A 1,118,185-nucleotide genomic window follows, 5' to 3' on the forward strand; every position below is an offset into this window, starting at 1 on the left:
CAGTGCGAGCACATACGTCGAGAGGGGCGGTTCGTTTGCAAAAGTACACAGCCACGGGTTCGTTGTATCGTATATTTTTTTCTATTTTGGGGGGAAGAAAGGAGGCTGGTGTTGGTACACGCGGTTCTTTGGGATATATTCGTCACGGCGCCGTGGTTGTGGTGCTCGCGCGTGTGGGTATACCACGACGTCCCGTTCAGACCGCCAAAAGTGAATCGTACGACCGGCGTAGCGGGAGAGGAGACTTCGACGGCCGACCGTTTCCGATCGACCGAGAAACTTGCTCGTTAGAGCGAGAATAAACGCGCAGCTTACCAGAGGCTCCTTCTCACGAGCGATTTCACGCGCGACACGAATCGAGCTTTTAGCGAGGATGTCGCACAAGACGCAGAGCCAAGGAGCACCGGTTCACGGGGGCAAATTTCAGGTGAGTTTTTTTCTATTATTTTTCACCGCGGTTTCTTTTTTCACATTTTTTTCTCCCGTGTTCGTTCGTTTGTCCATCGATCGACCACGAATCGGGGTTTTCCCGCGATCGAGCTTGGGAAACCGACGCGATCGCGAACCGCGTTGCGTAACCTGACGCTCGATTAATAATTTCCAACCGAACGTTGACGAAACGGACTTATCGCGGATTAACGATTATATCGTTGACACGAGCGAATCGAACGATCGCGTGAGAATTAATTAAATCTGAACGGAAGTAGACCGTGTATAAATAGAAGCGCGACACTCGTGAAAATTGAAATCGGTAACACAGAGGTGGAAAAGTATTTTGCGAAATCGCGTCGTCGACGATCGATTGCGTTCGAGCCGGCGACATTTTTCGAATCGATATTTTACCATCGAGTCCAGACGCACGCTCGAATCGTTCTCTCAACGTTCACGGGTTTATTCGCGATTGATATCGTCGGTTCGAGAAATCGAGTGAATATTTAATGGCATCACGGTGGAAGACGTAACACGAACACGTGGAGACTAAGCAAACTAACACCAATGTCGGAGCAATTAAACAAATGTTTACGAAGTTAGTAGAACGCGTATCGATACGTGTACGTATATAGCGTTGAACGTGTCGCGCGAAAATTAACGAAAATAATCGATCTTGAATAACAATCGTGGAAAATCTTCGTGTTCGATATTCGTTCTGCATACGTCGCGTTTTGGAGTATACATTTGACGATTGCGCGACAAATTTGCATACACAATGCCACGAAATAGTACACTATCTTTTTCTTTTTCTTTTTTTTTTCTTTTAGGATATGTGGCATGTAGATACGATGTAAACTTAGTCAATACGGGAATATTACATTTAGACTATTTTTTGTTCGAATGTTCATAGTAATACAAAATATTAACCAAGCATTAATATATGTAATAACATCGAGGAAATGTTTCTCGTACCAAAAATTGAACCGTGTGTAAAATTTCGTGATTTTACGGGCCTAAATAAGTATAGTCGACTGTTTCTGTCAGTCGACTGATTTAATAAAATAGAAAAACAATAATTTTTCTTTTAACAATCGTACCGTATTATTTAACACTTGTAATTAACTTAAAGCGATAGAAATAGTAAACATTCTTGAAAATATTGATCCATTCAAGATCAACAAAGAATAGAGATCTTTGCAAATTCTAAAAAATATTAATCCGTTTGGGACAAGGACGGTATTCAAATTTTACAAAATATTAATCCGTTTGGGTCGGGATGCGCAAAAGGGAAAATTCACCGGAAAGGTTCTATGGCGAAAATTTCACGGTTCGAAACTTGCGTTGAAATTTATAAATCTCCGAAGAAGAAAACATCCAACAAAGATGTTGTGCGCATCTCCTACGAATTCAAGGATAGATTCAACATCCGAAAAATCGATACTCCACCGAAGATGGAATTTACAATTAGAACCGTCGAGAAACGTCGCGACGACCCTCGGTCTTCTTGGCGCCTCTCAAAGAAAGGATTCAGTTTTTACGTCTTTTGCAAATGGCGTTTCAGCGAACTTACCCGCCTTATGAAATATTCACAGCAAAAATACTACGTATTTACCTTTTATATACGTACGCGTTTACAACCGTGGTAGTATATTACTATTTAAAAAAAAAAAAAAAAACAATTTGTACAATTCTCAGTTTAATAATTCATGAAATATTCTTGTCGGGCTCGGTGAACCGGTAAAATAGTTTCGAAAAATTTTACGCGTTCCATTATCATCGTTAAATATTAAAGAAGGAATATTTTTACATTCGGTTCGATCGTACGTTTATATACGGTTTAATCGACTTTGGACAAACCCGCGTTTAATCGTTTATTAAATATTCTCGTTACGATCGGACAGTGGAGAAAATTATTCCGTATAATTCTAAAAAATTCGTTGCACTCTATTGTACAGTATCAAAAAAATTCGTTGCAGATTCTAAAAAATTCGTTGCAGATTCTAAAAAATTCGTTGCATTCCATTGTGCAGTGTCAAACAAATTCGTTGCACTCCATTGTGCAGTATTAAAAAAATTCGTTGCAGATTCTAAAATATTCGTTGCACTCCATTGTGCAGATTCTAAAAAATTCGTTGCACTCCATTGTGCAGATTCTAAAAAATTCGTTGCACTCCATTGTGCAGATTCTAAAAAATTCGTTGTACTCCGTTGTGCAGTATCAAACAAATTCGTTGCAGATTCTAAAAAATTGGTTGCACTCCATTGTGCAGATTCTAAAAAATTCGTTACACTCCATTGTGCAGATTCTAAAAAATTGGTTGCACTCCATTGTGCAGATTCAAAAAAATTCGTTGCACTCCGTTGTGCAGTATCAAACAAATTCGTTGCAGATTCTAAAAAACTTCGTTGCACTCCATTGTGCAATATCAAAGATGAGGTGTTACCGCATCCGACACGATTGCATCTCTTTCGTACATTTAGTGGGATTTATGTTGATAAACACGGAAGTGGGCCGTGTGATCGAGGACTTAATTTCCAGTTGAGAGTTGCCGGGTACCCACGAATTCGCGCATCAGATATCCTTATCTCGAAACATTGACTAAGCAACGAGTAATTTCCACCTGAATTAAGTGTCACGTGGAATTGATAAAAGGAGGTCGCGACGCGAAAGTAGCCGCGAAAAGTGCGTTTCGGCGTCCACGGTACCTCTATCTTCTCGACGATGTTGTTGTTGTTGTTGTTGTTGTTGTTGTTATTTAATTTTTATTTTTTTTACCCGTACGCGTTTCTCGGTTACTTTCCATTATTACTCAATCGTAAAACCACCGTGGCGCGGATACGCGCGCAATTATAAGAACGCGAACGACCGCGTCGCTTCGAGCTTCTGTTTCGCGGCCGACATCGGATACGTTCTGCTTTCAGAGCTACACGGCTCGAGAAGCGATCCGTAAAATCCTCCGCGACGACCATTTTTCGTGGTTTTTCCGTGCGACCGACTTTTACGATCACGGTCGCGTTCGAATACGTACGTTCTTGGCAAATACTGATAAAAAAAGGGGAGTAAGCTGGAGCCTATCCGAATCGATTTTCCAAATTTTTTCCTTCGGAATATTATCAAAATATTCGGAAATGATACAAATTTTCTAAGCGTGGAACGATTAGTCGTAATTTGTGCACGATATCAATGTTACAAATTTTTCATCCAGAATATTATGAAAATATTTTCCAAGTGTGGAACGATTTCTCGTAATTTGTTTACGATACCGATTTTTCAGAGTTACGAGGCAAGTTCGTCAATTCCTAGCACGCAATATAAAATTCGAGTCTCTCGTCTACTAATTTCGCAATACATGTACTCGTGTATTCGCAAGGCGTTCGCACACTGTGTATTCGTCGTAATCTTACGCCTAACCGAGTACCAAATAATTAAAAATCTCCTTCTAGATATTTTCAACTTCCAAAAGATTAAACAGTGTACGTGTAATTTACAACGAAAAATTATTTTTTTAATACTATATACATCTTCATTTATCCGTATCTTCAATTTTAATCGCGAATACAAACGAACACTTTATCATCGTGAGATTTCGAAAGAGGCGCCATCTGCAGCTCACCTTTTACGTATTTACAGGTATTGTTTTCTAAACGATATTCATTACGTAACAAAGACATTACTCTTATTATTATCGTTTGCGGTCATCGAAGGTGAGAACCGACTGCAATATTTTCCAAGACGTCCTCACAATTTTTTATTAAAGTTGTCATCAAGTTATCCCCCGCCGCTTCCTGGAACTCTTCACACCGTGTCGACTATATCTCGTTCGCGCTCTTGTTTCTGATCTCGACCGAGGCTAGCAAATCGGATGAAGTAGCCAACAGCGATAAAGTTTCATCAACCTGTCCGAGAAGTTGTCACAACTCGAGCCCGTAACAATTTCTCGGAAAATTGTATCTATACTCGGAACAGATAAAGAACACACGCAACGAAAATGCCTGGATCCACCGCGATAAAGTTTCATCAACCTGTCCTAGAAGTTGTCACAACTCGAGCACGTAACAATTTCTCGGAAATATGTATCTATACTCGGAAGAGATAAAGAACACACGCAACGATCGATATTTTTTATAATTTCGCACAACGAAAATGCCTGAATCTACCCGTGATAAAGTTCTCGTTTATCCGCTATCGTATTTTATCGCGATATCGATAGTCTGTCCCCTGGTGGTACGATACGCGACGAGTGTTCCGGGAACAATCGCTTCGAAGATTGTTCACCACACGCGAATAACTATTTTCTTCGAGGATGGTGTCGATCGATGTGTTGACTTTCGAGGAGTGGGACCGATTGTCGCGAGATACTTCGTCGCCTCGATTTAATCGGAAAATCTCGAAAGAAACAACAAGAGTCCCGTAACGTTCGCTGATTACGCGATTGTACACTTTTTTTCTTCAAATCTGAACGCAATACACGTTATCGGGAAATTCGTCTCTCCTGTGAGTCACCGTCGCGATAAATCGATTGCTCCGATCTTCGCGTTTTTCTAGATCTTTTTATTGCTTTCGAAACGTTACGACGTAACGTTTCTTACCGCGTTACTTAAGAATTTATTTTTATTTTTATTCCTTCGTGTTGTTATATCTTTGTTCCGCAAATTGGAAGAAAATGTACGTAGTATAACAGAGTGTAATTGTATAACAAGAACTCTACAGTAAAAATTTAATTTTGAACCTGTAATGTATAATAGGTTTTTCAATAAGTTTTATCGAACGATAAAACTCACGAAAAATAGTCGGTTTCCCTCTGGTGGCAAGTGTGGGAAGTGCAGTCACAAACCGAACCTCAAAATTATTTCACGAAACTTCTTCGAGGTCGATATTTTGCCAAAAAAATTAATTTTCTCGCTTCGATATCTCCCGAATGTCTATTAGTTCTTCAAATGTCGATTGATTTCCAAAAAAAGAGATTAATAAAAAATTATAATTGCGTACGAATATTTGAAGTTGAACTTTTTAAAGATAGCATTCTCTTTTCTTCAAAATATCTTAACGACCGTGTCTAATATTTTGTTTTCGTTCTTTTTTATATCACGACAAGCATTCTTTCGCGTTAAATGTACACATCCTCGATGAAATATGAAAAATACATGAATTTTTATTTTACGTAAGAGGTTAGCGCTCCGAAACGCGAGCAGCGTCGCTTTTAAGTTACTGTCAGAGAGCGCACATATAGTAATACGAGACTCGCTTATTGATACTCTGTCTCGTTCACTATTGGTCCCATTCACTTTCTTTGTCGAACGGTATCGGCGATTTTATCACTCAAAAGTGGAAATTACACAGACGATAATTGTTAAGTACAAACGGTACGTAGTAAGAAATTGAAAGTAACGAATTATCGAAATTGTAATTAAACTTGAGAGATTGTAAAGTTTGTAAACAGTTGAAAGATTAAAAGTACAAATGAGCACTGGTTGATGTTAAAAATACTACACTGTATCGATCGTTGATTAAGCGATAAACGTGATTCGATTTCAGAGTCGAATGCTCGTGTTTACTTTCTAATCTTGGAATTTTACCGTACCTGTGTCGCGTCGCGTTGAATTTTCGTTTCACGCACGTGTCTGAATTTCGATGCGAGGTATAACAGTTATCTCGATCTCGGATCGAGTTCCCAATATAATTTCCAAATTTTCATTCCAATCCCTAATCAACCACGCGACTTGCATTCTAGTCGTACACGGAAAATTCGATGAAAAATTCAACGTATTCCGTTCAACGGATAAAAATGAACTTTGAATGTTGTTTCTGGTATAAAATTATATATTTTAAATAAAATTGATCGTCGCGTTTAGAATTCTTCAATCACGAAACGCGCAATTTCATTTAATTATTCTTAAAATTTATAATCGTTCCAAAATACAACGAAATGTTATTATTTGCAGTTCAGTACGATAGGACATAATTTAGATTCTTTTTAGAACGAACAGGAACGTTGTTTCGTACAGTTTTGCATCGAATTTTGTTTAGAATTTTAACAACGAATACCGATTAAAATATACAAAAAATACAGTTATCTTTGAATTTATGAATTAGCTCGCGAACTGAATGAATACTACGAAAAGGTGGATTATTTAAAGATTACTTTCTTCAGCCATTTTCGGCCAAAGAATATTTTACGAACGAATTCCACGATGCTCCAAACACATAAATCCGATACCGTTGCGCGTTACTTTATGTGCAAAAATAGATTGTTTATAAAGATACAAATCTTCAATCCAGATTCGTAGTAGTATCTTTCTGTTTGAGTATCCACTTGGAACTGTTCCAAAAACTCCGAAGCAGATGTAGATAAAAAGATTTCTTTTTATTTTTGAAGTCTGCTTCGATTACGGAATATATATAAATATGTAAGTTCAAGTGCATTGTATATATATTTTTTTTCGTTGAAATAGAGAGAGTAAAAAAGCTTTAAGTAAAAAAGTATTAATCCTTTGTGTTTCTTAATAGAATGTTCTAAATTAAAATAAAATTTGTATATTGAATACATCGATATTTAAATACGCGATCGTTTCCCGCCATTTGTTCCAAAAGAGTTCCATCTTGTCTAACATTGTGTTTCAAAATGTCCGCCTGCGATGGTTCGAACCTAACCTATTTATAGAGTTTCCCATAAAACGTAGAACGATGGGATATACCCGAGGGATAGACTTAAAACTTAACAATATTGTCATAATTTCGTATAAACACATTCGACCTTGTTTCCAGTTTCGAGTAGTATTAATTATTTACAAACAACGAGATATTTTACGTGCGACCTTGTTAATTATATTATAAACACAATATCACAGCGTGCTGAGAGACCTTTAAGTTCGATTGTTGGATGAACATTGCGTGCGAAAGTTTAGTACGTATTTATTATGTTTAACGGCACGTTATTCTAATCGAGAAACAACCGATGTACATGTATGAGTTTCTCGAATGTAAATAAAAAATTATTTACGTAGAAAAGTCCATTGTCCGTGAAACGTCTGTTGTGTCGATATAAAAAGAAACACAGGCTTACGTTAAAATGTGAATTAATTATTTCGTACACCCCTTATGACTATAAATAGATACAAGTTGCCAGGACATACATACGTTTGTGCAAACTTCTTCATCAACGTTAATGTTACCATTTTTCAAATTTTGTTTCATATAAATAATATTAAACATTCTTTTTAATTTTTTCACACACGAGAGTGCAATTACCCTCTAGATGCACCACTGCATGCAAATGTTTCGTTGCATCACCGAGTGTCTTATATGCTCGCGTTAAAAGTCAACGAGACTGTGTCTCGAAAGAAAAGGTTTTACAAAACATTTAACGAAACCTTTTTCTCAATTTTAAAACGTTGAATATCGTCCTTAATTTTCAAATAATATTCTGGAACACCCTGTATACAGCTCTGATTCGAGTTCGCGATGATCACGTGTGACTCCTTCGCTTCCAGTGACTCCCTAGTTAAGGTTTAAAGTTTAACGACACCTTTTTCTCAATTTTAAAACGTTGAATACGTCCTTAATTTTCAGCTAATATACTGGAGCACTTTATGCACAGCTCTGATTCGAGTTCGTTATGATCACGTGTGACTCCTTCGCTTCCAGTGACTCCCTAGTTAAGGTTTAAAGTTTAACGACACCTTCTTCTCAATTTTAAAACGTTGAATACGTTCTTAATTTTCAGCTAATATCCTGGAGCACTTTATGCACAGCTCTGATTCGAGTTCGTTATGATCACGTGTGACTCCTTCACTTCCAATGACTCCCTAGTTTCTACCGCTGACCTCGATCGATTATCGACGAACGCATAGTTCCCCTTGCAACTCGGTTTACCGAACGTTGACTCTTCTATGGAACGGATGAACTATTCGATCGATAGATTGCGTTGAGTTCAAGTGCGAGCACATTCTTCTTCGAGGAGTATGTTTCGTTAATGTCACGTTTCTTGGAAGTGGTCGGTGTTTAGGGGATTTTAGGCCTAAATTAGAGCCACTTGCGTATGCGACGTCCGGTTATTTGTGAGATGCTCGGGGAGTATTGTGAGATAAAAAAAAAAACGAAAATTACCGGAACGTGCTGCCAGACGTACAATATCTTTCGGGACATCCTTCGAATCATTAGGTCGAATCAATTGAAGAACGATTCGACGGATGATTGCTCGATAAATAGTGTGAATCTGCTTTTAGAGTCGTATACGAGTTACCGATATAACTTTTAAACATAGAATGTCTATGTTTGTCAAATGTAATAGGGTTTGTCTAGCAAATATTTGTGAAATATTTGTATAGTTAAATGTAGTTTGCTGTGTAAGGTGGAACAGGTAACAGAAACCTTCGTTATCACCGTGGTGTATTGATTTAACAAAAAGTTCTATTCTTCGAATCGAAGGGGACAGTATAACGTTCGTAGAACCTGAGGAATATTTGTATTATTTTTTTATTCTATAAAAATGATTTTTTTACGTGCAACGAATGTCGAGGGTCCTCGTATAGAATAATACGATCTTCGAACGAGCTTTGAACAATTTTGTAGCGACGACGTGTAAAATAATAGACTCGGAAGATTATGCAATCGACTGAAAGAAGTGGTTCGCGTAGAGCAAATAGTTGATGATACTAATCGACGAATTATCCATTTCTGCGCAATAGTGGAGCTATATATCATTGACAGACGAAGTTTTAAAGAAAGAATACGTAACCCAACTGTATCGAGGTTAAAGGATAATACTTGAAACATGTGTTCGGTTAATTGGACAATTACTGCTGAATGCCTTTTTACGAGCCTGATTAAGCACGGATACATTAATCCACGTCTTTTTTTATCTGAAAACGTCTGATTAAAAATGTATCATTCTATCAGGTTCTTATCTTTCACGCGATACACGTTCGATATACATAAACGATAACAGTGCCATTATCGATGACTGATAACGTACGAGAGGCGTACGTATCTTTATGGAAATTCAAAATCAATCTGCACCGATAAACAAGACATTAATAATATTTCGCGTGAAAGTTCCAATTGTCGATCAATTTCCATAAATGGAATTTCAGGAATAAAAATTTATTAAAAAATTTTTTAAAACATTTAACCCTACATCAATTATTAGATATCAAAGATTTTCCTCCGTTTCTGGCTACAAGATGCCTCGTTAACAGTACGTCGTACAACCGTGGAAAGAATTTCCACGATCGAGAGACTCGGGTTAAACTCGTTTACAAGAAATCCTCGCGTACCGTTTACAACGGAAACCCCGCGTACGGTTTACGAGCGAAGTTTCGCGCAAGGTTTACAAAACGAACACGGTTCGTTCCGCGCGCGATTCGAAGATCGAGCGTGACGCGAGCTGAACTCGAAAATGTATTTCGATCTACCCAGGATCGTCCCGTGGGCCCGAAGAAAAGAAAAAAGTCTTTCTTTGCTCGGTTCGCGTCACCGTAGGGAAGCTCCGAGAAATCCTCGAGAAGAACGAAGGGGAACGAATTCGCCACTAGGCAAACAAGATTCCACCGGTTACATTTCCCGTGTAATAGCGAATGCGTGGCGCTGTGGATCACGGGACAAAGGGGCTGCCGTGAAGGAAGATTTCTCTGGCAACAGGATTTCGGAGAAACCTCGCGAAAGAGTCTTCTTACCAGCGAGCCCCTCTCTCCCCTCTCCCTCTCTCTCTTTCAGCGAAGTTCCCTCGTTATTCACGCGTTGTACCCCCTCCCCCCGTGTTTCCCCCACTCCGTTTCCCGCAGAAGCTTAAAAAGAACCCACGGTATCCCCGAACGGGCGTGTATCGGGCCTTCGACCCTTTTGTTTCGTAACCGAAACTAGTTTCTCGGAGACAGCGCGGGAACTCGATCGTCGAAACTGTTGTACGAGTTTCGGTCGATTGCTGGCCCGAGAATGACGCGTGCCCGGTAAGTCATGGCGACTACGGGTGTACGGCTACGTCATGGAAATTTCCTCGTCCGACACCTTTCCTCTCCTCTCCCCACTCGCTGGTTTCGCGTTCTTTCTTGCCTTTTCCCCTCCCCTTCGTTCCTTCCTACGTTCCACTCTTCCACCTTGGCGCGTTCTCCCACTCCACGCTATTCTGTCATCCTAACCTCTCGGTTTATAAGGCCCCCTCTCTACCCCTAACCATCGCGGGGAGCTCTTTTCGTCCTGGTTCGAGCACTCGACGCCGCGTTTCGAACGCTCGCGCGTGACGCTCGCGACGGTTCGTTCGGTCAACGTTTTCCGCGTCTACCTTCCGCGAACTTAATTAACGGAGAAACACGCGAGGCGGCTCGTTTCCGTTCGAGTTGGCTAGGAAACGGTCACGAGCGTAACGTCCTTGCGAGCGAGGACCTTCGTCGATCGAGTTCAACGGCGATCGGTTGCATTGGAGAAGAAACGCGAGAAAGTTTGCGAAGTATGATCGAAACGCAATTCAATTCGTTGATTCGGGACCGATTACGATCTAGCAATTGCGAACTACCCGTTTTTACTTACAGCGAGGGTTAACCCTTTGCACTCGAAGCTTCTTTGTTACCGGAAACCGATGCCTCTTTTAAGTGGTAAAATTAATCTGGAATGGAACATTTTTATATAATTTGCATATATGCGTTTACACTCTACGAGAACGTGATATTTAAATTCCAATTTGAATTCCAAACCACCAAGTTTTCTCGGATCGAAAATAGTACACTGAATTAGGTGGGGACCGAGGATCTCCTCTCGAGTCCAAAGGGTTAACCTAGCTCTGGTAATCTGTATCTATTGGGTTGTTCGGAGAGTCGTTTCGTTTTCCAAAATGGAGAATATATAATTTAATAAAATGTTACTCTAAAAAATAGAGAAAAAAGAATATATAATTTAAGAAAATACACTCTAAAAAAATCGTGTTTCATTTTTACTAAAAGACGAAATGACTCCGAACAACCCAATAGTATTGACCGATGATTGGTGATACACCTTTTCCTTTGGTTTTTCTTTTCTTCTTTCTTTTTTTTACTGTGCCAAAGGTTAAGCTCGGTCTAATCTCTATTTTCCAATGTTGCATAATCGCAGAAAACAATGGTTGTATAATTTGCCCTTTCAAATTTACACAATTCATCGTTTAGACGTTAGCTACACGTTTTTACTTCTCTCCAATCGAACTTGTACGTTAATTGTCTTTTTTTTTAAACATATTGCACTTTTTAACCGTCTTACTGACCTGGTATTTTTTGTTTTATCTATTTTATATTCACTTGCTCCTAAAAAGAAAAAAGTCGTTGATCGATCGCTATAACGACTCATTGACTAATGTAAAGCTGATCGTCACCCAAATCGGATTATCCAAACCTGTTAATCCAAATTGGATCATACGAATCGAGTGATGTTTCTACGCTGAGACTATTCACGAGTAGATTAATCCACAAAGTACCATACTACTCGATCAACCGACAGATTCGTGACACAAATCGTAACCAAGAAATCAATTATTGTTCGATTCAATCGATCGTACATATTTTACGTTTCCATAAATCATCCAACGTGGTCTCGTGTTCACGTGATTTGATATTTGTAGAGTCCCCGGCATTCGTTGCAAAGGTCAAACTGGTCAAGTAATATTACACGCATATTCAATGCGTTGTAAATCGATTGCTTCCTCGATGGGTATAAACAAAACATAAACGCAAAGTCGTGCAACGAATTGCATCGAGACGTGCATCCCATTCTTCGAGCGTAACCTTTAAAATATAATAACTTCAACGTTTCGAAATAACGAACGTCCGATTATGTAAACTTTTTTTATAATTACAGTGTATGAAACGTCCTTGAGAAGTTCCAAGAATCATTCGTACGTTGTACCGTGGAATTAACGAGTTCAAATTATTGGGTGGAAACTATTAAAATTGATTTCGACCAGCTACTTTCGTTAAGTTGAAAAATTATTTGAAAAAAAAAAGGTTATTTTTCCAAATAAGTAATTCCGAAAACGCAGATCGAAAACCGGGTCATAAAAGTCTTAACGAGTCTCGTTCGAGTTTCTATCCTTTATTCGTTTGCTATAAATCATTCCGATCGTGTACGCGAAAAATTTAGAATTCCAACATCTCCAAGTCCAATAACGATTTCTAATTGTTCGAAAGAATATGTTGTTACTCCGTTAAACTGTTTCGTGAAGAATAAAATGAAAATTGATGAAGAGAACTCGTGAATAATATATCGCGGTAATAGTGAGCCAGCGCTGCCAGCGATCGGGTGATTTCAATGCCGTGATATAGACCGTGAGTGGAAAATGTCGAAACAACCAACCGTTCCAATTTTTCTACAGTTATCGATCGTTAATTCCGATTGTACTTCAGCTCGGTGCAACCTCGTATCGTTCGATAAATTTTGCTTCGATGAATTAGAAAAGAAATGGTTCGTCGATTATTTTGATCCGTATTAGGAATTAAGACGAGGTTGTATCGTTGGACTTCGTCCAGAACTATAAAAATACACCACGAGGGATACCCTGACCCGCATCTAACAAGGAATTGAAATATGGGGTTGGTACCCTGCCATTATTGTCCCGTCCATTCTTCAGGGAGTCTATTGATTTCGCTAATAAAAATAAGAGTCCGTCCTTGAAAACAAACCCAGAAACACAATTGTACGCGAAGAAACGAACAGCTTCTTTATTTCGACGTACTATTATTTAGTCTTTGCGCGTATTATTTACCACATACGAGCACATTACACTCTGATATATTAACCGAGCGAAAACCGTGCCTCTGTTCCATACATTACCATAGACTTTGAACGATTTTAATTTAATTTAGAAATTCTAAAATAATTCGAAATTTAGATCGTTTGAATAGCGAAACGATTTTCCTTCTCGTTTGGAAAGCAAATTTAACATTAACGACTAAGAGAATATTCGTGCAATTAACACTACGAAAGTATGCAAGATTTACAATGCAGTAATATCGATAATCGTGGAAATATTACGAAAACAAATGCAAGTTTTATAAGCGGAAACCTGTTTCACAATTTCTACTTATTTTCTTCAAGACGAATTATCTTTAATCCGAGTTCAACCGCAATGTTTACCGTTTCCGGAACTATAACGATAACGAATTTTACCATTTACGGTTTTTATCCATTTCCATGTTCCATGCCGGCTACAACAATAAAGCATCTGACAGTGCTCGTTTGTTCATTCTGTGTGTCATTAACATACGTCACGCATACCTCACTGTGACTAAAAGTTCCACGTATCATCTTCGTTTTTTTTCAAACATTTACCTAGAACAGACTGTTTATAGTAAACAGTCAGATTTTTACATCCGGTTATCCAATACTTTAGTTTTTCTATAAAAAGTTAATCATTTTCATCGATACGAGTAAATCGATTCAAAAATCTTGTTTGGAACAATTGTTTCTCATAAATAATACAATAATAAATACGATTATCGACTGGTGAAAATATTACTTACATCAGTTCCATCAATTTATTGCATCTATCAACGCATTTGATTCGTGAAATAGCATTGCATAACGTGCTCTATGAGAAACAAATTATGTTAAATGTCAGATCTTAATAATCGTGGAGATGTTACAAAAAGAAGGAAACAAACACGACGAGAGAAAAATTTAAAAATCGGGTCAACAGATCGCGTTCTAATAGTTAATTCCACGCGCGTAGTCCCACTTTTGTTTTCTTCTTTGAATCTCATTTTAATACCAAACGGAAGAAGATGTAGACTACGTTAAAATGAATTTCCCTTCTGGTGTATACACTGTGAGTTGGCTGACCCACGTATCGTTTCACTATACTCGTGTGTCGTATACATCAACATAATCGTTATTCCAGTTCCACGAAAAAGAATCTTTCGATATTACGAACGTTTGTAAGTGATCGGTAGATCGTTGCAGCGCGTGCCGTGAACGCCCATGGGCGTTCAGCGAATGCACTTAACGGATGCATTTCTCGTGCACTCGCACATGTAGGTGTTCGACCCTTACCACTGAACAGGCTGTGCAAATGCAAGTTTACACACCTCTACTCGACTATTTTAATATTCTACTTAGTTGTTCGGAAAGTGATTTCGTTTTCCAAAATGGAGAATATATAATTTAATAAAATGTTTGTACATTCTGAAAAAATCGTGTTTCGTTTTCACCAAAAAAAATGAAACGACTTTTTGAATAATCTAATATTTGATCTTTCAATTGGATCGTGGTGAATTGTACGGTAGAGAACAGCTATTACGAGGGAAAAATCTTGTCTTGCGATTCGTGGGTCACCGGTGATCCATGTGGAAGGATATAATGTTTACCACATTCGATACAAGTGTGCGTATGGTAAAGTTAGATAACCGAGTGTACGCCTGTGTAAATCTTCTACGGCGCCAGATGATTCATCCAGCCATGTGCGTGTCTAACCGACATCTAGGTATCTACATGTTTTCGCATGTATATAATTTCATTAAACTACGGGAAAATCAATGGACGTTGAAACAGGTATTACATTACTCGATAAAAATCCAGGTGGAAATATTTCTGTTAGTTAATTTCAAAGTGAAAAAATATCTACACTACAGTGATTCAATAGAGATTCTTTTATATTCTAATATTAATAAAAAATTAATCAATTGTATAAATATACTCTACAACAATACAATAAACATTCTTTTATATTTTCTTGTTAATTCAATATCGGTTAATTACACAAACATACTCTACAACAACAGAATAGAGGTTCTTTTATATTTTCTTGTTAATTCAATATCGGTTAACTATACAAACATACTCTACAGCAATACAATAGACGTTCCTTTATATTTTATTGTCAATTCGATATCAGTTAATCACGTATCTATACAATGGTAGAATCGATGTTCTTTTATATTGAAATATTAAGTAACTTCCTGAAGGAAACCACATCGGTTCTTCGCGTCTCGCAAAGAATAGTGCATTAAGATTGCGATTCAAGCCAGGAAACGAATTGTACAAATTATAACCGATCGGAAAAGAACCGAGCCAAATAACGGTGCGGGAGAATAATACACCCGGATAGAAAAAAACGAAGAGTGGAATTTGTGGGATTGTGAGGCTGGACACGTGACAAGTAGGATCGAGAGATCGATAAATAAACGATACGGATACGGTGGAAGTTACGTGGGCGACGAGTTAAATACCGATCGGAGCAACCGTGACGTTTATATTTTAGAATGATACGACGTATGTCGCACGTGTCGGTATCGTGGATAACGTCACCCACCGGAAGTGGACCCGTTCGTATGCATATAATAGCCAATTCAGAACTAACTTGGCGAATAAAATCTTTCTCGGTTGCTCAGAAGAAATTCGTACAGCACGAAAACGTAGAAACGTTGAAATTTTCGTTTGAACAATTGCCTATTATTGACAATTGGTCGCGAAAGAAATTGTCCAATTCTTCAACGTAAACATTCGAGAAGAATTTGTAGAAAATGTAACCTTTGAGCCGAAATTCTACGCGAAAGAAATTGTCCAATTCTTCGACGTAAACATTCGAGAAGAATTTGTAGAAAATGTAACCTTTGAGCAGAAATTCTACGCGAAAGAAATTGTCCAATTCTTCGACGTAAACATTCGAGAAGAATTTGTAGAAAATGTAACCTTTGAGCCGAAATTCTACGCGAAAGAAATTGTCCAATTCTTCGACGTAAACATTCGAGAAGAATTTGTAGAAAATGTAACCTTTGAGCAGAAATTCTACGCGAAAGAAATTGTCCAATTCTTCGACGTAAACATTCGAGAAGAATTTGTAGAAAATGTAACCTTTGAGCAGAAATTCTACGCGAAAGAAATTGTCCAATTCTTCGACGTAAACATTCGAGAAGAATTTGTAGAAAATGTAACCGTTAACGCAGAAATTGTACGCGATGTGCACAGAAATGAATCTGGTGAATCGTTTCGAGTTAACGTGCACGTAAACGTTACGATTCTCGAATGTAATTCCACTGGTTCGAAAGTTTCCACTCGGTTCGGGTTTCGTGTACCGGCTCGAATCAGTTACTTTTATCGATTTAACGATTACGTCGGAACGAAGAAACATTTTTGGTGAACGTCCGGTATCTTACTCCCGAATCTAGATACAATCCGCGATAAACTTGAAAATGACGACTGACCACGACCCACGTTGAAACGCGTCCGCGTCCAAGCCGGAAGTCGACGTATCGCGCGAAATCTACGATGGTAAATCAAAAACTGAACGTACATTGGATAGACGGCCAAATGGTAAATTTGGATGACCTCAGTAACAACGAACGCGTTCACGTGTGCGCGTTGTTTCGTGCAAAGAATGGTGTGCGATGTCGGTGAAACACGGCAATATCCTGTACACCAGAGGTTCTCAAGCAAATGTTTTCAATGGCCTCTCTTTGCTCGTTTTACACGCATTTTAGCGCGAAAAGGAAAGTCAACGTTTCAAATTTTGAAATTGAAAAGAGAGAACGGAGCATACTAATTATGCGATCGAGAGGTTTGGTAAAATATTAAAATTAATGGTAGATTTTGAAGAATTTAATTTGTAAGAGGGATTCGTTATTGGGCAAATCTATATGCGTTCCAGGGACAGAAATTTAATTATGTAAAATAAGCTGTAGGTACAAATTATGAAAAAGTTGTTGTACAGTTTTATAAGTTAGTAATTCTATTGGAAGATACTCGAGTACTAAGATTACTAATTTTATTTTAAAATACTCGGGTACTTAAGTCACTAATTTTATTATAAGATGTTTAGGTACCCAAGTTACTAATTTCATTGTAATGTACTCGGGTACTCAGGTTACTTTATAAGTAAATTTATCATTTCGTTAATACAGCGAGAATTTTAATTCTTCGGAGTTCGTCGAAGAATTCTTTACATTCCTTGCAAAATGTTACGCATAGACAGCAATTTACTAATCAGCGAGTAAATTGTCGAGCATACCGATCTCGGAGAATAAAAAGAGATCGGTAAGAACGACTGAATAATGGAAACTTAAATCTCTCAATTATAGATTAACATTGGATCATTGAAAATACTCATACTCTACATACATTCTACTATGTTTCTTCTTTCGAGTTACCACTTCGCTGGAGTGTATATTTATATTCATCTACAATCTATATACTCTACATATATTCTACTATATTTCTTCTTTCGACTTACCACTTCCCTGAAATGCATATTAATATTTACGTACAATCTCTATACTCTATATATATCCCTATATATTTCTTCTTTCGACCTACCACTCCGCTGGAGTGTCTTTCGTTCTAAGAACGTTCGCCGTGGTAAACGCGCGTCCCTTTGGAAACCACTGAGGTACATCAACATAACAGTACCGGTACACCCACGCGTCTTCATATTCATAGGGGGTGGAATATCGCACGAGGGGATAAAGGGGAAGGTACTCGGTACGTTCGATTGCCGACCGGGTAGAGTTCAGCGGTCTGAAAGTAGCCGGAGTCACGCGAGCACGTCTGGAGTTCGTAAGTCTGGCGCTCCAGTGACGCGACATGCACAACACGCGTCCTCGGTCAGACGCACGCGGCGAGTTGAGCGGGTAACTTTAACATTCGAACGGTGTCGTGTACCCGAACGAGTATTTTGATACGTTAACCCTTCGCTCGTCGAGCCATTTAAATCCCCTACCCGTAACGAGTATATCGGCTCGACGTTGCTTATTTAAATATACCCCTGAATTATCCAACACATCGACACTCTCGTTAATAATATCGCTTTTATATCGCTTTTTACAAGTTATAGTATAGGTATACACGTCCCCTGTTGATAAGTATCAGAAGGTATCCTGTATTTTCCGTAAAAAGGAAACGAGAACTGCTTCGGGAAGAATATGATTCTTATTGTGAGCGTCGTACACTTTTATATAGTACGACTATATCGATGTAATTCTTTTTACACTATTTTCGAGGATTCGATCTATCTGGAAAAAATATTTCAATTATTTTTCTCAGTTGTATAAGTAATCATGATCTCTTAAAAGAGGACATTACTCTGACGAGTCAAAAATATCCAATTTTTTTTCATTTTCTTACAGTTTAAAGTGTGTAGAATGTTACACGAAGAAAGTTACATGGCTCAGAAACCGCGAGCAGAGTAATCGTGCAAAAAGGAAATTTTCTTAAAATTCAAAGATCTGGTTACTTGTTCTCCTAGCCAATAATTCCTACAAATATTTAACGAACATGTTCACGGCCTACACAGAACGTTGTTCCAGACCCTCTGTCACCCTGTGGATCTCTTTCAGAACACACTGGTCAACACCTTCGTGGAATGTGTCGCTCGATCAAACACATTAACTTGGTTTCGCTTGCACGGGGTGTACAAAGCAACGGAATTTGTTAGCAAACAACGGTAGACCGCTCGGACAACATTTACCACCCTCTGAGTGAAAATTACGGTTACTTTTTGAGGAACATTCTTTATTGGAGAATCTATAGTATGCGCCATTTGCGATACTAGTACACGTTCGTCGATACACGTCGGTTCGTTAACCCCTTCGAGGTTTCACACGTGTTTGCACTTCCAACGGATTACATAATACTGCAAACACTGTGAACGTGTATACACACGAGTCTCCAATTGGACATTGTCCACGTTATAGGTGTCTTTAATTTTTCGTTGTTTAAATTTTCAACCATGTGCTTTTAAACTGCAAGGAGGACGATCGACAATGCATCTAACGGTAAATAAAATACGGACTAGCTTTACATATTAAAAAATATTCGTACAGGTAACGATATACTCGATAATACATTTCAAGACGTGAAGTTACCAAAGAATTTTAAGTAAGCATAAATTGCCCCTGAGATCAAAGAATTTATTTATTAGATTTCGCGAAAGTGTGATATTTATGATCCAAGCTTCGTATTTTCTGTCAAACTCGGTCGAGTATTTACAAACGGGTGAAAATTAATAAATAGATATTAATCGTGTTTAAATTTCGATTACTTCGTGGAATTTCCCTCGAGGGATCCGTGTTTGCGCGAAATTTTTTATATTATTTTAACGTATCGATTTCACCCTACGTAGTTACGTCTACTATTATGGAAACACGACGTCGAGGAATCGGTTGATTGACAATCTCGTAAGAGCTTCGACCGCGAAGGGTTAAAACGTAATTCAATTAGAGGTGTAAATTAGATGGGAGTTCCGGAGACTACGAAACCTTAAGATGGCGGATCGAAGCTCGAGAGTTCGCATCGCGAGCGATTGAGTAACGGGACGGAACACAGGGAAAGGGTAATTGTTCTTTGAGAAGCGAATCGAAATTGCAAAATGATTTTTCCCTAATCTAGGGCTTCGATTTCGAGGAAAATCAGCGGAGAAATCGATCGAGTACGCGTACGACTGAATCAGTTGGTGTACAATCGTCTTATAGATATTTTTGTACCACATACAACATTCAAAATATTTCTTTCAACAAATACTTAAAGAATAATCGACAAATCGAGCGTGTAAAAAGTTTCTTACCAAAGAATCTGTTATAATCACACTGTGTTGGATTTCTAGAAATTTACAACTCGATATAATTCGTAAAATAAATTATTCATCTATTTCAATGAACAGGGAAATCCCAAATTTGAACATTATTTTCTAAAAAGAAAACAATGGTAGAGAATCTTGAAAACCTGTAACCCTGACAATATAGTAGTTGCTTAATTTCAGTTCTCGATCTCCTCGAGTGTCCTTTGCAGAAATTAGTAAATTAGGTCCTTTAGGTGACGGACACTAACACTGAAGTTTCCACGCGTTCTAATCGTTACACGGTTTATTAACTATTCACGTGACGCGTAACAGAAAGTTGTTCGCGAATGGTGATCCATTCGATAATGAAAATAAATTCTCCGGCTATAGGCGATCATCGATGCATTCACGCGATAAGGATCGAAATAGTCTGCTACGTATTTAAGAACGATCGGTGATCCCATTCGTTAGGAAACACGAGCTCCGTAGTGGATCACTGGTGATCTACCGAGTTACATAAACCGCACCGTGAATCATCGTCGATCTATCCAGCAATGAACAAAAGATAGTCTGTGGGTGACCAGTGAACCTACGCGACAGGAAGTGAAAAGTCTATCGTGGATGATCGGTAGTGTCATGGGCCACCTAACATAAACATCACGGTGGATCATTGGTAACCCACGCGATAAGTAACGGAAACTTCCTTGTGAGTCATCGAGGATCCACGCGACACGGAGCACACACTCCATTTGTGTATATATGTATATATATGTATTTCAAGATTGTGTCTCGACTGTGTCGATAGCTGTTGAAAAGTTAGATTGGTTCACCGAGTGCTAGACATCGAAAAAGAAAGGTCATCTTCGTATGTGGAGTCTTCAACTCGTATAGAATAAACTTATCTAAAATTAGTATCGCAATTTATCATTGTACGCAAGATGTATCTACCAGTGGCAATATTTATCAATTATTTCCAGTTTCATTACTTCCTTCGATACGTGCTTCATTAGAACGCGAACGAGCGGCTCTCGTCGATAAATCATTCCAAAGTCGTTTAGTATGGAACTACTTTTTATCGTAAACCATCGTCTGCGTCCGTAGTAACTGTTTAGATTAATAATTATCCTCGGTGTTTCGTCATTCAAGATTCTCTAGGTCGTTATGGATGCAGACCAGTCTGTACAGTCTCGTCGTTTTAAATGAAACAGAGATGATTATCATTCTTCGTTAATCAACAGTTTATCGTGTATTTTTCCTCTTCGAGCGTGAAAATCTCTAGAATTTTCCTATTTGTGTTTCATAATTCGATACGATGTTTCTTATCGAACTGTCGCTGGTGCAACCAGTAGCATCGAATGGTGTCTGGGGAGACAGATAAACGAATCGAAGGAAATGAAAATAAATAACGATAGCTAGATGTGCTCAACATTGCGAGAAGAAAGCACTGTACACCAAAAAAAGAAAAAATCTATTGTGGGTTCATCGTTCGTCCACATTGGTGAAAAATGTTTCATAGTATAATCGAGTCGAGGAAATTACTACGTATCGTTATTAATAGATAAATGAATGGATTGGCCTAGTCGGTACTGTTCCCCAAAGAACAGAAAACCAATCGTGGATTCATCGTTCGTCCACGCGATAGCAAAATGGCACCGAACTGATAACATTCAGACCTATCTCGTAGCATACTATATTCGAGTCTAGGGAATCGATACGCGTTATTAATAGACAAGTGAATGGATCAGTCTTGCGACTGCCTTTACCAAAGAACAAAAAGTTATCGTCCGTCCACGCGACAGTAAAATGGCACCGAAATGGTAAAAAAAGTTATCGTCGGTCCACGCGACAGTAAAATGACAACGAACTAGTGATAACACTCGTATCTATCTCGCAGCATATTCGACTTTGGGGAATCGACACGTGTCGTTATTAATATACAAGTGAATGGATCAATCTTGGGACTACCTTTACCAAAGAACAAAAAGTTATCGCGACGGTCCACGGTGGAGGAAAATGGTATCGAACGGGGCGATAACTTCGAAACCAGTTTCGCTAGCATACTCGAGTGTAGGAAATTGATATCCATCGATATTAATAGAGAACCGTAGGGTTCCGTCGTCGCTACCGTATACCGACCGAACAAAAGGTCCATCGTGTACGTGGGTCAGCCTGGAGCCACAACTCTACGAAACAGAAAGTCCCCGCGTGGGTCATTGGTAACCCGGTCGCCGCGGAACCCGATAGCTTTGTCGTACACGCGTATCGTTGCTCGCGAAACGCACGCGCCCGGTGCACTCGCCCGCGAATGCACGCCAGCGCGATACATCGCTGCATCCCGAGGGCATGATGCAATCGTAGAAACGGCTCGCCTCTGCCGGATTTATCTCGCGGTGAAATCAAATTAAAAAGGTCAATGCTAACCAGTTTACGTACGCGTATCGCGCCTCGTGTGTGCGCGTACACGAGCTGTGTGCACGCGTACGCGTGATTCAGGGGCAAAAGCACGGTGACAGCTAGCGAGCGAGTTAGCTAGCTAGCTAGCTAGCCAGCGAGCGATCGACTCGCGGAGCGTGTCTCCTCGGTTGCATGCGACATGTGTACGCCAGGGGCTGAACGTCGTTCGCCTAATGAACGATAGAGCGTTCGATCCTCGCCACCGGCGAGTTCACTGGTCTCCTAGAAGTAGAAGTCACGCGAACACGTCTCGAGACCGTTCGGATATCCTTGTAGACTGGCCGCACGGCCACTTTGCGTATATAGGGTGACTCTGTAAATATCCTTCGTTGAAATAACCGATTTCCCGTTGCCAACCGAACATAGACGATTGATACGCTGCCGCAACCGACTTCGTCGTTCGCTTCTTGTTCACCTTCCTATCGAGATGCTGCGTACCGTGTTGGGTACTTTTTTCTTTTTCTTTCTTTCTTTCTAACCGTGACTCTCGGTTACACGGAATTCTCCTTTCTAGATAGGTTTCAGATGTTTCCTTCTTTCTTTTTCGTTTTCTTTTTCTTTTCTCTTTCGTCTCGTTTCACGGCGAAAGTTTCCTCGTCGTTGGCGGTACACGGGACAAATTAAAATTCCCCGATGGAATTTCGAGCCGACCGGGAGAAATTGGATAATCGTGTTCGCCACGCATTGGAAACTTAAAACGCATCGATGGATAACTGGTATGGTTACCTTCGATGCGGATCGCGAAAGTAATCGAATAGTAGTAATAATAATAGGTTTCCGTTGCACCGGAATTGTGTACGAAATGGAATCGAGTATTGCACTAAAGAAAGAAAGAAAGAAAGAAAATAATGTATAGAATGAAAGATAAGTATACGTTACGGTACAAAGGCGAGGTACAGCTACAGGCTGTTATTAACTTAACCGCGAGATATACAGGGTGTCTTGAGTCATTGCCGCGACGAGGAAATATTTTGATTATTTTCAAGGTTTTGCCAAATAGTTTCTGGAGGAGAAACTTTGTTCGTTTCGAACAGGGAAATTTTACGACGAGTAAAAGCTTTTTCCTCAAGGTCACTGTTTTCGTGATTTCAAGGTCATCGTTATTGTTCGCAAAGGAACGACGAGTTTCTATTGCGGTTCAACTAATAAAAAACACGATACGTTGACCCCTAAATGTCCTTCGACGTGAACAATTTAGCAGGAAAGCTCGAAGCGATAACGAAACGATAACCTACTCCAACACTATCGACTAGTTATCTATTTCTATTGTCTTTTGTTTGTAAATACAACCAACAGAAAAGTTTACCTTTAAGTTTACTTTTCACCAATTTTTTTCATATACTTATTTCTTTCATATCCAATACCAACGAGTAACTTTTCACCGACTCTCGTAATACAATTATTTCTTCTTATCGAATACCAACGAGTAAATTTTCACCGACTCTTGCAATGCAATTATTTCTTCCTGTTCGTAGAAAAAGATTCTATCAATTGTAACGAAATTCGTTCCCGCGAAAGTAAAGGAACCGAATCTAAAAATATGAGAAAACATCGTTTCGTTTCTTATTTATATACGTTCCCCGCGTTTAATACAGATTCGATAGGTGTTCCAGTTTCACCGCGCGTATTAACCGCATTAATTAAGGTGCATTACCCCTATTCCAGTCAAATATTTCACGCATACCTGATCTTTGTGGAAAAAGTGGTACGTGTAACGCCGATACTGGTTTAGATCATTTTCAGGGCAAAACCTGTGTCGTATCGGATAGCGTTTATTACGACATTCTCCGCACGATTGATCTTTGTATTCACCAATGGAAATTTACGCGATATCATTGCTGGTGGACACCTATATGCGCATACAATTTGCTTAATAAGTTCAATATATTTTGTATAGATCGAGCACGACCGTATACTGGGTGTGTCGCCCAATTTAGACGAGTTACAGCTCGAACCTCGATACATGTAACCTTGATACTTGCTTACGAATCTCGTTCGTGACATTGCATCGAGCAAGTGGAAGGTATTATCGTATAACGACAAGTGTCGTTCGAGGCAATGGTTCATCGTTGATAAAAGATCGACGATTATGCGAAAGGTCGTGCTTGGATAGGTAGCGAGAATATAATTGTTTCAATGTTTTGCTAAAGATAGGAAAACACGACAAAGGAAACAGTTAAACGGTACGACAAGGTCTCTCCGTCTATGATTTTTCATAAATTATAAATGCAAAGATACAAACTACCTCCCGACGATTGCAAAAAAATAAAGCAGAGAAAACGGTCGAACGATGCACAAGTTTGCACTCTGATGCATCTTTCTACGACTTCTCATTTCTCGTGTGTGCAACGATGCATCTTTCTATCACTTCTCATTTTTCGTATGTTTTATTCTCGAGACGCAGGAAACTTTCAAAATTTGCGTACAAATACAAATTACAATGTATATTAAACGAAAATATTTCGTTACGTTCGATGCAGAATCACGAGCAATTTTATACAATTTTTCATTTCCATTGAATACGACTTGTCACCAACTTTTTCCATACACTTATTTCTTTGATATCCAATACCAACGAGTAAGTTTTCACGAGTAAGTTTTTCGTTAAAAAAAAAGTGAATCACAGTAGATGTTCCAACAGACTGCACGATGTACTCCCCAGAGGAATAAGTAGCCCAAATTGCTGTGAATTTTCACGTTGATTACGCGAAGCGAATTATTTAACGGAAAATTGCATCCGATTATCCGAAAGTGGGCATGGAGATGCTTGGACAGTGCAAGAAGTGATAAAAAGAGATAAATAACGGGACTTGCACGATGAGTGTACAATGTTGCGTGTTTCGAATCATCGCCCCGATGGCATAGACATGGTAAAAACAAAATGTAAAGCGCAAATCTAGTCACAACTTTGCTTTCGTGCACGTTTCACCGATTTGTGAGAAGCATCTTACGAGATCGTTATAAGAGCGGAATGAACGTTTATGTAAATCTCTAAGATTACACGAGATCGTATACTTGGCTTTGATAAGTTACAACAGTGGCCGTTGGTAAAGCAATATTTTGCTATCAAATAATCCTTTGTTTATCCGGATTACACTGTTGCATCGTAGGTTGCCCCAGACTGGCAGTAAAAAAGGATTTCTACGAAAGTCGAACAATCATTTTTATCGCGTTCATTTTTCACGTTTCTTTAAAATACGAGACACACGGTTAATAATTTTGATTTCCAATTTACAGTCGATACCAATATTACATACCGACGATTGACGTAACAAACTTTTAACAATATTCTGTACACGAGTATAAATAGTCTTATATTTATACAAAAGGCTTTCTTGACCTTCCTTTTAATTGCCTCGACTAATCTAAACTTTGTTAAAAAAAACTGCACTTATTTCTTAATCTCGATCTATATGCACTCGAATGGTATATGTGTTTTTTCGTTAAAATTGACGTCAGGACACGTCCCAGAGATTCCAGGAAATGTTGGAACTACGCAACAATTTGAAGGATGGTTATCACGAGGTATTTAAACAGTACAGTGTCGTACTCTTTGCATTATACCACATTGTATACGACTGTTACACTGGTTATGCAACGAGCAGTTAAAAAAAGACACAAAGCGCGCACGGTTCGAATGGAAGTAACAAAGATTATGATCGAGTAGTTGTACGACGCTTAGGCGCTTAAAATTGTTTGTATTTCACCTTGAAGCAACAAAACGATATTCCCCTATCGTTCAAGGGAAACTTTTTATCGCTGCCATTACGAGTCTACCGTTTTAGCAATCGCGACGATACGTACTTAGATACAAGGAAAAGATTTATTGAAGCGATGTGGACGTATACGCGATGTACTTACGATTAGATAAGTACGTTTCATTGTGAAAGATAAAACTGATATGAATATCTTCATTCATTTAAACATCGTGATATGTCGCAGCAACGATGAACACTTTTTCTTCGAACGACCGTTGACAATTCTACGATAACCGTTCATTATTCGACAATCGTGGCAATATATTTGGGAATATATGAACATCTTCACTTCATCGAGACATTGCAAAAATAATCGATTCTCGTCCTAGAAATTTTTTTCCAGAGGAAATGATGGATGAATTTTTATTTGCTCAAAGGATAAGGTCTGGGTTATATAAACACCTTTACTTCACCGAGATATTGCAAAAGTAGTCGATTCTCGTTCTGGAAAATATTTTTTCTGGATTATATAAACACCTTCACTTTACCTAGATATTGAAAAAGTAATCGATTCTCGTTCTGGAAATATTTTTCTCAAAAAAAATGACAAATGAATTTTTATTTGCTCAAAGGGTAAGGTCTATGGAGTTATATAAACACCTTCACTTCATTGAGATATTGCAAAAATAGTCGATTCTAGTCCCAGAAAATAATTTTCAAGAGAAAAATGACGAATGAATTTAATTTGCTTGCAAACAACTTGCAAAGAAGTTTTACCGTTAACCGTAGAAAGATACAAGTTTCGCCGGGAATATTTTACTAGAAAACATTGTAGAAACGTGTCATTTTTTCCGTGAATCTTTTACAAGGAAGTGCCGTCGGAACACGACGGTTTTAACTGGAAGTATTTTATCTCTCGATTTGTGTGAATGCATACATTAACGCGTCACACAGCGAGAAACGTCGTATAAACGTTTCTACGTATTTTATACACGCGTGCACTTGTATAACAGATGTACACGAATTGCATAATCACGCTAGTGAGTGCACACATACGTACAATATATATATATATATACATACATATATATATTACATTATTCGAGGTCGTATCGCTGATGCAACGAAAGACACATATGTCGATTAACGAAAAAATTAGTTCCCTCTGGTCTATAGAAAACGTACGTTTTTAAATTGTAAAAACGTAATGCACGTTAAATGCCATTTTCCATCTGTCTTGCACGCATTGTTCGAGCAGAAATGGCAATATTTACCTCGCCTTCGGAAACGAAATTAATTCCATTCTATCGATTACGTGAACATAATTATCGCTTGCAATGTTCTATCAACTTTCTATTACCATTTCGATTTGAAGAAGTCTAACGTTCGTTCAACAGTTACTCAACTTCACCTTGAGAACAAAGTTCAGCGATACGAAGAAACGCGACGGTTATGGATCACCGTTTATACAAGAAAATTTATAATTTCTCGTTTTATCAAATATTTGAACTGCAATTGAATATTTACCGACGTTACGTTTCGAGATTAGTTTATTAAAACTCGAAGGAGAAGGAAAATGACTTCATTTTCCTAATCAGTAAAGTTTCTACTAAAAAGCACTTATCTGTGCTCGGTATAGTAACGGGTGCATCGAAAACGTAAGAACAACGAAGAAATAAATCGATAACGACTTGGAGTTTGAACGTTCGTTGGTTCGTTCGTTCGTTTGGTTGGAGTTGGTTGGACCTTTAGGGGTTCTTGAGTAAGAGTGGAAGGACTGGACAAGGTTTAGAGCTGTGTAATTCATGTTGACCACAGTAGCTAAGTAACGTCCCACCGGGCCTACCATGAGCTGCGAAAGAAGGAAGTGAAATAAACGCTATGGCGAAGCGCGGCTACCAGGCAACTAATCGTGCAGCCTTGGTTCAGAACGTACAGCTCATTTTTTGAACTTTCTAAATTTATGCAAAAATCATCGGGATAATCTCTTTTCGTATGCATATTTGATCGATCATGTGTTTTCATTCAACTGGAAACTGCTCAAAAGACATTTTTTCTGGATACTTCTCACCGTTCTGTGGCTATTCAATGGGATAAATGTACTCCTTCGAACTGTATTACGTAACCGATACAGCGCTAATATTCTTTCATTCCGTGAAAAAAATGATATCGAAATGTTACAAAGTATTTTAACTCGTTCAATATTCAGTTATTCCGAGGACAAGCCACGGTTCACCGATTCAGTGACTTTTTTTACACATTACTTCGACGTTCTCAAAAACGAGAGTAATCCGTTCGCTATGTGCAAATGGAAACTACTCGATAAATCCAAAACGAAATTAGATTCCACCTAAAAGAATTACCGAAGCCTCCGCACGGTGAACCATCGAAGAAATGAAAAATCTCGATGCAGAATCTCCGTATCCGAATCAGAATTTGTTCTCCTCGAAACGTGTCGCGACGTTCCCCGTTTAATTGCATAATATCGTCCATTGGACGTTTAATAGCTCCAGTCGAAACCACGCGGCGAAATTAAGAAGGTCAATGCTGTTACGAGTTCGTGGCGCGTATCCGCGTGTAGCCGTTGGATGTGTAATTCGTGTACAAAAGTAGCCTAGCGAGAGAGCGTGCGCGTTGACAGAGTGACTCGTCCCACGCGTGACCGGCGTGCGCTGACGCGCGTGCGCAGAGAGAGCGTGCGTGCGTGCATGCGTGCGTGCGTGCGTGCATGCGTGCTTGCGTGTCGTAGCTGCGCGGGAGTGTGCGTCGTGTCATTGCTGCGCGGCTCCCGAGATGAGGATGTGACGTTACGCTCTCAGATTTGTTAATTCGTTGTTAAAGAGCCCGCACGTGTGGACGTGTAGCGGTTAGGTATCGCGGATTCTATTCAAAGCGGCGTAATTCAGGGTCCGCGAATCATCGCGGGAGCTCTCGCGACAAAAGGATGGCGAAAAGCGGCAACCTTCTTTGCCCGCGCGTGCAATTCCCGCCAATAAAGCCGACGATAGGACGAGAGCACGTCGAACGTGTCCATTGTGTTCGTTTGATCGTCCGAGATTCGTCGTTCTGGTTATACTTGGACGCGTTTCATGGAACGACGCTCTCGTTCCAACGATCTCGATACGAAATCGGTTCCCTCGATTACCGATCGCACGGCAAAACTTCAATCGCGTTTCTTTCCATCGTGCGACGCCTTTCTAATTGTAACGAATGATCGATCGATCGGCGGTCACCGACGTAGACAATCGTCGTTTCGCACGACAATCGAGACGTATTCCAACGTCCGTGACGGACAATTAAACGGGGAGTCGATTCTAGAGGAACGCTTTGAGGAACCTTGTTAATTTTATTTCAACGATATTCGTCCGAGCGACGTTAAATTACCAGTGTTACAGCCTTGGGGACACGCGGTTCGCTCTGATCGCGATCCGATTGCAGTTTAGTCACATTCTTACTAAATACTGCTCGGTAACTTTGCAAAGTGTATCGATCTCGCGCTTATTACCGGTACTTGGGCACCGTGGCGGTGAATAAATTTCAAAGATTATTACGATTGGATCGTGACCGTGCTGTTACCGCTGGATCGTTAGCGTAAATCAAACCGTAGGATTGCATCCCTTTCACCGCGAATCGTTACGATCGTTACGTGAAAAATTACGTTAAGCGTTCAATCGTAGATTCGTTTAACGCTCATCGACCGTAGACCTAATGGAAAAGGAAGGAATAAACGTCGCGAGATGCGCTAATAAGCATCGATAGAGCGGTCTCGCGTATCGTGTTCGCTTATCTATTCGATTTCTGACCAGATAATCGCTTCTTGGTAAACGCAGTCACGTATGTTCCCAGAGTTTCAACGGTTGAATGCGTGCATAGTTTATGTTACGGACGAGCTTTCGGTGAAACAATCGGACGTTATTGTTGCATTTAACGGGAATTAGTCGTGACCTGTTCCGTTTAACCACGACGGTTCGCTATTTGTTGCACTACGTTGGAGAAAATGGTCTGGTACAACGCGAAGATAACGAATTCGATATATCGAGAAGGTCTGGAATTATTTTCAATTTATAAAGATTAGATTTGTTTTATACTCGATATATCTTTTTTTTTTTTTTAAATATAACTTCAGTTCGTCATGTCAGTTAATGTTGATAATATTTATTTAGGTAAAATTATGGTATATTTAGTCGCTCCGGAGAAATGGAAAAGTTCGTCGAGTAAGAATTTACGACGCTAAACCGAAATTTGTATAATTTTAAGGACAACCTCGTCGTCGATGACGCAATTGTTCTATGTTACGTATATTGACCCTCTTTGGAAACAAACAAGGATTACCGTACCGATAATGTAAAGATAAAATGATACATTTTGTTTGCGCTGAAGAAACTTGCCGTGTGAATTAATTTTTGTGCAAATAAATACCTGACGCGATCACTTAACATTTTTAAAGGAGCAACGATCTCCGAGCTTACATCATTCTTATCGAAATAATAAATCATCGTTTTTGGTTACTTATTGCGTCCTGGTTGGGAGACGAGGCGAAACTTTCCATTTCGTATATTCGCTAACCAGATGGTTTCTGATAAGATCGTTAGCTCGCTGTTAAAGATTTTACTCGTTTTTGTTAGTCTTACTTTCGTTTTTCGCAAGGTTTTCTCGATCAGCTCACCAACGAGTCCACTAGTAAAACCTGGACGAAACATCGATCCATTTTTATCGAACTCTTTTGCATTAAAATTTCAAACACTGGAGAAATATTATATAATTTATCGGTAGCGCAATCGTGCTCCTAAAGTCTGTAACAGAATTCTGGAAACAGAGTCACGTGACTCTTAAACGATAGTTTTCTTCAATTATTTATTTCTTTGCGCAAAGAACAACGATTACCGAGGTTTGATACGAATTATTTAAAACTGTGACGAAAATCGTTAACAGTTCAAGATCATTTCAAAAGAATTATTTAAAAATATTCACTAAAACTCGTTTTTAACGTAACACTATCGTAGACTGTTGCTCTTTCCACGAATAAATAAAAAAAGTAATTCTCGTGATTAAAAAGGCACAGTTACCGTGCAGATAACATTTTCTTTACAATTCTACTACAAAACTCAAAAATGAATCGAATCGAAGCTAAATACAAAGTTACGAACATACACAAAGCTACAAGAATATTCAAAATATACATTCGGTTTGCACAGGTTTGAAGAAACTCGAGCGGCAGGGATAATCTGAATAACCGTGTGCCTGTAACACGTTGAATCGTTTAATCAGTGGCCGGTGGTTGGTTTATCGTAGGAACCGCAAACACAGCCGAGGTTGACCGAAGTCGCGTATACAGGGAGAACCGTAATCGTTTGCCGACCGCAATTTGTACAATTGCGTGATACCGGTGCATAGTTAACGCGATGATCGCGCGGTCCACGCATTATCTCGACTTGTATGGCCGTGTTTGTCCGCGCGTATTCTAATATTAACGACGAAACGACCGTGGCTGATTAGCCTTCAAGGCCTTGGTCGCGCCGGACCCCTCGTTTGCATATCTGTCGCTCGGTCGGTGAGCAGCCCCCGGGCCGCTCTCTTCTTCACCGTAGATGCTCATTAAGCCAACAACACCCTTTCGGATCGACGTTTCGATGCTTCCCGTCGGAGCGCGGCTCGTTCGAACGATCTCTCGCTTCCTGTGCTTTAACGCGCTCAACGATTCAGCGTGCGTCTTTATCAAGTCATTTAAATACATGATCTTGGTTCGCCGGCTGTACTTCCGTCAACTTAACGCGCTCACGTACGATGGATTTAATAGGTACTCGGTTCGCTGCGTTTTAATTAATCCGCGATTCGATCCGTACGGATGGCGGTGTTCGAACGGTGGGTTACGTTCGGGTAATTGGACGAGTTGTGCACACGGTGGCCGATTTGTTCTTTCAATTTGGCAAAAAACAATGACTGAAAATTATCGTATACTTACTTTCATCGGTACCAATTCCCTAATTGTATTGTTACATCTTCGCGAAACAATGATCGATAAATTGGGGTGGTTTAACCAATAAAAATAAGTACAGTCTTACTCGTGCCATTTTCACATATGTACACATAAGAAAAGAATCTTCGAAAAGGGGCTAAAAATTTTCATAAATGAATCATTTCTTCGGATATTTACCTAGAGAAGAACCGATAGATCGATATTACCGTCGCGAGTCTAGAAAAGGTAATGTTAAAAAGGTTAATTCGCATTAGCTCGGACACACCGATACGCATTCGACACCGCTCAGTCGACGCGAGATCGAATTTCCAGCTACCGAGTCACGTATTTACATGCCTAGCTCGCACGCTATTGCCCTATCTTGCTAGTTCTCGGTATTCGATTCGCTGTACCCTTCGAACAAACCGTTCGAACCCAACCAGTTCCGCGAACAAATCCCCGACCGACCCTCGGTTCAAGATAACCGACGTGAAGTTCCTCCTTTCGTCTCTTTTTTTTTATCATTAACCGAGGGAACCAGTGTTCCGTAAGTACGTGTACACGTGGGCGAGCAAATGTGTCACGACAGCCGCGAGTCAACACGAACCGTCTCGCGCGAGAATGCAGCCAGAATATAATTTCTGGCTCGGAGAGGTAACGCACGCCAAAATGACAAATGTATTCGCCAGTAGCGTCGCTTTCGCCGAGGCGCCGCGACGGAAATAGTCCCGAACTCCTTGCCAATGATCCACGGTGGCTGCTCGACGTAATCATCGTCGAAACGCGAATCCCGGATCAACGAGAACCACTGTCACCGATTACACGTCGCATCGGTAAATATTTACAAGAAACGATCCGATGGTAAAACCGAGTCGAATATTATGGAACAATAAGTGGTTTCGATACGGAACCCGACCGCATAAATGTACGGTTGTACGTGAACCGAGTGACGCGCCATTATCGCGGTGTTAACTCGCTGAACAATTTTCCGTATGCTATTTTCGAGCAAAAATTTTGACACGTTTATAATTGGCGCGTGACTGTGCTAATAGGTTTGTAAAAAGAACGAGCGTCGCGATTTCCAGGAGCGATAATTAGTTCGTTGTCTGGGGATATCGAAGAACGAAAAGTTCTTTGGAAAAATGGAGTACGAATAGTTACATTTGTTTGGGAAATTATTTTCTGGAATAATGAAAGTGTGATCAAATTTATTCAAAAATTTACTCTTGAGAATGAGAGAAGAGTGATGAAAATAATTCGAAAATTTACTCTTGAGAATGAGAAAAGAGTGATAAAATTAATTCGAAGATGTACTCTTAAGAATAACAAAGGAGTGATAAAATTAATTGGAAAATTTACCTTTGTATCATAAAATTCAGAATCCACGAATTTGTTAACGATCAGATGGATCAACTAACGGACCTTTGGTGATGATTCGGTTGTTTCTACATTAATTTTATAACTCGTCTACCAAAGATCAATTATGCAGACGCAAGAACAAAACTGAGTAGATCTGGTGTAACAGAAATGCAGATTTTTTTTTTACCGAAGTAGTGAAGTTTTAAAAATATCTGAAAAATCTATTACAGAGCATGACCAATACTTATTTAGTTGGTATAAATATTCCTATACGGAAATACGAATGTTCTCTATAAATAACTAATTACCGATATTTGCTGGAAATCTGTTAACACGTTCCTCGCGAAGTGAGGATTTCTACCTGTTTTTAACACCGTGCTACTAAAATAATCCGCTCTAAGTAGGTTTGAAAACGCGCTAAACAGGTTGATCGTAACGTTCAATTAGGTGAAATGCACATTCGCAGTGTGTAACTCGCGGTCTCACCTTCGGATTTATTTATTTCGTTTTAATATCAAACAGCAGAGCGTAAGAGTTATTTTAGAGCGATCTACTTCTGAAAATAGTGTGTTGTTATAGCTAGAGATGCCGAAGGTGTTAATAATCCTTTATTAGATACATGTTCGAAGATACTACGTTGATCGAAAGAACCGAATTCGATATATTTATCACCGAAAAGAAATAGCTCGCTCGTTATAGAACTCTAATAGTTCACGTGTTAGAAATAGCAAATAAATCGGTACCGAGTAAATATCCGTGTACAATTTAAAAAAAAAAAAAAAGAAGAAAGAATTGAACGTTCGTGTACACGTTCGTCCCTCTTCGAAATCATCGAAATCGCGCACGAATTCGATGGAAATGGAGAACCGATCGTGGTCAGCACGCTACAGTAAAACTCGATCGACTGCTCGATATAAATCGTTTCGTTCTGAATCACGCCAGATCACGACTTCTATTTTACGCTATGACAACTTGTTCCTTTATTTATAAAACGTAGAGCGCGTTACCGAAGATTTGCGCTAAGAGCCGATAGATAAAGAGGTCGAATATATTCTTGGGTGGGGACAACCTTCGGGTAACCTTGGGGGTCGATCTCAGGCTCCAGTGACCCGTGAATGTTGCAACTATGAACGCAACGGTTATGTTCAACGTTCGATCACAAGTGTGGAACCGTCTTAACAGTGGCCACGGTGAAAATTCTATTTCTGTATCACCTCGGCGTGAAGCTTCTCGGAATACCTCAAACCCGTGGCGTTCTCCGCGCTCGATGAAAATAATTCCATAGGCTCTCGATCGCTTTCCACCGCAACGAAACGAAACAGTGCCCACTTTTAACCGTTTCCCACTTCTTCCACGACCGTTTCTCACTCGTAAACCAATCCTCTGCGTTCCAATTTTACCCCCTTTCGGTAAAATTCGCCACGCATTTCGTTCTCGTTTCGTTCTCCATAAGTAGTTTGCCGAATTTAAGCTAGTTTCCCCAATTTAAGATAGATTCGTGGCACGTTTACCTTCCTAGGGCAAATTAGTAACGATTGGTAATGATTTTGGTTAATGATTTTCCTTTGGAAATTTTCTCGAAAGTTACTTTTGAATTTAAGGTAGTTTCCCGAATTTAAGGTTGATTCGTGGCACATTTACCTTCTTAGGACCTCGGTGGACGAATTAGTAACGATTGGTAACGATTTTGGTTAATGATTTTCCTTTGGAAATTTTCTCGAAAGTTACTTTTGAATTTAAGGTAGTTTCCCGAATTTAAGGTAGATTCGTGACACGTTTACCTTCCTAGGATAAATTAGTAACGATTGGTAACGATTTTGGTAAACGAATTTCCTTTGGAAATTTTCTCGAAAGTTATTTCGCCGTTCTCTATTAATAGAAACGGGAATCGTAAGTAGAGTTTTGTGTAAAATAAACAAAATGGACACTTCGCAGACCCTAGACACTATACATAGAACAGTGGTTTTCAAACTTTTTGGAAGACGCTTTACAACGAGAATTTACACGCCGGAGATACATTGTTTCATAGGTACGATGTATTTATTATGTTCGACCGATTGAAAATTAAGTTTTCATCGACCCCGATCGATTATCGTGAATATGAAACATCGTTCACAGAACATTCTCTGATTAAAATTGAAACCTTACAAAACCTTACAGTACCATAAATAAATGATACTTACTGTATCATTAAACGTTAATAAATATTGAGCGTAGCGAATGGTATAGGTAGATGAATTATATAAATCGCAATATAGAATTAAAATTTAAGGAAGTATCGATTTGTAGAACAAGAGGAGAAAACAAAATCGTTACGAAGTTAAGGGGAACGTGGTACCACGAGTAAGTAGAATGTGAAGTAATTTTTGTTCAATGGCGGACCATACGAAGTCTGACCAAAACGTCTGATCCAATATGGTTGGTGATTCCTTACAGGACTGATCTTTCTCGCTGCAAACAGCCTTGAAAGCACAATGCTATTTTTAAATTGTAACGCAAGAAAAATACTCCAACGATCGATTTTTTAATTAAAACAAGATGTTCGAGTCGTTCATATTTTTCTGCGTTAAAAATGTCCCCTTTGCTTTTCTTGGATCGTAAACTACCCCGTTTAGAAGTCTCGTCCTGTAAGTGGTTTATTTTCACCGTAAACAAATACGTACTTGCAACGTCCTTATTTCCGTTGCAACTTCAAGACCAATATTTATATTTTGTCGAGGGTAAAATCTCGAAATGCTTTCTTTTTTTTTAAAATAATTTCTACCGTTCCGGTTATCACATCGAGCGAGTATACTTTTCGGGATGCCGTTAGTTATGGTCATTTATTGGCACCACTTGCATTTAAACGAACGTGAGGACAGACCTTATAAAGCGGTCGTATTTGCGGTCATGGGTAATATCGAGACCGTTTACAAAGTGCTATTTGCAATTGTTCCATTTGCACTGGTAGGAAGCTTGGTGCCATTTACAGTTAAGCAAACTAAGTGGCGGACACTCCGCGCGGAGATGATATTTGCTACGTTCCATTTACGGTGCTGGGGAAGATCAATGGGACCACGGAACCGTGTACCTTTGTTTCATACTATTTATTTAATTTGAACCCAACGGAGATGGCGGAAACTATTTTCCCGATACACTTGAAAATTTGTACGTAACAACCTCTTTCTATAAAAAGTACAATAGAGATTTCCCCAAAATAACGTCACAGATATTTTTAAAACGCTACGTAAATCATCCGTCGAGATTGTTTGGAATTTTTAGTCGCAAGAAAAACATCGTGAAACGTTCGAAAAATCGTTAACCGATTACACAATAACATACTCTGCACGATTATCCTATTGTGGGTCACCAAGGTGTCTTTCTATTCACGGTTGCGTAAAATGGTACACAATGCCAAAATAATTTCCACAAGGATCGTAATTTATCTCCGACCATTACTCTCTCTCCCTGTTTTGCGTCAACTTCGAGCCGTGCTACACGCTTGTCTATTTAATTAAAGTTCTGTCGTGGTTCACCAACGACACGTACGACACGGAACACGTTGAACGGGTAGCGGATTACAACGATCCAGTCGTTTGTTCGTCCTCGTTCAAAAAATTACAACATCACTGTATAAGGATAAAAGCGAGGGAATTTCGAATCGATACGTTTGAAAAATCTCTAATACACCTATAGGCACGCGTTTCCCGCCCCGAGTGTCCCTCGTTCGCGTTCAAGCATCGTTACGTAATTCTTACCAGTGGATATATCTTTTTCCTATCTTATCGAACTACTAAAACTTGGAAAAGCACTAAGATAGAAGCCACGCGCGCTTTCGCGCTTTGCAAGAGATATTTAACAGACTTTTACCGGTTATATTTAAAAGTTTGCGTATATGTCTCTGTTCGAAGACAGGACACCAACCCTCCTCGAGGAAATCTTCTTCGATAGATCCAAGTCCTGTACAATGTCCGTGTTCGCGCGTCTTTATCGGTTTTTACCTGTTGAGCCGTGTGTTGATTACCATTGGCACCAATTCCGCCCACAACTGCAAACAGAACCTCTCTCTCTCTCTCTCTCTCTCTCGTGGCTGTCACCGCTTGGAATGACGCACGAACTCGTGCTCGCGAACAATTCGTGCTCAGCGTTACCGTTAAATAGTCTTCGAACTGAAGAAGGTATTCAGGAATAATTCGTACCTGTTGAATAGTCTTCGAACAGAAGAAGGTGTTCGCGAACAATTTGTACTGAGTCTTTTAAATAGTCCTCGAACAGAAGATGATCACGAACAATTCGTTCCAAGTCCTTTAAATAGTCTTACAATAGAAAAAAATGTTCATGAATAATTTCTGCCGAGTTCGTTAGATAGTCTTCGAACAAAAGGTGTTCACAAACAATTCTCGCTGAGACCGTTAGTCTTCGTACGGAAGCTGTTCACGAACAATTCGTACCAAGTCTTTTACATAGTCTTCGAACAGAAGGTGTTCGCGAACAATTCGTACCGAGCCCGTTAAATAGTCATCGAATTTAGTAAGAAGGAGAAGAAAGAAGAAGTGGACCGAACGTGAAACGAAAGTTCTCCCGACCCCCGTGAACGCGGGGGTTGGCCATTGGTATACCACTAATTCCGTGATCAAACTGGATGCAGCTGACGCAAAAGCGTCCATCTGTCGCAGAGTTCGAACAGATTCTATTAAGCTTGGTTAGCGGTCGCCAGATAGTCAGCAGAGACAGGACGCGCTCACGTGAGCCGGCCACGTCTATTTGCTCTTCCTATTTTCGTAGCCGTTTGGTATATAAAGAGCCCGTCCTCGGGACATTGCCGAAAGATTTGGCAGCGATCCGCGGTTTTCTGCGCCGCGGCACTCGGCGCCGTAGATAGAGCCGCTAGAGAAGACGACTCGGGAGCATAGTTTACCCGGAGGAACCGCGCCGGCGGTGTACCAACGAGAAAGCGTCGTTCTCGTCGGGTTGTTGGACCGTTCTCGCTCTCCGTTGGACCTGGCCACGAGTGGGGAGTACGAAGATAGACCAGTTATCGCGATCTTCCTTTTCGTATACCCCAGTTCGCTTCCTCCGGGTGGAAAACCGTGAATCGATCACTGGTTACCGGACCTCGTGATGTCCGTGGAACGCGATCGGTCTCGTCATCGACGAAGGAACCACGTCGATCGTTCTCGGTGAACATCCCGAGGGAACGAGACGGCCAGCCAGCTAGGTATCGGTGGTATCGTCGTGTGCGCGTCGTCGGTGTGTTTCTGTCGGTGTTCCTCCCGGTGATCCACGACCCAGACACTCGCGTCGTCGTGTTTTGAATCGGGTCCACGTGCTCGAAGGTGCACCAAGAGCGGTTTACCCGCCCAGTGATCTTATTTAGACGAGTTAACGGCCGTTGCCAGCGAACTGGGACGAATCCGATAGTCCCCGGTGACGCTTGTTCGGTGAATACCAAGTTGGCGCCAATGGAAGATAAATAAAGCACGTGACGTGAGACCGAGATTCGAGCTCGATCGGGCGATCCCTTCGATAGGGAAACGAACAGAGACGCTCGTGTTCACGATCACCGGCTGATGACAGTGGACGTACCGTGAACATGGGGAACACGGACAGCATCCACGAGGTGGAGATGAGCTCTCTCTCGACGATGGAGAACGATCGTCCTCACATCATGGTGAATACGGTGACAGATACAAATGTTAGATCCTTTAAACTGGTTCGATGCTTTTATACGCAAACCCTTTCCCTACGAATTGACGCTACTCGCGCACCGATGTTACAGGTTACGTTCACCGCAACGATACGACCAGCCGAGTAGCAACCAGTTTCTCTTATTTTTGTTTACGTTATCGTTATGCCCGTTATCGGAGCGTTAGCAGCGATAAATTACCTTTGACGTTGGTAATTGTTACTCGATCGTCCAGTGGAAGTGTAATCGATGTACGCGCAATGGATACCTTCTTCTTTTTTTTTTTTTTTTTTTTTTTTTTTACTTTACTTTTATTTGACATTTGAAACCTCGAACAAGGTTTACTTTAGCTCACGAACGAGACGTACACAGTGTTACATGGTAGATACCAATGTAAAGTGTGTTAGTTCTGGACATTAACAGAGATTAACAGACGACTCTCGAGGTTCTAATCTCGCGTCTCTGGAATCAAATTTCTAGAACGGAGGAGATAATACTACTTTGTCGCGACGATTTACTACAATTCGATACGTTGGTATACAGGATTCGACCATCTAACCGAAAACAAGAAAGAAAAGTGTCGTTGGATCGTGAGACAGTTTAGATTACACTTTTGGAGATTACCAGATCTCGATGTCTCTTCTAATCTCGCGTGTATGGGATCAAATTTCTAAAATGGTGAAGAGAATACTACTTTGTTACGATAATTAACTACAATTCGATGCGTTGGTGTAGAGTATTTGACCAAGTGACGGAAAACGAGAGAGAAAAGTGTCGTTTGATCGCGAGACAGTTACGAAAGAGCACCATTGACAGGTCGAACAGGTTGTAAAAGCAGACCGCGACGTATAGGTGTCCGAGTCGGGCACAAGCGCCAGTAAACATATATACGCGTCGATGCGAAACATATATGCATTTATATTGCGAGCACTCGACACACATGACGCTAGATTGCAAGGTTTATGTAGAACGAGACCTGTCTTAAATCGTGCATACGATACTTGCGGTCGTTGGCTCGTCGTAATATCCGAAAATGTCAATGAATCTCTCTCTGTTGCTCGCACGCTACTAACGAATCGAATCGCATCCAAACATCGTGTTTGTTTTCGTCCGTGTCGAGCTGCTCTATATCACCTGTAACAAAATCTCGTATTGGAACCTCCTCGCGTAACATGTATTCGTTTTGACGTTAAATTGTAAACGATACGGTATTTCCTCGTTAATCGATCAAACTTTTACCCCGTTAATCGTACAGGTTCCCAACACTGTTGTTGTTTACTTCTTCGCTCGTCCGTGCTTGTTGTAAACAAACCGTGACGCGATAAAAATAGTTGATTCTTGGAAGAAACACTACCTACCCTCGCTAATCGATCGGTTAGTGTTTTCTTTGAATTCTTCTTACGCGAAGTGTAAGTTAATTGTCGGTACAAACAGTAGGGATTGGTGATACTTGTCAAGAGGGGATAAATATGTTTTGGTAAAGAGTCCAAGAATCTATATATTATACAATGGAAATGATGTCAACGTGTTTGGTAAAAATGTTTCCTCGATGTAACTTATATCGGTAGTTGAATCATTATTGACATTTGGTGGATCTGTAATTACGTCGACGAAAGAACGATTTGTCCATCATATTTATTACTATTTACATTTTTCTTTACCTTCTGCACAAATTACGGGACTTAATTTTACAACATCGACTATAACGTTCCGAGTATGGGTTTTATATGCATCGACCTAAATACGTATCTCTCGAGATAACATTTTGTAAATTGTCCTTTTACAATATTTTTATCCAAGATCTAATCTTTGCTGGCATATTCGATAAAACATTTCCGACTGCAATGTTGCGATTCTCTTCGATGTAGAAAACAATGTCAATGAATATAAAACGTACGAATAGAAGTAATGTATAAATTCTTTATTTCCTACAATTCCATAATGTTAATTAGTCTTTTACGTCGTACGTATTCCTTGACGTGCACATTTAATCGTAACGTTGCGATCGGAAACGTTCTATCGACTCTTACTGACCATTAACAAAGTTTAACAATAGAAACGTTTACGATATAACTTTTTCCGAAACGACTTTGCTTTTTATTTTCCAGAGAACACCAATGCGCCCAATGATAGCAGAATACGACCCAAAGAAGCACGGTGTGAAAACAGAACTCACAGACATGGTTCTCGTCAAGTAAGTGTCAAACTTGGTTTACGAAACCAACGCGAACGAACGGTTCAACGATAGTCGAGCAATTCACTATCTGCTACCACGACCAATCATCACCATTGCTTTCTTGCCAAACTCAAATGCTCCGTGCTCAAGTAAACGTGAGTGACAACCCGAGGATCATATATTGTGCATTGTAATCGTATATCTGTGTATTCTCTCATTCTCTATGCTCAGTTACTATTTATTACATACATACATCCACATACATACACACACGCACGTACACGTATATATACATAATTATATATAATTTTTAGAACTATTCTTCTGTAATCGTTAATATCACAACTAATACATCATGCATACCGCCTGATCGCTGACGTAGAATTCGTAGCGTAGCTGGCACCAGGGATGCTTGACGATTGATCGCTGAATCGTGACGATACTATTGCTGGTTTGTGCAGAAACGTGCTTCCATTTTATTTATTTGTGTGTCATGCACTCACACCGTATTGTTTGAGAACTTTTTCTCACCGATTTCTTTTTCTTTTTTTTTTTCCTTTTTTTTTCTCCTTTTTAACTCATTCACATCAAGGAAGAAGAATTTCATTTCGAGCATTTGTAAACGTAAAACTACTCCTGCGGTACCACTTCACCGTCGATGATAGTTTACAAACATCACTGCCTCTACAATAGTATAGTTTTCGTTTTCGTGCCGTATCATCTCGAAACATTTACCGACGTTCGTGGTGTTTGAAGAAAAAATATTCAAAATTGTACAAACTCGTAACGTTCAATGAGAAAATTAAAGAACACCGAATTGAATTGTCAAAACTTGTGTTTTTACAAGAGTTCTACGTGTTTCCACGTTTTCTAACTTTCCACCATTTTAATTTCGATGAAATACAATTGAAATTCAATTGAAATTTATAATTTCGATGAAATTCTTCAAATTGAATATTTTGATATTTTTTACTCTGTTTAACGAGTCCGATGCACACCTAGAATTTTGAAGCATTTTTTCTAACACCTTTTCTTACTTTAAAAGTAATATTCCGTAGATATTAATAATATTTAAAATAGTATCGTACCTTTCCAAGTATTGTAATTTTATTTTAATGTCACATTGTTTCAAAGACTTATCGGTGAACGATTTCAAACGATTTTGAACGTAGATTAATCGGAAACAAAACGAAACATTATGAAAAAAACTATTGTCAGTGTAGTTTCGTTTGCGTTTGAACGGGTGAAACGAATTTCTTGCTGCAATAATTAAAAAGAAGGAAAAAAATAGTGGTATACGGAGTGTTTTCGTAACGTTGGGAAAAGAAGAAAAAAAAAAAAAAATGGATCATGTTCTTAGAGCGCTGAAACTAATAACACGCAGTAGCCTCGATAAAGAGACGCGCGTTTCTTTTTCGAGGTTACGGTTTTCACGTATTTTCGATAATTGAAAAATTGGAATGCGCAAAGTGTAGTACAAATACGTAGCCGTTTTGCCGTCAGAACTTCTTGTTCCATTATTTCGTGACTCGAACGTATATTAAAGAAGACACTTACCTTACGTTAAATATTAACGTACACGAAAAATTGAATTAAGTTTCCTTCTTAATAACTCGGATTGTTGAGTAATTTTCGGTGAAACTTTATCGAGTTTTGACGGCACAACGAAGATATCGTCTCGTACACGGTCTTGCACATATTATTCTTTTCAAATCGATCCACAACGAGGACCAGAAAATCGATGAATTCTGCATCAGATCGATTACAAAGATTTTACCTGTTCCGTGCAAAGGGGTCGAGTAAGCTAACGTTGAAGAAAGAAATCACTTTCCGTGACGACACCAAGAGCCACATTTAATGTCACGAATAGATTCCTTTTCTAATTGACAGAAGATGGGATAACGATCCAGAGATACGGAATATCGAGCCAGCTATCAATTCTCCGCATGAATAGCCATTAGCGCGGAAAATTCTTTAAATAACTGGGAAATATTAGCCGCATTAATAATCCAGAGGCGTCGTAACAGTATACAGTATGAACTCGTTAGCAGCTTGACGAACGGGCTCGTTAATCGCGCGCGAGTTGTCCCCTCTTTTTCTTGGAATTTGCTCGTACGAACAACTTTCCAGGCCATCTGTGCTCGATGCTCGGAATAAGTGGATCTACGGAGTCGTTGTATCAATATGTGACAATTTTTATTTTTCCAATTTCCATTTTACTTCATCGAGAATGTTTTTAAGCAGCTGGAGAATTTTTACCGATAAAAATGAGTCGAAACTCGACTTTGATCGGACTGTTTTAAAGTAGGTAGACTTACGAAATCGTTTTGTCAATATATGAAAATTGTTATTTTTCAAATCTCGATTTTACTTCATCGAGAATATTATCGATCAGTTGGTAGCCCTCAACCGGCTATTTCGAGCTAGATGGTAATAAAATACGTTTGAATAGGTATATATTTGCATTTTTATCCAAAAGTGAGGTTAGATCTTGGAAAAAGATAGTAGGAAACGGAATATAGGAAAAGATACGTTTACTTCGGAAAGCAACGTTCACGAATCTTCACAGAAAAACGTAGAACTCTGCAACAATTTACCAGTATCGAGAAATTCAGAGTACTGTATAATCGAGACGGAATGAATTGGTCGTTCAAGGTCATCGAGAACCCCTACCACGTCTCTCATTTTCGCGCGCAAACTCATCGACGCGTGTTCTCCGTCTCTCTATAGGACAAACGCGATGGAGGGAAACTGATCTCGACTACAATTCAACGAAACGATCAATTTCAATTTATCTCGAAGTGTTTGTTGTTGTTCGACGAAATTTTTCAACGTCGATCCCAAAATACCCGACGTGTGTACCGATCGTGGATATTCGGTTCGCGAAAGTTGGAAAAAAAGATTCGATTTCGAGGAGCTTCGTAATTCGTACAGATTCGAACGTTCTCTATCGACGCTAGTGTTGCTCGACCCCCTTGATACAAGCGACGAGTTGCATTTGCGCAAACGTTGCACTTGTCTCTGCACCAGTTGAACCTAGAGAGTAGTGGAGCGCTGGAGAAGAGAAACGAAAAATGAGAGGATACAATATACGTAAACCATGCACGCAGGAGCCGATTTTCCGCACAAACGAGTGATTTCCTCGATCGTCGATTTAGTGGCAACACGACGAAATCTTTGGATCCTTTGCGCACATGTTTGGAGTTCCTCCTTGCTGCACCTTCCGAACGCGTAGATCCACCGTACGTTCGATCGATCGATCCCAGCTCGTTCGCGCGCTCTTCGATCGTTCCACGTTTCGTCGCGTTATTTATATATATATATATTTTTTTTTCTTTCTTTTTATCATTCGTTTCGTTGCGCAATTTCCCGTTTTCTTCTTTCAGCAACGATACCGGCGGGTAATTTCGAATTCTTTTTACGCGTCATTAGAGAATAATTCCAAAGTTAATTGGAAACGCGACACTCGATCTCTCGCGACGTCGTGCGTCGCGTTCCACGACGCGAAACGTCCATTGGGTAACGGTGTTCGTTTAATCGTCGCGCGCGTAATTGCTCGATCATTTTCATGCCGGAGATAATTAACCGGCAAGGTCGATCGTTGCTCGCGAAGAAAGCTCTACGAAAGCCCACGTACGATTCGCGATCGTAGTCACTGTTTCTCGTGCGACTCGCGAAAGTTAACCCTTTGAGTGCGGTCGTTCGCGTGCGTGAAACGCCTACGGGGCGTTCACCGTGTACGCGTTCTCGATACGCGAGAAGGGTTTCCCGCACACGGCGTACCGTGCGCGATCAAGGGGTTAAACGAAAATAGAGAAAGAAACAGAAAAGAAGCTCGCGTTCGTAAAATAATTGTTAGGGGAGGAGAAGGAAGGTACAAGGCGCAGGAAGGAGGGAATCCTCGCGGCGGTTTCTTCGTCATTGGCTGAAGATGCTTCGTGATTGAGGCCATGCGGTGTGCAAGCAAACTATGTTCCTCTGAAGGATATAAAGATGACATCTGTCTTTACTATATAATATGTGCATTTATATGATTCCAGACTTGCGTATAAACTGCGGGCATAGATTCGGGCTCTATGAAAGTGCTCTGCGAATAACGTGAAAGTGACAAAAAAACAAAAACAAAAATAATAAAATAAAATAAATAAATCAAATAAAAATAAAAAGTAACCAAAAAAAAAAAATAATTCACGGGTATCATTTAGAAAGAGAACGGCACGGTCTCTGATGGACGATCGCGGGTTCGAAAACAGTTTGGGACGGTTCTTTACTCGACCGACGTATACCGAGACACCGTTCGACGAGCAACGGGCAAAAATATTTAAAAAAAAAACAAAAAAGACCTAGATATCTCGTGTACAAAGTCTCGAGCGACCAAACGAACCGCGACGTAACACCGACCGACGTTTCAGACGATCAGCAAAAAATAGAAAATTGCTACAGGAAAGAGAAAAAACTTTATATATATATATGTATATATATGTATATATATATATCTATTTATATATATATATATATATATTTATTAATATATAAATAGAGAGAAAGAGAGAAACGAATTTCGAACTTTTTTTTGGACTTCGTACGACCTCGTTGCCCGAGTAAACGAAAATACCCAAACGAACAGAAAAATAAAAAAAAAAAAAAAGAAGTATGTCTATCTGTATTGCGAAAACGAAAACCAATTGGCATCGAATCGATAGATCGTTCGACGTGCGTATTAAAAAACGAAAAAAAAAAAACGAAAAGACATTAGAAAAAACCAAAAAAAGCAAACAAAATCAAAAATCAAAAATTTAAAAAAAAAAAAAACAAAACGCTCGGCGAGAAGTGCAAAATGTCAGAAAGCAAAGAAGGCTTGTTAGTCGTCGTACTGCGTCGTGGCGCTGGGCGTCGCGGTGATGCAGTGCGGTGGTTGCAGCTGCCTCTAAGCCCGATCGCGGCGCGTGAACTCTTGTCACGTGTCACGTGACACACACAGACTCTATTCCGGAGCTTTCTCGACAGAAAGCTTCGCACGACTAAGGAGAGAAACTACCGCACCTCAATGGGTACCTATATGCCTACACACCTAACTTTATAACGAATTTTATTACACTCTTTGTCGCGTCTCGTCGCCCGACACCCATACCTCACGTACACACGCTCACGTGCCACCCCGTTACACAGACGCAAATACACGCAAACGCACACGCTCCTCTCGAACGCCGATCGGGACACGAAACGAAACCCTTCGAACGTGTTCGACTGTCCACCCACCACCGATTATACGGTTTGTTCGGTTTCCAAGGTTATCATAGCCAGTACGGCACGCCGTGCGTTACAATCCGTTTTCCTGATGTCGATTTTTTTTGCTTTTGTTAAATCGTCCGGACCAGGAACCGGGGAAAAGGTGCATGGTTCGGTTTCCGTTCTACCGAAATGCGTTCACGTCGACTCGCGTTCTCGAACAGAAGGATTACGAGTTCATCGTAGCGATAAATAATTTGTATTAACCGTAGTTTATTGCTACGAAGATACTATTGCTAGGAAGTTGTAGAAGAGAAGGATTACGAGTTCATCGTAGCGATAAATAATTATATTAACCGTAGTTTATTGCTACGAAGATACTATTGCTAGGAAGATGTAGAACAGAAGGATTACGAGTTCATCGTAGCGGTAAATAATTGTATTAACCGTAGTTTATTGCTACCAAGATACTATTGCTAGGAAGATGTAGAACAGAAGGATTACGAGTTCATCGTAGCGGTAAATAATTGTATTAACCGTAGTTTATTGCTACGAAGATACTATTGCTAGGAAGATGTAGAACAGAAGGATCACTAGTTCATCGCAGCGATAATTATTATTATATAAATATTATCCGTGTAAGTTTCGAAATGTAGAATTTTCTTCAGTTTTTCTTCGTTAAGTCATCACCGACTACGTTCCTCATACCTCCATTATTAATCTTAAGACAGGAGATCTTTCCATCTTGTGGTTCGACACTGCTATAGTTAATTCAAGCATAAGAATTTGTCTTCTTCTCGTATTTAACATTCGAAAACGATTGTCTCCAATGTTTTCCAAAAACATTCAATTGCCTCAGGATCGATTTTTGAAACACACAGCTACGTTAGTATTTCTATAGATGTAGATGGCTGACAACGTTGTGCATGAGTTCGAATAAAAAATAATGCTTACCGTGCTACGTTCGACTCGAAGAAGAATTTCGCGTGAAAACCGCGAGACAGATGCAATGAAATTTATACTAGTGTTTTTTTTTTTTTTTTTCTTTTCTCGAACGAGTCGTCACTCGAGACTTTCGTTCGAAGGTTCCAATATTTATAAAAAAATATCTCTTCGAACGAAACCATCGAGTTTCTCGACAAAGTTCCAGTCTCGTGACCGAGAGACGCAGCGAACCGATCAGATTGTTTAGCAGTTACACGGTTCTGTTTACACAAAGTCCAAGTTGAATGTAGTACGGTTGTGTTCTTGCTGTATCTAACTGTAAATAGCATCAACGGAAATGCTCGGCGCAAATTGCACCGTTTTAGTTTCGTACATCCTCTTATTGTACCTTTCACCATTAAACGTATTAATTCCCTGCTTGCGATTGTTGTTAAAAATAAGAGAAATCGAATCTCGCGCGTTAAGTAAGATCAGAGTCGGTTTAGAACAATGTACACGTAACGTGGTATACAGAGGTACGAAGCGAGTAAAATTAATCGACCTTCGAATACCTTTCGATACGTTTTTGAAGATTTTTGCAAGAATGAAATTCTTGTCGAGAATCTTCTCGTGTATTCGAATAATATTTGTCAACGGTATGGTACTGTTACTCCAATAATAATACTTCGCTTAGAGGCAATAAAAATGTCAAAAGGTGACGCTGGAAACTCTACCGATGATGCAACTGAAATTTTTTGGCACGGTTTTGCCAACACTTCCTGAAATTCGAAATATTACAGCTTCGAATCTATTGTTGCTAGATATCACGTTTTCGCGTATTGCAGTGTCTTGTAGATTAAATTAATTACACAGCATACTAAATATTGTTCGATTGAAAAAGAAAATATACAGAAAGTATTATTTAATAGTCCCATTATCTGTTTTGAGAACGAATTGTTTCGTTCGAAATAAACGATTTAATTTTTCCATGTTGCAACAGTTAAAATAACGCAAAAACTCAAACGTATAGTTTTTCGTCGGTTCTTTTTTCTACTCTAGTCTTTTGTCAAATTTGTTTCGATCTCTGGACATCGATCTTGTAATTTCTTCTACTTTTCCACTCTGGAAAACATATATATTTTTACAGTCGTTTCGTGCACACCTAACCAACTCTCAATATTTGTATTACGTAATGTTCAACATCCTTCGTTACTTGTCCAATATTAATTAGAATATGGTATTAATTATCGATAGATAATCTTCGTCGATCAGCTATCGTTTATAAAACCAGACTTTGAACGATCGTAAAAATTTAGATTACACTGCCTAAATGCTCCATTTCTTGGAAACCAATCTTTTCCAATCTCGCCGAGTTTTATCCAAGGGATTAGAATTTTATTTTAATTTACGATTATTAAGTATTACGCGATATAAACAATAATTTCAAATAGTAGATGGAAAATTTGGTTATTTCGAAGGGGAAGACTTTTTCTCGTTTATTTCTGTAAACGTTTTCCAAAACATTCATTCGCTCTCGATAAAATATTTCAAAAAATTTCAAAGAAAACACGTATTCTCCCTTGTCTCTCTGTATCAGTGACACAATCATTAATCTCCAATGGAGGCTCCAAAATCTACTTACTTCGAAGGCAAAGATTGTTTTCTTTCTTCGTTTCTCAGAACATTCTTTAAATTTTTACTCGATGAAATATTCTTCAAAAATTTCAAAGAGAACGTATTCTTTCGCGTCTCCCGTTTCTTGCGCCAATAATAAACTTGAGAAACTTTGGCGTGTACACGAACGGGCGTTAATTTTATCGCGATCGATCGAAACAGCAGCTCGCACTTTTCTCGCGTAGGTTTCGAAATCGTCGAGACAATCGGCCCGCAAAGAGTTAAAATTATTACGACTCGTGGAGAATTTTGCCAGAATTTGTTGCCGGAAATTCTAATTCTGCTCGTGTCTAAACAGACCCTTGCCAAAGCCGAATGCGTGTCGTCGCGCGAAACACGTTGCGCCATGCACTTTTTCCACGAACGAGAGTGTATAGGGGGAAACCGACAAACAGGAAACGAAAATCGTCGCGCGACTACGATCGTCGAATCAGAAACAACGCACAAGAAACGCTGGGAAAGCGAAAGACTGATCGATCCTTTGCGATTCTTTGATCGATTTCCTCGATGTTCCCAAAGACACGTGCCTACGGACGGGGAAGGTTGGGCGGCAGGGAGGAAATCGAAGGAACGTTTGCCTGTGAATTTAAACAATAATAAATTAACAATCGATCCAGTGACGAAGTTTTGCACCGGCCGATCCAAGTATCTCGGTATGAACAGTTTTCCAACGATGTCGTTGAATCGGGAGACTCGATTAGAAATATTGCACTCGGCGGTCCATGGAACGCGCGAATCGAGCGATGTTGTACCGACGAAACCAGAAAGTGATCTTGACAAATTAATTTTCGATGGAATTCGTTATTTCACGAGCAACGATTCGTGTACTTTTGTGAAAAAAAAAAATACATTTACATTCTCTCCAATCGATCCTCGCTTTACCACCGGGTCTTCCCAGACCCATGTAGAACTCGTTCAATTTGTACCTTAAAAATTAAGAAAGGTACTAGTACATTAAAATAGACAAGTGACAAAGTAAAAGAATTTTTCTTCGAGATGTTTCTCTGTCAAATCGAGTTACGATTTTTTGGGTACACGAACCATTGGTATTGCGAGGATTGGGATGAAAAATAGTACTTGTAAATTCGGGAGATAGATCACGAGGAAAAGTAGTTTGAAAATTTCTCGAACAGTGTGACTTTAACGAGTAACGATCTCGAGAGTATTTAGTTTGGAAACGGTGATAAAAGGGTCGGTGGATTTTGATCGGAAATTGGAGAATGGAGTAAAAAATAATTCGAATTTGAACGAATAATGGTCTTTTTGGTTTCGAGTACGATACATCGCTCGCCGGTGTCCTCGAAGCGAGCGAATCACGCTCGCGGCAGCGTTCGTACGCATGGCGTGAAGAAAGATGCTCGAGGTCGCGTTGCTAAATCCATTTCATTCGCGAGATCTCGCATCGGAGTCAAGTGTCATCGAGCGGTTCACTCACTGCCAGCTCCATTTCCTCTACTCTAGAATTAATGCTTGTTACCGAGTGTCCAGCTTTCGCCTGATCGAAACGCGTGGTTCGTGCTGCGAGTCATGTCCTTATCGTGCATCGAGCTCGTTCAGTGCAGCGTTTGATTCATAAGCACGCGTTCAGCGGTGTAGTCGGACTATTTCTCCGGGTTCTTTTTTTCTTTTCTCCTTTTTTTCAATCTTTATCGACTACGTGCAACTCTTATCGCCGTATTAAACAACAATTCCGACGCGTATCAACGACCGATCGCGTTACCGCGAATTCCGAGTGAATTCGAACTTATTATCGATCGTTTCACGCGCAATTTTACGCGTAAATTTATACGCGATTCGAGCAAAATACGTTGATAAATTGTGGTCGAGTTCCAACGATTGCTACGCGTTTATATCTTATATCTCTTTTTATTAATTTTATAACGCGTACCCGGATATACCGTTGTGATTTTGCGCAATGACGAAGTTCGATAATACCGATAATAAATATCTTTGGTTTTGCGAATGAATTTGCACAGAGTGGTTCGGAAATTATTAAGAAAATTCGATTCGAGCTTTTCAACGAAGCTTATCGAACGAGGAATTTTTCAAAGCGTTCCTCAATGCCTTTTAGTCACCCTGTATCTCAACTCGAACGATGTTACATAATTTTGGCTCAAATGTTGATATATTATGTAGATATTGATGCGAAATTTCAACACATCGTGTTACACGTTTTCTGTTATTTCCGGATTAGTTATGTATCAAAGATATAAATTACTCTCGTTGAAAGAGCAACCTCTCCGACATTGCTACGAATAAATTACTACAAAATAACTACCGTAGATATTTCAAATTCTCGAGCTCGAATCGAATCGATCCACGCTACTTGGCGTACGATCGAAAGAAAAATCTTTTCAGGTCCAACTCTAAAACCAATCGCAAATTAATTTCTAAAAGCAAGATAAAAGCTACGCATTGCTTCATTTTTATCGAAAAAGTCCATTTATCGGACCGATAACGATTTACAACCGATTTATTTATTATCGTTGATTATCCGTCCAAGAATAAATCTCCCGATAATTTCGCGAAATGGAAAATAAATCAAAAAACGTGTCGTCGGCGTAAGAGAACCATTTTGCAACGTATTTAATTCTCGTCGTTCCACGCGTGGGTCCTTTCAGACCCCACGAGACTTGCACATCGCTCAACTGTACCGTTGGTACAATATTTTTCAGAAACTAAGAAAGATGCGACAAAATAATAGAATTTTCGTTGTAAGTATTTGCACGAGGTCGGATTACGGGTCGGTTTGGACCCACGCGCGGTCTCTCCCGTGTTGCCTCGAACCGATATCGCGAGTGTTTGCGAATAAAATGTACACAGGGTGCGTATAAACGCTACACGTGCTTCGTACGGTGATTCTCCGTGTTCGTATCGACGAAGTATAGGCGAAAGTATCGATGAAACGTCCGACTAGGCCGCTTCGCAAGCTTTTAACGTCCCCTCGCTCCAGACCGACGACAGAGCTACGACACTTCGATCCTCTCTGTTCCCCGCTTCCTCGCGTGGCGTGCATGCGTTGCGAGAAAGAAAGCTACAGCTCCTTCGAATCCCCCACCGTCACTCACTTCTTTCCCTCGTGAACGCCACGCAGTCCGAGGTGTACTTACGAATACATTATCGGCGTCGTGCGTCGGCCACACGAAACACGACGCGTCGTGTACCGTGCCGTACGGAGTCAGAGATCCCCACGCAAAACACTATATACTCACGTGATCACTATACCGCGCGTTCTCAGAATTACGATATATATAATACATGTATATGTATACACACACATATATATGTATATGTATATACAAAAATATATGTATATATATATTATTTTATATAGAGTATTATTCCCTTCTAACGGAACAACGCCCCAACGGGACATCGTGTTAACGGCATCGGTTTTGCAGATACAAGTGCGAGAAAAATGACGTACCGATTACCGTCACGAACGGCTCGACGTTGCCGCTCGTGGAACGACCAAACGACGAGGAAGCGGCACTCTACAATCCGTTCGAGCACAGGAAGCTCGCTCATCCAACCTCGGACCTCGACACCCTCATACATCTGTTGAAGGGAAGCTTGGGGACTGGGATTCTGGCGATGCCGATGGCCTTCCGTAACGCTGGTTTGCTCTTCGGTCTCTTCGCCACCTTCTTCATCGGGGCTGTATGCACCTATTGCGTGCACATACTGGTCAAGTGCGCCCATGACCTCTGCAGGCGGATGCAAACGCCGAGCTTAGGCTTCGCGGACGTAGCCGAGGCGGCCTTTCTAGTTGGTCCCGAGCCGGTGCAGAAGTACGCTCGGCTCGCAAAGTAAGTTCTTTTCGACGAATTTTTAATTACGAGTGTCGAGGTTGGTATTGTTAGCCAGAAGATGAAAAAGGCGAGTCGCTGAGGCTGGGATTCAGTTGGTCCCGAGTCGATGCGGAAGCTCGACTCGCAAAGTAAGTTCCTTTCGGCAAGTTTTGTCTCAGAAGTGTCGAGGTTAGTATTGTTAGCCAAAAGATGAAAAAGGCGAGTCGCTGAGGCTGTGTTTCAGTTGGTCCCGAGTCGATGGAGAAACAAAGTAAGTTCTTTTCATGTTAAAAGGATCGAGTTTAGTAGTACGAGTCGAAAGATGAGAAATACAATTTCTGTAGTTGGTTCTGAACCGATGCAGAAGTACACTCAGCTCGTAAAGTAAGTCCTCTTCGACCCTCTTTGCTTTAACGTGATCAAGTCCAGAACCCATAGTCCGCATTACGTGGCAAAACACGAGAATCATTATGTCTAGCCATTGCAAATTAAACAAGTAGTATCGAAATAGTATCAAAAATTTTGAAGAAATCGACTGGGAGTAAACTAAAATTTCTTACCGAAAATAAGAGGGAATTAATTGCATAACAATTACCACACATCTTTTATATAATTCTCTTCGTCTTTCTCACATTCGAAAATGGTTTGCTTCGTACGTGTACCGAGTATATATTGCACCGGTAACAGATATTGCGTATAACAGATATTAATACAACTGGATGGTCGCTTACGAGAGAAAGTACAAATACATCGACGGTTAATTTTACGGTTAATTTTTAATGGAAAATTTGTCAGAATGAATTTACTTTTATCACTGTAATTTCGTAAAATCCACTTTCCAGATATTAAACTACATTTATATTCGTTACGCGATACTACCTCCTTAAACGATCGAATTTATCCTCGATACGTGTCGAACATAACAACAAGGCTCCAAAATAATAAAAGATTCCTTTACCAAATTAATCGGTCAAATTTTTATCAATGTTAACAAATTTTTATCAATGTTAGACATATTTACCTCGCAACAACGATACATATACCTTTCATCCGAATTCACCAAGCGGCCAAATACTTATGAACGGTAGTGTACACTGCTCCAAACACCTGCCAACTTGTTAGTACCGGTTGTTATTGTATCACACTTTACCCGTTTAATCACCCAATTGGATCAGTGTCACGTTGTCAGACCGATGCAAGACACGCCGATTCGACCCGGGGCAGGGTATAAACGAGATTTACGTCCATGTTCTTCCGAATTCGCGACTCACGCAGGTCCGAAAGATACTGATCGACCTTTTCTTGTTACCTTTTCAGGGCGACTATCAACTCGTTCCTCGTGATCGACTTGATAGGTTGTTGCTGCGTGTACATAGTCTTCATCTCCAGCAACGTGAAAGAGGTGGTCGACTATTACTCGGAGTCCGACAGGGATGTCCGACTTTACATGGCGGTGTTGTTGCCGCTGTTGATTATTTTCTCCCTGGTGAGAAACCTGAAGTACCTGGCGCCGTTCTCCATGATCGCGAACGTTCTGATCGCCACTGGGATGGGGATCACTTTCTACTACATCTTCAGCGATTTGCCCAGTATCAGCAACCTGCCGAACTTTTCGAGCTGGTCTCAGTTACCTCTGTTCTTCGGTACCGCCATCTTCGCCCTGGAGGGCATCGGTGTTGTAAGTACACGTCGTAATCCTGATTACCTCGACGTTGACACGTTACGATTAATTACCAGTTGGCCGGCACCATCTTTGTACTGTGCACGACTCGCAAGAAGTCACTTGGAACAGCACTCTCGCGAGAACGTGTTGGCGATATCTTTGTAAATGTAAATTTGTGCGTAAGAAAACTTTATCGGATGTACAATGAGTATTTCAAATTATTACGAACACTTTGAAATTTTTACTTACTTGATGTTCAATTCAAATTACTACTTGTTTAAAGTAGAATTCAAAATGCAATTAATTGGTAGCAACGTCTTGCCATTACTTTAAAGCTTTTGCAATAAAAAAGATATATATACATATTGTGTATTTAGAAAAATATATAAAATATATTTTTTTTATTGTGAAAGCTTCAATAGAACGATACATTTTTTTAAAAACTTGAGAAGATTGTACACGTTTAGATTATCGCAATCTTCTCTTCATTGGATATTCTGTGAGACAGACTATACGTAACTGCGTATCTCGTTATGCCCCTTTTTTCCCCTTCTTATGGTTTTGGAAGTCTTTTCGCTCCCATGGTTACCTTTACAATCGTACCATCTATCTTTGCAATGGTACGACCCATTTTTGCAATAATACGAGAGAAGATGAACCTGCAACCGATTCTTCTTAAGCTACTTCTTGCGAGCTGTGCATAATACACTGCATTGCCGGAAAGTTTACGAGCAGAAGGAACGCGGATACAATTGGTCGCAGTGGATTAACCACACCCGTAGACACACATTGACCGAAATAGTTTCATCCACCACTAATCGCGTTACACGTCAAAGAGAGACTTTACGCTCGAAAGGCGGTTCTCGGTCGCCATAGTAGTCAGCGCGACATCATGGAAAATTACAACACCTAAAACTATACGAAAAACAGAAATGAAAGATTTACCTTCAAAGTTCTACGTAATTGTATTCTAAAAAATAACGTCGACCGATTAGTTCCTCGCCGAAGAATCTTCGAGAGTAAAAAATTAAAGTTTCTCAACGGTTGCTCGAACTGTTAACATCTCATGATAATAAAATGGATCGAATCGATCGATTTTATTCAGTTTCGGCTCGTTCTTTTTTCTTTTTCTTTTTTTTTATCATTTTACACGTTTGACGACCGCACCTCGAAGAGTTAATCCGTTTTCGCGTTCCGCAAATCGGTCGCTTCGTTCGTATTCCGCTCGGCGACGACGATCGGTCGCAGACGTAGCGGTTAGGATCGCGTTTAGTATTTCGATCGCGCGATATAGCGTTACGAGAGAACGGCAGCTAGACGCCGGATCGAAAATTCCAACGCGCGAGTCCGGTGAAATCTTCGTCGTTTGGCGCTCCGGTGGCCTTGAGATGCGATTTCTTTTCTTTTTTTTTTCGTTTTTTTTTTTCTTTTCAATCTTCCACGATTCCGCGTTCGGTTTTTACGAGACGTCGGGCAATTTTGTTCCATTAACGCGGCGTTTGCAAAAATAAGAATCACGAGTCCTCGAGAGGGGACCGTTTTACGATCAAAGGAGACCGGGAATGGAAACTTATTACGTAGAGAAACGTTGATAACTTAGACATTTGTTTCTATCGATACATCGATTATCAGAGTTTAACGATCCTAGAAGTACATTTCTCTCGTAATGTTTTAAACTTTTCAAATTCGAACCTTCTCCCGTGACGATATTACCGTGTTATAATCAAGCGAATAGAATTATATCAAAAAATACAATTTCGATCGTTCGTTCTACGACATTTAAAATAAGTTAAAAAGCCAAACGTACACGTACGTATGCCCTAGAGTCTTTTGAGTGGTTAAATGTACCACTTATGCAAATAAGTCTTTTCGCATTTTTTCTTTTATATCGCATAGATTAATTAATGCAACGCACACTTAGTTGATTCAATTTATTCACTGGTGAATGTATCGGTAATAATCGTTTACACTCGACGAGTAAGAAATTCAGTTAATCGATACGGGTAAAAGCAACTTAATTGCAAAGTTCGAACGAACCTAAGAAAAATTATCTATAATGTATTCAAAGGCTAGATTAATTTAGAAACGCGTTTCTGTTCGCTAAACCGATCGATCTGTTCGTTACCAAGACTCTATTCAATTCGGGATAGTTCTTTCTCTCGAAGATGGTATCGATTGCGCATTCGACGTTGCACGTTATCATAATTAATCGGTACACGGAGACAAATGATGTAATTACTCTTTTTATGAATTAGCTATCGAGTTCCCGCTATCTCTAAATCGATAAAACGACCAACGGCGACAACGACACTAGATATCGCCTGATCGTGATAACAGTCTTGAAAAATTAAACGACAACCCTGGCATTTATTACGTAAGAGTCTGCGGTGAAATAAAACGAACTCAGTCCTCTCCTCAGATTTACGGGATTCGCTGGATTTTTTAGATTTACGATCAATGCCATCGACGGTAACAATGACGATGCGTAAAAGTCGAAGCTTCCGATTTAAATATCACGTGGTATATTTTTATCAAGCGATACGACTCGTGTAAATTATTACTTGCACTTGTCAAACTCAAGGTACTCGATGTACAGGGTACTCCTTCGCGAGCGCTCAATATTGACGCGTAGTCTCAACTATTTTACAAATAGTTTTAAAATTATTCAAAAATATTCAATTCTGCGTCGTTCCTCGACTCGTCGATTCAGTCGTGATTACGGTTGAAATTCGAGCTACCGTACGCATCCGTTTCAAACGATTGCAACGTATTTGCCATTCGTTAACCAACACATCCTTACCATCGATACTCGTCGATCGCTTCTCAATTACCACGTTCGATACCCGTTTTATTGGAACACGCGCGAATAATCTTCTCCGATAAATCATCTCGAAAGAGAAAATAGCAATGGAAAGCTCAACGAGTCGATCGGAATCTCTTATCGCGGAATTACTTTCTTTTTATTCTACATTTAGAATTCAAAAAATTATTCGGCTCGTAATTCAAGTGTTTCTAAAAAAAATTGGAAACATACCTTATCAACGCCACAGCGTTATTTACTCAACCGTGATTCAACTCGTAATTCAATACTGTTTCGAAAAAAACTAAAAAGTTACCTCGTCAATACCACAGCTATTTACTCAACCGTGATTCAACTCTCAATTAGACACTATTTCTAGAAAAGCTAAAAAGTTACCTCGTCGATACCACAGCTATTTACTCAACCGTGATTCAACTCTCAATTAGACACTATTTCTAGAAAAGCTAAAAAGTTACCTCGCCGATACCACAGCTATTTACTCAACCGTGATTCAATTCTCAATTAGACACTATTTCTAGTAAAGCTAAAAGTTACCTCGTCGATACCACAGCTATTTACTCGTTTACTCAACCGTGATTCGATTCTCAATTGGCCACTCCATTTCGAAAAAAGTTAAAAAGTTACCTGGTCAACACCGGAGCTATTTACTAAACCGTGATTGAACTCTCGATTCGACACTCTGCTTGCAGGTGATGCCCCTGGAGAACAACATGAAGACACCGACCCATTTCATCGGTTGCCCGGGTGTCCTGAACACCGGTATGTTCTTCGTGGTACTGTTGTACAGCACGGTCGGTTTCTTCGGTTATTGGCGATACGGGGAGCACACGAAGGCCTCGATCACGCTGAACCCGGAGCAAAACGAGATACTGGCCCAAGCGGCGAAGCTGATGATCGCGGTGGCGATTTTCCTCACGTACGGTTTGCAGTTCTACGTGCCGATGGAGATCATCTGGAAGAACGCGAAACAGTACTTCGGTTCGCGGAAGCTGCTCGCCGAGTACGCGATCCGTATCACGCTGGTGGTGTTCACGGTCGCTGTTGCGATCGCTATACCGAATCTGGGCCCGTTCATCTCGCTGGTAGGGGCCGTTTGTCTGTCCACATTGGGACTGATGTTCCCGTCCGTGATCGAGCTGGTGACCGTCTGGGACCAGGAGAACGGGCTGGGTGCCTGTTACTGGAAACTCTGGAAGAACATCGCGATCATCTCGTTCGGTGTGCTCGGTTTCCTTACCGGCACCTACGTGAGCATCCAGGAGATCCTCGAGGAGAAGAAATGAAGCGCCGGGTTCGAAGGAGCTGCGGTGCGACGGAATAATCGCTCAGCGCGTACCACAGATGCCGGCGTGTTCGACACCTTCCGCGCTCCCCGCGAGCGGGCTCGTCGCTCGACAAACGATGACGACGACGACGACGACGACGACGACCGGGACGGTGATGTGTATACCGCCGCCGCCGCTGGAGCATCCAGGACGAGTTACGCGGCCACGCGAGCTCCGAACTTCTAGCTTCGTCTCGCTGCTTCTCTTTCCACATCGGTAGTACGACGACCGTACCGACGACCAACACGTCACGTAGATGGGCCCTTACTTCCTCTCCCCCTTACGATCGCCTTGAGTTTTTTTTTTTCTTCTTTTTCTTTTTTTTTTCTCTTCTTTTTCTTTTTTTTTTCTCTTCTCCTTCGTTCGTTAGTTTTTCTTTTCCCCTTCTTCTTTAAATCGTAGACAGAGTAGTCGCGCGCGAAAAGGAGTTCGCGTACACGAACAACTTTAGGGTAAAGCTCCGATTCGATTAGCGTCGTCGATCCACGCGACTAAGAAAAAGAAACAAGGTGTGGAACGAATACCTTGAATTTCCACCAGCGTGGATCACTCCGCTTCTTGACTCTTGTTTCTTTTTCTACGCGTTGCTCGAATTTCTCCACCGATCGAGACCCATGTACGCGTACGTAGATGCGTATACGAAGATTGTTAATCGACAAAGTTATTCGTCCGAAGACCACCTCTCTCTACGCGTACGCGAACTCCTTTCGCAGAGAGTATCGCGACGACGCGCACCACGAGTCGTCGCTTACGCTTTCCCCCTTATCAGCAACCTCGTATAACCGAAATAAATATGTATCGCGTAGTTAGAACACGGGCTTAACGTACGCGTTAGAGATGCACGATCGATCTTCGCCGATCTACGTTAGAGTCGTCGCGCCGTACAACGCCGTACGCCTAAACGCGCGCTGAGAATCATTAATGTCGCGCGATCCGCACCGCTTCGGTTCAGCTCCGATCGGTCGAGGTAAACAAACGATGAGAACGAGTCAAAAACGTACCCTGCGGATCGATAACCCTTTCGCTGCGACGATCCTCTCCGATGGAAGTCTCCTCCCCGCTCGAAAAAGTTAAGATTAGTAGGAAAAAGAACTCTTGTAAGAGATATTTGTGAGTGAATTTATTTCACTCGAATATCCAGAAGTAAAATTGTCAAGTTTGGAATTGATGTACGGGGGATTCTAGAGACCGACTACAATTGTTGTGTACGAGCGACTGTAGTTGCCAGTTGTGCACGAGTGACGTCTTGTGGAGAGCGACTGTAGTTGTCAGTTGTATATGACGTCTTGTGGAGGGCGACTGTAGTCGTTGGTCGTGTACGAATAGTGTCTTGCGAAAAGCGACTACAGTCGTCCACCATATGTATACGAATAACATTTTACAAAGACTGACTATAATCGTGTATCCTTTAACGAATGACATCTCGTGGAGAACGATTGTAGACGTTGGTCGTGCGTAACTAGTCTCTTACCGAGATCAATTATAGTCGCTCGTCGTGTATAAATAGTGTTCCACGGAGAGAGATTCTACTTACGAATAACATCTTGTGGAGAACAATCGTAGTAGTGTGTCGTAGCCAAAGGGTCAAACTCGACGATAGAAGAACTCTGAACGCGCGTAAAGCAAAACACCATAGATCGAACACCGATACGCGACACCTCGCGTTTAAATACCAGCCACGCGATCGCGGCATTAATGAGTTTCAATGCGCGTTGTCATACGTTCGAGCGATTAACCGAGCAAAGTAAATGGCACAACGTGGCTCGGAGTACCCGGATCCACGGGATCAGTGCGAAAACGTTTCAGAGACGAGTATTAAGGACGTGGATAGAGGCGCGCTCTTTTCCTTCCCAACGCCCCCACCCGACCCTTTTTATTATTATTTATTCGCGTTGCGTCGACCAGTGCGCACGAACGACGAAGCTTTTTCTTTTCCATCGACTTCTAACACACTCTCGTACACAACTGCGGGACGGTTTTTCTTTTTTTAGTAGCTTACGTACGCGCCGTACGGGTATATATATGTAAAAATTATACACTTAAGCGTCGTTTTTAATCTACGAGCAGAGGGGACCGTTCGCGTTCTTTTATTATTATTATTATTATTATTATTATTATTAATATTATTATTATTATTACTCCTTTTTTTTTTCTTCTGTTTTTCTTCGTTCGTTATTTATTTGGCTTTAACGCGCGTTCGTTCGTTCGTTGAAAGTTTGCCGCGACGAGAGAACGATTCGTAAGATAAGAGGTTTCGTCGGCCGATCGTCGGATCGATCAGGCGTGTACGTTGATCGTCGAAGAGAGGAGATTCGATCCGAGTGGACGGTAGCGATCTATAATCGAAGGATCGATCTCGATACGAGTCACGGTCTTTCGAATATCTTTCAAACGAGAGCAAAAACGAACCGTCGACGACACTCGAGGGATATGTTTTCCCAATCTCGGTGTAAAAATCGACCTAACGACCGCCACGTTCATTGTTTTATACCACTATTTTGGTTACCCATGACGCCATTTTTAACCCATTCGGCCTCTTGGTTATTCGTGGACGAACTGCGTCACCGACTCGGTGATTTTTTTACATTTTACCTCGATGTTCCGCAAGATGAGAGTAACGTTACGCTTACGTAATATTTTTCGTACTCTTGGTACGTATAAATAGAAACTATCGTCAAAAATTATTCGACATCGACAACCACGAGTCCGATCGTAACGCGTTTTTGGTCCAGCTCGTGCGCTACGGGTCAGACTCGTTTTTTGGGCCGAGTGGGTCGAAGGTGTGTGAAAATTCGCGCGAACATTGCGTGGAAGTAATCCCCAATGAAGTATTCCCCGGAAAAGTTCTCCGATCGAAACGAAAGTACAAATTGCGAAAAAAATGTTAAGGCTCTATTTTGCGACAGTGTGGCGGTCGACGCGTCGAAAGACGGTTCGGTTTTGTCACGGGATATCGAGGAAGTTCGATTCTGTCGCGAGATTTTGAAAAAAATTCGATTATTTCGCGAGATGTGGAAGGAGTTCGATTATTTCGCGAGATATGGAAAAAATTCTACCGAGAAGTATTGGGAAATTCGATTCTGTCGCGAGATACTGGAAAATTTCGATTCTACCGCGAAGTATTGGGAAATTCGATTGTATCGCGAGATACTGGAAAAATTCGATTCGATCGCGAAGTATTGGAAAATTCAATTCTGTCGCGAGATACTGGAAAAATTCGATTCTATCGCGAAGTATTGGAAAATTCGATTGTATCGCGAGATACTGGAAAAATTCGATTCGATCGCGAAGTATTGGAAAATTCGATTCTGTCGTGAGATACTGGAAAAATTCGATTCTATCGCGAGATACTGGAAAAATATTCGATTATTTCGCGAGATATGGAAAAATTCTACCGAGAAGTATTGGGAAATTCGATTCTGTCGCGAGATACTGGAAAAATTCGATCCTGTCGCGAGATACTGAAAAAATTCGGTTCTATTTATTTATTTATTTGGAAAACGATAAATATTCGGTCTCCATCGACGCGATCGATCGACGTAACTCCGATGGAAACTGCCGATCTGTTCCTAGTGCCTTGTTGCACAAAACGAAAAGCGTACAAAAAACGATTACTAATTAAGAGTGAGAGGCAGAATGGCACGTAGGTGCGACAATATCGTGATCCACGCTTGCTAGTCTGTAAGGAGTTTACCGAGGGACACACCGACGCTTCGTTAAGCGTCAACGCGCGAGATTAGGACGCTAATTGAATCTTTAACCCGACACCGAGAAGGTCGAGTCCGGCGAGCCGAAACAAGGATTTTACGTACAGAGAGAGAGAGAGAGAGAGAGAGAGAGAGAGAGAGAGAGAGAGAGAGAGAGAGAACCAGCGCGGCGGGTTGCGGAGGCGACAATGTAGGAGGGTGTCAAGGCCAACGTGCTCGGCGAAACAAAAATTTCTTATTTTTCTATCACCGAATCAATCCTTTGAACGGACATTTTTCGCGAGGAAATTACAGAAACAACTTGCTCATCGACGATAAAGACACAGGGGACGAATGGAATTGACTCATTATCGCTAATACTTAGAGAGGTGTTCACCATCGCGGGCGAAAAGTTCGAAAAGTCACGGAACAATGTAAAAAATAAATAAACAAGACTAGTAATACGGTTCGTTTATTTCTGAGCGGATAATTGCTGCTTCTTAGCGCGTGAAATTTTTTAGTACAGTGTCTTCGACTACGAAATCTACATTTTCGGAGCGATCGATCCTGTTCGGGATTCGATCTTCGAGCTTCGTTGTTCTTTGAATTTGTTTTCAGCGTTTCGAAGACGCTGGAATTGTTTTTGTTCGCGTTTTAAAGTTAATTCGTCATAGACCAATCGACACTGTCGTTATTTCCGATTGTACAGATCGATCGTCTCTTCGATAAACTCAAAGACAACGCGTGACGTTACAAATACACTAGAACCTCGTTTACACGAACGATCTTCAGCCTCGATAATAGAAATCTTTATTATCGGTACTGTGGTCGAGCATAACCTCAATTATACGAACGCGTATTCTGTTTTTTTGTTTTTTTTTTTGAGTAATTTATTTGAAAGTATTTAAATAATCGAATTATATATTTAATTCGAAAACACGAAATATTTAATTCCCAATAATGATCGTTACATTTCTCTTTGAGTCTCCGAACATTGTTATCCGAGCATCGAAGTCTCTTTTATTCGAATTAATAAGAAAGGTGCTAAATGCTGATGGACTTCCGTTATCGAAACTACTCGATCCTCCATTGTGTTTTGATAAACGATATTGTACAGTACATCGGTTTTATTACTATTGCTTACGACTATTTTTGATTTTCGAACTGTAATTACTATTCGTTACGACTATTTCCAATTTTCAAACCGTTATTACTATTCGTTACGAATATTTTTTATTTTCAAACCGTCATTACTATTCGTTACGACTATTTACGATTTTCGAACCGTCATTATTATTCGTTACGACTATTTACGATTTTCGAACCGTCATTATTATTCGCCACGACTATTTTTTATTTTCGAACCGTTATTACTATTCGTCACGACTATTATCGATTTTCGAACCACCGTTACTATTCGAACAATTTGTTCTCAGCCCGAAAGACGGAACTCTCAGTGCCTTGGTTCTTTCGTCTCACGGGGAATCGTAAGATTCGTACGTGGTCGTTGCACAGCGAGGAATAGGCTGCGCGCGCATCGTTCACCGATTTCGAAACGAGACTCGGTACACTGTACGTGAAAAGCGCGGGACGACGTACGATCGCGTTTCGAAGGACAATAATCGATGCACGGTAGTTATTGCCATTATTCGTAAATTTACCAACAACACGGGATATGCGCTTCGCTGAGAAACAGGTTTAGAACAACGAACGACCGCTCCTCGTCGAACCGCGGGAAAACTGCTGTATTTCTGCCAAGCTTCGTCCATGTTTCACCATTCTTCTATACTCGTCCATTCTTTTATCCGTCGAAGGTTTTTTCACGCAATGTATACACACGGACACACGGACAGCCCAGACGATAGTCTCTACCATATTGTACAATGACTTATATATTTCTTTTTTGAACAAGATCTTCAAAAATGACGAAAGACTCGATTCCTTTGGAAATCGCGAACTTATGAAAACGCGTCGTCGACAAACGTAATCCACATGCCGTTTCGCCGCTTTTTTACTTCGGACTTCCATGATTGATCGCACACACACACACGCGCGCATCTGTACGAAAACGATAGTTGCCGCGCGAGACACGTCGTTTCACGTGCACGCGTCTACCGTGCACGCTGTCAATTTGTCAGTCATTGTACCAAACAATGTTGCGATATTTAATACACGATGAATCGATTTGCAAAAGACCAACGTTGTTATTTCTTTACCCCGATTTCATTCCACGAACCACATCCAAAACGTTTGACAGTGTTCGAAGCAGGCCTTGTATGTTGGTCCCATCTTGTACGAACTTTTGTAAAACCGGTCTCTACCGTTTGGCAATGTTTAAAGGGAATCAAAACGTTCGAGAATCGTGCTGTATTTATATTATTGGGTTGCCATCACCTTTGGATTGTTAAGAAAGTCATTTCGTTTTCCAAAATGGAGGATATATAATTTAGTAAAATGTTTGTACGCTCTAAAAAAATCATATTTCGAAAAAAAAGGAATGACTTTCCGAACGAGCCAATATTACGATAACCACGCAACGTTACAATTTCTGTACAAAAGGAACGAAAGAAAGACGGTGAAATAATTTTGGAGCGTTTTAAAAAGTTTTTATCAATAAACGTTTATTTGTAGCACGAGAGAAATTGATCGTATCGGATTATAACTTTCGTCGTCTAGCTCCCGTTTCGTCAGGAGCGCCTGACTTTTTCGCGTTGTTTTATGAGACAAGAAAAGTATTATCAAAGAAAGTACAAGGGTAGACAGAGACCGACATCAAGTCCAACGAGAGAACGCTCGGACGGTGAACTATTTCCCTCATTATATGATGTAATACTTAAAAAAGGTAAGGAACTAGAATTTTTCGAGATTTTGGATAACTTTGGAATGTCTTTGTATACCACCAATGAGCGAACACAGCAGTAGATATCTAGAAATAAGTTTGAGTTATTATTAGAATATGTGATACGTATATTAAAGATATGCTATGTAATATTAGTACCTGGTTTGATACAACCCAAATTGTAATATAATGAAACGTACTGCTTTCCCACAAAATTATGGAAGCTGTTACATATATAATTATCTCTGTAAGTTGCAACGGGCATGATATGTATTCAAAAAGATCACCATGCGGTATCTTGTAGATTGTGGAATTGATCTTGCCATCTTTATTTTTTCTTAAATTGCTGAGGATGTAGTTTGCCCTGAGTTGAACATACGACGATAATATAATAATAACTGCACATATTAATTGAATATATGTAATTCTCTGCCAGGAAAAATATCCTTCTGAACCTACACAAAGTATCCATAAATTTAAAAAGTAACAGAGTATAATCGATTACTTGAAAATTAGATTCAATGAGATATTTGAATATGCAATTACCTTCAACAAATCCTTTAGATTCACCTAGAATGGACATTAGACTTCCAATATAATGAGAAAATCCTATTGTGTAATGCATGATATGCATTTTTGCATTGCTAAAAATAGTTACATACTGCGTTTCATACAATCGTTTCCAATAATGTGGGCACAAAACTACAATAGTTACAAATGTACTTTCCGGCGACACTAAAAATATAATTGTTAAATATAAAATAAATTTAAATGTAATATTTTTAATTATGTTTTTATTTACCTAATGGTTGTCGAAAAGATCCCAAACCAATATCTAATAGCCACATAATATATTTAGGTATACTACCATTCCATAGATATTTATATATAAGAAGGCATAATACATAAGTCGAAGTTGGTGCAACAAACAAGTAAAAATGTTTAAACCAACTAAAATATTTATATATTATTATGTTGTATAATATATCACAAATATAATAATACATTGGTTCGTTGCTTACCTTTTAGGTACTTCTAGTTTCTCTACAATTGGGTGCAATTCTTTGACAGAATGTTTACCATAACAGTATGTACGAGTAATGAAAACAGGTAAATAAGGTTCTGTACATCTAATTAATAATCCAACTGTCCCAACAAATATAGCAAAGAAAATAAAAAGAATACGTATAAAATTGGTCTGCATGTTGTAAACCTGTAATGTACACAATGTTGGAATACTGACAGATAGAATGCACTTGGTATTTGGATCATGTAACGAAATGGGGAGTAAAGAAGTGATAAAGGGGATCGTAACAATAATGTTTTAATGTCCCGTTTGACACGATTATGAAAAACATTATTGTACATAAACCAATGTCACATATATTTCAATTAATGTTTAACTTCCTTCTATCTCCTTACTACATTTCTAAAAGGTCAGAAAGTATGATTATGTTCTGTGTATAATACATTTGCGTTGGTTGTTAAGGAATTCCTACTAACCTGAAGTAACCCGAACGCTAAGACATCATTATCTATCCAACACTGATCCCAATGATGCTACTATTCTATTTTCATTTAAACAGGGTTATTGGAACAATCGAGAGTATATGTATTTTAAATAATCATTACATCTAAGTGTATTAAAATAAATTCTGGATATTTTAGAAGAAAACTAAACTAACTCCTAAATGCAATATGTACACCTATAACTTAAATCTTTATTTTTATTACAAATATATTTACAATGCAAACACAATACTGGGGTACAAACGAAGAAAAATTTGTTTATCGTACGATGGCACGTTTTCCGATTAGTTACATATTAATACATACCTTGTACACAAGATGAGATCGCAAAGTGTGACAATTGAATGTTTTCAAAAATATTGGTGACATCAAAAATTGTTATCAGGCAAAGTTTAAATTTTTTAGAAAATCCATTTTCTCGTTTAATTTATATTGTTCTGCACGAAGATGTATATGTACGTTCGATTTGTTCGAACATGACTGTACTTTTTGATGCACAAAAGTAACGGGCCTGTAACTGTAATAACCGATAACATCTGCCGTCTACTTATGCAGCGCGCAAGTTGCATTTTATCGCAGGTTTGTTACATATTAAATCAGCGCGATACACGCTTCAATTTCAAATTTAACTTCTCGTAACTTTCGCGTAAGTATGCACTTATTGTTAGTGAAACTATTCAGCGCTTTTAATAAATTAATTAATCCACTTTAACTTCATAAGTGGGCGATAAAATTGAAAAAAAGTGATTCAAGAATTGTTTCGTTCTTTTTTATTAATTATCGGGAAGATTATTCCAAAGTAAAGAAAGTAAGAATGCAACATGAATATTTTTGCGTTAAAAAAGATGAAATAAACAAGTATATTCAAACAAACAGCATTTTGCACTGTTCTTGATCTCAACATGTAATTTTATGCATTTTATATATAGTTTTGAGATTATTTTATAGTGATTAATTTTTAATTTCTACCCTTTTTTAATTCATCGATTCAAATTTAATTATAGTTGATCGATTGATCGATAATAAATGTTATACATATATAAAGTAAATATTTACCTATTACCCCACCTAATATCATGTTGACATCTGAAATAATTCTCTTTCACGTTTTCCAGAGATAAAAATATATCGAATTAAACCTGCCAGAAATTGAATATAGTCTTTGTGTCGACATCTAGCGACGAAAACAAAAACTATTCTTCTACAAACTTGGCCGATTAGCCATAGATGGCGCCACCTACACTATTTATACTTCAAATTAGTTTAATTAGTTTATTAAATGATTTTGCAAGCAATTGTTAGAAATCCTTTGAATCTCATTTGAGCTGTATCATTGGTCTTTGCTGTTAAATATATTTTCTATATTAAACTATTACCCCACCTAATATCATGTTGATATCTGAAATAATTCTCTTTCACGTCTTCCAGAGATAAAAATATATCGAATTAAACCTGCCAGAAATTGAATATAGTCTTTGTGTCGACATCTAGCGACGAAAACAAAAACTATTCTTCTACAAACTTGGCCGATTAGCCACAGATGGCGCCACCTACACTATTTATACTTCAAATTAGTTTAATTAGTTTATTAAATGATTTTGCAAGTAATTGTTAGAAACGCTTGAATCTCATTTGAGCTGAATCATTGGTCTTTGCTGTTAAATATATTTTCTATATTAAACTATTACCCCACCTAATATCATGTTGATATCTGAAATAATTCTCTTTCACGTCTTTCAGAGATAAAAATATATCGAATTAAACCTGCCAGAAATTGAATATAGTCTTTGTCTCGACATCTAGCGACGAAAACAAAAACTATTCTTCTACAAACTTGGCCGATTAGCCACAGATGGCGCCACCTACACTATTTATACTTCAAATTAGTTTAATTAGTTTATTAAATGATTTTGCAAGCAATTGTTAGAAATTTTTTGTATCTCATTGGTTTTTGCTGTTAAATGTATTTTCTATATTAAGTTTAACAATGTAGGATAATTTATAATTGTAGATTATAATTTAATTGATTAAGCTTTTTGAAGATGGTTTAAATTGTTCGACATATGTGACTGGAAATAAAAAAAACTTTTAATTACCGCCTAAGAATGTTTATATAAATTAATGTTTATATAAATTTATGTAAATTACACAATTCAGCTTTCCAAACAATAAGAGATGAAGATAATGTTCTTCATGAGGAAATAATTACTTGATTTTATTAATTCTTCTTTCGCGTGAAATAACGTGAACCACAACATAAGACATCAACGCACAATTTATTACGCAGTTTTTTAATGTCACAGTACAAATTCAAAAGTAATACACATCTTTGAAATTTTTTACGCAACATTTTGCGTAAAATTATTTGCACACATGAGTCACAGTCCAGTAGTTAACACAAAGAAATGTATCGAGATGCGGTAAAATTATTACGATAGCTTGTATTAATAGAAATGAAGAATCATAAATGGATATTTTCTTAGATATTATCCAAGATAATCTATAAATAAATTCTTAAAATTTGTATAATCATATATTGTAACAGAAAGCAGATATAGAAGCACAGTGATTGATGATTAATATTTTACGAAATTAATGCAGAAGCAGAAGGCTTGTACACTTGTAATTACAATATTTGTTTATAGCTATAATATCAAAATGCATGTAATTTGAAAGAAAAAGCGTAAACTTGTACTATTAAATTATTTCACTGCATTTGATGAATGTTTATGACAAAACTTAAGGTAAAAATTAATTACATTAATACACCAACAGGAGACTAGATCAGGCATATTATTTGATATTTTGTAATATCATTGCTTTTATGAAAAACTATTATAATAAAACTGTTCATCTTGTAATGTAGATATGTCAAAAAATATAAACTTTGTATGTAAAGAACAAAAATATTATGATAAGGTACTTATGAAATCAAATCAATATCTAATAATCACCTGTTGGTAATATATTAACACGGTCCTTTGTTTTTGTTATAGTAATTTTATACCTGTTTACCTAATAAAACAGTGTTAAAATATTCACAATACATATATATAAAATGATTATGAAATTATCAGTAAGTTTAAAAGCATATTTACATAATTTCATTCTCCTTTTCTTGCATACAAATAAAAATTTCATAATACACACTGACTCAATTTCTCTCTATATTGATCATATTATTATATGTAGAAAGCTATTTTGATTCTTACATATAATTTCAAATTTCCATATGAAAGTAAAAAATGTCTTCTTGTCGTCTAATGTACTTATTATTATAGGCAAATAACTTATATTTCGATAAAATTTATAATATAAATGTGTATGAGTTTACATTGTCAAACTCATACCTACTTAGGAAACACTGTATTCAATCTACTACAATTAAATAGTGTAGCATAGTTTGAATCTATTTACAATTGATAGAGATTAGATCTCAATAAAAATAATATAAATAAGCATTTTTATCAAATTTGACTACTAGAGTTAGTATTACAAATCCAAATTATTTTATATTTATTGGCATTTCTTGCCAAATATTTGTAAAACAAGATCTCTATAAACTCCACACGTGCTTTTATAATGTAAGTTAGATAAGAAATTTGTTTTTAATATTTTGACAGTTCTTATAAAGGCAGAATAATTTTATGAAATATGCCTCTTTTCCTATTGTTACAACAGTGAAATATAATTTTATAATAAACTTTACATCGTTAACTAACTTGTTTTAAACACAACTTGTTTTAGTGCACTGTTATGTGCGTGATATAGAAATGTTATCATATTGTGCAGTAAAGTTGAAGTTTCCATTTTTATAGATCTAATTGATGAACATTAGTGAACATCTTCAATTTAAGAATATCTCTTCATCGTACACTTCCAAGTGAAAACCATTCAATTGTTTCAGTTGTCAAATCAAGACGTCTGAGTGGTAAACGTATTCCACCAAGAAATTCATTTTCTTGTAGAGTGTCATGGTTCCATATTGTAGCTTCTAGAGTTCTTTCTTTGATAACATCTAAAGACATTCTATATTCCAGCTATAATGAAGAAGTATATTATATTACACATTGAACACATCTTATTTGAGTAAGGATAAAAAATTAATTTATTTATTTCTTCAAGTTCATTACCATTTCCATAAACGAAGGGTGACAATTCTTCTTCACAACTTTTGTTTTGCGTTTCGTTTTCTTTGTTGGATCAGGTTTAAGATAAACTTTTACATATGTATTTGGTTCTTGTCCATTAGCTACTTTGGGCAAGCCCCTTGCATGATGAATCATTACATAGAATGCTCCACGAGTATAGTGTAGAGACATTTTAATTTGTCCACTTTGTACATTATCTCTAACTATTTTCTCAGCCCACCAGTTACCAACTAATTTAAAAAAAGAAGGTAAAAATTTCACGATATTCTTAAGTAGTATACAATCATATTTTGAAAATTTCACGATACCTTTTACTTTACGTAAGTGAATATCAGCATTCTGTTGATCGCGCAGGAGAGGATGAAAGAAAGTATATACTAAGTCGCTTTGTGAAATTTCTGGTGCCATTTTAAATAAGCTTACAAGAAATTTTTCGATGTCTGCACGACGTTTATCGGCAACCTGTTTTATATTAGACCTTCCAACACTCAAACCGCTTGGTAAACTGCATAAAATATATTATAATTTAATTATATTATATGTGCTTGTTCATTTAAAAGTTTAAGAAATCTTTTAATTAAAATCTTCAATCAAATTGAAATAGGGAAGTAATATATTTTTTTGGGCTTTATTCCAAAATGAATTTTTTGCATATCAAGATTTTAGCCTGATTAGATAGTATGACAAAAGATAACACAGCTAAGTCCTGACACAAAGATATGAAATACTTTTGAACTACAAGCAATGATATCACATACTTTCATTTTATGTTTATAATTATTACAACTGTTTGCAACATATTCAACTGATTACGTATTCAAACTGTGTTACGAATTCCTTGTTAAAAAAGAAGTTGTTTCTACAGGTTTGTACGATTATTATACTTTGTAATATGTTCAATAAATATATAACATTAAATTTTGTATTACTTTCAGAGAAATACATTAAAGTAATAGAAATGGGTCTTAAATGGTTCCGTGGTCAAATATCAATGCAAAAAAAATCACCAACATTATCTTTTACACCAGAATTTTACAGAAAAATATCACAAACAGACATTTCTGTAACTAAATTACACAAGAATACAAATGATAATTTAAAAATGACTGTTAACACTGATTTTAAACAATTAAATACCTCATCTTAATAATGAGGAAGTGGAAGACAGTAAAACTGGTAAATTGTGCATAAATTCAGTTCATAAAGGTTTAAGTGATTATCAATCAAGTCTGGTAAAATAAAATTTAGTGTATAATTTATACAAAAATACAAAAAATAAAAAAAACGTCATGAATAAAGATATAGTTAAACAATGGGAAAGTTGAATCACCACATGTAATTTTTATAAATGAATTAGGTGATACAATATAAAATGTCTTTTAATTGAAACTTATTGTGTAATAATAAGAATATCATTAATACAGTTAATGTAAAAATTAGTAAAACTAGTATCATAAAGTAAAATTGAAATAAAGATATATTTTATTTGTCTAACAACTTTAGTAAGAGAAAAATGAATGCATAATTTTTTATGGTATGCACAAATTTCATATCAAACAGTGCTATGAATGAAATTGGAATGAAGTTATAGTTTACTTACCTAGTAACTTTCGCAAGTGGAAAATGAATGCATAGTTTTTGATAAAATTCACAAAATTCTTTATATGAACGGAATAAATAAGTGGGATCTGCATGACCTTTCCGTTGTATACGCAAAATATACATGTAATATTTTTCAGGGTCATATCGTTTTTGATAACCATGGACTTGAACACTCGTCAATTGACCTTCTTGTTGCATTCTACAACAATCAAACAAATATATGTACTTTCAAATTTATAGATAATTTAATCAAATATTATAATAAACTTACGTGTATGTACGCGGAATGAAAGACAATAATGCTCCATCGTTATGATCGCCCGAGAAACGTAGCTGCGCTAAATTATGTAAAAAAAAATTGAATTGTGTAAACCAACTTTTAAGCGAGCTTTCTATCATTCGAGCAAATGTGGCAGCTGCTTCAGGATTGGTTTGTTCAGGAAGAAGAGCTTTCTGTACATAGCTAACTGCATCCACCGTAACACCAGGAATACCAGACGAAGTCATCTGTGAATTTGTGTAGTTATTCATATTAGACTTGTTCACTAATTCCTTTATTTCAATATCACTAAGCTTTTGTTGTATAATATTCAGCTCATATAAGTTAAACATATTATTCTGTTGGGATAATAAACTATCCATCTTTATCTTTTGTTTTGTATTTTTTGTCTAACTCAATTGTATTAAAATAACTTTTAGATCACACAGTAACACGTTGTGTCGACTATTATAGTCGTTGTTGGTTTATTAATTCTCAGACGCATTTAACACTTCTCTTAATTGATTCAGACTGCTGCACTTTATGATATTACGAGAGCTCGGACGATAAACACTAATTAACAATACATCGCATACAGTTTAGTGTGATAGCAGACCACTTTTTGATAAAGCGCGCGGATAAGTCCTTCCGTTGCGGTTTTGTTATTTTCACAGAGAGTAATTATTTAAATAATATTATCAAACTAAAAATAGACTTCTTTGTTTTTAATCAAATAGTTGAACAACAAAATAAAATTTTTCACATTGAATAAATAAACAATTGCAACATAATAATGTAATAAAAAATTCAATATTATCCTATAACAATATGATATTTCCAACCTCAGCAATATGCTTTAAAGGAAACATACCAATCCAAAAAGATGAAGAATAAGGTTCCCATGTTTTCGCACTACATTAAATGCTTGACAACATAAATCTACAAAGTGGTGAAATTTGGCCGATGGTTTATCACCACCATTTATAACATATGCCATATCAGATGTTAATACAAATGGTGTTCTATCCCTAGTTAAAAAAAGAATAATGCGTGTAATTATTTTTTATCATACATATACAGTGTGCAAATTTCAATATTTTTACCGTTTAAAATTTCCAAACATTTGTGCATCACCTAGGAATTTTCCAAAGTCAATATGAAATAGATGACCGGATGTTTTTAACATAATATTGTCATTATGTCTATCACAAATTCCTAAAATATAAGTAGCAACGCTATAGCCTGCACAAGACGCGGTAAAATTTTCTACAGCTCTTTCATATTCTAGTTCCGAAGGATTATGCTTTGCCAACCACTCAGCAATTGGTCGATCTTTGAATGAACCAGTTAAACCAAATTCAACTTGTATTTTTCTTAACGTTTCTGCATTTGTAACCATTTCTATCATTCCTCGTTTATGACCAGTAGGTACACATGCAAATGTTACCATTTTAAGATCAAGGCCTTCTTTTAACCAAAGTTTATCCATAATACGAACCATTTGAAGAGTTAACATATCTTGTTGCAAATCATCTCCAACCTTTAACATTATTTTAATATAAACTAAAAGATTGTAATAAACTATGTAGCAGATATTTGTCTAGTAAACATACCTTAAAAATCGCAGGGCAAATTACATCATCACTACTAATGAAGTTGATCTTTAGTGGAAGAGTAAATGATGGAAAATATGAACAGATTTGCACATTTATACCAAATACTTGTTTACTAGGAGATAACGGTAAACATGTACCATCATCTTCCATTAACTGACAGTGTATATTTTGTAATCCAACTTTAAGTGCATCCATTCGCAACGAATCTTTTGTCAGTTTTATATTTTCTGCTACTTCGTGTAAATTCTGTAAGAACATAAATTACATTATTATTCTTAGTAGATATACAAAACGATACAATGGAATAAAAATTTATTGTACTTTAACTAGCAATTGCTGTGTAAGAAAACTGTTTCTTAATGCATCTCCAATAACAGCAAGTAATGCTCGTAACATCAATTGTAACCTTCTATGGTAACGCGCATAACTGATATTTTTATCATCTTCTGGTGTACACTCAGCAGAATTCTGAAAGATAAACGTATTTAAAAGTAATTAATAAATACAAATACTAAACAATTATTAAACGCGGAAATTTTTTCTATAGATTCAAAACATAGGTAAAGTTTTCATCATGTTGACAGACAATTGTATATCTTTAAAGTTATGAAGAAATATAAATTCGGTAACATTATTTATATCTATCATTTAACTTGTACCTGAGGACTTTGTCCTGGTAATGCTTGTGTTAATAACCAGTAAATGTGATGAGCCACACGTGGTGAAAGTAATGCTCGTTCTAATAAAAATCTTGTAAGGGGAGATGATTCATATGTTTCATGTTTCAATGCTTGCAATAATTGCGGTAAATAATCTACAAGTTCATCATTACTTAGTTCTCGAATCCACCCAACAGCCATTTCTCTAACTTTCATATCTGGAAAACTATAAAATATCTATGATTATTGAAGTTATTAACACATATGTAAAAGTTTTAAACATTAAATTACCAAGGTAATAATAATTGTAAAGCTTGAACCGGAGGCAAGGGACTCCAAACTCTAAGAGATGCATGAAGATCAGGCAAACATGCCCAATCCCAACTATGTGCAGCCAAAAGCACTTTGGGCAATGCTTCAGGCCTGTCATGTAGGTAATGACGTTTTTCCCATAAAATTTCTCTTTCTTCAATAAGTGGTCTATCAATAAGAGAGATAAATATAAATGTCGTAACACAAATGACTGGATTGTTAATTTAAAGATATGTACCTTGAGAATGTATGTTGTTGTGTGATGTCTATTAATAATTCCTGTGTATTTTGATCCAATGAATTGAAGTCCAGAGATTCAACATCATAATCTCTTAGTTCTGTAGGGAATAATACTTTCCCTCCATAATCAGGTAATTCTAAACCAATAATAGGATGTGTATCTCCATGGGGATGAATTCCAAATGCCGGAGCAGGACCTAATCTTTTATCAGCAATTACTGGCCAAAGAGATAAGAAGAAACTTCCTTGGCTCATAACACTGTAATAAAGAAAAAGGAATATACGAAGAGAGATATAACAAGATGTTTTCTTGTTTCTATTATATAAGTAATTAATTACCCTTCACAATCAAAAAATTGTATAGCTCCCCAACCTAATTCTTCTTTATGCATAGTATTTTCTTCTGACAAATTAGATTCATGTTCGGTAGGTTGTAACGTGCGACCATACAAAACTAACACTAATCTGGCTTCTCTTGGTACTTGACATACACTTATTCCATGAAATTCCAACCTTTTACATTAAAATTATAATTTTAATTTAAAGAATAAAATATAATTTTTAAACAGTGAATTTTAAAATTATTACCATGAATTAAATAAAATTCTAGGATAAAAATTAGAACTGACTGCCATAGGTTCAGATAAAACTGGATTCCCAACAGGTCTAGTTCCATGGAATATTTGAGCTGCAACAATATAATCATCATGTTTCCATGATCCTGGTAATCTGTGTAATGCTCCAACACGAACTAATACAGTGTCCAATACTTCAGACGATATTAATGTATCTGTTATGTAAAAGAACAATACATATGTTAAACTTTCTTAAAATTTACCATTCAAAATAATATTTTGGAATATTTAATACTTGTCTTACTTGTTGGAAATTCTCCCCTGTTATTTAATTCAAAATCAACTCTAAAGGCATGACAATAAGTTTCTATGAGATCCTGAATCGCATCACGCACTTTGCGACAATGAGAAGCAATTACATCCGGAAATTTCGTTCGTAATGTTACAACAGAATAATCACCATCTTCGTGCAAAATTTCAGGTTTCTTGCACTCTATATTCGTAGTATGAACTTGGGGTAAAAACTGACAACATGCATTCACGAAATTATCAACAGCTTCTGTAATTTCAAATGTTTCTACATTTCCCATTAAAGCACAAACTGCTTTTACTGCTTGAACAACACCACGGGGTTGTAGTTGCGGTAAGAGACTAGGACTATGATTAGTAGTTGCCAATTGTATAGCAGCAGTTTCCACACGTTCCATTTCTTTTTCTATGGTTTCTGTAATTTTTATAAAAATACGAACGATTATTTTATTAATATTTTATAATTTTCTGTACGATACTGTAAAATCAAAAATTTTCTATCATACCTAGCAAAATAAGCAGTGTATCGTAAGAAATAGGTTGTACAGGTTCATTTGGAAGAATATCTTCTAATTTAAGACATTCGTCACGATTATCGTCTTGCAGCTATTAAAAAAGTTACATATATAACATAACAAACAACTGCTAATTAAAATATTTTAGTTACAAATAAATACTTACTGTTCGAGCTATACATCTTTTTATTTGTGCTTTAGTTTGAATAGCTAATTCAATGTCTTTTTCTAATTTAATACATTGATGTATATATTCATATTGAGCTAAAGTTGTGTTAGGTGCAAAATATTCTGCCAAACCCCACACTCTTAAACAATATTTTTCTATATTTACTGTATCCTCTTCGTCTAAGGAACAAGCAACATTAAGAATGACATGTTCAATGCTACAATTTACTGAAAATAAATATTGATTATGCATTAAATTATTGAAAATTATTTAACATATTTTATAAGTATACAAAACCTTACCATCACAAGTAAATGAAATGGACGGAGTATTTTCATCAGAATCCATTAACTGCGGGTGTACAACCAATTTTATACTTGTGCCTTCAGGATATAAGTTCTCCATCATTGGACTGATTACATGCCCAATATTTGTACTAGGATCGTTAAATGGAAAATCACCTGTACATATTATACACATTAACACACAGTTTAAATGTCATAAAAATAGCAAATTAAATTTGTTATATTATACTAACTTCGCACAGACTTCATCATTTCATGAAAAGCTCTTAAATCGCAATCGTGAAGCGATGGTCTAGTTTTTCTCACTGTTACATTTTCATACAAACGTGTCTGCCGCTTTTGCTGCGAAAATTAAAGTTGTTAAATTTTAAATTACTACTCATTCATTTTTATATTTAAAATTTAAAAATACTTACTCTCCTATCTAACGAAGTTCTTCTTCTTTCAATGGTGTTCCAAGCAGATGAATTTCTAGGAGGTAGTGGTGGCGGTGCAGCTGGAGATACAGCTGGAGATTTAGCAGATTTTTCCACAGCAACATACACTGGATCTGAATTAACGCTTTCATTTGTGCTGTACATGTAATCAAATGGATCAAATGGATCATACACTGATCCACTAATTTGTGATTGTATCTCTGTTTAAACATAACACATTACTGTAAGGTGGATGATATTACTCCAATAAGATAATTATTGTTATTATTTTATTATATTTTTATATCAACATATATTTATAATGTATTATTACCATCTTTTTGTCCTTGTGCAATATCAATATGATCTTCAGTCTTAACAAGTAATGGATCAAATGCTTCCAATACACTAACTCGAACATTTGTTTTATCTTCTATATGATCAAAAGAACTCAAATCTATAAGATTATTATTTGGTTTTTTTTCTATTAGTTTTAATACACTTAGTTGCTCATCATCTGTACCGAACGTAGGCTTTTGAACACCACATACAGAAGGAGTAATACTTGGTCTGTAATTCATAGGTAATGGAGGTATCTGTGAACGAAATTATCAAGATTTATTTCTAAAGAAACTATTACATCTTGTTCAAGGTGTGAAGTTTAATTAACAAAAAAAACAGATATTATTGGATTTGAAATTAATATATTTAAACTGATTTATATTTAACTATTTATACACAATACTTTCATAAAAAAATAATTTTTTAAATTACAAAAATTCCATGCAGGCTGTAATAAAAATTGTCAATACAATTATTATTCTAAGAAAAATATATATAGGCAATTTCACACTAAATTGATTACTTTTTATAGCCAAGATTAGGGATATTAATAAAATTGAAATATATTGTAGTCCATGTAAAATTAAGAGAGTTTTGACCTTTTTCCTGTTTTATGAGTCAAGTTTCGATGCATCAACTCATTAAGATGTTAATTAAGAAATGTTTTAGAAATTATTTATTTCATAAAGGAAACTTCAAAAAATCAGGAAATTGTTTTCCGAAATTTTGAACCAATATCAATCCATTTTGATATAAAATTTTCAAAATAAGAGTTTGTTTATGATTTTCACTTTATAAACGCGTCTGTTTTGCTTAATAGAAAATTTATTTCAAAGGGCTGATCTTTCTCAAAGGAAAAAAAAATTCAATATGGTTTGTAGTTTTGTAGGTAAAAATTCTTTTATGTAGCCTGGCTTTGTAAAAAAATTTGCAAATTTCAATGTCTTATAATTTTTTAACAAATTCAAAAGCAGCAAAATGGTGACTTGAAACCTCTCCTAATTTCATATGAATTATAATATTTTTTAATTTCCCCAAAATCCCTCACATCAACTAGAAAAAATGCTTGATTTGACACAAAATGAGTAAAAATATTAGTAAAAATACATTAATATGTATTACTCACTTGTGGTGCTGAGTCAGGTACATTACTGTTAATACTACTGGATCTTGACATGATAGGACTAATTTTTGGAGTTCCAGGTGTACCGGGTGCAGTGGAAGATCCAGGACCAGGGGAGAGTGAATGATATTGGAAATCCCGAGAATGATAACCTGCAGAACTAGTACTGCGTGATATTCTTGTCTGTTTTTTTAGCAATGAGGGATGAGTTTCCCATTTTGGTTCTACAAATGCTTTTCTATTACACAAAAAAATTATTTTTCATTGATAAGTTAAATAAATAATATTCTTCTAAAAATATTGTAATTAAACTCTTACGGTGGTGGAGGTGGAGGTGAACAATAATCACTTAGATTATCGTGTTTCACAGGACTTGTAAAATTGATCAAATCAATAGATTGTTCTTGGCTTGTTGTAGCTGATGTAGAATTTCTCCTAGATGGAACTGGTGGTGGTGCTAATATCACAGCATTTTTAGATTGATTGGTATTAAAGGTTCCAGGCCTTGGTCGACTTCTACACTGAAATCTATACTATCATTTTTCAGAATTTTTACTAAACATTACAGTAAAACTTCATTTGTCTAAACCTATTAGGAGACAAGATGGTTCAGAAAATTGATATGTGACAATAATAGGAGTTCATTGATACCCTCTCTATTAATAATTTTTTGTTGGATAAGATGCTCAGATATCTGATCTATTGTGTGGATTTAAGCTAAACAAGTATTCATATAACTGAAGCATTGATTAGCAATGGTTTCAATGATAAGAGCTCAGTATCACATTTATTAGATTAGACATTGAATAGAATTTTGTTTAGATAGATGAAATTCTACTACAGTTATTTTGTATAATAATTACATAAATTAAATACAAAATGAATAGAACAATAATAATTCAAATATTTAAATAATATTATTTACTTTTCAACTTGCTGTATATTATCTGCTTCTGACGCACTGCAATGTACAATATTGTTTCCTCTGTGTAGGTCATTTTGTGGAACACATGTTTGCTGGATGTTATTAAATTCTGAACGTTGCTTCTGTAATTTAAATTTTTCTAAAGCAAGACTTTCCAAACTCAATGCTTGTGCACGTTCCAGATCTTCTTGAAATTGACGTTCATAATCAATCACCGCAGATCTTTGAGCACCTGTATTTCTATTGAAGTGTGACATCTACAATTAAATTAGAAACTGATTAGCACATTGAAAGATGATAGAAGCATTCGGGTATAAATATAAATGCTTATTTAATATATATGTACAACTGGAATTTATAAATGTACTGGTATGTTACTAATGGTTGTAGTATATGTAAATGTCATGACTGAAAAATACAATAGAAGAGAAATGAATAAAATAAGACTTACTTATATACACACACCATTCTAACCTATACCTTACGTGTACATATAAAAATACTTAATTTGTGTAGCTAACAAAATTAAAGAGCAATAATTATAATAAACCTATAATTAATTTTCCTATATATAAGTACTAATTAACAGATGTTAATCGTGCATTGTTAAGAACCTCGAAAAGTTGTAATTGTGGTAAGTGAATTAAAAAATATTGGTCAAAAGATATTGTTTAGATTGGTTACAATTTGTAACATCTATTCTTATTAAAGTAAAGAAAATGTATTATTAGTCTAAATTTATCGTTTAAAGGCCCGCGTTATCAATTTAAAGAGGCGGAAGTGTTACACGTCTACGTAAACAGACTTACGCCTCACCGTAGCATTATTTTCAGCGGAATGTTTCACTGTCAAATGTTGCAGAAAATTTCCAAGTGAGAGGACGATACAATTTACAAAAAAGCACTGTCACCTAATTAAGGAAATGACATTTTCGATCTTATTATTGGCCGTGGTGTATTACTGTGCGTGCGTATATTGTACGTAGCAGTACGTAGTGGATATCTACATACAAATCGTTCTATGAACATGGAGTGCACTGACTTGAAGCTGCTGCCACCAATAGACAATGCACAAGCAGAAGTAGAGTCGTCTTATATCTTGTGTGTGAACTTACAGTCAATACATTAACGAAAGATTGACTATGGTGCAGATGCGATTGAAAGTACTGACAATACACTGTTAAGAACATTAACTGTTTTTGATGTGTCGTCTAATCAGCTGATTAATCTGTTCAACTTGAACACCAAGCCTTATTTGAGTAGAGCTGATTTAATACGTGCAATGCGTAGGCACGCTTACAGTTAGGAACACCATTTTTGTTATAGCGTGAGCTAATAGGCGTATACAGGATGTTTATTGTAACGGTATTTACAATTTTTTAACACTTTGCGATAGTTTATTCAAAGAAAGGTATAAATAAAATTAATCAGTTTTTAAATTCTAATGTGTTGCAATATGAAATTTAAAACCTTTTATTTTTCTTAAAAAAATCGAGGTCAACTTGACTTTTTTTATTGGAATAATATTATTCTTACCAATTAGGTCATGAAGGGTATCAAAATAAATCAAATACTAATGCGTAATGTACTTTTAACACTTTAAAGGGAAAATACACAATAAGTACATAACATCTATTTAGCTATGGTAGTATCGCACTATTAACATCAGTTAATTAGAAAATATTCAAAACATAATTTATTTTTTTGCAATAGAAAGCTCTGTTCTTTCTAATAGATTGTTAATAAAGGTTGTATAAACAATTGACTATGGGTATCTTTACAAAAATAGATTCATTAGGGATAAGTTTGATGAACTGGCAGACTAAGAACATTGAGCTTGTGTATTTACTGAATGACTTTCAAAATCTGAAATTAAGATATCTTCCAATTATTTGAGTACTATGTGCTGATCGATTATCTTTTTGAACATATATAACTCTTGGCACATATTGAACGTGTTTTAATAATTCTGAGAATTTTAAATATAAAAATTAAGATATCAATAATTTTCATTGTATTTTCAATATAACTAAATTAATGTAAGGGAAATTGGTTTTTCATAATTTAGATATGCAATATACAATACTTAAACTGCTACACAAATTATATCGCAAAAGTAAGTTCTTTATGAGTTCATAAGTATCAATTGGTAAATGTTAAAAGAGTGTATTTTATTAGGCTGTAAAAGTAAACTGTGCAGAGTGCCCATATATGTATATACCCTTATAGTCTAATAAAATACAGCCTTTGAGATGTTATAAATTATATTTCAATTTCTAATTGCACAATGTTTAAAGTATAAAAACTCATTTAAAAACTAAATGCTTAAAAAGAAGTATTTCTTTATACAAGATCCGTAAGTTCTGTATAAATATGTTTAATCACGCTAGGTAAAGGTACAGTACATAACGTGTTTGTAAGATACTGCTCATCGATTTATACAAATGAGATATAAATAGTGTAAACAAGTAAAATTAAAATTATATATTAAGTTTATTCATTGTATTGAAGATTGTAAATTATACAATTACCTATAACTTTATTAAAATATGTAGATAATATCACATATCTTTTATTTGTAAAATGTTTATTTCATCAAGTACATTATAATACAGTCGTGCCCGCTTTAAGAGTTCGGACATTTACACAAGGAGGTGAATTCTATGAATTTAACCGAGACAAGGAAAGAGGACGAGTGCGAGTGGAATACAATCGCTGGCGCGTATTGGTATATTCAAACGTCAACTTATATTCTCTTATATTTCACGATCGGCTCACTCGAAATTGACAATCCAACGATTCAACATACATATGTATGTAAGTATATACAATGTATCGATAACGATCGGCGTTAACTTACGTTCGTCGCTTGAAGCCGTTTGACTTCAAAGAATGAAGGGGGGAGAATAATAACAGACGTTAAAGTGGGCACTACTGTAACTCTTGATGTAGAACATATAAAATGTTTACAAAAATATAAATGTTTCATTTGTGTAACAACAAATGCGAATTATTTTCACAAAACACGGTGCAAAAGCACTAAATAGAAGTACATTTATTTAAGAACATCTAGAATACGAGTACCTTGTACAGAGGTATCCACATTACTTGTTATTGTTAACTTGCATGAAAATTTTTATTAGCAGAATATCATAATCAATTGTTCTCTTGCTATAAAATAACGTATCGTGTAATAAATAGTAAACAAAATTTGCTACTTGTGATAATCTGAAAGATATCCGAAATGTATGGTTGCATCTTTTCGTGTTACAAAATTTAGAGATATTTGTAAGAATGTTCTGCAACAAGTTTACTATCCTTAATCCAAAATCGAAGATAAATGACTAAAATCAGAGAAGCGATGAACTTAATAAAATTTGTAAAATAATGTTGAGTTTAAATCTCGCAAAAACATTTAAGTATGATATCGCTGTTAATAATTATGAATAAATAGTTTTCAATGTATTGAACTTTTGCATTTTAGTGTACAAATACAAAATAGAACGAAAAGTCAATATTAAGAATTAATCACTGATCGTACCGATGATAAGTACACAATAAACTTCATTGCTGATATTTCTATACTAAAAGTTGTCCATTCTTCTCGTATCGAATACAATTCACAAATTTAAGTAGTTTGCACGATTTTCAGCCAGAATCCATTTTCGCTCGTAGTCACAAGACTTCGTCTGCTAAATTTAAGCGGGATGCTCGTCTTTTCACAAATCTCCACTCGATGTCGTCTTAGAAACGATATTATTCCTACCTTGGTTTGCAAGAGCGCGAATCGCATTCCTAAGGAAAAGATACAAACGTTTAATTATATCAGTGTGATCGATGTGACGGCGTGTCATAAGTTGATCTTCGAGAATGGATCGTTGGTAACAGTTTTCGATCGAATCGTAACAAACAATGTTATGTCAAAGTGGATCAATTTTTCCAATTATTCGTCCAACTCGTAACTGAATCGCAGCAATATTATAAAATACAGTATTCTAAAAAAGAAAAAAAAAAAATACAAAAATGATATATATTTTCAAAACTTTGAAACTTTGGAATAAGTAATGTGTACATACGTACGTGTAAATAGGGAAATAATATTGACTGACTCTATTGGTCATAGAACCACTTATCTAGTTACTTCTTTAACACCATATTTGAATTACCTTCATTTACACTTGTTTCTTTGTGACAACGTTACACGAGATACAGTACAGGATTGCATCGGGAGATCTCAAGTTTCTAATTTGTATTTCAGTGTTTATTATGTACACGATACCGTAGCACTTTTCTAGTACATATATATAAATCCAATATATGTAATATTAACTCATATTTCTGGCAACCACTTTAAATCTTATTAATTTTAATTTCAACGATAACAGTAACACTAACTGCGTTACTAACGAAGTTCTAATTAAGTAGAATGAAACTACTACGTTGTGCCTTTGGGATAGTAAAATTAAAGTTATTCTTTTTGCGATTTAATTGTAATAAAAAAATTACCAATGCAATTTCGTGGTCCCTCTCCAAACGGAAGATACGTGTACGGATGCCTCGTTCGTTTATTCTCTTCTGTAAATCTCTCAGGATCGAATGTTGAGGGATTCGGATAATAATCCGGATCATGGTGAAGACCATAGATTGGTATGATTACCCGCATACCTGCTGGTAATTCGACTTTTGTATTCGGTATTTGATACTGATATTCGCATCTTCGTGAAAGGAGCGAAGCCGGTGGATACTTTCTGAGCGTTTCTGAAAGGTTTTTGAAAAAAAAAAATAATTTTCTTTCAATAACGACCCTGTAGTCTGTGTCTTGGCACAGAGCAAATCAATTTGGAATTCGAAATATCCTCGTCCTTATAAAGCGATGCAAAAGAACAGACATAATTATAACATATAGTACGATGTGCATCATATTCTTTTTCACAATCACAATTTTCAAGATTTCAAGATGACTTAGTATCTGTATATTTGTTTTAATTTAAATAAAAGGGACAATTATATTTTTTCATCTAATAATTTTTCTCTAAGAGTAATTTTAACATCCTGCGTTATACTATTTAGTAATTCGCTACACAGATACGTGTAACAAATAAATTTATTAAATACTTCGGTTAGATTCTCTTACGTTTACATCAAAGGACGTTCATCTGTTAATAAATAACAATATTTCGCTTAAAAACGCGTAATAATAATTTTAATGGGTATAGTTCACGAATAAGAATGTTGATTTTACCTGCGATCACCATATCGAGGTACTTCATGTCCTGGACAGCATCGTATGTTAATTTGCCACTCCTGTTGTCAATGGCATTGTAAATATCGCGTCTCGTTTTTTCTTGAATTTCAGCATTCAACGCTAGCTCGTGAAGGCAAAATGCAATGGTGTTCGAAGAAGTTTCGTAACCAGCAGCGAAAAACACAAATGCTTGGGCAGCAATAGTGTTCTCGTCCAGTTCTATAAATAATAGTGCATATGCGATAAAATCATTAAATATCAATCCGACAAAAGAAACGATTCTAATTTTGAGATCTTTAATCGGTCATTGAAAACCGAAATATTTATAAAATGGAATCAATTGAACGTATCTAACTATATTATAATCATGGAAACGTGTTTGTTAATAATTTTAATGGCTACAGTTTATTTACGCGTTTGTTAAACGTGTGTCATTCTCAATTTAAGCACAAACGACGTAAGGTATCGGTTTTACTTTTTTTCGTTTGGTTATGCGCGATACATTAATTTTTATCTCTGTAAACAGAGATTTATAATTACGCGTTTATTATATTGTTAGCATGCTGTCTGATAAGTTTGATGATATTAGTAACCGTTGTATATGCAAACTATTGACATTTGACCAGTGAGTTGAGTCGAGTAAGAAATACGCTACCCGAAATAATTGACGAGTCATGTACTCAAATAAGATAATTAATAGCTCGAAGGTTACTCATAAATTCATAATATACGAATTAACTACACATTTAGTAAAAATTCGGTGATATTAAATGCAAAGTGGAACACGTAATTAAAATCCTAATAAATTTTGATTTCAATGCATGTTGTTCCAAACAAATATTGTATAGTTTAAAGGCTTAAAATATTTATACCGTTTAAGTCGTCTTTCTTAGATGTAATTTTCTAAATAAAAAAACTTTAAGCAAATATTCAAACTCATTGGTCGAGATTCTTTCAATACGTAACTTTTATTTTAGAATAAAAATTAATTTCCATTTAAAGAACAGATCGAGAAAATTATCTTGAAAATTATACAGTTCTCTTTAACTTATATAATATTTACTTGTTTGCACATAAGTTACGAATAAATTCTACGCGGATAAATAAATTTGAAGTATAAATCAAGAATGAGTTCTTTGAGTGAAATTAATGAAACGATTTCATTATTGTTATGCATGGTTTCACTGCAGTCACAGAGGTCTTGGGGTAGCTACGAATGAAGTACTTACTGTCAATTTTATCTTGATTAATTTGTAACAGAACTGTACCATTTACTGCTGCGTATCGTATTTACGCCGAACATGCAATGAATAACTCGTAGGTACATATATTGACTGAAGACAGTTATCAATTATGTAACATTCTCCGATTGATATAATTGAGTTGTTCGAAAATTATATAAGCTATTACCGACGCAGTATTTTATGTTTATTTCTTCTGTCTATTCGTTGACTGTGATATTTTACGTATAATACAGGGTATTTCAAAACTATCGATAGCAAGTTTGTAAGTGAATTCAACGATTCAATATTTTTCTAAATATTTTGACATTCCCTTACGAATTTGCTTTCAAGCTTATCCAGTAAAAGATACTGCTGCTTTTAGCATTGATACATTTTATGCTCGATAATTAATTGCAGTGTCACGGTTAGTCGCATAACAAGCGACGGCCGCAGGAAGTGATGGGGATAACTTCGTTGCAACCTACGAAGGCAAATCTGTTGTAACCTGCGCAGGGGTTATTGTACTGTACCGTGATGTATGAATAATAATGGTTGTAGGTGTAGACCAAGCCCCCATATTACGTACAACGATAACGTTTCTCCTGTGACGCGTACGATTTATCTTTGTACCATGTAATCTATTTAACCTATAGGGGCTAACACACTTGTAAAGCGAGTTTGTCCCGTTTCTACGCTTTCACAAAACTGATGCAACGTCGTGCTTTTCTTGCTCGACCTGAACCATAACTCATTGTCGCGAGTTAGTCTCGAGAGTGTTCCTTAACAGTGGAAACTGCATTCGAGGGTTTGACAAACACCCTCAAACGCATTCTCTACTGGTGAGAAACATTCTTGAGAGCACAATAGATTTATTCTCAAATAGACACGTAGCCTGAAACTACGACAAACTGCATTCGAGAGTTTGACAAACACCCTCAAACGCATTCTCTACTGGTGAGAAACATTCTCGAGAGCAATTTGCTATAGATTTATTCTCAAATAGACACGTAGCCTGAAACTACGTCAAATTGCATTTGAGAGTTTGACAATCACCCTCAAACGCATTTTCCAATTACCCTCAAACGCATTTTCCACTGATGACAAACATTCTCAAGAGCAATTCGCGCTAGATTTATTCTAAGTTGACTTTATTTACCTATCTCCTCGGTTGTTTCCGCGTCCTCGTCGTTAGAGATAAGCCCGTTTCCCGAATCGTTCTCCAGGGTGCCCTTATTCTTCAATTCGATCAATAAATCCATGAAGTCGTGCCTCTTGATACCGTGCTCCTCTCGTTGGCTGATCATCTGCGACACGACATCTTTGAAGAACTTTGTCACACCGGGATCGATCACCTGGACACCTAAAAGTTTGTACAATCTCGGCATGGCGGTTCTGAGCATCCTCCATAACGTGGCCTTGTAACTCGGCCTTGAGAATTTCTTCGCTGCCCTATGGAAATTGGATTCCTCGTCGGTGAGCGCATTTATTTGTATGCCAAACGCGCAGCTACCAATGACGTCTATTGTAAATTTCGCCGCCAACTCGCGGACCTCGAACGGCTTATCAGCTTCGGAAGAGGCGTCGATTAATTTTTGAAACTCCTCGCTGCACTCCGCCAAGAGATAGAACATCCTCTTCAGTTTGCCAGAGGAGAAGGCTGGGGTCAGCTTCGACCTGAGACTCTTCCATTTCTTTCCCTCCAAGTTGAACAAATGACCGGACAGTGGGTCCTAATAGAAGACAAAGATACGATTCGATAATTTCGATATTGAACGCGTTTTTTTATAATAGTAATGGGCTAGAGTCGAATGGAAAGATTTGAAACTTTTGGAACGAAATAACTTGCATTCCGTTTGAATAGAATTCGAGTTGAATATTAAGGTGTGGTTTTGGTAGATTTTTGAAGATTCCAACTGTTCGATAGAAATACCTTTTGGCGAGACAGGGTGAGTATCAACAAAATGATAAAACAGATGGCTGGTCATCGAATATTACACAATTTCTCTTTATGACTCATACTTGATTTCTCGTGTCTTTTACCAATAATCTGTATTTATTTCAGACGAAAGATACGGTACTACACTTGTTGCTAAGTGACCGTCCCTTAAATTTATCGATGCAATGGAACGGTCAAGGTTCGCGTGCAAGTATCGAGGTTTTACGGTTTACATAAAACATACTCGGTCCAGAATAACATAGACGTTAAAATGTCAGAGAACTTTATGAATGTAAAACTGGAGCGAATATGATGAAATTTGGAGCATATTTATCGAATAACTTGATTTCAAGAATGCTAGACAACATTTTTGCCTCGTGGCGAAATTATGCCAACTCTAAAATATACAATATCTTGCTCACCGTGACTCTTTTTAGCAAAAATGTGTACAACAAAAGTTGCGTGGAAAATTTTATTTGGAAACTCTTGTTTTACACAAATTTTCAATAGAATTATTCGTTACTAATTATTTATTATTTGTTATTTACAAATAATGTACTTTTTATTTTGAATGTAATATAAAAAATAACTGACCGTCAAATCGAACGAACGCATTTTCTTATTAGTCATTTGTTATTCAAATTTTACGATCTGTGTTGCACCGTTTCGCTAACATCTCAACGCGTTTATTTCTCATTTACACCACTCCATCTTTGTATTTGAAAGAACTGCAAACTGTATAAAAGTGCGTGTCATAAACTTATACATTGCTGTGATTCATAGTCTGGCAAGTGTCCTTGGCGGTCATTTTTGTTTGTACCGATATAGTGAAAGTTTTCGCAGAGCCAATTCTTTTGTCGACTCCGCTGTAATCACTTTGACGAGCCGTAAATATTAGAAACTATTTTTACTACGTCTACAGACGAATTTATATTTATATCAGAAATATTTGATACAACGAATGGCTCTAACAATTAATCAGTACTTCAAATGTGACACGAATTCCTGTGTTACTTGAAACCGCGTGGTGCGTATCGCGATATGTGAATGCGATAGGTCGCGTTGTACAAATATTATCGCAATTTTTGATTGTGCTATAGGAAATCGCGTTATACGAGTCAATATTTTATAAAATAGTTGTGTAAAATAATGCTCTACTAAATTAATACTAATTAATATTGTATAAAATAATATTATATAAAATAATCCTCTATTAAATTAATACTAATTAATCCGTGTTGTACGAGTTCGTGGTAAGAACTGCACTGTACGAGTCCGTGTTACACAAACCAACGCTGCACAATATCGCGCTATACGAAACTGCATTAAACAAGTCTATAAAATACGGGTTTGTAATTTTACTCGTCGATTCCCCCCCAATTTGAGACCGGTCCCATTCGAAAAGAACTTGTTCGGATTACGACTTCTCGTTCGGTGTTGGAACTTATTTTTAACTAAATTTATACTCGCAATAAAATTACCTGGACATTCACCGGTATACCACGATTCGAAAAGCAAGCGAAATTTTTCACACAAATATTCTTGATTAGGTCCGGTTCTCGTAGAATTAGCACTGGTAATCTCACACGGAACGCCCCGAAAAATCTTTCATCTTTGAACCATTCGTACATCTCCTGGATACCTTCCGGTAGAGACTTTCGAAACAGTAACATGGGTGCGAAATTGCCGAATAATGGCGTTGGTTTTCGAAACGGCACTCCTCGAGTCTCCCAAAAATTGAAAGTCGAAGTGAAGAAGCAATAAAGAATCACCAAGAGCAGCCCCAGTAAGAGGAACTGTTCCAAAAATTCTCTCAACACACCCCACATTTTTAATAATGCGAACGCGAACGTTTCTACGTCAATTTATTTATATTGGTTCACGATCTTTTTTATTTTTCAATGTCAACGATTATACATGATACGATGCGTCCTGGCAGAATACCGCGCACTAAGTGTGCACCGGATATCGGTTCAATGTTATCGCCGCGCGATCGACGGTAGTTGTAAAACAAAAGGATCCTTTGTGGGAGTGACACTCAAATTACGTAGCACGATATTTCGATTGAATCCTTGAAACTGTTTATACGCGTATATGCACCTGCCCGACACGAGCGTCTGACTCATGAGCGTTATGTTTGCATTCACTCGTTTCACCGAGTGAAATGTCCCAACCGCGTGCACTCTTCCCGTGTTTACGCGTCTACTGACGTTTCGATCGCACGTGATTATCGGGTCACTGATTTCAGCGTTGGAATGCTAACTGACCTGTTAAGTTGCTTGTAAATCGTGTGTTTTAACGAGTCGCGTTTCATTTCCAAATATTTAACGTTTTATTCATCGTTTTGCACTTTTGTGCATAGTTGCATCGGTTAGATATCTGGAAAACACTGAACACGTGCTTTCGTGTGTGAAATATTACAAAGAACGCGAAAATACTGCACCAACACTGTTTGACAATTAAACGAATTAGTACAGCGAGCAAAATTTTAACGAGAAAGCTTCAAAATGCCTTTACGTCTACTTTAATATTCACTTTCTGTTACTTTACGATCCGTAAAGTATAGAAGTGCACTTTCTAACATCTCGTTGCAGTGAGATATTTTCAATCTTAATTGAATGAATATCCGTGAAAAGTATTCCAAAGATTCCTTTACGCGTCGATCACGTTGCCAAAACTCTTTTCCAGACACTCGATGTTTCGTTATTTCTTGAAACTTTTAATTCTCGGCGAGTCGCGTTACATTATTTAATCCCACACTTTCGTTCGTTTTGCGTGACATCGTTCTATTTGATCATCGAACGAATTTTATTATTCGCGGACACTAGTTCCAGTCACATGGAGCAATTATCACTCGAATGTCGTAAATAGACGAGTGCAAAGTACCAGCAGAGGCTTAGCATACCAAGAACATACTGCACGAGTTTGGGGACAACAAGAAGAGAGGAAGAGGAAGAGGTGGGAAAGAAAGGAAGGAGGAGGGGAAAAAACGTCCCGTATACGCAACGCGTATCGTTCTGAACGAAAGGCTAACCTCCCACCGACTGGAAATCATGTACATATGTATACACATGCACGCATTTATAGAGACCTTGTGCTTCTGCTCTCCGATTCGAGTTTGTGTTCGAATTTGTGTTCCGATCGAGAACCACTCGTTTATCTTCCAGAGATTCTCCTTCCCTCACTCGATAATTACCGGGAGATTTATCAAGGCACTAGGCCCAATCAACTGCTCCGATCCTCATTATTTACACGTAAATACCCGTTTCCAATTTTCGATACCGTTGCATCTTTAGATTCGCGTGCGACTTTTTGCTCGTCACTCTTATCGATTCAACGGGTCGGTAATAATTTATATAAGAGAATTATTATTATTCTTCAATAATTATTTCTTTAGTATTTTTATATATTATTATTTTCGTTATTCTGTTATCTTACTATTTTTGTGTATTGGTAATTCGTCTTTTAACGTTCTAGTAACGTACTGTATTAGCATCTTAATGTAGGAATGTATTTCAATGTGTGGTAATTTATCGTACGATAGTTTCACTCCTTTTTTAGTATTTTATTAGTTGTGTAGGTTGTCATAACCAGTGAAAGGGTAGTTGATGCAAATAACTGCGAGTTTCGTAATTGATGTGAAATTGTGAAACATATCCTTCATGTGGTAAAATCTTGTAAGTCTTGTAAGAAATTCCAGAACGTTGTACTATATCGTATACGTGGATAACGCATAATTTACATTGGCGAAATCGTTGCAAATGAAAATAGATCTTACTTTTACTGCTAGTCTGATCTCTCTTTCCTAGGTTTTTAGATGAAAACAGATAGCAGAGCAGAGGGACCTAGTTCAACTTTATCCTGCGTGCCTTTCTCCTACCTGTCCCTCTTTATGATGCACAAGCTAGGTTACCAGAAAAATACAAGCTCAGCTAACCAAAACAATGCAGGTATCGTTTTCTTTTTTCGCAGCGTGTTCCTTTAGATTTTGTATTATATCAAATTTATCTTTTAATACAAAAATGACAAGTACAACTTTTTGTTGCCCGTTGCAATCTATGAATGTTTACAAAAAAAATAAGATTTTTCTGATTTTTAAGTACGGTTCAATATTTGAAAATATATATTATCATAATTTAGCATTTTTTAGAATAAATTGAATAGGATAACAATATAAAGATGAATATTTCGATTTTATCAAGTTCGAGGTTTCTTAAAATTGCTTAAAATTGAAAAAGTTTACGCCATTTTCATTTGCGTGGTTAAAATTACAAAAAAAATTCGTATTAATTATGACACATTGTGTGGGGTATGCGAGATATGTATACGCGAAGTTATCGGTCACGTATGAGGATAAAATCAAGAGCATGACGAGTTAGTGTTCGATTGTAACAGAGGTTATCAAAGTACGCACTTTCGATAAGCTTGATAATGGATTGATTAAAAGTAATGCACGGCTGCACTCGTGTACAGCGTGAATATGTGAAATATTTGTTTATATAGATTTCAATTGATTATCTTATATTTGTATTAAGTTCTCATCTTTGAATGTCGCTTTCCGAGTAACTATATACCGATAACAGATAATTAAGTGACTCTAATTTTGAATAAAAATACTGTTTTAAGTATTCCATCTTGCGAGTTTGATGCAATTTGAATATTGAGTATAATTAACAACACTTTATTAAAATAATTATTTTAGTAACAATTATTATTTTAGCTACAACAGGTACAATGAATCGATATGACATTATAAAGCAAATATAAACACTGATGAGATATAAAGTATATTAAATAGTTTATAAAAGTTGGCATAAACACACACGAGGTATAGAATAGATTTATAACGGTAGGTAATGACATAACATTTAATCGATAAATGTGTCAAACATGTCAAACAGCGATCTGAAATACCGATCTCGTAATATATCAATAGTTCTAGAGCGACCTCTTCGTTTAGAAATAGTGATTCTATGTACTACATATATTCAACTGTTCTATCGAAGTCGATAATGTAGTAAACGTAGAAAATTTATCTCTATACAATGTTGTTCAATCAAATCTATCGGTCTTAGAAAATATTGTAACAATTAGTTCCATTCATTGTTGCGAATAAAACGATGAACATTTTAACAACACAAAATTAAAAATATTTTCAAAGTTAAAACTATTCTATGCTTCGACAAAAAGACTTAGTACTATAGTACTTAAACTAAAAGCTATTAGGGAAAGGGCATATCAAGAGACATTCGATAATGTTGTAGCCTGCTTTATCTGTTCAATTCGATACTTTCTAATATTCGTATAAATATAAACTAACATTATACGTGTCTCCAAGACAATTGTTTAATAATTATTAGAAGTATTTTAAATAATCAAAGGATTATATACTTTGCATTATTCCTCACTAATAAAAGCATTACTTTGAAAACTCTAGTACGCCAAATAAATTAGACTCGAAGTAAAAATACTATTACACTAAATACAAAATATTCCTTTCAATATTAACACTTGATTTATTTCTCTCAATCTCAAAATATTTCTTACGGTATAATACCACTTTATTATTACTATCTGAAAGTTCACCGAATAAAGTTTCGTTCATACCGATAGATGGCAGCATAGATATTCAAAAGTAATGGGAATGTTCTGTTCAAACGGTACTATTATCAGTAACACACGAAAACACCTAACTTCTATTTGTACGCGCATGAATAAAAATCTCTATCATTCGCACGATACCAGATCTGTTTTCCTTACAGAACGGTATATCGCTATGGGAATTTGTAGGCGCAGGGGTAATTAATAAAATTAGAAAGTATCACACAAGAAGATCAGCCCGTGTTCTGCACATCAAAGCGTAATTTCCATAATGCACCGGGCGCGAAAGCAACTGCGGACGCGCTTAACGCATCTATCTGATACTTATGTTAATGGACGCATCGGTTAAAGGAACTAGCTAATGGCAAGCAGTCATGATTATCTTGATGAGTCGGTCGACTCCGGCTTTCGCGAGGTATTTCTTTGTACACAACGGACCGGCTTTGCTCTTTATTATTACACAAAAACATTTTCGCATCGTCCTACACGGCACATTTCCACGAACATCCTGCACATCGAAATCTGCAATTAGAGTGGTATTAAGATGTGGATTAAAAATAGCTTTAAAAGCTTCGAATGCGCGTTTCTTGCGCTCCACCGTCAAAATTTATCGTAACTTTATGTAGTTTTCTTTTTTATTTGTACGGAATATTAATATTGTTAGGTAATTCTATCGATCGTTCGTGAAATTTGTTCGAATTTTTTTCAGTGATTCTGACTACGTTTTGGAAGTGTGTAGAAAATTATACATAAAAATCTCGTCTGTTTGCCACTTCATAATTTCATGCTATTTCATAATTTAAAAACAATTCAATTAATCCTTCGACCGCAAATAGTTAACTTTCCACTTAAGAGTTTATTTTCTTTACACGTTCTCTAATAATTAAACCTTCCGATTTATTAAGTAGCATAATTAAATTTCTAAGAGGAATGCTTTCTTGAAAATTATTTTTTAAAGTGAAACGTTTTCTCACAGTTCAAATATATTCTTGATCACTACGATATAAACCATAAATAGTGGTTATTCCTCTTTCAACAGTGGATGCTATTGAGACTAATAAAGAATCATTTTTCCACTATCGAAAGTAATTAATTGACTTGACTTTTTAATTCGTTCATTAATATAGACGTTTTATCACCCTTGTACACCATCTTTGCGTATAAGGAGACACTCGTCTGACTCTTTTATACTTTTCAAACGCATGTTTGCCTTACTATCGACTCGACGAACGATTTTCTCGATAAAGGTGGTGGTTTCTCTTTATTTTTTCTCTTGTTGCGGTGCCGTAGAAATATTTTTATTTTCGGCAAAGATCGCTAATATTGATGACTCCCTCGAAGTTGCCATTGCTTCTCATTTTTCTCCTCCTTCGTCGAACGAGTGAGCTGATCGGGATCACGTCGGTTAAAGTTAGACTTCGGTAGTAAAAATTCCAATGCCGTACTTGAAATTTAAGTAAATGTTGCACTTTGGTCATAATCATCTGGGTCACCGAGCAAGCTTCCTTCCTCCAAATCGTTACATTGTCCTTTGTTTCTCGTTTCTTCGTGCAAACCTGGGAATAACCATGTCTTGGGTCCTAACTTAACCTAAGCTTGTTAGAAGTTGTGTCTCACGTAATTCTAGGGGATCAACTGGATTTGATTGATAGCATTTAAGAGTAAATACCGTCCATCGCTCGTAAGAAGAATCCTGGCAGGTATGCAGGTCCAATTGGTAGAGTGATCACGCCTAATGTCACATATACTTTGGGTTCTAGCACGTTGTTCGCCATATTGGTCGTGCACAGGTAGATTGTGCACTGGAGTGGGGATGTAAACACTCGTTTGCCTTCTTGTCGCGAACAGACAATATTATTTACTCACGAGAAGGTGACTGTTGTCCTACGAGCTAAAAAGATCACAGATGAAAGGGAATAGTTTACTCGCATTGGTCGTGACGCGACGGTGACGCCTCGAAACAATACATTGTTAGGCTACGTGTCCAGATGAGAGTAAAATTGTCACGGGTTGCTTCTCGAGAGTGTTCCTCGCCAGTGAAAACTGCGTTTAAGAGTCTGACAACTGAGTCTCAGAGTCCGATTATTCTCAAACGCAGTCTCCACCGACGAGAAACACTCTCGAGAGCAACTCGCGACAATTTTACCCTCAACCGGACACGTAGCCTTGCTATTGGCTAAATTGGGCAAGCGTGGAAGTCCATCGCTCGACGTGGATACGTAGCTGTTAGGCTACGTGTCCACTTGAGGATAAAACTGTCGCGAGTTGCTTCTCGAGAATGTTCCTCACCGGTGGAAACTGCGTTCGAGAGTCTGACAATCGTTCTCAAACCGACGAGGAACACTCTCGCGAGTTCTTTGGTTCTGGTTGCTTCGTGGAACACTGTTGTTCCATAGCGAAACGTATCGCTCGGTTCGTCGAACCGTGACCCAAAAAACGTGTAGTTTGAAACGGTGGAACGACGTTTGTGAAAAAAAGAAAAGAAGAGGGATCGACAGAACGAACCTCGCGTTCAAGGCCAGCAGCGTTATCTCCACGGTCTCGTTAGCCCTTTGGCTCTAGTTGCTTCGTCGAAAACTGCTGACGCACGCTCTCTTCGAACAAGGAGACGGAGCTTTCCTGGCGTAAAATCAAAAGTCGCGTACCACGCGATTCACGGTACTGGAAACTACCTTCTCGGCTCGGTTGATTACGATTACAGGGTGCGACAACGAAGCGCCCCCTGTGGACGCGGAAGAGAAAAAGTATGACCGTAATCGCGCTTCGTACGAGGTAAATCATCGTACACGATCTCGAAACCGCTCGAGAACTAAACCGAAGTATCCGTCGCGAGAGGAGAACGAGGCGTATATCTTGTCCGGCGCGGTTGCCGGCAAGTCCCATGGCAAAGAGGAAAGTCTACCTAACGAGGGAGCCAAGAACAGCTTACTTGGCGGAGGCAGACCATTTTCGAAAGTTCGCCGAGTTGTGTAACAAACTTTACTCAGGATTGGTTGCCCGAAGGGACGGGTGGGGCTGCCGGAAACGTGCGAACGAGACAGACGGTGAGTGGACCGGTGGAACAACTGAGAGGGGAGAACGACCGTGTACGTGGAACCGACCGAGACAACGCGAAAGGGTCGAGGAGGAGACGGTGCTGCGTGGTGTGGCGCGGTGGCAAGTAGAAGAGGAAGGGAGCCAACGAGAAGAGATCCTCAGAGAGAACAGATTCAGTTAGGATTCTATATAACCGATCCACCGTTATACGTCCGACGAAATACGTGCAACTTCGTAATGATAAGCGATACGAGAATGCCTCTGGGAGCGAGCTACGAAGAGAGAGAGAGAGAGAGAGAGAGAGAGAGGAGGGAGGGAGAGAAGAAAAAATGGAAGGAAGAAAATTTCGTCGGGGCTTAGGTGTATGTATCGATCACGGACAGGATTCCGAATCTTTTGGTTCGCCTCGACCACGGTTTCGAAGCTGTAGATACCGATCAGAAAAAGTTGCAGCAACGATAAGTGTATTAACCTTTTAACGAAGGCACCGTGAATCGTGTTTTTTTCTTTCTCTTCTTCTAGTTTTTTTTACGAAACGATCGTTTATTTTGCACCGGGCGAAACATGTTTGTCGGAAGAAGAAAAAAGGCGAGGTTCGATCCCGAGCCGAAGACGATCGTCGATGAGTACGGAATTTAAACATGAACTTAACTATTTAAACGGTCTCGATGCGAACAAGTCGTTTCTACGATACTGTTTCCGGCTTTGTTTTTCGAAGATTCTTAATCGAGTTTCATTTCGTAAATGTTTTCAACGTCCTTTTGCATTTTTCGATTTCGAAAAATAAACGAAGATATCTTTTTGTATCTTTTTCAAAGATCGACTCGAAGTTTTAGAGTTCGAAAGAGGTGGCAAGGGAATCATCAGAGTTTTTTTATTTCACCGAACGTTTACGTTAAAATACCTAATATTATACTCTTCTGTATTAAACATTGTTAATCACGACCTCTTCGAACATTTGAATTGCTTCTCAACGAAGCAAATATTCCAGAATAACGCATCGATCAGAAACGTCAACGAGGAATTCACCGTTTACGAGAAACCAGATTTTTACAACAACGGAATAAATGTCACTTGTATCTCGTTGATAAAAATACGTGGAATATATTAATATTGATTTTGATCGAAAGAGTCGCTCTACAACCACGTTACAGAAATACAAAATTTCATCTACCAACGACCCAATACACACTATATCCGGAAAATTCAATGAAACCTGAAAATTCAGGTTTTCAATGAAAAATCAATCGTGCTCTCGAGGTGGGACTAAACGAAACACTTAACGTCACGTCTTGAAAACTTCCTAGAACTTTTTCGTTGTATTTTAGCAAAGTTAAGAAGATTTCGATCAATTTCCAATATTCAAATAACGATGACAAGCGGTTTGAAGGATATTCCACAAAATGACCCTCTGAAGTCTACCAAAGGATACTCGGATCGCTGTAAACGCTCTATTAAAAACAGAAAATCGAATAAATTAATATCTATGCAAAATTGAAATTTTCGTTCAATTACACCAGTTACTTTTCCAAGAACGAATTACTATCTTATCTCTTGTTAACCCAAGTTTCGAGAAATTGAAAAAGAACGAGAAAGACGATTCGCGAAATGTTTTCGCGAGACGAAACCGACCGGAAGTTTCGCGGTAGGGAAGAACCGAAGCAAAAGAACCGCGAACGTTCCTTGGACAGCGGAGTCCGATGCAGATCACAGAGCGCAGGATGCGCCTGCAGTTGGTGCCCCAACGCTCCTAATTCCGTCGGTCGCGCGGACGTCAAACAAACAACCGGCAATTAAATGCAAATACGGCTAATGCGTTCTGGGTCGAATGTGCAAGTCACCAGGCTCGTTATGGAGATCCACCCGCGGCCATGTTGTTTCGGCCGGTGTGTTACACGACCGGCTATACTGGTTCATATATCGACGCGCATCGACGTAACTGGCCAACCTTCGCTCGAAAGAGAGATGCCGCCCTACGGATAACGCGCCACGGAACAAATATACGAAAATATCGATCCTCGATCATACGAATTTCGTGCCCGTGCCACTCCCTTTCTGTCTTCCGAGTGCAACTTCGGGGGAAGCCGCGTTTACTCGCTCGTAAAAGGGGCCCCGCCGGTGGCTGTTACCGCGTCGAAAGCGAACCCGACGTTAGACACGTTTTGTTCGATACCAACATTTCAAGCGTTCGGACACCGAATGACGAAGGATCAAGTTTTTCGGAGAAAGGATTCGGGACTCGGTGCAACGGTGCTCGTTAAACCGAGCGAGAAACGCTTAGTCAGCGTTCGTTGGGAAGTTCACTTCGTCGGTGTTGGAAACGACTCTCGGTGCAGATGACTTCGGTGGTACTCGTTTGCTTCGTCAGTTGCAACGATAACTTGAAATATTACGAAGTGGGTAAGTCGTGTGTGTCTACTTGCTCGACGAATTTTCAAAATTAAGGATAGTTATATAATTGGGAGAGAAGTTGCAACGAGGGATCGAGTATGTTTGACGCCTAGCGTTGTAGAGTTTGAAAGTGTTGGCGAACGAATCGTCAGAGTTGGTTCATTGTAGTAATATTCTACACTTTTATCTTCTACTATTTCCAACTCTGCGTTCTATTTACCAAGAGTAAATAGTTCGACGTAATTTTCAATCCAAGATTTCAATTAATAAACACACTTGGAAAAGAAGATTAGACGCAGCCGATCTCTATCTTTAATATTCAAAGTTTCATTCTACCTTAAGCGATCTACCCTTTGCGCAATTTCCAAATACACGTAGAACGAGGTGTCACGGTACGGTCGTTCGACACGGTGACACCCTGTGACGTCCCTAAAGAGACAAGCCTTGAAAACCACCGTAGAATTACACGATGATCATTCCCAGCGATCGGTCCCCGATCGCGTATTCGCGGCGAATAACACGGAAAGTCCCGGGAGGCGGTATCGCGTATCGGGTCTGGGCTTTTGAAGCGCGGATATTACAATTTCTTCTTACAAGATCAACGGGATAAAGGCAGAGCCTCGGAGGACATTGAATCGCGAGCCTATTGGATCCGCGCGATCGGCAGGGTAAACCTGTGCAACGACAGACGCACGGATCAGGCCAGGGTCTTCCTTTTTACGAGTTCAACGTGTACCATCGGCACAGTCGAATATCCGTGTATAGCCGGTTAGAGGGTGAAGGGTGTTCCGGGTTGTATAGACCGGTCCTGGGTGTGCGGAGGGAGGTTGGGGGTGAAACGTGCAGGTTCGAGTACGTCGATCCACATTATGGACCACGCACGTATATTACCGGGTCAGGATACACGAAGCCGCGGCGTATCGTGCAGAATAGACCAGCGGATTACGGGTTATACACAGTCTGCGGGATTTGAGGGATGTATAGAATCATGTATCTGCCCGGACCAAGTGTGTGCGTGGCGCGCACGCGTATCGTCTCGTGTACGAGCAAGGACTCGATTACGGAAGCTAGGAAGAAGCCATCTCGGAAATCCCGGGGGAGACTGATTCTCATTGCTCAAGCTTGCCCCCAGACGTATCATTGAAAAATCGAAACGGCCCCCGAAGGATCCACGGGATCCCTCCTTTTACGTTTTACGTCGGAATTCGATGCGGTTTTCGAATCGGTTCGCTCCTTTATTTTACATCGAAACGACCACCTCTTTGCTCAATTATGTATTTTAACCTGCTACGGATTTTTCTATTTTTTTGAACCGATTTTGGAGTACATTTCTCTGGAATTTTATGGGTTTTCTATCTTTAGAGTACAGGAAGGTTTGAAGCGGTGCGTGTACGTTTGACGGTATAACTGTACGATGGCACAAGAGTCGACGAGTGTATTGTGATTTGTTGGATCACCTCAATAAGTATAGTTTAAGTTCTAAAGTTGGTTCTCCATGTTTAGAGAGTTAGAAGGTTTGAAGCGGTATGTCGTGTGCGTTTGATGGTATGACTGTACAATTGCACGAGAGTCAATGAGTACAAATATTGCGACTTGTTGAACTATCTTATCGATTATAGGAACATAACGATACGATCTAGAGTGCAATTTTCAATTTTCTTTTTCCATATTTCCAGCGCGGGTGTCATTTAGTCCACGTATTAAAAATACAGATGTCCGTATCGGTGTTACAATTGTTGCTGTTGAAACATATGTCGTGAAACACAGCCAACGATCCATACCCAGCCACGTGACGCATGCTTAATAGAGCGAGATCTCTGTCATGATTTCATAGGGTGCTTGTATACCTTGACGAATGACGTGCGATCGTCCGAGGATCAAGATTTCTACATTGTCCACGCCACGTGCCGTTACGCTCAAATTGTATAGCGTGCTTTTATTTAAGCAAATTACACGAGTATCCGTGAATGAATTTTCACAGATCACTGGCGCAAATTACGTTGGTCTCGGTTCGCTGGAAACGATCACCGAAGCTTGAACGTAACGCAACCAGTCCCAGCCTAACCGTTAATTGCTGCGAAACGTGTATCAAATCTTTCATCCCGTTGCTCAATGTTTAAAGCGTTGCGATGCTCGCGTCGAAGCATCATCTTCGAATTTACGCGAACGATCTTGGTAAGATTCTCAATTCCAGTTTGATTCTCAGCCTTGTATAAATGATTTTTACCTGGAGATATAATATCCATGTATCTTATTAATTGAAAAATCTACATACACAATAGAGACATTTTACCAATATTTCGTTCCATAATTTGGGATAAATCGGGACCGATCGGTTCGAAGTAGTCGAATTCGGGGCAGATAGAGATTCACGCGTTAAAAAATTTGGGAGAAACAAACGTCTCTTTGTACACGTTAAAAAATTCGGGAGAAACGTACACCTCGATGTACGCGTTAAAAGATTCGTAACGAATGATGACAAATCAGGTCCGGAAAGATACTTTGGAAAGAATCAGGTCCGTTCGGAAGAAATCGTGACGCAGGACCACCTCGGTGTAAGTTTCCCTCGCTAAAGATCTTTTCTTATCCCCGTTATAGGTAAACTAGTTTGTCGAACGTATCCCGCGTATCACGAACGTGGTCGCACGATTCCAATAAACGCGCGGGTGAATGGTTGGTCACGGTCTCGGATGGATGTCGTGCGAGCGTTTCTCCTCGCGAGTCGACTCAATGTGCCCTGTGGAGATCCAGCGAATCGCGAGCACCCGCGAGCACCCGGCAGACGGAACAATGCGACCACTCGAGCGCGAGCATTTAATTGTTTCCGTTTCTGTCCGCCGTCGTTTTCATTCCTGCGGAGCGTCTCTAAGCGTCCCCCCTGGCTCGTTAGGGAGTTCCTCTCGGAACCGGAAGATGTCGATGCTAAGCCACCCTCTCGCTTCGTGCACCCCGGCATCGTGATCGTCAGGACGCCCACTCGAAAGACACCCGGGACAACTTAATTTCCTTGTTTCGTCGGATGCGCTTTTGCGGCGACTCGCGATAACGACGTGGGAGAGTTCCACCACGATTGGACACAAAGGACCGAAACGTTAACCATTTTTCAATTTAACGGTACGCACTGGACGCGCCTCGCGAGCAGTTAGCGATTTATAAAGATCGGTTAGGAGACCTTCGTCGAGCTGCGAACTTTGTCGGAGAACTAGGGGATTCTACGGTTTTAGATCGAGGGGTGTTGGATTCATTGGAAGGTTTTATCACGCAATATACGTATACTAATTGGCGTTAAATTTTTCGGTTTAATGGCAGTACATATTTCTGAAGAAAAAAATGATCAAACGTTGTCTAATTTTCGATCGAGCAGTGTTAGTATCGAGGCATTTTTGAAAAATAAACAAAATTTCGGACATTTTCTTCCGTTCTGTTAATAGTCTTTTGTTGGAAATATCTTTATAATTTAAAAATCATATGGGAATAAATAAAATGGATGGCTCCGATATTCAGTTGCCTCTTAAAGTCGAGAAATAGCAACGAGATACGGAATGGTTCTTAGGGTGGACCAATGAACGTTTGTGCAAAGTTTCATCAAAATCAGCGTCCGACAGTTCGCGAGTCTTCCCTTGTTGGTCGCAGACGTTACAAAGGCGGCGTCAAATGTCCCGACGAATAGAGACCGGTGGAAGAGGTCCGCCTACCTGGGACAGATCTTTCGTGTTCAAAGTTTTCGGAGAGATAGAACGATTCGTGTAGGAAAAATAAGTCGAAACGAAATCAATTTTTCCGATAGATTGTTCGGTCGATGAAAAATAACGTATTGCAAACACGGTTCGACAAAATTTTGTAACTTGTCATTACAAATATAGTTCGACAATGTTTTGCAACTTGTTATAAATATAGTTCTACGTTGTAGATATTATCGCATTACAAACCTTCGAACTACCAGACACTGTTGATTCTCAAACCCAATAGAACCCCTCGTCCAAACACGTTGCTACGTACCTACACGCGAATCTATTGTATCGAAATTAGATTCTAATAACGTCGTTTTAGCGGCACTTCGTCTTTCACGCGTTCGTGTACAATTCTCGTTTCGCAAGATTCACATTCGCGTCTGGAAAACTGTATCGAACGCGTTTTCTGATTCGACAACGAAACTGAACGTCATCGACGAAACCAGAAGAAGGTAATCGTCGTCCGTGTTAAACGATTTAACCACGGCAACGCCATGATGCGAGCTCGTTCGACAATCCAGCCGTTTTGCCGGTAGCGTTACACGTATGTATTTGGCAAGTGCAAAACCGTCAATGGAGAGGAGAGCAAGGGCCAAATTACGTATGCCGCGCGTAAACGGGGCCGCGGTATGCAAATGTGTACAAAGTGTCTGGAACATTTTGCCATCCGTTATTCCCTGGCTTATGAAAACCCACCAGCCTGGATACTAGTCGGAGGTGAGCTTTATCGCGTACATTTTGCGAAACAAGCCCGAAAACGTTCGATTCTGATGAACGGGGTGCGGCGATACCTGAGAGATTAGAAGTTGAGAGTCTGGGAAGGAAGGAAGGAAACTGGTTGGATTTCACGCGTTGCTATGCACACGCCAAATGTGGTATGCAAATATGTACAAAGTGCCTAGAACATTTTGCCATTGGTTATTCCTTGGCTTATGAAGACCTACCAGTCTGGATACAAGTTGTAGGTGATCTTTATCGAGTACCGTTCGACTCCAATAAACGGGGTAGCCATGAGATTAGAAGTTGAAAGTCCAAGAAGGAAGGAAGGAAGCCAATAAGACTTCACACGTCGCCATACACACGTCAAACGCGGTACGCAAATGTGTACAAAGTGTCTGTAACGTTTTACCATGCGTTATTGGCCGATGAAAAGCCACCAGCCCGGATACAAGCAGTACGTTTCGCGAAACAAGCCCAAAACCGTTCGATTCTAGTAAACGGGGTAGCCGCGAGCTTAGAAGTTGAAAGTCTAGAGGCGGTACGAAGGAAGGAAGGAAGCTGGTTGGATTTCACACGTCGCCACGCACACGTGAAACGCGGTATGCAAATGTGTACAAAGCGGCGGGAACATTTCGCTCCGGTCCCCTTCTAACCCCCCCTCGCTGTCCCCCTCTCGGCGTTTCTCCTCTGCCTACCGTGTTTTCGTCTCTTTCCCTCGCGCTTTGCATCGCGCGCATGCACATACGCAAACACAAACACGTCCCTCTGTTCTCCGAGGAAGATACAGGGGCCACGTCCTAACCATCGCCCGACCCATCGACCGCCCTCTGTACCCCGTGCAACGCGACTGGTCTCTACCAGGCATTATGTTGCCCGCGGCACCGAGGCAACGAAAGTCGCCGTCTACGGCGTATGAATAAAATATTATTTTTCGCGCCGCGAAACACGTCCACGGCCGTTTGCACGGTCGACGCGACGCACCACCTCGGGACGTGGGGGGCGTCGAGTCGCCTCGTCTCGCCTCGTCTCGCCTAGCGTCGTTTACCGTGGACACGAGCGTCTGCACCTCCGGTTACGATTAAAGAGGACTTTATGCGGTGAAACAGCTACTAATTGGGTCACTTAGGCGGGAGTGATATACGAAAACTACGCCGTTGCGATGCACCTCGGCCCGCCGCGACCAAGACAATTAAACGGGGAATGTTTTCTAAACTTTTACGCCAACGGTGCGATACTCGTTAACGCCCATCGAACCAACGTCTTTCGCGTTGGGACCATCTTTTTTTGTTTCATGGCTCGAAGGACCAAATACCGTGTATATTTTTAAGCTTTAAACGAAGTAGTTTTTAGTTCTATTCGATCGATGTTAGCTATGTACCTACTGTAGAGACAGTTGGATTGTTACTCGAGGAAGATATTTTCCTTTTGAACAGTTCTTTCTGAAATAATCGTTACCAGGAAGTTTTTCTACGAAGTAATAGAAGGCGAACGAAGATTGAGCATTTTACGTGCACCTTCGATTACGAGAATAGGGGTCGTGACTCCTGGGGAGAGAGGGAAGAATAGTTTTATTACAGAAAAGTGTTCGTAACCGAAAAAATTCTTTCGTATTACGACGACACGATCCACTCGGACTTTCAACGAGTTTACAAACAACGAAATTCCACAGCAGTCAGGTAACGAAACAACCGACCGTAACATCGAAACCCCAGTTCGATGTGTACGGTAACAATTGACCGACCGACTCGTTAAATATCCCGTTACAATAAAAGACTTCCGTTGTACCTTGAAACAATTATCGTGGAATCATAATATACCTAACGCGATTAACCGGTGAATTTTTCTACCAAAGCGTCGCTGGTAATTTCATCCCGTAGTAGCGTTCCTCGTTTTTCGTGAAGCAATCGTGATCGTAGACGCGACGAGGCAAGGAGGAGCCTCGCAGAAAGGGCAAATAACCTCGTTAGCTACGACTAATGGAAGACCCGCGAAAATTATTGCTCAAACGTAGCGTATTTATCGCGTCTGCTATATCTCTCTGCGCACCCTACGCCTGTGCACCGTGTAATGTATTTTAAAAGCGTGCCTTGCGAGGGTGGCGTCAAAAGCCGATATAAAATATGATCAAATAAAGCGAGCGGGAATTAAATTTGCCGGGCTCTTTCTCCGCATCACGGCAGCCTCGCTCCGTGTAGGAAATTGCGTGAAAACCTTCGTTCCGCATACTCACGAACACCCCTAATTCACCGCCGCAAATCAACCCCGTTCGCTTTCGGATACACCTGTTTTTCGATGCTGCAAAAATTTGTATCGATCAATCGACGTCGCCCTTCGTGACCGTTTACATTTCGACAACACCATTGTACTGTAACTCTTCCGCGGTTAACGCATCCGTTTTCGTCACGTAACAATGGAACCAATTCAACGACACGGGGGAACACCTCGCCATCATCGAAACGTTTTTCACATCCTCTGTTCATTAATTGGAACTTTTCTAACGCGAGTGCACAGCCGCGAAGTCGATGACTTGGTGGTAGACACTTTGGAAGCTCGTTGCGTGAGGAGTCGTCGGTCGTGAAGTTTGCGAGATACTCTTTGGAATGTCCACAAAGAGACTACAAAGTGTAAATAGTAGGTTGTTCGATAAGTTTTCTCGTTTTTGCCTATTGTAAAAGAATAGTGTGACGGTTTAACTTTGAACGAATTAATGTACGTACGAGTCGAGAGTGTTATTTCTAGAAAAATAAAACGACGAATCTAATAGAGCCATTTCTTATCGAACGATGAAACTTATCGAGCAACCTATTAGATGGTTTTAGAGTCGAGTCGAGGGATCCATTGTTACTCGAACAGGAGCGTTGATTTACAGTCGAAACCTTTTCGATTTAAGATCGTTTTCGACGATGAAAAGATTCTACGAAATTCGTACCTCGATGTAGAGGGTGTAGCTTCGATACGAGTAATTTAAATTTAGAATAATTTACCGCTATTATGGGAACCATGGACCTGTGATGTCGAAGCCGGTGTAAATCGAGGTCGAAAATGTTCCGACGATGAATAATTCTTCTCGAAATAAGGGTTTGCTCGATTCGATTCAGAAACCGTAAGTTTTCGGTTTAAATTGAAAATATTTTTACCGATTATTCTACGTTTATTCAACGACGTGAGAAACTCGTCACTCGATGGACTAATTCGAATCGTAATGTTATACACGTGGTATGAAATTTTATATTTAAATAAACGTATACAATTATTAATTTTTGGTATCGTTACACGTTTCACGATTATCGTGGGTCCATACTTTGTAAGAAATATAACCGGTTGTAAGTTTTCAACTGTTGAGGAATGTCTCCTTAAAAAATACTAATCTGTAACATTTACTTACTCTTCAAATTACCACCCTCATATTCGTACCACCGATCTCACAACACACCGTGCGACTGAAAGCACTAAAATTATTATCCAAATTTCGTTTACTTCTCGACTTACAACCCCCTTATTCGCGTCACGAATCGCACGACACACCGTACGATCAATTTACCCCCGAACAGGAGAAACGATCGTCGACGAAATCGGCAGAACCGAGCAAGACACTTTTGGTGTCCGTTCGGTCGTTTCGTACGTAGGCATTGGACAAAGCGTTTGGAATTCGGCGTTCGATCGATTCCTTGGTCGGTGGTCGTGGTTCCGTTTCTTCAATTAACACGACCGTTCGACGACGAAGACCGGTCGCGTTGAACGTGTCGTTGAAAAATTACAGAGATTTCGGGCAGTACGTATCCACCGGCGGGTTTTTTTCGAACCGTTAGCCGTTCCGGAGTCGTCGAAAGGATTTTCCTTTGGCCTTCGACGCTGGCTGAGTAGCAGCTCGTGAAAAGGGAGCAAAAACGATCGTCTCTACCGGTGTGCTAAACGCGAGCTCGTGCTAGTTCCACAGAGAGTCGGCGTCGGTACGCGAGAGTGCGCAACGAAGACGAGACGCGACGGAGGAAAAGAGAGACCACCAACAGACCGAGCCTGTGTGTACCGTAGAGCGTGTGTGCATGTATGTGGGTCCACGGGTGTGTGCTCGGCGAGGATGCCTGCATGGCAGGTTAATACAGTACCGCGTAGAGTGGAGGGTGGCTGCTGATGTAATTTTTGCCCGTTTGATGTCTTTAATGGAATCAGGCGCGTATCTAGCAGGCGCCACTCAATTTACAGGGTGCGACTAATGGCTGCCGAGAGGTAGACACGGACGGACCGACGAATGCTCCGTGCTTCGTTTGGTCACTCGGCTTGGCCCATACCTGTCATCCCGGACTACCTATTTCGATTCTCTTGCGCTTTAAATACATCCCGCTCGTTCGCGCGACGCGTTACTCTCGTCTTCTCGCTACGTCCGACGTTTTTTCCACGAAAACGAATGCATTCGTTATCAAATTCCCTCCTCGACGTATTTTCATCGGTCTGGTGTACCGGAATGTACGTGTGCACTTCTTTTGAGTAATTTGTAAGGAACTTAAGGATGCGTAACTTGAAAACGAACACGAAGAAATATCGTACGGATGATTTTGTGAACGCAGAGACAATAAAACGGGGTATCTATGGACGAGCGCTACGTTTTTCTTGTCTTCTCGCTATGTCCGACATTTTTTGTACGAAAACGAATGCATTCCTTATTAAATTCCTTCCTCGACGTATTTTTATCGATGAAGTGTACCGAAATGTACGTCTGTACTTCTTTTGGGTAATTTGTAAGGAACTTAAGGATGCGTAACTTGAAAACGAGCACGAAGAAATATCGTACGAACGATTTTACGAACGCGAAGAAACGATAAAACGGGGTATCGATAAACGTGAGTTATCGATTCGAATACACGTTTAATGGTAATCGAGGTAGACGATGGAAACGAAATCTTTCGGTCTCGATAAAATTTCGGAAGGTTTACGATAAATTTAAGATTCGACGTTGCTTCGAGTGTTATTCAAATTTAAAAGTTGTTCGAAGTTTTGAGCAGTCTTGGAACTTTTGAGTGTCTCGAGTCCATCATGGAAATAACGATTATGGTATGACTCGAAGTTTTAAGTGTTTCGGTTCAAAGTTTGAACTTTGAATGGTATCATTGATATTAAATATTTTCAACTGTTTTAAATGCGTCAAGATTACTTATCTTTGCACTTCGCGTTATCTACGGGTATTGCACTAGGCGTGTTACGTACATTGGGTATAATTTTATCCGAGTGAAGAATAATGAATAAGAACAACGAACGAGGAATGTTAACATTTCAATTTTTTATCAGTATCTAAGCTTATTCTTCAATTTATCCTAAAAAGTTTCACAATACTTATACCCTAACAGTTCAATAATAATAATAATAATAATAATAATAATAATCAGTATCGACGATGAAAAGTAATCGTAATAACAGTTCATTTTTCAAACTTAAAATCAACTTGAAAAATTACATTACTTATCTCTGTTCGTCCACGTAGGTGAAAGCATTGCAAAGATTGCAACTCGTTTACAATAATCCACACACGTTGTCACTTGTATATCCGTGATCGTGTACTTCGTGCGTTTTAATCCGTTGCGTGTATCTGTGAAACCACGTGTAGAGTCTTAACAGCGTAAAGAAAGTCCTGCAGACAGTTCGTAAAATATATTATGTTCGGCTCATCATCGCGCTATTCTTCGCGTGCGATCGCGCGGAATGATAGGACAGCAACGAGTGAGTGTATTTAGTCGAACGCTTCGACCTAAATGTTTGACATTAGCGAACGGCATGGGTGCGAGCGGGGGTAGGTGCCCTTTCGCCCCCAGCGAAACGTCCCTGCCCTCGAAATGCGTTTTCACGCCAATTTGTCTCTCCGGAAGCTTTCACGAGTCTTTACGCTTCCCTCTCGATGGTCGCGTTTCTGGATGTAACCACGCACAAGCGCAACATTTTGTCGTCTGCCGTGTAAACGCGTGGACGATGGCGCCGAATGGATCCCCGCGAGAACGAAATCGACAATTTAAAGATCGTCACTGTGTCCCTCTGTCCTTTCGTGACTTTTTTCTTTTTTTTTTCCCCCCCTTTTTTTATTCGGTTTGCACTCGATTTTTCTCGTTTCGTTGCTCGCATCGTTGGAAAATTTAACGCACAACGGGAAATCGAAGTTTTGTGCAACTTTCTCAACGTTTTCCTTTCGAGAGACTGCCGATGTACAGTAATTCCCCGCTTTCAAGTAACAATTTTACATCGTATTCGAGTGACAGACTCGGTACTGCTACTGTTAGTAGGTTTCGTTTGTGCAATTTTTTGTAAGTGCACTATTTTTTCAATTGGCTACCAATATACAGTGATTCCCCGTTTTCGAGTAATAATTTTCACCCCGGATTCAAGTGACAGAATTGGTGATTATCACTGTTGGTAGGTAACGTTAGTAGATTTCGTTCGTGCAATTTTTTGTAAATGAACTGTTCTCTCAATAAGCTACCAATACATGGCGATTCCCGCTTTCAAGTAACAATTTTACATCGGATTCGAGTAACAGAATCGGTACCGCTACTGTCAGTAGGTTTTGTCTGTACCACTTTCCGTAGGTACACTATTTCTCCAATAGGCTGCCAATGTACAGTGATTCCCCGCTTTCGAGTAACAATTATCACCCCGGATTCAAATGATTTTAAAACGTATTTACACTACATTAAAATCACCAATTTCAACTACAAAGCTAACGACGGTATCGTAGGTAATCTCAGCGTTCTCGTTCGCGATAATAAAGCGTATATGTGATCCGAACGGAAAGGTTTCGCTTCTCAAAAGACGAATCTCGGGCAGAGCGGATAGAAGATCGGTTTGCGTAGGCTAATCGCATTAATCGCGCGAAACCACAACGGTTGCTTAATATTACAGATACACCGTATTGAATAAGGATGATAGGTCCGTCGAGTGAAACCCGCGATTCGACGGGTGGCGCGTGTGTATAATAACGAGTGGAAACCCGGAGGAGCTTTATTTCCCTCGGGAGCTTAAAAGGCCGCTCGAAGCCTATTCGGCGAGGCGAGTAAGAGCAAAGACGCGGAAGATCATATCGAAGCAGATAATTGGTCGGTGATCCTCTCTCGAAACCCCGAGTGTCTCGCTCCGTTCCTCGCGACTATCGACTTTCGACTCGTTCCATCGGTCGAGGGGGAGGTAAAGGGGGAACACCAGAAATCCATGGATTGCTTTAATTAAAAGCAATCTAAGGAACGGTAGGTTTTTTTTCTTCTTTTCTTTTCTTTTTTACGCGCCGTGGAACAAAATTGCTTCAAATCTGATTACCCACTGTCGGACCACGTTTCAAGCGCGCGCTGTTTGATATTAAAAAGGTTCCCCGTAAGAACAGGAGGATTGTTTTAATCATTGCCCATTTTTCCATCAAGTGGAGCCTGTTCTTTAAACAATTTTCAAGATCGATTATTTTTTCACGGAGCACCGATGGCGTTTCCAAGACGGTTCGATTTCTTCTTTCGTATATCGTGACTTTGTCAGAACACGATGTTTCGTATTTAAGATATTTCTTACTCGATATTAAATGGTAACAAATACGATCGATAAATATCGTAGAATCTATTTCGTAAATTCGAGAACAACGAGAGATCTTCGCAAGGAAGTAATTCCATTCGAATTAAGTAAACAATTCGAATTTAAATATTTAAACAGAGTTTAATATAAAATATAATAATAAAAAGTATATTTAATGCCCGTTATAATTAGTATCGTACGCGATACAAATATTTCTTGCACTTTGATTTCCTTCGGTGGACCTTTTCCACGCATTTCGTTCCATCGAACAAGAACGTAATCGTCTTTATCGATTCATCGACGAACGACCTTCCAGCTTCTTTTTGTCCACGGCAAACTCTCTTCTCTATTTCCTCGACGACCTTTCCAACCTTTCCCCGCGTTACGAGCGAAATTTTTCTCTACTCGGCGCGGTCAAAGTGCCAGTTTTGATCACTATCTGCTTGCGTTATCCACCGACACCACGGCATTGCTTACGAGCTTCTTTCTTTCTCCTCCTTTCGATTTGACGAGCTTTCGACGTTACAACTCGACCGCCGAGACGAGGCCTGTAATCACCAACCAATGCCGCCTTCATCGTAGAACGTCATCGTACACCGTACCTCGCGCCGTGCAATACCCACGCCGCGACAACACTCCATTCAGAGACGAATTTTAATAATTACATCAATAATTGCCTTGTTTTTAACCCTCGTGTGCCAACTTTCTCATAGAATCTGCATTGAAATCTCTCTTAACGCATCGCCCCGTCATTTGTGAATGGCGGCTGAATTTTAATTTACGCGCAGAGTTACTTACAATATCGAAATTTTAATACTTAGACATTTTTAAGCGGGGGATATGGAAACATTGATCTGAAATATTACGTTTTACGAAATAATTATCAATGGCGCACAATAATTTCGCGAGTCGTCGACGAGAATAACAAACTATAATTCTTTGTTCTCGGTACAGACATTGCGTATTTATTATTAATTTCAATGTTCAAAATAACTTGAATCTACTACAGGCATGTATCCTATTTCTGAAGAGGTTAACCACTCTTTTACCCACTTCTACGGATTGTTTGTTTCCTGTGTTCATCTCTTCCCTAACTTCCAAACCCATTAACATATCAAAAATGTTGCCATGTTAATCGCAAATTCTTGTTTGCAACTACGGTGGAAACTTCTTCGATATACCTCGATAACATAACCTCTTCTACGTACTTCTACGAAAATCCCCGTACGTTTCCCGTGTTGTACATTGCGTTCGTTTACATTCGTAAATAGAAAACGAAACGGAACGATACACGATAACGCTCGGTTCTACGGTACTCCAGCGAGTCGAAAAAGTCAGGAAGACAGGAACGAGCGAAAGAAGGGATCGTATCGTCGGTGAGAAAGAGAAGTGGCCCTGGCGAAGAAGAAGTAAACGAGAACCGACCGAACCGGAGTAGTAGGAGGACCCCGCGGAGGATAAACCCCGCGTTAGAGGGGATGAAGAGAAAAGACGAACCGAAGACCGAAAGAAAGCAAGAAGAACGATGAAGGGAGGCGCGGGATTCGAGACTCGGAGCAGGCAGGATAAATAAACGCAGCGCGCCGCCCTCTCATCTCGAACACCTCTATTTCGCCGCTATTTGAGACGCAAGTCATCCTACGTTTCTGACCATCGATGCGACGAAGAAAAAGAGACGCACGGCCACGGAGGGACAGGGGGAAGAGAAAATTAAGAGGGGCAGGAGAACCACCTTCTTCACCTTTCGTTACCAGCTATGGCTGCTCGTCATTAACCTTTTCCAACGATGATATCGACGGTCTGTTACGCGTGCATGCACCGCACACCGCCGGCCATAAGTCACCGAACGCTCGCTACTCCGGTTTAGGAAATGCAAATGGACGGTTATCGAGCCGCGATTTTACACGGGACATTTAACGAATTTTGTTAATTACACCTTCTTCGATCCGTACGTGGAAAATTCGATTTAATTTTTTCTTAACAGTCTGTAAAAAGATTTTTTGACAGTAGAACTTTCATTTATTTTTCTTTTTAGTATTCTGATGTATGAACATATTTCAGTTTTCCAATCGTAGGAGGAAACTCCAATGTATTTTCTTACTTATTAAGAAGTATGCAGATATTTTATACAGATATCTAAGTTTTTTAATTGCGGTTCATTTTCGAACACTAAAATAAATTTCCTGGATAAAATTATCTAATATTGAACCATTATTACGAGGCGAACAGATCGACGAAAAGATAATTTAAAATTGTTCGCTAATTCTTCGATGAAATTCCTAAGATGCAGTACTTCCTCTATGATGTAACGAATTAATAGGTGTTTCGTTTTGTATTTCCAATTCGTTCTTGTTCTATATTTACCATGTGTTCGATGATATACGAACGAGAGTATACTTTTACCAGAGCACGATTTCGATGAATTAGGATTCGATGGAGCCTCGCTCGGACGTTTGTCCAAGTAAACGTAACGAGTGCCCTCTCGTTAACCAACTCTGCGCTGTATAATGATGTGTGAAATGAAGGTGGACGATCGCGATCGTGCAACAGCGATTTCACTCGGTGTTAGAGTTGACCTCGAGACCTGCTTTCAATTTCTACGCGGTGTTGTGAAAGGACTTAAGGAAATTCATCGGTGAAAGGGAACAAAGAATGGATTCCGGTAACACAGTAGAACCCTTATTATCTCGACAGTTTTTTTTTTCTATTTTTTTTTTCTCTTTTTTTTTTAACAGAACGACCTGTATCCTGTCATCTATAAAGAGCGTACAATGGATCCATTATTCGAGACTCTGTTATGCAAACATCGCGCTGTTCGAATGTTTTATTATCTAAACGGAGCATGTCGAGTATCTCGTCCCTCGTTAAAATTTAGATTCCAGTAATTTCGAACGCGATTCACCGTGAATAATAATGACACCGAACCGGTATTGTGCAGAGCGGTAGTGTCAAACACACGGTCGGAAATACGAAAGTTGATTTCGTTCAGATAATTATTAACCAGAATCGCGAAGAATTGCGCAATAGTGGCACGATTTGAAGAATTGCGATTCAAACGTGGAATAGTTATTATTTGAATTTGAAAATCGATTCGAAGGATTCGAGGAGTGTGAAAATTATTTTCCCTTTTAAACACACTTAAAAGAGATCAACCAGTGAACATTCGACACTCGTACAACACCAATTCCACAAAGATAAAATAATTTCAAATAAAAACTGCCAAGTTTCTAGTAAAAAAAGAAACACTAACTCTCTTATATCCAATGTATCAATATTAAAATTTGTAATTGTAATCAATCGTCAAATGTAAGCTTCTCGAATCGCTGATATTGTTCCAAGATACTCGTCTTTTGCCACACGGTCTCATCTTCTCAAATGAGACATTCTCATGAACAAAATCGTATTCGATGGTTCCATGTACGAGTTTCGCATCACTGGCGTATAGTTAATCGTAAAAACTATATTAGATACAAAATAGTTGGATAGAATAGATAGAATTGGAAATCGAGGAGTGGGAAAAGAAGAAAAGCGAGACGAGTGAATAATTCGAAAGGTCCCGGAGAAGAGGAACGCGGTTGCATCGCGCGTTAGAAGATTATTCGAGGAAGAGGGCAACGGTGATCTTTGCTCGTTCCGCGCTGTACCATACGTTAAACGTGTGGCGCATTAAAATCATAGATGGTCGAAATTCGGCTTTTATCGTTCACCGCGGCGCGGTCCGTGGGTCTCGTATCGGTGTTCAGCATTTGGAATACGATTCGGTTGCCGGCAAGTCGAAAAAGAACGAGTCACCCTGCGGTGGAGCCGGTATCGCTCGTCGCCGCAGTCGGTAAGGCCGTATTCCGGCTCTCTCACCGGCAACAATAGGCCAATAGCGAGCCGATAATGAGCGACCATTGTCACGGAGCTGTACCCACACACGGGGATCAGTCACGACCCCCGTGAGAGACCGAGCGTCATTACAGGTAATCGCGCAAATCACGCGCGAAACGCCCTATGTGGCACGATCCAGAAAATCGCCCGATCCTCGACGAGTTACGCGTCCTTCGCCGAAACGATACGATTTACACCAACGCCTTTCGCGGTATCGTTTCTATCCTTTCCGATCTATCCGTTTCTCGTTTTTACATGCACGATCGACCGAGAATTATACGTCAAGTTTCAACTCGTCGAAGCGTTGATATCGTTCCGAGACGATTGTTTTTCGAGCCGTAGGAACGCGGGTTCTCCAAAACTGGATTCGATGGTCCGTGTTCTATTATATCTGAGAACGATGCGCGAGCAGTAGTAATTTGACCGAAAATCGAAGAACGTTTACTTCCTCGGTAGAGATCGATAAGTATTTGACAAGAGTAAATTATTTGAGATAGAAATCATTCAACGAAAAAATAGCTCGTCAACGACTATTAACAGGTACCTATGTTAATTTCAGGCTTGAGTTACAGAAGACGTCTGGAAATTAAGTAACAGAATTTTGAGTTTGAGAAAATATTTTTATAAAAAGAAACTTACACCAATTAAGAGAGAAAAGTAACTATTTTTATACATAATTTAAAATTGGAATTGCACTTTAAGTGAAAAGTATAGACGCACACTTACAATTGTCTTTTAGCGTTGGAACCTTGGATCACGATCGTAACTTTTACAGTCATCGATTCACGCGCGATTCTTTGTAAATCTGCAGGACCTGTCGCACAATTTCGTCAGCGGTAATTGTTACAGCTGTATCTATTTATAATACACTTTTTTTTCTTGTACGTCCCGTTCTGTCCCTTCGTTACGAATACAACTTCAATCGTGGAAGCAATTTCGACTATTGTACAACTTATCTCGAATCTCGAGCATTTAGGGGTTGCCCGAGGAAAGTACAGTGGAGCCGGGAAAGTTAGGAAATTAGCAAAGCCGAATGGAACGTTTCTTTTCCGTTAGTGAAATGAGGTTTGTTTGGTGGGTCGCGTCTTTTAGATTTTAGGGACGATTTATTGTTCTCTAAAGCCGATTATGCGCGGCTTTAATCCGAAAGGTTCCGAGTGCGGGTCATACTTTATCACGAAGCTGGAACCTGCCGCTTCGAGGCTGTGAAATTTGCGACAGGTACCGTCACGTGACCTTTCGATACTTGTTCGCATTACAAACATCTTAGCCACTGTCTATGCCGATTCGACAGGTGCTTCCCGGTCGTTACTCCAGATTTACGTCGAAAATTTCAACCCTTCGAAATTCTTCAATGGATTTCCTTGGAACGCGTACTTATAACTGTTCACTTTCGGAAATATTCATTCCTTCGACGAGAAATCGTGCCGTACTTTTGCAACGGCTTTGTTATTTATCAAGATTTTCCTTTATCGTAAAATAACATACGCTTCGGTGGAAATTATAATATTAATTCATTTTTTCGCAATATTATTTTTATTAATGATTTTTCTTCTCGAATGAACAATTCTTTCACTTTAAATTCGCATACTTAACGTGACAAATATGTACTAATATTGCACTATTTGGTATTTCTATTTAAACACCGATAAAAATGTTATTGTTAGTTTGCAAAGGAACTAAACCGAAATTGAGAAATTATACTTGATTTTGTGAAAGTATTAGAATCGTCTACCATTGAACTTCATTATCATTTAGGTTTCCGTTTAATACTCTTATTGTCGATCATTTGTTCAATTATGCATACAAAAAGAAGTTGAAAGCTACAAATCTGAATATTATTGCGCAACTTCTTACAGTTTCACCGATGTTAAATATTAAAAGCACTCGTAGAAAATCGTATTCTGTTTCGTTTAATCTTTCAACGAAGAAACTTACAACCAATCAACTATAATCGTTCCACCTCTAACCTCTAGAAACTTTAAACCGAATATTTTTCAAACTCAACATCCTTTTCGATCTCCCTTAGTTTTCGAGACGTTTAACTATAGATATCCCCAGCCACGAGAGTAGATTCCGTTCCTCGAACGTAAATATCGAAAAAAAGGACACACATGGAATATTTATTAACCTTACGTACCACGAGTTTCTCAAGAAAACGAAAGATGATCAATGTTCCTTACCAGTTTCCCCAACTGTTCACCACGATGTTCCATCTACCCAAACGACAAGTTTTTCGCGATAATACGCCTCGGGATCCATCTTTAAACACGGTAGCCCCCCCGGTCTTTCCAACCGATTAACATTCGTTCGTTTCGGGGAGCAGCTTCGCGTCGAAAAACCAAGAAAAATAATTTCCCCGTCCGATCGGGGCCGACGTGGCCTGTCCCTGTAACCTCCCTCTTCGCTAACCCCTTGACGCCTCCGCCCTGGCTGGTGCAGCCAGAAAAGCAAGCAGAAAACGTAGGCAGAAAGCTGAAACCCGATGGGCGCAGCCAGGACGCGCTAAAACATGCAAAATCATGCAAATTGCGTTCGTTCGAACACCCTCCTCCAGCTCCAGCTACATCGGGTTCCTCCGCGTTTTACCGATCCCGTTCGTCTCTCTCGGTCACCTTTTTTCTTTCCCACTTGGTTCCACGCGGTCTCTTTTTCTCCGTTTTTCCTCGGCCCTGTCTGTCTTTCTTCTGCTTCTTCGTCCCCGCAGCGGCACCGGCGGAGCCCTCTCTTCTTCGCAGCCCCTCGTGCGAGTGCCAGCGTCAAAAATGTTTCGACGATTGCGTGCCACGGCGTTTGTTCCTTTATTTTTGCCGAGGGGTGGAATACCAGCCTGGGCGGGGCCGCTGCCCCCGGGACACAAAGGGGGGTGAAACTTCGCCCGCCATATTTACGTCTCTGCCGAGTGGGAAACGAAAAAAGTCCGGAAAATCGTTGTTGAGGTATTCAAACCTTTTTCCATTCTTGGCTCTCGTCGCGAACGGGGAACGACCATGCTCCTGGCGAACGCTTGCGAATCACTTTTACCGAACTTTATTCGGGGATCGAGATCTCCAACATCGATTATTGTCCAAACCTTTTATTCCGGACACCTTGTTATCTGCTTAAGAGTCAAGTCACCAAAGTATTCTTTAAAGTGTTTCGAACATCTTTGGAAAATTACTCGATTTTTAACTTAAATAATACAATTCTTGGCTGTCATAGTGAACGGAGGACGATTACTGTCGATGGAACGGTTGCGAATCACTTTTAGCGAACTTTATTCGGGGATCGAGATCTCCAACATTGATTATTGTCCAAACCTTTTATTCCGGACACCTTGTTATCTGCTTAAGAGTAAAATCACTAAAGAATTCTTTAAAGTGTTTCGAATATCTTTGAAAAATTACTCGATTTTCAACAGTGTCGATCGTTGAAACAGAGAATTAATATTTGGAGATTAATTCCCCTTTTTCTCTTCGAATTTTGCAGATTACGTAGCTAAGGGATGAAAATAATATTTAATATGATGAATAAAAAATTCACATTGGTAACTTCGCTGATAATACTCTCGTACAGGTCAATATTTAAAAATTCGTGAATAACAATCTTCCAGTTTCTATTTTTTCTTAAATTACTATTATTTCGAAGACCTACTTAAAATATTTTACTATTCGTTATCCATACCATTGATTTCCTTGCTAGACTTTCGTTAGAATATTTCCACCAAGTGTCGAGCAGTAAGGGTGACGATTGTCAATAAGAGCAACGTGTAATTTCTTGTTGCGCATAACTTCGATGTAAACGGCATTGCGTTAAGTGTATCCATTTGTCTGTCATGAAATGAATTACTCCGACGTAATTCGAGAACTTTTTTTTTTCTCGAATCATCAAAGTCACTCGAACTTCCTTCGCTTTCAGTCTGTCCACCGTTCGTCCACTTTTTCTAGCATTTCCCGCAGTTTTTCCGAGCTTTGGTAATCCTAAAGAGAGATTCTACGAGTCCGCGTAATCCGACTGCTGTTCGCTAATGAAATTGAAAAAAGATAAAAACAGAAAGGAAAAAAGAGGAGGTCCTGATGGACTACAAAAAGAAGGAAAAAAAAAATGGAGGGGGGAAAAAAAAGGAAAAAAATAAAACAGAACAAAAATGAAAGAGTCGACGCCGAGGGGATTTGCAGCGGCGTTGATTAAAACCGCGACGACGTATGGCTGCATTTGACGAACAGTGAATTCACAGCCGGTGCACTGCAAGTATAGTCGATACGCGTGGGTGTATACGCTCGCGTTCATTTGCTGCGCAACTTTTTTTCCCCTGCCCGCGAAAGAAACGGAATGCTAAATTCCTGAGAGTGCTGTCATTTTTTATGCATAAAGAATATATTTAATATAGAGGCACACGTCGCAGAGCTGCGTATCTTCATTATCGGATTAATTAAAATTATTAATTAAAATCTCTTTCGCTTCGTGCTCTCAACACGATTGCACGTATCTTTCAGCGACGGTTCGTTCGTCTTTGTTGGCAATACGATTGAATTTATTCGAAGGGATCGAACGAAATGATTTTCATCGAAAATAATTCTACTTCTAACTTTAGGTCGATTGTCGATCATCTTGTAAACTTGTAAACGAAAGGTACACGCATTTATACTGAACACGATTGATAAAAAGTCACGCGGAAGGAATGCGAGTCCAATTGGTCAAAATTCAAAGGTATTATTGGCCAATGTGTATATACCGATTGGGTCGTCAATCGAAGAAAGTGATTTTATCAAATTTTCTTTATTAAGTAAATGTTTACCGTAAATATTTTATTAAGTTATATATTCTCCATTTTGGAAAACGTAACTTTCCGAACAACCCAATAGAGAAAACGTACCGTTGAGCGAGACAGTGCGAAGCGAGTCTCTGTGTCTTCTCGTAGGTAATTTTCCGAGCTGCGCACAGTACATTGCGTTCGTAACGGTGCTGGCTAAATTGATTTGTTTCTCAACGAAGAATCGTCTCGCATACTAGCGACTGGGAATAACGAACGTGTCGGTGTAATACCATCGTTCGAATGATAGTTCGTTCGCGTAATGGCGGTTCTGTTGTACCTGGTACGCAGCGAGTCTGTTATTCAGCGATTCGCCACAATGCGAGCGTGGTTAAAAGCCTTGAAAGGAGTCAGTTTCGAGAGTATTGATGAAACAAGGAAAATTCGTTTCGAGTGGTGTTTACGACGCTCGGCGATGCTGCGCGATCCACACCGTGGTGAACGTCGAAGACGTAGAAGAAGCGGACGAGCGAGGATGAAATACCGTTTCAAAACCGAGTTGAACCCTCCGACTCATCGCGCAAAATTACCCAGTCGAGTGGGTTCCATCTTGTCGAATTAGTTGAAATTTTCTTTTCGCTCCATTGTACCCGGGGCCCCGATCTGACACTGATATAAGCCTGCTTCGAGGCCCGCACAAAAGGTATACGCGGCTAGAAATATCTTCGGCCGTAGAGGTGCCGTAGAATCCTCTGCTTGTGTTTCTCCGAATAAAAATAACAGCGGAACAATATTGTCGGTGATTCGACACGTTATTGCCCCGCTGTTCGTATCGGTTTCCGCTGTGCGCTTTTATTCAAGCGTTGCTATCATTCACGACGTATAATTATGATATTACCGACACTTTTAATCCCGATCGAGACCGAACTTCGTCGTGTATTTTTCTGTTATTAGCTTCGAAATCGTGAGCGAGAAATTCGATTGTATCGGAAGGAAAGCTGGACGAAATATTTTAACGAATTGGAGAGCACAGTTTGAGATAGTAATTTTTATATACTTTGTTCTTTCTTTCTTTCAAAATTCGAAATCAACATCTGTTCACAGTGACAATGTGGAACATTTGTAGTAATTCGAACGAGCTAAGAATTTATTTTTGAACAACTTTGTAAACGTTTCTTTGCTCGATTCTTTGATCTCTTCTGGTCACGCTTTGCGTTTACTTTCGTCTTGTTCCCGCTTTGTTCTTGCCCGATTGTGTTCGATGTCTTCTACACTGTAAACGCTTTGATAGCTGACATTCATCGAGCAGAGGGCTGCATTGATCGCGATCTGAAAGTTCGTGCGCGGAGAAAAACGATCTCAATGGATGCTGAGATGTTTCGCGACGCTTGATCGTTGAAAAGGAACTGTGATCGTAACAATAGGACCAGTGTTGTCAGTGGTAAGTCGGCTTTCGATATTTATTTAACTAACAAACCACGATGTGCGTATCAACCTCACGAGCTACCGACGTCCCTCTCTCTCTCTCTCTCTCGATCACTGAACGTATTTACACGGACCGATCGAAATACCGAGAATACGATGTATTATTTGCGAGAAGAAGGTATCGAGTTTATCTCGAGGAATGGGAAATTAATTTCACGTGGATAACAATGGAATGAAATAACTATTGAAATATTTTCTGGTAGAGAGATTTTCCAAAACTGGTGAACAGACATCGTACGTGTTACAGAACTAAATAATTATTCTGTAAATAATTACAGAACAAGCAAACATACATTATTTTACGTTTTCAATATTTTTTTTTTATTTCTCAGAATTTATTGTGTAATTTTTTACATCGAAGGTGACCGTAACACACTGTAAATAGTAACAAATATGTACGAACTCACGAATCTATACCAATATTATACATTCTATTAGTTCCCTGTAGGATAAACTCCGAAAAGACAAGGGAATGACAATTTCTAAATTTTTACGACATGGTGTACTTATACAGAATAACTTTTATTTTACGTTTCGAATCTTTATCTTGTGTCCTCGTAAAAACGATATTAATTGACACAGATGGCTACGAAGGCAATAAACGATAGAAAAACTAAATAAATTAACTTTAAATAAATGCAGGTATAGAACGAGACGTGTTTGGATAAGGTGATTTCAATACGTGTCTCTCTAGAAATCGAGAAATCTTGATATTATCTTGCCTTTGTAGATTGCATTCGAACCGTCACAGCGACTGGAGTAATATAAAATTGTTAAATATTGAAGTGTTGCAATACGAAGTACGCGCAAGAGTAGAAGCGCAAACTTCTCGAAAATGTGTCGCATTGAGATTTTTCACGTTGGTCATTGAAATTCATTCTCGCTCCGAGTTTTCTAATTCGTTCGACATTCTCGTCAGTCCTTTCACCTTTTCGGTAGAAGTAAATCTGTTCAACGAGCAAAGCGGCAGGATTATGTAGTTTTAAGGGCCGCGTGAGATCTTCTTAGAGGTCCTTACGGTTGGTTAGTTCCGTCAACGTTGAGCCTTCTTAACGACATGACAGAAGCCGAATTTAATCTCCTCGCTTCCGCTTTTCACGATTTTCCACCAGCACGAACGTAAAACTGTAGCACAATCTCAACAGAGGAATATACGTGTAAAATATTATATTATGTTACTTGGGATCCTTTAACCACAGTTTACAACACCGAAGTATACTGTTCCGGAACAGATGTTGGAAATTTAATGTTCGTTATTACAAAATATTATTACAAAATTTGTGATAATACAATCATTACAAAATTTGTAATAATACAATTATTACAAAATAAAATTGTTGTACAAGTCTTTGTACTTTTGTTTGCATTAAACAATGTGTTCATATTTGGTCCAAATATGAATATTTAAAATCTGAAAAGACAAGGGAATGACAATTTCTAAATTTTTACATGGTGTACTTATAAAGAATAACTTTTATTTTACGTTTCGAATCTTTATCCAAATAGGTTTCTATCGATATTTATTCTTAACTGTCCAACCTGTTTCATTTTTTATTTACTCTGGAGAAACGAAGATGAACGAAACACAGACGAGACACGTACACCCAAAGTTCTTCCGAGTTAAATTTTCTTACTTTTGTCAGAGATTCAAATTTCCTTCGAGAAGTAGCTGAAAAAAAATTTAAATCGGAACCACCGAGAATTAACGGTTTCTTTTTATTCGAAGCGTGTAAACTTTACGCGACGAGTTTGCGAACACTCGGTATCGATTAGGTAACACCTACGACGAAACTTGGCACTCTGTTCGTAGAATTTGACAATTTCCGAAATATTCGTTCGAATTTCACACGTTTCGTCACGGTGGCCTTGAATATACATAAATCGTCGGGTAGGATGGTATGTTAATTAGTTGGCACAAATTCGGCAGCGAGGACCCCTTCGAGAATGCTTTTCGATCCCTGAATCTCTTCGAGTGGAGGAACCTCGAAGTTTTTGTAAACGATCTACCAGCTCGTTGTGTACCGAGCACACACGTACGTCCAATAATGCGCACGTACACAGAGTTCACCGGTTGCCCGGATCTTGTTGAACTTTCTGGGAACGGGTTAAAGAGCGGAGTGTGACGAAATGGTTCCAGATTGCGCGTGTACGGTGGTGAAGTCCGAAAAATATGGTCGGGCATACGTGGTGGATACGTGGGCACACAAGCGTGTCGAAATGGTTCGTTTGTCGTTTTCATGGGTGCTACCGCCGCGTAATGGAGTGTCCACACTTCAGATTCATGAGTTGGCCCGCGGGACGGTAATACAGAGACATCGTCAGCAATTTCTACGAGTTCACCGATCGTTAACAGCTGTTACCGCGTACCAAACTCGATTAAAACGAACCGTTAACACTCGTTACGATTTTAACATTTTTAGCGCGTTTCTCTAATAACGAGTCTTGAAATTTCACATTCCTAACGAACGCGATACATAGATTCGCGTCGAAAATTTTATAAACGTGGAAATCGTTGCGAGGAGGACGCGTCGCGTTCAGAAATTTTAACGTAATATAAAATGAAATAATAATTTTGTGTTATCTCGTTCGATTTTCTCGTTGCACGTTTAAGAACCACGAGTAATCGCGGTTTCTTATGCATTTTGTAGGTATGTAGGTAGAAAATATTTAATAGGAAGGGTAGAACGTATGATACAAGAAATTATTGATAAAAAAGTTAAACAAAATTCTGTGTTCTATCTGCGCTATTGCAGGATACACAATTTTCTTTCTGTTAACATTTTCTTCTTGCTGAGCAGAAGAAGAAGCAATTTTAAATATTAAAATAATATTATAATTTATCGTACATCTTGAGGATGGAAAGATTAAAATAATCGATTGGACGAAGAGTTAGTTCTCAAACCAAATCCCCTACATACAAATACAAACACAAAGAATCACAAAATTTCTCAATCTCTCTCTCTCCACACTTCCATCGTACAAACATTCTACCGAGTCGATGCAACCATCCACAATTCTCCAACAATATCAAAAACCTCCTCCTTTCATATTTCTCGAACCAAATCCCCTACATACAAATACAAACACAAAGAATCACAAAATTCCTCAATCTCTCTCTCCACACTTCCATCGTACAAACATACTACCGAATGGATGCAACCATCCACCATCCACCATTCCCCAACAATATCAAAAACCTTCTTTAATAACCTCGAACCAAATCCTCAACGACACGAGTTGTCTCCAGTATACAAGCTACGGTCGTCCAAATATTTACGAACCCTTTGACAAAAGCATCCTATTCGTCGGTAAGCGGGCCCATTAACGTACCTCGAGTCTGCAAATATTACCGCGCTTGGTTAAATCACGCCCTAAACACTCCGCGAATTTGTCCATAATTTTCACCGTAACAACCCCCACCCCTGTAACGTTGCTCCTCATTGTTTCAGTTTCCGTCGGCTCGTAGACGGACGAGCATCGAGGTTAGAACCGAAGCCAGGTCGGTGGCGAGCAATCGTGACCGATTCTAAAGGGGTTGTTCGGAGACGGTGTACGGGTAGAGGGAGGATGGTAGCGTGAAATTAGTATTCAGGGGCGTATCCGCGAGCGTTTATTTTACAAAGACCGGGCAAATAGGTTTCGCTCGTAGGGGTCTTCCATCGGCAGGCCAGCACTCCCACGTGCCGCGCGTACTTTCCGGAGACGGTCGGTTGCTCGTATTCGGGGAAAAGCACGGGGCTACGGTGTAATGGGCATGTCGTCGCAAACTGTTGGGACGCTCGACCGGCACGAGCGGGCGCAACGTTCGAGCGGCGTCGGCGTCGACGTCGGCCTCGGCGTCGGCGTCGAGGTTCGACCGTTCTAGCGTTCAAAGGGCAAGGCCGGCCGACGGGACGCAGAGGGATGTTGCCGATCGAGGGAGGAACAGAGAGTGGAACGGGATGAAACGGGAGACAGAGTCAGGGGCGGTGCATGTCGGGAGCAAACTACAGCCGCCATCTTGCACGTGAACGGAATTTCTAAGGGGATACAAGCGACGTAGGACGACTGCCGCCGATCAAGACGTCGTCTCGCAGGGTACGCGTCTACTCGCGCGGTCGTCTACTCTCGATACTGCGCGTCTCTGTGATTCCGATTTTCTACTCGAGATACCACGCCGAATCGTGCAAATTTTCGGACACCGTTTATACGGAACAGATCTTGGTAGTTTTTTCTTACGACGTCGTTGCTTGTGTTTTTGTCCGTTTAGTAACGAGGAAGAACAAGTTATTTGAGTTACCCCGCTTACTTGTATATTTTTTCTTACGACGTCGTTGCTTGTGTTATTGTCCGTATAGTAACGAGGAAGAACAAGTTATGCGACTTACCCCGTTTACTTGTACAAATATTCCGACCCCGTTACTACGGAAGAGATGTTGGTAGTTTTTTCTTACGACGTCGTTGCTTGTGTTTTTGTCCGTTTAGTAACGAGGGAGAACAAGTTATGTGACTTACCCCGTTTACTTGTGTAAATATTCGGACCCCGTTTTTATGCACGAGATTTTGGTATTCTTTATTTCGATATTGTTGCTTGTGTTATTGTCCCTATTGTAATTAGAAAGAAAAAGTTATTCGTCGACTCGCGCAACTAGTCAGACCCCGTTTTCATGTAAGAGATCGTTGCGTTATTTTCAGAAAACAGGGTTTAGAAGCAAGAACTTCATGAATAAAAGAGTATCAATCTTGTTTACAAATTTTACTTCATCAATTGTTTGTAATTACGTGAAAGAAATTCTATAAAACGATATTGTATCAAATTGTAACAACTTTGTTGCAATTATTTATTTTAATCTAATTAGTACTCGATCTATTCGATGGCAAGTGTTGACTGTACTATTACACTATGCCAATGCTTGCACCTTGCAGTGAGTGTAAAATTGCTTTATTAGAATCTGATCGCTACTATATAATTAGAAAATTTTTAGGATCGAATCGCACTTCCATTCCAGGATTATAAGATAAAGTACGCGTATATTATTAACGCGTGTTTATTGTAAGCTATAAATATAAAAATAACGAGTAAACGATTGCTCACCGTGTACGTATAAACACGAGTGACAGTAATGAGAAAACGATACAAACGATGACAAGTATTACGAGTCAGTAGAATCGGACTCGGTACGAATAAATAAACAATGAAACAAAAGAAAAAGACAAAAGTTATCGAACGACGTAAGAGACACAATCGCTAGAAGATTATTACCCGGGAAATTTAAATTAAAATTGCAATAAAAACGCCACTTAAAGACCAACCCAATACATATACACGTATCTATCCAAACTCTTTGTTATTTCACTCTGGATCTACTAGCTATTTTTTCTTTAAGAAGAAGCGATAGATTGTTTATCAATCGATCCAAACACTGTTGTACCATTTATTTCGTTTCTCTTTACGTCTACTTTCAACGTGTTTCTCCGAAACAATAGTTACAACAATGACATGCCTCCCCTTTGAGAAGCTCCACGCGTATGTCCTTACACACTGGCGGCGATTAGCATTGGGTCCACGTAGACTCTCCCTAAACACTATACCCTATTTAGGCTAACTTGGTAATCACCGAGGGATTGCTAATCGTTAGAGGGGGGCCAACGTTTCCTCCTGCACGCCAGCCTGCGGGTAATTACAGGACTGGTGACGTTGAATAAAGTCATTAGATTTTTTTTTTTCTCTTTTTTTTTTATTACCACGGATCGTATGCGCCAAAGAACAGGCATCGATGAACCTTTCGTTTGACTGGCGTAAAGACGGTAATATTAATTATCAGTGGCGTGCAACTTGGGTCGCAAATGTCACCGCGCAGAGAGAGGGAGGGAAAGAAAGAGAGAGAGAGAGAGAGAGAGGGATCCAAAAAGATGATCATTGCATCTGCAGCAGCGGCAGGTGCGAAAGACGCGCGACTTGTCATTTCGTTACGACATAATGACACGACATTTAAGAGCCAGAGAGGTGTAAGACAAGAGAAACGATCAGTCTATCGATCGAATGAAAAATGTTGGGGAGAGACACGTTACAACTTGGACGGTTCGCGAGATTATGTTAATATAAATTATACTGTAGAAAGTCGTGTTCGTTCATTTCTCGTTCGATACAATGTGCGAAAAGTATTGGAAAATATATTTTGGATAACTTTGCGTTTTTCGAGTAGTATGGTGTAGCATAAATTTTGTTCATATTCTTTGCTATTTCTTTTGTGGAAAGATCTTCTTATTGTATCCATTGGTTAAAATTATCGATGATATTGTTTAGACTTATTACTTTCGTGAATTTTTAAATTCTATTCGAATCTTTATTAATGACTTTTGTTCGAATTTATATTTCTTTCACAATATTTCTTTTAGTATACGTTATATGTGAACGTGTTTCATTTTTATCCCTTTCTTTGGAAATTTTATTCTTTTTTCGAAACGCGATCATTGTATATGATCTGAACACAGAATACGAATTAGAATGAAAGATTCAAGGCGTTTTTAGTAATACTGTTACATCGCGTCAGGAATCATTTAGAAGATTACGAGTATCGTGGAACACTATTCTCCTGTGACAGTACAATGACATCACGTTAATTAATTATGCTTTGTGGAACAGTGGGAACAATCAGTATCGATCGAGAAATACCAGACGGGAAATCTGATCTAATTGCAAGCGAATTGCATTATATTGAATAACATTTAAATATCCTTCTCTTGCACAACTTGTACTAAATGTTTCACCTTTCAAACACCTTTCAATTATATTTAATACTTTGTATTTCTAACAATCGTATAGAAGTTTTAATCACAATCTACATAAAAAGTTGCAGTACGTACAATCGTTTAGATTTCAAATATTATTTATTTGAAGCATTAATCGAAAATTAGAAAATATAAAAAAATTTAATTTCTCTTGTATATTTTACTAACGAATTACGGTATCTCGATTATCAACCATAGATTTTTAATAGATCGTGTAGTCGTTTAAAAACTGTTCGTGTTCTCGTGACGTTTCAGTTTACACTCATTACGTGGTTATTGTACATTTTACACTCATTACGTAGTTATTGTACATTTTATGTTTACTTCGTCTATGACATGTTTTTCTCATTTCGATTCGTAGAATGTTAGCAAAGTTTGTCCGTCAAATCCGTGGACACCCCATATAGTACAAATACCGGTTTATAGTTAACAATGAATAATGTATTTACAGACGAATGACGTGGACTCACTGTTTTTAAGTGTGGTCGTGTGTTTTCAGAGACACGAGAAGAAAATAAATATACCCTCCGACGGTGTCAGTGCCTTCTTTGGTACTGCATACAGATGATACGAATGCATTCTCGGCACAAAACATCTGCAGGTCAAGGAAAAATTAATTTTGATATTTTCCACTTCTCATTTCACAATACGATCTCTCTCAAGATTAATGCACTTGGTCCAGTGATGCTGCAAATTCTCCGTACGCTAAAAATTTAATCAAAGAATATTTTTAAATTTTTAGAACGTACAGAAATCCGAATGGAAAAAGTAGAGCGTACGGTACGAATTAATAACCGATTTCATGAATTTTGATTATCGAATCTACCGATAGCAACAATAAAAATAACTTCTTCGTTGCATCGTCCAAGAAGAAAACATAATACGTATACAGAGCGTTGTAAAAAGCGAGCCTCGAATGTGCTGCTATTAAGCCTAACCTATAATAGTACAGAGAGACGAGAAATGAAAATAATGAGTATAATCACAATGATAAAGGAGATGGAAAGAATCCGTAAAGAAGAAAAAAAAAAAATAAATAAGAAGAGTATGAAATTTGCGGTTGTTGAAGATTCACGAACGGATGTGTGTAAAGAAGTTTAATCGAAGTAAAAAGGAACGATGGATTCGAGACGAAGGTTTTAACCGTGCGTTTAAAGAAACAAATAACGGGGAGTGAGCGGATGTGAACATGCAAGAGATTGAAATAATGAAGTGCAGCGTGTAACGATAAATTCAAAAAGTTGATGGACTCGAAGACAGAAACGAACAGAGTGAATTTGGTTCGTTTATTGGAGGAACTGATGCTAGGAACATCTGAGATGAAGACATGTATAACGAAATGGAGAAAAACAAGATTCGATTATACAAATAACGAACACGTAGACAGGACGAATAAATTGTAATCAGGTAGGGATAGTAGACAGTTTCTGCAAAGTCAAATATGGAGAAGAGAGTATCCACATAGTGAATCATGGAGAATATACTTATATACTAGGTGTACGAATTAATTCTCGAAAATTAATTTAAGTGTTATTTTAAAGTAAACTTATCTCCTACACGTTAAGGTATTAAAGTATGGATGTAAGTCAATGGACTTAGCATATCTGATTTTAAAACAGTAGACTCTATAATCGATATAAGCTTAAAAGGCAGTTGCAAGCACGATGATCAGACATTGTGTGCTTCTCGCATTCTCTGGACGTAACTTCCGTAGACTATCGACAGTTTCGATCGTTTTAACATTATTTAACGAATACTCGCTTCAAAACTTAGAAATCCGAAAAGACGAGGGAATAAGAATTTCTAAATTTTTACAGCGATGTGTACTCATAAAGAATAATTTTCATTTTACGTTTCAAATATTTATCCTCGTCGGAAAACGTTCTCAATTAACACAAATTGCCACGAAGACGATAAACGACGGAAAAATGGAATAAATTAACATTAAATAAATGTAGATACACAACGAGACGAATCCCACAATTAAATCTTGCAGTGATATAAATACAAAGTACACAACTATGAGTGATCGAGAGTCAAAGGAGGAAACGAACGTCTGAACGAGTTAATCCTGTAGAAAAGTGGCCAGTTGAAGAATGGTTCAGGGTATGAAGTAACCAAATCGTAAGTACGCGTATTAGTGGGCTAAATGCTCGTTGCTGGGACTGTCCCGAGGGAGCAGAGGGTAAAATTTTGCCCCGAGGCTCAGTAACCATCTTCCCAAGGGATACGATCGGCACCTCGATTCGAAATCGAACGATCGAGTTGTCCGATAAAACTAACGGACATAACGTTACCAACCCCGGTTAAAGATCGGTCAAAGTCCACGAAGACTATTAGACGATCGAGATATTGTACAATTTAGAAGATTCCATTTCATTTTGTGATCCTCGAATACGTTTCTACAGCTTGAAGATTATTTGGTAACATTCGAAACTATTTGCACGCCATTGCAATGTATTTTTTAGTAATGAAATCTGGTCGTTCGAGAGATAACGAAAAGTAGGCAACCATTCTAGAAGCACAATGTAGAATTGTTTGTAATACTTTAACGGTAAGTAGATTCTACCGTAAGATGCACTAACGATCTACTGCAACGATCTACTCCGAGATATTGAAGAAGTTCAATGTCCGTTTGGTAAGCATTCGTTCTGAGAAAACATCCGATTGAGTAATGTGAAGATTATCGAGTACGAGCGAAACAAAGAAATTTAATTAGACTTTACGAATCTCGAGAAATTTCTATTAAATAATCAGAACCGGCTGTTGCGACACCTGTAGAAAAATTAAATCGAAACGTAAATTGAAGTAACACACGTGAATAGTAAAATGTAAGATGATAAATGAAATAGTTAGCTTAGGTAATTTGACTTTTTCATTTTGTTACTTCGAAAAGTGCTCTCTTGGAAGTTCACCAAAGTCACGATCAACAATATTACCGATTTTTAACTTCAAAACGACCATAATGCTCTCTTGGAAGCTCACCAGAGATATATTAAAAATATTAGCGATTTCTAACTTCAAAACGACTATAATGCTCTATTAAAAGCTCACCAGAGTCACGATCAACAATATTACCGATTTCTAACTTCAAAACGACTATAATGCTCTCTTGGAAGCTCACCAGAGTCATTACCAACAGTATTACCGATTTCTAACTTCAAAGCGACCATAACGCTCTCTTGGAAGCTCATCAAAGACAAGATCAACCATATTAGCGATTTCTAACTTCAAAACGACTATAATGCTCTCTTGGAAGCTCACCAGAATCACAATCAACAATATTATCGATTTTTAACTTCAAAGCGACCATAACGCTCTCTTGGAAGCTCACCATAGTCACGATCAACAATATTACCGATCTGTAACTTCTAAACGACCATAATACGACCGTCGATTCCAGTTCCGTATCTCCACCGTAAGGTATCCGTAATCTCGATCTGAACCGTGACAAACATCTAGCTCCCAGACAGAATTCCTCGAGGTTGGTCTCCGTGTGACTGGCGAGATGTGACTCGAGGGTGGCTGGTCGCGTCTCAGCGAGGTTAAAGCTGTCGTCGCCGAGTTCGAGAATCAACTTTTTTACGCTCGATCGAAACAGCGGGGTTACGACGTTACCGTAAAGCGTTTTTCGGTGCAACAGGCAGGAAGCAAAGGAGCAACGAGGCAAAAGGTAAGAGGCAAGAGTCGCGGATGGGTTTTCAAGAAACGTCGTCGATGTTTGCCGCGGCCAAAGTGGTCTCGAGTGGCGTCCATTAGCTCGGCACGCGGTTGCGTTCGACCTCTCCTGCCGCTCTGCGTGTGGAAAAGTACACGCTCGAGGGGCAAAGAAAGCCGTGCGTGTGTAAAGAAATACCGTGGAAGACACCTCGATTGCATGGCTACCGGGAGCCGCATGGCAAACACCGGCAGAAGCACGGTCGTACGAGGACCGTGTGCATATATATCGTACAAGTGGCGTTCTTGTCTTTTGCTCGCTTTTTGAAACGTCTCGAGTATCGCGCGGCCATACTAGAGCCGGCTAGATGTCCCACAGAAATCGAACTCTTTCACCGATTGCGAGATCGAGTTCCCTGGCTACGTGTTTACACACGCTGTTGTCCCATAGTGCTCCGTTCGCTACGATTCGATCGATCGTTTTATACGGATTCGGATCGTTTTCCAAAACAATAGGAAAATAACGACGAAAACCTTTGCCTGTATCCACGGTGATCCAATGTTGCTTCCTTCAATCGTAGCTGCGCGAACATTGAAAGGAAAGTGTATCTAATTTGGAGAATTTTTTATTTGGACTGTTTGACGATTAGTTAATATAAAATGTCATCAAGTAAAATAATTGAATCTTTAATTTACTATCCAAATTTCGAGAAAAGGTGGTACAAGAGGAGAAGAAATCTAGTCGACGTTAATTATTGTACGATTTATGCAGACGGATAAAGTTATCATACCTTCTGGTACTATAGTTTTAGTTCTTAGTGAATTGTGTACTTTAAATTTATTGATATTGAACATTCGTGAATTAATATTACGGTGAACACGTACAGTTCAATACTCGAATATGTGATTCATTCTCTACGAAATGTAAACCAAAGTAGCTATTACTTCATGGTAAAGTATTCATCTGTACGATTCATTGCACACTGCGTGTAATCTATCGAGTTGCTGACCGTAGATGTCAGCGGTAACGATCTAGTTTTCCTTCGAAAGTTCAATATGCATCGTATCTATCGTATTCCAGCGAAAGTGTAGTAAATCTTTCCGATGTGATCTTTCACATGGCAGTTTATCGAAATGGATTTGCTCCGTTGAAGGAACAAGTGGCTCGGTTCACGTCACCCCTTCTTTTTCTCGATGCGCTTTTCGTTCTCGCGCCAAGAGGCGGTTTATGTTGCGTGCAACGTTGTGACTGTGCAACGTGGATGCAAGGAATGTGTGTACACCTATTTAAACCTTCCTGGTGCTAAGATTTGCAATTTGAGATCCGTGCGCAATAATGGGGTCCAGTTATAAAGTAGCAATTCGATGAACTTTGTTCTTTCACCGTTGCACAATGTACACCCATTATATTATAGATTCTTGTCCCATTGTTTGAATATTTGCAAATCGTGTAGCTCGTTCCATTAACATTTACAAAATTCTCAATATCACCGTCAAACGTTTCTCCACCATGTAGAGTATTAGTTTTTCAATTTTAGTACACTGCAGAAAGAAGGTAGCTCGTCAGTGGTCCGAACCAATGCTTCCTACGCGGTGGATGTACTCGATTGGTCGCACTACTCGTCCCTGTACTCTCTCAAGTACTTTTAATTTGCACAAAGTTGTCCAGTGTTTGAATATTCGCAAATCGTGTTGCTCGTTCCACTGTCATTTACAAAATTCTCAATATCGTCGTCGAATAGAATACTGGGTTTTCAATTTTGGCACACCGCAGAAAGAAGGTAGCTCGTCACTGGTCCGAACCAATGCTTCCTACGCGATGGATGTACTCGTTTCTGTACTCTCTCGAGTACTTTTAATTTGCACAGCCGCGAAACAAAATTGTCGAGCACTCTCAAGTATTTTCAATTTGCACATTTTTTATTTTTAATTTTGTCTCTAAACAAAATTGTCGAGCACTCTCGAGTGCATTCAATTTGCACAGTCTCGAAACAAAATTATTGACCGATTCGAATATTTGCAAATGGTGTAGCTCGTACCACCGACATCTACAAAATTCTCGATACTCGCGAGGACGTATCGCCGTGAAGCGTTTCCCCACCTCGTCTCGGATGTCCAATAGTGCAACGTCTCCGCGCAAACGGCAGAACACGTAGGCATCTTAATACACTGGGGTGTTTACGGGTATTCGAAATTCAGGCTGCATAGACGCGTCCGGGACAATCGAGCTGCGGCGTGTGGCCCTCTCGAGACGCTTTCTACGGGCCACTTTGAATCCAGCCCGCTAGGCTTCACGCACGGTCGAATGTCATTATGTCGTACGAGACAATCCGTGGCGGTGGTCCCCTTTCCCCTACCAACCTCTGCGGCCCAGAGCCCTTCGACGTCGAATTTGTTTCCGATTTATTCTCCTGACCGAGAGGAGAGTCCTCGAGGCGGCGGCACATGGACGAGAGGAGTCACCACGACCGTCACGGTTCGATCATGCGCTCGGTTACACCCTTAAGTACGGTGCCCAATCGAGTGTCCTCGAATACCTCAGGAGTGCCCACTTCCCGTGGCTCGCTGGAGGGAAATTCGAATCGGTGCCTTCATCGTTTCTCTCTGTTTCCCGATCCAAGTTTTATCAATGGCTTCGGCTAATTTCCCATCGATTTTTTCATTTTTCTAACGATTCCGTGCATCTTCTTGCAGATTCTCTTGCTGTGGAACAGTGTAGCGGTTAGAATTTTGGTCACGACATTAGTTTACGGTGACGTTCGATCGTTTCCAAGTATTAGTTTGTAACGTTATGGTTTCTTAGTTATTTTTGAAATTTAACTATTTTATTGCACGATTCTGTTATCTTGAACTATGATCGGTGTTATGACAAAAGTTGACGGTGAAGTTTAGTTATTTTTAAGTATTAGTTTTCAACATTGTGATTTTTTACTTATTGTTGAAGTATGAGTCCAGTTTTGAGCAATTGTCTACTAAATTTCTCGATTTAATACAAAGTAAAAATAAATGAAAACGATGGGACGATGTATAATGTATATCTGAAAATGTACTGACGAAACTTAACGTCGATTGGTTTACTTTATTTTTAAATATTAACTTTTCAAAAATTTTGGGAAACAGATTTTACGATTCTTTTATCGTTATACTGTAATTATCCCACCTAAAGAGCAAAATATATTACGATTCACAGGACCACGTCAAACTTTCGTAGTTTCTAGGATCTAGGTCTAGATACGTTCATCTTTATAGATCATCAATGGGTTAGGTAATAGTAACGTATTATTTTTTTTGAAAATAAAACTATCTACTTTCTCATTTAGTATTGATAAGCGTGTAGGTAAATCGTGAATAGTGGTTTCGGTGAAATAAGCAAAATATGTTTGAAGTGAACTTTTCAAAAGTTTCATAAGACCTAGGTATTTATTTATTGTGTTAATGGATGGTAACGGCCTGACGATTCGTCGAGACAAATAGCGGCACTACTCTCCTTTTTTATTATATGCAATTATACTAATGGTGGTCTGCCAGAAACAGTGGTCCATTACATACATTTTTTAACATGTTCCACTCCACAAGTACTTATTGCGCTCTTTTCATGCCTCAAACTATCTAAGCCCTTTTTCCAGAGCCATGATTGCTTTAAAATGAGGAAACACGTCATCGTCGCTGCTATCCCTATTTCGTTCACTTCTTGAAAATTATTTAAAATGTTTTAAACAATGTCAGCGTTCGCTGAGTGTGCTCTGCCATTACCAACTTTATCGAATTTAGATAACCACATACATTGAACATCCACCCTACAGTGATTTAATAACTCTTATAAAAAAAATTCCAATGGGTATATTTACATTGAATTTTTCTCTTTGACTGCAACACAGACCTGCAAAAAGTGTACTGTGCAATTTAAGAAATGCAAAATGATTTCACTGTTATCCAAAGATAAGCTCTACTTACAAAATGAAATCGTTCTGTACAATAAACACCACCAACGTATTTTTTTTTATAAAATCAATAAACAAAGAGCTCTTTCAGACAACAATTTCTCATCCCATAGATCGTGAAACCAAAAGTAATCGAAACTACAAATTGAATTTAAATGAAATTCAAACACTTTGAAAATTCAATCGATAAAAATCAGTCGATTCTTCCGACAAAAGATTCAATTTCTATAAAAGAACAAATCAATTTTTTTCGAATAATACCAATAGTATTATTTCTCAATCTCTCTGCGCTTTGATTAAAAATTTCACGTCGGTCAGCACCGTTGTATACGGTTGTGCAAGAACTGTTTACGCGACCGATATAAAAACAAACCGTCGACTCGTTGAAAAAGCGGTGCATACTCGTTAACGAGTACAGTGCACCGAAGATAACGATCGTTTATTCATTCGCGAAAATATTCGGGCGATAAATTTTGAAAAATGTATCATTTATATTTAAACCGTTATTCGTAGCGATTGAAAAATCATTCCGTTTCTACGGCGCATTAGCGCGACAACGATAATGCTCGGAATAAAGCTTCACCGAATTTTCAAAACCGCCCTGCAGCCCGGTGCATCGCGTGCATCCTGTTAAAGCGTACACACGGGATACACGACAGCGCATTGTCGCAACGGCAGCAAATGCGCGTTTCGAATTGAACACGGCTATTGATTGATTCGAGCAATCCAATGCGCCGGATACAAATAAATAATGGCGTCAATACCGGCTCGCTTGGAATTCGCCGACAGAAAATAGCCAAATCCTCGCAAAACGTGGCCGCGCTTCATAATGCGGATGTCACTGGAAAATATTTGGTAACAGCGGTCGCTGCGTTTCGCGTGTCTGCACGGGTGGTCGTCGATTTATCGACATTCTACGATTCCACTGAAACGTATGTTCGCGTTAATCTCATTAACATACTGTCGATGAAAGTCACACACTGTAGCGGAACGATCGCTCACGGAGTCTCGACGAGGCTGAGAGTACCTTTTGGAAATTATTCGTAAAATTATATCAAAGATGTGTCGTTTTATCGAATATTTATCCGTGGAGTAAGTACACAGATCGGAGTATAAACGTACTAAATTTTATTAGAAAATTTCGATTCGTTTGAGAGTTATAAGTAATTATGTGGATCCACTCTGTATGACTTGGTGGGAAAGATAAGGAAGTTTTGTTACCTATATTAGTGTCGCTATCGTTAGGAGGGTTGATTATTTTTTTGAAAAATTTCACGCTTTATGTGTGTATCGAAAGAATACGAAAGTACGAATTAAATGTTCAATGTTCAGCTTGCAACTGGTACAAAACATTTAAAAATAAAAATAAAAATTCTGTGGTTCTATTGGTTGTAACTGTTACAGAATTCAAATGATTTTAATAAAGTGTAGGAAATTTGTGTATCGATCTATGTGCTTCTAGTTGGTGGGTAAATATTTGATTAAATTACGTAGCTTGTTCTGAAAACAAATTTGCAAAAACTGCCTTAATTTCCAACCCATCGCGTTAAGTATCCCTTTCAACGAGGAGTCAGTTGGCCGTTTTTGGACGATGACTATAGTCGTCAACTTAACCCTCGTGGAAAGGGTTAAGATTCATTAAGTAGACATTTTCGAAACCCTTCAGATGGAAGTGTTTACACGTGCCTGGGATAGAAGGGACGGAGCTTAAAATTTTTTCGTAGTTTCAGTGATAATGAGTTCCAGAAGTAGTATTATAATAATGTTGTAACGTATTCTCAAAGGAAGTATTGCGAACGAAGTGAGCATTTGTTGTCTAACTTAAAAAATATACAACTTTATACGGCATTGTTCTTAGAATGCTCTTCTTGTAAATAACACGACTATTGTTTGTAAATGATAGTTTTATTCAGTAATTAAATATCAGTATAGCGATTCGTCACATTTTCTACCTTTTCAAAAATTTTTCATTCAAAGAGTACAGAGTTTGATCTCGAGTAAAGAAGTTGAATGTTAGCGTACGTATTTCCAGTAGAATCCCATTTATAATAAGAGTTTTTATTTTTACATGTACATAGAATAACGCTTCCCACGATCTGCATACATATGTGGGCGATGAAATTGGTGACTGTAAGATAATTCACGCAGTTTCGCTTCACGCCATTGCTGAACCCGATTTTCCCCGTGTAGAGGAAATTTAGCATGAAACTATTGTTATGAAATTATGGCTAGCCTCGGTATAGCAACGGCTTACGAAAATAGAGTTTATTACGCGTGTATGTTCCCTTGACCGTGTAACAAAACAGCTAAAACTTATATTCAGCTTTTTGTAACACTTAAAATACAACATTGATACGGAAACTCGTGTTCCTGGTTTATTTTATTCCACACGATTCGAATCACATGGTTTACTCCTATTACAATAATAAAATCGTACAATGAGTATGTTAAAGTATGGTGTATTTCGTGTGGTTGATTTTTAAATATAGTTTAACATTACACAAATTTCTTCACGTAACATATAAGATGGTCAAGTTGTGAATACTTGACATTTTTTTACCAATGAGTTTTCTCGATTATACAAAATTTTAACTTTCTCTTCATACGTCGAGCGTGTTCTATACTTTTATTGTTATCGAAATTATAATAGACACACATTTTAACCGAAATGTTTCTAGGCTAGCTGTTATATTTTTAAAGTAGAATAAAACAATATTGGTTCAAAGAGTCTCCTTACGTTCTTACGTATTATACTCAATCTTATTTTGGAAAGCAAAGATCGTAGCGATCTGAAATTCGTTTAGTCCAATGCGTTTGTTTCTTCAAACTGTTTCGAATTACAGTCCAATTTTCAATGATCGTTTCTTACCTCTCCTGTGTCACATTGAAAAATCGTATTCGTAGAAAATCTCGTTCGGTGCTTGATCAAAGAAATTCGTCCACCCTGTGGAGAGGGTGAAAATTACTTCGAGACGAGCGAACGATAATAAAGTGGTTTGCAACAGTCGTAATCGGGTCACGGCTACGTGAAATGTTTTTCGTTCCATTGTTGGTGGCGTTTGGCGTATTTGTATTTCGCGAAGAAATATTCCTATAAGTGCAGCTGGCGTCGCCGCGGGGTCTGCCGGGACACCCCGTGCGATTCTCGGGGAAGTCCGAAATGGACCGATTGTTCGGAGGTATCGAGGCAACGGAATCATTCTGGAGGAAAAATAATTGCGCGAGATTCGAACGTTAATGCGCATGCGCGACAAAAGGGACCGTGGCACGCGTGAACGCGACGCTCGCGTTCGCGCTTCGACGCGTCCAATTAACAATATTGTGATTCCATGGCAGACACGTTGAACGTAAACGTTAGATTGCCGTGGTCGTTGAGCAGAACGCTACGTTGGAACTGTTGGAACAGTTCTTCGGCCACCGAAAGTAAAAGATATCGCAACACGCGGTACCATTCATTTCACCAAGTTGTAATTAAGATAGTTGCAAGTGACGTTTGAAGATTATGTTGTATGCAATACGAAAATAGTTTAGTTCACGCGAAGAAATATTAACAAGTACTTACATAGGCGCAAAATGATGGTAGACTTGAATTTCGTTGACGTTTTCTTTGGTAATTCTCGAGGTTTCGAAGTTGCAATTGCAAGTGACGTGTACAAATTACGTTAACGTGTAATATGCAAACGTAGCTTAGTGTGATCTGACTTCAGATCACACTATTAACGAGTACTTACATAGGTAGACGCAATATGATGGTACACTCGAATTTCGTTGACCTTTTCTTTGATGTTTCTCGAGGTTTCGAAGTTGCAATTGCAAGTGACGTGTACAGATTACGTCAACGTGTAATATGCAAACGTAGCTTAGTTCGATCTGACTTCAGCAAGTTCTGCCTGAAGAAATATTAACAAGTACTTACATAGGTAGATAATTTTCCCTTCGTGACCCACGTTTGCATTTCCCTGTTCAGTTTTCGTTTTATGGAAGATCGTTAGAAGACGAAGGGCGATGGTTCACGTGCACCGGAAACGCGTAAGTAGGCAGATGAGAATTTCTAGTATTGCTCTCGATTCGGGGCACGGGGGAATCACGATTTATTTGTCGATCCTTCGACGGGATCGATCCTAAAAATACATCGCGGGACATCCAGGTCCGACAATGGCCACTATAAATGGATTATTAGGCGTTAGAATTGCGCGCAACACCTGACACGAGTGCCGGTAGGGCCAGGTCGGATACTATGCACTTATGCCAGCATTCCAAAGGGCCTTCGTCCGTAACGAACAACGAGGGAGATCCCATTTTACGCGTTCGGTTCACCACTCCAAAGATCGGCTAATATTTTACCTGCGCCGCGGGACAAAAGTGTTGACCGAAGCCTCCGCCACCGAATCCCACGGAAAACCTTGTGTCCGGGATATCTGACCGAGAATCGCGTTCAAACGGATCCACCAATCCCTCTCAACGGTCAACAAGATCTCTTGGTTCGAACTGTATCAATTTTCTAATACGTGGTGCCTTGTTCAACGAATTTATCGCATACAACGGAGTACATTTAAATGAAATATGAAAAGTAAAAAAAAAAGACACAAATAAATTGATTACGTTATAATGGAGCTAAATTATAGCATATTATTGTAAATAATATTTCTTCGACCATGGAATAGACGTTTAATGGTACACGGTTAGTAAAAATGAAAATACAGGTGCAAGGATGCACCTGAAAAATAGAAATGCATTCTTTTGTATAGTTGCCCTTTTATTAGCGGCCGAATATTTTTGCAAACGACTGTACATACCACTCTGTTTACGTATCAAACTGTGAGCGTAATTTATCGCAATATGTATCTGTAGTTTCAACCAGATTCTATCGCAGAATGGACCAACTGATCCAAGTGCGTGTCTCGCGTGTACAGTGGTCTTAAATTTATACAAAAAAGATAATTAAGAAATTTATATGCTGTCATGATCAGTTCGTTTGCTACGGTTTGGGTTTATCGTTACCGTTTATCTAAGAGATCCTGTCTCGAACGTTATTAATCGTTTGAACGTTCTATTAACCCACTTGTGTAAACTATTAACAGTTCGAGACAAGGTCTGCTCGATACGCCTTGTCGACGAGTTCGATCAGCAGATCCGGGACGAAACACGTTCACATTGCTCTTCGTGTCGAAAATACTATCGTACAAAACAGATTTTTTAAATATGTATCTCTAGGGTCTAATTGGTTCTCTGTTGATCACTGAGAGACTTGGAATCAACACCCTTTCCATGGAATCTCATTTTAATCCTCCGTATTCTGTACCGGAGTCACTCATCTTGATCTAATTCTTCGTCTCGAGTACGATAATGCTCACACTGACAGAATTGTGCAATAATTAATTGCAAATGATCAAACAACGATCCACTTCGCACCACACTATCATAAATTCGAAACGAAAAATATAGAAGCAAAGCCTTGCGCTACCGTGAACATGATTAGTGAAATACAGATGCAAGTCAGAAATGATTTCGATGCGGAACTCTGAGTTGTAGGTGCAACTCTGAGGTTACAATAGCTTGTAGATGAAATATCATAAAAATGCATGTAACTCTGTATCACGTGGTGCTTAAGTGGTTAAAATGTGTTTCGACTCCACCAAACACGAAACAACGCAACATTACCTATTTGCGATCAGCGCAGAAACGTTGAGCATCCTTAGGGCTGACACCAATTAGAAACTGAACAAGCTCTATCGTGTTGCACGGTACTCAAACGGTTAAAAATTGTAAGAATCTATATCACGTGTTGGTTAAGTGGTTAAAATGTGTTTCGACTCCACTTGGCACGGGACAACGCAACGTTCTACATTTGCAAGCAGCGCAGAAACATTGAGCATCCTTGGGACCGCTTCTGTAGCCGATCCTAATCTGCGCAGCCGCAAATCCATTTGCAGAGTAACAACTATCGAGGTAACAAGATCAGCGAGCCGATTCCGCTCCCCTGTCCCTGCAGCATCTGCGATCGACCGCTACGCTATCCAGCCCCGAGCACCTATACAACCGAGCATCCGGTGTGCACCACGACCAAGCGAACCTGCATCCATCGTAGCCAGTTTCGCGCACGCACACGCATCCTGACCCGACTGCATCATCGGTTATGTGCATGTATATGCATGACGCGTTGCGAACGTGTAGCAAACAACGCGGACGCGCCCGATCCGGCAATCTGATCTAAATACGTCCGGCGACGATATCCATCGCGACGGAACAACGCTGATTCCAAAGGGGACTTTCCTTCGAGAGTATCAACCCCGTGATCTTACACCGAATTTGACCCGTTCCTTCGCTCTCGACGATTTTGAGGGACGTGAAAATAGAGCAGAACCGACACTTTCCTTCCTGTTTTTCGCGTTCTTCGACTATTTCCTCCAATCCCCCAGGTCTATCAACCACGCGTAAGAAACGATCCGAATCTTTGGGACGAGTATTTTGTAGTTGGCTATGCATCTATGGTGTACAAATTTTCGAAGTTCTTTGTCCGTTTTCAAGTGGAACGGTTGTAGTAGGTTTTCGTTTGACACTTCGACCAGAGTTTTCCAAACTCTTTCAATCACTGAACGGTTTCAATCTTCTGAATTGAAAACGGAAATTTTACATTCTTTCTCGGATACATTTTTCGTTCGTAAAATAAAAGTACGAGTGGCTACGAATGACAAGATTGGAACGACGCGAGAAGTGGTGTTCAAATGTACGAAAGAAACGTTTCGTCTACTTTGAAATCGATCAATTGCATTTCGTCTGCTTTGAAATCGATCAATTGCAGTTCGTCTACTTCGAAATCGATCAATTGCAGCGAGTGCATCGCTCTGAAATATACGAACGGTGTGTTGCTCGCGATAATTCAAGATGGAGTGATAGACGCCGAGACGATTTCGATTTATCATCGTGGGACAAAGGGGTACCGAAGCTACGTGTTGTTCGAAGCCCGTTTCCTGGCGCTCGATCCATCTTCGAGTTCGTGATCTCGTTCGATGGTCGAACGAACAGGACCGCTCGGTCAGTATTTGTTAAATATTCGAAAACTTGGAACGATAGTTCGCTTAGTGGGTTTGGAACAACAAACCAGAACGGAGTTTGCATAGCACGAACGGGCCATCGAGCAAGCAAACGCCGCCCCGGTTGTTTTTCTAACACCCTGCTCGGAAAGTGGCGTTCTGGCCGAGCTTTCTGAGAACCACCATCCAACGAAACTATCTGTGCAGCTTGGGAAGCTTGCACGAGACAATTTTCACGTCCACGCAAAAATTCCTTCGTCCCTGCCAGGAAAAAAAGGGCCTACAGCGATTGGATACAGGGTTCGATGTGAACTCTCGTTCAGAACTCACCCGACACTTGGTAAACAGAGGATAAGAAGTGGTTGCGTTGCGAAAGGTAATTGATACACTTTAATTCTTTGTTTTTTAATCTCTGCAGCTTGGGAAGCTTGCACGAGGCAATTCTCGCGTCCACGCAAAAATTCCTTCGTCCCTGCCAGTAGAAAAAGGGCCTCCAGCGATTGGATACAGGGTTCGATGTGAACTCTCGTTGAGAACTCATCCGACACTTGGTAAACAGAGGATAAGAAGTGGTTGCGTTGTGAAAGGTAATTGATACACTTTAATTCTTTGTTTTTTCATCGCGTTGTTTAATTCGATTTAACGTAAGAAAATAAGATACTAGGTCATCGAGACACGACGTATCGGGGAAGTACAATTTCTCACTTTCTCTGGAATACCAATTGACTATGTATATTATAATTATTGTAGTCAGTGGAATTTGAATAAATAATCCGCGTTGCTGCAATATATGCAACCGTTTACTTCTGTAAGATGTGTATGTGGTAAACCCAATGGAGAAGTTCGTATTAGATATTTGATCATTTTGTATAGTTATATTTGAAACGTTTGAAAATTCAAAGTAAAAGTTTTTCTTCGTGTATCTCCGACTTAATGATACTATATATACATATAATTATAGTGCAAGGTTGAAATACTTTCTTTTGGATTCTCACAGCTCTGCATTATTTTTTCCATTGGTTATTATTTCTTCCTGCTCAGGAAGTAATAAAAGGAAAACTATCGTAGCGAAATCAATCAACGCGACGTGAAACGAACAAAATTTCTTGATAAATGAAATAAGCGACGTTATAATAATTAATCGATCAATTTCTACCGTTTGGAATATCGATAACGTAACAACGTTTCGAAATTCTTAAACGAATAGTATTCATCGGTTTTGGATCGCGAAGACGAGTAACTGTTTCTTCTTGGATAATAATTCTACCGAGAAAGTTAACGTTTATTTCACGTACGATTTCACGTTCACGTTGGAAACCGTGTCTCCGAAGCAAGAACTATTTAGTACGAGTCCTGTCTTCGTGTCGTTTACATCGTCAATATTTAACAAATTGCTTTCGTTCCCGTGGTCGGGCTTCCCTCCTCTGGTTCTGTGCCGGCGTACCAGCATCCCATCGGGGATTAAGTTGACGCTCGCGATGCGATCGTTTAAGGCTTCATTTGATGAAGTGGGAGACAATGGGACACTTTGTGACAGAATCTGGCGAATCTTACATTGTCGCCACCAAAGAACACGCTCGTAACAAAATCAAACAGAATAACGAGCTTTAATTTTCGATCGCGACAACACCAACGAAATTCAACTTTCGGCCAATTTCTCATTCCCATCTAAAACTATAATCGTTGCAAAGAATTTTATTACACGTGTCCAATTATTTACTTATTCTTACATACATCCATTTACCAAATGGCTCCCGTACGTATTTATTCCCAGTACGTTCAAAAAAATTGAAAAATAAGAACATGGAATAATATTGTTATCTTTAGTGTACTTATTTATATAAAGGTAACCGTGCACGTTTCGGTTAGATTGGAAGAAACTTGTTAGCAACGCAAGTGTGGACACTAAGAATGAAAATGATTACTTAGTGTTATCATAAAATATTCTCCATTATAAAAATTATTGAAACTTCAATTGGTATTAATCGTTTTGAAAGACGAAGAACTTTCGACTCAAACATGAAAACATGAAAAGCTGGAAAGTTATCTCGAGAGTAAACGGACGTCATTATCCTGTAATTTATTTACCAAAATCGATCATTATCAAATCACGTTCGCGGTCGATCTATTCGTGGTACACTAATGTTAGTGTCTGATTAAATATCGTCGTTTCTATTGTAAACGAAACACGGAATAAACGTTCGAGGAAAACAGATTATCCGATTAGCGTGCCGACGGATTTGTCTTATGGATTTCCAAGCAACAGCTCGGGACAAGTGTGTTTCCCATTAGCGAAGAATTTCCGGCAGAATTATTTGCAATAAACAGATCGAGCGACGTTAAGTAGGAACCAGGTGGAAAAGTCTCGAATAAGCGACGGAGACACGATTTCCTCGTGAAAAGAAAGTGTCCAACGAAACAATTTGGAAAACAAATCCAAGTGACTAATTTTATTCCAACTATGGCACGAATCGTTGAAAATATAAAATAAGATCCAACGTTTCGAATAACGAAGAATTTGGATCACTCGGATTAAGTTTTAACTCGTTGGATATTGGAACACTTCGATAAAATGTAAAGTTGACAATTTAAAAATTTTTAATTTCGTACAGATCGTTTTTTAGAGTAAGTGTATTTAAATTTTTTAGATCTGTCTTTTTCGTGTGCTTTTCGAGAAATTATTGATACGGTGTCGCGAATTTCTAGTATAAAAAGTATCTAACAATTTACCGGCAGGTTACACGGTAGCCAACGTGTTAATAACAGTGGTTTAGTACCTTGTATCTTACCCACTTATTTATTTTTATTGTACGTCGTCATTGCATATATATGAATATGGAATTGTGTATTTATAAGAAGGCAAGTAAAATATGCAAATTAAGAGAAACGAGGTACAACTCGAGTACTGTTACTAACTTAACCTCGGAATGAATCCATTGAACCTGAAAGAAATCAACTCCTAAGACTATTTGCTAATTGGTAGACTCTATTAAACGAGTCGTTGTGTGATAACGAGTTTTTGTACATAGTTTGTCCGAAAGAATTATGTATGCTTTCAGTGTTCCAGAAAAGTATTTTTCGTATTTGAGTAACTATGGAAGATTTCCAGTTCTCCGCGAGTATCGTTAATGTAAATACATCGGGAACTTTGAGCAGAAATGTTTGTATATATTTTCATAATTGCCTCAATGTATTCAGAAAATGAAGTAAAGGAATGGTACACTTTTAAATCGTCGAGAGAAAAAATATTGAAAAAAATGATGTCTGGCAAATTCTAACGTTAATAGTACAGAGCACGAAACATCCTCTAATTAAGTGAAACCAATTACGTTGTTGAACAAATAACTACAATTTTATAAAACAGCATAAGCGAAAGAATCACCAATTCCAAATAGTGCAAATTTTAAAGATCTCAATCTGACGATCGCCATTATATAATTTTCTGGTGATTAAAATTTTATAGTAGAACACGGATAAAAAATAAGAATTATAAGTAGTATTTGTAAACGTTAAATATTTTTGAAACGTTGCAGATGAAAGAAGAATAAAAATGCAAGGATATTTTATTTTTCAAGGCTAATTGAATATCCATTAAAGTGTTCTTATTACGAAAAATTGTTGGTAACAGAACGAGTGAAACGTGTCACTACTTACAAAAGTGATTTTAAAAGTCGTTTCTTGCTATCTGCCCTATTTGTATGTTAAAATATTTTGGCATACGATTTCTCGTCCTCTTATCGAACTTAAAGACTGACAGGATTATCTAAAGAGACACGTTACGATGTACAGCGATTGAAAGTACAATAAGCAAATGAATTATCGATTAGCGGTGACTTCGCAAAAGCAAAGTCGTGACGCTAAAAGAAGACATATTTTTTAAGTAAATGCACAATTTCGATTACGATACAATAATATTTATTATATTCGGTATATATATATATATTGCGTTCATCGTTTGAATAACAAATTGACGGTGACCCTGGAAATTGTAAAATTTCATAAATTATTATTAATATTAACGTTAAAATATACGTGTGTAGCTGAAAATTTAAGAAATTAAAAAGAACTGACAAATTAATCGATCAACGACAAATAGGAAATACCATCGAATCAAGTAACATTTGTTGTTTATCAAAATTCTATTCACAATCGTTCCAAACACCATTTACGAAATAATTTTAGTAATTTATTTACTCGAACCCACTATCGTTTCATACGATATCCTTCTTACTGGTTTTTACGAAAAATGTTTGATTGTAAGAAACGAATTCGACCGTGTTGATTTTTATTTCATTTAATCACTTTAAATGTGTACGTATCTCATCCCGTATACAATGTATTTTTTAACTTTGTACCATATGGGATCTGTTACTCTGAAGCATAGTTCAAAACAGTCTAACTTTCTACATACATACATATTTTACGCGTTATGCGCAGCGAATCTTTAGCATTTCCCGCGTGGAACAACTAATGGGCACGGCAGAATGTTTGTTATCGGGACAAATAATATTCTCAGGCTCTTCACGTTTTCCTCCGTGCGCAAATCTACACGGAATGTTTGTGTCAACTTCTGCATTTTTCTACGGTTCGTGGAAGTCGTTGAAACAGTCAGAAAAATAGCTAAGGTATTCGTGTCAAGAGTACCACCGTGCAGTCGTATATCAAAGCATCCATCAACACGCGAACATCATTATCACGGTAATCGAACACATTTCAAAGCTAATTTAATGTGTTTAATTACTTGGATCGTTTCGTTTAGACGTTTTAGCACCGGTACAGCTACTCGCGTTTCGAGTTTTCACTTTGACGTGGAAGCAATTAAGCGACAGGGTGCACGGGCAAACAAAAAAATAAGTAAATTTATTACGGATCTGTCCATTATTCGACCTGTCGGAATCGTAGTCAGGGCGAGCGTGATTTAATTTCATAAATAAGTAAAAATAAAAATCCCTCCAATTGCCCTATGATTACTTTACCCTGTAAAGAGCTTCTTCGTTTTGTAAATGTTTAGACCGTGGAATTTCCCCTTTTCTTGGGTATGACATTCTTTTTTAACCCAAGAATTATTATGAAATTAATACAAGATCGACTCTTTGTTTTTAATTCTTAGATTTATAGAAGCTTTCCACTAAAAAGGACTCGATTTCTAAGATGGGAACTTTTACGAAATTAAACGATGCAGGTGCAAATTATTATTCCGAATTTATTGGTATTTAACGAAACGAGAAGTTTATTCTTTTAAAAAGTATTTTAACGATTACTGAAAAATTGAATATTTGAATCGATTGGATGTTATTTGCAGGTACTTGTATAATACTTTATTCGAGCTAAATTGCTTCAGAAGTAACTGGGCGTAACTGATTACTCCATAGAAGATATTCGAGAGTAAAAATATTTAACTTTGTATTACATTTTACTTTTTTCTATGATAATTAATGCTAGATATTATCAATATTAGTTACACAGACAGTGATGCTAGACAAAATGTAGTATAGTTAAGTATTGCATTAAGATGTATTAACGATTTGCGCGCAAAATCAGTTACCGTTCATGATTATTTAAACATAAATAATATTTTTCTTACGCTTAATGCGTATAATTTTTCAGATCGCCGACTTGCATAGCATAGCTTACTCGTAGTGTCTCAATTAATAGTATCTACAATTTAGTAGACAATCTTGATTTTAGAGTTTATTGTTTCTTGGGTTGAATGGTTTTATTTAGACACAGTGTCAATATCAACTATTATAGTTGAAAGCATTAATCGTAGCAAAGTGTACGCGTAAATTATTTTTACCCCGAGTTGGTTTCGTTTGTAACTAAAATAAATAAAAAAAGAAAATAAATAAAGTCTCCTGTAAAGAGACTCTTCCTTTCTTTTCAGTGACATTAATTTCGCTATAAAAATTTTACTATATTTAATAAAAAAAATAAAACAAAAAGAGGGTCGAGGCAACTATAAATTTCCACAAATATTTATGTGATCTTCGCGTCATATTTAAATAAAAAATAAAACGAAAAGTTATTTAGGATCGAAGAACAGAATAAATTCCACGAAAAATGATTCAGTTGTACAAACAAACTACCGTACTAATATTTTTGAAAATAGTATCCATTCGAACAGATAATTCGTTACAAGTGTCTATGATCTTTTAAGTATTTGTTTAAGTCATAATAAGTGTGTTCAAAATTTGATTCAATTAAGATTCGTTGGAGAACGATCGACGCGCGAAACGGAGCAGGTAAATAGTCAGAAAGAACGTGTTCATGGGAACAGAAACTTTATTCAACTTCAATTGCATCCAGCGCGGCAGTCCCGCGCTGAGAATCAAGAGAGACAGGTCGACGACATTTTTTTATTACGTGATGTGATCTTTAAAAAATGGTGTTTTACTTGCTTACGAATGACCGTACCACGATCCGTCTTTGTTTGTACACGCGTGCGCGCGCGCAGGGAGCCGTGTATTATCGTGATACATCTCAATTATACGTAAGCACGTATATATAGGTACATATACATCCATCCATCCTTCCATCCATACATCCATACATACATACGTACATACGTACATACAGAAGGGCGAAGTCTCGCACAGAATATATCTTCGTACACGTTTTACACCGTTCGGGACGATATACGAATGATAATAAAGAACGAGCTATATTAAACTCTAAACGATTTATATTACACTTTGAACAGCCGAGTTCGTTTCAGTCTGATGCAATGCCCCACAAATTGGAATTCCGTACGTAGAACGTACGGAAATTTCGTATCGAGCTAGAACATCGTCTCGTGGATACTCTTCTATGTACACCACACTCTAAACTCACGGGTAGAATCCCACGATTGGCACGAACGATATCGATTCCACATCGGTATCGTTTCTAAATACGCTAAGTCCGCGCACCGGCCTCGAACCAACCTGTCCGTAGTACAACACGTAGCCGCGCTACGGCTTCCGATTGGCTGAACGCGTTTCGACGCGCAACCCGATTGGCTCTCCGAGTCCCAGCGCGTTCGAGCTCCTACAGGACCCAAGTTCTCTCGAGGCCAGCGATACGAGTGTTAACCTTTCACGATGGAATTTATTTCTTACGGAACGAATCCGGCATACTTTCTTCGCGAACCGTCACCCGTCCATCGGATAAACCACTTTTCCCTACCTTCGATAGAATCGTTTCAACGCACCGTGAAAGGTCAACGATCAGAACATACCCGAGCCTAGAGACATCGAGCGAACAATTTTCCACCGATCACACATTGTGGAATTCTACTCACGAATTTCGGAACATACATACATACATTCCTTATACATTTATTTATATAGTACACATATATTCTTGCCCTAACGCGTGTCTCCGCGATACATGGTATTCAAGTACCGGCCTCGAACAGATCGTCGAATCGTTCCGGGAACGACGAGGGGGAGTGGATCGAATCGTTCGACGAGACACACGGACCGTTTGTTGCTCGTTGCGAGAAAAATACCCGAGATGGGTAGTCCTCGCTGAAAACGCGCCGGTTCGTTACAATTCGACAACGATCGACGATAATTACACTAATGTTCGGAGCCGTGGTTAACGTTACATTGGCATATCGGAGGAACTCGACTCGTAATTTGGCACGACTAGTTTACCACCGGCTGGTAGCAACGCTCGAGAAAATTCTCGAGAAGAGATTTCCCAACTACCAACGAATCCATTTTCCGTTTCTCCTCGCGGTTAGGTAACGGAACGTTCTCGAGGGGACGCGAAACCGAAAAGAAATTCCCTTCGAGATCGAAGCTTCATCCTCCGTCGCCACGGTCGCTCCTCTCGGAGGCGTCGCTGCTCGTCCCGAGAATTCCCAGTAACAGCGTGTCGTCGGTGATACCGATCGAATGACCTGGACCGTACGCGAACGTTGACCAACGACCGATCGCGAAACTGTGACACTCGGTACGAGCAGTTGCCTCCATCGGGCATTAGACGCTGGACCCGGTACTGGAGGTAGCCGGCACGTAGTAACTCCTCACTTGCAAATGATTGTGAAGATGTAATCCGGATAACTGGGGACTGGTGTTCTGTATAGCCTGATTGGTCCAATGCCCGTCGGTTGAGATCACCTTGGTGTCAGGACTGACCGACGGTGTGTTGGGCGATGGTAGAGCGTTCGTCTCGGCGACAACGTCCACGTCCACGTCCTCCTCGTCCTGATCCGGTTCCTGAAGATCGTGGAGCTCGTCCTCGCTGCAACTGAACCTCCTCGACTTCACCGGCCTGAGATCTGACTCGATCTGATGTTGATCGTCCGGCGCTAGAAGCGACGCGACGTCGAACTGTCTCTTCCTCGTCGGCTGAAACGATGACGATTGTCGTAGAGATTGACTCTGAAAGCTCTGCTGACTCGGTTGTTGTTGCTGTTGCTGTTGCTGGTGATGCGGATGATGATGATGGGGCGTCCATATACCGGGTATCGGTTGAGACGCCACCGGTCCCAGGGTGGTCGGTGGCGGCGGAGTAGCCGGAAGCGGCGGAGGACTCGGGCTGTCCGGTTCCTCGTCGACCGCCAGACCCATGTGTCTACGGACCTTCCTCTGAGCTTTGCGTCTTCGAAAATCACCGCGACGAAAGTCCTCCAAATTTGCCGGATGGATCGCCCAGTAATGACCCTTCCCGTTGGCGCTACGACCCGATTTCACGAAACAGTCGTTCAACGAGAGATTGTGCCTGATGGAGTTCCTCCAACCGGGTCCACGAGTACGGAAGTAGGGGTAGTGTTCGAGGATGTGCTGGTAGATGTCCGAGAGCACCAGTTTCTTCTCCGGGGAGGATAGAATGGCCATAGCGATCAGACCGATGTAGCTGTGCTGAGGTTTCGGTTCCTCCGGTATCCGTTGATGATGAGGATGAAGCAGAGCCATCGATAGAGCCAATCTGCTGGGATATCCGGCCGCGGCGGCAGCCGCTGGATAGAGAGGTAACGGTGCCGGAAATCCGGGACTCATTCCTAGGTGAGTCGGAGCGCTGGAAGGCGGATGACCGACACCTGGATGTTGAGGATGTAGCTGTTGGGCCAATCTGAGTCGTTCTGCCATCGCGTAATGATACAATTGGAGACGATAGTGTTCGAGACCGGGTAGGAAGCCTGCCATCGGATTTGCCAATCCGACGGCTAACGGTTCCTTGGCCGGTGGTGGACTCTCGTTGCTGCACATGATAGATTTTAGTGAACCGAGGTCTCTCGAATCTTCCGACACGTCGGAGGAATCGATCACTTGGTAAAGGATTTCGACACGTTTCACAACATTAAACACCACGTTCGTTGATCCCTCGATAACGTTCGTCTCGCCGCGATTGAACGATTGTCGTAATCACTGTTCGTGTGTCGCACGCGCGCGTCAATGTCTCCTCGCGGGCTAACGAATCGGGCCGGTGAAACGAAATAACAGATTCCCTCTTAGACGCGATCGATCGCGGGCTCGATGTTTTCCAACGGTTTTCAAGCTGTTTGTCACGATGCGCTTCGAGCGACCGACTGGTCATGATTTACGATTCGGCCGTCTGTCAGGAGCACCGATGGCTTCTCCCCACTAGGTCCTCGGGGAGACACGGCAAGCTCCGCCCGTTTACCCAGAACGGTGTACGGGTTTCAGCCGGGAAACCAGAACCCGTGTACCGATTCTCCGACCAATAAGCACCGAGAGGGCGGCCGAAGATGGAACCCTCTGCCATCCGCCACACCTACCACGATGGATATTGATCCTGCATTCCGTAATCTACCACCCGGGGGCGGTGGTGGTGACGGCGTCGACTTGTGATGGTGCTGGCTGACGCTTGTCGTTGTCTCTTATCTGGCCAGCTACAAAGCTCGATATCATAGCCGATCCGTAGACCGGCGCGAGGACCAACGATGCGTTTCCTCTTTCGTCAGGAATCGTCCAGGAGAGACACGCTACCGGTTTTCGAGTACCAGTGCTAAATAGTATCGTTTCGAGGCCGATAATAGCGGTCCAGTGTCGAGAATCGTTCCCTACGAGCTACGTTGTCACGGCTGGTTCGTTTCGTCCACGAATGGTAAATGATGTTTTCAACGTTTATCAATTTTCCTCCGTCTCGTTCTTTCCGAGTTCTAGCGATGCTTCGTCCGACGAACTTTGCTTTCTCGGTTAGGTGTTTACAGTTAGAACGCTCCGAACGTGTTATCGGAGACTCGTAACCGTTGTCACGGGTACACGGTTCTCGGTGAGGTTTCTTTCTCCAAATTTTTCTTCAACGTGATTTATTTCTTTGTACGATTTTGAGGAATTTGTTTCTCGAAGAATGATCGACGGTAAAGGTATGGTTTAGCGACGGTTGAAAATTTGTTTGGGAAAGAGTAATGGAGCAATGTTTACGTTGTGCGAGAGAAAATAATAGAGCAATGTTACGCACGAGAAAGAGATTTGGAATAATATTGACGTTAGAGACTGTAATTTATTTTTTGGGATAATTTGGAGTAGCTTTTATAGAGAAACTGATGTTGAGACATTATTTAACAGAGGTTAAAAATTATAGCATTAATTGAACATTTCCTCTTGATTTTTCTATACTTAAAGAATAAGAATGCTTTGCAATTAATTTTTCGCAATTAGTATTTACACGTTTGATGCACTACACCTTTAAATATGTGTAAAACAAAATTACACGTTTCGTGTCGAAATAAAATCTTTTGTAATTTTAACCAAGAAAATGATTAACGTTAATTTTCGCTTATAGTTTAATTTCAGATGTTTTTTCTAAAAAAGTACGTTCACAAGAACTAAGAAAATTTCAACGTTAATATTCTGAAATTCAACAGCTCGACACTGCATTAATTTTTAATATTAAAATTCTGAGTAAGTAGTATAAAGATTGAACGCTTTTGACCGTTTAATTTAGGTCAACTTTAGAACAATATGAAATACAAGTGTATAAAATACTTTATTTACTTTAATTGACCTCAAAGTAGGATAAAAACACCTTAAATTAACTTTCTTACAATTTGGAGCAATGATGTATATATTACCATTCTTCTACATCTACCAATGTACCCTTCTACTAATTAATTTTATATATTTTTTATTATTTTGTACCTTTTTAGGTATATACAGATACACTACATCGACTAAGTACCTATGTATAATGCTACGATTTGTTCACATTTGTTATAAAGAAATATTTCGATCGATTTATAAACTTAGAAACAGAAATAGAATAATTGGAGCAAAAAATACAATAGGTATACGTATTTAAACGATACATTACACATTCTTAAATGTTTAGAAATTCATACGATATTATTTTCTGTTCAAATATCCACTTCCCTATACATTTTACCATTATCATTTCCATATTTTTGTTACTTAACCATTTTAATTCCACTTGAAAATTTTAATTCAAAGTCAGTAGATTCAATAAAATTTTACCTTTTCCTCTCACTTAAAATGGCAGTTTTAGAGAGCATGATACTAAGTTTTTTTAACAGTACAACGGTTAAATAATTATAAAAATTCGAGTCTCTGGATATTTAAAATAGACGCGATAATATTACACTGGGCAAGAATTTTTCAATTTTTATATTCATCGATAAAGCATTCTACTCGATCGTGTTTAACAACGACTTCCGTGTTTTGCAATAAGGATAAAAAATCTGGTTTCCGAATATTCGAAGCGGAACTGTAAATGTAACTGTAACTGTAATTCAAAGGATTCCGTTAACCGATCATCTTCAACAGCAATCTTCGTTCGTGTTATGCCATATGACACACGGCATATTTAGAATTATACAATAAAATATTACTCTGATCTATAGTTTCATATTTTTGATTAAATATTAGTTCTTTTTTGTTGTGCATAAATTGTGCCAAGTATATATATATATTACTTTATATGCGTACAAAACCGCGACTCAATGAGCCATTAGTTTTGCAGATAAGTGTGCTGTCAATTTGAACAAAAAACGCACAAGGTAGATAACAATAGATATAAATATACCACTTACCCTTGATCCACTGCATTCTATCTACAGGCCGATGCCTGAGAAAAGTCTGTATTTCGAACAGATATTATAACTATAATTAGTGTTTCTATAATTATCGTTCGATTGAAAAGCAGTGATTTTTCGTGGAGAAACAAATCGTAAATGTAGAATAAATTATTTTTATACGATCTTCTGTAATCCGAAAGAATAACCTTGACCATTTGTAGAGTTTAAATGCATTTATACGTAAGTTGAGCAGCACATGCAGTAATTTCTTTAATAAAATTAATTTTTCCAGATAACTGTTTTATGAATATTTACGAATACCATGCTAATGAAATAAATACACTCTGTACTAAAATCCATTGAGATCGAGGGCCGTGGTTAACAATGTGCGTTAATATTTGACAAATTTTCAATATTCTTGTTTCGGATAAGGAGAAATTGTAAAAATAAATTTGATTTTACATTTATGATTTGTTTTTGTACAAAATAGTACACACTTCTCGTTTGTACTTGAATTACTGAGACACCTTGTGTGTATATACAGAGGTATTATTCTAAATAAAGAGAGAATCTAGAATGGACAAAATATATTTAAAAAAAAATACTCGAACGACAAATACCTTACTAATTTGTGTTTTATTTGGTGAATAAATATAATTGTTTCGTCGGTGAGTGTCGAATGCATTAATAATTGAAATACATCTAAAATATTGTATACCGTATCTAATATTAAATGCTTGGAACAAGTGATAAATAATCTGATATTTCGTATTCTGTGACGTTCTCAAATATTGACAATAATTTCTATTGTCTATTCAATCACACTATCGAGTACTAAATACCCTGTAATTGAAACCCGACCCTATTTTGTACGATTCGGTATATATTTATAAATATATAAATAATAAAAAATACTCGTATATATTCGGTTTCATTAAAAAATAAAATACACATCATTGTTTCAGATACACCAAACTGATCAAATATTAGCGTATTTAATATTTTTTACTGCGCTTTACTGGTTTTCAAATTATACTCATAAAACATGAATATCGTAATACGTTGCCTATCGTATTCGAAACAGACATTTATTATTTTCATTCAACGTACATTTCAAACTTTTCAAAATTTACACATTTTATTCTCTCATTTTGTACTTTCGACGGTTCATTCGTCATAAATTACCCTTAATTATATCTTGTTCTTCTAATACGACTCAATCATCAACATTACACTACTTATACCAAGTACGAACACTAAACTTTTGTATACCTACCAAAGAAGAGCCAAATCGTAAGTCCAAATATTAATATTGAACAAACAGTACTTCACCAGACTGTACAATATTATCATTGCACAGAATACAATATTTCTTTCGTTAATTGCATACATTTTCATTTAAAAACCAACCGGTAAAAGTAACGCGAGTGCTCCGTTCGGGACTAATAAAGACCAATAGAGTTGAAGAAACGTCACCCTAGGCCGTAATGTCCCCCGGTTCGATGACTATAAAAAAGAAATCGAGTCTGGGTCGGCAGTCAGAAGAGGGGAGGGTAGTTGTCAAGGGGAGGTACGAGGAATTTGTACGGTTCTTCCCTCGGAGTTGCGCGCAACAGCGAGCCTCTTTCACAGAATCCTTTTCGTCCTAGCTCGATTCGCGAACAAAAGAAAAGAGACCGGCCGCGCATTTATATGGAGGCGCCGCCCTGCAACTATTTGTAAGCATCCGCCATGCTGGTTTCATATCTGCCGTTTCGGCTTGCACAAAAACACTATTTTTCAGACCGGCCCAGCTGCAATATGGCGTTTACGAACGCTGCCGGCGTGCATCGACTCCAATTGCAATTGTTGCGTTTCATTGCAAATAACAGCCTCTGCGCCCCACCTCGTCCCCCGTTCCTCGTTCCTGGTCGCCCCTCTACCCCGTACAGATCGTCTACCGCCCTACTCCTCTCTGTTCCCGCGTTCTTCCGTTTCTGTGTACCCGTCCACGGAAATACAACGTTGCCTGGTATCAATCGGTACGAACGTGTGCGTCGAATGTAATCGCGATATTCCCCAACGGCTGGACCTCGTTTTACAAAGGATACGTACAACTCGAGGCATTCCTCGTCTTCGAGTAGGTTTCGCAACTGTGGATCGTGTCGCGTTGTATTCAACGCGTTGAGTTTTGTACGGGTTTCGAAAAAGAGTGGAAAACAATCTTATGGGTAGGCTGACAATGTTCAACGTGTTCTGTTTTGTCTATTTTCTCGTAGTAGAACTATTATCTCTTCAAATATTTCTTACCTTTGGGTAGGTTTCGCAAGTATGGATCGTGTCGTGTTGTATTGAACGAGTTGAGTTTCGTAGGTTTTGAAAAGGAGTGGAAAACAATCTTATGAGTAGGCTGACAACGTTAAATGTGTTCTGTTTTGTCTATTTTCTCGTAGTAGAACTATTATCTCTTCAAATATTTCTTGCCTTTGGGTAGGTTTCGCAAGTATGGATCGTGTCGTGTTGTATTCAACGCGTTGAGATTCATAGGTTTTGAAATAGAGTAGAAAACAATTTTACTAATTATTTCTCTTATTTCTACATTTCGTACATGTACACTAGTGACGTTCGTTGCGTTCTGTTTTGTCTATCTTCTCGTAGGAAAATTGAATCGAAACCACACTTCTACATTACTTTGGTAGAATCGATCGATATACCCATTCGTTCCAGAAGAGACTACAATTCGAAATATCGTTACAGTATACTTATCCACAATTAAAAATCAGTGAAACGTTTAAATCGAACGCTTAAAAATCGCAAGATCGAAATGGTAATCCGTTGGATCTCCACTTGACTAGATCCACGTGGTTCCCACGGAACCGCGAACCGATATGTCCCCGCTGGTCCGCAATTATCTTCTCGAAGCTCGCACGGAAGCTGTACACAAACGAGTCATCGTTGCAAACAAGGAACTAATTGCTCGATATCTGCGGGAAACAGGAGCAAAACGGGCCGTTCGAGGATGGAAAAAGGTGAACGGTGGTTGAACGAAGGAACGAGGCAAGGGAAGAGCATCGACGCGGACCTCGAAGAAAGAAATCGGAGAAGCTGTCAATCGAGAGCCATGCATCTGCCACTTACTACGGCGCGCCGCCACCCTCGATCGTTACGGTACCTTTTTTCCCCACAATGACGCTCCATTTCGTCACAATTATCGCCATTATTCGCCGCGAGAAGAGCATTTTAGCGACGCCGCACAATGGACCGGTATATCTATATACACAGCCATCGTGTACGTGTGTCCACGCGCACACTTAGATCTTGACGAGCCACACGTGCACAACCTGGTGGAGGTTACGTCGACCTCGACCGACCGAATCGACCATCATCGATTCTTCCTTTGATCGCGTTTTATTGTGTTTTGACAGCACCGAGTCCGGTTTCGCGCGGACCACCGTTCGCTCATCTTTCTTGGTACGCGCGATAACCTTCTCTGGACTATTAGCCTCGACCGGGATCGGTCTTATCCCCGTGGACGAGTTTCACGGGACACCTCGCGCCTCTCGTTGTACTCGCGTAGGTGTTCGCGATCCTATCTGATCGCGACCGAATATAGAATTACCATCGGGAACTGGTAAATGGAGCGTTTCCCGAACACTCGAGAGAAGTTTTCATTCCAGCTCCAGATTCACGCGTACGGTCTTCGAACGACGTTTCTCATTGTGGGTCTGTACACCGGGTGGTTCCATTGTGGTGTAAGCGGAGAACGATTAAACGGAGAATAAACACGGAGGGAAGATCGAAAAGAATTCTGTTTCGTATTTAGAACACTCTCGGTGTTTCTAACCGTTTGAAAATATATTTCCAAATCTGTTGAGAAAAATTTCCACGACCGATTCGGAAATATTATTAAGGGACCTACGAAAGATACAGGAGCTTCGTACGATAGATTTTATCGCTCGTAACTTCGTCAAATCGAGCAGCGTTAATCTCTGCTTTCCCGATACTCTCGGTAATCCGGAGGCAGAACAGATACTCCGATGGCTAACTTCGATGGCAAGGTTAATAAATGTCGTGGCGAAGCGACCAGCAACTTTGAAACCAGAACGGTTGAGTTTCGTGCAGGCGGACTGCACAAGGTATCTGTTAGTTTTGATGCTTCCAAATACACTCCTAATCGGTTTTCAAACTCTCCTCTAAACGCTCGCGAACCTAGGATCCGATAAACCAAACTTCAAGATTTCGCGTTGACGCAACGGGAACGGGGTTCCGAAATCCTAGGGAATCCAGATAACGGTACAAATCGGATTTCGTTGTGTTAAATTTCGACCAGTTTGTGATTTTTCAACGGTTCTCCATTTTCCTTCACGATAAGAGTTTGTATCGATGGCAACGCCGACTCGTTTGTCGAGTTCGATGAAAAATTACGATTGGAAACGATACGTTGCGATTGAATTTCAAATTAGCAAAATTGTAGTTACAACGCAATTGTGGATACACGTGAAATAGTAAATAATTGTATTAATAAATAGACGAGGTCTGAATACGTGAGTGAAAAGATACTTTCCAACGACATAGAAAAACCATAATACTTCGATACTCACCCCCTCTTCGAGACAACGAAACCTTGATAATTGTCCCCTCGTCAAGACTATAAAACTTCGATACTTGCTCCGTCTCCAAAGCTACAAAACTTTGATACTTACCCCCTCTTTGAGACAACGAAACCTTGATATTCGTTCCCTCGTCAAGACTATAAAACTTCGATAGTTGCTCCCTCTTGAAAATCACGAAACTTCGATACTTGCTCCCTCTTCAAACCCACGAAACTTCGATAGTTGCTCCCTCTTCAAACCCACGAAACTTCGATAGTTGTTCCCTCTTGGAAACCACGAAACTTCGCTACTCGCCCTCCCATTGAAACCACAAAACTTCGCAACTCGCCCCGTTTTCAAGCTCGTTTCGTTTTTCAAAGCAACGCGCTACTTCCCGCGCGCGTTCTTAGCGTCGCGAACAATTGCCTTCGCCTCGATATTCGTGTTCCGTTGAAACGTTTCCGCGAACGGTAGCCAAACGACGACACCAGCAGCATTTCTGCGGCTGCACGCGTGGATACACGCGGTGCATACAGACGTACCGTGTCCATGTATCTATTAAATTCTCCCCCGGCTTCACCGTGCAAAGAGAAAGAGCATTTAACAACGATGCTTTATGCATATTCTAACGAGCTTGCAATCAACTGGTACTAAACATTAGCAGGGCTTCTGGGCCTCGGCCCTTCTGACCCCCTTTGTAACGAGGCATCGTTGCAGACGCAGAGGGGAAAACGAGACCGGGAACAAGACGGAACGACTATACGATAGCAAAGGAAGAAGATAGTAACCCGGTAGAAGGCGCGGAGAAACACGATAGAACGTAGACACGACCGAAGAGAGAAGGTCCATTAGCTTTGACGCTTCTCTCAAAGGGATGCTCACGTTTTAGCGACGTGTACCATCCTGTTTCCTAAGCATCCCTTTTACGTTGCGCGACGTTATTGCACCGAGGTAGGAAAATATCGTTTCCGCGGAAGCTCCGCGCCAGCTTCCGCTTAAATATTCATAATTTATAAACTCTACCGTGCCGGTCCCGTCGGGCTTCCCTGTTTCCATAGCTCGAGATTTCAGGAAACCCTTGGCTTTCTTCCTATGCCGGGGGAAACCATAACCGAACGGTTATAGTCACCGATACCAGTGTCGGAGAGTATTTTCGAATACTCGAACACTACTATCTCAATCCTAATTAGTCGGTTGTAAGATTTGATAACAGTGACAGAGAGTACTTTTGAATACTCAAACACTACTATTTGAATCGTGATTAATCGGTTAATAGTCTTCGATAGTAATAGCAAAAAGTATTTTTGAATACTCAAAACTATTATTCGAATCCTAATCATTCGGTTGTAGGCTTTGATAGCAGTGGCAGAGAGTACTTTTGAATACTCAAACACTACTATTCGAATCGTAATCAATCGGTTATAGTCTCTTATAGCAGTGACAGATTATTTTTTCCAACTTTTAGGGACAATCGAGGATTGTAACTAGAAGTAGATCTGCTCGACGACTTTTTTATATTCCAATACTATTCGAATTGCAAATCAGTGACTCGAACATCAGTAGAATTTCTATCAACCGTGTTAACCAGGAAACAACAAATCCTCAAGGAAGGGGATTTTCATTTATTTTTCCAACAATGAGATCGATCCATCCAAGTTTCGATTGAAATAACGTCCGTATCGATAACCGGAATAGAAACAAAATTATACAGGTAATGATATCGGAAGGTTACTCGTATCATTCGAATTCCTACGAAATATTCGATAACGAACTTTCCTCATTATTTTCGCGCCCCGAATTCGTATCCAAACTTACGATACAGACTGTAGGAACAGGTGAAATTTCTATAAACTAGTGTAAAAAAGATCTTCCATATTTATTACTCTTCTTTATACTAGATTTCCAGGTATCGGGTAGTGTTCCATCATGTTGTCACGACAATGTGACCCAGAATCCGTCAGGAAAGATACGATTAGAATATTTCATAATAAAATTGAAGGGCCTCGATAAGCATCGAATTATTTAGCGGTTCGTTTCGAAGGCGGCGAGGTGGCGGTGCACTCAAAGCGAGTGCTCTCGAAAAGGCGATGACGCGCGTAACGACAAAATAACGAATTGCCACTCGAAAGCGGAAGCAAGGGCTCTCGGCGGGACGCCATTTGTGTTTACACCGGCGGTCCTTCGAGTTTAACGAGGCATGATAGACTCCTCGGGGGTAAACGCGGCGTAGAAAAGCGCTCCGCGGACCGTCGAGCGTATTATCGAGCGTGTACCCATTGTGGCCGCGACTAATGCCGAAAGAAACGGACCAATGGCAGTGGGAAAGCTCGAAACGAGATTTAGCATTGTCGAGAGGCTCGTGTTGCCGCGTGGGCGCGCCAGAAACGGAACGGAACGGAAGTCCTCGAGATCTCCAAGTGCACCTTCTTGATTCCGGTCGCGGTCGCCGCTGCGGCTGAAACGTGACCGTTTGGCCGTGTAACAGGATTAGAGGGGGATAGATTAAATTCGAGATATTTAGCTCGAGCATTTCTACCCCCTCCCCCACCACCTCCTCCAACCCCTCTTTACCCCGCTCTATGCCCTCGTTTCTCGCATCCTTCGCGAACCACGAGCGAACAGTAGGATTTTCGCCAATATTTTGGGTGTTTAGCCTTTGTTACCGGACAGTGGCCATTGTCGCGTGAAACGATGGGCGTGGACCCTCAACGTGAAAGAGAACCGGCCACCTTCCACGGTCCCGATCTTTCCTTTCCGCGACTCTTCTCGTTCACAAAAGAACCCTGGACCCGATACTTAATTTCCTCCACGCAGTACGGTGACTCTCCAATTTACCACACTTTTGTCTCTTACCTTTTCCTCGAGGGCGCAACTGTTCACCGATTCGTCGATCGACAGTTTTCCTATTTAGCGGATTATACTATTTCCAATCGACGAAAGTACATCGCAATGATGTCACGTCGTTGGCAGGAATGGTACGTGACATTTCGAACGATTTTTAATTATTATACTGCGAACGTTTTAGACTTTAACGAAATTGAATGGTTTAGATTGTAAGAGAATTAAAGGTTTTGGACTGTAACAAAATTGAAGGTTTTGGACTGTAAGAAAATTGAAGGTTTTAGACTGTAACAAAATTGAATGTCTTAGACTGTAACAAAATTGAACGTTAAGTAAAATAAAAAAACAAGATTGCCAGAAAAGTACTCAAAACACTATTACAAAAGTAAAAGTAAACTATAAACGTGTCAAGTAAAAATTGTACACTTTGTAAAAATAAAAATAGAAGAATCAATCGAAGTATATTGAAACTCTTTACAAAATTTTTCCAAAAGATTGTCCTCTATTTAGTTGATTTGTAAAATATTGAATATTTTAAGAAGCGCCGATATTTCACAGAAAACTGAAAGCCTGAATACGAATTCACGCTCGAGATTATTAATTTCCTTAGCGATCGAGGAGACCGTGAAGAGGGGATGGAAAAATAAACGATCGTTCTTTTGAAACGTGCACGATCGTCGATTAGGAATGCAAGATCAAAGCCGCGGTACCGTGATGGTTAATGTCCAAATGTCGCCGACGACGGCACAGTTTCGGATGAATATTTCAGGATAACCGTCGTCGATGGGATCCTGTTGATGCCGCAATCCCCCCATGTTGTTCCCGCAAAGAGCATTTGTGTAATCTATCAGTACGTCCGGGACTTTCGGGGATGAAACCCTTTTATCGCTCGCGCGAGGTGCTTAAGCGGTTGGTTAAGTTGAAAATGGGGTGCTGTCGCCGCGCGCACAAATCACGCGGTGGCTTTCAATCTTGTAGAGAAAAAAAAAAATAATAATAAACGCGACAAATTATTTGGAAGCGTTACGTACCGACGATCGTTGCACCGATGTCTTCTAATTTAAAAAAAGAAGTGTCTCTTTATTTTGAAATAGTTTCTCTTTCGTAAAAGAATATTAATTCATCGAAGAAATTTCTCTTCGTAGAAGAATATTAATTTATCGATGAAATTTCCTTTCGTGAAAGAATATTAATTTACAGAAGAAATTTTTGTACGTAAAACAATACTAATTTACCGAAGAAGTATTCCATCGTAAAAGAATATTAATTTATCGAAAAAATATAAGAAAGAAATGAGAAAGAAATTTTGTTTACATATTTTTAAACGTCTACAGTGGAAGACCAACGTAATATCGTTTTCGTATGCATCCTGACGATGCGATTCGTCCATCGAACGATCAAACGAGAACCATCGGGGCTCACGAAATTGTTATTCTCGTAGAGTTAGGAGGATACCGACATCGGTACCGTTCAGCAACGAAAGCTCCACTGTAGTTCGTATTTAGAGAACCTACGAAAACACTCGAACTGTTGCGACAGCCGTCCACAACCGTGTCTATGTTTCAAATTGTTCCGGGAGCCATTGTATTCTCGCGGCTGTCCGTTAATAATAACGTGTATTTATCTCGAGAGTGTCATGATTCTTTCGAACGGTGCTTCTCCATTCTCCGGCTACGGCAATCTCGCTCCGTTCGAGAACAGCACGTGTCATGCTGGGAAATGAAACCGTGTACATTGCCACGAGTAATAAATTAAATATAATTATTGCACACCGGACACGCCGTGACAAGAATAATTATGAATGGTTAGAAAAAAAATTCCAAATTCTATTAAAATGTAATATCAACGCCTTGGAATTCTTCAAAATTACTAATATGTCGCAAAAAGTCAAACGTTGACTATATAAAATAACAGCACCCTATCAAAAAAAAAGAAGACCTAAGAGAAGAAGAAGAAGTTAAATATATAAATATAAATTAAATATAATTGTTTCCCAGTTATCGAACACGTTGTGACAAGAATAATTATGAATAGTTAGAAAAAATGCCAAATTCTACTAAAGTGTAACACCTATCAAAAAAAAAAGAAGATCCAAAAGAAGAAGAAGAAGTTAAATATATAAATATAAATTAAATATAATTGTTTCCCAGTTATCGAACACGTTGTGACAAGAATAATTATGAATAGTTAGAAAAAATTCCAAATTCTACTAAAGTGCAACAACACCTATCCAAAAAACAAAACCCATAAGAAGAAGAAGAAGTTCAATATATAAATATAAATTAAATATAATTGTTTCACTGTCATCGAACACGTTGTGACAAGAATAATTATAAATAGAAAAAATTCCAAATTCTACTAAAATGTAATATCAACACCTATCAAAAAAAAAAAGACCCAAAAGAAGAAGAAGAAAGTTTGATGATCTTTTCCCTGAACACCTTGTACACGATAGTGTGGGCAATTCGCAATGATCCGAGTAAAAAAAAGTCACTGCGTCACTGACAGGACCCGTACGAGAAACAACAATAAAAAAAAGAAAGAAATGGCCGCTCGGAGGAGACCAATGAGGGTCGATAAGACGCATCGGTGTTGTAGAGTGGATATCTTGATATCGCGATCGAAGGACATCGATATTATCGGGCAGCTGTCGCGTGCCGTTTAGGTCCTGAATAGTGGCGGTCGTCTCCTGGTTGAAGTCGACAACAAAGGGGATCCCCTGTTTTGTTAATCGTTCTCCATAATGGAAACTGAAAGGGGTCCTGGCTCGAGTCGCGATGTAACGTTAAATATGTACATGCAAGCGGACATATCGCGGGGTGGAGGCAAACCGTGAATAGTATTCTTTGTAATAGAACACCGACCGCGGATTACGAGATTAAACGTGTATAAAGTATCGCTGATGAAACCAGTGATGAATTTTCGTGAATGGAAGCTTACCAACGGAAAACAGTTCGATGCTATACGTCGTGCTCCTAATCGCGGTGTTCGCGATCGAGTTTCTTCCGCAGAGTAAAAACGAAACACGTTACACGTATCACTGTCTTGGCAATTTGAATCGTTATCGCGAATCATTTTTACCAATACGTAACCGCGAGATTATTGAACGATACAACGGCAAACGAATCTTAACGAGCTCGATAAATGTACATTTTTTAAAATCATCGGATCGAAGTATCGGAAGTTTGTTTAACGGTGAAAAGTAACTCGAGAGTTGCAAAGAAAATAATGTTCAATGGAAAAACGAGTCACTGATAACTGGAGGATGTAACCGGTTCTTGAAACCTATTTCTTTCTAAACGATTAAATATAAATATTCCTACCGGTGTTCGATTACTTACTTTATTTTTGGAAAATAGAATTCCAGGTTCATTTATCGATTCAGGTCGACTCGTTTAAGTCAACTAAAAGAATCTAACGCAGAAACTTCGGAAATGGTAAAGTTTATTCGGATTGATGATAAAATTTCTACGTTACTTTCCAACGAAAATATACAAGACTTTTTGCAAATGGTTGTTCGAAGAAATATTGCGTTTCCTCGTTTCTAGAACGTATCGTTGGCGTATCTGTGTGCATCTGCGCGTCGATTATGGTTTCTCAAGCAGCTGTAAAAATTAACTTACGGAACAAAGAATCTACGGGAACAGTTGTCATGTGAACATTTGTCGCGAGGTGCTTACGCTCTTCAGGTTGGTGTTTCGTACAAAAGTAAGGGGCAGGTAGACTTTACGTGAAAGCGGATTGGATTAGGATTTGGTAGAAAGGGCGGTAGAGTAGGTCGAACCCAATTTGCATGCCATAAACCACGTCGGCTCGTGAGATTCAATTTTAAAAGAGTAACGAAAAGCCTGCTGTTCTAGCGCGTACAACTTTTTCTTCTTCGAACGACTCTCGTGGTATACATGGTGTGTCAAGATTAGTGGACCAATCTATACAATATTCCTTGTATTTTTAACAGTAAATTTATTCAATTGTTATTTTCCAACGTTGAAAAGCATCATAGTGTATAGAGAGGATTTTTGTACGAAGATCTTAATTGTTTCTTCTTTTTCCTCCTCGTGAGTAAATACGAGCTACCCCACTTAACTGTGCTTAGTCGAGATAGATTAAATGGTTACTCAAGACCACTAATCGGTTATGTTCGTCGTGTATCGTTTAACTATACTTCTTTCGTAACAAGCAAATAAATCACACAAAGTATCACGAAGCACCGATGCTCGAAGACACCATCCAAGTTGCACGGTGTTCCATTTCTATTTTCGTATCTCTGTTACGCGCGGTGGGTGCAACGAATACACAAATGTGTTTCGAGTACAGAGAAATTTATGAAAGCGGGTTACCAATTTACTCCTCGTGGAAGTTCAATAGTTTCTTAAAAATTACTTTCTAAAATGATCGCGATTGATGAAACGGATTCTCAGGTAAGTAACTGCGCTACCCCAACGAGCTGATCGATCTCACGAAACGAAACGAAATAATTGAAGTCATCGTTTCCATTTTCAAGGCTAAAAACGTTCACTCCAAGTTCTATTTCCAGGTTCGTGGTTCGTACTTCTATCTGTAAGACCTTTGCTAGTATAGGTAAATTTTCTTCTTCAAATATTTAACACAACGAGTGAATGAAACTCACAAAAAACGAGACAAAAAAATTAAGATCCATACGAATCAATGTCGATCTATTTAAATAAATTCGCTTCAAGTTCTATTTCCAGGTTCGTGGTTCAAACTTTTCGTTTCTCATCTCATCTCATTCTCGTTTAACATCTTCGCTACCGTAAATAAATATTGTTTTTCGAATACATCGTTGCTCGACTTTCGAAAGCATCGCAAACCGAGGACAAACCTGTGATTACCCGGCAAACGTAAACCATCTCGAGGGAGCGGTGATAAGGAGACGAATACGAGGACAGATGTACGAACATGTGTTTCGACGTGGCGTTAAATACGTGGTAACACTCGATGGGTTTATTCGTTCTGTCACCGGATCCGTCGTGCCATGAAACTGCACACTTATTTCTCGTATTACACCCACGTACACCCATTGGGTAATCATCGTATAATAGCCGAATAATAATTTGTGCAAGGAGGGTTGTCGCGAGCAGTAGTCGGATAAATAAGAAAGGAGCCCGTAGGCTAGGGGGGGGCCAATATGGGCACCTTAAACGCGGTACAGCGCCCCCTGTGCTACACCAGCGGCCATCTAACCCCGCTACGATGTTTATTATTCACTTAGGATGCTCACGTTCTATTTGTTCCCTGCTGAGCCCGTTTCCAAGATCGATTTACCCCTTCGGTAGGGCGACACACCATTGAACAAGTGTCGCTCGAAAGTAGCGTCCAAGTGCACTCGTTTTTCCTTAAATCGAAAATTGAAAGAAAAAAAAACAATTTTAGTTTTTAATAATTCTGTTTGGACGTGCATTTCTCCTTTAAAAGGATATTTTTTTATGGTACTTCTACGGGAAAAAACTTTAAATTTATTCATTTTCTTTATTTTTGTATTGCTTTATTTTTTAATAATTCTGTTTAGACGACCTGTCCTTTGAAAAAATATCTTCTTGTGGAACTTCTACGAGAAAAAACTTTGAATTTATTCATGTTTTTTATTTTTGTATTGTTTTATCTTTTAACAACACTATTCGAATGAAAAGAACATATACTTAATATGTAATTCGTCTATTCTGTACTTTAAAAAAGTAAAATGTCATTTTAAGCTCTGTGGTCTTTGAAATATTAATGTTCGTCGACCCATCTCGGTAATTTTAATTGCTAAATATTTAAAACTTCTATTTTTAATTCAATCTTAAAAAAGAAACATTGAAAAACTATTTCTAATCGTCGAAGAACGATTTCAGCTTTCATTTCATGGACAAATTCACATCCCTAATTATTTATACACCAAGTGGATATCGAATCGAGAAAATGCAATAAAAATGAATTGTCGAATACTTCGCGCGATCACTGTCAAAACAGATGTTCGTGTAATTTGTATTAATATACACAACGTTACTATTTCCCTTTTAATAATTCAGAGGAGCAAAAATCCTTATGTCGTCGCTCGTGCGCGAATAATTAACGTAAAATCATGAGTCGAGTATTCGTCTGGTGACACGATTACGTTTAATGTCGTGTAATAGTTCGATTATGTCAGTCACTATGCCGAAGAAAATCTGCAATTGACAAGCTCGCAGGATTCCACGAAATGGAATATAATCGCGAGCCTTGTCCCTGGAGAATAGTGGACGATTGCGGAGGTGCATTTTCTATGGGTACCATTTGTGGATCGCTTTTTCAAGTAAGTCGTTTCTACTTGTACAAAAAAATTAAGTTAAATTTTGCGCCACATTGGACCAAACCAGTGAGCAGCCATGGCTAACACATTTTTTGGAAAACTTTCGACGAGAGAAATCGAATGCAACTATAGCTCACGTCGAGTGAAAACAATCTGAAAAATTGACTCAAAGTTTGGAACTAAAAATGATTAAATAATTGTGTTTATTGGATGAGAACGTAGCAATATAACGTACATATGCTGTCGTTCGCAGCAGGTAGCTTTCGATGCGGTAGAAATACGATAAAACTTGGAGAAATTAAAAAAATGGTGTGCTCATCTTTTGAAAGAAGATTTGAAATCTTTGCACATTCGTTTGGTTCAATTTATCGCTCAAGTGGTTTATGTATCTTGTGAATGTACTGCGCTCGAAATAATTTTCTCTTGAAACCCATTTCCCCGGTACCAGAAACTTGACTTGTACAGCCACCGATCCGTAACTTTTTAATAACTTATCGAATTACGTGGCTCAATTCGTACTATACGAATAAGAGAGGTAATAAGAACCTTTGAAACCATCAAGGAGATAATCAAAAGGAATTTCAAAGTTCCAGTGTGTAATACTATTCGAAATAGTATTTCGTTACAATAATATTACATGTAGTGCTACATAGTATTGTCATCATCGTTAGTGTTAGATACTGTTATCATCTGCGGAGTATTACATACTATAGTATTACATAGTATTATCGTCATCTTTAGTGTTACATACTATTATCATCTACAGTAGTATTACATACTATAGTATTACATAGTATTATCATCACTAGAAATAGTATTGCATAGTATTACTATCATCAATAGTATTACACAGTATCGCCACTATCAATACTATTACATATACTATCTATTACCCAAACTCGGCAACAAACACGAACCAAAGCATATAAAATCTCTCTATTCGAGCTTCCAGACCAGATGAATCCCATTTGTCTATTTCAGAGCTTCATCGGGTTTCGAAATGCTCCGGCAGGGTTCCGAAGAAGACTGATCGGTGGTCTGATGACGATGAAGAATCGAGTGCCCCAAGTGGCTGGGAACTTCGCCATTTGGGGTGGTCTCTTCTCAGCGATCGAGTGCACCTTGATACGGTGTCGCGCTAAGGACGATCCTTGGAACTCGATACTGAGCGGTGCTCTAACCGGTGGTGTTCTCGCCGCTAGGACCGGAATCCCATCGATGATAGGAAGCGCGACCGTTGGTGGTGTTTTCTTAGCTCTGGTCGAGGGATTCGGCATCATGGCCACGCGGCTCAACGCCGATTCCTTCGCTCAGCACATGCAGATGTACGACTTGGAGAACCTGCCAGAGTTCCACGGTCTCTCCCCTAAATCGCGAATAGGTTTCAGCGGTGCGCCGATCAACGAGGAGATCTCCTCGAGACAAATAAACGGTAACAACAGTGTGGACCTTGACAGAATCGGCAAAGGTAGATGAGATAGGTTCGTTGCAGTGAATTTTCGTAACGTCGATCAAGTATCAAGGAGCAATGTATTTTTTCGGAATTTATTTTACGAAAGAATTTCTAGTTACAATTTCCTGTCGTTTTTAACATTCTGCTGTCTTTGGTGCTTAAACGAGTTTCACTGGAAATTGAATCGAATTTAAGTCGTTTAATTGGAGGGACAGTTTTCGAGACAGCTGATCTATAAAAATTGTAGGGATAAACAAGGTTTTGAGTCGATAATTTTGAATATTTACGTCGCGAAAGAATTTATTACACGGAATTTTGATATTAATATTCCTTTCTTTTATTTGTGAAGTACACTTTCAATTTTTGATAAAGTATTGTTTGAAAGTCGTAAGTTTATTTTAAGGTTTGTCACACGTTCGGAAAGTGTCCGATAAATGTACAATAAAATATTCTACTTGTAATAAAATTTCTTACCATTTTATCGTTCAAAAGGTGGAAATTTTTATTCAAGTAAATAGGGAGTTGGTTTGTCTCCTAATTAAAAGAGAAATTTAAAGAGAAACATTTTTTAATTGGTAGAGAAAAATTCTTTAAAGAAACATTTTTCAATCGGTAGAGAAGAATTCTTTAAAGTAACATTTTTCAATTGGTAGAGAAAAATTCTTTAAAAAAACATTTTTCAATCGTTAGAGAAAAATTCCCACTGAGAACTCGATCCGGCCGATATTGCGCGTTCAATGTTGAGATACACGATCGGAGAAGGTTGGTCAACCTGCACCCGATTGTCCAGCGTTCCATTCTCCTCGCTATCTCTATCTCCTCGAAGGACACAGATTCCAAAGATAACGCGTGGTAGACGCGTTGGCTGGAAATCGTTTATTTCGCAAGGTGGTAATGACTGTTTTGACAGCGGCTCGTACTCGTACCATCGTGAACAACCCTGTGGGCACTACCTACGTTCCGAGGCACCATTGTTGCCGACACCAGATTGGAATCAATATTTACACTCGAGTCCTTGTAAGCTGCGGATTACCGAAGGCTCAGCCGATCCTTCCAACCCTTTCTCGATTGAGTCGGCACAGTCAGTGGCCGTTTGAAAAATTTTCGTTGAAAGGGTTCGCTAGCGACGATCGGTTCTAGGCTCTGCGTGGACCTAACCCTTTGATGGCTACTCGAAACGTTGAAAGTCCTCCGTGTAGTCGTTTCGCGAACTCCTTCGACGATTCCTCGCACAGCTACCAGCCACGCGAAAGAGGTAGAGGGCAAGTCTCAAAAGTACCTGACCCTAGAAAGAAAACGCAAACAATTTTGGATAAAACATCTTTGTTTCTCTACATAGTCTCCTTCTGGATCGATAGACTTTTCTCAACTATGTTCAATAGCTTCTACACCCTATTTATAACGATATAACCCTAATAACCAACAACCAACTACTTGAATAGGAGTCCACCTATTCATTGTTTGCAAATCTTTCACCAAGGAGGCATTTTTTCAAATTTGGAAACAGAAAATCATCCCAGGGGATGGATAACACAATTGGATAACCAATTTTTTCCAAATTCACTGAAAACGTTCGCTATTGACGACTGCCAAACAATACCAAACAACCTGGCATCGTCAAACTTGAAACTTAAGCTCTACAAAGTCGGTACTTTCTCCTTTGGTCGTTCTTTTCAAACTAGTATGGCCATCTGTAGGTTGGATCGGGTACTTGTGGAACTACCCTCGTAGAAGGGAGTCACGAGCAATTCAGGGGTGCACTATTGCTCTCGATAGGTATTCAGTTGGGGTGAGCATTGAACGGTGACAATGAGAACTCAATCGTTATTGTATCTCGTTGGTGTGGACCGGGTGACTATTAAGGTCGTATGGTACACGTGAAAAGCTTCCATGGGAGACCCGTTCACGGCGTGGATAATTCGGAATTGGATCATCTGGGAACACGGGGGTCTTTCTTTTTAGCACAATGAAACGTTGAACCGAGTTTTAGTCACTTCTTTTTAAAATAATAAGTCGAATGGAATGTCGGGTTGGGAAGAACGTGAAAGTGTAATACTAAATACGTAATAAATAGGTAAACACGTTTGGATGGATAAAAAAAATACTGCGTACAGTAAAATATAAAAATTACAAGGTGTTTTCATGGACGTTTCATTGAGTTTCGATTACCCTTTCGTGATTATTATTTTTTCAAGCGTTAGCATACATACAAACGTGTTTCCTTAGAATTTTATCTTCTGTACAATAATTGAAATCTCTTTTCAAAAAATCAAACTTGAAACGTTCCTAATAGTGACAGAATAGTATTTTTTTTTTTTATCTATTCAAATTTGTTTACATAATTATTATATTTTTAGATCAGACTTTAAATATAGCACTTGAATGTCCATTGTTTGTCCTATTCCCACTAGTTTCAATAAAAGGGGGACAAAATTGTAGAAAAACTACACGAGTGTTCAAGTTGTGTATATTACGCCCTCTGGTGTTTTTATTCAATCATATTTAGATCTAAACACATTTTAGATCATTGCTACCTTTTATAGCAATTATCGATCATGTAGACAGTGAATGGTAATAAACCGATTGGTGTGGATCAATGAATTAAAGGGCAGATTTTACGAGTTAAGTTACTTTCCGTCGATCATACGCGATTACTTTTGCCCTTCTGTTGATAAATTTGTAATTGGCACAATGAGTAGACTATTACATTTTCTAGTACCTATAGAGCACACAAACAAGATATAAAATAGAGGTTCCATTTTATTAGATTTTAAGAGGCCAAAGGGTGCAATACGAGCTCAAAACTAATTTTATTCTCAATTCTCGTTGGTGTATATGATACATAGGTATCATAACATTTGTAATAAATTATTAGGGTAACTGTAACTTGAAAAATATTCTCTATTCCATGTTGCAACAATGTTCCAAGTTCCATTTTTAAAAACGAATAGAAATAACTAATTTGTTGCGTTTACTTTTAATACCTATACATAATGGCGCTGGTACGTTTTTCTAGTCTCGATCAATAATGTTGAAAGTGACAAAAAACTGTCGAAGAATCTTGCAAGCATGGCACGAAAAATGATTTTCTGCATTACCTGCAACGCCTGTTTTATCGACGTGCAATGTTACACGATCTGAAATACCGACCTCGTAAAATATTCGAGGTTAGAAACTACTTCCTCGTTTATGGACGGTTACTCTGGAAACTACAATACATTCTATCGTACAAACTGAACCACCGACAGTAGTTCAGTGAAAAAAAGTTGAAAGTAATTCAAAGCGAATAACATCAGAAACAATGAAATATAAATTGTCGTACATTTCGTACGTATCTCTGATCGTTGCAAATATTGTAAATTTGAAATCGTGAGCTTTATCAAGTACTCCTCGATATAAGAACAGAAAACGATCTTCTTGCAACCTTACCGACTTCGGTTGAACACGATTCGCAAAGTAATCATTCTGAAAACTAGAATGCACTGCACACCCATTAAATCTTCTAGGATCGATGCTTCGGTGAAAAAGAAAAGAATAATTAATTCCATACGTTGCATTTGTTAAATTGTATATCCCAAACGTGTATTCGTCTCATTTACCGAAACGTTCAAATATTTCTCACAGCAGACGGTTAGTGGAATAATTAAAAATTCTATGAACACAGATACAAATGTGTCCTGATTTACTGTCTATTCGATAGAGACGTTAATATATTTCGTTAAACGTACAGAAATGGAATAAAGGGCGTGCAAAATGTAACTCGTTGGACGAGAAGGAACGATATGAAAAATGATCGTGGCGTACAGTGACAGATTTCCCTGCAGCCGCATTTCCCTAAAAACGAGTGCATAATAAAGCCATTATTGAGACGTTTACGTCTCCCGCCTCTGGTTTGAGCGCGTTTCGAGACGTTTGAGAACCGGGCGAACAAAAGCATCGCCCGATCTCTTTATAGTTATGTCAGGACACGTGCCCCACATAATTTGCCACCGATGGTTATTATTCCATTGTAGCTGTGCCTATTATGGTCTTTACGACCAACCACGAACAAAACCTTGAAATGGTAAATACCTAGCCCCAGTTGCGGCCAACTATTTTCCCAAAGTCCTTCTGTTATTCTCGTCTCGAAACGTTCCAGCTCTGAACGAAGTTACGCTAAAGGAATTATCACGAGTATCGTTGTTTCGTGTTATCGAGAACCTGAATCGTTATCGCGAACAGCAATGGAGAATAGTACCGAATTAATGGTATCGAGCACCACCTACACCCATTTCACACCTATAAATAGGTATCAGCTGACCGAGTTACCTGTTCTTGCGCAACGTGGGAAATATTGTTCGAATGCGAGAATCGTTTCGAAATTTCGTTAACGATTGTCGGTCGTTTACTTTTTTACTGTTTCGATAATTGTACCAGCTTGTAGAATTTAACTGTCCTTTATGAATACTAGATACTTAAATTCGTTAATAGTTTCAGTTTAGTTTGCACGATGTACGAACGTTTATTTTCGTGCAAGAGATAAGAGAAATAAATATTTTCATTTCAGGGTTAATTAAAGCGACTTATTTCGGTCTCGTTGATTTTTTCTTTAGTACAATTTAGTTATCCTCTATAAGAGCGACGTACAATTTTTACGATCGGTCTCTTTTACAATTAATCACGTGCAAGCAGTTTTAATTGCATAATTTGCGAATATTCGTCCCGTGCCTTCTCAAAGGTGCGTAATGGGAGAACGGGGAAAGCAACCCTCGGTTAAGTGTTAACTGTGCCAACAAACCCTGTTCCTTTCGCAACCCCTTACAGCGTGGCAAAATACACGATGACCCTTTCCACCCTATGAACACTCGAACCTCAAGAGAGACCAGCACTCAAACGATCGTAAACAAACTCCTGATCTCGTTTTAAACGTTTCCTACGCGTGCAAATAAAGCGTCGATTATCGATTCACGCTAATATTATGTCTTCCACGTGTAACTAATGAAAACATTCCAATCACGTTGCATTGTCCATCGATATTGCATTATCCTAATCGATCGATCTACCACTGGATCTATCTGTTACTTTTGATCTATGTGTTCTGCTTTCGCTGAATACTGGAAAAAAAGTTGAAAAAATTGGAAAATTTTTGGAACAATCGAGATATTTGTACAATTTAAAATCACGATATTTGTACAATTTGAAATCACGATATTTGTACAATTTGAAATCTCGATATTTGTACAATTTACAATCACGATATTTGTACAATTTAAAATCACAATATTTGTGCAATTTAAAATCACAATATTTGATCGTTCCTCGTCACCACCTGATCAACTTTATCGACCTATTTCTCTAGAATGACACAAGGGCCCGAAGTGTTCAATTTCAAAATCGAGAAATTTCAAATGTACAATTCAAAATCACAATACCTGATCGTTGCTCGTCACCGTCTAATCAGCTTTATCGAACTATTTCGCTAAAGTCTCGTTCCCGGTGGTGAATTCGCGCGGACGTATACCGCGACGACGACGACGACGACGACGATCGTCGAAACCGTGAAATAATCGAAAATCGATTTGACGAAGAGTGCTGACCACAACGTTACCTTCTACGATTGCTACGGAATTGTTTCAGATTGCTATTCGAGTGGCAAACACGTTCAATTCAGAGAAGCGGGCCTGGCTTTCGGCTCGAAGGGTGGTTCCATTGGCAAGGAACCGAACAGAGGGGGTTATAATCTGTATTATCCCTCGACTATTAGTGTCGAGAGGATCGGGAGGGGGGCACGGATTACACTTATTACGGTGGATACGTCGAATAACATTATGCGTAACGCTTTGCGCGCACTGCCACCGAGCATCGCCATCTTCCCTTTAATTAAAACCTTGCTCCAGGTAAGACGACTGCACGGATTTAAATCTCTCTGAGAGACGATCGGGAAAAATCGTTGGAAAAAAGCATAATACGTGTCGTCGATATCGTCACGATTATTTATTTATACCGGAGAGAAGAAAGAAGAGGGAACACGCTGAAAATAACGAATAGATACTTTCGTTGGAAGTAACGGGCAGTGTGCGTTGCTACTTTAAAAGGAAACAAGTTTTAATACTTGTACAGGATGTCGAGAACTTTTTGAGTAATTAAGCTCATATATTGACAACGAGGATTGTTTCTGATACTGTGGAAGGTTTTATATTTAATTTAAATCAGAGATTGAAATGCGAATCGTGGTTGGAAACTTAAATGTCGATTACATTAAAAGAATTAAATGGAATTTAGAAAAATTCTATATATGTATATATATTTTATGATGTTGCAAATAATTATCGTGAAATGTATATTACTGAGTAAAATTGAAACGATTTTTCGAGTCGATAATGTTATTTGGTGACACCTTTCTTTATCCGACTCTCTAATATTGCACTTGGTGGTCCATTAGTGGTAGTTTAAATTAATAATAATGACAAACTATCATTTGAATTTTTGTCATCATTTCAATGGGTGTGACACCTCGTTTGGTCGACCACTGCCTTGTTTAAACTCTGCCACCCAATATTTTACTGTTGTAAACAAAAGAACAGACTCTTCTCTTTGATATCAGTTGAAGCAAAACCTTTCAAACAAAGGTATTGTATCACGTAACGATAATAAATTTTTTCCAAATTCTCTGAGAACGTTCACTATCGACATCTGCCAAACAAATACCAAACAACCTGGCATCGTCAAGCTTCAAACTTAAGCTTTACAAGTTAGGTACTTCCACCCTTAATCGTTCTTTTCAACCAACTACCGCCATCTATACGTCAGGTAGGGTACTTCTGTAACTATCCTCACACATCAGTAATAACAGGTCGAATAATCAAAGACACGGATAATTTTCCCTTAAATCAAACCAAAGATAACTACGAGTGATCCTCGAGAAATTAACATTCTTCATATTTTTGCGTTTCTTGTTTCTCTATGTATAAAATCTTCCGTGAACAAATCAACAAAGATTAATTGGATCAGAAGTATCGCGATCGGGACTTAAATTTGCGTAAACGGAGAAATCGAAACGGAGACCGCGGATTTCGTTCTAAAATCGATAAATCGGGGGTAAAAGGACACCCTTGGTAGGCGCGAAGGGCCACGACAGGGACACCCTTCCTTCCTTCCTGTTGCCGGCGGACAACAACTGTTGGCCTATTAAACTAATTGACTGCGCAGTATGCCAGCACCCGCAGCAATGTCTGCACGGTTACACGGGTAAAATCGTGTCCAGGACGTTTCCCATATGTAACCCTGTGTCGTTAGGTTAGCGAAACTTTCGGCGACTCGATCGCAGAGAGGCCACCCCTCCTCTCTGCCCCCGAAATTACCAACGCATCGTCGCCTCCGAACAAACGAACGTCACACGACGAAATCGAAACTCGTTATGCTAATGTCTCGCTACTCGACCGTTAACCCCTTTGCTTACGATATCGTGCGAGACTCGTGGTAAGAAAATCAGGTCGAACGTAAGAACTATGGGTGTGTTTTGGTTATATTTGAAGGTGGAAATGTATATTTTTTTTTTTTATATTGGAGAAGAACACTTTGGTGAAAAGAATATTTAGCGTTCACGAGGACAGAGAGTTGAATCCAAACTTGCTGTTGATTGTGAAATATGATTGTAAATTATAGAGCAGGCTTCTCGAAGACCATTTACGATTTTTGTGAGGAAGATTTTTTTTAGTTATAGATACATATGACAATATAAAAAGAGACAAGTGCGAGTGAGAGAATGATACCAAAGTAACAACCTGAGGATAATCTACGGTTGAAATATTATATGGATTTATAGTTTAATGTAAATATACGATAGATTTGTAGCCTTTTTAGAGGACGTGTTAACAATAGGAAAAATCGAGTTGTCGTTTCCGTTACGATCGAGTTGATCGAAAATATACATGGTGGGTACTCTAAAAAACAACAGATACTTATTACACTGAATGTTCGATTAATGGAGGAAGAATTGTGCAAATGTGTAACCATGGATCAACGATGCGTTTTAAAATTGGTAGCTTAACGTTGTAAGGAACGTAGTCAGGTAACTGCAATGATTCGTAACGAGTATTGCTTATCCCCAGTATCGTGATTACGTTTTGCTACCCTAGTGGATTTGATCGGTATCATAAACCCGCTAACCTCGTGTTTCGTACAATCAGCCACATGTCTGGCTGGTAGAGGAAGCTAGCTTTAATACCCAACACGCGCCCTCATCAAAGCGATCCTTTCAGTATTGATAGTCCATTGAGAGCCACACTTAACCGCTCCATCTTCTTTTGTCCGAGACCTAGTTTGCGGTGAGCTGCGACTCGTTACTATTCGTTTATCGATACTTTTTACACAGTCGTGGATAAAGTCAGTTTAATTTTATCGTTTCGGATTCAACGTGTTAATATTTTATAATTGGCTGCTTGAAACGTATGTAAATCGCCGATGGTGGGAATTGCTGCTCAAATGTGACATTCTTTTCAGATATTTCGACATTCTGTTTCGATGGAAAAAGAATATTTGGCGGTAATTTTTCCTTTAAAAAAATTTCCAATCCAATGTCGAACAGCACACCAAAATTCTAATGTCGAACAATCTATAGAAAGTCAAATATCGAATGGTATGCAAAAATTCTAATGTCGAACAGTATGCAAAAATTCCAACGTCGAAACATTCTAATATCGAACAATCTACAGAAAATCAAATATCGAATAGTATGCAAAAATTCAAATGTCAAACAATCTACAGAAAATGAAATATCGAATGGTATGCAAAAATTTTAATATCGAACAGTATGTAAAAATTCTAATGTGAAACAATCTACAGAAAATCAAATATGGAACAGTATGCAAAAATTCTAATGTCGAACAGTATGCAAAAATTCTTACATCGAACACTATGCAAAAATTCTAACGTCGAACAATACACAACAATTCCAATGTCGAATGGTATACAACGCTATGCAAATCAATGAAAAGACTAACTGTTGTTTCTTTCGTGATATATAGTATACGGTTTCTGCGAGAACATGAGGTGGTCTTTCACGCCTCATAGGAGCAACCGTAACGTAATATCATTTTTTAAGCATCGACAACTGCGAGTGTGTTCACAGGAACGTCACCGACGATCGCTGACATTAATAAAATAATGCAGTCACGGATTTCAGGACACTTCGCTGCACGAGGGGCGACAGAAACGGGGGTGAAACGGAGACACGACCTTATGTTCGTACATCGTCACTCTGTTCTCTCTGTCCGACGTCCTAGGTGAGAAGCGGAGAACGATACGCGACAGAGTGGGAGAGAGATATTGCCGGTATAATTGGCGAGGGTCCGCAACAATATTTATTACATGCAGGGGCGGCAGAAATCATAATGGCCAACTGGGGTATAAACTGCACCAGCCTCTTTGCGGTTCGTTAAACGATGTTTCGTTAGGGTGAATCGGTCCTACCGCTAAAAAAGATGCACGTCGATCTTCTTTGCACCCTTTAGGTTTCCTTCTCTTCAGTTTCTCGAAGAACGTGAAATATTTGCTCAGCGATGGAACTTGGCAGAGTGACAGCACGATTCTTTCAATTTCGAGCAATTCAAGAGTGGGCAATACTAGGTTCTTCGATAAGTTTTGTCGTTTTTTCCATTGTAAAAAGATACTTGAACAACTTTGGACAATTTTAAATATAAGAACGAGTCGATAGATCTACACGAAACTTTGAACGTGTTCATCGAACGGCAGTGACATTTTTAGAAAAATAAAACTCCATTTCTTATCGAACGACAAAACTTATTGAGCAACCTATTGAGTTACTTTGGGTAAGTCACACCTTTAAAAGTTATACTTTGTTATCGTTACAAAAATACAATCGAATTCAGATGCAACGAGTTTACAGCTGTAACGAGTGAAAAATTATAACAATTTTAAGTCACATCTGCCCGTAGAATTATTCACTCGTTATAGCGAGTATACTATACAGGTATGCGATTGTAATTTTGGGAAATTTTGAAAAATAGGTACTATTGCAATACTTTGTCATGCCCAAATAAGCTTAAAACCTACTAGATCGAAACATTTGCAAGCAGGAAATTAACTACATCGAATAGATACAGTGTTGTGATTTTTATTGTACACCGAACAACAATGTTAATTATTATTTTTGTTCACAGTCCCGTGCATAAATAAAAAATCTAAAGACACGTACAGCTCCGATTACACAAAATTCAATTTCCGAACGAACACGCTAATTTCCCGTTCCCTAGCCTCGCGAGTAAGTAATCGAAAACCGATCGAAATACACGCAGATGGTTGCAAATGACGTCGTCGACTCGTGTTCTCCAGTCAGGAGCACCGGCAGCTCCCCGAGCCTTCTACGTCGCTGCTTTCAAAAATTAATCTTAGACAAGGTTCCGCTGGAACGACGCGGCCGAGCGTTTCCTCGGCGTGCATGTTTAGCGCGGCTCACCAACGAGCCACTGTGTGGAGGCTGTGTGGGTGGGTTGAGTACGAGTACGATCGTAATGTTCGGTAAGTACGTGTTTGTAGTTACCCCTGAGGCGAGCCATCCCCGAGAGCCAAGAGAACCGTGGCTCCGCCTTCATCCCCGTTATCGTCGCCATGGGGTTGGTTGTTACGCGGGTGGCATACTCGGGGGCGGTTCTTCGCTACCCTGGTCCTCTCTCTCCCTTTCGCCTCGCGCCATTTCTCTCTCCCTCCGTCTCTCTGCTTTCCTCTACCCGTATTATCGCGTTACGTGTGCGGAGGGAGCGAGAGAAACCGTGAGGCTCGCACAAAGCGTAACGAAACGTTGCCCGAATACGGACAGTCGCTCGCAGTCATCCCTAACGTGCTCCTTGATCTTCCGTGTAGCTCGTTCCATTCTTTCGCGAGGATTCGATTTAACCACGGTTACACGAGACCCGTTCGATCGACGCGGGGATACCGCGTTTCCGGTACGGACCGCCGCCACCGATCGGGAAAGAAAGGATCACCTGTCGAGCGGAGAGCAACGTTTCTCGCGCATCTTACGTGCTGGGATTTGTGACTGATCAGTGATCGATGGACGGAGCTTCCTGCGCTTTGGAGACTTGGTCACCCAGGTATTTGTCCGGCTCGTATCGCTAACTCTTTTTATACAAGATGAGGCACGCGCGTGTACGGAGATCGAATCGGTGAAACCGTCAGTGAGGAAATGCACGTGTCTTGTATGGGACTCGAACTGGGTAGGGTCTGTAGACGAGGAATCGAGTGAGTTTGTATATTTTTTTTTTCTTCTTTTTTTTAAAAGTGTACGAAAATAATATTTCGGAGAATTAACACGGAACGATCTCGTGATTGAGCAAATATGTCTCACTGGACGAGTATCGAGGTTCGATAACTGAAAATAGGTATTGCGAATTTCAAGTACGCGATAGTACCGTGAAAAGGTTCAAGATTTAGACACTAACCTTTTATATAAGGATTTTTTGTGCAATACCCGTGTGATGTAAACAGTCATGGAAAAATATTACATAACATTCGAAAATAGTTTCTCGCTATCTCCTTCTCTCTACGTTATCGGAATCTTCACGATATCGACGAAGCAGATTACGTTTTATTAAATTCGTGTATCCACTAATGTCATTTCTTAAGGCTTCTGAATTCTTAATTAACGCGATAATACGGTTTTTTATCCAAACACAGTGTACACACTTTTCGCAGGATTGAAAATTAGTTCTCGTTGTTCTTATTCGTAAAATATTTATTGTGCGTGCGTGTTATGGTTTGTTAACGGTAATTAGCAAGTAACGAAAGACACGATTTATTGCACTGAGTAATTTGTACGATTCAAAAGTAAATAAGATATCAGATGTACGTTCAATGTACAGATATCCGAAATATTGTCTATTATCGTTATCTGTGCTTTCATTTATCATTTCTTGGGGGTAAAGAATATTTTAATGTTCCATGGTTACTGCATCGTTCGAAGTTTACAGTATTTTAAAATATGAATCAATATTACTAATTGTATTAATGTTACCGAATTATATTAATAGCAACGTCATTGCATTAATATCGACCGTTTTTAGTGTTGAAGACGTAGACAAGAGTATTTACAAAAGAAGTTAGATAACCCAAAATTTATAAAAATTTCGAAACATTGTGCATAAGTAGATTAATTTACTCGTGGCAAAAACAATCATTTTTCGTTGGTGCTATAATATAGTTTGAAGGGTGAAATCAACCCTTGGAAAATATACAGATTGAAATGAAAAATACACCTCTTTTTTTTATATATGAAAAACTGTGTAGAAATAATTGTCGAAAGTTTGTTCTCCATGGTCTCTTTTAATGGATATAAACCATTTATGTGTTCCACTTGTTTTTTTTCGATAAAAAATACCTTAGCAGTTTTAATTAGTAAAATCATTTCGTAAAGCGATATTTAAATTATTGTTTAAGTATAAAAAATTTGGATAACTTTTAATTATTTAAGCAAGCCACCACGTATTTACAATTACATCAAAGATAAGACTCATTAAAACTAATCAATGACGCGTTTTAATTACAATAACATCAACATACACAACGTACGTTACTTAAAGTGTTATCTTATTAGACTATTTTTTAAACCACGCGATAAATGAGATATTATACGAAGTTCTATCTTAACAGTAAATGACGCAGAATCACACTGATGCCGATAACCTCGAACTCTCCGATTTATATAATGCGAACGTGTTTGACTCCTGATCATTAGTGTTATATACTGATTTATTATTATCTATTATACACTATTGATTGGTTACATACCATTTCTTTGTATTAAAGTTACCGATATTAAACTTACTTGTAAAATATTTAATATACATTAACGAAAACGTATATAAAATATCACAATTGTTTAATAATTTGATTTATATGCAAGCGCAATGCATACATATTTTATTATATACAATATAATAACATTTGTATTATTTAACTTGTTTATATTGCAAAAGATTGAAACAACTCAATTATCAATAGATAAATTTATGTAATCGCATCTTTCGATTGTTATAAATCTACCCCAGAAATTACTTTATTCGGTTACATTTATTATGTAATATTGCGGCAGTTTGCCGTGCAATTGAAAATATTATTAATCATTGCACGAAAGACTTTTCTTTAAAATGACATTGATAAATGTTGATAACGCAATTAACATGTTGCTCGATTTTGTTGATTCGTGAGAATCAAATAGGGAAGAACTACATTAGACTTTTTTATACACAAGACGCATTGTCCACGATAAAGATGAAAAAGTCAATCTAAATTACAACAGAAAAACTGGAGTTTTACATAAACGAAAAGAAAGCCACTTACTACTGTTCGCAAAGTTAAATTCTTGTAGAAGCTATACAGGTGCAAAGCGAGAGCAAAGAAAGGTAGAACGAATGCAAATGAATATAATGTTGTACGTTCATTGAAAAGCATATACTGTAAATGCTTAAAGAAGCTTGTGACAAAAAATCTATTATTATATTCTATGCAAATCTAAATCTATACAAACTAATAATTTCCAGTATAAAAGCAAGAAAGACTCTGATACGAAAGACGTACTTTTTTTTATACAAAGTAAGAAAATTTGATGAGCGTAACTACTCGTTTTACATTTGTGATACATCACTTGTTATAAATGGTAAACAGATTTATTGAAATATTATAATATTTTTCCGATGCAGGTCAATTTTACCGGAACAGTTCCACCGTAGCAATTATCTGGACAGTGCACGAGAGTTAAATATTTCTATCAAGTACATATATCGATACTGCACCAATTATAATCGGTAATTCTCAGCGTATCTACACCGTTTACTACTTGCATAACTCTTCAAATATGTGATTAAATAACATATATTTGAATTAATCAGGTTTGTTACATTATGATATCGGTACAGATCATCTTGTCAATATATAATGCTAATGGACAACAGATAAACGCATACGTAAATTGAACAGTTCGACAATCGACATCACTGATACTTCTCGTCGAGTAACGTTAAGATATAGAACTCGACAAAATATGTATTCCGTTGTAAAAAAAATAATCTAATAAGATAACACTTCGCGTAACGCGTGTACGTTGCTCTTACAATATTATTATCCACACACGTCGTCGATTAATTTTAACTAGATCGTTGATGTAATTACAAGTACGTACTTTGTTTCTTAAATAACCGAAGACTCTGAAATTTACACGCCTACGTAAACAATAGTTTAAACATCTCTTTGTAAAATCATTTTACTAATTGCAACTGTTAAAACGGACTTCGAATTCGATTACAGAAGTTAGTTTCTTTATTTAAAAAAAAAAAGAAATGGAACACGCGAATTGATTATACTCACGAAAAGAAGTTACGGGGAAGTCTTTTGTATTCGGATTTTAAAGGGAGCAGATACTCCAATCGAATCGTGAGGTTGGTAAAATTTCTTGCGATCGATATTAATTTCAACCGGTGTGAAATATTGAAAATTTTGTCGGTTAAGATTTCACTGTACCTGCTCCGGTGGAAAATGTGTCGTAAAAATTGGGGTCGGGCACTTCACGAACGTTCCTAAGCAAGTTGATAGCCGATTCACGAGTCCGGGGCAAACTGGTCCTCGGGGACACGAGGGTGCAACGTCGAACAGAGGGTGATCATTCGACACACAAACAAGCAAACACCATGAACTGTTTGTCCAGAGATTAGCCGTGCATCGCTTTGGATTTAACTCGCGAAAGACCTTGAAAGTAACAACCTGTTCTCTTCGGAGGAATTAATAAATCCGGAGCCTTGGGGCTCAGGTGACCCTGGGAAAAGTTTCAACGTTCTGAGAGCATCTGGGAGCAATTTCACGTGTTACTAAAGTTTGACAGTTCGAGTAATTTTTCGCTCGGCTACTCACCAATGCTCTCTCTTTCTCAAAGAAAACTTGACCGGCTCGAGTACGCGTCGACTTTCCTCTTACATGTAAAATGTATTTCGTTTTACGTTCACGCGACGGTGGAAATTGTTTATCTCCATTCTCGTCGGGTGGGTGGTCGTACGGAATAACAGAAATTTTTCGAATGGAATTAAAGTATGGAATTTAATACTATTTGTTTGTGTTACGTAATGGATGATATTCAGAGCAAAGTGCATCGTTTGATCTATCCAAAGAGGGGTTGAGACTCAGCTTACTTAGGATAATGTGAATTTTTGCAGATACAAAATAGACAATTCATTGGCTATAAACCCTTCAAATCCCCCGACCTTCTCCACATTTTAATTCTCGTTTCCTATGAAATTCATATTGCAACTGTCATAAATAAATTCTTTTAAATTTATGAACGCAGTTTTAAATACTTGTATAGTTTTATAATGACTGCAACCGAGAAGGTGATTCTGCATGGAAAATAAAATGTTTGTGTACGAGATTTTTCTCCTTTAATTAATTTTTAATTAAAAATTTGTAAGACTGCCAATCAAACGCAGCTCTCGCACTGTAAGGATAGATTTATATGCAACATAGGTTTAAAAGTTCATACCTGACGTTTTAATGTCTGCAGAACAAAAAATGCCTGTTTTGTAACTTAAAAAGAATTAAGTTCGATAACGTCGAACGTAGACCAACGGATCTTTTTCCATAATATTTTAAATAAATAAAATCACTTTCAAGACAAAACCATAGACGGTCATTTCGTGCTCGAAATTATTTTTCGTCGTAATTACAACTCGATAAAATTGAAATTTTCAAATGTGCTCCGTATTTCATGGTACACCCTGATAATTACGGGTACACGTTTCAACCGGACGTGTTGCACAGTCGATAGAAAGAAAGAAAATACAATTCGAAGGACGTACCGATGTCGGAGAACGTTAGAAAGAGAAAAATGGAAAGAGAATCGAGAGAGAAATAAGGGAAAGAGAATCGAGAGAGAAATAAGGGAAAGAGGGAGCGAAAGGGCAAGAATGGCACAAGTTGGGGGTGTATAGTCACTGGAGGCGGGAGTTGCAGCAGTGATGAAAGAGAGGGGGCGAGAGAGAAAGAGAACGAGAGCACGATGTAGTCATAATGGAAGCGCAGAGATTTAACAACGTTACAATGAACGAACAAGCGTTCCCCGACCCCGTCCCTGAACCCCCCCAACCCTGGCTGGCGCCTCCAGGAACTGAGGATCGCAGATTGAATTGTAAAATAACCGAGAGGGGAATAATACGCCTCGGTACAACATTGTGTTTGCATTTAAATAATCCGCGAGCCCCAGGGTACGCTTATCCTCGCGACTTCGCCCCCGTCTACCCGCTACTGCATACTACAACTTCCCTTGTATCGCGTCCGTTTCTCTCCAATGCACTATACCTAGGCGTTGCGTGGTTCTAGCTGCACGGGAAACGGGGAAACATTATTCCACATCCCGGAAGAAAGTAAACAGACGACGATGAAACTTTCCTCGCGTTATTACGTCTCCAATTTACGGTCTTCCTCGTAACGAACAATCGTCTCGATCGTTTCACCAGCGATTCCAAACGTTACGATTCCAGATATTTAACCAAATTTTGATCAGTTTCTATTCTGTACACCTGCTCGGAACAGGGTAAATTGCAATGGAAAATCGTTTCGATCGTTTCACATACTATTCCAAACGTTCGTAATGCTTACAGATTCTAATGAAATTTTGATATCTTCTATTTTCTATTTTGTACACCTGCTTGAAATCAAGTGAATTACTATGGAAAACCGTTTCACAAAGGATTCTAAACGTTACGCTTGCAGATTTTAACGAAATTTTTATCTCTTCTATTTTCTATTTTGTCTGAAATAAAGTAAATTACAATGGAAAATTGTTTCGTTCGTTTCACAAACGATTCTAAACGTTATGCTTGCAGATTTTAACGAAATTTTTATCTCTTCTATTTTCTATTTTGTCTGAAATAAAGTAAATTACAATGGAAAATTGTTTCGATCGTTTCACAAACGATTCTAAACATTCTGCTTGCAGATTTTAACGAAATTTTTATCTCTTCTATTTTCTATTTTGTCTGAAATAAAGTAAATTACAATGGAAAATTGTTTTGATCGTTTCACAAACGATTCTAAACATTCTGCTTGCAGATTTTAACGAAATTTTTATCTCTTCTATTTCTTCTACTTACACGTACCTAGTCTAAAAGATTTGAGATGATCCAACACAATATTGGATTAACTATTGGAGCAAATTTTGTCTACAATGTGACGACAAGCAATACTACTGTATATCAAGTTTCAATCGACTTAACGTTTAAAATTTAATTGAAGAAAAATCGCAATTTCTTTCCCCTTATTGCGATAAAATACGTACCTAGGATTAATTGCGTGTTAGATAAGCATTTCTAGGTCAATCTCATCGAATCCATCAGTAATACCTAAACGAAACGCCAATTTATTTTTATAACCTGTGTACTCTCGATAGACCAAACAATATTCTCTTATACTAAATTATCCAATAAGTTTACTCATTTTTTCCATTGTAAAAAAAATACTACGACAGTCCAACGTTCGAACAACTGTAAACATACGAACGAGTCGACAGATCCGCACAAAACTACACACATGTTTATCAAACGGTAGTGTATAGTCTTTAGAAAAATAAAACGACGAACCTAACATCTCCAAAACTAATTGAACCTACAAGACTCGCAGGAAAAATCACTCGACAGATTCTCGATTTTAAACGCGAGGAGTCATTTATCGTCTATATACTTCTATAGTATATTTATTATAGCGTTATTATTTATTATAGTATATTGTATTTATAAAATACATCTCTCGTGTGATCTCCACGAAATTCTCTGAATTTGATTAAAGCTGACGATCGGCGAAGTTAACGAAAGAGTGCGTGAAACAACTCGCGAGACGATGGTGTCCGTCCTGTCGTATCGGAATCCTTCTCGCTGGTATTCCCATCCACGCGTCGAAGAACCGTATCTCATTATCGGCGCTCAATTAGCTAATGTATCCCGCGTAAGTAGACGAACAAACACCGCGACCATTAGTGGAACGTACGCGGCCGGCCGTTCCTAGTTTGCACTAATTGTAAGTAGCGAGTAATTAATGCGGTCGATTCGAGTCCGATCTGTCGTACCGCTGACCAGGGGAATCCAGGAACAGTCGGATACAGAGAGAGGGAGAAGACGAACGAACGAGAGAGACGGAGATACAGAGAGCAAGAGAGAGAAACAGAGAGAGAGATATAGATAGAGAGAGAAAGAGATAGAGAGGAGTGTGCTGGGAGGAAATGGTCGACGGAGGCTGCAGGTGGGATGGTGGATGGAGTGGTTCGAAGGAGGGGGTTGTTCCGGCTCGGGTACCGGCATTGTTTCACGGTGGATGAGAATTTAATTTGCGCGACGAAGAGAGCACGAGGACGAGAACGAGCCGAACCGTGAGAGCGGGGAGGAAACGGGGTAAAGAGAGAGAAGCTACCGCGGTAGGGGGTAGAGAAGGGTGAAGGTGGAGGGTCGGATGGGTGCTGCCTTGTTTAAGCGTGGGTGGGGGGTGTCAAATTGAATTACCCCCTGGTTCCACGGTCCCCGGGGACGTTTGCTGGAGCGCTGGCGCTCTCTGTACTTCTATGTCAGGGCTATACCCGCTTGTAGATGAGTTTTATCCGCGTACACTGTTGTACGTGTACACGGGTGAACGGTGTATAGTCGTGTACCTTCATGGAGGCGTTTTCAATTAAAATCAACACCGAGGGTTGCCTCGGCCTCTACTTCCCAGCCCACGCTCCATCTCTCTCGTCCACGGTGTCTCCCGTGCTACCTATCGACCTAACTCTCTCTTTCCGGCGTAGCTGCGCAAAGTCGTATCCGTCCGTCCCGTTTCATCGTTTTTCCACTGTCTCCTCGTTCCTCCTACACCCCCTCGCGTACCAGTTCCGTCCATCTTCGTTTTTTGTTCCGTCGTTCTCCGTCTTTCACGTTCGTCCGACGTTCTCTCATGAAAAATTCACAATCCGAACGAAATCTTCGCCGCGCGTTAAACTAATGGAAGGAGTCTGTAGTCAGTTGGCCCGGCCCACTTATTGGTACTCCGTCTCTCCCGTCTTCCAGCGAGATGCCTCACCGCTTCGACTAAGAGGATAAAGAACCCTATGCTCGGTTCTGCTTCTCCACGTTTCTTTCTTCTCCCGATCTGAGCTTCTTGTTTCTTTTCCCTTTTTCTTTTCGTCCACCGAGCCTTTCACCGATCGGGAGGAAACGTCTGAAAGAGTTTCCTCGTACGGAACGCTTACCGGGGAAAAGATGTCGCAATTTTCGATATCGAGGGAGGGAAACTCGGTGATCGAGAATCTTACACGGGCTCGACAAAACGCGATTCGAATAGTTCGTTGTTAAGTTTCCGTATAATCAACGTTACACGATTGCAGATCGTTCGACGAACTCCTAGATTTCAGAGAGTATCGTCCCTGAGCGATCACTGGCTACGAAAACACACGCTTTCTGTGCGACGAGCTTACAATATTGTAATACGAAGAAGGAGGGGCGAAAATTATGTACCACTGTTTGGTTACACGAGCAAACCGATCACAAAAATAATAATTTTCTGCCATAGAAAGCCATAGAAAGCTAACCTGGCCTTCTTAGGAACGATACACGTACATATGTTTATAAACTGAAAAGCGTGAAGTTGGTAAACAACATTTTGTGCAATTTGCGCAACAATTAAGCAATGTAGTATACAATGATAGTGACAAGGAAAATATTACGGGTACAATTGTTTGATTTTACTTAAAAAGGTAGTACCTTCAGTTTTATGCGTCAATGTTCGACAATTTCTCCTTCTAGACATCTGTTCCAACAAAACTACAAAATTTCACTTTCCCTTTACCAAACGTCTACAAATATTTCCCCGTTCTAATAATTAATTTCAACAAGCCACTACTTTTTATCCTTTTCGAATATTTCAGAATGTTAATTCTTCCGAGGAGAGCCAGCAATTAAAGTCGAAACGTAGAAAGAGAGAGAGATTCAACAACCACGAAATTCTTTTTATTCATTCTGACGAATATTAATAAGCTTTTCGTACGTAAACCCCTGTCTGTTAGTATTATCGTCTGATCGGACTCTGTTCGTTCTTAGATTCGTTAAAATGGACGAAACGCAACGACGTTGTCCCGCGAAAGCTTAATCCTGTCGTTTGATTACTCTTTGAACCGAATCGATGATCAGCAAGGATGAAAAATTGTCCCTGAAAGTGTGATAGAGCGAAACTGGACTTAATCACGACTGAAATCCACACGCTGGCACGGTACCCGTATTGCTAAAAGTTGATCACTATGACGCACACGAATGTGGCCAGGCTACCAGTGATCGCGAGTAATTGACCGCGAACAGGCAAATGTCTAATCGAGAAAAATAAAAAAAAAAAAAAAAAAGCAGAGGACACGATTCAATCGAACCGAATGCGCAAGCAGCCATTTAATGACACCGGGCCGGTTTGTTTCGCTCGCGATGACGAGTGATCGATAAAATGTAATAAATATAATTACAACGGGAACGGAAGTAACGCGGAGCGTGAAGGACGGAACAACGTGTCGTTCCGTGTTGCTTCTATTTTTATCGCGTTACGTTGTTGTTACAGGAAACGTAAAATTTCAACCGGTCGAGACTCGTAATTCGAAAACTGTTCGTCTCGCGACGGTAGCGATAATTTATTACGCGTTTTGTAAATCAATGGGACGTTTAAAAATTGATATCTCTGTTTTATTGTTTTTGTAGGATGGACGTGCCAGCGGTATTATCGATGCCGCCGATAACCGCGCCCCAAAAATCAGCACAATCGCCACAGCCACAGTCGCATTCGAAATCCAGTCAGGTATCATACATACATGCATACGTATATATCTCGTTACATCGTGAAATTCTATTTTATAATTGTACATTCCGAATCGATAAGCGTGGATGTACGACGGTTATTTTTGTCACGTATCCTTCCGTAACGTGAAATTCTGTTTCATAACTGTTCCTAATCGATGAAGTATGTACGATAGTTATTTTCGTCACAGTGATGTCCTCGTTACCAAAGCGTTGTACCCTCTTTCTGCTTTACTCCTTCGATGAAGAAATGTAAGCTACAGGCTAACCTAACAACAAGCAGCGTAAATGTTTAACATTCTTGTTTTAAGTTGATCCAAATGAATATATAATGGAGAAATATTTAAATTAAAATTGACACGCATGCTTCGTACCTGGTTCCTTATTTTTCAAATAAATGGTTGATCAAAATATTGAGATCATTATGATATGGACAACGATGATATGGATTAAAATATTTTAACAAAAGGAGCAAAGTGACAGTCCAAAAAATTTGCGTTTTCATATTTAAATACTCGTTCCAAAGAAAAAGGATCAAAATATTTTTGTTCGTTTCGTCAAGATCTAAAGATCCATATTATTTTGCATATACATAGATAAAAATTAAAACCTGTTCACACTGAACTCTCAACGTAACGTATTAAATAATCTCTTGGTATAATCGAAACGAGTAACGTCACGAATAAAGATCGATAGCACTCGATATCTTACTATATCTCTGGTAACGATACCATAGGTTCGCGTTCGAAGTTCGTCGGGTAAATATTTGAAAGTTCCCGCGCGACATCGACGATGAAAGATCATCGCTGGTAGTGTACCGTGACGCGCGCAATCATTAATGAAAAACTTCTAAGCCCACAGTTGAGGAACCGCGTCGCGAATCTAAACCTATAGGAGTTACAGGTGGGCACGGTCTCTATCTACGGGATTCGCATCGTGTCCCTCGTGATCGAGGGCCAGGAGCGGCTATGTTTGGCGCAGATCAGCAACACGTTGCTGAAACAGTTCAGTTACAACGAGATTCACAATCGGCGAGTGGCGTTGGGCATCAACTGCGTGCAATGCACACCGGTCCAGTTAGAGATACTCCGTCGCGCCGGTGCCATGCCCGCTTCCTCAAGAAGATGCGGCATGATTACGCGAAGGGAAGCCGAGCGTCTCTGCAAATCGTTCCTCTGCGACAATGCGCCACCCAGGTTGGTTAGCTTCCCTCGAACACTCTAACCGGGAAAACCTCCTGTACATTTTCAAAGAGATATCACCGTAAAAGGTATAAAATAGAGCAAACTTAACACGGATCAAACATTCAGCTACCACGATCTCTATCAGACGTCGATTTCAGCAACGATCGTTTACTAGTGCGTTTGTTTCTCTAGTTTTTTGAAACATTTCTTTTTCACGAGTATAATTTTACCACTCTCTCTCTCTTAATTTCTGCTGGTTCTCGATAGAAAGCAAACTTATAGTAAAACAGATGAAAAATTTAATTACCGCGATTTCGATATCGGTTCGAACAACGATCACTTACCGGAGCGTTTGTTCTTTTAATTTTTCAAAAGATTTATTTTTCATGAGAATAGATTCTCTTAATACTCTTGCTACACTCTCTTGATACTCTTACTACTGTCTCTTGATTTCTACCGGTTCCCAATAGAAAGCAAACTTAAAACAGATGAAAAATTTAATTACCACGATCTCGATCGAACATCGGTTTCAGCAACGATCGCTCACTGGTGCGTTTGTTCTTTTAATTTTTTAAAAGAAGTATTTTTCATGAGAATAGATTCTCTTAACACTCTCTCTTAATTTCAATCGGTTCCCAATAGAAAGCGTTTCGTGCTAAGCTAGTAGATTAACCAGCAATGCTTGAAAGTACGGTTGCACTGTTTCTCATCGAACGAAAGCTAATGATCTTTAACGTCGAACGATGTATCGACCAGGTTGTCGTTTGTTCAAAGATTGCCGGAGGATTTCGCGTTCCCGGTCCACCACGAGTGCTCATGGGGTTGCCGCGGAGCGTTTCTCCCGTCTCGTTACAACAGCTCGCGGGCCAAGTGCATAAAGTGCAAATACTGCGGGTTGTTCTTCTCTCCGAACAAGTTCATCTTTCACTCGCACCAGATCGGGCCACAGGACAAGCACGTGGAGCCGAACGCGGCGAACTTCAATTCCTGGCGTCGTCACATGAAACTGTCCGGGAATCCGCCGGACGACGTGGTCCACGCCTGGGAGGACGTTAAAGCGATGTTCAACGGCGGGACTAGAAAACGATTACTTAATAATCCATCTTCAAGAGAATCGCCGAGCCCGGCCAAACGGCCGAGATCGTCCCCCACCGCACAGATATCCGCCCTTGTCCCGTCGCCCACGCATTCACGTGTGCCGCCATTTCCGGAATTGCCTCTGCCCCTCTCGAGGAGTCTCGTCATGGACTACGTGTGGCATCAGCATCAGCAGGCAGCCGCCGTCGCTGCAGCCAAAACTCCTGGTTTCCCGTTTCCGCCCTACGCTCTACCGTGGTTGGCCAAGAACAGTCCTGTATTGTTTCCTGGTGAGTCGAATAAAATCTTTTCCACAGTATTTAATCTCACCGTGAGGAAAATTCTTAGATTTGTAAAAAAGGAGAATTTATCGAGGGAATGTATTACAATGAAAATGAACACTTTTTTGATGATACTGTTTAGGCAATGGAAGTAATTTATCGGTATGTTTCCATATGTACCAAAGGGAGTAGAAGTAATGTGTTGATATGTTTTCATTGCATATTTTTGGGTTTGGTAATTTTATTATAAGACAGCTCCGTGTATGGTATTTTTAATAGTTAACGAAGGTAATTTACATGTAACGTAGCATACCGTCGTACAGGTACACGCGTTACGAGTACAAACAACATCGAATAGGAGAGTTCATTAGTATAATTACACGAGAAACGAGCAATCGAAAATTACAATGAAAATTATTAATCGGTACGTTATAAACTATTACGGTGGTGGGTGTAAAGTAATGATCCTTGATAATAATTATTAATATTTAGCGAAATATCTGCGTATTACCGATTGATATTACTATTTCGAATTACTTCTGAGGTTAGTATTAATCAATTGAAATTATTTTAACTAATAGTGAAGAAAATCTCGCTGCCCGAGTAGGTAGTCATTAATTGGCGTGGCGTTCAAAAGTTACCAGCAATGCTGGTAATGCATTTCAACCATAGATTGGGCAAGTTATTTAGAGGATCAGCTTAACCGAGGTTCGCAACAAATACGTTAGTTAATGTTTGACATTCACTACACACGGGATTATAATAATACGTGTAGATATACCTAGCCCGCGTTTCTGTATACTTTGCAAAGCAGCGTAAATTTTAAACGAAACACTATTCGTAGAGACGTCGTGCACGCTTTACAAAAATAATACATCACTGAAATTGTCAAAGAAATATTAAACGGTGGGAATATTTTGAATTGTACGGGAATATTTTCAAAATTATCGCACAATTATTTGTGTAATGTTTCCTTTACACATTATTTAAGCGATGAATAAAATAATCGTAGAATAAATAGAAATAGTTAAAAAAACAAAGACATTTTATTTAATTATTTAACGATTATAGTATCTAATAGAAAAGACGACATTCTTGACTATATTGATTTTAAACGAACAATAATTCTAAGCAAAATTAATCGGTACTTCGGAATTGGCTAATTTGATTCATCAACTGTAATTTTGCAAACGAGAAACTAATTAACCCCAAAGTATGTGTTTGACATGCAATCGAAGGTGTGACAAATTAGAAAAACGTATTATTATTTTCGATACTCTCCTTGTCAGTTTAGAGGCTAGTAAACACTACCCCTGTAATAAATCCTTTTTCGTGGTACCTTGTGCAAGCCATTCGTTATCTAGTCTACGATAAATGTGAAAATTATTGTCCAGGACCTTTACCACCACCCATAAGCGGTTCAAGCCCTACGGAACCACTGATACCAACGGTGAATCCATCGGTTCATCAGTCTGCCTTTCGTCCTGTCATCCGTGGACCACCGATTGTCGAACCAGTGGCACGGGAACAACCACCGGACACCTCGGTGACAAACAACGAGGACAACTCTGACGACGAGGTGGACATCGAGACGACGGAAGACGATCCGGTAACACCTCTCAACATCACTGTTCAGAATCTTCATTCGGTTTCGAAATCGGTCAGCAACGGTCACAATGGTCGCAATTCCCCACAGTGCTGGAGCCCTCCTCGAGAAACGGTAAGTTCACGATCATCATCGTGCATCTTTTACGCTTTAACCCCTAAGAAATTCGACCCTATTTGGAAGAACAGATGAAATACAAATTCGATCCAATCGAACGTGTAACTGTGTTCGTATTCGGGTTAAATTAATTTCCAACGAAGCTGTAGACCGAGTGTAAGTACTCAATTGTAAACCAACATGTTAGACGTAATTGATAACTCAACGTTTTCTTGTGTGGTGAAACGTTCAACGTGGAAACTGTTGAAATTAAATGTACAAAGTCTCGAGTAGACCTGTATTGTGAATTGAACTGGGCAAGTTATTCGAAAAGAATAACGTGGATTACTTTGACCTCGGTTTGTTATACACAGAGGAAGGAACAGTACAGTGTACAGAGCCTGTGAGTACCCAGGCTACTAAGCCTTTAACTCCATTGATCGAAGATCATGAACTAAATGGTACCCACCGCTACTAGAAGGGTTTCACTTGGACTAACTAGACCTCTCGTCATATTCGAATCATCTAGGATGAGTACGAAAGGCCCTAGTCTCCGGTCTCCAGTAGTTACAAGGATGATTACTCTTGGATCATTTTTCCTGCTAGAGTTTAACACCACTTTACCAGGTCTATGACCCAGAAACTTGTACATAGCTCTTTTTGGATTATTTTCTGCTTGGATTATTCTTAGCACTGTTATTGATTATTCATCTTCACTGAGCAAGAATTGTAGGTTAAGGAATATGCTACATACTAACGACAATTAAAATTCGTTTAACGTTAACTATTATTCCATCTTTATCGCTGAATAAGGATATAAGAATTGAAGAATAATCGTAAATCTTTTCCAAGCTAACTTGTCCAAACACACGCCGAAAAACTTACTAGTTCGCGATAGACTGAGAAACAGTTAACGACAGTACTTTCGAGCGTGTTATTAATTAATTTACGTCCCATTAGTCTGATGGTTCTGATCGACGATGCAAGGTTTAGGAGCGTGACGGTGTAATGTTTCTCGACGATGGCCACGCGACCATTGTTCCACCCCTTGTCGCGATGAAGTTACGAAAGGCCTCGTCGTTACCTATTATCAACGCCAATGGGTACGCAAACACTTGACACTGTGCGAGAAAACTATTCGAAAAATGTCCTCGTCGTCTCGACAAACACGCGATCGGTAATTCGCAGCAATCACGTTCCAATTCGAATAGGTACTTGTGCACGTGGACTGTTCGCGGGCAACGTGGATTTAAAAAGCGAGACAGGCTCGTCCCAGAAGTACCTGACCTAACAAAGAAAAGAAAAAAGATTTGGAAAAAAATATTTTTCACGTACCTGTAATGCACGAATCGATTTCAAAATGTTAAAGTAACGTAGATTACTGGATAGTCTCATTTAGATCGATACACTTTTCCCAACAATGTCCAACAGCTTCCATACCCTGTTTATAGTGAGAACTGAATTTTTTTTTCAAATTTGAAAATGGAAAATCATCCGAGGGGGTTAAATCTAGCCAACAGGGTATACGAGGAAGTGATTCGAACTTTGACTCATTGATTTTGGCCATCACGATAACGGATGTGTGATGAAACAATGGTGGTGCATTGGATGGTGGATGGTGCATTGTCTTGATGAAACGAAAGCTTCTTTTTCGTCAAATGTGGTCGTTTTTTCTCCATTTCGTCACTCGAACTGTGCAATAAGTTCGTGTAATATTCTCCGTTGATTGTTTTCCCTTTGTGAAAATAATCAATGAAAATTATCACACACTCCCCTTTCCTTTTGGTCCATTGTTTCGATTGTTCCTTCGTCTCAGGTGTGAAACGAAGAACGCACGTTTCATCCATGGTTACGAGTCCACGAGTTGTAGTTTCATAAAATGTCTATATTTTTCCGGTAAACATTCCACCATCGTCCAAAATGTAATACATTAAAACGTAAGGTCAGCACCGATCCTTAATCATTGAGTAGTGAATAAAGCTATATGTTCTGATCGTTTAATAACGGAGTATATTTATGTTGAAAGAAAAGAAGCTCCACCCGTGAACGCTCCCCCCGTTTGTAAACGGTCAACGAGATAACTTTGGGTTACTTGATACCGTGCAAACAATTTCACTCCGGGTTAATCGAATTAACCGAGTTGTACCCACCAATCCACTGTAATCGAACGTTCCTTTTTCTAGATATTATTTATACATCATATATTTATCCGTACACCGTCGCATTCTTCCCTCGGGCAATTATATAATATCTATCTTACACGTGAAACAATTACAGTGACGATTGTCAAGCTACGTTACGTAATTACAACACAGCTCGTTACTTGATTTTTAACAGTAGTTTTCATTCCTTGTTAAGTCGATCTGAATAGACAGACCATTAAAGAAATGATATTCTTCGACAGAAAGATAGTTTTGTATTCTTGTGACGAAACAAATCGCAAAGTTAACTTGAATATTGAAACTTTTAACTAAAGAAACAATATAACAACCAATTCTTATCCGTACCATTATCCCTCTCATTTTACGACGATTTAAGAATAGTTCCAACGTCTACAAATGATAAGAATAATAATTTCTTGAATATTATATCTCTTCGTATTTTTCTTCGTTGCACATGAATCCAAGCGAACTATAACTCGATACTTTTCACCAGTGTTCTCCATATTTCGTTATTGTACGTCACCCAATGAAACGATACGTATTTTTCGCGAATGTGAAAGAGCACAGTTCGATCCCTTGGACGTATCCCAAATCCAAACGAATGTTAATGATCGTTGGACGAAGGTTGTCGGTGTCGATACCACGGAGCAGGTGAATCGTCATAGAAACCTAGAGGCAAGAAATAGCAGCCAGGGGGTAGCAGAGGGCGTGTAGGGTGAGAGAGTGGCTGCCACGTAACACTACTCGACGTCCCTAGAATTTGCTCTGCGGTCTGACTGCTCGTGCGGCTGCCCTCGTCAATTGCGATAATTATTGTGTCAGTAAATACTCCGTAACCATACGAACTAACAGGCTCGCGCGATCGACCGAATGTAATATACTCACAGTGTGGGTACACTTATGGCAACGATATAATTAAACGAACGACCACGGTGTTGTTTTGACGTACGCAGTACGTTACGCGCGATCGACCTCCCATCGACTTGCAACCGGGACTGAAAACCGTATCGAGTGCATCAGAAATTAATTATTATTAACCTCGATCGGGTCCTGCGCTAATATTGCAATTCAGTTTAACCGGCCGTCACCTTTTAGCGCCGGATACCCTCGATTGATAGTTATTTTACACTTAAGTGTTCATCCACTTAATTGCTCGGACATCGAACGACTTTGTCAATACTTATTGCACGTTGTAAAGATAACGTTGTAAGTATAGTGTAATTCGTCGATTAGAAATATTTTAACGCTCCCTTCCTTAGGGAAGGGAACTCTTTTCATTCCCTAAGGTACAAATGAACTGGTACCACTTTACAACGCAATTCGAAGATATTGTTTTTTTTTTTAAATAACTCCAAGAGACTTTATAATTTGTCTTTATAATCTATCGTTGAGTTATTATATTATATATAATATAGATATATCCAACTCAGGGTTGGAATATCTCATATATACAAGTGTACAAGAAAGGGTCCAAAACACTACCCTGTAGAACGTCCGCTTCTAATAGGTTGCTCGATAAGTTTTGTCGTTCGATAAAACTTATTGAACAGTACTACGTAGTACAGTTATACTTATTGAACAATACCATGTAATACAGTACTCTTGGATAAGTTAATTTTATCAAAACTTATCGAACAATCTAACATGTCGTGAACGTCGTAAACACTCGTCTTGATACTTGACGAGAAAAGTTCGTTGCTTTAGATAGAATTCGACGAGTTCACGTCGAGCCTTGACCGCAAATACAGATTCGAAGTTTCGTTCAGTTCGAGAGAAAAATTCACGGCAGTAATTTCTTCTTCTCTTTCGACTCATTGAAGAAGTACAATTAACGATAATTATCTATAAGAGGTAAACGAGGGATTGAGAAAGAGAAAGAAGAAAAGAAACGGCGTGCAGTAAACAGAGAAAGATACAGAAAAGAAGGGTGGTAGGCCAGGATAAGCCATCCGGATTGCCAGACAGCTTTTCAATTCCCCCTTGTTGGTGAACGTGTCGAGTGGGGCAGATCCGTGCTTTGTGAAGAGACTCACCAAAATCTCTTTTCTCTCTCTCTTTCTCTTTTTCTCTCCCACCCTCTCCCTCCGTCTCTCATCTCGACGACATCGAGTGTGTACGTACTCATCGTCGAGATATCCGTCACAAAAGTACACAGACAAGAGGAAGTGGAAACCCGGTTACTGCATCGCACGATACAGAGTTGCACGGGGCACAAGTGTATTGCGGTAACTAAGTAATCCCCGAACGTTATTTGCAGTTATTTCTCGCTTCGACGGATCGGTACGCCGTGGAAAGGAAACCGGGGACCGATATTTTCGTTTCCACGACATCTGTACGTTCTCTCTCTCTCTCTCTGCCTGTCTGTGTACGTCCGTGTGCGTCAGTTTCTTTTCGATTTCAAGCGAAATCCGCTCACCATCGATGCGTCGCGTAAAGTGATATTTATCAAAGCGTAAAGTGCTTGCGAGAGATACCGCAAAAATCTACAGAAATGAATCGAGTGCAATGCTGAATGGCTGCAAGAGAATTTCTAAAAGAAACTGTCCCCCTCGTCGTCGGAAAAGGGAATCTCCCAGCGAATAAATCGATGCTCCAAGATTTATCCTAGATTTATCCGGTGTTTCTTCCTTCCTCGATGAAAGCATCGCGCAATAGCTTTCGATAAATTACCGACAAATCGTACGAGTCGAACGACAACATTGTCAGAATATTTATCTTGTACTGGCAAACTTCTTCGGAAGCTGACTCTCTAAAGGCGGTGTGGCACAGAGCTTTCGTGCTCAAGTGACTATTTGACCCAATTTTACTAACTTATTCCATTAATCGTGACTGTGTATAGACGTATAAACAAACATCTACGAACAACAAGGTGCAAACTATAGCGAAGTAGGTCAAGTTTTCGCTAAATATTGAACGTGCATCGATGCAATATAAAAGAATCGAAGAGTATAATACTTGGATTGCTCATACTTCGATCTGTTTCAATTTCTTACGATTAAATCTAGTACCAACATGCGATACGTTACAGTCACGAAAATATGGTTGTGGAATTTATCACGATAAGAGCAATCAAATCTTTCCTTCGTCCCCTCGAAGCTATTCTTCTGCAAAATTTAACGCTTCCACGGTTGAATAAATTATCGAGTACGTTACACAGAGCGTACAGTAATATACACTTCAAGAATAGGGTTTGGTACTTAAAAACAATGAACAAAGTTGATATAAACGTACGTACGTGCTATTTGACCTTGTTTCCGGGCTACGGTAAACACACAAGTGACCTTCGTATTACAAAAGTAGCAAAGTTCACGCTTTTGTTCGGAACTTACCGAACCACGTCGCATGTTTACCTGCAATCAGTTACAGTTAGATATCGTTGATAGTGACCGCGGGTAAGCAACCGTATGACGTGTATGTACTCATTATTGTGCTTATCTTGGCTTTATACGAGGGTTGTTCAAATATAAATGAGACTTTTGTTTTAGAAACTTAATGGAAAAACACTCTGGCGAACGAATAGAGTTATTTTTTCACGTAGCGGTCGTTAACTATTTATACGCTTCTTGCCAGCCAGTCGAGAAGTTTTTAATTTAGCAACGAGTCTTGTCACGAGTAGACAAGTGGCCAATTACGTACGAATTTTTCCATCTATATCGTACTAATTATTTTTACAAAATTAAAAAATAATAATCGCTGGGCGATCAATCTGGAACTCTCAACGAAATTAGAGACACGAAGAACTATTTGGAACAAATTCTTTACGCTTTGATTTTATTCACTTTACACTATATCCTTCCCCGTCCAAACTATAAACAATTGTTCTTCGAAGAGAAATGGAAAAAATTTGAAAACAATTTTTTTTTTATTCGATTCGATGCATAGACACTTTGCTCGTCTTCCTATACCCTTCGTAACACGAATAAAGTGATTTCAATATTAATATTCTTCTCGCTTGTGACTCTCAACAACCATCGCGTTCGTACGTATAATCTAATTTAAAAATGCACCGATCCGCCAAACGATTAACCTCCCCAAGGAAACTGATACACGCGCGTACATTTAGTTTTCAATTTACTTTAAACATACTTAATACGGAAATGACCATTAAAATTGTGAATAAATATCCGTAATGAAATCCTTCAAAGATAGAAGAACAGAGCGACATCGTCGCGAGATTTCCACTTGGTAGATTAGTATCAAATTTCAATTTTTATTCCGTTCGAATGATATAATTTGTCTCGAAAAACACGTCGAGAAGGGAACGTTCGTGAAAGAGGTGAAGATTTCTCGCCGAAGTATGACTTCTCCGAGGGAACTCGAATTCCGTGTTACTTCGCAGTGTCTCCTGAAAAGTTCGCTCCCCCATTCAGGAAGTAATGAGGATAAAGGTAAAGAGGGAACGTTTGATGTATCTGAACGCTACGAAATAAGGACGAGGCGATTATCGTTTCGCAATGCTCCTCTGGTCAATTAAGATCTTTTGGTCGATCGTGATTAACGAACATCCAGCTCACGTCAGTTCTATTCGCGTCGGGTTTCCGTTAGAGGAGCACGAAGACACTCGCAGACCTCTTCCGCCATCCATTTAAATGCAATTAAACGCCGTCACGTAGAGAAGTAAGAGGGGTCGGGAACGTTTAAATCAAACTCTGGCTGGTTTAGTTAGTTTCGACCGCAACTTTTAATTGCGCCCCGACCGTCTGGAGAGCCATTAGATTTTCGAAGGGTCACGTTACTTCTTTTATCGGTTCCTTTGCTACGTGATCCAATGCTCTTATCCGCGTCTCGCGGGGAAATTTTTTAACGGGACTACGACGAATCGTCCATCGATCCAACGAATTTCGGATTTACTCGAGGACTCGTCGTTCACGTATTATCTCGCTTTCTTCTTTTCTTTTTCTCGTGCAAATGATACTTAATCAAAATCGCAACGACTGCTTACGATAATGAACTACTTGGTCTGTTTGTTAAGGATTGTTCGATATACTTTTTACATTGAACAGTATTATATTGAACAGTACTAGATTAAACAGTACTAGATTAAACAGTACTAGATTAAACAATACTAGATTGAACAGTACTACATTGAACAGTACTACATTAAACAGTACTACATTAAACAGTACTAGATTGAACAGTACTACATTGAACAGTACTACATTAAACAGTACTAGATTGAACAGTACTACATTGAACAGTACTGCATTGAACAGTACTACATTGAACAGTACTACATTGGACAGTACTACATTGAACAGTACTACATTAAACAGTACTACATTGAACAGTACTACATTGAACAGTACTACATTAAACAATACTACATTGAACAGTACTATTGAACAACCTATTAGCATTTCGTTATATCATGCTTGTACGATATACTTTCTCGTCAATACTCTTAGTAGCATACGGTGGTAAAGTTCGATCCAACGATACCGAGTCACAGTGAATGAATTTTCAATCGACGAAGACAAATCTAGTCACGCTTCAGAAACGATTTGGGACAATCACGAGTTCAGAAGGGAATCGAGTTAAGTCGCAATCGGTCGCTCCTCGTTTCGAAAAAGGCGAGGAAAGCGTGACATTTGCATTTAATAATTCCTCCCTCACGGACGTTAATTAAGGGAATCCGGTTGGCATTTTTAAGAACCGTTGAGCACCGTTAAAGTTTCTCCCTGCAGCGAACGAAATGCCAACATCTGACCTTATATCCGTGGAACCCTTCGGGACTGTGTGATTAAATTGACTGCTATATAGCGCGAGTATACGTTACAACCAACATCTACTATCGTTTACAAAAGCTAACCCGGTAACATTTCCGTCAAAACGAACCTTTCCTACTCAAACAGTACATCAATTCGCGCCGTCTGAAATGTCATTAATCTCAGACTTTCGAGTTTACACGTTTCTAGGGTCAAAAATTGAAAATTGGGACACTCTTTTCGTCGCAAGTAAAGGTTTCCTTTATACCGAAACTTTTTGTACAGATTAATATAATATATAGATAAGAAACGGAGCTGTTGGTTTCGTCGTTTTATTTTTGTAAAGATGGTACCACTGTTCGATGAACACGTGTGAAGTTTCGTGTAGATCCGTCGACTCGTTCGTATATTTACAATTGTTCAAAGTTGTTCAAGTGTCGTAGTATTTTTTCACAATGGAAAAAACGACAAAACTTATATCGAAGAACCTAGTATTCACGAAGACGTTACACGATTCATTTTGTGCATTTTACTCCAATAATAAACGCATTGGTAATAAAACCTCGTACTGTACCAAAAGTGACAAAATGGCTGCACTTTATTAGCTACTGCATCTCGGTTTTCCTTTATAAAAAAGTCTTTTTACTTTTTTCTTCACACAAAATTGTACTTACCATATTACTTTTGTCTTATTTTTCCTCCTATATTCAATTATTCATCGTAAATAATTGCTCACTATGTGTAACGTAGAACAAGAAATAATTTTCCAATTACTTCTTTCCGCAATACCTGTATGAAGAATTTTTCTATGAAAAACTCCATTAATCAAAACACTACTTTCGGTCATCCGGTACTCACTTGATGCAATCGTTCTTCGAAATTGAGAAATTGCTCGAAAAGAGGTCCTTTTAAACCTGCGGTTTAAATTCCGAGTCCGCAAGTGTTAAAAACAGTACACGGCGCTAAAAAATTATCCAACGGAAGTATACACACACGGTACAATCGTACGCGTGGTCTCGTTAAAACGAGTAATATTTGTCCTTCGTTTAATTCGATTTGCGCGAGCAGCCCGAGGAGAAATATCATCGCTGAACGAAATGAAGGTCCGCTATGGAAGTCGTGGGCGGTGACTGTTGATTTAATTATAATCGTCAGCCCGGACCAGCTCCGCCCAGCACACTCGAATTCGACCCAACTTCCGTCCGTTATTTTCTCCCAATCGTTTCCTCTCTCGACCCCTCTTTTTCTATTTCTCTTTTCCGCCCCCTTTGAAAATATTTCCACCGAATACCTGTCTTTTCACCGTCGTCAAACGTGATTCATCGCGGCCCCGTGTGAGCCACAATTAACGTCTAATTACTACGTTTAATTTACGTTAAAAACGACCGCTGAATGAAACGGGAGGTTTAAGACGTCGCGTCAATTATACGGGAACGAGTAAGAAAAACTGTACGCCGGACAAATTTATTTAAGTCGAACCTTCCCGCAAAGGATATCTTAATCGTTCGCGTACGTTTACTTCTTGAAAATGGTACGTTTGATAATGGCTCTCCACGCGTTTAAGATTCTACTTAACGTCACTCTGTTTTCTAACCGATGACCGGTATTTAATTCCGATATTAAAATCGGTGTGTGGAACTGACAGAGTACTTTCTGAAACTGATATCGAATTACCGTGTACGATAATTGGAAATTAATTCGGTGACAATGTTTTAACTGGTTTCACTTTCTTGGATTACACGTATACTTTTTCGTACGTGTAGGTTTAAGAAAAATTTCAGAAATAATGTTCAATGTGAGGAAAAAAATAAATATAGAAAAGTAGTGTACGAAGGAAAGAAAACTAACACGTGTATGAATAGTAAGATAAAGGAATACGTTTAATCGTGAAATGTATCGTACTAAGTAAAATGTGTATTTATTCGTAATACTTATACGTAGGTATAGTTTTTATCCTATTTCGATTCTCAGGAAAATCTACTCAGTCTGGTGTATTTATAGTATTACATTTTTTCTAATTCTTCTTCGTGTAATTGATCGTTATCAAATGAATCGCGTTGACGTTATTCGTACGTATGCACCGATAGTTACGGATTAAAACTAGCACCGAGCGTTAAAAAAATTCTTCCTTGCACAATTCGAACGATTCTTCCTAATTTTACATTCCACTAGGCTCCGATCAATTTGAAATTGGCGACTGGTATGTGAAAACGGCAATCGCTACATTGATCACCCCTGATAAATAAATGGAGGTGTGCACGGACCGACGATGAAAAGGCGTCGAAATTTTGGTGCATCGAGGATGAAACTCGTTAACCCCGCTACTGTGTTCACAGTCCAGCTATCTGAATAAGAGGGTTTAGGGAAAAATTATTTCACAACTCGCACGGGAAATTGAGAATCTACGAATAATGTTCTGCCACGATTAACGATACGTTGTACTCGCATAATATATATATATATAGCTAGATTTGTGCGAGCGCGTTCGCAATGGACGCTCGGAGTTATTAAAATTAACGAAACACGTTTCGTCATTTTTCCATGTTAAATTCGTGCATACGATTATTTATTTTAGTTTCCATTCGTGAACAAAAATACGACGTTTCGACGATAATTTTGTGTCAACACCTTGAAGAATTTCTTTAACGTCGAAATTGGTATTTAATAATACTCTATTGCAAATTATTATTGATTTAGAAAAATGTGTATTAGATATTGCTGTGCGTAGAGGAAGCTTCAAAGAATCGGATCGTATTCTTTGAAATTTGCAAACACGAAAATTTCTTTGCAATTCCTACATTGCAAACACGACTACTGGACCTAAAAGAAAATTTATTTCGGACGACTGAACCTTCTTGAAGGGAAAGGGAAGGAAACTCGATTCGGTTGAAAATTTTAGAGATGAAATTTCACTTGTGCAACTTTTCCACGAAATCTAGGTAAACGTCGCTAATTTCGAAGTTCTCTATTCTTTAAACAAATTCGAAACCAGCGAACTACTTAAAGAGCCCATAATTTTACACGGACACGTTTCAATTCGATTAAAATCCTTAATTAGAAAAATGGATCGATTCGACGTGGAAACGAAAGTACCCCGTGAAAAAACAAAATATCGATTATATTTTTTTTCATTCAACCGAACGATCCAACGATTAGTACGTTTTTAATCACAGTGGTTATTTTGTTCTACGAATAATATTCGAATCTTCAACGTGAAAAAATGTTTCGAGCACGCGAAGCGAATTAATCGGGGTGGATCGAATTAAAAAATTGCTCAGTTCCGGTGGAACAGAAGTAACGTGGATCCGTTAAATCCAGCTCGCGAAATCGAACGAACAACGCTCTCGAGCAAAGCTGACATTATAGATAGCATAATCAATTTCCCCGGCATAATTCCGCAACACGCTATGAATTTGGTCAAGATCGGTCGACTGGAAGCGATTCGACTAACACGATTGCGTACTAACTTTGCACTCGACGAGTGGCTCGCATCCCTGATCCGAACTTGTACAAATCGCGCTTACATCCCATTATTTCAACCCTCCTGTGCAGATGAATACGCTCCGTTTCGGCAATGTATTTTCTTGAAATAATTTTAAAAATATAGGCTTAACGAACCAGTCGTTAAAACACTGCGATGGAATTTATTAAACGTTGAACTCTTCTTTCTGTTGAATATTGGAGTAAATTGTACAGAGTTTAGCATTTTGTGGACAACTTGTGCTATTTATATATGTATACAAGGATCAACATTCTTCTTACAAATTTTACCAATTTATTTGTAATAGTATTAACGAAGATTATTTTCAGTAGTGTCTTCTATAAAATAAACATAAGCAAAATATTTTTTTGTCACACATCCCTCTCGGATAGTAATGCATAAATCTTTTGTAATATTCTCTAATCCATGACTATTTACACTTTAGTTTGTTAGAATTAACCTCGATAACTGAATTTCTCTGTATTCTATAGAAAATAGGAATCGCGTGTGAAATGCAAAATTTGCATGTACCTGGACTGTAATTTTAACGATGTAAGTATATAGTTTACTATCGAGGATCATAGATATTATTCGATAGCTTCCGTGCGTTTGTATCTTTTGGACATAATTTTTATTATTCATAACTTTTACCGTTAATTTTTACCACGCTTATTATTCGCAGAGTGAATTCGTACTCGTGCATGCATACGGTTACCAGAGATGATTGTATCATCTTTAGATGGTATTGGAAACTCAACATACTGAACAATCAATTCGTGTGATTAAGAAAAAAGGTGTCCCTTAAGCGATGACTCTTCTTTGGTACCAGTTAAAAGCCATAGTTGATAAAAATTGAGTCATCCGCTGCAAATGATTTGTAAATCCTGCCTAGTCTATCTGCTGAACAATAAATCCGTGTGATTAAAGAAACAAGTGTCCCTTAATCGATGACTGTTCTTTGGTACCGGTTAGAAGTCATAGTTGGTAAAAATTGAATGGTCGATAGTCATCCGCCGCAAATGAGACACCGTCGAACGTTGGTCTGTGTTCTTCTAACCTGTAGGTTGGTGCATATGGGAGCGTTCAATTCCACGGGAACGACAATTCGAGCATTCGCGAAAGAGAATACGGAGAAAAAGAACGCGTCACGTCGCGTCGTGTCGCGTCGCGTCGCGACGTGTCCATCGCGTCGAATCGTGTACATATCTATATTGGTCGAAACTTTTGCCGTGTACAGGAACGAGGATGCGGAGAGGCGGGAGGCAGAGCGATAGTGGCGGAAAAGCGAGGGGATGTTGGCGCACGCTACGATTGTTTCTCCGTAATCCTTTATTGGATCAACGGGGCTGAAACAATTGAGCGAGCCATAACGCGAGGATGGGCTGGCTGGTACAGGGGCAGACGAGCGTGTCGGGTTTTCGGTCTGGCGATGCCGATGCTACCGGCTGGCCCGTGTGGAGGTCCTCACCAACCTGGAAGCGTGCACAGAGGCTCGAGAGGAGGGTGGACGACGAAATAGGTAGCGCGGCAGGGATAGATAAGCGAGGGTGGGCTCCGATGATGGGGGCGGGAAAGGATTTCTACCTACTTTGCCGGGTGAACGGAGTTACAAATGGGAGAACGCGCAACTCATCCGCAAGTCGAGATCCTACCTCCCCATTTTTTACAAACTTATCTGCTTGTTTATCTATCTGTTTACGAAGAAATTTATCGATTCGTCTTCCTATTTAGTGTCCCTCCACGTTCCTCGTGCCTAACACTGGTCCTTAGTGTCACTCTGCGTTCGTAGAACCTGGACTAGCCTTCCTCCTCAGAAGAGTAACATTGGTAGAGTATACGTATGTTGAACAGTCTAATCGTTAACCATTTGAATTTAAATTTTCACAGCTAAAGATTCTCCCAACGTTGGAAATCCTCCTTCCCCATTTTTTCCAAAATTATCTGCTCGTTTATTTGTTTACGAAGAAATTTATCGATTCGTCTTCCTCTTTAGTGTCACTCCACGTTCGTCGTGCCTAACACTGGTCTTTAGTGTCACTCTGCGTTCATAGAACCTGGACTAGCCTTCGTCTTCAGAGAGATAACATTAGTGGAGTAAAAGTATGTCGAACAGGATAACATTAGTGGAATAAAAGTATGCTGAATAGTTTAACTATTAACCATTCGAATTTAAATTTTCCCAGCTAAAGATTCTCCCAGCGTGCAATCGTCCTCCTCTCTCTCTCCGTTAGATCTTCGTTTCGTTTCTATTTTCACTCGAATGGCACCAACAACATCTGCGCGCATCACGTACAGGCGATATAATAACTGGACGATCAGCTAAGATTCGTGGCGTGGATCGCGCACGCCTTGAATCATCGCAATCGTCTCCTCTTTCCTCGTCCTCACCCTCGGTTTCTAGCCCGACGTATCTATCTTTCGAGCGATTTACCCGCGGGAGTACGTGAGAACGTTCAGGGAGAAGGAGAAACAACGAAACCGGCGCGACTAGGATTTGTTACGTCTTCGATGCCCACGTTTGAGCGCTACTTCTTCCGGCGATGAAACGAACTTATTTATCTCTCGTTTGTACGTGAACGGTGTTCCGAGAGAATGGACCCTTACTTAATGCCACGGGCTTAATTTCAGATTGTAGCAACATTGTTTCAGAATTAAAAAGTAAATGCTTCCGTTACTCGAATCGATAAACTTACCAACGGTTATTGAAAACCTAAAAATTATATTTTACCGATCGGTTTTTAAACCATTCCACAGCGAGCTAATTTTTGAATGTATATTTGAAACGTAAAATTTAGAAAATGTTGAATCGAAATCGCAAACGTTGCTTCAAACGTCTGAAAAGTTACTTTATCTTGCAAGTGAAGAGGATGATGCAACAATATTTTTTAATAAATTTACCAATATTAATAACGTCGGTTTTGAAACATACGGGGCTAACATCCGTAATACAACATGGAGAATCGATCTGTCACGACAAACGATTCGCTACTTGAATTCGGCTCAGCGTATACCGTGGTTGCACGTATGTTACTAGTAACATATGTGCCAATTGTAAGAATGTGTATCGACTCATGGGGTATCTTTCACCATCGAACACCTGCTCGCTGGCAAACACGTTCCCAAACCAGGCTACCCCATCAGTCGCGATATTATCTTAGTTAATGTTCATAGATTGCGTTGAATTTCGATATTAATTATTGGGCTACCGTAACATCGAATTGGCTATGTACAATTGGTTGTTCGATAAGTTTTGTCGTTCGATAAAAAATTGAACGATGAAACTATGCAAATATCTTCTACGAACAGAAATAAAAGAGAAATGTTGTACAGACAGAGAGATATTTTATTCAAAAGTTACAATAAAAATACTAAACACGAAAAATAAAGTAACGGAATAAGTCGAGGATATTTAACTAATTTGGATTGTTAACAATGATCGATAAAAATTCTATTAAAATTTGATATTTCGCGCAATCGTTATACTATAGGCGAACGTTAAAATTGTGGATCGTTGAGCGTTACGGAAACGCGAGTAAGTTATAAAATAAATATAAAGAAAAGAAGAGTCGCAAAGAGTATTTTGTAGATAAGTCCATCGATTAAAATCTACCCTTTCTGACGTTTCGACTCGTTCAATTATTTCACAATAGATAAATCGACCCTCTTATACCCCCAGTGCTCCTCTGTACATAAAACGTAATTACTTGAAATCCCAAACAGCATGAAAATTTCATTCGGCACTTTGATCGTTGCAGGCCATTATTATTAAAAAGTTTAATCAAAGAATGTCTTTCAAGGTAAATAAATACCAAGTTGATCTATAAATTTTTTTAAAAACTTTGCCTTTTGCTTACAATTACTTTCAATTTCAATATCTAAAAAATTTTCATTTTTATTATAATATCCTAAGGACGAAGTACCACAAAATTGCATATTGGACTTCATTTTCTATTCAAAATTTCTTCCCGCGAAGGTCTTACAGTGTTGAAAAATATGATCAATGTTGAAAATTTTGTTTCGAAGACCATTAAGTAATTTCAACAAATATTTATCCGCCAAGACCACGCGTCTCACGTCTACAGATTATTTGTCGCTTGAAAATGAGAATTACCGTAGACAGTTAACACAAGAGACGAGATAAAAGAAGAAAAATAATTGCTCTTAATTTCTCACCGTTAATGGAGTCAAACTTCCCGGGCACGTATCAACGGCAATATTAAAATCGTCAATATAAACAACAGTTACCAATCTCTCGGGGGTAACAAAGTAAATGTAATCGGTGGACTTCCACGCGGCATTACGTGACAACGTAATCGTGGCAGCAACTAAAATGAATATTTTATTTCAGCCCGGTGGAAGGCGTCACGCTTGCAATCAGCTTTACCTGCCTACTTTGAGAACTCGTATCTCGAATCGTGCATCTCTACGATTACAACGATGTGTACGCGCTACGATTCTCGCGATATTACGCAAACTGCAAAATTCTCATGCTCCATCGTGAACCGAGGCTAACTTCGGCGGTCAATTTGTAGCAGTTAATACTTGCTAATTACGCCAGGGAAACATGTACGAAGTAGCCGAGAAACAAATTAAAGAAACACGGAATCCGATTATGGTTTGTGCTTTCTCGGAAATCTTAATATAAACTTAATACAAACTCGAACTCGCGTTTAAAACCACTTAAACGTTGTTCGGGACTGTTACTTTTAACTACTTTAAATCAGCAGCGGTGGAGAATTATCCAATGATGGTAATTTATTCACAAATATGAAAATCTTTTATTGTTTGTACATTACGTATACAAAAAGTGTTTCGAGAAATATACAATGTTTACTAAATGTGTGTATTTGTTTCTTCGAATCACTTCTATCGTGTAGTTTGCATCTCAAATTTATTTATTTTAGAAAAAGCTCGCAAATAATTTAATTAATATTTTCCTGGTTTGTGCATTACATATGTCCAATCTTCACATTGAATGCTTTGCACTTAATCATTGTTGAATGATTCCTTGGATATAATATACTCAACTTTTGTCTCTCATATTTTTTATTTGTCATGGAGTTGAGGATTAATTTTTTTTTCCCCTACACTCTGTATAGGATTAAATGGTACTATAAATATTAAATGTTAAGAGTTTTTGGAACATTTTAAAGACGTTAAAAAAGAAACCAAAATGGCTCAAGACAAAAATCGTATCTAATTCGAAAAGAAATTCCATTTTTGGAATTGTTATAATTATAATTCTTCAGTATTGGTACTGTGTTAAAATAAGAAGTCAATATTCACTCACGTGAATTAATTCGGATCTTCAAATAATTTAAACCGGTAATCGTTTACATTTGACTTCTCCAACACGAAACTTCCATTTAACCTGATTCGAAACTCTCGGGTTGCATTCGACCAGTCGGAAATGAATCAAACTGCCATTTCACTTACATCTTTTAATCGTGATCGTCACGATATTAAATCTATTTTTCGCAAAAGGTTGACGGTGTCGACTTTTACGCAACGTTTGTTAAAAGAATTATAACGATTGCGGAGAAAGTACGTGGCTGAAACTTGTTAAAAATGCATCCTCGCGTGTCGGTTCCCCGGCATTCTTACATTTCGTGTGCTCTTTGTCACGAAACAAACGAAAGCACCGACATACGCTGATTTTTAAATAACATCCGTCACGCGGCTCTTTCAGGGAATTGATTTAATCGTTGAATCTTATCGCAGAGATTGATAAAACGTGAAACACTCGCAAAAAGGAACACAGTTTACGAATATTGATCTTTCAAAGGAATATCCAATATTTAATACTTTTGTTCTTGAAATAATCGATCGGTCGGTATTCTACACTGTTTAATCGAGCAATAAAATTAATCGTTACACGCTGATTAAGAAACTCACTCGTCACGAATTAATTTACCATTGTCTGTGAAAGATTAATTTTAATTTACCAATTTGCAACGTGTGACCTGTACTGCGACCTTATAAATTAACTATCAAATATAACCGATGATGTACATATATAAATGTATCGTTTAAACTAATTCCCAAGAGCTAGGTGTACCATATTTATAAAAACTTATTCATCAAAGATGGATATATTTGTTAAATATATATACACACAGTAACAAAAAGTTGACGATTATTTTTGCTCCTTTTTTCATTCTATGACAGAATTCAAATAATACTTCATGACAATTACACGAATTTTCTAACAAAAGTGTCCCAAATCGTTTAACACATCTTCCAGTATCTGGATGCACAATTGCATCTGCGATGCAATTCTTACCAGAGACACAACTATCGAACTTGACTCGTATTTCGTGATTTTGTTTTCATGGAAATCTTCGAATTGGACGTATCTAGTTAGTGTACGTCCAAAATCTTAACAATCTCACGATAATAGGTTAATCGTGCGTACAGTTCTTTGCAAATAAGGAAACAAATGCATATTTCTATGCAGATTATCAAAATTGATGGGCAAAAGTAGAAGAAACAGTGACTTCCGCAACGGTGAATAATTTACGCGAATCGATCGCCGTTGGCACGGTGGATTAAATTAATTTAAGTAATTTGACGATTGCTATCGGCGGAAACATTAAATAAGGCACCGCACCCCGCTTCTATAGGTACCTGCGTTTAGATTATAGATTGCTGTGTCGAGTAAACCGACGTTGGTCACAACACATCGACAGGATTGTGGCCATCGTTGCATAACTAAGTGGTTGTTCACGATGATTGGATGGTCGTCCACTTTTCTGCCCTTATTCGTTGAGTTACTTGTCATTACGTGAAAAAAAAAAAGGAACACGCGCCATGGTGTAACAACATGTATACACGTTGACTTTTCGACTCAATTACACGCCTTCGTCGATCAAGAAACAATAATATAGAATAATAGAAACACGTTCAATATATACAGTATCTCTACACTATTACTTTTTGAAGATAGATATAAAAAGAAGCTCGCTTAAAAGTTGTTGGATTTGAAGGAGAAAATTTAATATAATAATACTAGAATTTAATTCGACAATGTCATTTTTATTTTGTTTTTTTTTTAATGAAATTGTATATTTTTATTACTCCTACTCGATTATATGTTTCGAGAGGTATTTAATAAGATAAATCAAGTGTACTTGTGATAAATCGTCTGCCAAATATTCATGTAGATATTAAACAATAGATAATAAAAATACGTAAAGTACGTAAACCGCTTGAAAAGCAAAATAATTTCCATTTTCTGAGAAAATTGATTTTGAAATTTTTTTTGTAGTAATGTATTATCTTTATCGAATGCATAACTAGTCGTGTATCGATTTTGTTTTAGAAGTAATCGAAATTATCTCATAAATCGCTACGATTAGCATACTGTGGAACAATGTAATTCAACAGTCAAAGTCAAAGTTTCGAAACGACTTCGTTCTAGGAAAGAGAAGCTGAAAAAATAGCAGAGGAAGCGACAGCTGTTCGCGACGTCAAACCGAAACTTCAACCTCCGAGAAGTCCTGACAATTGGCAAGGAAACACTTTCTATCGGCATCTGGATGTGATAAACGGTACGTAATAAACAATTACGCAACACAGTTACCGATCGCAAGCAGTGCATCGAAAATAAAAATTATTTTAACGAATCGTGCGCCAAATTGTATCTCTGCGAACTGTTTAAGAAACGTTTTACTTTTTAACATCACCATTTTCGAGACGAATGGGTACCATTTTCTAATATCGATCATAATTGTCACGCGTTGCGAACGTTTCGATAAAAGTTAAGGATAACTTCGTTATTGGTTCGACGTGAGTGAAAAATGACGAACGTAATAACCACTCCTTTTAAACAATGCAAAATGAAAGTAATCTAAAGTGTTCAGTAACCGCTAAAGTTGCGATGGAATATTTATAATTAACTTACCCATCGATGGAGTACGGTATCTACGTAAAATTGACAAACGCGACAGGATCAGTTTGAATTCCTTTTTCCATTACGAAAACAACGATTTGGAGAAGCCACTCGAACGTTAAACACTTAAACTCTGAGTGCAAGGGGCCATTTAAACGATCGCAATTGATCACGAGTTAAAATTGTTTCCGATTCGATGGCATAACTCGCGCAAAGGAAGAATTAAGCGAAACACAGTCCGGTAGGAAATGTCTGATCGTGAATTTGCAAAATTCTGTAAAATAATTACCATTTGTACCAGAATGGAAATGGTAAACGGTCGTCGTTTAGTTAGTACTTAATCTCTCGGTATTTCAAACTATGGCGCCCTAATATTAGTAGGATAGGAAATGTCTGATCGTGAATTTGCAAAATTCTACAAAATAATTACCATTTGTACCAGAATGGAAATGGTAAACGGTCGTCGTTTAGTTAGTACTTAATCTCTCAGTATTTAAAACTGTGGCGTCTTAATATTAGTAGGATAGGAAATGTCTGATCGTGAATTTACAAAATTCTGTAAAATAATTACCATTTGTACCAGAATGGAAATGGTAAACGGTCGTCGTTTAGTTAGTACTTAATCTCCCGGTATTTCAAACCGTGGCGCCCTAATATTAGTAATTAGTAATTAGTACGATACGAGTGGTTCACGGGAAGATCGGAGTTTCAATTAATTAGAGTAATTAGTCGCGACCGGAGTGTTAACTGAAAACGGAGGGTTGCCTTGATATCAAACGCGGGGGTGGGTCTTCGAGCCCGTAATAACGCGAAAAGGGGTTGTGAACTCCTATCTACAAGGAGGCGTGATTTCCACGACGCTTGCGCGTTTCTACTTTCCACAATTCCAGAATGGTCTGAGCTGTGTAGGTATGCACACGCACCACTGCAACCTTCCACTGCATTTGGTTTTCCGTTAATTTTTCGATTAAGTCGCTCGTATCGCTCAATTGCCGATACAGCGAAACCTGCATCGTTCGAATACACTGCTACTTCGATAGTCTGGAAACGAAAGAAAGTATACATGTATTCTTTCTACTTTGAAAGTAGAAATTTCAAAGTAGAATTATACACGAAAATATAATGTTCCATTTAAGAAACTCAAAATGATCTTCGTAAAACCTTAAAAAGTAAAAAAGATTATTTTTTCGACTACCCTATCAAATTCCACATAAAAAAGAACGACGAAAAAATAAAATGTATCTTGTACACAGCAAAAAAGAATTTTACCACTATTTTTAATCATTCCCAAGAAACTGACCTCTAAAACTTTTTGCAGTCCATCTTGTATTAAATTATTGTCTGTTCAATTTTGTATCTCATATTTACAAGGTAGCCAATATCGGTAGCATTGTAAATGTAGTCGTACTAAATATTGGCTAGTTATATTAAATTCTTCTGTGAATATAGTTTTTAATTTCGTACATGTTCGTTACATTCTGTTCTTTTTCCACGTTTTTCTTTTCAAGTGTCGCTAATAGTGGAAAAATACAGCGAAATCGTCAGTCAGTGGTTTTGGAGTAACCGATGAAAAATTCGTTTCGAACGTTACACGTACGTGCGTCCACATTCGTGAATGTATACGGTACACTTGTTGAAACGTCAGTCAAACCATTAAAACTGCCGTGAGCCGAAAATAATGAGAAATCTGCGGTAGCTCGACAGTGAATGCGAATATAGGATCACCAACTACGAACGAAAACACTTTGACTAACGTGAATACTATAGAAAGAAATTCGGTTCCGTCGCATCGATCTTTTGTTCGATACTCTTGCTTTCTTCGTTGTATTGTTCCCATGAAAATTTTTCGATTAATAAATCAACGAAAATCGGCTTCTGACCCGATACCTCTGTATCCAATGAAAAGAGCAAAGCGTTTTTAATACGCGATAAAAATATTTTCCAACACGAATTTCGGTTAATTCAAAGTGAAAAATATTGCGAAGGCTACGAGAGTATTTAGTGCTCGCTAAACCGAATAAAACATACTAAATATACGTAGACGGAAAAATCAATTCGAAAAAATGAATTCCACAAGATTATACATCTTTATCAAATACGTTGTCCGCGAACCTATAACTTTCAAATAATTTCTTTCCGTTCTCGATTAATTCTTCCAGTGCTTCAAATTTCTAGGAAAAGTTCATTTTTAATAATCGTGTCCACTGTGACAAGAATTATCAAACCACGAAAATGTTCGAGCTTCTCAATTTCCTTTTGCAAAATTCCTGTCATATTATAAGTATCTAAGTAACACAGAATACCTAGAATACAATCTTTATAGTTTCATAGGTATAATATTTCGTAAAACTTCGTCCAACTTCGTCCAACTTCGTCCAACTTCGTCCAACTTCGTTCAACTTCGTTCAACTTCATACCAGATGCACAGCATTTTTTCCATTACTGATACTTGCCATAAACGTGATTCCCGTAATTGTTTCGAAACAGTAGATAAATTTATCGGGAACAGACCAGTGTCATCGGTTGGATATTCGAGAATCGATCCCTCCTTTAATCGTGATCGCGCGGGTACACCGTTCTCGACTAACTTTTCAATTTTGTACGGTTTCTCTGAAGCCGGGGTTCATTACTCATCCAATTTAAATGAATAAATGAAACGGTTTTTCGATTTTGTTTGTTTCCTTTGATTTGCCGGAGGGACGCAGAATTTTGTTAATTTTCAACAATGCTGATTGCAGGAAACGAGCCGACGGAGAGAACGGGCTCGGATTGTTCGGCTTGTCGTCCACGAGGAATATTTTACGGGCAGATTCATAGTCCGTCTGCGTCCGCTAATTAATCGGTACGGTGAGAAGAGACGGGAACACTGTGAAAAAGGAAAGGAGATTGAGAAAACAAATGAACAGAGCTGGGGATAGAAAGAGGTAGAGAAAGAGAAATTCAAAAAGACACTGTAAATTAGGGGTCTCCGTCCGTGTTCGTGGTCGATTCGATAAATCCTTCGATTTGAAAAATCAAAAAAAAAAACAAAAAGAAAGAAAAAAAATGATCTCATTAGTACGGTTTTACGTTAGTTTGTATTTTAACGAACAGTTTCTGTCAATTTTATTTTATTATCGAGCCGAAGTGTCCGTTTGGAAAAAAAATAAATCCTCTTTTAATTTTTGGTATAGGGGAGTTCTTGGTAACAGTCGCGATTTTCGAGCCACGAGCTCGTTTAACGAAAATAAATTTAATAATGTATTCTCGTGTTCAGTCGCCAACGACTATAAATATTTCCCGGGCATTTTTTTACCAATAAAAAATTAACATCACCTTGACTCGTTTAAATGGAACCATATATTTTTTCACAATAACATAGAGGGCAATATCGTATTTAATCCTACACGAAATGTTACTTGGAATTTCATTAGACTTCGATAAACTATTCTCAATGGCCCACGGCATAATTTCTCGCGGACGAAAAGAGGTGAATTTGGAATTTTCACAGTACGTTGTTGTACAATAATAAAATTAACCGTTTGTTTTATTTTATACTGTTGATATTATGTGGTAAACGATATACCGTGAAGCTTACGAAGCTTTTAAGCTTTGGATTTGGGATAAATTATTAGGAACAAATCCGTGGTCAAAGTTGTTAAACATACAGAAATAAATGCTAATTTTGTGATACACTCGTACCATCTTTTTATATTTCAATTTTATTATTATTATATTACTATATTAATATATAGTGTGTGGCTCAAGTGACTAAATACTGTTTGAGAAAATGTTGAAAACGGTTTCTCGATTTCTAATGTAAATCGAAATAACCTTGTGCGTATGAATTAAATTTATTCTAATGCTTTCTATACTATTATAAAACATAAATACGAGTATGTATATACATATGTTTATAGGTCCATTTAAAAAAATTAAGGTGACTAGGTGTTGATTGTCTATTAGAAAAAAAGTGTACAAGCATTTTTATTATTGCAATTTATTAACGAATGTATTTATATATATACTGATGTTTATTTTCTTAGAAATATTTCTTGTCAAAAGTTCATGATTCTAAATATGTGACCATGTTAAGAAATGAAAGGGTTAACGATTCAATTTTACATTTGTCTATAAATTCTTCGTTTCAACTGTCCCAACTTATTTCAGAGTACTTGTAATAAGTTGTACTCAACCATGGACTCTTAATTTAAATCGTAACAACTTTTGAAAAAAGTAATTCGCGATCAGACTGTAGAAAGGTTAATTTTTCACGTGAGAATTTTTTTCTGTACAAAAATATCGGAGACCCCTATTGTAAATGATCATTCTATAATCTTCCAATTTCTCAAATTTCGATTTCTGTGTTTCCACGTTCGCGCATTTTTACATTCAAAGATAATATTTAATTTCCATTATACATACGAGACAAAGATTCGTACAAATTAGAGAGCGTTAACGAAGATTAATTAAACGCTCTCGATGTTTGACCGTAACACGTAGACACGAGGAACACCTAGGGGAATATTTCAGGTGTTACGATTCTTGTTTTCATTCATCGTAATTGTACAATGCACAAAGAAACAAAGAAATCGATCGATGTTCTTATTATATCATCGTAGTTACATGTACGTAAATTTAATTTTAAGTCGAGGCGGTACTATAAAGAAATTAAACGAAAATCACTATGATTCTCCGCCGCATGTTTTCGTGCCGTAGATTGTACAAACAGTTACTCACGCGCGGGAAATGCCGCCATAAATATAAATGTGCGTGTAATTAAAATTTCACGCGATCAGGCGTATCGAAATTAACGAATTTCGCGTAACGCTCAGAATTTGTATTTAAAGAATGTTAATAATACTCCGAAAATTAGTTTCAGTTCTCTTTACGGTGCAATTTGACCATGCAGGTGCACATAATCGCATTAAATTTCATGTGTACACGCGAACCGATTATACACAATACTGTAACGAAGCTTAGGAAGAATTTAACGTACATACTTGAGTGTGTAAATGGTAAAAAGTACACGTAGAAACAAATTTCCAATACTTAAGCGATACTTACATTTATCCCTAGAATTAATACAAATTTTATTTCACGTGAAATTGATACGAATGTTATTAAACGAATCTCTTAACTTGGCAAGAACAGAGAAATCTGACAAATTGAAAAACTTTATATTCACGTCCGTTTCAGATTTATTGTAAATAGAAATTAATCGATTCGGTGAACCGGAAGTTGATTTACCACGATAATGTTTCAACACAAATAAAATCGAAGAGATCTGTTCGCTTGTTGTCCCTGTTTATTTCCGTGTATGTTTATCGCGCGTAAATAAATCGTGTATCGTTTACGGTGACGAGCAAAATTGCAAAGATGTAATTATTATTATTGCTTACGAGAGAACCCTTCGGTACAAAATACAAAATATAAATTCAAAAAAAAAAAAAGTGCATACGTAATGTTAATGTCAAACTAAATCGATACAGTTGCAAATATGGAACTCGTTGTAAACGAGTCGATCAAGCTTGTAAAACGATTGGGTCCTACGAAACAACATACTATAGTTACAATTTTTTATACAAAATTTAACCATTGATTCGAATAAAAAAATTCTTTCGAATTAATTCGCTAATTAAATCACATTTCCTGAATAATCTACAGAACGAAGGCAACGAAATAATCCAAATACGATTCGTTGCTATAAAAATTAACTTACCAAGTCTTAAAAATAAGTCCTTTTCAAGTCTAGCATCAATACTGGGACTTTAAACGAAAACTAAAGACAAGAACATGATAATCGAACGTCTCTACTTTTGCTCGTCACTGAATCTACACGAACGCGTTACCACGGTATTTAATTCCGTCTTTGCACGAAATTATGTAATATAATTTCAAACGAATCGTTTCGAATTCCGTGTATCGATTCCGGGTTTAAGTACAACATAGTCTAGTGCACGCGACTAAGAACGATGCGGTTGCGTTAAATGTCCATACACAGTGGATCCCATTGCATTGTATTACTCGCTATATTTAATGCACCGAGGATGCAACGCTGCTTGAAATTGGCTCCTCAGTGCGAGTCGGATGTACCGTGCAATATACTCTTTATGATTATTAACCTCTTCACCGTACGCTACACAAGTAGCGAACACTGCTGCGTTGAAGAGGATCTCGAAACGATCCAAAGAAGCAATATTTCGTTTACGAAATAAATTTATGCGGATTACGAGCGCGATACGAAGGGGCTGCATCGTTGCTTACGAAACTCTACTAACGATATGTATAACAATTTTAATCGATCGCGTTAATCCGTGTCGCGTACAGCGTAGAGGCGACCTCGAAAACCCGACGTGGACGTTAACATACTCGACGAATGTAAACATTCATTCAGCTTTTTAACGTAGACCGGTGTATAAGTACAGCCGTAAGAAACGCCGTGTAGATTGTACGAGTTGCATCACCGAAACTAACGTAGTTGAACAGCATGTGGAAACACTATGTGTAATCCGATTAACAATAAAACTCCTGATCACTGGTGTACCTTCATATTGTCCTATTTATTCGCAAATCGTCGCTCGTTCGACTTTCGTCAATTTTTCCATTCGTTTTCGTTGTAAGTTAAAGCGAACGATTCAAATTTCGATGTTTTTCGTTACATCGTCGGGACTAGTATTACTGATTAATCGTTCTTTGAAAATTAGTTCACAAAAATGTGAAACGTAGCTCCATTCCTTAAACTTGAACTAAAAATATACAATGCGTATTATTTTTAATAATAGTGTCTTAAATCAAAACATTCCGTGGATGTTCCTTGTGAGAAAGATCGTAATTTATTGTTTCTTTCACATTTTCTATGTTTGTGATGAAGTTTCAATAAAGCATTTCGTAGACCCACGTTTAAATAACATTTCCATTTTATTCTTAACCGCAGCAGACCCTAACGAAGCGAAACACCCTGTACAGAACACTGTTAACACAATTTGAATACATTTTGTAATTATTCTTCTTCCTCTCGACCCGTTGACGTCTTATTTTATTTATCGGGTACAAAACATCGTTAAATTTCAAACACTTTTTCCAATAGCCTTTACAAGGAGAAACCCCGATAGAAGAGGAGAGCAGGAAGCTCTTGTGGAATTATAACGAATGCAAATTTGCGGTAGATTGCGTAGAAGAAACAAATCCTTTTCAATTATTGGAGAAACTGGTATACAGTAAAATGCACGGTGTAATCTTGGTCGTTGGATATATCCCGCCTGTGAAATCCTTGGGGAGCTCTCCCGCCTTGTACGCAAGGATGCTCCAATGAACAGAAACCCTTAACGGATACAGCTCTCTGGTCCCTGGACGATCGTCAGCAAAATTTCAGATTTCGACCACATATGGTACTTACGTCCTACTCTCGTAAGCGTACAACGAAAGAAATAGGAAACGACTCGCTCGATCGTCTTTTCGTTCTGTTCGTTACACACAACGTGCGGGACCTTGTGCAATTAAAAGTACAAAAGTGTTGCAGTGCACTCGATGGAACAGTATTCTTCTCTCGATCGCCTGAACAATTGAACATTGAAATTTGTCGATAACATTCTTAACAGTGATACATATTTAATTGTACATATTTGTTAACGAACAAATTTAAACAAACGGCTGCAAACGCGGCTCGAATTCCATTGAAATCTTCTGGAGTATAACCGAAAAATTTTACAAACTAAATTTTAAACAAAAATTTTACAAACTATTTCATCGAAGGATATCGAGATTGTAAATTGTTAATTTACTTTCACAAGTTTCATTTCTATAGCGTCTGAGTTTGAACGACGCATTTGTAAAATCTTCGTCAAACCGATTCCAGAAATTTTAAGTTCTTTGCCAAAATTATAATCAAAATTTTTCAAATTATTCAACAAGATATCGTCCTAATCGATTGTATCAAAAATTACTCGAAGACCCATATCTGTATGACGTGGTTTGCAAAGCAGGTGAAGTCGGACACCGTCAAACGCTACGCGACACGACTACTATTGATTATAGTCAATTGTGAACAGGCTATGTCAATAATAGACACCGTGGAAGAAACGCCAAAATTATAATCAAGATTTTTCAAATTATTAGACAAGATATCGTCCTTATCGATTGTATCAAAAATTACTCGAAGACCCCTATCTGTATGACGTGGTTTGCAAAGCAGGTGAAGTCGGACACCGTCAAACGCTACGAAACACGACTACTATTGATTATAGTCAATTGTGAACAGGCTATGTCAATAATAGGCACCGTGGAAGAAACATCGTCTGCGGCTAATGTTCCGGCAAATTGGCTTCGCGAGCGTAGACACCATCGCCTCTCGGGAGGAATCTACAAGTACGAGTGGGTTTTCTCGCACCGATTTTTCCCGTAACTACCTCACGTCCCGACGATACACGTTCCACGTGCCACCATAAAGGGCGAGCCACCACCCCCCGAAGTATTTGCGAGAGGCCAAGACTTATTTCGTTCGTGAATGCACAGAATGCCCGGTAAATCGTGTTGCAACCCTCGAAGAGACAATTTTACTTTGAGGTTAGCTTCCAAAACAACCTTCGAGTCTACCCCGTCTTTACGTGGCTCGAACGATCGTTTTGTTTCGGCAAACGTTCCCCCTGTGTCTTTAATAGAGGCATTATATTAATATCGACGGTAACGGTGTTGTTAATAATTATTGTAATTAATAATAACGATCCGTAAAGGACGCAGAATATATATTTTCTGCTCAGTTTGCGAAGAAACAACTTCAAACGTAAACATACCACAACTGTACAAATCTTTAGATTTTAGTGTATCGTCGCAGAAGACGATGGAAGACCCAAATTAAGGGTTGAATCGTTTACGTCTGGATTATATTTGTTGTGATGTTTTTTTTAAATATTACGAAAAAATATATACTTGACTATATAGAAAAGACACTGATATAATAGAATTTACACAAGTTACTATTTATTATCTATTAAACTATCATTAGCCTATACAATTAATTAGTTATTAATTAATATACATACATCAACAGTGACTTTAATGGGAAAACAAACGGAGAATATTTTGCATAATTTTTGCAATATTTTTTCCAACGTATTCATTTTCAGAAAAATGAAATTGTACACTGATACTTGCGGAGAAATAGACCGTTGGGAAAATAAAAAAGTCCGAATTTGACAAAATTTGAGAACCTCTGGTATACAGTATCATTCGAATATAATTATAAACGGTAGGCGGTATAGTGAAAAAGTTCGTGTAAAGTCGCGTTTTTTACTGGAGGTTCGCGCAACAGCAAAGAACGTATCGACAACTGGTATAACGAGCAGGGATTTAAACACAACTTTCAGTCGTCTACAATAAAGTCGGCAAGCTGTGTATTTAAAGAAACATTTTAATTGCAGGGGGTAAGCCGCTTACGTGCCCCTCCCTCGTGCATTAATAAAAACGACCCTCCTGTTACGGGACGCGAACGAGCATCGGGTATTGTATCTACGAGAAAGTAATTCGACTTTTCGTTCGGAGGCAAAGCCTCCCAATGAATTTTTTTTACATTCAAAAAGAGTACAACAATGGCGAAAGTTCAGTACTTACGTCGTCGTCGCGAGGAATTCCGACGAAATTGAAAAACAAATTGCGAGCACCGGATTTTCACTTTTACAGAAACTACCGGATCGTCTTTAATTTACAATTGTTTTTTTTTTTTAACGTCAAACTTTCTTTGATCAATCGTTGCGAACTGTTCCACGTTAATGCACTATTGGTACGTATGTACTGTGAGCGGATGAAAAGAATGCACACGAGGTGATCCATAGTCAAATATAATATATTGCTCAGTTGGTAGCACTTCTCCCCGTGTAAGACGTAAACGTGTATATGCGAAGTATCGAAATAAAAATGTACCATTCCAGATAAACTTTACCATTCCAAGTATTTTATCGAGGAGCTAGTTTCTGGTAGCAAAAAAGCTTCGAGTGCAAAGGGTTAATTTATCACCAAATTGTGTAGTTATGTGTACATACGTATCTAAATGGAATCGAAGTGTTTCTCGTTTGTCAGAAAACACCAGTGTCTGGAACGATCAGGGATTTTCGTACTTTTCAAGCCGATCAACGACCCAGGGAATGTTTCAAGCGCGAGGAGATCGTATAAAGAAAAGTTGAGCCTGTAATTGGGCATCAAAAGGCTATATTTTCCATGGTTAACTTCGGGAAAAGCTTACTTTGCCGAGCGCGTAATAACTCGACGCGAACGAACTCGGCCAGAGGCTCGATCTCGTGGCGCAAGTAGATATCATGTAGAACCGACACCACGCGGTGGATGCTTTATGAGCACTCTCCTCAGAGTTGATGGTATGCCTTGTTACCGGGAAGAACCGTGTTCCCTCGGGTAATATCGTATACAATTATGTCCACAGAAGGGAAAATATGCATTATGGATGCCGGTGCTATGCCCGGTAAATCATGTCGCAGGGTTGGTTAACTCTGCAAATGATCTGCTGAATCGCGCCTCGCTACCTTGCGCGGGATAAGCAAGCTTTCCTTTTTACGATCGACATCGTTTCTTCTAAACAAGGGAACTTTAAAACATCGAACCGTACCACCGTTGGCCAAAATGTAACCAAACAAATGATTAGAACGTCCATGATTACCAATCCAAACCGGATACGTTGCATTGAAAAGGTGACAATCGAACCAAGTAATAAAGAAATTTATCAAATTTTTATTACAACGAACTGCAAAATATCAAACTGTTCCATTGTTTGAGAAAATGTAACTGAACAAATGAACAAAATTTGAAGAAATTTACCAAATGTTTATCGTAAGTTACGATTCATAACAAATTGATGTAAATAAACTTTTATTCAGAGTTAGTCTTTTACATAGACTATTATAGTGGCCAGTTAGATAGATATAAGAGATCAGATTCTTAAATACATAAGATGGCTATTACTATCAAGTACGAACATTCTCGTTTAAGTAGCAATAATTGATATTTAAGTATTAATATTTATTTTTATTTAATTCCTGCATAACATGATACTTCATATTGAATTGATCAATGTCATGGTTAGTTTCTTTCAAGCAGATTCCTCTAAAAACTTCTTTCTTTGTTGGTTCGTCGAACAACGATCCAAACATGATCATTTTTCAATCGTATTTGAGGAAACAATATGTAAACGAGAAGTATAGAAGGAGGATGGTTGAGATGTAATTATGGCGAATGTTGTACGTAAGTATGTTACCTGATTTTAGACCTGGTAGCGACATCTAACAGTTTTTGTCGTGATTTTATACCAATTTGTACTAATTTTCTGTTACTAATCGAACATCGAAGCGACATCTGACAGACGTCTTGTGTATCTTTTGTACGCTAAGTAAATAAACCTTCTTCTATATAAAAGTATAATAAAATCATATCGCCAGTTATTCGAGTTAATGTGTAATCATACTGAAGATTGCACGTAAAAGCACAGAATGATTATTTCCCGGTAACATCGCACAGATTGTCAATTGGTAGTGAAGAAAGCCATTTTACCATAATGGAATCTACAGCAACTCCGCGTATTTTTCTATTTAAAAAACTCCTATTAAAATTCAGTTTAAAAAAGTCTCTCGATAAGTGCAAATTAGTTTACGCTGATATATTTTCAAGAATACCGAAGCGTTACCAGTCTGTAATAATAAAATGTTTGTTATAAAAGTTGTATTGGAATACGGTACCATCTGTAAGTAAAATCTGGACATATTTTGGTATCGTTTAAGTAATATTTCAGGGGGCACTTTTTGAACATTCCTTTATTTGCGTAATCTTTAATTCATACATACATTTCTCTTGAACTTCATACAAAAACTAGCCAGTAACGTAAAAATTGACGCGCGACATAATGCACGAAAATGTATACATCTTTTATATTGCAGTGAGTCTCGTTTCTAAAAATGCAATCTAATAGGTTGTACGAGACGGAATTTGAAATTAGATATCGCTGGAGTAGTCACTTTCCGAACTGCTGCACAAAGTGTATTCCGAAAATTCGTCGGATCCGTACGAGCTGTTGGAGCTGCTAGAATTATGACATGAACAGGAACAGGAGGAGGAACAAGGAAATGACGAGCTGCTCGTGTATGAAGACCCTTCCGAGAAATCGGAAGAATCATCATCTTCGGTGCCAGAATTCAAGCTACTCTCTAAAACAAAAGAAACGGGAATATATATATAATTTACCGCTAAAAAGTTGGCAGTCGCAACGAATGTGGATCCGATTGGTTGTAATAAAGCAAGTTGATCTATTTAAACACAAACATGGTACCTTGTATATGCCTCATTGTTTTTGCAATATTTGTCAAGCGACGACTAAATTCTTCTATAGCCTGTTGAACTTTTATTTCCTCGTCACGTATTTCTCGTATTATTTTGTTTAATTGGATATTTTCGTGCAGATTTTTCTTAAATCTGTCAGTTTTAGTTTCACCTATGATGTAAATTACGCGTCAACGTAACAACGTAATCGCACAATTTAAACGTCATTACGAAACCATAGAAATAGATAATGCGTTAATGTACGATTTTCGGCAAGATACATACCTTGTACGTAAACCATTGTTTTTACAATATTTGACAAGTTATAACTAAGTTCTTCTATAGCTTGTTCAGCTCTCACTTCCTCGTCGTCTATTTCTCGTATTATTCTGATTAATTGCTTATTTCCTTTTTCGAGCAGACGTTTCTTATATTTTTTAATCTTAATTTTACCTGCGATGTAAATACATGAAAGCATTATACGCCAACGTAACAACGTAATCGCACAATTTAAATGTTATTACGAAACCATAGAAATAGATAATACACTACTTACCTACAGACTTCATCAAGTTTTTGTTTCGTTCGTCGTGTTTCGATACCTTTCCCTTTGATCGCACATTTTTATTCTTTTCAAAGTTGTCCTCTTTCTTTATACATTTCTGGGCGCAGTCCTTTTTTATTGTTCGAGCTAAAGAAACATAAACAATGATTGGACAGAGTTTCTATTTTGAGTCCCTAACGCGTTCTTAATTTAAAAGCGAAATTATAGAAAGTAGATGTGGCTAGAAGAGTTGGAAAGGAAGAGGAGAAAGGAGAGTAGCAACTAAAGCCTAAAACAGAAAAGAAAAATTTTATAATGGTTGTTATGTGTATCTAAATTATGATATAAAATTTAGGAAGAAGGATATTATTAGTAATTAAGGGATAGTTACGTGCACTTATATAGTTATAAGAGAATGTTATGGGAATTAATAAACCACTATTACATATCCGATGATAATGACGCGCTGCTTACCTGTAACCATCACCATATTTTCGTTTCTTTTGTTACGTTTCAATACCTTCTTGCATATCTTTGATCGCGCATTTTCATTAATTTCTCCTTTTTCTTCTTTCTTCACTGATTTCTGGGGAGACTCATATCTCATTGTTTGAGCTGAAGGAACATAAATTGGTGTGATTCTTAATCTTCAATTCCTGACGCGTTCTTGATTCTCAAGCAAGATATCAGAAGAACAATATTCTCAACAATATTCATATTCGACGATAATAAGATTACTGACGTTACAAAAATAAGATTTTCAACAGAATACATACTGTTCGTCTGTGACAAAAAGATAAACGAGTGTTTAAATCCCCACTCTCCCAGTTCCCCCACCATCGTACATATTATCGATCGCTGTCGATCGTCTTCATCCTTGATCAGTAGCGACAATGCGTACGATAGTAGGGGAACTGGTAGACTGTAGAGTGTGGATGTAAATACTCGTTTGCCTTCTCGTCACGGATAAACGTACCCAATGATATTAATCACCAATCAGCCGGTGTTTACCTGTATCCGTTGCCACGTTTTCGGTTTGTTCGTCGTGTTTCGATACCTTTTCCTTTGATCGCACATTTTCATTCTTTTCAACGTTGTCCTGTTTCTTCGCACGCTTCTGGCCGCAATCGTTCACTATCGTTCGAGCTGGAGAAACATAAGCACCATTTAACACAATTCTTGATTTTTAATTAGATACTACTGACGGTAATAAAATTTTCAACAGAATACTTACCCGATGATAACAACCTACCGCTTACCTGTAACATCAACGTTTTCTTTGCCTTCATCTTTCTTCGCGGATTTCTGGCTGCTCTCATTTATCGTGTTTCCACAGATGCATTTTTTAGGCGTTTCTTGTTTTTCGTGTCTCTCGGGTGTACTCGTCTTGAAAGGAAGCACGGAATCCCTACTCTGCACCATTTCTGTCGCCGTCTGGTGTTCTGGTTCCGTAGTTTTGCGTTTGTTCCTCGCAGTGTTCTTTGTCTTCGTTTCTGTCGAATTTTTCATTGCGCTGCCAGAAGCTGCCGCGACATTCACGTTCTTCTTCTTCGTCGATCGTTTCACGGTAGACTTCGTCGCGGCGATCAATTTTAAATTCTTTTTCGGCTTCTGACCGTTTTTCAATGCTCCTTTACGTTCGGCTCCTTTACTTACGGGCTTGGATTTATTTTCCTTCGTTTTCGTATCGTCGACTGGTTTCTGTTCGGGTTCAAAGCTCTGCGACAACGTTTCTTCTCCATTTCCTCTCAGACTTTGGCTATCGGGCACTAACGAATCGTATTATTTTTTCGCTATCGTATTTTCTTTTCGGTTCGTTTAACTCGTTTGTTTTCGTGGGAGTCGGAGATGCGTGAGATCCCGAAAACATGAGTCGAGACGAAACGGTTATTTTCCTCGGAATCGGAAAGGGATTCCCCGAAAAGTGTTCGAAATTCCCAAAAATGTTGATTATTACCAAGACAGTATTTATTTTGTTGAATATCGGTACGGTGTTCAGAAGTAGGCGAAACTAGAAAAGTATTAGAAAAGTAACAGAGACGAAATGAGAATCATTTTAAAAATTCCGAACAATTTTGACATCCCGAAATTTCGAATCTGAATAGTACCGGTAATTTGTTCAGTGTCTTTATTTCGTTATAATATTTAAGATTTTTTTTTAAATAGACTAAAACCAACACTACTTTCCTATCTTAATTATATTATTAATCTCTTTTGTCAAAATCGATGTAGTGCCGAAATCGTTGAAACGTCAAAACCAAAATAAATATCATCAGTTGGTATCATATTTATGATTTGACGATAGTAACATTATACACTTTCTTACATTCTTATTACTCAACTATAGCATATTGCATGTACTGGTGTAAGAAAAAGAAAACTCCACTTTATCTTACGGTATTTTTACACTAAAATACTTTGCTCGTATAATACCAGTATAATTTTTATGTCCTATACTCTAGTTTTACCATCTCGTGTTCTCCTGTTCCAAGTTCTCCCGTTCCGTTCCGTTTCCTTCTGTTTCGACTTCTCTCTTCCCGAACAACAAAATTCCGACATTTTCAAGATCTCACACATCTTTGGAACCAAATGCACCAAAAAAATACACCAACTCGAACGTTATCGTCAATGTTCTTTCTCCACTTTCTTTCGAATTTTGACTATCAGCCACGAATCGCATTTCTTTTTGGCTATCGTATTTTCTCGGTCTGATTGGTCTCGTTTTAAAATTCTTTTTCGGCTCCTTATCGTCCGTCAATCTTGATAAGAAGCTGAGAAAGAGTCCCAGAAAAAGCAAATTCGATAAATAGAGAAATTCAGATACAAATAAGTATCATTCTCCTTACCTGCCAAGGTGAGTTTTGGCTCGAGCTTTATTTGATCGTTCAATTGATCCAAAGTGTCTGGTATAAAATTCTGTCGCACAAAATTATCGATAAATTTCCACGAATCCGTTTGCGACATCGAACTGCTATCGACAAATTCATTATTTTGAGCATCTAATGACGAGAGCATTGCTCTCCCTAGAACAGCTTTTCGACTCATTCAAACGCAGAATTAAATCACTCGTTTAAACTCGATGGAATCGAAATTTAACCGTTTTATCGCGATACTTTAATCGCAGAACAAATTCTCGAGATCAGAAGCAAAATCGAGAAGGGTACCAAACTAATTCCTGAGTAACCGCCCGAGTGTAGAGAAAAAATAGAAAAAAAATGTTGATTTTGCTTGCCTTAGATTAAAATTCCTACTTTACGTCAAATTATGTATTTTCCGGTTTTTTCTGCTTTCGAGATAATAATGAACACGCCAAAGCTAATAGATACGCGTACAATGACTAATCGAAGAATCGAAGATACCGATCGCGATCATTTGGAAATTCGATTCTTACTGACTCGAAGATCGTTAACGTCGTAACAGTTTAGGTGTGCATTTAAACGATCGTCGCGAAAGGTCATCTCGCCTCAATGTGTTTTCCTCGTGCTAACGACTATCAACAAACTGACAGTTACAATTCAAGTGAAATGGACGTGCCTGCTATCGATCGGAGCTTTGCATTCCCAATAAATCGTCAACGAAACTTGTTAAACTATAAGTGTCATTTCAGTCGAGATAGACGTAAAGGTACACTAATATGCTATAAATTACAGAATATATTTGTATTTTTTAAACTTTACTGCCATAATTTTTTTATGCTGCTTGGAATATACTTTAGATCTGATGTAGCAAGGTAAAGATATGTTTACATACTGTCGACGGGCCATATGTATAAGTGTAGTAACAAGTGTGTATGTGTGAATGCTGGTTCGTTAGGGTTATACTTTTCTAATTATCTAACAGATGGCGGCATAGGTATCATATTAGTCTGAATACGTGTTGTACAACTGCCGGTCGATCGAGATCTAAGAGTGATAAACTAGCCTGTGTCTCCATCTATCCATGGAGGCGCCAAACTTGATGACTGTTTTTTAAATATTTCACCGCTAGATGGCGCAACGAGTACTAAAAATAGACTATGAGACGGATTTGAAATTTAACACGTGGTCTGTTTATAGAGATTGGTTTTTAAGATGACAATTCGTGTTCAAGCGGTATTAAATCCGAGATATAAAGAAATAGCTTCCAAATTTTTTAAAAGATCGTGTACAACCACTGAATAGCGAAGTTTATAATTTCTTTGATATGCGTTACTATAACCTACAAAAAATATTAACAAGTGTCTCAACACTCCTAACACTTAAGAGATTAAAAAGGATCATACGAATTTTAACAAGAAAGCCTTCTTAAAAGAAGGTTTCATCCACGAAGTATAAGCAATAATTTTAAAAAGAAAAACAAAAACTAGTAATAATCATCATTCAACTATGAAAAAGACATTAAAGTCAAATACAAAACCTTCTTGGGTAACATAAATATATTTTCTAGGTAGTTAAAATTCTTCTGGAAGCCTATATCCCTGGTCACAAGAAGGAAAAAAAAGAGCTAATAAGAAGTTTTGATGTTGAACTTAATCTTGTTGATCTTAATAAACACAAATTCATTTTGTCAAACAAGATCAACTTGTGATGCTCGATTCAAGTTTTTCCTATATTATTTTAACTTATTCATCAAATGGAATTACTATTTTTCTATAAGATTGATATTTTGAAAAAGTTGTACAGAGATTGATTTCTTAAGAAGAATTTCTCTTTTGGAATGCCATTTCTGGATAATAATTAGAAGTTGAATTATGTCGGATCTAATGAAGAAGGACAATTGAATATATTATAGAAACCAAACACTGTATGCTTATGTGTTAAAATAAACCAGAGGCATGCATTAGTTCATAGTTTTTCAGTCAAATGTTTACAGGAATCTCTTCCAAATATTAGTTCTTGATACAGTAATATTGGTATTATCATTATTACAATTATTTAATATATAGTAAATTTAATTACGTCTTAATTTCTATTAATTGTAAGTATTAAGATTAGATAACAACTGAATTAATTATAAACAATACCTATTGGGTAATTAGTGGTTGTTAACATCATTTTGCTGAAATATTAATTTTCCGATTAAGTAGCAAAAAAAAAACAATTGAATTACAAATCAATGACATCACATAGTCTGGAAAATATAAATAAATCCTCTGTAACCCAAAATTTGCAGTCTTCCTAGAACTTCCAAGATGGCTGGATTGCCTCAGTTCGGACTTTTCATTCTTAGATCTCTAGCTTTTCCTCCTGACCTCCAATAACTTCCACTGACGTTCCTTAACCCCTTAGGAAAACTATTGACCCTTGTTAATGATTATTAACTATTAGTGAACTCGGTTGAACACCTCTCAATTTTAAAACGTAATCGTTTCCCCGTTTACTTAATTTGACCGTTTAGTTTAGGTAACTGTATTTAACCGGTTCTCGACTTTATTTCTTTATTCTTATCTATGTTTTCTTACTCCTCAGCTAGGTACAGCTAAGAATTTATAACAAGATATTTTCTTAATTGTTCGCTACTTTTATTTTCGCATTATTTCGTACAGTAACACAGACGGAAGATTAATCAGACGTCGAACTATGATACCTCATCCGCTGCAAAAATCTATCATTTGAATTTACAATTAGTCCAAACTGATTTTAAGGTCGCATTCGTACGAATGACTGTAAAGTCTAAGAATAAATGAGACTCGATAAATTTTAGTAAGGTGCTAGAGTAGTGACTTTGAAAATATTCTTAGCTACATGCATTCTAGCACAATAATAATAATACTAATGTATTACAAATTCTATCTCTTTTCACATCTCTGTGATGTTCTTACATTAACCGTGAGAATGAATTGAAGTAATGCTTACAACATTTTCTAAAATTGATACGACAAATTGTTTACGAAAGATCTTCCGAATATCTGTTGTGTTTTAATCCTCGTTGCCAAAAGCGTTACAATCTTGTTTGATTGTGTAATGATAACGTTGGATTTCATACCAAAATGATAAAGGAGTTTTTCGAGTGACCCAGTTGTACAACATTCCTTCGTTGGTTGGTTGCTAGGTCTGTTTTATTCCTCGTCCGTGCTTGCACCTCGCTGTATCAACTCGTCATCAATAAATTGTACGTTTGTATTTACATTACATCTGTGAACCCTTTTATGGCAACGTGCTACAATTTAGTACGACGACAAATTCATAACATTTGATGCATGTTGGTCTTTTCTCGATTAGAAAAATTTTACCATTATCTGCAAAACTTTGCCTTTACCATTATCTGCAAATATAAAGTACTCGAAATTTTTGATACGCAGTGCTCGTATCAAAAGAACGAACTTAATAATTCATGGAACACTATGATGTACTGTTTGTAGAATAATCAACAAAAACATAGATAAGGCATTTTCTAATTATTCTAATTTAGATTCACAGATTACTTCTGTACAAAACACTTTAATTTGGAAACAAGGCCAAATAGATCACATACCGATGTTTATTTTAATGTTTTTAAGGGCTAAATTCATCGTTGAAGTGAACTTCACATATTACGGGTCAATTTGTTCTATTTACTAGATATCGAGGAACATTTACATAAAAAACAGTATTTAATTCGATTTATAGCAAATTGTTTAGTCACTGATTAGCGTATCATATCTATACTGGTACATTAATCGCGATACGTTAATTTCTATAAATTCTTGTTAATTGTAGATCATTTTGTAATAAAAAAAATGTTATAGTACGTACGTGTGACGTTTCTTTTCATAATACATAGTTGTAAATTTTACATTATATAAATTTCATCGTGAAAACTATTCAATTTTACTCCTTTGATAATCACTATAGACTTTGGTTTTAATTTTTTGTACTTATTGGTCAATAATGTTTCAATAAAAACGAAGCGACAATTTTTAGCTTTTGTATCGCTAAAAAACTTAAGATTCTTTTTTAGTACTTTTTTAAAGTGCATATGAATTCGATTTATTATTAAATAAATTTTTGCCAAAAGTAAATTTGAGCCCGTAATTTGAATCGAAAGTTAAATATATTTGTTCCGAGAAAGAATGTTAATTTTAATTAGTTTTAATTTTATTTTACAGCGGCGCAGTCAGTATAAAGATCCTGCTATCGTTCTGCGCCTCTTATCGCAATGTATATTCTAATTTATCTTTATTTGACTGCTTTTCCATTTATTCACTCCATTCGGGTAATATACATTTTAAATATTTTAATAAGTATCCTTAAAAAGATCAAAATTTTTATATTTGTCCTTAATTCTAAAGTTACGTGTAACACTTCTATAAATGTTCTACCTAGTATTTATCAAGCATTTAGAAAAAGATGACATCGAAAATAAACTTTCACGCAACAATTTTAATTATTAATTGTATTTGTAGCTCCACGAATTGATGACTGCGGACGAAGTGATGGGAATATTTCAAACAACTTATGACGCTGGTAGATTAAAAATGTTTACCGAATGCATATAAAAAAAAATATAATGTAACATTCACCTACTCTATACTCAATAAGTTATTAACAGTAGCTAATAATTAACCATGTGCTGTAGCATGTTGGCATGTGTTTATTTTGTAAAATTATACATAGAGGCCTGTATAGTTATATCAATTAGATACAATATAAAAGTGTATATATTTTAAATATCGAGACTAAGTGTTCAAATTTCTTGTTCATTTTCAAGTTCTTCGTTACAGTGCCCAAATACGAAGTTGTACGCGTCTTATGTTCTTTCAACGTCGCAAACGAGAATGATAGCAGAAAAATGCATATAAAAGCATTCGCTCAAGAAATCGAACTCTTTCTGAAGCTTAGTAACGGATACCTTGCTAGCGAAGATACACCTTTGTGGATGGTGAACTCCAATCAACATGCCTTAGAAGGACTCCAATACACTTTGATACCGAATGTAAGCTTCTTCGTCGAAGTTTATTTATTTCTAACACATACAATGTGTTTATTTATTTGTAACGTATACAAACGATAATTTTTTTTAGGCCCTGAAGGATATTGGAACTCCAATGCAAGACGAAAAAGCAGGTGCAGCGATTTTGGTCACGTTACAAAACAATATGTGGCCTGTTTTTGTGAGTTGCACCTGGTATTGAAGAATTGACCATTTTTATAAATCATGCAAATATTTAACTTATATATTACTTTCTTTAACGAACCAACAAATCGACATTGTCTTTTTAAATTCTTTTTACATGTTTTTCAAAAACTCAGTTACAATCATTGCGAATATTATTGCACTCTACAAAAGTAGATACGAATTGTTTATTAATCGTATGATTGAATTTTAGGATGGGTTCCTTCCTTCAAATTTAGTCATACGATCCTTGCCGGAACGCGTTATAAGAGACATTTTACATGAAGAAGATGGACTGTTCGAGCCATTTTTTAATGAAAGTAACACAACGAACGATTTGTTTTACACATACCATCACATTGTTTATGAAATGATTCCATCAAAAAAATACGAAGATTTTAGTAAGCAAGTTCATTTTATTTTATTTTTATGAAACGATCGAGCAAATTAAACAATTCTATTTAAATTTTATTATTTTCCAGACATAGCAAATCCAATACCTAACAGGTATCAAATTCCGGAAGTGATATATCCAGAAATCTTGGTAGTTGTTGATTACAGTTTGTATTTGTAAGTAACAATTTTTTATAATTTCATTAATTTTAATTTACTGTAATGAACGAAACTGTTCGTTTATTTATTTCTTCATAAAATACTTATAAAATAAGCTTACATATTTTTACAAGCACTTTATAATTAATTTTAAGCATAAAGACATGCTTATAGAAAATCTTCCAAAAGGTTCAGTTGTATTAAAATGAAATGATGTTTAAAAATGAATTTTTTATTCTAGAATGTTAGGTAAAGACCTAAATTTAGCTAAGCGATATATCGTTGCATTTTGGAATGGAGTGGATTTAAGATATCGTTCAATGACGAATCCAAAAATACGATTAAATATTGCAGGTATTATTATAGGAATGGTAAGTTTTTGTATTCTCTTTTTATATGTTTTGTTGCATCTTATGAATAACGTATAGACATTTCTTAATCTTCATTATCTACCATATATATTAATTACAAAATGAAATTCTAGTTTTGTTAAATTTTTTTTCTTAGAATTTGTTAAATGATCTTATATATAAAATTTTATTCCAGGACATGTGTGCAATTCCATACATAGAAAAGAGCCGTGTGGATTCGAAATTAGTAGATGCCGATAAAGCTTTATCTGGTATGGCGAAATATTTTTATCAGGAAAAAAGAATCCCATGGAACATTTACGATATAGCAATGTCGACAACCCAGTAAGTAATGAAGAATTATCTTAATTAGATAAAAATATACGAAGTATCTTTTTCCAAATTTGTTGAATATAATAAATCAATGGTATAATATTATTTATACGTAATTGGAATCAATTGTCCAAAAATGATCTTTATTACTAAATATAATAATTACTGCCATTTGTTTCTTTCAGTTTTGATTTATGCACTAAACTGGACGAACATTTATGCGACCCAGCAACATTAGGTAAGCATATTTCCAATACAAAAATAAATTACACGATTTTAAATTTGATGTAATATAAGTATGTTTCCAAGGCGAAAACTTATTATCCAATTATAAATTATAAATACAATTGTAACTGTAAATATAGATGTAGAAACTAATAATATGAATCAATATTGGCAGGTTATTCTTACGTGGGTGGTGCATGCAACAGAAATTTTATAAAAAAAACATCATCAGCTGTTGCAGTAGCTGAAGATAATGGTGGCTTTAGTGGCATCATACCAGTAGCTCATGAGTTAGGGCATTTGTAAGTTGCTCTAGCTGTAAATTTTGTACTATCGTATTTAATTTAATAAAAATTGGAGAAAATACAGAATATCCTCCATATCTTTTAATCAATCATCTAAACATCTCAACAAAAATCTCATTTCGAGCCAAAAATATTTTTATTATTTCAGATTAGGATCCCACCACGATGGCGATCCAAGAGATCCCGGAAATTGTTCTTCAAACGACGGTTATCTTATGTCGAGCACTCTAACATTGGACGAAAACCAATTCAAGTTGTCCAACTGTAGCTTAAATGCGTTACGCAAATTTATCAGGTGATTTTTTATTTTATATATTAATTATGATCGAATAACGAATAATCAATTACCATAAATAGAATATAAATCTTCATCATTAATACAGTTTCTTAATTGGAAAAACTTTTTAGTATTTTTGACTGCAGCTTTTAATCACTATCCAACGTCATTCTTTGCAAAAATAAACGTTTCTAAGACTTCCTCTTCATATGACCTAGTCTTTCTATTATCTCTAAACAACCCCATTCTACTATCTCTTAACAATCTCGGATTGAGCTATTATCTCTTAACAACCCCATTCTACTATCTCTTAACAATCTCGGATTGAGCTATTACCTCTAAATAACTCGCTCTACTATCTCTTGACTACATTTATACATAAATCAATTTTACAATATTCCCCGTGTATGGATAAATAATATTATACATTCATATTACTTAAAATAAACATATATTCGTTTGTCAGTATATAATACCTCCTTCCTTAAAATAAAATTTAAATTGAATACTTAGAATTGGTACTTTTGTTTAAAGAATAAAGATGATCAAATTTTAACGAGCCAAATATTTCAGTGAAGATAGAGCAAAATGCCTTTACGACGAACCACCGAAAGCTACGGCGATAAGAACTATTTTACCTGGAAAATTAATGTCTTTGGACGAGCAATGTAGAAAAGTTTACGGTGGTGGAGCATGTAACGTAAGTATTTGAAAAATATACAAATAATTTTATATTAACTTTGCAATATTTGTATAGAAAAACTCATCGTCGGTCTGCTATCGACTAGACTGCGAGGTTCTTGATTCTAATGGCGAATGTGCAGCAATTGCAGCAGCAGCAGAAGGTTCTTCTTGTGAAACCAATGGTGTAAGTTCATAATTTATTAAAGGATCGTCCATGTAAATAATTTTTAAGAATTTTATATTACGATAACTAACCATTTTTAATATTTTAAACAGTTCTATATTAATATAATGACTATATTAATATAATTATTTTATTTTTCCCTTAATAGATATGTCTTGATGGACAGTGTGTGTTGGAAGGAACAGAAACTAAACAGGAAAGAAGTTATATATCAGAAATGAAATAAGTTTAAGGTGTACTTCAATCTTTAAGAAGTTTTTAAAATGTGATATTAATCAAGAGATACTTTTATACTGAATCAATGATTTTTAATTAAACCTTGAGTTTTAATGCATCACCAAACACATTATATACTTAAGTATATGTTGAAGTATATTTCATTGATATTACTGTGAATCTATCATATTAAAATATTTTGTTTCTCTTATGCATTAAACTATTAATATATACAAATATATTAACGACATTATATAAAACATACAAAATGAAAAGTTGAGGCAATAATTCTCTTCTACATTGTACCTATGTAATTTCTTGTAATTACTTAAATATTATAACAAAAATTTATAAATTATGTTGACAAACTTACAGTATTAATCATACATTAGAAAAAAAATTGTTAATCAATTAAAAATATTTTAAAGTAATATTTTAAAACAATAAGTAATTGGTTAATTTAAATAGTTGCTTATTTTAAATACAAAAGTGTAAACTCAAATTTAAATATTACAAAATAAAATACATAATAATACTGGTGTCACTTAACAATTTTTGGTTCTATACCTATTTCCTCGTGTAATTCAGTTTTGCTACCAGGATAGTTTTCTAAAATACAATCTATAATGTCTGTACATAAACGTTTTCGTTTTGTGTATTCACGAGAGTAATCATTCATTGCTTTCTCTGTCTTCCTTTTAAGTTCACCTATGTCTTCTGTACCACTTGACTCCATCAACGTATCCAATTTATTTGAAAATACCTTAATATTCTCCTCTAGAAAAGCTTTTTGTTTCTTTGCTTCTTCAATTGTAATACTAGATTTTACAGAAATCAATAAAGCTTCGTGTATTTTAATTTCTTTTTCCAATTCCTGATATTTGCTTTCAACTTCATTAGCATGTGCTTGCATTTCTTTATCTATCCTCATTAATTCTTCTACATCTTGATTCAAATCTTGCATTACACAGTAAACCTTTTGCTTTCCATAAACCTAATGTAAAAATCTGTCAGTTATATTGCTTAATTTTTATACTTAATACTATTTATCTTACTTTTTCAAATATTTTTTTTTCAGTCACCAACTTATCTATAGCTTTTTGTACAGCCACTTTACCATACTCATTATGCAGACTACATACTATATCGTTAACACTATATGGCCTATTCTGTACTTTCATATATTTATATACAGTTTCTGCCATTATTACTTATAATTTGTTTCGCCTTTTTATTCACCCCAAGTATTCTGAGGAATATTAATGTATTAATAATTATTTAAGAGCGAATTATTAAAAGTACTGATTACAACAGATTGCTTGAAGTAGTATGAAGTATTATAAATTTCATGTGCATATATACATTTTATAATTGATATTTTTATTACTTACATTATTAAGCATGAGATTATTAATTCAAAACTTGTTACTTCGTTATTCTCCACTACTTATCTACCTTTATCAGAAACATTAATATTGACGGAATTAATGTAACGTAATACGTCTTGATTTGTCACCACGAAAATTTTCCACTGTCTAGGTTAAAAATTCATAACTCTGTCACATAAGAAACATGACAATAATTATTATAACAAAATGTAGAATTTATTATGTTTGTACATGCATTTGTTCCATTAATTTATTTTAGAACATTATAAACTGTAATGTAATGCAAATAAGCAACAAGTGTTTGTCCTACATTCATAGATCACGTGGTTAATTCAGTAATTCCTTAATCTCTCACGAATATCAAAAGCGCGCGAAATTTGTCAAACATGATAAACTGATGTTATTTAACATTTTTAGACACGAAGAACAAATATTTTGTAAAGTGCACATCAAAATTGCAAAACAATATGACACTGCTTATTCTCTAGATAGCTATTATGATAATAATGTGCGTAATACGCACACACGTAAAACGTAGAAATAACCGTTTCATAATTTTGAGCAGTCATAATCTTTTAGCTAAATTGTTAATAATCTGGTTCTTCATCGATTTTGATTACCTTGAAATATGTTGTAAAGGACAATATTTTGAGCAATTTTCTCTTATATATATATATATATATATATAACAGGCGATCGGTCTAAGTTTCCGAAATATGGTGTGATGAAATTGTATTTGACAGGTCATAATATTTGGTTGTTATTTAATACAAAATTTATTTAAATTTGTTCCCTCCGCATGCATTTTTACTTTGAAAAGATCTAACCTAACCTAACCATTGTGTTAAACTAAGTTATCCTATCCTATATTTAACCCAAGGATAGGTATGGTTCGTGTAATCCGATACACTAAGCGGTGAATGTGCCAGCTATGCCTGCAATTGTCTCACAAATGCACACTTACGGGCAGAATCCAATTTATACATCAAAATATTTTATCCCATGTAAAATTGACCTGTTTATTCTCCGATAAGTGAAATGTTGCGTAGCAATTCGTGCATCTATGTATAAGATACAGTGTAATACTGTTTCAATAGCGCCACTTGCTTAGAAATTGATTTATCATATTCGACACTTATTCCTTTCATTGACGATGGCGAATACCATTCAATGTCCAGTTTCCGAATAAACAATTCAAAGCGATCGAATTATTTCTGCGAATAATGCTGGTATAACATTAATTTAAATTCTAAACAGAATTTTTTTATATTCCAGTTCCCTTCAAAGGGGGCAAGAAGACATTGCAACAGGTATTATACGATCGAATAAATAAGCACGACGATAGTCCATTCTGTTTATTTTTCACGCAAATATTTTTCCCAACGAATAAATCGTAAATCGATCGTACTATTCATATCACTCTTCATAAATGTATACATACAGATGCTTACGCGCATAATGAGAGTTGTTCATAGAATTCAATCGATCCGAATAGTTTATGGAGTCGAAAACTAAATGGTATTCCCTACGGTCGATAAAGCGGTAAGTTGTTAATTATGGTGGATAAATTTGTAAGTACGTGGTGGAATGTTGCGATCGACCGCGCAAGAAAAAATTCAAAATCATTGATATCGGTTAAGTTTAATTTTTCAATTCACCCATTATAAGTATTGGTTACCGACTATCGTGTTATGTTTATATAAACAACATATTAGCAACGATCGTACATTGATGTATACACTGTCACGGACGTGCACGTGTAAGCAGAATCCTATATACAGTATCGTAGGTTTTTTTATTAATATCTCATAAACTGATAAATATCCAAAACTGAAATTTTACATTTAAGGTCTATATCTTCTTCCCATGACACGGACCAAATTTTATAGAACCAGAGCCTCATATTTTTCCCAAGTCTTTTTTAAGATAACATTCGATCAAATGTATGCGAAATGTGTATACATACATATTTATTTTCCTACCCAATACGACATCTACTGTTCTTAATGCTTTTATTGGGCTATGAATTGAAACACTTTCTCGCTCCAATCCACGATGTATTCGTAAACGAAACGAATATGATATATGATATCTTTGATATCCCATAGAGTAAACAGAACATTCAACACGTCTAACCACATTGAGGAGAGCAAAAACAGCTATTGCAAATAAATCTCTCGATGTGAGGTAGTGGATGAAGACTAAATTCTGATGATCTGTTATGCATACATACATATATAGAGAGTACCGGTGTGCATAGAAGATTCACGTGTAAGACATAACTGAGCGAGTTATCGCCAAAGAACGAGCGTGAATAGTGTCATTGAAAAAACGTTGTGTTCTACATTCGTAATGGGTGGATCAATTATTGCACAGTTGAAATGGAACGGTTTGACGTCTGTTATATTATGCCATTTAAATTAATTATAACAATCGCGACAATTTTACCTAAAGTTACTTTAGAAATACCAATACGTGTAAAGAATTTGTTTACGTTTAATGTGAACGAGTGAATCGAGTAAATATAATGGTCGTAACGTTACATAAACGATGAAATATATTATTCGAATAACGTTGCATTATTAGAGTAAATTATGAAAATTTTGTTTTGTAAATAGTAAACGGAGCACGAATATTGGAGCATAATCGCTGTACACTGTCTCGACACGTGTGAAGAGCTGTATCGTGTATTTAATGACCGCAAACAGTCATGAAAAATATGTGCATCGATTGGAAATTGTTTTATATTATCCGCTTGGAAAATTATGCGATACGTATTTGAAAGTTTTTCAAATTTAAAGTTTTCAAAATGAGGGTATCAATGTCAACAGCAAAGTATACCTTTCACGTTCATCTGAACCAGCGTGTTAATTTTGAGATTGATTTCAAACTTTAAAATTAGATTCAGCTTTGATACCTGTTCGATGGATTAATTTATAGATTTCAGATTCGAGTAACCATATATAAATATTGTATGTGGTTTTATTTTTGTACGGGTCTGTATGCGTGAGAGGAGTGTTAGTGGGTGTTATTGTCCAAAAGAGTTGCTGGAGAGTCAGTTGGTTGTGAGAGTTCATTGAGAGTATAACGAACGAGTTTTACAAGTTAAGTGAGAGAAACAAGCTGTGCGTAATGTAATAGAAAGTTGCCACTTTTATTAAATTCGTTAAATCTGCACAACCTTTTCTCCTGCGAAATTCACTAAGAACCACTCAGTTGTAAAAAATGCGACTTACAGTGTTCTTCTCGTATACGTATCATGTTATTTTTAATATTTACGAATTAGAAAGTAATATCATTGGTCTTTTCCCGTTTGCTGTAGCGAAAAGAATACGTAACACGCGTATATTCGCTTACAAGCATTAACAATATTCCTTGTTAATTTATCATTTATTGTTAATTATCATTAGCATTTCAACTTACAATTTTACAATGCAACATTACAATCGTGAAACATATATTATCATCGTCTCTCAATACTGTTAGTAAATTGATTAAATGTGTATTATATTTCATATCGACTGATAATAGATATTGAGATACTATTCATGTAGTGTCATATCCAACAAGAAAAATGTCGAAGTACAATGACTTGTACAATTTATTCAATACCTCCAATTACATTCTCTATTACGTATACGGAACTAATCAAGCGAAGAACCAAATGAATAGCTTATTAGCTATGTTTAAAAACGATAACACACTGTACAACTTTACTACATCTTGAAATTAATTACAAAATTATTTTTACCCAATTAATTGACCCGTAACGATACGATTAGCGAGATTTTTTTATTAATAAGGAAGGCTTTAAGATAATCTATTATAAACCACTCGTAACAAACACAACGACCTTGAATATCATATAATTCGTGCATTGAGACCCGAATGTATATATACAAAACAATCTCATCTCGCGTATATACAAACCGATAAATTTCTACGCTGAAGTAGTAAAACAAACAACACGTGATTGATTGTAATCGATGAGATGTCTGAAGATAAGAAATTGATTTTGGGTCTGCTTTTTCTTACCTGCCCTATAAAATCACTGTCCAGTGGGAGTCCACCTCAGATCAATCGATGTAACTGTTACTGAATCTCTTTCAGATTGCATAATAAAGTGTTGTACTGGAAAGATGTTATACTTGAACATTGTGGTGTGCCTGTCGGTGTTGCTTCTCGTAATTGGCCTGTCCATAGGGCTTAGCGTTAATACCTTCAAAGGAAGCGATGTCCTCGACTCGGTACCACTAATCGACGGGTAAGTATACTTTGCGAACGCGGTAAATTGATAAAAGGATAAACACCAACCTGATGTAAACATGCGCGATAGAAAAAATCAAATCTCAATTATATAATTGTTGTTTAATATTTCTTGTTAAATTGGGACTTTTAACTGCCTTAATATTTGATCGCCGTACAGCGTAAAAAATAGTACAATGCTATAGTAAAAGAGGAAAGTAATAAAAAGTAACGAAAAGAAAGCACTAGTACAATACCATTAGAAATCTCTATTCAAGATTCCACTACCTTTTGTAAGCCAATAACAGTTATAGTTTTTACTATCTACTATGGTTGTCGATTAGTTTTTACCATCTGTTATACTCAACGACTATAGTAGACACGTACTTTCGATATTTTAATTCATTTGCATCGAGAAACGCAGCACGTTGAGTTACCTGCAACATTAAATACGGATTATTTTGAATAAGCGTAGTTAACGTTCGTAACTATTACGTTTGATTGTTTTGAAGCTAACGATATAGGTCAGATACTACACGTGGAATATTCGTATTCGCTTTTTAAGACATATGAGAATAATTAGAATGTTTATTGAAAAGTAAGGTCAGTTTTGCAATTCATTTGCAAGCTTGGTAAATATTTTGTTTAACATGACACTATCATCCACTGCATAAAATATTACATACGATATGTATGCGACACGTTTAAATCAAGTGAATAGTCGCTACATTTTCCATTGTCGATCTAAAAACATCTGGTGCATAAATTCGATATGAGATACATGATAATGCATTGTTCCTGGATCAAGTTTCACGTGGTGCATTGATAAAACGATTGTTTTCCTTCCAGACACAACGATTTGCCTTACAATTTGTACGCAAAGCTGAACAACAAGTTAGCAGATTTCCATTTGGAAAAGAATCTTACCAACGATGTTTCATGGGGAAAAAGTGCATGTGACAGTTGCTACACAGATCTTCCCAGATTGAGGAAGGGGAAAGTTGGAGGACAAGTGAGTCAGGAAATTTATTTTTTGCCATACGAGACAATTGATTAATTTTCCTGATTCTTTGGTTTGTCTCGTGTATTTTCTTCAAATACTTTTCGCAATCCACTTTACATGCGTTACATTAATAAAGTAATAACTAGAACACCTGTGAATTTTAGTTCTGGGCTGCATACGTTACGTGCGACTCTCAATATAAAGATGCGGTACAGCTGACGATGCGACAAATCGACGTCATCCACAGATTGATCGCCAGATACCCAAATGATTTACAATTTGTCACCGATGCGGATAACATCGAAGTGGCGTTCAAAAATGGGAAAATCGCCTCAATGATAGGTGTCGAGGGAGGTCACTCCATTGATTCCAGTTTGGCGATTCTCAGACTTTATTATCAGCTCGGAGTACGCTACCTAACTTTAACGCATACTTGTAACACGCCATGGTACGTTACACAATCATGGAGTAAAGGAAACGTTTCAATTATTAACGATTTCGTCGAAACTTTAGCGTAGTATATTTTCCATCCATAGAAACGAAGGAAATGAGACGAAGTGACTTTAATTGTATGAATTTAGACGAACAAATGAAAGAAGTAAATTTCGAAAATAAATAAATATAATCTTCTCGTTTTTTCAGGGCTGACGCATCGACGGTAAATGCCGGTTATGTTAACAATCTCACAGACTTTGGAACTGTAAGTTGAGATTCTTTATTTACCCGATTATGCGTATTAAATTCGTTACACAAAAATTCGTACGTTTTCGTGCAGGTGATTATTTATGAAATGAATCGATTAGGAATGCTGGTCGATTTATCACACGTCTCGCATAACGTTATGAGAGAAGTACTCGCGATAGCGAAGGCTCCTGTTATGTTCTCTCATTCATCGGCGTTCAGTGTTTGCCAACATTATCGTAATGTTCCCGACGATGTGCTTCAATTAGTTGTGAGATATTTTTTCACTTGCCACAGACACTTTGCAATGATACGTAAGACATAATTCGATGGAAATTTTCAGAAAAAGAACAACGGTGTCGTGTTGGTGAACTTTTACTCCGGTTTCGTAAATTGCAACACTTCCAGAAAGGCGACAATGCAAGATGTCATTGGTACGATGAAGATAATTCGTGTTCTACTCTTTAACGTAATTTTTATAATAAAAAGGACGAACCACCGGATAATTTGGCTACCGCTGTTACTTTTATTGCTACCAACATTTTGACATCGCATGTAACATGGTTGAAGAAAGGTCATCTTAAATTGTATGCTTAATTCTTTAATCTTTATTGCCTGTCGTTTGGCGAACATTCAGTCGAAGTAAATGAATTGTATCAACATGACTTTCAAATGACGTTCAGTACGGAAATTCGTGTCGACGAATCGTCCAGTTTTGAATGTTCAAAAAGGGCTGTTATATGCTCAGAATGTTAAATTCCGCCAATCTAAATTTTCATACTAAAGATTATTCGAGGGTCATATTTTTATAGCTCATTGGTAAAAAAAAATTATTGTACGGTACGTAACAAAGTTTAACGTGATCAAATCCAATATTTATCTTTGAAAAAGTTTTCCGAACAATGTTTTCCACCGTGAAAAAAATATTGTCTCTCACTACGAATAAACAAGTTATGTGGTTCACTCGGTAGATAACTCGATATTTCGCGTCACTCTATAAATACACGGACATGAATTTTATTCAATTAATTGTCCTATAAAATGCAGTCTCATTCAGATTTCAATCTGTTTAAAAGTGATAGAGTACTCCTCATATGTTTCATTAAAATTGTCATTAATTACGATATTATCGTGAATGATACTTAATTTACGGTTTTATAGATCACATAAATTACATTCGTAATCTAATCGGAGCTGATCATGTTGGTATCGGTGCCGATTACGACGGTGTAGAAGTGTAAGTATTGCAACGATCGTGCAGTAGCCGAAAATTTTTGGAAAAATTAAGAAAATTTCTAAACGAAATTTACGTTAGGATGCCCGACGGTTTGGAAGACGTTTCCAAATACACAGATTTGTTCGATCGCTTGTACGAAAGCGACGTGACACCACGATGGACCAGAAAGGAACTCGAAGGACTGGCTGGCAAGAATTTAATTCGTGTATTTAAAGCCGTAGAAATGGTAAGTAAAATAGAATTGAGTAAGATCGTTTTCCATTATCGTTCAAAAAATCGTTAGAATTGTAGAATTGTAAGTTAGAGTGTAAATACAAATTCTGTTCTTTTCTGACGACATTGTATTAAAGGTTCGAGATTTATTAGCAACAGAAACCCCGCGAGAAGATATCATAACCGGACTAGAATTGTATAATGCCGAATTAAGTAGCGGTGTGAAACCAGGCTCGTGCAATACTGCAAAAGAGTAAGTACAAACTTGATAAATCTACGAATATTTTTTACGCATGAACTTTTAATATTGTGTCTTCGTTTCTTTGTTCGCACAGATGGGCCGAAGTTAATGTTACGACCAATAATACGGATTAACATTGAGATTTGTTTAAAACAAATTTCACTACACGATATATGACGAGAGATTTGTTCCCTTATTACGTTTCATATAAATTGGTTCCTATTATAATCCATGAAAATATAGAATATTTTTACCCACTTTTATTACGTATGTGTACTCTCCATAATCGTAATAATTCGACTATTCTCTGTATGTGTGTGTATAGATATATATATATCTATTGTAAATTTCAAAATTTACAAACGAAAAATCGGTATTTACAATATATGACTAAAATACATATATAGGCACATAGTTTAATGCTTTTTTATTTATGTATTACAAAAGTAGAACGAAACACTCAATAATTGTTAATACGACGAATGAAAATTATCGTTACGCACGGAACTGACCAGTGAGTGAAAATCGTTCGCTATGTTGGTAACACTGTAAAATTAATGAATTCTCGATCTTCTTTTGAATAACAATATATGAAAACTACGAGAATACAACTTTGTTCCTTGTCTTCAGTCTGTTTTAAGCCTTGCTTAACCTACTTCACGATAATTGAAAACGATGCGGCAAACAACACTGGCCGAACGTAAATCGGTAATTAATTATTACAATAATGGAAGAAGTTACAACGAAATTAGTGAAATAATTAATAGGAGTAGAAGTACGGTTCAATCCATTATAAAACGTTATAAAAAAGAAGACCGTATTGTGAACAAAGTCAGACATAGATCCGATAAAAAGCTTAATGCCACGAACGAACGATGGATTACCAGTAAAATTAAAGAAGATCCGACGATCAGAGCACCTAAATTGGCATCAGATGTTAAGAAATATTTAAATATTACGGTAAGCGAATCAACAATTCGAAGAATTCTAAAACAAAACAATTACCACGGTAGAGTTGTCCGGGAAAAAACACTGTCAACGTTGACAAATAAAAAGAAGAGACACGTGTTTGCAAGGAAATACTTGAAAGAGGATTTTCATTTCTGGAAAACCGTAATTTTTACGAATGAATCGAAATTTCATATTTTTGGTTCCAATGGGAGGAAAATTGTGTGGCGAGAACAAAGTACAAAGATGAATATTGAACATTCTCAGTCAACTGTTAAATGTGGAGGCGAATCACAAATGGTATGGAGTTGTATGTCGGCGTTGGAAATTTAGTGTTTATAGACAAACTAATGGACAAATGGATCTATTTGAACGTATTAAAAAATAATATAAAGCAAAACGCTAAAAATATGGGAATTTTAAATAATTTTAAATTTTACGCCGACAATGGTCCAAAGCACAACTCTTACGTAGTTAGGAGTTGGTTATTGTACAATTGTCCAAAAGTTCTAGAAACTCCTCCTCGATCACCCGATATTAATATTATCGAACATTTATGGGATGAATTGGAGAGAAAAATAAGGTTGCATAATATTACAAGTAAAGAAACACTCAGGAGAGCATTGCAAGAAGAGTGGTCGAAAATAATGCCCGAATTTTGCGAAAATTTGGTTAAATCTATACCTCGACGATTACAATGTATTAAAAATGCACGAGGATGATCCACAAAATATTAACGTAAGCTATGATATATTAATTATAACAGAAATATGATTTTTACTGACAAGGTAGTTTCACACGTAACGACAAATTTCGTTTGTTACATTAATAATTATTACTGAAGGTTTTGTTTAATTTTTGTTATATACTAAATAAAGAAACATCGAATTATGTGGCTAGATGTGTGATTTAGCCATTTACTGTAAATTTTATGATTTACAAATAAAAATTGCCTGATACATAAAAATAAAGATTTGTGTAGTATCTAATTATGATATACGTATATATGTACATATGTATATAAAGGACTGAAAATTGACTCTAGTTTTATCTATGATACATAGTTAGGCCGTTAGACAAGTTTCGAAATGATGAATGTCTTAATATCTTTATTTTTTTCTTTCTAGCTAATAAGAAAGAAAAAGACATACGAACGACCGTCGTTTTCACGCTCGTTTGATAACGGCTTGTTAAACAAATATAACTCGTGATATATCTATACTAGAACTTACGATGAAATCCAAAACGTTTAAATAAAATCAAAAATACAAAGTACAACTACATGTGTTAAAATTCATTATATTGTTAGACACTTATTCAAATGGAAACTTACAATTAAATTAACAAAGACGAACACATCATAATACCTCTCGACGAGAAAAAATTTAATTTAAACATGCAATGAATAACTTGTTTATTTTAAATGCAAATTTTTTTTTAATTTACTTGAAATATTTTTAAAAATATCTACAAATCAAGCAAATCTTCAATATGCAATCCATGGAGTCCCATGTCGGACCAAAAACACTTATAAGAAGGTGGTATTTTCAAAAGTTCAGTCTCGAACACGAAAAGCAAATTTGAATAATCGAACACGATTAAGTAAATACAAAAAGATAAGATTTTTTGCTAATTTGGCAAGAATCGAAACGATAACAGGCGAATGTAATTTTTAAATATTCTTCACGAACAAGAGGACAGATGTTGGTCTTCGAAAACAATGATTTATAGAAAAATCAATTCGAAACTCTTACACGAATACACGGTGAGTCATCATCGATGAAAGTTAAACAAATTTTCTACACTGTTGGTAGAGGTTCCCACAAACTTAAGTATTATATAGGTTCACTTTTGTTATATCGTTTTATCAGTGGACATAACAAACAAAATATCTTTACAACTGACTTACGTTTCATATCTTTTCGTACACGTTGGTGTGTTTCTTTCTGTCGGTCTTTTACGTTTATTTTCTTTCAGTCCTCCTCCATTCAATTATAAATGCATCGTAAAAACTGAACAAACATCGAAGTTTATAGCTTATTGTGCTCGCTTTAACAAATACACTTTCTCGTTAAATTTTATCTACAAACGTTTTCTTATTTCGACCACTAAAATTGCATTTTAAACGAATGCTTGAAAAACTATTTTTCCTCGAAATGATAAACTATCTACATAATTCCAATTCCATATATTTTAATAATATAAATATAAGTTCAAAAACAGTGTCGAAATGTATCGATAAAACTAAAAAAATATTGTACATAGAGAGCGGAGTTAGTTGTAACACCGGAGTGGTAGTAACAACGTAAATATTTCGAAATGTGTAATAAATATTAATACAAATTGAAGAGAAAGAAAAGAGAAAAAAGACTATTGTCTATTGTACTATTGTCCTGTGTGCAATGATTCCTATAATAAAAGTAAACCTAATGAGAAATGGGTGCAATATTGTAACTGCAACAATGGCATGAAGAATGCACCGACCAAAACGATTTACATACATACTTGCTATAATTGCAATAAATTACATAGAATAAATTCTTCATTAAGCAAAAAAAAAAGTATTTACCAGTACCGGTAATGCGATGTAGCGGTAACGCCCTGAATTATCTTCAACAGTGCAGAAATAGTTCTCGTCTTGGCCGCTTGATTGAGAAACCAACCTCCATGTACCGACATTGCAGAACACAATCGCACAATACATCCCACTTTTTATGTATCCATAATTTTATGTTGTTTCAAGTTTAACATTCACCGAGCCAACTTATTGTTACAATATTTATCGAGACTTATGGATTTGATCGAACCACCAATGGTTATACAAAGACGAGTTTATTAAAGAAAATATACAAAGACGAGTTTCTTACGTTTACCACTTTTACCGACTTCAATGGTTCAGTTGATTATAGTACCAAGAATTACCATTCTTAAACGAAGAAGTCGCTCTAAAACCAGTGATATACTACGAGATCGGTATTTCAGATTGTACGACATCAACTTCCGTAAGGTGAAACGCTTATTCTGCATCTCGTCTGTGACATCGATTCCTACAAGGTGAAACGTCTATTTTATATCTCGCCTGTGTCGCATACGTATGAGAATCAAAATATTAGTTGACAGCACGTTTAAAACAAAGTCTGCTACAAAGGCCTTATTAATGAGTCCACTAGCGGTCAAAAAATGAAACGCTTCTTCTCTAAATTTCTTTTTCACTTTTTGGCAAAAAGTAGTAAAAATAATGTCTCTACAAAAGGCCTGCACAGAGAGTGTCATCTATTGGCCATTGTCGAAGTTAAACTCCTTCCTACGGACAACTAAGCCCCAGCTTGAGGCCCCCAGGCATAAAGAAACGCAGTCCACAGACGGGCTCGAGAAGCATTCTTCCACTTGCCTCATGGTACCCAACGGAACAGATCTTTTCAGCTCCGAACAGTACAAGGAAGTAAATTTTACATATGCCACTAGTTCACTGTAATAGTTAGTAACCATCAGATGGCGCAGTAATTTGAACACTACTTGAATGCACAGGAGTTTCCAAGCTCTGGTGTGGTCGGCAGCAAAATGGCAGCAAGCGACTCTATCACAGACGACAGCCTTTATCCGATCGCGGTTTTGATCGACGAACTAAAAAACGAAGATGTGCAGGTAATTCAAAAAATGTTTATAACCACATTTTCATTAGTGAAGGACAATCGGCTTGTTTTACCGCCTATAGTTACTGGAGAAAACGGAAAGTGTCAAGGCAACTAAAGCGATAGCGTACTACTGAATAAAATATTCTTTTAGTCGGCTGTCACTTTATTATCAACGTTCTGCTTTTGATAATAATACATCCGACACTGTATATCTAATCGTGCAATAATGCTTTCGTTGAAAGCTCTAAACGCAAAAATTTGAATTCAAACAAACATGGATTCAAAGAGATCTTCTATTAAGAAGAAAGACAGCATTTGAGAATTTATTTGAATTAATTGCAGAGGATTGGCTTGCAGTTTCACGAAATTTCTTTTGTTACAGTTACGGCTGAATTCTATAAAGAAATTATCCACGATTGCTCTTGCTTTAGGCGTTGAACGAACACGTAGTGAATTGATACCATTTCTAACGGATTCTATGTACGATGAAGATGAAGTTCTACTAGCTTTAGCAGAACAACTTGGACAGTTTACTCCTCTTGTAGGAGGGCCGGAATATGTACATTACTTATTGGTACATATCATTTATAATCTTACCCATTTAGATTCAAAAATACCATTAAATATAAGGTTTTCAAATTGTAAAAATCTTTTGGTAGGACATTACAAAATATAATTATACATTTTATTAATGATAATGCAATAGTAGTATCAATGTTTCAATAATTTTGAAATAGATGCTACACTTCATATAACTGTGTTTGTTCAATATGGTGAAATAAGTTTTCTTTGGAAAACTATGACTCATACAAGAAATATATCAAGTATTTTGTCAATGTCAATGAACATCATTTAATATAATTATTATTGTCTATATATGGTTTTAATCTAAAAAAATAATTATTAGTAGGTATTATTTGTGGAATTAATTATTAGTGTAATTATTATTGTAAGACAAAACAAATTCTGTGTTTACACAGCTGATGTATTCTTCTTTAAAATAATATCCATCGTATTTCTTATTTCTTAATATACAACAATATCATTTTTATACATATTTTAAATAAAAAAGTAAAAAATTGTTATTATTTAATTTAGCAGTAATAAGTAGGTTTAAATAGAGAATTGATTTTTATCTAGAAACCTCTAGAGATGTTGGCAACGGTCGAGGAAACTATAGTTCGAGACAAAGCAATGGAATCATTAAAAACAATAGCTGCTCAACATAGTGCAACTGATATGGAAGAGCAATTCGTTCCGTTGGTACATCGTTTAGCTACAGGAGATTGGTTTACATCAAGAACATCTGCATGCGGCCTACTTAGTGTTTGTTACCCTCGAGTTAGTCCATCAGTTAAAAGTAAGAAAAGAATAATTTGAATCTCAAAAAATATTGAAAAATAAAACTTAATTCTACAAATATAAATTTATCATTTTTGTCTTTTAGCATGTTTACGAACTCATTTTCGTAATTTGTGCCAAGATGATACACCAATGGCACGTCGATCTGCTGCTTCAAATTTAGGAGAATTTGCAAAGGTTATGGAAATTGAATATGTAAAGGCAGATTTAATTCCCATGTTTGTCATTCTGGCTCAAGATGAACAAGTAAAAAAATATAAAAATTACAGACTTGTAAAAATTACATTTGTCAATTTTTAAACACTTAATATGTACAACATATTAAATTCCATAGGATTCGGTGCGTCTTTTAGCTGTTGAAGCTTGTGTTACCATTGCAGCTCTATTACCACAGGAAGATGTAGAACAATTAGTTATGCCAACACTTAGACTGTGTGCAAACGATCAGTCATGGCGTGTACGTTACATGGTTGCTGATAAATTTACTGATGTAAGTTTCTTGGAATACTTTTTCTACATGTATATATTAATTGTTTATCAACTTCAATTCTTATTCATTGTAGCTTCAAAAAGCTGTCGGCCCAGAAATCACAAAGACAGATCTCGTACCAGCATTTCAAGTATTATTAAAAGATATAGAAGCGGAAGTACGAGCTGCAGCAGCTGATAAAGTTCGTGATTTCTGTCAAAATCTTGACAAATTTAATCAAGAATCTATTATTATGACGAATATATTACCAATAGTTAAGGAACTTGTATCAGATCCAAATCAGCATGTAAAATCAGCTCTAGCAAGCGTTATAATGGGCCTTAGTCCAATACTTGGAAAACACAAGTGAGTAAATGTTATACATCAGCATATACAAACACAATTGAAACCCGTAAATAATGGCGATAAAAAATTCTTTAAATTCATAGTACGATCGAACATCTACTACCGTTATTTTTGTCACAACTCAGAGATGAATGTTCAGAAGTGCGTTTGAATATTATCAGTAATTTAGAATGTGTCAATGAAGTTATTGGTATACAACAACTTTCACAATCTCTTTTGCCAGCTATTGTAGAATTAGCTGAAGATTTAAAATGGCGAGTAAGATTAGCCATTATAGAGTAAGTATTTTTCATAATACATTATTTTAAAATTGCATATCGTAAATATAAAATATGAGATTAATTAATGTAAGATGTTAATAGATTTATAATACAAGTATACATTTTACATTTTAAGATACATGCCATTACTAGCTGGACAACTTGGAGTTGAATTCTTTGATGAGAAGCTAAATTCTTTATGTATGACTTGGTTGGTAGATCACGTATATGCTATCCGGGAAGCAGCCACATTAAATTTGAAAAAATTGGTAGAAAAATTTGGCCCAGAATGGGCACAAAATACAGTAATACCGAAAGTTTTAGCAATGTCGAGGGATCAAAATTACCTTCACAGAATGACCTGTCTATTTTGTATTAATGTAAGTAATATTATAATATGATATTGTATCAATATTTCAATTTTTGTTTGACTTTTGATGTGGTGCATTACAGGTATTGGCTGAAGTGTGTGGTCCAGAAATAACGACAAAGGTGATGCTTCCAACTGTCCTTGGAATGGCCACTGACAATGTTGCCAATGTACGATTTAATGTTGCGAAAACTCTACAAAAGATAGGACCTTATCTTGAGCCTTGTGCAGTGCAAGCTCAAGTGAAACCTGTACTTGATAAGCTCAATACTGATAGTGATGTCGATGTGAAATACTTTGCTTCAGAAGCAATTGCCGGCATTGCAGGTAAAATTTTTACATTATTTTACTTCTAGAAACGAATTGTAAGTTTAGTTTTATTCAAATTTTAAATCCGGCACTCGGTCAAAAAAACTTGACCGCACTAGTACAAATGTAGTACAGACGTAGTACAGACGTACACTTAGGAAGAAATCCCTTCTTTAGTAGCAACAACCGCGCATCTGTAGTAGTGCGACAAGATTTTTTTTAATTCAATTGTCCTTAATAATTTCTATGTTTTCAAAATTAACAAAATTAATTATGTTGTTTTTTTTTCTTGTAATTTTATATTCTAATAAAACTATACTAAAATAAAAGACAATTATTTCAATTTATATGTTCCAGGGTAGGTTGAACAAAAAGAGACTGCATTTAAGATTTACCCTTCAATATCCAACTTCAATCTCAAGAAGTAACCTGCCGCAATATTTACACTTACACATGGCAAGAGGTAACATTATTGCACAGTCAGAGCAGATCTAATGTCGAGAAATATAAACTTCAAATTAGTAGTTCATATTAAACGATATTTTAAGTTCTGTTGTATCTGTATATCTATAATTATATTACTTATTAAATATTCAATTTAATTTGTAAAATGTATTTCTTACGCGTACCTAAATACTTATCTAAAAAATACTATAATAATAAAAGGTACCTCAGAATCATTCCTCAAATCAGACACCTTATTATAATCTGCTCTTCCGCATTCACCAATCAAAAATTTACTTTTGTCTTTTAATAATCAGTATTTTAATTTGATATATTCGTAATATTGTTAAGTACTGTCTTTGTAAACATAACAATAAAATTAATAATCAATAATATGCTTTTGTTGGACTTCTTTTATTTAATAGTCTACTTGGATATCGTACAATTTGTATTATCACAGCTTATTACTATTTTCTTCCTAAATGTACATACATGCATACGGCTGATGTTAATATATATTTATATTTTTTCATACTTCTACGAGACTAAATTGAAACTAGTTTTATTAGTTCGAGTGCTAGTAATGTTTTTAACACGTTCGCTACCACCATTCAGTTAGAAAACCATACTATATTTGTAGTAATTTTATTTTTCAAATTTATTAAATGGGTTAACTGAGTATTTCTAATAAGTTACATGTAATGTTACACTGATCTATAGTTTTTACTTTATTTATTTATACGGAAATAAAATATCACTTGTTACATATGCATGATGCATAGTAGCAAACCTATTAAGTTTCTTCTACAGAATAATGAAAGTATATGTACTATTAATTTGTCTCGTTAGAAATTTCAGATTTTAAAACATGAATTATCTATACCAAATTTAATCGTACTTCTAATATCGCAAAAGTTTATTACAGTTTAAATACTTTATAATTTGTATGTAAGTTTACAGAAGAATAATTATATATTTTGTATACAAATTAATTATATGACCTTATTGCATCGTATAGGTTTATCTTAATATGTTATTATACTATATTATATTAAGCAGATATTATTTTACCTTTGTTAGTGTTTTCTAATACAGAATGGCTAATTGTTTACATTGTAATCTACAAAATATATTATTTAGTAGTCGTTAATGGAACCACTGTATAAATGACAACTTAAAATTTATAGTTGTAATACTGGGTTATTACAACTTAGATGCTTTTGTACTTCTACAAAAAAAGCCAGAGACAATATTTGTTAGTTAAACAATATTACATAATACAGTGTCTTTTAAAAAAAAAATACATATCGCTTTATACTTATAGTACTATATGCACACTCTACAAAACTAGATATCATATGAAATACGAGTATTTTCAAATATAAAATTCATGTAACGCAGAAACAACTTAAGTTTTACTATCTATCAAACAGCGTTAAGTGTCAATGAATCGTTTATAAAACACGTATCACTATTTATATTTCTGCTCTCGTGAAACTATAAATGCGGTATAAATTTTACATAACCGTACGTGGTTGCAACGAAGATAAGTTCATTTTATCTTATTCGAAATAACTTTTCATTAAAGTTTAAATTTAAAATTCGAAATGATCATAAATATTCTTTTATACATGTGTTTTGTATAATGCTGTTATTATATGTATAAACTTATATATGTTTAACATTATAATTGCTACATTTACATATTATAATGAAAGGAAAGAATTTTATTTTTATATCTATAAAAATGATAGTTTTAGAAACGTTAGAAAACTAAGCACTTGTTATTTTTATACTGATAACAATCCCTTCTTTAACATTATATTTATTCTCATTTTTGCATCTTCATTGTTTCCAAATATTTCTAGTTTATTTTATAAATATTTATTCTAATGTTGCAATTTTGCCACTGCAGAAACAAATGTTCTTACTTATGTGATGTATACAGAATAAACTTTATTTTTGAAAAATTACTTTTATATATTTCTAATAATTTTGTATAATTTAAAAAGTAACATTAATATTAAGTGTCCAATAAATTCGTATGACCCTGAAATTACATTTTCAATTATCACATAATAGATATTGATAAAACAAAATTTTAAATTCGTCAAATCTTAGTAGCCTAAGTTTTTATACTGGCAAATATATTTCTAGTGCCGTCTTTAATGATATAAATATAAGATTTGCTACTAAGAACATCAAAATAATTAAAATTTATTAAATTTACGGTAACTTGTTGACAGACTAGTCGAAAAACGTACGAAAACTTGAAAATTTGGCAACCGCTTTTTTTTTCAGAATAGCAGTAAATAGCACGAGACATTTTTTACAATTCGTAAAATAACTATCAATATCATTTACTTTAAAAGTTATCTAAAGAATCGTAGAAAAATGTTCTGTGTATAATATACGCAATTTCACACATTACTTACATTTACTTCAAGTATTAAGAACTTTATTCTACTTTTTTCCCTAGATTATTCTCATTAGTAAAAACAAAACGGGCAAGTACTAATTATATCGTGGCTGTTTCAGACTTTGCCAAATCCACACAAACTGTGTGACTAATAGTTGAAACATGTGCAGTTCCATTATTGTCCGAACTAATAATATTTAAAGATGAAATTTTGGCACGCTGATATGCAACTACCGTGTTTAAACTTAAAAACCTAAAAATAAGTTTTTTAATTAATACAACCTAGAATATAGAAACTACATATTAAAATAAAAAAAAAAGACAATCCCAACTTACCTTATGCAAACGTACATCACCAATAATGCAGTACCAGCTGCAAACATTCTAATAATAGGACCCTCTACTAATTGAATGAGAGTCCAGGCAGCAGCTGAAGACCCACACATTGTAGTGACAATAGCAATAGTTTGCAAACAATGACGCGAAGTTATACTATTTTGCCAATCTAATCTATGTGCATGTTCAACGTTATACTGTGCACCACACACTTTACATGTGAGACTGTCAGTATTTACAGAACTCTAAAATATATAAAACACATACAATAACAAAGTAAAGAAATTAAAAAAGAACATATGTAAAGTATTAATATCTTACCTCAACTAACCATCGACGCAAGCAATTATGATGAGCTGCACTTACATCACCTCTACATTGACATGGCTGTATTAATGGACCAGCATCTTGCCTATCATTATCATAACAAATCCAACAAACTTTACTACTAATAGATGTTCCATCTAAGAAGAGTGCAGCATCTTGTTCTCCACTTTTGTCTTGTAATTCAATTTCTTTCACATATTTTGACTGGTCCAGTCTTTTCAAAATGCGCTTTGGATTTAAAATCCATAGTTGTTCTGGACTAAAATGAAAAAAATTATATTTCTTCATTACTTAAAATAACTGTAACTGAAATTAAAGAAATTATATTGTAAATTTTAATAATATACAAAAAACACACCTAAAACAATTCCATAACACACATGGAAACCATAATACCACTCCAACTTCAATAACACGAAAAACAACATCGTGCCAATTTCTGCTATGCAAAGGAACTCTGGAATAAAAATAGAAGAATGAAAATTAAGTATATGATACATAATCAATTTATATATTATCATCAGATATACTTAGTTTTCCAAAATTCACTAAGTGTTTCGCTGCACAAAAATCCAACAATAATGAAAAGCATAAAAGCCTGTGATAGTAATCCAACACGAGACTGGTGCAATTGAGATATATTTATCTGTTGTTGGACTTGTAATGATTGTGATGTACTTGGAACAGGATCAAACAATTTTGTAGTAACTTGTTCTTCAGCATTAACTTTTAAATCAGAGACCATACGTTTGTTCACAACTGTAGAACCTTGATAATCATACAAAAATCCACCTCGAACCTAAAAAAAATGATTTTAATATAATATATGAAAAAGTTTGTACATCATGTGTAACAATAAGACACTTGTAAATTTGTTTATATACCAATATACCTTAAAAAAGACTTCTACACCATAAATCAAGAAAAAGACCACGACAATAAACAGAAGCACTGCATAACATCCATTAAAGATATGAGTGTAAAAGCTCTGAAAAAGAATAAATTTTGATACACATAAAATTATTAGTCCCACTGCAACGTATTATTTATTTTTACTTGAGGTAAAATTTTATTCAAAAAAAAAAATAATTGAAATTAAATGCATAACTTATTAGCCTTTTGTTTAATTTACCTGATCCTCCTGTGAATATATTTGTGCCGTAATGAATTCTGCCAAGAGCAGAGAATATGTTAACACGTTGAATACAACAAAACCCATGAATGATTTTGACAGAAACTGTGGCTTATCCCATGACATATCTCGCAAATGAAATACTTCTGCCCAGAAACAAACAATCAATGAGGATCCACTTAGAACAAGTGGATAATATGCAGATAATAAACTTCTCGACCATCCTTCTTTAAATGCAGTCTATTAAAAAGCAAAATTATTATAACTTAAATATTTTAATACTATTATAGTTTAAACATATCAAAAAGTAATAATTGTTCTTCAATCGTTGAGAATTTCAACTTGTAGTACAATTATAATCAATGTTGTGAATAAAGTAATTTTTTATATGTACATATATTATCACCATGTTATATAAACAATAAGCAATTACAGCTTGTATTTTTGACAATAACTTTTTACTTACCGGAGATGTAAAATATGCTCCTCGAATTAATGATGCCAAAAACACAATGAAATATAAAACTTTCTGTGTAGTGACTCTACAGGCTCTGAGAAAAGATGGTGCTTTCATTTTTTGCCATTCAGCAACAATACACATGATAAGTTGTATAAGACATACAAATGCCAACATAAAAAATATTGTTGCAAATGCAATGTAATAACTTAAATTTGGAACATGACATTCCAATCCATCAAATTGTATCTACAAAAATATGAGATAAAAACTATTTTTAAAAGTATGAGAATCAGAATTAAAATTTTATTGTAACTTTTACAAATATTACCTCGCATAAACATGTACCATTATGGCATTCTCCATGTCCAGAACAATTTTCATTGCCACAAGTATTATTCCAAGCCATTAATCCAAATTTTACCAGTAAAGACAATGGATTTTGTGTACTTAAAACAATCATTTGTTCCATGATTGCTATATGTCAACCTGACTATTTTTACACAGTCGTAAATACAATCTATTAAATATAATAAATAAACATTGAAATACCTTAAATATATTAAAATAATATAAATTATAATTAAGATAATGTACACGTGTGGAAAAATCTACAGCTAATAAACTTTGTAAAAATACAAATTATGAATGTATTTAATAAAATCTAAAACAAGAAATAACTGTTTATTTATAGTTTGAAAGTAATAATATTAATCTAAGCTTAAAGAAATATTGCAATAATAATGACAATATAATTGTAACCACAGATTACAAATTATATTGTATACAAATCATTAGTACATATCACAGAATTAATGTATATATTGTATTTACAAACAATATCATAAAGTTAGATGCAGTATAATAAAAGATAAACAAGACAAAATTAATTAAATAAAAGAATAATTGCGATGTTATTTAAACTCACTATCGAAACGCGCAGTCCGCCATTAATACTTTTATTTTTTGTTAATGTAAGTGCAAGGAGACAGCTAAGTGCCACCTACGCAACAATTCAGCACTCCACCAGTCGTCAGTGTCACTGCATTTTTAACAAGTTCTGACATTCGAACAAATAGATGTCATTGCTGCTAAATTTTTGAGCGCTTTGTAGTGAAACTAACGAAGAACTATAAATAAACTGTCATCGCATTACGCGATTAATTACCACAAAGCTTCTACACTGATCTACACCATACACTGTGAATTGACGTTTTCGTTTTTTTTTTGCCCATCCACCATTGACAATAATAGCATAAGATAGACTCACTCAAAAATGGTAAATAAAGGGAGAAATGTCGATAAAGTAGATTATTTCTTTTTAATTAACTCAATCAATTACCAAATCAACCTACTTCAAACCAGTTTAAATTATATAGTTCTTTTCATAAAAATATATAACATATTCTTACAAGTTTATTTAAAATTTAATGTGTACACTATACAATATCATTTACTATTTTTCATACTTCGACAATTTCTCTTAAAATTTATTTTTGCAACTTTATCATAATTAAATTTGTACATCAAAAATTAATGTACAAAATTTAAAAAAACTTGAACAAATTTTCCATTTATTGAAAATAGTCTTGTCAAATACCGTTTTTTTTTATAATTACAGTGTTTTCAAGTTAATTTTAAACTAATTATAATAGATTCTTACACATTCGATTAAAAATATTCTTATATAATGAAAACAAATAAACTACTCTAACTACTAGAAAAAATTTGGTACTTTAAGAACACATCTATAGATCTATAAAGGATTCGTTTCTGAATACACCAACTTAGTATCTCTCACTTTGTAAGCTTGTGAACAACTTCCAGCAGTTTCTGGTTTCCAGGCGATACGCTATTGACATCGGTTCGCAACGAAGTATATAATTTAAAGTTCATTAAAGTACTTTGCTATTTTATTTGCAAAAATTTATACTCCTTTACAATTCCTGACTCTTTTTATTGTTAAATCAATTATCATTTTCATTAAAAAAAAAATGAAGTATTATGTAATCCCCATTTTACATTTACAAACTGTTTAACCTGTCATAATACACTATTGCTTATTTAAAACTAATACGGATTAGATAGTTCCTTCAAATTGTTTCAATATATATTTATTCTCTATATTTGACGTATTAAAATTTTGTGTGTAAATTTTATTGATCTTTTTAATATGTTGCATCATTAAAGTAATTAATTAGATTTTATCAAAAATTGAATGTTAATATAAGTTCTTACATATATCATATAACAGCAATTTTAATTGAGAACAAAGATATGGATATAAGTGTTTATTGAAAAATCAATGTGTAAAAGTTATTAAGTGTCATTGAAATGAAATAGATCAATTTATATTTATGTTTAGTACACGTATAATTGTATAGTTTCAAATTAATTTGTACACGTATAATTGTATAGTTTCATGTATAATTACATTTATTTTAGATGTCAGAGGTACGTCTAGCAAAACCTCAACTTCGTAATCTTCATATGGCACGTGCTAAAAGAACTTTGCCAATGGTTATGGCAGGTACCTTGGCAGTGGGTTTGGTCTGTAAGATACTAATGTGTGATAGGTTTGAGAACAGACTCGAAGAATTTTACAAGTAATTGAAATCCCATAGTGATTATGTTTATATTTTCTTTGTCTTTCAATTTGTAACACAAGTATTTTGTTTTATTTTAGAACTTATGATGCAGAGGCCACATTCAAAAAAATACAAGCTTCTGGATTTATGGATTCTTGTAAATAATCAGTATCACAGATACTTTAACTGAAAGATTAGTGCTAATAAATATTCCATCTATCAAGTCATGTACATATTTAATAAATAAATGAAAAAGAAAATCATTAGATGTACATTTGGAAGATTAATATATTTTATATTACCCTGAAACTTGTTAAGTAACAAATCTTCATTTTATTTAAATTATGTCAATACATTTTTAATTATTATTTAAATTACTTTTGATATGCATTATACTTGATTACAGTAGTAACATATTTAAAAAATAAAAAGTGAAGAATACATTAATTATGTTACAATTTAAACTTCATTTATTATTATTTCAATGTTTGACTAAATATACTAAAGGCATATGATTACAGAAACAAATTAAATTCTTAAATTATTTTACATTTTGTATTATTTCATATAATAAATATATGTATAATCATTAGTTTTTTAATTTATTTTGAAACTGAAAATATTGTATTATTCGTTTATGAAAGTAATATATTTTGTAGTATACTGAAAGTTGTAATAAATTGCTCATATCATGTATTTGTACCATGAAAAATATAGAAAACTGTGATCAAGTACATTATTGTAAATGCTCTAATAGATATTAAACTCAATGAATTTAAGCAGCGAGAGGTTAGGAAATTTCAATGTTAAAATGATTGGCAAGATGGCGCCTCTCAAATACCCAGCGTGCCCCGCGCGATTGATTTGCGCATGTCAGTTGTTCGCATTGCAAATGGCGGCTCCTTGTTATTGTTCATGGCGTTTTATGACTTGTCCCTTTATATTACCGATTATGTCGAGTTTTTTCGTGATCCCTACCGCGCGCTGTGTGCAGAAAGTGAAGTAAGACTTGCGCGGCATATTTTAGATTAAAATTAGTGTTCCTGTGGTGTGGCTGCGTGCATTTTGGACGCGAGAAATCCCGCACGAAGTTGGAAAGAAATGGGGTAACGTTAAAATTTTCTTGTGTTCATACGGTATCGAATCGTTCAGTGCAAAGACTGAAGTGAGGCTCGTTGGCCACTGTGCCGTTCGTTATCGAATTTTAACTTTGTTTTGGTAAGCACATGCAATTGGAAAACATGTAGAAGAGCTGCGAAATAAAAATGTTCAGACTTTTGACGGTCTATCTTGAGCATGCTTGAGACCACTTCACGTACACCTCCCCCGACGGACAAAATGGTGGCCCCCCGATATCCAGTGTTCTGGATGCCTATTTTGCCGAAAATCATTAAGGAAATTGTTAAAATGAGTTATTTCTTTATTAAAATACTAAATTCTGATTAACGCAACAATCAACATTTCACGTCTGGTTAAAGAAAGTATTCTATAACCTATTTTCTTCCATATAGAAGTTGTGCCCCCGTCTTATGGCCCAAAAGATTTTAATTGCAGTTCGTGAGTGGTAAGACTTAATCCAAAATCGTTTTCTTTATATATGTCCGCCGATTCTGTAAATATTGACCAAGTAATTGATGTTAATTGTATATTTTTTTCATTAATCTCTTTAATTTGATGAAAATCACGATCAAATTATAACCTAAATAGTAATGCTCGTTGGCCTCACTTTTTGTTTATGCACTATGTTTTCGTGTGTGTTTTGTTTCGATAACACTTGTCAATTTTATGTTCACATTTGATGTTTTTGATATTACATTTAAATTTACATGATTATTTTCATCCTTTTGACCACTAATGATTTAATTTATTATTTCTAACATATTTTTTTGTAAAAATATTTATACAGTTTATATTTGTACAATATCTCTACACACGTTTCCATGCAAATATGTAACCTTTTTTAAAACTATAATTTATAAATTACTGACATAACAAAATAAAATCGTATTAAAACTTTTATAGTACTAATTTATAAATTATATTTATGGAAACTTTAGACAATTTTTTTTCTATTTAATTTTGTCATGTATATTATGCATGATAATATTTTAGTTTTACTTAATGTCTACTTAACAAGTTTAATTATAGTTTTATTTCTAAGTTCTTTAATATTATTTTGCTGTTAATATATATTTAGATTTTAATGTGAATCTATGTATGCCAGTAATTATATTAAGTTTTCAGATGCATTAATTATTAATTAATTACTAATTCACATCATATCAAAATAAGTTTAGAATATAATTACATATTATTCATTTTTATTTTTATATTTGTAAGATGTTATACTTTCATATGCTGTTTTCTATTATATTTTTACAATTAATAACTATTAATTAACATGTTATTTTCATATTACTTAATGTGTAGCTAATAAACAATGACTATACTATTTCTACATTGATAAATATTCTTATGAAACATACTATAGGTAACACATATAATGTGTGATTATATTTCAAAAGCTTATGGAACTTTTAATAAATATTTTACAGTTTGTAAATTAAATGAATTTTATAGATTTTTTTTTATATCATGATGTGTATAAATTATTATCTTTATTCTGTTATGTCAAAGTAAACTGGTATTAATTTTACCTTAAATCAGATGTTTAATTTCTTAACAGTGCTAAACATATTTAAATATGAAATAAATTTTCTGCCTCTTAATATAACATTATTTAATAAAAATTTATTATTTTCCCCATAGAAACATTAAGCATATTTATTAGTGCTGGAGTGGTTTGGAGCTGTCGGTTTAGAACCGACGGACAAACATCTTATCACCATATACCATAGTGATACCCTGAGGCGTTTGTAAGCTCTCTGGGTAGTTATGTGATTTGTAGTTGGTAAGTATACAAATTTGTTTATCATTTAATCCAATATAGTGAATTTAATATTTAATAACATTGTATTAAAACAATATTTAGCAATCATTTACTTTATGTAATATGATACCTACTTTAGATTGAGATTTAATATAATACATATTAATATTTGTTTTGTAAAATAGAGCTGAATATTTTAAATTGACTTTTAATTAGTTATTACAGTAAATTGGTTATAAAATTTTATAAAATTACAATAAGGAACTTATTGAAGTCAATATAGTATCAACTTATTGTATATTTTAGTCATGGCGGCTGATAGTGATGGTGATCTGATTGAGACGGTGGTAACGTGTGTGGGTGACCTAGAAGATCCTGAGTTTCCACACAAGTTTAAAATTATTGTTGATCGTCTTAAATCTTTGCTTTGCAAAGGTAATTTTTGCATATGAAAGTTATTTTAAATTTTTTATTTAAAAATATCATTACTATTGAACACAGCATATAAAAATGATATGGGTATATTATTTTTTAATTTATAGACAAGGGGGATGGTTTAAGAGTAAATAAAGTGGAGCCATGGAATTCTGTCAGAGTCACATTTTCAATACCCAGAGAAGCTGCATTACGTCTTAGAGAATTAGCAGCTCAGGGTTCTCCGACACTTACTCAGCTTGGAATTCTTTCGGTGCAGGTTGAAGGAGATCAGGTAATACATACTCATTAATATAAATCAATCATATATTTTAAATTTTAATACTTCTTATCCAATACATATTTAATTAAGTTAATTTCTTTTTATCTTATCCATACATTAAATCTAAATAAAAGTAAAAAGAGTCCTATTAAATGTTTAATACACGGATTTGGTATATTAGGTGATATCATTGAGGATAGCCAATCGCTTTAGTGGAGAAGCACAAGAAATTGTGTTACATTCAGGACCCTCACAAGACAGTGGTGCCAAATCTCAAAATGAACCCACTAGCAATACAACTAATGTTGATAGTGATCCTCAGACAGCTTTACCTGGTCCAAGTAATACATCTAGCATTTCTTCAGCATTGCGTAATGTAGCTCAAATAATAGCAGCGGGTATGTTATTACATATTTTATAAAATTAAAATTGTTTTCATTAAATAATATGTAAAATTTTCTGAGTAATTATTGTTATTGCAGGTACATCATCAGAAAAAGCTCCACAGTTTCGTTCTCCAAATGTAGTTGCACCTACAGACTGTGATCCCATCCCATCGTTTCTTGCAAAATCTGTACAGTCAACATCAGGCAATAGCAATGTTGGTGCCTCTGGAAATCAACCAGTAACTAATTCCAGCGCTTCGCCCAGGAATAATTATAATGGTCCATTCCCATTTGCGAGTATGACACATGCTGCCCAAGCGATACATAGTCGCGAATCACAAGCAACTACAATTAAAAATGCTATGCAATTTAAACATCATGTACAGCCACCTCCGCCTTATCCTGCTCAAGAGAATTTGGCGACAGTAACAACATTAACGACTGGTCATACTACTACTCAGTCAGTTGTATCAGTTGGTCAGTTGACGAATCAGTACAAGTCTTCAATTACCGCCACATCTAGTCTGTCACCAAACAATAACAATCTGACAGGGAATTCAAATGGTAATGGAAATCAAGTTGCTTTGTCTAGCCCACTTCTCGTAAATCTTTTGCAAAATGATGCTGGTACACATCCAAATAATGTGATATCTGGCCAAAAAATGTTGCCACCAGCTGTTATCGATAGTTCTGGAATTACTAATCGTATGCGACCTACTAAAAAGCCAACAGTTAGAAGGAAAGATTTAACCTCGCCTAGTGAATCACCACCAAATTTAGATTCACTTAGAACAGAAGACCTCATTGGAGGAACGACAGTCATTCCTGACCTATCTCAATCTTCTACATCTGCATTTGCAACTGTTAATGTTAATCAACCTTCAACTATTCCTCAACAACTTCCAGTCAATGTGATTGGTGGAACTGGGCAAACTATAACACAACAAATAGTGCATCAAACCTCTACTAGTGGACAAATGCAACAATCTGCATCTTCACTGCATGCTCAAGTACAAATACAACAAAAGTTTCCCATTAGACAAGAATTGGCTTACAGACCTTCACAGGTGCAATTGACAGGTCAACTTCCCATCAGGCACTCAGTTAATGGGCAACAAATTCGAACACCTTTGCAGCAACGACAATTATTACTGCAACAACAGCAACAGCATCAAGTTCTAACTCAGCAGCAACAGAACATAAATACTTCACAATTGCTTACACAACAGACTTCAACGCAGCAGCAAACTTTGGTACAGCAACAATCTGTAAACACATCATTACAATCTACATCAGTTTCCAATCAGCCACTTCTACAACCACAACAACAACAACAATTAATGCAGCACTCTACGGTAAACATAAATGTTCCACAACAACGGCTGAGTTACTTAAATAATCAACGGCAACAAACTCCTCCTCCTTATTCACGACAACCGGTTCCACCACAGTCCCATTTAGGACAGCAGAATCAAGCGCTAAACGTGCAACAACAATTACATCATAATCAACTTAAGAATATGAACGTTAATACCAGTACTACAACTGATTTCCGGTATGGACAAAGTCAAAATATTCTCAGTAGAAATTATCAGGCTGCATCCAGTAATGCTAATGGGACCACGTGGAACGCACAAAATACTCCTATTCCACAAGGTGCTCAGGTTAATACTACACGTCTGCCAACTACAAATCAGGTTTCAGGTGCCTTTTCTCAATGTGGATCTCACCCTAATCACGTTTCTACTAATAATGTTGCTTCGCCTATTACCAAGGTTGAACCATCTGAATCTCCTAAACCTGAAGAAGAGACACCTGAACCAGAATATACGTCGACTGGTAAAATACGACAGTTTCTCATTAACCCTTTAACAGGGCATCTGGAACCAATGCCTAGCGAGAGTTCAGATTCGGAGCCAGAAAGTGCAGTAGATAACCAAGATGATTTCTTTTCCTTTCCATCTCCATCAAATGATCGATCAAATTCCATATTTTCTGATGACGACGCAGACAGTAATTTCTCAAGAAGAAATGATACAACAACAAATACAGATCAATCAGATTCAGAAACAACAGTAAAATCTACTGCCAGTGAGGGTAGTTTAAAACATAGCAGAATAAAATCCAGTAGAGATACTATGCAGAGTCCAATGCCTGGAGAAAAAATCAAACTAAGATTAAAGTTGGAAAAATCTGAGCCTGTTACACCAGCTTATAAAGTTGATGTTTCTTTCGTAAACACACCACCAATTAGAAAAGCCGATAAATCAGTAAATAAAATGTTTACCACTGGTATTCCTAACTCTGGAACTGGTGATGAACCAAGAGTGCCTCCATTACACATTTCCTTAAGAGGGCGTAATGCTTCGGTAGTACAAATCAGAAAAAAAGAAAAGAAATCATTAAAAGATGGTGAATCTGATCCAACTAGTATAAAAAGGCGGGGTAAGCTAAAGAAAATGAAGGAGTGTATAGATGGGAACAAGTTATTGCAAAAAAAGTCATCATTAAGCATGATTATAGGTACTTCATCTACATCAAAATTACCTTTATCCAATTCTACAATGATCAATAGCACTAATGCTATTAGTAAAGTCAACAATTTACTTCAAACTGTTGTATCAAAACCTAATGCCTTAAAACAAGAATTACCAGTTGATGTACGCGTTCAAACTGGCATTACAAAACCGAGTTCAAGTAAAAGCAGCGACGTCGATGATATACCATTGAACAGTAGAATACCATCTCCTTCAAAACATAAGTCTACTGTCTTGAATCAACCTTTAAATACACAACAATCCTTAACAAAAAATCAAGTTAAACTAGATGTCCAAAATCATATACAAGAACATAAAATAGGAGGAGGTAAGATATATATAATGCCATATTTTATAATACTTATAAAATAATACATTTATTATAAAGTAGTGTATATATGTTCATACATTTAAACAATATTATTATTTTGTATGTTTTATATTTATTCATAATTTTGCAGGCAAAACCAAAAGAAGAGACTCTAAAAAGAAATCAGAGTCAGGAGATGGTTTACATCGTGAACAAAATCTGTTATCCGGTGGTAGAATATTGGATAACCAAGCAAAGTGGAGAAAATTTAATTATAAAGGCGATTCAAGCCAGTCATTGAGAAAAACTGATGTTCTTTTGGCTGGAAATGATTTTAACACGGTCAAAAAAGTGGGGGAAATTAGGAGAACGAGTGATAGTGACATTAATAGATCAGCAATCGAAAAGAATAATACGTTGAATGCCATTGCTTCTAGATTAACAGAAGTAAATGGTGTAAAAAAGGATTTAATTAGCCAAGAGAAGAGAAGAAGATTAAGTTTAATGGATGAAAAAGATCTGCATTTAGGAGGTAAATATCATCTTTACATTTGTAATTTATATATTTTTTATTTTAATTGAATGTAATATATTCACAATTTCATAAAATTGTTTTATACTCTAAAATTTGATGCAATGTTTTAAATATAGATAAATACATATATAATATTAAATTTCCTTTCTTAATGATTTGATTAATACAATTTGTTAATTCATTTTTCTAAATATGTTACAGAATCTCAAGATGCAGAGGCTACACATTTCAATAGTCAGAAGACCATCCCTGAATGTTCTACTAATGTTGTTTCAAATACAAACACAAAATCTGCCAACAAACTACCATTTGAGAATGAAAACCCTGGATTAATACCTTCGAGTATGCCTACACAGAATGATTCCAATTCATCTACCAATCTTGAAAACAAGGTATCTGCACATGTAGAAACTGTAGTAAAAACTGTACAGTCATCTGTAAACAGAATTATTTCTGGAAAAAATAAGATGGATACAGATAATTGTAAGACAAATTCTAGCATGGCAACAAAAAGTCAAAGTATCAGTCAAAAATTAAAAAACCATATGGTTTCAAAAACTGATACAAATGCTGCAATTAACAGGCATAGTAAAATAGAACATTTTGGACACAAAAGAGTGATTCAAAATCATATGAAACAAGTTGATAGATCTGTAGTAGAAAACAAGGTGGATAATACACAAAGAATTAGTTTATTGAAAACTACACAAACTTCAGTAATAGGAAACTCAGTGGACCAAGTTCCCAGATCCCAAAACATTGATCTACCTTCCAATAAACCAACTTTACCAATCGGAGAAATCAATGTGACAGAAGCAAAAGTTAAGCAAAAATTGCTTGAGACTACTATTCCGATTGCAATTGGAGTGGATCCAAGCACAGAAAGAGTCAGCAGTGGAGGAGGTGGTGAAGATTCAGGCATTGAGTCAATGGATGCTCTTTCAGAGAAATCACCAAATCAAGGAGAATCACCTCTGCATAGGCCAGCGACCGAATCAGTAACGCAAAGCAGCACAAAGGCTGCTGTCCAAGGGGAATCTCCTCTATCAACCACCAATAAGAACGTGCCTTCCTCAACTAGTAGTAGTGATATGTGTTCAAATTCCCATTCGGAACTTCTGAAGTCCAGTGGTCCGCAAAGGTTAAGTCCTGTATCTGTAGCAAGTTATCTTGAAAATCATATAAATCGCAATATATCAAACTCCAGTGAACATGATACGAAAGACATACCTAGTGAAAAATCAACTTCATCAACATCGAGAACTGGTGGTCATAGTGACTTGGTTGCTAGTTTAGAAGTGACTGATAATGATAAAAGTGTATCCACTCCTCTGGTGACAGGATCAGTGACTATTGTGACAACTTCTGTACCCAATAATGTGGATAGTGATAACTTATTGCAATGCGCGCAGCAGCAAACAAATGACTTTTCTGAGAAAGACAGTTGTAGCGTTAAATTAGAAGGTTCTATTAACCAGCATGATCAGGGTAAGACAAATATTAAACATGAAGTGTCGCGAGCCCCTGAGAGTGCAGCTGAAGACAATGTAAAAACAGTCATAGATGGTAACAGTGCAATTAGATTAAGTGATGAACCTCATGGACAAAATAATAATGGTGTGCCTGTAATACAAAATCATGTTGCTTTTAGTAATGTAAAGACAGAAAAACTTGATAATACAGTTACAAGTGAGGCTAGCACAGTGACAGACAATTCATGTTCCAATAGTCAGAATTTCGGTTCTGAAATCAAAGTAGAATCTAAAGTTAATACAAAAGTTGATGATACAAGGCAAAATGATCGGTCAGATACTTCAAAAAGCTCTAGCATTTCTTTAAGCACAACAACCATTAAGTTAGAACAATGTTCCGATCAAAACCAAAAATCTAATGTACAAAGTCATCAACAAATATCAGTTAGAGAGCCTTCTATGAATCTTCAAAAAGTTACAGATGATTTGGTTAAGAAAATTGTAAACGATGCAAGTGATATAAGTATAGGTATTCAATCACCTCTGGGTGAAGATCCTCAGCCGATTAGAATTACTCCACCATTGTATACGTACTCTAATTCAGTAGTTTTACAACGGGATGAGACTCCAAGTCCAGCAGCACAAAATCCAGAAGTGGATTCTAGTGATGTGGAACATGTTAAACGAAAGCGTAGAAGAAAACAAGAATTAGAGGGACGGCAAGATGTCATATGTATAGAAGATAATGATGAGGCACAATTTGTGGAAAGGTTGAACTCTAACAATTCAGATGACTATGTCAAGCGACCACCAAAATCATTGCTGGAACAACTTCTTATAGAAATTCCAAATGACACCAATGAAAAAAGATCTTTAAGAACTAGATCCCAGAAATTAAACAGTCCTGATATTGTAAAGACTCCAAAAAGTAGTCCTCATGGTCCTAATAAATTAGAAGAAAGACGCAGCATATCACCATATGCTAAAGCAAGTCCTAAGTTAGGAGTATCAAAATTATCTCCTAATACGACAATAAAAGTAGGAAAAAGAAAACGCCAAGAAAGCGAAAGTTCTGTAGCGTCTAGTACTGCTGATGATCCTCAACCAAGACCAGGAAAACGGAAATGTTCTGAGAATGCCGCAGAACTTATTAAAGCTTGTATGGGTGTAGATGAAACTGGTTCTTTAAAGAAACAAGTACCTGTCAAAGAAGAACAGTCAAAAAAAGGATTCAACATATTGGCCAAAGCTAAGAAAGGTGTTTATTCTATTTTATAATTCAGTGATTTAGTAATATGATTTAGTGTATTACATAAGGGGTCTCTTAACCATTTAAGCGTCAATCGCGATTGCGTTCCTATGGTTCCTAAATTGAGAGTGGCAATAAGCATGATCACACTCTTGCGATGTCTGGATTAGGTCTGGATTAGACAAGCAATTTTTATGCTACATGTTGCATAGTGTGTAAATAAGTGTACAATGTTTAGAAGCATAAAAAATGCTCATCTAATTTAGATGACGAATTAAGGAACAACCTAACTATATACTAGCTTAACACTCTTTGCATAAACTTTCTCGACCATCTCTGGCACTAAAACGGTTAAGTAATTTTATCACTTAAAAAATTTATACTATTCTTAGAATTACAAAAAAAGTTTTCTATGAAAGGTGTGGGATTATTATATAAAAAAAGGATCTTCAATTTAGATTGAGGCATCAAGTGTGTAATATACTTAGAACATATTTTCATTGTTTCGTTTTTTTTCCCCTTTAAATGTACAAATACTTGATAGGAGCTTTTACAAAATTATGTACTATATAAAGTATTTCAAGGTCTTCATTTTACATTTTCAAAAGTCAAATCATTAAACAAACAATACTAGTCTTATGTGAATCCTATTTATGGTATGCAGGAGAAACAAATTTTCAGAAATTGTCATAATTGAAAATGAGAGTGCAGAAGTTTAGTTAATTAAATGAATAATTTCAATGTTAAGTGACCTTGAAATTGTTTGTAGATATTAAATTTGTAACAGTCATATTATATATTAATAAAGAGAACATAATACCCCATTTACAAGAACAAAGATGCTCTTAATATTTCTTAAATGCTTTCATTAACCAAAAAACTTTATAAAACCATGTAACTTCTACAGAAAACACATTTTTGTAATTCTAAAAATATAGAAATTTTTGCAGGTAATAAAGTTATATGGGATGCCTTGAATATATGACAATGTTTTAGATATTAGATATGCGTTTTTTTATATTTTCTTATAAAATAACAAGGACTGCCAAAAACAGGGTAATCAAAGTGCCAGTTACAATTGATCAATGAAAATTTTTGTCCACATTGAAAGTAATTGTCATTGATACATATAAATGAAACTGAGATTATTATGACTATAAAAATATCATAAATATTTTTTTTTATCATAAATTGACTTGAACACTTAATCAAGTTTTAAACAGCTATCTCTCAATCTCAGTAATGTCTCTTAATTTATGACAAATTGCTTTTACATTACTTGTCAATATTGTGTTAAAATTGGACCTAAACATTCTGATACAAGCGTTTTTGTATTTTTAGGTCCCATTGTGGTAGAAGTAGATTCATCTGATGATGAACCATTGATTGAATCTGTAGGAAAAGCAAGAATGCGATTATCAGACGAAACATCCGCTGCATCTCCAAAGTCTAAAGATCAAAAGTAAGCAACATCGGTGCATTCTTTTAGCAGCAGTGCATATCTGAATATGTCAGAGATTTGAGAGCCCCGCTACGTAAATAAATTTTTGTTATTCTAGAACAAATACAAGCACAACTGTTTCTGGCAGTCAAATTAATTCCAGTAATATATCAAATTTCAATGCCAGTAATAGAGTGCAAAGAGAGAGCCGTTTATTAACAACCAAGCAACCAAGTACAACCGCGGTAGTTACTGCTGGAAAGGAAAGGCTACGAGGTACTTCCGCATCCAGTAACGAATCCTTAGGAGAGGTAACAACAAGAAGATCTGTGCGACAGAATACGGCATCGCCACTAGCAACACCAGCGAGCAATACAAGGGGTGCAACTAGATCTACAGAAGATATTACTAGACGGAAAACTCGAAGTGGTGCTGGTATGTAAACTGTTTAAACACATTAAAAGTGCAAGTTATTATTGATAAAATAAATAGTCACGCTCATAAAAAAATGTTTGTTAGTACAAACAAGCTGAAATTTATATTTAAATGTATATAAAGTTTGAAAGACGATTAATTCTTGCATAAATACTTATGATAGTATAATTTATACATTATGTACTTCACATACCATTTTAATTGAAAACACCTCGTACAGCGGGAACATTGTTTTAGTAACAGCTGAGGCAGCAGAGCAGGCAAAACGGAGGCGAATATCCCGAGAAAACAAATGACCTTCGGGAAGTGACCTTGACAGTGATTAGCTATCGTCGCTTGTCAAGGCCTGTCCGACTGATTGTGTATCTGTTATAAATGGTTATGTGATCGCCGTGTGGCTGGACCCCACCTGGTGAAACTAAGCGTCAATAGCGCACAATGCTGCTGTACATGTAGCAGGAGTATCGTGTTTGGAGTGCTGGATGGTATTCAAATTTTTTGTTACAATAGAACATACGTTGAGTTTCATTGAATTAAGTGTGTAAACGTTATTTTCCATAATATTAATGCGAAAATTGGAAACAAATTTTTAAACATTTAGTATACCATGATTGTTATGTTTTTAAATGTTTAAATCGCTTGTCGTAGAAGCAAAAAATAAAAATAACTTTACTATTTTCTTGGCCATCTAGCGTTCTCAATTACACTATACTCCTAAACAGCAAAGTTTAGTTACTCAGAATAATCTGCTCAATGCATCAAACTTTAAACTAAGTAACTGAACTGATCTAAAACTGCCGAGTCGATGTGCAACTTTCTTTTGCCAAGCTTTTGTGACCCTGTATTTAATTTTTGAACAAAATCTAAATGAACGTCATTTAATGCTAAATTTATCAAATATTCCGTTATATTGCCAGTACAACTTAAAATTTTTAGATTGACTATGTAATATTACTCTATTAGGCTCTAATTGCAGTAAGCATTAATACATTAATTATTTAATCAAGATCAAAAAAGATTCATGTGAATAAAAAATCAATTTATATTTAGAGGGAATTTATTATTTATTCGGTATCGTTATTAGTAATTTCTGGTACAGGTTAATAATGGTAAAAGAAAGTCGAAATTTATAATGCATTAAACATAAAATCTGACTGTACTGCCGTAAATAATATACGTTTCTCAAGGACAAATTTCATTAACTGGTGGGGCTTAAGTCGCTACTCTGACAACTTCACTGATAGACTTTGTTTGAAAATATTTAGTTTACATTTGAAATTCATTTTAATCCAATTATTACATAAATATTTTTACATATAAATAGTTATATACAAATGGAAAGACTCTATCATAATTACATGCACTATTCATCATTACTCGACTATACATTCTCTTTAAGGATGCAAATCGAAATATTTCTTCGAATCTATATATATTCATAAAAAAGACTTCTCAAAAATATTTGTAGGACAATCGTACTTTTCTATATATTTACACAATGAAAATCGCATCTATTCCGAAAATTTTGCTTATGATATCCCGTAATTCATGGTTTTATTGAGTTTGACAAAAAATGATGTTTGTAGTACTACAAGATCCTTATTTATCCTGTCTCAGTGAACATGGTCTTTCAGTAGGAAGTTCGTCTTGAGTTACAATATTGCAGAGGGCAAAGGGTATAAGGTTATTAAAAATGATTTATTTTATTTATGAAACATAAACAGAACGTTGGGATAAATCGTGCATAAATATATAAAAATAATAGGAATAATTATTATAGAAAACGATTAATACAATGTTAATTTGATAGGTAATATATGAATGAATATATTTTGTAAATAATTTCTTGTAAAGATACATAAAGCACCCCTCGTTGTACATATAAGAACTGTTTAAATTTTTATTAAATTAGTGATAATTCAAATTGTGCAACGTCGTCATACTATTAATTATTCTTCGTGATTGTGCACTGAAAACACTAGTAGCACCCCTTTGGCAACACTTAAAAGATACGAGGATGTGTATACATACGTACATATAATATTATATATGTATGTATGTATGTGATGTATATGAACTATTGTTTTTGTGAACAGATAATCTAGTTTTATATTGTATAAATGTAAATTATACAGTTGAGAGTTGGAAGTTCTAAGTGAACCTGTGATAGCCATCATAGCACTTCTTTATATTGAGAACTTGCATTTAAAAAATCTTACTGGTAATCATTTATACAACATCGTACATACATTCATCTTTTTGTAATTCTGTATATGTTTTCATTACTTTTGTTAAATAAAATATGTATTTGCAAATTAGATTATTTTAAAAGTAAAAATATTATTACAATTGTTTTATCTTTAGTTCTTTTATATGACATAAAATTTTGGCGAAATTGTCATGACCAATTTGTAAGTATTGTTAAACTTACATCAATGCGTGAAAAATAAATAAATCTGAATTTATTTCAGAATTGTTTAAATCTTTTAAAAATCAATATGCTTTCATTTTTCTAAAAATATTTATTGGTTTCTTACTTCAAAATCATTAAAATTTATAAAATATGTTAAATAAACATTTTCTTTATATAATTTATTAAAGCTTTGGTGGCTATCGGGCAGCACATCATGTTTCAAAGGAATATTTCTGTCATATGAATGTTGAGTACTGAATTTAATAATATTTTAAATAGAAAAAATTTTAACAAATTTATCCATTGCATGAAATTGAAACTACTACTCTGGATTATAATTTCGTTAAATTTTTTGTCTATTTTTAATATTACATAAAATTATTTAGTTAGAACATTACTTGTTTAACAGAATCTATTTCAACGAACCTTGAATTATATATTGTAAATAGTAGCATGCTTATTTTACATGGTGGGAATTTATGCTGTATATAAAACATATAAAGAAATGAATATCCAAATCGCGTTTAATTTGATTCAGCCCTATATTGTAATGGAATGATGTATAATGTAAAGTATAGTAATTTAATAACAGAAGTTAAGCATGAGCGGGAAAGAAAAGAATTGTAATTTCGATGTAAAATATTCTCTTCGATACTAGATAAGTAAGCTAGGGATTATTATGTTACAATTTTATCATTGAATATTACATTTATATGATTGTATAGATTATAAACAAACCAAGTTTTGTGTGTAAATATAAATATTTTAAAGATAAGTAAATTTTTTGCATGTTCACATAATTAAGGAGCTTCTAAAGTTTGTCTGCCATATAATTGCATATAGTATGTATCTATTGTAATAAAAATAATACTTATACACCAAAGATCATGCGTTGATTGTAATATGTGACAATTGTTGATATTCAACACAATTTATAAAAATGGTGTATTCGTGACGCTCAATAAACAATTGGTGTTTATAGTGTGGTTTGTAAACACATTTAACATACCACCATTTTCGTGCAGACTATAATAATTATACCAAGTAAAATGTTCACTTTAGTGCCCATTTATACATATATATAATGAACGCATTACAAGCTCCTTAATTTTGTTTGCAATGCCACAAATATTTTATCATGTACATGAATGTACGTTTTAAGATCACCAACTCCAAATGAAGTTTGTTGACTTTAAAACCTGCTGTATGTAAACATTTGTATTTTTAGTATTCGGTTAATTGATATAAATAGCAGTAAAAGTAAATAATTGATAATAATCCAACTGGATATATAAATATATAAATATATAAATATAAAGAATTAGATACAATACTATATTTGTAGAAAACGATTGAGCACGTGAAAAGAAAATCGCGCTATGATTATAAAAAAAATATTATAATTATATTATTACCTATTATTACACAAAGTGGATACACAATATAGTAATTTGCTAATTGTACCTTTTAATAATTACTGTAGACACATTGATGACGGTTTTTTTTCTTGTTATTAATTATTACCATAGACTTAAAAGATAATGAAAAATGTGTTATAAAAAATGCAATTGCTTATTTTGTATCATACCCAGTTTCATAAATTACTCTGATATTCTGTGTGCATATTTGTCAAATCAAAACAGTTTTACCACCATTTATAATACAGAGATACATTCTGTAGTTGTATGAATTTTTCCAGTTTTAATTTTATGATAATCATTTTGTGATAGGAAAGTAAACAGCATTTTAAAAATACTTGCCACTAAATTCCTTCAAGATAAAAGATACCATACAAGATTCAAGTAATATTTCTGTATATTTTTAATATTATCATTACATCATTGTGTTCACTTAATAAGAAAATATAACAAAGTAATCTATATAGTAACATGTCTACTAATATAAATTTTCTTCTAAAATATTTTATGAAAGATATCAACATGTAAAAAGAATGATGAATTTCCTTTTCTATGAACTTAATATGGACATTTTTAAATATTTATGTATAGCTACATCCAGTAAGTAAAAGTACTAATAATATTACAAGAATTCATAAGTTTCATACATCTTTGCTTGTCAAAGATATAAAATATTACATAAACTTTTATAGATGCATTAATTTTAAAGCACACTATACATTCAAATTTGCTAATGATGTATGAAAAAGTAATTTGTCAATACATCCAATTATTTTATTAAAAATTTCTGGTTTAAAGAAAATTTGATTTTTAGCTCAAACTCTTACAAGTGCAAAATATTACAAAAAGAAAAAAAGTAATCATTTTTTTGAAAGAATCTATTTTACTTTTTGATAGGCTTATTTAAGTAAATGTGAATGATATGAATAAATATCTATATAATTCTCAAAATGAATATGATATAAGTATGTTTATTCGTTTTCGGTTTATTGAAATTAAATAATTCTCTTCGATACTACTCCTAAAAAATCACAACGCTTAAACAAGATTCGTCATCACCACTACCGAAGTCATTGAAAAATTTTCCTCCTACCTTTCTGATGTCAATTAGAAAGGAAATTGATAAACAAAACAAAACGTTGACAGATTGTTATAGTACGAAGATTGAATAGCTTTTTCTGACTGGAAACGTGTCTAAAAAAGATGTGACTTTTCGATATAAGAATTCTCAACGTATCATATTTTGAGATTATTACAAATTTGATCTTTACGTGTTTAATTACAAATAAAATAATCGTAACTCGAACATTGTTAATATGGTCATAATGCAACGAGCCGACGTAAGTGTAATCTGGCTGAACTTCCGGATAAATATAATATGGCGATCAACGTGTTAATTCATTGATTTCATCACCACTGTTAATTGTATAACTACACTTTCAATTGATATTTTTGCTATGAAAATGTACAAATATTTATCATTAATTTTTAATAACGTACATAAATATCAAGTCAACGCAAGTCTCCAAAAATATACATACATACATACATACATACTTTATGCACACGAATAAATCAGCGAAACAAAAATGATATGTATGTGCTAATAATTATGAAAGTGGTCTAAGTTATATATTTTATATACCATATACTGTTATAATGCAGATCCAAATAACAAAAAGTAAGTGATAAATTCAATTTTTTCAGATTTGTTACTTAGGCCACTTTTATCGTTTTTGGTAATATATATATATATGTATGTTACTGTATCGTGTAAACTGTAGTAAATGTATACACTTACTAGTAAATTTATATGCATATGAAATTTAGTAAAAATATATGTTAATCATATCTCTTCATTATTATTAGAAAATATGTGTACATTTACAGTTTCTGCTGCACATCGGTAAAAATATATTAATTGATTTGCATTTTCATATAAATTTATAAATTTTGTAAGTGTTCTTAACACATATATAGTATAATCCAGATAAAAAATCTTGTGTTATCTTCGAGGTTATGTTAAATGATTAGCGGCATATTGTCAAGCGTCCAATCAGATCGTATTTACTGTCAGTAAAATTTGGAGTGTTCAATATACACTTTTATTAAATACAAATATGCATTTACTTGTTAAATTACTATTAATTTAATGTGCGTATACTTTTCTAACAAAATTTTGCAGTTTTACTTTAGTACATGTATACGTTCGATAATCTGCATCCGTGTCACATGAGGAAAAAGTCACCAAGTTTCGCTATCCTTTTCCCTTCACACTACGCTTCTATATACATTGGTAACCGATGAGAAAATTTAATTCAAACAGACCCGACCAGTATGCATCAATGTTCACGGGTGTACCTCTCGAGTCCATCTTCTCATTGATTACGAGTCGTTGAAATGGATCCAAATAAAATCACGTCACTGTGGTAGAGCCGTATTGACAAGAAACTATTTCTCAAACATATAGATAAATACAATAGAATTTATTTTACAATACTATACACGTTATGTTAATAAGAGAAAATATATAAAGATATCAAATAAAATAATAAAAACAAAAATATATTTAAAAACACAAAAACACATAAAATAAAAATACAAAATATTCTAAAAAAAAAGCAATAATTAATTGAATGAACTGTCTTTGTTTAGTAATATTTGGTTCAAGGTTATTATTAATACCATTCAGTTTCAAAATCTTCGTCTCAATCATTTTTTATATCGCACGGTCTTTAAGAATAAAGTTTTCATATTTCGAAACTCGTATTACGTGAATCTACGTAATTCTTAATTCACACTCGGAATTAAATTAGGTTTAGTTTATAATGATACTGCAGTAGTCAAAATATACTTTTATTATGCCTTTTGCTATATCAATGACGATTTTCAATCATTTGTTGCGTCTTTCCAAGTTTCGATCTACTATATTATGCGTAATACGTGACACAATGGAACGATCTCCACCATGCTATCTTCTTCCATTCCTTTCAGTCAGAAATCTGGGGAGTAAATTTTGGTTTGCCTGATCATCGTATCCAACTTACTTTTCATGAAATGTACTATAGTTTGTAACACGTTAACGTTATTTAAGCTTAAATAATAAATAGGTTACCAATGAACCGAGTAGATTATTATTTATTAAATACATTTGCATGGTGCGACAACTAGAAGTATACTGCGATGATGGAAGGGAATATGATTTGGTAATTTTTCTCTCAAGTGGTATAAATCGTAACACCTGGTGTCATCAATAAACTAAAAATACCCGACAAGCAAGTGATATATGTGGGGCATGTGCTTCCTCCACTGTTCTAGCAAAGTATATATCTGGAATTTTAGTAACTGAATAATTTTTTGTAAAAATGGGAGTAGACAAGGAAAAAACTAACGATAATGTGGTAACAACCGAAATTATGGAGCCCAAGGAAAGAAAACGACGTGCAAGTGAGAATCGTATGGAGGTATGAAATAAGGTTATTAGGCTATTGTGGAGATATAAATTTAGTGTACAAGATAATATTTTATTATTTTTGCTTAATGCAAATATTCATTTATATTTTTGTTCATGTATTTTCTTAGATTGAAATAATCAATGGTGTACAGGGGAAAGTGAAACCACATACAACTTTAAAGAGAGCTAAAAACGTACAGGGCGGAGAACAGAGAAAAGTAAATATATTTTATTTTTCAAATATATAATTTAAATTGTTTATACTATTAGTAAAACAAAATAAAATTTTTTTAGATATCTGTGCCTGCACATAGGTATACCCCTTTGAAAGAAAACTGGATGAAAATATTTACACCCATCGTTGAACATTTACAATTACAAATAAGATTTAATTTGAAAACACGAAATGTAGAATTACGCACAGCATCAGAAACTACAGACATTGCTAATTTACAAAAAGGGGCTGATTTTGTAAAGGCTTTCATTTATGGGTTTGCGGTAGAAGATGCCTTGGCTTTATTACGGTTAGATGACTTATTTGTGGAAACATTTGAAATTCAAGACGTAAAACCTTTAAAAGGTGATCATCTCTCTAGAGCAATTGGAAGGTTAGCAGGAAAAGGTGGAAGGACTAAGTTTACAATAGAAAATGTAACAAAGACGAGAATTGTTTTAGCAGATAGTAAAATCCATATACTTGGTTCTTTCCAAAACATACAATTAGCCCGAAGGGCTGTATGTAATTTAATTTTGGGTAGTCCACCTTCAAAAGTTTATGGGCAATTAAGAAATGTAGCAAGTAGGATATCAGAACGATTATAAAATGTGTAATGTAAATTATTATTAAGTACAAATTGTTTTTAAATTTGTTATATATGTTGGATACAAAATATTAGTATTTCATTACAAGCAAATAAAATTACTTTTCAGATACATATAAGATTTATTTAGTTCAATTTTATATACAAGTTTAAGTTAGAGAAGTATTTGATATTTATATTTCCTGGGCACTTTGTTAAGGACTAATCTACCATCGTAACTTAACGATGCAAATGTCCAAGGATCTGCAGATGACCATTCAACTGCATAAACACTATCTTCATGTTCTTCGTATCTGCCTACAACTCCATCTTGTAGCCTAGAAATATTATGATTACAATTTACACGTTACACTTAGAAACATTATTTTTATTGTATCTCTATTGCTATTACTATTATAATTACTTGTCTTTCTTGCAAGCATAATCATTTTGTGTGCAATCATCTTCAGAGGGTACTATATGTCCAAATGGTTCTGAAGAAATTGATGCAATACTGCATAATATTACTCTTGAGTCACTGCTAGAAGTTAGAACCAATTGATCATGAAAACGATTAATTCTGATACTCCACACCCAATGTGAATGTTCCATGCGAGATAATACTGGTTCTGTAGGTGATCGAATATCCCAGAATTTCATATATCCATCATCTCCACATGTAGATAAAAAGTATTGACGATTTGCGTTAAAATCTAGATCTCTAAGTATAAAATTAATGTCATATGAAATTGTTTAATAGTAGTAAATTACAATATTAACGAAGAGAACACGATAAATGACTTTTCTTTAGTACCTAATAATTTGGGAATGAGCAGATAAAATTGTCCAAGATGTTTCAGAAGGATTTCTAAAGTCCCATCCACGAACATTATTTTCATTTAGTGTGACAAATTGATTGCAACCATTGTGAGGATTCCATTTTCCATTTGTGAAACGTGGTTGACCTTTACTAGCCAAAGTACCAATGATTGTAGCCTAAATAATGTAATAGATAGAAGATACATTTGTTTAATAGTAAATCAAAAACTGTTATTACCTGTGGTTCACTGTCAGCTAAATCCCATAATATAAATTTATTGTCTACAACTGAAACAGCTTTTGTTGAATCCATAGGATGATAAGCAATAGTTTTAAGATCTGTACCATATGGTGTTGTATTGATATCTGCTACTTTTTTAAGGTCTTCAACATCATTTGTATATTCTTTTAATTCTGGTAATTTCCAAATAGCTCCTTTCATTTGACAACTACCGTCATCTACACGAGTGCAATATTTAAACATTTTTTTAAAATACAGTTATCTTTTGTATTACTTTTATAATAAAAATTAATTTCAATTAAAATTACCGCTTAAACTATTATAACAAGAGATAAACACATTAGAATCTGTGGGTGATGCTTGCAAAGACCAAATTTCCCCAATAGGATGATGAAACACTTGAGTTTTTAAACCACCTGTTTCTTCATTAAGTTCCACCAAATGAACTTGATTATTATTAAATTTCAATGACTGTGTTCCTACCAAAAATCTTACAATATCTGTTTCTGCAGTTTGTGCTGACAATGCTCTTGTCTACAATATTAACAAATAATGTTGTTACCGTTCATAGATTTAAGAATTGTTTTTATAAATTTCAATGTTCATAAGAAATGTTATATTTTATTATATTAATAGAAATTATGTTGACTGATAGTACGCTTCAATTTCTTATAACTTTAGAAATTTATAATTGTTTAATATTCGTTACATTTGTCTGCATACTTGAAATTCAAGTCCGTATATTACGGGGCTATCATTTTCCATCTTTTAATACAATTTACGATCTTCATTTATAATAAAATCTTAACTTAACCTCAAGGTCTGTCAAAACAACTTGTGGTAGCGCAGTTGCATCAAGTAGGATGCTATCTGTACATATACATGTATGGCATTATCAGAGACTGAAGAACAACTAGAGGGCACTAAAGTGATTAAAACGACAGTTGCCATGTTGTTTAAATACAGATGCATTAATTTATTATTATTCAATTCTGCAATTGAGTACAAAATATTTCATGTTATAAAAAATTGAAACTTTCACGAATATAAAAAACAGTGTTAAAAAAAATTTATAAAAAATTATTTGTTAAGTAAATTGCTACTTGATTTCTATGATACGCGATATCTCGATGTTTAAAAGTATTATGTATGTACAGAATAATGTATGTAATTCTGGATACATAATTGTATTTAATTCAATAAATAATATAAGATGAATTAAACGAGATGAGAATTGCATTTTTTTAATAAAATTTAATTATATTCAAAACGTGAAAAACATTTAATTGTATTTTAACACGTGTATCGTAGGAAATTTCATTGAATCTATGAACCGCGTAAACAGAGAGGAGAGATATTGGGCCAATCAACGGCTCTGTTTTACCTTCGAGTTAACAAACTGTAAGAACATCTACATATTTTTGTTATCCCTGCCGTATCCCCACCACTTTGTTAGCAGCTCCCTGCGTTGCTTTGCGTCGGCCGACGGGTAACCAGCCGTGGGGTCACCAGACAAATTATGTCAAACGGAGTGGTGTTACGAACGTGAGCGACTATCGGGATCCGTTGTGCTCGTACACAAAAGTATCGCAAAGTGCGCGTTCGTACAATTTTAGTGTGGTGCCGATGAAATTTACAAACTGGCTGTAGTCTCATAGACTTTCGTTAAATTTGTGCTAACGTTGAAAGATTGGGCACGAATCTGTGCTTTCGTATTGTCTTCGCACAAATGCCTGTATCTGTATTTATTTGTTTGAAAAAATCATGCTGACCCTGCAACGTCAATTGTAAGTAATCGATTGTCACATTATTTAAGTGTTTCTTTGATTGACAGTTGCAAACTTCATCGTCTATTTCTAATTTACTGTCATAAAATTGTGTTTCTTTCTCTTTTTTTTTTACTTTAATACAAGGTGAAAACACGTCTGTCACGTATCAAGATTTGGTGAAAGTAAAACAGAAAAGTGAGGATATGATTTTGAGAATGTTTGTATTTTGATCGTGTCAGATCGAAGTTCGATAGTTTTAGCGATTTGGTCGTGACTTCTTTTACCGATATCGTAACTCGAGGTCTTATAGTTTTGAGATTATCGATGATTGTCGTTAGTTTATTCGTGTGACTATTTTATTGTGACTGAAACCTAGAACAATTAGACGAGGATCGTTGATGTAACTATCGATGATGTTACTGTCCTTATCATTCATGAAAATTGTATCGAACAATTCTAACAGGTACATGTGTGATACGAGACGGACGAAATTGACAAATGTACGCAGCGTTATTTTTTTATTTTTGAACCAATTAAGATATATTTATGCAACGAAATGATCTGAAAAACTTGTTTGTTGGTTTTCAATTCGGAAAGATTTACTGTAACTAAATATGATTTAGAAATTATAGAAAATTATGAATTATAGAAAAATAATTATCGAAGATCGTACATATAGGAACTAAAAAAACAATTTAATTATTTCATAATAATGGAGTTATGATACATTTCCAATATTTACTAAGAACAATTTATAATTTATTTAAAAACCGTTGCACGTTAAGATTCAAGAGTTACTTTTAACGCACTATTATTCTTTGTAATTAATTTTTTCATTACGTATAACAAATAATATAAAATATTCAAAGTCAGTCATGCGTTAACATTTATTATATTATACAGAGTTCTTTATGTTGCCAACGGTGGCAATGAAATTTTCTTTATAATTTTATTCTAAGGTTACATCAAGTCGATAATGACAATCTTCCTCAACCTTTAGCAATTCCACTTTTTTCTTCAACTATTCATAGCATAATGTAACAGTGTTTTCGTTTTCTTTGTTGTCTAATACATAATCCATTATTTTTTATAATACATATGTTCATAACTGGTTCGTGCTATGTTATAATCCATGCTGGAGTAATTTCGAAAGAATTCGACGTGTTTTTTTTTTATTAAAACTGAACCGGATCGAAGTTTCATGTACAGTTACAATTGACAAAAAACGGAGTAAATTTCTTTCGTCTAGGTACATTTTGTTCATTGTCTGTAAGCATGCACAAACAATTCACATTCTCAGAAGACTTTACGATTGTTATTTTCTTATATGAAAATAAATAAAAATTCAAGTATTTTCCACGCGTGTTCACGTTTCAAAGAATTCCAATTCGCGAACAATATTCGACAAGTAATTAGTAATTTTGGAAACCGTATTTATTACCATGGTAATTCATCATTCAATCAACTCGTATTTCTGCAGTCTCGTGCACTTGACATTTGAATTATTACACAATAACTTGTCTTTTTCACGAGAAGTCTACGAAGTCTTTTTTTTTTACTATTTTATTAAACGATCGTTTTATCGCAACTTGTTCACTTCTCTCTTCCAATTTTCCATGTGCTCGTTTTCGGTTTCGTAGATACATAAACTTTGCGCGCTTCTAACTTACACTCTCGCCTCGATTTTTACCAATTTGTTAACAGGTATCGTAGTGCACTTCCCGTAGAAAAATGCGAACACAAATACGAAAACGTTTCGCTTATTTGTATATTGAAACTTCTTCGATGATCCAAAGAAATTAGAAAACCAGAGATTTTGCTTTGAACAGTTTCAATCTTTGTTTAATATTTTCAATCGCGTTACAATATTTAATTGTATAACAGTACACGTTTAATCGTTACAGTTATGTACAAAGTTGCTATATAATTGAAGATTAGTAGACTAGAAGACTGGTAGTAAAGTATGGCAGATTATATTCGACTAAATAGATATTGTATATAATACCATAGTCGTTCATTGTAGTAACGGAATTGTATTATAGCACTATACAGTTAACATAGCATCGTGTAATTAATATACGTGTCCCTCGATGCATCTACTATAGTCGATTGTATATCTTCTATAGTGAACTATGTATCTAAACTTGTGTATTTTACTAGAAGAGTAACTATAAAACCGTTATAATAAAGTTCTGTTTTGTATATAGTAGAGTATATACTAAAAAGTCTGAAACAACCATTGGTATACTACACTAGAATAGTTCACACTATATTGTATAGCAGAGTTTTGCAATCAGTGGTACATGTACTATTACAATTTTTTGGGTAATATGTGATAACGTTAAAAAAATAATTTTTCAATGAAAGTGGACCATCAATACTCAAAAGAGTAACTATAAAACCATTATAACAAAGTTCTGTTTTGTATATAGTAGAGTATATACTAAAAAGTCTGAAACAACCATTGGTATACTACACTAGAATAGTTCACACTATACTGTATAGCAGAGTTTTGCAATCTGTGGTACATATACTGTTACAATTTTTTGGGTAGTATGTGATAACGTTAAAAAAATAATTTTTCAATGAAAGTAGTCCATCAATTTATCGTCAACATTTATTGTATACTTTATCGTAATTTAAGTGGTATATTTTTGAGGTGAAACCATTCACTCTTTGTATTGTTTTGTTCTTTAACTACGAACGCATAATGTTGGCCGCGCAAGCTTTGAATTCTAAAATACTTTTACGAGGATACGCGAACTTTTTAGATTTATTTGTATCGTTCGACGTTTCAAAAGTTTGCGAACCCCTGCTGTATAGTATACAGTGTCAGGGCCGGTGGAAGCAAACGATGCACCGTATCGGGGCGCTTCGTTGAGAAAGAGAAAAATAGAATTTGAAACATTTATCAAACAAAACACGATTATCGCACGTAAATGTAGCTTTGGTAAAAAATGACAAAGCAAACACCGATCAAATTATATTAACCAGTTGTCCAGTTTCAAAAAAAAATATTCTCAAAAAAGACTATGCCCAGACTCGGCTGTAATTACACGCAATCGCTAGGTAGTGACAAATTGTCTACGTATCGCTTTAAACTTCCAAACTCGAGTTTCGTTTGTCATTAATTTGCAAACGTGACTTAAAAAAAGGCGTTTAAATCAGAAGCTGCAACAGGGTGCAACCCTGGCGCCGACCTTGTCCAATACAGTAACTAAACGTTTACTATGGTACAACTATTACCCTAACGGAAAGAAAAATCTATAGTACGTACGTATATGTAAATTATTTGGATAATTATTGATTTTCAATGTTCTAAAATCGTTGTTCCCCGTCTTTGTCACGTGGAGGTTTGAATTTCGTTATTTCGTATTCGGCGAAACACGTCGCGGAAGATTTTCGCTGGAAACGGTCCGGTGGTTGTGTTTCGTCGGTTAGAAACGGTCGCCGCTAACGCGTTCGTTGAAGTCCTCGCGTTTCAAGTCGAGCGTTCGATTCCGAGGTCCCCCGAACAGCTAAAAAAGAAGAAAAGAAGAGAGACAGAGGCGCGTTACGTTCGCTCGGCTCGTACGTTGAAACGAACCGCTCGGCAAGCGGTGACCCACGACGACGCTACACAGTGGCAGAACGAACCATCGGTTCTCTTCGTTTGAATATCCACGGTGCTTGAGCTTGGGCTCGGGTTAATTGATCGGCCGGGATGTTCTCGTACTGTTGGTTCGACCTCGTTGCCGACGCGTCGCTCGGCTCCCTGGCAGTGCCGACATGGCAGCCCAGCGTCCACGTGAGATCGATCACTCGACCGGCACAGGCCACTCTCAGCCGTTGCGGTTGTTCAACAGATGACGGCCAGCCTGTTGAGGAAAAACGCTCCGGTTTTTTTTTCCCTTACGATCAAAAACGATTCGCGAACGGATCCTACGGCCCCTAGCGAGGAACGCGTTCACGGAGCCTGCGGTTGCGCCGCCGATGCCTCCTCAAGAGCGTCCACGGAAACGTTCGGACCCTCCGAAACCGTAACTCGAGGAACAACCTTTCGCGACGCTCGAAATTATTTCACTCGCGAAATAACTTCACCCGTTGTCTCGTTCAAACGACCACGAATCGGTTGGTGTGTTTACCGACGAGTAATTTATCGAGAAGAAAGGTGGACATTTCGTTATCACGGCGGGATAGGTAATTGGGAATCGTAGGGAGAGTTTAATTTTCCAATTAATCGTTCCGGAGTAACGATAGACTTCCTTCGATTCATTTTCGAGGAAAAGAAAAATTCTGTGGAATGTACACCTGAACTTTGTTGATATTTTTAATTGGAACACGCTCGAGAAAAATTAACGAATCTTTCTGGACGGTGATTCCCACTGCTCGAAATAATTAAAGTCCAGGGCGTTGCCTTGTTTAAACGACCACGAATCGGTAAGTGTATTTACCGACGGGTAATTTTGCGAGAAGAAAAATGAGCATTTCGTTTCTCACGACGGAACGGGTAATTGGAAATCGTAGGTAGAGTTTCATTTTCTAATTAATCGTTCCGGAGTAACGAATCGAATTTTTATATTAATTTCAAAGTGTGTACGAGCAGCAAGTACGCCAGCTTCGTACAGAATCAGGAATAGTATTCTTCTCGAGGCTGTTGAAACGTAGACGCGTTTCGATTCAATGTCTTCGAGGAAGAGAAAAATTCTGTGGAACGTACACTTAAACTTTGTTGATATTTTTAATTGGAACGGACTCGAGGAAAATTAATGGATCCTTCTGGACGGTGATTCGCACACGGTCGAACAACGCGTCGTGCCTCCTTCCTTTTTTTTCTTTCTTTCTTTCCTTTTTTTTCACAGCACAGAGACGACGGTGCAACAACACGCTGCAAACCTCAAGTTTCGTTTTAATCAATACTGTCGCGTGGTCGCGTGCAGAAATTTCTTTCCCTTATCGTAGTAGGCCGTGCGAACGGCAGATTCTGGTGTGCAGTTAACGCGGCAGAAAGTGCATTTACTTTGGAGCTAAGTATACAAGCTCTCGCATCATTTTTCCTCCTAGATGATAGTCTCGGACGTGTTAGATAAAAAATTATTTCTTTCTCCTGGTTCGAGCTCCTTATCGCGTCTCTCTCGTGTCGTTTATCTTCTGTGAGAACCGATAAGGGGATGATATAATGGTACACCGTGGTAGCCTTTGACTGCTGTTTCCTAGCCTTTTTTTCTCTTCCCGAGGGCCAATTTGATAAATTACTTATTTATTCGTTGGGAAATGTAGCGTAAACCGAAGGAATTTATTCGGTGCCATTGCGACGACACTATGAACTTACGACAGATGTTTGCGCACCTATGCTAATGGTACTTACCGATCGGTGATTTTTTGCCACCGTGGTTACGAAAATAGGTCGATACATTTATGTATACCCATGGAATGCGATTCTTCTCGCGTGGTAATACGTTTAACGTTACTCGATGCAAATGTAGTATACAAATGTGTCAAGAATACTCCCGTTTGAAATAAACGAAGAGATGCAACAAAAGGGTACCTCGGTGTGAAGTGCATCGTACGTCATTGATTTGTAATCACTGTACAAGTTTTAGAAAATCAAAATTTGAAGAGTAAAGGAAAAAGGTGTACAATAATAACCACGATACAATGCATATCACAGTATGGGTAATATTTATTATAGTACAGTAGTAGTTTTCTAGAGTAGACTAAGTGTACCACAGTGTAAGAACAGTTTACCGTACCATAGTAACAGTTTATCCTAGTAGAGTAGTATTTTACTACATAGAATAGTAGTTTACTATATATGATATATTTATCCACCACACTGTATTTATTTATTATACGTACGTGGTATACGATAAACTTTGGTGGGAAATTACCGTGGACATAGCAGAGTGTATTAAATAAACGACTATTAACGGTACTATAACACGAAACTACTATACGTATAATATCAAAGTACAGTAGCGTTAGTATTTTAACGTCTGGCTTCCTGTGCGAATGTAACAGACACGCGTACCCAGTACATAGAAATTATTATAACAGTCTATCGTCACGATCGTTTTCTCCGACACGAGTGAACGTTTTTCGTGTCTATTGTCTACATACGTGTTTATCAATTTTACAGCCTCGAGAGTATCCAACAACGGCGGTAAAACGTAACTCCGCGTTTGAACTTCGGAACATGTACCATGGGAAGTGATTTAACCCTAGATATTTATACAGGCGTTGACGGTGCGCGAGGCTGGGAGACAAGGCCGTGACATTTTCCGTGCTTGTTTTCCTGTCCAGCCTTTTATAACCTATGCGAGCGTTTCGAAAAGACAGGAGACACGGTTAGACAACTCAGCGTAGTTCACCGTGAGTATTTTAAAACCAGAACCACCGATAGATTCCAGTCTATCGAGGTGTACGTGTCCGAAGAGAATTAAGGAAAAAGAGTGGAATGTGTAGAATATTAGCAAGCGATAGAATATGCGCAGAATTACTAACTAATATTGGTAATTCATTGGTAAGAAATGTGTAGAATAGAAAAAGTTACATCTTCTGGAAATATGCTACGGAATTTAAAGGAAATCTCTTTTTAATAGCATTTCCAACCAGTTATTTTCACCGGTTGGTGAATCTAACGTTCGCGAAGCGTTCGAAAATTCGTATTTAAGTTTCACTCTATAAAGTGAGAACAGAGTACGAAAAAATGGTAACGAAATGATCGTCTCGATCGGGACGAGGATCGAGTTACGATAATTGACAACGATACAGCAAATATTAAATGCACGGTAGCTTTGCGCGTCGTTGGAAGTTTGCTCGTAGAAATTTAATTAAACCGGGGTAAAATTCGATACGAGGAAGAAGCTCCACGGAAACTCGATTGGAAAATGAAGTAGTCTTATGCGAGATGAGGAACGTCGAGAAGGATCCTTCGACTCGAAGTTTACGATTCGTGTATTGCCGCACGGTGTGTGTCCACCATATGGTGAGAATTAAATTCTCGCGATATATACAGTTACCTTTCTTTCGAGTGTAAAATACATCAAATCCTTGATGTATCTTCACCGAGAAGAAACGCTAAAGTACTGTCTGTTAGTTATACCTCGTCGTTTTTACGAGTGTATTTCTCGACGATCTGTTCTGTGAGTTTTCGTCGTACTTTTTTTCCACTGTAATACCAAATATCTCGCGAACCGGGAAAGGCAACAATTTCTTGTCAAAAATTCTATCCGAACCCACGGTCTCTCCGACCTTTGATCATCGAACGGGTATAATGACATTCAATTCGGAGAATTTGTATCTTTATTCGCGTTTCGGTAAGCAGATACACGAATACTTTTCTCGAGAAGTGTGCAATTACTTCGATTTCGGTTAGTTTCCCGTTGCTTTCGCTCTCGAAGGAACTTTTTCAAACTCGATCAAATTTTCTTCCACGGAGGACTTTAAATAGCGATCGAAACGTCGAACTCGATGCAAATGGAAAAGCTTTCTCTATATTGCTCGTACGTCAACGACACGATGTTTCCCGACGCAACATTTCGCGCCAGTTTTCCCGAAAAATCGCTCGAGAGATTCAGTTGCCGCGTGAAATTTCTTTTTCTCTTGTTCCTTATCGATCTTCAGGGTTCGGACGTTGAAATAGACGCTGTGTACGCGTTCCATTTTTGTTTCGCGCATCGTCTCCCTTACTCCCGAAAATTGCACGAACGTCTCGTCGCGTCTTGGAAAATATTTGTTAATTTTTCTATTTCTTAGCGATCTACGAGCTCGATGTATTCAAGTAGGCTGGTTGCTCGTGTTTTCTGCAGTGGCACGGCAATACCGGTCTTATCTTCTTTTGTTCCTCGCGGCACATGACGCGAATTCAATGTCAAAAGCGAGATGGAAATAGCAAGCCCCCGAGTAGGCTGAGAAAGTGGCGAGTATCGATCCTCGGTTTAGCATGGGTTTGTGTACAAACAGAAACAAAATGTAGACTCTTCACTTTGAAGTTCACAGATCTTTCTACGTCCTTTGGATACGAGTTGCTCACGGTTAAATGCGAATAGAAATTTTTAACGATCATTCTTCGAACGACAAACTCTTCAAAATTTTCGGCGAGTAATCAAAATTTTCAATTGTTCGGAGAATAATCGAAATTTTCAATCGTTCGGGGAATAATCAAAATGTTCAATTGTTCGGGGAATAATCTAAATCTTCGATTGTTCGGGGAATAATCTAAATTTTCAATTGTTCGGGGAATGGTCCAAATCTTCAATTGTTCGGAGAAAGAAATCTGAATGTTCGATTCGAAATAAAAATTTGAATCTACCGGAGCTTTAAACTCGTAGATTAATAACGAAGAATGTTAAATGGAAAAAGAACTGTTTCTCGCGATTATTATTACAATTTTCTATATGTAGTACCATTTTTCGAGAAATAAAAATAGTAGCATTTTTCGAGAAATAAAACGACGAAGCTAATAGCTCCGTTTCCTTATCGAACGAGAAAACTTCTTTATCGAGCTATTGTTTTATTTACCAAATCGACGGATATCCGTGTACATTTCTCATCGTTCCAGGATAATTCGGCCATAATTCTAGTTCGACTTCGCTCGAGTGGAAGTTTTATTTCCGAGTCTCTGCCGCTTCTTTCCATGTCAAGGTTTCAATTACTTTTTAATCCGGCTAGAAAGAACAAATACCGGTGAACGTTTCAGTAAATTTCAATAGAGTCCAAGAAAAGGAAACTATTATTCGTCCCTCGTAGAAGTTTCTCGGTGTCTTGTGTATTCCCCTAAGGAATTCTAGGACGTATCTTTTGTTTGAATAGGAACAATTCACGTAGAAACGTTAAAGTGTTGTTTCGAAGCGTGAATCTCGAATCGTCTTAGAAATTTCCGTTCGTACCGCTTTCCAGTGTGTTGCAATAAGCTCCTATTATACTTGGTTATGAACTAGATTCGGAACGTCGATCCGTTCTTTCGTTCCCTGTTCGCTTTTTAAACTTCGCCTCGTGAATCGATCGAACAACCCAAAGAGGGGGACCGTTCGTGGTCATCGTTTTTTAACGGACACATGTCCCATTACGTAAGAGATATTCGCGTTAGCACCTAAACACGACCGTTAAGCTACTTTAAATAAATAACCTAAACGTTGAATCGACGCGAGAACAGATACGCTCGTACGCGCGATCCTCCAATAAATGATCAATTGTTACGTAAACCGATTAACATTTTCAACGTCGTTTCTCAATTTTTATCGAGAACGTCATTCGACACGGTTAACAATATTAACGGTATTGCGTGGACCGATTAAAATGGGATAATCCCGGTGTCAGTTTTAATACGCGAGTGCATTCATCGGTGCATACAACGGAAATCTTTCGAATGCACCGCAGTCAATTTGACGAATGATTTATTTACTCGTTGGTGATTAACTTAATCGAAATGGGAAATGTAGCGTAAACGGAAGGGATTTATTTTGTTCGATTACCGTACTATAAATTTACCACAGATGTTTGCACACCTATGCTAACGATACTTGCGGATCGGTGATCGTGAATCGACAATTCTTTCGCTACCGTGGTTACGAAAATAGATCGATACGTTTATGTATACCGTGGAATGCAATTCTTGTTGCGCAAGAATACGTTTAACGTTATTCGGTGCAAAAGTAGTATACAAATGTGTCAAAAATACTCCCGTTTGAATTAAATAAAGAGAAAATGTAAGAAAATGGTAACTTGCTTTAAAATGCATCGTGATTTGTAATCATTGTAAAGTTTTTCAAATTAAAATTCGAAGAGATCGTTATCGATTTGAAATTAGACACCAAGAGTAAAGAAAAAAGACGCGTGGAAAGATGTATTACAAGTACTTAGGTATCGAATAAACGAAGACAAAGTGCAACAAAGTGTAAGAAAGTGTAACCGAGTGACAACTTGGTAGAAAATTGATCGTACGTTAGCGAAGAACGGTCTTGCAACACGGATCGAGAAAAACTGGTCGATAGATAAATCTGACCGCGTAGGAAGTGAGAAATAGGGGAGAACGAGCGCGTTGTCAATGAATAAACTATTTCGCGTATCAGCTGCGGTCGCGTCAACAGAACTTCTATTTTCTTTGATCGGCTTGTCCGATATCTCATCGGGCCGAACCGGAAATTGGTGACAGCAAAACCGATATGTCGAACGTCATCCGTGTCCTCCCACTCTCACCGGTTCTCTTTCGCTTCCTCTTCACCGTCAAGGTCATTACTAGCATCAATGGACAAGGTATTGGAAAACTTTCATTTATGAATTTATCGCGACCGATATAAGAAGAGGTTCCCGTGCGTGTCCAGTTCGCCTCGTTCTCGGACGCGCCGCGTTACCGACCCCTTCGAGATCTAAATATTCTAATAGACGTTTTGTTTTGCATTAGAAAGTTTTCTCAGAAGCGGTTTCAAGTTTCTCTCGCTTAAGGTACGAGTGTACATTTTTAAAGATTCGTAGTTCACTCTTATTAGAGCGAGACAGTAACGCTCGGTTACAAGTCCGCCTCTTCGATCTAGACTTCCCCGGAAAATCGCTACAACTATTTTTTCTTTGCGCGGAACGAGCGACACGTCGACAGGACGAAAGCAGGTACTTGTCGAGGGTTCGAGAAATTCATTTTTCAACGAAAAGCAATATTTTTTTATTTCGTGGCGTATCTACACTATCGTAACGGTTTGACGAGGTGTTCCCGATGAAAATTGATCCAAACACGACTTCAGTCGAGATTACAGATATTTTTGGTTAATTTTTGAAGGAAAATCACACTTGGTAGTAATTTGTGAATTTTTGGAATAATTTTTGTCTTACACGTGCGAACTTACGTATGCTAAGTACCAAGTTGATTAGTTTATCGAACGTCAAACACAGTACTTATTAGATTCCTCAAAATATTGAACAGTACTCTAGTATAATAGTACTGTTCGATAAGTTTTATCGAACGACAAAACTTATCGAACAATTTTAACATTTTTTTGTTTTGAATACTCGAAGCATTTAGTACAAATCTTGATTATTCTTAGTCGTTTCGCGAACACGAATATCTTCAACTTTCGCTTTCGATTCCCGAAGCAAGATTACAATAGAAAAGTACCTTCTCCAATAATGCGAAGGAAAATGGGTCACCTCGAATGAACACAATGTATCTCAGAATTCATAGACGGAAGTACACGTAGCTATAAAGACTCGGCACGTTGCTCGTTAAAACTATCGTTTGCTTCTGCTGTCTCTTGGTATGTTTCCAATGTTCGAAATTGAATTCGACAAATAACTTTCCAGGAGTAATGTAATTGCTCGCTTTGCGTCCCTTTTGTACCCTTGTTCATTTCTATTTTATCGAGAACCTGATATTAACATACTCGAATCGTATATTCTGTACGAAGTGCATGTTTCGTATCGTCTAAACTCTTACAAACATTTGAACAATATATTAATGTGCGATACAATTTGTTGAAAATAGATTGTTTAAGAAGCGTCGAACAAACCCAGAATTAGCTTACAATAATGTGAAATACTTCTCCCGATAGAAGTATCGAAACCGTTTCGTAATTGAAGGAAAGAATCTTTCTAGTATTTTTCTAGTATCTATGCAAGAATGTTCGATCGAATCGTTTTATTTAATTTATGATTCGTCGTGGACCACCCTGTATACAAAACGAAAAAAAAAAAGAAAATTACACCGTTCCAACGTCTCGAGAGTAACTTTTGAATCGATCTCCAATCGAGGTGTACCAATGTTCGAGGCAAAGTATCACACGAGCAAAGTCTCTTCCTTCGATACGAGCACCGTATCTCGTCTCTGGAGCTTTCATCGCGCGAAAACAACCCTCAAAAGCCGAGATCGCGGGACGTGCATCGATTATTAGTGTCCGTGCGAACGATTTTCCAGCGATATCGAGGAACGTCGTGTTCGCGTTAATTGTACCCAGGAAACCGCGCTAACGAAACGATCAAACAAACGGAAGTCTCGTAAAGCGAACGCTAACTACGTGTACCGATAACGTAAACAGTAAACGCGAACGTGAATGAACTTATGAACTAACCTTGCCCGGGACTAGTGTTACTTAATAGCTGTACCGCGTCATGTTTATTTATAAAATCATACTGAAAAGAAATCGAGAGTAATGAGGGGTCTGGCGATCCTCTTTCATAGTACCGTGCGCAAAAGTGTGCAAGGTTGGAAAAACGTAGTAATTCCCCTAGTGGAACGCAACGTTCAGGTTATAATTTGCCACCGGTGATGAACCGAATGACAGTCATCAAGATTTCGCGGTAGGCAGTCGCGTTCGCAACGTTTGCGCGTGCATTAGTCCCTCACTCCGTCGAGAAATTGTTGTTCGCACAACCACCGCGTGTGCCAATCGTACCTAACGAGGTTCTCGAAGGACGTCTGGTTTCCTCAAACTTTCTTACCTATCGACATTCCGTCCTAACATCTGTTTCGGATTTGTTCAGCGACACGTTCGTTCGAATATCGCGCAAAGTACGGTGACAGTTCCAAGGATGATGAAAATCGAGGCTCCGTACTGCTCCTGGGTAAAATCCAGCTGGACGAAGAGAAACGATGTCGTATCCATCGAGGATAGACCCGACGTTTACGTTGCTTTGTCCTAAATTTACTCGAACCGACCGTAACGACGGGTAGTCGTTAGAGGTAACGCTACGTAGGAGAGGCTGACGGTGGTGCTTCTGTCCTCTCCTCCTCCTCCTCCTCCTCCTTCTCCTCCTCCTTCTTCTCTTCTTGCTCCTCCTCCGCGTGTACCATTCGCGATGACAATAATTGGCTAATTAAGTCACCCTCACGCTCGTCCATTGCCCCCGCTGGTGTTCCGGTAATTCAGTTCCCGGCATCTCTTCCTGTGACACAACAATGTAGGTCAATCGACGCGTGTGCCATAAACTGTTGGCTAGGCGAATTCATTTCACGCTTCCGACCCTCGCTCGTTTGCCTCCGAGGACGGTTACTCTCCGCGTGGGGGCTGTTTGAGGACAGACCCTCTCCGTTAACCGAACCAATTGAGGGACACGATAGTTTCGACAATGGAACAAGGTTTAGTTCTTATTTGGGAATTTTTCTTTAAGGTAATTCTTGCTAAGGAGATATTAAACAGCTGTGGAAATTTATCTACGAGTTAGTCACATATTATTATAGGTACCCATAGTAGACAATAGTGGAAATTTATCTACGAGTTACTCACATATTACTATAGGTACTGATAGTAAACAATAGTGGAAATTTTTCTGCTAACCGAACCAATTGGGGGATGCGACGATTTGGGTTATATAATGGAACAAAGTTTACTTCCTGCTTGGGAATTTTTCTATAAGGTAATTCTTGCTAAGGAGATATTAAATAGCTGTGGACATTTATCTATGAGTTAGTTATATATTACTGTAGGTACCCATAGTAGACAATAGTGGAAATTTATTTGAGTTAGTTATATATTACTAGAGGTACCCATAGTAGACAATAATGGAAATTTTTCTGCTAACAGAACCAATTGGGGGATGCAACGGTTTGGACAATGGAACAAGGTTTAGTTCTTATTTGGGAATTTTTCTGTAAGGTAATTCTTCCTACAGAGATATTAAACAGCAGTAGAAATTTATTTACGAGTTAGTTACATATTACTATAGTAGATAATATCGATAGTAGACAATATGGACAGTTTTCTGGTAAAACCAATTGGAGGATGCGACGGTTTGTGTTATATAATGGAACAAGGTTTGCTTCTTCGAGGTTGATCGTTCTATATTTTGAGAAACGTAACGCGATTGTCGATAATATCGATAGAAATGGATCTAAAGTAGAGAATTATTACGAAGGAGTGTGCTTCCCCGGTAATTTTTCTCCGTGGAAATTTTTGCTACGGAGATATTAGACAGCAATTAAAATTTGTATAGTAAACGAACCAATTAGGAGAGACAACGATTCGGATAATGGAACAACACTTCCTTCAAGGTCGATCTTTCTTTATTTTAAGAAACGTAAAGTGATCGTCGATAACAGAGATCTAACGACAATAAAAATTTCGATCGAATAACGATTAATCGTCGGTGTCGAACAAGTTCATTTTATTAAAAAGTTTTGACTCGTACGTTTAGAGTTGTCTCGAGAATGAACGTAAATTATATAACCCATGAACGGGAGAGCGAAAGCCATAGCGGTGCAAGTCAAGTTTGTAAGTATTGACTCTTGTGCATAAATGTAATCTAAAAGGGCCGAAGGGTGTAAGTCTTCTTTCGATTTCAACCACACATGTACCTACAGCAACACTTTGCACCGACATTCGATACGTAATGGTGATTCGTTACGTTCGTTGTTAATGCATCAAACATCTTTGATTTTTTCTTTCACGGATAGAATTTATATAAATCAACGGACACACGGTTGTCCTTTTTCGCGATTCTGAAAAATTGGAGAAAATTCAGGCGAGTTTCAGGATTAAAACGAACGAAGTTAATTAAGAGGGAGGTACAATGCGACACGGTGACGTTCTCTCTTTAAATGAAATTCTTTACGAGGCGGTTTGGGATAAAAGTTCCGTTAATAGAAAAGAGATTTTGCTAGGCCTCGAAGAAGTATTTAATACGTCTTCGGACATTGAAATTTCACTGGAGATATTAACGAATTGCACGGAAGAAAATCGAGGATATAACTCAAATTACTTTTTCATTATCGGGGATAATCTTTTTTTACATTTCTCTCGTTGGAAAATTGACATTTTTTCATACATTTCCACATTGCGTTACAAAATCGTGAAATTTGCTCGTTGAGTTTCCTCGAAGTACTTTAACCGTTACAATTTACGTTAAATTAGCTTCAAAACGAAACGTACTCGTCCCTGAAGAATTTCCAGGGAAAAAATGCTTCTTTCTTCTCGTGAATTAAAAAATGTAATTTCGCGCAGCCAATGGTACACCGTAATCTCGATCAGCGTTTCGTTTCTAAGCTACTCTGACAATTCCGCGGGTATCGATAAGAGATCGAAGGCTGGTGGAATCGGGAGGATCCCCTGCACACGGATGTCATAGGTCTGGGATCGACTCTTAATATTATCTCAAGGACGAGGCGATCGAGCACCCCATAGTCAGCGAAATGAATTAGCTGCACTTGACACACGCCGCTGCCCTAGGAGGAATTCGTAGTCAGCTTCCGTCCGCCAGACAGCCGAGCAGACTATGCAAATAACCCGTGAAACCGTGTGCACGCCGCATACGTGAAAGCAACGTTACTATGCAACGGTCTTGGTGCACCACATTCTCACGTACACGTGAAGCCTCGTACGTGTACAAGGTGTTCCGAAAGTTTGCCAGGCGACTCGATCGCGTCTTCGGGGACCCTGGGGACTGTATGGCGTGTGCAACGCGAATTGCCACAACTTCGGATGCGACTGATCGAACTAATAGATCGATTCGCGTACCATCGTTCGTCCCGTGAGATAAGATATCTTCTACAGCTCGCGTATGCACGTAAAGCGAAACTTGCATGCAGAACCGTTGCAGCCAAGCACGCTGGGAAAATAACGAACGAACGAGCGTTTGGTCATCGTCGATTCAACTTTAATTTATTATTGTGTATTCGTCTAATGGTATTAAGTTCTCGAGGAATCGTTGAATAATTGTTCACAGGATGAATCGTTCGATAGAGAGATGTTGTGTATAATGAACGATCGATGGAAATTGAAACAAGGATTTATACGGAGTTGTTTTCATTTGTTGTATTTAGCACATTCTCTCGTATTGTATGTATATAAACACGATAGCTATTCCGTTCCCGATATTTACAAGTGTATGAATATTAGAAAACCGAATTGTTTTCAATTAGTCGTATGCTTTATTCAAGAAGATATGTAACGGTGCAGTGTGCAGTTGCACGCTCCAAATGCATCGCAGCAACGTAGAAAAATGTCAAGACCTACAAAATGAAATACCTTCAAGTTAATGAATTTTTTCATCCATCTTCATACTTCGCTTTCGTGATTTATTTCCAAACTAACGTGTTACAAATGAAAACTGATATTCGCGGAATATTTTTAATTTTTCAATTAAGCACTTACTGCGCTCGCTTTGTTCATAAATATATTCCAAGAGACATTAACACGTATTAAATTTCATGCTCCGAATGAATTGTAGCGCTTCAGGAAACAGGCAAGACCTATAAAACCGAAGCTTCTTGAATCATTGAATCCCATTAATTCTGTTATCTTCTTTTGCCTTCGAAATATCACACGAATATTAAAATGATCATTGGAGTACAATTTTTCGTTGATTTTCTCACGTTATTTGGTATTCGAGGAAATAATCTTCGCAATAATTTCCGATACTTTAACATTTACTATTCAAAATGATCTTTTATGATATTTAAAATGGTTAATTCGATGACAACGTCGAAACGTTTCCTAAATTATTTTCGATATAAAAATCAGTAATTTCGAACGATCTATTATTGATACGTTACTTTTCGTTTTATATTCGACAGAATTTCTGTCCACGTTCAACGCGTACAAGAAAAACGAAATTGTAAAACTCGTCGAACATCATTTTATAATACGCTCTGCAACGAAGTAGGGAGTAGCACTTTTTACGACACCCTGTATATCTTGGTAGTACGGTCGCCGATGCATATCCTGCATGTAGACGTGTACTTAGGACATCTCGAGCCTGTGTACAGGAGTTACCTGTACATAAGCCGGGATCCCGTTCGTCGGGTACATCGGGGAAATATACGGACGCGTATTCACCGATATTATCGCCACCTTAAGCCCATCTCACACTACGTCTCTTTTCCCAAGAGGCTTCTAAATATTGATTCGATAGAAATTATGTATGAGAACGGTGTAACGCTTTCGACGAATCTTGCACCGTCTAGTCTTCAACCGACAGCAATGGGAACGTTTCTCCGGTCTTATTCTTACGGTAGACACTAGTAACCGATATTACAGCGCACTGGGAATTTTTCTACGATTTAATTCTCGTTACGGATACTAACCGGTAACCGATATTAGACAGCGCTGGGAATTCTTCTGTGAGGTAATTCTTGTTACAGGCCTTAGTGACCGATATTAGATAACTATTGAAATTTATCTACGAGTTGGTTACGTATCACTATAAGTACCCATAGTAGACAACGGATTAATCGTTGGTATAGGTCCCGATAACCGATATTGGACAACAATGTATATTTTTCTGTTAACGGATGATCAGGGACAATCATTCGACGAGTTAATTTTTCTACAGGCGCAATAAAACAATTTTAAACAGCGACGAGAATTTTTATATCGTGTAATTATTACAACGGACTCTATTGAATAATTTTGCAGAAAGTTTCTGTTTCTAATCGATTCTCGCGACAGTCGCTGGTAATCGATATTCACGGCAACCAGAGTTTTTCCGCGATCTAATTTTTATTGCACACGGTAACCGATATTTGACACTTTCAGTTCATCTCCGAGCGTAACTTTAAGGGAACGTCACGTGTATTCATCTGCTGGATTACAATTCATTTGGGTCACCCGAGAATGGTCGTTTCTCTTCGCATCGTTGATGTTACACCGCTAGTCGGAGTAATACTATAAATGAGACCTTATCCTGTTTTTTGTGCAAACATACACGTTCGCGTGAACATGCACAGTGGCTTGTAAACGCTTCCGGACGGTTATCCATTTCGAACTGCTTTGCAGCAGCAAGTTAAAATTTACCCAATACGGGGTTAAAGCATTCTAAAATGGAAAACTGCAACGCAATCGATAAATATTCGTTTATCTTTGAGAATATTTACAATTTTCCATTTACGCTACGAAATGTAAACTATAGAAGCTTTTTATATGCAAATATAGTCATATATGTTCAAACAGCAAGATATAAGTTAATTCTTTACGTTTAGTCTTCCACCAGTCCATATTTTTCAATTAAAATAGAACCCAAGGGAAAATTAGCATTAAATATCACTTATTAAATTTACTAGAGGAGAGCTCCAAACTGTGAATAACAGACTTTATGGTGGTAATTTTTAACTCAAAACCAAGATATTTTGAAAAAAGGAGAGATGCACCAGTGTTTGGTAGCATTGGTGATATTCACGATTAATGTTTGCGTAAAATCATCGTTTTTTTATCTTTCTATCGAATCGATACGGTGTCATCCTCGTTGCAGAGAGACGTACCAATGTTTGGTAGCATTTTTGCGATTAATGTTTGCGTAAAATCATCGTTTTCTATCTCTCGATCGAATCGATACGGTTTCGTCCTCGTTGAGGATGAGACGCACCAATGTTTGACCACGAAATGGTTCTTGTCGATAATTGTTCCTTCAATAATGGGCCTTTCCTGTTGGAAGATAACTAGCTGGCTTGTTGTTCCATTTTACACAAGGGACACGTGATTTTTGGAAACGAACAGCAACGGTTGACTCACCACTGACCACTCTTATCTTCGTGCTTCTCCTATCGGTCGAAATTGTTGGAAATCTGATGGGACGACGTCCACGTAAAATGTCACGGGATCTGATAGGTTGTTCGAATTTCTGGCGTTCGTGGACGTCGCGTTTACCATGACAGAACAAACCTTCGAGACTTGACGGGACAAACAACTTCAAACGCGTGCAAACGAGACGTTATTGCTGTTTCTTGTACGTACCTGAACGCTTGTGGCGGTTCGTTGCACTGGAAATAAGTTTCTTAACGTAATTAGGGGATCTCGTGTCCGAGGTACGTGCCAAGTTCGGGCTAATTTACCGTTAATTGGTACCTGGAATAACTCTTTCGCTTTGTTTTACTCTTATTCGCTTCTGTTTGGTACAATAGACTGCACAGAGACTGCATTTGTTTCACTTACTAGCTCGGGTAGAAAATATTATTACGCTATTTTTTCTTGCAAAATAAAGCATTAAATTGTCCCAACGAGACAAAGATAAAGTATTAAAATTATTAACAGCGAGTAGGAGGAAACTAACGTAGTAAAAGAATAAATAATTTTTACGATTTATGGAACTTTGAACGACCTGTTTTTCTTCGGTGTTACTAGATTAGGTTTGTTTGTAAATGGATTTGTCACTAACTGCGTGAATTAGTTGAAATAAATCTTTGAAAAGTTTTGTATTTTTTGTCACCTGTAACAAGTTATATGAGGAATAGTTCAAAATAATTTTTTAAAACTTCTGTGAATTTTTGACAGGTTGTGAATTTAAATAATTTGATTTTCATCGATTGTGAATTTAAACAATTCGATTTCACGTATTGGTACGATTCTTATATGAAAATATTTGATATTAATAATTGTGTTATTATTACACTGTGTTCTATCATTTGAAAATTACGTTCATTTAATGATATTTGCATTCTATACAATTCCACATTTTCACTACATTGGTTAAATCGAGATCTTTGTTTTCGGTCGAAAATATATATATATATATTATCTCTCGAATTGTTTGCTAACGTTCATTGCTAGACCATGTTAACACAATTCTACATTCAGAAATTTTCATTAAATTTCAATTCGCGTTTCGTTCGTACATTGTTCGAATTAGTGAATAGCATTTGGAGATACGTATGTATATTGTAAGGGCAGAAATTCCTTGTTAATATTTAATCAAAATTAACTGGTTGCCCAAGGTCAAGAGGGCTCATTCCCATTATACCGTTAGGCTACATACACTGGACTCTGCTTGTTGTTTTTTACGGACGACCTGTAGATATAACTACTCTGTTATTCAAATAGAAATTATTAATACATATTGATCATATGGAATATTAAAATGATAATACTAACGCACACATAATTTAAAGCATGATATATCTAAACATTTTATAACAGACTTCAGTTAAGATCTTTTCGATTAAAAATATTAACTCAAAAAATACAAAAGAAATAAGTAATGCAAGAAAATCTAGTTCTTTAAATTTAATTCTTTAATTTGAACGGATACTTTGTGATAATCAATAAAATTACGCATAGAGAAGGTTACGATTAATAAGTAAATTACCCTAGTAGATTTTGTAACAATACATAAAAATATAAACGATAAAAGTACTCTGTATTCGAAGACATTTGTCCAATACTCTACCTACTGTTAGAAAATTATTTTACTGATAATCCAAACTTGGACGAAACTGTTTAAATATTTACATAATTTATTAAAGTATGCTCGAGTCGACCATTGTCACTATGTTATTGATTCTCAAACAGAATCCGTAAAGAGCAAGAACCGTTTCTAACACGACCTTGAGCGGCCAATTATGTTTGATCGGACTGTAGTCTCTGTTGTCCGGTGTTTGCGGTAGCGTAAGATACTTTGCAGTGTTTTCCTCGGTAGAATCGAACGAGCTGATTTTTCAATGAGAGATTTACCGTTAAAGAACGAAACGGTAGTCTGCTACGCGGTTTGCCATAAATTATTCCGTCAACGTGGTAATGCACGTTCTTTGCACGCATTTATTCTTTTCCGCGTCGCTAAATATACAGGATGCTTCTAGATGCGAAAGAAATTCTTCCAAGATAGATACCGCTCGTTAAAGTATTGAGAGAAGTTTATAAAGTATCGTATTTAAAAGATTTATCTTTTAATTATAGCCAAAGTTGTAACGTATAACATAGAAATGTGCCTTGTAATTTTTAAGGTCAATTTTACCGATTATATCAAACAGAGAGATTTGTACGAATTTATTTCGCGGATCGTAATTACCCTTCGTTTCGTTTATAAGATAAATTAATACGTAACGAAGTGAGGTTTCTCGACGCAAATTCGTACGAATTACCATTGTTGTTCCCGTGTTCCACATTCTTGCGTATATTTTAGACACGATAAATAGGTTGTAACGAGAGAAAGAATCTCAGGTGCAAAGTTCTGCAAGGTGTTCTCATTTCTTGGACGTGTGCATACGTTCGTGGTGGTGCACGTGGTTACGTTCGATTCGCCGATAATTAAACACTCTCGTGAAGTTTGTTTAAACGATGCTTAAAATAGATAGAGAGGACGAGTCCCGACGATTCCAGACTCGCGAGACTCGATGGAAACTAGGCTGACTCCGTGGACACCGATAGAGAACCAACTGGGCGGCCATTTTGAAAACCGGTGGTTGTTAGGGAGCAGCGTCTCTGCGTGCTCGAAGCTATCCACTTGAAAACACACGAGTGTTTAAACCGAGCTGATTGCGAGTACTCGAATATTTCTAGTTGTTCTGAAAAATTTGATCTCCTCGAGCACATTCGTACGTTCGAACGAAAGAATTGGCACAGCACCGATCGTTACGATGCAAATGCTTGTAACTAACAAACAAATTGATTCGAACAAAATACTTTCTCACGTGTTCGTTTATTATCTATTCTAGTTTATTACGTAAAAGCAGCAACGATATAAATAAATTAATACGCAAAATAGTAAGAAAAATATGATTTTTATGGGTGGACAAAAGTATCGATTCTTATAATTAATTATACAACGAAGTTATAATATTTTGTTGGCATTGTCTATAAAGACTTACTTGATTCTTTAGCTAAGAAACATCCCCAAACTTGAATCGAGCCACCACCGTGCATTATTATGTGTTCTAAATATTGTGGCAACATTTTTTCTGAACGTAAAGACGCCTTAAACCAAATATTTCAAACTCTCGTCGAGTCAGAAGTGATTTATACTACTCAGGTACTAATTACCCGTAATTACTTCCCCTAGAAGTTACCGAAATATAAATATCAGCATTCAATAAACCTTTCTACTTTATCCTCACTCGTACAGCTAAAATATATTTATTCTACAAAATAATCCTAATTAAAGTTTGTGGGATTCCTGTACGATACAAAGTGGTACCAAACCAAGTGGAAACTTCGCAAGTCGAATAATTGTAACCTTCGGCTACGTTAAATAACTTTCAGATGCGTTGATCGAGAAAGAAATGAAACACTCTCGGATAGTTTCCACGGGCAGTGTATCTCGACGAACCAGACACTTTCCCGAAATCGGGAAACGGCGAGTTATTTCGGTTGGCGGTCGTTATTGACTCGGTCTGCATAATTCATAAAGTCCATTGTCCGTTATCGAGGATCTAGAAAGTGGCAGATTTGGTAGCCCCGATAACACACCGAGGACGAACGAATCTTCGAATTGACATTGCTGGAAACCTTTTCCCATTCGGTTCCCAATCGGTTCGTAAGTACAGTATCGAACGGTTCCTCCACCGTGTTGTACATCCTACGAGCGTTCTCTCGTTCCATCGTGGACTGGTTGTTAGATAAGGGAACGCTAATGTTTCAGAAATGGTTTTCAGAGGGCACACGCGGACAGATGTAGGTTCGCGCGGTACGTTTGCCAACGACAATCCCATTTGTATCCCCCGTGGGTCGTTTCTCGACGAGGGCACACGATAATATTCCCCGTTTAACGGTGTACCTCGTTCTTTGCTCGTCGATACGCAATTTTCTAGAGCGGCTCTGTCCAGGAGTGATTCATCGACCTCTGTTTATCTTGCAGCCTTTACCCTAGACTGCGTGTCTCTTTCCCGCGGCCCCTGTCGCTGCGTATACGCCACGGAGATAGACGCGCGCGGTTTGATCCGGTGGTCTCGCGCGCCGACTCGTTCAGCTCGCCATCGACATAATACACTTTACGGTGGAACGATTATATTTCTCGTTCACGGGCCATTGTAATCGACTCGGTTGTCTATTCCTTCTACTTCCAGCGATAGGATCGTGGGTATCGCGGCTGTACCGGGGACTGAAAATACTCCAACGATGATGCTCAAGGTCGTTTCGTTTACCACGAATTTCTGCTGGGTAGAAAAATACGCGAGAAACGATCGCGAAACGTGTTGGCACGATTGTATACGAATAGAAGAATGGAGAAGTAAACGCGCGAAGTTTGCGCAAGGTTGCGCAGATAATTGGTATCTTGTGAAAAAAATACAAAGTAAACTTACACGGGATTGTATACGTTGTACGCGTGTTCCTTTTATTTATTTACTACAAATCGAAATTACGTTTAAATGCACTTTATGTCATTTTTGAATGTGTACACTTTCTATGGTAGAAGCTTGATAGTACTATTTAGTGATCTTCGGGTACGCGTGCTCCAAAACGATAAATTCCAAAAAATGTATATTTATTCGTTCATTTTGTACATATTTAACGTCAGTAAAGATACTCGGTTCTCTGTATCGTTTCAGATTGTAGCAGATGTCTTATAGAAATCGTTTAATTACGTCTGGTGACCATTGCAGCATCGCGTGCGTTGCATAAAAGGTCACACGGAAATACGTTGGAAGTGTGCTGTTGCAATCTTTGGCAATTTTCAAAAACAGTTTGCAACACTTTCCGTGGCTCGTGCTCGGTGTTGTACCGAGTTGCGTATCGAATCGACTTGTACTCATTCAGTGAGAAATCTTCGATCTTCTGGTGTGCTTAGTACGATCGTGAACCATTGGGTCTTTGTTGTTCGATATTTCGTTAAATATAGAGCGTAACGTATTATCTTCCGGTCTCCTACTTACCTGTGGAATTCTCTTGAATTCAGTTGCCGCTCAACGATCCGCGTAGCTCCGTTGTTAACGATGCTCGAGTCATTCGACTTTGATTCCGCGTGCATCGCATGATTTTATTCTTCCGTGTCATTTACAAGATTGCGCGGGTACCAAGAATTGCAGTTTCAGTAATCTTTCCGAGTAACCAGCGGCAGAAATGCACCAAGCCTTGTCGTAAACGCACACGGGGGCTTATACGCGATTCTCGCGGTCTTGGCATTAGCGTTTTGCAATCTACGATGAAAAGAAACCATTTGAAGGAAAAAATGATTGGAAGAACATTCATTTCGGAGGTCACGCTGTATAAAATTGCACAGGATGCAGTGGATCTTGCATTATTTAAGGGGACAGTACTCCGAGAGTCGGAAATAGGTAAATTTTGGGAATTTTTTTTCTCGATAGTTACCAAATGAAAAGTATAGTCTTTTATGGAGTATATAAGTATAACATTAAGCTTCATTTTACAATTTTGCGAAAGTAACGATCGTACAAATGACGAAGTTATTCGCTGTTCCTAGAACCCCTTGTGGTGAAACATTGTTTATTGGTCGTCACGATTGACAAGAACCGAGAGGTTTGAAATAAAAAAATATTGTCGATTCGTAAATTGGAGACTATTACCTACAATCTAGCGTAGGATTTTCCAAAAATTTTAATAATTGTAGAAAAGGTCGAGGTTTGAAGAAACAGCAATCATTTTGATCCAAAAAACGACTTTAAACGTTTGTAAAAGATCAAATAATTCTTATTTTATTTACTCTACGTTCACATATGTGTATCCCTGCACTGACGTAACGAAGACGTTAAATGAATAAAATAAATAAAAGTGTGAGAACATTCTCACCGATATACTTATTTTTACTTTGGACAATGTCTGAACAGGATTTCTGCATAATATAAATTCTAATATATTGTATACAAAGGATCACTGAAATAAAACATCCGTGTCGTGTTTAAAGATTGTTCGTTAATTGACAGATCGAGTATAATCATTATATTCAACAGTTTAGATTTTTGTCCGAGAGGAAGAGCTGAGAGAAATAGAAACAGGTTACAGGAACGATTTGGTGGGGATTGCCATTCAGTATACTTGAATGGCCAATTCATTTTGTTCTAATAGGCTCGATAGAAAGCTACGTGTAACATGTAAGTTTTAATCGCAAACAAAAGGGAAGTAGATCGAAAGTTAATCATAACTGCGACACCTGTAAGTATAAACGAGATCAATTATTGACGATTTTTTTTTATATTATTTCGTGGTCACGATATCGATTCGTAAAATGTAATTTGTTCCAGCAAACGAATAAAATTTCACAAATCGATAAGATCGATGGATAAGTTAATATTATTTCTACACGGAAAATTTATATTCAAAAGTACACCGACTCGCACGATTAAAATTTTACTTTCCTTATCGATGAATATTATATTAAATATAATCTCAGTGGACCGATTCGGACGATCACGGTCTCTTTAAATAATAACGAAGTATCATTATCCGTTACTTATTCAGCTACATCCAATCGTCGAGGAAAGTGGAAAAATTCGTACAATAGTATCTCTCTGTACAGCTGGTGCTAGTTGAATAACTACTGAATAATAACACTCGGTTATAACATCGCCCTCTATTGTATACACTTTACCTGTCGAATGTGAAATTATTCCTTGAAAATCTATGCGTTCGTAAATTCATTAATATTAACCGATATTAGACGAACAAAAATAATAAAAAGTTCACCAGTTAAATAAAAAGTAAAATACGTAAATGTCGATTATGGTTATCTAACTATAAATCTTTGAAGTGTGTCGCTATCTTCGAGTATTGTTTTCGACGTTCTATCTCTTTAAGAATGCATTTCGCAGAAGATTTATAGCGTAGAGTGATACTTTCTATTACAAGATGACGTTGTATTTTTATATAATCGACGATCGACGAAAAATCCACCCGACCAGCGCCAATATCGTTAAAAATTAATGAAAAACGATAAGACGAAATTACACTTAAATTAAAAATACTTGTAAACGTGGAGAATGGTTTCCGTGGGTTGAGAACACGTTTGGTCGCGTCTCGTGAAAATCGTCGTCGAGTTTTCTAAAGAAAGTCGAGCTTCACGTTGCTTTATTTCACGCCGATATCTAATATTAGTTTTACTTTACTTTTGGCGCGGTTGATCACTTTCACCACGTGTGTCTCGTGTTTTCCTAGAACAGTTACGGCCTGGTAATCTGTTACGAAGATGCTCCGAAGTGCTTTCACTATTCTTGGTATATCGGACTTGATTTATGACGGTTGTTTAATTACGGTACAATCACGGTCCGTTCCCGGTTCGTTCGATCGCAGCCACTTTGAATATCGTACGTCTCGAATGTTATCCGTATCTGCGAACACCGAGGCGAATCGTATACCGTGGCCATCAATGTTTCGTTCGCGTCGATGATCCAATCACGGTTCAGTCACCGTAAGTTCACGTACCAAAACGTGATTCTAATAATATTTGATCCGCGCGCGAACCAATCGAGATTGGACGATCGGCACGGTGTAAACGAGACTCGAATAACGCATTAGCGGGCCATAATTACATCGCGAGGGAATATTATGATCGCGGTGTATACGGTATTACGCTCGTACGCTCGTACACGCGCGCGCGCCGTGTCACCGTGATCGAGGAATGGAAATGACATTCTAATGGATGGTAATTGTAACGTGACCGATCCGTGACTGGATCTTTGAACCAGTCGAGGTACAGTGCGGTTTGACAAATTGTTAATACGTAACGCGGGGCTCTCGTGAAAATATCGCGCGTTTCGAAAGCTTAATTCATCGACCGCGACAAAACGTATATTTCGAATCCCCGATGATCTATGGTTCACCGGAGCCGTTCTGAAAGCAATTGCATTCCGTTGTAGCAACGTGTTGGTTCCTCGGTTGCAAAAAATCACGCGCGTTCACGTTCGACGTCGTCATCGTTGTCGAATCAACTCCTGTTGAAAAAGTGCACCGGAAATAGTGATTCTCGGACGCCGCGAGGACCGAGCTTTGCGCTCTGAATTATACAGTTTCGATTACAGAGTTACGGTATTGTTCTCGACGATTGCGTAACAGCATCGAAACATCGAGTTTCCCGTAACTTGTACTAACATTGAACGAAACGATGAGAGTACGAATAGAGTTCCTTCGCGATGTATTACGGTCTTGTTTTCATAGTATATGTATCGTGGTCTAGGTGTAAAAATATTAAAACGTTGAGCTTTCTCGCAATTTGTTCCAATATTAAATGAAACGAAGAACGAGAACGCAAATAGAGCTTTGCAACGATATAATACGATATGTTGTAGTTTTATTTCCGGTAATAGCGTAGAAACGCTAAAATGTTGAGCTTTCTCGCAACTTGTTCCAATATTAAATCAAACGAAGAACGAGAACACAAATGGAGCAACCTATTATATTAGGTTGTTCGGAAAGTCGTTTCGTTTCTTTTTTTTTCGGTAAAAATGAAACACGATTTTTTTAGAGTGTATAAACATTTTATTAAATTATATATTCTCCATTTTGGGAGTGACTCGAATGACCGAGAATGACAAAACGAAACGACTTTCCGTACAACCCAATATATACTGTACTTCGATGGATGGTTTCCGAATAACAGGAAGCAGAGACGATCAGAACGCGCAATACTTTATGGGACGTTCTAATAGATGCGTGCATGTCGAGCATATCCGATATGCTGCCTCGAGAATATCTGATTACACGTACGGGTAACCGAGAGTTAGGGAATCAACATCCGATCCTGGCAACTGCCCTCCAAGAAACCGAACTAGCAGACCCAAGACTGCAGCCCAGACCCAAGACCGTAACCCAGTTCCAAACGCGAGCCTCTAGGTCCACGGTCGCAATGGACACTCGAGTCAATGGCAACAGGAAGACAGAGATGAGGAATCACTGCACAGGAATCGTAAGAAGCAGTTAAAAAGGATAAACACTGGATGAACACTCGAAAAACACTCAACGAGACTATATTGATCCAAAGTTGACTCGACGAAACGCGAAATATATTTCTCTTGAAATACATCTCTTTCGAGAGAAAGAAAAAAAAATTAAAAAGAAAAGAAAAAGAATAGATGTATATCTAATCAAGAGGAAAGTTTGTCCAACTTTTCCTTATACGAAATTGAATTCTTTTTAAGATTTGTTGGAAACGTTAAGTTAAGGATGAATTAAATAAGTAATCGAACCGAGGTTACAGTGTAGTAATTATTATTTTAATTATTTCGTGGAATTATTTATTTAGGGAAAAGTTTTTGGGGGAAAAGTTGCACGATGGAAAATGGTTCACCACACGATTGTAACTATTTCTTAATAGATGTAGTTTGCGAGATACAAAGATCCTCTTTTATTTTTTTTAACGAAGTATCCCTGCACTTATCTACTGATAACCCGTTAAGGCAAATACAACGATTTATAATGTTGTACACAAACGATGGTGCACACTAAATGTAAACGAATCTGGTCTCCAGCGACTCGTCAAACATCTGAGGTAAAATTCCTCGAAGTAGTATTTTTCCAAGTCCGTGAAGCTTTTCTGGTGGTACACACCCTGGTAACCACTTTTTCACAAAAGAGGGGGTTTAAATAATATCTTAAAGGTTTCACGGAACGCTAGATATTCCAGTTTCTATTTTCAGTTAAGCTTTAGCGAAGTGTGTTTGGCATTAGGTGTCACGTATCGCTTTGCCACGTCATTCGTGCATGATTGACATTAATGTTTCAGTTACTTCGGTGTCGTGTTTTAACGCATGACATTGAAGCACGAATAATGCTACGTAGAAATCCAATGGACGTTCGCTCGAGAGCTTGGTCTCGACAAAAGCTGTTGGTGAAATTGATCGAAGTAACGGTGGTATCGGGACAAGAGTATTATTTATGAAAAAGCCTAGAGCACCACCTGGGGGAAGTTTCACGAATTTCGACGTCTGTCGAACGTATCGAAGCTTCGGTGAACCGACCGGATACTTGAATAGGGATTATGTATTTAAATATCGTTCCGTTCAACGGGTCGCTGTTCGTACTTATTTAGAACGACGGTGACAATACGTTGGAAAACGCGGGAAAATACAGTTATCCCCTATCCAAAGCAGGTAGCTCGAATACCAGATCATTGTGTTCGAAGAACAGAGCGATGCAAAGAATCGAGAGGCGTATGGTGGTTGGTCAAATATTTAACAAGGTGCAGCAGGTACCTTTGTGCACCAACCGGTCTATTTCGGTTACAATTCGAACGACACTTTTATATCGAGAACACAATGACCGTTTCACGAGAGAAACGCGCAAATGTTGACCAATTAAGACACGAACAATTATTGTAAACACGATACCGTCCGATAACGCGCTGAACGTAATACGTTAAAAATTCGATTCAACGCGCACAGCTTTCGGATAATTAACACGTTTACTGGAATAGTTGTCTGTATTCAAGGTTGTCCCCGATGTTGTTGAAACTATAGCCGTGAAAAGTGGAAATATTCAATAGTTTGTCGGTGAAGTTGTTATTTTGTAACGTCGCTGGTTTTCTATATCCAAAGATACCCTTGAAGAGTAGAAATATTCAATAGTTTGTCGGTGAAGTTATTATTTTATAACGCTGCTGGTTTTCTGTATCGGAAGGTATTCTCGAAAAATGGAAATATTTAACTGAATTATTTAAATGTTTAGAAATACGGTAATCGTATTATTGCGAACACTTTGAAACTATTCTTAGTCGAAGTTTAGGCAAGAATGAAAAAGAAACGTGTGTATCAAAAACATGCTCGGAAACCTGTTCAGGTAATTATAGATGAGAAGAGTGTCGCGATTAATTATTGGTGACTAAATATTTATATTTCTTTCATTCTAAAAGTTTTAAACTAGTTCTAAGAAGTTGCTACGATGCAGTTTCGATTTCATTCCTCACCAAACTTCACTGTATTAGGGTTCATTGTAAATAATAATAAATTTTCAATAATTCGTCAGTGTACTCGTCGCATTACGTCACCGTTAATTACGGTGGTGTTACTCAAAAGTTTACAAGTATCAGGATACACTGTAACCGCTTGAAAGAAACATAAGTTTGGCTCGTCGTTCGTCTGTGACCACACGTTAATCTTGTTATTTTTCTGGTCACAGACGAATGCAGGAGAACGGGGTTGGAAACCACCATTGGATGGGGTTCAAGGTATTAATCTTGTTATTTTTCAGGGAACAGACGATCGCACGAAAATGGGGTTGAAACGACGGCGCAACAAAACGGTGCATCGATGAAGTGATCAATTTTTTTGGCACGTGAGGAGGCGCAGAAGAAAATGATGACTGCTATGGCCAGGTTGCCTTGCAAGCAGACTACTTCCCCCTCGCAGCAGCCACGAGTGAATAATTTTGGAAACAGTCGAAACGCGTACTGGGACATGCAGCCGAGACACCCGGCGCCTCCGTATGTCAGGAATCATCATCGACACATCGATCACACCGGTAAGAGTTAATTTTGATCGAGCGAATAAACGAAAAAATAACCGTGGCCATAGATTTTCACGACGTGGACCCCGTATCGGTAATTTTGAAGCAAGTCGCCCCGGTATCGTCGCTTTAAAGAGAATATTTCTATTTTGTTTCGTGTGCAATTATGGAACGTGAATAGATGGTAAATACAGGTTCTCTCGTCCCGATCGAACGAATACGGTGATCTTCACGAGCTCCGTTATGTTTCTTTGTAAGAAATAGTGTCAAAAAAGTTTTGCAAAAGTGTTCTCGATCACAGTGTTCGGTTCTTCTTTAGTACGATTACGTCCAGAGAATTTACCGAGGCGAATACGTCACTGTACTTGTAGACAGAATCTGTGGTTTAAGTGTGCAAAGATTACATTTAATTTGTACACTGTCAGAGAAGATAGAAGGTCAGTTTGTTTAACTTCTCTTTGCGTGAGAATTCTTTTTAATATTTTTTGGAGACATTAATAATTGTACATGTGAGAAATATCAGAGAACTATAAGAAGTAACTATTATTGTCCATGGACCAATTTTGCTCGATATTGAAACAATTCTTGAGATTAGAACGTAAAATTTCACAAAATGAACTTTAGGTATCCCTCCAAGTAAATAGTGTCCAAATAACTACCTAAACTTATTACTTATTTCAAAAATACTTTATTCGTTTTCCAATCTTCGATGAAAAATAACTTTACCTCTATTTTATTACATTTTATTACATTTTTCGTTCTCTGTACAATATATACTTTTATCTGTCCCGATACTTACACGTACACTTACCTATAATCATTTTATTATAAAAGAAAAACTTTAATCATTAAGTTATTTTCTTCATTCTGACGATACTCGGTACCCGGCTCGCTACAAAATTACCAGTACAGTATTCATATACCTGTTCACCCTAACCGCCACGTGTTTGCATTAACATTGAAGTGTACCAAAGCGTTTGCTTTTCAAGATCAACTCTTTTTTTAAACGTTTACATTTTGATCGAACCCTGGGGAAACCCGAGGTATATATATATATAAAAAAAAAAAAATCGCCTTGAACGCGGTACACGATGTATTTATAAGTGTTCCAACTTTTCTTGTTAAGTATCTGCACCGATGAATGTTACACGACGGACAATTTATTACGCGAACGAGATCGTCGGTTTAATGGATTTTCTTCCGGCAAAATTCGTAAATTTGTTCCAATAACGACACCGACTACGAAAACTCCAAAACGATTGAAATTTCAATGCCCCGGACGAAGTTAACGGAGAGAATGTTTTAATTGAAATTTACTCGGGACTAATTCCCGACGCGAGAGTACGGAATTTAGCGATTCATAAAACTGTTCATAACTCACGTCACGAACCGTTCAACCTTCCTGCGGCAAACTTTGTATCCTTGAACGAAGCTCCTATCGATCGGAGCCACCGTTTTATCTTCACCCACCGTCGTTATTGTCATTAATTATCCCATTTACAACGGGAGGTGAAACATGTTCAAACGTGCTATTTGTTACAACGATCTTTGATCTGTTCGAGTGTCCACAGTCACGCTACCCGTGTCGCTTAATACTCGACGACAGAGTACAAGGTGTATTTTAGTTCCTTTTGGCGGTAGAATCTCGATTACTATCGATTACCTAAAGTGATCGAAGGGCACGATCGTACAAAATCGTCGATTGTATTATATTATATTTTCACTCGAAAGAATATTATTTAACAAGGAACATTACATTATGTTATTCAAGTAGAACGAAAAACTTCAACTACTAATCGATACACCTAGATTTCGAGGATCTGTGAGAAATGAATTTTTATAGTAATTTTAATAGTACTACGCCATCTGGTATTCCCCTGGCTCTTGGTTGTCTTTGAGTTTGCGATGTTATTGTTTTTATAGCTCATTTAATTTTTGCGCGATGAGTATCCTGAGAACCCAAGAGAAATTAATTTTCTCTATTACGGGGAAGTGGGTTATAGCACTGAGCTGGCGTGTCTGGTATTCCCCTAACCCTTAGTTGCTTTGAGCCCGTCATGTGTATTATTGTTTGCATAACTCATTTAATTTCCGTGTAATGTGAGCACTCTGCGAACCCGGGAGAAATTAATTTTCTTTATTGCAAAGAAATAAGTCGCGGTAATGTCGTTATCTAATATTTTTCTAACTCTTGGTTGTCTTCGTGACGTTATTTAATTTCCGTTTGATAAGAATTCGAATTAAGTGAATCGCTAGATTATTTTTATATTATTTTGAGCTGTTTCATATTTTTTTTCTTTTCTTTTTGCAACCGTGACACTACTACCGTATCTTTCCGGGTTACTTTTCTAGCCCATTGTTTTCTTTCGTTTCATCTTTCAACTTTCACTATTCCAAACTTTCTTGCAATTTCCTGTCTATTCTTTCTGCAATGAAAGAACTTCGCCAGACATTTATCTTCAATTTTCAGTTATAAACGTTATTCGATTTTATTTTTGCGCGGTACTAGTATCAGTTATTTAAAGAAATAATCTTTTCGATTTGTATCACAAGTTTCGGTAATTTTTACAATAATTCACCCTCACGGATACGATCGATTTTATTATTTTTAAAAGTACACAGTTGTACGGTTTTCATGAGAATTTCTACAGCGTGGTATACCGTGCGCGTAAAGTTCTGTGCTTTTCTATCTCGTTCGTTTCATTCTTGTCGCTTTGTTCCTCCGTTTCTGATGCTGACAGTAACATATTTCGTACCTTTTTTTGAGATAGGAATTTTATCAACGCAGCGTCCGTTGGCTAGCAAATAACTGTACCCCTTTTGTATTCGAGTGTTTAAATAATGTCGGTACATTTACGACGATGATTCCTACGGACAATAGTTCCAGAACGCAATTAAAATATAATTCGTACATGAAATTAAATTTCGAAATTTACCGACAAATTGAAACGTGTTATTTCGCGAGTTTCTTTTCATAATTGATCGAGAAACATTTTAACGAAAATCCGCAACGAATATCTAAACGTCGAGATTTGAAAAATAATAATAACTCGTCGCTGGAAAACCTACTCCGAAAGATTGTTTCGTTTAATAACGTAGCTTTTTCACAAAGGATAAACGTCGTCGAGTGGCAACGATTTGAATCGAAATATTTCCCGAATCGATTTTCGCGCAAAGGAAACAGAAACAGCAATAGTAAAGCAGAAGAGGTGTAGGAAAGTAAGAATAATTTGAAACGAAATACTTCTGAAGCGTCAAGTTGGTAAGTCGAAAACTTTTCTCATTTTCGTCGCGCGTCTTTGTTCTTGGAAGTTCTTTGATCATTTTAGGAAATTGTAAAAAGAGAAACTTACAATTACTCACCGTTTCCAGAGATTCTTTGCAGATCGGGTGCACCTTGCAGCTGCTGTGTTAGACACATTCGTGTCATCGCGGTATCTGTGGTTCTTTGAGCTTCTGCTGGTTCATCCTTTTTCTTATCTCTGTTCCGTCGTTATTATCGCAGTCTGCGGTCGTTTGAAAAGAAAGTCTTCTGCAGCGTGTCAAACACATGTCATCAGCAACCATGACTGTCATGTGTGATTTGTCGAGGAGAACGCGGAGCTAACAAGCGTCCCTATGAAATTTCAAGTCACTTATCGTCTAGGAAACGTAGAATTACTTCACGTTACACGAACACTTCGATCTCGCGTTTAAAATCTCTATCGAATTCATTCGTTATTCTAAACTTCGTTACGAAGTTTTCTTTCTAAACGTATAATGGGTTGTTCGATAAGTTATATCGAGCGACAAAACTTATCGGACAACCTATTATATATTATATTTTTGAGATGTTAATGAAAAACAGAAATAGATGTAATAATGTCAGTTCGTTTTCGTTTTCAATCAGTCTCGATGAAATGTTCATCGTAGTCGAGAGAAGTAAAGTTTTCACGATGTATTGTTCTGTTTTGTGAAGAAACACACGAAGAAAAAGTAAAAGCGATGACTCGGGAGCCGCGAGCAAACAGTTTTCCATGCCAAGCTTTTAAGTGTCAAAACCAAATAAACCGCGACACGCTCGGCAACTTCTTTTTTTAGAAGTGTCTGACATTAAGAACCTTCTAACCGTAACGAAAAATACTAGGCACCTTTTAACCTTCGACCGATAGGGTAAGGTCGAAATGGCTCGCGTTGTTCCGTCAAAGGATCGTATCCAATTATTTATAGCTTTTCGATACTTCGAAACTTTGTACACTTTGTTCACAATTTCCTCTTGTACCTCGAACCAAAAGAGTTGCATTGCCAAAAATAATAAATCGAACATGACACTTTATTGGTAATTTCGATTTTGTGATCGTTTCGAGTGTTTATTTTACGAATAACAACGATCGTTTAGAATTTACAAAAGGAAAAGCTTTGCGAATTGTCTGCTTCGAACGAAACCATTGAACGTTTATCATCAAGGGTATTTTACTCGGTTATGTTAACCGTGCAATGCTTCGTTTTCTTTATTCAAAATACTAGGTTGTTCAATAAATACTAGATTTGTCGTTCGATAAAACTTATTAAACAGTACTGTTCAATCTAGTACCGATAGAGTACTGTTCAATGTAGTACTGATACAGTACTGTTCAATATAGTACTGATACAGTACTGTTCAATATAGTACCGATACAGTACTGTTCAATGTAGTACTGATACAGTACTGTTCAATGTAGTATTGATACAGTACTGTTCAATCTAGTACTGATACAGTACTGTTCAACTGTGGTACCGTTGAATAAATTTTATCGAACGACAAAACTTATCGAACAACCTATTAGAACTTAATTCAATTATATTGGGAGAAAAAGAATCAGCCTATTGGATCGGAGAGTCGGTATGTAAAGCCAGATATTTCGCTTGCTGCTCCAACGAAATAGCCCATTTCGACCATCGACGAATTCTTTCTCTCTAAATCTCTCGTATTGGGAATGGCTGTCGACCGCATCTCGGCCAGCTTGACAAATGTGACGGTCCATGGCCACGCACGAAACTCTAAGCCCGTGGTAGCACCAAAATGGAACGTATACGAAACCTATAGCGCAAGTGTGCCCCGTTCCTGAAAATTTCAGGGAGAAAGAGAATCGAATTGCCGAGCCGAGATTCGAACCAGATCTATCCGCTTGCCAGGCGACTACTTTAACCAATTAAGGCCACTCTTGTCGGCGACGAATTGTTTCTCCCCCCCCCCCCCCCAAGTGTCCTATCAAAAATCATTGTGGCCTACAATGACAATATTAACCCTTTGCACTGGAAGTTGTTTACCAGAAACTGACGCCTCGACGAAATCCTTTGAATCGTAAAGAAAAGGAAATTCGAATTTATCAGTTACTATGTGTATAAAGTGTAATTGGACCATTTTTAAAGTAGGTGATATATTTGTTTTAAAGAGATCGATTCTTGTCATTTTGTGTAAAAGAACAATTATTAAATGAAAAGTATAACGTACTCGGGAAATACAAATTTCGTAAGAAAGATTATACTTTATTGAAGATAATCCCTGTTTCGTTGGGTCGTGCATTTTCTGGTCCGTTTCTTTGCGCATTTTAATTTAGAATATCTTGTGAAGTATTTTAGGCTCTAGACTCAACCCTGAAGTATTGACATATAATTAACCCGTTGCGGTCCGACTGTCTCACGCAACGAACAGCCAGCAGGTTCGACTTTATTTTGTAGCGAACTAAAGTATTCCAGGCCGTGGAATATTTAAAAGTAACGATTAAATATTCTGAAACTATCTCTTGTACCGATAAAGCATTATTCTACGCGCTATTGACGGTTAAAAATTTGTGGTGTAATTTTCTTTTTGATAAGAATGTATAAAAATGGCAGATTACAATGTATCGTAAAACCAGTGAAAAAAAATCGAAAAGGTTCGAGTTTCGGAAACCCTTTCGGAATTTCAAATGGAAACCGAACGTTTAATCGGCTTTTATCATATTTTTTTAAAAGGTTCTGAATAAATACTCGGTGTAAAATGTACCAATTCGAGTATCCACGCATAGTTTCATAGGTATGCGGGCATGCACGTAACGAACAAGTGGGAATATATACTAGTACTATACGTCGCAAAATTATTTATTTTAAATCTCGTGTACGTACACGTTACCGTCAAGGGTCAAGAAATAATATTCAACGTGCAAACTATGAAATAGAAACAGTGGAAACACGAAATCGTGTACTATTCTATTCGCCAATGAATGTTTCAGTTACAAAAGATAACACAACATAGAGATAGCATTAATTAAAATTTCTACGTGGCTTTTAGAGACGGTTGGTCCACAACGTTTAGACGTTGACTGGAGAATCACCCAGTATAGTAGGAGTTCATACATTACACCGGGTTCGAGTCCCGGTCCAGCAATCCGATCAGCCAATGCCTTTCCTTCCGACGTTATCGCGACCGTATCAGTGATTGCTACAAGGCGAGGGTATCAACTCCACGGGGGCGTGTCAGTCGCATGTCATCAATCATCAACATGCGTGGCACGCGAAAACGGGAGGAAGCCGCAGATGTCGGTGCACTCGTCATTAACGCTCGAGCTTGCCTTCTCGGCGTCTCCGACGAGACACTTTAACCCGAGCGTGTGTGCAAAGTGCGTGCACGTGCACCACTGTGGCTCGACCATGGGCGTAGGAGGTTGAAAATTTCGAGCTATAGTGGAAAGCAGCGTTCCAGGCAATATTCTTCTACGTCCCAGTAACGTTTCTTGGCACGTGGCAAATGGTTTGCAGCACTCGACAGAGAGAGGAAAGTAAGTTTGAGAAACATGAGTAAAGTTCTTGGTACAAAGAGAAACGTAAGGGAAACTCTCGATAGAGGGGGACATACAAGTTTGAGAAACTTGAGGAAAATTTTCGAGAGGGAGAAAAACATAAAAGAAACTCTCGATAGAGAGAGGCAATAAAATTCTCTGTAGAGAGAGAAACACAAGTGAAACTCTCGACAGGGAGAGAAATAGAAGGAAAATTCTATACAAGGAGAAAAACATTAGGAAAATTCTATACAAGGAGAAAAACATAAGGAAAATTCTATACAAGGGGAATGACATAAGGAAAATTCTATACAAGGGGAATGACATAAGGAAAATTCTATACAAGAAGAAAAACATAAGGAAAACTCTCGATAGAGAAAGAAACACAAGTAAAATTCTCGATAGAGAGAGAAACACAAGGAAAACTCTCGACAAGGAGAAAAACTTGAAATTGAATTTATACTTTACGAACATTTATTATCGAATTTTGAAATTACATTGAGAACCATTTTACGTAGTTTTGAGAGTAGATACACGTGCCTGACTTCATAGATGCCTACAATGCTGGTTCACAGTTTAACAACTGTACCACGAAGAGCACACCCGTTCTCGCACGAGGTGATAACGATAATTCTAAACACGGTTCGTACACATTGTTGAGCATTACCTAATGATAATTTGAAACATTAAACAGGCGTATATATCTACACAGTGTACTTACATGTAGCGGTCAAACTGTACGGCCAAACTTTACCAGTATGCTTCGCTAATCATAACGATGATAAAATCTTGAATAAATATTAAAAGCTATACGTATATCTATAAAGTTAAATAAGGTTACATATACACACGTATGTTACGTACTGTACATATATATCATATTTCTCTGTTACACAGAGTACGAAAGAAATGTAAATATTATTTAACGTTAGGAGAGGTAAAATTATTTCTAATAGTTTTCAAGAAAACTATCAAGCATGTAAACATTATTCAACATCGCTTTAAACGCAATAACATAATGCAATATTGTAATAAAAAAATTTATAAGATAAAAAAGGTCGGAAACCAACGAAAGATCAATGAATTATTATATGCGGTGATAACGAAAGAGACAATAAAATAGGTGGAGAAGCCATAAAATTATCTACTACCGTTGATAATACTAACGACATATTGTTATCTTTGAATAATTCAAACGGATATTGATAAAAAGGATCGAGTTTTCAAATCGAAATAAACTATCATAGTTAGGTACTGAATAAAGATAAGAATGATAGCATTGGTTGCCCATAGTGTCGATAGTATAGTGTTCCAGTTACAATACTCTGCTTCGATCACTTTCTCTTGTATGCAACTTGAAACGGCTATAACTCATAAAGAAAGCACACTTAAACGTACGTCTATGTAATCATTTTCCTTCGATACGATTAATAAAGTGAATCGATACAGTTGTTTTAAGAGCATCCTGTGTATCGTATGAAAATGGGAAGTAGTAAGTATACAAATACTTAGATAATGCGAAGAGTGATAGGAACTTAAAAAATTCGTGTGTGTAGAATATGAAATAAATACATTTTTGATAATACATAAAACGGTTTTCGTTTAGAAGAAAAGTTCTTGGATTTCTTGTTCGATGAACCGAGATTAAACTGCTCTAGATACGATCAGTGATCCATTTTAGGGGAATGAATATTTTTAAAGTATCTCTAGGAATTTCGTGTCTAGAGCTTGTTCGAATACTCGACGTATTCGACTAATAGTTGGAATCGTTCGAAAAATTCGAATAGTTCGAAAATATTCAAGTGTACATTCCTGTTTAAGTGTCAAGTACCTGAAACTTTTCTAAAACAGGAGAACAATGGTTAAAGTAGTAGTTAGTTTATTCGTTAATGTCAAGAACAACGTAAAAACTAAAAACAATGTCGATTAATGTCACGAACAACACAAAAACTGAAACTTCGGATAACAGGTTATTTCATCCGACTTTTGATCAATATTTATCAGACCCAGGGCAAAGATATCAATGTTTAGGGAGCTGACGGTAGTGAAAAGATTAAGGGAGCCCGATAAAGAGTTAACAAGTGTAAATACATTTCAGAAAATATGAAATTATAAAACTTGTACGGTTTTACACGTTCAATATAAAAGAATTCTTTGCAATAAAACCGACATGTAACAAAATTATACACTAAGACTTAATAGTACGTTATCAGCCTGAAAATATCTAGAATTGAATTCAATATGGAAAAATTACACAATCGTTGTTTAAATTTTAGTAAAGAAGAAATAGCAACATGTTTCTCCTAAAAACTTCATACTTTTCAAATGATATCCTTCTCGTGAGTTGTTTTCTATTTGTAAACTTTTTTTACTTTGGTCCAAATTGAAAAGTTAGAAAAGTTGACGTAATTCTTGCTGCGTATCGGTAAACGATACAATGCATACATAAACTTCGCATCGAGAAAGAAATTAAGTGTCGATAATATAAAAAGTATCATCCACGCGTGGAAATTAATTAAAAATTTTCGTCGAGAAGAGGAACAAAGAACCGGAAGTAGAGTACATATACAAAATAAAGTTCGTGAACTGATTTGCATACATCTACTCTGTAAAGGGGAATTTTCGAAAGTTTGTAATTCAGAATTATCGAAGTACAACTACCGATTGTTTGCTCGGAGTTAGAAATATTCGAGTATAGCAAAGTTGTAAATATTGAATCGGTTATTTCGTTAGAATTTGAATGTGTTTCAAAGGCCAAGAAAATAGGGAAGGAGTAATCAGTCCACGTTAATTTATTTCTCCGATAATATTCAGTCGTGGTTGAACTATGAAGATGTATTTATTACGATGCGTTCTATATTAATCGATATGCAGCTCATAAATCTGACATGTTAATAACGTAGTACGTCAAGTTGTATATATATGTATATCCATTTCATTAAGCGGAATCGGTTTAATTAGTTTTAGGAAATTACTAAGACTCGCTTAGACTCCGATGCAGTTCCAGCATCGACTCTTGAGTATGATATAATTAATTAAAATGTTTTGAGTATTGTTTTTCTCGACTGGATGCATGCGTTCGTGAATTTATTACCAGAAGCAGGTTTAGGGATTTATTGAAGAATATTATTATTATCTGGTAGAACTTAGCATCGTATACTTGTAAGTAGGTTCGTTATTTGTTTTAATGGCTTACGAGAGACGTATGTTTACTTGTTATCAAATTTTTGCACAAGCTTTTTAATTATCGTAATTGAGTTAATGAATGTTGCATTGCACTTCAGGTCGTATAGAATTTTCATTTTTGTTTTCTAACAAATATACTTCGTTTTGACATTTACATCGAAATCTTGTTTTTAGGACGAAAAAAGTTCGATTCAAATTTTTCAGTACTTCAAAGCTTTGAAAACTTAAGAAGTAAATTTTGTGGAATGAAATAAATTTTTATATCGTACGGTAACACTTCGTTTTATGATTCCTTATATTGAAAATTTCCTCCTACAATTAGTTGTACATGGAGCAATTCAAACGAAAATAATACTTGACCTTTATGGTTGGCACACAAGAATCTATTTATAGTATATGTTTTTTTTTCGTTTTGGTCGTACAATCAAGCACGATCTGAACCATAATTTATAATGTCAATCTAAATTTATATTTACCAGGTATTATACTTGTTTATGAGTCGAACAAACAATCTAGTAAACATTTTGTAATACATATATACATAAAAATATACTACCGTTAAAAAGAATAACTCTTTCCACACAATATATTATTAATCGTTTAAAAATAATAATCAAACTCTGACTTCTCAACCATAAATACATCAAGCAATCAAATGCATTCGAACAATAGCGAATATTATACAATTTTATCGCTAAAGGACATCTTCAGTATAGAAACAAATTATTCTTATAGACCTTGTGTTCTTACATCATTAAGCTACACAGTAAACTCGTGCTACAAAAAATACTATCGTTTACAATATTTATTTTTACAAATATTTTTACTTCTATACTTTAATACTTATATTTTTCATTTAAAACCAATACATTAAGCTTCAGGTGCATTTCCAGAGTGCATTATCCGTTCTCGTTTGAACACAAGTTAGCTTCGTCGTTTCAGACTCGAGGAATTAATACCATAAAACAGGAATTTAAATTACATTGAACTCGTTGCTAGTAACAGTTACTTAGAATGTAATAGGTTGTTCGATAAGTTTCATCGAACGACGAAACTTATCGTTGGTGCTATACCGTTCGACAAAACGTATTGAAAAAACCTAACACCTTCGAAGGATCAAGGATCAGCGGTCCAGGAGGATATGAAAAATAGATTCTCGTGCGTAAAAGTTTCTAACGCAATTAGAATGTTCGAATGAATTATTCATAAGGTCCTGGCAGACCAGGCGAGAATCATCCTTAACGCTAAGAAGATTCTTACGAAGGCTTGTCCTTCGTTTATTCCTGGCGACTAACTAATCTCGTTACTTTCGTCCATTGGCGCGGAAATATTTCTCTCCGTGAGTCGGCTCTCGCGAGAGAAAAATATTGTTAATACGGCACGAAAGGCTCCACGCTTGCTGCCGGACTTCCGTTTTGTTGCGCATTTCGTGTCGTTTATCAGCGCGAACCTATCGCAGTAAATCATTCCCGATTGTCGGCTGAAAATGCGTTCTCGATCCGATTCAGTGTTTTCTATTACGTTGTCGCTAGCTAGCCCGTTTCGTTCGTTTGATTCGCGCCTTTATTCCACACCGTGATCGATCACACCACGGAAACGATGAACTCGATGAAACGTTAAAGTCTGTATCGAAAAAGGGGATTTCACCGGGTATTATACACGATGATGTATTAGAAGAAAGGATCGATACATTTTTCAGAGTGTAGTGACCGCTAAAATTGACGAGGGAATGTTCAGACGAAGGCGATTCGAGTACTATGAAATTTTTTGTTATAGATGTACGGTAAACGTGACGTACAGGGTACTGAATGAAATTGAAAATGTAGAAAATAAATTTTCAATGCGAAGCTCTGTTCTTGGGAAAATTTTTCATTTGAAAAATTCATTTGAAAAATTCATTGGTTAATATCACCGATATTGTCTAACATTGAATAGAAATAACGAGTGATGTACATATGTGTTGATTTTTGTAAAAATTATACGTCGTATGAAAAAATTGTATTTTTTTTATTTAGTTTTGTATTAGAAATTAATCTACCCCCGGTTGCACTCTGCATTTGTTGTTATTAGCTGAACAATAAAACAAGGTAATCATTACGATCGGAGTCGAAGAAAGAATTGATTTATTACATAAAAATGTGTGCGGTTTATTTCAAATTATCGTGCGTCAATTAATGGTTAAACAATTGTTGTTTGTTTAGGTTTCGATGATATTTTTAATACGGTTGATATACTTATTATTAATTATTCAACAGAGCGGAGGGACAAGTTCTCCCGGCTGTAGTTACGTTAAACTTTTTTTATTATCATCAACAATATTATTAATACGCAACCACCGATGACCTTTACTTACGTGTAACATTCAATAAATAAACGGCAGTAAATCATCTGCATAATTAAAACTGAAAGTTACAAAGTATTTTAACATGCTTGATTTCATACTCACGTGAGTAAGATATTTTGTTATTTATTTTTACGGTCACTATAAATTCTTCAACGCTGATTTAGATTTCTCTACGTGTTGTTTCAGAAATGGAAATTACTATTTATTTATTTACTATTCCTTCGTACAGACAGGAGACAAATACAAGTGTAAAAATAAATGAAGATGCGATAATGTTTAAACCAGTATAAACTATATAGCATAAAGAAAATCGAATAAAAATCAATAAAACGAATTGAATAAACTTGAAATATTATTGAGAAATTGTAGTAGCTAATGATACAACACATACAATATATATGTATATATTAAATGTTATATTATTTCAAATACTACTTCCGAAAATAGTATTACTATTATTATTTTTATGAATGTTTCCCTCTGTACGTGTACACCATTTTTCTTAATTTCCACAAAATTTCACGATATCAACTCACGCTATTGTTTAAATGACCAATTCAAGTGTAAATATTTTCTGCTCGTCATTTCCGGTAATTTGCCGCACAACAGGATGCGTTCAATGGCTACCCGGAAATTAAGTGAAACTATTGTCGAAGCTAACTTCAGTCGTAATATTTCACGTGATTTTTCAAATAGGCATTGCACCTCGATTCACAGGTGAAATTCTTTCCCTCCTTTCAATTTCAGTTCGAGTTCGAGCCAATTTTATACGTTCATTGTTTCGCGCATAATGTACGTTAACTTTTGTTATAAATATTGTAATTTCTTCCTTTGCCGTCGGAGATGCGAATTTGAATTAAAATTTGTTGGAAATAATTAAAACGTACGAAAAGCTCGCGTGGATTTCAATGCCTTTAGAACTTGACTGTTCAATTCGATTAATTTCCTTCTTCGACTTTTCCACAATTAAACGAAACACGAGCAATCGTCGCTTAAAAACAACAGGTTCGAACACGCGTTTTCGTTTCGTTAAATTTTTTACGAAGAAACTATTTTACCTTACGTTGAAGAAGTTCGTGGAAGTCGTGGCAAAACGTAGAGATCGTAGAACTGTTTTTCGCACGAGAGTGTAATAGGTAACGCGTTTCCCGACGAGTTTATTTTACAAAACTGAACACAAAAGCGGTAATTTTCACCAAGCTTCTCTTTTTCGCGTTCGGAATAATTTCTTCGAAAGTATCAACTTCTGTAACCGAAGGTAACGCGAGACTGTTCACGTTGAATTCCATTTCGTGTGTAAAGTCAGGTCGAACGCTTCGTTAGAGGCGTTTCACCTGTCTCGGTTACGGAGCATTGAAAATGGAGGTAAAACATCGAAAGGGAACGGGTTAAACGACAGAGTGACCGTATTCAATTGTTGTCCGTGGTCGTAGCGTAGAGGGAAGTTTGAAACGGGTAACGAGGAGGCTCGTGTCGGGGCACGTGGCTAACCCTGTCGGCCGGTTATCTGGCATGGTATCCGTTTACAGGAAGCGGGCTATTTACCGTTTTTACTCGAGTGTCACTTACAGCCGTCTGGTTTCCTCGTCACGTGCCACAGGGAAGCGGAAGAGCGCCGTAGAGCTGCTCCAGGAGACGAAGGCCTTCTACGTGAAGAGCGAGACCGTGCTGGACCGGAAACAGGAGCTGAAGAACAGCGGACATCTTCAGGTGTCGCAGCTGAGCGCGCCCGGCGCGCCACCCAGGCTGCTCAGAAAATGCGGGAGTGCCTCGATGTGTTCCATGCAACCGACGTCCCCGTCGCAGCTGCCACCTGCCACGCTGACGCCGCCCTGTTGCTGGGCGTCGTGCCACGAACAGGACAGGCGTAAGTCTCTCTCTCTTGAGAAAGTTCGGATACACCTTTCGAGCGCGTGATCGATTTAACTACGGACATTTAAGAGTTGCTTTTCCGTTCCATTGACACGGGCAACTTGCCACCAGCGAGATTGCTCCAAGCGACGCGTCCAAGTACGCTATCGAAAGCTCCACGGAGACTACCTTCTGGATAGGTATCCGCGGAGACGAGTAGCCGTTTAGATCGTTCACGAGATACGAGAACGAAACACGAGTTTTCGATTTTCTTCTTTCGTCGACGATGTAGGATCACGAGGGTAGATTCGCGATTTGGAGCAAAGCTTTTCGAATAAATCGGTAACTCCCGCTTAATTGTCAACCGCATGGAAGTAACTATTCCCGCTTAATTGTCAACCGCAGGGAAGTAACTATTCCCGCTTAATTGTCAACCGCATGGAAGTAACTATTCCCGCTTAATTGTCAACCGCGCGAAAGTAACTACTCCCGCTTAATCGTCAGCCGCTTGTAGATAGGTATCCCTGGAGACAAGTAGCTACTTATCGTGTTTAGGAGATACGAGAATGGAAGTAGCGTTTTGATTTTGTTCTTCTATCGATGATATAGGTAATAAGGGTAGATTCGTGACCTGGACCAACGCTTTTTGAATAAATAGGTAACTCCTATTTAATTGTCAACCGCATGGAAGTAACTACCCCCGGTTAATTGTCAACCGCATGGAAGTAACTACCCCCGTTTAATTGTGAACCGCATGGAAGTAACTATTCCCGCTTAATTGTCAACCGCACGAAAGTAACTACTCCCGCTTAATTGTCAATCGTGCAAAAGTAACTATCCCCGCTTAATTGTCAACCGCATGGAAGTAACTATCCCCGCTTAATTGTCAACCGTGCGAAAGTAACTATCTTGTGGATAGATAATTTTGTTCTTTTATTATCTCCGATAAGGATAGATCGTGACCTGGACCAGTATTTTGAATAAACTGGAAACTCCCGCTTAATTGTCAGCCACTCGAAGATAACTTGAGTAGTACAATGTTCAAGTGTTCTCAGTCACACGCACACATACACATGCACGAAAGACATTCGTCCAGGTCGTGACCTTCCCTTCTGATAATGAAAAGGAGTTGAACGCCTCGAATGTCGATGATCTGAGGTTTTTGCGATACTAGATGTTTTCCACGGATTAAATGATCGCACGTTTTCACTCAATCCATTGCGGTTGACGTTTGTGGCACTCTTGGCGGCATACTTTTACCGTTTCGGTCGCGCGTCAGGCTCGTTTACCGTCGGCGGTTTTCATTAGCGCAGGTGTAGAATCCGTTGTGCGAAATCTTTGAATCGGAAAGGACAATGTACCACTCTACGATAAGAGAACGATTAAAAATTCAAAGTGGACGCACCGAGATCCGAAGATCACAAACGATACCGATCCACGCGAGCAAATTCTATCGAATAGAAATTTGTTCACTTAGCGAAGCAACCGGTCAAGAATTTTTATTTAGTACATTCTCACGAAAAAGCATCCAGTTCACCCAACAAAATATTTATCTTAATATATTTTCCATTGAGTAGTCACGATAGGCATTTCTATAATATTTTGAATAGGTAATCTCGATAGGATTAATTAAAAAAATTTCGTTCCCTTTGGTTCTCGGTAATAAATCTTGGTGTATTCGTTCGGTTTCGTGATTGTTTTGTCATCGATTGATCGTTAAAAGTCCAAAGTGAGTTTGGGAACGAATTTTTATAGCTAATAAAATTCTCCACCACTCGTAACTAACCAGATTCAGGTTTATATCCGCTGGCATTCGGGACCCTTGTATATTTTCTTTCTGCTATAAAGTAATTTCAAGCAATCTGATACACGATATCCTCGCGTCGATACGCGTTACTTCCAAAAGATCGATTCGATCGACCAGCGTATTTCGACACGGCGATCTGGAGTACGGGTTAACTTGATCATAATTAACACTTCCGCGATCGTCGATACAGTTAATACGTGTTTATATTGTTCAAAGTTACGAGCCGTTCACGTAACGCCACATACTCCTACGGTACACAATCTTTGTTCTTTATCGTATCTTAATACCGGTAATATCAGACGTCACGCAGCGTAAATTACGTTTACATAACAAGATTATCCACCTTTACGTTAATCTTCCACGCGCCTGAACAACATTTTCGGAAAATGTAACCTTCCAATGGTAAATATCTTTGTCAATTACACATTTAAAAAATATTCAACACCGCTCGAAACTCTCGCTGAATCATCCGCAGAAATGACTGTCTTGCTCCAAAAGAAAACTATGAAACGATTGAATACCTTGAAAATATTACTATTTCAAATACACGTTATTCGTTTCAATCTGATGTTTCATTTGCCCACTTATCGAGAAACGGGGTCTTTGGAATGATCAACGAGCAACGAGCAACGCTTGAAAATCCGTCGCCTCAACAATTGCCTTACAAACATTACAACGCTCTCGATTACGTCGTGGTATTTCATTTCGTTCGTAACGATTCGTCGGAGATCGTCGATACCCGAACGAGCGAGAATAGCCACGGCTGTTCATTGTTTCGTTATGCTAGACGGTCACGGAAGTGTGAACAACCCGAGAAAAGGTTCTGGCGTTGAAAACACGGATAAAGAAGGGTTCGTTTCGGCCGCGAATTATTTCTGTACATTGGTCGATCGCGTGCTCGTCAATGGCTGGACCGAATAACGAATCGGTTGGTAAATTTCTAACGCACGTACCGGTCTCGTTCGACAGCGGACGGTATTCTGAATCCTCAACAAACACTGCCACCCGCGCTGCCACCGAAGAGTCCACGCCTGGTTCCCGTTCCGCAGCGGCGCACGATTTCAGGGCCACCGAGCAGTACCGGTGGAGATCAGCTGCAGACGAAATTACGTCGACTGTTGAACACCGATAGCAAGGAGAATGTCTTCTTCCCTGACAACCCGAAGCAAGTCGTTATGCAAGCGAACGGGGTTCCCCAGGAGGAGAAATACCGATACTCACCGGGGAGCTTGTCGCCCAATTTCCGCGACGAGGAGCGTGGAAAGGTAAAATCTGAATACTCCAATTTTTTACTCTCTTTTCGATATTTTTCTTCTTTATCTCTCTCTCTTTTTTTTTTGAAACTTTGTCGAAAGTTCTAACGAGAAATACTTATAGACCATTTTATAGAGATACTTATGGAATTTGATTATCGATATTAGGAATATTGGTAATTTTGAAAGTATAATTGTGTTATGTATTGTGTATTGAATTCAGTATCGAGCATTTTTTAACTTGGGTAGTTTCTCACTGTCTGAGTAGTTCTCAGGTAGTTCAAGTAGAGACTGTTACAGAACTGGATCTGAAGTGGAGACACGTGTTGCACTTATCTAGGAAATAGATCGCTGTGATTCATGGAATGCTATGAAAGTGTTTATAAACAATCAGTAAGGTCACACGCGAGATATAAAGTGTCGAGAGTAAATAACTTAATGGAATCAATTACGTAAACTTAGATCGTAATGGGTTACAAGTACGATAATAATTGAGAAACAAGGTCGAATAGGACGAATGCTTGAAAGAAATGTTTTTATTAATTTGGTACGTCAAATTTACCATTCAAGTTTATACACAGGTGTTTTGATACACCCTGTATATAAGGTGTTACGGTAAGATAATATTGCCTCTCGTTTAATACGTGTACCGTACGTCACATATGCTGCATTAGCCCTTGAGAGTGACCTTTGTCTTATACGAACAGTTTATTTTATAAATAAGTTTTTCGTTCGCAAAGAATATTTCCAACAATTTCCCACCGAAACGAGAAATCGAACGAAAAGCAAAATTAACCTACCGAAACACTAAAGTGTTATATGTACGTATATACATATAATTCTCTTTTCTATTTTACACATCTGACTTAAAATATTTCTCAATTTTATTAATGTAACTTTGTGCGTTTACACGCAACTAACTACGTTTTATACGTTAATCTATCAATTTTTCGTATTACGGCCGAAAATTTTTTGTTACAAGACATTCGACAAAGTTCTTTTTCTTTTTACATCGATCAGCAAATATTTATACCATTAATTTTCATTGTATTATTGAGCTCAACGTTCTTTACATTCTTCACGTACATGTCTTTATCTCGGTATTACACAAATCTATTTATAGAATAAATCATGTTACCAAGTTTTAGATTTTAGCGCTTACAATGTATTTTAATTAAGCTTTCTAGTTAGAACGAACCATAACTTTACACGGATTATTGCTTTATTTAGACGGTCCATAATTTTACTTGGGTATTGCTCCATTTTTGTTTGAAATACTCTCTCGTAATTAATTTCTTGGAGGTCTCTTCAGGATGCAGAATTTTATTATGTTCTCGGGCATGTAGTGTCTTTATATACTGTGCAAACCAATTGAGGATTATCTATTAAAATAATTTTATAGCCGAACTAATATCATACGGATATTGATCTACTATTAAACGTACAATCCTGTGTTTTGGAAAATAATAATTGTTAATAGAATAGTCTCGCGAATTACAAGTTTGCTATCGGAGATAAAAATTTAACTACAGCATTAAATTACCATGATATTTAAAAATAATAAATGGCTGTTTCTAATCTAATCAACTAAACAAAAGACAAGATGTTTAATTTGAACGAAACTCACGAACCATCTTTAAATTCAGGATCGATCTTACGTAAAGAAACAATTATAAAAATATTAATATTCATCTATGATTTCAATTTATCTTATCTAACTCTAGATTCTTCTAATTTATCCGGACACACGATCTCTTAATCATTTTTCAGTGTAATCTTTGAGACAATATTTACGTAGTATTTATGTAGATAGATTTTAAAGAATGAGAAACGGCTATATTATACGTATAATTTATTTCATTAGACACGATGCTTACATAAATTGTACGTAGTTTTTTAATGCACAGCGGAAAGGATTATGAAATTGAGTTTCACTTTTTTTCTAATTTATTACCGTCGTGCTGTATTAAGCACGTTTGTACCAATCTGTATTGGTGATCGTGCGTATAAATACCTACTGGCGAGTGAATTGTAACCATCCAAGTATTATAGGGAGGAAACACAGTTAGGAACCGGAAATTGTACATATGTACACGTGTTCGCGGGTTTAACACGGAGTACGTAACGTATTTCTCCACTGTATTAAATCCGTGCATAGAATAATCGATGGAATTGTCACCGAACTTGTAATAATCGTAACGACAAATTTCCTCGACGAATGTAAAGTCACAGAAGCGATAATACTTCTTTCCCCCATCTACTTTAACATATAATCTGTACTTCTAAACACTTGTCTGTGTATTTTAGTGTTCAATGTGCCTTAATCTCTTCAGGCCTGCTGTGCATTATAATGTACGTAGACTTTAAGATTATTTATAACACAAAATAATTCCCCAAATACAATAAATCTCACATACCTCTACACTTAACTTCGCATAAGAAATTCCAAATAGTTTGGCACCAACACGATCTAACGACACACGAGCGAGACATTGCAGCTACGAGTATCAGAATTAATATTTTTTTTATCAAACACTATACATTTTATATTAAAAGTCATATTTATTCTTTATAGAAAAGTTCACGTATCGTGTATATATTTATAGCAATTCGTACTCGTACTTTTACATCAGAAATAAGTAAATCTAAATTTAATTGCAATTATTCAAATTCTCGTGTACAAGTGTTGCAATTGTTTCAACTCGGTTAAATTCATTCAACTTCGATCGAGACACCCGAAGAATACCTTTTTTTTTTTAGTAAGAGAACAAAATTGAGCACCGAGGAGGATTGAATGAAATTCCTCGTGATTCGTGTTCACAGCGTTGCTTGCAACAAGATGCTCGCTTCAAATTCGGCCGCAGCAATTCGCACTCGCACACGTCCGGAAGGGGCGCGAGAAAATCGACCAGCTCGCAATCGGTGGAGAACACAATTTGCCACAAATCTTTGCCCGACCTCCACACAAGTACTCGACGCCGAGCGTCGTTGTCGCCACGTGCGTCTACGAAGTCCTCGAAGCCATCGGGGCACCATCAATCGGCGAACAATTGCCCGGATTGTGAAACTAGTTCAGACTATTCGGAGCACAGTTTCAAACGGGACGCTGTATGTTACCGCAGGTATTCGGAACAATTCTCGCGCCACGGAAACAATAATCGCGGGATGTAAAAATATCTCGAGGTCCTTGAAACTTTTACGGTCCAGAATGTCGCAGTTAACGTTGTCCGAGGCTTCCGAATGCAAACGACGACCGTTTCGGGAATGGTTCCTGACACTTTGCCAACACCGCTCGGAACAAAATCAATTGACCGCTCAAGGACACCGGGAGAGTCCTACCCCCACCATATGCCCCATCTAACCCCCACCACGCGAACCGAAGAAGCTTTAATTCTTCGACGCGGAGACATACGAATGTACCGTCTTGAAAATTATTTTCCAACGCGGTGTAATAACGTCGAGAATCGATTCTTTCCGTCCCTTGTACCGTCTCGGAGTCGATTTCTTTATCTTCGAGGCAAAAGTAACCGAATCACGTTCGTTGTGCTCTCGTCTTCGAGAAACGAAAGGAAGAATCGTACGTCTTCGTAACGCGGATATTGAGCTACTTTGTGCCGCAACGTCGAGTAAAAGTAGAAAAATTGAGTCTCGCGTGGTCCCGAGTCGCCGCTATGAACGGTTAATTGAATTCGATACGATCGTAGTTTCGTCGGAGGTCTGGAGACGATACCGAAATCGATATTGGAAAGGAAACGTATCGCGACTTGCAATCGGAAGCCAGGAACAGTACTCGGTGTTAATTTTATATATTTCACTTTAAATATCGAATTATTAATTCCGTGTAATGTTTGCATTGTTCCAGTTCCAGACACATTAGACGCTCTTTGGGATCCGGCGGCGGTGACGCCAGCAGTGTGTTATCGTCCGGTGGTCGAACGCACAAGTCATCGGGTTCGAGCAAACTGAGCCACGGGGCAACTGCAAGAGATTCTGGCGGGTCATCCGGGCACTGCACGCATCGCAGCGAACCACCGCCAATAATACAAGTACGGTTTCGTGTATAAATTTATCGCGTAACGTGCGACAGGGAACCGCTATATTTACCGACTGTAACGTTCTCTTTAGGATTGTTGGAGTCATATACGCCGTGACAGTGGTGCATCTACTCAACACTCGACGGAGAAAGAACGTTCGAGAGGTGGTAGTTACGTTAACGGTACCCCACCTTCCGTTGTCAGACATTACAGTCCCGATTCCGAAAGTAGCAACAGTCAAACGGATTATAGTCCGACGTGCAATTCAAGGTGTGTATACAAACAACTAGTACCGGGTGTTTTCTTGATACGATACAGGGAATGTACTCCAGGAAGGAATTTGAAATTTAAAATAACACAAAAGTGTCTATACACTGCACCCAATGTGCCCCTCTTTTCCAGTTACAGTTTTTTTTTTATAAATTTTCTAAACCGTCACCCGTTTCTTGCGAAGTGAAACGAAGCCCTGATACAAAGTCAGGGTATATTTGAATACCCAGGGAAACTATAATCGAATTAAAATCAACTGCTCGTTCGAGGTAATAAAGGTATTATTCTAACTACACTGTTTGTCTAGCCCGACAAGTATACGTTCTTGTTATTTCTTAAACAGAGAGAGTAAATATAAGAGTAATGGCTCGTATGATTCACAGTAGGGGTAAACGGCCTCGAGCGGCTAATTGAATTTATTACGACCGCTGTAACTCTTGTATACGATTTTGGAAAACTGCAAGTTTAATTGCAACAATGTTCACCAGTGTAAAGAGTACAAACAAAGAAATGTGTAACTCGAAAATCAGGTCGTTTTAGGTGCAAAGTGGTACGGCGTGGAAGTAAGGATTAGAAGTATTGAGAGAATAGCATTGGACAGTCGGTTGATTTTATTTCGATTCTAGTCGCGAAAGAAATTGAACGCAATTTTGATTGTCTTATTAGGTTTTCCGATGGCTGGAAAGAAGGCCGCGGTCGGCCAATTTTGAGATCAAAGTCAGATATCAGTGATCGCTACTGGCGCCAAGACAATGGCCGAACCAACAAAGTGCCTGCTCGACCTCCTCGGTCAATAACTCAACTCGAGAACTTTTTTGATCGCTTGGGTCTCGATTCAGACAATTATCAACGTATCACGGAACCAGATTCAAAGACATCGTCTCCTGTATTTTTTGACAGCGTTAGCTCCGTCGATTCGGCGTTAGGTCTTTACTCTTGGGTTGGGAACAACCAAACGAACCAGAGCAGCCAATGGCAGAACAATAATTGTAGCGTTGGGATGAGCAACGACGATTGCAATCAGAGGGTCAGTGATCCACCAAGTATCGTCGAGCGAAACGCTCGGATCATTAAATGGCTCTGTCAGTGTCGAAAAGTGCAGTTTGGATATAGTTAAACAACGAGTTTGTGAAAAGGACAATCGATTTTCCAGTTTCATTAACACGCATTCAAGTCAACGAATGTAGTTTATCATCTTGCCAACGATATTTTTTATGCATTGCAGAACCCTATGCCTTAAGTTTTAAGTTTGTTAGTAATAGTAGTAGCGTTGAAACATCTTTCTCCTGCTTTTTTGAGTTACTAATGCTGCGACGAGTAGCATCTTAATTTATGATTTTTTTTTTTTTTTTAATCTTCAGAAGACCATGTGCCATCTACTTTTATAACATTTTATGCATTTCTGTCTATATCCTTTACTATTGAATTGTTATTGAAAATTTCGATGTGACGTTTATTAATTTTGTGAATACGTTTATGTCAAAATTTGTACATATAATTAGTAGACAGAAAAATTGTCTCATATTTTCGTACGTACGGTCACGAAACTTTTTGGGAGTTGGAATAGTTTTCTGTTCTAGTGACAAAATTTACTATTATACGGCAATTTTATTCAATTTACAACGAGTTTATGATACACGGATCGAATATTCTCCGCGTTCGTGGTTTATTGGTCATGGAGAAAGTTACGTATACAAAATTTGAAGTTTATTACGATGTTTTGCTTGAAATTGTAAATTAAGTCGTACGTTAGTTGTTACAGATTTGGATCGTTACAGCCTTCTTCGCGGAGATGTCCTCCAACGTGTGGTATTTGTTTTTTGCATTAGAGCATAGATATATCTTTTAGTTTATTTTTTGGGCTACACGTTTCAAACTTTTATTGATACTGTCATTTAATGAGTAATTTGATGTTGAATGCTAACCGAAGATGCGTTTCGATTATTCTGATTCAATAGGAATTGACATGATAGTGTTGCAGTTATATCAAAAGTCAGTTTTATCTAATAGTACGGAATATCTTGCTGTGTTTCCAATAGAGTTCTTATTCTAGGAGTGTTAGTTCAATTTCATTAATGTTTTTCCTGATTCTAGATAATTCTATTAATCCATATTGAGCTGTACTTTAGAAATACAAACATTACCGGTACAAAGCAGAACAGATGTGATTTACTGAATTTTTAAGAATTTTTCTCTGTAAAAAATGTTCGCTAATGGAATTTCTATAAGAAATGTAAAGAAATTTTCACGTTATTGTTCTTATATCTTATAAATCTTGTTAAGTCAAGTTACGTTTTAATTGTTTCAAAATTACGTTCTATGTAATATACTTAAAAATCTTTGTAATTTTGAAAATTGCGGTACGAATTAAATAATTTTACTTACTGCCTTTATTAACGTTTAAGAATAATTTTACGAATTCGATGAACAGATTTAATTCGAGATTAAATATCGAAAGGAGGTTTTTATATATTTGGTATGTTATTCGTTATAAATATCTACTTTGTGCCTAAAAGATTCGAAAATTTTATTTTAACGATAAATTTATTCCGATTGTTTAATATATCTTTACATATGTTCAATAGTTTATTAACAAGGTTGATTAAGACCCTGTGTATTTTATAAAATTAAAAATTATTATTTAAGTATTAAGAGGATACTTACAATTAGTATCTCATATTTTAGGACATTCAAATTGAATACAATTGCTAAAACAATAGGTCATAGATATGAAAGCTTATAATTTATAAGAAAACGTATTATTCATTTATTGCTTCAAATATTTCCTGATATATTTCACCGTGCAATAATACGGATAATTCACTTAAATGTTTCTTACTTTAGGTGATATTTACTAGATCATACTACTTGAAATAATTTACCTATTGTGTGGCAATCTATTAAAGATATATTATGACTTCGAATGTTTGTAATGAACAAATTGTTACTTATGTGATTTAAGTATTTTAACAAAACGAAAAAAGAATTTGTGTAATATAAAATACAACAAGAAGAAATTACTCAACTACTCTCATTTCAAGTGATATAGATGTCTTAGATAAATAGTGAGTTTGCATAGATTATACGTGAGGCATGGTAGTGCATTACAATTAAAAAGAAGAGTTGAAATTACTACTTCTATAGTATAGCTTGACAAATCAGAAAAAGTCTCAAAGATAATGGTCTCGATGTAATAGTGTGGGAGATGAAAATGAAACACACGATAGGATGTAATCGCATGGTGTTGTCCGATACTGTTTAAAAGCATTAAAATTATGAAAGGATGGTACAAATCGACGTCGTATTACTAAAAAATAGAGATTAAAATTTAGTATCTAGGAAATTATTCGAACTATGAGGTCGACATTTTGCAATAGTTAATTTTTGATGTCATTAAGAGATACCATAAATTAAAAAGAAAAAGATTCTGAGATTGTGAGATTTACACTGGAATAGTATGAAAATGCAACAAGGAATGAAAAGAGAAACCAAGTCGACAGGACATCTGGTGAAAGAAGAGATTGAATAGTGTTTTCCTACTACAGGGGTGTTTTCTAAGTTGTCGAGCTATAAAATCATGCATTTTTCAAGTAAATGTATAGTGATGCTTGTATTGAATACTAGATGTTTCTGTAGTTACATAACCAGTATTTATGGTAACACTTACAGTTTTTGAGAAAAATATATGAAGAGTGTAACAGAAATTATGAAGGCTGTTTTGGTGGCAGTCAATCGTAAAGTGTTATTGCACAAAACTGAGTATAGAATACATATGTTTATAAAAAGCATTTTGCTTATAACTTTTTGAGCTATGCACAGTTTAATATATGTATATTTAATAATGTTCAATGGCATTTAATTACATCAAAGTCTATTTCCAAAATTGAAATTTTCGCCATGTAACAAAAATTCATAATATATTTTTACTAGTATTAGCAATTTAAATTTTGGTTGATAATTTTAACACGAAGCATTCGAAAATTAAATTCTAAAGTCTAGTTACAAGTTATAAATGTTATAGAATTTCGGAAACATAATATTAAATATTCTCTATATTATTTTCAAAAAGTTTTAAGCAAAGCAACTGAACTAATATTATATATTACTTCTTGAGAGTACAAGCACACGGTGTGTTCTATTTCTACTCTACTAAGATTTAAGACCAACAAATTTGTTGGAAATAGCACTTGTTTCAATGTGTTTCAAATTGACCTGCATTTGAAATCTCCTTTAGGTGTTTAAAAACTTATTATTACTCATTATAGTAGAAATATACATTCCATTTCTTTAACATGTGTAGATGAATCTCAAGAAGTAAACGGTTAGTGTAAGTTTTCATTATTATTTTTGTTAATAGAATTATGTTTTGCATTGATGACACTTGTTACTGTAATTGAAGGAATTTGTATAACATGATGCTGCAATTTGTTTTAGGTCATAGTTTATGTGATTCGTGTACTTGTACATTAGAATTCATTGTGTTGTCTTTATTATCTTATCGACTTGAGGCTTAGACAATTTTAATATTAAGTAGATTTGTTGAAATCTATTTTGTAATTTTAAATCCAAATGTATACTTAAAATGTGGAACTTACGTATGTGTATAATTTGTGATCCATAATATTTAACATTGTTAAAGTCATACATTTTTAATTGCTTTTTTTATAATCTAGTCACGTAGATCAAAATATGTTAAATTTCGAGATAACATTATTAAATTCCTTCTGTGTATCGCTGGTAATTTTATTTTTAACCCAATATTTATATAAAATATTTACATAGCTCTTAAGATTACCACATACTAATACTTTATATACATCTTTTTAAGCTTTGTAATCAGGAACTTAATAACGTACATTCTAATTATAAAACACTAAAATTCGGTTGTTTAAAATTGCATACAATTTTGTTTTTTACTGAAATATTTAAAATATTTATTGTTTCTTTTTTTATATCCCATATGTAAGATTCAAATATCAAACAAGCACAATTTATTGTGAAATAATTTTGAAGTAGCTGAAATATATGTGTAGGAACATATTTAAACCAAGAACTGTTATATCTAAACATTTCAATATACCTTCGGAATTTCAAGAATTTATATTTTAGAATAGAAAATACATATATAAAATTCTGACTATATATATTTTGATAGTTCTTAATTTATGAATTATTTGTTTTAAAGTAACTTTAAGCAGAGAAAATTGAAATTTAGCCAATAATGCTTATTGCAATATTGTTTTATTGAGAAATAATCAATTATGAGATTCACCAACTTAACTTTATCTTGAAATAATGTTAAGTAAGATTTAGTTTAGAATAGAGTACAAATTTAGGAGTTTAATACCATGACACTTTTATTACCTATTTAATATGAAATGTTTCATTACGAATGTCCATAATGAAACTATTGTTGATTTTCTCTGTTTTTAAACCTACGAAAATTATAGTTCTGTCCAATTTAAGCGGGAAAATTAAAACTTTCCACTTTCATAAATTTGCTGCCCGATATAATTATACAACATTTATAAAGTTCATATTTAAAAGCATTTAAAGTAGTATTACAAAATTACAATACCGTTATATCACGTTCGTTCGTCGCTTTCCTTTATTCCAAACTAAAATAGTTGCAACTTGAATTCAAACGCGATGTAGATGGCAGTCTCGTTCAGAATCCGTACGTCATGACGACCATGATGCCGCGTGGACGCATGCGCAACAGTGAGCTGCGCCTTTGCAGTCTGTACTCGTCAGTCAGTCGTACAGACGCGCGATTCACGTTTCACGCGCAGTTTCGGATGCGTGGACCGAAGAAAGTCGTCGATGATCGTACGTTTAACGGTGATACTACTTGACGAAAGAACTCCGTTTCGTATGCGGTCGACTGGTGGTGTCTCGTGGTGTGACGGTTTCTGCTAAGGTCGCGGTGGCACGTTTCGCTATGTCGCAAGTGCTTTGGCCGCAAGAGGCGCAGTGACGACTCGCCCGTGAGCTTGCCGACATCCTCGACGGCCCTGCGATGGAGTCTATCAGAAAATGGTTCTACAGGCCCAAGGTAAGTACCACCCCGTTCTCTCGTATTGCCGTCCCGATTTCTATCTTTCTTTTCGCATCTGGTCTTTATCGCGCCTCCTCGTCTCTCTTTCACCGTCTCCGTGCGTTTCTCATCGTGTAGCTTAGCTGATCGAACGCGTGCGCTCGTTCTTTTTTCCTCGTCCCTCGGCCCGTCTCTTGGACCTGCGCGCTGTTGCCACCTGTTTCGTGAAAATTCGCACGATACCCTGAGGTGCTTCGAGCGACGTGTTACACCTGCGTGATATACGTGCCCGTACTTCATTGATACGCGCACGGCTGCTAGTCGTCCTTGTTTACGGTTTCACGTTTCCCTACTTTTCATGATTTATCGCGATCGCAGTGTACAAAGAAATCTTTACCAATCGAAATTACAAGTAACGATCGCTGCGTGTGTACAGACCTAATCAGCTGATATGTAATAGGATCTGATGGTTTTAATTCTGTAGCAGCACGGTATAACCAAGAATATTATGAACGATCAGTTTCGATTCTGCAGTACTTTTGTTTTCTCTTACGAAAGCGTTGTGGGGGAACATTGATAAACGATCACCTTATTTGAACGTCAGGATGATTTTTCATTAGAAAAGCAAATATAACAAGTTCTATATTTCTTTTCCTGGAAGCTTATTCAATCTGTTACGATTTCAAAGGAAAAATGTCTTTATTCCGTGATTTTCAATTACAACGATACAATAGCTATGTGCTTCAAGAATATTTTTAATTTTCACATTATCTTCACCTTCACGATTGAATAACAACATTTTCTGAACTTGTTTTCTATTTGCTAAGATACTTTCTCTTTCATTACCGATGACCTACATCTAAAGTTACACGATTCTGGAATCCGACGCTTAACCTCAATGTCGAATAGCTAGATTTTAAATAATAAATTTTCGAAAATTCAGATGATATTCTTTTTTGAAAAATTTAACGTTGCGTTCAGCAACACGTTTCGTTCGTTAATTAATGCATCGTGCGTTTCTATTGTGTGGAATATTCGTCGGTGTTGGACATTCTTCGCACGTATCAGGAAAAGATTTTCTATCTCTCTTCAACAAACATTTGTCGTTGGTGTTCGATGGTATGCTGCGCTTGTGAAAACGCGAAAGCAAAATAGACATTCCGATTATTTCGACGATGCTTCCTCATTGCTTCGACCACTGTCACGCTTGCTTTATGAGTCGGGAAATGATGTAGCATGATGAAACGTGTCGCCCATTCTTCCCACCGAACCGATTCCCAGTGATTAGTATCTAATGACACATCTTGTGTGCGTACATAGTTCCTAGATCGTTCGGTCTGACATGGCGTCACATGACCACGTTGAACGAGCTGTCATGAGGCGAGCAAAATATGTTTGCATTAATTTATGACTCTAGTTGTTTAGAAATTTGTCGGTGTGAAAGTTGATATTAAAATTAGTACGAAGTTAATTTTCACTAAGTTTGTATAGGTTATAATCTTCAATTTTTTCATATTAGGTGACGTAATACCATATATTTGATTTCTTTTATTTAGATCACGTGACAGGTCGACAAATGATGTTACGTCACCTAATTTGGACAAATTTTAATACAAACAGTGTGAAATTAAGAATAATTGTATATTTATACGCGGTAATCGTTCCAAAAGAACGTTTAGAATAAATTCTAAGAAATATTTATTCTTTTTAATCTTTAAAATATCAAAAGCATATTTATTTGTTTTCATTTGGAGCGTTTTGTATCTAGCTGACAAATTTTTGAGAAATGTATACGTATATAAGTTCGTAGATTGTACAAACTAGTTAAGAAGATATATTTCTGAATATACAAACCGAGTCTGGTACTCGTACTACAACACGGATACATAATTTATGTAGATTTGTTCCCGGCCAGAGCTGTTTCATTTTAAACGTCAGCGTACAGGAACTGGCACTTTCAAATGACCAAATACCCGGTTTGAGAAATCCAATTCTCTTCGTTTTGAATTTCAGGTTACTCGAAATGTTTTTCAGAGTATTTGGATAGCTCCGCTTTCGGTTGCGGTCTCGTCGACCGTGGACGAAAGAGTAGCACACTTTTCAAGTTTACTGCGTCGAGAAAGTAAAGATTTCAGTTACTTTACGGTGCCTTGACCATGGTTGGATCAGGTTCAACGTGTTCTCAAAACATCGGTAGACCAAGAGTTCGCGCTACCGACCGCCAAACGCATTTCGCCCGAGTCCGTCGTGCAACCACCGGTCGTCTTAAAATAAACATAAACACGCCTGGTCAGTTTTTTTCTTTTCTCTTCGTTGTGTAGAGGTAAACGTTTTCTCGATCGTCCGTCGTCGCCTGTAAAACTCGATTAACGTTCAACTTATTGCTACCGAGCGAAAGAGAGTTCGTAGATCGATGCCGCTCACTCGAGAGTTGTAACTGTATCAGCCAGCAATAGTATACAGATACATGTATGTATTAACTTTCTTCCGACTTTGTCATCAAAGCGACTCGATCCTGTCTTCATGGCCATTGCATCGAGAAAATATCTACAAGATCTTGTTTTAATATCACAGTAAGAAGTAATATTCGCGAGTTATTAATCGTTCTTTTCTCGTCATTATTTCTCGCAGATCATTGGAAGCACATTATTAGTAACGTATTTGATTTTGGTCCTTCTGTAACATCCAAATTAATCTATAATGACAGGAGTGCAACATAATTATCTAAGAATATTGATGTCTTATCTTTGGTAGAGATAAATTATAATACTATACCATGTCAAAACACTTAACTTTTTCAATAAGCTATTAACTTTTTGTAAATGGATGCCAGGATACACTGATTAACGTACTTATATCATTTTGAACGCGTATCGAGAAATTTTCACAAACCAACAAAAATTAATTTTCTTAATATCTAACAGTCCGTGAAATTAAAATAGAATTTCTTATTTGTTAAATTAGACATGGAAATTTTTATGTTTGGAACTATTTTTTACAAATTATAACAGATATTAATCTCAAAGTTGTTTGCACTTATGATTTAGTAAATTTTGTATCGAATCTTATATGAAAAGTGCTCGTTTCAATCGTAGATCATTCGTAAGTCTAAAAAAAAAAGACAAAATTTTAAACGTACATAAGCTTGATTTGGTTAGTGGTTTGAACCGGTTCGTGTCAAACATGCTAAACTGAGACTGAATGGCTTCGTTCAAGATTACCTTTAATTTATATTGCAGGCTATAAAACCCGTGAAATTAAGTTCAGGATTAGAGATCAGAACACAATTCACGTTTATTCTAAACATTACAGAGTATCGTGTTTGTTTAATTTATAATTGCCATATCAAGGTGTTCTATGTTTATTTTTTATCAATCAAGTCTCATTGAAAATAACACCATGCGTCATTATTTGATTTTTGACGTACTCGAAAATTTATTGCTCGTTGAAAAATGACTCATTTTGTCTATAACTTTTTGCTGATAAAGAGAGGTTATCGTACAGTTTCTGGATTCCTTTTTAAAAGGTAGAAATATATATATGATACACGTGTACTCAGTTGTGTGAAAATTGGTGGTTACAAATCAAATATTTAGTAACGTTTTAACCGTGCTGAGTGAAATAAGTCGGCTGATTCAGACAGTTTTCTGAAAAATATTTACCAAGTAATATTTCCATTTTCAAGAGAATAATACTTTGAACGAAAGTAAGTAGGTACATATTTATGTCACGCTGTGACTTGTATGTTAACACTTGGAACGAGAAATATATTTATTTATATATTATCATTTACAAAGCAATATTAAGACTTTTTAAGGCTTGTATAAAATTACGGTAACGAAAAAATTTTTAATAGATTTATTTCAAATTAATAATTTAGTAAATGGTATATTCAAAATGATCCAACGATAATAGTGAGTTTTTTCTTTTATTTTTAAAAGTGACTCAATTAACTATTCAATATCTTCAGGTAAACTCTACTGGCACGTAAGTAATACTATAAAAATATAATACACGATATAGATAATCTTGTTTCAACATCAACGAACTTTAGTTGCATTCTAATATGTCTTAAATTTACAACTATGATTATAAATAGTAAAATTTAAGTGCAAATTTATTTGCTTCTAGTGGAGCAAATATTAAATAATCAAGTAATAAAAATAAATTTATTTCTTATCGATTCTTAATGGTTAAAATAATAATTTTGAAAGCATAGGAAATTCTATTAAATACGTACTGGGTAGAGGTTTAGTATCTAGAAAGAGTATTGAATTCTTCTGAAAATAATTAGTCAAGGATTGAAAGTTTCACAGAGACCAAAGTATGGTTTACTTTCGTTTGATCGTAACTTGCACACACTGGAACAATACAGTTAAGGTTCGTACGTGTTGAAACCAGTGGTTAGTTAGTATAGGTCGTGGAGATTGCTCGGATCGGAGACACTTTCATTTAATTCCACGCTACGTACAACGAAATGAGATATCGTGGCTGTCCCAATTAGAATGTCAGGCTGCATTTTGATAGAAGGACAGGGTGATAATCGTTGCTGGGCGAATCGGTACACTTTTGTATAAATAGTAATGGCCATGAATAATATAAAACCGAGTCTGACGGTTTTAATAAAAATACTGTTTTTATTCGAGGCTTTAATACCTCGACTATACTCGACCAGTCATGGTGCGATAATTCTTACTCATCATGCTATGTACATACTTTAGTGCAAGGAGGGTCTTTCGTGGCTTTCACTGAAACGATGAATTTTTAATATCACGTATTTTTATTTAATGTCCCGACCATAGGTCAGGGTCGTAATCAGAAAACTGTTATAAAACTAATATTGTCGAGAGATTAAAAATATTGTTATGAGAGTAACGTTGTCGAGGGATAATAAATATACGAATTGGAACGACAGTGTGTATCGAGACAAAAAATAATTGAAAAATGTAAGAAAGGGCATTATGATTGAAAGTACGGTGTAATAAAAGTATTGTACGTAGAAGTTGAGAACGTAGGTGTTGTAATAGTGCTCCTTAAAATGGCGTAGGAGAAGGTACATGAACTTGACAAAAGAAAGTGGGATAATGAGAGTAATTAATTAATCATTAGTTAAGAGAAGGAGTCGAAAGGTATAGTAGAGGTATACGTGCATAGATTATATTGCTGTGGGAAATAAAGATTTAAAGAATTATAAAGTGAAAATAACGAGACGAGAATTAAGAGGACAATTAGAATGGATGTGAAAAGGAAAATGAAACTAACGTTTGCGGAGGTGCATTGCGAAGAAAGAAATATCAAGGGAAATCAGAATGGAGAAATTTATCGTACACCATCAAAATTTTGTCTCCGTGATTCTCGGCCTGTATTTCAAGTATTCAAAATTTAAATATTTAATACTACGTTTATATTGCCGTAAGATTTCAAGGAAAAATTAATATTGATTCTTTTAAAAATATTTTAAAGAATATCTTCATCGAGCCCGATCAAAACTATTGTACATTCAATTCTAAAATTGAATTCCTTCGGTTCGATTATCATCGTAAACGTAAATCCAAGTAAAGAATTAAAATTACCACGCGGACACCGAATATTTGTGGTACGTCGGAACGAAATAATACAACGAATTACGAAAAATATAAACATTTATCGTCATCTCGATTATTGAGATCCGAACGTTCGAATATCGACAGAATTCCGGTTGAAATAATACTCGAAGGTAAGTAAAATTCGAAAGTAAATGAAATCCGTCGAGAATTAATCCGAAATCGATTATTGGACTGGAAACAAAGGACGAATCTCTGCATTGTTCACGGATACATTCGATACGCGGTTTTACTCTTAAAAGAGAGCGTCGCTCTGGAACAGGAAGTCCCTACGTGACGATCGGTGTGTGATCACGTGTATATATACATACATATACATATATATATATACGTGGATGCGTACGCAAGAACGAGCCTCGGAACAGGAGGGTATCCGAAAAGCGAGGCGGCATCGTGTTCAGGGGTTGGTGATGGTGAAAGAGGGTCAACGATGCGTTCGAATGACTCATTTCAGGGAGTCGTTTCTTATGGGTGATACTGACCGTGCGGAACGCCGAGAAAAACACACGTTCGTTCGTTTTAATCCATTGCACCGATTTGCATACACAGTCCTTTCTCCTTGAGGTGTCGACATAATTACAATGGCTTTCTTATGTTTTATTCCAACCGAGACGCGAGAGATGCGACGCGAACATGTTCGCGTCTATCACACGTGCATGTACTTAGCCACCAAACACGCGATCTACCTCTCACGAGTTTGAATAAATTAGTTACACGAAATTTTCTATTACCATTTGCCACTTTTCTTTTTCTTTTTTTCTTTTTTTACTCTACTTTTTACCCAGCTGGTCATTTTTTTCGGCGTTCGAGGTCAATCTGTGCACGTTTCGTCATACCTTGTGCAATAGAGATCTTTGATTCTATTTGGTAGGGTGATTAAAGTGTTTATTTGCTTTTCACAGATCAATAATTAGTGTGAGAATTAATCTTGAGGCACCAATAAAGTTACACTGTAAAGAAATAATAGATTTATTGTTTTCGAGTGTTTTCTTTATGTAGAGAGTGATCGTGGTTAGTGTCCATGATTTTTTTTTTTAACAATGTGATAATTAGAGAAAGATTAGAGAAAGTTATAGGTGATATTGGTCAATTTTCAAGGATTTTTGGGGAGGAATTGAATACGTTTTCTAAAAAATTGTTAACGGTTTTAGAAACTACATTTCTTGAACTATTTTCTCATAAAATTTGACGTGAAAATATTAATTATCGTTAGTAGTAACCAGTGTAAGAGAATTCGAAAAATATACAGGTAACGTGTGGACGTGTAATTTTTCATTGTGACATTTGAAATGAAAAATTATACCAGTTTTTCAAACCGTGAAACAGTAGCTTCAAAATGTAAATTATTCGGAGAAAAAAACCAGTATTTCTTGTCACATTACGAAGGAAATAATTATCCGATAGAAAATTCCGTAAATGCGATCGAAAAGAATGTTAAATTAAGAATTACCATCGAAAATTTCAAGGAAATCAGCTGCAAATTACCCGAGTTATCGATCCACCTAGTTTGAAGGTCGAGTTTGAAGTTTTGTAACAAATTATGTGTGAAATAACGTTGGAATTTTTAAACTTACCAAAGAGCATTCACTTAAAGGCCGTAAAATGAATCTTCTTGATAAGATTAAATAATAAAATCATCGTGATTCACATCGTTTGTAATTTTCTTTTTTTTTTAAACGAGCGTCACGCGTCGCTGTTTTCGCTTTTCACTCGGTACCGGAAACATGGTCCAATTTTCATTTCGAGAACTTCCATTATTTGTGACAATCCTGGACAACCGTCGTTAAATAGTATCACGGTTAAATAACACTGCAGTTTCACTCGATGTAGAAACAATGATTTCCAAACGCGAGTGTCGGAGCTCACTTTATCATTTTGAGCGAAAGCTGTTCGAGTAGATTCGTTCGATAGTTCTTTTTTATTCAAATCATCGCAAATGGATACGATGTCATTGATTACTTATCGACATTCTTACGAGTGTAATTATCTAAAGTACCCTTTGCTTTCGATTTCTGCCACGAGTACCAAGAATTCAAACCCTCGGGCTATACTAATGCCTCGGTGATTCGTCGATGAAAGTTTTACGAAGTGGAGTTGCCCAAACTACTCTATACGTATCCACGGAATTGACATTTCTACGAATTGCTATCCCGTAGTAAGCACTTAGTTCGTCCATAAATTTCCCTAATAATTTGCCTTTGCTTCCGAGGCTTTTATCACATTTTTCCCCATAAACAGAGCCTTGCACCCATTCGTTTCTGTGCACTCGTGCATTCTTGTTTTTTTTGTATATTTTGGTTGCATCATTTTATTATTTCTTTATATGTTTTGCTATCTTCGTCTCCATTTCGGTAAGAACCGTGAGGATATGAATTTACCTCAGAATTTTAGAATCGAGTGCATCTTATTGTTAGAGCGACATTGTATAGTACCTGACACTTGATCCACACATTCTTCGTTATCTTCATCATCTCGCTTCTCATCGTTTATGGACTAAGTACCCTTGATTCACACGGTTATTATCTTGACCCAAACACTTTTTATTTATACAAAACTTGTACCACCACAATAACCAAGGAGTTTCGAACGGAACGTCTCGCTGTAAAGAGCACACTTTTGTGTTCGACGCTACGTTTACTTGAACGTTTGTAAGTTCGATATTTTTGTGAATTTTTCTTTAACATTTTAAGGGTACGTTATCGAAATTCGAAACATTAGGAAAAGATCACAAAAAAGTTTGACTGAAGTTTCCCTCCCTTTGATAAAAATGCTTTAGATATTCATTTTGAGAAATTGGATGAAACAAAACCGATAGTAATGAATAATATCACTTGCACACAAGTCTGTAGCAACATTGGCAAGTCCATTTGATACTGTTCTTGAAAACGAACAATCGGACGAAACAAATTTTCCTCAAAATGTTTTATTTATTCCTATCGCGTGAATCTCCGAACTTTTTGTTTCAACACGATTGGTATAGTAATTTGTGTAAAATACTTTACACAAATTCGTATTACCTTTGTTCCATTGCAACATATATTGTGCTCCGTTACAAGCGGTGAGTAATCACGTTAAGTCATTTCTAATAATATTGCTATTATCGTGAGAGCGATTAAAAGTGAAATATTTAAAATAAGAACGGACGAAAAGTTTTTCCTCGTTTACCGTGAACTGGATTGACTTGTTCGTTGATTCACAACTTTCTTCGAACTATGTCCCCAAACAAAACTTTGCCATGCCTTGACAGAATAGCGCATGGCACACTTTACACGTGTCATCTTGCGTCATTGTGTATTGTTACAAGTGAATCTTTCACGATCAAATTGCAGACTTTATTAACACCTTCCAATCATTCGTTCAACCGAGTGGACAGCTTTAACGATCGGGAATATTAAGTAATTTTTTATAAATTGTATTTATAGAAGGAAAAATGTAAAATGCTATATTTATCTGTACTTTTTTTCTAAATGCTTCACATAAGCTCTTAATACAAAGTCCACGTGCTCATCCACGTTTTACGAAAGACTGCAGACTGTCTCAAATTCTAGTAAATATATTTTATCGCAAATATTATACATTGAAAATTCGTCAGCGATGTCGACAACGGTTTTGTACGTTTACATCAAAATCACGAATAATATTTCACCAGTACCGTTTTCACAAAAATAGTAAAAGAGTAACGGAAGTCTGTATTTAAAGAATTAATAATTAAAACTCGAGATGACCTTCTCATTTACCCAACCCTCGTCGTGATCTTTATTCAATAATAAATAAAATCCATATATAAAATCATCCCTTGTTCCGATAAAAATATACGAGTATTCTGTTTCCATAAATTTCTTCGACGAGACTTCAATACCAAATATTGTTTGCGTAGAAATTTATAAAAAGAAGCAATTATTCTTGAAGTAAGGATCTAAAAAGTATCGGTCAAATTTATCACGATAATAATAATTTAGAACAAAGAAAATGAAATACCGAATTTCTGCAATTCACATCATAATCCTGGCGTTAAAAATACGTGTTAATTATTAAATAAAACCACTTATTTCGCTCGTTCTCAATTTTGAAATGTTTTTTACGAAATTGAATTGGATCTCGTCACTTACTTTTTTAATAGAAAAATTGGTGAATTTTCTACGGTTAAAATATTCTTTTAAATTTCTATAAAAAGCTGATTCAAGCATTCCCTCTTTGTTCCATGCAATTCAACCTTCGCGTGGAACGCGTTTCAGAACTTTCAACGATGATGACTGTAATACGCTTCATGGTGGACTAACCACAAATTGACTTCCTGACATGTTTCAAGGAGGACTCAATCATAACATTGTTCCACTAATTTCGATTACAGCTATGTTCCTAATGCTGAAATGATGCTCTTCTTTTGATGGAAAAAAAAAGACGTGTAGTAAATTTAATCGGTATCAGGAAATTCACGATACGTGTACGTACTGTTTTTCTATAGGAACAAATGAATTTTATAAGGAAAGAAATAGCGATAGAATTCATGGTATTGTTTGTCATACGTGCAAATAGAAACAGAATAGATTATGTAAATGTTCGAGACAAGCTAGAAAAGAATTTTTTACTTTTTAAAGAACAAAAGATTAGATTTTCAACGAGAAAGTGCTAAACGCAAACGGAGCGAGGAAAGTAGTATGTGTATTATAATATAACAATCTCTCTAATGAAATATTTTGTTTTCAATTGAATTTTCGCTTAGGTATCCTAAATTGTGCCTTGTTCTACTTCACTATTGCCATAAAATCCGTAAAAACACAAAAGCTTGTATAGAAGGGACGTACAGCTGCTCTACTATATATTTACTAGTTCATTTCCAAGTCATCGTTCAATCACGATACCGTTACCAACTCGTTTCTATATCGACCACTGAATCTTTGCTAGCTCGTTTCGATATCAACATTGTGTAATCATTCAGTCACCGAATCGCTTTCTGTACGTTTCGACACATGTTCTATGTATATTTCAAAGTATCGTTCGTTACAAAATGAAGCCCATCTTCTTTGAAATGATTCACAGTGCATTCGTTCTTGCAATATGTTTAAAGAAAGGGCAATAGGTTGTAGTTAATAAAAAGTGGTGATGAATTGGTATTACTGAGATATTACAACTTTCACACCTGTGTGAAATTAACGCGATAAATATCGGTTGAAAAATTTCAAAACGCTATGTATTCTCAAAATATAGTATCCATGGTAATTGTCTATGGATAATTGTTTTATTTGTAGCGAAATAAATATTCGATTTACGAAATACGACCGTATTTCTGATATTCGTAATTAAAGTGTAATTTATCTTGATATGTAAATTGTCTGAATATTTTGAAACTGTTTAATACGAATCGTCTGTAGGTCAGGTGACAGCGACCTTCTAGTCAATTATAGTTGCAAAATAGGACACAATTACCTTCTTAGAGGACTCGCATCTGGTTTGATAATTTGCATCATTCTATTATGGTTGATCTGGAAATTCAGAATGACATATTCAAATGATCTCTTCGCTCGTTCCATTGCAATATGCTCAATTAACGATACCACTGCACACAGCGTGTAATTAAATTACAATCAATCGTTCTATATATAGTAATAACCGACTACGGTTTGCGCGTATCGAACTTAGTTTGTTCAATTTTAATGCCACGATATTTTTCAGGGGTAGTAACGTTTATGTACGTATTGACAAAGGTTTTGACGCACACTGTCCATTACGTAACATTCAGATTGAATCAATTTTACACGATCCAAGTATAGAACCTAATAAGTTTTCGAAATTATTATCGATATTCGACAATGTATCGAGTGAAAAGGTATTTAGAGGAAAATTCGTCGATTGTTCAATAAAAATCAAATTACAAATATTTATTTATACGTATTACATAATGGGTGTAAATTTAAGGATGTAAACAGTTTAGATATACGAAGGTCGCCATTATTTTGTTAACGTAGTCACGTATATTTTTGTATGTGTAATTGCAACCTCCGTGAAAAACAAAGCAACGATATGTCGGTCTGAATAATACGTAATGAATTTTGATCATTGATTTATCTTTGTTCCGAAGTTACGATATCATCGATAAGCACAAGTGAACGGTTTCGTTTAAAATAATAGCAATCTTCGATGAAATTGAACACCGTGTAGTTGTATTCAATGAATTATCTACGTTCTCACAAAATTACAATGATTTCTACCACGAAATTTCATCGATGAATAATTAAAATATCAATTGACACTATACAGAAATAATTTTTCGTTTTGTACAATACATTTTGCCGCGATTGTTCAATTTTGCGATCGAAACTAGTATCGATTCGATACATTTAGCGGTATGGATGGTGGTATCGTCGACGAGACATTGTTTACACGTTATTCGTTACAATCAGGTAAACGTTTCGCGGTAGAACCGAATTCATGCTAGATTCAATCGCAAGAAGCGTCTCATTGTGTAAGATTCTGTGAATCAGCGAACCATCGGTGTACGGTTCTTTGAACACGAGGCACGATGGCACGATTCGCACGTACGCTGTAAAATCATTGTCTTCCAGCCGTATGGATTATTTTTGCATACGCGTGATCGTGTCCGTTACCGTGTTGTTTCCCCACGGTAGTTTCTTTTGCGTTTTGTATAATCGCCGACACTGACATTACACGTCGGGTGGGTGACATTTGCGATTGAATCTAGTCGACCCGTGAAATATTAAATACACGTTCCGTGCCGCGCTGCTTTTATGCGACTTTTTTTTTCTTTTTTTTTTTATTCACGTCACGTGGATAACCGATGACGACCATACGAAGTAAAAAATAAACACGTCCTCTTGACGCGCGCGGTTCGTAATACCGTTTAAAACGTTGAACTGTAGAAAAAATTAAGATTGTAAACTTTGAAGGATTTCGAGAGAAACGCGAGAATATTCGGTAGGTGAAAAGGTCAGGGTCGTTTTATTAGATCTTTGAACGTTGTTTGTATCTTTTTCAACGCAAACGGACAGAGCATAATGAGGTCAATTAATATTACCGTGAAGTTTGCAACGTAACCGTTATATTCAATGAATATTAATATCACGATTCATACTACCAGATCAATTTCATCGTTTATGATATTTCTTGGCGACGAAAACAATCGTTTCGCTACTTTTACGCTTACTATCGATCGGTGTATTATTTCTGGTTCGGGACACGGTATTTTCCAACGATGCAAGATAAGAAAATTGAAAATTGAAAATTGAAAATTGAACATTGAACATTTCGTTTTCATACGGGTACACGTGTTCGAATATCTCGCAAGCGTGATTATATTTTAATCATTTAACGACTCTTTTAGGCTCTAACGAGAACGTGAATTTTTGAAAATATAATTCACGAGAACAAAAATAGCGTACATAAACGAATTGATTCAATTTCAAGAAAACAACGCCGGAACAATATTCAAAATATTAATGTTCCATACATTTTATTTTACAAAGGTGCTGGATTTTGTTTCCGAGAACGTGAATTTTTGAAAATACAATTCACGAGGAAAGAAGTAACGTACATAAACGAATTGATTCAATTTCAAGAAGACAACGTCTGAACGGTATTCGGAATATTAATATTCCCTACCTTTTATTTTACCAAGGTGATCGATTTTGTTTCCAAGAGGGTCAAATGTTTACATGCACTGTGAATGGTGAGGTTCAGCAATCGGCAACCGCTTTTTGCAACCTAACCCTAACCTTAAGAGATCACTTTACCAACCGTGAATCACGCTAGGTACAATCTCCACTTTTATGCTGCGCCAGTCCTCTACTCTTTTCGAGAGACAGACAGCGTCTGTCTGCAGGTTTGCGCTTCTGCTTTTTAAATGCAGTAGGCGGGGCTAAGAGATGCAGCAGCGCCGTAGTTGAAAGTGGTGGGGGTTGGCCATTCAGTGATCTCGAGTGACCAATATTTTACGTTCGGAGTATAGGATCCTGCAGGGCCAGAAATCAATGAAAAATTCTTTCGCGATAGAACAACCGTAGCCCTCGATTGAATTAGAGAATAAACTTTTCGAAGAATTACAGTGAACGTGTAAAACATAAGGAATAAAAGAAATTCGATAGAGTATTCAGCATTGAAGTCTTTGGAGTGGAATGTTTTCTAATCGTTTTGAACGATATATTTGAAAATATTCCACGTATACAAAGTTTTTTTTTACACGAGAATTTAATCGCGTAGATAATAGCGTTGAAAGTCTGTCTCGTTGTTTCGGACTAGAAAAGCGAACGATTTATGTGTACATTTTCAGTTTGTGATAACGATCGCGTTGCAGAAGTATCTCAGAATACGATTACGATCATAAAAGCGATCGCGATACACATGACGGAACGTAAAGGGGTGTTTGAATTTCATTCGGCGCAATTACCATTGTTTAACGCAAGCTACACTGTGTAAAATTTCTAATAATGCATATTAAGATGAGCGTTACACGTTCTCGTTAATTACTGTGTATATGTATATATATATGTTTAGAAAAATGCAATCTACGATGCGTATTCCAGGTACGAATTAATTAAGAAAGAGTTTAATGGGGAAAAGTTAGCTCAGTCAAACTTATACATTATTTACGCAACAGTATTTATTTGCAGGAATAAACACGGGTTCCTTTTTGCCACGGTGGTTGATAGCTGCAAAATATAGTAACGAAAGAATCGCTTAAATAAAATTTATGGGATAGTGTCTGCGAGGAGCGTAATGCAATGCCGTGGTTAACATAAAAAACAAGTAAATCGTATAGGAATTATTCTGATAAGATCACTAGGATAAGTTCCCATGTAATGGGAACATGAAATCGAGACAACCTGACAACTCGTCGTCTGTATCGCTGTCACTGGTGGAAATTATTATTAAAATCATACGTCGCGATACTTTTACAATTTACCAAACTCTTTTAGGTAAAATTTAATTCGTTTTAAAATGATCAATGGTCGAAACACGATCACAGGAGACCTTAACATTTTTCAACGAAACGAACACGACATTCGTTTGACTCTTTCGCGTAAAATTATTAATTCTCTTCAAGATTTCATTAATCGAAACGTGATCTTAAAACGTACATTTTTATAAGAAAAATTGTTTTCAAACTTGTCTCAATTACAATGCTTCCCTCGGTCATCGAGCCACGGGTAACAAAAAAGAAAATCTCGAACGGATTTCCATCGCGAATCGATATCGATTAGCAACTAGAAAATGGCTAATCAAAGTAAATATGGCAGATGTATTTTTACGCATTGTCCGCTGGAGAGTTGATACGTTAACGAGGGTCAACTAGAATTCAACGAATTAGAACGGTAGGGATGCTGCAACAAGAATGCGTCTCTCGGGTAGAAATTACTCTCGAGATTGAAACTAAACAATATTTCAGGATCGATGATTCTCTACAAGCGAAGAATCGTCGCAAGCTGTTTCACAAGCTGCAACGATCAGCGAGAATTCGTCGCTGGACGGTTCGTTGGCGACGAAAATGGACATTTCTCCGTTTCGCGATAAACCGTGCACGGTTCAAGCTGGATTCGAAAATGCGACGACGTTGTATCGTCGAACATCCACCACCCGCGCACCACCGTCCGTTCTTCCTGTCTCCACGGTGAAACGGTATCTTGAATAATTCCATGGCCGTCCGCGCGATGGAATCGAAGTTTCGATTTATAAAATGGTCGCGTGCCAGCCGGCCGTGCGCTACCGCCACCGGCTCTCGCGGAAATAATAACATCGCACGGTGTCGGATTAATTGGGAAAGCTACCGGCGTTGATGTTCCCTACGCGTACGGTCGTTGTTTTCAGTTTCCCTCACGGGCAACACGGCCGGCGATTTTAGTCGTGTTTCGTCGCGATAAGAACGAAGAACGTGCGGTCACTCTGTATCGATTGCGATAAGAACGCATCTGGGGACGTTCGCGTGGGTTTCGGTTGCTACTTTATCGACGCGCGGAAAGGATTATGGAAAAAGAGGCGATACGAGTTTAAAGACTCGTCGCTTGCTTTTGTGAGTGTACGAAGGAAAACCGGGAACAGTCCGAATGTTTTTGATTAACTGTTTTCTTTTTTATTTTTATTTTTCATATATAAGGAAGGTTGTTCGGAAAAACATCGCATAGTGGCAAAGAGTGCTACTTTACGTTTTTGAGAAATAAATTCGTAAAAATTGCGGAATGTTAACACTGGTACTCTACCAAAAGGGTCGATTTGACCTATTTCGGAACTCGTTTTAGAATTACTCGATTATTAACGGTTCCCCGCAATATTCGGTGCGATAATTATCGAAATACAGAACTAATTATATTCGTGAATTAATTTGAAACCACGGATGTCGTGTGGTACAAGTTGGGATACTTTTACGTTTAATTTTAGCGTTAATCTTTCCGCGTCGATTGTACAGTATTTTGTTAACAGGTTGGTGGACAGAAGGGAATGTTGGAATAAAAAAATATAAACGAAAGAACGAACCGAAAGATTTGGTAATTGCGTATAAAAGGATCACCGGTTTTGAGCGAATTTAAAATGAATATTTAAAGGTATTTATTTCCTTTCGAGTTTTCGTCCATCTTAATGAAATATTCAATACATTTCAGCAATTCGTTTTTTTAATATCCATTTTTGCATCGACTGTTTTAATTTATCATTTTTTGTAATTTTACTCTTTCGGAGATGATCGTTGCTTCCATCGCTCGTCTTGCTTCAAAATTATAATAATTTCGATTCGTTAATTCTAGTAAATGTAGACTTCCCATTACTATAAATATTCCATGGTAAAATAGGGACTCGTTCATCGCTTTAAACGTTCAATAATATTTAATCACTATTCCAATTAGAGCACCGCTCCGTTTCTTTCCTTAAATGAAACGTGTAATTTTTAACTATGTGTTTACATTTAATATTTACGTGGCTCTACACCGAGACACTTGAGTGACAAACATGATTTATCGTAAACCTTAGTAAAATTGTTTGCGTACAACGATTGCAGATTTCGTAGTGTAAACAGTGTCGGTGTAGAGCTTCGAAAGTGACGCTACGGACATGTGTCTCGTTTTGTGTTCCGATAATTGATCGTTTGGATAATCGACATTCGGATAATTGGTGTTCGGATAATCGATCTTCTAGTGCACTGTAAAATTATAGACGAGGCTTTCGGTTCGTAAGTTTATTTTCATTTATTAAGTTTGACAAATTGTTGGAACGAGGCTAATTACGAACATATATGGAAAATGTTCTCGTTGCGGGAAAAATAGAAAATAATTTGATAATAACTATAAACGAAAAGGGTAATAATTTGAATTATAAAATAATTTCATAATAACTATCAATAGTTTGAATTATAAAATAATTTGACAGTAACTATCAGTAGTTTGAATTATAAAATAATTTGATTATCAATAATTTGAATTATAAAATAATTTGATCATCAATAATTTGAATTAGAAAATAATTTGATAATAACTCTAAACGGAAAGAGTAATAACAAAATTAAAAATTACACAGAGTAGTGTAAAAACGTAACAGCGGTGAAAAATGAAAATAAATTTTAAACGTGGGTATAAAACATTTTTTTTCGTTTCGTGCACTTAACGGTTGTTGTGTACAGTCGCGTCTAATTTTATATCTTTCAAAGCTCGCACAAATCCCTCCATAATCCGTCTTAAGACTCGAACGCGGAGAATTTCTTCGTTTACTTTCAAATAGGGAATGCTGGTTCGTGTTGTTTCAACGTAAAAGGAGATAAAACCAAGTTAGATGATTAAATTCTACCGATAGTGTACAGGCGGTTGAGTAAATCGAAAAATGGCGGTTCGTCTCGTTTAGCACTTGAACGTAGATGGCAGCATAACATTCTTCCCACGAAATTCGTACGTCGAGATTCGTTCACTATTTTCAAATTCGTTAAACGATCTGTCGTCAGTATTTGATCGTAACGAGATCCATGTTCTGTACCGGTGAGTGCCTCCGTGGGTGAACCTCGTAAGATAATTATATAATTTTCTTGGAAAGCACTGTTAACAATTCCGTCCCCAGATTAGATAAGGTTGGCCGCATCGAAAATAAGTTTCCGTAGGCAGTCGGAAGCCCGATTCTATCGTTTCGTTCGTTCTCGTCTGTCGGTTCTTATCGAGGTTACGATCGTTTCTCATCCAGAACCTTTAATCGCGTTATAAATCTCCGAATGCTCGACTGGTTATTGAAACACGTTCGTTGCTTCGGTAGAAATTCGACGTGGGACGTTTCAACGTATCTCTCGAGGACATTTCGAGACCCATCGGGCAACAAATAATGTGTTAATGGACAGATGTTCGTGAAAACTTCAGTACGATCTATTTACACGGTATAAACAATTCACGAAGCAACGTATCGCGTGCAAAATTTTACTGTACATTTGTAGTAAAAAGATCGTTCCCCTACGATTATTAATGTAGATCGGTGTCGAGAAAAATGTGTTACAATATTTATTCTAGTGGAGAAATATTTCAGTATTTTTCTAGATATAAGGTGTTTAGTGTTGTACGATTATTATCGACGAGTGTCTCTTTTCGAACGAAGTCTATCCATCGAGAACGACTTCGATCTTAAGGTGGATTCACACTTATGAGAGTGTATAAGGTGGGTCCTCTCTTGCGACGAAACAGCGAGCTTAAGGTTGCGTTTTCACGGGAGCAATGTACGACCAAAGTCCTCGAAAAAGATCGTCTTTCAAAGGCAGCGGCCAACGAAGAGGTCAGAGTATAAAGTTTCGTCACTGCTGCTAAATAGTGCATCGACTCTGTTCACACTTGCACCGTTACTGTATTATTGGTTATCGAAGCTTAACGACAAGCGTACAGAAATTGAACATCTTGTGCCATCTAATAGCGGTCCTCGGATCGTTTTAGGAATCTGCGAAGGAAAGATGAAATGCAAAAAAAGATAGAACCGGACGTTATGATAGGTCAGTGCTGCCCACGGTACGCCGTGGAGGCAGTGTCGAGTGAAATTCTCTTATCTGGGTTACAAATTTCAAACAACGAATAAAACGGTGACAATGTTTCGTTCGTTGCTCGAACGAGGACTAAAATTCGAATTGTACGGTGAATTTATATTTCGTGTCGAACGAATGAAAACTTATCTAAACGAAAGTTAAATCGAATGAACTACGTTAAAAAATTGTAGGAGTTTATTTTTATTAGTCGTCGGTTTCTCGAATAAAAGTTTACCATACTTAGTTATGGAAAAAAGTAACGTCGTAGGAAGTTGGATGTTATTAAGTAGTTGAACTTGTTTCTTGTCAACCGTAAGAGAGATATGACCCGATCACATTGCGTGACTCACCCGCATACACCGAGTGCAGAAATATCGTTCCATCGGCAGATGGATGTTACGTGTCCATAAGGAAGGTCCTTTTCAGGCTCGTGATGCGCAAGGTAGATCTGCGCACACACGCTTTGCGTGTTTTAATGGTAGGACGATATTTTTCTCTCCGATATACTGTCTCACGTGCTCGAGTTATTCGGTAGAATATTTTTTATTCAACGTCCCTATTATGCAAATTGGAAGAAAGTGAACATATCATACGAGAGTAATTACATAACTGCGTTAAAGGCGAGATACAGCCGAAGGCTGTTTTTAAACCTAACCCCGTATTTGTTCGACGCGATGGCCACAACGGATGCAGAAAGTCGGGTACTCCGACGTGCTTAATTTTTGCTATGTTAAGTGTGTCAAGGTCTCGTTCACAGTATTATATTACAGCTGAGTGTAATGTTTGGCTCGAATTAGGTTGAAAATCTCGTGTACGCAATTTTTGTTCCATCGCACACGTTACAAAGCTTCGTCCGCGTTGCTATTATTCGATGTCGATATTCCCTTTGTTCCGTTACAAGTGTGGACTCATCTTTACGCGTTCCGAAGGCTCGTTTACATTGCTCAAAATCAATGTTCTGTTCGCTGTTCCGTTACAAGTGCGAAGTCGTGTCGTACAAAGCAACTTCGGCCGCCTTTATACCGTACAAAGCCTCGTTTACATTGCTCGAGATGCAACGTTCACTGTTCCGTATCAAGTGTGGATCCACCTTTACGAGAACGATCGAGTTGTCAGCGATAACGATCGCTAAGGTACCGACGGATCTCTCGCAACAATAACTGTTACCGACCTACATAGTTGTAAGCCGTGGAAGAGGGCGTAAACTCGCATAGTTAGAAATTAATCCCTTACAGCGTAATCCTGCGACAATTACTGTTTCACCGGACGTTGTTTATAAACACGAACGCGCGAGGCGAAACTTTTTACGGCAAAAGTGTGTCATTATCCTTAATGTGTCGGTTTCGTCGAAAGGAGGAAAAAGAATCACGGACACGTGGTTTTTATTCGAGTTCCAGGAGAGCTGTACTAACTGAGCAACGTAGAAACGACTGCGAGTCTAGAGGTTAGGAATGCACATTATCCGAGCGTCGAGAGGGAAGGGTATCTAGCCGCTCGAGTACTCGGAACATTCGAGTAACGTGAAACTCGTTTTATCGAATCCAGTGGAACTCGGTCGACCGTATATATTGTAGTTTATCGTTTAAAAATCGTTGATTTTTGATAATGTATACAATTCAATTAAGTACAGTGCGTGGCAATTCCGTTTCCCAACGGAACGCAATTTATCGATATAAATGGTCGCCAGCGTTCTGCCACTGCAGCACGTGGACGTTTTTCTTGCACTTGTTTATCAACGATCGAGGTTTGAGATTAAATTAAAGCACCGAGGGAGACACGTGAAGCGTCCACCGAATCACGTTGGAAGTGACTCACCTACGTGAGTGCACGCTCACGTGAATCGAGCTCGAAAGTTGGCACGCTCTCAATTTGCAAAGTTGCATACAGATGAACATCGACGATACCGACATGTCGCGGACTTCCTGTTGCGCTACGGTTCGGCCAGAGTTCGGGGATGGAATCGGTTGGACTGTTTCGATAAATGTCGATCGTGACAAAATACAGAAACCGACATTATGCACCCTGGAAATCGAATAGATGGGGACACCTATTCGAAGCAACGATCGATGCAAATGCACCGGTAAGAGACATTCGTAAAGTCTGTCGTGACATTTAAGTGACGTTTTATATTACTCAGGAATGCTTACTTTCTTTTTTATCGGGGACAATTTTGTTCGTACTCTTGATACAAACAGTGATTTTTTTAAAATTGCAATCGTCAGGGACTTTCCACGGTTGACTTTGTAATGTAATCCTTCGTACTTTAAAAAAAAATCTAATTTAACTTTCTTTCGATCCGCAAACCAGCTATATAATAGAACTTGGAATTCGTTCGAAAAATTTCCTACATTTTAACAAAGTTTCTAAATGTTTCATCGAATGATTGTCTAATATTAGAGTATGTCTATAATCAAAACGCTGCTTGTCATGTATTTTTAACAGAAACACTGCTCGTCTACATTTTATATAATTTCAAATAGAACTCGTTAAGTTTTAATCAATTCCAGATTCGATAAACATTTCATCAATATCGAGTGATGGAATTAAACAACACCGAATTTTTGTTTCACGATATCAATGTCTGACTCACGATTGATTTTACTGCTGCAATATACGTTACTAATAGCTTTTTCTTACTCATTCCTGTTCTTTCTACAATTAGTAAAAGCTTTTATTTTAAAAAGCAAGCAATTATAGAAGGAACAGTGCACCGAGAGAAAGCCATGGTATTGCGTTTAAAAAGTTGTCTGCCTCTGGATCGTAAAACATCCATTACCACGAACGTACTATGTTATTCGGTTCCTCATTCGTTTGCGTCATTGTTGATCACGTAACGACATATTTTTTAATGCACTGTGTTAAACAAAAGCATATTAAACATTTCACAAAAGTAGAATTCATGATCCGAATTAGAATTTTCAATATATTTATCGATTATCCATTGTTACGTAAACTAGGCTTGTTAAAGAGGCCAGATCGGTATAGTAATTGTGAAAAATAACGAAAAATGTTTTAAGTAAATGTTGTTGGATTGAAAGAGAAACATTCGAAAACGCAAACATTTCTTTTAACGTTTGAAAAAAAATATTTTTACAAGTAAATTTAATACTTTCTTTTCCCATACTCCACTTTCTATTTTATTTTTGTTTTTGTATCTTTCAGTTTACATGTATACATTTTGTTTAATTCAGAAATCGGAGATATCTCGTTAATTGTAAACATTTACGTTGCGAAATTTTCGACGGAATTACGTTTTATTTGTTCATTTATTTTACGTTTTTATTGCACAATTTGAGCATACAGAATGTGAAAGACGAAAGGGAGAAAAACACAAGAGAAATGCAACGAAGCGAAATGCAGCTGAAGGGCTGTTATAAAATCTAATCTCATTTAACGCAGTAAGTCAGTTTTGTACACGTATTTGTGTATAAAACTGCTCGAGTAAAATAAATTTAATTTATGAGCAAAACTTGGAAAAAGTTTATTGAATTTTCATCGGTACTTTCTTCACTTAAGTGGTATCGATATTCTGTTAAGTACTGCCAGATTGCAAGAATGCACCGTCAACTTCGTACAAGTGTACAAGAGTACAACTTCGTGAGTTTTTCGATAATGAGATTCCAAATATTGATTAACGCTCTTCGTACGAACGATATTATAATAAAAAGATGAAAATGACCTATCGTACGATCACTTTTTCCAAAGAAGAGAAATCTCACGATTTACGTCACGCTACACGTTGCGTTGCAAGATTGTTGCATGCGAAAAATTGCATGCCTGCAAGCCCGGAGAAAGAAACAAAGCGTGAAAACAACTTTTACGAGAAAAAGGAGAAGAAAAAAAACCTGTCCTTAATAAATACAACAAGAAGCATGAAATTAAATATACCAACGAGCGGTAAATCCAACGAAATGTTTTCCTACTGGTATGAATCACTTAACTTTCGATCCATCGTTTAAATTTAATTAAAAGTCGAGTCGCACGAACCTGGTTCAAAGCTCTTCTTATCTTAAACATACTTTATGCAATTATCAGGCGAAGAAAAATGCAAAATTGCCGTGTGTGGTTTGTTAAATCCCGTTCTTTCGTTTACGTCTGACAAGAGTAAATATTCATATCGGTATCTCCTTAACGAAGAACGAGGTTTTTCTCTTGCAAACGCGATACCTGTTTTTCCAACGTTTTCTTTGAACATTATAATTGAATACTTGGGGGGGGGGGGGAAAAAGAAATTCCTCCAGTTGTACGTTTCAAATTGGCGACACTTTTCCAACGATGTTTTTCCTCGATTTCCAACTTACGAGTAACAACAACGTAAATGTAATAAAAAGCTTATCTAATGACACCATTATTTCGCGGGGTAACACTCGTTTAGATTTATCGTGCGTAGTGTCGCTTCGAAGCGCAGTAAAAACGACTCGCCGTGTCAGAAACTATTAACAACGCTAATTCGAAGAGTGATGCACACGTTCGACACGAATCGCGTATTTTGAATTTATGTTAATCGAACGATGCTCGAGAGTTTTCGACACACAAAATGAACAATCACTCGACGTCGTGAAACAAATTGTTCACTTTCGAAGATTCTAGAATTAAAGAATCTTAAACTACCGAGTAATCAAATAATATTCGATCAACTATTGAAACCGGCTACCCGTTAAAAATTTACATTTCCTAGAAAATTTGATTTTTGAATGTCCAAATTGAAAATTGCAAAAGAAAAAATTTGATTCTCAAATAAATATTTAAAACATTACTCATCGAGAGTTTACCATTTATAGAAAATCTGAACGTTTGTACAAATTCGTTACATTTTATTGAAAGATGAAAAATTGCATCGGCGATTAATTTTTCAAACGTGGTGTTTCTATTCTCGTTTTCCAATTTTGTATTTACCGGTGGACAGAACTTTCGTAGCGACTCGATACGTAATTTCAAAGTAGAGGCTCGTGGCAGACAATATTGGTCGCACAAGGTCATTGAACGACTATCTCCGCCATATATTTGTTTGGCAACTCCAACACTCCATCTCTCGTGTCCGTCGTTGCATTTGAGACAGAAAACGCGTACGCCTAGGTACACGTGTTCGTCATTTTTCAAGTAGAGTGGCACGCAGACACGTCGTAAAAATGTATATCTTGTTTGACGTGATTCACGGTCGGAAAAGTGATCTCGAACGAGCAATATTTTTCACGAGAACAATGCTTTCGTATCTTCCGTGTTTTCTGTATTAGATTTACGTCACTTTCGAAGAAAAGACATTCGCTCGTTACCGATTCTTCGTTTTCGATCGATCGAACGATCTTTCTCCCCTCGTGTCGGAAATTAAGAACGATTTCTGCAATTTTTTTTAATACTCGTACTCTTGAAAGCACAACTCGGAGTTTATCGCGGCAGGTGTTCGCGTTCTCGTGTCAATAGATTAATCTTTATTTAGGAATTTCAATCGCCAGCTGTTGATTATACGAACGATTGTATTTAAAATTCACTTTCTTTCGGTCTGCGTTGGAACCACGTTGTCGAGCAATTTTTCGAACGCGAATAATCTTAACTCCGAACGTAGTTCGAAGTATTTTTAAATTATCAAAACGTACGCTCGTGACTAAAGTAAATTGAAACGTGACTCGTGGTACGTCGTTGGAACATACTCCATCGAGATTTCGTTTGTAAAATTGTGCCTTCGAATTGTCCCCTAAAATTCCAAATCTTAATTGTCCCGTATCGTTGATCGAAGGTTAACGAATTTACGAGTCTTCCACGGTTTTACTGCTGGACTGACCTAGATGTTGTTTTTTTATGCTAATCGTTAGCCTTTCTCGTTACATATGCACGATGAAGTTTTGCGTTCCACGATGAACAAACACAGGGAAAGACGACGACACTGTGCCACGTCTAATAAAGGAAATTTGAATGAAAACGTGTGTACACTGTGCCATTGTGCTCCGAAGCGTGGCCTAGTTGATGATCTAACTTCACTTCCGTAATAGGAAGTAATAAATGCGTAATTTACACCGAAGACCGTAACAATACGTCACGGTGATGGTAAATCAATGGTACGTGTCCTAATTTTTATACTGATCGGGGTGTACGTAAAATGCGAACGAGTTTCTGAAAACGTACACCAAATGCCGTTTAAATCGATTGAATAAACATTTCGGATGAAATTTTGCATTGAAAGAATCTGTTACACGTTACAAGCGCATACGTTGATTGTTGTATTCAAGAGAAATGTAAAAAACATGTTCAAAACAGGCACGTTTCATTTTCGATAAATATTGTGACCCTTCATTTGGGTTCTTTTCAGTGCAACAAAATTATATTGATACCTAAAATGTAACATTTCTTACAGAATATTTAATATATTGGCGTGGAGTCTAAATTCATTATATTTGCAACTTTTATGCACTGCTCTGAAATTTATCGTTGATACGACATCAAAATATATTTGCAATTCTTTTATAGATGCACAGTAGTCGTGAATATTACGATACGATTACGTGTTACAATATTACAATTTCCTTTTCTTTTTTATGAAAAATTTGCCACGTTAAGAAATTCTTTTTTGGTTCGGAGCTTTCAGTTCCAAAAGCAAACGATTTTACTGCATAAAATATACGTAGAAAAGTGTTTTTAAATAAAAAGAAAAAGAAGATTAGCCAAGCGCACGAAATAAAAGCATATCAAACAGGAAATAAAAAAGAAGCAACGAAAACAATTTTTTATGCGAGTATCATGAGAAGCAAACAGCAAAACGTGCTGTACACAATACTGTTCAATCGTAGTCTGATAGTGACTCGAAACACACGATTTTGTTGTTTGCACTTGCAACTTATTTCTACCCGAAGTTGCAACCAGAATCGTTTAGTTTCGACTAAATTAGACTTAGATTAGCCGGTGAACCTCGAATGTTTATGCGACTTCGTATTTTTGTTAAGTATAGGTAAATATAAGTCGTTTTACATATTTTACATAACACGCGCGCTTTGCATATTTCGTTCAAATGACGTAGGTACGAGTGCGCCGCATATTTAGTACGTAGGTAACATTTATTTCGCAAAAACGGTTCAGTTTGTCGTTAAATTCCGCCACGGGTAACGTTTCGGCGCGCCATTGGTGTGAATTTACGCGAAACGATTCTATTCGGTCTAATAAATTAATCGCAACGGACATACGATGCCAGTTTACAGTCGGCAACCTCAAAAGAGCTATTATTAAATATTATAACGAAAATAATAACAGATAAAATAATAGAGTCGACGTAATCGTATAGCACGTTTCCTGTATGCGTATACTGCAGTTTTAGATGCATCGGACCCACGGATGCATACGTCCCGCAGTTTGTTGTATTAATAATTTTCCGCTAAATCGCAAATTGCCCCGGATATGATCGTTTACACGCGAAACGTTTCGCGTTTGCAGTTTCCACGCGGCCATTCAATAGTGCACACTTATGCATTAGTGGAACTCAGGGTTACGGTGTTACAGTTTGTTTTTCTTTGTCTCCTATAGAAGACATTGTTTAAACGAGCGATAAACACAAGCCGGTCTCTCGCGTGAGCCGATGGAGTATCGATTCAAAGTGCATCGACATAGCGTTATGCAAGCGCAATTGCACGAGCACGTATCGCTGTGCATCCTAATTTACGTACCGTTGCGCCGCTTAAAATAGATAAGAGAGCATGGAGGCATAACACGTGCTCGGTGGATTTTCGAAAGTGATGCACCGAACGTAAAAATCACCGAACCCACCCGTGAACATTTCATTTATTTAAGAAGATCAATTTTCCTACCGAGCGATCGGACATTAAAATTGTCGATGCACGGGATCATTCGTAGGCAAAAAATAAATTATGACCGTAGATCGTTTCTAGTAGAAAAATAATAATACAGAGATCGCATAGACGTTACGATCAAGTTTTTATTATAATTTCTTATCGTTAGTGGCCTCCAGTTTGAGGCCACCGTTAGAGAGAAAATAAATAAATTAATCTAAGTGTACGATGCGGTAGAAAAAATAATACAATATACTGGACGAGGAGTTCGTATTTTAATATCGATGTTTAACGAAACAGACGCGCGTAGAGATCTTAATAAACGGGGAATAATAATGTTGAAAGTGAACAATGATAGGAAATAAAAGACAATCGAGTGAAAGTATTATTAATCGATCGAAATAAAGACAAACACCGGCGAAGAATCTAGTAAAGTGCAGTTGCTAATAAACTTGCACGGGTTACTTTTTTTTCTAAGATACACGATCTCGATGCAAGTTGAAATCGTTGAAAAATAATCGTAAAACATACTTGCAATAACCGTGGTACCACTGTACTGAAATAAATCGTTCACGGTTTGTACAAATATGGTAGGTAATCACGCGATTTCATTTCCACTTGATGTATGTTCCTGTGAAATTCAAAATTCTATTGAATTTTTGAAATTCGCTTTCTTTTTTTTTTCAATGCCTGGATTTTCACCTACCCGCGATCACTTTTTAATTTCCATAGCTTTTCAAACCCCGATCCGATAATTTAGAGGCGTATTTTTAGTATCTGAAACTTTGCAAAAATATGCAACGAAAGAATAATTGATTTTTTGAATGTCCAAAGTAGGACTTTCTTTTAACAAGTTGCCGAGCCATGTAAATTATTACCGACGTACCGAATTGAAAATAAAACTTTCATTGAGTAAAGAAAAATATATTCTCCTGCCCAATACGAAACGAAGAAGAAGAACGAAACGAACTACGAAAAATTTATTACAACTGTTTCACGCGTCTGAAATTAAATATCGCGATGAAACTTTTCGATCAATTTCGAAGGTTTCATCCGGACAAAACGGTATTTAACTTCGTGGTATTTTTTTAATTTTTATTTTGGAAATAAAAGAACTTTCTTTTTGAACGCTTCGAATGGAAATTTTATTTTAATTCGCCGCGATTTTGGAACGTTAACTTTTTCCACGCGAATATTACTCCTTTCTTTCTCGTATTGCAAATAATGTTTCGTATCTCAAAAGCAAACAAATAAGCGAAAAGGCAAATACAAATACTGCAACAGTCAAGTACAAATAAATTTGTACTATTTATTTACTCTTTGACGTGTGAGTTAATACGTTGAATTCCGATTCAGTTTTTAATTACCATTTCCAAGGTTGCACTTTTTTGCTTTAAATGTTTACGTGTCACTACTACCACCAAATTCTGTCGACCGTTTCGCAGTTATTGGTCGGCACTAACCGGAGAAAACCTCGTTACGCTTTCTAAATTCGTTTTCGATGTTGATTTTTACTATTCGTCTTCTTTGCCGTGTCTCCCGTGGTTAATGAGCGATTCGCGTTTAATATCGTTTATTATTGATTTAAAACACAGAAAATCTGACACCAACTCAACGTGTTACATTCTACGTGTTGCAAACGTTAAAAAAAATAAATAGATATTTTTTTTTAAATAGAATTCGTTTATCGATTCGAATTCAATATGAAAAATCATATAAATCGCCCATATACTTTTGTTATAGAAACTTCACAATTGGAAGATAATTTTCCAGGGTTATTTTCTACAACATAATATTTCAACGCATTTGTTCGACTGATGGGTACCATTAATCAAAATTTGTAATCGGTGTAAATACGTAAGAATGTTTAATTTAAAATATCCACGCGATCGTTATTTATACGTTTAAGTTGCATTCAGCACAAACGAATGACACCCAAACTTAGCCTCAAATGTAGAATATTTCTCAACAAGTAGCAACGGTTAAATGTCGTGAAAATGGAGACTGAAAAGATGCAGATTTTATAACCAACACTATCGTGTTCAATTATTTAAACACGTTATCGGTCAAACTTTTATCAAGCGTTTTGCGTTTCGTTTCTACGTAAGTTTAATTTATGGGATAGTAAACGGGACGAGAATCTCAATTACAGTTGAACTTTACGTACACGAGTTACTCTCTTGCGTAGACGATTTTTCTGTCGAATGAAAAAACATCGATGAAATTCACCACGAGGCGGTAAGAGAGGATCGCGCGAGGAGAAGCAACGAACGCGAAAATATCGTGTTTTTGCCGAATGAAACGTTCGTAAAATTATCGTCAATTAACAAAGAGATAAGATGATAAAGTGATACGGCAGAAATGTTTCACCGTGTCGTGTTCAGTTATTTTCACAATAACGTTTATCATTGAAGTAATCGTTGCGTCAATACACCCGAGGGACTCGTTAATAACGAAATTAATTAATTCCTCGTCTGATTAAAAAAAAGAGCGACGCGCGTTCTCTTTGTTTTCGTGGTGAATCGCGCACCGAGCAAGCGATAAAGGCGAAACGACGCTCATCGAGGGAAGAAAGTTTCGTTATTAAATAAATCAACGCTGCTTGATGCAATTAGTACCGAGTCGTTGTACTCTGCCATTGAAGACCACCGTTTACAGAACATGAAATATCGTACCCGGGGACCGACCGATCGACCGACCGACCCCCCTTTTAATTACGTCGTAGGTATAATTAGAGTTATTGTTTCCCGATAGACGAATTCGTATCGATGTGTACATGAAATATATCTCTCCTTCGAGTGGTGGTTTCTATTCATTGGTACGGAAAGTTACCAATCGTGACACTCGGAAGGGAAACGTTTCTTCGATTGATACCGCGACAAAAGAAGTTTCCGAACACGTCATTCCGCCATTATGGTTTTCGAGAGCGTAGAATTCTGCATGCAAGTACGTTGCATCGCGGAGCGTTACTTTGTCGGTGCAATTACGCACACCGTTCTACCGCAAAGAGCAGCGCGCGATAAAAACGTATTTCGAGTGGACGAAATATTAATAAACGATACGTACGCGTAGAATTCTGCATGTACGTTTGTTGCATCGCGGAGCGTTACTTTGTCGGTGCAATTACGCACACCGTTCTACCGCAAAGAGCATCGCGCGATAAAAACCTATTCCGAGTAGACGAAATATTAATAAACGATACTACCCAGCGACCGTTACGCGCGCGTAATGGATCGAGTTTAGAAACTCGAACGATAGTACACTTTGGTCTGTACAGTTGCGAACGTAACGACTAATATCGGATACAGTAATTATTCCGTTACTCGTTACGAATAGCTCCACTTTGGAGTCAGAGCTTCTAGGAATTTCTGTTAACTGTGGACACGCGTTTGTGTCGATGGTAGATACGTTGGTACGAATTGAAATTGATAAGGAACCGATTATTTTTCACTATCGTACATACGACGCGGTCTCGGAGTTCGTCGATTGTAAATTACCGAACCGTGGAATAAATGTGTCGCGATTTCAGTATTTGTTACAAAGACTCGTATGAGAATGCATTTTAATACAATGTATAAATACACGCGAAGGAGAATATAGGGGGGAAAATATTGTTTAAGTGGAGCAGTGTTGTGTATTTACAATGTTCTATAAACGTAGTATAATTATCTTTAATTTGAAACGAATTCTGATTTTCAGAGGTTTCATCTGGGAGAAACTTCGAAACGAGTGCAATCGAATTAACATTTCGAGTGCAAGCGACTCGATGAAATTTACGCTTTGAATTTCGTATGTTGCTATTTAAATTAATGATCGTTGCGCGGGTATCGCTGGAATAAAAACAACTACAATATTGTCAAAACAATTACGTTATTGCGAGTACCACCCTGTGTGTCGGGCTTATCGCTGTGATAAAGCATTTATCGAATATCATATGCGATAAAAATAGGCCAGGCATATAACGGGTGTGACCCCACGTATACATGTAAAAGTTAATCAAACAAAATGTCTGATAACGGGACACGTACATAAGCGTACGCAGTTAACCGACGTTTTATTGTTAATCCGTCCAACTTGAGGTATGTTCAGATGTAGTAACGAAACGTACCAAAGACCAAGTTTGATTAATGAGAAAATATTTACACTGCCTTGTACAGGGTGGTCCAAAAGTTTCCAAGGGGTCTCGATCTTGAATAACTTTTAAATTGTTTAACGAAAACTCATTCGGTGAACTGGAATTGTTCATTTAACCGATGGAAAGTTTCTCGACGTTCAAGTATAGCGAATGATGTCGTACAAATGGCTACCGTTAGATTCTTCGCGACTTTTACCAACACGTCGACTTCAATTACTAAAATTTCGTTCTAAATGTTAGTTTTATAGCAATGTTGCAAGCTTGTTTACATACACTTGATTCTTCGAATAATTAAAAAAAAAAAGGAAAACAACTTTAACGTTGTTAAATCTGCGAGTAGATTGATTTAGCGCAATTACCATTGTACAATGTTGAAAATTTGTTCATTCTATCGGTGAAAGATACTCATGGAATATAATTCCAGCAAGATCGAACGATATCGTATACTGTTAGAGAAATTACAAATTTTCTCTCGAATTCTCGAGAGTCCCTAGATTCTCCGGAGTTACCAACTTTTTAGGAGTTCGCAATACCTTCAGAATTCTTAAGTTTTTGAGAATTCGTGGATTCTTTAAAGCTTCCGAGTTCTCAAGACTCTCCTGGATACCCAAAAATAGCTAAGTTGCCAAAAGTTTTCAGATTCTCCAGAATCTCTGAGTCTCGAGTTTCTCCAAGTTCTCAGGAGTTCCTAGATTCCTCATAGTTTCCAAGTTGACGAGAATCTCCAAGTCCATGGATTCTCGAAAGTTTCTAGATTCATAAATGACCCCAAGTTCTCGATCGTTTTCCAAGTTCCCAAGAGTCCCTGGATTCCTCATAGTTTCTAAGTCGTCGAGAATTTCCAAGTCCATAGATTCCCTGAAGTTTCTTGGTTCTCGAAAGGCCTAAAATTCTCGAGAATCTTCGAGTTCTCGAGTGTCCCTGAGTTCTCAAAAGTCCCTGGACACTCCAGGGATCACCGAGTCGTCAAAATTTCCAAGTTCCCGAAAGTCCCTAGATTCTCGAGATTCCATGGATTCCCCGGAGTCACCGAGTTCTCAAGAGTTCCTTAGTTCTCGGGAGTCCGTGGATTCTCGCAAGAGTTCCTGGGCTCTCGGAAGTTCCCAAGTTCTCGAAGACCTCGACGATACCGAGGGTCGAGAGGAATTAGCGACTTTTGTAGTCCCGGAGCGTTTGTTGATCGCAGTTTGGAATCGTCTCGATTGATTCCCTCGAGTCGATTTGACGAAATTGAATGCATTCCGATCGATGCTCGGGGTCTGGTATCGTACCCAATGGTGTTCCACGAGTGCAGAATTATTGTTCCAATATTGACCCACCGTTCCGATATCGTCCGGATCCACTTCCGGCTGTTACAGTCCCTTGATTTCCGGAACGTTGCTTACCGGTCCCACGAGTCTAACGTCATTTCTACTGGACGATTTTAATCCAGTTTCGTTCCTGTACATCGACGTTTTTAAACCATTGTAAATATTATTGACCGACACTGTAACTTCTACGCGCGATCCTATATATACACGTGTATATATATTTTTTTTATCAACTCAACAGATTACTATCCAGTTACGATATCGGTATCCTCTTGCAGTAGTAAGGTGTCAACCGTGAAACGTAATAGTTGCTCGTACGGTGTCAATCGTGAAACGTAATAGTTTTTAGAGGCTTCACTTTCGAAAAACATTCAATGTCCTGAAACAATGTTCTATCGCTATTATTCCACCTCTGTACCTAATTTAGTTTATTCTCGTAAAGGGATCGTCTTTCACGCGTGTACAATTATAACGAACACGATCGAAGCACGTGTCGGTGACTGATCTTCTTTGCAACAGTACTTTACCTGTACCGAGTCGTTGAATTTTCTGTTCTTCGCTCCTTGTCATCTGCAAACCGTTCGAATCCTCCATTCCTGCGAAACGCGCGAAGTGTAACTAAATCTGATATTATAAAATCGTTCACCCTGAACAACAAATCTGCCAATAATGGTATTCGTCGCTCGTAATAACAGTTACCATTGATTTTCACTCGCGTAGTTCTGTAAGTAAACGCAAAAGGAAATTAATTCTTTTTTTGTTGAACCCAGAGAGACGATACGAGTCTGCTCGCTTAGTTCTATAGGTAAACGCAAAAGAAAATACATTTTGGTTGCGTAAAGAGCCAACGCATCTCGATAACGATACTCGACGAATCTGGATAAAAGTTAACGAATTTCTTGTTGAACAGAGAGACGATACGAGTCTGCTCGCTCAGTTCTTCTACGCTGACGAGTCCCTGAACGCCGTTGCCTGCGAGCTAGACTCCTTCGACGGCCGACAGGAGCCGGAGAGATGCACCACGTTGGTGAATCAGCTGCGCCATTGCCAGGACAAGGTGCTGACGATATGCAGCCAGATAATGGACGACCTGATTCCGGAGAGCAGGGCAAATCGGGATTTCAGGGTGAAGTTCCCCGACGACGTGATGCAGGAGAATCTTGCAGGGCAGCTGTGGTTCGGCGCGGAATGCCTGGCAGCGGGATCCTCCATCATGAACAGGGAAGCTGAAAGTTCAGCCATGAGACCGTTGGCGAAGGCTCTGACAAAGTCGCTGGATATCGTCAGGAATTTGCTCAGAGAGCACGCGCTGAAAGGTCACATGAACCTGAAGGTATTTATCCTCGCCACTTGCTCGCCGAAGTGTTTGCAAACGAAACCTGTTCACCCTTCGAAACCACGTTTCGATTCAACCGTACGGAATCTCTACCAACGGAATTTCCACCCATTTCCATCCGAAACTTACGTCGAACGGACAAACGGAGAAATAATTCCACGATACCGAGAAACGTTTCGCTTCCTTTTCGAAAAAATCGATGTAAATACTTACGCAAGCTTTGTTACACGCGGGCAAGGTTCATCCTATACGACCGTCGTTTAGATTCTTGCAACTGTTCGTTTCCTTGTCCTACTTACCGAAAGAAATTAGTCATAGAGTCGGTAATTTCGTGATACGTCCACGATAAGATCGGCGCACAAATTCCTAATGGTGTCGAACCAAATCTTGGGAAACAGTTTCGTTGAAAAATCTCCGGGTATTGTGTCTGGAATTTCTCTCTTCCGGTTATTTGTATTTAAAATACGAATTTGTTCCATTTAGAGACGGAAGAAAGTTTTCTTTGCCTTATCTGGGCGCGCGTGTGGCACCGCGGGAAACTAATCGACTGACGAAATAAGTGTGAATATTTTGCGTTGCACGAAACCGGTTATGATGAAATTACATCACCGTAAACCGATACTTTGTCTATGTTGATCGATGGCTGCAAGATTGTTCTTGAAAATACACCGGTTCTATTCAAATTATCGTCGTGGCACAAAATTCTCCAAGTTTCCTCCGAGTGTGCAGCGTTTGCGAATCGATCGAGTCCTTGAATTTAACAGGCCACTGGAACAAATAAAAGAGAAACATCGCGTCGGTTAATTTCTAATTACCTTCTTCGACGATTCACTTTCTTTTCGTAAGTAGAAATTACTGTAGCAGTTCGAGAATTCGAAGAAGTCCTGTAATCTTAACGAGATTATTTCGTAAGAAAATTTTGTTTCGTCCAATTGATTTTGTTGCTTGTTTCTCTTTAAAAATTGAACACGTGAGTAATTTGTTCCAATATTGCACGAGACTTAAAAGAAAGGAAAGGATTAATTTTGTATCGTTGTACGTTAAGTACGCGGGTCCCAGAATCGTTGGTTACGCTACTGCGCTTATAAATCGCATGAATGCGATCGGGGTCGGTTTTACGTTCGCCGGCATACGGTATAACATTTTTTTTTTTGGCAACGAGCAATTCTTTCGGACGTAAATGTAACGTTACAGGGTCGTTGAGTAAAAAAGTACCGAATATCATCGAAACTTGCGCACACTTTCCACGAGTCGAGAACGTAGAACACTTCCAATGGAACAAATGTAAATAATCGAGGATGTCGGTTGGCAGTAATACAGTTTTCGTAATGTTACAGCTTAATAACATTTTGCGTTTGTCATTTATCATTGAGTCAACATTCTTGTCGAGGCACGTTAAACTTCAAATTTCGTTCCAAACGATTTGAAAATACATTTATACCCGTATTGTATAATTATCGACGTTGTAGACCAGGGAAGGTTAAAAAATGCTAAAAGTAGTCGAGAATGTCAATTTCGAGACCGAACGAGAAGGGAAAAATTTTAATTCCAGATAAAGCTTGTTCGAGTAATTAATTTTTCAAGGAGCGAGCGTCAGTTAGTTTTCTAATTACGGACAACGCGTTACAGTTTGAAATGTGTAATTATCTTAATCTCCTTTTCCGATACATGCGCGTCGTGCTTCAATTTTTTACGTTCGCGATTTTATGGTTCGTGGTGTATAAATTTACAGCACGATCGGATGGTAAACTTTGACTGGACGATTAAAAAGAAAGACTTCGAAGGGGACACTACGAGCCCGATATCGCCTATTGTATCGTGCAAACCGATACATTATTGATACAGTGTAAACAGAATAGATCACAAATGTTCAAAGACCATCCGATTCGAAACGAGAAGATTTCCTAACGGTAAAAAAATCATTCCAAGCCAAAACGAAACGAAACATAGTACTCGATCGTTCGATCCGTCTCTCTCGGCTAAAGTTGCAACGCTATTAAAATGGGACACAATTTGCGTCCATTATGATTCATTGCTATACGTTGTTTATCAAAATAGAAGAAACGTAAGGTTGCCAATTGGCAATATCGTAGCGGGGATAATTCACCGTTCATTGAAGTTTCATAAAGAAAACATCGATAGAACACCTTCGAAGGAAAGGAACAAAAATTTTCAACGAAATAACAATTATCGAGTTGGATTTGCACACCGGCGCGATAACGGTATGGTTCGATTGGAACGGTGGTCAATTGACTATTCTATTGATAGTTTCTTTTTCAGACGCAAAACCCATTAGACCCGTCGTTGGAAAAGCTGATCGAGTCGTTGAGGATCTTCGACCTTTTGTTCGCCGAGTTTGAATTGTGCTACGTCGGCGCCATGGTTCCGGTGAAATCGACGAAGGAGTACGAGCAGCAGGAACTCGTGTGCGTTTTATTTTCGGAGACGCTGCAAAGAGCTCTCGAACGCGGATTGCTTAGCCAAGCCGACGTGGATAATTACGAGCCAGCCCTGATGTTTACTATTCCTCGTTTGGCGATTGTTTCCGGCCTCTTGGCTCCGCCTGGAGGCCCGTTGTGCCTCAATTCCCCCGACAACATTAGTGAAATGTTTAGACCATTTAAGGTAAGCGAACCTACCATTATAATTAACAACGATCACCGGTTCTCTCATTGTTTACCGGTCCAACAGCTCTTGCTTCGACACTAGTAGTTTTCTAGAGTTTGGCAAAATTATTATAATTTCCAACGATCGGTATCGATCGATAATATTGTCAAACTGTACAGGGTAATGTAGTTTTGTCAAATTACTGGATATGAGTGTTTTCAAACTCTAATAGAGTTTAACAAAACTATTATAATTAGTAACGGTGGTTATCCACATTGTTTGCTAGTCTAGCAACTGTTGCTTTAACCGTAGTAATCCGGCAAGGTTTAACGGAATGATTATAATTATCAATGATTAATAGTTATGTACATTGTTTACTGCTCCAGCAGTTATTGCTTGAAATCTTGTAGTTCGATAGGGTTTGAGAGAACGATTATAATTAGCAACGATCAATAGTTATCTCCATTGTTTACCGATCCCTCGGCTATTGATTTAACCTCAGTAGTCTGGTGGGGTCTGTCAGACCCTAGCCAAATATTATTTTGTAACTATCGTTTGTATATCTTGCAAGTATCTCGCTATACATCTGTAAACGCACTGTCAGTGTGATCAAAGTCAGCGTATCGTGTGTAATAAGAAAGTTAAGAAACAATGAGCTCTTTGTACCAACAACTATAATAGAACAGCGGTATAGTGTCATACGCGATATTGGTCCGCAATTAGAGCTCAATTTCTGAAAAAAAAAAAAAGAAAAAAACTTAAAGAAAACTCAGTGCAAATCGAACCTACACTCGTTGAACTCTACCACCGCGTTCTTGTCTATAATCGACAAATATTTATTATCATTTATACCAATAAAGATAATAATATTTAACGTTTTCGTTCCAGACGCTTCTTCTAAAAATAAGAGAGCTACTTTGGACGTTAAACAATCGCGAGCTGTACATGCTGGAGAAATTGTTGTGCTCGAACGAGGAACCGTCAGGTCCTATCACGCATTCGTCAAAGTCCGCGTGCCAGGACATACCAGACCTCGAGGAGTTCGTTCACAATTTTTATACCGGTTACCCGAATTGCAAAGACTTCATCGTAGATTTTTACACAGTGACAAGGAACACGGGAAACAACATGGACGAGGTGGCGAACGACGCCGTGCAAACGTTGACCGAGGAAAATGAGAACGTCGATCGTTTGATAAAGATGAGGGCCGATCGGGTGAAGAACAGACACGCCGAGACGAGAACGAGCGTCGTGGAAACCGGGCCTAATCGGTTGACCGTGTCCACGGACGGTTGCGCGGAGAGTGTAAGGTGTAACGGTGGCGCGAGGAAATCGAGTGAACGGGATAGTGTCAGTGACGAAGTGCAGTACAACGTGAAGAAATCTTGTGGTTCGAACACCAGCAGACAACAGTCCAGCGACAACAGCCCTTGCTCGAGGAGAGACGACGACGACGACGCGAGTCCTATTTTCTTAGCGGTACAGAGTAGCACGGTGCAGAACACCGCCGAGGGCAGTGTACCCGGTAACGGTGAGAACCAATGCAACAATCATCTCCACAAACAACAGGAGGACTTCATGAGCACCGATATATCCGAGATATTGGGCGGCTCGGACAACATCGAAATCCCGCAGACCCAGTACCTGCTCAATCAGGTTTCGCACGAGAACAACGTAACCGGTGAGACCGTACACATTCAGAACTCTCTACCGGACCTGGACTCGAAGAAGCTCATCTCCGAAGCGAACAAGACTCTATCGAACCTTTTGTTGGATGGCGATTGTCAGAACGAAATGTCCGAACAAACGGACTCGGGTATCTGCACGGTGATATCCTCGGAGAACACGAGCCTGTACGATAAGAGTCCGGAGGAGAAGAAAACCTTCGCGAACGAGATTCGCCAGGACGAACAAGTCCTGGACGACGAGGACACGCAGGAGAATACCAGTTACTCTTGCTCGAATCTCAACTCGCCGAAGAGGAAGAGCTCCACGATCTCGGACACATCCTGCGTCTGTAGTCTGCGTAGCGTGAAAACGGTCGCGTCGTTGGACCATTCGATCGAGGTACACAATCTGCACTCGGCCAACACCGAGGCCGCGAAAAACATTCCAAGGATATCTTCTAACTTCGATGGAACCAACGAGGAGTTCGTCGGGGTCGCCTACGGGAACGGTCACATATCCGTATGCGATTCCAATCAGTCCAGCTTTCAGATCAATTACACCGAGAACTGGGAGAACCTGAACCTGAACATCGACGCGTCCACGTCCAGGAACGAGTTCTGGAGCGACCTCAAGTGCGAGAATTGTCCGTCTACGTCGCAGAGCATCGGCAAGATCGGGACGAAGATCGAGCAGTACGCTCAGGACAAGATGGCATCGAGGAAAGTGAGATACGAGAAGCAGAAGCGACGTCATCAACGCAAACACGAGAGGAACAGCCAGATCGTTCATCACGCGATGCAGGAGAACAGAAACTCGAATTTTCAGAACGTACGGTCCACCACGAGCACCGAAAGCTCCAGGTCGAATTCGACGGATCGTTGCTTGAACCCCAGGCTGATCAGCTACGGCGCCAGTTTGCATCCCAGCCAGAACACTAGGCAGATGCCGAACTTTGGTAGCCACAGTCCTCACGCCAGTCCGAGATTACAGCACTTCGAGACGCGTAGCACACCCACATCCGGACAACGGACCTGCAGCGTCGCGACGAAAACACAGAGGAACTTGTCACCGCAGAATAGAAAGCTTTTGGACCACAGGAGATCCAGATCGGAACAGATCAGCCGTATGAAGAAGAGGGATCTCGAGAAGAGGGACAAGCTCGAACGAGTCAATCCACGTTCGGAGCAAACCAAGAGGAAATTGGGAAGCAGAAGCCCCAATGAACTGATGAACGACGGTTTGGGACCAAGGACGGACAAAAGTGGCTTGGTGACCGAGCCAGTTTCACCCGTGATGCCGCAGAACGTTTCTTACGGGACGCAGAATGTAATAAAAGACAATAATACACAGAGAACCACACGAGCGATAAGACTGGTCAACGCGTCCGCGGTTTCCGGCACGCAGTCTTTCAATTCGGATCATTCATTGATTCATAAACCAGACGTAGGATCCAGTTCCAGTTGTTCTAGCTGTTGCGACTCGAGCTCCGAGACCAGCGAGTTCCAGAGCGACTGCCAGGACGACGAGGAAATTGCCTTGGCAATGCAAGCCGCCGAGATCGCGAATAGGAATCAAATTCGGGCGAAATTCCGGTAAAATCATTCTCCCAGAACTTTTAATTGTTGTGCAAGGTATTCCTCGTTACTTTGACGCGAAGGTTCTGGATGAAGCTAGCGAGAATGCTCAGGGGACGTTAGTGTAGTGTAGAAACTAGGGGTCTCTTTACGATACAGTAAGGCATGAAAGAAAATATTTCACGTAGATAACTTGAACATATGTTTTCTAATAAGAGGTTGATCGTAAGAGTGTAATATCTGTAGGAGTACATTTTTCTTGTATAGTTTTATCCTCTTTAGGAAAGACTTGCTTTCTGTAATGAAAAATCATATTCCGACTGATCGATATTCATCCACAACATCTACCAATTTTTTAACTATGTGTTGTGTTATATCAATGGAGAACTTACTCGTGAATATTTACTCGTAATTGTAGTGGATATATCCATATTTATAGTACTTAAAGTAATATCCTTCGAGAGATTAAATATACCACTAATTTTTTTTAATAGATACTCTCATTCTTAAATGTTAGTTTATGAAATTTGTACAAAGATGTCGTTTGAATTTTTGTCACTTTTTGTTTCGAATCACATAGTTTATCGTTTATAGCATAGTAAATATAATCTCTTTATTTGTGCGAGCGTTTTATAAGTCGGATTAGAATCAAGTGGTCGCTCAAGGCTACTGAAAGATTATTCCTACTATACCGTTGGGTTATCCTGACGCTCTATAAACACATGTATGAACCATCGCTTATCAATTCTAATGGACTTACCCGGGTCCGAATTGTTTATTTTCAAACATCGTTGTTACACTTCTTAGAAAAGTATTTCACTCCTACACTGCCTAATACATATAAAGATAATGAATATGCATGTAAGAGTGTAACACAACTTACAATCTAAAATATCACAGGCAAGTGCAACATGAAAATGAACGTCTAAACAGATGCATGTATACACGATGAACGTAATTAACTGATAATGGGTTTTACACTTTCATTACTAATACAATATTTGTTAAGATAAAATCTTTGTTAATTCTGCTATAGACGTATGTTCGCTGCTTCATAAATTTACAATATTGACCCTGCTTGGTTAAACACGAGTTATCTGGAATAATTCATTCTTCATATGGCAACGTCATTGCAGCGAATCTGCCACAAAAACCACCGTGTTTTATCACTTTTATACAAATATATTATAAATAATACATTGCTAAAACACATAAACATTAAAAGAGTATTATACAATCGAAATCAATATTTCTTAACTTTGCAATCGTTCGTAACTAAATGTAAAATTTCAGTATAACTACTCCTTACTAGTTCTTAATGTAGATTGTGTGTAATTTTGTTTCCAAGTTTTCTAATTACCTACAATTAAATATAACAAAGGACTTTGGTATAGTTGATAATTTAGCAGTTGAAAGACAGTATCATTTGCAACTTTTCCAAAACTAAACGTAATAAAGGATTACAATACGTGTAATTCTTTAGAAATTCTCGAAAGGTACAATGTAAAATTTGATTTCAACTTGCAAGATGCAATTTTATATTAGCAATGTATTTCCTAGTTGTCGGTCGAATAGTTATTATATAGATTGATGATGTTGTTTCAGATCTTCAGAGGATCTTGTCCATCGTCTGTTCGTATGCATAGCAGGGGTAGCTGATCAATTGCAGACGAATTTCGCATCGGATCTGCGCAATATTTTGAAATGCGTGTTCCTTATGAACAGTAGTCAAACCGTAGAGGACGGTGAGACGAAAGATGAAAGTTTAACGACGGATAATCAGTTGGCGAGTTCTTTAAACGATACGGGTACTGATCACGATCAGCAAGATTCGTTACAGGAATATGAAAATGATATGGAAGAGATCCCTGCAGCGAATGACCAAAACACGAGTATGTACTACCAATACATTTTACTAAGTTGACAGAAAATAAGCAAATCCTTTGACATATATTTAGCAAGCTGAATTTGTAAAACTACTTCATACATGCAGAGTCTGAAGCAGTCTTAACGAAGAAATTAAGAAGCATATAATCACACTCATCAATTTTATAACACCAACCACCCAATTTTTATTTCTTGTAAACGATTCTATGAAGTCGAAATCTAATCTATAAACATCACCTATTTTCAAATCGACGTTAATCTCGTATTCCAAAATGAACTCAATGGTTTGACAAAAGCTGTAAAATATATAGAATTTGTTTAGAAGTCTATATTCAATGTACAGTCTGAAGTTCGTTTGAAGATAACATTGGGCGACTTCAAGAAACATTGAAGAGTAGTTTTATCTCTTAAACCTTGAGTTATGGTTAAACAAAAATACGTGCTCCTCGTTTTTGTTCTCTTTACAAACCTTCAAAGGTCTTTACATACAATCAGGAGTGTAGCATATACTCGGCAAATATTTCTTGCGAATCTTGTTTTGGAGCGGAAACTGATAATCTTAGAAAACAACGTAACACAATCTTATCAACCGAGTAATCGATTATACATACTTGAACAATGCGAGAGTATACTTCAGATGTTTGTAACGGAGTGAGCCTTCAGTCGTGGCGAATATTGTCAGCAGACGTGACTACGCACAATGCGTATTTAATTTAAAAGCAAATTATTCGACAAGAATGCAAACAATATTCTGTGAGCATCGATCCAATTATTGTGTCGCTGTTTCATTGATTCTTCTGACACTTGATTTTTGTTTTCAGCTTCTCCTGTAACCGAACGCGGGGAAGAATGTGTGGAGAGAGCACCGGCTTGGATACCCGACAATGATGCACCAAGATGCATGGCTTGTCAAGCAGGGTTTACCGTGGTGAGACGAAGACACCATTGCAGAAACTGTGGCAAGGTGTTCTGCGGTCGGTGCAGCAGCAACAACGTTCCCCTGCCCCGTTACGGGCACACAAAACCCGTGAGGGTGTGCAACAGGTGTTTTCTCTATCAGGTGACTCCGTTCACCGTTTCCCAAGTAACGCCCGCGAGCTGAACATTACCAGAACGAGGTATAACTTAGGGAATCGTTTTTCTTAATTCAGTAACGTTCTTATTAATATTCTCCGGACATTGAGCCGTGTACTCGCGCGCAGATCAACCGTTTCTTTCTTCTAATAGACGTACAATGTTTCGGAGCTCATTGCTTAGGTAAACGTTACGAAAAAAAATAGATATATACGTATAAAATATACACACTCGCGTACGAAGTATATGAAAATTCAATGGTGTTGTGTTCTTCCGATTTTTATTCGATTCTGACTCGTTGAACAATTACAGTCTGCTAGGAAACTGCATATCTGTGGAACAGGCCTAAGGGCATCTATACTTTCCTTTTTTCATTGCTAAGTCTCAAGTTTGGGGAGAGGGATGGAAAGGATGACACTACTCTTCTGACATTGTCTTGATAATTATTGGTAGTATAGAAACATTTATTTGACGAACATTTGATTGGATTATTATTATTATTTCTCGAATGTTTTGTTTGTTTTCTACTTGCTTTAATCTTTTGGCAATAGAATAAAATGATGAGAAACATTTCAAAAGACGTTAATTTATTTTATGTTCTGAGTTACTTTTGTTTGTAATAAGAAAGTTAAAAAAGACATGTTTTATACGTACCTTTTCTCATTTTTCGTATAAATAAGTTAAGTGGCAAATATTGAAAGATGCTATACATAGTCCTACATTAGAGACTTGATAATAAAATCTTGTTTCTTTTAGATAATAAAATCATTATCCATTTTCAGAGAAAATATTACTTTGCATAGAAGAGATGAACTTGTGAAAGTAATAGAAATGCATTTTATGTGAACAGTTTAAGAATTCGTGCCATACTGATTTCAAAAATAGACTAGTCGTCTACTTTAAACATTAAACAAACTGTAACAGGGGAAGAGAGAGAAAATGGTACATGCATGCAAAACAAACCATCCTTCTTTTATTTCTCAAATATTTAGTTCCTCCATCCGATTTACTTTCTCAAATAAATTTATTTATAGATTAAGATAAGTTATTCTATACAGTTGAATTCGAAGCGATGGTGGCTTATTTTTTTGTTGTAAAATTCATTGAGTGCAGAGTAAATATTAGGAACGTGTGATTAAAAAACAGAAGAGACATAAACAATAGTTGAAACAAAATTTTTGAAAATGCAACATTTACATCTTGAAACATTGGACAATTTTTGAACTCGAGAGGTCGACAATTGGAAAAAAATACATATTCCTTAATTTTCTTTACGTAATAAATATACAAAGTGCTGTTACGAATATGTAGTTCAGGAAGGATCGGTGAAAATCGAAACAATATCAACATTATCCTCGATCGTTCTTTGCGTTAATTTGTATACTTACGTGCACTTAAATCGTACACTTAAATATATCGGCGCCGATCGCTAATATTTTTACACGTCGTGATCGAACGTTTTTAAAAGAGCTGATTTCCAAACCAGTTGTACCGTAATTCAATCTTACTCGTGCGTGCACGATACGATCTGCACTAAGGATCCGAGATGTGTACTGGTAAAAAGAAAAAAAAAATTAAAAAAAGAAACGCAGTTGTTGCTTTTACCTTAGGATAACGCGATATTGTACAGAATATTGCTTATATTGTATATCGAATTCGTCTCTGTCTCTTTTGTCAATTCCTTCATCGATGTTCCGTTTATATTCTGCCTTCTTCCGTTAGGTGTGTTCATTTACTATAAGCAATCGAACTTCTCGTTTCATCGTGTCATGCTTTACTCGCACGAAAATCGCTCGGTTTCTTTGTACATGCTGTACTATAAATTGTAGGAATAACTTCAGAGGTGAATTCAGAATGTAATGATTAATTTAAAAAAAATCTTTTTTTTTTCCCTTTATATTTTTTCATGCAACCTTGTTTTTTTTTCTTTTATTGCAGCTATTTTTGTGCCTGTGTAATTTTCATTGCAAACTGAGCTGGGTGTAACTGATTTCACTCGCGCGTTTGTAATGAAAACTTTGAATCCTCAGATATTATTTTCGTGACTATGTGATGTGCATAGTTCTTCTAGAAAAGGTTTACAAAATGTGGAACAACTTTGAGAACATCCAAGGAAAGAAATAAATAAATTTTGTGATCTGCACTTTGCACCCTAAGTATAGTGTATGCTGAAAATTTCTAACAGTACCGACTGTGAAGACTGAAGAACGACTGGTACAACACAGAAACAGTTATAATTCAGAAATAATACCAAATAGAACAAACATTTGCATAAGCTTTCTTTATTGTTATTGCAAGTTGAATTCATCTCTGCAGTGATGTCTATAGTTTACGGTCTGTTCTGTATAAAAGCAGCGCAGTTCGTGTTCTTGACTGGATCAGATTTAATCGCTTTGTAAGAGAGGAAAACAAGGACCGTCAGAGTCGTATATAAACTATATGTATAGTTGCGAGAGCTGAAGAATATTTCGGTATATTGCGTTGTAAAATAGAGATATTTGTATTTATATATATACATACATACATATACATACGTACATATGTATTTAATTTTGGAATATACTCTTTTTAGGTAACCGCAGGAATCTTAAATAAGATAGCAACAAAAAAAAAATGGTTTTAAGGAACACTATTCGAAATCAGCGAAAAAGGGGATGTATCCGTAGACTGAGAAAAAAGAATTCTTGTGTCGCGTCTGACTAACAATATCAAATGTTCGCTCGGCGATAGTGATTCAAGCGATTTCTAAATTTTTAATATCAAATTAGCGAGAAGAGACATGTAGACAAGAGCGTGATCATAATTGTAACCATCGTCTCGACACCACGCTTTCATTTCAAACGTCGTCGTCGTCACCATCTTTCGACCGTTGCACAGTGTCGAGGAAAACGCATTAGCGTCTATGTGTATTCTGAACTACATTGTTGCTCGGCTCCCCCTCCGGCCCTGTCCCCGCTCAGAAAGACAAAGTAGCACAGTTTAGAGTTTATTCGCGTTCAAACTGCTGCACATAACGCAGAGACTTTCAGCGAATTCGCAAGAATGCGAACGAAAGGAGAAAGTGATCTTTACGTTCGATCGTATTCAAGCAAACACCTTGGCGAATTATGGCACCGGTTGAAAGCTCGCCGGAGAACGATTTTGAAGCGTCTCGTTGGGTGTCCTGCGATCCAATGAAACTTTGAGGCATACATGTGCAGCGACACGTACTAACTTCTGTGCCAAATTTACGTGACAATAAGTTTTCCCGCTCGTTAACGCGATTTCGCACGAATCCGATTCCAGGGAACCGACGCAAACTCCTTCGCTGATAGAGACAGCATCGCTGTCTAGATCAGTCTCTCTCGATGCTTCGATCCGTACACCGTGTGCGGGAAACGCGTATGGGCGTTGAGCACGCACGGTGATCGTATGGTATCGTGAGCGCCCCGCACCCAGTGCACGGTCTGTGCGAATGATTTTAAAGTGAACGTCAAATAAGTTGGTCGCTCGAGGCCTTCGATAGATCTGGTTGCTCTTGCACTCTTTTTCTGGCCACTTTGCTCGACATACTACTGTTCGCACAATATGATTTACACTAAAGTTATAACATCGATGTTACAACTAATCAGTTATGTTCGGTGTCACGAAAACGTTATTTTACAATGAAATTATTACATCAACGTAGTAACTAAAAAATTGTACATGTATAATAATTTTGAAAAATCGAGTAAATAATTTGAATTCGACAAATATTGTAATATCATTTTCACTAAACGTTTTCGTCGTTTAATATAAATACTTGTAATTTAATGATACTGTAAGAGAGGGGGTAATTTGTGGTATCACTCGGTCGAAAATTGAGCAGTCAACTTATTTGGCGGCTACTTTACTACCGAAGGATTTACACCAACGATGCGTTATTGCGATGGAAGTGTGAGAACTGTTAGTTCCAGAGACTTTTTCGATAAGACAGTCGCCGCAGTTCGTGTGCGTTTCGATTTAAAAGACTGCTTTTGATTGTAGATCGGGTCCGATGATTCGCCGTAGCTGTTGTAAACTTGAGCGATTAGCTTTCCTGCAGCTTTATCCGTTGACTATGACTATTTTGCTATTTTAAAGCGTCTCTTCTAACAGATTATTCGTTCCATGATTAAGTTCATCGTGCATATAAAACTATGTTTCGCCAATCATTAACTCATACAATGTTCTAACGTTTACGTTAATACTCTAAATTTGGACCGTGTAAAACTCATTTCATCTAGCTTAGACGAGTACTCGCTTATTCGAGTAGCTTAAAGAAACACGATCTCTTTGTGTACAATCGATTCAAGATCAATTGACCGATCAAAAGATAAGGGAACGGATACGGGGATAACCTAACAGTATGGTGTTAGTAGTATCCCTCGGTGACCTCGAGCGGTCATTTGATTTTAATGCGACTGTAATTCGTGTAACTTGAGAAAATCGAATTGTTCGAGTATACGAATTGCTCAATTTAATTAAGTAGATCGGTCTGTTTTCGAGTAAATTGATTTAAACAAAGAAACATTAGGAAAATCTTTGTTTACATAGCGCAATTTATTATTTTATTCTTATTACAATGATTATTAGAAAGATAACACAACCTTATATACAAATTCATTTTACACTATAATGTAGTATTGATACTGGACGACGTATCGATGAACATAAAACATGTACAAGACATTATTATAGTTTATAAAAATTGACGATACCAAGAACTTTGAGAAAATTAGATGCAAAAAGAATGTAATTTGAATGAACAAAGAATGCAAATAGTAAATTACATTACTTATTTTGTAAGAAGCACAACCATTTTGTAGTTATTTAGACTTACAGACAATTTGAAATATTTGTCACAAGTTGAATTTAATATAGTAATAATATGACATTCCCGTTGGGTTTAATTTTCTCACGGAAATTTATGTTTCAAAATATTCTATTGTAAAGTCAATTCAGCTGACTGTATTTCGTGCATAGTATTGTTTTTTCCTTCGTATTAAAATGCAGGTATGTCAATGAAAAATCTTTTGCGTGAAAACAAGAGTAGATCAGCTTGTTCGATCTTATAGAACTATTTAAGTACTAGGGAGTAACGCGATGCAACGAAAATAACGATTTTATAGGGTAATCATTGAATTTGTTAGAATAACTACTCGCATATTGTAAAGCGACTACTGCCAACGTTTACTAACGAGTTACTCCGATGTCATGTAAAATATGTAATTAAATTTAATTTTTATTTCTCTAGTATATTATGTATAAAAGTAATAGACTTTGTTCAGTTGCGGGTAACACTTGGAAGTAGGCTTATTCTAAAAATATTATTAACTTCTTCAGAATCCGAGTTGTCGACTTGGACAAATAAAAATTTCCTGTCGTATGTAAGCTCTTAAATTTGCATCCAAGTATGATACTGACAGTGCTTTACTGTAAATTCTAGACAAACCAGAAATCCAGATCAGTCCTCCGATTTTCAGATCTACCAATGTCAATATTAGTACTACTATACTGCTCAAAACAATTAGAGGATGGAGAAGATCTGGGTAACGCACCAAACATCAGATTCTGAAGAATGAATTAAACATCAGAAGTGAATAAAACAATATATATTTAATACCATAGGCTTTTCATTCAATATGTAATTTCTGTGGTACGATTAGCTATCGAAATTAATTTCATTGTTTGAGTGAACAATCTTTCTATACTATTTTCAGTAAAGCATATAAAATCCGCAAGCTGTAGGTGTCCGAAGCGAATCTCTTTGCTTTGTCGACAATGACTAATACGAGTAATTAACACGCTAAATAATTCACTATCTTTTTCCAAGTACCAGAAGGAAAAGCTAAGGTAGCATTTCGTTCGAGTACTAACTAAGAACAAACTTAGTTTAAATTAACAAATGATCAAAGCTCAAAGCACAAGAACAAGAAGAAACTGTACCAAGTATAAAGTTAATTTTGAGACAACGACGACTGTACCGATGAATTCAGTGATTACCCTGGATGCGTTAAATAACAAGCGTGCAACTCATTTCTGATAATCAGTTTCTATATTAGCTGATTACACAAATCACGTTGAATACCTATTTTTATCCGAGCTTTCGCCATAGTATTCATCGACTGAACGACGTTAAACAGAAACCGACCAGATTCCGCGGCATTAACCACGTGTGAAATTACAAACCGTGCAGCTCGTTGCGCGCGTAGCTTCTAAGAATTCCACGCCGCGGTTCTTTTGTGAAATGCGTTATCGAATGTGGAACGCGAATGAAGCGTGAATGAAACCATCATCGCGGGCGCTAACCTATTAATTCTTTGTCTGCGCAGAAGTAGGACGCAATACGGGCAAAATGAACGGCAGATTTACAGGAACGTAGTTGGATCAAAATCAATCGGCAGTTCAAGGTTACTTTATCGTGAATCACTCTGAATGTAATCTCTATTCTCGTTCACCGTTCTACGAAACGCGTATAGACTTGCGCGCGATGAAACGAAAGCTAGAACGTGAGGAGGGGGTAGTCTACGGTGACCTTCAGCGGCCAATCAATTTTGCTCCGACTCGGTCGGCGCTATTTACGGATTAATTGTTCATGCCTCACGTATATCGACTCCACGCTATATAAAATCCGTTGAATCGCTTGATTGTCTTATAATTCCAATGAAAACAGCCTCTTTGTCAATAGAGATTAATATTACAAAAATAAAAAAGAAAAAAACAAGGTAGAAGCGCTTATACGTGCCGATAGTATTGAAAGTGTTAAAAAGCTAAAAGTTTACTGTTTTCCAATTCGAATGATTGGCGTTCAGAAATTATTGTCAACTTGTAAAGACACGAGTGCTGAAGTGTTGTAGCGACGAAAGGCGATCGAAAACAAAAAAAAAAAGAAATAATTGTCGGTAAAGTTGACGAAGTCTGTACCTCAGAGCAACGTCATTGTTTGCTTTACGAAACGAGAGTATCGTTGTCGGGGTACTTTACGTGTAACGAACATGTTATCGAGGGAAATCATCGCCACGATGCTTTCGTATTGTCAATCGAAGCTTGCAGTCACTGTAACGATCTCTACCGTGATAATTGCGCTTCGATCACTCTGAGGTGCAGGATCTGTCGCGTCTCTTTGAACGTTGCGAGCAACGTGAGCATTGCGAGAACGCTTCTGTGGCCTGTAGGACTGTCAATACATAAAGACTTGTGTAACGAACGTGTGTGTATCCCTTTAAGGTGGACATCAATGTTAGGGAGTATCGTCGAGATACGAACTAAGCTTAGAACGAGAGTTATTTTTTACATGTAATTGATGCCTTGCTCTAGAGTATCGTTCTTTCGATCTTCTGCGTAAATAAGGTTTCGACTGTTCGCACTCGGGGGTCGAAATGTGGAAAGATTTCGAGCGAAAATAATGCGACTGAGATCCAGTCGGTGATGCTTTTAGCGTAAGATTGCACGAATGTTCAAAACGTGATGGTTGACGACCAAATTGATGGCGGTTGCGTCCACTCGTGGACCGAAACGACTGGGCTAGCGTATGGGAATTGGAGAGAACGAGAACCGTACAATACTTGGATAAACTGAACGATAGGCAGAGTCTAAGTTACCTCTTTCATCCTGAACACCTACTCGGGTGTTATTTGGAAATTTCGAAGTTTGTCTATCTACGGAAACCTTACGGAGACTTTTCACTTTAGAGGTTTCGAAAAGTTGGAAAATTTATTATTTGTAAACAATACATACTGTGATATAAATAGGTACGCACCTGTAAATGAAAACTTATCGTATCGAGGTATTGTACCAGTGTTTCCTGTTGTTATTCCTACGGCAAAGGAACAATTTGTAATCCCCTTTTCTCAATTCCGTGTCTCAAGAACGATTTGATTGATCGAATTCAAATTTGTACATTATAAACGAAATACTTTTCGAGGGACATTGAACGGAATTAAACCTAAAAGAAAAAGAGATATTTTTTACCTCTAGAAACATTAAAGAATGGTTGTAAAATTCAAACTCTCTCTTTCGAATGGTCTTTCTTCGTAAAAGTAGATTCGTCCCACGAATTTCATACAGACTGTAATTCAATCGGTGGTTATAGACGCCACTGTACATAGATTGTCCAGTTAGAAAAATTGTAAAACCTTGTTAAGCGATCGAGAGAACTGCTTGTAAGATTGAAGAAAGGTCGGATTTATCTTTAAATGGAATTCTCAAAGATGATCCATTTTTTTTTGAAACGCTAAAGTGAGAAGACCCCCTAAGTATAACCACTACCGTTCTGAAAACTCGTAGCTTTTAGAGTACGAGGCTGGTTCGATGGTACTGCGTGTTTTCTGGAACACCAAATTCACGCGAAACCAAGTACCAGGGGAGGCAAGTAGCGTATCTGTATACTTGGAGGAGGTCTTCTATTCGTGTCCACTGAACAATCCATGGTAGGTCTGTCGGATGAACATTTAATATCTCGAAATCGATCAGGACCTAAACGAAGCCACTTGACATTGTGTTAGATGCTTTCGAAGCAAGTCGATTCGTAAAATGGTGTAACGGTTGCAGCTACCGAAGAGCCAATTCAAGAACCGTCGAGGCAATTGGCACACCTGGTAGCTTTACCGTGCCCTTTTCTCCCTTTTTGTGCGCGTATCGTTCTGGTAACCAGGAGTTCCCCTGTGCCTAAACGTCGCAGGCTAGCCTGCGTCTAGAGAAACGAATGGGACAAACGTGAAACGAGACAGGAAGTTAAACGACGAGAAATACGAATAAGACGGAACAAAAAGCGACACCCCCCTCGGTGGCAGAGGATGCACTTTTACAAGAGAAGTCGCGACGAACGTGATTTGCCAATTAGTTAGGAAATTCCGACTACGAGGAGAGAGGAGTACCTCAGAATTATTTTTATATTATTTGCCCAAGTGTATGTGGTGTACGGTACCGTTGACGGGGCATGCGTTCAAGATGGCGCCGCGTTCAAGACACCTCGAGTCCACAGTAACTCGAGAAACGATCGACACACCAGGCAGATGGGAAATTTCCATTCCCAGAGCCACGCGTGACACGTTCCACTTTACGTGGTGATCCAACTCGAACGCCTGTCGCGCCATGATCGCGGTTAGTATGTATAACGAACAAAATAAAACGCGAAAACGAGGAACATTTGGAATATTGGGTCACGAGCACGCGTCGACCAATATTCCGATATCGTGGATTTCGGTTATGGACACACTAAGACGTGGATGTAAATAAAGTTTGTTATTCAAGGTGTTTAAGAGGTTGTTGTTGTTCAATGCTAATGCATAGGCCTCTTTTCCGTACTACGAACGACTCCAGATATTGTAAGATAGAGCTTAAGAGGAACTTAGTGGGAGAATTAATATATATACGAATAAGTGTTACGATGTAAAATGTTAATATATATATGAACGATGGCAATTTTATTAATACAATAATATTTTCGTTCAACACGTTTTTCTGTTCAGCGAGTCGATGTTTGTTCAACTTTTTTGCATAATCCTTTGAGTGTCGTAATTGAGATCGGGGGTTCATAGAGTTAAGATAAAATGTTACGTGGAGGCTTTTTCAACAGCCCTTGTTAAGCAATATTGAATTTATCGCGTATCGAAGTTGCTTCAAAGATGATGCTTAAAAAGATGAAGTATAACGTTCAATGTATATAGGTACTTGAGTACTTAAATACATCGCGATGCAAATGCTCGAATACAACAGTATTCGGTACTCGAATATAAAAATACACCGTCACTCGAGTACTCAAATACAACTATCCGATACACAAGTACATCGCCATATAAGTATTCGTTTTACTCGCTTGAGTACTGAATGTAGAGGTACTCGATTTATAATTTCTCAAAAATACCAATACTACACTGTACCCAAATACCGGAATGCACTAGTACGCTAAATCATCAATTCTTCTGCATAATAATTAAAAGTAACACTAATACCAATACACATAACATCAAAATACGAGTAAATTATGTGAATACTCCAACTCTGAGCGAATACACGAACAATACTCGTGTGCCTGAATGTTTCATTGGAATTCGAAGCTTTTGAGGGAAAAAATGTTAACGTGTCAATTTCATTACCTTTTCAATGCGCTGTACATATTGTTCCCTTGCACATTTATACTATAAACTATATTTTTATCTATTTATTTTTTCATAACTTTATTGCACGTAATTGTAATAAAGCAATACAGAGAACATAAAGATAATACAAGATTAAAAATGATATGGTCGTAATATAAAATATGCTGACCATCATTCGAGCAACAGTTTCATAAAAATTACTATCACACTTCCAGTGCCTAAATGCAACAGCGAATCAACTACTCAGGCACTCAAAGGATTATCGATGAACTTATTCCTTTTTCGTGCACACGTATTTCCAAACCTTCCACGATTTTACAAACAGGCTCAACTCGTGATACGTAACAACAAAATGTGAATATTGATTTCCCACATTTTGTTAAGGAATTGGGATCCCTACACTGCACGCTCCCATGGATACTAATCAACAAGGGGAAATCGCGATAGTTAAGCTCGAAACATACATTCTTCCGCATAGTGTTATTTTCTGCTACTTACTGGAATTCCTTAGTTTAAATGCTTGCGAAAGTAATTTTGTTCATAGGTTTCTTGAGAAAAATACCAAAATTCCGATTATTAAATACTTTTTCATGTATTTACTAATATCTGAAAAATTGTAACTTTTTTAAATGTAACTATAAGTGTTCTTGCAACCGCGTAAGAGGATATCTGTTAATTAGTTTGCCATTGTAAACAACAATTTTTAATTAATTAAATCTACGTGATTCGCGAAATCAACAATCTCGATTTTAGCAAGTTTCTGTAAACATTTTTAGTCGGCATCATGATGGACATGGAAATGAACGCTGGCTTAGATGGTGTAAGTAAATATATATTTTTTAATATTTTATAATGCATTTATCTTGAGGAATTAAAATATTAAAGCACATTATTTTTTATTTAGAATAATTTTATTTTCAAAGTATTTACTTATAAATCAGAAATATTTTTCAGTATTTTAAACGATTGAATTCTTTACAAATTACTTTTCTTTTTCTTTTGTTCCGTTGCTCGATATATTAAAAAATTTATCTGCAATGATCGATTCTTCAAATCGACTCCAAGTTGAAAGTTACTCGTTTTTTGTTTCCGGTAATCGTGCGTGATTATAGTGCCGTGAAATAATATTTAATTAGTTTGCGTTCAATTCTGGTGAAATACAAGTGTAATTTATTAAATCGTATATTATATCGAAAATCAAGTTTTTTAACGAGTCGGTAAAGATAATGGAGGACGAGACGAACGAAAAACAAGATGAAACAGCAAAGCAAGCCGATGATGTTATTAAAATTGAATTATTTCAAGTATCTATAACCTAACCGCGCGACTATTAGCGGTAAGAAATTTTCCAAGATAGTCTTAAAAAATATTTCGCAATTGTATTGAATAGTACACCTTAATTTTCATTATAAATTGTATTTCATTATTGTAACGACAATTTTTGGTCCAAGACTTACGCGTGAATATTTAAATACACTTTTTTTTATTAACTCAATTAAAAAAAGAACTAAACTTTTCTAAGACTTCTTTAAGACTAACAAATTTAACAAACGCCTCAAGAAGAAAGGTGTGTAATTTTTACAATTTTTATCTTCTACACGTACGTGCAGTCCCTAATGAAATAAATTACAAAATCTATCAATAAATACAGTATTAAAATCCCATAACGAGTCCATCGACGCATGATCTCGAGTGTGAACAAGAAAATAATGATATTACTCTTTGTCATTGTTTGGAAGAAATTGATCATAAATTTAATCGCGATTAATATTCACGCGTCAGTTGCGCGGCTAGGTGATAATGATCGTAAAAGTGTAACGAAGGATACGAGAAGAATATCCTGTGAACGTGGCGGAATAACACGTTTCAGGATGATGGGAGTGAAATGAGCGAAGCCACATCGGATGGGAGTTCGGCCAGCAGCACGTTTTGCGCCCTCGAGAGGGATTACTCGAAGGTGAGGATCATTTCGTCAACATTCTTTTCATTGAAACTTCAATTCTTCACTTTTCCAAGCTCACGGTACAGTCAGGCCTGGATTAACCCCACCCATTGCAACTGACTTGACTAACTCGTGACTCGCAGGTCACATGCAACCCTTTCTACAAAATGTTCATTCGGTCCTGAATTCATAGCACAAATAGGGAACCTGTTATTTTTTTGTCAATTATTTTGGCCAAATTTTTGAAGAATAACGTAGAATCTGTTGTAATCTTCCAATTGAGAACCGATTATTTACAGGGTGTTTATTACTTATTACACAGACTGTTCCAAAATATGTAAGCATAACTTCAAAGACGATTCAGCACACTAAAATAAGAAAAATAGTTCATATAAACGTACGATATGACTTTGTTCTTATGACGAACTAAATACTTTTTTTATTATTGTTTCGTAACTTTCTTGCCTCGTGTACGATTTTGCTGTCCGTTGTATAAACACCAGTTTATTATTTTCTTCCTTAGGTCCTGAAGGAAATGAAGAGCAACGAGGCGTTGGCTCCATACATGTCTGAATACACCAGGCTCTTTGAGTCTCTCTACAAAGCACATCGAACAGAAAATAAACTATTGGAAACATGTTCCTCGCTAGAGGTATAAAATTATGTATTTTAATTACCATTTACATCGTTTATTTAGATACTATAATTAGTATCAATTGTCAGAAATGCAACACGTTACTCCATTCCTTATTTTTACAAGCACAGTATTATTTACTTTTTCCAACTCAATTTTAACATGTTTGAACACGATGTTACATCTTCAGCATTGCATTTAAGATCTATTTTGGTTTTTGGAACACCGATCGCTTGATCGATTCGATCTTTTTCCAAATTTTTTCGTACGAAAAATAATTTAAAAATAATCGAATCAACGGTAACTCGAGAGTTTGCTGCGATTTCAGACAGCGGTGGCAGACAGTAACGAGAAAATACACGAGCTGTCGCAAACGATCTTGAACAACGTCGGAGAAATCGAGAAGCTGAAGGAGGATCTTCTAAACGCGATAAAGCGGGTCGACGCGGCTCACACGCGTGAACAGAATGCACAGGAGTTGATCGAGAATATGCGATTGAACGTTGCACAATTGAATCAGGAGCTCGAGCAAAAGAACAGACAACTCGCAGCTGGAGAAGACTAGTCTGTATATAATTTTCCTATTTAAATTTGCAACCAAAGAGCTTGCTTGGGGAAATGTGGCCAATAATATATTATCGATCGAAGAAAGTGTTTAAAGTTTCCGAAAAAAATTTCGGGAAATTTATTTCGAGATCGTTCAAGATCTACAGTACATTCAACGGAAACTAACAGTATACTGTGCGGTGCTGAGAAATTGACCTTTGGAAGGGATTGAGTCGAAGGTTTGTTGCTAACAAATAGTAAAAATTGCTCGACATAGTACCACATTCCCCTTAAAGGTGTATTTTGGTGATCCGGTTTTCGAAAATCGATTTCTTTTCAACACTTTCAACATTTCCTTCGATCGTTCGTAACTCGGAAACTAAAGCATACAGAATATTTTTCACTCGTTCCAATATGTAGACTCACTATCTGAAACATGAACACGTATTTCTGAATCACTCTGTAGATTCGTTTGAATTCGTAGCGCCAATGCCGCCCAGCAGAAAGAGAATCTGATGAAGGAGAAGGAGAGGCTCACGAGCGAGATGGACACGTTGAGACAACGGTTGAAGAACATGTCCTACTACACCGAGGAACTTGAGAAAAGGACCTCTGATGCCGATCAACAATTGAACGAGATGCAAGAAAATCTGGATCTACAACTGAGCGAAGTTTCGAAGGAACGAAGGCTCAGACTGAGAACAGAGGACGAGTTGCATCAGGTGCAAGAGGAGCTCAGCGAAAAAGTTACCACTCTGGAGGTAAACTGCATTGTATAATCGGAATGTTTAGTACTGGAGTGAATTTTTCCTCAGAATTTTTAACACCGTCTTAACGTTTATTGTTCGGTTCATTACCTGGTTTGATACCGTTGAGTCTCATATGGGATTACACATGGAATTCAATTTATTTTTCTGTTCTGTAACTTACGTTGATCGTAAGTATTGCTTTAATTCGATCGTTAAAGTCACAATTGTACACTCTTTAAGTTTCGTCGTGAATTAGAATCGTGTAGCTAGAATTTTATCTGCAAAAAGTCAAAAAATATTTAATGTTAAAATGATTCGAATCGAATTTGATTGAGCATGAATTGAAATCTACAATTGGTAATCGTGTGCTCGACGACTGTTGATGTTTGTAATAATATATTTTTACAGTCCGCGAACGCGACCATACAAGCAGCGGCTGCCAACGTAATGAAACTCGAGAGCTTGCTGAAAGACCAGAGATTGTCCGGCGAGAACATGCAAAAGGAGATCAGCAAGCTGATGGTGAAACAATTGAATCTGCAAACGGACTTGGATTACGCGAATGTACGAATTGAAAATCTGGATAAGGATATCGCGGAGAAGAACAAGAAACTGAAAGTATCGAAACAAAACATGAGCAGGTGATTACTGTTAAATTTTTACAAAACTTGCTCGGTACAATTGCACACCTTGAGAAATTTAAGAAAGTGAAATGTGTGAAGGGAGCCTTATCGTGTCAACGAACAAAATAATCACACATCGGAGATAATGTTCATTAGATATAATATGTATTCCTGCGTTTAATACACAATGCAAACTATAAACTAAATGTATGAATGAAATTTATAGAATAATGTATTAAATCTGGATTCCTTTAATTGAAAGATTGCAAGTTAGCTTTCTATAGATAGAGACGAAAAATTGTGCCACGCGTGGGTCTTCTCGGACCCACGCGTGGTACAATTTTCCACCGTAACGTTACAGAATGACCGAGTCCTTGGAGAAGAAACAAAAGGAAAGAGATTCTACAATGAAACGACTGTTGAAGATCGAAACGGAACGATCGAATATGGAGCAGCAGCTGAAGCAAACGATCGCTCACACGCAAGAGACCGAGCGTGAAATGAACTTGCATCAAAAGGAGAACATTGAGAATCAGAAACAGATCGATATTCTGTTGCGTAAAAAGAACCTTTTGGAATGCATTAGGGAGAACATGAACGAAAACATTAAGAACCAAGCTCAAGAAATAATGATGTACGAGTACACCAAGCAAAGGACCGAGGAAAAACTCAGTAATTTGGAGCACGACATAATACAGTTAAGGAGGCGATTGTCCACGGTGGAGAAAGACAGGGACAAATATAATTTCGAGACTCAACATTTAGCGCAACAGGTAAGTTCTGATCGTCGAAAAACTATTATAGGGTGCGAAGAAAGAAGAAAGACGAGATGAGAGGAATTTTAACATTTTTTTGAATGGGAAAAGAAATTTTCATTCGAGTAGAAAACTTTTGAAAACGTTTCAGATATTTAGACAAAAATTTCTTACATTGAGGTATTTGTAAAAATATGAGAGTAATTTTAGATATTCTTAAAAACATGAGGCTTTTCAAATGAAAGTATTGTATCAATTATTGATGGCTATTCAACAAATACTAAAGAACGTAATGTCGTCAATTTTGAAACTTCAGCTTTATAAGGTCGGTACCTTTCTCCCTTGATCATTCTTTTTGAACAACTGCCGCCATCTATACGTCAAGTCAGATACTTCGTGAGTAGGCAAGTAGGATAAGACAGCGTGTGATCCGGCGAGTGGAATGAGATCGTACGTGATCAGACAAGTGAAACAACACCATATTAGTGCGCCAAGTAGAATAGGATTGCAGCGAGTGAATTAAAACCGCACACGAATAATACACGTACTCCTAGAATGTGGTCATAGATGTTATCAGGCATATATAATGCAATCAGTGTATTGTTTGGTAAAACCAATTTAAATTTCGCACTTGGTCGGCTCAAAAATTAATTCGTACCGTTTAAAAATTCAGTTTTACATTATTCGTAAATAATTTCTCGTACCTCGGAAAAATAAATCGAGAACGGAACATCGTGCAATCTCCGTGCACGATGATAACGAGGCATCGACAGTGATTTGTTAATTTGTTCATTATAATAGGTCGAAGACTACTTAAGCGAGATCAAGCTGAAGCAAGTCGATATCTTCAATCATAAGAAACGGCTGGTAGAGTCCGAGGCGAGGTACAGGCAACAACAGAACCTGTTCGAGACCCTCCGTGCGGAAAGGAACTCGTGCACCAAAAGCCTAACGGAAGCGCAGGACGAGATACAGGAGCTGAAGAACAAGCTGAAGGTACTTAACCATCAGATCGAGCAGATGAAAGAGGATATCGTAACGAAGGAAACCAGTCTGATCAAAGAGGAGTTCCGTAAGCTGGATCTTCATTTCTGATAAACACTCGATCCGTGATAACTAGAACAGAAAAAAAATTGTACAAGACGAGTTCAAAAGGGGTTCAAAATTTTTTTAAGTTTATGTAAATAGCCATATCTCGAAACTAAGAAAAATTTCCCAATTTGAATCCGGATGAAAGTTTCGAATAACGAACAAAAGATAAACTTTGTACTTCTTCCAAGAAAATTAAAATTTCAATTACAGAATGAAACACTTCACGATATAAAAAATTACAATTTTACGTCGCGAATAAATCGCTGTATATGTGTCTTTTACTCGAATAAAATGTTGGTCGATCTTTGGATGATAGAAATGTCTCTCAAGCCGCCATTTGTGTTGCAGTTCGTGGACGAGTGGAGAAAGAGAAGGAGAGTTTGAGATTCGAGTTGCAATCCACCCGCAAGGGGGTAACCGAGTTGAAACGCGAGATCGAGCAGATGAAGCAAGAAGAGAAAAGTCTGAGACAGGTGATCCAACGAGCCGAGTTGGATATCGGGCGTCACAAGAAGGACATCGACAACGTCATGAACGAACGGGACATTCTTGGCACGCAATTGGTCAGAAGGAACGACGAATTGAGCTTGCAGTACAGCCGAGTAAAGGTGTTGCACGGAACCCTGCAACACGGACAAACGCAATATAATCAAAGATTGGAAGAGATCAGACTGTTGAAGCTCGAGGTGCAGAACCTGAGGACAGAAAAGGTTCTGTTGCTGAAGAATATAACGAACATGACCGACCTGCGACAGGAAGTCTTCCATTTGAATCGTGACTTGACCAGAGAGAGATTGAAAGTTATGGCGCTGGAGGAAGAAGTGCAAACACCGTTGAACATTCACAGATGGCGAAAACTCGAGGTACCTTTATTAATATTATCGTTATTGTTATTTCATTTATCGTTTAATACGATTCTCACGAATTTATTCGTCTCTTAGAGCAATTCTAAAATACGTAAAATCATTTTGAAATACGTAGGACTAGTACCTAAAAGATTTTTTATTTAACGAAACTTTAACTTTATTTAACTACACTCGAACGATTCGTATGGAGTGTAAAAATCACGCTTCATTTTTGTATGATTATCCAACTTTTACTGTGTATGCGTATTCACTTTAACAATGTGATATATACATACAGAGCAAAATATATGTGTGACATATATAATCGCGCATAAAAATGTATTTATTGTTATTATCGGTATGGTCGTTAATGCCATCGTTACGATCTCAGCAATTATCATCGGTATTGGTGTAATTAATATTACGTGTCCGTTAAAAATATTTTTAAACGCTCGTTAAATTTTTCCAGGGTACCGATCCTCCTACTTACGAACTACTCACGAAAATCCAAATTCTTCAAAAACGCGTGTTGAAGATGTCCGGCGACATGATCGACAAGGAGAAGAAAATAAAAGAGACCGAGAAGTTGTACATGAATCTTCGTGAAATTCTATCGAAGCTTCCAGGACCTCAGATGATGGTTTCGTTGAACAAAACTCAGAAAGCGTTGCGCGAAAGAGGACGGAAAATGAAGGTAGGAGAACAGATTTCTAGCTTTCACAGCAATAAATCTCTGTCACCTGTAATTTTTTTAAAATACGATTAAACACGAATTACAGACATTTTTTTATTAATTATGAAAAGTATATTTACCCTTGGATATACAGAGCGTAACATTTTGGCTTTAATAATGAACGAAAAAACATTTTCATAATTTTTTCTAAAGAATACGAGCCTATGTTAATGCTTAGAGCTACGTTCGTAGTCTTTCTTCTCTTTTATAATGGGTAATTCTCTTGCCAGTAAACTGAAAAACAATGTTAGCGACTGAACACCGTATAATTTCGTGCGAGTCTTGTTTTTAGTTCACAGTGTTACAAATCAGCAATTCTCGCTGTAGTATTACTCGTTTACGAAAAGAAGGCACGTAAAGCGACAATTTTCAGTGTATGATCGCGGAGTTGAGCACGTACGAGATCCAAGTCGGCGAGTACAGAGTCAACATGGACAAGATGAGCGGGCAGATGAACGAACTGAAGATGAAGTATTTCGTACAGAAGAAGAAGCTACAGAAGTCCAAAGAGTCGAAGCGAAAATCGACCAGCGAGCCCTTACTTCCGCCGGTGAACAGGAATCAAAAGAAATTCTACGGTGGTGGATTCAATATGGCGACACCTACGCCACGAAATTCTTTCGTCGTGAACTCTGTCTGCACATAAGCCGATCTAACGAAAATACAATAGTACATTTTGCAGAATTTCTTCACATACCTTTTCATCCTCCGACTTTCTCGAAGATCGAGTAACAATGGTAATTTGTTCGTTCTGTTTTCCATTTTACTTTTCGAAAGCAACAAAGTTTCTGGAGGCATTATCAGTGGATTTTGAAACCGGCGATTGCGAATTGCGCGAATATCGTATTGGTAGCTTAAAACACTTTGGTGAAATTTGAGTTTTTTATATGCAACAAACAGTTTTTGATTGCTTCTTTATGTTGTATAAATATCACATATCTATATACTTACTTCATAAAACCCTGTGTTAAAAATAACATTCTTATTTATTGTGTATTCATGACAAAAGACATACAATGTTCGAACACGAAACTTTTAATCGAGCAATGTATACATTGCCTCCATATATAGTAGTTTTGTCGCGCCACAGCGGCACAACGTCCAAACTACTCGTTGCACCTGTTGGTACAACAGGAATGTTTTAAATTCTTCACTGTTAGATGGCGCAACAAGTACTAAAAAGTAAGTACGGCGCAGTCTTCTAATCAAAATGTAAATGTCTTCTCGTAATGAAAAAATAAATTTAATTTTATATTTGTAATAATCATTAATATTTTGAAAATTATTTATAGCCTAAAGAACTAATAAAAAATAAATTTGAGTATGTTTAAGTCATGACCTTCAAGTAACCCTGGGACCATTATGTCCAATACAACGATTTGGGAATTTTTTATTTAATACTTGAGCCACTGCTCGTGAATAATAAACTTTGTTATCTGGAAACTTCGGACAATATCAATTGCAAATCTTATTAGTAAAATAAAATGGAAGTAAACAAATTTATATTATTTATTTTAGCTATGAACTTAATTATAAATAAATAAACAAATAACAATTAACGTGCTATCAATAACAATAAGGTATATTTACTGAAACATAAAAATATCAATATACAACAAAAATTGATTTATACTTGATGTGTTAATGTACAGTATTTTCGAGTATATTTTAAAGTTGTTCAACACAAAATTAATAAATTTCAGTTATTGAATTCAAATGTTTCGAATTAGTTTACTTAAATGTTAAATAATAATTCTTGCATATGCTGTACTTTGGTTGCAAGTTGCTGTTTACGTGAAATTCTATCATTGTACTTTTTAATGAAGCTATACATCATTTCTGGAAAACTATAATTATAAGTATTCAAAATATTTAACGCAGAAGAACAGTAGTAATGTCTGTAGATATATGCAAGTAGGTGTGTATGAAGCGGTAGATTGCGGAGAGTGTTTTTGTTTACCAAGCTGCGAAACACATAAATCTTCACAATCCTCATTTTCGCATATATCGCAAAGTGTAGCTTTCTGTGGTTCATAAAATACTCTTGCTCTTCTTGCTAAAGGTACCAAAAAATTAATTAAGTATTAATGAAGTCAATTTTAAAAAGATTCAATAATTATAGATATCTACCAAGACTAGAGAGCTACTTTTATTGTAAGTACTATAAATTAAAGATATTTATTTAGCATTTGAATAACTTACACGAATCATAATAGTCATATATGGAAACTGGTACTGGTTTCTGTTTTGCCACTTTGTGCGTTCTAAATGCAGATATTGTAGGGCAATATTCCTGTCTATCCATCTGCAATATATTGTTCACTTTAAATTCAGTTTCAAATTGTTCAAAATAATGTATAATATATAATAAATTTTTCTACATACCTTGTCAAAATATAATACTACTACTGTATCTCCATTTTTAGTTTCTACACGTTTCACGTTTTGTGATACTTCAAGGCTGGGTAATGAATCTCTATCCACGGTAAAACCAGATGGTAAACTAACTTCCATCACAACCATATTACTTTCATTTGCTTCTTTTGTTGGAACAAATCTGTTTTGTTTTTTAAATGCGTTTAAATCATTGTAGGTGATATTTATGAAACTTTAAATAAACTGTAACATACCCTGAGCAAATAGAAACTTGTAAGTGATTAGCATTGGAGTTTTTATCAACTTGAGGATCCAAAGTAAAGAGTGGCCATGCTCCAGTTACATTCAAATTGTATTGAAATGAAATTTGAACTAAAGCAAATCCATTTCCAATGGCTGTTATATTAACCAACCGTGTTTTTCTAGGCAGCTACGAGTAGTAACAAATATCAGGAATATTAAACACAAGTTGCGCGTAATTTGAACTCACCACTTGTTTCTGAAGTATCATAGAATTATCAGGATTTATATTCATGTGACTCTGTCCACCTCCTTCATACATAAATGTTATTGATATAGAATTATTTTTTGATGCTAGTTTTTCACCTAATTTTGCCAAAGCTTGTATTCCAATTACTGTATCCTGAAAATATTATTAATAAATTATTCAAACACTATAGTAGTATCATTTCATATTTATTGTTATAATATTCACCTGTGTGGATGCAAAACCACCTTCAGCATTTCTCTGTTTTACAAGCCACTTCATTATAGCGATAGAATCAGTAACAACGTTACGTCTGAGATAAGTTAACAAAGTATAGGATGTCATTTCAACGTCAACAGGTCGTGGTAGAGAATACCATGGATTCTTATCATCTTTCGGAACAGGTTTACTCCACCATTTAAGATCTTCTTTAATCATGGCTTTCGATTCTAACAAATTAAATGCAGTATTCTCGTACGGATGTTTTGCTAAATTTAAAGCATATGTGCAAATACTCAAAGCATATACATCATCCAGATCATTCATATTACGGATAATGTAATCAATTCCTTTATTTATTGTATTTCTGTATTTTCCATTAGAATTCTGTAGAAAAATATAACAACTTTAATTAAATATAAAAATCTTCTCACTTAAGTTAATATTTATTAAACTTACTGAGTTTTCAAGAAAAGCAATGAGAGTGAATGCTGTCAATGCAAGACCTTTTGCGGCTCCACCTTGCATATCGCGATGACTGATTTTTCCTACTTCGGGGAAACTTCCATTTGGATCCTGATTATTCGATAACCATTGAAAAGCTTCATCTATTATCCTATCTTCAATTGGAATGTATTCCATAGCCTGTTTGAAAGCCTTTGCTACAAACGCAGTAAGCCTAAAGGAAGACAAAATTATAATGTAACAAAAGATATTATAGTATTTATAATCTTAACAAAATACGTTAATGATTTATATAAAGCATACCATGTACTTCCACTACTATCTGACATGCCAAATGCACTAAACGATCCATCATCATGCCTGTAAGTTAATTCTCTTTGATAACCAATTTCCATGTACCTTAAAGCCTTCCCTTGTACTGCTTGCGTTAACTGATTTGTATTCTAAAAATAAATTTTCATATGTATAATTGGCTTTCGGTCTGTAACGAATTAAATATTTTTTGTTGTATTATACATTCATTTACTTTAAGATAATTTAATATCATTATGTTCGGAACAAAATTCAACATATTCTGCTCTCCACAACCAGATGGCATTTTAATTAAATTTGCCAGGTTCAGAATACTTGGGCCCAAAATATCGCCTAATAAAAACATAATGTAAAGCTATTAATTGCCTTAAATTTACTAAAATACAAAATAATCAATTTATTTCAATAGTACATTTTAATAATCGGGAGGCTTACCTACTGCAGAGATTTCAACATGCTCAGAACCCAATACCGCATTTTTAGGTATATCGATTGTAAAATTAGTTGATACACTGGATGTACTTCTAAGATCCAAAAAAGTAGCTTTGTTTACATACTGCGTTTCTCCTTCAGCCTGTGAATATATTAATAAATAAAAATTAATCCTTATTCTTGATCAGGAATAGATAAAACAATACCAAATACATTACTTTAACAAGCAATTTGCGCTCCACACTGTCACCAGCCAATATAGTATTTGCGGATGCTTTAATTGTAATGTATCCCAAATCTCTAGGAATGATCATGAAAGACACACTAGCACCAGAATTAGCTTTCACTTCTACTTTCTTCTTACGGTATAATTCCAATTCTGAAATATGTAAACATGATTAATGTTTATTCTATGATAAATCCTATAGTTTGAATAATAAAATTTATCTACTCAAATCTTACTTGGTACATCATGAACCTCATTGGAAATTTCTGCAAAATCGAATTGACCCTCATGTGTTAACAAAACTTCAGCCTCTACAGCTTTGTTCATGTAATTAAATACTACAATTTGTATTGCAACAATTTCTCCTCGAATTACAGAGTAAGGGAGATCCATGACAATGAAAAATGGCCTAAAAACCTTTAACTGTAAAGAGATAAATTTTTTTTATTATATTTTGCATTATATAAATTTCTATATTATTTCCATTTTGCAATTACCTTTCGCGGCTCTTGTATAAGACCTAGTCCATGCGCATCATTTACAGAAAATGCAGTTAGCACCCATGATGTGATTGAATCAGGTACATTTCTTTTCAGTTCGTTCTTTCCATCATACCTAGTTTCAATGTGCACACTTATTTCTTTGTTTTAATTTTACTTTCTTTATATATAAAAGCAATATAATTTATGGCAAACGTACAATTTGATTGATTAAAAAAGGAAATTTATATACCATGATTAATCTAAAACAGCTGGCTAATATTATAAGAAATTAATGAAGAAATTTGCTTATACTGCAATAAATTTGTCCACAAATAAGTCATACATATAAAATGATATTTGATAATAGTCGTATTTTACAAAAACTCAATCACCTTATTAAAATTAAGCAATTTATTTTATATAGAATGCAAGAATGAATGATTGAAAATACGATATAAAATATGATGCAATGTAAAATGCATAGAAAAATAGCAATGATATGTTACACATCATCACTGCCGATGTATACCAGTCATACACGAACACCCGGAACATCCCAGAGCTTTAATTTACACAGAAATCTTTTGTACAAAACGAAGCAATAATTACATAAACGTTATTCATCAAAGTACGTATATAAAGCGTGTACATAAAGCTTTGTAAACTGAAAGTATATGAGATAAATACCCTGAAGAGAAGTTTGTAAAAAGCCAGGTGTTTAAGATGTCATGCATTAGGAATACACGGGGCTTATTCCAGACAGGAGGTGGGATGCGAGAGAAGGCATAAGGACCTGCCAGTGGTGGTCTTGTTGCTAGTTTGTGCGTAACAGGTGGACCAAGGTCTGGTCGAAGTGTGGATGCCCCATGAGGCGAGCCTGTTATTCTACCTTCCAGTATTCCCGGTTGTCCTGCAATCCAATTCTATATATTGTATTATATCAGCTCGACCAAGAAAAAAAATGAAAGAATAATATAATACTACTACAAAATAAATTTCTTATTAAACTCCGTTTAGAATACATTAACAAGAGGAACTTGTTCTGTGATCTTTGTAATTTTTAGGAATCAACAGTAATGATTCCTACTTTTTAGTGTTATTAGGAGAGTAAATTGCAGACAGAAAAAATGAGATGTAATAAAGCCATTACCTCGTAGCGTGAGTTACATAAAGCTACTACTAAACACATATTCCCCACTGAATAAGTATTAATAACATAATTTTGAAAACAGTAAAATATATATTAAGAGATTTCAAATGGTTAATGTGTAGTATTAGAGTAATATTTGTATTTACTTAATGAGTTATAGATTAACAAGTATTATTAGCAGGTAAAAATTTCAATGGCATTACCCAGCATCAAGCGTTTGCCAAAGCCAAGTTTCAGGAAAATTCTTGCGTACTTTCATCTTCTCTGATGGTAATACAATTGAACTTGAACCTCCAGCAGCAGTTGGAAAGGCGACCTCTAAACCAGATCTGTAGTATACTATACAGACATAAGCTTTGTTAAATGATAAATACCTTGTCTGATCAGTTAAAGAACTGATAGTAACTATTATATGGAATGCTGGGCTTGAGGATATTACTTTCATGCTACGTTACAAATAAGTAAAACATTGTAGACTAGGTTACTACATCAGAAAAATATTCAGGATCACGAATAATGGGGTGAGTAAATTAATATTAGTAACCAACTTAATAAGCCATATAAAAACTTGTTTCAGTTTACTTACGGATTGCAACATTTTCGTGAACATATCCATTTGTAATAATGATAGCACCACTTTCCTAATAAAGAAATATATAGATCAAAACTTTTAATGAAAAATAGACAAAATTTTGAAATAAAAGTAATGATTTATTTACACCAAAAACTTCCTTTGCTGTAGCTGATCCAGGACTCCATAGATATTTATCAAAAACTGAATCTGCATATGGTGACTCTTGTACTGTATCATATGATTTTAACTCTTTGTATACTTGTTCCTGTAAATAAACAAATTATGTTACAATGATTTACAGTTTTAATAAGATCTAAATTAATTAAAGTATTTAAAAATTACTTACATACGAAATGTCATTGCCAGACTTCAGTAAAATGGATCTCTGATCTACACCTAATAATCCAACATATGAATTCGGTTTTGAAGTAATGACTAAGTTGACATTTTCTCCTGGTGCAACTTCTTCAGGTGCTACTTTAATATCAACCTTAAACAAAAAATATAAAATTAATATTCAAATTTATTAATTATAATTTTTATTGTGATTTAATTCCTAATATTAACTTACAAAATTCTGAAGTACTCCTTCAAGTTCTACATCCAAAGCATCTGCAATAATTTCTCCATCATTTCCTATGTAATATACAATTACATGTACAGTAGGAGCCATAACATATGTTGCCAAAAATCTAAAATAAAACATTGTATTCCAAACTTTATAAGTAGACAAACAAACTAAATGACTTATGCTTAAAAATTGATAAATATTTACTTAAATGTTGCAGTGTATTTGTTTTGTACATATATAGAACCAGCATCCAATATATCACCACGTCCAAATATTTCATAACTAATATATTTCAATGGAACTGTGGAATTTACTTCCATTTCAACATCTCGATTGACCTTAGATAGAAATACTATTTTTAATATCGATTTTAATATATCTAAAATAATTCACAAATGTTCATACCGTGGGTTTTTCAGTTTTTAAAATAACTTGTATGTATTCATTATTCAGAGACATAGCTTGATTTGTGGATGGAAACCACTCGTGAAGATTTAGATATTGCGCCTATTTATAAGAATTTTCATTCATTAGTTAACAAATTTATGACGTTGTAAGAATGTTTTAATTGCATGTTAAATATTTGATAGATTTATTAGTCATTGTTGAGAGTATTTATAGTATTTATAATGATATTTTTACCTCAATAGTTAAAGGAAGTGAAATGTTATCCTTGCTTCTTGGTGGATAGAAATCTAATTGTACCATTCCATTATCATCTAGCATACCAGTAATACTGGTGTATGCAGACTGGTTATAAGTGTATCCATACATTATCATAACAGGATTTTTCTTATCTCGAACTGGTGATCCATCGTGGTATGTTAATTTTATCTGAACAAATTCTCATTTATAAAACAATTTTATATATTCTTATAATCTAATAAAAATAATTCTATACACATACAAACACTGTATACTTTAGGCTAGGTTTATAATACTCTGATGTTTTTATTAAGTCCATTGTATATTTATACTTATGCAATGTTATTTGCATAGAAGTATTTTGTCTTCTACCAGTTAAAGATTCTTCCACTGCAACATCAATCATAACTGGTCTCTCATAGTCATCAGTTAGTCTATGGAAAATGTGTACTGTGTTAAAATATTATTTTCTTTAAAAAACGATTAATGTTGTACTTCTCAATTATACACACTTAAGTTCAGATAGAATGTCAAAATCAACTGTCACTTTTCCATCAATAGGAAGCACTTTTCGTACAGGCTGTTGATAAATTGGTTGAATAACACCAGAAAAAATGTCAGGATAAGCCGTAACTGTTACTTCACCTTTGACTGGTTTGCCATAAGTATACCTAAATGATTTGCACTTTAAAATGAATAATTTTGGTCATCTTTTTAACGAAAATATTAAAATTTGAACATTAAATAACATCAAAGTCTCTGCTACTGTTGTGGAGAAGAAGAATTCTAGAAATAATCTTTGACGCGTTTATAAAAAGTTCAAATAGAAAAATATAGGTTTGTCTAATGATTAGAATTCACTTACTTGGCATGAATTGTTGCAGTGATCTTTGAGTCTTTAAATGTAAAATGTTTTGGAGCATCAATAGTTACTTCAAAATTAGGAAGAACATATTCAGCAACTTCAAAATTTTTTTCAAAAGTTTGATCACCAATATTAGCAGTGATTTTCCAAGTGCCTAAAACTGGTGATTCAGACAATTCAATTTCTCCATTAAAAATTCCACGTGTTACGGGTGGACGGATCCATTGTTTAATTCTGTTTCCTTTTCCATCCTATACAAATTTTATACATAATATGTAATGTAATCTTATAACTGAAGCAAATTAAACAAACTTGTTTAATATAATGACATTTATCCAACAATATTTACCGCAATGTAAATATCTATTAATCTTGCAAGTGTAGGTCGAAGTCTAGAATTCAATAAAATGCATCTAAACATGACTTTATTCCCAGGTTTATAAATTGCTCTGTCAGTTTGAATGAAGACAGAGTAACTCTTATGAATGTATACAAGTGGTTTGGAACTTGAGAACTCTATTTCTGATAGACCACGTGTAACTAATTGGTACTTGCCAGGTATAATGTCCCCAATCTAGAATTTTTTAAATAATTAGTGAATGGAAACTGTTTTTATTATGGAGAGAAGTTTGAAACTTTAAATAAATTCACCTCCAGCCGTATGATTCTTGTAGAATATGGCTGTACACGTACAACTTGGGACACATTAAATTTTTCTCCATTGTCAAGCAATCCATTTAATTCAATGGACATTGTTGATATTGTTGATATACCAGTAGTACTCACTGCTACATGATATTCTGAATCAGGTCTGACCACTTTTGGCGCAATTATGCTATAATACCTTTTAAAAACATTAAAAGAATGAAGTTGAATATAGTAGCATAATATTTAATGTTTAACATTTTAAATATTAATCTACTAAAATAAATTAAGTATATATATGTATATGGATATACGTACGGTTCTGCAATTACGCTTGTAACAACGCAGAATAGAAAAGGAATGTGGAACCAATTCATTTTTGTGCCTTCTGTAAAATTCATATTAATGTAACAGAATAAACTTATATAAAATATGTATATATATAATAATTACTGTTAGTTTCTTAATGAAAATTATAAAACTATAATTTAACTTTGATTTCTCCCAAAATAATCCATCATTTTAATAAATAAAAGTATTTATATTAATATATAAATTACTAGAATTATTTCAATTCATAAAAAATATATTAATATTGTGATTAAATACATGATATTATACAAAAATTGTGTAACACAGTTATTGTCTAGTATACAATTAAAGATATTGAAGTAAGATAATCCAAGATCTGTGACATAAGTGCGGCTGGTAATTATTTTGTAGCTGGTAATGTCGTTTTACGTCTTTAACGTCGAAAATGATCGGCTTGCATTCCCGTCATATTATATACATACATACATACATACTGTACATCATCGTATTGTATCTTTTTATATATATATTACGCACAAATGTATAGGACAAAAATATAAGAAACTTTACATATTTATACATTTCGTATATTTAAAAAAAAATATTACATTTTTTATATCCTACATGCTGCATATCATTTCGAGAATGAGCATTGAAACAAAAAAGTTGAAGAGAAAAATATAAACTTGAGCTGACTGTGGTTGGACAAAATTATAAGTTAATCAAACAATGTTGTCTTATAATTTAATCAGACAATTATCAAATATCGCATTAATATTTAGTGAGATCTTCTTTTAGTTGTAAAACATCAAAAAACTATTTTCGAATTGTTTTTTCTTAATGCGTTCCAATTTTGAATATTTTCTTTTAATTCGTTACACTTTTCGATAAGTCACCCCAAACATTTCAATGATAATTAGGTCGAGTGAACGAACGGGCCATTCTATAACTTTCACACTTTTTTAAATGAAATATTGTTGTACAGCTTTCGTGGTACGAACAGAAGAAGCATTATCTTGCTTGAAAATAGTCACCACGTGTAATATAACCTGCACACTTATTTAATCGTATCTATCAATTTCATATACTTCAGGTTATTCCTATGGCGTAATACAAAATTTATTCCTGTCTTTTCATGATAATCAATATCGACCCGTATCATTACACTATCGTCATCCATTTGACGGTGACATAAACGTAGTTCTTTTTATCTTAAATTAAGGAAATAATAACGTCATCCATCAGAGCCATATAAGTTGAATCATCTTTCGTCACTAAAAATTATTCATTTCCACTTTTGCAGCTACTCGTAAGCAAACATCAATTATGCTGCTTTATGTTATTCCATTAAAGAAGGTTGTTGTTTTAATTGTGTTTGCTTTTTCATAAAATACGATGTACGTTTTTTAAATTTATTTTCACTTCTCTTAGTTTTCCCATAGACTTTTGGATTTTTCAGTACGTTATACACAACGCAACGACTTCTATTTAATAATTTCGAAATTTTACTAATTTTATACTTTTCTGACCGCAACAGTATTATTTGGTCAATTTCACTCTTATTTAACTCTTTTCCATAACCCATTATTTCTTTTTTTTAAATAAATGTACTTGTATTACAAGCAAATAACTGTTACTTCTACTCGCAGTTGAACAACTATTGGCAGAAATCGTAAGATTGGAAAATAAGTTAGGTGTCTTATGACTTTGTCCCACCAAAATTAGCTCATGTTTATATTTTTTTCTTTAACTTCTTTGTTGTATACTCTACGAACCTATGCTTTTGTGTTGTCATTCTGGACATGATGTGTAACATACAGGGTGTATAAAATGTACATTTTCTTGTTTCAGATATACGAAACATATTTTTCTAATATCATAAACAGAAAAAATGGGAAAATCAAGTGGATTTCTCTGAAACCATTATACAATCTTGTAGTTTTTAATTATCGAAAAGGAAACACCTGAATAGTAATCATTTTTAAGGACTTGTTTCTGAGAAATTTAATTTTGAAAATACGTTTCGACTCGTCCCCACGGAGTTTATATGCAAGGCATACAAAATCAATTATGAGAACGCATTGTATATACATAAATGTGACACACGTCTATAACGAGATTCATTAGCTGAATTTTAATTAATTTTTGCGAATTATTAATCTTCATTATTAAATATCCAGACACAAATTTTCCTCCTTTCGTTAAGTATCGTATTCTTTAAAGTTGCATTTTACCGACTCTAGCCCAAGTTGTGAGAAAAGAACTTAAAGTGGTCGGTACTGGTGGAATTTCCGCTATGTATATTTACATTAAGAAGCTCCTTGTATTTCGAACTCGAAATTTTGCCGATTTTATCCATAGGAATGGTTCCGGTGCATAAAAAAATAATTTCTGTAAAGTATAAATTCGATCGAATAACGGGTAAACGTGCCTCGTGGGCCTTGAAATTTTACATATAAATGTATACGCGCGTTTCGCGTAATTTTTACTAAAATTGTTCGTCAATTTTTTTTCTTTTCCTATCCGCAACTATTTATGTAGATAGACGATCTTCGAACACACCTTCGCACGAATGTCGCATTCGATTACAACACCTTTTGCAACTGTTTTATCCGAGTCTAGCTGACCAGATCCAGCCATGCGTGTCAGGCTACTCACCAGTTACAGATGGCAGAAATATTTTTTATGAATTTCGTCCGTCTCGCCCGCGGAACGATTCTAATTTGTTAAAAAAATAATCCTTGTAGCATTTAAAGCTCGAGTGGACAACAGAAACACGTGACTCACGGCTCTCGAAGTTTCACACGTAATACAAAGTGCGCACGACTGTTCCTCGAATTCCATGCTATATAAAATTACAATTATTATCTGTCCATCTGTTTATTTTATTGTTCCTCGCGTATACCAGAATCTACTGGATTTTCATGACCTTGCGAAAGTCACTCTGGGCTGCCTTTTTCGAGAAATATAATTTAAATCAATTGAACTTTTTACCACGAACTGGTCAACCCTGGTAAATGAACTGAAAGGGATTAACGATAATACGGTAGAGGGAAGAGGAGATAGTACACGGATGAAATTTATAACAAAGTAGCCTCTGATTATCGTAAACAATATCTGTTATAAATTGTAAAAGTATCGAGGTTCCTGATCGTTGAAGAGAAATGGTAACACAATTGAGGCAAGATACCCGAAAAATAATTCCCGATTCGAAGACATTAAAATTCAATTCTACATTCGTTAGATACTTTTCTTCTTTTTCTAAAAATAATAATTTAATCTGTAAATCTTTGGTAGAATTTGATTTTATTCTATTAGCTTTTCAAGACCGAAGCGGAGACTGTTCGCACGGTTGGATCTGGTCTGGTAGCCTCAGGTAAAACGGTTAAAAAAGCTATTGGAATCGAACGCGCCCTTCGTCCGAAGGGATATTAAAAGATTGTCTACATGCCAGTAGATAAAGAAAAAAAAAGAAACTGATATAATGAGCAGGTAGATGGACAATTTCGGTGTATCATCTGGAGCAGCGGTTTTATATGTAAAACTTCAAGGCCCGTGAGGCACGTTTTCCCGTTATCCGATCGTGCTCATCTTTTATAGGAATTATTTTTTTATATATTGGAACCATTCTACGGAGTGAGACCAAAAATATTCGCAAACAAATTTCGACCACCTGTAGAAGAACACAACCGAAGACTAGTCTAATGTACGTGCATATATTCTTCGAGTAGCTTAAAAATTTACTTGGAAAAACGAATACAAAGGCTTGTGAAACAACCAGACAGTAACAACATCTTTTACGCTACGAATTTACCGTGTACGCATATCTTGTTCGATTGTATAGAAATTGAGTTGAAGCTTAAATTTATCGTATTTTTGCCCGATCGCCGTGCATCGATTAATTATTTCTTTCATTTACGATTCTTGGAATTATTTACTATGCGTACCGCAATATTGTCATTTGCTATTGTGTAATTATAGACTCCGTGTAAAACATCGTGAGACATCGTACCTTCGTCATATTTGGTCATCAATGATCACAACTCGTGATCGTCGCATGCATTTGAAAAATTGGGTATAGCGTTTTCCGTTTAGGGAAAATCGACAATTTGCACTGTATGCGCCAAAAATGGATCGTCGAGCAGTATTTTCGATGTTTTTTTAAAATCGTTACTTTTTGTATACTATTAACGAAGATCTTCTTCTTTGTGATGTAATTATCGAAGGATCGAACAGCTATTATGAACAAGGCAAACCTTTTGATCGAAGAGATTCAGAATGCATCGAAAATGATTGCGATGTTCACGATTGATTCGTTAAACAATAACGAATTTTCATTGAACACGTTTGAACTAATTACCCGATTGATTATTTCAAAATATATTTCACCGCCAACTCGATCGTGTTATTAATTTTTAAATTCTCGAATTATCTTCTTCGCGCAGGTGGCAAGAAAATAGAAATCGATCTATTATTTTTTTTCTTTTTTTTTTTACGAACAAATAATCCACCTCGCGAGAAATAAATCCGCTGAACGTTATTTTTTGAAAATCGTCTGACCAGCGGAATGTGCTTGTTAATTAGAAAGTAGTACGACAGAAGTTTACATCCTGCCAGTCCTCAAAACCCGATTTGCCATCAAGATTCGTGCCGACTTTCGTAATTCGTTCGTAAGTTCGGGAAATATCGACTATTCGTGGCCAGTCGAAGAAGAAGAAAAAAAAAAAAGAAAAAGAAAAAGAAATCACCGACAATCTGTAATCTCTGTATTAGGTGAATTTCCATTTAAGGTAATAATTCGGACCGAGTTCTCCGCTTTATATATAATATGAAGAGCGACGACGAGTCGCGTCATCTGGCAAAATAATTGTGGACGATGACTCACCTAGCCAAACAACCTGTTCACGTGATGTGTTTTAGGATGTTGTGTGTCAGTTTCGCTGGTCGCGTGCGACCGCGAGTTGTACTTTTCTTTCGAAAAACTGCAGATGGAAATATAGAACGTGAAGTCACAACGCTTTCGGTGCAACAGTTAGACGAATACTAACGAGTACCACCAATCATGGCTCCAAGAAACCGAGCAGCGCAGGTTTCCCTTCCTCCTGCCTGTTTTGCTTCTACTATATCTGTCACGTTTTTACCGTTACAGAAGTAACAAGCCAGTGGAGTACCACTGCTGTAAACTCCGGTTGTTAGTCTGCACGAATTTCTACAAATTAATTCCGATGCACAAGTTGCGTTTATAGGAACAACCGAACGTAAACGGTTTCGCATAATGTCGGGATCTTTAATTTAAATTTCTCGAGATTGCACGGTATCGGTTTACATTTCCATACCGGAGTGAAGAAATGATTTCGATACACGTATATGAATATTTCACTACAACAACGCTACGTCAATGGATTGTTTAATAAAATTAGTATCCACGTATTCGCTAAAAGTTTCAACAAAACGATTACTCGGGACGAAAGAGAAAGAGTACTGTTCGAGCCTTTTTTATTTTCTATTTCTTAAAAATTGATTCCTTTTACCGATCAACAAATAGGAATCCATCGATTTTCATAGAAATACCGGAAGACTTGTGAACCACTGCTCTGTATCCTTAATGACAAAAATGATATTCGCCGGATTTCGTAGTCAACCTTGGTGTAAACACCTGACATAGTTTAATGTGTGTCATGTTTAACGATGCACCGACGTGAGAAGCTGTCGCAAAATTTGTAATATACGTTTCTGTACTCAAATTGTCATATGAAATATCGATATTTCCCTGATACGTCAATTGTGTTGTGTACCGCTAACTAGTCGGTTATTATGAATATTTGATTTTTCACGTACATCGTAGAATAGTAATAATAACGATGAGTTGGTAATAAATAAAGTTTAATCATATTTTTTGTAAATATGAAAAAAGGTCCTACTATTGTTATTTCTCGTCAAGATTGTATTTCAGTTTGCACAACGTTTAATAAAACGTAAAATATGCTATCTAATGAAACGCATTGGCAGTGATTTCAATGCTCGCATGTATTGTGTAGTGACGAACTTCCTTGGTAAATAATATTTAAAGACGAAAGGAAAATTTAATAGAAAATTAAATTAAGAAACAAATGAATTTTTACTATTCGTATTTTAGATTTAGAAATAATATTAATATTAAGTTAATATTATTGATTAAAATATTTTTTGCGAATAATTGAAATAATACTTTTTTTAATTAGACATATGTTATTGACTTTCATTATTTTTAAATGATCAAAGTTCATTTAGTTATTGATAAAGAAACAAGTGGACTACTTTTATTTTTCTTAATTTATAACTGTTAATTGCACATTTATTTATTATACTACTTAATTAATTTGAAAATTGTGAAATTACTATAGTAAATTACTAATAAAAGAATTAACTTCTTGAAAAAACAGAGGATCAAAGTAATTTTTATTATAATTTTTTACGAGCGTACTTTAATATCTGATATAATTTAACTACAAAACATAATTGTGCATAATTTCAAATATTATGCTTAAAATGAAAGGCACAAAGAGCTTACCGTATTCTCAAAATTTATTTGCACGATAGGTATTACCTATCTTGTGATAAATTGGATAGAATCATTTTTCCTGAAAAGAAATATTTCTAACATCATTTAATATGTGACAATAAAAATTTGATTTAATACTATGACTCACAGAAATTTGAGTCGCATTGAAAATGCTATTAAACTCAATAGTTCATGGTTTAATCAACAATTAAATATTTTTACTAAAATAAATTTCAATCAATTTAAAAGAAGACCATTTCAATTGACTACTTAGTTGAACTGATTCTTGTATAATCTTGAAGTTGTTTCCAACTCATTTTCACATAATGAACCAAGACCTCTACAGTTTTTTATGTGAAAAATGGTCTTACAAATCTTCCCTACTATTGTTTTGAAGTTTCTAATCCCCCTTTATACAGCTTGCCGAAAACAGAATATCTTTTTACAGATTTCTAGTGTCCTTGCTCCCATTGACCATAATTTGATTCGAGTACATATATTACTTTCTTCTTGTATGTTTTTATTTTTAAATTTCTTTCCATGATTTTTTCAGGTTTATGAATAGTATGAAATTTTTAAGCTTTTATGACTCTGGTTTTATAATGAAACTTTAAATAAATGATAATGATAGATTGTATACCAGTATCACCGGTACGAGTTAGAACTCTTTTCCAAAAGGACATGATTTATACCCAGAAGTCTGAAACAGTATTAAATGTATATTGTACTATTACAAGTTACTCAAATCTAATTTTGTATCGGATAAGAAAATTTAATTGGTATACACATAAGTAGGACATTATTAGACAAATCTAATTGTAAGAACTATTTAATACGCTATGACTTTTTCTCAAGAGTTTTACTGACAATGAATCTTAACAAAATTGAACTAAACGATAACTGACTGCTAGCAATTTTTTCGAGTTACTTGTAGGTGATTACTAAATCAATGTATTGACAATTAGGTGCGAAGAGAACAATTTATGCAATTGGCAAAGTGCTGAAAGTTTGCTAATAAGGGCTACAGGTATAATGATTTATCATACAATAAATTATCTAACCATGGTTGATGCAACTGTTTTAACGATAATTATAAAGTGTATAGATTGTTATATAGTACAGTGTTGTTTACCCATTTTTCAAGCATAAAGTCAACTTTATTCGTAATCTTGAAAAAATTTATTCAAATACAAATTAACTTGAATAAATTTTGATTCAAATGTTATTCGTAGAATACCCAACCCTGCCATCTAGGTGAGAAGTGTTGAAGTTTGTTAATAAATGTTTCACAGCTTTTGAAACTAGATGGCGCTAATAGTTAGTTGAATACGGCTAGAAGTACCTCTTATGTACTCATGTATGCCTGTTGCAGACAGGCATTTCTTACCGCATTTGCAGTGGAATAAATCAGCGGACAGCGAATGAGTTTTTCGACCTCTATTTCCATCATGATTTTCTGATTCTCGCACTTTGTTCTTAGCCCGGTTGCATTAATATATCGCGATTGGCTGGGCATCATCGATTACCACCTGTTATTGCATGCTTTTCTATCATTCGATCGTCGATTCTCTTGAATTTCCGTCGTTTCGACCCAATCAACGTCGACTGTCTTCACCCACGTGCACTCCTAATCACAAAACACGAATTTCGACCCTTTCCGTTGCGGATTCAAAGAAGAAATTTCGTTTGAAACGTTTCTTGTTTATCAGAACTACCGTTTTCGCTCAAGTCAATACCAACGAAACAGTTGGATATGCAACGCTTCTTCCTCGATATAATTGCCTAGTCGTAAATCACGAGTTTCGACCCTACCGATCGACTTCTCGTGAACACACGATTCTTCCAATCACGTAACAGTTGTTTCGCAATACACTCTCCTAAGAAAACAGGATAATGAGTTAATAAAATTAGAAGCAATCATATAAAAATAAAACGTAACGTCGTTTATTGATTACAAATGTGTCACGTATTACAGATGCACAATATTGGCAGTAGCACTTAAAGTTACAGCGCGATTTCGATGTAATACAGTATTAAATTCCCGGAACTCACGTTGTATATGTGTATACGATCGACGGTATTGAAAAATATTTATCAATATGTACAGCAGATACGGTTTTATAACTTTCAGTGAAAAATAATGTATCTGAAATTCGCGCGATTCGCATAAACTACGTACAAAATTGGAGATTGCTTTGTTCTATTCAATATTACTATTGTTCCACCCACTATTAGGTGTTCCCCTGCTTAAGCGATTATTGCATTATTAATATATACAATAAAAATACATATTCCGTGCGCACGATATGATTCGAAATTCCTTTCGACCGCTCGATATAAGAAAAAAATAATTTATTGAGCATTCTATGTGCTGTATATACGTCAATAACGATAATAAGTATAGAATGACGTATGATTATTATTAGAGACATATACATATTTATTGAACATTCAGTTTAAGGAACCAGTATTCTTTGTATAATCTGTGAAGAGACAGAAAAATAGTCATGTAATGTAGAAAACGGCATTTAAAAATCTTTATACGAGACAGACGAACTAAATTACACGAATAGCAGAAAAAAATACAATTATTGCACTCTGTTTAGGTAGTGGTATTATTTTGTTTGCTATAAAAAAAAAAAGGTTGCAAGACCTGGTTTTAGTCACCTCTAAACATTTTTGACTATCCCCGCTTGATTTTGACAAGAATTTCTTATATCACAACAATAGTGCCTCGCATTACATGTATATTGTGCATTAGAGATATAGAAAACTTGTAAAAATAGTAAGGCCTCAAAACGGCCGGTGCGTGTAATTTTTTATTTATACTTCTTAAACTTATTTTTCTTTTTCTTTGTATTAGTATTATTTAGTACATATTATATTCGTGTTAGTATTATTTTCTTTGCTGGTTCAGTTACCAGAACCGAGTGATACTGTTTCTAATGCGTAAGGAAATATAAAAATAATATTAACAATAATATAATATATACAATATACAATATTAATACGAAAGAAAAGGATAATAGCTTTATAAAGTAGAAATAAACAATATTTATTCTACAAACTATACGAAGAATACTGGTTTCGTGTATAGAATGATGTTTGCGTACGTGTTTCTGACAGTGTAATGTGTTAAGTAGTAAAACCAGGCTCTCATAAGCCTTGGTTCGAAAAGATCCAGGCACCGTTTCGCAACATCAATATTTTTATGAGGTGCGTCGACGTTTGGAGTTTGAGACCTGAAATGGTCTGACTGTGATGACTATTGTCAGTAAAATTCGGAATCCGAACTGTGTTGAGAATCACCACTTCTACCATTTAAATACACTTCCGATGTTTGTTGAATTGACGGCGAGTGTTGCGCTGCTTCCCAATGTTGACCTGCGACAAATACAGAATCAATTTGTCAAAAATACCTTTGATTAATACTACAAACAAAATCCACAAAACGTACCGTGTGCGGCAAGGATAGTGGCTAAACAACGCGCCACAGTACGATTTGGAGCACAAGCCAATGCAGGAGTAAGACCTTCCGCATCGACAGCCACAACACTTGCTCCTAATTGCAACAAGCGGCGCGTTACCTGTAAAAGTAGAGTATCTTTTTCAAACCAATACATACATGTAGTATTATTGCAGGAATATGTACTCCCTTCTCTTTAATAATTGACATTCAAACACCACCTCTCTAACAGTACCACGTCAAAATATTTACACTTCAGAAAACAAAAGTGGACAAATGCATCAATTTAATAATTTATTGAACAATAGAACTTGCTTGCTTACTTTGACAAGTCCATTTCTTGCTGCTAAATGTAATGGCGTTCTTTGTTGCTTATTGGTCATATTGATAACAGCTATGCGTTGTTGTCGCGTTTGTGGTGTATTTTCCCCGTTTGAATTGGCCGAGTCGATCCAATTTAATAGCAGTGAAGCAGCAGCGGAATGTCGTCTTTGACAAGCTAAATGCAGCGCTGTACTTTTGTTGCAATCGATGGCACTTACGTCAGCTTCTCGTTCAAGCAATAACTCTATTATTAGAAGATTATGGTCAATATAAAGAAATATCAACACAAAAAGATTTGAAATTTTATATTAAGCAAGAATTACCAATGATACCACATTGGCCCGACACAGCGGCACAAAGAAGAGGCGTTCGGCCTGAATAATCTGGTGTTTCTAGTCCAGCTAATTCGGGGCCAACAGACTTCAAAATTAATCTTGCGCATTCAGGGGTACCTGCACTAGCTGCAACATGTAAAGGCAGTCGATCATCCGAATTATCTCTTAGAGCAGCAACTGTTTTTCCTCCAAATTTCTTTATTAGCAACTTCAAGCAATCTACCGATCCCTGATACACCGCACAATGTACAGCCGAGAACGTGTTACCTGAATATAACAAAAATAATTTAGATTCAAGTTCAGAAACGTAGATTTGTTTAAGAGACATACAATATTCACCCTCTAACGAATCGATCACATTTTGTTTCAAGAGATATTCTACGCAATTGGAGTTCCCATTATAACAAGCCCAATGAAGAACAGTACAATCTTGATCGTCTTTTAGAGTAGCAGCAACAGGATCGGCTTTAACGAGCGCGGCTAATGCTTTCGCTCTACGAGAGAGTAAAGTTCAATAAAGAAGAAATATTAGTCTGTTTTTGAATCAAATAAAAGAAACTAACCTTCCACATGCAGCAGCTAAATGCAATGGTGTTTTACCATTTGTATCCTGTACTGCTACTTGTGCATTGTGTGATAATAATAATTTCACTAACTGCTGATCATGTCCACTAACCACTGCGCGAAATAATGGCGTGCGTTTATTTATATCTGGCAAATTACAATCAGCCTTGTATTCCAAAAGTGAAATAACACACTCTACATTACTGTTTGCCACTGCTAATGTTAAAGCAGTACGTTGTTTTGTGTCATAACAATCGACAACGTTTGGATCTTCTGCATGTTCCAGAAGAAGTAGTAAGCAAATAATATTACCTGTCGCAGCTGCACAATGTATTGGAGTACGTCTCGCAATAGAATCCTGAAAATAAATTAACAAATGTCATTGATAGCATAATAATTATCTACGAACTGAAAAGTATCTTTTAAGTCGTACTTGGACAGATACAAAAGCTCCATGTCTTAACAACAGCTCAACACATTGTCGATGGCCTTTACAAGAAGCTAGATGCAAAGGCGTTTTGCCGGTATCTTCTTTAATGTTAGTGTTAGGAAATAATGGTAACAATAAGCTCAATATTTCACTATGCCCATAATATGCCTGAAAATACATGTTCATAGCATGCAAAATTATATCCACAATGATAAAACACATTAAAGTATTGATTTTTTAAATCATACGGCAAGATGTAAAGGTGTTAGCGTTGGTGCTAGTGATTCTTGTTTCTCTGCAGAATTGGTGGACGCCTCCAAGTTGTCTTGTGGACAAGCTTCTAACAAGGCTTCTAAAGCAGGCTGATTTCCTCCAGCTACTGCATAATGAATTGCAGTGAAGCCACGTTTATCGCACAAACGTGGATCTGCTCTATGTTTCAGTAAATACTGTACACATCTACAGACATAATGGAATGTAAGGCATGAAATCGTATTTTTTTTTGTTTAATCAACTATACATAAACAATTTAACACTTACTGAGCAACAGAATCTGTAGGAGTTGATGCTGCTGCTAAATGCAAAGGAGTTGCACCGTCTACGTCTTGTGCGTTAGAATCACTTCCAAATCCGACCAAAGTGAAAACACAAAGATAATGACCCTGACTAGCAGCATAATGAAGTGCCAACCTATTGTCGCTATCAGTTAATCGAAAATTAGCACCGCTAGACAGTAATAAATCTAAACAATCCACGGATCCTTTAAATGCCGCTAAATGTAATGGTGTTCTACCAGCAACATCTCTTATATCTATACGTCGGCTATCGACTTGTAACAATTTCCTACAAACCTACGGATGTTATTATTTAGGAAGTTAATGTTCAAATTTAAAATCAACATTAACGTACTTGAATACATTACCTCGATATGCCCTGCTAAACAACTCAAGTGCAACGGAGTACGTAATTCACCGTTGAGTGTTGCTAGAGATGCACCATATTCTAGTAAAGTTGTTGTTAAACACTCGTGACCAAACCTAAGTAAAATTTTGAATCGGAATGAACACTAAAAACAAATAATGGACAAAACAAAATAAATATGTTCTACTGTATTTTACCAAGCAGCTATGTGTAGAGCAGTATTTTTAATTTTATCCTTAGCGTCCGGAAATGCTCCGGCATCTAATAAACTTTTTGATCGAGTAAATCTTCCATGAATTGCAGTCATATGTAAAGGTGTATGCCCGTCTTTTGATCGAACATTTATTTTCGAACCAGCTTGTAAAAGTACTTCTAAACAGTTAACCCCATGAGGACTAGCAGCAGCAACGTGTAGCGAACTTTGTCGTCGGTAGTTTACAGTCTCTGTTCAAACAATGATTAATTATAAACATAATCAGAAAACATTGATTTTAACAAATGTTTAAATTATCTTACCAATGTTAACAGCATTAGCAATTAATTCTTTAACTGCATCTGCATGACCATTTAAGCACGCAATATGTAAAGGTGTATTGCCATACTCGTTTCTTGCTTCAATGTCTGCTCCAGCATTGATTAATATATGCATACATTCTACATTACCAGAAGCTGTAGCTGCATGTAATGGTGTATAGAAATCTCGATCCTTAACATACGAACAAGGATGTAAGTAATACTTGTAATTATACATCAAAAGGTTTTAGAAAATATTATACTACTTTAACGTTCACATCTGCCCCTTGGGCTATAAGTGTCTTCACAATACTATCATGGCCCATGTATGCTGCAAAATGTAAAGCACTACGACTCTTCCTATCATAAGCATTTACTACACAGCCAATTCGAATCAAATACTCTGTCATTTCAAGATGTCCATTGTAGGCTGCATGATGCAAACTTGTTCTACCACTTCTGCAAAAATGTATGCACTTGTCAATATACACTCAAATAAATTAATCAAAGTCTATTAAAGGCACAAACCTATCTGGTACATTAACATTCCTTAAGTGTGGAACTATCAGTTCTGCACACTGCACAGCATTATTTGCTGCTGCTACATGTAAAGGAGTTTGCCAACTACGGTCCCCAATATTGACATTTGCTTTATAGTGTAATAAAACATCCACTACATTATGATTCCCTAAGCAACAGGCTCGATGCAATGGAGTTAACCATTTCTTATCTTTAGCACTTACTACAGCTCCATGCAACAAAAGTATTTCTACAATTGTTGCATTTCCCATAAATGCAGCTGCATGGAGAAGGGAACGTTGTTCTATGTCTTGCCAATTTGCATCTTCTCGTTTCGATAATAATGCTAGAACATCTTCTGCATTTCCATGAAATATAGCTCGTAATAAGGGAGACTATAAATAAAATAAACATTGTTTTACAACTGTAAATATCATGGTTTTTTTTTCATAACTATATACAAATTAACACAATATCACTATATATATTTTTCAAGGAATAATACCAATGAGAAGTATTAAAAAATATTAAAAAAATAGTGCAAAACATCATAAAATGACTAATTTTCACTATTATCATAATATATGATGCTGCAATTTTTTTACATTAACATATATTTTCTAAATTTTAAGTTATGTAACAATTAATATAGAAAAATGATGTACGAACGAAACAATTATACTACAGAAATCGGACGATTGACACATGAGTCTAACCTCCGGCTTTATAGTTTCTTTAATATATTTGAAGATTGTTTAGAGAAATGCATTCACTTAATGAAATAAAACAACATACCCCATCTTGCAGTATCTGCACGTTCATGATTAACCAATTCCTCAATTTATACAAATACGAAAGTATTTATAAAAAACACAGTTATGGGACAGTAAAAACCTGACATAGTAGTGTGTGAGTCATGCTCCACACGTATAGTTAGATATGTTACTTTCGTTTTGCAGTCGACAGTTTCTTACAAACGTATTATTAAAGTTAACCGTTACTTTAGGCGAATAGCGGCATCGTTTAAGTGAAAATAACAATTAAAATATGTATAATAATCCTATCTTTAAGTATAAACAGTAATAGCTATCTTCCTATGGTATACTCCATCTTTGTTTCTGTCAAGTTATCAGAAGCTTGTAAACAGATAAATATAACATGTACCAAGTGGCGCGAAAGTTAAAAAAGTTTATGTAATTTGGTTCATTTCTGACATTAAATTGTTTTTTCTTCAAATTTTGCTGAACGAAAAGTCGACTATGTTCAAAATTAAATTAGTGTAAAAGTGTAAAAATGGCCTTCGGACGAAATATTTAATCCATCATATTTTTTTAAACATATAAGAGTATCTACTCTTTTTTTGGATGTATAAATTTATGTATGTATAGATGTATTCATAAACTTATATCGAAATCGATGCCTGCTACGCTGTCTTTCTATTCAGCAATATTTGAAAAAATTCTACTCGGAGACGAAACATCACATAAAATGATACGTGTTTATCTTTCATCCGTTTCCTGTCATGTTGCAAACAAATGAAAGAATATCTTCTATCAATTCCATATCCATAATATTACTACTCGTTAATTTTAAGCTTAAAATGGATATCGATGTAATTAATCGATCTCAATGTTTCGTGAACAAAAAGAAGGTTTTGAATAATATTCAAGAGGATTCAAGAAATGCATTTCTAAGTGTAACGCCATCAAACTTAAAATTTACTTTCACTTCTAAAAATCTTAAAGTTCAGCAGAAGACAATAGAGATCACGAATTATTTCTCTAAATCATGTCCGATTCAACCGTTAACATTGGAAACTCATTACTTTCGGATTGAAAGTATCTCTCAGGTTAAGAACGAGTTTTGTGTATGAAAGAAAATACATTTCTTTGTTTTCATAATTCATATTACACGTAGAATTGAAAAATATAAATTTATTGCAGACAAGATGGCTCAGTCCTGGCTCGGTTTTCAAGATAAATATTCTTTTCATTCCCGACGAAGCAAGAAATTACAATGATGTCTTAAGGATTCGTTACTTCAATAAACAACTGTTACAGATAAGAATTACCGCAGTGATTACGACTCATTTTTCTTTTCCTAGAAACGTAAATTTTGGAATAGTACCACTTGGTCGAGCGTAAGTTTATTGTTCAATTTACATATGATTTACGCAGTGTTTATAATTGTTTATTGCCTAAGGGCTTGCTATGAAATACCGATATGTTCTTACGCTGAAAAAGAAATTTCTTTCACTGTTTTACCATCGAAAGAAAATCCATGTGTCGACATCTATCCTCGGTGGGGTAAATTTGCATTCTCAATTTTTTAAGACAGGGGCTTTCAACTAATCATACCCTAAAATTACTAGATGTGTGTGTGCATATATATACACAGAGTAATTCATAACTTATGTTAAAAAAGTTGGGAACCTCTGTTCTAAGATATTTATTATATTATTATATACGTTTTTACATTAGCCGTTTTTATCACTTTGCAGGTCATGTTAAACCAAATCAAGAACCCTTAATAATCATGGTAATTTACAGGCCGCTTCAATATATAAGTCTGAATTTCCAAATTCAAATATTTATAACGAATTTGTGTAAAACTCCTTACATTATAAATTTCTATGCATATACTCGACCAGGCATTTTACGGTGAGAACGTTTGTAGATATCAATTTTTAATAGGAAAATTAAATGCAATTATTTCGTACACAATATGATAAAAAAGATTTGTTGAATTACTCAGAAAAACACTGGAGAATGTTAATCTAGAAATGAAAAATAAGACGCAACCAGAAAAATTTGGCACAATGTCTCGTAAAAAGATAAAACCAATTTTTCAAGTGCAAACTACACCGAAATCAAAATTTAGTGCAAAAATATCTGGTACGGAATTTTCAAGTTATGAAGAAATTCTATTAAAAGAATGCGGTTATTTTTCTTTATATGCACTACATGCTGTCAATTGTATCTTGAATTCAAAAATTCGAAAGTCGTACAATGAACATGATTTAAAAGGTTAGATATTTAACACCAAATTATATGCCCATGCAAAACAGGAACATGCTTATCATAAGAATGTTTCGTTTAATTAGGTCCTTTAAGTGAATACATGTTTCAAATTATGGAAAAAAAAGCTCGAAAATTAAAAAAATTCTTAATGAAAGCAGAGAATTATCGTCGAGAAAATGAATTTGTGAAAATTCATCATAAATCGAAAGTAAATTTTGGAACGTGTAATGTCAACGAGAATCAAACAGTGGAGATAAAAATACAACGAGAACAAGAGTGGAATAATTACAAAGATTCAATTAAGACGTGCTCGGAAGAAGACTTATTTGAACGACAACAAGCTAAAAAGATAAAGCAAAGAATTTTGAGAATTTCTCTAAAAGTACATATTTTTGAAAATAATGAATTTAATTATATGTACTTTTTCGAAAATCGATATTATATTTCTTTGTGGAATTATTTTTAGTATCCGAATACAATGTCAACACCATCTGAAAAGGGGCAATCATTTCTCTATTATTACAACAATGTGCTCTTTCTTCAGGCAGCTCGTAAAATCGTATTAAAGAATCGATTATTGAAAGTACTTAAAAAATTGAATCAATTGACACCCAAATTAGTCGTTGAATTAGAGGAACTACTTATTAAACAGTAGTAATTAATATAAAGAGAATGAAAATACTTTTAAATGTCTTGAAATTTAAGGTACTAAACTATATTTTCAAATTATACGGATAAGATCATGTATTATAAAAATACACGACAATCTTAATTTAAAAATATTATATTGGTGTCTAAGATAATTGAATAATATAGATATTATAATGTGAATTATAATTTCCTATTTTAAAATTCGTATGCATCATAGTGACCTCTATAGATGGCACTTTCGAGAGACCGCCAAAACTTGGGGAAAAGCATCTGCTCTTCTTTGCTAACATGTATTTAATATTATAATAAAGAAAGTTCGTAATTCTATAAGAAGATTCAATGCAATTCAGTGCAACTTTCATTAGTAATTAATTTCTACTTTTAAATACAAAAAAAGAATAACAAATTTTTTATTAAAAGAATCTTTTCTATTTAATGATTTGTATCTTGTCACCAATAGTATTATACAGATGGATTTGTGTTTAACTTTTAATTGCAATGGAAAGGTGAACTCCAACGATTGGGAATTAAGCAAGGAGAGTTTATTTCTACGTAGAGAAGTGGATAATGTTCTCTACCCACAAGATAATTATCCATTGTCTGATGTGGATGTACAACTTTTTAATTGTACAATGCCTGCTACAACAGCTATTTTAGATTTAAAACATTTTATTAAATGCATGACGTAAGAAGTTTTTTATGTATGGATATTTTAATTATTTTGGTTTATATTAATGTTTATTTTTCACATTTTTATAGCATGCAATTGAAAATACTCAGTAGGTATGAGACTTATAATCAAGTCTTAAATTCTAAGACAGATGACGTTGATTTTTATTATATAAGACGTATTGTATGCGAATTTATTTTATATATTCGAATATATTTAAATAGGTAAGATAATTTGTTATTTAAATCCATCTTCTTTAATGAATATCTTTTTCATAGTACAAATATTGCAGTATTAAGTGGGATCTTCAATCTTTGCAACTTATAAATGAAAATATTGAAGAAGAGTTTAATTTATTATTTATTACCATAAAACATTTTCTTAGTAGATTAAGAAATGTTCCTGATGCCACATTTCATTATGCACCTTCTAAATTGGGCAATCAGGTTTGTATGAAGAAATATGTACTTTAATATAATGTTACTTATAGTTTTAATATAATTTTTGTGTGTTATAGTGTAAACAACCAGAATATCATATGTATCATATGCACATAGAATTACGATGGCTTTTTATATCATTAGTCTATACACGCAGTATATATCATCAGTATTCAATGGATGGTCAGTTACAAGAATTTGAAAACATTCAGGGAATAATTATTAACGATCTCATTCATATTTCATTAAAGATATTTGAAACGGTAAAAGAGTGAAAATTTTTTTTATTAAAAATATGTGAATAAACATTCATATTTGTTTATTATATGTATCTTGTTATAAGTTCTAGATACCTTTGGTAAATATACAACAAAAAGCTCCATATAATTGTACCTGCATTCGTGAATTGTGGCTTATACTTCAAGTATTTATTGATAGTTTGTCTGAAAGAATAAAATCAAAGGTATTACATTAAAAGTTTATTATTGATATATTCTTTACTATAACTTTAAAACATTTATATGTTCACAGACATTTTGGGATTATGTAAATGACAATATTAATGGACTATTAAATAGGAATGTATCCAACAGTAACCAACAATCTTGGAACTATACCTTGGCACCTTGTAAACATTCTGAATTGTTCTGTCTCTGGATAATTTACAATCTTTCACTTTTATATGGGTACAATACTGATGGTTTATATTTAGGATCTAAATGTTCAAGGGTAATTGCACTTTTTTTCTTCATACTGTTCAAGTAGACATTTGTTAAATAATATTAACTATTTGTTTATATTCTTAAAGATTAAATCTAATTATGAGCAACTTGAAAAAATTTTGAAAACATATGTCACTAAAGGTGGGAAAGATGGCGAACGAGATGAAATTGATGAAGAATTATGCATAATGATACCTTTATTAAATACTATTGTTACTAATTGGTGGCAACCGCGAGTTGCAATAATTTCTCTCCTTTGGGATTGCTTTCATAAAAGATTAGATGAGCCATTCTTATTACAGACATCTGGTCCTTGGACTTTATCAGTTGAAAAGTAAGTGAAACACATAATACCATAAAATTAAAATATAACTTATATGTAAAATGATTTGTAATAGGAAAACTGCTATGGATATTCTTAAACAAGTAAGGGATAGAATTAATAACATAGAATGTACTAAAGAGTCTAGTTATGGAATGTTTTTACGTTTACTTGGTAAGTATTATATGGAACAATTGTATTTGTAAATATATTAATTCTAAATATATATTACAGGATCATTCTTGCAAATAAATTATAATAACAATGATACAAAATATTGGAATCAAATTAAAGGTCGTATTTATTCAAAGTTTTCTAAGAGCAAAGTACAAGAATTTTCCTTAACTGGCTTGTATAATTTCATTTCATTGTTTTTAACATTAGCTGTTACTGGAGATACCACAAATGTAGTAAGTTTTACATGAATTTATCAAAATCTCTTTTCTTCAAAATGTTTTTCTTTTGTATAATAAACATGATTTTTATCCCTTTATAGTGTTCAGTAATGCTAGATCTTTTGCCACTAACAAAGGAATACAATAGTGAAAATAGTAAAAGATATAGTTTAATTTGGAAAGGAAAACTGGCTGTTCTTCTTTTGTATAGCAATCTTAGACTGAATTTTGCAAATATAGCATCTTGCTACATAGATACAGTATGGTATAAAATTTTAATTTTATAAATCTAATATTTTAAATATTTATTTCAATCATACTCATAGGTGAATGCAATAAGTTGTCGTAAAGATGATACTTCCCGTTTAATGATGGTCAACTTTGTTGATGTGTTCAGTATAATTTTGTCATCTAGTAGAGTGGAATTAGGAGAACATTTATTGTTAGATGGTTGGATAGATCGGTATTTACTAGAATGTCCAAATAAAATGGTCAGAGCAATAATAAAGGTGTTAATTGAAATTTTTGAAAAATGTGTCTCTTTCACTGTTAATTCCTCCAACTCAGGTTTGTTGCTTTCTAATTGTGTAATAATTGCGACTCTTTCTTCTCCATTTTTTTTAATTGATTTATCTGTCATGTATAGATAATGTGGAAAAAATGTTCAATGCATTATGGTGTTATGTTGCATGTAGAGTGCGTCAACTTGTTTTTGATCCTGTACTGACTGGAGATCAGTATCAGAATGTTTCAAAACTTGCTGTTTTATTTACTTTAGAAGCATTAAGGAATCCAGTTACAGCAAAAAAGTATAAGCATTCAGCTATGTCTTTATTTCAACATTTTGCTTCATCTGTAATTGTAAAAGATATCAGGTAATACCACAAATTGTGTCCAATATTATAATCATGAAATATCTTATGTAAAAATTGCATTTTAGAATCACAAGATGTTATTTGGTTTTAATACTTGAACAGGAACAAGCAGTTCAAGCACTAAAGAAAGAAATAAGAAATTTTGATATAATACTTATACAAGTCAGTACAGTTTCAAAATGCGTGAGTAGAGAATTTGAAACAATGATATTTTAATATCATACATGAATTTTAGGCATGGATAAAATGTTCTATTATTGGTCATGATACAAATGAAGATAAAATAACAATTATACAAAATTATATATTACAACTGAATGAAATACAACAAATTTTTGTGACACCTCACGATATTCAAGAATTTCAAGATAGCAATGAATCCATTTTAGTGTTCATAATGTATTCAATGAAGAAACGAAATACTTTGAAAGTACACATCTACAATATTATAAAAGCAGTATAAAAATTAACGTCAGTTATAAAATGTTAATTATTTTTTTCAGTCTGAACAAGAACGAATTCAATATGATGCAAAATGGAAATTGTATTTTAATCATTTAGAAAAATGGATTCTTGCACCAATTACCGAAGAAACTAAAGATTCAGAATTGGCTCTTTGGATATATAGATGTATTGGAACATTATTTCTTTGTACTTCTACAATACTATATTCTAAAGCGAGTATCAAAATGAGCTTTATGTGCATATACAGTATAATTAAAAGTACGTTCTATTAAATGTTGATTTATTTTTAGAATCAACCAAATAATATGTTCAGAACATTATTAAATAAAACTATTCTTCCATTGGACAATTTGTTCTTGAAAAATTTGGGGAAGAAGACATTTTCCATGATACTTTTAGGAATAGAAGCTCTCAATATTAAAAGTGATATATCACTTCAAATACTAATAAGAGATCTCTTTAATCAATACATGCCACTTTTAATAACACCAATTAATAATACGAATAATTTTAAAGTATCTGATTCATTACTAAAGTGTTTCAGAGATGCCAAAGCAGATTTTTTACGTTTGGTATTCGAAATATTGATGACAAATTTTTTCACCATTTCAAGTGACAACATGATGCATAAACACTTTTATTTTGTATGTACCATTCTCTTTCTTTGTACAGTTTTTATAACACTTGTTATAATTATACATGTTCTTAATGCAGGTAATGATATTCTTACAAAGTCTACTCAAAAGTGAAAAGAATTACGCATATCATGTAACAGAATATATAATTTTAATTTGTACACCTTATATTATTGGCGGCTACATGAAAATTCATGATCATCACCCACATAAACAATACACTATAGACTTCATAACTAATGTTGTCAGGAATTCATATTATAAAGAAGACCATACTTTACAGTTAGTAATTCTATTTGTAATGTTTCACAAATATTTTCAGAATATATTTTATGGATTCAACAATTTCAGGGAAAAGTTTAACAATGTCATATCCGATACTGTCCAAAAATCATTAATAACAAATCAGTATAATACTTTTGAATTTTTACGATCAATTTTACCAATTAAGATCGAAATAGTACAATTTTTATCGCCACAAATGGAACATACCTTAATTAACTTGGAGAGAAATCGACGTCCAAACGCGGCATCTCTAAGGTGAGAGTATAGTGAAAATTTGTCTTCGTGAAGGTGTAACTATTATACAAATTTTATTTAAATTTTAGATATTCCTGGAATCAACTTCAAATTGCTATGAAAAACATAAAAGAAAATCGGTAGTAAGTTTAAAAAAATTTATTAATAAATAGTGAATAGTATCATAATGATACTTCGTTATTATGCTACAGATCCATTACGTATACTTAAACTGTATAAACGGATAACTGCGTTTATGGAAACAATTGCATGAAATTATATTGTATAAATTATACTCACCTAAAAAATAATAGATAAACATAAAACTATGAATCAGAAAAGAAGATAATATTACATATAGTACAGATACGTTGTAATTTTCAAGCTTTGAAGTATATGCAATTTTGTTTGACCGATTCATAAGGAATAATTTCTGGTTTAGAGAAAAAATTGTATTTTACAAAATATGTAAAAAACAACACAGTCACTTTTTTCCTCTATTTTCGAATTGAGTGTCTTGAACGATGATGTTTTAATGACGTAGTAGTTGCACTACCGGGGGGCGATCGTCATCCAATTAATTCAAGGCGAGATACGGCACTACGCACAGCGTTTCGTAAAGATTGCTCAGCATTACCATTTAGTAATGATTCTAGTCTTTCGACGTAATTATCGATATTTTGTAACGTTGCACCTTCATGTGTGCCTAAAAATAAACATACAATAATTTGTATTGTCTAAAATGCAAAAAACGCATTTTGCGTGCACAATATTTTATATTTTATATGTAAATTCAACCTGAAAGAGGCACTGTGGCAAAACAACCAGCTAATTGGGAACGAAGGGAATCCAAATGACGTTGTAAAGCTTGATTTGTCGTGCGTTGCTGATTTGTTTCAGACTCCAGACGATTTACAGCTGCATACAAACTGTCCACATGTCGTTGAAGAACAGCATTTTGAGCCTCATAATCTGATGTAGCTTTTCTTAATTGCCTTAATTCTGCTTCACATGCTGGATACATATAAGCATATTGTAAATACACAGCAAACATAAAATGAATTTATAAATAACTTTTTAATAAAAATATAAAAACTAGTCATTTACCTTTGTTATGATCCAAGAACTCTTCTGTAAAAATGGGGATATCAAAGCCTGTAAAATCATTATCTTTGTCTTGTTGAATATCCTAACAAGAAAAGAAATATTAAAACAGTGATAACAACAATGTACTTGCTTGCAAATTTGTAAATGGCAAATATCATACATTTTGTTCAGAATTTACATCAGTTCCATTTCTTTCCTTTTTTGTTTCCTGCTGTTTTTCTAGGGATTGTTTTTCATTAAATAAACGATATGCTTCTGTCAATTTATAATCACTAAATTCACGATTATAACGTTCTTTATCTTGTTCCGCTGCATCTAAATATTGCTGTTTCTGATCTGCAGGCAATGTACTCCATTCCGATGCAAGGAGTTTTGTGATTTCAGCAAATGATAGTGTTGGATTTTCACTTCTTACTTTTTCTCGCCGGTCATTCAGAAACCTATGTTATATCTTGTTAAAAAGTATTCTTTTTATTGTACTTATATTTTTCTTAGTTATTTAAAAGCATACCTAAAGTAACCTGTGAGGGGTTGTTTTGGAGCAGTGGCATCTCTTGGAGCTTTTTTACGTTTTTTTGATCTATTTGTTGTACTAGTGGTATTACTTCCAACGCCAGAAGCATTATTCTTTTTAACTCCATTATCACATACAGAATCTGGTGCTTTATCCTCTGCGCTCCCTGGGGATTTGTCTAATAAATAAATTATTATTCTTTTACACATATAAATAACTAAATATAATTATACATTTATAAAATAATGGAATTCAAATTACTAGTATGATCTTCAGTTTCTCCATTAAAAGTTGGTTGTTCTGGCCCACCGTTGCTTTCAGGCATATCATTAACTGGTGCACTTTCACTCATTTTTTATGATGTCCGTTTTTATTTTACTGCAAGATTTTACTGATTAAAACTAAAATTTATAACTGATTCTTTTAGATTCAAAGCAATAGCTGCATTGTGCATTATTACTTGTAAGGTTATATAGAATACAATATCATTTCACGCGTGTAAAAAAAGTTAATTGTTGCAATATTTAATACTTACTGTAATCAATATATTTTAAATGAACCTAACACATAGGTTCATGCAATGATAGTCTATTAGGTTAAGCAATGAATATGTTAACAACAACACTACTGCAACCGAATGCAAACGAAATGCTACAGTAAATCATGACCGGTGTTAGATTGTAACGTGTATTGTATTCGTAAAAATTAATTGTTTATAACAGAAATAATATATCGACCAAAATACATAATCATTACATTTGGTTGGCATAAACACTAAAGCCGACTTTTCATGTGAAGGATTCAAATGATGCTAATTCAAAGTTGATGATTTTACCGCTGAACCGAAACCCTAGATTTCTAGCTAAAGGAAGTACACTGTCAACGAATGAAAAGTGGCGATTTATGGTCACATTTATTTAACGGAATGCGACAGAACACTATCTAAATCAACCTAAATCATCTTTAAACAGACCTTACCATTTCGCGCAATGTTTAACAGTTAGTTTACATTGTTGCGATTAAATATTTTATTTTACGTAGTTCATATAATACCCGAAAACTAATAATGTAACATGGAAGTAAATGACAATTCCATTATTCTGCAAAATAGTAACAGGTAAATCATTTTACGTAACTTGTTAAAATCAATTTGTTTTTTAGTTGAATTGACACGCACTTAAGAAGTAAAAATCTGTTTTAAACGTAAACAAGTACTTAAATAAGCATGTTACAAGAATTTATCAATGAAAATTTTTATTTACCAAATCTAATTCATTATTTTATATATTTTTTATGTAATTTTTGCTACATTTAAGAATGTTTACACTATAATAATTAAGTAATAACATAATTCTTTTTCAGTATAACAGTGGCAGATTCTGTATGGAAATTCATTAACAGTCCTATAATTGCAATATTCTCTGATTTAAAAAATGCAACTGCAGAACAAATGCTTTGTTCCCTTTTAGAATCAATACTTAAAGGTTCTGCTACTTTAACTACAGTTTTAGTTCCACCATTTAGTAATGGAATTCAACATGAAGTGTTGCAACGTCAATATGCTGGTAGACATTTAGCAACAAATACAAATATTAATTGAATTTAATTAATTGTATTTTATACATGTATATTGTGTTGTATTTACAGCATTTACTACTTGGTTGTTTGGTACAATGTTTTACATTGTTGGAGATCCTTTAAACAATGAAATTTTGGTTAACAGTATAGAGATACAAGCTTGCATGCTTAGAATATTGTCTAGACATCATGTCACAATGTTTGAAACTATTAGTATTGAATATATGAATATTCTTCAAGGTATGTATTCAGAATAATACTTAATTTTCAAAGTTTAATGACATTATAACTTTCAGAAATATCAGAATTTTATAAGAACAATGGAGATGAAGATGAAATTATATTAGCTAAATTTGGTACAGAAAGAAATGTTATAGAGAATTTGGATCTGCAAGCATTTCCTGTTACAATAAAGTATTCTGATATACCATTAGTACAAATGTCTATATTAAAAGTAATTTGTCTGTTTCTATATTTTATCTTCATGCTTAATATTAATCTAATAAAAACTATATTTTCTTAGATTATTGCAAAGACAGGAGTTTCAGTTTGGGATAAAAAAGCACTCTCACACACAGTATTGAAAGTAATTATCATATCAGTTCCAAATGTAAAGTTTATGGCACTAAATCTCTGTGTAAAATTAATGGAATTTTCTTTAATTAATGAACAGGTAAGGATATTCCAAGTAAATGTTAAATTACACATAGTAACAAATATATTTCTAATTTAAGGAACTTGAATGTTTGATTCTCTATGTTATTGAGATTGTTAAAATAATTCCTACATGGTTAGGCTTGAATGAACTATCAAGAAATGAGTTATGCCTGTTTATAGAAGAACTCACTGAATTCATTCAGTCATTACCAATATTTTCAAATACTATCGAATTGTGCTTTCAAGTCATTGATCTTACAATTCATGAATTAATGCGTAAGTAAACTAAAATATGAATATTTTTTATTACTTTTGTATAATAAATTAAAAATTAATGTCTAGAGTATGATGCTAACCTTAAGCCTACAAGAATACTGAAAGAAGTAATATGTAAAAAAATTAGACACTATTTTATCACAGAACCAAGAATCTGTAATCTTTCTGAGGCAAAAAAGTTTGTCTCATATTTTGAATATTGTCCGGTTTGTACCAATTAAAATTACATGATTATGAACTTAGTATATATATTTTTACATAATATACAAAGTAATAATATAAAGTTATTACAGGATTTTATTATAATTTTTATTCATTGTGTTCTTACTGATATTAAACACACTGTTAGTACAAGTAATTTAATCAGTGATGACTGTGAATTATGGAATTTATTGAGAAATGAATTAATAACTGGAACACAAACAGGAAAGTTGGAAAAAACTATGTATATTTTGAAAGCCTCACGTATTTTACAATCTTGGCTGGAGGAATTAAAATTACAAATAAATTTTTACAAAACTGATTTAGATCATGTTTTAAAGATACTTTTACAAAACTTAAACTCTGGTCAATGTCAGCAAGGAAAAAGGGTTTTTGAATGTCTCATTCATATGATGGCACACAATGAGTCAAATAAAGATTTAATTCAGAAACTATTAACATTACCATTTACTCAACAAACAGAAATTCCTGTGGATATAATAAATAATTGTGTGAAAGACGTTGCTGGTTCTTTTGATACTGAAACAATGTTAAAATGTCTTGAAGTTCTATGTGAATTTGGTAATGGAATGGAGCGATTAAAAATATTAAATCATTGTATAATAAATTGTAAAACTGAATTAGCAGTGGGAGCATTACTGTAAGTATGTTATTTTTTTAAATTTATATATATTTGTAGGAATATAAAAATTTATAGGAATAGTGTCCTACTTCTAAAGAACAAACAAATAAAATTGGATGATATTTCAAAATATGTTCTTCAAACTGCATTAAATTCAAAAGATGAACAAGTTCAAGAAACGCTTGTAATTGTATTGGGCAAAATAAGCTGTTATTTGTCAGGACATGCAGAGTTTGTAAGGTAATTTTAACCAATTATTTAATTCACTTTGTTAGTGAATAGATTATTGAATAAAATGTTTTTCCTAACAGAGAATTAGATACTATAAAGTGGACAATACAATGCAAGTGTTGTGCTGACACTTTTGAAAGCAATGTTGAAAGCAATTCTAATATTTACTATATCTCAGACAAATATGACTACCTCCTTAGTCAGTGTTATAGTTTATTATCTTCAGATTTTGTGTCAGTACGTTTGCGTATTTCTGAAAATATTCTTTCTTTTTCAAATCACATAAAGTCGTTTAATGACAATGAAATAGCAAAAACTTGGTGTTTATACATGGAAGATGAAAATCCTATAATTCGTTCTAATATTGCTGCAGCAGTAAAAGGAATATTAAATAATAAAATAAATTTAGTATCAAAATCTGTAATTTCTGTAGAAAATGAAGTGCCTGTTTCTTTAGACGAATTTGTTGATTTACTAATTAATACTCTAGCAAATGCACTTATGAAAGCTTTAAAAAATTCAAATCATGCTCTGCATGATACTTTACTTATTACAGCAAGAAATTTGATAAGGTAAGTTAAATATAACTAAAGTATTCAGCTTGAATAAGATATATAAACTACTAATTTTTTACTTTTAGTATTCCATTGTATATAGTTGAGAGGCGAATTTTGAATATATTTCTCATTTCTATATTATATTCAACATCATCTCCAGCAGCAGTAGCATTTGCTACATCTGCGTATACTGATTTTGCCAAATTCTTAAATATTTCTCCCAAAGTATTATATGTCCGGTACAAAAAAGACTTTATTAAGGTATTCAAATAACTCTACTAACATTAAAATGAATTATAAAATTGTATTTTCAAGTAATATATTGTATTAATTTTAGCTTATTGTACAATGTGCAGTCCATAATTTTATAAATCATTCCTACAACATAGCGACATCGATACATCGTGTTGCAAAGTGCATTGGATACGAGGGATCGCGTCAATTATTGCGTAAAGATGGTCATTATGCAGTTTGCTTTTTACTTTCTTTCATTGTTATTGTGCCAAATGCAAAAGCTCTTTTGTTTGATATATCTGAGTTAATCAGTATGGATGAGAAACAAATGTTAAAAGAATATTTTCCAGTATGTATTTAATTTTTATAGAAATTTTATTAATATTTTACTGTAACTGTGTAGTAATGATTCATGTTTTTATTCAGTATATTTGCAGTTATGCATTTTTAAATATGCCTGTAGGAACTGCTACAGAATGTTTAAGAGTAGTGTCCAGACTCACACAGATGAATTTATCATTCCTAACAAAGCAATCATTTATGGTAATACAAATAAGTTTAGAAATATAATTACTGCATTATTAAAATTCAATTTTAATATTTTCTACAAATTGATTATTAGGGTATATTTGAAGAATTGATGCTATATTTTCATGAATCTCCTGAAAAGATAGTTGGATTGTTAAAAATTATATCTGATTATGACAGTAATTCAGAAAAAAATTTTATTACACAAAAAGGAATTGTAAGTTTCCATTTTTACTAGTATTTATTTGCAAAAGAAACATAAAATTTAAGATTAGTATGTTTGTATTATTTATAGGAATCGTATTTGAATTTGCGTTTACATGGTATATTAGTAAATTTTGACATAAAACTTGGATCTAAGTCAGATGAACATACACAACAGTCTGCCCTTGCTTCATTAGCTGCGTTAATGCGTTATATGGGTGCAGAATATTTAACACCATTAAGATATAAAATCCTAGCAACATTACGAACTTCACTTGAATTTAAGCGACCAGGATTTGGACCTCTTGTATGTGATGCATGGAATGCATTTATTCATAAGTATGTAAAACAAAGGTGAATATACATAATTCACTCTACAAGCATATAGTTGTTTTTTTTTTCTTCATGTTTCAGCATAGCTATTAAAGAACTTGGGCCATTATTACCAACTATATGTGTGTCTTTAATATCATTATTAAAAATATATCCAGAAAAAATAATTGCAATGCTAAAGTTCCTTATTATTGAGTGTAATGAAGAAAACTCCAATCACATTGCAGAATTATTTTTCGTAGATGATATAAATGTTCCTGATGATATTTCAAATATAATTAAAGCACGCATTTTGCAAGTCAAGTATACAGAAAATATCTCTTTTTGTATCTGTTAAATATATTTACTATATTATATATTATATGATTTATTACTATATTATATATTTTAGACCCAAAGGTTTTGAAGCAAATTTGAAATTATGGCTTAAACGAATTACTCATGAAACAGATGAAGTAAGAATTAGAGCTTTGGTATATTTACAAAAATTCTTGGCAGAACACCGTAGTCAACTAAATGAAATGATTTTAAGCGAAACAGTGGATATTCATCCCCTGATAGTTGCTGTACGTTTTTTTTTTTTTTTTAAATAAAAAATATACTGATTATGTATTAATCATTATCAATGTTTTAGTTACTGGATACATTATTAATTGGGTGTCAGCATACAGATGAATGTATTCGCTTATTATATGGAGAATGTTTAGGAGAATTGGGTGCTATTGAACCAAGTCTTCTACCCCGTAGAATTATTTCCAGAGGTATGTCATTACAAAACGAGAGAATATCCCTATATAAATAGAGTTATTCATTGTTCATACTAACACAATTTCAATATTGTAGATGACAGTAAATTTATTTCTGATATGAATGAAGAATTTGCCTGTGCTATACTCTTTGAACATGTACGAGCATTTCAAATGCAAAAGAGCAGTCAGAGTATGGATTGTTTTTCACTTGCTATCCAAGTATGGAATATAATAATTTATGAGCCATCTATTGTAAATGTATGTGTAATTTTAAAGATGCATATGATTCTAGGAAATTTTAAAAGCATATGATATTTCACCTCAAGGTAAAAACAGTACATTGTGGAATGGTCTACCTTTAACTATGAGGCAGATTATTTCTCCCTTTTTAACTTCACATTACAAGATAGCAGCAGTCAGTGATGATAAAAAATTTCCTCATCCTATTTATGGGTAAATAGAAAACTTGAGTATGGTGTTTTATATATAGTATTTTACTAAATGTATATTTTTTATTTCTTCAGTTCTGAAGCCGGTTCTTCCGTTGAAAATTGGGCTTATAATTGGCTTTGTAGTATGTTTAACAATATTTACGATGAAACACTCAACAGTGTATTACGTGCGTGTAAATTAGCTCTTAAGCGAGATATAAAAATACTCACATTTTGTTTGCTGCATGTTGTATGTAAGTAATTTCAATAATATTATTTTAGTAATACTTTTATTTACGTACACACGTAGAAACACACGCGTGCGTATACGTATGTACATTTTGTTTTCACCAGCATACATAGTAACGAATGGCACGGAAGAAGAACATAGAAAAATACGAGAGGAAATGTTGACAATAATTGATGTTAGGAAAAAACCTACACTTGATCCTGAATTATCGCGTCATCGACCACTTAGGCATGGACATAGTGTAAAGGCAGATGATACAAGAATTTCTGAAGAGACCAGACGCACACGTTGTGCACAGGTACATACATAAATTAGAAAGCAATATTTATATTGCGCAATAAATTATTTATTTTATAATTTTTGGACAGATCGTATTTTCAGTATTAGATCATTTGCAAAGATGGCTTTGGGAACAACGATTAAATCGTAATCATAAGTATGAAGCAGTAAAAAGTATGTCATGTAATGTAAATTATTAACTACAAGATATTTACCAATTACTTCTAATATATCTTCTTTTTATGTTCAATTAGACTTCTGCAAAAAATTAGATACGTTAGTCGTAGCTGAAGGTTGTTATCAATCTCGAGAATATCATAGGGCCCTAATGTATTTAGAGCAACATATGGCTTCTTCCAATAAAGGATTATCAGAAGCATTGGAGGGTGGATTACTTGCTGTAAGTAAACTCTACATTAATGTAACTTTAAAATTAACTTAGTGGTTACTTTTTCTGTAAGAAAATATATGCACAATTGGATGAACCAGATGGTATATCTGGTATACTAGCTACTCAAGATCATAGTCCTACAGTTCAACAATTAGTTTTAGCTCATGAAGTTAATGGACAGCTTCAGGTATGATACAATTTGTTTCTAAGAGTATTGAATCAACTGGTATTCATATATTTAAAATTTTTATAAAATACATAGGATGCAGCTACATGTTATGAAAGACTAGCACAAAAGCAAACTTTAAAACATACATATTTGCAAGGCATGATTCAATGTTATCTTGGTCTTGATCAACCTTTTACAGCAAAACATATTACTAAAGGAGTTTTGAGCAGCAGGTAATTATACATAGATATTAAACAATTATACTCTATTAATTTCTGAAAAATTATACTCCAGGCCAGAGTTAGAGCCATTAATGATTGAACATGAACCTTTTTGGAGATTGGCACATTTTACTAGACTTGATGATACTTCACAAAAAAATATAAAGCACACATTGCTTGAAGACTTCAAGAAGGGTGTGAAACCAGATTTACTATCATTAAAAAAAAATCTAGTATCAATGCTAGAGGATGCCTCACGCCCTGGAGCTTATCAGCAATGTTATTCCTACATTATGAAGTAAGATTAATATTTAAAATTAAACTTGGAATTCAAAGAATGATACTTTATTATAATTTCTTTGACTAATAGGCTACATATATTAAATGAGTTTGATAAAGCAGTTTCTACTATGCTGACTAATATAGAGCAACTTCCATTGATATTTGAAGAGTGGGAAAAACGTGGTCAACTTGTCAGAGCTTCACGTGGAGTAGAATTTGTATTCAGTATGCGTAGAGCTACGTTAGATTTAGCAGTTCAGTTACAGAAGGAGACTAATAATGGAGAAAATTTTGTACTTAAACAAGAAATCGGCAAAATTTGGCTTAAAAGTGCCAAGATTGCAAGGAAGTATGGTCTTATAATATTTAGAAATACTAATTATTGTTTATTTGTTTATTGTGTATTTCAATTACGTTTTTTTTTTTTCAGGAGGGGATTACATCAACAAGCATATATGTATATTTTGTCAGCTAGTGATTCATGTCCACTACAACAACTTTACATAGAACAGGCTCAATTATATTGGCAAAAAGGATGCCAGGAAGATGCTTTTACAACATTAAAGCGATGTTTTTCCAGTTGTTTCCAACCCTCTTCATACTATAAAACTTTGTCATCAATAGAGTGTGTAGAAGAAAGGAAGCAATGCGCAAAGGTTTGTTTGAAAAAACAGAGCACACTATCAGAAAACAACATTAATTTTTATTCATTTTTAGGCAAAACTTTTATATGCAAAATATAATGATGAAACGGTTAACGTGGATACCGATGCTAACATTATAAATTACAAGGAGGCTATTGAAGTTTGGAGAGAATGGGAAAAAAGTTTACTCTTCTGTGCACAATATTATGAGTCTGTTATAGATAGAATGATTGATGATGAAAAAGATAAAAGAGGACGGTAAATATCATCTACATGATATTTGGATAAAAATAATGTTATTAACATATAATACTTTTAGAGATTTACAAGTACATGCTATGAATTTCTACGGGAAGTCACTTCAGTATGGTTGTAAGTATATTCATCAGTCTATGCCAAGAATGTTGACTATATGGTTGGATTTTGCTTCTCGTATAACATCTCGATCTGGTCCATATGGTAATCAAGAATTTGATAAACTTCGACGTGACGCATTATTAAAAATGACAAAAATTATGGGTAAGTATTTGTTAGTCAAAATGAAATTTTAAAATTGAAAAATTGAGCGATGTATAATTTTTCCATTGTATAGAAGTATATCAAGAGAGGTTGCCAATATTTATGTGGCTGACAGCATTCAGTCAAATCGTATCTAGAATATGTCATCCTTCTATAGAAGTGCAAAATACTCTTTGTACAATAGTGGTAAAGCTAATTTATGCATATCCTCAATATTGTTTATGGATGATGGCATCTGTTATTAATGTAAGTTTTTGAACTATAAAGACTTTAAATAAATTTTGATTTAAAATATTTTTTTCAGTCTTCCTATCCTGCGCGCCAAAGACGTTGTCAGGAAATTCTCAATAATTCCAAACTTAAATCTGGTGAAATGACAAAACTTATTAAAGATTTTCATAAACTATGGGAGAGATTAATTGAATTATCCAACAAAGCAATTCCAGATGTAAGTTATAAAATATATTACAATAAAATAAATAAAATATTATGTACCTATAATTTTACAACAGGGCGTTATGAATACTACAGTAAGTCAATTATCGCGAAATCTTCCTCGTTTACTTTCAAGTAAAGAATTTAGTTCAATTATGATGCCGACATCCAAGTTTAGGCAACTTCATCTACCCTCTAAGGGTGTATCATTGGAAAATCACAATCCATTTTCATCGTATGTATAATTTTGTACAATAGTACTCGTAATACCCATCATATATTATTTATTACGAATAGAATAACGTTATTCATGAATTTCCAGGAATTGGGTTAATATATCTGGAATAGAAGAGAGTGTAGCCGTTATGCCGTCTCTTCAAAGACCGCGACGTATTGCTTTAAAAGGATCAGATGGTAGACAATATCTTTTTATGTGTAAGCCAAAAGACGATTTACGAAGAGACTTTAGATTAATGGAATTCAATGATATTGTAAATAAGTATCTTCAAAATGATCCAGAATCACGTCAAAGAAGATTATATATTCGAACATACGTAAGTTTTTAGAAATATTAAATATAATATTATTCTCTAATGCAATAAACTATTTACATTGTAGAGCGTTGTACCCTTAAATGAAGAATGTGGTTTAATAGAATGGGTACCGAATCTAGTTGGTTTTAGACCTGTTATAATAAATTTATATAAAGAAAGAGGTATTGCAATTACAAAGAGGGAACTTAGAAATATGTTATGTAGTAAGTACAGATAACATTATGCAAAAGTAAATATTAACTAAATACGTAGTTCTTATCCGTTTGTTATATTTCAGCGTTAAAAGATTCATTAGAGAAAAAAAGGAAGATGTTCTTAGAACAACTCTTACCACGACATCCCTCGGTTCTTGGAGACTGGTTTCGCCTTACATTCCCTGATCCTTATGGATGGTAAGTTTCGTGACTAATACTCCAAATACAAATAAAATTTGTCATTTAAATACAACACATATGAAACAAAAAAACCTTGCAATATAGGTATGAAGCACGTACCGCGTATATTAGAACCACAGCAGTAATGTCCATGGTGGGATATATTCTTGGCCTTGGAGATCGTCATGGAGAAAATATACTATATGATTCTAAATGCGGAGATTCTGTACACGTGGATTTCAATTGTTTATTTAATAGGGTATTTATGAAGCTACGATTAAACAATTAGTAGCAGGCAGTTTTAAATACATTGATAATTTTTATTAATTATTGAAAATAACAAAACACAATATAAGCAAAACAGTCTATACAGTTGAGTTATTGGCAACAGCTGTCTAAAGCTTTAAGGGGTGATTCTACGTGCCAAAATCAGGAATGACGAAATTACGTTAAGGCTTTGTAATTGAGTTATTAATTGCTGAAAATATGTGTAAAAGGAATCGAATCCTATTGTCAAAAACCCTGTATACACTGATTATAACAAATAAGTTTTTGTAAAATTAAATCTTAATTATCAGGGAGAACAGTTTGACTGGCCAGAACGTGTTCCATTTCGTTTAACACATAATATGGTGGATGCTATGGGACCATTAAAAATTGAAGGACCATTTAGACGTGCTTGTGAAATAACTATGAGGGTCCTTCGACAACAAAGTAGCACGTTGTTAAGTGTGCTTACTCCATTTGTATATGATCCACTTGTAAGCTGGAATAAGAATCAAACTGGCGAAGGTAGTGAAAAAACAAATGAAAAGGTAAAATACAATATACGTTATAATATATTCAGTTATTAAGATTAGGACAGTTTAAAATACAACATTAAATATTTTAGGCTGTAGAACATATAAAAAATATAGAACAACGACTCAAAGGTTTGATTCGATCTCATGGGAAAAGATTAGAACATATTGCTTTAAATCTTAGCATTGAAGGACAAACTAACCATCTGATTTTAGAAGCAACAAATATAGATAATCTTTGTCAAATGTATATTGGTTGGGGTGCATACATGTAATGAGTATTATCATTTATAAAATATCTAATATATTACTACCTGTATGCAAAGCCATAACTACAATTTTGGTATCTTTGACAAATTCCTCGTAATTTACATAACTTATAATAAGTTTCTATTACTTGTTGCAGAACACTCTATAGAATATGTTTACATATACTAAAGCTTCTTGCATTAACATTAGCAAAGTTAAAAATTATGTCTTCAAAATTTATTTGACTATCCAAGTCATGCTCAATTAATAGCAAACATAAGATAATATATATTTTGTTCTGAAATTGAATTTTAGTCATTTTTAAGAAGTTTCAACTGCATACAATTAAGTATATCTGTATTATAACATCTATTTTATATTTCTATGTATTTTGTACCCTAATATATTTTTTGCCCTTAATTCAACGTTAGCTAGGTATGTATTGCTTACCTGATTATTAGGCCCTGCAGAAAAACTTGTTATATATTTATCATCAATCACTCTATATCAGGGATATGTGATCTCCACTTACTATTTCTAAATTGCAGTTAGCTATAAATCCAAGAAGGGTTTATTAGCCTCTGCTTGTCTAATTTAAAATTTAATTGTATTTGGTATCCTTTTAATTGTAAGAATTTCAACATTCCAATTAAAACAATCTTATAATCACAAAATAGAAAATTGCTTGTAGTTCACTCGGTATGAAAAGTTCTAAAAAGTGACGGAAATGACTAACAAGGAAAGTGTGAGTCTTTTGGGTCATTGATTTAGTTAAAACTTTGCACGTTTGTAGATTTAGTCATTGGGTTCAAGAAAATGTAGCATTATAAGGGAAATTACTCAATAGTTTGTGAAATATTTATGATTATGACCACAACAATACTCGGTAATTATTTGAAATAAATTCGTAATTACGGCAATAATAAAACTTTAATCATAAATATTTAAAAAACTATTGAATAATTTCCTTTATAATGCTACATTTTAAACTTGATGACTATATCTACAAACGTGTCAAGTTTCGACTAAAAAAGAACTTTATTATATTTAAAAAGTAAACACAGCTGATCATAGCATTAAATACTGTTTATGATAAGTTATAATAGTTTATTGTTCATGTATTTAATTCAATGTATTTAAAAAAAAATGCAGGTTGTCATATAGTGATTCAGTATCCTAGGCATTTGCCCCATTGTCAATTCATAACTACTACTTGTACATAGTATGGTTCTCAATTAAGTATTTAAAATTACACAAATCAACTCTTAAGTCTTAAGTTCCTGAATTGAAGCTTCGAAGCATCATGAAGTATGAAAGTGCATTACTAAGTGTCTGCAAATATATATAAATAAAGTCTACATATGATTATAATAAAGATTTTATACATTTTTTACATAAATATATAATAAAACATTTACCGAACTAAAGTTTTCTAAATGCATCACATATATCTTTCCTGCTGTAATGTAATTAGATTTTTGGGAACGTAACATGATCATACACACTTCACTCTTAAGAAAAGCTGGCAATTTGTACCACTGTATAGAATATACAGCTCTATGTATACTAGAACTCTACCATAATAAAAAATAATTGAAAATTAAATATATATGTTATAAATAATAGAATTTCATATGAAATTGATTACTTGAGAGATTAAAATGTCTCCAGGAAAACAGAATAGTAGTAATTGAAAAAGTGCCATCATTAAATGAGAGAAGTATTTTATTAATTTAGATTCTTCCATTAATGTCTATAATCAAAAAATGTGTATCAGATGTGATACTGTAATTTATTTTATACCTCATTATAATTTCTAGAAATCTTAAAATTATGCTTACTGTAGAAACCTGAAATCCGACAAAACAAATTATAAGGCTGCTGGTCATAGTTTGCAAAAGGAGCATTAAATGAAAGTTCTTTTCCATATTTTCACAAAACCTGATTATAATTAAAATAGATGAGAAATAATGACACACATTTATATACATTAAATTGACTTACCAAAGAAGTATTTGATGATGCTTAATTGTATGTACCACTTGAATCTTTATTTTGTACAAATTTTCATTTATTGTTTTTGGATTATTTTTTAAACTATTTCCCTACAAAATATGAAATTGTGTTAAATGTTTCTATTATATTAAGTTAGAACTGCATATAAATAATATGTACCATATATACACAATAAATATCTGAATTTAGTTGCTTTAAATTTTCTTTAAGAATTTTAAAATGTCCACATGTATGAAGTAAAGCAGTTGCAATTAGGGTATCAGTTGCAAGTATCATAAGACCACAGATACTTGTTGCCAATATTTGAGATACATATACAATCTATGTACATATATCTGTACATTAGATTAAAATTTAAAACTATATCACATTTGGAACAGAAATAAAAAATAATACAAATAATACCTCGTAGAGAGGAAAACTATAAAAAGCCAAAGGATATGATGCAACAAATGGAAAATTCCTCTCTGTTAAATTATTAGTTGAATGTTGAATTATAGTAATAAATGTTTCAATAATAGGTAAACTGAAGAAAAATAGTAATGAATTAAATATCACAAACAAATAACCATTTGTAAGGTTTTTAGCATATCTGAAAATACATATATTTTACATATATCTATTTAAAATTAAAAACTATTAAATAGTACTCTTTTCAATAGTAATCATTATTTACATTGCATATTCTTGCAGGTGTTTGAAAACATCAGTTCTAACTATTTTCCAATAATCTGTTAACATGAAATTAATAAAAAATTCCAAATTTTTTCGTTTAAAAATCCAAATTAATGATTTTAGTACAGAAAGTGAAATTGTAAGTAAGACTGAACTGAAAATGATGAAAAAGTTTATACTTGTAGTTTTTATTTATATTAAATATTAAGTGCCTTATTTTAAATACATTCAAACCTTGTTTCCAAAAAAATATTTAAATTTCCCCAATTTCTATAAATTTGTGCTATTAGAGGTATAACAATAAGTATAATACAACTAATGCATATAACATATCTCGCAATACTTATTGGATAAAGTCCCATCAACCTGAGAACTAACTGATTGATAAATATATAATTTTCAATATTTGTCATATTTATACTTAACGTTTATAAAAGGAATGATTTGTTGAAGTAATTGTGCTTTAAAGACTTTATACTTGGTCTACCACAGTCTATCTGAAGCAAACAACGTTAAATGACTTGTGGAATCAATAGTCCAAATAACTAATAACATTGAAATACAACTGCTACCTTAAACAATTTGAGTTCATCAATATTTTACACTAATTCTATCTGTACTGAACACTTACTTTTAAATGGTTACTTTGTGAATTTAATGTAGTTGATCATTAGTATCAATTATTAAACACATAATGATACATTAGCTTTATACAATATTCTATACTTTGATCTTGTACTAAACCAATTAAATAAAAATAGATACTTGTACGTAAACCACCCATTTCACCAGTACAACAGTTCATTAAATGTGTTTAATACAATGACAGGTTGCTTTTGAAACTACCTATTGGTCATATATTATTTACATATCATGATTCTGCTATGGAGTACTAGATATATCCTCAAAGGTGTGCTTTTAAAAGGGAACTATAGTTTGCTATAATATATTTTATGAGAAGAGACTGCTCTTACAGTTAAATTTTATTTCAAGTAAAGCTATGCACGATAAAGGAACGCCGGTAATCGTGTGGATAAATTTTAAAAACATTTTTTTCTGTAAGTTTTTATACAAATTTTAATACAACTTTGTATACACCATTTCTTATAAAATTTTATTGCGTCTGTGTGGTGCACTGATAATAAATAAAACTCCCACTTTTGACTGCATATTTTACAAGTCATTATTTAATATCACGTATAAGTAAAATATACTTATTCATGTCTTAGGTCAATATTTAGAACACTTGCTTTAAACACATGTTAAAAAAAAGTTAAATTTCTCACTGTATATATAGTTTTTAATTTGTTTAAACGTGATTTTTCATATCTATTTACTTATAAAATAATCATCAAGGAAATGTTTGTACAAATATTGATGATATTATTAGATGAAGATGAATGAAAATAAGTTACTTTTTTAATTCAAGGACATTTTCGTTCTACTTGGCTTTTCCCGCTTTCTTCATATTCTTGACTTGAAATCCACATTTGTTGGAAAGTACCTATCGATGCCAAAATGGACCCACCAATCCATGCTCCAAATCGTCGTTCAGCACATCCGTTTACGCTAATTAATTTCAATCTCATGCTAGATGGTATTCTCATAGAGAGATCTCTATTTAAACGCTCTGGGAAACCCTAAGTAATATAATAAACAGACAACGATATAAATGGATTGTTTTAGTAAATATGCACATCTCTATAATGTTCTGGCTATACCTGAATAAACGAATTACCACCAGTAACAACAACACTTCCATAAAGAGCTGGTCTTACATCAACATCACACATGCCTACACTAGTTGTTACAATGTGACCTACTCCCAACATAGTATTACCAACCATTCCACCACGCATTTGTACCATACTAGGATCAAAAAGTGCTTCTGGTATTCGAAATCTTTCACTTCCAAAGTCCTTGAAATATTATTAATATTTGTCAAACATTGATATTCTAAAAATAATACATATTAGATATCCTACTGTTAAATACCTGATGATATCCAGTGGGAAACTCATATTGTACTGCAGGAATTGTGGAAACTATTTTTTCATCGTACGGAGTTTCAGATACTTGTAACACTGTAGCTTGAAAATCCTGAATAAGTTTCTTTACCATATAATTATGCCAGGATTTAGTAACTTCAGGTAAACCTTTCTTTTTCACCCATCGTGGTTTATCATGATCTTTAACAACTTCTTTACTACCCACCATATAAGAAGGAGATAGATCAATGTCATTGTCCTATTATTATTTAAAGAATATAATTATTTATTTTCTTTATACTACAAAACAATGTTACTAATTATATTTATACCTGAAGAAATTGTCTACATTGCATGCTTATATAATCTCCTCCAAGTGGAGATTTAACTATTGCTTGTGTTAATACAAAACCATCTTGAACAGGCACAGCAGATGTATGTGTTGCTCCACTATCTACAACAATACCAGTTGCTCTACCATTTGCAAATGCAGCAAGAACTGCATTTTTAACAAGAAAATAAGCTGGTACATTATATTTCTCAAACATTAATTCAGTTAGTTTTTCTCTTTTACTGCGTACGTTCCATGGTGATTCAGAAAACAAAACTGGATGATATTCTGCATCTGACTGAATTACTTTAGAATAAGTGTAATCTAAAACCTATTAAAAGACACCTAAATGTATTTTATATATATGAAATTAAAAACTCCTAAAGCCTATTTATAGACTTCAGGATATTATTATATTTTTATGTTACCTTTTCAAAATGATCCCAATCTTCAATCATACCATCTTTCATGTAACTTACAACTTCCATATTCTTTCGTGGAACATGAAGTATAGTAGTATCAATGTAATATTTGGTCCCAGACTGTGTAATGTTATTATCTGGTTTTTTATCATCAATGTCCATGGGTTCTGTTTTTGTTGCTGTACAATTGCCATCTTCTCCTATACCAACAACTGCTGGAATTTCAGCTTTTGGAGTATCTTCCTGAGCATAACCAACTCTTAAAGAATGATGACCTAAGTCAAATACCAAAGCTCCAATTTCATCTCCTCCATAAAGCATGCCACCTGACATTTTGTTGGTTTGAAAAATACCTATGACAACAACAAAAATTCTTGTATAAACATTCCTTCTTTCATAATAATGAATACAATCTCCTAATTATTGTTTGCATTAACAACAAAAAGTAACAAAGAAACCAATTTCTGTCATAAAAACAATGCAAATATTAGATTTACTACAACAAGCCGGAACGGTTAATAATATCGAATTAATACGTTATAAGTATGTCTCTATTTTGATTATACAACTCACCGTAACTGCTCTACAAAAATAACTCAATGAAATGGCAAAAATATATGTACTTGACGACTACATGAACGTTTATTTATGTATTTTTTTTAATGCAACAGAAACATAACCTCAACTTAGAAAGACGCTTAGTGCCGCCACCATGAACGTAGCTATTTTGAGATTAGTAGTCTACTCCATCGAATTACGAAATTTCTACTTCCATTATTGCGTATAATTTCTTATCAACATAAGTGTCATATGTTGAAAACTGTGAATTGATTACAAGTTGTTCCATTAACCTGTTTATACTCACCGTTATGTTTAAGGAATGTAACATTTGTTGCATTTCACATACCTAATAATAAGCTTAAATAATGAAAAATTTATGTTTGTAATTTGAGAAATAGATGCAGAAAATGAATTTTAATATCACATATGATCTGTATGTATAAAAACACACTTTCAAATTTTTTTAAATGTGTTCCTTATATATGAGTATAAATATATTAATATAAAAATCAATTATATACGTACGTTAACATTGTTTCATCGATAGCTATATTTTTATATGTATATATCTATGCGGAAATATCTACACTAATTCCTTGTTTAAAGGTTGAAAATCGGAACCGATAAGTTTCTTTAATTGAGGATTGGTAGAGATTTTTTTCGTAAATGGTCCAAGTTGAACGAGCTGTTTGAAGAGGAGATTAGGATACAACATAAAAAATGAGCGAGGTAAAAATCTTTATGAGAGAGTAATATTAATCTTTAATTAGTATAAATAGGACCTTATTTGGATTATTTTTAATTATGATTTATCTGAATCATTTTTGACAAATTTTGAACTAGGTGTAATTATAAGTAGTTCGAATATATACTGTCACCAGTATACGTGATATCGTTTTGAGATTCGGCCAGGGGATTTTTATTCCATAGTTACCGATTGCTTGAGTCTACAGGTCGCACTTACCTAAGAAAGATAAACAGTGATAAGAATAATTCACTGTCTTGAATTTCATATTAAAATTCTATCCTTAAGGAAGGAATTACTGCACCGGTGTAAACGTTCAGCTGTTAAACTCAAATATCAAATAACAATAAGAATTGCTTCAACAATTTGAAAAAATGATATTTTCAAATAATTTGTTATCAGATAAAGGCTGTTATGTGAATTCGCTTCTCTTAGAAGTAATGCAATATGTAGCCGACACGAACGTTTAAAGTAAGGTCTCTGACTTTAGTTTAAACCACCTGTTAATTCTGTGAGTTCTCGCTGACAGCGTTGCGATCGTGATATTCTACAAAATGGCGGCGTAAGTCAGATCGTTGAACGACTCTAGACAATGCGGAGGTGTATAGCCATCCTTTAGCAATGTTCTATCGTCGGGTTCGCGACAGTGTTGTGCGAGAATGAGGTTTACGAATGCAAAACTCAATTTGTCGTTTAACGGGCGACGGTGAGCCAAAGGAATTGGCATGTGTTCGTTCGATAGGACATTGTATGCTCGTGCAGCAATTGCGTGAAGAAATTACGGTGGGTTCTTGTACGCGTCGGAGTCTGTGACACCCGCTGGCCCAATGGAGCCGCGTACTCTCGCTGTCCCGTTGGCTTTGTTGACATTCGTCGTACTGGGTAAGTCCGATATATTTTTACCGTAAAAACACATTATCTGACGTTATTTTCGCTGAACGGAACGTACTTCGATGGAAATTCTATGAAAATGTTTTGTATTAGTAGGAAATGACTTGAATTACAGGGGATATATGTATGTGTATTGTGAAAACGTCTTCTCGTGAACTATACAGACGTTAATGTAATACTATTTTGTTACGTGCTGTCTAATGTTTTATCGATGAACATGAAAAACAAGAAAACATCGTTACGTATCGCTTCACAGTTACCACTGTTTGTATCTCGTCTCATCGTAGTAGTAGGCAAATATTTACGGGACTGTTCTGCGATTTTCTGTTTGCTAATCTCTTAACGCTGGAGATTACGCCATGAAAAACGTTCTCGAATCTGTCTTCAAAGATTCTAACCGGCGACCGCAAAATACCAATTGATTTTTCTATGAAAAGCCACGCGCGCAAGTTGTCAAAATTCGTTTAGGATTCTCGTAACGATTAAAAGTTGCAAGCCACATAATACGAATGTCGAATAATCGTAGAACAAAAACCATTTCTGTATTCATTATGTACAGTATGCTTTTATAAGGTTCTATTATTATACAAGTAGTTGTTTTATTACATCGTTTACCACCGTATGACTTTGAATTAAATAACGACCCATTTAACGATCAGGACTTTGTATACCGAACGAGACAAACGAAAACAACTTACGAACAAAGAATTGCATATAAACTTGAATAAATCGTGAAATCAAAAGTTATAGAAAAATAATGTGCAAAGCAATAGAATATTGTACAATAAAATTGGGACATTATTAAACACAATTTTAAGCATACAAATAATGTGTAGTACATTTATCACAAAGAAATTAGCGATTTAAATAATTCTCGAGGATTAAGTTGAGAAACACTGCACTTCGGGTAGCTATTATTGATGCAGAGAAGGTTATCTCGTATAAGGGGGTGATACGGGGTGTATTTCCGATTGCAACGATCTGGATGTGTAAATGCATCCCTTGGTAATACTGTCGCAATAACGAGGGCAGTACAATTCCCTTGATAAGACTAACAACGAATTGAGAGAGGTTCAAGGCAGGGCTAAGGACCATTGTTCTAGTCCGTAATGCAGTGTACATACATAGATATAAAAGTTTCTGCCGTCTATATTACAAATTCAGGGGTTATGCCGCTAGAAACATTTGCGTTAAACACTATAGTAAAGTATTTCAACAATGCGGCAAGCCTCTCCTTGTGATTTTATCGTGATAGAAAACGCATCTACTAAACATTCAGCGTCGTTACGTCAATCTACTAGCACGACAACCTATGTTACGAATTAAAGAAAATTCTCTTCGTTTTTTGAACTTGATCATTTTAATAGAATCTTAATAATAAAACAGTGGTTGTAGAAATTGATGATATTTATGATATACTTTCCACATGCATCGTCCCCCTCATTATCCTTTTTATTTGCTTTCCGTTAGTACATGTACGTTCGTCTAGTTAGATATAAAGATCCATTTCCGGCTCATCATGGTGGTGAAGCGTTGAAACAATAAAAGGGGTCTCAAAAGGGTGCGTTCCTCAAATAAACCAGTTAGCTTTGTCTGGGATATGGTTCTACCGACATACAGCAAACTGCAGAACAATTATGGACCCAAACAAACAGAACATGATAAGTTCAACACCAACGTTAGCTCCCGACTTCAGTTCATCGATCCTTCGGTGAACATACAGAGAAGATCGTTTTAATCGAGACAAACTTCATATTAATTTATGAATTTGGAAAAATGGAAACAGATTTATCGTGTACTGTGTTACCGTTACGTGAAGTGTGTACGTATAAGGGCTCGTAAGTGAAGTAGATTCGGCACATGAAGATCGAACGCGAGCACTGGTAGCCTAAATACGGAACGGTCGTGCATACTGCCATGTCCAAATGTGTTCCATGTAAAGTGGTATTTACAAACGTGTGTACTCTGCGACCGATGTCGTAACAACACCTTAATGGTCAGCGCCCACGCGGTGTATGCGCGTGCATATTGATGTATAAGGTGATTTACTTAAGACAGTCTCTGTATCTCAACAAACATTTATCGATTAATTTTGTTTCAACACTAGTACTTTTTAATGCGATCAGGTGTTTCTCATTATGCAGGTTAGTTCTTAATTTACTAAAAATATTCTTAGAAAATGTGCCCGATTCTAGATATTAAGCAGGTAGATACATAAATTTCGTTCAAGAAAAAAGAGAAAATTTTAAGGAACACCAGTAAACAATTTTATACTTAACTTTTTGGCGAAAGAGAGGAATACGTCTCAGATGTGTACTTATTAAAGTTTTCCTAGTTTAATCGCATTGCCCTTTCTTCATAGAAAAGAATTACGTTCATTTGAAGTTGCATCACGGGCGTAATTCTATTACTGTGATACCCTATCGCATGTGTTATCTTTTCAAGGTACTGCATCGTTTTTCCGATTCTCGTCCTTCTCTGATGTTTCGCGAAACAACGTACCTTCTAGAACGGAAGTAGTATCAGTCACGTTATAAAGAAGATAAGGGAGAGAAAGATGGATGAAACCCGGTTCGAGGAATTCATTTATCGATCGCAAAAGTCAGGCCTAGATTTCCGTGGCTTTCTGTATATCAGTCCTGGCGCTCCCTGCGACCCCAACTGTCGCAAACGATTAATTGATTTTCTTGGAGAAGGGATCGTAATATCTTTCACCCTCGTCGCCGGTTTATTAGCATTTATTTGACACCCCGTAGATTTGTCATACCACGGTGTATACGTACCTTGCCTTCCTTCACGGTCTGTTCGTCACATGTCGAGTACTTTTACCGCGTTTTTCAACATTCTCCCTCCTTCCCTTTCCGACTTCCACGGGCATGCAAACTCGCCCCGCGAATTAATCCATATCGCAAAAAAATTCAAAAGATTCATTGTTGCAAGAAAATATTGCTACGAAGAGTAATGAATATGCTCTAGTTTTACGTTCGAGACAGGAAGAGAAAAACAAAATAACGTTGACTGCTCTGTCGGTAACGTGGTTTTATATTCTTTTGCCGAGCATTTTGTAAAAAAGGTACAGATACCGATAAAAGGAGAAAGTATCATTACTTTCTAAGCATTTTTACTTAAGCATAAATCGTTCTACGAGCCACGAGGAAATGCTTCGCATCGTGAAATGATTCTCGCATCGATCGTGTGAACCTTATCTACAGGAAATTATCCGATACATTTAGCTCGTCCGAGATAGCAACTTCAAGACTTGCTGTAAGTTTGTACATGATACTTTCGTTCCCCCCTCCTTCTCTCTCTTCCGCTCCCGTTATGCTACTAAACAAGACGTATAAACCGATGTCTGATAAACACCCCGTGTACAGGGTGTCAAATAATTCGTAGTATAATTCAAAAGGGGTTGATGCTTTATCTAAAAATAAGTAAACAATGCGAAACAAACTTTTTCTTTGCGAAATTTCGTTCTTAAAATTATATAATAAAATTTTATTCTTCACTTTCAACTTATTATGGATCGAGAAATCATTCTTTTTTTAATTGTACCATGAATTACTGGACGCCCTGTATATAATAAGGTACAGTGGTTGTTCCTGCGACAGATTTACCTCGCGCGTATGTACACTGCAATGGTTCTCTTCTTGATCTATTTCGGTATGCCGTGCGGTAGGTTGTCGCCCGCACTCATAAATCAAATAGTCAGACGGCGAACGGTTTATTTTCCTTGAGAATGCAGCGTCGTGGCGCTATCGGGCGCCAAATTTCGCACGTTCCTTTTCCCTTTTCTTTTTTTTTTTTATTTATCGACGTCTAGTTTCGCTCTACTGGAAACAGCCGGGAGAACGAGCTAGAACTAATCCATAACGATTTCTAGGGGTTAAAATTCGAGAATCGAAAGGACGAAACGAATTTATCGATACATTTTTGTTCGATTGCGTGAAACTGGCTGCATTTCAAGTGGCGCTAAAAATTCGAACGGTCGTTCGAAACGCGATACCTAAAAACGAGAAACTCGGTTTGAAGAGCGAAAGAAATAATGTTCTTCGACGAGAATTACTTCTCTATGTCGATCGTTGAAGACGTGTTCGCGCTCCTTTGCGAAGGTTGCACGGAAAGGTGACAGACCACCGTGAGCGTGAAACTGTAACCCAATAACCGTAGGCAGTGTTTCTCAATTTTCTGGAAGTGTCGATTGAATTAGTCGATTCGCTGCCGATTGACACCAATTATCGATCGCTCGCTTTTTTTATTGCCCGCCAAAATAAGATACGTTGTTTTATTCTTGATCGACGTTTTTCAACGTTCCTACCATTAAAATTTATGTTAGTTATTACTACATTTGATATACCTTTATCAGTATGTGTTTTTCATATCTTTTTTTTTCAGATTACGTTTTTATTTATTGAGTTCTTTAGTACTTTTGTAACGGATTTTTATAGAAAGTCGGATTCAGAAAGCAAGGTATTTCTATCGGAAAATTGTTAGTTCGAGAAGAAATTCATAATTATCTGTGCGTAATGCCGTATCTCTTTCATAGAGAGCCTTAAGAATTTCATGAGTAAGAATTTAATGAGCTGAATGGAATTTCTTCAGTTAAGTCAATCTTACGAGTCTGATATACGAATATAATAGTTGTACTAGGAAAATAATAATCCTTATTTTTAAATAATTAAATATAGTACCCATATGTGTATGCATTTGATGGTAAGAACATACTTCGAATATAAAATAAATGTTCCAGAATGAATTGAAAATAAATATTTATGTTTCTTTTTTATTATTAAAGATATCGATAATAAGAAATATCTGAAGTATGGAATTTCTACGATTTATGGTATTGTTCATGAAAATAAAATTCCTTGTTCGTTTCTGTTCGTTCGGCAAAAGGAATATTTTATGGCGTATGAATTGTGTGGAATTTAAACGAAAGAGCTTACGTTCTCTAGAAATCATTCAGATCGTGTCTCATAAAATTGTTCTGTCGAGATTCTCTTATTCCTTTGTTCCCGCAAAGGGCTATTCAGAAACGATGTTGAATCGTCCTGCATCACGGTTGTGTATGTATGTACGTGGTATCGGACGATCGCAAAGCCCCAAGAAAGAACGAAAAGAAAGGACGGAAAAGAGAATTTAGGCACTCGGCTCGGGTGTCTCGCCAAAGGGCCAAAGGGTGTTTCTGTAGGGTTGCCGACCCTTTATCCTCTCTCCTTTTCCTAACTACTATGCGCTTCATCTTCTTCCCTTTCCTAGGTAAACCTTCACCAATTTTCAACATCTACCATTGTATACTTACGCCTACGCATATGTTAAGCAACTTGTGAAGTGCATTTGAAATTTGATAGTACTGTAAATCTTATCAAGTTTATCTTTATAAAAGGTAGCAAGCTAGACCACTACTAAAATATGTTATTTCATACAGTTCTTTTTATTGGGCGCTTTAGTATACAAATATAATTACAAGCTTGTGTTAGCTGCTTAAAAAAATTAATTTATTTCTTTTACTTATGAAAAAATTTTAATTCACTTTGTTCTTGGCAGCTGGCGCAGGTGGTTTGTATTTTAACATTGAGCCACAAGATGCAGTGGTCGAGCAAGGAGGTCCAGCTAGATTAGATTGTGAAGCAAAAAGTATTTTTGGAGAGCCAACTATACAGTGGCGAACTGATGATGGTCAACCAATTAATTTTATTGGGGACAGTTATCGGTAAGAGTATTAAGTTTTAAAATGATACGAAGCCAGTGGAAAATTCTTCTTCCATATTCTTCTTTGTTTGTAGATCTCAGCTAGCAAATGGGTCTTTGTATGTAAATAGCGTTTACGGCAGTAGTCCAGAATTGACTGGAAGCTATCAGTGTTTAGCTTCAGTAGATAAAGTTGGAGCTATTGTCTCTCGAACAGCTACAATTAAACTTGCAAGTTGGTATTTAGTACTAGTGCTTAGTCTTTTCTAAAAATTATAATATAACATATAAAAAAAATGTTTAGAAACTAGAATTATACAAATAGTTCCATTTTAAAGGTTTGCCAGGATTTGAAAAGGAACCTCAAGATACAATGGTTTATCCAGGTCAAATTGCATATTTAAGTTGTACACTACCTTCATCCTCCAGTTCATTGAGTATACAGTGGTTAAAAGATGAACACCCATTAGTGTTTGATGGTAGCCGAATGACAGTTTTGCCATCAGGTACATATTGTCTATGTTAATGCCACAAAAGCAAAAATTCAATTATACATATCAACCGGAAAGACACACTGATTCTCTTCTATGTTGAATAGGTGCATTGGAGATTGATGAAGTTAACATACAAGATATTGGATCATACAGATGTAATGCTAGTAGTTATGGACAATATAGACTCAGTAATAAAGCACAATTAGGATTATTGACAAGCGATATTGGTTAATATAATTCTTAAAAAATATTAATGTACATGTAGTGTACAAAGTTTGTAAAAAAGAAAATCTTAATCTCTTAATTTTATACCATAGATCAAGAAAGTACGCCGCCAGTCTTCATTGCTAAACCATTGCAACAAGTGGTTATTCAAGGATCAACAGTAACTCTTGAATGTGCTGCAAATGGCTATCCAAAGCCAAGTATACTTTGGCTGAAAGATGGTGTTGCTATTGATTTAGCATCTTTTGATTCTAGGTGTGCAATTAGAATTTATATATGTAACAAGAAAATTAGTACAATTAAAATGCACAAAGTTGAAGGAAAAGTTAAATCTGTAACATCTTATGTTTTAATGTCTAGGTACCATAAAGTTGCTGCATCCAGTCTTGCAATTAGTAATATACGAGAAATTGATGATGGTTCTTACCAGTGTCGTGCAGAAAACGAAGTTGAAACATTAGATGCAGCTGCTGATTTAATTGTACAAGGTATTTGTTTTTAACATTGATTATATATCATACATAATGATTATTTTATTCTCTTATATTTTTTATCTTCAAATGTTAACTTTTGTTATTTTTTGTTTCATCTTCAGTTCCACCAAGATTTATAAAAATGCCAGAAGATAAGGTAGCTAGTGAGCATCAAGATTTAGAATTTGAATGTGAAATATATGGAAAGCCAGAGCCAAAAATTACATGGCTTAAAAATGGAGAACGTATTACTTTTAGTGAATACTGGCAAATCATTAATGGGTAAGTTTTTAATACATAATTTGTTATAATAAATAAAAAAATTGAACAATTTCATGAGGTGAATTTGTCTTACGCAATTACTTCCAGTAGTTACCTTAGAATTAACGGCCTACTAGCTATAGATGCTGGAATTTTTCAATGTATCGGAACAAATTCTGCTGGGAGTGTACAAGCTGCAGCACGTCTAACAATTAATCAACCTAGTGAGTATTCATTTCATAGTTAAAGTTGTGTACATAAAACTCCTAATGTACATAAAACTCCTAGAGATTTGAATTTTATATAGTAACAATTTTTTCTATACATATTTATTAGTTTGCTAATTTACCATTATTTTATTTAGTTTAATATTAATTATATACTATTTTTTATTTTTGTTTCTGTTAGAAATTTTAATTTTACTTTTATTTTTTTCCATTTGTGTTTCCTCCTTGTTAACTGTGTTGCATGCTAACAAATATATCCAGGAAAAGCAAATTCCCATAGGATAACTACTCCAAAGACAACCCCTAAAAAAAAGTTATTGTTGCATCGTCAATTGTACAATAAAACATGGCAACATCCAAGCACCCTCTTAGGTCACACGTTATCTGCGTTCACGCCCAATCCACCACTTTCCATTAGTCCTTCTGATGATCCTGCAGATCTTCCTGGATCTGTTAGATTTCCCAATTCCCTTTACGATCCGAAATCCCATTTTGTAGATGATACAGACAGTCTGGAGCCAATAGAAGGAAGCGTCCCATCAGCTCCATGGGGTCTTAGTCTCGTCATTGTCACCGCCAGATTCGTAACATTACGGTGGCAAGAACCAGAAAATACAAATGGAGATATTCTAAATTATTATATTTATTACAAACAAGAAGGTGCTCAAAGGTGATGATACGTCCTTTGATTAATATGCTCGTAAATTATTCTTAATTGTATTTCGTGTACAATAATAAAATCTTACAGAGAAAGAGTACACATACAACAAAAATTAGAAGCAATGATACCGGGTTTACAACCAAGTATGACGTATCAGTTTCGAGTGGTTGCTTTAAATGCGAGAGGTCCTGGAATGTCTAGCGAAATATTACAAGTTACTACACTTACAGAGGTCTGTTCAAAATTTAAAAATGTTTAATAAATGGTCAATTAAGTTCCTTCATAATTGAGATATTATTATAATTTAATTTATCATAACAGGCAAATGTTCCTGGACCTCCACTGAATTTAGAAGGACATGCTACAAGCAGTGTGAGCATTACTTTATCTTGGGAGAAACCACAAGTTGTTAATGGCAAAATTTCTAAATTCATAATTACATTTGTAGAGGTACACAAATTTTGATATTTAACTATTAGTAATTACGTTATGAAAGAAATAGAGGGTTTTCAAAAATAAGTATGTGGTATTTTATTTAAAGGGTGACAATGAGGAAATAACGCGTGAAACCACTAGTACCATGCACGAATTGGTAGATCTCGTGCCTTATACAGAATACAGTATTAGAGTCCAAGCTGTAAACGAGAACGGTCCTGGTGCGTTTAGTAGAGATATCATAGTGCGGACTTATAGTGCACAACCTACTCAACCACCACACAACGTTACAGTAGAACCAGCTAGTCCTACAGTGCGTATTGTATTTAGAATTTCGTAACGTTAAGGTAAAAATGTTCAATATTGCCAAATATTGATTTATTTTTAATAGAGTATTATCATAAGATGGGAACCACCACTTGAAGGTCAAAATGGAATTATCACCGGTTATAAAATCCGTTATCGCCGACACGATCGAGGTTCACAGCCGGTCACTATAACGACTGAAGGAAATCAACGCTCAAGAGTGCTTACAGGACTTGAGAAGCATGTTATCTATCAAGTTCGTATATGTGCCTTAAATGTGAACGGAACGGGACCTTGGACAGAATGGATACAGATAGAAACATATGAAACTGAGTCAGATGAAAAAAGAGTGCCAAATACACCCAGCAATTTAAGAAGTTAGTCTGCTTTTTAATTTGACAAGTAATCTACAAAAATCGTTGTTAATGCATCAATAACATTAAACACATTTTGCACACGTACATTGTAGCAAAAGTGATGTCAGATTATATCCAAGTGTTTTGGAATCCACCAAAGGATCAAAGTATCAAAGTAAAGCGATATAAACTTGGGTGGGGAAAGGGTGTCCCTGATGTTGAAATACGACTTATAGATGGAAAAGAACGTTCTTTCACTATAGATCAATTAGGTAAACATCTAAATTATGTAGTTTATTATTTCATACAGTAAATATGGAATTAATTGTGTAAAGAATTTAATGTTTCTCTCTTTTGTGTATTAACTTCAGAACCAATTTCGGAGTATGTAATATCCTTAAGAGCAACAAATGATGCCGGTGACGGTCAACCGGCGTATGCAAATGTTAGAACAACTGAACGTTCTGTGTCTGAATCTTCTGTGCCCTTGATACCACCGGTTGGTCTTAAAGCAGCTGTTCTCTCGGATACTACAGTAGTACTGTATTGGACTGATACGACATTACCAAAAACTCAAGTACGTTGGTAGAATGCATGTTAGTTTTACGGGTAATGTGTTAAAAATTAATAAATTTGATCGTTGAACAATAATTTCACAGTTTGTAACGGATAATCGATATTATGTCGTGCGTTACACGCATCATCATAGCAGCAGTCCTCGTTATAAATATCATAATGCCACCGATCTTAATTGCATGATACATGATTTAAAACCGAACACGCTGTATGAATTTGCAGTCAAACTTGTTAAGGTATTTATAATTTACCGTATATGGTGGTTCTCGTTAATATGTGAGGTCAGTTAATGTATATTTTCAGGGGAAGCGAGAATCACCATGGAGTATGGTTGTTTCGAATCAAACTCAGGAAGCTGCACCGAGTTCTGCGCCAAGGGATTTGATTATACAAAGTATTGAAGACCATCCAATATCCGTTTTATTACGATGGCAACCCCCTAAGCAGCCTAATGGACCAATTACAGGTATTCATTAACACTTAAAAAAAAAGGGGGTTAAGTTTATAATTAAAATTATATGAACTTCTTTCAGGATATATTATTTTTTATTCTACTGATAATACAAAATGGGATCGTGACTGGTTAATCGAAGCTGTTCTTGGCAATAAAACTGAATTTGTTGTCTCAAGCCTTAAACCAAGTACAACTTATTATTTCAAGATTCAAGCACGGAATTCAAAAGGATATGGTCCCTTTTCTACAACTGTTCCATTCAAAACATCTCAAAGTAAATATCTCACTTTTATGTGTAACAATAGATGCACGTATTCAATGATTTATTGGTTTCAACAGAGTTTGTTTAGTATTGTGTAAAGTGTTATCATCTATAGTAACTACAATTTCTGTTTATCGCTCCATATCGTATGTACAATATCGGTGTGTTAATTATTGTGTTCAATTTTTTATTTCTATGCTAGGCAATGGCATGGATGTCTATGATGAATTGCATGGTCGAGGTAAGATATTATTCTCTTTTAGATTATTGTTCATCATGCTAGTATTGCACGTATTTTAGAGTAGTGAATGTTAAAGTAATGTGAATATTCAACTTAAATATGTGTAATTTGATATATAAAATATATTACAATTAATCTATTATGATATAAATTTTTATAATTTTATAAGGACACAGAAATAGCCATTAAACAATTAATTTAATTTATAGATGGGCGAGGACTCTCAAATATACTGATATACATTATTGTGGGCTGTTCTATTGTTCTCATCACTGGTGTAGCAGTTGTAGTGGTAGTGATGTGCTGTAAACGCAATCCGGATACGCCTGATCGGAAAAAGGGGTATGTTTTGTAATATATATGTGTATAATTTTCATCGTTTTATAGAACATTGGTTTTATATATTATTACAATTGAAACGGTTTAGTTACATGAAAGATGTGAATCAAAAGACAAACATCAAACCACCAGACTTGTGGATTCATCATGATCAGATGGAGCTTAAAGCTCTTGAAAAATCTTCAATAAATGGAGAGGCGTCTACAAGTGGTGTAGCCAGTAATACACTTCCAAGACCAAGTAATCAGGATTATAATCAAGAGAATGTGCACGGAAATTCTAGTTCACTGGACAAGCGTACTTACGTGCCAAGTTACATGGGTAAGTTTAATGTCTCTTTTATAAGAAAATATCTTCACATATCAAACACAGCTGCACAATATTTTGTTTGCCTAATTAAATTTCTCACAATGTAGTTTTTCATGATTGCTTCTAACATAATTAAATACACACTTTTAATGATTTTCTATTTATTATTAATACCTAAGTTAATGTTTGCCTTCTTGAAAGAAAAATTTTATTTTGTTTCTTGTTTTCCTGATTTTCGTGTTCGGTTTTTGTTCGTTCATTCAATATTAGGTAACACTGATGAGAAGTGCTCAACCCTGAGCAGGCAGCATAGTCGAGGAAGCCACAAACCTAAACTCATTACACTTCCTGTTGACAGTGCGTCTTTACATCAACGTAAGTAATAGTAAACACGTCAATTAAATGACACGAGAAGCCTAATCCCTTGTATTTGTAGCGATTTCAATTGTGCTATGATAAGTTAATAAATCATTTTATACCATACATTATGAATTATTGAACAAAAATGTTTAAGCTGTGTGACAAAATTCTTGACCTGTTACAGCTATAGCGACTGCCACACCCATTGTGAATACAAGTATGTCGCAGCCAACGATTCATACTTCCTGTAGTGACACGCCATCCGTGAGACAGAACTATCCTCGAACAGTGGCACAGTATAGCTTAAGTCGAGCGCATATTACGTTAGAGCCGACACCTGAATCGAGTCCAGATTCCTGCAACATTTCAAGCTCTTACGAGCCGTTGCAAAACCAAGTAAGATTTATACAGGAACACTGATATTTCCTTTCCATACAGAACCAGTTTTTATAACAGTAATTTTCGTTTAAAGCAATTATCATACGGCGGAAGCGGCCAGTCGTATACCGGAAGCACTCAATACGCACCGGGTCATTATGGTAACAGCAATCAACCATCAAGTAGCAGCGGAGGTACTGACAGTAGTGGCAGTAGTAAAAGAATGCAGGGTCATCCTTTGAAAAGTTTTAGCGTGCCAGCACCACCGCCCCAATCCGCGCCCTCGACACCGGCTCAGCAAAAACACGGTGGTTAGTTTTATTTTAATTATTTGTATCTCAGTATTATTGTTATCATACATATATTGCGATGTCTTTTCTATACACAGTTTCTCAAGTTACTGTAAGACCTACAATGTCTGGTAGCCCGTATAAGAAGCCACAAAGTTCTACGCAATTAGCAAAGAATCGATTAGCTTCGGTTTCAAATCCGGTGCACACTTCGGAAGAAGTTGAACGGTTAAAGGTAATGGACACTTTATTAAAACTTTGTACTTGAAAATGTAAAACGGGGAAGAATATCTGTTTGTCCCGTATTACAAAAGCAGCTGTTCAAACGAATTCAATATTATTATACAAATTGATGTTAGTTTTTTACTGGTTGTTCGTGCGAGGTAAAGCACTTCATTAATTTCGTCGTTTTTTATAGCCTTCTTACAGTACAGAAGAACTAAATCAAGAAATGGCTAATTTAGAGGGTCTTATGAAAGATCTGAATGCCATAACAGCGTCTGAGTTTGAGTGCTAGAAGAGGTTCCTAAACCTTGTGCCATCTCAGTTCAATAGACTGCAATGATACATTCTCAATGTTAGTACCTGAGAGATAGGTGTGACGATCACGTTACAAGATGAAACTCTTTGCGGAGATCATATTTCGGCGCACGGAAATACAACGCAATTGGCAGCGGATATTCGATGGGCCGATGAACGGCATCAGTATCGAACTTCTTAAATAGTTCGCCTGAAAATTATCATCCCAGTGTTATTGGACTAGAATGAGTGTTTCCTAGTCAATTTGCTTTTTCCTCCGGTACTAACGTTGTTTTTTACGACGTAACGCAAAGTATACTTGCCAATATAATTTGACACTGCCACATTCTTATAGTGAACTTGCATTTTGCAAGATCGTGAGCGGTACGATTTGAAAGTGTTGATGCAAGAATTGGACGTTTTATTACGAGCGTTTGATGGTGTATTTTTCTGCGTAATTGCACACGATGTGTGCAAGTTAATTAAGATGGAAGGAGATTGATAAGTTTGAATCTTATCTGGGATCCTTTCCGGCAAATTAGAATACGTTACATTAATAACTCAATGGATTCGTAGCAAAGAGAAACGGTTTTAACGTATCTCAAATCTTATACATATTAAAATTATTGGTAACCGTAAGAAGGATTGCCTTTTATGTGCTTCGATAAAAATGACGATCTTGCCTAACTAAAAACAATTCGTACTATATCCAAAGACTCACGTGTTCTGTGCCATGATTCTGTAATCTATACTCGTAAGAGTACATTTTCTATATCGATACTGTCGACTGCCATACTTACGCTTAGGATGGCAGGATCACGTGAGTCTCTTAATCGAACAATTTATGGTTCAATGTGTATGGAGGAAGGTAGAAATATTCTTTCTACTTATTTTATCCGTCAGAAGTTTTTTTTTTAAGAATTTTGGTAATAGGTTTTGTATGGTACAGTACTTTCAGGCTAGTTAATTTAGTATTAATCAATTAAGGGCAACAGATCATTAAGGGGTTTTATCGAGAACAACTGGTCATTTGTAAATTCCACTGAAAGAGTTGCCTGTGATTCTATGAATTTTATTTAACAGGCTGAGATTTCCACACTGCCAAGACATTAATATTTTTGGAACACTGTGTAACGGCTTTAAAACGTTTGTATTAAGTTGCCCTATACTCAGTGGCTTCGGCAGCTTGCTAAAGAATTCCGTTTATTTACTGGAGAATATACGCGTATACTCTTAAACCAACAATGTAGTATTACGATCTCATCGAGAAATATTATTTTAGAATTAAATGTGAACATCGAGTATGGGTATTACGATAAGCTGTACAGCATTACGAAAAAAAAGTCGTGATTCGATCTTTGCAGAGAACACGATAGTAATTTTCGCGTCGATGTATTTACCGTTTCAGTAGTTGATTTATCTTAACAATTACGTTCTAAACGTCTAGTTAAGGGTACGTGCGTAACGGTCTAATTAATAGAATAAATTAAATTCAAGAGTCGTCTTTACGAAATATTTTTTAACATATATTTACAAATTGTTGTTTGTAAGGTATATACGTTGTTTCGTTTGAAGACTCTCGAAAACAACTATCAGCGGCGACAGCTTGCAATTTACGTGCACGTATTTTGCAAGAAGCAACGGATCGAATTTTTCTATCACTCATGGGATTGATATGCATATTTACAGTGAATATTAAGTAACAGTTTTTTACCATATCGGTCGAGATATAGATATACTTCCTTCCATTACTGGGAATTTGCTACGTATAAATTTTGTACACGTTTTACTGCGATAACGGTCTCTTTAGTATTAATGAAAAGGAGACTTCAAAATGCAGGATAATGTAACAGTTAATGCGCAATATAATGAGAAATGCGACCAAGAGCTACGGCGCTTGTAGTATTCCCTACTATACCATCTCTTTAAGTACTTTCGTATTTTCCTAATGTTGAATGTACTGTACAAAAGTCCTCTAAGCGAAGGGCAACGAACCAACGAGAGTTCCCGTTGTGGCAAAAGTCTAATATGGATATAGTACAAAGCAATATGTGATACTCCTTCTGTAGGAATCGTTGACTGGATGCCCAGAGTATTGCATATTACTCGAGTATTGCTGCTACACGGGAAGTACCACCTATTTCGAGCAACATGAAGCGTACAAGTTCTTATTTCGTCGGCTTAGCTCGGTTAGGGTAACGCGAGTACTATTAAGAAGAACAATTCATATATTCGACCATACACGTGAATAACATTCATTCTCTGATTACGTTTTCTTTAAATACATGAATTTACAAACAAAGCGGCTATATGCTTAACGACTATACAAAAATATTCTAAGTACTCTTGAACACTTTTGTTCGCTTCAAAATTTGAAATATTTTATAAACTTTTATGATCGGCACTAATGGAAATGCGGGAGTACAAGTGAGCTATACCGATAAAAAAAGAACAGTTTGTACATCAGAATTGGGCAAATATTATTTGAGACGAATATAAGAAATAACTATTTAAAATAATATTTCATTCTTCGAAGTAATAGATATTTAAAATTATGGTATTGTTTACGTAATAAATAAATATTTATTCGCCGTATTTAGAAATTGACTTATTATTTGCAAATAGAAAGCTAATAACCTTTCAATGAAGTATTTTTTATTTACTTTTAGTCAAAAATGTGTTATAAAGTTTGTACGCAAATTAGTTTGATATCTTGTTTATCTGTGGTTTATATAAATCATTACTATATTGTATATTTGAAGTTATAGATACGTACGTATAATGGACGATGGGTATGCAAAATATTAATGAAATATATTTGTTGTGCTAATTTCTTTTTTTCCATTATAAGAAAGAGATTTGTTATTTCATATGTTAAAGGAGTTATTTTTCTGAATATTTTATTATTTCAAATATAAAATAATTATTTTCAAAATTATTTCATGAAATAAGATAACGTAAATATATTTAAAAAATCATATTATTAAAAATAGTATTTTAAATAAAGTTATTTCAAATGTGTCCAAGTCTGTTGTACATTAAATATGAATATATGTAATATATACATAAAATTTGTAACTATTGCGCTGTTCAAAGGGCGAGTAGCTCTTTGTAAGTAAAAGAAACGGACCTACGAGAGGGCCTGCGGAAATATTTTACCACAAAAGTATAGTAGGATAGTTATATATATATATATACATATATATATATATATATATATAGTATATACAATATTTATCTATATAATTATTATTTATTGATTTTTATGTACGCTGGGAATATTGAGGATAAATGAATGTTGCGAGTTGCTAGAGGCTGGTTGCTTTTTATCATTTCCATCAATATCATTGTAGTCACCTCCATAATCATTTACTATCATTGTCATCGTTATCGTTATAGCCATACTTATACCATTTTTCTCATTACCATTCTTGTACCATTTTCATAATCGCTATTCATTGTTCTTCTCTTTAATCAACGATTCGTGGATTTGCTAGGATTAATATCAAAGTTCGACGATAATCAAGACTAAAAAAGCTACAGGCCACTGATGTATGTAAATAGAACACCGCCACTCTATAAGATAATTCAGTATGTGTATTAATATATATATATATATATATATATATATATATATATATATATATATATATATATATGTACGTATATATATAATTACACATACATACAGCCATTATAAAATATAATTATTATATTTGTACGATACGTATAAGGCAGCCATCTCCAATGAAACATTCATAACAAGTGTGTGATAATATTTGTAAAACTTGATATCCAATAAACAATCTTATGTTCTTTACAAATCGTCGTTTCAGCTCTGTTTTTGTAATAAAAGAAAAAATGAGTTTACTCTACGTGTTTATAATCAAACGAATTTTGGGGGATAGAAAAGATGAACGGTTCTAGAAAATGTGAGACTTTGCTTGAAAATAAGTTAAATCTGTAATGTATATTTTTTTCATACGAAGTTTTTTTATTGAAAATATTGACTTTGAATATTTGACATTGGTGAGGGCGCCACAGTGGACGTGCTTGCAAATTACTTCGTTTCGATGGATAGTGTTTCTTTTGTTGGCATACAAAAAGTTGTGTTCATGATAATTTAAAACATCAATTGTCTAACAAAGTATGTCCGTCAGTGCATAAAGATACGTGAAATTATTTCTGAGCAAATATGATATAATAATCATTCTAGTAGAAATAGTGGTTCATACGAAATATACTGAGGCTTCTGTGCCAACAGTAGGTGTATTCAATGATTTTAAAAGACATTTTTTATTTTGGGAACTAAAACTTGCGGAGAAAAACATTATTTTATATTTTTTACCCATTTTACCACGAAGAAGCGAATATGTTCTGAAATTGGTCGTATTATTTATGGGATAATCTAACGGAATTTTACATGTTTCAGAATTGCGCTAATTCGAATTACGAGAGATTCAAAGCGTTGCCATGTATCGTGGAGACATCTGCAAACCTGGGGTGCTGCCACCTTGGCGATGACTTTTTTAATACAAACACGCGAGGACAGATAGCGTCACTGATTAGCCGTGCACGTTTAAAAAAAGCAAAGGACAACAATAACGCGGTCCCGAGTGCGGTGAAAAATCGGTGAAATGGTGGAGTTGTGTCGCGGGTATATTTAGAACCAGGTGAGCACTTTATTCGTTAATTAAACGCACCATTTCGTTCGTTGTCTGTGCGCCAATCGATGATGTGTGTAGTGCCTTGAAGATAGAAAACTTCTTTTTTTCCGCGATTGTTCACGCACACCTTAATCGGTGAAAAACATTTAATGAAGACCACTAGGTGTCTCTCCGCTGAATTTCACCGTCGATACGTATGCATTTAAGGATGCTAATATTACGATCGTTCGTTTCACCCCTAGACGAACCTTTCACGCTTCGTTTCTGAAGCAGTACGTGTTCGTCGGTCGTTACCATGCACTTTGAGGGATCATAACCTCTTTACACGCTACACATAATATTGTGAATTGTTTCACGAGTGACACACATGATCACCGACAGGTACGCACATACTTGCACGTACGTCAACTTTATGTCAAATCAAATTTTTACCCATGAACGCGATGTACAGTTTATTTTGAGCAATTAATTGAAAAAGAACAGTGAATCGAAGCAACAATAGGATGCACGAATTGACGGATGTAGCGTACCAAAGTTACTGTATTTTTGGTCCTTTGTTTCTCACAGAGCATTTCGTATTGTCTAGCTATTATGTACTTCCCTCTTTCGACAATATAATTGACAGTACTCGAATTCTGGATCGAACTCAATTTAATCGAGTACATATACCTTGTTCATTGACATTAGGTTTGAATTTTTAATTGTATCTCAAGCGACAATGACGCTCGAGTCGATATTTGATACAATTTCACGAATATACCTATCGAGGATCGATAAACAAAAGAAGACTGTTTCAAGATTAGAACGAACTACGGGTTCCTCGATGTTCGTTCGTTTTCGCGGGAAATTAAGTGGCACGTGGTACAGAACACGATGCCTCGTTTAAAAAAAAGGAATATCTTATCTAGGTTTCGATGCAGTCGTTATTTGCTCGTTGCTTTCTCAGCTCGAAGTGGTGCAAATTTTCAGAAACTATAGTCTCGAAAGCTCGCATACGGTTCACGTGCGTGTATATTTCGGTACTACGATCAGCGCGGATACTCGAAAGACGAGATTTCCGACGCGGCGAAAGCAAATCGTTCGAAATTATATTTTTTTTCGTTCGGGAGGCCGAGTTTCTCCTCCATTGGGGAGCCAAAATTCCACGGTGGCTTAATACCGCCTGTCCCCCACCACGATCCGGCCTCTATTGATTGCTCTACCGCACTACTGCCCTACTTTTATGACTTTACTCCACCCCCTCCCCAATATCCCCACCCCTCTATCCTTCCCTCTCTACGCTCTATCCCTTGCACCCTACCTCCATCGTGTATCGCGGAGTCATAGACACACGCGAGAATCGTGAAACTTCTGTTTATCGAAAGCGGCTTTTCGGTTGCACCACTATGCGGAAGCGTGCCGGTTTAGCTGTTCTCGGAATTTCTGAATACTCTCCGCGGTACACTTTGGAGTCGAAGTTCCTCTACGATGGCGCCATTAGCGTGACATTTAAGTTGCTTAAGAACTGGCAACGATAATCCTACCACACCGGTCACCGCGATTTATTTCAATGCAGATATCGGGATTTTAAATTTTCCAACATTGTAAACAGTGGATAATACAATTTTCCTATCGAAGCTTCGACAACTTCGGTGGAAACGTTGAAATAATTTTCATACCGTTTAAAATGTTTTGCTCGAAATTATAAGCAATATTACGGATCACCCCTCGTAGACCACAATTTTCCACTGGTCAGCTCGAACGTTTTCAAATTGCGCTTCGAAATTTTCGGGGTCTAGCGTCTCGCATCGATGCAACTCGCTTAATTTGCAGATTCACGGTTCTTTCTGCTTTTCCATGGTCTAAAAAACTCTAGATTATAGTATCGGATTCACGATAAAAGCGAATTTTGTTCGTGGACCGATACGACCGGAAAGTAATTCACGAAACCAATTTACATTTGACGTAATTCGAGTTCGATAAAAATGTCCAATTATTTCGAGAACTGTAGGATAAATAAGAATGGCAAGAGGCTCGATTTGTATCCAGGATGTTTGAAAAAACAAGCTCCGTAAGTTTTAGGACGTTACTAATAACGTTTACCTTTGAACAAATGAAACTTGTTTCCGCGTTATCTCCATCGCGGGTGTTTTATACAATTTCCACTCGTTTCAAGGAAAATTTCAGCTCCTTGCTGCGAAGAAATGCATATGCACCAGTCCTTGCAAGAGAACGTATAGTCTCTGCTATGGTCCGCATTCTCAATAGCGTTTCTTCACCCGCGATAGGCATGTGTTTCAGTTTAAAGCGTGGTTTGCTTTATTTTCTCGAAAATTTCCGCAACGAACTATAGTTCCTTTTGCCAGATACTCGAATATAACGTTGGATACACGATCAGAACGCATTTTGTACGCGAACAGCTGCGATTTGATAACAATACGCGAATCTAATTTACATTTCACACTTTACTTGGAACCGTTTCACAGTTGACAATTTTTACTCGGACCAGTTCATAATCGACGATATTTACTTGGAGCTAGTTTATAGTCGACAACTTTTACTCAGGACGAATTCACAGTTGATAATTTTTACTCAGAACCAATTCATAGTTGACAATTTTTATTTGGACCAGTTCATAGTTGACAATTTTTACTTGGAACCAGTTCACAGTTGACAATTTTTACTTGGAACCAGTTCACAGTTGACAATTTTTACTTGGACCAGTTCATAGTTGGCAATTATTACTCAGGTCGAATTTACAGTCGACGATTCTTATTTGGAACCAGTTCATAGTTGACAATTTCCCCGTGGAATTGATTTTTCCACGGAACCCAATGTTACATTTCTAGGCGAGAATGTTCGCTCTTTTTCGTAACGCTGTAGCACGACCTATCGTCAAGGGATGATTCCGAAGACCTAGTGGATCGAATCGAGTTGCTTACCGTCTTCAAGCGTACTCTTAAACTTCTAGGACCGTATTAAACTAATCTACCGATTGAAAAATTCGGAGAACGGTGTACTCGAATCGCAGCGTTCACGAAAGCAGTCCTTCGTCACCGTTGTTTCGATCTCGATTTATCGATTCATCGATCGACGAGCTACGTACGTTCAACATCGTACCCGAATCGCACCGCTCGGGAGACCAGCGTCTCGTCTCTATCGTTTCGATCTCGATTTATCAATTGAAAGCTACATACGAAAGGAGTTCAATTTGCGGGAGAGCCTAGGCTGTTTTCCTGGTCAACGGGGAGGTAAACGGGTTTACGTTGTCGGGGGTATTCGGTTGTCGCGTTGCCCGGTGCATCGATACTGGTCCTCGCGTTGTTAACACCGGCTCGAACATTGACGTTGAAGACCGGTATCGCGATGGATCGATCGTTGGCTCGATCCGGTGACACCCGGAGGGACGATGTTAACGTTACGACGAACGAATCGCGTTAAACGTTAAACGTTAAACGAAACGGTGGATTCGAAAGGCAGAAATCGCGTGGCCGGTCGTAAATTCGCAAAGGCTTCCCCGCGTTCATAAATCGCCCTCTAATATTATGCGGTGGCGGTATGCGGGCCATGGATAGTGTGCACGTGCGTGTGCCCGGTTGTACGCTTACGTGTCACATGTGTATGCACTGTTGCGTGCACAGGATCAAGGCTGCACGTGGTGCAGGTTTATTTTCGAAGAGTCTGTAACACACCGCCATTCCGGAGGAGCGAGGCTTTTTTTTTTTTTTTTTTTTTCTCCATCGTCTCGCGTGCAGCCTCGGGATATTTATACGGTTCCCCGTTTTCCACCTTGTCAAACTGTAATGTCTCGCGGTAACGGGCCGCCAGCACCCCACCGATACGATCTTTTTTAGGTCGAGTGACTGTTAATTAGTCGGCTTATCCGGTAGTAGCTGGATGGACACTCGAACGGGGGACGAGAAGCGATTTCTCGTTCGCGATGATCCCTTTATTGGCGATCGAACTCGATGGAACCGATGCGACGAGTAATTATTGTCGAGTGGCGTGTCGACACGAGAGGAATTTCTTTTTTTAGCTTATCGATTTACCGACAGTTTCCACCGGCCAGACGTTTCTTCTGTTATTCGTCGGCCCTACGAGCAGCCCGGCCACTTTCTTCCCGAAACCGTTCTCGTGTTGTTCACCGAGCTCGAAACAAACTCGTTCGAACAGGTATATTTCACGTTGATTCCTGGTCCGGTAACGGCGTGCCCGTTTCAGGGTTCTGAATTCGATAAATGGGCAATTCGATTACGCTACGATAGGCAATAGGCCATGGGAACGGGTACGGCTCGTTCAGCGTACCGTTAAATGTTCGTTAGAGGGATTTCTTTTTTACTACCAACGGAGGGAGTAATAATGATTTCGCGAGTGATTTGGGTCAGCATGGTATCAGCCGTGCGGTTGCAGTGATTAAGTCTGCGTAATAGTCGGTCACGAGTTGACCTTGTTTAAGTAGTGACGCCAGAAACTGGTCGGACGTGTATGGTGATACTACCATGAATCCGCAGATTTCTTAACGTCGTTAATGCCCTCGTTGTGACGAGATTTCCACGATTGTTCTCCGAAAGCTTGCAACGAGAACTTTATTCTTACTTATTGTATTTACTTTTGCGAATTTACCAGCACCTCGAGTCTTTGTTTTTCTTTTCTTTTTGTCCCAAGTGTCCTTTCGATATCTCTTTCGACGCGTAGATGTTTACAGGTGAAACGATCGCGTAAAATGATCACATCTAAGGATCGAACGACTCTTGGAACATTATTAGCATTATTTATCGTTTCCACTTCTGCAGATGAGCAGTACGAACTCCTTCAAGAGTTCACAATCCTCTTCCTTTGTCCTGCGTATTCCTTCGAAATTCCCATTGGTATGTAGATGTTCACCGATGAAGCGTTCGCGTACGTTTGGAATATTTTATCGTTAATCATTATTTTTACTTCTGTGGACGAGTAATCCGAGCTCCCCCAAAAGTTCGTAATTCAACTTTTCGTCCTGTGTACTCTCTCGAAATTTCCATCGGTATAACGTTCACGGTTGAAGCGTTCGCGTACAATAATCACGATCAAGGATTCAACGACGTTCGGAATATTTTATCGTTAATTATTATATTTACTTCTGTGGACGAGTAGTCCGAGCTCCCCAAAAAGTTCGTAATTGAACGTTTGGTCCCATCGTCGCGTAGAGGTTCACGGTTGAAGAGATCGAGGTTCATCGAGGCTTTCGCGCGATCGCGTGCAATAATCACGATCAAGGATTAAACGTCGATGAAAATCGCTGTTACCACGGCCGGAGGTAGTCCTCGCGTCGCAGTGCACGGTCTTTATCCGGCAAGGTCATCGTTGGGGCGAGCAAACGAGATGATTCACGCGGGATTCGCCGAATGGTTTAGCCATTGAGCGGAATTGTGGTTGCATCGATCCGAGCTCTCGCCAAGACGAATTACGGGTATTGTCGAAGGCGAAGGGGTAGGTAGGCGGAGGTGGGCAGATATTCGGCTCGGTTCGCACGCGAATCGCCCCCCGTTTGCGAATCCAGCGCGACTAGTCACGCTAACCGCGCGGCGGCGTCGGTGGCGGCGGTGGAGGCGGTGGAGGCGGTGGAGGCGGCGGTGGAGGCGGCGGTGGTGGCCCTTCTTAATGCGGCATCACACGTGGCCCCACGAAGGAGGTTCTGTTAACCTTCTTTCGGGGAATTCCCGGCCTACCAGCGCGGAGATTCGATCGAAGGTAGCCGTGCTCGAGGTGAAGGTCAAGTTCACCAGTCGGACTTGCTCTCTCTATCTCTGTGATTCGCGAATCGACGCAAACTTCTCACCGTCTCTCCGACGATTCTCCACCAATTGGAGTTCCTCTTCTCGATTCATCCTACGATCCGTCTTCTTACTTGCAAATTGTTTTTTCATCGTTCGTACAGTTTTCGGGTACTCGTAGGTACATTTCTTCGAACAATTACGTTTCCTTATGCGCGTGTACCGTCTTATTTGAAGTAATTCCTTGTTGCAATGCAGGATCTTCATCGATGGTCTCTATCTTCGCGATTCGCGAATCTTAAGAACGATTCTCCCGGTTCGTTCTCTCCATTCTTTGGTCTATCTTGATTCTTTGATCCATCTTGATCTTTTTATCCATTTTGTTACTTGTGAGTAATTTGTTCATCGTTCGTACAGTTTTTGAACACACGTGCATACATTTGTCGGAACCGTTACGTTTCCTCGTGCGCGTATATTGTCTTGTTCTAATTAATCCATGTTACAGAGGAGATTAGAGTTCAATTTCTCGATTAATTCGTTGCTCTGTCTCGTTACTCGTTACAGTCGATACAAGTGGAAAATGTGAATATAAAACGAGCACAGTTCCCACGTATAGAATTCAGAGAATTAGAGTTTTTCCCATGATCGAGCTACGTAGATCTATCCTTGTATGCATGGAAAACGTATCGAACGAAGGGAGCACCTGTTTATTGTATCGACCGTGTAAATCCCAGTGGAGATTTCGAATTTCGACTCACAATACTCTGAATTAACCAACAACGATAATTCTTTGCGCGTACGATGCAAATCGGATAACTTTATTCGAAACGTGAAACGAAATTGCCGAAACGGTTCGCGATGTTTACGAAAGTCGGTGGTTTACGAAAATTTGCTTTTCTTAACGCGTTAACAGCCACGCTATATTCGTCGAAAATCCTACCACGCCACCCATGAATAGCGCGCATTTTGGGAACGGTCGAACGATGAAACGAACATTAATCTTTACATCTTCCACATACCCGATCTACTCAAAGCTAACGCAACAACTTCGGTTGTAGTAAGGTTTATACGTCTTCGTTCTATTTCGCTCGCTTCGATAGCAATATCGAGTAAATTTAGAGTCGTCGGTGACTTTAACAGCTTTAACGGCAAACAAATTTTTTACAATCTTTGCCAAGATTTTTTCCGTTCTGTCTGGAACTGGTTGCTAATTTGAAATCCACTGGTGGTCGATGGTCGAGTCATAGGGGAGTCATTGTGAATCTGCTTCTTAGCAATGCGATAGGGATTTGATTTAATATCTACCCGGGTTAAATGAAAATTTACAAAGCGGTAGCAAAGAAGAAATAATTTATTCGAGAAGAATACGTAATGTGGGGGTAAAAATTCACGAGGGATAGACTCATGAAAGTATCGCAGTATATGAAAATGGAAAGATTCGAGAAACGTTACATAAAATGATAATGAAAGTTCAAATTCATTAATTTGGACCTCTGTTTCGAATCGTTTGCATCGCAGAAAAGAAACAGTGGTAATTGCACTTTCTTACCAGTACGCGTACGTAACAATGAAATTATTTTTATTCGTTTGAATAATGTGTGAAAATAGTTCACGGATTCAGAAAAATCGTATTTGTACCAAATGTTCGTAGAACCGTAATTTGTTGCGAAATAATATTTTGTAACAAAACGGCTGCTTCTCGAAGTTAAGAATTTCATTTTCGATATCAAATTTCTCAGTTTCTTTTTAAACGTAAAATGAAATCGTACGAAGAAATGAGAAACACTGTTTCGTAGTAAACACATTCGAGCATGCTGAACAGTATACTCGAGCAATCTGACACGTTCTCGAAAATTTTCTACAGCTCTGTTCCTTTTTTTTCTGAAATTTCGAAACGAAACGTCGGTGATACATTTTCAAACGGTTAAACTTTCCATCCTAGACGTTCGTTATCCTCTTGAGAGGAGGATAATAAAAGTATACTACGACTACTTATCTACGATGTAACAGATTTGTCGAATTTGTATTTGGTAGGTAGTTTTCAATATTGTTACGATAATAATTTACGATTGAGAACAGTGCCAGGTTGGTTTTTCCCCAAGTTGTTCCAAGAGCCCGAGACAATTGAGAATCTTGTTCTAAACCGTGCCGTCAGCTTGAAAATCCCGAGAGGTTAAGAACCACTGTCGTGGAGGGTGTATCTTAGTTGCGTGTCGGTACTTTGTTCGCTAAATCTGGAACGCGAAACAAGATAAAGAATTTTTTTTTTTTCCCCGAGTTTGGAAAAATTACGACGACATCGAGAGCGTTCGAGATTTTTTTCCAATTAGAATATTCTCTTCGAAAGCGATAGCGTTTCCTGTGTCTTGCTCTGGTCGACAATCTACGAGAAATGATAACACTATCTTGAACTCGTACAATATTTTCTCCTTGTTTTCCGTTCTAAATTTACCCCTCGAAGTATCGACATGCGATGCTGAATCACCTAGTAATAAACTTTCAGTTTATTTCAGGGCGACTGGGTACCATCGGGGAATAAACAACACTTTGTTAGGTTCACGAGAAGTTGTTAAAACATCGTGACTTCTATTTTTAAAGAGGAATTTTACGTTAGCGGGTAGGTTCAATGGGGCAGTATGTTCGTCCCCTGATCCAAGATCAGGATCTTTATCTCGTACCGTTTCATTAACGAAATGGTGGTTATCTAGCAGATACACGGATTAGAAGAAACGGGGAACGTACGAGCATCGTTTCTGGACGATAAATTCACGTTGAAGCCGATCAACGTCGGAACAATAAATAAAAACAGCCGTTGTCCGACGATAAAAGCTCGATAGAAGATAGCGCGTCGTGTAAGAGCCTCCTCGAGGTCTACGGAGATAAAAAGTGGCTGCAACGGCCCTCGATTCGACGAGGGTAGCGTGTTCGAGTTCTATAAGAAACAGAATTACTCCTCTAAGAACCTAACCTCCGTCCACCTAATGAGCCACTAGCTTCTTCTACACCTGCGGTGTCGCAGAATCGAGTATCGACTGTTCCACGGATCTTACACTAACGTACATTTCCCGAGAAACTTTGCAAAAGTATTTAAATGGAAAATAACCAACCGATCTGGACGTCCTCGAAAGTACCATGAGTCCTCTCGCTCGACCGAGAGGAATTTTCCTAAAAGACGATTGACTGAATCTAGACAATGATTAATAATTATAGTATATCCCACTACGATAATAATATTATATCTCAGTTTGAGATACAAAGTATCACATAACATTGCAAGATGCTTGCGAAGGGTTGAAGTTTTGGAGCACCGACCGAGAAATCTAGGATATCTCCTTTACCGTCGCTTTTACGGTAAAAATTTACATAAAATAGTTGTTACGAATTAAATTTGGGAACCTTCTTGTTGTCTGTAAATTCTCGATAGAATCGTTAATAACCGAGATATCAACCCTTACTGTATACGACATCCTATGGAAGTGAATCCATCCCTGTTGAGTATCCCTGTTGAGAATATTTATCGAAAGATAAAGTGGAAAAAATATATATATATATATATATATATAATATTATATATGTATCAGAAAACAGTCAAATGATTATTGTACTTAAACTATATTTTTTTATAACGTCGAGTAATTTCTATCCACCAATTGGAAACGAATAGTATCAATTTTCTACGATTACAATTTAACGATTCGTTTGTTATTTGAAGATTGACGCGAATCCAGGTATTAGCAGTTTTCCAAACGTGGAAGGCAGGTTTCGTTTTCCCGTATTTGCAATTTTCTCGAGCAGTGTCGAGCGTGTAACTCGAAAGCTGACTTCCTGAATGTTGGCTGCATGCAAGTTTTATCGTCTGTTCGAATCACGTGAGGAGTACACGTGCGTCTATAGTCAGACGACGCTGAACTATGGCTTTCCGCGTCGTTTCGTAGAACATTGTTGCCCGGGTATGAATTCTGAGTCATCGCACCGGCAAACAGGGTCACGTTACATCATTAATTTCACCTGTGTTGACGTTTCGCAGGTATTGCTGCTCGGGACACGATTGCTTCAACGATGGCAACAAATGATTATTTAATAGCAGAAAGAATCGTGCGCAATTTCGAGTTGGCGTATTCGTGCTTCGCTTCATTACGGAATCGTCCCGCGATTAATTGATCAGTATACCCGGTTAAACCGGATTTTTACCCAGTTTCCTCAAACCAGCCGGTTAATTTCGTCCAATCCGTCGAGCAGAAAAGTCTTTCATCCCTATCTCTCTGTTTTACACACGAGCTGCGAGTCGGCTGACGGTTCAAAGGGTCAAATTATGCTACTTTTTCTACGAATTCGTTGTCAGTGATGCGAATAGAATATCGACCCGACTGTTTCGCAACTGAAATGCCAGTCGTGCGGAAATTTACAAAATGTGCGCATTTCTTTCGAGTAATTCTTCGCTGCAGGGTTTTGTCAGACGCACACAATGAGTGCAGTAATTCCCGCTTTCGAGCGAGGAATGTTACAACGACGATTTCAGGCGACAGAGATAAGATAAGACGCGAGAGAGAGATCGAATTTTTTTTTCAATTAAAATTCAAATTTTATTTTCAAAAATCACCGATGTCTCTTCGATCGAAAAATTGATCCGACGCAATGTAATTTAAGCCACTTCTCGGACGAAACGTATCGCATCGTTTTGAACAAGTCCGTGGTCCGAAGGCGCAATGTCCGGTGAACACGTCGGATGGAGTGAAACATTGTTGTTGGGTTATTCCTAACTATGATGCAAGTTCTGGATATGCGCTGAGTTTTCGTTCAGCAGCTGTTAGAACATTGCGTTTTCATAGTTTCGACGGAGGTTCGAACGCTTCCGGTCGTCAAGATCCAAATTACCTTAAATCGTTTAAAGTTAAATTTACACACGGTGTCTTGTTATTATTAAAATTCTTTACTACGCACAATGTGGATACAGGTCTCAAAAAAAAAAGAAATCAAGAAATACTCAACCGATGTAGCTAAAAAACTGTTGTTATTAACGCATACTTTGAAGATATTAAAATTCATACAAACTCGAGCGAGGAACTTGCCCATTACTTTCAGCCATTGTTCTTCAGATTATTTCAAATTTTTCTTCGTTTCATCGACTTATTACTCGTTGTTTTTTATCAAGCGTTACCAAGACCATCGCTGTACGAAATGGCGGGAACTGCCTCGAATTTAAATCACTCCATCGCATATATGAAACAATAGCGTGTTATTACCGTACGTATAATCGATCGAAAATAACAGTCGTCGAACATTGATCGTTCTTGTCTCGATCTAACGTTCGAATTACCGTAATACGTTTCCGAATCGCAGTACTTTAATACCTTCTTTCCCTCGAACGACAAAAGTTGATATTAGACAGGATAAGAGCACCGGTTGACATTTAATAAGGCTTTTTAACCGCGAAATGCCATTGGTTCGCGAAGCTCAGGGTCGACATTGAGAGAGAGAGAGTTGAGAAGTTCTCGAAATCGAGCATAGGCGAAGGGCGGTTGGGTCACGACACCGTAATAAATTATGTTCGCCCAGATTCGTCGTGTTTTTCGTTTCGTCGTTCGCGTGCACCGCTCGTTGGAAGTTCGATCTTTCGATATCGGTAGCTGGAATCGCACCAACGTGACGAATCAATGAAATCATCGCGGATCAACGATTACCTTCAAACGAATCGAGTATCGCGACGAAATCGTTGAATTATCGATCCTCGCGATTCAATCATCCAAGGGACTCGAAGGTCCCTTTGCTCTTTATTTATTTTCCAACGAGTTGTTTCGGCGTACCGAGATGGAGCGAACAATGAGAAACACACGGTCAACGACCTGAAATTTGCATAAACTTCTTGCTCGATCGTGAACGCGGTGTCTCGCACCCGGTGTCGCAAGACACAACGACCGTACACCGCACGTGTTTGTTGAATTTTTCATGCGACAATTGGCGTTGTCTTTGCGGCCACCCCACGAGGAAATGCAGCAGCTCGCACGACACGCGTCCGTACTGCATCAACCGGACAATTTCACGTGTGATCGAATCTTATGGTTAAAGGTGCCTTCATAACGGGGATCCACTTGAATCGGTTCAACGATTGTTCGCCAATTCTTCACGGAGGATTTACAACTTTGCTTAAAAGTCATCTCGGTCCTAAAGTGATCCGAACGATAATGGAAATCGTTAAAAGTCATCTCGATACTAAAATGAGACGTTCTTCTTAATTATGTCGGTGAAAGTATTTGTCATTTTGTATGAATTTTCTCCGATACGAATCTTCCATTTCGAAGTCGAGCAAAGATAAGTTTAGAATAGGGAAATAGGGAAATTTCTTCGGATATAAAAATACGTGGAGTTTTTAAAAAGCTATTAGAATTTTCTGTACGCAATTTGAGAAGTACGGTACTCATTTTCTTGTAACTAATCTTCTAACTTGACATCGAGCTTGTGGGAGGCTAGCTTAACGTTCGATTACAAGTAAACGTGGACGTAAGAGGGGTTTTCTTTCACGTGTGCCTGCAAACTTTCAGTCAATGCGAAATGCATCATAACGACTGAATAATGTAGCAGCGAACAGCAAGACGGACAGCAAGACTTCTATATAAACGTATCGCGGAGACAATTTTCATCATTAGTAACCCTCGATGACTAAGCGTTGGATGAAACAATTTTTTACTCGAACGAGAGCGCTTTTTTCTGGATAATTTGTTTGCACGTTTACACAGGTACGTTTGGTTATCTATTGTAAATTGAAAAGCGAACGCGTTTCGTGGAAAATAAAACAATATTTGCGTGCAGATCGACGATAATGCAGGTCGTAAGGCTAGAGGTGCGCACACGACATAATCTAGTGGTACCGGAGTAAATGTAGTTAGGAGCGATTATGTATTAATGATATTTAAGCAGTTCGTTATCAAACTATTTTACGGAAACTATCGAAAGCTGGCGAAGATTCAGACATTTTCGTTGAGATCCGATGATAAAGACAAAGAAACAAATTATTAAAGATTCATTTAATGGTCGTGAACACTTTCTTAAATTTTGTAATATGTTTTTAGTATGTTTTGTAATATTTATTTTTTATATGATTGAAATTTTTTTTTTTTTGGACAACTATGTACGTAATTTTACTATTTTAGTACATTTTATTTGGCGTAAGTGTTAATGATTGCAAGTGATAATAATTAATAGTAATACTCGTCGCAAACAGATATAATTTTAAGTAATTGTAAAATCTAATCTGCAAAAGTACCATGCTAAAAACTGTCGAAATTGCTTTCCGCAAAATATACGAAAGAAGTGTAAATACTGTACAAACGTTACAAGAGACAATATTATATTTCATTTCGTTCGACTATTTGAAATTTTGGTTCTTGATATAAACGAGAGAGTTGGAAATAACGGCGATAAAATTTCATTTACCTGTCTCTCAGGTTGTTACAGCTATACTTTACTTCGAGTTAACCCTTTTCCATCTCGATAAGCTTCCACTTATCGTTCTACTGAAACGCTAGATGGCGTTACTATAACTGTGCGATGTAGTACACACTACACCATAATGTAGAGAGAAAGAAAGATTAGTCCGGGTTCGGGGGATCATAGTGCCATAAACAAGGGGAAAATGAAGAGCATCGAGTAATATTTGCTTCGTTGCGGATGCTACAGAGACTGATAAAACGTTCAACCCAACGTGACACGGAATTTCTTCCAAGATTGATTCTTTTTTCTTCCCGCAATATTTTTGATTTCGATAAAGTGGCTCGAACAGCTTCGCACCCTTTACATTTCATAATAAACTATCGGTGTAACGAGCAAATTATTATTCATTCGACGTGTAAAATTGATTTCTGAGAATTCCAGTACACGTATAACCAATATTTTACACGTTTTATTCAAATAACACGTACACCGGTCTAAATAAATTTTTCTCCATCCTATCGCAAATGTACAGGTGTCGATTTCTGATCATTAGAGATTGTACAACGCAAATATGTATTTATAATACATAGGCGAATGTAGAATAAAACATAGGGAGTACAGCGAACCGTGCAGAGTATGCGATATATGGAAAATTCGGCGTCTTGCGATACAATTTGCATATTCGGGTGTACCGAGTAGGTACTGCGCACCTAGGTCACGCAGGTATGGTAACGCCATCTAGCGTTCGCAACGGTGCGATAACTAGAAGCTCGTCGAGGAAGAGGAGGAGTACCACGCACCGAGTTGTATGCTCCTCGAGTTGCACCAATCGCCGACACCGAGTGTATTATAGGTAGATTGATCTGCGAGAAGAGTGACAATCGTTTGGCAAGGGAAACGCTTCCTGAGTCTATCTGTGTCTACATTGGGCGGCACGGAACTTCTCTGTACCGGACACGCGTTACAAAGGCGGGAAGGCTATCGATTGGTAGTAGGATTACATTGGTGACTCGGATTCCACCAATCGGGAGCCTTCCCGCCTCTGTCTAGTTCCGAAAAATGTTGTCTCGCCCGGTGTACTTGGCTCCGTAGCTCTGTTTCAAGAACGGGCCGAAGTATATGCGTATCTGCGAGACAAGACGGTCATCGGCCAACAGGTGACACTGTTTATGGTTGTCGCTTAGATCCGATGTAACAAAACCGGTGTCAAACATTCTCTTTTGGCGCAAATGGCACACTTGTTCGCGGAATAAGTTCTTTATTTTTTCCAAGTAGAATACAATTTAGAGGAATACTCGTAGAATTGGATTTGGTCCGAACGATTCTTAGATCCACCTTCAGAGTGCAAGGTTTTCTTTTCTCCCGGTAATACATTCGATCCAAACGATTCTTGTGGAAAGCGGAGGGTCTGGTTACTTATGGAAGGTTCTTTTATTTCTTCCTAAAATAAAATTTGGAAGAATACTCCTAAAATTTGATTCGGTCCAAACGATTCTCAGAACTCGCGAAAGGTCCACTTACTCGTGGAAGGTTTTCTTTCTCCCTGCGATACATTCGATCCGAACGGTTTACGCGGGATGGGCAGGTCTACCTACTCGTGGAAAGTTTTTTGTCCCATGATACACTCGGTTCGATCCGGGTTTTTACCGTCACAGATGTACGTAGATACTCCCAATTAATAGAATACGTATCGATCCCGTTCTACCAATCGAAAGCATCTTCCATGAATCTGTTACGGTACGAGTAAAATAGTTCTATTCGTGGAGTTCAGATATAGCGAAGAGAATTTTTGGAAAAGGTTATCTATTATGTGCCAGGATTTCGTATTGCGTACCTGCATCAACAAGTACGATTTCTATCGCGAAAATACAATTTATCAACGAAAAGGGACATTTCTTCCATATCGATTGAACATCCCTCGAGAGCGTTCTTTGCAGCTCCGTGCAATACATACGCGTCGTGGAAATTTCTATGTATTGAGAATTATCTATCGAAACGGTTCTATACGGTGTACTCGATTATTCGGTATCGATACGGTAGTGTTCCATCGCTAAGATCCGACCACTTCTGAACTCGTACGTGCAGATTCTACAGGGAGGACCATCTCGTTCGCACGGCCAAGGAGTCTCGGTGAAAATCGCTCCGGCGTTAAAACACTCGCGTTATTTTTGGTCCAGAGGCCTACAGAGAGATATAACCTGTCAACTCGCTCGAGCTTCTCTCCTTCTCGCTTCTTCCTTTACGTTCTTTCATTGATGCTGGCGTCAGAGACTGTCCTGACGTAGCCCTGGACCCGCGCCAAAATTGACCAGGCCTCGTCGGGAACGTACGACTTAGTGGCGGTAACTTCGTTAAATACAGTCCACGTTGCTACACTGTTGAGGAACTCTACTGAACGGAATCAACAGGGTGTCTCTGCATTTCTTTCCGTTTCCTTCCGTTTCCTTCCGTTCGTTTCGCGTGTTCCTTCACCATCGAACTCGATCCTACCCGGTTACGATCACCGTAGACGTCCGGCTACCGTCTCTCTTATTAATCCGTTAACTGCGGAATTTAGTTTGGAAAGTCAAACGCAGATACAATCGTTATAAACCTTATTTATATATATTATGTTATTTATATATATATATATTTCAATCGTTATCGGGGAATATCCGATATACAGAGCAGTTCGTAAGAAACAATTCGAGAATACTCGATTCAACGAGGAAAATAATCAACTCGTTTTGTTAAATGGAGTAGATTCCACGGGGGTTTTTTCTTTATTCATAAAATACCACGTTTTGATCTATCCGGATAAATATTGAAAATGTTCAACTCAATTTTTAAGGTAGACAAGATCCTGAAATAAAATATTCTTAACTCGAAACTCTTGCATCGCTTCGAAAACCTTTCGATGAAAAAGTCGATCGCTAAACATGGCAGTTTTACCGAATAAATGAAATTCGCATTACTTTTCGTTAAAATTTCGAAACTTTCCAACAAACGATAAGTTTTTATTTTATACACGACGAGTATACGCGTCGAAAGCATCGTAATCAACTTGTTAAACACACCCAAGGATTGCGTTTTCGAACCGGGAACCCGAGTATCCAGAACGAGAGGAACGATAATTATTCTCGCGAGACGAAAAACCGCACAGATTCGAGCCAGGCGGTACTTGAATTATTATCGAAACGATCCAAGTATCTTTCCTTCTATGAAATTCCATTCGTTTTGCATAGCTACCGGCCCCGTTGAAATCTCACTTCAGAAGGGAGCACGCTCCAACAGCAAATATCGGAGGATCGATTGGAATTAATTTATCAGCGCGTCGCGGACTCGAAATTGCATCAACGCTTCCTGAATGGAAATCTAAACGAGACTGTGCTCGATCTACGTCGCGATATTTACGCGCGAGATGGCCCAGAATTGAAACACGGGAAGGTCGAGTGAATCCCGCTTGGAAATCGGCGAACGAATCCGCGTTGAAACGAGATGCTGGTAACATCGTGCCTCGTCACGAGGAACGTCAGGATGGAACTCATCCTGGCGAATTATCGGCGATACTCTTGCTCGAAATCTTGCGAGCTTCGTTCACGTTTAATGGACTTTAACGCGGACCTGTCACCGAGTGGACGGAGAAAGGACGCGGAATGCAACTGTCGGCAGAGACCAACCGGATACGAACAGTATTGATCCGTCACGAGCCAAAACCCGCTTCTCTATAGCTCCTTTCAATTTCTGGGTATTCTTCCTGATCGTTCATCCGCGAATTTATGCCCTACGGAGAGCCCGAGGCACGTGTTGCTTCCCTGACTTGTCTTCCCTTTACCAACCTTACCATTGTTTACCATCGAGCGCGTTGAAAAAAGATCTTCGCGTGGCGTCCGTTTGCTCGACCGTTTCCGCTCGCTGCTGCTCGGAAGAAACTACACGAAATATAAACGAACCCTCGAAAACGGGATCGAAAGAAATCCGAGTAAACCGTAACCTTCGATCGTACATACTGATGCGCATCGAGTAAATACGATGCCTCGAGTGTTACCGTGAACAATGATTCCACGAACCGTGTCGAAGATGTTGGCGTTACGTTCTCGGTGTTCCAAACTCGCGTTTTCTAAACTCGAAAGCTACGTAAAGGAACAATACGGTGTATCCGATTGAAAAGACGAGATACGTACTGGGTAACTAGCCGTAAATCGTTGATGAAATTGACGTACCAATTACACCGTTCCAAGCAGAGTGTAAATTATCACGGAGATAAACTCCGGGTATCTGTCCGGTCTCCATGGACGTTATTACGACAACGATCGCTCGAATTAATCCTGAGCGAGTTCCTCGGGTTTGGTAGCCACCCACGAGTTTCTTGGATCACTTGGTCGGTATCGAGTCACCGAATAGTCCGACTGCTAATTTTGCTCTAGCGGTTATTCTCCAAGTGGTGTACCACGGTTCCTTACTTCCTATTTCAAAGTCCACATTCGTGCGAACTTCGTCTCGGTCTCGCGGCAACTAATGACTCACTCCCTCTTTATCGAACAGCGTAATATATTTTCGGTGAACCGTGTTCTGGTTCTCCGGTTCGGTATTAGAACCGGCGATAGCGTCGAATCTTGGTCGTAATCTTACGTACGAGTTGTTGGAAGTAGTGTACTCGATACTTGGCGTCGCAGCTTCACCGGTACACTGTTATCTCAACGTTGAAGGATTGCTTTCGTTACTCACAGCAGGTACAGTTTCAATTACCGATACTAACACTCGATAAGTAATTTCGTGTAATGTACTTTATCTGTATTCTTTATCTGTACTCTTTATCTTTATTCCGTAATATTCTTTATCTGTGTTTTGTAATATTCTTTATCTGTTGGGACAATTTACCGTATTATGTAAAATACTGTCTCGTTCGTTAAAATTAGGTATTCAACCTGTAAATTATTTATTAACGGTTTGTTTTATTCTCACACGAACTTGCAGACTTTAGAGACTAATTGTGTGCAAAAGTTCTCTAGTGTCTTAAAGAAAAGAAATAAGCACGAGAGTATGGTAAACATTGTACAGTTTCTACTGTAACTATATCCATCCCGATGAAGGTACTTTGGAAAGATAGTTATAAGAGAAATCAGTTATTATTGTGCAAAGTTTACAACACACGAAGTAACTATTAAAAAGGTACGCGCGAGACATAATTTCGTACATTTTATATCACGGGTAGAGTAAATTTAGACCGTAAAAAAAGTAGGCACTTTTTTGCCTCGTTTCGTAAATTTATTAGACTGTTAAAGGGTTAAGGACGAATAAGAGCGCGGGTGTGGGTCAGTTTTAATCCGGAGATAGCGAAATGGTGTAGCACCTCGCGCGGTGTCCATCGGTAGCTTATTCGCAGTTCCAGACTACAGTTAATGAAACATAGTTTTACGTCATCAACGTACACTCGATACCTCGCAACAATAATCTCTACGATACCATTTCTTTTTTATCCTCAGAGTTGCTTAACGGGCGTGATCCAGCTAATTAGAACTCGAGAAACACCTCTAGTCGTCGTTGGTCAATAAACGATTCCAACGTTCGAAGGTTAAGGGAGTCGTTCGAGGGTTAAGTGTAACGTTCGTTGAGTTCTCGAGTAGGTATCGGTCGAGATGGTGAGAACGCACGCGAACCGTGATAAAGTCGATCCGGTCGCGTGGTACATAATTGGTTATCGGTGACATCGTTGCAAGAAGAGGGGCAAAAAAGGCGTCGGGAGATCGATGGACGTAGGTGCTAAATGCGCGGCGAGATATATATCTGTCGATAGATACGTGGGCAGTGCACGGGCATCGTGGTCGTCGTGAAAATATTTTCATTATAAATAGCGGTCGACCGGTACGGAAGCCACGAGTGGCCGTTCCTCGCGGCGAGCGCCCGCTCGTCTGGCGTGTTTGTCGTTGGAAAATCTTCGCCCTGACGAGATTAGTGTCCGGCATTTTCCTCGCCGTACGACGTTTATTGCCAGCTCGGGAAGACTTCCTTTCAAGGAGAAGCTTTCGTATCTTCTTTCCTTCCTACCAGATTCACATTTTTTCTTACAACCCTCGGTGGATCGAAAATAGAAATTATTCTTTAAACTTTATTCGGACTTAGAAAAATAACGTAGTAGGCGTCCTCTTAGTTTTGCGATTCATTTTTTTTTACGTTTGGTAGGTGGTTCTTAAGTTTCTTCTACTGCAGGTTTCGTACCTGATTCGCATTTCTTTTACTTCCTCGGTAGATCGAAAATAGAAATTATTTTCCAAACTTTATTCGTACCTAGAAAAATAATGTAGTAATGTCTTAGTTTTGCGATTAATTTTTTTTAATGTTTGGTAGATGGTTCTTAATTTTCTTGTACTCTGTGAACAAGATGTTTCGCGACTCCATGTTCGATTAACGCTTAGAATAAAATGTATAACGTACCATTCGTTTGACAATTAGGACGAGATACATACCTTGTGATTCTATATTTGTTTAATGTCGAGAAGATATTTCAAAATTTTGCGTTATCGATAAAATTATTTAAACGTAACATCTTTCGATATTCGACATATTCGTAGAAATGTAACAAAAGTACCAAAGAATCGCGGACTGACGTTTAAACAAATTTATACAAGATATTCACATTTCTTTTATAAGTGTAATAATTAGAAACGTGACGTTACACACAGGGTGACATTGCAATATTGGCATGTTTCTTTACGTTGCTCATTTTTCTTATATAATATATTACGCAACGTTTCGTCGAGTATTTTTTCTTTCGTGTACGAGGTATCCGTCGAGACTTCAAACGATGTGATAATTTACGTTCAGTTTTTTTTCTTTCACCGGTACGATTTGTTCTCTCGTGTCGAGATATTTCTTTTCCTTCTCGTGGAAACATTGCCAAATTACAAGAGAATTATACGTACATCGCGATATCGATCAAACGCGTGGAGTATTTTTTTATACAATTTTATATTTTTACGCATCGGTCGGTATTTTTCTGTAATTTAATCTGCGCTTATTCAATTTTACGTATTATATAATTCGAAACAATATCGAGTGTCCTGGAATATTTTTTCGCGATGTTATAAATTTTAACGGACACTACCGAACATTGAAATTGAACCGAAGTTGTGTCTAAAATAAATATCGCTCTGTCTCTGTTTGCGATGAAAATGCTATCCCACCCAGCTTTCCATGTAGTCCTAATTTTATCACTTACACGTGAGAATTACTGTGATTCTTAACGCGTTCGTTATTACGCGCGACACTTTGATTATCGTGAGCGATTAGCGTTACGTATGTGTGACAACGTTGATTTTTTGTTTCACATTCGTGTAAACAAACAGAGCGTGAATCGTAAAAAAATATGGAACGTTCGAAGATACTTGTTTCGAGTAAATCAAGTATCAAGGCTCGAAAGTTTAAACTTGTTGTTGCTACAAGGAAATAAAACAAACCGGAATTAAATTGAATCGTTTTTAATATCGAAATTATACCGAAAGATATTCGTGGAAAAAAGACTACAATATTTGTAGATTTTTTCCAAAAATAATGAATATGTTTCTATGAAAGCTTTTCTGTATTGTATTTTTAATAATCAAGGTGAGCCTCTTCGTAGTGGTTACTGTGGTAAACGACAAACAAATGGAAACGTTTCTTCCACGTTTTGAAATAGCGGTGGAGTCATCATCTTTTGGGGTGTTCACTTGGTCGGTCATAGCCTTTTGAATACTTTCAACTGTGTGAAAGTGGTGACCTTTTAGGCGAGTTTTAATTTTCGGGGACGAGGAAAAGTCACAGAGACTCGAGAGTAAGAATTCTTTGAAGCTGGAAACTCATTTGCAGACAATTCGGTACAACAGGAGTCACGGTCATGATGGAGTACCAGAGTGTCGACAATGTCTGATTAAACACAGAGAACTCTTTGCCCTCCATTTGGTGCATTTCCTGTCGTTCTCACAGTAATCGTCAATTGTACCGGATTACGAACATTTATCCTATCTCGTCCTTTCAAAAACGCTTTGTATCATTGGGAAATTAACGTAATCCTAAGAATTTTGTCCATCTGTATTTCAGCTTCTTACTAAACCACAATTACCGAGTCAAGTATCGTTTCTGAGGCACGAACATAGTCGAAAAGTGTTCCCCTCACCCTTCGTTACATCCTCGAGGACGAAATTCTCATTCCACCATCTGTACCAACTGAACGAATCTCAAAATATCGTTAATTAACAGCAACACCATCAAAAAGTGTATTCGATCGATGAAAAGTAATACAAATATCTAGAGAATATACAGTTGATGTATCAAATTGTATCGGTAATCGTTACACACGTACAAATATCCAAAAACTCTTTCAAAGTGTCGCCCAAACTTGAACGCAACATTTCTGTACCATCTGGACACACTGTTAGAGAATCCGAAACTAGAGTCAGCGATCTGAAACTGTCTAACAAGTATAAACAGCGTCCTCGTGTGACACGAGCGATGTTATTCGGTGTCCTTCTGTTAAAAATAATAAGCTCGCAACCCAGTTAGCGATTAAGAAGAAAAAAGGAAAAAAAAATCAACGAGAATTTAATTTCAATTCTCCCCCGTGTATTTATCATTGCACTCTACGCGCAATGTGCTCCGAAATATCAATACATCGACTCGATCTTTTTCTCGAGCAAAGTAGATAGGGCTTTCAACCGAATACATATTGCCTAGAAAGTGGTTGTCGAGAGAATTGCTGGAAAATCGCGTGCCACTCGAGAGGGAAGAGCGTGAAAGCACCTTTATGGTTGGGGATGAGCTCGATCTGTCTTCGTCGTTTATTCTCTGCCCCATTTGCGGGAATATGGGTCACGGAGTTCAACTACCCTCCGCACCCGGGTCGACCACTGTACGGGTTGACCTGAATAAAATTTATCCGGTACACCGATTCCCCATGATTTCGCTCCGCTCTCGTGTTCCAGTTTATTCTCTTTCATTTCTACTCTTGCTGACTCCGTAACGGTTGCATCTTATTCCCCGACATCCCTGTGCCATTGGCGCGTTGATAATTTTTTTTTTTCTCCCTCTCCCCTAAATTGTCTTCTTTGCAACCATCGCGGGGACGAGAGCGAAAATACGAGTCTCGTCGTGGTTTTTTTCTTTAGAAAATCAGCCAGAAGTACCGCATTCATTTTTCCTTTTCGTTAATGTGTAAATTATCAATTTCATCCTCTCCGCGAAGCAACGGATCCGTTTTACACCGGTCTTTGCTCGTTTTCCACTCGTTGCATCAACACATTTTGTTCCGTTCTGTTTTCTCGTCTCTTCCTGAGCGGTAATTCATTTCCAAATTCATTTTAATTAAATTCAATTTTCAGCGCAGCGAGGTTTCACTTTACCTTGCCCGTTATTTAATACTGTGCACTGTGTAAAATGTAAAGGTTATTTTAGATTTGTAATTTCCAAAGAGGATCTGGAAGAATGGCTCGAAACATCGAAAATAAAACAACCGTTCTATTCTTCTAAAAGAGCCAAATGGATTATTATTTTTCCAATACATATTAAAGGACACTCGACAGAGAGGAAAGAGTAATATTTATAATCTTATATTAAATTAATCTGTTTTAGTCTGCACGAAATTCGTATATATTGCATCGACTATGAATTCTTCATCATTTTTGCTCGTATTCTTTTTATCCGTCACTCTTAACTAGTTGATTCTCTCTACACCAGATTCTATTTTTCTCTTTCGTTGAAATATTCTTCATATTTTAGTCGAAATGGTATTTTAAACAGCATCATTTCAAAAGAATTATCGTTTCGAACGTTCAAGTAATCTACAATCGAGGAAGTACGTCTGTAAAGTTGTTCTATTCATCCGAAGAAACAAAGAGGAAATATTAGAAAGAAAATTCATTTTAAACTCTTCGATCATTTTTCGATTAAATAAATATCGATCAATGTATAACCACTCTATGGTTCGATATATTTCCAATATGTAGAAGATTTGTTACTCCGCAAGTTCTGAGACGGGTGAGAACTCATTTATTCCCACTTGAGACAAATATTCTCGAAGCAGTTAATATCGGCTACTCGCTAACGCAGAGATGCACTCCGGACACAAGTTCGACAGTTAGGGTTACGTTGAACATAAATTAGTAGGCGCCTCGCGAACACCGAGAAACATTTTCCCATTTTCCTTCAAGTGATTCACCGTCCTTGTCCGTGACTCTTTCTCACTTTACTTCCCTTTCTATGACCTTTCTTTCCATGCGTTTTCACTCTTTGCCCTGACCCGTTCCCGCAACTTTTACGAATTCTAAACAACCAATTTCATACTAATCGCGTTACCTTTTTCCTCGGCGATTCCGATTTCACAAATAAATCTTCACAAAGAAGAAACAGACTTGTCAGATTTTCGTTGAAGCTCCAGACGTACACAGGATTCTTATACTCGTTTGTACGATTAGAAGCACAAGTTGTTTAATAAAATTGAATCAGTATTACTTGTTCCGTGGATATAATCGGTAACGTGTCACGAGTAATTTTAATTCGAATTCCTGAAATATTTTGTATAAAATTTCAATCTTGTATTTAAACTATAATATATAACGAAAGTAACGTTTAAAGATTGCACGGTGGGATTAATTGAACGTTAAGTGTAAAGAATAGTTGAAATTTGATTTTACGTATTTGAGATTAGGCAATACACGTATTCTTAGTAATTATTTTATTCTGATATAAAATTCTCGCGTGGTGCAATATGTGCACAATCTGTGTGTACAGAGTTTGGACAATTATAGATTATAATTTCCTCGTCGGTAGACCAATCTCCTTAAAATTCCAAAACTAAATTCGAAACATCGACCCACTTTTGGTACGCAATTTATTCAAGTTTGTACTCGCTTGTATTACAAAATGTACACTGTCATCGTTACGTAGTCCGTGTAACATTCATTATCGTAATTCAATTTCCCAGCGACTTACCAACAAGCCCCCTCGACGTTAAATTATCGCGAAAGCGGCAATAAAATCATCTTCGCGTTTTTATCCTCCACCGAACGAGATTACCTGCTCCTCCGAACGAGATCGACATCGTCTTGTTTCCCCGTGTTTGACGTATCGATGAAGAAAGAACGTGTAATTTTAACGCATATCGCGTGTCCCGTTACCAACGGGAAAAAGATATTTAATTACGTTGGGGCGCGTAGTATCGTTAGAAAAAAAATTCGCAAAGATACCCTCCGTTTTGTCATCGAGACCAAGGTGGCGTAACCCCTTAACGAGCATCCCGAGTATCCATTTTAGAATCCGATGCGATATCGAACGCACACGCGTACCCGGGATGATTGAAATTACGGTGGCAACGAGCGTCAATGATCGTTGCAATGTCGTAACAGGCGATCGACACGTCGTCTCATACCGTAGGATATACAGCTAAAATAATACAGTTTGGATTTGCGCCAACGGTGTGCTGCCTGCCTCTCCATTGTCTTTTTAGCTGGCAAACGGCGTCGCGGGCGTAAGACCTTCGTGTTTGTCTCCACGACACCGCCGGGCCCAAAAGAAGGAAATTGTCACCGTGAGGTTGGTTCGGTAAACCCGTGACACAACGTACTCGACTAAGGAATTTCGTAGAATAACAATTCGAAGGTAAAAAATACCAAGACGAAGTAACAGTTTCACGCTCGGTACTTCCTGGTAAGAATTGGACTGGCTGTTTATTCGCATGTGGTTCTGTATACATATGATTTCGTATTGTTGATTTCAGTTTAGGTACGATAGGTGAGAATGGTGGGTAGGGTGAGATCGATGTCATTTAGGTACTGTTATCCCTGGATTATGACTTGTTTTGGTACGTTACAAGGGCAAAGTTTGGCCAATGTTATTTAGGTACTTTCATCCCTGGACTATAGATTGTTTTGGTACGTTACAAGGGCAAAGTTCAGTCAATATTATTTAGGTACTTTCATCCCTGGACTATAGATTGTTTTGGTGCGTTACAAGGGCAAAGTTCAGTCAATATTACTTAGGTACTGTCATCCCTGGACTATAGATTGTTTTGGTGCGTTACAAGGGCAAAGTTCAGTCAATATTACTTAGGTACTGTCATCCCTGGACTATAGATTGTTTTGGTGCGTTACAAGGGCAAAGTTAGGTGGATATTATTTAGGTACTGTCATCCCTGAACTATGGGTTGTTTTCTGAGCGAAAAGACGTTCGAATGCCTCCGAAAATCAACGATCGGGGAATTTATTTTTCGTTTACCGTGGTACCAGCTGCCTACGTTGTTCGCTGATACAAATCACGCGAGAAACAGGCGTCCACCAGCGGTCCCCGCTATTCCGGGAACGCGGCGAAGCGCGATCGATAATTTTGCGTCTGGCTTCGCGGTCGGAATGTAATCTCGAGATCGGTTTTACCGCGAGATCGGTCGAACACACCGATGAATTAGGATTATCCTCTGCCGCGTGCGCGCGCGCGCGCGCGCGAGCTGTGCCTGATCCTAGCTAATCTCGCTACTCCCCGAGCGGATATTTCCGGGATACTTGCGGAGAATACGGTTAATAAAAGAGGACGATTAACGTTAATCTACAATTTTGTAATAAATTAACGCGACAGGATTCACTCGTTGTAACTTCCCGCGACTTTGAGATCACACGTTCGCGCATCTACCGGGTACATCGGAACTCTAGCCGAGATTGATACAACTCGTGGACAGAAGCAAGGAGAATGTAAGTACAAGTACAGTTACGGGCAAATGTTGAACCTTTTCTTTTTCCAAGTTGTTTAAACGACGCGAGAAAATACAGTTTTGTATAAATTTGTACGTATCTAACAGACGACGAATTTATACAAATAATTTAACGATAAAAGTGAATCCAAGTAAAGATACAATTACGGAGATAAGTTCATCTTGTAATTAACCAAATTATTTAAATCTCACGAGAAAATGTATCGTATTTCTTTATATTTTCGTACGCGATGGACGACGAATTTCGAAAAATAATTTGACACTTTGAAAACGTCTAGGAATTTTCGTATTATTTTTATTGGACATGTATACGATAATTTGGACTGTAAAGTTTTTGTACACGATGGAAATCCTTTCTTTTGCCTTCGGTTCGTAAATCCAGCTGAAATATTTCAAGGTTGTTACAGTTTTCTAGATTTATATTGTATTTATAGTAACACTTATCACCGTAACGTAACAGCATCTACTCGTAAATACCGATAGTACGTTCTATTTTGCCGAAAAGTTTTTAAATACACGTCAAAATATACGCTACCACCATTAATACGTAACCAAAAGAAACTAACGCATTTTCACAGATTTGAAAATATAAATGGTACTAATATTTTATTCGATAATTTTAAATACGTATGGCCACGGTGAGAAAGAAAGGCGTATGAATCTTCAGATTTACACGAGTTATTGTAACCAGTTTAGTTCAAATGAAAAACTTTCAAAATATGGGACAAACGAATGTTACATTGTCGTAGAAAATGCATTATAATTATTTTTACATTGTTCTACTTGATACGTACTATAAATGTAGGAGAATATTCCACTTTTTGGGTAAAAATAAAGCCCCTTGACTTAAATCACCTGGATAATTTGAAGGTAGCAACAAAATAGTTTGGAAGTGGTTTTCTAAAAACGGTATCGGACCCTTCATTCGAATCGAACAAACCTTGGATGGGTACGGGTACAAAGACACTTTTGAAACTTATATGCTGTCCTTTGTCACGAAGAAGATGCCCCCAGAATGTCTAATTCAGCATGATAATATTGTAACGCCCAAGTTGCTTCGAGAATTTTTACACAGGGAGGAAATTTTCCAAAGTAGCCCCAGCCCTCTCCTAATCTATATCCCATAGAGCATCTATGGGATTGCATAAAACGATAGTTGGGTTCACGGTCATACAGTGATAAAAATGAATTACTTGAACAAATCACGAAGCTGTGTTCTTTAGCGATTCAATGTCACGTAAATGCCAAGCTGTTATTAAAGCAAAGGGCTTATCGACATCGTACCGACTATAAATAGCGCGGAACTTTTATATTCTTAAATATTGTACTTGTCGTAAACATATTACATCGTTTCTTAACTTCTGATAATCTTGACTTATGCTTCTGAATTTTAATACAAGTAATTACGTTCGTAAATCTTTCTTCGCATTGTTCTTACGGTTTCTTGTGTGCGACGATGCAAACAAATCGTTAAAAATGAATAAATGTGTACACAATTTTATCTAAGAATGTACACACTCGTGTAACTCGTTTCTTAACTTCAATCTGTAAGTGTATGTTCGCAAAACTAACATTTCTCATAGTATTTAGCTTTTCAGTTTGTAACGTAAGTTCATTCGCGACTTCGGAGTATCGGTAACTCACTATAGACATCTATACGTAAGTATTACCGAATAAGCATCCATCGAAACGAACGGTCGCCAGTTTCAACATATACTTTGAACATACTTGTTGTTCTACGATATACGCCATGGCAGAAAGAACGTAGATTATAAAATAAAACGTTGAATCTTTTGCAAACGATCATTGTGAGAACCTAAAATGTACTTACATTTCTTCTTTGTTTTAATTACTTTTATTAACCAAGACTGTCGTTATAATCTTTATTTTTATTCTCTAAAAACAACTAGTTACTTTTGTGTACACGTTTTTTAAAAATGTTTTCACGTAGCTCTAAAGGAATTATTGACGAATAAATTGATTACAACAATTAGTTACCTTCGTGTAAAAGGGTTTATAAAAATGTTTTCAAGTTGATCAACCCTATTTGGGTTTCGAAATGTTTATACGCGGGTCAGAGGCTGAATTGGACCCGAGCAATGGCTATTGACTTGAAGTCACGTAGCTATTGGGTGTCATAGGATTGACTGCTTGGAGTAGGCTTGTTGTTGAGAGTACAAGCAGTTCCACGTTGCATTGCCTTGAGCAGGGTTTCTCAAACATTTCTGAACACCGAGCGAAGCTACGGATTGAACATTTATCGAGGTTTTCAATAGTTGATCATTCGAAAAAATGTTCCAAAAATATCGTTTTATCGGTAATTCCGCACAATTTCACACAATCTCGTTTTATTGGCAATTCGACAAAATTTTCAATCAATACCGTTTTATCGGTATTTCGGTACAATTTTCAATCAACACCGGGCTACTGGTAATTTACAGTCATTTGTTTTTTAGTGAATGGGGTCACCTCGTCGGTAGTCAATCATCATCCATTATTAAGCAGTTTCTTAAAATTGCTGCCAGAGCAACATAAATATTCAAATGTATCGTCTTGACCGGAAATTAAAAATAATTTTGATCGTAATTGTTCCATTTCTTGTCTATTTATGAATATCTCTTATTCCTGATTGATTGAATTCGGTAAAAACCTGACAGGAGATTATTAGAACGTTCAAATAATTCATTTCTTCGTTCTTCATCATTATCGGTTAGGCTTAATAACAGTTAGGAGTATATATTGAAGCAAAAAAACGATAGTTTTCTACCAAGAACGTTACGAAGAAATTGAGTTTAGTTTTTCTCCATTTTCTCCAAGTATGAAGTTTCGAGAACACGTTTCTGAAATATTACGTTGAAATCTACATAACTGATAAAGTTACGGAATTTTCGACGAACCAATTCTCGAGCGCTGGAATGCATTCATTGAAACTGGAAAATGTTTAAAACCGTGATTTTCAAATCGGTGGACAAAATGTTTTAAAAAATATACGATCTGTCCGTTTGAAATTAAAAAAAAACTATCCGAATCTAGCTATAATAAAGTATGCTTGCACCAACGATACAATATTCTTATATTTATACTATAAAACAATATTCTTATATTTTTTTATAATATAGTCTTATATTTTTATATTCCTTACCTAGCAACATACATAGTAATGCAATTCTGCAGCGAACAAGGTTTCAAAACGAATTAGTTCGTTGTAGTATACTTCAGTGTGTGTACACCGACTGAGAAACTCACAAAAATTATCTTGCAATTTTGTTATTAAATAGATAGAAATCTAATTACCGTTAAACTAAAGCTACGCGGGCTCTATAATGAACTTATTTTGAGCTACGGTTGTTCCGAAACTATCCCGTAGGATATTTTGTCCAGGTCTCTGCCTCATTGTCAGATCACACACTAAAACTGCACGTGCCTCCTGTGTCAGCAAAATTCGCTAATAAATGCGGCACGTATCGACGATGAGTGCGTGCCAACGGAGCTTGGCAACGTGTTGTAGTAATTAAGGAGTCGCGAATGAAGTGTGTGTTAGAGGTAGAGGAAATTGCTCGATTAAATCCGACATTTTTCGAGTTTGTAACGCTGGAAAATTCCATTTTGGAGTACTCGATGACCGTCTCTTGTTTTGTCCATTTCGGTTCAGTTTTCACCAGTAAACACTGGTCCGGTACTATTTCTACGGAAATCGTAGAAAAACATTTAGTTTCGAGGAGTAACGTTCCCCAAACTCTTTTATTCGCATAAAATCACCCTTTTATTATAACATTTATATTGTTCTGTGGTTGAGTGTTAAAATAAAAAGCGCATAATTAATACTGAAATGAATTTCATCTCTGAAAAAAAAAAAAGAAATCAAAATAAAAATATACGCATGAAAATAATACAATCGGTTGTAAACCGAAGTTGTATTTTGTATAAAAAAAGTTGTGTAAACATACGTACGATAACAAAATAAGTTATGATTTTTGAAAGGAAAAATAAATTGCTCTATATTGTTAGTTCTTCACTCTTTAATAGACGTTATTACAATGTTTAGAGTCTATGCAACGCCTGCCAAAACCAAGTGTTCCACGGTCCATTGGATTATTAGTCTATGCCAGTATATTAATAACCGAAAAAAATGGCGTTAAAAATTATACCGATTCGAAAGTGGTGTACTTTATGAACGTGGAAAATTTATTTATTTTATTTTACGTTTTTGTTCATCGATTATAATTTTTCCACGGGTTATTGCAGTAGACCGTAACTGATTTAAGTTAATTTTCTGGAAAATTTTCAACGACGAACTACAGAACTACAGAATCTTCTGCTCGTATAAGATCGAACGAGCCTGAACAACAATATCGTGGATTCAATTTTCGTACGACTTAATTCTATGTTAAAAACAATTGAGGATCGACAAAAGGTGCTAAATACAATCGTACATAAATCTTATACTTCGAGTCGTCGTTTGGAGTTTACCTCAGGTAAAATATGACCTATCGACAAGGGGAAGGGTTAAGGGAGAGACATGGTGGACCCATTATGTGCTTTGTCCAAGTGGGTTGCGGTGAGAAAAGTTTGAGGAACACTGCTCTAAAGGGTCACAGGCTCTTTTAAGACGAGTTCAACGATTCATCGTGCAAGGTCATACAAGCTCACAAATGCATAATGAAATGATCTCGATTGTACACCCTGTATCGTCGTTTTTTTACGACGAACTTTTTATTCGAAGTTTCGACCTTAAACTCGTCGACAGGACATGCTCTCGAGATCACTTTCTCACCGAAGAAACTGATGACATTTCTATATTGTTGCTCCAGTCGGTAGGTACAATAGAGTAGAGCCTCCTCGAGAGACAATTCCTCCTCAAACGCAGAATAAAATAGAAAAAGTAGATTTTCCATCAAACTCGAAGAAGAATATTTAATTTAATTCCTCTTTAAAAATCACACTGCTTTGTACAGCGTATACAGAGGTATTAAGAGCAAAAGTTACTCTCAGTGATGTTTGCTCTTTCAAGGAACATTTACAAAGTATCTCGTCCGATTGAAACGAAACTTTGCGGGTTTCTAGAGCAGTCAGAAATAAAGAATTCCTATTTTTTTTAACCGTGATAACTTCAAACTTTAGAGAGTAGTTTTACCCTTTAAGTTACTACAACTGGATAGATCAGGGGGACATTTAAAGATGGATATCCAGGAGGGGACGCTTTGCGGATGTCTCTTATTAATATCAAAGAAAGTAAACTCCCTTATACACGGCACGTATCGAGTGCGAGGAAAGGTTTTATCGCTGCCATTGTGTTACATGAAAACTACACAAACCTCTTGATAAAACTTCATTGCAAGGGAGCCGTGAACGCGCGTTAAGACGAGAAGTTATCGAGAAGATTTCGTTCTACAAAAATTGGAAAATATTGCGAGCGACGAGGGAATTGATCGGAAAAAGAATTCGAAAGGGCGAGAACAAATAATTAGTTGGCAAGGCGATAGCTTCCAAGAAGCGCGAGACGACACCGGAAACTCGATTCGAACGGCCGATTATCTTTGAGGGAAAGACGCTCGTCCCGGTATTTATAGAAGAGACACGCGCGTCGATCGGTGTTTCAGTGGCGGTGCGTGATTTAGAATTCGATGAAAAATCCCCGTTGGCAAGAGCGATGGTAAGAGTAAACTTTGACGAAGTTTCGTTGCGTGAATCATCAGCCACTGCAGCGATGCACGTGCAAAATGGTCGATTTCCGGGCTAGTCCGAGAATTTGGCGCGCGAGCATTTATGCAGATCGGTCCGTGTGTTTTTCCTTTCGCGAAAATAATTTCGTTCAACCCTTCACCGCACTTTTCTCCATTTGTTTTCTTCCACTAAGCACTGAGCGTGGCACAGTAGCGTTTTTCTTAAATTCTAATCGAGCTTTGGCATTAATTTTACCAGACAGTGTTTTCTCGAAGTAAATCGTTCACTCGGGAAAATATTTCGAGAGGATTCACCCTGAAAGTTCTCCACGATCGAGATGTTCGAACATAGTTTGTTGTGCGATACTAAGATCGCTCGGATTCGGCAAGGTCCGCGCCAAATAATTTGATCGCTCAAGGTCACTCCTCCCACCGTGAGTACCGTCACAATTTCCTTTCCACATAGTTACCAATCGACGTAACTTCTTTCATATTAGACATTTAAATAGAAAATTCTACAAGTAAAGTTTGTAAACTCTAATCCAATTACCAAATAAGAAATTTTGTTTCTCTCGTAAAGTGAATCGTTACACGTGTTCTTTGAGTTCAATTTTAATTTCATCTATAATCGTTCACAACGCGAATATGCGAGATAGAGCAATAGAGGGGACATAGTGGAGTAGATCCTTGAATGGTCATGACCGGCCAAAATATTTGGCGCTCGTCGTAATTCACTGTCTCCGTACCATCCGAAACTTCGATCAGGTTTTCCGGTACTTTGCTTCCACGTATACGGGATCGATTCGCAAACTTTTGAGATTCAATCGACGCGATCCAATCGGAACTGAGATGTATCGCGTGGAAGATAGTGTAAAAAGTGGGGGGAGGGGGTAAAGTGTCGATTCTAAAGACAACGAAAGTAGAGGGTTCGGTTGAAAGAGCGTCCAGATATCCTTATTCGAATGTTTAACACGCGGAGGGTGGCCGATGCGTCTGTCCAGGGAGAGTAGGTCGTTTCCATGGCGACAAGGGGTGCATCGGACTGGCACGTATTCGCTAAACTGAACGTACCCCCCTGGCGGCCTCTAACCTCCCCCATATATCCCACCTCCTGCGGAATATCCTGCCGTACTCCGGCTGCCTCCTTGTGGCTGGGTCATCCCTCCCGCAGGAATTAGGTTACTTCCTGGAATTGGGCTTTCCAGGCGATTCCTCGCGCGCGAAAAATTCCCCGTGTTCGCGAATTCACCTGGAGCGTTTCAACGCTCGCTCGTAAGTTAGATCGGGATCGTTGATCGCCTCGCCTCGCCGAAACCATTGATTAACACGGTACCCGGTCGAATGGCTCCCGGATCGAGCCGTGATTAATTCTTTTCCACTGATAATAGGTCTGACCTAGTTTCCTCCGTACCTTTTCGCGCGTTAAACACTCGGCCAAGAACTGGATCGGGAGTTCTACCACCAAGGTAACCTTGAAACCGCCATGAACCGATTCCTACCGATGTAGTCTGCTTCCGAGCAGCGTCGCGATCCGGTACAGGGTGTCCCGTTTACATCGATCGACCAAGCAACTATTTTGACAAATATTTCCAAAGGATTTCGAGTGGTTTTTTTTTATTTTTTAATAACGTATCAGTCGACGTGATTATTCAGTTGTAGAAACGTATCGGTGTATTCGTGAGGAAAAGTCGAGGAATTCGTTCGAGAGATATTTTAATTTTATACGTTGGAAAGTAAGATCGATGTCTGTCGTTCGTTATTATTGTGCGAACACGAGGTGCATCAAATGAGCAATTATTGGATCGGGTCAATTGTTATCGATACCGTTGTGTTATTTTTTGTGAAGCTTTTTAAAAAAAAGTAACCTCGCGAAAGAAGAATCACCGTTACGAACGACTTGCAGCGAAGTCTCGAGACGGATCAACGAATATCCAGCGAAATGCTCGAAAGGGTCGATAGAACGTTTAGGGCTCGAGTAAAGCCTTGTATCCGGCCCGAAGGACGTTCCTTGGTATATCAACTTTAATAAGGTAAATATTGTACTACGAACGCGACTCTAACCTAGTAATTCTTCATTACTCTGTCGCTACACCGTGTCGTTAATTGTCGTTAGTGGATCTAACGAATTGTTATTTTTTTCTAGCTTTTGAAATCGTTACCATAATTATCCATGGTTAAGAATCGCACCAGGTGTTTCCCTCCAAACTGTGTTACCTTTCGTAACACTTTTCGTAACAATTGAGAATTTTATTTTAAATTGTGCCACGACACAGCTCGTGGCTTAAACGGGTTAAGATCTACTGGTTTAGCTACGTCGTGTTACAGAGAAGTGACTTAGCAAGGAAGGAGGTAGTTTGCAACGTCACTCGTACTTGAGCTAACCTTAGGCGGCCAAAATATTTGGCACTGACCTTACCACCGATTGGTAATATTAGAATTCAAATATTTCGTTCTTGAATATTTTTTCATAGTGTATTAAATCGATTTTCTGTAAACAGTGGAAGCTGACCTTCGTGTGTTTCCAATATTGCTATTTGCTAATAAAAGTTTTCGCCTACAATATTTCTCTATGTCGGAAAGATATGGAGAACACCCTATATACTCCGATTTCGTCCTACCTTCCATTCAAATGGGTAAACGTATGTAAATCGAATTTTACATTTCGTCGAAATTCGAGTCGGTAATTTTAACGCTTCTATGATGTTTCGCCTCGATAGAGGGAATTAATTTTTGCTCTAAACGATCTTGTTGCACACCTTCGCGTAGGTATCGATCGGTACGCGTTAACGTGTTTTTAGGGTCGCGGGGAAAATGTTTACACAACCTGGTGTCGAGATATCGGTAAACTGAACGCACCCTACGGGCCGTTTTAGCCTTTCCGTGGGCGTCATCCTGTGGAACAGCTTGGTCGTCGATGTCCCACCTGATTCAGGATGCGTCACCAGAAGGAATAGCCGAGCAGTTGCGTGTCGAAAACGATCGAAGAAGTCGATGGCAGAGCTTGAGTACTTTCCGTTTGAATAAAAGATAAGAAATAATTATTCCCGGGCTACGCGAGTCCTTCGAAAAACTCTTGTTTCGTGTGTCGCAAGGAGTTGTTTCAAACAACGGTCTCGAACGATCGCTTCCTTTAACACTCGAGTAACATAAATTACGAATTACACGTCTGCAATCTTGCGTAGATTATTGAATAATTCGAACGAACGGATTCTTTTCAGTTGTATCTTACTATATTAGTTGTATCAACAACCGTCGAATTTCAATTATTCGTCCCTCGGAAGAGTTATTCTCACTATAGTTAACCGTATCTTACTCCTGAATTATAAAATTTCACCTACCTGGTTCTCAAGTTGTCGCAGAATCATTCCAATCATTGTTAACCGTACCTCGGTTTGTTCCTTAATGTAGACGAAATCGAGCAAGAGACAGTAACGATGAAATTTCATCAACCTGTCTTGCGAGTTGTCACAGTTCAATTTGAGGAATTGTGTAAACTTACAGTTTTTTGAATTATGTACTACTTTGCGAACTATTTAAACGCGCGAATTAAGGTAAACTGTCGATCTATCGAAAAATATATTAATCGCAACTTGAGAAGGATACAGTGAAAAAGAATTTCGATCTTCTGGAGTATTCCATGGAAACATAAATGCGTTTCCAATCTTTGTATACGAATTTTTTCCCCCATGATGAATTCTCGATGGGAACGCGCGGTGCTTTTTCAAAGAAGGACACCCTGTATTATTCCAGGGGATACAGAGGTGCACGACCTAGTTACGCTTGGGCGTGTTATATGGGTCATAGACACCATTCGCAGCCGGTCATACGTACACGCACGTATACACATACGTGCTCTGGGATTATAGTAGTTTCCACGGAAACACGGGCTCTCGAATATGGGGCAGTAAAAGTTTTACAACCGATGCGTATAGTCTTCCTCGCAATTATCAGTTGCGATCAAACTAATTGACACTGGATGCGAAAATCCTGACACAAAAAAAGAAACGAGCCGCTCTTAAGAACCTTTTCGCGTGCTTTTTTCGGAAGAGATATTTCGGCACGATTTTAAAAATTTAGAGGAGATTTTCTTTTCAACGAGTATCAAAAAAAACAAGAACAATTTTTAAAACGTTCTCACGATTTGCCGAGGCTGGTATTCGGTGTAGCGATACGATGCAATTTTTCGAGTCGTTTAAAATAAACATCTACAATGATAGTCTGACCCTGACTCGATAATTCAGAATAAACGACACCTATCGTATACCAACGGAGACGCGAAGAGATATGGAACAATCTGATAAAACGACCTCTAGAAATACTTCTCTCTTGGACCTTCGGTTTTTCGATGATCGTTGACTCGAATCGCACCGCGAACGTGAAAAACAAAACAATGGCCACCTACTTTTCTTCCTGGCTGGAGACCTTATGTTCTTGGTGAACGCGATCGCATCGAGCCTATCGGGACGATTTTTTCCCAGCGATTCGGAGCTGAAAAGAGCAGCGCGAGAAATCCTGACAAGGGTAAATTTGTCATCCAGACCTTGCGTTCGTAGGCTTGCGTGCACATCACCGAGTAATTTGTAACATTCAACTTAACCACGATCGTAGCTAAGAGCTGCATCGATCGTTTTCATTTCAATCGGCGTTTCTTTCTGCGAGGAAAAGTGTCTTCGAAAAATGTGGTACGCGATTCTTGGATAAGCTTGAAAGCATAAAATCTGTACAGAAATCTTCCGTTAACGATTAAACGAAAATCGATGCAAAACGAACTCCCTCATAGACGAAAGGAATCGTTTTCGAGGAAAGAATACGGGAAAAAAGGAGTTTCGGTAATAAAATGATTCGTGTCGTTAATATCTTCGGGAATATCGTAGGAAGCTTATGCAAGATCTTGGTGTCTCTCTGGTACACGAGGAATCCGTGGTGGAAAGTTTCCTTCGGTGTCTCTACAGGAAGCAGGTTGGCTGGATTAAGGCTAACGGTCTCTTCCACTTCGAAATTTCATTTGCGGAACATCTCTCTGTTTGTACGCCCAACGGGGATTGAATCAGCTTCTGTTCTCTTCCTATTGCAACAGCGGTGTTAGAACACTGTCTACTATATGTTTACACGCCCGGAGATGAGATGTATCTACATACGAAGAAAGAAAGTCGGTCCTGGAAGTAGTTACAAGACGTATTGGGCCAGACACTTTATTTAGACTTCGCGAGGCCTGGGACTGAACAAAAATTATCCGATTTGGAAAGTTGTTTCTCTTATTTCGTGGTATTACATTTCTCTTGGAACTGATTTTTCTCTATGAAATTGCAGCTCGAAAATTACAAGTTTAATACTGTAATAGTTGAAGGGTAGAATAACATGGCATCTACCATTTAACACACTCGCTACTCCCATAGTCCAGATTATATTTCTAGTAATCTCATTTAATGTAGTCTATATTGTTATCTATGTGTAAATGAAATGTATTCAATGGATCACCCGAATACGTTGAATAATGTATCGCCCATATGTATGCGACATCGGTGTATAATTCGTACTACATTTTTTTACACGAACATAGAATACGTAATCGTTGTCGTGTATACGTTATGTAAAAGGCGACTATTTTTTAAATTAGCGTACCTGGACCTGTGATTTGAAGCGTGGTACTTATCAAAGAAACATTTTGTTTGGATCGAGACTGAAAATAAATTCGTGTGAATCTTGAAAAAGGTTCGAGGGTGCGTTACGTAAGAGAGAGGGTAGTTTGTGACTCGCAGTCGAGGGAAAGTGGCCTTGAGCGGTCAAAATATTTGGCGTCCACTCCAGTTTCGATATCTCGTGATCTTTTATACGTTACGTACTCTTTGCACGACTATAAGAATTCGAATCGTGAAAACTTGTAGATATTTTCCATCGTAATTTATGCTTTCAGGACTTTTTGCGAATTTGAAAATTGAAATCCAGTCTCTATCTCTTGTCGTTTAAAGTACAGCATGATAGATAGAGAAGTAATTTTTCGACATTTTTGAGGGGTAAACATTCAACTTTGAACCGATACGAAATATCGAGAAACAAAAGTAAAAGAAACTCCGTGCGCTTAACGACAGTAAATTTTTTACGAATTGCATACTTTTCGTGCCAGGTATTTTTCAAGTCGCACGAACGACTTTGAGAAAATGATTGAACAAGCGTGCGTATAAAATGGGGTAACGCACAACTGTTATGTCGAATTGCGTATGCGATCTTAGACGGTGAAAAAGAACGTTGCAGAGGCTTTGTTTATCTCTGGTCGGCGAAATACGGAATAGCATCGTCCCCCGGTGTGTTCGAGAAGGGCGCGGGTTTCCACCCGGAAGTCTCGAACGGTATCAACCGCGGCACAATGACGTCGTTGATCAGAAGTACGAGAGCGATTCATTCCACACCCGGTACACTCGAGGCACGCGCACGCGTGCACTTGCCCGACATACGTACTCCCTCTGGTCGTTCTCTCGCTCTCTCCAGAAGCATTTTTCCTCTATCCCCGGTTGATCGTTTCCTTTTAGTCTGTGTGTCTCTCTCGGTCACGAAATTTCCCTCTCTCGGTCGGTCTCCGTCGTTTCTTCGAGCATCTTGATCCCCTTCTCTGTCGGTGTTGTTCGCTGGCTGGCCGAGTAGTGCTCCCTTCCTCGTATCTCTCTCGGTCGTGCTCGGTAGGTCGGTCTCCGTCGTTCGGTGGTATCCACTCTCCTCGTCGCGTTCGCGATTGGAGGGAGCCGAGGAGGCGCGCGGTTTCTCTCTCAGTCTCTCGCGCAAAGCGGTTTCGTGGCGACGTGTACCGCGTTGCACTCGATAGATTGTGGCTGGTCCAGGTCTCTCGGTATCTCTTCCCCCTTTCTCTGTCTCCTCCCTTCTTCTCGTTTGTCATCGTCTTCTTTCTTCCGTCTCTGCCGCGTTCTTTGTTCCTCCGAGCCCCTTTTTGGTGCACGATCGTCCCGTATACCGGGGTGGACATGGACCGCGGCAGAAAAGAAGCGTGGTGGCTGTTGGTCGCCACTGCTCGGCCGAGATAGCGGCGAAGAAGGGATCACCAGCCGACAGAGAAAGAGTGTATTGCTATTTTCGAGACGCCGTGGAGCCCGGCCAACGCGTGCGTCCGGTTCACGGTACGGAAAAAAAGGAAGAAAAACGAGGAGGATCCGCGGGTGTAAGGTCGTCGGGGAGAGCTACGCTGTCGCGGGTCTAGATCCAGGGATCTACGGGCACGCGTGTTCCTCGCGCGTGTTCACGCGTCTTGCCTCGAGGAGAGAGATACCGGAACCGATCGCTTCCGAAGTGTCGTCAACGTCGTCGTCGTCGTCGTCGTCGTCGTCGTCGTCGTCGTCGTCGTCGTCGTCGTCGACGAGTACGTCTACCGGGGACCGTGAAACTTGAACGTTTCGGAATAGTTGGTGATCCAGACCGAGCGATCTCCGAGTACGTCGATCTCGTACGATACTCCCGGTCGAGTATTGACCCGCATTAACCTTCGATACGACTCGAAAAAATTCCTCGGTTGAAGTAATTAAACCGTCGCGACATCGATTGGAAATCAACGATACGAGTACGCGCTGCGCGATCCTACGCTTCGAAATGGAATATTCCCTTTGAACCCGTCTCTCCGATCTTCTCCAATTTAACCTGGCCATCGTTTTTCCAGAGTCTTTCGCCGTCGAATCGATTCGATCGATTTTCACGATCGCGCGCGCGAGAGAGAGAGAGAGAGAGAGACTCTTGTCGATTCTACGAACCGTGCGAGTGCAACGAGAGCTTTGAGAATAAAGACGAGAACCGGAAACGAACCGAACGGTCGTGACAAGTGAACAGTTTCGTTGTTTCGTATCGACGATGATCGCCGAGTCGACGACGAGTCGCGCAGGATCTATCGACGATCGTAGATACGAGGACGGAAAGTAGAACTCGATTCTCAAGAGAGAAGAGAACGAGGATGACACTTGCGAAGATTTAAACCGGACGTGTTTTCGAGTCAGTTTCCCGCAATGGTTCCCGCTCTTTGTCAATTGCTCGCCATGGAGATTGGCCTACGGAGGTTGGTTGTGGTTTTTCTAGTCTAGAAACCGGAAACGGTCGATTCGAACGGGAGACGGTGAACTATCGCTTCGGGATACGAACGTAATTTGTAACGGACGTCTAGAGTGGGTCAACGAATCGTATTTGGAGAAAAATGATCGTTCGAACCTCGCGTAAAACTTCGCCCGGAGTGCAAACCTACGTAAACACGGTACAACTCTTTCGAACGCGAGACGTTTCGTCTCCAAGTTCGATCTTCCATCGTGGAAACCAGTTCGAGCAAAGCTGTCGATACTTTCCGATGATAATCTCTAGCGAATCTGCTTCTCGAATTCAATGAGACAACTTTCGAGAACTATTTTTGAGAGAAACTTTCACGACGAACGAGTTTCCGAAAATAAATCAACGGTAAATTATTAATCCATAGTCGGGGAGAAATTGTGCAAATGTTCTAAATTGTGTACGTATAATTTTCTAAAACGAAACACTCGAACAAGAGCGAACAATGATTCGCGAAACGACCTGGTGCGACATCGAGAGACGAATACACGCAGAAAGAATTATCTTGTCGAAGAACGAACCCAAGTAAGACCAAACGATCGAAAAGGTGATGAATTGCACCTGGAAAAATTCGATCGAAAAAAATTGACGCGCCTTTGCAGTTGGTATCGATCGATCGACGTTGGTTCGTTTCATCGACATCGTTTTCGTTCCGGCATTAACGTGACCGATCCGTGAATCGAAGTTCAGGTTGAATGAAACCGTGACCAGAATATTACTCGCCACCAGCGATATTTCCGATCGTACGCGTATAATCGCCATTACGTTGTTTTCGTTCCACCCACGATTCCTTGACGCTGTCGAGTTCGCAACTAAACTCGTTACGATCCACGACAGCTACCAACTCGGTGTTTTCCGAACGGGGTGCACCAGCAAGTTCGAAACTCGCGGAACTTTGGTCGTTTTCAAATTCGTTAAATTGCTTTTTTTAGCTTGTAACGCGACCCCGTGCACAGAGCTCTCGTATATCTCGTTAGCCTCGATGTACATCGTCGAGACGAAAGTTCTTTTGTCACGTTTCAAGCATCGCGAGTGTGTAATCGTTTCATCGTATCGACCCGAACTGAATGGTATTTTTTCCGGGGGAAAGTGATTTTACGCGAAAAAATGATACGAAAATCTATATCGAGCGTTTCCGTGCGAGTTTTTCTTTTCGAGAAACACGGATTTGAAAATACGCGGGGCGAGAGATCGCGCGTATTTCGCTGAAGCTCGATCCAACCAATTACGAATAGTACAGAGTACGCTGTGATAATTTACAATTGATTTTCTTCAACGAACGACCTGCATCCTCCGAACACTGTCCACGCGAAACCGCGCGCCCCGAACATTTTCAAACTTCATTTTCTCGAAAACAGAGCCCCCTGGGGAAAAATACTATTCTTCTTTTTCGATTTACTTTTCCCCGAACAATTACATCCCTTGGCATGCAATACGTATTTTGCGACATCCTGTACACGTAACACTGCTTGCACACATGGTAACACCAGCATGCAAATTCTGTCTTACAAAGCCACATTCCCACGTGTAACGCGAGACGCGAGTTCCACGGTTATGTACCATAGTTAGTACAATTTGTAAGTGTACTTAGAAATTGTCGTCGACGTAAGAATTGTCTCGAAGTATCCATCTTTTTATCGATAATACTATCGATGATACTATTACGTAAATTCGTTTCGTCGATGTTGTTCCTTTGAATATTCGAGTCATCCGGAACTGTAAAAGAAGGACAATGCAAACCGTGGAAGATGTTCGTTTAACTTCTGTAAAGCACTGGTACGATTGTGCACGTGGAAACGTGGTTTGCGAGAAGTTTGCGCCCCAACTGTAGGAAACCCAGCAAACGCAATTATTCAATAATACATGGCAATAAGGATGAATCGCTGGGAGGATTTGGCTACGAGTTACGGAGGTCGAGTAACCTTTGCGGGCGTGGAACGTTAGCCTCTCTTCGTATCCGTTAACGACGATTGCATCCTCCTTTTGAACTAAACCATGTTGCATTGTGTTTGCTTACAGAGTGTACGATGTTGGAAGGTGGACGTGCAGTGGTCTGGCTCCTTGTATCAGCCCCACGAGCTGTACGCCACCCGAAAGATTCCCGTACTAACCCAATTGCACCTGTTTGAACCCACCAGTTGCAGAGTCCTGCATCGTAACCCCATGACGCATTTAACACATGGCCCGCCTGGAGAGTAAGTGTTACATTCACGGTCACGATTTCTCGTCTCCGTTCCATCGCCTGTTACCCCTTGGATTCGCGATTTACGCGCGAACCAACGCAAATCACGGTCCCGAGATAATCATTCGCGTCCTCCGTGGAGGAGGACGACCAAGAGGTCGCGAAACGCTTCTAGCTAGGAGGCCGGAGTAACGCAACGCGTCCAGGTCGTTGGTCGATCGGTCGTTTCGATCGTTGAACAATGCCCGAGAGCTGTGTCCCGGTGATAGGGTGAAAGGAACATCGGTCAGAATTGCGTTTGATTGTTGCAGTACCGAGCATAGTGGTGCATAAAGGCAGCAGGTCGCACAGTCGACCTGAGAGTTCCACGGTGGTGGTGCGAGGAGGAATGCCCTCGCTGCCGTCCTCCAGGCAAGGCTTCGTCCTAGGTGGCCCAAACGCGTCCTATCAGAGCAGCTCGGAATCGGATATGATAGACGGGAATGCCAATTCCAATGTCGGCTCTTCTCCCTCGCTCCACCGCACCTCGCCCTCCTGTCCACCCGATAAATCCGACACGGAGAACAAAAACTTTCGTAATAGGGTACGTGAGCGGTCCGTCGGTACTCCACGTGAGCACCTTTCCTCCTGTATCACGATGATTCGGGAGTTGGACCAATGGTATCGGTAATCTTTCAGACGAATACGAAAGTAAAGTTACTGGTCAGGAGTCATGCGATGAGAGAGTCGACGTCTCCCCCGAGGGAGCCACACAACGGTTCGTCGTCTCCGCACAGTCCTCAGTCGGTGGACGGTGATAAGAAGTTCACGGGTAACCTCTCCCCTAACTCCACCAAGCTCAATAACAACGAGTCGATGTTCAATAGTAATCTCTGCCCGAGTCAGTCCCCGAAGCAAATGCGCAACACGGCCACATCACCCACCTGTCGAACTCCGTCGCGAAATGGTAAATGGTTCTTCCTCAGAATCCTCGACGTTAAGACGAGATTGCCGACGGTATGCTCAACCGGTTAACCCTGGTCGCAGGTCAATCTAGTCCTTCTCAAGTCCACTCACCAAAGAATAACACATCGCCAACGAACGGCAATAAGTCGGAGTCGCAGCGTAACAAGATGACGGGCACGAACGTCGTTCAGAAATGCAACAACTGCGCGAAGAACGGTCAAAATGAACGGCCCGGTTTGCTGCAAACACCCGTGTCACCGTCAAAGTCCGGCCAGCCGTTGCAACACTCGCCGAAGAGCACCAACCTGGCCCAGAACGCGCAAAACAATCAGCAGAGGTCCGAGCAACGCAGACCGAACGCGTTGAACATCTGCAACAATCAATGCAACACACAGTGCGGCAACACCCTATCCGTGAGCAGACCGGGATCACGGCACAAGCTGAGGCATCAGAATTCCTCTCAGGGTAGCTTCGATAGCGCGTCGCCGTGCCTCTCGCGAGGTTTGTTCAGCTTCCTAATTATTATTCGATCGTGATTCTTCCATAGATGGTGGTCCCGGTTCCGAAAGTCTTATTTTTCGTTCGCAGATAGCAGCACGGAATTGTACACCGACAGCACGGGGATCGATCTCGAGCATTTCATTACGGAAACCATTAATCGTAATCAGAAAGATCGCACGGTGCTGCTGAAGATCGAGAAAGATCTGATCGAGTTCGCGAAGGACAAGCAAAAGGTCTGCCACAAGTTCCCGAACATGTCCTCGTACAACAGAATGTTGGTTCATCGCGTGGCCGCTTACTTCGGCATGGAACACAACGTTGATCAGTCCGGCTCGAGCGTGATTGTCACCAGGACGAAGAACATGCGAATTCCAAACACCAGATTCAAGGAGCACATCCGGGACGATCTGATACTATCCGAGGAGCCGCGCAGGAGTATCCTGAAAAGAGATTCGAGTTCCTTCGAGGACAGTTTTCATTTCAAATCGCCCGATAGACTGTCCGGGGACTATTCTCGACAGAGCAAGAGTTTCGAGGAAAGGGAGGAGGAATACGAGCGTGCCAGGCGAAGAATATTCAAGGACAGCAGCGGAGAGAGCGGCGAGGTTACTTCCTGGCCTTACTGGTCTTCTTTGGAGAGTTCCGATGCATCGGCGAGATATCGTTTGTTGCATCCTTCGGATCACACGATTAGGTGAACGAATTTCAGTGTTAAATCTATCGGACGATCGGACCGGTTCGTCCCGAGGACAAACTTAATATCGAATTGTCTACGTAACAGGCAAACCAAGCTCTTGAAAGGGGAATCCTTCGATGGAAGGGAGTCCTGTCGAGGTGGAGTTTTGAGACCATCTGTTTCCAAGTCCTTTAGCTTTGGTGGTTACACCAGGGGTATGCTTTCCAGGGGGGACAGCGTCACGTCTACTCACAGTGCCGGAGCTCGTCTCATGAAGCAAGGTTCGCTAAAAATTATTAACTATTCGGACTGGTTGTCGCAAATTTACGGTTTGCTTATGGAAACCGAGTAATGCACCCATATGCCACTCGCGATATTACAAGGGATCTTCTTTTTAGCCAAGGTACAATCGGTAAGGAAGAACTCGCAGGTTTATAAGATTGTTGTATATTTGTACAAAACTGGTTGCTAATATTTTAAGAAGTATTTGATCGAAACTGTCCGGATCGGATGTTTGTGAATAATTTCGTCCAGCGATGGAACAAAGAACGCTTACTCAATCCCGTGTTAAATCTCTGTTGTAGATTCGGGAGCTAGCATGTGTTCACGACTGAGCCCTTCGAGCAGCGGCTACAAATCGCAAAGCCAGCGCAGCGACGCCACGATATCGCCGTCTCCATCGCCATCGCCCGTGGCAAACATGACGTGCAGTCATACGCAAGTATCTAGTCAGGATCTCGCCTCCCCGGAATCGAATAACCAAACGGTGATGTGGGCGGTCACCAGTATATCCAGCGTACCACCCGGAAGCATAATCATAAATCCGCAAACCAATCAGCCGTATACCAATCCGGACGGTTCGATTTATCGTTTCGATCCAGAGAATCCACCGAAATTGTATACCACTGCTGCGTCGCCGCACGAGAACGACGGAAATCACGTATCTCCCGCAAAAAACGCGGAGCCATCCGAGCCATCCAAAGTAATGAATAATATTAAGAACGAAGGTAAAAAGAGGTCGCAATCTAATAGAAACTGTGGCGGTAACGTAACGACGGTCACTCACGTGACGAACACCGCAACGTCACCCAGTTTGCCGTTTACGCCACCGCCTCAGCACAATCCAGGACCACCTCAACAGCAGCACCAGCAACAGCAGCACCAGCAGCACCAGCAGCAACCTCCACCTCAGCAGCAGCAGCAGCAACAGCATCCCCATACACATCCGCATCAGCATCAGCATCAACATCAACACCAGCATCAGCATCAGCATCAACATCAACATCAGCATCAACCACCGCAACAAACTCTAGTCAAGTCGTCGTCGACGGTGCAAACTTGTAATCACAACCAAACGGCTCAACCATACACCACCTACATACCTACCTCAGAACCGTACAACCAGGGTGTCTATCCACCCCCCGTGGGGCAGCAGACTGTGATGATGGCTCCTCATCCGAGCCAGGGTCAGGCGAGTGTACAGAATAATGGTCAAGGGGATGTATTTAATCAGAATTCGATTTACGCAAATTATGCAGTACCTGTGCAGCAAGGACCAGTGTCGCAGACAACGGTAAACAACGTTTCTATGTTAACAGCTCTGTCAAGGTTATCGTTACGTGACAATATTGTTTCATTTAGGAAATAACTGAACTGTCTGGATATTTTATGGGTATGAGTATTTACGATCAGCGTGCAAACGGTGAAAATCATTCTACGCCACCGCATTCTTATCCGCAACCGCAACCGTCTACCAACCAAGCGGTGCAAAATGTGCAGACAATGCCACAGAATTACTGGCAACCGCAACCTAACTCAATGCCGGTACAAAGTGGTTTTATCGCGCTAAATAAGTTAACGTAACTTTCTACCGTGCCGTTATCTTATTGTTATTTTATTTCAGTCGCAACAAACGATGTACTTTGTACCTCCACCTGGTACAGCGCTTTCGGTCAGTCAAGGTCCAGCCGATAGGCAACAATTGCATCAGCAACAAAGATTCTCGACGAATTATTCTTTTAACGCGCAAACTATGACTCCTCCGAGTCAATCGAATTGTAAGTCGAATATTCCACCGGTGCGACGCGTCATTATCGATTATTGTTTCGATTATTAATCGCGTCGCGAAACGTTTCTGTTTCAGCCAATTATGTGGGCAGCTATCCAGTTCCCTATAATTCCGTGCCCGCCGTGACACCGACACCAGGCGATTATACGTATCAACCACCAGTTCACATGGTTCCCACATATTACCCACCGGGACAAACAGCGATCCAACCACCGCCTGTCATGTACAGAGTACCTACGCCACCGAACACTCCAACTTCCAATCAGGTATCTAATTGTGGAACATTCGCGTCGCAATTAAGAGTACTTCTCTAAACTGGAACACATTGATTCACAGATGCCCGGGATGCCATTGATGTACGTCAATTCCGGCAATTATCCACCGCCGTCTATGGTGTCTAACGGAACATTTGGTCACCAAGTGGGACACAATGGCACATCTCCTGCGCCTCCTGGAACGTACATGACTCCTGCGCTAGTTCCCAATCTCGTTTTCAGGCAGAACGTTCCTGTAAGACTCGGGACGATCGCATTAAATAGAATAGTCTGTATTCTCAAGGCCACTAGGGAGTCATTAAATTATTCCGTCACTTTCTATCCAATCGAGACTTGTCTGACTCGAGTCACAGTGGTCGCGGGAAAGTGGTCTTGAGCGACCGGATGATTCATCCGTTAATAAAGTTTCGTCAATGCGTCTTGTAGGTCGTTGCCGGTGTTCGAGCTTCGACGCCAGGTAACTCTCAAAGGACTAGCAGGTCGCCGACTCCAGCACACGAGCTGTTTGGAAGTGGGAGCGGGGACAGAAGCGCACAACCTCAACCACGCTACCCACTGCCAATGTATCAGGGTGTCCATATTGTACAAGGTACGTAGCTTCGATTTTACGTAATTTACGTTATCTTATTAACGAAGATGGGTCCCAGGATTGACTCGACCGACTATTTTCGTCGCTTCTTTTCAGGGGATATGAGATTGATGCATCCCGGAGTACCAGCTAATCCGCGGTTACAGTATGCGTCAGTACCATCACCACCTGTTGTTCAAGGTTGCCCAAGACCGTACCGACCACCTTCATACTCGTCGAACACCTCAGGCGCTGGTACTCCCACCTCGTTCGATGGGAGAAATCAGAAAATTCGTAAACAGAGGTGATTTCACAAGCTTTGTATCGTTTTGTTGCTGAACACATAGTCGAAAGTATTTCGTTGGCAATAAATTGAATGTTACCATTCATTAATGTTTTACGTTCTTAAGTGAGACGTGGTACTATAGTCGGGAACAAAATAAGTTGGCCGCTTAAGATCACCGTAGATCTGTCCCCACCGTGTCGTTTGGCCACGCCCAATTCCCCCATTGCTTCACCGTTTTTCTCTTCGCGGAAACACGCGGTGTGTCTCTCGGAGAGGCAGGTTGACGTAACGTCGAACCGAGCGTGGTACCTAGAGTACCTCCTAATAAAGGAAGTGGCCTCGAGCGGCCAGTTGATATCGTCCCGACTGTGATCGTTCTACAGCAATTCTTTGCTTAAAGATAGAATTATAGCAGATGATTAAAGAAGCTCCCTCTAATTCTAAAAAAACTGTTCCATTTCAGATTCTATACGAGAGTCTTGTAAACGAGCTGTCGAGATTTTTCCGATGAAAACAAGTCCAAACACGACCTTACTCGGACTTTTGATCACACGCGGTCTAAACATTACGATGTTTACCAGAGTATTAACCAGAGTATGATTTTTACGAGGTCTTGTTCAGAGTTATTTCCATTGGAAGAAGCTTGACAATCAATTGATCTCATCTCGTGAAAACGTAACGAAGGGTGTACTAAATTTGACAAAACGTTACAGGTAACTAACGATTTTCGATCTTTAAGCGAGGGATTATTGTATTCCTAGTATTATCGAAGCGAAGGAGGTTTAGACACGGGAACGGGAGCGGTAATCTGTTTTGTTCGTCAGGTCCAAAGTGGCACCGTTGCCACCGACTGGCGCGCGGCCCAATCTTTATCAGACTCCTTCCATGCCGTCGCTCTCGTCTAACGTGCCCAAAGATCTCAGAGAAGGTAAGGATCGACATTGACGCATACAGATTCTATACTTAGATGTTCGGCTCGTTTGGTACGTTTCCGCTTGAAAGCTCTGTTTACTTTCTACTTTTTGTTTCGCTTACGAAGAATGAGAAGTGTGACACAACTTTTGACACTTTCTTGTGTATCCCCTTAAAAGCGAAACCTGTGGAAGACAATATGATATAAGGTACAGAACTTCATCAGTACGAAATACTACAAAAAAAAAAAAAATAAAAAAAACACACACGGTAACCACATCGTTAACATAGGTGCTTTCATCACACGTGTTAATTTTGCTTTAACGATATTTGTTACTCACGTGGAATTGTTCCTGGAAAAAGTACTTCCTATTTTCGTGCATATTCTAATCGTACCTAAACGGTTCTTTCTATTATTCGAACAATTTTATCACGTCACGAACGTCATCACCGACCGACAAAAATAGGAAGCATCATTTTTCAGAGCTTATTCGACTACAGTGCACCGTACGCTTACACATTAACGCGCACAGGTAATATTATTATTATTATTATTACGCAGACACGTTACGTGCAATTTCTACTCGCAATTAGTTACAGTGTATGTGTTTATCGCACAGTATAATACATTTTCGTTTCTTTCGTTTCGAGTAAAATTTTCTAGTCTTATGCTTTATGTCGCACGATGATCAGACACAATGTAAAGGTGCGTTGCATAGTTGAGCGAAAAATTCAATGCGTTTTTCTTTTTCTTCGTACAATGATTACCACTACCGTACACAATTTGCAAACGTTTTCGTGCCGCCTCGGCAACGAAGTACGCTTCAGGCCTGCTGTTATCGGTGTGTCACGTTAACACACAATTGTTTATCGCAATTCTGATTTGCACAAACGGCAACTCACTGGCATTGTATCGCGTGGCTCGGGACAAAGGAAGTATCTCTGCTCTCAGAAATAATCTTTCGTCTTTCAGGGACCGTGAAGGTGACAATCACCCGTCGAAATCAACTGGTACAATATTAGGTAGCTGGGCCAACTGGAAGAGGGCAGCCACGAATACGAAAAACGAAAAGACAATTAACCGTTGCAGCTGATAAAAAGATACAGGAACCGAACGTTCAACTCGCGGTTCACCGATATACACACGATTCTTACTAATTAATATTAACCGTACCTTTAATTATCTAAGAGACGAGGGTAAAAAGCACACACCGCCAGAGTATAATAATCATTCACGCTACGAATCGATGGGAAAGGAAGAACAGGAACGAAACAACCTGAGATAGCGAAAACCAAAAAAAAGAAAGAAAAAGCGCAAAAGAAAAAAACGAAAAAAAAAACAAACACATCCCTTTTGATAAAAATGCGAAGTTCGAGAACGATTAAATCTAAAATACCGCGTACGATCGATCGATACAATTCGAACCGTTGTTGCAATTAATCGGAAAGAGAAAGATACGAAAGCAGAGGAATATATATATAAATATATATATATGCGTGCGCGTGTGTGTAGAAAAAAAATAAAAAAGGATAACGAGTGCGTTGTTTTTCTTTTCTTTTTTTTTGTTTTTTTTTTATGTGGGGCAAGATAGACACACAATGTACACCGAACAGAGAGTTACTGAACAGAATTTTACCTATTACAATTATTATATATTATATATATACATATATATATAAATATATATATATACAGTATATTATATTATATCTGGAGATATTTTAATCGCGGTTTTACAGATAACTATATGAATGTGAGATTTAATTGTAAGAAAAAGATACTTTTAAAATGAACACACACACACGGAAATAGACACGCATACACACATACACATACACACACAAATGGATTAACCCAGGCGGTCCTCGTAACAGTTTGCAAGGCCGACAAGGAAATCCGTATATAATTATAATAATAATAACAATAATAATAACTAATGTACGAGTATTATAATGTACGCGTTACTGAGTACGTTTACAACTTGTCCAATCAGATCCACCGGATTGGCTCTGCGTTCATTCAGGAATGATCATTGCTCACTGATTTTTCTGCGAACTGCCACCAAAGAGTTGCTTTAATTTAAAAAAAAAAAAAAAGGGTAACACGTACGAAAATTGCCGCCAATTGCGATTCGCGGCACGAAATGAAATTATTTGCTACCTCAATTTTGATATCGAAAACGTTTTAGGCATTACGGGCCTTTTACAAGGATTACAAACTCTCGAATGAAAGCTTCTATTTCTTTTTTTTTTTTCGTTCGACAGTGAGAGCATCGACTCTTTCAATTAATTTTAACTTGCGTTTACATCGCGATTTATTACACGAGGTCATTTCACGAGTCTTTGTGTTGTTTTGTTCGATCGAGTGATATTTTATTCGCGGTAAACGTGTACGTTAACACGATAAACGATTAACAATCTACAGAGTGGTTATTTATTTCTTTTTTCTTTTCGTTTCTTTCGTTCGATTCGTAAAAGCAGGCAATGCCTAGTTTGAATTTTCTTTGTGTTATTTTTCACCGAAGAAATATCAATCGTTTTTCTCGAACTCTCTTCAACGACTGATGGAAGACTGAATACAAAGAATCGATGAACGTCTTGCGGATCGAATGGGTTAGACTATGTTTACGTACGTTTGGACTTTCAAAGTCTTATGAAACGACCTGACACACACAACTGCTCGGTGACTAAACGTTTCACCGGGATATACAACGATACTTGTATATCCCTTTCTTTCGTTGTTGATATTGTAATTCCTCTCCGATCTTGCTTCGACTTTTTGACCACCGACGATCACCTTGGTACAAGTTAACGTCGCTCGAGTGAATCTGTAAACGTATTCAGTACCATGGTCTATGTATCTAGTTCGACACAGTAGTTAAGTAGCGCGAAACCATCACAGCTTAGCAATCACGACAGACACCTGCCTCGCCACGCGTCTTTTCAATATCGTTTTCGTCGTTGTTTCGTCCGTATAGCGGGAATCGATGTTGGAAGTTTAGTCGAGACGGGAGCTGGAAACGTTGCGCAACGAGTTTATTTCCAATTAACATAACGCGAGTACAGATCTCACACACGGTGTAACTATGATTCGTCTTCCAAGCTTCTCACGGCACGCTTCTTGTATCCTAAAGATGTCCGAGCTACGCGAACAGTAACACTTATCAAAGCCCGATCCTACCAAAGAAGCAGTACACGTGTATCAGTTCGTCGGCAGTGATGGTGACGCGTGATCGTCGTAATTAAAAATAATGTCTCCGTCTGTGAAAAAAAAAGTAACAAAAAAAAAAAATAATAACAATCTGCGGATCAACGTAGACCGTTCTCGTATCGTAACGAGATTGTTCGGTCGTCGATGGACCCGATTTCGAATTTCGCGTTAAAAGATTCGATTTCGGTCGATCGTTTCGCCGATACGAGGGGTCCTCGTTGCTCCGCACGAGAAAAACCAAGTGGAATCCATCCAGAAGCTTCGCTTACGGTGAATTGTACTTCAGGACGTAGGTGAAGGTGTGCCTATCTTTTTATGAGAGTTCGATTTGAACGAAGATCGCGCGCGTGCGTCGCGACCTTTTATTCTACTCTACGAGACAAGCGACGAAAGAGAGGCACTACTTTCTTCTTAAGGAAGCGTGATAAATTTTAATTAAATAAAAGAAGAAAACACACACACATACACACAGATTCGTACACACATATATACACACACTCACACACAAGTCGTAGGTTTAAGCGCGGAGAAAACGAGAGCGACCTGAGCAGATACGTTAGGCAGATTTAAAGCTATCCGACGTTTCGATTATAAAGAGATGGGCGCACAACCGTAGTGTTTAACTGTACCTAAAGTCGTCGTAGTGATTAATGAAGATAATTGTACCTATAAAGAAAACAAAGAAAACAGTTCACGAATCTCTCTAAGACATAATTAACAAGAAAGAAAACGAGAAAAGAAAACGAAACTGAATTATCGGCTATCGAGAGGAACCGTTTGCAAGTGACGCTCGGTGTTGTATCGTCGCATCCTGTGCACAGGATATCCCGTGGAGATAGTAATACTACGAATTATTCTTTTAGAATTAAATCTTTTCGCAGAAAACTTCGTTATCGAGACAATGAACTTTCAAACGAATGGAACCAGTCGCTTGTTGCATAATATTCACGAGGTGGAAGACTTAATCGAACGCGTGTTCCAAACGTTTCGTTTTTTTTTTTTTAATGTACATTTTCTCGAGATCGATGGCTTCTACGAAAATCCTTTGTTTTTTTTTATACGTTTCGATTGAATTTTGCGCGACGAATCGTCTGCTCCGAGATTTTATTTTGAGTTTGCGTTTCCGGAGCATCCTGTATAATTTTAAGCGTTACCCGTTAGTGTAATTTTCAGTATTCTTTACCAGTTGTCGCGAGAGATACAATGTGCGAAAGAAGAAGGTGGAAAGCAAGGTGGAACCGTGCGTACAAATGTAATATAATTTACGAAGCGGCGTCGCTTGCAGACGGTGTCGCGTTTACGTCTTGTAACCAGGAACAGCTGAACCAAAGTCATAATCGCCAATTGCACGGTCACGTTTATTTATTTATTCATTTCGCTCCGCGTGTACGCTTTTATCGGACGCTCGGTGCACTCATCGCCCACCCAACCGTCCCGAAATCATCTACGATCCTATTTATTTCAAACGAGAAACGCATCGAATCACACGAAATTTCGCGACCAGTTGCGCGCGAGACGGAATCTCTTAAAGTGTTCGGCGGGTGCAACGAGCGTCGAATTCAGTCGCCACAAGTGATTTTGTAACTTCGCTTGGACTATTCTAAAGAAGAAAAAAAAAAAAACAAAAGCGAGATGAGAAAGGGGACAGGGAGGGGACACAGAGAACGTCGAATAAGTCATCCACTTGCCGGGTGACGTCGCTCGAAGAACTATTAAACTATCGAGGAGAACGGGTGATAAAGTCATTGTAAGTTTCGCAAGACCTCACGTTCGTTTCCTACTATTTTTGTATGCAACATAAAAGGAGATTGATGGTAGCGAGAGTACACGAGTTCGTGAGAGATAGCGAGAACATGCCGAATGAAATGAATTATAAGAGAGTGAAGGGAGAAATTGTAGAGGAGAATGAGTAGTGCGCGTGAAACTTTGATGCTTTTCGTTGGAAGTTCGCATCTTCCTGATCACCTTCCGTTGTTTGCGCCGTCACGTCGATGATTCGTTTTAGCTTGTAAGCGTAGCCGTAATTAATTCAACCCGCGATTCGTTGTTTTCCGGCACTCGATTATTAACCAATCACCGATATAGTATCGGCGCGTTGCTGAAATTTTCGTCCATGCGTGAAATTTTTCATTGTATCCTTACGACTCGTCGTAGACGCAGGTGCTATGCGAGAAATGGCCGGAAGATTCATCCCGGTGCACCAATTTCAAAGAACATTGATTACGCGGATCAATGAGAGTTACGAGTTCATTTTCCCAAGTTCGATTTCATAGAGTTTCGTTGAATTCTTCCTACCTTTTCTCGCACACACTCCGCAAAGAGTGCGTTAGAACAGAGATCGGTGACTTTAGGTCTTCGTTATCTCGCATTCTGTTCTATTCTTCTGTTCAAACACTGTGCGGGACGCAGAAAACAGATCGCAGTTCGTTCGTCGCCGATCTCTTTAGATATTAGCTAGCGTCTCGTTGTCTAATAGCGATGCATCTTGCCCACAGTGAATATGTTCGATGCTCACATCCCTGATCTTAACGGATACCGAATCGAACGATGGGAACAAGTTTCGAGTTTGATCCATGGCACGTTTGCATTCTTTATAGATCAGGCCTGATTGGTTCTTTTCTGTTAGACATATCATACGGTACAAGGACAAACGATGGCTGTGCCTTTATGCTTAACGCTATAGTTTATAGTTTTTCTTTCTGGACTGAGATTCGTGTGCAGGATCTCTCGAGCTTGTTACTTGTCCTCGGTCGATTATAAAGATAAAAACGAGAACGAATCAAATGAATGTACTTTATATATATTGGATGAACAGAAGAGATGTAAGAAACATATTTACTGATTCTTTGTGGGCCAAGTGCTAAGATGATGTTAACTCTTTGAGGCACAGGGTGATGAAACGTTCGAAAACCCTTTTTGCAGTACTTGAACAAGGAATTGTACAATTTTTGTGTATTAGGAGGAAGAGATTTGTATACTATGTTAGTATACAGAGTGATCCAGCACAAACAGAACTTTATTTCCTAAAGAAGATGATTAATTTAAACAGCACGATTAAACGGTATCGTAGGGGATAACGTATTAATACAATCTGTCTCGAAACGATCTTAATTATTCTGGAACAAATGCTATTTCGACAAAATTATTTTTGCATATTATCGCCAAACGGGAAATTGGTAAAATTTCCTGATAAAGGTAAAAAGCGAGCAATGTCACTCCCTTTGACGGTATTTGTTTCTATGAAATCGATCTACTTCCCCTTTGAACATTTTTTGTCATCTTTAACGATAAAAAGAGAATTACGTATTCTATTTCTGGTGGATCGTCCTGTATAATTTGATGGTACAAAAGTAGTTACAGGAGAGTTAAAGGTGAGGTGCATTTTGATCCTCAAAGAGTTGCACGACGGAGAAGATGACAATGAAATGAGTGAGCGAGCGAAATTGTGCGTGGAAGAAGAAAGAAAATACTAGCGAAGAAAACTACGACGAATCGGAGAGGATTCGTTTGCAAATACATCGCGAAGGTGACCGAGAAGGTGAAAGCGATTAGGAATCGTATGATGGAAACAAAGAACTATACTACCAACCCAAAGATGCACAACATCATAGAGAGCCGGACAATTTGATAGAACTCATGTCAGTCTAATTATATTTCTTGTTATATTATATACATATATATATCATATTTTCCAAAAACGAATTATATATAATTCAATAAAAAAAAGACACTCTCGTTTGATACTTTGCGAGATCTTTGAATTATTCCCGTAATCCAACAAACGTCTTTTATTATTTGAAGCAGTATGGATCACTAATAGATTTACGCCTGTTTATACTTTTGGAACTTGTAATAGTTATTTTCCGATACTTGTTCTATTTTATCTGATTGAATTTCGCGGTTTTTTTTATAGGTGGTTGGAGTCAGTGCTACGTGCAAAAATATCGACATACTTTTGAACGATTTCGTTAAAATGCGAATCAAAGTGAATAATTTAATTTTACGTTCATCAGAAGAAAGAAATTATTCTGGATGGAGATAAATTTTATCGAGAATACACGAATCTGTAAAGCGTAATTACAAGTGGCTCGAGAGGTGGTGCCCTCTGGCGGCAACGGTACGAAACAGAAATTTGACGATGATCGAACGCGGGAATAGTTTTAAACATTCTTTCGAAACATTAAAGAAAAATTTCAAACGCGTAGAAAGAAATTAATGATTTTTTAAACCGAAATCTCTGTGGAATTATCTTTTTAAAATTAACCAGCTGTGAAAATCTTCGAAAGAAGTTAAATAAACATCGATCGCGACTAATTGAAGTATTTTCGAAGTAATTCGTTTCAACGGTTGCGTCGTCAGTCTTTTGTCGTCTTCGACGCGATGTGCATCGGGTAGCGTGCTCCTATCGCGATTTTCACATTTAATTGTTTATAATCGGTGCTGTGCAAAAAGTGTGTGCAAGAAAACGATAAAAGACGATCGTGACGACGGAGATCAAAGTAAATCAACTTGCAGATTTGGAATAGAGCCGAGAATCGTCGAAACACGAGAATGTGAGTATTCGTGTACATTTTTATGCTTGTGCAATATGGCGTTTGGCGGTAAAAGTCGTTAATTGCCGTCTTGAAGTATCTTTAACGTTCCTTAAATTAATACGACCGTATTGTTATTCGGATTTTATTATTGTTATAATGTACATCTTAGGTTAAAAATGCTTCAATGTCAAATGATACGATGTACGGGATATTGAGAAGTCACGTATGTTTATGGTTACAAGATTTATTGCGTTTTCGTTATTTACACAAGTTCGTTGTAAGGTCTTTTGACAAGGGTCCAGAGTAACGTTGCGGGACCTAAGAAGAATCATGTGTTCTTAAAAAAAAGTTTCTATACAGGCATTTTCGTCCCCAATGTCGCTATGAACCAATGCCACGAGCACGAGCAAACGATAACACGCTCGTTTGTTATACGTTCGCCGGCCATTTCCAATCCGCGACAGAAATTCTGTGGACTGTCGGTCACGCAAAATTATTGCACTTGGTGAGAAATTCGCAGAACGTCGTAACGCAGAATTTGTAACCGTTACAAATTTATACAATTCGATCGAAAATCAATGGTCACGATACAGACGTTTTGTACTTTTGATCTGATAATACGCAAAATTCGTTTCTTAAATGGTTCGAGTGTCTGCGAACATTTGTTTCTAAACACGCACAACGAGTGTAGGCCAAGTGTCGTGACGGAATTCGAGCCGGTGTTATTCTTTCTATTTCCTTATTTCTATCCATTCGTAGTTTTTCTTTGTGGTCGCTGCGAACACCTTCGGTAGAAACCAACCTCTGCGATACGACATTCAATAATAAACACTATTCCGTGAAGGGCAGTCCACAGAGAAGGACCGTCGCCAGCGTATAATCGCTTCTGTAAACCGAATCGACGTTTATGCATTTTTTTTTATTTTCAATTTTTCGTATAGCAGCATTTTCATGGGTTACGAGTTACGTTTGCGTGTCCGTTGTTCCTTCTTTTTCTCTCTTTTAAATGTAAATTTTACGATCTGTACCCACCACCACGTTGGACCCAGTTACGCGACTGCTTCGGCAGTTTCTCTCTTTTTCGACGATTAAAAACTAAAAACGCTCCACGCGCCGGCGAGTCGTCGGTACCTCGCACTTCTTTCGATTCTTTCTCGCGAGATGGAGCTACCGAATGGTTATGTCTCTTGTCTATATTTTACGTGTCATTTTTTTCGTTGCGAAAGAATCGAAGAAACGGAGGGAAGTACGCGATACTTTCTAACTTAACGAACGAATTTCCAGAGTGAACAAATTGCGCTCAAAATAGGAGAATAGTTTCTCTTTTCTTAGAAACTTTGTCGAAATAAAATCGATAAATTTAATCGAACTCTATCCAGTCGAGTTATCGAACGAAAACACGAGTGACCTTAAAATGTCCTTCGTGGCTCGTCTTATACATTTTCTTGCTTGATATTTAAAAAGTTTTCATATTTATCGTACAGTAATTTCGTGTCAATTTACATAGACTTTTATTCGTATTTTTGAGCGTTTTTAAACGCTCCGGTGATTCGTTCGTTAATAACCGGAAGTACGCGATACAAAGAGCGCCGACATCGGAGCAGCACCTCGATTCAATTAAACTAATTTTACGTTTAAGCGTTATAATGGATTACAATCTGATTATACACTCACTTATTGCCACACTCATGCGAGGGTCACATTGTCGCAAGCACGAGGAAACATGGATGTTTTCGAGTACTCGTTATTTCTTTTTTTTTCTTTTCTTTTCTTTTTTTTTCGTTTTTGCATTTCTGAAACGACGTAACTAGACTTGTCCTCGATATTACGACAACGGGACCTAATCTCACGTAACACGAAGCACGGTGCTTCGTCGGAAGCACTTAATAACCAATACATCCCATGCAACTCTCGAGTTGCTCGTTAAGAGAACTATAATTTGTTTAAACTCGTCGAAACTCGTCCCTGATCATCGATTACTAGGAGCCGGTATATCCTCTCTCGATTGAATGGGCAGTTGAAAGGAAATTATAAACATGAAACTAGATCATAATCAAAGATATCGAAGGAAGTTGGAATATTATTTATTTTAATCAGAAACGTGCAAATTTTTTATCCGGACAAATGTTTCGAGCAACGAATAAAATATAAACAGTACTTTATCCGGTTCTCGTGGAATAAACATTAGAAGAAAAATTTTACTGTGAAATATTTCACAACGAGGAAATCAAAATTTTAACGTTCGATCGTAAATAAATCGCTATAGGTTGATTTTATTCGTTACGTTTGATTGGAATAAAACTTCATCCATGTTTGATCCGAATCCTCGATTGGTAAGCAACGACTCAAACATTGTCTGCGTGTGATTATTTATCGCAATTCTCGCTTTCGAGTGACAATTTTTACACCGGATTCAAGTAACGGAATCATCCCCTCAAATGATTATATTTATCCCATTAAAGTATCGTCAATGGATTGGTGAAGTTCTCCCAATGAAAACGAGTCCAAAGACGACCTTGTTCGGATGATTTTTAATCACGCACGAAACAAGTCGCTTTCGAGTTTTACAAATACGTGTGCTTTCGAACACGATCGTGTCTCGACTCATTTTCATCGGGCAAATCTCGTCAATTCTTTCACAGTACTTTCGTACAAAGTACTTGAATACTTTCACAGTACTTGAATACATAAAAAATTTATTTCTTGCAGAAATTATCTAGATTCACGTAGATTGTACGTAGAATCTAGTTAGGTAGATTTGAAACGCCACTTACCCCGCTTTCGAGGGAATCTGACTTTGTCACTCGATAGCCGTGACTTTGCGAATTACCGTGTAGCAGTCTTCAATCTCAAACTTTGGGTATCTCTTTTCTCCGTTGTTGATTATTAAACATTAAAAGAAATATTGGGTACACTAGGCTCAGTCTTTGGCTCAACCGCGATAAAGTTGATTTGGCAAAGACGTTAAGCTGCAGTCTACAACTTCGTAACAAGTTACACCGTGTATCGGTTAGGTCGGTATTCGTATGATCGACCATCTAGGAACTTCCCTGTGTTGTTGTTATCGGGACAAACGATAAGAAAAATTGACTCGATCCAGCGTTAACGTTAACACAGTCCACGTTCGACTTAACGAAACGTTTCACCTAAATGTTCCACGGAGTCGTTCGATCGACGTTTTGGAAAATATTTCATTGTTACCAGTCGAGGATCGAGACAGGTTTCGGCCAGCTCCGCGTATCAGAGATCGTTTCTCGAGTAGAAACAACGCGTCGGAGTGAGTGAGGTGACTATAAATATGGGAAGAGATTGCCATAGACGTAAGAAGGAAACGTGCCAACACTTGCACGGAAGTCGAAGAAAGAAGGACGGTCGGTACTTAGAGTCACTGGGGCGTTTGATTCGCTTTGAAGAGTCTCCCGCGTACTAGTTGACTTCACCTTAAACGTTAGAGTGAGTCGTATCGCACGTTGGATTAAGTTAAATTACCGCGTTGGTCGCGATGAACAGAGAATATTCGTGTAATGCGCCATTTTAGTGCGGCTGCTAGGTAGGTTAGCTAGGACAGCGTATACCGGACTAGTATACAGTATGTATATAATAATAATAATAATAATAATAATAATAATAATAGTACATATATATTTATATATAACCTATGTAAATTAAAATTAATCCTATGGGATTCTTGTCGATTCGTTTCGAGTTTACCAGCTAGGCTACTTTTTCTCTAAGTACACGGCCACGTGCTTAAGTAACAAATTTAACGAGATAGTATCAAAAGGGCAGTATTGGAAAAACGGTGTAACGGATCACCAAAAGAATGGCAAGATCGTTATTCGAAAAGAAAAGAGAAGAACACACGCGGATTCCGTGGACCGTTCCGATAGGTTCGGGCACGCGTATGGACCCGTATTTCTGGATACGGGACTACTTCCTCGAAGAGTTGAGAAAGCAACGTTAGTAGCATCAGGCAGTTGAGCAAAAGGTATCTCGTTTATTCCACCTAAATTCTCTGCGCCTCGGTTCAACCGGGCCGAGGTAGAACCGATTGTTCGAAATTGGTAGCTTACCAACGTAGTCGACCCACGACTTTTCGTTCGTTTCGCTAACAGTGTAGTTTAGAGTTCCTCGTTCGAACGATCCCTCTAGAGGGGTATCGGGTATCGGGTGAACTTAACTGCTGTGACTGTACGCGGTGTTCGTGTAGGGTCCACTGTAGATGGAGGAGCCCGTGGTCGAGACACTCTTGTGTCGCCTTTTGGCAAGTAGGACCAGGATCGCGGCGACCACCGCCAGCATGAGGATCAGACCCGCGATCGCGATGCCAATGGCGAAGCTCCTCTGTGAGATGCAGATGCTGTTGGGATCGTCGATAGTCTGGAAACATGCAGAGACGTGATAATTGTTTCTCTCCTGGAGGAATGTTCCTTAGTATTTACACACGAGAAGTTAACACCAAACTAAAGTATTGTCCCTCCAGAGGTGGCAGTTCGCGACTCTCCGAATGGCAATTGTTACTCTCGCTCCTTGGAATATTGAACATTCGAAATCGATAGTCCACGAACGATTCAATACACTACACCTCTTTCCTTTGTGAAACGCGAAGCCAGAACGAGCCAGAGACATTTAATCGCTTTCACGGAAAAAGTCCCATAGTTTCTCTCTAACCGACAATCATTGGTCCCGAATTACTACCGATCAGAGAGATCTCTCTACACAGGGTTAACATTGTGTCGTAGAATTCTGAATCTCTGGAGGGCAGTTGCGTAATTTTTGATTGTCTAGACATTGCTACTATATTGGCAAGTAAGTCAGATATTAAGTTACTTCTTTCTTATGGAAAGTTGGAGCATTTTCAAAATTAATTGTCAAGATTTGACGCGACGAGTCTTTGTAACTTTAGAATAAGCAATTTCTGAAAAAGTAGTTGTAATTCTACGTGACTCGTTTCTTGGCATTCTACCATTTTAACACCGAACTGTTCAATTTCACAAAAAGCAATATCGATGGGTGTTTGCAATCTCCGCAAAAGTAGTTGCAATTCTAACTCGTTTTCTAGTCCACTATTTCAACGGTGAACCGTTCAATTTCTCAAAAAAGCAATACCGATGGACGTTTAGAATCTCTAAAAAGAAGCAACTGCAAAGCTACGTGACTCGTTTCGAATCGATCCGCTATTTGAACGCTAAACTGTTTAATTTTTCCCTCTCGTCGCGAGCCACCAAGGTCAGCTACCAGTATCGGGAATAATAACTGAAAATCGGCACGCTGGTACCGCGAGACCAACCGTGGAATACAAATGCGGCTCACCCTTTCTCTGAAGACATCATCGCTGAAGTCTGCCTTGGTGCCAATGTCCGAGGCTTCGTTCACATAGAGCCCGCTATAAACCTCGATAGTCGCTGGTGTTCCTCCGTCCAGGCCTATGACACCCTTCACCGAGTTGTCGTTCGTAGTATCCCTGCGTCGTCTCGATATCGAATTACACGCCGGTGGCTGCAACAACGGAATATTGATGATCACTTTTGGAAACTTTCCAACCGACGCGCTTTGTAACCGATCCATCCCCGATGATTTCGAACGGTTACATAACGTACGTTTCGTCGTTGCTAATTGTACTCGATCGATACAATCGAGTCTTTCGTGCATCTACTATCGAACGACAAACATCGTCGATACGAAGAACGGTACGAATGGTCGACGAGACGTCCTTGCACCCTCTCTATCGAACCAGTTACTCTTCGATACTTAACCGTCTCCTGTCACGGTTGCGCGTGTTGCAAATTCAACGGTTCAGCGATTGCGCTCACGTTTGGACGAGTTCGGAAACCTAATCGCGAAAGCTGCTTGCGTAGCCGAATACGTTCCACGAAAATGCACAATTCGTTTACGCAATTCTTCGTCCCGTAATCGTTTCCAAGATTTTTCGGGAGTCAAGTATCTTTAGAAATCTTTCGTTTGAAATGGTTTGACGATTGTGCGTTCAGTCGGCGATTAATAATCGGTAACCCCTTGTGTATCTTACTCCAAGTATTGTTCAAAGTAGTAGTAATATCAAAATTTTCACGATCGTTCGACCGTTTTTACACTAGAGCAGTTCGTTTGAAATGGTTTGACGTTGCAGCGTTAAGACTGTAAACGAATAATCGGTAATTTAGGGCCTTATGTATTTCGCATAAAATATCGTTCAAGGTACTGGCCCGTATTTGTCCAACTGTTCCTTTACGTTTTATCATCGCAGGAGCACGTCTCGTTTCGTTTGTTATCATCGGCTTTACCATACGCATTGTTGAGGCTTTAAAGGGAGGTTTAAGGGCGGTGGTGGCGCGCAGTGTAGTTGGAAATTTAACGGGTGGAAAGGAATTCTTATTACCGTGTTGCTGCATCCTTCGTCGTGTTTCACGCACAGTCTGACGTTGCATTGGTAGTAGACGCTCGCTGTGTAGGGGAATTTGTGCGCTTGGAAGTTCACCTTCGCCTCCGTCTTGTCCCCGCTGTACGTGAATTGTCCCATAATCTCACCGTCGACCGGGCAACTAAAAAATAATAAAAACGTTGTACAAGCTTAGTCTTAAAAACGATACTCCATCCGGTTTTACTCAAAGTTTACTACTCATAATTTTAGTACGCTATCGGAACACAGAAGGAGCGAGTTCAATGTTTCGTTTCGAAACAGGTTTACTCTACACTTCGAAAGTAATAAAAAGGTTTTTACAAACTTCGTTTCTCAAGTTATCTGTTGTACCTTCACGATACATCCGCTTTTTGATTGAAATAACAAGTGGAAGATGTAGAAAAATGTTTATCACGGCGTTGGATACTTGTCAGGGATCAATCTAAGTGTACGGATCGGTAAAAATTCGTAAAACTTGTTCCAACTTTGAGACTCGGGGTCAAATTTTTGCTGAAGAACTGTGCGTGGAAAACGATCGATTTTCTCACGAAAGATCGTTCATGTTTTAACCGATTAAAGTGCACAGAGTTGCTCGTGGGCGTGACGCGATTCGTCCAGTTTATCTCCCATTACTATGTGTCACTAGTGCCATCTAAATGTAACTCCGCGTGTTTTATTCCGTTTGAGTTCGCGCGCGCAATGTCATTGGCTGGAACAATCTTTTCTTTTCGAATCTTTTATCCTTTTGTTGGGTGGAATACGTTGGAAGAATAACAAAATTCGTCTCCGATTTTTATACTTAAAATGAATTTTACATGCTTTTACTTCTTGACTTGTAAACGAGGTATTCGAACTGAGAATAGTTACCCTTTGTAGTCTTTTTTATTCGTTATTTTCAAAACACTTTCATTAAAACTTGGAGAGAATTAAATTTTACTTAAAATCTTGAATCTGAGACCAGATTTCGATGCATTCTTCCGCATTAATTTTTCTACCAAAAAGTTTCACATCCGAAAACCATAAAATATGTTTGTTTCGTATTCGATATAACAATACTTCGACTAAAAAATGGCTGTACCTCGAAAGTAGACACCAGCACTCGCGCGTATTAGATTTTCGTTAATTTCGAGATGTGGAATACGCTTCGAAATTTCGCAACGGGTCCGCGGACACGAAAAATTCAATCTTGGTATCGAAATTCGTATTTTGACCTTGGAGTGTAAAATTCGGCCGCCTTTGTATCGTGCAGGACAAGTCGAAAGGGAAAGTGTTCGTGCAACCTGTTGACGTCGTATCAGCTGATTTGCTTATGAAAAGAAGTCAGTGAACCGACCCGCTTTGTACCCTGAATTCCGGTCCTTGAATAATTCATCGAACGCTCCGACGCGGCCGGTTTATTTGTACGAGCCGAAGAATTGTTCTTTCGAGCACTTTCCTGCCTATTATTAGATAGGTTCGTGGGTGGAATGGAAGAAGGATGGCGAAACGAACCGTATCGTTGATTTTCGGAGGAGAATCTTTTCGACGAAAGTGTACAATATAAAATTACCCCTCGTCGTTTATGAGCCTCTGCTCCCCCCATCCTAGGCCGTCGCGCACCAGGCAATCGGAGATCTTCAGACCGAACATTTCCTGTTTGTCGATGCTAATGACCAAGGTCAGAGGGTCCCCGATCTTCACGTTTTCCGCCACTTGATGCCTCGTTGGATCTCCGCTGAAGATCTTCATCGTGCATCCTGGCATAGGCGCTGTCGCCTGTCGAGAACACGTATTACTCGTCTCTGAACGTTTCGCGATCGTCCACTCGAAAACTTCGATCGCGTAATTATTTCCGGTTAAATTGGTACCATTAGAGACGTTCAACGAAACGAATGGTTTCTCTCCTCGCATTTTCTTCGAGTTTTAGGCGATAAAGATCGCATTTCTACGTCGAGTTAATTTATAATTAAATATGGAATCACCCTCGGGAAAAAATTAGAATTATTGGGTAAGTGCACACAGAGCGATCGTATCAACGTAAAATATGATATAATGGATAAAGTAATTTACTACTCGGTACTCTTATTCGCGTTTAGCGAAGAACGTAATGTGGGTAATCACTGAATGTTTGCAGGGAGATTTGTTACAGTCTATATGGTCACTTCTATTCACCTTTAATGTCGTTTTTATCGAAACTGTTTTTCCTAGTTGATGACCTTAATAATCCTGACACCAATGAAACAATCTTCGCGAGCCTTACCACACATACGGAGTAATTTATCTTAACGATCGAGATTTCCAATCGTTCTATTTTTATTCGAGAGGATGCTTCCTGAAAAAACATCTTTTTTTTAAGTGTTTTACTCTAGTAGAAGATCCCCTTAAACGCGAGGCACTCGGTGTTTCTCGTTAGCCCATGAAATAGACACGTTACGAGTTCTTTGACGAAACGTCAATTAGGAAGACAATTCTAAATGAATATGCATGTTTACCTGCAACGGTAGGGACTGCAGCATGGCCACGTGGGTCTGGTCGTTCGTCACCACTTTGTCTCGTGTCTGGTACCGACATCTTACGTGAAAACCCCTGCCCTGGTTCGTTACCAGTTTCAGATGTGGCTGCACCACTATCGTGTTAAAATATTCGATACCACCGTCGTTCTGAAACAAAATACAAGAAATTCGGTCAAAGGAAATGCACTATTCAATGATACATTTTCGAAACGAGTTCTCTCGACGGCCCAGGAATAAAGATCTTGTACAAATAATTATTATTTGGTATTATAACCAAGCATCGTGTAATAAGAAAATGTTTCAAAAATTTCAAACTTGGAAAAATTCCTATTTTATTTTGAAATGATACATAATTGCAATTTGTATCATTTTAAATTAATCTTGTGAACTTTTAGAACGATGACTAGGTACTGATAACTATTGCAGTTGTCTCGCTACTGTTTTTGATATTACAACACGAAGTATACAAAGAACACCCCTCTGGAACAGTGTTCATAGAGGGAGAGAATACCATTGCACCGGTAGGATTAAGTCTAGAGGTTCAAGTTCATATTCCGGATAAAATCCAGGTCTAGGACGTATATTATAATGAGAAAGAAAGATCAGCCCCGGGGTTAAGGAGAATGTGATACCATGAGTAAGTAGAACGTGGACAGTGTCGAGCATTTTTGCTTAGCAAGTCTTACGAAGGCTGACTAAAATGTCTGACTCAATAACCACTTGCAATTACTCTCAGAACTGATTTCTTTTTCTCTCGTGTATCCACTTACTTCTTTTATCTCGGATCTTAATAAATTCGCTACCAGCAGGCCATTTTAGCGCCAAGGATCATTTAAGGGGCTTTCACCTTTGGAGATCGAAAAGACAAGATTCGTTTACTATATTTTGTTGGTCGAGAATACTGTAAAATCGGTTTTAAACTTTGCACATATTTTTAGGAATATCTGAAAATACTCTCGTATCTTTAGAACTACCTCGACGTAAGAAATTTTTCTATAAATATCTAAATATAATTATCTAATAATTCAATTTTAATAATTATTAATATAATAGTAATTTTCTTTACTGCACGAAATCCTCCCAGAGAAAAATTCAAATAAGCTATTACCAAAAAAAAATGAATTTTCCAGTTAAAATTTGACTTCTTTGCAACACAGGCAAACTATTTTCTTTACAATTTTGCCTACCCGTTAATTCTACATCTATACAACGTTCCCTGTGTTACATTAATCAACGCTACACGAGAGACACGTTGCCTCGGATACAGGAACGATCTGTTCAGTTTCTCTCTATTTGCACGAACTAATTAACCAGACTGGTCGATGAATCATCGGGCAGAAAAATAACAGAATCAGAAACGAAAGTACGGTAAAACCAGAAACGGTACTCTGAGGTCTGACAGCGTCGAAGATTTTCAATTATTTCAATAGTTTTCTTTCGCGTAGAAAATATACAAAGTAACTCCCCAGTCGAGTTGTACAACCGATTCTTATCTTTGTTCCTTTCTCTCCAGTTGTTCGTATATACGAGGGTAGTTCCAAAAGTACCCGATCTGACGTATAGATGGCAATAGTTGTTCGAAAAGAACGATCAAGGGAGAAAGTACCGACCTTATACGGCTCAAGTACGAAGGTTGACCAGTATTTGTTGTTTAGTATTTGTTTGGCAGCTATCGATAGTGAACGCTCCCGGTGAATTTGTAAACACGGACAAAAATTGATTATCGTTATACGATACAATACTTTCTATTGTATTTACCATTTAAAAGATCTCACTCCAACTAATATGGATAGTTCACGCATCCATTGATGACCAAAATCAATGAATTAAACTTCGAATTACCTCCTCGCGCACCCTATTTGTTAGATTTAGCCCCCTCGGATTATTTTCCATCTCGAAAATTGTCAAATTTATTCTTAACAAAAGGAACTCGTCGTACCTCTACGAACTTTGAGTATTCAAAGTCTTTGAATTTACAGTCGATAAAAAGAGAGTATTTTTTACGACTTGTAGGTATCGAAATATTCCCGTTACTCGGATCTTGATCCACGAATAAAAAAAAAAAGAAGAGATTCCTCTTTCTCGTCGCGATATCGTGGAAAATCCACTTTTCTTTGAAAGAAGTTCTCTTTGTCCAACGCGAACGGACTGCTCTCTCTTCGAATCCAACACGGTCTGGCGTATAGGGATTTCGGTGCCGTCTGTTGCAATTCCCAGCCGCGTTTATGACCGTTTCGGCCGCGGTAGTCGCGGCTGTGACGCCGATCACGTTCCGCTGGACTTTCAGTCCTGCGAGCAATCCATCTGTCCTTGCACCCTACCGAGCAAAAACCGGACCGTTCGGTCCTCGCGTTCTCGGTCTCCGTTCTCTCTCGTTCCTTCCGTCTGGAAACGAGCGGAACCCTCGTCTCTCTTTCCCGCGCGTCCTCGTGAATCTCGACTCGGTTCGCCCCTATTGTTCTTTTGCCTTTGGCGCACCGTGGAAGCCGACGAAATTGATTACTTATTAATTCCCTTAATGGTCGTTGGCCGGTGACTCGCGAACGGAGCCCGGCTCGCGCAAGAATCTTCGAAGAAAGTTCGAGCCAACGTCCCGACGAGCCACGACTCTTCTTCAACCGCTTGGGGGATCCCTTGTTTTTGTTTTACCCCATGCGTTACCACTCGCGGGTATTTAATTTTCCTCCTCGGCGAGCTCCCCTCGCGACGCTCGAACCAGTTGCCCGCCGGGACCATTACCATTAATGCGAACGATAATCCCCGTTAATGAAGATAATTCGCAATCAGAGCTTCTTGCAGCTTCCGCGGACAATGGGTGTAATCGGGGCGATGATCGTCGGCCTTAAAGGACGCGGACGATCACGCCTGGCCGTCACGATTACGTATTTTTATACTTCTTCGCCGATTGATCGATTCTGGCGTTACGTTTGCATCAGTCTGGTGAACAAGTACTCCTCCACGGAGTACGGAGAACATTTTTGTGCTCGAGAATGTGTGCTTTCAATTACGAATACTTCTCTTCGTTGTTCAGTACAGATTAGGTTACAGATTATTTTGGGAGTTGCGTTGTGTCTCTTCGAGGTAATGTATACATTTGAACGAATACATTTGTACGGAGATGCTCGACAATGCTCGTATTAAGAATTCCAAGTCAAGATACAACTTTAGGGTCGGTGTATTCTGAATTCTCTTCGACCAACTTGATCCTTTGTCGAACGTTCTTCTCGCGAATTGTCTCCGAAGCTGACATTTTCAGTACATAGTTCACGTGATTTGCAACACTAGTTTCAATTGTAAAAGATCTTTTCGAATTCCCTATAGTCGAAAGATTAAGAAAAAGATTGAATTTCTGTCCTCCGGGTTCCAGAGTCACTGTTCATATCGACTTTCTCTTCGAAACAATAATACCGACGTATCAACGACGCGACGGACAGAACTTACGCAGCAACCTAATAGTTATTTTGCCTTTGTTGAAATCGAGAGATCGAGTTGCGGAGAACCTTCATCGGAGACCACTTTCAAGAGTGTAGTTCAACGACGAGACAACAACGACTTTGAGTCAAAGTATAATATTATCCGATAGTAGTAGGCGGTCTGGGTACAGTACCCGTAAAAGATATTATTGCGGTTTAATTACGCTATTGAACAATACGATAACTCTCTAACGATTCTGAAAAAAAGAAACTGAATCATTTGGAACACCGTTGCACCGTTCGAAGAAGTTTTTCGCAATTTGTCGTCGACGACGAAACTTAGCGGTCCAGAACTGGCGTGGCGCCAATTTCGGACAATAAACGTCGCGGTTGAACAACAAAGGTGCAAAGTGATTTCACAGAATCGTGGAAAAGTACTACACGATCTCCCGTTCCGAGTGACATTGTAAAGTAAGCACTGCGACCTTGGCATTGTCTTCCGCGAAGCTTCTTCTGGTGGCTGTCACCGAGTTGTCATTAACGTCATTAACGTTTTCGCAACGCGACGCGTATTAATTGCACGTTTCTTTCTCCGTGAATTGTTGAACCGCGCACAACGGGCGATAAAAGAAACACGACACGAGATCGGAACCGACCACGTTCATGGAAAAGATAATGGTCGTCTATTTCGCGAATCTAATTAAGTCGCAAGAGTCGCGATACGATCTCCTGCGAATCGAGAACGAGATAGTCCAGGCTGCTGTTGCTCTTCGAGGCTTCCGGGTTTGTAAACTGTGTCCTTTGGGAACCCGGGGTTCCTGACGTTTCGCTATCGTTTCGGAGCGTCGTTGCTTCACCGATGAGGATAGTAAAAGACACCCGGAAGTCTCGGTGTTAACTACGAATCGAGAAATTACTCGAGGCAGGGAACAGCTAAGCCCCGGTAGAGGCTTAGCTGAAATTAATGATCGGAGAAGGTAAACTACGTTTGGGTATTATTAGTGCTCGCGTAGACGATCAAGGGTACACTATCCACCGGGTATCGTTAGCCAGGAGTTCGTCTAGATCGATAAGTTCTTGGTAAAAGGATCGAGAGAACACGAGTACAGTTGCGGTCGTGGTATGTTCAACGAGGAATCTACGAGACGCTGGCTACGTATTTTTTACGTAGGTTTCGAAGATTTGGGTATGGTTGGTCTAGACTACATGTAGATTTCAAATCCTCGTTAAAAGGATCGAGGGAGTACAACGAACACAACAATAATTAACCTCAATAGTCACAGCTTAGAGAGTCCACTGTATAATCTGTTCACCGAACAATCCGCGATCTCGTTTTCGAAGACTCTTTTTACCGAACTGTTTAAAAAGTAGGATAAGCCGAAAGGTAAGGAACGCGTGGAAAGTTGTCTCCCGAAGTTCAAGATCTGTATCGAACCGCAAGGAGAACGGCTGGTCGGAGTTTGCGGGCACGGAGGCTGCGCGATGATTCTCGTTGCACACCGTGTATATCGAGCAGCCAACGACCTTCGACGAAGTGGCTGGCGTCCGACCTCAGCAAGGATACTCGCAATCTGCAGTGCATCGGCCCGAGAGCCTCGTCAGATCGCTGACTTTACGTTTCACACCTACCTAGCACCGAGGCACATCGCTTTTATGGCCAGGACCGTGTAAACCAGAGGCCTCTATTTACAGGCCTGACCATGATTTCTCTCTCCGCGCACCGCAAACACCCTAAAGGCGTGCGTCGCGTTGTCATACGATCCTGACTCCTCGGCAAAACGACCACCGCCCGATACGTACTTTTTCAGTATTGTATTCCTACCGACCAGACCACCCCGCCGAGTCTATCTCATTTTTGCGATTTTGCAATCTCGCGGGACGATTTTTATGCGGTTCCCGTCAACCGTGCTTCTCGATGATGCTGGGAAAAGGGGGAAATTCCTCGAGCCTGGTTCGCGATCTTGCGTACACTACCAGCCATAAGTATTTCGGCACTCGAATCAAATATTTCTCTCTAATCTTCTCTGTTCGGTTGCATCTTAACTTTAAACTAACTCGATTCGAATTCTCGTGAAAGTTTCATCGGTATTGTTACAATTGCAATAGCGATTTTAGCCTCTTCGTCACTGGATCGAGCAGCGATGGGAGAAACCTTGGCGCTGAATTCGTTTCACGATTCATTTAGCAATAATTATACTTCTACACGGATGGTCCGATTATTCGTGAACGAAGGAGTAAAAGGTGTTACGAAAAATCGAATTTTTTACTCGCGTGTCTGTCGTTTTTCGTAACTCGAATATCTAGAATAACTTTGTCGATAACGATTGGGTGTACTCGAACGCTGAAAGATCAATAAATAAAATAAATTTTAGAGTTACGTGTACGTTACTTTTCGGTTTACGAAGAAGGAAAATATTCTTGAAACTGTATTTTTAGATTTGTATTCTCATTTCAACATCGGATTTCATTTCGATCAAAATTGATCCAAGATTAATAACGATTACTTCTCGTGTTTTTTTTAATGTTATTACGAACATATACGTCAGAATTGTCTTCCATTAATATATTCGTGAAAACATTATTTTATTCAAATAAGTAAATATATTTTTACATTGTCACTGTTAAGATATTTTATCCATACGAACTAAACGTCTTACTTGTTCCGTAACATCGATGTCAATTCTATTTCGAGATATTCGCATCATATCGATGACAAAGCCTTCCTATTAAATTCTCCCAAGTATGCAAATACTTATGGTCGGTAGTGTATCCGTTCGGTACTACACATCTATGTTCCTACTCTCGGTCTGTCTTTTTCTCGACTAGCCAGACCTGTTTCTCTCTATTGGCATTTCGTACGTTGCAGCTGGAATATAATAATTCAAGACCGAGCCCCGAAGTCTCTACAAAGATCTTTGTGTCTCTTTTATCGCCGAAGATAAGAGTCGAGCTCGCGAAGATAGGAAACCGTGAGCTCTCAATTCCAAAATCGCTATTATTCCCTTCGAAATATTCCAAAATAAAAGACAATACTTCAAATCGCAAAATTATTCAACGAAACTCCTCGTACCTGTCGAGTCATTAGGAAACGGAAGATAATTCGACGAAGAGAAGAGAGCGCATCGTGGTGCAATATACGCGTTAATAAATCGTAAACGTACGAGTTAGAGGGAGGTACTAAAATTCGTGCTAACTCGTCGATGGAACGGTTGCTACGCGTTGATAATCGTGTAGATTCGAGCTGGGTGGTGTTTCGACCCACCGCGGGATCATTTTTAACGCCGGTGAGATCGGATCGGCTCGGCTCGGTACACGGTGATGGAGTACTTCCACCTGAATCCGTATTACCACAAATTGCCAGGATCATTACCGAAGGTCGATGCCTACGCAATAAACGCGCTTCCTGTGGATCGTGTTCACCAGACTAGGTGCTCATTGCCGAGATGAGGTCACACGGGTTCTCGATTAATCCCATCCACGACATTACGTAACCGTCCGTTGGTATCGATCTCCCTGTTGGATCGTGCTGGCAATTTTATCGAGGACGTACCGAGAACCTCTTGCCGTTTTTCCTTCGCGTTTACCTCTCCTCTGTACGCGATGATTCTCCGATCGTCGAAGCGATCTGCTCGACGGACTTAGTTCTCTTGTTCGATTATGGACCGAGGAGCTATCGGAATAACAGTACAGCTCTTCGTGGATACGAGCTTCTCACGCGAGCGCATTAATCCCGATCGCGAAGGAACGAAAGTTTCCGTACCCTTTCGCGAAGGTACACGCGATACGACGACAATATTTATCTCGGCCACGTAGGGTCGGGACGTCCCCAAGGATACTCGATAGCTTTCGTCGAAGAGGTTCGCGGAACCGCCATTAATTAGCATCCCGGGAAAGAAGTACGTCGAACGCGCCTAATGTATTCAGCTCGTCGTGGCCTTTGGTCTCCGCTCGATTCGTCTCGGACACTTGGTACATCCTGGAAGGCGAGGCTGGGAGTTTTCGAGGTCGCCGATATGAGAATCCCACCTACACGAACGGGTCCGGCGGGCTCGAGGAGGAATCGCGCGTTTACGAACACGGAGCCGAGGACTCGAGCGTGCATACCTTTGGACCCGAGGATAGAGACAGTAGGGGGAAACGGAGGGTAGCGGACGAGACGCATGAAAAGGAAGAGAGGAACGAGCAAAAAGAACGCGACAGGATCCTACGAGCGAACCTACGGACGGATCGCCGATACTTCCGCGCAAACACGTGCGATGGATGCGCGATACCACTCCCGGGAGTCTATGCCAGTTACGCGAGTCCGAGCTTGGCGATGATTTCGGGGGTAACGAGACAAGTTCCGATCCACTGGGTTTGCCCTATAGTCGTGGACGATCGTTTGCAACGAGTTTCGCGATTCGTATATTCGGTATTTATTTCGCACGGTACGCGACAATTCTTTTGGAAACGTATACTCGAGCGTTTAGGTAGAATTCTCAAGGGGGATCGAATCGGTGATTTTGTCTCTCATACGAAGAGGAATTACTCAAATTACAAAATCGTTGTGTCAATGGCGCGATAATATCGGCTTACTATTTTTATGAAAGAAGAACGAAAGTTTTTCACTCGAATGGTTCGCAACAGGCCCTACCAAGTTGTAAAATCGTGTCGTCCAAGTGTAGTCCGTTTCACGGCTGGAGTGAACGTAGGAGAATTCGCTCTGGTTTGAACGGACACACCCACCTCGGTCGGTAGAACTCGTCCTTTCCGCAAGAACACGAACTGTTACAGCGTACGGTGGATCGACCGAAAGCGCGAATTTATAATAAAGTACCGTTGCCCACCGATCATACGTCGTTCCGTTTCCCGCGAAGGTCGAAGCATTGTTCGCGGTACGTGCTCTAACGGTTCAAAAATCCTTCAAAAGTATCCATCGTCGTGTTCGTATACCGTTGGTTGCCGCGGTTTATCGCGCGGCTTCGCCCCGGTCAGTGACGAGGCAACAAGAACGACAGGAGTTGAATTCCATCGCCGGCGGATGAGGAGTTATCAGACCGCAAGGCATTCACGGTATTCCCTTCTTGCAGCGTCACGTATGTAGCCAACCATCGGAGGTATCGCGTCAATTTTCACGGCGATCTCTTGTCCACCCGCTAGAACGACTCACTCCGCGGAAAAGAAACAACCGGGCGATACTCAGTTCGGAGATCTCAGCGTTTGGAGATCCATCCACGGGGGAAGAAACGATCGAACGGTACGCTTCGTTCGGAGATCCCATTCTTTATAAATTCATCCACGGAGGAGAAACAACTGGACGATACACTCCATGGGAAGATTCCATCGTTTATAAATTCATCCACGGAGGAGAAACAACCAGACGATATTCCTCGTGCGAAGATTCCAGCGTTTGCATCGATATCCATCCGCGGAAAAGAGACGAACAGACGATACGCTTCGTTCGGAGATTCCATTGTTTATAAATCGATCGACGGAGGAGAAACAACTGGACGATATTCTCCATGGGAAGATTTCGTCGTTTATAAATCCATCCTCGAAGAAGAAACAACCAGACGATATTCCCTGTGTAAAGATTCCATCGTTTGTGAATCCATCCAAGGAGGAGAAACGAGCAGACGATACTCTCCGTTCGAAGATTCCATCGTTTCGAAATCCATCGATGGAAAAGAAACAACCGGACGGTATTTTCCTTTTAGAGATTCCATCGAACATCGAGGCGCTGGTATCTACGACGAGCTGTTTTTGCGAAGAAACGAAACGATCGAGGAAGGCATCGAAGGGTAATCGAATCCGGTGTCGGTCGCACCGGTGTCAGAGTTCAAGCGAGGCTTCCATTCCCCCGTGTACGACCACCCAACGCGACTCTCCGCGTAAAAATACGACTATTCTTGGCGCAGCCGAGGAGTTCCTCAAAGACACGCCACACGGTGGTAACCAGGCATGCGTTTCCGATATTCCGAGATCGTTTCCCGGGGCCTGTTATCTCGTAGGAATCTTCAGCCGTTCGATGATTCGGTTCATCCTCGGTCGATAGGATCTCCGATACGTTCAACCGGTAATTAGATTCCTCGGGGCTGAGATCGCGCAGTGGTGAATTTTGGGAATCCAGACGGAAAAAGAATTCCCTCGGTCGGCTCGGTAATAACACGCCCCGGCGGCCGTTGCAACAAAATTATAAACGACCGTTGAATTTTCATCGCGCGAAACGTTATGGACGTGGATTATTATAATTAACCGGCGCGTCTCGTGGTCAGATGTTTATTGGGTTCTGGCACGAGGATTCGTATTCGTTGTTGAGGATCGGGGGGTTTATTACAGGCGTTGGTGCGCACGGGGCGTACGGGGCGTACGGGGTGTACGCCTTTTGGCCCCTGGCACGAAAAGATCACGGTAGCCAAGGGTTTTCATGCAAATGAACTATCAGCCGACTCATCAGCACCGCCTCTTGATTATTATTATTAATGTTACCTACGACTTTCTCACCCGCGGTACTTCCAATCTACCCTGGAAACATTTATCGTGCACCACACCTGCAATTAGGGTAATTTTAATAACCGCTTGGATGCACTGTTCGCCGAGCCAGCGGTCTCGCCAAGCTTGCAAAAATTTACCGTTGCGCGGATAACGCCGAGGAAAATAAAGTCGGCGGGCAAGAAGCGTACTCGTTCCGAGATGAAAGGAACCAGATAGGCGTATTTTAATTCCGATGCGTTACTTCTACGCTGGTATTTCGAGATCGGAAGAATAGGTAACGATTGGCTCGCGATAAAATACCGTGGATACTATGTCCTTCGGAAATAGGACCATTACTGTAAATAGTTTTATAGATCTGGTATGATAAACAGGTGTGAAGCCTCTCCGGCGACCGAGGCCCTAATTACTCTCATTAGTCGAACATTACGTTACGTGTCGCACAAATTACATATTATGGTACGGTATATCGATTGCCTGGGAGGAGATGTTTCATCGGTATTTCCAACAGTACTCTCGTTAAGAGTAATCGATATTACTCTTTGTAATCGATATTGAAATTTCACCGATGATGGAAAACTGTTGCTAAGAAACAGTCCACGTTGTAAAATCTACCGAAAACAACTTTCGATCGCGCAGACGGAAATTATATTTTAAAGGATGGTCAAATTTGATACTTTACACCCACGTTTGGTAAACACAATAGGAGTTCCGCAGAAGGGTAGGATTCGCGAGAACTGTAGCGGAGAGTGCACGCGTGCAGGCTCTGCTCGCACGCACGTGAACGCTACGATCCTTGTCAGAGATTTATATTCATCCGCGACAGTGATATTAATTCCACCGCGACCAGAAACCCACGAGAGATCTTATTAGCCAGAATTTACGTAACGTCCACAAGAAGCGGTCGTTTCCGTGCTTAGTTCCCCGAATCGGTTCTAGAATTCTAGACTTTTTCGATATCCGTGGAATGTGCGTGGGTGTGACCGATGCACGAGCAGATCAAGCTGCACGGAAACTCGTAAAGTTCGTTTTTATTTTCTCCTTTTTTCGCTCGTGCAACCTTTAAGTAGAACGTGACGATCGAACGAAGATATACGAGAAACATAACCGCCACCCAGAAATCGTTTCGAGTTCGTTTATCTCTCAAATTGAACGCAGAGACGGAATCTGGTGATTCGACAGTCTCTCCAAAGTGGGCTAAACAGAACACTTGATAATCTTCTTGAACAAATTGAAGAGTTTTGGGTCTGCTTGTGTCTCTACGAAGCTCGTAAACTTCAACGAGATCCACGATCATTCTGAAATCGCTAATTTCCAGGCTGGATTATTTTCTCCGTAGAACGGGATGATAGATGACGAAGATGACAAGGTCTTCTCGAAGGCGAGATCTTCCGCGTACGTATCAAGTGGAACGCGAAGATCGATCGGTGTTGCCAAAGATTCATCTTCTCGGTGGATGTCGAGATTTTTAGACCGATTTATTTTTCGATCGCTGGTCAAAGCGTTGCAGGATCGACTGAGAGCGAGGACGGGAAGGTTTTCAAGATCTACGATCTTTTTAAATGGGTCGGAGAGTTTTACTCTACGGACGAAACGAGATGATGGATGATTCCGAGGATTCCGTGGTTTTCCCGATGTAAAACGGACAGACGAGTGCGTTTATACCGCGTGGAAGATGGATAGAGGATTCCGAAGATTCGTATAGAGACGTATGTAAATGTAACAAGTGCATCCTGGGATTCGCCCTGCCCGCGGGATACTTTGTGTACTTATTACGATGTATCTAGTAGGCTGAAGCATTTCTCGGGTTCGACGTCCGGTCAGTCCAGGCTCCGACTGCAGCTGCAGCTGCACTACGTCTTACGCCACGCGCTAGGAACTGTAATCCTTGTAAACACGATCTTCGTTGCTCTCCGAGCTGACTCGGTTCCCTTGGTTCTGTACGAACACGTTGCAACGTTTCCTATTTGTTCTATTCTACCGGAAGGTCGGTCCATGCCAATTTCTGACGATACCAGAGACGAAGATTCACGGTTGAGTAAGTTTAACGATGCGCGAAACTCTTTCGTCGAGTTGTTTCGAGTACGTGCAGCTTTTACAAATAGCGATGACCCAACGTTTCGACGTTTCCTCGTTGCTTCTATTCTCAGAGTTAATTGGTCTTATCGATTTCTTACGATACCGTGTAAAACGTTTATCGCCGAGCAATTTTAACGGTAGGTAGGATTCTTCGATCATGATGCGCAGAATGTGGGCAGATTCTGTGAACCGCGGAGACTCAATATTGCAAACTCGAATATTTACCTCGGTTATTCCGATGGTTTCAGGAATTTCTTTAAACAGTTCTAACGACGAGAGATCCTTCGTTAAGGTTTTTTAACGTTCCCGGAACTTGCGAGACTCGGTCTTGGGAATTGCAGCGATATTTGCCGTACGTGTGCGCGAGTTTATAAAATATGATAACACCTTCTACGTTAGAAAGATATACTCAGTATTCTACTTAGTGGATCTACTTGGTATTCAGTTATCGTAGGTCGTGGAGTTTGTATTTCGATGTTAAATTTTTAGGCGTACCGAGATGTAAATTTTCCTCGATAGTTACTTTGTACATATTTTTTCACCAAATTGGATTCTAGTACGGGGAAACTTTCTCGTTGTTTGATTCACGAATCGTCGATAATTAACAGTTTCGTTTCCCTGATATCGATCACGTTTCCGAAGCAAGGCGATAAACCGTCTTCCAAAGATAGGTACATCGATTCGTCAAATCGCTGTAAAAGTTCAATAACAGTTTGGTACGGAGGATGGCGCTATAAATAATCCTGACGCGGTTTGCGTGTACGCGAGACTCGCCTGTAACCGATGATGTCATGCCGCGCTGTACACAATTGGTAAGCGATAAAGGGAGAGACACGCATAAGCGTGGAAAAATTTCGCTCGTCAATATTTGTCGTTCATTGCGTATGCAGACTCTTGCGCCGCAGAAGAGCTACTCAAACGTCGTTAGAAACACCAGAATCGACGAGCAAATAGTCGTGTGCTAGTCGGCATAACTCCTATAGGGTGTGTCCCACGTTAGGGAGGAGTTGCATCGATGCGGATTCTATCGGTCAGAATTTTGTAGACCGTGCAAACAAGTATGTCAGGTCTGCAAAGAGATCCAGAAAGACGTTTACATTCAGCACAGACCACTGGATGACCCGCAGTCTGAACTCAACATAGAAACGAGTCTAAATTTAACACAGATCGGTAAGTGACCTGTGTAGTCCACACAGGATGAATTTTAAATTCGGTATAAATCGGTAGACGACCTGTACGACTATATAGGTTTAAGTTTAGACTTGAACTCAACATGGGAATAAGCCTAAATTCAGCACAGACCTATACATGATCTGTAGTCTGAAATAAACACGGTTTATTTACCGATTTGTGTTGAATTTAAATCTCTTTCTGATACGTAACTTTTGGACCAGGTACTAGGTTTGTTCGATAAGTTTTATCGAACGTTAACATTTAGGAACGCAGACTATATTACACGCTGGAGTAAAAAGATAAGTGGCGTACAATATTTTCTAAAAAATCTCTCGTCCCATAAATGCAACAATATACCTGCGATTTAATCGTAAAATATGACTTGGAAATTTCTGAAAAGACCGTTAACGATCGAAATTCCAAGAGTTTCGCGTCTAATGTTCCATTCTGATCGTTCAATCGTGACGATTCTGCTTTCTTTTCGTTGGCTACACGAGCACTTGATCTCGGGGAGATATCATCGCCGCGGCCACAGCCTCCGGAGGACGAAGCTTTGTAGATTGCAACTAATTGCTGCGTGCAACCGAGACCGGAAATTAAAAGACACACGAGAGGTTCGAAGTGACATGAAAATTGAAGGAAAATTAAACCGAGTGATCTGATAGCGGGGAAGATTGAACTTCTCCGTGACTTAATAGTACCGGTTACAGGATCTTCGTCTCTCGAAGACGTTCAAAAGTTACCATTATATTACATTATTGGTACATTATTAGAGCACGTTGTACACAGTGAGTCGTACGGTTCGATAAGATCGTATCTGTCTTATGATTAACAATAGAAAAAAATTCTACAGGAAGATGTTGCACTCTTTCATAATGTCTAACTTCCTACAACATTATCTCTTCCACGATTATAACGGTGCATCTGCAAAGTTTTATAACACTGTTCTTTAAACGTGATTATCTCTATGTTTTTATTTCCACGCAAACCATCACGTTATTTTGAAGCTGGGCAAGAAATTATTATTTTACGAGATATTTCAAACGTGGCGGTGGAACGTTCGAGCTTCCACTCGAATATATATATTCGTGCATGGATTGAAAACTTTGTAACACCTTGTAAAGTATATACTTCTTGAATGTTAAACGTGTTACTTTTTATAAGTAGAGTACCGTGGAGGATTAATTTACGCGGAAGAATATAGTTCCATTTCAATTATGTGTGTACGTAGGTAGTTACAGGAAACAGTTCTAACTGGTTCGACTTCTCCCTTTAACACTTCCTTCCATTGTCAACCTTAAAAGAGGTATGCTCCGATCAAATTACGTGACTCACTTTGTATATTACGGTTATTACGTATGTACGACAAGTATTATGCGTCGCACGGTACATCGAGTCGCGTAAAAGAACGAGCACAGAAATTGGATTAGTCTCTGGGATGTGGTAATCAGAAGTTGTTGTTATTATTACGTTGTCATTGCGAATTATGCTAAACAAAGTGGATCTAATATTCCACACTCGTTACGTATTTACGAGAAATATGTAAATTAGCCCTGTTTAAAATGCTGTCCACGGCCCAGTAGTAGGTCGTGCGAATTTCTCGGTGGGCCATTGCACCGAACCGACACGACCGGCCGTTCTCGCCTAATTTTCTCGAAAATTTTCAAGGTAACTATCACGTTCTTTTAATATTACGCCATCTACGAAACGCCAAATAATTGAATCTAACGCTCAATTTACAATTAGTACGAATTTTATCCGTAAACCGACGTGACTGGAAAGTAAGGGTTGAAAACAATTATAATGAAAAATAATTAGGGCCGTTTTCCGTGAGAAAGTAACACTATCGTGAAGATGCAGTTTTATATCATTTTCCTCCATTTTAAAGCTAATTTAAACATTCGAAGCTCGCTTGATTTTGTTAAAAATTAGTACAGTGACTCATCTAATTTCTTCTGCTTGAACGTGGTCTAAATAGTCGAATATAGTTTCGCATTCATGATTGTAATCGAATATTGTCTTTGAACCGATGTGACCAGGAAGCAATACCCAAGATCAATTTTTATTTCATTTAATGATTGGTTGCGATCATTTCGTGGCTGTAAATCATTGCAAAGTCCAACAGACCACAGTTTTACATTTCGCGATGACATTTTCAGGCTATCTAATGACGGTAGAATACGACCTATCGGGAAATGGAAGGTTATGGGAGGTTATGGGAGGTTGTGGGACAGGGTAGAGGCCTGCAAAGTTGCGCAAGTGAACCGTGGTCAGAAATGTTTGAGAAACACTGTCGCGAAGCACAAGTCGTCGGATTGCGCGAAGGAAAACTCCAATGAGAATCGAGCAAACTCATTAATATGATAAAGTGTACACTTCGGACTGTGGTTTCCCGAAGTGTGTCAATGAAATTCGGAATGTGTCGCGGAATGCGTGACAATGAGAAGAGACATAACGCGTCGCGTACGCGACGTAAAAGAATGCTAGGAAAACGGCCAGATCGTTCGTGCATAAAAGGGGAACTTAAACATCTTGCGTAAGTTGCTTCTCGAGTATCACGTCGTCAACTTGGTCGTGTTGGGCGAGTTGCGTCTCACTGTTTAAAAATAGAAACAATAGAAACGAACACGTTGCAATACTTTTCGACGAAAAAATGATTCAACGATGGGGCAAAGTTTTCCTTTTTTATATTGGAGAAGGTGGAGAAGAAGTTTATTTTTTCTATATTGGAAAAGATGGAGAAGAAGTTTGTTTGTTCTATATTAGAAAAGATGGACAAGAAGTTTATTTTTTCTATATTGGAAAAGATGGAGAAAAAGTTCATTTTTTCTTCCAAGATTGAATACGCCATTGAACCATTTAGATGGAATCGTGTCAATAGTACGTACGTGCACACGTTAGAACGTAATCAGCTGGTTCTAAATATAGTTCTTCCGTATTGAAAATTTCGTTCGAACGTTTCCTCGACTACGATATTAAAATAGAAGAAACTTCGTGAACTTTACATGCAAGCAGCGTTGAGTGAAATCATTTACTCGGGGAAATGCCGCTAGACTGGTCGATCGTTGGAAACATCGACGGAATATTCGAAAGTATTCGCGATTTCACGTTCAACGTGCGAATCTTAATTGCCGTTACAAAATTATAGCCAATCGGTTGCTCGTTACAAACACGATTCCGTTTCGACTTTTAAAGAAATTTTCCATGCCCGCCAGAGGGAATTGTAAGCCTTTCGAAACGCACGAAAGGCTTACGTTGAATCGTATCTTGAGCGCGCGAAATGAGTCATTTAGGTACCGCGCGTGGGCGCAAGGATGTATCCTTGTCGACAGGACGACGAAGAGAATTAATTCTAATCAGTAGGTGAAAGTCGAAATCCTGTTCGGTGCGTCGGTAAGACGGTCCAAAACAGGTCTTCGCGCGTGGGTGTGGGTTTTATTGAAAAGGTAGTCGCGATTCTGACCTCCCTCGTGGCCTTGGACCTCGCCTTTCCAGAGAAATCGAGTTCTCCGGTTGGCGACAGAAATGTCTCGTGGTCGAAACCGACTCCTTCGTCCCACGAGTTCGTATTTTTTTCGCTCCTCTTGGCTCTCTGGTCATCGGTGAGCATAATATATTTGCACCGGCCGGCTTCTCGAAACACGTTCTCGGTTACCTGGAAGCCTCTAATTCGATTGTTTGTAGATTTCGTAATCCGTTACCCGTCGAACATCCGATCGGATCGTTTCTGAAACTCTTCCAGTTTCAGAGGATGTCTCGAGTACGCACATTTTTAAACGAAACATCTGGAAATCGATGATATTCTAATTGTCACGACGGTACAGATCGTCCACGGCGTCTCTTCGAAACAATAGGTCGTTCAATGAGTTTCATCGAACGACATTTCCGGAAAAAAGGATAATTTGTTCGCGAGCCTGTTTCCTCTTGCAACGTGTCTCGGTTGGGAACACGGTGGAAAGTATCCGGTCGTGTATCGAATACGGAAGATACTCGTAGGCGAGGGGCAAATAGAAAATCGCAGTAAAGGGTAAGAAACGGGTTAACGAGGAAAAGGAAGAAAAGGATGATGAAGAAGAGAGCCGAGGTTCCGAGTTAATGACGCGAGAACGCGGAGAAGTGACTTCAACGTTGTCGCTGGGGTTGCTTTCTTCTCGTCGGTTCGCTTCGTCGATTTTCTCTATTTAATATCCTGTCCTGTACGATTCCGTTCCTTCTAGCTCCTTTCGTTGCTTCCAGAACGATCCCGACCATTCCGACCTTAACAACCTATCCTTTGGTTTTAAATTAGACCCGGGGCGACCGTGGACAAATATAAAATTCTCATCTTGGCCTTACGATGAGTCCCCTGTAACGATTCGAATAAATCGGATCCCCTGGCCAACTCTCTCGACAACTCGGGGAAATCTCGGTTCGGTTAACTGCTAATCGATAGACGAGCCCCTCGAGCTTCGTTGGATTTATAATATCGAGAGCGTACATTCATCCAACCGGATGTTGACGTTCAGTAGCGATGATAAAAGCTCGACGGTACGCTTAACAGTTATCGAGATCTCGAATTAGAACGATCGAACCATCCTTCACGACTGGTTCTGTATATTGCGATGGAAAACAGGGAAATCGAGAATTATGACAATTTTGAAACATTGTTCACGAGTAGTTCCATCCGTAACGTAGAGACGTGCGGTAACATCTTTTCGAAACAAAATACCCATTCGTCTTTTACCGCGAAGTGACTACAAAAACAGAGATCGAGTTTTTCTACTATGTGGAAAAACAATGTATTCGAAGCTACTTCTCCGTAATCTCGTTTCATAGATCAATTTTTATCGTCTCTTTTATTTATCTCGATCGTAAAGGTTTGCGATAGGGGTAATTCGAGGATCGTAAATTTTTCTCGGATTACTTATGAAAAAAAGAGAGGCGCGACTCGTTAGATTGTTTTTATCGAATGTATTACGAGCAGCGATGCGTGTGTTCGTGGGGAAGGATGAGCGATTATAAGGTTAGGTATCAATTAGGATATAGATTTATTAGTTGGTAATAATGTATGGCATAAATATGCGAGGTTTAGAGAGTGGTACCATTTATATTTCTGTGCTATTCTTTCCGATAACGAATCGATAGAAGTAAACTTTGTTCTCTCGTTAGGATTTTCACCCCCAATTTCGACGCAAGTTTCGTTCGTACGTTTAGGCGTACGTTTACACCTAACTCTGGATTGAAGGATATCCTGGTAGCCAAACTCGCCACGTTCTCCGTACGTTTCCACGTTTCTCGAGTTCTCCCGTTAACGCGGTAATATTCTAAACACCATCGGACGATCGTTCGCGCGATTGTTCCTAGAAAGTAACTCTCGTCGACTTCCTGCGGACGTCCAGCGCTGAATAATCCAATGAGGGAGACTCTCGTCCGGATTCACGAGTCCTCCTCGGACAGAATCGAACATAAATCCTGACCAGGACGGTCGTCGCTAAGGTATAACTTAATCAACGTGTCGTTCGCCTGTCCTTTGTTGGCTTCCAGGGGAAGCTTATAATCATAGGACTGTCGGCGATCCACCGAGTCCGTGATCCTCGCGAAGGATTTATAGGCAGCCAGGATAAGAGCGGCGAACCCGATCCGCTCGTTTCCCGAAGATCCGGTTCTCTGATTAAACGCGATCCGCTGATACTTCATTTTACAACAGGATGAGTTTATAGGGTCCAACGGTTACGCCGGAAAGGATCTATCATTATCCTTACTTACGAGCGGGTGATTCGGTGTTACGTTACTCGCAATTAATTCTTCCCACTTCCTAGCGGGTGTAGGCAGGCCAACGAGCTTTGTCAGAATGAACCATGGACCCTGTACAGGCTCGCATCGATTGTCTTATGGTGCACTCGTGTGCTTTGAGCCTGCCAGAGAAGCTCCAACGACTACAAAGCGGGCCTGTCACCGGTGGTTAAAAAATGTCATTTTGTTCAGCCCGAAGCACACGATACTTGCTATTGATCCTTCCCAGTACCTAGTGGGTGTAGGCAGGGCAAAGAGCTTTGCCAGAATAAACTACAGACCCTGTACAGGCTTACATCGGTTGTTTTATAGTGTACTCGTGTGCTTTGGGCCTGCCAGAGAAGCTCGAGCGATTACAAAGTGGGTCCAGCCGAAGTACACGATAGGCACTTGTTATTGCGTTGCCATAAAACGTTTGATCTTTAGTTTAACGACCTGCTCTTGACACGATTGGGTACATGGGGTCCCACTGCTGCATCACTGTGGAATTTTCCAGATGTTGGGAATTTTAAGACCAGGTCTGCACATTTTGGGCACCCTGTCAGGGTTGTGACATCCCCTTCTAGAAACCAATCGCGAAGGATCTGTGATTTTGGAGGTATCTTGGGTCCATTGTGATTCGTCATTTGCTCGTTGCCTCCCTTAATTTGGACGAGGAGAACCGAGTGACGTCGTCGATGACCAGTGGTCGATTCATGAATCGGTATATACGATTCGATTCGAGTTAGTTGGCACACTCGATTCAATTTGGTTGGTATATTCGATTCGATTCCATTCAAGTTAGTATTTACACTCGATTCGATCGTTTTGCCATTCACTTGGATACTCATTAACCAGGCAACAGTGGACTCAGCTTTCGGAGCACTCCGACCATCGTTTAATTCAATTAATTCCTTCCATTGGGAAGGTGATCCTTCGTACCTTGAAATTCTTAGTCGGCACAGATTGCACAAACATACCGAAATCTCGAAAGATGTTTAGATCGAGCACGAGCACGTTACAGACCCGGAGGGACTCGATTACCGCGATTACTTCCACGTACGCGATCGAGTCTCCGATGGCCGATAAGCGGGAGTGGATATTCCTTTATGCATCGATTCGCGATCATAGAGAACCAGAGTTCAACGATCCGGGCAGAGATCATTCGCGCGTAATCCTAGATCGTCCCGGCGTTTATTAATCGCCATCACCGCGGAGTCTCGTCCTTTCACTTCGTATTCAGTCATCGGTGAAGATCAACTGGCTTTTCGTCCTCGTTCAATGGACGTTTCGTTGCTCGAAGCTACCGAGTCTGGTCTGTACCGGTTGCTTACGTCGTAATTGGTCTCGAGCCGGTAGATAAACCCCGTTCGAACAAAAGGGAAATGGTACGACTCGGGGAAGGATACGTGTTACGCCTAGGTACAAATATTGTTCTTATTGTTGCGATATTCCTCGACGCGTTACACGATGTTGCCGCGGGTTCGTAAGTGAAGCTAATTTTCGAGGAAGAAACGTTCCTGCGCGGCGGTGTCTTCGCCGACAGAGATTGATTTACGGCAGATACAATCTCGAGGTGTATCTATCGCTTTAATTACTCGTGTCTCGAAAATTATCGATCGTGTTCGTACACGGTGTTTTGAACCTTCCAGCGGAGACGTTGGATCGACGACGGTTGAATTCTGTCCTTGTCGGCATTGGAAGGTTAAACCTTTGCGCTAGAAGCTCTTTCGTTGAGCGTAACCGGAACACCTCGACCTAGTATCTTGCACCAAAAGTAAAAATAAATCGTACAATTAGTCCGCGATGTTACCCTCTCTTTGTATTCTACGTGTTCTAACATTTTATCGAGACACCGTATTTTGATCTCGAGAAAAATTAGATCGAATTAAACGGAGATCGAGAGTCGTCTCTCGAACGCAAATGGTTAACACCGGTCACAGGCTGGGGCTTCGAAACGATACGATCCGGAACAGAGAAGCCATTCGTTCGATAACCAGCGAGGTATCGTCCGTGAAGCGCCTATTAATTTTCGATTTGACACGAAATCGAGTGCACGATAGCTCGAAGGATCATTGGTCGAGGATAGAAATCGTCAGAGTTTAGGGTTAGCCGGATAATCCTGGTACGAGGATCTCCGGTTGTTCGGGGTCGTCGATACCACGGCGCCAGCATTGTCCAGTGGATCAGGCTGGCGTCTCGTCCGAACGAAGAGAAAAGACAGCAGAGTCTCCGGTGTGGGGAACAGAGACGGTGAATCTCTTCAGCAAAAGAGGAGACGACGAGACCGGTCTCTGGGCGAAGTTGTGCCGTATCCTTGCCAGCATTGCGAGCGTCCTCAGCCTGAAAAACTAGCCAGCAGATATGGCTGCTCGCCCTCAGTCAGAGGTCAACGAGGTTGGAGGACCTGTACCTTGATCCAATACAGTCTCGACTCTTCTCTGTATTTGTCAGTGGTTCTCAGGGACGCCTTGATCTCGTTTCGTTTGGAACAGCGGAAAAAAATGTATACTTTCGAGGATACTTTCGAACTCGAGGATCGTTCGTCGAGATTTTACGATTACTCGAAACTGAAGGTGCGAACAGGGCTCACCGAACACCTTCGTCTTTTCAAAGAGGTTCGTTCGATGGGACTTTGCCGCGCTGCACTCGACCTACTAACTCGAAGATCATTTATCTTTTTTTTTTTTAAGTCGTGGACACCTTCGAGAGCCTGGCCTGGGTTAGTTTCTAACCTAGATCTAATAGAAACCTAACTCCTAGCTACGGGTCGCTTCTCAACGAAAGGGATTTAAACGCGATAAATTGCATTTAATAAAAATACAAATAGATGGTAAAGTGAATATCATCCAGGATCTTCTTTTTGTAGCTGTTTTCATTTTTGTATGGTCGTAAACTTAAATTTGTTCTTCGTACGAATTTCCATTCTGGAAATAGATCCTTCTGCCAGGTTCTTCGATAAGTTTCGTCGTTTTTCCATAGTAAAAAAATACTACGACCCTTCAACTTTGAGCAACTGTAAATATACGAACGAGTCGACAAATCTACACTAAACTTTACACAAGTTTGTCAAACGGTAGTACCATCTTTAGAAAAATAAAACGACGAGCTTAATAGCGACGAAACTTATCGTGCAACCTATTATGTAGTACACGCTTCCGATAGAAACTTCTCAGTCACCTTTCTGACACCTAACGATATTCGAAATACTCTCAAATACTTATTTCTGACCAAATTTGGTTCTGCGTCTTCTCTCGTTTCTCGAATTTTTACCCACGTCGGCAAGTTCGAATCTACCGTACCGTAAGAGTCAAACATCGATCCTCGAAGCTGTAGTTTCAATAGTGTTCCTCGAGCGATACCTCGCGCTTCGTCGGTATCCCGAAACGCATCTCAATATCGATCATTTTTCGCCCGGTATCGTGTTACAATAGCATCGGTAGACTGGTTAACAAGGATAGTAGCCAGTGGAACTGCAAAGGACCTGAAATTGCGAACAATAGGCCACTTGACGAAGCGCTGTGACCGAACGTCCTACCACTGGGGTCCGATCCACTGTGTGGGCAAGAAGTATGCAGCTTCTTCTTCGACCCTAGAAGGCCTGCAGTCGCTGCGAGCGGCTGCAGAGGTTCTCATTCGTTGATCTGGAATTCTTTGTCGTCGCGTAATCATTTTTTAATCTTCCTCGTAGACATTTACCGCGCGACAAAAGTCCAAGGAAGCCAGAATCTCGTTCCATCATCCTTGGAGAGGCATTAAGGTTTCCTCGGTTAGTTGAATCCACGACGAATGGCAGGAAGTCGTTCGTTCCTCGACGAGCCATTTTTATCCGGTCGATTATTCGCTGTATAATGAATCGATAAGACGGTGGAGGTGAGACGCGTTCAAGGCGTTCAAGGCGTCGGGAAAATATAACGGGTGACGTAACGGTGTTTTCTATTAGAGGGGTAATACGCCGTGACAGAGAAGCTCTGGCGAGCATTAAAATTCCCGGTGTTCCTTTTTGTCGAAGCGACCGGGCGGCCATTATGCCACTTAACTGCACGGTGTTGCCAGACGAGTGACCTTGGGGTGATTGGAAGGAGCCACCGATTCCTCGGGAAAATCTATTCGAGCAGCGGTTCCGTGCTCCTTCCATTTAACACCTGGTTTCTTCGTTTCTGTTCGGAACGGATCTCGGTGTTGCGTGCAACATCTAATTTCCAAAGTGTTATTTTACGTCAGAAACTCGTACTTGTACGTGTCGGTGGGATCGGTTATAAGTCGCTGCACGGTGGTTCGTTCGAACAAGGAAAGAGACGGCGAGAGTCCCCTTGGATGCCGATCGAGATGAAAGTTCGACGATAGGTTAACTCCGATGTATCTGTGGGATCAGCGAAGATAGAAACTTACGAGTTTCAAGGAAGTCTTGGATGTCCAAGTCCGGGGAAACGAAAGTCTCAACGAATAAATTAAACGATCACTCTCGATGGAATCGATCGATGGATAAATTCGATCGATTTCGCGCAGAGATTCGGATCGCGGTTGTTCGTCGATGATAGACCGTTCGCGTAGATTCTTCCGTGTCTGGATCGAGACCTTGAGAGACTCGTGAAAGAGAGATCACGACGATTACGTTTCGAGAAGCACCGACAACGCGTTACGTAAGTTACATCGCGTTCATTTTTTACGAACGCGAGCGAGTTCGTTTTACGCGAGATTTCAAGTATCCGGGGCTACGGACAGATGCCTTACCGATTCGCGATAATGGGGCTGGCAAGTTCGAACCGCGAGCAAGCGAAAGAGAGAGAAAGAGATCGCTCTCCTCGCGAGGGGGACGAAGAGAGAAATCGCGAGCTGTTTCAGAGGAAACGAAAGAGGTGAAAGTCGACCATTAATCCTTACGTAGGCAGCAAGTATGGATAATCACGAGATGACCACCTTGGACATCGTAGAGTCCTTTCTTTCTCACGATAATTCCACACGCCAGTGATTACAGGATTCACGGAATGGCAAATGTAGCCCTTGCGCACGAACCTGTACCGTGCTTTTACTTTTCGCCACGAGTCGTGTAAATCTTCGTAGCGTGTACAGTTGACACACATTTCCACCACTCGAGGTACGGATGACATTTTTATGGAAAATCGACCATCCGATTTTTGTTCGATGTTGCGAGTTCCGAGCAGGGGAATTTTTCTCAAATTTTACAAACTCGTAAATCGTTGTTCGCGACCAAATTTGCAATTTTCATCGTTGTTCATGACCAAATTTGCAATTTTCATCGTTGTTCATGACCAAATTAGCAATTTTCATCGTTGCTCACGACCAAATTTGCAATTTTCATCGTTGCTCATGACCAAATTTGCAATTTTCACCGTTGTTCGCATCAAATGTTCGATTTTTGTTCGTTACTCGTTCGAAATGAAATTTGTCCAAGTGTTGGGGCGGTGTAGGTACGTTCCGGTTGGTAATACGGTCGGCGCGATAAATTTGGATCGATTAAAGGGGTACGTAAAACGGGAAGTCGTCTAATAGACAATGCTGGCGGTGCTCCCGACGCGAATTACAGTTTTCTCGAGACGTCCGAGGAATGCATCCCTTCTGGCGATAAATCCCTGGGAAAAAAGGTCTGTCGTTTAGCGAGAAGGGACCGCTGGGGTGAAACTCGCGTGCAATTTACAAGCCGCGGGCTACGGATTTTACGATGTAATTGGACCTCGAGGAGAGCAATGGTTGTATCCCTCTTTGCAACCGGTGGTTACACCTCGCTACTAGGAAGATATTATCCGCTTCGGCCGTGTTATTCAAGTGCGCAAGGGCAACATTTGCTCGGTTAATGGTGGTCACAGAAGGACACGCCACTTGCCAAGCGTATAAACCGTATGGGGAAATTCTACACGGGGAAAAAATAACGAGGCCATTTTCCGTCTGGACGAACTATCGGGGCAAACTGTTTAGGATACACAGGCTACTCTCCGAGTATAACTGGTTCAGCTTGGGTCGTTGAAACCGTTGTAAGAAAAGATAAATGTTTTTCGATGCTCCGACTTTCCATGTTGCCATTACGCACTTATGCGTGCTCAATTGCAAATTGGAATTCCATCGTCCTCTTGATTACGATCGCGGATATTTTAACGAACTGTACGTCTCGATCGTGTTTGTAAACATCGATCAGTTTCTGGGATGCTCCGCGTCGCTACGGGGGATGTTTCCACGAATGACGAGAAAACGATCGTTCGTTAAATGCAAATTAGTCGACGCGATGAGACAAAAGATAGCGTAGCGGAAAAACTCTCCAGCGAATGGCCGTGTCGGCAGGAAAATGAAAAACCAGTATCTTGATGTTGAGTAACGATTACCGTGGAACGACTGGGAAGTGTTGTTGCTTTCTCATTCAGTGAAAACGAATTCGCACTGCTCGTTGGAGAAAACTGTATCTTGGAAGTGTTCGATAATTCGTTAATATCCCTTGTTTCGTAAAACTAAAAGTATGTATATATGAAATACAATGTACAAGACGATCTAGAAAAAATATTAAACCGTTCAAAGTTGTTCCAGGATCTCAATAATAAATACAAAACGTCGACGTGATATGGACTCTGAGAACAATATTGATAATGTAATTTGAAATAGGATTTATTTTGGAAATAAATAGAATTTTCCAATTGCTCTTACTGGTCAATTTTTTCGATTATTATTTATGTAAAAGGGACCACGACACGATTTATGTCACGTTCATTAAGCGCAATGATAAATGGAACGGGATTGAAACTGGTAAAGTAAAATGATAAATTGTTGTTCAAGAACGGGGAGATTAAAAACGTGTACGAGAGCAAATTATACCGATACGTGAAACTGCACCGAATTGTAGAATAATGTGCACCATTGCCGAAAATTAAAATAAAATCGATCCATTTTCAAACGTTCCGATAACTGGAAAACCCATTTCAATAATTCCGGAATAAATTGTTAGCTAAGGGAGAATAGTCTCGGTTACTCAAGGGAAAATAGTTTCAATTACTCGGGGAAAATAGTTTCAGTTACTCCGAGAAAATATAATAGATTCAATTACCCGGGGGGAAATAGTTTCAGTTACTCGGAGAAAATAAAATAGATTCAATTACCCGGGAGAAAAAAGTTTCCATTACTCGATGGAAAATAGTTTCGTTTATCAAAAGGAAAATAGTTTCAATTGCTCGGAAGAGGTATAATAGATTCAGTTACCCGGGGGGAAATAGTTTCAGTTACACGGAGGACGTAATAGATTCGATTACTCGGGGTAGAAAAATGTTTCCATTGCTCGATGGAAAATCGTTTCTTTTCCTCGAAAGGAAAATAGTTTCATTTGCACGAGTGAACTCGAGATTCGAATAAGAATTGTGCGTTCCTCGATATTGATTTATCCCGATTCGGTTGTTTCTTTTTGCTCGGCGATTAATCCTCGAGCGCGTAGAGTTTTGCCCGATGGTTATACGCGTAGGCATATTTTATTTGGCCTCTCTCGTTAGAAAGCGGCTGCCGATAAAACGAGAAGCAGCGCGTATTCGCGGCCGAACGCATCGTCCAACCTGTTTCAATTTATGCGCGTCGATTAGCCGGCTGAAAAATCATACGCGAGATCTCGCGTTAAGCGGAGCCAATGACTCGCGGAATGCGAATTTCCGGCGGCTTAATGTAACATGCCGCTAACTGTACGCAGTGTACCTTTCCACGGGGATGTATAGTTGCACACAGGTGTGACGATGTGTTCGCAAGGCCATCGTCAAGGATATACCGTAGCTGCGAGGTAGTTAGAACTGGATACCGCCGCGGCAGCTGCCCATTTTGCGATTTACTCGCTCCGGCGTTACAACATTTTGTTGTTCCCGTTTTCAACCGTTCACGGTTTTCACAGCGACGTCACATTGTCCCGTGATTTTTCGAACACGGTGCTACCGAGCTTTCGCGAGCGTTTTTCGCGATAAGATTCAACAGAAGGCTCGGTTTTATTGGTACGCGAGATGATTAACTCGCGGTCGATCTATCAAGCGGATGCTCAAAAACATTTAATTTACTTCTTGTTAAACGAACGTGGAAGAATGCGAAACTGGTTTTGTACAATACGCGGTGATACGGACTGCCCCTCGAGTAGGTAGGAAGGATCTCCGAGTCGAGACTTTTGCCGGGGATTGAAAATATTTACCATAAGATTGAAAATGCGGTTGGTATTCGGTTACGCCAGCAGAAATGAAAACCTGTTGAATTTTTAATCGGACGGTCTGGCAACGATCGACGCTGGGCTCATTTTATTCAACGTTTTTTCAATCGTTTTTAAACACTGTCTCGCGATATTTTTACCGAAAAGTTATACTCTTTTGCGGCTATCTAACTTTTCAAATTGAAGACATATTCTCATTCCAGTTCGAAATTTTTCGATGTTCTAAATTATTCCAATGGTTTCTTTCTTTCTTCTTTCAATCAATTTGAAATAATAATTTCGTTTCTAGATCTCTTCTGTTAGATTTTGTTCGGGAATATCTATTCAAATATTGCACTCGTAAATTTTATAATATCCAACGATAAAATAGTAAATTGAAATGAAGTATTATATAAGAAATTCAATTTACAAGATAATAATACAGGTTACCCTAACCACTTGTTTTCGATACGAATTGTACATCTAATACAGTTGTGGATAAAATTTTATATACAAGTGTCAATTGTGCTTAGATTGACATGACATGTACGGTTTCTGTCAATTGTTAGAAGAAATTGTAACAGTAAATTTCCGCGATGTTAAGATTCGATTATTCGGTTGATCATTTCTTAATTAACATCGTATAAGTCTGATGTCACAATGCTGTTTTTAAATCGACACAAACGGTATTTACTTGTACGTTTTGTTATTTTAAGCACGGTTGACATTTACGTGTAAAATTGCAGCTACGACGCTTCTTGTCCCAGTTTTCGTTTTACCACGGTTAAGTGGTACGTTGATAGTCTGGCTTTGTTTATGCGGTTTTGTTACCGTGCTGGTCGCTTCAGTTTGAGAGCGTGAAGCATGTAATTGCACGTTGTATTCGGTGAAATTTCATTCTCTGCAATTTCGTTAGGTGACAAGGTGTGAAATTAATCACGTATTCAACTGGAGTCTTTTTATTTAATCAAGAGGAAGAAAAATCGAGAACTTGCCTTTCGTAATTCGAAGCACCGATTGGCAATATTTATACCTCACCGGTGGAATAGATATTTTAAAATTTACGTAACTGAAATTCTATCGAAACTTTTGTTAAAAAAGTTTCATAAAATAAATACAACCGGGTGTTAATTTTACTTGACAATATAATAACGCATTATAATGTAAAAAATTATGAAAATGAAGTCTGGAGCAATACAGAGAGTATACTTTTTAATTTTTGCTCAATATTTTAATCTAGATAAGAATTTTACTTGCTACACGTCTGAAACGAACTGGAAGCACCATTGTTTAAAAGTATCCTTTCGTAGGCAATAGAGAGAGTATATTTTTTATTTTTTGCTCAATGTTTTAATCCAGATAAGAATTTTACACGTTAAATGTTTGAAAGGAACTCGAAGCACCACTGTCTCGAAGTATTCTTTCATAGTCGATACGGGGGTAGGATCGAATGCAAAAGAAGATAAACAAAGAAGAGGTTATTCGCGCGATTGCGAGGGCGGTATCGTTGCAGCTGATGCGCCGTTTAATACGTCGAACTCGCTCGACCAATGGAGTTATCTCAGGAACTACAGCCCCGCTCAAAGTTCGCGTGTACAATTTTCACAGTTATCGTGTACCCCGCGAGAAAGTGTTTTCGCGAAAGTCGATTACGGTGGTACACGTCCGGCAAGAAATTTCGCGTAGCTGTACGGTGTTTACGTAACGTCTTCGAAAGTTTGGGAAACACGACACTGGTCCACCGTTTCGGATACGCGGGGAAAGTTATCGATTTCGAAACGTTAACCGACCGACTTACGTTGTTTTCGTTCCGAAGATTTCGCGATGCTCCTCGTCGGCGAATACACACGAGCAAAATGCTAAATACGAATCGACGGAGGGCGTAGATTAAAATTTATGAAAACCATGTGTTTGTTGAATCGGATATCTTGCAAATTAATGCAAGAAACGGAACCTGAGAATAAATTGAGAGGCACCGAGGAAAAATACTGTCCTAGTTGTAATTTGGAACGATATTATCACACAATTGTGTAATCGTGTGCAAAAGTTTCAATAAGAGTGTTTTTTCAGAGAAAATAATTGGTGCAAATATTGTCGATACTCTACAGTCTATTTTTTGATATGGAAAATAATTGTGCGCAAGTATTGTCGATATTTACACCGATCGCTGTATAACAAACCGTGAGGTACACTAGTTTGAAAAATGTTAGGGAAGATAATTCTACTGTTGAGTATTCTACGTATTCGAGTGCCATGTATCAAAGATTTCAGATATTCGTGTTCACAAGGCCCAGGTTCGTTGAAACATCCTGTATCCGCGAGATGCGTGCAAGATCGTACACGCGCATATCTAAATAGCATAGATACAGACGCAAATACGTGGAATTGCACGGCAGGGAATTGACTGTGGACTTTTACTTTTATGATTCAAGCGTGGGCAATGCTCGCCTCACTGCCCACGACGTATCGGCCCACTCGATCCTTTACTTGTAAGGACCTTTCGCGTTGGCCACTGCGCCGAAAAAGAGAGGACGACCTTTACGTAGCCATAAAAAAAAAACACCCGAGACAAAGATGGCGCAGCTTCTTATCCTTGAGATTTTATCGAGGGGATTTATCCGCGAGGGCATTCGCGAGAACCGGTCGAATTGGGTGGGTGGTCGAGAATGCAAATATTGCAAAAACGAACACGCGTCGCATTTTCGGAAACTTTGTTTTTAATCGCGCGCCGAAACTAGTTTTCGTTGGTACGGAGTGATCGTCGCTATGGATCGATCCAGCCTTTCGTGAAGTACAGTTCGGTACGTGCACCGATAGCCGTGTTCAGTGTGCCTCGGTTAGAGACCATCGTGGCTTATCGATCCGACGATCATCGATGCGACCGGGTCTTACGAAGCGAGTTTGCACTACGACCTATAGTTAATTTCGCTCACATGCGATTTAAACGCCGCCAGATTATAACGTTACGGACCGATGTGACTGGAAAGCGGTATGCCCTTGGGATATACGGCAATTCCCTACGCGAGCGCGCCGGACCGATGTGACTGGGAGGTTACCATTCATTTTCTCGCAAATTTGCACGACCATTCACGTTTTTCGAACACGCCACGAGTACGCACCGCAGTGGAATTAAATTGTAATTTTTTTTATGCAATTTGACATTGTTTTCGAGTCGATATATTTAATTCAATTTAAATCATCACGATCGTTTTTTAACCATTGAACATTCGTTATTCGATACTATCTGAGAAATCTTCCTTTTATATTAAACAGTATCGAAAGATCTTTATTACTTGGCTCTTGTATATTTTAAAAATGGCCGAGTCGACGATTTTAAATTACCCAGTTACGCGTCGAAACCCGACTTGTTTTTCTCAACAACTATGAATCTTTTAAGTTCGAAACGAGTCGCATTTTTAAATTCTTATCTTCAATTTCGTTTCCATGCTGTTGTTTCCTCTCCGAGCGGAGAGATCTTCCGCAAAAGAAAAAAAGAAACGAACGCGAGACCGAAGACAGGTTTTCGTTAGCGAATTCTCTCACGGTGCAGGGCCCCATTAGCAAAAGAACAATTTGGCTCCACTCTTCGCCCTCGAAGTTGTTGGTTGTTGTACGTGCTTCGAGTGGAAATATAAATGAAGGAGAATGGCCAGTGCGAATAGAGATACGGTGCCATTAATGAGTAACGCAAGCGAGCAACCGAACGATTTTGCATGCATATGCGAACGTACCGGTTGGTTTTAGTCCGCTGTGAATCGGTTTGCGAAACGCTCGCGGTAACATCGTCCTCGAAGAGGATTCTGGTCACTCTGTTCGAATGTTTCGGTTCGACATTAGCGAAGCAAATTAGCCTATCCGTTCGTTTCTACGGAATTTCACCAATTCGTGTTAACATGCTTGTCCAGCAAATTCTACCTCAGACGCGACTAAGTTTGAAACGATACCTGTAATACATCGTGTCCTGCGATTCGTCGCACAAATAATTCGTTGCTCGATAAGTATTGTCGTTCGATGAGAAACGGAGCTGTTATGAATTTTTTAAGCCCGAAACGAGTCGCGTTCTTAACTTTTTATTTTCAGTTTTCTTTCCGTTAGTCGTTTTATTTTTACGAAGATGGTACTACTTCGATGAACATGTGTAAAGTTTCGTGTAGATACTTTAGTTTATAGTATAGTTTCGTGCGAATACTATATTTTTTATACCGAAAATTCGTGTAATTGAAATTAAATTCGAGAAGGGTCTCCGGCCCTCGAATTCGTTCTGGTATTAATACTCGCAGAACGTTTGTTACGTTGCTCGTCGTAGGGTTTATTTAATTTACTTTTATCAGTTTAATCTGAAATTAACGCGAAATCGTTCTGTGGCGTCCAGTTATTATCAGAAGAGAATCCGGCGATACCTGTTCACCGTATCGATGGTTCGAGTTGTTTGTGCATCTCGATGAGTATCTCCGTTACGTAACGGGGTACAGGGAGCAACGCGCGAGGAAATCGCCACTTGAAAACGATTACGTAAGCAACGAAAACGTTGGCCCGGCTCGGCCATATTAGGCGGTCGTTTCGTCCAGTGCCATTTTAATGTGCAGTCCCGTTACCCTGCAACCGCTGGTACTACCGAAGAACCGAGAACAAGTTTCGCGAAACGCGAACGTCGTCACGTTGTCGAGATAAGCTGAAATATTCTCATATTTTGCATGCTTCCAACACTCCGGACACCTGGAATGGATCAACCGTTGGGATGCATCGGATTGAATTTCAATATGGCGGATGGTTCTGCTACCGTCGACGCTTCGAGTATTCGGAATAAGCCGAGTGTTCAGCTTCGATCGGTATTTCAGATATTAGCCGGCTAGTTGGGTATTCACCTCGAGCAGAGCTACGTGTTTGAAAAAATTCACCATTGGAGGTTCAAGTATTTGCAATTATTCACGAATATTCGAATCGGAGCGATATGTAAAAATTATAGGAATTCGCGTAGGAATCCAAAGCATCGCCGTAAATTTTCGTAGAAACTATCTATGAAAACGGTCTTCGTTTAAAAGAAGCGAATATACAATCTTTTTCTCGAGATCAAATTTTTCGAGATTTTAAATTTACCGGCAGTTTCGTAAATGGAAAAGGGTGTTCCGTTATTGTAGAATTATAGCTGACGAATAGAATGATTAAAACGTTAATATCGAAATTAAGGTAATTATAACTTTCGAAAGTTTACCAAGTCTTTTCCGTGATAATATTATCTTCGTAGAGATTGCGATCTTATCGGTAAAAGGAACGTAGATGTTTTAAGGTCTAACGTCACGTGATTCAGGCTGCATTGTAAATCGTAATAGGGTCGGGTAGACGGGAGGGCTCGGGACGAAATTGCGGTTTAAAAGGTGCGCGAGATGACCGACGAAAGTACCGGCACGCTGTAAGACTGTTTAATGTACGATTCACGCAAACGCGGTAGAGGATCGGCAACGTCCAGGATGTTCAAACTGCCCACAGTTTCCCTAACGCCCACTACGATCTCGAGGAATCAGCCATTCGCGGAGGTCAAAGACTCTGCTCACCTTCTTCAACCTTGTCTCGGCTCGTCGTGCCGCGTCGTTTCTCCGGGACAAATTGTTCCCCACGGCATTCCAACCCTTAAATTATGCAGACCCTCGTGCCGGCAGACGTATCGCCATTAGCTCCGAGGAGTTGATCTTTTCCTCTTCAATTGGGTGTACGTGTTTGGAGAACCGGACAGGTGTTCTGGTATGGTTCTCCTGGTCGTGTTTGCGGAATAGAAGACCGGTCCGCCATTAGAATCTTCACCGAGTACACGGTGGGTCGAGACGAACGACAACGAAAACTTCTCTGGTACTTCTCGACTTTTCCATCGAGGAAACTTTCGTAGTTCTGGGTCAGTTAAAACTGTTAAAACTGTCCCTCGTTCCGTCGCTGTTTCGTCTATTCGTTGCTAACGTCTAACGGTGACTGGCTTCTCGGAGATCCCAGGGTTCTTAGATGTCAGGGCTAACCGCCAGATGTTGAGACTCGTTCCAAGTCGGTCAGAGATACGATGGAACGATTATAATTGCGATGTTCGATGAACGGTTCGTCAATATGCCAAAGTACCTAGGGAAATCGGCAGTCACTGTACTCGATGAACTGGACTCGGAACTACTGTCCGTTCAGGGATTCAACGAGTCGCGAGCACGTATCGGAGAAACGTAGCTGGACAGTGGTAGATACTGTTGTTCGTGTAATTGCCTCTTCCGTGTTTCTTGCTTGTGGGCGTTACCGTGTCCGGACAATGGCGCGATACGAAATTGAAAAGAGATTCAGCGCTGCTCCGAATCCTCGATCGATTTACGAAATGCTCGAGAGCATTTGTTATTGGTACGTTATTGGCTCGAAATATAAATAGGTTAAGTTTGCTCTCCGACACGGTGTAAAAATAAGAATTCGAGACACCTAGAGTCGATAAAGACACCTCATCGATGGATTCACCGAGAGAGCTTCCTAAACGGTACAATGTGCTAGTCTCGGTCAAAGTCCAGGTGTATTTTCGCTTAGAAGGTCTAAACGAAAAAGATTCGATCTTCCTGCGCAACTCCGGCTAGAAAACTCGCCAAAGTTTGCTCAGTCCGGTTCGGTTGATCGAAAGAAGAGACGCGAATAGTCGAGAGAAGACGCTCTCGAAACGATACAAGCTACCGGTCCGTGTTGAACTCCGGATACATATTTCCACTCGGAGTATCGTCTAATCGCGAGATTTCCTAGCCAGAACCGGGAAACACATCGAAGTGTCCCGTGTTCTTAACGTCGAATCCGTTGATCGTGGATCGGTAATATTTAAACGAGTGGTGAAGATCGAACGCGTTTCTATCGTTCAATGAGAGCGTGTTTCGTCGCCGGGACGAGGAAAAAAAAGGAGTTTCGAAAGGCGAGCAAGCGGATGCATCGGAGTCCGGTATCTGGCGTTCGGCTCGGAATCGTGATCCGGCAGTTCGTTATCGGCAAATGGAAGGAACCAACGGTCCGTTAAGGACACGAGTACGCGTTTGCATGGCCGTTGTACGTATCGCTGACATAAGGCGTAGCGCAGCATTAGCTGTTGCCGGTGGTGGTGCTGGCATACTACATATCTCTCTCGTAACGCTCGTAAGAAGAAGGCCGTAAGTCCGGTCACATAACGGTCCAGTTATGGTATGGCGAGGAAGCGATCTCTCGCCTCGACACACGATTCCCTCGTTACACGAACCTGCCCTCCTCCACCGTCGTATTTCCCTTCTTCCCTTCTTCCCTTCTATTTCTTCCCGCTGTTCGTCTCCTCTCCTCGGGCGTCCGGCGTCCGGCTCGGTCTCGTCTTCTCGAGCCGTTTCGCTGCTCCCTTTCTCCCTTCGTCTCCCGTTCCCGTGTACTCGCGCGTGCATTCACGCCTCCGCGAGTTTTTTCGCCCGTTGTACCGTACGTGTGTACACGTCGAGTCGCATGACCGATCGTGATCACCGATCGAGCTTCCTCTTACCTCGATACCGCACCGCGTTCCTCGCGATCTTCTTCTTTTCCGGCGATGTTGCGTAACGCGCGATATCGCGAGCACTAGGCTTACCGATCGGTCAAGTTTGCGATGATCACGGCCGTTCGCGAAAGTTCACGGTCGCGATAAGAATTTGGCGAACGCAACGCGCGATATCGCGAGCACTAGGCTTACCGATCGGTCAAGTTTGCGATGATCACGGTCGTTTGCGAGAGTTTGCGATAGAAATAAGAATTCGATGAACGCAACGCGCGATGTCTACGTGGCCCAGAGTCGATAGTCCTTGGACAGATTGCGTACTGGTTACGAGATGTCTCGTACGTGGCAAACTCGAACTTTGCGGTTACGAAATATCTCGTTTTGACTCGTCGGGGCATAGTGGGTTCAAAGATGTCCCACCTTTTTAACGCTCCAATATGCACAGAGTATTTTTCAACCCACTGTGCTCCAAAGGGTTGAAACGTGATATCTCGTATGTATCTAATCGAACTTTGTGGCCGGGTTACGAGATATCTCGTTTTGATTCTTTGGGGCACAGCGAGTTAAGAAATGTACCACTACTCTAATATGCATGGTGGGACATTTTTAACCCACCGTGAAGAATGCTTCACTTCTGAAACATTCATGCTCCGAAGCATTGTTCCAGTTTTGAAAATAAATAACAATTGATCGATTTAACTTTATACGGTAATGTTTAAGAATACTTCGCAAACGCGAATTTAAAAAGTGCATACACGCATTCGACGAAGCGTTTCCATAGAAGTGAAAGATGTGCGTGCCCTGAAAGCGCGTTGAGCGAGCGGAGTGCCGTACGCGATGCGTTAACGCGTTAAACGCCACATCGGTCTTCCATAGTTAAGGATGTTCTCGATATTTGTTCGAACCGTAGTGTAAAAAGTTAAAATATATTCGATAATTTGTCGATGTAATTTCAAAGTGATCGGTTAGCTCCGAGATATTTTACACACCGTTTCTGAAACGATAATTTCGCGAAAAACGAGTTTAATGTTTCCAAACAACCTGTTCCGCGCGAACCGATACGCCGGCAGCGCGTACACGAATCCGTTACGCTCTTCGTGCCTCTAAAAATAGATCCTTTTAAAGACCTTTCGTATTTTAACTCTAAAACTACTATTCGAGACAAAAAGAGGCATGGATAACCGTACGGGTTTCAATGACGTCCAAAGGAGAACTTCGACGAACGACACTGGTCGTCGAGTAGAATCGGAGGATACCAATTGGGTCGAGAGATTCGAAAATTCCAAGGAACTAATTCGTGGCAATTGTACGCGTTAAGTGGCAATAGTCCCTTTGGCAATTTCCATTAAAGTCGAAACTATCCGATCGAGGGTCTAGCCTATGATCGACGGTCGTTACACTCGATAACGGTCGGGATCTAGCCCCGATCGCGCAACAAGCTGTCGCAATTATCGCCATTGACGTGCGTCCAGAAATTGAGCAACGAAGTGAGAAGCTAATAGCTCGGATAAACCATATCGAAGCGAACACTGAGCTACGCCTACCAGCGCTCCGCCATGGAACACGCAATCCAAGTGGTAATTTCGTCTCATCGATCAGGGTAATAAGTTATAATGTGGCCGATTTGTCTGTGATTATCGTGGCCCGATAGGTGTACAGCTACGATCCCGTGAGATTACAAGTTGCTCGTTGTCACGATTCGCGAGAAGGTTGGAATTTTTCTGTTTCCTCGACACTTACCAGCTCGGTGGGCATGGTGTTACAAGACCTGAGGGGCAGGTTGTAAGTTATAGGGGTGGGCTGGCTCCTGTACTCCTGCAGGCAAGAGCTGTTCTTCGACAAACCCCGTGGATACACCAGACCATGGAAATCAATGTTGCCCTCCGTCGAGATGTGAACGATTATTGATTCGCTCGCACACTCGATCTGCACGGTGCTCGCTATGGCCGCGGTTGCTGTAATTTCAGAGAAGATACGTGTTTATTTAAACTAGATTTGGTAAGCAACTCGGTGCTGGACGTTTCGTTTACAATCCCGATTCGTTCGGAGCTTAAGGACGACAAGTTGCGTTCGTCGTCGAAAAGAAATATAAAGGGAGATGGCCAGTGGAAGACTAAAGGATTTGAAAGAACCATAACTTGTAAATGAATAATACAAATATTACAAAATAATACAAAATTGTAAAACATGTAATTGCAACGTGTGTTGGTAAAAGCTATGTTTATTTTATATCGATTAGTCTTCCAGTGAACACTCTGTACTAACTAGTTCTTGATTCTACAAAGACATGTACTGTGCACGGTTCGCAAGAAGTCACTTACAGGGAACACGTATATTTATTATTGTACGTCCACGAGAGTATCGTAAATGAATTAACCAAATTTCCACGATCGAAATGAATCCAAACGCGATCTTTTTCGGATAATTATTAATTGTATCGACACTAAAGCCTATCGAAATCTGTAAACAATTCGTTCTCGAAGAATTTTTAACCAAACGTTTCAATTCCTTCCACATCGATGAATAATTCGTGCAGTTCTGAGAAGTTATCGGTCGATATTCGTATCGGTCGATTCGAAAGGTCCCTGTTACGCTTAACTGTAAATTCTGTGACGAAGTTTAACTCCGTCGACATCATTGCCAAGCGTGAATGACGTAACGGTACCTATCGTCGATCGGTTACAAACAATTCGCACTTTTATTCTCGTCTCCGATCGAACGGACGCATTGTTCGATCAGGTTCGCTTCTTATCGAGCAACAGTCTTCCATTCCGCGAACGTTGTACGGTAATTTATTATTAGCAATGCGGACCACGATTCGAGCCGCCAGCTTCAAGTTTAATAACCTCCGGTTCGTACGAATTTTTGACTGGTACGTGGACTGAAAATAACAACGAGGAGCTATTCATTTCACGGCTTGGCGAAAAGGATTCTCCTTCGGGATCAAGAGACGACGTTCTCTTCGATGCAACGATGTTCGTTAAGTAACGTTAAATATCCGTGTCAGTGAACTTTTATTTTCGAGCTCTTAAGCCTAACTGTATAATTATTTTTAGAGGAAAGTAAAATATTTCTTTCGTGACGTGTTTTAGCGTTCAATGGTATTCCGTAACTGTTTCGTAGCGATTGAAGTACGAGAAAGAAAAATAGTAGAAATTTCTCAGCTTGAAATCTATACAATAGATACAATATGCCGTAATTTCAGTTACAACGGAGAATGGGGTGTTTTCTTGTTTAAAAATACAATAAAAAATGTAAAGTCAAATTTGTTCGTAGAAGGCTTCCTTTTCAAGGTAATTCGTTTTGAAAATCTGAAAGACACTCGCCAATTTGAATAAAACTTGTTTCAATGGATCTCGTTACAGACTTCACTTCCGCGTCGAATATATAAAAGCAGTCGTGTATAAGCAAGAATTTGTTCTCCCTTGTGTACCTTCGTTTCCTTCGATGATAAATCAATCGCTATTTGTATTAAACGTCGAGGATTTTTATCAAATTGAAACACGTTGTACGTACGAAATTAAGGATTGTTCAAATCATCGTCTTTCGATTTCGAATTTTTTTTGAAGAGTACAGTTGTAATTTTTGCCCAAAAATCATCCCTAATATTATCAAATGGAATCTTCATAAAAATTTGGAATATTTACAGGCATTTAAAAAAAAGTCCAACGTTGTGAATTACTTTGATCAATTTACCAAGAAACCGAATAAATTTTGGACAAAATTCCCTGGGGTTTGTCGAACCCCACCTTATCGGTTACGTGTGAACGTTTTTCATTTATTTTTAAACAAGATACGACTTCCTTTTCCGTTGCATTACGAATTACGACATACCCTTACGCGCGTAATCCCTCCTCGGATATTTTCAATACTACCTCTTGCAACTTCGAAGACCACTTTTTATACTCGTAGCGCCACAGCGTGAAATGTGCACGAACCGTGAACAAAGCATAGAATTAAACGTCTTGCAGGATTTATTTCCCGAGTAAATGAACCGAAGTTTCCCTGCTCTGTCCTGACAGCACGTTGAAAATCACAAAATGCTCGATGGAACTTTTTGTCGTACACGGTGCTGAAGAAATCCATTCAACGGTGAATACGCACTATTACGTGTCCGTTTGTTCACGGTTTATTAAAGAACGATCAGAAGGCTATTTCCAACGTCACGTCGATAGAGCCTCGTCACAACAATCGCACGAAAGCGATTTCATCGACGAACCGAGGACTGCTCGATCGAAGTAACGAAACACACCGTGAAACCACATGATCTGCGCAAGATCCTAACTGTTTTTTTACAGGATCCATCGTGAAAAGGAGGGAACTGTACCGTTTTCTCGTTCGATCGTTCGCGAGAAAATCCCGCAGTTCGATTGTACATTCGGTGACCCTCTATCAATTAGACGCACAAGTGCATTCACCCCGAAAGAGCTCACTTTGCGGTGCATTTAATCGCACGATCGTCAAACGATATTATTTACCGCGTTTGCGATCGGTATTACCGTTGTTGATACGAAATAAATTTATCCATTCCGCTGTCTAATGTTGCGTGATAAAATATAATTATAGTTCTGGTTTGTCAGGCATCGCAACGAGTGCGATATTTGTCGGTATGCGAGAATCGGTGTTCAAATGCAGTCTTCGAGTGACCTGAATCGCAAGTTGTTCTGTAATTAGAGTCTTAAGGTATTTGAACAGAATTAATGTTATCGAAACAGTAATATTTCATCGATAATATGGAGAAACGGTAGTTCGCGTAAACTGTACAATATTATGGAGAAAATATTTTATTGAAAAAGAAACGGTTAATTTTCATTTCGTAATAATTACGTTTGAACTTGGGTACTTTTGTTTTTGTGGTACTTTTACGGCGGTAAATTTTGTTAGAAACTCTTTTCACGGCTGAAGTAATTTAGAATTTTTATCATAAAAGTTACCATAAAATTTTGATTAGAAAAAGATCTATAAGTTATGAAAAATAAAACATAAGTAACTGTATAAGTGATTAAGAATTTCTTTTCTCTGTTCCCGTTACACAAGAACTTTTATTTTCATTTGTTCTAAATTTTATTCGAACTACAACTTTTAGTTCTGTTCTCGACGCAAGAGTTTTTATTATACAAGTTCCATTACTAATGTTCCAACAGAATCTATTATAAAAATGTTCCATAAACGTTTCGATCACTGATATTTTCAATTTCTCTCCTCATATACGATACATTCATAGTACATCGCGCAATACTGCCTACACACATCTCGATACATTCGTAAGGCTTCAATGATATCAAACACTTTGTGATCGTTTCAATACATTGTGTCAACCCACAATACCATCCCCACGTGTCCAGTATAATTTCCAATATTCGAAATTGCGCAACAATATCGATCACGTGCGGGTACCTTTAGAAATTTTCACGTTTAAAAGCAATCTTGAAGCGAATCCGTAACTCTGAACAATTTATTAAACTTTGCAACTTGAATAGATTTAATCACTATCGAGGTTACCGAGTACCTTTGAAAATGTTCAGTGTTCTTCACCGCGAGCGTGCAATTTAAAATAACGAGCACAAATTGTGCACACAAGTTGGTATGAAAATGCCAGAAGAGTCTAATTTCCGCTTTTGTCTCCAAGTCTCTGAAACTCCGTGATTATGAAACGATGCGGCGTTAATTGTTAGGCAAGCTTCGCGAATTAAGACTGAATTCCGCCGTTTCATTTGTACTCGTGTGCAATTAATTTGCGTGTACTTAGCACCGTGGTCGTTGAGAACAGTGTTTCTCAAATTTGTTCAAATAAGACCCACTTGAACAAAATATATGATTCAGCTTACGTTATCAGCTTCAAATAGATTCCATAAAAAATTTAGGTCTAGGTTAAGAATTCCCGTAACCTGCTTCATTGGTCGGTCGTGTTTTACGATAAAAATTGCAAGAATGATCAAAAAATAAAGTCGTAGATTACAGGACTTGTTTACAGTCCCAATCTGCTGATATCGTAATTCTAAATTGCTCCTAGACTAAAAGTAAAATCGATTAAAAATTGGTCTCGTAGCGTATCGCTTTCCCGGTGACATCGGTCCGGAGAAAAAATTCGCTTCGATCGTGACCCAATTTCTTTTAACTCTTATTGTACCACGCTTGAGTCTTCTCGGATCCAGAGAGACTCTTGCATCGCTCAATTATACCATCGATACAATTTTTCTTAAAAATGAAGTACGACAAAATAATAGAATTTTTATTCGAAATATTTGTGCAAGTAGGGTCGAATTACGGGTGGTATTCGACGTAACATCGTTGATATTGGAGGAATTCGACAGTGTACGAGGAGAAAAGATTCGAAACTACGAGTTTCAAATTGATTCGAAGAATCCCTGGCGACCCGCGGAGCGAATGAAACGACAATGATCATCTTTGGTTTAATATTATCGTCAACGAGAAGTGGAGAGACAATGATGAGAGAGTCGTGAACTTGACTCCTCGTGGCTTCTTCCTCTCTTCTTACCTCGGACCGAATCAACTCCTGGCTCGTTTGATTCGTAATATTTCTGATTCGTCGTACGATCGGGCCAATTTGTGAGCAATAAAGGGATCCGATTGCTGTCGGTGTATTAGATGGGAAGGAAACATCGTTATTAAACTCCGAATAAGGCGATCGATTCCCTCCGTATCGGTGTTCGTCGTAGTAATCAAATTCTATTAACTCCAGCGACACCAATTCACTTGGAGAAATTTTAATTTCGAGTTTCTCGTTCGTCGTTGGAAGTTATTTGCCGCTTCGAATGTCTTCCCTCGTTTAATCGGTGTCCAGTATCGTCTCGATTCAGACTTCGATCGTCAATACTTATTCTTTATATTGCGCCAAGGTTGGCTTGCGTAACGCCATTCTGCTGAATCACAATCCTTTATGCACTACTAATGAACGCGAATTGTATGTGTATTCTGAAATTCGAGATTAGAGTCGAAGATTGGAGGAGACCGATTATGAGTATGAAGCTTTGCTGCTATGTTGTAATCCGTTGCTCAGCAGCGGATTACCGTGGAGATAGCGGATACGTAGAGTTGTATTGTCGAGTATTTCTAACAAAGCAATTAATGAAACTTGTAATTCGTTATAATTAAGCTGGCCAGATATTGCTTATGTAAATCCTTCCCTCGTGAAATACAAAAGAAGTCAACGAAATTGCACCATTGGTGCAACTTCGAAACTCTTTTCGCAAATAAGGAAGTATCGGTGCTGAATAATTAATAGAAGTTATACCGATCATCTTCCACGTTATCAAGTTGTAAACACAGCTCGCATAAATTAATTATATAAATATCGTCGACCAGTTCTTACATCCTGTTGTATCGATTAGCCAACCAGTTATTGCTCGTATCGTGTCAAATACTTTTGTTACGACCTTTTGTAATGAAAAAAGAGATTCTTTCGTGAGAACATCCAATAAAATAACTCGTTAACAAGACCTTGTATTTTACCCCTTATTCTTGAAACTGATTAATAAGGCATGTCCGGACCTAGGTATGCAATATATTTTATTTCCACTGCAGCAGGTATCGAGACTGATAGTTTAATTTGATAATATAGTTTCCTAATCCATTATAAGTTTATATTTCACACGTTTATCGATTTCACGCGACCGGGGAAGACAGTTCCATTTTACGATTCGACGATATTAACAGAGACGATCGCGTTCCATTCGTTGAAGAAAAATTTCTTTCGTAGACAGCGTGTGACACTCCGATGCAATAACTTAAAATTCGAATAAATAAGGGGAAATAAATAAAGGGGACAAAAAATCCTCCACGAGAAGAACCCGATTAACGATCTAACGGAGATTTTAATTAAGGAGATCACGATTGACTCGTTCGCGGAGACATTTAAGGTTGACAACCCTTTCCCAGGCGCAATCAAGGTGTTGTTTCTTACCGAATAATACGAAGGTTTCCCGGCAACCGAGAGAGAAAGAAGAGGATCGGGTTAGCCAATTAGCCGCACGCGAATATCCAAGCGAGGAGGAGTCTCTCGCAACAGCCCGGTGGTTTTAGCCGATCGTTCGGCTCGGCGGAAGTATCGAACATGGGCCGAAAAAACCACCGTAACACGGGAATCCACGAGGTCGTTGCCCGACACGACCATCTTCTTCACGCTTCCACGCGATTCATTTCGGTTTTTCAACGCTCACCCCGTAGCGGATCCGAGATAAAGGACCACGAGAAAAACGAGAATTCTGCGCGTTCGGACCTTCACCTCTTTCCTGGTACAGCAATTCCTCGTAAAAGGTGTATCCAAAGCGAAATGCTCGCTCACGATTCGATTTAGGTTTCTGCTCGTTCGGGAAAAAACATTGCACGTATTCGGTACTCCGCCAGTGTTGCCCTCGCACCAGAGAACCGAATGCAACGTGCAATTTTTCAACGCGATGGAAAGTTCTGTTTCGGTCACGAGAGTTTAACGGAAAGTAGTTTTTCTTAGGTATCGTTAGGTGTATTAATCTTTCGTTGATATTTTATACTCATTTTACGTTTGATGTATCAATTTTTTTTTGGATATTTTAGAAATGTGTCAACGTATCGTTAGGTGCATTAATCCTTCGTTGATATTTTGTACTCTTAAAGTATCAGTTTTACGTTAGGTGTGTTAATTTTTTTTGGACATTTTAGAAATGTGTTAGGTGTATCAATCCTTTCTCGATATTTTGGAAACTTTTATGTCAGGTATATTACTACTTTACAATGTATATGAAAAATGCTAACATTTATTCTTCAAAGTAGCCTACTTAAATTTCATATGTTACGAAAAATAATAAAAAGGCAAAGGTGGTTGCAGTGTCAGTTACTATGAGCATCTATAGACGTGTTAATAATTTACTATGTTCTACTAATGTTTCACTGACTATGCTAATAAAAGGAAATAGGCAGCTGTTAGGTATTAACGAGTGTTGTGAAATTCTTCTCGAGGTGTCAAAGACATACAACGTTTTATTTCTTATTCGTTGATTTTTATATTCGATAATGTCGTGTAGTTACAGTATATATAAGAGTAATAATATATTTAATTTAAATGAACATTCAATATACGTTTAGAAGCTATAATATTCTTTTTCCACCGACACTAAAGTAAATCAATACATTCTAGATCCGGACATAATGTAATTAACAAATATAGTACTACCAATTTTTAAGTGACCATTTTTACAGTCGATACGAATAATAGTATCATTCTCGACACTATTTATATTTACATAGTGCGACCGCAGACGAGAACGATTGTCGTCGTGGATCGAATCGAATTTCATCTTCCAAAGACAATAAAAATTTCTGTATCGTTACATCACCGAAGTATTAACGATGAATCGGTGAGATTCTTCCCATGAAAATGAGCCTAAACGTGACCTTGTACAGATTACTTGTAGTGAAATATTTTTAAAGAATTAAAATAAGAAGGAAAGTAAATCTGTAATTCAATTTTTCATAAAATATTACATAACATTGTAAAACGTATAATCGATGCAACTAGAAAAACTGGTTTCTTGCATCGAATCAAAATAGTATCTATTTTACCTTGAACATTTTCTCAAGACAAATGACGAAAAGATGCAAACGTAAAAGAAATGAAACAATACTAAACGCAACGTTAAACTCTCCTTGAAATTCCTCCGGTTACAATTTGTACGTAGTTCTCGAGGCAACCGACTGGGTCGTGATAGAACAGAGAGAAATATTTCAGTTGCGCGGTATTTAAAAAATTTAATATTTTAACACCATTGAAACGGTTACGAGATCTACGGATTTTGTTGGTAGATTTCATTCAAAGAATACAGCGTGAGAACGATACGCTGGTAGCAGCATAGTGTGTGGATCGGTTACTGAAACGAGCCCCACGGCGGCCTTTAACAGCTCGTTATGGTATCACCTATAGAACGCCCATTCTAGAAATTATCTTATTTTGCAAAGGAAGCTCCAAAGAATACGCTCACATTTTTTCAAGCCTGTGCAATTTCCCATTGATCTCGAAATTAAAGAATAAAAATTTCTTTCTAATTTTCAAATTGTACAAATGTCTTATTAGCCTAAAAGAAAATAAATGAAAACGAAAGAACGGTCTCCTCTTGTTCTTATCCACGGGAAAAATTTGAAAAATTCAACGTGTTGTATTTGTCGAAGAAATCGAGTGGGTTTTAAATTTACGCGAACCACGTATTTCACTTTCTCGAAAATCTTTAGCATTGAGTTGTAGAAAGTGATCGATTGGAATGTCTCGTAGGCAATCTGTGTTGTCAATCGAACACGACGAGTTTTTTCCTGAATCTCAAATTACAACACTGGTGTAACGTAGGCGACAATCCAATTAAGGCAACTCTCTCTTGTAATAATAGATTAGATTATCCTTATAATTCGAATCTGTCGATAGAATTTAAAAATCTACATTGGCGGATACTTTACAATCGTTCTATAATTAATTTTCAATTTCTCTTCCAATTTCCAATCGGTAAAAAAATCTGTAGAATCTGTAGATATTAATAGGTATGAAATTTTCTTTGGAGTATTCGCAATCGTTATAAAAAACAATAGAATCTACGAGTCTAGATTAACAGGTACGAAAGTTTCCTCGAGGGAAATGTGTTCGTAATCGTTCTGGAAAACTCACTCTACCGTTCATCTCCGTTGGCTCGTTCCATTAAAGAAAACGTCCGAAAGGTTAAGGAACCGAACGAGCTCGATTCGTGGAAAGAGTTCGCGCCTATTCCCTCCTTCTCACGCGTCGAGGCTAGATCGCAACCAAGGAGGAAAAGAGCTCTCGTACCGGAAACCGAGCCGCTCGCGTGTCGTTTGCAAATCGTGCCTCGGTACACGCCTTTGTTTCACCCCGTGGAACCTCGGGATGACTCAGGTGCAGAAGAGGAAACGTCTCCGTCGCTCGTGAGGAACGAGCGAGGAGGAAAAGGAAAAAAGAAAAGAAAAAGGAAAGGGAAATCGAACGCAGGACGCGTGGACGAACGGTTTTTATCCTCGTTCATCCTGTGACTCGTTTCCACCGGACGGTACGCTCACGAAAGCAGACCTTAAGGTCAAGTACCCTCGACTTCCGGCGTGACTTACACCGCGCCGCCGCACGTGTCTACGATTTAACCTACGAATACCGCTCTCAAGGAAGAGGATTCCTGCGTGTTTTCCTCCTGGCCGTATGTACAAGCCACTTTGCAATCAGACCCGTTCGTAGATTTCTACCAACATTTTTCAACCGTGTACCAGCCAACAGAAAACGATACTTTCGATTTTTCTGATTTAGGAATTCCAAAGAGAATATTCCACTGTGATTAGTTTATTCTTTTTGGATAACGAAAACCTAAGTAGTTGGTACTTTGGATTCTTAAGATTTAGGAATTCCAAAGAGAATATTCTACTGTGATTATTTTGTTCTTTTTGGATAACGAAAACCTAAGTAGTTGGTACTTTGGATTCTTAAGATTTAGGAATTCCAAAGAGAATATTCTACCGTGACTATTTTTTACTTTATTCAAGTATTAAAAATTTCAGATTATGCGTTGTAAGGAAAATTGAACATATTTACACAAAAGTATTTTCTGATACAAATATAACGATAAAAGAGAATTCAGAATTACATAATAAATATGGTATTTAAAAAGATGAATTTTTAATTTTCATTACCGCTGGTACGGTACAAAAATAATAAAAACAGAATGAACATGGTCAAGAAATATATCATCGATGTTCGATTCTTTCTCTGCGAGTGTAATTATTAAATCGTCATTTTTAAATGACAAATTAAATCGGCGCGCAACGTGAGGATCGTTACGAGTTACGCAACACTTGCGCGTGGATTGAAAATTTTTGTGTTTAGAAATTCTTACGAATCCCGATTGATGAAGAATTCGAAGTACGCTCTCGTAGTTGTCGCAAAAATTCGAAGAACATTCGACTCGCCAAATGATCGAAAAACTGGCACGGCGAGACGCACAGTTATGCAACAGTTCTCTGTTGCTTCCGTGCGTGAGATTTTAATGCATCGCGATGAACACGAGCGGCATAACATATCGGCAACGTAACCGATCGTCGGCTACGCCACACGACTTCCTGTCACAGCAATGAATTCACTCTATGGACGAAAAGAATTCCATCTGGCAAATAGCCGAGCCGAATCCCGCAAAATGGAAACGACTTCAACGGGTTTTGTACTTCGAAAGTTCGACCAAATCGATTATTTTATCTTTGCGTTTTCTCGAACTTCCATCTACGAAAAATGTTTCCAAATTATTACATTGGAATTATCTTTTTAAAATCGATCCGAATTAAGTCCGAATTAGATATCGGTTGTTTGATTTGGACCATAGAATTATACTGGAAATAATTAAGTTTCGTCTTCAAATAAATGTATATTATATTTACTAATATGTATACTATACTTATCGAGTTTCGGTATCGGTGCATTTAGTGCAGTAAAAATATTCTCGTAACATGTTTGCACAAAAGCAGTTGTGTGTATGTAACTGATACTACTAATTAAAATACAGAGAAGTGGATGCACGACTGTCGCAAGAAAGTAAAGTTACAAGGTCGTCATAATGTAGAAGAAACGTTCTAAATTTGGAAACTTAGTCACCGGTTCGAAATAAACAAATTGTTTCTTCGCTGCGCAATCTCTAATTCAACAACGCTGAACGCCGAGCACTGTTGCAGATCATCTTTCGTTGGAAACGGGTTAACGAGCCGAAATTCAGTAATGCGCAAATTTGCATAATCGTCGGACCGTCTCGTTGCGGCCTCCGGCATTGCAAAATTCGTGGTTTTTGAACATCCGCGAGGAATTAGGAGAGGAAGCGGCCGGTAGGCGACCATTTGCATATCACACTCTGATGACCACGGTTCTTAATGTTTTCGGGAATAGTCAGAAGCGTGTCCTTGCAAATTTAAAAAAATTTAGAAACTCTTCTGGCACCGGATGAAAAAATATTTAAACCTTCACGAACCTCGAAATAAAAAAATATTAAAACTCCTATAAAGACAGAATTCAGAATTTAGAAACTCGAATAGGTTTCGAGTTTTTCAACTTGAAAAACTACAATGTATCTCGTACATTGAAACTTCTATGAATGGCGAAGCAAAGGATGTTGAAACTCTCACGAAGTCGGAAGTAAGAATTTAGAAACTCGTGTAAATATAAAAATTTTTTAATTACGATGTATCTCGAGTTTGGAAATATTGTAATGTATACGAACTTTCGACTTGAAAATTTATAAACTCGTCTGATCTTCGACGAGAATCTAGAGATCCGTATAGATTACAAATTTTGTAATTCAGAAATTCGTATTCCAGCTTAAAAAATGAGGAATTCCTGTTTCGAATTTAAACGTTACGAATTGCTTACAGTCTCGAATCTCAGAATGTTGCACTTCTTACGGAGCGGAGGTTTTTCGAGTTAAAAAAGAACTTGAAAATCTGCTTGTCGAATTTTAAAATATTTCTGCTGTTTCGCAGAAGAAAAACGAACGGTAAATCGAGCGAAAAATCGGCAAATGGCGAAGACGCGTTTCCATGGTTGATGAATTCCGTTACACTGGACAGAAAGCTTTTCCATTTACCTGTTCTCTGCATTATAACTGTCATATTGCACGCGACGCGCATCTGCATCCTGCGCATCGGATCCCGCTAACAACCGGAAGTACTGGAAACGTTATTCAACGATTAATAACCAAGTTTTTTCGATTCGGATGAATCGATACTCGAACACGCTGGATCTCATTCGTTCGATTTATCGTTGAAAAATCGACACACGTATTATTCGTCGATAAACCAGAGACAAACTTGGACGATAACCAACTATGTATCTTGTCGTATTTATTTTTACAAAGATAAACAATGAAAGGTGTAAAATTTCTATCATTTACGCGACACAATGTCTCTAAATCGAATCCAATCGAATTCAATTTCCACTCAAACTTCGGTCTTAGGACTTGAACGTATTTGGATGGTTCAGGTCGCTCAGAAATCCTCGATTTTCGTTTCTCGTTTATATCGGTGGGTTTAGAGTCGTCGGTTGGTTATTTATTCAATTAGTCTACCCTCAACCACCGGAACTGAATCTACATCTCGATTAAATTGTTCACACTCCGTTGATAATGAATGCAATAGAGAACGAATCGTTTTATTCGGTTAATTTTTTCGAGTTTACCAACATCTTCCGCGATAAAAAATAATTGCCCCTGATAAGGCAAGGAACATTCCTCTTGGCTTATTACGCTTAGAATTAGCAAAATCTGATCTCATTCTAACGAGAACAGTTTCCAACGGCTGCAAGTTCAATTTTACCTTTGAAAACGCCACGACTAACGTTTCAAATTAAATAATGTATCGTAATGCATTTTGCTGGTGCACATTGCACTTATGGGAAAAGTGTGTGGATATTGTTCCTTAGATATATCGATATAAATGCAATCATGTAATTATCTACTTTGGTTTTTGCTGCACGAAGAAACTCTGTAGGACGAATTCTTTTCTGAAGGTTATTTTTTTACGAGATATCAAGATTGTCGATATATTTATAAAATACTTTTTAAAAGTGGTACTTTTCTAGAGTACTTTTTCTATTAAAGAAAAAAAATTCTTTCCATGATTACACGTAGTATTTGAAACGGTGTAACTTTATCCCGGAAAGATTTTTCCCCCATTGAATCTTACTTATCCGAGACACCCTATACATGTTCGTAGATGGGAACATGAGAGTTCTGTCCACGAGGGGTACCCACGACGTAAGGGGGACGTTACACGAGTGCATCCGTATCTCACTCGCGTATCTCTGTACACCTAAAATCCTTATCTAGATACAAATTTCAACTAACAAATAAAAGGTGATCAACCTCTTATCTATTACTCGTTCAATGAGTAAACCTTGCGAACGAATTGCTACACGGGTTGTTCCTTTTTCTTCCATTATCCGTTACAATTGTTTAGCCCGTGAAAATCTCTCCGGGTCCGAAACGACCCATACGTGTAACGAACAAAGCTCTTATCTTCCAATGCGTCCTGTACGAAGTTATATCGATTCGATGCTCTGTTGCACAATTGGTTTTGCTTCGAGTAATCATTTTCAAGGACATTCTACGTATGGTTGTGCACGAAAAGCGGTAGATACGAAACGGCTCGAACACGCCCGGAGGCGTTCGCTCTGGGCGAACATGTTACTGGTTTAAACACGCTCTTCCGGTTAGATCTCGCCATTTTCCGTTAAGTCTCGGTTCTCGTTTTTCGCCACTCCTCACCCCGGGGATAATCGCGGCAATTATTCGTAACGCCGTCGCGTAATATCCGTCCGCGAACCGTCGTAACAGCTGGAAAGGCGACTTCGCGGAATAATCAAGCGCAGTTAATAAATCTCTTCTCGGTCGCTTTCCGCGTAATTAACCTTGCGAATACTGCTCGAAAGCTACCGTCTCGACGTCCATCTTCCGCGCCAATAACGTTACGTTAACCGACATCGATACGATTCGGTCGTTCGTTGCAAAATCTGATCTCATTTTAACGAGAACAGTTTCCAAGAGCTGCAAGTTCAATTCTATCTTTGGAAACGCCATAACTAACGTTTCAAATTAAATAATATATTATAATTAACGTGTGCAAAGACTCTTCGAACTCGATCTTCTCGAAGACTAGGTTCCAAATGAAAGAAAGTTACTTTGCATTTATTTTCATCTCTTTTCCCAAAGGAAGGCAAAGATTTTTAACCACACCCGTGAAACGCAAATGAAATTTGTCGAAAATCAAGGGAAAATAGTCCTCGATGTCCTCGTCGAGTGCGATCGACCGTAACGAAAGGAAACGAAACGAACCCGAGGATCGAATCGGTTTCTTATCTCGCTCGTTCGCAAAAAGTATCTACGAGCGTGTCCAAAGTTTCGAGCGTAGGAGCGTGATCGAGATGAGGCGCGTTCCAGGATCTATGGACGCAGGTTAGGTGTCCGGATCGAGATTACGATTCCACTTGCATAAGCCGAACGTGTCCCGTGTTCGGAACGAGAAGAACCAGTCCCCGAAGACATTCAAGCGTTTCAGCTGACGAGAAACACTCGTAAACCTTCTCGTACGGCTAACGAGATTTGAAAAACTGGCCGCGATCTGGATCATCCGGTGTCTAGATTATTCCTAGAGCTAGATTTCTCGTGTAAGATTGTTCGGTTTCCACGAAGGGATCGCGAGCGAATACCCGAGGAAGCGATAGCTCGTCGAAGCGAGCTGTGTGTAAATTAATCGATCGATTCGGGCACAATTGATCGATTTCAAGTAGAAGTGGAACGACCCAAGAAGATTGAACATCCTCTTGATCCTTTAACCTTTTGAAAATCCACACCGAGAAACGGTGGTGAATTTTATATAGCAAGTCTAGGAAATTTTGACGAAAAAGAAAATTCGTATATGCGATACGATCGATAATTTTCTTACGTAGTCGTAAGGAATATCGCATATGGTTTGTTCGAGCAAATGTTTACATAAATTAATAACACCGTTAGCGCAAAATACGTGAAACCATTCTCGTAAACTAAGCTTTAATAACACGTGGATATAATCTAATCTGTAACGGTAATAGTGAAGCCAGCTGCTACGGCGCGCAGGTAGACGGTGCACTTATTCCATACGATTCGGAATAAATGGATCGTATACTCGGTAACGACAAAAGCGAAGATAATTTCGAAAATTGCAATGGAAACGATCGCGGCGAAGATTACGACGAAATAAACGGAACGTGTTTGCTCTCGCTGGTTTCGCGAAGGTTGTTTCTAGTTTAAAAAGCGTGCGAAACGATGTAGAAGCCCTCGATAACTCTAATAACAATCGTTCTAAGAATAGAACCGATACTTTTCCGTTCGACGGAGCAATCTTTTAATTATGGCACTTTGCATCGTACAACGATGGCAAAAAAAAAAATGAGATTCCTTTTCCGGAGCTATTTGCAAAGATGATTATTTATACGTTTTCGAAAAGATGATTCGCGAAGGAAATCGATCATTTGTAATACTTCCGAAACGTTTGAGTTTCCGAGCATTTTTCAAAACACGTCTCTCCTCGAATTGCCCTATTATTAAAGAGTTCATAGTACCTGGAAACTAGAAACGACCAGTGGAACTCGAGTTCAAGATAAAAGAATCCCCCTCGAGTGGTTCTGCCTTCCGTGTCTGGTTATTAAAGGACCCGTTGAACAAAGGACGGCGTCGCGGAAGCGACTTCTGCGAAGATTCCAGAGAAATTGGATAAAACTTGGAGTCCACGATCCACTATCGCCTCTGGCAGGTTCACAGAACGGTGTTCACGATTCGAGCGATCCGAGCGAGGGAAACACGATTTCCCAGAAACGATTCCGTTGGCGTGCCGGTGTAATCGAGCTGGCCTTGGAGAAAATTGGCAAACCGTCGATGCCGGGATCGACGATCGGCCAAGTTTAAGAACCGTGCACACCGCTAACAGGAAATACCTTTCCCCAAAGATTCGAGCTGACTTCGCAAACCGTAACGCAACCGTACCTAAACTCGACAGTGTCGGTTGAACCCTCGAAAAAATATCAGAGGATGTTGCACCATTGTGTCCTAACTGTTCGTAACGAAAGCGAGCCGTAATATTCCTATCTACGAACGAGCGAGTTTCCATGGTGCAGGTACTCGAGGAACGCTAGCGTAAACTATTATCAACGCGTTGTTCATTGTCCGCGTAAGTATGAATGAACGTTACTCGCACATCCTGGAGAGAGATAAGCCATCTGTGTCGAAGCTGTCCTCGCTCGTATATGGGTCAGAGATTACTGACCCAACTCGCACGTGGGGCCTGTAGTTTATACGAACGAAACTATTTCTACCTCGATGGATGTAGCTTTAACGATCTGTCTATAAAACAACAAAACGGAGCAGTGATGTCGAAGATCGCTGTCGCGGGTGTTACCTAAACAAAACTAACTTTGTCGTAAAAGCTTCTCGATGCTAGGTATCAACGTTGTGAACAATCTACTTGAGAAAGAATAAAGCAAACTCGGTACTATGAGAGATTTCTGTCGTGGATTTTACCTGAACGAAATTATTTTTTCACAAAAGCTTCTCAGTCCTCGATACCAACATTTTGAGCAATCTGTCCAGTAATATCGAAGATTGCTGTCACAGATGTTACCCAAACGAAACGAACTTGATCGCAAAAGCTCGTCAACGTTCCGAACAGTCCGCTTGGAGAACGATAAAAGAGATCGGTACCGTTTCAAAGCGCCGATCGTTAACGAAGCTGTTCGGATTCGGTTCCAGGTAGATTCGGATCGTTGGGAGTTCTTGACCATGTCGTTGCAAGGCTTCGTTGTAAGTGCACACGCAGCTCTTTACGATCACAGGAAGGAACGACTCGTTTGCACCGAGGTGCGGAATAGTAACGAAGATTACCGTAACTCTGCCGTAAGGGGCTACCCACCGCGTAGCCACGGTCATCGCGCTTAGAGCAGAACCAGCGAACCGTTATGAATCGGTATTATTTTTGCCAGAACCTACAACCAAATCGTGACTATTCCTCCAACGATTTTTCCATCTATCCACCTAACCGCGAGATCCGCGCGCGAATCGAGAATTTCCCCGAACGAACCACCAAAGAAAGCTCGTAGATATTTTAAACACTTTCTTAATTTCCGAACGGTGCCAATGGCGCACAATTAACGGTGAATACTCCCGTAAATACACGCCAGCGAAATGCGAACCGTTAATATTTGCGGTGATTTTAATGCTATACCCGCGAGCACGATTCTTGCCTTTTTCTTCCAACCGGAGCCCGTTTATTCAGAAAAGTAGCCAACAGGCTTCGATAACCCGTCGTCGTATCCCGAATCGTGAAGTCGTACGTCGAATGCTCCGGGTCCTAATTGTGGGTCCAGTTATCGCGAAGTTGCTCGTGGATCGTTCTTTGTAAAAATACAGCTGCGCGCGCGATCGTTGCACAACCGTTATAGGTGACTACGGTGGTCACCCGGAGGAACATCGCTCGTTTCCCAATTACTCAAAGCAACGTTGACAACCGGCATCGGTCAACACGGCCGATGATAACCCTAACGCGAACCACGCGGGTCGTTTTACGCGTTACGTCAGCCGGCGGTGCCGATGTCGCGTTCCTCGGTACACCGGCAAACGCGCGAGATTCGTCTTCGTTCCTCGATCGATGGAACCAACGGCGGATCGTTTGCAAAAGTTCGAAGATAATCAAAGAACCGAGATAACCATCCCCTAATTAAGGACAAGCGGCAGTCGTTGCCACAACCGTACGCAACTGCTCGTCCAACAACAATGGCCAGCCGCTCGGCCCGCTGGCAAGCGAAGATGAAAAACGTTCGACCCACTTTCGAGCACCGAGCAACTTCGTCCTTATCTCGGGTGGCAGGATTCTTTTCCACGCACAAAGGCACCGATTGCTCGCGTGCTTCTTCGCGCGCGATCCTTATCCTCGCGGAGTATCGATCCATCGTACGGCCCTGGCCGGGCCCCTCGTTATTATCTTTCCCCGGCGAGAACGCTTTTAACACTCTGATCGTATTCACAAGGAAATCTCCGGCGAGACGCGTGCGTGTACTTTGAAACATTGAATTCAACACGACGACGAATTCAACTGTACAAACGTACCGAATTCTTCGTTTCTCTTCGCGGTCGAAGACACGAATCTATATACCCAAACGATCAGGGTCGATTCGATTGAAGATCCGTAGTCGAGAACGAAGTCTACGGAACAGAGGGTGCGTGATTTTTGAAAATTCTAGACAAGAATACACCCTCGACGCTTTAACGCTAGCTTTGCAAACATTTCTCGCGGAAAGAAAATATACAGACAATTATAAAATTGGAAAGCTTCGAGGAAAGTGAATTTCGATGTACGCGCGTCTCGTTAAATGGCGAAAAATATAAACGGTGTTTGTAATTTTCCTCGTCGATCGAAACGCGTGAAAACGACGCGTCCCTAATGTTAAAAGTGCCTGGTGCACTTTCCAGACCTGCCCGACTCCTGCAGCCTTGCCACGGCACGCTTCGTTGCATCCTCGTACTTGCAATTCGAGGCTTATATCCGCCCTGGGGGGAACCAGATGTTTTTACCTTTATTCGCGGTTCTCTTCCTCTCTTGTAACCGTTCGTTTTTCATCGGAGCGTACAACGTACCCGGGACGTTATTCTTTCGGTATCTGCATTAGAAACGACAACAAGATGCGCGTTGTTTTTCTAACGACTGAATCGTGGAATACGGTAAGTGTGCTGGGTATGCCCCTTGGGAATAGGCTGACTCGAATGCGGTGGGAGATAATAGAGACGTAGGATACCGTGGAACAGGTGTATCATGATACTAACTTATAGGGAGATGATGGATTGCTTACTGGATTCTGTACACCGGGACAGTGTTTCTCAAACTTTTCTCGCCGTGACCCACTTGGACAGTGCACGTGTGCAACACACACGAGAGGACCTCTGTTGCTGCGATCCCGAGGATTTTTACGATTTTTAGTCTAAAAATCGAGCGATAACACTTTGTACAGAAGTCTTTAGGTGTAATCTCTTCGCGAGGAAGTGCATTCGGTGCATAAAGCAGCTGTTTCGTAAACAGCGGGTCTTAAGTTTCAATCTTTGTCTCGACTTTTATTCCGAATAAGTAAATTTACGTACGATCCTACTTGTCGTAACATTATTCCTAAAAGTTGAATTCAAACTCTTCGAATCACAATTTCTTTTAATAAATGTGCATCGGAACGAAACATTCTACAGCATGTCATCGCTCGACTTTTAGATTCATCTTCGTTGACATTAATATTGTCGATTAGCCACCCCGAACTAATTCAAACTAAAAGGTTAATTCCTTGAATTAATTCGAATTAAGTCTAATGAAAATTACTCCAGTCACGTTGCTCCGAAGATAAAACGCGCTTCACTCCTGAACCCAACGTCATATTTGGCTATCTGAGATTCGTTGAACCGTGTACAAGTAAAAGAAATTATTAGTCGTGAAAATAAGCAAGAAAATGTAACGAGACCGCCCAGTTGTATCGGTTCTGGCGCGTTCTACCTTTCCAGTCGCATCGGTCCGTAGATAAGATTCCCTCCAATCTCGAATCCAAGTTTATAGAAGGCTATCTTGGGTCTTCCAGACCATGAGAAGCTTCTACGGTCCCAGAATACAAAATAGAATTAAATCTCCCAATCGTGTCGTTTTGAACCGCGTCTTGGATAAGGTTCGATCGAAGTACAAATCTAGATCTTTCTTTAATGAAACTTGTCGCAAGAATTTCTCTTTCGAGACCTAATCGAACCAATTATCCACAACCGTGAACAATGATCTAGCTACACGAACAGAGGCGAGAATTCAAAGAATCGTGCTCGGTTCGCCGAGTTGAGATTTGAACTTCGTTGAGTCTCTTTTTTCCTAGGTCAGTTTGATAATCTGTACCTTCCTTCAGCCTAACACTCGAACGTCTGCCCTTCCAAAGTAGTTTTACGGAAAATGCAACCAGGAAAAGAGGTAAGAGAGTTCGCACATTACTCTCCGACGACCTCTGATCTCCTCTTGCGGTTCTCTCGACTTCGGCCCGTGTCGAGGGAAGATAGTTTCTTTGCCTGCACGTGGTGATTTTCCGATAATCATTTTTGATATTGCCTCTTGCGAGTGGACTCGACGATTCTCCCCTCTCTGAACGATATAACCACCGTTTCGATTAACGATCTATCCTACTGGAAAGAATCGTAACATTTTATCGAAGAATCGAGAGATTCCCTCGATACCGTGTTTCATCCTTGTCTCTGTTTCGTTCTCGATCGTTTCGCGGACACAACCGATACAAAACGTTGAATTATTCCTTAGTTTTTTATACAAAAAGAAAAAACCACATCATTCCAGAGGAGTCGGAAGGTGATTCGATGATTCTTCGATTATAATAATCGCGACACGCTTCCCATGGCCGATAGCATCGATCGCGGCCTTCCTCGATGTAATTTTCCGCGCTTACCGGTCATTATTGAAACGTTACTTCATCTTTTTAGCGAAGCTACAGTAATTAACGTGGAAGGTCGTCTCTCTCGAACGAGCCCGAGTCGCGAATGTCCAGCCACCGATCGCAGCTCTTAATTAAAGAGCGGTGAAACGTTTCGATCGAAGATCCGAACAACCGTGTGTCCGATTCCTCGGTTATCGAAGACTTTGAAGAAGTCTCTAGCTTTTATGACTCGGTCGGCCTCCATCGGGAATGTCCCCTTTTACGGTCTAGGTAGGTTCGTTTCGATATCGAACGTCGAGATCGACGGAGATCGTGGTCTCGAAGGTAGTCTTAAATAATCTCTCTTTGAGGATTCTCCGATTGGAGCAGATGTCCCAAAGGTTGCGCTAACAAGAAGCCGATACTCTTCCCTCAATAATTCCCTCGGAAATAAACCTGGGCAGCGTTCAGGGTCCGAGTTAACAAGCAACTAAATCTTGTCGTTCGAACGATCCTAAGTTCCGAGTCTCCTTTCCCTGAAACGAGATATTCTCGTTTAACGTCCAGCTCTATCCTAACAAGCGCAGAACTCCTCGTGAACATCGTTCGTCATCCGGCTCTTTCTTTTCGTCCGACCTTCCAATTTCCCGCTCGTAAAACTCACCCGCTGACTCGGTTCGAACACTTCTCCGGGCTTAATTAACAACGTCATCGCTATTTCTGCTCGCTGTGGATCCTCAACGGACGCCATCGATTCGATCCGATCCTATCCGATCCGATCCGATCGTCCTCAGACTGGATTTCAAGGACTCGTCCGCGCTTGGTCGCTTTGCGTGCGAAAGTATCTTTTGTTCCGGCCGTGGCTAATTCGCGAATAAATTATCCGTGGAGCGATCGAAGACGTTTGAAGCGCACGCTAATCAACGCGTTAATTAGGAACGTGTCTCACGGTGGAACCTGCATCGAAGAATGCAGTTACTCGGGGTTTCGAATCTTTCGAAGACTGCATCGAATCTTGGGCAATCGTGACCAGTTTCAACGAATCGTAGATTCTTGAGATCTGTAGAAGATCTGTCAGATTTCGAATCGTTTCGATCTCAACAGCGATAAATAATACATCGATATTTCAATCGTTCCAATTTTCATAACCCGATACATTTATTAACGATCGATCGCAGTCTTAAAAACTGCGTTTATATATCGACACGTTAGTATAGAAGAATTTGTGATTCGTAGACTTCGGATTTTTTATTTTTATCCATTGTCCATCACACTCTGCGGTCGCTGTAAGACTTGGTCGATGGAGGATCCATTGTGCGACAATTTGTGTCTTTCGTTCCCGATAATTTTCCATATTTTCACATCTTCTCGTCAGTTTTCACCCGCCATTTCTAATTACCTCGCGAATCTTCCTCTCAAAGGACTGAATCGCGTTTGGATCTCTCTTTCGTACAGTGTGTTTCGTTTGGCGACAGTGTCCCTTCGATCGCGCGTCTCGTCTATCTCCCGACAGTTTAATTGGTCCGTCGACGTTGTTCCGTGACCAGCGAGAAGACCAAGGAAGTCGTAAAAAATTGAAGCACATCCGAGATAACGGACGAGCCCGTGGTCAAGCATGCGTGCCAGCTTGCACACTTCTAACGGCTTTGCACGGCCAAATTGATTCTTACGCAAACGACGTCCGAGCGAAGAAACGGCACGGATGAATTGTCGTGGATTCTACGCGATGGGTACCGTTAGCGGTGTTCGGATACGTCAGGTGAGGGGAACGGTATACCTGGGCCCCAATGTTCCTCTGCTTGCGGTTTTTCTGCTCACTGAATCCGTTGTCTTCTCGGTGCCCCGTTGTCAAGGCCCTTTCAGCGTCGCTCGAGATCGTTTCGACGATTCTCTGACCACTGAACGTGGCATTTTAACTAGAGTTCCCGTGAAAATTACCTACCGGTCACATTTTACACTTTTTAACCCCAGAAGGAGGAATCGTCAACTTTTCTCGTGAATTTGTAACACATGCGTTTTTATAACGATGTAAGTCTTAGATATATATCCCTTTTAATATAGGTCACTCTAGGTTTCTGTAAAAATTAGGTACCGTTGACATTTTCCACTCTTTGCCTCCAGCAAGAAGTATCGTCAACTTATCTCGTGAATTTATAATACATGTTTCTTTCTTAACGATGTAAGTCTCTCTTGTTAAATACATATCCCTTCTGATACGGATATCAGAGGTCACGAATCATAAATCTGTTTTTGACAAACGTGCAAAGACAAAATTAACGAAAAAGAACAAAGTCACACGCTAGTTGAGGATAGTTCGCCTGTTGTCTCTCGTAGTAAAGCCTTTGAAAACTCAATCGTGGACTGTTAACCTCTCGTACTCTTGTTTATTGGATACCAAACAGAAAAGAAACACATTGGTACGCTAAAGTGTTTCGTCGAACAAAATGTGCGCCATTCTAAAGCGTTTCCAAGATCTTTATCCGAGTATATGGCACTTTGCCTAGAACGTTTCGGTCGTGCTAGGTCCCACCTCGAACTTTGCCACACCCATTTCTTCAACAAGTTGTTCAAAAGTGCCATAAAAAGGAAGTGGAATTTGCGTGGGCAAAACAGCCCAGGTTGGCTCGTATCTCCGTGTGTAACATTGCTCGTGAAAACTAAATTTACAAACAATCGTCGACACGAAAAATTTCACGAAAGGAATCGAATCTTATATACGCAAACAAACTTATTTTCTAGCGGTAAAAATGTTCTAAGTAACCTTACCAGCTTGATAACAGTAATTATCTTCGCTAGATTTTTTGGAGAACGTAATCATCACCTCGGTTGATGCTTGGATGATTAATAAGTAGGTAGGTACTGTGCAGTCAGCACTGTAACCCGATGTTCGAAGCGCTAGCTGGCACGAAAGATACAAACTTTTATTTGCAAATTGGGCAAAGTCACTCTGCTTGATTGTATAATAAATAGAAAACGAGAACCGATCGATCATTATTTTTAATAGCTTTGAATACTAAACGAAAAGATTCTAGTGTCCAAGACTACTCGAAGGACTTACCTCAGATCCAACTTAAACCACCCAAAATTTCTTGGGAAGTAAATTCACTTCAACGAGGAACAAAAGATGGAAGAATCTAATTTGACCAAATCTGTAGAGATCCATTACTTTATAAACAGTATCTAGCAGATCTCTGATTAAGAGTCGCTGAAGACTGATGGAGATTGATCGCTCCCTTAAACCGTTTGAAAGCTAAACGCTTCCGAGGTGAATTGAACAGGCCGAGGCAAGCCTAATTACTATGATCTCAAACGGCAGGATGTTCTCTACTTCTGATAAAACACATGCCAACAGTCAACTAATGTTCTTTGACTAAAAAACGGTACAAGGTTTCGTGTGATAAATCCTGCCAGTGGTTACTGCCAACAATTATCGTCGTGCTACTCGGATGAACCTCAGATTCTGTAGCTCACAATGTTAGACAATTAGCAATATCCAGTTCCTACGCAAAAGAAATTCGGAGACGTTTAATAGTCGTACGGATTGATCCACTTATCGTCAAGTTCGTTGATTAATCGACCGTATGGACGATTAAAAAAATTTCGTACAGTTTTACGCAGCGTTACCAATGACGAGTTAACGCCCAAGAGCTACTCGTACTCGTACTTGTCGAGTGCAATAATTATTCCAAGCTCATCGTGCCCGAGCAGCTTTCGCGTTCTACGAAGCTGGCAGGATCAATATTGCTCCTCGTTTCGTCTTAATCGTCGGTTGATCTCTGGCGAGGATGCAACGATGACACCCGGATTCTTTATCTTCGATCCTCTCTCGCTCCCTTGGTTCTCGGCCGCGAAACATTATTTGTCCAAGTCGAACAAAGGGCTTCCCTGAGGAGTGTAAAACCGCGGTATAAGTCACGAGTAACCCGGTGGAAGACAATGAATCACTTAGGAAGCGATCTTCCGTGCGATCGGCCGCGTGATCGATGGCCTCGCTCGAAAGGATCCACGGCGCTGATCCACGCGATCGTTACGATCCATTGCGTCCCTTCTACGGAAGCTTGCGTCTCCGTCAAACGATGCGAGCTCTTTCGTTCGTCTCTTTTTACGTGCGGGATTTCTCGGACCGATCCGCTTTTTCTCGAGAAACTCGAGTATCTTGAAATCTTTCAGCGTCTCTTATTTAGAAAAATCGCTCTCGGATTGGACTCTCGTCGAGATAATCGTCGAGAAGAACAGTGGAATCTCGGGGTTGTGTAATGGCTAGTGTCGAGCACGGGTGCATCGGATTCTTGCAACCCTGAATTAGATTCAGCCTCTCAATGTTCACGGTCATTGTACCGGAATACTGAACGTGGAATGCATCTGTGCTTCAATGTCTTTCGTTCCGAGCTCGCCCAGTTTCGGGAATCTAGCGACACTATCTACCCGGAATCTTGATACTCGTTGAATGTTAATCATTCTGTGAATTATGGAATTCACACGAGTCTCTGTACAATAGTAAGTAAATTCAAAGGAGTTGGGGCAATTTTAACAAAATATGTATATCGCGATAGTCCTTGGACGGACTGTGTAGTGCTTGCTCCGATATGCGATTTTCTGTGGGATTTTCTGGGGGAAGTGGAACGTCGGATGGATGAAACTGGGGAGGTTCTCCACAATCTCGAAAATTTGCGCGACAGTCTTTTCTGCTTCTACTTACGAGTACAAGTACTTGCTTACAAGTACGAGTACTTACAAGTACGAGTACTAAATTAGGGCGAATTTTGTCTACAAATCGATACGACCAGAGAACAATACTTCACGAAACCAACTCTTACGAGACTCGATTTGGGTTGAAATCGATCGAGGCTTCGCAATAATTGCACAGCCAAATGATCCACAATTTTACAAGTCTTACCTAATGATAAAATCGCACCGATGGGATACTCAATTTTTATTAAAATATTTCTACGAGATTAAACATTGGAGGGTGCTACCACCCCTTGAACTTGAATTACCCCAGCTAAAAGAAGAACGTATCTATTATTTTTTACCGTTTCACGATGCTAGAAAGTTGCGTCGAAATCGGAGCCGAACTGTTCGCAATTCTTTTTCACGAGTTAGATTAGTTGTGTTTACTCGACAATTAGTAAAGTTTGAGGAACTCCGATACAGAGAACGAGACTCGTTCGACGTAAATGGAAAAATCGATATGTCATCCGTCAGGAATTACACGTTTGTGCGTTGTGGATGAAATCGTTTGGAATAAATTCACGTGTAACGGAACCTCGAGGAAGGAAGCGTCGTTGACCGCTTAATAATCCTGCAATCGTCATTAACCAGGATCATTTATAACCCCCTCCTATTTATGGTCCACCTGACCGTAGGTCGAGCGGGATAATTATGGATTCGCGAAACGTACAGTTACCAGCGCGCGTTATTACGCGCATTAAGCTAGAAATACGGATATTTCGCGAACCTAGAGCTCTCACCTATCCCGGAAAGGTCAACGAAAATAACGGTTGTCCAGCTATTCTCTCTTCGAAGTGGAAAATCCGAAAGTTTCGTTCCAACTTCCTCGTTTTTCGAATCCACGATCATTTTTTCACCAGACGACGCTTATCAAATTTGAACAACCTCGAACCTTGGATATTATTTGGAGAACAATCTAGATAAACCTTTCGCGTGTCAACCTATGGAACGATCGAAATTTATCGTGGAACAATTTTTGCCTATAAAAAAATATCCCGACACTATCCAGGTACCCAAAGTGGAGAACTTACGCATTTTCCGAATATTAATCCTACAATATGCATCTTGTGTACGAAGTGTAAATCATTAATTAGTTTACAGTAATCAATTTTGATCGAAAATCGGAATCAAATCTTTTCCACGTTTCGTGTCACTTATAAAAATAATGACTCTTAAGACGGTGGTCTCTCTTTAAGGAACAGTATCGATAAAATATTTTCTAATTAAATGATAACCGTGTTTGTCATTTGGGTGGGAACATATCACGAGCAACGTGTAATTTTAAATGTAATTTTTATTTAGGCTATGTACAACACATAAGTACAATACATGACCCTTACTTAAAACTATGACACTTCGCCCTAAAAAGCGACGTAGAACCGTACTTTAAACAATTATTAACAATGTCCTGGTATAAATAATGGCTTAAAATATCATTTCGTTGAAATATTCTTTGTTCGCGATGGAATTTTTCATTGAGATTCAACCGACATTGTCAAGGCTACACGTATCGATTATCGATTCACAAATGTTAATCACGATGATTTTTCTATCCAGAGCGATTAATTGAATTTCGGAACTTTTAAGTAAAGAATACAACTTCCACGCGTATTCTGAAAATTATAAGAATTAAACAAATGTTAAATTAATGTACCTAATAAACAATTGTTACTTTCCATGTATTAAAACTTTACGAAACACGTTTTTACTTCGAATCTCGACCAAAATCGATTTCTATAAGTTAATTAATCATTTGTAACGCATAAATAAGATGCACATTCTTCGATTAATATTGGGGACATGCATAAATGTTAGTAACAATTGCGGAAATGAACAAACATTCATCGAAACCGTTTGCATCCGCGAATTTCGCAATATCCTGATGTTTATTTATTATAATTATTAAAAACTGTCGTAGGACTGTAGTTTAAAAAATTATTATTAATGTTCTAGTATAAATAATGGCTAAAAAGCCATCAATTGATTCAAATATTTGATCAGATCGAACAAAGACAATCGAAGTAACGATAAGTCACCTTGGTTGGGGTATATATAGCCCCACCCGGTTGCCAAAAATTTCATTCCAGGAGGAGCCGCCGAGGTGGACGGATCTCTTCGTTTTAGGTATCTGGACCCTCCGCGGACAGCAATGGACACCGGCTACCCTCTTGCCAACCGGCACTGACCACCGGTGGGCGGTGCTCACTAATGACGAGCATCTAATTAATTTTTCTTTTCTTTTTTGTACAACTTTGCTTCTTTCTTTTGCACTAACTCGCTAATTTTAATTCGTACTTGTTTTTCCATACTTATTTTTTTGTCACTGCTTCCTTTATTTTCTTGTTACTGCATATTTGTTACTGAATGGCATGTATTTAACTATTCCCAATTTTCAATTCCTTTCTCAACATCAACGAAAGAAGAAAGAAGAGTACACCCTCATGGTAGCCGCCTCTTTACCCATAAGCTTAGACTAAGTTAGTTTTAAGGCCACCATGTACGAATATCTGTGCTCTGCCGAGCAATTATCCAATCTTTAGTTTATTTTTGCTCGCTTCCTCGTCTCACAGTCCGGCCACCTCTGCTTGTTGCATAAGCAAGTGACCGGCCGTGGAGGTGGACCGAACGGTCGATCGCCGTCGCTTCTGGTGCGTTCGCTTTGAGAGAGAACATGCTGCGAACACAGGGGCAGGTGTTCGCACCGGTCCCTGCGGAAGCCCTTGATCCATCATAAGACCCTCTCTTCGTCATCCTCCGTGGGTCAGGTCCACGCTCTGCGTGGCTCCTGACGCGGAGTTGGGAGAAACGGGGCACTCTACGGAGTGGACGGCGTCGCGCATATCCTTGAGAATCGGGCCCACTGAGGGGAAACGGGACCGACCTAGTAGGAACAACTCTACGGTTCGCGTCGCGTCTTTCCCAATTTTGCCTAATCTTTCCATAATGTAATTGCTCGGCAGAATTGAACGAGGAGATCGAAGGAACATTGATTCCTTCTATCTCTGCAGTTAGAATAAGTTAGTTTTAAGGCTGTGATCTGCCAAGCAATTATCCAATCTTTAGCTTAATTTTGCTCGCTTCCTCGTTCCTCGGTCCGGTCACCACTGCTTCTTGTATAAGCAAGTGGCCGGCCGTGTAAGTAGTCCGAACGGTCTATCGCCGTCTCTTCCGATGTGTCCGCTTCCAGAGGAGGCATGTTGCGAGCACAGGAGTAGGCATTTTTGCCGGTCCCTGCGAAAGCCTCCAAAATAAGACCCTCTCGTCGTAAAGATGGAGAAACGGGGCACTCCTCTAGGGGAGTGGTAGGCGTCGTTCGTTTTCTCTGGAATCGGAACCACGGAGGGGAAACGGGATAGACCTAATAGGACCAACTGCACGGTTCGTGTCGCGTCTTTCCCAATTTTGTCTAATTTTTCCACAATGTAATTGCTCGGCAGTACTAAACGAGGAGATCGAAGGAACATTGATTCCTTCCATCTCTTTGGTTTAGTATCTTCGTTTGTATCGCGTGTCGAGGGAGATCGATGGAACTTTGATTCCATCTATCTCTCTCCGGGTCTCCGCTCGCAGCAACCTCCACGTGGTGAGACCTGGTAATCGGTATTATTCGCGACGAACAATAATTATTCGTCGCGGGTAGTACCGAGCTAATTGGCTGCGAATTTAGAATAGTTAGTTAATATATAAGAAACGATTGAATACTTTAAGGAACAACACTTTTACAATGCGTATAAAAGTTTGAGTATGACAATGAAACGAAAGAATGCAATTGTACCTCCGATGTAACGTAGTCTTTCAATAAATTCATTTCGAGTAACAACAGCAGATTTTTTTTTACCTATTATTTGCTTCCATTTCCTTAAACCGATCCTATCACATTGCCGAAACTACCTAAAACAATACCTCTACGACTATCATGCACTCCTGATGCCAAAGTTCCAAATTCAGGGAACCACTTTAGCAAAAGTACAGATATTCTTTCGAATGTTCTTCTAAATTATATTTTGCGAAATTTTTTGGAAACGACGTCACTTCTAAGAATCTGCCGAATAGAAACACCTCTTCGAATATAATGTTCTCCTTTCACCGAAGTCCAAAATGAGCGAAAAACTTTGACATAGATTCAGAAATTCATTCGAATATCCCGTAAAATTTTAATTCGCGGAAATTCTTGGAATTTGACGTCATTTCGAAGAAGCCGCGAGATAAGAATACCTCCTCGGCTATCGTGTGCTCCTGATACCAAAGTCCGAAAGTCAGCGAAAATTTTAACATAGATTCAGAAATTCATTCGAATATCCCGTAAAATTTTAATTCGCGGAAATTCTTAGAATTTTACGTCATTTCGAAGAATCCGCGGAATACGTATACCTCCTCGGCTATCGTGTGCTCCTAATACCAAAGTCCGAAAGTCAGCGAAAATTTTAACATAGATTCAGAAATTCATTCGAATATACCGTAAAATTTTAATTCGCGGAAATTCTTGAAATTTTACGTCATTTCGAAGAAACGGCGAAATAAGAATACCTCCTCGGGTATCGTGTGCTCCTGATACCAAAGTCCGAAAGTCAGCGAAAATTTTAACATAGATTCAGAAATTCATTCGAATATCCCGTAAAATTTTAATTCGCGGAAATTCTTGGAATTTGACGTCATTTCTATAAACACCGGAATAAAAATACCTTCTCGAGTATCATGTTCTCCTGTTACAAAAGCCCAAAATATACGAAAAATTCTAGCAAAAGTTGGGGAATTCGTTCGAAAATCTTGCTCTTTTCGCGAATTTTGCAATATCTCAATGTTTTCTTCTCATAATCATTAACAACCATCGTAGGACTATAGTTTAAACAATTATTAACAATGTCCTATGACAATAAATGGCTTAAAATATCATATCGTTGAAGTATTCTTTGTTCCCGATGGAATTGTTGTTATTGAGATCGAACCGATATTGTCAAGGCTGGAAATGTTTATCGATTCATTAACGTCCATCACGATGATTTTTCTATCTAGAAAAGCGATTAATTGAATTTCGACGCTTTTACATAAAGAATACAGCTTCCACGCGTATTACGAAAATGATAAGAATTAAACAATTGTTAAATTAATGTACCTAATAAACAATTGTTACTTTCCATGCTTTCAAACATTAAGAAACACGTTTATACCTCGAATCTCGGTCAAAATTAATTGCTGTAGGCGAGACAATCATTTTTAATGCATAAATAAGATGCATATTGAAAGATAAATCTTCGGAACATTTACAAATGTTAGTAACAATCGCGGAAATGAACAAACATTAACCGAGACCGTTCGCCTTCGCAGATTTCGCAATATCTCGATGTTTATTTATCATATTTATTAACAACCGTCGTAGGACCGTAGATTGAACAATTATTAACAATGTTCTGGTATAAATAATGGCTAAAAATATCATTTGGTTGAAATATTCTTTGTTCGCGATGGAATTTTTCATTGAGATCCAACCGACATTGTCAAGGCTACACGTATCGATTATCGATTCACAAATGTTCATCACGATGATTTTTCTATCTAGAGCGATTAATTGAATTTCGAAGCTTATCAGTAAAGAATACAACTTCCACGTGTATTCCGAAAATTATAAGAATTAAACAAATGTTAAATTAATGTACCTAACAAACAATTGTTACTTTCCATGCTTTCAAACATTAAGAAACACGTTTATACCTCGAATCTCGGTCAAAATTAATTGCTGTAGGCGAGACAATCATTTTTAATGCATAAATAAGATGCATATTGTAAGATAAATGTTCAGAACATTTACAAATGTTAGTAACAATCGCGGAAATGAACAAACATTAACCGAAACCGTTCGTCTTCGCAGATTTCGCAATATCTCGATGTTTATTTATCATATTTATTAACAACCGTCGTAGGACCGTAGATTGAACAATTATTAACAATGTTCTGGTATAAATAATGGCTAAAAATATCATTTCGTTGAAGTATTCTTTGTTCACGATGGAATTTTTGATCGATATCCAACCGATATTGTCAAGGCTACGCACATTGTTTATCGATTCATTTGATGAGGGTATATAAGGAGCCGGCGGTTAACGAAAAGTTCACTTCCCAGGGAGCCTCCGAGGTGGACGGATCTCTGGATTTTTCGATTTTAGGTACCTGGAAGGGGGCCCCCCACTCTTGGTAACCGGTACTGACCTCTCGGTAGGGGGTGGTCAGTACTGGCGACCACTCACTCGATTCTATTTATTTTTTCTCATTTTTTTCTTTCTTTAATTTTCTTTATTTGTTCTCCGATTTTAATTTGTACTTGTTTTTCCATGTTTATTTTTTTCATTTCTATTTACTACCATGCCTTGACTTTAGGTTACTCTTAGGTAGGCACAAGAGGACTTTCTCGTCGCATCCATCGTGGGATCTTTAGTTGAGCTTAGAATAAATTAATTTTAAGGCCACCATGTACGAACATTTGTGATCTGCCGAGCAATTATCCAATCTTTAGTTTATTTTTGCTCGCTTCCTCGTCTCACAGTCCGGCCACCTCTGCTTGTTGCATAAGCAAGTGACCGGCCGTGGAGGTGGACCGAACGCTCGATCGCCGTCTCTTCCGGTGCGTCCGCTTTGAGAGAGAATATGCTGCGAACACAGGGGCAGGTGTTCGCACCGGTCCCTGTGGAAGCCCCAGTGCCACAAGACCCTCTCTTCGTCATCCTTCGTGGGTCAGGTCCACGCTCTGCGTGGCTCCTGACGCGGAGTTGGGAGAAACGGGGCACTCTACGGAGTGGACGGCGTCGCGCATATCCTTGAGAATCGGGCCCACTGAGGGGAAACGGGACCGACCTAGTAGGAACAACTCTACGGTTCGCGTCGTGTCTTTCCCAATTTTGCCTAATCTTTCCATAATGTAATTGCTCGGCAGAATTGAACGAGGAGATCGAAGGAACATTGATTCCTTCTATCTCTGCAGTTAGAATAAGTTAGTTTTAAGGCTGTGATCTGCCAAGCAATTATCCAATCTTTAGCTTAATTTTGCTCGCTTCCTCGTTCCTCGGTCCGGTCACCACTGCTTCTTGTATAAGCAAGTGGCCGGCCGTGTAAGTAGTCCGAACGGTCTATCGCCGTCTCTTCCGATGTGTCCGCTTCCAGAGGAGGCATGTTGCGAGCACAGGAGTAGGCATTTTTGCCGGTCCCTGCGAAAGCCTCCAAAATAAGACCCTCTCGTCGTAAAGATGGAGAAACGGGGCACTCCTCTAGGGGAGTGGTAGGCGTCGTTCGTTTTCTCTGGAATCGGAACCACGGAGGGGAAACGGGATAGACCTAGTAGGACCAACTGCACGGTTCGTGTCGCGTCTTTCCCAATTTTGTCTAATTTTTCCATAATGTAATTGCTCGGCAGTACTAAACGAGGAGATCGAAGGAACATTGATTCCTTCCATCTCTTTGGTTTAGTATCTTCGTTTGTATCGCGTGTCGAGGGAGATCGATGGAACTTTGATTCCATCTATCTCTCTCCGGGTCTCCGCTCGCAGCAACCTCCACGTGGTGAGACCTGGTAATCGGTATTATTCGCGACGAACAATAATTATTCGTCGCGGGTAGTACCGAGCTAATTGGCTGCGAATTTAGAATAGTTAGTTAATATATAAGAAACGATTGAATACTTTAAGGAACAACACTTTTACAATGCGTATAAAAGTTTGAGTATGACAATGAAACGAAAGAATGCAATTGTACCTCCGATGTAACGTAGTCTTTCAATAAATTCATTTCGAGTAACAACAGCAGATTTTTTTTTACCTATTATTTGCTTCCATTTCCTTAAACCGATCCTATCACATTGCCGAAACTACCTGAAACAATACCTATACGACTATTATGCACTCTTGATGCCAAAGTTCCAAATTCAGGGAACAACTTTAGCAAAAGTAGAGATATTCTTTCGAATGTTCCTCTAAATTACATTTTGCGAAAATTTTTGGAAACGACGTCACTTCTAAGAATTTGCCGAATACGTATACCTCCTCGGCTATCGTGTGCTCCTAATACCAAAGTCCGAAAGTCAGCGAAAATTTTAACATAGATTCAGAAATTCAGAAATTCATTCGAATATCCCGTAAAATTTTAATTTGCGGAAATTCTTGGAATTTTACGTCATTTCGAAGAATCCGCGAGATAAGAATACCTCCTCGGCTATCGTGTGCTCCTGATACCAAAGTCCGAAAGTCAGCGAAAATTTTAACATAGATTCAGAAATTCATTCGAATATCCCGTAAAATTTTAATTCGCGGAAATTCTTGGAATTTTACGTCATTTCGAAGAAGCCGCGAAATAAGAATACCTCCTCGGGTATCGTGTGCTCCTGATACCAAAGTCCGAAAGTCAGCGAAAATTTTAACATAGATTCAGAAATTCATTCGAATATCCCGTAAAATTTTAATTCGCGGAAATTCTTAGAATTTTACGTCATTTCGAAGAATCCGCCGAATACGTATACCTCCTCGGCTATCGTGTGCTCCTGATACCAAAGTCCCAAAATCAGCGAAAATTTTGACATAGATTCAGAAATTCATTCAAATATCCCGCAAAATATTAATTCGCGGAAATTCTTGGAATTTTACGTCATTTCTAAAAACACCGGAATAAGAATACCTTCTCGAGTATCATGTTCTCCTGTTACCAAAGCCCAAAATATACGAAAAATTCTAGCGAAAGTTAGGGAATTCATTCGCAAATTTTGCAATATCTCAATGTTTTCTTCTCATAATCATTAACAACCATCCTAGGACTATAGTTTAAACAATTATTAACAATGTCCTATGACAAATAATGACTTAAAATATCATATCGTGGAAGTATTCTTTGTTCGCGATGGAATTGTTGTTATTGAGATCGAACCGATATTGTCAAGGCTGGAAATGTTTATCGATTCACTAACGTCCATCACGATGATTTTTCTATCTAGAAAAGCGATTAATTGAATTTCGACGCTTTTACATAAAGAATATAGCTTCCACGCGTATTACGAAAATTATAAGAATTAAACAATTGCTAAATTAATGTACCTAATAAACAATTGTTACTTCTCATGCTTTCAAACATTAAGAAACACGTTTATACCTCGTATCTCGGTCAAAATTAATTGCTGTAGGCGAGACAATCATTTTTAATGCATAAATAAGATGCATATTGTAAGATAAATCTTCGGAACATTTATAAATGTTAGCAACAATCGCGGAAATGAGCAAACATTAACCGAAACCGTTCGTCTTCGCAGATTTCGCAATATCTCGATGTTTATTTGTCATATTTATTAACAACCGTCGTAGGACCGTAGATTGAACAATTATTAACAATGTGCTGGTATAAATTATGGCTAAAAATATCATTTGGTTGAAATATTCTTTGTTCGCGATGGAATTTTTCATTGAGGTCCAACCGACATTGTCAAGGCTACACGTATCGATTATCGATTCACTAACGTCCATCACGATGATTTTTCTATCTAGAAAAGCGATTAATTGAATTTCGACGCTTTTACATAAAGAATACAGCTTCCACGCGTATTACGAAAATTATAAGAATTAAACAATTGCTAAATTAATGTACCTAATAAACAATTGTTACTTTCCATGCTTTCAAACATTAAGAAACACGTTTATACCTCGAATCTCGGTCAAAATTAATTGCTGTAGGCGAGACAATCATTTTTAATGCATAAATAAGATGCATATTGTAAGATAAATGTTCGGAACATTTACAAATGTTAGTAACAATCGCGGAAATGAACAAACATTAACCGAAACCGTTCGTCTTCGCAGATTTCGCAATATCTCGATGTTTATTTATCATATTTATTAACAACCGTCGTAGGACCGTAGATTGAACAATTATTAACAATGTTCTGGTATAAATAATGGCTAAAAATATCATTTGGTTGAAATATTCTTTGTTCGCGATGGAATTTTTCATTGAGGTCCAACCGACATTGTCAAGGCTACACGTATCGATTATCGATTCACTAACGTCCATCACGATGATTTTTCTATCTAGAAAAGCGATTAATTGAATTTCGACGCTTTTACATAAAGAATACAGCTTCCACGCATATTACGAAAATTATAAGAATTAAACAAATGTTAAATTAATGTACCTAATAAACAATTGTTACTTTCCATGCTTTCAAACATTAAGAAACACGTTTATACCTCGAATCTCGGTCAAAATTAATTGCTGTAGGCGAATCAATCATTTTTAATGCATAAATAAGATGCATATTGTAAGATAAATGTTCGGAACATTTACAAATGTTAGTAACAATCGCGGAAATGAACAAACATTAACCGAAACCGTTCGTCTTCGCAGATTTCGCAATATCTCGATGTTTATTTATCATATTTATTAACAACCGTCGTAGGACCGTAGATTGAACAATTATTAACAATGTTCTGGTATAAATAATGGCTAAAAATATCATTTCGTTGAAGTATTCTTTGTTCACGATGGAATTTTTGATCGAGATCCAACCGATATTGTCAAGGCTACGCACATTGTTTATCGATTCATTTGATGAGGGTATATAAGGAGCCGGCGGTTAACGAAAAGTTCACTTCCCAGGGAGCCTCCGAGGTGGACGGATCTCTGGATTTTTCGATTTTAGGTACCTGGAAGGGGGCCCCCCACTCTTGGTAACCGGTACTGACCTCTCGGTAGGGGGTGGTCAGTACTGGCGACCACTCACTCGATTCTATTTATTTTTTCTCATTTTTTTCTTTCTTTAATTTTCTTTATTTGTTCTCCGATTTTAATTTGTACTTGTTTTTCCATGTTTATTTTTTTCATTTCTATTTACTACCATGCCTTGACTTTAGGTTACTCTTAGGTAGGCACAAGAGGACTTTCTCGTCGCATCCATCGTGGGATCTTTAGTTGAGCTTAGAATAAATTAATTTTAAGGCCACCATGTACGAACATTTGTGATCTGCCGAGCAATTATCCAATCTTTAGTTTATTTTTGCTCGCTTCCTCGTCTCACAGTCCGGCCACCTCTGCTTGTTGCATAAGCAAGTGACCGGCCGTGGAGGTGGACCGAACGGTCGATCGCCGTCGCTTCTGGTGCGTTCGCTTTGAGAGAGAACATGCTGCGAACACAGGGGCAGGTGTTCGCACCGGTCCCTGCGGAAGCCCTTGATCCATCATAAGACCCTCTCTTCGTCATCCTCCGTGGGTCAGGTCCACGCTCTGCGTGGCTCCTGACGCGGAGTTGGGAGAAACGGGGCACTCTACGGAGTGGACGGCGTCGCGCATATCCTTGAGAATCGGGCCCACTGAGGGGAAACGGGACCGACCTAGTAGGAACAACTCTACGGTTCGCGTCGCGTCTTTCCCAATTTTGCCTAATCTTTCCATAATGTAATTGCTCGGCAGAATTGAACGAGGAGATCGAAGGAACATTGATTCCTTCTATCTCTGCAGTTAGAATAAGTTAGTTTTAAGGCTGTGATCTGCCAAGCAATTATCCAATCTTTAGCTTAATTTTGCTCGCTTCCTCGTTCCTCGGTCCGGTCACCACTGCTTCTTGTATAAGCAAGTGGCCGGCCGTGTAAGTAGTCCGAACGGTCTATCGCCGTCTCTTCCGATGTGTCCGCTTCCAGAGGAGGCATGTTGCGAGCACAGGAGTAGGCATTTTTGCCGGTCCCTGCGAAAGCCTCCAAAATAAGACCCTCTCGTCGTAAAGATGGAGAAACGGGGCACTCCTCTAGGGGAGTGGTAGGCGTCGTTCGTTTTCTCTGGAATCGGAACCACGGAGGGGAAACGGGATAGACCTAGTAGGACCAACTGCACGGTTCGTGTCGCGTCTTTCCCAATTTTGTCTAATTTTTCCATAATGTAATTACTCGGCAGTACTAAACGAGGAGATCGAAGGAACATTGATTCCTTCCATCTCTTTGGTTTAGTATCTTCGTTTGTATCGCGTGTCGAGGGAGATCGATGGAACTTTGATTCCATCTATCTCTCTCCGGGTCTCCGCTCGCAGCAACCTCCACGTGGTGAGACCTGGTAATCGGTATTATTCGCGACGAACAATAATTATTCGTCGCGGGTAGTACCGAGCTAATTGGCTGCGAATTTAGAATAGTTAGTTAATATATAAGAAACGATTGAATACTTCAAGGAACAACACTTTTACAATACGTATGAAAGTTTGAGTATGACAATGAAACGAAAGAATGCAATTGTATCTCCGATGTAACGTAGTCTTTCAATAAATTCATTTCGAGTAACAACAGCAGATTTTTTTTTACCTATTATTTGCTTCCATTTCCTTAAACCGATCCTATCACATTGCCGAAACTACCTAAAACAATACCTCTACGACTATCATGCACTCCTGATGCCAAAGTTCCAAATTCAGGGAACCACTTTAGCAAAAGTAGATATTCTTTCGAATGTTCTTCTAAATTATATTTTGCGAAATTTTTTGGAAACGACGTCACTTCTAAGAATCTGCCGAATAGAAACACCTCTTCGAATATAATGTTCTCCTTTCACCGAAGTCCAAAATGAGCGAAAAACTTTGACATAGATTCAGAAATTCATTCGAATATCCCGTAAAATTTTAATTCGCGGAAATTCTTGGAATTTGACGTCATTTCGAAGAAGCCGCGAGATAAGAATACCTCCTCGGCTATCGTGTGCTCCTGATACCAAAGTCCGAAAGTCAGCGAAAATTTTAACATAGATTCAGAAATTCATTCGAATATCCCGTAAAATTTTAATTCGCGGAAATTCTTGAAATTTTACGTCATTTCGAAGAAACCGCGAAATAAGAATACCTCCTCGGGTATCGTGTGCTCCTGATACCAAAGTCCGAAAGTCAGCGAAAATTTTAACATAGATTCAGAAATTCATTCGAATATCCCGTAAAATTTTAATTCGCGGAAATTCTTAGAATTTTACGTCATTTCGAAGAATCCGCGGAATACGTATACCTCCTCGGCTATCGTATGCCCCTGATACCAAAGTTTGAAAATCGGCGGAAAATTTTAAACCTTTCACAGACCAATTCTTGCACATGAGGCAATATGCAACTCTCACGCGTTGATCGTGACATATTTCGTTCACGAATAACGTCTAAAATTTATTGTACTATTTTCAGTATTCGAGTATCTAGATTTTTATATTTAGAAAAATATTGTCTCCTAATAAGAACAAAATAAATTCTGAACGTAAAAGAGATTTTACGATCTCATCTTCTCTATAATTATAAATTGTCTCCAAAAGCCCGTCAACATTATCCTAATTGCCAACTCAATCGTAAAATAAACGTTGCTCGTTGACGGACAGCTATCGATGTCCATGACAAAATCGATCGTCGTTTAAGTCGATGATGTGTTTGTTACGCGATGTGGTAGGGTGGAAAGGAAGATGGATGGATGATATTTGAAAAAAAAATAACCCGAGTCACCTCGAACCTCCTGGTAGTTGGCTACGCAAAACCTCGTCCCGATTGAAAGATAATTCTGGCTCCCGTATCGATGTACACGGGTTAATCGAACGTATGGTTTCAAATTTATTTTACATTAACGCTACGTGCGTAACACTATTACCGATACATAATGATGGAAACGAATAATTAGTTTGATGTTTTCTCTCATGGTTCGGATGCCTTGGGGCAGGTCATGACATCATTCTCCGTTGAATCTGCAGACCTCCGATGGTCATCCTCTCTAATCACATAACCGATCTGATAACTAGGCTAACGGATGAACTATTAATCGGATCGTCGTGGTTCGTTCGCCATCGTTTTTCAATAAGATATGGAACACGTACAAGCGTGTAATTACTCGCTCTGGAACAGTGATTAACCTGCCACACTTCCCTGACTAATGACCTCTTTAATTTTTATTTTTCAGTACTATAATTAATCACAATTAACAACTGTGGCCGATTTTCTTCTCTGAACCGTGCCGTGTGCTTGGAATAATTAAGAATTCTTTTCTAAACAATCCTGTGAGCTTCAAAAAATTAAGAAACACCGATCTGGAAGAATCGCTTTTGATTTAGAAATCAATCGTAATAAGTTTTCTATTTCGTTTCAGAAATTCATTAAACTCGTTTCGTTAATAGAGTTTTCATAAACAATTGCGCTGGCAGCCAGTAAACCGTATACTATAAACTCGATAAAATTCTATGAAAGTTTCTGTTCCGTCATTCATGAAGAATGAGATTAAGTTTGAATGGAAACGTTTTTAGTTGCATTTTTACGCATTCGCGTATTCTGATATTATTTTTCATTTTTTCATTCGTATAAAAATAATACTACCTCTATATACACACGTTTAACTTCCGAACACAATTTTCATTATTTATAATACCGTATACTCTGTATTAACGTTATTGTATTTACTTTTAATTTCAATTTATGTTCTACTTATTGATTACAAAAATGTATACTTCTCTATTATAACTTGTGTAACCCTTTTCTTTGTTTTTCGTTATTATTATGACACGAACAGGCCCCAAATTACAAGTAGAAACGTTAATTGAATTTCGTATTTCTAAATACGATGAATATCGTGCATGTTCATTTATACTTTTCCTTATTATTTTTATGTGTTCCAAAGAAATACACCAAGGTCGGGAACGTTGTGTTAAAAACAGCTTGTATTCGAACGATACACTTCGATCGTTAAAATTCCAGTCGGTACAAGGTACTTAGGATTAAAGGGTTAATTCGTGTATCCGGTTTTATAGAATTTGTATTTTTAAATTGAAGTTCGTTTTACGTCGGGCGCGTGCGAACAGAAACGGCCTTGGTGCTTACCTTCAACGAGTGACAGAGGCGAATGAAAAGTGAATGTGCAGTCGGGCAAAGGGAAATCTTTGCGCGTTTGTTAATTGAGTAAATCGGCGGTTCCCAAGCTACGGATACAGAAATCTGGAAACAAACGTACCGCGATCTGGAACATTTTCGTTGAAATATTCAAAGAACGTTACCTCTGAACGCAGGAAAACTTCACATTTTTACAGAAACAAATAACTAATAAGATAAAATTGTCAAGAGATAGATTTTAATTATACTAATGGGAAATAAATTACTACTAGGGAAAAAAATTTGTGTACAGGAGGTCCATTCGAATTATCGACAAAGTTATTGAAAACAACATTTTAAATACATTTGTAACCTACGGTCGGTAATTTGTAATAAATGAAACATCAGTTACCAGCTTTTTATTAGTAATTTATCGATTCAATCGTAATTGCGAATGTAACCATGATTAATAAGTTACACGCCTCCGGTAATTGGATTCGCTTTGATTACTTGCGTTGTTCGTTGATTAGGGTTGCTAATTACTCGAGAATTATAATTATTAGTCACCGGCTTGTTTACACAGTAATTATAATCGTTGATGAGATTACGTTCTAGCCGGTACTGATCTCGTGTAAAGAAGGGTGGCCGACTAGGTCACGTGACGTTACGTTCGCGTGACTTCCAGTACTAGAGTCACGCTGACTTCCAGTACTAGAGTCACGCTGACTTCCAGTACTAAAGTCACGCTGACTTCCAGTACTAAAGTCACGCTGACTTCCAGTACTAGAGTCACGCTGACTTCCAGTACTAGAGTCACGCTGACGTCCAGTACTAGAGTCACGCTGACTTCCAGTACTAGAGTCACGCTGACTTCCAGTACTAGAGTCACACTGACTTCTAGTACTAGAATCACGCTGGTCCTGGAACTCGTGTGACTTCTAGTACCGGAGTAGTGAAAAGCTCCCCGACCGTGTCAAATGTTTACCATGGCGCCCCGGTGCTCGTCGAAGAATCTATAAACGTGGGACAGACAATGCTTCGCAGCGAGAATAATGATCCGCCAACGACCATCGTTTGCGAAGAGAATGAAACTCGTTCGCATGCGAAGCTGCTCGAACAGAGGAAAAAACCACTTTCTTTCGAGGCGCGGTTTCTCTTTGAGAGCAAACGAACCGCCATCCCGTGTCGTCGGGACGAACAGTGACGCGAACAACAGTCATTTCGTACGAAATTATCCCCCGATTTACCTTTCCCGACTGTGGAAAAACTTAACGAATGCAAATAATCTCGAAAGGAGCTCGTGTTTCACCGGACGTTGTTTTTCCGGATTAACCTTTACAATTCCGTCGACAAAAAGGCCAAACGATGCTAAAACGAACGAACATGTTTTCGTCGAGATATCTTTCGAGAATTTAAACAACGAACGAATATTTTCATCGAACGAATATTTTATACTCCAAGTTTCTCACTTCGATTTAAATCCGCACGTATTTTATTTTTATTTCAGGTTTGAACACATTCCTTTTAACTTTTTACACTGAAACGTAGGTTTGAATATATAAAAACAGATTGCACCGATCCCAAATGTAAAAGAATAATATGTGGATAGAAAGAATATTGAAAACGAACGTAAGATAATCTCCTGTTTTGTAAAAGCCAATAATTCTTTTATCGAATCGCTACTGGAAACGCAATTTTGTTCTCTCGTACTTGTAACAGAATCGGCTTTTACATTTTAGATCGTTATCCTCGCGAAGTACCCAATCTGTACATTCACGGGCAAACCACTTTTCTATAGAGAGTAAGATACTTCTTTCGCACAATTTAATTGCATCTGATGCATATAAAATGCCAGTAAATACGCACACGCACGCGCAGACACATGCGCGCACGAAACGTTCAAGCTGCGGGAATAGAAACAATTCCAAACGTGATCCTTTCTCGTGAATTTAACAGTTTGTTGCAAATATTAAATTTCCTTATACGAAGCAACGCTCGAAAAGAGAACTCGTCCATGGAAACATCGTTCCAATCACCGTGAACATTGTCTCGATCACTTATCATTCGTTTTACGACATATCTCCTTGACAACAGAGTCAAGTGTTCCATAAGGAAACATTACTGTCTACTGAACACTATTTTGTGGTCAATACACTGATTCGGACTTCTTTTCGCCGATAAAACCTGTCCATTACCTACTTAGCCCAAATTTACCTTAAAACTAATTAACAATCGATTTATTATTCGATTTGTTATCGTCCTTATTTTTTAATATTACAAAGGAACCTCGATCTGGCAAGTCACCAATGGTATTTATCCCCTTGAATCGTGTTATCCTCTAAAAAACTTGTAAATATATTTAAAATATACGAAAAGGAACAAAAATAAATAAACAAAGATCTAGACACGATCTCGTTCCGATATTCTGTTATATGTACTATAGATAAAGTCTTGACCGGTAGCTGAAGCAAAAAAGAAGAAATAAGTGGCAAAATGAAAGAAATAAGTGCAAGTAAAGTTTAGGTCCGCAAACTGATCGTTCGAGGATGTTTTGTTGTTCTTATGGTTCTCTGGTCGAAAAACGACGCCGGTAACGATACATTTGTACGCAAAAAATATCGACCTCGGTCCCAGAAATTCCTTTTCGCTTTGTCCTCCTCCGTATAAGTCAAGGTATTCGAGAAATTCCTTGATGAGTTGCTCCTGTACCCTCGATGCTCTCCGACGCGGAAACCGCACTCTCGTTTTGGCAAACCGAGACACGCTTTATTGCTAGCTGCCCATTTAAAGTGACAAATTAATAATCGCTGGCCGAGTACTTCTCAGGGCGGAACTTTGGGTGGAACGAACGATAAAAAGTGAGAGTCGAGCAAGTTGGGGCACTTTCGATTCGTCAGCGATCGCGGTAAAAAGTCGTTCGACTCATTAATCGTACGATCGAAACCGTATAATCCTCGGTGACATTACATAAACCCCATTACTCGATACCCTGGAGCTTCTGGTCGAGATTCTATTCACCCATTGGTATACGATATTTAGCTTATCAATAGTAGCTTATTAAAGCACAATAAATTAAATAGTCTACAGTATATCGGATTATTTCATGTATTAGCCCTCAGTATTGGAAATTTTCAAATCTTTGAAATTTTAAAATTCCCTCTAATCGTTACTTCAGCTGTCTATAATACGCCAGATAATTAACGATTGGAACAAATTTCAAGTACTAATACCAAAACTGTTGCAAAGCAAGTGGGTTTCACGGTTCTGGTCCACTTTGAAAAACCTTCAAATATTTTCCTATACCCCGCAAATTTTTAGTACCAACATAGACTAGAAGCCAAGATCAAGAGACACTCTAAACTCGAGTACGTGGTCTTCTCGCTGTTGAATCACTTTCGAAGAGCTTGGAACATTTTCCCAGCGTCGTGAAACGGAAAATGGATGTTCGCAAAGAAGCTCTGTTGTATTTGCGGTACGCGTGGTCCGCGTGACGGTGAAATTCCGTCGGCACTGGATGGTAAAAGGTAAAAGGCTGAAAGTGTTCGGGCGCCGGTTACAGAGGGACTTTCGATTCGCATCGATGTCGAGGAGGAAATCGTGTGCTCGTCTCTCGTTTATAATCGTCATCTCGTTTCGTCCCGCTGGCGTCTCCTCTCCTCACGGGCTCTTTCCCTCGGCTCCTCTCCGTCTCTTTCCCTCTCGTCGGGCACACGAGAATGTAGGTCGCACGGCTGCGTTCACCTTCCAGCAAAGCAATGTCTTCCAAGGAAGGTCGTCGTTCGTCTGGAAAGCCTCTCTTTCTTGACCATTCTTTTCCCTTTCTTTCGATCATCATCACGGTGCGGTTGCGTCTCGAATTCTTCGAACGAGTAACATCTCGATCGGATCGACCGATTTGTCTGCCAAGGGTGCGTACTTCCCACCGATCGAGATCGAGACTCTTTGTTTTACGATGATTCAACGCAGAAAACTAACCAAGACGAACTTCGTAGTCACGATTGACTCATCCCCGAGTAACTATAATCTGCTTTCGGAGCGATTGCGTAGCTGCGACTACTACACAATCGAGAATCTATGAATTTTGATTAGGGTGATCCGTTTCGAAGATTGGACGCAGCAACCGTAGTTTCCGAAGATTCGAAAACTCGAGAGGCAACTATACTTTCGACAATTTATCACCGATACGTTCCAACGAGTATCATCCTTCAATGGTCTATCAACGAAACCAAAGTTTCGATGTATCTGTGCACGATTAGGTATTTCCAAAAATGAAACTAACGCAGATGTTTCGCGCAGACTAGTCACAATAGAATCTACCTTCGGTAGGATTACGATTTCAATTTCTGTGCTAGAATTTTATACGGTGGTTCGTTTGGAAAATTATTCGGAGCAATTATCTAGGTGCTTAGAAATTGGAGACGTGGACACTGTATTTTTAACAATTTATAAGTTACTTTACCAAAGAAAATTCCAAGTAATTCTCACCAAATAATAATCTATCCTGGTGTACCAAATCTCTGATATCCATAAAAGTGAATTCTCACTGTCGAGGCAATCTCAACGATCTATTGGAGTAAAATATCTCAACCCTTCGATTCAGATCCTGAATGAGTAACGCTAAACTTGAACAACACATTGGGTAACATGTGGTACAAGTAATTCTGGCACACGAATATGGAACAAGATACAGATACCAACTTCTAACAGCCTGCTGGAAAAAGTCACCGGATGTCAGGTGTCCCAATGCTACCAACGCATGTTTAATTAAAAAAAAAAACAACCAAGTCCACTGTGCACCACAACCAAAATCCATCGTGACTAAGGACGATCCCAGATGCAAGGACTTTCTTCGTATAATTTCTCAATTAGAAAAGAAACTTGTCCCAATAACTGGTGATTAGCAGAAAAGTCTAAACCGTTCTCGACTCTAAACAATTACAACCGAAAGACCAATTCTAAAAAAAAAAAACAACACGGATTGAGATGTCTCTCTAATTGGTCGTTGATTCGCTCGGCTCACCGACGACACAGGTAATTAGTTCTAGTATGATTAATTGAATGTCCCGATCGATCAACCGACCGCTCCCTCCTGCCAGGTTAATTAGTCTCGTTCATAAGCAGGTTATTGTTCTTGGAATCATTGTCATCGTCGGGACCGTTTCTTCATTGTGCTTTAGAAAGCGCGTACGCGCGAGCGCATCACGTGGAAAGCGTCCAGGTATATTTTTTTCTTAATCTGATCGTCGTTTCGTTTGATCCGCCAGGAAGCGTTTTCCACGTGAGAGAAAATTCGCTTTGTCGCGACAGGGGACCCAAAGTCCCTAGACGCTCGAGGAGCGGTTCTCGGTTAATTGACCCCGGCTAATTAGTTATCGTCGCGGTCGACAATTAGAAAGCGCGGTTGTATACTCACACGTAGGCACTTGCTGGGGTATTTGGGCCGCGTGTGTGTTGCTGTGCCTCGCTATTGTGATCTGGAAAAAAAAAGAACGACGTTCGTTAGATCGACTAGGGAATCGTTTGTCCCTAGATAAGACGAAAGCATCGTGTACCGTGGGATCGTTGAACAGTCATCGAGAGTTTCGAAAGTTTTTTTCTTTTTTTCTCTACCCTGGGTTTCAATTGGGTTACTGTTATTTTCATTGGCAGTCACGTGGCGTATTGTATTGTAATGCAGTATTTCTTACACTTGAGTCGTTCGTTACGAAAGTGACGTAAGTCCGTTTACCTTTGTTTTGGGATAGGAAACGCTCTGCACTTTCATCGGCTAAGGAATGTCGATTGGCTCGTGTAATTTCGGTGATCGTCGACAAGTAAAATATTGGGTGTACGAATTAATTATCGGCTTCGAAATTAATTTAATCGAGGTATTTATTCGAACTGAACTTTCTTCTTGTCGAGTTAGGTTGTTAAAGTGTGCGTGTAAGATTAAGTTTAAGTAGCAGAAATTGACTCCGTGCTAAATATAATCTTAGAAAATAATACTAAACACGATGGAATCCGAGAAACGGCACATTAGGTGCTCGTAAGATGATTCGTAATTATTTTTAAGATCGAAGCACAATTGAATCATTTGTAAATAAACGTTACATTTATTTTAAAAATAACAATCAATTATCGTTTTTCAAAAATTTAAACTTGCACCGTATTTAAATACTTATCTTTTATATAATTTACCCAAGGTATAGAAAATATTGAACAGAATTTAGAAGCAGAGATCGGAGCGATTGTGAGACTTTTTTAATAGATCCTCTTCGAAAGGTTTAAATGGGTTTTAGAAAGGAATTACGGCATCGTAAATTCCAACGAGGATAAATATCGCTTCTCGAAAATGGAAATTTTCGTCCGAATAGAATCTACAAAAAATGAAAATTCTTCCGTATGGTTTGCCTCGTAACGACTAATCAACATTATTCAGAATTTCCTTACGTTTTCGTAAATCGTTTCATTTGTCTACAGTATCGACTTAAACGTAAAACCTATAGAACGCATACGTTGTATACAATTCGATCAATACCGCATAATATTTTCTTCTATTTGTGTCGTACGTTTTTAAGGGACACTTGCGATATTGTTCGCAACACTGTGATAAACAACGAATCGATAAAATTACTGGACAGACACCGGACGATTCGATGTAGATTTATCGTTTTTGCAATCCGCGATCGATTCTCGGATTAAGACGGACGTCATCGATGAAGGAAAAGTCCTTGCGAAAATGTCAGAGCAAAGTTGATTCGTTCGACTCTCACCGTTCCCGCTCGCAGCGCGTATGAATCATGCGATTTCAGCCGCGTACACGTTGAAACGTGGCTCCGTTTTCTCATCGATTAAACGTTATTATAAACCAGCCGCGCGAGGTCCGTGGAAAATGTGCCGATGGAACGTAATTTTAAGGACAATCGAGGACACTATCGCGTGGAACATAACTCGAGCCGTTTCCCATCAATTAATCTCTCTATTGGTTGAGTCGAACGCTTCGATGGAGGCCAATGGAATCCATAGAATCCCCGTCTTAAGGGTAAGACGTCATCTCGGGAGAAAGGATAAGGTATTGCGCATACAACGACTCGTCGATGATACTTCATTGCCGACGCAACGACCGAGACCTTCGAACGAGCAGAAATTAATTTCAAAGGTAATCAACGGCATCCGATCCGATGAATAATAGGAAACGAACAAGCCGGATGATTAATTTCACTGGTGAAACCCGAGCTGTTCCTCGTCGCGCAAGGTTGTAAATAAGACTTAAAGACGACTACTTGTATATGGCGAAGGCTGATTGGATAATGGAAAGGAGCGTCGCGAACGTGTTCTAAGCTCGAATCGTTCCTAATTACCCTATCCGGTAAAACACGCCAGCTTCCAAGACCGTTTCGCGATTAGTAGCGACTGGTTACAAGCGTCGCGTAATTACGTCTCGTTCTTATAGGCGTTAACGTCTGTTAGCGTTGTTCCTCGGATCGCGAAGCTAGGAAATCACGAATTAAAAATACGCGTCACGCGAATCGAAAGATAAAACGATCTATCGATGTTATACCGATACACTGTCGAGCATCGATGAATAATCGGTGCTTCTCGAGAGAAGTTTCATCTCGCGTGAAAGTAATCGAAAATTAACAGCACGTGGTACGTATGAGTTACTCGGGGAAAAATTGATAAAGTTCAATCTCCGTGAACGAATTTCTCAAGCTACTCTGTACTCGGTGAAGCTGTAAATCTTTGTTCTTTCTTACTTTCGAATTCGATGACTCGTTTCCAGAAAGGAAACGTTAATTGAAAAAAAAAGGGAGGGTAAAGAAACGGTGAAAACGATCGGCGAAGGTGTAAAATATCGGCGTTACGGAAGATTAGAGACTTTGTAAACGTTCTCGAGCGTCGAGCAATGGCGGCGAACGAGGCAAGGGCACTCGAGACACCTCTTACTCCCTCGACACACTTTTATTTTCCAATCCATGCCGATTTAGGTATCGGCAGAAACGAGTGGACTCGACGCGACGACCGGATTGCGGGCTAGGTGAGCGTGTAATTGTTCAGCCCGATCCGTTGCAACGCGTTGCAGCCGATGCAAGCGTTACGTCTGCTTCGTTTCTTGTGCAGGTCTCGATGCGTCGATGTCCCCGGGGCAGATAGACGCAACCTTGAACTGGTTTAGACCGTTGCTAGTCGTAATTATACTAGAAACATTTCTAACCGTAACAGAATTGTTCACATTTTTTAAAGATCCGGAATTAACCCCGCTGCGATTTAATTGCGGATAAATTAACGCTCACGCGTGTACTATTTAATTTTCTTTTACATCTGTTCGTCTACGTATTTAAGTGCATCGATCGCAGAAAAAAATAGATATTTTAGTTAATGATTCGTGTATGTATGTAAGTGCATCGATCGCAGAAAAAAATAGATATTTTAGTTAACGATTCGTATATCTTGATGAAATGAAAAGCGTTCATTGTGTATACTTGTTGAATTAAAACGGTATTGTAGAAAATTTAGATACAAAACGTGTACAATATCGTAATATCGGGGAGAGATACACGTATCTGGTTATAAATTTGGTTATAAATTTTGTTAGAACGCGACGAATAAAACGTAACTCGGATCGCGATGGAAAGCGAGACCGCGCGATACATTTCTCGTGTCGAGAGTCGTAGACACGTAAACGCGAGTATTAGAGAAATTGTCTAATAAACACCGACGTCAGCGTCGTTAAATGTATATACACATCGGTGCGCGCCGATGAAAGTGGTCGAACAACTCAACAGCCATTTCGTGAGTACTGTTGCATATGCACTGCGTATTTTCAGAATGGATTCGACAAGTGAACGTTTCTCGGTAACATCTCGATAGCAAACGTTACAGTTTCGGTCAACGAGTTTTGAAAACCAGATCCACCTATCAACAATTGATAACCAAAAATTGTAACGCGTTTGATTCACGAGAGAACAGAGCGCAAAAATTGTTCAATCGAACACCTTTTGTTTCATTGGCGTTTTGAAGCGTTGAATTTATTTTTCGAAACTTTGTAAACTTGCATCTACATTGCAGTCCATAATGCACTGCAGAAAACTATGAAATATTTTTAAGTAAGTGAAACTTTTTAACGAAAATAATATTAACCGATGTACATATAGTGCAGTAACCAATATTGGAACAGCTAATCCTCCAAAGATATTTCAAAGGAACGACTTCAATTTTCTAAATTGAGTAGTGTGAACAGGTATGATCAAAGTGACTGCGTGGTTGCAACTGTTCCACAATTAAGAGTCTAAAAGTTATTACCATTGGTGCGATCTCTTCCAAGAAATGACTCGTAACAAGTGTAATTTTGCTTTTAAAATTCGAGAAAAATCCAAGATGAACGAGTGCCGAAATACTCGGTGCAATGGTGCACCGGTATCGAAACACCGTAGAATAACGCGACAATGGAAAAACTGCTGGAGGAAACTGACGTCACGATGCTCCGGCGTCGTGGAAGGTCAGCCCATGATGGATTCCAGCGGATGATGGAACTCTCGGTGCCGTATATGGTCGGAATCATCGAGTCGTGCCGGTCCGAGCACGCAGAAGCCTCGTTTTCATCGACAAAAGCGGGGGAAATGTTTCCACTCACGTACGTCGTGTTCGATCCAATTATACATAATCGCAAGGATGCGGTGCAAAGTGCGGGCCCAGTTTCGCAAAAATGCGAGCCAGCCTCAAGGATGAGACTGATCGATGGGCGGACTGCGTATAAACTGCGCAGACCTACTTCGACGAATGCACGTTTATCTTTCAAGGATGAAACTCGAAAGAACGACCGAGGCAACCGAAGCTGCTCGTCCCAAGAACAGCGCCAGTCGATGATCGCTGTCATCTTTCGAGGATAATAATCAGCTCTATCCAAGAGAAGCATCGGTACAATGCTCTTGTACACGCTACAGGCATCGTTTACCAAATTCTTCTACCAGTTCTAGTGTTTCTGTTAATTTTATCATCTTCTAGGTCTTTTATTTATTCCGAGTTTCGAGAACAATATACGAGTCTATCCAAGAAGAGGATAGCGCAACGCTGTTGTAGATACTATTATCCTCGTTTTCCAAGTTTCTCTAAGAGTTATATTATTTTTGGTAATTTTATTATCTTCCACGTCCTCTATTTATTCTAGGTTTAGCGACAGTTGATACCAGCTGTCGATTATTATACACCCCTGCTTCAAAGTCATTGGACACTTATCCAGTTTAAAAAATATTAATCGGATCTTGCGTACATTTACGAACAATTTGGTATTGGATGAAAAAGATACATGTGGTCGTTGAAATGTTTCAAACAATGAGAAACGTATTCCACGAGACGAGTGAAAGCATCGAATTCCATTTTACTCGTAGAATCGATAAATTTACGAAGACACTACGTTTCGAAACCGAACTCGTTCCCACGAATATTGAAAAACGAGAGACCAGTGATTGAATGTAAGAGGAAAATTGAATGTAATTCGTTCGAAGGGCTCGTATGAAAATGGTGAAACGGGGTACTATAAAGACTTGGAAGAAGCCCGGTGCGGAGGATAATGAGAGTTTTAAGACCCTGTTCCGACCGGTAAAAATATCGATCGGTCAAATAGTTATATTTATGCGTTACCAAGTTGCAAATTACGGTTGACATTAAGTGCAGACGACGGTATACCGATAAACTGTACTGAAATAAGAAGTATCGAGTTAAGGATCCCGATACAAAATCTGCAGCGTTTGTTTCGAAGCAAAGAGATAGCTTCGCCGGCTACAATTTATCGCGACTTGTAAAGCTTCAATTTCAAACGAGGTAACGATCCGCGTACTTTCCATACAGGTACCAAGGATGTTAACGATGCAGAATTCTGATCCAAAAACAACCGAACGGAACACCCAACAACGACTTATATTCAATCTTGGCTAATAGTACCGGTGATTACCAAACTGTTGCTTTTCCTTCGTTTCTGTCGGTACGATAAATAATAATAATTATTCGTAAAGATGATCATCAGGCTCGATAGCTACGTGAAACGTTTCTCGATCGAAAGCGTGCAAGAAAGGTAATGAAAAGTTGCACGAGCACGTAATGGGCACGGGACGGATGGTCCGCAACCTGAAATTTTCGTGCATTAAAATCTATCGCGGACAGCCGTGCTATCGAGTGGATCAATGGGTATTCGGATCGACGTGGTCACGGATCTAGCGTAGGCAGAGATCTCCTTGAGAACGCCTCCCATCGTTCGATCCTGCTGCCGTAATGCGAGTCACATTAGTCACTCGCCTTTGAACGATCGCTGTATTACCATGCGAGAGTACCAATGACGTCACTCTTCTACGCTTTAGGGTAGAACGGGTTTCAATTCAGCACCCGAGGCAACACGATGCGACCTTTTACAACCGGACCGAATCTCTTCTTTACACCGAGAGCGATTCGTGCGAGTTTATCCACCGAGCGAGAAAGAAACGGTTAAACCCACGGTATTTTAAGTCGTCGGTGCATACGCGCGGAAAATCTTATACAAATCGTTTCAAGTTTCGCGAAATTTACCAACGCGACAAGTAATTAAGAGCAAATATCGCCAATTTGATTTTCCACCCTCCGATGAGAATAAAAATAAACGATATCGAAAGACTTGTTCTTTATCGTTTTTATTCTCTCCACTTTCTTCGCCTTCGTGAAAGGCGCCAATCCGAGATAAATTGTACTCGAGATACGTGTTTAGATTGATTTTCATTGGAAAACTCTTATCGATACTGTAACAAAGATTTCGAGTTTAACGATATCGTACGATACACTTCTTTGGGCAGAGTTGCACGATAATTTAAGGCCGACCAAAGAACAGGCCTTTCACCAAAGTTAAAATAAGCTGTATCGTTTCGATTGCAAATTTTTCTCGCAGAAGCAACGCAAAAAATACGGTGAACTTTGTTACCGTGGAATCTGTGGAGTTCGCGTCAATTCGAAGGTAAACTTCTTCTTAATTGCAGCGATCTTCTCGCTGGAATATCGTTAAAAATTTCCAGGACGATCGAGAAATGTTGCGTAACATATTTCGTAGTTGTGAGATCGATCGTAGATGTTGCGACACGAAAAAATTGTAAAATTATCGATGTTACGTGGGCGTAGTCGGTGATTGCGCGCTCTCCGTGAAATTCCGTCTTTCCAAGAAATACCCACGCTCTTTCCTTTGACACGATCGTTCCAGTTGTCGAGACAATCGCATTCTGAGCTTCAAATTCGATTTCTTTCGTAGACTTTCGACAAGGTTCGATAAACAGATCGCGTAGGAAGAACGGTGATCGATTGCTACGATATTCGAGCCGATTCTAGTAATTCAACAAAGAAATCTTTCGAACAAAGGTTCGTCGATGGTAAAAAATTTACGGATAGAGAAAAATCTTCGAAGTTTAGAAAAGTATAACGTTCTTGAGATATTCCAGGTGGATTTACAAACCTAAGACAAGAAAGTAATTCCGTTGGTTGAATTTGACGTAAAGAATTTCACTCGAAAGCGGGAGTTTCGGTACAACGCGTTCGTAAGAGAACTTGATTCAATGGATACGTTAATTGAATTGTATCGTGTAAAATCTAAGAACGGTATTATCGACGAATGTTTTTCCACGTTTCGAACGTAGCGGTTATAAATTTCTATTTGTCGTAGCTTTCGAATAATTTGCAAACGAGAAGGATAAACGACGGAGGTCGCTACGTTTCTCGAAAGAAAATCTTCAAACGCGTCGAGAAAATATTTCGAAGAGGCTCGAAAACAAAGCAAAGCTTCCAGCAATGAAAAGAGGTTTCGATACAAAGGGAAAGACCATTCGTCGTTTGTTTTCCAGGACGAAAGTTCGCGTCGAGTTTTCCTTGGTCCGTGAACGTGTGAACTGCTCGTAAGAGAGCATTTAGCGGCGCACTTCCGGTGTCGAGTCTCCTACAGCAGTGAAACGTCTGTGAAAACAGGCTCCAGCCTCTCCAAGATAGATCCCGCGCCGATATTTAAAAGAACACCGAGTAAAAGTGGGCGTGGCTGTTCCGAACGGATTGTCTCTCCTTTTCGCGCGCGCGCGGAACGCTCGCGCAAATATTTGCCAACAACTTTGAAATTCCCGCTTCCTCGGCGATCATTTTTACACGGGACACTTTTTTCTCGAAACTACAATATTTAATCAGAAAGTTTCCTTACGTGCAAACGTGTACAAAATTTTTCGATGATTTTTACACGAGACACCTCGAACGAGTGTTTTTTTAACACTTTTTTCTCAAAAGTACAATATTTGATCGTAAATTTTTCCGACGCCCAAGTCTATGCAGAGTTTTAAGCATGTTTGCTCTTCCTTGACGATCATTTTTACACAAAACCACTTTGACTGAGTTTTTTCAATACTTTTTTCTCGAAAGTACAATATTTAATCGAAAAATTTTCTTACGCCGAAACGTATGCAGAATTTCGAACACGTTTGCAAATACGAAATTTGTCTATCAAGAACGATGATATTTACTCAAAAATGTACTCGAAGCGTTTTGCTTTTTCAAACTCGCGTTAAAACCTGTTCGCGCTTCCTTCGAGAGTGGCAAATACTTGCAACCTCTCGAAAGTTTCTGTTCCACAGTACTCCGAAACTTCCTGTTTCGAAACCCACGATATTCGCAAAGCTACAAATTTTGTTCGCTTAAAATTCAATGGAAGAGAGTTCGACCTCTTAAACTCGTTAAAAGCGTTTATAAACCCAACGAGCTATTTATCATACATTGTCGATCGATAATTTTTGTAACGTTAACAAAGAAACGTGTCTAACGTAGGGAAAGAAAGTAGACTAACGCAAAGTAACAAAGAAACAAAAACGAAGAAAGATTATTTCGAAAAATCGTGTTCCAACGTTCAAATTTGTCTTGTTTTTCTTTTTGTTTTTTCTTTCTTTTCGCGTTACCGAATATACGCTATCTTTCAGAAAGAAACTTGTCCGTAAATATTCTGTACGAGTCAACAGGCTTCGAAAAGAAAAGGAGCGGTGGTCGAAGAGCAAATCCGACTGTTCGTAATTTGAATGAAATTCTTCGCCAGCTCTGTTCGAAAGAGCAGTAATTCTGCTGTTTTAGTTAATTGCGCGCACTTGAGGGAACCTCTCGCGGTCCCAATCGGTATAAACGCCAAGTTTAAACGTAATTGTCAATTATTAAGCGTTGCACAAGTCCGAGATTGCAACCTTCCGAACAGGTTAACGACATCAAATCCACCGGTCTTTGTCAAGAGGACACCGCTTCGTCTTCCGACACGATGTTTAACGTAATTACGATGGGAGAACGACGTTTCCCAAAATTATCTCGCGTAACCTTCATTTCGAGAGAACTCGTTCTCATGGTGCAGGAAAGCTCGTAACGTTCGTTGAGCGCGTAACGAATAATCCTGGTAATCGATATCGTATTCATAGAAGAAGATGCAAATTGTCCACCGTGTCGAAGAAATCCCCTGAAAATTACTGAAAAGCTGCGAAACGACTTTCTCGAGCGTTTCTCTTTCGGAGTATGAAATATCGGCTCCGTTCGCGATCGTTAACCTTTTCAGGAACGAATCGTTTCGTATCAAAATTGAGAAAAATTCAAATCGATAACGACCGTGTTGTCGCGTTACAACACTGGGATATTTCATTACGAATAATTGTTCGCAATGCCGAAAGTTACAGATGTTACATTTGAAACACCGAAGAGAAACACACGTAACAAATATTGTCGCCACGTTTTAACTACTCGGAGAATCGTCTTGAAAATTTATAAATATACACTGAATTAAAAAAAAAAGAAATGGAATCGAGGAAACGCTAACGAAAGAAAACGTTGAAATAAAAAAATTATCGCTTCGAATCTAATATTTTTAGAAACAAAACGAGACGTCGAAATGGAAAAGTTCGTTGCGAAAGAATCGATAAAAGATATTTGTTCTTACCTCGTTCGATGAGAACGAAATTACAAAAAAAAAAGAAAAGGAAAATTGTCGTCGTTTGCAATTTGCATTGCACTATTCGAGTACACGTGGCAATTATTACCAAATTATCCAACATCCCCGCGAGCCGTACCTGTATCGCGATTGGTCCGAAACTACAGAGTGGATAATAAGTACCGTGGAACGACCCGGTAGATATAATAAGGACACCGTAATTGGATATCGATTACGCGGGCAAACAATGTCGCTACGAAAGCTGGATAACTGTCCACGAGAATTTTGCTGCAGCCATTTTTTTTAAGTATAAAAAAACGTCGTTTACCATCGATGCATCGTTCCGCGTTCGTTTTACTCTCGTATCTCGAATACACCGACAGCAACGAAATTAACCATAATTCAGAGTCCAGGAGATTAAAGCAACAGTAACAGCGGGTCGTTGCGAGCCAGTTAACGCTAATTTCGAGCGGAAAAATTACCGAGCATAGAAAATATTGCAGCTCGACACAATTTTCCCGGCAGACGGTTTTGCGGGACGTTGTGCCAACAAAGGATTACATAATTGGCCACATTCCTGGCCAACATACTACGTTCGCCAGCCACGTTTGTTTCTCGTACGACGCGATACGAGAGAAAGTATTGTGCACGCACACGTTGATCGAGCTCGCGGGAACGATCGAAATCGAAATCGAAAATGGACGAGCATCGACCAATCGAACGACCAAATTGTTCAACGGACCGAGAACACCGTCGATCCAGTCATGGTAAATTTCATAATGTGGAACTCGTTGCGCAATCCGGAACGTTTCCATGCTCTCCGTTTCTTAATTGATAAGTCTGATCGAACTTTCCAACGATTCGTGTATTAAAATCCACGTGGTAAAAGAACGAGAATTTCGACCACAGTCGCGATATCGATCGGACAATAACGATTCTCGAAGACACTGTGCTTCTCGAGAGTATTTCTCGCTGTTCCGCCCGAAGGATTATTATCGTTATCGATGATCGTCTAGGTGCGATAAAACGTTCAACGCGTAGACGCGAAAAAGAGTTTACGCGAGATCTGTACCGGTTTCGAGACTAGAATTTACTTTTGGGACCATTTCGAGCGAATTATCGGGAAACGTTATCGCTGAAACAACCAACGGTGAAACGTATCTTCGAAAGTGGAAGGTGAAAATACGAATATAATTAGTTTTCCATTTCGAGTATTTCTACCGAATATTGCGAGCGAAAGCTCCGTTGGTAATTGAATAGCATTAAAAAGAAATTCAAAACGGGACAAACGACCCGTTTGGTAGTTTTAGCGTGAAACGAAAAAGAAGTTTATCCATTTCGATATTTTGCCGATTATTTGTTCGGAATATTTGTGTAAACAGCGTCCGTTTTGAAGTACACGTAGGGTACGTAAGGATTCGTGAAACTGCAGAGCGGACAGGTTGATCGGCATCGCGTTAGGAATTTTAAATAGAAAGGTACTTCGTCCTTAGTCCCGAAAGGATAGTTTACGGGTGAACTGGGTCGTTCGAGGGCTCGTGGATAGAAGATTTTTTCCATTTACTTACCAACAGAAACGCCAGTGCGACCCCCCGCCAGTCCATGGCTAAAATAAAAGAGAAAGTCTTATTAATAACTGGGTCGAACTCCCATGAGTACGATCGACCGTGCAAACGTCTCTCGCGCGAGAACACTTGCAACGAAGGTGAAAAATCGGTTCGAGTAGCCGTGCACGAGAGGTTCCCTTATTTTGTAAAACTCGACGCGTCCACTGTACGGATCCGGTTGAAAGGTATCGGGCCGCGAGGTGGCCGGTGACGATCTATCGATCATCGGTCTCTACCGAGGTGTAACAACCTCGACACTGTCGTTCCTCGTATCGGAAAAGGTTCCCGTTTGGTGCGTTACTCGGGTCCATGTGATATCGGTGGCCGGTTAATCGTCCGTTCGAAAAAAAGTCACGTATCGCGTCGCGATGGTGTAAAGTTCTCACAGGTCACAGACGCGAAGGTTCGTTCCTGGCGGTAGATCGGTTCGTTGAAGTTCACGTAGGCGATCGTGGGGCTGGTTTTCGAGGATGGACGTTTTCGAGGTGGTTAGTAGAGCCGTGTCGGACACCGCGAGAAAGCGACGCGGCGTTTCGCGAAGGTGGCCGAACATAACGCAACGTTCACTTTTTCGAGCAAGAGGAGAGGCCGGTGGACGTAACGACCTCGAGCACACTGGACCACCGTGGTTGACCGTAGCCCTTCCACGCGGACGCCATTTTCACTGCACCACGGGCTTTCCTCGGGTCTCGATTGTACAGGGCCTCGCGACGACACGAATCGCGGGATTTACGAGGCTGGTCGATCGACATCCCGCGAGGTTCTGCCACCTTCGTTCCACCTTTTCTCGCGGCGGCCAGGAGAGCCAGGATCGTGTCTCGCGTTGGTGCACTCGGGAACCCCAGGGCCGTCCTACTCGCTGACTTTCACCTTACTTACATTTCGTACACCACTCTCGACAATTAACGCGTCGATACGTTACCCCGGTTGATCGCAATTCATCCATCGCGAGACCATTTGGACGATTTCAGTTTCGTTTCAACGATAAGGACCAACGACGGTCCACTCGGAGTCTAGCGATGGAACGCGCTCATCTTTACCGACGCGTATCAACTTCTTCGACGAGTTTCGTCGTTCGATGAAACTTTGCGGAAAGTTGCAGGGTGTTTGGTAAGTTTGCAAAACTTGGTGGAAAGTTCTAGGTCGTTCGTCGATCATTCGTAAACACAGATACTAATTTATTGTACCAATTTCCAATATCGCGACCACCGTTTTATTTCAAACTCTACATTTTCATTCGCGATCGAAACGAAGACTTTGTCTCTCCATAAGTACCAAAACACTTCTGTCCGTTGTACCGCAACGTTTACCCATTCTAGATTAAATTCTACCATCGTTTCGAAAGTAATACGACGAAGAAAATGTTCGATAAATCTTTTACTCGCGAATCTACGAAACTTTACACCTTTCGATCGTTTTTAAACGAGATTTCTACCAAAAGATTTTCCAAAGGATTTGCGCAACAAATCGATCGTAGAAATTGAGAGAAACCGGTTCCAGTGAAAGGTGTTCAGCGATAACGTTGAATTTATAGAAATTTCCTTTTCGTCGGGGTGTTCGTTTCGAAATACAGACGTTTAAAAGTGACATCCGTTACGTCAGCGACGCGTAGGAATCAGAAGAGTCGTATGGTCGTCACGTAGCGTGGCCACGTCACGGTGTGTCCGCGTAAGACGGATATAGTCATCGATATGTGCGCTCGTACCGTTACGAAACATCGAAATAGACCGATACTATTGTTTCGCGAACAACAGTACGAATACATTTTGCTTCAACGTCGATAATCTTTTTCAAATCGGTCTCCGTTCGACCACTCGATTCGTATATATACAGGCAATGCTCACTCTTTCGATCTTTACGTAATTCCTTTTGCAACAACCTTCCCTTTCTCCGCATAACTCGATATTTAACACTGCAAGACGAATACAAAAATTGCATCCCACTTAACGCGATACTTCGTTCCAACCATCCAAATCTGTCACCGTGGTACGTGAAATTGGTATTTGCGAGTTTCGGTTCAATTTTCGGTAATCGCTTTCTCGTTAGAAGGTAAAAGTTCGAAAGTGTGAGAACACATTGTCGAAAAATATGAAACGGTGCGATAACGTTTGTTTCGATTGGCCGCGAAGAGCCTGGAGTATTTGCTTTTAAAGAAATGCAACGATCGCGAGTGCACCGTCGGTTGTCAAACTGTTGTCTTCGACGCGAAATTGAAACCGGTAGGTACTGAAACGGTTAAACGTACCGTTGGAGAACGAGAAAATGAAACCGTAATCGGTGGTCCGCTCCAACTGGTCCCTCGCGCTGTTCAAATTCTTGCTTGTTATCGATTAAGTCGACCTCGATGCGACAAAATGCAACAGTGAACGCACATCGGCGTACACTCGAAATACCAACTACCGTCACGCCCTCGAGTTCTTCGTATTTAAGACGCCCGGTGAACGGATTCGGAAAAGTTCGAAGAGCTGCGGCTGACCGAATTTATTTACCGATTTTTCATTGCATTTTTGAAGACATCTCGAAGAACGTAAAATCTAGGGAAAATTAATAGAACGAGCAACCGATTCACCTTGGCCGTAGCGCGGTTCGACTCGCGGTAAGAGTTTCGTCTTCTCGTTTCCCAATAGCGAGTACACTCTGAACGCTCCTAGGCGTTGATAGGCTCGCGTGTATAGCCGACGATGGTGGTCCAAGGGTTAAAAGCGATTTTAATCGAGCTCGCGAGGAGTGGGCGATCGTTGTCGGTGGTGTATTTGGTAACGCGGCAGCTACGAGGAGGATGAACGAACGTCGCGAGCGAGCCTTGTGCCCGTTTTCGCGCGGCTCCGTTGCGTAACGCCGTTTCATTAAACCGTCTATTAAGTCCACATTATCCATTCAGCCGTTGTCCGTTCGCCCCGGCGTTTTCCGTGCGCGGTCGAGAAAGGAAACGGTTGCTTCCACGGTCCGCACAGCTGTCGGCCGTTCGTTCTCGCGTCTATGCACCCCTCTACGAGACATTGCGAGCGGAACGGAGCACACCTCCCCCGCAACCCCTTCTGTTCATGTGGAACGGTATTCGCGTCGAGGTCGAAACCGAGCACGAGAGACTGCTTTTAGACCAAATACCGACACGAATACCGGATGGAAATTAGGATCGAGAAATTTACAAGGAAAGGATCGTTCTTTCTTCTATGTATTTACACGGAAGGTACTTTGCTCCGGAAGGTCCACTCGTAAGTTTACCTTTGCGAATGGAACGCTACGCGTAAATTCTGTTCGAGAAATTTAGAAGGAAAGGACCGTTCTTTTTTCTATGTATTTCCACGGAAAGTACTTTGCTCCGGAAGGTTCGCTTGTAAGTTTACCTTTGCGAATGGAATGCTCTTCAGCGAAATACCACAACGAACACTACGTGTAAATTCTGCTCTAGAAATTTATAAGGAAAGAACCGTTCCATTCCTCTGTATTTGCACAAAAGCTTTTACATTGAATCGAACCTTTTGAAATCAAACGATATCGTTTTCTCGTTTTGGAAACAATAGTAAAATCGATCGAGCGAAATAATACTTTGCTCCGGAAGATCCGGCAAGAGTTCGCCTTTGCGGATGGAACGTGGAAGGTAAAGTCGTAGAAAGACCCCATCTATCGAATAATTTTGTAGTAAATGTATCGATTCGTTTGAGCGCGGGAGGAACGAAAGAGATTCAGAACTGGTAGGAACGATTGAGGAAGACGCGTGTCTGCTTTCGAGAACCTTGAGCTTGCGGAATCGTTCGTAAACGCGAACGCGCGTAAGCGTTGTCGACAGAACGCGGGAATTTATTCCTCGATTGTTGCTCGCCGATCGATTCGACGGTACGTTCTCCAGGAACTCGTTCGCCGGGCGCCTCCCGCGCCCTTGAACGTCCGCCAACGTGGTCATCGTCACAGTCTTACCTCGCGGAAAGCTATCGCGCCATCTTGGTGTCACCGCGATTAGAAACGAAAGCTTCGAGGAGACGTTCAACGGCTCTTCGCGATCGTGACTTCGCGGCGATATCTTCGATAACGTCTTCTCGATCGACCAAACGGATCGATCGAGTCAACGAATCGAACCAAAGTATCGAATCGGTACTCGGGGTAAATTTTTCTTCGCGTTTTCTTCCCTTTCCACGTTTTACCGAAACACGTTTGCCTTTACGACCGAAACGACGACGAAAACGATTCTCGGTCGAATAATTTCGATAAATACGCCGCTCACTTCGAGTAAATAGGTTCGGAGAACGCAATGGTAAATTCTGATCTCGCAGCGGAACATTAATCGTATAGGAAACGATAAACGAACGAGTTGTTCGGAATAAACGAATTTTCGTAGATTCGGTTGGAGAGAATGCTCGAATCGTTTGAGAAACGTAGCTACGTAATTTGTATTATCGGTGAGTGTTGGCGTACCGTGCGCCCAACTACCGAATGTATCCGAACGAAACGCGATTCGTTCCGGTTCTCGAACATTTTCCGAGCAAGCCGGAAGGACTTCTTTTCCGATAATCCGTCCGATCGAAACGATCGATCGACATTCTGCTCTGCGTTCGTCGAGCGAAACGGCTCGTTAAACGTCCCGATTTTCACCTCGATAAAAGTCTCGGTCGGAATTCTCTGCACCGTAGCCGTTAAAAGTGTCCGAGGTGGGGTCAGTTTCGCGCGACAGAGCGTCGAGGAGTGTTGTACCGTGTATCGAAACGTTTTATCAAACCGTCTCACCTGTCTCGATCGTCAATGGTCCAAGAAACATTTCCCAAACGGCGAGGGCACTGCGACGTGATTGTTGTTTTCGGCGAGCGAGACGGCCGGCCGGCCAACGATAGCGGCCTTCCTCGAAAAGAAAGCCAAGCCCTTTGTCGCTGCTCTTACGAAACGACGAGTGGAGCGTGAACGAGAGAGAACGTGAAAACAGTCAAGTGGACGATCACGGATCACTTTCCAGCCGACACCGGACAGATATTCGTTCCTAGGATCACCGGTTCGATCTACCTCGTGGATCCCGGCTCGTTCATCATCAGCACTTCCGGTAGCACATCTGACTGCTCGAACAACGTCGAACACGCGTCCTCACCGGCCATAAAGTCCGCCTCGCGCGCGTCGACATCCCAAAGATCGCGGGATCGCGGATGATCTCCCGTCTCTCGCGATTTCTCTCCCGTACGCCACGCGTGCCTCACGTTGAACACCGACGATCTCGAGAAACGGTCATTCTGCGAACAACCGATACCGAGGATCGAACGAATATTTAATTTCGACGATCTCGACGAGTCTCGGTCATCGTAACGAAGACACGAGTGAACATTCGAACGCTCGAACGCTCGAACGAACAACCGAGACCGATGCACCTTCGACGCTCTACGTTCGAGGTGTACGGTGTTCCAACGATTGTTTCTCTTTTCGATGTATCGATCGCACGGGGTAAACAGCGACGTACGATCGTGACACGTTTCGCCGATCGATTCCCCGCGTTGATTCTCGCCGAGTTCTCTGAAATCTTTTCGCCAGCGCGACACACGATCCGCCGGTAGTCGGTCGTTCCGTCGAGAAGCAGTCGAGCATAGAGGGAGCCGCGCGAAACTGATCGGTTGTGGTCGACGCGAGGCTCGAGACTGCACTGTTTCTCGTCGGGTAGCCACGGTCCCTGTTGCCGATGCGTTCGCCTCGACGATGATAGAGGGAACCGATGTAACGCTCGAGAGAGGGAGAGACGAACGGAGGGACGAAAATACGCGCGACCGCTCGGTGGAACGAAGACGCATCCTCGCTACGGATGCGCGAACGACGAAGACGATTTTCGGAAAACGGAGGGAGAAGATCCTTCGGAAGACCTCTACGAGCCGAACGATGCTCAACGGAGATACGTGGAACAGTGTCGCGCTCGGGGAACAGAGAAAGGATACACGGTACGGTGAAGAACGATACGGAAAACACTGGTAGAACCGAGACGAAGAATTCGTAACGATCTACGGAACGATTCGACTATCGACCGGTAGAGCGCGACACCGGTATCGGTCCTTTTTCTTTTTCATCGTCGTCGTTAGATCCACAAACGGTAGATAGCGATGGGCATTTAGAAAAATTCGAATATTTCAACAATATTCGTCTTCCTTTGAATAAAAATTTATCGTTCGGATACCGTTTAATACAGGACCGATCGGTTGTAGCTAAACTTACCGCGCATTCTAAAAAAGTCAGCACGTTATTTCGTATATTTATCGATACGGATAATATCGATACTTTTAAACGAGTTTAAAATGCATTACTTTTAATAAATAATTTCCTTTCGTTTATCAAACCCTCTATTTACGATTCTTTGTCACTGATCGTAGTTGCTTAAGATATCGACATTGTTCGATCAACGTCTATCTTTTTTATGCATTTGTATCGGTATCTCGAGACTGTTCGTATTCGTCGAGGTGGTTTTTGGTAAATTTTGTGAACGTTTTCGATTTCGATCGGTCGAAATTGCGTGAACGTGATTTAAAAGTTTCCGATTCGATGCAACTCGAAGCCATCGCTAGCGGCAGGAGTCTGGCGAAAAAGGGGTAGTAGGAACGAAGCGGGAGAAGGAAAATACCCGTGGATGTTGCAAAGAAAAGGAGAGACTGTACTTACGTCATCGCCCGGGTTAGATGCTGTACAGCGCTCCTTTCGAGGGATGTAGACTTTGCGATTCTTCTCGATTCGTTCGAGCAAAATATTTTCTAACGTTACTTACGCGTACGTATGTGTATATCGTTAGGTAATTATTCGGTAGGAGAAAATATATGCTCGTCCCGAAGCCAAGAGTATCGAGATAACTTCATTTATACGCTTTAATTAAAAGCTCTTGCGTTAACGACGATTACTTATTTATTTATATACATATTACGCGTCTCGTCTATATTTATACGTATAAGTTTATATATCGTTAACGCGATCATTTTTAACTAAACTTAAAATTAAGTGGACGCGCGTCTGTTGTAGATCAAAAGGTTGTAATTCGGTAATTTTTTCTAATTAAATACTAATTCTTCAATTTTCTATCCAAACTTGCACATTTGAAAAGAGATTTCATAAATAGTTTCACGAAATTTTATAGTTTATTTCGAATAAGAATATTTCGAACCTAAGAGGAACTGGACAGGCTTGTAGATGTTACGTACATTGTCTCGAGTTTCTATGTATTCGTCTCTCAGGAAAATCGTTGATTGAGGAAAAGGGGGAACTTATGTAATTGATTATACGAATGGAATAGTAAAAATCGTAACGTCTTTTGAAAATATACAATGGAATTTAAAGTGAATTTCCTTGTAAAAGCAGTTGGAACCATTCGTTTTAACTGGTTGGCAAATTTAGCGTTAACGCGTTTCTTCAAAGATGACAAACCGACGATTAATTTCTCTTAAGGAATTAGTCATTTCTGATTGTCGAGGACTCATTTTCCGTTACAGAAGTATCGCACGATAAACGAATCGTAAGAGAATTACGCAAAACTAAACGGACTACTACGTGTTATGGAATAATCGAGAGAATTGATTTCTCTGATAAAAACGGTGTTCTGTGGATTAAAAAATGCAAATGTATACCGCTACGAAAATCGTTCGTAATCGACGTGAATAAACAGAAGCGTTCAAGTTTTGTCAAAAAATGTATAAATATGTCTGTATCATTTTGGAATATGTTGTACGTGAAACGATAAAAGTGAATTTCAACTATTCAAGTCCAGTCGGTAATTTTTTCATTGAATAAGTGACATCTACTAGATGTGTCTTAAACATGGATACGAACCAACGAGTTGGTATGGTAAATTACCAACGAGTTGGTATGGTAAATTACCATACGAGTTGATATAGTAAATTACCATACGAGTTGATATGGTAAATTACCATACGAGTTGGTATGGTAAATTACCATACGAGTTGGTATGGTAAATTACCATACGAGTTACGAGTATATGCTGTTCCACGTGTTTCACATAAGAGCTGGTCGTTTAAAAATGGCACTCGTTAATCGTGTCTGTATAACTTGTTGTCCTTTGTTAAATACATTTTACTGTAAATGTACGCTAAACATAATAAGATTTAAGTCAAATAATCTTCTTAAGACAAAGTTTGAAAGTAATAATAGTACGCATTCACAACAAATTATCGAAAACGGTATAACCTTCATTTTTATACCTACTCATATTACTTATGTCCATTATTATTTTTTGTTATATTCCTTTCTTTTTTATGTGCAATACCATTACATAAAAGTATATTGATTTATTCTTTACTTCTATTATTTCTTAATAATTCTCTTCTGAATAATTTAGTTATCGTAGAAACTAATTACATTCCAAAACATTTACATCAAATTCCATACAGTACTGATGGATTCTAATTTTTAATGCAATTAATAAGGTATTGCTGGGTAATTAAAACATTGTATACATATAGCACATTAAATTTAAACAATTGGCCCAGTTCTTTTATAGGTTATGTTATTTAGTAAATATAGTAGTATTTTATTTTTATCATTTAGCAAGTTTAAACTGTTATGGATATTATTTATGTGCCAGTAGTTGAAATGAATTAAAACATAAAAAATACATTTTTCTAGATGTACCAAACAGCAAACCAAAAGATGCAAAGAGGTTGTTTCACGATACGATTAATTTTAGAAAAGATCAAGCAAGAAAAAGTATCCTAGTGCAACTGTCAGATTATGAATCTGTTAATAATATTAGGAATTATTGTGAACAATTTGGAAAGATTAAAAGTATATATCATTATTGTTTGCAACAGAAAAGTAATGTACGTATCCAGTTTTATAATTTTTTATTTCAAATTTACCCAACATAAATTATGTAATTTAACTAAAATTGTTTCTATCCATTGGATAATTGTTTACTATGTATAATCTAATATTGCTTTTAGCCACATTGTATTTTATTGGAATTTGAGTCTATGGAATGTCTGAATAGATTAAAACGCATATGTACATATAAGAACAAAACTGAACATATTCCTATCGAGACAAGAGTATTTTATTTTCATGGTAGAAAGTATTCTAATCTACAAAATAATAACAAATTGGGTACATCGGATTTCAACTTTCCAAAGTATAGTTCTCTACATCCCGCAATTCATGCAATCAGAGAGAAGCTACACTCGTCGAAATCTGTAATGCGTTAACACATATTACATATATATATATATATATATTAATATATTAATGTATAATAAACAGCTGTAACAATTTTTAATTTATTAGGTATCAAAGCAAATGCTCGATCTTTATGAAATGACACAGTTTACAGATCTTGATATAAGATTGAGGTTTCACACTGTGCATCAGTTAGAAGTTTGTTTTTCTAACTTATTTCCAACTATTTCTATTACACCATTTGGATCATCCGTAAATGGTTTTGGACAGATGGGATGTGACCTTGATTTAGTGTTTAAAATCGCTAACGAGAAAGAGGTAAACATAGATCCACATACATATATATACACTATCCATTTTTTATAAATTTTATATAAACTGACTTTAGCAAATATTTTTTTCAGGACCAATTGAACCAATTTCTATTTCAATCTAAACCTTACCCTTTTAGCGAGAAATATACGCAACAACAATTTTTGTCATTAGTATCTACTATACTAAGACAATTTATGCCTGGTATCACTAATGTAGTAAATATTCTCGAAGCTCGTGTTCCCATAATTAAGTTTGAAAATATCTATACAAATATGCACTGTGATCTTAGTTCCGTTAATTCGTATGTGTTATGTATCATTTAGTATGTTACAATCTGTAGTATCTAATTGTTTTTACAGTCATTAATTCTGCAGGATTGCGATACGTATGACCGAATTGTTATACATATTTGGAGAAATGGATCCACGCGTCAGGCCACTCGTTTGCACTATTCGTAAATGGGCTAAACATACAAACGTAGTAACATCCATTTCACCGACTCAACGTGTAACAAACTTCTCTCTTACCCTCTTAATAATATTTTATCTGCAGATGCAAAATATATTACCTTCTATAAATACACTATTAATGAACATAGGTAAATATGAAAATGAAAATAGTATTCTGTACCGTTAGTTTATTAAATTAACGCACATTTTTTTTCTTTTAGGAACTTACGAAAACTCGTATGACAAGAAATTGTTTACGAAAAAGAAATCGAGTGAATCTTTGCATTCTCTTTTAATCGGGTTTTTTGAATATTATTCCACTTTCAATTTTAACGAGAATGCAATATGCCTTCTAATTGGAAAGACAAGGGCAAAATCAAGTAAAGCGGTCCTTTACATTGCCAATCCATTCAATGCATCGTTAAATGTTTGTCATAACGTAACTGCAAATGAACTAACATTTATAATTTCTCAATTTCAAAGTGCTCTTTTTTTAATGGAAAGTGATCGAACAGATCATCTTAAGTATTTAATTGGAGCAACTAATCCTGAAAAAGAGAAAAATACTCAATGGTCCAATAAGAATTCTTATCCCGCAAGCATAGTTTATCAAGAACAAATTTTTGATCAGACGAAACCAGTGAATGATTCTAATAAACTGAAAGAGAAAATAAAATAATATGCACCATTAACTTTTCTTTGATTCGTCTGATTTATAAATAAAAACAATTTTCTTTCTCGTACATTTTGTTTGTAATAATCATTGTAGTTGCTTACATTAACTAGTTAATATTGTAATACTTTATACGTGTATAAAGAAAGAAAAAGATAAATAGATAAATAGAAAGCTAATATATTCAATTTATTGTAAGAAATTTACAAGATATTTAAAAGAATGTGGTATTATCCTATGAAGCACAAGAGTAGCAAGCAAAAATGATGTCAATTGATTTTTTGTATCTTATTGTGCCAATTTTACGAATCACGTTGATTATTAAATTGATTTTATAACGTAAGAGTTGAAAATAATTTTTAACGTATTTAAACATTTAATAAAATCTCAAAAATACGAAAGAAACGGTTAACATAAAAGAAAAACATAATTTAATTAACTAACGGTACAAGATCATTTTCAATGTCTTTTGTAACCGTTTACGAATAAAATTAAGTTTCAAAAGATTGTCATTTGTCAAAGTTTATTTTGAATCGTGAGTAAAAGAAGAAAGGGAAAATGCACTGGATGCACTTATGGAAACAATTGTAACCTAGGATAAAGTAAATGATTAAACCATGCAAAGTTTTCCTCTAATGTTTTATTCTCTTGGGACAGAGCTATAATCAGGCCCGATTAATAGAACCACGCTGTATAGTTCAGCGAGTTGTTGCTCAGCCGAAACAAAGTTTCGACCAGCAAAGAATCAAAGAACGAACCATGACTTTGTAACCTGTATATTTTTCTATTATCAGCAATTCGACAGTTCTCATACATGCTTAATCGTGTACATTTGCTATAATTGTAACGCCTTTACGATCTGTACGAAGATCATGATCCTTTAGTCCTTTAAAATGAACGGTAACGATCGTGTTTATCCTCCACGAGGAATCTTCGCATTTTCTGGTCAGAATTCGTCCCTATTTTTCGCGATACAATGCGTTCGCGAGACTTTCGACGAACATGACTTGTTGAATGTGTTAAAACACGAGCCGTGAAAAATTGTTTAAACACGCTGAGCGTTGAAGTAAGTACTGCGACGATGGATCTCCGTGCAATTGGCGATGACGAGCACGTTTATAATTAGGCTATTTTTTTCTCGCGAGAGAGTATCATCGTTTAAATTCGTAGTATGTATGTACTGTGGCTGGCAGTGTTTAAGTTCGCTAATATATTCTCTCTCTTTCCCTCACTCACTCATTCACTCACTCGCTCTCTCTCTCTCTCTCTCTTTCTGAATTATTCATTTATCGCGCGACGTTCGACGTCAAGTATACACCGTGTGTAAATTATATACCTCGGAGGTGTTACTATGTAAAAACATTAATTACAACGAATCAGTTCGTTCGTCTGACGTTATCTTTCTCGAAGTTCTTTCCACGTAGACGCACAGTTTGAGCAGCATTGGAAACTCGTTTCCTTTTTTTTTTTTTATTTTATACAATAATCGGATCCATAACTCCGTGTTTACGCATGCACAGTTTATCGACGATTACGTGTTCACGCTAATCTAATTTCCGAGCCTCTAGGTGTGTATAGACCGTGACTCAAGGGCCTCGTCGACAACGAGAAAGAGTACCCAGGGGGCAACGCGTACACACGCTCTTTTATTCTTTTATAATTTTTTTTCTTTTTTTTTACTTTTTCCTTTTTTTTTTACGAAGGTATTAATCTCCTATTGGCAGCGGTATATTGCGACCTTCGGCGCTTCAAAGTGCAATAAAAAAGCTATTCAATAAAAAACGGAGATGCGTTCTACGCTGAAGGCTGGCGGCTCACTCTGAAGCAACCCCGGCCAGACACAAAACGGGGGGAGTAGAAACCTCGACGAATGGATTTTGTAAGGCGATTTTGTAACGGCGGAGAACTTGGTCCAGAACCAAGTAACAGAAACACGGAAAACGGTGTTACAGTCTTTATGAAAGTAACGTTTAAGGGTGCGCTTTCCGAAGGTGCCTTGTCTCAACGGCAATTGAGACAACCCACTCTGTGAGTCCTCGTGATCGCGTCTGTACCTAATATTACGTATATGACGCGAAATGCCCTTTGGATCATCGTATCGTATCTCTTTAATAAAACGCTCAAAATTGTTTGAAAAGAATCGTTTCTCGTAGTACCCTTTTGCATAACAATATTCCACTACTAATAACAATCTACTAATGATCGAAAGGTATAGTCCTTCGATAATACTTTCCCGAATGTATACTAGGCGTTTGGAGGGTTTTCGACTCCCTCCCAGACATCCAAACGCAGACATTCCGAAATGTCTTCTAAACGCTGTACGCTCCCTTCTATCCGCAAGCCAAGCGTGACTGTTTTCAAAGTCCCTAATTTAATTTCTATGTATCGATGATCCGATAAAAATGATTAAACGCATCGAAGGAACATTCAATGTTCCGTCTCTTGGCTATCCAATCTTGGACACCTTCGAAGAAAGTTCTGCGAATCTTCGTCATGGCTCCACCTCGAGCGATAGCAAACTTCGTACGTCCTCATCGGTCGGTGACGGCAGTAATGTTGCGATCAATGGACCAACAGAGGGAAAATGCGATGGAGAGATATCTGGTTTCTCGTCTGTTGACTATACGGGTTGGACAGCTTCGAAGAAAGCTCTTTAATTCTTCACCGATGGCTCTACCTAAAGCAAAACCGAGCTCAATACATCTTCTTGTTCCAACAATGACGGCGATCTTATTATTGATGATCCAATGGAGAGTAAACGCGTCGGAGACAGCTAACTTTTCGTCTGCCGACTATCTAAATTCAAAGTCACCTCTGAATCTCTTCGAACCTTCGTCGCGGATCTACCTCCAGCAAAAGCGAGTTCGGTTCGTTTCCCTACGATAATGACATCGCTATCGATGACCCAACAGAGGTGAAACGCGTCCGACTAAATACAGTCTCCTACCTGTTAGTTGAATATCTTTGAACAAAGCTCTTTGAACCTTCACCCTTGAACAAGAGTGAGCGCAGCTCATCTTGACGCGTCAATGACGATACTACCATCGGTGACTCAACAATGGTGAAACACGGCCGGAGAGACACTTGCTGTTCCGCTTGTTAGCTATTTGGTTTCAATCCCTCTGATCGAAACTCTTTGTACCTTCACCTATGTCTCAAGGAGGAGATTGCTTAATTCGTCTTTCTATGGCGATGACGTTTACGACTCGAAAGAAGCGAAACGCGTTAGAGAGACACCTGGTCTTCTGCGCGTTGGTTATCTGGGCTACCTTTGAAGAAAGCTCTTTGAATCTTCCACCGCGACTCTCCCTCGAGCAAGATCGAAGCTTAGTTCGTCTTGTTCTTCCGGTGATGGCGATGAAGGTGCAAGTGATGATGACGCAGATGCGACCTGGTCTCCTGCATTGTTGCTACCAAAGTGCGCACGGCTTCCTCGTGTCCCTCGAAGCTGTCTGCTTTCTTCAGTTGACCAAGGGACGAGGCAGCACCCTCGCTGGCTGCAGAACTGCCGCGTTTGCTCTTCAATCGCGGGAATGTTTCCCAGGAACGCTGCTTCTGCACCAGAGACGACGACTTCGGTGTAGGCCCGATCAAAACAACCAGTGTTTTCCTGGGATCCAGCGCGGATTGACCTACCGTCCCATCGTTGATGCTCGAGCGTCTGCTCCCGGAGCCGGTGGTGCTCAAACTGTCGCAGCTGGCTCGTCGACGTCTCCTCACCTCTGTCGAGGCTTTCTCATCGGCGTAGAAGACGTCCTCCGAGTCGCTGACCGGATACACTTTCACACCTTTGCTGGTGGGGATCGGTTGCTCGTCGGGTACCGCGTGCACCTGTGCCTGCACACGCTTCTTGGCCTCTCCCATGCTCGATGCCTCCGAAATTCGTTGATAAGCCCCTTCGTCACCAGCTAAAAGCACGCGAATCGCTTAAGAAGACAGGGCAAAAGCCTGGCTGATGGAGAGGCTACGTTACTTCATGCAAATTATGGTAGTCTCGTTATTTTTGGTGTCTTGTTTCAGGCGTGGTCTATTTCTATTCGGAGAAGATTGTTTCGTAGAAACGACAACAGTGTTATCCGTAACACCGAATGCAACTTCCAGCTGGAAACTATTTTTTTTTATAGAAAAAAAAGAAAAAGAAAAAAGCAAGAAAAGAATAAATATATATGTATATATACATGTTGCGTGATTCGACATCCCGTGTGTCCTCGATATCCGATCTCTGTGTCTAGATCGCTCGAGGGACCTATAATTCTGACGCGGTAGGCGGGATTACACAGAGGCACGTCCAACAAACAATTCAATTGGGCCACGAGCACCGTTTCTAATTTGCTCCCTGTGCAAGGTGTTTGATCGTTTTGTAACATGCGGAGAAGCATCGAATGGCTTTCCAGTGGAGACAATCGAACGCTGGTTTTAATTGAATCGCGCCTCGCGCACACGTTGGTTTAATTGCAATTCTAACGGCGTTCGATAAAAGGGACACTTGAACGATGAAGCTCCGTCGAAACAAAAGCAACGTCTCGTTACACTCGCCTCGAATTATCGAACGATACCGTGTTAAATTCATTCGACGCGTTCGTCGCAATTTAATCAACTACTTGCCGGATAATCCCTAACTTCCACAGAAACGACGAACAAACAAATTGCACGCGCGGCGATCCTGAATTGGGCGCGATACGAAGTATAATAATTCTCGTGTGCATTCATCAGGGTTTTATTTACATCGATTTATAATGCTATCTACATAATCCTCTGGAAGTCAGCGCATCGTCGGCAAATCCGAGGTCCGTCTCGTAATTCGTTCCAGGCATACCTTTCCCTGCTACCAACGCTATTTACTCGTACACGCGATCCTCACGGATTTGTTCTTACCAGTCATGTGTGACTGTGGTTGTTGGGCCTCTGTGCATCTTTCCGGTTGGTCGAGTCCCTCGGCGGACGTATCACCGCTACCACCCTTCAAAGAGCGGTACAGGGAGCGTACTTTGCTGGCTGACGAGTGACCGGGCGGTGTCTTGGGTTTCGAGCCATCCGGAGACTTTCTGGATCGTCGACTTTGACTGCGATCGCGACCTTCCTCTCTGCCCGGAGACTTCTTACGATCCTCCTTAGTCCTAGCTCTCTCTGCCAGTTGACTGAAGACTCCCCTCTTCGGCTCGGAAGCCTTGGCCGATCCGTAGACGACGATGTTTCCGCTGGAATCCAAGATCGCATCAACGCCACTGGATGGTGTGCGACAACGCGTTGGCACTTCCTTCGTTTCTGTATAGAAAATTCACGCGTAATTCAGCGACGATATCGACACACCGAATTAGCTAATCACGTTCGAGCACTCACCTTTCATGTAGAGCGCGTTATCGGCACTGGTGGCAGTGGTGCGCGGGTGTCGTTGTTCCTTCGTCGGCGCTTGGGTCTGCGGTTGCTGCGGTGGTTCCTGCATTTGCAAGCGCGACAAATGATCCAGTAACACTTGCAAATCTTGATTACCCGCCACGTCCGAGGCTGCCATGTTCACTTCACCGGCGGTGACTCCGGTTGAGAAGGATTTGACGAACGGTTCCAACTGCTGAGCAACGTCCTGAAGCTGCTTCACCTGATTCCTCAGCGATAAAATGTCGTTCATCTGTACGGGGATTGAATCGATCGTATTATCGCGAGAATCGAGGATAACCTTTTGGGAAACAACCAGAACAGTACCTGAGAATTGAAGATATCTTTCTCTGTGTGAATTCTGCACAACTGTTTCTCCCACAAAGCGTCGAAGACGTTTCCAAGCCGTTCCAATTCCATCTGATGATGCTCCAATTGTCGCTCGAGAAACCGACAATCCTTGGCCACGTTCTCGTAACGCATCCCCAATGGAGGAGTATTCGCTCTTCTCAATAAAGCTACATCGCGTTGAAGCTCCCCTAAACGTTCCTTCACCATAAGTAACTGTTGATTCAATTCCTTCAGTTGAGTGTCAAATGTGCGGCAGTGGTTGGAAAACGGTACGCAATCGGTGCCGCCTTTCGTTGGGATCCTTTGAGCAATCTTGCTGCTCTGCTTGGAAAAGAGAAAGTATATCACGTAATCGGTGATCGTGCTTGTTGGAGGTCGCGTAATACGGGTTCGAATAGGTTGTCTGATACTGTCTACCACATCCGGCTAAAAAACTAGCAGGAAACAAAAGTAGTTCTCTGTCTGGCGGGTGGCCAGTTGCGCTACGAGAATATAATATAATCACTGTCTAATCTGGCTACTAGACTACCACCATACGATTAAGTACAAGCCACATCATATATCGAGAGTAAAATCCTGTCAACACAAATACTTACACAGAAGTGTGCGCGAGAAATGCAGTGAAAAAGAAACTTGTAATATGAACGTAAAGATAGAAAAGTTTTTAATCGAGAGAGGTTGGCCAAGCCAAATGTGTAGGTAGCTACCTGAATCACTGGTGCTTCCTGTTGACCCAACACGTGAGTCTGATCGTACAACGATTCCTTCGGTGTCGACGTCTGACCTACGTACGGCTGCAGCGATCTGGCGAATTCGGCCCTGTAGTTGGTTTTAAGGTGAGCGGTCATTAACGGTGGCCTTGACAGGTGTCCCAACTGAGCGACACGACTCAACCGCTCCAGCATCGGATGGGCTAACTCGAGAAATTGATATTTCGTCGCGCCGCTGGTGAAGGCGGTGCACAACATCAAATGCATCTGTAGTACGGGAAGCGCACTACCTAGAGAAAGCAGTTGGCTACGGACCATCCTCTCCTTGGTCTCGTACTGTCGTTGAAGCTCCGTGAGAACGTTGTTATGGGTCTTCGTTATCGCCTCCTGCATTCCCTGACAGAACGAGTTCAGTGTCCTATTCTCCGAGTCCAGGCTGTGTCGTAGTTCGTCCAGCTGCGATTTCAAAGCCAACACTCCGTCTCGCACGCCAGCCTGCAGCTCGCAAATCGAATTAACCGTCCGTTCCATTTTCTTGGACGCCTGTTGCCAGGCACTTTCGATGTCCACGCAATGGAGCCTCGCTTCCGCCGGAGTGTCGCGGTAACAGATAGCGCAGAGCATGCACTTGGCACTCTGACTGTACATTATGTATTGTTCTCCATGAGTCGAGCAACGACGTTGAGTATCCTTGGCACATTTGCTCATGTGCACCACCTCGTGCGTGGAAAACATCTTTGCACTGTGAGTGTGCTCTCTGCAGTGGGTACACAGTGCTTGTCCTGTGTTCAAAAATTTCGCGGTAAGTAGGCAACCACGTAACTATTTGCAACGGATGAAACTTTGTCGTTGTAGTTAAAGTTCGTCGATACGTACCACATGTTGTACAAAAGAACATGGTAGACTTGTCACGTTTGTCACAGTTGGCGCACGGTGGGTTTTCAGAGTTTGCCAACTCAACTAGCTGACGTATCAGCTGATCGGGCGGTGGTAGTTGTGCCCCATCTTTCAGCTGCGTCTGTTGTCTATGCACAGTAATGTATTTTAGATTCATGGGAATTGAAACAAGGTACAAGTATTCAAGATCGAATAGTTTGAAAAAGATACTCTGAGCATTGCGAAAGAATAATTCATAAATTATACAAGCAGAGTTCGACAGAAGTAATACATAAAAATAAAAAGAATAAAATTATGTTAAATCGCATTAAGAATAAAAGGTGTTCCGCTCTGTATAATGGTCCATAAACATGCACGCGTTACAATCTATACAATTGTGCAGTTACAACGAATATCTGTGGTTAAACGATAAACGACAAAGCATGCTACACGCGTGCAAAAGAAGCTCTAGATGGTCATCGTTGCTGGACGTAATACCATTCGAACAAGATATAGAGCGTAACAAGAAATTACAATGCCCGAAGAAATCTTGTACGTGAAATATAAGGAAAAATGTCTTTAAAATATACCGTCCAAGATTATACAACATTTCTTTGTCCGCGCAAAGAGAATAACTGTATTACGCTTATAAACGGCGCTTTCTTTACAGTGCAGACGTAACGAATCGAATTTACACAGAGACTAGAATTAGTCGGAGAGACCGTAACATGCAGATATTAGCCAAACCTAACCCAGACCTGGGATTGTCACCCACCCTAAGGACGCCATGCAATAACAGTCGTTGTTATCTACCCGCAGATGGGACAGGAGACCTTTCCTCCGTCAAGGTGAGGGCCACGGATACAGCGGGCACAAAAGGTGTGAAAGCAGGATAGCAGACAGGGCTCGTTGTAATAATCGTGGCAGACACCGCAGATAAGAGGATTCCTAGGCCCGCCACCGGTTACACCTGTCGTGCCATCGTTTTCGCCGACACCGACACTGACACCGTCGACTGCCGACCCCGAACTCGCCATCGTCGGCCAAACCAACGGCGGCCACCTGGAAACCAGAAGCCAGAGAACGCGCTTCAAGAACCGACTCTTCTGGACACTCCTCGACATTCTCGACGTTTCACGTTTCACGCGGTCGCATTGCACGCATTACCACAAACGAGTCCCCACGACGCGTAACTATTTTCAAAAGAATCGCAAAGACTGTTTACCCCAAGACCGTTGGCCCGCCCGCCGCAGAAAACCCTGATGGGTAGTTTATCGGCTCGTCATTCTAACGTAGTTTGGTGGGCAACCCCGTTTGCGCCTGACGATCGGCTCTGACGTCACTGAGGTGCCACCAATCTCGCCCACTTCCACGTTGGGTGGTACGTACACATAGAGAAAAGAGGACGGGTTGCTGCTGCTGCTGCTGCTGCTGCTGCTGCTGCACGCGTTTACATGTGACGGTGCACACAGAGACCGTACGGACAGGGATGGTCTGACGTAAACGCGCGAGCGTGGTCGTGAGCGTACATGCTCTCGTCACTAGCGATGGGTATTCGATTTCCCTTGCGAGCCCTTATCTTTTCGAGTATGGGATTCGAATTTCGGTCCAACACGTTCGGTATCTGGAAATACATCGAGAGGATTATTATACATTAATATTTCCCTCTTAAGAACGCATCCAATTGTGTACCAACAGTTGTTAAATACAAAAGGCTGGTAGTATCTTTTCGAGTACGGAATTCGAATTTCAATATACACGTTAACGATCGAGAAATATATCGAGATGATCGTTTTATGTTAATGTTATCTTCTTAACGACACACTCATCCGTAAAACTGTAATAGTTTTATTTCAAATATCGGATTGGCGTTGAACGCGTGAAAATATTTGCAATCCTTGGATATGGATAGAGAGTCAGGAACTGCTTCGAATTCGCATGCGTTGCAAGTTTGGTCAATGTTAGGATTTCTTGATAGCTCTAAGTTGTTCACTGTTCGTTGATCCATAACTGAAAGCTTCTCCGAAACTAAGAATTCTAGCCAGATCGTGTAGATAACGATACGCAACGTCTGAAAAAGAAGGAAATACAACAAGAAGAAATACCAGAATTATATTTGTTATCGCGATCATTTTATTATCTCTTGGAATGTGACACCGATCGGTAGTGACACGTATTTGAATCGAGTGAGAAACACCGTCAAGTTATGGAGGTTTTCAAACCGATCGAGAATCGTCCGGACATCGAGGCTTCGAAAAATATCTTCAATTGCCGACTTTGAAGAAATATAAATTCTGTATCCGTTCCAGATGACCCGGAGAGTGTTCGAGTCCATCGCTAGCAGCTGGACGCGCTTGTAGTGGTACCACAGGCTAGGATCTATGTGCGTGAGAGCAGCACCTCGACGTCCTCGCCCCTCGGCACCTCAGTCACCCCGTTTTCTGCACTCCTGCAGGGATCTATATGCTCGATATATATACATCCGACCTGCCGACGTGTACATGTGCGAGCGCTCGTTGCTGGTACCGAGACGAACGTTCCCTATACAAGAACGAGAGAGCGAGAGGGACTACCTCGTGTATATAAAGCGTAAAAAGCAGGAGAGAAAAAAAAAACGAGAGAAGAGGGATTATGCATATTCCTTTGTATCTGGTGGCTTTTCGTTCCGCAATTTTCATCCACCGGTCGCGCGATATCGACGAAACGTGATACTAAATTTGTTCGAGTCCTTCTTCCGTGTCTCTTCTCCCATCACCACAGAGGGGTTCGCCCTTGTAACCTACAAAAGATAGGATGCCGAGGGTGGTGGCTGCTTAGCATGCTAACCTCTTCTCGAAAATTTTTCCTCAACGCGTATCCGTACCGCGAGCCGTGCAATTCTCCATCGTGTATTTTTCCCTCTTGCTCGTCTGTAATTTCCACGAGACTGGACTTTATTCGATCGTTCCGCTTGGATTCCAGAATTTATTTGTCCGCAACAATGCCTGGTCTGCAAGAGAGAGGCGGCGGAGGAGGAGGAGGAGGACGAGGAGGAGGAGGAGGAGGAGGAGGTGGTGGAAGAGGAGGAGGCTCCTATCGATCGTTTAAAAGATCCTCCAGGAGAAGGATGTTGCGGAAACGTGAACTCGGGGCTTTAATCTGCAGGAAGGAAGGAAGGAAGGAAGGAAGGAAGGAAGGAACGAACGGAATCGACCGATCGGATTGCTGGACCTGGACCTGGATTCCGACCAGTATCGATTTTCGTTCACCAATTGACTGCGTTGGCCAATTAACCATCCGCGATCGGAACCTTTACGAGATTGTCGGACAACCAACTATTTCATCGTCCGCAGAACGTAAATACCGTATACTCTGTAACCGAAGCACACCAAGATGAAAATAGTAGGGCTCGAAGATAACAGAGTAATCGAATTCTCGGTGTCGAGAACCTACTTTCTATACTTTTCACAATGTTACGTAGCATCTCATTAGGGAAAAATCCTAGTCGGTCTAATTTTCCCACTTGTACTCCAATAATTTTACTCTGGAAACTTTTATGCTTTTTATTTCACAAAGTCGATCAGTTTGGCCTACGAGGATCTCGTTTATCGTATCTTGTATTCGTTTAACTTGGATACAATAATGTATAGTCAACAATGTATAGAGTATCCGAGTTATCCGAGTTTTCTCAACACGTTCCGCGTTCGAGTCTTCTTTTTCCAAAAATAGGTTTAGAAAAGAAGGCACCTAACGCAATATTCGTTCGTGAAGGTGTTATTAGACTACATACGTGTTCCTGTACATCGTGAGACGGTCGAAAGTTTGACATAAGAACTCCAAGTGCAAAAGATCGAGTCGTCCGAATTCTTCATGGGACACGAGTTTCGTATCCAAAATGACCATAGGCTAGAAATGATCGGAAATAACAGAGCCTCCTGTGTGCCAGGGAAATACTCGACCACCAGAGAGTGGATGTCTGACCCTCGAACGGGTCAGTGAATGCTAATTCCACGACTCGTCTCCTCTTCCCAACAACCGCAATGTACTTTTCTTTCGAGCTGCCCCGGAACCGGTCCAAAAAATTCATTCCTGTGGAAGGCATCACGAAAATTACTGCATCTGCATTTCTGTGATCCCCGACGTGTTGCACACTCACGTGAACGTTCGTCATCTTCGCGGTTACTCTTTGTACGCGACATTCTGAGATTCCTAGACCGATCACGAGATTGAGATCATCCTTCGGTGAACAGAAAAGGGATTGTTGCGTGGAAGCTAAACAATTGTGATATCGGATTTTCCGTGTCCGCTTGGGTCTGCTTCGAGCGCAGGCCTAGAAGATATACTGCGTGCGAACGGACCTGCGATCTATCGCTAGGTTTCTTGGAAGTCACGAGTGTCCCTTTACAGGGGGTGTTTGTTGCAAGATGACCGAGCGTGTGAATGCACGAGAACGAAAGGAAATACGTGTGGTTCGGAGAAAATGAAGAGTGTTTGGAAAAGACGAACGATCAGGATGGCTGAACGTGACTGAAAATGTCTGAAGTGAGAGGGACCGAGGATTAGAATGAAAGAGAATGAATGCGCGTGGCTATATAAAGTGTGGCAGCAGCGTTTTGGAAACAGTATGTCACGGTATGTAACGGTATGTATGAGTAAGAGTAAACGACAAGAGTACAACAAATTTTTCGTCGTACATTTTCATTCGTTTATCATTTAAAAGTATTAAATTTGGGCCATGATTGAATTTTAAACATTCTGATTTTCGTTTAGAGACGAAAATATTGCTTTGTTTTTCTTCTTTTTATCTGCAAAGTATAATTCGCTGAATTGTGACGTTTCTATCGTATTTTCATTGATGTAACCATATGCACACTACTATAGGTACTCTGCCCATTAATCTTGAAAAAATTTTTAAGTAGATTGCTGAAATCAAGCACAACAAGAGAATTTAGTAAACAGTTCCAAAAGTTAATTATTGTACATAAATAATTAGAAACAGGAAAATGGTAATTTTATATTTCGCGCAAGAGAAAACATACCAATTGTAGATTCTCCATAAAATAAGGAAAATCGTAACAACGAGCTGGATGATATAAAACTTATGGCCGATAGTTGCGGTAATAACTGCAGCAGAGTACCAGAATGCATCGATTGCACGAAAAAACCGAGGAAAGCATCCTTCGGATTGGAACGTGCAAGCGAGTGATGACTCCACTGAAATCCTATTTAATTTTTCAATCGAAAATTAACGTGCGCTTGCAACTTTCGATTAATTAAACGTACACGTTCGCGCCGTTGCACGAATTTCGAGAAATGTGTGCGATGTAGATGTGTGTACACGTGTCATTGTAACTCGTCGAAAGTTCCACATGGTTTTGATTCACCGTTACTCTGTGTGCACTTTGTTCGTGCGATGCGATCGAATTGTTGAAATTTCACCGTGTACTGCTGGCATATTAATACTCGTTTAATGCAGTCGCGACGATTGTCGATAAAACGCGATGCAAACTGTCATAGTGTACAAGCTCTTCCGAAATTCTGAGACAAATTGAAACATGCAAATTCCTCGTGTCGATATAAATCTAAAAGTCTTTTAGCGTTTTGCGATCCAACGTTTGTTCTTGAGATACAGGCAGTTAAAATTTGTGGGTCTGATTTCCGAAGCGCTTAATTTCAATTCCAGCCGACAGAGTACGGTGATGCTTGTTTTGTCTCAGCGTACTCTGTCGGCTGGAATTGAAATTAAGCATTTCGGAAATCAGGCCCAAAAACTTTAACTGCCTGTACCTCAAGAACGAAACGTTGGACCGCAAAACGGTAAAAGACTTTTGGATTTATATCAACACGAAGAATCTGTATCTTTCGATCTGTCCTATCATTTTGAGCAATCCTGTAGACAGTCAACCGTGAAGTTATTTCATTCGCCAGCATGTACCAGCCAGTTCCCTGCGGAATAGCGTTCCATTCTTTGAAAGTTAGTTAACTGGAGGCGTCTGCAGCTCTTTTCTTCCATCACGTCTATACTCTGTATTCTCGGGGTCGGTGTCGCGGGCGTTAACGATACGTGGTCTCTGATATATGCGGCTCGTTCGACAGTCGACGGGCTTCTTTGAGTATTATTTAATTACACGACGACATTTGCACGATGAATTTTGTTCTACCATGAATAACGGTAAAAGGACGCTGAAAATCAGTAATATATATTTTTTTTAGTCTACGGACTTTGTAAAATATGATTGGATGTGAAAAATACGCAAAATTATTCCGAGAGACAAATTATTACAAAATTTCTATTGGCAAAAGTTTCATTGATAGATTGCGTAATGAAAATATATAGATTTATTTAAAAAAATGGAAATATATATTTCACCTTCCAAGTAAAATAACATATAAACAAAAAATTTTTTATATTTTCGATAGATAAATAATTGCACGTATACACTTAAGTATAAATTGGACATACTGTACAAAATGTCTCTAGATAATTGCTGCATAGAAATTTACTTTATTAAGATTAGTAAATAATCTACCGTGTAGTAATTATTTCATGATCATCTAGAAAGTCAATACTTGATCGACTGTTACCTTGATTCTTGCTTCATTTATTTATTCATTGACTAAAAATGAAAGCCATTTGATAAATAAGATTGGTTAAAGTTGAATATCATTGAATCCTATGCGATAAATATTCTTTTCAATATGGCTAATAAGTATTGAGAAGTTCCTCTTCATCAATGGCATTTACTATTGGGAACGTTCGATTTACCACTGCTCAATGGAAACTACAGATAGGTGGTGAATATTCTTCCACCAGTATAGAATAGAATACGATTGGTTTGAGTTAATAGGTAAATCTTTTACTGTATCCATTAGCATCTATTATAAATAAATAATCGATTATTCGGTTAAGTGGTTCTTAAAGGCTAAATAATTAGCCTTTCTTTAATTAGTTATAATAATTTATGAAGAAACTTTTCATTTATCAGGTGCTACAAGTTTCTTTTGGTTTAAAAGTATTTTACTTTTCTTTCTGTGTGAAATACAAATTCTTTATTTCACTTCTTAAGTGAAATTGAGAATTGGTCTGATATGCTAAGTATTTTGAATCTGTAATTTTGTTTTAAGTCTTCATTATCGCGGTTCTCTTACCTGTTTCTGATACTTGGAACTGGTTGGTTTTCCTAATTTCTTTTCCTGTGAGACCTGATGGGAAGAAGGGGAAGTTTCTTCTTTCCTTTTATGTCTTAAATTCTGAATATTACCTCATATGCTGCAAATGAAACAAATAATTTTTTATTTTAACCAAAAATCTTTCCTTGAAACAAAGATCCTGAAATTTAAGTAATTGTGTACATAAAAAACACCTTTACTATTATTGCTACTCTACTACCTCTATTAGTATTACTATATGGAATAAAAACTATTATTATTACTATTTATTATTAATATTATTATTGTTATACATTATAGTAATCATACTTTCTGTTCTTAGGCACAAATGTTTGTAAGATAACATGTTTTAATCAAAATAAAATTACACAAAATAAAGTGATCTTATATATTATCCGCTTTCTTTATACACTCTAAACGTTGTGAACTCCTGAAAATATAACATAATTTTTAAGAAATTTCACGAATTAAAATTTTTGTTAAGTTGATAGAAGAATTTCTGAATCTGTTTCCCAATTATTATTTGTTAATACTTTAATAATATTTAGTCTTACTGTTCTTTTGTTTCTTTTAAGTACTTTATATGAAGGACTAAAGTTCGACTGGCGGTCTGACATTTATGTTTGAAGATAGAGCATTGTCCACAATTCGTATAACATACGAAAAAACACATTTTAAAATCTCTTGAAACTTTTTCGATGAAATTGTTTTATTTAATGGCTGTTCAATCGTTATACTTTTTTTCTATTACTTAGCTTTCTTAAATAAAGATTCGTATATGTATACGACATTGTGTATACTTTTTTGAAAATTGTTCGTTACTACGATAGCTTATACATACGTAAAACGTGCAAGAGCTGTGCGTTTAAATTCGTTTGAATTTTACATTTTAGATGGCACCACTGGTACAGTGGTTAAAAGTTAATACTGTGGCTATTCATTCTTATCTTCTTTCTTATCAGAGATTATAAAACTATTTTTTTGCACCGTCATTTAGGTAATCTCACCGCATTGATAAATATTTTCAAATTTTCGAAGACTGTGTTTTGTAATACAATAAAAAACACAAATAAAAAATGAACATGAATGAAGTACTGAATAAATTAAATGAAAGCATAAAAGCTGCAAATAAGCATGAAGATACTGTTAAGGAATTCAAGATGCAATGCACAGATGAGGAGCGTGTAATATTTACTCTTAATCTTATGTCAAAATATCATATAATTCCTGTAACCAAATGTGGTGATATAAAGAATGCAGAGGAGTCTGAATTGTTAAGAGAAAATGGTAACAAGGCGTTTCTTTCCGAGCCATTGAAAATCGACTCATGTATGTCAGCATTGAAACTATACTCTGAAAGTATAGCTTACGCACCTTGTCAATCTGTGCAATTAGCTTTATCGTATGCCAACAGATCCGCAGTTTTGATGAAATTACATAAATATGAAGAATGCATTCATGATATAGATAGATCATTGGCATTACCGTATCCAGATCATTTAAAGGCTAAACTTTATCTAAGAAAAATTCATTGTTTACAGACACTAAAGTATCCTAGTACAGAGGATATTACCAAAGAAGTACAACAATGGTTAGAAAATATGTCTTTGAATAATATTAATTGCAAGAATTTAAATGATAAACTTATTGCTATAAGAAAGATGCAAAAATCTGATAACTCAAAAATTTCTACAGATAGTATGAGATGTGCGACTGAACCTCCTCTTCCTAAAATACAGACTCCTAACAAAGAAATTTCTTGTGCTTCGGATGCAGTAACTGTAAAGTACAATGAACAATACGGTAGACATGTTGTAGCTACCCGTAAAATAAATCCTGGTGAAGTAATTGCCATAGAAAGGCCCTACTCATTAATATTAAGTTCTGAGAATATACGCACACATTGCTCAAATTGTTTAGAAGTATCTTGGGCTACTATACCTTGTGATTACTGTACTTACTCTATGTATTGTTCAGAGAAATGTAAAGCTTTGGAGTGGGAAAAGTATCACGACGTGGAATGCTCTGTATTTCCTTCTATGATGAAAATGCAATTGAAAACATTTGATTTATTGAGCTTAAGACTCGTTATACAATTTGTAAGAGAAAGTTCAAGTATACAGGACATAAAAGAAGAATTAAAAGAAGTTGAGAATTGTAGTGGTAAGTAACTTTACCAAATTCTGCATAAAAAAGTCATAATTTTAATTGTGTACTTTTTCAGATCCACGTATGAAAGGTTTTTCTAAGAATGGAATTTTTGAGAGTGATAAATATAGGAGTGTATTAAGTCTTGTGACCAATACTGAAAAACGTCCGGTAAAAGATCTGTTTAAAAGATCTTGGAATGCTAGTTTTATTTTATATTTCCTGGCGACTTGTAGTAATATATTTGGAAGTCCATTGAAGACAGATTTATCTACATTAGTAGAAAATACCAATGTCACATTCGTGGGTGGTCTTATATTAAGGCACCAACAGATGCTTCCTAGTAATGTGCACAGTGTACGTAATTGCTAATAATTATTTTGTTCCATTTCTTGTTGATAGAAGACTATTTTAAATATTTGACAGTTATATTCATATTTAAAGTTTACAGAGGTACGTGGATTGCAGATAGAAGAGCGTGGTGTTGCAGTTATGCCATTCCTTAGTTTGACTAATCATAGCTGTGTTCCAAATGTATTGAGATTCTCAACAACTACACATATGATACTTTCTATCTTGCATCCCATTAAGGAAGGAGAACAGGTATATGGATGAATATTTAAATCACTCTCAGAGATTATGTTGCTATAGCACTACTGACATTAATTTCTCTTCTTAAGATATTTGATAATTATGGTGAACATTATGCATTAACTCCAAAACTTGAGAGGCAGCAGTTTCTACTGTGGCAGTATTACTTGAAATGCGAGTGCATAGCCTGCCAGGAAAATTGGCCACTATATTTTGATGCAAAATCCTATACCGTAAGTTAGTTGACAAATGAAATGAAGATTTTATCATATAAATGTTTATTTTTGCTGTTTGATCATAGAGTTTGGTCGAGAACCCAAAAGATAAGTATGAAATCAGTGAAGCGTTAAAAAAATTCCGTTTATATATCGATATTGCTGCCGATGGAAATGTCTCGGATAAGCCTTACATGATACCTGACCTACTAAAAATGATCGAAGTTTTATACAACCTGGCGCCGACGTACGTTAAAGAAATGAATAGTGTGGAAGAAACTTTAAAACTCGTCAACCATTTGAATTGGAACAGAATCTATTATCCTGAACTGTAAGTGTGACTCTCGTTATTGAATATTATTTTTATAAAAAACAATCATACGGTTTTCGAATGCTTTGTTTGTTTTTAATATTATAACTTGTCATATTAAAACAGATATCAATACGTTTATACATTATAAGTGTATAAATACTTTTATGTTCTATATATTATATCTGTCAGATTATGTGTGGACTAATGGAAATCCAAAGATGAATGAATAAAAACAATTGATTTGAATAAAAATGATATAAACGCAATATGCCTCTATACTTAATTCTAGCTACTAGTTATTAAAAGACTAATTAAACTTTTCCTATAGATTACAAATCATCATTGTTTTAAGTGATATTCCTAGTAGGTCTTAAGCGCTATAAGTAAATTGTATAATTTGAGGTAGAGAAATAAGCAAAACGCGTATAAAGGACTTGTTCTACAAATAACAATGTTTTAAATACTGGTGAATCTTGGCTTCAAAATATATCCTTGTGCTTGTCTCTATCTTACAAGCAGCCAGCTAATTATTGATAATAAAATCGTTAATGTGACGGATTCGTGTAGTTTGCTGGAATGATTATGGTGAGTTCCATCACTTTCAACCGTATTCATGTAATTAATTCTCCATTCGACACCTGAATGCACTGGACTATGCTTCTTCAAATATTCAACAACTGCATCGGATACAGTGACACCTAAAACGAAACATCACCGAAATGTTTATTAATTGCCTACTAAATCAAATTTTTTGGTAAATTTATACAATCTTGATAAATCGAAAGAATATTTGACACGCGAGAAGGAAACTTTTATCATTGGAGTACTAATTTTTGTTCGGTCTTAGAGTTACTACAGAATTTGCTTGTACTGAAAAAGTAGCAAATGTATCAGGAATTGTACAAAACATTTTGACACGATTATATAAAGAAAATGACTATTTAATGTTACATATAAAGTATTATTGACTAATGGCCTTCTTAAATTGTGCATGAAATATATTTCATCTTTAATAGGAGACAAGTACCCAAAGTTATTTAATGCGCAACTAAGTAAACATACCCAAAGGCTGAACTTTTAGATCCTTCAGCATAAGAAATCCATCACCACCGCTTTGCATAAAATCAGGGAGGAGTACATTATAAGTTTCGTTTAATTTAAGTTCACTGTATGCTGGAATGCTGCAAGATGCACATTGCACTTGTACAGAAACCACCCTCAGATCCTTTGGTCGAGACAAATTATAAACCACCTGTAGGATGAAAAATACTTTGTTAACAATGGAAAATTATAATTCGAATAATAAGAAAATTAATTAAAAACTAGTAGGAAATTAGTATACTTTGAAGATAAAATCAAATAGTTTTATAACTATCAAATACCTGAAGCCCAGAGAACTGTAAGAATGCACCGTACAGATTCGAAGTTGTATTTATCTCCAAATTTTTAACACTCATTTCTAAAACAGAACGAATTAGTGCCCCAGTCATTGATACCTTCATAATGGTATTGTGAAACGGTAGAACGCTAAGAATGTCTCCCATGGTAATTTTGTCATCATTGGCCCTGGTAATAGAGGTTCTGATACCGCCACTGTTTTGGAAAGCTATGGCAGCATCTGTCCAGTTGTCTTTATTTGTATACTCTCCAGCATTATAATCGATCATAGCATCTGTGATTAGATTGCCTATGTTACATTCACTGCGCCTGCAAACTTTGCTACTCCCTTCAAGGAGAACACGAGTTTTTCCAACCACTGTCCGACTCACATTGTTTATGGCTCCTCTCATCTGATCTAGTTTGTCCAAGATGTCTTTTGCCTGTACGATATTAAAATAATCATTAAAATTAATATGTATCACTTTGGTGATGATTTTGTCAATTGTGTAGCTTTTCGGACAAAAAAAAAAGAAAAGAAAACAGTACATATAATCACCTGTTCTATACTACTATCAACGAGGATAGGGTTTCCATTGATATTTGTTACTTCGCCTTTGGTGTCAAATGTCACCGTGAAATTCCCCAAATATTTTGTGTACGCGTATGCCTGGACCACGTACACCTTCCTCCCGCTTTTTTGCACCACTTCCGTGGGGTAGAGGCCCTCCGGAATTTCGATATCCGGTGGTTGGCCATTGTAGAGGAAGGTGTTCGTGTGTCCACCGATCACTAGATCGATATCTTCGACTTCTCTAGCGATTTTCTTGTCGATCGCGAAACCGGAGTGTCCTAGAGCGATCAGGATGTCAACGCCCTGTTTTTTCAGCTCCTTTGCTTCCCTGCGGATGCTCTCCACTTCGTCCAGGAAGATCACATTCTCCGAGCTGGAGATCAGCTTGGTGTCCTGCGTTAAGTAACCGATCACACCGATTTTTCGTTCGTTTACAATCAGAACCGTGCTGTTCAACAGTTTCGTAGCAGCTAATTTCGGTTCTTTGCTTAGATCCAGATTCGCCGTCACTATAGGGAATTCGGCGTTCTCAATGAAGGGTAGAAGACCGGCCACCCCGTCGTCGAACTCGTGATTACCTAAACTCTACGAGTAAGAAAAGAGGGCGATAATCGATCGTTGAATGGAAGTTTCGTTGGTTGGTATTTATAATGTCCGTACTTGTAATCTCGATCATTGGAGAAATAAAGATTAACTCGACGAATTACGAACAATTATCCGACGAACAGGACTCATTGGTTAAATAATTGATCTGTCTTCTATCGAAATTGGCATACCAAAACTGAACGAGATACTCTACCATTTTGTTAAATCCTCTCGTCTGCTAATTAGTTCTTTCTTATGTCGCAACTTAATTTTTAGTAGACCTACGTCGTTTTTTTTTATTTGTTTCTTTGTGACCTTACTTTGGTCTTCCCAATTAACAGAATAAATTTCGAGCAACGGCTACTCGAGTGTCATTTACTTCAACTCGAGTACAAATTTGTGACACGTCGAATAATTTCCAATGACTCGTAACGTTCTAAATAATCTCTCTTGAAAGCTCGGAAATTGAGAGGTACAAAATACACGGTAACCAGTAAACGAGGGTCAGAAACGAAAGACAAGAGACACAATTATTCCGAACGTGCCTTCGTTTTCGAGGTAATCGATCCTGAAAATCCTCTATGATCGCGTAATTATTATGAAAGTATATTCCCCTGAATTTTTCAACCCACCGTAGCGTTCGGAGCCAAGATGTTCAGGAACTCGGTGACCACTTTCCATTTGTACACGTTGTACCACATAGAGCCTTGGTAAGTGTCGCCAGCGTTCAAGAACAGACACGGCATCGATGATTGCCTCGCCCGTCGAATAAGGGTCGCTATCCTCGCGAATCCTCCGTAACATTTTCCAGCTTCCGCTTCCTTCTCGGTGCAGATACTGGACCGTCTCGATGTTTGGTCGAACCTGTGAACATCGGTGACGCTTTACAGCGATAGAAACTCGACGAAACCTCGATTCAACGACATTGTTATACGCGCTGGTGTTCTTATTACATCGAGGGACGAAATTTTATCTCGAGGCTCCGAGGCTCGGAGCAATACGTATGTACAGTAGGTATACGCTCGCAAACGAAATTGAGAAACCGTGCGAGACGAACCTGATCATTTATATCGTAATATGGCTGATTCTTCCTGGTTTCTAGATTTCAACATTGTTTATATATTTCAAGGCAGGTGATCACGTTTCACGAGCGATACTCGGGAAAGTGAATCCAATTTCAATGTTTTTTGGAGCATTAAAAATATTTCCGAGAGATCAATTATTTCAGCGAGAGATCATCGGAGGAATAATTCTGAACAGCTTATGAACGATAAAGCGATTATTCGATAACCGATGCAACGCTTCGTAATCGCGAGATCAGCGGAGGAATAAACAAAAATCGCGTTTTTCTATGTAAAACGCAGCTAACGGAAAAAGGAAGTTCGTTTGAATACGCAAGAATATTTTTCGATACGGGAATAGGTAATCGCGAGTAATACGAATTAATATTAATTACTCCACTGTTGTGTAATAATTACCATCCGGTCGGCTATAATTAATGCTCAACGCGTGGCAGTAACTGTCCAACCGATTCAATATTGAACGTAATAAACGTAAGAATCTTGTCTCCGCGATACAACAGCAAGTTCTTTTATTCAAAAACATAAATGAGTTACTCTTAAACGATATTTTGTCGCGAGAAGAAATAATTTTAATAAATGCGATAGAGAAGAAAACGATTTCCACTAATTTCGAATCTTGGTCGAGACGTTTATTCATTTTTCAATTATGTTCAACGCGACGATGTTGAAAATGTTTATCGCCAGAGATGTCGAAAGTCGCTAACGTTTCCTTCTTTTTTTGTCAAGAAAAAAAAAAGGAAGAAAAAAAAAGAAAAAAAAGAACAATTACCTTGAATGCATGTCGTTCGTGTGAACAATTTTCAGAGTGAGTTCCTTGTCGTTCTCTGGAACAGGATTTCCGAGAACTTCATTGGAGAACAACACCGTGAGGGTGCACCAAATTGCGATCCAAACTCCCAGCATTTTTTATTCGTCTCGCTAAATACGCTTCGCTTACACTTCCGTTAAATTCTCCTCGTTGTTTCGTTATTTTCTGTTTTTAAAGGTAATGTAACGCACCGCGTTGATATCGTGTAGCTATCATGCAAAAGAAAGGAATAGTTCATTCGTGACCTTGCTCGATTCGTTGCAATTTCACTTACAAATTTTTATTATACTTTTATTTCGATCAGAATGGCTCGTAGAATTTACAAATAATAATTCTCTGGATAAGAGTTCTAGTTTTCTGGGACGTTAAATTCCGTTTTTAAGAAGGATTTTGTTCTTGGAACAAGATTTTACGGATAATAATCATTCTAATGGAAATTTTTATATCATTCTTAAGAAGAATTCTTATCAATACTTCGGAGTTCTTGATTTTCCACAGGTAACTGTTTAAAGTTTCTACTTTTTGGAATTTCTCAACTCAATTGTCTCTAATTTTCGGAATTTCTCGATTTAATTCTCTTTAAATTTCTTAATTCGATCGAGTTTCTACTTTTATCAATTTCTCGGCACAATCGACTCCCTGGATTCCTTAGATCGAGTTGCAAGTCGTCACGTTTTTATCTTCAGAAGAAATTATCGTCCTCGTTCTTCGAAGTCGATAAGTCCAATTTTACGCAACATTAGTTTTATTTCCCAAAGAAACTTCACGATTCGATGCGAAACCGGTATTTCCAAGTTTTTGGAACGTTAATGATTCTTCGCTTAAAATAATATTATTATTTCCTTCCTACCTAAACCGCGAAAAAAGTCTAACAAATTATCGAATTTTTGCAGGAAGAGAAACTTGCCAACTCGACCCTAGTTTTCCAATTGATTGACTAACGTTTCGCTGTAAATTCTACATCCGTAATCTCCGGAACCATAATCTCTAGATCCATAATTTCGACTGTCTCCTTTGAGACGCAGTGGGATCGCATAAATACAGAAACACGTAGCAATAAAATACCGACGATGTACAACATGCGACTAAATTGCAAAACAGAATCTGTCATACAAAAAAAAAAAAAGAAAAGAAAAAAACAGAAGGATTCACGATTGTGACTTTAAAGTAGAGCGCGAAGTAATAACTGTCATCAATGACAGAAGTTAACAAAATTTCTTGCGAAATGCAACGAATGCTGCCAGCGAGCGGTTCCAATGACCTTTATCGTCATTTTGAATCAGAACCATGTTTTTCGATTGGTTGAATTGAAATAAATAAAGATCGATCGCGTTGAATTAGCGAAAACAAATTTAATTCTCGTCGGAGATGTTTCTGCTATCGATGGTAACCTTGACATTGACGTTACTGCCAATAGAAATTCTTTAATGTTTCTAACAATAGAGCAATCTGCATAACGCATGTCATTGATTAAATTAAGGATAATTTAATCTTCAACCGAAACCAGTGTATGGATGTGATACATTTATTTTCTACTACGGTTATATTATATTTTTTAATTGTACAGACTTCTGTAAAATGTCAAGTAATACCGAGGATACAAAAATTTAGAGAATAAAGTTTTCATCGATCATTTTTTTCAAAATTGTCATATTCCCGAGGACTTTTGTTCGAACGGTTAACGCTAGGCTCATTATCTACTCATCTTGTTCAATAATAACCCGATTTTCAATTCCATCGCTCTCATGAATTGTAGAATCGTCTTAAATTCTTCGTTAAATGTCCGTTACTTTGCATCCGTGAATCGAGACATTGTTTCAACGAATCGTCCCGAGAGTGGTATTTTTAAACAGGTTTCTCCATCGATTTTCGTAATTTTTCGTTGCATTTCGAAACGTTGTTACATCTGTTCTTTCACCACATGCTTTCACTATATTTTTTATACAACTTGAAAAGTATTATCGATCTCACTTCCAATGTACAGACAGGGTGGAGAGAAATGTTTTCTCGTGGGTAGTATACACGAATTCTAAACCCTTGAACCGGTGTAAATCTATTGAAAAAGTTTACTTAGATTTTTTCAAGGGCAAATATTTTATAATTGTATCGTATCCTATTCGTCGCAAGGATCAAACTTGTCAATGGAACCATGTGTCGTTACCTAACCGTTCCCTTGAAAAATGATAAGAAAGAATTATTACCTTTCGAGTTGCTTTTATTTGCATAATTTATGTTGCTAGTAAAGTTAGTAGTTAAAGTTATCGCGCAATTGACGATCGACGATACTTTTCCACCCTGTACGTACTAAACGTCTTCTAGGAAAACATTTTTAACACTCCAAGTTATAAGAAATTAATTTTTATATTATACAATGTTGTTTCGTCTACAAATAGATTACCCAATTAGGTACAGTCAATTATTTGGTTATGGTGCTTTGAAAAATGGTTTAAATCTTCGATCTATTCGAATTTACTTATGAAACATTTTTCGTATCGTTTCTCCTAAGAAAGATCGTTAGGTTTTACGTCACTCTATATATATATATATATATATATATATATATATATATATATATATATATATATATATATATATATATATATGTACATATTATACAAGGTGTTTTCTATAACGTGGATATCTAGAACGGGCATTCTTCACTTGTCCCGCGAACACGTGAGGAGAGTGACGTCACGGTGAGAGTGACTGGTGGAGAGTGAAACGGTCCCACTGGGACTTAATAGGGCCCAAGGTATACACTTACGCACTGGCAACTCCTCCTTGCATGTGTAATTTTGTTGCTTCGGGCGTTATATCATTATCCACTAAATACATGTAAATTTTGATCTTTGAAACTATCAATCTTACGATGTTGTCTCTTTTTGTTTTCATCGAGAAGGATCATCCGGTTTAAATTTTGCTTTAAAACGAAAATCGCCTTTGAAATCTCCGAAACGATCAGAGAAAAACTTCAAATTTTACCATGCTTTTTTTTCAACCAGAAGGACCAGCCTTCTAGACATAATTGTCTTGTAGGACGAAAAGTTCCTTTTACAATGTGACAATTGTAAAAAAATCTTGCGTTGCCAATCTCTTACTAAGTGGCACACTTTCGAAAATTTTGAAAAATTACGAGGCAGTTACAGGCAATAACTGTTAAAGGTCGAGGTGTATTTTGTTTCACGTGACCGATTCTATGCGCTTGGCTGCTACGGTTAGTTGTTATGTAAATTTTGAAATATGCAAGCCAAAAGGCATGTTATTTTGTATCGAAAACTTCACAGAATTATAGTCATATTTGTGTTCAATTATTATAAGCTGAATCTCGATCAAAAATTTGTTCATAATTTTGAAACATAGTTTTTAATTTTGTACATTTTTTATATTATGTTATAATATAGTCGAGGTACAGTGTACGTGAAAGTAATTGAGGATTTAAATCACCAAGTTGCTGCTTTCGAAATTTTTACAGTAATGTCGATTATATAAATCAATTTTTATCTCCGAAGCTAAGCGAATGGATCAAACGCTTCGAATAAATTTTGTTAGTTCGAAAATTTGCTCGCACAACATGAAAATAACGCAAAGATTTTACTTTTTCATATTTTTGATCGAGATCCAACATATTAAATCCCAATATAAATATGACGAAATTCTTTGAAATTTTCTGTACAAAATAATATGCACTTTGGCTCGCACATTTCACAATTGACGTAACAAAAAACTGTTAAAAACGATTATGGCAGTTCGGTGCGTGGGTCGGTTACGGGAAACGAAGTAAATCTCGACATTTAATAGTCATTGCGATGTCAATTATAAAATGACACTAGGAAGAGCCTGATTATATAAGCTTTAAACAATCCAGTCGTCCAGATTTACAAAAGAGTATTTTCAGCCGGAGATTAGCAACACAAGAAGGTTAAGAAAACGGTTTTTTAATTTAGTAGAAAATTTAGTCCAAAAAGCTGATCCTTCTTGATAAGAGGAACAAATTAAAGGTCGAGGTTTATAGTTTCAAAAAGAAACAAATCACGTATAGAGTGGCCTATAATTCACGGAGAAAATGAGGGAGATTTTTTAGCCCAAAATAAGTCTTGCAAATCAATAAAATAATAAAATTGCGTTGGAGATACAATTTAGAAGAAAAAAAATGCATTTGAAAATTAGTCGAGTAAACGTGTACCGATTTAATGACTTGTATTATGGATTCCACTACGGATATTGAAAGTGTCAATATCACGCGAAGTGTCTTCGCGTACACGTTAAAAATGTGTTAATGGATAAATATTGGTTCCATACAAGTCCTGATATTATATCCTGTGCAGTGACGCCATTCTTCTCAAAAACGATGTCTCTAACGTAATTTCGTTATCCTTTTGAGAATCTAACGATTTTTGTCTTACTTTGAGCCACAAAATTGCCTTTGCTGGAATCTTTTTTTGCAAGGAAAATATTCTGAAGACCCTCCTGACCTCTTACAAGAGATCAGTAATTGTATGGAATTACCCACCCAACTCTAATTAGTGATCTAATTAATAATTGGTACGATTAATAATCATGGTGCACCATATATCTCTTAGTGAAAACGAGACGTTCAACGTATGTTTAATCAGCCTACTTTCGTAAAATGTATTTCATAAATGAATTCATTTTTAATTCGGTGGATCGGAGGAAAAGTAAATTTATAAAAAATTACGAAAGTATAGTTTCAGGTGCAACGGTGCTTCCATTCTTATCGGAATTTTTGTACGTGTGCTCTAATCTTTGCATATGGAAACTTTGTTATCTCTCGAGGAAAAATGTTCAAACTTTGGCCCGAGAATTTGTTTTTAAAAGTTGACATTCGTTGTGAAGGTAACTGCTGTATTTTACGTAGCTACGAAACGTGCCGTGAGTAAAGAATTATTTTTTTAACCGAACAGTGATTATTTAACCGACGATAAAATTGCACAGTTTTTTTCTTTCATGTCTGTTTGATCGACAAAGAAAAATGTTGGTATCGTCCATTTTTTTCGATGCAAACAGTATTTTAGAAAGTATGCGATTATTGTTTACGTTTTTGTCTTTATAAGATCGGTATGTAGAAGATAATAATTTCAGTAATCAGCAACTTGTATAAACAATGAGATAAGACAACGAGAAGAAGAACAGTGTCAATGAATCAACAGTTTTTTAAATAAAATAAACCTAATATTACCTCAGAGATACAAATATTCTTCCAACGAATTGATGTCGAATTATATTAACGATATTTAATCAGTTTAGTGACAATTTTGAAATCAATGACAAATAAACTAGATAGAGCACCTGATCAATACTTGAACAGACGTGGCTCTATAGCTAAGTCTCCGATATTTTTCCAACGAATAGATGCAGCATCGTTGAACGATAATACTTTAGTTAACGGATGATCAATTTTTAGAATTGACGTATCAATTATGCGGTAGCTATGTACCAAAAGTAGCGATACAAATCACCTGTACTCAAGGTTGATCGATCAAACGACTTAACAATTTCTAAAATGCGACATTTCGCAAAAGTAATTTACAAAACAGTGATACGATACGAGTCAATTGTTAGCAACGGACATATCTTATCAAACCTTTACAAGTATTCTCAAATACTATTAGCAGCAACCTGTCCTTCAGTTTCATATTTTAACTTTAGAAACATTGACATCGTCTTTGAAAAATGATCTTTAAAAACACGAATAATGGTACTTTCGTACATCAGCAAAGAAGTTTTATTAACGTACAAAAAAAAAAAAAACTGATTCTTTAAATAAATTACACTATTGCACTGTTCGAATGGTTCTCATACATGTACTACTTTTTTTCATTTAGCATAAAATTACTTTGCATTCGATAAATCACAATTTTATTTCTAGTTTTATTTCTGATTTCTTTCTTTTTATATCTTCTGTGTTATTTGTGTCATCATTTTGAAATTCTGATGAGTTCAAGCTTCTGTCATCACTTTGCTTTTCAATTAATTCATCGGTTAATTCTTGGAAAAACATTATTCGTACGATAATTTTGTAGAAGCGTTCCGATGCGTAATAAATAAAACATATGCACTCACGGCAAAAATATCTACCCATGTATAAAATATTTACAGAGATCAACTTTGATTTTCACGTTTACACCAATAGGCAATAACAATGAACAGTATTACATTTTGAAAATATTTGACACAGAAGTAATAACGTATTTTTGAGACTTTCTAATCGATATCTCTCTCCTCTTTTTAGACATTTTAGGGTTTAAAAACATAGCGTTACATTAAGTACATAAAAATCGATGCAAAGGTAAGTTTCTTTACCTTAAGTAAGTTTTCTTCTATTCGGAGTAATATACTCCAAATTGAATATTCGAACGTCTCTCCACGTGAGAAATTTTATCGTTAAAAATTAATGTTAGCGTTACAATGTTATAATATATACGTTGTAAGATTAATGTATTTTGAACTAAAAAAGAATATAGTATCCAATCGACACCTTCGTATGGAAATTTTATACAATACTGAAAGTCACCTGTCCTCAACGTGTATATATAAAAAACATAGTACCACGTTAAATATTTACTCATTAACTTCAACGAAAAGACGTAGTCTCGTAAATACATGATTTACAAATTAATGATAAGACACGAGTTACCAGTTAATAAAAGATAACGCACCTAATCGACACCTCCGAAAAGAATGTTTGTATCACATTACAGGTCACCTGTTCTTAACATTTGCACCTCGAAAGACGCCTTCTATCAAAGGCATAAGCGTATTCTCAAAGAACACCGTATCGTTACGAATCGATGCAACAACGAACATCGAATATTGATAAATAATACGAATAGTTTCTCCTCAGAAATACCTGTCATCTATCTGTAAGTTTCGAAGAAGGAAAGACCTATCTTCCCAAAGTAAGCTCGAATCGATCACTGAGAAATTGTTGAAATTGAAAGACGTAGATAGTACCTACCGACGCTTCCCGTAGGGGTTGAACTAAATAAGCACCTGTTGTTAAATTCTACTCGTGAAAAGAACCCAGGCATTCGTGTTCTCCGTGAAATGCAGTAGCATCGCGCGGCCAACGAAATGTCAAGCAGAAAACGAACAAGAAATTCTAGCGGTCCCGCCACCGGTAGCTCTATACCTACAACTCGTGAATCTCCGCCAAGCATGTCAGAACGTCGTCGGAAGTGTCCGCTCTAAAAATATGCCCACTGTTCCGTCCAAAAAATAGAGAGGTTGCGAGGATGATCTCTCGATGCCAATTACGACCGCCTGGTTCGGTTGCCGACGAATCGGCGAGACCGATTGCGCAACGATCGCTCGAACGAGGTGACCAACGAACCAACGAGCCGATTTTCACGAGCGACCAGCGTCGACTGAACGCGATCGCCGACCGAAAAGCTCGCAGAGCCTCTACTTGGCTCCGATCACGCTCGCGATTCGTACCACCGAACGCCTCGAGGATTTCGTCGGATCGGCCGAGCGGAGCGGAGCCGAGCTTATCGCGCGAGGACTCCTCGCGTTTTCATTCGTCGCGATCTCGACCTCGTTAACACCTTCCACGCCACGTCGGTCACCGGTCACCGGTCACCGGTCACCGACACACCATTCGGGGGTACGTCGCTCCGAGACGTCGTACAACAATTCGGACATTTTCACCATTTTTTTCTCGAGGTACTCTCCAAATGTAATACTCTTTCTCAGAGAACGCGAAGATAAATTTCATCTTCGTTTCAACGTAATTTTGCACGAGTGAAAATCGTACGAATGGCGAAGTTGGTCGCTATAACCGGAATCACTTTTGGTGAAACTTTGTTCGTTGGTCGTCACGGTTGACGAGAAACGAGAAGTAAATTACACGGAGCACAATCATTATATTCAATTATTTTAACAAAATTAAAGCTGCAAAGGATTTTAATTTTTTGACACACTTCGGAACGCAAGGTAAAAATCGTTTCTCTTTCGCAACGCTATCTTATCTGTCGAGAGATTTCAACGCTTCGTGTTCCCGTATATAAATGCTTCGAAACAGTAATAATTGTGTTTCTCTATCGATCTTCTGCTTATCTTCTTAATTGGGAAACAACGGTTCCTTATCTCTGAATGTTTCGCATACAATCTGTTAACAGCTGTAATTTATATTTCGAAGATTAAAAGACAAAACGGCAGCTCTCTCGACAAATTTTAGAAGAATAATACAGAATGTCGCGGTTCTCGAAAATTTGCTTCCTGAATTTTCCAAAACTTACTAAAGTTTATGTTTAATGTCATTAATAAAACATATAAGCATCCAAAGTTTCACTAGTTAGAAAAAATTTAGAGTGTAATTAGAAAAAATGAAGTTCATCTTTTTCTTCGAAGATCTTTTTTCGTCTATTTTCGACTTTACAAAGAAACGATAAATATAATCAGCAACACTTTCACCAGTTTTCTTCTATTTCGCAAATCACTTTGGTTTTACTTTGTTTCTTGGCAACGATACGCCAGAAAACTCAGAAAATCGCGAAAAATTGAGTCTTTGGTTTATATAATCGTTTCTTGCGATGACAAGCGAATCAACGACATTTTATTGCCAATTAGAGATTTGGTCAATGTCACTGTTTGCATCTTCCACGAAGTTATTAATTGTGCAGACTCGGTAATTCGTTTGTTGCATTACGTTTCGATTACAATCACAATATATGATCAAATATTCGAACATAGAATAATTTTTTAGTAATCGTGACAGGACGTCCGTGACGAGTGTCGATTATAAAAGCGTCTTTTTCGATTTTGTATAGCAGTAAAGCTCTAAGAACTCATTCGTTCGAAATTTGTAAATTTTAGATAGTATACTTCTTTAGAAAACGTTTGTTATTATTTCTTTGAATACAGTTGCAACCTTGTTTGCAATTGAGCACGTTTCTTGGAAGTAAATCAGTATCTTGGAAGATGTATTTTTTCGATAATTGTGCGAGTTACGAGAGTTTTAAAATAAATACGGTAAATTTATTAAGATAAATGTGATAACGGTTGTAAAAATTTTGTCCAATAAAAATTGTTTTATCGCTATCGGGCATAAATAAGAATTATAAAAAGTAGCTCCTATTGTTAAATTGATATACGCGTGAAAGTAAGACGTGCAACTCTAATTACGAAATGTATGACGTGATTTCTTTGATTGTTAAACCTCTCGATACGCAACAATTGAAATTTTTGTAAATATTTGTTTCGCGGTTGTTTTTCTAAATAACACAGAGTATCGTAATTTAATGTTACGAAACTCGATTTGTTTGAACAATGGCGGATTAAATCCTACGTAAACGAATCGTTTCGCTCGACGATTTCTCGGAAATTTCAGTTAAATGTTGAAAGTTTATTAGCTTGCTAAGTACGCGCATTCGAATGGAATATTTCCGTGTATCGATTGATTTTCCGATTATCGAGGTTCGAAACAGGTTCGTCGTGGAAACAGCCTCTGTTTCATATACGACAATAATTTTTATACGGTGTAACGTGCAAAAATCTCGCAGTTGGTTATATACATTCTGTCACCTATATAACCAGTTAATAACCAGTTCGCGCAGAACAAAAAATTGTATAACATTTCAAACTAGTTTTTCAGTCCTTGCACCAGTTAATAGTTTCAGGCGGTACATATTTTTTTTCAAGCAGAATCTTTTGCAATTATAAACTGAAAGATCGTTATATACTCAACGGTTAAATTTGTTGCACGAGAAGAACTGGAATTGTAATGGAATTGTTTTTTTTTAAATTTAATTAATGATATAATTTGCTAATCAGAATTTCGTTGAATATTTACATGAATTTTATATTAGTTAGTTTTATGATTTTTGTCTACGATAAAAGTCGTAAAGTGTTATTCCTAATCCCTTCTTTCCGTTTGAAATTCAAATCTAGCACTTTCCACAGCTAGGAGTCTCGAGTTCGATGAATACCTAAGAAGGAATGTTCGTGTTGAAATAGTCTTACATATATATATATATAAATTTCTCTTATTTAATACTATTACATAACAATTTAAATTTATCACTCTTCGGTGTAACGATCACAAATTTAGTTTCTACAACCATTCGTCAATTTGTTCCTTTCTAATTCAGTATGGCGGCAATTTAAATCCATCAACTTCTAATTTACGAAATTGCCGTAATCTGCCCGTTCAGTGGACACATGTTCGTATACTCTATGCAAAAAAAAGAAGAAATTCATCCAAGTCGTCTTATAGTTTAGCCAATCTTTTTCTGTTAAACACAATTACGTGATAATTAAAATTGATCACTTTTTAATATAAAATTACCTCCATTCCTTCTTGGTCTCTTCGTTACAAATTAGGTGTCGAAACAGTTTAAATTCAACTTTCTTCGATATAAGAAAAAAAATACTTATGTACTTGCCGGTGTAAAATTAAAGAGAAATCTTACTTCACTGTTTGATCAACCTCTACGTTTTAAATAAAATGTCTGAACAGTTTCCAGTCATTCCTGTATAATATAAAAAATATGTACATAAGAAAACACGTTTACTCAAGTACCATCCTGCTTTCTAGCTAATGAGTTTGTTACCAAAATAGTATTCCTGACTTTCGAAACTTTCGTTGTACGGTAATAGAATTACTATTCGAATCCATGTTTAGTGTAAAATGCTATACTTGTATTATACATGTAAATTAACAGTTAACGAATGCAAACTCGAAGACTCACCCTTATTCGATGGTATGCTGTCGAATCAAAGGGAGTTCTATTGTATCCAAGTAGCAGAATCTACTATAGTTTCACGAGACTAATTCGAACGACATGCACAGACTGAGCCAAATAGAAAGAGGTCCCGTGGAGAGGATTGTTGCAAATCCCCTTTCCAGAAATTCTTCTGACCTGTATCCCTTCTATCCCTTTCTTGAACATCCTAGCCATTATAAGTCACTCTCCTTTTTCTTTCAACTAACTGCGAGTTTAGTGGCGAATCGTTCCTGGCGATATTCACAATTGTAAAAGCTCGTAATAAATAAAAAATTCCGTAAAATAAAGAACACCACCGTAATATTTATAGTCGATAGATAACTATTAATATTTCTTGATATCGTACTATCAAAGTGTACGGAATATAATAGAATATCGTTAATACGTTTATTTGGAGAATCACTGTTTTATTACTGGTGAACAGAGTATATCTACCGTTACGTTAGATTTGTCGTGTTTATGTTATTCGACGCAAACTCCAATTGGTTACGGACAAAGAATTATGTACAATTTTTTCCCAGTACGACGATTACTATTTTCACAGTCGTATAACGGGCGTTGTCTTAGTCCGATAACGGATTTATCGTGGAAGGAGCGAAAAGATAGAGCTTCTTTTAGGCAACCAGTTCTCGGCGAGCTGTCGCGGCTGACAGGTGTGTTACGTGCCCGATTTGCAATTAATTTCGCACCGCTTTGTGATCAATTATAGCCGTATTTTACCATATCAGCCGTTTGCCTGCACAATTTCGGTTGCGTCAAAATTCGGCCATCGCGGCGCGGATGATGTCAATCATTTCGGGCTCTCTTCCGGAACCCGTTTACTATTGTTTTATCGCTTTGCCTTAACTTATGGTCGATCAAGACACGAATTACGTAACGATAAACTAAGGTTAAAAATTATCCGAGCGTTCTCTTTTTCAACTTTTGAACTACGGTTTTATTTTATTCTAATCGCACTGTGCCCGTTATTGCAATCCCGAACGCATTTTATTTACTATGAAAGCTTACCGTTACCATTTTCAATGCGTCGCGTTTAAACGTAAAAAAATTCCATTGCTCGAAAAACGATGGTTTCGAGATCGATGGGATACCGCAACATCAAGATATTTTTATGGACGTTGTTCATTTAATAATAATTCTTCGTCGATATTGTCGAGTGAACTTCGCACCAAGGATGAGTGCAATAGTTGAAGTTCGCGTGCAAACACAAGTGTTACGAAGTTGACGTAATTCGTTAACTGCGAACGACTGGATTAATTTATATTAATATATTTCTGTTAGTTTCGATATTACGCGAAACGATAAATTTGCTCCAAGACTATGGAACGCCGTCACAACGATACCGGTTAAATAACCACGAACACGTTTATTGTATTTCCTGGGATGCGTGCTCATTATCGTAATTAAATGTCCGTAAACATTAAACGAAGCGGCTGCTCGGTCCATTGAGGACGTTTTCAGACGGCGTCGCTTTTTTTTTCGATAAAAGTGGTACGTGCCTTTCGATAAAGGCAAAACGAGAGGAGCGTTTTCCTTTCCGCGAATTCGCGAAAAAAGAAATCGCCCAGGTTGATACGTGTGTTCGTAAAAACAGATGCTGCGTTTCTTGTTTATTTCTTTGCTGATAACATCGTCCCGCGGAGAAAAAAAAAAAGAGACTTTGGTGGACTCGATTAAATCGAACACTATTCCTCGTTTAATTTATCGGTCAGTGTGGTAATTGCAATCGATACAAGGTGAATCTAACGAAATCGTTCTTTGTTTAAACGCCCCGTGTCCTTTCGACACACTTATCGGCGAATTAAGAACACGGAATTAGCGTTCTAGAGCAAAACGGAATCTCTTTATCGCTTTGCACAAGGTACATCTACAAAATGGGCCGATTTGCAAGTGTTTTCTAATCAGGGGGCATAACGGTGATGGAAAAATTTTAAGAAAGCATTATACGTTACGGAGAGAACGGATAAAGAAAAGAAACGAAAGTGTTAGTTTCGTTGGAATTTATGGAAATTCAATTGTTCGATTCAAATCCACGAAACGCTTAAACAAATGCAATCGGATACAAACAGGTGCTCGAATAAAAAGATTCAATTTTGAACAAATATCTTCTGTTTTGTAAGATTTTAGTTTTCAAAAATCTGTATAATGTAGAAAAGATAATTGTAATAATAATTACAATTTAATCTATACACATTATACATTATATACTCTTCTCTGTTTAATATCTTTTATAAAGTTATTCGTACCTGTTCGAAGTAAACGTACGAATAATATATTAGTGTACTACGTATAATATGGTATTATATTTTCATATGAAACTAATATTTGTGTGCTTTTCTTTGATAAATATTCTAAAATAACTATTTTTACAATTCCGTTACTGTGCACACTTCAAAATGTTTCTTTCGCAAAAACAGTTCCTCGTGGTTGAAATTTCTTTCCATAAAAATACTACACGAACATAATAGTACACAATAAAAAGTTAATTGTTCCTTTGAATCTGAGTGTGTGTAAAACACGCGAGTGATAGTAGCTGCATTACAGCATGCAGATACCGTTCGACATTGAACGTGTTTGTTTCCACATATCTTGCAAAGCATTCACTTTTCGATACCTACGTCTTCTTTCGTAAGTAGAACGATAACAGGAAAACTTTTCGAATCGAAAACCTATAGTTCCGTTTAAAAAGAAAAAAAAGTGTAACTACACTTTACAAATGAATCATCGCGGTTAGAAAGAAAACGAGGTCGTAGAAATATAAATCTTATTTTATCGTTCAACGTTTTTCCACCATTATTTTTTCCATCTTCAATGAAACAGGATGTACTACTCGAGAAGAGGAAAATTTGTATCTACGCGACAATTTCAAATAATGTACAAAAAGTGGACAACATTTTATCCGTTACTCGTCGAATGAAAATTAGAATTCGAAACGTAGGAATAATTCGCGATAAATAAGCGATTTGTTCCATTGAGTGAACATTGCGAATAAATCGCTATATTGGTTTCGAGCGTCGTCTATTATTCGAATAAATTCCTCTGGATTCGATCCAACTGCGTAACGCATCCTGTATTGCGATACATCTTCGCGTTCTCTTTTACCAACGTTATCAGTCGAGAGATTATTCTTGGTGATTTAGAATTGTTTCGATCGTTTTGTAAAACGATGTTTCGCGTCGCAAATCGAGCGATCGAAGCTCACGGGGACAAATCGGGAAGTCTGAGTTCTCAGAAATAACGATAACGTTTTATTTTACAGTAAGGCACAATCGTTTCTCTGATCGGAGCACGAGATATCGAGACGAGTCGACGACGTTGATTAAAATTAAACGAATCGAGCGGAACGATCGAGGATCGCGAACAAGTGCAACGAAAAAATTGCACGAGTTACCAGCAGGGAAAAGCTACAGTTTCGCGCGAATAACACGATTTCCATCGGGACAATATCGAATTCGCAATGCGCCCGATTTACTCGTTGTTGTTCCTGTTCCAAATATCCTGGGGATTCACTGGAAGAGGAGTATATTACCCGGGACGATCGGATTTATACGAGCTCTCGGTGATACACCTAAACGATTTCCACGCAAGGTACGCCATACGAGTTGCACATTGAACCAATTTCAATGGAAATATGAACGAGGTCATTGAAAATGTTTCCGCTAATTACTGTTCGTGGCGTCAAGTGTTCGCTCCAATGTTATTAAAGCGATGATCCGTGAGTTAAAATCTTTATTGGTTACTTCAACGGCAAAATAATACTGTTGAATTTTATTAACGATGTTTCGACTCGTTCCGGTCCCATAGAGTATAATTACGAACCGTATAACGTTCAAGATACGCATAATAATAATTGAAGAGTCTTCGCGAGACCTTTTACAAAGTAATACCAAAAACGTATGCGGAATAGTACGAGATACGTATAATAATTGGAGAATCATTGTGATAGTTTTTTTTTTTATAGAAGATCAATTGTAAAATAATACGAAAAGTAATCTGCGAAAACGAAAATGATAAATTTTGTCAAGATTGTTTTAGAATTTTTAATTTTAACATTGTTTTAGAATTTTAAATTTACAGATTAAATCTATATTTATATCTATATTCAAATACATAATGAATTCTTTTCACAATTTATTTAACTTGAGTAAATTTTTCCACGAATCGATTCGATTTCTCTATCGTCTAAATTGAAATCAATTTTTCATCGATAAAAAAGTTCAAGATTCTTATCATTCTTTCCATCGTCGATCGAAATGATTTTCAATACCGAAACAACCGATTTTGAACATCGATCGTCCCTTTGTCGATTCAATTTTTCAATCGTTTAATCGATGTTCGTTCAGATTTCTATCAATTTTTACGAGGTTCGAGTTAATTCGAAATTGTTATAATAATTTGCATTAATCGATCCGTAAGGTATCGCGCGACAAATATGCTGATCAGGTGCGATCGTCAACGATAACAGTAACATCGATAACTCGATCGTAATTATGGAATCGCGAGACGTTCCCATCGAACAGACAACAACCGATTACATAATCGATGGTCGATCAATTGGAATGTTTGAAAGCGAAGCGCGCCCGATCTTGATTCGAAGTGGAAATCGAAGTGAAATCTCAGGGTCAAGGCAGCAATTTGATTCCTCTTAATCGCGAGCCTTACTATCCTCCAGTTCGATTGTTCAACATCTACTTCGACGCGTGTTATTCGAAAAATATTATTTTTCTATCTGTTTCTCACAGCTTCGAAGCTTTTCGTCGAAAAACAACGTCCCTTTCGAACGTTACGAAACAGATAGAAAGTTTCGTATCGCGTCGTGTATTGTTATCGGAATTTTCACAATAAATTCGGATAAAAATATCTAACACAAAATTCAGCGACACGTTCAATTTTTCCAAATCTTTTTACTTAGCACACTTTCATAATTACTGGAGTATATACGAGACTAGAAATGGAGTAGCAACAGGTGGTGGAATAGAGGATCTTAATAAGAATAAAAATTAGCGAAGTAGAAGCTTGGCTTCGACTGGTGCTGGATCGAATGAAAGACGAAGAAACTTTTACCGATAAAAAGACAACTGGAGACGTTTAAATTGATAATGACATTATTCGGAAATTGGTAATTTTACCGATCTTTAATTAATTAGAAGTCTTTAAATGTGTGGATGTTTCTACGGTCGTTTAGAGGTGAACCTTTTTCTTTGCATCAAGAAGCTGTATCTTTCATTTATTCTACGTAAAAAATATGCGTAACTTTTGTCCGAAACATTTCTCTGTAAAAATGTCCATTTTTCAAGATATTTAAAGAAACGTCTACAAAGTGATTACCTGCTAGATATTTCTCTCGATCTAATGCACGTATTTCGAATTTGTTTTCATTTTGCGGAAGTTCATTCATTTGTATGTAAACACAATTAACGATTGCTTGTATCTGATCGAAGAGCTAAAGATTAAAACGGAAGTGGTTCAAGAGATACTACATCGTTAGCCACATTAAGGCAGTCATTACGTTGTTACGAGTTAAATATGGAATACTTAACAGATGCAAAAAAAATTGACATAATTTTTGTTTACGATGAATCAAGATAAAATACTGACGAGCCTGTTAATTTATATGCTTCCATAAGATATCCTGGAAGCAGATGTCCATCACGTCGTTCATTGTATCGTATCGTTGAGTAATTTTCTCAAGATGGTAGTGTACGAACGAAAAGATGCACCCGGCGAAAAATAGTTGCGGACGAAAATTACGAGTTCGAAGTAGGTTGTAATTGCTCGGAATTCAAATACGAGTAATAAGTGTTTAGAGAATTTTAGAGCGTCGTGATTTCCACCCGTACGAAGTGTCCTTACGCTGAGAGAACTTCACGGAAATGATGTTAAAGAGAAAGTTTCACCGATCGGTTCGGAAAATATCGGGAAAATTTCGCGAATCGATTACCACCGATAGAAACGCGATGAGAACATTTCTACGCATTCTCCGATTGAAACGTCTCTCGTTAAAACTACGATACGTTTTCTCGAAGGTATAGAAAACGAGGGTACGGAAGCGGGCGTTGTTTCTCGATTGTCCGTTATTGAACGCAAGGAAAAATGTTTTTCAGGTTCGAGCAAACGGGACCGAAATCGAGCGCGTGTCAGAAGGAAAACGTAAAGGATTGCGTTGGCGGAGTCGCGCGGGTTTCCACCGCGGTCGATCAATTAATCAACGAGCGACCAAATCCAATTTTCCTGAATGCCGGCGACCATTTTCAGGGGACGCTCTGGTACAATGTTCATCGCTGGAACGTGACCGCAACGTTCATGAACATGCTGCCGCACGACGTTATGGTAAAACGATGAGAACGAGACCGTGAAAAAGAAAAGACGACGACGAAAGCGAAACACGGGGCGGATTCTTTCGCCTGTTCGCAACCCGCTTAATTGGGTCAAAGAGTTTAACGATCGATTATTCGAACGTGGTCTCGTTCCGTTACTTAACGAGACATCGCGCCGAGGTGATAAAATCGAACGGATCGGCCCGAATTTCGACGAACGATATAAAAATCCAAGAAGCCGGGTACCCGTTCACGATGATCGTGCAATCGGTTCTTGATCGAGTTACCGGCGATCTTCACCGAACGAGAATGCGTTGGCCGAAAACGATCGATGAAAATGGAATAATCGGGGAATAGCGACCATTTATGGAAAACGAGAAAACGTACTCGAAAAGATCTCGGGACCGAATCGTTATTGAGTTTCACCGTAAGCTCCGAAGTTATGCGAAACATTTTATACAGGAAAATCGTTATCCGAACGTTCAATCGTTAGACTCTGCTGTTCCGTACTGCTATTGCACATATTCGAACAGAATAATAGGTTGCTCTCTTTATCTTCTCTTTAGGCAGAGATAAATAAAATGTTTATTCGTAAAATAAACATTAGAATTTAAATCGTAGATGAAATATTCCACAACGAACAAATAAAAATTGAACTGTCGCAGCACGTTGGTTCTTTCGGTCATCCTTTCGTCGAAATGAAATTTTTCAAAGATAAAATACTCGCGTCGATGCTTCGAATATAAAAGACTCGATCGGTTAACGAAACGGTGTGTTATTATCTGAAAATTTCTTCGATCGAACGTTCATTTCTCACTATTAATTCGGATAACGAAGGTTCCGATGTATACCGTTACACATTCCAACGTTTTAGAAAGTTTACTCCAAAAATTAAAACAACTTTACATTTTTCTCTCGACGATATACCCGCCGCGTTTCTTAATTGCAGCCTGTACTAATTTTTTTATCCTTGCGATTACTTTTCCTATGATTTCCATAGTAATGTAATTTCACTCTTGTTGGAATATAATTGACCAGGATTTCACAATCCTAGCGAATTGAAAGAACAAAGCATCAGAACTTATTCGCACGTGTGTGTAAAACGTACCATAAAGATTTTGAATACAATGTTAATTAATTAACGTAATTAAATGGTTAAACTAATTCCCTTGCGGCGCAATTAACGTGAAACGTGTACGTATAATTGTATCGATTACCACACTAGGCAAAATTTTTAATCGAGGTTAAATATTAAAATTTTATTCTTAAAATAATCAATGTAGCCCCGGTGTTACAAATTCTACTCGAAACAACGAGAAATATATTTCGATTTGGTAGTTTTCGAATCAATTAATGGTACATCGAAAACAATTTTTTTTAGTATTAAGAATTTTCTCGCGTTACGTTTGTTTTTAACTAGAAAAAAAATAGTTTTCGATCATTTATCGTATTGCGTTGCAAAGATACACAAATTCCTACCAAACTATGAGAGAACCGATTACATATTTAGCGTCTATGAAACAGTGTTATAAATATACTAACGGCGTACGAAGTTGATTTTCATTCCTTGACATTTACATAACGTAGCTTATTTAGAAGTTGCGTTTCTTTGAAATGAAACTAGAAAATCATACAGCGAAGGATTAATACGTATTCTATTATTAATCCAATCTAAATTCAGTCGAGACAATTATTAACGATACAACGACAACAGGCCATTCTTAATTTTGTATCAAGTGATGTAATCGATCGTTTAAGAATTGTATTCACATACGTTTAAAATTAATTCTGTTTTTATCGATTCGTGGAACATTCGAGTAGATTTCAATTTATTATGTATTCATAATGCTTTCAAAGCGAATAATTATTACCGATTTGAATAACGATAATTAATTATATAATACATGTTTTCGAGATACAACGAGATTATTGAAATTCGTATACAAATGCGAATTCTCAGATTTTACAGATAATAAGTGATATCATCGGAGACAAATTATTCTCGTTTGAAATTTATTCGTAGGTAGAAATATTCCAAACGTTTCGTAATCACAGTTCATATTTTTCAGACAATCGGTAACCATGAATTCGACAACGGTATCGAGGGTATCGTCCCTTTTTTGAAAATGGTAAAGGCACCTGTGGTGGTGACCAATATAGATGCCAGTGAAGAACCAACGATGGAGGTCAGTCGATAGATTGAAATCTCGATCGAATCTATACTTAAAAACTTTTTATTCGTTTTCAGGGTCTCTATACGAACAGCACGATCTTGGTGAAAAATGGCGTCAAAATCGGAGTCATTGGTGTTATTATATCTACCACAAACGTTCGTATAAGTTCTTCTTCAATTTCCTCCTGATTGACTTAACTTTTTCACAAAATCGTGAAAGATATGTTCCGTACAGTATTTTATAAAGTATCATAATTTTTAAGAAACATTCGATTCGAATATTTAAATCTCCACGAATGCAATCGAGTGGAAGATCAAATAATACTTTGTATCTAAAAGTTGTGTAACGTTTGCTGAGTTATACCTCTGTTGCAGTTTCGATCAAAGTCACTGCGAATCTTTCGAGACATCTTCAATTAAATTTTTTGTCGAGATACGTTTCGATCGTCGATCGACTCGATTAAATTTTAAGAAGCTAGAAATAATCACACGATAACGAGAGACGATTACGGATATTGGAGATTTAAACGAACGACCTCGCGTTTCTTAATCGAAATTCACAAACTGTCAGACCATTTCCGTTACCGGCAAGTTGAAGTTCCTGGACGAGGTGGAAACGGTGAATGACGAGGCACAGAGACTGAAATCTCAGGGGGTCGACATTATCATTGTTTTGAGTCACTGTGGATTAGACTTGGACAGAGAAATGGCTTCGCGATGTCCTTTGATCGACTTGATCGTCGGGGGACATTCGCACACTTTTCTTTACTCGGGCAAGTATTTGAAAAGAAAACATTGAAATTGGAAAGATTGGAAAGAAATTAGAAATGTCAACTGAAACTCGATGAAAGTAATTCGGATAAAAATGGTATTCTTTTGGCTGTTGAAAAAATGGTACTCTTGATGTATATCGATGAGTATCGTTAATCAAATAGTATTGTTGAATATCACAATACTATTGTTGCTTCTTTAGGTGAACCTCCGTTCATCGACATTCCCGAAGACGAGTACCCAGTGGTGGTGGTTCAAGAAAACACCAACAGAACAGTTCTGATTGTTCAGGCAGCAGCGTTTACCAAGTTCGTAATTCCTTCTCGACAGATCTCTTTTAGTTTAAATTCCGTGTTTTTCTTCTCGAAAGTGAAGAAGTCCTTGTTTGTGGCAGGTATTTGGGAAACTTGACAGTCTGGTTCGACGAGGAGGGTGAAGTGGTTGATTGGGACGGAAATCCGATTCTTCTTGATTACTCCATCGAAGAGGGTGAGACCTTGAATATACTGTATCGTGTAAAGGTATTCGAACAAGCAGCTTTCCTTTTCGACGGATTTAGAGTAAGCGGATTGCTTTACGATACAAGAAAATAGAGTAATTCTTATTCTTAATTTAGGTACATATATATTTGCATATTTAACTGTGTCAATAATTGTTATTTATATACCGAGAGACTTAAAATCAAGTCAATTTCTGACAATCTCGGTTATTACTTTATTTGTCGACACCAGAAACAATTACGTCTTTTGTTTCATTAAACTGACGATAGTGCTTTAAACAAGAGACTCTCTAAACTTGTAACTACGGAAAGGAGAACGAGAAAACTGTTTGTTTCGTATTATTCTGTGTAAAATGATTAAAATGCATATTCTCTGTAGAAATTCGTGGTGTAGTAACGTTCAAAATTTAAATTTTTGACAGATCCAGAGATACTGAAAGCTTTGGAACCTTGGAAAATGTCCGTGGACGAAGCATCGAAGTCGATAGTCGGCCGATCGAAGGTTTATCTGGACAATAATTGTCGCAAAAGCGAATGCAATCTTGGGAATTTGATTACAGATGCGATGGTGGACACTGTGCGTAGTTGCTAATTTTTGAAAAACAAGTATCATTTTGTTCATATACATTGAATTTGGGTGAAAGTTTACTTATGAAATTCCTTTTATGTAGAATGAAGAAAGAAAGGCAATTTAGTGTTTACTAATTTCCTGATTAACTTTGCTTTTAAACGATTGCAGTACGTGGAACAGGCAGAGAATAGGACTTTCTGGACGTACGCTGCTGTTGCCTGCACGAATCCCGGAGGAATACGTTCTCCGATCGAATCCATGAACAATAACATCACTTTTGGTGATTTGATGATGAGTCAACCTTTTGAGAACACGTGGGACACTCTCGAATTAAACGGCAGTTGCATCGTGCAGGTAAATAATAAATAAATAAGTGGAACAAAAGTGAAATAGAAGAAAATTTTGAACAATCTTGAATCGACGTACAGTACTCAAAATAATCAAAATACCTCCGGTGGAACGACTAATAATAGGAACGACAAAATACTTTCAGGTTCTGTTCACCTCCTGTTGGAAACTGTCTTTCTTACCGACGTGTACTAACTGTTGCATTCTTTAAGGCTACTTTTCATTTTTTACTTAATGTTCGATAACTGCCTTTGAGATTTTGAAACTTTTAACTTGTCAAGTAGACGTGCAAGGGTTGAAAAAACACCCCTGGAATAATAAGTTAAACTCGGTATATAATATGCTGTTATTTGATATAGGTCGATTATTTTTTAATTAGATTAAAAAAACAATTCGATACTCTACTCACGTGACGAAGAAACAAGGACTTGAGCAACGATGCGAGACAATTTAATGTTTCAGATTCTAGAACTGAACGGAATATTAGCATGGTCGGGACTGAAAGTGACGTACAACCTCACTGGGAACATCAGAACCGTAATTGAAGCTAAAATAAGGTAACTTTGTCAGTTTTCTTTTTTTTCTTCTTTTATAATAATCGTACGTTTTAAGGTGTCGGGCCTGTGAAGTACCGGCGTTCGAAGAATTAAAGAACGACCAATGGTACAGAGTCGTGGTTCCATCTTTTCTGGTTTCCGCTGGTGACGGATTCTTCCCTTTCGTAACCTGTGCTATCAATCACAAAGTTGGGCACACGGATGCGGAACAATTAGCCAAATATATGAAGAAAATGAGTCCAATTATAGTTGGCTTGGATCGTCGAACGATATTTATAAACGAGAATAAAATATAGTTCAATTTGCTTTTTCCAGTCTTACGTTATTCATTATTTGGTATCGTGATTAAACACGATGTAGGGAACGCAATTTTAGCGAAATTTGCACGTTTTGTTTCTGTTGTAAGTCCACTTTAGAAGATAATGCAAATTAGGAATACTAAACAACAGAGAAGCGAAATGTTAAAGTTCCTATTAGAAATAAATCATTAATAAATTACTCGATTCAATGTTTCCCAGATTGAATAAAAGACTAATTGTAACACTCGCAAGAAAGACGACGCGATAAATTTTGTTCTATCGTCGAAACTGTTCCTTCGCGACATTGTAATTGTTTAAACAAATCGATATTTTGATCGAGTGACTAAATACGTACAATTCCACTTTTCGAAACGTACCAATATTTATCGAAACTTGCTCATTTTTACCTTTTCCATCGATGAATTAAGACGCTCGACAATTGTCTCGCAATTTCGATCGCCCGACTTTCATTTTCGACGCGCGTTGACAAAAACCCTCGGATCTGTAAATAATCGAGCATCCCTTCACATGTCGTACCTTTGAGACCTCTCGAATGAATAATGCAATCCTCGATAAGCGTACTACAAACTCGTAATACAGAGTTCCCGCGTACTCTCGCGCTTTAACGAACTTAAAACGCGTCTCGCGGCCGAGAAATTCGAAAATCCTTGGAGAACAATCGGGCCGTGCCTCTTTCTCGTCGAAGTATATAAAAAATCATAAAACGAAAGCAGCTCGTTAACGTCGGCTTGGAGGTTTCTGTTTCCGAAAAAGGGAAACGAAGGTGGAATAATTGCGCGGGTTTCGCGATCAATTTCGCGAGTACGCCGAGCGAGTCACTTGGCAAAAAGCTCTCGAGAAAGAAACGGCGCCGAAAATCTCGCGCGATATCGTCGTGAAAGCAGGAAACGCTCGCCGCTTATCTCGCGGTATCTTGACATCGCGGCAGGTGAAGCATTTAAATAATATATCGAACAGGTGAAATAGCAGCTGTTCGTCTGCATCGTTGCCCTCCGCCAGGACGCGTGAACCGCTTTGTAGTGCCGCGAGGACGTTCCTTTTTCAGCCAAAATTCGCGTTGCACAATATCCTCCTCGTCCGTGACACGGTGGTTCTCTCACTTCCACGTGGAACGTGGATCGACACCACGGTGTCACTTTCGAAGATAAATTGGAAATTCCAGGAGCCTTTCCTTCCGACGGTTCGCGAACGACGCTAGAAACTGATCAGAAGTTAAATATCGATCCGAGTGACTAGGAGGAATAGGTCCGGGTTGCGAGAACGAGGATTCGCGTCGAATCGAAAACAATTCGCTAGTTGTATCGACACTCGGCCAGGCCGGTCTCTCTCGAGAGAGGACAGATCGGAGGTTCCTTCATTTTTTCGCGTTGGTTCGCGAAGAACGCTGGAAACTGATCGGGAACAAATATTGATTCGAGTAACTAGGAGACGAAATAGCTTCGAGTTACCAGAACGAGGTTTCGTGTTCCGTGGAAACGATTCAGAAGTCGCTGGTAGACGACCAATAGGATCCGACAATGGCTCGAGTATCGCGCGTAATTTTCGCCAGGGAATCCCGTGTTTGGTTAGGTCTTTGCTTTGGCCCTTTGGATGCGCAGACACCGTGTAGAATGAAAATTAATAAAGTATACGGGAAGGAGCTTTTGTTACGAGCAGAGCGTGCAAACACTCTGAAACTTTATTGGACAACTTTACTTTCGTGTAAATCAACGCGGGGGACGTTTCGTCAATATGCAGAGTCTATCCCTAAAATGACCTTTATTTCCGATAAACATTGAATTTTCAAACTTCTGGGTACCCTTCGATCGGAAAGCATCTGTCGGTCGAACTTTGACCGTGTCTGCTTCGAAAGTTTCGATCACGTATCTTGGTATTGGTGAATGTTATCGAAAAATGGGACTGTGAGTTACGGTAATACAATAGCGCGCAATGCACCAAGATTGATATCGAGGACATCGTCTTGAGTCTTTAAACGAGTGAATCGTTCTAGGATCAGATATCACTCGGACGAACCTTGAAACATGTCCTATTTAAACTTTCAATTATGCCCACCTTCGAACATTCAATGTAGACACTTATCGATGAAGTAATTTTATTGTTCGCATTGTACACAAATATACTGTAACCCAGTATTTAAAAAAAGTAGCCTCCGATATTTTCTTGTAACCACACGTCGCGTAAAGATTTATAATACATTGCTCCGTTGTTGCATCGCGTTCTGTATATTTTACTCTGTAAGAAGTAGAAGCGAGTACAGTTACATCTTTTCGAATTTTACAAGGGAATGACCAACGTCTCGCTTCCATCGAATCTTCTCGATTTAATTGGTAGCCGAATTGTATGGTAAAATAGTTCGAATTGGTAGAAATGTTGAAAAATGTTCGCGCGGTTGAAACGTCGAAGGTGAAACGAGCTCTAATCGGCATTCGATCGCGAGACGATTCGCACAGGGTTCGGGGGTACCTCTGGCTGTACGCGTTCACTGTCCGGTCTCTGGTCGGTGTATCGAATGACACGGCGCTATGACCCGTATACGGGCCATGGGCAGTGAACGCGTTGAAACGCGTTGAATCGCGAGATCGAACTCGTCCCAGAATCCGGCTGTCCACCGAGTCGATCCTCGCGAAACTCGATGTTCCGAAGCAGCACCCTTCTTCGAGGAGCCGGTCCCACGATCCGGCGCGTATTCGCGAATAATGGGAGCTCGGAGGGACCGGAATCCGCCATCCGGCGTTTTGAACTCCGCGGTCTTCCGATCGACGAGGTCTCCGTCCGAGCCGTGCGTGGAAGAAGCGTCCGTGGGCAAAGTCTGCGGGAAACTCCAGCGCGGAGGGACGTGGTGGGGCGTCCGCGAAGAAAGGAGGAGAAAGAACGCGCAGCCTAGAGAGGGGAAACGGCAGGAAAATGCAGGCTAGAGAGGGAGAGGGGGAGGGCCACCGTGGAAGGAACGAGACAGGAGAACGGTCACGGATAGAGGAGCGACGAAGAGGGTCGCGCGCTCAATTCGCGCAGGGGAACGCGGAGGGCGAAAGAGAGAGGAAATGGTGTCATGGAGGGAGTCGGAGTGGTAGGTGGGCAGACAGGGTAGGGAGGAAAGGCAGCTGCGAGCAGTCGGTGCAAGGGAGAGACCGCGCGAGGGTAGAAGAAGACGGGAGCAGTGTCATGGAGGCAGGTCTGGCCTGCTGGCTGGCTGGCTGGCTGGCTGGCTGGCTGTCTGTCGACCTGCTCCCTGGCTTACCTGACAGCGCTCGCCAGTGTTTCCAAAGCCGCGTACACCGATGGGTCGCCTCGCGATCCTCTCGTGAGCCCGTAGAGCTCGCCACGCTCGGATGCCACGCACGTCGTTCCCTCTTCGTTAGCGTATACCAACTCGAGTCGATCGGAACCGAATCGCGGGATATCGCGGGATATCGCGGGATATCGCGGGATATCGGTGGCCCTGTGTCGCCGGAGAACGGCTCTCCGTTGGGAAACGGGTGAACCGGCCGCACACACGGAGAGGGAGGGAAGTGACACGTTGCGATACGATCGATCCAACGGCGAACCTTACGCGCGTTCAAACGAACAGCCTCCTCGAAAACGATCGGGGAACAATGTGTTCGTGACAGGGAACACCAGCTCCCCGGGTGTTGCACGGTGCCGATCCACCTTCTTACCCGCAAGGGAACTTGCTCGCCTATCCCCGGCCTCGTGGAGTTACGTTCGCGCGGACCTGGTCACCGACCAGAGAACGAACAACACAGTGAAAGATACACCGAACAACCGGAGAACGAAACGGATAAAACGTGGGCGTTGAGTGATTGTTGTCGGTGCTAGTTTCCATCGAGAGTCATGAGAGATACCAGCGATATGATGGAGGACGCCCTGTCCGAGGTATGTAATAGCCGATTAATCGGCCTCGTTTCGTTTCCCTCGTGCTCACGGGCTGCCGGTGTTCCGATCGCCGCGAGACTCGTTTAAAATCACGGGACCGTTTCGGTCTTCGGTCCTCGGTCCTCGGTTCGAGTTCCTGGTTATTTCTCTCCCCGTTTACGCGGCTGTGAAACGATCTCGCCTCGGTGTCCCGCGTAATGCTCATCCGAAACGCGGCGAGTACCGAATGACCCGGTTCAGGAGGAATCGGCCAGATTACGGGACACTTGCACCGTACCGTCGACCCGACTTCGCGATTTAGAAACACACTGTACAGCGTACGGTGGCCCGTTTATGGAGGTCCCGTCGTGGAAACGCGCTACGGTTCGCTCTACGTCCTTCGCGAGTTTCTACTCCCGATTCTTCTCGCGATATCCGTAACGTTATTTCGAACACGTTTCGCGTTGCAACCACGTTGATTATTTATACCACGGACGAGAAGAAAGATTCGACGGTATTTATTACTTTCCAGAGCTTCCCGGCCAAGAAACGAACATTACTCGCGCTGGTCTACTCGTGCTTCCAGTCGTATCTACGCATCTTGATACCTTTCGGTTCTCGCACACTGGACTCGCACATATTGCACCGTTCATTTTTTTTTCTTACCAATTGCTTTCAACCGGCTCATTAATATACAGTCCGTTCTTTTCATTTCGTTACAGTTCTTGGTTCAAATGTTACCGGACTGCGTCTCAATCCTCGACTCGGTACTTTTCTTTCCTATTTTTTTTTCTTTTCTTTTCTTGTCTATCGCTTTCGGTCGGTCGATTGATACACAGGCTGTTCTTTTTGGTCGGTTACAGTCCTTGGTTAACACCGACTATTCCGGCTATTATTCTTTCCACGTTCGTCAAGATATTCCAGAGTTAAATCGCGTCCAATGTATTTATTCGTTATTATTCGAACCTTTCTCTCTTATTACATCGCACTTGCACTGGTACCTCTTTATCTCCGAGCGTTAATTTACTCGAAACATCACCGTTTTCATTCTGCAATTGGTCTTATTCTTATCTCGCTGCGCTCGTTTCCCGTATTTTATCAATGTTCTTTTATCCTCTTCTCCAGTCTCGAAGCTCTTCTTCCTGCTCTTCTTCTCGTCGTTTCTCTCTTTGTTTCGTCTAACACCGCATACCCAGGTGTACATTTATCCAGTCCTGTACCACAATTTAATACATTCGATCTATACTTCTTTCAGTTCTGTTCTTTCTTTCCATTCGTGGATCTTATCTTGTATAACGTAGCGCTCCTCTGTTCCCTGTAGTACGTTTTGGAAGTAATTTTCCGCGGAGAAGCGAAACGCTTAAGATTTACCCGATTACTCGGTCCAGATTACAGTATTTCGCTCGCCTTTGCCGGAACAATCTTCGACTCTCTTAACGCGTTAACAATGGGATTCTAGGTCCGATTACTCAGAAGGAGAACTCGCACCTCCGAGGTCGTCAATTTTTTTCAAACTTTTTCTGACGATTCTACAGGAAAAATAAGTCGAAACGAGCTTCCTTGCCGTTGCTCGTTATTTGCAAAGCTATTTAACATTTCATTTGCCAAATTTCCTTTTACACGTATTTTTAAAATTGATAAAATCGATTCGTATCCAAATTTCTGAAGTATCGCGAGAGACAACATTTCTTTTCCTTCACTTTTATTAATTTCTTCTTTATTTTCGTATATTCTTTTATTTCTATATTCTCTTTTTATTCTGTTTGTTTGTTTTTTATCTATTTTTCTTTTACAACGCCTCGGATGTAACGCAACGTAAGAACGTGAAAAACATGTGCATTTTCGGCAACGTGAACATTTGATAAATGCTAACGCGTGACATGCATATTTCGCTTTTCGCTTTGTTCGAATACGAATAGCTTCCGTTGCAACTGTAACAATGCTTTTGAGAAACTACACGCGAGACTGAATGAAAAAAATGAAATGTTAAATACCTTTATAAATAACGAACAATGTCGAGAGAACTCGGACGCGTCTACTTATTTCTTTCTCTAGAATTACCGGAAAATGTTTGAAAAAAATTAAATACCCCACGGGTGCGACCTCTTCTTATTAAACCCCGTGGAAATTTTTCTTTCGCGCGGTATTCTTCATGATAATTCGCTCGAAATTGTTTGAACTTTTCCGAAGGAAAAATGCACATTCAGCGGTACATTTTCGTAAAAAGATGGGGAAAAAGTGACACCTGCACTGTCACTTGCGACAAACGACTGTATCGGGATTTCACTCGGTGGCGATTGTCGGTTGATCGTGTTATTTTGAATTCGATGCACTTTCGCGTTGCACGGGGTATTAAATTTTGCACGTATGCGCCGGATCATGAATCCGGGAGGCATTATCGGTTATGTTCTTCCGTGTCTACGTACATTTGCATTCGTTTTACGCTCAGCCACGCTCGCCCGTTTCTACAGCTTCCTTTATGCGCGCGTTTTATTGGACGCTTCTGCACCGACTTTCTGTCCAACGGAATAGAATTTCGATCTCAATTTTCCTCGATTACTTTGCGGGAGATGGGTGTAATTTTTACGATGTTCCTACCTTGAAATATCTGTGAAATTTGTCACGCTGCTGAACGAAAGATAAGAAATGCATCTAGAAAAATACACACCTTGAATTCTTGTAATGTCACTGTCGCGAACAAGATAAGAGGAACATCGGAACCGACGATCAATTAATAAGAGTTCAACTTTGCCAGTAATATCCCTTTTTCTCTCAGAGCCTGTCCGCTCGGAGTTTACATTCGAACAAAGTTTCAACGTTGTAATAAATAACTTTTCTTTTTCCTATGAAACCTGTCCGCTGAAGATCCGTCGTCAATTAAAATAGCTTCAACGTTGCAACAAATAACTTTCCTTTTCTTCGCGAAACCAGTTTGCTACAATACATTCTCATGGTTCAATTTCTCCGAACGCTCATCATCTCTCTAAACGGTAAACAATTTGTACGAGATTTATCCACTCTGTTGGAATTCTCTTACGTGCAAGTACATTTAGTCGTTTTGAATATAATAATCGTGGACGTAACAATTTCAATTCCGGATAAATATTCCTTTAAAAAAAAGGTGACGAAATTTTCTATAATATTTTTGCATACAGAGATATTCGAACGATAGTGAATTTTAATTTTATCCAACGTACATACTATGTATTAATTCTTCGATCGATCAATGTTGCAATATTATTTGAAATGGAGTAAAATCTATTTAAAGATTGTTAATCGAAGCACAAATGATACAAATTGCGATCATAATTTATTACACTATCTCTATTACTGCAATAAGTGGTTGCTGCAAGACTCATTAGTAAGGCTGATTCGGAAAAAAATTATCTACCTATCTATCTAGGAACGAGGTTTTTTTTAAAAAATACGGTGATTGTAATGTTATTTCTTAATTTAAGATTTCTCGCGTTGGCATTTAATTCTTGATTAAAACTTTCTAACAAACACCGGTAGATTTCTAACAAGCTGTTATTTCTTTTGATAGAAATCAATCGCAACATCTACTCTCTTCTAAGATAGCATGTGATAGATTTATCAACGAGTGCAACTGCAACTTAAGACGAAGTACTAATAATTTTGTACACAGTATCTACTAAATTAATGGTTCCCCTTCTTATAACGAGATATGGAGTCTCGATGTACACGTACAGGGGGATCGATGTTACCTGTTACGAAAGTTAATATTATTTTTCTTTCTTTTGGAAACAATGCATCAGAGTTAGCGACAAAATTCTTGTTCGATTTTATAAGATTCTCAGGGAGCTAGAAATATTCTTTTCTACCAAGTACGATTTAGCAGATATAACGTTAGATAACTTTTAAGGGGTACGTACGAACGCATTAGTTATGACGCTTTCCGTAATTAAATTTTAGTTTATTAATGTCGAAAATGTTTTCGCGAACAAACTTAACGACACTCGGGGAACGACAGAGACGCAAGAACGCGTTCTCTCTTGTTGCGGTAGCTACCGGCATTATTTTATCTTTAATAAAGTTCCATAAGTCTCCGGGTGTGAGATCTTCTGAGAAAGCTTGTCGGTATAAAGCATAATTATCGTTGCATCTCTTACGTTAACCGTGGTGGAGAAAAACGTTTGAAATAAATGTTATTTATATTTAGACGCGCTACCAGGGAATGTAAAGATTTATGTATCCATTCTATTTAAAAATATGAAGGGCGATGTCCCCCTGTCCTCCTGGGATGTCTAGTTGCGATGATTCATCGTTACATAAACGGTCCCCGAGAACCCTACGAAACCGAGAAAAAATTTCGTCGCTAACCCTGAATAATATAACACAGCTCTGTAAGGTACCATCCCGACGCGAAGTAATTGCATTAATTCGCTTTAAAATTTTTCGCGACCTACAATACACCGTAAAATTATTTTTCAATTGGAGATTCCCTGTTCGCAGCTCGTCGAGCTTCTCCGAGTTCCTTTCGATTACGTCGAATGGAAGAATTCTCATTACATCTATTTGCTCGTTTATTAACATTAAGATTAACAAACTGTTCGTCGTACACGTGCACGCATTACTTCTCGCAATCACCGACTATCAGTCGTATAAGTTGAGCGATTACGAAGTTAGGTATAAATTATGTTATAGATTTAAGTCGGCAATAGTGTACGGTATATGGGAGGTTGATCGAGTGCTTAACAGTTGAGCGATTATAAAGTTAGGTATAAATCTATAATCTAATTTATATCTAACCTTATAATCGCTCAACTTTGAGCACTCGCTGAACCTCGCGTATTTCGTACACTATTGCCAACTAAAATCTACAACTTTCCATCCAACGTTCGTATCCTCGTTTATAATAGGTTGAATAAAAACAACCTCGCGGAAAACGCTCGAGCACAATGGACCAAAGCCTCTACAGAATTTGTTTCCGGGACGGGATGAAAAAGTTACAAGAAAAAGGTTACCGATAAAAATCCGTGCTGGTTGCAACGTTAATTGGATTTCTCGGAGTTTCCATTCGGGAAACGTGTAGGTCCTTCGGGGTCGTGGTTCTCGATTGTGGTTCGCGTCAAGGGAACAAAATGTGTTTGTTATGTCTATAAATAGAATGTTGCCGTTTAGCGGGTAATGCTGGAGCATCGATCGCGGTGCAGAGGAAATGTCGGCCGGCGTATCGGGCTTGCTTGCCGCTAATTAAAACGTTGATGGTACCCGGCGCGTACCAATTAAAGCCGATGCGTTCGCGGCGAGTGTATTAACAGTAATTTCGTGCGTTTAATAATCGTTGCGCCGCGAGAACTGCGCTACGAGTTTCCACGAAACGAAAACGATATCGGCCGAGTCTCGAACCTTCGAACCGACTTCTATTACGATGAACCCCGTTAATGGTGGGGAGTACTCCGATCTGGACCAATCTCTCGAAACTATGATCCCAGTGACGCGTTACGTGGTTCCGTCAGTTGCTTCGAACCGATGCGACCCGGGCACAGATGGGTGGAATTTTAACCCAGCTATTGTATATTTTATCCGAATATTGTGCTATTATTCTTTATTTGTAACGTTTGTTCATCACGGGGGAGAATTTGATTGTGTAACACAGATTGGAATTTTTATTGAACGCGTCGAAAGTTATTTATCCTTTATTTGAACAAGAATTTTGTCCGTCTTTAGACTTGGAATTATTTCGTCTAGTTTTCTGAACAATTTCCGCTTCAACATTATCGGTTTCTTTTTTTTTACGTTGGTCTATAGGAAACTGGACAACCGAGGACGTTGGATTCACAATTGGAGCAAATTTTATCCCCGAACCGATGTAACTGGAAGAAATACCCATTTAGATACGATCCTGTTAAAAAACACGTGCACGTTACAAAGCAATCCTGTTTTCGTAATCGTCGAAATGTTGCCAAGGTGTTCTAATACGTGTTTTTCGATAAAAAAGATATTTAAGTAATATTTCTCGATTGCTTTCCCCTTTTGTAGGTCGGTGAGAATAAATGGCGATTCACCGGAACTCGTAGAACGCGAATCCCGGTGTTAAATAAATCTTCGATTCGGACGGTTCCACTAACGTAGAAGGGAAACCACGATTCTCGGCGTCTGTTATTTCTGCTGTAACTCTGTTGAACGTTGGCAATTATTACCGAAGAAATACTGTTCTCTGACGTAACGACCTATGGGAATTATGCAAGCCCTCCTCCGATGACAAACTTCGAAAACGCTGTTTCACTGGCTCAATTAGCAATTCAATTAGCATGCCGTGGGGCGCTCTATGATTTCGTCGATCCTCGGAAAAACGTGGAACGTTGATGCGAATTCGTAACAGAAATCAGTTTTGCATAACGTCGTCGTCACGCTTCTATTTCCAACTATATGACTAGCGAAAATCGTAGGATAGTAGTTAGCGTATAAATTATCGTATTATCGTTTTTGTTTTTTCAAATTATTGTACACGTTTATCTTGGCAACACTTTCGATACGATGCTTTGGTATCTCATTTATTTTTCTCAAAGAACAGTACTCGCGAAACGGGATCTCGATTCGAAACAGTAATCTCCACCCACCCCGCTTTCGAGCGACGCGAGAATTATTTTATCGTGTAAACTCATTTTTCCTTTACCATTAAACTTCCTAAGCCTTTTGCAATTATCGAAATATTGTTATCAATTAACGCGTTAATCGACATTTTGTTAATATTTCAAATTTTATTTTTAATATCTAGAGAACTTTGAGACGTCAAATTTGACATTTAAATACAGAGTGACTTTTTCCAAGACGATTTCTTTACGAGAGTTTACGATTTATTATTAGGTAGTTTTTTGTACGGTACTTTATATTTTTTCAATATTCTTGCACGGCATAAAAAACAAATCGAACGACTTTATAAGTCATATTCCGATCGTTTGATCTCCGGAAGTATATATTAATACATCCCAACGTTACGAAACGTGTATTGCTCGATGATTTCGTACCGAAAAGTTTGTTTAATCATAGGTTCTCGTTTCGAACGAATATGCTGTTTCTTCTTCGTTATTTCTACGCTAGTCGAAACTTAAGTGTTGTGAAAATGCGTTACACCGTGCAGGAGAAAATTGATATGACTTTCATTTATGGTGAAAGCCAACAACGATCGAGACGAGTGATGCGTATGTACAGTGATAGATTTCCATCTCGTATTTGTCCCTCGTTACACGCATTTTCTGTCGCGATAAAACAGTTTAAGCAAACCGGTACCGTGGACGCTAAAGAACATAAGCGACAAAGAACCGTGATGCACGAAGTAAATGCAGTTAATGTTTTAAGTGCAGTGTCTTACGACCCGCATACAAGTACTCGATAACTCGAGCGAGAGAGCGGTACTAGTAAAACAAGTATTTCGCGAACAGTTTATCGAGAGAAAATCCATCCGTACCATTTAAGCTTGGATCAATTTTCTTTTTTTTTATCAATGAACAAACATCGATTAGAATTAGACGATGCTTTCTCTTCTAAAGTTCTTCTTAAGAATTAAGTTTCTTTTGCTCAAAGATTTGTAAAGTTCTTCGATTTGTCTTTTTCAATGCTCTGCAAGAATATCGAGAAAAATTCTAGTAAAAAAATGATCCTGGGAAATGAATAATGCTACGCGTAAAAGTTTTTTTATAGACCCATAAATAACAGAGATATTTAAGTGCTTCCACTTAAATGACCGACCCTGTACAGTAGATATCTACCTATCGCCCTTGCTAGAATTAAGTCGATATCTGCAGTAGTTTTTTTACAGCCCCTTGAAGTCGAAGAGAGCCCCTGTGTGAAAAAATCAATGTCTAGCCTTCAGGGAGCCGCCATTTTGTCAAATTATACGTGTTATTCTACCACGGGCGGTAACTACACTCGTATAGATTCAAATTATCGTAAATAAATTCTGTCCACGATAAATTGAACAACCACCGCGATCGTGGCAGCCGCAAAGACTAGTTTCTTGTATACGATCTAGAAAACAATCGATAATTTTTCTACACTGTCCTTAAACACGAATGTACGCGTGTACGAAAAATCAAACTGTAATTCGTTGGAAAAATGGCGCCTCGAATGAAAATACCGTCTTAAAGCTTTCCTTCGTCGAATAAGTCTCCGTTCCCAATCTCCTCGAGGACCATTCGCGACGAGTAAAATAGCAAGATGATATTCTTTCTTGCGTTCGTTGTTTCTCCATTCGGCAATTTCCAAGCAGATGCTTTTTGTCCGCAATTTCCCCGTATCGGGCCGCGTCAAAGGGGGAGGAAAAACATTTTCCAGCCCGGGCCGGTGGTTTTCAGCGTTCCAGAGCCCCGCGGGATGAGTTGCAATTACATAATTCACCGTCGCATCAGGATCTTGATAAAATACAAAGTGCGATTACACACCGGCTGCCGCATAAGTTCCTGCCGGCAGATATTACTTTCCGCGGTGTATTCTCTTCTTTGAACTTCTCCCTTCTGGCGAGATATACACTGTGAGACCATTTAAATGGTAACGCCCAAGTATCTCTGTTCTTTGCTGAACCTAGAGGAGAAATTGGTACGAACAACGTAACACTGGTCGAAACAACGCAACGATGTAAATAATATACGAAATGTATAACATACGAAAGTGTATCGACGTTTCGATTTTATTTTTCCAAAATGTTCTCGAAACAAGCGATTAAATTTCAGGAGCGTAGTTTAGTCGTTATACCGATAAAAAAAAAATTCGTACGTATACAGGCTCGTAAATAATTTGTTTCCGAGTTGCAATTTATCGAAGTTTCGTATCAGAGGTTGTGTTTCGCGTGGAATGTAAAGTATGCAAACCTGACTCTCGTCCGCTCGAATACTATAGCGTAACATGGTTTGCGCTAAAGAAATTGATCTACGTAAAAGTATACGATATTATAAAAAAGGAAGATTTACTCGAGTGCTCGGATTGGTTAAGCAACATTCTCGGAAGATTCGAGATCAAAAACGTTTGGAAACAAATGTTCTCTCCAGAAAAATAATTTACTTCGATATTTACAAGTAGAACGATACTTGAAATATTTCGCAAGCAGAAAGATACGTTTACTTATTTATTCAATTTTATCGTTCGTGCTCTTTTTAATTTCGTCCCGGGGAGTTTTTTCATAGACTCGTAAAGAACCGGGAACATTCAGATGTATTCGTTTAAATGGTCTACCCTGTACGCACGAGAGAGTCGATCCCCAGCTAGATTGCGGTTTTCCACGTAGTTGAAACTTTAATCGGAGTCACAATGCTTCCTCGTGGAGATCGATTCGAATTTTGTGCCAACGCCCCCTCCGCCCATCCTACTCCCTCCCTTTGTCCCTTTTGTACACGGTTCTCCGTCGATTGGAGCGACGAAACTGTCTAAATGTGCCCACGTATGGCAATAATGTTTATTTACGAGCACGCGGAACTGTACCGACGGCGATATTTTTCCCTGTCGCGACGGAAATGCAGCTGCCGTGGAAATTGATTTCGTTGAAAGCTTCGCTTACTTCTCGATGCGACAGTTATGCTCTATCCGATCGCGTTTCGCGTTCACTGCTCTCTATACTTTGAGTACACATGTTAATCATAGAGGAACATTGTATTCCTGGCAGATAACTCCGACATCGGTGATTTGACAAAAGCGTCGATAGTGTAACGTTTCTGTTACCGCTGTACAACTTTTACGTTTCAACTGAAAAGTTCGCGAGCGATTTTTCGGAAAGTTGCAAAAGATTTCTAAAAATCTACGACGATGTACAGTCCAAATTTTTTGCGGTTCACTCTCTTGCCAATAGGGAGGGAATGTGTCGTAATCGAGAAAAATGTTGAAAACAATTCTGTGGCAGAGAAACACCTTTCGAGACGTTCCATTCGCAATGTGCAATTTCTGTCAAGTTTCCTCTTAGCAGACAAATGGCCGCTGGATTGAAAATTTGCAACCGATCCCACGAATCGTCCGAATTTGTACTTTGTAAAAGTTCGTCGGTCTTCCCCTCGATATTCCGCTCTCTTTGGAATCCTTATCAGTTCCCTTGGTTCGCATTCCGCCGATGTGGAATCTAAATTTTAAATGGAATCTTATTTCACGAGCGAAAACTTTCTGCTTCTTTTCGCGCAGCCAGGCTCCCTTTGAACTTTGTTCCTCTTTCCGCCACGAAATTGTTCCGTGAATTCATCAGACGCGAAGCTACGATTTCCCCTTGGCAACATTTCATTCCATTTATTCTCGCTTAGACGCGGTCTGATTCAAAGGAGGCGTCAGAAAATGTTCAGCCGCGAAATAAAGTGAAACTTTTTATTAATTTTGAGCAGTGGAACGTGTCTGCACATTTCACGAATTACTCTGTATTCCGATAGAAGTATGTAAATGGAACTGAAAGTTTTTCATTCCGTCTGTCGCGAGACGACGTTTTCTCACTTCGCGATACACAAACGCGTCTGCATCTTTTCAATTGCCTGAACGATTAAATGAAAATAAACGAAATTAAAGTATCGGACAAAATTTCAATTTATTTCGTCCCGTTTCCTTATTTTCGGCTGTAAAATACGCCCGAAACTACCCAGGCACACTTTATCGATCAGCTTGTATTTCACTGGAATTGATCTTAAATGTCACCGAAGAGAGAATACAAATTTATTGCAATTTAACTTCTCGTCTTAAGAGATGCTTTGCGAATTTTACGTTCAAACAGTTGAGACGCCCTTCTATTTCAAAGGAAAAATCGACCACGAAAATTGCAATACGTTGCATTTTGTTCTCTGGATTGAGGACTTGGATCAGGGTGTGTAAATTGTTTGCAATATTTTCTTAAACGTCCCGTGTCGAAAATTGTCCACGATAATAGGAATTTATTGGATCTCGTTTCTTTGTTTCGCGATATATATATATAAATACACTTAAAAATTATGCGATGCAACTTTCGAATCGTCTTGCGAAGTAATCGTCGATCGAAGTAAACGAAATTAGTAAATGGAAAAGGTAGCAAAGAAAAATTGAATTTTGTCGGTCTCGTTACCTCGAGTTCGTTCGAAAAATATGACTGTAATTTGTATACCCTGCGTCCTTTGGGCCCGCTCTGTATTTTAATCGAGGTAACTGGAATTAACAAGTTGTCACGGAAAGTTACAATTTATTGGGTCACGTTTCCTCTTCTTTAGGTGTAGAACACGCCTGCATATGTTGTGGCACACTTTTTTCAATAACCCTGCATTTAAGTGTAACCGATACTAACAGTCACCGAGGAGAGAATTCAAATTTATCGCGTCTCGACTTCTCGCCTCGAGATATAGTATACAATACACCTGCAAACATTTACAAGGTATATTTTCAACCCGTATTTAAAAAAAGAAGCGACCGGAACGAAAACTTGCCCGAGATGTTTTCAATTTATCGGCTCCCGTTTTCGAGTGTATCGTACGCAGCGAAAAATTCAACGATACATTTTTCACAGCCTCCCGTGTCCGTCAATAGCGATAACGTGGAATTAACACGTTGTCACAGAATGTAGCAATTTATCGGGTTAAGTTTCTTTCCTCGTCTTCGATCGTGGAACATGCCCCGTGTAACGTATACGTTGTGGCACACTTTTTTAAATCGCTCTATATTTAAGCAGAGGTACGGATCTTAAAAGTCATCGGGGAGAAAATTCAAATTTATCGCGAGTGGACGTCCCGGCCCGATGTATACAATACACCTGCAAATTTTACGACACGTCGTTTCAATCGGCCTGTAGTTAACCGGGATTAAATGGAATTAAAATCCACACGGTGGAAATTCCCGGTTTATTACGCTTTTCTCCGCTTGACGCGTTTCGGATGCAAAGTACACTTGTAAAATTTCGCGACGATCATTTTTAATCCGGCCTGTATAAACCTGCTATTTACCGAACTTCTCCTCTTTCTCCTCTCTTCGTTCTCTATTCGCTCTCTTAACACCGAGGGGGCATTATTCGAGATACAGTGGCGATTCTGTTAAACGTCCCGTTTTATCGGTTCACGGTGTAAAATCGATTTACAGCATGCAAAACACGAACGGCCCGTATCGGTATCATATTTACGATACATCGATATATCGTTTACGAGGCAAACTTGACGTTTCGTTGGTCTTTTTACGGCACCTTGCGCATCCGGCCCGCGTAAGAGTATCGATATTCGATATCGCTACCTGCCGATAACTGCGTTTCAATAAAACGAGCAGTGCATAAAAATGTTGTAAGCGAATTACGACTCGGTACCGAACCTTTAGTCCCGTCGATTAGTCGATTATCGTTCTTCGGTGCACACATTGCCCACTTTTTCTTATATTACGCTTTACGACCGCGTACACGCGACAGCTTTGTAATATAACGGTCATTTTTATCCAGTGTTCTCCCTCCGTTAATTACAAGTTACCAGTTTACCTAAGAGTTTGTTACCAGATAGAAATCACCATCCTCGACGATTAATTGTAATTTTCATTTATTTTCAAAGATTATCTACCGCCAGTCAACGACGTTCAATCCCCCGTAATCTGAACGTGTACTTTCCACTCCCGTGTGTGCAATCTTTTCGCACGTGTTTCACCACATTTTCCATAATTTTTATTTTATCGCGGAAATTGTAATAGCTCCGCTGGCGGGCGCTGCGATTACATCCAATTTTTCCTCGTTGATCATCGTGCGCGCCCCGGTGATCGAAAACGCGTACGAATCCTTTAAACGATTTTACGATACAGGAGCGCGGAGACGTCCGCGAATCGATAACGCTTCGTTAAAAGTAAAATTCAACGAGATCTCGAGACAAGCTACGAATCTTTAGTCGCGTCGATGTTAACCGACGATTAAATCTCGAGCGCGTGTCGTCGCGCGTATTTTAACCCCCTTGTGTTATTACTCGGCCGGACTACTCGTTTAAATTCAACGATTCATCGTGAACGGTTATTTCTGTAGTCTTGTCTCTTTAATAACCGTGGGCGGGCGAGAGCACGGATACATTTAAATTCGATAATTCGACAAGAGGAAATTCAGTGGCCGTCGATGGCCGCGTTTATTGTATCGAGTCGATATTTCACCGCCTCTTTTCCGGCACGCCATTCCGCTACCTTCGCGGTAAAAATATCGGTTTTCGATACCAGATACTATAGTGCACCGACCCGGCTACATTGTTAGCCGCGAGAATTAAACGGTACGCGAACGCATAAATAAAAATAAAAAGCAGTGCGTTCACCCGAAGGCGCGTTCATTAACGACCGTTGCGTTATTAATCAATTAATACGCGGCCAGGACTCGCCGTGCTTCCGTCTGATCGTAATTGCGATTCTATTACGCTATTAACTTCGCGCAAATCGTTTAGAAACGCGAGCAACGATACGCAGTTTTCGTTTAAAATTATAACACGGAACAATCAGTGCCTGTATTTAAAGTCAACGAAGACGAATCGAGTCATTTGGAATTTCTTTCCTCGTTTCGCCGCGTCTAGAATGATTCTGCAAATTTTCAGACATTTATCTCGAGTAATAGCTTGCTCCGTAAGTTTTGTCCTTCGATAAAACTTATTGAACGGTACTTTTATCGAACGAGAAAACTTATAGAACAACCTAGTACATTATCGGTGGAAGTAAATGTAATTGAAAGCTGTCGGGTAAAATTCTAATTCGTTGCAACGTGTTTTCTAGAGTGAGAATTTAGAATTTCTACATCCGTAAATTCTCTTTCCCACGTATGCGTGCGTGTAGATTCGAACACTTTGTATACCAGTAAAACGAACGAAAGAAACGATCAGGAACGAAATGAAAAATTGTCCGCGATGATTATCGCAATTCATTGTGTTCTTCCGTTTCCTCGTTTCGCGGTGCAGAATGCAACTGTAAATTGCGTGGCGCGTATTTTGAATCGCCTTGTATTTCAACCGGGCTAAATTGCGATTTATACGTTCGAATTGTCCGTATTTCGGGTTATCTCGATTATTTCGGGAGCAACAATACGAACAAAGAGGACCGATCGGTGCAGGATTTATTGGATCATCTCGGGCCTTCGTTCTCGGTGTAGAACGAAACTAATTAATCTAATTTATGTTAAGGCCCGTCGGGTGAACGACCAGCGCGTTATTAAAATTCCTACGAATTTGCAATTTAGATCGATGGAACCGGCCGAGGGAACACCGGAACTAATTTCGCGTGAGCGTTTTATGGACAAATTTGTTGCGTTTATCGGGCATTTATGCGCGTTTAAAATTGATAAGCCTGATGAGGGGTTGCTGGCCATAACGAGGCTGATTTGCGATTAACGTTTTACCGATAAATTAGCGGAGCTGCCGTTGGATAACGCGGAGTGGAAATGAAGATCGAACGTTCGGAAGACTGGAATGGAAGTAATTGAGGAGTTTCGGTTCGAAGACCGGCAATTACAATGCTAACGATCGTTTTGGAGGACATTTTTATGCGAACGATTCTTCCTCTTCGAAGACACGCGGACTGGTTTCTGTTTTCGATTACTTTACGGTTATTATACAGTGCGTGTTCTTATTATTAATTCCGTGCTTTAAATACAGACATTTGTTACCTTTTACCGGGGTACCCGCTCCTCGATCCAGGATGAGTCGAATCTAAATAAAAGCGTTCGAAATACTTCGAGATCGCCTTTTTTTTTTTAACGAAACGATACGCTTTTCGATTCGTCGACTAATAGACTTTCGAACCGAGTAATTAACGAAATTATGTTACGTTTCGATGAATCGTTCGCGTACGCGATACACGATTTAAAGTACTTTTTTACTACTTGCGTTACAATTATTCTTTTCTCGAGTACATCGAGCAATTTATGATACACCGTCGATAAAATCGGCCGAAAAATATTTTGTTTAGCTTTAAAAACGACGCACTCGTTTCAGTTGTTTACCATCCTCTCTGTACAAAGACACGAATATTCTAACGATTACACAAACGAGCTTCAGGCTGTTGCAACGCCACAACTGGGACTTTAGTTACATTACGGATGACAAAGTCCAGCGAGACCGATAATTGAAGAATCAACGTATAATTTAATTACGTAATTCGTAATAACGTTGAATAACGAGACATTTATTCCCTCCTAAGGAATAGTTTTAAAATATTTGAAAATATCGTTCGGAAAATATCTACGTAAAATGATTACTTTAATTATTTGCAGAGCGGTGAGGGTCATAAAGTGCTTCACGCTACACCAGCTGATTTGTACTTTATGCACAAGCTAATCCATCTTCTCGCTCGTTCATTTTCCACCTCGTTACGGACTTTTATTTAACGAGCAGCGGCCTGTCACGCTTCCCTCTTGTCTCTCATTTTCGCGTGACGATTTATCGCGCGAAATCTACCACCTTATTCGAAGAGAACAGACTCACGGATCTCCGTTCACGCGCGTCCATTATCGATAATCTTCCAGTTTGCTCGGCCATGATTTCAGTTTATCTTCCTCACGATCGTTGCCGAAGAACCCGGCAATTACACCGTAACTCGAACCATCAATTTATAACGAATATATAAATATATAAAACACTTCTTCGTTTATTCAACAAGGATCTAGGCACATTTTTCTTTTTAACGATTAACTTTCGCTCCCTCGATTCAAATTCGACCCTCCACTTTCAACCATCCGAGACTCGGTACCATTTTTTCAAATTTCTCCTGCCTTCGAAACGAAATTTCTCCCTCGATATCCTTTCGCAAAAATTTGTGCAAATATTTTATCAGAAATCGTGCTCGATCAACGCTAGATTTACCAACCAGTCGAAACGACCGGTTTCGACTGTTTTTGCGAAGAAATTTATTTAAAATTCCATAGCACATTTTCCAAAGACGTTGCGACTTATTTTATTCCACACATAGTATCAATCTTCCAAGTTTCTTTCATCTCGATCATCGATTTTCCCGAGACACGTACGAGGAATATCTTAATACAGGAAAATCTATCGGTAGTTCTAGTGTCAAAGAACTCGAGAGTGCAGCCATTAACATTCATATTTTAAGTTACAAAGAATTCCAAATTGCTCCTTTGTTCGCGGAAACAGATGCAAATTTATGTTCCCGAGAAGCAGGGACGGACATACCGTAACTAACGCATTAAATGGATCGAATGTTGAGCAGAAAAGCTTGGAACGCGTTAACTGGGAACCGCTTCTCGGGTTCTTTTAAAATTGCATTTCTGATGGCTGTGTCCTTGTCCCGTGTCAAGGCCTCCATTAACCCCGGTACCGGAGTGGAAACCGGGTCAGTTTGCAGTAGAGTTTTATTTGCTCTTCGAATCAATATCGCGGATGTGCCGTTAATCTTCCATCGTCGACACGTTTCGATCGAGAGACAAGCCCTTATTTGTTCAAAAATTACCGATTCCAGCCGTACGAAAAAATTGCTTCTATAAACGTTTGCGTTCACGGGCGTTAAAAGGCGGCGAGGGCGTTCGCGAAAAGTAATTTAAAAGTATAAAAGGCGGAGTAAAATACGAGTACAGCGGAATGAAAAAGTCAAATCGGATAGAGAAACAAATTTCCGTACCGAGCGTAACAATGGCGAGTCAATTCCGTGTTTATTTCTTCGTTGAGTTTTTCATCCGAATAGCATCGGGATTAATTCAACCGTAATAGGGTAATTTCCATTTTCGGATGACAATTCTAACGTATTCCCTGATCTTCCATTAATATTTCCTAACGCCTTTCACCGAGTTTCTACAAAATTTAATATTCCTTCAAGTACCGATATTCTGTTTTTCGCCATATTTCCTCGATACGGAAGCTCGAGTCGTCGAGATAAATAAAGGGAAAGAAACCTTTGAAAAATCGATTAAACGACCTTTTTTCAATATTTTCGTTTCGTTTCTTCATCCGTGTCAATTTCATCCTCGTTACCGGGAATAATTGCGAATACTTGACTCTAATTGCGGAGGTATTGCAACGAAAGAGGTAAATGTGTCAATGGTATTCGAAATACGTGCGATTCCCATCGGTAACTCTGTGAAAAAGTTTTCGTTTCCCAGTTACGGGCGAGTGTTACCTCGTCTCTTTTGCATTTTATTCCCGGGTTATTTTATCGGCGTTTATTACCCCCATTCCGCGAACAATCTCCATTACTCTCTGTTCGGGGAGGGATTCGCGAAATGAAAATGTTCTCCCGGCCGGTTGCTCGTATCTCGTCGCGAATACGTTCCTTTTTATTTTCCCACGCGAGGAGAGTTTCCTTTTTTGAAATTACAACGAACCGAGTCTCGCCCCGGTCCCCGATTTCGATCGATCCGATTCCTGTCGACGTTTAATCGCGCATAAATTGAGCAATCCTCTTTAATTACGGCCCCAGAATCTCGTGAAAGAAGACTCCGTCTCACGGATTTACATATTCGGTGCTACTTTGTAGGGCTACTGCGCGAAATCACGCTTCCTGGTTCGTCGAAATGCGCACACTCCTCGTGTAAATCCGCCTTTTACGGTCGGTGGCGGTTCTTCGGGTACTTACGTTAAGTATGGGAAGTCCGAATAATTTCCACGTAATTGGAACCGTGATCCGATCGGTGGTCGTTCTTCTAGTTGGAACCGAGAAGGAAATCTCCGAATCGTAGAATGAATTTCGAAAACGATTTTCCTCTCTGTGATCGCGTATGTTTTATCGGTAAGGATACTCGAAGAGTATAAAATACGAAAGCTTACTTTTGCGACAGAAATATAAATTTGTGTTAGAGATATGAAAGGATATTTACAAAATACGAAAGCTTTCGTATTCGAAACAGACTCCTTGGGTACGTTTCTTTTCGGGAACAAGGTTGAATAATGGGTAAACACAGGCCCAGGGCTGTGCAGCGTTAATTCGACTATGAACAGTATCGACTAATCCCTGTAGTCGAAACGAAAACGAACCATCTGTTTCCAAAGTAGATACAAATTCCCTGCTCCCTGTACTCTCATTTCACCGGGCTAAGTAATTAAAGAACCGAAGATTTGCATACGGGGATTTACATATTCCGAGCTTACTTTGCGAGGCAATAGCCTAGAATCGAGTTTTTTTTGGCCGATTAAGGTGCATCCACTTTAAGACCCCTCCGGTGTTCGTGCACACGGAACGATCAGGCTCGTTTTAATGCGTTTTCGTGCCAGCTCGAGAATTACCTCGTTCGACAACGACATCGGAGAGGATCATCGAATTTTCTGTACCGTTTTTCAGCGTCGTAAACGATCGGTGCAATTCTCCTCGTGACGTCTTGTTCTCTGCGCTAGTACGTTTAAGAGAATTCCAATGTTTCCTTCTACACATTCCAACGTAATGAAAATAAATGATTCAACGCATCGTAAAGGTGTTGCAAACGAGCGCAGAAATATCCATGAGCAGGAACAGGTTCAGCCTCTAATAGCTGTAATTAGTTTGTAGGCAAATTAGTCTCGTTTGTCCAGAATTTACGAGAAGTTACAGTCCATAATAATATCTAGCCTCCTTTGCGAGAAATTCATTGAAAATACATTCTCCACGTTCGCAATTTCGCGCGTGCATTATTATTACCGATGCGAAACGTGTTGCGCAAAATTTGCATTCGTCGCGTAGAGACGCACGTTACGAATTGTATTCCGGAATTACATTTAATACGATCGTTAAATTAATTATCGCTCGGGGATGTTAATATTACTTTGGAAGTTCCAAAGTGTCGAGTTTCTTGTTTCGTTTTCCAGCTTCGAATTAGTAAAGTATCGTGTAACTTGTTATGTCACGCCAGTTATGCAATCTAAGCTGGTACGTTCGAATCCTTTTACGAACGTATTCAAAGCAGGAAGCGTTGGATCGATGTCTCTGTTGCGACCGATATATTTCGAAAACGTACGTACAACGCGAACATTTTTACGTTCAATTTACAACTTTTGTCGTACATCTTTCTCCTATGAGAGTCAACGAGAGAAACAACGATGTTACGCAGCTCGTATTTCGAGTCATATCGTACTGCAAATACGTACCAAATTTCATCGCGATCCATCCAGCCATTTTCTCGCGACACGATGACGAAGAGATACAGGTAGAACTCTATTTATACAAATAGATTAATTAGTATTTCAGTCGGTAGTTATTACCGTTCTATTAAAACTCGAGACAATAAAGTATTATTGCTCGGTACAGTATTATATTGTACCAGAACCGCGGCAAGCTTTCCTTTCAAAAGACCCTGTTTCGCGCGAGCGCACACACACATCGCGAATACCTAATTCAACATCCCTCTATTCGTTCACAATTTAAATGCAAATACAATTTAACTCGGCTCTCCGAATAAATCGACTGTAACTGGAAAGATACGGACAGTAATAACGACCGCGAGAAACGTCACAAGAGACACGTACGAACATCGTTCTGCTTTTTCATTTCCAACTCCGTCACGTTCCGCCGTGCGAGCAGCTTCTCGTCCCACCCTCTTCCAATCCCATGTTCTCGTCACGCTCCGGGAAAATAAATCTCTACGCATCCGGAAAGTTTTCGATCGATCCCGGCCTGTCCGAGAAAAACCGTAAAATTGGGACAGGGTGTCGTTAACACCGGGAAAAATCGCTGGAAGCCACCGAGGACACAATAACCTAGCCACCGTCACCTTTTAACCGTTTATTGCCGGTGTCTCTGGGTCACTGGGTGCACAAATTTTCACACAGCCGCACCACCATCGCCACCCTTGGCGGTTGCAATAAATTTCCCGAATTTACGAACGACCAAGGTCAGCCATAAACCGGCCACTCGGTAGCCGAGACTCGAATCGCGTTCGAAACGTTCGGGTCGAGTTTTGCATTCCGAAGTTTTCGAAACCCACGTCCCGGTGACCAATTTCAACGATCTGGACGGAGAAATTTTTCAACGGGATATTTATGGACCCTTTCCCTCACAGTTTTATTGGTTTCGGAGTTTAGGTTACTTTTAGTGCACGAGGAGTGCAGACACTCGTGGAACGAAACAACGAATAGGGGGTGATTTTCCGATGGATCGATCTCAAGTTTGGATAAGCGTGGATGGACGAGCTTTGTTTTCTTCGAGCATCGTGGAATCTACTATGTTGTTCGATAAGTTTTCTCGGTTTCTCCATTGTAAAAAGATCTTCCAATTGATGTCAAAAATATTCGGTGAACGTTTCGCGATATCGTTTCCCGTTCACAGTAACCTCTTCGTTAATTTCGTTTCGTACATATCCAACAAATAATCACGAAAGAGGACGACGGGAAATGAACGACACAGGAAACTCGTCGAATCGACTAAAAATTTCTAATCCATAAATATATATATTTCCCACCGCGTCGGCTGCTTTCTTTTATCGAGGGAGAGATGCACGTAGACGAAGTTTTACGCAGCGAAGACGATTACGGTCGAGAAAGTTGAAAAAAAATTGAATGGCTCGTTATACACCGTAGCCGGTTGATTCATCGGAAATGTTTCATCCTCCTATTATTCCCGATAATCGATGTTCCGGTGTATCTCGATTCATTCGCAAACTGAAATCGAGCGGTGTGCTACCGGTGGTTCGCGTAGTCCCGGTATCGATAAGAAATGGCTCGGTATCTCGGAGCCAGATGCTCGCACTTTATAAAGTTCCCGGATGGTTTTATAATGTCGAAGCTCGCGGAGCGGTTCACCGCGATCTTCCTCCACATTCTTTTGCTCGGAGTTCCACCTTCTTTTATCTTCTTTAGCGTCGTTGCGGGTCGCCGTGGAACAACTCGGTGGGGATTCACGAGCGGCGTTTAATGCGCTGGTTAACGAACGGGAGGAATTAGCGGCCGGTGGAGCGCGTTTTATGGAAAATCGGTGGTAATTAAACGTTCGCCGGCAAAGCGAGTCAATGCACCGTGCAATTTTGTTGGGAATAAGCGTTATTTCGCGGAGAAACTCGTAACGAGCATTCGTCCGATTACAAAGTGCCATATTATGGTGACCGGGCAGGTTAATGGCAGCGCCTGGTTTTTGTACGTTTCAATTTTGGAAATGACCGGGGACCGCTGACAGCCACGCGGAATCTCGTTTAATACTTTGACGGATATTTTTCTCCTTTTATGCGTAATGGTATTCGGCACTTGCACGCGTTAGGCCGGTATCCAGACTCCCGAGATTCTTCTCGCAGTTCCGTTCACCGTCGTCGCAGCGTAGCCCGGTTTATGGCTATATTAAACGGTCCTTCCGTAACTCGTTCAGCTTCCCTGAGAACTCGTTAATGCAAAACTGCCACTCGTTGCCTCCGATATACGTATCATTTCGGTTTCGTGTTAGGCGAAACGAAATTAACGCGGAACGAACCTTTCGCCCCGTTCTCTGTACGTGCATTTTTCGTAATGGCCGTACAACGACTTCTAGAGCAGCGAAACGTCTTCGTTGCCGAGTAAACAGTTCCTTGGGAATTTGTAACGCGCTGATTCGGACCGAGACTGGAAACGCTCGGATCTCGTTAAATATTTAACGCGACGAACAACCACGTCCACGGAGAGATTAACGAATGTAAACTTGCGCACTGTTTTCAAAATTATTCATCGTTTCGGGAGTGTAAACGTATCTTGTTTAGCAGATTTTTGGAGCAATGTACAATTGGAGTCACACGGGTTACATAATATTGTCTAATCTAGATCTAAACGTATTTACAAATAAGAAAAGCAAAGAGGATGACGATAAGATAAATAAGATACAAACATATCTCAGTTTTCACATTTTTGGAGCAATGTACAATATAGTTAGATACGTTGCGTAATATTATACACGGTATTAATCTCGTCAGAAATTAACACGATTCATCTGGACGATTCATCTCCACGTTTTATAACCGTTTAAAAGATTATCGGTTGATCCTGACAACTCCGTGTTAATTTCTTCAATTGGAGGTAAATAGCGGAGGCGAAAAGAAGTTTCAGGAAGCGTTCGCTTCTATAAGTGACAAAACATCGAACGACGATCGACGAAGCACAGGATTGGGGATCAACCGAACTCGTTCGAAGATTTCTCAAGAACGATTTTTTAATTTCAGGACACGATGATGGACTGCGGAGGTGACGGAGGAGGGCTCGAGGACCTCGTCGATCTGGCGACCGACGTCGCGGATTCGTCTCCAACAATTCGAGGTAATTAAACTTTCCATTCTTCTCGTTCCCCTAGTGACGAGCCATTCCTGGAAGATTTAAATCACAGTCCCTTCGTTTAAACCGAGAAAGTCATTCAAGGATTGGAATCGGGGCTGGGATCGACTTCGTATTCGCAAATTAATTCAGCATGAATTTCAAGACGTCGTTTCGTCGAACCGAATAAGACGTTCAATGTGAAATAGATTATCCAGACAAGTGACGATCGAACTATTAAAGCGATTATACAATATACAACCATTGGTGTAATTAATAGAGGCTGACCTTTAATAGAACAAAAAATGCGAACACGTTTCCAATAAATCTACCAAATTGGGAATATCACCTTTCTCGAAAAACGAAAAATCGATTCCAATGTTTTAATTTACCTTTCCGTGAAGAAATCGTGCTTGTATTCGCGTCTGAAAGAACGTGTTATTTATAAAAAAAACTGTTTCTTACGACACACGTATTTAATGTTCCCATTGGACGGAAGAATCTCTTTCTTTTCGTATCTCGTATTTTTTTATGTATCAAGGTGACCTTGAAACGACCCGAGTACTCAAAATATGCATTGTTTTTTGTAAATTCCGTGCTTATAGAATAGTGCTTTACGATAAGAGTATAATGTTTAGATTCTAAATGTGTGGTTGAAATGTGTAAAATACATTCCGATCGTTTGTAATAATAAATACACGTTACGTATATACTTCTTACCTAAAGGTGGGAGGAGAAAAATTATAGAAACAAAGTGAAAAATTCAGGTGACCTTTAACCTTTCGAAGCTTGAATATATTTAAATATATTTCGTAAAACTTTTTCTACGGAATTTCCAGTTTTCGTTATTAATAGATGAATATAAAATAAAATAACCATATAGAGTCAATCGTGTAGCTTAACGAACGTCAAAAAAATATGTTTGAAAAAGTCACCTTGAACTCTAAAAAAGTTCCGCGTCTTGAAAGAATCGCAGATACTTATAATTTGAATCGACATAACAATGATTGTAATAAACAAAAAAAACACGCTATGTACGTTAGTTACGTAAAAGAAATAGATAGATAATTACTTATCCAGATATTGGAAAACATTCTCGTAGTTACTTCTCTCTATTTTAAAATCGAAGTATACGAAACGACGTTACGCGACAAGTTTATTTATGTAACTAATATACGTACATTGTTTTTCTATTTACTATAACTATTATTGTGTCTATTCAAGTTACACGACGATCTTTCGAACACTTAATTTTGTCTTACGTTTATTTAGCAATATTTTTAAGCCCGCACAGTGTAAAGCACGTCTTATTTCTCAAGAATATTTTCACTTTATTTATTTAATCTCCCTCGTAGAGATCTCTCCCATCTCTGGACAAAAAATATGCATTTATTATTAGAAATAATCAGCATATACGTTTCACATTTTATCATTTCGTCTTGACGTACATTTTCAAACTGGAGATTTCAATTTTTTACAAATTTCCAATATTTTACATTCACCTCATCGTATCCTTGCGATATCAATTCATTATCAATTACACGTATACTTCCAGGTATGAACCTTTCTTTGCAATAGACAATGCTCTTCTGGACCGTACTTATTACAATATCAGTTTTCCCCCTACGATAAACGACAAATTATTTCACCGGACAACTGTTATTATAATTCGCCGTATGCGATGCGTTAACGTGATCACTTTAACGTGTTTTTGTATCCTCCTCGCGAAAGAATAAATTAACAGTGCGTATTATCATCCAAGCTTCTCGTAAAATCGGTGAACAGGTCCCTTGCAATTTAAATGCTTCTCACAGTATCCTCGATTCCATTTCCTCTCGAAACTACCCTCTTGTTTCGCACCCCGTTTTCTACGAAACCAGTGTACTCGCACGTTTTATTTACTCGTTAATTAGATCGTCAGTGGGGGGAGGGGGGAGAGGAGGAGGAGCGGTAATTAAGAGAAGGTCCGCGTGTAACGAGACAGAATAACGCTGTCTAGATAGGGGTGTTCGTAGGGCGCCAATGGGGAACGGAGGGGGCTGGCTCTCGGAAATTGTTAAGGTAAATAATGTTCGGCTGCGGGGGAAATTGGCAGGAATGTAATTACTTCTGACACAAAGGGGAATGTTTTCTCCCTACTATCCACGAGACGGAATAATTATTTACAGCCGCAAGAAAACTCTTTGTCGCGATCGTTCGCATTGTGTTCTCTCGCAATAGAGAAATTGCTCGCAGCTAACGTATTATAAACGTATCGTTAAAACGTTTCGTCCCGAGGCTGAACTCGCTGGATTATATCCAAAGGAAACGGAGCAACCGGAAAAGCGGAAAAACTTAGCCAGTGTTCGACCGAAAAAAAAAATAGGGGAGAGTACGAAATTGTATCTTTTCTTCACGATCGAGGTGACACAATCTACGGACACGTTGCATTTGTTAATATTTGGCTCCTTTTGCTCCACTTTTTTTCCTATTTTTTTCATTAACGAACTAAACACAAAACTGTGACACTGGTTATTGTCAATGTCTTTTCCAACAAATGGAAAAAATTCACAAAAGAGCTTGTATGATAAAATTCCAAGAATAATTTACTCAGCCTCGATGAAGAAATTCATCGAGTACAGATACAGTGAGTCGCAAAAGTCTACGTAGAATTGAACGTAACAACGGAGAAATAATAAGAATCGTTCAAGTTCGATGTAACGTTGCTCCAATTTGCAAATCGTGTACGATACCCACTGTATCATCGAATCTCGTCTCTTTTGCGATATTTCTAGGGTATATATAGATTTTTACGAGCGATTGTACAAAGACCATTCGGTACATCCAATTCTTACCGAGAACTTACAGAAACGCGAGGAAAGAAGAAGGGTCGTTCGAACGCCACGAGCCTCCCTTGAATCTTCACGATTTCCCAAGAGAAACCACCGAAAGGAACTCGTCTCTCGAGCAGCGAAGCGTTTCCAAATAGTTGTGGCGGGGTTAACGAAAGAGTCGACTTGGGAGACCTCTCTTTCCACTCGTCTGTTTCAGTGGAACTCTTTCCCCTTTTACCACCAATGACTTCGATCCTCGTAATAACATTTATGAAAGTAACGGTGCTATCAAATATTCTTTTCATCGATACCACTATCACGAAATAGACCGTATATTGGCACCGAATTGGTCAATATTTCCAAGTGACAGAAATTAAAAAATATTGTACATGTGTGTAAAATCAGTGACAATAATAATTGCAAAACAACGTATCCTCAGCAGATATCAGCAAAAGACACGAAAATATCGATATTCGAATTTCGAAAGCTTCCATTTCTTTAATTCTCAAGATATCTTTTCCGTGGTTCGTATCATAACCATTTTCGTATTTGTCAAGATATTTGATCCTTTTGAAAGATAACGATCGAGACGAGATAAACGATTTCTTTCTTTTTCTCGCCTTTACCAATCAAGAATTATTGGTAACATCGATTGGATCGATCGCTGCCGAACGAATACCAAGTCAAGCTTCAAACTGAAGCTTCGCGAGGCCGGTACTTTCTCCCTTAGTCGTTTCTTTGGAACAACTACCGCCATCTGTGCGTCAGGTAGTTCTGGGACTACCCTCGTAAAGAGTAAGGAGTTTCTTCGTCGAAGCATCGAAGTCACCAACGACGTTGTTTTCCATGTTCTCGTATTCAGCGGGGGACAAAAAGGGGCAGGCAATTTCTTCCGGCGAGTGAATTCTCGCGCGAATCGCTCCCGGCCGATCGTCCGAGATCGTTCAGAATCCGTGTAATTAGGTCTTTTGGGATCGCGGGATGACTCCGCGACAAAGTATACACCCATGGTTTACCACTTTATAATTAAGCGAGTTCCTCTTACGCGACTCGCGTTCTCCGCGCTTAAACGCGTCCTGTAATCGCTCCTAATTACCCGGTCCTTCAACACGGTGGCTGTCTTTCAACATCGAGCGTCAACTCCACGGAGGAAATTTTCGGTCACGCGATCGGAACGATCGGTGGTATCGATCACGAGCCCGTTCCTGTCCAATCGACTTCGATTTTCAACGGTACGCCGGACACTGGGCGATCCTCTCTCTCTCTCTACGCTCCTTTTAGATCCCCCCAAGTCGCCCGGAATCGCGTTTAATTGCCCCCTGTTGCTCATGGATCGATCCACCCCTCGATCGATAATTCGCAAGCTCGACGGGGATCGAGATCGAAGCTCCTAAGTGTCGCTAATTGGCTCGAGCGGTGATTACTCTGGCTTTTGGTTCGCTTCGACGCGAGACACCGTATGCTTTTTAATAGATGTCGTTAACCACGATGAGATTCAACTCGAACAATTTGTTCCGAGCCCCTTACCGAGAGGTTTCAAGAGTCGCTTCGAACGCTGTTTCGAAAAGGTCTCGTTCGTGTTTTCGAGCACGATTGTATCTCCATTATGCGAATCTACCTTGCACGAACGTTCGATCATCCGAGCACTTTGGCGTTTCAGAATTTTACAACAAAGTCAACAAAGTGAGCTCGTAGAAGTACTCGTACGTTGCGTTACGAGGAAATTCTTCGTACAGCTAAAACCGATTTTAGCGAAAGTTCGCGTACACGTAGAGCATACTGGTGCATATTTAGAAAGAGTTTCTTTCTCGTTCCTTTCGATTCGAAACTAGTTACTTTGCAATTGAGTTCATCGAATTGTTTTGAATCGCTTTTAAATGGTTTCGAGCGACTTAAATCTTAATTACATCGTATCAGAATATTTTAACAACAGATCGTTACTCGTAATAGAATTTCGATGGTTGTCTCTTCGAAATAAATTCATCGATTCCTATGGATTCTTAAGAAAACAGAATTCGAGAATTTCTCGTTCGAATTTTAAACACGATTTCCTCGAATCGAAGTCACAGTTCACCGACAGAGTATATCGCGTTTGAAACAAGAACTTACCGATATTCTTATCTTTATTTTAAATCGGGTTGTACGAAACCCCTTCTATATAATAGAGATCTAGAGAAGTTACCTTCGAAAAAGAAAGTCTACTATCGAGTACCTTCGGTTAACTTACAGACTTGCTCGATACTGATTACGATCCTCGCCGTTCTCCACTTAATTACCTCCAATTTATCGAACCTCCCAGAACCTTCATTTTCCGCGCTCGAAATAACCCTTTGTTTTCGAAGCAACTTTACAGTACGAGGAAACAATGCAAAGTCAATTTCCAAAGATCGTGTACCGTTTCCCCTAATTTTGTCCAATAGTTTTACGAATTTTGGAGTACCGATAAGTTCTCATTGCGAACACTTTGCGAAAGACAAATGGAAATCGACCAGTATGGAATATTCTTTCAAACAAAGATTGAAAGTTATTCTATCATTCTTCAAAATCGACGCAGAACTTGAATTCTTCGCGCTCGAAATAACTTTGCTTCCGAAACAACTTTCCAAGGAAACGATACGAAATAAATTTCGGAGCTTCCTCTAAATTTCTCCCGATAATTTCAAAGTTTCTCGATCGCGGATAAATGTTCTCTCCGCGAAAGAAAAATGAAAAATCGATACCGAATATTTCTGGAAATAAAGTTTCGCGTTCGTCGATCGTTCGAAATCCAATCAAATGATAATCACCGATATTGGATAGTAGGTTACACGGTACCGAGAAAAAAGACTTTTAATATCGGTTTCTTAAAACCGAGCTGGCCAAGTTGCTCGAAATTGCGTTCAATCATGTTCAACCACCTTCATCCGTTGAATTTCAGCGTCCTCTTCGGCGGTTCGATTCCACCGCGAGTACGCGAGTCGCTCGGAGCTATTTCCGTGCCACTTCCATCGCCGCGAATTATTCCCAACAACCCACAATGATTATTAGTAACCTTCTCCCGTCCGGCCGTGGTAATAAAACTTATTTATACAATTCCGGCCAAGCTCCGGCAAGCTGTAAACGTCGCCTCGAACTTCGCTCTCTCGTCGCTTTACTTCCGCTGCGTAAATAACGCGGTGTGCTCACGATGTTCGAAACGTTGAAACGTTTGCTAAAACGGGGCCCTTTGTCCAAAGAAACTGGGATAATCGAGTCCACGACGGGAATATGGGGAAATTGGCCCGGTTTCACCGACGAAACCGAAACATTTCCACGGTCCCTTTCGCTCGTGGATACCTGCTTCCGTAGGATGCGCAGAAATCCCAGGAAATTTTTCATCGACGACCCCCGGAAGGGTCCTGCCTTTTCTGCGTACCTTAAACCCCCCTCCCCTCCCCTCCCCTCCCCCTACCAGCCCTCACCCTCGCCACTTCGATGCGCCTGGGAATTTCAATGATCGTTCCACTCGGATTTACAAATGGAAACGACCTAATTTTTCTTGCATTTCGAACGAAGGTTTCATCAACGAAACCACCCTACCGTTCTCTTCGATAGCTGCTTTTAACGTTGATCAAATTAAACCGACACTCGGCGGAAATTTGCAACGCGCGATAACTCCTAAACATTTTCTTTCATCGATCGGAAACTTTTGTTGGAAACGCCCTGTACGGACTCTTTGATATCCGTAACACTTTTGCTGCCAAAATTCAGAAACTTTTAATTACAAACGGCGTGTGTACACGCTTTTCGAATGTAAACGAAAATTTACGGAAAGTATGTACGCGTGAGCATCGTGGTTGTGGAAAATATAGCCAGAGTTCGAGTACGGTAATTTGTACTTTCGAGTGATAATTTTTGAACGTAGCTAGAGATCGCTACTTACCCCGCTTTAGGGGTAACTGGAGGTTTTTTTCTTCAAAGGGGGAATTACTATACTGCTGTGGTAAATATAACCAACATTGGTTTACACGAGATCGATTATTTAATTATCTGCAAAAATATAAAATTTGTACGTAAAACTATCGAGTGTACTTCGATGCAAAATATATAGTATACAGTATACTTCACTTCGTGTATTGAAAATTCGATCTTGCGAGAGATATTCGAGGAAATTTTCCATGTCCATCTTCGTGAAATTTTACAAATTCGTTAAACAGTTAAAAACAAGAGACGGGAGAACTATCGTCGAAAGTTTCGAGTCGCTAACGGTGTCTTGAAAATGATCGAAGATACAGGGGAAGTTTGCGTCGCGTTACATCGATCCATAAAATATTCAAGAGCAAGGAGAAATGAAAAAGTTACACGTATCGGTAGAATTTCAGTACGTTGGAACTTCGGTTCTCTTCTCTCTCCGGACTTGTGTTCTCAGCGAAGGGTAAAGCAATTCGAGAACTGTAAAGAGAAGCTTGCAGAAATGTTATCTCGAACTTGTCAAAAAGCGAGGTAATCTCTCTGAACAATTCCCATCGGAAGTCCCGTAAAAGTTTCATTCTAGACTCTCTCCGTGCTTCAATAAAAGTCAGAATAGTCCGGAACTTGCGAGAAGACTGCTGTTTGAGTTTCCGTCCCGCTCGCAAAATTAAGTTAAACTCTTCTCGAGATCTCGAGTTTCCACCGGTGGACGTAATTTTCAAAGTAATCTTCCACGTTCATCGGAAAAAGAAGAACTGTAGTTTATTTTAAATTTTCTTACGTGAAACTTGTCAGGATTCGATCAACGGACCAACTATTTCAATTAACGTATCGACTGCTTATCACCCGACGCTTCGATCATCGTCACACGATTGATTCCAAACTCTCCGGAGTTTCAATGGAAACTGAAACCTATTCAGAACTTGCTTGGAACCAGATTGTCCAGTTTCAATCTCGCTCGAGTCAAAAGTTAAATCGAGTCAATTAAAACTGAATACGACGCGAAATCGTGACACCTTTTTAGTACCGATACTATTCAAACGAATTGAAACATTGTTAATCGGTTCAACGAGAATCTTATCGTCAATTTTTACAAATTTCAATGGAACATTCTACTCTGATTTCACCCATTGTATATTGTTAGTTCGAGTAATATGTTTCTCGTTAGTTCGCTACAGAGAAATCGATATTTGTGATTAATTTTTTCTCCGCCCTTTTGTGGTTTTATAGCGGTAACCTTCAAGTGGCTCCCGTCGTTCAATGTGGCGGGAAGATCTACGTAATTTCACGAAATAGTTAGGTTCAATCGCAACGAATACGATTTATATTTGATATTGTTCAGTAATGGAGATTTTAACGTTCGAGTTTTCCATAAAATCTTGAAAAAGTTATTTCCAGACTCCGTATATAAACGAACTGCTCGAACCGGTGAAACCGATAGCTTAAACTGGCACAGTTAACGAATTTCTTCGCTCTGGAAATATATTGCTCGTTTCTGTTCAATTAGGTGTGTCGATACTTGCTGGCACAGGTGTCCAAACCAGAAATAAGGAATCTCGGAACTGTATCGCAAAAACTCGATAAATCGACGAACGATTGACTCGTCAGGCAGCACGATCGATCCAACATCCCCAATATTAATACATCAAGTTGCACATCTCTTGGTCCATCAATTATCCCTAAACAAGCAAACAAATAAATCCCCATCGGAGTCGATTGGATTTCTTCGAACTCGTTAAAAGCTCGCGGGCGAAAATTAAGGCGATCCTGCATCGAGACAACAGATAACGACTCTCTCGGTCGCGAGTGTTCCAAAGTCCATTTATAAGATTCATTAAAAGTTTTGTAGGTCGTTACCATTAATCACAAAGCGCCGCGACACTGGCGTCTCACCAGTGCACCGGGGAGAATAACTTTCCGCTTATGGTCGTTCGGATCTACTGGCCCCCTTTTGAAATATGAATTTTATATGCTAATCGCCCCGATTTGTGAGACGTTTGCCCTTACAATCGTAGAAATTTCAATCTTTCGATGGAAATTACAACGCAGCGCAGTTTTGTACAATCGTAGAGCTTCGAAAAGCGATACGTTCGATCGACAGCTTGGAAAATATTCGATAAATAATTTTATCAAGATTTCTGTCCGAAAACTATAATAGGTTGCTCGACAAGTTTCGTCGTTCGATAAGAAATGGAACTATTTTTTTACAATGGAAAAAACGACGAAACTTATCGAAGAACTTAGTATTTATAATTGACTCGTTAATTTCGCGAAATGTGCGTCTATTTTCCGAGCGTAATATTCTCACTTGTTCTTGGATTGTTGTTTCTCGATTAATCTTTACTTTCGTTTCTTTCAATTGTACAAATTTCGTAATCTCTGTTGGCTCAGAAATTGTTTCCAGATCCTGGCCGTGGGACGAAACACTCGCGGATACGTTGGACGCCCTTCAAGCCCTTTAAATCGTTGACTAACCTAACTCAATCCGGCCTCGGCTCGTCTCGGAGGCCATAGAAAGGAGACATTTAAATCTGGGTATCCCTGTGGGAACGTCCGGCATCCACGTCCTGGGGGGTTGTCCTCAAGGGGAAAAAAAACAATGAACTCGTTTCTGACTGGTCTGTATACTCTCCTTTGGTGTCGATGGGGTAAAGAAAAAAAGGAGCCGCTAATGTATGTACTGCTTCTCAAAAAATGCCCTGCGCGAAGAAAAAAAGAAAAAAAAGAAATCGTCTGGTTCGTGAGACGAACGGGACGACATTCTTCTGTTGCACGTTCAATTTATGCGAATTCGGATCATAATCGAGACTCGTTCCTTTCCTTTGATAGTAAAATTGGGCAGTTCACTCGTTGAAAACTCAACCGACCGAGTTCTCTTCTCTCGCGAATAATTTTTCAAAATTTTTCAAAATCGATTGCTACGGTTTCCACTCGAAATACCAACACCCTGTTGTAAAATTCGATCGATCGGTGAACACGATGAAAAATAAAAAATCATAGTGTACGAGAAGGAACGATTACGAAATTTGCATGCCTTTTTTTATGGGGAAACCCGATATCTCGTTATTGTTCAGGGGAGCATCTTGCGAGTAACAGAGGGTTATTGGTAAGGGCACGAAGCAGTTGATCACAAAAAATTTCGACCTAATTTCTGCATCTAGTTTATCTGGTAAATTTATTCCACGGTTACGTTACGTATTGTTCAAATGTAAAGTACAATATTCGTGCAACGGAAGGTTAGGAAGTATAGGTATACTTTAGTGTCGATCGGTGTTATTTGCTAGAACGGTTGTATATTTCGCAGCAGAATGCAGTGGCATTCGAAATGGCGCAGGAACCATTTCCGTGACCAAATGGAAGATTCAACTTCTCCGAGAATACTTCCTTTATCCCGCCATTTATCAAAAGCTGTATCCTTCATTGCGCGGGTAAATACAATGTATCTGCGCAAACATCATTTCCATAAGCGGACGCAAATTCTGTTTCCCAACTACTCTCCCAACAGCAGCGTGTTGTTACATAATTCATAACGAGAACAGTTTTCCTTGTTCATTCCCCTCGTCTCTCATCCCCCGATCCTCAAAAAATAATAGCTCCAAGCTTGCCGAAACTTCGCTCAAGATTCCCCCGGTTTCTTTTCTACTCAATTTCGACTGCTTGTCCGAAAGTCGATTCTCGAATTACTATAGCACGAAATACAAAGAAACGTATCCTTATTTCGCTCGATGGCTCTAGTTTCTTGCTCCAAGTTTACGTCTTCCCTCGCCATATTACCGAGTCGTGTTCACGTAACATTTTCTGAAAGACGTTCCAGAATTTATTTTCCACTTTGACATTTTTATATTTGGAAATTCTTCAATCCCGATAATGAACATCTAGACGTTGTTCAGATACCGATAACGTGATTATGTAATTTAAAATTCAATCAACGAGTAAATTCCTAGAATATAATTACACAAGGAATCATCGTTTAAACGGTTGGACAATTTACGAGGATTCCGACGTGCCAGCTTGCTTTCATTTATCTTAAAAGATTTGTTCTCGTAATCTTGTTTTCTATCAATTACCCATCGACTGTCTGGATTCTTGAGATATCTCATAAAATATCGTTTAATTCGACTCTCCCCTCGATGATGATATCTACGTTGTTCCCAGGAGCAGGTAAGCCTTAAATGACCCAACCTGACGACCCTTCTTCGATGTTCTCACAGCTCGAAGATTGCTTAATTTTCTCTCGAAATCAGCTCTCCTTTCATTTCCTCGCTTCTTTATTCCCTTCCATCTTCTGCGTGTCGATTCCCGATAAGTCAGCCTGTAAACTATCGTTTAAATGAATATCGTTTATGCCAATCTTGTCGACATCGTTCACAGTACCTGACATCTCTTCCACGCCTAGAGTTTCAAGATCGTTCAATTTGCTTCGAAAGAATTTCAATATTCACATTTCCTCCTATTCATCGATCTTCTACACGTCGTTACCTGAAATATTACTCCGTAAAGTATTCTTTAATTGATTATTCTCCGTCTCTATGGTATCCACGTTGTTCCCAGGACTGGTTCAACCTGATAACTCTTCCGTGTTCTCCAATCTCCAAACTAACGTTCTCTTGAAAATTTTAATACCCTCGTTTCTCTTAACATTCCCTCGGTTTTCCGTACGTCGATTCCTGAAGTATTGTTTAAATAAACGATCTCTGTGCCTATGGTGTGTCCATCGTTTTTAAAACCAGGCAACCCTAACTAGCCGTAACCGGAGACCCTTTAACGTTCTCCGAGGTTCGTGTTTGCATAATATCTTCCCAGAATCGCGAATCTTTGATCAATCTTCGTAATTTCCCACTAAGTTTTCTCCTGAGTCTACAGTTCCAAGTTTATTAACTTCCTTTAAAAACCAATGGGTCTTGCAGTATTCCTTCGATCTTCTCAGCAATGATTCTTAAATTACCATCGTATAAAATATCGTTTGAGGAAAGTCTCCCTTCGAAGACGATGTCCAGATAGTTTCCAAAGACTGGTCTAATTCGATAACTTCTCTACGCTCCAGATTCGCAAGTTTGTTTATTATATAAAAGTCAACGTGTCCTCAGTGCCAACTTCATCGACATCGTTCCCAGACTCATCCAGACACCCCTTCTCTCGAATCCAAGTTAATTTGACATCTTCCCAGATTCAAGAAACTTGGAGCAATCTGCCCAATTTTCCCATATTCGGTACAAGTGGTATTTAAAGAGTCAACGTGTCCTCTGTGCCAACTTCATCGACATCGTTCCCAGACTCTACCAGACACCCCTTCTCTCGGATCGAAGTTAATTTGATATCTTCCCAGATTCGAGAAACTTGGAGCGATCTCCCCAATTTTCCCATCCGATTTGGAATCGGTTCCCTCCTCGTTCTTTTCTCCGTGAAATTTCCGTTTCTCGATCCCCGAAACATCATCGCATAAAGTATCCTTTAATTGAACACCCCCTGCGTAGATGGTATCCACATCGTTCCCAGGAACAGGTAAGCCCGAACTGGCCCTACCTGACGAACCCCTCCATGGTTCTCATAAGGGGCGCGTGTACGCGCAGGTCGTGGATCCAGCGCCACGACATCGAGACGAGAGAGAGAGAGAGAGAGAGAGAGAGAGAGAGAGAGGGGCCTCGTGCGAAATTCGATGATTCGCAGGACGGATGATGGGGTGGGTAGCGACAGGTAGTTCCCATGGGAGGCTTATGGTGCACGATTCCCACAGGAGAGCGCGAAACCGGGCCACCGAGTCGAAACCGAATTCCGGTCCTCGCGGTGATCCTTTTCGATTGGTTCGAGACTCGCGGGCTCGCTTTATCGTCGGCTATTGGCTCGCCGCGACCACCGAATCGAGTTCTCAAACTTCTCGATCTTCTCTCGCCTCCCTTCGATCGACCGGAATACTCGTTTCTTCGATGAGAAATTCCGAACGTGCTCTCGAACTCGCTCCTCGTCGCGTCGACTTTGTTCCAAAAAATATCGTATTTTATTTCCGAATAAGAAGAGCTTAGAAACGATCTCTTTGAATGACTTTTCGAGGCTGAGTTTAACAGATTTTACATTCGAATCGATGGTGCGGGACTTGGTTAAAAAATGTAATTGGACAAACTACCGCTGCAATAAAACTACCCCTTGTTTGGACAATAAAATCTTTCTCTTATTATTTTTCATAAATCGAAAAAAAAAAAAAAAACAAAAAAGATCGTCCCACCTGTCACTCGTGTATCGTTAACTTTCAACTACCACCACCGACCGCACTGACCCGAATGAGAAACCCTGATCCAAAGAATCGCGAAAGAAAATCGTAAATCAAAACGCAAACCAACTTAAACGAGTTCAGGCTGCAATGGACGGTTAATTATTACACGTATCTCTTTCCAATGTATCTCGTGTTAACCCAATTGGTCGTAAAGTCGATTAACCCCCCCGGTAGCGCGCAATCGACATACGCAAAAACAAAACAAAAGAAAAAAAAAAAAAATCCATTCGTCCGTCTGCGCAGATGCGGCGGAGAGGTTACTGACGTTGTTGGGCATGGAGGACGAGAACGAGGATCCGTTGTCCTCGTCCGAGGACGAGGGCGTGGAGCTGGACGCGGACGAGCTGGAGGACGACGACGAGGAGCTGGAGAACACGAGACTGCTCCATCAGTTGGCAGCCTCGCTCGCGGAGGAGCTGAAGCAGTCTCATCAGAAACAGAATCCGGCCAGGCTGTTGACGAGAAGTCCATTCGACAGGGATCGGATGGAGCTGGCCGAGACCAGCTACGGTGAACACGGTTGCCTTCAGGGACAGGACGCGAAGGGTGGCCGTTATCGCGAGACGGTCCCTGATAGGTTGCAGAGGCAGGAGAACTCGCGTTCGTTCGTCAAGGAGCACGGATTCGCGGAGTCCTACGAGTGTCTGGATCATCGTCTCAGAATGGACGCCGAGCCAGAGGACATCGTCGATCCTCAGGATCAAGTTCCAGCGTCCTGGGGCGCCGGTTGGGACGCTTGCGCCGCGGAGGCACTTAGATATCTCGTGGAGGACGAAGGATTGCCTCCTCATCATCCCACGGTCCTGGCTATGAAGGACCATCTGGAAACGCAGAGGGAACGAGCCTTCGCTCAGTACACCGCGTAAACCAATCGAGATTTTTATCGGTCGCGATGGTATTTTTTTAAGGAAGCCCGCCTGGCTGGCTGGCTGGCTTCCCGAGGGATGCTTTCAGCGAGGGTGATCGGAATCGATTGGAACGGGAGGGTGTTTCCCGGTCGAGCTCGAACTCGAGGAGCGAACATGGACCTGGATCCAAAGAGCTGGTGAAATTTCGCCGCTCAGGGCTGAGAAAAAGCTACTTCGACACCTGTCGGGATACTTTTCTGATCTTGGTATAGATACCGGCTTTCAGAATCATCGATGGTAATTACAGAACCGTTGCTCGGTATTAACTTCGATTTAGTTATTACGGCGCTGGGAACGACGAGTTTTGGTCGGTTCGAGTAATAGAATTATTTTCGTTACGAAAGGACGAGATCAATTGTCGAGAAGGAAAGAATTTCAAGTACTTATAGTTAGGGAGTAATGTTCCAGACGATGTGGAGACAGTCGAACCGTTCGATGACTAAATTAAATCCGATGGTTGCTTCGATTATCGATCGCTCGTTATTTCGCGTCGGTAGCTGGGAAATTATTTCGCGTTACACGGTTCTACGTTACAACAAACCGTGAACGTTGCATTTCGAATTGCATTGTTGCATTGATGCTTGATTTTCCTCGTGAAAATCGAACGAAATCGTTCGATCGCGATAACGCGGGAAGAAAAGTATCAAAAAGTATTTTCTCGAGCCACTCTCGCAACAAGTACGTTCGGAATCTTTGTCTCCGAGTTCAGAATTCTAGAGGTTCGAATTAATGAATGAAAGAACACGGTCGTATTTTTTTTTCTTTTCCAAGAGATCGATAGTTGGATCCAAGGGCTTCCTTGCTCGCCTCTGGACTCTAATTCTGGAAAAGGGAGATTACGAATCCCTAATGAGGCGGTACTTGAATGTCCCATATTCGCTCCTTCAATCGTCTCGGCTGAACCATCGTGATCGTCCGCGCGAGCAGAAGTTCCTGTCGCGATAAAGAGGCATCCCTTTTCGTTCAGATTAAAATGCATTCACCGTGTGTTTGTAAAGCAAACGACGCGCTTTCATGCCGTGAGACTGTGCTCGTGAAGTGGGCTCGAACATCTCCGTATATTTCTGGAGGACGTGGCTGTGCTTCGTTTCGGGCGACTTTTCAGAACGAGCTTCATTCGCCGGGCAATTAGCGCGAGAATACGTCGCGCGACTACGTGGTTTCATCGAACGTCGAGATCGAAAGTAAATATCGACCCTTCGATCCTTTCTGCAATCTTTTCTTCGCATTGGATGGATACGAATTTCGATCGAAAACAACCTGAAATCCGTTCGAAATGGACGAACTCTTTAAGAATCGTTTCGTTCGCTCCGCTGCTGAAATTTTCTTCAATTCCTGCTGAAATCCTCGGTGTTGCGAATTTGAAACGAAAATCAAAACTACGCTAGTACTGGTTTGCAAAAAAAAAAAAAAATATATATATTGCAGATAATTCGTGCACTCGACTTTCCTGAGGTTTTCGGTTTTACATTAAAAATACGTTCAGACCACTTCCGAGTGGAATAAAATTGATCAATTTTTACGCAAGAATTTTTACGAATCTCGACGATTACGCGAATTATTTATTTCATTGCGATAGAGTTTCGAATCTATACCGATTGAAATAATAACAGTCAATTTTAGAAGTCTAAGCTGTTCTGATCATTATTCGCTGTCCGATTGGATTTTCAAAAGTTCACGATCCATTTACGACCGAAAGCTTCGCAACTGATCTCAGAAAAGAAACATCGGTAGAATTTTGTCCCCGTATTGTAAAATAATTACTCCGTTACACCCAAGAAAGTGCCGATTACGTGTGTGTTGCATTCTGATAACGTAGCGTTAAAAGTGTTATCGATAAAATATAAGTAAATGAAAAAAAAATGCAAAAGTGTACAACTACGAATTCTAAAAACAGTCACTTATCGTAGTAAAAGGCAACTATTTATATAAAAAGAAAAAAAGAATAGTCGAGGACTTCGGCAGAGTTAAGCCACGAAACACGAAAGGTTGAAATTCATCCTCGATCGAGCTTCCAGTGACGAAATGATCCCTCATTTTGTACTAAATCGTTTACATTATTGACTAAACTGTTCCATTGGTGTTCCACCAATTAGGTTTTTATGGATCATGATTCTTCGACGCTCCTGCACCGAAGGAGCCTCAGCGAACGTAAACGCAAGCTGAACTTAACTTCCAATGGCGGGTAAGGATTCACGCATTTTGCGTTCGACCATCCAATCAGCAGCTCTCGTTTCATTGGTTCACGAAGCGAGCTTTTCTTCTCAATATTTTTTGTTTTCCTTTTTTTTTTTTTGTAGCGCAATTTTGTATCTCCTTTATGTATCGTCGTTAGTGCTATTATAATCGTCGTCGCTACTCTCATTAGCATTATCGTTCTTATTATCGTTATTTATTTTACTTTTATCGTCTTAGGCTAAGGGACTCGCGAAGATTCGCGCACGCTTTCGATCCATTAGACGTTAGATTCACCTTCACGGTTAACGAATGTCAATAAACGATGTCAATGGGAAAAAGAAAGAAAAAAAAAGAAAGAAAAAATGGGTTCATACGCTGGATCGATATGAACGTAAACGCGATAAGCGACTTCCTTGATCAACGTCGAGATGGTCCGTCGTCGCGACCAATTTTTCATCCCCTGAAAAACGAGGGGTCGAATCGCCGATTTTTATCGCGCGATTTCCAGCGTTTCGACTCTCTGATCGGGTCGTTCTGCTTGGAAGTGGATAATTTAAATCGTGACAGTTTTCAAGCGTGTTTCCGAGCGACTGGACAATTCGAACTCATTCTAAAAGACGTGTTCATTCGATTTATAGTTAGTCAGAGGGTTGAAAGGCGTGGAGCAACGCTGAAATCAGAATTACACACCCCCTAGGAGAAATTCGTAGATTATTTTAACGTAAGTGCGCGAAAGTTCCGTTGAACGATCGCGGAATTAAAAAGAATTCAACAATAGTCGTTTAAACATTGCATTGTCTCAATGATCTATCGTTTTCGTGATTTATTTATTTATTTTTTCTTTTGGACGTCTTCGACGATAGTCGAATATTTATTTTTCGAAATTTCAAGTGTTTCGCGTTAAGGAATTTCAGACTCAACCAAAATTTCACCCTTTAACTAGCTCGAGTTAAAGTAAACCAACAGTATAAACATTTCGATCGTTACGATAGATTCCGTACGATTTGTTACTTCTTCGTTCAACGTTTTACGTATATTTATCGGTATGATTATTTGAGAAATAAATCGTGAAATGAATTCGGCAGCGGAAACTTTTCTCGAGAGTGTCGATTCAACGGTGAAAAGGGGACGCGTTGCTTTTAATTGGAATGAAATTTTCAATACAGTACATCGAACAATGCGATGCAACGTTTAACGAACAATCGACTGGCAAATTGTATACGAGACATTGGATCCAGTGTCGCCGATAGAACGAGAAAACGTTTATTTCAGCCAGTAAAGGCACGTAATACGAGTTAGTCGAGTCGGGAGACGAGTTCGTCGATTAGATAGGCGCACGAGATAATTCTAGATCGTTGAATCAATACGAAGTATCGTTGGTGGTATACGAGATGCGTTCGACGTCGACATTGGATCGATCGAGGAATCGTAGCGAGGGAAAATAGATCGTCGCGAGTGACTCTGGATCGACGCTCGACCTCGATCCTAAGCCACTCGTTCGAACAATCAAAGAAAGAGAAACTTTTCGGCGCGATCATCGGCGCGGGAAGACGTTCGCCTTTTTTTTCCACTAAAATCGAGCATCTAGATCGTCGAGATAGAGTATTCTTTCGATTAATCGATCGGCGAACGTCTCGCCGCGCGATCGTCAGGATCAACTCACCCCTTGTACATATGTATGATATATCGTTTTAACTTATACACAACTATTGTTACTTTTACAATAAATTTCATTGTAGATAACATTGACCAGTAAATAAACGAGCGCTAAGTTAATTAAATCTCTTGTTCGTCATTGAAATCCTCGATTCCCAAAGATCCTCGGGAATTCCTCGCAAAATTTTTCCACTTTCGAACGCGTCGATACTTCGTCCCGCGCGAAATATTCCAAACTTTGTTTCCGTTTGTGATCTTGCGTCAAAAATTCTTGAAGATCTGTCTCGTTTCCTTGGTTCGGTTAGCAAACGATTCGTTTGTTACACCGAGGCTTAAACTGTAAATTAAAACCGGTCCATTTTCTACGAGCGAGATTAAACGAGAGCAGCTCTCGTTTACGCAATTGGACGATCACTCTGGTACGACGCGTACACTTGTTACGCGATAAAGACATCGTAACAATAATAACGGTAATTTCAACGATAATAACAAAAAAAAAAGAAATCGAATGTTTAGAAACAGATTGTCCAAGATACGTTCGTATCGGAAGAAATCCAGGTAACGCCGATCGAATTTCAGCGTTCTTTCTCCCTCTGAAATTGCCACAGTCCGTAGCAGTATCTGTGTCAACACGCGAGACAGTAGCGTGCTATCCGTTAGCTCGAACTTTGCCGATCACGGAGGCACGATTCCATCCAGTTGTCGAGCCAATGGAACGAACGAGCTCCCGTTCAAACATCGAGGTTGCGTTCATCGCGAATTCCATCGGAATCTTATCCGTTTCAATGCCTCGAATCCTCCAGGTCTTCGAAAGTTGAATCGTCGTTAACCTCTTCGGTGACTCTCGGTCGACCAACTCCCCTGTCGTCGACAAATCCCGTTACCGTAGAAAAATCATTTTCCAGGCGATTCGACGGTCCCGGCTATCGTCGTGCGCGAACATCGCGACTCGAACCGAGATCTATCCGTGGAGATCGAAGAAGGGATGCAGGGTAGAGAATTCCGAAAGAATCCGAACGAAGAGACGCGAGTCCATAGGAAGGCTCTATCTGGCACGCGACCAGCTCGAAAAGGATCCCATGGGCAGCTTTATCGCGGCAGCTTGCCTCGGGGATCTCTACGCCAATGGGGCATCTGGTGTCGGCTCGTAGCACATGCCATGCATCTGCTCCGTCGAGGTACTTACTTTTGTTGTCTTCGACGTTCGTCCGGCGAAAATAAGTCGAGGCCGCTGTTACCAAGGGGATCTATGCGCTTTCTTGCCGCCACTGAATCATCCACGACGATCTCGAGCGTAGATCTAGCCCGATCGGTACGCGTAATTAGCGATCGGGTAACTTTGTCGGCGGCTCGACCACCGGCTCCGATTCTAATCGAGCTTCTACCTACGGTCCCCCGATTCGGATCGAATGGACGCTCCAACGAGACTTCTGGATCTTGGAAAAATCTTACCGGGGACCGATGGATTTTTCCCAATGGACGTTGCGTCTTCTACCGAGGGATTCTTTGCGCAAGAATTTCACGTCGAACGAAGCAACGAGATGTCACAGTGTAGTGTTCTTCGAGAGATCGAAGAGACACCGAGATATTAATAAGTAGGTTGGTAGGCAATTGGAAACTCGAGCTGTGGACAAATGTTGCCCGTAACCGATGTATTTCCGGACGTTCTGTTTTGTACCAGGGAATTCTTTACGCAAGAATCTGACGCGGTTGGACGCGGTTTGAAAGTAAGGAGGTTTTAGAAGCTAGTGTATCTTCTTCGAGATATTCGAAACACGTCAAGGTATTAATAGACAGGTTGGTAGCCAATTGAAAAGTCGATCGATGCGATCGTTTTTACAAGATCTCGCCACGAGGTGATCTATATTAATAGATAAGTTCCCTCTCCGTTTGGAAACCTTAAATCCGTAAGTGTCGACATTATCCAAACTCTGTTTCGATTTTCAACCGCTCGATTGTCCTGCAGAAGACGCAACGAGTCGTCGATGAATAACTCGATACCCAATTGAGAATTCTAGCGAGGTGATCATTTCTCCGAGTATCGTCTCACGAGTTCCCCTCTCTGTTCGGAGACCTTAAATCCGTAAGTGTCGACATTGTCGAGACTCTGTCTCGTCTTTCAAGCGTTCTCGAGCATTGTACCCTGGTCTCTTTAACAGGGTCTGGAAACTATATCGTAACTCGCGAACCCTAAATATAACGTCTGTCCAACTGACCCGCGGATTCGCAGTCTCTGGACTTCGCTCCGAACGCAAATCCTCTTATCCGGTCGTTACTCCTCGTCAACGACCGCTTCCTCAAAGCCCGATTCGCTCTGCATTAACTCCTCCGACGATCTCTAATCATCCCTGGCACATCCTGCCGGGTGTACGGACGTTCCGCTGCCTCTTTTTCGACCCGAAATCGTTTCAATTTTTTTGGTGGGGCACCGTTGCCGGCCACGCCGTGCTCCTGGTAGAGGGGGACAGGAGGATCCCTGGAAGGGGAAGGAACAGCTGTTCCCGGCCCAACCGTCAGGTGGTATCCCGATGCTCGTCAGCTGCGGGGGTGAGAATACGAAAAAAGGGTTGAGGTGATCTCGACGCCCGAATTCCCTGGACCAGGTCGATCGGAAAAATTCGGATACGAATATTCCTGGGACCAAGATTCCTTCGGTCTTTTTTCACCACGTTCCTCGAGTCCAGCGGTGCAAAGTGTCCAGTAGCCCTGACACGCAGAAATATGAAGTTTGAACGCGAACCAGGCGAAACGTTTTACCCCTACACCTGGAACGTAGGGGTTTTCTTTTTTTTTCAATTTCTATCGTTTTTATCGCGGTATTCCTTATTTCTTTTCTTTTCGAGACCAACCTTTGTGTACAGATTCATTCCGTTTCGATGGATTCGTTATTTGAACACCTTGGGCCGATCGATCTTTTCAACACCGTTTCTATTCTCTATTTCATGGAAATCTTCTTAATCGGATGATTATAAATTAACGATGAAAATGACAAATTGACAAAGTAAGAATAAGAATAGAGAGATCTGAACACTGATTTTCATTTACGGTAGATCTCGCAACAAGGAAAATGTTCGATCGTTGAACAGTCCCCTGTAAAAGAAACAATGGATATCCTCAAGATACGAGGAGTGAACTCTAAAATGATACACGGACTCTTTTGAAATTCTTCTCTCATTACCGTAAAAGAAATGAATTTCCATTGGGGCGAAGCTTACATCGAAGTGGATCTTCGCGTGAATCTCGATTTTTCCGTATTATCCAGAGAGACCAGTTCGTTTCCGTTTCCATTAAACCTGGAAAGACACTTAACTTTCAGTTTCTCGAAAGATTATTCGTCGGACGCGAAACCTGTTTCTTTGTGACAAACTTCTACAGACAGTTGACTGCTTTCAAAGGGTTTCTTCGTCTTTAAAAGCGCGCCTCGGTTCTCTTGTCCGAAAGAAGATAAAGCTCGGTCGGCACGAGACGCGAAAAAGCAAAACACGGACGAAACCGTCTGTCGTTAATCGCGGATAAATCTTTATTCAGACGGGGGCTAAAAAACATCGAGATGAAAAATTAAACACCGATCGGAGAAACGGTCGGATGTATTCTACCGATGCGCCAATTAAAATCGAGAAACGATCCCGCGTACACGTTCCCAGAGATTAATTAGGAATCGAAGTTTTAGCGAAACGCGGACTCGATTTCTTGCGAATCGCCGCGCTCGAGAAAATGTCCGCGTAGAGACAAAACGAATTATTCATAAGTCCTCTGAACGGTGAAACTTCTGGTTCTTTAGTTTCGTCGATGCAAGCAACTTTCTTGCTCCTTTTCGTCCTTTCGTTGAGATGCCCTTTGCTGCATTGTAGGAATTACGAACCATCTGCTTATCGATGGTACCTTCTGGTTCCTGTTTATACAGATTCTTCTTGCGTTCGGGTAACGACAATGGTTGTACAACAATGATTGATAAATACCACTGACGGTCAATAAATATCGATACAACAATGGTCGATGAATAACAATGACCAAGTATCGATAACTTCGTATGTTAATTTGGAAACAACGTACTCTTCGTCCGGAATATGATCAAGATTGGAGAATTATGATTAATCGTTTCAATTATTTTCAATTAGAATTAAATTGTAGTCAAAATGTTCTCAACTACAATTGTGAAAAGTACGATAGCTAAATTTCAAGTATTTCAATTATAATTGTAATTGTTATTCCCTGTTTGATTTCGTTACATTTACCTTTCCTCGGTTACTTCAATCTCGTAAACGAGTCATCTTTTCGTGGAAGATCAAGGAAATGGAAATATTCCAGAAACTAACAAAAATATTCCGCGTGTAATATTGATTAAGTTCCCTTTCGACGAAGCAGAGAAATCTGGACTGCATATTTTCTATCTCGCAGAAGGTTTGCAATATAGAAATTGTTGAGAGTAAATATTTTTTCTCGTAGAATCGTTGCAGCAACAAGAACAATTCACACTAAGGTATCAAACCTCGATGAAATCGCCCCTTTGTTCGAAATTTGGATCCACTTGAGGGCTCAACGACTGGGAAGCCAAGGTGTACAACACGAGCCTGTCCCTAATCAAGGATCAGTGTTTCCTGGCAGATGTTTCTGATTTTCCGAAACGAAGTCTGCCTTTCTCTTCCTGACGACTCAATATTAGTTTTCTTACAGACGTCTCGTTTCACTTTTCCTTGTAAAAAAATGAACAGACAAACATATAAACAGATAAGAAGATAAGCAGATAAACATATCAACAGATATACACACCATGAGTCTTAATTTCTAATGGCAAACATTAGATGGTAAACATATTTAACGTACTATTTAATTAAGATTTCATGGGGGCAGAGAACAATTTCTCCACTCATTGATCCATTGAATACCATATTATTCTTTTCTTCGTCGAAACTGATATTTATTTCTATACGTTGTATTGGAAAACACTTTGTCAAAGAGGAAGAATAATTTTTCCCAATAAAGAGGAACATTTTCAACGTTAGAAATTCACTTGTACGATTGGAAAAAATTGAATTTCTTTTCCGTCTTTCTCAACTGTACCTTGAACAAAGGAAAGTCGAGATTTCGTTAGATAAAATTTCATTCGATCAGGTTTAATTGCGCAATAATTTTGAAAAATTCCTATTGTAGTGGAGAAAAGGTGGGCCAAACTCCACGACGCGGTTAGCAGGAGCCGGCAGATGTATACTTCCGGCAGCTGTAAGAGTGGTGTCGTGTGCCTTTATGCTGCACGCGCCGATTGGCCATTAAAGAATAGGCGCAGCTGGAGATTCGATGATTTCGAGCGAAATCAATTTTCTGACCTGGCCGATCGATATCGTCTACCGTTCGCTCTCAAAATGTCCATGTAAAATTATTCCTCACCGTTAACCAATCGACTACCCACGTTCCCAACAAAAAATCCAACATTAGTTTACAATTGGTCTCTTCGAGAACAAATTATATTCAACCAAACATTAATACCTGTAATATTAAAACAAATTGAAACATTGTACAATCGAGGAAATATTGTATAAATACTTACAAGGAACTAAATTATCCACGTATACGTTTAAACGAAATACTTTTATCGAAGATCTATATTTTCAAATTTCCAATTGACAATTTTTTAATTGTCATAGAATAAGCAATCGATTCTCGACTGTTATTAAAAAAATGAATTAACGTTAAAGATTGAAAGATCTGTACGAAATTCACGAACTCAGAGGACGATAATTTGCGTCGTTTTTATCGTGGCAATAGGAACATCGAACTTCTTTTTAATATCTTGCAGCTCGCTGCACATGTTGGAACCATCTGTTGGCTGCACGAAACTTTTCACTTTCGTAGTTATGGCCGCGAGACTTTTATTGTCGGCATACACGTCGCACTTTGTGTCCCAGCATTTTTACACCGAGGAACTTTTCTCTATTTCACGAGTCACGAGGAAAATGGGCTCCTGTGTTCCGCGCACGCTTCGAGCTTTTCAGCGACGTCTCCGCAAAGAAATCATCGAATTATTATTCCTCCTCTGCTCCCATTTCATACTTCAAATACATTCTCTGCCCCGAGATTTCGTCGTTACGGATATTTCTCATTTTAAAGTTACTCACGTTATATCGTGGTGTTCATATCCGATTATATATTTAGATTTCCGTAATACCCAAACAGGTATGTATACATATATTCGTCTTCGTTGTTTTTATTCCAAACAACTAAATCGTTCACTTCGGTTTGCTTTTTCTTCTCCCCTTTCATTTTTGCCTTTTCTGTTTTCTTTTCTCGACGTTTTGTTTTTTACTCGCCTTACTCCAAATATATTTTCTCAATTTTGAAGCAATAAACACGAAGGACCACGAAGCATTGCTCTCTATAACCAATGAAAAAGAAACATTTTTTAATCCCAGCGGATCCATCGATCGAAAAAGAGGAAGGAAAATGTTTTTCGATTATTCTTTGAACGTCAAATATCGAAAATGAAAAAGAAAATTAAATAATTCTAAAAAATCGACCCTTTGCTAATATAAAAGAGTACCAAAAATAAAAAAATGTATACACAAATACACTCTCCATTGATACAAAAGATCACAAAAAATTAATAAAACTTCTTGTATAATTATTTTTTCGATTCTGTACACCTGAAATACACCCAAAGAAAAGAGCTTCGGAAAACCGAAACGTCATCCAATAAACGAAATTCTCTGGAATCATTTTCGACTAATTTTGTTTTATACATCGATAAATAGGATCGTTCTTGAACCTTTAACGAATTCTGCGTATAAATTTCTAGAAGCTTCGTTCAACCGTCCCTTAAAAAAGAAAAACGGAGCGGTTAATTCCATGATAATCTACAGGAGCAGCTGATACCCCGGAAGATCCGGGCGTATTGTGCATGGAAACAGCGACGTTGTCCAAACTATTCTATGCTGTAATTCGAGTGATTATATCTCGTGTCTGCATCGACGTGCCACAATTCTCGGACGCGGTAATTCAGCCAATTTACTCGATTCCTTCGACGCTCCACAATGGGTTGCCAGGAGATCCCACGACGACGTTGTGGACGTCGAAGAACGAACACAGTTTCCAACCCATTTTCACTCATCGTCTAAACATTCGTTGTCTCGTTGAAATTCACGCTAATCGCTACAAAAGCCCCTTTCCTTTCTCCAAATTTTCAGAGCTATAAAAACAAGATTCGTGAAAAGGTTCTGCTCTTTCTTCTCCTGGATACGCATTTGTATCGCTAACGAGAAGTTTCGAAGAAAATTCGAAGAAAATTAGGTCACTTGTACGAACCGTACCATTTTTCAAGAATAAAAAAAGAATTTGTCCTCCATACTTTCGTGCCTCTTATGGCCAAGTAGTGGATAAATTGAGAAAACAAATAAGAAGTTTTCAGGGCCCTGAAGTTGAAATTATTAATTTCATAGTAAATTCGCCCTGGATAAGATGACATATATTTTTATAGTTTCAGAATGAAAGTTACGGTAGTACGTCGCTGAGTAAGGTAAGAAAGATCGAAATTAATACCTTAAATTATGCTATCGCGAGGTTACTATATATTTGTGTACTTTTGAAAACTTTCTTTCTCAAGATTATTCAGTGATCATCGACGCAACGAGATTTACCATTTTTCTTTCGAAAACGATTCGCGAGAGAATTTTCACGCTTGAAAGCGGAAAGGAGGACGTTAAGCGACCGTGTACAGAGGTCCAAGTGTTTCTCGCCTTGTCACTGGGTTAAACCAGATGGCAATTAACGTCGATTTGTCGATAACTCGCTTGCATAACTGCATTCACGTGCAGCTACAATGCAGCCACGGAGACAACGAGGTCTACAGACACTTTAATTAAAGCCTTCGATATTCAGCACGGCATACTAATTAAAGTGTCCTCTATTTAAACTAGAGGTACCTGGGCGAGAAGTGAATCCAGAAAAGCATCGATCCAGACTTGCATCGCGTTGCAAAGACCCCGAAGAAACACTCCTTTACGGCTGGAAACGAGATTATTAGAAAATTTGCTACTTCTTCTAACGAAATGTTACTTTGAAAACCAACAAAATATACACGAAAGAAAATTTCTGTAGTATACCTTCACGATGACTTGAATTTAAGTAAGTTTCTCTTTAAAAATAAAAATAGTTTCAACGTATTTGTTTGTTGGTAACAATACGAATGTATACAGACTATTTTTCTCAAATTTTTCTCACATTTATGTGTACGGTTTTATTTTTTTTTACTTAGCTTTGTATTATTTCCATCGTCGAAAATTTCTTATACCTTTCCGAGAAGTGTACAAGTATTCGAGAAATAAATTTAATCTTATTGGCCGAGGTATACGTTTTTATTACCCCAGATTTAAAACTAGTTGTACGTGTACGTTATTAGAAGGAAGAAAAACTAATTCGGAGGCCGTCCAAAAGGTAGAAAATGTTTGGAATATGTCGCTCGTAAAGATCGTTATGTACGACAATTATTTTTACTTTCGAGAAATATAACATACATTAAACAAGCAGCTAACGAAGTCCATGCCTTAAATTTCCATAATCCTATTTCCATACGCTTAACGCGTGCATGTTAATTTATGCTATTACTTTCACAGACAGACTCACTGTATAATTATCAAGTATTTAACAACCATTGCAGGGTGTTTCTAAGGTCTCGAACAACTTTAGAAATTTATTGTACCGATCGTGGTGATGAAAAAATGTTCACTAATGTTCCGTTGTCACGTTACAGCATTTCAAAGGTTCTCAACACGATGCTAATCCGCTGGAACACGACAACGCAACATAAACAATAGTGGGATAAGTATCAGATAACGAGAAGGAAAACAAGAACAAGAACGAAACGATACTGTAAAGCTTGTATCCTTGTTAAACTAGGTCACTACGAACATTTTATTCGTCGTGGAAATTTAAAAGATAATTGTTCATCGTTGCAGTCGGTATAATGTACACCTAAAATTGGACAAATATTATAACGCATATTGCCGAACCAAGTACACATCATTTTCTTTTAAATAAAACTTTCATCATTTTCCTACAAAGAATATTCCGTATCAAAGTATTTGTTCATGGTACGAACAATATAAGCTATGAACCCTTGTATCGTTCAAATACAAAGCATATAAAAATTGTTATACCTTTGTGCACTGCAGAAAATCCAAATTAACAGCCAAAACGTTTAGAATGAATCATGCTTGTTCCAACTATATTTATTACAATACTTTTGTTTTATATGTAACGTATAATATTCATTATTACATAATAATATTGATCGAAATATTGAATATTGAATATTGAATATTACAAAATAATATTGTCCGTCTAGGGATAATATTACGAATCCGTATTAAAAGAGTAAAAAAAATATTTGAAATGATCGAAACCCTGTCGATATATCGAGACGGGTATAGGCAGTATATATCCGCGCGATGTACCAAGAGTATATACACGGTACACGCGAGGAGAAAAATTGGAAATATTGTCTCGAGTCCCGATAAAATCGAGCCGTCTGTGCAGCTCTCTCAATATTACCGACGCAATACCGCGCCTCCGACAATATTGATCGTAAGTGTCTAACCCAGTAGCTTCGCGATGATCGATCCAAATAAATGGTGACCGCATAGTCGTCGAATTTACTCGGGCTTGAAATTCGATCGTCGAGCACGTTTCGAAAAACTCGGTTCGGTCCGAGCGAAGGAACGAGCACGCGCGGGGGTCGTGTAACACGCGAGAGAAGCGAATCGTTGGAGCTTTAAAAATTGTTGGCACGCGATCACTGGTCGGAAGCGAACCCTCCGTACGGGGGAGACTCCCGGGGGCCACGAGGGTGCACGAAACGAAAGAGGTGGGTTCTCTGGTCGCCGTCGAGCCCTCCACTAACGTTTTCCCCCCCATATGGCCGGCACATGTAGGTTCTTGGCCTACTGGAGGGAGGGGACAGAGTAATCGGGGAAACCAGCTGATGGTCGGCGTTTGTTGGCCTTCTTCAGTTACTCTTGGACCGTGGTGTGTTCCGAATCCGCTTTCGCGGCGTTCCATCGATCCGGCTCTGATTTCTCCGATACGTTCCTCGGCCAGCCACCGTGAGAAACGACCTTAACCCGTTGGTTAATTGGATCAGGACCGAGGGACGCTAAACTAGCAGGGAAGAGGACGCTGCTGATCGCTCAACGTGAGTATTCTCTTCTCACAAATGTTTCGAACGACTCTTGCGTACGGCCTAACCTCCAACGCTCGAGATTCCTTCTTTTTAAAGGCGATCCGATTATTATGAAACCGTATAATGGAACAGCGGAGCTTTCCTTCGACACGGGACAGGAATTTATCGATACCTGACCGAAAGGTGTAAACTCTGTAAATAATACGGTTCACGATCGATCGTGGCTTGCACCGAGATGCAACGACCAACAGTCTTCTATTTTTACCAAACAAAAGTCGAGAGTCGCGTGCGACTGCAGTTCGTTATACGTCATTGTAAGAACGTAGCTCGGAACGAAATAATATTTCGTTTGCAAAGTTCTCGGTAAGATACTTATTTCTTACGGTTGTTGAGATTTCTTTGTCTCGCTAGTCGGTTTCGACCGCGTTTCCATTAACAATCTGTGCATCGAGCTTTGGAATTGTAACGTCATTGGTCACAATAATCGTATATTGGCTAAAATGGCCAAAGTAGGCGCAAAATGCTCGAGAGGAGTTTACAAGGTAGTAAAAACACTATTTTATTAATCGAACTAGTCGATATAACATTTGTTATGGCGTCGAAACTCTCTCGCGTTATATAACGCTTTGTGTACCGTGATTAATAGTCATAACTACATATATTGCCAGAACTAACGTATCGAACGTGATATCGACAAATGTGACGTAATCGTGTATGGCATTGAACTTATGGAAATAAATAGCTATGTAAATTATTTTTCCTGTTAAAGATTAATAATACTTCGCACAGGACGAGATTAACAAACGAGCATTTAACATCTATATTGAAAACATTGATATTGCAAAAAATTACACCCAATATTGAGAAAATAATTTCTAGTAAAAGATATTCTCTTATTTTTAATAGGGGAGTATAATTAGAGCCTCGTTCTTGTCTGAGGTATTTGGATCCTCTGAAACTGCAATTATGATCCTGCTTAAAAAAAAAATGATGCCTCGTATTCGTATACGAGTTTCGATACCATTGCTGCACACGATTTATGCGTTTCTTCTTTTGTATATTTTGTTTGCACGATTTACTTATTCCTTTATACGTTTTGTTATCTCCATCCCCATTTTGGTACGAGGACTGCAAGGAACAACACGGACTTATCCCAGAACCTTAAAACGAAACGCATCTTGGTATTAAGATAACTGAATCACGCAATATTAATACCTGATACTCCCAAACACTCTTCGTTCATACTTCTTATCGTTTTAGACTTAATACCCTTGATTTATTATACTTGCACAGTTGTCATCTTAAACTAAACACTTAGTCATAGGAAAAATTCTACCACATCACAATAAACAAGGAATTTTAAACGAATGTCTTTCTACAAAGAGCGGCCAGTTTTTAGTATTACTTTACAGCTTGTAACTTTAATATTTTTGAGAATTTTACTTTAACCGTTTGTCAACTTATGCTTCTACCGGCCGTCGGCAACCACGCGTGGGTCAGTGTAGACCCAATTTTACTTTTATTTGCTCTTTCATTGTTCCATCGATCGTCTTATCAGTTCTAATAATAAAATAAGCAATTTTCGTCTTAAATCACTCGTGAGTCGGGGAGATCGACGAGGTTCTTGTGTGCGTGGGTCGAAACAGACCCACGCTTGCTTCACGGGGAGTTAATATTTTAAGGATACATTTTTAAAATTACAAACATTAAGAAAAGACAACCTTATGTTCTCAAATTATGTTCAAACAGTATAACAGTTGAAGTAAGCAGTTTTATTAGAATATTTTCGATTCTAAATGTTGGATCCTTTTCAGCAAGATATTATGTTATTAATATTCTATAAAAATCATTTTGATTTTAAATATTGGACTTTCAATAGCAGACAACTGTGCAATTAATATTTTACCAAATTAATTATACCGTTGTCAATCGATGAAGATCCTGTGATTATTTTATTCATTTCACGTTTCAATATTTAATATAATGACTTTAATTTCAGCATAAATTGTTATTCATTCAACGTGGAAAATAATTTCATTTTATATATAATTTAAATTTAAATTTTGATTCGCGAGAAACGAATGGAGAGTTTATTTTTTATTTGTCGAAACTTGCTGTGTCTAGGAAATTAGCATATTATCTTTACATTTAAATTAGAAGGGTCAAATTTTTCTTAGCCAGTTTTAACGACCACCTTGATATTTGCGATTCGTATTTCCATGAACTGAACTGCAAAGTTCAACCGTTGTTTCATTAGTTCGTTTCGACTATTTTGTATAGCTTTCGGTCAAGCTTTATCCGTTACGTATTTCAATGAAGTTTGAAGCTTAGTTATACACTTTGTACTTTTCGTTCTACGAATTAAAACTTTGTATGTAGTTCAATTGCTGTTCTTCTGGTTCAGTTTCTCGTTCCGTGAAGACTTTCTGCCTTAACGTTTTCCTTCAAGATTTCGATTAGCATTCCGCGAGTTAAACTTTTAAATTTAATTCTTTCTCGCGAGATGTTTCCGTAAGATTGTTCCGTTTCAATACGTAGTTTAGAACTTTTGATTAACACTCTGCGAATTAAAGTTTGAAACTCAATTGACGAGCGATATTCGAGCAAGATGTTTCAATGTTAATATTTAGCTCGGCGCAAGTTAAACTTTGATATCTATTTTCGTTCGCTGTTTCGTTATAATTGTTCGATTGAAAGTTTTCGGTTCGAAATCGAACCGAGACCGAATCGATGTTCCGTTCCCATTTTATCGCGATATTCCAAGCCATCCAAACTTCTCGAATACAAGTTTTCGAGCCGGCCAATCTAACGCGTCCGCGTCTGCAAATTTTCGAAGAAGATAAATGTTTATCGCAGCTCGGAACGAAAACGGAAAAAGTTAAAGTGCCTCCGAGTCTTTCAAACTTCTCGAACATAAATAGAAGACGGTAACTGAACTTTTTTCCAGCCATAAAAGTAGCAATTCCTGCATCACGAGCTCGTCAGAATTATTGTTCCCTCCGAAGAGTAAAAAGAAACTCGGCCAATATTTCCAGTGTAAAACAGGCGATTCCAGGGGACGTGAAACTCATCTGCGAAACTCTTCCGATAAAATACAATTCTTCCAAACAAACTGCCTTTATCCTTGCTCCCTTTCAAATAATTACCAGACATTCATTCGATAGATGCAATTCTGAAACAAAAAGTTTCCCGAACGATTCGATTAAAAATACTTTGTAAATTTCCGTTTTTCTTTTTTTGGTTTCGAACGCATATAAGTAATTATTTCGCAACAGAAATCGTGGTGAAATTAATGAAATTTTATTCCACGTATCGACCGTGTGTAACCTCTTCACCGATGAGAGGACGGAATAAAATTTCATTAATTTTAGAGCGATTACTCTTACGGTGAAATAATTTTACGTATTTATAAAAGAATGCTCGAATGTTTCTCCATTCGAATTTTATTTCTTTTTCGAGGTATCGTGTGTGACAAATTTTTCGAAAAAGTTACGTTCCATTTTTTGCCCAATTTCTCTCAATATTGGCGCGGAATAATTGTTAACTTCGTTCGCTATACAAGTAGCAAAAGTACATGTAAATTTATGCATTACCTGCCCATAAATATAGTTTTGGTAATATTCGAGCAATTCAATACAACGGTGAATAACGGCAAGTATTGGAAGCTATCAATTTCCCGGCGCCAATATTTTTGCGATAAATATTTGCTCGGTACCAATATCGATACAAATACAAAATTAAATTGGTAAAAATAATTACTCGAAATTATGAAAAACTGATATACGTACACAGGTACTGCTGTAATTGATACAAAATAACACAATATTAACGCGAGCTAGACACAATAGTGTACTCCCTCTGTTATTTCTCAGTTCAAAAGCTTTTGGTTAATTTAAAAATTTTCCATCGTATCGTTTAAGTTCACCATAAAATGTTCGATGATCTACGTATACACGCAACGAATAATTATTAACGTTGCCATACTCCAAGTTCTCATTACCACTGAAACATACTCGTATTGTTCCCAAAGGACCCTAACACTTCCTTGTTTGGCATCCGCAGTGTTAACACGGTATTCGTCTGGTCGTTACAGACAGTAGAAAATGGGGTTCACGCTAGTTTCGCCAAAGTATAATGCAAAGGCCCGTATTTTGGCCATTGAACCCCCGAGGCCGCGGCTGGCACAGGGGTTGAATCTGGCGAACGAGGGATGGGAATCCTTAGTAACAGTGTAATGCCGAGTATTGATTTCGGGGCTGGCTTTAGGCTTGTGTTACATGTGTATACACGGCGTCCTACAAACATCGGTCAACCTGAGCAAACGTTTCGAGATCGAGTCCCGTGATTAAACCACGGGCATCTCCATCGTGTCGAGCAAATTACACTCGCGCGGGGGAATTGCCACCAATTAGTCGGATAAATGAAAAAATTAGAAAGCCTGATTGAGATTTGTTACGGAATTAACCGTACTCTCGCATCGAGCGGGACTAGTCGCGCAAACGGAATCGTTTGCCTCGAGAATTTTATAATTCTTCCGTACTTTGATCGTGCAACACTCCAACTATTTTCTGAGAATAAAATTCTACCGAGTCTGCACGTTGTCCAGTTGTTCTCTATAATTGAGTCTTTTTCGAACGAATTGTTCTCTCGAAATGTTCCAATTTCGTTGTATTTTTTAGAATACCACCGTAGTCGAGAGCTTTCGGTACGAATTTAATTTTAATGCACGAGCGAGGTTCGTTACAACGAATCACTTTCTTGAATGGGTTACGTCACACGTAATTAGATTATCGGGTTCAAGGATGGTCGAGAGAGAATACCGTTTCGTAGAATCGGTGTGAAAGTGAATTTAAATGGAACACGGGTCGTAAAAAACAGTTCGGTGATTTAGATTCTCTTTTTGACCCGAACGATGCGTGACTGGGATGCTTGAAAGCTTGCACTCAAATGAATAAAGAGTTTAGCGAATGGAAGCGTCGTGTTTTCGAAACACTTTTTGTACATTTTGTGAATAATTCCGAAGAGGAAAAATGGTTTAAACGTGCAGCTTTTCCTGTTATCGATACTTCGAAATATTCTCGACAAACAAATCGAGAAATCATTAAAAAACAAAATATCGTTTCGACAACGCAAAGAGGTTTGTAATTTCACCTGGCGAAAGATTTCGAAATTTCCAAAAGTGTTCTACCATCTAAAATATAGTAATATTAAAAAAAAATTTCTTTCAAAATTGTTTCAAGACATCGTAATTATATTCGAGAAAACGAAGTATCCGTAAGATAAGGTACAATATTATTTGAAACGGTATTTACGAGCAATGTTATTTCAAAAGTACTCGAGTCTACCGTACGAGTGTTTGGCAATTCACCAATATCGTTTCTTTAGAATTTGAATATTTTTCCTCGGTTGTAACAACGCATCGCGTCGTATTACAGATGATACCAGACACGGAAAGCGTCTGTCAGACTTCGGAAGCTGCGGTCAGGAGTACGGATGTGTATCAGAAGATTAAGAACGCACCGGAAGGGGAAGCGGCCTCGGTGACCGCTTGGAAACGATATCAGCAACTAGTGGCGATCGTCGAGACCAGGGGCGGAAAGTTCAACCGGAAGTCGATGATCGAGGCAATCTTTCGCGGTGGTGACCTCGTCTACGCGAGTCATTGATCTCAACGATCGAATTCGATCGAAAAATTTTGCAATTTTCTACCAAAGCGAACACAGAGAGACCTATTTTTACAGTGACGTAGGAACCTTTACTTTATTTAATTACTTGCGGTATTAACTATTATATTAAGTTCATTGTTCCGAGTCTCTATTGCTGCTACCCAACGAAATATAAAAGAGGTAAACACGCGTCCCTTTAATTCGGTGAATACACTATTTCCCAACGAAACAAAGAGGAATTAAAACACGCGAGAGCAGAATATGTTTTTGTAGATCTGGCTCGCGGCTAAGTAGCAGCAAGGAGAGTATTGTTCGCGCGATAATCTCCAGGGAAAGATTTCTGGAGAAGGGAAGAAGCTTTTAATCCACGACGGTAGCTGCGACTTTATTCGTAAAGTGCTGCGTTTACTTTCCAGCTGTTCTGGAATTTCTATTTTTTCACAATTCTTTCTATCCTTTCAGAGATTTCTATTTCTTCAGAGATTTCGTAATTTGTCATAAAATCGATAAGGCTCAAAGTTCCGATTGAAATGGATTTTAACCCGTTACATTTATACACGAGAAACTGGAAACTTCAAGAAATCTTTCAAGTCGAAAATAATAATAAATCGTACGATTAATTTGGATGTTATCTTAGCGAAATATTTCGTGTATTTTACAAGCCAGTTTTTCTATCTCAAGCTATAAAGATTTTTTTGGAAATTAGAAAATTTAAAAAAATTCCAATGTATTAATTGACGATCTAGAGTCGCTTCTCGAGTGTAAAGGGTTAATACCATTTGTTTATACACCCAATATAAAATGTGATTCAGAAATACGTGTCCATACTTCAAAGGTTGAATGTACAGACTAAGATGAGTGAAAAGTGTCCCATGAACGTACGTTCTATATATTTTATTTTCAATTGAACGGTCGAACAAAAATGTTCAAAGTATCTCCTTCGTCCTTCGACATATTTATTTCGTAACTGTTAAATCTAAGGGAAGGCCAACAATGTACCGTACGTAGTTAAGAAGTTTACCTCTGGAAGAAATTGAGAATCGTATCGTCTGAAACGTTTCGATAATATTTATTATTCACATTTTTTTGTATTCCTCTTAACGTGTAGATTCACCTTCCTGGAGTGTGGCCACGTATTTTTGAATCACCCTGTATAATTGAAGATTGCTCAAACGTTTCGCGACTTTCGAGGTCTCGAATAACGATTCGCGTCTTCGTACAATCGACTCGATCGAAAATTTATCAATCATTTCGTACCCTCGTTCGCGACTATACCGTAGAATGAATCGTTTCTCCATTCGTAGATCGTAGATTGAATTTCAACATCTGTTGCAGCAACGATCCACACGTTTTTGTCGAATCGAAAGCATTCCACCGTTCGTAGGTGCTGTTGCGCAATGAACAACAGCTCCGAGTTTTTATCCTCAACCCGTTTCTACGCCACTGACGAGCGTAATTAGAGATACAATTAACGATGCCAAACCGTGTATTGCTAGTCAACGCGAGTGTAATAAAACGCGGTATACAATTTAATTAGATAATTAAGCGACGATTAGGGCCTATCGGAGGGCGTGCACGTAATCTCTTTTACATCGAGCTCGTGTCGGTTAATGCACGGAGTTCGTGTCTACTTGGGAAAAACAACGAATACCGATACTCTGTACACGTAATACGTAATAATTATAGTCCGCCAAGCCCACGAGGAAGTTTTACGATCGCCTTCGAACGCGATTCTAGTTAACTGAAAATAATTAGCTACGCCGAAGGCCAATCGAGATCCTATAACGAGACAGATTCGTTAATTTTACGACGAATATTTTTTACTTTAAGAAGCAATTATCGTAAATACAGTTCAAAGAAACGAGACGAAAGAAACTTTCGTTCGAGTCTTCTTCGATCTAACAAAAGGATGTTAATTTATCTTCAAATTGTACAAGTATTTCGCGAATACTTTTCATTTTATTATTCCATCGCACTTTGACTATTTAATATTCACGGTTTATCGACTGTAAGTAACTATAATTACTATTAATGTAACGTTCAGTTCTTGTACAAATTGATCACTTATATATTTTAGGTATGCATTAACGCGTTATTATTATTGTACCGAAGACAATTCAAATTGAGAGTCAAAATGTTTATCGGAAGTAATAAATGCATGGACTGTATCTGCTGTAACAATTGTTTCGAACGTGACGTGCACCGTATATTTATAGATTAAGAAGAAGACTTATCGTAGAATAAAAAGTTTTTTTTTTTAAACAACGTAATCGAATTTATTTTCATGACACTGCTTGCCACGGTTCGACGAATCGCGTGCTAGATTCTTCGGACGATTCCGAATATTTTTCTACCGAAATTAATTTTTAATCAAACCAAGCTTTCCAACGGCTGCGTTTGTATCAATAATTTAAATCATGTATTAAGATTTACAATGTTACGTAACGAGTTGTTTCCTCAAAATGATGATTCTGAAAAATGAAAAAGCAAAGGCATATTATTCTAAATACTCTGCACAAAATTTAAATTATTCTCCGTTAATCTTAACAAATGGATAAAAAATGTTATTGTAGAATCACCGGTGTATTAACCACGTATCTACGTATATATACTTATGAAACTGTACAATAGTCTTTTAATGTCGTTTAAATTCCAATTTAAAAAAATTAAGAGTAACAAAGAATCGTTTACTCTAACGACAAACAATTTCATATTGTTCGGTTGTAAACTTTCCAATTATTTGATGCATTTAAAAGTATCATCTGGTAATCAATCGGTAAATGAATTCACGAATACACTGGTTCTCAGATATTGGGTCCTCCAACGTTTCAGTTATCCGGAGACTATTATAATGCTTTCATCTTTGCTGTAACACGATTAATCGATCGATCGTTCTTTATTTTTTCCAAAAGCTTCGTTTTTCGAATCTTTAACGTATCCTTTTTCGTTGTTTCGTAGGTGTAAGGGGATTAACGGGGATCCACGTATTGCCACGTACACATGTATTTGCTGAATTAAATATTACCATACAAATATACAAGGTATGTACAAAACGATCTCCATACTATGCTGGGTGGGCGTGAAAGTTTCTGAAAACTTTCTTACGTAACGGAACGGTTTAAAACGGGATTGCGGAAACAACGAGGGCATATTTTACAGATATTTTACACGCGTCTGTTCGCATTCCTGTTCAGCCTTGGTCCATTGTAACTCGGTCGCCACAGTTTCGATCCTCGCTACGTCAGGACGCTGTGATTTACTGGCAAACGTCACATCGTAACGTATTGTCCTATTTAAATACGAAATCGATGGTTCGAATAACGTCTCGTTGATTCGTTTCTCCGATTCACAGCTCGGTGTTCGACGAATCTCTTCCTCTTCTGTTTTCCACGAGCTGAGAACGATCGTGCAGTGTCGGTACACTTATTTGTACGGAAAATGATCAAAGAAATTTCTAAATTTACATTCCCCAGACGGTGATTTCTCGATCGTAGACACTCGTGTAATCGTAATTAAAAAGATTAATAAATACGACTTATGTTGCAAACATGAGATGTTTTTTACCGATAAGAATATTACGATACAATTAAAAAGAGAGATCTTTCCAGCAAAGTAGCACTAATAGATAGGAGGATTGGAGTACGAATAACGAGGTAACGAATTAAATTTAGAGATCCGTATGAGTCAATATTGTCCCATTTGAAGAAATTAATCTCTAAAATTACGGTATTCAACGTAAGAAACGAGAACGTAGGTAACTTAATTTTCCGATCTCGTTCTCACGTGTTTGTATTGCACAATCCCTACATACCGGGTGATATGGAAAAACTAGTTTCTTGAAATCAAGAATTTCAACACGTATAGTAACGAAGATGGTAGACGAGAAATATGTTTGCGAATCGACATTGACCGAGTGTTACGGGACTTTCTATTTTCCAATTGGTACTTGAAAATCGACCTTCCTGCGCAAACATCCTCAGCCCGATCGTTGATTTCATAGCGTTGACACGAGCCTCGAAGAAGCGATAGTTATCGCCACACCCGCAGAAAAAGGAAAACGCATCGCCGACTCGATTAATTAACGACTTCTTCAACTAGACTCGTTGCGTCCGTTAACTTTCCAATCCGACTACTTCCGCGTGGCAGTTACATAATTTTCTAGATCTCCGCCATAGTGGAACAGCAGAAGATCACCTCGCGATCCCTGTTTTTCCTAAAAGAAGCTTCTTTTGCAAGAACATTTCGTACAGTCTCAATTCTACAAGTCTCGAGTAGCTATTCTGCCTAAACGTTTAACAATTTATTTCTCTCGGCCGTTCAAGGTTCTTACAGGATGAACCCTAATTTTTTTTAACGCAAGAAGCTTTTTCATTCACAGAAACAATTTTTATAATCCTTTTTATCGTAGGTTCGTTCAATTTCTATGCGTTCTGTTAAGCTTAACGTCTACTTAAATGTCCAACAGTTTCTTTCTCTCAGTCGATCAACGTTCTTACGGAATGGATCCTAATTTTGTTTAACGTAAGAAGCTTTCCTCGTTTACAAAAAGAATTTGTACAATCCGTTTACCGCTGGTTCGTTCAATTTCCACGTGTCTTGTTAAGTTACTTTGCCTAAACGTTCGGTAGTTTAGTTCTTCCAGCCGATCAATGTTTTCACAGGATGAATCCTGACTCGTTTCAACGTACGAACCTTTCTCAATTTACAAAAACACTGTACAATCCCACGTGTCTTGTTAAGCTACCTCGCCTGAACATAGATACGGAAGTTCGTTCCTCCCGTTGGCCAACGTTCTCACAGTATCAATTCTAACGTTTCTAACGGAAGATACTTTTTTACAATTACACGAACACTTTGTACAGTCTTCTCGATCCAATTTGCCCGAATGTACAATCAAGGAATACGTCGTCTATGCGTCTACAATGCGCGCACAAAATTGAAAGAAAACGTTCATCTCGTCGAACGTGATCTTCGCTACGCAAGAATTATCGAAAAATAACATTCCCCGTGATCTCATATGAACTCGGTGACGAAGATCTTCTTGAAGTCAGGCGCCGAGCCACCGATGTCGTGCCTGCATATGTCCCCGTTGTCCAGGTAGCTGACGCCCGAGTTCTTCAGGATGCTCTTCAGACTCTCGATCGAGAGATCCGGTAGCTTTCTGTCCATGGTCAGCTTGTCCAGGTCGTTCATCGAGTAACCGGGTCCTATCCTTTTCTTTTTCAAATGATAGGATTGTATGCTCGGCTTGGTGTCGGCCATCTTGTTTCTTCTCTCATCGCGGTCGTCCGTCCCGGTCTCGATGATCCTCGGCGTGAAAGATCGCATGTTGACCTTTACCTCGCCAGCTCTCTTCGAGGGCAACAGCTCCACCTGCAAAACAGGACGTTCTCACGATCCACGTTGTGCAAGTGCTCGCTCGATGAAAGGCCAATAAAGTCCTCGGCCGAGTAATTTCTACGGTCTTCGCGCCTCTCTGGGTAAATACGCGAGTAACGGAGAATTGGCGCGATTCACAGGGTGACTGGAAAGTGTGCACCGAAACGAACGCGTGGAAAAATGGGAAAGGTGTGCCGATTACCTTGTGGATCGAGCAGGAGAAATCTTATTAAAAAGTTTCGATAATCTTCATCTCTGTTTAAAACGAGGATCGTCTGTACTCGAACGAAACGATTGATACATTCGTTGTAGCAATAATGCAATAGATTGATAAAGAAAAATGTAGCTCAAGAGATTTGTTGCAGACCTCGGTAATAGTTTCGATAATCTTGATCCCTGCTTAAAATGAGGATCATCTGTACTCGAACGATGTAGTTGATACATTCGTAGCAATAATGCAATGGAACGGAAAAGGAAAATGTAGCCAAAGTGATTTGTTGCATCTGTACTCGAGCTGGTCAATATATTCTGAAAATTATTCTGCAGCATTAGATATACGGTAATCTTTTTATCATTGGGTCGCGAGATTGTCCAACAACCATTACATGGATAAGATCGAGGAATTTTTTAACGATACATCGCGATCCGATGGTATTCAAGTTTGATCTACAACGTTGTTATAACGCATATTACTTCGGTGAGTAATTTATTCGTTTAGTTCGGACCGAATCTACACGGACGCAGGTCTCTGCTCGACAAGACCACAAGGGAAATTAGGGAATTTATTATTGCGCGGAACTTGATAAGTAAAGTTGGTAGATTAATTGAAATATAGAGGAAACACTTTGATACTTAGATTGTCTGGTAAGTTTTAGCGATATTCAGTAATTCATAGCTAAAGTTTAACTTCGAATTCCGTTAGAATGTTAATTCTTCGCTGAAAGAATTGTTATTTAGCTTTGTAATTTTAGAAATTTTAAAAAGACGATTATACGGGTGAACTTCGTGACGCAAAGAAGGGTATCAGAAATGTTACCTTGGTTCCCTTACGTTGAAAATATTCGAAATCGTCGTTCGCCACAGTGGTGACGGAACAACAGCTTCTGCTTCGACTTCTGCACGAGCTCATGGTGTCGAAATCCACGTTCTCCATATCGCAGCTTTCATCGTCGGAAGTTTCGTATCCATCTGCTCCACCCTGAACATCTTGCCTCTGGACGTTCTGTTGCTCTTTCCTCGGATCCTGCCTCTTCAAGTCGTACGTTCTCGAGTCGAGGACTGGTCGATGGTACCTGAAGAAATCGTTAATTTTGTCAGAATAAAATAATTTCTCTCGTGTCGGCTTTGCACAATGGAAAGTTAAATATTTTTACACTCAGAGTTGGAGAAAACTGTCCCAAAGTAATTACTCTTAACGTAGTAATTAAAAGTTGCGTACGAATCTGACGTCCTGAAAGTGGAGCAAAGCAATTCAGAGGTTTTCTCTGACAGGTTGTTTGCATATGACCGTGACTTGTTACAATTTCAAAAGTAGCAAGAACTTTTAAGACAATTTTGAGATAGAAAATACCGACCTAAGAATCTCTTATCGTTGAGAAGTCATCAATATCTGATTCAGATTTTGAAGATTGAAAACGAAAGAAGTCTTACTTAATATCGCTAAATCACGGTGTTACAAATTCTCGATAAATCATAAGTTACTTTAGATTGAATGCCTAATATTGAAAAAAGAAATCTACAAACGTCTTTCGCAAGTTAGAAAATACTGGTGTGTGGATAATAATGATCTACATTGGATTATTTACACAGACCTATTCCAAACTTTCACATTGGTACGAACTGGCTATTTTATATACTAAACGCACCATCGATTTACTTTATCCAAAATAAATACAATTCTTTGCAAAAAAAAATGTTTACATTCGTTAAAGAACCCTACAGTATCCCATTCTCCATATTTGATTCTCAGGATCCGATTGTTTCAACCAACGTGTTAAACGAATTGAAGACAATCGTCGTATCGTAAGAACACGTCCAGCTAAGGATTCAATAGACATGTGCTCACGATTGGCATCTAGCATGATCGAAGCTCTGATTTCTCCGCAGAGCGATTCTAGGGTAGCGTTGCTGTTGATCCTGGAGGTTGCTGTCCAATCCTGCGATCAAGTTTTCCAAACCCAGCACGCTCCTCGCGTGTCTTCTCGGCGATTCCTCTCGTATCTCGTCCAAACTCTTCGTGAACTTGCGTTTGCTGCACGGATCCTCCAGCTGGACCAGGTTCTCCATGTTTTGTCCGAAGACGTCCGTGCTACCGATCTTCCTGCGACAGCCAGGCAACTCCTGGAAGTTCTCGTTTGGTCTTGGACGTTTGTTCTGCTGATCTATGACGGTTTTCTTCTGGGTTTCGCCAGGGTTGGGCTCTTGGCGAGGTTCGAAGGTTGAACTGGTGAAAGAGGACAGCTCCGCGGGAAGGGAAGCATAATTGCCGTCCTCATTGAGCGATTGTGTCCTGGGGTAATGCTGTATCCCCATCGTAATGGTGCCAGTCTTTCCTGTAAAATGATTTTTCTTAAGAAAACGACCCACGTATTCTCCACTGTTGTACAACGTGAACAAACTTCGAAATCGATTTTCTCGGAAACAAACCACTGGATCTCTGACTCACTTCGTGTAAAGTCGTACAGATTTATCGTACAGATCTATATTAGATTGAACACGATTCATCGAGTTTATTTGTTTCACGAAGTTGATTTTAGAAACAAGACTTTATCATACGATGAACTCGCAACGAAGAAATCTAGAGCAAAATAAAGTTTCCACAGAAACGTCCCACTCGAATGGCGACATTTTCCTGATAATCGTGTTCTTCTCGATCGAATAAACGTTACAACAGGTTTGGCGAGGAAGTGTTGCTTGTTCCAGGCTAAACGATTAACGCATCAACCTGATTCGATGAAACATCATCGCGTCGATAAAAGTCGCGCAAAAATGGTTCATTTTTATCCGTTTCCTCGTCGACTATAATTCTTGTTCGTTTTAAATTAAACTTCGAAACGCTGAATTTCCGGTTCTACGTATCGCAGCAAGTTCTACAGGATCTCGTATTTTTCGTTGAAAAGTGGTTAAAAAAATTCTTCCACATCTCTGGCAAAAATTTTGCGCAGTCCCGGAGATACAGCGTAAAATCTGAAAAGTCGTATTTTCTTTGTTCTTTTTTAATTTACGTTTCCCCCTTGAATTCCGTTTCTGCAAAACGGAATGCATTAAATTTGCATCTAAACGCGCCTAATGATACAACAAGATGCCTATTTCCAATTCTTGTGTTTTTGAGTCGATTTTCTGCCTCGAGGGACTGGCCTGGTATGCAAATTGTAGCGTCAATAACCCGGAAACGAAGCACTTACCGAGCTAAGTATGTTTTCATGACATTTGTTCGCTACAGTGGGATCCGTTTATTACGATTACCTCGAGCCTTGCAATTTGTGATAATAATAATCGTACGATAACATCGCGCGGAGGATAAAAAATGTTCTTTATTGAATTCAATTCGTTAGAAACGATTACGACATTTGAACGCGGATTGTCATGATACTTTTAACTAATTTTTGGAGTATATTGGAACCAACCCTAAAGTATGAAAATATATTTTCGAACAATCCTGTATTTTCTGAAATTTGATCCAGTTTAAGAACATTTTGCAAGTGAGGTGTGAGTGAACGTGTCGAAATGTTTTTCTAGGCGATATCTCAGGAAGGTGCAATTGAAAAGCTTAGGGTGACGGTCAGGATTTTATTTAAGGACTCCTGTACGATAACTGGTCCCGATCGAGGATACGACGTGACCGGGAATATCGATTTCCCACCTCGACGGTGGCCCATAATTTAAGCTGTCCACTGTGTAGCTGGAAGCTATCGTTTGGCCGAGGAAACGACTCACTCCGCGCTTTCTATCGGTGGAAGATTATGGTCGTACGAAATTCCTAGCGCGTGTTAACCGGGTCGCAGAATGCCTCGCGATCAGAAATTCAGAGCGTGTTCGTCCATTGGGAGGCGTTGCTCCAACTACCTAACAAAGTGACTTCGTGTAAACACGAGGGATGAGAATTTTCGGGAACAATGCGAGATGTTTTTCCAACTTTAGAATTCTATCCACGAGGAACGTGTGGAACGTCGATACAATAGTTCTCGATCCATGACCAGTGTTGCAACGAATCGAACGTGTTCGGTAACGGACATTTACAAGTGGTAAGTATACTACTTTAATTCGTGAAAGATTTTGCAACGGTACGATGAAATTATATAGCCAGTTTCAGCCATTTTCCATACGTTTTCGATAGCTTTCTCTTTTTAGACAGTACTGCGCAAACGAAAAACTAAGAAGAAGAAGAAGAGGGGTTGAAAATCTAGTCTCGAGGAAAACGTAACACAAGTGTATTTATGGCTGCAACTTCGCTAAATGTTTCAACTTTGAAATATCCTTTTGACGCAACGTTCTACGCGCTTCGAACTTTAAAAAGAAAAAAAAAACAGAGTATTCGATTGTTTCGACTCGTCAGGGTGGTGTCCCCCCTTAAAACGGAAATCCATCGTAACCGAAAAGCACGCGAAGAGATTCTATGTGTGCACCTACCTCTGTTCTGGTGATTGTGCAACCGTCCGTAGAGGCTTCCGTTAGTCAAGGGGAACTTCAGGCCGTGATTTAGGTTCAACTGCAGCTTGTATTCGGCGTCCTGCTCGAAATGACGAAACTTGCCGTCTATGCCGCCTGGAAAGGAAGCGTAACAGAAATTTTCGTGAAATCGTCTGAAACCGGCCGCAATTTCTCCCCGCGTCTTGCGTAAAATAGCCGCGCGCGATCCATTAACGCGATTCGTATTGCCAACCGAATCGAAACCGACCGCGGCGTTAAAACTGAACTAAACGATGCTCGGTGGTTAAAAAAAAAAAAAAAAGAAGAAAAATAAAAACGACACGACCGCGCAAACGGAAGAAACCGAGTACTGTTTCGTATCGTGGCGCGGCCGGGGTACCGCGGTATGAAAAAATAAATCGGCCGAGTAAAAGGGAAATTAACCGCGCGCGGTATGTGGTTACCGCGATTGCGAGATTGCGGCTTGTCGCATAACTGATATTTCTCCTTGACGATTACGCGTTGATGCATCATCTCCGCGGCTGGTTCCCACGCGTGCACACCGGGTCACCGCGTGCATTTTTCATTCGTAAATCGATGCCGTACCACCGCCATCGGAAATACCACGGAACCAGGGAATCCTGTTTCATCGATCGTATTACCAGATTGGTGCATACCGAAAATCGTTTCCTCGAACCACCAACAGGCGTTACGAGAGCTTCGCGGTCTACGTATGTGCGCGGATCGTGAATACGCTCCGCGAACGAAACGCGATATTATTTATCGCGTCTTGGCTCGAGTTTTAAACGATACTCGCTGCTTCTCGTTCAACATTCCCCCTTCCCTCTTTTTTTTTCTCTTTTGCGCGAATTGAACGAAAATTTAACGATCGTAGGCGCGAGAACAAAACGGGAAATTGGGTTTGAGTTGATTTTTGAAAACCGAGGAATCGTAAATAAAGAACTTTTCAAGGAGCTTGAAACAATTTAACCTTGTATTGTATAATACGACCGTTCGAGATTTCGATAAAAAGAATGTTCGAAAGTGTACCAAGAAAACGAGTAAAGTACCAAGAGAACAAGCCTTTATTTCGTTCGAACAAAGATTCTCTCTCAAGTTCGGTAAACATTCTTTTCTTTAATTGAATTTCATCGGAAATTCACTAAGGAAATTTCACTCTGTAGTCATTTATCATTTAATCTGGGTATTAATCGATTCATGAATGTAGAGATAGAAGTAATCTTTTTATCAATTTTTAAAGATAAGATACAATGTGTCCAGGTAGGGGTTAGGTCGAATTGTTCGAGAGATAGCGTCCGGGTTAGATGCTTTTGAAATTTGATCGAGACAAAGTTTATTCTCTGTGCATCGATTTAACAAGATTTGAACTCACCGTGTGACAATCTTCTCGCGTGATCTTGCTTCGTGTAGACCTTGGCCACGTAGCGACAGAACATTTTGTCGAAGAGGGCCAGAAACACCGGTAACAGGGTGTCTTTTACCAGGGGTAGCCAGGTCGCTAGATTCTGGGGTGTACAGAAATCTGCGAGGAGACCTGGCATCACGGATATCACCTGCGAATGAAGAACCACCTTCGAGTAAACTGTTACTGGAAATCATTTTTTTAGCGTAAATCAGAGTAACGGATAATTTACCGACGATTCCTTCCACCAACAACTCGAAACGAAACGTCAAGAACGTTTGTAACATTTACTCAACGATTAAGATTGTTTTCTCGTTTGAGAATAAACGTTTATTCGAATAAACTTTAGTTCAAATAGCAAATATTTCAACTGTTTATTGTACGAAACCTGTCTCTCTGGTCTGTCTATAGGGACAGGTTGACTTTTATTTGAAATTGATTGAATTTGAGTTTGGTTTTATGAGATATATTTGATAGACGTTTTGGAAGTATATTTGGTATAGTAGAACCTTGATAGACACGCTTCGTCCATGGCATTCTACTGACAAGTGAAAGGAATGATTGTTCGCAAAGTGATAAATGACATTAGAAATGTAAGTCTTCCGTTCGAGATAAAAGATTGTTCCGAAGATTGAATATTATAAATTCGAACCTGAATTCTTAATTACCCCCTTTTAAATACATCTACTTACTCACGGTTACATTGTATCGCTTTGTATCGGAGACTACGCGTAGATCGAGATTCAGATCGATGGATAAAAGATAAACTTATCTGTTACTCGTCGAATAAAAATACAAATTTTAATTACGGAACGAAATGTTTCGTAATTAACAAATACAAATTTAATTGCCCAATGGAATAAACGTCGCGAACAAATCGTCTTACGTTGGTTTTATTATTAACTGTGGCGGCACTACCCACGCTTGCCACCAGAGGGAAACTCACCACCAACCGTTTCCCGCAAGTTCCCGTACCTGCTCCGATCGCTATATATACGACCTCTTACCGATCTTCCAATGTCCCGGCGTATAAGGCAGGGCCTGCTAGGATGCCTTACTGACGAGTCCACTAGCAGGCCCGGGATGAAACGCTTATCCCCACTTCCTTATATTTCCGTTCGCTCCTTCCTCACATACGTTAATTTAGCGCCGCCAAAGTGGTAACCCCGTCTAAGAACCAACGCAACCTTCTTGGACAGCAGCACAGCAGCAGTACAGGTGCAGCACAAGACGATGGAAGGAACGCAACGTAAAGGCCGATTTTTCGTAAATCCCCCTCTCCGAGGGTTGACTCCTCGACCTGCCAGCGACGACACGAACGCTATACTCCCGGCTAACCATCAGGATCAACCCCAGGAGGACAGCAGGCAGCTTGTCGACATTATTCACCGACCACACCGATGCGTTTCATAAATACTGGTACGCGCACGCATCAACGTCGGACAACAAGCGAAAACGCGGCTTGAGCAAACGATGCTCGCCACGCGTATTCCGCAATCGACAGCAGCTGGGCCTTACTACGAAAAAGAAGCATTCTTCTCTTCCACCGCTCTGGACAACCTTCTCCTGTGCCTGTTGTGACAAACCGAACTACGGAACAAATACCTACGCCACTGGGACATCAGGACGGAACTTCAAAGTATCGTTTACCACTGGCAAGGGGGTTATGTGGCGGCACTACCCACGCTTGCCACCAGAGGGAAACTCACCACCAACCGTTTCCCGCAAGTTCCCGTACCTGCTCCGATCGCTATATATACGACCTCTTACCGATCTTCCAATGTCCCGGCGTATAAGGCAGGGCCTGCTAGGATGCCTTACTGACGAGTCCACTAGCAGGCCCGGGATGAAACGCTTACTACCCCCACTCCTTTTCCTATTTCCATTCTTTCCTTCCTCTAACATATTAATTTAGCGCCGCCAAATTAACCAATTATTAATCGATTTGGTCTTTTTCGCTTACTTATAAATTGTCTAAAAGTTCCATCTCTTTTGGACGAACAAAAATGTTTTTATATATTCTCGGAACATCGGGACTCGAGCTTAATTTACATCTAGTTTTTGTTAATAAATGTTCCAAATGTTGATTCTTACATAACAGTAACACGTATTGCGTAAGCGGTGTATCTTATTAGAAATACACCAGCACTTAGCCCCTTTTTCCTGCAACTGTCGAGGTTCAGTTGCACCTACGAGCATCGCGATGCAGCTGGCCAACGCGTCGATTTTCCTCGAATAATTTCAATTCGAGCAATCTCGACTTTAAATTCGTGAACATTTTCCAAGCTACGGGGTGTTATTTGCCAGTTTTATCGACAATTTCCACGAAGAAATCGTGTCAGGAACGATCGTCACGGCTTTCGCTGAGCGAAAAGGAGCGAAATGCAGCTGCACGTTGCATGCGGCTAATTGTTCGACTCGTCAGCCCTGGACGCGTCGATGAACAATCGACGCGTGCACTCCTGTAATTTCGCGGGCGTGTTGATAGAACGAGAGGGGCAAAAAAAAAAAGAAGAAAAGAAAAGAGAAGGCAACGAGGGAAACGTCGAAACATCGGTGGTCTTACGTGGCCGCTGTACTTTCGATTTTAACGATCAACAATTTCCACAGTGAAAACTCCGGCTCGGTCGCGCTTTCAAAAGCGCGGACGTTGCGCGCCACAGACGCACGGTTTTACATGTCCCGCGCATCCATCGCGCGCATATAACCGTCACTTGAGATTTGAAACGTAATAGCGCACGAAGGGCGCCGGAATTGCCGAGTTTTGCTTCTGTCGGGGGAAACGAAACGTTTCTAACAACGCGAAACTCGAAGTATCGAAAATCTGGAAATTAAGACACAAGTTGAAACATTTGGATTACTGTTCTTTGGTCACGTGATCAAGTTTGAAGAAAGTTTTTGGCGCGACATTTCTTTTCGTAACAAAAAAATAATCTTCTCGATCGTGTTACTTTGTTCCATCTCGGTATACACGATACAATAATTGCGCAATTGGCACACATATTTTAACGATCACGATGTAAATATTTTGTATTATTATTAAGAGTTACAGTTGTTTACTAATCTGTACGTATGCATGTGGTTTTAAGTTGCGAGGGCAAGACTTATTACGCGTGATGTTTTATTTCGCTAACGAGGGTTAAAAATGTAGGCAATAAAATAAAGTTTCCCAAGACATTGGTCTCTCGATTTATAAATTATTAGCCAACGTTTAGGCAATAGATATTCCACAAAAGAAATGATAATTAAATCACGCAAACAACCGAGAACTGAAATTAAATTCCGTTGCGGCGAATAACTAAGTATAAGAACCGGTATCGCGCAATATATCGGGGTTAAAAATATCAAGCTATCAATTACCATAGACAAGATTCCTTTCAAGAAATTAAAATACGCGACGGGTTCGTTAATATTCACCCGAATTTCACGCACTAATGAAGCAAAGCCGTACTCGATAACACTCGATGCTACCAGGCAACAAATTTTAATTTGCGCGCAGATTTACGGTATGCATTATTAACGGAACAAAGTAGTGGGCTTCCACGGCGACAAAAATGTTTCTACATCGACGCGTAAAAGTGTAAATATAAATTAAACAGAGAGATAGTTACGCAACGATGAAAGTCCGAGCGGGTATATCTTTCAACTTATATAAAAGTTAATATTCGCCGCGGAAAAGGGTCGCAGTCGCTTAGGAAATAGCAGCGGATTGAATTTACATGGAATTATGCGTGAAACGAATTACACTCGAGTAGTACGAGCGGCTCGAGATTACGAAGTTTTAATTCGCCGCGTAACCAGCGGATACGAAATCGAAACTAGCGGTACCTTAATTAGAGAATACAGCGATTTCGGAACGTGATGTGCATACGCGTATAGAGTGCACACAGGGTGTACTACGAGCGACTCTCTCTAGGAAAGGGAAACCTCGAAATATCGTACCATTAACACAGTGAAACTGTTCACGGGCGATCTAATAAAATTTCGAATTTCACTCCTCGGGCATTCTCACCGTTTAAGAAGAGATCTTAGAAAGCTCGAGGAGAAGAAGTGAAAATTAAACAAAGAGTCCCCGTTAACTCGACAAATCGATTTTTACGAACAGAAGCATTCGGAGAACCAGAAATCTAGGAAAATCAATTTTCAACTTATCGACGCGGGATCGAGTATCGGAGAACCGGTCAAACGGAGAGACAAATATTGTAAACTTGTGGATAATTAAATACATCTGGAGGTTTTTCCATTTTTTAAGAACGTCTAATTTGAAAATCTACAAATTATTACGAACACGAAATAGTAATTGACGAAGGAGACAAGCTTGATGGAATAACGTTTTCCATTCTTGATTCTGGATTTAATACAATTAAACTCCTCGCGTTCGTATAATTTTAGTTATTCGATAAACGTTCTGCTCCGAATCTCGAGTATAATTAATCAGGCAACGACGTCGTGGCTCTCTTCACGACTAAAAGAAGAAACACCCCCGTCGTAGAACGTGTAACCGTTGTTTCTCAACCATAATGGTTATTGTAATTCCAGCTCACGCGCAATAAATTTTCTGCTCCGAATCTCCCAATGAACACGGCCGGTGTGTACTTTCGGCACGCGGTGTATATTCGATACGTAACGCGTGCCGCACGATGACGGCCGCGTCATATTTTTTTTCCCTCTCTTTTCTCCAATGCACCGCCCTAACGCGTTCTATCGTTTTCTCTCTATCGCTCGCGAGTTTCACCGATCAACTTCAGCCACGAACTCGCGCTGAATCCGAAACGAGCTTGGGCGTTTTACTTTGCTTTAATTGTCCGACGGAGAGAACGCAGGAGTCACGCTGCCCGCGTCCGAACATCGCGTACAATTTGATCGATTTTTAAAGCATGTATCTGGGTGAGTATCTTAGTTTCCCCTTAATCGAGGTCAACTCGATTCAACGCAATCGCGAGCAATGATTCGACAGGACGTTAGAGGATAAACGTTTTAGGAACTCGGGGCTACCATTAGATGCCATTTTCAATATTTGATAATATCTCGAATCCACTGTAATAAGAATAAAGAAGTTTACTGGTACACGAGTATGTGGAATAAATCTATTAATAACAATGATAATTTCTGTAGTAACTGAAAATACAATTCCACATAAATCGATTTCCTAAGTCATTCTGCGTGTAAAAGGTAAGGTGAACGAAAACTCGATAGTTTTGGACATGTTTCTTTCTCTTGTTAAATATTCCAAGTATTCAAAAGTTTCTTCGCTGCATTACAAATATTTTCTTGCTACGTTTCCTCATATTTTTCATGCCATGGTGTAATTGTTCGGCACTCGACTTTCTTTTAAATTATCTACGGAAACAGAAGGCCAAGAATACGTTTTATTTCTGAAAAAGTTCCACAAGAAAAAATTAAGAGTATTCAAATCGTGCAGATGAATTGATCAAGGCTCGGATTTGTGGATACAATTTTTCTCTATACGTTTCTGATAAATATCTCGTTATAATTCGAGCGTTATGAGCCGGTACTTGATCGTATTGATAAAAACTTTAATTTGCATCGCATTGGTAGCAGAACATCGTCTAAATAATAGGAAAGAGCAAGGAAACTCCAGGAAATACCGATTCGCTGTTTAACGTGTTAAATAGAATCCTACACCGTACACTGATGCTACTTCTTAACTGATTCTTAGTATTCTTTTTAAGATGAAGATTTTTTGTATACCGTATGCGCTCTTTATGCTTATTAAACATTCCATTCTAAGTAAACGTGTACGCATCTGACCATAAAATTGTTTTTGCAATTTGTGTCACTTTCTTCTTGTCGTAAGAAAAATCGACGAGACTTCGTACTCACTTATACGCAATGTTGGAATAAGATATATTACAAATAAATAATAATTTGAATTACTTCGATAAATGTCTTAAACGAATCAACACAAATTGTTCACATTTGAATGCCGAGTATTTAAACAATACGAGAAAGATGTCAGAAAATGTTTTAAAAGAGAACAAAGAAACGTTTAAGTGCTTACTAAATTATTTAAAAGAAAATGAAATTTTTTTAAAATTATCGAATTTTAAATTAATTTACGTTACACCTTTTGTATACAAAATCATCTAGGAAATCGATTTACGCAAAAAGAATGTGCAATTGCATTTTACAAGTGCATCGATGCACTTAGCAAAAATTCTATCATAGGATAATAGAGGCCACTGAACCGTATAAAATGTTTCTGCAATTTTTCTATCTTCTCACCTTTCCAAAATTGAAGATGACAAGATGTATTTGTTGCTTGTCAAATTAATAAATTCGAGCCTGAATATCTTGGGTTTTTCAAATCTATCGTAGAATTGAACATTATTCTTGTTCCACTTAAACACTTTCTCCACATTCTATTCATGGCAGGTTGCATGATACGCAGCTTGAAAATTTGCAATGCTAAAGAAATGTGTATATGCCAGGTTCATTTTATGATGATGTTTTGTCTCCTGCGAGCATGCGATTAATAGATGATTTATTACCAGTAGAAAAGTATTTCTGTAACACATAGTTTATCGTCTGGAAACGCAGAACCACACGATGGCTAATTTGCACAATTCGAACGAGAATCTTCATAATTTCTAATCCACTTCAATAGGAGACAGGTCTGAATTAATATCTCTCCGTAAGTAGAGAGAGATTAGAATACATGTTAATCGAAAGTCATTAATAATTGAATCTAAGGAATGTAAAGTTAAACAGTGAAACTTTACGTACGAACAACTACATTGTAACTTATAATCAGATGTTGGAAAATAGATTCTCGAAACGTAAATTGCTGGAAAACGAGCTTCTTTCTGTTACACAACTCCGATTATTTAACAAAGATAGATTCTACTCGGTTTTCAAGTTTGATTTACATTCAATTTCTGCCTGTTAAAATAATGGATCGAGCTAGAGACGAGTTTCAGATATATTTATAAACCTGGTTACTTTATCGAATATCAATGTATAAACATTTAAATAGGTAATCGTTTAAAACACGCTCGTGTCGGACAATGTTTCTACGGAATGGAAATTTAAAAGAAGATTACAAATTTGCAAGAAACGAGACAAGATTCGCGAAACGGTAACTCGAACGCGGGAGACTTCAATGCTTGGATCGGAGGTACTCGGTTCAGTGGTGGTCACTCGAGGCAATTATAAACAGAATGTGTCACACAATCGACTATAAATATTTACGAGGAAGGTCAGGGGAGTTTCTCCTGCAATGATTTTACCCGTCGATCGAATATTAATCGAGTTTGACATCGAGGTCTTCGTCCGTATTAAGCTCGCACTTTCGAATATTTCGAGGTGTTTTCGTGTCCTCTCCTTCTCCTCCTTTCTTGTCTCATTTTGGACAGGACGCGCTATAAATATTTATCGGTCGTAAAATACAACGAATTGTCACTCGTCTGCATTAAGAAAAAGATCGATCGTTCGTTTAAAGCGACGCGAGATTTATCCGTCTCTTTCGCTCAGTATGGCCACTTTCTCGTCGACAAACGGAATTCCGGTGTAGAGAAAAGAGAACACAGCCGGTGACTCGTCAACTTCCGGATGAGAGGAATTCGAGCCGGCTTCCTGCTTGCAAGGGGAGCCCGCCGAGTGCCTCGCAACTTTGCGATTTGTTTCAGCCGAACAAACAAGCGAAATTTTTCCATTTCTGATTCTCAACTATGTAGCTTAAGACACAACCGGAACAGAAGATAACGCACGTCACTCCGTTGGTGAAACAAATCCAATTATTTATCAAACCAGCGAAACTCGAGTCTCGATTGAACACTTTTTACTCGAATGTGAACAGTACGAAAAACAGAGGGCAATTTTCTCACCGAACCCACCCACGAAGAAATTATTATCTGTAAAAAGTATGTGCAATTTTTAGAAATGATTAACTATAACTGTAAAAAGCAACAAAGGATAAAAATGACATTACACCCCGCACAAATCTATTACACCGACTTTAATGAACAATAAGTCGCTACTAATTATAAATTGGTAAGAAGAAAAGTATTTCGGTAATTATATAGTAGAAATATTGATTTGCTCGCAATTATTTACCGATTTTTATTCGACGTTGCTCGATGAAATTATTAGAAAATTCTTCGAATTATTTTCGAGTTTCGAAAGAAAATAAACGACACGTGTAGAATAAACAAAGAATCGCGAAGCTGCGTGCGAAAATAGAATACAAAATTCAGATTTCTATCTTCGGGTAATCAAGTATTATAATACCATGTTTCTAGTTGAATCGAACGGTTACGCTGTCAATTAAACAATTATACGTTATTAGGAAACAATCGTGGTCATAATTGAATACCAATTTCGCAGGTTAATTTAACGAACGAATTATGCGATAGCCACGTCAATGCATTAGAGAGCGGCCATGTAATAGCGTATTTTAAATCGTTCCTGAACGATAAGTAGGAATACGTTAGATCCATAGATTTTAGTCGTGTAACATTGTCACGGCTCGCTGATCGCCTGCAATTTCGTGGATTATTACGAAATACGGCTCTTATGGCAGACACATTACGATCGAAGTGAATTTATTCGGAAGCACGCCTAAATCGCGCCATCTTAATAAGGTTCCGATAAATCTTGCATTCCTCTTTTGTCACGATAAATCTGACAAGGTAGCAATTATCCCGGGAAAATCGATTCAAAGTAATAATCAGGTACACGGGTAATTGACCTTTGTAGTCACGTTCTCGAGTTCTGTTACTTTCGACTGGAAAACTTCGTTTACGATCACTCGAGTATTATAGTAAAGAAATTTGCTACCTCTTCTTTCGAATCTCGAGTTGAAAATCTTATCTAGGATGATCGATTATTTTAAACTACCACCTTTTAAATAATTCAGGTACTCGAAGACCTAATTTGGAATCCATAACGAAGCGAAGAAGAATACAGAATTATATCTACGATTTCTAAGATCGAATGGAAGCATCGTAGAACTATATCTACGATTTCTAAAATTTCTAACAATGTGGAGATCAAATTTTCAAATTACACTGAAACTTTCAATCTGCCTATGGAAATTATAATTTTTGCAACAGACCCGAGTAAATTTGATTCGAATATAAATAAAAATAATTAAATTTAATATATCGGTCTTTTATTTTTCCGAAATACGTAATATTTCAAATAAGCTTTGAAATAAAAGTGTTACCGTTTACATAACGAACAAATATTCATCCGCCTGTATAAAAATTTATTCACCATTCGCAGGTAGAAAGTGAATAACTTCTTAACGAAGCACATATCATTTTCATCTTATTTGTAGCCATAATATGCTATAAAAGATTCTACGGAAACCTGCTGCGCTAATTACCGTTTTTCTTTGAGTGGTTATAATTTTGCAAATGTAAGTTTGTCTCTAATTTGTGTCTCTAAATGCACAGCAATGTGCATGCTGTTAATTCCAATAAGAAGTTCTATAGTGTAATGAATATTCAAAAAAAAAGAAGAAAAAATTCGTGAATTATAATTGAAATATCCCCAGATCCGAAACAATTTTGATCCGATCCCTTCGTTCTGAAATAATTGTCCATCACCGATTATCACACGCTAAGGTATCGAAGAAGATACGTTACCAAAATAGGCACATGCTGGAAGACGTAACAGACGAAGAGTATGCTGTAAATAGTGGGTCTCCCGCTGGCTTCGTCCACCTGGACCCTCTTCTTTCTGAGACAGGCTCTGCTGTTGGTGGATCCGCTGGTGCAGGACCCGCTCGAAGGATCCCAATGCTGCGGATGACATTCGAACGCTCCGGATGAATTCTTCGAGCTGGTCTCCGACAGGTCGGAGACGGATTTCAAGAGCTCTGCTTTACGTGTGCGACAAACGCTTCTGAACAAAGCTATCAGCAAACTGATCAAGGTGGTCAGCATCAACAGACACCGCAGGGAGTTGACGAAGACCCCGTATTTCAGGGAGATCTCCTGAGCCAGGAAGACGCAGAGTTCGGGTTCGAAGTTCAGTACACCCGTTACACCGACGCAAGCACCGATCACACTGAGACTGACCAGGTGATACTTGAGATGGTTCTTCGTGAGACGCAATCCCTCGTCTCTGGTGCTGATCGCGGTGAAAATCGCGATCGAGGTTAGCGTCAACTCCTGGAGAATGCTGGACGAGTTCAGCATCCAGACCAGGGTCGAACAGAACTCTGAGAATTTAACGAAATTAACACTGTGTTAGTTTTTCGTTAGCACCGTGGACTTTGCGAGTTCTTAATCAAGATTATTCCATTCTACAAGGTGTACGAGTAGTATACTTACCGTTAGTAGTAGTCTATAAGTTTCTTATACTTATAATAGTAGTATAAGTCTTAATTGACCGATGGAACTTTCAGAGACAAAAAGTCCAAGTAAATACAAGTCCAGAAACTGGTAATATTTAAAGTATAGTTTTCTATTGTTTGAGCTAAATTTTTTGCGTCATTAAATACATTAATACCTCGAGAGTCCAGAATATCGATAACTTATTATAAGTGACCTCGACATGTATTACCAAGGCACGCGTCGCCAGTTTAAACATCTATTTTAAACACACTCGTCATTCTACGATACGCCTAATGGGACAAAAAACTTAGCTCAGACAGTGGGAAACTGAACAGTTTGAGCTTTCGTGTTTACTTATTGTTAGACATTTTGGTTTGTTTCTGTAAATTTCATCGCGCAACGAAGACTTTTCCTATAACTTTGATACACCTTGTACTTTCTGGTACACCTTGTATATCTAATTCGACTTTATTCAATAGCTTTTAGTTAATTTTGTAGGAATGTCCTCGAATTAGTTTCTTATTGGCACTTTGTGCTGACTTTGCGAGTGCTCGATGGGATCGTTCAATCAATAGGTATTAGATCATCTTATAAGTTCGTGTTTGTATTATATTTCACCAAAAATTATGCAAAGTTGAGAAATCTTGCTATATCGACTTTATTCTCTATATATTGTCTCAAACAATTTAAAAATATCAACGTAAAAAAAAAATGGGAAGAAAATGTGAAACGAGAAGGGGGTTACGTTCTTTCTTAAAATTCAAAGACACGTTTCAAGCATTGCTTCGAGTCCTGGTACAAAATTTAACACGAGGTTACGCGATGACCTAATACTTCCAATTAGACGATTCGTCGTATTACCTCCAAAGTGATTACTCGGTCGAATGAGCGTAAGAATCGCGTAGAAAAGGAGTCCAAGCTGATGCGCGAGACTCTCCGAAAGAATGGCCACTGTGAACACGTCGACCCTCCTTTTCGCGGATGATGGCTGGTTCTGATAGATCAGCAGCGACCATGACAGCAGCAGAATGCATATCGGTGAACCTACGCAGGTGGGCAGCCATTCTCCTACCTCGCTTCGCATCTCTGGAAACAGAAAGGGCAAAACTGTTGATGGTACACCAGACACTGTAGAAGGAAAACCTTTTCATATTCCTTTTACAACATTCTACATATTTTCAATTTACTTTTTTGCACAGGATCATCTTCTTCCCGGTAGTACCAGAATTTCTAGTTTATCCAGTTTTGCACAAGCCATCGAGTTTCAAAGTGACCTTTTGCTCTCAAGGAATACTGTTCCAGCGAGAAGTTAAGAGTACCATTTCTTACGTGCGATGTGGCAATTGCGTCCGACAATGTTTTGAATAACATTCCGGAAAATAAAATTTATTTTCGCTCTTGTCCGGTAGCTGTGCAATTTTTAAACGTGCGAATGCGTTTAATTGCGCGTGAAATGCAAATTATTCTGTACAAGGTTTACAGCGTAAATATGTATTCTATTTTATTGATAACTTCCATGTATGTTTAATTAATGAACATAATTATTATTCATGGCTTTTCACTTTGTATTAACATTAATCTAGGGAATTTCCACATTAAAATTTTACCTCGGTTATTATTTTCAAAAAGTATACGATACCATAATTAATTTATGCATTTGGTTATAAAAGCAAGTTTTTTCATTAATTTTAATTGGTTCTCGTTACAGTTTTATTATTTTTGCATGTTCGGAAGACACGGTTGAAAACGTTGTGCATATTAAGGTAGCTTCCAATGACCATGTATATTTAAATTCTTCTTCGTGTAACACGAACTATACTCCGATTATCCTTTTCAAAATTCGAACCGATATTGAATCGTCTCTATCGATCTTGTTACGATATTGCTAAATTTAGATAAAAATAAAATGTACGTATTGTTACAACTTATTACTCGTAATGTTTCACTTCCCATTAACATCATTTTACATATTTTTACATTTCATTTTCAACTTATTTACACGAAGAAAACATGCTACTACAATCAACATACGTATTTATTTCGTTTGATTTTCGTGACAGATTTATTATTTTCTCGCGTGTCAAAGAAGATAATAAAAAATGGTCGCAAACATTGCATCGAAGAAGCTCGCAGTCAGTGTATGCAAAGAGTCTAAATGTCAGTTCATTCTCAACGGAATAATTCACACCCGAGAACTTACTTTTACTTCTACGTATAATAGAAGACCTCAAAAAAAAAAAAAGAAAGAAAAAGAAAGAAAAAATGGTCGAAAACGTTGCAACGAAAAAGCTTTTGCGATTACTCTATTCAAAGAATTGAAATGTCAGTTCAGTCTCACGGTAGAATAACTCTGAGCAGCTTGAAATGTTTACGCGCGCGTTAAATGTTCCTCAAAGAAATTTTTCATCCGGAAAGTAAACGAAAAATCGAGCGAAAGCGATTAAAAACTCGAACGCGAGGGAACAAAGGGAACTGAACGTTTAATTCCCGAGAAATTGCGATCCGAAGAACAGATTGAGAGACAAGGTTCGCAGCGAGAGTGGTAATACCCTAATCTCGATGAAAGCTTCGGCAATTAGCGTCGCGCGCGTCGAATTATTACATCCTTGTGCCGTAGGAATAGTGACCTCGGGAATTATTGTTAATCAACGCGTTACAACAGTGTCGTTACCGCGGGAAGGAGGAAGCGGAGGCCCGTTTCACGATGCTCCGTGGAAAATGTCAACTGAGGACGAAGAGGAGGACACGTTGAAGAGGAGACCCGTGACATCGAGCCCCGACGCGAATTTTTCTTCCTCGTTCCACGTATTCAGCCGCGGTTTCTCCGCTTCTGGTCGCGCGCTTCTTTCGCTGCACCGGCCGCTGCAACTTTCTATTCCGCGTGCAGTCGTGGTCTAATTTATTATTGGAAGCCGTGCCGGCGAATTCCGACAAACTGAGCTCTTTGCCGAAGAACGTTTCCCCTGAAATTTTCGTTCGTTAAGAGGTTACCTTCTTCCATTATGACGGACTTCTAAACGAAATTTTAGAGGATGAAAATGCTACAGAAAGAAAGAAAAACTATATAGTAGAAATGTAGGAGAAAAACACAAATATTTTTTACGTCTGACTCGTAATTGAACAAATTGTTGCCGGTATAGAAGATGTATATATACATATATTAATTGCAGTAGCATGTGTTTCTTGTGAGTGGCCAGTAAGGTGAAAATTTAATACGAGAATATTTAGAATAATATTAGTGCACGGTTAAAGTCACGAGTAACGAGAATTATGTTCATAAATTAAACATAAAGTCGTTCCATAATAGCTGTGGTCCATGATGATAAAATAAAACATATATTTACATAGTAGACATTGTAATGTACTACTTTGCACTTCGCACCCAATTAAACGAATTTGCGTGCTTAAAGTTCGACAGCTTTACTTAACACTAATAAAAAGAAATACGTTATATGTGATAATGACGAGTAATATTTCTGGTCCAAAGAGCAATATTACTGCGTTATGTCTTACAATTAGATTTGCTAATGGAATTCATCGCCGAGGTTTATAGCGCAATCAAGACTGTCGTACAGTCGAGACGATGCTGAATTTTTAATTTGAGAAATAATTCTTAATTAACAGTATTAGCTCATCTACTTTTAAATATCTTGAATACACATCTCGGGTCTCCAATCAAATCTGGACAAATTTTATTTGAAATAAAAATAAGAAATAATTCTGAAAACAAACGTTGCAGCAATCGTAATATTTCAAATACGTTATTTTATTTTATAATTATTTGAAATTATATTAGGTGACCCGATTACCAGATCTGGGTTAAGTTTGTACTAACACTCTTTCATTTATTGTTTATTCGATACAATGCTGCCATCTCTGTTTGGATCTACCACCTATGCATCTCAAAGTTCAAGATACACAGATATTTATTACAGCATCGTCAGATATCACCGAGTAACACAAATTTTAAAACTGAATTTTAAAAGCAATTAGCACAAGTTTGAGCAAACTATTTAAAAAGTTTTCGTCCTTCCATAGCAGTTCCTACGATGCTACCATTACTTCTTTTTCACGTCCTAGTTTTAAAGGGCGTTGCCTGTTAGAAATAGCAAATGAAAAACGGGATCTTCTACGTGCAGTCTTTATTAATGCGGTTATACGAGCAAAGCGTAATCACGAAGATGGTACTAACTTTATTGAGAAATCAGTCGTATACGACGATTTCGAATTGGAAAGCGACGAAGATGCAACAGCGAACAATTTCACGTTTGTTATCTAAACACAAGACGAAACAAATGCATTAATATTTTTGCAAGATAAAAGGATTAATCTGTCTACGTTAACTGATTATTCGGTAATAAAAGAGGTTTCTTTTTAAGTATCGCGACGTTTATTTTCTTTCGCAACAATATTAGATAGCTTCGGACAAAAATCGATGGATTTTCGAAGAGAATAGTTTCGTTCGAAGAAAATTGCTGTAACGATTTATTAAAATAAAATCTTTTTCTTCTACGTTTGAAATTATTTGAAATTATTTTCATTTTCGAATAACAGTATTGAAAATGGCTGTTCGAAATTAATTATGCAAATTATTTCTTATTTTCATTTTAAATAATATTTACCCAGGTCGGTATTATCGTTTACATAATATAATTGCAATTTATTTAAATCATGACCACATAACGTATTTAAAGTTCCAAATATGTACGATGCACGATGTACGCACGAGATATCGTTCAATTATTTAGCTCGATAAATACAAAAGTTTAAGTAGCACACTTAGGAAAGTAAAAGCTCCTTATGGACCAGAGTTTGCTCTCACGACCGGTAAGCTGTTTTTACTTTCCTAAGTGTACCAATTAAACTTTTATCGATCAAGTATACTTGTTACAGAAATTTCTGCTGTTGTTTAAATCATTGTCATCTCGACCGAATTATTATTCCTTCAATTATAACTTTAAACGAGATATATCCACCGATGCGAATCCAAATATTCCAACAGAATAGATACAAGATAAAAGATAATACTATTTGATTAAAAATACCATTTCATGAGAAAAACTATTTACCCAACTATTTAAATAGTGCGTTAAAAGTATAAATTATTTATTCAAAGATTTTCCCCGCCTTTCGCGCATATAAATGGAGAAATTCCATTGGAACGGAATATCATTTTATCGAAATTAGTGTTTTAAAAGTGACCGAGTCCGTTCCTAATACTATTTCCAAATGTCAACGATCTTTCGCTGGAAGATTCGCGAGTTTATTCGCAGTCAGGAGTTTCGAACAATCCACGCAAGTGGAGTGGTTGAAGATCCGCCACTCAAAGGAAAGTAGGGTTCAAATTCTCGAGAGAACTCGACAGTTTCCCTCGACCACGAGGAACATCGTTAATAGCTACGCATTAAACTCGATGATTTCTGTATTATTTCGCCAGCGAGACGTTTCAATGATGCGATTGTTACGCGACGAGGAAATATCTCTCGAATTGTCAGTCACGGACTCTCTTCAGAAGCAATCTCTTTCCGGGGAGAATTCATCGGGGTCGGTCGAGGTTTCTAAAAAAAGAAAGATCGACCGAAACGAATGGATCGAGGCAGGCGAATCTCCGGCGAATCGTTCCCGAGGTTTCTAAGCGATCACTTTCCCGTGTGTCCTTATCTCGAATGCAAAACCGTTTGAAAATTATAATTACGCGTATCTTCGTATCTGTTTCGAGCGCTGGTCAAACACCTTTTCCATGTTTCGACGCCGCGCAACTTTCACGCGCAACTAACGAACCCGCGCGGCTAACTTTGCGGCTAACACGGTTTTTTTTTTCTTTTTTTTTCGTGGAAAATTATCGGCAAGGGAATTTCAAAATAGTCTCGCAACGAACCGCCCCGGGAGAACCGGTGGCAATAATCGTTCGCGTTACTTGCGTAACTGGTTGAATAAACGCGATAGGCGCTGAGAAAGGCGGGAAAAGCCTTTGAACGAATAAAATTCTCTGCCGTTGAGAAAATATTCGTACCAAGGAAACTCAATGTTTGGAAATCGGGTGGTCAATTTACGAACGAGTTTTCGTATAAATTCTCCGAGAAGTTTTCCTTGGAAAAATAGACGCGATAAATTTCCCGACGTTTCGAAACGCGTTCAAGATTCTCCCCGGAAGATGGAACCAGAAATAGTTATATGTAAACGCGAGTGTACAACTACGCGAAATTAAAATATTATATTCACGAATTACGAACACTCTAGTTTCACGAATAGCGCGTATAACGATTGTTCAGATTATGGAAAAGAAATTTGACCATAAAGGAATGCAGAAAATTGTGTTAAAAACGTGGAGAAAATAATTCTACGGGTTTATGATCTTGAAATTATTATAGACGAGACTGAAAATAGTAGTTTATCGGTACGGCTGTGTTATTTTATGGGAAAAATGTTGTACCACGCGTTATAAAAGTTCTAAAGTTTATGAATCGTTACGAGACTTTCGTGATTAAGCGAAAAACAAAGAATCTGTTACAAGGCTGTTAGAAGGAACTGTAAATTTCTGCGATAGAATTAAGATTTAAGTTTCATAAATTGTATCGATTTTTCGATCGATGTATCGTCGTCTCGTCTATCGAATATTGAATACTTGAAAAAGATTAAAGTATCACGGTAATTTTAAGAGAATATAAATATACCGAGCGTCGAGATTTCTTTCGTACGAATGATCGCTTCGAAGTATGAACCATTAGGAACGAGAAAGTGAGCATCGGATGATATTTCTTTGGACGTTAGATTCGCATGATACGTAACGCTTTGAAAATCTTGGTTACCTCACGGTGCAGTAAATTCGTTTCGAGGAACGCGAGATACATTAGCGTATCTAGAAACTCGGATCGTTCGAGTACATTCTCTTAATCCCCCGTATATAAACGCACCCCTACGGTTCTCGGAATCTCCATTTACGTAGCTTTCGGTCAAAGTGAAATTAGTCTCCGGTAGCGTGGATTCAAACCAGTTAGAAGCCACAGAAACCAGGTTAATTTTCCTTCCACTGATAACAATGTCGTTCAAAGAAACCAGTCTAAAGATCTTGTCTCTATTATGCTTGGCTCTTTCGCCCGATGTGAACATCGGTCTTCCTGCCGTTCATGCCGGAAGTAGGTTACGCGAAGAAAGTCTACGGAACGTGCCCGACTGTGCGGTGAATTCTTAAAAAAGACTTCACTTTCGCGGTGAATTCGGACAGCCAGCCAGAAATTCACGTTTCTCATCGCCCGAGGCACCGAACTCGAATATACAAATTCATCGGTTTGTATTCCATTCGCTGCACCTTATCGCTGCCTTTCCTCTGAATACTAACAAATTTTTCGACCGAGTACCGAGAACCCTGAAAACGATCCACCGCCGAATCAATAATCCCGAAAGGACGTAAAAATTCGAAGAGATTCGTATACCCGGCGTAGAATTTCAAAAATTACCCAGATTCGATCGTGAACCACTTTATCGGTTCTTTCGTTCTGTTCGTTGCATCTTGTCGACCTCTCCGTTGAACGGTAACAAATTTTTCGACCGAATACCGAGAAAAACGATCTACCGCTGAGTTAGGGTCCCGAAGAGACGTAAACACTGGAAGTGATTCGAATATTTTCGGCACTCGGCGTAGAATTCTAAAAATTCCTTAGATTCGGTCGAGGACCACTTTATAAAGCGAGGAGTTTATAGCCACACCTTCCTAAAAGTCAGACGTATCCTTCGAAATATCCGAAATTCCACAGCTAGGGTATGTCACGTTCGGAAGATCGTCCACCGTCCACCGTCCAACGCGCAGCGATACATACGAATCGATTGCTCGTGTAGAGAGAATACATTTCTAACCAGTACAGTTCATGGATTACGGGACGCAACGACGAAAGGTGTGTCGTTCGATTAGGCTGGAATGTCGAGAGGTGTAGCACCGACCAAGGTCGGAAAAAAATGGTTGCCGGTGCGAAGCCACGCGAGATCAAGAGGGAAGACACCGATGCTGGTGAAACCTGACCTTTTTTCGGTCGGGGACGCACGAACCAGTTCTCAGGAATCAAAATTCTTCGGAGGAAGACCTATCGGGGAGCCCATCCTTGGCTCTGCAGGGATTCGCGAATCTTGCAAAGGATTCTTCGAACCATGGGGAGCTTTCAAAAGCAATAACGCGATTTGGAAACCAAGTGTCGCGTTCCGAGCAAACTGAACTCGGCGGTATTTCTCGATCCAAGAATTTCACATCGTGATAAATCTATTGCGGGATCTGCAAAAGGACTGCTAAAACTCTGGAGACTTCTGAGAAGTAACGGTTACATTCTGTAGAAAGAATAGAGTCTATCTTCGAACTACGGAAAATTTGTCCAGAGACAAATTTCTCACAAAATGGAGAAACGTTTCGTTTTTTATAAAATGTTACAGGACGAAGGAACGAGAATAGGAAAAAAAAATGTACGAACCAAACTTTTTACAACGATTGGTGGCATTTTCTACCTTTCGAAAAAGTACACGCGACAAAGAGTTAAAATTCGCGTACGAGTATCGTCATTGGCGTAGCGGAGGGAAGAGCAATTCCCACAATTACCTTACGGTGGGATGAAATTACGTTTCATGATTGTGACCTTTGGCCAATTAGAGCCTTCTCCAACGAGCAATCAACCGGCCTACATGAAAACGATATCTGGTGTCACGAGTATCGTGGCCCCCGGTAAAACTGGATGCTCTAACTCGGTCATGTGAAACTCTGTCGCCCACTCTATCGCGATGTCTCTGTTCCTCTTGAACGCGCGAGGTTGCCACTCGTCTCCGTCTCTAGCTAGCTGGTAAAGGACACTGGCCTCTACCTTGAAATTGTTTCTCACGATCGATCACCGATTCTCCAACAGGAATTTTCGTTTTCTCGATTCCACCGCGATCGAGACCGACCCAGAGCGATCTGGATCATCCATTAGAACCAAGAACCGCTGGATCTGGTGCGTTCGAGACGTTCCGTTTCCGGATTTGGAGATCGAAGTGGAAACTAGCTCTCGCGAGACTTCCTTGACGATCTACTCGGATTAATCCCAGAATATCACGCTTCTTGTTTAGGTGCATCGGTATCGCTGCGCACTCTAATAAATTTCGTTGTTATTCGTGCTCCCTGTGTCGTTTACGATCGTTATTTTTCCACGAAAGACATCGAAATGAAAATGGCGGACTACGTGCGAAGAATTTGTGCTCGAAAATACGAATTCGTAGGTGTAGGATTCTTTTCGGAGTGTGTCGAGCATATTACAAATTTAAAGAGTGCGAAAAAGACACAAATACAGGAAAATAGGAGTAAGTTGGACATTGGAGTAATATTCCAGCAAAGTGGATCAAGGTGATTGGAGAACTTTTTTTTCCAAGTAGTATCTCAATTATAGACCTGACCTGTTAACACTATCGGGTGTGACGATGATTTCTACGGATGTTTCTGCTAACATTTCTAGTCAATTGACACGGTCTCCGAACAAACAGTGTGCAATGGTCTATTGTTCTGGATAAGTCGCAATACAGTTTTCAATTCATGGAAACGATCACGCTCACCTAATTATCGGACTTATCGGGAAATTCTTTGTTCGCTCTTTTGTGCAAATGCACGAAATTTCATAATTTACGTAGGAAAATGAGAAAATTAAAATAAACAAATAAAATTGATGCAGTTGTAACCAGTTCAACGTATTTTCATCGAACGCGTAACGGAAAAAAATCAATGTTTCGAGAACTAGACTTCGATGTGCGAAAGAAGGAAACCAGGTAATCGCGGGTGAACGCTCTGGAAAATTAAGCGATACTCTCGTTATGGAGTTGAGAGTGTATTACGGATTAGCAATAAGAAATAAGTCGATTCGGTCGAGGATACGAAAAAAGAAATTTCAGCCAAGTTTTTCCATAAAATTTCTACTCATTAATACCACAGAGTCGAAGCTGTTGAAACTCTACAAAATTTTAAACACAATTCTTCTTTAAATCCCAAAAATGCTATTCGATCCATTTACCAGGATTTCGCAGAGAACGATCGGTTCAAAGTAATCGAGAAAAGAGAACGAAGAATCGTTTTTGAAGGATTTCTTCGAAATAATAACGAAAGTTAAAACACAATCGTCCGGCTATTCGTTTCGAATTATTTATATTCGCTCTACCGTAATTGAAATGGCAACCTCTCTGGCTTCCTGCATCTTTAATGAGGGTTTTCGGTCAATTTTACAAATAATGATGGTCATGGGCATTGCGATTGGCAAGGAAGCGTAAAATTATTCTCAACGTTACAACGAAGATTACTCTATATCACTCTGAAAGACGTAGCGATCTTATTGTAAAAAAAAAAATAAGAGTTACGAGTCTGAAAGAGTAGATTGACGATACATTTTTTGTAATTCCGATAAATAGGGAATAGAATTTCAATTAAGTTTTTCTTTATCGAAGAAAAAAGAAAAAAAATGTATCTAAAATTATTATGTAAAATGTAATTATTTGTAAAATTTATTCCCAATAATTTTCGCAAATAACGAATACAAGTACATCGGAAAAATGAAGAGACTGCAAAAAATGACCAGTTAAAAGTACGAAACTTGTGTACAAAGTTCCATTGAAATAGGAAATCTGTCGTTTAGGAGCAATCGTGTTAATAAATGTACAAACGTAGATAAGTATGTACGGTTCGCGCGTCGATAGAATGCATCCAGGAGTTGACCAATCGTACTCGTCGAAACCATCTTGCCTCGCTCGTTCCTAATTATTACCGATACGCAACTAGCGAGTCGCGAGTACACATACACTGCTAGAACCCACCGACCCAGACGCTAGGTTGTTTTTTTACACGACGGTTGTGATGTAACCTACTGCTGTCGTTGGATGCGTACTCTTGACGCGCAGTCGATAAATGCATACGTATCGTACATGTGCACGTTCGAAAGAAACTTTTCAAGATTTAAAACGAAAATAAAAGTAAGAGACATTACACTCCCAAAAAGAAAACTGAACCCCAACGAGTTTGTAAATCCTCTGTGCTCGATTCATGAAACGCTGTGCACCGATGGGTCATCGAAGGGCGAATAATTCAGTCGAAAGATCTCGTAAATTCCGATTGCTCGATTCATCAAACGCTACGCACTAATGGGTTAAGCGGTACTCGGTGCACGTAACACCGCGTTAAGTAACCACGAAGGATCGTAAGTACGCGAAGGTAGAGCGAGGAGACTGCAACACGGTCGAAGGTAACTCGAGCGAATTAGATCCCTCTAATTCGAGTGTTGGCACTCGTGCCAAGCGCACAGTGCCGGGGTGACTGCATCGTCGGTTCGAAAAGTGGGTTACGAATAGCTGCGAGAAAGTAACCGAGAGAGCCGATCTGTCGTGTCGCCGGTGAAGATTAGGTGCGGCCGGTTTGCATCGACGATCACGTTATCGGTTCAACGTGCCCGGGCCGAACGTCTCCGAAGATTTAGGCCGAGCGCGGTACGGCTTCGAGTTCCTCTCTGCATCGGCGTGGTTTTTGCGCTTGCGCGGCCGCCTTCTACCAACAAGGTGCGTGCCAAATTCCTCACCAGACGCAACCGCGCAGTCTATGTTCCGCGTCGTTTCGAGGTCAGGGAAGAACGGCTATTTCGCGGGCTAGGAATCTTCTCTCCTCGATCCCGTCAACGTATCGAGTTTCTTCCCGCGCATCGCGATACTCGCAAATGGACCCTTGGAAATTTCATGCACGGTTCTTGCAAACGGGTTAACGTACTCCGATCGGTATAGGTTTTTTCAAATCTTTCGATCCGTGTTCGATTACCATTGTAAACGTTGCGACCCTCGGAAATTGGATGCACGCTTCTTACAGACGGGTTAACGTACTCGGATCGGTATAAGTTTTTTCCATTTTTTTCAAATCTTTCGATCCGTGTTCGATCACCATTGTAGACTTTGCGACCCTCGGAAATGGACCGTTGGAAATTGATCGCGCGCTTCTTGGACACTCGTCGTGTTCTATAGAAGTAATACTCATCCGGATAAATAGTTTTTCATTTTTTGAAACTTTCAACGTGTGTTTAATTACCACGGTAGATGCGACGCTTAGAAATGGACCGTTGGAAATTAAACGCACACTTCTTGGAGACGCGTCGTTGTACATAAGTGATACTTATTTGGAGAATTATTAGGGTAAAATTAGTTCGTATTTGGTAAATGTCGTAAGTCTTCGTTAAAGTAAGCAAAGTCTGTACGGGACACAGTGTGGCCTATTTTATATACCACTGTCCCAAAGAATGTTGCATCCACTGCAATAACGGTTTCGTTCGCTATACGTACTTCCATTGTTCGAGAGGACAGCTATATTCTTGTCTTTGTTATTACAATTAGAGGGAAATGTAGATAACACTAATTTCTGGAACTTTTCAATTGAATAATTAAATACGAATCGTAATGAATGTGTTTCGATTTCTACATTGTCGATACACGTGTATCGTGACAGATCTTTGGTGCGTTTATACTTGCACGTGTGCAATCAATGGCAAATTATCGTACAAGCGACGAACGCAAGCCTTGTGTATCCAAAAACCCCAAATCTAACAGACGTTGTGTCATTTCGAAGCTTTAATTCGTATTTCTATTATCATGGAAACGAAAAGATTGAACGAAAATGTCTGCCTTGTGTTTCTTTTTTCAAATTTCGTATTTTAAAACGTTGGGTGGGACTCAAAATTTTTCTTCGCACCTCGTATTCCACTGATAAATGATCCGTTATTGCGCACAATACAGTCAACGTATTGACATTTATTTTTCCTTCAATGGTACCGGAAAATATGAAATAATACAAAGTGTACTATTTCCTTCTCTCCGACGGTGCACATCGATAAATAAATTCAAGTTGACCCTGCATCGAAGCGCGCCGTTGCGGCTAGACGGTACTAGGGGCGAGGCGACTGCACAATAGTGCATAGTTCCTGCCACGTAGTCTTTTTTTAACAGCAGGACGAATTAAAAATTATTGAAACCCATTGTTTCGTATTTTCGTTCGAACGTAGATCCGTTTGTTCTCTTCGCGAACAAATTTTCAAAAATATTGACACTTCAAAATTGCCAACGCGAGCATCGAGTCAACGTCAAATGTTTGCGCGTACACTATCGCTCGCAAGTATTTTAACGTACATTCGATACGAGAAAAATTGATTTCTCGTTTGAGAAAGCGTAGTTGTATCTTCGAACGGATATCCATTTCTATCGGAAATATTTACTTCCGCGAAAATGGTAAAATCTTCATAATTATTTCGGTAGGATTACTTTTTCACCAAACGTTCACAGTGTACCGTAACGAACGATCGAACACTAGTTTCATTTTTACATGATAGTTCCACTCGACGACAAGTGTAACAAAGTTATCGGCAACTGATTCAACGTACAAGGTGTCTCGTTCGGTTACTCAGCGATCAAAGATTACGTACGCGTTAATAATTTAATACGCGTCTTCGATTTCTTGAACCCTTTTGCTCCGCGGAGTGTTTACGATGATTTTACGCTCGCTACCGAGATCGAGCACAGTCGAAAGAAAGAATCCAGCAGGGGTACGATACGGTGAACGTGTACCTATTTATATCGGACCGTGAACGTACCTTCGAAATTAGAAGGGAAAAGGGCGAATCAATTTACCGATACGATTGATCCTCCATCGTCGATAACGATTATCCGAATAGAGAACCGGACGATAATTGATCAGGAACATTGCGAAGGAGAAGTAACGGCAGCGATCGATCGATCGAGAAAAAAACTCCAAACAGATGAAATTGACCTCGTTGGTAATCCCGGTGTTGAATAATTCCGTACGCGTCGAAGAGAAACTTCGTTACGGGTCGCGAGTGATTCGCGACAGTTGAACCGAGATCGTCGAATGTCAACAATAACGTCCGATCGAACGCGAGTCGATGAAGAAAAAGAAAAAAGAAAGAAAGAATCGTATCGGGGCAAGTAGTTCAATGGTTGCACGAACGGTCGACAAATCGGTATTCCGGAACGAGACGAAATTAGAATTCCGCGGCGGAACGAGCGCAATTTCGAAATTACGGTATACCGTGGGCACGGTGGATCCGATCGAGGACTGCATTTACATTGTTCTGCTCATTGAGCGAATTAATGCACCGTTCCGTAAGCCGAGGCAAGGACGCGAGGCGGAGGCGGAGGCGGTGGCGGAGGCGGAGACGTCCTTGATATTCCGGCGATCGTTTCCTACGGTTAACGAGGAAGAGATGTAAGAAACGAGTAAAGATAAATTCCGTAGTAAGAGAACCGGGCGGGCGGTACCGGGCGAGGTAAGAGATCGATATCGGATACTCACTGCAGAGCGTCAGTGATTATGCGGAAGGATCGTTGCCGCGGAATGCAACCGCATCGCTGTCCGGGAGTCTGGGAACACGCGCGATATACCGATCGATCGGATCCTCGCAGTGGTCGGCGAGGCGATTTCTATGTTTTTGCTTCCGTCTCTGGCATCCTTGGCCTCCTCCTTTCCGGTTCGAGGGACCCGCGAATCAGCCTCGAGATCGATTCCCCCCTCTCGGTTTCACCGGGCGATCGCACCACCGAATTCACTGGCAAATATTCCCGGTTACCGTCACTGGATCTCGAATCGACACTGGACCGACACGGTTGCTCGATACGAAATCAATTCCCGCCAAAATCGACCGAAGAAACTCTTCCTCCACGGAGACGCTCTAGATCGCACCGTGGACCATTTCCTTCGGTAAAATCGGCACGAACGTTCTCGCCGTCCGATCGATACGAAACTTTCACTGTTTAGGGAGCGCGTTGAATTTCACTGGGCCTCCGTTTCCCGTTGCAATATGGGCACCGTGCGCGGTGTTCCGATTAATCGGTGGTACGAGGTACCGGATCGTCGACGGACCGTGGACACTCGCGAACGATCGACCAAAACGATCGATAAAGGTGAGTTTCCAACGGTGATCAAATTAATCGTCCAACCGAGAGAAGAACCGCGTTGAAACGGCGCCGGCTGCGATCGAGCGAGCAATATTGCCGCGAAGAAGCCCGGACCGGGACTGACTGGCCATAGGATTCATTTGGGTCAGCGGCACAACGTAGTATAGCGAAGCCGGGGCTCCAACTGTACTGCCCGTTGCACGCCGAAGTGAAGGTGCTATCGCAGACGAGCTGCTATAGGATAGACCGGACATTCAATGGAACTTTCTGTACGCGACTCGGGGGGCTCGAAAGCCCCCTTACCATTTTAGTTACACGACCGACATTATCGCTCCGGAGTGAAATAAGATCGCAACGCTACCGGCGGCACGAATTCAAAGTATCTACACCTTTCGTTACGGGTTTCCTGCCATTCCCAACCTTATCGATTCCGAGGACGATAAACCTTCGGAATAACCGCCAGAATCGAAACTACGTGGAAAAAATTATCCCTGACAAAATTTTCTTGCGTTTCTTTCGGTCCACCGATCCATCACGGTGCCACCGCCTCCTCCGTTAACTTCTTTCTCTTCTCGAAGTTGAAGATAACTAGGAATTCCGTTTCAGAAACGTGGAAGCCATTGAGAAACGAGTAACGACGATTTCAAACGGTGCCTCGAAAGAAGAATTTTATGGTGACTTTTACCGGTAGTACGAACACCGCAAAGAGTACGTAGAAAGAGGAGATTGTATTTGTAACTGATTCTGATAATTTTTGTCAAATTTGAAACTGTATATTTGTTTCTAAACGCGCGTAGAACAAAGTACGAAGATACTTACATTTCTCGCTCGCGAAGCATCGCACGATACTCCTCTTCGATCGTACAGCGACCGTAATACCGAGCGACGATTAATCTTTATTTATTCTTTCTTTATCTTTAATCGGAAACTGTAACAAATGTAAAATACATATTTAAAGTAAGTGCTTACCATTGAGCAGTAATTAAACGCGAAATGTATCGCAAGAGGCATAGCGTCGAGTGAAAAAACCCAAAACTGGTCAAATTTTTCAATGTCGATTGAATTTGTAATAAAATATTAATTAATAGTAATATCGATTTATAATGAAAATTTATCAATCGTTGTATTCGTTGTAACGAAAGTACGTTCGTATTGGATCGAGACACCGACAGAGAACGAGTCAAAAAATGAAGGCTACGTACCTCGTTGATCATTAATTTTATAAGACGTCTTATCGTGCTAACTTTCACGGAACGAATGACGACCCCTTCCTGTAAGTTGTTAGGTAGCGAATTGGGCAACGGGTGGGGGAAAACTCAACCGCTGAACTGCATTTCTGAAAGAAAAGTTAATCTTGTCCGTAAGAAAGAGCAAAGATACCCGAGAAACGTTTCATTTTTCAACGATTCATTATTATTACGCTTCTCTGGTGCGATTTCTTTTACGTGTCTGCTTTTTCATATCTCGAACATTAGACCTCGATACATCCTGAGATTCATGAATAATTCAAGCAATGCAAATATCTTGATTTTATAACTATACGACTACTATAAAGTATTACGATTTGGAGTCTGAGAGTACATCGAACATGAAAAATTTTGAGAAACCGTTAGATTAGCCGTAAATTCGCAATTATTCTTAGATTTGTGGTATTAAAATGTTTCAAGTCCGTTTGTTATTATACGAAGCTATGCGAACCAGTGTAATATATTGCTATAATATATAGCAAGTTCGATAGATTCGATAGTACCCCAAATGATACACAGAAACGAAGTTTTTACGTTTACTACCTTTTCCGACTTCGGTAGTTCGATTGAACATAGTTCCCGGAATCATCGTTCTTCGGCGAAGAGGTCGCTCTAAAACCATCGATACTCTACAAATACTATCGTATTCGATAGTACCACAAACGATATACAAAAACGAAGTTTCTACGTTTACTACTTTTTCCGACTTTGGTAGTTCGATTGAACATAGTTCCCGGAATCATCGTTTTTCGGCGAAGAGGTCGCTCCAAAACCATTGATATTCTACAAGGTCGGTATTTCAGATCGTGCGACACCGCTATAAAATATCCGTTTAGAAAACTATGTACGATAAATTCCATTCCTTCGTCGCGAATAATTCCGATTAGCAGATTTCACCATGAAGATGCGGCAATAAGGTTATGGTGTCAAAATTTAGGTGTAGCGATTCAATTCCTATTTTATAAAAAATAGGAACCGGAGTGCAGGGATGTATGAAAACGTACCATACAAGTAGAACCTAACACTTTATTTTACGCCTAGTCTGTTAACAATTCTGCTTTGGCTCACCCCCTCTCCCTCCGCATTGGTGATTAAAAAAAATATATATATATATATACATATATATGTATCATTCAAAACTGTATCTCACTCTCACTCTCTCTCTCACTTTCGAGAAAAAATATCTTCTTCAGTCTCGTGAGGTACTTTCGATTTGTCGTGCGAACGGTCGCTTTTGTACGAGCACTCTCATGATTGATAATGCAGAGACACGGGAGTCTTTGGTTTTACTTCAAGGTAATGAGAATAATCGAGCTGCAGAACGACGTAACGACTATTTACAAAAGCTCTTTTAAAAGGGAAAGTGTTTCCTACAAAGAGAATCGGGCAAAGGGGTGGTCTCCCTGCGGCCTTTGCAGTTCCGTTATCAACGACGTCCCATAGATTGATCATCTGGCACCCTACCGGTCTGAAATAGAATTGTTGTACAAGTTAAAGAACTTTCGTATTAATTCTGTCAACTTTTGGAACAGTTCAATTACACAATTGCGAAACCGAGACACGTCGATTCTTCCAATATGACGTAACCGACGCGCATATTCCTTAAGGTGAAGTACACGGACGCGACGTCTTTTCTGCTGAAAATTTCGTACACTTTCATCGTTCGATCTCTGAAACATGGAACAACCGTTGATAAATATCAAAATAATAAACGTAGCGACGTCAGAATTCCGGTCAATGTACCTCATTTCCTTACTCTCGTAATAAGGGTTGTTAATCACGGGTCTTCCCGTGGAGAGCATTAAATTTGCCATTAAAGACATCTTTCCGGCAAATACTGCGTGTTCAGGAGTATTATTTTTTATCCAGTCGAACAGTTCTTCTTGCTCGATATTACTGTATTCGCCTGTAAGATAAAGAGAACGGACCGAATGATGCGAGCACTGGTATTTGGAAACATAAAGCTCACGATAACGGTATCATTACCTATGATACTTCGTTCTTCCCTGAGTCTCTCTAAACCATGGTAAGACATAGCGGATATTAATAGAAGAGTAACGGCAGTTCTCATCATGTTATTCTTTAAACCAAGTTTCTCCAAATATCTGCTCGCGCAAACTGTGCCAGCTATTATACAAAGATGGGGGTTCATGAACAGTTTTAGTCTCATAATGAATACTGCCATTATAACGAAAGCACCGGTCTGTAAGCTGTTGTAGGCTAGATCTGCATCTATGCATTTGGGGTACCCTTTAACTTTGTAATTTCTGTACCAGAAATAGAGCGCCAGCATCCCAGCGAGTATGGCAGACGGCAAGAGTAGGGTCTTTATAATTGCCTCGTAACTTCTATACTGCAAGAAATCAAACTCGGCCGAGCATGTGTACAGCATGGTGTGAAAGTCTTTGTAACCGGTCAGTTTCGCTTTAAGTAAATTGAACACGTGTGCATCGTCTTCGGATACGAACGATTGTAACGATTTCAATAATTTTGTGCAGACAAGTACGAGTACAATTTCGAGACCTGTTTGCAGTTTTGTATCCATAGGTAGTACGTGTTTGACCAGTACGCTTAAAATAGTGCTAGTGAACATAAGGCATAAGTACAGGGAGTAAAATAGAGGTGTGTCGCTTGTCAGGCCCATTACTATTATAATGCACCAACCGTGAATTAAACAAATGCATCTATAAAGATCGCAAGAGATTATTCTCATCCACTTTAGTATAAGTAGTGCAATGATTTGAGTGGTAAAAACAAAATGAGAAAACTGCCAGCAGAATAGACTGATTACCGTCGATGCACCCATTTTCTGAAAAAATAAAGTTACACGTTATTTTATTAGGAAGGTTTTTCATTTATGCCAAACCGCTTTATCAAATGTTTCGACGTACCAAAAATAATTCTTTCGATACTTTTCCTACGTTTTGTTGAGTACCTTCTCTAAGAATCATAGTCAGCATGTACATCTGAGAAAGTATTACAGGATACGCAAAACTTTCCCGTAGGGGTGGGGTCCACTGGACGCGTGTGCATTCCTTGTGATTGTAAAAGAACAGCAGCACAGCAATGATTCCACAGCTTATGCTGTTACCCAGGTATACAGAGTAATCGAACAGTATAACTACCGTCAATATAGTAGAAAACCAAACAATCTCTAAGTAAAAATAAATAGGAACACCTAGGCCTTCGCAGGTGATCACAGGTGGCACATCATCTCCCCTTTCTATCTAAAAGAGATTTCTTTCTAGTTACACCGCACAGGAGGATCCGTTTACTTTTTTTTCAATTGTTACGGACAATGCGAATAAATTTTTGTTTCAAGATATTCTTATATAGGTGTCGATTCTCTAAATCTTGGGACTTTGCGTCTAATCCCTTGAACGACGAATGTAAACTATATTTTTAGTACTTATTAAAAACGATAGTCTTTAATATTCTTGGCACTATTATTGTACAGTTTTTCGCTACGTTATAACGATTAGAAATAAGTTCGAAGAAGGGCTTCCTTTAATTCTCGATTACTTGTCGAGTATTTACACGGATTGGTAAACTATAAATCCGACGCGTTCAAGGGATTAAATACTTTTAACGTATACAAATCTAATAAAAATGAGTCTCACTTCCCAACACTGGTCTATCGATATGATTCCCAAACTTTTAGCACAATGATAAAGCCATCCAGCTGCCAACTGTAAACCATTAATTCTTATTCTCTCAAAGTTTTGTTAAACCGACTAATGAAAATGTACCAACTGGAGTACGATACCTCTGGTAACAAGCTATATTTTCTACCCGCATTGATAATATTTCCATATTCCGAAATGTTATCGTGGCTGATTTTATTCAACCCCTCCATGAATGTTTTTGATTCCGCGATCGTCTTGTAGTACGAGTAATACATTCCCTGAAGCGAAAACAAAAGAAATCATACCTGGGCGCCTTTATGAGAATTTCATCGATCTTTTAAATTCGATCGGAACTCGTACCATTTCCGTGCGAAAGGACATTTCCCTCTCGATTTCGGACAGATACGAGAAATGCCGGTCATTTTCAAAAAGTGTGGAGACGTGCCACCGATGGAAAAACCCAAAAGCCAAACCTGTCACAAAAAAACGATAGTTTCACGGCACGTCGGTGAGAATATCACGAATTCCAGCTTCTTTCGTTGCGGAGAGACTTGTACCAATGAAATTCACAGCGAATTTATACAAATTGACGCTCCTACGCTGTGCTTTGTCTCCTCCTCTACGTTTCCTGTCACTTTCCGCCGCCATCTTTGGAAAACGATTAGATTGGGTCATGTGACCGTGTGAAAAACTCTACGCGCCACGTTTCACGCTATTTCAAAATACTTATCAGCTGTAAAAAATCATTTTTTCTTCCATTCCTATTTATATTATGGTCAACATGCGGAGAATTCGAATTGTAACGTTGATCTGTTACGCAAGCAACGAAACGAATAGAGAAAATACGTTCACGAGTACGGAACGTTTGTACGGTACGAAATACATTAATTTACGTGAGAGAACTTTGCGCTCGTAACTGGTAAAAATTTCCACCCGAGGAAAGTAAGAATTCTGACAGAAAAAAGTGACGTATGACGCAACGAACGAGTAAAAACCGTGTCGCGTTGAACAGTTAGAACGTGTACGTAAATTCACGCGATAGAGTATTAAACGACACACGTTTGATAACTTTGAAAAATTTAGCGCACAATACGGGAGAATTTTTTTCGACCGTAGAGACGTTTGTTACTCGTATCGATGATCCGACGCATTTTTTTCGGACGAAAACTATCCCGTTTACGTTATTTACATTTGAATTAAAATTTAGAGTAAATTCCTCGAAAGCGACTGGATCGAGTTGTTCGAGTAGAAGTGACATTGGACGATACATTCTATTCTTTGTACATAGCTCCGTAGGCCGAATCGGCAAGATTCCGAGGAGTGTTCAATTCTCGAGGACGGAAATGAATTTTCAACGAGAAAAGCTGTTCCTACGGCCCTGGATGCGCGCGTATAGCCAAGTGTGCATTGGCACTCCCGCTATCGATCAGTCGCGTGTTAGTCCACCGTGACATGGAGGATCTCCTGCTGCAGATCGTCCGAGAATCGAGCAATGCCAAGTTACAAAATCTACGGAAATCGGCACAGGAAGCGTACGGTGAGTCGATCTCGTTCGACGGTTCGTAACCGAATATCGTTCGTGCTCCGGTCACCGGAAAGGACCGACAGATTTTTCTACGTCACCAACCTAGCCGATATTTCCTATACCCTTGCTCCTCGCTGCCTCGTTAAATAATTGATCGCGTTGGAAAGCGAAATTCACTCCGGATTACATTTCTCGTAGTTCTTTTTCCATTCGATGTGTACACTTTTGAATCGTTAATTGGAAAGTTTGATTCGATCGATTGGGTACTCTCTCTGTGCAGACTTCCTGGACAAGCAGCAAGGGTTGCTACGCGATCCACCCCACGAGCTACGGGCGAAATGTCTACACACCTTTCAGCTAGCACTGGAAACCAAGAGGAGCAAATTCGTCGCGTTTGGCCTCTCGGGATTACACGTTCGTAACGAAACAAATATTTCACTTCCTTCTCTGTTCGTATCGTGTACGCGTAAAGGACACATCCGCCCGCGGGAAAGAACTCGGCGATAACGCCAACGATATCGACACACCGCTCGAAACGGTGCTCGACGTGTCCATCGGACTTTTTCATTCTTACCTTCGTTGAACCAAAAATTTTAACTACGAAACCTTTTTTCTTCTTCCTGCAATAATTACTTCGTTACCAAAATTCCTGTCTACGTGAACTTTGTAAATAAAACCGATAGTACGTTACGACTGTGGACGAAATTCAGCAAAACTATTTCGGTGCACCAGCAATACTGCAGACGATCGATCTTTTCATGTATTTCAAGAAAGAAAAGAGAGAAAGTTTTAAGTCGTAGTTCGACGAAATCGATCCATACGAACAAGTATAATTAATATTTTACAACGCGAAGAATAGTTTTATGAAACTTGTGTCCAAGTGTACGAACACAATCAGAATTGAAAACAGCTGGGACAGTTTTTTTACTCAAACGTTAAAGATTGCTAAGAAGTGAAACATTTAAGCGATTCGAGGACAAATGGTAAAAACCTTACCGCTGTTAAGTTCATAGAACTTTAGGTTAAAAATGCTTAGCGTTTGGTTATTCTGGAGCATCTGTAAAGTATTTCAGATATAGGTGGTTAAATTTTAGCTATATTATTTTTATCACGAGAATGGAAAATTATTATTAAAAAATTACCACGGCACCTAAAATGTGTCAAAGCTTCATCTTGTACGAACAATATTTGATTGCGTATTTCCAGTAGGCTTCCAATAACGTGTTTTAAATTTGTCGAGCATTCTTATCGAGTACTGTCGTAAATAATAATCGTTTACGATCGAAAAGGGAGGGTTTTCGTATTCGTATTTTTTTCAATCTTTGTAACGACTCAAACGCTCCATACGTGTTTGAAGGTACGCGTTAACTGTTCGGTAAATTCCAATTTTCTTCGAACAATATCGATTCAGAGTGGTAACGTGCACGTTCTAAATTCAGAGAATGTTGAGGGACGACAGATTTCAATCTCCGTACGAGCCAGAGGACGATTCGCTTTGGTTGCCCGCGCAAATGTTGCACGCGATGAGCTCCATACTGTCTCAGTCGGACGACACGCAAACGGATATGTTAAAAGTGAGTCTCGAACTCGTCTCGAACTCGTTCTAGTTTAAGAGACGTAATCCGTGTTCCTAACTCTTCTCAGGTTCTGTTGCAAGTCGCTTGTTCGTCGTATTGGACGATGAACGGCCGGTTAATAATCGCCATCCTCACTACCTGCTGCGAGGCTTTCGAGAACGGGAACCAGGCCGTGAGAACCGCTGCTCAGGCTGCGACCAGTCAGACGCTACGATCCTTCTGTCTCTTCTTAGGTAACGTAAACAGATACAATCCGATCGAAATTCGTCAATGCGACTGTTCACTGGCACGAAACGCGGCAAGACGTCTTATAGGTAATTCGATCGCGGTGCCCGACAATAGTTCGATCGATACGTTTCGCGTTCGTGCGACGGCTGATACGGAAACGATCGTTCCGTGATCGTTGGTCCAGCTACCGTACAACTTGTAACTTCTCCTCGCGAAATGGTAATTAAACCGTGAACGCTCCCCGAACGATGTTTGTTTCGATAGACGAGGAGTGTCAAGAAATGGACGAGAACGCCAAGAAGAACAAGAACGTTTGGGAAAGAGGTGTCTCTTGTTTCAACGAGGCTCTACCGATACTTCAGTACATCTGCAGCAAACTGGACGAGGCTCAAAAGTAAGAGGGAACGAAACTCATCGGGTAGAACGTCTACACTGTCCAACTGTAGGAAATCCTGTTCCAGCAACGGTAGAAACGGCAACACCGTGGTGTTTTTGCTCGAGTGTCTCCACACTTTGATCTCGTCTCTGCCGCAGAAGATCCACACGAACGCACACTTCACCACCTTCCTCTGGCAGAAGTTCTGTCCAGCGTTGATCGCTTTTCTGGGTACACCGAGGGTAGACAAGACCTTCACCTCCAGGGAGGGAAAGGAGACAGAGATTGGAAGGGGATCGGGATACTTGGCCACGTCTCTCAGCTTCGACAGCCATCAGGCGAAGACCGTCTACAGGCACGTTCTACGAACGAGGGACTGTACCATCTCCCGCTTATGAGAAACGATTTCACCTCGGATGGATCGAACGGAGACCTTTCGAAAGTTTTATCGATGGATTGGCGAACTTTTCACCACGGGAGTACAAACCCGGACCACTTGCAATTCAGAGTACACACGAAATTGGGAAGTTTTTAGCAACTGTTAGTACGAGTCAGAGGTTCTCAAAGTCTGTTTATGGCATTCTTGGTAGTTTTCTCGATGAATTGGTGTAATTGAAAAGTAATCCGAACGTGGCCGTGTCGTTTTCACCGGGGAAATTTCGCTAATTCGTTGGTATTACTTCGAGACAGATACGATGAGAGATACAATAGAAAGATTAAATTTCCCGTCGACTAAACTTTTGACGTTTACAGTATCGGAACGGAACTGGTGCGATTAGTAGGCTGCGTGGGACCTCTTCGACCAGTTCTGGAGTCCGTGTTCCACAGAATGTTGCTCTATCCACCTCCTCAGCAACGTTTAGAATCTCTGAAGGCTCTGAAGGAGCTTCTGCGCAGTCCTAGTCGGATGGTCGACTTTACAGGCCCGTTGTTGGTGGAGGAGGACAAATGCAGTCATATTCAAAGCGACATGGCATTGATGAGGCTGTAAGCGATTGTTTTTGACGGTAAATCTTTCGGATTTTAGGAACGAACGTGACTATTGTTTTTTAAAACAGAGCAATGGATTCCATCGAGGAATCGACCACCGGTGACTTGAGTATACTACACGCGAGTGTTTCGTGCGTGGTCGCCATGCTCTCTGCACTTCAGGAACTCTGCGAAGGAAAAGCCATTAATCATACTTACACCTGCACGATCAATGGTTTTTACGAGGATCTCGAATCCTGCGACTACCGGGGTCCTCTTACTTATCAGAGCATGGCACGGCTGCCAAAAACTTACAGGTGAACTTTAACGAGCATTTCTGCACGTATACGAGTTGTCAGGGTCGCTTCGGGGATACGAGTAATTGCTTTCTCGAAGGGAGTAGGTCAAACGTATAGGAAAATGTCGGAAAGTTAACGAGAAAATCTGACGAGACGACAGTTCTGATTTTAAAGCTGTTTCAAAGTATTCGATTCGAAACTTTTCTATTCGAGTGGGTGGATTAACGCTAAATTTACCAACCGATCGAAACGACTGGTTCCAACTGATTTCTTACAGAAATTTACTTTCAATTCCATAGTATGATTCCTGAAAATGTTACAACTTTGTCTATTTCCGTTGGTGCAACTTTCCTTACAAATTAAAAAAGTTCACTAATTCGCTTCACTCGGTTAGAAACGTTTAGCTTCTTTGTAGGATCTTCGAAGGTACTGACACAGAAAATACTGGTTTCTATAGCGTGTAGTCCTCTCGACGAAAGAACTCGCTAGATTTAGATTCACCGACTATTATACACAGGACTCTTTGCAAATGATTTCAATTTTAGAGAGCAATTGGAGCTGATGGGAATAGGTTCCGATTCGGACTCCTCGGGCCATGGACCCTCGGAAGGTGGCGATTCGACGGACACCGAGGGTCCTCAGAACGAATCTGACGATGTCCAAGAGGAGAACAGCTTGGAGGACAACGAATACGCGGTGGAAGACGAAAGAGAGAGGCTACGATTGGAGAAACTTCCAAAGTATCTTCACGTGGGTCGTCAGATGGCCGACGAATGTAACGTGGATCTGGAGAGGCACAACGCTAGGAAGTTCGTCAGGACTCTGAAGAGCGATGTAATCCCCATGGTGTTGAGCCTCAGGAGCAACATAGAAGTCGACGAGGCGTTGCAGAACTTTGCCTCGGAGTATTGTCAAGGTAGAGGAGTAGTACCCAAGCAGCACTGAAATAGTTTTGTTTACTAAAGCAAGGGAACGTGTGCTACATGTTCAGGTGTCTTCACAGCTCAGCAGAAGATCCAGGAGCAGACGGACATCAGTACAGATTCTTGCGCGTTGATCACGATCATGAACGCCGATGGGATCTATTTAGCTACCTATGCAGCGTTGCTACTCAACTTGAAATTGATCAGAATCAATTACTATCACGAGGACAGCCGTCAGGTCCCCATCAGTGAGGTACATTGTCTTCGGAATCCTCGTTTGTTTCCGTACCAACGACTTTTGTCGATTTTAACGAATCTTGTCGAATGTTTCAGGAACAATTCGTGGAGGAGGTGCACGGATCCGGAGTCCTGGTTTATTTATCCGCGACCTGGCTGTCCGAACTCTATCAACAAGTGTTGGCTAGCAATCTGCTGGAGAAATGTGGCTACAATCCTCGCTACACGGAGAACAGTGCTTTGATAAATGTCCTCACCGGTGAATAAGCGTGTTCGTAATGTAAGAAAGGCTCCGAGATTCCAAAGATCGATATCTGTGTTCTCTTTTCGCTAGACATCGATGGGATTCCTGGTAGCCAGAGAGGCGGACAGCTCTTGTCCGACTACATAAGGCTGGAGAAAGCCCAATTGTCTCGCAGTGAACCGACACCGGAAGCGGAAGCAGGCGCGAAGCTCTCCAGGAGAGTACTGACTTGTTGCTGGGGAAGTATGATGACCGTTCTGACGATAGGACTGAATCCTCCGAAGGAAGAGAACAATAAAGGCATCCTGAGCAGGGACGGGGGCAGGAGGGGTATCAGGGATACCGTTGTTCTGTCTCTGGAGGGTCTGCACAAAGCTGCGATCCTGAGCAATATACTCGGTTAACGAAATCTCTCAACGTATCGAAATCTTTCTATGGTGTACAGTGACTCGTAACTGTTTTCTCTCTTTTTCTTATTCAGGTCTGCAGAATCGCTGCGGTACCATCTTCGCCCTCCTGGCTAAAGCTGCTTGCACGGAACAATCTATATCGAGAATCACTCGAACGAAAGACGTTCTGCGTTTGAAACTGCAAAACAGAGCAACCAACATTCACACTTCGCACGCACTGAGCATGGATGTGCTCCTGGGCAAAGGTTTAGAGCTCGGTAGCCACGGTAGCGACTGCTGGCCCCACGTTTTCACGTAAGAGAAGTATCGTTTAGTCGAGGTTATAGATTCTGCAGCGGTGTCTCTCATTTTTAACCGTATACTTAAAAAAAGGTGCTGTTTGTACGTGAGCAAACTGGAACACGATTTTTTCGGAAGAAACCAGAATCCATTGTTACCCAAAACCCAGCAAAAGAAAGAGAAGAAGGATGCCTCGAATGGAGATCCCAAGGGAAGTCAGGATAAACTGAGACTTAATTTTAACATCGTTGACGAAGAGGAGACCTGGTAAGGTGTCACTTGCAACGAGTTTTTGGCATTTCGACGATGTTTCCTATTTATCGAAGCTTCGTCGTTGCAGCGTCGATGTCTACAGCTTTCTGTCGAGTCCCTACGCGCAGAATCCCAGTTCGGACACCATTCCAGAGATTATCCAAGAATCGAACGCGGACAGTCAGTTCAACGGTATCCTGCCCGCGGATTACGCGGCGAAGATAGTCTGCGTTTTCTCGCAACAAGTCGACAGACTGTTCGAGAACGCTGCGTTGAAGCTGAACCTACGAGCTCTGTGCTTATTCCTAACAGCCCTTTGCAAGGCCAGCAAGGCTCAACTGTTCAAGACTACCGACGGTTTCAAAGACAACAAACGATTCTGGTGGAGGAAGAGCAAACCCAGAGAAAACGAAATGAACGTGCTGCTCTTGGCTCGATTGGGGGAGGTCATGCTGAAATGCGTAAAGAGTGGAAGACCTCTGATTCACATAATGAGGGTGAGATCTTTGAGACGTTGCAGTTGAACGGTATCGACGGTTGTTTCGCGGTGGGAACACCGAGGAGGCTAATTGGAAAAATCGTGTCCCAGGTTTGGAGCATCCTGGGCCCGCACTTCATGAAAGCAGCCTGCCACAGGGACCGCAGCATCTCCAAGAAGGCAGTTCAATGCATTCACGACTCGATGGCAGCGTTACTGAACGAACAAGTCGAGTTGCCCCATTTCCATTTCAACGAAGCTCTCTTCAAGCCTTTCGAGAACCTCTTGTGCCTAGAACTCTGCGACAGCGATGTGCAGGACCAAGTAGGTCGTTTTGCTTCGTCAACGTAATTAGCGAACAAATTTGGAACTTGTCTTCAAAATTAATACATGACTTCTTCAATTTTTTTGGCCTGTTATTTCGATCTACAAAATGGACACTGGAAATTGTTAAAAACCATGAATTACTAAAACATATGAAACAGCAAATTTCAAATTTGGAACTTATTCTCGCCGAGTTAGCTATCGCGCGCGTATTCGTCCTTTAAATTCTTCGTTCACCTGAGAACGTGATAAATGTGTCCCTGCCAGATCGTCAGTTGCATCTGCGAGTTCGTCGAAACCAACTGTACGGAGATTCGTTCAGGCTGGCGACCTCTGTTTAGCGCGTTACGCGTAGCCTCGGTCGGTAATTCAGACAGTGTTGAATCGGCGCCCCTGTTGGAGGTCTTCAGAGTCTTCCTATCGACGGACAATACATTGGTCTTCGCCAATGCAGCGCTAGATTGCATCGTCTGCCTTCTGAGGCACGTACGGGGTATGGGTGACACCGAGGGACACCAGGACGAACAGGACCAGGTCGATATCGCAGAGTCCAAGCGAATGAAGCTCTGCGTGGAGAGTCTCAAGTATCTACTGAGCTGCAGCGACATCCTGGCGTCCATGTACGGTATGCCGGCTTGTCCCATCTTCCATTCGGCTCAGAGAATCCAGGTTTCGACGATACCCCAATACGTCGATCCCACGATACCGAACGCGGAGCTGATTAGGTTCGACAAGCACGCCGAAACGATACAAGAGAACATGTCCGAACGACCCCACGACGTCCTGATGGACAACGTTCACACGGTCACCACTCTGCAGAGCATGGATAAGCCCAGTGGCATTCTGAGGGTGTGGTACATCTTAATCGACGGCCTGGCTAGCGCTACCATGATATGTCCCAAACGTTATCAGCCGCATACTCTGGAAACTCTGTTCCATCTCCTACGGGACACGTTGAACGTTCCTGGAGCAGCGTTCGGGCTCTACTGCGTTAATCATTTGTTGCTTCCGATGGTGCAGAATTGGCTGAGAAAGACATCGAAAATCTTCAGGGGTTGGGACAACTTTGCACCCAACTTCAAACAGTGTTGCGGTCTCACGACGGATCTGGTCGTCGATTACTTGACTCATCTGCAAGGTGACGGAACCGTTAATTACTTTTAATACGATCGACTTTTCGACCACGCCGCGGACAAATTTCCAAATGGAAGTAACTGGGATTTGTTCGATGGTTTTTAGGTCCCGAGGTAGTCCGGAACGATGCCTATCTATCGGCCACGACGCTGATGTTGAAACAACTGTTACTGGTGATGGCGGAATGCGTCGTTCAGCCCACGGAGAGCATAGCTCGTTTAGGTTGCGCTTGTATCAGGTAAGCCGTTGTTCTCCCATTGAACGTCAAATCGCCAACAAGTTACTCCAAATCGACGAAACTTTCCAATCGAGCACCTACAACTCGATTCCTCTCCAATCTAGTCGGCCACCAATTAAAGACTCCCCTTAACCGTGTCGAAGCCCATCAGGGGCTGAGTCAATGACTCGGTATCGAATTAAGATCACCGGTTAGCAAAGAAGGCACTCCGTCGTTGCTTCGATACCGGCTCGAGAATTCGCGTTTTCAAACCTGACTCGAATCGAACTGTGCTCCCAAAACGGAAACGAAACAGTGCGGGTTGTAACAAGAACGAAGGTAGATTCGCAAGTTTCAAAGACGATTCGTCGATACCGATCGAATGAATGATCCGAACTGCCGGGCCAAAGGAGACCGTGTTCCTAAAATAGGAACGAAGTGAAATTCGTCGTTCTCCAAGTCGCTATCGGTTCAAATCCAAACAATGGAGCCAACGGAGACTATATTCCTCGAACAGAAACGAAACTATGACGTCTGATAGAAAGAAAGGTAGATCCGTCGCTACCGATTGAAATCCAAACAACCGAGCCGAAAGAAACCAAGTTCCTAAGATAGACAAAACGGTGCAAGGTAGATCTGCAAAGATTAGTCGTTACAAGAGTCGGTACTAATCTGTATGCAAGCAGCCAGGTGAAAGGAGATCGAGTTCCCAAAACGGAAAGGAAACTGTTCGAGATCTAATGGAAACGGTGGTAGATCCGCAAATCCGAAAGACAATTGGTCGTTGTTCGATTCGCTGGCAATCGAAATCCAAAGAGCCAGGCCAAAAGAGACGGCGCTAGTCTCGCGAGATGGGTGTAGAACGATCAGAAGAGAGAAAGGGTGAATCATAACGCGGAGGTTCGATGGAATGTACATCGACGGAGGTTAGATATATCGTCGTTACGGGCGTAGCGTGCGTGTAAGATGATAACGAAGCTTGACAGGCTGTCCGGTGGGATAAGGTAGCCACCGACACTCGACACCCCCGGAGCGTCGTGCCAACAACACACGCACACACCGAGCGGTGTGTGCGGCACACACACGGTAGAGGGACCGTCTCGGGCGTTCGTCTTTCTCTATCTCTGGCCCGGCTGTATCCATTCGCGCGTTTTCTCCGTATTAATGCACGGCGTACGTCGAGCTGTGTAATTCAATCCCGGCCGGGGTCGGTCGCGAGGTATCGATGTACAGGCGTGCGCGAAGTTTAAAAACGGGACAGGTTCGCGGGCAGATAGCTAGCCTGGCAGTGAATGACGAACGGGATCCTGATCTGAAATCCTAGAGTCACCCACTCTTGGTAGCAATCCGCTTCTCTCGACCCGGACTTCGATTCGTTCGTCTGGCGCCCGATCCGAGCGAAAAAGTACTTTCGAACGAGCACCGATCCGAAGAATCCGATCGCGTCCAAGTGTCGTTCGGTCCCTAAACTGGACCGCTCGAACGGACGGAGGGAACAGAGACGTCCTCGTCGAACACTCGAAAGACTGTTCGATGAAAAAAGGGAAATCTCGTTTTCCATAGGCACGTTCTCGTGAGCAGCGGTCCGCTACTCACCCCAGAACAATGGGAGGTCTGCGGCGTCGCCTGTTACCGCGCCTGTTCGAATTCTCTCCAGGAGTTGCACCAGCTGACCATGGCTTTCTCACCGAGATCGGAATCCTTTTACGGCGACGTTGCTCAGGTCAAGGTTGCCGCGCGACGGGATGCAACTCTCGAGGAGTCGGAACGACTACGACAGCTCGCCGCCCAGGTAGGTTGCCTCATTCTTCCTTCTAAGTCCGAACCTCTCTATCTGGAAGGAAATATTTCACTTCTGGCTGTTTGACGTTCGTTGTGCTTATTTGTGCCTTCACATCCGCCTCCACGAGCTCTCCGGCTGAGCGTATCCGTTCGACTGTACTGACTTTCGGTGATCAGTGGACAGCGCGAACCAGAGACCGATCCTTTCAATCGATGTGTTCCCTAACTTGCATCGGAACCACGGTGTTCGGCCTTCTAGGGTATTTTAGAGCCAAGAGTGTGCAGCGATTTCTATACGTGGCACTAGTCGGATAACCAGATGGGAACATCCTTGGAAATGGATGAGAAATTTGTGATTTTGATACCTGCTGGAAAAGGAAACGCAAAGACCCCGTTGTCCACGAAGAGGCTGTGGACGATTTTATATTTATTTTTGGGCATCGGTACACAGCGAATTACGCGAAACATTTCGGTGGCTTGTATTTTCGAGCCTAATTGCTTTTCCCACTCGGTGTTTGTAATACGATTCTGGGTGTCAACAGTCGTAAAAGTTACGAACTTTGGTTCCATTATTAACGGTGTTCTCCACTCTGTACACTCTTGGGTCGAAAATATCTTGGAAGACCGAACGTCGCCCTTGTCGCCCTTGTACGGGATCAATTGATCGTTCGATTGTTTGTTCTCGATCCCAATTTTGAACGTGTCAAAATTTTGTTGCGTCACTTTCACGGAATCAATTGAGACCGTACGCGAGGGAGATTAACCCCTTGCCCTACGATTTGACTTTCGCTGACGCGTGTCGTAAGCGACAGCAAGCTCGGTCGCAACGCTCACCGTCCTCGTGAACGTTGAATTTTCTTTCTCGAGAGATCACGCAAGAGTTTCTTTCCGATATTTCGAAGAAGATAGATTTGTACGTAGCTGCGCGAACAAGACTCGCCGGTAGTTGTTGCGTTTGGCTCGATTTCCTAGCCACGAGTCTCGCGCGATATTGTAGGCGAAGGGGTTAATGTTTTCCGTAGAATCCGTAACTTCCAAGTAACTTTGCTCGGTTGTCAATGGGAATGAGTGCGAGAGCGTGTTGTGTGTACATATATAGAAGTAACTATATCGGCAATTGTCCGTGAGAGAGACACACGTGGTGCCCTCCTGACCTGACTTGCTCTCAGGTGAGCCAGCTGCGCGAGGTATTGTCTGCCATCAAGAGGCAGAATGCGGCGTCACTGCCGACGACACCTTTCCAGGATTCGATGACCATTGAGACGACACTGCTCGACCAGCACACTACCTCCTACTCCGTCGGTTGTAGGCAGCACACGACACCCCCCGATTACACTAACACTACGTCGAACACGGGCCCCCATTGGCTCTAGCCGCCCACGGTAACTCACGTCATGGATTTTAAAAAACAAAACTAAACGAAAAAAAAAAAAAAAGAAACAAAAATTTTTAACGAAACGATAGGAAAAAAAAGCAAACAGACGAACGAAATGTACCGCATCGATTCTTCTTGTACCGACACGAATCTGAAAAAAAAAAGAAAGAAACGAATTGGTAAAGAAAACGAGATCCACGTTGATCTGTCGCGATCTACCGAGAGATGAAAGACTCTCGCGACGTGGTCGTCGTCGACAGGCCTGCTATCGATCCACGTTCTTCGCGACTCAATCGACTTGCAACCGCTTTCTGCCTTTCGGAGATCGTTCTCTCCGGGAAAGATCCTCGCTCTCGCAAATTGTGATCGTAGACGATCTAGATTTCTCCGATTCTCTATATTTCTTTCCTTTGCTACAGCGTGCCTCTTGAATCGTGCGCTTTGCGTGTGTTTGAGCTTGCATCTGTATGGCTGATGGCATACAGTGGCGTAGAATCCAAGTTTTTCGAACAAAGTTGCGATTCCAAGACTACCCGATCGGCCTAAACGATTACTCGAATTCTATGCCGCTGTGCAGCGTTGCGACTAGATGACTGTCCGAGTGTTCCAAGTAAAAAGAAACAAAGAAAAAGAAAAAGAAATGACGACAATAATCTTTGTACGAGATTGCGCATTGTCGACACACTCGTGTCTCCTTTAAATCTGTATTTTTGTACCGCTCGATGCACACTGTGTCAAATACAGATGCTTTTATTATCTGCTGATTGGTTCTTGTATTGCACCCCCCATACCTTTTGATCGGCTGCCGCGACGGGAACGAATGAGGACGGGGAGGAATCGAAGTAAGCCTGTCGACGCCGAGACGAAACGATTGGTAAACCGATCACCTCGTTTAGATGTTTGCACTCGCTGGTAGAAGGCACAGGTCAGGCTGCAGAACCTCCTCGACGAGGTCCTTTTTTTTTCGTAGAATTCATCCTCGTCCGTGGAATCCTTCGGTCGTCTGAATACACATATAGTACATATGTCGAACGACACGACTCACGGATTTGCAAATTTTCGAAGCGTTCTCTAAACCTGTTCTATCGAATCTCTCAATCGAGTAGCGTAGACCCATTGGCTGAAAATTAGTTAATAGTATTAGCGTACCTCGAGAAATAATTATTCGGAGCATAGAAGGACCCCGTCGTTGGCCGAGATATCATTTAAACTTAACTTGGCACGGTCTTGCGTATCACCATTAAAATCCATGGCTTGAGTCCATGGCTAGAATTTCACTGTCACATAATATGTACGTGATGAGATATACGACACCTATTCTAGAAGCTGCAGCTTTCGTAGAATGCACACGTATTTTACCGACCGAGCGAATTAACGAAATTAATCACATTAGGTCGAGCTAGAACCACCGTCGATTACTTTTACGATTATTTACGAACGGACCGTCATCCTTAGTCACAACATCACGATATATCATTGCAACAGGCTCCAGACGTCACGCACGATCGCTTCTGTAGTTTCTCGAACCGAGGATCCATAAAATTAACCGGGTATCTGGTGCACGAAGATGAAGTGCATATACTTCGAGGATCTACGAAGAATCGTGCGGTGAAACGTCGTACTCGATCCACGAAGAATTGACGTTTTTCTGCTCGTCCCTTCAGGTGTTCCTCCTCGAGGAACAACGCAACGAAGACACATCGAGAACATCCGACGACAGGTCCTACGTGTTTCTCCTCTATCCACCTTCGGTTGGCTCTACTCTCAATCCGGATCTCTATATCGTTAGAGTTCAGCTCAGGGCGCTGGTGGTCGGTCTTCTGGTTCATCAGATGCTCCTCCATTGCATCGCCAGTGTCCTTTTGCAGGGCGCCGATTCCTCTTTTCCCAGGTACGTACCCCTTTTTGAGAATATTGCACGGTGATTCGCGTAACAGCGTGATTTCACCGAGACAACATTTCGAAAACGTATCGCATCTGGTTTTCATCCCGAAGAGATACACGAGCGACGCAATTTTAGTAAGTAAAAACGCTCTATTTTATTTAAAAATGATCAAGCGTGAACATAAAAATGTTTCTTACCGTTGGATTCAGTTAAGTTTCAAGTATCGACCAACAGATATCACCGGTGATCTAATTATCTTACAATCGGGGTCATCTCCTTTGGTAAATATTCAAAATTTTATTCTGCCAACTTCTCCATCATCTTGACTTTCTTCTTCTTCTTCTTCTTCTTCTTCTTCCATTACTCGAAGCCATTACTAAATGTGCACCTGCCGCTATTGTTCTCAAAGACACGACCCAGGCTACCGAAGCTGCTTGTGAAATTGGTTTCGTCGCGTACTATTGTACAAACACTGACGAGATCGTGCAAGTGGCATCGAGTGACCATTTTTCCATACGACGCCAAGGTTGTGGGACAATTTTAATTCACGTATGAAAAACGGACGATATTGAACGCAGTGTTACTTCAGTGGAATCACGTTTTAACCGAACCAGCTTGATTATTTCCGGTGCCAGTGTACCGATTCAAAGTGTATTCTAGATAATAGAACAATTTCTACGAGTTGCATCCAAAGTTCTCAAAGTTACCTTTAGTTTCTAAAAAGTAAAACCGTACAATTTTTAAATCGGTTTTAAATCAGGAACTTTCCAACCTGGCTGACGCTGGAATCTCGTTCGAATTCTAGCTTATCTCACGTGATACCGCACTCGACGTCATCAGCGTCACCAAAACCAATTGTACACGGCTGTCTCTCGTACCTGAACACTCGCCACGTGGATACATTCTTCTCGGCATTGGATCTCTCGTACGCAGCTGCTTTGAAATTCGACAGTCGTCCAGGTCTGAAATTCTTGGTCCAAAAGGTAGCCAACCTTCGCCAGCCAGCGAACCTCTATCGCCAGGCAGGTGCAGCCTGGACAGTGAAGATAATCACACTGTTCGAGTTGTGTCTGCGCGAAATGGATAACACCGAGGTGACCCTGGAGACCGTCAAGTCGATACTGACCCCGAATCCCGACGATAAGGAGTGTCTCAAGACCTCGAATCTCAAAAAGCTGTCCAAGTACCTGAGACAGCTGCGCAACACGTTCGACGAACTATGCGAGAGCTACGTGGAGGTGGTCTTGGACGAGGATGGAAAACACACCAGAGTGGACAGTTTCTCGGAGAGGAAGATATTTCTATTGGTGGCCCAGCCGGACGACTATCCAGAGATCATAAAAAAGGAACCGATCAACGACAGAGCCACACCTGTCATGGCTGAGTCGTCAACGGAGGAATCGGAAGGTCAGATGGACCAGGAAGAACCGGAGGACATCGAAGCCTACAACCCTAACTTGGACGACGAGAGCGGATTGGAGGAACTCGGACCGGAGCTCGACGACGATCCTAGACCCTTCAGATTGTCCGACCTGGCGGTGGAGTACTCTACTGACTCTGGTCCCCAGTCTGAACCGGAGACGGACAATTCTAGACCAGTTTCCAGGTTAGGCTCCGTCACGGAGAAAATCGTTTACCCTGATCGCTCGGGTGGCACTTCCAGCGAAGGATACATCGACGGCAAGTACAGTTCCACGACTCCAGCACCGTCGCAGCTGATCAACAATCGGGACAACCTGTACTACAAACTGGGCTCGCTACGCAGGACCGAGTCCGCGGACTCTTTCGGGACATCGGTGTTGGAGACAAAGGCAGCCAATGTTGGTCTGACGTTCGACGAGGTCTCCGCGTATCGGAAACCGAAACCAGAGAGAAGGAAAAGCGACGCCTGCTTGTTGTCCCGCAAGAACTCTTGGAAGTTCACCGTGTCCGGCGAAGCGGAGGACGCGGATAAGTCCACGCGATTCGATTCGGCAAGATTGAGGTGCGCATCGGTGATGGAGCTGAGGAGAACACGGGGAACGGCCGTGTCCAGTTCGTCCTTGAAGATCGAGAAGAAGGAGGACACAGGCTCCTCCAAGTTTTTGGACAACATCGACGAACTGTTGCGCTACTACGAACGCAGCAAGAGGGGCTTCAGAACCAATCCGTTCTTGAAAGACGAGGCAGAGGAGTCCACTGTCGAGAACCAGAAAATTCCACCGCGGGAGATCGTGTTCCAGAAGAAATGTAACATTCACAAGGACAGCGAGGCACGGAGAAAGGCTTGGGCCGAGACTCTCAGCACCGTGTTGGATTGGACTCTGGCTTTACCGGTGAGTTGCGATTATTCTCGAGGAATCGAGAACATACGATTCAATGTTTCGATTAACCTACCGTTTATCGTTAACGCGAAAACGAAAATTTGTTCGCAGGACGCTCAACTGACCCCGTTGCTTCCGGTTTTCGTGAGCGGCGTGCGAGTCCTCACGAGACACGCGATGGATCAGATCCTCAAGCATCGACTATCCGCCCTTTTCCACCGAATTGCGGTGCTCTACGGATTGACGAGCAATTAGGAACAATTGCGATACATTTGGGAACAGATGTATTTTCACGACTTGTCCCGAGATCGCTTTGCCCACCGACGAAACTAAAACGTCGGACACTGGAGCGAACACGTTCCGATTAAAATTTGAAGAATTTTCAGCTCCAACGGTGGTGTCTACTCCACGAACATCCTAGACTGTGTACAGAACATCCGCATCTTCACTCAAAGTACGCTTTCGTACGTTAAACACACTACGAACAGTTTCAGTCAATAGATACCGGAGGAATCCTCCATACTGTACGAAGAAAAAGCATCGTTAGACCGATGATCGGAGTCAATCTTTAGATAAGAAACACCCGAAGACAATGATTGTCGTGTTTCGGAAGTAAATATTTTCATTCGGGTCTTTTTCAAGAGAACGATTTTTAAAAATCTCATCTACGTTAAGAGCTTCTAACCAAATCTTCGTTCCTAAGAGAGAAGAAAACGACGGAAGGATCCGTGTTTACGTTCACGAAGTCGCGTCAACGAAGAAGGGCAAGTTTACGAATCCATGTTCACGAAGAAGGACAAGTTCACGAAGTTGTGTTCTCGAAGAAGGGCAAGTTAACGAGTTGTTCGTGTCGACGAACGAAGAAGGGTGATCAACGACTATTTTAAACGTCACCGTTTCCAACGAAGCTGAACGTCGACTCCGTGTTTCGCGAAGGAGTCGAAGAATCCTAAGTTCGCCCAAAGCGGCCGGAAGTGCCGTGCACATGACCGACAATAGCTCATCCTGGATTCACCACGAGCGAAAGAAACGATGTCCCGTTTTCAGCCTGTCTCTAGTTCACCGCGCGCCCAGACGCGTCGACACGGAGAGACAAGGATTTTATTTACGATCCACTCTGCACGCACATCTCTCGATTCTCATTTTATGCTCTTTGCGCTTAACTGTAGTTTGCGGTCCAGTCGCGGAGTCGGATATACCGGAGTCTCGCTTCCAGCGTCGGGCGAATACGCGCGGCGCGGCGCGGCACCGCGTCCTCGCGAGTCCGATAGACGTCGCGAGATGGTACGGTTCCCTCTTCGGCTATTTTTCTTTCAAGTTTCGAGAAACAACGTAGAATTCTTTCCCAGGTGAACGTCCAAAACTGATTCTTGGATACCATTTGAATTCTTCATTGGGGTAAGGGGACGATGGATCTTTCGATTCGTTGAATCTCGAGCGTATCGGATGATTCTTAAACGTCGAGGGAGATCAAATTCCGAGTACGAGAATGGGGGAAAAAGTGTTTCGGTTCGAAGTTAGGAAGAATTCAAAGAAGCGTCTTAGAGGTTTACTTCGCCACGGCATGTACCGATCTCTTTTCTTTTATTTTTCGATTTTCACGAAGAAAATTTACCCCGTATCTTCGGATAAATACGACGCACATTTTTTTTTAGTTTTAAGTAAGGTTTTTTATCTTCCGTTTAGGAAGGTCACTTTTGGTGCAATTTCTAACGTTTCCTTCTCTTTCTTCTATCGATTCTCGATCTCTACGGAAGTCTCTACAACTTCCCCGTTTTACTTTTTCGAAATTCAGTTCTTCGAATATCGACAGGTACTTAAGAATTACCCCGTATACAAATTTCTTCTTAATCGTCGGAGCTGTGTTTCCTTCCATCCTTTACCTAAGAATCAGTCCAAACGGATATCCGGAAATTAATTTATCAAAGAAACGGAAGAAAAAAAAAGGACAACGGAAGACGTAATTGCTAAGTTAGGAATTAAAGATTATTGTTGAGTCTGGAAGTTAGAGAAACGTTTAGAGCAAGAACGTATTATATTCTTCGAGCGAACGGAAGGATTTCGAGGAATCCTTTTAATTTTGCCAAAACGGTTCTTGAGCGCGTCGCGTATTCGCGAGCAGAGAACTGCAGCATACGGAAGAAAATAACAATGTTATATTTTATTGTAAATAGTACTCTTGCCGTTGGTCCATTGCGACGATCAACGAAAGAAGCTAGATATTTTTATCGTTAATTTTCATGTTCTAGTCTTTAGCGACTAGTCGACGGTTCTCAGTTTATTTATCGCTTCGATATAATATATTATACATATATTTTGTATATCGTTTGTAAGTTAGTGAGAGAGAAAGATATAATTACCGACTGTTGTATAAATCAACTATTGCCACGCGAATATCTCCATTCTGTCCTAAATTCCATCGGTGTTGTAAGTATCGTTGAACGTCAGATTGTTCGATGAAAACGCGGAGGGGTTAATAACTGATAATAAAACGTGCCTACGTAGACCCTGTTTCGTTTTTTCGGAATTTTCTTTCAAGAAAGAGAAATTTCAAGATTTTAAGGCTGAACGTTCCCGCCTAAGTGTACGAGAAACTGTACGAACGAATAAAACGTACATTTATTACGCACTGGAGTGGCAGTATTTTAAATTGTTAAACTCGACAGCCGTGTGAGAATCACAATTAATAATTATCAACGATAACCGTATGCACAAGAAATGTACGAACGTTGAATAATCAATTATTGCGAGTTATTATAATAAAATTGTACGATCGAATTTACAGCACAAGTTGGAGAAATTGGATACACTATACATTCTAAAAAATTTTTCACTAAACTTCAACTAACGCTGCATCCAATTTCTCTTCGGTTGCCAGACTTCTTTATTTGCACCCTTTAACGAAAGAAACGCAAAATCATTGAACCCTTTTTTTATTTCTTTAAACGCAACGACATTGAAATTTTTTGATTTCAGAAAACTTAATCTTTTAATTTTTACTTTATACAAAGCAACAGTGTTAACGATTCTTGAAATATTTCATCGAATTTCACAACAACAAATTTTGTACGTATTCCTAGATCCATAAAAAATCTTTTGCATGGGATTGGAAACTCGTGCATACTGTATGCATGTATTTGCAGACAGTATGCACATACTCTTCCGAGACTCGGAAGTTTCTAGACTCCGAAGAAATGAGCCCAACTTCATTAAGAAGTTTTCAGCCGGGGTTGGCTTTAAAGCGAGATGGATGTCGTGTAGTATCGAGGGTGTCGACAATTTCCTGCGAGACGAATCGCGTTTTAGTTCGTTTTAACGGACGTAGAAAAGGGCGGGAGAAACTCTTCGTCTGCGGTCGAAGTCATCCTCGTAAAGAGGAAAGCTTACGAGTTACGAGCGACGGCCGCCTCTAGGCCTATCCCATGCTTTTATTCCTGTTCTGATGTCCCATTCGCCGTGGTAGTAAACATCACCGAAGAGGAAGCGTAAGACGTTACCGGAAAGCGTTCCATCTTCGAAGTGCAGACGATTAACGCGGGAAGAGCATATTTCTTTCGAGAAAGCCTACGCACAGGTAGACTTTTAACTTTTTCACGTTTCTTATGTGCTCAGTTTTAACACTCTGTACATTGTATCCATTTTATAATCCTGAATACGTTATACGTCTCCCTTGTGTAATTTCGAATCATTTTTTGGTAAAATATCGTTACGAAATACGAATTAATTAAATTGATAGATTGATTAGTAAATGAAATGTAACAATATGCCTCTTTTCTTATGTATCTACGTGCCCCTTTTCTTGAATAATAATGTACTCCGACTAACATAGTAGTATGTAAATTAATAATTGTTATGCATTTATAGCAAAATGAGCACTAGTTCGTGTACGATAATTCTGGTGTACATACCTTTACCGAATTCTTCGAAGAAAGGTTAAAATAGCGACAGGAACATCATTGTCCGCTTTCGAAACCGTGAAAACTTCGTTACCATGGCAACACGTAAATTGATTATAAATAACTGGCATGCACGCTTGTCTTCGGCTGAAATATATTATTTATTTCAAACAGGTTACACCAAATATAAAAAATGTTAACTGTTCGGTAACAATCTACACCTGTAACAACTTATCTCGGTCTCTCCTACTACTTTTACTTCGAATGTTTCTGTGTTTCGTGGAATCTTTTGTCTAGAATTTTTCCAGTCTTTCGACATAAACAAGATAATTGTCTAATTCCGTATCGTACCGAGAGATAATCAGTGATAAATACTGATTCTGAGAAAAGTAGTGGGGAATTACGTAGGGTAAACATACTTATTACAGCAGGTATACGCTTTAGTGAGATATTTTTTTTTCAATAAGATTAGAATATTTAAAACTAATTTTTTTACCTAAATAAATTGTTACAGTACAAGAAGAATGCACTCTAATTGAAGAAATAAGAATACTATTCAAATACTCACATATTTGCACATACATATTAAAATTTAAAAAAGGTAACTTCATAAAAAGTGGATCACTTTTCTTGTCTTAATTGCGGAAGGACTGTTGTTCGAATAATTGTACATTCTTTATATTTCTTTAGATTGAACGAGATAACGTTTTCTTTTTATTGTTCGATATGTACGTGCGATTCACCACTTTTCTCCAATTTAAAGTAAATTTATTCGCATTAACCCTCTCCCTACGACTATAGTCGGTAGCCATGGTTCTCCATACATTTAAGCTAGGACTCGACGAGCGTGTTTCGTCCACCGCATGTGACACGCGACAGGCGGTGCTTCTGTAGCATGTCAGAACGTGTTCCACGTTCGGGTAGTCACCTGCATTAACCCATTTGCAACGAACGACGAACTAGTACTCCAAAGCCTTAATGTTCACGTTTATCAACGAGATACCAGTACCAATACGCAAATATCTAATAAGTTGCTTGTGTTTCGTGAGAAAAATAATAGAAAACGATGTATCTCTGTTATTTAAAAATTTCCAATCGTACGTTTATCGTAGTTTGAACCTCTACGAAATTATCTTTCAGTTTCATCTTTCATCTCAACTGTTCACAGCCTTCTGGTTTTTAAGAAGTCGATTACCATTCCGTACTGTCAGATGAGTTCTAATTCTGAGAAAAATGATGGGGAACTCTGACTTCTGAATGATGTAGCAGCTTCTCAGTATTTAGAGTGACATGGTAATTTATCGTATAATTGTCTCTACGCTTTCAACATATTGTTATGATATTTTTTGCAAAACGGGAATTTGAATTAATGTATGCATCTTTTTTTCTCCTTTTTTTTTTAATATCGATTCATAGAAAGGAAGAACGTGACCATTACAGTCTAGGAAAAGAAGTTTAAAACCGGGAAATGGACGCGCAGTTATTTCAACCTCCTCATTACGACGTCAATTCTAATCACGAAGATTGCTTCTTCGTTCTATACACGTAGCTCGACGCTACGATCATCGGATTATCTATTAATTCCTTATTTAGACGGTAATTTCGCTCGAAACTCGATATTTAAGTAACTTTCTACCGATCCTTGTAGACGTTGCTTAATGCTGTCTCTCGAAACTCCTCCAAATTCACAGAAACGTTCTCTAACCTGATTCGAAAACTTAAAACTAAAACCTATTTCCCTTAAACAATTTCTTAACAACTACACCGGGTGAAGCATTTAAAGCGGGATACAGGAATAAGTTACCTACTTTTAGCGATAGAAAAATGCATAAAATCAATTTTATTTGGTTTCGAGGAGGACGTAATCTTGGGTGCATAGTAATCTTTGTGGAGGTATAGAAGTGCAATTTTTTTTATTTATCTTTCGATAGAACGTTTCGAGACGCGGAACGTTTTAAAGGTCATTTATCCAAAGTTCGAAGATTTAACTTTGTCTCGTGAGAAATTCTACAAATGCAAATGACGACTTGGAAGAGTATGTCAAAGTAAAACAGAGACAACGAAGCAGGGTGGATTGTTAATAAAGGGACGTAGGACACTATGAGCCTGGCCGGTGTAAACCGCAACTCTGTGGTTATAAGGAGAAACGCCGCATGTCACATATTTTCACTTTTGAGATATTGGTGTTTAAAGTTTCCCTGTTTCCTTTTTACGACATACAATTATTCACTTTAATATTCGGACACCGTAGTACTTTTATGTCTGTTGAGTTATATCTTTGCAAATTATTGAAATACTTGTTCAGTTGCTTTTAATTACGCGAAATTATTTATTAGAGGCAACAGAAACATAAATAATTATTTCGTAATTGTAATATTTTATTCTATAATAAATCACTACGTATAAAAATAATTTTTGGGTCGCTTTCTATACTATTGCTTCTCGTGTCGTGTATCTTAATAATCATGGTAGAGAATTGTGGCAGAGTAATTAAGCACAAACCTAATTTTTGTTTTCTGCTCTATAGTGGTCTTCGAGAGTAGATAGAGAGTTAAATTTTTTAATTTATAAAATTTGCCCTTCGTTAATTTTTGCTCGATAAACGCGTAAATCGTATATGCTGCAGCTCGATTAATGCAAGCTTAATGCAAGCTTAATGCAATTAAACTCGAATTTTTTGAAATCGTAACATGCGGAGTTTTGCCTTACAACCACAGAACTATCCGTCTGTTCGTCATTTCCAGCGTGCTTTAAATATTAAATAGAGCTCGCTGCGTTCGTGAAAAGGATTATTCATGCCCCCTGTGCCGAGAAACAGAGACAGACAGACAGACACAGACCACCGCGCCTCTGTGGTTTGCTTCCATGCTGCCAACCGGATAAAGATTTTTCTACTTCAAACTACCGGAAAGGATCTATTCGTTGGCCCTATTCCGACGTTAATGAAGGCGATTCTTTCGTCGTTCATCTTTTTCAATACTACCTGCAATTTCGTGTTTTTAATGCCTGTTCGTTTGAGCGTCAAAGAGTTAACATTCTCGGTTACACATTCGCAACGATTGCTTTTATTATATTGGAAGGTCGAATCGAGCCAGTCAACGGCCAAAAGCCACGCTTCCACTTGTGAAATTTCTTCATTTGAAATCAGTACGTGGTCCCTCGATTGTCCAACATTTTTATTGTAAAATAAAAAATTCTATTGCTGCTGCAGTAACGACGCAACTCGAGAAGATGCAAATTGTGAACAGTACTGTTTCGAACGACAAAACTTATTAAAGTAGACAGTATCGGAGGGATATCGGCGATCAAGTTGCACCTACCTGACCGAGAAGTTGTCACAGTTTGTGACCGACTCTGTGTCTTCTCTTCGAAAAATTCTGTATCGATTGGACGAAGTGTACCTTAAGCATTAAATTCCCTAATATTTCTAAGTACAGTGTTCCACCGTACCCTCTTATATTGTCACAAAACAACGACAGACAATACCTTTAATATAGTAAACCGTATGAAAGATAGGTTGCGAGACTCTGTTGCGTTGGGTCGAGATGTTGACTGCAATGTGAGTCTCGCAGCAATTGAAACAACAAAATGGTGGCTCGGTGAGGTAGTCAGGTTGGATATCGGCTTCATCGTTTATAATATCACCACGCGTACCTGTAATCCTCGGTAAAGCTGTTAAACGAAACAAAGGTACCTTCATCCGTGGACCGCAAGCTCTTCCTGTCCTATCGACTCTCGTTAAATCCAAATGGGAATGTGGCTTTAGTCGGTTCAGCGATCGGTTCGAGTCTGGTCGTACCCTTGCGGGAATTTGGTGAACGGTGAGGATTCAGGAACCTGTTCAGGCAAGATTTTATTTCATGGAAAATATCTGTGTATTTACAATGTTACATGGACTGTCTTCCTGCTTCGCGAAAACACTCGCGTTGGCTCGGTTTGCAACACCGAATCGCTCGCTACTGTTTCCCATTGATCGTTCTAATCACGATCCGACAAAGTCGTCCGGCAAGAACCTATCTAACATCTCAGACTCTCTCTCACCGATTATCTCGTCACTGTCGCCGTTATTATTCCACGAAACACTGATCACTCGCGTCCGAGCTTGAACTGCCAAACAATCGAAATGATCCTAAAAGATTCGCTTCCGTAAAACAGTTTCAATTCTAGCTGTGTTCCTTTTACCTGATTCGGTTCTCTCGGAGATGCTTCCCGTCATCTTCTCGAATGTCTACGTCGGTTCTGCTACCACCTGTGGACACCGCGGAGTCTCTAAACGGAAGTTTCCCTGTTTGAACGTTCTTTCGAGTCCTCGAATCGCGCGGAGCAACGACTTCCTCGTCGATATCACATTTACAACACTGGGTAGAAATCCTCGCGTCTACGAGACGTTTCTCGTCGTCCGAACTAGTATCCTCGATCGATTCCCAATTTCCTGTCGGCGGTGTATCCTCAGTAGGGTCTCCAGACGTCGTTCCGTTGTTCGCTTTCCTCGCCCAGGACACCGATCTCCAACCTGTTGCTGCTAATGGTGAGATTGTTACCCGCGATGGTGACCTGTTCGTCGCTCAGGTCGCCGTGTAGATGAAGATGAATTTGGTTCTGATTCACCGTGCTGTACAGCTGCGGATAAAGGACCATAGGCGCCGGGCTGATGTAATTTTGGCTCGGGTTGTTGTAGTAGCCCTGATAATTCGTATTGTAGTTGTGAGAGCCGAGGGGGACCGGTGTGGCGGGTCCAGGTGTCCAGGAACCGTAGTGGTAACCGGGACTACCGCTTCCCGTTCCACCCCCCGCGAAGATGTCCGGGTCGCTGGACTTGCTGGGTACCAGGGGCAGAGACGTCGACGACGTCCCGTGGCTTGGATACATGGAGACGCAGTTCGGCATGTACGTGTCCTGCTGGTTCTCCGACGGAAGCACTGTAACATCGAAATAGTTTGGGTTTCATCGTGATCAAATTTGGAGCTCGAAGCCAGTGAATCACCCTGTAGAAAAGAAATGTTGCGCGTAAAGTGTCAACTGGATACTCGAAATCGATCGGAAGAATGGTGAGACGTTCGTCAAGGATCGTTTCGATCGGTCCGGAAAGATCGAAGCTCAGGAGACACCGAGGATCGAGCAAACGACTGTTTAGCGATACATCAACGATCATGGTAATCGAGAAACACTACGGATCAACGTCTGTTCCGAGCTGTTTACTCCGTGGCACGTCATACCGGTCTCGCAACGCACGGTTACGTCACACAGAAGAGGAAGAACGCGTTCCTCGAATGCCTCCTGCGTCACGACGTTATCGAGACGTTACGCGTCGGTATTTTCCTTTTCAGGCTGACGTGGCTTTTCGTGTGTGCTCACCAGCGGGTAACGGCACAGGTTCCGTGGTCGGGTGGTGAGAGAGGGACTCTCCTGGATAGGAAAACGCCCCTCCGGGTATCGGCGAGAAGGAACCACCGCTGCTCACAGGAGGTGCTGGATAAGATGGTGCAGCTGACGAATAGGCCCACTCGGTTGTGCCTGTACCCGTATCTGCAACGAAACGTAATACACTCTGTTGAAACTGTTCTCCGTATTCTTTCGTACATTAATACGTATCCAACCGGTAAAAAGCTCTGGAGTTCTAAAATAGTCTTTACGGTGCACGAAACGAGATTTGTAATTCCAACTGGTTCTTGTGAATCGCAAACGAGATTTCAGTGCAACTCGTATCAGTCGAGGTGACGGGCGGGAGATTTCGAGCAACTCGGTTTAATCGAGGTGACGAACGAGGTTTCGAGCAACTCCAATTAATCGAGGTGACTCACGCCTTAGATCTGCACGAGAAACTTAAACGATCGCTAGAAGCACACGTTAGGGTTTTTCTTTTCAATTGGAGCAGTGGGTCAGTGACACGTTTGTACTTCAGTTTACCATTGTAGAGATTTTTATCGTTATCGATACTTTGCAAATTACTTTTTACTGTCTCAAGACCATCCATGTCTTATCTTTAAACAGAACTGTGTATATTTATTGACACAGTGTTGCCGACACATTGACATCAAGGTCGGATAACTTTCACCGAAGAAACTCTTGTCCGAAAGAAAAACACAGATACCCTTGAAATTCCGAAATGTATGTTATTCGTAGAAAAAGGTTAGCGATTAGTTGTAGCGTTGTAAAATTTGGACACTGTACGATAACTATCGTTCAGTGAACTATTCAACATTTTAAAAGTTTCAAATGTTGCGGTGAATCTAACAGAATTAAATACACGTTATTTACTTTCTCTATAACTAATTCGTTTCGTTATCCAAAAATGGTCAAATGTCTCTAAATTACTTGAACAGAATAATTATTTACGTATCGTTTCAATTATTTATATTAGACATTTGACGATGGTCGAGATGCTTGTCCTCCTCGTTTATTGCAAGCAAAATACAACGTTTCGTCTCTACTTTGATCGATCGTTCTTCGCGTAAAATAAATTATTTTACGCAAGGATCCGTTATAGTTGCGGGTCGTAACTCAAAGGACTACCGTCGCGTACTTTCGACAACTCGAGCCACGGCAATTATCCGATATTAATTAACATCTCGTGAAATATTTATCGCGGTCCGTCGCGACTTCCGTCGGACGTCCAATGAATGTCCAAACACCTTGGCGGGAACACCGAGACGAGCAGCTTGGTAAAAGTTACGGAAACAGAGAGGAAAACATTGCGCGCGGCCTGAGTCATCGATGATTCGGCGAAACTTTTTGCCGCCTTGGCTCTGCTCCCTACCGTTCAACGACGGCGAATCAAAACCGATTATGAAATACATATTCGCGTTCGCGAGATCGAGAATAATGTTTCACGAAAAAGTCCGCGCACCGACACACAATACCTCGTTTCTTTTTCTTTATTCCCCTCGATGAGCCGTTTCAGCTTTCATTCGGCATCTGTAACACTAGAGTTTGCTTCCCGTCCTCGATGGCCTTCGAGTATTATAAAACAACATCTGTTTCTCTATTTTTTATTTCGAAATTATTTTATACTATTTTTCCATCGTGGTACGCACTTACCGCTCGAGATCTCTACCCTGTAGATTGGCCACGATGGAAGTAACGAGCCAAGTAAACAAAAGAAAGGAAAAGAAATACCCCTCGAGTATTGTAAAGCATCTGTTGTTTTTTTATTTTACTTGGAAATTATATCATGTTATCGTTCTTTTAATTTATCCATGGGACGTAATTTCAGATTACGATAAACTTATCGAAAATTGCTCGAAACGATTGAAAATTCTTTCAAAAGACTACTCGAGTAATAGATTCGTATTTTGAAAATTAGTCGTAAAGTGGAATAAACGTTAAAAATGAATTCCATGGAATTATACCGTAAAAATTAGTCTCGAAGTCCGACGAGAGTCATTATGCAATGAAAAATTACGCGAGTCCAAGAATCTGAGCGAATGCGTCATCGTGTGTAGCCAATGTACGATTAGTTACTGTTTCGTTTCTTTTTCCAGATGATAGTAATCGCCATGAACTGGTGATAACGTTAGGTATCGGTGATTCGTCACGAGTGATCGTACGCGTTTGTTTCCAATGGCTTGTCGAGAACTCAACTGCAAAGTTCAAGGAACCGTACGTCTCATGATCACAGAGTCGCATACGTGATGCCTAGATTCCTTTAATAGCGAGAAGAGTCGGTGGAAAGTCCGGGGCATTTGTGATTCTCAACGGACACTCGATGACAAAACTCGCTTCTTCAAGGGCATGCTCGTCGTTCCGCCAGTTCCGAGAACACCTCCGACAACAGGGAAGCCTTGCAGTTTCGAAACTTTGCAACTCGTCTTTTGCCAAAAATTTGCAAACTTCCTGCAACCAACTCCACTGTATTTTTTTTTCTCCCATACGAGACAATGTAGCGACAGATTCGAACGAACAATGTGTCGTGGTACAAAAACAGTTCGTCTGTCCGGTAACCGTTCGAATCTACTCGTCGCGTGATCTATCGTGTCGGAAGAAAAGTTTTGTTCCATTTTAAAGAAAAGATTAACGTCACAATTGATGAATAATATTGAAAGTAATCCTTTCGTATCGTACGAGAGGTAGGTATAAAATAATAAGTAAAGTTACCTGCACATTTGATGAATTGTGAGCAACTCGAGTTCAAGACTGATTAAATAACAAAAGAAATTTGTCGGAGAGAAATTTATCTGAAAACGGATGCGTTTCGAACAACACGCCGGACCGATGTAACTGGGCGATCTCGCTTAATTTCAACTTCTTCCGCTTGTACGCGATCTATGGGACAACTTTACCGTTAGTATCTAGCTGTTCTCCAGGAATCCCAAAATAATAAAGAAAAATAGAAATTTTCCTTCATCTTACGCATGACAGAACACACCCATCATTCATCCGCGAGTGCATTCATCTTTGCTACGCAGAAACCCACCAATGAGGAAACAAAACACATTCGCAAGAAACATCGGTCTCTTTTTAGAATTCTAATTATCGTGGTTCGAGTTAACATTATATTAATCGTGCAGAACGAATTAAATTTAAATAGAAAACTTAGTAACGCATTATGATACGAAATTTTTAAAACTGTCGTACATACATAGATGCAAATGTATCTCAATTGCTTTCAAGAACACAATTAAACGTGTAAATACACGTTACAAATAATCTTTTACGATCTTCCAGGGACACCACATCTTCGAGCGAACCTTATCGGTGTTCGTTATTTGGGAAGAATTTAGCGCATCGAGAGACACGATGCTTGCGAAATTGTTTCACGCTCGTGTTCCGAGACGTTACACGTTATGGTTTTCCCGCTTTGGAGAAAACGCACGATTCGCCATAGTTCGCCGGGATAAAGGCTTTTTGCGTCGATTTTCTGCTCGAGAACTCCTTTTTACCGTTCGAAGCGAGAAACCTATATTTCACAGAGTTAATGGAAACCAACAGGTTCGCTGCAGCCGGGTCAAGGCGGGGAAGTCGCAGAGAGAATTGATTAGAAAACCGTCGATTTTAATAGCCGATAAATCTCGGGTTTCGCCATTGACTCGGCTGCACGCTTCGTAATTCCTAATTCCGACGCTTACGAGGGGCTGCAACGCGCAAGAAACAGACGGCGGTTTTGTAATTAACGGTTGCTAATTCCCTCGTAAACCTATCGACAGGCTTTTAAATCTGTATTCAAACACTGGAGAATCCTCCCGGTGGAAATGTATCGGGCATCTAGCCTGAAACGCGCGACTTCGATGCCCAATGATTATAATGGACACTAGATGTCAGGTTTCTTCGGCTCTTTTCTGCCTTTTACTTCGCAACGATACGTCATAGTCGAACGTTTACGAGGAAGATACCGATAAACGAGCGATTTTATATCGACGTAAAGAAATAAACGGTCCTAATTGTTCGAAACAGCAAAGAAGTATCGTTAATTGTATCCTTGAATCCTGATGGGTATAATTCACTTTCATCGTGATCGAAAACAACGCAAATGCAGTTATACTGTAACGAAAAAAGCAAGGACCATCGGTGAATATTCACAACATAGGATTATCAATTTTTGTACAGTCTGTGAACTTCTTCCCAACGATGCAGTTCTAAAAATGATTCACAAAAACTGTGAACTTGTTCTTAAATTCTCCGTTATACTACTTTATTGAACTATCCACTGAATTTTACCAGTAAATCTTTATTTCGACACCGATGAAAAATACTTGAAATAATCTTCTTTGGAGCCGTTAGAAGGGCATCGCGAAGACATCGCGAAGCTCTACGAAGACGTTGAAATCTAGCAACGATTAGAGATCAATAGAGAGGTATCAAAGTACGACTCTTGTCGAGATGACAGTCACGAGAAACAGAATCGATCTTCCCTGTCAAACATCCTTTCGTCCCGGCGAAGACAGTCGATCTGTCGTGAGATGAGGTCGAGGTCGCGGGCGGAGGATCCCTTGGCAAAACTGTCGTTACGCCTACCGGCCGAGGAAGGTCGAGGTCGTTTCGGAATTCTCAAAGGGGACCGCCTCGGGGATGGGGGCGTGCGGGTGATTACCGAAAATGGCCGTGTATTTGCCGCAATTACCGGAACAACGGTAACAAAACAAAGGCACGCCACTACGGGTCGGCGTTCGGGCGACCATCTGTTGGATAATAGTCCGTTTCGAGCCTCTTCAGGGAAGACGAGGAAGAACCCGGTTCTATGAACTACAGGAGGAAGGGAGATCGACTTTCACAGAGGAGAATCGGTAGGAAACCCTTCGCCGGAGGATCGTTTCTTCTTTGATTCTTCTCGTAGACATCGAGCTCGAGACTTTACGGATAATCTGGATCCGACTTGGATTATCATTTCACGAGTTACCAAGTACTCCAAGTTCCTACTCCATTGTAGTGTTTTCATCGACGGTCGCAACACTTGACCAAATTTTGTATCGAAGATCGACGAAGCTTCGAACGATTATTTCGCGGTACTGGCTATCCTCGCGAGCGTCAGAAACTAATTCGAAGAACTATAAAGAAGATTACAGCGAAGATGAACTTAGTCCATTCTGTACGAGACGCTGATAGGGAATATTTCCACTCGTGATCCGAATAATTGTAGAAAGCTCGTCGGTGAACACCTGGATCCGAGTGTCACAAAGTAAGAATAAAGTGGATCGCGGATCAACGATCCACTATTCCAGCTTTCCCATCGTTGACTCAGCACTCATTGATCGTGTCGGTGTCGTCACGGCGTTGGTCACTGTTCAACCGGCTCAGAGGAGACTCTTTCAAGAATCGCAGAGGTGTAACTTCGTCGTGTCGATCCTAACCGAAGGAACGCACGAGTCCTGACCAAAGGAACTCCGAGTTGTTTACTACTTCCTTCTCTTCGTGGCTCTGTCGTTCTCTCTCTCTCTCTCTCTCTCTCTCTCTCTCTCTCTCTCTCTTTCTCTCTGTCTCTCTGTCTCTCTTTTGCTTTGCGGGTGTGAAACCACAGTGAGGTGGTTTTGGTGCTTAGTCCCCCGACCAGCCATCTACTTAACGAACCGTCCATCGACCGCCGTCATTTCGTCGTTTCTCGGTTTCTCTCCCACCTAACTCTGCCCCACACCCAGCTTCGTGCTACCGCTAGCCGGTGGTTCGATCGACCTCATCTTCGTCTCGCGGCCAATGCTCGAGATCCATTGGTTTTCTAGTCAGCGAAGAAATCACGAGGACGGACGATGGATCGGGACACTTGAATATCGTCAGAAGTTATACAGAGACGCGTTAACCCTTAACGGACCGATGTCACCGTATACGCGGCAAAGTACTTTTACTCACTTATCCCAATGTTACTTATCTGACGCTAAAAACCTTTACTCAACGCTGAACAAGGATTACAGCGACTAGATGGAAAACTTTGTATGATTCGCTGTGGAACTAAAAGATCGCGTAATACGTTCCAGAGGGAAGACGAGAAACTAGGTTTTATTGCGATTCTTACACGCCTAAACCTTGAACTTTGAACAACTGTGGATATACGAATAAGTGGATAGATCTGCACGAAACTTGGCACGTGTTCATCGAGCGGTAGTAGCGTCTTTCGAAAAATGAAACGACAAACCTGATAGCTCCGTTTCTTATCGAACCTATTACTTACGTTCAGGTCAGCTACTTAGTAGCCCAAGTTTCCGAAGGTTCGCGAAAAGTTGTAGCCTCGAAAGAATTCTACGGGTGTCCTTCGGGTACTCGGCTACTCGAGCATCGAGACTTCGAAGTGGAAACCAACACAGACCGCCAGAATCGCGAATCCTTTCTCGAGCGAGCATCGTGGAAAGGGGTCTCGGCGCCCGAAAGAGATCGAACGTTAAGAACAACGTCGAACAGACGAAACCGTGGGGCTTCGTTTCCCACCGAGATAGATGCTCGTTTGGTCGTGTAACGTAAGTCGATATTGCGTCGTCTCGATATTCCCGGCCGACACGAATGTCGACACACGCGTACGCGCGTATATGACACATATCGGCCCGTCCACACCCGTAAACCTGCATAACGTTCCGAGGAGAGAGAGAAGTCTTACGCATACAAGCGACCCAGGAAACTCTTGTTGCCTCGCGTATCGCTTACCATCGGCGATTTCTTCTTGTACCAAGTATCCTGTGCCGAGGATAATGTTTCTCTCCGATGCCTTCGGGATCCGTGAAGAAGCTACCCAGCTTGCGCGTTGTTCTTCTCCTTTATCGAAAAATCCACCGACACTCCGCGGCCTTTGTATCGCGTCAATCGTTTCGATCGTTTCGAAGAAACATTTTTATTCCCGCTTCGCTTCTCCCACGGGAATTCCCTGTCGCTCGAACTCACCGTCCGCTCGCTAGCTCCCGATGTCCTTGTTCGCGTTCTCGAACCGTCTTCGAAACTGTCGCGTCTCTTTCGAAACTTTAAACATCAAGAGAGTTTACAAACTTTAGAAACCGAGTTCTACCAAGAGTTTACAGGCCTCAGAAATCAAGTTTCTACGTTAAAATTCGAAAGCGTTGTCAGTTCATTGGTAGAGTAACTTTGTATAGTCGTATCACGAAGGTTTTACGCGACGAGGAATTAAACACACCCTCGCGATGCACTGTGTATTAAATTCTACGGGATGCACGTATATTAGACCGTGTTTCAGAACTATCTCTGAGTCATCCTGATCCTTTAGCAACAAAGTTTACTCTTCCCTGTGTCGGTCCACTGAATCACGCAAAGACACGAGCAACCCCTGTGAATCAACGTTCAGCAAATCTTTATCTTGCAACAATCCAGTCATCGATCGCTAGTGTCTACTATTACTGTACAGGTAAAAACTTTGCTCCGTTCGGGCCAAGTGTCTTTAGACGCGAGGTTTCAACCTTGCGAAGAATGTAGACAACTTGTATCCGAAAACTTGGAACTGTTCCTCTCGAGTTTGCTACGGTTCCCGTAGGTTTCGCGAATCGAAATTCCAGCGGTGTGGCAAACGTGAGAAAGCACCGATGACCACCTTCGAAGAACGCAATTCGAGTCGCATTGTGAGCGCGATCGCAGCAGTTTCGGCAATTTGGCGAGCGATCGTCGAGCGTTGGTTAAATCTCTCGACCGCTGACGATTCGAGGGATCATCGCGAGGCAATCTCGGTTGGTCGTGCTCGCGTTTTCGCGCCCTCGCCGTTTTCCATTCACGTCCCGGTTCGTCCATTCATCCGGCGGGCTTCTGAAAGACGGAAATCTGTTTAGCGCGATATCTCGGCGTGTTTCGCACGCACGCATCGCGGCAATTTGCTCCGGGACGGACAATGGACGTCGCGTCTTCGACGCAGCTCGAGAAAAAGATCGACGACGCTCCTCGTCCCCCCCACCTCTCGTCGTGTACTTTTTTTTCTCACCGGTCCCACTCCGCTTCTTCTGTTTTCCCCTTTGTCCGTCGTCTTTCAGAACGCCTTTCGCGGCCCCCGGTCCCCCCTCTTCGCTGCTGCTGCTGCTGCTGCGTTCGCGCGCAATTTCGAGGGTGAATGAAGAGCATGAATGGAGGGCCCCACTGGCGTGCCCGGAAATTTACGGGCCCCGTGCCGATGTCCGGTGGTTGCTCGCCGATCGCTATCGCTCGACACGCAACTACCGCTCGATCGTTTCCTTTTTTTGTCAGCTGTTTTCTCGAGCCACCATTTCGCCGATGAACCGTACCGAAAATCATCGAACGACGATCCACGTTCCGTGTTGCGTGGTTGCTCGACGAAGAATCTGTTCTCGAGTACTACTTGTCCTTTACATCGGTCTACGAACGATCGAAGAGTGTCCGGTGTGAATTTACAACGGAAACTGTGCATGAAAAAATCAAAGGGATTGGCGATTATTCTTTCGACGAGGCCAAATGTGCTTTCCAGTCTGAAAGGACGATTGCGTGTAACCAGAATTCACAACGATCCTTCGGAGTCCTTTCAAGACCCGAATCTCCGTAAATAATTGCACCAGTGTCTCCGAGTTTTCTCTCTTTTTCTGTTTTCTTTTTTTTCATTTTTTTTCATTACACGAAAGAGATAAAGAGATCCTCGAATAGATGTGGACAAATAAAAGTATTCGTTAGCGTTTTTACGGGTAACACGGCAGATCGTAAACTTCAGAGGACGGACAAGTTCCTTCGGGTTCAGCGAAAGCGACATCGATCGGTAATCAATTGATCACGCTCAGATCGAACCGTTGATTGACGATCAATTAAGTTTCGAGGGGAAAAAAGCAAAGCCGCGGGCGAAAGAAAGGCCGCAGCGATTCTTGTTGCTCCGTTGGCTCCTCGCGCAGGGCTTCCTTAACCTCGATCCTCTGGATTCTGTTACCGTTTAGCGGCGAACTCAAACGAATCGTCTGTCGATCGTGGCTCGCTTTTTCGGATCGAATCGTCGCCCGGAACACGCTTTTTCATCCGTTGATCTTGCACGTAAGGAACGGTTTTCCAGTTTCGTTTCGAATCACCTCGTCTGGCACCCACGGTGGATTTTCGTCTCGACGGCTCGGCGAGGCCATTTCCGAGCTCTTTTGCACGGTGTCGAGACCATCGTTCGAAAATTTGCTACCGGCCAACAAGGACCACTGACTTCTCGAAATGTTGGGACGAAATTTCGTCGAGTATTTTATTTATCGTCGCGAATCGAACTTTGGGAAACATTTTCACGAAATATACTTAACCTTACGACTTTGCGCAGTACTTGTAAAACGTTGCACATTTGAAAGAAAGAAGGAAGGAAAGCATTGAACTTTCGAAACGTTACGCGATTAAACTACGAACTATCAATCTTCTCGGTAGTTGACAGAAAAGGAACTTAATTCGATTAGAATCCGTTCCGATGTTACCGACGGAAACTTTTTTCGCCTTGAAGATTCTTTCAGGTCCAAGTTACAGGGGACGACATCGATCTTTCAACGTGGAATTCATCCGTCGATCGTTCGTCCCGCGGACGGAGAACGACGACGGATCGCACAAGAACCACCTTCTGCTCGCTCGTAAATCCGGCCGTTGCGATACAGAGTTCGATCGCGTAAAAAATTCGTTACAGTTCACGCCCACCAACGTAATTCAATTTGGCCCGTATTGTTCGACATCTAATAAAGAAGACGAAAAACGTCGAGGCGGCCGATAGACGACCAAAATCATCCGCAGGCAAAATGAGAGAGGATATCTCGAGAGATCGAGGCGAGGATCCGTGCCCTCTCGAGCGTGGATCACGTAACTGCCTCCACCTCTCGATCGTCCCTCCTCTTCCTTCCCACGACGCCTTATTCCTGGCTCGCTTAGCTTCGCCTCTCTCTCTCCCTTGGTCTCTCTTTCTCCCTGTTCCTCGACACGACCCGGCCAATGTATCGGCTGGACGTTACGAGTACAGGGATTTCGTGTACGAAAAAAAGCCGGGAGCATGGGCTTCCTTTCGATCCTAATTCGTCCGCCTCACCGGTACTTCCGTTCACCGTTCCAGCGGCTCTGCTCGCGGCTTCTTTGTCCTCTTTCCAACAAAACGATCCCCGTTCTCATCGCTCTTCGTCGATCGTATCGTTTCTCCGCGCGAACGCAAATGAAGAGTATCGGGAGGGAACACCGAACGCGCATTCTTTTCGTCGGAATAATTACGCGGTACTGAACGAAAACTACTACCGGACTGGGAGATTAGAAGCGGCAGAGAACAATACGGTACAGCCGCGATTATCCAACATTACGGAGGGATAAAACACTTTCGATGATCGATCTACGGAAATCGAGATAAGAAATTTGTGACGGAAGAACATGGATGTTCGTTTCTACGAGCGATACGTATTCATTGAGCGAAAATATTGTATCGCAGGCAAAGAGTTGCGTAATCTTTTAAGGATCGATCGTCTTCTACGCATTTAGTTATTTTAATGCAACGTTAAATGCATTTTAAACGTTGAAATATTACCGTCATTGTCGTAAAATAAAATTAACGAAATGTTAATTTTACTCACTAGTATCCTTCTATACACATATTTGAAAGAGTCTCGTCTTTTTTAAATTATCCTTAAAAACTTTCGTAATAAAATATTTTTATATTATAAATCTATTCTTCTATGAAAGATAACATCAACTAAAAAAGGTTTAAGAATAATAAATTGCTCGTAAGGACTAATAACGATCTTTCTGTAATACTTTCGTGTCCGTTTCTCATCGTCCTCGAGAGATATCGATGCGTGGACAAGGGTTAGTCTTGATTCTGGAATCTTTGGAATATCCGGACCTTTTATGACGTCGCGACGAGATCCAAGCAACCAGATGTACAGTTTCAAACACTCAGCAAAGAATCAAAAGTTTTTTAAGAAATTCGACAAAGATCTCGTAACGAAAGTTTTCATATTCTATCATCGACTGTGGTGGAACTTTTGAAATCCATCAACCAAAATTAGAAATTATAATCTATGAAAGCGGAAATGATTGTTTCTTCAGTTTTACTCCAAAATCTGAATTTTTTTCAACAAACAATGACTTATATAAATACCTAGACGCGTTACGAATTACTCTAACCAATTTTCACTAAAAGTGATCAATTGTGTACACAGGGCGATGCATTACCTCCGAAACACTTTACATGTACTTCTGTTGTCGTTTCCTAGTAATTAAAAAATGATCAAGAAACAACAATATTGTGACCTCTTGAAAAACTACTCTCGACAAACGAATCAAACTACTCGCATATGTAATAAATATCGATGCGAATAAATTGAATATAAAGTTGAACGACGCTTGGCGATCGAAGCTTCCATTTTCACTTTTATCCATCTGAAACGGATCCACGAGACTGCACGGTTGAGATTTATAAACCGAAGGAGCAGCAGTCGCAGCCGGTTAGGAAACAGTATGGTAATTCGCCGTAAGCATTTCTGCGAACGGCGGCGATTATAAGGAACGTGGTGGGACCTTTAAATCCTCTTGCAAAAGCCAGCGTCATTTACGGTTTAGCGAAGTAACGGGAAGAAGCGCGCGACGAATCGAGAATGAGACGAGGAACTCGTTATTAGATGTTCTCGAGTTTCGTGAAACCACCTGCCAAGTGACCTTTCGTCAGAAATTCTTCCCCTTTTAACCACCGACGATCATACTTGTCAATCAATCCAACTGTACACGCGGCTTCGTGTTGCATTCGATCAGTACCCAGCCACTCTTGCAGGAAATGTTTCTATTTGTTGATTCGCTCGAGGATAAACAGGTGGACGACCATAGGATATCCCGATAGATATCTCGATCCTCGTAACGAAACGTATACACGCGGTTTCTAACTTTGGTAAACGTAACCTCGATAATTGCAAACCTCGTTTGTTGCACCGTGTTGACGAATGGAAAGGACTTGGCAACGAACGAACCTGGCGATGAAAGTAACAGGTAATAGTAATCGTGGTTAATACAGATGTACTGTACAAGTGTGGTTACCTCGATCGTTTCATAAACCTTGTTACTTGCAGAAATGTTCACTTCCCCTTTTCCTACAATTATCGAGGTTCTACAGGTATAAACTTAACCAGATGACACACAGACTGTCGATTTCATTTCATAGAATTTTCACTGGGATGTAAGTTTTCTCTCAATTTACACTTTGAATCCACAATTATAATCCGCTAAATACCACTATTACAATCAAAACAAAAGTAATTTTCTATTTTACTTGTACGCGATTTAAAGTATCTCTGAATAACTGAATGAATCGAATGTCGTCTGAGAAATATATCTAGCATTTAAACAATATTTCTTCGTACTCCTGAATAACAATATTGACACGTGAAGGTCGTGCCTCGGAAAATGGCTTCTCAGTGGCGTATGTACGACGTTACAGTTGACGTGTTGGCGAAACTCGTAAGAAGAAACAGAAATGCGAACGAGCCAACTTTGACAAACGTTGCAGGTAGATCGGATTATGGGTTTAGATTATCCCAGGTAGATTCGAATCTAAGAGTTCGAGCGGATTAATTCCGTGGAAATGTACAGCATTTTGCATAGTAAAAGTGTCGAGCAATTTTCGTCGGCACTTTCGAGACGATTATCTAACCAGGTGGTCAAGGAGTGCATGGTGATTGCATCTCGATTTTCTTTTCGGATGAAAAAATCGTTCCCAATAAAGGAGCATTAATGGCGAAATACAAGAGCGTTTTTCCGTTTCTTCGATCGACTAGGCGGTCGATTATTATTACAAAAAGCCATTGGGTTTTTGTTCGAAGATTTTCGATAGTTTTTGCTTCGATGTTTCGGTAGGATGACGATCTCGGAGTCGGGATCCTCTGGATCGTGAACCGCTTTCTCGCTTCGCTCGTCCGGCTCAATTCTTTCTACGTTCGAGCCGGCGGATCGACCTCGATCGATTTGCTCTCTCGAGATTGTCCCTCGATCATCTCAAATCGATTCGAACGAGTATCCTGATTGCCTGGACGCCTCGATTTTCGGCGCTGGTCGACGTGCGAGTCCGACCGGTCGAGCCATGGAATTTCTACGAAACGCGGCAAGGTTACTTATCGAATTTGTTTATGCAGTGCGGTTAAACAATCCGGCAAAAACGGCCGGGCTACCGTGTCATTATTCAAAAGAAACAAACCAACCCATCGGGGAATTATTTTACCAAGAAGTTCATCGAAGGACACCTTGGTGTATTCGTTAAAACAATCTCTGTATCGAACGAGAACTTTTACATTTTTTTAAACAAATTCCCATTTATATTGTCTCGAGTAATATCCGACACAATTCAAAAGACTCTTAAGAATTTTTAAATATTCGAACTGTACCCTTTTCAAATTGGTAATTTATATTTCAATTCGACAAAGTCACTGTTCAATATTTACCAGTTTGAAATTACGATCTATATCGATGCAAAGATCCTTGGGGAATGCACTATTTTTTCACGAGTGTAAGTGTTTCTCCAAAATTGCTATTGGACGATCGTTGAAAGAATTTTCCTTATAAAATGCGAGTTCAAAGTATATTCCGTTTCGCTTGTTTCAATTTAAAATCCTCGCGCTGTTTCGTTAATTATTCTTAATATTCTATCGGAGGAATCCTATAGGACAATCTATCTCGGGTGACCTGGAATTTGCAGCAGCGAGCGTCGTGGGAAAAGCATGGATGCGTTTCAGCGAAGGGTTCGATTCAATTTACCCTCCTCCCGAGAGTAACCCCTGTGCCAAAACTCGTCTATCTCATCCTTGATGCTCGATCACAACTCCTCGTACATCCTCTTCCGGCGAGGAAACAAAGAAAAATAAATTCGCCACTTTTTCCCCGGGATTTTATTTCCTTTCGAAGATTTAAAGGTTCTCCAAACGTTCACGCGTCGTTCAATTCCGTAATTTTGTTATTTTCTCTCGACAAAAAATCATCGAAGCTTTCACGCGTCGCGTGATTTTGCAAAGTCATTGATTTCCGAAGACTCGAAATGCCTGGTGTCGGAATAAATACGGTAATTCAAGATTCAATCTTTGCTTCGGATTTAAGAACTGGAATCATCCCTACCCTCGCGTTTCATGTTTGTTCGGCACGATCGAGCCATCAATTCGCGCGAACATGGCCTCACTTCGAGATCAAGATCACTAATTGTCTCGCTTTCGAGCGAACTGACCCGATTTTGTCATTCGAAAGCGGAAACTGCAATCTTTTCGGTATCCCGCCGGGAATTTAGAATTTAGATCGCGAGCGAGGGTTACCAAAAGTATTTACTAGAATAAATTATTTCTCACGACCCAAGTTCCTGTCCCCGAAGCAAAGGAAGGTTCACCTGCGATTCCCCCAAAGGAATGCCCAATTTCGGTTGTCTATTGAAAGACAAGATTCGATATTCTACATTTTGGGAGTTCATTATCTTCCCAAGGGTTTCTCAAAACTTTTGGTTTCTTTTCAAACTATTCTTTCGAGTTTCTCAAGACCTCGTTAGAAAGCCTTGTTCTCGCTACCTGTCGAAACGTTCCCTCGAATCAGTTGCTACGAACCGGTACCACTTCGTCCACAGAGTTTATTAACTTCGGAAAATGTTAGGAACGCGTTGTACGCGACGATTAATACTCCAAGTTTCTATCACCGGAACAGGGAAAACATAGTTTCAGATATCTATCGAAATACAAGGTCCAACGACCGCAATTTTTCTGGTAGTAGTTAATTCTGGAAGTTTATCACCTAGCGGAGATTTACGGTCGGGTAAGAGTGTCGCAGCGACGAGGAAAAGGAAGACCGTACTTCCGGGTATCTACGGAAGGGTTCACCGGTAGATCCTGAGTATTCGAAAGGAGGAATACGCGAAAACGGAACGCCCCGTTCGGCCCGGTTATTATCGCGGTCTGGGTTAAGCGGTCACCGCGGGTTTCCTTAAGCCGTCCACGAAGTGCGCGCCTGATTGGACGGACACGAAGGATGTTGTACCACCAGGATACGCGATAAACCGACAGGCGATAAAGTTCACCAAGCACCGCAGCCGGTGGATTTCTGAAATTCCACTTTGCGGAAGCCAAAGATTTCGCGGAGCTTTCCACGAGGAACGCTGGACGTCGCTGTCGAAGCTTTCACCCTGCCTCGGGCTGCTCGCGAAGGAACCAACTTCCTAGCCCTGGTCAGCTTCAAAACGACTACCTCGGCTACCAACGATCGGCCGAAAAATATCCAACGAACGTCTTTTCGATTCGAGGATATTCGAAATTCGAGGAACGAACATGGACGATCCTGGTGAAACCAGGTACATCGTTTATTTACATTTTTGTTCGAACGATTTACACGGCACTCAAGATTCGATGAACAGCGAAATCTTACGATTCGAAGGAAAGTTTCGAGACAGTACTTCGAGCAGGATTGGATTTTGTTCAACGAGTCTTTATCGAATTCTTGGAAACTTCCGTTGCTCGTGGGACGATCTGATACGTTTAAGGCTGTATTCTCCAAACTCAGCGCGTGACTCTGATTGGTGGGCTACGACGAGGGAAATAAGTACCAAGACGCAACAACAGTCGTGGCTGCCTAGAACGATGGTGCCGACGGATTTACGAGTTTAATTAAGTTCTGCGGTCGCGTTCGTCATTTCAGCGAGCATCGAAGACTCGTTTGCGACCAAGTCCTCTGCAAGAGCCACGAATCCGGATAAAGAATGTCGCGAGATTTACATTGCAGGCAGAAATTTTGTGCAAACGATACAAAAATACTTTCCCTCGATGACGAAGAAGAATAGTTACGAGGAAGTTCTCACGAGAAGAACCTACCGATTTTTCGCGCGTTAGAGATCGGAAAGCCGACGACGCCAGGAAGGGTGTTAATTACAAATTCTCCTAATGTGTCACAGATCCTGTAGCATTCCCATAGCAAGTTTAAGCCGCGTACGTTAATAACCTCTTGATAGGGTATGATAGGGGTCGCCATGTTGCGAGGGAGACTCGCGAAAGGAGTGTATGTGACACTTTCCTAATTACCTTGCAACTACCCTCCTTCTCACCCTTTAAGAAAGGCACCTAACTCTAACCCTGATTCTCCTTTCGCTGTTTCCAGACCTCAGACGGTTTCGAAGGTAGTTATACAAAGAAACGGAGAAACGTAACCGAATGTTATACGTGAATACCAAACGGAAACGTAAAATGTTTAAATATCGCAACATTACGGGTCTTCCTTGCGACTCGAGTCTTTGAACATTGAAGAATAAACGTTGGCTTCTATGTTTCGTTGTACGAACCCTTGTCCTTTTTATCACGAAATTGTGGTAAAGACCTTTAACCGTACGATCGGTACAATACAACTATTTCTTTCGATATGGTCGAGAATTTAAAAAATTGCAATGGCGACTTACGCGAGGCAAATTTTTGTTTCAGAAGTTCTATAAGACCACTCGTTTTTATATTACTAAATCATTTTCGAGACAAATGTGGTAAAAATTCCAAGCTGATTGTTACAAAAGAAGCCTTCTGTCAATTTTTCACAGATAAGTACTTACAGCTGAGAGTGCAAATCTTCTTTGGAACGCCGCAGGATGCTGCATAGGAGTGGCAAGATGGCGGTGCGTACACTGCGCTGGTCACTGACCAATCACGTGTGTGACGTCCGACAGAATTTTATTTTCAGCTACAATATTAAATATTCACTTCGGAAACAAACATTGTACATTTTCCTTTGACCTCGATTCACCTTGAAAATGAATCTCCGCGTACCTAACTCATCGAAACTTACAATTTCGGGTACGAATTGTTTAAAAACCCGCGCTCGGAACTTTGATTCTTTCCTTGTCAGTAACGAAGCGAAGAATAAACGTTCGCTGGATCGTCAAACCTCGAGAATGCAATTCTAGACACGCAACGCTTAAAAAGTGCATCACGGTTTGATAAGAAACGACAAAGATTTATTCTCCGGGGAGTACCGTTTAACTAAAATTCCCAACCGTTCGAGGAGGAGGGGGTAGTAACAATTCCGTACAAGCACGCACTAGCCTTCCATTAAGTTCCGCGCAGCGACGGACAAAATCCACGCCGAGGCAAGAAACTCCGCGGGACAATCAGTAGGCGGAGAAAAAGGCCGAGAAACAGTCAGAAAGGTAGCCGCATTCCCCGCTATCCGCGGAGGCACGTGGGAATCGAGGGATCGGCCCCTCTCTGCGACTTCTGTCTCCGTCTCCGTCTCCGTCTTCGTATTTTTTTAGTCTGCTGGCCAATTACCCGTACCTTGGTAAATAGGTAAAGAGATATGCCTTTGTCCCTTTCCCCCCTGGTGATCTCGCTTCAAACTTACTGCTACCTTCTTAAAGGGTCACGTAGCATTGGACGTTCCGAGAAAACCGATGTTTTACATTTCATCGACTACGGATACCCGAGGATTCTTCTCCGAAATATCACCAGCTATGAAAATTTAAACAAAATCGCAACGATTCGTTCGATGTATCGAGCTTACTTCCAGACACCTTGGAGGAGCGCACAATTTTACCAGGAAAAAATATCCGAGAGTCTCTCCTGTTCGCTAAGACGTCGCGGATCGTGCACGTCCATCAACTACCGACGCGTACGTTCGAGTGATCCCCAAATGTTGACGTTGCTGGCACAGGTAGGTCTCGAAACCGACAAGGTCCTCGCAACAGTGTTCGACCAATTGGTACATCGCAAACGCAACGTTGTCCCTTGCAATCCTTTCGCAAGCAACTCCTCCGTCCCTCCAGGTTCGAAAGTAGCAAGGAAACAAGACAAATCCGCTGGTTTTGGTGTACGCGAGTAGACATCGAGGCAGACAGAAGGACTCAGCGGAGAATATACAATCAGTGTGATTGTTTGACACCCCATAATCAGCGTCCTTACCCCTACCACGTCAGTGTCTTTGTCTCTCCTGTCCCCTCTGGCCCTCGTCGTTTCTCAGTTTCGCTCGAACCGATGCCACAGCGAGGAAGACTAGCTGTCTTCCTTCTTCCCTGGCTGCCACTGCCGGAGAGCCTCATTACCCCGATCACGACTCGAGATGAGACTCCAGGGAAGAAGACGAGAAACGGACACGGTTATATTATAAGAGACAGGAGTAATGCTCGCTTCCCTTTTTTCTTCGCCCAGAGACCTTCTGCCCGAGGTCGTTGTTGCCCTTCCACCGGACACGGTGTCCTCTCTACCGCGTTTACGATGCGCGTAAGTGCGTGTTTCGTCAGATCGCGAGATACCTCCACGGAGAGAAGCTACCTTGGTCGACCGAGTTGAAAACGGTAGAACGAGATACGTTTACGAAAGCTCGAGAGACGTGTAGGCGGACCTTGCCCGCGGGGATATCGGATCTTTCGATCGTCCGCAGCTGAGCGAGATCGACATTCAACAACGACGTTACGTGTGATCCATCGGCCGATGCAACCTCTTGAATCATAGGATTCGTACCTCATTTGTTTCCTCGTCGAGACGCAACTACTTGGGTATTGCGAGTAGAAAGGAAGACGGGTCCCGGAAGGAATTGCGAGTTGTGTTCTGTTTACACTCCTCTTATCCGCGACACCATACTCCGCTTGGATATCTCGTGGGAGTATGTCCTCTGGTATGTGCCAAGATGTCAAAAAGTAGGCACGTGTCTTTTCAATGTCGAAGAGAGTGGTTCGACGTTGATTAGCCATAATTTCTACGTCTCTAGGACTCGAGGCTTTCCATTTCCATTGCCCAAGTTCTCCAGTGGACTCTGCTAGATTGCTTAGACGGAAATCCCCCTCCTCTCTTTACGGGGCAGAACACTCGTGCTTTCATCTGTCCCAAGTTGGTCCAAGTCGACAGAGCGGTTCTCTGGACGTTGGAAAGAGTCTCCTCAGCCATGATTTCTACGCCCCTAGGACTCGAAGCTTTCCATCTACGTTGCCTAAGGTTCTCTCTATGGCACTCTGCTATATTGCTTAGACGGTTCGATTTGTACGGTAAATCTCCTCCTCTCTCTATTGGTCGGAACACTCGCGCTTTCATCGGTTCCAAGTTGATACTGGTTATCCGAACGTCGAAAGGAGTCTCTTCGGCCACGATTTCAACGCCCTTAGGACTCGAAGTTTTCCATCCGCGTCGACTAAAGTTCTCCAAGACTCTGCTACATTTCTACACGGTAAATTCCCCCTGTCCCTGTACGGGTCGGATCTCTCGTGCTTTCGTCGAAGCCAAGTTGGTACCGGTTCTCCGAACGCCGAAAAGAGTCACTTAGGCCACGATTTCCACGCCCCTGGGACTCGAAGCTTTCCATCCACGTTCGCCAGGATTCTCCAGCGGACGGACCCTCCTACGTTGCTTAGACGGTTCAATTCGTACGGTAAGCGCAGCGCCGATTCGCGATAGCTGGTCGTCGTGTAGGTGAGATTCCGAGAGTAATCGGAGACCAGGAGTCGAGAGACAGAGAGACGAAACGGCGAGGAAGAAGATTGCGAGGAAGATGACGACGAAGAAGGAGGGCTAGGTTCGATTCAACAACGTCTGGCATCGCAAGCGAACCGAGCCCGAGACAAAAGGAGGAGTCCGTGCGGCAGCGAAGGGCAAAAACAACATGGATCCAGCTCTGGATCGATCGAGAGGCGATCGATCGACCGATCGATCTCTGGTATTACGCAGACGTGCACGTGAGCTGTACGTGAGCGGTGTTGTAGGTTGCGCCGACGCCTCGGGAGAGTATCTGAATCGGTGGGCAGCTCGAAAAGAGTGGAGCTACTTGCCGGAGGGAGGGCAGAAGAGGAGGAGGAGGAAGAAAATTGCATCCACCAACGCTCGGCTCGCTCATTTCGCACTCTATGCTCGTTCGTACGTGTGGCCAGCCTCGGATCTGCTCATTAGGCGCGAAGAAGAAAGACGAGACGAACACGGGGAAGACGAACAACAGAGAAGAGATGAATGGACCACTAGTAAACGAAGCATTTCGCGCCTATTTCCCATTCATCTGATAGCTGTGAAAATGTTTCCTCGCGTCGCATTACCCCCTGAGAAACGGACGAACGAATCTCACCGGAGAATCGCGGGGAATGGCTAGCGACCATTTGCGGATGAGTTTCTGCGCGAAGCAGATCGTACAAGAAACGCAACGCTCGAAAGACCGATCGTCGAGGATATTACGCGAAATCTGGATCGTTTAGAGCGAAAGAAAGATAAATCTGTTCGCTGGTTTTAGAACGGAAGGAAGATCGACTAGTCGTACAAGTGCCGTCTGGTATCGACGAGTATGGAAATTGCACAGTTGGACAGAAGTTTGCGATTTCGTTCGATGAAATTTTCAGAAGCGATCAAGAACCAAGTCTCTGGAAATGATCTTTGTCATGTCTAAAGACGGAAAGGAAATTTGAGAATCCTTCGTTCGTTCCGTAGATTAAAATTCACCAATGTACCCGGTCACGGCGAAGTCGCTGTCAAAGAAAAGACGCAGTCTTTCGTCTTGCGTTACCCAAAGAAGGAAGGCGAAACTCTGCTCCTGATAAATGAGGTAATTACAATGGTGGCCGATCTAGGAAGGTGACACGGGTGCAACAAAGTTCGCCCCGAAGGCAGCACGGGGCTGATCGACGGAGAGGGTGGCGGAGGTCGGAGGCAGAGGAGATTAGGGCAAAGAGAAACCGCAACGTAGCTTCAAAGAGGTCTTGCCAGCCAGGGGCGCGTCTACTTAACTTTGATCAGGTCGAGACCGCTGATGCGAGACGAGCCGGGCAGAAATAAAGTGGCTGCCGACCTTTCCCGCCTTTTTGCGTCTTGAATTATCGGCACCAGATACCCCAACGGGCCTCCAAATATCGCTGGGAATCGCTACCGAGCAGTTCTTCGACGAAATAGTTACCCATCGAGCCTATTCGACCGATCGAACGACTCTTCTGCTCAATTTGGGAAACTCGCGAGACCGCAACCGACACGATCCGCGTGTGGAGATAACGATCATCTTTCCTCCGATATTTCACTCCTCTAATGACAAGTCGACCTTAGAGTACCGCTCTGGAATCTTGTCTACTCCAGATTATAAACTTTGAACTTTTTTTTATAGTTTTCGCTCGGTCTGAGTGTTCGTTAAAGAATAACAACGAAAAACAATCTCGGGAGAACGAATAACGACAGGATACTAATGTACCTGAGAAAAAATCACGGTATCGTAGAGTTAGTAGCGCGATGTGTTATTTTTCAGAATATTTCCAACTATTTTACGAGAAAATATTGCACATTTATAGTTTTGCGTTGATATTCCTTGAGATCGATCAGCTATCCGTGAATCTTTGCTCGTGGTATTTCTCGACCAAGGTCGTCGTGAAATATATTATAACCGCTCAAGGCCATTTTCCCCACCATGAGTACCACCGCGAAGTACCTCCTCTCTTCCAGTATCGTTACCATAACATGTTTTTTTTTCTCATTCGCTGCAGAACATCGCGCAATTCCTCTCGATGACCTTGAACGGAACAAACATTCGGCACGTACCTCGATAAATTTGAGCGTTCGCGTCTCTACTAGGCTGAACTCGCGACGATGGACGTGAACGTTCGCGAACGTCTCGAAACGAGGGAAAGTGACGAAACGTGATCGGAAACTGTCGAATTCCGCGGGGATCTTGCTAACCAACGAGAACGCAACGCCACAAGCAGAGGACACTCTTGCCTCGTGCTAGGGAGATTCAACGGTGCACCGTGGCGGGGATCACCGAGAGAAGAGATGGAAACGGCAGGTTGAATGTCGTTATTACGTTGAATTAGAGGGTGCAGAGCCGGAACGAGGTATGAAACTATTACCTCGCGAAACGGCGGAGCTCTCCTTCCCCTCGATCCCGCGCCATCGCTTCTCTTTCACCCGGAGAGGGGGTGGGTGGGGTTGCCGCGCAGTTTCGAGTCGCTTCACGAGCCACGAGGATCCTCGTCGCGAGTCGAGAGACGATAATGCCCGAAGAATATCCATCAGCGAACGAAAGAGGCAAACAGACCGGAAGACATTCGGACACTTTCGACTGTTACTTGCCTCGAACGTCACCGAGCTCGAAAAAACCTCGAATTCGTGCGTGAAATCCGACGTTATAATTAATTAGCGACGCGGCTCGGTATTTCTGGGTTGTCGGACTTTCGAACGCAACATGGGACGTTTTAATCGGTCTGTTTCGTTTCAAGGTGCAGCCAATCGTGTCGAGAAATCGGTGTCGCTTAAACGTGTGCCGAGGTTGCTGTTCCGGACAACCAACTTCTATCCTCAAACGAGTTTCAATTCTTCGTTTTCTGCTTTTCGATCGAACAACGATTAGGAAGATTCTTCCAGTACAACGTACCAGCTCCTAGTCCAGTGTTGGAGTTATAGAAATGATTTTCACATTAATCGAGCGAACTTTTCGTACGATGTAAGCGTTCGTAAAGCTGGTCCCAAGTATTAAATCCCAAGAGGATCATCGATCGTTTACGTTCAATCTTTCACAAGGCTATCGAACCAACAAGGGGAGGATACGGGTGATTAGCAATCGATTTGTACGGGCATTTTACGGTGAATCTATATTGGAAATACAGGAATATGAAACTTTTGCATCGTTTTCCGTTCAATCTCTTTTCCTCGCACCGAAAGTAACGTTCCTGCGATAAGAGGGTCAAGACCTAACCAAACCGCGTTCGAGGTTCCAGGAAATTTGGTCGTCCGATTCGCAGGAATTGAACGAGCCGGGTCAGTGAATGAACATCCACGGATCCGGAAGCGACGGCAGAAGGAGCAAGACTCACCGCCGTGTTGAGGGCTGTGCTTGTAGCAATCCTGATGAGCCGAGGAGCCGCCGGTAGTTCCGAGGTGTGTACTGGAAGCGGGCGATGCGGTCGGGTCGGTGTTGTTGGGGTTGGTGCAGGCACCACTAACCGAATTCGCGGTGACGTTGTTGCCGACGTGATGCTTATTCCTCCTGTACGGGTCCGGTTCCCGTAGGTAGGGGGTGAACGGGCTCGGTGCGTCGGGGAAGGTCCCGCGTGCCAGACCAGGAACTCGTGGCAGTGCAGGAACCCGCGCCAGTCCAGGGATGTGTGTCTGTCCTGGAAAAGAGATTTTCGAATGGTTTCGCATTAACAACGACACCGTGAAACGACGAAGCTGTCCGTAGCGGAGTAGACGCAACGTGCAGAGTTTTCGATTCGAATTGCGGCGATTCAACACCTGCAACGCGCGTTCTCCTTCGTTAGTAGGGTACACGACGAAAAGAATCGTATACCTGGACTTTGAACGTCTCGATGCATCTGGAGCACAGCTATGATCAATCGAACCAAAGAATGACAGAAGAGACACCTTTCGTAAGTGGATCACTACAACTGTCCGTATCAATCGCGTAGTACAAGCTACGTGGCTACTTGAAAGTAAAACTATCGCGAGTTGTTCTTCAAAGCGAATGATTCTGAAATTCTATGTTGAGTAGAGTTCGGGTAAAATTCTATCCTCGGTAGAGATTCCTTTTCTTACGGATATTCTCGCAAGACTTTTACAACGACGAGCGAAAGCATCGGCGTTCAGGGTCTATTGGAAGGAGTCAAGGGGAAATGTTTGTGCAATTAGCCCGACAGAGTGGGATAATTAAGAAACTCGACCTGGTCCGTGTACCGATCGACTTCAATAGCATTCCAGGCACATTCCAGCCATCGCGAATTGATAGAACCCTGGGCCAAGTATCGCAGCGCCTACATAGTATAGTGGACACAGCGACTCGCTATTGTGCCGGCTCGCAATATGCATGTAGGCCGCGCGTGTCGTTATACGGCGATGCACATTATGCGCCACGTGTATAGGCTCGATTGCTCGCATAATCATTGGACAGGATATTTAGCGGGAAGATGACTCGGCTACGTAATATCGGCATTTTGTGCACCAAATACCGCACGGATCGAGACCCTTCGACAGCCATTCTAGTAAATCCTTTGGTACGTTTCGTAGAGATCGACCCTTGGACAAATTTCGGTAATTATTCCCTTATTCCTAGCAACGAATACACGATGTAACCCTTGTTCGAGATAGATCGGTGTTTGCTCGAGCTGGGAAAAAATAGAGTTTCTCGAGAAAGAGTATCGTCGTCTCCTTTTTAAGTCGTTGAAAAGTTGTTACGAAGACGAAGGGGGTCGAATTCTGACTAGATCCCTTTTAGATTGTCTCGGCTCGGTTAGTTCTACAAGTACTAGTTAGTACTCCTTGTAACTAATATTACAGATCGTTGGTACACGAGAAGCGTTTTCCCTACTGAAGGGCATCGCGATCTCGGTACACTTTTACGATCGAGTACAGGTCCGAGATATTTGGGCCCTCGAAAGGACCGCGTCACTCGCAGATCCATAGGCCATCGGCGTCGCTAATCGAGAGAAGTGGCGCGTCGTTCTGCTTTCCTCTTCGAACGGGCCCAGTCGGCCGAGAGGAAACCAAGAATGGGAGCCGAGGCGCAAATTGTTATTCCTCCGGCGGGAAGGAACCGGGACGAAGGAGACGAAGGAGACGAAGGAGACGGAGGAAGAAAGCGCGCGATAAAGAAAGAAAATCGACGTCGAGCTGGAGGGAGAGACTTCGGCCACGAGGGCGAACGACAAATAAAGTTCGACCGCAAACTGCACGAAATTGTCGGTGAGCCCAGATGGTCAGCTTCGGTGCGCCAACCGATGCCTACAAGATTATTCCTCGCTACCGACTACCACGATCAGCCCGCCGGGAGAAACAAGGGAGCTCCGCGTTCATCTCCACGACCGGATCCCACGACTTCTCACGTACCGGACGCTCGTAATGCCCCAAACGTACCGGCCGACGCTCTTTTTGGATACCTCGAGCTCAGCGTTTCCATTCAAGAGGAGCAAAGTAGAATGGGATACAGCAAGGTACCGATAATTCACCTTGGATCCTCGTGTCTGGGAGCAGAGATCAAGAATGCCCTCCGTTCGGTAGCAAGTATAAAGACCTCCATCTACGTTTCTTCGAAACTATCGGTTTCTAGCTTAGATTGGATTTATCGATTAAACCTAGCGAGCCGTTACTCGAGGATTTCTTCCGGGACGAAGAAAGCAAAATATCGAAGAAGAGCAGACGTAGGAGATCATTTTTTGATAACTCGACGATCTACATCGCGTTCTGTGCAAAAGAATACAGCATTGCTAGTGTTTCGGTGTAATTACGCTTAGTAATTCTTCTAAGAGCGTTGAAGTTAAACTTTACATTCATTTGTTGGACATTTCGGTTGGAGTTCGTTCTAGAACGGCAACGTAGAAGAGATGTAAGGTATCGTCGGATAATTTACCTCGGGTCCTCGAGTCCGGTAGGGGAGACCTAGAGCACTCTTGCTTTCCTCGAACAGTTCTATTGCTGGCTCGGTCTAGTTGCTTCCGGTGATATTGTTTATGCGTTTGGCAGAGAATAAGTAGAGTCTTAGAATCTATCGCGTTCGATCGCAAGTAGTAGCGATCTTTAGTAGCACTTTTAACGTCTTTTTGGTCATTTTAGTCACCGTCTGTTGAAAAAGAGCAAAGTGGTGCTGGATTTGGCAAAGTTTCGTCGGATATTTTATCATTCTTCCAAAACGAAAAATTCTCGAATATTTTCACCACGCCTCCGAAAAGAACACCATCGACATCATCGAATAATTCACCTCTACTCGTCGAGCAACTGTAATACCCTGTTTCTTCGAACACGTTTATCACTCCCTGTGGGTTTAATCGCTTCGATAAGGAGAAATACTGTTCGTAAATACTTCTTAAGGAAAGATCGTCGAAGTGTAACAAAATTATCGCAGTAACCGGTAACCGTATCGCGACATTAGTGATCCTTGTTAGAAATCCTTGACAATTAATTGGCCGGGAGGTGGAGGGACGTGGTATCTGAAACTGCACCTGGTATCCGAATCTAGAAACGGAAAGGCGGTTAATTACAATAAACAAGAACGATCGTGATATAACACCTTCGCCGATTGCCCCTTTGGTTCGTGAAGCATGGTAAAGCAGAGAGAGAGCAATAATTCCAATCTCCGCAGCACGAGTGGTGGGCTTATCTAATCAAAGTGTGGCGGCCCCGGAGGACGGAAATAGCGCGGCTTTTTCCTCCTCTCTAATAACGGGCCCCTCCCTCCGCTCGTCTTACGTCCTCCTTGACGCCGGGGTCTGCCAGTGTTTCGAGAATTTCGCTCGAATCTTTTCTCCTCTCTTCTCCGAGCCTGTCTAGCTCTCCTGCGAAATATTTACAGCTTCGTCGAACGTTCCGTAGAACGAACAACGAATTGGTAACTCCGCTCGAGAATACCGTCCGTGGAAACGATCGTTAGACGTCTCCGAGGTGCCGGAGTTGGTCAAGATATTACGCTCCTCCGGTTCCTCGTTCTTTCCATCGATCCCAATACCGGTTTAAATGCTTCTCGATTCTCTGCTCGAACGTGACTCGAAATAATTTCATACCGATCCGCGAACGAACGATCCAAGGCCTACCGATTCTCTCTACTCCGTCGCGAGAAGGTGTCGGTGTCCTTTAATCGGAATTTTTTGCGCGGCGTCGACCGTTGATTCAACGGAACATCGACGTTCTCCGACAGTTAGAGATTTATCAATTATTTCGTTCGAAAGTGACAAACCCGATCGGTTGCTTCGAACTCGGTGCAATTCGATTCTTTTTTGTAAAACGACTGCTCCGATTTGGATACATTCGATCGCGTTACTTCTACCAATCCTCTGGACAATTTTTAAACATCGATGCGGAGAGATTGCACCAGTGGCGTTTCTAGAGCTTCCAGTAAGATCGAATCGAGCGAATAGAACTCCGAATACTGTACAATATCGTCGGATCGTAGCCTCTCGGTGTTCATCGACGGGCAATAACGTTCCGTAACGCGTGATTTCTCTCGATCGATCCAGATTCTGCCACGCGTTTCCAACTCGTTTGAAAATTCACGATCTCGGAGAACGCTCGTTTTTTCAATGGGCAGCTCGTACATTCGGTTTTACAATAGCATTCCTGTCCGCGATACCGTTCGACCGTACGTTGCGCGAATTAAGGCTGATTTTTCACCGGAACAAATTCGATTCCCACGTGACTCCCTTAAACGCGGACGACGGTCCTATTTTAGACATTTTTCACGAGGATCCAAAAATCATTTCGGGAACGCGTATTTTCTCCAATCGACATACCAAACGCGAACCAATTAACGATCAAGCAAATTCAATTTCAACCTTTGACTGACAGTCCATCGATATCGTTCCGGCGGGAACGTTTCGATGATTTTGGGCGGCGGCCGGCAGCCACTTTGTTTCGTGATCCCTTTCTCTGTTCGTTCGACTCGATCGTTCGGTTTTTCCGAGTCGCTTCGCTCGTTTTCAGCACTGACCGACAATTTCGCGAAACGCTTCGGGGATAGTTTCCTTTTCGGGCTTAAATTGCTTCAGCGAAGATGGAGCAACGAAAGATCGAGCTTCGGGTCAACATCGAACTACCGCGGTCGATGTTATCGCGGAGTGTCAAAGTCTGGCTCTTCGGATTTCTAGTCATCGCTGAACCGAATACGACTCGACGCGGATCCACGGATCCGATACCATCGAAGTGAACCTAATTTAACAATTAGCTTCGTAAATACACCTAAATAATTCGCACCAGGACCCCGTTTAGTTCGAAACGTTTGCGCGATCGAACCCTTACGGATTACCATCGATACGTTCCGTTCTCTGGAAATCCCTCGATTTCGCAGAGGTGGTGTCGTCCACTGTTCGAGAGGAACGCGAGGCAAGAAGACAACGTCGAAAACATCGATCCCAGGTTGAAAGTCATCTCCGTATCGCGACTCGTTGGCGTACTTGCCGTCCGAAAGCTCCTAACGCGGCCGAACGGTTCCGGTCGGTCTATTACAGCCTTGGGAAGTCCGTTAATCCTGTTACGTGTCGTTCCAGGCCACGGTAGCCGCGTTTGCAGTATTTACACGCGCTGACGGCCGGCGAATTACAGAAATTGCACGATTACTGGCTCGGCCCGAAACAGCCGGTCAAAGGGAGGGAAAGAGACGAACGCGGAGAAGAGACGAGCCGAGCCGAGAGGGGGAGGGTTGGTGATTTTCGATAACAAAAAGCTCACGATTATCCACGCAATAATGATAGCCGGCAGGTGTCTGCGGAGCGGCGCGCTTCGCATCGTTGCGAGCACAATGAAAGCGCCGGTTGTTTTGCCCGACGGCGCCCGTACGCTTGCTGGTCGTTACATAGATTGTCCCTGGTGCGTGCCAACCCGAGGAGACACGCCACCGCTGCCAAAACCCGTGTATGCAATATGTCGTGATGCGTGTCCTATTCGACAGGAGCACCCTGCACCACGCGACACGTCCTTCTTTTCATTCTACCGCCGGAATTAGATCGGCCGACGTCTACAGCCTGGAACCGTCTTCACCGATCGCGACTGCTACGGCTTAGGCTCGTTTCTCGACCTATCGTACTCGCCGATAGGGGTTCTCCGTCGAGAGCTTAACGCGTTAACCGTCACCTCACTTTTTCACACTTAACCCATCGTTCTACGATTTAAGACAACGCGCGGTGGAATCGACAGCGGATCGGTCTCGACTCTCGTTGTCCTCGCGAAAGCTAAATTCTCTTTTCAAAGACATCGGATAAGGCTTCTTTTTAATATTCTTAAGGAAATATATTCGATATTCCGAGCAAAGGGGTTAAGGATGGCGAAAGAGTAACGCAAAAAGAAATATTCCATAATTTGTCGATGTACTTGTTACTTTGTAGCGTTATTAACGGGAGTCGTGTTATTTAAACGTTTACGAGTATTGGAGTGTCTTGAAAGCGCTTTAGAGAATCGTTGTACACTTTGGAGCGCTGGTCACCAGTGAACCACCGTTCGATCCGTTAACGATCAGTTGTCGAACGAGCTACGAAGTAGATTTCCGCGATCCGATCGGGTTCTTCTCGAAACTATCGCTGGTCAGAGCGTGCCAGACGCTATTTAAAAATCGGTGGAGAGACTAGTAGCGTTTTTAGAGCTTGAAGCAAGGTCGTTCGATTGATGGCTACTTCGTGGAACGGAGGATAGATATTTTTACCGAGACTCGTAGGGGAACATTTCGTTCCCAACGCTGATAAGGACTCGAGGAGAAAGTGTAAATGGTTTTTTTGAAACCGTGGCTTCGAGTTAGGGTTACTTCGTTGCGTAGAGTACTTTTTAGAAATCGATGGGAAAACTGGGTCTCGCTTACTTCTCGACTCGCTCGTGAAAATTAATCGAAGCGCGTAACGATCGAAAGCCCCATTTTTTTCAAGAGTAAGTGGAAACTCTCTTCTCGATGCTACCGAACCTAGAAAAAATTATAGACCGTACGAAAGGATATCGTCAGCTTTTCGGTGTTAACGCGTAAACAGTTCAGAATTATCTCGGTACTTCGTGAAACTTTAATTCGTTGGTTAAATGCGCACTTTGCGACCGCTGAAAAATTTACGAATATTATATAGATTTCTCTGTTAGCTAGCGATTGCACGACGGGAGCAAAACGAACGATAAAAAAAACGTTAGTAAAATCAATCACGGTAGACCATTTTGAAAAAAAAAAAAAAAAAAAATGCGAGGCCAGCGGGTACGCGTCGCCCTACGCCTATCAATACTTTATACAACAAATGCGAAACGTCCGCAAAAAGCTACCGTATTCGCGGTCGACTCCGCAGCGGCTATTAATCTGATATCGAAATAACAGACATTTTTTTTGGTTTGTTTCGTACGGATGGAACCAGAAATAGGTGGCAAAGCTCGCTTAAGCTGGAACAACTGTTACGAATCTCCGAAATTCGAACGCAGAATCCTCTGCTGTTTTAAACGAGCCTCGTCGACAAATATTTACGGAAATAAATTTACATTTTATGGATCCATTATGTGAAACCGACCACGAATAATCAAAAAACGCTGAAGTTTAAACGATCCGGCTCGCGCGGATTGAACAGAATTATTTTCATTATTGGTCGATGTTCGTACGCGCCTAGTTATCCTCACAGTTACCGAATCACCTTTTCGAATAAAAATTTATATTTCACGGTTAAATAACTTGCTACCGGCTTGCTTTCGTTTTCCGCCACCTCGTGTTTACGATGTCATCGAGGTCTCGTCAAGGTTTTTCTACGATTTCTCCCTTTGTAAATTGTTGTAAAAAATGGAAAAGGAGTAGCGATTAGTTCGAAAAGAAACAAAACGAAAGAAAAAATCTAGAAACTCGATCTTCTACACGTTCTACGGAGAAAGTATTTTAATAGAAACATGACAATTGTTAACGCAAGCATAATCCAAAGAACGATATTATATTTGAACGCGTAAACAGACTCTTAAAAAGTAAAAGGTAAAAAAAAAAAAAAAACAATTGCATTGGTCAGTCATTTGTTTTGTCGACGGTCAACGCGATACGAAACTTTTATGCGAACAATTTTAAAAAATGTTCTAGATTTTAGAATAACTACGTATATGGATCAACCACTACTGAAAATAATTCTGTTCAGTCCGTGCAAACCGAAACGTGTAAACATCGGTGATATTTGTTTATTCATGGTTGAATTCACATAATGGATTTACAAAATGTAAATTCCGTGAAAGCTAAAACTTAAACCGCGAAATCTCGATAAATGCAACTTCGATGATCGCGCGAGAACTTTGTTCGTTGCACTTTGTTAATAAACGAAAGGGATGATAACTTAGCAACGAGTAAAGTTACTAATGACATAGGTAGAGAAGATACTAGCGTCAGATGGCAGTAACGATACGTATCAGAGATACTGGTAACATATATCAGCAACGACACACGCCTGAGATACTAACAATAATAAATATATGTAGCGAGTGTATCGGTAATACGCAGTAGTAACGATGGATAATGGAAATACTAGTAAGACATTCTAAGGCATCATAGATACTAGTGACGACTGATAGTAACTATACGTTGCGAGTGTAGCGATAACGTATAGTAGCATAGTAACGAGTGTACTAGTAACAGGTAGTAATAACGATGGTGAAAATACTAATAATACGGAGTAATAACCATAGGTAATGGAGAGATAGTAATAGCCACAGGTAGCAACAAATAAATGACACTAATCATAGATGATGCAAATATACTCTATAAGTGCGGTTCACTCTTATCGAATCGATTACTTTCTTCGATAACTGCGTAAACTTTCACTTCCACTTTCCTACAATTATCGAGGCTCTGTTATAATTCAGGACGCAACGTTAAAAATACATGTTACAATAACGTTTCCCACTTTGTCAGTCAGCAAGAACCGACGCAACGATCAATCGGAGTTGAAGAGTGGAAAATTCGAAACAGAAGAGTGTAATACTGCACGAGCCTGGAGTTTTACGGATAACGAAAGGACGAATTCGGATTAAACGACAATGGTTCCCGGTTATTTGTATATGAAGCCCCGTGTCGCAAATACGCAACGTGCAAGGCCAGTTATTAAGCATGCCCAAGCATCAATAATTAATGGATATTTTTGGAGGTTTTCATAGTATATTACGGTAAGTGGATTACTTTTCGCGCGCTAGTGTGCCCGGGTAAAAGCATTGTCTATGTAGCACGGTCATGTGAATAGCTAACCCGAAACACGCATACGCGCGGTACGCACGTCGACCACTGCATCATCGCGCACCATCTGCTCGGTAATGACTCCCCATTACCGCGTATAGGGACTTTCGTTGAATTATCGGTACATTTTCAGGAAATCCACGTTAGTAGCAGCCGGTGGCCGCGGATAGATCTCGCGGATAGATCCGCGGGGTTACGCAGAGTACAAAGTGTTCTACTCACTCGTTTTGGAACGTGGTTCCCTTGGTCCATCCACGGTCACCTTGATGGCTCTGGTGTAGGTTGCTACCTGGGGTGGTTTGGTCGATACCGTTATGCTGATATTGAAGCTCTTTCCTGTGACAAAAATACTCGACGTCAGTTAGAGACACGGTTACGCGTTTTATAGTTCTAGAGGTGTGACGGATACTCTTGTACACTGGGTACAGAATTGGGACAGTGTGCGAGAGCTCGATCGGTCGTTCCAAGTGTCTATCTCTCGGAAGATTCGGGGAAGCCAGAACTCTATTTAGCGGACTTTTCGATCTAAAGTATGCGTGATGGAAATGTAAAAGTACAGTGCGATGGAAAGGGTGTTTACTTGGTTAGTCAACAAACAGTCCGCGAGGATCGATTCGTCGGTAAGAGAGTCGAGAACGAGTCAGGATCGGTGACTGGACGATTTTATAAAACTTTCCCCGAAGAAATTTAAAAATCCCCAAGATAAAATCACAAACGAACGATACGACCGGCAATAGTTAAAGAATTCGTAAGAGTCGATCCGATTGTAATCAATGACAGTCCTCCGTCCCCTAGGTTCCTTTATTCGAAGGAAGCTAAGATAAAAAATATCCCTACAAGATTCGGAAAAATGTTAGCACATTCGTTTTATCGCACAACCTTCACCAGAAACTAAGACTCCTTTTATCGATTTAGCTAATCGAGACACGGTAGTACAATTGGTCCGGTTTAGTACATCGCCGACTAGTCTATCGATGAAACTACTTGAAAGCACAGCTATACCTTATGGCTTCTCCGTTCGAAAGACCAAGGGATTCGGTAAGAGAAATCACGGTAACGGGATTCCTCTCACAACCTCCGCAGAAAGCGCAGAGAGTCTTCTTGCGAGCAATCCAGGAGGAGACGGTAGTAAAACTGGTACCCTTTGGTCCTCCACCAGTCGGTCCATCGATAAGCAACAAAATGCTAATTTATCACCGGTCCAGTCGCGAAAAACCAAACGACAGATTTTCAGCTGCGGTGAAAAGGGACTCTGCCGAATCGCGATCGAAATAGTTTACGATTCTCGCAATTACATCAGCGGCCATTGGATGTCTCGAGCGACCGCGAGTTTCTTCGACTGTTCGGACTTTAAGGGGAAGCGAAGTGAACGTTCAGGTGTGCATGGGAGGGAGGGTGGGAGGGTGGGAGGGGGGTGGAGCACCGGTGTACATATATCACCGACGAAGGTCTCGAGGTTGAAGGTCCGGTATATTAATTCCCTCTCCATAAACGTCCGTCGTAGAGATTGACTACGCTCTCTTAAACGGGCCCTTCGCGCGCTAATATGCATTCGGTAATTCGCCGCTGCCTGTTCGAACGAAGGAGCCCCCGTTCTCTTTTTGCGGCCGGCAAAGTCAACTATGTTATACACCTAGATCCTCTCGAACTTACTTTGTGTCGGCACGGTCGGGCCACTTAAAAATATATTGGCTATTGGTAGGAAGGAGGTGTTGATGCTCTTGGAATAGACGTTTCGAAGAGGCAGTACCCGAACTGCAGAAACTTTCGAACCGATGGCGAACGATTACGGTCTTTGAAAATATTTCGACCCGCATTTTCACCAGAGCGACAACCGTGGATCGTACACCGTCGACTCTCCAAGTGGTTTCGTTGAAACGTTCGAATCCTGATCCGCTACAATCTGGAGATTCGGTACCGGATCGTCTCCCGACGAAGTTGTCCGCAATACCGCTGCGAACGTTTGAAAATCACGCTTCGAAGATTCTCGTAGAAAGTGCGGAGACACCGATTCGGAAAGCGTCGAGTGAAAATTGAAGTATAAAAGTATACGCAGAGGTTCCGGTATCTTCGGTTATAGTTGGAACCGTAACAGAAGACGCTGGAAGCTTCGAAGTCGATTGTCCCTCTTACGTGGACCGCTCGAAGGATCTCGATCCTTGGACCAGATTCGTTGGTAGAACGTCCAATGGGAAGAAGACCGTTCGCTCGTGCTAAAGAGAAGATATCTAACGTGTCGCGGACATGTAGTCGTTTGTGTTGGCGTAAACGTCAACGATTTGTAATTGTCTCCCCTTGGCGCGGCCTGGTCCACCTCGCTGTGTCTGTCAACATGATAACCGGCATCAAACACCCCCAACCCCGCCGCCCCCGGGAGCTGCAACTGACTGCAGAGCGGCACGGCGTTATATCCTAGTTATAGCGTGCCCTCTCCCCCGCGTGCAACCGCTCACCCTCTTCCACCACCGCCCCCATCGCAACCCCCTGAGTCCGCGGTGGCTGTCGCTCTCGCGCCCGTCATTGTATCCTTGTTATCGTCATTGTTCCGGCCGAGCGCAAAGTGGCTCGTTTCGGAATACCAAAAATCGCAGTGTGTCGCGGTTGCTCTTTCTGGCTTTCGTTTTAAAATCGATTAGCGGCATCGATCACGGAGAGCCGCGTCTGTCCTTTCGGGGCATCGCGGCCCGAATGACACGCGGGAAACGTTTGCAACTGATGGAACGGTATTGGAATCGATGCTTTTTCCAGATAGAACCTAGAATCTACGTAGATTGCCGAAGATCGAGGCCCCAAAGGGACCAAAGTTGCCGGTTTTTCGGCTCGTCGGCGATCATCGCTATTGGAATCTACACTACCGGCTAGAACGTAGAATCTACGGTAGATCGGCGAAGATGGAGAACCCGAAGAAACCAAGGTTTCCGGTTTTTGAACTCGAAGGTGATCATCGGTATTGAAATCGATACTACCAGCTAGAACGTAGAATCTACGTAGACCGGCGAAGACGGAGACTCCGATCGAACTGAACTTTCCGGTTTATGAACTCGTGGATAGTCATTGGTATCGGAATCGATACTTTTACCAGTTAGGAACCAAAGTTTTTGGTTCTCGAGCTCGTAGATCGTCATCGAGGGCTGAAAAGCAGGTTCGTCTCGGGATTGGATGTTACGAGTGTTGGTAGAAATTAAAAATTGCGTAGATCGTTCTGTTAAGGTAAGTAGGTTAATAGAGATTGGGAATACGTTCTAACTGTGGTGTCCTTTCGAAGAACGTTTCGACCACATATGGCTACATACGACTACGTATCGTTCTTTTGCATACGGGTTAATAGAGGAACGGTCGAGTGTACTTAAAGCGGATTTACGCTCACCGCGAGGAAACAGCTCGTCGAAACGTTCTTTTAGGCAACGGCCAAACGAAGATTGCAGTTTCATACTGCACCTACCCTTCCGAAGTTCAACGAAAGGGTCAACAAAGGAAATATCTAATCGAGAGAGTTTTCAGAGAAGGTTTAAGTTCGTTGACCCAGGTGTCTCGAGAAAACGATCCAGGTAATTTTTAAATTCTACGAATACGGGCTCTGAGCGGAGTCAGAGGCAAGACCTGGAGGTAAGACTGGTTCCTGGTGGTGGAGTATTCGTACTCCTCGAGCGGGAAGGCTTCGCGGGGACGAATCGAGGAATCGAGGAATCGCGAAAAGAGGAGCGATCGGTCCTAAAACTAAAAGTGCGAGAAAGGGGTCGAAAGCTCGAGCAAGTCGTATCGTTCGCTCGTTCGCTCGTTCGCTCGTTCGCTCGTTCGCTCGTTCGCTCGTTCGCTCGCGATCGGAGGGAGGAATCGCGCGCGACACCCCAGTCCCCCGTTCCCTCCGCCAACCGAGTCCATCGCATTTGGGGCTAATAATGCCGCACGGCCGATTCTCCCCCTCCGATGCCCCGGTCCTGCGGTTAATACTCGATGATGGGAACGGTCATCTGCAGAGACAGGACACCCAGGCTGTGCATTCGCGAACGACGAACGGACAGAGCGACAGACAAAACCGGGCCACGCGTATGTGGCACCTATATAACGTGCAGCATCAACGGGTTCATCCGGCAGCGCGACTCACGGCCCGGTTTCGGTGTGTCGGTGCGTTTCCAACGCCGAGGATGAGATTGAGCGCCATCCCAAATCGCCCACACAACCGTCCGAAACCACTCGAAACCGTCCGTTAATACTCGTGGCACCAGGAGAGAGAGAGGAGGGGAGATACGAGGTCTCTCGCTCGTCGTAGAGCTAGCTGCTCCACCAAGTGGGAGCCAGAAGCTGGGATGGAAAACGAGGGGACACGGCGGAACGGGGACGGAAGGTCCCGAGTCTCGCAACAGGATGTCTCTGCAATTGTCAAATAATTACTATCGGTGGTAATTTCAGCCGTGTCGATATAGACTGCGGTATATTACTAATTATAGGCACGGGCTACCTCGGAACCGACGATGATGGAACGCCCGTTTCAGACTGGCGAGACCCCCTTTGATTCGGCGCTACCATCCACCTTCTCTATTTTCTTTCCGTTTACGAGCGCTACGGAACCCCGTGCACCTTCCAAGGAAGGTGATAATTGCGACGATCCTACCCTACCGTCGACTTTGATTCATCGAGATTCTTTCGGGTTGCCTCATTGTTGCACCCGGTATCCGGTGGATCCCTAACCGAAATTCGACTTTCGTTTCCGCGATACGTTCAACCTCTCGGAACGAATCGATCGATCGGAAATTATTCGTGGAAATAAAATTTTAGATTGCATTTTTACACGGACCTCGAATCGTTTAAAATTGTTCCGATACCTTCGAATGGAAATTTCTACCGTAGATGTTTTCCCGAAATCTTTCAACATCGAGTGTCTTTTGCGCACTGTCCACGATCGCGGAGTGGCTCTCGATACCAGAAATCTCTCCGAAGAATTCGGCACAGTGTCGTCACTGTCGTTACTGATTGCAGACTTTACGATTAAACAAGACAGACTTCGTCGTTCTGGAAGTTATCAGACTCGAGGCTCGCCCCGATCGAGGATTCTAAATTTCGCGAACGTTCGAAACGTCGAGCCGAGGGAAGTTTTTGGAAAAATCCTCGCTGCCCTTGCGCGATCGTCGAATTTCCTCTGCTCGATTTCAAGATACTATCATCGGGGATCGGTGCGTCGCCGCGGGATTCAATCAAATTAATAAGTCGCGGAAACAAAACCTCGACGATAGGAGGGTAGCAAGGCCGCTGGTGGCCGGTACGAGCGCCCCGTGGAGAGGGGCGGTTTGGTCAATCGTCGAAATTGAGTATTACGGATTATCGAGGACAGATAGAACAAAAAAAAAAAAACCAAAAAAAAAACTCCCAAAAAAGTGGACAAAGGGATCGAAGGATTTTGACGAGGGACGTGTCTCTTTCGCTAATTGATTCCCTGGGGTTAGCGTGTCCGGCGTCAGGAGGACGAAACTCGCTGACCCTGCACTTCATGATGAAATCAAATGAAACATAGATGACGCTATCGAACGCGTGCGCGAGCAGTCCGGCTCGTTAATTCATAAATGCATCCTCCAGCCGCGTGGGGTGCAAAATGCATTTGCAGAACCGGACGAAACTACCTGCCGGCCCGTGTGCAATCGACGACGATCGACGCGCGTCCCTGAAAGCCGATGGACTTAATCCGCGCGAAAACGGATTATTTAAAAAGCGTTTGTAATCGCGAACCCGCGAGACTGCTACCGTGGTTGCCACGATGATTCGATTTCGAAACGACGAGATTCGATCTACCTTTCGAAAAGTTTCCGCTTGCGATTTCGTCTATACCCTCGACGAATCGGGATAACGCGACATCCAAGTTAGAAAGATCGTTCACCTCGATTTACGAAGTACTCGAGCGATCCGGGATCGGATTCGCGGAATACTTTTATCAATTTCGTAATAATTTTGAACGCAAAAGTACAGTAAAGAGAACAAAAAATTGAGACTCTTCTTCGTTGTATCCGAAAGAACATCGTCCTTGATTTTTAGAGTCTTTGAGCGATTGGGACGACATTCATAGAGTGTATTCATCGGTTTTGGTACACTTTTGAACGCAAAAGGGTGATAAACGTAAAAAGAAAATTGGGTTTCGATTTTCGGAGTTTTTGAGCGATTGGAGTGGAACGCACAAGTTGTATTCGTCGGTTTCGGTACAGTTTTGAACACGAGAGGGCGATAAGTGTTGAAAAAAGAAGAAAAAAAAAAGAAAATTGGGACTCTTCTTCGGTATCGAGAGATTAAACGACTCGGCGCGAATCGAGCGAATCTGGTTGATTTTGGGGACTTAACCTCTCTCTCCCTGGCCGACGGACGATGATTTCTGATTAACGGCCAGTTGTTTCGGATGCTAGGCCGGGGCTACCGGCGGACATCGAGTAATGACTCTGGGGGCGGCGGGAGCGAGAGAACTCGCGGACGCGGAGGGTTGAAAAGCGAGGCGGTTCGAGGGGGGTCGAGGCCAGTTGATGACGACGATGATTACAATAACCGTGCTTTTAGAGGGTTTGAAATCACGGCACATGACTTTCCCGTGCAGACAATTTACCGGCTGCTTTTTGCATCACTTACAAACTAAGCCAGCTCCGTGGAATGCGCAACCCTCCTACTAAACGTTGTTCATCGCTCGCTTTAAATGCTGCGGGAGATCCCGACAAATTAATTTTTGAGAAAATAAACTCGTCAGGGTAACCCTAAGATGGATAGTTGTCCCGTTGAAGGACGATCGGGAAATTCCTTACAACGTCTTCGTTTCGAAGCAAAACGACCTTTTACTCCTTTTTATTCTACAGAACGTTACAGACATCGATATCCTTGACTCGAGCCTTTTTAGAATTAAAGTTTCTTTAAATTGTACATAAAAAAATTTTGTACATCGTACGGTATCCAATACCATGGATCGAAACCTTTTGCTCGTTTCGTACATTTTAAAAATATAATGAAAATTCTGTTACGATTAGAGGAACTTCGGACGTTAAAGGTACAACGAATAAGTGTTACGATAACAGAGACGAGAAAATGGGTAGTTGGTAGAGAAGGGAGGATTCAGAGAAATAGTTAACGTTTGGAAGACTCACCCCTGCCGCTTCTTCCGACGAACCTGAGGTCGTTGAACTTGGCAACTTGGTTCTTCATCAAGGCGGTGGAATTCCTCAGTTCGGCGCAACTGTTTTCGTCGTTACCCGCTCGCACTGTCACCAGAGTTCCATCGGGAACCTCGCCCAGGGCGACAACTTTGAACGGTACCGGAAGCGTCTTGTTGGACCGCCAGTGAGTCGGCAGTTGGCTGCAGAGAAAATACGGTGATCCTGCAAAGAGGGCAGAAACCGTGAATGTTACGACTGTTTCGGTGACAGCCAATTGCTCAGCTAAGAGTGAAATATTATAGTCCTTTCCGTACAAATCAATCGCGTTTTACAATCCTGTCGAGGGTTCGATTGTTACGTGACGGAACATTGCCTCGAGATATCGATCGCCACCTTTTTTCATCGCAGTATTTAGCATTTTGGAAACGATCGAAATTGTAAAAGAAAATAACGTAGACATATATTGGTCAAAGTAATTAGATTTCTTGTTCGAAGAATGAATCGAACGATTGTACACTTTACGTATCAGTGTTTTTATTCAAATTTTAATTATTCGATACACTGTGGTCAATTTAAGAGGAAAATTACGGTACTGTGTTTTAAATTCAACGACCAGAGAATTTTTAAAAATCGTAAAGATCGAATTACAATTTAGTTTCGAACATTTGTTCTTTCTTTTTAGAATTTTTCGATGCCTGTCTTCTGAGAAACTCGATAGCATGGAAATCGTGAACAATTGCTTCAAATTGATCATTTCCGCGTCTCTTGTCCCGCAGTGTGTTAATTGTGCGAATAAAAATAATGAGTAACCGTTTCTTAATATTTTTAAAGGTAATTTGAGCAACGAATGATGTTACGTTAACGTAAGAAGCAGGTAACATTGTTTTTCGCAATTAAAACCCAGATTTTAGTCGGAGATTGTGAAAAATTTGAAACTCTAAACATTGAAACGAATATTCATCGCGATCGTTCATCGATCGATAACATCGAAGATGAATTCGCGGGTTTCGCGCGTGTTGAGCGACGATCGAAAGCTCAAGCGAGTGAAAATTCCACTTATTGTTAGTATTTCGCGTGTAACTTCCATTTATTGGCATTTCCATAAGGTGTTAACAATGTAATGAATATTGTACCGAACAGTTACCAATATTTGCACAATACGGCGCCAAAACCGAATTAGTACGCGCCGCAGTAGCGAAAATATATTGATTATAATTTTCTTCGAAGAATTGTAAATATTTACCACCAATTAATTATTTACCTGACAATAATTCTCTAAACCGACACCTGTTACTAGATTCTTTGGGCACTTTTGCCAAACAATTATTACAAACGTATATATTCAATATCAACTACTAGGTACAAATAAAATTCTTCCAAAGAACGACAAATAATCGCAGATAAGTTTACATACGGTAATAAGAAAAATATGAAAAATGTATCCGTAAACGTCGAATAATGGACAGTTAATTAGTGGAAAAAAAAACAACTCAAACCTTTCCAAAGATTGTGAAATATTTTTAGTTTTAACAATCGAAAGATAAAAAGTTCAAGGTAATGAGAAAAATACAGAAAATGTATCCACGAACGTGGAATAATAACGTACGGTTGATTTACGGTAGAAAAAGAATCGCGGCTAGTGAATCGCCAAAGGATGTATACTCGTAAAGTAAAATTCTGTAGATAATAAATAGAATATCGAGGAGAAATTAGTGGTGTATAACTGGTAAGCGATAAATTCGAGAAGAGGAAAAGAGAGGGAAGGTACAAACCTGTTCGAACCAGTTCTCCAGGGTGTTCGGCCTGTGCCTCGTCGACGAGCCTCTCGGTCCACCAGAGCTCGCCGACGGCGGCACCCTCGCTCATCTCGCCACCACCTCCCCCGGCGTCGGCGTCCTCGGCCTGCTGGTACCTGGTGTTCACCCCCTGAAGCGGCGCCAGTGAGGGGCCGCAGGGGCCGGCGCCTTCGTGGGATCCAACGGTGGCGTAATTCTCCCCGCAGCCCACGGAACCCACCGGTGGATGCATCCCATCGGCCAGTAGCCGCCCCTCGTCGCCAAAGCATGCACCTTCCAGGCAGGACGTCGTGATTTCACTTTGCCTTTTCGACGCGTAAACACTCACCGAAACCCGCGAACACCTCCGCTACCAACTTCTCCTCCTCCAGCAGCCGGTTCTCTGCTCTATCTCGAGGAGAGGAACGATCCGGTTACTTACCGACGTGTTCATCGTATATTCCGCGACATTCTCGATATCCACGATGCCTTCGATGTTTCCCCCAATTCCATAGCGAACGACGATCGGTTCTATCGGTTTCCCGCCAACGCCATGTCCTCCGCCGTTAATATCGATGCAACAACTACCGAGGAAAAACTCCTAGACGCTTCCCCCCCACCCCCCAACCGCACTATTGGCACGTTCTTAGTCCGCGAGGTGTCACTGGTCTAGGTGACGCGTGATCGATGCTCCTATCGCTCTTGATGTCACTAATCGACGGCGTAACACGTTTTTAGCGGTGTGTGGGAGATCCTACAGGTTGTTGGACGACGTTGAAGTTTTCGATCGGAAGCTCGACCGTACACTCGTGGGCTTTCACTCGGTTCCGTGTGTCGATCGAGGTTGCGTCGAGATACCTTTCAGGCGCGAATACTCGCATCCGGTGGTCGCGGTGAGGTCGAGTGGAAGTCGATCGAGAATCGGGGAACGTCCACGCGAACGTCAGTCGCGCTCGACGGTGCGCGACGTAATGCCGGCGGTGCGGCGCGGTGCGGCACGACGCGGCGCGGCATCGGCCACGTGTTCCGCGTAAGCGGCCCGGGACGGCCTAAGCCTCGCAATTCCGAGCCTCCCCACCGTTCTCTCGGCCTCCTCCCGCCATCTCCCGCCGCCTCCCGGCCCTACCGCATCCCCACTGGACTGCGATCGCCCGCCCTCCGATACTCGACTCGTTTTGCGACCAGTGTCCTTCGCGATTCGAGATTTCTTCGGATCGTTTATTAACGCCGAATCGGACACTTTTGCCCGAGTTTTCCGCCACGATGAAAACCACCTTCCCGATCGGAGCCTTTCCCATTTCTTCGAAAACTCCTACAGGACATTTATCTCGCGCAGGTACGTTCACGATATTCTCCGTGCAGCAAACCTTAGGGGTTATACGTGTCACGCGGACACGCGATTACTTACAGGTTAAGTATCGTTTGTACATTTTGTAAGTTTCTTCGTTATGCGTTTGCTACGTTTGCAAGAATTATGTGCCATTTTTCAACAAATTCAGAACACTCGGTATTCAAAAATCGTAGGAGGTTAAATGTTTCGATTGTTTCGTTTCGTAAAAGTGACCGTAGCGCCGCGGTTGGAGGGAAAGAGCTTCGTTCGACGAGACGTTACGTCATTACGCACGTGTGTGATTAATTTCGTGATCTTTTATTCTCGCGAAAAAAGTTAATCTTTGTGTTTTTTAATACACTGTTTACATCCACTGTACCTTATTCTCGTTATTTCGTTTCCGAGGGTTCCGTATACCGTTTCGTGTGTTCTCGCCTTGCGAGCGTTACGCCGCTGCTTTGTTTTATGTTGTGACACCTGATACCCTCGCAGGAACGGTTGGGTCAGTGTTTACGAAGTTTAGATGAAATAATTCTACAATTTCTCGACCTTTAAGGTGTTGAATCATTGGTTGCATAGATGTCGCCATCGGTACAGAATCGAAGTAGTCTCAATTTCGATCGGAGCAGCCTTAATCTCGGATCGAAGATGAGTCACCTAGCGGATCGTAGATGCAACTCGTTTTAAAGAAAACATCCGTTGGCCGCACTGTTTTTTGCGCGATGTCCGCTAAGTGTTGCGATACCTGCGGGATAATTTTAGCAAGTTTCCGAAGGATAAAATGCAGCGAAGGCCGTTCAAACGACGTGAAAGGTACGTAAACGTAATACGCTACGTTCTACATATATATGTATATGTGTATCATTTTGCGGAAATTCCTGTGTGTCATCGTAGCATACGACGAACAATATCGTCACAACGGCGTCCATCCATAAATTTATTCGCGCATGCAAACGAGAAGTCGACTCGCGCGCCGAATCGAAACCAGATTCGATCGATTATTCTTGATTCGTTTACAGATGTATGCGCGTTCCGTGTCGAAGTCGAACGACGAGCAGAGAAAATTAATTCACAGTAATTAGTCGTTTCTCCGTATAATCTTTCGACTAGTTGTTACACCGATAAGGAGGAAGTAGTATCGTCGAAATTCCCCGTGTTATCGCGTTATTTCCCAAGGCGGGCCAATCTTTCGGCACCCGCGATATCGTAATCGTGTCGCTTTTAAAATGGTTACTAGTAGACAAAAAAATGATTGCCAATTTCAGGAATAAATATACCGATCTCCGGTTAACATCGAAATACGTATTTATATCCGATATCGGAAAATTCGAAGCAAACACAATTTTTCCTACCGCTTCGTTGCTTCCACCGTCCCCAACTATCGTCACCCTCTGCCGTAACCTCACTTTTCGTCAAACCGTTCTAAGAATTCTGTACGTTCGTCCGAAGAAAATTGTGTTTCGTTATTGAGCAGGACCGTTCGGCGATTATTTGGAAAAAATGTAAATCAATAAAATGACTTCGAAAGGGTAAACATCGAAGAAGGTTGAAAGACAGATCGAAGGTCGTTCAGCGGATTCAAGGGGGTGAATTCTTCCACCCTAGGAAAGTCCAAGTGGTACGGCGTTCCAGTGTTCCAGCAAGGCGTAACAAGTGTCTGTGTGACGTCACGCGGGTTTCTGGAGGCGGAGCTTGCGATTGGGGGAGCAGGTGGGGGGGTGGGGCTCTCCCGCATCGTGGATCGTTCGCCCCACCCCCGCGATTTTGTTCTTTCGTGCCACCGCCACCTTCGACCTCCTCCTTCTCTCCCTCGCGGCCTCTTTTCCTCTCTTTTGAACTTTGTTCGGCGACCCCCCACCAGTCGCGCCTCCACCAGGTAGGGAGCCGACTAGTACCGGGCATAGCCATTGCAAGATGCAATCCGAACGCAACTTCGTGAACCTGCGTCTTTCATCAAACTCTTCTCTTTCGGAAACATTTCTAACTGCACTGACAGACTGTACAGTTTCAATTTGGGGTAAACGGTGACGATTAGTCGGGGGTGGAAATCCCTATGAAGCTTTTCGGATAATCTCTGCAAAGTATCCATTGAATTCTTATACTTGTTTCAGAAGAGATTACTTTTAAAAGTACTCCAAAAATCTAACCAGACAAATTACTCCAAAAAGTAGATCTCTGGTTTCGGACGATCATTTTGGAGCAGAATGCTCCATTTAGAATTTCCAGAGAAGATTTGTACTCATTTGGAACTGGAAACTCTGTTTCATCGCCACCTAGAACGTTGCGAATTAAAATACTTTGAAAACGGATTACTAGTAACGTGCGATCGTTTCTAAACGTCTTCTTCCCTTCGCAAATTGCCTTGGAGAGTATTTACTCCGATCCAAGACTCTCCTGCCAAATTCGGAGCACCTGCACTCGTAGTTGCTTCACCAACCGTCTCAACGTAGCTTCTATTGCTCCGATTCACCATTCTCGCAACTATCGACCAATCGACATTAATAAATACAGAATTTTTCTGATTTTCTCGTTACAGAAACAGCATAGGACACACAGGTAGCGGTAGTCCCCGATCGCAAACGAATCACACCGGAAAGAGTCTAAAGGTTTCGAACCGTGCACGGTTACGAGTCCCCCAGGAAGTAATTGGAGGTTCTCGTCGACGGTGGGCCGATGCAGGGAGCCTTTTCATCCCGATGACGACGGTAAGAATTTTCCCAGAACGTACAGAAAAATATTGTAAGGCGCTTTAGAGGGCTCCGGCGGCGCGTTCGCCGCAACGCTACCGTTTATTGCACTGTGGTCTGCTAAAGTGCAATCGAGGAAGCAAATGCGGTTTCACTCGTTCGTGCGGACTCGCAAGAATGTAATTAACCCCTCGGAAGTGCACGGTGCTTCGACCTGTGGCCGATTTCGCCTGGCCGTTTTCTTATCTGACCGGCGTTAAGCGGTGCCCACCGCTCGGGAGTGTCTCGCCGAACGGTTTTGTCGATTCACGCCGATCTACCGCAAAAATCAGGCCCGCGTGGCGTGTCGTGAAACCGCAATTACTTACGCGAAAGACGCCGGGGAGATCTATCGTAATCGTCGCGTGTGTTCACGGCTACACCGAGCCCCGATACCATTTCGAGCGACTTTCCTCTAGTTGGTCCGTTACTTGATAATTCGGCCCACGGGGATTACCCTGGACAAGCGTGCCACCTCCGAGGATTCCTCTTTGCTTTCGAATCGGTCACTTGTCTAGCGTACACTTTGCGATGGATCCCACCGATGATATTTTTAGGAGAAGACGGATCACCGACACGCGTCTCTACAGTTTCGGGTTCCATGAATTCCAGAATCCACTGTGTACAATTTACTCTGTTACGGTTTCCGAGGATGATATTTTTAGGACAAGACGGTTCAAAGCACTGGAGTAGGTCCCCGCAGTCGGGGTTCAGTGATTCCTCATCGACCGATCGTTTCTCATCGAGACAATAGCGACTCGCGTACCGATCATTGGTGGGATGAACCTAACGAGTAAATGTTATTTTTTTTTGCGCGTGCGCGTGTCGCTTGTAGTTTTAATTTCAAAGTTCTAGGTCTCAGGAATTATCTTCGAAATTCGATACGTTTGCCTTTCACGAAAAATACCGATTTCAGGCATAAAGACGAATTCGAATGTTCGTTTCTCAGGCTACTCGGGTTACCGTGTACGTAATTTTCCGTTTCGTGAAGCAAGGGTTGCGCGATATTCCTGGAGGACGACGAGATTGTGAACAGCAGCCGCCGCCGCAGGGTGAGCCAGATAACAGATTAACGTCGAAGGCGAATGGGTGAAAGGAAAAATGGAAACATTTTTTTTTACGCTTTTTATCGGAACAGCGATATCGCCTAGAAACGGGCCACTTCCAGCGCCACCGGAAGGGCTTCATAAGCCACGCTTATCGGCAGCCTGTTTCCTAGAAAATGTGTTTCATGGTGGAAAGAACTTTACCCTGATACCGAGTGCCTGATCTTTGATAATTGACGAATGTTCGTTGCGGTGGCCTTGACTCCATTAATCGTTCACCATGTCGGAACAATTCTTGCTTCGGTCTGTGGTGCAACTGCTTCCTCAGATTTGAAATTATCGCCAAAAGAATATTCTTAGTCGAGAGAGAACTATTCCTTCGACTCTGAGACCACCCGACCCAGATTTACAATACTCCTCTAAATTCGAGCGAATTTTTAACCGTCGCACACTTATTCAATCAACGATAAAATATAACCGTACTTTCAATTTCGAAGCTTCTGATAGAAGAAGGGATAATTATATTTCCAAGGGATGAATTTTTAATTTTAAAATATTTCTACGGTTTGGAATTATTGTAAATTGGGCCAAAGGTTTCGTAAAAATGTCTTTTCTCTAGTTACCGAGCTGTCACCGATACAATGTTTCTATAAATGATAACGTACATCTAAGATAAACGCTCAAGTTCTTCCGTCAGGACATTTCCACAAAGCTTTGCATAAAATTCTCAGTCTCGCGGAACGACCGTATATCCGTAAGTTAATCTGCCTTTTGCGCGAAAGCCCAGCTAATGAACTATAAATAAGGGAGGCATACTTACAGCAAGTGGACAGCCGCACTTACCGACCCTTCGTAATTAAAATCCCGTCCTAAATCAGGACTAGGGACACGATTAGACGACCTCTCCTCCTGTGTCCGGTGAAGCCTAAATCCGCGGTCCTTACGTCCACTGACCCTTTCTCCCTTCGTTCTTACGTCTACGCACGCTGCTACCATTTTACCAGCAGTTTTATTAATATCGCTTCAGTCGTTTCGTATCTCTGTACAAATTGCTCGCGTCCCTCGAACTAATCGAATTATCAATTTAAACCCTTTACTTCGATTAAATACGGTAAAGAAAATAATAATTGTAGTTTTCTTTCGCTATTCGATATCAGTAGATAAATGATGTTATTTTTAGTTTTTCTTTTTTCTCTACTACATTTGCCATTTCTTTAAGTATAATTCTTACGTATATGGCTTTACTTGTGTATTTATTTTCAAATTAGATATTTTGCATTTTCATTTACGAGTGTTACTGTATTTTGAACAGTGTGCTTCACATTCGTGCATTCTTGTATATTTTCAATTTTTATACGTATATTTTTATTTATCCCGAAGGTGACCGGCTCTCTATCGAGAACTTTTATTATTTGAAACGATCGAATAAACTTCTCGTAACTCCGAAAGTGTTTGGAACAATTTCGGCTCGATAATAATTGTATCTTGGTACTGGCAAGTATTTCCATTAAACGAAACAAGCAAAAGTGGCGGGTCTTCGTGACCACGTGGAACAATCTATGCTGTTTCCGTTTCCGTCGATGCAATTCCGCTTCCGTTAATACGTTTGCAAAGCGTGCAGTTAATAACATTTGCCGCCACGCGATAAAGGGGAGGGGGATGGCTCGGTCAAGGAACACAAAGGGCGATAGGGTTGAAAAACGAATCGTTGTACGGCAATTCTTAACATTGCCAATTTCGCAATTAGTTTTGAACATTTTTCTTTACTTTTTCGGTTCAACTCTTCGTGTAGAAGATTCTGCTCCTTTTTATATTTGAATTTTGCTGTTTTATACAGTCAAGACAACATTATTTTAATAATATACATACGTATCAGTATCGATTAATTTAATGAGAACAAACTTGAACCGAAAAAATTTGAATTCGTACATCGAATATTTAAAAAAAAAATACGAAAATTCGAGTAAAATTTAGTAATTGTACGAATCGCGCAAAACCCGAGAAGGTTTTTAGAACGTACTTATAAAACACGAGTATTCGTACCGGCTCTAACAAGCTGCGCGATCATTTTCCGTAATTATTAAACCCCTTTACAAATGTAACATTTAATTATCCGTTCGAAAGTATTAACCAAAATGATCCTCTCCGTTTCGAACGACAGAGTTCTTCCTTTACAGACGTTGAAGTGGCGTTACATCTATATACCTGTTCGACTAATTAGATTCCGTGATTCAATTTAAACATTGCATCGCATAAAATGTGGCGCTCCGTGAAGGCAACGAGAGAGCAGGTAGATAGGAAGGAAATAACGCAAAGGGAAGTGATAATTATAGGTAGGACAAGCTGAAATCTCGAAATCCACTATATTAAACGAATGAAGGGCAGAACACGGCACACGTACCCATTATCTTTCACCCTCGCGCCCCTTTTGGCTAGCCATACTTTCCACGACCACCGACGTGGATACGTCCACCCTTGTATGGTCCGTTAATAAGCTTAATAAACCCCTTGCGCGACTGCCTCTCTTTCTAGCCTCCATTCTAGATTCCGAGGACACAGGGATGGTTCTCGATTCTCGGTCTTTGGTACATCGCATTCGACATTCCGTTGCTCCATCCGATATCCGTTTCGAAAATATGTTCGAAACATTCTTGAGAAACTTCCATGACGTCGAATTTCACGCGAGAAATTTCCTTATTTAATTTCACTTCCATCGGCGAGTACCATGAATACGGTTAGGCGAATGCATATTGTAAAATGGTTCGTTGTATTTATAATACAGAGAATGGTTGATTCGTTAATTTACGAAGAACTTGCTATAATTTAAAACGACACTATTGTCCTCTAATTTTGGGGGATTTTTATTCTCGCATCGGTACAAACATTCTAAAAATATTGTGTATTGTAGAAGTTTAATTTATGAAATCGTAAGTACAGTAAGGTTCGTTTTCAATAACGACGCAAAAGCAACGAAATTTAGATTTTTTCTACCGATTCTAAAAATTAGCGGAGCAAATATTGAAAACGCCAAAAAAAGTGTGCAATATATTTTCTTAATCTGCACAAAAAGAGTTTTCCGACAGTGTATCGATACGCGTATTTTATTTCGATAGGCGGTTTAAAAATAACGGAACGAAAAGCGAGTATAACCGTGGAATATTTTTTTGGGAAACCTTCATAATCAGAAAATTGAAAAATAACATTTTCGAAACACAAGCTATTGAACGAAGCTCGAGTCCACGAATTGAATAATCGCGGTTTAAAATTTGGAAAAAATCAACGATCGAGTTCTCGAATAAAAATTTTACATTACTTTCCCAAGAATTCTTTGAACAACGAATTATACTAATACCTACCCAAATAACTAATAGAATAAAAATATTTACTGTCAAGATAAAGATTGTAATTAGAACGAAAGAAAATAGAAAGAAAGATATATATATATATATATATATTATCTCCATATGAAGGAAAAACTTGTAAATAGAAGAAATATGCGATTCGAACGCTACATCACTATAGTACCTAGGAAATGACCAAGATAGTTGGGTTCCGATACTTCCAGTGACTTCTACTTCTACTCCAATGCGAGCGATACTTCCACGCGTAAGACGTGTCGCTTTTATGCAAATTTGGACACATTTGATCGGAGCATAGTAGTGGGCTATACCAGACGATGCAGCTGGACCGTTGAAATTCATCGCTTCTGCTTCCCTGCGTTCACCAGAACAGGGAATGTAAGCCCGTCGTGGTCCGGCTTTGAGAAGGACATCAAAAGGATAACAATACAGATGTGAGACATACCCTTTTCGTCCCGTTCTCTCGCTCTTTATCCTATTTGGACGAACGAGCTTTAAAGCACGAGCTTTGCCGCTCGTTCCACCGGGATTGCGAAGCGTAAATTAAAAACATTCGGCCCGAGTATTAAGCGAGCCTCTGCTCCGGGTTGGAAGTAAATTGTAATAAGACACGAGTGATCGATATTGGCTGGGCTCTGCTTCTGTACAATTTTTTTTTTTTTCGTAAGATTGGAGAACTATTTTTAATAAAACGGTGCGTCAACGTTGTTCAAAATAATAATTATGCAAGTACGTATCAGTTTTTAGGAATCGAGTGGAAGTAATTTCACACGAGAAGATTGATTGACGCATAGATGTGTTCGGCAAAAACGAGAAATAGGGCTGAAGACATATATATGCGTTGCATCTATGTGGTCGATGAACTGGTATGCGAGTTTGATGAAAACAATCACTAGAACCGAAAGAAAATGTGTGTTGTATATTTGAAAAATAAGCAACGAAAAGGTGCATGTTACGAATAAGAGGGATGCAACGTAGGACTGTGCATTGTTTTACAATATATCTCACAAAAGAAAATTGATCAAATACTTATGGTTTTATTATTACGTGCGATTCAATATCGATAGTTCAAATTTCGAATAAAAAATGTTAGTAAACCAGTAAACGTATTTTATAAATCAATAGGGTGCTGTGTGCGTGTACACTCGTCCAGAATTTTCTACCTTCGAGTGCTATGATCAATATAGTTTGTAGAGAGAATGCGAGCAATTTCAAACCATCGGCTATAGCAATTCGCTACAAACCGTTCCGTTCGTTTTTAATCGACACGAGTAACGTGTATCGATTGGCCTGAACGCGTATAGGTTGTACAAAAGAAAAACCATTCGAATTTCATAATACATCGACGAATTTTGATCGCGTTTTCTATCGACAATTCGAGTTTAATTTTAAAGAGTATGGGAGGAGGTAAGAATTTATAATCTTTATCGATCATTTTCATAGCGATCGGCAGCCGATAACGTGATATCGATAGTAAATTGCAAAATGCTAAAGACTCGATGGAAAAGTGAACGATAGGTGGAAAGGACCATGTGGTGTATTTTTTGTAGGAAGTGCACTGCGTAGGCGACTGTCGGTACAACAGGCACCTAACCGAATTCCGAGCGATGCATCGTCGGTTGGAAGGATGAATCGTTGATGCAGTGCGCGATGCAAGCACCGATGTCGCCACCACTCGTGCAGGACGCATTTTGAATTTATCGCAGGGACCCGTTCAGATTAAATAATTTAAAATATATCCATCAACCGAACAATAAACATTTTTAGTCATTAACCGCAAACGATCATTCCATTCTTTATGATATTTAAAACGACCGAGTTAATAATTTCGATTCATTTTCGCAATTTTTCAATTTCCATTTGCAGCTTTTATAGGCAATACCAAAATCTTGGAAATTGTTTTTTTCTAAATTACATTACCTATCAAAATACACCGTTGTACGCGCGCATTGGTCGTTAACTAGGCTGTGATTTAATTAGATTACTCCCCTTTAAATATTGCTCTGAATTTATTAACGCGATTCTACTCTTCGCGTCAATTATTTAGTTTAGAAGCTCTAACGAATTTTTAGTACGTCTTAACAATTGTTAGGTGTTCCCAAAATTACGCAAGTGGGTAAACGATACACCCCCGTTGCATTTAGGAATTTTTAATCCTTCTGCTTACGATCGTTTCCTCAAAACTACGCCAATGGATAGACGATACACCAGCATTGTATTTAAGAATTTTTAATCGTTCCCTTTGCACTGGTTCCTCCAAAGGAATACTCTGTATTGAATTAAGAGGCTCTCGACGCGAACGAGACGTCCTTCGACGTTCGATTCGGTACGTTGTTCGAAAGAGCAATAGCAAGAGATCCTCCAAAGGACACACCTACTCGAAAACCAGTAGATTTTTTCGTTTCTCTCTAGGTACGCTAAATCGCCGGATCTCCGCGTCCTGTCTTCCCCCTACCCGTTCGTTTTCTCTCCCCGGTGGCGTAAGCTACATTATACGATATCCGAGAAAATCGAGAGCACATCCTGTCGAAGGAATGCGCCGCTCCGAGCCCCGGGGCCAACAATGGGGGCTAGGTTTTGCGCCATTATGTCGCTGGGGGATCGCATTACCGGCCGATACGATCGCGCGCTTTCAGCAGCTTTCAGATCCTATCTTCGGATATCTTTTTCCCTCTGGGTGAGCGCGGAACCCGGCCCGGAACCACCGAATTTCGCAACGGCCTCGGAATCGAGGGTAATTACGCGGATTTACCCTCTTGGTGTTGCGTTTTTTCTTCTTTATTCGAGCCTCCTTTCAAAACTTCTTCCGACGCGCGGTGCCCCTCTCTACCCCCCTTCTACTTTCCACGTTTGTTTCGTTCCAAGTGGGCCGATGACTACCCGCGCAGTATTCAGGCCCTTGAGAATTATGGGAGCTGCAAAGGGTTGCTGGATGCTTGGGAATTGTTTAACGTTTAACGCTTAAAAAAATGGTAGTCTTCGCGGTAACGAGTTACAATCCGTGTTGTTCGTTTCGTTATGTTTGTGAGCCCTTCTCGGGAAAGTGGGTTTGTCGTAGCGTTAGGGAACTTTGAAACGTGTAACGTGGATTTATTAACACATCGATGTGTAGATTGTTACGCGTTATACGTAGCATCTTTTCGATATTCTTTATGTAACAATAATTCTGAAAATAAATGTTCTCGGAAGGATTTGAATCTCTTTTTCTTTTTCTCCCTTGCGTAACGTATAAGGGTGTCGCTGCTTGAACTCTTTCTTTGTTTTCGGAGGTCCATTAGATGGAGCTGTTGAGTCAACGCTACGCGCATACGTGTAACAATGATTCTAGGTTACGATTTTCAAATACGAGTAACGATACGCGGAAAGTCAGTTGGTGTTTTTCTACGATACAAGTGTATCGGTTTCCAGTCACATCGGTCCGCAGATAGAATTCGATTTAATCGTGAATCCAGCGTTACGCGCAGCTTTGTTTACTTATAAACAAAAACAAACTGTAGGGCGTTGTGTAAATTTTTGAGAAATTTATGGGAAAATTTATTTTTACCGAAATTCGTTAAAATAAGGGTATCAGATTAAAAGTGTGAATTATGAAAAAATCTATAACGGTGTCCAGAGAAAGTTACACGAAAGCGACTGTACAAGTCGAAGTGTTAATTGTTTAAATTTGTAGAAAGTACAAGTGCTTTCTTCTCCCTTTGTGAAAATTTTTTGCTTACGATAGAGTTTGACAAGAATGATTGTCAAATTTAGGGTTGCAGTATTACAATTTACAGTTTGCAGTTACAATTAATATAAAAACTACGAACATCTTGTAAATCTTACCGTACAAACTACGCAAGTGGGCAAACGATACACTGGATTTATGAATTTTTAATAACAATTCTTTTTACAATCGTTTCTCGAAAACTACCCCCAACTCAATTAAGAGAAACGAGACACAGATTTACGAGGTTGGAAATATATCGTCGACACGTTCGTAAGGAAGAGATCGAACGAATCGGTTTCTCGTTCGAACAGAGGTATATTCGTTTCTTCTGGTTTCTCTATTGAAGGTGGTACGGTTATGGTACTCGCGTTGTTCCGCGTCCCTTTGCCGTTGCGATTGTTAAATTACAACGAAGCCGGCTTAAATATGGCCCCGTGTCTGTATTTGCCGCCACGGAAACGACATTATTGGCGATACGATCGCGTGCGCTTTTAGCAGCTTTCAGATTTTATCGGCGTTGCGCATGAATAGTCGATTTTTTTTCGGCTCGCGTAACCAGAGAGCAACTGATTCGCAACCAGAGCGAAATGCCGGAGAGTACGCCGATCGGTCAGCCCGTCTGTTTCCTCTGTTTCCCCATCGTTTCGGTATCGACGCACGGCTATCGTTCGAACCGTTCCGATCTTCCGAAGGACGCGCAAAACAGACTCCCGTCAAAAGAGGGATTTTCCGCGGTCCGGAAAAATCGGAAATTTCCAATTTTTACCTCGGATTCCCCCGTTCCGTCGATCGATGAACCTAATCGCGTTCATCGATCCTCGAAATGTCCAACTGCGTGGAAATTATCACGGAGAAACCTATTAATTCGGCCACGAAGGAACATCGGGGAAGTTTTGAAATTCTACGGAGTCGTTTCCTCTCGATCTTTAGGATCCTCGAGGATCCTTCGAGGATCGACGATTGGACTTTGTGCAATTCCAAGGACAATTCTCAGGTTGTTGTCGAGTTTAATGCGGCAACTCGCGTTGTATCGCACCGTGGAAAATTGCAAAATTTCCGATACAAGGGGTACGTCTCGTAAAGTGCGAAAGTGTACGAAATATCTGACGTTAAAGAACTCGGTAGGAAAAATCATTGTCGGTACGGTCCCTCGATCGTTTTTTCTACTCCCCACCGTTTAGGTGTTACTTTTTAGCAGGGCGACGACACCCCGGAAATAATAGCAACGAGTATACAAAATTTGTCGAGGTTTCTCGACAAAGCGTCGATAATTATTGGACCAGCAGGGTCGTCTCGGAAGGAATCGCGTGATCACTGTTCATTATGCTTTTTGCCGCGGTTTCTTTCGGTCGCGAGTTTTTCAACGAGTTTTTCCGCGAGTTTTTCAAACGCGGCGCGCGCGTGTCCCCGCAGGTCCCGAAATTCGGGGCCCGTTCTCGGTTGATCTCGGTTCCTCGTCGACGACGGAAGGAAAGGAAAAAAAAAAGTTTCCTTTCCGCAGGGACTTTACGATCCTAATAAAACAGCCGCAGCGAAGGCTGGGTCGGAGCGAAGGAAGGAAAAATTGGCGGCGTGTACGCGCAGCGCCTTTTTAACCCGGAGAATCCCATAAAAATTAAAAGCGTCGTCGGTGCACCGAGCTCCATTGTCCTGCGGCCGCTTCGTTTCCCTTCCAGCTTCTAGTGTTTCCTTCTTCGCTTCTTCGTTCGTCGTTCTCTTCTTCGTTTTCTTTTTTTTTCTCCTCTTTTTTTTTTTGCGTGCGCGCCCTCTTCTGCGAGAAAAAAAAACAGGTTCCGAGCCCCCGAAGAAGCGCGAGCTGGCGCGGCTCCCCGAAGAGGGAAAAAAAAAGAGAGTCGGCGAAGAAATAACACGTTGCTTTTTCTCGACGAGGTGAAGCTCGCGCGCAGAAAAAAAAAGTCGGGGAAAAAAAGGAGCGGCGAAGAGAGCAAACAGCAACAAAAAAGAAAAAAAGAAAAGAAAAAAAAAGACGAGGAAAAAGGAAAAAGAAAAAATACGCGGAAAAGAGCGAGTTGTCTTTTTCCCGCTACACCCCTCCCTGGCCCACCACCGATCCCCCATCCCCCCTCTTCGACCGTAAAAACGAAGCAATCGTCGCCGCTGTAACTCCGTAAATCGTCGCTCGGCCGTATATCACCCCGTTTGAAAAATAATATCCGCGCTTTCAACCCCCTACCCAATCCCCTTCCCCTCCCCCCGCGCAGCCCTCCTGTCGCATCTTTTTTTTCGTTTCTTTTTTCACCCGTTGCACGCCAACGGACACGTCGATTTCCTTTTTCTTCCAAAGGGCCGCCACGGTCACCCCTTGGTTCGCGCGCGACACTTGAAATTCTAATTCATGCAAATTCACCGTCTAACGGAGTAGAAATGTTTTCCCTTGTATTTTAATGAAAATTTACCGGCCCACCCCCTCGCGCCTTCGACCCAACCCGCCGCGTTTCTCCCGCAATCTCGACACCCGGACCGCCCACTCCACCCCCCACCCCGGCACACGGCTACTCTTCGACGAATATGAAACGACACTCTCCCGCGATCGAAGGAACGAATACTTGAATCAATTCCTCGCTCTCGTTCGTTCGTTCGTTCGTTCGTCCGTTCGTTCCCTTTTTTTTCGTTTTTGTTTCTTTTTTCTCTCCTCGAAACACGGATGCGAACGGGAAAAGTTGGCGCTCCTCGATCCGGAATGTAACTTGCGAGTAGCTCGACGAATTTTTCATGAATGAGCCGCGCGAACTGTTGCTCCACCCCTCTTTCTCGCTTTTCCGAACAAAAATTCGGTCTACACTCCCGATCCCTTCCTCCGCTGGTTACCTATCGCGTTGTTTTCCAACGTGCATTGACCCGTCTCTGAATTTTTCACGAACACTTGCGATATTTAAAAACGTACGTGTTGAACGTTGTTCCGAGGATCGATAAAATTGTACTCGCAAGAGGTCGTTCGCGGTTTCGATCGTTATCGAAACATTTGCGCGGGAACGATTTCAAACTACGAAAGAAACGAAACGGGTATTTAGCGAGGGACAACCGAAAAACGGGTACAAAGCCAAAATCGAAGGAACACGGAGATCGAAAATGGACAATTGTACAAAAATTGAAACTGATTTTAAAATTACGCGGGTAAGGTACCTCGACGCGATCGTCTTATCATCAGAGTTGGACGAACGTAGCGTTCGGACGGTGTGGTTTTTCGAGAAATTTTCCCGCCCCCCGGGTAGACGTGCAAATGGCTTTTGACCGAAACGTAGTAAGCTCGGATGAACTCAATTCCCTTGGACGAAGAGATACGCTTTTTATGGGTGTCACGTATGCGCTGGAAAAAGTTCTAATCGATCGACAGTTCTATTTCAGCCTGGCGGAAGGCTCGTATATATAGATCCGCCTGTGCGTATCAGCGAGCCCATGTTTAGAAACGCGCGAAGAGGAATCGAGTGATCTACTGCTTTTAGGTTGTGTTTACGCGACGATCAGCGCCGCCAATTTCCCGCCGGAGAGTTTCCACGGAGAAAGCTTTCGAAATGGACGTGCAACAGCTGTTACCGTCACTCCTGATGGAAACTGGCACGCGTTGCCCGTCCGTATAACGTTCACGAGCACGTACGACTTATGCCTGCCTACGAACGACAGTTATCGATTGTTGCACGACCTTCCATGGCCTTGCACGAAGTCTTCCTCGAACTTCATCGACCCTTCCGTACTCTTCCTTGCTCTCTACCCCTGAAAATGCGCAACGATTCCAGCTGTTCCGGTTACCGGATGATTAAAACACACGACCAGTTGCCACTTCTTAAAATCTACCCGGATCTCTCGTTCAACTCTTCAACGAACCTTTGATAAATTATAGGTCTTCGTACACTAATGATCTACAGTTTTAGGAACAGACGGTTGATAGTTCGAGATATCTAATAAGGTCCGAGTTCTTGCTCTTTGAAGCGATATTGGTAGACAATACTAGATTTCGTATTACACGAAAATATTTTTAAGAAATAATGATTCCTCGATTCTTCGGAAAACATTTCCTTCTTCGTTCTATCGAATTTTTCGATTTTTTAATAAAAAAAAAAGGACAAACAAGAAATAACATATAGAAGAAAAAAACGAAAAAGAAACGAGAAATGGAAAACAATGATAAAAAATGTAGGAATCCGTTCACAAAGGATGGAAACACGTCTTACTCTTTCGATGTTTCGCTGAATAGCAAAATCTGTTCTATCGAAGTAGGAAGCCACTATAGCGAGGCAAATACTTATCAACGCGACGTCAAAGCGACTAAGCTGTGCAAGCAATAACGAGTGCCGTTTGAAAGCTGCCGTTGCACGAGCCGTCTAACTCGCGTCGAAGCTGAATCAAAACGACTCTATATTTGTCGTACGAAGTTAAATATCTCCTAAACTATTAACTCGTGAACACCTGAACACATATACCATTGGATTCTGTGCTTAAACCCTTCGAAAAGCGAACCTCGCGCCGAATGCCGGAATCGTGAAAGAAATAGATTTGTTACAGGTAGAGTGTGGACGAAACACTCGGTGGATTTACTCTACAGTTACTACAGATACAAAATTAATTACTCTTGCAAAGATTACAATGAAACGAACACTCGATCAGCAGACGTAACATGGCAGTACAATTCGTAGATAAAAAAGGCAATATAACTCATCGTTCGTACAAGTACTCTCGAGCGACAATAGACGACGCGATTACCATACTTTAACAACATTGTAACCAGTGATTTCTAGAATCTACCACGATCCACCATCTTCTCGGATCAAAGTTTCGCTGAAAAATGTCCGAAATAGTTGAACGTTGGAATGCGTTTGGAATTTCAATAATTCTTCGCGGAGGGACAATTAATTGAGACTTCCGTCCGAGCGACACGAGCCGTCGGTGTCGTTAAACCTGTCAAAGCTTTAAAAGAGACCAGAGCCGTGTGACCTAGCGGTTTGACTGAACGAGCGGCAACGAATCGCAGAACCGGATGCTGTCGACGCGACGACCCTTACCGACGATTCGCAGACATTTTCGAGAACACTGGAGGACCAACTGTTCGCGACAGTTGCGACAACAAGGGGCACGCGCGTCCAGCCGGAAGGGGCCCCCCTGCGATCCCTGCGTCTGCCAGAACCTCGACTCGGAAAGCAGTCCTGGTAATAAATCCACGAAGGAACCGGTTTTCGAAACGTAACGATACGATCGAAGAAACGCGAGAAATTGAGGAATTTAAACGTCAATGGTCAAGCGAGGAGACCAATGCTTCCGTTCGTGCAGGGATAACATTAAATTCTATGCGTTTGGAAACAAAGTTCTTCTCTCTCGATATTTGGTTTTTTAAGCATCGCGCGAGATTTCTTGCCTAGCAGCGAGCGTCCGAATTTAGTACATTGCGAGGCTGTGGCGAATACGTGCGCGATAAATACGACAGTTTTATTCCGAAAAATTATTCTTCTTCTCTCCCGACAATACGGGGAGTAAGTGTTAAAGCTAACTTGTAAAGTACCAAGAAAAAAGGAGAACGTTCGTTTTTTTTAGGTGGAACAGCAAACTCTGAACAAAAAAATAAAATAAATAGAAAACCAGCTGCAAGGAGAGCTGTACCGGAGGAAAAGCTCGTTTGCTTTGACCATTTCTACTGTACAAATTAGAAGAACTAACCTTCCATCGATGCGAAGTTCCACATTGTAGAGGAAAGAATCAAGTTTATCCAAAAAGAGTGTGTTTCCTTCCGTACCATAAGTCGCAGTAATTATATTTGATTAATTTTAATAAATTCTTTTCTCGCATTAATGTTCGTTATTTCCATGGAACGGTTAACATTAAACGATATGTGTTTAAAATCAGGGAAGGATAAAAATCTTCAGTGATTTCTTCCAAAGTTTCGAGTCTCAAGTTTCAGCTTCCAACTCGACACTGTTAAAATCTAAAAGCTGGTAAAACCAAACTATCCGAACGCGATACATCGAGAGCAATTTATACACATTCCTTGAATAAAGTAAGCACCGTAGAGGGACGTTGAAAGTGTGTTTCGAATCATCGGAAGATTACGACGCAAAGTATCTTTCACGGCTGCCTTGGCCAGAAGATCAGCAGGTCCGCGAGAGAAAAAACCGGGAGGAATCTCGGAAACCGCGTCGGGATGCTTTCTTCGCGATTCGATTCGATGGTTTTACGATGACTGGCTTTCGTAAACAGGTAACGAAAGGATCCGTCCATTGTCCCTCGGCAGTGGCATGAGTAGCACGATCGGGGGACGCGGCAACGGCACTGTTTGCAGACAAGGCCCAGTCAGGCCCCCTCCGTCTTTGCCCTTTTTTCTTCCGTCCCCTCTCTCGTTTCGCGTCTCACTCTCACGAGCTCCCGGTAGCCGCGCCGTTGACACGCAGGGTGACAACATAAATATAATGTCACGCTCCTGCGCCCGCCAATAGCGGCTTTCGGGGGACTCTCTCCTCTCCGGGGACCGCTGAAAGGTTTCAGGGGGGCCTCGTTCACGCGGAGAGATACACGGACGACGATTTTTATGGGCCGTATGAAAAATGAGGTTAGCCCGGGCGCATTTATCGCGATGCGAGGCGAGGCGAGGTGAGGCGAGGCCCTTTCTGCGTCTTCCTCGGTGCGTGTCCCCGGAGGAGCCGGAGGAGCCGGAGGAGAGCCTCTCAATATTTTGGCACTCCATGGGTCGGGTTTTCGTTTCATTCGGATTTACGCTTTCACCGGTAGACACCGAAAGGTTCGCGCGCAGGAAATCCAGTTTTTCGATCGAGTTTCGGCCCGTACCTCCCTTTGGCACACAGAACCGCCATATTGGAAACCGGTGGCGGTTGACTACCGCCTCCCCGACTAACCGAGGTGCTGGCCGACCGGCATTAAGAATTCAGAGACTATTCGACCGGAAACTGTTCCGATGATGACATCGAGGCCTCATCTTGGCCGAAACGATACCACGGGGGTCAGCGAAAAACCCGACAGGGTTGAACATTCCCCCGTTTCGAGCCTGGACGACTGGACGACAGGGTGTTTAGTCTCCGTTTCCCCTGTGCCGAGGTTGGATCATTGCGGTGGTAATGGTAGTCCCATATCGCGGGGCTAAACCTTACCGTGTGAGTTGCGGTTATGTGTCAACTGGTGCACCGTCCTGCAGACACGGTGGAGGTTTAGAAACACCTCGATCGATGTGGATACAAGGAGCAACCCAGTATCGTACCGGTAATTTGTGTCACAATGCGCGGATACGCTGATTGGGTGTCCTTCGATCTCGATTCCTGAGGAACGATGCACCGGTACTGGTGAAAACTTGGCCACGAAAGAGACTCGTCGGTTACAGAACATCTCGTTTCTATGCGATCATTTTTCCCCGTTTAAATGAAAGCAATTGTTCGCTTTCGAGAGACACCTGCAGGTATTGCATTGCTTCGAGATAGATGTTCCAACTGATCTCTTCGTTAACTACGCGATGACGTACTTGTCGACTCTTCTGGCTAATCCGTAACTATATTACAAGCATCGTTGGTCCCTAAAAATTGTTAAGAGTACTAAAACAGAAAGTGCACACGACACTACGTAGATGTGATTTAACGTAGGCTTGGTTTTCAATTTTGCAATTATTCGAACAATTGTAGTACGTCTACTTTTATGTACAACGTACTAACGTTTCTCTTTCTCTGTCTCTTTTGAGACTAACGCTTTAAGATAAAACACGGTGGTTCCATTGTTCGCAAGATTCTTTAGCGAATCGATGAAAATTGGAACGAAGAGATTTCAGTAGTCGCACGCGTCTTTGTTCTCAGCCTTTTCACCACGCGAGCACTTGATAGGCATTATGGGGGGTACCGCGGGAATGTCGTCAATGGTTGAGGCCCAATTATGTATCCGGCCTATTTAAAGCCGACCCAGTGAAAGACCAGAGTTTCTCTTTCGGTTCCACGGGGGATCAATTCTGTAGGGAGCACAATGACATCCGTGACATCGTTTACGCGCACCCCCCGTGGTCTGCCACGGGACCAATGGGGCCCCATGCCGCACGAAGGACACCCGTGACGAGACATCTTCATTACTCTGCGGCCGTGGGGCCCGCTCTTCGCGCATCGTGACGGGGATGCCGGAATTTTAATCGTGTTTTTCCTCTAACCTCTTCTGGGACGAACCGATTTAAAAAAAATCAAAATCGAAACTCGTATCGAACCAAGACACGATACGTGAAACTAAATCGTGTCCAAACCCGTGACATCTATCGATTTTGCGTTACATCGCTGAAAAATTTAACCACGAACATTTATTAAATAATAGTAACAGTTACTTCGATGCCACTTGAAAAGGAAGTTTGCAGATACGTAGGCATTGTACCTCAAAAGGTTAACAAGGTGACTACCAAAGTATTTTAGCGAAGTAGAGGCGTAGATTTAAATATTACACACTTTTTTCGCGTACATAAAGTAGTCGTTGGTGTAGTCAATACGATGTAGCATCTACTACACAGGAGATACTACTATTGTACGGTAGATCAATCGCACAGAAGATTTATTACACAGAAGATACTATTACCATACAGCGGATACCACGGTATAGTAGATACTACCGTACAGTATACGTACAATACGTTGTATCTACTGCACGGTAGATACAATATTTACGATACATCTACGACATAATAATAGTATCTACCGTGCAGTCCTAGCTTCATAGATCGTGATCTGTTTAGAATCGACTCTACCGATTCCATTGAAACGCGACACTACCCCTCGGGATACTCGATTTACATGTGATTCGGATCAACCAGCGAGGCAACAATTTCTGCAACATCCACCGACCCCTTTTTTCCGTTGCGTCGTTCCACGATATCGGCGGATCGGTTCGAAACTGTGGCAGTTTGACTGTGGGCGGTATCGGTGGCACCTGGAACACCAAAGGACGATCGAGAAGGGCAGAGATGGTTTCGGTGGAGAGTAAGCGAGGGGTGGATCGAGAGAGGGAAAGAGAGAGAGAGAGAGAGAGAGAGAGAGAGGGTTAAAGGCGACAAGGAGGGTCCGCGGTGCGGTGCCTTGGTGGCCACGGGTGCGGTACAGCTTCCTCCGTAACGAGGGCCAACCTTTATGACCCGTAAAGATACGTGCCGTCCAGTTTCCGTCCCCTCGGCCCCGTTGCCCCTCCTAAAGCCATTGCACCCTGCCGGGTCTCGCGCGATAGCCATACGAGGCTACCGTAACGCCGAGCTCACGTAGGGACATTTTGGATCCCTTCGAGATGGCAAAATCTCCAACAGAGTCTCTCCATATCCGGCTCCAACCCTCTCGATTGACCCCCCTCTCGGCATCGAGAATTCCCCCGGGGGCAGTTTTATAATGCCGGCCGTGATTGTGCGTGATTGTTCGAACAGCGGCCCCTGCAGGAAAAGGATTTTATTCTCCTTTCAGGGTTTCCTTTAATCCTGCGCGGAAGGAATGTAATGGAATCATCAGGTTCAAACGGACAAGTTTTGGGATTATGATAAGAACGTTTGCAACGAAAGAAACATTTCTCGCGAAATTAGCTTCGACAGTTTTATCGCGGAACGTAAAAAACTATGGGGTCTTGTAGTTTTCTGACCAATTGGAGATCTAATTTTTAGAACGATTAAGGGAGCCTTCATTTTATACTATATTACTTATTATTATATTTTATTCTCCACGTAGACCACACTACGTATTATCACATTTTATTCTGTATATAAACTATACTACTTGTTATTTTATTCTATACACAATCCTTATCACGAACCGAGAGCTCTCTCTGAGCAGACATCTAATAATAAGCCCCGATATCGTTTAGATAGGTAGCACGAATGTCGTAGAGACTCTATTGAATATCGATCCTGATAAACGGGGACATTGTTATCACTTCGGTGCTTCTCCACATTGATAATCCTAATTTTCAACGTTCCATCGAATCTCCGTTAGCCTCGAGTCGCTTCCTTTCGTAGCTAGAAGACCGTAGAAGCTCGACCGTTCCAATTTGCTCGTGAAGTATTAGCAATTTTTTTTCTTGTCGGTCGGACGGGGCACGCTGGGAAAATTAGGGTTGCTGCATTGGTATGAAAGTGGCAGGCTAGCTGGCCGATGACCGGGTGTAGCGGGGTGTGCAGGCAATCGCGAATCAAAATTAGCCGCTCTTGTAGCGAGAGAGAGAAAGAGAGAGAGAGAAAGAGAGAGTGTTCACTGTCGAAGGCTCGCGAGGTCGAAGGGTGCTGGCGCAGAGTTTCACCCCACGGTGGAGCCACTCACCCCCTTTGACCCTGTTTCCACGTCGTCGTATTCCCGTCTTTCCAGCGTCGGGTCCGAAATTACAGGCTGCAAGGCGCTGTAAATCCCGCTTGCGTCGGGAGGAAATGGAGCCCCGTCTCGGGGAATGGTGCATCGGACTTGATTGCAGTCGATCTTCCGTTTTTACGGAGTCCTGCAAAACGAACGTCGCGTAAATTAGCGAAGCCTGTTTGTCAGCCGTTGGAAAATTGTTCGCGGGAAAAATTTCAGATTGGAGTGCATTTCAATTGAAAACAACAAAGACAAGTATATTATCGTGGGGGCGAGAAGTTGTTCGTTCGTGTTGCATCGTGTTTCAATGTTTCACGTACGGCGAAGATGCACCTTGAAAGATATTATTTTTCGGACGTTACCGAATTCAGAAACGCGATCGTATCATAATTTTGTAAGAGCGTTCAATCGTATCGTATATGGGTTTAACGGCCACTTAATATTCTTAGCCGTTTTGGTAATTTCTTGGAAACATAGATACCCTTTTGGAAACGCAAGTTTGGAAACGTTACACGTGCCCTCGAACTGTCACCTATTGTAATAAAAATATAGTAGGTATTGCACACCGAGTACGGTGAAACAGTTTAACGAACTCCGTTATCAAAGAAAACTCGATGAGCGTATAAAAATTCTCATGAATACGTGATACGAAGTGTTAAGGACCTTTTCAAACGATTACCGATAATAAGGCAATTTATTCGAACGCAAAACACTAGAAATCCTCGCAATACTTTCGTTCGGATCGTATTTATTATGATCAGTATTTACGTTTAATATGCAGTGCATAATTGACGCGTCGCGGTTCATCTCGCATTTGTTGCAATCGATACTCCATTAAATTCCTGTATTTATTGCTTTATCTTCTCGATACATCTACCTTATCGAGCGATATTTTGTTCAAAAATCGAGTCAATTAGCGAAGTATCGACGATAAAGCTCGGCGAATAAATTACCCGATCCTCCTGGAAAAGAAAAAGGTCCCTTCTGCATAGTCGAGGTATCGAAAATTCTCGAATTCGGGCCGATACCGTCGAAGGTGTTTCAAAATTCTCCTTTGCCCGTTTTAACGTGGACAGTTACGGAGAAAGGGAAAATCTCGTAGCGAAAATCGATCGAACTAATTAACGAAATATTCTCGCTACCGAGAGGAAACGTGTCCAGATAGACGAGAAGTGGTGGAGCGTTAAGTCGAGACGCATTAATTGGAGGATGTGATCTCTCGTCGTCACTTGAAAACCCCGTTTATCTGCTCCACACCGTGCTTCCTGTTGTGCAGAATCTCCTTTTTTTTTCTTTTTTTTTCTCCCTCCTCCCCCCCCGCCGCCACCCACCGCCCGACACTCCCCCTTTCCGCGCGCCACCCTCTCACAGAGCGGGTGACGGGAATATTCCAGCATCAAATACATCCGCGCTGTTGTACGCGCGCACACGCGCGTGGACCGAAACAATCCGCCTCCCTCCGACACGCAACGACGACCGTCCGCCCCCGTGTCCGTGCGCGACCCCGCGTCACGCAGACCAGCAACACCCTCGTGATGGTACGTACACGGGAACAGGGGCTGCGAGGGGTGTTGGAAAGCGGAGGTATTGAAATTAGCCGGCCGCTCGGTAGTGATGGCCGTTCGAGTCTCTGTGTCGCGAGTTCAAGTAATTTGGCGAGTTCTGCACGCTCAAGTAATTCGTACGCGCGGAGTCGATTCCAGCAGCCCGAAGCTGCGACGATATTTTGGAAATATTTCGAGTATCGGAAGAGTCGGCGCGTCGAGTGGTTAATTTTCAACGACAAATCTCGTACAATGTTCTCGTTAACGGGGATGAAAACGTTCGGTGGATTTTAGTTGAACATTTGCGGGGATTTTCTCGCGGTAAGAGGGCTGATTTCCGATGTATCGGTAGACGAAAGTAGATTTAGACTTTCTTCGGACGGATTTTTTTTGTTAGTAAGAAATATAATCGACCAACGGTACACGATTCACTTGAAGCATTGGGTTGATTCGTTTCGACGAACGATGTTTCTTGAGGAAGGTTTTCGTCGAAGGGACTCGACGGTCTCATTTTTAAATTACCTGTAATTTTGTAGTCTATTTTTGGACCGTGTATCGATTTCTTCGTAATTTTACGTATACCCGAAATAATGGTCGAAAGCGTTGAATAAATTGTCCGGTTCGACGGACGATCTCGATATTTGCCTGGATAAATTTTGAAAATTCGGAAGATTTTAAATAAGAGTTCAAACGGGGATGTATTTACAATCAGTTACGTTATTCCGTTTTTTATAAGCGTGTATCAGTGCTCAAAGTATCGTGAACAATGGCGGAAGTTACGCAACAAACATCCAAATTCAATTAACGTTTTTCGATTAATTTTCGTTCGGCAGAAAATCGAATAAATTTTCCGTTTGATTTAATCGCGCACGATCAATCTCGTGCTACAAATGTAAAATAGAAAGTTACGTACGATTCATCTATGTAACCTAAACTTATATTCCAAGTGTTTGAATCCAAGATTATTTATACGACAGATTTTTCTCATTGTAATAAACAATTCTGTTTGCTCGTACTCCCTCCGCAACTACATTCCCCCGATAAATATTCTGTCTAGAAAAACCTCGAAGCTCGCGGAGTCGTCTATAAAATTCTACTCGACTCTGACAAATTATAATAATAGTAATGATAAAAGAGAGTCGGTATCCTCGATATTCACCGAGACGTCTGCGTCTCTCGAAAGGTTCGCAAAGCATCGAAACGGTAATGGTTGCAAAGTGTTCGATAAAGGAACGTTGAGCAACACTCGGAGCTGGTTAAAAACTATCGGTGCACCGGGTGAATTCCAAGCGTCTCGATCCCATCGCTACCGATCGCTCGGCAGTGTGTGCCCTGAACGTGCTCGTCGATGGTGGCAGGGATCGGGATCCGAGAGGCTTGCATATATTCACACCGAATTAAGTCACCAACACACCGACGCGCCGGCTGGCCACACTCTTTGTGCATCCACGAGCCCTTTCACGCACGCAGTGTCAGCTCGAACGCTACCAGCTCGCGTCGCGTGTGCGCGCGAGCATCCTGTATACGTGTGTATAAGAACGCGGGACGCGACAGAAGAGAGAGAGAGAGAGAACGAGAGAGAGAGAGAGAGAGAGAGAGAGAGAGAGAGAGAGAGAGAGAGAGAGAGAGAGAGGGTGGTAGGAGTGGGGTGGGAGGGTGGCATGTTTGAATTTGGATATGGTGGTGGTCTAGCTTCGGCCGGAGAGCGGCGGTGAGAGAGAGGGCTGCGTGCGTCCGCACGGTTTACTTTAAAACGTTCATTGTGGTGTATTTCCTTTTTTTACGGGGATGATATCGCGGGTTGCTTCGATCTCGATGGTTTCTGCCTCGCTTCGGCCGGGATTTTCGAGGTCGTTTCGTTCCACGTGACCGTGCATCGACGATTCGTCCATCCGTTTGTTAATAATAAAAATAACGCCACTCCGAGAGGATTTCGTTGTACTTGTTCTTAAAAGCGACCGAGACGTTGCGTTACGTATAGACGATGGTACGTTTGAGTCTAGTATTTCTTGTAAGCGAATGGAGCATCGCGTTGAGGGACACTGGTGTTTTTACTTGTTAAATAGAGCAATAGGTACTCACGATATTTTTTGTTACATACTAGAGAAAAATAATATACGTAATACACGCGCAATAATACACCCTGTACGTAGGGTGGCTGAAGAAATCTGGAATACTCTGAACGATACGCGTCTTATCGATACAGAGGTTACCTCGTGTCTGGCATCGATCGAAGGTAACCGTGTTGTTTACAAGAATGTTCTAGAACATATACATAAACCAACAATTATGGTAATTATACGGAGGTGTTGGAAAACATCTACATATTTACATACAATAGCTATCGATGCCTACCGTATCGATTAATTTATAGTTATCTACCACCTGACAAACACGCGTATAGTTTAATAACAATAATGCAACGTAAATAAGATACACCGTATTGAATCCGAGTACCTCAATTAGTCACTTGCACCCTGCTAATGGCCATGGATTTACTCGTGTTCTTTGTAACCGTGTATACATTTCACTGTTCGTATTATTCTTTTTATACTTTTATGTACTACAAGTGGAAGAGTACTTATATTTATTTACAGATTTCATTATTTTCTTGAATAGATTTAAAAGGTTTCGTTAAAGCTTCGTAAAATTAAGTTCACAAGGTGTCTCAAATTTATCTCAGGATTATGTTCCAAGTAAACAAAAATATAAACCTATATTAAACCGTGATCTTACGACGATATCGTCTTATATTATTGGAAAATTGAATCACGAATATTACAAGTATTAAAAAATTGTATCGTCGTATCGTGTGCCAACATTCGAAATACTCTGGGAATTTTTGGACGCGTTCAACGGTCCGTGTAGACCTCGCGAGGCATGGATTCCTGCAGAATGAAATAATTTCCAAAAAAAAATTGTTCAACGACGTATTCTTAAAAAACTCTGTCGTAAATAAAAAATGTTCGCAACTAAGGAAGGAAGAATTTTTATTTCTTCGTCCATAAAACGAACCGAATCTCTCTTTGAAATTTTAGAAGTTTAGTCATCTATTTTCTCAACACCTTGCGTATTAGACTTTACACAGAGTTTACGCAAGATGGAGCTGCTTGTTTAATTTCTTTTGTACCTGGAAGAGTTACTCGTCCGAATGGAAGAAAAAAATGCGGACGTCGTGTTCTAATACGCGATTGCATCCGATGCAGTGAAACAAGGGTTGAAAAAGTACGTGATCGCGCAGCTGGCACACCGCGTCACGTCGCGCATTCTAAACTGTGTATTAAAAGAGATTATTCCGCGATTAGCATCACTGTGACACCACCGAGTCGTCCGTCCTCTGTCGCGTTTCTAATTTCCATAAAGAAAGGTAAATATATTCGTCGGAGAAATGGGCCGAAATGGGACACAAAATTCCATAACGTTACCTCAATTTCCCGTTAACGGTAGTGTCTCGTTCGGACGAGCTCCGAAATAACGATTCGGTCGACAATAAATCAAAAAAGCAGCTCTCCGGGTTTATTTCTTTACGGCTGGTCGTGAAAAAATGTTCCAGATTCGAGGAGGCCAAAAAACTGCCCTGTTTTGGTTAAGAATTAGCACGGGCCGATCCTCCGGGAGACATAAACGCGTAAAACGCGTTCGTTTCCCTGTGGTAAAAAAAAAGGACCGGTCCTATTAAAATATACGACACCGTTATTAAAAATAAACCACCGTTAGGCGGACCCCTGATCCAGAAATGCTCGAAACGGGAATCCAAAAAGTGGGATCCCGTTTCCAGGCTTCGCGGTCGCCGTTCACTGATCGCTGCAGACACCGTCGACCTTGTAAAAGCATAAAAATCGACCATAATGGCCGACACTGTTAACCGAAACTGGGTCATAGCTGTTCAAGAAAACTTCCTCGACGTCTTGACCTTTTTTTCCGTACCTGAACGACGTAAAGAGCGCTTTCCCGTTAGCTTCCGACAGCGTGCAGTCTTTTGTGTTCTTCGGCTTGTTCTTTTCGTCGTTAATTTTCGTAATTCTTCAACCGTTTAGCGTTGGAAACAGTTTTGTCGATTATTTTATCGAATTTCGAGGGAAACTGTTCCCTTTTCATAAATACGTACGGATCGATCTTGTTAATTTTTGTCGAGGATCGCGATGAAATAATACATTGCGCGAGAAGACTGGAAACTAAGATGTGTTTATTCCCAAGAAGAGTTATTTTCTAATAGACCTTGAAAATTTTACCTTAATTTATTCGCGAGAAGGATTTTCCAGAAAATTGTACCATAGTTAAACGCACAGGATCTTTCCACTTCCGACTCCGTGATCCTTCAAACTTCGTTACATTTTTGAGCAGTGTAGCTGCAAAGAGAACCCTGTTACACGAACCCTGCCATCTTCGTACAATTCCATCCAGATTGTACAACGTTACCAGGTTCGTTGAAAAAAAAAAGAACCATGTTGGAAAAAGCGCACCGCCAGAGAGTACGCGAGTCAAAAAGTACTGTCCCTTCGTCTCGAGTGATTTGCAAGGGGTAGATCGATCGTCCATAACCCTAAACCGATAGGGTAAAACACCCGGTACCTGAAATGGAGGGCGAAAAAACGGTAAAAATCTTGGTAGCTGGCGTAACGGACCGCGCGCACTGACCCACATGCAGTACGTAGCGAGGAGGAAAAAACGGTACCCTCCGGGCTCCTCGACCCTTTCGTCCCGGAAAAATCATAAAACACCGGAGATGTTGGAAAATTCCGAATTGACTTTTCCACCGCTAATCCTTTCGTCGGAGCAGTAAAGTTAATTTAACCCTGTCGAAGGAAACGTACCGGCGAAGAAGCTGTCGAGTCGGCAGTAAAAACCGCGCGCGAAGCCTGCCGATAACTCCACGAGGGCCATATAACCCTTAAAAGTCAAAAACGCGGAGAAGGGATTGGGAACGGGACGGCTTGGCATAAATTCATAAAGCACCGCTACGTTTATCGTAAAACGCGTTAGCCACCCCTTTCTTCCGTCTGCGAGGTCTCTCGCTAAAAGAAACGGTAAAAATGGTCCTCGAAGGGCAAAGGAAACGAGAATAACGAAAACGGTCGCGAGCGGTACGACGTCCGGTTACGTAGAAAAACCGTTGTTTTTTCAAGCGGTTGGAAAAATATTCGGCGAACCCGGGCGACCGTAAATCTTACGGAATTTTTTGACACGGCGTTCTGAATTTTTTGGCCCTTCGCCCCCGTCCTCGTGGGATGGTGAATTTCTTTTTTTTTTTTTCATCTCGATCCCAGTGTCCGTGACGATATATCCTCCCGTGTTGAGAAACCGGCGACCGTTTCGTATTTCTGCGAGAATTTTTCCCGAAATGGCGCGCACGCTTCCAACAACCGTGAGGGGCCGAAGGGGTGTGGAGGGGTGTGGAGGTGAGAGAGAACGACCCTCGAACGAGTTGCGCGCCACAGGTTCCCGAAGAGTCACCGGAATCGTAAATTTTCGCGAACCCGTTATGCGTGCTCCTTTTCCAGGACCCCCACGAGCGAGTCTAACTGGTTCTGGGCCGCGAAACTGGATAATTTACAGGGACACGAATGGTTTTCTGGGGTTGTGTACCGTTTGCGAGGAAGAGTAGGCAAGGGTTGCCCAGAGGCCAGCGCCCTCCAATTAACGAAATAACTCTTTATTGGTCTATTATTAGCCCGACTCGCACGCCTTCACGATTTCGAGAACCCTTCTGATTTTCGCCCATCAGGCCCGTAGCGCGACGGGACCCTTCGTTGCACCAGGTTCTCCAAAACTTGTGCAACGTTGCACAAGACGCGCAACTTTTACAATCGCGCGTAACATTGGAAATGTATCGTACAGGGTGCGTTTAAACAATTTTTCGTGTTTCAAGAGACGAATCCGTGCATTGGGGTGAATAAAAAATTATTGCACAAATATGCGTTTTGTATACTTTCGTTTTACTTCGGGATAATGGTCCAGTATAATACTAGACCAATAATAAAGACGAAAAGGTCATTATATTTTTATTAATATTCAAGAGTTAATATTCGTCACCTTCGTGATTTTAGTAATCCTTGTTTTAAATTACGCAAGGTAAATTAAGACTTGAAGTCAATATAAATCATTAATACGAATCTTTAAATATAAAAATATTTCTACTTATAAATTCACATTTGGTTTTTGTTGGTACGTAAATTCAATCGAAAAACTTGCACTTTACTTGGATGGACGATTTAAAAATAACGGAAAACGAGTGGATGTTTGTTTCGTTCGTAAGGACTCGCGAGAGAATTCGGTTGCCACGGCCCTGTCGGAAAATTTTATATTCTTCGGAGAGTTCGATTTTACGAGGTGACCGATAATTCGTAGCCAGTGCTGGTCAGAAACTGGACTACCGTGCGGTGTTTCCCGTTGGATTGCCTTTAAAGGTAACAACAACCCCTCTATAGAAATCCTTCCCAGAATCGGGAACGCTTCTTCTTTAAGCGGTACTCTACCGCTGTCGAATGTCTCTTAAACTGCAAACGGCCGATTCGCATTCTATTTGCATTCCGTTCCACCATTGTGTCGATAATGTCTTCGTTGTGACGTTACAACGACACGATTGCCTCGCCAGGACAATGCGATGCACAATGTCGCAATACAGAAACGAAAGGGTGCAAAATATAGGCCGTCGTAAAAGTTGCGGAAAATAGCGGGGAAATTATGTTCCGTTCGAGAGAGTCGCGACCAGCTTTGTTCGCGTTCTTGATTTATGCGTTCAACCCTTTCGCCGTAACGAGATCGGTTGGTTTTGTTGGAAACGGACATTGCACGCCGAAGATTGTAATTTTTATTGGAGCGATATCACCGAGTTGGGTTTCCAATTTTTATTATTCGAGAGGTCGTTTCTGAAACTCGCGTAACAAAAGTCTCACGGAAACAAGTAGCTGCTTCTAAAACGAATTTGTAATTAAGACGCTACCGTCGTTTACGAACGGATCTGTACAAGATATTTCGCGTATAAATACACAAGGATCTTCTAAAAATTGTTCGGTAGATTAATCGAAAGAAAAGAAATTGTTTATTGGTTCTGCGGAACGGGAGATTATCTTTTCGAAAGAAAGATCTTTTCCGGCAAAGATCATCGGCTGTTCACGTTCCACCATTACCGGTACATTTTTTGACAATTATTCGCACGCATTCCTGCGAGTATAAAAGAAAGGTAAAAAATTCGTTCAATTCAAGAATCAATGATACGAATTAGATGTTTGGCGTAGCGTCGCTCGATATCAAAAATCGTTGTTTTCCATCGTCCGGGTCCTGTCGTCTGGTCGTATCTTCTTGGACGTTTTCTGCGAAACCAGGTACTGGAGCGAGGGCCGGTAATACTTGACTGACGGTTTTATTTGAAGTGGAGCTTGAATTACGAGCTCGATGGACGCAGTTACCGGGCGAGAAGCGAGAAGTCGAGGTGGGGGGTGGGGGGTGGGGGGTGGGGGGTGGGGGGTGGCGGGTGGCGAAAAGCTCAGATCGAAGGAGATTTAATAGGATCACCGGCGCGAATATCGCGGCCCCTCGCACCCTGACGTCCCGGACTTGATCGTCCAGGTGCTCGTTGTCGTGCACTCTCGTGTACGTGTACCGTATCGATGGTGTCGGGGGTGTTGCGGGGGTTATGTCGCAGGCCGCGCGGACGTTCATTAGCGGCTGCACGGGGTGGATCTCGGAATTCGTGTAGCGAGGCCTCGCGCGCGTCCACGGGGGTGGAAACGAGCACACGAGAGGAAGGAACGAGAGGAAGTTGGACGAGGAGGCGGAGTACACTCCACTCGACGGAGAGTTAATCCACGTGTGAAATTCGAGCGACCTCTGACCCCTACAAGTGCCTCTCTTTCTCGTTTTCTCACTTCACTTTTCGCTCTCCGGGCTCCTCTGTGCCCGTTACCCTCTTTGTCCGTTACGCGCGCGATCGTCGCGCGCTACCGCTTTGTTCGCCCGGACACCGATCGGTGACGAAGGAATGCTCCCGCGCGGAAATCGGCGACGTGGAATTTTTTCACCCATCGAAAATTAAGCTCCAACTCTGAAACGAATTTCTTGCAGATGATGGATACCCCGCGCGGGGGAGCGCTGCGGGGATCGGGGTATACTGCGCTCGGAAAGTCGACGACGAGAATATCGGGATCGAGGGTGAAGAGTTTCGGATCGTTGCGACGGGGGCTCGTAAACTGGAAATTAATCGCGAATTTCTCTTGCTTTTTTCACGCGAAAATTGGAAATCGCGATACTCGTTGCGCTCTATTTGTTTACACGGTCGCTGGAAAATTACCTCCGGTGGAGAACCTAGACTCGTAGGGGGTTTCGAGTTGTTTTTTTATCATTTTTGGGTCCGTGAACAAGTAGTAGATGAAGAAAAATCGTACGAACGCGTCTCGTTTGAAGAAACGTTTCCAACGGAAAAGTCTGAAACGGTGAATTTTCCTCGAAGAATCAAATTTTCTAATCGACCTCGAACCGATTCTTTCGCTCCTTTGAGTGCACTCGAGCTCAGCGAGAAATACGTCGACACATTATAAAGGATTCCCGCGGGTAGGATCCTTCGTTTGTGTCGTCACGATCGATTATGCTCCGCGTGCACCAAGTCTTCCGATGCACCGACTATTTTCGACGAAATCTCGTAATTTTTCTTACCATCCGCGACGCGTTCATAAGGACGCCGGAAGACCCCTGGGCGGGCGCTGGAGGTGGCCGGATCTCGGTGTGAAACGGGGTCCATTGTTGGGCCCATTGTGAGCCATAAGTAGCTGCGAGTCCCTCCAACTTTTACAACTTCCGAGGTAAGCTGAGAGATGCGTCTCTATTTCCTAGGAGAAGAAAAATGGCCTACAAATCACCGTGCTCCGATCACTGTGGGTGAACGAGGTTGTAACCGAATTCGCGATTTCAGTTCGATTACATCTTTCTGGAACATCGTTCGCGTTTCTCGGATATCGCATTCTTTTAACAGAAAGAATGTTTCTACGCATTGATAGTTTATTTATTACCGACAACGGGCACACTATCAGATACTTTTCCAACTCTCGATAACTTTAAACGTCAAGTGAATCGTTTTCTTCCTCCCGTAATTAAATTGTACTTTGAAAGAAATTTGGTTTACGGTTCGTTAGAGTATTCAAAAGTCACTGATCGCGACATCTCTGATTACAGATGTTAACTATTCGTATACCGTACTCGTTCATTTCTGGAACACTCTTATCGCGTACTAGGGTACGCGTGTGCGCCTTTCTACCGTTATTTTACTATCGCTTCCATAATGATTGCACTATTCTTTGTAAACTATTCTTTGTTTTATCGTTCAATACGGTCACGTGTTGCTTTTTCGTAATCCAGATCTATCCAGATCTGACGCTAACGAACCAATATTGTAGTAACTACGGTACATCGATGCGTTACCAATCCACTGGATCGAAAGAAGGAGTAAACGCGTATCGTGGTTCCAGAGCCGGTAAGACCGATGGGGAAGATTTCGAGCCTAAAGAGGCTTGCAAATAACGGGGCAATAATTCTCCGCGAGAAGTTTCCTTTGTAAAGTTCTACGGTAGACTCCGGCGTGAGAGGAAGGATCGCGAAACGTTCGAGGCGATTCTGGAAGGAAACCAGGACACAGATACCGGTGGTACCCGTCGCGGAGCAGTCGGTTAGCTTATTGGGAAGCCGATATCTGGCCGCAGGGAGGTTAGAGGAGGCCTGGATGGAGAGGAGACTCGTTCAGCGTATCCAGGGGTGGTAGGGAGTATTGGCTCCTGAAACTAGGGAATACGGAGGAAACGAGTTGCGTCGTATAACGGGTTGTTCTCCGTTTCTCTTCGGGTCTCTCGTTCCTTCTCGCGCGATAAAAGTGTGGGCCGGTTTTCGCGTAGAATATGGGGTATTGTATCCCCAGCCGTTTCCCCTTTCTCTTCCCGCGGCATACCCTGGCATTCCCCGGCTGCGCCCACACCCTTCGATCCATATATTTAAAACAAATGCTATCTGATGCGGCGCCGCTTTGTGGAGGCAAGATGAGACCAAGCTCCATCCCTTCGCTCTCTTTGCTCTTTCCCCGTTCCTCTTTCCCGTTCCCGCGCGATGCTCCTTTCCTCGTTTTTTCAGCCCCGTTATACGCTCTCTTCCCGCGGCTCCCTATATCTCCCCGTCTCTCTATTCTCTTTCGCCGCTGTCGCTGAAGCAGGGGTGCTTCCTGCGCGACCCAAGTGCTTCCTGTTCGCTGCATCCGACGGTATCCTGGACACGCTCGAGATACGGTTTCCAGTGTCCCCGACTCGCTCGCTGGCTCGCTCCACGGGAGCCGTACTACCGGAGAGTTAGAGCCACCGATCCGCCTCCGCTGGACAGAGCCTGGCTGTAATTTAATTGATGCCTGGAGAGACGGCCCGTCCGCCCGGAGGATGGTTCATATTTCTCCTTGGTAAATCGCGTTACATTCTCCCGCGAGGTGTACACGCAACTCCGTCGCACTGCTCGTTCAATTTACTCCCGCGAATTTTTTCAACAACCATCGCGTATCTTACCGTACATGTGGAAACTGTCTTTCGATCGACGGGCGGACAACGTGAGGATCTTTTCGAGATCGTATCGTACGCAGAAGACATCTCGATGCGTATCGGTGCTGCGTACAGATCGCTTGGAACGTATTACTTACGCAATAAGTTTGAAAATAAACAACACCGCTTCCGTCGAATTTCGAAATCACGATTACACCCGCATTGCGCGGTTACTCGACTCGAAGACCCTCGTACGCGTAGATCATCGAAGTTGCAAACTTGTACGTTCAATCATTGATGATCACCCGTTACCGTGACGCGCAGTCTATACGACATTGTATTCTCCAACTACGCAAACTATACCGTTGCACCTTCGATGGATTCCTAAAATTTTCAGTCTGCGTGGACTCGTGTTTCTCGAGATTCTTTCGCAAGTCGGATCGATCGGGAAGCTCGACGGTTATTGGAAGCACGAACAATTTTTTCCCAGTGGCAGGATCGTCGAAAGTCTGGGGAAGTTTGAGGACCGCTGAGGATCCGTGAGAGCGTAGGTGTCGCAGGTCTATCAGCCAATACGCGGGGTTCTCCTATCTCCGCCAGTAAATCCGGCCGTAAGTTAAACTATTGGGGAATCGAGGCGGTTCTCCTGCCGCTTCCAGCCGCGTACTCGCTTCCAGTAGGGTCGCGGAAGATCCTCCAGAATCAGGTTTACGTATATCTGGTTGCCTATCATCTCCATCACCATAGATTGCCCATAAAGAACCCCGGCAATCCGTGGTTATACGCGACCGGGGCACCGTAGACTTTATCCCCCTTTCGATCCTCCGATCGAAACTTCCCTCGCTCGCCTGTATCGACCTCTCCGCGATGATTTCCTAGCTCGATTTACTTTTTAACCCCCGTACACCCCGCTCCCCGATAAGGGATCGTGTTCCTCTGACGCGTTAACGATCGCCCTTCGAGATTTCGGGCTTGCATCGATTCTTAACGGGAGCTCGTGTTTACGAGTAATCATTGCGTTCGACGTCTTTCCAGGGATTTCAGATTCAGCTTCGAATTTTACATTCGTCAGCTGGCTAGAAATATTTCGATTCAAATACAAATATAATTTCTCAACCGTGCACCACTTTCGTAACAACCGATACAGTTTAGGTATCGTAACAGAGTTATTGTATAATTTATGGCAAGTGAATCTCACTTTCTCCATCGCTATCGATCTTATTTCTGCACAGACTTTCGTAACGATAGTTTCGTTGTTGGTAGTAATTCTTCCTGGATAAAACAACCCGCGTACTACTTACGAACCCTCGTGAACCATATATCAAACTCTGACAGAACGAACGCGCCATTTTGGCTTTCGTTCCGGAGATTACTTCCCTCCGCAGTTCCGTTTTTTCCCATTTAAGATTACTTTTAAGGGCCAACTCTGCTAAATTCGAGTACCGTAAACACTTGCAGCTATACCGAAGCACCCTTTGAGCCCTTCTCATTACGTTTTCACTCTGAAATTCTAACTGTACTCCAACTTCGTAAACCACCTCCAAGGGCAAACAACGACAAAAAAAAACACACACACAGTCGAAGTTCATCCTTTCGAATCCACGTGAAACCTAATCGAAACAGAAACTCTCTCGCGTTAATAATCGCGCTTGGATCTCTGGAAAATCGATCGAGAATCCAAAACGAAAAGAAAAAAGAAAAAAGAAAAAGGAAAAATCTGTTAATTCGTCGGTAGGAAGAAAGTTATGGACGATGATCGAGGGAACGTGGACGCGGGGACGTAGGTCGGAGTCTGTCCTTTCTGCGGGGGTGCCTGTCGCACAAAACAGAGTCTTTAGGTCTCCTTAGCACGTCCAGCGGGTCCTGGAACGCAGCAAGGAAGCGTGACGGACGCGGGACTGCCGGACGCGCTGCCATAAACGCATTACAGCCGGAACGGATCGGCCCTGTTAGCCCCGAAAATTGGGGAAACTCTCTCGTGCACGGTCGCGCGACTTCTGCGCCCTTCTCTCTGTGTCTCATTGTCGTGGAACGGCCCGGATAAATGGTCGAAATTTGCGACGATGACCGTGGAAGAACCACCCGAACGAGATAAAGGAGACGCGCGGTCTCAACGAGTAAATATAATATATGGACAGGTCCCCGCGATGGGGCTCCAGAGAGGCCCTCGTACCCCTATACCGGACCTTATTACGATCGTTCGGGCAGGTGATTCTCGATGGATGATAGACATCCTGAATTCAGAGATACGGATTGCGGAAATATCTATCTGTGGGGTGATGGTACAAATTGATCTACGATAGCAGCAATCGGTTACTCTTTTACGTAAATAGATGTCAGATGAGTTTTTTGTACAATTTCTGGAACAGTGGTGTCAAACACACCGCTGAAAGTTGATTTTACCAAAACGATAAAATGGAATTTAACGAAAAATATAAGATGCGTATTTTAAAATATCGCAAAGTAATTACTGCAAACAGTGCAGTGGACTCGATTATCCGATCACCGAAAAAGCTTATAGAAAAATATCTGGATTTCGATACTCTTGGATTTACATAATCGTTGAGAATACGAAGCGCGTTGGAACTCGCGCACCTTCGGAATTGAATGTGCAGGGAATTGTGCGTTTAACAAAAATTTTCTCTAGATTGGAAGTACTTTCGTATCAACTGGTCGTTTGTACTTATAATTGTTCGACGTGTTCGTTAAATCGATGTCGTTGCGTTCGAAGGAGTTTTCGAAATTGGTAACATCTGCTGCGGCCCCGTCAAAGGTGCACGGTCAGCCTGGACCAAAATCCTAAGAGAATACAATTGAGGTTTCAGAGGATGGGTAAAGAGGGAGCAGAAGGGGCGTAGTGTTGGCTCCATAAACACCCGCAAAACCCAACCTCCCAGCCGCCTCGAGGAATGTCTCTATTGCGGATGACTGATGGTCCAGAATTTGGTAACGATTAGGTCTTTTCGACCGATTTCTGCCTTCGACTTAACCGTCCACCGACGGCTTTCCCTAACCTGCTCTGTCGTTTGCCCCTTTATACAAATTCTTAATCTTATTTAGTATTGACTGCTTCCGGACGAATTTCAAATTCTAAATCCACAGATGGAAAAGTTACGAACACTTTCGTTTACTTATTTACCGATGTTGCATTAAATACAAATAAAAAATATACATAAATGTAACGTTACAAAATAATTTATAGTCTTTGGTTAACTATTTTACCAAAAATTGTATTTCATGGGGGATGGAAGGAGGCAGACGGTAAATCATCCATTCGAACTTACGTATGTATTGCCTTTACTTAAAATTTTATTGACTATCCTAGGTCCCCTAAATCTCCAATTCTTTTTTTATCAACCTGTATAATAACATACATTATCATCCAAGAGGCAACCGACCGTAGAAAAGTGAGCAAGTGGTCGTTCATCGTTGTCGTAAAGATTTCCAATGGTTCACGATGAACCAATAATGTAATTCTCCGGTAACGTGACGAATTCCCCGTGACATCGGGGAGATCGGTTAAAATCGTCGTCCTCGGGACCGAACCGTAATTTTTTCGAGGGAAGCGACGGACTATCCGAGGAGACAAATTCCAGAACGACCCCCTGCGAGTTTCGAGGTCGAGCTGCGGGGGGTTGGCACCCATAATGAGCCGACGCTTCTCGAAAGCGTCTCGTGCTTCGGCAATGTCTACGCGTCCCCCTTTTCTTCCTGCCGCTTTGGGGATGTCGGCTGCCAGGAACCGATACCCCACGGTGACGATAACGCTTCTCCCTTTGTTCGTCGAATTTGTATTTTTAAGTGTCGACCCACCGTTTGGCAAGCACGAGGTTTCGTCGCGCAGACTCTGAGGTTTCGTCCCGGCACAGCTTCCGACACACACACACACACACAAACACACAGGAATCCTTCTGGCTGTCCGACCATGCTGCTTTTGGCTTTTCAACGCCAAACCGAGTCTCTTCCCACGGAGAGGGAAATGAAATTCGGAAGCAAGTTCGAGACGAACACCTCCGAACTCGAAAAGCGTCGAAAGTTTAGAATTTCAAGTTACTTGGGAATTCTTTGGAATTTTTAGAGCACTTAAGACTTCCCTTTAGGATATTTCAGCATTCGTTGGAGCACTTCAGAATTTTTTAAAGCACCTCAGAATTTAGAACGCTTCGCAATGCTTTACAAATTTTTGAAACGATTTAAAGATTCGATGAAATTCGACAAGATACAGAAATTAGCACCGAAAATTCCGAATTCCAATTTGGCGAGAGTTTAATTTCAGATTGTTTCGAATTCGTTTCGGCTCGTTGCGAGCTGAATGTTTCTTCGATTTCAAAAGAGGCGAGATCGTGGAGTTTCTCGAGTTTCCGAAAATTCTTTAATTTCGATTTCGATATTCTTTGGACCTAGTCAGTGTCGGGAATTCGAAACGTTCTAGAATTCACGCACGTCGAAAATTCAAAATTCACGTTTACCGCGAGCCGACCAACGATGACACGAGCGCCGTATACTCGTCTAAAAATATGAAAACCAGAATAGCACAGGCTGCGGCTCCGATGCGGTATCCCGGTGGTGGACGAAGTTTAATACGAAAATAACTTGTTGCGAAGAAGTGTTACACCTTCGCCTAGCGGAAACTCTATTAATTCCGTGTATGTTTACCACGGAACAACGAAAACGAAAGTAGGGATCGGTACATTCTAACGAAACACAAACTTCGTGACACCTTGGAAACTTTCCTCGATTTACGAACCGAAACAACTCGTACGTTGGAAAATACTTGCGAATTCTTTACGCAGAGAATCGTGTCCAATTAATTTTTCAGAATTCCACGATACCGTGAATTCGATATTCTTTTGAGTTTCGGAACACTCGAAACTTGTAACTTCTTGCAATTTGTACGCCTACGGAATTTGAATTACTTCTCGTAAGTCACGAGCAACGAGAACTCTCGATCGAAAACCACAAATTCGTGAAAACAAGTTCGAAACACGAAATTTCTTAAAACGAACGGAAAGAATGTTGGCTATTCGACACGGAACGAGAGTTTTCATTGACAATCGAGTTCCAAAACGCAATTTCCCCTTGGATACCGCACAAACTCCAGCCACGGTCGCCCGCGCTTCTCGATGCTCCAAAGCTCGACTCTGCGTTTCAATATTCCGCCCAAAATGAGGTTCTCTTACGCAACAATTTAGCCAACAATGGTCGGCAGGTCAGCCCCCGTTGGACCGGCCGCATTCAGCCGGATCTTTCGGTAATTTGTTCGGGTTTTTAGACTCGGTCGACCTCATTTTTCTCTGCGCGCGCGGTATTCTACACAGCTCGAGGAGATACAGGGTGTTTCAGAAATAAATGGTCAAACTTTGGAAACCACTCGTCCCAAAGACGAAAAAACTTGGGTCCAGAAACGCTTCTTTTCCCGGTTGTACTATATATCTCTCTTATTCGATAGAATTAATCGCAGTGAATCGAATTCGAACAAAATTCGTACGAATAAGTAAAAAGAAGGCTACGATATTTTTATTTACCTCGTCCTGTTTTTGGAAAAACGGTAGATGAAAATTGTAGCGTACAGATGGTATTTCGAAATCCTCGAAGCATTCGTATAAATCTTTATGAAAATATAATTCTGTTACGTATTTCAAACAAATATTTAAGGTGGTAAAGTTAAGTCGGACACCCTGTATATATTTTTGCGTCCAATGGCCAGCGAACAAAGCTCCGAGCCTCGTTCGAGATTCGGTTCCGCTTCCTTTCCCATGAAAGCTGTCGACTTCTGTGTAATCAAACGCGACACGCCCCCTTGCGTTTTCACCAGCGCCACTTTTCCACGGGCAAAGATTAACGCGCGAATGGAAATCGACGAGGTGCACGTGCAGAACGAGCCAGGAAAGCATTCGAAACGCGTTAGGCTGTTGATACACACCAGCCATATACATGGTGCGATATTCCAGAAATTGGGACAATCCAGAGCCCTTTTCTCAGCCGGAATAAAGAAAACTCACGGGTCTAAAGTTTCGAATGGAAACGGTGAGAACTGTTTAGTTCGTGATCGATGACGCGGTTCGAAGTATCGGTTTGTAAGTTTAGGATCCAGCGTTCACGTAGCGCTACGTTCTTCTATAAGTCGATATTTCGTCCGGTATGCTAAACACTCTGACGATACATTTTCATAGAAGCTAAGCATTTGGTGAGAAATATTCTATTAATCTACGTGACGTTTATCGAATTCGTTTTTATCCTTGACGTATCGCAAAACTTGCGGTACTCTTCTCCGATCGCTCTTCAAATGGTCCTTTTCGTACCACTTTACGATATCAAAGATCCAATTTTGTCTTATCGAAATTTTGGAGCGAAATTTCGTTGGACCGGTGTGTTTAACACCGGTCCTGAATCAAGCCCTAAATCGAAAACTCGTCTACGGAGTCACGGACCGTTCATCCGCGAAATCCCGCTAAAGTGTAGGAAAATAATCCGAGCCCTGGTCGGTTCCAGCGGCAAAGACAGCCATCAGTGGTGCACCGGTACCGTGCAACAACAATTTTCTTTTTTTCCGGAGCATTTGCGTCGCCTCCGTTTCCCATTACGGGCTCGTATCATCGCGTGCGCCGAATAAAATTCCAAGCTTCGCCCCGCGAAGAGAGAACGAATACACGTTTTCGCAGAAGAGACAGGTAGAACACAGTGATTTCAGCCTCTCTCCTCTTTTTTATCCAGGAGTGGCGTCCAGCGCCGCGAGTAAGCGAAACAAGAGGGTGGTCGAGGGTGTGTGCGCGGAGTACGGGCCGCGTCCATTTATCTCGCGTTTTGTCGAGCAGCCCGGCTTCCAGAATACGGCTTTATTTACCGGGAGTTTGCGTTTTTCCAGGACGTTGCGTCTCTCGTCGCGGTCCGGCCCGACCCGGCCCGGCATGGCACGGCACGGCCCGGCCCGGCCCAGCTCGGGAAAACGTGTTTATTATGCGATCTGGCCAGCAGTTACACGTCCAGGGTATTGTCGATGAGGCGGATGCGCGGAGGCGAGGCGAGAACCCGTAGCTGGTGTTTGCCCCCGCGAGCATAAAGCAGATTTCCCGGTGATTTATGTCGAGTCACCAAACACCCAGCCGCGCCGTGGATCCTCGTGAAAACGCCTTCGCCTCGCATTCTCCATTCATCCGCGGCGGTTTCCGCAGCCTGGCTCGGACTCATTCATGACGCGACGGGGCTGGGAAAAACGCGTCTACCATCGCTGAAACGGGGTGCTCTCTACGGGGTGATTTTTCTGAAGTAGGCCGTTCCCGCGGCCAGCCGATTCAACGGGGACCCCGTCTATGGGTTCTTCGAACACTGCCGGAGTTAATTTTAATCAACGGTTTAAACGTCCGGGGATGCGCCACCTCGCGCACTGATCTTAACTTCGCGTAACGCGGGACCTTCGACGATTTTTCAGCGTTCCAGAGTCTTGGATCACGAGGGACGAGAAACTCGAAATTTCGTCGAGCGAGACATTTGGAATTTCTAGGAACGAGGAACGATTGTACGTTGTACGAAACGATTCGAAAAAGAGAGAAACAAACTTCGAAATCTGTGCTAAATGTAAGAAACTTTAAAGAGGAGGGAGACAACTACGGAGCAGGAAACCGTAGCGAGTGATTATTGTTCTAATTGAAAAAGTGACGGCCTCGAGAAAATCGTTCGAACGGGCCGAGAGGTTTTTTAAACTAGAAAGTTGTGGCCGTTGGAAAATTCCCTGGGTCTTTGGTGTTCTTTTGAACAGAAGTAACTTTCATATTGACGGGAATGAAGATAGGGACGATGGAAGGGAGAGGCACGAGAGTCCTCGTGATCTCCCGTGAAAGTCGTTAGCTTTCCACGCGACCCGAAGGACGAACGACGTACTTGACCTTGGCCGTGACGTTCGTTATGCTAGTATTTATTACGCTTAAAACTCAATTATGGCAGTGACGATTTCCGAGCCGTTAGTTGGACCCGAGCTTGCAGCGTCCTCGCTTAGGGCGACGTCATGAGAAACCTTTTCGGCAAATGACAATATAGACCTTCTTGCTTCGATCGCTTATTTCGTACAACAGTCAAGTCGGATGATTAAGAAATCTGGAAGGACCAAAGGAAATATTTCTGATACATATAAAGCGATATCCAACGGAGAAAAAGGACGAAATTGTAGTCTTGTATCAAATTTTAAGGACAAGACAATAATCGTCTAAAAGAATTTAAAAAATAAAACGAATCCTAATACATCTCAAGTACAATTCTCATCGATTAATGGATAACTTAAATTCTTTAAAATTTGTAGTATATTCTACTCAGAAGTTTATGGAACATTAATCGCTTTGTTATCTAGAACTAATCACACGATCGATAGGTCATCTTGTATCGTAAAAGGGGTGAACTTCGAGAGACGAATAACAATTTCAAAAGCGTAATCGAACACGTGTCCTCGGTGACCGAAACTTCGGAGCGATGAGTACCCGCATCGCTATGTCGACCACTAATGCCAAATTAAAATTATTACGTCTTCGATTATATCCCTACGAGAGTATTATCGATACATCAACGAGCATTTCCCACTAAAACTGAGTCGAAACACAACTTCCTTTGAATTATTATTTCTTACACTCTATTTAAAATATTTCCAAAAGACTTTAAACTACGTATAATCGAAAATAGTCCGATCAAGAGAGCGTTTAAACTTATCTTTATCGACGAGTCACTCGTGCTCAATGAATATAAACAATGTGAACTCGATTGGCTTTATCTCCTCGCTTGAATCCGGGGTGAGAACTTTCACTCGAAAGCGGGAACGTGCTCTGTTCGTAATTCGTTCGAGAAATTTGGACGAAAAAGATTCCCGATTCTCAAACTGAGTAACACCAGCCGACCACTGCTCTAAGAAGGATTCTCCCACGTACAGTGGTTCGACAGGTAAAAGCAGGTAGGATCGAGTAATTGAGACGTCTTCGATCCTCATAGAAGACACGTCGTCGGGATTCCTCGCGACAATCGTTCGTAACCTTATACGGTGTCCTGGGTAACAATGGCGTTTGCAGCGTATAATGCCCAGCATCCTGGTGCGAGAGATATTGAACGAGAGAGTGTCTCTTCCGGGACATTCAGCGAATATCGATGCGCAAAGTGCGGGATCCCACGGGACGCGTGGATATCTGACCGTTCACGGTCTTCGTTTCTGTTCAGCGCGTAGAAACGATCGAAGAGCGTAGGAGGGTACGAGACGAGCGTCGAGACTCTATTATTGGGGATTCGTCGGGATGTTTCTTTGGCCAGAAATCGAGATGCGTGTACAAAAATTATTTTTTAGATCGATTAACCGAATTCTGCAAGAACGGTCGATCTTTTTTTAGTGAATTTTCCGGAGACTTCAAAGATAAGTCTTTGCGTGGATAAGTTCCAAGTGTAACATCAACCGTACCGTGCCCCGTCGAAAGACCATTTTGAATATTTGATTGAAAATTTTGTATCAATTATACGAAATGGTAGGAGAGTGCGAAACCGAGGGACGTTGATCTTCTTTCTTCTTAAATCTTACCCCAAACGTATTTTGTACATTTTCAATTCAGTGGAGGGCGAATACCGGTAAACGATAGTGTACGTACGCAAAACCGCAGAAAAAGAGCCCCGCCTCGCTTAATGATTCCCCTACAGATGTCTTACAAGGTGACGATAATCCGACGCACGCAGTCGAGTCTCGAAATCACATTCTTATCCGGCACGGAACCCTCGTAAACTACCCTTATCCCGAGAAGTGGGGTGTCCTGGCTCGGAAGAAGGCGCGATCGGCTCGCTTCCGTTTGCGCGCCTTTATGATTCATCGTCGGTAAGAAAAACCTGGAGAAAGATGCAAAAAGGATGAAGGAGCGAACGATGGTCCGGTTGGAAAGCCAGGGCTTTAGGTCAGTGGGTCTCCCTTTCGGGGACATTGTCGCGCGGATTGACGCGAATATTTATGTCTGGTTCGTGCGCTCGACTCCTCCGCACGAGACGAGAGAGAAACGATAGGGAAGCACGTGAAAGAAGAGAGAGGGACGGAGAGAGGAAGAGAGGAAAAGCCCTCGTGTTATAAACCTGCTCACTGTACGGGTCCGCAGAAGAGAGAGCTCTCCCGTGGAAAGATCATAAAGGAGAAAACAGAGTCCACCGGAGTCGAGTGTTGCGAGTCTCGTGAAATTTTCGGGAAAACTTTACGACTGACGCTCGCTTCGAGCCGATGTCTCGGTTTCTCTCTCCGCTCACCGCGGCTCGGGTATCCGCGTCCTTCTTCGACAACGAGAGAGGCACGCCGAGGTGACTGCCGGTCAAATTTATGACGAGTCGTACGCCCGGGGCTTGTCCGTCGCGTTAGAAAGCTCCCGTAAACTTTTACGGCGCGAGCGCGCACCTCTTTATTTCGCCTCCTTGGGAAATTATATGGCGCGTGGCCCGCTCCCGCGACCACCACCGGCCCCACCGAGGGACCAAACCAGACGGATAATTTACACGAAGACGCAGTCCAGAAACATGGGAATTACGGGCGCGCGACTGCCCCGTGAAAGTTACAGCGGCGGCCCATCACCGTGAATCGCCCGTGGCAACTGACGCGCGCACGCGCACGCGCCCACGCGACCCACCCGACCGGTCACCTGGGAACGACGACCGGTTTCCGGAACCGAGACACCCGGACCGATCGAATCACTTACCAAGGATAGCAGTCGACTGTCCGAGGAACTCGAGGAAAACTGATTCCGAGAACCGAGCAACTACACGTTCGTTCGATTACTTCCCAAGGATACGAGTTCGGAAAGCTTTTTCATTCGAGAAGAAACGATTTCGATGGTTCGTTTAGGTGTTTGAGACAGTTTGCGCGGTCGAGAGTGTTGAGCAGGAATCGCGTGACAACGTGTAACTCGAAATGCAGTAGAACTGCTTCTTTAAAGAGTCTCCAGTTCTCTCGAGTAAATGAAAAAGAAAAAAGAAATAGGAAATTCCTTAATCCGATTCTCCGACGTCTTCTTCGTCCGCAAAACGTGTTCGTGGACGGTTCAGGTATCCGGCGGCCGAATTCTGGCCAGCGGCCGACCTAGGAAATTAGACACGCGTGGCCAAACGTACTGCTCGCCGCGATTTCGCACGGCGACCAGATATTTCGAAGGTTTCGTTTACCCGATACGACTGCCAAGGCGTGACGAACGATCTTTCATCGAACCGAACCAGAGTTTCGACTGCGTTTCTCCGCCGACACCTTGCCCTTATTTGTTCCGCAACGGCCCGGAAACCGAGCAAAATTGCAAACTTTCGTGAACGAGAAACTTCCCCAACTGCCACGTTTTCTCTGAGAGTTTTTTTCGGACACCGAGTTAGGCGAATCACACGCCCAGTCGTCCGTGTAAGATGGAAATGCTTCACGTGGAATTTCTGCGATACAGCAACTCGACTATCGGAAAATATATCGCGAGACAAAATTCGAAGAGCGTTCGTCGGTGTTAACGAAGTAGGCGTCGGAAACGTCCAAATATTTACCCACCGGTGTAATCGGATTAATTTTTCGGGGTCCGTGAGCCTCGAGAAAGGCGTAGAAAATGGTCGCAAGCTCGCCACTCGGTGGGCTGTCGTCACCTATGGGACCATCGCGGTCAGGATTCCCATTGTTCTCGATCAGCTAGAAGCTTCCCGGAAGCTCGCTGGAATTTTACGCGGCACTCCTAGTCCGCGTAGGGGACAATGCCTTTGGCACGGCCGTTGTAATGGAATTAATTTGGCCGTTTCGATCGTTTTACGACGGGAGTAGCACTGGTTCGGCAACCGGGCAACAACGCGCGGAGAAAACAAAGATATCCCGGATTTTCGAGCGGAGATAATACGATTTATTGCTGGCCACACGGAAGGGGTTAATTGGGAGCCACGGATCGCTACGGTGAAAATAGAAGACAGGATTTTTTCGATGTTCGTATCGGCACGGCAATTACGGCACCGGTGATCGCCGAACGCCGAGGAAGTGGAAATTATAAACAGGCCATTGACTGGCTCGCTCGTTAGCGGGAACGCGGTTCCGCTAAAGGGGATTAGCGTTTTCCGTATTGTTAACGAAATGACGGCAATCGCGCCAAGCGATATTCCGTGATTCGTGCCGATTTCTTTTTTTTTTTTCCTATCAAAATGCGAGGATTGTTTCTGCAAAAGGACGCGCTGACGCGACGATTTCGATACGAACGCTCACGACGACGATTAAAGAGACGCGGTGGATTATTCGGAGGTTCCCGGATTCACGGAGAAATCCAACAAACCCGGTGAATCCTTGTTGGATTTTCAAGGAATTTTATCATTCCAACGGAACCTCGATTGGACGGACCGTTAAAAAATCCCGAGAGCGTGCAACGAAACGAGAGAAACGAAATAATTTCGAAAAGTGGATGTTCATTGCTCGATAGAACACATGGTAAAGGTAATATAAAAAACAAATTAATAATTCTTGGATGTGGCTACGTCCTAAAATGAATATGTAAAGGCAGCTATTTCCTTTTGAGCCGACCCCCTCCCCCCTCCTCATCTTAATGAAATATTCAACGTATTTTAGCATACCGACACCTTCGTTTTTGCAATATCCATTTTTGCATTGTCCAGTTTAATTTATCTTTTTTGCTAATTTTACACTCTTTCGGGGATGGTTATTGCCTCGATCGTTTGCCTTGTTTCGAAATTTTAATAGTTTTAATTTGTCGAGTTTAATTCCGGTAATCGTGACTTTGCGACAGCGTACGCGTTTCACGGTTAAACTCTTTCATCTTTTTCGAAGTGTTCAATAACGATACAACTTGTCCCTAACGATACAAAGTTGACCAAGATTTCTCTGCATTCCGATAAATCGTTATACTCGTAATAGAGTTTACAGTTTCCGTTTACCGCAGTGCGCAGCTCTCCCTTGAATCCATTTTTTGAAAGAAAAACAAGAGAAGATCGGTAAAAAATAATCGTACGTTAAAAACGGGTAGTCAAATTTTCAAATACGAGCAACGGGAAAATAATTTCAACCTTTTTCGTCGCGATCGATGTTTTCCTATGGGGCAACCTTTGGTAAGATGTATCTCGAAAATTGTTTCAATCGCGCGAAGTAAATACACGGTATCGACGCGCGGAGAGTCGAAGCAACAAAGAATCCGCTTTGCAGCTTGTTATCTATAATTAGGGTAGGACGGGAGTAAATAGCGGGGGAGACGTTGGGTCCGGAATAATAAAAGAAATCGGTGGTAGGGGTTCCGAATTCGGCGGGATGACCGTGGCCGGAGGTTTTCGAGCATGGCGCGGTGGCTCGTAGCTGGAGCACCACATATGGGCACCCAGGAGTATTAGATAATGGTGTTAGCTCTCCCCCGTATATCCAACCGCCCTGCCCTCTGGCGTAGCCCTTAGCACAAAGAACCCCGTCTACAGAGAGGGTAGAATGCACGCCGCATGCATTATTGCTGACCCCGTTTGCCGGGTGCCCTTTATAGGGCCCCCTGATTGTGTTTCAAACTTTAGTCTTAACTCGCCGGTGCATCCCGAATGCAAAGGGCGCTCTGTCACCGCCACTGTATTTGCAATCCCTTTTGGGTCGCCCGACCTGTCGCTGGATTACACTCTTCTTACAGGAGAGACCGGCGAGGATATTGGAACACCTATATTGCCTCTTTCGAATTTTATCGAGCACCCTCTGACACTTCCTCTTCTTCCTTGTCGAATAAATTCTGCTACAAATTTGAACCTACGCGGAGACAAAGGATGCTGCTAAATGGCACAACCACTGTGCAGGATCGGGAATTCGAAAATTTCTTTTTCACGTTTCGAGTAACTTTCACCGTGAAACTTTTCAAATTTTTCACGTTTCAAATGGTCTCGCGTTCGAGAATACACGCTCTCGACGTTTTATTTTAAGAAATTGGAAAAGATAACATAGTCGTAGAATATTTCGAGGGGCGTGTCAAATTGTACGAACGTATCGTTTGACCGATTTCTTGATAGTGTATCGTTAGATACTTTGTTTCGTATTTAAACGTAATCTTAACCGACACGCGACACCTGCACAGGATAAAAAGCTATTGCGCGATAAAAATTTGTAAAAATATGTAAACCGTGTGAAAATAATACCCGCGGTGATCGGTACGACCGCAGCATCGACCCGGATAAGGCGAAAATTCGTTCAAAAACGATCCCGCGAACTAAGATCGGCATTGATCGGTTCCCCGATGCAAAAGGTTCGTATTAGCCGGCAATGGTTCGAATAAGGGTAGCACGAGCACAGTTGGAGTAGGTTCCTGAGCGAGAATGGGGCACGGACGGATACCTCTCGCGGTATTAACGTCTACAGAATGGATCAGGAGTTTCGGTAAGGGAGAAAGAGGAAGGGAGGTAGGAAGGGAGGTAGGGGTGACCGAAAGGAGCACGCGGGGAGTAGAGTTCGGTTGATTTTGAGGGGTTGCTACGGGGGTTGTCGTGGCGTACCCCTGCGGGCTCCCGCTCTCGGCTCCTAGAGGCCAGGGTGGTTTACCCCCGACGACCGTAATACGGCTGTACGAAGGGTGAGAGTGCAGCGAGACTGTGTTCGCGGCCACGCTCACACTCGCCGAGCGTGCACACCCGCGCGCGCCCGCGCGTGCCCGCACCCGCGTATATTACATACATACGCGGCTAGCCGCGTGCTTCGCGTACAGTAAATGATGTTAATGGAAAAAGATTCGCTCTCTTTCGTATTTTTTCGTTCGCGCGTCGTTAACACTCGCACGAACGTGGATAAAATTCCCGTAGTACGGTACGCAATTTACGATTACACCGTGGATGTTTACGCCCACGAGATACAAAACGATCCCACGTATGACATTTACTGCGCGTATCACGTCCACGAAAATATCCGTTATCCGAACTGTACGTTTCGCGAATTTTTAACAAATATTTCGTTCGGTTCGACGCGATTTGGGAACGTATGTAACTCGAAATTACGTTTAAAACTCCAAGTGAGGAAATTTGGCAGCAGGAGGACGTTTAATCGTGTTTTTATCGACGATGCGTTATCGTTCGAATTTTTGTACACGACGCTTTTCTGAATTTCAAACGGCCGATTGTTAACTTTTATCCGTTATTAAAATGAAAAAGATCCGAAATAGGGACTCGAACGGTTCGATCCGAATCTGCGATATATTCGTGCAAATGTCATTTAACTGAAATATGCGAGATACGTACATTGTAGAAAATTGCAATACAAGAAATGCATGTCAAAATCCTCCAATAGCAAAACACGTTTCGGTTTTTGTATCTGTCCTTTATAAAGAGATGCACTCGCGCGAATATTCAGTCTACTTGTGATTGCGGTATTTGTATAAAATTGCTCATTGGGTCGGTTAATTTTTAGTAATTAAATTATGTATGCAGAGTGTTCCGAAAGAACCGACACAATCCACCAGAATGTGGTTTTGCCTCCTGAAACGAATAAAAAATATAAAATAAAATGTTTTCAAACAGGAAGACGACACGAATGGACGATATCGATTATGGTTAACTTAACTTCTGAAGTTTTTACGAAATAAAATTCAGTTTTTGTATACGAATAGAAAAATTGAAGTCAATGGCGAAACTAGTTTCTCGTTTCGAATAATGAATTACAGGGGTGGTCGCGAATTCGAAACATCGCGGAATCTTTCTCTTGGCCGATAGAAGGGATATTACGGATGTTTGCTGTCGTAAATTTCGCGTGCTGTACACACACGTTGGGGGTTAAGGCGCGTCGCGTTCAACGAAAAGGGGACCACTGGACCGAGAATAATCGATAAATCTGCCCTCGAAGAGAAAGACCACCCCCTGCCCTTGGCGGACTTTTGAAACGATCTTTCGGATCAGCCAGACCGTGCACAATTTCGAGGAGGCACGCTTCCTTGGAAGAAATAGGCCAAATCGGATCTCTCCGCATTGTCGATAAATTTCCGTTACCTAAGAAAAACTTTCTCGAAGATCGATCTTCCGCGATTAATACAGAAGGCGAATCTTGGCTATTTTAAATCGTTTTTAAAGAGTCCCTCTAACCGAGGTATCGCTGCAATTCCAATTAATTCCGAATTTTCTTTAGCGAGCCACGAATTCTTCGAACGAATCGGTGGGCCAGCATTTTAGGGGTTGTTTTATTCGCAAGAAGCGATGGAAGAGGAAAATTCTCGCTCACATCCGGACGTGTTTTCTCGACTCGCTCGAGGGTGGAGGGTGAGGAGATCATAATCTACGTGAGAACCTCTGCGGGGTAAGTCTCACCCCACCCAGTCATGTGTGATGGACCTAAATGGATGAGACGCACCCCTGCAGCGGCTGCTCGCCTATCGACTGTCCATAATTTTTGCTGCTATTCCAAAGGGTAATATCTAGAGGGTGGATAGGTACTGAGTACCCTCTTGCTTCGTGTGACATTAAAAATGTCGGCGGCTTTTGTACGTCTAGACGAAAGTCTCCCTTTGCGCGTCGCGTCGCGTCGCGTCGATTAGCGTTGCCGGTTTTCTTTTGCTTGCTATTCCTTCGTGCGGTGCTTTCAGCATCGATAGATCGATTGATTTCGTTAAGGATCGAAGTGCTCCCTTACGTTAAGGAAATGCACCTCGGTTTTGCTCGATTTTTTTTTCTTTTCATCGCGAATTTACCCCTTTGCGAAAGAATCATCGACGATGGTGAACGCACGGTTTAAATAAATACGTTACAATGGCGTGGAAAAAGTGAGAACAATGTTTAATCGCATTATACAATTTTGTATTGGAAATATATTAGATTGTCTAGAGACAAAGTGTCGCGAGTGTTGTTAAAAAATTGTTCGTTGAATGGTACATTTATGAACGAAACGAAACGTTAAAATTAAATAACGTTTTTAAGCGACGAGTAACAGAAGTGTCAAGAGGATCGTGTAAAGTAATTTTCTTTCTCTTTCCTCAAAATCTGATCGAGATGTTACTTATTTAGAAAAAATATTTCTTCTAATTTTTGTCAAAGTAATTCGCCTTCTGGGGGTAAAATAATTTCCAATGAGCAATTATCCTTTCAACATTTAACATTCTTGTGCTGGAATATTCTCTGAAAAGAATCTCGTCGTTTGTTCTATAATTCTCGTCCGTAAACCATCGTATGGTCGACTAAACTTTCACCCTTCGTAAACTATTACTATTCGTCCGGTGGGTCCCAAAAAGGGTACACGTTCTGAAACGACGTCGTCTTATCGGTATCTACGTGTCGATTATCAAGGCTAATCGAAGAGACTCGATAGAATGTTTCCAGCGTCTGGGTTCCCGTGTTTCGAACAACCCCCGAGCCTAAACCGAGAGCGTCCGCGGTAGGGTGGCCAGGTTATGCGAAGGAGCGCGAGGGAGAGTCGGTCCTGGAGATATTACGTAGGTTCATTTCGACGTGAATCGATTTGGCAAATTGGTCAATCGCTGAGGGGTCAAAATTTCAGTAGCGGCCGGGAGGATAGGGTAGTAACGGAAAGGACGAGCGGCGGAGAGACGAGGGTGAGTTGGGAGGTGGCACCAGAGACGGTGTAAGGAAATTGTTCCGACGTGTCCACTTCCTCTCGGACTGATGAGTTCCATTTTGCCCGGCGGATGGCAGCCGGCTGGATTCTGAAAGAATGGAGCCTTCACCGGGCAACTGGATCAAACTTACCTACGGTTTCGATCCATTGATTCATCGAGTTTCCCTCGTACGTAGCCGAGGATCGATTAACGATCTTTTTCTACTGTACTGGATGCAACGTTCCGAGGAACGGGAAATTCTACGGGGTGTTTCCGAAAGTCTCGTCGAATTTGACGTATTTTACTTTTTCTATCGACGAACGGTGTAATAAGCGATGCTCGATTTGCTTCTTCGGTTGTTTTTCGAACTTTGGTGTCTCTCCTTGAAAAAAAAAAGAAAATTTCTGCGTCCGAGACGAACGATAGGTTTGAAACAATGCGAGAAAGATGGAACACTTGGAATTGTTAAACTCCGATGATCAATGATATTAATAGAAATAGATGAAATAACTTATTTCGGACAGCAATTCCTATTAACCCTGCGTAAATTATTGTTTTACCGTAAACAACCACGATTCGAGGAAATAATTAAGCGCTCGGTAAAACACTTAACGAGACCAACAATTACCCTCTATTGAAAAGAATTTCATACGGTTTAACGCGAACGGAGACTATCGCTCGATTAACAGTCTTTTCGCCGCCATTGTCGATACCTTGCTTCGTGGAACGGAGGGTTGGTGGTTCAAGGTCGTGAATGCAGTTTATGTCGCCAATAAAAATGGTCCTGAAAGTTTCGGCAAAGGGGGCGTGGTAGAGGAACCGATTACTCACAATTGAAGAGACGCTTTCCACAGTGTAACGTTACTAAAGACGTTCGTGTCTCGATTAACAATCCTTTTATTCCACACAATACTTCCAGAAACAGGAAATTGCAATCTATTGTGCGTCACGAATACCGTATACTTCTTTATTGGAAAACGAACGGGGAGGGGAGGGGAGAATGGTAGATTGGTTCGCTAAATGGGATTTGTGTAACTAAAGACGATTGGCCGAGATTGTTTTTCACATTTCTTCGTCGTAGGATAATTGTGATCTTTTGGAATTCGATTAACAACTTTTTATCCGCTTAGGGAAGAAAATACGAAGCAACGTATAATGTTCGACCGCACCGTTGTAGAATCGTCCGGTGAAACGCATTCGTGGATCGTTCGTACCGCTTTACACTTTATTCTCGAAACATGGAAAAGGAATTCGACGCGGTTTACCCATCGGTGGAAATTAGCAGGCAAGTCGCGAGCCATCGGGCACGAAGACTCCCCGAAGAGTGTTGCGGTCGCGAACCACTCCCAGGATTCGAAAGCGCAACGAAAAGTAAGCACGGGGTAAGCTACGAACCGGGGGTAAATATTCAGCGGGATCGGAATATACCGGTTGTACAAAGTAGCTCTAATTAAATTAAAATTCTTCCCGAGAAATCCGTAAATTGGCAGGTCCGGCCAGAGGGCCCGTAGCGCGGGGTGGTTCCGAGAGGGAAGAAAAGGGGATCGGCGGAAAGGCGCGCTCGTTATAAAACGAAATCGTAAAAGTTTATACGGGCTTTCGCCAAGCGACGACCGCAACTTTTACCTCAAGCAATCGGCAGCCCCGAGGAATACAGCTTGTCCCGTTTATATATTCCGGACGACGACTAGGAACCCTATCGTAAAGTCGATGATCAAATTGTCCTCATAAATGACCGCGAGAGACCTACGAGGCCTCGCATCCACCCTCGGGAGTCACCCTCGACCGTTCGGCCCTCGAGCGAGCCAAGACGCGGACGCGGCGACCGAAACAAACAACCCTGAGTGCGGTTTTATAAGCGGTGCGCGGGAAATTTTTGCGGTTTATTGCCTTTTACGATGGCTCGTCGGCGCGTTTCCAGCCACCGTCGTTCTACGGGGGAGGGTTGCTTGGTTTCCTTCGAGGTGTTCCGATGCTCGGCGATATTTTGGAAATCGGTGGCTATCTCACGGGTGTAACGATGGTTACGGAGAGTATCCGTTGATCCGACGAAAACGCACTTGGCAGCGGGCCGCGTTCACGACGTGGTCGAGGAAATCGCAGAGGAACGCGCAGCGCGTTGACAAATTGCCGGGCAACCGGTATGGTAATCCGATAATAGAGAGCGCAGGTTGATTCGGGACTAACGAGATTAATTATCTTGTTTGATCTTCTGACACTGGCCCCGTTAATGCAGTCGCACCCGCCTGACTGCCCGCCTGCCTGCCTGCCTGCCTGCCTGCCTGCCTGCCTGTCGAGCGACGCTCGTGCCTAGACGCTTGTTACCGCGGCGCGGCGCGGCGCGCGGACTCGATGAAGCTGATTTGTCGCGGCGCTCCCGTCTACCTTCGCTTTCTTTTTTATCCATTTTCTTCGTTCGGAACGCCGTGAACTGACCCGGGGAATAAAGGTGACGGAGAAAATAGGTATCCGGAGTTTCAACTGATTGGGAGTGTTGTGCACTGGCAGCGCGACACTCTACAGGGTGGTTCAAGAATTCGGTGAACTGCACGTGCTACCGGCGTGCAGCGTCATCCGTTTCTCGGGGTACGACGAGATAAAGGGATCCAGGGTGGAAAATTAACGACACGGAAAGAAACGCGGTGGAGGTGAGATTTCGAACCTAGGAATAGGACTTAACGAGAGTGTTTGGGCAAGTATGAAACACTTAACGAGGGTGTTTAGACAAGTATTCGGAGAAGTACAGGACACTCGATAAGAACGATTGGAGTAGTATAAGATACTTAAACTTACCTTTACTTTTTATCGTTGACATTTGAGTGAAAAATTCCTAATAAAAAGTATCGTTTCATCATCGAACGAAAGTGATCCGATTCGCCTCGGTCCGAACGCGGAACAATTTACAAGTACCGTAGCGACTCGAGGCGTCGTAGACACCTTACGGCGCGTTTTAAAGCGACGTATCGTTCGTGGATTATTCCTGGCTCGGTGATATGGGTAACTCGACGCATTCCGCTTCTTGATGCAAATGAGTTAATCCGCGTGGCAGCCGGGTTGTGTCCGTGACGGATCGATAGCCGATAACGAGGTCGAAGCATTGCGATGCAAAACAGCTCGTTAGGCGTCTCGTAATGTCTTGCGCTGGCGCTGGCGCGTGCCCGCTTTCTTCTTCTTCTTCTTCTTCTTCTTCTTTTGGTTCCTCTTCGTCGTCTCGAAAGACGCCGCGCCTCGAGATCTTGGCGCTTCCCTCTTCGGTTTCTCTGACGGCGAACGAGGACGAAACCCTTCAGAAGCGGGCTTATTATTCCCGCGGTCTCCTTGGAGGAGACCCATCCTCTCGTTGGTCTGTCGTGTAATCGTCGACACGTTCCGTGGAAAGAGAAGATGGAGGCAATTAGTGTCACGGTTCTCTTTACGGAGAGGGGGGCACAGAGTAGTTTCGAAGCGTTTCGAATAAACGATTAAAACGATTAAACGCTACCCTCGAAGGGTACGGGCTGTTCGATAGGTTTACAGGCTTTTAACGAACGTCTGGGATCTTGGGTTCGAATTGATCTTTCGATCGATATTCTTTCCTCGATCGTAACGAGAAACGATGTAATTGGGATCATCGTTTCGTTCGGTCGCGGCCACCGTGTCGATGGTATTTTTCGCAAGGGGACTGATGGCGTAATTTGTGGATCGTAAACACGCGTGGAAGACAATTTAACGAGCTTCGTCGCCGAGAAAATTGCAAACGCGTCGAGTATCCTACGGGAACTTATAATTTCGTTTCGGTATCGATTCGTTGGTGGAACTGCTCGAAATGAAATGAAATCGTTTCGAGTGTAACGCGGCCCGTTAGACGGTTTCCCAAACGGTGGTAACAAAGGTGTTAATTTTGTAACCGGTGTCGAATAATTTTTGCGTCGGAGAAAGAAAAGGTGGAAAGTATCCAGTGTAAATGTTCGTTCTGTCCACTGGGTAGGTCGAAATCCCCTTCTTAGCCCCGGGCAACGTTCCGATCGTGCTGACATTGTCCGACAACGAAGAGAGCCCTTTACAGGAGCGTAATCCACGCAACGCGGCCAACGGACGTAAACCGTAGAGCTCTCTCTCGCATCGAGCAGCCTCTTTCGCATGCGTGGCGGCTGCGGTCGCCGCGTTGTTGGGCAGGTTCACCGGTTGAATCGGAGGCCGAAGGCGCGGGAAGACACGGGGCGAACGGAGGCCAGCGGGGACCAGGGTGGTTACTAATTGTCCGAGCCCTTCACCCCGCGAGTGCCCCCTCATCAACGCTGATTGCCTAACTCTAGGACCCTCGAGCTCTGTCCTCACGATCCTGCCACCGGGAGGAGGAGGATTCTCTGCCATGTCGACGCATACCGAGATCGTCCGAGTACTTTGTCCGCGAGTTTTGAAACGCCTTTACCTTCCCCACGTCTCTCTCTTCTTTCCAACGAATTAGTCGAAACCGGGTGGCGACAAATTTCGCTTCTCTCCGAACCCGTCAGAGCCTATCGATCCACCGGAACCTCTTCGGTTTCGGTTCTCGGTTAACGCTGTCGAGAGTCACCATTTTTATACGTATTAGGCTGTTCCAGAACTTTTCTCGTTTTTTTTTGCATTCTAAAACAATACTACGACACTTGAACGTTCGAACAACTGTAAATGTAAGAACGAGTCGAGAGATCTACACGAAGAACTCTACGCATATTCGTCAAACGGTAGTATCATTGGAAAAATATAACGACTAACCAAATTGCTCCGTTTTTTATAAAATATTGTACATTGGGTGTCCCAATTAAAGAGAAAGGATTAATTCCAATAACGCCGAAAACTTCGTACATTAAATTATAAATATATAAACCTAGCAAAAATTCTAATCGTCCTTTTTCGTTTAACAAGACTCGGTGTATTTTTTTCTAAAACTGAACAAAACATACTCCGCGTTGTAATACAATTACATACTTCGTGAAACGTCGAGAGCTTCCGAACGAATTAACCTTGCGAGTCGAGGACTCGGCGTACTTTTATAAAACCTCGTGTTCGATCATACATTTCGTCGGGACGAGGAGAACGATTCTCCAAGGGGTTCGTCAAACATCGTCCATCGCAGAGGTTGAAAAATCGCGAGGCGAGGAAGCCTGTCCGACGAAAGTCGATTATTCCGCCGGTGATTCGGGCGCTGATTTTTTCCTCTCTTCCGCTGCTGACTCAATTATTCGTCGCGATTCTTTGGGCAAACATTAGTTAGCGCCGGCTGGCCTCGCGCGCACGGATTGGCTCCGATCGGTTTGGCTCGGTTCGTGCGGCGACCCTTCATGGTTGCTTGACTCCGTTGTCTACTCGTCAACGAACAGCCCCACGGTTGCACGGGGTGTCAACGCGGTTCTCATTTTCCTCGATGGTTAATCCCATTGAAAAAACCGACTTGGTCCTTGTTTATTTATACCTCCGGACGCGTCGATTCCATCCTGTGCGTACACGCTCGCTATTAATTGAACGTGAATACTACAACGATGGATAATAACGAAACACGTTGATAAATATAAAGATGAAAAATATAATTCGCGAACGGAAAAATTTGCTTTTACGGACACTCTCCCCTCGCTCTGTAATACATATATACTCTCTTAACGCTCCCTTCAACCATATGTATTGATACAAACGGCTAACGTTCCGTGCTAACCGGTATCGCGAATACTTCGTTTTGTTTTTTAAGGCGCGAGGAACGCAGTTTTACGCGGCCGGCGTGGTGTTGAGAATTATTTTTTTCAAAATGTCGATCACATTCTTCGGAACAACGATGCTCGTATAAACATTTGCCGAGCAGAACCGCGCGTGAAATTACTTTATTGCGTAGTGTTGTAGATTTTTCCGATTGCATCGAGTATAGACATTCTTCGTTAGTCGTAACGAGAATTTCATTGTCGAACACGTTCGACCGTAGTTTTTTGGTTATCTTCGAAACTACCGCTATCAATAGGTAGATCGAAATATGCTTTTTTTCTTATCAACGATACAACTGAAAGGTACATACGTTGCTCGAGGCATTTAGGAGATTGTTTCTGGCTTACTTATGGGAACGAACCAAATATCGAGACCGAAATAAATGTGCATATAGTACGTACATATTTTTACCAAACTGGTGAATTTTTCTCGTTGAAAAATTTTGGAGAAATTTTCTCTTTTTCACCGCAGAGGACTCAAACTGGAGAAACATTTAATCGCGTAGGTAATTATCGATATAGTCGTTGTCCCATTGATACTCCGACTAAAACTAATTTACATGGAAAAGAAAACCTCTCGTTCGGAGTTCCTTTGGTTTAAATAAAAATAAAAAAAAAATATAGATCATTGATCGGTCAATCTAATCTAAAAGTAGAAACCATTATCGTTCAAACGCGTTTCATTCCAGATTTTCGTACACGCGGATATCCAATCGGTCATTTCGATACAATCGAAGCGATCCTGATAAACCTTATTCTCCCGGTTTCCGTCGATCCCGTAAAAACGCGATTCCTCTGGTCGCCGGAAGAACCGTCGCTTTTTAATATTCGTCCCGTTCTCCCGCGGTGTTTGTTATCAGAGTCGATAACTTTGGCGTATACACGTTTTTCACCGGGAATTCCGGATGGTTTTCTTCAGGACACGCGTCAAGAATTATATTCGTTCCGCAGACGAGAATTGAGTTATACGATGTCACCGAGATTAACTGGCCTCGACTTCCAAAGCACGGAGCTTGACAAACGCGTCCGGAACGATCGCGCGAAAACGAAAACCGAAAACGAAACGAAACAAAAAAAAAAAAAAAAAGAAGAAAAAAAAAGAAACAACAAACAACAATAGAGAATAGAATTCACCTTGTCCTAGGTTATGTTTCACAGTGACATAGTGACGGCAATGGAGGCTTCGCCTATCGTAACACGATATCCGCTGGAAACGTCGAATTTGAAGCATTTCTCGTTGCGCTTTTGAGTCGGAAATCACCAGCCGCCCAAATTTCATGGCAGTACCTTTCTCCTAGTTGAATGATTACCGGGTAAAAACAAAACGTTCCAAACGAGTCTTTGTGCTCTCTAATATTTTTATTATTATTTTTCGACATTTTGGAAGATTTAATTCTGCACGAAGATGAGAAATAATCGAGTCACGTTCCGCGTACAAGGGTAGCTGAAAAATCTGCTACGAAACCTAACTTCGTGTATGAAATCTAACGTGTTTTTCATGCGCTACGGGAAGTATCTGTCTCGTGTAGCTGTATCCATTCTCCTCGCGACGCGTTAATTAAAGTAGCGATATGGGTTACAAATACCAGAGTTAATCTTTTCGGATATGAATGTTAAGCGCGGTTTTCGTTCCAGTTTGGCCGGTAATTTTTTTTTTTAAGCACTTTTCCACAGATTGTAGGCGTATTTACACCCTGTGGTGTATGAGAAAAATCAGCAGACCTGGGAAAATTTTATTTCCCACGAAAATAAGGAATAATTACTTCGAATAACGTTCTAATTTTTCGATTCGTTAGATCGCGTAGCAAGCTGTGAAATAACTTTTTATTTGTCTGCCCAAAATACTTTATTCGCGATTTGTAAATAAAAAGATAATTTTTTTGATAATTATCGCGTATTCGTTGTATTAGTTTTCACTTTCTTTTTTCAGAATTATAATTGTTTCGACATTTCGGTTCTTTTGGAACAGGTATTTTAAACAAACCGCATCGCGCGGCACGCAGAAAAGGAGGGAAGATGAAACATTTGTGAAAATTAAATTATAATTAGAATCGAACGAATCAATTTGGTCATTGACAAGTAGCTTCGTATGCATTTTATCAATGGATTTCCCAGTCATAACCGTCTCTAAAATAGCAAAGTATACTGTTTATTTGTCACGCCTGTGTTTAATATCGGATCACGCCGGTTATTTCGGAATATTTTATTATTTCATTACTCCAATTTCAGAATTATTACCTTCGAAGTTATTTTACGAAATAAGATAACGTAATTGTATTTCAAAAATGAAATAACCGTGAAATAAGATAACGTGTTATTTGAAATAGTATTTCAAAAGTGACCAGCTCTGGTTTCACGTTTATACGCGGGCACATAAGACGCATATGCGAACACATATTGCACATTCAAAATTATTAACTTTAAAATACCGTGTACACGTATCTCACCGTGAGGTTTAAAAGGGTTAACCGAGAGGAAAGGGAGCCACTCTTTTCTCGTTAGTCTTTAGGGCAAATAAATTTGACCACGTTGGTGGGAAGTTTATTAAAATATTCATTTATCACTTTTTATACTCTAAAAATTAAATTTCATCGAGTTATCGGATCGTATACTATTTCTAAAAGTATTTTATATTTAAAAAACAAATTGTCCCTCGAAATAATCTATTGTCCGATTCATTTTCCGTTTATAGTTCTGTAATTACAGTTTACAGTAATGTAAATTTCCGGATGTATCGGTATACTCCATCCGTGTTTCGTCGTACGAGTAAGGCCACGTTCCGTTAACAACGAATCGTGAATAAATAAAAAACCGATGACGGAAGAAGATAAAGCGTAAGTTTCGATGGAATCGGTTGAAATGTGAATGAGAAACACTGTCGTTCCGCTTGCCTATCGGTACTAATACAGATCTCACGCACTCCCCTCGATATAAACCATTCTCTACCCTTGTGTTCACCGTATGGGAACCCATACGCGCGCACGCAGGAACCTCGAACGACCGCGGCGGAACGGCCATTCAGATTTAAATCGCGACAGGAAAAAAAAAATATGGATTCCCCTTGCAGCGGCACGAAGCGGCGTTTCAATCTCTTTCACGGTGTTCCTCCGCTCTAACGCGTCGCAAGACAGATCTGAATCTGTCGTTTACAGGAACCCGTTGAAAGTGCTCTCGTTCCTTTCGACGCACGCCGAGTTCCGTGTCCGACATTGCGGCAAACGGAATCGTTAAACGTTACCGAGCGAGGTGGTACGTTAATTCGTTGAAAAAGCTCGACGATTAAGTTTTGCTGCCAGTAAAAATTTACTAGCCTTCTAAAAAGATACTTTCGAGCCAAGTACGATAATACGGGCGCCGAGCATGATAAAATCGACTTTGGTATGCCCCAAAGTAGCGTTTCGGGGCTCGACTTTTTTCCTTTTTTCCTTTTTTTCCTTTTTAATGTACATCTCCGACGTATCAACGTAACAATAGCTTCACCGGTGACTACAACGGCGATAAATGAAAATCTTATAGCGTTGGAACACTTCCAAGAACACCTACATAGATCAACTGCAGCTAAAAAGCTACCAAAAGCGAATCGATACGTTGATTTTGCAACAAAGTGTACTATTTGTCGATCGATTCTTTCGAACGATAAATCCGTAGCAAGATTTAATCGGGTCAAATACTTTGGTCCGGGCATCGATGAACAACCGACGTAGAAACACCTTCGACGAAAGAGATGGGAAATGAAAATAAAGCTGAAATGGTTACCGAGTCGTCCATTAAAACTTTTAATTGAAAACAAGTTGCTCTTATAAATAATCATCCTGGAACCGGTCTGGGCATGTGGAATACTCCGAGCACGTGCCGAGTCAACCAACAGAGACTCGATACCAAGATTTCGATCGGAAATGTTGCCTACGGATATATCGTTTCGTCCAAGAAAAATTTAAGGATTCGACAAAATTTATTACGACGTGCTACCACTATTTGCCACGAATCTTAGCTACTGCAAATGTGACAAATCGGAAACCTAAGAAAAAGTTTTCAGAGTAATTCACTCACCCCAATAGACGAGAACGATTTCGTTATTTCTTCGAACTGCTTCCACACGTTGTTCGATCCAATACGCTGGTCACTTTTCCGTATTTCCTTGGATGATTAATTCTTCCGAAGACTTTTCGACGGCTGTATTTAACCTGTAACAGGCGATCACCATTGCTTATTTTGGTTCTGCGTATACTTCTCTTCGAAGAAATTTCATCGTTACTTGGCAAATCTTTGCCAAGGTCGAATCGAACTACTCGGCACTGTTGACAGCGTTACCGATGAATCGAAGTTTACTTCAACGGAGAATTGGGCAAACTGATTATAAAAAAATATGAAACGTCGAGCGCGACGATATATACTCGTCTTGGAGCATCGTTTCGTCGAGCTTACGTGTCACGTGATATCCGTCAAATAAAAATGATGGAAGATTAAGGTTACTTTTAAGAAGAATTAAAAATATTTCGCGTTTCGATCGGTGCACGTAGAATTGGATAAAAAGTATAAACGGTGGAAGTAATATCTTTGAAAAAGCACGTTTGACTGTAGATTGAAAAGGACAATAACAAGTTTCAATGCAGATAGTTTTGTTACTTCGTCGAACGTTTCGAGTGTGGTTGGTTCGCTCGATTCAGTTTCGATCGAAGGAAATGCTCCGAAAAAAGAAAATTGCGTCAAAAGGAAAACTACGTTACGGTGAATTTCGGATCCGAGATCCAATGTCAGGGGTGAAAGAACGAAAACCAGTCGTGATTTAAATTTTCGCATCGATTTCGATTTTATTCCTCTCGCTGCGTCTCTATATAATACCATCTGTTTACATTAAATTAAATCTCTGGCTTATAAATAATATCAATATCTCTGTCTTTTGGTCTCTCTCGTTCTCACGCGCGCGCACACACACGCACACGCACACGCGCATACACACATGGAATCGCGCATAAACAGACACATACACGCCCGCTGACACGTATACGCACTCGCTCCTACACGCACGAATATACATATAATATCTCTGTCTCTCTACATTATTGTCCATGAACTATCTACACGTATATACAAACTGCCCTATGTACAAGAATCGTGTCTCGCGTATCGTACACGCGATCGATCGATCGATCGATCGATCGAAAGTGACCAGCCTTCGATCGACGAAACGTCTCCGATCACTTCGAGTCCGCGTACGATCTCCGTAACGCGACTCTAGGGGTGTTTGTTCTCCAATGGGGGGAGATTGGGGACGCCTTCGTAAAACCGAAGGTGTCTCGACCTCGTCGAACGAAGAAACACGTGAACTCGTTAAAGAAAACAGCTGCCCGAGTCCCCGAGAACGCAGAGTTCGCGTCCATGATCGACGACGTCTAAATAATCACTAGCCTTCCAGCGGGAATTATGCGTCCAGATTTCATCGAGTCCCCAGCTCGTTCCTCGGGCCCTAGTACGGCCTCCAGAACTTTTTGGTAGGCGGTGGCGAGATCATGGTCGTGGGGGCCTTCAGTTTGCTCCTGGGACTCTCCGCCGCGGTTTTCTTGGGCACTGTCCTCTCCGGTGAAGATGCGGTCGCCGTGATCACCGACGAGGCGGGCGGAAGAGTGTTCAATCTGATCGGTACAAAGGCGCTGCGGACCTCCTCCGCGGCGGATTCGCTCCCAGACTCGCTCGGACTTCTTGGCGGTGTCCTGGACGGGCTGTTCGGTATGGTTGCCGGTGTGGTGGCAGTGGTGGTCGCCTCCGGGGGCAGCGTGGTGTACTCCGTCGGGTACTTGACGTTCGCGAACGGGTACGAGGGCAGAACCATCGGTGGGAACGTCGGTGAGAACAAATCCGTCGGTGGCATCGGGTTTGTTCCTGAAAAGAGAGGATAGAACGCGTTGATTAGAGACACGCACGGCTCCGGAGGAGTCTTGGAGAGAGAGAAAACTAGAGAGAGAGAGAGACAGAGAGAGAGAAAGGTTTCGTGGGCGAAGGGAGCGCCAAGTCGTATTGTTGTTGCGTAGTCGACGGGGTGGCTAGGATCGGGGGTCGAAGGGGTCCGTTGTGGGAAAAGGGAGCTTACCCCTCGGTCCAGCCACGGGGTATGAATCATCGCCAGGCGTCGCGGACTCCGGCGAAATCGATAACGCGGACTCTCTCGTGAACGCGTGTCCTCTTTCGAGGCTTTTTTCTATTGCTGGAACTTCGACTGGCGGGAGCCCCGGATGATATTCCTGGGCTCGGCGCGTGCATTGTTGGACTTTGATTGATTGCAAACGGGACGAGGACGAAGGCTCCGTGAAACCGATTAGGAACACTTTTGCCCGACTAGCATCTCTGATTGCATCGACTTCGAGATTTCGCGACAGGACGACCGATTGCTAGATGTAGCGTCGCTCGAGTTGTTTCGGTCTACAGTGTCCCCGCTTTTAAGAGTCTCGCCCGAGAAGTTGTCGCAAAGTTACCACGGTGTACAGTGTTCCCGTTTGTAAGAGTGTCGCTCGAAAAATCGCAAAGTTACTTCGCTGTACGCTATCCCCCTTTCTAAGCTTCCGAATCGCTTCACCGCGTATCTGCTCGACAATACTTGTCCATGCTGTTGCAAATTCGTCCTCGCGTTTTGACTCTCGATCGGGTGTACCGGCAACCGATCGACGATTATTCTCAGCGCTTTCGTGGTACCCTGGACAAGTTTTTTCGAGGCCACCGTGCCTTTCGACGAAGATAACAAACCGGATACATCGGGGGTATCAAATTATCCGCGCGTTTGATCGATGACTATCGTTCTTATAGCGCCCGAGAGCGCATCCGTTGACGAAAAATAGAATTTTTGTATTTTTCACGTTCTCGTGGAAACATTGCCAATGAATCGGTGAGATTCTCTCGACGCAAACGAGTCGAAAGACGGCCCCGCTTCGATTTCTTTATATTATAAAGAATTGTCAGATTTTTAAAAACTATTTTTCAAAAACAAATAACGGACACTGGAAAACCGTGCAAAAGAGGTCGTGTTCGGTCTCGTTTCAAGCGGGAGAACGTCACCGATAGATGGACGTCGCTCTCGCCGCGATACGATAATAAAAATAAAATTTTTCATTTTCATATACCGAACATCAATCCCGCGCGCGATAAGAATCTCGCCGGCGGCCGCGCGAGTCCATAGATAACGCGGAACGAACAAAAACGGACCGAGTTTCTTCTATACGGGGTGAGATCGGTAACGCGTAAGCGGGGATCACGGTACTCGTGTCCCTCGTATTACTTTCGTCTCCAGGTATTCGAATGTCTACTTTCCGTTCTCGAACAATGTTCTCCGAAAGGAAAGTTTACTCGTTCGAAGGTGACAAGGAACGGGAGTCTTACCTTTGAACGCAGGATGGGACAAGTGCCACGCGTGTCCCAGATAGGCGACGTCCATCCACGGGTTGAGCAATCCCAGTCCGGGGAATCCAGGCCCGTACTGATAGTCTGTAACGAAGGAATAGGCGTTCGGTTAGCGCGATCCGAAGGCCTCGCGTTGGAAATAGCCCGGAAAACCGAATTCGAGCGATCGCTGGCAGACTCTATAAATACATCCGGCGATCTCAAGGTTTCCGCGGGAACCTTGGCAAACTTTTCCCGGGTGGTGCGCGGAGGAACGTTCCGATTCACCCAGTCCTCAAAACCGGTCAATAAAAAAGAATTAAACCGTCGGAGTGAACGACGGATCCAGACAGCCACGAACACGCCTAACGAACTGACAAAGAGTAGCGGATGGCGGAGATAAAAAGACGACTGCCGGCCGAGCAGGGGTCCCATAAAACGCGGATTAACGACGCTCTCCGTAGGCGAGCTAGCGATCTCTGTTTACACCAGCTCCGCGGGTTACGCTCGTTCCGTACGATTTTCGTAGCGCGCCACATGCTACCGCCATATGCGGCGCGATAAACAAACGCGTAAACGCGGCTCCTTTGCAGACGACGTTGATGGCCGGCGTATGCACGGGGTGTCCCGGTACCTCCCGCGACTTTCCTCGCTCTTTTCGCCGACCGAGCACCGCCCAATAAACACACCAACGTTTAGTGTTCCTCGACCCAATCGGGGCCGTCTCGGTGAAAATAAGCGAGGATGTTAAAAGGACGCCGATCGTCGCGGTGGCTTGAAACGATGCCAAGCTTTCGCCGATCCACGCCGCGCGCGTTCACGCGTTCAAGTTTATCTAGGTGTGGGTGCAACTGTACGTGCGTGCGAGCGAGCGAACGAGCGCGAGCGTGCGCGCGCGCGCACAGAGCTACCCTTGTGCACGTGCAAACGATTCGGAGGCTTGCGACCGCCGTGGCTCGCGGTTTGAGGTCCACCGGATTATTAAACGCCTGCGAGGCACCGACGACCGTTTGCGGATTCCGCGATGCTTACGCTCCCCTTCGGTTCGTACCGTGTTTAGATACGGAGATTCGAACGGTCGCGGATCGCTCGAGATCGAGATCGAGATCTTTCGAAAATTGACAAAGAGACCAGATTTTACGAGTTCTCGGTGCATCTACTCTCTCTTTGAATTTCATTCGATTCGGGACTTACTCGACTTGGACCTCGGTTCCCTGGGACCGTCCACCGTGACCTTGATGGCCTTCGTGTAGGTGGCGACTTGGAACGGTACCGTGCTGATCTGAATGGTCAGGGAGAAGGACTTTCCTGTAATCAAAGAAACGACCTCCCGGTTAGATCTCCGTATCGTAGGTAGTAGGAGGATCTCGGTCGATCTTCGTCCATGGATCCAGGATCCATCGTTTCGTCGGACACTGACCTCTCCCGCTGCGACCGACGAATCTGAGATCGTTGAACTTGGCGACCTGGTTCTTCATCACCGCGGTGCAATTCCTCAGCTCTCCGCAGCAATTCTCGTCGTTTCCGGCCCGTATGGTTACCAGAGTACCGTCGCTGACCTCGTCGAGCGCGAAGACCTTGAAGGCCATCGGTAGCGACTTGTTCGACCGCCAATGTGACGGTAACGCGCTGCACAGGATGGCGGGGCTTCCGGTCTTCACGAGTTCGCCGTGATAGGCCTGCAGGGTCTCGTGGATCGCGTTGGAGCTGTCCATTCCCAACGGTCCTGCCGGCAGATGCATGGTTTCCCCTCACCGACGAATTCCTGCCCGCTGGCGAAGCAACAGTCCGGGCAAGGTAATCCTCAACAACACCGAGACGATCGACTTTATCCTCTGCGCACTTGGTTCGAGTTCTCTCACTTGTGTGTACTTGTGTACGTATATATACGTGTGCGTACACGTATACGTATGTGTATATATCTTTACAAAACTGCACTTGGTATTCCGTACACCGAGAAAGAGAAAAAAAAAACCACCGAACCGTAAACAATTGTCTCTGGGCACCTGGTTACGACGGTTACGTATAGTCGGCGGAGTAACGCGCGTCTCTGCGTGTCCTTGCACTTTCGTATGATCGAAAAGAAAAAAAAATCCTCGAGAAAATTGTTACACCGAACCGACGCGCACTCGATGCCGGCTGAGCGGATTCTAGTTTTTCGCGGCCGCAGCCGCAGCTATTTAGAGGGGATTTTTCTCCCCTCCAATTTTTCCGGAGCCCCACCCAGGCGAGGCGCGTCGACCAATGAGGACGGCGGTCGTGTTGTGGCCTCCGCGGCTCGCCGCCTTCGCCCCTAACCAGGCTTAGGGGGTGCCTTGCGAAAGGGGCTGCCAGCCTGGTGCCTCTCTTGCCCGAGGGTGGCTTGCTTGCGCCTCCGCTCTTTCTTACCATTTCCCGTCTTCCCTCTCTCGTCAAACATCCCACCCTCTCGCTCGGCCCCGTTCCCTCGCAGCTCGTTCCCTCTCCGTCGTCCCGGCGGACCCGTTTCGGTTGCACTCCTCGTCGTCGTCGTCTCCCTCGGTTCCGCGTCCCGTCTCGTTCTTCTCGCCGCACCGCACCGCACCGCACCGCACCGCACCGCACCGCACCGCACCGCACCGCACCGCACCGCACCGCACCGCACCGCACCGCACCGCACCGCACCACACCGCACCGCACCGCACCGCGCCACACCGCGCCGCGCCGAGCCACGCTTACGCGATGACGTGAAATTTCACGCGCACGTGTTCCGGCCACCCCACCCCCGCAGCCACGCTCCTCCGCTCGACGTTGCACGCGTTTCTTGACCTCCGTGGCACTCCGCACCGAAGGACGATCCTCCGATCGCTTCCGAGGATACCGAGGGGATTGCCGAACGAATATTGCCAGGGTTGTTAACCCCTTGCCCCACCATTCCACGCGGTATTGCGATCGACAATTTCAAAAAATCGATCTTTCGTTCAATCGAAGATTTGCAAAATATCTGCCCGCAAAACCATTTGCTTCGATTCGCGACAATTACGATAATATCGAGGTTCGAATCTACGTTCCTGCTACGCGTGAAATTCATTAGAGAAACTTTCAATTCGTTTTTTCTCGAAACGTTATTTTCTTAAATGGCTTCCACGAATGTGGACAAAACTCACCCTTCTTGCGTTCGGCCCGAAGGTGGTGGATCGTTGTCAACGTTACGGCTCAAATGAGCTTTCTTTGTCGAAAATCTACGAAACGACCAATCAAAATTACAAATTTATTCGCGAATGACATGAATTTTTCGTAATTCGTTCGCGAATAAATAATGAACTTTTAGTCGAAAAAGCGTTTCGATTCGTCGATGACGAATAAATTATTAGTTTCGGTCGTTTCGAATTTCGTCCAGTTCAAATTTTGTTTCTTATTCGTTGGAATTTAGTCGCAAATGTGTAAACCGGTACGTAATTTGTTTCGCAGAGTGGGGACGGTGTGTGTACGTATTACGTAAATTCTTAATCGAGTATCGATGTGAACGGTATGTAAACATTTGATATAAATTCTGTTCCGAAAGAAATTTTACTCCAAGTCCGATTTTATTCGGAGACCGATAATTAACTCCCGCTTTCGATCGACGATATCGGAATCGCTGATTTCCTCCAAAGCGGGGTAGGTGGCTATTTATATCCCTAATTAAAGCCAATAAGAATTTCGCGCGAGAGAGTCTACGAGGCTCTCGTACTATGTAAATATATATATAGTAGGGGAGAGATAATTCCGTTAGTTGAATCCGGTGTAAAGTAGAAAGTGGGAATTACCGTGTTTGGTATGTTTATTTGCAAATAGGATCGTATAAAACTCGGGGCTGTTAATTGGCTTTTTTAAGGGCGAGTTAAGAAGGTCCCTCCTCAGGTACCCGGGGCTTTTGCAAACCTTCCCTCTCGAACAATAACCGAGACATTATTCTTTTTCGAAATTATATTGCTTCGGTGATTAATTTTATTATTTTCTCCGCGATTACGGTAATCTTACAGTCTTCGAAAGGGTTTAAAAATCGAATTTACAGAAAGAATGGTGCGCATAATTGTTGTATTGCCATTTTTTTATTTTCATTCGATAATTCAATTATTTCTATCTTCTTTTATTATTTTATTCCTATTTCAACTTTATTCCATTTTCTTGAAATTTAATCTTTAATTTTATTTATTTCGATACGGACAATAAGAGAAATCACGTTTCGCGTATTGTAAAGTCGCGAGAGTAAAATGTTAATAACGCTGCACCGAGAGATTCGATTTGTCGCAACATTTTCCATCGTCGTACGTAGATCGTTGAAACCTTCCTTTGAAAAGACTAATCCGGTTAAGAATTGATCTCCTTCAGTGTCGATTTCATTACTTAACTCGCAAGTGGTCTTGCAGTTCGAAACGCTCGAGTTTTTAATTTCGTTCGAATCGTTGGAACGGTTACGTACGATCCGCGTTACGTCTTCTCGCGTCATCGTGATTTTTCTCGGATTAGGTTAATCCAGTTTCCGATTGGTGGAACGGACGGAGGTATAAGTCCTGATCACGCCTCCGTAAAGTCCGGATAATCTTGCGGTTAAGCGACGAATTAACTCTTGACGAATTTATTAAGTTCGACGGATTTGCTCGGTGTAAATCGTCGTACTTCACAATATTTGGACAGGCATTCGCGCGTGTCCTCCGAGGGGTCCCTCTCTTGGAGCTGCGATCGAGGACCTTTTATCGAGGAAAATGATAAAATACTCCAAAACGTTTCCATTCTGTGCTATTTAGAACTGGAAGTACTCGTCCACTTGTTTTTCCGTATTCGAATATTCGAACGGTTCGATGATTCAAAATTTGACGAATTTATCATAATTCGAATACTATTCGCCAAATATTTCACGTACAATATTTGCATACGTTGTACATGTTGGCCATCTTCTAAGGATCATCTTCTGAGAGAATCATAATAATCGAGTAACGATGTGCAAAGTTTAGAATACTTGTAAAATATTCGATATCGTTGGCCAGAGATATGGAAAATTCTTATCTGCATAAAAATTGCGAACAACGATCGAAAGATAAACGTTCGATGCGTTGTTTGTTCGATAAAAATTAGAATTTAAATTTTGCGTCACGTTGAACGAATAAAAGTTTATCCGAATAACCGTAAATCGAATAAAGTTTGGAAATAAATATTTGTACCCAGTTTTTATTTATCGTCGATTATTCGAATCAAATTGTAGCCACCTCTGGTCCTAGATTCACTGCCGTTCACCTTTACATAGAAATCCGGTTCAAGAAGATCGATAGAAATATGCGAACTCTGTTTCCTATACAAAATTAATTAACTCTCCGTTGTGCGGGTTTTACTTCGTTTCAGAAAAATGTTAAATGGTCCGTAAAATAAAGGTCAAATACAATCGATCCGTGGAAAGCCTGTTTCGAAACAGAAAGGTGAGAATTTTATTTTCCAGACACACTTTATCAATTTTCTAGCGCACGGATTTTATTTTATTTTTCCAAACACGGAAAAAAGAATTATTCCTTCTTTATTTATACATCCCCGTATCTATCGATACTCGAACGAAACAAATAGTTCTTTCCTAAACGTGCAGCGATCGGTTAAATCGTAAACGAGAAGATTAATTCCTTTCGAAAATTCCATTTGTCGTCGTAATTAAAAAGAATCGGGAAACAATGCCTCGAAAAATTCCCATTTTCCACTTCTCGGTAGAATAACCCTATAAATACCTAATCGCGAATAGAGGTAGCGATTTTTCGTAGAAAAAAAAATTCGAAGAAACGTTTGTAAATTTTTGCGCAGCGTCGCATTAATGGACGGCGTAATTTATTAAGTTACGAGGATCGAGGACCGGGGGCCCCAATATTTGGACAGGAATTCGTGCGGCGTCCTCGTGGGGGTCCACGTCGAGGGCCGCAGCGTGGGTGCGGAGGAAGACAGAAGGGCGGCGCGACGGAGAGATTTATTGGGGTGTCGAGGCTCATTTCACCGATTTTCGCGCAAAAGAGGCGCGCCGATTCAGCCCTTCTCGGCGTAGACTCGAAAGGACAGGTCGTAAAGGTCGACGCTGGCCGTGCACGAAATTCGAATCGATCTTGACGGAATCCCAACCCTTTGACTTTCTGGGTCAGCGTGTCGTTCACGGGGCTTTCCTGCGAGATTTACAACGAAATTGCACTCGCACACTTTGCCACCCCTTCTGGCCCTGGCGCGAAATTGCAAAAGAGGAAGGGTTTAACGAGACCGGATTAAATTTTCAGATTGCCCCGATCTCTCCATTCGCGCGACGACTACGTGTTTCGGAATTCATTTCCCGCGTTATTTAGTCCTCGAGATATTTTACAATCGATCGATCGACGTTGTCGTCGCTGTTGACCCTCGTTCCGCGATTTCGCAAGTGAAATATATATATATACATTTTTTTTTTCACGGTGGAACTACGATTAACCGAAATACTGTCCCTCGAGAAACTTGTTCTCGCAATTATTATTATTAGGAATCAAAAAAGACGATGCAAGTACCGATCTGTTATCAAAATGTTCGAATTTTCGGGCCTGACGCTAACATTTGTGTAAACGATATTGCAAAAATCGTGTCATTTTATTATTTATGTATACGGGGGTACGTAAAATCCAAATCCAAACGTGTTGTATTAATTTGAGAGGGTAGGTCACCTCGAGATAAATACACTCGTTAGAATTTACTCGATTTCTTCAAACTCATCTTTCAGTTCATATTTCATTGTCAATATTTACCAATATCCTACAATATAATTCTCTTCACAAATTAAAAATAATTCCCGTTACAAATGGTTAAAGAATACCAGCTTGAATACTTCTCTCCGATTCGAACGAACACCGAATCGTTCGATGTTTGAAATACCAGGTCGTCAAACTTTACTCCCGTAGTGCCCCGAATCGCAGCCCTAAATTGATACCAGGAATTACTTTCTATGGGAAAAGAACGTCCCCGTCGGTAGCCCCGTTGGCGAAATAGAGGCCACGATCCATAAAGGCCCAGTTTCGAAACTTTTACTGCCGATCGTCACGACCGACGCTGTCGAAAGGTGCGCAGGCTAATTTCTAGGTAAAAGTGCGTAGAAAGGTTCCCCCAATTTCGCCGCTTTCACGGGTTCACGGTGTCCTTGAACAACGTTTTCTTCCAGTAGAACCGATTCTCGCACCTATTGCCAGATTAGCGCGAGATTAACCCCATTTTTTCCACCCTCTCACCGTTGCGTCATTTTTTCCTCGACGATGCATCTGCGACGATTGAAAAGCAGGAAATCTTACACCGGCTTTTCCCTTCGACGGCTCCCATTCTCGTGGAGTTCGTGAACCAAGTACACGGTAAAAAAATTGTTGCTTTGAAAATATATTTTTTCGAAGGGGGTGGATTTTTCCCTTGAACGGTTCGAAGGCTTCGATGCGTCGAATTTTGTCGAAGAGAAATCGAATAGATGCACGCCTGCTGCATTCCACGCCACGATGCATGCATTTTATAGAACGTATTGTGCAAAGGAACAGTGAACTTTTCTCGATGCAACTGTTTCCAGACTTTTTGTAGATCGCGTAACGATCGCTAGTTTTTTCGAGTGTTGAAAACCTATTTTTCATTCGTTCAAACAACGATGGGTGATTTATGAATAATTCTAATATCCTGAATAGAAAAATGAACCCTTTTCTTTACAGTTTCTTAACAGTTTAAAAAAAGAAATACGTTGCTACCATTTTAACCTTCTTTAGGAAATTGCAAAATACTCTCTGCGACCAGCGTTAATAGAGTAGTTTCTCAGCCGTTTCGCCATTCGATTCAAGATACCAAATCCTGTCCATAGAGTGCACCAGGGACTGCAATTAATTGACAGCAGCTTCAGCGAGAAAAGACAACTGTTGGGGCATTTCGTCTAACGAGCCGCGTCGAGGACTAATTTCTTAAAACGTTTCCGCGCGTTGGGCATCCGTTTCCTCGCCAGTGCCCAGCAAAAGGCATTTTTTAATAAAGCCTAGTGCTTGGTCCGCACAAAGACAATGGCTCGTATGCACGGCGTCAGCGACGCCACGGTTAGACGAACATGAAAAATGAAAGAAAAAATGCGCGGCCAACGCCGACAGGGTCGTCATTTGATTCAAGCATTGGAAACTAGGGCTACGTTTGTTACAATAATTTAATACTCGAATAATTTACAGCTACACGAGTTGTACGAATATTTGAGTATTGGAGTATTATTTTTTAAATTTTATCGTTAGAATACTATTCGAACAATGTAATATTTAATTTACAAGTACTCGAGTTCTACGAATATTCGAGTATTTGAGTATCATTATTCAAGAACTGTTATTGGAGTACTATTAGAATAATTCAATATCTATTCGATTTATTTCTAGGCACTTGAATTCTACGAATATTTAAGTATTTGAATATTACTATTCGAATATCATTATTAGAGTACCATTCGAATAATTTAATATTCGAGTTACTCGTAGATATTTGATTTCGGTACGGAATATTTGAATGGAAGAAAATTCGACGAGTAGTTTCAGATCTATTCGAATACGGTTTGAATACCGATGAATACTTCAGGTAAAAAACATCTCGTTAGAAAATGCGGAAGTTAGATTGGCTTTGCGTTGCGTGAAATTACACAAAGAGCTGAGGGAGCTTTGAGTAAAAGGCTGGATTACGTCTGTCGCGAGTGGAGTTGAATTCAAATGTTACTTTCAACGGTGGCCGGTTGGATTTTCCCTTTTTCACCACGACTGAAAGCTTGGTCACACCGTGTGTTTTGATTCTGGTTCGTTCCGTAGTTGGAGCGAGGAGTTTTGAGTTATTAACTTACTTTTTGAGCGGAGATGAGGGCTAATACACTGTAGAGGTACAACAAAGGCGTTTAATACGATATAAAGATCTTTTGGTTCTACATTTTTCTTGGTCGCGTTATCCGTTGGCTATTTTTCGTTGTGAACGAATTTGGTCACACCGACAAGAAAGAAACGGCTGCCTCTTCTATTTTTCAACTTACATTGTATATTCTTGTTAAATTTTCAACGATTACATTTCGTAGTTTGAAGTTTCCGTCGCTTTCAGCCGTCGTTTACTACTTCTAAACGTAGCGTCGTTCCAAAGTGTAGGTACGTTCCTTCTTTGAAGCTGTGGCATTCAAATCTCTTCAATTTTTCGAATATTGTCCTCCAAGTCGATTATTATAGAAATTTCCATTTCGAGGGAAATTAAAATTCTGTCTCGTACGAATTCCAATGATTTATAAGTAAAAAAATCTTGAAATAATACGCGGTCAGATTCGGAATTCACGAGTGAATTTACTTTTGTATTTGTTACGACTCCGTATTGTACGTATATAATCGCTTCTATCTTTATCCTGGAATCATTACCAATAATTCCCACACGGACGGTCACGTGCAATTATATTATTTACTTTCCTCTCTCTAGTCATTTTCTCTTCGTAAATTTGTTTTAGGTTTTCAATAAATAATATTTTCCCAAGGATGACTGCAAATAGATACTCGAAACAACGTTCTTCGTTACGATAAATTGAATCGACTAGCGATGCAACAATTTTAATCATTCGAACGAGGAATTTCGAAAAGAAATTTCTAGTTCCTAGGAAATTCTTTGAAAATTCTAATAAAATCTCTCCGAGCCTGAACCGAGCAGCTTTCGTTAAATTTCTCAATTCCGATCCCTGATAACCAAAAAGAAAAGGATAAGATTATTTCCAAGACCGAATGGCGTTTAAATGTTCTTTTCCCCATGGAATTATTACATCGCGAGCAGTTTCCTAGGGAGTGGGGCGCGATACTGGACCAGTGTACGGCTCGGCAGCCGAAACTTGTTGCTCGGTGGCGAACGACCGAGGGTGCAATTAAACGTATCGTCGGCCCTGAGTTATCAGAGGCTCGGAGTTTAATCGCGAGACGCGCGGCGTCGCGGAGGTTTTGGATACGGAGGAAGAGAGAACGAGCGGCTCGTCGTGTGTTTTCGACGTCGATGGGTGGAGAACGATGCACTGGAAAAGGGGTGACGGCTGAGGGGGCGGGGAGAGGTGGAAGAGCAAGAGCACAGAAGTTAACACGGGAGTTGTGCATTGTGTGCGGTGAGCGAGCCGGAAGCGTCGCCATACTGCGTATCGCCCCGCGTCGCTTTTGTTTCCGTTCTCGTTGCCCCGATCGTTTTCTACCCCCACCCGCACCCACCCCGCGCCACCTCCGCCTACTACGCCCCTTTTGTTTCGCCGCCTCGTCTCTTTCGCGAATCTCGACGGCGGGAGAAACGCGCACCGTGAAGTTTGTCGGCCGATAAAGGGAACCGATGTACCCTTGCTTCGCTCTTCCTCTCGTACTCGCACCCCTTCGCGATTCTCTTCCGTCTTTTACGCGACGCGATTATTTGCTCGTAATATCGAGATCGACTGGATATCCTAGCGATACCATCGACGAGGAACATCCACGAGTGCCTACCACTCTCACCGATTTTCACCAAACTCTCCACCTTCGTAGAGCGCTGGACGGACCATTTCTTCCTGCCGTTTACGCTTTCGGTAGATTTTATTTTCAAACGAAAAATCGTTTCGGGTTGCAAGTTTTTAGAAAATGGAACACTTTTCGAAACGTCGATTCTTCGAAGTTTTACGATTCGACTTCATTTTATTTTAGAGCGAGTCGATTCGTTGAAACCGATTTAATCGCGAATCTTTAAAATGGTTAGCTTTTCGATCGAAATCATTGCGGTGGTAATATTTCTCAAAAATAAAGATACCGGCAGCGAAAAACAATTACGCGTACTCTATTTTCTTCGCGAACATTATTTTCCTTAAAAAAAATTCCGTAATCCGAAACCTGTATTACAAAACACACGTGCATTAAAGTTTGAATTTCAAATTACACGCTCTACTTTTCGGTACATCGAACAAAGTGTACTTCAAAAAAAAAAAAGAAAATCATATAAATGCAAGTTATTCCGGGGTACATCGGATCTCAAAACGGTACTCCAGGGATCAGTCGTAAATTGTTGAAAATGGGGTAGCAGAAATATTTCAGCTTCTTGGTGAATATCGTATTCGATTTACCAAAAATCCGGGTAATTTTCAAAAACTTCTATCTCTTCGCACCCCCCATTAGGAGGGAAAAAGTAACGCGGCCCGGAAGCGCGGCGATGATTGATTAAATAACAAGGTAAAAGCCGCTATTACTATTCCCGTGTCGCGCTAAAACACCGCCCTTTGATACCCATTATCGCCGTCTGGTTACCTGCCATTAATACCCGATATCGATGCCTATTAGCCAACGCACCTAATAACCTACAACCAGACTATAATGCTCTCAGCGGCAGGCAGTTCAGATTCCAGTGTAGCCGTGCCGCATTCTCGGACCAAATGCCAGGCTCGCTTCCCAATAAACGTATCCAACCACCCCCTCCCCACCCTTTTCCCTTCGCGCTGTACACCCCTCCCGTCCGCACCGATCACCCCTCTGTCGTCCTTAATTCGAGTCAAGATTACAAATTGATTCCGTAGCAGTCTGTGTATGAATCAGGCGTCACGTGTTCGGGACGCACCCCTCTCGAACGCTAGTTCGTTCGCGTCGCTCGCTGCACCCCGCGTCGCGTCCAGGGGTGCACGCGCGTACACCTACACTAAATCTAAAACCCGCCAGTGTACACCGACGAATGGTGGAACGGGGCTTGTACCTACTACCCCGTTTCACACCCATATGTACAGCTTCGACCCAAAGTTCGGCCCACATGCCCGTTCCTTCGGCTCGGGTATCCCTTTTCTCCGGAATCAGCCACGGATTTTCTAGCCGATTTTCCACCGATGGAGTTACGAAAAGCAACGGTCCGGTATTTCGAGGGTTAAGTCACTCGCGGAATTATTTTCGGTCGCTGGTTGTTTCGGGGATTTTTATCCCGAGAGTTCTCGTCGAGGAGTCGACCAAAGACCGCGAGTCAGGGGATGATTTGTGGCCAATGGAATTACGAAACGCAACGGTCCGGTATCTCAAGGGTTAGGTCACTTTTTCTTGCGTAGAAGCGGATCGAAGATTGCGAAGTAGGGGTTGATTTTCAGAGGTTGAATCTCGCGAGTGATTTTTATTTTTTGAGCTTTCGTCAAGGAACGGATAAAAGAGGGATTACGAGTTCGAGGTTGAGGATGGAGCATGCGCAGAGGAGTTGTAGAAAATGAAAATTCTGGACACGCTCTGTCTAATAAAAAATAATCAAATTATTTTGTAAATTATTCTTCGAGGCTGGATGCTACAGATGATTTTTATCTCGAAAGTTTTCAGAGGGTGGCTAAAATATAACTCAGGGGTTGATCGTCGGTGGATAGAAGATTTATAACACAACGGTCCATTATTTGTACGAATTAAATCACTTCCGAAGCTGTGCTTAGAAACTTTGCCACGTGTATTTATTTGGAGTTACCGTTAGAGCTACAAAATTAATGGTAAATTTCGATTTATGTTTCGTAAGCAATTAACAAAATGTCGACAAAAATTCTCGAAAACTTCCACGAGTCGATGTTCCGGTGTTGGTTGTGAATTTCGTCAATGGTTGGTCCAGTTTCCCCCATTCTGGAAAATCTCTTTTCTTCGGTGATTCAAGCGCGGCACTCGGATAGAAATCTCGCCGGGTCAATTCAGAGGAAGCCGTGTGTTTTTGAGATTTGGTGTACCCACGTCCGCGTTCGTCGCATGATCGATGCCCCGGGGCCATTATTACTCGCAGCCCCTTACGTAGTATTGTTACGGACCCCATACGGGATGGCCGCGGGGTAGAAGGTGGAAGGAGAACGACGCGTGTGGAAAATCGGCGCTACGTGACAAATCGTAATTGAACAATTTTAGTTTGACGCGCCCGCCGCGCCGATTAGATAGCCTCGGATCTTGAATCACGCCGATCGACGCCTCGAAGGCTCATCGCTGCTGTCCTTTAATAAAGGGTCCTCCGGAATTGTCTGCAACGTGGGAACCGGCGTATTAATTTAGGGGTTGCTAAGCCCTTTCGAACAACGAATGAATTCTAATTAGCCGAAAAGTAGATCTCGTTTAGTAAACTGGAAGCCTTAAAACGCTTCGCCCTTTAAGTTTCTCGACTCCAGAAACTGATAACAGCTTCGAAAATTTGATACCGGGGATGAAACAGTCACGAAATGTTCTGATTTTTTATTTTAAATTTCGAACGACAAGATTCACTCCTGTACTCGTCGTCTACGTCGTTGAAGAGTTTGTTTTACAAAATAACAAATTACTTAATTTCTGGGTAAAGATAACACTTCCTATGCTATCTGTGCGGAAAGAGAGTACTTCTTAAGAATTGTCTCTCAACGTGTATTTTTTCTGGTATTCGTGGAAAAATTTCAGCATGCCATCGTATGCACTAATAGAATTTAGCAGACAGGACTAGTTGCGGTATGGACTTTTTCCCAGATTCGATGAGTTCGTTTAGACGTTGTACAGTAATTGCCACTTTCAAGTGACAAAATCGGGGCTGTCAGTTTACTTGAAAACAGGGTAGTTAACGATTCCTATCTCGAGCTGAGGTCCAGCCTCGCTTGTACCATCCGACGACAAAAGTGAATGGGATAGACCGAAAATGAGAGAGACAGACTAACAGGGACCGAGTTTCGTATTATACAGGGTGTCTCGGGTAAACGGGATCACTTGAAAGTTATTTTTTTAACGAGACTTTAAGGTTATCAAATCTAAGGCGAAAAAATAAAAACTCAGCAGCCTTAATAACCATTCCAATGATTCAACGTCTAGGAATTTTCATCCACAGAGAATGAAAATTTCCTAAACGTTTAGTTTCATTTGAAGATAGTCCTTGGTCATTTTTAGTTCCATTTGAAATGTTGAAGCTACCAAAATGCCTTGTGCACTGCAGAATTTCTTGTTCTTATACTCTATGAGAATATAAAAAGAATAAATTTTCTAAACAAAATTACCGATAACCTTGAGATCTCGTTAAAAAAGAACCTTAAGAAAAATTTTGTTCACCGTTACATTCGCCCTTCGAAACAGCCTAACTTTGTTCCGTGTGTATCAACTTTAACGTAGTATAGGGGTTAGTTTTACGATCGAAATAAATAAATTTAGAGCAACGAGTATCGATCGTCGCTTCCAACGAATTCGAACTCCTCTTTTAGGGTTCGTAACGCAATCTCCGCGACGCCAAAAATCCCCTGGCGTCCCTAAATCACGAAACAACGACGTAAACCGACGCTCCACCGCTGTTCACGCCTTTGGTGAACGTTAGAAGCCATCCCATAACGAAATGACCGTCGAAGACAATGTAATTCGGGACGGCTCATCAAGGATGAAACAGACTCGGATTCCCCTGTACTATTACCTCATTAATGGCCTTTCCCTCTATTGCTTCCGACGATATGGTAACCCTTCGTCGACCCCTCAAGTCCTACTGCTAAGTCCTAAGTAAGGTCACCGAGCAATTTCCGGTAGCCATCTTGGGCTAAGAGCCCGGTGGTGTATGTCCTGAACACGTTGCTCGAATTCGTAGCACATGATCACACTGTTCGGGCCACTGGAGACTTCTGGAAGCGAGATGATGGCCCCAGGGGGTGGTGCGACGAAATTACACAACGGTGTGAATCGTTCACCGTTGGGATTGGATAATTTTGTGGACGCGCGAAATATTTGTATTTCGTAGAAAGATCGAATCGAAACATTGCAAATTGCAAACTTGTCTCGTTCCTTTGAAGTATTAATTTCAATTTCAAATAAAACCTTCTCTTCTGGTTACTAACAAGAAACGGGCAATTTTTAAATTCAGTAAATCACGAAGCTTTATATTATATTGTTCGATCACATTCCGACTAACCGATATTAACGGTCGAACGAGTACGAGCACCCATTCTTTTCGCGTAATTTGCACGCGTTGGATTCATATTGTACTAAATTATCACTCGTATACTGCTCTTTATATCGTATTTTATCTTACTTGGAAAGAATAGACGACAATTTTTTTCTACCGTAAAGGAGCGAAACCACGCGTCGAAACGTCTAGCCGAAAATAAAGTATTTCTCTTTCCATTACGTTTCTTGTAATAATTATAATACTCGGTTTATTTACTCGGCAACTCGCATGACAAATTCATCGTCGTATCTCTCTAACAGACCGGAAGCGAAAGGAACGAAAAAACGGATCACGAAATACGAACGATAAAATTAATCGAATATCGGTGCAAATATTAATTAATTACATTCATCCGGTGAAACGAGCTCCGCGGAGGCAATCACAGCTCGAAAGACACCGAAAAAGGGTGAATCGGGGCGGGGGTAAAAATTTCCTATCGAACCGGGCCCGAGCGGGGGTGCTTTTCGCAAAAAGTAATGACGGCAGCGACGATAATAATCCGTTTAATTGGCGCACCGACCAAATCCAGGCACAATGGGATTAATTTGAACCAACAGCACTGTTCGCAGCGGCGGCCGCGCCTCTCCGCCGCGCATGATTTATTTTATTAGAGTAGCTGCGCTTCAATCAAACAAGCTGGCCATCATTAGAATCGTAAAATGCCCCGCGGAACGACTCGCTGCGCGAGACACTAATTAGACGCGGATTAGCGGTTATGAATTCCGATAGAAAAAAGAAACGAATTATGCGAGGAGCAATATCCTCGTTTTATATCGGTGACGAGCGAACGTGCGCGAAAAAATCTCTCGCGTCATTTTTGATTTTGTGTTTTCGGTCTCTCGAATGCAATGCACAATTAGATTTTCAAACGAATGCGGGAACAAACTTTCTTATTGTTTTTTGAGAACATTATCTAGAACGTTGAGAAAAATAAATTTACAATATTAATTCTCCTGTTCGTAAATACATATTTTGTAAACGATGCTTGTACCTATAATTAGTTATATTATACAAGGATCACGTGTTATTAGGTCGAAGAAATCATTGTTATTTTCAAAATTCATCATTTACAATCGTTTTTTAGTCTTTACCACCAAAATAAATTCTTTGTTTTGACGCTAAACTTGAAAAACGCTGTCTAAAAAATTATATCCAACTCTATATCTGCCATAGATAAAATCGGTACGTGTTATCGATTAAAAATTAATTTCCATGAATTTATAAATATAATTTTACGCTCAACAGTTGCATCGAGTTCTTCGTAAGTCCCTCGTTTTATTTTGGTCCCGAGATGATTTTTTAGACTGACTCGAATCAAGTCTACGAAGAGCATCTTTACGAGCAAGACAATCGCGTTCAAGAAGCAGCCAAAGGGGATGAAGTTTCAACCCCGTCGAACCCGAAAGGGCGAACGATCGTCGCGAATATAGTTTTGGGCGGATTCCCAGCCGGGGACTTTTGGACGGACGTGAGTGTTAATTCCATTTTAACGCCCGTCTCCCCCTGCGGATCGAAACTACCCTCTAAGACCGTTGCATATTTCATGGCGTTTCGCAGCCTTCGTGGAAGCTCCTAGTCTGAAGACTCGCTCGATTTATAATTTAACACCAGCTCCCGACTAATATCGATTACTCGGAGTGGCTTTGACGAACATCGGTTCATCATGATCCTCTCTAACGAGAATCATCCCTTTTTTTCGTCGCTGTACACTCAGTGACACATTTTCGTTTCTCTGAAACAGAAATAGAGTGAAACGGTAATCCGACGCTCCGACGAATCTGAAAACTTCATCAGGAAAAGTATCTGGTGAACAATTTTTAAAAATAGTCCATATATTTCGAAAGGTTAAAAATATCTGTGGGTCCTTAATTTTTTCGAGAAAAAATTTTCTTCATAATGAAATCTGAACGTTTAGATTCTATTTATTTCATTTTATTCTCTAAATTATATCTGCACAGATCAATTTCTGTAGTTTTACTGATATGTACTTTTATTAATTATATTCTTTTAAATATTAGACACTGCTTAAAATATTTTACGTTCTCTGTGCAATACATTGTATAACTATGTATATCGTTTATTTCGTGTTTGTTGAAATCTTCAATTAATTATTAATCATTGTGTATATGTACATGGAACTTGCACCATTATCGAAACGAAGTTTAGTCTTCGCAAGAAAGTTATTCTAATCGTTATTCGAAAGATTTAGGTTTCAAATATATATATATATATATATATATATATATATATATATATACACATATATACTACATATGTACCGTATTACCATATATACTATAAGGTAACAGAGTCGTAAACCAAGTTAATGAGTAGCTTCGGGCTCTTTTTACTTTACCATCCTCTCGGTTCAACTGTCCACCCCCTCCCAAACCCCAATTCCTCAAGTATCAACTTTCACCCTTTCAAAATAGTGAACTCAAGCTCGGCAATTCCTTTCACGGTGCCACGTCTCGACGCAGAACTCTAATCTCTCTGCAAACGCGTGTATTCTTCGACTATTCGAAAAGGAAAAAAGAAATCATCGAGAAAGGATGACAAATACAGTCGAAAGGATTAGAGAAGGCTCTTTTCCGCGATCCACGGAACGAAAGAGGATAGACTCCCGGAATAGAGGAGCGGTAAACATTTACAGAAGCTCCGTCTCGTGGCACAGAAAAATGCGTACGGTTTCCATGACACGGGGTGCACGGTGCTTCATGGTGCCCCGCAGATAAACGTTTGTGTGTGCAAACATAACCAGAGGGGTCGATGTCGCCCAACCCCCGGGTGAGTCGTTGGAAAAAACGAAAAGAAAAAAAAATATCATTCCCATGACATACCTCGAAACGGTCTTTGTGCTTGTTGACGTGTTAATCGTATAGGTCGTGCCAGGGAATGAATCGTCTATCGGGGGATGAATTATCCTGGCTCGGAGAGGGAGAGAAAGAGAAGAGCAGATGCGCGTGTCGTCTAGAGAGTCCTTGGTAGCTCGTGGGTATTCGTTTGAAAATTTTAGGCCACTCCTCGAAACTGTTTCTATCCCCCCTCGAGTTCGAGTTCGTTGGAATCTTTGAAATAGTCCTCGAGACGCGTAATAGAGGCCTCGAAACGAACTCGTGGTTATTGTGGATGGTATTCAGCGGTGTGAGTACACACGACTATCGAATTCGTGGTGCATTACGTCCAATTAAGTATTAAAACGATGTAAAATTCTAATTTATCTTCTACTGTCAATTTGAAAAATTGATAAACAAGAAATACATTGTTCGATACCTAAAGTATACCCTTCTTCAAGAACGATTTTTTGCTGCAATACTTTTCGCAGTAAAAATATAAGATTATATTTTTATAATCAAAATTGTAAGCGCGATAAAGGATTAGATCTTAGTATTGCATTCTCCATAATGTTGTTTAATTGCCAGAATTTCATTTCGAAACTGAAATGAAATCTTCGAAAAAATATTCACCATTTTTCCCAGGCAAATGTAAATAATGCTACGCGTGCAGTATTTCTTCAGGGGGGGGGGGGTGGAAATAACAAATCATTCGGCGAAGGGTTAATAAAATTACCAGCTGTGAACCGTCTGAAACTCTCACCAAGAGAGATCTTCCGTGTTTTCCGATTCTAACTCGACCCTTGTTGTCGACTCTTTATCAAAGTACTCTCTAACCCCCGAACTGCCTTTCGCCAACCCTTCGGGAGGTTTAATACTCGCCGAGAGACCGGACAAAAACGCGCGTCGAGGCGAAAGTGATCGTCTCGACAAACAACCCTCGTTCCTCTCTCGCGGGACGATAATCCTCGCGAGGAAATCGGATCGGGAAAATTACAGATCAGGTGCGTCGTCTAACTGCACGATAATCTGTTTGTTCAAACGTTCACAAGGCCCCGATCCCTTCGGTGGGTGCGTTTACACAACCCTGCGAAACCAATCCCGCCTCTTTGAGACTTTGGAAATAGTTCGATGGAAGTTTAAGACGAGCTCGGCACACGACCTCCAGGCTACGAAGTACGCTCTCGAGGCGAAGGGAAGAACGCGGAGGTTGACCACCCTGAGCCATCTGTCGTTACGAGGGTGAACCAAGGCCACGTGTAGGAGTGCGGGGGTGAGGAAGAGACACGCGTTCCCTGGAAGATCTATCGCTACAACTGGGGGCTTGAATCCTCACTGAAAAGATTTTCAACATCCCACGGCTTTCGATCGCTCGATTATTTGTATTAATTTATTTTACCCGTATTTCGTACTACGCGAAAATTGTAATCGAGTGCAGGGTACTGTGAAGACAAGGTTAGGCTCGATTTTTATTCGGAACGTTTTGCTACAATATTTGCATACATTTGGAATCTTTTTTAAAATTCCATTTACACGAGAAAATATTTAAATATAGAAGGATGTCATTTAAATTTGAAGAGAAAGAAATTTCTAATGTTTCTAAAAAACATGTTTATTTTTTTTTATAAAGAATCTAAGAATACCTATACTTCTCGTTGCACCTCCCGAGAAAAACAAAATCATATTCGATCTATTTTCGCTAACATGTTGTGCGAAATTTTTTTGAAAAATTGTCAATTGCACGTAATTGAAAATCGTTCGAAGCAACGCGTGACATTTGACCCTATCGATTGTTCCTGTTTTCTGGATCGTCACTCGAATCGAGAGGATCGCTCGTGCCAAAGAGAAATAACCAATAGTTGGGGGATCTTTTCGCACATATTCCGTAAAAATTTTCATTTCCAGTTGTCGGTGGAACGCGTTCAGAGAACTTTGCACCCGACCGCTCTTGAACTGAACGCGAGCCCGTGTTCTCCCGAGAAAAAGCAATTTTTTATCCAGCGCAAACGAGCCAGATCCGACGCACGACACATGGTAAAGAGACGCGAAAGAAAAAAGAGAGCGAGAAGAAAGCAGAAGACTTCCGCGATGCTGCACTCGGACAGCGTCCTCGAGAGGAGGTCTGGCTCGCTCTTTGTGCGAATCGTTCACCTGATTTAACGCGGACACAGCCGCGCTGGAGGGAGTGATACCTGACAGATGTTTCGGGATTTCGAGTGCTTTCGGTTCCGCAAGAATGGCCGCGACTTTGAAGTAGCCGTCGTTCTCGGTCTTGTCTATTTCGGTACGGCTGTCGGATGTTCTCGATCGAAGCTAAACGTTCGACCCCTCGAAACTCTCGGTCTCGAATTTCCTTCGGGACCAAAACCATTGATTCACGCGATCTTCGATCCCCCCGAAATTTTCACACTCTTTCAACTGTTTTCCTTTTTTGTTTCTACGTTACCTTCTCATCCCTACGGAACGTGGACGATGGAGACTCAGCTGTCCGAAGAGACTGCGCGTATTCGTTGCGTCTAACGAGCTAATCGAATACAGTTGTCGCGTACTTTTCGCATATTTCTTTCTTTGTTTTTCTACCGTCTTCTTTTCCCTCTGGAACGTGAACGTTGGTAACCCAGCTGTTTCGAGAGTCTACGTGTTTTCGTTGCGTCTAGCCAGTTCATCGACTACGGTTGCGGGACGTATGTCTTTCATGGGAACATCGCGGTTTTGTAGTCAGCCGTTCTGTCTATAGATCCGTGAACGTTGCGGTTACGTAGTCAGCTATTCTGCTTTCGGTTTCGTTTCGACGAGAGTGAGATCCCAACGCGACGTACGACGTGTAACGTGTATCCCACGAAAGTTAACGCGTACGCGGTGGATAGTTTTGAAATTTAAAGGTTTAAAAAGACTAATAATTCGGTTGCGAAATAAAATTAAGAATTTACCTTCTACAAGCTGTGAAAACATTTCACTCTTGGTTGCTGATGGATTTATCGGTGAGACCATTTAGCTGATACTATACTCTGTAGTTTCCATTTGTAGGGCACCACGAATAACTATTCTTGAAAACTTCCAAGAAGATGGAAGTACTAATCGCTCGTTCTTTTATCGGTCTGAAAAATTGATACGCCAGAGGTGAATTCTTCGGTACCAATACAGTCCACTAATTCTGGACTTTAATTTGTAACGCATGATAATTCGACGTATAGTAATTCACGCTCCCAAGTGACAACATCGAGTTTACCAAATTACTTGAAAGCGGGAATTACTGGAGTGAGTTTCCAGTGAAACGCACAGACAGCGATTCTGCGATACAATGATTATATAATGTTCATGTCGAAACGGAGTGGCATCGGTGGTCGATATATGAACAGAATGGTAATGAGACGATGATTGAATATAGACTATGAAACGAATTACAGCGACTCGGAGATAGGACGTCCACTACAGTGACGATGTAAAAAACATTTCGATTAGAAATAAATTGGTAAAACTATAGCGGTTGAATGTACATTCTGTACAAGTTTCGTATACTTTTGAATTTAAACGTAAATATTACCGAGGTAAAGGATGACCAAGTTTCGTACAGACTAAGTAAAATAAGTTTTCCAATTGTCCGTAGTAAAGTATTGTCGAGAATTGTAAGAGCTGTTCCTTAACTCGAGCATCCAGAATAATATCGAGTAGGCTCCAGCAGTATCGGTTCGAGGATCAACATCGGAATTCGTTTCTTCGTCGCGTTGCACGGTTCACCGATCGAAAGATCAACACCGGCCGAACAACGCGTCCGCTGAAAACAACACGGAGAGACATCGATCGCGAGACGGGGTTCCGGGCGCAGGAAATTTCATTTGCAAGGATCCATTGATATCGGCGCAAGGATATCAACGGAGGTGGGAGGGATCCAAAGGTCCTAATTGGCAGTCACGGCTCGTACCTGGCTATCGGCATTCGCGTACAACAGCAACGGCCGCGTAAACCGGTAATTCCATTGCGTATGAATCGCGAGCACGAATGCACCGCGTTGCAACTGCATCGGGCTTTCTCTCGCGCACCCCAGCCCTCCCACCCCTCCTCGGAAGTTATACCGAGTAATCAGCAGCGCATTGTTTTACGAGCCGGTGAATCGGAACGACGATTGAAACGGCGATCTCGATGACGGCCGGTTGGACTAATCTGTTCGGGAAGAGGAGAGAATAGGTCGAGCATTTTTCGTGCGACCGCGACGACCGCTCCTCTCTCCAAGTGGCTGGCCACTGGCCAAAACGCTGCCAACTTTTGCTCGAAATTCTACCGAGAACCTTGCTTGAAAAATGTTTCCGCTCCCGGAGAGGTAAGAGTCACCGCCGGGTGACTTTTTCGCCCCGACGACGGCCCGACTGAATACCTTCAACAGGTGGTGTTTAAGTTTCTCGAAATTTAATAAGCTCCGGATTGAGTGGAACGCGATCCATTGGATTCCTTTCTTTTTCTTTTTCTTTTTCTTTTTCTTTTTCTTTTTTTTATCGCGTAAAGCGCCGAGACCCGAAACAAACCGAGTAACTCGTTTACTCCCGGTGATAAATAGGACTTCCGGCAGATCTTCCTTCGTTTCGAGGAAGACATCGTTCGAGAGTGGAATAGCTTTTTGAGAGTACTTTGCTAGGGAAGATACGAACGTTAACTTGGATTTTGCGAATCGAGCGATTTTCTGCTCTTGCGTCGTTCGATTTCTTTTTTTTTTCGCAAAGAAAAATATTTTTATTTCAAACTAACGTTTCGTAACAACTTCTTTTCATTATTTTAATAAAGGTCGATAAAAATTAGTCGCAAAATCAATCGTTGGTTCTTCGTTCGCGTTGACTCGAGTTTCGATCGTGCGGATAGAGTTTCTCCCAAAGTTATTCGTTTTCAACGCACCGATAATATTATATAATAAAGGAACGTTGATTTATTATAAATAACTAAACCAATGAACTGCTCTCGTGTCCGATAAATTCACGATTAAAGTTCGTCCATCGATAATACGTATACTCGATCGATGATAAATATAACTCGTAAACACTGTGACGATTCGCATCGTTAATAGAAGGAAAATAATGGCTTCCAGATTTGACTGCGTTGTACATAAAACGCATATCTTTTAACGTTTCGATCTTCGTTCGAGGTTCTCTTTGAAAGAAAACGATATCATTTACGCAAATTCCCGTAAGAAACAAAAATAAATACCCACTGGGAGAAAATGTTAAGTGAATCGTTTAAAAAAATCCTCTTTCGCGTATCAACGCCCGGGGAGAATTAAATAAAAAAAGGAAACGATCTCCCACCGGGGTAATCAGTTTTGTCATTAATCTCGACCGCTCGAGGAATAATAACGGCCCGGTGAACCCGTAGCAGGGCGGTTCATACGTCATGTAACAGTGAACGGTTTCGAAATTGTTTTACTTCAGGGCTCCATTTGTTTATTGGGCTTGCCGGACGCGTCGATATTTACGCGAGCGGGGCGCGCACGGACGAGATTGCTGGAACGGCCGTGTCGTCGGATCACTTTGAGGATATTTGTCGGATCGTTGGCCAGACAGCGGGGCCGTCGTGCCGTTGATTAGCGGTCGAATCAGTCGTAATTGTCTGTAACCGAAACAGAATTATCGATCGATCCCCTTTGGTCCCGCTTGTCCCGTCCAGTTTCTGCAAGTCGCGCGTCCCTGCGGTCCGAGCTGATAAAAAAGTCATCGCGCCAACCCCGCTCAACTATTATGGCGGCGTGCGTACCGTAATTATGTTTTTCGCCCTCCTTTCGGTTAAACAAGCGACAAGGCACGGCCGTGTACTCCGTTCGATCGAACGGAGGTCCTCCGAGCGGTTTCCGGTCTGCGATTTCTGCCTACAAATTGAAATCTCTCGGAGGAGGGTTGTTCGAAACAGTTGGATGTTTCGAAAAGGATTCGAACGGGGAAAAATACAAGGTGTTCCTTTTGGGAAGAAGAAACTAAGGATTTGTGAGAATCGATGCACTAGGAACGGGTTGTTTTCAGAATCGGGTATAATTTTAGAAAGAAATTCCGAAATTTATAATTCCTGCGAGAAGTTTCTTGCAACGAATTAACGTTTCCACGAAGAAGTGGTTCGTCTCGGGGACGATCCACGCTGAATTCGGTGGTTCGACGACTGGACATTCTCCCATGGAAGAATTAAAAGTGAAAAGTTAGCATTGGTGAAAAAAAAAAAGGTGACGTTAGCATTGGTCTTGTACTGAGCGTCGACCGCAAACGCTAGCTCCGTACTTGGTCTCGACGAGGGTGGCTTTTTCGAGGACGATAAATCAGATTCCGAGTGACAGGGGGTCGAGCCGTGGCGAAACGTCGGAAAACTCCGGGAATTAACTCGGTCGAGTTCGACCCTACCGGTTTATCGCGGCATCCGGGTCGCGAGGATCCCCCGTAACTCCGACGAGCGAAGAAAACCACCCCTTGGCACCTCACGCCTTTCGCGGAAACACGCGAACGGCCGACAATTCATTTAGCATCGGTCCGTTGGAAACTTTATAATCACCCTGTACAGAGTCGCGGAGAGGCATCGCGAGGGTAGTTGGTGCCCGGAGGGCTGGTCGAGGGTTCGAGCGCGCGGGGTACGCGGCCGTGAGGGGGTGTACTGGTCTGACCAGGGGTGGTGGGGACGGACACATATACCTACCCGTGTTAGCAACCCCATTGATCTGGCGGTGGACGCGGCAAAAACGAGCTCGAATAGAGGAAGGGTTGGGGGGTTGGCGAACCATGGGTGGCGGTGGGGGTTGGTCAGGGGACGGGGTTGGGCGGTCGAGTGGGTGGCGGTTGAAAATTTGCGGAGTGCCGAGCTGCACTGCCAGTAACCTCTTCTCCCTCTCCAGCCCTCTTCATCCCCTTTCTCTTTCGCCTGCTCTCAACCCTCTCGTTCCTCTTTATCTCTTTATATCTGGCCGCGTCTGTCTCTGTTCCTCGCTGGATGAAGCTTTCGTTGGTCGTAGCCGGTGTGGCGGATCGGTGTGGCGCGTTACGGGTAACTATACCCATCCACGCACACGCGAACACACCCATACACGCGCAAACAAGGCTCCCACACAGTCCCGGTGGAAACGGCGCGGAGTGGCAACGGTGAAAACGCGGCCTACCCATTCGTCCTGTCGAGATTCGGTCGGTTTGTTGGCCCCGCGATATATGGATGGATTCTGCCAGCCTGTACTCTTGCTCTCTTCCCACCCACGCGCGCACACACCCACCCCTCGACTGACTCTGTCTCTTCTCTTCGCCCGTGTCCGCCCGCGATATCAGCTCCGAGAGACTATCTATTTCACTGGGTTAGCGTTACGCTCTACGGGGGTGTGCGCCAGCCTTCTCCGAGGGGACGAGCATACGTGTTCTCCGTTGTTTCACCTGCTAAATGCCAGGAAGTGAGAATCCGCCGGTGCTTGGCCGACGCGTTAAATGGATCTCGACCGGTGGATGGACTTTGATCACGCTGAATTTCGGACCGCACCTCTGGAGTACCTTCAACGCGACCGAAGAATTTCGACCGACGCAGTTTTACGATGTTTGAAACGACGAATGTTCGTTCGGTGATCGAATAATTGCCCAACGACGTTCCAAACCGCGGTTACAAATTGTCGTTCTTTTACGAAAGAGTCTATTCGCCCGGGGAAAAGTTTCGTTAACCGTCCGTTTCGAACAATTTGACGATGTTTAACGCAGTACATTTTTCGATACTTGGCCGAATCTCTTTCCTTACCACGGTAAAGTCGTTTCGGTTAACAAGTCATAAGATTGGGTGACGTTTGTTCGAGGAAATTGGAGACGGATGTACAATATCCAATGACAGGTGAAATTTACGAGCGGAAAGAATCAAATAAAGGGGATTGAACGAGCAGTCTACGCGCGATATATCGCAATATTTATACTTGGCTATTTCTGCGAAATGAAATTCAATGTTTAATAGACGAGTAATTTCCGGAGTTCGAACACTCTGTAAAATTTGTACCAATAATTAGTTGTATCGAGTGAATCTTTTCGAACCTATTCCACCTTCTAATTTGGCTCACGTTCGTTGGCAGAACTATACGAAATACTATAGTATGTATTTTCACGATTGTAACGGATCGATAGGAAGCGTTTAATACAAATTTAACATTGATTTCGACACAACGAATAACCAATCTTCTTCCAATTGCCTTGTGGAAAGATACGAAAAGAAGTTTGAACGTGTTTGCGAGTGTTCGATAGTGTTTTAAGTAGCGTCCTGTCAATTTTTCGCATCCGATCGACAAGAATTTTCGCACGCTCGTAAAACAACAATTACACTTTCCGTTGGTCGCTAGATTGACGATGGGGGCTTCGTGTTGGACACTTGTTGCTAAGGAAGCAATAATAATTCGACCGAGAAAGAGAAATACTGTTAATGGTTATTACCATCACTTCCGAAAGGGCTGGCGATGGCGAGGCGGGGCGAGGCGAGGCGAGGCGAGGCGAGGCGAGGCGAGGGCGACATTTCCCTTCGCCTGGAATGTTTCATCTCGTGTAAATAGCGAAATGCCGACAACACAGGGAATCCTTAAAAAGCGACGCGTCCCCGAATTTTCAACGGGCCGCACTCTCAGGCTGCAGGGAAGGTAATCAGGCCCCTTCGATTAACGCTCGCGCCTTCCGTTCGTATCGCGCGACAATTAAACGTCGCAAAATGTCACAGAAACGCGAAATATTAATTTCGATTCGTTACGCGAATATTTCGTCTAACGAGTGGCCGTTACGCTCGCAAGGGAAACGCACGGAAACTTTTAATCGTTCGTCGAAAAATTCCTCGTTTCGCGCGCGTTCCCCCCTTACGCGCAGCGAGGTGGCGCAACGATGAAACACAGAACCTAATTAAAATTCGCGATACATTCGCCGCGTAAACCAAAAGTAATTCACAGTTAATGTCAAACATTCCCCCACCTGTTAAAAAGTGTATACATGTTTGACGTTAAAGCGCGTTCACCGGACACACGTCGTGCTCGCAAGGAAAATCGAATCGGCCCTTCATTATCGCTCAATTTCATCCACGCAAATGCGGTGGAGCAGCATGTCGGAGGGTGCGGGTGTGGGTGTGGGTGTGGGTGTGGGAGGTGGGGTGTGGGGTGGGTTGGGGGATAGACGCGAAGGAAAATCAGCCGGATTGAAAAACTGATGGAATCGACTGTGTCCAACGCCGCGCGTCCGCGGGACAGATAAAGAGGGAAGGGACACGGGCTCGCTCGGTCGTATTATAAAAATCCACAAAATAACCGACGCGGTGGCCATTAGCGATGCTCTTTTAACCCTCGCCATTCAGCCTCGCCCTCGTGATGCGTGTAAATTTTCCAGCGGCGGTCGCTCTCTGGCTACATTTTTCGTCGAGTGCCACTGTGTGTATTGCGGACCCATAGCAACCCCCTACCCCTCGGCGAGCCGCGCGCACACCCCTCGCCCATCCAACCAACCCCCCTCGAATCACCCTCCCGGTGGTAATCCGACTGGCTAGCCACTCGCGCCAACAAATACCCTCACCTTCGGCCACCCACTGCCACCACTACCGCCTACCCCACGTCCGGCTACCCCCGAGCCACCCCAACGCGACTCCACGCTGCCGACCAACCCTCTCTCTCTCTCTCTCTCTCTCTCTCTCTCTCTCTCTCTCTCTCTCCCTCGGAAACTCCCGCTCCGCTCTCCGACCTCCACACCGTGGACGCGACTCATCCCCGCGTGACCCAACCCGCGGTACACTCTCTGGTGAACCACCCCCGACACCCCGAACACCGCGAAATGAGCGGCGTTGGCCTCGTACACGGGCCACCACACGTCGACGGGAAAATTTTTCACGGCTACTTCCGCCCTCTCCAGAGGAGACCAGCGCCGCTAGATCGACCGGGATCCCGCGATCCGACGATCCACCACCCCCCCGCACACCCCACACACCCCACACACCCTCACCGCCACCACCGTCCCCGCGGCCGCCACCCTCGCCACCGGGACACGATTTTCGTCGTAGCCTGTCTGACGTTGTTTGTTCGACGTCGTGTATACTGTTTGATGCGCTTTTTTTTTGTTTTTCGGCTCTTTTTCGCTTTGTTTTCGCGGAGATTGGTTTTCCCTTTTGTTTACGTTTTTTTTTTTTTTTGTTTCGTTTTGTTTTGTTTTGCGTCGTTTTGTTTGCACCGAGTTGGTTACGAATTCAGGAAGACGCATATCGGAAGTGGTTATCGGTAATGAACGCCGAACGATGGAATTTCGTTCCGGATTAGAATCGTTTGCGGATGTTTGAAAGTCGCGGTGGCGACGTAAGTTTGCGAGTCGTACGAGTTTAGGGTGGTCGTTCAACGAACATAGTTGACAATACTTGAACCGTTGTTGTTCTTTCGTTGGTTGCAAGTTCAATAGATTTGTTTCGAACTAAATATTTGTATTCAAAAATATTGTACACAGTGTATTCAAAATTCACCGTTTCGATAATATTATTAATTCTTTTAGGTTCGATAATCCACGCAAGAATTTGATCATCCGACGAAACAGAAATTCATCGCGTCACAATTTTTGTTGCAACCTATTTGGCATTGTTTGATCGAACGTTGTATCTTCTGTTTGCTGTTGTTCTCTCGCAGAGATTCGCTTCTCCCTCTTTTCCAGGGAATGGTTATAAATCGCTCGAGGGCTGAAGTATTGGCAACGCTTATCAGTAATGGCCGAACGATCGACTGGACGTCGTGTTGCAAACGGTGTACAGAAGTATAGAACTCGAAAGCAACTCGGCGCGAATATCACAAGGTTGTCAAAATTTCCCAATCCAACGAAGGCAAAATCAAAGAAAACATTTGTATCGCGAAATGATCGAAAGCTATCGATCGAGTCAAAATAAAATTACCGACTCTTGAACGTAAAATAAAATTCGTACCAAAACTTAATATTTTTAATCGAGAAAGATATCCATCGTTCGCGTACGTTTCTAAACTTTGAGTAGAAATTTTCGACCTCTTTTCGAAAACGTAAAGCCAGAAGGAGATGTCAGCGTTAGACGATTATCGATACTTCCGAATAAAATCGTTGATCCAAACCTGGAAACGATTCCCGAATTATAACGAAAAAGTTCACGATTCGCGCTCAATTTCAAATTTTAAATCGACATTTTGACCAGTTCCGAAGCTCGAACGTAACCCAAACGTCTGCGCAACGAGCTTAATTGCGAGAAAATAAAATTCCGGAATGCAAAAAAAAAAAGAAAATTGTAAACGTTGAAAGGGGATTGAACTGGCGTCGAACTCCAATTAACTTTTCCGTCGTTGGAGGATCCACGTCGTCCCTTAAATATCTGAATAGTGTATCTCGCGATGCGGACGCAACCATAATGGGTTAAAGTCCATCGACGTGGTTGGCTACGTGATGGGTGCGAGCATTAACTAAAAACCGAACCGAGTGGTTCGCTCGGCGAGCCCACGATGGAACGGTGGCCGCGGGGATGGGGTTGGGGGTGAGAGAGGGGTGATGCCAGAGGACCGTGACAGGTACCGCGTTGGACCTCGCTTTAACGTACAAACCGAGCACAGTGTGTACGCGTGCATGAGACCGAGCGCACGCTGTTCGACGCTGGAAAATGCCAATCCGCGTTCATCATCCCCTCGCGGCCATCAATGATAGTCTGCCATAATTTCACCGACAGAAAGAGCCTTTAATTACATTTGTCGCTCGGTCGTTTTCTTCGGCCCGGAGACTCGCAATCGGTGAAAGAGAAATTTTAATATCGAAGTCAGTTTTTATCACGGTTGACTATGATTGGGGCGGGGTTGCGCGCTCCTTTCTCTTCGAGCGTAGCGGTGTAAAATTTCCATTGTTCCTCGTCGTTTGTCGCAATGTTTGCAAATGTCCAGTGAAACGGGAGATGGGAATAAATATCAATAATTTAACATTCGTGGCAATGGAAACGTAATTTTTCATTTCCTTTTTATTTTTATCGCGACACTCGGGTTAATACGGTGTCCACCATTTTGTGGAATTTTGGTCGACATTCGTGTTCGCTGAGTATTTGACGTTCGATCGAATTTTGTGCTCAGGAGGAACAAAATGTATTAATCGTGTGCTCAATAGTACCAAAGAACTTGATGTATTTCTAAGTTTCTTTATTGTTTTTTTATTTTTTCTTTGCGAATGTTAACTAGGGCGCTACGCGATATAAAATTCGAAACGTCGAAGCATTCTTCGTTGGAAGACTGAAACAGCCCTCGATGATACTTTTTCGACTCTCTTCTCGCAATGCCCAAAACAATTAGCGAATATCATTTCCGGCAATTGGAGAGGCTAAAACGGAGGGTGAACGAATTACGTACATATATAATTATTTACAAAAATCGAACTCGAGGTTCAGTTACAAAATTGCACTATCCCTTTACCTTGCCTCTTTGGCACGATAATCGGCATATTTCGTTCGTTTATCTTGCATACGTACCTTTACGTACAGAATGTGCAAGAAGGACGTTAAATGAATGCAAATGAAATAAGAAACGTTTTCGTCTATCGTTAAATACGATAAAAACATTACGTAGAAATAAATAAAACGAAAAATACGTTTAGCCAGATTCTAAGTTACACAGAATCGCAGACGCCCTTCTGAGCAATTAAGTAATTCGCGTGAATGGTCCAGCAATTATTTCGAGCAGTGCATTTTAACGCCAGCCCCGAGAGTTTATAACAGAACATAAATAAAAATGATGCGGTTCGCGCGATTAATCGACAACAAGCCCGGGACAGGGTCGTAAATATAGAGCGCTGGCGGCGGATCATTCGTAGCCGGATAATTGTTTTTTTTTTTTTTTTTTTTTTGTTCTGTTTTTCGCTCTAGTCCCGACCGAAATTAAAGTTTCATCTTGCTAAAGCGCGAAGCCGCTGGCAGAATTAGAGATGAATAGCGAGTGACAGGGCAACTCGTTTACCAACGATAACACATTGCGGCGACGAGTTGGTTCGTTGGCGCCTGTATCACGGTTTACGTTTTGGTGGTCTTTACGGGCTCCATATCGCTCGGTTGTTTGTCTTCTCGTATCTCTGCCTCGTAGCTCGCCGGAAAATTGTCGGTCGCGAAGGAAGAGCTTAAACTCGATCGATCTTCGACCGTTTTCACCGTTGCTAACGATTAGTCTAGAAATATCGCTTAACGGCCCTGTTCAATTTTGAAACAACTAGTCGATTAAAAATATATTTAACGAGTAATGTATCAGTCCCGAGAAGTCCACGCCATCTGTCCGATAAAGATTTCTAATTTTGTTCGCAATACGAAGGAGGATCATTACTATCGTTCAAAACTCATAAGATTCATACCACTCATGTTTTATCTGTGTGTAACTGTTTCCAATCGTCATACAGACCACTTATCCCTTTTAGTTAATTTAACAATTCGTATTGTTAAAATTTTATCGACTATAGATGTTTCAATTTTATCGTTAGAATGTTAAACGAAAAAAGTATTATATACAACTCGAATCTCGATCAAATATTTTTATTCTCATAGTGAGTAATTTATTCTCATAATCACAGTTTTTCCGTAATTATTATCAATACCAATATCAGCAGGGGTAATTATTATATTCGGGCGGAGATTTTATTTTACAGCGACGCTTATTTTTATTTTTTTCGATAATCGATTTAAATTTTTTTCGATACTTATTACGGTCACAAATTTAACACGGAGTAGCTACGAAATTTCATTTTAAATTGGACAAAATATTGCTAATAGAAGAACGAAAAAAATTAAATAATATATACATACAACTTTGTTTAATTTTACAAGAAGTTTGCATATCACCTTTGTCTTTTCATAAATTGAACTTGATTCCGTTTCATAAAAAAAAAATGTATCACATCTTTGCATCCATGTATATTTTCGCAACGGAGAAAATTATATCCGTATGACATCGCGATTAAAAAATATAAGAAAACTGTCGAAAAAGAATCAGGAACTCGTAACAATTTGATCGGTACTAGTTTGAAAGTGTTCCCAATAATTCGATCGGTACTAATTCAAAAATGTTCCAAATAATGATTCCATTTTCAGGATAAAAAATATCGCGATAAATTTGCCGAAAACGGCAAATGCGATCGTGTACAAGGTGGACAAGTATCGGCTCCGAGTAAAAAATATTTCCCGAGAAAAAAACGAGTCGAGCCTGTTCCGTTGATAGGTACTCGGCAAGGACGCTCGGCGTCCAGGAAGGTTTCTCTAATTTCCCCCGGATTCCACTTTTATTTCGAGAGAAGCTAGAGAGACGACGGGACCGAGCGGTGAACTAGAGCCGCGTTTAAAGAAAATGGAGGTAATCGAGGGCGGCGGGGGCAACGAAGCCTTCGAGCCGGTTCTCACGGCGAGCGACAGTTGTATCGGAAGGCAACAAACTGCCGGCCAGGTATTTCGTATCGCCGCGCTCGGCCGACCGGTTAACCGGCAATTAGCCGATCTCGCTCGTAAATGTAAATTAGCGCCGGCCAGCCGAATCGGCGACCGAAAAAAGAGTAAATTATCGCGGGACGGAGGCAGGTGAGCGGATGCACCGTCGGTGAAACGCAGCCAGGAAGCGACCGTTCTGTTCTGCGACCTGTCACGTGAACGATCGTCACGGTGCACTCGGCGAAGCTTCGGGAAAAGCGTTTCGTCGATTTAGAATTAAAAGCGCTCCGCATCGTCCAGCCAACCGGTACCGGAAGCCTCGAGGATTATTTTTCGCGCCAAGTACAAAGTTTCCAAGTGCAATTCGAATTCGAACCGCGTTTCGATCTATCGATGAATCCTCCCGCGTATCCTCGCTTACGTGTACCTAACGTATACCTACCGTGTATACGTAATGTACCTCGATGCGTTCATTTTATGCGTTTTAAACAACGAGACGTATCTTTAACGCTTATTGCGAGTTTATCATTTCGTTCGCAAGGAAAATCTTTTCGCCGAGTACGAGAACGAACAGATTTTTACGCAATAATTTTTAATAATTCTCGCAGTCAGTGCCAAGTTGTTCCGAAGTGGACGACCAAATCTTGAAACCGCGTTCGAATTAACGTTCGATTTGTTGGGCGTAAATGAAAAGGCAATTCGCTGTCTTCGAGCGAGCTATCGGTCGACGATTCTATCAGTTTCCCGTCGTTCTTCTCTCTTAATCTCGAGCCTCTGCACATAGGCGAATCGCAGAGCTGACGGTACAGATTCCGAGGCGCTGATAGGCTTCCGGACTTCCGCTGCTGACCCGTCTTCCGCGTCTGTGTTTCTGCGGACCCTCCTCCAAGAGAAAAATCGTTAGCCTGCCTTTAGCGCCAGACGCATTTCCAACCCTCCTTTACTTTGTAACAAATCGGCAATTATACTGTCAAAGATATAAAACGGAAGCTCCTAGTCAAATTGTTCCCTGGATCGGTTCATTTATGAATCACGAGAAGGGGATTCGAGTCCCTTGAACTTCAACAATCCCGTCTCCTGAGCTCTCGATCTTCGAAATCCTCGTTCGAAACAGATTTATATCAATTTTTCCAACATCTCAGAATTCTAAAGAACCTTTTCACCGTCTCTGGAATAAATTATAAATTGAAATAGATCTCTTCAAAATTTTCCAACGCTTCGAGATCCCAAAGAACCTTCGAATCGCTCGACGAAAGTCGTTACTTTCGTAGTAACGATAACTTATACAGTGGTCAACCAAACTCCGTCGTTATCGCGTGAATCCAAGCGAATCCACCCTATACTCTGAAATCTCTGGTAGCCCTGTTCTTCGTGTTCCTGGTTACCCGTCGACCTTATGTCGCTCTCTCGTGGCCGTTTAATATTTCCCGAGGATGGGAGCAATGTGTGGCAGCTGCGTAGTGAGATGCCGTTCTTAATTAGCGCACGTCTTAAACGTCTGTCCCGCGAGGAGGGGGTTGAAGTTTCCAGGGTCAGGACGCGGGGTCACAAGGAATTTGAACAGGTGGGCTGCCGAAGTCGGGGATTAATTACGGTGTGATTCTCTCCCTTCCTCCGTGTACTGTCAGTTACCGAAAGAATTCTTCGTGGTAAAATTTCATCGACCGCGCGATTGTACCGGTGACCGAGAATATTTTCGAGCAATCACTGCAGACAGCGACCGATGAACCGCAATCGAAATTTATCCAAAACGATATCCTTTGGGGCTTGTGGTTACGAGCTTTGTCTTTCGGACAAGACGTTCCAACATTTAGTTACTTGGTTAGTTATTTAATTTATTTATTATCGAGGGTAAACTTTTTAGAATACAAAGAAGAATACTGATTAATCGTAAGAATGTATACCACGAAACAATTGAACCTTACTCTCTTTCTGTTTTATTCAAGTACCTAGTGAACAAGTCAGAAATGCAAGATCGGCCCAATTCACCCACCAGTCTCTCAGGTTGTCACGATTCCTAGACAACGCTATACTTTACTATAAAAGTTGAAATCTATATTGCATCGTAACACATTGCGACGATGTCTTGGCGAGAGTCTGTGACAACCCGAGAGACAATACAGTATCTTGCGCGTAACAAACAAAAATTCAAACACATCCCGATACAATACCGTATCGTGCACGAAATTTATCAACCCAGTAACGATACACCAGAATTTGTCAACTTTTGTTAAAATACAACACCGCGTTTTTAAAATTCCTGACCGATAACCACATTGTTTTGTTTTCTCGCGATGCGAAACGTGGTGGTTTCCAATATTTACAAACACACTCGTAGGGTGTAAGTGTCCTGCACTTTAATTTATTATTTTCTACTAAAAAAATTAACAATTCTAATGTAAAATTTTTAATTTCTAAAGGTACCTCGCGTTAAATCGAAATGTTTTCGTAGTAAAAAATAAAAGACAATTTTGACGTCTTGTGAAACACCTACGGTCCGGACCCAACCGGTAGGAGACGACGCGCACTAAATGGGCCAGAACCCAGCGGGAGAACAGTTACAATGCGATACGAAATCCGAAACACTACTCTATTTTTAATATACATCTTCGTTCCACGAATCAGACTCGTGTTCGCGTTTGGTTCACGTTTGATTCTACAAGTCTGACTGGTGATATTCGTGTTGCGACGAGTCAGACTCGTCAGAATACGCCAATGGGTAGAAAATTGATCCGTTGGCGATATCTTGGGCCCGATTTCGCGAGCCTTACTATCGTCGATTTCTGTAGATCGCCGAGTCTCTCGGCCACTTCCGTTTCGAAAATCGTATACTCGAGGTTTTTCGTCGAGCCGCGACAGGGGAGCAGGCTGAAGCAGGGTGGAGCAGGGTGGAGCGAAACGGGGACGAATCCGCGTCCGCAGACGGGAGATCAGAAAGCAATTAGAGCGTCCAACGCGATCATGGCAGCGAGGAGTGCTTCGGCCGCGTCAACACTACCGGACGGCGCAAATTGCGGCCCCGGCCCGGCGAAAAAATATGATACCCATCAAGCCACCGCGACGTTTTTATCGCCGGTGAAAAAATGTGCTGGCCGCGCGCGTTTCGCGTTCACGTTCGCGTTCGCGTAGGCGTTCGCGTTCGCGCTCGCTCGCTCGCTCGCTCGTTCGTTCGTTCGTCGAGCGAAAATTTCCGAGGCTTCGTTTTTTGTCACACGGCCGCGACTTCGCCGCTGCTAACGGTGACCGAAAAAAGGCAACGAGCAAGCAAAAAAAGAGAGAGAGACAGCAGCGAGGTGGAAACAAAAAATCGAACCAACAAAAAAGAGAAAAAAAGGAAATCAGCGAGCGAGCGAGAGACAGGTCCAGATAAAAAGAGACCGAGCGTGGAAGAGAGCGAAAGAGAGAACTCGCTTGACGTCACACACTGGTAACGGCGCTTTATCGAACTCTCATTACCACCGGGAAGGGAGGAGGTGGTGTACGGGGATGCGGAGGGAGGACGGGGACTGGAACGGGGACGGGGGGACGGTGAGGAGGGAGGGAGGGAGGTAGGGGGGGTGCAGGTTTGGCGGAGAGTGTGTTTTTCGGCCTCGTGTGGTCGGCCGCCACTCCCTCGTTGCACACCAGCGTTCCACCCCTTTCCTCTCGCGTCCTTCCGCCCTTCGCTGGCCAGCTCCCTCCCCCCTTTGGTCCCCGCCACCGACTGCCTAACCCTTTTCACCCCCGCGCGACCCTCGTCGCGTAAACTACCCCGCGCTCTCTTCCATGCCGCCCCACACGACCGCTGGACGCAATAATAAACAACCGCCGGTCGCTATGGCGACGCGTCCATCGCGCGCGAACAAAACACTGCTCCCCCTCTCTGGCGCGTTCACCGCTGCTCCCCTCCCCCCCCACAACACCCCCCCGCCCCACCAGCTGCCACCCTCGAGCGGCTCACCTCACTCATTCGCCCCCTTCTCTCTTTCCAACCTTCCCCGTGCCTCTTTCCACCTGGTTGTCTTTCCTCGTTCACCGTTCCGGCTCTGTTATTCTTCTTCTCCCTTTACCTGTGTACACCACCCCTCTTCGCAACTATTCACCCTCCCTCTCTCCCACCCCCAACCCCGGTCCTCTCTCTCCCGGAGAGTTCTCCGTCTCTCTTTCCGCGCGGTTGCTGGTCGACGGGTTTGTCGCTTGCGCTGTTACATGCGTGCATGAGCCGAACGACAAACCGGTCCTGGAATTACATTAAAACAGTACCATTCGGGTGGTTAAGGTTTTGCGGGATGTTTGCCGTCCCCTTTGCCAGGCTCACGGATTTTTGGGGGGTGATTATGGCCCAGTGGCAATCGCGCGACGATACCCCGATCGAGCGACACTCGACAATTTTTTAGGCGTTTCTTTCGCGATGGGAATACGATTTACAATCCGCTCGCGGAAGTAGTAGCTGACTCGCGGAACTTGGATCTCGCGATGGCTCGTTCTACGGTGGGTTCGCGGTTTCTTCGGGGTTCTTTAGCGTGGTAGTTGTCAACGATTATCCGAATCGACGATACTTTCAATAGTATTGAAATATTTTCAATATTTCGACTGTTAGAAAATACTACGATAAATTCGCTACGTGTCAACGATGATTGTACACAAAATTATTTTCGTACGATTAAAGTATTTCAGATTATTTCCAAGGGCGTATTTATGAGCCAATCACTGGTTCAAAGTTTCTCACGGTGTTTACGATTCCCTTGGCGGAGTACTCGTGAATAAAAAAAAATAATTAAAAATATTTGACACATTTAAGGAGAAGCCTTCCTAGCCTAAGAGCTAATTATCGTTTTCTCGACGATTTATGGAATTATTTTAGGGTGTGTATCCTTCGTGGTACTTATCGATGATCCGAAACAACGAGAAGCTCTTTTGGAAGAGTCTTTACGGGTGTCACTCGGCCAAGATTATTTGTCGTCCCCTCGACGGATCAGGGATATTTTTAGAGATGTTCGACAATTCCCGCGGTGTCGATCGTTCTTCCAGTACGCTCTAAATATTTATCGGAATACTTTTGGGGGTGAGATTGACCAGAATCGATATACGAATTCAGCTCCACGGTACGTCACCGAGTATTGTCTCCAGGGCGATGTTTGCAAACGAGCAAATTTCGTTCCGGCCTCATTTCGCGCAATAATTGCAGTCGGAGCTTCGCACCTCGCCTGGGGACGCGTGTTAGAAAAATTAATTAGCATTTCATTTTAATAGCGGCAACCGTGTCGCTTCGTTTCTCGCGAATTTCCGCTTCGACGAAATTTGATTGAAAATTCCTGGCTAGGCCAGCGTGGAAAAATTGTCGACCCGGGGCTGACAAATAAATTACAATTAAATCCCGTAACGAAAGACAGCGTTGCCGTAAAGTTAAGTCCGTTCGATGTGGAAGAAATTTCGTTCAAATATTAACATTTCGTTCGTAATCGAATGAAATACCGTCGAACGGTCAACGATTAAAAATTCGTAACGGGAACTGCACCGTCGATGCATAATTGTTAACGTATTCTTCGTTTATTCGCGATGACAGTGCCGCGCTGCCGTAATGGCGCGTATCGAAAAAGGGGTTGCGCACCCCCGGTGACGAAGGATGATAAAAGTACCTCGGTGTCGCCATCTCTGAGCCGTACTTGGAACAGGATCGTTTTCGACGAGTCCGGCTCAAAAGAGCGCTGAAATATAAATAGTTTTATTTCAGCCACCTGTGCTGAAAAATTCGAATCTGCTGAAAAAACATTTTCGACTGCGTTTTAAAACACGCTCTTCTAACTTTCTCCACGTGACATTGGTCATTTTTTGTATCGAACATCTTCAAATCTGTATCGTACACAATCTGTTTGCGAAATGTTTCTCGATCGTTACAAATTACAGATTGGTTCCCTTCTGACCTTAATTCTTCTAAAACGTCCCCCTCTTTTTTTCAATTAGACATCCTGTAACGTGTGCAATAGAAATCTACGCGAAATCTATCTCGAGTAACAGAAATTCACAAGCGCGAAAGATCTTCGAACTCGTGTAAGAGAAGATTGCAAATGCAAGACTCGAAATACGATTCAAAATGTATTAATGAAAAATTGTCTACGACAATACGGAACTTTGGATCGCTATGGAAGCCCAATTTCTTGAATTTTCGTCTTTCCATCGCATCGCGTGCTCGATGGTCGTCGATTCGTCGACGGAGGCGTGTAAAAACGCAAGCCGTCTTTAACGATTCACCGTTTTCTTTGAAGCAGCCGTCATTCTCGGTGTCTGGGCGACGCGAGAACTCTCCGTGCCTACTTTTAGTCGTCTCTGGTATCCGTCTTCCTCCGACACGTGGTCGGCTGAGTCGCGTTCGTTTCTCTCGCGCCACCCGGCGTCTGGAACCAACCTCCGCCCTCCGCCCTCCGAAACCGCAACACCCCCTTACCCTCGCGTTCTGCACCCTCTCGCCCGCCACATCGCTACTAACCGTTCAGGAAATGTTTATTCTGGCCTTTTACGGGCTGCTCCGGAGGATTTTTGGATTTCGTTGCCCTCCACTGTCCGAAAGTCAACGACCCTTTCGAGCTTCGCGCCTGGAGACTTTGAACAGGACCGTGCTCTTTCATTTTTTTCGCTGTCTCAGAGCCTGGATTTTAAGCACGGTTTTCAGTCCGCTTTCGTCGACTGATCATTTTTCTTTCAACCGTCGTGGATAAACCGTAAGGGTATCTCGATATCTTCAGAAATTCATAGTTTAATTTGAAATTAAGATTGTGTCGACGATAGAGGAGCAAACGTAAGCGTGACGTAATATTCCATTTCTTTTCAAATTTGAGATCACGTGTAATTTTATTTTAGACGGTATTAAAAATGCTTTATCCACTGTCGGTAGAAACTACGCTTAAATTTTTCTGCGATTAAGCAGTAGGGAATTATAGATACGTGTTTTCAACAACGCTCAATTTTGCCCCATCGTGATATTTCGAGTCTTTTTTGAATTTCTATCATAGAAAGCCTGGAATTTGATCTTTTAGAACCATTGTCCCAAAAAATAAAAATTTACGAAAAGGAAAATTCTACGCCACTGAAAAGATTCTGTATCCTTCGAGGTAAGTCGAATTTTGCGAATTTCGCGAATAGAATTTTTTGTCAACACGAAATCAGGGTGACGGAGAACCAATCGCAGAGTAAAGAATGGTCTGGTGTTTTCACGAGCGCAGGTTCTTCGGTGATCTTAGCTCGAGTCGGAGAGAGAAGAACGAGGATGCGCCAGTGGGCTGGCCAGGCCACAGCGCCGCCCCTCGACTCTCGACTTACTTTTGCCATCTTGCCTCCGATTCTGCGGTTAGCCCCACTTCGACCAGAAACCGGGGAAGCCGCTTGTACTCCTCGGTCGCAAACTGGCCTCGTGGATCGACCGTTCGGGATCGTGTCTCCCCCAGAAGCCATTTCTTCGAATGATCCACTTCGGACCCCCAAATAGACACAATTTTCATTCTTTAACATTTCCTATAATAAGTATTTACTCGTAATCTTTATTTAATTAACCGTTACTCGAGTTACCTTTCATTCGTTTCACGCGAGATATACTCTTCGACGAATGATCCACTTCGTGCTCCAAAATAGACAGAACTTTTCTTCCAACAAATTTTTCTTCCAACTATTTACTCGTAACGTTTATTCAGATTGTAATTTTTATCAAAAAATGTTTATCTTTTATCCTTTTATCCTTTATTCGACATTTTTGTCTAAATAAAAATTTTACTCGCCTCTGATCAGGTTTAGGAAAATGTTCAATTCTGCATTGTGCCAAGTTCTAGTCAAATGTACGTATACAATTATCTACGTATTCTTTTAGATTAAAATACAATAAATTTCAACAAGACGGTTACTATTTTTCATAAATAATTCAATAAAGGAGAACATAATTCATAGACTGTTGCGAGAATTAGTAATAATTATATATTTATTCCGAAAGTGAAACAAACTTTTGAGGACTAATTATTTTAACCATTTGAACGTATTGAAATTACGATCAAACGAGTGTTTGAAAATAAACCGATTGAGTTCTATAAATCGATAAATTAATTGTGAGATGCATAACAAACTGCACAACATGCCCACTCAACGGATACTTAATATTTTCTGTGCGTGTATAGATATTTTCATGGAATTCAGTTTATTTAAACTGAAATATGCAAACTTATGAAAGGACCACATCTACCGAATCATCATTTAGATTATTATCGCTCGTCTTCTTGTTAGACATTCTCAAATAAAGTGGTCAAAGTGTGTATTGTTTCGTGAATATATGTGAACGTTAGAATTTATACATTTAAGGTTATTATACAAATCCACGTAAATATTTGAACATTCTATTAAGCAAAAATGCATTGTACCTTCTATTAAAATTACCAAAAGTACAGACACAAGTAGATAATCTTTTTTTTTTTTATCAGTTCCCATAACAAAATAAGTATCGTTTAAAGAGATTAACTTCTATATTCTCCCATTGAAAAATTTCCTACACTTTTTTCTATGGATCGATCGGGGAAAAATTTCTTTATCGACAATATTGTCTCTTTGTCATTTGTAATAATCAACATTCTACTATAGAGTCTTATTTGTTGCGTTGCAACTGAAAGAACTAGACACCGATTAGGCAATCGGTGTTAACGAGACACGGTTAAGTGGAGAAAGTGAAACGATAATTCTTAAAATTTATTTCTATTGGAAATTTATGTAGGAGAATTTACGAATTATTGTATCATTAACAAGACTATCGTGTCGAACGTTTCGAGTGTGAGCAGTAACGGATAATCGTGACGGTTGGAAGGGGTTGCAAACCGAAAGAGACATTCTTAACATATTTCGGCCGGTGAACGGGATCGATCATTCGGCTCATGCGTTATTTATTTATCTCGTATGGAATATAATTCGGATAATGTATCGGCTGATGAGCTGCTGAAGCAGACAAATGCCGGCCGCATCGAGCTACTGGCATGGAACGGTATTCTGGTATTTTTTTCTTTTCGTCGATTGCGCAGGAATTAACGCGGTTTCGCTCTGTGTGTCTCCGTGAAGCGCGGTATTCGGTGAACGGTCGATCGACACCGATTTCTGATTACCGTTTCTTTGGGAAAAAGGCTCCGCGATTATAATAATAATAGTAATACCTCTGACTGAGAAATAAAAATGATTCTTCGAAGAATTTAACTATTTCCAGGTTCATGGAAATCATCGCTCTCATTAATCGGTCGCGAATCTTAAGTTTGTTACGTTAAACGTAAAAAGTAACATTACACAAATGCAAAATCTTGTATCCAATAATAATAATAATGCGTTAACATTACACGCGTAACAAACGAGAAACAAGAAAAGGTAACTGTAAAGGGTAAGATTCGACGATTAATGTTAAATTTAGCCCTGTAAAATTGAAATTATAGTTATATTTTCAATTAATGGGTAAAAATTATTAATACTGTACATAGAGGTTTTCGAATCTACACCACTTTTAACAAAAGCTGTGAATTTTGAATATTTGAATATGTGAATATTTGAATATTTTAATTTTTGGATATTTGAATATTCAAAATTTTGAATTTTTGAATTCAAAATGCTGTTTCTATAGTGTGCCTCAAAAAGGTACATAATAGCAGTAGAGAACTCCACGAAATCTCCCACCTTCGAGTTTTCGTTTCCTCTCGTCCGAAATATCTTCTCGAAAAATAAAGTGCAATTCGATAAAATTCATATCCTCGTAAAATGATCGGCGGAAAGATTCAAAATAAAAAAAAATTCTCCATCCTCGAGATCTGTCCCCTCCATTTGATTGAATGTCCACCCTTCGATTCCATTTCATTTTTCTAAGAAAGAAACACGGAAAAACGAAAGGAATCGTGCCTTGGTATTGAAATTTCGAAGAAAGGTCACGTTCGGCGCGCGGTCGTCCCCGAAAACAGTGCCGCGCTTTGAAAACTAAAAAAGCATACCGTAAAGAGTAAAATAGTTGCGAGTACGGGGTTGGCCGTAGCGGCGCGCGCTCACGGCCATAATAATAATTTTTACAAGCCCGCGCGTAATCAAGGCTGCGTGTTACACATGTTCGTACGGCGGGCGCCCCTACTCGCGGGGCGCACGATCCCCGTCTCCGTGGTCGTAGGGGCGGCCGCGGCACGTGGTAGGGGCGGCCGTCCGCGGGAGGGGGGCGCGCGACACCCACGGAGGGGAGAGAGTTTCAGTTCCAACGGGGCGGTCGCGGTCGTTAGAGCGAAACTACCCTCCGCGGAACAGAGACGAGGATCCCGGTCGAGTGTGGGCGCGGGACGCGCCGAGAGGGAGGGTCCAGGGGGGCCTTGGGTGGGGAGGGAGGCGGGGGGTGGAGGATGGCGGCGTAGTGTTCACGCGGCACGGTTGCTGGTGGTGCTGTGCTGTTGTCGCTGCCTCTGCTCGTGCCCCGGTACCGTTCTTCGTGTATTGTTGTCCAATCGAGCGTACCGACGAGCCGGTTTCGAAACACGCGCGCGCCCCTGCCGCTATCCACGCATGGTACGGTAACTTTTTCCTTTTTCCGATCGGTCGTTAAACGTCCGCGTCCGTGTCCGCGTCCGCGTCCGCGTCCACGTTCGCGTTCGCGGCCGCCCCGCGACACGTGCTGCTGCCGCTGTTGTTGTTGTTGTTGTTGTTGTTGTTGTTGTTCCGGTGTGGTTGAAACATCGAAGACGAATTCGATTAAAATAGTTGTTCGAACATGGAGGACGACAGCTCGATGAATGTTGTCGTTCGTACGATCCGTTCGAGAGTACACAGAGAAGATATCTTGGAAGAGTTTCGGTCTTCTTCACTTTCGATGTCGAAATCGGAGCCGAGACCGCGAGGGTTAACGATGGACCGTTGTATTTTGCGCTCGGTCTCGAATCGTAGAACTTGTTCTCGAAATACTAGTGTCTCGAATCGTGGCTGGAACGTTGCTTGTATAGCGATTGACGATCGCACGGGGCGAACGAAACGGAGTAACGGAAACTCTTCTTGCCAAAACCGAAACGTCACCACGAGGAAGAATGTGTGGCTCGATTAAATTATCGAGCGGAATTATCTCTATCTGTGTCGAGAAATTGAATAGTCTTGATCTTTTTTTCGTTTGGATGTTGACTATTTCTCTTGGTCGCGAAAAAATAGATCAAACGGTGAAAATTGTGTACGTTTGTCGACGCTTGTACGTTATCATTCGACTTAATATTTTGGCCTCACGTGTGGGCCCTTTTCGCTATGAAACTATCGTGCTCTACTTTCTTCATTTTGTGCAACGTCTGGAGTTTGTATTTATTCCCAACACTCGTCATTTTAATTATCAATTATTCGTGTCAACGAACGTTCTATAACTTGTACTTTTACGTCTCGATCCTTTTCGGTATTACGATATAAAATTATTCAAAAATTGAATGAAATAGAATACAACCGATCAAGTTCATTCGATTATAGAACGAACTATCCTTTTAATTATAATTTCAAATTTGTATTTCTCGGCCAAAGAGAACCTGCGTATACCAAGAAAACGTTTCTCGCAAATCTGTTGCTGTTCGTATCAAGAAACATACACGACGTTCGCTCGAATAATTTTCACTCGTGAATACACCTAGACTCGCGCTTGTATTACCCATTTTAACCATTAAATTTCACAACTACGCGTACACATTTTGTCGTTAATGAACGTTTTATTATTTTTAATCGAAAACTGCGAACGTTCGATTCGGTGCTCGAAACGTACACTCGATTTTGAATACACCGATGTAACCGATAAAACGAACAACGTAGATTGTTACGAACACGTTCAGTGTTTAGTACTCGAGACAGGGATGTTCGACGACACGAGACGAGATTAATAATCTTCCCGCGTTTAGAATTGAGGAATTAAGGGGAACGGGACCGTTTGCGGTCAGACCCGACGATGTCCGCAGAACCGCGCGTTTTCCTCTTTTCTGTCGCGTTTCCGCCGATCGTTTTCCGTTCGTCGTTCCAACGAACGTTTCACGAGTATCGATTCGCGCGCAGCGCGGTTTTTCGATGAATCGCACATCGATGCGTGATCGTGTTTCGGCTTTCTTCGACGACACGTGCTCCGTATTGCGCTTCCATCGGCCGCGTTATCCTGCACTCGATACGCGGGAGAAAGAACGATCTTGGCACGTGCTCCACAGGTTGATCTCGACGATCCAAGTGGCAGAATCGATTTCGTGATCGACCGGTGACAAAATTAAACGTAAAATTTAAAAACAGAAGTATTTAAAATCGAAACGATCGAAATCTATCGAAACGATGTACGATTAATTTTTGAACACGTACTCGTTTATTGAGAACAATCGGCTTAGTTATTGGTCGATAGGGGAGGCTTTTATTCTAGCCTTCGTTCGCCCATTTTTATCTTTCGGTTCGTAAATAAAACGTTTACTAACGACTGGACGATGGAAAGGGATTTTTGGATGATACTGATGTAAGAAATATTTGTCAATGAAAGAAGTAGAGCGACATGAAATAAAGAATATATAGTAAACTATGCGAACATGGTTCTGTCGAATTCATTAACAACGGCACTTTGAAATTTAATTACAGTGTCTAAAGGTACGATTAATACTGTGCACAAAATATGATTGAGGAATAGTCTATTACTGTACGAATATACTAATGGAATTACTGAAAATAATAGGTAGTTCTTGGTCTTTTTCCGTGGGGCCTATCGAAACGATATGGCGCGATATTTGGTGTATCCAATTTCTCCACTTTTCGTTTATCCGATTCCTCGTCTTCTCCTGTATCAGTTTTCTCCCCTTTCCGTTGATCCGATTCCTCCTCTTCCCGTTTATCCGATTCCACCTCCTCGAGTTCCAAAGAAATCGAACTGAAATAAAAATTGTCACCGCTCGACTTACCGCGGCAAACCTAGCGACGACCGAAAGTCACCTCTCGAGTTACCGCATCGAATCGAGTGGCGATCGAGAGTCACCTCTCGAGTGCAACGGGTTATAGACCTGTTTATCGATGTCTCGAATATCGAAAGCCGAGAGTAAAAGGTAGTTTACCAAAACCATGATGCTCGTCAAAAAGTGCCACTCGATAATGAAGCGCAGACACGAGCGCTCCTCCACAACGATCGTTTATCGACAGCAAGACCATTAATTACTGTCATTCGTCCCCTCGTCGCACGGTGTTTTGCGTCGATCCAGGGATCCTTATAGACTGAAAGATCAACGTAAACGTTGACCAGTTGTCACGAACGCTCCATCAAACACTTTCACTTCTTTCCAACGCAAAAATTCCATTTTACAAACCCCTCGTCGTTGATCGTTCGATCGTCTCCAAGTAGATTTCGTCTCTAGCTTTGCGCCCTGAAAATTTACCACAATAGACACGTTCCGATATTTTGCGAACGTCATCGAAATTATCGCTTTCAAATTGAATAGGACGTATATTGTCATACATTCTGACGGTAATATAAACATTGTTTTAGTAATTCAAATTGACTTTTCTCATTGTCCGCAATTCGCTCCGATTTCGCGTTTGTTAAGTTATCGCTCGGACTTAACGAGCCAGCAGATTCGATCGTTTAATTTTTAACATTTGTTTACATTGTTCTCGTCGAGCCATTCGAAAGTTGTGTAGATAATCGATAACGCTTTCAAAATAATTTCTGGACGAAATAATCGCTCGTGGATTATTTCGTTTAATATTGTCTCGTTCCAACGATTTCGAAAAGAAAATTCTGTCTAAAGTAATTTGCAACGCACCTTGCAACGTTACAAAGTTTGCCGAAAGAAATCGAGAAAAAAGTAAACATTTAATATCGCGTTTTCAATTTCGATTATTTGCAGCGAGCAATAATATTTTTTATCGAAACTTTAAAGCGATATAGATATTTTTCGCGATTCGTGGTAAAATCGGAATATTCGTTTCCCTGAAATAAGTCTAAAACGTGGAACGAAATTTTTCTTTACGAGACTTCATTTTGGGAGACGATCGATTTTGAAAACTTCTCGTTAACGGATCGAGTTGCTTTCGTGTATCGTATACATTTTTAACATCCGCCCTGTTTCTGGTTCACTGTACGTTAATAAATGAAAATGCTGGCAATTTATCGGTTATCATTTTGTACCGATGTAGCTACGATGAACGATGTAGCGTAGAACAACGCGCACTGTTTGCGCACCGATATACTATACTGACGGTCCAGTTGCACGACCAGTTCGACCGTAGCGAAAGGGTTAAACAAAGTTTTAAACGATCATTCTCTCTCCCAATTACGAAGTGTTTTCGGTATTTAAGTGTCTGTTCGTAAATTACTATCTTCATCGCGTACAAACGTGACATCTGTAACGAAACGCATTGAACTGAAATTCGATTGAATCGATTCATGAATTCTTCGCGTATTTTCAAACTTTATCGTCTCGAAAAGGAAGTCTCCTACGAACGAATTCTTTCCGTCGAGAACCAAATAAACGCGGCATTAAAAAATATCGGATAGAGAACAACTAAAAAGTATTAACCGACAGTATTAACCGAGAATGTCTTCGCGATTAGTCGTAACAACGATCGATTGTCAAGACTTGTAGAGTACTCGGCTCGAGATCGACGATTCCGATTGAAAATCGATTTTCGTTGAAAGACAACGAGTACGAGGAAACGATCGCGAAGTTGATTCGGTTCGAACGGTCGCAGCGCGTTCGAGTGTTTGTCCTCGAGGAGGAATTATTCTTCGTAAAAAGGAGAGATCGCGAGTTATCGTCGCGAAAAATGGCGCGCGAAGGGGTGGGAAAGAGGCGCGGAAAGAAATCGAGCGGGAATATTCCGCGGTCCCCCGGTTGCGCGCTGATCGGAGCGTGACGAGCGGTAATTGAATGTAGGTATGGCATTTGCATTGACAAGCGTCGGCAGAGATAATTCGAATCTCGTCGAACGCAACGGTCCACACGGGCGTTAGGTCGTTTGTCAATACGACGACGGCCGTCCAGTTTCCACGTTTCCAGCGTATCGCTGTTTGTCACCGTCTCGTCGGCGAATCGCTCGCCGCTGAATACCGGCGCTTCTGCTGCTCGCGCGATTCATTCCGCGGACCTCGTTGCTGTTATTCAAATAAACGACAGATTGGAGGGGCACCGCGGCGCCATGGCCTCTGCTTCGCTCGTTTTCCTCGCGTTTCGTCGTTCTAACGCGGTTACAAACCCTCCCGGAAACTCGTTCGTTCGAGGTTTCGAGGTTTCGAATCGGTGGCTGGTTTGCGAATCGGGTTCGAACGAAGGGTTCCGAAAAATGTCTTGGATCGCGCAAACGTGGAACGGGAATGGTCGAGGAGGGGTACCAATTTCAAAGGTTCGATCGCGAAACAACGAACGCCATAATTTGAATCGAACTCGAGGAGTCCAATTCGGGGAATCTCGACGGAAGTGTTCGGAAGAAGAGAACGTCGAGAGTCCATGGTCTTGGTTGTAGAGGGTTCGGGTTAATTGGAGCAGATGTAAAGCGTTGGATGCGTCGATGCTTTGACAGTGCTCGACAGAAATGAAAAATGGAGTTCAACCATTGGGTACTTGGGTAACTGAGAGATCCTTCCGTACAAAAGATTTAAAACAACGTGCAACCGATACTGCCTCGAATCGAGTATCTCTCGCGATCGATGCTTCTTTTCAACCGCTCCGGTACGTTATCAAGGGATGAACATCTTTTACCTTGCTTCTAAAAAATTTAAAACACTCGCGAACTTTAAAATTCCAAATATAATACTACGATTACCAATGGCGACGAAACGTTTATCCTATCGGCGATTCTTTTCAATCGTCCCCGCGAGTTACCAAGAGACGCGGTTTTGAACTATCTTTCGCGTCGTTTTCCGAAATTGAAAACACTCGACGTAACTGACTATAAATTTGAAATGGCGGCGAAATTAATAGCAGACTCGTCGGATAAATTTCTCGCAATAGCTCGATCGCGGATGAACTCGTTTCGAACGGTGTATCTTCCACCATCGGCGCTTCCTTCCAAGTGTCCTCTCGATTCTTTCGTCCGTCGATCGAAACCTGCAGACACACTCGCCACTGTACACCGCGCCGACATACGCTCCAATGGAGCTTCACTTTCGAAAATCAAACAGAGAGCGACCAGTCCGGCGCATCCTCGCAGCTGCACTGTTTGTACGAACGTGCAAACAATGGAACTACCCATTTCCTGTGCGAATATATCCTGACGATAGTCGACCGGTCGCGGACTTGCCGGCGGGCAAACACGCACGATGACGAGCGGACTTCTGCACGGAAGATCGATACTTGGATCTTCCGTGCTTCTTGCACCGCCGTAACTCCGCGTCCCGTAGGATCGATCTCCCGTAACGAGAAACGTCGAGTTCGCCGAAAACGATCGTTCGTAAGTTTCAGCGCGAAAGATCGCGGATAAAGGTCGTGGTTCGAATCGATCGATGTTCGCGAAGGAACAGGGACGTTCGGTTCGATCCGGGTTGTACTCGGATTGTTCGGTTGGGAAACCCCCGTCGAAAGGTCCATCGTCGTAGTTGGCGATCGCTCGATACCGAGTATCGTGTTCCGTATCGGCGTGTAAACAATCGGGGCTCGCAAACACGCGAACAATAATGACGCGCGGGTCGCGTCTCCTCGTTAACTTTCGGCCGGGTAGGCGGCTAATTAAACGCAACGAGCACTCGTTACGAGTCGTAGTCCCGCGAATTTCGGTCGGCGCGGGCAGCAGCGGCAAGTCGAAGGCGAAAAAAAGTCGGTCCTCCCGGTCCCGGTGAATCGCGCTCGATAGATCGATCGAAGCGGTTTCCTCCCACCGGTGGTCCGTCAGACGCACGCGAGCCACACCGCAAAAGGGTCGAGCCGAGGGTGGAAAGAGAGAACCGAAAGGGCGGTGAGGGAGAGGGAGAGGGAGAGGGAGAGGGAGAGGGAGAGGGTTAGGGGTTGGGGGTCCGGTGGGAGATAAAGCGATAAAGAGCAACGGAGGCGAGAGAGAAAGAGGGCCGGGAGCCAGCCCGTCGAGAACGAGGGACGAAAGAGAGGCGAGCCGGCGAGCCGGCGAGCCGGCGAGACAGAGAGGAGGACACCGACGCTGAACAGAGACGCCACCACGGGAAGGAGTGGGGTGCCAGAGGGGTGCCAGAGGGACCGGGAAAGGGGAAAGGGATGCTGCGTGTGTTGGCATGGACCAGTGCGTCAACGGCTGTTGCCTCACACGAACCGCCGAAATTATAGTTAGTGGCCCCCAACGGGTGTCCCGAGATACGGCTCCGACTACCAAAACACGCCTGGTCCGTGTCGACCGAGTCCAAAGTGATTCCTCGCGTCTCGGCTGGATTCCCCGTTCCTCGGAGGAAAACCTACGGTGCGCGTACCGGTACTGAACCCCCCGGTCCGGTGTTGCACAGTTTCACGAGACCCTCTGGACCGCGAGGACCAACACGGACCGGACCGTCTTCGCGATCGTTCGCGATCGTTCGCGATCGTTCCGTCATCGTCCGGCATCGAGGATTCGCCGTATCTTTCGCCGTTTCGTGGATCTCAGTGACAGCCACCCTCGCGACCGATCGGTGTGATATTTGTTCCGGTGGTGGTGACGACGATGCAAGTGTCATTGATAGTCCGTCGGTGAACACGTTCGGCCAGTGAGTGTGTCTTCGATGGGATTCTTTGCGCGCTGGTATTGGATGAAAACGTTAAACTCTCGCGAACGGAACGCCGGCACGGACGCGGCGATACCGCGGAGGAATCTCGCGCCGATTTTTGCAACACGGTTTCTCGATACACCGCCGGAGGAGGAGCTTCCGACTGACCGGCGATCGAGCCGTGGAAAACCGATACGTCGCACCGAGTATGTAACCGAAACCGCGAAGAGCGAGTAGATCGTTGAACGATACACGCTCGTCGACCGTTTCCTCGGCCGATAGCGTTCGTAACGAGACATTACCACCGGAAGTGCGAACACGCCACTGGCCCGGTAAGAGATTTGAATGCGAAGTTAAGCGGGGATCTTAGCCGTCGCTGGGTCGGTTCGAGGTTCTTTCGGTTGGTTCGCGAGAATCTTTCATCGAACGCGTACCCTGCGGATCGATCGAGAGACGTCCACGTATTCGTTAACGCGTCGTCCATCTTGACGAACGTTCTCGCGCGATAATTGTACCCGGTTACCGTCCCTTCGATCGAGCACGAATTACTAACGGCCGGTCGACGATCGAGTCCCTCTCGACGATTTCGATATCTCGGGAGGAACGGAGCGGAGCGAAGCGGAATCGTCGCGCGTGTCCAGAGTTGTTCGATCCCGAGGGGTTCGAGCGCTCCGTAGAGCAACGTGGTAACGTACCACGTGCAGTTTGACACGCGGTTGTACGTGCGTAGGGGCTGGGTATCCCGTGTGGCGTGTGGGGGTTGCCTGCCGGCGGGAGTTCTTTTTCCCCTATTTTTTCCGTCCCCACCACCGCGGCCGGTCCAACCCCTCCTGGAACCACCTGGATCCGGTGTGTCAGCCCCGGTGACGTGCGCAAAAATTACTGAATGAACGGTGACGTCACTAGCCGGCCGCGTGAAAAGTGTGCGAGCCGTTCCTGTCCGTGTCAACCCGTTCCGCCTCACCCTCCCCGTCCCCGTTTCTCCTCGTCCATCGTCTCTGAACAGCCCTCGCGCCACGTATCGCACGGCATTCCGGGGCTCTCGCGTTGCTCCGAGGCTCGCCAGACACGGTTAAAGGGTTCCGGTCGCGAGATAAAGCCTCCTGGAAGCCTTCGTTAAACGGATTACGGGCCGAAAGGGTTGGTCGCATCACCGACGGGACTCGGGGTGACGCCTACGCGCCTCGAGGACTCCTGGGACCGACCCTTTCCGTCCCTAGACGTCTCCGAATCAATTCTTCCGCGCGACTGAATATCACTCGCGCCCTTCGTCTTCGACGATCCACTCACCGGATCTGAATTTTCTCGCTTCCAGGTAGATTCGGGACACCTCGAACCTGGTACACTTGTCTCCGTTCGAGGAGCATCCAGCGAAAGAGGTCCCGCGTTCGTAGAGTACCGTAGCCCGTACCGAACTTACGCCCGAATACGACTCGAATCCATCGGGGAGAACGGAGAAGGGTAACTCCTAGCCGAAGAGTTCTCGATGTTCCCGGAAGATCCTCGCGAACGTTGCCCCGTGACCCGACGCGTCGTCGGGTCCTAGGAATACCGAAGCGAGCACGTCCCGAACGCGGAAGGACGATTGAACGCAACCTCGTGACCGACACCCTCGTCCAGCGTCGGCTGGCACCATGTCGGCCCGACCGGTTTGACCCAGGACACCGTCGAGCCGCTAACGATACTCCAGAGGTCGAAGTTCAGCCCGTGAACCGAATGGAAGGATGTATCATCCGGCGTTCTGACTGCCTATGGATATATTCGGCCGTTGCAACGGCGGCGGTGGCGGAAGCACGGTATCCGGAAGCGGCACTGGCTCGGTGAGGGGGTCCAGTAACGAGTCCAGCTGTGGAACGGCAAACTCTGCTAGCGATAGCGGTGGATCCAGCGGTAGGATGCAGTTGACAGGAGCCTCGGCTCCTGGCACTGCCGCCTCGCCGGAGTCGGGCGTCTCACCCCTGACCGACGCTTACACGAAGATGACCAACGACATCCTGGCGGAGAGGACACTCGGCGACTTCGTCAGCGAGCATCCTGGAGAACTGGTCCGAACAGGTGCGACTTCCTTCGTTCCTCTACTAAACGCCCCCAACGGTAGGACAGATCCAGGTGTCCGATCGCTTCCCGTCGCTAATTCTAACACTGTGCAATCGTTTCGACATCTACACTATAACCGGAAATTGTTTCTCCGACGACTCCTTAGTTACAGGCTTGTAATCGTTCAATCGTAAACTCACTCCACGTGCATTTAATTATTTCGAGGCTCTCGGTACACCGTTCCAAACGTCCTCCAGATTTCTTCTACTCTGTTCCGAACGCTCGTAGTTCGCACTCGGTCGTACCATTCGCGCCTACGGTGCTAAGAAGTAATTGGAACGCGTGTCAAAGCGGGTAATAGCTGATAATGCAGATCTAACGGTTAGAGCGTATTCTACGTATCGTGGGAGTCGAGAGTCTCGTCGCAAAATTTGTAGGCTCGCTTCACGGCTCCGAGTTCGCTAAAATGCTCTATTGAACACGGACTCCGAAATCCTTTGTTTTCCAGAACGTTACTTTTAATTTAAAGTCAAAGTATAGGACCTAACTTTTAGAAATTCTCTACCATTTGTCTTACATCCCGAAGCATCGTGTACAATTCGTGCTACAAATTAAAGTGGCGGTGTCTCGAAAACAAATGGTCTGTCCATATTTAGTACCCAAGAAACGGTACCTATTTCTTCGCTCGAGCTGTGGACTACGTCGGATTCGCGTCATTTTAAAAAGACCGCTCGAGTTTGGTCCTGCTCGATTCTGTTACAGGATCGCCCCACCTGGTCTGCAGTGTTCTACCAGCCCACTGGAGATCCAACAAGACCCTTCCGGTGGCTTTCAGGGTCGTTGCCCTTGGCGAAGTCGGTGATGGCACTTTGGTGACTGTTCGTGCTGGTAACGACGAGAACTGTTGTGCCGAGCTGAGGAACTCGACCGCCCTCATGAAGAATCAAGTGGCCAAGTTCAACGATCTTAGGTTCGTCGGGAGAAGCGGCAGAGGTGAGTGTCCAGGTGCTTAGAATTCCATTTTCTTTTCCTATTCGAAGACACGTTGAAGACGGTTAAAGTCGTGTCTGGAGCATCGTTGAGTCGATCCAGTCCCTGGTTTAAAAATTAAAACTGTCCAACGAGGATCGAGAGATCGGAAACGTCGCTATCGAGTTCTCGGGGAACTTGACTCTAAAATTTGACTCGACGCGATTCTCCAGTCCTCTTTGGAGAAAGGCTCGCAATCTTTCCCCGTTACTTCCGGTAAATTGGCTTCCTCGAACGACCCAACAACAGTTACCGAAATTTAGTCAAACAGTTCCAAGAAACTCGTGGAAACGATCTCGCCTCGCGTTTCCTCCCGTTTCTTCCTTCATTCACGAAACTACGAAGTTGTTGATCCCAGGTTGACAGACCGCGATGCGGAAGAAAACCCCCCGTAGGGCCAAGACCGTGAGCGGGAAACGCCGTCAAAGAATTCGGCCTCGTAGTAAGGGTAGGTCGCGGACGTCTCGAGACACCCTCGTTTTTCCTTCGTTCCTTGAGGAAAAGTCTACGGTTCCTGGTGACGGGGGTTGAAATTGGACGTTTCGTAGGGGTTGGTTGGCGGCGTTGATTGGTGTGCGAGCGGATTCGAGGAGACGACGACGACGTCTTGGAGTGGGTAATGGGTTTTATTTGTCCGCACCACCGCCGAGCAACCTCCTCTTTACTTTCCTTCTTAAGAGTCTTGCCCCGGGAACAACCACGCTGCAGAAAAGGACAAGGCGGCTCCCGAAGAAGACGGCGCCCCTGAAAACAGGGACGGCCGATATTAATTGAGGTTTCAGTTAGCTTTTAATTAACGTTATTAGGATCGCTATTTTGTCTAGCTTCCTCTTTTCGATTGACGACTGCCACTCGATCGGAAGATCGTAACCCAATTCAACGGAATTGCGCCGATACTCGATCAACTTCTTTTTATCGCTGAGCGACACCGACGTAATACCACGTCTTTTCATATTCGCGGACGATTAACGGCAAAACATCTTCACGATTACAGCGACTAATTTCCAACAATTATTTAATTTCAAGTTAATTAAAACTAAGCGAGTACGCTTTATAAAATTGAAATCGCAACAAAGTATTTCTTCAAACGAGGGTCGCATTTAACACATTCGTAGCGACTGACGTAATCGCATAATGCTTTCTCGTGAACTGTAGCTGTTCCAGATCGTTTCGAAGTCATCTTCCTCGTCTCTAAATATCGAACGAGTTGTTCTCTGCATTTTGTAATCCGTTACACATCTTTTACGTTCTTTTTAACAAATTCTATCGGTGTGTAAAATCTGCATCTATAATTTACAAACGCTCTGCTGATATCAATTTCAGAGATTTTATTTCCAATTAATTCGCGTTAAATAGCAGACGTTGAAGGCGTACGTGCGAGGTTAGGGTTGCACGACGGAAATAGGGCGTTCGGAAATCACGGAATGCTTGAATTTTCTATCCCGACGGAAGGGTGAATTTTCTCAGGGGGGTGGGGGGGTTCACGGCGCGTCAGTCATTCGTCTGGGATTAGCTCTCAATTGTTTTCGTCGAGCGCGGAATTAACATAAGCTAGGATGAAGAATGTAAGAGAAGTGTCTCTCATCAGGATTCCTAGGACTCGGCCCCTTGAATATTCTCTGGGAACCGATGCGCGTCGAACTCTAGCGAATCCTTAATGATCCTCTCGTTTGTCGAACGCGGAACCATTCCTGTGTGTGCATGTGACAGGAGGACTCGATTCCGCTCGGTTGAAAGGAAGGGCGTGAATCGTCCTTGGCCTCTGATTAAGAATATTATTATTAAGGTGGAAACACTTTGGTAACGATACGTAACGCGTGGCAAGTAGAAAACTGCATCGTTGCAACGATATGAAATGCAACTTGTGCATTTCGTACTCTTGTACGTGTACGTAGATATTAAGAGAAATATTTTCTTCTCCAATCTTTTTCTTCGTAAACGAATATACATAAATATGTTTAACGTTAGCCAACGTTTGAGATAATTTGCGAAATGTATTATACGAAAGAAAAAAGATCAGTCTTGAAACGAATCGAGAGTCGTACTGGGTCAGACGTTTTAGTCAGACTTGAGGTCTACGGCTGACAACCACGATTAATCGATACACATAGCATCGTATTTTTTTTTTAACCCACGATTGACTTTTCTTCTTCACCCGAAAAGTAAGAATGACGTTGCGTGTTAATTTTTTTAAATTAATTATTCAAAAGAAATAATCCATTAAAAAATCCATGCTACGACAAACATTGGTAGCGTACTTACGTGTACAAAAGTTGTGTCGCGGGGTTAAATGAAAAACTGGCAATCTTCTGGTTACCCTGGACGAAGCTCCGAGCTTGAAAAGTTGTAAAATTTCGAAACAATAGCACGAAACGATCAATGCGCTGTTCATGCTGTTTATAACCGCGAAAACAAATACAGTAATCCCTGCCACTGTTTATGTTTATCTAGTGCTTCATGATCTCAGTTCGAGATATAAATCGATACATAACCTGCTTTTGAGTGAATCAACAGTCCCGATTTTATCACTCGAAAGTGGGAATTACTACATCAACTCGTACATAAATCCAAACGTGTTCATCCTGCTAACCTTCTGCATTATTCACGAGGATTGGGTATTCATATTTCACTTATCTCGAGTTACACTTAATTTTATCTAGATTCTACCACGATGCAATAAAGTCGTCAAATGAAATGAAGAAAATATGAATTCGTCACGATGATACGTACGTGCCCGTAAATTTCTTTTATACTCGTCACTTTAAAAGAATATATTCGTTCGAAAAAGTTCCTTGTTCTTAATGTTTACATTTTATAATTTGTTGTCGTAAAAAGAAACGCTAACGTCTCGTATTATTACGACATCGCTGTTAACTCGATCTTACTTAATTTTGAATAGTTTTAGACAATTGCAACCCCCTTACCTTGGATCATCGAAAGTCCGAATTATGATTCCACACGTATACACACCCTCTGTAAACATCTATTCCGTCTGTACAGACATCCACGATCCAGTGATTGTAAAATTATTTATAGCGACGTTGACTACGATAAAAACGCAAAGCGGACGCTTTTCAGCGCACGAAGCAAGCGGAAATTGTTTCACCAGGCTATGCACGATCCCGTCGCCAGATGAGATAGTATATTTGCAAGAGTAAAGTTGAAGGATACCCGTCTACTCCTCCTGGCTGAAACTGTAAGCGCTCAAATGATCTATCTCGTTATAGGGCTTAGGGTTGAAGGGGTGGAAACGATCCTGTACCTTCGGGGTAGACTTCGCGGTGATGGAGCTGGCATTACAGCCGAACGTGCAGGAACGGGGCCATAGCTTATCATCGATATTAGAAAGCTCTCGACTAACGTGCTCGGTTTTCCTCGAACCGAGAACACTTTTAAGTGGTCCCCAACGAAAACGTTGTATCGTCGGTTTCGGTTCAGCTTTCTTAGTCGAAGACAACTTGAGAGTAATTTTGCCATTTTGTTAAAAGAAATTTCTGTTTCGGGTCACTGTTACTTCAACGATCAAGTTCTCTTCGAAACCATCTTCTTGCGCTGTATCTGAAATCTAAAACATGAGTTTATATTACATTTGTTTTTCATCACAACTGTCAGAATGTATTCCTAAATTATAGACTTATTTTAAAACTCTGTACATTGACTAGCGACCCTCCGTTGCTACTGTTAATCATGGTTTTAGCGTGTTTATTGTTTGGCAATCACTACATCTATCCAACCAATTTTGTCGAAAGTCACTCAGACGTTGTGGACAAAGGGAGGGGGATATCCAGGAGGGTGAAACAGGAGCCGTTGATTTTCGAGGACCAGAAAAGGTGGTCGTTGTCGCTGGCGGCAGTTCATCCTGACCATAATCAATTCGTTATCAGAGTACAATAGCGCATTTGCGATTCGTTTGGGGAAAATTGAAATTAATTAATTGGCTGGACAGCGGCCCCGACAGCCTACCGTGCACGTTGGGCCTGTGTGCATACACGTGTCGGTCCACATTTTCCCAGAGAATCGTATGCTAACGAGCATTATCAGGAAATCGATCTCAATGCACTTCCGTTGCTGTCTCTCTTTTCCAATCGCACCCGGTGCCAATTCAATTTGTCCCCTTAATGTTCTTCGTACTCTTTTCGCCTCCGCGATGATCATTTTCTTCCGATGGTGCTATCACGGATTCTAAAATTCTACCAATGATTTCATTTTATAGATGCACATTGTAGCGGTTCGCGTTCGTAGTAAGTAAATTTTCCCGTCAGAAGTTCGTTAGTTCGAATCGGATAAACGAGTGTCGGTACTGTATTATTTATCTGAAATTTTGTTCTCTTCTGCCTTATAATAATGCGTTATTTTTGAGACCGTAGTCCAATTACATTTGTGTAATTTCACAGCGTGTATATTATCTACCATTAATTAGAGAAATTCATTTTGAACATTCGGTTCCTTTATCGAAGCTTTCTCTATGCTTTCACCGTACACACATTTTAAAATTGTGGTTCAATTAAATTTCTGCAATATTTCGACATATGCAACGACTGCAATTAATCGAAATCTCGGTTTAAAGCTGCAAAGTTCATTTATAGAGACTGCATTCGACGAATAAACGTTAATACTACATGTTTCCTTCGTCGCGATGTTCTTCGAATCGTCCTTTCGTTTCTTTAAAATGTTTATGTATTTACAGTATTACGCTGTGTATTTCTGTCATAAATAGGAATAACAAATTTATGTATGTTTTTCAGTGTCTGCATTAAACCCATTCATTCGGAATATTAACAATCAGTGTCGCTTGTTTCACCCTTTTGAACTTTCTCCTCTTTCGTTCCAAAATGGTCGAATAACCGTTGATCGAAGTAATTATTTAGAAAATAATATCGGGCATAATTGTCTAGTAACAGTTCAATCGCGAATATTTAATACTCGTAGAAGAAAGATTTATTACTCGGTGTATAAAAAATATATTTGTTACATTTTGCTCTTCGATGTGTTTTTACTTGTTACTGTTCCTACATAATTTATTCGTAGATACGTTTGTTCATTTTCATCGTAAAAATTACGAGACACCGACCGATAAACGGCGTCGAACATCAAGAAATAGAGAGACTTACTCCAGAAATCGTTCTTCAAGAAAATCGAAGAAAGCTTTCGTTGGGGTGGGGCTATAGGGGGTTGAAATAGTCGGACGACTTTTAATGGTTCCACGGCGACTGGCACCGAGGGTGATACCTACGTGTACCTACCTAACTGTGCAACCACGAACCCCTGCAATAGGTGAAAAGGTTTGCCAGGCCGTGGAGGAGGATGCCGTGACTTGCAACAAACTGACGGGATCCCCTGCTGGAAAACGAGAAGCTCGCGTGGTGAACCACCGTGTGGCCACGCTCGACACTCGCCATTATTCCCCACCGATAGTTTCTCTCTTTCTCCCTCTCTTTCTTTCTTTCTTTCTTTCATCTTTTCGCGTCAGTTTCGCGGCCGTCGAAGGGCGAGACCTTAAGGGAACGGAACCTCCAAAGCGATAATTCGGTACGGTATTCGAAATCGATATCGTTACAGAGGATTAAACGTCAGACAGCTGCAGAGTAATCTAGCGAATTTGTCACAAAAATGAAATACCATTTTAATACCGACGAACCTGAATTACGATTAAAATAGTTTGCCATCGGAACAAATATTAAGACCGAACACTTTTAGTCTCCTCGAACGATACATTTTGTTTTCAACGTTGTCAGAAATTAACAAGATTTCCTTTTGTCAATTATTTATGAGTTACCATAAAAATTGACACAAGGAACTAACGCAATACGATGGCTGAAATTTCTCAATAACATTCACAAGGAACATTCATAAATTGTCCCTCCGAGCCTCTAATTTTTACGAAGTTTCCTAGATTTATAGAACAACCAAAAACAAAGTTATGGTAACTGAAACTTAGAAAGAAGAGAAACTACCCTCGAAAATAGCAGGAAACAACGCGTTGTACAAATTTCCTCCACTTGCACAGTTTCGCTAACATCTTGGAGGATCCTTCGTGGATATTTTTTGTTTGTATTATTTATTCTATTCAAAAGAAGAAATCTGTTGTCTTTATATTAAAATAGTGGAGGTTCTAACGTCGGACAATGGATGGCTAAAATCGGTTCGCTAATTCATTTGTATTTTTTGTAATACGTTTAATGCTCTCTTTGTCCTGAAACAAGTGTGGATCGTAATGAAAATTGTACAATTATTTCTAAAAGCGTCGCGGTTCTTTTCTCTCTATTTCCTTCCCAAAAACAATAGCTTTCCAAAGAGGCAATCGATTGGACTCGACAATACAAATCATCGGAACGTGTCGAACACGATACCAGGCCATTTTTAGTGTTCCCTGATGCAACAGAAAGGGCGAGAAAGAGAGAGCAGCGCGATCAGCGTTTCACCCGGGGTGAGAAACGATGGGGGCGAGAAAAAGAGTGAAAGAGGGTGCACGTGGAATTGCGGTGAACCTCTGCGTGTGCAACCACCGTGTTCTGCGTGGCGACGCTTTTTTATTCTACGCAACATTGTCCGCAATTTAACGAGCTTTTCATCGAAACATCCCTTCCTTGACTCCAGATCTTGGATTTAATGTACAGTCGAAATTGATCGATCGAGTATCGTTCCGATCGTTGCTGGAAGAAATTGGATCGCTTCGAAACGCTACTGGAAAAGTAAATGTAGAAAATTTTAATCGATTTACAAATTTTATCAACTCTTAACATTGGACGTGTTCGAGTTTAGGTTTTCCTTTTAGTTTTAAATAACGATCGATACACAAATAGAAATAAATGGATAAGTTACGATTCTACATGTTTCTACAATACACACGTATTTCTGTATTAAAAATTTTCTTTCAGAATTCTAAGACGCTTTTACATCTTTCGGACTGTCCACACAGTGAACCCCCGGCTCCATTCCAGTAAACCTTACCATTAATTTGAAGCTGAGAATTGCGCGATGTTCTTACGATCGACGTTTCGGTTAATCGACGTTCCACTGTGATAAATCCACGATCGGTGTTCCGAAGTGGGACTCGCGTACACCAAGTGGCCGGTTTCGAGTATAAAATGCAAGGGGCGGTTGTTTTCCGGCGTGACGCGCGTTTAACAGGGTTTTTAACATAACTGGACGCAGCCGTCCACTCGGCTCGGTCGCGTCGGCTGGCCACCGTCACCGTCGACGACGCCCTCGATACATTACCGACGGTTAATTCGGTTACCACCGAGTTTCAGCCGGCTAACCACGTTTGCGAACTTCCGGCGCCGTTTCAATCCCCGCGGCCGCGAATTCGACGACGATCCTCGGCGAGAAAAATGGGCGACGGAAGTTTACGTGCTCCTTCCCGTTGTTTCAGGGAAAAGCTTCACGTTGACCATCACCGTGTCCACGACGCCCCCGCAAGTCGCCACGTATACCAAGGCCATCAAAGTGACCGTAGACGGGCCGCGAGAACCGCGATCCAAGACCAGTGAGTATCACTGTAAGCATTACTGTTATTATCTATTATTTATATTGTACTTTGCATAGATAGTTAAGATCGCAAGTTGGATAAATTTGAATAGGGAAAATCGGGAACGATGGGACGAGTATTGGGGAGGAGGGTAGTTCGAACCTGTTTGTAACGATGACAACTCGAAGAGTGTAAATTTCTGGATGAAAAAATAAATTTACTTGTACGATTGAATACTTTGTAAGGTACTCGAAGCGGTATCCTCTTTCATCGACACAAATGTACGTACAGCCTCACTTATCGAATCGTTCGAGTACCGTAAGTACGCGTTAGTTTCTCTGGAATATTGTCTCGAAGCGTTATCTTCTTTTCCATAGAAACGTATACAGACCGTTAATTATTGAATTGTTCGGGTATCGTAAGTACTGGATCAGTCCCGTCGCGGCGCGGGTGCGAACGCGTAACTCCTTGGCGAACGGCGTGCAGCAGGAGGCATTCAAAGCCGCAAGTTTGAAATGGCCCGGAGCGTGCGGTTCCCGCCGGTCGGCCGTTACACCTAGCCGGCTAAGTTTCGCGCAATTGCCATTATTTATAACCGCGGCCGGCCGCCATAACATTGATAAAGGGCTGCGGCGCTCAGCCGCGGAGATATTGTGCTGCTCGGGCGACGCCTACGAAGTTTCCTGGTTGCGTCTCGAGCTGGCCGCCGGATTCTCCGCAGCTACGCCGCCGTCGGGACATACAATTACCGAGACCCCGGTTATTTGGTGGGTCGCGGGTCACGTTGCCGGCGTACGGACGCCTCGACGACTCGGGTACGTAAACTGCCACCTACAAGACGTCCCGCGAGAATCGAAATTTTACCAGTCGTACTTTGCCATTTTTGCACCTCGAGCGACAAAATTTACAGCGATTCGATAGTCGTAGTATGACACTCGAGAAACGATCTACAGTGGGTGCTCAAATTATTACGAACACCTTGAAAGTGTTGCCTGTTCGAAATTTGAAAGAGAATGGAATCGTCGGTGCAGTTAATTCGTAGCAAGATCTTACGACTTTGACGTCTTTGTGCGTAAAATTTTTAACGTTGTCTGTCTCGTTGAGTACCAGTTTCGAGACATTGACACAAGTTTGAAAAGTTGGCAACTATTTTTCTCGAAATATCCTAGAGATATTGCAGTTGCTTCGATGCGTAGATCCAAGCTGAACATTCGAACGCACCGAGAGTCTCGAACTAGGACGTCCTGCGGTGTTCTAAAATAGGCGGCGTGTTACATGTTCTATGAAAACAAACGGTTTCTCTGAAATAAAGGGAACCGGCGACAAGCCCAAAGGGAAGCGGTGCGAGATGAAAGGGTTGCGAGTTGTGGGTGGTCGATCGACGCTTCTTTAAACCGGCCGCTTCCTCGTCTTTGACACGATCCCTAATTTTATTACGCTTACATCCTCTGAAACCATCACGCTATCCTAACACACAATTAACCTTCCCTGTCGTTTCAAATTCTTGTCGTTCGGATTCGTTTACCCTTTCGACGCACACGTTTCACGGAATCGCTCGGAACGCAGTCGACTAGATTTCGAATGTATTGTTCAAAATGTTGCTCCCGCGTATCCATAAAGATAAACGTAAAAGCTAGCGAGGGGTAATTTTTTATCTTCCGTGGGGTATAATTCTCTTCGGGCAAGGAAACCGTTGCTCGCGATGGATTTTTATATTTCAGCGATAGTTTTATCGGAGATAAAAAATCTCTTTGCAAAAATTTCCTAAAATCCTATACTCGATACCCACGGAACCTTTACGAAGTTTCAAGGAATCTCGAATCATCGATTCTAGAAGAGAACCTTTATCTAGGAATATAGAAATCCGTAAGTTCAAATATTTTGCAAGAAGGTATGTCGGATGAATGCAAAGAGAGACTACTTTGTATGCAAAATATAGGGTTTCCTTGTAAGAAATGGAACAGTGTTTAATTGTAAAGGTAACTGTACGCAGCATCGCACTGCAACTTTAATGAAATTTGGTAGACAAACGTACCAAGAATATTTTACTTTTGTTTGTACTCGTTTGCCGATTTCATTCTTCCTTGAAGTGAAACGCTGATCTAGTCGTGTAGTAGCCTAGTTAAGCTGCAGTGATCTATAGTTGAACGTGTAGTCTGTATTATCTACAGTACAATGGTAACTTGTCCAACCAATAGTGGTATATGTATAATAGTCCACGTAACCAGTTAGTAGTAGGCCACATAATTTATAATTAACTCTAGAAGCGTACGTAATCCTTTGCAGCTTATGTAATCTAGTAACTAACTATAGTAGCCTAGGTAACCTATTATAACTTATATAACCTATAGATAATTATAGTAGCTCGATGTTGCTTATGTAACCTCTAGTTAACAGTAGTAGTCTGTAGTATTTCGTTAACGTGTAACACTTGTTAGTTTGTACAGTCAACAGTTGTGTACAGTTAATTGTACCAGTTCGTGTAACCTATGGCAGCCTACAAATTTCACAGTGACCCACGAAGTGTAATTCAACCGACCAGTCCATGAAATATCTCAAACAGAGAGAATGCAAAAGAAAATATAACCGCCGAAAATATACCGGCCTCTAACAGCTGTTCTTTTCTATCGAATGAATCGAACGTGTTTGGTTGATATACCGCGAACCCTTCTCCATTGAGCGATAAATCAATCCTATGAGCATTCTAGCCCCCGTGCGAGCCTAGAAAACGACGCCCGATGCCGGAACGAAGGGCACCTCGTCCGAACTCCAGCGCCGCCCGAGGGTCGTAATTAATTAAACAAGCAATTCATTACACATTCTACCCTCGTCCCGCAGTCGAAGGTGGCCGCAGAAAGGATGCAGGCTAAGGAAATTGATCGAGAGAGGTTCTCGAGGATATCTGGCCCCGGGCGGAAGTTCGAAACCCCGAGATCCGGAGTCGAACACCTTCGACGAGCAACAGAACGAGGTCCGCTTTGTCGGAGAAAAGGTCGAAAACGGTCTAGGCATGCACCGTAGAGGGAGGAGGGTCGATTCGGCCCGAGGAGGGGGCAACGGAACGAAATGAGGAGCTGTCGTTGGCAGCTGGTAACTCTCGAGAAATTCCCTGGCAGTCACCCTGCACGCGTAAAGGGGGTGTCCAATGAAATCGATAAGAGAGGTAACGACTCCCGAGAAAGTCCGAGTCACTTACCCCCGTCGCCACCGAAAAATACGTCTGTGCGGTCGCTTTCGAACTAGGCAGTCGGATGCGATCGTTCACGCAGCTGGAATTGATCGAACCTTTTGCGACAATAGGACGACCATCGCTTCGGTCACGATCCACGATCACGAATTTTTTACAACTCTCTACCGAAATCCCTACCGTACATCTTTCAAACATTTTTCATCGCGATCAAACTGGGAGACTGAGTAGTCTCTAGATTACACCGACCTCTGAAGGTCAAACATTCTCAAACGACAACAAACGCATCGTTCGTAGATCTCGATCGTCGTACACTTGAAAACTTCCCTCAAAGATTCATTCTACGTTCCCAAACAAACCTCCCGTTGACGGACCACTACGTCAGCGTTAAAAAATTCAACGCTCGCTTCTCAAGTCCCGATAAGCCTCCATTTTTCGAGTAACCGGATCGTAAAATCCACCTACAGCGATTCGATTCAAATTCACCGCACCCTCTGAAGTCTCATCCTGCATTCCCAAACCCCAACTTCGGAAACTCGTTCTGCATTCAACCCCGATGAAATTCGTTCGGAGTTCTGTATGATCGCATCTAAAAATTCGTTTCGAAGCAGTCACCTGGTGATCCAGAAGCATCCGATCGAAGCCCCGCTCGAAACAGGGCGAAGAACGTACCCTCTGCTGACGGAGTTGCGCGATAAATTCCCCACTAGGTACCTGTAATAATCTCTTGAATCTAACCGGCAGCAGATCCAGCGCAGCCAGCAGCGAACCAAGCTTCACCCGATCGAACCGGGGCGAAGTGACGTTCGACGTAAGGAAGTCGTTCGCAAATTTCTTCGGGGTCGGCGCGAAGCGTACGAATCGCCGGTCGTTTAAACGGGATCTCGTTAGCCTCGGGTGCCGGTCTGTATTCCGGCGTCGCGCCCCCATTGTGTCCCCAGGATCGAGCAGCAGCCGTACCCTATTCAGCAAACCGGCGGGAATTTCGGGTTGCCGAGTTAGAATTAGGGCTTCGATTGGATTATCAGGACGGCGGGGGTCTGGCTGCTAGCCGGGCTCCTCTCTCCGTCTCTCTGGCTCTCGGTCCCTCCTGGCTTTGGTCTCCAGTGCCTTCCGTGGCAGTGTTGGTTCGTAGATTTCGACGGTTCAGGAAGAGGGTAGGAGGGTAGCTACGACCGCCTACGTACGGGGGGACAGAGACCGGCCTAGCCTAACCTGACCGGCCGTTGGGGTGGCCGGCAGCCTCGTCAGATAGGACCGTCGCCTGTTGGGACGTCTTTAATTGGGTTGGCGACACCGTACCCGGGAAATAAAATGAATCGGTGCCTCTGCGTGTCTCTTCCGCGCTACTCCTCTCGCGTCCGGCATTTAGTTTCGTCCGTACGAGCCTGCTGCCTCGTTCGCGCTGTCCCTGGCCCGAACCTTGCCCGAGGAAATAAAACCAGACTCGTCGGGAGGACCGTGCTGTCCTTTTCGGAGATCAGCGACGATGATCTTGAGAGAATATCGGGATTGACGTCTCGCGTGCGATCGAATCGCGATCTGGGCAGAGTTAGGCTAGAATGGAAGTAGGGAGAGAGAGGTTGACGCGTGTTGGTCGAAGTTTGGAAAACTGAGAAGGGTGACGTTTACGGATGACGTCTTCCTGGTGAACGCGACAGAGTGAATAGAACGTACACTCGACGAGTATCGAAGACCACGATGTGCGATCGACGAGGCTATCGGAGGGCTCCTGTGGAGTTCTTGGGTGTAATCGAACCATGACCTTGACGAAGCTTTGGCAGTCTCCAGTCAGAGGGCGAATTGGTAAACAATGACTCGATCTAGAATGAAAATATCTTCGTTGTACAGTCACGTCTGCGAAACCACGCAACGTAAACAATTTTTATTACACACTGAAAGCGTGGATAATAGATCAGGCGATAGATGTAGGTGAATAATGGATTTTCTATTACCCGAAGTGTATCGTGTCCTCATTCGTATGGATAATAGAAACTCCTACTCCGTTGTAGTACTTAAGAAAAACAACTCTTGTCAGAAAATTAAAGTTTTCAGGTGAAAGACATTTGCTATAAAACAGTGATCGTTCCATTAAAGGGACTACCTAGTTTGAAACCCTGAAAATTGGGTAATTGGGTAACATTTGAGATATTTTTGAAAAATTATTGGACATATCGATTTCAAAATTTTTATCATTTTTCAACCATTTGAAAACAACCATTGTTACCGTATCTTTTCCTATCTTCAAATTAAATAGACCCTTTATAAAAGAACAAAACGAACCACCGAATTCACCTGTTCTCGAAATTACCTCGGCGTTGCGAATGCAGGTATTACGACGAACAATCGGGGACTATTGTTAACACGGCTTTCGAATTTTATGGCAAGGGTTGATTTTGTCACGAAGCCATCAATTTCTGAACGTTGCAAAGTGTCACGAGGGCGATTGATGCTAGTACCGGAAGTCCAGTGGACAGGCGCACGGTTGATCGCAGTGTTGTCTCTTTTAGGGCAGCAGCAGCAGTTCCATGCGTTCGCGTTTGCCTCCCAGAGGGGTGGACCGTTTTTCGCCTCGCCGCTGGTGGACCCGTTGCAACCCTTACCGAATCCCCTTCAGCCATTGCCGAATCCACTGCAGCCGCGGGATCCGTTGTCGTCTTTCAGGCACGCAATGCCAGGCAACTGTCAAAGTAAGTATTACGATTAGAAGTTATACTAGAATTAAAAGTAGCGTAAGATTATAAGTTCAAGCTGAACGTGAACATATTCGAGATACTTAAGATGGAGTCGTAGCTTTGAGAAAGACGCGGTACAGGCCTTCCAATTTTATACAATACCAACCATAGAAATTTACGTTATTTACCTGAAATTCGTTTAGTTATTTACCCCTAAATTATCTGAAATACGTTCAGTTTTTAATTCGCATTAGAAACGAGGAAGATTCACTGCCCCGGTCGAAACGAGATCGATCAATTTTATCATCGTTATTCCAGAAACAAGCATCGTATTATATTCACCTTTCATTTTTATTCGTGGGAAGCTCTCACCTCTCCGGGTGAAGGATGAAATTTACCCAAGATTCTCGTTTCCGGAAATCCGCAATACGATAGCCCTGGCCGTTTCCAAAATTAAATTCATTCCTGATACCGTAAGAAGCGCTTCCCTGGAAGCTCGGGAATATTTCCAAGCACAGACATTGCTGGCCTTCGTTGGATACAGGCAGAGCTTTCGGATAGGCTTGCAAGCCAGTTTCTCGACTCCAGAGGCGGAAACCGCAAGCCTGTTCAAAGCTAGATTAAATATTATATTAAAGGGGTTGCCACGGGAGCGGCAGCGAGCCTGTCGGGGGTGGTTCGTCGTTTCGGGGTGGTAACCTCCTGGTTCTCTGTACGTTTACAACCGGATTCGCGGATTTGCACGTGAAACATCGCCCTCTTGCAGTTTTGCCTCTTCAAGAAAACTTGTAGCATTTTAAGAACTCGGCACGAAGTCTTTGACAATCGTGAACCATTATGTTCGTCCGAACAGAGTAGATTTACTTTAACCCACTGACACTTTTACTTGCGTTAATATACCACCGTTCACACGGGGGTAGTCCCAGAAGTACCTGACCCAACCAAGAGAACGCAACGAATCTGGGAAAAAATATCTTCAGTTCTCTGCATAGTCTCCTTTTAGATCGATACACTGTTCCCAACGATTAACAAGAATTATATATAATGAAAATTAATTTTTTCGAGACTTCTTTGTCGTATCTTTGATACAGCCAATGTATAATAAATATACTAGATTACACAGGTTTTCCTTGATACATTTTTAAATTTACCCCTTTCATCGGGATGTCTACATAGTTCATCTTTAAGGTTTGCGAAACATCGATTCGGCCACGACCATTTACGTTTCTAAGGCTTGGAAAAGTGTAACAAATTCGTTACTGTTGAAGTTCGCGAGGGGTTAATGAAACCTCGCGACGATTAGGAACTACCGTGGTCCGTGGTTCGCGTATAAATTCTCGCGGAAGAAATCCCCATATGGAGAATATTCGAGGGCCGATTTAATGAGTCGCCTTCTGATCTGTACGCGATAACGAGGAAAATTCCCCGATAAAGTAGCAAGCATGCCGGGTATTTCCTTTATTAACGTTTTTCGCCGCATCGGACATCGATAATTCGCGTTCGTATCTCTCGAACCACGCGACCAGCCGAGTCTCGAACATCTTGCTATAATTTTTGCGATATCGGTCAACAATGTTCCTTTCCTCGTCGAACTTATTTTCGCGTTACTTCCTTTATTTACCTTCGACCGCTGTGCTCGAGCATACTCGAGGAGCGGTACCCATTACTCAAAATTATTCTAAACTCGTTTCTAAAATTCTACAACGGTTTTTAATCCTTAGTTTCACCGATAAATACATACATTTGTAAGTACAGTTACTACGAAACAAATTACAAAATTCAGTAAAAAAAAAAAACAAATACTCTTCTACCGAAACCACCTTTCGTCTATTCGATCAATTAATTGGATCTTTCTTCGTTCGGACGAACTGCCACTGGATTTGAAATTAAATCGAAAATGGGATCAGTGTCGAGCGAAAGCTCCTTGTACGACGGTCGTTCAGGAGGCCAGGGTGAAGCCAGGGTGAAATTTGAACGGATGACACGAAAGCATGCTGGCTTGCAGTATTTAGGGTTAGGCTCTCCTCGTGACGACGTAACGGTGGCGCCGGTCGAGAGGCGAGCTCGGTTATTTGAGTTGGCCAGAGCTACGCGGGGATGACCAACCCTTTGATCTCGAGCGCGGCTGCCCTCCGTTTTCTGTCCGGCTGCACCCCACCTCGCGAACCGACCTTTCTGCCTTCAGCCCTGCAACTCATTGGAAAATCTATCGGGGGGATGCGCTGCCTATACGCCGCAAAAATAAATCCAGCCCCGAGGGCGCGCGAAAGAAACGGCCCGTCGATGTACACGCTCGCAAAGTGATTTAGATCGACGAATAACGCGACCTCTCGATTCTTCTCGTCCTCGTTCGCGACCACGACAATCGTCTTTGTGCCTCGTCGCTCTTTCGACCGCTTTGCGAATCGGCCTAACCTTTTTTTACGGTTTTGCGTTCCGGGAAGTATCGAAGTCCGACCTCAACGTGCATTTTCCTTGGAGCTTTCTTTACTTTCAAATATATTTGTAGTTTGTATTATTTTACCAGAGCGAACACCGTTGCTTTATCTATTTATTTTTTTCCCTACGATTCAAAAATATTTTACTCAACAGGAAAACAAATTTTTTCTTCCCAATGTATTAAATATATTATAAATACGCAAACCTAATCTAAAAATGTCAAAATATATATGACGTACAGTTAATGACCAAAAAAAATTATTTTTCTCTGGATTTTCAACGGATCCATTCTGTAGAAGTTAATTCTCTAGGGAATCGATTTTTTCCAGAATTAAATTTTTTTTCGAAATCGTTAACCCTAGTGCGTTTCTCGAGTTTTCATCGATCCATCCTCGTAATGTATTCTTCTGTAATTGAACCTATCGCGATAAACACGAATCCTCCCATAATGTAATAAAATTTTCCGCTCGAAGACTCTGAGCGTATACACGAGCGGTTGGTACGTTTTAAGCTGAAAAAAAGCGGTGTTAAAAGTGTACCGGGAATTGCAATATTCTGATACACGAGCACACGAACTCTTCAGACATGTCCCAGTTCGGTCTGACTGCGAGCAATTCATGGGGATACGGAAGCACGGCCGGTTACGCTGGTTATCTTCCCGGTCCTTTGTCGTCGTGCGCTGCACAGGCATCGTTTCCACCCCCGCCACCTCCACCACCGCCACCGCCACCACCGTCATCGTCGTTGACGTCTTTTGCGGGCACCGCGTCCATGAACACGCCGACGGCGCCGGATTCGACAGCGGGCTCCACCGTCACTTCCGGTACCGGCGCGGGATCCACGGCACAGCAGGATGCGTTCTCAGCGGTGTCTTCCCGTAAGTCTCATCACTTTCGTCGTTCTCTCCTGTAATTGGTTGCTCGACAAACACGCGAATCGCCGCCTATGGAGTCTAAGAGACGCGTTTCAACCTTTTGCTCCCTGTAAACGTCATTTCGCTGGAAATGATTCCGTTAGAAATTATTTCGTTTGAGACTTTTTATCGCGAGTCTTATAAATATTAAGCGTTAATATCCTCGAGCTTTCCGAGCTACGAAGAAGGAAAGTATCAGAAGGAGGAAGTTTTGCTCACGGAAAAATACGGTTTAAAATCACCGGATCAAATTTTAATCGTCAAGTTTCATAATAAATTCTATAAACTTTAAACGTTAATATCCTCGAGCGTCCCGACCTATGAAGAAGGAATATTGTAATTAATTTTTTAAATACACGCACATTAGAAGTTGAAGAAAATTGTAATAGAGTACAAATTTTTCAAATTGAGTCTATAGTGTAGATACTACGAAATATACAACTTAACGATTATATTTATAAAATTCTGAAATTGAATGATAGAAAAATGTCGAAAAATATTCGTCTCTGTTAATTTTATTCAGGCCACGATTTTCAAATATAATAAATTGTTTCATTAGGGTAATAGTCTGGACTTATCTTTACGTGTCCAGAAGATTTTAGAACAATTTTCTTCGAGTTTAACACGATATTTTCATAATTCGTATCATTGGGGCCAGAACCTGCACTAAAAATTAAAACGTAAATGTTTTTCGCTTACGAATAATCCGACTGTACATATAAATTAAAATTCATATGTCATTCGTAAATGAAGTACGCGCGGTAGTCAATGTGTCAATCGAGATCCCGCAGTATTAACATCATCACTGGACTGCGGATGTTTATGCAAGTATAATATATGCAAATATGCAAAACGTATGCAGAATACATGCAGTATATATGCACTTATATGTAGAATGTATACAAATGTATAAAAAATGTGGACTTATACAACGTAAAGTATAAGCACGATGCCATAAGTTGTTGCAAATTGCAACTTTTATTTAACATATTTTATCTTCTTTTAATTCGTCGAAATTTTTTCAGTTTCTTTTTCATTTTCGTTAATCTATAGTATTCTGTATTTTGTTATCACGACTACATATAATTTTTAACATACGACTAATTATATTTTATACATTGTTATGTATTTATATACATTCCTCGACGTTTATATATAATTTTTTAACACAAAGGAGGATTGAAAATTACGATCGAGAACATTTTATTAAATATGCCTGTCAGCATAGATATTTGAGGCACATCTTTGAAAGACGATACCACTTTTTATCCAAGCACCATTTTTGTAACTTTATCCCATGAAAGTATACACTGTCGTCCATATGCCACCGGAAACTTGTAACCGAAACTTTTTTCTTACCTTGTTATTTTATTGTTTTAATGTAAGGTTTACTATAACGCAAATATAAAATCCAAATAAATATGCGATAAATAAGATTGATCGCGTGAGAAAGTTTCCAAGATGAACGCGTCTAAAATCAAAGAAAGATTTATTGGAAATATTACGGAAAAATATAATTAAACGCAATTAAGAATGAATAAAGACGATTTATACATAACGTATTTATACTAGAAGAAACATCGTGATACAATTAAAAACAGAGATCTTTGGATATATAATATAAAACAGTGAAAAAATTTCAGAAACGGGTTAACAGATTAAACGATAGACGATTGCTATAATAGCGATATATAAAACGAACAATATTTGTTTGTATTACTTTACATTGAAAATACAGAAACACTATGTCTTTAGTATGAATAATATACAGGGTGGTGACGAAAATCTGGGACCTTAAATATTTTAATACTCGAAAGTTCGGAATAACGATACTTGATTACTCAAACGTTGGAAGCATATTCCAAGCACGATATTCCCTACAAAATATTCGAACAAAAAAGACCAGTCAACAATTTCAGCCCTACACCCAAGCTCAAAAGGTAACCGCGGTTAATCTGCATTCACCCGAGCGTCCGATGACCCACGAACGCCGCAAACTCGCATAAACGTCCACGGTCCAGTCGTCGCGAAACATCGTCAAACGTAATCCCGTAGCTGAAGCAACGCCCCATGTCCCCAAAAAAGACTCGAGAGCTAAAGACAAAAGCCGCTTTCTTTCTTCCGACAACAGTGGTGCCGGACTCGACGACGACGAGCCCAACGGACCCGCTGGACCCACTGAGCAGCCTGATGTCCGGCACGCCGAACCAGAGGTACCAGGACTACGTCTCGCCCAGGTCCCTGTCCACGGACTCCAGTACAACCGAGAGTCCGGTTCACGAGGAACAAGCCTTTGGACAGAACTACGGCAACTACTTCCCGACGCCCGGGGTGTTTCCCAGCATCCTCTACTCTCAGCTATACGGGAACCAGTTCCAGAACTCGGAGAGCCCCGAGCAGAGAGCGGTCGCGGACAGCTGCAGCGTCAGACAGGAAGAGGTCAGACCGGACAACAACGTCTGGAGGCCTTACTGATACCAAGAGTCTGGTACCTCGAACCAGCCTCTCCTGTAGGGTGTCTCGTAGCGAGAGATAGAGAGAAAGCGAGAGAGAGAGAGAGAGAGAGAGAGAGAGAGAGAGAGAGAGAGAGAGATCGAGTGAGAGAAAAATAGAGAGAGAGAAAGAGAGACACCGTCGATCGGCAAACTGTGATTGGTGCGACGTGTTGGCTCGCCACCGAGCGAAACTAGCTACTAGTGGGCATTAAAAACGAAAAGAATACAGAGACACGCTCCGGGTGCGCGTTCGTTCGCGAATACGATCGCGAGAACGCGTCGGTTCGGTCCCGACGGAGCCATTTCGTTGGTTGTGTCTCAACGAATCCTTAGAGCGGGCTGATTTCTAGTTAAGGCGTGAGAACGGGTACTGTGTGCAATGCCGGTGTGAGTGGGGACGCGTGGCCACGGTGATGGTGACGATGATGATGATGTATATAACACTGTACATAGATAGAGCATTGTCGTTTCATCGAGTCGTTCATCACTGTCGAAGGACTACGCGAAGCGCGACGAATCGGGCCCGGATGTTTCCAAGATGGCTGGCCATACTTCGGGACGATATTTCGGTTACTATGGATCACGGATATTCGACGAGACACGGTGATTTTACACGATCGGTGAACGGTAGAATCGGTCGATACTGTTCTCGGGATTATTCGGTAGAGGATCTTCGAATTTTTAGGGATCTCACGGATTGGAACAACTTTGAAATCCTTCTCGATCGGCCCTCGTCGAGAGAAACGGTGTACGGTAATTCCCGGTTTCAAGTAGGTGATTTTAATTACGATTGCGGCGGTACGAGCACAATCGAACCAGTATCGAAGCTTTCCGGATCCTCTTCGATGTACGATTACCGTGGTAAGTCCCAAGATTGAGTAACTTTGATTACAAACACGAGAAATTGAAGGAAAGTACCGCTCGGACGTTGTATATATTACTTTAATTGCTCCTATTTGTAAAGAAAGCGATACGAGCTTCGTATTTACGCTCAAATGTTAATAAACCATACGTGGACATTGAACGGGATTCGGTAATAAAATGAAATTATGCTTGTATCGCTGTTAGATTGATTTTCTATTGCAGCGAGCATTACGCGGCGTTGCTCGAAAGCGGGGTAGGTATCGGTTTTCGTCCCGGACCGGTCGTTTGCATCGCGCGTACTCAAACGGCGGTGAAAATTATCACTCGAAAGCGGGAATTATTGCTCAACGAATACTACGAGGTCTTCGAACGACGATCGAGACGTTTGAAAATTTAAAATTCCAATAGATTTGGAATGTCTCAAGAAGAAAAGAAGAAAAAGTTAATCGAGATAGATTAATCTCTCTCGCTCTCGATGTGTCCCGAGGCTGGGTCTCGGCTCGAGATACAAACGGCCATCCGTTTTCAAGTAAACGGGGGCAGTTTCGGTTTTGTCGCTTGAAAGCGGGACTTGCTGTATTTCGTATGTAATTATATACCGAGAACTGTAACCTACCGATTCTAACGTCCATCGTCGTAGTTTATAGATTCGTTTTACAACTTTTATTACCACAGGTACAGTACGCTCGCGAGAAAATTGCATCCGAAGCTGCGTTCCATTCGTTCCAAAATCCACCTTCTCAGACGCGTACGGTACAGATACACACTTTCCTCGACCAAGAAGACGACCACCGATCCAGCAGAACCAGCCGAAAAAAGCCGAATCTCTAGATGCAATCTTCTCGCGCGCGTACTGTACACCGTCGCTTTCCTCGAAATCAAAGTCTCGTATACAAAATTGTCGCTGGTTGCCTGGTACAAAATTGCCACTTTTTCGGTTGGAAAATTAATTACTGGAAACACCCTGTAATTTCTCGCGTCCAATAGCAGCTCAGCAGCTTCCAAAGTTTGGCCGGCCGTGCAACGAACGCCCGGCGCGCCGTTCTACCTTTCGATTATGTTTTCATAGTATAACGCGATCGATTCGACTGCGGGCTCGTGCAATATCGCGGCGCGGTTCGCATCGCGGTTCTCGTCGAACATGGAAGTTTCTCCAGCGGCGAACGATGGGAATCGACGATCGAATCGGCTCGCGACCATAAGAGACGGAAAATGGAATCGAATCCCGCAAAAGCTTCTCGCGATTCAACGAAGAAAATACTCCGCCGCCGCGGCAGTGCGCAGCGCCGGAATGCTTTTCACATCGAAATTCCCGAAACGAAACCAAAATCGCGTTCGACCCGTCGGCGACATCGATTTATTCGTTTCTTTTTTCTCCCCCGCGCGCCGACGACGAACATTTCCCCCCCAAGAACGATTTCCGATATACATATCTACCGACCTATTGTTATCGTAGTTTTTGACCGAGTCGAAATAAAAAGTGTATTTCAAAATATGATCGACAACGTGTACCTTTCTGCCGATCCACCCTTACCCGACTCTGTTTCGTCTCGTGTTGAATTTCGATCGTTTTCAATCGTTTTTCTCATCGATTCATTTTTATATCGGTTTTTCTCCTATTATTGCCCTTGCGATCGAAGGGTTCGGTGCGAGTAATGACTCTCGCCATATTTTAACGAAAATTAAACAAATGCGGTGATTTTATTGCTTTTTTCAGTGACGATAGGAAATTAATTCAAAATGTGGATAAAATAGTGCTACTTGCATTGAGAAAACTGGTGATCCAGATTAACGCACCGAACCCTTCACTTTTTGCCACTTGCTAGAATTTTTAATTTTAAGTCGACTCTTGCTGAATTTTTAATTTGGTTTGCTTCTATGTGTTTCAGATTACTTCTTTAAATTTTTTTGAGTTAGTTCTGGTCGTCCTTTGATTTGGAATATATTAAAATTCTGCGAATTTTCGGTGAGTTTCTTTTTTACTGTTAATATTATTCATTGCAACAGATCTTTGAATAGCTGATGTAAGAGCAACGAGTGAAAACGTTTTCTTTTGTATGTTAAACTGTCCAAATATCCATTATTATTTTCAAGAAAATATTCGTATTCTAGTTTCATTTTCTTCTGAAGAAGATTATTAAAAAATTGATGAAACGTTGATGAACAAAACGTTTTATTTACTGTTCTTACACAAGCGATTCAAACATTCTGCCAATTTTTTTCTTTTTCGAATTATCAAATTTAACTTTTCAGCTTCCTCAACCGACTTTAAATAACTTATTATAAAGAAATGAATTTAATCGTAACAAAATTTTTACCAATTGGACTTTTCCTGTCGCAAATTTTCGTTAATTCGTAAATCTTCGAACTATCGAAGAACCATCGAAAGAATTTGAATAGAAAATACTATGAATCTATATTACTTAAAATTTGTCTTTATTTTAAACAAAATGGTTCTTCTCCGAAGAAGTTAAACATTCCCGAGGAGTCGTTCGATTCTTCCAAGTTTAAAATAGCCGAACGAGAGCCACAAAATCAACAACCACGAAAGGGAATTTCGAAAACACCCCATTTTAAAAGAACTCTCGCTGAAAGCCCGCCAATCAAAGGGTTAATCGCTTTACGCTTCTTGGCGACCGAAACTTTCACCTCCTCCTCCTCCATTTAGAAACAAGGGTCGATGACACCCCAGTCTGGTGGCCGCAAAAAAGTACATAAGATCGGTCATCTTAATGACGTTTTCGTCAGGTAAAGGGTTACACAGGTAACGAGACGAATCTCTACAAAGCTTCCCCCAAAGCCGACCCGGTTCCAAAGGATCCTCGGGAACCGGAGCTGCGCGTGTATGTAAATTCGCAAAAGATTTAATTAAACGTAGACCCGAGAGAAGACTCCTCCCGGTTGCTTCTGGTCGGAGCCGCGCCCCGTGCTGCTAACGAATACACGTTTCGAATTTCGTGTTTCGGAGCGGTTGCTTGATATTAGCAATCGTCGTGATTAAATTTTCCAACGCACTCTTTCAATCGCTGGTGGATCAGGGAGCCCGTGTTCCGATCAATTTCTCCACGAGGTACGCAACGATTTAAATCGAAACCTTCCGCTCTGTAATCTTACGGAGACTATACACGACGAAGTAATTAAAATCGATTACTCGTGTAACTCGATTAGCTCGGTTTTAAGAACGCGCGTTGTTTCTAGTCTAAAGTTCAGTCTCAATTTCTCTATATCTTCTCTAGATAAAATATCATCACCTCCTCTTTGTCCACGTAAAATTCTCTCGTACTCTTTTAGCATCCACGCAATTCTATCGGCCTAGTACCGTCTAGATAATTCTGAGTACCTCGGTGCTAGACTCTTGGCCCAGTACTCTTCTAAAGGAAACACCTACTCCTTTAGAGCGTTTTAATTCGTTCTATCAATTTCCAACGGTGCACATCCGGTGTTCCTCTCGACGCAACTCCACCGTGGCCGGTACCATCTATAGACCCACATGCGGTACAATCTCACCCTCTCGAAGACCCGTAGCTCGACGCTTTCCGTCTATCCTCGTTTCCCTCGCCGCGGAGTCCATCCCTCTTGCAACGTTCATCCCCGTCAGTCAGTGCCGGGAGCGGCACTAAAAAGGAGCGCGTTTTTGCCGCGTGTCGCGCGCAAACTGGCCGCAGAGAGCGGTGTTTATCGGTGTTTCGCGAAGGTAGCGGGCTGATGGACATCACGGTAGCTTGTCGTGGGGCTCGGAACGGTGCGACTCGTCGTTTATACGCGGTGCCGGCATAATGGAGCAGAGTGGAGCGGAGCACGGATAATGGAGTATGAAGAATAGCGTGCGGTGAACGTCGAGGGATAGTCTCTGCCGCCCCCTCGCCCGTTCACCCTCCGGCTTTTCATCCCTCTCTTCTCGTTCCGGCCTTTTCCCTCTTTCTCCCGGTCCATTCTTCCTCCCACTCTGCGGTGTCTCTCGCGCGGATGGAACGAGAGAGTAACCGTGTACGCGAGAGAACGAGAGAGAGAAGACTCGTTGCACGAGGGACACGGCTCGTTGGCTCGACCAGTTGGCCATACCGATTTATTGTCCTGCAGTCGAGCCGCATTACCAATTGCCGCTAAATTCAGCCGTTGTCATCGGACAGTGATCGCGATTTTTCTCGGCCTTCCATTTTCTTCGAGACGCGGCATCGTAAATCGGTACCGGGGACAATGCGAAACTCGATTCGCGAAACGTGAACAAACTTTATCGTCCTTGCGCGAAAAAGGGTTGTTTCCTGTTCACCGTGCCCCGCGAATGGACATCGTATTCTTCCCTCGGAACAAAAGAGTCTCGCGAAAGAACAACGATTTCGGATATTTTCCGCGAGCACGTTCGAAAGACTCTTTCCACGATTCTCGTTCCATTGTCTCGCAACGACTGCGATTATCAATCGCGCGAATTTTTACGGAACGCTCTCGAGATGAAACAGTGTGGAGAAACACTTCAAACGTACTTTAAAGGTTTAGGAATAGAGGTTTCAACGCGCTGGCGATTCACGAGTGACAACTTCTCTAATAGTTTTGTTTGGGTATTTAAAAAATACACGGTTTCATTTTTTCACTGAAACACGTGAAAACAATTTTTTCGTACGGTAAATATCTTTCGGTACGATCGAAATAATAAACTCAGACTACCACACTTTAATTTTCACGTTTCTTTTAGTATACATTAAATGTCAAAGACAGTAGTTCCCGCTTTCAAGTTACAAAGTTACGACCACCGAGTCACTAGAAAGCGGGGTAGGTACCGATTTCGATCGCGCACAACTACGTTACAATCGCTCGTACTACACAAACGTGAACACACTGGGAAATCATTCCGTTACTTGAATCCGGGGTAAAAATGTTTGCTCCAAAGTGGAAATTACCAGTGACAAAAAAATGCAAACGTTATTATGTTAATCGAACGGTCTATTCTTCCTCGCTCTTCGTACGATAATCCCTCGAAGAATCTCGAATCGAAAGCTACTCGTAATTCGAAGCTTCGCCTCTTTCGGTGAATTTCCGCTCCGCGATCGGGAGCCAGCTTCCGAGTGTCTGACTAGCGCGGTAGCGGAAAAACGCGAACGAAAAATGCCCCAGAGCCCCACATACCAGGCGGATCGAAGCCAACGCACGTACGCGTAGGAACTCTCTCTTTCTCGCGCACTCTCACGCCTCTTCTACGCATAGAGTGCACGTGGTGTTCACCGTAAACGTTCGTTCGGCTTGGCGAGCCGAGGGAGACGGAGGCGGGAGCCGAGGGGGGCGGCGCGGAGCAGGGGTGACTTGGTCGTTACACGCACCGGTCACTGCCACCCCCGTGGCTATCGCCAGCACAACCCCCCATGCAAAATCACCCTTTGTCCCGGTCTCGATGGGAAATTACTTTTTGTCCGTCGATTACGGGGTGAATTTTCGGGACAACGAGACCCGATCATTTCGAACGAGACACGGCTCTGGTTCGAGATATTCGGCGGGAAGGGCTCCGGCTTCGTTACCGGCCACCGCTTGCCGAATAAATCGCACGGCCAAGTAACGGTAACTCGATAATGGCCCGCTTTGAATACCTTTTTTTACCTTTCTGCTCGTACGATCGAGTTTCTGTTTTATCTTCTCCGCGACGAGTGTTTTCTTCCGGCGAATCGTGACGCGTGCGGGGAGGGTTCCTCCAGGGATTTATTATCCGTACTTTCGAACCAGAGAGTAGGATATAGAAACAACCCTTACGGTGGATATTCGATTCAAATACACTGTAATGAATAATTATTCAACCATAAAATTGCTCTTGTAGGAACAACTGAAAGTACAGTTGGTGCTTTCGGTCGGTGGGCTTGTATTTAAAATTTAAGTACAACATCACAAATTTAAATACAGACATTAAAAAATCTCCAGCATTGAGATTCAGCACGCATCTCGATAGATCGGCAGGAAGGGCGAGAGGAGACTCGGGCTGACGAATCGCGGCTCGCATGACGACGGGCAGAAATAAGTAAGACTTGACGAAGTGCGCCCGGGGGGCTGCAACCCTTGATTACCAAGATCTTCATCTACATGCTAAACATCGTTCCTCAGCGCCGTCTTGAATACTCTTGTACTTACGTATGTATCTAGATTCACAGTCTGCAAAACCCTGCCCCCCCTCCCTCCGTTTCTACCCGGTACCACCCTCTGTCTTCCAACGAGTTCTGCCCTCTTCGGTCTTCCTGCTACTCCGCGGAACACGTTCACGTACCATCTATATGATGTTTGCTTAGATTAAATTAACCGACCGTGAGCCCATCCTTTGTTCTTCGTACTGTCGACCCGCCCCCCTCGCCACCCCGGAACACACCCGCGAGGGAGGCTGAAAAAGAGGGTGAAGCAGGGAGAAAAAATCTTCCGAGGGAGTAGTCTGCTTTTGCGGAAAGCTGGCCCATTAGACTTTTAAATCGCTGAAATTTCGCTGCACGGATATTTCGGCATGTTAATAACCGACGAAATACAGGACGAGTTGATAACGGTAAATTGTCGTACGAAGTAACCTGTTGATTTCTGGGGAAACTGTTTTACAAGAAATATTTTCTACTCGGGAGCATTGAACAAATTCTGAAATTTCAGAACCGAAAGAAAGATTTCAGATTGTAATTTCACTTCCTTTGCGTTTTATTCTTTTAGCTTCTGCTATTATATATGACTCCCACATCAGACATTGTTTCGGTGTTTAAAAACAGTAGAATAGATTCGTATGAAATAATTCCCCAAAAATGGTTTTCTTGTATACTTTATTATGTGCAGTGACCAAGAGAGTGGTAGATGGAAAAATGAAAAATAGCTGAATTAGAAAAACCTAAAATATAAAAAATGCGACTTTTGACTAGCTTAATTGCCAGACTCTGTTATAGACACAGTTTAATACCAAGAACAACTGCTATAATCAAAAATTAATATTTGTGATAAAAAGTAAAAATTTCAAGTGTTATTTAAAATTTTATAATATTGGCGAGTTATTTTATCGCGTTTAATCGAATTGTCGCGTGAATTGGTAGACGATTTTCGATGACAAAAAGTAGAAAAATTCTTGAGGTTGTTTAATACGAAGGTTCTTCTAAAGGGGTTGAAGAATCCCGCGGACAAAAAGGGGTAGATTTCTTCATCGAAGGCGCCATCATTCTTAGTGGCAACTGGAAGTACTAGCATCTTCTTAAAAGGAGGCGCCACTTCTTTAAGAAAGATGTCTTATTCTTTTCCTTTCTTACCGACTCGTTCTTTAAAATTCTTTTACCCCTTTTTCTCGACTCCTCTGACGTACGAATGGTAAATATTTTGTAACTACTTCCATTTTTTCCACCAATCATCGTCTTCCTCTGTTTTTCACCGTGTTTTTCAACCGTTCTTCACCTAGTAATTGCGATTAAAATAAAGATTAAATTTTCTATCATTATGGTTTTCCTAGATTTATTCTCCAAGAGTTGGTTCCAAGCTGTATCAATACGGTGGAAATTAGATTGAATTTTGAACAGTTGTTTCGCCGAAAAAAGTATCATTTTTTAGTCGCGTTCTGGTTCGTTTTGAACTGATCTTTACCGACTCCTTCGCGAGCTGCCTTACCACGGGGGTGGAGTCAGCTTTCTTAGGGATGGCAAGAAGAAAGAGGGTGAGTCTTCTTAAATGTCTTTGCCGCCTTACTCGTTCGAGGGCGACACTGGTATCGCGTTTTGAAAAAGAACAACGAAAGTATCGCCGTCTTCGACAGTTTTCTATACCACAAACTAATATTCAATAAGATACCCCTGCGAGAACAGTCCCTCCGTTAACAACTTCTTCTCTTCTATTAACCTCGATACAACATTTAGATTTTACACTGAAAAGTCCAGTTTACCGCGAGTAGAAAATCCAATTAAATTTCAAACGTGTCGAAAGGAGTGATTGAAATAATCTTATCCGGTACGACGAGTAGATGTTTATGGATCCGTTTATGAGACAGAAAGATTGTAGAAAGGGAGGGGTAGTCCTTATTAGGAAACATAAGAATTGCTTTTTACAGGAAATTTGCATCCGAAACGAGCAAGTAAGGTACACAAGATTTTACGAAGGGCAGACACTTGAGAGTTTCCCTCGCTCGGCTTCAAAAGTGCTCCCAATTATTTTCCTCCTCTCCGTCGTGATTTCTTCTTCCCCACTCGGGATTGATGTTCAATTTTTTATTTCCCATTGCCTATGCAAATACGAAAAGAAGATTTCTTTCGACGTAAAGACTCCGTATCCAGCAGCGGAGAGAAATTAATTTTCCTTGTCATCCTCTGTGTCGAGCCATCCCTGTCTTTTCATCGCGAAAACGCTTATCGAGGTTCCACGAGCAAAAGATCCGAACACCGCAAAGATATTTCTTTTAATTATTTTTCAATCGCACGAGCCATTATTTATCTCCAAACCCGTGTTAAAGTTCGACATTTTTCGAGCAAAGTACTTACCCTTCGAAAAGTACTTTCTTACATCGGATACTTGTGCCAAGGATTTGTAATTTTATTAATTTTTACAGATTCTATATGTGCATTGTGCATCGATATAAATTCGTGTAACATCGTAAAGCATCGAAAGAAATTTACGGTTATCGTGAAAATTGAGAGAGAAAGTGGGTAAAAGGAATTTAGTAGTAATTTAATTCACATGTCAAATGGTACGTATGACTAAAAAATGCACCCTTCAAAATATGTAATTTTTAGCGAGGGTGCATCTTTTAGTGGTATATGATTTTTGGTATGCGGAATAAACCACTGTAAGATAAGACCTTTTTCGTCCCTTTCTCTATCACTTTTTAAAACAATTTCTATTTTATTTCTATACAGAAGAAATTTAAACTTACGATGCAATCGAATCTTCGAATAAATAAAATAGACCCTTCGCTAGAATTATTTGTCGTAATAACCACATCGTAGTGTAACTGACATAAAGATTTCTTATCTAAAAACAAGTAAAAAATATATAGTAATATTTTTCGTAAAAGGCTTCCTTTCCAAAATAAACGATTTTTTAATAGGAAAACGCTTGTTCTCCGATCTGAAATATGAAAAACATTTAGCCATTAGAGGAGAGTATGCTCAAGTGGACAAGTTTGTCGATCAAATGTGCACGTGTCCCGTGTATCTTCAAAATCAATTATCTCGAGAGCGAAGCCTCGTACAAAAAAATTTGTTTAATATTTTTGATCGATTTCTGCACGAGGAATCGCTCCATTTTCGATTACACTGTGCGTAACTCGGTACAATGCGAGTCGGAACGGTAAAAAATAAAACTAGGAAATAATATTCCATCGTGGCGATTCGGGTGACCTATGTGGTTTGTAAAAAAATTAGAAATCTTAGCAACTGTACTGCGACCGTCAGGGAAAATCTGGTCGTTCTCGGTTTACTGCGAAACACAATCGAAGAAAAGGGTGTTGAAGGTTCGGTCGGTTCGGGTCTGAATTCTGTCAGACGGCTCTTCTGGACGGCTGAGGCGAAGTTGCCGAAGAACACGGTCAAACCCGATGGCGAAATATGCGGAGCGGACCTAAAACAGTACAGAGAGAGATCTCGGAGTATCTTGGCCGGGTCTCGCCGGTAGCTAGGCAACCCACCCCACACCCGCCGCCTCCTCCTCACTTTTGCTCACTCTGTCTCTACCCCTTGCCAGCCTTTCCTCCTCGAAGCCGCTTCTCCTCCGTCTCCACCTCCACCGCGACTACCGATCCTCTTTCAAAATCCCTCCTCCCACGGCTCCTTCACTCCCCATCCCCGCAACATCGTCACCCGGCACCCGCCACCCCTTTCGCCTGTTCTCTCACCGCGGGTGCGCGGGATCCCCCAGCCGCTGCCGCAACGGCCACGCTGGGGTACCTCAGAACCCACCCCGACCTGCTACCCGCCGACTCGCCGACTCGCCGACTCACCGACTCGCCCACCTCTCCGAGGTGCCAAGACTCATGAGAACTCACCCAGAAAAATTCGACTCGGACCGAGACTCGACGACGGCCTCCCCGCTCGACTCCACGGACATCCACCGCGCTGAACCGGAGCCCCTTCGAATTACCCTCTCGTTCGATGCCCACCGATGCCTCTGATTAGGGCCTGGGGTTCTGTTTGACCACTTTTCCTCATTGTTGACGCGTTCTACGAGAGCTACGGGAATATCTTCCGCGAGACTATCTCTCGGATGTTCGATCGGGATGCTCGGCTGGAACTTACGCGCCTGCCGCGTTGTGGATGCAGAATGTGCTTTCTATCCAGGTGTTTTACGGATGGAAGACTGAATCGGCACCGTGTGCGTACCATCGTCGCTGTAGGCTCGATCTTCGATGAGTTAGTAGCGCCTAGGTACGATCGTGTATCATTCGTGTACAATCAATTAGTATTATGTAGATGTAATTATAGGTGCACCATTGATGTTTGGTGAATTAGAATTGTATTGGTATGAACATGTATTATCGATGTTCGATGAATTAATATCGTATGGGTATCATCATGGACGTACCATCGATGTTTAATGAATCAGTATCGTGTAGGTATAACCGTGTGTGTAATATCATTGTTCGGAATACTTTGTAATTTGGAAAGTGTAGGTGAATCGACCTGGAATCGTCTTCTTTTTAAAGCTCAAAGTACCTTTTCGTATTATTCAAGCTTTCTTGACCAAGGAAGTTCCTAAAACTATTTCCGCTATAGCTATCTTCATCGATTCACCCAATAATCATCTACTCTCGTATCCTTAGCTTTGATCCAATGTCCCTCCTCGTAAGTGTACTCCAAACCTCGACTAGAAGATCAGGAATTTAGCGTTCACTGCTACATACATACATCAAAGTACTCGAAACCTTGACAACTGGACCAAGAAGATTTTCAAGCTCTATCCACTGCATCTACCGAGTTGTGCGCTAAGAGCCCTCCTCTAGGATTTCTTTAGTTTCGCCCGCTGGACTCAATGACTTCGTCATCGACCAGAACATCTTGAACCTCGACCAGCAGGGTAACATAATTTTCTTCCGCTACCCCCGTCACTGTATCCACCATTCCAAGTCCTCGCTAAATAATTTCTCCGACGACTTCGGCTCAGCTACAACACCCACTACCCTAATCCACGCTACCTTACCCCCTCCCCTGAACCAGTGGGCCAAGAATCTTTCTCGGTAGCTACTCCTCGGCCGACTCCATCGAACGAACCTCGCGCCCCCAAATAGACCACGTTGATGAAGTTCCTCGAGATGGTCTACCTGTAAAATCTTAACAGCCTTCTAGGCACCATTTTGTTTTGCGGTCGGAATGCGCGGTGCGTGCGCGAACGAGGCGGTTCTGCGCATCGTCTTGCGGTTGGTTTGCGGTCCTGGGGGTGGCTAGGCCCGATCATTGGCCGCGGGGGTGTCAGGGGTGGTTTTTGGGGGTGTGGTGGCACCTTGCGGTTTGCGGAGTGATCTGCCATCAGCAGGGGGCGGCCCTCTCATCGACCTTCCATTGGCTCCCCTCAGCCTGCCGGCGAGACGTTCGCCTCGGGGCCGAAGAAGTCAACGAAGATGTCACCTGACTTTCACCCTTCGACTGCAACCTCCGCCACCCACACCCGTTTACGATTATAACTTCAACAGCGACGCCGTTCGACGACTAATTACTCCGGGCGCGTAATGAAATCTCGTTGGACAGTCGAAGGGGTTGGAATCTCGAGCGGAGCTCGCATCAAGACGCTGTTAGTGAACGATTATTAATTTTCATACGTTGTGACCGTGTATAGCTCGGTTAATGCAATTGTATCTACGTAATGGCAATATTTCGCGGATAATACGATAACGTATCGTAGAGAGACGATCGTAAATCGGAGTGGAAAGTTCTTACGGATTTTAGTCGCGTCGAATGTAGCGATAGTTAGACAGACGGTGTCATTTTTATAGTTTTCGAACGGTGGTTTACCGATACGGAATCATTTTTCGCGTCGTTTCGATAGAAGAAGCTCGATAATTCTTCTTCGTTCGAATTATTTACAGCAACGTTCCATCGATCGCGATAGGGACAATATCGTTACGCAAAGCAATAACGAGCCCTGGAAAAAGAACTTCCGTGTTTCGTGTAACGTTTATTCTTTCCAATTAAAAATGCTGAAGTGTCACCGACGACCGTTGCAACTAGAGCGAGAAACTCTTAACTAGACCGACCGATAAATAAATCGAAATGGAAACGCGTAGATTGAAATTGGATATTTTTTTAAATCGGCGGTGCGTTATATCGGTTCGTCTGTGCACTCGGCTTCGAAACAACCCTCGCCAGGGTGGAAGCTACTCCCGACGTTTAATTACGCGTCCCTCCGTAAACCAGGCGAAGGTTCCCTTTCATTAAGGCAATAATTTTAATAATTTTTATCTTTCCGTATAATCTGCCTAATTAAAATTACGCTTTGATCGCGCCGTGCCCGGCCACCCTCCTTCAAGCCGCATCCCGACGGTATTTCGAGACGCGGCTGAATTTATGTTCGCGACTCCTGTGAATCTCACCCCCTGTATTTCCGCGCTTCCACTATTTTAACTGCTGTAATTCGACGATTCGAGGTTAACCTGCTTTAATTTTTACAACGGTTGAACTCGAAACTGTATTTCCATTTCCGAAACTAGACGCTCTACTCGTTGTTAGAATCGTTAAGTTATGGTACTCCAATTTCACAATTGTTGGGTCAGAGTACTCTGGTTTTAGAATCGATAGGTTAGAACAACAGAGTTTGTTTCAGTTGCGATATCGCTTTCGTAGCTCCTGAAATATTTAATGTACTTTCACGGATCGTTGGTACCTTTCCTTAATTTTTAAAGCTTGTCATTTGTTACCGCGGAGTCTAAAATACCTCTTCGTCTACCGAGTATACCGTTGCACCGAGAGCTGTACTGTACGCTCGATTTCCAAGTTACGTTAAATATTGTAATATGGAACTATTTTAACAGCTAAAATGTAACGCGATAACATCGTTACGGCATTGATAAATATTTGTATCGATTTTAGTTCAGTTGCGTAAAAATAATTCATTCCCGTAACCGGTGAACGGTTCCACACACTGGCGCGTACCAACCCCTAATTAATTATTCGTCCGATCGACCGGTTAATCGTATCTCCGGCAAAGGAAGACGTCCCTCTCCCCCCGTACCCCCTAGAGAACGCCAAAGGCCTTCAATCCGTAAAATAGAATTCGCTCGAAGAATCCTCCGTTTGAAAGTCCGTGGAAGCCTTGGAAAAGAGCATCGCGTCAGTCGGGGATGTCTTTCGGAATGTTCGAGTTCCGCGTTATCGGCGCATCCGTCTAACGCTTCTCATTTTACCCAACACTTTTCAAAAGTTCTCGTCCCCTTTCTTCCTTCTTCCCTTTCTCCTCTCGCTCTCTCTTTGCTCGTTTCGCTCGGTGCGCTCCTCGGCTCTTTTCGCAGTCCGTGCAAAGAGATCCAAAGGGCTGGGGTTGTTTCGTTGGCCCCGGCGAGCGGAGCGAGAGATAGCGGAAGAAACGCAAGCGAGAGAGATACGCCGGTGGGAGGGGCCGACGGGGAGGGGGGAATTCCGTATTCAAATGTTGATGAAATTGACCAGACGCGCTTTGATCCGGCCTCTTCAAATATTCGCCGAAAGATTGAAGTGAACATCTGAGGAGAGCCGTGAATTATCTTGGCCAACGTTCGCAGGGGGGTTAAGGGGATATCCGACAGGGCACTTCGCCACCCTCCGTGTCCAAATATCCACACCGCGGTTACTGATTATGGTTTTCGCGGACGTTGACTTTCCTGGGCCGTACCAACCCCCCTTCGAATGCTTCGTTTCGAAGCCGACTTCCACGGCAGAAATTTTGCCTTGGGTTCCTTCGATTCGAAGAAACTGGGAGATTCATTCGACGGAGAAAATAAAGTAGAATTTATTTCTTAAAGCGTAAACGTTGATGAGAGTTCAATAATTATAACCACCTAGTTTTCGCGGACGTTAATTTATCATGGATGTCCAACCCGGACAACCACTTTCCACCGATAAAATTGAAATGCCCGTAACATCGCGCGTCCACCCCCGTTTGAAGAGCGAGCCGGCTCTCTCCGCGCGATGCAAGAGAAAATGTCTCTTCGTCGTTAATTCTCGAACTCGTCCTCTCGCAGCGATAGACACCGGAATCGAAGATCGATCGCTCTCCATCGAGGCACAATAAACTCTAAGCTACGAAACAATACCAACAGCCTCCGCAAGGGGTGAGAAACATTCCAGTCTCGAGAGTGGCTTCCGCGTGTCCCGAGGAGGATCAAAGCGGCAGCGAGAAATCAATTTTTAAGAAAGAAGATGTCGCACGGATGTTGTCGAGTCTGCTCACGGGGGTAGCTGCACCCCCTTACGTGCGTCCCTCGTTCTCGGTCGAGCTTTTCTGCAGGCCATAGAGAGCCACGGAGGGTGGGTTTTGATTTATGGAAACCGGCCGGCAGATTTACGAATATCAAATTCACGTTTAAGAGGGTCGATGGCGGCGGCACCAGAGGGGGGTTGGGAGGACCGCGAGGGTTCCAGTGCCACCCTCGGTCTCATGTGTGTACATTACCGGGTGGATTTACAGTGCCGTGGGGCCGAGCGTTCTCGCATAATTCTCGAAGAAGCCGCGTGTCTGCTCCTTTGCGTGGAATTTCTGACAACCGAGTCGTTAAAGGTCCACCCCCCGACCACCCTCAAACCGGGGCCGAGTTTCTAATTAGATGAAACTCGGTGTGTGCGGCAATGAAAACTTCGCCAGTTCTTGTTCTGTCTTTATTAGCAGGCCGGCGCAGTTTCGTTGTCAGTATTTCTGGATCGATCGAGGCGAGCCTGACGAGAGGAGAGATTAATTACGTTCCTGAAGAGATTCTGATAGATTGGTAGCTCAGGGGGTGAGTTTGCGTTTTCGGGAAAGTTCGAGCGTGAATAGTTTAGAATTTTAGAAAATAACAACCAGTTCGTTCGTCGATTCGGTAATCCGTTTCTTTTTATCGGCTTTGATCGCGATGATGCGCAAGTAGGTTTCCGAACGAGACACAATCCGAGTCGATTTCGATGAAAAAGTATATCGGGGATGGAAAATTCTATTCCAAAGATCATTTTCGTCGGAGCGTTATTCCTGCAACGAATACCGATTTTCTTTTATATCGATAAAATTGTAGGAATGTTTGTATCGAAGCTACAACGAAAAATATAGAAATAACACAGAGACAAAGATCCGTGGAACAGGCGTACATAGATTTGCATCGAGTTTTGACCTCTGTGAAGAATGTTCGCAACCTTCGCGCGACGTTAAACAACCCTCTGCGCAAACTACCCTCGGAGGAAGATGCGCCCAACAAGAATGCAAATTCCGACGACGGTAAACCTCGCGGGTCAGGAAGTAACGCGGCAAATAAATCATCCAGGACACTCCCGCGGCTCTGAGAGGCAAACCCGGTCCTCGAACAACCCCGTGTTTATGTGCCGGAATCGACATATTTCAGATGCGCTTTTAAATATTAAACGCGAGGGGCTGCGAATATGCTTCTCTCTGGTTCTCCTCTCGTCGTATCTGTTCGCGATCCTTCTGGGGAAAGAGTCGTGCCATTCCTCGAGAATTATCATCCGATCTTGTCGAATCGAGAAGTGTAAAAGAAAAAATTCGTGTAATTTCGTTTAGGCGAATCCACGGATTTCGAATCGATCGAGTATATAGTATCGTCGAAGGAGTTCTGTCCTCGATATTTACGTTCGAAACTCGCCACCCACCCCGCTTTCGAGAAAAATGACCGACGCGTTCATAAATACTCCCACGTTCTGCGAAAAAAGTCTCCGATGAACGAGCCGGTCAGAAACTTGCGAAATCTTTTGGGAAACGTACGCTAGCGTAGCTAAAGACGGCAATGAGATAACGTGGCTGCAAACACGATCGAACGGTGGTTATTAAATAACGCTGGTCGAGGGCTACCGGCGGTAGCAGGAGGGTGGTTTTTCGGCGAAATACCTCGCGCGATACCGTGCATTCTTGGCGTGGGAGTCACCGCCGCGGCCTTAATTAAAAATCCAACGAGCCCCCAAAAATGAGCCCCTGGTACCGAGCGAGAGAAAAAAGCCGCGGGTGCGAGCGAGACCGTAAACGAGAGATCGAGATTGAGAGGACGAGAAAGGAAGCGAGACAGGGTGAGAGTCAGAGGGGCGCAGAGTTAAGGGTTGCAGAGCGGGCAGGTCGTACGTCGAGGCAGACCGCATTCTTTCGTTTAATTCCCGCGAATTTATAGAAGCGAGAGACGACAAACCGTGCCGCAATGCTCCCCGTTGTACGGCCTTTTCCGTGTTCTCTCGTTGCAGACGCACCCTTAAAAAGTATTGCCATCCCGGGCCCCAGGGGTGGGGGTGTAATTGGATTCGACGCCGTCGTAGATGGGTACGCGCCTTTATTGCGTTCTCCTCGCCTGCACCTCGATGACCTTACCGCGGTGTTCTCGCTGGGAAATGTTACGGGGTCGATCGAGAGAACATCGATTTTTTCATTTCCCATTCCCTTTATGGACGAAAAATCTCAATACCATTTTCTACTCGATTCCGCGAAATCATTCACTCTACACCGAACAATATTTACGATTGTGGTTTTACGTACCTGCGTTAGGCACGATCGATACAATTTTTCTCTCTTATAATTAATAAGAAAATGTGATCGTTATTAAAGGACATTTTTATAAAACTTATCAAACTGTAGGATACTATCGACTGGTTAAGAATTTTGTACAAAGAAATCGTCAATTGTTTACTTGTACGATAAATGGTTAGAAATTTTATAATGTCAGAACAAATCAGAATGATTGAAAATCTTAGCGTCGAAAAGTTTAACAAAAATACACGATTCGAACCTTCGTTGTCGCTACCACGTTTCTTTCAACGTGTATTAAAAAATTTATTTTCAGAGTATGGAAAAAAAAAATAGCAAACCGTTGAACGTTCAAGTCCCTCCGTTTTGAACGGCGTAATAACAAAATTCAGTTGACGCGCAGAAGTTGCGAGGTGGCTGTCGCTAATCGAACCAGAAATCTTCGACTGGTGTTGTCAGTTCCGTTTAGTTCCACAGGGGGTGTGAAAGCAACAACCCCCGAAACCGAGGGTAACCGAGCAAGGAGATCGGCCGTGAGGCTGCTGCTCTGAAATAATTAAACCGGCGCAAGTTTTTACGACAAGGTGTTCATTACGGTGGGTAATTAAGACGCCCCTTAACTAGACCCGCTAACCACCCTCGGGGGTGGTAAACCAACTTCTCAGCCGGGGAAGCCCTTCGGCGTCTTGGAAGGCGGAACTCGAAGAGGGGATGGAAAAGAAACTTTTTCCCGTTTTTAGAAGCGGACTATTATCGGTGATTATGTCAGCTAGGGGGTGTGGGATCCCCTGCGAATCGTTTTAATCGCACTCCCTTCTCCATACGTAAGCACCCACTTTTTCGGATTCTTAAACCCGGACGAATCGCTCGGATGTTTCAGCGTGGACAGTGTCTCTAGGGGTTACAACGTCCCTTTTCTCGGTTACGGTAAAACCTCGATTGTCCGGACTGGGGAGACGAGATGTTCCACGTTTTAACGTAACGAACGTAACGTTCTTCGATCGGCCAGGGTAGAAAATAAAGTTCATCGTTACGGGTCAAAGTCAACGCGAAAGGGCCCAGTACCGATAGCTCGTACTTTCAACGGTTGTGCCTACGCGTTCATAATTTTATTTATCGGAATCCAACGATAGCAAGTTTCAAAGTACGCTATAATCCAGTCTCTGTTAAATGGTTTCTCACGAAACATGCGGTTCGTGGCACTAGACGAGATTGAGTTTAAATTATTGACAAATCGAGAACCACGTTCGAGGAACAAGCTCGCGTCGCTTTCCTACGAAGACGGGTTCTAAGTATGTGATAGGTATTAGCGAGGATTCAAATATCGGCTAAGTCCTCCCTAAGCCGCGCCCTGCCTAGGGAATTACTTTGGCCCTGCGTCCGCATTAATAAGTGACCGTCCCCGACAAACAGTGTGATCCCTTGATTTCAAGACTAGGTCCAGGATCCTCTGTGTTAGCATTAAACTTTACTGCATATCGCAGTCCTTTTAATCTAGGATTAAGCGTAACGCTTCATCAGAGAAGTAGCTTCATCGTGCTTAGAAACTGAGGCAGCTTTGACGAATATCTATTACTCGGACGGAATAGTAGCCCACCGTGGAAGATTACCTCTCGAGCGTTATCTTGGCTTTATCTTCGATAGGTATCGATGTTGAACCTGGACGATCCTCTAAACTAAACCTTAAATGACATTTAAGGTTTTATAATTAGTTGAATCTCGGTGGCTGTCCCGAGGATCACTTCCACCGAATCCTAATCGTTCCAGTGATCCGTGTAGAACTTCGTCGATAAACTTGGTCACTTTGCGATATTTGCAGATGCAATCTCCAATACGGTGGTATCCAACGTACGACTATCTTTTCTAACCTTCTGGAAAATAATGTACCGTAATTCCCAGGTGTGTTGAGGAAAACCATCTTCGTGTTCCGTGGATCAAAGGGAATAAACTCTCGAAGCAAATAGGTCAGGTTGATAATAAATTTGCCACTACCTTCCCCGCCGATGATGTTCACGGATCTGCACCCTTGGTTTCGTCTCTCTTGCCGTGAGCCAAGAGAGAACCTTCTCTTTTGCTCCCGAGTCGCGTGCACTTTGGCTTATTAAGGGCTGATTCACCCTTGCCACCGTCTCCGCCCGATAAACCTCGTCCTCCTGGCTGTCCCACAACCGCCGTACATCACTGACGCTGGCCTCGGGGAATGAGTTATGCGCCCCTCAAGCGTACGGCCCTGCCTTCTACCCAGAATCCTCCACAGCCTCTGTCAGCAGGTTGGATACATGCCGCTGTTTTCGATATATATATCAAGATCTGTCCGAGGTTTGCCAGTCGAAGATTTGTTGACCTTCTGTGCGATGGGTGAGAATTTTTGGATACCCACGTGTGTTGAACGTCCACCGAATACTATGATCGAGATCAAAACCAGAGTCTCGGGATGTCTCCACGAAATTGGTATATGCCCAGAAGTAGACGCAAGACACAAGACCTTGAAAACTTTGACAAGTCTATAATATAAAGATCTTGTTCACTGTCTCTGAAAAAGAAGATCCGTTCTCTATAAATGTAGTTGCCTCTTCGAAAATATCAGAGTTACGAGTCGATAACTCTACAACCTCGAGTAGTATAAAATTGAAGTTATTTTCGTAGCATTTACATAGTCCTATTTGCGACACTTGTAACGTTCACGATCAAACAACCTTTTGCTTCTGTTTTCGCAAATCCTGACTACTCTCCAATTCCATCGAACAATATCTCTGCTTCGAAAGCAGAGTCAGCTATTATCGTCCTCCTCCGTCCCGTACAACCCTTCCCCGGGGAAACAAGGTTCGCAGTGGCGCATTGTAACTCAAAATAAACAAATCAAGCTACCGAGCCAAAAGCTCCCTATCATAAACACTCTCCGCCGGGACAATACCAAAGACAGGGAAAAGCAATCCTTTACTATCGGTAGCGTAACGTGTCGCGAAACGCGTGGAGCAGTGCGAGTCCACCGCAGCGGAATCAGGTGAACAAAAGCTGGACGGCCATCGGTGAACCCTTCTTCGAGGGGGCGGGAGGGCGTAGGGGGCGGTAAAGAATGTAGAAACGAAACAGGGAACGCGGAGACAGCGACCACCGCCATCACGATGGGGGTGAACTCCGTGTGGCAGAGTTATGGCCCTCCGAGGTGCCGCTGGAAAGAGTGTCTCCCTGCTCCCTTTTTTGCGTCATTGCAAAAGGAAAGAGGCACCCGGAGAAGACAGAGAGACGGATCGTGGAGGAGAGTTGGTTCAAAGAAGAGAGGAGAGCCTCGTTTAAAAGTGATAAATGCGCAGCTGGGAATATGACTGAGAAAAATAACATCGAGGGTGCGGTGCTGGGGTGGTGCACGAGGAGGAAGGGGGCAAACGGCGACGGCGGAGTCGTCGATTGGGGCTCGAGGAATCGAAAAACTAATATCCGCCCCCGGGGGCCGTTTGTTTCGTATTGTTTCGGACGCTCGGCACCCAGGCGGTTGTCTTTGGCGTGATTGAGTGTCGCCATTCTTCATGGGTTTCGCGTTTTCTTTTTCGCCGCCTTCCGAACACGCTGATCAGTGCACCCGGGGATCGCGTAACGATGAGACCGGGAAAGGGTAAGGGATGGACGCTGGAAGATGAACGAAACCTCCGTTTCGGAGGGGCTGCGTTTCAACCAGCGAAAACGACGCATACCCCGATGAAATTTCGGGGGATTCTTACACTTTTCACGCTCTTAGACCGATACTTCCACGAAGCGGAATCGAACATCTTTGTGTACTTTCTTCGAGTAAAAATGACTATATTTTTATACCGAATCGAATCGAACGACGAAGGAAAAATGGTAATTCTACGAAACTCTGAATTACGTTGATCCGAAACAACGATATTCCACGTTTAATTAATTAGAAACTGAAACAGTTTTTGGGATTTGCTTCGAGTATCGATTCAAGTTCAAAGTGTCGCTAAGTCGGCTGCCAAAATCTGAATTAATCCCTAATAGGAGGAGCAGATCTCCTCGTTATCTTCAAATTTATGGCTTGGAAACCAATCATGAATTGGCTATGGTTGCTCGTGATCTCGATACATAGAATGTTACCTACATTCTCCTTTTATTTCGATTGCCGATCGATAATGACCAAACCAAGTTTAACGAATACAAAAATTACCACTCGCAAAGTGTAAAATTATTCGCGTATGATAACAAAGTCGAGAGATTCGGTAACGAAGAAAATGCAAATTAATTTGCGAAATTTCTCGATACTTTCTAATCAGAGTTTAATCGAACTATTTGTAACTCGAAGCCAGCTCGAAGAAGTGTTTCTGTAAAATTGTTCGATATCCTCGAGAAAATATTCCAGGAAGGACGAAGACATCGGAGGGGGGTAGAGCGTCACGGTGCATAAGCGCGACACTTTGTTCTGCAAGGCAGCTAATGACAATTTAAATGCATGGAATTAACGTAGCCGAAGCGGGAAACGTGTCTGCGGGGCGGCACGCGAGAGCCAAATAATATCGTTTCATCCCCCTATGGGACGCGCGTCGATTCGGCTAACTAGAAACTTGCCCCGAGACTCGACCGCGAGGGTTCACCGACAAAAAATCTCCAACTGCCGGCGAATCGACACCAGCGCTGATTTTTTCCGTCCGCAGATCGATAATTGACACGCGACGCCTCGCGTTCGAAGAAAACACGCCGCCAGGAGGACCGACACGCGTTAAATACACGAGTTCTGTTCGAAATCATCGGACAACTGTGCAAACCTGTAACAAACTTCGATCAATTATCGAGCATTTACGGATAAAAGAACTCGAACCACTTGGAACAAATTTATTCAGTATCTAGTTAAACAGTACGGAACAATAACAGAGAATCTCCGATACTGCGTCGAACGCGCGAATTATACAAAACAATATTCCGACAAATATGTATAAATTACCCTATATAGAAAAGGTGCTAACAATCGATCATAAATGACATCGTTTCAGACTGTAAAATTCAAGCTTCTACACACTCTTATCAAATCGGATAGGAAATTCTGCATTTTTAAAAAATATAATTATCGGAGTTCCCTGCACGCAACTGTTTGCAACACTTCGTCGCAATATCTTCATGGAAGGGGCAGTTATCGCAACGGAATAAATCTTGTACCATCTCGAACCATAAAGAGACTCATTTAACTCGCTGAAAGTTTCCCCAAAGACTGAAATTCCAGCGGAAGTCTCGCGTTCAGCCATTTGATCGCTCGACACCCATTCTTCCCAGGGGCGCAACTTTTAATTCGATCAAATTCGTCGGAGCGATTGGCCCGTCCCGGGGTTGAAACAGTGGGGGCGCGAGATGAAACGAAACGCAACGGCTGTGTAACCAAATTTAGCGATTTTTAATTCCCGGCAGCGGCGGCAGCCAGCCTCGAGTCAATACTACAAGAGGGCGAATCACCCTAAATCGCTAATAAGGCTTCGCCAAACCTCTGTACATCCCACCGACAGGGATTCCCGCGCCTGGTTCTCATTCCGGATGGTAATCCGGACAGATCTGATCGAACTTCTCGCGAACAAGATCCGGACAGTTTTCCGCTTGCTTTCCAAGACGGTCGATTGCGTTCCTGACGAGATACAAAGTTATCGATAGCTGTCTATATCGATCTGGACCCCTGACAATCACAGACATCGATGGTGTTAATGTCAAAGAGCGTAACGATAACACGTTGACGATGTCGGTGTAAATGGTCCTGCTGTCAATATATCGATGTTGTCGATGACAAAACCCGTGTTGTCGTCAACATGTCGAGGGTGTCGATGTACCGTCAATGCGTTGATAGTTTCGACACCATGGGTCGTACTGACAGCAGACCAATGGTGTCGAAGTTGAAGGATCTACTGGCAATGCGTCGATGGTGTCGATATCATTGAACGCGTCAACACGATTATGGAACGTGTCAACAAGTTGTCGATGGTGTCAATGTCAAAGGGCCTAACAACAACACGATGATGTTATCGTTGTGTCAACACTGTGTTGATAAGGTCAAAATCAAAGAATATTTATCGAACAGGGTGTACTGTTGGCATCAAACTTCGATATCCTTAACAATTTCTACGTCTCCGTCCGCAAAAAGATCATTTCACCGTATTAAGTCTACCTTGAACTTGTAAAATGCAAAACAACGAATAATTGATTCCGTTTTAAATCTTGACGACATTGTAGATAATTGTCCACGACAAACCATAACGATCTTCTCGATTACTGTTTCTGCTACACCCTCATTGATATGTTCCTGATCGTCTGTATTGAACTTTGTTGATTCATTAGCGTCTCGTTAGCATCTTGATGACGGCGTGTATCGAGCGTTGATGCTCGTTCCAACAATCTGAATCTCGATGATGTTTCTGCCTGATTGTCAATAACGAACAACGGACCATCCTGTCAACTGTTTCTACTATACCATCATTGGAATACTAATGATCGTCTATAATTCTGAATAATTGTCTCGATCGATTAGAATATTAATATCATCGACGATCCTCGATCCTTACTGAAACACAATGATCATTCCGAGCGATAGTCTACGAGGAGCTGCAACGACTATTTCGATTATTGGTTTCACGGAACCTTCGGTAAGGAATCGGAATTTCTTTGTACGTTTGAATGAAAACTCCCAGCATAAAGTTTAAAGAACAACCGATCGCATCGTAGAGAATCTGCTCGAAACTGTACGTCGCTTAGCTAATACTTGGGATTGGACGAACAAATCTTCGTGCATCAACGTGCACGGGAAATGGATACGCATCGGTCGTAATTCGTGGCCGCAGAAGTGCGGCGCGATTAATTTTCTCGCTGCAGCTGCATCCGCAGTCTTTCCGCGTTTCGGTGGTCGCTCGCTGCAGCCAGCCTTTAATCTCAAAGCGTTGGAGCCGCCTGGCAGAACGAAACGTTGATCCCTGGTAGAAATATTCGAGCGTTATCCTGAAATGGAATCCAAAAGCTCGACTAAATGAACAACGAAGAGTTTCCTCGACTCGAATTGCTGGAAAGATGACCAAAGAATTGAAGCGAAACAGGATCATTCAGGAAATCCCATGAAAACGTAACGAGTACGGGCTGAAACGTTAGTCAAAATGTGAATTGAAACCGGAAAAATTTTGCTACCGGATGAAGAATATTAAAAGGACTGGTAAAACACACAGCATCAAAGCACACTAGTTTAACCCTGTGCTGCTGAAGCTTAAAAGCTAGCAGTCTAGATTGTGCGGTAAACGTTTGAGGGCGTTCGAGAATCATGTTTAATAAATGTGTCTATGTGTTTCTGTGGGTTGTGCTTGCTAGGAATCATGTACCTTCGCACCAAAAGAATCGATCAACCGAGTTTCTTCGCAGAATTAAGTGTACGCGTGTGTTACCCAATATGATGAAAACTACGACCCAAAGTAGTACCATCTTTAAAAATAAAACGACGAACTCGATAGCTCCATTTCTTATCGAAGGACAAAACTTATCGAGCAACCTATTATCTAACATTATTTCCTTGATAAACACACGAAACCTGGATTCTCTCCTTATTCGAAATGCAATTCGAAACGTAAAAGGAACAACGAAGAACGAGGAGCTCTCAAAGGAATAAATGCGAGCGAAATAATATAACAAACTGATTATACAATCAACGTCTGACTGTGATTCAATAAGTCGGAGAACCACTGGGTATTGATGCTCGATCAGGCGGCCCCTGGAGGTTTAATTAAATACAACCCCTAACCAGCGTTAACGTAGCCTCGCTTCTACCGCCTGTAAAACGAGCGATATTTTTCATGAAAACCGCCCCCGTAGACGGTGATCTCATATCCGGCCTTGGTATCACGAGTCAAACATCTGGATTCGATGAAATTATTAAGTTCTGCTTTGGCTTCTCGAACGAATACCGAATTTTATTCCCCGTGGTCATCGCGAACAAAAAACACTGTTAAATTTAGACACACCAAATCGAGAATTCGTCTTTAGGTGGCAATAAGAACAGTCGAACACTCGCAAGAAGTTTCTCGATGTTTAATTGCAAATTCTAAGGTAACTATTATTATAAAAAGGACCAGAGACTCAAATCTGGAACACCCTGTGTTTTACATTTTCAACGTTTCGAAGGTTGGAACAATGAAACGTGTTCTTCGGAGCGAATGAGGTGGCCAACGAGAAGAAAGAACGATCCTCGGAGCAACGATTTCTGGAACCGGCCAGTCTACGGGAAGGATCCTTCCACACATGGGGGAGGGCGTCATCCCGAATTAAGCTGATCGCGTCACGATACGATCCTGTCGTACCTACGAGCGCGTGACGTTGGTAGCAATGTTGCTGGGGATATGACAGGCGCGCATGGCACGGAGTGTTGCAACACCCCCCGCGTCAAGAATTCATGCAGCCCCGATGGGGGACCATAATTAACCGAATACCGATACTCACCGGCTTACCCGACTCCATCTGCGACATACGCCGCATATACATATACGTATATGTATATATTATATACATGCATGTACGCGTCCGTGTAGGTATATACATATGCGGCTGGGCGCGTAATTCTGCGTGCACCTGTTCGCGCGCGAGGTATGCACCTGAATGTGAGACCGCGGGAAAAATTTCGGTCTCGCACTGTTGGCTCGCGTGACAGAATATCGGGAGCACGCCTCGACATTCTTCCAAGCTTTACAGAATTTTTCGACGGGAAAAAATTTTCTGTACTTTCATTTTACAATTATTTGCGACCAAGACGAAATTAATGCGAGAAACTTCGACGAACGGAGAGCCCTTCGTTGAAAAGTTACTACCAAAGTGAAAAAATAATACTCCTCGTTCGAGAACAATTACAGAGGAGATTCTAGCGCAACGTCCGGACATTTGATAGGTTGTTCCATAAGTTTTGTCGTTCGATGAACACATTGTACAACCTTTCTGTTAGAATTTTATATAAAATTAAACTCGATCGTTTAATTTCGGAACGCCCAGTGTACTCGCGAAACCAAACGGATCTTCGCTCTATCGATCGAAGATGAGGATCAGACCAACGAAGATCCTAAATAAAAGCGCTACCGGTTAAAATATGAGATTGCGACTTGGTGAAAGCGCGAGACATCCTTTTACAAAGGTACAGTCCAGCGAGATTAATGGAAATGGAAGTTTACGAAGCAGCTTCGGCAAAGTATATCCCATCTGGCTATCGAAGAACTTCGAATGGAGCTGAACCGTGACGAATGGAACTTTTATGAACGATTGTATCAACTACAGCAACGAGCTGTCGTACGAAAATACTCGTGTCAAGTCGGATATACCGTAAGGACCATCGCCCAAGTTCCGGAGGAAGATTACCCCAACACCGTCTAACCGATCGGTGAACCTAAAATCTAGAATTAGAAACCGTCGAAGAATACCCAATACCGGCCAAGGCATCGTCTTCGTCTTCGTCGCGGGGAAGACGAAACGGAGGCGGAAGAAGAACGGAGAGCCTAGACACCGATTAAAAATTCCGTCTGCCGGGATCCCAGACACCGTGCTCCGCTCCGTACACGTTCTCCCGGTGTGTAACATCTGCCGAGCTACAAAAAAGAAGCAACCGAGCAGACGGAAAGGAGACCACGGGGTCCCCAGCCGTCTCTGTCGCGCTTCTCGCGGGAGTTTCGAAAGGAACGAGGAGCAGTTCCTCACCCTACCGGGCTGCCTTTTCCGCCATCCGCCCCCTGAAACCCTCGGCGCTCACTGGCGAGGAGAAACAGAGACCGAGGGAGAACGTTGGCTACGGAGAGACGGAGAAAACCCCCGCCCCTTTACGGGTCTGCCGGCGGTGGCGGCGGTGTCGTATCTTGGCCTCCGTGGCGCGCCGCTCTATCGACGTACAGCCACCCTCGGCTCGCCTCCACCTCCACCTTCTCTCGCTCGGTTTCCTTGTCTTTCGCGGGAGCACTCTCCTCGCATCGCTTCGTTGCCCGTTCCGTGTCTATCTAGCCACCTTGCTCTACTCCCGCTACCTCGCTCCTCCACCTCTGCCCCGCTGCACCCTACTGTAACTCGCGATTGCCGAGATAGCGAGGATACAGTTGGAGTCGAGGGACCTCGACTTCGCTGCGAGGACTAAAGCTGCGGAAACGGGATCGAGCCGTTATTGAGACGTCTCTCGCGGAATTAGGCCCCAACGTTCGGATCTCTTGCGCTGGGTGGTTCCTAGGGTCTCGACAGGTGTCTACCTGTCTACCGAGATTGTATCGGTGTGGATTCGGTTGGTCTTTCGCCGGATCTTGTCGGGAATACCGTGCGAGCCGAAGAAACCGTCAAGGAGAACTCGTTGGTGACACTAGCGGACCAGAGGGTACCTGTTAGCTCCTATCGCTGACGCCTCCTCTGGTCCAATAACTTTTCAAAGTAGGCATTTGTTTTAAAACTGTAGAAACAGGTCACTCGAATTTTACTTTAAATATTTTCAATTTGCGAAGGTTTCCATTTCCAGAATTGTATGGAAGAATAAAATAGCGAAGATGGTAAATTCTAGGTACTTACAGGAATATTATGTAAATAAGTAACTCGGCTAGTTTTTTAGCAATCGTTTGTATCGTACAGACTAAAGAAAAATGGAAAAAAGTTAGATAAATGGAACTCGTTTTGTAATTAAGTCCTGTTGCTGATACATCTTCTGACTTGTAACGTAAAAATGATGTACAGCGTTTTAACAACGAGCTTCCTGTCTTTGGTCTCTCTTTAGAACCAAAACGCTCGGTTGTTGGAACATTGCGAAACGAACTCCTAATTTGAAAGAATCTAGAGCGACATCCGCAGACATCCAGCTGCTTGCAAACTTTACAGAAAATGGAGAATTTGTCGTTTAAAAATTATCGACGATGTAACCGACTGAAGGGTGTGACAAGTACCGAATAAAAACGAGAGACAATTGAACGGTTAGCAATACCTCGAAGTCCCATCGAAATCAGAGGGTTGCGTCGAGAATAGCGTAAAATTGGCGAATGGAAATGCAGCAGGATGAGATGTATTATCGTGAAAACGCATTATTGAGATCTCTACGGGTGAATTAGCTTCCCTCAACGGTTTGCGATGCACGGGGCGTCTGTATACGTTCCCGAACATCAGGGATTTCCTGCAGGTTAGTTTGACACGACGGAAAATAGGTATCTCGGAATTCGAAATTGGAGAAGGACTATTGCTGTCTCGAGCCTACGCTTAGATAGCTTTATATCCAACGAATAATTGTATCAACTACCATTAACTTGATCGCTAAATTAATCTACGACGCGTCCAAACGATCGAAGCTCTCAGAACTATGTCTATGCTTACCGCGTTTGTTTTTATTTTACGTTAGGACACGTCGCTTTGTTCCACATCCGTGACGCGATCTTCTTTTTTTTTCAATCGATTCCTGATTCAAGAAGTGTTTGCGGAGCTCGGAATACTTTTAGCGCATCGTAATCGAGTATTTCACGAAGTACACATCGAACACGACCTCGCTAATCTCGCGCAAACCTCATCAAACGACACTCAACGCTGCAGAAGACTCGAGGATACCTTTCCCAGGGTCCTGAACCCCAGGGCACCCGCAAGGATCACGAGTGCTGGTCAGGTAGTACTCGCGATGTACTTGGGGAATACGCGCGGTCCTAAATCAGGGTTGATATCCTCGAAACAATTCGACCCTCCGAGGATGGTGTCCGGCGGCAGGCACCGGCCTGGTCTGGGTAGCACGGAAGAAGATTTAATTAAGCCGGGACCGATTTATCTCTCTGACAGCTAACCCCGTCCTTTCCACCCGGTCTTCCTCCTCTTTCGAATCCTCAGCCCCTCAGCCGCCACGACACGTTCTAGGTGCCTGGACTTACTCGAAGAGGGAGGAGAAACCCTTTCGCTCTGCGTACGACTCGACAACACGTGTGTAGGTGTTGCTTCCTATCCTATCCACATGCCCTTTTATCGATACGCTCTAACTGGTCCCGGATGACGATAAAACGATCGATAAACCGATATTTCGGACGCTCGTTCGGATGCTTTCGTTTCGTTCGGAGGGAGAGGGCGGTTAGAGAGTTTGTGAAATTTGAGGGGATGTTTGGTCTGCTGCCTTTTTAGACCTGTACCGCGCCAAGTGTAGCAGGTGTGGGAATAGAATTTGTCGCTATCGAGAGACAGCGGTAGCTCAATGTTTACCAACCAGTCGTAACGATCCGAAAAATCGAGCAACTTTTCCCACTTATTGCGAATAATCCTATCGGCGTATCTTTTTTCGTTAGAAGACTAATTTTTCTCGGCATAAAGTCAATTTTCTGCGCAGTCCTCGGATCGATCCTGAAGAAAATACCTCGAGTTTTCATTTTTTAAATAAACCGACGATTACAATTGTCCACGATTCTTTCAGATAAAGAGAGAAAAGTTTATCGATGATTATCACTGATCTCCAGCTACTGCTAGCGGTTTTCTACACGTATGATCCTCGTCTTTCGGACTGCCTCTCTTCGTTTCTCTCCTGAGGACCGGTGGCACCCTCCAGCAATTATTAATTAACGCTCCCCTCTCAAGGCATTAACGCGGCTAAGAGCAACCCCCTTTGCATTTCCGCCGCCCCTGTCGACCTCCTCCAACCCCTTGCCACCGGCTCAAAGCGCTATGAAGTAACGATACACCTTGGCTATGAAACGACACGGTGGAGAAGGTCCGACCTGAACGACTTTGTTCGACAAAGAGACGGACCATGTTACCTACGCGACACCCTCGGCGACCTAAGACGTGTGAACTTATTACCTGTCAACGCAGAACCGCTGACCTTCGGTATGCCTCCGATTAACTTATCGAAAAACCATGAGAACGTTACAAGACATCAGTGACCCGTAATACCAAATTTTTCTGATATCTTGTGCTAGTGTCCAAACTATGAGTCCTAAAATATGGACCCACGGATTCTCATATTAAATTAAATTACACTTGTAGAATATAGCTCGCGCGTATTTGACTTTCTCAAGTTACTTAAACGAGAAATCTAGACACCAGACCATTGTTAGCAGTTTAATCTAGAACAGACACCAGAGGTCTATACTCTATCGATTATAGAACCCAACTATTAGACTCTCGGCTCTATCGAGTTCTTTTATAGACCGTTGTCAGGCTTAACCAATCGCCAAAAAAGACTGCAAAATGTTAATTCACTATCTAGACTAAAGTACTTAGAGTTAGGTCCGAACTGCGTATCCTTAACGCATTCTAGGTTCTCTAAAATTATTTTTCAACGCCTGATCTACCCGTTAACCGCTGCTAAACACCACAGATCTCTAATTGCCAATCGATCTTCCAACCTTGGTCGCTATTTCTGACCATTGACATGGCTGTTGACGCTCAAGTGGTCTCGGTTGAATCATCGGGCAAGAAAAGCTCGCGAGTCGAGCGTAACATCCACGAGTTCGTGTAAAGGGACCTCGAAACGAGAATTCGCGGCGAGTCGACGAGAAACGCGTGAATCCAGAATAACACGCGATTCCTGCGACACACGGGATAGCATCCTGGTCGAGTGTAGGGTGGTCTGGGTCCTGGTGGTCCGCGTAGCGGGATAAGGATTTATAGTTTAATATCTCGGCCGGCTGGGTCGTCGTCACATTTTCAACCCCCGAGAGAAACTATACACGCAAGCCACCCTCACCCCAGGCCACCCCTTTTACGGATCCTCCTAGGCCCCGAGACACCCACACTCGTACACACGCGGCAGCCAGCTTCCGCTTCTGTGTGTCTCCTCTCTGGTCGAGCCAGCGTCGAGGATTACCGAGTCAGGATTCCAAGGAAGATTTGTTTCAGTTTGATGGGGCCGTTTAGACGTGTAAATGCGCTCGTTAGATTGGAAACGCGTGCTCAGGATCGATGTTCGACCGAGGAGAGACAAAGACAGAGGAGGTTGTTCCGAAGAGAGACAGCTTCCGAAGATAAAAAAGAGAAACGCCCAAGAATACGGTTTATTGGAGGCTCGACGCTATAAAGCGCCACGTAGATGGCACATGGATTCCGGAAACAACTACCCAGAAGCGACGACTAAACGGAAGTGCCGTTGGAACGTGCCGAGGACTTTGGTCTTGCCCGGTTTTCATCAAAGGTTTCGACGTTCCGAGCCAATCTACGAGTAGCAAGCGCTGAATCGACATAAATAGTCGCAGAGCTGATTCTGTTTCACCTACCCGGGTTCGAGATATTTCATGTAACCGAGAAGGTTACACGTACTGTACTTGCTTTCTAAGATGCAAAGTTTCATCTACTGCACTTGCTTTCTAAGGTGTATTTCATGTACTGTACTTGCTTTCTAAGATGTAAAGTTTCATGTACCGTACTTGCTTTCTAAGATGTACAGTTTCATCTACTGTACTTGATTTCTAAGGTGTAAAGTTTCATGTGTTGTACTTGCGCTCTAAGATAACAAGTATACTCGTAAACATTTGTTTTTTTTTTTTTTTGTACACCACTCACTGAAAGTCTTCGACGTTTCGAATACGTTGCTTTATCTTTTTTTATTCTTAACACAGAATTCAATGAACATTCTTTGCTCCGTCATTTTCAGATTAAAAAATCGTCAATTACACGAAAATACGTCTTATTCGTTTGCCCGTCAAAAACAAAAAACGCATCGAACATCACTGAAAAATGTCACATATATCATGGACCAATTCTGGTATCGCGCGTACCAATACCAGAAAAAAGGATGGATTCAATTGCATACGAATAGCGTGCGAAGTTCAAAAATTCCAGGAAATTTTTTATCGAACCTCGTGCGTTCCAAATTTGTCCAAAAACAGAAGAGAGTCGTTAAGTGAGCAAAACAGGTGAAAGGTGATATTGACTAATTCGCGTGGACTTTTAGAATTCAATTTTCCAATTCATCGAACCACACTTTCGAAACAAAGCTTTTCTTGATTCCAATTGTCCCGAGATCAGTTCCAGTATCATCCCCAGAGTTCTAATTCCTTTTCTCTACAATAGGTGATATTTTTATTGTCGACGATAATTGACTCCTGAATTTCAAAACATCTGTTAGCAGATTGTCTGTGATCAGTTTCAAACTCAAAGACGAACGTGATAAAAAAAAGTCTCGTACGGGCAAAAACGAGCGAGATATATTCGTGTACATCTCGATTAAAAGTTTCGTCGTGGCGGTCGACCGCTCGTCGATCGAACTGGGTTCCCGCAACGCTTTGAAATTCAATAGATAAAAATTCCGTCGCGGAATTAATTGAGCTTGTAAACCATCTGTTCGAGCATACGTGCTTTTTCCAGTTTAAGGGAAGCATTGCGAACACGCACGAATGCTACGAATACTTTGGTCATTGACTTTCTGGTCCGCGAATGAATTCTAAACCCTACGAATTCTACACATTTTCTACGTTAATGTATTTACTCTCGAACTATCACTACGTTCCAGTGAAATTGTGAATTGTTAGCCGATTTTATCCATTTTCATTCGATAAACTTTCAAAGGAGTCTCGTTTTAATATCGACGATCATATTCTACTTAATAGTAACCACGTGCGATAACAATTAGAATAAAAGAATAAAAGTATTTAAGTATACACGAATTTCAAGAATAAAAGTAGTAAAGTATATACGAATTTTAAGAATCAGAATACGTTTATCTTAAAACTGACGGTTATCGAGTAATTATTACCATATGTGGTTACGATTAAATAGAATATGATATTATATATTAATATCTGATTCGATTTAGACATTTATAAACTAAACTCGATAACTGTCAATTTTAAGATGAACACACTGTTATTCTCAAAACTCGTATATACTTAAATATTTTTATTCTCGTAATGTATACACATACTTTAATACTTTTATTCTAAAGAACAAAGTGCTGTATCTAAAAAATCAAAATTTGACTTTAAAATGTCTATCCTGAAGAGCAGTTATTATCACCGTGTTACGTTTCCCCTGATATTGGATAGATTTCAATAGCAACCCTTCGCCGTATTATTTAAAATAACGATATTAAAGTATTGTCTCCGGCGAGACACCCTGTACATTGAACACGACCGTATCGAATGCAAAGTTATTTTGAGAGGGGTGGGAAGCGAACTTCCTTGTGGACATTTTCATTTAAATCTACCGCGGGTACCGTGCACCCTTTCGATCTACCCTTTATTGGCCAAATCTCTCGCAGCACACGCACGTCATTAAAGCTGGCTCGGACTATCGATACCTAGCCTATGCCGGACGCTAGTGCGTGGATCGTGTTAAGCGAATAAAAAGCCTATTGCTCTGCAATGGCGGAAGTAACGTTCGTGACGAAGTGGTTCGGTTCTAAATCCAGGATTCGGGAAAGATCTCACGCTGCAACTACAAAAATCAAACGTCCGATCGAGGAACATTTTTGGCCATTTTGCTATACAGCTTTATCATCATCGAACACGTAATTCCACACCCAAGATCGTCTTTACAATTTATCTTCAAACCCAGTGATTTTATGTCGAAATTTTAATCAAATATATTCTTAATAATCACACAATGTGTTCAAACCTGACGAACTGGGCGCTTGACCAATTTGACACGCTCTTCAAAATGTTCTATAATATCGTTACTTTTTAAATTTCAAAATAAAACTATAAAAATGTACCATACTCTTCGTAAGTGGGTCCACCTAACACGCTCTCGAAAAAATTCCAAAACTTTATCATTTTTTGGAATTTCAAAATAAATCTTTAGAAATATATTTTCAAATAGTTATATTTTTCACCAACATGAAAATGTTGTAATCCATAGTTGTCACTCAAAGAATTTATCGACATCGCCAAATATTATTTCATCACAAGTATTGATAATAAAGTACTTATAATTTCACCTTTCGATATAGAAAATTAAAAGATTGTAATATGTAAATGAGTTGACTTCACCTTATGAATTTAATTTAAGCAATCGTTATAACCGAGAATTAATTCTCACTATTAACATACTGACTTCCAGGTCAATTTTACATAGTTTCCCTAAAGCATACAGCAAATACGGTGGGTCAATATTTTAGCTCAATATTTCCCTACTATTCGATACTTAAATACCTTGAAATTTCGAGGTTTAATAAATTAATATTTAGATTTTGTTCTTGTAAAAATAATATAATTTAAAAGAAATACGACGAAAGAAAATGGTTATTCGATCTATCGTATCGATCATCGAAGAATTAAAAAATTAATTCGTTTCTTGTTCTACAAAACACCCACCAACACTTCATTAATAATACCCAAGTGTTATTATTAATTATTTTTGATGTTCAACATCGTATGCTACGTTAATAACCAAGAGTTATTATCAATTATTTTCAACGCTCTCCAGCTGTCTATAAACTGATAAAATTAATCCTAAATTGTTGTTCGTAAGTTAATGACGTAGCGGTTCACGTGATAAATATTTTTATCGCGAGATTTTCAGTAATGTAGATTTTTCCAACCCTCGAACCGTAGGAGTTGAAACATTTAGACGCCGGATGCGAGGCTCTCGTCGACGGTATAATCTCACCGGAAGTCCCTAAGACTCGCAAGAGTGCCGCAGGACGGTAGGGTGGCTATCTACGGATATTAAAGGAAATGGCGGTATGATTAGTCGAATACGTGCGCTGGTTTCGTTTTAAGGAATACAGGCTATGCGTTCATCCTCGATATAATTTTCCTTATTCCATTCGAACATCACCTAGAACATTTTCCGATCGACGTATTGTAATCGTTATACACCGAGTACGTTACAAAATGTAAACTAGTCGTGTTTCTTATTTCGGTGAAATTACAAAAAAATGAAGAAATGGATAAATCTTTCGTTTGGTATTTGTTTCGTTTAACTTTTCTATTGCTCAAAGTTTACAGGGTTGTACATTCAAGGTGTAGAAAATATTTGTAACCGTCCCAATGGCAAAGAAATTTGTCGGCGAGCAGAGAAATCGAAGAACCGCGTTATTTTAATAATTTACGTAACGTTCAGGCCGCGTGTATGAAAAGTTAGGCGACAGAGAGGCCACGGAATCGCGACATTGCAATCCTGGACATTGTCGGAACCGCAAATGACCAACCGGCTGCGTAACTGCTCGGGCTCTCGTGTTCTCGGGGGGAGGGGGTTGTTTGCTTGATTTAGGAGCTGAACGCTGCGCGTTCCTCTGCCCGAGGAACAAGCCTTTCTTTCACCCCGTCAGATGGAACGTTATGTCGAACGAAAACACTGCCCACGGTGTCCAGTAAAAGCGTCCAGGTCGTTAATAAATTTTTATTACGACCCTGGCTACAGAATTCGGGGGGACGAAATGTTCGCGCGCGGACAAGACACGATTCCAACTTTCGTACTGTCAAATATATATCAAATTCGAACAAATTGTGATCCTCGATACGAACTCGAAGACACTAGCGCGTAAATTTTCGAATGTTGAAACATTACGCGCGAAAGTCTTCGAGTTCGCATCTATGCTAAAACTTTCGTATCTCGATTATATTTGAAAATCGATTCCAATCGTACGCTTCAAGAGACAACATCTTCGAAGAAGATTCGTACGAGCGAATTCGTGAACGCTTCTAACATAGGGCGGTAGATCAGAATTCGCATTTCGTTGGTGGTTCCCTGGAAACGCAGAGGGAACCATATCGTCGTACAAACATTTCGGTTATTTACATACGGATAAGTTCCCTCCCTCCCCCCTCCGCTGGTTTGTCTTATAATATTAATAAGGGTAGTTTCCGCCCTGGCGTGCTACGGAATCGTGGAAGGGGTCTGGCAAGAGCTATGCCCGCTATGTCCGGCAAGGGTGGTATGTTGTAGATAGTCCTCGGCGTAGGCCCCTGAGGGATGAAGTCTGGACCTTGTTAGAACGAGAATGCTAATTTATTAGGGCGCGTCGGGGAACGGGAAATGCTCGTGCTTGCGATTTTCGAATGCTTCTTCGAAAGAAAACCATTGGATTCTCACCCCTTCGAGATGTTCAAATTTAGCGGGAACCGACTCGAAGGGCACGACACTCTTCGACAATTGGAAACCAATGGGGTATATTGGGAAGAAGGTGCGAGAAACGAGTAAAAATTATAACACAGTCCCGAGTGATCGAGTTCGAAACTCCGGTACAAGTGTAACACAAGAGGACAGTCGTCGATTTTAAACTGCGTCGAACAAGTGGTAACCTTGAAAGACGGCGAACTAACGTGGAATTAATTTCGAATTATATTAAAGGAGAAAAGAATTTCTTGCGCGTGTTACTTCGCGCGGTAATACATTATCGAACAAGGAATAAAACATCTCTTTGACATCTTGAGAGCAAATTTCAAACAGTTCGTTGGTTGTCTTATCGACAATTGAGATTGGTGGAATCAAAATAAAGAAAATAGAACCGAAAGTGAGACCGAGACAAAGCTATCAATTTTCAAAATTCAAACACTTAATTTTCTAAGATCAATAGGATCTTACAACAAAACGTTCCAAAGTTTCTCAGTTTAAGGAGAAAGTATCGATATTGTCAGAAATCTTGGACAATGATAGAATGATACGTGGAGTGTCGGCCGTTAATGAATTACACAACGCGAAAAGATAAACGAGAAAGATTGCACGTTCCATTCGCACGGAAGAGAGAAACGTTTCCTTGTTAGACCGTTGGTTCTACAAAGAATCTTGGTGTCCAATGGTAGATAAAATTCTTTACGCAACGTCGCACAGGAATGAAAAGAGTAAAGAACCTGAGGGTCCGTTGGTGCTCGAACCAGCCCCAAACGGCCTCAAACGACGCAGATAATCGAGACGAAAAGTTCGATTAAAACTACCGTCTAGTGTTTAATTCTTGCCAGCAGGCAGGACCCTCTAACGAGCAAAAACGAACCAGTCGCGTCGAACCAGACACGCATAAAGAGAGTATCCGCGAACAATTGTAAAAGAACCGGCTGAGACTAGCCAGGTGAGCCAGCGAGGGTGGGCGAATGTAGAAACCGGTTGGAAGAAAAAGTAAGAAGCCGCGATCAATGCTGATGGCCAGGATATCAGGAGTTATACTTTTAATAAAGAGGTATCCGGCTATCCGACACTAATATTCACCACCATCAGCAGCCTCAGCATCGCCAACACCGATCCGTGTGCCTTGGACCGGGGTGTTGGCGGGGGTGGGGGATGCGCGAGCGCCACACGTGTCTTGAGGGTGGTAATTACGCGGCATCTGCAGCCAGCCCACACCAGGCTGCCGTCCGCCAGTTCTGCCTCCACCTCCGACTTACTCCACAACCTTAGGTGGGCTGGTGGGTGGATTTGGGAGGGGGTTAGGGATGAGGCAAAGGGGTGGCTAGGGATGGGTGGCCACAGTATTGATTTTGTCCAAGACAGCCGACGCCGCCGCCGCCGCCGCCGCTGCCGCCGCCGCTGCCGCCGCCGCCGCCGCCGCCGCCGCCGCCGACGCCGCGGCCAACCAGACCCACCTCTGGTGGTACCCACTCGGCTACAACACCAATCCCCACCCCCACATTCCACCCTGACTCCTCTCTGTCTTACTCTGGTTCTCTCTCTCTCTCTTTCGCGTACTACTTCTCCTTCGAGCCACCCTCAATCCTCCGTCTCTGTCTAGCTCGGTGTGTGCGCGCTCCTGTGCGTATGTATCTCCTTCAACCTCCGTGTTCACACTGGCTGCTAGATAAGATGACTGGCGAGCTACTTCGTCGAGCTCTTTTATCGGTATCTCGTCACCCCGGGACCGTTCGAGACGATTGTGGCACGTTGTGATTGATTCTGACGTGATATTAATCCTGTCGCGCGAAGTGGTCGTTTCACGGTCTGTTTTCTACGTGTAACGTACCAGGATGTGGGTGCACCCGGCCGTGGGTGTGTTGGTCGTTGAACCACCTTAATCTTTTTATCGATCGATAGAGCGACAAGATGTCTCGAGGGTTTTTCATCGGGATATTCGTTGGTCTACAAAGAGATCGATCTTTCGAATGCGTGTCTGATTTGGATATTTATATTTTGGAAATTAAATTCTTCTTCTTTCGAATCGGTATTAATTTGTCCATTATGGTCTTTGGAATTCATTCTCCACGTTTCGAATTTCTTTGACACTTCTCAGAATTCGTAATCCCTGAACTCTGGATGAAATATATCTTGAGAAATTGAGTCTTCCATACTCCTAACTATCGACAATGTTCCAACAATGTCCACACAAGTAACGATCGATGAATTTTATTAGAGTTCGCAATTTCTCGATTCCTCGTCCCTAACCGTCATCATCCTAGGCTCTAATTATTTCTAAAATGGATGAAAAATCTACCAAAGACTATATACTATATTTCTGGTCCTTAACCACTATCGCCATCAATGATGTACGAACTATCTCCTGCATAGGTGAACTTATCGCAATTGAGGCTTCTTCCGGACAGAATAGACAGAAAAGTCGTACCGATGAATCCTTCCGGGATTCGTAACCTCTGTACTCTGTAGCAACTGATGACGTTCGAAAGATTGTGCCTTGATCATTGATTGTGGTACATTCTTCGAAAATAGGGAACATTCGTGTAATTCTTTCAGCGATAGGAAGGAAGAAGAAAGGAAGGGTGAACGGAAACTGACGAGTGTCTTCAGAATTCACGATCCCTCCGCCCTTGGTTCAAGTAACGATAGTTTAGAAACTTGACGATGCCTGGGCAACGGGGCAGCGTGAGAGCCACGGCATCTGGCCGGTAGTTAAAATGCATGTAGTCCTCCGAGAGTCTCGTATTCAAATACAGGATCAGTCCTTCTTCGACCTCTCCGTAACTGATCCCGATCCCGATCTCGATCCCGTGTGCCTCAGGAGAAGAAGAACTTTTCGTCTTGTTGGGAGGGTTCCAGGATCCATCGCCTCGACTTGGATTTTCCCACACGGGTCCGACGTAACCCGTCTCCGCTTGTTGTTTGGCCTCTGGATACCGAAAAATGCGACAACTCGACGCTCTAAAACTCGAAAATTGGAAATAATCGAATCCTCGGTCCGATTTTCAAAATATTTTGTCCCTGAAAAAAATTGCATAGGAGAAGCAAGTTTTTCCTTAAAAATCGGATAATTCGATGAAAATTAGAACCGATTTATATTTTTCTCCGCTAATGTTAAATTGACAAAGAGGGAATCTGAATACGTGCAATTTTGTTGGGTGAAAATTACAAAAAGTGCGATGCTGAGATCCTTGGAGACGGAAACATGAAATAGTTTCAACTTTTGGCTCTACTAGCGAAATACAAGTTCAAAGTAAGGATGCTTGTTGCGCGAGATTCGACAAATTCGACTGCACAGCTTGAGCGTTGAAAATTGGAAGTTATCTTAGATTCCTGCCTCTGTTGCTAAAGTACGGAACGTCTCGTGGAAATTAGAATACGCGAATTTCTTCTTTAGACTCGATGATAGAAGGAAACGTGTGAAACGTTATTTGGACGATCAAAAAGGAGAGAATCTCTTAATTTAAAATACCGTTTCTTTCAAAAAAAAAGAACAATCAACTTGGAGAATCCAATTTCTAGTTAACGACTACTATTCAAATACTGCAAGTGTCCAAATACTCGGTGAATGTCAAAATTATTCTTATACTGCGAAATACACAAATAATGCGAAATACGTATTCGAATTATATTCGTTGAATATTCGAATCAGTGGCATGTTCGAACGTTCGAATACAGGAAGATTCGACAAGTAGCCCCAGCCCTAACTGGACACGCGGCGAGCGAGACTGGAAAAAGGGGAAATGAAGAAAAGCGTCGATGGCTGTTTCGTCGGGGCGTTTTTATCGGCAATTCCGACTTTATCCCATCCGGCGTGCCCATCCTCTTCTTACCATTCGATATTGTATTCATAGCCAAGCGCTAAGAGACAGAGATATCGAAGTGATTCACGAGCACGGAACCGACGGAATTCATATTAGGAGAAAAATGTCACGGTCTCTCCTTTCTGTTGCTCGCCACCCTCCCGGAACTAACTGCCCCGATGTCCACTGCTAGCCACCGTTTCGCTTGTCCCACGCTACATAGATTTCCGCGATATCGGGCCGTATCGATTGTGTCCACTGTTCCCGTGGAATAAAATAATAAATAGAAACGCGTGGGCAGCGGTGGATGCTCGCGACAGACGTTTTGATAAATTCTTTGAAAAGTGAAGCTTGAACCGCGTACAGGATGATTCTCCATTACGTGTCAGTGTTTCATGGGGTGAAATTTATATTACGAAACAAACAGCGCTCGAACCGTATCGAATTAACGAATCGATCGCGTTGTTATTTCTAAATTAATAAAAATTATGTCGCTAATCGTCGAACGTTCATCGGGTGTACAATCGATGGATTTTTGTGAAACGGTACATCGAAATATCGATGGGTTCGATTCGAAGATACGGACAAATGGAAAGCACTTTATCGTACCTTTCTTAATTTCCAAGGAACGTTACGCCGACCGCGTAAATCGAGAACTCGCCGTTACGTTCCAACGTACCGAACAGCTACTGCTTACAAAACTCGAGCAAATGGCTCATTGGGGGCCAGTCTGCCCGATTCTTACGCGTCTATGACTACAATTATTGCGGGAGCAGTGACCAGAAAACAGCGAGAGAAGTTGGCGATCCGTCCGATGAACAAAGGCAGGAACAAAATTAAACAGAAACGCCGTGGATACAACTCGAACGAGACACCCGGACCACGGTTTCGCGAAGTAAACGAAACATAAATGTCCCCCGGGCTTTCAGTCGCATCGAGTTGTTGTCACGCGGAGGAGTTCATGAGGAGTAAAGAGGATCACGCGATCCAGATAAAAGAGCGAGCCTCGCGAAGGCCGGATCCACGGGACCCTCGCATGTATCCAGCTTAGCCGAGACCGCAGTTTAAGGAGCTTTGGCTTTCGTTTAATCCAGAGTGAGTAAAAACGAGATGAAGCGATCCGCCCTGCAGTCACTCCTGGCCCTTGATTCGCGGGAAAATCCCTCTCGTTCCGTGACGGCGGTGCCGGAGGATAAGACCGGAAGTTGACAGCGCTCTCCATCGCGCCCGTTTCCTTAATCATTTTTCTTCCCAGTTATTTGCACCGTAATCCAACGGAAGTCGTCCACGGATTCATTCGGACATTTTTCGCCAAATCGTCCTCGATGTTAAACTCCATGGAAAAATCGTCGATGGAAGATTTTTAGAATTTTCAGAATTCTTTTCGGACTCGTGTAACGCGAAATTTCGAACAATTTTCACGTCGGTGAGTTTCATTTACGATGTACAATAAATCCCAATTATTTGGTCCCGCGTCGACCTTGATATCGATCTCGAAAAGTCATCGATCGTACATTTCCACAATTTTCAGAATTTTCAGAATTGTTTTCGCACTCGTGTAACGTAGAATTTCGAACAATTTTGAGTAGAACTGGTTCGATTCGTTCGGAGCGGAAGTATAGCTCCGCATCCGGTGTCCTAGACCGCGAAGCCTCAAAAATCGAGGAACAACGTCGCGGTGTGGAGGTCCGGGTCTGATTAATCGCGAACGAAAACGCGCGGAGGGTGTAAGCGCTCCTCGAATATTCCGTGACATGACGGCTCGCGTCGTGTTTTCTCCTCAATTACGTCAATCCACTCACGAGCCCCCCGCGTAACGGAGCGACTACTCGAACCCGAAGCCCTCCGCTTCGGTCCTTAATCGGTCAAGTGATCGTAGACTCCGCCCGACAACCGACTGCCGGCCGTACCGACCGACAGAGAGACCGGAGACGCGGCGAGAGAAAGACAGCCGAACGACGCAACGGGTGAACCCTGGAGGAGAGGCAGAAAGAGAGAGAGAGGTCAGGAGAAATGGCTAATTCCGGATATTTATGTAGGGGGTAAAGTAGGGGTTGTTACGGGCCTCGAGATCGCCGCTATAACCCTGGAGAGCCAGAAGCGACCAACTGACCAGAAAATTAACCCTCCAGTCGATCGGACGGAGCCGGACCGCCGGACCGCCGGACCGCCGGAACAGGCCGATGCCTTGACTCGCGTCAAGCCTCCCGACTTTTTTCTCCCTTGTTTTCGTGAATTTTCTCCCTTTGAATTATCGACCGACCCACCCTACTCCCCGTCCAAGTGGGTGTCTTCGATTCAGCTATCACGGAATCGTTCGTCCGGCCAAGCAAAACGCTCCGCTCTCCCCTCGGCGAGCTGGGATCTCGGTTTAAAGTAATCTCGGTACTGTTCGCTCTCCGAGATCAGTGTTTCTCAAAGTACTCCAACCACGGGTTACTTTCACGGAGGAACAACCGAGCAGTATAACGCTTTTGCTAATAGATCATTTGCCAACAACGAAGGCACCAAAATACTACCCCGAGGTGCAAGCTGCAGCGTGTAACGAAATAGGTACGGTGATGAACGTTCCGGGGATCCGGAGAACGGACGAGACATCGTTCGAAAGAAGTAAAATTGTGAGAATCGTTCCGCAATCTCGTAGGAGTTAAATCACCGAGTTAACCCTCGTAGTACCAGCGGTTTAGTCGACCGCGGGAGAGACTCTGGGTCCAAACGAACCCGTAACTCGACCTTTCTCGCGCAAATATTTCGAAAAAAGATTCCATTATTTTACCGTACTTTGTTTCTAAAAAAAAAAAAAACGCTGTGCACTGCTCCTTCGCAAAGTCACACTCTACACGTTGAATGTTTTTTCCAACTGTCGCTATAGAACAAGAGGGAAAATTGTCACGATTTTCGCCCGAGAAGTTGTTACAATATTATCTCCCACCTTACCCTAGAACTGCTCCTACCGTGTTAATTGTACCTCGCTCGCTCTCGTTGTCCCTCGCAGCTCGTTTAGAAACCTGTGGCAACTTCTCGGACAATATGGATTCCCTCGGTTGAACTCTCGATTCTATCCATGATCAGAGGTCAAGTTATTTACGACCAGACTCGAAACTCTTTCGACGGAGCCACTTTTCCTTCAAAGTTGCACAAAGATGGAACATGAACACCTCGCTTGTACGAATTGAAAGCAAACTTTACGTATTCGTAGATCTGTGCAATCGTTGTCAATTTCTTCTAAGTCTGTATAAGTTGACAATACTGCACGATGGACTGATCGAAAGTTAAAACTTGATTTCAATGTACAAATTTTCAAATTTATATGATAAATGTTTACCACGTGCACAAAGATACGTCATAACTGCTACGTAAGTTCGTTACTTCCCCTATACTTTGATTCATCGCCTTTCATTTTGTATTTTTGTATACACGTCGACGATTTTCATCAATTCCAAAGATAGTTTCGAAACGGGAACCGAAAACTTTTAATTTCGTAGCCGGTCGAGGCTCCTAAAATTATGCGTTCGGTATGAAATAAAAGTGTCACGTCGTTCGAATATTTAAATTAACTTTCAACGCGTGGCAACCGAGTATCGAGTAATTCGATTCCCTGTAACGGACAATCGGGTCTCAGGAATAAAGAAACGCAGACTCGCGTTAATCGCGACCAGAGAGCGCGAATCAAGCGGATCCTCCGGATAACCCAACGTGCACCGACACGACCGTGCCAGCCAGAGTCCCCCAATAAAAGTCAACAAAAGACTAACGATTCATTCGGCTAATGGAAAAGTCCGAAAACAGAGGCGCACCCGACCTCCCCTGCCCCCGTTGTCGCCCCCTTCGCCACCCCCTTGGCGCGTTCCTACCGCTCATAATTAAGCAGACTTTTAGCAGATTAGATCCGCGATTTCGCGCACGCCTCAGTGGCCGCTCCGTAAGTCGTCACGACGACCAAACGGGGATTCTTTTTCACTCGGTGGAAAATATCGCGCGATAATTTTCCGCGTATTTTTCCCAGAACGCAACGTATATTTGCGTTTCGCTGTTTTTGCAAAGCATAAAAATAGTTGGCGACAATGGATGAGAAATTTTGTCGATCTTCCCAATACTTTTCGTAACAACACGGAACACACCCGGATAACTGATCAAATGTGCTTCCCGATAACTGAAAGGAAGTCGTATTTGTACGCCCCTTACTTGTACGTAAGATGCAAAAAAGATTCTTAAGGAAAAGCTGTACCTACCCCGGATTGTCGATCTGGAACGATTTGCGATCACTTTGCGGGGTTTATTGTACACGTGGAAGCAAGAAACGGAGTCGGTTAGTTGCGAACTAGCTACGAGACTTGACGAGAAAAGTTTCTCGCGTGAGAAAAGTGGGAAAGATTCCTGATCGACGACCACCGGCTCTCTCTTTCGTCCCCCGGTTCCGAAACATAGTCGTGGATCCTAACGAAAATCCTCGATCGTCTAAAATGGGCTTAGCAGCCCGTTTCTAGAAACGGTTACGTTTCCGTCAAGATACTTTGCCTCGCCTTCGAGAATTAATTATCGTTTTTTTCCACGGAACCCTTGGAGGGCACACAAGGACAAGGGTTGCTCCTTTCCCCGAACGAATCGCGAAATCTGGATTAGGTGAGCTTAATCCGTTCGACTCGGTGAAGGAAGAGGGCGTGCGAAAGGGAAAAAAAATCCTTGCACCCTCTTAATCTGTCCTCGAGTCTTCCAGCCGGTTGACTAACGTAAGCCCCTTGTCGGCATATTGCGCCGATTCGCGGCTATAAAAACTCATGGGAGGGGGGTGGCGCGAGGGAGTCGCAGAAACGAAAGGGGTTGTCGGGTCGCCCGAGTGACAAATGGTTCGGAATAATACCAGCCAGCCGAACGGGCCGGCACCCAACATCCAACATCCGGCACTGGTTCCCCTCAAGCTCGCCTCGGAGGAACCGTGGCTGGCCCTCGAGGGGCTTTACTCTGACAATATCGTTAAACGATCTTCTTTGTTTTCGTTCCGTTTAAACGGCCATGGAGGAGCCGCGATATCGATCTACGAGCCGGTTCTGATGAATTCCGATCGCCTTTGGACTTCGAGTCGCGAGAATTCGATAAGCGAGCCGGTGTTGAAAAATTCCGAGAGCTTCCGACGGTAGACTCCAAGAGCACCAAGATGGGAACTACGTTACGGTGTAACAACATCTATTGAACCGTATCTGCGTTGAGTTATTTTACTAGGAATAGGTCTGTTGTGATAGCTACCATCGACTGTATACCACTGGATGTGTACGAAGTGGACGGACGAATTAGCTCGAGGAACACTGGTTGCTTTTAACAATCAACCCGAAGGGAATACACGTAGAACCGATGAACTTTCTGGAATGGCTTCTAGCAACTAATTTCCAAGGAGTAGATCTACACAGGTTGTAGACTCGAGGAATGCTGGTAGCTTCTGAGAATTCGTTTCAGACGAAAACTATCGAACCGGTCCCGAAAAATTTACCCACCCAGTAGTGAGTCTCGAATCGGAAAAAATTCTACGTCGCGAGACTCCCGTGTCATTTTTCCAACTGCCCCCCTTAGACGAAGCTTCGAGCGGCCACGCGCGATCCGAGAGAAACGCGTTCTTCGGCTCGAAGGTGGCCCGTTGTCGAGCGTCCCTTCTCGAAAGCTTTGCGCGAGCCATTAAGCAGAATCGTTTGGCTAACCGAGACAAAAATCCGGCGACGATATTTTTTTCTTCCACCCCCGACCGCCCTCCCTCCGTCAGGCATCGCCTCGTAGAGCGATCGAGGCGGATCGGAGGGTGGTCGAATTCCGTGCGTGCCAGCACGGACAAAAGACAAACGCCGTCGCCGTCTTTCGTTTGTTTCAAGCGTCATTTGTTTGGCGGACTGGATGGGCTTTTGGTACGGCTGTCTTTGGTCGTCCGTGCCCGTTCGAACGGGGTGGACCGTGAGGGAGGGGGTGGACGAGCTCTCTGGGGGAAAGGATGCGGGAGATATAGGGTTGCATGGTTAGAAAGGCCACATTTGAATGCCACCGGAAAGGGGCTGAGCGCTCTTTCATCTCCGCTTTGTCGTGCCACCCACGGACCGGCCTTCGCGGACCGAAAACACTTCAGACACGGCGAGACCTTAAACTTTCGAAACGCCTCCGTACGAGGAAACAACTGTTTCTCGTTGGAAAAATTTTCGTTAATAACTTCCGCAGTCTCCCCGCGAACCGAGACAAATTTTCTTCGACGAGCCAGTCACCTTGATCGCGCAACCGTGGATTCAAGTAATTCCAGAGGCTACTTACAAGCTGCGTACAAGTATACTAAGGTATATTATAATTATACAGATCGCCGAATTGGATTTAGATCTTGTAGAGAATCTGTAGAGAAAATACAGAAGAGTATACGAATAATTTCTAGCAGCGAGTCCGAATCCATACTTTTGGTTCGCTGTTGCGAAACCAGAATTTTTTAAGAAATTCACAACTCGAGACGTCGCTGAGTTGGTTCGAGTCACACTAGCAGTCTCGCAGACTGTTCGAGGATCGAAAAGAAGAAGAGGAGACAGAAGCAAAAGAGCGATTCGAGCCGAGGGGGTTTCTTTCATCAGAAAATAATTAAGGTTTTCTATGGAGATGATGGATTCGGCGGACCTGCCGTTCGCTCAGTCAACGTCAGAGGTTGACAATAGGTTCAATGGATGGAGCGCTCCTTTATTTAAAGTAGCTTTGTGTCCTCTCCGACCTCTTCTTCCCCTTCGTCCAGTGGAATCTCGATCGTCCATTCTGCCCCCCGAAGAATCGAGTTTCTTTAACGGCGGTCTCGAAAAGTTAATGAAAAATCGGTGATGCGCCGAAGAAACGACGAGTGAAAAATATTTCTTTAACATCTGTCTCGATTCCACACTTTCGAAGTTCAACCTTCGTTTGGAATACGATCTCAGGGATTTTCCTTTGAAAATTAAGTTGCATCGATTGTATTTGCGGTCGAGATACTCGTCGTTCTCTTGCAAATGAATTTTTTAAACTTCGAGAAGAAGTTTTAAAGTCGAGAAGAACGGACGAATGCCTCTTGAAGTCAAGACCAATTACAATTCATTAGAATCTGTTCATAGATTGATGTATCTTTCGAGTCGAATCGCAACCGTAGTTCTAATAGGTATTTTATAGTTGTATTCGAACAATTTCAAAACACGTGCTCCTTATTTATCTTCTGTACGAATACTGTACATTAACTGCAGACCATTGACGAAATAGAATTTTAAGTTTGAATTCGTTAATTCTACAGGGTATCCGTTAATTGAAACAAAAGTTTATTTTAAGTGAGAAAATTGATCGAAAATGCAGAAGGAAATTTTTTTCATTCGAGTCATTGTTTTCAAGCTAAATAACGTTGAAGATTCAACAGGTACGCGTGCGATTGAATACGACTTGTCTAACGTATCTGTGCATTACTCGCTATTTCTACTCGCATTGGTGTTCGTAAGCATCGATGATGGCACCGTGTTATGCGATTCAACTGGTTCTACCTAATAAGCAAACGGTGAAATGTTTAAAAACACCAACCTAAAATAATCGTCTTGCTTCTCGTGCCAATCGCCTGTACACCGTGTATATTCGAAACCCTATACAATTTCAGTTTCAATTTTATTTCTAGATAAAATATACCACTTCTTTAGGATACCTATCTTTTACGGTTGAGAAATATTCTTTTCGAATCAAGTACGTTCGGATTGAATGTTCCCTCGCGAGAGAAACGTTCATCGAGGATTTTGGCTAACCGAGCCGACGCAGAGGGTTGAAAAAAGTTTCGTTGCATTGTGCCACAGTTAAGACGTCAGCGCCGATTTCCTTCGCGTTGGGACGATCCAAAACGCTGATCGTTTGCAAGGGTAAACAGAGACACCGTTTACAGCCGCCCTTCTCCCTTTCTTTCAATACCTTAATGTCAGCCAACGTTACGAGCCTTTGTCCCCGATTCACTCTTCCCCACCCCCCGTCCATCTCGTCGCCGGTGCAAAGGGGTTTTCACCGCCGCTTGAATCCTACTCGAGGATGAAGCTTTATTTAGCAGATGATATTTACGACTTCCAATCCTGCGAGACCCTCCCAACTTTTATATTGTCTTTGGCAAAGTTCGCCGCTGTCGCCCGGACCGTTTTCCTCCCTTCTTTCATCGAGCCTCATCGTCGAGCTAGATTCGTTCACCGCCGGCGAAGATGCTCCTGACGATTCGAAAGGTGCTCGCGAAACATTCGATGGAAAACAGTCACGACTATAGGAAGAAACGTACGTGACATTGAATTTTTCATAAGAACGACTCCACGCTGGAAACATGATCGTTTAACGGTTGAATCGACCTCGTTAAAAGTTTCGTTCCTGCCTCGTGACAAGTGACTCCTTTTACGACTATTTCGGAAACTACTTGTTGAAGAGCCGTGGATTGACTTTCGCGAAAAAATCATCTTGTACTGCACTTTGCGTTATATCGATGCTTGAATTATCGTCTTCTTTACTTCCTCGCTTCAAGTGTCATCGTCCACTCATTGGAAATAATCTTTCAAATTACTCTCGGCTTCGTCGATAGATTTCACTCGTTATTTTTGCTACTATTGACTTTGTAGTGATTCGTTCACGGTTAAATCTTAAAGAACTACCTTCAGAATTTATGCACTGAAATTAATTTTTTGAATTTTTAAGTAAGCGAATTTTTCTTGCGAGACGAAGAAGCGGTTGAAAATACGTAACATTTCGAACACAAATTCAATGTCATTCGATACTTTGCTCTGTTGAACATTTCGTGCAGTCGGCTTGGAAACAAATACGCGTGCATGTCTGTCTTATCGTCGAGCCACCCTTCGTTCGAGATTGTCATCCGGGCTACGAGCAGCTGTAAACTCCAGCAGCAAACATAATATAACGAACGCTTCGGGCTATGTGTGAAACAAACCTCCTCTCTTATAGTTATTCCTGCGTAGACGTTAATCCGTGCCGAAGAAATTTCTTGCATCGACGTCGAACAAGTCTCGGTGCATTATATTTTAACATCTATTCTCTGATACGAACCTTTACAGGACGTAACGAACGTCGTAAGTAGTGCAGATCGAAAATATATCTTACCGAAACTAGCGAACACACAAAATAATAAAACGGAGTTGAAGAAAATATAATAGGAATTATTGAATTCATTTTTATCCAAAGAATTAAAATATTGATGAATTTTGAATAGGAAAATTTGAATTTACTCCAAAAAGTAGTACAAATGCAAAACTGTCAGCCGGTGTTGCGGATCTATTAATGTAAAATTGTTAGGAACAATTAATATGAGAATTGATGCGAGACATTTATAAATGTTTAATAAAAGGAAGTAGGTGTATTTCAGCGTATAAATTATCATAAGTACTGTACAAACGAGTCAGAAAATGTTGCAAGTAGTAGGAACGGATAATAGTCGGCCAATGTAGAATAACGTGCAACCGATGTCTCAAGAATCGTTCGTAAGCTAAAATTGTTGTATGTTTAAAAATATTCGGATAGAAAAATTGATTTTGGCTTCCCTATGGTGTGCAAGTGATACAGACTAAACACGACGCTACATCGTTCGGAATAAAAACGAAAACCAACCAGTCCGCGCTAAATCAAAAACAATCCGAACGCGCAGGGCATTAATGTACGCGAACTTTCAACGACGCCCATCGATTTTACCCGATGGTAACACAACGCTAGGTTCGATCCTTTTCTTCCCAAAAAACACTGGGGAGAGTCTCCGCCTCCGATAAATTATACGTCGATAAATTAACGCTACTGTGTCCGCCGATAAAAATCGAAGATGCAAACCGACCAGGCCGACGGTAACAGCGATTCATTTTTCATCGACCTAAGCGAATTTGTCGAACTCGGACCCGCGCCAAGGGTGGGATCTAATTTTAGGGCCATTACGATGTATACGAGCCTTCGCTACCCTCCTGGACCTATGGCCGTGAACTATCATTTGTACGAATTACAGCGCCCCTACCTTGATATCGGCAATCGTTTATTATTATTAGCATCGAACCCAACATTCCGAGATATTTCGTCGAAAGGATGCTCGATCGATCCTTCGAAGGTTCAACGAAAGAATTTGCAACGTTGACCGACTCTTTGCTGCGTAATGCGATTGACCACGAGATCGATTCAGTGGAATGCTCGAGTCGATGATCGGACAACAAAGAACGGAATTAAATCGAAACGAGGAAGCGAAACCGGTTGAAAGGGATTTTCTATCTCGATCTACGGTACTTTCTGCTTCCAAATGATAAATTTGACACTATTAGTTCGCTCGAAAGCAGGGTGGTACAATTATTGTTAAATACGGGTCACTGTCACGCTCGAATCGAGTGTACAATAATGCCCGCGTTCGAGTGACGAAATCGGGACCGTCGATTCACTCGAAAGAGGGGTGAGTAGCGATTTTTTTCTCCAACCGAAGCCAACAAGAATCGCTGTCGAGTCGATGGGTCATTTGCGCTAAAGAAACGCAAATGGTAATTAGGAAGATTTCGTTACTCGTACCCGATGTAGCAATTGTCACTCGAAAGCGTAAATGTCTGTAGCTTTGTAGTTTCGGCTGGACCACGACACCAGAACCATTCCCTTCTCATCCGGAATTAAGATTCCAGGGGTTTGAAACATTCGCGAGACAGGTGTAGCTGATCAAAGTGGCGGTGGAGGGAAGGACGGGGCCGCAAATTATTTAACGCGGCCCCGACCGTCTTCTGATCTTTTCCATCAGGTAGATGAACCCTTTCATCCTCAGGAGAGAGCATCAAGTTCGCTGATGGGGTTCGAGCAAGCCCCGATCCGCGACGATGAAAATTCTATACACGTTACATAAGAGGAAGGCGAGAGACTGGTACGTTAAAGAAATTAGAGAGATAATTTCTCGGACGAATACCCAATTTACCCTTTCGTCCGTTGCCGAGCGTCCTGGCCTTATTATCTAAAGTGCTCGGCTGCCAGCGGCTGGCGAATAAAAAAAAAAACAGAAAAAATAAAAAGAACATGGCACCCTCGGCCCCGACAGCCTTCTGACAGCAACGCGGAGGGTACCGGCGCAGGGGGTGGTGGCGGGGGTCGCAAGGACAAAAAGTATTAAAGGATACCTCGAAGCTTCTCCTAGCGAGCGCGAGCGCGAGTGAACGCGCGCGCGCACAAGCTGCCCGGAACTCGCTAGCAAGAGATGTTGGCCAACTTTTTTCGGCTCCTATCATTTATTCACGCCAGAGTTATTTTCCTCCGCGCTTCAACGCCTGCGACCCCCGATGTGTTCTTCTTTCCGCGGGGCGGGAAACGGTTGCGCGCGGCGTCTCGCTTCAACGCGAACCTTTCGCCCGTGTTCCTCGCCCTCTCGTCGATCCTGCTCTCTTGTTTCTTATCTGCCTTTCCACCTCGTACGCTGGTCCACCGGTTTCGAGCACCCCCTCCGATCGAGCTGCCATCGAAAAATTCGAGCATTAACCGACCAACGAATGCAGAACGAAGGGAGAGGAGCATTGTATTCTTTCTCATTGCTTTGGTTTACTTTTAATTGCACGCAGCTACGCATCGCTAAGGAACGAAACTAAGAAGAAAAGGAAGCAATAAACAGAAAGTTGGTACAATTTGCCCTCCGAAATGCAAAATTTAACAATGAATACAAAATCACCCTTAAATACAATGCTCGTGAGAAACACCGAAAATAAAATCATATTACGGTAACTCATCGACGCATGATTTTGTCCACGGTGATAGGACGAACGCAATTGCACTGTACAATCACACATCCACTTGTTACTTCGGTAATTCCCGCTTTCAAGTAACAACTTTGAATAAAGAAATATTCCTATTCGATAAAAATCTCCAGCCCGCTTTCGAGCGAACAGATTGCTCCGATTTTGTCGCTCGAAACCGGGGCCAGTGGCGACGAGTGTTCCAGAAAAGGTAAATCGTGCACGAGTAACGCAACGATCGATCGTATCGTCGCGGACAGATCCATTCCAACCAATCACGATCACTTTCCCGAATAACCTCCAACCGATCGCAGCGAGCTAATCGCGTCTCGTCTTACGCGATTTGCGAGCGCGAGCGGGGCGCGTGTACCGATCCGTGTAAAATGAATCCTTGTATCGAGGAGAAGCTTCGAAACCGCTGGCCACGGTCGGCGAACGATTCCATCGAGATCGGTGAAAAAGAGATCGAGCCACAGGCCGCCACCGCGATTGAAAGAACGCCCATCCCCCCGTACCCCCAATCATCCCCTGGAAATGCATTTTCCGTCTCTCTGGCTTCTGTGCCGGACGCCGTGGCGGCGGTTTCGGGCATGGCTTCATACGACCTGCACACACCGCCAGAGGAGAGGGCCAGTCTTTGTCGCTATTTTGGGGGATGAACGAGCCGGGGACACGAATACGAGTTCGATCGATGAATCACTCGACGTGCACCGTTGACGTTGACGCGGAACGAGAGCGCCAACCGGGACAAACGGAGAGAGACGGACGGAAGGCGAGAGAGCAGAGAGACCAGAGAGACCAGAGAGACCAGAGAGACCAGAGAGAGCAGAGAGAGCAGAGAGAGAAAGAGAGTCGAGGAACGACGCAACCGGAAAAGGATAGTCGTCGAGGGTGGACGGTCAAGCGGGGTCGAAGAGGGGTCGCGGAGGGTTTGGATGCACCCTCTCGCATATATACGGCAGCAGCTCACCGGTTGCGGGTGTAGAGTATGCAGGTGCGGGTGTATTAAAAAGGCGGGGGTGGCTGCGGTCGCGTACCAATCACCCGACGGGGATGAGGGGGTCGAAAGGTGGTCTGGGGTGGCTGGATGGACGGGGGCAGTCACGGTGGAGAGAGGGATCATACAGAGACGGTTTGTTCCGAGAGAGAACACGCCCGGGCCACGCAACCCCCGTGAAATTTTAATCGTGTCGTCATTGGGGTAGTTTGTTGCGATAACCCGACCAGCATGGACGTGTACGGGTTTCCCCAGAAAAAAAAGGGACCGCGGACCGGTGAAGCTCGCCGGGCTTGTTAGTCCGTTATATTTTCCTCTTTCAGCCGATCCCGGAGGGACGAATATCCTGGGAGGTGTCTTACGAAACAACCCCCACGCTCCACTATTACGGATTCGCTGATCTTACGTTCGTCGAAGGTAAGACGATACAGCGAAAAGGATCTTGCTATCTTTTGGTACGTTTTTTTAATTTCTCACCCCTCTTTATCCCGTCGTTTACCAACCGTAGGCGAGTTATTAATTTCGCAACGGTTAAATAGTTTAGAAATTCAAAATCGTTGCTATTCTTTTTTCGCGGAAAGAATATTCGATTAAATATCGCTTTCCGATATATACCTATCGATTCGTGAAATCTCGATTGTTCGACCGCAAAGTTGTTCGTAAAAAACACCTGTTTGTCGTAACGAGTATTCTTTTCGTCGAAATTAACTCGTGGTTACTGTATCCCTTTCCAGCAATTATCCTTCGCGATAAAAGTACTTCTTCGAAATAAGTTCTCGCATACTCGCCCGATTTTTAGAACTCACCCTCCCCGCTCAATTTTCGATTCGGTTTCTTAATTCGCGGAAGATCGTTCCGTCTAGCTATCGTCGATTATCTATTTCCCCGGTGTACGAATTAATTTTTACTTCTCTTTTCAAAGATTCAGAGCAGGAATATTTACCTGTCGTAATTAGCGCCGTCGACGGGACACATTTTCATCGGTGAACGCACCCGTGCATACGGACCACGGGTGAATGCGTCGCTTGAAAGATTCATGGAGACGCGGTGCGCCGGCATTATTGCTCATTTGATCGGTCGCGCATCGCAAAATAATGTAGAAAATTGTTTTGCGGTCTTTTTATCTCGATTTCAGGGACGTGATGGCTGACACTGCCATAGGCGAACAAGCGGATGGAGCGCGAGAGAGAGGAAGAGAGAGAGAGAAGCAGAAGGAGAAAGAGAAACCGAGAGACAGGAGCGAGAGAGTGAGAGAGAGAAAGAGAGAAAGAGAGAGAGCGGGCAGGGGGTGGTGGTGTATGCTTTGTGTGTCCCATCAATCACGCGGACCTTTTCACCGACCGGATATCGGGCCTGCCCGTTTTTGCGTGCGGTGCATCCCGCTCGATTGCAATCGCGGCGAATTATTGAATCTGCTGCATCTCGTCTGCCCGGATTAGGTTGGGTTAGTTCGCACGCGCTGCTGCGACTTCCCTGGGACGATTTTCCATCGGTAGACGCAACCAATATTTCGAGAGAAACGTTCGACCACCCTCTCCAAACGTGTAATCGATCCGAAGAATATTAATCCGTACCGTGATACGGGTATTTAATACTCGGTCGATGCAGCGTGTGCGTGGAACGCCTACAGGCGTTCGTCGACCACGCTCGATAAACGCGAGTACGCACGATGCGCGTAAATCGTTCCGATCTAACGTTCGAGAAATACTTGAAATTGATGGACGTTAACGAAATTGAAACGCGTCGGCCCTCGAAATTATATTTAGTACTTACTGGTTGAAGACCAGGTCCAGGCTTCCAGGATTCGTCGAAGACAACGCTGCGTAAGAAGGTATGATCATTCATGGAACGGATGATATTACTTTATTTGATGACGTACTTAAACAGTGAAAGAATTTCGGTCTCGAGCCCAGTCGCGTAGACGCTCGTCGATCTGTTTTGTTACGGCCGGTTAATGTTCTTCGTAAAAAAGAAGGAACAGCCTACAGGGACGGGACGTGGCCTGGACTCGGAATCCTCGGAGCTGTGATATTTACAACGGCACGAGCGTACTCCACTCTATCGAGGAAGAAGGATCCAAGGACCACCGTCACACGCGGACCGATTGCTACCGACTAGAGTCTACTTCGACCCTAGCGTCGAGCTGGCCAAACTCCGCAACAGAGCCGACCGATTCTTCGCGATCAACGGACCGGTGTAACGAGGGTCGTTGAGATCGATCAGTCTCGCTCGAAATGACAATGGGTAGTGCTTAACACGTAACGGTAACCTAAGTAATAATTGGACGCCGCTTATATTTACATACTATACGAACGTAAACCCTGGTTAGTCCTCGAGTCCTTGATAGTTCCTGGTCGGAGCACCAGACGCTAAGCTTTTCACGGCTGAACCCTGACTCGGGGTCGCGTACATTCAGTCGGAGCGATTACAGATTCCCTCCCTAGAAACTAGGCTGGGACGCGACACGCAAACGCTAACGTTAACCAGAGACTCCAGCGAATTTACAAGACGCTCGAAGACCTCTACGGCCAGAAATCCTTCGAGTCGAGAATCTGGTCTAGCACGGTCTAGTACGGTCTCCAGACGTGTCTAGGTTTCGGGCTTCTCTCTCTTCTTGGTCTGACACCGTCCCTCTCGACGTCGGTGTCGTCGTCCTTTTTTCTGGTGGTCAGATCCTGCCCCACGTTTTCCTTGTCCTGTCCCTTCTTCGTGCTGAGGTCTACGGTGCCTTCCAGCCGGATCTTCACCGCGAGATCACCTCGACAAGGAATCTGCTCGTCGCTGGTCGCTTCCTGATCGTTGGAGTTCTCCATGCTCGGCCTCAGGTGAACAGAGGTGTCCTGGAACGTGGCATCGTCCGCGTCGCTTCTGACGGGTGATATTCTCGGGGAATCCTGCTCGGGCAATGACTCGTCGCTCCTCACGCGATCCCTGTTCTGATCGTAGTCGTTTCTGTCGTCGACTTCTATGCTTCCGTCAGGACTGTCCAGGCCGGATCTACGCAGAACATCCTGATCGTCGTCCTGTTGCTTCTCCTCCTTCAGGCCAGTTTCCGGACTGTTGCTGGTGCTACGAAGCTTCCTTAGCTCCTCCAGCCTGGCCTGATCGGGCCTTTGCAATCGTTGCTGAGCCATCCTCAGTGCCAGAGCGTGCCATTCCGGTTCCAGAATGTACTGCTGCGTGTGATACAGCGGATTGTAGAGCCAAGACGACTGCGGCAACAGCGGGGCAAATATCGATCCGAAGATGGACCCCGTAGCTCCCAGAAGATGAAGACCTGTCGTTGGAACGACGAACAGTCGGTCAGGGTTTTTAAGAAATTTTTTTTTGGAACTGACGCGTATGCAAGAAGATAATATCGGTTTCGAGTTAGCCTTGGTTAGGAGTAACCGTGGTAAGTAAACTGAATACAGAATCAGGTAGTTCGACGTATGAGATATTATCCAAGTTCCAAAAGAGAATTAAGCTTACATTATGTGTATTCGAAATTTTCAATGATTTAAATATTTCTAATAAAACACTTTCCAGCATTTGTTCGGCAGGCCTTCAACTTCGTGTAATCGATTCCCTCGACTGTACGAATATTTAACCTCGATCTACTTTGTTTCTTTTTAGGAAAAAGGAATCTTACATGAATGTAAAATTGCGGACAAAATTAATCGCAATCGTTAATACATATTATTCCATAACCGATTCTAAATCTCTGAAATTTATCATCGTGACTCCACTAGCTTTAAACGTGACCATTTTACATTTTACTCGCGTACGAAATTTTATCGGGGTTATACGATAATCTATAGTTTTGTTAACTTATCTTCGTCTTTGCGTACCGAAGAAACTCGAACGATGAAAAGTGTTTTAATAAATATACTTTCAGCGAATTGTTCGTTACCAACGAGCGGATTTTAAAATCGTTGCGCGAATGACAAAAGAGGTGCTCGCGAAGTAAAACTGTGCGTCGTGAAAAAAGTCCAACGATACCTTGGAAATGAGAATGATGTCCAGAGGGACTGGGCGTCGTAGTCGTCGTCGTGGTCGTCGTCGACTCCGCCGGGGGTGTGGGCGCCGCCACTGCGGCCGTCGTGAGCAACCCGGGACCAGGATTGCCAGGTGACGACGTCGGCGTTACCTCCCTCACGGAGACGCTGATTGGACCCAAATCGTTCCTGGACGACTCTTTAAAAAGACCAATTCGTGTTCTCTTATCACTGTACCAACTGGAGCCAATCGTCTGCCAACTCTTCGACACTGCTACTAGGCTCCGACGTCCTTTCGAAGAACAACACTGACCGGTTCGCGTTAGACTCGGGCTCTCGAATCTAACGAAACTCGTAAACTTGCTTCGAGGACGTCGTCCCTTCGTAACAGTGCCAAGTGGAATCCTTACCAGTGTTAGGTCCAGGTAGTCTAGGTGACCTTTGCTCGATGCTGTGGTGGAAGGGGTTGAAGGCCGACGCACCAGCTGTCGGAGGATGTGTGTGCGAGTGGTGACCGGGTGGCGGTGGAAGACAGTGCGGCGGCAGAGACCCTCGGGGTAAACCACCCCACCCTTGGCCTGCTCCTTGTTCCAGACCCAGGTGTTGCAAGCCTGTGCAATCGAAGAGATCTGAAATTATGTCTGTCGGGTAGTTGGTTCTTTTGGCCGTTGAAGCGACTCGAGAATCGATGGCCCGACCGCGAAGTCCTCTTCGGACTAACGGGAGTTGCGAGAAAAAATTAATTACTCAAAGTGCAACGCGTTCACCTCGGGACGAGTTCTATCGAGACCCTGGGAAATATTTTTAGCCCGTTTGCGTTTACTCGTGCGAAGTTTACCATCGCAAGAAATTGCACAAAAACCAACACTCGGAATCTCCTGTTGTCGTAAGGTGAACACGGTCTCGGACCGTAGACGGTCCAGAGGGTACCGGCCAGAGGGTAACGTTCGGTGGTATACCTGAAGGAAAAATCGATCGCGGGACGCAATAAACGCGATAAGCGCGCCTGAAACGCGCAAAAGGAGTCGCAATAAATAACCCACGGCTGAACTCGTTAGAAAAGAAACGCGTTTCCCGAGGTGATCTGAAAACGTTATATAACATCGGACGGATAAGCGATCGCCGAGTGACGGACAGAGCTACAGAAACGTTTCCCTTTGACGTAGCGAGCGTTTGACGTGGATGGACAGTTAAATTTATCCAACAGAGAATAGAGGAACGATCGATCATTTTTTTACAATAGGTAGCCAATACCGCGCCCGGCCATGGGAAAGGGTTCGCGTGTGCAGGTACGCAATTAAATTCACGACATCGGAAGAATTAATCTGTTCGAGCGCGATTACATTGGTCACGGTCACCCAACCCTCGTTCTTTGCTCCGTTACGAATAAAGGCAAACAAGATTTCGTAAAAAAGGAATCGCGCCGAAGGAGAAACCGTACGGCGTACGTTCGGCCAATGGGCGCGAATCTCGTCCACGAGGACGAGAAAAATGTCTCGCGCGCGGGAACAATTTCGTACAACGAAAGAAAAAAGCAACGGCCAATGAAACAAGTTAGAAAAGCACGGAGAAACGAGCCGCGACTCGGTTCGTGTTCGTTGCACCGGCGAGGAGGAGGGGAACGGTGGATCGAAGGAAGAGTAAAAGTGAAGCCCGTAGTCATCGGCGCGGTATCGGTTTTTCGAAACACCTTGATCAATAGCAGATTATACCGTCATCTGTGCGGGGCAGTTTAAAAATTCCGTGAAAGCTCCGAAGCCACCGGCATCGAGGGTAGGGAGATCACGGCGGAGTGGCGAGTAGGGGAGGCACGCCGCCGGGTGGGGAAGATTGTCTGGTCACTGGAACGTGGGCGTGGCGGTCCGTGGCTCCCGGCGCGCAGATTGGACGAGCCACGATCCCCACCACTCGCGGGACACCCGGCAGCGGGGATGGAAAAAGCTCGGTAGGGGCCGAAGGGGTGATTTTTAAGCTCTCTTTAAGCCGCGCTTGCCAGAGAGGACACCACTATCTCGCGTTCTACCACACCAGCGCGGAACGCCGAGCAGCCCAGCTGGAAGCTCGCATGGAGAAAGAGAAAGAGAGAGAAAGGGTGAGAGAGAGACAGAGCGAGGGGCAGGAAGAGAGGAAGAGAAAGAGAGAGAGAGAGAGAGAGAGAGAAAGCTTGTAGCTGCAGCTACTTTATGAGGGGATTAAGAAAACGATAAGAGGCGCGCGAAAGCTGCGCTGCCAGCAAGCTTAAGGAGGCCAAGGGTTTCCGTGTACCTGATGCGCCGTAAGCGAGGAGTCTACTCGGGCTGTTTTCTGGGGAAATCCCCGCTCGATTTTCCACCTAGTTCTCGCATCGAAAAAATCTTCGAATCGAAGGAGAAATTAATCTCACCTTTTCGTTTCTTCGACGCGATACTTTCTCCGATCGTGATGAAACTTCGTGTCGTCGATGGTACGTAAAACATCTTGTAAAATAATTGTTACATTATTGGTATCGATCGCGTCAAGGGTTGTTCCGTCCTTCGAATCGTTGGTTTTGAAATTCGACCGAAAGGTTCCAGATACTCGACAATGGACACGAATCTATTTCAAACTGCTCGTAACATACTTTCAATTTAATAAACCCCGAAAACGCCTGGCACCCTCTTACAGCGGTGCTCGCGTGCCGTGGCGGGGGAGGGTGGCGGGCGATAATTCCGAAAACAAATGAAGACTAATGAGGGGAGAACCTGGCGAGATCTCTGAAAGAGTCGGAGAGAAAGAGACGGAAGGTCCGGAGAGAGCTAAAAGGGTTCAAGGAGCCGCTACCCTTTAAGGGGTGAGAAATGTTAAGCTTAAACGTTACGGCTCTAGGGTTAGTTGCCTTTATGTGTGCCTTCCGCTGGGGTACCGAAGCTTTAAAGGATGATGTATTATCGAGCAGCATGTTCAAAATGTGCTCCGGTATTTTAGCCGCGTCACATTGGGTCCGGGTTAACGTTACGTCTCGATACTCGATCCTTTAATAACGAAACTTGACGAAAGACTTTGAAAATTAATTAACCTATCGCGCCACCGTGTCCGGGGAAAGTTTCGAGAAAAAGGAAAAACTGAGAGGGAACTATAAATTACGATTCGGATGGATTTACAGCGGAATGGTACGAGTCAATCGTAGTTCAAAAATCGAGTTCAAATGTTCAGTTCAGTTGCTCGCAGACTCACCGAACGCTCAAAAATTAATAACAGAAGAGAATCGATTAACCTGCCACGCCCTTTCGCGTAAATCCTGAGAATGTGAAAAAATTAAAAAGGAACCGTAAATTTGGCCGAAGATGAATTTACAATGGAGGAAGCGGTGGTATCGGTTAACCCGGAATCTCGTTACCATCCGAGGACATTTACGGTTGCCAAACATTGAAAAATTAAAGGTAGAAGAAATCACCGAATCTTCCCAAGATCTATTTTCTCCCCGATAATATTCATCGAAGAATGTTGCAATTGAATAAAAAAAACTATACGCAGCCTCGAATTGAGAATTCGCGAATGTCCACTTACGCGATGCCTCTTTTCGACAACGAGGGGGGAATTTCTCACAGAAGCTGAACAAACTGCTCTTACACCTCCCTCTGTCGAGTGAAAAGCGATAGGACAAAAAAACTGGGGATGCAGAAGAATAAACAATACCCACCCCCAAGAATCTTTTGTTCTAGCTTCGAGGCAGACAGAAATTCCGCGCCGTCAAGAAACAGAAACGAGTTACGTCTGTCACGCCTACAAGAGAACCGTCGGCAGGGCAACTTAAGGGGCGTTTAAAGACGTTGGGCTAAAGTCTGACGGGCACCCCCGAAAGTAAAGAGTAAAGCCGGTCGTTCGGGGTTGCTCGCTTAAAACCCCTCCGCTCCGGCGGCAGAGAGATACATAATAAATTAATTCGCGTATTTTCCTGTCCTCCTTATCTATTCAAATCTATGCAAAACAGGAGTTAAAACGCCCTTCTTACTCCTAAGGCGTTAACCCTTGTGGAGGCTGCACACCCTCCCCTCTTTTCAGCTTCTTCTCTAACCCCGTCCTCCCTCCTCCCGTCCCGGTCCCACCGCCACCCCCATCCCCCTTTCCCGCGTTCTAGCCTCTCACTACCGTCGGTCGGATGTCTTTGCACACCCACCCTTTGCGCCCGTTCTCATTATCGCGTCGCAGCAACCCCTAAAATGCCACCCTGGAAAGGTCCCTGGCACCGATCTAAGCTCTACGAGGAGATATTTCGAGAAAGGACGAGAAAATTGCTGTCTCTCTCGCTACCACTCGCGCCACCGCGTTTCGTCCCCTTCTCACCGCCCACCGCCCAACGGCCACCCAACCCCCTCACCCTTCTTCCTTCTCTTATTTACGCTTGCATCCTCTTTGAAGTTACGAACGCGGATAAAAACGACGAACTTTTCGAAACGCTCATTGTACGCTCGCTATTCTCCCCGGGTCACGTCTACGTGTGCACACCTTTCGTTTTTACACCCCTGACACAATTGTGTACGCGGAATTAAAAATTGACAAGTATCGTCCTGGAATTATTCCGCGGAATATCGTCGCCCATTCTTTTCGTAAACTTTGTACGAACGTGGGAGATTTTTACAGATTTTTATCCATTATAAAATGGAAAATCGACACGCGAAATTCGTAATCGTTTTTCGAACACTTTCGACGAATGTCCCCCTTCCCCTTTCCTCGGGATTGGAATTTAGAAAAAGCTTCCGTTTCCATCCCCTTCGCGATGGAAGTCGATTGCAGGAAGAAATTACAAATCAATGCCACCGCGTGTAAATTCACCGAATTTATCTACCCCCGGCGTCTTTATGGGTTTTTGTGTCACCGATAGGAGAGAAGACGACGCGAGCAGGGGATGAAGAAGAACGGCGCAGGGTATCATTAGTTACCGTCGTCTCCACCGAAAGGTCCTGGTCACCGGGCCTGATTAAAAGACGGGACACCCTGGGACACCCTTGCAAGACACCCAGGAGGGTGAAATGTGACGCGAATTTAAAGGATCCGCCGTGATTTGACGCAGGGGTGGACAGGGACAACCCTTAAAAAGGGAACCTTTAAGGATCCAGCACCGCACTCGTGAAGGGTTACTTGGTTTTCCGTGTACGTGAAAAGGCCCTTTACGCGCAACCGGAGAACTCGCCATCTCGGAAAACCGACCTCCTTGATCCCTTCGATCGCAAAGACATTCCCTTGGCCAAGGTCCAATGTGAAATATTAGCAACTGATTTAAATACAATTTCACAGAATTTTTAACGAGCTCGTTCCATCTTCGGTGTACTCAAAAAACTACCTCGAAGGAAATTCGAGAAGTCGTCTTCCGCGAAGATCGACCCCCTGTAGTTTTCGAACGAGAGACGTTTCCTCGATGAAAATTCGACACGGGATATTTACCGTTAATTTTAATATCGTTTCATATATTTGGGGAGGATTCTACGTTAAGAAACCGTTAGAAAAATTTCTGCAGTCGTTTTTTTCGTGAAAATCGACCCCTTGTGATTTTCCATCGAAAGGTGTTCTTTCACCAAAAGTTAAAAATTATAACAAACAGTGCGCGTAACGAGGGAGGGTGAATGGTCATCAATGGGAATAAAAAGAGGGAGGTCCTCTTTAAAAAAAAGTCGCGAATTTACTGCAAAACGATCCAAGAACGAAGCGAAAGTTTCAAACTGAACGCTTCTAACAATCTCCCCCAAATGAGGTAAAGGCCACCTTATTGAAACAGGGGTTGCGATTTTTCCGGTGCTCCCCCAACCCCCGGTAGGCGGTTAATTGACACTGGAGAGTGGAAGGAGGGTGGTAGGAATCGAGCTGCGCGAGCTGTTCTTGTTAACTCGAATCCCGGCTCTCGCGATTTTTCATCCCCTTAGCCAGACTGACAAAGACGGCCTCTCGGGAGGCACGTGATCAGGGTGTTTTCGTTCTTGGACAATCTCAGCGAAGATCTTTCGCGTGTTGCCAGTCACCGAATGCATTAATTTTCTTCTTGCTTCGAGACGTCACGCTCTCGCGTCCCTTTAAACCTTTCCGGGATCTCGCGTATGTAAATTGAATCGTGAAAACGCGAGACAAGATAACCCTGCAGCCGATTGTTAATTCAATGACAATACATAACGGGGTTGTTATCGATACTGGAAAAAAATAACTTCTATTGGATCTTGTGTAACGAATCAATGGAGAAAGAGTTGGCGAAATTCTTGCGAATTTTTCACTTTTCTTTGTACGAAAGATTTACCAACGATGTACGCTCAAGTTTGAATATTTAACCCCTCGGTGGAATAAGAATAAAAATTCTACCGTTTGTATCGTATACTCGATAAAATATCTCGCAACCCTCCGGTTCCTTCGATATGAAATAAAACGAAACGTCGAACCCAATTACGATTTCGGTGAGCAAGCGCGCCACGTTTCGAACACGTCCAAGGAACCAGAACAATGTTACAAGAATGGCTACAAAGGAGACACCCGATGCGCCGGACTTCGACTTCCTCGGTGAGACCATAAAATTCAACCGTCCCCTCGAGGTAGGCCCGAACGAAATTTAATAACATCCCCCTAGTTACACCTCAATGGGCACCTTAACAACCCCTGCTCGGGTAGCCAGCCGTTTCTCGACGCTTCCCTTCCCTCTTCTTATCAACCCCACCGGCGCGGATATCTAATAAACCAGCACTCGAAACACATCTTTATCCGGGCAGCGATACACCGCTCCGTTGGGGGTGGCAAAAGTTCAAAAGCTGGCCGACTGACCCCACGGCGAACTGGACGGAGGCGCAACCTGTGCGCGGAACGTTGAACTACCAGCGAAAGGGTTGAAAAAGTGGTGGACATCGCTTGGGAATAAACCGATCGATATGCGGGTGATGTCGGTCGCGACTGCGACAACGTGTACGACCCAGTTTCACGCGTGCACGCGTCTCCTTTAACGGGCTGTCGAAAGTCTTCTTCTACAGGGTGGCTGCGACGATCACGCGCGAGCTGTTATTTTTTAACATCGAACAACGGGGTGTGCTCCTCCCCAACTACGCCAGGAAACGCGAGAGGGTTCGAGAAAACGCGAAAGACGATCCTCGAGTTACGTATCGATCTAATTTCGTCCACCGTGGTGGCTCGTTTTTTAACAAGAACGGCGCTGGAATTCTCTCGATTAACACCGAAACTACCGATAGATTCCAGTCTATCGAGGTGTTCCACGTATGTAGGAAAAAGAGGAACTTACGAGATGGAAAAGTCGTAACGCCTTTTGAAAATATACCATGGAATTTAAAGTAAATTTCTCTGTAAGAGCAGTCGGAACCAGTCGTTTTAACTGGTTGGTAAATCTAGCGTTAAAAGTCCTGTAAATTATCCGTAAAATTTCGCGACTTTTTCGAGGGTTCAACGATTTTGGTTCACATCGATGGGTGTCGGAAAAGGTATACGAGGAAGTTCTCGACCTGCACGAGGATTGGAAAAAGGTGTACGGTAAATTCTCCACCTTTGGAGGATTGGAAAATATGGAGGTGGAAATTTTCATCGTCCGGAAATATTGAGAAGCGAACAGGATAAAATTCTCAACATTCGTGGGAATTGAAATACGTGTCGGAAAGTATCGTCGACCTTCGGGAGAATTGAAAACTGTGCAGGGAATTATCACGAAAGCTCTACGAGAGAAAACTCTCGAGCTTCGCGAGATTTCGAAACTGATAGACAATTATAAAAAACGAATTTTGTTTCCTGTACACTTTTTAATTCTCGACCTTTACGAGAAACAAAAATACTCGAAAAAAAATTATCAACCGGACTAGCCGTTTTTGACAAAAACATTTCAAATTCTGGCAAACTTTTCTCTTTTCCGTGACAAGTAAAAATTTGTGGCGCTCGCTGTATTTTTAAAACGGTTGAATACAATCCGACAGAAACTTGTCGATACTTGTAATCCGGTGATAAGTGTTCGCGATGTATCGCAGATAAGACGATTGTATACGACCGATGAGCAACTTTGCAGTATAATACGATGCAGATCGAGTGACTTTGCGAGGAGACACAGAGCGGATCAGTGACTGTTCGTGACGACGTATGATACGAAGTTCTCCGAGCGAGGAGTTCGCCAAAGTCGCGAGGAATTTCGCCTCGCGTAGAACGCGTACGTGTAACTGGGAGCAAAAGGAATATCGCATCGCGGTATGGACGAGAATCACCTTGCTCGATAAATCCGAAAAGGTCGGAGGGTCGCGAGAACTATCGCGAAAAAGGCGACTAGCTGGGGAGCGAGTTCGATCGGTTATAATTCCGTGTTCGAGGTCTTTCTATGGATCCAGCTGCGCCCTCTCCTCCGCAAAATCTCCTACACGGGGCTCCCATCGCGAGCGTAATTCGATTTACCCGACTTGCACGGCCACGTTACGACACCGACTGCGACGGTTCCGCTCGCGATTACCGTGGAACAATTTTATGCAGCCAGCTTGGAAATTGTTGCGTCCGTCCTCGTTAGCTGAAATTACGATGGAAATCTAAAGGAAAGAAGAGAGAAGTCGGAAGAGAAGCCGGGCGCGGCAGCCGTTGGTCCTTGATTGAGTAGACCACGGGGGATGAGGAAAGGGGCGATGGGATGAGGGACGAGCGAAGGGAGGGACGAGAAATCGACGGCAGGACTGCTACTCCACACTACCCCCGGGGGCAGCAGGGAGAGAAGCTCCGTTAAGCCGCTTATCATGCCGAAACAATACACTGTCGGTGCACCAGTATCAGTACCCGACCCTCGCTGCTCGAGGCTAGTCCCATCAAAATTTCGAGCTTCGAACGAATTTGAATTGGAATCCGTGCCGCCGAACTAGCCCGTCGATGCTCCGCCACGAGAAAACCCTCTGGAAATTCCCCTGCGACGTCACTCGATTACGACCATCGTTCGACGAACACTGAACTCGCGCCGATCTCGGATGGATCTGGACACGAGCGACCATCTCTGGAAATTTTCGCTCCTTGGACACCGAGTCGAACTCGCGTAGACGAAAACTGTGCGCAAAATCGGGATTCGATTGAACAATTTGGAAAATCGATGGGCCACCGAAACAAATGCCATTTCTTTGAACGAGAATAGTCAAACCGCGCGTGTCCAAGGAAACGTAACGTCGGCCTGGAAACAGAGTCGAGGACGATCGAGAATGTCAGCAACGTGTTCGAGAACGCAAGAAGTTGCTCGTCAAACGGTGGCCCGGGTCCAAAGTTTCCTCGGAGAGCGTGAGTAGAAGCGTCGACGAACGAAAAGGCAGAGCTGTGTGGAGCTTAATCAGAGTCTTCTCCACTTAGACACCCGACGGCAAAACTCAATTTTGAGTACGGTGCCTGCCGACGCTCAATTTTGACACCCTTCGTAGCCGCGACGGCAGCCGACGCGGCGAACGGCTGGCTTCGCTTCGTGGCTGGGCGGGAAAGGGACGCGACGCAGGGTTGCAAACTTAGTTATCCGACGGCGCGAGAAGACGTCGTAGGAAGCCGAAGGTGCGCCACGAGGGAGCAGGTAGACCCGGACCAACGAATAGGGGACGTGCGTTCGATCGCGGAACCCTCGGACACTTACCGGACAACTTGAATCCCAGTGGATCCTGCGGGTGTCCGAAAGGGAACGGTCTCGGTCCGAAGTGGAAGGGATGAAAGGCCTGGTGTCCTGAAACGTAACGCGGACTCGTGAGTAAACAGAGACAATGTGTCTTTTGACGAGTGAACATCCTCAGGTCCATCGTAAACCGAGCTTAACGTTGACGAGGGACCGAAGATGACACGTTTCGAACATTCGTCGACCCATTGGGATCGGCAACAGGCTCCGAGACGATCGAAAGATGTCGGGTCTTTAACGGTAGGTCACAGCCACGTTTTCAGGCATACGCAGTGTAAGTCGATCAAAATTATTATCCGAAATACCTCGTTATTTATTTACTTGGTCGAAAAACGTTTCATAGGTGACGTTTCCAGTTTTTTAAATAACGCTACATATTTTATTAAGCTCAATTCGATGTCACCTTGTTACCGATCGTTGAATTCGTCCAAAAAGTAACACACTCGAGGGTCCGAGTTAGCGGTCAGAGTTCTAAAATAACGTAGCTCTTTCGTTTAACGTGTGACGGAAAGTTGGTAGCCATGTACGAGAAGTTGGTTATCTAACAGGACATTGGGAGATTAAATTTGTCTCGAAGTTTAACCCTCTGAAAGTGGATCTCATAGTTCTAGTATTTCGTTTAACAGTGTTAACCAATTTCAAAGATGAAACTTGACGCATCGATGTACACCCCTTCCCAAAACCACCCTCGGTATCTAAAATTCATACATTCCCAACTCCAGTACTTTATCGAATATCGAAAGAACAAATATTTCTAAAAGTTTCCAAATTCTCAAACGCGTCGGTACGATCTCTGCGTCGTATTGCACCAACCCCCAAAGAGTTAAACCTGCCACCTTATATTTACGAACATACTATAATTGTGCGAAATGTAATCCAGGAACGTTTAAGCGACGTTCACCGGAATTTCTTCCGCACGGAGTTACCCACTGTTGGTAAAATCCCGCGATACTCACTTGTCTTGGACCTGGGTTCCCTGGGTCCGTCGACGGTGACCTTGATCGCTTTGGACAAGGTGGCAACCTGAGGCGGTGACGTCTGCAGCATGATCGTCAAGGTGAAGCTCTTTCCTGAAACGAAAAACAAAACTCAGAACGCAGATACGCGGTTGAAATTATCGCCCGGTGGTAAAACGAGTAGACCGAGTGCTCCTGTCGGGGTAGCTACTCGTTTTTTGTCAGCTTGTTTCGATATTAAAAACCATAAGGGCGAAGAAACCGAGTTTCTTCTTGGTTTTCGAAGGTTTCTATTATTCACGATCAATCCGACCGACGTTACCGAGAAATGTTCCCTTTACACGGGCTGTTTCAGAACTACAGGTGAGAGTTTAAACGATGGTTAGAAGTGCTCAAACAAACGAGAATAGCTTCGCCCGGAAATGGTCTCTAAACTCCCCTCGTGTGATACTGAATTTCGAGTCGTGATTTCCATTGAATTAATTTTTAATAATTCCATCGGTGTTTAAATTTCAGACGAATGGTAATAATTAAAGTCGAAGATACATTCAGAGGTTATTCCGGAGTTGCTGGAGAGTCGACACAAACTCTGTACGTAAATAGACAAAATTGTTAGACCACGAAATATATTTTTACTTTTATCCGCAGTTTAACGAGAAGAATGCATACATCTAAAAATATAGTATACAGTGTACACGATTGCGTAAAAAAAAAGATCGCTAGCTTCGAAATCTCGAAACATTTCACTTTAATGAAACTACTTAAAGTAAACTACTTAAAAATTTTCTCAAGTATACGTACGTGCTATCGAATTCTATTCGAACGACGTGTCCGACCATCGTTCGCTGGTTCTACTTATATCGGTTTGTACAAATATTGACGTTGGTGTAATGTTGTTTTATCTGATGCGAAGTATCCAATTAGAACAACCCGAGTAGAAATAACAAGTACATTTATCGTTCATGGCTCGTTCGACGTATTACCACGTAATGAATTGTCACGCATTTTAAATCGAATCTGTACTTGGAAACACAAGCGCGTCGTTTGAACGGTGATTGAATAAAAAAAACGTGTCTTTGGAAATAATTGCAATTACGAGCGTTTTCCGCAAAAATTTTGCGCTTCGATGAATAGAATTCCTAGCGAGCGGTAAATCAATAGAGAAACGGAAAGTCCTCGGAGGCTTTTGCGTGGCGAACAACCCCCAATCGTCGACTACCCCTGCAGTCAGTCGCTTTCCGGCGAATGTCTTTTCCCTTTCTCCTTTTTCGCGAGAAACGCGGCCAACTGTTCGCGCGAGCGAAACGACGACGAGGCGCGCTGGGAGGGGTGCGCTCGCTGGAAACAAAACACAAATGTGCCGGAAGTAAGGGGGTTGAACGAGTGGCGCCGCCGCGTCGATGTTTGGCCTGAATCGGCCGGAATATGTTAATGTCGGGGACGCTAAACGCGGGGCCACCCCTGCAAAAATATACGCGGCCGCTTGTCACGCGCGATTTCGTCGTTTTACCTTTCGACGTGTCGAGTTGCGATAGCTCGATGCCGCGCGATATTCCTCTCGGACGTTCGTCCGGATGTCTCATCGACAATCTCTTCCCGCCTTTTCACTTTTCGTTCAATTTTTTTCCTTTTTTTTTTTACACCGCGCGATTGTTTTCACTCCGAAAGGGTTGATGAATATTTTACAAAATTGAAGTGAGTACTCTTGTCCAATTTTTCGTTCACTTTTCATAAGGAACCAAAAATGATTTAAATTCGAAAAACGGATAATACGTTTTGGCGTGGAATCTTCGAATAATAATTTTTCATGGAAAAATAATGCAAAACGATCCCGAACAAGAATACCGTTAACTTCAGCAGCAATTTTGCAAGATCTACCCTCGTGGACATAAAAGATTTATTCGAGTTCACGATTATGTTTCAGTCGAACGCAACTTCCTCGAATCGAACTTGCACTCTACGACACATCCGGTCGAAGAATTCTCCGTAAGGATAAAATGGGAAAGCGGAGGTTGGCACTTGAGCGCGTTCTCGCGCCACGACCGTGAAGTTATACGGCTTATAATGGGGTCGGCGTGCGTATATGCACGCGGTTGCGTAGTTTTATTTTATGGTGGCGCGGCTCGGACGGCAAACGACCGGGTTTTTACGGTGAACCACGACATTTAACCGGCTTACCGCCGTCGTCGAGCGAAATATTCAACCCCCGATTTTAACGACACACAGGGAACCGTGTGCTCTTCCACGAGCACCGTTTCAGAAACAAAGATTCAGGCTTGTATTCTTCCAAGGATTTCAATTCTCATTGAATACGTCGGAACGGAAACGAAACGCACCTTCGTCGACACGAAAGAGGGAGAAATTCCCTTCTCTGTCTTTAATTTCATATCCGGATGACCAAAAAGTTGGCATTACTAAAATTTGGTGTATATAAAATACTTTCGTTTAACAATACATCCCAGAAGATCGTTGAACGATTCGGAACTAAATTAAAAACTTCGCTTCGAAAGCAATTTTATCGAAACCTTCGATAGAATATAATTTATCGTTACCAGAAACCGATAAAATATCAACGCAACGATCGTGTTCAATCTCGCGTTAATCAATTTTAACGTAAATGTTAGATAAATTTAATTGGCCACTTTTGACTTATCAATATCGTGGTACAATTATTAATTTTACACTTTCCCATTTGGAAAGAGAAATAGTTTACCAATTTTCTACACGATTAGGGACGAAATACGTACAAAGACGTCGTAACACAAATTGTATCTTTGCGAGTAGAATCGGTCGTTTAAAACCGGCCGATTAAGTTCGATCGACATCGGTATCGAAATTAATTATTGGAAAAGGAAACTGTGGACAAAAATTGAAACGAAACCCAGGGATTTTGAAGGTAGAGTAAGGAGAAAACTAACGAGGCCAAAGTTTATTGCCGGTGCGGTGTCAGATCCCGTGATGGTGGCACGGGCGCGAATCGAGGGTGATAGCAGACGTTTTGAGGGTGTTTATGAGGCATTATGTGTAACTCGCTGGAAGAACGATCCTCCCCCTTGAGGTCTGCTGCCCTCCACCTGCCTACGCTACCCGAAATCGTAATTCGTTGCGTGCTAAACGGCGGCTTTCGAGGCATCAATCTGCGCCTGAAACTTATTCCTCCCCGTTGCGGGGAGTTCTGTACGAATTTTCACGTAATTTCTCGATCCAGAGATCAATTTTCATCCCGGCGAATTTTCAAAGCCCACTACTGGAAAAGAATTTCTATCTGTTGAATGTGTGAACTTTTCAATTTTCACTTTCCTACCTCGATAACTTTATTATTTATTAATTAATATTTAATTAGAGAAAAATGTTTTCTTCGAATAGCTTCGTATTGACTTTGAGTTGATTTCGGGTTCATTTCTAAAACGTAGCAGCACTCTTCAAGATGTAATGATCGTAAGTATCAATTTTCACCCTTGAGGAACTCATTTTTACGGTATTATTAATCAGAAAATATCCCTTTTTTGAATAATTCTTTGGTTACCTTCTTCAAAATGTCATAATTTTGAATCTTCACTTCCACCCTTCAAGATCTCGTATTCGCATTATAATGTTATTGTTCTTCGAACGATACTATCTTCTAAGGTTTTCGTTCGAAACATCTTGAAAATTTCCAATTTCACCCTCTAATTCTCCGATTATTTGTACTCAAGAAACAATTACATCTTCAGAAAATCCTGGGTCGATTTTCCAAGCTCCCGATGCTTACCCAGAGAACGAAAAACTTCTCAAAGTATGTCATTCCGAAATAACAAATCCCATCCTCGCGCTAAATAGTTCCTTTTCCTTTTTGCTGCATCTTGAAGGTAATCTTCTTTCGACTACGAGTATCATTACGGAATAATGTTCCCACGACTTAATCGAGGCTTTCTCGTTTCAGTTTCTTCGCGTTCGTTTAAACGACTGCCCGGAACGCTTTTTTCCTCGTGCAAAAAGATATAACGCTCGCGCGTTTATGGGCTCGCGATAGTCCGCGTCCATTTGCACGACAAGGATTTGCACACCGCGAGAAGACACGAGAGCGCTCGCGTACACCCTAAGTTTGCCCAGGGATCATGCAGTGTTAAAAACTCCCCTGTTTGCCGGCGAAGCGAGCGCAAGGGTGGCTTGGATCGTTATTTCAGAGTGTTTGTCGTGTTTTAAGATTCTGACGTTTTGACTGGCCAAATCGCGGCGGAACGAAGCAACGTGTACGCTCCTATCGACGGCGGTTCGCGCGACGAGGAAAGAATGATCGCTGCACTATCACGATCACAGCGAAACTGTACACTAGCCCGTAACCGCACTTTCGAATCTTATTCTCTTTCAAATCGAGTGAACACACTTTGAAAATAAATAGTAAAATATGACGAAACAACAGTGATAATAATTGCGATCATCGTAGGGAAATGTTAAATTAAATCTCAATCGTCCCCGATGTAGGAGAGAGTTTGCTACGAACGAATAAAAATCATTTCCCTAATTGGAAACCGTCACTTACCTCGCAGATTAAAAATACTCCGTACTCGATGAGACCGGTCTCGATCGTTCAGAGTTTCTCCGGTGTCGCGAATCCACGGGAGAACGATTCCCCGTCCCCCGAAAAGAAGAGATCACGAACACAAGGAAACACGTCGAGGCACGAAGAGAACGAAACCCCCGTCACCTCGTTCACGGACGATCGAAGCGCCGATAGCGAGCGAGAAATCTTTCAAGCACGACGAACACGGCGGCATCGAAGCCGTGGATTCATCGGAGCGTTCGCGGACGAGCACGACGCGCGTCGAAAAGGGCCAGGAAAAACGTCGAGAGCGTGGAATTAGCATATGTAAAAAGAAACAGAGCGGCCAGGTACGCGGGACGACTGGAGACCAGCACGAAAAATAATGTTTAATCGGTAGAAAATCTCGGTGCAGTCATCCGCCGTAGAACAGCTCCCTCTCCAACCCCCTCCCCACTATCCACCCCTTTGGTCGGCGCTCTTCTCTTGCGCGATCCTTTACTTGAGAGAGGGCTGTGACTTTTTAATTTTTAATTGGGAAAAAACGTCGTCGAGGTGGTCGACGAATCCGCGCGGGTTCGTGGATTTCAACGACGTACACACATCTCCGCGCTTTTCTCTGAAATCGTCGATTCCTTGCGAAATGCGCGACGAATGCCCGCTCGATGTTGTTGCACATCTTCTTTTCCATGATTTTTTACCGTTCGTGTTGTACCATCGGACAGAAAGATATCCGACTGTCGCGAAATCTAGAGGAGAATCACTCCGTGGGAAGAACCCCGCGCTTAAAGAAAAGCGAACAACTTTTTTCAAGAGAGTTCAAAGTAACGTATCTGCGCATACTGTTGGGAATTCAATAGAACTATAGTAGGTGTAATGCTACTCCTATTGGACGGAATTGTGACCCCTCCTTCGCAACGCACAAGACTAGGCGTGGCCTACAAAGAGTGCTTTCTATTGTTCGCAGTTAATATTTAGTCTCCTTAAAGGTTAAAGTTACGATTCTCTGACTCGGCTTTCTTTTAAATTTGAAATTTATCTTTTCAAACTATACGGAGTTTGCATTAAGAAAAATAGTTTAGTATCTCCAATATTTTTAATAATTGGAACAAGAGTTGTTACAGATCGAAGAATTAACTTCATTTTCCTAGATAAAGTGCCTAATTTTTTATGTATACATTCAATAGAATGTACTCAGACGTACTGAGTCAGACATTTTAGTCAGCCTCGATAAAGCCTGCTACTGAGCAAAAATTACCCGACGTTGTCATGTTCCCCTTAAGTCGAGACTTATATTTCTTTCTTCTTAAATCGATATTTCTTTCTTCTTAGAATACATTTCTTCGTAAACTGATATTTCTTTCTCCTTAAAATGAAACCTAATATATGATTCTATACACGTAGATGAACGAATTCTCACGAAAGATGCCCAAGTTTGAAAAAATTGACGATCGCGGTAAAAATTTCTCGCGATTCTGTAATTAGGAATCAGAGACGTAAGACGTGGTTTGTTCGGGTGACTCGAGGAAATTGAATCGCCACGGCGGTGCAGTCTTGGTGGGCGTCAATTAATTAAAGCGGAGGGTGCAGTTTCGCGTAAGTCACGCACGATCGAAGTGAAATTTCGGGAACCGACGAGGATCGCAACAGCTGTTCTCCGCAGCCGACGAGCGGGACGCGTTTTAGAGGTCCATGAAAAAGAGCGACGACCCTCTTCAACGTCGACACGTATTAAATCAGTTTTCGCGTACTCCTAAGTCCACTTGCTGGCGAATCTTGGAAGATCAAAGGAAACAGCCAGGGAGGGAAAGAAAGGTATCCCGCGAAAGTGTTTAATATCGAACTCAAAGCGGCGCAAGTATCGAAACTTGCACCCAGACTGTACAGGGAAAATTACAATACTCGGATTTTCGGCCGAAAAACTCGGCTCTTAACCGGGTAATTGTGTCGAGGGAAAACTTAAATCCACCTCGCGATCGACGAACTTGAATAACAAAATTTTCCTACGGAACGAAGATACGAGAAGAGAGGTGGTGTTAACCTCGTCAACAAGTATTCCCAGCCCTCTCCCCGCGAATACACCCGATCGTCCCGAAAACCTCCGAACAAGGCGCGCAGGGCGCATCGTCGTCCCCTAAAATTCACTGCGAACCACCCCATCCCTCGTCAGCCGGTAAACAAGCTCGAAGATCAAGGGATCGAGGAGGAACCAGCGACAAAAGTAGGAGGAAGAAAATCGCGTGAATCACGACCTGAAAACTGGCCCGTGTTCCACCTGGACGGGTTAGAAGCGTGAGGAGGGTGTACGAGACGCGAATCCACTGCGCGAGGACATCGGTCAGGATCTGGCTGTCGATAGTTGGAGCTTTGGCTCGGATTCTCCCGCGCTCTCTTGCTGGCTATACCTCGGGACTGGGCACGTCATAAAACACAGGTAACTCCGGTATTTATGTCCGTCGTTTTTACGCCCGTCGCTGGCCACCGGTTCCCAGCGCAGCCGAACCTACATACGCGCGCACAAGCTCGCGCACAAGTCTCGCCGCTACCTCGTGACTCCTAGCAGTCGGAGCTTGACGCTAATCCCTGTCGGGCACGAAAGGGGTGGCCGAGTGATATACGCCTCTGCGCCGCTATGATAATATCCCCCCTACCCTCCGACCCCACGCCTCGCAAGGCCGCCCTTTTGTTTCGCGACTACGCGCCCAGTCCTCGCGACTTTTCCGCGCGAGTTGCAGCTGGAACCAACCGAGATGCTACCCTGCCACTCCGAACCAATTCAGGGCCCTCTGCTTTCATTTTCGAACCGATTCGAACCCAACTAACATTTTCTGATGGAACAACGTTCACCTCCTATAGGTTCTAACAAACAACTCTTACGTTTTCTTTGAATTTTCATCAATTTTTCCAGAGTGGTAAAATTTTCATCGATTTTCCCGAAGCAATAGAATTTTCGCAAGTTTTCCACAAATTTCGGAAATTTGCAGAGAACTTTCTTCAATATGCACTTCTTGAAATCTTGTAAGGGTAGTTCGTTACTAATAAATTCCTCAACAATTGGACAACAATAATTCAGAAATATTCCACCCTCTCTACCCTACTCTTGCTATTGTATACCGTAATTACTTAACGTTCTCGGAAAATATTGTTCCAACCTGATAAATATCTATCCGTCTGTTACGTCAGACTTGCAAACCTGACAAAGAACTAACAAATCTTTTCCCCGGTTGCAAACGTTCCGAATGATATCTTCCCCTAGGAAATCTTCTCCTTAAAAATCCTCCATGAATTTTAAACCCCCTTGAATATTTTCTTCGCGCCAGGCTCGAGTTTCTAGAAATTTCGAAGAATGGTTTGCAGATTTCCCTGCAACGCGACTCGGCGACGAACAATAGACACGGAGTAAATAGGAAGGACCGGTTATTCCCCGATCGATTAACACCGATTTTTCAACGGTTCCTCTTTTTTTCGTTGGACAATTAAAGGGCGTCGGAAGCGAGCGAGTGGACACGGGAAATCGCGGGCCAGTCGGCTCATTTCAATTTTTCGAACAACGCCTGCCTCGACTAAAATCATTCCTCATCCACATTCGCAATATTAAATTGGCATGGCGAAGCCCGCGAGCGAGCACGGAACAAATATTTGCCCCAAAATGGTCAGTGCGCGCGGGCCGCGTGTAAAATAACGGAGGCGAAAAAACGGGGGAAAAATGTACACGGAATCCGTATATGAAGCGGCCGCGCGCAGCGACGACTCGTCTCCGTGGTATTATGCACGATACACGACGTGACTCGCCAGCAAACATCATAAATTTTCGATTTATTTAGCAAATCTGTTTGCCCGGCTTCGTAGACGATAACGATTGGCCGTGTTATCGGTGATCGGCAACGGTGGATCGCGTGCGCTGCGCGTTTTCCAGCCGCGCGGCTCGAAAATACTTTTCGCGAGAATGCGCAATTATCCTACGAAGGTGGAACCGAGGCGATTTTTTCGAAAAGTTAATTTCCTGCCTTTTTTCTTAGAAGAGGATGTTGATTCTGTATCGATCGCTGGGGGGGAGAACAACTTACACGGATAGTTACAAACTTTCGTGTAAATAATTATGCAACCTTTCAAACATTTAAGAGAGTATCTTGGCGAATACAGATTAAACCGAATTCCGATTCAACCGAAGAAACTGACCAAACAGTTCACTTTCTTATCTCCACTATGGACATTTTGAATACATTTTTTAATGCCTCGATTAATTAAATTAATTAAACTAGTTATTTTCCTGCCAATTGAAATAGATTAAAGATATTCTTATAATCGGTTCATAAAAATGAAAGAAAAGTCGTGATCTGTACTAATTAAGATTCGATTTTATACAAAAGTAGGTGTCACGACTGTATTTTTAGCTGTATCTCGCTTCTCGCTTACCTACGATAATTTAGTTATATTTTATCTTCATATTGTATTGTGTATATGCAGTTTTACACGTGTGATAAAGATGTTTAATAATAATCTAAAAACAAACGGTGTCTTAAAACTTTTACGCAACAATGTACATTCTTTGCTCGTTATAATAAAAATGTAATCGGCCAAACGGGTATTGCGTTTTATTAAACGTTTCAATCCTATCTATGGGTCCTGTTCATTTTTATTTAAACAATTTCGCCTCGGTTATGTTCAATATTTACATTGCATCCCAATAGACGGAATATAAAATTGCTTCATTGACCTTTGGACGAAAGAGAACAAATATCAAATGATATTCCAAAAAGGAATATAATATATATTTTCTTCTTCATTTTGCTATATTAATTTAACGACATTAATGAAGTAGATTTTTCACATTGAACCCATTAGATATATTATTTTAATATTGTTTATTGAATTTTTAAGAAATTCCAAGGAAGCATAAATCACTCTTAATACTAAAAGAATTACTTTTTGATTTACATTTATTATAAAATAGAGCGAACGACTCAACCTGCATTAATTATATTCTTCGAGTACTTATACTTTCGTTGAGTTTACGTAGAAAAGAAATATATTACCGAGGACCCAACAATAGGATTGAAACGTTTAATTAAACGCAATGCTTGTTTGAACTATCGAATGAACCAAATATCAAAGACAAAGGTTATATATACATGTGTGTTCGCTGTGGTAATATTTCTGCTGAATATTTAACGCAAAATGGTACACGTTACAACTTTTAAACTACCAACTACCTTGCTAAACGACAATCTTTCAAATAGATCGTTTCGATTATTAGGTCTTGCAAGTTTTTTTAAGATACAATTGCATTCCTTTTATGCCTCAAAGCATTTCAACTATTTTTCGATACCACGAATAATTGGGAGATTCCTAATGGAAACAATTTTAATGCCGATAATCGTAACGCGATGCAATTATTATTTTTCAATAAATAATGTCGTTATATCGCTTGGATATCACCGATACTCGTACTAAATTTCCGTAATAATTAATTTTTGATATTATGAAAAATAATAAATGGAATACTTACTTATACGAACGGGACTTATTGTTAGCTGAACATTCGGATAACGGATATTTGCCTACCGAAGATTCTATCGTACGTACGAAAAGTGCACTAAAATGCTTCGTAGTTTTCCCTTTCCTCTGTTCAATTTCAACATTGAGTGGAGGAACATGCTTGTGATAAATAAGTGAGTCATCCACGTGAGCCACGTGATAGGGGACGTGTTTAACGTGCCATTGTTCGATCCCCTTGAGAATCGAGTCCGCGAGTGTTAAAAAAATCATGCATCGAGACAGTAATGAACAGCATGTTAGCTTTGATTAAGCTCACAAGTGATCTTCCATCGAAGTACAGATATAGGCAGGCAATGTTTAAAAATCGATTGTAACGATGTAACCATGCACCAAGGAAAACTTGTTCCACGATTTTCACTTATCTTTGCAGAACGAATTGCTCCTTTTGCATACTGTATAGTGATCTCCCAGGCCGCACTCTGAACACAGTCTCGTCCCGAATAGCGTCACAATAAAATATTTCCAACGGATTGGAGTATCGGCGTTTTCCGGACACGCGGAAAACAATCTTGCATGATCCGTCACCCCCATAGAGGTTCTAGAGGCAAATCGTTGCGTACGGCTGGTAGTTAGGGGCTGCCCGTAATACAGTAATGAGGGCTTACTGCCATGGAAACCAAAGCCGCTTACAGCCAACCACTCTACTCCCAACCACCCCCCTAGCCCACCCCCGCGTTCGCCGTCCTATTCTGCGATTCCCTATATATCCGCGATATCCTCCTCATCCGACGAATTTCGCGAAAAAATTGTGAAAACCGTTCACGGGCCTCTATTGTTCCTCAACGGTTCCAGTGTTTTTTTTTTTTTTTTTTTTTTTTCAATTCGAGAGAAGATCGACCGTGCGAGATGAAAGAACCGATAAGAGGTGCTTCTTTAGGGTGATCGATTCGCAAATTTTTACGGTGGTACAAGTAGAGCTCGAGCAAAACTAGCTCAAACCTAACTCATACGCGGTCGAACCCAAAGGATAGCTAGTTTATACGTATATCAGACCACGGGTGTCAGACGTGACTCAAACTTGGTCAAACCTCAACGAGTATCCCAAACAAATAAATTTCCGATTCAATATGAATTTAATTGATTTTCATGTTAGCCTAAATCAAACATAACTTGCTCAAACTTAACCCAAACATGAATGAAATGTACCTCCAAACCAGTATATGTAGGGCTAATCATCCCTTAAGTCGAATCTAACTTATTCTAGGTTAAAGAGTACGACGACCCTAATTTACTTTACCTACAAACTGACCTACCTTACATTTAAATTCCACGAAATTCCCCTAAACATAATATACAGATATACTACTACTGCTGAAATAGGACAAGAATCTCAAACAATTACTTGACATTAGAATACAAAATATTTTGTCGATTGACTAGACATTGTTATTTAATTATAATTTACAGTTAGGTTTTAGTAACAGCCACGCCTCGATTCCTATTAATGCGTCCCTTGTTTTCTTAATTTTTATATGGAATAAATAAATCTAAAGTTCATATCCTCTGGTTACATTCGACGTATGAAGAAGGTAATAAAAGAACCACAATCAATTTCCGACAAAAGAAGTCTCGACAAACCATTCTCCAGACCTAACTCACTCTAACCCAATTCTAATTCAGTCTAGCCCGAACCTGACCGTTACCTATTTCAATTCCCTGTTCGAATTTCTTAGTTCGTAAACTCCCAAAGGAGGAACCAATTCCACCTACACCCTGCTACTCTATCGATATTCAACCCTTTAAGGGAGGATGCAAGAGTATTCGTGAAAATAACTTACACGGGGTGTGACTCAATGTGCGGGGAGTACTCCAAGGATAGATTCAACTCTTAAAAACATTGAAATTATTTTTGCTCAAACTAAAACAAAAATATGTCCAACTTGACCTCCTTTTCGAATTATAAGAATTCAAAATGACTACCCTGAATCTTTATGCAGACTGGTAATTGGTTTGCTTGTCCCGAACTAATGAAATAGCATTTGATAAGGTCATGTACACGAAATATTGAGCACTATTTATCAACAAACGAATAAAATCTGTTACACTACATTAACACCTTCTTGTACAATTTAATTGCATACTGAAATAAAACTGAAAGTTCCCGAACTATCGTGAAAAGATATAACACGCGTAACAATTTCACATATTGCGTCAGAATTTCATTTACGAATATTTCGACAGAGTGAAACATGTAACAATTCAGACTCGTCATGGTACGACAAAAGGTTAATTTGTCAAAAGAATTACTGAAATACAAAATTCCCTACAATTCAAAAACGAGGTCGAATCGGATATACACCGTTTGTCTAACAAGTTTCTGGAGAGAATTTTTCTATTCCAGAAACTCTATGCTCTGGATAATACTTAAATCGTGACACATAATTCTTTACACATTTGTGTCTAACCCAATAAACATTATAGAAATTATTCCCCTCGATGATTAGCATCGTCACTGGTTCAACGTAAAGCAAAGAACGTTGCAAAATTTTGTTTTAAATTGGACGAATTGTAATCAGAAACGTTCAAGTTAATGAAAACTGCATACGGGGATGAGTATCGATCATATTGGAATGGTTTAAGGGATTTCGCAAAGGTCAAAAATCGTAAAATGACAATCCATGTGCCGGCCGTCCCATTACAAGCCCAGATCACCATGCCAAATTATGGCAGACGAACATTAGTTGAATCTGCTGCTGCAAGAGACATGTGAAACATCCTTCTAACGCGCGATAACGTGCCAGCTTATACCGCGAGGATCATCGTGCAATTCTTGGCGAAGAAACAAGTGCCAATTTTTTCTCATTCCCCCCTACTCAACCGGTTTGGCCCCAACAGACTTCTTTTTATTCCCCAAGTTGAACCTGGCCCTGAAGGGAAACCATCATAATGGGGTGGTAGGGATCCGGGTGACTGTAACGAAAGAGCTCAACGCAATTTCGGAAATTGTGTAGAAACAGCATGGTTTTCTGAACACGTCCAACGGTATATGGAAAAGAGTAGGGGCCAAATTGAAAGATTTCATTAACTCTTCGGCACTCTGACTAAAAATGTTAACTCGATTACTTTACTAGGATCTCGTTGACCCCAAATGTAACGCAAGTAAATTAACGCGCGTTCTTTTTTCATAACGTAGACATTTACCGACTTATTTATTAATCTTTCGAATCTCGTGTTATCGTAGAACGTCGATGTGGTTACCGATATTAAATCCAGTGTAGGTGTATTTGAATTACCAAAGAGTTTTTTTCGTTAGAAAATTATAAAGAAGTCGTAATGGATTTCGAACGAAATTTACGTATAAAAAATTCAGCAAGTATAATTCATTGATCGAAATCGAAGTCGTGTCAGTGTTCCACTGGATTCTCACGGACCCTACTGTCTCTTTACGTTACGTGTACAATATATTGACACAGATGATATTACCAGCGTTGACACATGGACAGTGAGTCATTTGAAAGAGCGTGCATCAGGTGTTATGCATTTTCTCTATCGGTCGTATAGTAATATTTGTAAACTGGGATCTGTCAAATCTGAGTACACCGAGACATCAAATTCTTTCATGAATTTCAAATTACATTAGGGAAAATTTTATATTCTGCTTACTCCTTACAAATCGATGAATCACGAAAGAAAACGTAAAGTATAAAAGAACCAAAATTCTTCGTTTTACATCCATCCTTCCTCTCCCCGCTTTTCTTCGTTTCTCTCTTCCAGTCTTTTTTATTTCGTTTCCTTAACTTTAGGGCACCAAAAACGTCAAAATTCTCCTGTCTCGATTTCTTTATTTTTACTACATTTTGGCCAGTCGATCTACGTTTGCACGAATCCATTTCGTTGTACATAATCTTCGAATCGATCCTCCGAATATTAAGTTAGACGGGCCGCGTGCAATCTCACTGCTCGCGTTTCACGGAGCGAAAAAAGACTTAAGTAGGCCGGGGAGGTAGGAGAGGTAGGAGAGGAAAAATATTTGAAAATTTACGCGTCTCGATAGCGAGCAACGCGACACGGGGCGATCCCAGTAAAAAGAAAGAAAAAAACGCTAGCATTTAAACCGCCAACAGTTTAAGAGTCGCCCTCCCGGGTCTCGAGTGGCGCGAGGCTGTCGAAGGCAGAGCGTCGATATCGCAGACCCCGCAATTTCCTTTTCCAATTTGCCATAAACAAGTCGGCCAGCCGCCCCTCGTTAACCGACTGCGTTCGTGACTGCTCTGTTGAAAGTCGCTCGTCTTTCCCAGAAGAGAAGGGACGAACCGATGCAACTCGGTCGAATTAAAGGAATTAAAGGGCGCCTCGTTACTCGTATCTCCCTGATCCTCGACACCCTCTTGGTCGGGACGGGGGGAGAAAAGGAAGAAAAAAGAAAACGGGTCGAAGAAAAGAAGGGACGAGCTCGAAGCGAAAAGGAGGAAGTTTCGGTTCCTTGGCGATTCGAGTCCTAGGACGAGCGTTCGCATTAAGCGGCCGTAATGGCGGCGATCATCGGTGCGCATTATTCAGCGAGCTAGGGCCCCCCGATTTTTCCATCCCGTTCCCCTCGACGACACCCACGCTCGGTCTGAAGGAACGCTGAATTATTGAAACGCGGAGGCGGGAATTAAAAAAATCTCGGGCGACGGCCGGCCGAGATATCGAGTTGCGACGGTATTTGCCGGGTGAATTAAAAATGAGGATGAAACGAGGGGCCAGGTGGCGGCGGGGCAGCGCTCGGCTCTCCTTCCGTGGAGAAACGAGGCCATCAGTCGGTGGGCCGACTTAATGTACCGACCGCTGAATGATTTAAGACGCCGGCCTGGGAGAGAGAGAGCTTTCTTAGATCGACTCGCGAACCTGATCGAGTTTTTCCAATTCCCGTTTCCCTTCCCTGATCGTCTACTTCCCCGAGTCGTTACAAAAATCGCGGGAATTTTAATAAAATTAGAGAAACGCCAACAAGGGAATCGATGCCAGACCTTGTCGACTCGCTGCGTCGTTTTTACGTAGCTGACAGTGGATTCGAAGGGGGATATCACGAAATACTGGCCGCGTGTTTCTTCCTCGAAGTAGAAATTATTTTTACACCGCTGCACGCGGAAAGCCATCGAGCAAGATTTTCATCGAATCGTTTAAATTGCGACATCGAGAGACTCGCTCTTAATTATCTACTTCTCCGAGACTCGATTCGAAAGCAGCCCAAGGTATCGCAAAAATAAACAAAGCTTCAATAACGTTCGAAGAACACGAGAAAGTTGATACGAGCGTTCAATGATATCGTTTGTACGCAATTTTGACACATTCGGTGTAACGGCATCCGCGTTCGAACGATTGCTAAAAATACGCGTCGTTCGCGAATAAACTGAAAATTTAATTGTAGTTTTTGCGAATAAATTTTTATGAAACTGGCTCAGCGTGTAATCTGTTAAATGCATTCTTCTTGATAAAAAGTCCCGAAGGAAATTTCCGTTCGAGTTTCTCCTGATTGTGAATTTGCTACAAACTAGTTTCACGGTATCGTAACGCCCTTCTAAATCTATTCCGTGGTGTGCTTCTCGATGAATACTTTACAACATACCCGGGAACAAATTAGCAAATCAAAATTGATTGCGGAAGCCTTGTCAAGTATTGCTTAAACTGGTCGATAGAGAAACAAAGTCCAAGTGCTTCCAGTTGTTTCGAGTTCGTGGAAGCTCAAAAATATCTTACCTCTACCGCTTCTGCCGACGAACCTGAGGTCATTGAATTTCGCGACCTGGTTCTTCATCACCGCGGTGGAATTCCGCAATTCCGCGCAGCAATTCTCGTCGTTGCCAGCACGCACCGTCACCAGGGTCCCGTCACCGACATCGCCCAGGGCCACCACCTTGAACGCCACCGGAAGCGTCTTGTTCGACCTCCAGTGTGCCGGTAGCACCGTGCAGACCACGTGCGGCGAGCCTGTTGACAACGATCGTCGCCAAATTGTCAACGAATCCACGTTGGATTACCCGTTAAATCGAAAAGTAAACGTCGATTCGTTATCTCGGACGCGTATATTATAGTCGCTGGAGAAATGTGTTGCGCGCGGTCTATGGCTTTATACTAATCCCGAAAGGCACCACCGCCAACAGACTATTCCATGGTTCCCCCACTTCTATCGCGTTAAAGGAAACGACGACGATAGTTTTCGAGTTGAATAGAAGGGACGTGTGAGAAATTCTAGAGGCAAGAAAATTCTGACGTTAAAATACGAACAGCGTTCAAGGACTCGACGGTCGCTCAAGTTGAAACTAATTTCGACGTTGGAAGAACATTTACAAAGTTGGAAGATCCGGTGCAGATACAGAACCCTGAGCGAGGACCGTAAGTTACCAATGTACAGAATTGACGCTGGTCGTTGCCTATTACTTTTAAAATGTTTTTGGAATTAAATCACGAATTACGCCTATTTGTAAGATGCGTATGCGAAATATTGAAATAAAAATGTTCCGTTCTGGACGAATTTTACGATTCAAAGAAATATATCGAGGCTCCAGTTTCTCGTAAAAGTTTCGAGCGTAAATTCCTGTACACAAGGATCTTTGATAAGAAAATGCACAAATCGTGCGCGAGAACGTATCTCGATATCACCGTTGAATAAACACCTGCACCAGGTCTGTCGCTAAAATCACTCGACACGAAGTTTCCGAAATATCGTTCACGATCCGCGTCTCGTCACCAAGAAACGTCTCACCTGTTCTGATGAGCTCCCCGGGATGCTCAGCGAAAAGTCCATCCAAAGTCCTCTCAGCGAGCAGGTCCGCGGTGAGAGCATAGTCCGATAGATTATTCCCGCTAGCCGATCCTTGTGGAGGGACCTCGTTGGCCAGGTGCATTCTTCTCCTCAAGGACGAGTTCCTGGTCCTTCTTATTCTCGCGCCACCGATCTGGTGGACCGAGTTCCCTTGATGAACCTGATGGCCGTTTCGAACCAATCTCGGATCTGGATAGTCTAAACCTGGAGGCCGCTCCTCGGGGCGTGCATCTCGCAAAGGATTCGTCATGAGACCGGGATCATTGGACTTTTTCTCTGGAATATCCTCCTCGCTGATGGACTTCCGGGTGGGATTCGACTCAATCTTCTTGGCGAGTCGCGCCAAACCCGAGCGAACACTATCGGGCCCACTGTTCGAACTCTGGACCAGCTCTCATGGGACAGGAACTCGATCCTTTTCAACGAGATGTCCGTCTCATGACGCGGCTCGAGAGAATCTTTTCTCCTCGGCGAGCGACTCGCGGCAACGTTCGAGAGAACTGTACGCGATCGGTGTACTCTAGAGCGATTCTCTCGCGACGCTTTCGCGATCGATGCTTCGTAAACAGCACAGGATTCCTATCCTCTCGCGGTGCACCACGATCCGACCGATGGAATTCGCACGAGTCGAACGTGTCCGAAGGTCGATCGGCTCGATCAATCCAACGGATCTATCGTTCCGAATAGAGTTCCCTGCGAGAGTCTCCGTTTGGTTCGGCATCGGCTCGACCCCCGCGTGGGCCAGGATCCTTTGATCCTTGTTTCATTATCCCGCGACGGAGCCGAGGTAAGAGCACCCGTTTGCAAATTCTTCGTCGTCGATTGCCAAGTCGCGGGGAAAATTCGTTTTATTGGAACGGACGTCGCCCCTCGATTGTTCGTTTCTTCGTTTCTTTGATCGGACGGCCCGCTCCTCTTCGATTACGACGGAAGTCGGCGACCAACTGGCCGCGTACTTGGGTGGTTTCCGCGCGCGTTCACGACCGTTTCCGCGACACACTGAAAATCTCGAGCCAAGGTCCCCTTCGAGGTGGCTCTCCGTTAGTATCACATCGGCACTGGCTAGACGAGCCCTCTAACAGGTGTGAACTCCTCACCGGGAATCCACGTCGCGGGCTCCAACGACGACACAAACTACGCACATTGTTAACCACCGAAGATTCCCCAGTTCCGATCGAACACCACTAAATCATCTTCGATCCACCGACGATATCACCTCTGGAACGGTATCGAGGAACGCGTATCGTTCCGTAAAGTAGAAGGTTTGCCCCGATGATGATCCAGATCGGTGACAGCTGGTCCCCCGTGACCGGATGTCGCGCAACTCGACCGCTCTTTCGATGTCGGGCGACAATCGGTGGAATAGAGCCGCGCGCGACGCTAAAAGCACTAATTTCTCGGTGTTCCGTTCACTGACAGTGGTCCAGTCCTGGGCCAGACGGCGGTGGATGCTTCTTCGCGCTCGCTGCTTCGGCGGGCGGCAGCGGCAACTTCCACGGGGAAGTAGGATAGGGTGTTTAACTCGCGCGGTCTCGTTTCGGTTCGGCGGTGGAAGATGGCGGCTTCTGCGGTGGAGCCGCGCGGTGTGGTTGCGGTGTATTTTTGAGGCTGCCGCCCCCAGCCACCACCGAGACCACCCTGGGTAACCTACCCCCCTCCGTGCCTCTCTTCCACGCCGCCGCCACCGCCGCCTGGCCGTGCCGGCCGCTTGGTGGGGGTCGGTTTTTCCAAGCGGTGGGGAAAAATCTCTCTCTCCTGCTGCACCCTCTTCCGCGATCCTGATGCTACTCCTGCTGATCGCGACTACCCGATGACAACACCCGCGCCTCTCTTTCTTTCTCTCTCTCTCTCTCTCTCTCTCTTTCTCCCTCTCTTTTTCTTTCTCTCTCTCTCTCTCTCTCTCTCTCTCTCTCTCTCTCTCTCTCTCTCTCTCTCTCTCTCTCTCTCTCTCTCTCGACCTCCCCTCTCCTGTTCCGCTCTGCCACAGGATCAGAAGAATCACGGAATGTCTCACCGTTTGGAATTTCGTTCTTCGAAGTTCTCGATAATTCGAGACTCCAGATATCGGGATTCGTACCCCGAACGGTAAACCGGAACGATGCACGCGCGCGAACCAGCGATGTCAAAGAGGAGACATCGCGAATTCGTTGGAATTCGTTGGAATTCGTTGGAATTCGTTGGAATTCGTTGGAATTCGTCACCCGATGGCTACGTACCCGTTTTATCACTGATTAGGGAAGCACCACCGCGACGAATCGGCACTGAACACGACCGCGGTGTACTCGCTTGTCGTACGACTCATCGAGACGCGCGAATCTCGTACCGTGATACCGAACGGAGAGGGTCGTCGACGGAACCTAGGGTCTCGACGACCGAGGTTACTCATATTCTCGTCATAAACATCTTTCCTCCGTGAACAGCGACGTCACCCGAGCGTTACGACCGGCCACCTTGTACCACACTCCGGAGCTAACCATAATTACATTCGCCGATCCTCGTAACAAAGAAACGAACGTTCGAGGAATCGGTTCGCGACGCGATAGTTGTCTCGGTCTCGGCTAGACGGCAAATGGTCCAGGTGACGCCAAGGTGAAGCGATCCACGGCACGCAAGTTCGCACCGAGAGAAAAAGGGGATCCTTGGCGCGATTACCGAACGATACCACCGATCGTTTCCAGGTTGCGGTCACCTCGGTACACCGATAACGAGCTCGAGCTTCGCCTCCTTTCGACGCCCGTCCTCCGATTGTCCTCCTCTTTCTTTTTTTCGTTTCGTCGGCTCTCTCGTCGAGTTCTTCCTGCTTCCGTCGTTCAACGACCTCCCCGCACGAGACTGCAAAACGACACTGGGAAGAAAGGGAAAACAAAGACGGCAGAAAGGTCCCTCGTGTAGTTGCGTTTAGCACCGAGGAATACGGGGGTTGCGCGATGCTCGGGGGCTCTTCGAGGGTACACGGGAGCGAGAGAGACCGCGCGGGGGTGAACGGTGATCGTCAACGACCGAAAGAGAGGGGAATACTTTGTCTTAATGCCCCGTCATACACGCGGAGCCGACTACCGAACACATCCAGAAACGAATCTTTCCAGATTGCGAGGGTGGAGTTCCTTCGAGTGGTCACAATTATCGTTATTGCGACGCGTCGTCCAGGATTAAACGTTCTTCGGTGCTGCGAGAGCCGCTACATCGCAAAAATTTCAATGCGGTTAGGAATTTCGAGTGAAATTTTCAACGGTGGTTAGCGAACTTCTACGCCGAATCGTCGCGGCAAAAATTTGGAAATTAGGCAACTAGAAAATTGCGAGGCCGAGAAATTTACAAACCGAGATACTGGGAAATTGGAAAACTTCGAGATGGGGAAAATTCCCGACTGAAAAATTGAAACTTGGGATCTCAGGAAAACCGGAGAGGGCAGAAATTTTTACGTCGGAGTTAAAAAATTGAATAGCTCGCGAATTAAGAACTTCGTGACTGGTAAAATTGGAAAACTACTGAACTCGATGACTGGGAAATTCGTAAAGCGAAAAATTGGAAAGTTGAAAAGCTCGGAAAATGTCTCTCCGACTGGAATATTGGAAAATGGAGAATTGTAGGACTCTCGTGAAATCGATAAGCCGGAAAGCTGAGAATCTGGAAATTGAAAAAGTGAAAACTTGCACTGCCGGTAAATTCGAAAATTGGATAGTCGAGGAACCGAAAAATTGGAAACCCTCTCGTGTCACGATTCGAGTTACCGCGAAACTGTCGAGACTCTCGTAGAACCGATCTACGCGATCCTAATATGAAAAATAATTTGTAAATCTCACAGGCGTGCGAAACGCGCGACGATCGATCCCCGATTCGAGCCGAAAGGCAATCTCGGCTTTCGAAATTAAGCGCGGGCCACGGCACGGCATCGCGTTTCTCTTTCGACAGACGACAGAAGACTATCGATCATGACGGATCTGTACCAAGTTACGAGGATCCCTGAACGGGAGAAGCCACCCCATATAATCCTGCACCCCTATGGGTAACAATGCAACGCCTCCGCGTCCCTAAATGTCGAGTTCCCGAGATGCATTTCGTCATACACTGGACCCTCCGGCGATACATCGCCTTTTTTTGTGTTCCTCCATTTTTCCGCCCCCGGTTTCGACACACTGCGACACATCTACTCTATATACGGCCCGAAATAAAAGGAACGCGATAATTCCGTGATCGTTATTCGTTCCGCCGATGAAGCCGTGAAATTATTCACGAGCGTCTATTATTAAAATTTTCGATGTCACGCGCGATGTAACTTACGGGACGATAGAATATGCGCGTTATTTAAGTAACCTTCGACGAAAACCTAGTGAAAATCTGTTCCGGCTCTACGATCGCGGAGGATCTCGAGGTGTGCAAATTCTTCGCGCGTTCGATGTTCGCGGGAAAAAGAATTTTAAGGAAACTCGTTCGGACACGGAAGTTTCAAAGTCGCGAAAAATGATATCGAATATTCAAGGTACACGCGCCGAGTGATTTCAAAATATTCCGATAGAAACCAGCCCCGTGTTCCACGCGCGACAGTTTTTCACCGGGAAAACAGGTATTTAATTATATCGTCCGGTTCGACGTGATTTTGTGTAATTAAATCCTGTCGCCATAAAATTACCGGGCCGAAACGGGGCGGCGATATTTTTCAATTAAAAGAAAAATATATTCGATTACGCGACCGGCGTGCCCGGGCTGCGAATCGCGATCGCCCAACTATTTTCTCCGCGCCTTTTATTTTTTCTTTTTTTCCGTGTGTGTGTATTTTTTTTTATTTTTATTTTTATTTTTATTTTTATTTTCATTTTTCACCTCCGGTCTGTCGAACGCCCTCTCGACGGTAACGATATTCCATAACCCGCATCCGACACGGTCCACATAATCGGTATCGCGGCGGTGAATGCTGGACGATTATCGACGCACTTTTCCGTACGAATTAATTGGCCCAATTATCGGGACCGAACAATTACCTACTGGCGACCAATTAGATCAACGCTGGTCGTTGTTTCCCGCGCTATCCGGCAAGAAATAATTGGTGCTCGCGTTCTCCGCCCACCCGGACACCAAAAACCGTGAATAAAATCGTCACCGTGGCCCCTTCTCCTCCTCCTATCGGAAAAAGGAGGAACCAACCCGGTTTGCACCGAAAAAATTGCAAAAAGAAAGTAGAAAAAAAAAAGAAGAACTTCGACGAAAGAAACGAGAAGAACGTTAGAAAAAATTGAAGCTACGAAACGTCCGAGGGACACTCGAACAACGACTCACGCTTCAAACGAAAACCCTCCGTTCGCCAATTATCCGTTGGCCTGTTCCCCCCAGGCGACGTCCGATTCGACGATTGTCCGGTGTCCAAGCCACGAAGACGACGACGACGACGACGACGACGACGACGACGACGAGGAATCCGTGACCCGAGAAATCCCCGAGACTCGTCGCGAAAACGTCAACGTCACTAAACGGTCGGTGATTGTGTCCGCGAGCCGGGCCGACACTTTGATTTTCGCGGGCGCGAAACGTCTGCTCGCGGAACCGTGGTCGTGAGGACGGTAAGGGGGGTGGTAAGGGGTGGTAAGGGGTGATAAGGGGTGAAGTGGGTTGGCGATGGCGAGCGACTCGAGGAAAGGGGGGTCGCGTTCCAGAACCGGAGGTAATCACACACGGGTTAGCACGTGTTAGCTGGGGCCAATTCTCGAAAAAGGCCGCAGCTCGTCCTCCAAGACGACCGCGTCTTAGGGGGGTGACTGGGGGGTCTGTCTCTAGGTGAGAGGACCGTCGCGGGGGTTGGAAAGGGGCTAGAGACGATAGAGGCGGCGCCGGAGGCGGGTCGCAGTTTTTCACGAGTTTGCGCATGCGGCTACTTTTATACCCCACCAGCGTTGCCGCCGCCTTGACGTTCTTAAAGGCTTCTTAGGGTGAGTTTTGTCCCCTACCTCCGACCTCCGGCGTCGCGCACCCCCTCGACCGGGCAAGGGGGAGGAGTAGGCACACCGTGGCTGGCTTCGCGCCGCTTCCCAAAGGGTTGCACCGCCGACACGATGCTTGCGGACCGACGACAGTCTCGGTGAACCTCCGGCAACTCGAACCTTTTTGCAACCGATCGCTGCGATCGAATCTATTATATTTTACCGTCGAAACTCCCCCCTAGCTCCTTCCTTCGCTGAACAAAGTCCTGGAAACGTTTCGACCACTCGAAATTATTACGACCAGAATAATTTGTGTATTTCAGTATTTTGCGAACGTAACGATAACGCAACTCGAGAATTTTCAATTCGACAACGGGCAGCTTCGTTTCGGCGAACGGATTCGATGGAAGAATTTTTTTTTTATTTCTAGGGATAAATTTATTCGACGAACCCATCGGTCTTTGTAAACTCTATCGAATATATAATACATTCTTACCACGCGAGAAAAGTATTTCTCAACTCCAACAAAATTGATTATAAAAATCACAAACTTGGAAAATATTGTTGCAACGCTATCCTTCGTGCGGTAGCAATCTCTCCGGCAGTAGAATACATATTTCACGTAAACCGTAAGAATTCTACCATAATTTAAACAGAGAAAAATCTGAACGAAAAATACTAGGTTGTTCGATAAGTTTTGTCGTTTTTTCCATTGTAAAAAAATACTATGACACTTCAACTTTGAACAACTGTAATCTACACGAAACTTTGCACAATTTCTTATTCAACGACGAAACTTACCGAGCAACCTGTTACAAGTGCAAAAAGGAGAAAGATAACGAACAAAAGATACAAAATACTAAAAATTCTTATACTGTCGCAAAGATGGGAACATTAGAAGCTAAACCGATCCGAAACGATGTAAAGTAGAAAGAGTCCTGTAGAGCAAAGGAATGGATGTAATCGAAAAGAAACGACTCAGAAATCGAACTTCCGTTTCTTTCGCTCTTCCCGATTCTTTTTTGTTCTTTTCGCTGATTCTTAAAATTACGGTACCGGTGTCCCCGATAGTCACGAAGAAGCTCCCGTGTCTAAGGGGTTAGTCAGCTAGCCAGGGGATCTTGTGTAAGTATCATCGGCACGAGGTTCCGCGTCGATCCTACGTAACAAGATTGTCGAGAGAAACCAAAGGAGTAGCGCTAAGGAGTTGTCGGTCTGGAGGCGGCTGAAATCAGATTAGCAGCCAGACGCGTAATCGGGGCTTCTCGACGGCTACCAGCGGACATCGCGTTTCTACGAGAAACTGCATCGTCTAATCATCGATGTTTCTCGTAAAACAAACTTCCGAGCGACAATAACGCTACGATACTCTTCGACTTATCATCCTTCCACGCGATGACGCTAGAGCCGCGACTACGCGAATAATTTCATTTTAGAACCGACGAGTATGCAAATATCGCTACTCGAATTATTCTTCGAATAGCCGAGTATCCAATTATCGTTATTCGAGTACTGTTCTTTGAATAAGAAATTCAGAAGTATTCGTATATTCTCCCTGTTCGAATAACGCAAATATCCGTAATGTATTTAAGCATCATATTTTGTCGTCAGATTCTTAGAAAGTGATCGATCGTTTAAATTTGTATCGGCTATTTTCTTTACACGGTGCGAAGAAAAAATAGTTTATTGTTTTCATTGTTCTCGTTTCGATACTTTACGAACCGTTTGGAGGAGGTGTTTACGCACAAGAAACAGTAGCCCGCCCACCGGTTGTCTGGCCGATAAAAGGTGATATCTGTTACGTAGAATCCAATCGCCTGATCAGCGATCGTAAAAATAAAAAACAGGATTCCGTACCAAAACCATTAACCAGATTCCCACCTGTTCGCCAATGTGTCCCAACGTGTTCGTGATTTCGTCCCGATGCGCTTCTGCAGAGGTCTGGCTATGTATCCGGAGGAAAATTGGCAAAGGGAAATGCCGCGGGGGTGGCGTGGGGGCTCATTTTTCGATAGGGGTTGCAACCGAGACGGCATTGCCTGTCGGGGGTGCGGGAACAAGAGAGAAGAAAGAAGAAGGACGCCTCGTCGCGGAGAAAATAAGAAAGCAAATTACCTAGCAGTCACCTACCCCTCGGGGTGAGGTGTCGATATGACATGTAGGGAGACAAGGGACCCACGGCTGGCAACCCCTGGGGTTTATTACAAGGGTGGAATCAAATACACCGGGTGTCAAAAAATGAAACGCCACCCCACCGCGTTCCTTCTCCGCCCTACCCGCGCCGGAACGAGCCTGGGATGAGGTCACGGTAACTTACAGAACGGTAGGAGGGGTTGGAGTTGTAACGGAGTTGAATTCGGATGGTTCTTCGCGGACTGGGGCTGCAGATGGCTTTTCCTTCGTGAACCGCTGTCTGGAGCCTCGATAAAAAATTGCGCAGCAGCGATTACAACCCCGAGACAATTTCAATAATTGCGTAATAAGAATGTTTGTACACCGAGAACGGAAAGTAACGACTTTTTCCGTCGATGAGAATTTATATTCGCTACATTTTCACAGAGTTCGCTTTCCATACGGTTTCCTCCATAGTGACGTAAAGTAAGAATCGAAAGAACTGGGAAGAAAATTATGAAAATACAAATCCTAATAGAAAAGGAGAAAAGATACAAATACAAATACAAATGGAAAACGGGGAAGGTAGAATCTTACGAAGCACCGTGGATCTACAAATACGTTCAAGATATTTAAGATACTCTAGTAACTGAATTGTAAAAAATATTACGAGGATGGAAAATTTACCCGACAAGAGACTTGAAAAAGTGAAAGACGAATGTGCGTACGGACAGTTCGTTTGATCGCGTGAGTAACAAGTGGGTGATTTAAATGGACATTAGAGGTGGAAAAAAAGAGATATTCTTAAACAATCGTGGATTTAAAACGTTGTAAATAAGTTACGAGTGGACACGAATTAATCGGTAAAGAAATTGAATTATTATTCGCAGCTACGTAAACATTAATATTGCATTAATACCGAGATTACGTTGTGTAACAGCAATTCGCAACACCTCGCCCCTTTTCCTTCCTTTCTGTCTTATATTTTCAGAAACTTGTATTTCTATTTTGTTATAGCAAATAAAATCATTACGTACGATAATTACGTTCGTAAGGTAATGGTTGACAGGAATTAATTTTCCTCGGCGATTTACAATTTTAGTAAAATATTATACAAGAGTGTAAGAAAAATTACAGCAATGGAACAGTTCTGCTTTCAATAATTAAATAACAATGGTATTTATAAGAATAGGATTACGCAACGATATTCGATAACTGCGAAATAAACACGGCGATAAGAAAAAAGTTTCGAAAAAAGTAACCTTTCCGAAAAACCGTCCGATCAATTTTAAAGGAACGCTTATTTCGGTGTCTTGGATAAATTACGACGCGAAGTATTCTTGGGTAAAATCGATAGGAAAACTCAAGAAACCATGGTGGATTTTTTCTCCGAAGAGAAATTTTCTCGAAGTAATCAATTCTGTAGCCAGCTTATTACAGAAAATCGTTGTCTCTCGCGAAACCATCGGTGGGGACGAGGCCGAAGGGGATAGTACCGTTCCACCCCTGCATCGTCACCCCATTTGCCGGCTTCGCGCTCTTGTTTGTTTCGTAATCTTTAAGATCGGAAGGGTTCGAGGCTGCCGAAGTGCTGGAAATCTATTGTCGAGCTCGATTCTTCGTCACCCTCGATGTTCGACCGACGAAACCCACTAATTAGATCGACGCGAACCGCGAGACTCGAGTTCCAGCGATCACGATCGTTCGTTGAAAAATGACACCCTTCGTTTAAAAGGTTACCGGATACCGTGAACATGTTTCCAGCAACGAGGACGATTCGTTTTCAGCCTTCAACGACGGAACTTCTTGCAGGCGGGTAGAAGGAACGAGTAGTGATTAAATATTATGACCAGCGCAATCTTCGGAGACGCGTCTACGAAAAACGTTACTTAGGATAATTAAAAGGACGTTTTGCCAACGGAATTCGCGCACCGAGCCACGTGACGGAAACACAATTTTCCCCTTCGAGTCTCCTGATCACGATAATTCTGTCGCGCGAACCGTTCGATGTCCTATTGCAACGCGAGCTAAGTATTATTAATTTCGAAGACCAATTTCGCGATTAATAAAACACGAGATTCAGGTGGTAAAGAGTTATTTGAAATCGATCTCCCGGTACTCGTTAATCATCGCCAGACTTTGTCGAAACAATCGAAAGAGGTCCACCAATTTTTAATCGAAAAATTTTCTATTTTCATATCATCGTGTACAACTACAAACCTGTAGAAGATTTTTTTAAAAATTTGATTGAAAGTTTTACGGTTTTTGATATTCCGCTGTACGGTGGAAAAGAATTTTCGAAACAAATTAATTTTTCAAAAACTTTGAGTCGTCGAAATTGCCTCGTAAATCTTTGTACCGAATATTAGAAAACGCACCTTTTGTCATTACGAACACGAATTTCTCTCTGCGAGACGAGTGTCCTGGATGATCCACGATGGAAACGTCTTCCAGACGACGGTAACGTCGTCTTGGACACAAGCAGCAGAGACGAGGGTCCGTTAGTGTCGAGAAACGACTCGTCACACGAAGGGTGCACCCCCAACCCCTCGCCAGCATCACCTAACTTTCTCACCGTCTCTGAGCAACCTCCGATTACCCTGGTTACGCGAAAGTCTCGAGTGTTCCAAATATGGCACTCGCGAATCAGGGATGTATTTACCGGGCTCCCGATCTCGCAGATCTTCGTGTGCGAACGTTTAACATTTTTGAAAATTATGATCCTTTGATAACATTTATTTATCGCGCTATACGTATAGACATTTACAACCGTCTCAATGATATGCAAGAAAAACCAAGTTTTGTTCTTCGATTGTCGGAAGAAATTACCAACGATATCTGCCATAATTTTTCCATTATCGATAAAAGTATAAATTTTCGTGCTCGATTCGCTACTTTCGCTCGAAAAGCGCGTCGTTTTACGAATTTTCAATTTTGTTCACTTATTTTAGTACCACGGATAACTAAATCCATTTGAAACAAAATTTTCTTTGTACATTTACTCCAGCTAATGGTATTGTCAATCACTTTTGTAGCAGAAACAAATTTGTTTTTCGTACACTTCTTTAATAACCGTTTTCGACGTATCGGTGTACGAAAATTTGTAGAGATTTTACAACAGTCGCTCGATACGTGTGCCAAATTTGAAAACGATCGATCGAACGGTTCTAACATAATAAATTCCCTAGCCAGCCTATATCTCGGTAGCTGTAAACGTAAAATTCCCTTTAAACGGTTCGCCTATTGTCGAAAAGTTCGCGTTGTAAATATTTCGAGTTTCAGTATCACAGGGACTATTGTATCGTAGCAGTATCAATTTGGTAAATACAGAGGTCTTTCGAGAGTGAGCCGACCGGGATTAAAGCACACTTTGGTCAGCAATTACAAAGAGTCGAGGCACCGCATGTGGAAAGTAACTGGCGAAGGGATCACCGGAACACAACCGCTCCTTAATCAGGGTAGTTTCGTTACCCTGTCCCTCGCAATCGTCATCGTCTCTGACCAAGAACGACCCAAGAGAGAGCCGAGCCGGAGGCGATCCTAGGGTCATTTCCATTCGCTCCTAGCAAAGTGGTATCATTTCCCAAGAGGCCAGGGGTCCGCTGGACTTCAAGGTCCTGTGGCACAGCTGCCCTCTCGCTCCATCGAGTACGACTCGGTCCAGCTGTAAGGATCAATATACGCGTACGGGAACACGAGCACGGCTCGCGATAGAAACCATCGTTGATAATGAAATTGTTCCGGGCACAGTTTCCCCGTTGTTGAAACCTATGCTTCATACCGACTACGGACGACACAAAGGGACGTTTCTGGGTGGCATTCGCCGGTGGCTTCGTCGGATCCGTATCCTTCGGCCCGGAACTAACTACCGATGATGTAATCTTTTTTACAGATCCCGCGTACCGGAATTATGGTCCGCCGATTTGCATGGAAATGGGAAGCCGGTGTTCGAAGTCGGACTCGTTTCGCGAACCTTGATAAAATTCCCTCTACAACACGGTCCAGAACTTACCGTTATCTTTCTTCGAAGTCTACGTGCCCGAATTGGGACACGCGAATCGGTTCTCGATCGTTGTTTCCTCGAAGTACGTTTCGAGTAGACGCGTGGTTCGCATCAGGGGATATTCGACTTTGTTCTCCGTTCGAAGATCGGTATCCCGTCATCGTGGGAGACGGTGAATTAGCCGTGGACGTTCCCAAGCGGTGTTACGTCGCATCGATGAAACGCTTCCCGTTAAGGGAGTACGAAAAGAAACCCGATAGTTAAGAGAAACACACGCAACTCTCCGGGCAGTTTCGGGTGGCAAGGTCTTACACCGGCAACGGTTTATCAAATTGCAGGGCTGCCCTGTGCGCCGCTAAAGGGATGTAAGGGTCGTAAGGTGGAACGAAGTTGGGGGTAGCTTATTAGAACCACGACAGCAGCCCTGGCTCCACCTTGAAACCTCCAACCAACCACCATCCTGCCGTGAGTCTTACCACCTTGCCCCCTTCCATCCAGCCGTCGCCTTCCTATCTTCCGCTCGACGCCCTCCCTTCTTCCCCCTACGCTCCCTCGCTCTTTCTCTATATAGTTCAAGCACCGTAGAAACGTGGCTCAACATAAAGGGACGCCAGGGACCGTCGTACTTGCCGCTCGTCTTTAATCTACGAGGTCACCGAGCAACGACGACGACTACTACCCTCCGAGCGAACGAGTACGGGCACCGAGAAGACGTTGCTACCTTCGAAAGATTTTCAACGTTAGGTCAGATTTGATGTTCGGTCCGAGCCGATGGGCGAATCCGTGTGTCGCAAGGTCGCATCGTTTCGAAAGAAACGAAATTTTCCGAGTCGGTTCTCTCGGATCTGATCGCGTAGCGGAACAACGGTACGTCCGAGTCGTTGATAGACGTAAGAACTACTTCGGTCGAAAATAAGGTGTAGTCGATGCGTCTCGAGTTGGACGTCAGCTCGTCAATTCCGGTCGGAAATAGGTATCGACGCGTGGTCCCGGGGGAACGGTAGTTCTTTAGGCAAGACCGGGACCGCGTGTAGCAGCCTGATTCAAAAAGACGGGCCGCGGCAGCCTCGCCGCTTCTCTCCAGGGGGTAGTTTTAAAATTCATCCCCCATACGAGGAGTAAAGGGCCGCACGCTACACGGTGCTCATATCAATCCGTAAGATCGATAGAAAGTGTCGGTGGGTCTGGATGGTGGATACGATGCAGAATCACCGGCGATTCCGAGCGAATTACACGGCAGTAAATTCGCTCGGGTATCCGACGACTCCCCTGAAAACAATTATCATAACTCAGATTTCAGCTAGTCGAATTCTCTTGAGCCAACAGTTATCACCGGCCGGGATGACGTACGGAAAGAGCGTCGAATTTTGTTAGACATCGAACAAACTTTTCCCAGACAGAATCCCTTTTATGCCTTTATCTATATCTCTGGCAGCATTCGATCGACTCTGTTTGACAGATTACTCATCCTGTAGATTTTTTGTTTTTTTCCGTTCACGCCGGAGCATAAACCGTTTACACTGTTTCTCGCCCCGTATGTCTTCCACGAAGGGAATCCTTGGTAATCCAGATTTATTTATCTCTCGATAATGTCCAGGGCCGGTGCATCGAGCATCGCGACTTCCGTGTTTTCCATAAATCAAGTCTCTCGCTCGCTCGGAAAAAATTGATCGGCACTGGGTTAAGTTTCGTTGCGTGTCGCGAACGGCTCCGATCGCACCACGGTAATCGTATCGATCCAGCACTCTTGATCCATTAATGAACTTCCCAGGGCACGTTTTACGCTGGCTACCTGCGATTTTCACGCTGCATCCGTTACATTCGACGCGACGGTCAACTCCCAAAATACCACTTGAGATATTTCATTTTATATTTCACGATCGATGGTAACTCGTACGCGCGTTAATACCGGACATTGGAGTTGCATTTTTAAAATACCCGCTGTTGCGTTACAAACCTTTCGCCGAGAACGAATCCGTTGTAACAGCGCAAATGGTACAATTCGTCGGACTCTCTCGAAGACGGTGAATTTATAAATGAAAATAACAAAAGGCACGTTTAAGAGGAGAAATTATTTCAGCGAGAGATCGAATAACATTTATTTGTATTAACGTTACATCACTTTGCGAATAAGAAGCAGAAAGAAACGTAACGTGTGTATAACGATAATACGTTGTATCGATGAATAGAAAATATCCAACGCGCGTTAATAATTATTGAATTTATGTTCGCGTTATGAGTCACAATTGAGGCAACGATACATTTTGTATATTTTCCTTGCGGCTCCGTAACTTTCGTAAAACCGTACTTCATATTTTATACTTTAGACAGTGTTTTCGATACGTATCGTACCGATACGATTCAAGAATCGCGATAAGCCTTGAAAAATTTTCGACTTACGTTTCACACTTAATTACCCGTGTAAAAGAGACGCAAAATATTTTACGCTGAATAATTACGTCATCGTACCTGGAATTTTAAAATCACGGCGCGTACAAAAAAAAAAAGGCGATCCGTTAATTTCTTATTCAAACTTTCCATTACTCGATTATTTCGTATATTCGCTTTGTATACGATGATACAATCGTGGCGAAAGTATCGTTTCCCGCAATCTTCGAGTTCGTTGTACATTTTCGGGTGAATTTCCCGAAAAATTTGAACGAAATTCTAAACTCTTCGTCGTTCTCGTTTAAATAAATATTATTAAATTCATTTTTTCATCGCAATACGAAGCTACTTGCCCGGTAGGGAGTCGTTACATCGTTGCAGGAGTCATTAGCTAACTGTACACCGACATTCTTTCCACAAGGGAAGCGTGTCATCTCTCTCGTCGTTACTTGCCTTCGGTAAAGCCAAAGGAATTTTAATCATTTTTTCTTGTCGTTGCACGAAAGAAACATAATCCCTTCGTTACCCCCTGACAGAGAATTTTTATGGTACACGAAACGATAAAAATCCTTTACTGCGCTAACTAGCGTTCTTTCTACACGGAATCCATTCTCCCCGAGAAAAGAATCCCATTGTGCGACTAGCTATTTTCAAACCAGTATCGGTCGTTGCGCGATAAGAAAGAAATTATAAAGGGACAATTTAAATGACCAATTACGCACCGGGTGACTCTCTCCCGACTTGTAGACCATAAGCCCGTTCGGTCCGTTCCCAACGCGGAAGCTCTCGTGCTTGGAACTTAACGGTTGTCGGCTCGATCGAAGTTTTTCAAAGAAGAACTTGTTTGAAAAAATTTGCGGCTCGAGAATACGTACCCGTTGTCGAGCACTTTGGTAGCTTTCGTAGGAAGATCGTGTTTTCTCACGACAATTACATCATCGCCCCTGCCCCATTTTCATTCCTACTCTCCCCCGTACGTTGCATACGGGGATCGAGTGAAATCCTTGCTTACAGGACTGGTAAACAAGCGATAGGTCTCCCAATGTCGGCGTCTTCCGCGACGACAAAATTCCTCAAATATTTATCCGTCTTTCCCTTCGAACCCTTCAATCGACGCCTCCCCAAACGCCACTTCCGTTTCACGCTCCCGGAGAGTGTGTCAATCCTGACGCCTATCGACGTATGACAAATACCTCGTCCCCGTTGCTTGCACTTTCCGTCAGCCCTGACGACCGTGACAAAAGGACGAATCGGGAAAGGAAGAAAAGACTCGTAAGGGTGACTGTCGCGAAGTCACCGTCCCTTCTGCTTTCGCCAACGGTCTCTCTTTCCTACGATAAAACGTTCCGACTCCCTGCGAAACATCGAACGTCACGGTTGTTTGTCCTCCACGTGATTCGAGTTTCTTACGCGCGCCTTAAAGATTTCCACTCGTCCCAAAAACATACGTCCAGAAGCGACATTGATCATCTTCGGATGTACCGACGCTCGATCTAATATATTCTTAACCGTAGCAACCTACCGACCATCGAAAAGAAATTACCCGATACAAAAACGCGTCTCGATTCGAGGACGTGGATCGCGATATCTTCGTAGGTTCGATCGTTGCGCCATCCAGGCTTCATAAATCTCGGACACGGTAGGTCTGTCGATGTTCGAGGGAAGCCCGGTCTATCGAGCGTTGGAACTTGGCCCCCGTGTCAGGAACACGCGGCAGTAGTTCGCGATTAATTTATTTTTCCCTAGTCGGCCGTTAATTGTTAAACTTAGATGAGCGGTCGTCGGCAATCCCGCAGTTAGACTTCGACTCGGAAGAAAGGAGAGGAGACGAGTCGCGGGACCGGGGACAGAGGGGAACGGGGAACCGAGGAAAAGAGAACGCGACCGATCGGAGAGGAACGAACATTGACGATCCTCGAAGAAGGAGACGAGCGACTCCGCTACGGAGGAGGAGGGAAGGCTGACTGGGGGTTGAAAATTTGCTAGGCAGGGTGCGGACCGGGAGAAGAGAATCGAGAACTTCGGTAGGGAATCGAGGCGGGAAGCCAACGCGCGACTCGAACGGTGGATCGGGTTACCCGGATAATTAGAACGATGATTAGGAGAGAAACACGGCTCGTTGACCAATTCTTTCTCGGGGCGTTCGTTGCTCGAACCGACCGACGTTGCCTTACCGAAGATCGGCTTTCTTTCAAGGGGCGTCGCGCTGAATGGGACCGAGAGCCGAAGAACGGTGTAATTACCTTGCCCTGGAACTCGACCCGTTACGGTAACAACCACCACCGCCCGAACGACGACTAAACCATGAACGAACCCGACGCGATACGCGATACGCGATATTCCGACTACTACCGCCTTACGAGAGAATTTATATCCACTCGGAGAGACGGTACGATCGCCGATAAAGAAGAAAAAACGCTGAACCTAACCAAATTCCTCGAACACCACGGGTAACCGTCCCGAGGATAGGTGAAATCGCTATCGACAAGCTTCGGGGAATATTACGGCACCCCGGTGACGCATTTTCATGGCCCTCAGCGTGATTGGTCGTTCAAGTTCGTCCCCGCGAGATCACTTGACCGGATATCGGTAAGCATCGTAAAAAGCGGAAAAGGTCGAGACGTGGCCCGTACAGATGGAATATTTAGAGGCTCGACGACGGAGTTGTACACGGTGCTTTACCGATAGCTTTTCTTAAACGGTAGGAAGATTTTCACGGGGAACTAGTGTCGGACAGTTGGACTTGACTTCGCAGATTCATCTTTTCTCGGTTAGGTTCTTTCCACTCGACGCCGCTTAGCTCCATCCGCGTTGAAGTACGCGTGAATATTTGATCGGTCCTTCAACCTTCGCCTCCTTCGCCTCCTTCGCCTCCTTCGCCTCCTTCGCCCTCCCGCAACCTTCGCCTCTTACCTAACCCTCGGTCCCAGCTGCGGTGAATTATTTAACGCCCCCAGGGACACCAGTTACCAACATACATCTGTGTGTCAGCGAGATTTTCAAACTCTTTGTTTTACACATCGCCGATTACATAATGGGCAATTGCACAGAGCCTGTCAAACACTTCCAACCTTCTGGAAATCTAACGCAAACGATGTTTCGTCTAGCTGGTAACGTCTTTCGTCGTGATCGATCAAAGCTGCCGGAGTAGGGACACTCGCGAACGAGCGAACATTGCTCTTCGTGGAGAACGCTGATGCGACAATAGACAGGGCTGAACAAACATTTTATCCTTTCGTGGACATCGACCGAGCCGAACAAAATTACGAATCCAATGTTATTTTAAGAACCTCCTCATTTTTATCGCGATACACGAACGGTTCGTATTCGTTATTTTTAGCGTAAACGAATCCGCAAATAACGAATATGCGCCTTACGGTACAATCGAATTGCGAGCGTCTTAATTGATCGTCAAGCCTAAGGTAAAAGACGAATTTGAAACGTTTAACGTCCATTAAATTTAAATTGAATTAAATCGAAAGAGGGAGAACAATGGGAGCGAGCGGTAGCGCTACGCGCGGAGAAATGCTGAAATCTTTGAATAAACTTAAACCGATGGATTATATACCGACCAGAAAGTTCAACTACGGACAAAATATAAAATAAACCTTGCTATATAAGCATTGTCCGTATCGAATGGACTCTCGATACGAGTTCAAACGAAATTTAACATTACGTAACATTGACTTTGTCCAATGTCATTATCGTCAACGGGGTCTCCTTTCGCGATATATTTAGTTTTATCTAGCGCTCCGTTATCTCTCGAATGGATAGCATTTCGACATTATCGTTCCTGGTGTACAATCGCGATACAATGTGCATTTTACGATTCGAAAAAACTTAAAAATTTCAATATTACAGTTCGAAATACGTAACACGTGGCAACGGTGTAAAAATTTATCAACAATTTCAGGCGATAAGTAGCGGTATCGATTCGATTTACTTATCGTTTTGTTTGCGATTCGAACAAGATACGCGTTATCTCGACATCGTTTAGATCGGTACAGTATACTTCCGACCAGATAAGGTGACTCGTGTTAACAAAAGTTTATTCGTTCGTTTCGTTTCAAGGAAATACAGTATATTAAATGCGATCCCTTCTCCTTCTCGACAAGCTCTTGGTTGTTGAACGCGCAAAACGCTAGATGGAGTCATCTAACTCTCCGGTTAAAGTGCAGTTTAAACCTCTGTTATAGTAAATTTATAGAGTTCTTATTTTCCCCTCTTTTCCCTATAACCGAGATTACAGAATGCATTCACATTTATGTAAAGATAGTTTCACGCGTTGAAGCGAGAACGCGATCTTATTAACGCACCAAACCGATGGCGTTATCCGGTAGCGAAGAATTCAAAGTATTTTTTTCGTAATCAGATTTCGGAACCGGAGGCGCCATCTAGCGACGGCTTAAATTAAAAAAATGTTTCGGTACTTCGCCGCTAGATATCGCCACCAGGCTGAAATCGGCTCTGGGTCAAGTTAAATTACATTCGCGCAAACGTATCGAAATAACATGTGCGATAAACGGCAACTGCTCATTGGTTAATAACACAATTATAACGTATAAATAACACCATCTAGCGTTTCGTTCGGACGACAGCCAAAAGCTTATCGAAAAACAGCCGGGAGACGCTTCGACGCTATTCCCCTCAAATGGCAAGAATTAATGAACACGCGTTTGTATGTACTTGCGTGGCAACTGGTTCGCGTCGTTAATTACTGTCCTCGATACAGTGACGCGACAATGGCAGAGGGTTCGGAGTTGACTTTTTTTGATCTGAGACTAGTTCACGATCACTTTGACCGTGCTCTCTTACAAGAAGACGATGTAGATCTTAGAGCCTACTTGGATGCCTACAATGAACTCTACAAGTAAGAAAACAGTGAAACAGTTGTTTTCTTTGTTGATCATAACCTTCGCTCGGCGAGCAGCTAGAATTCGGCCTAGTTAATGCACATTCGTTGGCATTTCTTTCCGACCTAAGAAAGAAATTAGTCATTTTTCATTATCGTACGATCTTAGCGTAACATCGTTACATATGAAATATCCGCATTCGCATAATATTATTCCGTTCAAGTAAGTTTGCAAATACGTGCAAACAATGGACTCCTACCATCTGTATTCTTTTGTACGTATAACGTACGCGTGATGTAATTTATAACTCGTGTTGCATAGATTTTTCCAACTGATGGGCAGTGTCTTTGGCTTCGTGTCCTCGGATTTGAAGCAAAAAATTGAGATACTGATAGAGTTGGTAAAGAACGACGATCAGAATTATACTACCATCAAGTCTATGATAATGTACGAGAAGGAGAATAATATTCTCGACAAGGGAAATTACACGAACGGTGCGCGTACTTTGCTAAGACTTCATAGAGGTTTAGGTAATACGTCGTGCAAAAGTATATTCGCGCAAAGCCGTTGTTTCTTGTACGTTGACGACTTTTTAACTTTCAGATTTCATCAGAGAATTTCTTAGACAGCTGAGCGACCTCGCGGACAGCGATAAAACGTCCAGTTGTTGCCAGGACGCGTACAACAAAACCTTAGCCAAACATCATCCATGGGTGATTAGAAAAGCAGCAGTGGTCGCTATGTATACGATGCCTACCAGAGAAGTTTTATTTAAAAAGGTAAACGATTATACGAAAAGACTGTACATACTTTGGCTTTCGATACGTTTATTTCAGGTTTGCGGAATAGATGTTCAAAGAAACGTCGATGTTTTGCCAAAAATGTTAGAGGTAACTGCAGATGTGTTCAACCGTACCCATATTCTCTACGAGATCCATGAACTTCACACTCTGCCGTAAAAGTAAAAACTTTTAACGCTAAAACACACGCGATCCAAACATTCCACCTTTAAAATGTGATACGCAAAAATTCTATACAATTAAACAACACCCTTCTCAACGTTTTGTTTATACAATCGTATACGCAATCGTAATGTATTTACTGAAATTGTACAAAATGCACTAGCTTAGGTTCCCGTATCTTTTATTATACGGAGTTCTATTAATTTATATGTATTTATTATATAGAATCCGCGAAAATATCTGTTTGCTCAATTCAATGCATATTATTTATTCGTTTATTGTTTTTATCGTATACAGTATTGTATAATAATACCGATGAAGTAAAGTTTGGTAAAAAAATATCTCGGACCCTACCTATAGTGACGGTAGTGATTTATTTTGTCGATTAACAGCTGATGCAGCTGCTATTCGAAAGAGTCATATTTAGTGCCATTTCCGCCCGAAATGTGTCATCGAAGGAGAGATCGGACGTTAGCAGTCCTGAAAATGTTTATCATCGGTAAAACAGTTCGGAGTGGAAAAATCGATGCTCGACGATAGTGTATTACCAGCGATGCTTGCTGTAAGGAAACAAACTGCAGTCCCAGCCACGAAAGCCCTCACCACGGCGCTGGTGATCTGTTCCCGTCTGTTCGGTGCCAAGGAATTTAACACCCCAAGCGTGATTCCTATAGAGCCTGGATTTGCGAATCCACAGATTGCATACGTAGCGATCGCCTCGGTTCTACCATAAATTTTGTTTTGTCGTTTGAACTCTCCCAACTTCTGATAGGCGATAAACTCATTGACCACAGTTTTCAGACCTATCAGAGTCGCGACGTACTCGCACTGCTCCCAAGGTACTCCCATGATCCAACTCAACGGCATGAACACTCTCGACAGTACGAACTAAAAACACCAAACGGCTAACTGTATCCGCGACAGTGAATCTCTAGGATCACCTAGGATCGATCCTAAAAGGATGTTTCTCGACGAAAATCGTCTCGTTGCCTCACTTACTTCGAAGCTGAGGTCCTCGAAACCGACCAGTATGCCCAGCCAACCGAGCAGTCCGTTTACCAACGCGATAAAAGATACGAACGCGACGATATTAGCGATTATACCCAAAACTATGGGAATCCCTGATGCTGCACCTTTACTGGCAGCGTCCATCAAACTAACGTCGTTCCTGAACGAGTTAACGAATACGTATTAATGTACAATCGAAGAGCCGATATTGTGCAGTGTGCACGACTCACGATTTCTCTAGTTTAATGTCATCGTGAGAGATCTGAGACTTCTCGGTCTCCGGATAAAATAGTTTTGAGTAACAGAGAGCCGCAGGTGCTGCCATCAGCGACGCCGTTAGCAAGTGAGTCGCGTTTGCTCCGAACCCTATATAGGCAGCCAACACCGTTCCTATATTTAAACAGAAATTACTAAATCCCCCCTATGATGGTAAAAATCGATGAAAATATTAACCGTATTGATACTTTCTTTTCACTAACCTGATACCGATCCAAAACCCGAGCACATGATAGTATGCAGCTCCGAGGTAGTTAATTTATTTAAGTAGGGTTTCACGAGCAACGGAGATTCGCTCTGGAATAGAGAAAGAAATTATGCCGTCCGAACGATAGTTACCTTTCGTATCTATCGCTTTACCATTCCGACGAAAATATTGGAAACACAGATTACTGATTCGCAGATCGTCGCCCCTAGTAATCCCTGTAAAACCCGGCCCAGGTTCAACACCACGCATTGCATGATGCCTAGATAGTACAAGATTTGGATGATGAAGCAAAAGTAGAAGATCACCGGCAACACCTACGGAGAAACGTATTCGATCGGTCTCTCAACAATCTTCGAATTATCTGTAAGGTGACCACTGACCGAAAACGCGAAGATCCCATTCTTGACCAGCTGTTCGGAGAAGATGAAACTAGCACCGTGTTTAGCGAAGTTGAGAAATGTCACCACTTTATCGGAGATGCACTTGAAAATCGCTCGGCCGACGATCCATCGTATCGTGAAGAGACCGAACACGAATTGCAGAATCAGTCCGCATAAAACGGGCCTCCATTTAATCTACATGAATTTACACAGGGATGAAACGTCATTGGCTGAAACGTCGTGGCAGATTTCGTTGCTATCGGCTCGGAGCTGGGATTCTTACGAACACCTTTCCCATGAAAGTAAAATACACGGCGCGCAATATTTTCGATATATCGACGATGAAATATTTATTGCAACGATACGCATTTAAATAGTTCCGAACGTGTGTAAAGTCCCTCTGAAATCTGACATTCAAAAATCCGCAAGAACCTCAGCCGCGAGGCGATACTTTAAATGCACACTTGACAACCGGCGATGTCGAGGTGCAAGTTCAAGAGACGATTAATAATATTCAGCTTCCGATTTACTCACATGACCGGGATGCTTGGAAAATATCCATCCGAAGCTAATCAAGATAACGACACCGACACCGCTCATCAATCTCTCTCGAGAATCGACCGTATCGAAAATAAGAAAGATTACGATAGCCAAAAATATACAAGTATAAATTACTGTCTGGAAAGCGATGCTCCCGTATCTGTAAGTAACGGTAACGAAACACATTTTATTACTTATCGAGCGTTATTTAGATCACGATAAGACGATCGACGATCGTAAATCTCGTAAGCATTGTTCCTTACTTGCTTCGTTGATATTTTCGAACCCAATGGTGGCACGGTCGGATACATCGGCCGAGTGTCTTCCCGACGATACGTTTTACAACCAAACTGTAAAGCACACCGCCGTACCCAAACACCAACAGAATCATTAACATTCCATGACCGTGACACCAATTGAAATCGTTCCCGTCATCTGATGGAAATAAACATTTAGCTTTAATTGTACTTTTCACGCTGCGAACTTAATCGTAATGGGGATCGCATTAACCTACTGTAGTTCCTCCAATATAAAATGGCGAACACGAAGTAGGTCAATATCACACCGTTCAACAGGGCCAGGAACAGTAACCTGCAGATTCTGGTATGCCTCGACCGGAAACCATCCACTGCGTTGTATACTGTTGCTAAACAACCTTTCGGTTCGGCATTTACCCTCGTTTCCTGCGAGCGGGCAAATGTGTCTTAACCAAGTGGCGAACAAGCGTACGGCGATCTTTCCCTTTTCTTTTATTTTTCATCGATAACGATACTATACTTTACTTTCTTTATATAAACCACGAATAAAGTACACACGCTTTATCGATACTTAACTTTGAACCGTGTAACGCGTTCAAGTTGTATTTACTACTAATCCTGATGGAACAATGACACGTTTTGTTACTAACGTGCATAATCAACCGATTGGCTAAGGATTCCAAGAAACGATTACATTCCTCCGTAACTCCAGACACAAAGAATCGTAAACACGTTGCATACCTTGCCTTTTATTGATTCGTCGATCCGATAGCCAACCTCTAACGCGTTCAGCTCGTTGTTCTGCAAAAATAATAATTTGTTATCGCTATTCGATATCTTTGGTACGCGTATCCAAGCTACGATCAAAAATAGGTCAAATTTTCTTCGAACGCTGGGAATCCGAATAAAAGTAATTCGTTCAAAGACAACATTTTTAGTTTTATTCAATTTTCTTCATTCTTCGATACATTGTATCGTACAAAGAATAATGTGCACCGTGGTGTATGTGTATGCAGTCAGAAGCTGCTTTTAATACTAATCTCAAAGTTATTACACGACCGCAAACAATTAACAATAAGACAAACGAGACGAAGCAAGGAAGTAGATCAAACTGAGATGGAAATGGTAGTACGTTTGAAAGCAGAGTGGGTTACGAGGTCACGAATTTCGGGGGGAGTTTAATAACGAGAAGAAACGCAGTGAACCGAGATTTCAAATGCAGACGTACCAAGTCGTTCAATAAGTCTTGTTCAAAAAAGGGAAAAATGCGATTAAATTTACAACCATTGTGTACGAATCGAAGGTAGAAATTTTGGACACGTGGATAAGAGGTAAAACGAGAGGGAAGACAAGGTCCATGTACAATATAGCACTAATCGAAAAGGAAGATTACGAAAAACTGGGACAAGAGGAGTTTCCGAGGAATGGATAAAATGCAACGAGACGAATGTCGAACACGAAGACGAGAATAAAAAGCACAATACGGATTCGCGACACGATGTACAAAATTCCAAGCAGGTTCTGGACGAAGATCGACATTTTTGAGAACTCGAACCAGACGAATGGCGACAGAATTCATGCGATGCGTAAGATACGAGCGGATCCATGATACGCCACATGGTAATGAGTTTCAAAAGCTTTCGAGAAGTCTAACGATACAAAGATGGCAAACATTAATTGCGTCGATGAACCTTTGAAATTGAGTCTTTCGTGCATTAATGCATTAATTTACAACGATAAAATATAAGTCCTTTTTCGATGAGTAAAAAATAAAATAGAATAAAATAAAACAATTTTTTTTCTATGCACGTAATGAAAAATCAGATTAAAAAAAAATTGACTTTAATAACACTTATAGTACACGAAGGACAGGAGTAAGACAAAAAGGGAGACATTGTGTTAATTGATGCCAGAAATATTGTAAAAGCTTGCAGAAGTGAGTTTAATATATTCAACGACGGAGTAAAGATTAAAGCTGGTAAAAGGTGTGAAGGAGAATAGGAGAGATCGATAATATTAGGAGATGAATGAATCGACATAAAGAAATGGGTAAAGTGCTAGGGGGGGGGGGGGGGGGGTAGGTGCGTGCGTAAGAGAAATAACGCAGGAGTGGCCACCACTACGCGGGGGGTCGTACCGGACTAAGAAGGCCCAGCCGATGGGACTGTGGAGTTTTCCGGCGACGATGACATAACGCAGGCCCATCGTCTGGTCAGCGTCTTAACGACCACCTGAGAGAATTAACGCATCCGGCCTACGCTTCTTGTATCCCCCGGGACGACCCTGGCCCCGTGATTTCGCTCACGTAGGCCCAAAAACCTAAAGTACGAAAAAGGTCATCGCCTTACACGGAAGGGTCTTTGGTAGCCAGCATCGAGGGTAGAACAGAGTAGGTGGCGTAATTGTTACAGCGTTGTACGTTTCTATCATCTATCGTTTTATTTCTGTCAATATACGTATATCGTAAAACTTGATTCCCTTTCGTTCTGTAATAAAACCCCACAATAGTCGAATCGGTGAGCGAGTTTAACGAAGTAAAATTAACGTAAATCGAAAGGCGGAATAAATCCAAAAATACTTTGAGGAATAATAAGAGGACTTAAAGACCTCGTATAACAGATACCGCAAATAATTGCGGTAATGTATTGTAATTATTTCAGAATAATGTATCGTTTAACTTTCAGCAACTTGGTTAGCTTATAATTATACGTATGTAAAGGTTGCATACTTTATCAGTTAAAAAGTTATTTGGTCGGCGTAAATTAACGGGGAGAAGACTATCGAATATGTTGTCTAGTACAGCAACGTTGCGCATTTGTCCGATACAGGGCAAACGTAAAAATATTTCGAGCGGTACCTATGGTCTTCAAATATTTTTGTAACGAACAAACGAACAAGGAAATACGGTTTAAATACATCGAATATTGTATACAGTATTTGTTCGTTGAGAGCTCGATTTAGCTTTCGTTCCGATAAGCATCCGACGGCTGAAACTGTCCTTGAAGATAAGAGCGCGATGAAGAATAGAAAACGAACGAGGAACGATTCTTCGCTCTCGTTCCAACCTGTTCTCGCTTTCGACAAGTAAAATGTGAGACTGCTCGGCGCACGCGTTTGCGCTACGTTAAGAGGTCGCGCCGGTATCGAGTCCCGAGCTCTTAACGAATACCGTAACAAATGGTTCGTATCTTTGACCCAGCAATACGATTTGAATTTAAAAGAATAATCCCTGTACAATTTGAGTTCGATCGGATTCCGAGAATCCGAATTGCGTTGCAAAAGTCGCTCTGGTTAATCTTTTTCGATAGATATAATTTAGATTGTGAAGCACTTTAGATTCATGGCACTGCAGAGAGAGGGAGAGAGAGAGAGAGAGAAAGAAAATATAGCACGACGAAGTCATTAGGAAAAACGAAAATCAGAAGCAATATTTATTATAATTTGTAAATGGGGAAGGGGGGCTTGAAATGAAAAAAGTTGGCAAAAAGAATGTTGGCCATCTAAAATTGAAGACCTCCTTCGTACAATACTAACGAGTAGTCGTCAGCGTACTAGGTTGTGTTAAGATCATGACTGACCATCGACTAACATCGGTTACGTTACTATCGACTAACGTTATATCGACCAACAAAGATAATGATCCATTTACGCGCGTCGGCTGTTCGATCATTTGATGCAAAGAAAATGCGGACATTAAGTGAATAATGTACGACTAACCCGAGTAATTGGGGGACGTCGTCGGTATTAGCATATAAATCAAAGATCGGCAATCCACGGGCCGCGGGCTCGATCTGTGCCACCGGATGAAATCGTTTGATTCGCAGTCTTAAACGAAAGGTCAATCTCCCAGATTACGATGATTTAAAAAGAAACGAGCATTTATTTCGGGCATAATGGAAACGGTAGAATTTTAAGGAATTGCGTCGATTTGCTGCATATAGTATAAATGTAGAAATCCGTTAGAAGATTTTTCCATTTCAACGAGACGGACTCATCGAAACGGTAATTGTAGGAGCAAAGGCTTATCGTATATCTTCGTTTACCAACCACCGCAACCATTGTAGACGAATATGGTTCGTTATCCACGCGTTAACATTGTCAGCGGCCCCTTCCGGAGGAATGCCAACCCATGATACAGATCGAGCGGATATAATTAATAATGAAACTTTATTGAAAACAACCGGCTGGTCGGTATCGCCCGAAGGCTTTGTATTCTTTCTATTTATAGAAGCAACGTTTTTCATAAAGATTCGAGTGAAAGTATCGAGCGATATTCTGATGGATAAAAAGACACGCTCCAAGGAATGGCCGAAGGAACGGTATTGAAAGCAATCGTGGAAAAGGAATATTAAATATAAAATACCTCGAATGCTGGATTCGTAGTTCCGGACATCTTTCCTCCTTCCAAAGGTACAAAGTCGCTGTGGGCCGTGTACTCGATGCCAGACGTTTCTCGATACTGGTTAAAACCTGTTAACACGTAATCGAGGAAAAAGAATAACAATTATTCCTACGAACATAGGTATTTCGTGTCCCGAACGACAACCGTTCGCGTAGATAATAGATAACACCGATAAGAATGAATCCACTGCCTAAACTAACGTTTGTTTATCTTCGCTCGGACGATCTAACGTTGATCTTCGGAAACCACTTTCTCCTATACTACGATTCCCTAGGCGAGTAACTCGTGGCGATCGGATAGTACATCGATAATCGTCACGCGATTCTCACGTTGAACGTCGAAACGATACTCGAGATCAGCGTCAGGATTCCGCGTCCCTAATTGCGACTTGCCTCGAAGTAAGAGGGAGCTACTACTGCTAACGATAGAGCGGTGTTTCGTTGCATCGATATCGCGGCGGCGATTCACGTGCACTCGGACAGATCGTTTGAACAACTGAATATCGGAGTCAATCATAGTCGTTGGACTGTACTCCAATGATGTGGTAGGGGAACACCAACGTCGATACAAATGTAGGTTGCCGACAAATGGTATGTACATGTGCGAGTGTGTGCGTTTCGCGAGGGGCCGTCGCCCCAAACGGGGGGCTGTTGTTGTAAAAGCATTGTCACTGGCGAAAGGACACTGAGTTTACCGCGCGGTTAATCGAAAAGTATCCAGAGAACTGTTGTCTACTCTAGACACGATTCGATAGATTGCGATTTTAAAACACCCCGAGAAGTTTTGCCTACTCGAGATAACGTCGCGTCGCTTTATTACTCGTGTACGAATATTTCCGACACATCCAAACCGTTCGAATAGAAATTCTACACAAGAGTAGAAAATTTAGGGTAAATAAATAACTGTCGCGGATTTTCACCTGTCGAACGATAAGGTATAATAAATTTCGCACGTTTACTTATCGCGGAATTATCGTCGTATGACACTGGATGTAACCGTCGGTGGACGATTAGTCGTCGTTTGACGGTCGCGCCAACTTGTGAAAGTTGTTTCTTCGTTGTCTCTTCGCTGACTCTTCGTCGACGTCCGTGCGAACGCGGTTACATACGAACCGCGATTGTAATAAATTTACTCCTCGTTCCCGGAGACACGGTTCGAGGAATACAGTCCGGACAGGGTAAACAAATACCGATCAACGAAGGAAAAACGATCGATTATTTTCCAAAACGGAGCAAAATTTTCAATATTTATCCCGATCGTCGTACCGAGGTTATCGAGCCAACTGGTTACATCGCGTTTGCTCGATAGAGCCAACTTCAACTTTGTCGATCGTTCCTAGACACTTGACATTTGAAACACAGCGTGGACACCGGCCGAGACACAAGTGGTGCTCTCGACTTCCCTAGCACAGCTATTCCGGAATTTCCTAAATAATTATCTAGAACGCACTTGATCGATAACTTCACCTTTGCTCGATATTAGCAACATCTGAGAAATTGACGACCGCGTCGATCCATCGAACTCGTTTCTTCGATGTTCCGAACGAAAAAATTTCCCAACTATCTGGAATCTTGGAGCTTCGGAGATCTTTCGAACGTGAAACGATCGTGAAACGTGAGCTCTACGCGATAGAAGTTGAATTTCGATCGAGCGTTTCCAGTGAACTCGGTACCACGTCGAGGAAAACCGTACCGACGTCGCTAACGTTGTTTCTCGTCCAATTTGACTTCTCTGTCGGGTAAATCTGGCATCATCGAGGTCATCGTCCCCGAACACTCGTCGTACGAAGAAACATTTCGCGTAGAGCTCGAAAAGGGAGGAACGACGATTCCAGAGGGCAGCGATCTCTTCCTCTCGGTTTGGTCGATTCGGATGGCCCGTCCATCGAGCATCGAAACGTCGAGCGTCCCTACGGTCCCTGAATTCGAAACGAAGCGTGGATTTCGAGGATGCCGCGTACGACGCCGCGTTTCTAGCGACGGCCGACGCGCGGTACGAAAAATTCTTGGCTGGCTGGGGCTTTTTCACACGAGGCGGTGTACGCAACCGGTCACGTGACGACGCGTCGCCGTAACGGATCCCGGCGAAGCCGAACGCGAAATGCAATTTAACAGGTTGAACGCCGTTCCCGGACACCGATATTCTTCTCTACCGCGCGGTGGCCCATAAAAATTCTTCCGGCGCGTCTGGCCGATGTACACGCTCGCAGCACGCGGTTCGTTAATCGCGCTCCGGCTGGTACCAGCCGGAACGTGGAAACTGGAGAAACAAACCGGAAAGCCAGGACTGTAATCTCTGGTATCTGGTCGCGATCGAGACGGTAAAGAATCGCGCGGCGGGGTACACCGCTCCTCCCCGCTACCTTTAACGACCGCCGCGACGAAATTAGGAGATGCGTTTCCTGGACGATAATTGTCCAACGCGTTGCTGGTTATTTCTAGCGACCGTTGCGTTACTCGATCGCGTTACACATGGACGGGAAGGTGTCTACGCGCGACGCGCGTTCCCGGACTCGCTCGAGGGTGTTACACCACCACTGCGCTCGAAAATAAACAACTTTCCGAATTTTTCGCGGAGAAAGTCTCTCCATCGACACCTTCCTCTACGATTACTCGTTATTGCGTAAAATCGAAAACTATCGCTGATTACGGATTTTTGCCTGAAATTGGAAATTAGTGGAATTTTATCAAATTATAACCAATCGAATTGTTCGAATAGAATACCTACGAGACTTAACTTTTTCCGTTCTCTTGCTGGCTTCAAGTGTAACGTGGATTACGTTATCTGCGCGTTAAAGACCTAATTAACGAAAATATTCAATCAGTCGACAGATCGTGTACGCTTTCAACATTACGTAGAAAGAAAAATATGTGAAATCTTATCGAATACGATTAACTCCTTTAATTTTTATTTCGTTCGGTCTAATTTTTCTAGAAACGAAATACCGTGACTGTTGCTGCAACATCGTAGCTTTACTATGAAACTGAACAACTTTTGAACACAAATAATATTGTTTTCAATTAAAAAAGGAAAGAGCACGATGTCTGGGTTAGGTCTGGATTAGTTGCGGGTTAATTATTTTAACATAATTGGGAAAAATCTGAAGGTCCTACGACATTCCTGTGGGTCTAAATATGCCGTCAACCGGGTCAAAAAACACGCTGTCGGGAAAAACGTGGCTCGAGTTTCAACTTGAGATATTTCTGGAAATACGTGTACTTTTTCAACTTACCATAGGTCTATTATTCCGTAGTCCGCAGTCGCAACAAAAATCGTATATTTTGTCTGTTGATTTGTTATGTCTATATGCACAATACGGTCTGTTCTCGTCGAAATACGGACGGTGACTGTCTTGATTCTCGCAAAATTGATAAGCCAATTTAAATCCCTGTAGCTGTTTTAATGCGTAATAACGAGGTACTGTCTTCGCTGGGAATACACGTGGCGATGTCTGCAGCTGTTCCGACGACGTTTACGTAGCTGGATAACGTTTTTGGCGCTGTTTCCTACAGAACGAGCGTTATGTAACTTCCATTGTTATTTTTATTATAGGCACCGATGCGTGGTTTGAGTACATCTTCGCGTAAAGATCTTTCGTGCGTGTATTCGCTTAATTTTCCAAGGACGTTCTCACATTATCAAGTACATTGTGACTCGGTGCTTCGCAGATAACAATCGTGCTACGATTTTCCTCCTTTTTTTTACAATGCTATTTTGACAAACAGCCGAATCGCGATACAATTGCGTTGCTCGATTGAAGCGCGCGTAAGTTTGAATCACCATCGAGGAGCTGAAAAGCAAAGTTCGTTCTCGTTAAATTTATCGCGTCCAACTTCTTTTCAATGTGTACGTCGGTGGAATACAGTGCAGATTTCCTGATCGAATTAATAAATATTACCTGCAACGAGAGAGCGACTTCCGTGTTTAAGGTTCGGTAGAAATATTTCTTTTTATCCGCTTTGTCTTCGAACAGGTCGTTGCAAGTACCGTAAGTTTTTCAGGCTCTTTCGTGCGAGAGTATCGCGTCGACGCGACGACGAATGAACGTAAAAAATTTCCGGAAAAAAGGAAACACTTTCGATCTCAAGACCCATTGCACAAGTTTTGGACGTCGCCTCTGCGTTCTCGGCGATAAAGATTGGAAAAACTAGTACCGCTCGAGTCGCCGAGGTCCACTTGCTCCGGTTACTCGCGAATCGAAAGTACATTTTCCCAGCTCCCTTAACGAGATCTCGAGGACAACAATTTTTGTAAGAAGTTCGGAATATCTGCCACGGTACGATAAACTCCGCATACCTGTAATACGTAGTACGTTGAAACCTGTTTATTCGAAAAGAGAAGGACGCCTGTAACGCGAGGCGCGAAGCGAAAAACGACGTCGGAACAGCATCGGTTTTAAGCGTTGGATTTTTTGCACTCCCCGCGGTCCGAGATTTTAATTAAATTATACGAGGTGTCTTGTTTGTCCGCACGTGGAGCTCGCCGGATAATGGCCGAGGCGAATTTCTTCGGCGCACGTGGACCGACCGAAGGTCTTCCTCGAAAGAAGACATCGGACATCGGTCTGGTAGCGATCTTCTCGGGAGAAGTTGGCGCAAAAGCGGCCAGACGCAGTTGCAGACACGGTTAATCTATCGCCGATCTTTGCCTTCGATGAGGAGCCGGATGAAAAAGAAGAAGAGGAGGAGGAAGAAACAGAAGCAGAAGAAGAAATCCAGTTAACCAAAGACAAGCGAGTTGAATTCGTTCGGGCGTGCGCTGAATACGAGGTGGATTGGGAAGATGATACCGCGCTTATCTCTTCGAGACGAGAGCAGTCCAGTCGTCAGTCGCGTAGAAATTTTTTTAAGAAACGACGCTCACGCGTTTTCGCGCGCGCTACCTGACGCCCCGGTGGCAGGGAATTTGATTTCCCAGACAGTGCTTATACAGCGGGGAAGGTCCCACCGTTTACGCTACGAGTCTAGGCGACGATAGATCGACAAAAACGGAACCAAACCCGACGAGAATGAAATAAACCGGTTGTCCTTCGTTCTAATCCCGGAAAACCCTTTCTTTTCTTCGGCAATTTCAACGCAAGAAAGATTCGCGCCAATTCCCAATCGGAGACTTAACCTTGTTCCTCTTCCTCCTTCTTCGGTTTTCGTTCTTCGGACCCGATAAGCTGTCACTTCCTTCGAAGGTTGTTTAACAACATTTTCTTATCTTAACGGGATTGACGTTGACACGACCGGTATTCGTTCGAGCGAATTTGAGTTGGATGGATTTGTAGTATCTACGGAAGAAATATCTTATTACTTATCATATACTTATGATATTTAATTATAATTATTTGCTTATAATTGGAATAATTACTTCGACGTAACTGTATTTAAAATAACTTAAAAGCAAACCAGTACCCGTTCCAGTATCCTCGAAGATATTGATAAATTATAATTTAATAAAGAATAAAAAGCGTTTGTAGATAAATTTAACTATCGGGTTCTGAAGCTAATCGAATAAACGCGTGGCGCTGAAGTTTAATTACTGCCAATGATTGTTTAGCAACGGTGGGGACTGTCTGGGCCTAGACATAAACAGTTTCGGTTTAAAACGAAAGTCTCTATTTTTCCTCGACCGGTGCATTTACATATGTACGTATCCTCTGTGGTTCGGCGGGTTCCAGACTCGGCCATCGAAGATACGAAAGAGGAACGTCAAATCGGAATTATTTCAAGATTGAATGCTGCGCCAGACGCAGGATTAACGTACGTTGCGGAACGAAGAAGACGCAATTTATCGTTCTGACCCGGCTTCGCCGAACTCTGTCTACGGCCTTGATAATTCTGCACACCTCTTCTATTTTCCTGCTCTATGTAGTGGAAGTTAGGCAGGCCAGTTTTAGGTCTCTGGCGCGCGGCCAAACCCGATGAGAATAGCGAAATCCGAAGAGCGTAACTTGTGGATAAACATCGCCGTTACACACGCTCCCGTCACGTCGGCTCGGTTTCAAAATCGTTGAAGGGAAAACCATTGGACACGATGAAAAACCCGCGAACGCTTCGCTCCGCTTCGATCCAATCGACAGAGAACCGAACGACGTCGCGTGTCGATCGGAAAACTCGCCACGAAGATGGATAGAGAGAGACTTTCCAAACGGTAAGAAATCATCTAAGAAGATCCTTCATTATCCAAGTAAAATATTTTTTAATTATCGTAGTTGAAAATTAAACAAATATTAATAGAGACGAATACGTGATAATTCTTCCTATTGAAACAAAAGATAGCTCAAGTATGCAACGAATAAGATTTTAATTTTTTCTTCACCGAGGGAAGATACAGGAAAAGTTTAACCATTTATGAAAAATTTAGTCTTCTTCAGGATTTGTTCAAAACGCTTAAAAACTTTGACGTATAACGAATATATAGTATATATAGCAGCAAAACCAAAAAATAACAAGATATACCTGTCGTTATTCATGAATCGATTTTGCTTAAAATCTGGTCAGGTCGTGATACGAGACCGTGAAACTTATATATAAAGTTTCATTGAAATCCATTTAGTCGAATCCAGAAGATCCAAACACTAACGCAGTAATGGTTTCGAATGTGATTGATGGGGTCTGTGGAATAAATGCTGTTCTGGGAATCGGTTATTTTCACTGACGAATCTATATTCAACGATTTTGGCTCGGATGTAAGGATCATGGTACGGAGAAAATAAAATCTCCGATTGCCCAAGATCAAAAAATGCGTGTCCTTCGGTGAAACACAGAGGATGTAATGTTTTAGCGTGGGGGTGTACGAGTGTTTCGGGCATTGGAAATTTTTAAATTATTCACCGTATAATGCGTAAACACGTTTATCTAGATACTTTCAAGGTAAATTTAAAACCTAGTGTAGAGAAACTGAACCTCGATGGATCATTTATATTCCAGCGCAACAAATGAAAGAGTGGCAGACACGAATCTAGTAGACCACTTCTGGGATGAAATAAGAAGCAAACTTATACAGCGCAACCTTTGGAATAAAAATGATGTTGGTCCTGTTAACTAGAAGCCTACGTTTATTACAGCATTTCGGAAAAAGTCAATATCTCAAAAGATAAAAAAATAAGAACTGTAGATTTGATTAAAAAATCTCTACATATTGTAAAAGATACTGGTTTTTCGTGAAATAAGTCATCTTACTCGTATCAATTGGACGTGTAGTTTTTTTTATTTACCGTCAACGCGATTAAAAAATATGTCGTTTGAAGAAAAACGCGTTTAAAGTTTTAATGACGGATAATTTGCAAATAAAAACAAAATTTATTAACCCACTCCTAGTCAGTTATTCCTAGATTATATGATAGCTCCTCGGTACTCGTAAAACTGTCATCGTCGACGCTTATATTGTGTTTTGTACGCAAACGACCCTCACGTGTGTTTTGTTGCGCTCGGCGCTCGGTTTTACATACTATATACGTTTCTCGTTGCTCTTTTCTTACTGTATTGGTAAAGCATTACGCCAATATGAGCACGTAATGCTTCCAAAGCATTCACGAGCAACACTAGCGATCATTTTTGCAGCGAAAGTGCCACCAAACGACATCTTTCGTGCAAATTTTCAAATAATGATGTTCAGTCTCTCGTTATTATTTTGATTAAACGCTCCTAAATGTCGCTAAAGTGAATCGACCTTAAAGAAAGTATATTGCGAGGAGGAGGGTCCCTAAAGAAAGATCGAGTTCCTACAAAATCGTATACCTGCCGCTCGACATGATTGCGCGCTCGATACTACTGCACGAAAAATGTTATGTCTCTGTCAATTTGACGAATTTCTTCATAAAATTTGAAGAGAGCGTTCTTGAAATGTGTATCTTTCGGAACACGACAAAAATAAAAACTCCCTTAAGTTTTCTATTTTACAATATTAACGAAATAAAATATGTTCTTACATTTTTTTTTTATCTTTATTTTTATACATTGTAAAAGTACTTATTCAATTATTTAATAACTTAACGAGGAAAACCTCCTTTGCACGACTTAACTCCGATACAAGATAAAACTGATAAAAAGAAAAAGAAAAGAATGGAAGAAAAAAGACAAAAAATGTATACATTGTATGTGTATACGGTACGAATAACTAAATAAAAAAATACGTTAGATAGATACATATAAACGAGTATTATATAAACAGTTGATAAAAAGAAAAGGAAAAAGTAAATAATATAAAGCAAAATTAGTCGTGATTTGTGGGATCAGGTTTTATGAGCATTTTTAGCTTTACTACGCATCTCTTGTACCTACGTATTTCGGTTATATTTATCTTTATACATATGCATTTTCTTTTTCCGAACATCGTGTTTCAAAGTTCAATATTCATTTACCGTTACCCTAGGTTAGCAAATGTCACACATCAACATTTTTTGTAGTTTGTGTAGCTGTAAGAGGATGCCCCTTATTACAGTTAATTGAATTACAATGGAGACTATTTTCACGAATCAAATTACATAGCGTAAAAAATATATTACTTTACGGTTCTCCTTAAACAACGGAGACTTTCCACATGGTCTGATACGTTCGCATATGCGTAATAAAAACGATCGATTATAATAATATCAATAATAATAATAATAATAATAATAATATATTAATCTGCAGACATACATATGTGCACGTTGTTCATTCAGAACCAAACAGCCGTGCGAAAAAGGTAGTGCAAAGGTTCAAAACATTTAGAGCTCCTTTCAATGTTTTAAATAAATCAACATTTTTTTATTCGAACCTACAGAATTTATTACTGCGAATTCATAATCATATCTCTCTGTGAATTTCTTCACAGATATAAAAACATGTTGATACGAACGGTTGCTTAATAATAAAAAGCTGCTATCACTTGTCTACAAAATAGTATCAAAGTCAAAACAACTAGATAATTAATCGCCAAACGAGATACATTCGGTGAAACGATTAAACGCAATACAGTTTGTAAACTTTTCGTGTTTTTTTAAAGAACATTTACGATATGCAATTTTTATTAGATACATACAACTTTCTCGAGTCTACGTAGGTACGAGAAGCTCGCCTCCTTCGTTTCGAAGCTTTGGTCTTGTATTTATCTATATAGTAAGAAATTTTGATTCCTATAAAGAACGGTGTCCTACTGGTGCCTAGGGAAACTTTTTTCAGCCTATACAGGTAGAGAAATTATTCAACTTTTGGAAACGGAAACTTGTTCAAGTCCGCGCAGATAGAAGAGGGCTTCGATCGTTCGGTCCGAAATTTGGATCGTTACGTCGATCGGAGCTCGATAGATTTCGACACGGTAGTTCGAGCAAAGGTAGAAAAGGCCGCGATTCCCACAGAGGAATTCAACGCGCGGAAATGCGTAGTTGCTGGCCGTCGTGGAAACAGTAAACCAGATGGTCGGCTCGAGAACCGCGCCGGACACACGAGAACCGAAGAAAATTGAAGAGCGATACTCGCAGACGGTGCTCGGCTCTTCCTGTTCCTCTTGTTTCGCGGCCTCATCCCGCTCGCGGCCCGATTATCCTCTCCGCCGTGGCACGTGGATTCTGTCAGTATCTAAAAAGAGAATCTACGAAACGCGAACGGCGCGATTCTGTACACTCGCGTACGATCGCTACGACGAATTTCTTAAGCATTCACGAACGGTCGTTCGCGATCTTTTAAATCGTTCCCTCCGCGGGATGCAATGCATCTCTGATCGGGAGTGTTGAGCTGCTGGTTAACTGTACGCGAAAGGATTCTGTCTCAATCGCTGGATATATAGAATGGTAATATGCATCGATATTGGAAGTGTGCACTCGCAAAGAATTTATGAAGGGTTACGTCGAGTCCATCGGAGGATGGGTTCTTAATTGGTTCCGTCGTTGCCGAGAGTATTATCGATCATCGATTCTTCCCTCCGATCGGCAATCGAAACGGATATCGAGGAATCGCGCCGCGTTGAAATTGCGCGTTAATATTCTTCTATACATGCTCTTCTCTTGTTTCTTTCCGCTCCCGTTTCAGCGGAATGCGATGCATCCGATCCATCGTCGTAGCACGCGACTTTCGTCTCGAAGCTCGAGGAGTCGGATTCCGTCTTGTATCATCTCCGCGTCAGTTCCGATGTCTCTGTTATCGCGGCTGATGATCATCTGAAATCTCAGTAGCCCCTTGAAGTGCATCTCTGCGATACGCATCGGATTCGAAAGGAAACGATCTTCCATAGTTTGCAGAAAGTCTGCTTCTTTCCTCAATTTCTCGACTCTTGCAGTAGCTGCGCGACATTCCTCGATGAAGTAGAATTTAAAACAAAGTATACGTTTCGGTACGAAGACGCGACTCGTTTATCCGTGTATTCGATACAAATCGAATGGATTATCTTTCAATTAAGCGTAGTTCGTGTTCTCCGATCGATCCAAGCTATTTCTCGTTTGCATAAAGTTGCAAGTTCAGTTCCAATATTCCTTGGTAAGATTTTGCCAATAATTGCCGTGTATTATTGGCCATTTTTTTATCGCACTTTATTTATATTTTCGTAGTACGCAACTTTAATAAACGTACTTATTCTTAGGGACTGCGATCATAAATCGAATAATATTTCTCAAACTTACGAGGGATGTAATAATTCTTCCAAGTCTTTCGAGTGGCAGTGTTTGTCAAGAAATGTACATATACACATAATATATATGTTTCGTATCGGTCGTCAGTCGAGTGCATGTTTGGAGGTACCGGACAAATTAACGCATCGTTCCGCAAAATATACATATCGCAGTCGTTCGATCCACTTTCCAGTATACCTCCGCGTTTATCGGAAGATTATGATAACGCGATAAATTGGCCGTCTCCGCGTTAATCGTTGACGCGGCCACGGACGTTACTTCGAATGCTAGATAATCGTGTAGACGTGTCCCACAAATCGTCGAGTCGACGAATATTTTACCATCCCGGTAAAAATGCAGGAATAACAAAGGGGTGGCGAGACGATCGCCACTCGACGCCCGTGTTTTCGATTTCGAACGATCTGACCGATCGCGGAGACGAAACGAGTGCAGCTACGCGTGGGTGGGATTGCGCAATACGATACGAAATTCAAATTTCGCTTCGTGGAAGCGTAGCAGAGAGGATCGAAAAGGCGGACCAGAGTCTCTCCTGCCGGATTCCAGGTACGCCTTATCTCGATTGCCGTCTGCCTCCACCGCGATGGGGGAGGGAGAGATGTGTCCGAGCCATGCAAATTGCACCATTTCCATTTTTTCTCCTCCTTTTCTGCGTCTTCTCGCTGGCTTCTCCCCCTTGCTCGAGTCGGTCGCGACGACGTTCCTCTCCTTCCTCTCTTCGCTCGCCTTCTCGTCTTTTTTCATTTCTTTGTGCAATTCCAATCGAACGAAAATAATAAAAAAATTAAAGAAAAGGGGGAAAAAAAAACGAAAAACGAACGCAAGACCGAATAATTTGACCGGACCGTGGGCGGGTCAACGCGTAAAGTTTTCGCTCTGGGTCGTGTTTGGGCGATTGACGTCACGGATAGGGATATTATCGAGAAAATCGGGAACCGAAATTCCGTCACCTCCGATCCCAAGAGAAAGTCATCGAACCTGTTGCTCGTGGGCTGTCGTCATCGTGGCCAGAGAACAATCGGCAATTTCTGATTCGTTGCGGGACACTGGAAATTTTCCAGGATATCCGACACACGGTGGTGACTCTCCGTTTAACCGAAGATTCTTCGAGACTACGGGAGTTGAAAAGCCTCGAAAGTGCTCCGTTCTGGTCGCGTATCTCCTCGCGTGGCAATAGACGAAAGATTTGCAAGATTTACAGGAACGTTAATTTGGAAACTTCGAAAGATGTCGAGTTAACTTCGGAGATCGAGATCGCGAGTCCGTTGGCCGAGAAACGATCGAGAATCTTGAAAATTGGAGGTTTCGACCGGCGCCTCGTGGAAATCTCGGATCTCCGCGCGAGCCGCGGATCACCGATGAGAACCCTGATCCGCAGGCGGATCGAAGCCTAAAAATTCCACCGTCTAGCAAAGGACGCGGACAGTCGGGCCGCGTCGAGCGGAGAGAGATCGGTCACGAAAGCAGATTAGTGCGTCGCTCCAGATTGATACGACGCGCCGCCTCCTTGTTCCACGGGTCTTCCGAAGCAGTTCCGCTCTATTCCTCATCCCCGGCCAAGGAACGGGGGACCCCGACAAGGACGACGGATGAGTGTTACGAGTGCAAACAACAGTTTGATGGCGAGGCAAGGCCCCGCGGGTTATATATTTTGGTACGTCTAGACGCCAGATTGTCTGTCCGTACGTCCGAATCGCGACGGAGGATTCGGAGATGACGTCAGACAGGCTGTGTTGCATCGTCGAGATTCAGACGCAACTTGCCTCTCGCCGGCTCGGATTCGCGTTCTCTCTTTCCCTCGTTCTCTGCCCGTCCCTCCGTCCGTCTCCGTTTCTTTTCTTTTCTTTTCTTTCCTTTGTTTTTGTTTTGTTTTATATATATTTAAATGCATACACGTGTCTGCGTAGCGCAGGCGTGTGTCCCTCGGACGGGGCCCGCGCTGGGAACGCGCGGGAACCTCGTGTGTGCGTTCCATCTTCCATCGCACACCGATCCCCGTGATGCCAGTGTACCGCGATGCACGCGCGCGATCCGAACGCGACGGGTCGATGCGACTTGCAACCGACTCGGGGGTGGAATCAAGTGGGCCCTCTCTCGTTCCTCATCGATTTGTTTACCGCGACACGATTCCAGACCGCTCGGACCCGGCCGCACCAACGGACGATTCCACTCCGATCGTTCGATCGACCATTAATCGCTGCGTCAAATTTAACCCCGAATCTCGTCATTCTTAACACGTTTAACAGTTATCTCGGTTTCTCCTATTCGAGAACCTTTGATGTATTACGCAATATATCAAAATTTACGACAAAAGAATTTTCAAGTATTAAAAATATCAAAGCTACAAAAGGAAAAGAAACAAATGTCGTATAAAATATTAAATAAAATCCTGTACGCGATATTGATCACTGAATCGATGCAATCGCACGTACTCCGATCTGCTCGCGATTGCAAAAGTTTATTTCTCGGTTTTGAATTTTCCCTGGCTTCGACGCGATGTTTCGATACCGAAAAGATCGGCCATCGCGAGAAAGTGACTTCGCGTCGAGTAAAATTTATCCTTCAACCGCTAGCACATTGAGTTTACATTATTGGGAAATAATCGCTATAATTTTCTCGTTGATCGTCCTCGTCGTATCGAGGTAAGATTTCAACGCAGCCTTTGGTCGTAGTTCGTCTTACGCAAATACGCGATTACTCCGTTATGACATGTACATCCTCTTGTAATAATAATAACAACAACATTGCCGAGGAATCTTGCGATTGTCCTTTAGGAGAAATTAATCGATGTCACTGTTCGCGCGAAAAGAACGAAAAGAATTTATCGATATTGAACGCAACGTCCATCTATCCAGCGTTTTATATTTCGATAATAACCATTTGCGCGAGTTCTCCACCAAGTTCGATAATATTTAGTCAGAAGAGTAGAAATTTTAGCAGCAGCATCGAAATATTAATCAATTCCTGGAAAGTCAAAGAATAAGGAGTAAAAAATCTCTACGAAAATGTAGAATTAAAACGTCGCGCTCCGATTAAAATAAATTTCTATTTATTTGCTAATACTATATTTTATTGCACAGCGAGAAAACGATCGAAGCAATTGCCACGAAACTCGAATCATTCCTATTCGACTCAAAAGCCAAGTTAAACGAGATTCGGAGAATTCTTGGCAAGAAAAGGGGTCGAGAAGGATAGCAATCGAAAAATGCATTATACTTCGATTCCCGTTGCTTTTACAGAATAAGTATCCATAAAGAAAATTACATTCGAAAACTTTTTTTATTCCGCACAAATTTTGTCCGGAATCGATACTAACCGAGATATCGACGTTCGATTCCTCCTGTCTTTGATACCCTACAAGGGCGAGTAACAGGCCCCGTTTATTCGGACCATAGAAAATGAAACGAAAATCGTAATGCATCGGTAAACGATGATACAACTTTTTTCATTCGAACGCTACTTACTACCCTGAACAATTTTCGCGCGATTCAACCGATTCGAAGAACACAGACCCAGCAGAATCGTGCATCGTTATCGAAACGTTGATTAATACCGTAAAAGACGGATCGTTGACAGAACGTAGACGAAGAAAATATTTTTAAACTCGACGAGCGTTTTACGCGCAAGGAGTGTAGAATATTCGACGAACATCGTAGAAAACCGAAAGACCCAACAGAACCGTACATCTTCATCGAAACGTTAATCAACGTCCAAAAACACCGACGAAGGAACGAACACGGAGCGGATATTTTTGGACTCAACGACCGTTTGATATATCGGAGATAATTAGAATATTTAACGAACCGCGTAAGAAACTGGAGGACTCGGCGAAAGATGCACGAAGCAGAAACCAAAATTAGTCGATCCCTTAAGACGGCCTAAAAGCGTACACGCTCGTCGTTCTTCCAGACGTCGTCGAGTGCTTCCGGCAAATCCAACCGTGACACAGTATCGTTTATGACGAACGATTTATTTTCGACGACAGACGCTCGAACGACCAATGTCTGTCCACCGTTAGACGGTCGGTCAGGGTAGACAGGTTCAGAGAACCGAAGCCTTTAACCCAATTTCCAGATTCGACGCGCGTCACTACTTATAATTTGCCTCGACTCTGAACCGAAACTGCGCCATCGCGGGTGATAGACAGCCGCGTCTATAATCCCTTCGTGTTCCGTATTTCCCTGGTTTCCTTGGCGGGAATCAACGATCGATCGATCGATCGATCGATCGTTTTCCAGGACTGGGCGGACAGGAATCGTCTCGTCGACGAGGAATAGTAAAAAAAAAAAGAAAAAAGGAAAAAAAGCAAGAAAGAAGAATAAGTCCACGGGATCGTACAGCCGCAAAATTTTCCGATTTGATCTCGGCCGCGCATATTTTTCTCCCGCTGCGTACACCTCTCTCTCTTTCTCTCTCTCTCTCTCTCTCTCTATCGGTCGGTGTTCGCGTTCCTCTTGTTCTCTCTCACTCTCCTTTTCCCCCCTTTCCTCGTTCCCGTTCTTCTTTTTGGGCCCCCGTCGTCGACGTGCGTTGCCACGCATCGTATTTTCACGCACGCACGCGGAGGCTGCATTTATTAAAAGCGATACATTATGATTCAAAGATCATATCTTTCGATTCGTCTAGACGGCGGAGAGGGAGACACCCTATAAAGTCGTACGTGGCTGCCCCTGAAACGAGCAGCCGAATACGAGGTGCCTCCTCGTTCATTTCTCGCGCCTCGGTCGCCTCAGTTTTCGTTTCCTCCTTTGTTCCGCGCAGTCCCGCAAGTCCAGGCGTATCCCGGTCAGCCCCGGCGCGCGCGTTCCTCGACGAAGGCAGACACGCGCGTCCATCGCCTCGCCTCGCCTCGCCTCGCCTTGCCTCGCCTCGCCTCGCCTCGCCTCGCCTCGCCTCGCCTCGCCTCGCCTCGCCTCGCCTCGCCTCGCCTCGCCACGCCTCGCCTCGCCTCGCCTC

The 1,118,185-nt window shown here is 40.3% G+C and overlaps 48 protein-coding genes and 2 long non-coding RNA genes across 128 annotated transcripts; 27 read left to right on the plus strand and 23 right to left on the minus strand.

Moving 5' to 3' along the window:
• The first annotated feature begins 292 nt into the window (after positions 1 to 292).
• On the plus strand, positions 293 to 62,053 carry LOC143154304 (proton-coupled amino acid transporter-like protein pathetic). 3 transcript variants are annotated; one of them, XM_076326287.1, is made up of 5 exons: positions 293 to 427; positions 41,181 to 41,266; positions 52,477 to 52,884; positions 54,184 to 54,544; positions 58,040 to 62,053. In XM_076326287.1, the coding sequence occupies exons 1-5, from the start codon at positions 374 to 376 to the stop codon at positions 58,631 to 58,633; spliced, it is 1,503 nt and encodes a 500-aa protein (XP_076182402.1). In that variant the 5' UTR covers positions 293 to 373; the 3' UTR covers positions 58,634 to 62,053. The 3 variants fall into 3 exon arrangements, with proteins under 3 accessions (XP_076182402.1, XP_076182400.1, XP_076182401.1); XM_076326285.1 differs by lacking the exon at positions 293 to 427 and adding an exon at positions 38,316 to 39,081; XM_076326286.1 differs by lacking the exon at positions 293 to 427 and adding an exon at positions 38,317 to 39,057.
• A 2,911-nt stretch (positions 62,054 to 64,964) lies between these two features.
• LOC143154305 (polyprenal reductase) lies at positions 64,965 to 67,283 on the minus strand. The gene is made up of 6 exons (XM_076326288.1): positions 67,037 to 67,283; positions 66,223 to 66,413; positions 66,003 to 66,151; positions 65,747 to 65,935; positions 65,360 to 65,655; positions 64,965 to 65,287 (listed from the first exon to the last, which is right to left on the minus strand). The coding sequence occupies exons 1-6, from the start codon at positions 67,097 to 67,099 to the stop codon at positions 65,195 to 65,197; spliced, it is 981 nt and encodes a 326-aa protein (XP_076182403.1). The 5' UTR covers positions 67,100 to 67,283; the 3' UTR covers positions 64,965 to 65,194.
• A 2,830-nt stretch (positions 67,284 to 70,113) lies between these two features.
• Positions 70,114 to 81,482, minus strand: Pi3k68d (phosphatidylinositol-4-phosphate 3-kinase catalytic subunit Pi3K68D). 3 transcript variants are annotated; one of them, XM_076326468.1, is made up of 25 exons: positions 81,065 to 81,480; positions 80,249 to 80,505; positions 79,642 to 79,851; positions 79,327 to 79,561; positions 78,193 to 78,454; positions 77,859 to 78,079; positions 77,676 to 77,784; positions 77,440 to 77,598; positions 77,135 to 77,364; positions 76,960 to 77,059; positions 76,449 to 76,868; positions 76,158 to 76,359; positions 75,909 to 76,082; positions 75,568 to 75,828; positions 75,309 to 75,497; positions 75,018 to 75,243; positions 74,680 to 74,826; positions 74,356 to 74,604; positions 73,846 to 74,282; positions 73,614 to 73,770; positions 72,755 to 72,990; positions 72,482 to 72,682; positions 71,190 to 71,386; positions 70,864 to 71,111; positions 70,118 to 70,770 (listed from the first exon to the last, which is right to left on the minus strand). In XM_076326468.1, exons 2-25 carry the CDS (start codon positions 80,503 to 80,505, stop codon positions 70,597 to 70,599), a joined length of 5,301 nt encoding a protein of 1,766 aa, XP_076182583.1. In that variant the 5' UTR covers positions 81,065 to 81,480; the 3' UTR covers positions 70,118 to 70,596. The 3 variants fall into 3 exon arrangements, with proteins under 3 accessions (XP_076182581.1, XP_076182580.1, XP_076182583.1); XM_076326466.1 differs by having other exon boundaries at positions 70,114 to 70,770; positions 70,864 to 71,386; positions 81,058 to 81,482; XM_076326465.1 differs by having other exon boundaries at positions 70,115 to 70,770; positions 70,864 to 71,386; positions 81,065 to 81,482.
• Positions 81,483 to 82,721: 1,239 nt separating this feature from the next.
• On the minus strand, positions 82,722 to 91,563 carry LOC143154368 (putative cytochrome P450 6a13). The gene is made up of 5 exons (XM_076326475.1): positions 90,133 to 91,563; positions 87,872 to 88,445; positions 85,490 to 85,711; positions 84,754 to 85,005; positions 82,722 to 84,042 (listed from the first exon to the last, which is right to left on the minus strand). Exons 1-5 carry the CDS (start codon positions 90,478 to 90,480, stop codon positions 83,876 to 83,878), a joined length of 1,563 nt encoding a protein of 520 aa, XP_076182590.1. The 5' UTR covers positions 90,481 to 91,563; the 3' UTR covers positions 82,722 to 83,875.
• Positions 91,564 to 91,780: 217 nt separating this feature from the next.
• Positions 91,781 to 217,882, plus strand: Fuss (SKI family transcriptional corepressor fussel). 6 transcript variants are annotated; one of them, XM_076326472.1, is made up of 8 exons: positions 91,781 to 91,905; positions 92,461 to 92,601; positions 191,038 to 191,134; positions 192,028 to 192,329; positions 193,074 to 193,684; positions 195,070 to 195,395; positions 214,146 to 214,275; positions 217,355 to 217,882. In XM_076326472.1, exons 3-8 carry the CDS (start codon positions 191,039 to 191,041, stop codon positions 217,453 to 217,455), a joined length of 1,566 nt encoding a protein of 521 aa, XP_076182587.1. In that variant the 5' UTR covers positions 91,781 to 91,905; positions 92,461 to 92,601; position 191,038; the 3' UTR covers positions 217,456 to 217,882. The 6 variants fall into 6 exon arrangements, with proteins under 6 accessions (XP_076182587.1, XP_076182589.1, XP_076182588.1 ...); XM_076326474.1 differs by having other exon boundaries at positions 192,037 to 192,329; XM_076326469.1 differs by lacking the exons at positions 91,781 to 91,905; positions 92,461 to 92,601 and adding exons at positions 180,713 to 180,820; positions 181,163 to 181,392.
• On the minus strand, positions 151,118 to 152,664 carry Fd102c (forkhead domain 102C). The gene has a single exon (XM_076326174.1). The coding sequence runs from the start codon at positions 152,354 to 152,356 to the stop codon at positions 151,124 to 151,126; it is 1,233 nt and encodes a 410-aa protein (XP_076182289.1). The 5' UTR covers positions 152,357 to 152,664; the 3' UTR covers positions 151,118 to 151,123.
• On the plus strand, positions 168,673 to 170,589 carry LOC143154369 (mitochondrial import inner membrane translocase subunit Tim17-A). The gene is made up of 2 exons (XM_076326477.1): positions 168,673 to 168,852; positions 169,831 to 170,589. The coding sequence occupies exons 1-2, from the start codon at positions 168,760 to 168,762 to the stop codon at positions 170,323 to 170,325; spliced, it is 588 nt and encodes a 195-aa protein (XP_076182592.1). The 5' UTR covers positions 168,673 to 168,759; the 3' UTR covers positions 170,326 to 170,589.
• Positions 217,883 to 226,445: 8,563 nt separating the features above from the next.
• LOC143154218 (uncharacterized) lies at positions 226,446 to 230,499 on the minus strand. Its single transcript, XM_076326134.1, has 8 exons — positions 230,301 to 230,499; positions 228,714 to 229,223; positions 228,466 to 228,600; positions 227,929 to 228,069; positions 227,467 to 227,601; positions 227,196 to 227,363; positions 226,921 to 227,082; positions 226,446 to 226,798 (listed from the first exon to the last, which is right to left on the minus strand). Exons 1-8 carry the CDS (start codon positions 230,497 to 230,499, stop codon positions 226,587 to 226,589), a joined length of 1,662 nt encoding a protein of 553 aa, XP_076182249.1. The 3' UTR covers positions 226,446 to 226,586.
• A 359-nt stretch (positions 230,500 to 230,858) lies between these two features.
• On the plus strand, positions 230,859 to 238,705 carry LOC143154315 (A disintegrin and metalloproteinase with thrombospondin motifs like). The gene is made up of 15 exons (XM_076326317.1): positions 230,859 to 231,078; positions 234,521 to 234,627; positions 234,818 to 234,878; positions 235,136 to 235,347; positions 235,436 to 235,525; positions 235,742 to 235,928; positions 236,010 to 236,097; positions 236,321 to 236,450; positions 236,626 to 236,774; positions 236,948 to 237,000; positions 237,163 to 237,289; positions 237,441 to 237,587; positions 238,143 to 238,269; positions 238,327 to 238,437; positions 238,586 to 238,705. Exons 2-15 carry the CDS (start codon positions 234,571 to 234,573, stop codon positions 238,661 to 238,663), a joined length of 1,617 nt encoding a protein of 538 aa, XP_076182432.1. The 5' UTR covers positions 230,859 to 231,078; positions 234,521 to 234,570; the 3' UTR covers positions 238,664 to 238,705.
• Positions 238,706 to 238,942: 237 nt separating this feature from the next.
• LOC143154186 (homologous-pairing protein 2 homolog) lies at positions 238,943 to 252,294 on the minus strand. Of its 3 annotated transcripts, none has more exons than XM_076326077.1 (6): positions 251,179 to 252,294; positions 244,575 to 244,723; positions 244,077 to 244,486; positions 240,045 to 240,209; positions 239,709 to 239,902; positions 238,943 to 239,647 (listed from the first exon to the last, which is right to left on the minus strand). In XM_076326077.1, exons 5-6 carry the CDS (start codon positions 239,856 to 239,858, stop codon positions 239,195 to 239,197), a joined length of 603 nt encoding a protein of 200 aa, XP_076182192.1. In that variant the 5' UTR covers positions 239,859 to 239,902; positions 240,045 to 240,209; positions 244,077 to 244,486; positions 244,575 to 244,723; positions 251,179 to 252,294; the 3' UTR covers positions 238,943 to 239,194. The 3 variants fall into 3 exon arrangements, with proteins under 3 accessions (XP_076182192.1, XP_076182195.1, XP_076182193.1); XM_076326080.1 differs by having other exon boundaries at positions 244,077 to 244,355; positions 244,544 to 244,723; XM_076326078.1 differs by lacking the exons at positions 244,077 to 244,486; positions 244,575 to 244,723; positions 251,179 to 252,294 and having other exon boundaries at positions 240,045 to 240,359.
• On the plus strand, positions 242,319 to 249,862 carry LOC143154185 (dipeptidase 1). 6 transcript variants are annotated; one of them, XR_012994016.1, is made up of 12 exons: positions 242,319 to 242,430; positions 244,152 to 244,305; positions 245,136 to 245,298; positions 245,454 to 245,737; positions 245,932 to 245,989; positions 246,065 to 246,241; positions 246,314 to 246,404; positions 247,132 to 247,207; positions 247,286 to 247,433; positions 247,558 to 247,673; positions 247,756 to 247,928; positions 249,737 to 249,862. XR_012994016.1 is itself a non-coding variant. In XM_076326072.1 (11 exons), the coding sequence occupies exons 1-11, from the start codon at positions 242,394 to 242,396 to the stop codon at positions 247,793 to 247,795; spliced, it is 1,344 nt and encodes a 447-aa protein (XP_076182187.1). In that variant the 5' UTR covers positions 242,319 to 242,393; the 3' UTR covers positions 247,796 to 248,269. The 6 variants fall into 6 exon arrangements, 5 of the variants coding, with proteins under 5 accessions (XP_076182187.1, XP_076182189.1, XP_076182190.1 ...); XM_076326072.1 differs by lacking the exon at positions 249,737 to 249,862 and having other exon boundaries at positions 247,756 to 248,269; XM_076326074.1 differs by lacking the exons at positions 242,319 to 242,430; positions 249,737 to 249,862 and adding an exon at positions 243,107 to 243,166 and having other exon boundaries at positions 247,756 to 248,269.
• On the plus strand, positions 251,582 to 255,991 carry Pp2a-29b (Protein phosphatase PP2A regulatory subunit A). Of its 4 annotated transcripts, XM_076326068.1 has the most exons (12): positions 251,582 to 251,663; positions 251,863 to 252,051; positions 252,138 to 252,254; positions 252,627 to 252,818; positions 253,385 to 253,604; positions 253,692 to 253,852; positions 253,941 to 254,096; positions 254,170 to 254,441; positions 254,525 to 254,719; positions 254,838 to 255,081; positions 255,155 to 255,398; positions 255,738 to 255,991. In XM_076326068.1, exons 2-12 carry the CDS (start codon positions 252,004 to 252,006, stop codon positions 255,740 to 255,742), a joined length of 1,854 nt encoding a protein of 617 aa, XP_076182183.1. In that variant the 5' UTR covers positions 251,582 to 251,663; positions 251,863 to 252,003; the 3' UTR covers positions 255,743 to 255,991. The 4 variants fall into 4 exon arrangements, with proteins under 4 accessions (XP_076182183.1, XP_076182181.1, XP_076182182.1 ...); XM_076326066.1 differs by lacking the exon at positions 251,582 to 251,663 and having other exon boundaries at positions 251,846 to 252,051; positions 255,743 to 255,991; XM_076326067.1 differs by lacking the exon at positions 251,582 to 251,663 and having other exon boundaries at positions 251,847 to 252,051; positions 252,141 to 252,254.
• A 226-nt stretch (positions 255,992 to 256,217) lies between these two features.
• Positions 256,218 to 261,733, minus strand: LOC143154184 (uncharacterized). Of its 3 annotated transcripts, none has more exons than XR_012994015.1 (11): positions 261,424 to 261,733; positions 260,827 to 261,015; positions 260,505 to 260,744; positions 260,039 to 260,278; positions 259,799 to 259,894; positions 259,437 to 259,705; positions 259,265 to 259,363; positions 258,901 to 259,165; positions 258,580 to 258,824; positions 258,260 to 258,496; positions 256,218 to 257,052 (listed from the first exon to the last, which is right to left on the minus strand). XR_012994015.1 is itself a non-coding variant. In XM_076326069.1 (10 exons), exons 2-10 carry the CDS (start codon positions 260,965 to 260,967, stop codon positions 258,343 to 258,345), a joined length of 1,749 nt encoding a protein of 582 aa, XP_076182184.1. In that variant the 5' UTR covers positions 260,968 to 261,015; positions 261,424 to 261,733; the 3' UTR covers positions 257,906 to 258,342. The 3 variants fall into 3 exon arrangements, 1 of the variants encoding a protein (XP_076182184.1); XR_012994014.1 differs by lacking the exon at positions 256,218 to 257,052 and adding an exon at positions 257,722 to 257,874; XM_076326069.1 differs by lacking the exon at positions 256,218 to 257,052 and having other exon boundaries at positions 257,906 to 258,496.
• A 532-nt stretch (positions 261,734 to 262,265) lies between these two features.
• On the plus strand, positions 262,266 to 263,355 carry Cype (cytochrome c oxidase subunit cyclope). 3 transcript variants are annotated; one of them, XM_076326250.1, is made up of 3 exons: positions 262,266 to 262,371; positions 262,941 to 263,101; positions 263,182 to 263,355. In XM_076326250.1, the coding sequence occupies exons 2-3, from the start codon at positions 262,941 to 262,943 to the stop codon at positions 263,246 to 263,248; spliced, it is 228 nt and encodes a 75-aa protein (XP_076182365.1). In that variant the 5' UTR covers positions 262,266 to 262,371; the 3' UTR covers positions 263,249 to 263,355. The 3 variants fall into 3 exon arrangements, with proteins under 3 accessions (XP_076182365.1, XP_076182366.1, XP_076182368.1); XM_076326251.1 differs by having other exon boundaries at positions 262,293 to 262,359; XM_076326253.1 differs by having other exon boundaries at positions 262,334 to 262,395.
• Positions 263,356 to 264,021: 666 nt separating this feature from the next.
• Positions 264,022 to 278,818, plus strand: LOC143154180 (uncharacterized). Of its 5 annotated transcripts, none has more exons than XM_076326062.1 (11): positions 264,022 to 264,189; positions 265,853 to 265,994; positions 266,280 to 266,408; positions 266,516 to 266,682; positions 266,852 to 267,068; positions 267,153 to 269,921; positions 270,055 to 270,435; positions 270,640 to 273,168; positions 274,501 to 274,621; positions 274,719 to 275,035; positions 275,256 to 278,818. In XM_076326062.1, the coding sequence occupies exons 3-11, from the start codon at positions 266,282 to 266,284 to the stop codon at positions 275,270 to 275,272; spliced, it is 6,645 nt and encodes a 2,214-aa protein (XP_076182177.1). In that variant the 5' UTR covers positions 264,022 to 264,189; positions 265,853 to 265,994; positions 266,280 to 266,281; the 3' UTR covers positions 275,273 to 278,818. The 5 variants fall into 5 exon arrangements, 4 of the variants coding, with proteins under 4 accessions (XP_076182177.1, XP_076182173.1, XP_076182175.1 ...); XM_076326058.1 differs by having other exon boundaries at positions 275,273 to 278,818; XM_076326060.1 differs by having other exon boundaries at positions 275,279 to 278,818.
• A 2,941-nt stretch (positions 278,819 to 281,759) lies between these two features.
• L(1)g0004 (RNA-binding protein pno1) lies at positions 281,760 to 283,253 on the plus strand. The gene is made up of 3 exons (XM_076326064.1): positions 281,760 to 282,330; positions 282,449 to 282,538; positions 282,615 to 283,253. Exons 1-3 carry the CDS (start codon positions 282,232 to 282,234, stop codon positions 283,140 to 283,142), a joined length of 717 nt encoding a protein of 238 aa, XP_076182179.1. The 5' UTR covers positions 281,760 to 282,231; the 3' UTR covers positions 283,143 to 283,253.
• LOC143154181 (EARP-interacting protein homolog) lies at positions 283,240 to 285,063 on the minus strand. The gene is made up of 6 exons (XM_076326063.1): positions 284,904 to 285,063; positions 284,489 to 284,714; positions 284,178 to 284,398; positions 283,935 to 284,116; positions 283,545 to 283,841; positions 283,240 to 283,458 (listed from the first exon to the last, which is right to left on the minus strand). The coding sequence occupies exons 1-6, from the start codon at positions 284,943 to 284,945 to the stop codon at positions 283,296 to 283,298; spliced, it is 1,131 nt and encodes a 376-aa protein (XP_076182178.1). The 5' UTR covers positions 284,946 to 285,063; the 3' UTR covers positions 283,240 to 283,295.
• A 621-nt stretch (positions 285,064 to 285,684) lies between these two features.
• LOC143154301 (uncharacterized) lies at positions 285,685 to 339,895 on the plus strand. Of its 2 annotated transcripts, XM_076326282.1 has the most exons (9): positions 285,685 to 285,967; positions 315,691 to 315,960; positions 329,855 to 330,121; positions 332,882 to 333,177; positions 335,473 to 335,517; positions 335,989 to 336,287; positions 337,028 to 337,211; positions 337,291 to 337,469; positions 338,136 to 339,894. In XM_076326282.1, the coding sequence occupies exons 2-9, from the start codon at positions 315,795 to 315,797 to the stop codon at positions 338,584 to 338,586; spliced, it is 1,887 nt and encodes a 628-aa protein (XP_076182397.1). In that variant the 5' UTR covers positions 285,685 to 285,967; positions 315,691 to 315,794; the 3' UTR covers positions 338,587 to 339,894. The 2 variants fall into 2 exon arrangements, with proteins under 2 accessions (XP_076182397.1, XP_076182399.1); XM_076326284.1 differs by lacking the exon at positions 335,473 to 335,517 and having other exon boundaries at positions 338,136 to 339,895.
• Positions 339,896 to 343,234: 3,339 nt separating this feature from the next.
• On the plus strand, positions 343,235 to 394,877 carry LOC143154194 (lateral signaling target protein 2 homolog). Of its 6 annotated transcripts, XM_076326089.1 has the most exons (7): positions 364,036 to 364,171; positions 376,219 to 376,641; positions 378,913 to 379,269; positions 380,140 to 382,511; positions 384,099 to 384,385; positions 385,202 to 385,498; positions 388,027 to 394,877. In XM_076326089.1, the coding sequence occupies exons 1-6, from the start codon at positions 364,073 to 364,075 to the stop codon at positions 385,480 to 385,482; spliced, it is 3,819 nt and encodes a 1,272-aa protein (XP_076182204.1). In that variant the 5' UTR covers positions 364,036 to 364,072; the 3' UTR covers positions 385,483 to 385,498; positions 388,027 to 394,877. The 6 variants fall into 6 exon arrangements, with proteins under 6 accessions (XP_076182206.1, XP_076182207.1, XP_076182204.1 ...); XM_076326091.1 differs by lacking the exon at positions 364,036 to 364,171 and adding an exon at positions 343,235 to 343,524 and having other exon boundaries at positions 385,202 to 394,877; XM_076326088.1 differs by having other exon boundaries at positions 385,202 to 394,877.
• A 2,254-nt stretch (positions 394,878 to 397,131) lies between these two features.
• Positions 397,132 to 404,719, plus strand: LOC143154314 (cilia- and flagella-associated protein 58-like). 4 transcript variants are annotated; one of them, XM_076326314.1, is made up of 10 exons: positions 397,132 to 397,511; positions 398,020 to 398,148; positions 398,459 to 398,694; positions 399,161 to 399,437; positions 399,834 to 400,066; positions 400,410 to 400,821; positions 401,605 to 401,875; positions 402,244 to 402,758; positions 403,210 to 403,434; positions 403,766 to 403,988. In XM_076326314.1, the coding sequence occupies exons 1-10, from the start codon at positions 397,440 to 397,442 to the stop codon at positions 403,829 to 403,831; spliced, it is 2,436 nt and encodes an 811-aa protein (XP_076182429.1). In that variant the 5' UTR covers positions 397,132 to 397,439; the 3' UTR covers positions 403,832 to 403,988. The 4 variants fall into 4 exon arrangements, with proteins under 4 accessions (XP_076182429.1, XP_076182428.1, XP_076182430.1 ...); XM_076326313.1 differs by having other exon boundaries at positions 397,133 to 397,511; positions 403,847 to 404,719; XM_076326315.1 differs by lacking the exons at positions 397,132 to 397,511; positions 398,020 to 398,148 and having other exon boundaries at positions 398,565 to 398,698; positions 403,847 to 404,719.
• Positions 404,720 to 405,034: 315 nt separating this feature from the next.
• LOC143154243 (CD109 antigen) lies at positions 405,035 to 418,283 on the minus strand. Of its 2 annotated transcripts, none has more exons than XM_076326186.1 (28): positions 418,120 to 418,283; positions 413,241 to 413,310; positions 412,929 to 413,121; positions 412,627 to 412,851; positions 412,278 to 412,528; positions 411,925 to 412,083; positions 411,675 to 411,846; positions 411,410 to 411,601; positions 411,173 to 411,274; positions 410,972 to 411,105; positions 410,768 to 410,888; positions 410,543 to 410,686; positions 410,342 to 410,461; positions 410,209 to 410,263; positions 409,160 to 409,382; positions 408,488 to 408,605; positions 408,227 to 408,413; positions 407,983 to 408,143; positions 407,768 to 407,906; positions 407,547 to 407,665; positions 407,324 to 407,463; positions 407,015 to 407,234; positions 406,565 to 406,942; positions 406,340 to 406,492; positions 406,104 to 406,279; positions 405,859 to 406,030; positions 405,676 to 405,778; positions 405,035 to 405,529 (listed from the first exon to the last, which is right to left on the minus strand). In XM_076326186.1, the coding sequence occupies exons 2-28, from the start codon at positions 413,297 to 413,299 to the stop codon at positions 405,327 to 405,329; spliced, it is 4,419 nt and encodes a 1,472-aa protein (XP_076182301.1). In that variant the 5' UTR covers positions 413,300 to 413,310; positions 418,120 to 418,283; the 3' UTR covers positions 405,035 to 405,326. The 2 variants fall into 2 exon arrangements, with proteins under 2 accessions (XP_076182301.1, XP_076182302.1); XM_076326187.1 differs by lacking the exon at positions 409,160 to 409,382 and adding an exon at positions 409,826 to 409,961.
• Positions 418,284 to 421,697: 3,414 nt separating this feature from the next.
• On the minus strand, positions 421,698 to 427,936 carry LOC143154193 (uncharacterized). 2 transcript variants are annotated; one of them, XM_076326087.1, is made up of 16 exons: positions 427,643 to 427,936; positions 426,857 to 427,242; positions 426,595 to 426,787; positions 426,332 to 426,521; positions 426,013 to 426,259; positions 425,817 to 425,931; positions 425,435 to 425,745; positions 425,143 to 425,353; positions 424,898 to 425,062; positions 424,777 to 424,822; positions 424,464 to 424,611; positions 424,240 to 424,394; positions 423,889 to 424,167; positions 423,565 to 423,809; positions 423,233 to 423,362; positions 421,698 to 423,159 (listed from the first exon to the last, which is right to left on the minus strand). In XM_076326087.1, exons 1-16 carry the CDS (start codon positions 427,667 to 427,669, stop codon positions 423,047 to 423,049), a joined length of 2,961 nt encoding a protein of 986 aa, XP_076182202.1. In that variant the 5' UTR covers positions 427,670 to 427,936; the 3' UTR covers positions 421,698 to 423,046. The 2 variants fall into 2 exon arrangements, with proteins under 2 accessions (XP_076182202.1, XP_076182201.1); XM_076326086.1 differs by having other exon boundaries at positions 424,464 to 424,822.
• On the plus strand, positions 427,668 to 430,522 carry LOC143154219 (cilia- and flagella-associated protein 221-like). Its single transcript, XM_076326136.1, has 8 exons — positions 427,668 to 427,733; positions 428,442 to 428,696; positions 428,791 to 428,987; positions 429,050 to 429,153; positions 429,348 to 429,507; positions 429,602 to 429,873; positions 429,951 to 430,249; positions 430,334 to 430,522. Exons 1-8 carry the CDS (start codon positions 427,668 to 427,670, stop codon positions 430,520 to 430,522), a joined length of 1,542 nt encoding a protein of 513 aa, XP_076182251.1.
• A 437-nt stretch (positions 430,523 to 430,959) lies between these two features.
• Positions 430,960 to 436,612, plus strand: LOC143154250 (protein MMS22-like). The gene is given in 19 exon segments (XM_076326199.1): positions 430,960 to 431,203; positions 431,278 to 431,412; positions 431,481 to 431,634; positions 431,706 to 431,891; positions 431,978 to 432,091; positions 432,160 to 432,357; positions 432,437 to 432,684; positions 432,749 to 432,846; positions 432,907 to 433,082; positions 433,169 to 433,327; positions 433,394 to 433,634; positions 433,714 to 433,942; positions 434,008 to 434,104; positions 434,178 to 434,372; positions 434,446 to 435,051; positions 435,122 to 435,324; positions 435,394 to 435,582; positions 435,651 to 435,704; positions 436,462 to 436,612. Coding segments are annotated over 19 exon segments (3,498 nt in total). The 5' UTR covers positions 430,960 to 430,988; the 3' UTR covers positions 436,463 to 436,612.
• Positions 435,773 to 444,170, minus strand: Hmg-2 (High mobility group protein 2). 3 transcript variants are annotated; one of them, XM_076326196.1, is made up of 7 exons: positions 437,718 to 437,949; positions 437,444 to 437,560; positions 437,180 to 437,360; positions 436,829 to 437,108; positions 436,669 to 436,750; positions 436,360 to 436,575; positions 435,773 to 436,267 (listed from the first exon to the last, which is right to left on the minus strand). In XM_076326196.1, the coding sequence occupies exons 2-7, from the start codon at positions 437,532 to 437,534 to the stop codon at positions 436,131 to 436,133; spliced, it is 987 nt and encodes a 328-aa protein (XP_076182311.1). In that variant the 5' UTR covers positions 437,535 to 437,560; positions 437,718 to 437,949; the 3' UTR covers positions 435,773 to 436,130. The 3 variants fall into 3 exon arrangements, with proteins under 3 accessions (XP_076182311.1, XP_076182313.1, XP_076182312.1); XM_076326198.1 differs by having other exon boundaries at positions 435,862 to 436,267; positions 437,180 to 437,348; XM_076326197.1 differs by lacking the exon at positions 437,718 to 437,949 and adding an exon at positions 444,036 to 444,170 and having other exon boundaries at positions 435,863 to 436,267.
• On the plus strand, positions 438,117 to 451,262 carry LOC143154248 (serine/threonine-protein kinase ATR). Of its 2 annotated transcripts, XM_076326194.1 has the most exons (40): positions 438,117 to 438,299; positions 438,545 to 438,747; positions 438,830 to 439,000; positions 439,057 to 439,214; positions 439,284 to 439,433; positions 439,495 to 439,693; positions 439,760 to 439,899; positions 439,987 to 440,555; positions 440,613 to 440,777; positions 440,849 to 441,340; positions 441,409 to 441,586; positions 441,663 to 441,908; positions 441,986 to 442,102; positions 442,182 to 442,304; positions 442,383 to 442,630; positions 442,706 to 442,927; positions 443,016 to 443,190; positions 443,259 to 443,385; positions 443,468 to 443,592; positions 443,666 to 443,826; positions 443,898 to 444,058; positions 444,159 to 444,352; positions 444,423 to 444,507; positions 444,588 to 444,733; positions 444,795 to 444,911; positions 444,987 to 445,126; positions 445,188 to 445,412; positions 445,485 to 445,745; positions 445,827 to 446,052; positions 446,114 to 446,298; positions 446,360 to 446,559; positions 446,633 to 446,805; positions 446,864 to 447,007; positions 447,072 to 447,229; positions 447,317 to 447,548; positions 447,613 to 447,751; positions 447,826 to 447,940; positions 448,028 to 448,181; positions 448,501 to 448,737; positions 448,815 to 451,262. In XM_076326194.1, the coding sequence occupies exons 1-40, from the start codon at positions 438,256 to 438,258 to the stop codon at positions 448,995 to 448,997; spliced, it is 7,488 nt and encodes a 2,495-aa protein (XP_076182309.1). In that variant the 5' UTR covers positions 438,117 to 438,255; the 3' UTR covers positions 448,998 to 451,262. The 2 variants fall into 2 exon arrangements, with proteins under 2 accessions (XP_076182309.1, XP_076182310.1); XM_076326195.1 differs by lacking the exons at positions 447,072 to 447,229; positions 447,613 to 447,751; positions 447,826 to 447,940; ... (1 more) ...; positions 448,501 to 448,737; positions 448,815 to 451,262 and having other exon boundaries at positions 447,317 to 447,467.
• Positions 450,244 to 452,320, minus strand: LOC143154220 (odorant receptor 13a-like). The gene is made up of 9 exons (XM_076326137.1): positions 451,897 to 452,320; positions 451,664 to 451,816; positions 451,393 to 451,579; positions 451,170 to 451,308; positions 450,976 to 451,042; positions 450,813 to 450,912; positions 450,620 to 450,724; positions 450,390 to 450,545; positions 450,244 to 450,303 (listed from the first exon to the last, which is right to left on the minus strand). Exons 1-9 carry the CDS (start codon positions 452,073 to 452,075, stop codon positions 450,244 to 450,246), a joined length of 1,146 nt encoding a protein of 381 aa, XP_076182252.1. The 5' UTR covers positions 452,076 to 452,320.
• Positions 452,321 to 452,757: 437 nt separating this feature from the next.
• On the minus strand, positions 452,758 to 460,447 carry Bap55 (Brahma associated protein 55kD). 4 transcript variants are annotated; one of them, XM_076326434.1, is made up of 7 exons: positions 460,215 to 460,447; positions 458,880 to 459,105; positions 454,410 to 454,756; positions 453,983 to 454,312; positions 453,658 to 453,909; positions 453,384 to 453,581; positions 452,758 to 453,302 (listed from the first exon to the last, which is right to left on the minus strand). In XM_076326434.1, exons 3-7 carry the CDS (start codon positions 454,734 to 454,736, stop codon positions 453,087 to 453,089), a joined length of 1,323 nt encoding a protein of 440 aa, XP_076182549.1. In that variant the 5' UTR covers positions 454,737 to 454,756; positions 458,880 to 459,105; positions 460,215 to 460,447; the 3' UTR covers positions 452,758 to 453,086. The 4 variants fall into 4 exon arrangements, with proteins under 4 accessions (XP_076182549.1, XP_076182550.1, XP_076182551.1 ...); XM_076326435.1 differs by lacking the exons at positions 458,880 to 459,105; positions 460,215 to 460,447 and adding an exon at positions 455,490 to 455,617; XM_076326436.1 differs by lacking the exons at positions 458,880 to 459,105; positions 460,215 to 460,447 and adding an exon at positions 455,269 to 455,357.
• On the plus strand, positions 456,240 to 473,067 carry Fra (neogenin protein frazzled). The gene is given in 28 exon segments (XM_076326425.1): positions 456,240 to 456,519; positions 456,522 to 456,591; positions 462,145 to 462,310; positions 462,384 to 462,523; positions 462,627 to 462,794; positions 462,887 to 463,009; positions 463,100 to 463,262; positions 463,368 to 463,495; positions 463,603 to 463,762; positions 463,850 to 463,965; positions 464,230 to 464,638; positions 464,717 to 464,861; positions 464,951 to 465,079; positions 465,171 to 465,377; positions 465,456 to 465,747; positions 465,840 to 465,998; positions 466,098 to 466,303; positions 466,386 to 466,538; positions 466,606 to 466,768; positions 466,836 to 467,030; positions 467,221 to 467,259; positions 467,469 to 467,601; positions 467,687 to 467,919; positions 468,178 to 468,282; positions 468,452 to 468,663; positions 468,740 to 468,956; positions 469,034 to 469,170; positions 469,354 to 473,067. Coding segments are annotated over 28 exon segments (4,605 nt in total). The 5' UTR covers positions 456,240 to 456,381; the 3' UTR covers positions 469,453 to 473,067.
• Positions 473,068 to 474,002: 935 nt separating this feature from the next.
• Positions 474,003 to 529,108, plus strand: LOC143154353 (uncharacterized). 7 transcript variants are annotated; one of them, XR_012994048.1, is made up of 17 exons: positions 512,405 to 513,700; positions 515,761 to 515,936; positions 516,235 to 516,506; positions 516,602 to 516,869; positions 516,950 to 517,369; positions 517,457 to 518,063; positions 518,151 to 518,326; positions 518,630 to 519,618; positions 519,687 to 519,869; positions 519,949 to 520,102; positions 520,189 to 520,379; positions 520,450 to 520,623; positions 520,815 to 520,977; positions 521,074 to 521,260; positions 521,706 to 521,955; positions 522,067 to 522,170; positions 523,128 to 523,160. XR_012994048.1 is itself a non-coding variant. In XM_076326429.1 (17 exons), the coding sequence occupies exons 2-16, from the start codon at positions 515,921 to 515,923 to the stop codon at positions 522,360 to 522,362; spliced, it is 3,933 nt and encodes a 1,310-aa protein (XP_076182544.1). In that variant the 5' UTR covers positions 512,405 to 513,700; positions 515,761 to 515,920; the 3' UTR covers position 522,363; positions 523,128 to 529,108. The 7 variants fall into 7 exon arrangements, 6 of the variants coding, with proteins under 6 accessions (XP_076182543.1, XP_076182544.1, XP_076182541.1 ...); XM_076326429.1 differs by lacking the exon at positions 521,706 to 521,955 and adding an exon at positions 522,334 to 522,363 and having other exon boundaries at positions 523,128 to 529,108; XM_076326426.1 differs by lacking the exon at positions 521,706 to 521,955 and having other exon boundaries at positions 512,405 to 513,087; positions 513,311 to 513,700; positions 523,128 to 529,108.
• A 1,026-nt stretch (positions 529,109 to 530,134) lies between these two features.
• On the minus strand, positions 530,135 to 636,962 carry Pio (zona pellucida domain-containing protein piopio). The gene is made up of 9 exons (XM_076326543.1): positions 636,092 to 636,962; positions 631,331 to 631,368; positions 620,253 to 620,313; positions 575,061 to 575,275; positions 538,769 to 538,936; positions 537,847 to 538,052; positions 536,277 to 536,439; positions 535,214 to 535,399; positions 530,135 to 534,280 (listed from the first exon to the last, which is right to left on the minus strand). Exons 1-9 carry the CDS (start codon positions 636,120 to 636,122, stop codon positions 534,077 to 534,079), a joined length of 1,272 nt encoding a protein of 423 aa, XP_076182658.1. The 5' UTR covers positions 636,123 to 636,962; the 3' UTR covers positions 530,135 to 534,076.
• Positions 621,929 to 652,040, plus strand: LOC143154222 (uncharacterized). Its single transcript, XM_076326139.1, has 2 exons — positions 621,929 to 621,977; positions 651,558 to 652,040. The coding sequence occupies exon 2, from the start codon at positions 651,630 to 651,632 to the stop codon at positions 652,038 to 652,040; it is 411 nt and encodes a 136-aa protein (XP_076182254.1). The 5' UTR covers positions 621,929 to 621,977; positions 651,558 to 651,629.
• Positions 639,229 to 642,617, plus strand: Mtpap (mitochondrial poly(A) polymerase). Its single transcript, XM_076326138.1, has 8 exons — positions 639,229 to 639,251; positions 639,299 to 639,510; positions 639,956 to 640,149; positions 640,273 to 640,518; positions 640,610 to 640,819; positions 640,906 to 641,117; positions 641,191 to 641,414; positions 641,487 to 642,617. Exons 1-8 carry the CDS (start codon positions 639,229 to 639,231, stop codon positions 641,942 to 641,944), a joined length of 1,779 nt encoding a protein of 592 aa, XP_076182253.1. The 3' UTR covers positions 641,945 to 642,617.
• LOC143154389 (RING finger protein 207) lies at positions 642,699 to 650,611 on the minus strand. 6 transcript variants are annotated; one of them, XR_012994061.1, is made up of 8 exons: positions 650,062 to 650,461; positions 649,249 to 649,397; positions 648,370 to 649,154; positions 647,639 to 647,986; positions 647,279 to 647,564; positions 646,814 to 647,203; positions 645,208 to 645,846; positions 642,699 to 644,615 (listed from the first exon to the last, which is right to left on the minus strand). XR_012994061.1 is itself a non-coding variant. In XM_076326541.1 (8 exons), exons 2-8 carry the CDS (start codon positions 650,283 to 650,285, stop codon positions 645,266 to 645,268), a joined length of 2,763 nt encoding a protein of 920 aa, XP_076182656.1. In that variant the 5' UTR covers positions 650,286 to 650,310; positions 650,474 to 650,611; the 3' UTR covers positions 642,699 to 645,265. The 6 variants fall into 6 exon arrangements, 5 of the variants coding, with proteins under 5 accessions (XP_076182656.1, XP_076182653.1, XP_076182651.1 ...); XM_076326541.1 differs by adding an exon at positions 650,474 to 650,611 and having other exon boundaries at positions 642,699 to 645,846; positions 650,062 to 650,310; XM_076326538.1 differs by having other exon boundaries at positions 642,699 to 645,493; positions 645,575 to 645,846.
• Positions 652,041 to 655,022: 2,982 nt separating the features above from the next.
• On the minus strand, positions 655,023 to 656,489 carry LOC143154298 (uncharacterized). Its single transcript, XR_012994039.1, has 3 exons — positions 656,377 to 656,489; positions 655,813 to 656,103; positions 655,023 to 655,410 (listed from the first exon to the last, which is right to left on the minus strand). It is a non-coding gene; the product is annotated as an uncharacterized LOC143154298 (long non-coding RNA).
• An 833-nt stretch (positions 656,490 to 657,322) lies between these two features.
• Positions 657,323 to 659,936, plus strand: LOC143154363 (protein-lysine N-methyltransferase SMYD4). Its single transcript, XM_076326458.1, has 6 exons — positions 657,323 to 658,560; positions 658,622 to 658,902; positions 658,990 to 659,148; positions 659,226 to 659,369; positions 659,438 to 659,682; positions 659,788 to 659,936. Exons 1-6 carry the CDS (start codon positions 657,474 to 657,476, stop codon positions 659,810 to 659,812), a joined length of 1,941 nt encoding a protein of 646 aa, XP_076182573.1. The 5' UTR covers positions 657,323 to 657,473; the 3' UTR covers positions 659,813 to 659,936.
• Positions 658,738 to 671,386, minus strand: LOC143154364 (protein 5NUC). Of its 3 annotated transcripts, none has more exons than XM_076326459.1 (7): positions 671,245 to 671,386; positions 664,052 to 664,299; positions 662,833 to 663,064; positions 661,601 to 662,200; positions 661,047 to 661,484; positions 660,727 to 660,916; positions 658,738 to 660,362 (listed from the first exon to the last, which is right to left on the minus strand). In XM_076326459.1, the coding sequence occupies exons 2-7, from the start codon at positions 664,183 to 664,185 to the stop codon at positions 660,169 to 660,171; spliced, it is 1,788 nt and encodes a 595-aa protein (XP_076182574.1). In that variant the 5' UTR covers positions 664,186 to 664,299; positions 671,245 to 671,386; the 3' UTR covers positions 658,738 to 660,168. The 3 variants fall into 3 exon arrangements, with proteins under 3 accessions (XP_076182574.1, XP_076182575.1, XP_076182576.1); XM_076326460.1 differs by having other exon boundaries at positions 671,241 to 671,376; XM_076326461.1 differs by having other exon boundaries at positions 664,052 to 664,255; positions 671,245 to 671,366.
• Positions 668,740 to 686,368, plus strand: LOC143154365 (apyrase). 3 transcript variants are annotated; one of them, XM_076326464.1, is made up of 12 exons: positions 671,647 to 671,773; positions 678,095 to 678,423; positions 680,940 to 681,165; positions 683,222 to 683,338; positions 683,401 to 683,481; positions 683,897 to 684,098; positions 684,299 to 684,404; positions 684,491 to 684,585; positions 685,018 to 685,172; positions 685,335 to 685,520; positions 685,977 to 686,071; positions 686,127 to 686,368. In XM_076326464.1, exons 2-12 carry the CDS (start codon positions 678,293 to 678,295, stop codon positions 686,365 to 686,367), a joined length of 1,635 nt encoding a protein of 544 aa, XP_076182579.1. In that variant the 5' UTR covers positions 671,647 to 671,773; positions 678,095 to 678,292; the 3' UTR covers position 686,368. The 3 variants fall into 3 exon arrangements, with proteins under 3 accessions (XP_076182577.1, XP_076182579.1, XP_076182578.1); XM_076326462.1 differs by lacking the exons at positions 671,647 to 671,773; positions 680,940 to 681,165 and adding an exon at positions 668,740 to 668,980; XM_076326463.1 differs by lacking the exon at positions 671,647 to 671,773 and having other exon boundaries at positions 677,995 to 678,423.
• Positions 686,369 to 690,125: 3,757 nt separating this feature from the next.
• Positions 690,126 to 730,173, plus strand: LOC143154277 (uncharacterized). The gene is made up of 3 exons (XM_076326236.1): positions 690,126 to 690,264; positions 712,214 to 712,307; positions 725,556 to 730,173. The coding sequence occupies exons 1-3, from the start codon at positions 690,223 to 690,225 to the stop codon at positions 726,176 to 726,178; spliced, it is 759 nt and encodes a 252-aa protein (XP_076182351.1). The 5' UTR covers positions 690,126 to 690,222; the 3' UTR covers positions 726,179 to 730,173.
• Positions 730,174 to 748,169: 17,996 nt separating this feature from the next.
• On the minus strand, positions 748,170 to 783,980 carry LOC143154388 (uncharacterized). 7 transcript variants are annotated; one of them, XM_076326531.1, is made up of 10 exons: positions 783,760 to 783,980; positions 783,377 to 783,485; positions 770,295 to 770,586; positions 768,485 to 768,709; positions 766,931 to 767,508; positions 757,290 to 757,470; positions 755,897 to 756,031; positions 753,333 to 753,819; positions 752,304 to 752,559; positions 748,170 to 751,261 (listed from the first exon to the last, which is right to left on the minus strand). In XM_076326531.1, exons 4-10 carry the CDS (start codon positions 768,705 to 768,707, stop codon positions 750,902 to 750,904), a joined length of 2,220 nt encoding a protein of 739 aa, XP_076182646.1. In that variant the 5' UTR covers positions 768,708 to 768,709; positions 770,295 to 770,586; positions 783,377 to 783,485; positions 783,760 to 783,980; the 3' UTR covers positions 748,170 to 750,901. The 7 variants fall into 7 exon arrangements, with proteins under 7 accessions (XP_076182646.1, XP_076182648.1, XP_076182647.1 ...); XM_076326533.1 differs by lacking the exon at positions 770,295 to 770,586 and adding an exon at positions 771,816 to 771,898; XM_076326532.1 differs by lacking the exons at positions 770,295 to 770,586; positions 783,377 to 783,485; positions 783,760 to 783,980 and adding exons at positions 781,692 to 781,846; positions 781,956 to 782,730.
• Positions 783,981 to 784,812: 832 nt separating this feature from the next.
• LOC143154233 (C-mannosyltransferase dpy-19) lies at positions 784,813 to 788,078 on the minus strand. Its single transcript, XM_076326162.1, has 9 exons — positions 787,988 to 788,078; positions 787,791 to 787,903; positions 787,571 to 787,708; positions 787,425 to 787,493; positions 786,696 to 787,031; positions 785,791 to 786,613; positions 785,548 to 785,710; positions 785,346 to 785,474; positions 784,813 to 785,272 (listed from the first exon to the last, which is right to left on the minus strand). The coding sequence occupies exons 1-9, from the start codon at positions 788,076 to 788,078 to the stop codon at positions 785,053 to 785,055; spliced, it is 2,082 nt and encodes a 693-aa protein (XP_076182277.1). The 3' UTR covers positions 784,813 to 785,052.
• A 688-nt stretch (positions 788,079 to 788,766) lies between these two features.
• LOC143154387 (brefeldin A-inhibited guanine nucleotide-exchange protein 3) lies at positions 788,767 to 804,612 on the plus strand. 3 transcript variants are annotated; one of them, XM_076326525.1, is made up of 22 exons: positions 788,767 to 788,967; positions 789,236 to 789,369; positions 790,395 to 790,529; positions 790,600 to 790,765; positions 791,025 to 791,154; positions 791,207 to 791,491; positions 791,890 to 792,123; positions 792,195 to 792,422; positions 792,950 to 793,320; positions 793,396 to 793,580; positions 793,661 to 793,823; positions 793,899 to 794,207; positions 794,290 to 794,512; positions 794,591 to 794,764; positions 794,838 to 795,246; positions 795,339 to 795,551; positions 795,819 to 796,689; positions 796,791 to 796,923; positions 798,466 to 798,694; positions 801,724 to 801,950; positions 802,750 to 804,259; positions 804,359 to 804,612. In XM_076326525.1, the coding sequence occupies exons 1-22, from the start codon at positions 788,883 to 788,885 to the stop codon at positions 804,500 to 804,502; spliced, it is 6,558 nt and encodes a 2,185-aa protein (XP_076182640.1). In that variant the 5' UTR covers positions 788,767 to 788,882; the 3' UTR covers positions 804,503 to 804,612. The 3 variants fall into 3 exon arrangements, with proteins under 3 accessions (XP_076182640.1, XP_076182641.1, XP_076182642.1); XM_076326526.1 differs by having other exon boundaries at positions 793,408 to 793,580; XM_076326527.1 differs by having other exon boundaries at positions 791,222 to 791,491.
• Positions 804,613 to 812,462: 7,850 nt separating this feature from the next.
• On the minus strand, positions 812,463 to 854,547 carry LOC143154245 (uncharacterized). Of its 2 annotated transcripts, XM_076326189.1 has the most exons (7): positions 854,397 to 854,547; positions 853,952 to 854,248; positions 852,171 to 852,401; positions 845,284 to 845,397; positions 836,240 to 836,539; positions 813,499 to 813,669; positions 812,463 to 813,062 (listed from the first exon to the last, which is right to left on the minus strand). In XM_076326189.1, the coding sequence occupies exons 2-7, from the start codon at positions 854,205 to 854,207 to the stop codon at positions 812,593 to 812,595; spliced, it is 1,542 nt and encodes a 513-aa protein (XP_076182304.1). In that variant the 5' UTR covers positions 854,208 to 854,248; positions 854,397 to 854,547; the 3' UTR covers positions 812,463 to 812,592. The 2 variants fall into 2 exon arrangements, with proteins under 2 accessions (XP_076182304.1, XP_076182303.1); XM_076326188.1 differs by having other exon boundaries at positions 853,952 to 854,547.
• A 605-nt stretch (positions 854,548 to 855,152) lies between these two features.
• Positions 855,153 to 970,265, plus strand: LOC143154207 (uncharacterized). Of its 2 annotated transcripts, XM_076326123.1 has the most exons (4): positions 855,153 to 855,290; positions 855,864 to 856,097; positions 857,821 to 857,989; positions 970,092 to 970,265. In XM_076326123.1, exons 2-4 carry the CDS (start codon positions 856,066 to 856,068, stop codon positions 970,239 to 970,241), a joined length of 351 nt encoding a protein of 116 aa, XP_076182238.1. In that variant the 5' UTR covers positions 855,153 to 855,290; positions 855,864 to 856,065; the 3' UTR covers positions 970,242 to 970,265. The 2 variants fall into 2 exon arrangements, 1 of the variants encoding a protein (XP_076182238.1); XR_012994024.1 differs by lacking the exons at positions 855,153 to 855,290; positions 855,864 to 856,097; positions 857,821 to 857,989 and adding an exon at positions 968,376 to 969,108 and having other exon boundaries at positions 970,092 to 970,185.
• LOC143154251 (uncharacterized) lies at positions 916,507 to 921,180 on the minus strand. Its single transcript, XM_076326201.1, has 4 exons — positions 920,472 to 921,180; positions 920,246 to 920,359; positions 919,052 to 919,156; positions 916,507 to 917,563 (listed from the first exon to the last, which is right to left on the minus strand). Exons 1-4 carry the CDS (start codon positions 920,791 to 920,793, stop codon positions 917,151 to 917,153), a joined length of 954 nt encoding a protein of 317 aa, XP_076182316.1. The 5' UTR covers positions 920,794 to 921,180; the 3' UTR covers positions 916,507 to 917,150.
• A 259-nt stretch (positions 970,266 to 970,524) lies between the features above and the next one.
• Positions 970,525 to 991,138, plus strand: LOC143154206 (uncharacterized). 4 transcript variants are annotated; one of them, XM_076326118.1, is made up of 6 exons: positions 970,525 to 970,831; positions 971,576 to 971,806; positions 979,218 to 979,343; positions 984,996 to 985,190; positions 988,198 to 988,491; positions 990,659 to 991,138. In XM_076326118.1, the coding sequence occupies exons 1-6, from the start codon at positions 970,528 to 970,530 to the stop codon at positions 991,000 to 991,002; spliced, it is 1,494 nt and encodes a 497-aa protein (XP_076182233.1). In that variant the 5' UTR covers positions 970,525 to 970,527; the 3' UTR covers positions 991,003 to 991,138. The 4 variants fall into 4 exon arrangements, with proteins under 4 accessions (XP_076182233.1, XP_076182235.1, XP_076182234.1 ...); XM_076326120.1 differs by having other exon boundaries at positions 985,011 to 985,190; XM_076326119.1 differs by having other exon boundaries at positions 979,218 to 979,331.
• A 54,692-nt stretch (positions 991,139 to 1,045,830) lies between these two features.
• Positions 1,045,831 to 1,077,179, minus strand: LOC143154234 (uncharacterized). 2 transcript variants are annotated; one of them, XM_076326164.1, is made up of 7 exons: positions 1,075,278 to 1,077,179; positions 1,074,272 to 1,074,502; positions 1,058,509 to 1,058,622; positions 1,057,517 to 1,057,603; positions 1,048,362 to 1,048,562; positions 1,047,956 to 1,048,150; positions 1,045,831 to 1,047,251 (listed from the first exon to the last, which is right to left on the minus strand). In XM_076326164.1, exons 1-7 carry the CDS (start codon positions 1,075,585 to 1,075,587, stop codon positions 1,046,542 to 1,046,544), a joined length of 1,848 nt encoding a protein of 615 aa, XP_076182279.1. In that variant the 5' UTR covers positions 1,075,588 to 1,077,179; the 3' UTR covers positions 1,045,831 to 1,046,541. The 2 variants fall into 2 exon arrangements, with proteins under 2 accessions (XP_076182279.1, XP_076182278.1); XM_076326163.1 differs by having other exon boundaries at positions 1,048,362 to 1,048,580.
• Positions 1,077,180 to 1,094,248: 17,069 nt separating this feature from the next.
• LOC143154289 (ceramide-1-phosphate transfer protein) lies at positions 1,094,249 to 1,095,735 on the plus strand. 2 transcript variants are annotated; one of them, XM_076326260.1, is made up of 4 exons: positions 1,094,249 to 1,094,622; positions 1,094,927 to 1,095,099; positions 1,095,209 to 1,095,384; positions 1,095,442 to 1,095,735. In XM_076326260.1, the coding sequence occupies exons 1-4, from the start codon at positions 1,094,417 to 1,094,419 to the stop codon at positions 1,095,562 to 1,095,564; spliced, it is 678 nt and encodes a 225-aa protein (XP_076182375.1). In that variant the 5' UTR covers positions 1,094,249 to 1,094,416; the 3' UTR covers positions 1,095,565 to 1,095,735. The 2 variants fall into 2 exon arrangements, with proteins under 2 accessions (XP_076182375.1, XP_076182374.1); XM_076326259.1 differs by having other exon boundaries at positions 1,094,255 to 1,094,622; positions 1,094,927 to 1,095,135.
• Cnt2 (Concentrative nucleoside transporter 2) lies at positions 1,095,357 to 1,106,005 on the minus strand. Of its 5 annotated transcripts, none has more exons than XM_076326254.1 (14): positions 1,103,031 to 1,103,456; positions 1,102,600 to 1,102,706; positions 1,098,978 to 1,099,037; positions 1,098,494 to 1,098,662; positions 1,098,243 to 1,098,414; positions 1,097,974 to 1,098,139; positions 1,097,440 to 1,097,634; positions 1,097,212 to 1,097,373; positions 1,097,055 to 1,097,148; positions 1,096,806 to 1,096,965; positions 1,096,567 to 1,096,735; positions 1,096,116 to 1,096,455; positions 1,095,922 to 1,096,047; positions 1,095,357 to 1,095,582 (listed from the first exon to the last, which is right to left on the minus strand). In XM_076326254.1, the coding sequence occupies exons 1-13, from the start codon at positions 1,103,236 to 1,103,238 to the stop codon at positions 1,095,953 to 1,095,955; spliced, it is 2,097 nt and encodes a 698-aa protein (XP_076182369.1). In that variant the 5' UTR covers positions 1,103,239 to 1,103,456; the 3' UTR covers positions 1,095,357 to 1,095,582; positions 1,095,922 to 1,095,952. The 5 variants fall into 5 exon arrangements, with proteins under 5 accessions (XP_076182369.1, XP_076182373.1, XP_076182371.1 ...); XM_076326258.1 differs by lacking the exon at positions 1,103,031 to 1,103,456 and adding an exon at positions 1,103,591 to 1,103,731 and having other exon boundaries at positions 1,095,360 to 1,095,582; XM_076326256.1 differs by lacking the exon at positions 1,103,031 to 1,103,456 and adding an exon at positions 1,105,871 to 1,106,005 and having other exon boundaries at positions 1,095,368 to 1,095,582.
• Positions 1,106,006 to 1,108,599: 2,594 nt separating this feature from the next.
• LOC143154287 (uncharacterized) lies at positions 1,108,600 to 1,110,015 on the plus strand. Its single transcript, XR_012994038.1, has 3 exons — positions 1,108,600 to 1,108,776; positions 1,109,182 to 1,109,498; positions 1,109,556 to 1,110,015. It is a non-coding gene; the product is annotated as an uncharacterized LOC143154287 (long non-coding RNA).
• The last annotated feature ends 8,170 nt before the right edge of the window (positions 1,110,016 to 1,118,185 follow it).

The sequence above is a fragment of the Ptiloglossa arizonensis genome, chromosome 14 (genome assembly GCF_051014685.1).
Source record: "Ptiloglossa arizonensis isolate GNS036 chromosome 14, iyPtiAriz1_principal, whole genome shotgun sequence".
Taxonomy (NCBI): domain Eukaryota; kingdom Metazoa; phylum Arthropoda; class Insecta; order Hymenoptera; family Colletidae; genus Ptiloglossa; species Ptiloglossa arizonensis.

What these genes read in the sequence shown, in the direction of transcription:
- LOC143154304 (XM_076326285.1), top strand. Translation starts at nt 38,980, where the DNA reads ATGGGGAACACGGACAGCATCCACGAGGTGGAGATGAGCTCTCTCTCG. An exon ending in ACAGACATGGTTCTCGTCAA is followed by an intron (nt 41,267 to 52,476) that starts GTAAGTGTCAAA and finishes TCGGTTTTGCAG; the next exon opens with ATACAAGTGCGAGAAAAATG. An exon ending in AAGTACGCTCGGCTCGCAAA is followed by an intron (nt 52,885 to 54,183) that starts GTAAGTTCTTTT and finishes TTACCTTTTCAG; the next exon opens with GGCGACTATCAACTCGTTCC.
- LOC143154305 (XM_076326288.1), bottom strand. Translation starts at nt 67,099, where the DNA reads ATGTCACCAATATTTTTGAAAACATTCAATTGTCACACTTTGCGATCT. An exon ending in ATCTTTTCGACAACCATTAG is followed by an intron (nt 65,936 to 66,002) that starts GTAAATAAAAAC and finishes TTATATTTTTAG; the next exon opens with TGTCGCCGGAAAGTACATTT. An exon ending in ATCTAAAGGATTTGTTGAAG is followed by an intron (nt 65,656 to 65,746) that starts GTAATTGCATAT and finishes TACTTTGTGTAG; the next exon opens with GTTCAGAAGGATATTTTTCC.
- Pi3k68d (XM_076326466.1), bottom strand. Translation starts at nt 80,505, where the DNA reads ATGTCACACTTCAATAGAAATACAGGTGCTCAAAGATCTGCGGTGATT. An exon ending in TTCTTCATCTTTTTGGATTG is followed by an intron (nt 72,991 to 73,613) that starts GTATGTTTCCTT and finishes ACAAATTCACAG; the next exon opens with ATGACTTCGTCTGGTATTCC. An exon ending in TTCATTCCGCGTACATACAC is followed by an intron (nt 72,683 to 72,754) that starts GTAAGTTTATTA and finishes TGATTGTTGTAG; the next exon opens with AATGCAACAAGAAGGTCAAT.
- LOC143154368 (XM_076326475.1), bottom strand. Translation starts at nt 90,480, where the DNA reads ATGTGGGGTGTGTTGAGAGAATTTTTGGAACAGTTCCTCTTACTGGGG. An exon ending in GTATACCGGTGAATGTCCAG is followed by an intron (nt 88,446 to 90,132) that starts GTAATTTTATTG and finishes GTCTTCTATTAG; the next exon opens with GACCCACTGTCCGGTCATTT. An exon ending in GGGACCACGAAATTGCATTG is followed by an intron (nt 84,043 to 84,753) that starts GTAATTTTTTTA and finishes TCTTTTCCTTAG; the next exon opens with GAATGCGATTCGCGCTCTTG.
- Fd102c (XM_076326174.1), bottom strand. Translation starts at nt 152,356, where the DNA reads ATGTGCAGCAACGAGAGTCCACCACCGGCCAAGGAACCGTTAGCCGTC.
- LOC143154369 (XM_076326477.1), top strand. Translation starts at nt 168,760, where the DNA reads ATGGAATATAATCGCGAGCCTTGTCCCTGGAGAATAGTGGACGATTGC. An exon ending in TTTGTGGATCGCTTTTTCAA is followed by an intron (nt 168,853 to 169,830) that starts GTAAGTCGTTTC and finishes TGTCTATTTCAG; the next exon opens with AGCTTCATCGGGTTTCGAAA.
- Fuss (XM_076326469.1), top strand. Translation starts at nt 181,352, where the DNA reads ATGGACGGAGCTTCCTGCGCTTTGGAGACTTGGTCACCCAG. An exon ending in TTGGAGACTTGGTCACCCAG is followed by an intron (nt 181,393 to 191,037) that starts GTATTTGTCCGG and finishes TTGTTTTTGTAG; the next exon opens with GATGGACGTGCCAGCGGTAT. An exon ending in CAGTCCTGTATTGTTTCCTG is followed by an intron (nt 193,685 to 195,069) that starts GTGAGTCGAATA and finishes ATTATTGTCCAG; the next exon opens with GACCTTTACCACCACCCATA.
- LOC143154218 (XM_076326134.1), bottom strand. Translation starts at nt 230,499, where the DNA reads ATGAGTCGAAAAGCTGTTCTAGGGAGAGCAATGCTCTCGTCATTAGAT. An exon ending in AGAAAACGTTGATGTTACAG is followed by an intron (nt 228,601 to 228,713) that starts GTAAGCGGTAGG and finishes ATGTTTCTCCAG; the next exon opens with CTCGAACGATAGTGAACGAT. An exon ending in AAATATGGTGATGGTTACAG is followed by an intron (nt 227,602 to 227,928) that starts GTAAGCAGCGCG and finishes ATGTTTCTTTAG; the next exon opens with CTCGAACAATAAAAAAGGAC.
- LOC143154315 (XM_076326317.1), top strand. Translation starts at nt 234,571, where the DNA reads ATGTATATTCTAATTTATCTTTATTTGACTGCTTTTCCATTTATTCAC. An exon ending in GTTGATTACAGTTTGTATTT is followed by an intron (nt 236,098 to 236,320) that starts GTAAGTAACAAT and finishes TTTTTATTCTAG; the next exon opens with AATGTTAGGTAAAGACCTAA. An exon ending in CAGGTATTATTATAGGAATG is followed by an intron (nt 236,451 to 236,625) that starts GTAAGTTTTTGT and finishes ATTTTATTCCAG; the next exon opens with GACATGTGTGCAATTCCATA.
- LOC143154186 (XM_076326077.1), bottom strand. Translation starts at nt 239,858, where the DNA reads ATGGCAGAAACTGTATATAAATATATGAAAGTACAGAATAGGCCATAT. An exon ending in AAAAAAAAATATTTGAAAAA is followed by an intron (nt 239,648 to 239,708) that starts GTAAGATAAATA and finishes TTTTTACATTAG; the next exon opens with GTTTATGGAAAGCAAAAGGT.
- LOC143154185 (XM_076326072.1), top strand. Translation starts at nt 242,394, where the DNA reads ATGGGTGGATCAATTATTGCACAGTTGAAATGGAACG. An exon ending in ACGATGTGCTTCAATTAGTT is followed by an intron (nt 246,242 to 246,313) that starts GTGAGATATTTT and finishes GGAAATTTTCAG; the next exon opens with AAAAAGAACAACGGTGTCGT. An exon ending in GACAATGCAAGATGTCATTG is followed by an intron (nt 246,405 to 247,131) that starts GTACGATGAAGA and finishes ACGGTTTTATAG; the next exon opens with ATCACATAAATTACATTCGT.
- Pp2a-29b (XM_076326066.1), top strand. Translation starts at nt 251,848, where the DNA reads ATGTCTCTACAAAAGGCCTGCACAGAGAGTGTCATCTATTGGCCATTG. An exon ending in AGTTAGTCCATCAGTTAAAA is followed by an intron (nt 253,605 to 253,691) that starts GTAAGAAAAGAA and finishes TTTGTCTTTTAG; the next exon opens with CATGTTTACGAACTCATTTT. An exon ending in CCAATACTTGGAAAACACAA is followed by an intron (nt 254,442 to 254,524) that starts GTGAGTAAATGT and finishes TTAAATTCATAG; the next exon opens with TACGATCGAACATCTACTAC.
- LOC143154184 (XM_076326069.1), bottom strand. Translation starts at nt 260,967, where the DNA reads ATGGAACAAATGATTGTTTTAAGTACACAAAATCCATTGTCTTTACTG. An exon ending in ATGGTACATGTTTATGCGAG is followed by an intron (nt 260,745 to 260,826) that starts GTAATATTTGTA and finishes ATATTTTTGTAG; the next exon opens with ATACAATTTGATGGATTGGA. An exon ending in GTGTTATGGAATTGTTTTAG is followed by an intron (nt 259,166 to 259,264) that starts GTGTGTTTTTTG and finishes TTTTCATTTTAG; the next exon opens with TCCAGAACAACTATGGATTT.
- Cype (XM_076326250.1), top strand. Translation starts at nt 262,941, where the DNA reads ATGTCAGAGGTACGTCTAGCAAAACCTCAACTTCGTAATCTTCATATG. An exon ending in AGACTCGAAGAATTTTACAA is followed by an intron (nt 263,102 to 263,181) that starts GTAATTGAAATC and finishes GTTTTATTTTAG; the next exon opens with AACTTATGATGCAGAGGCCA.
- LOC143154180 (XM_076326058.1), top strand. Translation starts at nt 266,282, where the DNA reads ATGGCGGCTGATAGTGATGGTGATCTGATTGAGACGGTGGTAACGTGT. An exon ending in ATTGGCCAAAGCTAAGAAAG is followed by an intron (nt 273,169 to 274,500) that starts GTGTTTATTCTA and finishes TTGTATTTTTAG; the next exon opens with GTCCCATTGTGGTAGAAGTA. An exon ending in GAAAACTCGAAGTGGTGCTG is followed by an intron (nt 275,036 to 275,272) that starts GTATGTAAACTG and finishes ACATTGTTTTAG; the next exon opens with TAACAGCTGAGGCAGCAGAG.
- LOC143154181 (XM_076326063.1), bottom strand. Translation starts at nt 284,945, where the DNA reads ATGGAAAATGATAGCCCCGTAATATACGGACTTGAATTTCAA. An exon ending in TATACGGACTTGAATTTCAA is followed by an intron (nt 284,715 to 284,903) that starts GTATGCAGACAA and finishes TTAATATTGTAG; the next exon opens with ACAAGAGCATTGTCAGCACA. An exon ending in TAGCTGACAGTGAACCACAG is followed by an intron (nt 284,117 to 284,177) that starts GTAATAACAGTT and finishes TACATTATTTAG; the next exon opens with GCTACAATCATTGGTACTTT.
- LOC143154301 (XM_076326282.1), top strand. Translation starts at nt 315,795, where the DNA reads ATGATGACTGCTATGGCCAGGTTGCCTTGCAAGCAGACTACTTCCCCC. An exon ending in GACGCTGTATGTTACCGCAG is followed by an intron (nt 336,288 to 337,027) that starts GTATTCGGAACA and finishes GCATTGTTCCAG; the next exon opens with TTCCAGACACATTAGACGCT. An exon ending in AACCACCGCCAATAATACAA is followed by an intron (nt 337,212 to 337,290) that starts GTACGGTTTCGT and finishes CGTTCTCTTTAG; the next exon opens with GATTGTTGGAGTCATATACG.
- LOC143154194 (XM_076326088.1), top strand. Translation starts at nt 364,073, where the DNA reads ATGTCGATCGTGACAAAATACAGAAACCGACATTATGCACCCTGGAAA. An exon ending in AAATGTTTAGACCATTTAAG is followed by an intron (nt 379,270 to 380,139) that starts GTAAGCGAACCT and finishes TTTTCGTTCCAG; the next exon opens with ACGCTTCTTCTAAAAATAAG. An exon ending in AGCGAATGACCAAAACACGA is followed by an intron (nt 384,386 to 385,201) that starts GTATGTACTACC and finishes TTTTGTTTTCAG; the next exon opens with CTTCTCCTGTAACCGAACGC.
- LOC143154314 (XM_076326313.1), top strand. Translation starts at nt 397,440, where the DNA reads ATGAGCGAAGCCACATCGGATGGGAGTTCGGCCAGCAGCACGTTTTGC. An exon ending in TCGAAACAAAACATGAGCAG is followed by an intron (nt 400,067 to 400,409) that starts GTGATTACTGTT and finishes GTAACGTTACAG; the next exon opens with AATGACCGAGTCCTTGGAGA. An exon ending in AAAGAGGACGGAAAATGAAG is followed by an intron (nt 403,435 to 403,846) that starts GTAGGAGAACAG and finishes GACAATTTTCAG; the next exon opens with TGTATGATCGCGGAGTTGAG.
- LOC143154243 (XM_076326186.1), bottom strand. Translation starts at nt 413,299, where the DNA reads ATGAATTGGTTCCACATTCCTTTTCTATTCTGCGTTGTTACAAGCGTA. An exon ending in TAATAGATATTTACATTGCG is followed by an intron (nt 412,529 to 412,626) that starts GTAAATATTGTT and finishes AAATTTGTATAG; the next exon opens with GATGGAAAAGGAAACAGAAT. An exon ending in GTGGTTTTGCATCCACACAG is followed by an intron (nt 406,493 to 406,564) that starts GTGAATATTATA and finishes TAATATTTTCAG; the next exon opens with GATACAGTAATTGGAATACA.
- LOC143154219 (XM_076326136.1), top strand. Translation starts at nt 427,668, where the DNA reads ATGATTAACCAATTCCTCAATTTATACAAATACGAAAGTATTTATAAA. An exon ending in GGATTGAAAGTATCTCTCAG is followed by an intron (nt 428,697 to 428,790) that starts GTTAAGAACGAG and finishes AATTTATTGCAG; the next exon opens with ACAAGATGGCTCAGTCCTGG. An exon ending in CAATGAACATGATTTAAAAG is followed by an intron (nt 429,874 to 429,950) that starts GTTAGATATTTA and finishes TCGTTTAATTAG; the next exon opens with GTCCTTTAAGTGAATACATG.
- LOC143154193 (XM_076326086.1), bottom strand. Translation starts at nt 427,669, where the DNA reads ATGAACGTGCAGATACTGCAAGATGGG. An exon ending in TGCAGATACTGCAAGATGGG is followed by an intron (nt 427,243 to 427,642) that starts GTATGTTGTTTT and finishes TTTTATTTATAG; the next exon opens with TCTCCCTTATTACGAGCTAT. An exon ending in TGCTAATGCTGTTAACATTG is followed by an intron (nt 426,260 to 426,331) that starts GTAAGATAATTT and finishes TTGTTTGAACAG; the next exon opens with AGACTGTAAACTACCGACGA.
- Hmg-2 (XM_076326196.1), bottom strand. Translation starts at nt 437,534, where the DNA reads ATGAGTGAAAGTGCACCAGTTAATGATATGCCTGAAAGCAACGGTGGG. An exon ending in AGAAACTGAAGATCATACTA is followed by an intron (nt 437,361 to 437,443) that starts GTAATTTGAATT and finishes TTTATTTATTAG; the next exon opens with ACAAATCCCCAGGGAGCGCA. An exon ending in ATGTAAATTCTGAACAAAAT is followed by an intron (nt 436,751 to 436,828) that starts GTATGATATTTG and finishes TTTTCTTGTTAG; the next exon opens with GATATTCAACAAGACAAAGA.
- LOC143154248 (XM_076326194.1), top strand. Translation starts at nt 438,256, where the DNA reads ATGGAAGTAAATGACAATTCCATTATTCTGCAAAATAGTAACAG. An exon ending in TACAATTCATGAATTAATGC is followed by an intron (nt 439,694 to 439,759) that starts GTAAGTAAACTA and finishes ATTAATGTCTAG; the next exon opens with AGTATGATGCTAACCTTAAG. An exon ending in TTATTACACAAAAAGGAATT is followed by an intron (nt 442,305 to 442,382) that starts GTAAGTTTCCAT and finishes TATTATTTATAG; the next exon opens with GAATCGTATTTGAATTTGCG.
- LOC143154220 (XM_076326137.1), bottom strand. Translation starts at nt 452,075, where the DNA reads ATGACAAATATTGAAAATTATATATTTATCAATCAGTTAGTTCTCAGG. An exon ending in ATAGTTTTCCTCTCTACGAG is followed by an intron (nt 451,309 to 451,392) that starts GTATTATTTGTA and finishes ATATGTACATAG; the next exon opens with ATTGTATATGTATCTCAAAT. An exon ending in AAATTTAAAGCAACTAAATT is followed by an intron (nt 451,043 to 451,169) that starts CAGATATTTATT and finishes CAAAAACAATAA; the next exon opens with ATGAAAATTTGTACAAAATA.
- Bap55 (XM_076326434.1), bottom strand. Translation starts at nt 454,736, where the DNA reads ATGTCAGGTGGCATGCTTTATGGAGGAGATGAAATTGGAGCTTTGGTA. An exon ending in ATTGGGATCATTTTGAAAAG is followed by an intron (nt 454,313 to 454,409) that starts GTAACATAAAAA and finishes GTCTTTTAATAG; the next exon opens with GTTTTAGATTACACTTATTC. An exon ending in TTCCCACTGGATATCATCAG is followed by an intron (nt 453,582 to 453,657) that starts GTATTTAACAGT and finishes TAATATTTCAAG; the next exon opens with GACTTTGGAAGTGAAAGATT.
- LOC143154353 (XM_076326428.1), top strand. An exon ending in GACCAGTGTCGCAGACAACG is followed by an intron (nt 519,619 to 519,686) that starts GTAAACAACGTT and finishes TGTTTCATTTAG; the next exon opens with GAAATAACTGAACTGTCTGG. An exon ending in TTTTCAGGCAGAACGTTCCT is followed by an intron (nt 520,624 to 520,814) that starts GTAAGACTCGGG and finishes TGCGTCTTGTAG; the next exon opens with GTCGTTGCCGGTGTTCGAGC.
- Pio (XM_076326543.1), bottom strand. Translation starts at nt 636,122, where the DNA reads ATGTTTCTTGGACCATTGACGATCGAGACAG. An exon ending in TCGCACTGGCGTTTCTGTTG is followed by an intron (nt 620,314 to 631,330) that starts GTAAGTAAATGG and finishes TTTTTTTTCCAG; the next exon opens with ATCACAATAGCGAGGCACAG. An exon ending in ATGATGTCTTCAGAGAAAGG is followed by an intron (nt 534,281 to 535,213) that starts GTGAGCCGCATT and finishes GCATGTTTCCAG; the next exon opens with ACTATCGACGATCCCAACAG.
- Mtpap (XM_076326138.1), top strand. Translation starts at nt 639,229, where the DNA reads ATGGTAAATTACCATACGAGTTG. An exon ending in GTTTGCAACAGAAAAGTAAT is followed by an intron (nt 640,150 to 640,272) that starts GTACGTATCCAG and finishes TATTGCTTTTAG; the next exon opens with CCACATTGTATTTTATTGGA. An exon ending in TACACTATTAATGAACATAG is followed by an intron (nt 641,415 to 641,486) that starts GTAAATATGAAA and finishes TTTTTCTTTTAG; the next exon opens with GAACTTACGAAAACTCGTAT.
- LOC143154389 (XM_076326536.1), bottom strand. Translation starts at nt 650,372, where the DNA reads ATGTCGAGGAGTGTCCAGAAGAGTCGGTTCTTGAAGCGCGTTCTCTGG. An exon ending in GTCTCCTGTCCCATCTGCGG is followed by an intron (nt 649,398 to 650,061) that starts GTAGATAACAAC and finishes TACTGTGCATAG; the next exon opens with ACAACAGACGCAGCTGAAAG. An exon ending in TAACGCGCTCTACATGAAAG is followed by an intron (nt 647,204 to 647,278) that starts GTGAGTGCTCGA and finishes TTTTCTATACAG; the next exon opens with AAACGAAGGAAGTGCCAACG.
- LOC143154222 (XM_076326139.1), top strand. Translation starts at nt 651,630, where the DNA reads ATGTGCGTGAGAGCAGCACCTCGACGTCCTCGCCCCTCGGCACCTCAG.
- LOC143154363 (XM_076326458.1), top strand. Translation starts at nt 657,474, where the DNA reads ATGAACATGAATGAAGTACTGAATAAATTAAATGAAAGCATAAAAGCT. An exon ending in TTCCTAGTAATGTGCACAGT is followed by an intron (nt 658,903 to 658,989) that starts GTACGTAATTGC and finishes TCATATTTAAAG; the next exon opens with TTTACAGAGGTACGTGGATT. An exon ending in TTGATGCAAAATCCTATACC is followed by an intron (nt 659,370 to 659,437) that starts GTAAGTTAGTTG and finishes GTTTGATCATAG; the next exon opens with AGTTTGGTCGAGAACCCAAA.
- LOC143154364 (XM_076326459.1), bottom strand. Translation starts at nt 664,185, where the DNA reads ATGCTGGGAGTTTGGATCGCAATTTGGTGCACCCTCACGGTGTTGTTC. An exon ending in ACGAACGACATGCATTCAAG is followed by an intron (nt 663,065 to 664,051) that starts GTAATTGTTCTT and finishes CGATGTTCACAG; the next exon opens with GTTCGACCAAACATCGAGAC. An exon ending in TTGATAGTAGTATAGAACAG is followed by an intron (nt 661,485 to 661,600) that starts GTGATTATATGT and finishes AATATCGTACAG; the next exon opens with GCAAAAGACATCTTGGACAA.
- LOC143154365 (XM_076326462.1), top strand. Translation starts at nt 668,890, where the DNA reads ATGTTCAAACTTTGGCCCGAGAATTTGTTTTTAAAAGTTGACATTCGT. An exon ending in ACGTAGCTACGAAACGTGCC is followed by an intron (nt 668,981 to 678,094) that starts GTGAGTAAAGAA and finishes TTTATTTTACAG; the next exon opens with TAAGGCACAATCGTTTCTCT. An exon ending in CAGGCAGCAGCGTTTACCAA is followed by an intron (nt 684,405 to 684,490) that starts GTTCGTAATTCC and finishes TGTTTGTGGCAG; the next exon opens with GTATTTGGGAAACTTGACAG.
- LOC143154277 (XM_076326236.1), top strand. Translation starts at nt 690,223, where the DNA reads ATGAGAGATACCAGCGATATGATGGAGGACGCCCTGTCCGAG. An exon ending in TGGAGGACGCCCTGTCCGAG is followed by an intron (nt 690,265 to 712,213) that starts GTATGTAATAGC and finishes TTTTAATTTCAG; the next exon opens with GACACGATGATGGACTGCGG. An exon ending in TTCGTCTCCAACAATTCGAG is followed by an intron (nt 712,308 to 725,555) that starts GTAATTAAACTT and finishes CCGTCTGCGCAG; the next exon opens with ATGCGGCGGAGAGGTTACTG.
- LOC143154388 (XM_076326531.1), bottom strand. Translation starts at nt 768,707, where the DNA reads ATGCGAAGCGAGGTAGGAGAATGGCTGCCCACCTGCGTAGGTTCACCG. An exon ending in TCCAGCATGTGCCTATTTTG is followed by an intron (nt 757,471 to 766,930) that starts GTAACGTATCTT and finishes CTTCATTCGCAG; the next exon opens with GTGATATCCGTGATGCCAGG. An exon ending in TTCAACGTAAGGGAACCAAG is followed by an intron (nt 751,262 to 752,303) that starts GTAACATTTCTG and finishes CCTGTTTTGCAG; the next exon opens with GTGGAGCTGTTGCCCTCGAA.
- LOC143154233 (XM_076326162.1), bottom strand. Translation starts at nt 788,078, where the DNA reads ATGGCGGCGGAAAGTGACAGGAAACGTAGAGGAGGAGACAAAGCACAG. An exon ending in TGTCCTTTCGCACGGAAATG is followed by an intron (nt 787,709 to 787,790) that starts GTACGAGTTCCG and finishes TTTTCGCTTCAG; the next exon opens with GGAATGTATTACTCGTACTA. An exon ending in GGAAGAACGAAGTATCATAG is followed by an intron (nt 785,711 to 785,790) that starts GTAATGATACCG and finishes TTTATCTTACAG; the next exon opens with GCGAATACAGTAATATCGAG.
- LOC143154387 (XM_076326525.1), top strand. Translation starts at nt 788,883, where the DNA reads ATGGAGGATCTCCTGCTGCAGATCGTCCGAGAATCGAGCAATGCCAAG. An exon ending in CGCAAACGGATATGTTAAAA is followed by an intron (nt 790,530 to 790,599) that starts GTGAGTCTCGAA and finishes AACTCTTCTCAG; the next exon opens with GTTCTGTTGCAAGTCGCTTG. An exon ending in TACGACAGCTCGCCGCCCAG is followed by an intron (nt 798,695 to 801,723) that starts GTAGGTTGCCTC and finishes TCGTCCCTTCAG; the next exon opens with GTGTTCCTCCTCGAGGAACA.
- LOC143154245 (XM_076326189.1), bottom strand. Translation starts at nt 854,207, where the DNA reads ATGCATCCACCGGTGGGTTCCGTGGGCTGCGGGGAGAATTACGCCACC. An exon ending in GGAACCACGTTCCAAAACGA is followed by an intron (nt 836,540 to 845,283) that starts GTGAGTAGAACA and finishes TCTCTTTTCCAG; the next exon opens with GACAGACACACATCCCTGGA. An exon ending in GCACAGCCCTCAACACGGCG is followed by an intron (nt 813,670 to 836,239) that starts GTGAGTCTTGCT and finishes GTTTCGTTGCAG; the next exon opens with ATACGGGTACAGGCACAACC.
- LOC143154207 (XM_076326123.1), top strand. Translation starts at nt 856,066, where the DNA reads ATGCAGCGAAGGCCGTTCAAACGACGTGAAAG. An exon ending in CCGTTCAAACGACGTGAAAG is followed by an intron (nt 856,098 to 857,820) that starts GTACGTAAACGT and finishes TTCTCGTTACAG; the next exon opens with AAACAGCATAGGACACACAG. An exon ending in TTTTCATCCCGATGACGACG is followed by an intron (nt 857,990 to 970,091) that starts GTAAGAATTTTC and finishes TCTCGCTTCCAG; the next exon opens with GTAGATTCGGGACACCTCGA.
- LOC143154251 (XM_076326201.1), bottom strand. Translation starts at nt 920,793, where the DNA reads ATGCATCTGCCGGCAGGACCGTTGGGAATGGACAGCTCCAACGCGATC. An exon ending in CGTCGGTCGCAGCGGGAGAG is followed by an intron (nt 920,360 to 920,471) that starts GTCAGTGTCCGA and finishes CTTTGATTACAG; the next exon opens with GAAAGTCCTTCTCCCTGACC. An exon ending in GTCCCATCCTGCGTTCAAAG is followed by an intron (nt 917,564 to 919,051) that starts GTAAGACTCCCG and finishes CTCTCTTTTCAG; the next exon opens with GAACAAACCCGATGCCACCG.
- LOC143154206 (XM_076326118.1), top strand. Translation starts at nt 970,528, where the DNA reads ATGGATATATTCGGCCGTTGCAACGGCGGCGGTGGCGGAAGCACGGTA. An exon ending in CAAGACCAGTGAGTATCACT is followed by an intron (nt 979,344 to 984,995) that starts GTAAGCATTACT and finishes GGTTGATCGCAG; the next exon opens with TGTTGTCTCTTTTAGGGCAG. An exon ending in AATGCCAGGCAACTGTCAAA is followed by an intron (nt 985,191 to 988,197) that starts GTAAGTATTACG and finishes CGAACTCTTCAG; the next exon opens with ACATGTCCCAGTTCGGTCTG.
- LOC143154234 (XM_076326163.1), bottom strand. Translation starts at nt 1,075,587, where the DNA reads ATGACGAATCCTTTGCGAGATGCACGCCCCGAGGAGCGGCCTCCAGGT. An exon ending in ACTGGGATTCAAGTTGTCCG is followed by an intron (nt 1,048,581 to 1,057,516) that starts GTAAGTGTCCGA and finishes ACATAATTTCAG; the next exon opens with ATCTCTTCGATTGCACAGGC. An exon ending in ACATCATTCTCATTTCCAAG is followed by an intron (nt 1,047,252 to 1,047,955) that starts GTATCGTTGGAC and finishes TTCCAACGACAG; the next exon opens with GTCTTCATCTTCTGGGAGCT.
- LOC143154289 (XM_076326259.1), top strand. Translation starts at nt 1,094,417, where the DNA reads ATGAACACGCGTTTGTATGTACTTGCGTGGCAACTGGTTCGCGTCGTT. An exon ending in GCCTACAATGAACTCTACAA is followed by an intron (nt 1,094,623 to 1,094,926) that starts GTAAGAAAACAG and finishes CGTGTTGCATAG; the next exon opens with ATTTTTCCAACTGATGGGCA. An exon ending in AAGACTTCATAGAGGTTTAG is followed by an intron (nt 1,095,136 to 1,095,208) that starts GTAATACGTCGT and finishes TTTAACTTTCAG; the next exon opens with ATTTCATCAGAGAATTTCTT.
- Cnt2 (XM_076326254.1), bottom strand. Translation starts at nt 1,103,238, where the DNA reads ATGTACATACCATTTGTCGGCAACCTACATTTGTATCGACGTTGGTGT. An exon ending in CTACGAATCCAGCATTCGAG is followed by an intron (nt 1,099,038 to 1,102,599) that starts GTATTTTATATT and finishes TTATTTTTGCAG; the next exon opens with AACAACGAGCTGAACGCGTT. An exon ending in CGAAAATATCAACGAAGCAA is followed by an intron (nt 1,098,140 to 1,098,242) that starts GTAAGGAACAAT and finishes CGTTACTTACAG; the next exon opens with ATACGGGAGCATCGCTTTCC.